The 1,153,433-nt window shown below is 45.9% G+C and overlaps 2 protein-coding genes and 1 long non-coding RNA gene across 5 annotated transcripts; 1 reads left to right on the top strand and 2 right to left on the bottom strand.

Annotated features, from left to right (window-relative positions):
- The first annotated feature begins 325,913 nt into the window (after nt 1-325,913).
- TMEM243 (transmembrane protein 243) lies at nt 325,914-510,539 on the top strand. Its single transcript, XM_069228720.1, has 5 exons — nt 325,914-326,136; nt 334,720-334,993; nt 433,607-433,657; nt 485,750-485,854; nt 509,878-510,539. The coding sequence occupies exons 2-5, from the start codon at nt 334,889-334,891 to the stop codon at nt 509,998-510,000; spliced, it is 384 nt and encodes a 127-aa protein (XP_069084821.1). The 5' UTR covers nt 325,914-326,136; nt 334,720-334,888; the 3' UTR covers nt 510,001-510,539.
- DMTF1 (cyclin D binding myb like transcription factor 1) lies at nt 510,363-841,119 on the bottom strand. Of its 3 annotated transcripts, XM_069228717.1 has the most exons (17): nt 841,033-841,119; nt 804,756-804,871; nt 800,764-800,877; nt 768,319-768,413; nt 755,453-755,567; nt 732,005-732,081; nt 728,855-729,012; nt 723,191-723,223; nt 720,293-720,402; nt 703,081-703,309; nt 675,169-675,320; nt 658,150-658,365; nt 645,256-645,338; nt 632,640-632,798; nt 613,370-613,738; nt 558,802-558,946; nt 510,363-511,603 (listed from the first exon to the last, which is right to left on the bottom strand). In XM_069228717.1, the coding sequence occupies exons 1-17, from the start codon at nt 841,053-841,055 to the stop codon at nt 511,524-511,526; spliced, it is 2,274 nt and encodes a 757-aa protein (XP_069084818.1). In that variant the 5' UTR covers nt 841,056-841,119; the 3' UTR covers nt 510,363-511,523. The 3 variants fall into 3 exon arrangements, with proteins under 3 accessions (XP_069084818.1, XP_069084819.1, XP_069084820.1); XM_069228718.1 differs by lacking the exon at nt 800,764-800,877 and having other exon boundaries at nt 841,033-841,118; XM_069228719.1 differs by lacking the exons at nt 800,764-800,877; nt 804,756-804,871 and having other exon boundaries at nt 841,033-841,109.
- A 207,240-nt stretch (nt 841,120-1,048,359) lies between these two features.
- Nucleotides 1,048,360-1,152,821, bottom strand: LOC138288524 (uncharacterized). Its single transcript, XR_011202436.1, has 3 exons — nt 1,152,612-1,152,821; nt 1,055,686-1,055,748; nt 1,048,360-1,048,445 (listed from the first exon to the last, which is right to left on the bottom strand). It is a non-coding gene; the product is annotated as an uncharacterized lncRNA (long non-coding RNA).
- Nucleotides 1,152,822-1,153,433: the final 612 nt, after the last annotated feature.

Raw genomic sequence — 1,153,433 nt, 5'->3', positions numbered from 1 at the left:
TTGCCCAATGGCCATGCCCAGGGGACTTGTGTCCCCTGGGCATGGTCATTGGGCATAGTGGCATGTAGGGGGGCACAAATAAGGCCCCCCTATGCCACAAAAAAAATAAAAAAAATTATACTTACCTGAACTTACCTGTACTTCACTGGGATGGGTCCCTCCATCCTTGGGTGTCCTCCTGGGGTGGGCAGGGGTGGCAGGGGGGATCCCTGGGGGCAGGGGAGGGCACCTGTGGGCTCATTTTGAGCCCACAGGCCCCTTAATGCCTACCCTGACCCAGGCGTTAAATAGTGGCGCAAATGCGGGGTTTTTTGACCCGCCACCTCCCGGGCGTGATTTTTGCCCAGGAGTATAAATACGACGCATTTGCGTCGCCGTCATTTTTTTAGACGGGAACGCCTTCCTTGCATCTCATTAACGCAAGGAAGGCGTTCACGCAAAAAAATGACGCTCTTTCTTCATACTTTGGCGCTAGACGCGTCTAACGCCAAAGTATAAATATGGCGTTAGTTTTGCGCCGAATTTGCGTAAAAAAAAACTACGCAAATTCGGCGCAAACGGAGTATAAATACGGGCCTTAATCATTACCTGGTCACCAGGTCGGAGTTCATGGCCTTCACCTGTAGATCTGTCAGGAAGTGCTTCTCGAACCTGTTGATGAATAGAAACCAAATTGTCGGTTAACTGTGCCAAATAATCATTCATCAGGAGACAAGGTACATCATATACAGAATTTGGCTTAGGAACTCCCCAAATGTTAATTGGCCTTCCAAACACTATTTCGTAAGGAGTAAGGCCGATTCGAGAGTGTGGCACTGACCTAATAGACAATAATGCCAACAGTAATGCATCCGGCCAAGTTAAGGATGTGGAAGCCTGTATCTTCGCTAACTTCAGCTTCAAAGTAGCATTATACCTTTCCACCAACCCTGCTGATTGTGGGTGGAAAACCACATGGAACTTCTGTTTGATCCCTAAACCTTTCAGGACATAATTAATAACTTCCCCAACAAAATGAGGTCCGTTATCATTCCATAAAAGTCTGCAAACATCAAACCTAGGGAAAAATTCTTTCAAAAGCACCTTCGCTGTGGTAATGGCAGTATTATCCTTTGTGGGGTACGCCTCTATCCAGTTACTGAAGGCACATACCACCACCAAGACATACTTTGAATTGTTGCAGCGTTCAAGCTGAATATAATCCATTTGTAGAACTTCAAAAGGTGCAGTTGGTGTAGCAAACCCTCCCGCAGGAGTACGTGTCCCTTTTCCAGGATTGTATTGTAAACAGATCAAACAAGACTGTACTACTCTCTTAGCTGTACTGGAAATTTCTGGATGCTCCCAAACTTGCGTAAGCAACTTCGTTATTGTTGAACCTCCAACATGTGCCAGCCCATGTGCCATCTGAACCATAGGTTGTACAAAAGCTATAGGCAATTTCCATTTATCCATCTGCTTATTCCGCCAACAGCCCTCATCATCCAATTCTCCTTCTTCAGACCATTGCTCACGTTCTTTCACAGAAGCAGATTTCTGTATATATAATATGTCTTGTCTAGCATTATGCCAACGTTCAGCTTGTGACTCCACTACATACATAGAAGTAGTACTTCGCTGCATCGCAGTCTCATGTGCTACGCGGTCCGCAAGGGCATTACCTTGCCCTATCTTATCGGTCACTTTCTTGTGTGAACTACATTTCACAATAGCTAGTTTCTTTGGATATGTCAATGCAGTCAAGAGGTTATGCACTAATTCTCTGTGCATTATCTGCATCCCGTGGGATGTGAGAAAGCCTCTCTCCTTCCAAAACAAACCAAAATCATGAGCCCCTCCAAAAGCATAGCGGCTGTCTGTATAAATGTTCACACATAAGTCAGTACTAAGCTCACATGCTCGTGTCAAAGCTATTAGTTCAGCTGCTTGAGCTGACTTCTGTGGTATATGAGCTGTCTCCACTACCGTGTGTATTGTGGTGATTGCATATGCAGCTGAGGTCGTACCGTCTGGCAACTTCAAACAAGACCCATCAACCCACAATTCCCCGTCTACATCTGGAAGGGGTGTATCTTGTAAATCAATACGACCCTTTGTCTTGTTCTTCGGTAAGGAATATACAATCATGTGTTTCTTGTGACTGAGTCACCGGATATGGCAACAAAGTGGCTGTATTTAGTGTTGCACATCTCTTCAGTGTAATGTGAGGAGCCAGCAATGTCAATTCATATCCTGTCAGGCAAGCGCTAGTTAAATGTTGTGTCCTTGTTTGATTTAAAAGAGCATCAACCGCATGGGGTACTAACACCAACAGCTTATGTGACAAAACTATCCCTTCACTCTGATGTATTGAAACAGCTGTTGCGGCAACTGAACGAAAACACCCAAGCAACGCTCGAGCGACAGGATCAAGTACTGCTGAAAAATATGCACAGGGACGCTGCTTATCGTCATGTGTCTGTACTAAAACTGACAATGGACATCTCAAAAGTGCTAGCAAAGGTTTGACAATGTGGGAAAACCCTAATATCCATTGCCTACAAAAAGAAGTAAGACCAAGGAATGCACGAACATCTTTCTGAGTAGAGGGTACTGGTGTGTCTAAAATTGCTTGAATACGATCTGATGTAAGTGCACGGCCCTCCTTAGACTAAAGGTGACCTAAATAGGTTACCTTTGGTCTACAATATTGCAATTTCTTTCATGACACTTTATGATTGTGTGAAGCAAGAAAAGAAAGTAAGGACAAAGTGCACTTTTCACATTGCTCAGGGGTATCAGCTGCCAACAAAATATCATCGACATATTGTATGAGAGCCACACCTTCAGGCAAAACAAAAGAATCAAGTTGTCGTTTTAACGCTTGACTATAAATACTAGGACTCTCAGTATAGCCTTGAGGAACTCTGCAAAATCTATATGATTGTTTATTCAAAGTAAAACCCAACAAATATCGGCTATCAGGATGAATAGGGATCGAAAAGAAAGCATTCTTCAAGTCTATCACAGAGAACGTAGTTGCTGTCAGGGGAACCAAAGTAAGAAGTGTTGTGATGTCAGATACCACAGGATATTGGGGTATCACAATCTTATTGACTTCTCGTAAATCAATAATGAATCGGTAAATCCTAGTATCAGTATCCTTTTTCAGAATAGGAAAAATCGGACTGTTACAAACATTATACAGAACTTCCTCAACAACTCCAACTGCAATAAGATCATGCACAATTTGTGTGAGTGCTTCTTCGCCCTCCTGTGAAATTTTGTATTGAGGCAAATGTGGCAATACAGCTCCCTCCTTGACAATAATATGTACCAGTGGAATAATCATTTGTCCCACATCAGTATCTGAAGTAGCCCACAAAGTACTAGGGAGTGAAGCTAATGCAATATCCTCTTTAACAAGACAAACTCTTTCCATCACAGGATGATTATCATTTAAAATAACATGCACCCCTTCAGGAGAGCATCGTATTGTAGCCCTGAAATACTTGAGCATATCAAGACCCACAATATTGTCTGGTGTATCTGGAGAAAGCAAAAATGGACATGGAGCAGTAAATTTATCAACATGGAATGCAAGTGGTTGTGACAATGGGCTAGGGGAAGGTGTTCCATCGAAACCTATCGATGTAATGGTTAAGCCAGACAGGGGAGCCCTTGGAATCAATTGTTTAGACAAGGCGCTACGAGTAGCTCCTGTATCAACCAGAAACTGATCAGTAGAACCCAAAACATGTGCTGTAACATAGGGACCCCTCTGATCTACTGGAACTTAAACTGATTCCTTACCCCATCCTAGGCAATCCTATGCATAAGCAGAATCTTGGAAATCAGGCTGCACATACAGTAGTTAGACATCTGGTATTGGTTGAGTCTATCAAAATTGTTAAACCCATCCTTCCCTCGTACATTAGCATCAACCCTAGCATGATAATTTGTGCTACTTGTAGGCCCTCAATATCCTGAGCGATTTCTCATTTGTCCCCGACCACGTGAACACTGCTGAACACGTAGTGCTGGACAATTGGCAGCCCAATGCCCAAATTTCTTACAATACGCACACTGATCAACAGACAAGTTCGAACAAGTGTAAGAAGAACCATAAGATCCACGTCCACCTCTATCACTACCTCTAAAAGGCAGACCATAAGCTTGAGCCAACATAACCCTCGTCTTTAATTCTTTAATCTTTTTATCCTCGCTACCTTTTGCTTCTAATTCCTGACGTTCATAATACTGAACCATAGTCAATAGAGAAACCGGAGTAGAGGTAGTCCATGAACTTTCACTAGCTTTTAGATGACTAGCTATTCCTGGTAACAGATTTGCAACATATTTATCGACAAACAAATGTCTGCCCATATCACCTGACAATAACTGGCCGCTAAAATCATGAAATGCTTCTTCAAAGCGTGTAAAGAAATCAGAGACCGATTCATCTGCCTTTTGCTTACAAGATGCTAAAACAGTCCAATCTATCTTTTTAGGGGGAATAATAGTTTTTAACGTAACTAATATGGCTGCGGGAAGATCTAGAATCAACTGATATGGCTTTTTCGCAGGTTCCCTATCCCCGTCCATCTGCTCTAATTCTTTCCATGACGCCCCAAAAACTACACGATCATCAATTTTACAAACAGTTCTCCACATATCTGGCGGTAATATCAATCCGAAAAATAAATCAATGTCAGCCAAAATCATAGTACAAGAACTAATTGCTCCCTCAACTTCCTCATAAAAGACGGCTGGATTTTTCCACAGGTCAGGTAATGCTGTTTTTAAGTGCCATTACATCTGCCCTATTCCAAGGAGTATACACCCAATTATAAATAAAATTACCCTTAGCATCAACAGATGTTTTATCATCACTTGTACCCAATCCTTTAGGAGGAACGTACAAAGGCGTGGCCTCCCGCATTGGTTTCGCGTGAACTCTCATAGTCTTATCTGTTCCAAAGATGGAAGCTTGCACCCCGCCGGTCTGAGATGTCCGTGCAACTACTTCCACAGCCCTTTTCTCCTCTTGCAAACGGACTGCCAAAACACATAATTTCACCAAACACCTGATTGCATCAGCCACCTGGGAGAAAACAAAAAGACCATCACGCATTTGCTTATGATCATCTGCTACATCATCGGGCTCTAACTCATCAGAATATTTCCGATATAGTTCAATAACTTCTGTGCCAAATGCCTCAGTAAAATATAGCTGCTCCTTTTCCGTCCACCCTTTCATGTTGTCTAAAAGTTCAGAAGCAGAGACAACGCTACAAATTGTTTTACGAGCAATAGATCTAAGCTCAGACGCACGGTCAGCAGGCAACACAGAGCGACTGTCTTGTATCTTCTGTTGCTCCGAACCGGAGACCTTAGCTAACTCATGAGGGGCAGAAGGAACAACATATGGAGGTGGAGGGCGATCTAGTAACAAAAAATCATTGTGTGGTTTATTGAGGATAGGATAGAGAGGTTGCCTAACGGTGTATTGGCCAGTTACCTGTAATTTACGTTCTTTCTCTTCTAGCTCCTTTAAGTAATTTCTTTCTTTCTTTCTCATTTCCAATGCTTTCACATATACATTCTTCCGCTGCTCTTTCTCAAGCAAGGCTTGCTCACGCTTCACTCGTCCACGCACTTCTTTCTCCTACATTCGTACACAGTCAAACATATCTTGCCTAGACCTTCGCTTACACATACATTGTTCCACATACTCAATCTTTCGCAAATCAAATGACCCATGCATAGGCCAACGTAACTCAGGATCCGCACGAGTGTATTTATTCCATAATGTGCTGTACATTATAGAAGAAAGACATGTTTAACATACATATCTCTATTGGGCGTCCCCTCTGGGGGTGCCGGTTGTGATTCTTCCAGTCTCAAATTGGTACCATTACAAAAGCAATACATCCTACGAAGTGCGCTAAAAACAGGCATGCCAAAAATAGTGCAGAATATGCAATATAATAATCAAAGTAGCACTTTAGGTGCCGTTCAAATCAAAATTAAATTGGAGAAAATTCTCCTCATTACCTGCCTATATAAATTGCAATTTATATATCAATTCAAAGGACACAAATTGACTAGTCACCCAAAACATGAGAGCCTCAGTAAATAGTGCTAAACCTTATTAGCAAACAAAGGCATCAAAACCCACAGCAAGTGCCGTAAAACGGCTCTTACCAATCACAGGGTGTCCAGGTTCCAACTGCCAAGTTCTAAAATCGACCAAATGGTCACTGCATGACGAATGAACAAAAAGGATCTCAGTCGAGGACCGGCGCCACCTGGATGGTCAAATCAGAAAGAAGGGAAAAACGCAGTGTTTGCCAAGACTCGGGTCTCCTCAGGCATTGATCGTCCTCAGCAAGATCCCAATCCTTCGTCGCGACCAATCCGTTGGGCGTCCGAGTCACCGATGAGTCCCTGTTCGGGCGCCAATTTGTTGAAGTAAGCCTCAGCAGGGCCTACTAGTGCAAGGGGTTCACCCTTCTCTGCACAAAGTCCTCATACCATATAGGAAGAAGTTGGCACAGAAACTGAAATAAAAGACAAAGTTTATTAAACCTCATGAGGTGGTACTACAGTTCAAACAGCACCCTTCGGTAATGTTTGAAGTAGCACACTGAACTAAGAGAACATGGTCCTTTTATACCCACGCAGGGGCTAAAAGAAGGTAGTACAATTATAGAAGCAAGACTTACATACATGTAAGGTCATATGGAAATGCACAGTCGACAGGTAGGAGGGGCTAACAGTTTCAAGGACTAGTTGACACATTACTGTCTGTTACTGATTACTAACAGCTGCAGATCTTACTGGGCATGTGCGAAAGTGGGAGATGCTAAATATAACTTGTCACTAGACAGATTTTCAAGAATAGTTAACAGAAAGGTAGGACAGAGCACATGGTGAGCACATGGCAGAGAAAATGGCTGCCATGAATACAAAATGGATTCCGCCAAATGTTCAAAATAGTTGCTAAATATAAGATGTCTTCTTCTAATGCTTAATCTAATCGCTATTAAATTACAACAAGGGGAGGGTACGGGAACACCGAGGGGGGATAACTTCCTAGATACGGTGGGTGAGGTGGGAAAGGAAGACCCAATGAACCACCTATGCATGCAAGGCACGTGTGATGCGCCTGAAGTGATCCCTACTTCACGTCCTCCACTCACTCCCTCCCTGGTGAACCCTACACTATACTTTACTATAAAATCACTTACCTGATACCTGGTTTCCATCCCTTCCTTCCGAGGCACATCAGTCAGGAGCTTTACCCGGGGCAGCCAGTTCCCACCCAAGGCAATCCAGAGGACCGAAGAAACAACCTAGGACAAAGAAAAGAAGGAAGAAAGAACTTTATTGGATTAAAATATTTATATCTCTATAACACATTAAAAGGAAATAAAACAAATACACTTTAAAATCCCAATTACAGACGGTGTTACCCATATATCGGCCTCCTACAACTCCACAACAAAGTTGACAGATATTCTTCCTGCTATATTACAAGTTCCATAGGATATAATGGAACTTGTAATACGGCTGGCAGGATATCTATCATGTTTCTAACAGAGTAACCCATCTACCAAGTATGTAATCAGGCCCTTAGTCTATGGGAGGCTAGCCTTACTACAGTGAAAATCTACTTTGTAGGTTTTTCACGGACATAACATGTAAATCTTGAAGTATACATCCATCTTGCCGTATGACCTGTTAGGGCCTGCATTAGGGAAAAGGATGTAGCGTAACTGTTGGAGATGCTGACTTTGGAGTTGGGGAAGGGTTTGAGCATGTGCGTCAGCTCAACATCTTGTGATTTTGGGCATATCACATAATCTCCCGGTACCTATCAAAAAAATCAATGTCGTAGTATAATGTAACTGGTGCTCATGTCAAGCATGCCAGTACGTTTGGGTCCTGTTCGTGCTGTGTGAAACTGCAAAAAAATAAAAATAAGGGTGACTTAAAAGTATTAAAAAGGAAGTTTTAGGCCTAGCAATAGGTTTTGTTTGCCAAGTCACAATGGCAGTTTTAAAACTCCACTACAGGTTACGGAGGCAAGCCTGAGACAGATTTTACAGTGCTACTTAGTGGGTGTCACTATGAGTGTGCCAGCTCTTTTGTAGCATTTAATTTACAGGCCCTTAGTACATGTAGTACCATTTACTAGGGACTTATAAGTTAAGTAAATGTACCAATAAGGTGTATACCGTTTTTACCATGTTTGGAAGGGAAAGCAGCAGCACTTTACCACTGGTTAGCAGGAGTAAAATGTGCAGAGCCCAAAAGCCAGCAAAAATAGAGTAGTGAAGGCAACGATCTGGAGGAATACCACTCAGAAGAAGATCATTTCCAACACAATTGAAATTACAGTGACATACTCTTCTAATAAGGTGCTGCGCTGAGCAAGAGGAATAAGGAGCAATTAAAAATGTATTATTTCGCAAACGTAAGAGCAATCTCTCCTTACAGGGGCACAGAAACTGAAGCAAAGAATGGGAATGAAGATACTGAGGCTGTGATTTCTGAACTCAAAACAATATTCTGTAACCGAAAGAGATGGAATGAAACCATCAGCAACAGACTAGACACCTCAAGCAATATGATGGAAAATAAACAAAATAAAGCTGGGCAAGCACAATGCCAGAATTAAAGAAGTCAAAATGTTAATCAGCACAACGCAGGATACCTTTCATATATGTTTCATATATAGACGATGTGCACGGAGGAAACAGTAAAGCAAATCCAGGCTAAGAAGTAGGAATTAGAGGCATATTTTCACATGAAGATATATCACAATAATAGGTCCTGTGGAATCCACAGCTGTTATAAACCTGGTACTATTTTGGAAACAAGCATTGGCAAAGCCAACAGATTTCACTTATATGAGATCTATTGGCTTTGCCAATGTTTTTTTTAACATATTGCATAGCTGCACGGGTTGCTGTGCAACATGGCTTAAAGTAAAGAAAATAAGCAGAGCTCCACGCCCTTAGATGGGTCCAGTGTTTAGGACCTGGGACGACTGCGGCCTTCATCAGGACTTCCTGTTGCCTCGCATCATGATCGTGAGATGTGGGGGGGGGGCAACAGGAAGTGCAGGAGTTGCGCTATGTATGCATCACTTCTGCCCACTGCTGGGATGGCCAGGGGTTTATATGACACATTGCCCCTGGCCTCTGCCTTTCGAGAGCAGAGCATCACAGAGGCGGCAGACACATAGAACATCACACACAGGACACCGGACTGCTTGTGTAATTGGGCTTTACATCGTTGGGTGCATCTTCAGCCGGAGCTCGAGGAGCGGGTTTCACCCTCACTACTGCCTCATCCCCTTGCCTCATTGTTGCACTGGTCCCCACAACTTGGCATATAATTTTTACCCATATTTCTAATCTCCTTGCCTTACTATTACTGGGGTCGCCGCGACCCAGATGTGTGAGTATTTTCTCACGCCTTTTACCCCCTCCCTTGTTACGTCCTGGCTGGCTTTGTTTACTTTTATTTAGCTGCAGATACCAGCATTTAGCCCTGCAAGTGCAGGTTTTGGTGTGATTGCGAATATCCCTGAGCCTTTGGCCTTCGCTGAGGTACCTTTAATGGGCACCAGTTCAATTTGTTATCTATTCTTCATCTTGCCACAAACACAGGGCAGTGAGCTACCGCATCAGTGCGGTTAACAACTCTATGCCAATTTCACCTCCTTGTCCTGACCCTCCTTCCTGACCTGGTGGGGTGGAATCTCAGTACTCCCACTACCAAGATTGGACATCCAGCCTAGCAGGGCCATGAACGTGGATCAGCTGGACGAGAGGTAAGTGGTGGGGAGAGGGAGGCACATCCTCCTTTGTGAATTCAATGGTTATTTGCTGTGCATATTTGCTGGGCATTGTCTGGCCTGTTGTTGATTCTTCCTGTGCCTGTGTGTGTGTTTTCTTCATTGCGCCTTTCGCAGCCAATCTGTTTTTTTGCATTGACGCCCTCACTTAATTTAATTCCCACTACATAACAAGATTCTGATTGTGTTGCCTGCTCCCTTTGTTTTTTGCCTCTTTTGGCATTTGCCTTGGGACAGCTGTATACTTAGTTGCTAGCTGCCTATCTTTGCGTCCCCTCTTTTTAATCTAGTGACTTGCTGTAGTCTTTGACTCCATTTCCTTCCCATTAGTCATTGGCCTAATGGCTGCTAAGGGAGGCCAGGTCAGGTAAAGAAAGGGGAGGGACCCTGATTTAACCCAGTTGCTGGAGCTGGTCCTAGCAAAGTTAAGCGATGATGGGGGCTCAGATGTTTTTGGGTCAGAGTCTGAGTGGTATGAAGAAAGGGCTGTGGCTGACCGCCCACAGTGGTCCCATGTTCCATCCCGGGTTTCAATCCCACCAGTGAAGTGCAGGGCTAGCAAACAGGTGCAGACCCCCTCTAACACAGTAGTTGAGGAGGTACCAGTCCCAGCAGCAGTTGTTCTTGATGCCCCTGCAGCACCCACCCCTGTGGCCTACACTGCACCCAAATTCAGCAGTGTATTGCCAATGGCATAGTGGAGGGCCAACACAGCATCCAAATTCAGCAGTCTATTTCTCCTGTATCCTTTCAGGCAACAGCTGCTCCTCACCTACCAAATTCAGTTGAGTCCCAAGGGGTTTATGCTGCCTTGGCGGATATTGGGCAGGCTCTCTTAATCCAGTCTACCACTCCGCCCCTGACCTCACCACTCCCTCAGGAGCAGCCAGCTCCCCTTATGCAAAGGCAGCTAAGAGATCTGTAGGATGCTACTGTGTAGGTTTTGGTTCTTGGTTGCCCAACTTCTCTCCAAGCTAGCCGCCCCTGCAAATAAGGTAGCTGCACCACTTCCACCAACTACCCAGTGGGCCCCGTCCAATGATATCTTCCTTGATAAGAGTCAGAAGAAGGGATTGTGATCACAAGAATAAAGAGGGTAAAGATATGTCAGAAAGACAACAAATCCAGGGTGGAATAGTCAATCACAAATTGGTTATTTGGTTTTAACGTCTACATGGCTGTTATGCTGGAGAAGAAACCAGAGGTTGCAACCTCAATGATATTTTATTTAATTAAGATACGAAAGCACACCATGTATATGGGGGCACTGTCTGGTTAGATTATGACAGTGGAAGTGGAAGATCAAGATATAGGGTGGGACCATACAGAAGTCAGCATGACGTTAGAGAGCGTAAACAACAAGACCCCTGCATAAATCTCTTTTTTGCCAGCAACTCACTGGAAGGAAGAAAAGGCTTGTGCTGGAACTTCAATAAAAAGTTATGCCTGCGCCTGGCTGGGTCATGTAAATACGAACACGTTTGTTCCTTTTGTGGCCACCCTGAATTCAAATGTAACAAAAAGTCAAAAGAGAAGAGAAAGAATGGAGTTAAGCCCTCAAGTTAGTTTTGGGTTGCTCATGCTGGTCCAGATTACCAAGCTGATTCCATGGCTGAACTTGTACCCGAACAAAGAAACTGTGAAGTTGTTGTATTTGGGTTTTTCTACTGGCTTTAGGATTCCTATACTCAGAGTAGCTCCCTGTCGTAGGTTGGCCGATCAAGTACACCAGACTGTTTGTCTTTTTAGGTAAGTAGGTTTTATTGTTCTTTTACAGGGTAGTTTTCTTTGCTGGTCCGACCCGTCACAGACACTCCCCCTAGAGAGCGTCTGTCGATGACGCTCAGGAGCTGGATGGCGGGAGAGGTAATCAGCATTCACCATGTGACAGCCCGGAGAGTGGATCACCTGGAAGGAAAAGGGTTGCAAAGAGAGAAACCATCTTAGAACCTGCGCGTTCGTATTCTTGTTGCGAGCGAGCCAGGTGAGAGGCGCATGATCCGTCAAGAGGGTGAAGGTTCGCCCACTGAGATAATAACGTAAAGACTCAACAGCCCACTTAATGGCCAGACATTCCTTCTCAATGATGGGGTAGTGTGTTTCCCTCAGGAGTAATTTCCTACTGATGTACAAGACGGGGTGGATAGATCCATCTGTTTGTGGTTGTGATACCACAGCCCCCAGTCCCACGTCAGAAGCATCAGTCTGTAAAAGAAAAGGGCTATGGAAATCGGGACAGCACAATACCGGGTCGGTAGTCAAGGCATTCTTGAGACGGACAAAACTGTGGAGGGCTTTCTCGGGAAGGGTGGAGAAGTTTTTAGGAGTAGCATTTTTCAGTAAGTTGGTTAGAGGTTCGGCTACTGTTGAGAACTGTGGTATAAACCTTCTATAATACCCTACCAGAACGAGGAAGGCACGTACTTCTTTTTTTGACTTAGGTATCGGGATCTGTTGGATTGCTTCTACCTTCTCTATTTGTGGACGGACCAGTCCCTGCCCCAAGACGTACCCTAAATACCTAATCGTGGTAAACCCCAGTCTACATTTCTCTGGGTTAGCTGTTAACTGGGCTTCCCTCAATGCCTGTAGGATCAATTTCAAGTGATTGAGATGTTCTGTCCATGTCTGGCTATATATCACTATGTCATCTAGATATGCGGCCGCATATGGTTGGTGGGGACGTAGGACCTTATCCATTAGTCTTTGAAATGTGGCAGGGGCACCATGTAACCCAAAGGGTAGAACAGTAAACTGATACAACCCGGAGGGAGCTGCAAAGGCGGCTTTCTCCCTGTCTCCTGCTTTCAAGGGGATCTGCCAATACCCCTTCGTCAGGTCCAGAGTAGACATGAACCTGGCTTGTCCTAATCTTTCTAATAGCTCGTCTATACGGGGCATTGGGTATGCGTCAAAATACATTAGTTCATTGACCCTCCTTTAATCCACACAAAACCAAGTACTCCCATCCGGTTTTGGGACCAACACAACAGGAAAACACCACTGGCTGTTGGATGGCTCTATGATCCCCGCATCCAACATATTTTGGCCTTCTTGCTCGATTAAGGTTTTCTTTGCCTCTGGGACACGATAGGGTCTTTGTCTTGATATAGACTCGTTCTTGGTGCGAATGCTGTGTTCAGCTAACGGAGTATGTCCGGGTTGTTTGGAAAACACATCCTTATATGAATTTATGACCTGTGAGAGGGATATTATTTGTGGATCCGGGAAGGATGTATTGATCTGAGGTCTGGATACCTCCTGATCGTGTGGGAGGGAAAGGGATGGGTACGGGATATCTTCTCTATTGTCAGTAGTGATGTGTTGGACCGTTTGGACACTACCAGGTTCTTGCCATTTTTTTAATAGGTTTATGTGATAGATCTGTTCTCTACCGTGTCTATGAGGGAGAGCCAATTTATAAGTTGTGGGGTTGATCTGCTCTACTACTTCGTATGGCCCCTGCCACCGTGCTAATAATTTATTCTTGCTACTGGGAAGGAGGACCAGTGCCTTATCTCCTATGTTAAGAGTACGAAGCACACTTCCGGTGTCGTATCCCTTCTTCTGTTTTTCTTGGGCTTCTCAGAGACTAGTGTGGGCCTTTTGCTTCCTCGTCCATCTATTCCCATTGTTCGACTAACATTTCGAGAAGAGTTCGGGGAGGCTGGCCAAATAACAATTCGAATGGACTATGACCTAGGGAGGATTGAGTATGTGTGCGTATTGCGTAAAGTACAAGAGGTATTTTTTTTTCTCCAATCCCTTCCATCCTCAGCAATGCTCTTCCTGAGTAAAGATTTAATAGTCCGGTTGTATCTTTCCACGAGACGTCAGTCTGAGGATGATACACTGATGTTCTAATTTGTTTTATCCCCAAGGTCTTACTTACTTCCTCCATAAGCCGGGACATAAAAGGTGTGCCTTGGTCAGTTAAGATCTCTTTAGAAAAACCGACCCTTGAAAAAAACTCAATCATTGCTTGGGCTATTACTTTCGTGTGCATGCTGGGGAGGGGAATAGCCTCGGGATAGCGAGTGGCGTAATCAACCAACACCAGGACGTACTGTCTACCTTTACTGGACGGAATGAGGGGACCGATGATATCCATGCCAACCCGAGAAAAAGGGGTCTCTATTATTGGGAGTGGCTGTAATGGAGCAGGGGGTTGTGTGATAGGATTATAAAATTGGCATTTCGGCCAGTTCGAGCAATATCTACGAATATCCCAGAAGACCCCAGGCCAATAGAATCTCCGGAGTATTGCTTCCTCAGTCTTCTCCCTACCAAGATGCCCTTCCCCTTGGTCCCCATGAGCTAACAGCAGAACCTGTTGTTGGTGACTACCAGGAACTAATAATTTTTTCTGCCTGCCATTAGTAGACTGGGGAAGTCTATATAAAAGATGGTTTTGGATGTGGAATTTCGGTCCCACCCCAGGATCTTCGTCATTCAATGCCTTTTCCCACGCATTCTTTAAAGAGGGATCATCCCTCTGACTCTGTCTAAAATCTCCTGCCACTGTGTATACCTTGCCTACAGCTCCCGGTTTCGTCTTGTTGTTTCCATAGTCTATTCCCAAATATTGCTGTTTTTGTATCCTTTTCTGTCGTTTACTTAAACGGATTCTGGGTGGCCGACTATCTACCTTTCCCGCGTCATATGGCACTTCTTCCCACCATTTTTTCATGGCATGTTCCTGTCCTGCTTTGGTCAACAAAAGGGAAAACGCCGCATAGTCAGTCCCAATGATAACATCCTCTTCAAGGTGAGGTAATACCCCCACCTTGAGGTTTTCTTCCTCTCCTCTCCACTGAAAGCTAATGATTGCCACCGGATAGTACACCTGGTCCCCGTGGACACAGGCAATTAATACTTGTGCCTGGGGTAACCCTTGTCCTGGTTCAACCAGTTCCTGACATATAACACTCTGGCTGCAACCCGAGTCTACCAGGGCTACCCTTTCCTTTCCATTGAGAAGGATAGGGAGGGTATATGTAGGCTTTGTTTCTCCTACCCTCAACACCCTTCCTTTTGTGACTCCTATTTCCATCAGTTCTTCCATGTCCTTTTTCTGGGGGCAATACCGTGCGCTGTGACCCCATTCCGAGCAGTGATAACACTGAGGTCCGGTCGTGGGAAAAGAGGAGTGGAGAGGATGGGGTATCCATACGCTGTCGGGATCGTGTGTACCCTGAGGTCGTGGGGTGGCTCCTTTTCATATAGTGGGACACACAGGGAAGGGAACCGGGGTTCTGCTGGGGTTTGCTCTAAAGTCTGGACTCCTGTGAAATGCCAGGCTAGCTCAATGGCCGTTTCATTGCTCAACCCGGGGTGTTGGCGAACCCAATTACGGGTAGTGTTTGGTAGGACGTCTAAAAATTGTTCCAATACGATTACGTCAAACATTTCTTCTCTGGTCTTTTCGGTGGGATGCAACCATCGACCAGCAGCATGTTGTACCCTGTAGTATAGGGTACGCGGGCTCTCCTGTGGAAGCCACTTCATTTGTCGGAACTTGGACCGATAACTCTCACTGTCAAGTCCTACCCTTTCTAGGATGGTCTTCTTTATATGGGAGATTACCAGTAGGATTGATAGCTTGGTACGTTGCGTGTAGTTGTTCCGTCAATAGTGGGGCAATATACTGCCCCCACTTCTCTTCTTGCCAACTAGCCGAGCTTGCCACTCTCTAGAAATTAAGGAAAAAGGAGTCTGGAGCTTCCTGGTCCTGATATTTTTGTAACACAATACTTGGTACGTTGGGATGTACCTTAGTGTGGGCGATGGTCTCAGTTAGCTTGCCAAGTGCAGTCTCATGGACTAGTTGGTTGTTAGCCATGATTGTGGCCTGGCTTTTAAGGGCAGTTTGTAAGGCCTCACGCTCCTCTCGAGCGTCCTTCATCTGTTGTTCCCATATTAACTGGAGATGGCGTTGTCCTTCCGCTAACTGTGCTATAACATCCGCCATAGTGGGTGGGTTTTTCTTCCATTCTGGGGATTTAGTTGGACGTTGAGTCCCACTTCTGACACCACTTTGTCGTAGGTTGGCCGATCAAGTACACCAGACTGTTTGTCTTTTTATGTAAGTAGGTTTTATTGTTCTTTTACACAGTAGTTTTCTTTGCTGTGGGGTGAGTCTAAAGTAGGGGTTGGTAGACATCTTCTCTCTTCTGGGCGCTAATCTCATCTTCTTCTTTCTTTCGTTTCCATAGGCCACTCGGGAAGCGTGTGGGAACAGAAGAAGAATAGGTACGGTAAGTGTTTTGTTTACAACTCTCTTTCTTTCTCTATCTCTTCTCTCCACTCTAATATCTCAATACCTAGTTTCTCTGTCTCTCTTCGTTTCCACTGTTCTTATCTCGTCTTTTCTTACTGGTTCTTCTGTTTCCCTGTTTTCCTTGTCTCACCCTTCTTCCCTGTTACCGGTGGGGAATTTTCCTCTTTTTGTTTTCTCTCTTCTCTCTGTCTATTTTCTGCTTTCTGTTGTGCGGTTTTTTCTCTTCTCCTGTCCTTTCTTTTCTTCTCCTTTTTATTCTCTTTACTGTCTGGAGTTTGTCTGTTTCTTAATACTTTTCCTCTTTCTTCCCCTTGGTCTGTTTCTCTTTCCTTCTCTCTCCTTGCTCCTATCTTAGGCTCATATGATCTCCCTGCATCTTGTCCTTTTGTCTCTTCCCTCTTTCTGCCCTGTGTCCCCCACCCGTCCGTGCTCTTTGTGTTCGTGCCCGTGTTTCCCTTTCTCCTCCCGCCTCCCGCTCCTTTTCCCCGTGTCAAAACCCCGTACCTGGCTTGGCCACGCTTCTCCGGAAGCGTGGCGGGTTCACTCATGGGCTCCCCGGGGCCAGCAGTCCTCGCTTCTGAGTCGGGACTGTAAAGGTGTCGGCTCCGGTCCGCTCTTCTGCCGAGAATTCCAGGCATCGTCGGTTTCTTCTTCCCAGTAGTCACTCCGTCTCTCTTCCGTCCTTCCACCCGTCGGGTCCTCTAGGATTCTCCTCCAGATCGCTCTCCTTCTGTATGCTGGAGCCACCCCTTTTACGGCTCCTCCTTCCCACGCCCACGGCAGGGATCCAATGGGAAGGCTTGCTCCTCGGGCTGCTTCCATGCTGCCAGGGGCAGAGGCAGCACAAGTTGTAGTGGTGTGCGGGTCAGTATAGTCCGACCCGTCACACTCCCATACCTGTATATGAAACAATTTGGTTTCTGCCTGCCTACATCAAGCTGTGGTGTCAAAGAAAATATTGAAAGAGAGTGCCTTGGGTAGGATAGCTGGGCCTTTTTCCTCTCCTCCTTTTGAGGATTTTTTTTTTCTCTTTTGGATATGGTACCAAAGAAGGAACCAGGGCAATTTAGGCTGATTCACAACCTCTCAGCTCCCTACGGCTTTTCCGGTGAAATAGGCTACTGACTCACAGTTATGCTCAGTCAAGTATTCATCAGTAGAATAGGCATTGGCTATGGTGTGTGAGCTCAGCCAAGGGGCCCTACTGGCTAAACCCGATATAGAGTCTGCCTTTAGCCTACTCCCAGTCCATCCTGATGACTACCACCTCTAAGGCTTCCAATTTGAGGGCTCCTACTATTTTGACAAGTGCATGCCAATGGGATGGGCTGTGTCATGCACATACTTTGAGCAATTCAGTTTGCTGCTACAGTGGATATTCACGTCATGCACTGGTCACAGGGAAGTGATATCCTAGTTTTCGGGGCCCCGGAATCTGTGGCATGCTCTTGGGCACTGAATGCACTAACTGCCCTCTTTGGGGACATTGGGATGCCTGTAGTGTCAGAGAAGACGATAGATCCCTCCTTACCTTCTTTAGTATTGAGATAGGTACCTTGACCGGTGAGTGCTGCCTCCCTCCTGAAAAGGTTCAAGCCTTTAAGCAGTCGATTGATGCTGTGCTTACCTTGAAGAAGGTGACTCTCTACCGGCTCCAGGTCCTAGTTGGCCAGCTGAATTTTGCCTTGCAGATTATTCCTGTAGCCCCTTTTCACGATCAATTGGCTGGGGAATGGATAGCCTCATGCAAAAACACTACCATACCTGACTTCCAGGTGAGGTAAAGGAAGACTTGAAAATACGGCGCAGTTTCCTACAAAAATAAATGGCTCTGTCATATGGTCTACGCACCCTATATCTAATCGTACTCTAGGCCTCTTCACTGATGCAGCACAGGGTTTTAGAGGCATCTTGGACATGGAATGGTGTTGGAGGGACTGGCCTACAGCTTGGCATGACATGCAGATGTCCTGTGGAAAATGTTTTTTTATATTAGAGGTCCTTTTTCCATGTGTGTAACATCCCAGACGTGTTTGCTACAGAGGCCATATGTCTTTTTATTGGTACCATCAGAGAGCAGGGCAGACCTGTATCTTATGTGAGGGCCCATCTCTCAGTCAATAGGTTCTTTGCTAAACGGAGGAGTGCAAATTATATGTTTGGTTCCTTTCTGATTAAGAAAGTGCTATCCAGTTGGGCTAGGCTTGAGGGCTGTGCAAAGGATGGCAGGCGTCGCCGCACCATGCATGTCCTAGGCCTGCTCTTGTCTAACTTGCAGAAGGTGTGCAGTTCTCCATATGAAACTACATTGTTTGCTGCCACCTTCCCTGTGGCCTTTTATGGTGTCTTCAGAGTGAGTGAATTAGTGGAGTCGTCTAGGATTGACTTTGCTGGGGGCCTACAGTAGTGGGGTGTTTGGGTAGGTGAGGAGAGGCTTATGATCTGGTTGTTAAAGTCTAACACTGATCAGAAGAGAATGGGAACAGCGGTTGAACTCAGAGCAGCGAAAGACTCCCTTCTTTCTCCGGTGGCTTGCTTAGGTCATACTTAGCTATTTGACCTGACGTTGAGCCATCTGCTTTATTCATCCATGTCAACAAGGACTCCCTATTTCGCCATCAGTTTGTCGCGGACTTGTATTCTGTCCTTTAGGCAGTAGGTGTCAGCCTAAATGGTTACTTATCACACTCTTTTAAAATAGGTTCGGCCACAGTGGCGGCAGGATCAGGCCTGTCTCCTGAGAAAGTTAAGAGAATTGGACGGTGGTCTTCAAAGTGTTACAAGCACTATATTGGTCCTGACTTGCAATGAATGTGCAAATGTGCATTGGTACATGATTCCTTCTTTTGTTTATGTATTAATGCTTTTTCTTTGCTCTTTCAGTAGGATGGCTTCTAAGGTCGTGTGGGTTGTTGGCCATTACTTCATCCGGCGGGCAGTGTTCAGGTTACAACTGCTCCGTAAGCCCAAGTCTGAGGCTTTGAGGGTTGTTTCCTTCCGGTGGTGTGTGATGGGAGACCTCTGGATTTCTCGAATGCAATGGCTGATCGAGGAGACAATGGGTCGCGAGAGACTCCAATTCCCAGACCTGATCGTTGTCCACCTTGGTGGTACTGACTTAGTGATAATGGGTTGCTAGAGGCTCAGGGAAGCAATAATGAAGGAATTTGTATTCCTGGCCAAGGTTTTCCCAGAGGCTGACATTGCCTGGTCCCACATGGTTTCACGCCGAAACTGGGCTAAAGATGTCAGGTCTAGGATGATCTATGTCTCTGTTAGATGATTGAATTTGGAGATGTCCAAGCTATGCCCAGGCCCATGTAGACTTTAGGACATTCTGCCTAAACTTCTGAGGGTTGAAGATATGTTTCACAAGGAAGGTGCCCACAACCCAGACGCGGAATGGACCTATTAATTGAGGACATTTGGGCTTTTGCCCATTGGAGGTTTTACGGTGGGGAGGGAGAAGGACCTCATTGCCCTGGTCTTCCTTCTGGTGGGATCTGTAATCCTAAACTTACCCCTAGTCAGCAGAGGGGTCCTCTGATACAGCACCAAGGGCAGGGTCCAGCAGTCCTGAGCCAACCAGAGGATGTACACATCTACCTGGGGACTAGGGTGCACGGTTCACCTGTGGTGGGCATGGGGCTGCAGTTCCTGGCCACCTAATCGCAGCCCCTCAGGCAGCTTGGCATTTGGGGGGTGGTATCCTGGGATGCCGACTAGGGTACAGTGAGGCAGGGACCGCTCCTCACCGATGCAGGTGGTTACACCTGCATGGTCCAATGGTGTTTTGGGATTGCAAAAGGCCCTGGTGCTGTTGCTTATCAGTCACAATTTATTACTTATAATGCATTGTATATTGGGTGAAGTTTTCTTCTCACTGGTGCCTAATTCTTCATGATGTGTCACTGTTACCTAACCTAAGTATGCGTTACTTGCTTGTAATGAAAACTTCCAACCAATCTTTGTGAGTTCTGTTGGCGACTCATTTGGGTTGTGGAGGGTGCGGCCAGACTGGGGGAATCCAGGTCCTAAAAGCGCTATGATGGGGCCAGTGTTGACTGCATGATAGCCCTATTATTTTCATTAGTCTCATTGACAAAGCCAAAAGATCACTCATAGCCAAAACCTATTGGCTTTGTCAATGCTTGTGTTTTTTTTCTAGATAACCCATAATTTTTGTTAAATGAGAAACCTTCAGGAGGCATAGTAGAACAATGACTGTGTCATCATCCTCAGCAGGGAGCACAAGTTGGTGACACACTGGAAAATATTTTCACATGAGTCAGGATTCTGGGCAGATCACTTAGGGCCACATGTACGAAAGTTTTGCGAGTCGCAAATTGGTCGCAGCGCTATTTGCGACCATGCAAAAAGCTAAATGGTATGTTCCAATGTCATTTCGGGGTCCCAAAAAGTGATGCAACCAATTACCGACTCACAAAATTCGCAACTTGAGATTGCGACTCGCAATTTGTGAGTTGCAAACCGCATGTACGAGGTAGTCGCTAATTGCAACTAGTCGCAAAAAGCCCATTTTGCACACCCAGATTGGCACTGATTCCAAACAGGTGGTAACCAGAACCAAAGTATAAAAGCAGACCCAGAAGGCATCTGGGTTTCTCAAAATGACTGCACTCCACGTGATTGCATGGAGGAGGAGAGTCCAGGCTGCTCAGCAGAGGAGGAGGCGGAGACAGGAGAGGCTATACAGAACCAGGCAGACCATATTTCAACAAACTGAGGAGGAAATATATGACAAATACAGACTGAGCAGCGCAGTTATCTTAGAGATTATTGAGCTGCTGAAACCTCAGCTAGAACACCAGGCTTTGGGCAACTGCTCCATCCCCACACATGTGCAAGTGCTTTGCTTACTGCACCTCTTGGACTCGGGTAGCTACCAGGGGGTGATTGCTGTTGCTGGTGGAGTGTCCCAAAGTGCCCTGCCACGATTCTTTAGATTGTTTTTAGATGCCATACTCACACACATGTCCAAATACATATACCTTCCTAGGAATGAGGAGGAAATACACAACACCAAGTTGGACTTCTACAGAATTGGAAATTTCTCCCATGTAATAGTGTGTGTGGACGGGACACATATACCCATTTGCCCACCTGTAAATCTGGAATATGTGTTCCGCAATAGGAAATGTACTCACTCACTCAACATCCAGGTAGTATGTGATGCCCATAATGTAATAATTGACATAGTGGCAAAATTTCCAGGGAGTACACATGATGCATACATATTCAGGCACAGTGGGATACACCAATGCCTAGAACGTGGGGAGTTTGGTGAAGGATATTTATTAGGTACTGTGTAGTACACACTGATGTAATAACTACATGTCATTGCAGAACCACATGAAGCCATGCTCATATCTGCTGTTTTGTTACACAGGTGACAGTGCATATCCTCTGAGGCCATGGATACTCACCCCATACCTAACACCTGCCAATCAGAATGAGAGGCGCTACAACATTGGACATCGGTGAACTAGAACCGTCACTAAGAGGACCTTTGGCATGTTGAAGTCACATTTTCGATGCCTGCACAAAAGTGGAGGGGCACTCCAGTATGCCCCCGGGACTGCATGCAAGATTGTGGCAACATGTGCCATCCTACACAACATAGCAACCAGATGTGGACTACACCTCACCCTAGATGACACAGATTCGGAAGATGAGGAGCAAGCCTGGGGATTGTAGCATCGCAATGGAGGGCAGACAGAGACGGGACCACATTGCAACTCACTACTTTGGCAGGTACGTGGCAACGATTACAGCACTCACAAATTTGTGCAAAAACAAAAATTCCCTTTAATGTCAGGAGTGTAATAATGAACTGTTGACGTCTAAACAGCAATAAAAACATAAAATGTTACAATGTCTGACACATTTACATCATGTGCCTCAGGCAAGTCCTAGATTAGCAAACTCACACCCTCTTGTGACTATGGCAACCATGGCCCGATCCTGGTTGGTCCCCTGATGTTTGGCAGGCACTGCTACTCCGCAGGATGCGTGCATCTGAGGCAGAAACGCTGCTCACGCTGGAGATGTCCTCACTATCCTGAGGGGTATCGCTAATGCCCCTTGCTGCCTGGGTGGTCTGTATTAGGTCCACTGCATGTCTTATGCACCCTAGTCCTCTTGCTACATCACAGACAAAATGCCCAAGTGCCACCTGTAGCGTTACAATGCGCCTTGACAGGCAGGTAGTAGTGGTTGCGAGGCAGCCAATCAACTGACTCAGCCGGTCCAAACAGGCAGCAGTGTTGCGCTCTCTACACCTTGCATGGGCCCTATCTGTCACCATTTCCCTGCACAGGTCGTTGATAGCGGTGGTGAGGTTTGCCATGTTGTTGTTCATGGTGGTGAAATGTGTGTCAACATTGACAAAACCCTGTGAGAGGGTCTGTTGCAGTCTGTGCAGGTTCCTGTTCATTAACCGCATATGTTTATTTTGCAGGCGGTGACTGCTCAGTAAGGATGCCTCCAGTCCTAGGAATTGTTCACCTGTGACATCTTCCTCACCTGCTGACTGTGTTTGACGTCGCCGTCTCCGCCCAGGCCCAGCTGACCTATGTGGCCGACTCACAATCATCTGTGGCCCCTGTGTCAGGTTGCTTGTCTCAGTGTCCACATCTGTCTCCTCGGTGATCTCACGTGCATGGTGGACAAGTGGTGTGGTCATGCACTCCTCTGCTGATACACTGGCTGCCTCGTCTGCGGTGATTGTGGCAGATTCATCTCCCTGCACAGTAGGGTCATCGGTGGGTACTTGGTGGAGACCTGTGGAACACAGGGGATACACTGTCAGTGCCTCTCATATGTGTGGTGTATCTAAATAAATACTCCTTAAAAGTTGGACTACTGTACTACATTGCCAAGAATGCATTGTCTGTAGATTGCAATATAGGCATGAAACAGATTTGGAGGATGCATGCTTTTGTGTACTGTGGTTGGGTGCATGGTGCATTGGATGATGTAAATAAGTAAGATTTGCTACTTACTTTTGGATGTTCCCGGTGCAGAACTGTCCAGGTCCCCAATACCAATGACAGCCTCCAGCTCCAGAGTGGTCTCCACCATGCTCTCAATGGCTGTAGGAGGTGGTACTGTGGATGGTCCTCCACTAGTTTGGTGCGCCTCCTTCATCCGCTCTAGCACACTTTCTTTGGTCCTGGACCTGAGGTTATACCACCTTTTGCGGACCTCATCGATGGTGCAATGGCTGACTCCAATCGCATTGAACTTGCTCTGAATGTCTAGCCAGATCTTCTTTTTCTGTGTGTCAGGGACACTCATTGCTGCCTTGCCAAACAGGACCTCATGGTGCAGGCAGAACTCCTCAGTCAGGACCTCCAGATCCTTCTCAGAAAACATGTTTCCTCTTCCTCCCTGCAGTGGGTGTCTCCTTGGTCTGCCATGGCTGCAGTTGCTCATTTCAGCTGGGTGTTCCTCTGCTGTCTGTGCTGCGTAGACTCCTCCCAGTTCAATGGGGGGGTACTTCCTGGTTCTGATGTCATCACTCAGAACCAAGAAGTGTGTTTTCTTCTTTTATTTTTGGCACCCGTTCGCGAACTGCAAAACACAGTCCCAATTTGCGAGTCTGGGACACACCCTTGTGCAACTTGAGAAATCGAGTCGCTCTGAGTCGCAATTTGCAAGTCACAAAACCAGAGTTTGATACATGTTCCTTAATCTCCCTCTGCCTACAAAAAAAGAATGTGACCTTGTGTAATGTAATGACTCTCCTTCCCCCCCTAACTACTACCATCCAGAAAAACCCCAGTGGACGTTTTAAAAAGCGTTACCGAAGGTAAGTAACTTATTCTTCTCATTCCAAAGTTCTCCCAGTATATCCCTCAGTTACAACATGTAATATGCATTGCCCATGTCTGAGAAATGCACCCCATCTGATCGAAAAAGACACATTTCCTCCTCCATGCACCAGAACCTTGATGCAGTGTGCCACACAAAAAACCCTCATCGCCCTGTTCAGTTTCCTCCAGGCTTTATCAATGGTCCCATGTTTCATCGCTCCCCTCCATTTCCTATGAGGCACAAACTCTGTCCATATCAAGCAGGTCCCTGCCAAGTTTGGTTGAATCTGCACCAAGCCCTGTTGAATGTTTTGCAGTATAGTGAGCCCTGATAGCCAAACCAAATTGCCCCCCAACTTGTGCAGAACAAAACCCCATTTCAGTACCATGGACATTATTAAGGGCAGCAGGTTCCCCCATCTCATCCCACTTTTCCCCCACCAAAGCACCTCATGCCGACTGCTGAGCAGTCCAAGGTTACGTCCATAAATCTGTCTTTCTGCGTACTTGGCTGCCCAGTGGATAAACGAGTGTTCAACCATCCATGTGACTATTTTAGACCTTAGGGTCACTCACACACCCTACGAGAGAAGAAAAAAGTTAGAGTGCATCCTGTACCCCAGCACCTCCCAACAGAAACCAAAGCCTTTCACTTGTGCACATATCTCTCACAACACCAGGACCTAAACCTGCCAATTTTATGAATCAGAGACCAGTCCCACCCAAATCTTGCCACTGCAGTTGCTGCACCATTTCTGAAAGAATGAGTCCGAAAGTTAGCTGCACTCCTACCCAAATTCCGCAAAGCCATGCGGAGCACCACCAGTAATCAAAAAGCTGTGACCTTATCCCCATAGGTGTGACCAAATATTGCCTATGCCCTGGCCACTCACTGAATCTGTGCCACTCATTGACTGGGCACGCCCCTTCCTGCCCACCTTGCTGTAACCATACCCATTTCCCCCTCCCCAGCTGATGTCTTGGATTTCAGTAACCAAACCCCACACTACTCCCTGTCCAGATGCACTTCCCCATGCAGCAACCCCCGTTTCCTACCTAACCCCAGCAGTTCAGACACCCGGAAAAGCATCCATAACATGCATACATGAAAAAGAGCAACCTCAAATTCTAATTCAGTAATCCCAACAATTCTTGCACTACTCGAAGCTCTAGTCTGTGGGCCACCACTACTTCCTCAAGAAAGGGCTGAATGTCCTGCACCTTTGCTACAGTCAGCCTCACCGCCATCCGACCTGTGTCCAGTTCAATGTAAAAAGGTTAAAAGAGACTCCTGTTTTTTTCCAGGGCAAATAAAACTCTCAAGTCTGCTGCCATGTCCTCAAAGCGTCTCGAAGCCCTGCCACTCTCAACTGACTCTGTCTTCCCAACAAAGAGGAAGTCATGCAAATAGTGCAACTCCGCTCGATGCCCACTCATCTTCGTGAAGACCCCCCGTAAGAAGGTACCAAACAGACTCAAACAAGGCACAAGAAATGGCACAACCCATAGGTAACACTCTGTCTACATAAATGGCACTATTCATTTGCATTCCCAATAAAGGAAAATCATCCGGGTGAATGTACCACAGCTGAAATGTCGACTTGATGTCACACTTTGCCAATTCCTCCCTATGTCCACACAATCTGATTATTTGGATGGCATCATTAACAGAATCACTGAGGCCCCTTCTGGTCAGGGTAAATGATGGATCAAACAAGATTGCACCTCCCTCTTTTTGGGCACCACACCCAAAGGAGAAATCATTAAACCTGCCAATGGCTTGTCATGGAAACAGCCCACAATCCTCCCATCTTCGATCTCTTTCGGAAGCTTAGTTGACACTACTCCCAGTGCCGTTTGGCTGACTGCAAATTGTCAGCCCACCTCCTGCCCCGTGGACCTTGATAACCAAACCTGAATGCTTCCTGAAAAACCCCACTCCAATCTTAAAGCCCTCTCGGGGTCGGGGTATAATTCCAACCATGGCAGTAGGCTGTCTGGCCTAATTGGTGTATGAGCCTTTTGGCCCAGCAACCTCTTGAGATCCTCTCTCCCTCTGGACACCCTCCATTGTTTGGAGGGCCTTGTCAGTGTGAAACACTGAGTAACTGGACGTCTCCCCCATACCTGGAAAACTCATGTTTGAATTTACACAGGTTTCTGATGGATACAACTACCCGTGGATTCCTCACCTAAATAATTTTCCCCATGCGCCAGCATTCAACGGAAATTTTTGATGATGGCGTCACAATTGCCCGACTCCCACGCGACGCCGTATGACGTCATCCAGGCAATAAGAGGGCCTCGTCGACTTGCAGATGTCAGTTCCCTTTTTTCCGTGCCTTTGAGTAACGTTTTTTTCTTCTAGGCTACCGTTTCACTTTGTGTGTAACAATGTCTCAGCCAAGGAAGTCAGGTTTGAAACCCTGTAGGGAGTGCGGAGGTCGAATGTCGGTCACAGACCCACACGAGAATTGTTTGTGGTGTATGAGCTCTGATCATGAGGTCGAAGCATGCGGTTCATGTCAGCGCATGAATCCGAAGGCCCTTAAGGAGCGGGAGGCCAAGTTGTTCCTGGCAAGGTCTAAGAAGAAGAAGAAACATCATCGCCATGAGTCTTCTTCCAAGTCCTCGAAATCTCACAGGCATCATCGAAACTCCTGACGCCGGCATGAATCACGGTGTCGGTCAAATAAGGACCGTTCCCGCTCGAGGTCGCCGTCGGATCGGCGTCAAGCGACTTGGGAAGTTAGTCCAACTGGGACACCTGCGCCTCCGACGACTCCAACTTCTCCGACGTCTCCACTGTCGGTCTTCGAAGTCGATCCTCACCAGGAGCCGACAGTCTCTCAGGTGCAGACGGAGATGCCCGAGCCGACGCCGGCTTCTCCTCATGCACCGGCTCCGCAAGGTTATCCGGTGTTCCCGGCGCCTGGCACAGACCCTGACGCATTTCTTAATGCGATGGTCAACATCTTTGCCACCATGGCTCCGGGAGGTGTTCATTCGGGACCTTCAGGTCCATTGGCCTATGACATGAGTGTTCCGGCTCCATACAGACGACGCCCTTCATGCCTTTCCTTCCTTCGGGAAGTGCTGGTTCGGCGCCGGTACCAATGGCGTCGCCTACAAGACCGGTGATGCCGACGACGTCTACTGCCCTGGCGCCAATGAGTTCGCTGCAGCTTCAATCTACTCTAAAGAAGCCTACGGCGCCGATGGATCCGGCGTCGGATCAATCCGATGGTCGACGCCGTCCGAGGTCTTCAGCGTCGGCAGATACCTTATTGATGCTGGGGATTGAATCCAGGCTCCGCTCCAGGAGGTTGGCTCTGAGACTGCTAGAGGATTAGGAGTATATGAGAAGCAGCTCTTGGAGGAGGGTGAGATTGTGGAGCCACTGGGAGACCTGCAAGGCTTGGACACGGCTAGTGGTTTGGACACTTCTCCGGAGTGGGACTTGGCTTCTCCGGGGAGTACACTGAGGAGGCTGCCTCTTTCCATTCAGTGGTCAGGAAGGTGGCGGATTTTCTTGACCTTCCTCTTCCAGCTGCGGATGTTAAGACAAACATTCTCACGGAGGTTTTGCATCCTTCATCAGCTGTGGCAGAGCAGCTTCTTCTGTTTAAAGAGGCGCTTATTGACCCGATAATGGAGGTGTGGAAGAAGCCTGTGACTTCGACGGCAGTAAACAGGTGGCGAGGAGGTATCGGGTCGCTCCTGGAGATCCAGCGTTCTTGTCCAGACACCCAACTCCGGAGAGTTTGGTAGTGCAGGCTTCATGCTCCTCACGCTCTTCTCCGGGATCTTTTCCAGGGGTTCCTGCGGACAGGTAGTCCAAGAGAATGGACCAATCCGCTAAGAAGGCGTTCTCCTCATGTAGCATGGCCCTCAAGTCTACGAATGCTACCTGTATCCTGGGAAGGTACATTTATGCTCTCATGGACAAGGCCAAGACACACTCTGCATTGCCTTAGGAGGTGCTTAACCTTTTGGTGGACGCTCAGGCGGCGACCCAGGTTATTCAATGTGGGATTGACACATCGGACTCAGTGTCCAGGGCTATGGGCACGTCCATAGCGAAAAGACGACATGCCTGGCTATGGTCTTCAGGATTCTCTCCCGATGTGCAGACAACCCTACTCGACCTGCCCTTTGATGGGGATAAACTATTTGGGGCAAAAGCTGACTCTGCCTTGGAGTAGTTCATTGAGAGTAGGGCCACGGCAAGATCCTTGGGACTGCAAGCATCCACCTCCACTTCCTTAAGATTGTTTAGGAGATTTAGGGGGTTTGGACGTGGCTCTTCCTTTCGAGGGAGATTCCAGGCAGCAGGACAGCAACCTTTGGCAGCTCACCCTTATAGATCATTCAGGGGCAGGGGTAGAGTTCGTACTAGAGGGGCCACCCAGCAGCACTCTGCCTCTTCCTCTTCCTCCGGAGAGGTGCAGCAAGGAAAGCAGCCTTAGTCCTCCATCACTGGGGGGAGACTGTCTCGATTTCTTCACATGTGGGAGTCAATAACATCGGACTCCTGGGTCACCGATATTGTGGGGAAAGGCTATACGCTTCCCTTTCAGTAGTTTACCCCTCCCAACCCTCCCCGCCCATCCTTCTGTTCGGAAGACCATCTTCTTTTACTACAACAGGAAGTGCTAATCCTTTTGTCGAAAGGTGCAGTAGAGTTGGTTACAGAGAAGGAAAGGGGTCAGGGCTGTTATTCAAGATAATTCCTGATCCCCAAAAAGGATGATCGGTTAAGGCCAATCCTGGACCTGAGGATTTTGAATTGGTTCCTTAAGCAGGAGAAATTCAAAATGCTGACCCTAGCACAGGTTCTTTTGGCGTTGAACGAAGGAGATTGGATGGTGTCTGCTGATGCTTCGACTTACGTGCTGCTTTAATCTGGAGTCTGCAGAACGAGTGGCGTGGATCTTGGTCTTGAATGTTCGGCTTTGGCCCAGGTAGGGGCGACTCTTTCTGGTAGCCACGGTGCTACAGGCAATGGGTACGCCAAGAGCAGGCCGTGTCCCTCAGAAATAGTGCCAGAGGGAAAAAAAACAGAAAGGGGAAAAAACCTCCAAAAATAAAGGTTCCTGCAACAGGAACAAAATGAACAAGTAACAGCAGGAGCAAAATATAGGAAAATACACTGGAACCGACGAGAACCAGCACAGGAATACAAGGAAGCAGGAGCGAAGACACCATCCAAACAGAAAGTGTTGCAGCACAATGAGAGAAAGAATCACAGCCCTTAAATACCAACAAACAGGAAGCGACCAACAGGAAGTACAAGGACACCACTTTAGATAGGGAAAAACACATAGAACAGAATGGACTAAAAGCCATAGAGAGTAGGGAACAAGGAATGCTGGGAAGAGAAGGGTAATATGGGAAAGGGAGAAAAACATAAAGGAAGGCACAACAAGCTGACAAAAAAAGGAAGACGAAGAAAAGAACAGGTGAGTGGGGGGTCAGACTTGCCTGTGAGCGCAGTGCGCTAAAGAAGAACGAGGCCCCATGCCCAATTTGGGGCCTCGTAAGGTGCAGAGCAGGCTTGGGACGCAGAGCGTCTTGGGACCGTGTGCCACGGCGCGAGCCGAATGTTCGGCTCGTGCCGTGCGCAGCGGCGCGACAGTAGGTCCCCCCCCGAAGTTCCAGGTTTGTGCGGAAACAAGCGGTGAAAATGGCGAATCATAAGAGGTGCGTGAACAGAAAATGCATCTTCTCAAGAGCATTCACTGAGAGGGTAACCCTTTCAATGAATCAGATACTGAAGACGTTTGTGAAAGATACACGAGTCACAAATCTCTTGTACCTCATATTCAGGTGCATCATCCACTAATACAGGAGGAGGACAAGGAAACTGACAAGAGTAAGGATCAGGTTCATAGGGTTTGATTTGGGAAACATGAAAGACCGGATGAATCCTCCAGGTACGAGGCAAGTGAAGACAGACAGTGACCGGATTAATCAGCTGAGGGATACGGAAAGGACCGTAGTAACGAGGTGTGAACTTATTCTGAGAAAGGCATAAAGGCAAACATTTTGACGAAAGCCAGACTTTATCCTGAAGGTGATATTCTGAAGCATCCCTACGCTTCTTGTCTGCTATTCTCTTCATGTATCTCTTGTTGTTCAACAGGTTAGATCGAATCAATCTATGGATCTGTATAAGTCGTCTGGAAAATGAAGTAACAGCAGGAAGAGAAGAGGTAGACTGAGGAGTAGTAGGAAAAGAGGTAGGATGATAGCCATAAGAACAGAAAAAAGGAGTGACCTTGGAAGCACTATGGACAGTGTTATTGTAAGAGAATTCAGCGATAGGAAGGTAAGTGTTCCAGTTGCTCTGGGTAGAATTACAAAAGCAGCTAAGGTACTGCTCCAATCCTTAGTTGAGACGCTCAGTCTGTCCATTGGTTTGAGGGTGGAAACCCGATGATAGTGCTATATTGATATTCAATGTCCTACAAAAATGTTTCCAAAACCGGGAGATGTACTGAGGTCCCCTGTCAGATACAATGCTGTGTGGAAGTCCATGGAGACGGAAAATATGATGGATAAATACCTGACTTAGTTCTTGGGAAGTAGGTAATTTTTTCAGGGCAGTGAAGTGAGCCATCTTAGTAAAGGAATCTATGGTGACCATGATAACCCGGTTTCCTGCTGATGGAGGTAGTGAACACATGAAATCCGTAGAAATGGTGTGCCAGGGAGCCGGTGGAACAGGTAATGTTTGTAGTAATCCTGCAGGTCTGGTACGGGGGATCTTTACTTGAGCACATATGGGACAAGCCTGAACGTATCTTTTGACATCCGATTTCCAGGTAGGCCACCAGAAAGATTGCGAGAGAAGTTCTTGTGTGGCCTTGATGCCTCTATGACCAGCAACCGGCTAATCATGGCACATTTGTAGTGCCTTTTCTCTTACTCCATTAGTAGGGAGGAACAACAGGTTCTTATCATAATAATACCCTTGCAGTTTACATATAAGGGGGTTTAGTTTCTTAAATTCTTGATCAGACAGGTTGGAATATTCCAGTTGTACCTCATCTAGGAAAGACTGAGCTACTCCGATGATTTTACTGGGCTCAAGTAGATACTGTGATGGGGTAGGAGTTCAATCTGGATAACGGCGAGACAGAGCATCGTCCAGAATGTTTTGGGATCCAGGAATATAGGTGACATAGAAGTCATACTGACTGAAGAAAAAGGCCCAACGAGCCTGACGACTGTTCTGGCATAAAAAATTACGTAAACATTGGAGATTACGATGGCCTGTTCTCACCTCGAAGGGCTCTTTGGAACCCATAGGAAACTGTCTCCACTCTAGGCAGGCTGTTTTCAGAGCTAACAACTCCCTTTCTAGTACTGAGTAATGTTGTTCCGACACAGAGAGTACATGGGACAAATAGAAAACAGGATGTTCAAGACCGTCATCTTCTTGTTGGAGTAAGGCAGCTCCGATGGCTCTTTCGGAAGCATCAGTAACAACAATAAATTGTTTGTTGGTATCTGGGTGTCTCAATATCGGTGCTTGAGTGAAAGCCTTTTTTAGACTCTGAAAAGCTATTTCAGCCGCCCTTGTCCAGACAAAGCCTTTCTTTAAATGATCCTTTTTTAATGTTTGAGTTATGTGGCTGGTTTGTTCTGCAAAGTCTAAGATAAACTGCCAATAAAGATTAGCCAATCCTAGGAAACATTGCGTTTCCTTAATAGAGGAAGGAGAAGGCCAGTCTAGGATGGCTTGTACCTTTTCCTGGTCCATTTCTTCCAGTGGGACTAAGGTGATATCCCAAATATTTGACTTCGGTCTTGTCAAACTCACGCTTTTCTGGTTTACAGGACAGTTGATGTTCCCGGAGTCTTTGAAGGACTTGTTTCGCCGTGAGAGGAATGAAGTTCAGGACGTGTAGAGTAAATAAGGATATTGTCTAAGTAGATGACGACCGTATGGTTCAAGAGATCAGAGAACACAGAGTCCATAAATCTTTGGAAAATGGAGGGGGCATTAGTGAGACCAAAAGTCATAACTCTGTACTCATAATGACCAAATGGGGTCCGGAAAGCAGTCTTCCACTCGTCTCCTTCTTTAATACGCAAAAGGTGGTAGGCTCCACGAAGATCCAGTTTGGTAAATCGTTGAGCCCCTCTGACTGCTTCTAGTATATCCTTGATGAGGGTCAAAGGATAACGGTCTTTTATAGTTATCTTATTTAGACTTTGAAAATCCAGGCAGGGACAAAGATCCTTCGTCTTCTTGGGTACAAAAAAGAGGGGAACCCCTGCCGGAGAGGACGATGGTACAATAAGACCGCTATGTAAGTTTTCTTGCAGATACTCCTTTAGAACATCCCTTTCAGGTTCCATGAGTGAATACATCCTCCCAAAGGGAACTATAGCTCCAGATTCCAAGGGAATAGCACAATCGTAATCTCGATGTGGGTGTAACACAGGTCTGGATGGCTTTTGGAACACATCTTGAAATTCTAGATAATGATCGGGGACTCCTTGGACTGTATTGAGGGAACATCCGGTAGTAATGTCAGTAGGCATCAACCTCTTGGGTGACCAATATGTGTCTGAAGCAAAGCAGTTCTCATGACAAAACTGTGAAGACAAGGAAATAGTCCGGGTTTCCCAATTTACATAAGGGTTATGTCTTATGAACCACGGAATTCCTAAAATGATAGGATGATTGGGGGATGATATTAGAACAAATGAGATGTGTTCTTGGTGGTTTCCAAATTGTAAACTTAGTGTCAGGGTGGTAGTATCAACTGGACCAGAGGATATTAAGGACCCATCCACTGTGTGAACTTGTTCTGGGATTTCTTTGGGTCGTGTTGGTATTTGTTGAGTCGTGGCCCAAGTCTTATCCATATATATGCCACCAGCACCACAATCATGTCAAGCCTTTGTTCTTTCTTGACGGCCGTCCAGTAACTGTAAAGTCACAGGTAACATAAACAAAGTTGTGGCATTGTCCTTGAATGAATTTATGGAAGGTATAGCAGATGATCCCCGTCCCCTCCCTTCTTACAGAGGACGGGAAGTGGTGTTTCCCGATGGCCTTTGAGGACAAACGGGGCAGGTACGAAGCATGTGGTCGGCAGCACCACAATACAGGCACAATCCTTTCTTACGTCTGTCTTCCTGCTCGCTAACAGAAAGTGGGCCTTGAGTGGTATCCTCCTGCATAGGTTCACCTTCTGTGTCTCTGGCGGGAGGACGGGGTTCCTCGGGACGATGCAAAAAGACACATGAAGTGCTTGGCTGGGAAGAACCTCTACTCTTTCTTTTCTCCATATGTCGTTATTGGAGACGGTATTCGATGGAAAGAGCTTGATCCATCAGACCACGAAGATCTTCAACTCTGGTGGGGTGTAGTAACTCATCTTTAATCTCTTCTTTAAGTCCTCTACGGAATAAAGTCACCAGAGTTCATTCCACCCAGGTGGTCTCAGCCGCTAGCTGTCGAAAGCGGGTTATATATTGGATGACATCTTGTGAGCCTTGTTGGATGTCACATAAGGCTTCTTCCGCAGAGGCCTCCAATCCTGGACGACTAAACATCTGTTTAAACCGATTCACGAAGGCGGGATAGTCCGACAATATGGGGTCATTTGATGATACCATCGGGGTTGCCCAGGCCAAGGCAGGACCGGATAACGCACTGATAAGATATCCCACCTTTGTCTTGTCATGGGAGAATTGGGTAGGTCGGAAGGCAAAAAACACAGTTAATGCATCGAGGAACTCTCGCAGTTTATTTGGTTCACCGGAGAAATGAGGAGTAGAGGTGGAGACGGCCGGAACATCTGCACTGTGGAAAGCCAAAGCCTGTCGTAAAGCAGCATTCTCATTGCGTAATTGTTGCAGTTCCTGAGCCTGTTGCTGAATGGTTGCCAGAAGAGATTGATCAGGATCTGCAGCAGCCGCCACAGTATCATCCATGGTGTTAGACGACGTCGGGAGTATTGGGCGCTGCAATCTGTCACGACTTACATGCTGCTTTAATCTGGAGTCCGCAGAATGAGTGGTGTGGATCTTGGTCTTGAATGTTCAGCCTTGGCCCAGGTAGGGGCGACTCTTTCTGGTAGCCATGGTGCTGCAGGCAATGGGTACGCCAAGAGCACGCCATGTCCCTCAGAAGTAGTGCCAGAGGGAAAAAAAACCAGTAAGGGGAAAAAACCTCCAAAAAGATAGGTTCCTGCAACAGGAACAAAATGAACAGGTAACAGCAGGAGCAAAATACAGGAAAATACACTGGAACCGACGAGAACCAGCACAGGAATACAAGGAAGCAGGAGCGAAGACACCACCCAAACAGAAAGTGTTGCAGCGCAAGGAGAGAAAGAATCACAGCCCTTAAATACCAACAAACAGGAAGCGACCAACAGGAAGTACAAGGACACCATCTTAGATAGGGAAAAACACATAGAACAGAATGGACTAGGAGCCATAGAGAGTAGGGAACAAGGAATGCTGGGAAGAGAAGGGTAATATGGGAAAGAGAGAAAAGCATAAAAGAAGGCACAACAAGCTGACAAAAAAAAAAGAAGAAGAAAAGAACAGGTGAGTGGGGGGTCAAACCTGCCTGTGAGCGCGGTGCGCTAAAGAAGAACGAGGCCCCATGCCCAATTTGGGGCCTCGTAAGGTGCAGAGCAGGCTGGGGACGCGGCGCGTCTTGGGACCGTGTGCCGCGGCCCGAGCCGAATGTTCGGCTCGTGCAGCGCCCAGCGGCGTGACAGTAGACTTGCAGGATGCTTACTTTCATATCCCAATCCTCAAGTCGCACAGCAAGTATCTCCGGTTTGTAGTGCAGTCGCAACACTATCAGTTTGCGGTCCTTCCGTTTGGTCTTACTTCGGCACCTCGAGTCTTCACGAAGGTGATGGTGGTGGTTGCAGCAGAGCTAAGAAGAAGGGGGATAGCAGTATTTCCTTATCTGGACGATTGGTTGATCAAAGCCAAGTCTCCGGAGCTCCTGCGGCGTCACCTGCAGTCGACAATTCAGTTGTTGTTCGATCTGGGCTTTTCGGTGAACGTGCCCAAATCTCACCTGAAGCCCTCTCAGCGCCTCCTGTTCATAGGGGCAGTACTGGACACAACACTGAATCGGGCCTTTCCCCCGCCGCAGCGGATTCAGGACATTCAGGCGTTGATTCCAATGTTCCAGAATGGAGCGGTCGTTCCTGTCCTCAAGGTCCTTTGTCTGCTCGGTCTGTTCACTTCTTGCATTCTGCTGGTCACTCATGCACGCTGGCACATGAGGGCTCTTCAGTGGTGCATCCGCAGGCAGTGGTTTCAACATAAAGGAGATCTCAAGGAATCGATAAAGATCTCCAGAAATGCTTCAGCGGATCTGCAATGATGGGCTGCAGACGGCAACCTTTCTCAAGGAAAGCCGTTCTCGCTGCCACCTCCAGGGGCCACAGTGATAACGGATGCCTCCACTCTAGGGTGGGGAGTTCATCTGGGGGACCTGGAGGTCAAAGGTCATTGGTCACTGGTCTCCAGTGGAACAGAGGTTTCACATCAATCTGTTGGAATTGGGGGCGATACGTCTTGCTCTCAAGGCCTTCCTCCCTTCCCTTCGCGATCGGTCGGTTCAAGTCCTGACGGACAACACTACCGCGATGTGGTATATAAACAAACAGGGAGGAGTGGGGTCGTACCTTCTCTGCAGAGAAGCTCTACGGCTCTGGTCCTGGGTTCAGGACCATCGGATTTGCTTGGTAGCAAACCATTTGGCCAGAGTTCTGAACGTGCGTGTGGACAGTCTGTCGGCGCATCTCGACCGATCACGAGTGGCGTCTTCATCCGGACCTGGTCCTTTACATCTTCCAGGTGTGGGGGTATCCACAGATAGATCTTTTTGCCACTCAGGAGAATGCGTACTGCCCGTCATTCTGCAGCCTCCAGTATCCGATGCAAGGAGCCTTGGGGGATGCGTTTCAGATGTCCTGGAAGGCTTTACGTTGGTTGCTTTACGCGTTTCCCCCCATACCCTTGATTCCTCGAGTCTTGAGGAAGATCCGCCAAGACCGGGCCCAAGTCATCTTAATAGCTCCGGATTGGCCAAGAAGGGTATGGTATTCGGACCTCCTCCAACTCTCTGTGTGCCCTCTGCTCCATCTCCCTTGCAGTGCAGACCTCCTCTCGCAGTCGCAGGGGCAGGTTCTACACCCCCACCTCCAGAGCCTGCACCTACATGCCTGGAGATTGAACGGGGCAATCTGAGTACTTTTTCTCTCCCACCTGAGGTGGTGGAAGTTATATTATCGGCCAGGCGACACTCCACCAAATCTATCTATGCAAGCAGGTGGGCTAAATTTGTGAGTTGGTGTGGAGAGAATCAAATTGATCCCTTGCGTGCCCACTTATCCCTGGCCCAGAGGGGTTGTGCAGTTGTCACTGTTAAGGGTTATTTATCCGCGCTGTCGGCCTTTCTGTGCCTTCCAGACCAACCCTCCCTGTTTAAGTCCCCAATTGTTTTGAGGTTCTTAAGGGTCTCACTAACAAGTTTCCACCCACTCCATTCGTTATGCCACAGTGGGATCTGAAATTAGTGTTGACCTTTTTTATGGGTTCACCATTTGAACCAATGCATTCTTGTCCCTTGAGGCTTTTGGTTTTAAAAACTGTTTTTCTGGTTGCCATAACATCTGCTAGAAGAGTGAGTGAGCTCCAGGCTCTTAGTGTGGAACCCCCATATACTTCCTTTTACAGGGACAAAGTGGTGTTAAGGACCAAGGCGGCTTTCCTACCGAAGGTTGTTACACCCTTTCATTTAGGACAGTCCATCACTCTTTCTTCCTTCTATCTTCCACCTCATCCATCCAAAGAGGAAGAGAGGCTTCACCTACTTGACCCAAGAAGAGCGTTGAGCTTCTTCGTCGACAGGATGAGGGAGTTCAGACAGGAGGATCAGCTCTTCGTCAGTTACGTGGGGAAGAGGTGAGGCAAAGCTGTCCACAAGAGAACGCTTTCCAGGTGGGTCATTCTTTGCATCAAATTTTGTTATTCATTAGCAAAGAAGGAACCTCCTGTGGGGCTACGAGCCCATTCCACCAGGGCTAAGGCGGCTACATCGGCCTTAGCTAGAGGTGTTCCTGTGGTTGACATCTGCAAGGCGGCCACTTGGGCAGCCCCTCCACACTTTTGCCAAGCATTATTGTTTGGAATCTGAAGTTAGGAGGGATGGCCATTTTGCACGCTCAGTGCTGCAGGATTTCTTGGTTTGACCATTCAGGCACCCTCCACCGTGTGCGGTACTGCTTTGGGACTCTATTCTTTAGGTGAGGAATCCACATGTAGTTGTATCCATCAGAAGAACAAGTTATTTACCTTCGGTTATGCCTTTTCTGGTGGATACATTAGCTACCTGTGGATTCCTCAGGTTCCCACCCGCCTCCCCGTTGCCTGACTGGTCTTACCAAGAATTCCTTGGGTGAGTACCCGTATGTTGTACATATGTATATACTGATGCACTGATTTATATTTGTGTATCTATTTGTTTATGTAGATATTTTTTTTTTTAAAGAAGCAAAAAAAAGGACGTGTATATATGTATCTATTTCTGCATATATTTCGTATTGTAGGATTGTATGCAGTGGATTGTTTATTTCTATTGGTTATTTTTCATATTAGTGGAAATAAATGTTGGTATATAAGTTTGATTGATGTGTTCATATCACATCTCTAGAGTCAATGTTCTGTTCGCCTCAAAGGCACGTAAAAAATGGTGATAACTGATGTCTGCACTTCGACGAGGACCTCTTATTGCCTGGATGACGTCATACGGAGCCGCGTGGGAGTCAGGCAATTGTGACGTCATCGTCGACATGCAGAGCTAGAAGAAAATTTCCTTCGAATGCTGGCGTGTGGGGAAAATTCTTTAGGTGAGGAATCCACAGGTAGCTAATGTATCCACCAGAAAAGGCATTACCGAAGGTAAGCAACTTGTTCGTCATAAACATAAACCTTTGTTGATCTTCCAGCATGCCCCAGTGTTTGAGCTTGGGGCCTTCGCTATAGCACCCGGCCTCTGCTGGGGGGGAAGTGGCTGAAAGGGCTCATACATAATAGAAAGGCCACTCACCATATACATCGAGACCATGGATTGTGTCAAAGACATCCATTGCATTCATAACGCAGAATCCATGTCCCCCCCCCAAGGCTTGTTGGGATTACCACTTACCCTGGCCCTAAATTCCTCATGTAGGAAGTTGGCTCTGTATGTACTATTTCAAAGTAAGAAATAGCATGCAAGGAGTCCAAGGGTTCCCCTGAGAGGTAAGATAGTGGCAAAAAGAGATCATTCTAATGCTCTATTTTGTGTTAGTGTGGTCGAGCAGTAGGCTTATCAGAGGGTAGTGTTAAGCATTTGTTGTACACACACAGGCAATAAATGAGGAACACACACTCAATGACAATTCCAGGCCAATAGGTTTTTATATAGAAAAATATATTTTCTTAGTTTATTTTAAAAACCACAGGTTCAAGATTTACAAACAATACTTTAAATGAAAGGTATTTCACTTAGGTTCTTTAGGAACTTTGAATTATCACAATAGCAGGTACAGTTTTGGCAACAATGGCAATAAGCTATTTTAAAAGTGGACACAGTGCAAAAATCAACAGTTCCTGGGGGAGGTAAGTATTTTTTAAGTTCACAGGTAAGTAAAACACTTACAGGGTTCAAAGTTGGGTCCAAGGTAGCCCACCGTTGGGGGTTCAAGGCAACCCCAAAGTTACCACACCAGCAGCTCAGGGCCGGTCAGGTGCAGAGGTCAAAGGGTTGCCTGGGGTCGCTCCTGCACTGGAGTTCGGTTCCTGCAGGTCCTGGGGGCTGCGGGTGCATTGTGGTTTCCAGGTGTCGGGTTCCTTGAAGCAGGCAGTTGTGGTGATGGGGAGCCTCTGTATTCCCTCTGCAGGCGTCGCTGTGGGGGCTCAGGGGGGTCAACTCTGGCTACTCATGGGGTCGCAGTCGCCGGGGAGTCCTCCCTGTAGTATTGGTTTTCTGCAGGTCGAGCTGGGGGCGTCGGGTGCAGAGTGGAAAGTCTCACGCTTCCGGCGGGAAACGTGTGGTCTTTAAAAGTTTCTTCTTTGTTTCAAAGTTGCAGGTTTGTTGAACAGGGCTGCTGTTCTCGGGAGCTTCTTGGTCCTTTTAGATGCAGGGCAGTCCTCTGAGGTTTCAGCGGTCGCTGGTCCCTGTTGGATGCGTCGCTGTTGCAGTTTTTCTTGAAGTGGGGAGACAGGCCGGTAGGGCTGGGGCCAAAGCAGTCGTCGTCTCCATCTTCTCTGCAGGGCTTCAGGTCAGCAGTGCTTCTTCGTCTTCAGGTTGCAGGAATCTATCTTCCTCGGTTCTGGGCACCCCTAAATACTCAATTTAGGGGGGTGTTCAGGTCTGGGGGGGCAGTAGCCAATGGCTACTGGCCCTCAGGGTGGCTACACCCTCTTTGTGCCTCCTCCCTGTGGGGAGGGGGGCACATCCCTAATCCTATTGGGGGAATCCTCCATCTGCAAGATGGAGGATTTCTAAAAGTAAGAGTCACCTCAGCTCAGGACACCTTAGGGGCTGTCCTGACTGGGGAGTGACTCCTCCTTGTTTTTCTCATTATCTCCTCCAGCCTTGCCGCCAAAAGTGGGGGCAGTGGCCGGAGGGGCGGGCATCTCCACTAACTAGGATGCCATGTGGCGCTGTAACAAAGGGAGTGAGCCTTTGAGGCTCACCGCCAGGTGTTACAGTTCCTGCAGGGGGAGGTTAGAAGCACCTCCACCCAGTACAGGCTTTGTTCCTGGCCACAGAGTGACAAAGGCACTCTCCCCATGTGGCCAGCAACATGTCTGGTGTGTGGCAGGCTGGCAAAAACTAGTCAGCCCACACTGGAAGTCAGGTATGTTTTCAGGGGGCATCTCTAAGATGCCCTCTGGGTGTATTTCACAATAAAATGTACACTGGCATCAGTGTGCATTTATTGTGCTGAGAAGTTTGATACCAAACTTCCCAGTTTTCAGTGTAGCCATTATGGAGCTGTGGAGTTAGTGTATGACAGACTCCCAGACCATATACTCTTATGGCTACCCTGCACTCACAATGTCTAAGGTTTTGCTTAGACACTGTAGGGGCATAGTGCTCATGCACCTATGCCCTCGTCTGTGGTATAGTGCACCCTGCCTTAGGGCTGTAAGGCCTGCTAGAGGGGTGACTTATATATGCCATAGGCAGTGTGAGGTTGGCATGGCACCCAGAGGGGAGTGCCATGTCGACTTAGTCATTTTCTCCCCACCAGCACACACAAGCTGGCAAGCAGTATGCATGTGCTGAGTGAGGGGTCCCCAGGGTGGCATAAGACATGCTGCAGCCCTTAGAGACCTTCCCTGGCATCAGGGCCCTTGGTACCAGGGGTACCAGTTACAAGGGACTTACCTGGGTGCCAGGGCTGTGCCAATTGTGGAGACAAAGGTACAGTTTAGGGAAAGAACACTGGTGCTGGGACCTGGTTAGCAGGGTCCCAGCGCACTTTCAAATCATAACTTGGCATCAGCAAAGGCAAAAAGTCAGGGGGTAACCATGCCAAGGAGGCATTTCCTTACACTCATCATAACTGAGCCATGCGTAGGCCTCAAATTGCATCTGGAATTTTCTTATTATAGCCATGTATTTGAGTAGGGTGATAGCCATAGCTGTATATTTCTCGCAGTAAAAGCTAGCAAAGATCAGGAAAGCTGGCGTCCAGTTCTCTATGGTAATGAGCACCCTAGGCCACTGTGCTAACTTCTTTCTACCCCTCCTTGACCTGAATGTCCCTATGCAACAATTTGAATACATCCCCATATTCATGCTTCCATATTCTGCTCTTAGTTTTTTTTTAAACATGCAGCCCCAGGGGCAGTGCCAAAACCCATATAGGGCAGGCACTTCCTATGGCCTCCTCTGCCCTTGTCTTCAGTGCCTGTCTCCTCCTCCCCCTTCTTGGCATCCAATGAGGCCTTGTTCCCTACTTTCACCTTACCATCTTGTGCCTCTGGTTTCTGTCCCGTAACTGCATCTGTGTCACTCTGTGTAACCCCTGTCCTCTCAAACACCCCATCACCCACCCCTACTGATTTACAAGACTTTCCCCCCTCACTAGACTGCTTGGGCTCCAATGCTGTTCACCAACCCCACTTACCTGGTGGCAACCGTCCTGGTTCCGACTCGTCTTGCGAATTCTCCCTCCTGCCTCCTTGCGCTGCGCATCTGTCTCTCCAGGGTCCACAATTGACGTCTGCAAAACACGAACTGAAGAGGCCATTTCGCCACCACTCCTCACACCTGGCACCACCGGCAAACTCTGCTCCATGCCCTCACGCTATTCACCTTCCTCCCACTCATCACTACTTTCCTCAAAATCCAAAACCACCTCATCCTTCTGCTCATTCGCATAATGCATCAGGCGTCCAGCTGCATTCTCACTTTTCGTTCCAGGCACCGTTCTATCCTACAAAGTGTCAGATTCCATGTCATCAGCTCATCCTTTGCTGTAGGGAAGGCCACTGAGGACCACCCTATTGCTTCATACCAAGGTCCTGAGGCCATCATGTGCCCTGTTGGTGGCTCCACCTGTCTGCCAGCCTCACCCAATGGTGGTGCCAATCTATGCACCCTCTGGCTGTTTCAACCTTGTGGTCCCCTCATGCTGTTAGGTCCACGAGCTGCACTGGACCCCTACGACTTAAGGCCACCTTTCTCCACGTCTAATACTCAAACTCAGCACCCTCTGCTACTGGTATGTCCAGAAGCCACACCACTGTCCCAGGTGCCAGATGTGCCCTTCACCCTCTTAAACTGCACTACTTGCTCAGTGGCCCCATAACTCTCCCTACAAAACCTCTCACAATGCTCCTCAGTTTCTGCCACCACTCTGCGCTGCTCCTGTATCTGGGCCTCAAGATCAACCCCTTGCCATTTGTTGGGTTGCCCTCTCCCCAGCCCTGCCGGCTCCCCAAAAGCCCCCAGAACATGTAAGCCCTGCCCCTTAGTAGAGTCATGTATAACTGCTGCCTCCCCTGCTTTACCTGACACTTGTGTTGTCCCCTTTTGCTTGCCTCAGCCACAAGCTCCTGCAGCCTGTCTGCTTTGGCCTTTCTGTTTATCATTGGCTTTTTTTCTGTTCCTGCCCCTGCTTGACCTGACACTTGTGCTGTTCCACTTTTACTTGCCTCAGCCACAACCTCATGAGGCCTGTCTGCTTTGGCCTTTCTTTTTATTTTTGGGAAGAGGCAGTTTCTTTATTGGGGCGTGGGGACCTTGCCTCCCTCTTTGTTTTCTTGCCCCCCAGGCAATCGCATATTAAATGTTTTGATTCAGTTTATGTGCAGTGCCATTTCACTGCTTTTATTTTGGCACGCATGGCCCAGTAGAGTTTGCCTGTGAGAATGAGGCGGGTGACATGGGTGAGTGGGGGATGGAGCCTGAATCATGACTGACAACACACGCTGAGTCTCCAAAGGAGCTCTGGCAGAGCCTGACAGAGCCAATCCTGTCACTGCTCTCATGCTGTTTACCAACATAAACAGCAAGGTGGCAGCGCAACAAGTGGCTCAGGAGAGACGGAGATCTGATTGGAGGCCACTGAAGAACCGAGCTGGTCACAACTTCCTCCATACATTCCCGGAGGCAGCTCAATGTTGCAAGTGTTCTTCTCTGTGAGGCCGGTGACTGAGTCACTCGTGCTCGTGGAAAGTGCAAGTGGAGAGGCAGTCTTGGAGTCAGTCAGTACAGGGTTTAATGCTGACGTGATGGACGGTAAAATTGTAGGTGTGAGTGGTTATAAACATTATACTTTGTGTTCTGGTGGGTTTGTCTTTACTGTTGTTTTCCCTGATGTTACCGCAAACATTGGCTACAGAAAACCCAAATACATGCTGTGCCAGTTTACCATATATTGTGAAATAATTACATGCTGGCACCATGTCTTTATTCTTTATATTTGCCCCGGCGATTTCCAAAAGGCACAGACCAGCAGGAACCATGTTCAGATAGTGATTCTCAATAACCAGTAGCTCTGAACATCTTAACATCGAAAAGTTCAATGTGCAAATATAGTTGTTTTAATAATCAATCACTTTGATGCAGTGCTTAATTTGTAAATAAAAAGGTGCTGGTGCCCAAAGCCCTCCTCTTAAACATGCAGCTGCTGCAATTAAATGTGCGAACACAGAATACTGAGGTGGCGTAATCCTGAAGCCATCTCGGGCCTCTTCAATCCGTATAAAGCAACTCCCTGCCCCTTCAGCTCACTCTTGCAGCGCTCTACTTTCTCCCTTTGGACGCTTTTTCATTTTTTCCTTCATCCGTCTTTCCCATATGTGTCTTTTGCTCGCAGTAAATGCTTGAGGCAGAAGAATAAGCCGCGGCCCTCATAAATAAGAACTGGAGCTCAGCACCGGAAACAACAAGCACAAATTAAGCACTGCTTTGATGACGATTATAGCTAGATAGGTGCTAAACGTTTTCACAATCTCTGTCCACTGTTGTTGACAATGTGCATTGTGCTAAAGAAGTGCTTTATGCACCCATACTACCATGCACATATCCATCCATCCACCCTTCCATCAAGAATCTATCCACCCTTCCATTATGGATCCATCAACCTGTCCATCCATCTTGTCACAAAACTATCAATCCACATGTCATCTTTCCATTCACCAAGTTCTCCATCCTTCCACAACACCATCTGTTCACCTCTTCCTTCCTGCATCCGTATAGTCAAATCACACCCTCACCCATCCATAACCCACACATACATTCATTCACCCATCGCTTATCAGCACATTTGCGGTTTCATCCATCCATCCTCGTCAAACACGTTCATCCACTTACCCATCCATTCTTCCATCCACATCATCAGTTATCCATCCATACATACATACCTGCATGTATGTATCCACCAGTCCACTTATCCACAACTAGCTAATAACACTGATTGATTTCTGAACAATAATAAGTTATTCCCTGATAATTATTTCATTTTTGTTTATATTTCACATGCTTTACTTTACCTTGCATTCCTCAAGAGTGCTTACTTTTTTCAGGATGGTGTATTTCTGTATTTTTGTGTATTCTAGATTTCTCTTGTACAGTGCATTCATTGATCTGAGTCACCTTCAGACGTTTATAACTGGAAAACATTAGAAACTCTAGAGCAAAGACTGAAGGCAGTGTGAATTTATAACAGTGCCTATCAGTGGGTCAAAAAGGTTTTCAAAATACTTGGTCATCCAATCCTTGGCCTCTCTACTGAACATGCTATGGTCACTTATTCCAGTTGCAATTGTGATTCTGTGCTCACCAGAGTTCCTCTGCACTCCCCCCTCCCCCCCACCCAAACTCCCCTTATAATGGTTGGGCTCACTTGCCACGCTCACTCCCCACAGGGCACTCATCCCAAACTTTTTCATCCCACCACTTTCACATGTAACCAGCCGCCACTGTCATTGGTGTTTTTTCTGTTCCTGCCCCTGCTTCATCATGCACCTTGTAGGACAAATCAATTGCCTCCTCTTGAAGCGGGAGACCTGCTCGCACATGGGGCCCCCTCAGACCTTTCTTGAGTGCTTTTGCGCTCCTTCACAAGCCCCACCCCATCTAGAACATTCCACCCAGATGAGCCTCTGTCAAACGGACCAGCCTCGTAGCAACAGGAAAGCTCGGAGAGGTGCACACCGCAACTACACCACCTGACACCGCCCTTGTCGGGATACACATGCCTACCCAGGCCTGAGAACATCAGCCCCTCCTGCTGCCCAAACAATACGCAGCACGGATCTCACCTCATTAGCCTGATCTTTAACTACCATTGTTGAAACATCCACAGATACAGGTACCCAAGCTCCCGAGGCCTACCTGGCCTATCTCGCCCTACATGACAACCGCACCGACTCCAAATTCACCCTCCTGGTAACGTGGGGTGTGAACCAGCAAAGAGGACGACCCCTTCTCCTGGCTCATATTGAAACTTAATCTCAAAAGGAGGGACAGGGAGAGTTATGGTCCAGTGCACTGTCTCCCAACAGATAATCAATAACAAGTAAAGTGCACTGTTCCAGAAAAGGCAAGGGAGTTATTTATTTACAGGGAACCCGAAGGTTTAGGAGCAAGAGCCCTCACACACCCAAATGGGTGTCATGCTTCATCATTGGGAGATGCTCCTCATCAGACCGGCGCTGCAATGTCTGACGGGCTCCCCAATAAGGGGGCTCTTTGCCGGAGATCTTTTGTACAGGTCGCCAAGAAAGGGTGTCTAGGCAGACTTGCATCAAACAACAGGAGAGAGAAGATTAAAATTGGTTCTAAACCTCTATGTCTAAGAAATTTACTAGCAAAAATCTGGGGTCTAGACCAAGATTAAGAACAACGTGAAAGTGTCCATGTAAGATATAATGCTCAACCACTTTCTTCAAATGAGTCAGGGCGAAAGAATTATCACTAGGCCTCTAGACTAGGGTCAACATGTTTCGCGTCTAGTGGTCCGGGAGGATCCAATGACGCTTCATCAGGACCAAAAAGAAAGGGCCTTCTCCTGAGAAAAAATGGAAAACAACCCTGTAGGTTTCTATAAAAGGACAAAGAGAGGTTAGGTTAACCTTCAAGTAACTTACATTGAAGCCTATTGTCCGTCCGGTCAGTTAATCATACGGTCACCCATCCCGTATTTAGGACATGGTTCCCTGGGAAGAGGAGGCCTAACGCTGGGGCTGTAGTATGTGCCGCCGTCCGTGCGGTTAACACCTACCCCGGCCGTCCGTCCCGAACCTTTGGGTTCCCTGTAAATAAATAGCCCCCTTGCCTTTTCTGGAACAGTGCACTCATATTGAAACTCACCTTACAACTCCAACTCCACCCACATGCAGCCTATCCTGTCCTGTCTCGTCATGCCCCCTCACAAGAAGACTAAGCTGTTCCTTTGCATCCCACAGGACCCTCCATTGACTTCTTCAGCCGACACTAGTCCTGAGAAGAACCTCTGGACTAGGGGCACAGGAAATAGACAGCATTTCCTTACTCTCGTACCCGTCTTCTCTTGTCCCTAGTAGGAATATGCGCCACAGTAAAATGGATGGTGTGGGACACTAGTCACATAAACTAAAGTTCTGTTTCAAGCACTTTGAACAGCACATATTTTCAAGCTGACCCCAAAAGAGGTCTGCTTAAGTGCAATGCTATAAAAAATCAGAAATCAGTGCTCAAATGTTGGGGGAACGAGCAGGATTCTATGTCTGGCAGGTATTATTGCTTATAAACCGGATTCTTGGCTGGTGCCAGCAAATTCCCCTGTCTCGTCCCGATACAGAGACACAGGCTGTCCTCAGCAAATGCAGCTGCCTCTCACACCAAGTGAGGTTCTTGCCAAGTACCTGTCTGCAGGGGATTGATTAGGCTCTTGGTAGTGTGCTGCATTGTTAAGTAAAGGTGCTGATATTGACACATGATTCTTTTCCTTTCAATCTGGGCTAGGCTCTCCAAAGCTGCTTAGTTAGCTGGCAATTAATTCCTTTTCAATGGGTTGTCTCAGGGCTTGGCACAGGTACAGCATTTCACAACTCATCTCAAAATGGAGTAGCAGATTAGAGGTACAGTTTCACTTAATCTGCTGAGAGATGCCTTTATGTTTTTGTTTAGTTTTTGTTCTTCACTTTTGATTGTTTGCATCTATATTCTCGTTTATTTATGTCTGGTATGAATATTTATGTTAAAGCGATTGTGTTTGCACAATGTGGTCTATATGAGACAAATAAAAAAGGCGGGTACCACTTTAATAATGCCTTTTTAATTGTTGTTGCAACTGGGTTCCACCCATTCAGTATTCCCCATTTTTTTTGCTCTTTGGATTGCCCAGTTTTAGACTTTTTACTGTGGGTGAGGCCCACATCATGTGTGTCACTCACTGTAATCACATGAAAATGGACTGGTGTGTTTACTGCCAGTGTCCGCCTTTTAAGTTAAGGCTACTGTGACGTAGGTAGGGTAAGGGGTACTTGGCTGGTTGCACATGAACGCGTGCACACGTATGAGGGCTGCACATGTGTGACTGTGTGCAGCCCGGTAACTGCGCACAGGTAGCCTGGCACAGCAGGGACTTGGCAGGATTAGATATTGCCCTGGGGCAGGCCTTATGATGTTAGTGTACACTCACAGGGAAAGTCTGCGTGATTTACTGTTTTGTCTGTAGGGACACTTTATTATACATGTAGGTGGAAAACTGCCTTAGTGTGCAGTTTTGCCTCCCTTTGGCCTACATAGTGCAGTGTCATAGAGCGGAACTTGTGTGAGAAAACCAAATCTGAATGCTCCAAGAGGATAGCTGTCCAACTTATGGGTCATCCAGGATTGTGATATTTCTATGGCTCAGCTCAAAATCAGAGCCGAGGCCTTTTGTCACCCTGCTGTGCCAAGTTGATTATAATTCTCTCCAGCAGAAGGAATAAAGACTGCCCCACACATAAGGAGTAATTGACAGTGCTTCCATCAGATCCTGAAGAGGGAAGAGTGGGGATAAAAATTATGCATCTGTTAATTACCTTTCACACTGCATCAGGGCTGGGGATAGTCCAGGTCTCTAAACAAAGAAGGAAACTAAGACAACTGGAGCCAACACAGGGGGCGGACCCTCTTTGAACTTTTGGTGCGAAAGGCCCTAGCACTGATGTCAGCGACAGGTTGAGCTGAGACCCGAGGAGCAGATGTGACTATGACTCCTGGATGATGCCATCTTTAAGTAAGGCTGGCCTCCCTTATCCCCCCGGAGGACCAGTTGGGGGAAAGCCAAGAACTTCTGTGCCCAGAGACAAAGACCAGGAGGAAGGCTGGCCCAGGGAGCCATGAGAACTAGCTCCCTGTGTATCACACCACTTTGGAAGTGAAGAGGTCTGCAAAAACTGTTCCTAGTAGCTACAGCCCAAGATCGTCGAAATCCACCAAACGGTTCCTGAGTTATGGCTGTTTCAAGGTCTGTGACCTTTGACCTTTTAGAGGACCAGCTGTGAGGGGCTCCACTGCATCTTTAAGAGTTACCCATGGGGTGGGCCTGGGCCCTGGGTCAGTTTAGCATTTACTTATTTAATACCACCAGGGAAGGGCTGTGTGTATGGCCCCCTTACCATTTCCACTTTTACCCCAGGAGGCCGAAGCAAAGGTGGTTGACCCAACCCCTGTGCCTGGAGACATGCGGCACAACCCGACGCATCCGAGAAATACAAACAGTGCCTCCCTCTGCCTCAGTAGGTGAGCCATTCATTCAATGTTCACTGTTCCTAGCTGGCGCTCTTAGCTAGCATAATGCCCTGTGGGGGTTTCTTATTGGCATATTTTTCTTGCCTTGTGGTCACCCAAGGAGGATAGTAGCACTGCCAACAAATTAAGGAAGTACTGTGGGGGGTCTGTAGGATGAATATTTGAGAACTGACTCAACATTTGCGAGGTCCGGAACCCATGACCCTCAGGAATCGTTTTACTCAATTTTTAAGGCACTCCCAAGGCTGGAGCTTTTGCTCTACAGCTGGGAGTGCAGGGCCCTCTAGGAGGTTTGTTCTGTGTTGCATTTAATGTGGCTTGAAGGTATGGAAGGAAGATACATTCAATGAAGTGCTCTCTAGTAGTTGCAGTTTATGTGTGAATCAGTAAGTGGCACTCTCTGGAGATTGTTTTTATCATTGCATTTCAATGGCTTGAAAGTATATAAGAAGCACACACTTTATGTTTATTTTAAAATGCTTTATTGACATAGGGGGTAATTCTGACCCTGGCGGTCAGTGTGAAAGCGGCGGCCAACCCGGCAACAGGCTGGCGGCCTAAAAAATTGAATTCTGACCCTGGCGGGAACCGCCAACACAGGCCGCCGCATTAACACTCCGACCGCCACGGCGGTACAAACAAACAGCGCGGCGGTCACCGCCAACAGGCAGGCGGCAGACAATGTACCGCCCACCCTATCACGACTCACCAATCCGCCACCTTTTCCGGGGCGGGAGCCCCGCCGATAAAAACATGGCGGAAACAGACATCTCCAATGGAAAACGCTTACCTCGACACACTCCACGCGGAATCAGAACAGCATGGAACCCGAACTCCACATCCTCCCAGCCATTGCCTTCCTGCTCTTCTTCCAGGATCACGAACCTCGCCGCAGACGACAACGGTGAGTACTGCACCTACGACACAGGGGAGGGGGGAGGAGGAAAGGTTACGGGCACACACATACGCCACACACCCACCCCCACCCTCACCCCCACCGAAATACCTATGCAGATAAAAAAGTCAGAGTGACACCCCCAACCCCCCCCCAAAAAAAACAAAGACAAAAGGCAATGAATGTAAGAGTAGAACTATATTATTGCAACAATAAAGTATAGCGACCTTAGCAATATATGAAGAATTAATACACATCTAGAACTATATCCATACAAGTAGCAAAAGTCCGGCCCAGTCATTCAAAGTCCAAATGTCCGTGGGCCAATGTGCAGCAACACATGGGCAAAGCCCACACACGAGATCGAGTCCATTGGAGAGAACACTGCTGGGGCATCACTAAAATAAAAAACAGGCACCTCAGGGGGAAAGGAAGGGGGGGCACCTCAGCCACATGAGTCCACGATGCCAGATCCACGAAGGCCCTCCATGGCCACTGTGCCATCCTGGGGAGTGCAAAGCCACAGTCTCACAAGTCTCTACAGTGGGTGGATTGCCCACTGTGCCATCCTGGGGAGTGCAAAGCCACAGTCTCACAAGTCTCTACAGTGGGTGGATTGCCCACTGTTACATCCTGGGGAGTGCAAAGCCACAGTCCATCAGGTGGATTACAGAGACCACTGGTCATGGAGGAGGCATGGTGGGCAGAGTGCATCGTGAAGGCCTGCCTGACACAGAACCAGGACTGCCAATGGGCCAGCGGTGCTTGACAGGAAGGGCCCAGCGGAGCGGTGCTTGAGATGAAGGGCCCAGCGGAGCGGTGCTTGACAGGAAGGGCCCAGCGGAGCGGTGCTTGATAGGAAGGGCCCAGCGGTGCGGTGCTTGAGACGGCGGTGCCCAGCGGAGCGGTGCTTGACAGGAAGGGCCCAGCGGAGCGGTGCTTGACAGGAAGGGCCCAGGGGAGCGGTGCTTGAGATGAAGGGCCCAGCGGAGCGGTGCTTGACAGGAAGGGCCCAGCGGAGCGGTGATTGAGATGAAGGGCCCAGCGGAGCGGTGCTTGAGACGGCGGTGCCCAGCGGAGCGGTGCTTGACAGGAAGGGCCCAGCGGAGCGGTGCTTGACAGGAAGGGCCCAGCGGAGCGGTGCTTGAGATGAAGGGCCCAGCGGAGCGGTGCTTGACAGGAAGGGCCCAGCGGAGCGGTGCTTGAGATGAAGGGCCCAGCGGAGCGGTGCTTGACAGGAAGGGCCCAGCGGAGCGGTGCTTGACAGGAAGGGCCCAGCGGAGCGGTGATTGACAGGAAGGGCCCAGCGGAGCGGTGCTTGAGATGAAGGGCCCAGCGGAGCGGTGCTTGACAGGAAGGGCCCAGCGGAGCGGTGCTTGACAGGAAGGGCCCAGCGGAGCGGTGCTTGACAGGAAGGGCCCAGCGGAGCGGTGCTTGAGACGGCGGTGCCCAGCGGAGCGGTGCTTGACAGGAAGGGTCCTGTTCAGCGGTTCTGGTCACGGAGGGGCCCTGTTCAGCGGTGCTTCTCACGGCGGGGCCCTGTTCAGCGGTTCTGGTCACGGCGGGGCCCTGTTCAGCGGTGCTTCTCACGGCGGGGCCCTGTTCAGCGGTGCTTCTCACGGCGGGGCCCTGTTCAGCGGTTCTGGTCACGGCAGGGCCCTGTTCAGCGGTGCTTCTCACGGCGGGGCCCTGTTCAGCGGTTCTGGTCACGGCGGGGCCCTGTTCAGCGGTTCTGGTCACGGCGGGGCCCTGTTGAGCGGTGCTCCTCACGGCGGGGCCCTGTTCAGCCGTGCTTCTCACGGCGGGGCCCTGTTCAGCGGTGCCTGTCTTGTGTTTCCAGTGAACCACACCTGGCCAATACTTGCCGCTCAGTCTGCATCGGACCTTTCCGTTGCGGGGCCCTCCTGTGATGGAGTCCTGGGGCCCTGGGTCTCCTCCGATACCCCCAGAATGGGGCTGGTGGGGCCCTCATGGCCAGGTCGGCTGCTCCCTGCCTTTTGCTCCTTGCTGCCCTTGCCCTCCTTGGCAGACTGTCCGTGGCCCTTGGCTCCCTTACCCGATGTGGCAGGTGACGGTGCAAGGCTACCCTCCTTGGGGGCAGGCGTATCAGGCCTGTCGCGCCTGCCCTTCAGTTTTTTGCTCCTCTTCCCAGGGGGGGGCTGGCTGTGCCTTTGCTGCTGGACGATGTCCCAGCCCAAGGAAAGGGTGGACTCCAAAAACCAGGCACAACGTTCTTGGGAGTTGCTGGGCTGGTGGTGGCTGAGGTGTTTGTGGAACTCTAACGGGATGGAGGGGGTGGGTCAGGTGAGGAAAAGAGGTCCACTTTAGAGAGGAAAATTTTCTTTGGAGCCATGGGAAGGGTAGCTGGAGTGGGTATGGGAGTGGAGGAAGAGGATGTGGTTGTAGGAGAGTCAAGTGTGCTGTCTTTGGGTGCAGGTGCTTGGCCAGGAGGCTGACGTGAGGTGGATGGCTGTTGTTTGGGTGCCTGCCTGCGTTTGTGTGGTTGGGAAGCAGGGGTGACAGACACACTGGGAGAGGACACAGGGGACGTGTACATGGCAGTGGGGGTGGTGACTGCACGTGTGCGGACTGGTCTGGAGGGTGTGCTGGTGATGGGTGCAATGGCTGATGGTGGTGTGCTTGCAGGTGTGTGTGGAGACGTCACAGGGAGGGAGGAGGGAGACGAGGAGGTGGGGGACACAGAGGAGGTAGTGACTGTTGGCATGTCTGCATCTGGATGTTGCTTGGGTGAATGCTTGTGTGTCCTGTGGTGCTTATGTCTGGATGAGACCTTGGGTGTTGAGGTGTGTGCAGGCTGGTCTGTAGGTGTGGATGGGATAGGCAGAGGAACAGGGGAGTGGGACTGGGTGGAGGGAGTCAGAAGAGGGAGGCTGGAGAGAGGGACAATCGCTGCCGTCAGTGCTGAGGCCAGAGGGTTGAACGATCGTTGATGGGCAGCCTGACCCGAATGAAGGCCCTCCAGGTATGCATTGCTTTGATGCACCTCCCTCTCCACACCCTGGATGGCATTCAAAAGGGTAGACTGCCCAACAATGATGGTCCTCAGGAGGTCAATGACCTCCTCACTGAGGGCAGCAAGGGTGACTGGGGCAGGGCCTGAGGTGCCTGGGGCGAAGGAGATGGCCGGCTTCCTGGCCTTGCGGGCACGGGCCGAAGGTCGAGGGGCTGCTGGGAGGGTGGAGCTGGTGCGCTGGGTGGCGGCTGTACCTGTAGGATCGGTGGGCACGGATGTTGCCGCCACCGCAAGGGAGCTCCCTTCCGAGGACGTGTCAGTGTCGCTGACGTCTCCACGGGTCCCCGTGGTGGAGCCCCCCTCGCCCTCCGTCTCACTGGTCATGTCGGAGTCCGTTGCATGGCCCTCCAGGGCCATGTGAGATGCAGCTCCCTCTTGCGCCGATGCCACTTCTCCTCCGCCTGATGATGGTAATGCACACATTCACAGAAAAACAAAGAAAATGGGGGGGTGGAAAACATAAAGACAAGTTGAGTGCATGCATTGGGGACACCGTTGGCGGAGAGGACAGACACAGAAGCCCCCTGCACTACGCTGCGCACTTGGGGTACACTACTCATTCACTGGGACATGCCCTACAAGCCTATGGGCGACAACTGCCCACACAGTATACACTGGTCCATGAATCGCCTTACTAGGCACCCTACAGAGGTGGGGGGCGGGGGCACAGGACCATACCTCACGGACGGGCCTATCCTACAGAAATCGCCTTGGCCTAGGGATACCCACAGCCCTCCTCCCCCACCCAGGCACCTCCACTGCGCGCAAAATAGCTGAATGTGCTGGTACTCACCCCCTTGTGTCTGCTGTGATGTCCTCAAGCGCCCATCTAAATCGGGGTAGGCCACCGCCAGGATCTGGGACATCAGGGGGGTCAAGGTACGACTGGCACCCCTCCTAGGTTGGGAGGCCATCCCCAGCAGAGCCTCCGCGGTCTTCCTGCTCCCGCGGCGGATGTCCTCCCACCTCTTGCGGCAGTGGGTGCCCCTTCTGTTGTGGACCCCCAGGGCCCGGACGTCCTTGGCGATGGCACGCCAAATGTCAATCTTCTGATGGGCGCTGACCTATGTGACATTTACAGGGGGGGAAGAGAAACATCATCACTTTTCTGCATGCTCGATGTGAGTGGCCCCCCCTCCCCAACCTTGCCATGTGGCACATGCTCTCATCTGTCGTGCCATGCATTCGTCATTCGCTGCCCTCCCCTCCATCGTACATCCTCCCCACTCAGCCCAGGCATTGGGCACTATGCATTGCCCCCCGTGTACTCACCTGTTGGTCTGGAGGCCCGTAGAGTAGCGCATACTGGGGGAGGACCCCGTCCACGAGCTTCTCCACCTCCGCGGAACTGAAGGCGGGGGCCCTTTCCCCAGTCGCAGCAGCCATTGTCACTTCCAGACCGAGGTCACAGCAGCACTTGCAGTATAGGTCCTCTCCTGTGGATGCTCAGGTCTCGTGTGATCAAGCAGAGAGAAAATGGCGGTTACGGCCGCGGCAGTGCGTGCCGCGGCGGTGCGTACCGCGGCGGTGCGTACCGCGACCGCCGGCGCTCACCGCCATTGGCTCCTGAAACCCATAGGGTTCAATGTTGTCCAATGCGGCTTTGCGCCGCGGACTGCGACCGCCTACCGCCACGGTGTGCCATGCTTGCGCAATGACCTCACTTCACATTATCACACTTCACAGGTCAGGCAGCTGCCATTTCAAGGGCCCACATGGCTTAATTCCTACTGCGTCACACATGGCTAGGCCTTGCACCGACAATCATACTAGCCATTCAATCCCGAGAGATTCGTGTACTGTGCATGCTGTGGGCACTTACCTGTGGGTTGCTTGACTCTGTGCTCCATGTTGTCCTTCCTAGGCATCGTCCGCTGGGACTTGCGAGGAGACGGAGGAATCTTCCCGTGTACAGACCGCTGGTGGACCTGTCGACAATGGAAGAAAGACACGTCATACTCACCTACAGACTCAACCGTGCCACTATACAGGAACTGTGTGCCCATCTGGAGCCAGACCTGATGTCCACCATCCGCCAACCCACAGGGATTCCACCTCTAGTGCAGGTGCTGTCAGTACTGCATTTTTTTGCCAGTGGATCATTTCAAACTACCGTGGCCATTTCATCTGGGATGTCTCAGCCTATGTTTTCAAAGGTGTTGTCCAGAGTGTTGTCTGCCCTGATGAAATACATGCGGAGCTACATAATTTTCCCTGAGGTGGGTGACTTGCCTACAGTGAAGGGTGATTTCTATGCCCTTGGACACATTCCCAATATCATTGGTGCCATTGATGGTACCCATGTGGCTTTGGTTCCCCAAAAAGACGATGAGCAGGTGTACAGGAACCGAAAAAATTATCATTCGATGAATGTCCAGGTGGTCTGTTTGGCTGACCAGTACATCTCCCATTTAAATGCCAAGTTCCCAGGGTCAGTGCATGACGCGTACATCATGCGAAATAGCAGCATCCCTTATGTGATGGAACTGCTAGAGACACCGTGTGTGGCTAATTGGTGACTCTGGTTACCCAAACCTGCCTTGGCTATTGACCCCAGTGAGGAATCCCAGGACCAGGGCAGAGGAACGGTACAATGAGGCCCATGGGCGTACCAGGAGGGTGATTAAGCGGACCTTCGGCCTCCTGAAGGCCAGGTTTAGGTGCCTGCATATGACTGGTGGATCCCTAATGTACTCACCAAGGAAGGTGTGTCATATCATCGTGGCCTGCTGCATGCTTCACAACCTGGCTTTGCGACGCCAGGTGCCTTTCCTGCAGGAGGATGGTCCAGATGGTGGTGTTGTGGCCGCTGTGGAGCCTGCGGAGAGTGAAGAGGAGGAAGACGAAGAGGACGACACAGACAACAGGGACAGTGTGATACTGCAGTATTTCCAGTGACACACAGGTAATAATCTACTCCTGCATTGTATTATATCTGTAACTGTAGTGGCTCTCTACTGTCTGACCTTTCACCCCAATGTATGGTAACTTAGTTGTGTATATCACTTCCTATTTCAGTGATCTGATCCCCACGGAGTGTCCTCTGGTTTTTTTCCCCATGGACTACCGCTGTGTGACACTGGTATGTTGTCATCACAATGTAACTAGAAATGTTTTGTTGGTTATATCGAATACATTTGGTTTAAATAAATAGATAGCAGAATCCAGTTGGTTTTTGTGCAATAATTGTGTTTATTGAAGTTTTCAAATAGGTGTATAGTTCAAAAAGGGTGATGGGTGATGGTGGAGGCATGTCCATGGCAGTGTCCAGACTGTCGTTCCTACAGGTCCATTGTCCATATGCCTGTGGAAGGTGGAGCAGGGGCAGTTCAAGGTTGGACAGGGTGAACAAGTGGGACAGTGGGATGACATCCGGGGGTTTCCGTGCATGGCAGGGGTCTTGACATCCTACTCTGTCTTCTTCCTCGATCTCAGGCCTTTCTTGCGAGGTGGTTCTTGTTCTGCAGGGGGTGGGGTCCGGGAGGGCCGTTGCTGTTGTGTCGGGGCCTCCTGACCACTAGCGCCGGCGGAGGTGGTGGGCTGTTCTTCCTCCATGCTAGTGGCAGGGGCCCTTTGGGGGGCCACATGGTCCCGCAATGTGGTGACAATCTGGTTGAGTGCCACCACGATTGTACCCATAGCGGAACTGATGCTGCGCAGTTCTTCCCGGAACCCCATGTACTGGCCCTCCTGCATGGCCTGGATCTCCTGGAACCTGGCCAGGACCGTCGCCATCGTCTCTTGGGAGTGGTGGTACGCTCCCATGATGGTGGTGAGGGCCTCTTGGACAGTGGGTTCCCTAGGCCTGTCCTCCCTCTGTCGCACAGCAGCCCTCCCAGTTCCTCTTTGTTCCTGGGCCTCTGTCCCCTGGACGGTGTGCCCACTACCAGTGCCCCCAGGTCCCTGTTGTTGTTGGGGTTGTGGGTTACCCTGGGTGCTCTGTACTGGTAGACACACCGCTGCTTGACCTGTCCTGGAGACAGAAGCATGGGCCCGCTGGGTGGGTGCTGTGCTGGTGTTTCCTGAGGGGGGTAGGTCTGCTGTGGCCTGTGGCTGACTGAGGGTAACCGACTGTCCAGAGGTCCCCGATGGTCCGGGCTGGTCATCAGGTTCTAGGTCGACAGAGCTGCTGTCATCACTGGGGGCCTGTTCTGGGGGTGGGATGGACAAATCTGGACCCTCCTGGCCGGTGTGTTGGCGTTCGGGCCCTGCAGGGGTAAAATAGTATGGTTATTGATTTTGTGTGTGCCATGGCGTGCGATTTGTGGGTGCCCTTGTCCCCCAGTGCTGGCAGTCCCATGTGGGAGGAGTTGTGAGGGTGGTTTGTGGGGGGGGATGGGTATGTGCAGTGGTCATGCTTAGGTGATGGGTGTCCATGGTTTGTGTTGGCATTCAGAGGTTGGGGTTGGGTTGGGTGGGTTGTGCTGGTGAGACATTAACAGGGAGTATGTGTGCTGGGGGGTTAGGGGTGAGGGTGGGGGTGTGGGTTGGCATGCTGGTGGTTGGGGGGGTGAAGAAGTTGAGATTAGACTTACCAGAGTCCATTCCTCCGCCTACTCCAGCGAGGCCCTCAGGATGCAGGATGTTCTAGACCTCTTGCTCCCATGCTGTGAATTCGGGTGGAGTGGGTGGGGGTCCGCCGCCAGTCTTCTGCACAGCGATGTTGTGTCTTGACTCCATCGACCGCACCTTCCCCCGTAGGTCGTTCCAGCGCTTTCGGATGTCTTCCCGATTTCTGGGATGCTGTCCCACGCGTTGACCCTGTCGACGATCCTTTGCCATAGCTCCGCCTTCCTGGCTATTGTGGTGTGCTGCACCTGTGTGCGGAAGAGCTGGGGCTCTACCCTGATTATTTCCTCCACCATGACCCTGAGTTCTTGGTCCGAGAACCTGGGATGTCTTTGGGGTGCCATGGGGTGGTGTGGATGAGGTGTGGGGTGGTGTTTGTGGTGATGAGTGTGGTGGTGTGTGGTGTTTTGTGCGTAGATGTGGTGTGGGTGATGATGTTGGGTTCCTGTGTGTGTTGTGGTTTGCGTTCCCTGTGCTCTCTCTCTGTGTATTGCGCCTTGTCTCTGAATTTCGATTTGTGGGGGTTTGTGGGTGATGTGGGTGTGTGTTTTATATGGTGATGGGTGTGTGGGTGTGTTGTTTGTATGTGTATCAGGTGTGTGTATTTCGAATTGTCCAATGTGGCTGTGTTTTGTAAAGGGGTGTGTATTTTGAGCACGGCGGTGTGTACCACCAATGGAATACCGCGGTTGAAAGACTGCCGCGTGGATTCGTGGGTCGTAATGGCATGGGCGTGTTTGTGTTGGCGTGACGGTGGAGGTTTGGTCATCTCCAGTTTATCGCTGACCGCTGATGAGGCGGTCTTCAGTGGATGTCGGGTTTTTGGCGGTTTGGCAGTTGTGGGTCAGAATGACCGTGGCGGTTTACCGCGGCCGCGGCGGTATGATGGCGGTCTTCTGACCGGCGGTAAGAGCCTTTTACCGCCAGGGTCAGAATGACCCCCATAATGTTGACAATGATTACTGATGAAGTGAATATGATTTATTATAATTAATAAGTGCATTTAAACATGGGTATGAATGATTATTGCATTTACATACAAAATTATGGGGATGTTAATGTTTTTTTTATCTTGAACCTTTGATCATGTCAATAGACTTAACTTATAAGTTCGTATGACCTTTTAGTCAAAGGTGGTGATGAAATGTAATCTATGTTTTTTTCCATCTGCCTAATATATATATATATATACATATACATATATATATATATATATATATATATATATATATATATATATATATATATATATATATATATATGTATATGTATATATATATATATGTATATCTTTTTACAGTAATACTTATTATTTAGTAGTGTGTGGATAATACATTTACTTTTTTTCTAAAGAAAAAGCACTGACTGGACAATAATGTATTGAGTGTTATTATTACATGCCAGAGAATGGGGATTACTAGCCCACACCACCTCCCCTGAGTAGGCCTTGGACTGCTTTGCTTTGCTACTCTGAGAAAATCAAGCACCACGATGTGGTGCTTGGTTTCCAGTAAGAAGAAGTTGTGGACCTAGTACTTGTGCAGCCTACACAACTAATAACCCAATTTCCTACAACTGTCAATTACTTTAGAAGCATAGTTTATAATAACAATTCATATGTACTTGCAGACTTTAGGTGTAAGGTTGCCTACCACTTAATGCATACCGTCTGATTCTGCCTTGCCTGACTCCACCCTCTTTAACACTACCTCCACAGTGTCACTATTTTAGGGTTCCCACAGTTATTATTGTCCGATTCCAGCACTGTCAGAAGTACATTAAGGATTCAAGGATGATTAAAGTGTCAGATATTGCTACAACTCCCTGTGGACTTATCACTACTGAGACTGAAGGGTCATAATCTAGCCAAAATAGGAACAATCAAATTTTTATGTGGAGACAATGCTTGCATTGTCAGTCGCGGCTTGGTTCGCTCCAAAGAGGTGGGGCAGATACAACGTGCAGGGGGGGCGAGAGGGGGATCTAAAATTTTATTTAAAAAAATAAAAACGTACCTGATCAGCTGCGCCGCTCCTCCTTCTCCCATCGTCGCTTCAGTTACAGGCTCCCAGCCTGCCCTGACGCCAATCCTGACGCTGCTCAGAGCAGCATCAGGATTGGCTGGAAGCGCCCAGCAATGGCGCTCCCAGGCAGACTGGGAGCCTGTGCAGGCTCTCTCCAGCCTGGCAACACATTCCTAACGGAGGAGCTGCCCCTCTGCATTGTGGATAAGGGTGTGTTAGAAATGGGGTTTTTGGTTGGAACCCTCACTCTTGTCAGGGTAAGTCACACACAATCCAAAATTAGCCTGTGCCCACCCTCTGGTAGCTTGGCACGAGCAGTCAGGCTTAACTTAGAAGGCAATGTGTAAAGCATTTGTGCAATAAATCATACAATACCATAATATAACACCACAAAAATACACCACACAGTGTTTAGAAAAATATATAATATTTATCTGGGTATTTGCAGGTCAAAACGATTAAAGATGCAATATGAATTTGTAAAGATATCACTGAAAAGTGATATAAAGTGCCTTTAAAAAGCAAACAAAGTCTCTTTCAAGCACAAAGTACCTGGTTTCTGGTGGAAAATCTCCGCAAAGGGCCGAAGAAGAAGAGATACGTGGAAAAATGGTGTGTGCGTCGATTTCTCCCAAGTACACACGGACTTGCGTCGTTATTTTTCACGCGGGGAAGTCGTGCGTCGTTTTCCGGCGCGCGGACAGTCGCTTTCTGTGGATCACGGGGATTACCAGATGTCCCGGGTCTGTGCGTGGATTCTCCTGCTTGTTTTCTGGCTGCGCGTCGTTCCGCAGGGCTGTGCGTCGAAATTTCACTCTCACGGCAGGCATCGCATCGATTTCTCCTTGGAAGTCGGGCGGCGTTGTCCTTGCGAGGCCGTGCGTCAAAGTTTCAGTCGTCCCTAAGGCGTCGCGTCGATCAGTGTCGGTGTGCGGCGTTTTTCTTGCCGCGGTACAAGCCGTGCATCGAAAATTTTGTCGCACAAAGCGTCCAAGTGAAAAAGAGAAGTCGGTTCGGTTTGGTCCGTGCAATGCTTATGTGGCTACCCGAACATCAGAACGATGCATTGCGCGCAACAACACGTCTTCGTTCAGTTGCCGCGAGCAATTTGAACAAAGAAATGCCCCGCGTGCATAGAAACATCTTTGTTTAATTGTACGTGCAATTTAACAAAGAACTCCAGCTAGGATACTACATTTAGTTTTCCTTTTGGCATTTCTTTTTAACAGAAATAAGAACCCACAAATAAAAACATAAACATTCCTACTTAACAGTATTTCACAGGTAAACAAAGAGCTCATGGTTTGCATTAACATTTAGTTTTCCTTTTACCAAACATTTTCAAAGTTAACGCAACACAATATTCTTACTTAACGGTACCTCAAAGGTAAACTATGAGCCCTAAGACTTTTCTTAACAGGCAAATGTTCCGACCTTGTGTCCACAGCCTTAAGACACAATGGTTTTAAATCATTGGATTTTTGTACACTCGAGAACCCCTTCACATTTACAATCTGTCCTTAATCATCCAGAGGGACGCCAGGTGGCAAGATGTTACCCTCCACTGAAATTTTAACAACTTTTACCACATTCCACCAATTACGTCCATTAACACAAACAGCATTACCACACACTTTGTCAATCATTAAAGGTTCAGAAAACTTTGGGTCACCTTTCTTGTTATAACTAGGTACTTTGACCTGTACCCAGTCACCAATTACAAACCGAACATTCTTCACACATCTATTCTTGTCATAATATGATTTTTGTTTTGCTTGAGCTTTCTCCATATTAGATCGAACCTTAAAGTTAATGTCTTCCTTACATGTTGAGTGTTTAAAAAATGTGGACAACCAAGCAGGCCTAAACAAAGTGGCAGGTTTCCTCCCTCTAAGGGCTTCAAACGGAGGTACCCCCCTGCTCGAATGGGGCGTTGTTCTGTAAAACCACAGCATACTCTAAACAGCAGTGTCAACCACACACCTCTTGGCTAAAGCCCATTGCACACATTCACCAATCACTCGATTAAAACGTTCAACCAAGCCATTGCGGTTGGTAAAGTGAACTCTTCAAATGTTTGATTGCACATTCATCCAGAAAACATTCTACTTCAGCAGAAACAAATTGCACCCCATTATCGGAAACAAGTTCCTTAGGAAACACTTCCTCCAAAAAAATATCTTTAAGAAAATACACCACCGACTTAGAATTGGCATCTCCTAAAAATTTCACATGGGGCCACTTGGAAAAGTAATCAACAACAACGTAAGCATCTCGTAATTTAGGTGGAAGAGAATTGAAAGGCCCTAATAGATCAATACCAATCTTTTTCCATGGACCAGAAGGACACTCAATTGATTTCAAAGGAGGTGTTGACGTCTTCAGCGTTTTGTCACTTGTAGAACAAATTTGGCTAACTGTTACTAAAGCATCAATGTCTTTGTCCATTTGCTGCCACCAATAGTATTCTCTCACCCTCTTCTTAGTAAGTGTAGAACCCAAATGACCCTCATGTGCTTTTTCCAAAATGACAGATCTAATAACACCCGGAGGTACAATCTTGTCATTCCTCAATAGAAACCCATCTTCAATGGACAGTTCATCTGACACCTAAAAAAAAGGTTGAGCACTCAAGTCCAAACTTTTTTCATGAGGCCATCCTTCCTTGACGTACGTCAATACTTTAGAGAATAGGGGATCATTTGTAGATGCTTTTCTCCAATCTACCTCAGAAAAGGAACCAGATCATTCTAACTCAATAGCAGCAATTTTCATCTTGAATGTCATCTTTTCCACCAATATCACCAGCAATCGGATTCCCAGAGAGATAATCTACTATCACATTTTTTCCCCCAGAAATGTGTACAGCAGTAAAATCAAATTGCAATTACCTGGCCGTAAACTTTGCAATTCTTGGTGTGTTACTTTTGACATTGGTACCATTTAAAATGGAAACCAATGGGATATGGTCAGTTTGTCCCAAAAAATGTATTCCCCACAAATAAGATTTGTATTTTTCAATGGCCCACCAACAAGCTAACAATTTTTTCTCTATTACAGAATAGTGTACTTCATTCGGTCTAAGATCTCTTGACGCAAAACCAATTGTATGTTCCTGTTTCCCTCTGACCTGCGTCAATACAGCTCCAACCCCAAACTTGCTGGCATCAACAGTCAAACAGCACTTTAAATTATGACCATAAGATCGTAAAACATTCACAGTACTCAATTCTTGTTTAATGTTGAACGCTTCCACACGCTCAGCATTCTCACACCAATTCTGTTTTGGTTTTCAGCAAGTTTGAGATGGGTCTGACTAAAACAGCGAAATTTTCAATAAATCCAGAATAGAACTCACAATGTCCCAGAAAAGATTTAACACCCACTTTGTCTTGAGTTGCAGGTGCCCCGACTATTGCTTCTACTAGACCAGGTTTGGGATACACACTTTCCGCTGTCATGATATGCCCCAAATATTCTACAGATTTAGCAAAAACTGACAGTTTTTCCTTTTTAAAACAACTCCAGCATCATCATACACTTTTAGGACTTGACTCAAAACCACATCATGTTCATGAAGATCACTTGCATTGATTAATACGTCAACTTGAAACACACACACCTCATTAATATCTTTAAGGAAGGTAGACATTATTCTTTGAAACACTGACGCTACAGACTCCAGTCCAAACTGCATACGGCAGTATTGATAAGTCCCCCAAGGGGAAACAAAAGCAGTGTAGTGACGAGAATCAGGTGTCAATTCTACCTGGTGATAAGCAGAGGCTAAGTCAAGTTTCATAAACAATTTTGATCCAGTTATGCAAGAAAGCATCTCACTGATTTTTGGCAGCTAATGAGAACCCACCCAAATGTCTCTGTTAAGAGCCCTCAAGTCAACACATACTCTTGGTTCTCCATTTTTCTGCTTTGCCACCACCAAGGGTGACAACCATAAAGAGGACTCAACAGGTTCTATGATTCCCTTCATACATACACTCTCCAATTCTCTTTCTAAATCATCTCTGACACTAAACGGTACACCTCTCAATTTATGCTTTATAGGAATGGCATCGTCTTTGACTTTTATTTTGTGTTTGAAACCTTTTATCTTGCCCAACTCTCCAGAAAAAACTTTCAGAAAATACTTAAGCAAATTTTCAATGTCAGAAGAATCTCTTATAACTGTCACTTGGTCACACGTACCTGGACGTAACACCATGCCAAACAGACGTTGATGAAACCCCACCTAAAATATTCAACCATTTGACAGCCACATACACCTTCTCAAAAATCCATGGCCCTTTGAATACAAGGACATTTTCAAAGAAACCCATTCGATCAATTCTCCTTCCCTTGTAAGAAACCGGTGACCTGTCTGGTGATTCAGTTTCCATGTACCCCTTTTTTTGTCAAACAAATCCTGTGTAATCATAGTGATCCTAGCGCCAGAATCAGCTAACAATCTTAAATGCGTATCACTAACTTGAACCAAAATGTAAGGATCAACGCAGTGATCGGGATTTCCATTTCTTATGTTATGTTCGCCAATGGCCAGAATAATTTCCTGCATCTTACTCATCAACACATCCATTCCGTCATCACATTCATCTACAACCACACTGACATTAGTATTATTACTTCTGAAACTTTGGCACACTTTGGCAAAGTGTCCAGATTTGCCACATAATCTACATTGAACATTCTTTGCTGGACAAATCTTCCCTCCTTTCAGATGTGGTGGGTAACCACACCTGAAACATATGTTTGTTTATTTGGAGAAAAAAAATTGTCTGGCAAAATCCCCTTTGTTCAAAGATGGATTGCTCATTTTGCGTCTATCGTCTGACCTCTGAACCACGTTAATTTGATCAACCTGTGCATGTTCCAACTCCTTAGCTGATTTAATCGCTGTTTCAATACTCTTGGCAATTCTGATAGAATCTGATAAAGATGGATCTCCCATGGACAATAACTTTTGTTTCATGGATTTATCTGAACAGTGACATATGAATTGGTCACGTGCTAACTGATCCGCAAATGCTTCAAAACGACACTCTGACGATAGTTTCCTTAAAGCAGATATATAAGTATTCACATCTTCTCCACTTTTCTGTTCCCTCCAAAAAAACTTGTGTCTCGCTACACCCAAACTAGGTGGAGCATCAAATCAGGTAACCAGTTTTTTTAGGGCTTCTTCAAATTCGTCTTGTTCTTCACCCTCCTCCAGATGAATATCAGGTAAATGTTTAAAAACAGATCTTCCTTCAAATCCTAAGGAGTGCAGCAACAAACATTTCTTCCTTTCTGCTCTGAACATTGATGCACCAATAGCACCCAAATAAGTTTCAAAAGCGCCATACCACTGTTTCCATGGTATAGCTGGCTCCCTAAGTGTTTCTAAAAATAGTGGAGGGGTTAACAGATTGCATGTCAGCTTGAAAAACTGTCACTTATAAAAACATACGTTTTTATCTACTTTTACACCAAATCATAAAGGCCACAGTAAGTATTTTGCAGAAATTGCAATAGAACCTTTAGGAAGGCTTGCTGTTTAAAGATGGCTGGCACGTTTGCCTAAGAATAATGTCTATTTATAGACACACCCTCTGACGAGGTCGTAAAGGAAATGAAGGCAGACAGCTCCAGAGAAGCTTCACGTAGGCTCACTGTTAATTACGCCAAAGAGTCCTTAACCGATTCCTCCTGATTGGGACCATCAGCATGGAGGAACGGTTTCCTAAGGAACTTGTTTCCGATAATGGGGTGCAATTTGTTTCTGCTGAAGTAGAATATTTTCTGAATGAATGTGCGATCAAACATTTGAAGAGTTCACTTTACCAACCTAAAACAAATGGCTTGGTTGAACATTTTAATTGAGTGGTTGGTGAATGTGTGCAATGGGCTTTAGCTAAGGGGTGCGTGGTTGACGCTGCTGTTCAGAGTATGCTGTGGTTTTACAGAACAACGCCCCATTTGAGCACGGGGGTATCTTCGTTTTAAGTCCTTAGAGGGAGGATATTTTAACAAAGAAATGCCCAGCGCACATACAAACATCTTTGTTCAATTGTACGTGCAATTGAACAAAGAACTCTAGCTGGGATACTACAGAATGCCCTACAAAAATGCCAGAAACAAGCTATATTTGTGTGCATTTACAAATTATGCATGTCATGAGAAAGAAATGTAATTTTGCTTTAGATCTGAAGGACCTTGTAGCCAGCGGAAGGACATTGGCCACAGCAAGAAGTACTTGGTAAAAGTTACACAACAGGGACGAAGATTGAAGCCCAGGAGGAAACCGGAGGTGAGGAGGAAGCATGGATCAATAGGAAACAAGAACGCCCGACTGATGTGGGAGCCAAAAAATAGAAAGCAAAGGTAAGTAGTGGGCGGGCTCTAAACCCCTTTTAAGAATTTTTTTTTCTTCACAAGAGATTTCACGAGCGAAACCTAACCTAAAAACAGGCGTCGTGATGTTCAATGAACAGTATGTGCACTATTTGCTAAACTGCTGCTTTGTGCTCTGATTAACTCCAAGACTCATTTATTCCCATCTCTTAAATCTTAAATTCTAGTGACTGTGATGCCACATCTAAGGCAGCTATTAAGAAAGAAGACCTAAAATATAAGTTGATAGGCATGATCAGTATTTCTGACTACACATCAACTAAGCAAAATGAAAGGTGTGAATTTATGTAAGTAATGTACAAGCTACTAGACAAAGGAATAAGACATTTCTTAGCTGTCGTAAAGGAAAATTTCAGTTTTATTAACAACACTGAGATGAGGATTAGGCTCTCACTTTCTTCACTTTATTTCCAGCATTCAACTAGAACCAAAGTAAAACTGTCTTTCCCATGATCGGTAGAGAAAAACACAACAAAGCCAACAAATCATATTACAGAGGGTCCTCTATAGTCCTCTGTCAGTTTACAGGCTCCTTTCTTCGTCAGACAATGGATGATCAATATTTCCCGCTTATTCTTGTTTGGGTGATTTATTACCGGCAAAATTCTTGACTGGGTTTGGCGGAGCTAAAAAAGGAAAGGCCATGCAAAAAATGATAATCGGCTGACGGTAACTACTGCCAAATTATGACCATGGTGGAAAGATCTCCGAAAGACAGCCAATGTACCACACCGAACGCCAGGGCGGAAACAGTAGCCACCACGGCGGTAGACGTCTACAGCCAGGCGGAAGTCAAAATGTTCCACCCACCATATTAAGACCCTGCAAACTGCCACCATTTCTGGGGCTGTACCAACGACAACAAAAGCCTGGCGGAAACTGAGCTCAGAAGTGAAAGGAATCGCCATTAGAGACACAGGGAAGAACCACGCCGCCATGGAACCAGAACTGCATGTTTTCCTGATGATATTCTACGTTCTGCTCCACCACGAACACCATCACCGCCGAATACGACGACGGTGAGTACAGCCGCCTAGCACACAAGGGGGGGGAGGAAAAAGAGAGTGACACACACAAGCACAACACACACCCCACACACACACACAAATGCATTAAAAAACAATTTGACAAAACGATTTCACCAAAGTCTTTGTAATAAGAGCAACACAGTAGAAATAATAAGTTAGACAACATAATAGATATATATACATATTTACAGAAAAAGGGACACAGCCCAGTCCTCAATTTATGTGGTCCACATGGCCACATGACCACAGGCCATAGTCCAAGGCCACACATATCACCTGCTTTAACACGGAGAGTACCCTGCAGGGGCATCAGCTGGTAAATAGGCAGGCACATCAGAGGGGTGGGGGGACACCTCAGCCGGGAGATGTAACAAGACCACTGGTTCTGTAGGGGGCAACATGCCCTGTGCTTGATCCTGGGGAGTGATGGGCCACAGTCTGTCATGTGGGTGTCTTACCCACTGGTTCTGGAGGGGGCAACATGCCCTGTACTTGATCCTCGGGAGTGATGGGCAACCGTCTCTCATGTGGGTGTCTTACCCACTGGATCTGGAGGGGCAACATGCACTGTGCTTGATTCTGGGGAGTGATGGACCACAGTCTCTCATGTGGGTGTCTTACCCACTGGATATGGAGGGGGCAACATGCCCTGCACAATCCTGGGGAGTACAAGGTCACAATCTCTCGAGTGGGTGTCTTCCCCACTGGTTCTGAAGTGGACAGGCCGCACAGCAGCCCATGGAGGCAGGATTACATACCGCCCGCCAGCGGTGACAGCTGCACAGTTGTGGTGCTGCTGGTGGTGGAAGGCTCCTGCCCATCCCCTGCAACCTCGGACGGCTGGACTGTGGTGGTGCTGCTGGTGGTGGGAGGCTCCTGCCCATCCCCTGCAACCTCAGACGGCTGTACAGTGGTGGTGCTGCTGGTGGGGGGAGGCTCCTGCCCATCCCCTGCAACCTCGGACGGATGTACAACCATGGTTGGGGGTGGGTGCTCCGTCACAGTTCTTGGTCCAGGCTCCTTGCCCTTCCTGCCTGCTGTTGCAGACTCCTTGCTCTTCTTGCCTGCTGGTACAGGCTCCTTGCTGTTCCTGCCTGCTGGTGCAGGCTCCTTCCTCTTCCTGGCTGATGGGGCAGGCTCCTTGTTCTTCCTGCCTGCTGGTGCAGGCTCCTTGGCCTTACGGGTGGCAGGTGCAGGCTCCTTGCCCTTCTTGCCTGCTGGGGCAGTCTCCCTCCCCTTTAGGCTGGCTGGGGCAGTCTCCTTCCCCATCAGTACATGTGGCCTGGATCCCTTTCCACCACAGGTGGGTGCAGTTAGGACTGGGTCCGTGGACTGTGTGGCTGAGGTGCTTGGCTGGGTTCGTTATACCCTGCCCATACGTGCAGGACGGGGGAGGGGGAGGGAAGAGGTCAGTGGTGGATAGGAACAGTTTTTTAGGGACATTGGGGTGGGAAGAGGGAGAAGGAATGGGAGTGGAGGATGAGGGAGTAGTTGTTGGAGGTATCTGTTTGCTGCTTTTGGGTGCAGGTGCATGGGCTGTATACTGTTGTGGGGTGGATGCCCGTTGGGTGTCTGAGTGCTTGTGTTTGTGTACTTTATGAGGGGGACAGACACAGTGGGAGAGGACACTGGGGACGTGTGAATGGCTGTTGTGGAGGTGTCTGCCAGTGAGGTGTGTGTTCTGCTTGGTGTGGTGATGATGCTGGTAGTAGATGATGATGTAGTGCATGCAAGTGTGAGTGTAGACGTGGCTGGGAGGGAGGTGGTGGAGAGGGAGGAGGGGGACACAGTAGAAATAGTGGATGTTGTTGTGTCTGCAACTGGATGGTGTTTGTGTGAGTGCCTGTGGGATGAAGGGTGGTGGTTGTATTTGTCTGTGACACTTTTGGGTGTTGTCTTGTGTGCATGCTTGTCTGTATGTGTGTTTGAAATAGGTTTGGGTTGAGGGGAATGGGACTGGGCAGTGGAAGTTAGAGGGGGGACGGTAAAAACAGGGACAATGGCTGCCATGGGAGAGGAGGCCAGAGCCTGAATCGATCTCTGTTGGAGTGCCAATCCAGTGTGAATGCCCTCCAGGAATCCATTAGATTGTTGCATCTGGGCTGCCAGCCCCTGGATGGCATTCACAAGGGTTGACTGCCCTACAGAGATGGATCTCAGGAGGTCAATAGTCTCCTCACTCAGGGCAGCAGGGCTAACTGGTGCAGGGCCTGAGGTGCCTAGGGCGAAGGGGATGCCCACCCTCCTGGGTGAGTGGGCACGGGCAACTCGATGAGGGGCTGCTGGGAGGGTGGTGCTGGTATGGGGGTTTTGGCTATACCTGTAGCTGGGGTGGTCACAGAAGTGTCCGCCACCACCAGGGCGCTTCCATCGGAGGAGGTATCTGTGTCAGAACTGTACCCTCCAGTCTCCACCGTGGTGCTCCCTTCACCCTCCGTCCCACTGGTGCCCTCAGCGTCGGTGGACTCTGCCTCCTGGGTCCTGTGGGATGCAGCTCCCTCCGTAGACGGTGCCTCTGCTCCTCCACCAGATGATGCTAATGCACATAAGGACAGGATGACAAAACAAAAAAGGGGGGAAGAGACAAAGGATACACTGGGTCAGTGGCTGCACCAACACCACCGTTGGTGTACACACCACCCTCACACACAGGGAACAGGCCTACGCAATATGCATTGCACTACCAGAGAAATAGTTAGCCACCAAGGCACGGGGAGGGGCACGCACCGCCAAATGCAGCACACCTGGGACCCACGCAGCCCTGACCAGTAATGGATGCCTACGAGCTAGGTAGCAAGATTTTCCCTTTTGAAACCTAGCCACCAGTGGACCTACGCTGCAATGTCAGGCCTGGCCTAGGGGCACCCACTAACACACATCCCCCACCCGGATACCACCCTACCATGCGTAGGTTGTAATGATGGGCACTGTACTCACACCCTTGTGGCTACTATGATGCCCTCGAGCCCCCATCTAGCTCAGGATAGGCCACCGCCAGTATGCGGGCCATCAGGGGGGTCAGGGTTTGACGGGCACCCCTTCCTCGTTGGGAGGCCATCCCCAGCTGGGCCTCTGCCATCTTCTGTGCCCAGCGTCTCAGGTCCTCCCACTGTTTGCGACAGTGGGTGGTCTGCCTGCCATAGACCCCCAAGTCCGTACCTCCTTGGCGATGGCACGCCATATACCCTTCTTTTGATGGGCGCTGACCTGTAGAGGCAATACACACAGGAAAATAGAATTAGAAAAACAGTCCTGCCTGTTACACATAGGGCCCACCATATCCCTTCACATCACCATTTACACACACATGACCCATCACACAACCTGTATGCTGCCAAGAGGACATCCACCCACCCCCTTACATGAGGCCTTCACACACACAGTCCATGCATTCATGCTACATGCATCGTGCTCACAGTGTACTCACCTGTTGGTCTGGAGGTCCATACAGCAGTCCGTCCTGGGGTAGGACTTCATCCACCAGTCGCTCCAACTCCTCCGAAGTGAAGGCTGGAGCCTTTTCCCCAGTCACACGGGCCATGGTACGCTCCAGACACATGTCACAGCAGCACATGCAGTGTAGGTCCTCTCCTATGGAAGGTCAGGTAACAAGTGAGGAATAAGATAGAAAATGGCAGTCACATCCGTGGCGGTGCATACCGTCACCGCCGGTGTAGATCCGCATTGACCACTGTAACCCAAAGGGCCCAATGTTAGCCAATGAGGAGTTGCACGGCAGTTCCCGACCGTCTCCCGCAACGGCGCACAATGTCAGCAGAATTACCTCACTTCCACCTGTCCCTCCACACAGGACAGGCGGACGCAATTTCAGGGTGGTGGAGGGGGCAGGCCCTGGAATAATGCTGCGTCACAGGAGATATTAGCACATACTGGACAAATCACAATGACCCTTTACATGTTTACAGGATGCAAAGTTTTGTTGTAGCTCCATTGTTCAGTTTGTGACCGGTTCCTTACTCTTGTGTTCCTTAGATTCCTACCACTAAGGATGAATAGGAGATGGAGACGTACCCCCGTGTACAGACCGCTGGTGGACTTGGCAACACTGGAGGACAGTCACATTATCCTCACCTAAAGACTTGACAGGGCCACAGTCACAGAGTTGTGTGCCCAATTAGAGCCTGACCTGATATCTGCTATTCGTCACCCCACTGGGATCCCACCTCTTGTGCAAGTGCTATCTGTACTCCATTTCCTGGCAACTGGTTCTTTCCAAGTGACAGTGGGCTTGGCAGCAGGAATGTCACAGCCAATGTTCTCAATAGTGCTGACAAGAGTGTTGTCTGCCCTGATAAAACATATGTGCAGCTACATTGTTTTCCCTCAGGTTGAAGATCTGGCCACAGTGAAGGCCGAGTTTTATGCAATGGGACATATCCCCAACATAATTGGGGCGATTGATGGCACACATATTGCATTTGTTCCCCCCCCTGCCAGAATGAATAGGTGTTCAGAAATCGTAAGAGTTTCCACTCTATTAATGTGCAGATGGTGTACTTGGCAAACCATTACAAATCCTGAGTCAATGCTAAGTATCCTGGGTCTGTGCATGATGCCTTTGTCCTAAGGAATAGCAGCATCCAAAATGTGATGGGCCAACTACAGAGGCATAGGGTGTGGCTAATAGGTGAGCCCTGGTTCCCACCCAGTATATGTTGGTGTATGGATATGGTGTGGGCCGTATAGGACAATGTGTGGCTAAATATTGTCCCTCAATATTTGCAGGTGACTCTGGTTACCCAAACCTATCATGACTGCCGAGCCCTGTTAGGAATGCCAGGACAAGGGCAGAAGAACGTTACAATGAGGCACATGGGCGAACCAGAAGGATCAATGAAAGGACCTTTGGCCTCCTGAAGGCATGGTTCTGGTGCCTCTATCTAACAGGTGGATCGCTGTGCTACTCACCAAAGAAGGTCTGCCAGATAGTGGTGACATGCTGCATGTTGCATAACCTTGCCCTCTGATGCCATGTCCCCTTCCTGCAAGAGGAGTAGGCTGGAGATGCCCATGTGGCAGCAGTAGACCCTGTGGACAGTGAGGAGGCAGAGAATGAGGACAATAGAACATGTGATCCGACAATGCTTCCAATGACGCACAAGTAGGACAGTGTTACTTCACATTTAAATGACATTTGTTTTAATTTGTGTGGCAATGGCATGCTGATATTTTCAACTTCTATGCCCACTTACTGTTCCCTCTGGCAATTCATTTTGCAGATGTTGGTGACCTGACATATACTCCTGGTGTGATCACTACAGCCAGCTACAGATCATTATTCTATGCTCATTCTCTGTACAGTTGATTTGCAATGTTTGTACCTGTTACAATGAATACATATTTGATATACGTGACATACTCCCAAATTTCTTTTTTTTCCAAAAGGTGTTTATTGAAGTGTTAACATATGGAGGGGCAAGTGCAATAGGATGGGGTGATTACGGAGGAAAGTCCAGGGTATTGTTCCAGTCTGTTTGTAGCACAGGTGCATTTTCCATGGGGACATAGGAAGGGGAGCAATGGTAGTTCAAGGTGGACAGGGTGATAGATTGGGACACAAGTGTGACAATCAGGAGAGTCTAATTTCCTGTCAGGGGTCTTGGCAAGTGTCTCTGGCTTCTGTCTGGAACGCAGCGAACGTTTGCGGGGTGGTTCACCTTCTGCAGAGGGAGGGGTGCTGGTGGCCTGTGAGTCCTGTGGTCGGGCCTCCTGGCCCCTAGCTGCAGCAGAAGTGGAAGTGGAAGGCTGTTCAGATGTTTGGCTAGTGGCAGGGGCCCACTGGTGTGAGATTGCCTCCCTCATAAAGTTGGCCATGTCTGCCAGCACCCTTGCAATGGAAAACAGGGTGTTGTTGATGGGCTGCAAGTCCTCCCTGATTCCCCTGGTACTGTCCCTCCTGCAGCCACCTGTTCTCCTGCACATTGTCCAGGATCTGGCCCATCGTGTCCTGGGAATGTTGATAAGCTCCCAGGATCTCTGAGAGTGCCTCCTGGAGAGTCAGTTCCCTGGGCCCATCCTCCCCCTGGTGCACAGCAGTCCTCCCAGTGTCCCTGTTGGCCTGTGCCTCTGTCCCCTAAACCGTGTGCCCACTGCCACTGACCATAGGTCCTTGATTGTCTTGGGTGCGAGGTGTGCCCTGGGGTCCCTGTAGATGTAGACACACTGCTGATTGACGTGTCCTGGGGACAAAGGTATGGGTATGCTGGGTGGGTGTTGCAGTGGTGTTTCCTGATGGGGAGTCTCTGTGGTGGTATGTGACTGGGCCCGGGTAACTGGCTGTCCAGTGGTCCCTGATGGGCCAGGTAGGTCATCCAGATCCTGAAGACCATAGTTGCTGTCATCACTGTGGGCCTCTTCAGTTGGGGGACTGGATATTGCTGGCACCTCCTCTCCGCTGACATTGGCTGGGGTACCTGTGGGGATGTAAATGATGTGTTATGGTTTCTGTATCTGACATACTGTACATCTGTGGCTTCCCCTCTTTGGTTAGATTTGCCCTGGCAGCTTTCACTTGTGTATGATAGTTAATTCACTGTAGTGTACATGCTTTGAACAAGTTACTTACCTTTGGTAACGCATTATCTGGTGAAGACAATATCTGGCCACAGATGTCTTACTGACCCACCCATCCTCCCAGCTCTGTGGACAGTTTTCTACCGTTACGGATACTCCCTTTGAGGGCCCTAGATTGAACACACCAGTGTCAGTGCACTTCATGGCTCCACAGTCCTGGCGTGGAAATTTGTGAAAAAGTAACTGATGTCAGCACGCTGAAGTGGCACCTAAATAGGTAACTGTAACGTCACTTCTGGTATGGACGATGCTGACAATGCTGTGTGGAGCCAATTGACAACACTACTGGCATGCAGGGGTACTGCTCACAAAAAATCTTCCGGATCCAGTCTGACGCCTGAGAAATTCAAAGGTAAGGAATCTGCGGCTAGATATTGTCTCTACCAGATAAGGCATTATCGAAGGTAAAATCCAAAAATAAAAGGGAGTGCTTGTTCTTCAGCATCACTGTAAGGAAATGCCTTATTTTGCCTAATCACACCAAAGTTTAGGACTGATGCTGCTGTTGTTTCGAAAGTGCACTGAAGCTTGCTAAGGAGACCTCCATGCCAGTGCTGTGACACTTAAAAATGTTTGTTTAATTGGCTTAGACCTAATGGGCAAAGGTTAACAGTGTAATACACTGAAACCATCCATGGTCCAGACAGGCTAGTTTGTAAAATCTTTAGCTTAACCCTTAGTAGCTTTTGCTCCAAGCAGTAAGGCTCAAACAAAGGAACTAGTATAAAACATGTAGAGGCACCAGACAACGAAATAGGTAAGACAAGCAACACAAAAGAAACCGAATACCAATTTATTAAAAAAATTATTATATTTTTATGAATTTTAGACACCAAAATGAGCAAAACCAACAGGAGGGTTCCGGACATATAGATTTTTAAAGAAAACGTAAACCTCAGCTTTTTAGTCCAAAGCACAAACAAGCATTGGCAACTGTTTAGTTTATAGAGTTGAGTGACCAATTCCGGCATGGAGAAGGTTGGGGGGGCAAAAAGGATTATTAGGCCAGTTACTTGGTCCCCAAAGCAGTCTCAAGTCCAGTTCCACTCTTTACATCAATACCGCCATAGGCTTCAATGCCTGTGACTACTTTGGCCATAGGGGTCGGAGTTCCTCAAAGTCGTCTTTGAGCCAGTAAAAGTCCAGCTGTGGCTGGACTACCAATCTCCAGACACAGCAGTTCCTGTGATATTCTTTGGTGAGGGCTAGTGTCCATCATTGGTGAACAATCTACACTGATGACTCACCCGAGTCCGGCAGACACAGATGTATCTTTTGAGCCAGGGTAGAGATCTTCTTGGCTGCACGTAGGCAGTCAGTGGCAATTCCTTATGAGTGCCTACTGACTGGCCAAAATAGGTGTGTTCACCTTCCATGGCCCTGGTGCTGGAACAAGCGGTCAGCATGGTGAAACTGGCTAAATAATCCATTTTATATTTCCCCAGGCCTGACCTCATCATGTGATACTCAATGATGAACAGGCCTGGAAAATGTATGCAAAAGTTTGAATGCCCTTTACTAAATTAACCCTGACAGATAGCTTGTAATGCAAGGTTTGCTTAAAAAAGACACCTCATGTGACAAGCATTGCTTCATTTGCCCAGCAACAGACAGACATCTGGATGTCTACATAGATCCGAGGAGAGGTTATGAAGAAACTGGTTTGGGACGCCTTGGAAATTCTCAACTGTCTGAGTAACGTGAAGGTCAAACTTGTGGTCATCTTGTATTACACTGCCATCATGAAATGTTTTACTGTGATTGGTTAGATGCTTACAAATCTCCTGATCAACATCACACAATGTACTTGATGAAGAAATGACCTTTCTGTTGTTCTGATTGGATGATGCTTTTTCACGCCTTTGTGATTTTCATGCATAAAAGATTGTATTGGAGATCCGCAATTCGGACTCTTGAACTTGGCTTTGCATGTCACAGTCCCCATGTCATGTTAAAATAAATTTTTCTTTTATCTCTCCTGATGAGTTCCTGCCTCTGATTTTCTGAAGCTTCTACAAGCAGAATGGCCTTTGGAGTCACAACTTCGGCATTGGGCTCATGAGCAACTTTTCCTCTGGTCAGGCACCACAGTCACAGCCCTCTGGCAGCAGGAGCAGCAGGTGCATTTCAGCAGTTGGTACAGCCTCTCTTGACAGGTCCAGGGGTCAACAGGGCAGTCCTCCTTCGATCCTCTTCTTAGCCCAGGTGTGATCAGAGTTTCATGGTGCCATATTTATGCCCAGAAAGTGCCCTGGGGAGATGATGCTGTTACTAGCCAATGGGCTACCAGGGTCCCTCCCACCCTATGACAACGTCCTTGTGTGTATGGCATTTATCAATCCCAGAATGCACTATTCTGCTCACTCCCAAGATGTCTGAACACTTCCTTGGACGTTAGGAGCCTGGTAGTCCATCCTAGAGGTGTGGCTACCAGTGGGCTATACAGGCACAGAAAATACAAGTTGGCAACTGGTTCCCCTCTCTGTGACCCCCACTAGCCCTTCTACCTGAACGAAGGGGCAGCCCTACATTAGTGTAATCGCTATTTACTCACCAAAGGTGGTTTCCCCTTTGAAGCTTACATTTTGGGCCAACACCCTGTTTGGTTTCCTGCAAGGGGGAGGTAACACCTCCCTCTGTGGAAGGACTCTATAGTTCCTGAGGCTTGGAGTCATTTCCACAACTCCCCTGGTGGGCAGAAGGCTGCCTGGTGGCCAGCAACTGTGGAAGGCCACCAGATACACTGACTAAAAGAGTGTCAACTTCCTAAAAGTCACCTTTCCTTAAAAGTGGCATCGAATTTGACTTGGGCATCATGTTGGATTTAATGCCATGGTTAATTTGCTAACTGGAAGTACCAATTTTAGTAGTCTCATTCAGAAGTTAGCAGGACTGAGATGTCAGCCTGTAACTCTATACTAGCCAATGGGGCTACTTACTGATCCAAAAGGAAATAAAACAATTTGGAAGTTTTGCTGTTAGGTCATATTAAAGTGTATGTACTACTTACTAATATACAGCTTACTGCCGTAGGGCCTGATGGGCTTCCTTAGGGGAGACTTACATATGTTGTTAAGGGAAGTGGGGTCTTTGCCATTGGTTTAATTAGCAGTCAAACCAGTAGTTTTAAAACTGCTCTTCCAGGCTGCCATGGCACGCTTGGAGCCATTTTGAACTTTGACATCTGCAGGGTGGCACAATCAGTGCTGCAGCCCTGGGTGGACAATCTAATGTACATGCGCTGGGTTCCCTCATAAACTAGGGACTTATAACTAAGTCAGTGTTTCCCAATTTGCGGTAGCCAATTCAACATACATTTTGTGATGGGTTAGAACACTGGCACTGAGGCCTGGTTGGCAGATCTCAGTCCACTCCGAGCCAAAAAAACTAAAGAATCAGTCCAAACCTCTGGAGGTAATCATTCAAAAACAGGCATTTCCTTACACGGGCCCCCTCCAGGTGAAAAGTGAGAAGCAACAAACCCTTATCCTGTTAGTTTTCATAATCTAAGTGGAAAAACCTGGAAAGGCCAACTGCACTAGTACGGTCAGTTCCAGGTCTGTGTTCCACTGAAAGGCCATATTCTGTGGGAAATGGACCGCCTCAACAGTTTGGGGTTCTCTCCTCTTATCTGCATCAACCACCAGGTCTGAAGTCAGTGTGAACTCTGAAGTGAGTCCCGAACTGATAGGGTCCCAACCTCTTCAGGGATCAAACCACAGCAAAGGCTTCCCTCTCAAAGGTACTCTAATGATGCTCTCTGGGAAGGACTTGCCTACTGATAAAAGCAACTGATTGATCCCTGACCCTGGTTGTTCAGCTGTGATGACACTACCCCAATCCCATGTTCTGAATTATCAGTTTGGACAACAAACTCTTTGCTAAAATCAGGTGCTTTTAGGACAAGTGCTGAGCACAAAGCTTCTTTTAAGGTGTCAAAGGCCTGTTGATATTGGTCAGTCCAGATTATTTTTCTAGCCTGTTTCCTTGAGGCTGGCTCTGCCAAAGGCTCCACTGTGGTACCATAACGTTTGACAAATCTTCCGTAATACCCAGTCTGGTAAAGAAAGGCTTTGACTTGGGTATATGTCTTAGGAGTTTCACAGGCCAGAATCGTCTGCATTTTGTGCTGGAGGTTGTACTACTTGGTGGCCCACGGTCATACCAGAACCTTTCCCTCTCTGGCATTTGCTTGCCTTGATAGTCAGCCCTGTCTGTTGTAGGGCTTGAGGCGCTTTCTTGAGGTGGACCAGGTGATCCTCCCAGATGGAACTAAACACAGCAATATGTCCAGATGAGCTTCACTAAAGTCTTCCAAACCAGAGAACACTCTACTCACCAACCTCTGGAAGGTGGCAGGTGCAATGTTCAGCCTAAAGGGCATCACTTTGAATTGAAAGTACCCTTCCGGAGTTGGAAAAGCTGTCTTCTCCTTGCCTCCCAGTATGAGGTCTATCTGCCAATAACTAGAAGGTTTTCAGATATTTTGCAGCCCCCAATCTGTCAATGAGTTTTTCAGCTCTTGGTATGGGGTGGGCATCAGTCTTGGTGACTGCATTTAAGCCTCTGTAGTCCGTTCGCACTAAATCTAATTTCTGTTTTTCTTTATTTGAGTATGGCTTGGGCACCAGAACCACTCGGGTGGCCCATGGACTACTAGAGGACTCAATCACCCCCAACTCTAGCATCTTTGCGACTTCAGCAATGATGCTAGCTTTGACCTAATATGACAGTCTGTAGATTTAACTTTTGACAGGCTGTCAAATTTGTCAACATCATGGGTACACTGTGTTGGCAGACCTATGGTCAATGAAAAAAGACTACCAAACTGACTGAGCAAGTTGTAACAGTCATTCTGTCTGCTGTTTCTCTGTTAATGCGGAAGAGGGAATGATTCCCTCCACTGAGCTATCTTTGACATTGGTGGACAGGTGGTCAGGGAGAGTTTCACTTTTCTCCTCTTGCCCCCATCTGTCACCATGAGCATTGTGATATCTACTCTGTCATGACAGAGCTTGACCCTATTCACATGTATCATCCTATAGAGGCACCTGGGGGTCCATAAGTCCAAAGGATTTTTTACTTCCCCCTTCTTTTCCAAGATAAGTTAAGGCCCAGTCAATTTTTCCTGGAGGGCCCTAGGCTCCAAGACCTGCATTAGTTGCCCAGGCTGTTACTCAACCATGAAAGACATCTGTACATACCAGTGCTTGACACACTTCTGGCTGGCCTTCAGGTTTCCGTTTGCTTTCTTCATGTACTCAGTCATCTTGGGTTGAAGGCCCAGCATAAAGTTCACTATGTCTTGTTTGGTTTCCTAGAGAGGTATTGTTGTGGGTTATTCAGGGATGTTCCTTAATACCCATGGAGGCCCCTTCTTTAGAGAAAAAAATATCACTTATGTTTATTCCCAATAAACAGTTATTCTGTTTTTGTGAGCTTGATTTGCTTCCTTTCTCTTTTCCATTACTCCCTACTAGCGTTCGTTCAGTAGTCCTTTTTATGGTCTTATTTTAGTCTCTCTGTCTTCCTTCTTTTCCTCGTTATCTGGTTTGTTGTTCCATTATTCCTTTTCTTATCTCTTTTAGGGGGGTCTCATAGTCAGGTTACCGTCAACCCAGAGCGTGAGGGCAAAACAGGAGACAGAGCGAACAAAGAAAAGAAAGAAAATAAGAAAGGTAAGTCTAATATTCTGGGGTAAGTATTTTTTTACTCTCCATAATAAGGGGGGGTTAGTGAGGGTCTTGGTGCGAAAAACGTGACCACCGCGTGAAAGTCACTTTAGTTTGTGCTCGCAATGTGCTGGTGAATTTAGGTAAATTAGGATGTTCCTATCCGCAAAGTAAAACCTGTAGCACATGGTAACAAATGCTATGCTTCTGGCTATCGTTTGCTTGACAAGACCAAATTCTAGCCAAATTTGGGCTGCCAAGGTGCATTCCGGTAGATGGAATATTTCCCTGTAAATTTAGATGACAATGTTGTCCAGAGAGGCTGAGGCCCTTCATATGAGGGCTTCGCTTCTGTATGCCAGGGTTGATACTATCTTCGCCCTAGCTGTTTCCAAAATAGGGCTATAAGATAGCCCATTCAAGTTCCTGTAAAGAGTTTTGAGACCTTTGGACAGGGCGAGTCATTTTCTCTTCATTTCCTCCCTGCATGGCTTAAAATTACCTTTATTGCCGAATGTGAGGCCAAGGTATTTGTAGATGGTTACTTTTTCAACCTTTCTGGAATCAAGGGACCAGTTGATTTTACCACTCGTTCTTCTGCAGCAATTCATGGTTTTAGTTTTTTTTAGATTAATTGTCAGGCCGTCCCTTAGTGAGTAATCACAGGTGGAATTCAGAAAGAAGTGCATCACCATCTTGGTGCGGCTGATCAGCACCAGATCATCGCATACAACAGGTTTGAGAGTGGAATGGCGCAGAGCCTTGGGCATGAGAGATTATCAAGGCCAGCAATGAAGAGAGGTCCACCAGAAATAGGTTAAAGAGCGTCAGGTCCAAAAACGCCCCTGCTTAAGCCCTCAGGATGTTGAAATGACCCTGGAGAGCCCCATTATCCACCTTTATTCTCACCCAGATGTCCGTGTGTAGTTTTTTGATTGCTCTTAAGAGCGTAGGTGGGGCACCCCAGTTCTTCGGCTTGCTCCACAGCAGGTTTCATTGAACACAGTCAAGGGCTGCTTTTTAATGTATGTAGCATATTTACAATGATTGTTTGGTTGATTTTGAGGTTTCCAGCAGCAGCAAAGTTTTTTTTGTAAACCCTGTCTGGTTGATCGAGACCATTGATGTGGCGCCTGCCTAGTCAAGGAGCCAGTCTCGTAGGACTCCCACATAATACTTCTCCTCATTATCGATAAGGGCTATCAGTCTGTAATTATCAGGTTTTGACTTGTCACCTCCCTTAAAGATTGATGAACTGATACAGTTTCTTGGATGCTGGGTTTGTCTTGTAGATAGCCTGGGGGATTCCATTCGGGCCAGGAGCCCCATTGTGTCTGTCTTTTGTGATTTGTCATTTTAACATGTACTCATCAAGGATTCGCTCCTCCTCCAAGAAGATGGACTCTGAGTGACATTTCTCATTTCCTGAGGCAACCCCTGGTCTACCAAGGGTGTCTGCTGCATTTGGGAGTGTACTGAAGTGAGTAGTGAGGAAAACAACCCAGGTTTTTTCAGGACAAATTTGATCCAGGGTATGGTGGTGGTTTGTTTTTTAGGGAAATAATGGATCACCTGAAGGCGTTTGCATTATGGTGCTTTGTGTCCCAGATGAGTTTTGCCCAAAAGGTACCTGTTTTTTCCCTCTTTTTGGTCGAGATGGCTCTTTTTAGTTCCTTCTTCTTGCGTGTGAGATCACAGATGGATACTTAATTTTGAGGGAGCCGTCGTACTGCTATCAAGGCCCTATGGACATCCCTTTTGAGGATTTTTATTTCTCTAATCGCACACTTATTCCAGATTTGTGCTGGAAGACCAGTTGATGTTTGAGCTGTGTGGGAGCAGACTTTTGGAGTGTGTTGTTGGGAAAATGCTGTTGCGTGTCAGAGAATTTCTATTGCTGTGAGTCAACTTGAAATGGTTTTCAGTTTTCGTGTTCCAGGGAATCTATGTTAGTTGCTGACCATTTTACCATTCTTAAATGGGACAGGTAGACTGGGGGTATGTTCTTCACAGGTGACACAGGAGTGAGAAAACTCCTTCACCTTCTCTGAAATTTGGGACCAGTAGAAGTGTGGTTGACCAGCCTTTCCGATATTTTGATCTGCACCAGATGTCCAGCTAAGTGAATTTCATGGTCCAGGTTAAGAAGGAACTCTCTGTACAGTTTGGGGACCACCACTCTCCTGGTGGCCCCTGGTCTGATGTCCCTTGCTTCACTCTACAGGATTTCCTCCTTGCAGTAACCTTATGGAATCCAGTGCCATCTCCTTCCTCCTGTTTGACAGACAGCTATCTCAGGCCCTCAAAAGTGGGGCAAGTCTTTTGCCCCTGACTCAAGTCGTCTCAGAAGGGTCCATCTGCTATTTAGAGTTCTCCCAGGTCTCAAAGAAGCAGCCTTCCATTTGGGCACCTGACCCCCACTTAGGGTTAGGCTCCTTCTTGGCCTGTGGACTTTGAGAAGTGGCTTTGCCAGACTTTCTGTCTTTCGTCTTGGAACTAGGACCTTGGGCTATTTGCCCAGGCTCCAAGGTCCTTTGACTTGCTCTTAAGCCCTTTTGTGCTTTAGTAGAGACACGTACCAACTCAGTAAGACTCAGCATTGCTGCATGAGTCCTTCTCTCTGTCTATGCAAAGGCAGATGTTTCAAGGTCATTGCCCAGCGGTCAATCCACTTGGATGACAGGGGACGCAGCTACTTAGGGCCAGTAACTCCTCTCCACTCAAAGTCTACCACAGCTATGGAGTAAGGCATTGTAACATTGTCAAAGTTCACTATCTGGTGCACCTTATCAGGGGAAACAAGCTTGGCCATAACCATGGTGAGGCTGGCACCTGTATATCTCAGATAGCTCAGGACCTGGACTTCAACCCCACTGATTCTTGGCCACTGTATGTACTTTTCCATACTGGCAGGCCAGTGGGCCCAGGATTCAATTTCCTCTCCACTAATGGAAACTAAAGTGGCTTCTATGTATCCCTTGCAATCCCCAGGCACAACTTCTACCCCCATCCCTACTCTTGCAATGCCTTTGGGATGGTCACCACTAGGTGATTTATTGGTTCACACAGTATCTTCCCTGTTGTGGCCTGACTGTTTACGGTTATAGAACACCCATCCTTTGTAGGGTAAAAATTATTACCCATTTACCATTCCCCTTTGAATAAGATGTGGCTCTCGACTTTCCCCCTTGGGCTTCTTCTGGGAACTCTGTGGACGTTTCTGTCTTTTTATGTTTTATCCCATCTTTCCCATGAACGGTGGCTTGTCCTGCTATCTTGTGATCACCACATTGGGGCTACTTGGGCACCTTAGTGTGTGCCCATTAATCACATATCTTCCCCAGCTGTCTAGGTCTAGGTGGCTTGGAATCTACTAGATGCTGGTGTAACTTCTCTGAGGTACAATTTTTAAGTAAGTGTTCTTTAACCATTAAATTGTAGAGCCCCTCGCTGGTATCTACCTAGTTAACTTTGGCCCTGCCTTTCAGTGACTTCATAGTAGCACCCACAAAGTCTACCCATGCCTGAGTTGATCCCTTTTGTGTATATTTTTGAACTTTTGCCTGTATTCTCCAGGTGGTAGACCAAACAGCTCAATGAGTGCCTCCTTCATATGTGAGTGTGCCCTTGCCACATCATCTTCTAATGTCAGCAGCATATCTCTCCCGACTTTTAGAATCAGTTCCCACAAGGATCCCCACTCTTCTCATCCCCAGAGCCCTCTCATAAGATGCTAGCCATTTGTCTATATCATCCCCCTCCACATATTTTGGCACAATACCCTTGGACAAACTAGGGTCATACGCACGTATTTACCTCTGTGTATCTGTTGCTGCCACCATGTCCTTGAGACTGCAGTCCCAGATTGAACTTCTCTACTCCGAGGCCAATTGTATTTCTGCTAAGAGCAGCTGCCTGTCTTGGATTTCTAAGAGGCTCAGTTGGGCCTCTTGGTCCTCGGGAACCCACACTGAAGTAGAGCTCTTTTCACTCCCAGATGTGGAGGCATGCCTTGGGCGAATTGTTAGGGCACCACTCTTGTTGTCCCCCTCGACCTTTTCATCAAAGAGATCTCTGCCATCATCCTCATCCCAACTGTCTGGGGTAATCTCTGGAAGTTGGGCTTTTCGCCAGGCTCTGAGGACCTTTTCCAGGTCCTCATTTCTTGGCAGTCATCTCCAGACCTATCTTCCTGTCCCTGCACAGTACCCTTTGATCAATGATTTTAAGTGTGGCTAGGTTGGCTAAGTCGATTTCCAAGTTTTTCAACCTTTGGAGACTCAGTAAAAGCTTTTCCAAACTTTTTATAACTTATTGTCAAACTTTGTGAACTTTTACTGAAAGTCAGTAAACTCCTGGAAAACGGTGTCTTGGATACTCAAAACTTGGCAAAAATGTTTGAAATGTATTTTCATTCATTGTCAATTTGGTGACTTTTTTGTGATTACCAACTTATTAATTGCCTGGTACAACTAAACGCATGTTCTGGATCCCATCACTAGGCATCAATGTGAGGTTTGTGGTGTTATACGGTGTGGATGTGCATCCTTACCACATAATACACTCACAAAACTGTCTTGGGTCCAGTCAGGCTTGTTTGTAAAACCTCTAGCTCAACCCTGGGTAGCTCTGGCTTTGAGCAGTAAGGCTTAAACAAAGGAAATAGTGTAAAGTATTTAGAAGCATCAAACAACTAAATAATGTCATGCAACTTGAAAGAAACCCAACATCAATTTATAAAAATAGATTTTATTTTCATGAATTTTTAGACACCAAGATGGAGACATACATTTTTAAAGAAAACTTAAATCTCAGCTGTTTAGTGCAAAGAGCAAACAAGTATTGGGAACAGTAAATCTTACAAACTTTTGAAAAGATTGACAAAAAGTTGGGGTTGTGCAACCAATTCCAGCAGGGAGAAGGTCAGAGGGGCAATAAGGAGTATTTGGACATTTATAAAACAAAATAGTACACTGTTCCAACCAAACAGAAGAATAACAGGAGTGAACCAAATTCTTCAGGAGCGAGAACCCTCATGCATCACACTGGATGACTGGCTTCATCATTGGGAAAGCTCCTCGTCAGGCTGGTGCTGCAATGCCTGACGGGCTCCCCACACGGGGTGCTCTTAACCAAATTGCTCAGATAGTAGCAAATGCAAAACTAATCGTTTTCAATCGGGTACCCAATTCTAAGTACCCAAGCAATAGTGGAGAGAATAGAATGTTAAAATTGGTTCACCATCAACAAATATAAATCATAATTTTAATCAGTATTAATGTGATGGGGACCAAGATTAAAAACAAAAGGAGGAGTAACGGGTGATTAGTAATGTTCACCTACTCTCACTGAAAAAAGAGAGGATAAAACCAACTATGGTACCTCACTGTAACAGGTCTACATGTTTCGCGTCTAGGTGGTCCAGCCGGATCCAATGACGCTTCATCAGGTCCAAAAAACCTTCTCCAAAAACTAAACTCAAATAATCAACAATGCGTAAAAAAACAGTCACTTACTTAGTTCTACTCGTTAAATCAATAAGGTCGCCCATCCCCAGTGTCAGGATAGAGCTCAAAAAGGATCGCTTGTCAGAACAAGGAACTAAAATTTTCAGTGTCCTGGATGTAGGCAATTACACCTACCCGTCCGACACGCGTCCTCGAGGAATTTGGACATTTACCTGATCACCAAAGCAAGCGCACTTCACACTTTACATCGAGACTGCCATAGACTTCAATGGAGTGGTCCTGGTGCTGGGGATGCAGGATTCTGAGAGATGCTCTGGGTGCTGAGTGGTCGAGGGGGGTCTTCCTGGGGTTACTCCTCAGATAAGGTGGAGTGATTTTGGCCACAGGGGTCAAAGTCCCTCAAAGTCCTCTTTAAACCAGTAGCAGTCCAGCTGCATTGGGCTACCGATCTCCAGACACAGCGGGTTCAGCGATAACTGTGGTGAGGGCTGGTGTCAATCTTTGGTGACCAATCTACACTCTGATGACTCTCCCGAGTACGGCAGTCATGGATGCAGTTTCTGAGTCCAGAGAGGAGGTCTTCTTTGCTGCACATCGGGAGTCAGCAGCAATTCCTTGCAAGTGGCTAATGACTGGCCAGAAAGGGCTACTTTAATTGTTGTGGCCATGGTGATGGAAGAAGGAGTCAGCAGACTAATCCTTGGAGTCACATCATTCGGGGTCTCAGGTGCATCTTTTCCATGGGCCAGGCACCACAGGCGCAGTCATCTCTCTGCTAGCCCAAGGAGCAGCAGGAGCAGTCCAGCAGTTGGTGCAGCCTCTCTTGCCAGGTCCAGGGGTCAGCAGGGCATTCCTCCTTTGATCGTCCCTCCAGACCAGACATGATCTGATGTTCAGGGTGCAATATTTATGCAGAGGAAGTGCCCTGGGCGATGATACAGTCACTAGCCAATGGGTTAACAGGATCCCTCCTTCTCTATGATGAATTCTGGCTATGTTTAGCATCTAGCCTTTCCCGGAGTGTACTATTCTGCCCACTCTCAAGATGGTCCTTTCTGCAGTGCAGATATGATTCTTTGGATGTTAGGAGCTTGGTAGCCCACCCCTGAGGTGTGGCTACCTCTGGGCTATACGGACACATAAAAAAAGGTTTGGTAACTGGTTTCCCCTCTCCGTTTCTGCTACCAGCCGTCTACCGGAACAAAGGGACAACCCCCACAGAAGTGTGAATGCTGTTTGCCCTCCAAAGGCGACTTCCACTTTGAACCTTTTCTTCTGGGCCAACACCCTGTATGGCTTCCTGCACGAGGGAGGTAATATCTCCCTCTCTAGCAGGACATTATTGTTCCTGAGCCTGGGAGTCGTTCACTCTATTCCTCAGGAGGGCAGGAGGGCGTCTGGTGGCCACAACTGTGAAAGGTCACCAGATAAACTGAACAACAGAGTGGCAACTTTCTAAAAGTTACACGTTTCTAAAATTTAAAAGTGACATTAAATTTTACTTGGACATCATATCAGGTTTAATGCCATGATTAATTTGATAACTTGAAGTGCCCAATTTAGTAGTACCATTCAGAAATTAGTAGGACTGAGATGTCAGCCTGTAACTCTATACTAGCCAATGGGGCTACTAACCTTTTTACAGGAAAAATGCATTTTGGAAGTTTTGCTGTTAGGACATAATAAAGTATATGTCCTACTTACTAATGTACATCTTCCTGCTTTAAGGCTTGATAGCCCTTCCTTAGGGGACACTTACAGATATTGTTAAGGGAAGTGGGGCATTTAGCATTGGTTCAAATGAAAGTTGAACTAGCCGTTTTAAAATTGCTCTTCCAGGGTGCAGTGGCAGGATGGGAGCTAATCTGTACTGTGTCACATGCAGGGTGGCAGAATCAGTACTGCATCCCTGGTGGACACTCTAACTTACAAGCCCTGAGTACTCTTGGTACTATGTAATAGGGACTTATAAGTAAGTCAGCTTATACCTACTGGAGGTAGCCAGTTCAACATACATTTTGTAATGGGTCAGAATACTGGCACTGAGGTCTGGGTGTCAGGCCTCAGTGCACTCTCAGAGCGAAGAACCAGCAGCATCAGTCCAAAACTTTGGTGTGATTATGCAAAAAGAGGTATTTTCTTACCTCAACTTATAAGCCCCTAGTATATGGTAAGTTAAAGTGCCTCTTGTAGACTGCAGCACTTATTGTGTCACCAGGAGTGTGACATAGTAAAACATGTCTCCCAGCCTGCCACTGCAGACTGGTAGAGTAGTTTAAACTGCTAACTTAACTTTGCCATTTAAACTAATGACTATGTCCAGACCTCTCTATTTAATATATATGTTGCACTAAAGCAGGGCCTGTTGATCCCTAAGGCAGAGTGCTGTACATTAAAAAGCAAGATATGTGTTTTTATATTTCCTAACAGTAAAAACCCAAAATTGCTGTTTTTACTGTAGAAAGGCTAGTAGCCCCATTGCCAAGTACAAAAGTACACATCAGCTGTGCTACCATCACAATGCTGCTACTAAAACTGGTTCTTCAATGTATCAAAAGGATCAATGCATTGAACCAGACGATGCCAAAGTCAAAATTAATGTAACCTTTGAGTAAAAGGCAATTTGAGAAAGTTGCAACTCACTTGCCCAAGTTTTCTAGTGGTTGTTTGTGGCTGCTGGCCATTAGAAGCCTTCTGAACTCATGGGTAGACGTGTGAACAACTCCTAGGAAAGGACAAAATAGAGGCCTGCCGTTGGAGAAGGTGATACCTCTCCCTGACGGAAATCCAAAGAGGATGTTAGTCCAAAAGGCAACCTTCAAAGGATAAGCCAATTTTGATGAGCAAATGGTGGACACACGCAAGAGGGGCAACTCTTTTGCTCCGGTGGACAGGTTGCCGTCTGGGACAGAGGGTGGGGGGAGTTGTCAAAACAATTCTTTAGTTGGTGTTTAGCCCTCTGGTAGCCACACTTCTAGGGCGGGCTCCCAAGTTCCACACACCAAGAGAAGTGTTCTGCCATTTTGGGACTGGGCAGAATGTAGCACTCTTGATTAGCAAGATGCCACTGTTTGCTTGAAGTTGTCACTGGGGACGAGGGGACTCGGTAGGACATTAGCTAGTAGTCACTGCATCTTGCATTGTCAAGTTGTGGGCATAAAAGTGGCATCTCTGACACCCAGTCCTCAGGACATGTCTGCACTGGAGAGAGGACCGAAGACGAACTGCCCTGCTGTTCCCCTCTCCGAGCAAACGGAGGCTGCACCACTGGCTGGACTGCATTCTGATCCCTGGGCTCACAAAGACAGGTCTTTGCTTGTGGTGCCCTGCTCGAGGAGAAGTCACCCCTGAGCCCCAGACAGAAGAGATGAACTCCAAGCGTCATTTGGCTGACTTTCTGTTGCAGCTCCAGGGCCACAAAAGTTAAAGAAGTCTGCCTTGGAAAATTGGTAGCCACAATCATGTGATCGCCACTGACCACTGAAGCGCAGTCTGGAAGACCTAGACCTGATGTTCCAAAGTTGCAAACGAGTTTGCTGAACCCAGGAAAGTGGTTGGAGTGCAGTTTGGCTGCCTAAGACGGACACTATCCTCAGTTAATGGGAGCTGCTGGTTTCAATGTTACCAGAGACAAGTAGACCAGTGACAATTGATTTTGAGCTGGACTTCATGCTGACTTTGACCTTTGCAGCCAAAGTCACCCCACTGGGTTTGTTGACCAAGTAGTGACTCCAGGAAGACTCCCATCGACTGGCTCAACATCCACAGCATGCTTCAACATCCTCTATTCCTTGCATGAGGAACACTCCTTTGATGTCTATAGTGGTTCAAACATAGAGCCTGAAACTGGACCAGAGACGGCTTTGACTTAAAGTTAACTGTTCTGCTAAGCCTAACTGGCCTCTGTGACTTGCTCTCTGTTAGAGTTGTCCTCCCAGAGTGAGCCGGAGTAACCGAACACTACTTTACAAGCATTTTTTAAAGATTTCAAAGTAATCACTAACTGCTGGAGTTGCTACTGCTTGTTTCAGATCTGAATGAAAAGCAGTGATTTTTGATTTGCTTAATAATTTATATCTCTGGAACCGTCCCATGAATTTTGTTAATTTTGGTGTGTAAATGTTAAAATATGATCTATTTTTATGAGTTTGTGTCAGATTTTGTTTGTGTCACGTTTCTTTCTTATTCAATTGTTTTCGTACTTATAAATAGTACTTGTTCCTTTGTTAAAGACAGACTGCTAGAAGCCACAGCTACCTGGGTTTGAGCTAAGGTTTTACAAGCAATCCTGACTGGACCCAGATGGACTAGTGATTTTATTACACTGTGAGGTCGCACAAACACACCATATTTAAAAAAAAATCACATTCCTCACAACCACTGATAAGGACAATACATGTGGTGGGAGTGTGAGTGTTGGGACCAGTGGGGCCTATTTTGGATGCCCCCTAACCCACCTGTAGAGTGTGTAGTATTCAGTTTTACTAAATAATTTAGGTACTTTCTTTTAACAGGAAGGTGAATACCAGACAACAAAATCTATTATTGCATCTGTTGTTTGACTGTTGTGTTTTAAGCTCTTGCCTCCCCCACACTACCTCCCTGAAACGCCTCTGACTATTTGTCCTTACTTCCCTGATAGTCAAGTGCGGAGAGGTGGTGCTTACTTCATCTTGCAAAGTCATAGCTGTACAGACCCCAGGAGATCCGTGGCAAACCACTTCAATCACCACAATTGGGGCTCAGTAGCTGCAAGTTCCAGTAAGGCTAACCTACATATAGCATTACCTACACATCACTGTGGCAGATAAAAGGCTGGTGGAAGTGGACCATGACAACCTGTCATTAAGCTATCTGGAGAAACTGAGATGTGCCAAAACAGAGGGGGCATTGGTGAGGAGGAGGAAAACATGAACACTTCTACACCTGTATTGTTCTTACTTTCTGTTGAACACATGATGTGCCATTACAAAGTATATTGTTGTATCTGTAACTTTTTTCATCTTTAAATTAGGATTAAAAAAAAAAGTTTATTAAAAAAAGCTATCTGGAGAGATAAGGTGAAGAGCTCCCAAAAAGAAAGATAGAGAGATCCATTGTAGCTTTTCTTAAGTTCCAAGGCGATAGAGAAGAAGGGTAAGTTACTTACCTGTAAATCCTAGTTCTCTTCCATGGGTATCCTCATCAAAGTCATAAACACTGAACATTCCCGCTCACGTGCAGGGACCCCAGAGCATATATAAATACACATGTATAAGTATAAAATGTATATAAAAAATAATAATTCTAGTAGAAAAATATTAATACAAATATATTACATACATGTGTAATCAATAATGAGGTCTATGTTGAGAAGCGGCTAAAAATGCTTTATTTTTTGTGAATGTTTTTTTTTCAATGAATTAAACTCTTCAATTATAGGTAAAACCTTTCTGCAATCAAAGTAGAGAGCTTAGAAAGTATAAACAATCCACTGTAAAAGAAAAAAACTACACTGAAAATAAAGGAGCATTATTAGCCAATACGCTGCATGCAGGTTAACACAGCAGAACCAAAAAACTGGCACCATGCCTTTAAGGCCCTGAGCACCTACAGTATCCCACCATGCCTCTTGAGGTGACAGTTGGTTCACAGTTAAGTCAGTACCTTTTTTACGGTGCTAAGAAGAAATAGATTAGACAAATGAGTACTGCTGTATCTCTAAAATCACGTCTGGGGAGGAGGGTGGTTTGTTTATGACTTTGATGAGGATACCCCTGGAAGAGAACTAGGATTTACAGGTAAGTAACTTATCCTTCTCTTCCAGGGGATCCCCATCAGTAGCCATAAACACTGAATAGATTAGCAAGCCCATCCCATACCCCTGCGGACAGAGAGGTTGAAGGATTAGCAGTCTATTTGTCTTAGTTAAATACATTTCTTAATGAAGCCTGACCTACTTGAGTGTCTGTTTTAGCATCTGAATCCAGACAGTAATGCCTTGTAAAGGTATGCACCAATCTCCATGTTGCAGCCTTGCAAATTTCGGAGATGAGTACATTCTTAAGAAGTGCTATTGTCACTGCCTTGCCTCTTGTAGAATGAGCTTTAGGCTTGGCAGCCAATTGTTTGTTAGCCAATTGGTATGCAGTCACAAGGCATTAAACTATCCATCTAGAAATCGTCTGTTTTGAGGCCGCCCTGCCTGTTCTTATTTGTCTGCAGTTTACAAATAAGTGATCAGATTGTATGATGCTCTTAGTTTTATCAAGATAAAATTGTATCACCCTCTTCATGTCCAGTGAGTGCAATGTTTTCTCTGCCGGAGTAGCAGGTTTGGGAAAGAAAGTTGGAAGCAATATGGTTTGATTAATATGGAAGTCCGAAACCACCTTAGGTAAAAACCCCGGGTGGGTCTGTAGCACTACTCTGTTATCGTGAAAAACTGTATCGGGTTCTTTTGAACAGAGAGCCTGAATTTCGCTGACTCTTCTAGCCAAAGTAATGGCAACAAGTATAGCTGCCTTCCACGTAAGGTATTGCAAAGAAGCTTTGTGAATGGACTCAAAGTCTAGACAAGACCACATTCAATTCCCATGGAGGTGAAGGTGTACGAATTGGTAGAAAAACTTATTTCAAACCCTCTAAAAAATCCTTAACCACTGGCATAGTAAAGAATTACTTTTGTGAGGGTGAATTACGATAAGCCATAATGGCAGACAAATGTACCTTAATGGAGGAAAACTGCAGTCCTGACTTCGCAAGGTGAAGGAGGTAGGGCAGGTTAACCTCCTCTTGAGCCAGGATAGGATTGAAATCATTCTGTCTGCACCATATGTATCATCTTTTCCATTTGAACGCATAGGAGCGACGTGTTGAGGGTCTTCTGGACTCCTTTAAAATATCCATGCATTCCTGTGAGAGGCCTAGATGTCCATACTGCAGGAATTCAGGAGCCATGCAGTCAAGCTCAGTGAGGGAAGGTTGGGATGTAGAACTTTCCCCTCTAGTCTGTGGCGAAGATCCGGTCTGCACGGCAGCCTCTTGTGAGGTTTTTTCTGACAACTGGAGGATATCTGTGTACCAATATTGGCGACGCCATTCTGGGGCTAGTAGTATCATCCTTGTTCTGGACCTGTAGAGTTTGTAGATCACCGTGGGAATTAGAGGAATGGGTGGAAAAGCGTAGAGAAATATCTCTGACCAGTCTATCAACAGGGCATTCCCCTCCGTCTGTGGTCGGTAAAACCTGGATGCGAAGTCTGGGCATTTTTTGTTGGTTTTGTCGGCAAACGGATCTAATTGAGGATGCCCCCATAGCTGGAAAATGTCTGCTATGATCTCATCGTGAAGCACCAAGTTGTGCGAGTCTGATAGATTTCTGCTTAGGGAATCTGCTTTTGTGTTTTGTTCCCCCGGCAGGTGAACCGATGTGATTGACAGCCTCCTCACTAGTAACCAGTGCCAGATGGTTTGTGACTCTCGAGACAGAGGGCGAGATCTGGTTCCCCCTTGTCTGTTTAAATAGTACATTGTGGTCATGTTGTCTGTTTGGACTAAAATGGATTTGCCCTTGATGGATGGGTAAAACGACTTGAGAGCCAGATGATCTGCCCTCAGTTCCAGCAGATTCATGTGGTATCGCTGCTCTTTTTTCGACCAGAGGCCTTGGGCTTGGAGAGAACCCATGTGAGCTCCCCAACCCTGTAGTGATGCATCCGTTGCAAGGGTCTCAGTAGGAGTGCTCTGATTAAAAGGAACCCCTCCTAACAGATGTTGTCAGTGAGTGCACCACTGTAGCAAGGTTTTTGCCACAGGTGAGAGGATTATTCTGCCTTCCCATCTGGCTGTGAATTGTCTCCACTGCTCTTCCAGGTTCCCCTGAAGAGGCCTCATGCGTAATCTGGAATTCGGGACAATGAAAATGCAGGAGGCCATGGAGCCCAGTAGCGACGCTATTTGCCTGACTGTAGGTCGTAGAGTGTGAAGAATAGTGTGACACTTCTGCGCTATTGATAATAGTCTCTCCTCTGAAGAATACACTCTTTCTAGATTGGTGTCCAGCATTGCCCCTAGGTAATGGAGCCTCTGGGTTGGAGTTAGTATGGACTTTTGAAGATTGACCTGCAGACCTAGAGTGTTGAAAGTGCCCAAAACAATCTTGAGGTGGTTCAATGTTTGCTCTGCAATGCTGCCTTTCAGTAACCAATTGTTGAGATACCGGTTAATGAAGATATTTTTCTTTCGCAAGTGTGCTGCTATTGTTCCTACACATTTAGAGAATGTTCAAGGAGCTGATTTTATTACAAACACGGAGGCTCCTATTATGCTAACTTCTCTTGCTTTAATTGAACAGCAGCCAAGATAAACTACAAATCCCAGCGATCCCAGCTGGGGAACTACTGAAATAAGTCATACAGTAGATAGCCAATCAGAGACACAGGTGAGTATAAACATATTGACTGAGAGCAACAAGTCCTCTTTTCTTGCTGCTCGCAGTCAAGATAAGTACTATCTTTCTTCTCATAAAGTTATAATAACATTTAATGCTTATTTCGTGTTTTTTCCTTATGTTATCGTTTTCGCTGGAATAATGTATTGCCATATGTTCATTCTAACCCCTCTTGTGTGTTTAAGCCTGCTGTTATTGCCGTTCCTTTGTTTTTCTTTCGTTTCCCCAGCATTCTAAAGCGAACGCCTGGGGCGCGCGCTGTGCACGGCAGCGTTTTCATTACTTTACGCGAGCCGGCACAGCTTCTGACAGCATCTGCTTCAACGCGTGTCAGGTCAGCTGTTCCCTTTCCTCAATTTAATTCATTTGCGGTTCCGCTTTACTAGCGCGGCCGCTATTTAACTTCTTGAAGTTTTACTGGCGAGTTCTTTCACCGTGCAGTTCAGCTGTTTTTTCTCAGCTGTTTCCCTTCAACCGGTCACGCTTTAATTAGCGACCGTTTTCAGGCTGCATTAAACCTGTCAACACCTCGTTCCTTTTCCTCGGTCTTCTGCCGCTTTATTTATTTATTTATTTAATTACCCCTTATCGTGGGCAGTCCACTCCTGCATTTAATTTAATTTAAATTAAATTATTGGAAACTACTATAATTATTGAAAATTATTCGGAGGACGAACAAGCCCAACAATTTAAAGAGGATTTAGACTCCTTTATTCAGGACTCGGTCCAGAAAGCAGTTTCCTCCTCAATTTCGAATTTTGAGGCCTTTGTCAAGCGTTTATTATCTACATCTACTTCTTCCAAAGCCAGCAAAAGAAAGGCAAGCAATTTCAATACCAATTCTGACTCTCTGTCAAAAAATGTCTCTAATCAACTGTCCACTTCCTCTAATGTTTCTTTTCCCATTCAAATCACTAATCTGGCTGATACTGATGACGATATGGGTGATTCAGATACGGATAAGGAGGATCCAGACATAATGATCTGGTCAGGGCCTGTGGAGAAGAGGCGTAAATCTTCTCTAGATACACTGGGAGAGTCATCTAAAACTAAATCAAATAATACCTTATTGGATTTTGCGGGTCAACCGATGTTTGATCCGTCGCTTATCCGTCACCCTAATTCTACTGAATGGACTCCCTGTGACCATGTGTCAGAGTATGTTTTAAAAAATCTACAACAGCCTTTAGATAAATTAGTACGTAATAGACTCAAGTCTGAGTGCCCCAGACCCTCCCTTCCCAACAATATCACTAATACTCCTGTCATTGACCCAAACATGATAATGTTTTTTACTAAATTTGGGAAAGATCCCAAGAAAGGTGTTGACAGAGCCTGGACCAACTGCCAGGACAGGTTGCTTGACCTATCTGGCCCTCTCACCAGAATCTTGGATTTGGCCGAAGAAGCCAGCCTGGAAGGCAAGAAAGTTGACCCAGTCATTCTTTCCAATTGGGCCCAAAGGGCGATTTGCCTACTTAGCAATACAAATGCCTCAATGGCGCAAGAACGACGCAAAAGCCTGTTGTTAAAAATCGATCCGAAACTCAATACTCTCGCTTCCAAAGAGACGGGTCCAGAGGCCAACGGTCTGCTGTTTGGAGACTCTTTTATCAAAGATCTCAGCAAATATGTTCAAACCTTTACTTCCATGGACAAAGCGCAGTCTTCCATGCAGAAGATCTTTCATTCCCGTGTTTTTGGAAGAGCCGGCAAAGGCAGGAGCACCCAGAGGGGTGCGGTCAATCAGACCAGAGGCTCCACTTCCTATCAACAGGAATACAAGCCACAATTCTACCCTCAAAGGTATTGCTCCTTCAGACGCGGCTTCAGATCCAGAGGTGCACAAAACTCAGGTAAGCGCTCCTGCTTGTGGTCCATTGTTGGTGGGGGGCCGGATGGCATTATTCATGACAAACTGGCAGTCTTTAACAGCAGATCCATGGGTCCTGCAAACAGTTTCAGGCTATCATATAGAACTCTATTCCATTCCTTTTGAACATTACGCTCCAAAACCCTTAATATTCTCCAAACAACAAAACACTCTGCTTTCTCAGGAGATTCATTCCCTAATTCTCAAGCATGCGATAGAGCCATGCTTCCCTCATCCCTCAGGCTTCACCAGTACGCTATTCTTGGTCCAAAAAGAGAACAACAAATTTCGTCCTGTCATAAACCTCAAACTCTTCAACAAATTTGTGGTTTATCACCATTTCAAGATGGAAACTATTCTCCATCTTCGAGATTCGTTATTGACAAACGATTGGATGGTTCGTTTGGACTTACAAGATGCTTATCTCTCTATCCCTGTTCATCAGTCTTTCAGGAAATTTCTGCAATTCCAATGGAAGGACCAGTTTTATCGCTTTACATGCCTCCCCTTCGGCCTTTCTTCAGCCCCTTGGTGTTTCACCAAAGTATTAAAGCCAGTGATAACTCACTTAAGAGCACAAGGGGTCAGGATTATAGTATACTTAGACGATTTCCTAATATTACACCTAGACAGATCCTTACTAACACAACAATTAGACATGTTTGTTTCCCTCCTTCAGAATCTAGGTTTTCTTATAAACAAAGACAAATCCAACCTCATTCCGTCCCGTCAAATGGAGTTTTTGGGGTTTCTCATAGACTCTATCAAGGCTACACTTCATCTTCCAGCTCAAAAGATTTCCCACATAAAAAAGGAAATACATTCCGTTCTCAACAAATCACAACTTACGATCAAAACTCTAGCCCGCATAATCGGTCTTCTAGCCTCATCCATTCAAGCCATATTTCCAGGACCTCTTCACTTTCGAGCGCTTCAGCGATTAAAAATTCAGCATCTTCGCGAAGGCTTCACTTACGAGGATCTAATCCTGCTAGATCACGAATCCCGGATCGAACTTCAATGGTGGCTCGACCACCTAGACGCTTGGAATGGCCGGGCAATATTCTCTACAGCACCAGATCTTGTCTTAGAATCCGATGCAAGTCGGACTGGTTGGGGCGCAAGATGCGCTCAGTTCTCGACTGGAGGGTTATGGTCAAAAGAGGAGTCATCTCTGCACATAAACTGTTTAGAGATTCTTGCAGGTTCTTTGCGATACAAACCTTCGCCAAAGACAGGGTAAGTTGTTCTATTCTGATGGATACAACTACCTGTGGATTCCTCACCTAATGAATACTCCCATGGCGCCAGCATTCGACGGAAATCTTCTTACTAGTCTCTGCACGTCGACGAGGACGTCACTCTAGCCCACGCGACGCCGCCTGACGTCATACAGGCAATAAGAGGTCCTCGCCGACGTGCCGATGACAGTTCCCTTTTTTCCGTGCATTCGAAACGGTTATCTTCGAGGGAGCTACTGTTACCTTTGTGGTTACAGTGTATTGTCTGCTGCGTAGTCTTCTCTGCGGTAATAATGTCTCAGAGGAAGTCGGGTTTCAAGCCCTGTCGAGAGTGTGGGGGCAAGATGTCAGTTACAGATCCTCACTCCGACTGTCTATGGTGCTTGAGCTCCGACCACAACGTCTCGACTTGCGATTCATGTCAACACATGAATCCGAAGGCCCTCAAAGAGCGTGAGGCCAAGTTATTCATGGCAAAGTCAAAGAAGAAGGAGAAACATCATAAGAAGTCTTCTTCGCCAAGGTCTCACCAGCGTCATCGAGACTCCCGGCGCCGTAGAGACTCACGACGTCATTCCAGCAAGGAGTCTCGTTCGAGGTCACCTTCGGCTCGGCGTCGGAGGACTTGGGAGGTCAGCCCCACGGTCACGCCGCATCCATCGACGCCGTTGCCCTCTCCGGCGTCACCGACTTCGCCTGGTCAGGCGTCGGTGATTGAGGTGGTGCAGCCTCTTGGGTTTTCTCCGGCGTCGCAGACGTCGAGGCCGGCGTCGGGGTCGCCCTCGATCCAGGCACCCCAGTATCCGGCTTTTCCCACTCCTGGAGCCGATAGTACTGCGTTTCTTAATGCGATGTATACCATCTTTCAGCAGATGGCTCCAGGAGCTGCTCCGGCTGGTCCTTCGGGGCCCTTGGCCTTTTCGTTGGGTGATCCTGCGCCTCTTCGGCCGGCACCCTTTATGCCCTTTCTCCCTTTTGGGAATGTGGGCTCGGCGCTGGTGCCGGCGTCGGTGGCCGCTCCGGTGGCTTCGGATGTTTCGACCCCGGAGGTTGCCCTTCCGTCGAAGTCAGGATTTTGCCCTGTGACTCCGGTTGGTCCATCGGCTCCAAGACCTCGTCCTCCGGCTCCTACCTCAGCGCCGAAGCTGCCTGTGGCGCCGGACGCGGCGTCAGATGCTTCTGGAGATCGGCGCCGTTCTTCGACGTCGGCGGAGGCCATGTCGACTCCGCGTATCGAGGAGAGACTTCATTCGAGGAGGCGTGCTCTCCGTCTTTTAGAAGAGCAGGAGTACCAGCGAGTCTTAGAGGAGGGAGAGATTGAGGACTCTGGAGACGGACTACATGGTCTGGATACAGCCAGTGGGCTGGACACTTCCCCTGAGTGGGACCTTTCATCTCCAGGGGAATATACGGAGGAGGCTGCTTCCTTTCATGCTGTGGTGAGGAAGGCAGCGAGCTTTTTGGACCTGCCTTTGCCGGTGGCAGAGGCGAAGCAGAATTTGCTGACAGAGGTATTGCATCCGGCCTCTGCTGCAGCTGAGCCTCTCTTGCCATTTAATGAGGCTTTGCTGGATCCGGTGTTGGAGGTGTGGAAGAAGCCAGTGTCTTCCTCGGCCGTTCATAGGGCTGTGGCCAGGAGGTATCGAGCTGCACCATCTGACCCTGGCTTTCTCTCTAGACACCCTACGCCGGAGAGCTTGGTGGTGCAAGCCTCCTGTTCCTCAAAGTCAGCGCCTGGTTCCTTCCCGACGGTGCCTGGAGACAGAGACTCCAAGAAACTGGATGCGCAGTCCAAGAAAATATTTTCGTCATGCAGTTTGGCGTTGAAGGCCACCAACGCAACGTGCATTCTGGGGAGGTACATCCATGCTCTGATGGATGATATTTCGTCTTCATTTACGGAGCTCCCCCAGGGTCTCTTGGATGTGGTCTCGGACGCCCAGGCTGCCGCGACCCAGATTATCCAGTCTGGGCTGGACACGACCGACTCGTTGGCCAGGGCAATGGGCACGGCTGTGGTGGCAAGAAGACAGGCCTGGCTCCGAAACTCAGGGTTTTCTGCGGATGTGCAGTCGACCCTGCTGGACCTCCCGTTTGATGGGGACAGACTGTTTGGAGCCAAGGCAGATTCGGCCTTGGAACGATTTAAGGAGAGCAGAGCCACAGCCAAATCGTTAGGACTGCAAGCTCCTTCTTCCTCTGCCTCTTCTAGATTTTTCAGGAGGTTTCGGGGATTTGGGCGTGGCTCTTCTTCCTCTTCCTTTCGGGGGAGGTTCCAGCAACCCGCCTCTTCCCTCCCCTATAGGTCATTTAGAGGGAGGGGGAGGGGTGGTGCCCGTACCAGAGGAGCCTCTCAACAGCACTCTGCCTCTTCCTCGTCCTCTGGAGGGGTGCAGCAGGGGAAGCAGCCTTAGGCTTCCACCGTTTCCCACTCACTCCTCTCCTGTAGGGGGAAGATTACAGCATTTTCTCCACAAGTGGAAGTCTATCACAACGGACACTTGGGTTCTCGGCATTGTGGGGAAAGGCTACGCCCTTCCCTTTCGGGAGTTCCCGCCCCTCATCCCGCCCCGCCCATCTTATTGTTCAGAAGAACACCTCCTGTTGCTAGAACAGGAGGTTCAAGTCCTCCTTTCAAAGGGCGCGGTAGAGTTGGTCCCAGAGCAGGAAAAGGGTCGAGGTTGTTACTCAAGATACTTCCTGATTCCCAAAAAGGATGGTCAGTTGAGACCAATCCTGGATCTGAGGATCTTGAATTGGTTCCTCAAACAGGAAAAGTTCAAGATGCTGAGCCTAGCACAGGTGCTTTTGGCGTTGAACAAGGAAGATTGGATGGTGTCTGTCGACTTGCAGGATGCTTACTTTCATATCCCGATACTCAAGTCGCAAAGGAAGTATCTCCGGTTTGTGGTAGGGTCGCAGCACTATCAGTTTGCGGTCCTCCCGTTTGGTCTTACTTCAGCACCTCGAGTCTTCACAAAGGTGATGTCAGTGGTTGCGGCGGAGCTCAGAAGGAAGGGGATAGCAGTATTCCCTTACTTGGACGACTGGTTGATCAAAGCCAAGTCCCCGGAGCTTGTGTTGCATCATCTGCAGTCAACAACCCAGTTGTTGTTCGACCTGGGCTTTTCGGTGAACGTGCCCAAATCTCACCTGGAGCCCTCTCAGCGCCTCCTGTTCATAGGGGCAGTACTGGATACAACATTGAGTCGAGCCTTTCCTCCGCCTCAGCGGATTCAAGATATTCAGGAATTGGTTCCAATGTTTCGAAATGGAGCGGTAGTTCCAGTCCTCAAGGTCCTTCGTCTGCTCGGTCTGTTCGCCTCCTGCATTCTGTTGGTCATGCATGCTCGCTGGCACATGAGGGCTCTTCAGTGGTGCCTCCGAAGGCAGTGGTCTCAACACAAGGGAGATTTAGAAGGTACTGTCAAGATCTCCAGAGATGCTGCTGTGGAATTGAAGTGGTGGATTGCGGGCAACAATCTTTCACAGGGAAAGCCGTTCGCGCAGTCGCCACCAGTGGCCACGGTCATAACGGATGCTTCCACCCTAGGATGGGGAGCTCATCTGGGGGATCTGGAGATCAAAGGGCTTTGGTCTCCAGAGGAACAGGTGTTTCATATCAATCTGTTGGAGTTACGGGCTGTACGTCTGGCTCTCAAGGCCTTCCTCCCATCCCTTCGTGGTCAGTCGGTACAGGTCCTGACGGACAATACTACCACGATGTGGTACATAAACAAACAGGGAGGAGTAGGGTCGTACCTTCTCTGCAGAGAAGCTCTTCGGCTATGGTCCTGGGCAAAGGACCATCAGATTTGCTTGGTGGCAAATCATCTGGCCGGGGTCTTGAATGTACGTGCGGACAGTCTCAGTCGCCAATTCTCGGCAGACCACGAGTGGCGTCTCCATCCAGATCAGGTCTGTCTAATCTTCCAGATATGGGGGTTTCCTCGGATAGATCTGTTTGCCACTCTAGAGAACGCGCATTGCCCGTTATTCTGCAGCCTCCAGTATCCGATGCAGGGAGCGTTGGGGGACGCGTTTCAGATAACCTGGTGCGACCAGTTGCTTTACGCGTTTCCCCCCATACCCTTGATTCCTCGAGTGTTGAGGAAAATTCGCCAAGACCGGGCCCAAGTCATCTTAATAGCTCCGGATTGGCCAAGGAGGGTATGGTACTCCGACCTTCTCCAACTCTCACTGTGCCCTCCGCTCCGTCTCCCTCTCAGGGCAGACCTCCTCTCGCAGTCGCAGCGGCAGGTTTTACACCCCAACCTCCAGAGTCTGCACCTACATGCTTGGAGATTGAACGGGGCAACCTGAGTTCCTTCTCTCTCCCGCCTGATGTAGTGGATGTTATCTTAGCGGCCAGGCGACACTCCACTAAATCTATCTACGCTAATAGGTGGTCTAAATTTGTTATGTGGTGTGGAGAGAGACAGATTGATCCCTTACATGCTCATCTGTCACATGTTTTGTCTTTTGCACTGTCTCTAGCGCAGAAAGGTTGTGCAGTGGCTACCATTAAGGGTTATTTGTCGGCCTTGTCAGCCTTCATTTGTCTTCCAGACCAACCATCGTTATTTAAATCCCCTATTGTTCTCAGATTCTTGAAAGGTCTTCTGAATCAATATCCTCCAAAACCATTCGTTATGCCTCAATGGGATTTGTCCTTGGTCCTGACTTTCCTTATGGGGTCCCCTTTTGAGCCTATGCATTCTTGCCCCTTAAGGTATTTGGTTATTAAAACAGTATTCCTGGTAGCTATAACATCTGCAAGGAGAGTGAGTGAGTTGCAGGCCTTATCGGTTAAACCCCCTTATATAACGTTTTATGGGGATAAGGTGGTGTTGAGGACCAAGGCTGCTTTCCTTCCGAAGGTTGTTTCACCCTTCCATTTGGCTCAGACAATCACTTTGTCCACGTTTTATCCTCCGCCTCATCCTTCAAAGGAGGAAGAAAGACTACATCGCCTGGACCCAAAAAGGGCGTTGAGCTTCTATATCGACAGAATGAAGGATATCAGGCTGGAGGATCAGCTGTTTGTCGGATACGTGGGCAAGAGGAGAGGAAAGGCAGTCCACAAGAGAACACTCTCCAGGTGGGTTGTTCTTTGCATTAAAATCTGTTACTCTTTGGCAAAGAAGGATCCGCCTGAGGGCATTAGAGCTCACTCCACCAGAGTTAAGTCGGCCTCTTCGGCCTTGGCCAGGGGTGTTCCTGTGGTCGACATCTGCAAGGCCGCAACTTGGTCGTCCCTTCACACTTTTGTGAAACATTACTGTTTGGACTCTGAGGTCAGAAGGGACGGTCATTTTGCACGGTCAGTGCTGCAGGATTTCTTGGTTTGACCATTTAGGCACCCACCGCCGGGCGTGGTACTGCTTTGGGACTCTATTCATTAGGTGAGGAATCCACAGGTAGTTGTATCCATCAGAAGAACGAGTTACTTACCTTCGGTAACGATTTTTCTGGTGGATACATTAGCTACCTGTGGATTCCTCACGGTCCCACCCGCCTCCCCGTTGCCTTTTTGGTCTCTCCAAGCAATCCTTGAGTGTGCTCCTTTTGGTCTTCAAAGTTGCAATACATTTTGCATATATGATATTTGTATACATGTGTATATTTATATATAAATCTATATATATTGTGTATATACATGATTCGTATGTATAAATATATTTATTTGTTTAAAAAAAAAAAAAAAAAGGAAGGTTATATTAAATCTACAGCTATTTTATTGCAATGTTGTGTGATTTACAATATTAAGAGATGTTGCTTTGCTCTTTCATTACATTGGGTTATTATTATTCTCATGCACGTAAAAAATGTTGGTACTGTCATCGGCACGTCGGCGAGGACCTCTTATTGCCTGTATGACGTCAGGCGGCGTCGCGTGGGCTAGAGTGACGTCCTCGTCGACGTGCAGAGACTAGTAAGAAGATTTCCGTCGAATGCTGGCGCCATGGGAGTATTCATTAGGTGAGGAATCCACAGGTAGCTAATGTATCCACCAGAAAAATCGTTACCGAAGGTAAGTAACTCGTTCTTCTCCTCCGGATGGACAACCTTTCAGCAGTTCAATATATAAATCACCTGGGAGGTACTCGGTCAAAACCCCTCGCCGAGCTAGCAAAAAGTCTATGGGAATTTTGTCTTCTAAACCAGATTTCCCTACGAGCAGAATACTTCCGGGAAATATGAACACAATTGCAGATTGGTGCTCCAGATATCTTCAAGACTCCAGCGATTGGCGTCTTCACCCTTCTATTTTCAACAATCTTTCTTCCAAATTCGGTCCCTTCTCTGTCGATCTCTTTGCCTCTCGTTTGAACTCTCAAATCCCTCAATTCTACAGTTAGCTACCAGATCCTCTGGCTTTGGCCACCAACGCTTTTCAACAGGATTGGTCCAACCAAACCAACTATGCTTTTCCTCCCTTCATAATGATTCCCAGAGTTTTGGCGCAGGTCCGTCGTCAATCCACCAAAGTGCTATTGATTACACCCCTTTGGCAGGGTCAGCCTTGGTTCCCTTCAGCTCTCGAACTACTAGTAGACTTTCCCGTTCTTCTTCCAATCTTTCCTTCTCTCTTGTTGAATCCTCAAGGACAACCTCACGACCTGATACTCAACCACTCTCTTCAGTTAATCGCTTGGATGGTTTCGGGTCTGCCTGGAGAACCCCAGGAATTTTGCAGGAAGCTGCAAGTTTCATACATCAACCCTGGGCTCCCGGCACAACCAAAGCTTACAAGTCAGCCTGGTCAATCTGGCATAATTGGTGTTTGGTCAGGGGTGCCGATCCCTCTTCAGCAGATGTAGTCCTAGTCGTTAATTTCTTAGCCTCCCTCGCAGTCCAGGGCAAGGCTTATAGAACAGTCAATATGTACAGATCCGCGATTTCCGCGGAACATGATCGAGTCAATAATAAACCCATTGGCGAACATCCTCTAATTTGCCGATTGTTAAAGGGAGTACGGTTTTCCAAACCTCCTTTGCCCAAGTACAATTCTATGTGGGATGTGAATGTGATCTTACAGTTCCTTTTATCTCAACAGCCTAATTCTCGTTTATCCCTAAAATTTCTTTCTGCTAAACTAACCATTCTCCTCTGTCTCGTTTCCCTCAAACGTATCTCGGATGTTAGAGCTTTGGATGTGACTTCTGTACAGTATACTCCTCAAGGTGTTTTCTTTCAGGTTCGAAAAAGGACGAAAACTAATTTAATGTCGTTTTTTTACCCATATTTCCCTGATCATGCTAATATATGCGTAGGAACTTGTTTGAAAGAATATATATCAAGAACTAGAGATTTGAGAAAGCCTTCTGAAACTCAACTCCTCGTCTCTTTCAGATCCCCTCACAATCCTGTCACTTCCACTACTTTAGCCCGTTGGGTAATATGGATTATGAATTTGTCTGGTATCAACATTTCCCTCTTTGGGGCCCATTCCACCAGAGGAGCTATGGCTTCCAAGGCCTCTTGGGCAGGATTGAGTTTAGGCGACATTCTCAAATCAGCTGATTGGTCAAATGTCTCAACCTTTAGAACCTTTTATTGTAAGCCTGTTTCCCATGTAGCTAATTCAGTAATTTCTATGCTTTGAACTAGCATATTAGGAGCCTCCGTGTTTGTAATAAAATTGAGATTTTCTTAGCTTTAGAGAAGGAAAGTCTTGATTTTATTAAACACATGGAGGCAAGTATTATCCCACCACTATTCTTCTTCTGTTAACCCTCCCTTTGTTCTTAGCAGGTACAGCTACCGCTACCAACCAGACATCTTAAGGTTCCTTCTTCACCATACCAGATTGCTCCGATGGACATACCTTCTTTGAATCAGAAGAGGACTCTATTTCAAGACCTTTTTATCCCAGAATTTGATCAAAAGACTGTTAATATCATTTATCGTTTTGAAGCCTTATTTTCAATTGTGTTGGCATGTGCTATTTTACTCCTGATTGTTCCTTTATTCAAAGTGGCTTAACTGCTCTGCAAGAAAAGAGGACTTGTTGCTCTCAGTCAATATGTTTATACTCACCTGTGTCTCTGATTGGCTATCTACTGTATGACTTATTTCAGTAGTTCCCCAGCTGGGATCGCTGGGATTTGTAGTTTATCTTGGCTGCTGTTTAATTAAAGCAAGAGAAGTTAGCATAATACTCGCCTCCGTGTGTTTAATAAAATCAAGACTTTCCTTCACTAAAGCTAAGAAAATCTCCATTTTAGCCCAAAGGGCAGTACCCTGAATTGTTAATGTTGGGATGCAACTACGAAGCAAAAGAATTTGCGGTGTTTCACCATAACCGGGATGTGAAAATATACATCTTGTAGATGTATGGAACACATCCAGTCCCCTTGATGGAGCTGAGGAAAAATCTGATGAAGGGCCAGCATTATGAACTTTTCTTTTTTAATGTACTTGTTCAGATGTCTCAGATCCAAAAGGGGTCTGAAAACCCTGTCTTGACCTTTCTTTTGTACTAAGAAATAGCAGGAGTACACTCCTTTTCCTCTTTGCGAAGGTTGAACTTTTTCAATAGCTTGTTTTTGTAGCAGAATGATAATCTCTTTTTGTTTCAAAGACTGGTGGTGGCACTTTGTTTTTGTTGGTGGCACTGGCAAAGAAGGAGACTTGAAACATAGAGAATACCCATTCACAACAATGGTATTTAGCACCCATTTGTCCTTTGTTATGGCGTGCCACTCGTTTACATGATTTGCAATACATCCCCCCACTGGAGTGGTTGACAGAATCAGGGGAAGCAAGTCCTCATTGTTTGCCTGATGTTTTGGGGGAAGGCTGATTTTGCCTACTTGAACCACGTTCTCTTGTTGTCTTGCAAGACTGATAGAATGGTCGTCCTTGCCTTTGCTGTGGCCTTTGGAGCCGATGAGGGGTTTGAACCCTCTGCTGATATGGATGCCTGTCATATGGTCTATGCCTTCTTCGGTATTCCTTGCGTCTGTCTAGCCCTACGGCTTTCAGAGTGTCCAACTCCGACTTCCTTTTGATCATCTCATCATCTGTATGGGTCCCAAACAAAGAGCTCCTAGTGAATGGCAGGTTCAGAATGCGATATTGACCCTCCTATTTTAAACCTGTGAGGCGCAGCCAAGATGACCTCCTTGCACATATTCAATGTGCATATCCATGAGCCGCTAGGTCCAAGCCATCCGCAGCTGCACTGATCACCTGGTTGGCTATTGGACTTCCTTCCTGAAGGATCTCTTGGAAATCCTGTCTGTCTTCTCTCGGCAATTTGTCTACGAACCTGTTCAGAGAGTCCCACAAAGAACTGTTGTATCTTCCTAAAAGTGCAGAGGCACTAGATACTTCATAAAAGCTGCTGAGGTACCACACATTTTCCTACCTAACAACTCCAGATGCTTGCTCTCCTTATCTGGAGGGACTGTTGATGAGGAGGCCACCGAATGGGTCTTTCAGGCAGCCGCTAGAATGACAGAGTCCGGTGGAGGATCAGTTCTGAGAAATAAAGGATCCTGGTCTGGGCCTTATATTTCTTTAGGATTCGCGCAACCGCTGCACACAGGCTTGCTGGTGTCAGAAAAGTGTCCATGGCTGGCTGCAGAAGACCAGGAACTAATGGTAACAGCTGCCTGGAAGAGTACGATGGTGCAGTGTTTACAAAATTACCGACGATTATGTTGTCGGTTCCGAAAGGTCTATATTGAGCTTCTGGGCCCCTCTAACCAACACTTTATTGAAAGTGGTTATGTCGTCCACTGGAGAAACTCTTGCCGGAGGAGTATTTGTCAGAGTAGGCGAATAGTCTCTGATCGAAGACTCAGAAGCAGTGGACCATGAATGGGATCGGCGTCTCTGGTGACTGGATCTAAAGACCCGGGATCTTGATCTTTGCCTGGATTGCGATCTACTTCTTGTGCGCGACCGTGAAGGACTGCGCCGTTGTCGTGGATCGGGCTGGTCAGAGGATGGCATTCTCGTCTGCTTGGCAGGAGTTGTTGGAGATGGCGTTCTTGGAAAAGAAGCTGAGGGAGAATATAGCCGGGAATATTGTGAATCTGGAGATTGATGAGCCGGAGTCTTGTTAAGGCTTTCCAACCACCTCCGAGACAGATTTATGGGGAGAGCTGTCCTTGAAATGAGGCCCTTGAGGACGCCACAGATGATATACTCAGTATAGTGACAACCGGGTCCTGAGGAGGTAAAGTCGTCTCAGCAGGTGAAGTTTGCCCTGTCGCTGTCTTTTGAGGAGGTCTGGGACGTTGAGAAGCTATTTGTGATGCGACCATCAAAGGTGAGGAGTGTCTCGACGTCGAACGACGATGTAATGTCGTCGACGGAGATTGTTGAACCCTTGAGGTCGAATGTGACCTTCCTGACTTCTCTAGTCTCAACGTCGAATGACTCGACGGTGACTGATGACCCAATGGAGGGGTATGTCTTGACGTTGACCGCCTCGACCTCGAACAATGGCCCAACGTTGGCGAGTGCCTTGACGTTGAGTGGCGTCTTGTTGCCGTCAGTGAAGACCTCGATCTTGCCCTTGAGGTCGTCTTTGACGTTGGATGTTTCGATGTCAGAGGATCTTGGTTTGCCTTTGACGGTGTATGGGCATTCCTGTGCTTACTCGACGTCGATCGGTGGGTGGCCGTTGACAGAGATCTATCCCGATGAGGGAGTTGTTTTCTTGATGTCATGTCCCTCGACGTCGTCTGAATCGCGGCCGACGGAGGTGTACTCCTCGACGTCTATTGGCGATGTTGATGTGACGACGGAAGCAATGAGGTCGACGGCAAACAAACAGGAATTTTCCTACCAGCTGATGTTGATCTTGCTTGCCGCTTGTCAGAAGAGTCTTTGTCTCTGGAGATATTGTTATGAAGAGATGAAGATGGTGTTTTCTCTCTCTCATGTAGCGCATGCAGACAAATCCTTTCTCTGTCTCTCAAAGTTCTCTTAGATAGATTTTGACAGTGTTTGCAGGTCTCAGGACAGTGACTCTGTGGTAAACACATTATGCACACTGAGTGTGGGTCTGACTGGACCTTCTTTTAGCCACAAGCAGAGCATTTCACAAAATGTGAAGGCATTTTTCAGAGACATTTTTTTACTTTACTCAGGTAGTAAGGTAAAATGTCGAGTGAAAAATGAGAGCTCAATGCTCCAGGATCCTCACAGAAGGAGCCGGAAAAAAGAGCTGATCTAACTGTGAACCAACTGTCATCTCACTCTCACCTCTGAGGCATGGAAGGATACTGGAGGTGCTCAGGGCCTTAAAGGCACAGTGCCAGTTTTTTGGTTCTGCTGTGTTAACCTGCATGCAGCCTATTGGCTAATAATGCTCCTTTATTTTGAATGTCGTTTTTTTCTTTTACAGTGGATTGTTTATACTTTCAATGCTCTCTACTTTACTATAATTGAAGAGTTTAATTAATTGGAAGCAGTATCTCTGTGCGTCGGTAGAGGGAGCCGTGCGACTCTGTATCAACGTCCTCCACCAGATATGACATCAATGGAGTCCTTATAATCCCTCCTCTGACGCGCTGACATCAGTTTCTTCTGTGACTGGAAAACTTGAAACAACGCAGAGCCACCATTGAAATTGGCAATGGGACAGTGTGCCAAAAAGAGAAAAAGATGTAATTTTAAATTACCAGCACTGAATGGAAATGTGTGGTAGGTTGAGACCAAGCAAGGGATAGTGAGGCAAATAAAGTAGTTCGCAGAACAGGGAGGATGGGTGAGTCAGTAAGGAATCTGCGGCTATTCTATGCCTCTACCAGATAAGGCATTACCAAAGCTAAGTAACTTGTTCATCTGATAGAGACAACTAGCCGAAGATTCCTTACCTTAGAATAGATACCAAAGCAATATAACCCCAGAGGTTGGTCTGTGAACAAACCTCCTGGTCAAGTCTGACAAGAACTATCCTGTCCAACTGAAGGCGGAGTAGACCAGCACAATAGAGACAAGGGTGAGTAAAAACATTTGTTTCACTAGAAGAATAGTGGAAGAACACAAAACTGTGCAAGATTACATGGAATGGTATAGGGAGCAGGGCACATGGCAATAAAAAAGGGGACCATTGTAAACAACAGTTAATAGAAAAATAAACAGGTACAGCTCTGAAAAAGGAGCTGGACCTGTAAAAGGGCCAAGGACCGACTTTTTAAAAAGAAATTATTAATAGAATATGCAGCGATCCCACTCTCCATATCTGCAGTTTTATTCACATAGTGAGATCGCGACCTGAAGGTATTGAAAAGATTACATGAGCACCGGTTAAATAACACAAGGACACATTCATTTGTGGACGACACGGGGTATATGTGATTTGCTCATAATCACAGGATGTTGAGCTAACGCCAAGATTAGAACGTGGTTACTCGGCTCCACAGTCAGCAGCTCTTGCTGTTACTTCCATCCTTTCCTTTATGTGCAAGATTATTGCAAAAAATCACTGAGACAAATGGGAGGACACCCAAGAAGTGAGGGTCATAGAGAAAAACTAAAGATGCCTGCAAACGTCCTCATCATCAAATAAAAAAGTGAATGCTAGTAGGAATAAAAAAGACGAAAAAAAAGAGACTTGAACCCCGTAAATAAAGAGGGTTAAGGGCTCCATATGCACATGACCTTACATTAGAAAAACAAAAGGGGCCAACAAACGCAACTCGGTAACAAAAGAAAAGAGGGATATGAAATAAGGTCAACACCAGACAGGAAATTGGTATAAGAGACAATCACCACCATAGAAGGCCAAGATAATGGCAACAAGTAAAAATACCACTGCCACACCTAGAATGGAACCCTAAACCTTTAGGATGAGGGCCATAATCACTAGGCCACAGGTGACTCCCGCTGGCTCCTAGCATGAGATCTGCAGGGGCGTACAAGGTCAAAGGAAATGTAAATACAGAGACTACCGCTCTGAACAAAATCACAAATTATGCCAGAGAGGAAAAATGGCCAGAGAAGGATTAAGTATGTGCTAGGACAGAAGTAAGTAAGTTCTAGGAGAGGAATCCTACGCACCAATGCCAGAACCTAGCAGAGAAAAGTGGTACAAAGAAAGGGAAGGAACATAACCTGAGATGCAGGGCCAAGCAGTCTTCATTAAGACAAGAACCCTTACCCAGATTGAGATGAAGTCCCTAACCTTCACAGAAGATGGTAGGGTGAAGGCACACTGCCCTTGTGGTATTACTGGCACATCAAGGTAAGAAAATACCCTGAAAATACATAGATATGCAGACATATATAGTAGAAGTATATATATATATATATATATATACGTACGAAGGAGGCACATACACAATCAGAATGTAGGCTACTACTGTGAAAGTAAGGCAGGTAAGTGACAGCCAACACATCTCAAACAGAACCCTCAACCATCAGTGTAAGAGTCTAAGGTCTTCAATGAAAAGACAAGACATGAAATAGGTCCACTAAAAGGGTGATATAGTGTACCTTTGACAGTTGAAATCTCAAAGGTGAAGACCAGTTGAGTCCTTCACTCATGTAAGGAACTAAGAGTAACTACTTCCAAAAGAAGTACCAAACAAGGTCCTTATAGGGAACAGGAAGTGTTGATTGAATGCACTGCTGTGCTAGATGAAGCGAAATCCACCTACCAGAATCATCCAGCTGTCTGGCTGCTCGCTCTGGTGGGACAGGAGGAACATGTGTAAGATTCTAAGCAGCTAAATCAGTTTGTACCACAAAGCTTTGAGTAGTTGGATGTGGACGGAGGCAAAATGGATCCTACGGGGCTGATCTGTGTCTATATGAAATAGAGCACTCCACAGGGGGGCAGGATACTGACTGGGCCCAAAGCCCTAAGAGGATATCATAAAGAGCCTTACAATAAGGACTGACCGGCTCCATAGAAGACCAGTCAGAATGTAATACACAGTGCTTAATTTGTAAATAAAAACATACTGGTGCCCAAAGCCCTCCTCTGAAAAACATAGCTGTTGCAATTAAATATGTGAACACGGAAGACTGAGGCAGCGTAATCCTGAAGCCATCTTGGGCCTCTTCAATCCACTTAAAGCCACTGCCTGCCCTTTCAGCTCACTCTTGCAGCTTTCTGCTTTCTCCCATCGTGATGCTTTTTCGTTTTTCTCTTCCTCAGTCTTTCCCATATGTGTATTTTGCTCGCAGTAAATGCTTAAGGCAGAAAAATAAGCGCTGGCCCTTAAAAATAAGTGCTGGTGCTCCGCACCAGAAAAAACAAGCACAAATTAAGCACTGGTAATACCTCAAGTAAAGGATATGTGGACAATTGAACAGTAGGAAGGTCCAAGTGTAACACTTCCGAAACACGCTTTAACATGTCAGCTAGAGCAGAACTGGTCTCTGAAGCCAACCCAGGGGATGACAAGAGGGTGGAACCCAGGGAGGAGTCCAGGCTACTAGCATTGCCCAAGTCAAAGAACCAATCTGATTGGAGAAGCAGGATGGTGTTGGAAACAGGAGGCTAATAAGCCAAACTGGGACCCTCCATTGTAAGAAGCGGAGGGTGAGGCTAGGAAGACATAAGGCAAGCATTAGAGATAGCCGACTCCATTGGCGCCACTCCGGGCGTCGGGATCGACGTCGACCGATGTCGAGAGTGTGAAACCTCGAACTCGGAAGGGTCATCATTCAACTCCAGAGAGACCACAATCGGGACACCGAGGGAAGTCAATGCCACCATCACCGGAGTTGGCAAGTCAGAAGAATCAGGAGTGGAAGGTGGGAGCGGTAGGAGGCCGTGCACCAGCGCCAAACTAACTCTGGGGATGGAGTCAGGGGGCCCAACTGGCACTGAGGACGAAACCACTGGTGAGGATCCAGTCAGGGCACCCTCCACCTCCGTAGGGCCCGAAGGAGCTCCAGAGGGAGGGGTAGACCCAAAAATGGCATGCAGGGAAGAGTAATCGTCCTGCATCTGGACCAGAGTCTCCCCGGCTCCAGGAAAAACTAGGAGACGCGGGGTGGACTCCTGCACAGACTTGTCACTCGAAGAATGGGAGGAGCTGCATGGGGCAGTGAAGCCGAAGGAGGCGACTTCAACTGCAAACAACACCTACCTGGAGACATTGATGGAGCCACACATGAATGACTCCCAGAGCGTTTGCATGGATGCTTACCTGGAGACAACACCACAAAGGTCGTAGAAGGACCTCAGCAGTTTAGTCTTTAACTGGCGACAGGCGTCGCAATCTTCAGTGCTGTGATGGGCACCTAGGCACCACATACAGAAGGAATGGGGGTCTGTGACCGACACCTGTGGAGAACAAGACCCACAAGGCTTAAAGCCGGAAACTATTCCAACCAACAAAAACTTTTTGAAAAGGGAGACCAAAAAACTGCCAGAGGAACCTCTTCTCCAGGTCTGCGTTACAGCGTGGAAAAGAAGAAATGGACATGAGCTCATCGGAGGAGGGGTTATATAGACTCAGTCTACATCATATCCGGTGGACGACGTCGATACAGAGTCGCACAGCTCCCTCTACAGACATGCAGAGAAAAAGTTTTTCCGGATCCTGTCTGCACCTGGGGAGAATTCTAATGTGAGGAATCTGCAGATAGTTGATTGGTTGAAATACTTTATTTCGGCAGGTTGCCCTAAAACCATGCAAAATACATTATACAAAACAATACAATAATAATATAGAATTCTATATTACTAACATAAAATCATAAAAGACAGCAAAGTCTAATTGATCTGTAGTCTTCTAAGGTGCTCCATTTCTTATCTACTCTATATTGCTTGTCACAATGTATTACTACGGGCATCTCTGTGAGGGTTTTGTTAGCTCCACATAATCAGCTTATAAATCCTTAAAACCTTTTCGGCAATTAAAAACACCAGTTTAAAACATGTATGCCCCTCCTACACTACCACCAATGCTTATTCAGAGCATGGCTTCTATGTTAGCTATAGAACTAGCCCACTATCGATCCTCGTAGATGGACGGTGCAACAACGAGCCTATCAAGGGCCTTACTTTACCAGAGTCCTTAATCTTCATGTGGAATGACACCCCCATGCCCCTCGCCTGCCCCCTCCTGAGCCAGAGCCCCATCTCTTCTGATCCACACACCCAGGCACAAACGGCTCATAGGATAGACTAAGGTCTTGTCTGCGCTTGTCTTAAACAGGCGCATCGCCACTTGATAATCCCCAATCCCCAGGGATAAGCAAACTGGCCTAAGCTACCACAGCCTTGAGGCTCGATGCCCAGGTAAACAATAAAAATATGATTGACCATTTTAGGCTTAGATTTACACAGGGGGCATAAGACAGATGGCCCATCTCCTCGCCACGAACTATAGAAAGTGTTTAAGGGCTAGCAGCTGTATCTAAATCGCAGATACAAACTTTCTGCCCTAGGTGGCGTAACATAGTCCAGAAAATCTTCACATTTGGGCACAACTTTGAATTCCAGATATGTTTCTGTGAGATGACCCAGGTTAGCCCTATACTGTTGTCGCTCCCTAATATACTGCCAGTAAGCCACCTTAACTACGTGTTTGTCTTCACGGCGGATTTGGCCCAGCTGTTCCTAAAGTGTCTCAAGCTTCAACTTTTTAAACCATGCGAAGACAAAGCTCAGCCAAGGGACTTTCCGAGCTAGGTCTAGCCTTGTCTTAGGCATGCACTATAAGTGGCCAACTTGGGGGTAGACCAAACCCGTACCCAATAGAGTAGGGGTTTTAGCTGTATTTGATCATTCACCCAATTAATACCCATATCGTATCTCAAAGGTGCCCCTGCATGAGGAGTGATCCTTGCCCAAGGGTCTGCCCCCCAAACGAAACACACACACCAATCCCTAGTGCCTAAGTGTTTTTGCCGGGGCAGATTGGCCTAATAGAAATAGGCTGATCTGCCCCAAAAAGGAGCAGAAATGGCCTAAAATAAATTTGCCCCCACAGGGGAGCAACCCTTGCCTAAGGGGTCGCTCCTCTCCTGTGAAACTGACAAAAAAAATCCCTGGTGTCTACTGGTTTCTGCCCCCTTGGGGCAGATTGGCCTAATAAACATAGACCAATCTGCCTCCAAGGGGGGTGGAAATGGCCTAAAAGTAAATTTGCCCCTATGGGAGCGACACTTGCCTAAGGGGTCGCTCCCCACATATAAAAAAATGAAATTAACAAAAATAAAAATCCCTGGTGTAGAGGGTTTTCAATTTGTACTATGCCTCTGCCATCCTTACTTTATTGTACCTATCCTCCGCTGTTCTGCATTTATTTCCTTAGTGTGTGTATTTGTGTTAGAGTACTTTACGTTTTTTCCTCTTTGTTATTTTCAGTGACTTTTTGTCCTATTGTCCTCCCTTGTTTTACATTTATTTCCTTAGTGTTTGTTTTTGGGTTGGAGTATTTAACTGTTTGCCTCTTTTTTTATTTTCAGTTATTTTTTTTGTCCCTTTTCTTGTTTTCCCCAAAATTCTTCATCCCTATGTTTTCACTTTTCTTCTGTCTTTTTTTTCATTGCCTTCCCACCCAGCGCCATGGCACAGCAGAAAGCCGAACAGGGAAGATTTGTTTTCCCAAAATAGGAGGGTGGGGGTATGGCCATACCCCCACTCCAAATAAATGGGGCCAAAGTTGTTCTGCCCACCGGTGGACAGATGGGGCAATTACCCCGGATCCATTCCCCGAGGGGGCAGAAAGCATACTAGATGCCAGGGAATTAAAAACAAATATAGTGGGGTGGTAGCTACCAACCAGTATGGGCCTGGTTATGCCCCCACCCCAATTGAAGGTGGTAACAGTCTTTCAGCTCTCCCCCGCACACTAAAACATCTTATCCCACGGCAAGCAAGAGGACATTTGATTATTTTGGGTTTTGGTTTTACGTTTGGGCCATGAGTTTGGCAGTGAGGTTACTCTGTTACAAACATGATTGATATTCTGTCCACCATACTACGATCTCCATAGACTATGATGAGATCACCTTGTTTTTGCTTCGGTTAGCAATCAATTGAAAGCTTCGTAAATGCCACATGAACAGAAGCAGACACACATTGCACAGCCAACACTGCAGTGCCGGATTAAACCATGCTGCAGTTAGGTGAGGTCAAGGCCAAAGGGTCATGATCATGAAGTGCCGTGAGCAGGGAGGTCATGGATGATGATGGGTAATATCTACCTCACTTAAAAATTACAGTGGGAACTCCAGTAATTGCCAATAACCAATCAATGTGACTTACCATCGCCTGTCCCTGCCACTGTAGAGACTCCCCCTTCAGGTGCTGCTGCATCAGATGGCTCACTGGTGCTGGCCCCGACACTGGTGGTTTGTGGGGCTAGAAAAAATATTACATATTTTAGATACCAGCTGTGTTCCCCCCCCCCCCTTTTTTTTTACCCAAAAATGCAACGACTATACATGACTACAGTTCATTTCACAGTATCTTCTCTCCCATCTAAGATATCATTTTGGGCATTTTGTTGGTTGAGAATGTTAGAAAAGTGAGGAGTCAACCCAACCATGATAGAGGGGTAGAAACATTTTGGTGACTGTGAGTCATTTTAGGTGCAATGAAGGAGTAGAATAAATTGGTCAATGAAGGAAGGACATATGGTTTGGTTGGCAAATGCAATGGGATTTTCTTCATAATAATTTCCTATCATGCTCTACTGCTATTGAACCTGCTGGGATATGGAATAATACATACATACATCACAGCATTGGAGGGAGAATCATTTATACACTGTCCAAGATATTTGGTGATGTCATTCACATATAGAGAAAAAAGCATAGGGGCCAGCACACAACCAGCACACAACCTTGTGGAACCCCCCAGCCTATTAGATTCTAGATGTCACTTCTCCTTGCCCACCCCAGTGGACCTGGGCTTAGTTTCCACAGTGTAGTTGTAAGGAAATGCCTTCCTTGGCATGGTTGCCCCCTAACTTTTTGCCTTTTGTTGATGCCAGTTATGATTGAAAGTGTGCTGGGACCCTGCTAACCAGGCCCCAGCACCAGTGTTCTTTCCCTAAACTGTACCTTTGTTCCCACAATTGGCACAGCCCTGGCACACAGTCCCAGTCCCTTGTAAGTAGTACCTCTGGTACCAAGGGCCCTGTAGCCAGGGAAGGTCTCTAAGGGCTGCAGCATGTATTATGCCACCCTGGGGACAAATCACTCAGCACAGGAACACTGCCTCACAACTTGTGTGTGCTGGTGGGGAGAAAAATGACTAAGTTGACATGGCAGTCCCCTCAGGGTGCCATGCCCACATCCCACTGCCTGTGGCATAGGTATGTCACTCCTCTGGCAGGCCTTACAGCCCTAAGGCAGGGTCCACTATTACACAGGTGAGGGCATAGTTGCATGAGCACCGTGCCCCTACAGTGTCTAAGCAAAACCTTAGACATTGTAAGTGCAGGGTAGCCATCAAGAGTATATGGTCTGGGAGTCTGTCAGTTACGAACTCCACAGTTCCATAATGGCTACACTGAAATCTGGGAAGTTTGGTATGAAACTTCTCAGCAAAATAAATGCACACTGATGCCAGTGTAGGAATTATTGTAAAATATACCCAGAGGGCATCTTAGAGATGCCCCCTGAATACCAGTCCGACTCCTACTGCTAGGCTGACCAGTGTCTGCCAGCCTGCCACAGCCAGACCAGTTTCTGGCCACATGTGGTGAGTGCCTTTGTCACTCTGTGGCCAGGAACAAAGCCTGTACTGGGTGGAGGTGCTTCTCACCTCCGCCTGCAGGAACTGTAATACCTTGCGGTGAGCCTCAAAGGCATATGCCTTTTGTTACAGCACCCCAGGGCATCCCAGCTAGTGGAGATGCCCGCCTCTCTGGCCACTGCCCCCACTTTTGGCGGGAAAGCTGGAGGAGATAATGAGAAAAACAAGGAGGAGTCAGCTACCAGTCAGGACAGCCCCTAAGGTGCCATGAGCTGAGATGACCCCTGCCCTTAGAAATCCTCCATCTTGAGTTTGGAGGATTTGCCCAATAGGAATAGGGATGTGCCTCCCACCCCCCCTCAGGGAGGAGGCACAAAGAGGGTGTAGCCCCCCTCAAAGAGAGTAGCCATTGGCTACTGCCCCCCAGACCTAAACACACCCCTAAATGTAGTACTTAGGTGCAACCCTGAACTCAGGGAATCAGATTCCTGCAACTTGAAGAAAGAAGAAGGATTGCTGACCTGAAAGGCCCGCAGAGACGACGGAGACGCCAACTGACTTGGCCCCAGCCCTACCGGCCTGTCTCCAGTCTCAAAAAACCTGCACAGCGACGCATCCAACGGGACCAGCGACCTCTGAGGACGCAGAGGACTGCCCTGAATCTAAAGGACCAAAAAACTCCTGAGAACAGCGGCACTGTTCAGAAACTGCAACAACTTTGCAACTTTAAAGCAACTTTTAAAAAGACTTTCTCTTCCTGCTGGAAGCGTGAGACTTCACACTCTGCATCTGACCCCCCTGGCTCGTGTTCAGAACCAACACTGCAGAGAGGACTCCCTAGGTGACTCCAACAACATGGACACCAGGAGTCGACCTCCCTGCACCACCACAGCGACGCCTGCAGAGAGGACCCAGAGGCTCCCCCTGACCGCAACTGCTTGGTAACAAAGGAACCCGACGCCTGGACCAAGCACTGCACCCACAGCCGCCAGGACCGAGAGGAACCACCTACCAGTGCAGGAGTGACCAGCAGGCGGCCCTCATCCTAGCCCAGTTGGTGGCTGGCCCGAGAAGCCCCCCTGCCTGCATCGCCTAAGTGACCCCTGGGTCCCTCCATTGCTTTCAAAAGCAAACCCGACGCCTACTTTACCTACTGCACCCGGCCCCCCCTGTGCCGCTGCGGATGTGCTATGTGGGCTTGTGTGTGTCCTCCCCCCAAAAAAACCCTGGTCTGCTCCCCGAGGACACATGTACTTACCTGTAAGCAGACTTGGACCAGAGCACCCCTGTTCTTCATAGGCACTTATGTGGTTTGGGCCCTCCTTTCACCTCTGCACCTGACCGGCCCTATGTTGCTGGTGCTGTGGCTTTGGGGTTGCCTTGAACCCCCAATGGTGGGCTGCCTATGCCCAGGAGACTGACTGTGTAAGTGCTTTACTTACTAGAGAAACCTAACCAAACTTACCTCCCCCAGGAACTGTTGATTTGTGCACAGTGTCCACTTTTAAAATAGCTTATTGCAATTTTTAACCAAAACTGTGTGTACTACTGTTTTAAATCAAAGTTCTATACTTACCTGTGTGAAGTACCTTGTATTTTATGTACTTACCTCAAATCTTGAATCTTGTGGTTCTAAAATAAATTAAGAAAATATATTTTTCTATATAAAAACAATTGGCCTGAAGTTAAGTCTTTGAGTGTGTGTTCCTCATTTATTGCCTGTGTGTGTACAACAAATGCTTAACACTACCCTCTGATAAGCCTACCGCTCGACCACACTACCACAAAATAAAGCATTAGTATTATCTAATTTTGCCACTATTAACCTCTAAGGGGAACCCTTGGACTCTGTGCACACTATCTCTCACTTTGAGTTAGTATATACAGAGGCAACTTCCTACAGTAGTCTAATCAGGATGTCCACTAGACTACTAGGGACGCCCATCGTTCTTAGAACTTTCCACAGTTTATCACGTGGGATTAAGTCAAAAGCAGCTTGCAGATCAACAAAGGCTACATATAACCTCTGACGTTGGAGAAGGACCTGTTTCCAGTACAGTCCTGAAAACCTAAATACCTGATTGATGGTACTTGTCTTGGGCCGAAATCCTGCCTGCAAGGGCGAGAATATCTCTACGCTAGCGGCCCAGCCCAACAGTTTGTCAAGAACCTGCATAGCAAATATTTTTGGGAGATTATCCAGCAGGCTAATAGTTCGCAGGGCAGCTCGTGTTTCCTTTTTTAAATACAGGAATAATTTCAGCCCCTTTCCAGGTATCCGGCATTCTGCCCCTGCTTACTATTGTATTAGAAAGAAGATTTATATACCCTGCTTCACACTCGTGGTTCAGACTTGTATAGGTCTCTGGGAATTCCATCCAAGCCTGGAGCTTTAAGAGGTTTCAGACTATCGATAGCTGCCAGCGTGTCTTCTATTGAAAAAATAATTAGAGGACTATCTGCCTCACCTGCCTCACCCAAACCTATATAAGGGTTTTCCGCCCCTAATGCTATTTTAAGGTCTACTAAGGGGATCCCTATGTGTTGACGTGGGGTACCACCAGAGACCTCCCCCTCATCATTTACACTCACCAAATATAAAGCACCAAAGTGTTCCTCCCACTTATCTGGTGCAATGCTACAACGCCTCAAAGTACCCAATTCACCAGTTCCATCTGTTATTATGATCCAGAAGGCATGATTACCTCTTAGCGTCAATGCCTCAAGTAGCTTTTGCCAGCTTTCATCCTCTCTTTCTTTACTTGCCACCCTTTGAGCCTTTTTATTCATTGCTCGTGCATACTTAATATCTGCTCGACTACACCTCCCTATGGCAGTTACCAGCGCCCGCTTAGCCATCCTACAATCCGGATTAAACCAATGTGGATGTTTTGCTCCTGACCTATGGCTGCCTCGGTATTCACTAGAGAAAATCAATTTAAGTTTATCAAACAGTAGACCATGAGTTTGTAAAAAAAGATTGAGGTCTACATGCAGATCTTCAAATTTGTCTAAAAACTGTACAAACCACTGATGGATCTCAGCATGCACTTCCAGATTAGCCAGGACTCTAGGCCATGCTACTCGTCGCTGATTATTAGAGATACTGTGTTCCGGCAGGTCTGAAAGTCCCCAGTTGGGAGACCTAACAAATTTCCCTCCATTGAGCCATACTGCTAGCGGGCGATGGTCACTCTCAGTACCTCCATATCTATCAGATCCGGCCATAATTGCACATCCAACAAGATACAATCAATCACACTCCTCTGGTGCCCCCTTCTAAAACTGAGCACTCGTGCTTGATCTGAGTTTGTTCTCCTATTACAGGCACGTAGCCCTAGGGCCGCCACCATTGCCACTATCTGCAGGGCCATGTGGGAAAGATCACTTATTGGCCTACCTACCAGCTGCGGAACACCACATTGCTCATCCTCTTCCCTGATTACCATGTTGCGGGCAAGACACGGTTCAAATAAGGTATTGAAGTCTCCAGACACTATTAGGCTAGACTTACTTTTATAAGTTTCCACTAGCGTTTCAAGCATTGCCAAAACCGAGGACTCTCTGTTTGCTGGCAAAGTACATGCATACACATTCGGGGGCGGCCTTACTAGTTGTCTTACGACAAAATGTCTTAGCTCTAGGCATGCTGCGAGATTAAGGTAAGGGGCCCCAGCAAGCACCAACTAGAGGCTCAATCACTTATCTCCTAGAAAACTTTCCACTGCCCATGAGATTTCAAATAAGAATCGAATGAGCGCAGCCCCTTCTGTGGCCCCCAAATGCCGGAAGCGGAGATCATTCAGTGCACCTCTGGTCGCCGCAGGAGGCGGTATGCAGCTTCCTACGCCAACCGGACTGTTGTGGGATATAGTGCGGACCCCCGTCGATTTGCCAAGTTCTTAATGATGGATATTAAAGGGCTATTACACTCACAGAATCAAAGAAAGCATGAGCAGACAGTATTCCCTTTGAAATTTGGGCTCATGGTTTGTTGTGTTACTGGAATAAGTGGGCGAGAAGGAAGGAGGCCAAGGGAGTGGTTTAGAATGAAGGAGTCGAAGGATTGTCATGCCTTTACCCATTTAAGGGTGAGAGAGCGACTCAAGGAGTGCTCTTCCCAATTTAGACAATATTTGTCAGACTTGACAGAGAAGGATGCAGAGAAACGTGCAGTGTTGACTGACAAGTGGTTGGCTAAAAGGGTTAACAAATGGCTGCAGCAGCATGACTCTAAGCCAAAGGGAGAGAGAAACTCTCAGGAGACTGGTCCTAAATAGACGGTAAGGGCCACAGCAACTCCCCAGGGTGCCTGTGACAGGTAAGTACAAATGGATAGTGAATACACAGTTAGGGCGTATGAATTTTACTCTTTAGTTTCTCCAATAACTATTTCTTCTTTTTTCTAAGTCTTCTCTCTACTGATTTTTAAGTCTGTTGGGAATTCTTCTTTCCGTTCTTTCTGGTTTCTTTATTTTCCTTTCTTTCTCGTTGCATGTTGGGGTCTCAGTGGTCCACAGGATCATCCACCAGAAGGGGAAGAGAAAAACAAGAAGCCTGTTTTAGAAGGTACGTTGGCCTATATAGTAGATATTTTCTCTTTCCTGTCTGGCTTTTATTTTCCTCTCTTTCTGTCTTCTTTCGTTTCTCCTGTGCCCTTTTCTCTGTGTTTCTGTTAGTTTCTACCAATGGTTCTCCGCTATTCCTTTTATCTGATGCTCTATCTTTCTAACTTACTGTCTTCTAAAATACAGTCTGTTATTTTCCTCTTTTTAATTAAATTAGTACCGTGATACCTCTCACCCAGTGCCTTTCTTTCAGTTAGGTCTGATTTTTAGTTTGTTACAGTGCTTTTTATTTTGTCATAGGCTTTGAGAAGGCAAAGGTGGTGATAATCATCATTCCTGCACCGGGAGTGCAGGATGAGACAGTGAAACATAACAGGTGGAGTATGGGTCGATGCTAGAGAAAGGGAGTGGTTGAAAGGCATTATGTTGGTTGGAAGGATGGATTGACTACAGACAAAATCAAATCCTACAAGCTCAAATATTTCCTTAGACTTAATCTATATTATATTAAATTGGAGCCATATATCAGTTCTACACACAACTGCAATTAATATGCAAAAAAATGTATTTATTATATTGTGTTAAAATGTATTTTAAACTCTACCAGTATCTTCTTCAATATAAATATTTTCACATCATATATTATGTATTTCTACATGATTACACTGTATCACAGCAATCAACAGGATCATAATAGGGAACTTGCTGGGTTTCTCTCACTCCCCTATTAAAAATCAGTTATCACACATCATATCCCAAACATACTACATCCATATATCATACATACTTCATATTCTACCACTAAAAACAGAGAACAAAAACAGGTCCAACAAAGCTACTGAAAAATTAATAAGAGTTAAGGGATGCAGCTAATAGCTTCATAGCACACTATTAATAACCCCACATATCAACTATTTAGTATACTGAATTTACAAAATATATTAGATAACTGCATACATAGGATCAAATAATAATGCCAATTATATTCAAATGATGTAACAATCATAGATTGTATAAATTCAAAATATAATGTTCAACCAATTTAATTAGTTGTGATCTTCAAAGCCCTTTGACCAGCGCCGACGCACGTTTTGGTTGAAGCTGCAGAGACTGCGGGGCACCTTCTGCAGGGCGCAGTCACTTTCTAACATGTAAAACAAGCATTTGCAGTGCAATGGGTCTCACATTACCTTGAGTTAGAGCTATTGGCTTTGTAAATTCATAACTGGACTTCTCTTGCCACATAAATTGGTCAACCCTGCCTCATAATTTGGCCTTTTCCTGTCATATAATTCCAGTGGCCCTCCATGTAACTAAAGCACATCCATTTAACTTCTTCCTATATTTACAGCCGAAAATATTGCCATTTAGCATCCTAATTTAAATATGCCATGCTAATTCTAATAGAATACCACTTACACCCCCCCACCATCAGAGTTGCTGGCTGGCTAACACAATTCCGAAAACAAGACAGCCACGGAGGAGTAACAAAAGAAATAAACTAGAAGGGTCACCCAAACATATCAAGAGTGTTTGTAATAAGGATGTTAAATTGGGCAGAACCATGGTCATAATTGCAATAAGGAAATTAATAAAACATATAAAATTATCATATAAACCCAATAAAAAACTTTATCAGAAGTAAACATTTGGCATTAGAATGTAATGCTCAGAACAGCCTACCTCTAGAGGACACAACAATGAAAATAGCGTTTATAAGAAACATGGCCATGTTACCAAATAGCTTACCCCTAGAGGGCATGAGCACATGAAAAGAAAATGACTGAAAGAACTGCACTGTAATCATATATTTAGCACCTAGAGAGCATAGTGCATTACACATTTTCAGGGATAGCAGGCCTGCTGCAATTATATTACAAACAAGAACTTTAAAACACAAACTACTCTCAGCTGTAAAATAAATGTTCTAACTATGACAAAGGTTAAAAAGACACTGAATGGAGGGAGGCAATATTATTTTGAGGTCCCCACTAATCTAGTGTGAGGACCCAGAGATGATCTAGACAGAAAGAGCAGGTTGGGGTGTATATTTTGAAGGTGGCCCCATTGTCCTAGCAATGCCACAGGCTGAGTTATGAGCAAAAATGTTTTGTAAAAGAATGCCCTGCAAAGCATTATGGGACAAGCAATAATGTAGTACAGTGGTTCCCAACCTTTTGACTTCTGTGGACCCCCACGTTATCATTACTAGAACCCGGGAACCCCCACTGAATCATTACTGGAATCCAGGGACCACCCCACTGAGTCATTACTGAAAGCTGTGGACCTAGTCTGTTAATATTATTTAATTTTCAAAGCAGTCGCAGACCCCCTGAGGAGGCTTTGCAGACTGCCAGGGGTCCCCGGACCACAGGTTGGGAAGCACTGTTGTAGTATGTTGACTGTAATGCTCATAGAGCAGTGGTTCCCAACCTTTTGACTTTTGTGGACCCCCACTTTATCATTACTGGAACCCGGGGACTCCCCTGAATGATTATTGGAATCTGGGGACCCCCATTAAGCCGTTACTCAAACCTGGGGGCCTAATCTGTTAATATTATTTCAATTTCTAAGTAGTCGTGGACACCCTGGGGAGGCTCTGCGGGCCCCTAGTGATCCCCGGACCACAGGTTGGGAACCACTGCCCTAGAGGACACCACAATAAAAATATCATTTTAAGAAACATGGTCATGTAATCATATAATTAGCCCCTAGAGGGCATAATCGCATGAAAATAGAATGGCACAAGTAATGTAGTGTAACCATACATTTAGCCCCTAGAGGGCATAGTGCCTTACACATTTTCAGGCCTAGCAGGTCTACTGCAATACTGAGGCCCTTAGAACACAAACTACTCCAAGCTGTAAAACAAAAGTTCCCTCCATAAGAGAGCTTAAAAAGGGACTGAATGGTTGGAGGGGTTATTATTTTGGGGTCCCAACTAACCCCGAGATGACCTATATAGAAAGAGTGTGTCATGCTGAACATTTTTGGTGGTGGTTCCATTGCCCTAGGATAACCATAGGCTGAGTTATGGGCAAAATCGTTTTGAAAAAGAATGCTTGCAAAGCATTGTGGGTTGACTTCTTCTGAATGTACTGAATATTGTAGTGACGGCTCTCCCGCTGTGCTGGGAGAGCCATGTTACGGATTTCTATTGTTTTTTAATGAAGCATTTATCAATTATAAGTGTTTTTGGGAAAGCTATGGAGCTTGAAGGGGAGGTAACAGTGTGAACAATGTGATCAGAGCTTCAATGCCACTGATGGAGTTTGCGCTGTTGGCACTGTGAGTGATGTGAGAGCCATGGCTGCCATGGAGCACAAAGGGGAGAGACAAAATTAAAAAATAGCTCACCCACGCTGAAGTATATCGGCAAACGTGTGATTATCCATGTAATGGTCAGTCTGCAAGGTGGTTACAAAAGCGCCCCAAGGCGGGACAAATGTGAAGCAATTACCAATGACCAATAAATAGGGGGATAGGGAGGAGTTATGGTCCAGTGTATATCCTCCCGGTAGATACGTCAAAATATAAAATACACTGTTCCAAATAGAAGGAGAGAAAGGATACTGAGACGGGGGTCCTAAAATTTAGGAGCAAGAAACCTCACACATACAAAAGGATGTCATGCTTCATCATCGGAGTTGCTCCTCGTCAGACCGGCACTGCAATGTCTGACGGGCCCCACCCCAAATGGGGGGGCTCTTTGCCAGAGATCTTTTGAATGATGATGCCCTGACCCCAAGAGTGAGTAAGCAAGAAAGGAGATCAAAGAAGGAGATTAAAATTGGCTCTCAAAGCCTACAACGGGTAATCAATTTATTAGACCAGATAGGGGGTAGAGGCCAAGGTTAAAAAATTGTCATAAGAGTGAAACAGAGATAATGATCAGTCACTCTATATCGAAGGAAAAAATGGGGGTGGGGAATTTCCAAACCATCCCTATCAAGGGTCAACATGTTTCGCATCCTGGTGGTCCATACGGATCCAGTGATGCTTCGTCAAGACCTAATGACTATGTGCATCTCCTAATCGTAAAGGTGTGTGGATTACTATTCACCAGAAATTCTCAGAACAAAGTATCCAATCACTTACATTAGTCTGGAAAAACTTATTCCTAACTGTCGCCCTGCAAACGAATGTACACAGGTCAATCAAAAAAAGAAAAATCAATACGTATTAACAAAGGTGGGAAAAATGGTGACAAAGGACAACCGTGCTACACAGTGTAAGTGTCAATTGGTGAAAAGCAAAATGCATGCACATGTAAATAGTCTTGGCTTACCATCCCAATTTAGGGAGCGCGCTTCCTAGGACCACACAGATCAGTAGTCAGGCGCAAAGTAAGTCTGAAGGAGAAGTGCAAAGAGATTAAAAAGTAGTACAACAATTAGTTGTCAAAGCGAGTCTTGTTCAAACATCATGGAGGTACAGGTCTACAACTCCTACCTATGTATAATAGATGCTCATATTATCACTGTTGGTAAAGTGCAAGTCTCTTAAGAAAAATACATGGGTACTATTATGTAGATAATCCCCAATGGTCAATATAATGAAATAAAGGGCCCAGTTTTTAGTAGATCAGAGTTTGAAAAGTGTATAGAACCTTTTCAGAAATCCGTGCGCTCTATCCCGATGGTTAACTACCTGTGGGAAAGTCATGCATAATCCGGCTACAGTTACTGCAGTACTACCTCATTTAGATAAGAAATACAAGGCACCGGACGATGCACCAACATGTCTAACTGGACACCCTCCTCTGGATTCTGTGGTAGCTCAGGCAGCACAGAGAAGTTCTAAGAACCCTTCTGCCCCGATTTCCGCACCCCCAGACAAAGAGGGAAGACGGCTGGATAATATAGGTAAAAGCTTTTCCTCTATGGCGGTAAGAGCCGCCAACTCTTTGGCTATACTGGCTAGGTTTGATTGGTAACTTTGGGCGGACATTGCACCTTATATTGGCCAGTTGCCGGAAGATACAAGATCAGAGGCAAACAAAACTGTACAGGAGGGTCAACGCATGTCTGCAGAACTTATCGACTGCGCAATGGACATTGCAACCACTGTTTTTCGACGGTGTAGCGGTGCTTAGGAGGCAAGGTTGGCCTAAAGCTACCTCTTTCCGTCCAGAGGTGCAAAATAAAATCTTAGACTTACCTTTTGATGGCCAGGCGTTGTTTGGAAAGCACATTGATGACGCCTTACAATCCATCAAATCGGACACAGACACAGCAAGGTCACTAGGGACCCTGCAATATCGAAAGTCTTCCTTTCGACCTAGAGGGCGTGGCCAACCCTCATACAGAGGAGGATATCAACAACACAGATATTCCACCTATCCTTCCTCTTCCCAACAATATCGCCAATACTACTCACAGAGACAGCCGCCGCAACCAGCCTATGGTAGCCCTGGAGGTTCGTGGACGCTCAACCCGCCCGGCCAAAGATTCGACTGGTAGAACCAGATGCACCCGAGGCTCCGGCTACGTCCAACTCTCCTCTTTTCATTCTGGGCGGGAGGATATCTCTATTCCTCGAACAATGGCAAGCCATCACTTCAGACAAGTGAGTCCTACAATTAGTGGAACGGGGCCATAGTTTAGAATTTACCCAGCTACCTCCCTCCAACCCCCCCGCAGGACTCCTTCAAGATACCCTCAACAACTCAAAAAGGAGATCGACAAAATGCTTCTCAAAAGAGCTATAGAGAAGGTACCTCGAGCCCAGCAGGGAACAGGATTTTATTCCAGGTTCTTCCTCATTCGGAAAAAGTGGAAGGACTGGAGGCCGATCCTCGATTTAAGGGAGCTAAATACCTACTTTAAAAAGCAATCGTTCCCTATGATCAGCCTACAAGACGTCCTCCTGCGTCTCAACCAGGGAGATTTCATGTCTACGCTAGACCTGAAAGACGCATACTTCCACATACCCATCCACCCGGCCCACAGAAAATACCTGAGATTCACCATAGCCGGCAGCCATTTTCAATCCAGTGTCCTTCCTTTCGGACTGAAATCAGCTCCCAGAATATTTACCAAATGTCTAGCACCAATCGCAGCCTTTCTCAGAAGGAGAAAACACCAAATGTTTCCATACTTAGACGATTGGCTGATAAAGGCAAAGACCTATGCAGGAGCGCACAGATGAACAAGAAAGTGCGTTTCCTTACTAACCAACCTCGGACTCACCATCAACTGGGAGAAATCCAAACCTCTACCAGCATGAAACATTACCTTTCTAGGGGCAAAACTGGACACACAATCCACCATTGCATGTCCCACTTTAGAGAGGCAACAAAGGTTACTGACTCTAACAAGTTCCATACAGAAAGGAAGCAAGGTTACTGTCCATTTGTTCAAGTCTCTATTGGGCATGATGTCTTCATGCATACCTCTAGTTCCTCTATGCCGCTTAAAGATGCGCCCCTTACAGGAGCAACTGAATTGTCAATGGCTCAAAGTGTCAGGCACTTTCGAGGATCAGATACTCATAACTCCAACAATACTCAGGGCTCTGAGATGGTGGTCTCTAAGGCATCATCTATCAATCGGCCTTTCGTTTCTACAGCAGCCAGCTCCGTGGACCATAACGACGGATGCATCCCTGGAAGGCTGGGGGGCTGTGCTACAGGATCTGCAAATAAGTGGCAAATGGCCACTGCATCTGGCATCAATGCATATCAATTGGCTGGAGCTCAGAGCAGTGCACCTGGCCTTACAGGTGTTTCTTCCCAAGATATCAGGATCACAAGTGGTAATAAGGATGGACAACACCACCACGATGCATTACCTCAACAAACAAGGAGGCACAAGATCTCTCACTCTCTCCAGAGAAGCCCAGACAATCTGGAATTGGGCCTCGCAGCAAGGCATCACACTATCAGCAGTGCACATGCCGGGAATAGACAACAAGACAGCAGATGCCCTCAGCAGGCAGAAGTCGAGCTGCCACGAGTGGGAGCTAGACCAGTCAATAGTGAACCACATTTTTTCCCAGTGGGGAACACCAACAGTAGACCTGTTTGCAAGCAAGCGCAACGCCAAATGCCAGTTCTTCGCAAGTTGGCATCACCAGAAAGGATCTTGGGGGAATGCGTTTTCGATAGTCTGGTCAGACATCTTTGCTTACGCCTTTCCCCCAATTCCGTTGATCCCACGGGTCCTCACAAAGATGAAAGCAGAGCCGTGCACTCTGATATTAATAGCTCCGTACTGGCCGCTTCAGAATTGGTTCGCGGAACTTCTTCTTCTGTCAATCAAGCCTCACATTCCGCTGGAGCTGTTTCCCCAAATGTTGACAATGAACAATGGCCAGGTTTGGCACCCGGATCCGAAGTCGATGCGTTTATCAGCATGGCTCCTGACCACAGGGAGTTCCCACATTTGAATATCCCACAGGAATGTAGAGATATTTTGTCAAAAGCCAGAGCGGATAGCACCAATAAAACTTATTATTGTAAATGGAGACGATTCTGTGTCTGGTGTCATCAACGACAGATTGACCCGTTAGTCTCACCACCAGAGGAAATATTACCGTACCTATTGCAGCTAGCTCAAGCTGGCCTGGCACATTCTTCCATTAAAGTTCACCTAGCAGCGATAGCTGCATAAAGACGTTCGGATGCTACACCCTCACTCTACTCCTCTCTTCTGATCAAGTGTTAGGTATAGATTTTAAGGTTCTTTAGAGTAGTCTTTATTCTTACCCACTTTAAGAAATTGGGTTATTAGTTGAGGGGTGGCGGGCCCCACTCAAATAACAAACACAATCCTTGTCAGGGTGAATCACAAAAGTCAATAAATAAACCTGTTCTTAATTCTCTGGTAGCTTGGCACAAAATAGTCAAGCTTCACTTAGAGAAAATGTGTAAATTATGCAACCCTCAAACAGTAATAAAGTGAAAACACAGCATGAGGAGAATCTCAAACCAATTTAGAAAAATTAGAACAATTTAATAAATAAAATGACACCAGAACAACAAAAATCCAATCAGCTTTTCAGGTTTTAGGTGAAAATATTTCCAAAAATCACAAAGCGCCACTCACCGTTATCTTGTCTAGCTGCACCGAGGTAAAGTCACAAGTTCCGACCAACTGCAATGGAGTGTGCGTCAGATACAGGGACCAGGTTCATCATGTTGGTATATTATCATCTCGGGTCTGTGCAAGGAGCTATCAGTCGTGTTAGCCACAAGGTGGTCATTGTCTGTGTGAGGAGTAGGTCAAGCATTGTGGACTTTCGCTGTTTTGGTGCGAAGAGCTTGCTGGCGCTGGATCTCCGCTGTGGCTTTCACAGGCTGTCACTGTTGGTGTGAAGTGCAGGCCTCCCTGAAGCTTTGTGTTAGTGGTCAAAGCAGCTGGTCATTGATGGCATGAAGTGCAGTCCTGAAGGAGCTTCATGATGGTGGTCATTGCAGGTGGTTGCTTCCCGGTGTGAAGAGGCCACCTGGCAGTCACCATGAGCGCAAAGAGTCTGTATCTTCATATTGAGTTCAGGACGAGTTCTCGCTGGTGCCAGCCAAGGGCCCAGGACCTGGGAAACACCTCTTTGGGATCAAGACTCACTCCAACAGAGGCTAGCAGAAGAGCTCAGGCTAGCAGGTCCAGTCTTCCTTCTTCTGAAAGCAGGGCAGTCCTTCTTCTGAATCTTCCACAGGTCCTGCCCCAATTACTTACCGGTGATTGCATTACTCTGAGTCCTCTTTCCTCGCTTCCCTTGAATATTACATAAGGCCACCCTACCTCACCAGACATCCATACCACATGATTTAAAGATATAAAAAGGCCCCACTCCTCTTGTTTTATTTTGTCTTACTGATGCGCATGCTGATCCAGCCATGTGCGGTGCTGCAGCAGTTTTAGGTGATTCTTCATTTGTGGATTATTAGCAAGTGTTTTGTTGGGGCCAGGAGTGTTCTGATGAGAATTTCTGTAGGTGTCACATTTATCCCCAGTGCCAGTCTGGGAGAGGGGGTGCCACCTTTGCCTTAAATATCCCCTTTCCTGGGTTTGACTACAAACTGTCTAGGATAACGAAGGACAGGCATGACTAGGTGTAAGCCGCATTTGTCAGTGGCAGAGAAAGCAGCTCTTAGAAGTCTGAAAGAAGGAAGGCAATCCCTGAGCCACACCCTTTGAAGTTCAGGAAGGATGAGTACAACCCCCAGAACATCCTCCTCAGGAGGTAAACACCCTGCCCCACACCCAAGGCCCTGTGGTTCCTATGTCTGGAGGGAATTAACAAAACACCCCAAGAGAGCCATTCACAATCAGGTGACCGTGGACACTGACAGAAGGGAACATTTGTTTTAGGGAGACAAATGCCAACTTTCTAATAGTGGTATTCTCAGAAAAGTAACTTAAAACCCAACTTGATCTTTAAAGAGCAGTTTACAATACAATTTATATGACTGGAATCAATATTGCTTTACCTGGACCGAAACTGAAGTTATCACTTATTAACTCAGTATTAGTCTATGGGAGAGATAACCTTACAGCAGTAAAAAAATAACGTTAGGAGTTCTTCACTGTTAGGACATGTAAAACTTAAGTGTACATCTCCTAGTTTTCAAATACCATGCACCCTGTCCTACAAGCCTTTAGGGCCTGCCTTAGGGGGGACTTGTAAGTATTAAAAAGAAGGGTTAGATCTGGTAAAAGGTTTATTTTACCAGGTCAAAATGGCAGTTTAAAACTGCACTACAGGGAATGGCCCGCAAATCCTACATCTTTGGTAGCCTCTAAATTGAGGCACTCCTGAAGTCGGTCAGACATTCTGTAAACCTTGCTCCACACTGGAAAGCTAGCTCCTGTATCTGTATCATGTACACAGGCAGATGTCAGCCCTGGAGTCAGCAAAAAGACACAAGAAAGCCATCCCTGTGCTTCTCTGCACTCTTCCTTCAGTTCAGATGTGACGTCAGAGGCAAGAGGCAAGTTGTACCCCACGTGAAGACCCATTCTTCACATCACCATGCAATAGGTCAGTAAGTGGTTCACTGTCTTCCTCAACCTTTTCTGTACTGCGATGGTATTCACTGTGAAGTCTCCCCAGAGGTATGACCTCAGCTGGTTCACATGGAACACCCTCTCTGACTTCCTTGTAGCATATGTGTCCACCAAGTACTTTACCTTTGAAACTTCTGCATTACCTTTAATGGTCCACACTTTCCGCATTAACATCTTCTGACCTTGCAGGTACCAAAGCAAAAAGAACAAATGATGGATGGAATGCTGAACAATGCAAACATTCACCCACAGTCACAAAGATCTGGGTTTAATCCATTGTGCCCACCACGCCACCCCCAGTTTGGACCCAGCCGTATGCAAATCAGCCTTGACCCTGTTCCCCATTAGAACAGTCCAGCCCGAACTGCCAAGCTGGGACCTCGCTGGACCAGAAACAAGCCGCCTGGGACCGGTTTCAGGATATCACTCTTCATCAGCCAGGCTAGCTTGATTACCGTGGCGCAGTAAGCACGGGGCCCACGTCTGGGCATACCCTTCCCACTTGGGGGGGACAAAAGCAAAAAGAATAAATGAAGAACGGAATGCAATTCGGGCTGGAAACAAGACTGATTTGCATATGGCTGGGTCCAAACTGGAATGGCATGGCAAGCAAAAAAAGTGATGGATTAAACCCAGATCTGTGACTGGGGGTGAATGTTTGATTTGTTGTGCATTCCGTCCATCATCTGTTGTTTTTGCACCTGCAGCTACCAAGTCAGTGTTACTTGGGGTACAGGTGTGTTCTCCTGCCCTAAGCACCAGGCTGCAAGTGACGCTGGTATTCTGTTATTTTGCCCATGGGGGTTACACTAATCTAGTGTGCTTGCAGGGGCTAGGCCTGTACTCAACAAGGCAAGGTCCAGTACTTGTCATGTGATCTAGTGAGGGGGGTGGTATTTGAGGGGGCTGCACCAAACGTGCCATCATACTGGACAGAAAACTGTTTTGTAAATCAAAGTATGTCAAGACCTTTTTAAGACCGTTCCAATGAGACTGTGATCTACTCACTCCTCTTGTATATATAGTTCCTCTCATGTGTTTTTCAAGAACCTTGTGCTAACATCCAATTTTTCTGATGGATACACCTACCTGTGGATTCCTCACCTAAAGAATTCTCCCCTCGCGCCAGCCTCGATGGAAATTTCTTCTAGCTCTGCACGTCGACGATGATGTCACAATCGCCCGACTCCATGCGACGCCGTATGACGTCATCTAGGCAATAATAAGCCCTCGTCGACGTGCAGACGTCAGTTCCCTTTTTTCCGTGCTTCCGAGTAACGGTTTTTCTTCGAGGCTCACAGGGAGCTACAGTTGCGTTTCGATGGTTACAATGTTGCAACCAAGAAAATCCGGTTTTAAGCCTTGTAACCAGTGCGGGGGTCGAATGTCGGTTACTGATCCCCATGAGAATTGCCTCTGGTGCCTTAGTTCCGACCATGAGGTCGAGTCATGCGGCTCCTGCCAGCGCATGAACCCTAAGGCGCTTAAGGAAAGAGAGGCTAAATTATTCTTGGCCCGTTCCAAGAAAAAGAAGGAGAGGCGTCATCGGAGAGAGTCCTCTTTGAGATCTTTGAGGGCTCATCATCGCCATGGAGACTCTCAGCGCCGTCACGACTCCCAGCGCCGATCGAGTAAAGGGCGGCCCAGGTCCAGATTGGCATCTCCGTCAGCTCGGCGCCGTCCGACGTGGGAGATCAGCCCGACCGTCACTCCTCCGCCTCCTACGACTCCGACTTCACCAGGGTCGGTTTTCGAGGTAGAGCCTCTTCAGAGACCAGAGGGTTCTCCTAACCAGGAGTTGCCTGGCCCATCTTCGGCTTCTATGCCGGCGCTGGTGCAACAGCAATATCTGGCTTTCCCGGCACCGGGTACGGATCCTGCGGCTTTTTTTAATGCCATGTTTAAAAAAAATTCCACCATGGTGCCGGGTGGAGGACAAGCAGGTCCGTCGGGCCCTTTGGCCTTTAATTTGGGTGCTCCGGCGTCTTATAAGTCGACGCCTTTCATGACATTTTTGTCTGCTGCAGCTGAAGCGGCGCCGATGCCCTTGACGTCGCCCAGGAGACCTGCAACACCTGCTACGGCGCTGATAGATTCGTCTCAGATCCAGTCCACAGTCAAGGCTCCTGTGGAGCCGGAGGGCCCGGCGTCGGATGGATCCGAGGATCGGCGCCGACGAAGATCTAGGTGTCGGCCGACGCCTTATTGAAGCCGGGTCTCGAATCTAGACTTCGATCCAGACGTCTGGCTTTGCGCCTTCTGGAGGAGGAAGAGTACAGCAGACAACACCTGGAAGAGGGTGAAATCTTGGAGCCTTCCGGTGACTTTCAAGGACTGGATACTGCGAGTGGCATCGATACTTCCCCTGAGTGGGATCTGGCTTCCCCTGGGGAGTATACTGAGGAAGCTGCATCTTTTCATGCAGTAATACGGAAGGCTGCAGACTTCTTAGATCTTCCTCTTCCGGCTGCAGAGGTGAAGAGGAACCTTTTGACAGAGGTGCTACATCCAACTTCTGTGACTGCAGATCCTCTCTTGCCTTTTAACGAGGCTCTTCTGGACCCCATTAAAGACATTTGGAAAAAACCTGTGTCTTCTGCAGCTGTCAACAGGGCGGTAGCACGACGCTATCGAGCGGCACCAGGTGACCCTGTCTTCCTCTCCAAGCACCCGACACCGGAGAGCTTAGTAGTTCAGGCCTCTTGTTCTTCCCGGTCCTCTCCTGGCTCGTTCCCCGGAACCCCTGCGGACAGGGAATCGAAGAAAATTGACCATTCTGCCAAAAAGGCCTTTTCTTCATGTAGTATGGCCTTGAAGTCAACCAACGCAACCTGCATTTTGGGATGTTATATTCATGCCCTTATGGAGGAAGCAAAAGGCCATCCGAACTTGTCACAGGAAGTGTTACAATTGCTGACAGACGCTCCTGCGGCAGCGACCCAGGTGTTCCAGTCTGGGTTAGACACTTGGGACTCAGTGGCAAGAGCTATGGGCACATCCATAGTTTCGAGACGACAAGCTTGGCAGCGTTCGTCTGGCTTTTCAACGGATGTGCAGGCGACTCTCCTGGATCTGCCTTTTGATGGTGAAAAACTATTTGGGACAAAGACAGATTCTGCTCCTGAACGATTTAAAGAGAGCAGGGCCACAGCGAGGTCGTTAGGACTTCAGTCGGCCTCCTCCTCCTCCTTTAGGTCATATAGGAGGTTTAGGGGTTTTGGACGTGGCTCCTCCTTTCGTGGCAGATTCCAAGGACCACAACAATCTGCAAGCTCCCTGCCATACAGATCCTTCAGGGGCAGGGGCAGAGTCCGTACAAGAGGAGCCACCCAACAGCACTCTGCCTCTTCCTCTTCCTCAGGAGGGGTGCAGCAGGGAAAGCAACCTTAGTCCTCCACCACTCCCTGTTCACTTGTCTCCGGTAGGGGGGAGACTTGCCCAATTTCTTCCAATGTGGGAGCTTATAACATCAGACTCTTGGGTCATCGGCATTGTGAAGAGGGGGTATGCTCTTCCCTTTCGGGAGTTCCCTCCTCCCTTCCCTCCCCGCCCATCCTTCTGTTCGGAAGACCATCTTCTGTTACTACAACAGGAGGTGTTATCCCTATTGGCAAAAGGCGCAGTAGAGTTGGTTCCCGAGCAGGAGAGGGGTCAGGGCTGTTCTTCAAGATACTTCCTGATCCTCAAAAAGGATGGTCGGTTAAGACCAATTCTGGACTTGAGGATTTTGAATTGGTTCCTCAGGCAGGAAAAGTTCAAAATGCTGACCCTTTCACAGGTTCTTTTGGCGTTGAACGAAGGAGATTGGATGGTGTCTGTCGAATTGCAGGATGCCTACTTCCATATTCCGATCCTCAAATCGTACAGGAAGTATCTCCGGTTTGTGGTGGGATCGCAGCATTATCAGTTTGCGGTCCTCCCGTTTGGTCTTACTTCAGCACCTCGAGTCTTCACAAAGGTGATGGGGGTGGTAGCGGCAGAGCTAAGAAGAAGGGGGATAGCGGTGTTTCCCTATCTGGACAATTGGTTGATCAAAGCCAGGACTTCGGAGCTCGTGCGGCGTCGTCTCCAGTCGACAACTCAATTGTTGTACGACCTGGGTTTTTCAATCATTGTGCCCAAATCTCACCTGGAGCCCTCTCAACGCCTCCTGTTCATAGGGGCAGTATTGGACACGACATTAAATCGGGCCTTTCCTCCACCCCAGCGGGTTCAGGACATTCAGGCGCTGATTCCAATGTTTCGAAATGGAGCGGTAGTTCCAGTCATCAAGGTCCTTCGTCTGCTCGGTCTGTTTGTTTCTTGCATACTGCTGGTCACTCATACACGCTGGCACATGAGGGCTCTTCAGTGGTGCGTCCGCAGGCAGTGGTTTCAGCACAAAGGGGATCTCGAGGAATCGTTAAAGATCTCCAGAGACACTGCAGTGGATCTTCAGTGGTGGGCAGCGGTCAACAACCTGTCACAAGGAAGGCCGTTCTCACTACCACCACCAGTGGCCACAGTGGTAACGGATGCTTCCAGTCTAGGGTGGGGAGCGCATCTGGGGGACCTGGAGGTCAAAGGCCTTTGGTCTCCAGTGGAACAGAGATTTCATATCAATCTGTTGGAATTGCGGGCAGTACGTCTGGCTCTCAAGGCCTTCCTCCCTTCCATTCGCGGTCAGTCAGTCCAGATCCTAACAGACAATACTACCGCGATGTGGTATATAAACAAGCAGGGAGGAGTGGGATCGTATCTTCTCTGCAGAGAAGCTCTTCGACTCTGGTCCTGGCTTCAGGAACACAAGATCTGCTTGGTAGCCCATCATTTGGCCGGAGCTCTGAACGTGCATGTGGACGTTCTCAGTCGACGCAACTCGGTCGACCACGAGTGGTGTCTTCATCCAAATCTGGTTCTGTACATCTTCCAGATGTGGGGATATCCGCAGATAGATCTGTTTGAAACTCAGGAGAATGCGCAGTGCCCGTTATTTTGCAGCCTCCAGTATCCGGTGCAAGGAGCTTTGGGGGACGCGTTTCAGATGTCCTGGAAGAGTCAGTTGCTTTACGCGTTTCCTCCCATACCCTTGATTCCTCGTGTTCTAAGGAAGATCCGCCAAGACCGAGCCCAGGTCATCTTAATAGCTCCGGATTGGCCAAGAAGGGTGTGGTATTCAGACCTTCTCCAACTCTCTCAGTGCCCTCCGCTCCGTCTCCCTTGCAGGGTGGACCTCCTCTCGCAGTCGCAGGGGCAGAGTCTGCACCCCCACCTCCAGAGTTTGCACCTTCATGCCTGGAGATTGAACGGGGCAATCTGAGTGCTTTTTCTCTCCCACCGGAAGTGGTGGATGTTATTTTATCGGCCAGGTGACACTCCACCAAATCGATCTATGCAAGTCGTTGGGCTAAATTTGTATGTTGGTGTGGAGAGAACAGAATTGATCCCTTAAAGGCTCGTTTGTCTGACATATTGTCATTTGCTCTTTTCCTGGCGCAGAAAGGTTGTGTGGTTGCCACAGTCAAGGGTTATTTATCTGCACTGTCTGCTTTTCTGTGCCTTCCTGATCAGCCTTCCTTGTTTAAGTCTCCTATTGTTTTAAGGTTTGTAAAGGGGCTTACTAACAAATTTCCACCATCACCATTTGTTATGCCTCAGTGGGACCTTAATTTAGTATTAAAATTTTTAATGGGGTCCCCATTTGAACCGATGCATTCTTGTACTTTGCGGTTGCTAGTTCTCAAGACTGTTTTCCTGGTGGCCATAACATCAGCTAGAAGGGTCAGTGAGCTTCAGGCTCTTAGTGTAGAGTCCCCATACCTTTCTTTCTTTAGAGACAAAGTGGTGTTAAGGACCAAGGCGGCTTTCCTCCCGAAGGTTGTTACACCCTTTCACTTGGGGCAGTCTATTACTCTCTCTTCCTTTTACCCTCCATCTCATCCATCCAAGGAGGAAGAGAGGCTCCACCGGCTGGATCCACGAAGAGCGCTGAGCTTCTATGTCGACATGACGAAGGAGTTCAGGCAAGATGATCAGCTCTTCGTTGGATACGTGGGGAAGAGGCAAGGTAGAGCAGTCCACAAGAGAACGCTATCCAGGTGGGTCATTCTATGTATCAAAATTTGTTATTCTTTGGCGAAGAAAGAACCACCTGTGGGGCTTCGTGCCCATTCCACCAGAGCTAAAGCTGCTTCTTCGGCTTTGGCTAGGGGTGTTCCTGTAGTTGACATCTGCAGGGCGGCGACTTGGGCGTCCCTCCATACTTTTGTCAAGCATTATTGTTTGGATTCGGAGGTTAGGAGGGATGGCCATTTTGCTCGCTCGGTGCTGCAGGATTTCTTGGTTTGACCATTCGGGCCCCCACCTCCGGAGGTAGTACTGCTTTGGGACTCTATTCTTTAGGTGAGGAATCCACACGTAGGTGTATCCATCAGAAGAATAAGTTACTTACCTTCGGTAACGCTTTTTCTGGTGGATACAGTAACTACCTGTGGATTCCTAACGGTCCCACCCGCCTCCCCGTTGCCTGACTGGTCATGCCATGAAATCCATGGGTGATCATCCTTTTTCTTGTATATATGTATATACCTGAATTATGTATATAGTTGGGGCATGTATATATGCATTCCTCTCACCAATTTAGTTAGTTCAAGGAAAACATGTTTGGACTTGTCTCACATATTTTACTTTCATATAGAGCACTTATTACTGTAACCTAATTTTATCTTTATTGTAATAAATGTTGTGATTTCATTCCATTTGATGTGACTATGTTCTCTTTAAGGTCAATTTCACCTGTTCGCCTCTATGGCACGTAAAAAATGGTGATAACTGATGTCTGCATGTCGACGAGGGCTTCTTACTGCCTAGATGACGTCATACGGCGTCGCGTGGAGTCGAGCGATTGTGACGTCATCGTCGACGTGCAGAGCTAGAAGAAATTTCCGTAGAGGCTGGCGCGAGGGGAGAATTCTTTAGGTGAGGAATCCACAGGTAATTACTGTATCCACCAGAAAAAGCGTTACCGAAGGTAAGTAACTTATTCGTTTGGCATACGTGTGTGCATGCATAGTATGCATGTAGTTTATGTGTGGCAGTAAGGCTCTATGTGTGTATGACTCTCATTTCTGAACCCAGTGGGATTCATTTTGGTTGCCCCTAGTTTAGTATGACACAAGATGAAAAAGAGCTTACACAACAGCGGAAATATACTCCCTGCTCGCTTGTGGCCAGAGGGTGCAGATCCAGACACTGAATTGAGAAGGATGGTGACCGGTCTAGCTACTTTGTTAGCAAGTGGCTGCTGAATATTTCTTCTTGAGCGCTGCTATTTGGCAGATTGTAGAAGTGGAGGGTGGGACCACAGTTTAGGTTGTTGAGGTTGTTTTGCCTGGCCAGGATTTCTACTTCAGAAAAGTTGATGATTGCCAGGTGCAGAGATCTCAAACATCGTTGTGTCCATGTGGTTTGTGCTCCTGTTTGGAGACAGCCTCAGAGCTACTGGCTGTGAGAAACCCCACTTTACACAAAGGCTGTGTCTTGAGAGCAGCCAGTGAAGCACACTTAAAAGGAAAACCATTGAAAACGAGTTCTTTTGTTTGAGACAATGGATCCACATACCCTGTTTGGAAATGTATATAAAAGTAGGATCCAAACTACATCACTTTGTTCCAGCTACACATTCTTCTTGACTATAAAAGGGAGTGCTCCACAGAGTACTCAAAGAGCTACTTTGTAACCAGGGTGGTGTCCGTTTAACGGCTCGTCTCCCTGAGGTGAGGGGACATTGCCTGAGGTTTGCATGTTCTGCTGTAGGAGATATGGGTCTGCCCTGTGCTTTAATGGCAACAGGCATGCTCAGAGAGGGAAGAAGTGTACCTGGTTCTGCAAGAGGACGTTAAATAAAGGAGAAGAAGCCCAGAATGGTCCCAGTGTGTGGAGAACCAAGAGAAAGTAAAAAATATCAGAAAGAGAAGCCACGAGTGAACTGTATCCTGAGTAGGTCCCCCACTCTTTGTATGTGGTTCCCTACCTGAGCACTGCCCCAAAAACTGCACCAAATCAAATATAATCATCTGCCACTATGGGCCATGCCTAACGCTGCTTCCACTCATACCAGCAGATCAAAAAACACCTCACTGCTCTCAGCACGATCGGCCTAAGAAGTCATGGTTGTACCTTGTCGCTGTGAGCCTCATAGGCCGCATGCACCTCTCCTCTGTGACCCTGATCAGTGCGGGAGGCCACAAATATTCTTCGCTTCTATAAAGCGTGATCTGCCTTGGAGTGTGCCTCAGCTAGAGGATTTGTGCTGTGATCGAGGACTAGCCATGCTGACTTAAACCAGAGATATTGGCACAAAAGACAGTCCATTGTGACGATGGAAGGCATGGGCCGCACTACTTCATAACCTGACTTGCGAAAACCAGCAAGCAGGCATTGTGACACCTTATTGCAACTGGATCAAAAGGACTAAAATGTTCTACACCATAGTCGAGCGCAGAGACATGACAATTTCTGACCAAAGCAAGCTAAGAGTAAGAACAAATGTTTCAGTTGAAGTCTAAACCCTACAATGGTAACCGTGTAAATCAGTACCTGTTTCATGCCTCTGCCACCAAATATGGGGGACTGTAGTTGCTAGTGTTACCTGGTTAGGGACGGATACTGCAATATGAAAATGTAGTGCCTTCTGCAGATCACAATAAGGGATACAACCCTGTATTTACTTACCATAAATTGTGTTAAATTTAGTTCTGTTGTATGATCAAAGTACTTACTTTTTCTAAACGATAAGCACTAGGCTGGACATTACTGAATTGTGTCTTTTCACTGACTGTTGAGTTCTGAACTCTTGTCCCCCATATTAACTCCCTTAGAAGCCTGCATGCTTGCCTGAAGAAATGATAGGAAGGCGAAGGAAATTGAAAAACATTTTTAGTCGTAAAAGGTCCCCAGGAGCAGCAGAGATGACTGGTAGCTAGGACACAAAGCACAGCTGCTCCCCCACAGTTCAAACATCAACATGCTAACAGAGAACCAGAATCAACAACCTCATGCTACGTCGTTTTTTTTTACGCAAATTCGACGCAAAACGAACTCCATATTTATACTCTGGCGTTAGATGCGTCTAGCGCCAAAGTTCATGGAGTTTGCGTCATTTTTTAGCGTGGACACCTACTTTGCGTTAATGATATGCAAGGTAGGCGTTCCCGTCTAAAAAATGACTCTGAGGCATGTGCGCCGTATTTACACTCCCGGGCAAAAAGGACGCCCGGGAGTGGGCGGGTCAAAAAAAATGACGTCCAGCCGCTTTTGCGTCGTTTTTTAGCGCCTGGTCAGGGCAGGCGTTAAGGGACCTGTGGGCTCGGAAGGAGCCCAGAGGTGCCCTCCCATGCCCCCAGGGACACCCCCTGTCACCCTTGCCCACCCCAGGAGGACACCCAAGGATGGAGGGACCCATCCCAGGGAACTTAAGGTAAGTTCAGGTAAGTATTTTTGTAAAAACATTTTTGTGGCATAGGGTGGCCTGATTTGTGCCCCCCTACATGCCACTATGCCCAATGACCATGCCCATGCCGCATGGCCATTGGGCAAGGGGGCATGACTCCTGTCTTTGCTAAGACAGGAGTCATTTTAATGGGGGTTGGGAGTAAAAAAAAATGGCGCAAATCGGGTTGAGGCGAAAATTTTGCCTCAGCCTGACTTGACCCATTTTTTGGTGCCCAAGCTCCATATTCCCCTACGCCGGCGCTGCCTGGTGTACGTCATTTTTTTTGACGCACACCAGGCAGCTCCGCCGGCTAACGGCGGCTAACGTCATTGAATAAATACGGCGCCCGCATGGCGCTTCAGAATGGCGTTAGATTTTTGGACGCACAACTGCGTTGGCGCAGTTGTGCGTCGAAAAGTATAAATATGGCCCTATGTGTTTTTGACAGACGACATTTTGTATTCAGTTTAGCTGCCTATTGACTTTATCGTAACATTAGACACTGCCATGTTCAATCTGTTCATATTTTTCCACATTGTAAACTGTGCTTGTTTTCGTGCTTTTTCTCACCAAGGGCTTTCGTTGATAGGGATGTACTCAGGCTGCAGGGAACGGCCTTGTTTTGATTTAGCATTTTGGGATTGTGGCCAAATCCCAATGTGTTATTTTCAAAACAGACCTAAACTAGCAAGCATGTTTGAATTGCTAAATGAGGTTTTTTTTCCAGAAAGCTCCTCCTGTGTTTTTTTAAGATATAAAAAGGACCCAGTGCGACAGCGAGAGTGAGAGTGGCCTCAATCAGGATTCTTGACGTCAGATGCCTGATATCTGTCCCATGAGGGCGGTAATCTCTTTCTCGCAGTCATCATCTTGCTGGCATGAGAAAGATGAACAGCTTGGCAGGCCCTACGGTGATTAATTTTTGCTTCATTATTTGCTTTGCATAATATAATAAAACTACATATATTTGGTGTGTACATTGCAGTGGAGAATCATTTTGGTGTGTTTTCCTTTCATTGCTGTGACTATTTTTAAACATGTGCTTTTAACATGCTAATCTCCTTTTTAGGAACCTCGTGGTGAAATAATAATAAATGTCTTCTTTGAACTGAGAAGTGCATTCCAGAGATTTTTGTCAGCTCAGTAATTAGTGAAAAGCAAAGCAACCTCCTCTTCATAATAAATACAAAAATAGTAAAAAGAAAGAACAAAAAATTACTAAATGGATTAAGTCTGAGTCACAATTCAAAAGGATAAAAAATACAATGAAACTACAGCAAACAAAAATGAATACAAACCTCAGTTACAGTTCAATATGACAAGAGTACAAATGAACATGGCACAGGTACCCCAAAGCTTACAAGAAAATATGAAAACAGCAAAAACAATCACCTAATTTCTTAGGAAAATGTAGTTCTTCTCTAGAACCTTCCACACTGACCTCACCACCATCCACGCAAGCATCAATTAAAGACTCTGGGTTAACCCCAATGACATCCTCACTACACACATCTGAACACTGAGATTCGTGCTCACTAGCCCCAGACACTTTGAAGTCAGAAGCATCTTGAGTTTCTGCCGCAACAACATCTTTAGTAGAAAGACCAAAGGTACTTGCACAGTCAGCTGTAAAAGAAGAAAAATGTGAGATAACATTCTTCTTTTCAAAGCCACTTCCAGTTTTTACGTCCACATTCAAATCCTCCGTACATAACTTCTCACAACCCTTTTTGCCTACTCTGGCTGATCTGTTTAAACTTCACAAGGAATTGTTATTAAGTTTGGAAGACGACCAGCCCATTTTTACAATTTTAAACACCTTTTAAGATTTAGAATCACTTTTTTTGACACGGAAAGGCAATTTGATTTTAACACAATCAGCATCAGACAATGGAGAGCTCCATGACATGGAACCATCCCTAGTAACAACCTGACGATGAGTTTGTTTGACACACACATTGTCCCTTCCTTTATTATATGTATATCTACTTGAGATTGATAACAGAGTATTTACACTTAATCTACTAGGGAATGAAACTAGTGTGTGAAGCCCTCCCCTTTAACAACAAAAAAATGGGGGGAAAAACTGTGATGGAGTGAGGAGAAAAATTGTATTCCCAATTCTTTTCAGCCACAAACATCTTCACTTCAATGTGATTGGCTAAGGCAGGCTGGATAGCCTAAAAAATAACCCCAAATCATTTATTTTGGGAGCATATAAAGCTCTCCTCTCGTGACTAATGAGAGCATGTTTACTATTTCCCGACAAACGACAATTCATAGATTTGCATTTTCCCATGAAGCCCTGTCCCTAGTTAAGGAGGGTAAGCATTACTTACCTGTCTTTCACTTTATCACTTAGCATGGCAACACACTAACTCTGAGTGTCACGTCACCTACAGATGTTTATATAAATTGAATGAATTTGTTTAATACTTGTTACGCTTTTTTTTTACGTTCACTGGTTTCTCTCAGTTAGCTACACGACTGATGTGAGTAATTTTCACTCATTGTTGCTTTACCTGACATATACTAGGTGTAATTTACACTTTAAGATTAGGAGAAGGATAGCACACATAGGGGGTCATTCTGACCCTGGCGGTTTGAGACCGCCAGGGCCATTCTGACCGCAAGCACCGCCAACAGGCTGGCGGTGCTTTTTTCCCCATTCAGACCGCGGCGGTAAAGCCGCGGTCGGTCCGCCGGGGCTGGCGGTTTTCCGCCATTTCTGCCCCGGCGGCTATTGCAGCGCTGCCCTGGGGATTATGACCCCCTTACCGCCAGCCTGTTTCTGGCGGTTTTCACTGCCAGGAAGAGGCTGGCGGTAAGGGGTGTCTTGGGGCCCCTGGGGGCCCCTGCACTGCCCATGCCACTGGCACTGCACTGGCATGGGCAGTGCAGGGGGCCCCTAACAGGGCCCCGGCCAGCTTTTCACTGTCTGCCTAGCAGACAGTGAAAAGTGCGACGGGTGCAACTGCACCTGTCGCACGGTCGGAACACCGCCGGCTCCATTCGGAGCCGGCTCCTGTGTTGCGGCCTCATTCCCGCTGGGCCGGCGGGCGCAAACTTGGTTTGTGCCCGCCGGCCCAGCGGGAATGTCAGAATGGGGGCCGCGTGAGTGCGGCCGCATTGGCGGCCACATGGCGGTTTCCGCCTGAAATCTGAGGACCTAATCTGTTAATATTATTTAATTTTCCAAGCAGTCACGGACCCCCTGAGGAGGCTTCGCGGACCCCCAGGGGTCCCCGGACCACAGGTTGGGAACCACTGTACTAGAAGATCTCCGGCAAAGAGCCCCTTCGAGGGGCCCATCAGACATTGCAGCGCCGGTCTGACGTGGAGCAAGCCCAATGATGAAGCATGATATCTCATAGATGTGTGAGGGCCCTTTCTCCTCCTTTTCAAGGATGCCTGAGAGACTTGTATTGCTTTCTTTTTTGTTGGAACAGTGTACTGTATTTTTCACTATAATTGTTAGGGAGAGTGAACACTGGACCATTTAATATCCCTGTCCCTCCTCTTTGTGAATAATGAGAGCATATACAGCTGTCCTCTTGTGTCTATTGTCTTTGACTCTTAAAATAATCTTCAAATAATTCAGAAGTAAATTGTACTCCATTGTCGTAAACAATGGAATCGGGCAAACCCTCCTTCTGAAAACATGAATTCAGAAACTCAATAGTAACTTGTGTGGTGGGTTCAGTAATCCACTTAACCTCCACCAACTTAGAAAATAATCAATTAGAACCAACAAACAGACCTTCCCTTAAGAAATGTTTTTATACAGTAGGGTCCAAGTAAGTCAAGAAAGAATTTTTCCCCAGGTCTTCTTGAAAACTCTGAATGAATGTGTGAAACCTTACTGCTAATCAAATATTTGTCTGAGTTAGCACAAAGAAGACATTGCTTGCCAAAACAAAATGAGAATTAACATACGGCCACCAAAACCTATTTCTGGCTCTCCTTTCCGTAATGATCTTGCCCAAATGTCCCTCATGGCACAATACTATAATGACTTGTCTAACATTCCTAGGAGGAGTAACAAACGTCCTTCATGACAATATCATCACCAATCGAAATAACATCTCTAACAGTCAAAAAAGTTGCATCTCAGAGATTAGTAGTTTCTCACGTGGACATCTTTTGTTGTGTATTCAGTAACTTGAAGTAGTTCCTTATTTTGTTTGATATCCTTCAGCCAGCATTCTTCTGAAAATGTGTTGCTTCACACTCCCAAAATATCATCTACAGACACAACACACTCATCCAAGATTTCCATTCTGTCCTTACAATCATAGTCAGCTACTCTAGATGAACAATCAGCTAAAACATTACAGGATGCCGGATTAAAATTTACAGTAAAATTATGTTCATACGTTTTTGATACAATTCTCACCAGATGACCCGAAGCTTTGCCCATGCCATTACTATTAAGTAAAGATAAAAGGGGTTTATGATAGGTCTTTAAAGTAAAAATAAGTTTTAAAATGTTCAACACCCCAGGCACAAGCAAAAACTTCACGCTTTATAGTGAAATATTTACTCTCAGCCAATGAAAGTGGTACAGAAACAAAGGCAATGGTTTTCTCAAACTTCTTTCCCTTTGCTTCAGCATTGCCCCAACCCTTACAAGCTTGCGTCCACATACAAACCATAACAGTTATTAAGATTAAATGGAGACAAAAGAGAGGTATTCACCATTAAAGTCTTAATCTTCTCAATAGCGAGTTGATTTTCTTGTAACCCAACAAACTTTTCACCCTTTCTGAGCAAAGGTCTAAAAGATCCAGCAATCTGTGAAATTGTATCAACAAATCTAGACTAGAATACGTATAATCCCAGGCACTCAATTGATCTTTACCAGTAGGGGCAGGCATAAATTCAATAGATTTCAATAAACTGTGCCTTGGACAAATACCTTTACTAGATATAATATGTTATAAATATTCTACTTCCTCAGTTAAAATTCAATCATCTCCATTCGCAACTTCAAATCCCTATCTTGCAAAATCTTCAACATACACAATAATCTGTTATTGTCTGATTCAACTGTATCAGAAAAAAAGATAATTTGTCATCCTGAAAAGCAATGACCCTTCCTATATGACCAAACAGGGAAAACATTAAATTTTATAATAGGGATGCAGCTGACGCAAGGCCAAATGGCATTCTAATGTATTGAAAAGCTCCATCTGGGGTAATGAAAGTTTTTAAATGCCTGCAATCCACTTCCGATTCTATCTGATGAAAAGCAGACTTAAGGTCAAGAGAGGTAAAACATGTAGCTCCACTAATCTGTGCAAGCAATTCCTGAATCTTTGGAAGAGAATGGCAGTCTACAATAATCTGCTTATTAAGTGATCTTGAATCTACACACAGCCTCTTCCTGACTAAAACTGTGGGTGATACCCACTCTGAAGCACCAGCAGCCTCAATGCCACCATCCTCTTGCAATTGTTTAAGGATTAAACTAAGATCTTTCCTGGGGTTTAGAGGAACATCCCTGAGTTTATGTCTAACTGGAGATGCACCAAACTTCAGTTTATTTCTATGTGTGAATCAGTGCCTAATTTGCAAATAAAAACGTGCCAGTGCCCAAAGCTCTCCTTTGAAACACACGGCTGCTGCATTTAAATGTGTGCACACTGAATAGTGAGGCAGCGTAATCCTAAAGCCATCTTGGGCCTCTTTAATCCATTTACAGCCACTCCCTGACCCTTCAGCTCACTCCTTCAACATTCTGTTGTCTCCCTTTGTGACGCTTTTACGTTTTTCTCTTACTCCACTTTTCCCATATGTATCTTTTGCTCACAGTAAATGCCTGATGCAGAAAACTAAGTGCCGGTGCACCAGACCGGAAACAACTAGCTCAAATTTAGCACTGGTGTGAAGCCTTTAACAAACCCCAATTCCTAGCAAAAAACATCTTTAAAGTGATCAATAATTCCCTCAAAACCTTAAGGAATGATCACACAATTAACTGGTAAATCAGCTGATGGATCCAAAATCAGTCCCACATTTCCTTCATATCTCCATCCAAGAACATGCCGAACCTCTTTAGCCACGTACATTTTTCCTAAAATGGTGCCTCACCCAAAAGCTACAAAGTATCCCAAAATATTGATGAGACTTCCCATAGCCAAAAGCCTTAATGTTATTAAATTCTAATTTTCTGTCTCTCCATTGAGAACACAGAGAAAATAAGAACACATCAGATACTAAGGAAAATGGTGAACCAGATTTCACCAACATAATAGTTTTAATGCCACTGATAGTGGCGTCACAATTAGGAGGAGGCTCCTTTTACATGGCAGAGAAAATACACAGTTTCCCACCACTAAAACTGTGTTCTCTCTATCATCATTCTCAGAGTGACTTTCTAGGTTCTTTTCCTGATTGGCATGAATAACACATTTGAATATGCACATGTTGGAGAAATGGCCAGCTTTGCCACATTTAAAGTAGTCCTTATCATTGGCCAGACACGAGGCTTTGTTAGGATGAACACCGGAACATCATCTGGAACACACTTTCCTTTGCCCCCATTAAGATACCTTTTATTTCTGTTAATTTTATTTTTATTGGGACCATGAATCATTGCTCATCCACAAGACCTTTTTTATCTTCATTTAACACTTTACATTACCTTACTGATCTCTCAATGCCTTTGGTGACCGCAATAACTTCAGAAAGAGAAGGATTTTTTATGCCTAACAAGTTGTTCCTTAATCTTTTTATTGCAACAATGCATAATCACTTGGTAAAGTATGTCTTGCTCCATAATGATCCCAAATTCCCAAGTTGCAGCCAGTATACATAACGCTGCAGCATCATTCTTGATACACTCAGTAGATAACTGATGCCTTGAATAAAAATGAAATCATTAAATAACCACAAGTGGTTCATCTGTAAAATGTGGTCTGAGTGTATCCCAAACCTCACTATATTCATCACACTCCTGAACGCCTTGTGGTGTAGTTACAACAGGAAGATGATCAGAAATTTCCTGTGCTTCAGTACTAATAGATTTTAACAATACCCCTTTCTTCCTGTCAGCCAGAAAATAATTTCCATCAATAGCCACCATGCAATTATTGATTAGCCCCGACTTCATGAGTTGATCACCCAGATTCTGAGGGAGTGGAGGTAGTGGAGTATAATACTGCTGCATGTTGAAAGTACAGAGGAAGACCTGAACTCAAGAGGTAAGGTTCCTGCAAATACCTGAAAAGTGGATATGAAGCACCATACTGCTGAATATCACAAAAGCAACATATGTCACAAGTACCCCGTTTCAAAATGTATTGTAGTGCTAGGTTGAGGCAAACAGACAGAAAGTCATTGTAGGTAATATGGGATTTTTTCTCGAAAACGGCAGCATGTAGGCTTGTTTCCAAAATGGCGGTATGTAGGCACATCGAAGCCGGGTGACTCACAGCAGATAAAAGCAGAGTGAAGGTGCTGTCGATGACATCAGAGATGTGCTGTTGTGATCGGTGCAGGGAAAAATTCCCGGCAGTCTGGGTACGCAGGTGATAAGCCCCAGTGACTGTCTGCAAGAAAAATCACCAATAGACACATCTCACATCTGCCCCACAAGAACAAATGTGAAAGTACAGCAGCGCTGAGCTGGAAGACGACAACAAGAACTCGTCTGTCTTCTGCAGTGCATGGCTGGGGACCATTTCTCCTTGTCACCAAACTGAAGAAACAACAGCAAGGCGAAGGAAACTGAAATAACTTTATTAGTTGTTGTAGGGAAATGCCTCCCTTGGCATGGTTACCTCCTATCTTTTTACCTTTTGTTGATGCCTGTTATGACTGAAAGTGTGCTGAGACCCTGCTAGCCAGCTCCCAGCACCAGTGTTCTTTCCCTAAACTGTACCTTTGTTCCCACAATTGGCACAGCCCTGGCACACAGATAAGTCCTTTGTAACTTGTACCCCCGGTACCAAGGGCCCTGTGGCCAGGGAAGGTCTCTAAGGGCTGCAGCATGTATTACGCCACCCTCGGGATCCCTCACTCAGCACATGTACACTGCCTCACAGCTTGTGTGTGCTGGTGGGGAGAAAATGACTAAGTCGACATAGCACTCCCCTCAGAGTGCATGCCCTCAACCCACTACCTGTTGCATAGGTAAGTCACCCCTCTAGCAGGCCTTACAACCCTAAGGCAGGGTGCACTATACCACAGGTGAGGGCATAGTTGCATTAGCACTATGCCCCTACAGTGTCTAAGCCAAACCTTAGACATTATAAGTGCAGGATAGCCATAAAGAGTATATGGTCTGGGAGTCTGTCAATTACGAACTCAACAGTTCCATAATGGCTACACTGAAATCTGGGAAGTTTGGTATCAAACTTCTCAGCACAATAAATCCACACTGATGCCAGTGTGAGATTTATTGAAAAATGCACACAGAGGGCATCTTCGAGATGCCCCCTGTATACCAGTCCAATTCCTAGTGTTAGGCTGACCAGTTCCTGCCAGCCTGCCACAACCAGACGGGTTTCTGGCCACATTGGGTGAGTGCCTTTGTCACTCTGTGGCCAGGAACAAAGCCTGCACTGAGTGGAGGTGCTTCTCACCTCCTCCTGCAGGAACTGTAACACTTGGCGGTGAGCCTCAAAGGTTCATGCCTGTTGTTACAGCGCCCCAGGGCATCCCAGCTAGTGGAGATGCCCGCCCCTCCGGACACAGTCCCTACTTTTGGCAGGAAGTCCGGAGGAGGTAATGAGAAAAACAAGGCGGAGTCACCCACCAGTCAGGACAGCCCCGAAGGTGTTCCCAGCTGAGGTGACCCCTGCCTTAAGAAATCCTCCATCTTAGTTTTGGAGGATTCCCCCAATAGGAATAGGGATGTGCCCCCCTCCCCTCAAGGAGGAGGCACAAAGTGGGTGTAGCCACCCTCCAGGGCAGTAGCCATTGGCTACTGCCCCCCAGACCTAAACACACACCTAAATTCAGTATTTAGGGGCGAACCTGAACCCAGGAAATCAGATTCCTGCAACCTACAAGAAGAAGAAGGACTGCTGACCTGAAAGCCCCACAGAGACAATGGAGACGACAACTGACTTGGCCCCAGCCCTACTGGCCTGTCTCCAGTCTCAAAGAACATGCACAGTGACACATCCAGCAGGACCAGCGACCTCTGAGGACTCAGAGGACTGACCTGCACCTAAAGGACCAAGAACCTCCTGAGGACAGAGGCTCAGTCCATAAACAACTACAAAACAGCAACAAGAAACCAACTTTAAAGAGACTCTCACTTCCCACCAGAAGCGTGAGTCTTCACACTCTGCACCCAACGCCCCCGGCTCGAGTTTGGAGAAACCAACACTGCAGAGTGGACCCCCAGGCGACTTCAACGATGTGGATACCCTGAGTTGACCTCCCTGCACCCCTACAGCAACGCCTGCATAGAGGATCCAGAGACTCCCCCTGACCGCGACTGCCTGGTCACAAAGGAACCCGACGTCTGGACCAAGGACTGACCCGCAGCCCCCAGGACCAAGAGGAACCACCTACCAGTGCAGGAGTGACCCACAGGCGGCCCTCATCCTATCCCAGTCGGTGGCTGGTCCGAGAAGCCCCCCTGTGCCCTGCCTGCATCGCCAGAGTGACCCCCAGGTCTCTCCATTGTTTTCAATACAAAACCAGTTGCTTACTTTGCACACTGCACCCGGCCGCCCCTGTGCCGCTGAGGGTGTGTTTTGTGTGCTTGTGTGTGTCGCCCCCAGCTCTCTACAAAACCCCCCTGGTCTGCTCCCTGAGGACGCAGGTACATACCTGCTAGCAGACTGGAACCGGAGCACCCTTGTTCTCCATAGGCCCCTATGTGTTTTTGGCCCTTCTTTGACCCTGGCACCTGACCTACCCTGTGTTGCTGGTGCTGTGGCTTTAGGGTTGCCTTGAACCCCCAACAGTGGGCTGCCTATGCCCAGGAGACTCACTGTGTAAGTGCTTTACTTACCTGAGAAACTAATGTTTACTTACCTCCCCCAGGAGCTGTTGATTTTTGCACTGTCCACTTTTAAAATAGCTATTTGCCATTTTAACCAAAACTGTGTACTACTGTTTTGAATCAAAGTTCTATACTTACCTGTGTGAAGTACTTTACAATTTATGTACTTACCTAAAATGTGAATCTTGTGGTTCTAAAAATAAATTAAGAAAATATATTTTTCTATATAAAAACTATAAAAACCTATTGGCCTGGAGTTAAGTCTGTGAGTGTGTGTTCCTCATTTATTCCCTGTGTGTGTACAACAAATGCTTAACACTGCCCTCCGATAAGCCTACTTCTCGACCACACTACTACAAAATAGAGCATTACTATTATCTAATTTTGCCACTATCAACCTCTAAGGGGAACCCTTGGACTCTGTGCACACTATCACACTTTGAGATAGTATATACAGAGCCAACTTCCTACATTGGTGGATCAGTGGTGGGGTCTAAGACTTTGCATTTGCTGGACTACTCAGCCAATACCTGATCACACGACAACATTCCAAAAATTGTCATTAGAAATTGATTTTTGCAATTTGACTATTTTTCTAAAAACAATTAAGTCCTGCTACGGCCTTGTGTAAGTCCCTGTTAGCATTTCTTTTGAAGTTTAAAATTTTGTAAAAGTTAGGATTTAAGTTCTAGAAGTAGTTTTTAGATTCTTAAAAAGTAATCCCAACTTTTAGAGTGATTATGAGTCACACAGATGAGACAGTAATGGAACTCAACCTCACACCTTGCCTGCCTCTAGGGATGTCAGAGTTAAGTTCTCTCTGTAAGACAAAGAAGATAAAGACTGGGTCCAACGCTACCAAGGCAAAGCTCCAGGAGCTCTTGGCAGAGTTCACAAGGGACCACCCCTCTGAGTTGGAGGATACTCCTTCAGATGGGGAAATTGGTGAACAGGAGGAAGAACTGCCCCTCCTGTCCTAAATAGGGAAGACAGGGTTCCTAGAACCCTGACTCCAAAAATCATAGTCAGAGAGCCTGGATCTTCCACAGGGGAGTCCAGTGAGTCTGTGAGCACTGAGGACAGCCTCAATGAAGAGGACATCCTGTTAGCCAGGATGGCCAAGAGACTGGCTTTGGAGAAACAGCTTCTAGTCATAGAAAGGGAAAGAAAAGAGATGGGTTTAAGTCCCATAAATGGTGGCAGCAACATAAATAGGGTCAGAGAGAATACTGACATCCTAAAAATCCCCAAAGGGATTGTAACTAAATATGAAGGTGGTGATGACAACACCAAATGGTTCACAGCTTTTGAGAGGGCTTGTGCAACCAGAAAAGTAAGCATATCACACTGTGGTGTTCTCCTTTGGGAAATGTTCACTGGAAAGTGTAGGGATAGACTCCTCACACTCTCTGATAAAGATGCAGAATCTTATGACCTCATGAAGGCTACCCTGATTGAGGGCTTTGGATTTTCAACTGAGGAGTACAGGATTAGGTTCAGTGGGGCTCATAAATCCTCGAGCCAGACCTGGGTTGATTTTGTTGACTTCTCAGTCAAAACACTAGATGGTTAGATAACTGGCAGTGGTGTAAGTGAATATGATGGGCTGTATAATTTATTTATGAAAGAGCATCTGTTAGGTAATTGCTTCAATGACAAACTGCATAAACATCTGGTAGACCTAGGTCCAATTTCTCCCAAAGAATTGGAAAAGAAGGTAGACCACTGGGTCAAGACTAGGGTGACCAAGACTTCCCCAGGGGGTGACCAAAAGGAAGGGGTAACAACATCCAAGGACAAAACCTGCTTAGGAGGGTGGGCCCGAGCCTCTTCACATTCCACAAATGGGTATAAGGGTAAAAACTGTGATCCCAAGAACGCCTGGTGTCAGAACTGTAGACAGCATGGACACCAAACTGTAGACAAGGCCTGTCCAAATAAAAGTCCCACAACAACAACTACTCCAGTTAACACTGGAATAGCCAGTCTCCAGGTGGGATCAACAGTGTGCCCAGAGCAAATCAGGGTTCACACTGAAGCTACTCTAGTCTCAGAGGGTGGGGTGGATTTAGCCACACTTGCTGCCTGGCCACCTAACATGCAAAAATACAGGCAGCTGCTCTTGATAAATGGGGATAGAGTAGAAGCCCTGAGGGATACAGGAGCAGGTGTCACTATGGTGACAGACAACCTGGTTTCCCCAGGACAGTACCTGACTGGACAGACATATCCAGTCACCAATGCTGACAATCAAACTAAAGTTCATCCCATGGCAATGGTAACTTTAGAATGGGGAGGGGTCACTGGCCTGAAACAAGTGGTAGTCTCCTCTGCAATTCCAGTAGAATGTCTGCTAGGGAATGATCTGGAGTCCTCAGCATGGGCTGAGGTAGGGATCAAGATCCATGCAGCCATGCTGGGCATCCCTGAACTGGTGTGTGTCAAGACAAGGGCACAGAGCAGAGCACAGGGTGAAAAAGAAGTGTTGGAGTCTGGAATAACGGTCCAACCTTCCAAGAGGAAAGGAAAGAAAACTTAGGAACCAGCTTCTGCTCAGCAAAAGAATCAGAACCTCTCTTCTCAGGAAGATGTTCTATCCCCTGAGGGAACTGAGTCCATGGAGCTGGAGCCTTATCAGGTTGAGCTCTTGGGCCCAAGGGGACCATCATGGGAACAGCTGTGTAAGAGACAAAAGAGTTGTCCCACTCTTGAAGGCCTAAGACAGCAAGCAGCTGAGCAAGAAAAAGGCAACGCCAGTGGAACCCACAGGTCTATGGGGAAGATGGACTCCTTTACACTGAGGCAAGAGATCCCAAACCTAGGGCCTTATTCCGACCCTGGCGGTCTATGACCGCCAGGGTGGAGGCCGGCTGAAGCACCGCCAACAGGCTGGCGGTGCTTCATTCAGTATTCCGACCGCAGCTTTGAAGCCGCGGTCGCCCAGCAGGGTCCGGCGGTTTTCCGCCGGATTTCCCCCGGCTGGGGGAATCCTGCATGGCGGCGCTGCTTGCAGCGCCGCCATGGGGATTCCGACCCCCTTCCCGCCAGCCTGTTTCTGGCGGTTTTCACCGCCAGAAACAGGATGGCGGGAACGGGTGTCTGTCAAAGCCCAGCTCACCTGAGTCCTTGTTCAGTTATGATGGAGGTTGAAGACAATCCGTCCCCACCCTGAAACTGCTTGTTCCAGCACACTAGTTTTTTAAAACAGTGCACTAAGAACAGAAGCTCAAGGGAAGGGGGGAAGTGGATAAAATAAAATAAAGAGACAACAGCGTTCTTGCGTTTCCACTGTTGAAGTGCTGCACAAATCTGCCGCCCTCTCTGACTACGGTAGAAACTGGTGCCTAATGAAACATAAACAAAGAACAGATAAGTACATCCTATTCCTAACTGGGTTCCTGACTATCCCTTTATTTATTAGAAATGTTCTTCTAAAAGTACCTCTTGGATCCTGGTCTCTAGTTTCCAGGTTTGGAATGTGTTACTGCTCTGGGATGTGCTTTCTATTACTCTAAAGCTTCTAAAACATTAAACAAATACCGTTATCAGAATTATCAATATCAAACATTCATCTTAATATAACTAAAGCCTAAATTGCCAATAGCAGACTCACTTTTCCCATATTTCCAGAATCTTTTATAAAACAAATACTGTACTTTTACGTCAAAATACAGCATGTAATTTGTGCAAGTCCTTGATTTACTGTTTGCCTTGCTGTTAATGGTTTCCACGGTTCGATTCTTAAAAGTTCCATAAAAAAATGTTTGCTTCACAAAGTTCCGCAAAGTATTGTTGTAACAAAGAGTTTGAATCACAATGTTCGTGGAAGGTATCTTGTTTCAAATTGTCTATACACGAATCCAGAAATTGTTGTCAAAGTTCTTTCAGGTAATAAATGTTTTGCACTTACTTGTTGCTGGCAAGAGATACTGATCAGTCTAACCTTGTCTTCTTTCTCTTTTGCAGGTTGCTTGTAGGAGAGAGGCTGAGGCAAGGAGAAACCGGAAACCGGAAGAAGGAAGAGCCAGCAGCTGCGCCCATTGAAGCCAATGAAAGTCTGTAGAGAGCAGGAGTGCCAGCGCCGAGGGATCTGTCCTCAGGTAAGCGGGAGGTAGACGAGCACAAGCACTGGGCGAGGCTCGAGGGCTGCCTTTTATAGACAGGGCTGGGTGTGGTCCTCACATGCTGCACATGTTCTTGAAAGGTGTGCAGAGCTGGGTGTGGTTTGAAGAGCTGGGTGTGGTCCTCACATGCTGCACATGTTCTTGAAAGGTGTGCAGAGTTTCAGTTATTATGCAAATGAGTTAAATTAACACATGGCCTAGAGAGGAGTGTTTTAAAGAAGCCTTGGTAAAAGCAAGGCCCAATGTGTAAACAAAACAGCACATTAAACAACATACACAGAAGCCTAGGGGGGGGGGGAAGGTGAGATAACAAGAAAGGCTTTCAATAGTAAGTTTAAAAAGGAGCTATTACAGAACCCACTAGTGCAGGGAGAGGGGACATGCTCTTTGCTGTGCACAAACCCTAACAGTTGCCCCCCTCAAAGGCCCTCCTACAGGACGGGGTTTTCCTGGATTTTTTAAATAAAACCGTCTAATCAGCTGTGGGGCATGTACATATGATGCTGGTTCCCATGAATTCTCAGATTTATCATATCCTTTCCATTCTACTAAATAAAACAGACGTCCACTAATTCTTTTTGAGTCTTTTATGCTTTTCACTTCATATTCTAGATTTCCCTTAATTGGTATGGGTGGAGGTGGTGGTTCAGGTCGGGTTTTTGGATTGTACGGCTTAAGCAAGGACACATGGAATGTAGTATGTACTGGATATTCTTTTGGTAAATCTAATTTTACTGTTACCGGGTTTACTATGGCAGTTATACTGAAGGGTCCAATGAAACGTGGTTGCAGCTTTCGGGATCCCTCTATGTTTAGGTTCTTTGTGGAGAGCCATACCTTGTCACCGATTTTATACATTGGGGCCTCAGATCTGTGTTTGTCAGCTTGTCTTTTCATGCTTTCCTTGTACTTTAATAAATGTTTCCTGGCTTTGTCTTGTATGTCACCTAACCTTGTTAGTCTATCCGTTACTGTAGGTAACAGAGAATCTTCTAACAAAATGGGTATAGCTCTTGGATGATACCCCTGCAAGAAATAGAATGGTGAGCAAAGTAGAGCTGAATGCTCAGTATTATTATAAACAAACTCCGCTACAGGGAGAGCTTCCAACCATTCACTAGAATAATCAGCCAATAAACAACGTAGCGTTTGAAGTAAGGTTTGGTTCAGTCGTTCAGTCTGTCCATCTGTCTCTGGGTGGAAAGCAGTGGATAATGCCACATCTATTTTCAGTTTTTTACATAATTTTTTCCAAAATTTAGAGTTGAACTGGCTCCCTCGGTCTGACACCACTTTGCTTGGCAAACCATGTAAACGCACAATTTCCCTTATAAAAATATCGGCAAATTCTGCCGCCGTGGTTAATTTCCGTAATGGTACAAAATGTGCCATTTTAGATAAAAAATCCACTATGACCAACACTGTTGTGAAAGATTTTACAGGTGGTAAACCTACAATAAAGTCTACGCTCACAGTGTGCCAAGGTTGCTTGGGTGTTGGCATTGGTATTAACAAACCGTCAGGGGCCTTATGAGAAGATTTATGTCTTGCACAAATTGGACAGGTAGTGACAAATTGCTTAATGTCCTTTCTTATAGTGTCCCACCAAAAGTGTTTTTGCACATTTTCCAGGGTTTTTACCCAACCAGGATGACCTGCCAACGGTGAGGCGTGATGCCAAATTATCACCTGTGTTTGTAATTCAGAGGTGGGCACTAACAGCATGTTGTCGTGATACAATAAACCTCGTTGTATTGTGTTATGGGAATCTTTTAACCAATCCTGAGGTGCTATTTGCATGTGTGCATTATATAGATCTGTGATGAAATCCTTCTGTTGTACTGGTGCCAAAAACTTTTGGGGAGGAATAATGGGTTCTCCTATTTTATCTTGTTTCATGTCTGAAGTATGTCCGTATCTAGATAACACATCAGATTGAATTTGTTGTGCACCTGGTCTATAGGTTATTACAAAGTCAAATGTGCTAAAAAAAATTAACCAGCGCATCTGACGTGGTGTTAGTGCTTTAAGTGATCCAAAAAACTGTAGGTTCCTATGGTCAGAAAAGATTGTAACTGGGTACTTGGCTCCCATTAAATGGTGCCTCCATTCTGAAAAGGCTACTTTGATAGCTAGTAGTTCCCTTTCAGCCACAGTGTAATTTTGTTCAGCTGGTAATAACTTTTTGGAATAGAAGGCTATAGGATGTAACTGGCCATCTACTGCATCTCGTTGAGAGAGAACTCCTCCTAAAGCTACTTGTGAAGCATCCGCTTCAACAAAAAAATGCAAGTCAGGATCAGGATGTTTCAGAATTGGGGCTGAAGTGAACTTTTGTTTTAGGAGTTGAAAGGCGTGTGCCGCCTCATCAGTCCAAAGAAATCGTTGCCCTTTCCGCAACAAGGTAGTTATTGGGGCCGCAATGTCTGCGAAATGTGCAATAAACCTCCTATAAAAATTGGCGAAACCCAGAAATGTCTGAATATCTTTTACAGAGGATGGTTCTGGCCAATCAGCAATAGCACTGATTTTCTTTACATCCATAGTTATTCCTTGAGGTGACAGGCAGTATCCTAAAAAGTCCACCTTGCTGACATTAAAAGTACACTTTTCTAACTTAGCAAAAAGATGATTTTCTTTTAACTTTGATAATACTGCACGAACATGTTGGGTATGTTCTTCTGAGTTCTTAGAGTAAATGAGGATGTCGTCTATGTATACTATGACACAAACGTCCAGGAATTCGTGTAGGACCTCATTTATAAAGAACGGAAAGGCCGCAGGGGCATTACATAACCCAAAGGGCATTACTGTGTACTCAAATAAAACAAACTTTGTCTTGAAAGCTGTCTTCCACTCATCCCCCTCTTTTACTCGGACCAGGTGGTAAGCTCCCCGCAGATCTAGTTTAGTGTATACAGTAGAATGTCTTAACTGATCCAACAACACAGGTATTAGAGGAAGAGGATATTTATTCTTTATTGTAGCCTTATTTAGTCCTCTATAATCGATACACGCGCGCAGGGATTTATCCGGCTTCGGGATAAAAAAGAGTGGAGATGACACCGGAGATGTGGAATGACGGATGAACCCAGACTGTAGTAGGTCATCTAGGTAGGTTCTTAAGTATTTGGTTTCTTCGTCAGTCAAAGCATATACTCTGTTATTAGGTAAAGGGGCCCCTGGGATAAGATCTATACGACAGTCATAAGACCTATGTGGGGGCAGCACACTAGCCTTTACTGGATCAAAGACGTCTTTAAAGTCAGAATATTCAGGAGGGAGACTTGGTTCATCTTGTATAACACTAGCACAGTGTAATACTGTGCTCTGTTCTGTACCTGCTTCTTGATAGCAATTGGTTCTACAGAAAGAGGAATCCAAAGTAACATTTCTATTCACCCAATCAATTTTTGGGTTATGAGTTGTTAACCAGGGTACCCCGAGAATCAAACCAAAATTAGGAGTATCTATCAGATCAAAGCTAATCACCTCGGTGTGCCCGTTCTGACAGACCATAACAAGTGGACTTGTTTGTTTTGTGATTAATCCAGAGGTCAATTCTGACCCATCCACTGCACATACTGCTTCTGGACAAGGCTTTAGGCACATAGGAAGTCCTAAGTTTTCAGCTAACTTATTATCCACAAAATTTCCTGTTGTGCCTGAGTCCAGTAGGACAGGGAGAGAATGCCTCACTTGGGTAGTAACAATTAAAACGACCTGAATTATGAAATGTCTAGGTATGTGCGGTACCATGAAGGCTGCAGCATTAGAGGTTTGATTAAGATGTTTTCTCGAACAAGTAACCTCTCCCCTTGTCGAGCTTAATCGTTTCCCGATTCAGTTGAGGAGGTGGAGGAAACAGCACCCTTTCGTGGATTTTTAGGCTTTACTGGACATTCTCTGGCAAAGTGACCTGCCCTTCCACAATATAAACATAACTGAAGTTTTCTCCTTCTTTCTTTTTCCTCTGATGTGAGTGAACCTCTGAGTGTCCCTATTTGCATAGGCTCAGGTTCAGGGAGTTTATTATCTGGGTCTTTCTTCTCGTGTCTAATACAAGTTAACCGTGATTCCAGTTTGTATTTATCTCCCTTTCTTTCTCCTAATCTATGTTCTAATTTCACAACTAAATCTACAAAGTCCGAATAGTCTTCTGGCAAATCAACGATATGAGCCAGCGCGTCTTTTAACTCGTCTCTCAAACCTTTATAGAAAAGGGAGACACGATTTTCTTCTGGCCAGTGTGTCTCGGTGAGTAAACGATTAAAACTAGTGAGATAGGTCAATAAATCCTTGTTACCTTGTTTAAGATTTAAAAGCTCATTATCACTTGCCTGCATGAAAGTGTGTTTTGCAAAAAGGCTGGTCATGGTACGTTTAAATTGATTCCAATTATGGAGGATGGGATCATCTCTCTCCACGAAAGGAATTGACCAATTGGCTGCTGTGCCACCCAAATAAGACAAGACGAATGCCACTTTCGTACCATCAGTAGGGAACTGTTGTGGCTTACAAACGAAGTGTAATTGACATTGATTGATAAAAACATGGAATTTGTTACTATCTCCATGAAAACGTTCAGGTGCTGCTAAGGGCACAGCATTAGGAACATTAACAGTGACCTCAACTGGGGGAGGCAGAGTTGTATGTTTTGATGGCGCCCCTGTCTCTGAGGAGGTTTTAAACAAAGGCGTAAAAGCTGTGTTCCACTGAGATACCCTAAATTTATACCTGCTTAAATCCTGTTTTAAAGAGGTATTCTCCATCTTTAATCTCTCTATTTCCTCTTGCATATGTTGCAAGATGCCAGACACTGATTCATTATGAGCCAAGTCCTCATTTGGGGCCTGCGCCATATCCGTGACGTCAATGCCCTCTATTTCTTCCCCGATATTCATCGTCCACCAGAACTGAATTTTTTTTTTTTATTTAAGGCTTGTGCTTCTGTCAAAGCCCAGCTCACCTGAGTCCTTGTTCAGTTCTGATGGAGGTTGAAGACAATCCAACCCCATCCTGAAACTGCTTGTTCCAGCACACTAGTTTTTTAAAACAGTGCACTAAGAACAGAAGCTCAAGGGAAGGGGGGAAGTGGATAAAATAAAATAAAGAGACAACAGTGTTCTTGCGTTTCCACTGTTGAAGTGCTGCACAAATCTGCGGCCCTCTCTGACTTCGGTAGAAACTGGTGCCTAATGAAACATAAACAAAGAACAGATAAGTACATCCTATTCCTAACTGGGTTCCTGACTATCCCTTTATTTATTAGACATTTTCTTCTAAAAGTACCTCTTGGATCCTGGTCTCTAGTTTCCAGGTTTGGAATGTGCTACTGCTCTGGGATGTGCTTTTTATTACTCTAAAGCTTCTAAAACATTAAACAAATACCGTTATCAGAATTATCAATATCAAACATTCATCTTAATATAACTAAAGCCTAAATTGCCAATAGCAGACTCACTTTTCCCATATTTCCAGAATCTTTTATAAAACAAATACTGTACTTTTACGTCAAAATACAGCATGTAATTTGTGCAAGTCCTTGATTTACTGTTTGCCTTGCTGTTAATGGTTTCCACGGTTCGATTCTTAAAAGTTCCATAAAAAAATGTTTGCTTCACAAAGTTCCGCAAAGTATTGTTGTAACAAAGAGTTTGAATCACAATGTTCGTGGAAGGTATCTTGTTTCAAATTGTCTATACACGAATCCAGAAATTGTTGTCAAAGTTCTTTCAGGTAATAAAAGTTTTGCACTTACTTGTTGCTGGCAAGAGATACTGATCAGTCTAACCTTGTCTTCTTTCTCTTTTGCAGGTTGCTTGTAGGAGAGAGGCTGAGGCAAGGAGAAACCGGAAACCGGAAGAAGGAAGAGCCAGCAGCTGCGCCCATTGAAGCCAATGAAAGTCTGTAGAGAGCAGGAGTGCCAGCGCCGAGGGATCTGCCCTCAGGTAAGCGGGAGGTAGACGAGCACAAGCACTGGGCGAGGCTCGAGGGCTGCCTTTTATAGACAGGGCTGGGTGTGGTCCTCACATGCTGCACATGTTCTTGAAAGGTGTGCAGAGCTGGGTGTGGTTTGAAGAGCTGGGTGTGGTCCTCACATGCTGCACATGTTCTTGAAAGGTGTGCAGAGTTTCAGTTATTATGCAAATGAGTTAAATTAACACATGGCCTAGAGAGGAGTGTTTTAAAGAAGCCTTGGTAAAAGCAAGGCCCAATGTGTAAACAAAACAGCACATTAAACAACATACACAGAAGCCTAGGGGGGGGGAAGGTGAGATAACAAGAAAGGCTTCCAATAGTAAGTTTAAAAGGGAGCTATTACAGAACCCACTAGTGCAGTGAGAGGGGACATGCTCTTTGCTGTGCACAAACCCTAACAGTCGTGGGGCCCCTGGGGGCCCCTGCACTGCCCATGCCACTGGCATGGGCAGTGCAGGGGCCCCCTAACAGGGACCCACAAGGATTTTCACTGTCTGCATTGCAGACAGTGAAAATCGCGACGGGTGCAACTGCACCCATCGCACCCCTGCAACTCCGCCGGCTCCATTCGGAGCCAGCTTCATTGTTGCAGGGCCTTTCCCGCTGGGCCGGCGGGCGATCTTTTGGTGGTCGCCCGCCGGCCCAGCGGGAAAGTCGAAATGACCACCGCGGTCTTTTGACCGCAGAGCGGTCTTTCGATGGGGTAACTTTGGCGGGCGGCGTCCGCTGCCCGCCAAAGTCAGAATGACCCCCCTAGTGCCAATAGGAGAGTGAAAGTGCTTCAGGAGTTTAGGGAGTTCATTCTGACTTTAGCCCATGACATTCCCCTTGCTGGGCTTTTGGGACAAACCAATACTTGGGAGAGATTAGTCAACCATTTCTACTGGCCCAATATGTCCCAGAAGGTTAAAGAGTTTTGCACCTCCTATGTTACCTGTCAAGCCAGTGGTAAGACAGGTGGCCATCCGAAGGTCCCTCATTCCACTTCCAGTGGTAGAGGTCCTCTTTGAGAGAGTGGGAGTGGACATAGTGGGTCCACTTGAACCTCCCACAGCACCAGGGAACCAATATATTCTGGTAGTAGTGGATCATGCTACCAGGTACCCTGAGGAAATTCCCCTTAGGTCCACTACTGCTCCTGCAGTAGCTAAAGCACTCATAGGTATTTTTACCAGAGTGGGATTTCCTAAGAAGGTGGTTTCTGACAGAGGTACCAACTTCATGTCAGCTTACCTAAAACACATGTGGAATGAGTGTGGGGTGATTTACAAGTTCACCACACCATACCATCCAAAAACCAATCGTCTTGTAGAAAGGTTTAACAAGACATTGAAGAAAATGATCATGGGGCTCCCTGAAAAAACTCAAAAGGAGATGGGTTGTCCTCTTGCCATGCCTGCTTTTCGCCTACCGAGAGGTGCCACAGAAGGGAGGAGGGTTTTCCCCTTTTGAGCTTCTGTTTGGCCATCCTGTAAGGGGACCTCTGGCACTTGTAAAAGAAGGCTAGGAGAGACCTCTCTATGAGTATAAACAAGATATAGTGGACTATGTGCTAGGCCTCCACTCTAGGATGGCAGAGTACATGGAAAAGGCAAGCAAAAGCCCTGAGGCCAGCCAACAACTCCAGAAGTTGTGGTAGGACCAAAAGGCTGCTATGGTTGAGTTTCAGCCAAGGCAGAAAGTCCGGGTTCTGGATCCTGTGGCTCCCAGAGCACTTCAAGACAGATGGAGTGGCCCTTACCCAATGCTAGAAAAGAAGAGTCAGGGCACCTACCTGGTGGACCTGGGCACTAGCAGGAACCCCAAGAGGGTGATCCATGTTAACCGCCTTAAACTCTATCATGACAGGGCAGATGTAGGTGGCCAAGCCGTTGAAGATGGCGGACAAGAGCTAGAAGAGTTCCGGGCACCGCCAGGCTTTTCCGGCCATCAACGGGGGCTCGAGGATCGGCGGTGCCCGGCTGGTGAGGGCACGACGCGGCAATCCCGGGCGCGACCTCTGGAAGCGGCGGGAGGCAGACAGGAGCCGGGCCCACCTGGAGGGCCGGCGCCCTCGCAGAACCAAAGAGGAACCTGGGAGTTCGAGAGGCGAGTGTTGCAGGGACTCTGCCTCCCAGGCAGAGAGCCACGACATTGGAGGGGGGCTTCAGGCCTCCTGGCCACGTGGCTTGCATTGTACAGTCTGCTCTTGCAAGGAACACTTCTCCAGACTATCTGTGGACCGGAGCTGGCAGCAGGAATCCTGTGAGCAGTGGATGGAGGTGGGCTGCAGGTGCATTACAGGTCGGGCTGCTCGTGCTGCTGCGCGGCACCATACTGGGGGCGCAGGCAAGTGGGCCCAGCCTTTTGACGGATTGGTGCGGCACCTGCCCTGTCAGAGCTCGAGGCGAGGTGGCAACAGACTTTGATGCTGGGTGCGGAGCTGGCGGCAGAGAGTTGATCCTTCCAGCCTCGTGGTGCTGGGCAAATTGCGCCATTGTGGTGGCTTATCAGGGAGCTGGCTCGGAGGACCTGAACTGACGCGCGGCTGTCGCACTTACTCTATTGCTCCCCTGGCCTGGTCCCACGGATCTGGTTGACCACGCTGGGAGCGCTGACTGCGCCGTTGGTGGTGAGTTGCACGGTGTGCGCAGTGGTGCTGATTTGGAGCATGGATAGACCTTGGCCATGGCGGGAGGGGAACGTCTTCGCTCTGGCACTGGAGCCGGGAGGGCGCAAGATGCTGCAGCGCAGGACTGTCAAAAGCTGGACGCGGTGTTGGCCGCGGTAGAACGCATTGGCGACTCGCTGGAACGTGCCCGCACTTTATTGGAAGCCAAGATTGACAAAGTGGCCAGTGACCTTGTTCTGCTTAATGCTGACCATCGCAACCTGGCGGACAAGACAGGTACGTTGGAGGCAAGAGTGGATGAGCTAGCGCCGGTGATGTCTAGCTTGGAGGCCAATATGGGGGATGCCCCGGCACGAGTGGCAGAGTTGGAGCGCCGCGTGGAGGACGCGGAGGGCCGCATCCGGCAGAATAACATACGAGTGGTGGGCTTGCCAGAGGGCGCAGAGGGCCGGAATGCGGTGACTTACTCAGAGAATTGGCTGAGGGGGCTAATGCCAAGACCCCCTTTTTTTCGGTGGAACGGGCTCATCGAATCCCCACACGGCCCCGGCCTCAGGGAAGTGGCCCTCGCCCCTTCATAATACGTCTGCTTCATTATGTGGATCGTGACATCATTCTCAAATCGGTGAGGTCCTCTCCACCACCCCGAGTAGATGACGCACAAATAATGTTGTTCCCGGACTATACTCTGGCGGTGCCGCGAGACAGGGCCTCCTATATGCCTTTGAAGCGCAGGCTTAGAGAGTTGCGCCTGGAGTAGTCTCTATTATTTCCAGCCAATCTCCGCATCATAGCTGACAACAAAACTCACTTCTTCACCACACTAGAAGCTGCATGGGACTGGCTGGAGTCAACGGGTCGCGTCTCGGGCCGTGAGGCGGAGAGACACCCGCCTGCGTCGCAGAATAAGCGTGGCCGGATGCGGCAAGGATGAAGGAGGGGCGCTGGGACTGCTGAGACGTGGCACATCCCCCTGATCTGGAACATTTAATACAGGAGAGGCGCGAGGCGCTACAATCGGCAGCGGCGATCGGCACTTCCCCGAGGGTGTCCGAGTCAGACACTGAAATCTCGCAGCCCCCAAGTGACCGTCCTGCCACACCGGACCGGCTCTCGGAGTTGGGTTTCCCGGATTGCCCGGCGGTGACTCCTGCCACTGCGGACGACCTCTTATAGGCCCTGCTTTGACATATCTGGATGGCCGGAAAGTACAGTGGCCCTTTGCTTGATGTAAATGGTGGCCCTGGCTCACAGAGATGACATACAACTCTGTACGGGCAGCCTGATGGTCTGAATGCCAGGAAACCAGTTGTTGTACTGATAAACTGTGTGGCCTCCGCTGGTACTGTGGTTGTCTCAGATCGTGGCCCAAAAGCCCGGCCCGCCGTTGGCCCTCCCCTTCCCCCTACTCTTATCCACTATAGCCGAGCAGGTTGGTTTAGAGCCTGCCTGATTCCCTGTGTGATCTGGCTTACCCCACTCTCCTACTGTTGGAGGATTAATATGTATGATTGTGTTGCTGAATGTTCAATTGTTGGGTTTGGGCAGGAAGAGGTTGTTCATCTGCTCTGATGGTATTAGCTTTGTTTTGTTTATGTTGGAGGCACTGCGCGAGCGGTCGGTCTGGGCGTGGGGTAACTGAAATGTTGCACGCTGTGCTGTGCTTAGGGGCGGGACATGTGGAATGCGCGCATGCTAAGCTAAAGCCGCCATGACTTCGTGCACTGCACTCACTTGGAAGGTGCGCGGTATACATACCCCTAGGCGCAGGTACTCCATATATTCGTATCTTAAACGGCACTCGGTCCATCTCGCCTTCTTGCAGGAGACCCATTTGGCACAGGCAGAACTCCCTCGTTTGCAGCGGTGCTGGAGAGGGCAACTATATGCAACAGACCACTATGCAAGGGGAGCCCTGATCTGAATTAAGCCGGGTGTCCCCTTCGTTGCGGAGGATCAGATCATAGACCCGCAGGGGTGATTTGCCCTGGTGCGCGGGCGGCTTGCGGGCAGGGCCTTAGTGCTGGGTTCTATCTATGCCCCAAATATAGATCAGACTTCTTTTCTGCACACTCTGTCCCATCACTTATTGGGTTGGAGCGATTACCCCTGGTTGCTGGGTGGAGACTTCAATAGTGTGTTAGAAATAGATTTAGATCGTTCCTTCCCCCGCTGACTACATCGCCAACTGTGGTGGCTGCGCGCGGGTTGGTCCATTGGGCCTATCACTGGCACTTGATTGATATATGGCGGCAGCGTAATCCTGACGATAGAGTTTATTCCTATTACTCTGCCCCGCACTCCCTGCATGTACGCCTTGATCTAATATTCTGCACGCAGAACCTGGCCTCCGCAATTGTGGATGTGGACTATTTGGGGCGCACGCACTCGGATCATAACCCGCAGATTGTAGGCCTATGTTGGGATGTCTCACCTTCAGCTGTCCCTACCTGGAGGCTCAGTCCTGAGCTCCTGGAAGACGCTGCCTTTAAGACATCACTAGAAACGGCCTTCCCGGAGTTCTTTGAGCACAATGAGGGCACCGCCTCTACGGGCCTGTTGGAGTGGGATGCCTTTAAGGTTTTCATCCATGGTCATTGCATGGGGACCCAGTGGAACTTGAGACGCTTGGTTGAGCAGGACCTTGCTCATATAGAGCGGGAAACGTTGCGCCCGGAGCGGGAGGTTGTTCGGGATCCCGCAACAATGGAGTTGTTGTCTCGGGCCCGTGCCGAGCGCTTAACTCTGCTTGAACGGCTGCGTCTCTTGAACTACGCCGCTCACTCGGCGAGAATGCATGCCTCAGCAGACAAATCGGGTAGACTTCTGGCCTGGCTGATCAGAGGTGACCGCGACCATGGCCCGGTTATGGAGGTTCGCTCGGAGACTGGCCGTTTGTTGCATTTACCTGGGGAAATACATTCGCCGTTTACACAGCACTATGAGACGTTGTATAACTCAGCTGTGGTGGCCCCGAGCGGTTGTGTGATGACTTCCTCTCTGGGGTGGAGCTCCCATGTCTGACGGCTGACCAGAGGAATGCGCTGGAGGAACCTCTTGATCTTACTGAGGTGCAGGCTGGTATACGGGAGCTGGCCTCAGGTAGGACGCCGGGTCCGGATGGCCTGCCTACTTTTATAAGGCGTTTACTCTACTTCTTGCGCCCAAGCTTCTCCATGTCTATGAGGAGGCGGTGCAGAGGGGACACTTGTTGGCATCTCAAAGGGAGGCGATGCTAGTGTCTCGTCCCAAGCCCGACAAGGATCCGGTTGAGTTGGGCTCGTACCGCCCTTTAGCCATGCTCAATACGGACTACAAAATATTAGCCAACATTTTTGCGATGCGTTTGGCACCCATCACGCCGGACCTGGTGCACCCAGACCAAAATGGGTTTGTTCCGGCGAGGGACGCATCTTATAACATCAGGCGGCTGTTTTGAGTTATGCGCTACGCGAGGCGAGTCTGGCTGCGGGCGGGTTGCCTTGTTCTTGACCTGGAGAAGGCCTTCGATTCCCTGGAATGGCCTTATCTTTTCAGGGTCTTGCAGCGGTTCGGCATGGGGCCCCTTTTTGTTCCTATGGTTAAATTGCCATACACTAAGCCGCAATATCAGGTTAAGGTGCGGCGCATTATATCAAAGCCGGTCAATGTGTGCAGAGGTACGAGGCAGGGTTTCCCCCTTTCCACACTACTCTTCTCCCTTGCTATTCATTAACATCCTGCATTATATCCATCCTAGTTTCTTCAAGAACCTGGAATCTACATTGAGGGACTTTATTTGGAATGGGGGTAGGTGCAGAGTCGCGCTCATGAAATTGTATTTACCGCTGGAGAGGGGTGGCCTGTCGGTCCCTAACCTGGAGCACTACTATTTGGCGTCCCAGCTCCAATGGGTGTCCAAGTGGTTTCCTGGCCTGAATCTCGCTGATACGGCAACCCTGGAAGGCCCTTGGACCCTCATGCAAGACTCGCATTTGTTTCACACAATGGCACGAGTGGCGTTACCAGACCAATTGTTCCTCAGGGTGGCCTTCAGCTGTTATCGTAGGTCCCTGCGACTTGCTGGGGGGGCGATCCCGTTTGCACCGGCGCTGGCGCTGTTGGTTACGTCCGGGTCCGAGTTGCGAGCGTGGCATGCAGTGGAGTTGTATGCGCTGGGTGATCTGTATGACGATGGTAAGCTGAAATCGTTTCCTGCGCTGGTACAGGAGTCAGGCCTTCCTGCAGGGCAGTTTCTGCTGTATAATTCATTGCTGAGGTCACTTGCATCTAAATGGGGTGACTTGTCTGTTGCTCCTCCCACACATTTATTGATACAGTATATACAGGTGATGGGACAGGGACGGCACCTAATTCGATGGTTCACTGAGGCATTGCGCCTACATACAGCCCTTGAATGTGATTCGCTGCACGCGGCCTGGGATGGGGATACGACTACTCCATTCACGGACGCGCAGTGGAAATCAGCTCTCTCCGGCCATGTTAACATACCGCGTAACTCCAGATTCCGCTTGATTCAATTCTACATCATACACAGGGCATACCTCACTCCAGCCCGCATAAACAGATACTTTGCTCGCTGTGATGCGGCGTGTCCCTGTTGCTCCCGCAATGACGCGTACATGATTCATATGCTCTGGTCCTGTCCATCGTTCAGTTGCTTCTGGGGGGCGGTAGTGGGTTGCTTATCGCAGTGCGTGTCACGACCGGTACCGTTCACTTGGGAGTCCTGTATATTGGGCCTTTTTCCCAGGGACGCCCGGAATAGAGCTGCAGCGCGATTTCTGGACCTAGGCCTGATAACGGCCAAGAGATTGATAACCCGCCGGTGGAAGTCGCCTGACCCACCAGTTGAGAGGGCCTGGAAATCCTCATTTGAGGTGTGGGCTGGCGCGGAGGGAGTGGCGTTGGTGAGGGAAGATGCGCTGGGGCTGCGCAAGTATCCATTATCAGTCAGTTGGGAGGCGATGCTGGCATGCTTGCGAGGTTTGGGGCACACCTTGGATGTGGAAGTGGAGGTCTGACGGCCACAGAGTGCATGTATCTACTCCTGGTGCGGCAGTGCGATGGGTTGGGTGCTGAAGATTGAGCAGCGGACCTGACCTTGGCCTTTGAGTTGAGAGTGTGGTTTACGAGGGAGGCAGGGGATTGTGGTGTGTGCACGTATCCGCCCTCTGCTGATGTGAACGGGCAAAACGGGGGGGTCCCTGTGCCCCTGAGACTCTGCTCCGGCCCAGGCCTGCTGCTCATGGAGACAGTCCTCCAAAGTTCGTTTATGTTCTTATCGTTAAGTTGTGACTTATCTGAAGATCTCCGCTTGAGTGCATACTGTTGTATGTACACAATGACCTTCCGGAATGGTTCAAAGTGCCACTGTGGTGCCTGTAGCATCCTCAATTATCTAGGTGACTCATGATTCCAGTGTATGGTCTTCTCTGAAAGCGCTCATGCATTAATTAATCCTGTTATATGCGAGTTCTTTTTTTTTTTTTTTTTTTTTTTATTCGGAAAGGAATCATACAACAAATATACCAATATACCCTAATATCAGTTTACATTAAATAAGGAGAGAAACATAAATATAAATTTTTGTCCGACAAAGAGTTAGTTACAATGGGGGGAGGGGAAATATTCTGATTACTTTAAACATTAATCATTGTGAGCAAGAATCCAGTCCTGGAGTGACCCCCAGATTGCCTTCCCTTTCCTCCTGGCACGCTTCCCCTTGCGTTCATACAGTGCCTTCTCCAGATAATATACAGCCAGCAGTCTAGCCAGCCATTGCTGCCAGGTTGGGGGTTGAGCATTCAGCCAAGCAGAAGATATACATATTCGGTACACAGCCATAGCTACAAAAATAAATGCTCTGTATGGGCCACCCTCTTCTCCCGATACCCCTAGAGTCATAATCTCGGGAGTAAGAGCCAGATCATATTCCAGAACCTTTCTCAGAACTTTTTGAATTCCCTCCCTCAGAGCTCTTAGTTCCCCACATGTAGCCATCATGTGTGCAATATCTGCTCCGTAAATCCCGCATCTTGGGCAATTTGTTCCTGATAGACTACCCCATTTGACAAGATGATCTAGGGTATGGTACAGATCGAATATAGTCTTATAGTGTTGCGCTTGCAAGGAAGATGAGAGTAGGATAGTGTGTCCCAGCTCTAATGACCTCAAAAAGTTGTTATTCCCATCCACCAACTTATCCCTCCACTTTTCCTTGTTCTTCTCTAGATCGTCAGGCTGTTCTGCTAGCAATAATGGATAGATTGACCTGATGGATATGTTGGGATTAGCCAAGATCTCGTCCAACACTTGGTCGCTTCAGAAACCGTACACACCCCCTGTTTTCCTCATAAGGAAATCTCGTATCTGTAAGTATTTAAAGAAATCCCTGCGCTCTAACGCGTACTGTTCCTGTAAATCACAAAACGCCTTGAGCCCAGACTTATCATAAAAATTCCCTAGCCTCGCTATACCTAAGGTGATCCAGCTTTCCATATATCTATCCTTAAATATTTCAGGGAGTGATGGATTCTTATCAATCTTAGTGTACCAGTTATATCTGCCGAATCCTTTCTTTTTATACCATGACTGCCAACATTTATAAGCTGCTTCCAATACCTTATATCGAGTTTTCTTATAATATCCGGGCTCATGAAATGTTACCAAGCACCCATTGGCTGCTGCTCCGATCTGGAGTTCATAAATATTAGGGCAGTCCACTTCACCTTTCTCTTTTCCATTAATACCCCATAATGAACGCATATACTGGAAGGCTGCTGCCATTTGGTATAATTTTATATTTGGTAGTGCCCAACCCCCCCCTTTCTCGGGGGAGAGACATAAATTTACTTGCTCTTCTACATTTCCCATATGCCCAAATAAATCTCATGACCACTCTTTCTATCTCTTTAAATTTAGAGTTAGTAAAATTCAGTGGTATAGCACGGAACAAATATAACAGCTTCAGGAGGAAGATCATTTTTACCATATTACACCTTCCCATAATAGTCAAATGTAGATGATTCCATCTACACATATCTTTCCTAGCTTTAGCAAGTATGAGATCCAAATTCAAATTAACAATTTCTTCTATTTTTGGTGTAATATTTATACCCAGATATACTGCCTGAGCCACCCTTCGAGTGTCCTGAGTGATTATATATGAGTTCGTCAAAAGTTGCGTTTTAGCTCTATTTAAGAGATATCCGGAGAATCTTCCAAATTTCCTTGACACCTCTTCCACCTCTCTCAGTGCCGTGTCAGGGGCAGGGGTTAATATAGCTATGTCGTCTGCGTATGCTAATACTTTTGTATCGAATCCCTGCCTGTGCATCGGTGGGATTTTACTGTTTGCTTCTAAATGTCTAAGCAAGGGGTCTATATATAGAGCAAACAGAAGAGGTGAACATGGACATCCCTGTCTAGTACCCCTCTTAACTTGTACACTCTCAGATTGTCCCCCCATTAGTTGTATTTTCACTGTCGGACATTTATATAGAGCCATTACTGCTATAATTAATCTTTTCCCTAACCCATAATACTCCATTACAAACCACAAATACTTCCAGTTTACCCGGTCAAACGCTTTTTCTGCATCTAATAAAGCGACTGCCATCGGTTCCTCTGCTGCTAGCGTAGCGTCAAAGAGTGCAATGACTCTTCGAATATGATGCGTAGTATCCCTTCCTGGTACGAACCCATGTTGTCTAGGGGAGACTAGTCTCCTAATCACCATGGACAATCGAGCGGCCAGTATCTTTGAATATATTTTGACATCACTATTTAATAATGTGATCGGCCGATATGACGCCGGATTCAATGTGGGTTTCCCTTTCTTCAGAAACATTACTATGTTGGCCCTGTCCCATGATGGAGGGGTTGACCCTCCACTTTGAGCCTGAGTAAATAGTTCTATCATTACCGGGAGCAAAACTGCTTTAAATGTTTTATAGAATTCTAAAGGGATCAGATCAGGGCCTACAGCTTTTCCACTGGGAAGACCGCTCAGTGCATTATCAATTTCTGAAATATCTATCCGTTCTCCCATATTTAGGATATCCCTTTCAGATAATTTATTAACCTTAATGGGGGTGAGAAATTCCAACATATCTTTCTCTGAACATATGGATGTTTCCTCATATAGTTCAGCATAGTATCTATGAAACACCTTTCTGATTCCATCCGCTGTTGATATAGTCTGTCCTTGCCAATCTTCAATCTCTCTGATGACCCCAGATGCTGCTTTCTGACTAGCCCGTACTGCTAATAAGCGACCGGATTTTTCTCCAAACTCATACCCTTGTTCGCGTTGCGCTAGATATTTTTCCGCTATTCTTTGAGCCATGTTCTCGTTAATTGCTGCCTTAGCTAAAACAACTTCCTCTTGAGCCTTTTTTATATCCCCCCCGGTTTCTATTGCAGTTATCAATTGTCTTTCTAGTACCCTTAACTTCTTATGGAGATCCCATATTCTGCTTTGGGCGATTTTCTGCTTTTTAATACTAAAACTCAAAGTTTCACCTCGTATTCCTGCCTTTAAAGTATCCCAAACTATCTCAACTGGGGCTGTCCCTTGATTGAAACCCAGAAATTCAACTAACCAATTACTCATATATTTGCAGTATTCTGGGTCATTAAGGAGCCCCCTTTCGAATGTCCACCCCCTAACCCTTGATTCTAGCCAGTCCAATTCCATATCCAATACTAGGGGATTATGATCTGAGACAACCCGTGGATACAGTTCCATACTCCCCTGATTTAACAATACGGGAGAGATCAGAAAATAGTCGAGTCATGCTAATTTCATATGAGGAACCGAATAGTACGTATACCCGGGGTCTGGATTACATAATCTTGCCCAGGCATCCACTAATCCTAGTTCCTTCTGAATGGCGACCATTGCTTTATATATCCGAGGTTTACGCCCTGATACTTCTTTGTTGTGGGTGCGAGCATATCCTGTAGTCCCTCCCAGGATCCGTTAAAATTAAAATCACCACATAGAATATAGGGGGGGCCCATCCTACTAGCTCAATAGCGAGGGTGTCTAAAACAGCTGGATCGTCCGCTACTGCCCCATATAAAGAGCATAGTGTAAAGCTGCTATGCCCATAGATACACTCTACAATTACCCATCTCCCTCCCCTGTCCGCCTTCTGTCTCCTAAAATTCAATCTATGCGTCCGGTCTAGAATCGCCACCCCCTTAGTTCTAACATCCTGTGCTGATCTGACTATCACTTTCATACCAAGTGACTCAAGAAATCCGATATTGCTAAATTCCACATGTGTCTCCTGTAAACAATAGATATCTGCCTTAAAGGTTTTTAATTCCTCAGCCACTCTCCTTCTTTTACAGGGGTCATTCAATCCGCATATGTTCATTGAAGCAATTCGGAGCCTAGCCATGTACTATTCTTTCCTTCCTTTTTTGTTGATTGTGTTTTTTTTATATATTTTTCCCTCGCCCCCATTTCTACTTCTGCACACCCCTTTCTTTGAATTCCATCAGCTCTTTCTCTTAAGTCTTCTACTCCCTTTCTTCCTCTCCTTCTATTTTTTTCCCTTTCAAACACTTCCCTTGGTCCATTCCTTTCCTTTTTATACCCGGGTTTTCCTATCCCTTCCCCCCTTCCCCTCCTCTCCTCTTCCCCATTTCCTCCCCCATTCCCTCCCCCCCCTCCACCCCAGACCAGTCCCCACCATTCCCCTTCCAAACTCCCATCCTCCCCCCCCGGGACTGGCCCCCCATCCTGTTGAGCAATCAGACCAGTCACGGCCTGGATGTTGGTGCCCACCCCACCCACCCACCGATCTCCCAAGCCCCTTTGTTCTCCATATATCTCTCTGCTCTATTACTTGATCCCCATCAAATATTCCTTTGCTTTAATTTCTGACGTAAATACTTTTACTTTCCCATCCATAACTGTTTTAAGGCGAGCAGGGGCCAACAGATATGCCTCCCCTCCTTTCTCTGAAAATGGTTTAATAAGCTGTCTAAGCCGCCATCTCCGTTCCACAGTGGCGTGGCAGAAGTCAGGGCGGGTAAAGAAGGTAACCCCATTCATCGTGCATGGCATATTTGGTCGAGCCTTAACAGAAATTTCCTGTCGAAGTAAATAATTTCCAAAATAGACTAGGATAGCCCTAGGATATTTCCCCCTTCCCGCCGAGTTAGCGGGAACCTATGGACCCGCTGCAGCTCAGTCTCCCAGTCCCAATTCCCCAGTTCCGGGAAGGCCCCACGTAAAAGGTTGACCATATAAGTCCGTATAATACTTCCTTCCAGTCCTTCCGGTATGCCCAAAAATCGAAGGTTGTTCCTTCTCTGTCTATTCTCAAAGTACTCCATTTTCCACATAACGTCCGTCAGTTGTTCACTCCTCGCAGTACTCTGTTCTGTAAGTGTATCAACCTCCTCCTCAACTGCGATGATTCTTTCTTCCATCAAGCCTAGTTTTGCTTCTATTTCTGTGCATGATTTTACAACTTTACGAACCGAGCCCTGCAGCCTCTTTGTAGCTATCCTCGCACGTCGGCTTTCAATCCTAGTCTCTGTTTGTAGTTCTTTAATCGAAATGTATATTGACTGCAACAGCCCAGCCTCAGTACCCACCGTGGACGAAATGTTAGGGCAAGCTCCTGTCTCTAATTCTATTTTTCCATCGACTGTACCCTGTTGGCTTAGAGTGGGAGTGTCTGACAGCCCGATACCGGAGTAATCCCATTTCAAAGTCTTGCTGCCCATAGACCTCGAATTCTCAGAACCCTCCTGAGAACAGGGCCGTATTTTCACAGATTTCCGCTGTCGGCGCGGTTGCCGTACTGTAGGCTCATTACTTGAAGACATATTTCCAGCTGCTGATATTTCACTGTCTTCAGATTCACTCAAGCTGTAGTCAGTACTACTGGGTTCAGACTCTCCTGTCAAAGGGTAAAATTTGTCGCTGCTATCTTTGCCCCAATCCATAGGTTGAGAATCTTTCCCTGTAGCTTTACCCCATCTTTTAGGGCTTTCATAAGCCTCCTGTTGATCCACCCTTTCCGTAATAGGCCCTGTTAGAGTTACCGTTCCTTCCATACTTTGAGGCTCCGGGTGTTCGCTCTGATCAACATGTTGCTTTTGGGGGTGATTATCCCCCTTAGGGGGGCCGAGCTCCTTCGCTCTGCCCTCCCCAGCTCTCATCTCCAACATAGTGTCAGTGTCTTGTATAGATTTTGTGTAAGATTCGCAGTTCTCATTACATAGATCCCTACTAGTAATATTCAGGAGAATGATTTCTTCACCTAATTTGTCCTTATTTTCAGGGGAGGGAGTTACAGAGATCTTGTCTTGTACCCCGCCTGCGAAAAAAGTCTTGATAGTAGATTGGCTTTTATCTTTGCCCTTCATTTCTAGTGAAGGAGTGATACTGTCACTTGTCTTAATATTTTTCTCCGGTCATGGCATATTTTTCCCCCCTCCTACTGTTTTGCCTGCTAATGACGTCAGACGTTTATTTACTCGTGCTGGTTCTCCTTTGTCTTTCCCAATACGAGTCCTCTTACTTCCTTCACTCATATCTCCAGGGTTCCGGATAATCTTAGGTGCCATATTTGCTTTAAGCATGAGAAATAATGACCCAAACCGTGCAATTGCACCGCTGATTATTGTTAATGTGTCAGCAATTTTTTGTTGCGCACCGTTTCTCAGTAGCCATAGCGGGGTGTTTAAGTGCCCAAATAACTCTGTTTGTGCACCCGAAAACATTGAGGTCCGTAAGCCTTTTAAATCTCTTCCTGCCCTGTTCTTCCCTGGCCATGGGAAAAAACAATCAGGTATTTTTTTTCCACCCTTTTCCCCCCCCCCCCCCACTGTTCCCCCGCCGCTCAGGCTACGTCTGCCTGTAAAAGTTATTTAACAGCTTCACTAAATGGCCATATACTCCATATTAAGAGAATTGGGGGGAGGGAGATTGTTTAGCAGTCTAGAGCTCAATACTTGTAATGACAATACCACTTAGGCGAAGCAAAAAAAAAAATTCAGTCTGATCCTTCTCTCTTCTGCATGTAAAAAAAGGAATTACATGCACCTTTAAAATGTTCTACCGCCTCTGTGCTTCTACCAGTCTCCAGGCGTGTGTTGAGGCTCTTGAAAGGGTTTAGTCCTGCTTTTCGTCCTGCTTTGACAGTTTCTGTGCGATCCATGCGGCGCTCGGCGTCCTCCTCCCGAGCGCCGCTGCTTCTGCCTCGTCTCTCCTAGGACCGCGACGTCCTCTGCGGCCCTGAGCGGCCCTGGGCGGTCAAGGAGAAGCTCGGAGCCCCGATCTCTCCATTGGCGGCATGTAATCGTGGAGCAGCGTTTTCGACCGTTACGGCCGTAGGTACGGCAGCTGACTGTTTGGGTCCTGGTGGGCGGGGCCGGTGAGCCGCGCTGTCTACGCCGGCACCATGTTGCTCCGTCTCAGCGTTATATGCGAGTTCTATGGTATGTGGTGGAACCATCTGCATTACGTCTTTGCAGCCAATTGTTCAGCTGTCTGTTTTGGACAGTTGTGCTCATCTAGTTTACTAATAATTGCACACAATTGTTATTCTGCCTTTGATGTACAAATGAATGTTATAATATGTTGAAAACATTAATAAACAGATTTTCCACCAAACAAATGACAGGGCAGATGTAACCATGTTAATGGTTACTGATGAGGATCAGGAAGCATAGAATGAACCTCTCCCTGACCTCCTCTCCACTGACCCTAAAGATGGCTCAGTAGATGGAGTTGTCTACTCAGACACCCTCTCTCACCAACAGCAAGCTGACTGCAGACAAGTCCTCCAGCAGTTTGCTGAGTTGTTTTTCTTGACCCCTGGTCAGACACACCTGTGTACCCATGATGTGGACACAGGAGACAGTTTACCTGTCAAGAATAAAATATTCAGACAGTCAGACCAAGTCAAAGAAAGCATCAAAGTGGAAGTCCACAAGATGCTGGAGTTGGGAGTGATAGAGCACTCTGACAGTCCCTTGGCTAGCCCAGTGGTCTTGGTCCCCAAACCTCACACCAAAGATGGAAAGAGAGAGATGAGGTTTTGTGTGGACTACAGAGGGCTCAACTCTGTCACCAAGACAGATTCTCACCCCATCCCAAGGGCAGATGAGCTCATTGACAAATTAGGTGCAGCAAAATTCCTAAGTACCTTTGACTTGACAGCAGGGTACTGGCAAATCAAAATTGCACCTGGAGCAAAAGAAAAGACGGCATTCTCTACACCTGATGGGCATTATAAGTTTACTGTTATGCCATCTGGCTTAAAGAATGCCCCTGCCACCTTCCAAAGGTTGGTGAATCGAGTCCTTGCTGGCTTGGAGTCCTTTATTACAGCATATCTAGATGAAATTGCTGTCTTTAGCTCCAACTGGCAGGATCACCTGGTCCACCTGAAGGAGGTTTTGCAGGCCCTGCAAAGCAGCAGGCCTCTTTATGAAGGCATCTAAATGTCAGATAGGGCAGGGTACTGTGGTTTACTTGGGACACCTTGTAGGTGGAGGTCAAGTTCAGCCACTCCAACCCAAGATCCAGACTATTCTGGACTGGGAAGCTCCAAAAACCCAGACTCAAGTCAGGGCATTCCTTGGCTTGACTGGGTACTATAGGAGGTTTGTGAAGGGATATGGATCCATAGTGACACCCCTCACAGAACTTACCTCCAAGAAAATGCCCAAAAACGTTAACTGGACCTTGGACTGTCAAAAGGCCTTTGACACCCTGAAAGAAGCTATGTGTTCAGCACAAGTTTTGAAAGCTCCAGATTATTCAAAGCATTTCATTGTGGAGACTGATGCCTCTGAGCATGGGATAGGCGCAGTTCTATCCCAAACCAATGATGATTGCCTTGACCAGCCTGTTGCTTTTAGCAGGAGGTTATACTGCCCAGGTGTAAGAAAATGCCTCCTTGGCATGGTTACCCCCCCCGACTTTTTGCCTTTGCTGATGCCAAGTTATGATTTGAAAGTGTGCTGAGGCCTGCTAACCAGGCCCCAGCACCAGTGTTCTTTCCCTAGCCTGTACCTTTGTCTCCACAATTGGCACAACCCTGGCACCCAGATAAGTCCCTTGTAACTGGTACCCCTGGTACCAAGGGCCCTGATGCCAGGGAAGGTCTCTAAGGGCTGCAGCATGTCTTATGCCACCCTGGGGACCCCTCACTCAGCACATGCACACTGCTTGCCAGCTTGTGTGTGCTGGTGGGGAGAAAATGACTAAGTCGACATGGTACTCCCCTCAGGGTGCCATGCCAACCTCACACTGCCCATGGCATAGATAAGTCACCCCTCTAACAGGCCTTACAGCCCTAAGGCAGGGTGCACTATACCACAGGTGAGGGCATAGGTGCATGAGCACTATGCCCCTACAGTGTCTAAGCAAAACCTTAGACATTGTAAGTGCAGGGTAGCCATAAGAGTATTTGGTCTGGGAGTCTGTCATACACGAACTCCACAGCACCATAATGGCTACACTGAAAACCGGGAAGTTTGGCACCAAACTTCTCAGCACAATAAATCCACACTGGTGCCAGTGTGGGATTTATTGAAAAATGCACACAGAGGGCATCTTAGAGATGCCCCCTGTATACCAGTCCAATTCCTAGTGTTAGGCTGACCAGTTCCTGCCAGCCTGCCACAACCAGATGGGTTTCTGGCCACATGGGGAGAGTGCCTTTGTCACTCTGTGGCCAGGAACAAAGCCTGTACTGGGTGGAGGTGCTTCTCACCTCCCCCTGCAGGAACTTTAACACCTGGCAGTGAGCCTCAAAGGCTCACCCCCTTTGTTACAGGGCCACAGGGCATCCCAGCTAGTGGAGATGCCCGCCCCTCTGGCCACAGCCCCCACTTTTGGCGGCAAGGCCGGAGGAGATAATGAGGAAAACAAGGAGGAGTCACTGGCCAGTCAGGACAACCCTTAAGGTATCCTGAGCTGAGGTGACTCTGACTTTTAGAATAGGATTGCCCCAATAGGATTAGGGATGTGACCCCCTCCCCACCGGGAGGAGGCACAAAGAGGGTGTAGCCACCCTCAGAGCTAGTAGCCATTGGCTACTAACCTCCCAGACCTAAACACACCCCTAAATTGAGTATTTAGGGGCCCCCAGAACCTAGGAAGAGAGATTCCTGCAACCTGAAGATGAAGAAGGACTGCTGACCTGAAGCCCTGCAGAGAAGACGGAGACACCAACTGCTTTGGCCCCAGCCCTACCGGCCTGTCTCCCCACTTCAAGAAAAACTGCAACAGCGACGCGTCCCCCAGGGTCCAACGACCTCTGAAGCCTCAGAGGACTACCCTGCATCTAAAAGGACCAAGAAACTACAGAGGACAGCGGCCCTGTTGCACAAAGACTGCAACTTTGCAACAAAGAAGCAACTTTTAAAGACCACACGTTTCCCGCCGAAAGCGTGAGACTTTCCACTCTGCACCCGACGCCCTCGGCTCGACCTGCGGAAAACCAACACTACAGGGAGGACTCCCCGGTGACTGCGAGCCCTTGAGTAGCCAGAGTTGACCCCCCCCTGAGCCCCCACAGCGACGCCTGCAGAGGGAATCCAGAGGCTCCCCCTGACCGTGACTGCTTGCTTCAAAGAACCCGACGCCTGGGAAATACACTGCACCCGCAGCCCCCAGGACCTGAAGGATCCGAACTCCAGTGCAGGAGTGACCACCAGGCGGCCCTCTTCCTAGCCCAGGTGGTGGCTACCCCGAGGAGCCCCCCCCTTGCCTGCCTACATCGCTGAAGAGACCCCCTGGTCTCCCATTGAATCCTATTGCGAACCCGACGCCTGTTTGCACTCTGCAACTGGCCGCCCCTGTGCTGCTGTGGGTGTACTTTTTGTGCCTGCTTTTGTCCCCCACCGTGCCCTACAAAACCCCCCTGGTCTGCCCTCCGAAGTTGCGGGTACTTACCTGCTGGCAGACTGGAACCGGGGCACTCCTATTTCCATTGAAGCCTATGTGTTTTGGCAACCAGTTTGACCTCTGCACCTGACCGGCCCTGAGCTGCTGGTGTGGTAACTTTGGGTTTGCCTTGAACCCCCAACGGTGGGCTACCTTGGACCCAACTTTGAACCCTGTAAGTGCTTTACTTACCTGTGAACCTAACAAATACTTACCTCCCCCAGGAACTGTTGATTTTTGCACTGTGTCAAATTGTAAAATATCTTATTGCCATTTTTGCCAAAACTGTACATGCTATTGTGATGATTCAAAGTTCCTAAGATACCTGAGTGAAATACCTTTCATTTAAAGTATTGTTTGTAAATCTTGAACCTGTGGTTCTTAAAATAAACTAAAAAATTATATTTTTCTATATAAAAACCTATTGGCCTGGAATTGTCTTTGAGTGTGTGTTCCTCATTTATTGCCTGTGTGTGTACAACAAATGCTTAACACTACCCTCTGATAAGCCTTCTGCTCGACGACACTACCACAAAATAGAGCACTAGAATTATCTCTTTTTGCCACTATCTTACCTCTAAGGGGAACCCTTGGACTCTGTGCATGCTATTTCTTACTTTGAAATAGTACATACAGAGCCAACTTCGTACACCAGGGAACAGCATTGGAGTGCCATTGAGAGGGAGACCTTTGCTGTTGTTTGGTCCCTGAAGAAGTTGAGACCATACCTGTTTGGTACTCACTTCACAGTTCAAACTAACCACAGACCTCTCAGATGGCTGATGCAAATGAAAAGAGAAAACCCTAAACTGTTGAGGTGGTCCATATCCCTACAGGGAATGGAGTTTGTAGTGGAACACAGACCTGGGACTGTCCATGCCAATGCTGATGGCCTTTCCAGGTTCTTCCACTTAGAAAATGTAGACTCTCTTGGGAAAGGTTAGTCTCATCCTCTTTCGTTTGGGGGGAGGAGGTGTAGGGAAATGACTCCCTTGGCATGGTTGCCCCATAACTTTTTGCCTTTTGTTGATGCCAATTATGATTGAAAGTGAGGTGAGATCCTCCTAACCAGGCCCCAGCACCAGTGTTCTTTTCCTGAACGTACCTTTGTTCCCACAATTGGCACAGCTCTGGCACCCAGATAAGTCCCTTGTAACTGGTACCCCCAGTACCAAGGGCCCTGTGGCCAGGGAAGGTCTCTAAAAGCTGCAGCATGTATTATGCCACTCTGGGGACCCCTCACTCAGCACATGCACACTGCCTCACAGCTTGTTTGTGCTGGTGGGGAGAAAATGAATAAGTCAACATGGCACTCCCCTCAGAGTGCCATGCCCTCAACCCACTGCCTGTGGCATAGGTAAGTCACCCCTCTATCAGGCGTTACAGTCCTAATGCACGGTGCACTATACCAGAGGTGAGGGCATAGTTGCATGAGCACTATGCCCCTACAGTGTCTAAGCCAAACCTTAGACATTGTAAGTGCAGGGTAGCCATAAAAAGTATATGGTCTGGGAGTCTGTCAATTACGAACTCCACAGTTCCATAATGGCTACACTGAAATCTGGGAAGTTTGGCACCAAACTTCTCAGCACAATAAATCCACACTGATGCCAGTGTGGGATTTATTGAAAAATGCACACAGAGGGCATCTTAGAGATGCCCCTGTATACCAGTCCAATTCCTAGTGTTAGGCTGACCAGTTCCTGCCAGCCTGCCACAACCAGATGGGTTTCTGGCCACATGCGGTGAGTGCCTTTGTCACTCTGTGACCAGGAACAAAGCCTGCACTGGGTGGAGGTGCTTCTCACCTTCCCCTGCAGGAACTGTAGCACCTGGCGGTGAGCCTCAAAGGCTCAAACCTGTTATACAGCGCCCCGGGGCATCCCAGCTAGTGGATATGCCTGCCCCTCCAGACACAGTCCCCACTTTTGCCAGCAAGTCTGGAGGAGATAATGAGAAAAACAAGGATGAGTCACCCACCAATCAGGACAGCCCCTAAGGTGTCCTGAGCTGAGGTGACCCCTGCCTTAAGAAATCCTCCATCTTAGTTTTGGAGAATTCCCCCAATAGGAGTAGGGATGTGCCCCCCTCCCCTCAGGGAGGAGCCACAAAAAGGGTGCAGCCACCCTCCAGGGCAGTAGCCAATGCCCCCAGACCTAAACACACCCCTACATTCAGTATTTAGGGGTGACCCTGAACCCAGGAAATCAGATTCCTGCAACCTACAACAAGAAGAAGGACTGCTGACCTTAAAGCCCCGCAGAGACAACGGAGATGACAACTGACTTTGCCCCAGCCCTACCAGCCTGTCTCCAGACTCAAAGAGCCTGCACAGCGACACATCCAGCGGGACCAGCGACCTCTGAGGACTCAGAGGACTGACCTGCACCTAAAGGACTAAGTACCTCCCGAGGACAGCGGGTCTGTCCAGAAACAACTACAAAACGGCAACAAGAAACCAACTTTAAAGAGACTCACTTCCCGCCTGAAACGTGAGTCTTCACACTCTGCTCCCGACGCCCCCGGCTCAGATTTGGAGAGACCAACACTGCAGAGAGGACTCTCAGGCGACTCCAACGACGTAGACAACCTGGGTCGACCTCCCTGCACCCCCACAGAGGATCCAGAGGCCCCCCCTGACCGCGACTGCCTGGTAACAAAGGAACCCGACGCCTGGACCAAGCACTGCACCCGCAGCCCCCTGGACTGAGATGAACCACCTACCAGTGCAGGAGTGGCCCGCAGGCAGCCCTCATCCTATCCCAGTCGGTGGCTGGCCCGAGAAGCCCCCTTGTGCCCTGCCTGCATCGCCAGAGTGACCCCCAGGTCTCTTCATTGTTTTCAATACAAAACCTGACGCCTACTTTGCACACTGCACCCGGCCGCCACTGCGCCTCTGAGGGTGTGTTTTGTGTGCTTATGTGTGTCCCCCCCAGTGCTCTACAAAACCCCCATGGTCTGCTCCCCGAGGGCGCAGGTACTTACCTGCTAGCAGACTGGAACCGGAGCACCCCTGTTCTCCATAGGAGCTTACGTGTTTTGGGCCCTCCTTTGATCTCTGCACCTTACCAGCCCTGTGTTGCTGGTGCTGTGGCGTTGGGGTTGCCTTGAACACCCAACAGTGGGCTGTCTATGCCCAGGAGACTGACTGTGTAAGTGCTTTACTTACATGAGAAACTAACGTTTACTTACCTCCCCTAGGAACTGTTGATTTTTGCACTGTCCACTTTTAAAATAGCTATTTGCCATTTTAACCAAATCTGTGTGTACTACTGTTTTAAATCAAAGTATACTTACCTGTGTGAAGTACCTTAGAAGTTATGTACTAACCTAAAATTTGAAACTTGTGGTTCTAAAAATAAATTAAGAAAATATATTTTTCAATATAAAAAACTATTGGCCTGGAGTTAAGTCTTTGAGTGTGTGTTCCTCATGTATTGCCTGTATGTGTACAACAAATGCTTAACACTACCCTCTGATAAGCCTACTTCTCGACCACACTACCACAAAATAGAGCATTAGTATTATCTAATTTTGCCACTATCAACCTCTAAGGGGAACCCTTGGACTCTGTGCACACTATCTCTCACTTTGAGACAGTATATACAGAGCCAATTTCCTACAGTTGTAAAATGTCCCCAGGACCAGCAGAGATAATTGGCAGCTTGGACACCAAGGAGCAATTGCTCTGTCGTAGTTCAAACATCACCATTATAACACAGAACCAGAACCAACAGCCTTGCGCTGCCCACAAAATGAGCATTAAGCCTTGCGCTACTTACGAGGTGAGGACAATTACACTGAGAAAACACAGCAATAGAGAATACTACATCACTCCCAATACCCTGACAGTCAAATGCGGAAAGGGTTATACTTGTCCCAATTCCCAGTGCAAGTTTTACGCTGGAATGTAAAAAATAACAACAACAAAATTGTGCTAGTTTGTGTCACTTTTGTGACGCAAACACAGTGCAAAATGTTGGTAAATCTAGCCCTAAATGTTGGGAACTCAAATCTCTACCCTGCTAAGGAGATGCTATTCCTTGAAGCACAGATATATGGCATTCCGAAGGTGTTTCCCTCATGAGAGCTCAGCAAAAGATGTTTTAACCTTATCCTTGAACATTCGTCTGAAAAAACAGCTCACACTTACAAAGCACTGTTTTTAGTATGATGTCATCGTGCCTCCCCCTGTGGCCTTGGTACTCAGTGTGAATGCAAATGTTGCAGAAACACTGAGACTTCTAATGGCAGCAAGTGAACAATCATTAATACGAGCCTGTAGCGATAGCTCCACTCTTAAAGAAAACATTCTTGTGGAGGATGTTGCAAGACAATATCTTTGCAGGAAAAGATCTTCACATTCAGAACTAACAGGTTAATTTGACAACAGATACCTCTCTAAAAGGTAGGGGCGCTCATCTTTAAGAACTGGCAACAAGTCTGTTCTTAGGAACCTTCCTGCCGTCTGCCTAGAATAAGACGAGAACAGACAGTATGATGACTTTACAAACCATGGTCAAGCAAGGAGGAACAAGATATTAAATACCGACAAAGGAAAGTAACAGGGATATGGAATTGAATACCACACCACGGGTCACGTTATCTGTACAAAGTACCAGGATAATACTACATGTGGGCTGATGCTCTGAGCAGAAAGAGCACAGACTGCCACGAAAGGGAGAAAAAAATGCATGCAAACACAGCTAGTGTTTCAAGGATAGGGAGCTCCAGAGTTAGACCTCTTTTCGAAACTGGAGAAAGCAAAATCCACACTCTTAACAAACCAGTAGCGGTTAGAGATATTTACCTGCACCTTTTGATACTCAGGATCCTGCGAGACCAAACAGTGGGACCCGCATCAGTAGACAATTCTAATGCACAGATTTGTGGGAGCTTTCAGTGAAGAATACAATCCATTTTAAGATGGATCCCCATATCCTACCCACTGCCACACGTTACATGTCAACACAGTGTCCCTCCACGTGACTGCCTACACGCTTTTTTGTTCCTGTTATTACCACCATATTGTCTTTGAACACTGCAGATGGCACAGGCTGATTCTACTAATAAAACCTGCACTCTGAAGTGTAAATAATTCTGCATTAGTACAGACGCACACAAATTGAATCCACCCCACGAATCCTCAGTATTTCTTGCTCTATTTACTACAACTAGCTGAGTCACGGATCTCGAAAATTTCACTCGTCTGCTGGCAATAGCATGCCAATTGAGAACAGGGCGAGACCTTTCTGGAGCACGGTAGTCCTTTGGGTCGAGTGGTCTGCTAACAGTAATACAAAGAAACTGCTGTAGCTGGTCCCAAGCCTCTCTAAAGAAGTGCGAGTCTCCGCACCCTATCACCTTCTGAAAAAAAAACGATGACATTACATTACTTCAGACTCTAGTCTAGGCTAACACTCAGACCTGCACTCTGAATAAAAGTATGCAAGTCTGCCAATTCAGAAGACGGACTGCGAAGCTGCAAACACTGTTGCTTGAGGGCTTGGAGCCTGCCACAGTTGTCTTCTTCACTACACTTCGTCATCTCCGACCCGTCCGATTGAGCCTTCACTGCTGTCCAAACCGTGCAGCCTGCCCCTGACACCAGCTGCGACTTTCATCACTGGGGTTGGGGAGCCAACAAATTAACGTGGATAGCTGAGCCAATCATGCAACACACATCATGCTAGAATACAGCAAGGTTAGATTGCGGCAAGGTGTCTTCAATATTGGCACTACCTTTTCTTCATCCTCAGGCTCATGGGCCTGTGAGGCCTGTTGGCTTCACAGGACTGTGGGATGCCTCATCTCAGATACGTTCTCAATCCAGTGGGAAACGTGGCAGAGGGGCCCCTACCAAGCCATAAGGCTTCACTGAAAGTTTGACTCTTTTTGGGTTCAAGGGTCCAAGAGGGCCTCTAGCTGAGCCACAGCAAAGGATGTGGTTCGAGCCTGGCTCGAGCTTTCAGTGGCATGCCACCACTATCCCCCTCTCCCATTTAATCCTGGCCCCCTATTTTACTGCCGAAAAAAATTGCCGTACAGAGATTTTCATTTTTTATTTGTGTTTTTGGATCATTAGAGTAGTAATTTAGCTTGAGTAGACATTGCAGATCCGGGCTGAATTTTTCTGGACAACATGTTTAAAAATGGCAGTGATGATGGAATATTTCAGGAACCATGAGACATATATAGGTCTCAATTTAGAGTTTGGTGGGTGAGTATGCTATCACAAACATGACAGATATCCCATCTGCCGTATTACAGTGATGTACTTGTAATAAGGCAGACAGGATATTCGTCACATATGTGACTGAGTAACCCAGCTGCCAAACTCTAAACTCTAAATCAGGCCGTATGTGTGATACCAGGCGTACAACGACCATTGTGCTGAGGGGGCTTTAGCTACTGGCGTGACCTTCAGTCACATCTACAAGTATTCCCTGCAATGACCGTTAAAGCCCGACAAGCCTCTGGGTATTTTTATTGCTTTTCATAATCACTGCTGACTTCCTGTCTTATCTTACATTAACTTCAATGCCATAACAAAAAGCAATGACCTACCCTATTTAATGTGGAGAGGTGGACGTCGGCAGGGTAAAAATTGCCATTATCACACCCCACACCCACCAACATGTAAATAGCAGGAGTATCCAGCAATACTCCCATTTCAACATGTGAGCCACAATAGATACTCATCACATGGCAGTTAGAAGGCAAAGCTATGCAAGAAGAATTTTAACTTCCAAAGAAAAAGTCTATAAAATTAGCCCAATGTATTGAATTATACCATGCATTGTAACAGTTTTGTTTATTTCTTAAAGCTGTGAAGCTAGTGTAAAATGCACAAAAGATTACATTTTGACACCAACTAAAACAAAAGAGACTTCTAGTTATAAACTACTGCCTACTGGGCATTATATGTAGCTGGGTGTAGGTAGGTAGTTATATGTGCCATTTGTGTGTTGCCTACAGTCTATGTGGAACCTGAAGAGATTTTGAATTCAAGCAGGGGTGTCCAACCTTTCATCTTTGCAAGGCTGATAAAACGGATATCACTTAGTTAAGGACAGAACATGTTATTCACAGTGATGCAACTTTTGAGCAGGACCAAGGCTGATTTGCACATGGTTGGTTCCTGTCAGAAGTGGCATGTTGGACAAACAAAGATGGACTGGAATAAAGCATCAAGCAGTTTCCAGTGGCAGAGATTAATTCAAGCTTTCCACCCATTGCTTTTTTGCTTTCTTCAGCGCCCACTCTAATAGTCCAAACCTGTGTCCTTTGCTCATGTTATAGGACTCAAGTACCCGACAGACCAGGCCAAATGGGTCAAAACCAGTTTAGAGTAGCTTGTGCTCTTGATCACAAGGGGCCTGCCATTTAAAACTGAGCTGAACTATTCCTATTGGAGCACGGCTGAGGCTGATCTGCTTGTTTCTGCTGGGGGTGGGTTGAGGGGGGGGAGGCAGAGGGAGTAGGGCTGGGGAGTGGCATGGTGGGCAAAAGAGTCATGCACTGGAATGTGGTCCTGAGTAATTGCCACTGGCTGGTTGAGGTTAATTCAAAGATGCCACACAGCACTTTTCTGGGGTTTTTCAATATCTGCTATAGCAATCACTGCGTCGAACACAACATTATATATTTGCTAGATGAAAAAGGTTCCATGGATTATTCTGGAGTTTGTGCTCTGGCCTTCCAGGTGCTTGTGGGGCTATCATGACATCCTGGCCTTTTACATGTTCTTGCCTCTTTTCCACTCCTAACACACAGTGAGAAATGTGTGCTGATTGCAGAGTATTTACCATCTGCTATGGGCTGAGTGTTTTAGCTCCTACCTCGTTGCTTTCTCTGGGCCTTGTAACCTTCACACCCTAACTGTATTAACCACTTTGACTACCTGCCATCTGACAGTCTTCCTTTGTTTACACGTGATGGGATTTACCACTACACCTCACTGCTGGTTGATGGTGTCCTAGGGGCCAGAATCAAAAAATATGTAATGGGCTGGGTGGTTTGAAGATCAGCACTTAGGGAAGACAGAGGAGTTCTTGAAAATGACAGAGGTGTCAGTAGGAGTTCCCTGACCCAAAACTCCGAGTTGGCATCTACTCCGGCTTTCCCCTTCTTCATAGATGACTGGGGATCTCAAAGCACACTTCTGGACTACCCTAGCTGCAGACACAGATTTTAATGCAGGGACGAACCCCATAGCAAATCCCTGCCCTTCAAACACTGTTGGTGTCAGGAGGCCCCTAGGCTCATCTTTCTGCTGCCCATGCTGTACCTGTTCTGTCTGTGAGGTAAGTGTGTATTGCTGTTGCCCACGATGTATATGTTTTGTATGGAAAAGAAAATATGCATGAATGGTACTTGCTGTGCCGGTTTAGTGTTTTTTTGGAAGGTGCAACACTGCTACTACTTTTGAAATATCATTTCACGTTTAGAGGATGGAGTGGGATAATGTACCACATAATATTGTGGTTGTACTACTACCTTTTATTTAAACTAAGTTGTTGGCAGGAGGCACGGTGACCACTTGGTAACATGCATCCACTCTACCTGGGCTGTCCAAAACTCTGCCTTTGTGGGATATATGTTTGATCCAAATAGCACTTGCAGCTCACCTGAGAGAAACCTCCCAGGTGGTTTTGTAGCAGGCCCAGTAGGCTGATGTGGTGGAGCTCTGAGGTAGAAATTGATGAAGAGAGCAGAATTATTTAGAGGTGGAGAAGTATGGTGGTGAAAAGTAGGAGGGGAGATAAGTACAAATGAATATGGTGGAAAAGGAAAAGTGATGAAGTTGGTAAAGATGCAGATATTGATGGGATGAGAGTGGCTAAGAGATCGAGGAGGACTTTGGTGGATGTAAAGAAGGAAGACTGAGTAGAGGGAGATTGAAAAAGGGAGAAGAAGTGCTAAATGGTTGCAGGATGATGAGCAGAGGAGAAACTCATAGAAGGATGAGAGGGTGAGAGAGAGAATGAGGGAAAGTGAGAGAGAGCAAAAGAGACTGAAAAAAATCCTGAATGAGACATCCAATGAGAGCGGCAAAAATCTAAAGAAAGTGTTAGACCACAAGAAAGATACCCAGGGAAAGAGACAGAAAAAGGTGCTTGTGAAGGGGATCCAACAGCGATACCGGCATGGTTCACCGGGTCGGGTCACTTAGATAACCCCGATAGGTGCCCAGGGGGAACATCAAAGCAGCTCCTCACGAAGTGGAAACTGCATCCGGATGAAGAGGGCGAACAGGAGCACGAAGAGACAGAAGACAGATGACGGCGAGTTTGGAAGAGGAGAAGACGCAGGACCCAAGCAAGTGGAACCAGGGACGTGCAGGAGACAAGACGCAGGACGCGAGTGAGTGGAGCCATGGATGCACAGGAGAGAAGATGCGGGACCAGAGCCAAAGGAAGAGGAAGAGCTCAGCAAGGCAGAACCCCAAGGAGGACGGCTACTCGAGGCACCCTGGGGAGCCAAAGGAGGAGGAGTCCGGACCCAACAGCAACACCACATTCCTGGAGGAGCGTGGCTAGACAAGGCAGACTGGTAGGACGTCCCCAGCCTAAACAAATACGAGGAAGAAAAGACAAGCATGAAGAAGACACAGAAGGAACAGAGACAATAAACACTTAAGGGACAATTAAAGGGGAAAAAAGAAAGAAAGAAATACAACCCACACTAAGACAAACCATCTGGTTTCCCATTCATTTAGCATATAACCCATGACAGTGCTTCAAAAGTAAAAAAAAAAAAAGTTAACTTAGTATGCTAGCGCAAAGGGACTTTAATTTCTGTCTCCGGTTGCCTTAAGATGTTATTTTGCTTATTTGTCTCTGATCTTATGATATTTTGTTTTTTTGTATAGCTTTTTAAGCCCTCATATAATCGCCTCGTAGTACAGAGGGGTGTAACTGAGAGAAAATAATCAGAAAGAAAGGAAGATCACAAGGCAGAGAGAATGAGCTCCCTATGTGAAGTGGGTATTCACTAAGACATTGGTCTTTCACCAGAAGCAGCAGTGCTTTTTGGGTATCCAGTCTTAATCATCTGACCAACCGCTATGCAGTTCAGAACACTAGAAACAATCAGTGGCAGGGGGATCAGTGAAGGATGCTGATGGGTTTTTGGGGGTGACGTTAAGAAGAATCAGATGTTGACCAAGATTTGTAAATCTTACAGAGATACTGATGTAGGTCAGATAGAGTCCCACTGAGGCAGAAAAGTATCCAGCTGCTCCGCAATATCTATAGTCCGACCTCTCATGAGACTCCTGGTAATAGTTACATTTCACTGTGTGCCTACTGCTGAAGAACTGTTGGAGAAAGATCTGACCTGCGAGGACAGACAATATCAGGTTTTAGATTTTAGGTCTTTAATAGTGGTTTAAGAGGTAGGAGGAAGCCAGTTAGGTTTGCAAGAGGGGCAGTGCAAATTACTCCTGTTTATCCAAAACCATTTTCTGATTTAACCATGTCACTGTTATAAGAAGACAGACTACACTTGTTTCTAGAAGTACATTGTTATGCTTTCACTAGGCATTAGTGCAAGAAGTCATATTTCAAAACTCTTTTGCTCCAACTAAAGGATTTCGATTAAATATATACATCACGCCTTGTGTAAAATGTTGTGTAGAAATTCCACAGACTTAAGGCTGTAGCATTTCCACTTCTTGCAATGTTACTATTTTCAGTAACCATCAATATCTATTACTCTCCTTCTACTAATGTTCATATATGTGATGCATGCTTGGGCATTGGTTGTGTGCAGTGATTGGCTTCAAACATCTAAAGTAACAAAGTGGACCTAACATTACATACCCTTTGACCATGAATATCAATACATGTTTTGTTCTTTGACCCAACCTGAGCCTCTCAGCCCTCCTTTCGATTGCTCACTGCAGGACTTTTAGAGCTATGCTTAGTTTCTGATCCAGCAACTTCCTTGATGAATCTCAAAAGCAGCAATACCAAAGACACTGCCAGGGTTAGCAAATGTCCTGACAGCTGTAGCAGCTGATACTGCTGGATAACTACGTTTTGTGCAGTAAATGCACCATGGATAATCATATCTTTTTCAGTTCTGTTTCTGTGCTTCATCATGTGCTGTTACCACCAAGATCTTTTCAAATATGAATTGCTTTCATGCTGTGGTACTTGCCAAGCATAACAAAAGCATGAATACACGAAGGACGCTGGAATTCAGGGTTACTATGTAGTACCACTGAATACAGCTTCAACATTCTGTGTGTTATAGTGCTTTCCATATTGTGTCGCATACGACAACAGTAAAGGAAGTCACAACTAGTCATTGTGACCCAGATTCTGAAAATGGCTGGGGTGCCACTGTTCAAAACGGTAGCACCCCCACCTAAACACCCCCCTCCGAACTCTGAGTCTAGTTGTGCCCATGTGTGATACATTAAACTGTCACAGGAGAACATCCCATGGCCTTTCTGGACTCAAGTGCTCCCTCTATCATTCACAGTCTGTTATTTGACAGAGAGCTCCGTGCTCATGACATGAATAGTTACCAAACTCTTACTATGTCTTGGGCTCCTGTAGTAAATCCTAGTTTGTTTCAATGGGATACAGGAGTTAGCTCAGCCTTTGGCTTGCAGACTCGTGCCTACGTCACCTAGTGACTTTTACCCTACTTAGCTTAATATGTTTTAGCACATTTATTTAATTAAATCTTTTAAGATGGTTGCCTTGTTTTTAGTTAGGCCCATGTTTTAGTTTGCGTTACCAGTGCCACCGTGCTAAGGCATCAATATCAAGCGACAAAGATAAACAAACTGTAGGTGTTCCCATTAGGTACTTTCCCTCTTCACGCTTTCGAGGGAATTGTTTATATAAATTACCACCCCAAGCATGTCTTGGTTTCTATTGTTTGGGAACAGACCTATGTCAGGGGTCCAAGCAGATCTGTATAAATACTCCTTACTTAAACAGATAGTCAGAGGGATTCCGACCAGATGCCATTGCTGCTATCGATGCTGCACGTCGCCTTGACGCTGACCCAGTCTTCGTGTCCCTACGGAGTCTGAGCTAGAGACCTCATTCTGAGGTAATGAGGGTTGGGGGCCCTTCTCATGGACATGACATTGGCAGATTAAGTTTATCATACCTAGCTCTCATTTAGGTTAGAGGTTAGGCTCACTACGCTAGGGTATTAGGACATATCTCATACTTTATGTCATTACATGTTATTGCAAGATGGTGGGGGTCTTTGTATTAATGACTCTTTTCTTTACCATTCTGTTTCTTGCACTTTTCATTATCCTAATCATTGCAGCCCATGTAACTTATTTCAGATTGCAATTTTGCTAAATAAAACCTATTGAAACTTTACTGCATCTTCTTCATTGCCTGTGTTTGATTGAGACATGGTGTTTATTTGAGAAAGGGGTAATCTCCGTTTAACCACAACACTCCCTGAGGTGTCACATTCTTGAGTCTATGCGTAAAGGCTGCCACAAATCACCTTTTACTGTTTGGGTTTTTGGTGAGGTGCTGGTTGTGAGCCGGGAGGGTTAGGAAGACAGTTGTGACTTGTTGTGGGACTGGCATGATACCATGTGGCCGATTCTGCACAGTAGACCCAGACGTCCCTTGGGTAGTTCCTGGTCCCCTCTCACTACCCAACTCTTCAAAGCAGAATTAACAACACTATGGTGGTCATTACGACCCTGGCGGATTACTTCCGCCAGGGCCGCGGGACGCGGTGGCACCGCCGACAGGCCGGCGGTGCCCCGCGGGGCATTCTGACCACGGCGGCTTAGCCGCGGTCAGAGAAGGGAAACCGGCGGTCTCCCGCCGGTTTCCCGCTGCCCCCAAGGAATCCTCCAAGCCGGCGCAGCTTGCTGCGCCGGCTTGGGGATTCCGACTCCCCCTCCCGCCATCCAGTTCCTGGCGGTTCTCCCGCCGGGAACCGGATGGCGGGAGGGGGAGTCGCGGGGCCCCCGTAAGAGGGCCCCAAAATGTATTTCACTGTCTGCCTTGCAGACAGTGAAATACGCGACGGGTGCAACAGCACCCGTCGCACCTTCCCACTCCGCCGGCTCGATTACGAGCCGGCTTCATGGTGGGAAGGTCGTTTTCCCCTGGGCTGGTGGGCGGCCTTTCGGCGGCCGCCCGCCAGCCCAGGGGAAAACTTGGAATACCCTCCGTGGTCTCTGGACCGCGGAGCGGTATTCCTGACGCGCAACATTGACGGGCGGCCTCCGCCGCCCGTCAATGTTGGAATGAGGGCCTATGTCTGACTACAGAAGCATGTCTAATGATGCTACAAATACCTCCTCGACCATGGGGAGGGCGGAAAATGAGCTCTTGCTGATTCCAGTTACCACTTCGATGAGAGCACCTGTCCAAGATTTGGGTATTTTCTACACCAACACTACACAGACTGATGACACCACCTACTATGAGCCTCCATGTGAAGTGAATACATCCACCAGTGATGCACCTGCTCCTGCGTTTGCAGAGACTGCTTCTGGTTATTTCATCGACATTGATGACTTTTCTTCAGACTCATCCACTCCAGTAATTGAAAATGTTTCAAAGACACGTAAGTTGTACCTATGGCTTAAAAATAACTATTTAATACACCCATGGAACTATTTATAGTTCTGCTTGACATTTTATGCATTGTTTCTATGGATTGGGTTTTTGACTGTTTTCTTTTTGCTTACAAATGGTCATTACCTTCCTGAACACTCCTCAGTTGAATTTGCGGATGAAGTTTTAACTCCATATCATTCCTCACATAAGGTCCGAAGAGGCTTGTCCCATGTGAACATTTCAGCTGTCCTAATACATGATGGGATTGTGTGGGACAACGTTCCATTTGATATATATGGGCCTACTGAGATCATTTAAATTCTATATGTATTCAACATTTCTATGACTGATGTAATTACACCTGGTGTTGTATCTGATGACTGGGATGTCCAGACAGTTGATTCTATGTTAACTGAAATTAAGGACTATTCAGAGTTTGAAAGTGATGATGTATAAAGACATACAATGAATTATGGGGAAATGTTCTGCTACAATAACTGGGGACATAACTACCCACCTGTGCCACTAGACACAGACCAGTACTTAACTACCAACAGTGGGAACACTGTTCAACACTACCTGTGTGGAGCCCAAAACGTTATACAGATAAATTAACTTATTTTTCTGGGCATGGCACAAAACATCCAGAATCATATTATTTCAAATTACCTCCTTCACAAATTAGGAACATTTTATTAACTGATATAAAGCTGATTTATTCAGATTCCTTTGTTTCCCGTCTTGCAGTTGAAGGTTACGAATACTAGAGGAACAGTGAGTGTATGGGGAACACAAGATTGGCAAATACAGGGTAGGGAAGCTTTATTTAGAGCATGCCTGATTCCTGTGCAAATTATCTTTTTAAATGACACCATTCAACAGACAGCCTGTCTGGGGTTAGCAAAAATAAAAGAAATGAACACGGCAAGTATCCCCACACCAGCAAAGTTTAATGATTGGCAATTCTTCCTGAATGTCACAGAGGAAGAGCTAGATGCAAAGGTTCAGGCTGGTACCTATAACTCTTCACCTTCCAGTCCTGGCGGGTGGTTGGTACCTATAACTCTTCACCTTCCAGTCCTGGCGGGTGGTTGATTTGGCCAATAGACACCAATTGATGTCAAGCACATTTTTTGAATTCTTCAGGGGGTTTCAAGATTAGCCGGCCAGACCCTCGCTTTGTCTCGGGAAACACACGGGTTTAGTTACAACATACAATTTGGGTAAACTGTGCCAACAATGGGTACAGTCTAACACGTTAGCCACGGTTAAAGAACACCTTAACACTCTTTCTGAGGATATAGACTTGCAGGACTTTTTGCTAGGTCCTAGAAAGCCACACTCTAAAAGATTTTTCTATGCTATGTATCTGGAAGCTTTCTCAGATAGAAGCTGCTGAGCGTTTAAGGCAGATAGACAAGGAAAACTTACAAAAGGCTTTAGCTGTTGTTGATAACAGCATGAACACTCTGTCCAACAGGATTTATTCCCTAACAAACATAGCGTCGTCTGCGATTGATACCATTCAGACAGACATGGTCCTTTTATATCATGGACAAAGTCAGCTACGTTCCATCATGCAGGTAGGTTGGATGCTACAGACTTTGAAAAATGGCCGAATTCCATGGAAGTACATTAACGGTAGTGAATTGTCCACCGCCTTTAATTTATCCAGGGAACAAAAGACAATGGCTAAAAGGGAAGCAAATTTCACAATGCTTCACATAGAGAAGTTTAAAAAGCTGCCTTTCACAGTTGCAGAGAGTCCTTCAACAGTATGGCTCCTACCTGGCATCATTAATCTGCCCATTTCGCACTTTTCGTTTTTTGAAATGCCTGAAACAGCTTGCTGTGGGCAGGTACGAGCAACTAGGCAATAGCTATATTAAAAGTGGGAGTTGCCCTTTGAATACAAATGTCTGAACTGCGAAACAGAGGTCTTTCTTAGCGGAAGCCAATGTGAGACTACTGTTAGTCATTCAATGATCTGAAAACAGGTGTCCCTTCATGGCCTTTGCAATGCAGGGGTCATGAACTTGGCCTGTTTTCTGAAGGGTACTCCCGTCCCTTTGATTCAATCAGCATTTCATGTACTTTCGAATGGAAGTTATGTGGTGCTGAGCGACCAAAGCTGTTGCGGTATGCGACCAGGAACTGCCTACGCAATTTCATTCTCTAAGGTCGTTACGTGTTGTGGACAAGTTTTATTCCCCCCCACATGAGAGATAAAAGTATCAGAAATGTGGCCTCACATTGATACTGTTAATGTAAATTATGATAAGCTGAGCAGACTAATGGCGCTATTGTTTAAAAAACAAGTCACGTTGACATCAGCTAGAGAGACGTATGCTCTCCAGATTGTGAGATCATCAGCCGAGATACAATCCCTATTAAATACCAACTTACCCAAGCACTTTGGAGAGCTGGTATCCAGAATTTTCAACGCCTCGAGAACTACTGGGATTGTTTACGTCTTTAAGGATGTTGGGTCTGGATTTGTGTCCATCTTCCAGACTGTCTTCGGAGTCATTCCATCGGCCAACCATTCACTCTTTTCCAGTGTGTTTGACGGCTTTCCTATAGTTTTGACATTGATTGGCGGAATACTGCTGCTATTTCTTCTGATTTGCAGTGGTTGTGTCTTTCCACAGCCACTGCTACCAGGTCAACTGTGCCGTGAACGCATGGTTCAGGTCTTTGATGCTTCGTTGCTGGAGGAATTGGAGTGTGATTGGTCATTGTCATTCCGACCAGTCTTTCGCTGCGTATGGTGCCTATTCAACCGCATGCCCACAGTGTGTCTTGCTGTTACGCCAGTGCCTCCTGTGGACCAAGCACAGCTGATGTCCCCAATAAGGGTTCAATCACGGTTGTGCCCCTGAAGCCTAAGGCTGATTCGCGAGGCCACCTATGAGCCACCCTTGGTGAACAATCTGGCTCTTTTTGGCGCTGTGGAGAGTGCCACTCCTCCAGGTGGACCTACACAAGAGACCACGACGCACTACTGCTCCATGGATTCGTCTGCCCATCCTGTGATCGATCTAACATCTGATGATGTGGTCTCTTTCCTGAGGTCCTTTCCATTCGATGGCTTCGAAGATGCTCTTCAAGATCATGACTATTGTTAGACAATTTGATAATTGGCTTATAATACCAAATTTAATATTTGCATTCCTTGCCCTTGCTTTGGCCTGCTGTACTTGTCATGATCGACGTTATATCTCTTTGTATGTTTTTTAGCTACTGATTTTTAACACGTTTTTAAATGTGTTTGTTTATCTAGTTTTTATGCTTTCAGTTCATAGTTCAGAGCACTTTTTAGCATTGGGTTCATTCACCTTTGGTGGCGTCAATTTCTGGTGTCATACTTGTTACGGCAATGGGGAGGGTGTAGTAAATCTTAGTTTGTTTTAATGGGATACAGGAGTTAGCTTCTTAGCCTTTGGCTTGCAGACTCGTGCCCCCGTCACCAAGTAACTTTTTCCCTATATAGCTTGCTCTGTTTTAGCGCATTTAATTAAATCTTTTAAATTGGCTGCCTTGTTTTTAGTTAGGCCCATGTTTTAGTTTGCGTTATCAGTGCCACTGCGCTAAGGCATCAATATTAAACGACAAAGATAAACTGTAGGTCTCCACATTAGGTACTTTCCCTCATCACGCTTTCGAGGGAATTGTTTACATAAATTACCATCCCAAGCATGTCTTGTTATCTATTGTTTGGGAACAGACCTATGTCAGGGGTCCAAGCAGATCTGTATAAATATTCGTTACTTAAACTGATAGTCAGAGGGATTCCGACCAGATGCCATTGCTGCTATTGATGCTGTATGGCACCTTGATGCTGACCCAGTCTTCGTGTCCCTATGGAGCCTGAGCTAGAGACCTCATTCCAACGCAACAAGGGTTGGGGGGCCCTTCTCATGGACATGACATTGGCAGATTAAGTTTATCATACTTAGCTCTCTTTTAGGTTAGAGGTTAGGCTCGCTATGCTAGGGAATTAGGACATATCTCATACTTCATGTCATTACCTGTTATTGCAAGATGGCGGGGGTCTTTGTATTAATGACTCTTGTCTTTACCATTCTGTTTCTTGCACTTTTCATTATCCTAATCATTGCATGCCATGCAACTCATCGCAGATTGCAGTTTTGCTAAATAAAACCTATTGAAGCTTTACTGCATCTTCTTCATTGCCTGTGTTTGACTGAGACATGTTGTTTATGTGAGAAAGGGGTAATCTCTGTTTAACCATGACAGTCCCTGAGATGTCACATTCTTGAGTCCATGCGTAAAGGTTGCCACAAATCACCTTTTACTGTTTGGGTTTTTGGTGAGGGGCTGCTTGTGAGCCGGGAGGGTTAGGACAACAGTTCCGACTTGTTGTAAGACTGGCATAGTCGCCTACAAATATAAGTACTGTCATCCTTAAACCAGCAGTCTTGCCTGGAGCAAGAGTCAAACTACGACGCTCCAGTTATCAGGTGAAAAGCAACTGCAGGGCGCTTCCTCTAATGCTGTACTGAACAATCTAACTAAGTGCATTGATTACACCCTTGAGAACTACACCACCACTAGAGCTCTTTTCATATCACATTTTTTTACGTTCCTCCCCTTTAACTGTATAATGTGATGTACATAGTAGACCTAGGATGTGCATTGCATGAGCTAAACCCTATATGTGCTGTGCAGGGTATGAGATGTGGAGAATTCTAGTTGTCCAAGCTGAATGAGCTGTGCACAATTAAGAATGTACTGCAAGATCTGTACATAATAATGTCTGCAAGAGACAAGAGTTTTGCAAAGTGAGTTGCACATTATAGGAGCTGTAACTGCCATAAGCTGTGCAAGATGTGAACTACATAGATATGTGTTGTGCAGATAATAACTGACCAGGACGGACATAAACTAGGCAAAGTATGAGTTGAACAATAGGCATGACTTAAGCAGCATCAGCTGTATCAGGTGTCAAGCATGTGAGTGGGAGAGAATGTGCTAGAGTGAAATTGCAGGCTATGGGCTGTGCATGACATAAGCTATGGTGTACAGGATATAAGCTGTGCCAAATGGGAGTGTGGAGTGTGCATGGGTTGTGCGGGATGTGAGCTATGTGGAGTTTGAGCTTTTTGTGATATGAAATGGCAGGATAAGAACTGGAAGAGGTACAATCTAATCAGGGTGCATATTGAGGAACATGAACTCATTAAGGTGCATATTGTGAAAAAGTGTTCTACAAGAGCCCTGCAGGGTATGAGCTGTTTAGGAAGACACCCAGGGATGTAATTGAATGGATGCAGGGATCACATACACCCTCCGAGCTTCTCCCAAGGCCCTGCTCAACATATACCAGTAAGTTATCTTAGAGGAAAAGTTAGAAAGTGCATGACATTTGACACTTGTGCATACTGCTGGAATGAAAATGTTTGTGTTATCCATGTATATTTGTGAATTTCTGTAAGCTATTAAGTGGCTGATGGTTAGGGCAGTAAAATCGATCTAGCCCATTCTGCTGGGTGATTACATTCATCATTCAACAGTAACGCATAATAGGTGCACATTAACTGCTATAAATTTGTTCTGAACCTCGTGCTGTGTTTGACTCCCTCACTGAAGGTTGCATAAGTATAATGAGAACCTGGTATAAAGTTTATGGTTGACATTTTCTTGTAAAATTGCCACAGTTTAGTTAAAAATATAATTGGGCTAATGAGCCTGTTATGATAGTCACCACTAGGTAGTTAGGACTTTTTTCCACAAATGGAACGTTTTTTGTTTTGCCAATAACTTTGGCGCCGCATGATGAATCTTCACGAAATTTTCAAAACATATACTTTGGTCAGTTCAGTTGCTGTCTTGAAAGTTTCAGCGTGATCTATCAAGCGGGGGCCGAGAAAATGGGGTGGGGTTGGGGTCCCAAAACACTTTTTCCCCATTTTAAGTCAATGGGATTTTTTAAAATTTTGAACATGACTACAGCCCGAACCGCTAAACAGAATTACACCACATTTGGCCGAAAACTAGCTCTTGGTTCAGAATGCATGCTTTTTTGTGATGTGGTGTAAATCTGTTCATTAGTTTCTGAGATACTAGAGTTTAAACAAAATAGCTATCTAAAGACACGGATCCTCAGCTGATCAAACTGTCCCCGTGCTGATATCGGACTGGCTGCCAACACATCAAGCATGAAGTGTTGGCAGCCATTTTTTGGGACTCAGCAAAAAAAAGTAAACAACAAAAGAAAAGGGGCCAGGGTAGGGACAACTACCTTAGCTCTTGTGCTGGTCATCCCAGAGGAACCCCACCAGGGCTTTAAACGTCAGAAAAATCCACTGATCCACAGATTTTTTCCCTTGTTTAAAAAAGAAAAACAGGCAGTTTCCTGCCCTTTTCATGAAGCCCCCAGGTGGGCCAAGTCTCCGGGGCATGCTAAAAATAAGGAGGTGCACGGGGCTCCTCTACTGGGCTTGCAGAAGCCCCGGGGACCACCACCTCCCGAGACCAATGTAATATGGTGTGGGGGGGCAAGTGGCTAAGGCACAATAATGAGGGTGGTCTGTTTTGGCCCCTCGGACCATAGTCATTGGAGGGGGCCACACAGCACCCCTCAAGAAGCCAGAAATGGCACTGGGGACCGCTCACACCAAGTAAAGGCAAACACGGTCCGCTTTCTGACAGGGGGAGCTGTCAAACAGCTCCATCTGGCAGAAAGCGGAGTTTTCATCTGTTTCCCTGCAAGTTAATATGGGTGCAGGGAGACAGATGAAAACATTGTTCCCACAAGCAGGGAGCTGCTCTTTAAAGCAGCGCCCTGATTGTGGGAGCAATGCCAGCTACTGCAGGATGCGGGGAGTGGTCTAGGACCCCTGGGACCTTGAGGATCCCGTGTGGTCCTGTCACTCTCTCTTACATCCCATAAGGGGATTGAAATGGTCTCTCCATACAATGACTTCAAAGAGTAAGACTATCATGATGTGTGGTACGAATGTTATAGTTAGGTTTGGATGCAGAGCAGAACAGAGTCACTTCTGGGCTAATGGTCAAGGTTTTATGCTGTCACTCAGTAGTCTGAAGGTTCAAATCCTAGTATGGCTTGGCAGTGTGTTTGCTCATTTACTAGTGCCCGACTGTCCGAATGAAGGACCAATAAAGTTTCTTTCCAATCACATGCATGGGTTGACGGGCATAGGTATGCCTGGAAACATCACAGTAAGAAGTCACCTATGGCCTAAAGGTTAAAGTCACAGACCTTTGCACTGAAAATTGAGGGTTCTACTCCAGGTGTGTCTGTGGTAATTTTCCTTCTTTAATTTCTTTCAAACTTCAAAGGTTTAAGGCTCATACTGAAAGGTGTACTCACTCTTTTTAATTGACAAATACATTTTTCCTTTCAATTTCTCTAGAAATGTTTCATTCTAAGTGTATCATTCATCAAAGCCTAAAAAACTCTGTATCTCTCCCTCTCCGCAGGCCAGTCCTTGAGGCCAACCCCTGCTGTGCATGGCCTTCGGCCATGTGCAGCAGTGGTTGTATTGACGTATAGTAATGAAAATTACTTTACGTAAAAAAAAAAAATTGAAATTCACTGTGAAAAAAAACAAAGGTTACAGGTACGTTATAGTTAGGCTCACATTTCACATGTACAAAACCACTGAAATTCAGCAGTTAGTTACCTCAGATAACTATAACTTGCACCCCAGTAATGCACTGCTTATGACCTCACATATTACATTACACTTACACAACTACTTACACACATCCACACCCATTAAATTAAGCTCCAGCGGATCCACAAAGAAAGGTGCGCTCTACTCTTCGGTGCAGGCATCAGGGAAGGACCTATTCCCATAAATCATTTGCCAGCTTAACATTTAAGTTAAAGATGCCGCACTCACAGAATTGTGATTGATCCTCTTTTATTTAACGAAAAAACAACCCCACCAACTAACACCAACGCGTTTCGACCTTCTCGGTCTTGATCACGGTAACTTGTTACTCCAATCCATGTTCTATTTATACTTTTCCACTAAGCTATGCCTTTATGTGGCATTCTGGGATATGTAGTTATATGTAACATGTCTAGTGCTACAACACTTCACCAATAAACATAAACTTACTCCAAAAGTGTTACTAATATAACAACGAAAAAACAAGTGAATCCATATACACACAGAATATTAAAACAGTCATGTGATAACAAAATACAATCAGATGCAAAATGAAAAATCCTATAATTCCTACTACTCCATACATATAGTATTATATATAATATACTACTGTCATAGCTTTATTGCTAATTCTGAATAATCATTCCCTATTAATTAGTCATCAACGGCCAACTCATATTATACTTTGATTCATTCTGGGGATACTTACCCCCCTCATTTTTTATCAAAATTATAACAGCCTTTTCTTAATTTAGCACAAAAACAGTAGTATCTCATTATTGTTTCAAAATCATAAGTGACAATACAACTCCTCATCGTAATTAATTCCATATGGCATCTTCGTTTTTATTTTGATGATATATTTCGACTCCAAACGTCTTCGTTTCTGAACCCTATCACCCCCACGTTCATGTTTTTCTGTAGTTGTAATAACATAGTATTTCATGGTCATCCAATTCGAGTCTGAGTGAGTTTTAAGATGTTTCGTTATAGCATACGTCATGTCCTCATTTTGTACTGCCCTTATGTGTTCTAAGATGCGCTTTCTTAGGGGGCATATGGTGCTACCCACATATTTCAGACCACATCGGCATTCCAAAACATACACCACAAAGGAAGTTTTGCATGTAATTCTTTCTTTGATCACTAAATCTTTGCCTCTGAAATCAGTTACGAACTTTTTATCACAGCCAATTTTACATGCTTTACATTTCCTACAACAGAAAAAAACCCTTATTGCCCCCTGTTAACCAATCAAAAGTTTTGGGTGACTCAAAATGACTTTTTACTAGCATGTCTTTCAAAGATGGTACTTTTCAATATGTAATAGAAGGACAAGTACCAACCCGATGTCCAATATCACTATCTTTTTTAATTAAATGCCAATATCTTTTCAATACTTTTATAATTTGATGGTTTTCTTTACTGTAATCCAAAATTAATCTCATCTCATTCTTATACCGTTCTGAATATTACTTCTTTTAGCCAACGCCTGATTACGGTTTTTTTTCCTCGCCTTCAATTCTCCTTGCTTAATTGATTTCAAAGTGTATCCACTATTGATAAACCTTTGTCGAGTTTCACTAAATTTATCGTTCATGTCCTGTTCATCCGAGCAGTTCCTTCTAATACGAATGAATTCACCATAAGGGATACTTCTAATTAGAGATTTAGGATGAAAACTACTACCATGTAAGATACTATTAGTTGCAGTGGGTTTCTTATATAATGTGGTCTGTAATGTTCCTGCTACAATGTGTACTTGCACGTCTAAAAATTCAATCAGGCTGTCACTGATTTTGTATGTAAACTGTAATCCTACGTCGTTGTTATTTAGTATACGAAAAAATTGCTCAAAATCTCTTATAGTTCCATGCCAAATCAGGAACAGGTCGTCTATGTAGCGAAGCCACATGATCACCTTATCCATGTATCTATCATTCTCTTGAATCCAAGCTACGCAACTCTCCCACCACCCCATCATGAGATTTGCATAACTCGGGGAAAAAGTCATTCCCATCGCTGTCCCACAGATTTGTTTATAGATTTGATGATTAAACAGGAAAATGTTATTGTTGAGACATATTTCTATAATTTCTAATAACATCTCGGAATGTTTCAGGAAATGAATACTTTTTTGCCACAGAAAAAATTTCACTGCATTTATCCCCAGCTTATGTGAAATGGAGGTATACAATGACACAACATCTATTGTGACCAACAAATAATCAGGTTGCCACACTACACCATCCAATGCTCTCAAGAAATCACCAGCATCTTGTATGTATGAGTTCAGACCTTTGACCATTGGGGCCAGAAAGTAATCTATATAGTTTGAAATACATTCATACAATGAGCCACAACTTGATATGATGGGCCTGCCAGGAGGTTTATCTAAAGTTTTGTGGATTTTGGGCAGGAAGTAGATTGTTGGCATAATTGGATTATTATTCGTCATATATAATTTCTCATCATGACTAATTAATCCTTCTGAATACCATTTTTCTAATCTCTCATTCAGATCCCAAATTAGATCATTGATAGGATTGTGCGTCAATTTGCAATAATTCACATTTATACTCAATTGTCTCAGTGCTTCTTCTATGTAATCATCCTTATTTAGAATTACAATATTGCCCCCCTTATCTGCAGGTTTAATCACTATTGTTTGGTTGTCCATTAAGCCTTTCAGGGCTTGTCGTTGTTCCTTCGTCAGATTTTCCTTATCTTTTTTTATGAGGGGATCGTACGTTTTCTAGATCATTAACCACCAAATCATGAAATATGTCAATTTTATTTCCTGGGGAAAGGGATGGGCAGAATTTGGATTTAGGTTTAAATTTCGTTTTCACACTGTGATCTATCTCAATGCCCAATGTAGCTAATATTGCTGTTTCATCTCTCAAATTGTGCGTCAAATCATACATTGTTTTTACATCGATACCTTGTTCAATATTTAGATCCAATTCATCATGTATCCGACCTACTTCTGATGTCACAGTAGGCCCTAGTTTAGAGCAGTATTTTGCCAGTTTTAATTTCCTTATGAATTTATACAAATCAATTCTTGTTTGAATGAAAACTTGGTGTTTCTCCGGGCAGAAGCTTAGACCCTTTGATAGCACTGCTGTTTCAACTTTACTTAGTACATAATTTGATAGATTGACAATCAGACCCATATAATCACACCCATATAGCCACTCAGACACCAACTCATACAGTTGTACAACCACTCACAAAAACAAACCACTTATGTGCAAGCCACATACCCACATAGCCACTAATATGCCCAGTCACTCCCCCATGTTATGTTATGTTTTGTTATCTGACTTGTATAGCGCATAGCTACCCAAAGGCCTCCCAGTGCTTTAGCAGAACCTCCCAGTGATTTTCACAGAAGATCAGTATAGCCATGTTTTCAGCAGCCTCCTAAAAATTGGTTCCTGTTCTGTGAGCCGTATCGATAGGGGAAGGGAATTCCATATCTTTCTGCCTAGGTATGACAAGGACCTTCCTCCCCATCTAGCCTTTTTTACACGTGGAATTCCTGCCAAGGCTGCTGATGACGACCTGAGATATCTCGAAGGCTTATAGAAGGTAGCCAAACAGCGCAGCTGTGGTGGACCTTTCTCCTGTAAGGATCTATGTATATAACACAAAGCCTTAAATTTTATTTCCTTCTCAACTGGGAGCCAATGCAGGGTGGCAAATGCAGGTTTCACTGATTTGTGTTTCGGCATATTGAAGAGAAGTCTGGCGGCAGTGTTCTGTACCACTTGTAATCTCTTCTTCACGTACTTTGGAGACCCGAGGAAGAGGGCATTCCCATAGTCCAGGCGTGAGCTGATCAATGCCTGTATAATTAATCTCTTAGCCAGAAATGGGAGAACTTTAAACACTTTCCTAAGGAGTCTGAGTATGCCAAAACACGTGGCCGAGGTTTTCCTAGCCTGTTGATTCATGTCTAACCATGGATCAGGCCAAATCCCAAGACTCTTAATATGTTCCTTGGATACTGGCAGCTCCCTCAAAGGGGACACAGCAGAAGGAGATGGCTTCAAAGGAGCTTGAGAGCCCAAAAATATAATCTCTGTCTTGTCTGCATTAAGTTTGAGCTTACAGTCTGACATCCAATTTGATATCGCCCGTAGGCAGGGACCAAGCGAGGTGTCTAAAGAGTCATGGTTTGATGTCACCAAAAACACCAGCTGCGTATCATCGGCATATGTTATCAAAGAAAGGCCAAAAGGCTCCACTACCTTGGCCAGAGGCCACATATAAATGTTAAACAATGAAGAGCTAAGGGAGGAGCCCTGAGGTAGCCCCCATTACTGTGAGTAGAAAGATCTATCCAGTACCTGAAATGAACGCGAGTTTAAAAACTCACTAAACCAACTTAACGCATTCCCTGTGACTCCTATCTCCTTCGTCCTCTGAAGTAAGATCCCATGGTCTACCGTATCAGATGCGGCACTGAGATCCCATACAAGCAATCACACACCCACATGCACACACTCAGCTATCTAGTCACAGACACAGCCACTCACTCCCTGATACAGACACTTACAAAGAATCTCACCTGTACAATACCCACCACACCCAGTCACTCACGCGTAAAATCACTGACACACACCCAGTTACTCTCTCATGCACACTAACACAGCAACTCACATACGGATAGAGCTATTCACACATCTACTTACTCTCCCATACAGTCACTGATACAGCCTGTCACACATGTATAGTCACTCATGCACCCACTCAGTCACCCACACAGTCGCTTACTCACCCATCGACAGTCACTAACGCACCCACTCACTCATCCATACTAGTACTCACACACTCACTCACTCACCTATGCAGCAACTCATACGCCCACTCACTCACTAATGCAGACACTGACAAGCCCAGTGACGAATCAAGACAGTTACTCACATATCCACTCACTCTCCCATAAAGTCACTGACACATCCACACACTTATGCATAAACCCACTGATATATCCACTCACTCACCTGTACACTCGCTGACTCACCCACCCACTCACTGATATAGTCACAAACACACTCCGTCACACCAATACAAGCACACCCGCACCCACTCACCTGTACAGCCACTCCCACTCACACATCCATACAACTACTTACACTCACTGGATGATGTCATCAGTGATGCTATTTGAGATGTCATGAGTGATGTCACTGACCATGTCATGAGTGATGTAATATGTGAGGTCATAAGCAGTGCATTGGGGGGAGCAAGTTATAGTTAGCTGAGGTGATTATAACTGCTGAATTTCACTGGTTTTGTACGTGTGAAATGTGATCCTAACTATACCGTCTCTGTAACCTTTGTTTTTTTTCAATGAAAAAATAAATAAATTTTATATATATATATATATATATATACAGCCAATTTCCTCCGACTTGTAGCGATCCATATTTGGCCGAGTAAAGAGGAAGTCTCAGAGCTATGGTGGGCTTTTCCTTGGCTGGTGGGAGGAGCAGGTCGTCAGTGACAATTGTCAGTTTGAAGAGCATGGGTGCACTATATACATTATATTTTTTGTATTTGGAAAGGAAGCAGTGATGAAGCTTATGAATTTGGTAATATTCTAAATGATAACTCATTAAATCTTAGGCTTATGAGTCATATACACCAAAAGAAAATTTTATTCCTGGACTTACAGTTAGAAGTATGGGAGAATAAGTTACAAAGCAGTCTCATTCAGAAAGACACTGATGGGAATACCCTGCTTCATGCAGGTACTTGTCATCCGAGAAATCTTATAGAGAGAATCCCTTATGGCGAATTACTGAAAGCAAGGAGAAATTGCAGTTCAGAGAAAGCTTTTCAGAAAGAAGTGGGCGTTATGAAAGAGTTGTTAATCCCAAGAGTAAAAGACAAAGATGAAGTTCAACCAATGAGATTTATCACCTCCTTTTATAATCAGATATGGGAGGCTAAATGTAGCCTGAGGACATTTTGGGAGGTGCTGAAAACAGAGGAACATCTAGTGGAACATATAGGGGACAGTCCGCAAATAACTTTTATAAGGTGTACATCTCTGAAAGATACCCTGAGTCACAGCCTAGTGGAACCCAGGGACAATGTGAAAGTAAGGAATGTACAAGGGCCCATATTTATACTTTTTTAGCGCTGCATTTGTGTAATTTTATGACGCAAAAGCGGAGCAAACATACAAAATATAAGTGTATGTTGTACGTTTGCGCTGCTTTTGCGGCAAAAAATGACACAAATGCGGCACTAAGAAAGTATAAATACGGCCAAGGTGTCTTCACCTGTAGTACTTGTAAAGCATGTAAGCACAGTACTAATTGTAAGCAGTTACGTTGTCTAGGGACCATCAACCATATAGAATTATGAAACATCTCACATGTAATTCCCATCACTTTGTGAAGGCACTAGGCTGCCCATGTAACAAGTATTACATTGGAAGTACTATCCACCCGGCTAAAAAGAGAGTACTGGAACACATTATGGCAATATCCAACAGAGATAAACAATACCTTATAGCTAGACATTTCATATGATAATAATGTTAGTCTTTTGAAATTCTGTGCGTTGGATAGAATGCTTTTTCGAGTCGGAGGGGGAAATAGAGGAACTGAGAAGACTTGAGTCAAAATTGATCATTAGGTATGGGACCTTGTACCTAGGGGGATTAAATTTGGATAAGGAATTAATGGTTCATTTTGGATAAATGTTATGACTAACTTTTGGATGAAGTTAAATTACAGGGTTGCTATGTAGAGGGTTTTACTAAGTTCTGCAGCTAGACCCTCCTGGGTTTTATTACTTTATAATTATTTATTGGGTTGGTGATTCAAGTACTATTGGTAATATAATACTTTGCACTTTTTTCATTTTGGGTTTATGTTTTGTTTTCTTTTTTTACAGATATCACTCACGCCTTATGACATTGATATGGAACGCAAGAGAGCTAAATATATCCATCCCCATTTGGTATCAGTAGATTGACCTGAGAGCGGTGGTACGTGAACAGTGGTTGTTCTGATTTAGGAGATTAACTAGTAGAAACCAATAATAATTGCCCACTAGAGACAAATGGTTTTGCAGGGCTGCTGAAAAGGGAATGATGGGTGTTGTGATTATTTCTACTTGTATCATCTCTCATTTAGAGACAAGAGGAACGCCCATTTGGCGGTACAAGAAGATGTGGAAATATTACATGCATGTTTAATAAATAATGAAATGAGTGGTGCCCATATAGGCAATATTATACTTCCTTTACGGCTTTAATGTATACTTGAACAGTGTTAGGCGCAAAACATGATTTAATGGTTTCGGAAATGTAATACAACATTGGGTAGGATTGTATGTTTTATTGGAATTGTAAAGATTATTGTAATAATATGCCTAATACGTTTTGCTGGTTATTCCCCTGGTAGAGACGTTAGGATCATTTTATGTATGGAGGGGTATAATAATTGGTTAATGAAACACAAGAACATTGAACGTGTCGGAAATTACATTTTTGCTGCATTAATTGCAAATAATTAAAAATGCTGGATTAAAGTGAGCTGCAGCCCGCTTCTATTCCTTGGTATTATAGGGGGCGTGAGGAGTTTTGGAGTGTTGTGTGTGTATTGGAAGACATTTTCCTGTGAGGATGGCTGTCTCTTTCTCGCAGTTGAACAGGGTTCATCAACTTGCTGGCATGAGAAAGATGAAGAGGTTGGCAGGCACTACGGTGATGAATTTTGACTTCATCCTTTGATTTGCAATTATGCTATAATATAATCACATATATTTGCTGTGTACGTTGCAGTTGAGAATCACTTTGATATATTTTCCTTTCAATGTTGTGACTATTTTTAAACGTGTGCCTTCGACCTACTAATCTCCTTCATTTGTTTTAGGAACCTCATGGTGGAATAATAATAAATGTCTTCTTTAAACTAAGAAGTGCATTCCAGAGATTTTTGACAGCACGGTCATTAGTGAAAGCAAAACATTTTGGCGTGGATCGTCAGTCTAAAAAAAAAAAAAAAAAGCAGTTGGAGGTTTGAAGTGCACGATTTAAAAGTGTAAATATATGTTTTGGGTTTTTTTGTTTAGAGAATTAAAAGGAGGCATCGCAAACCATGTTTGAAAATGCATGTGAAATTAAACTGCCTTATGGTGTTGTGACAAACATGTTTTCTTGTTTATCAGGACTTTCTGAGTTTTGGGATGGGTGCTTGGATAAAACTAAAGTGTTTTTATATTTAGAAAAGGTGCTTTTTGAAAGGAATGATGTCCCTTTTGTTCTTGACAGAAGGGTTTGGATACTTTTGTCTGTTTATAAAAAAAATACATGAGAGATGTAAACAGTTAGAACATGAAAAAAAGAAATTAAGAGAGTAAATTAGCTAGAACAAATTATTGCAAGATAAAGCTGAAATCTACCAAGCTGTTACAGGAGAAACTGGCTTTTCACATTCCAGTATTGAGGAGGTTAAAAAAGGTGGGGGGCAGTGTGAGCCTCATGTGCAGAGCAGCCCACAGTTTTTGGCAGGAGAGGAAATGCATTCTTTAAAAGATTACACTGAGCGAGAAGTTGTCGATGTTACCGGTATATTCAGACCACTTTTGCAGAGTACGATGTGTATAATTAATTCAGACGAGACACAGGTACTATAAATTTTTTTGCAGTTTCTGGGAATTCAGTGGAATTCAGAACATAGAGAGATGTTGTTACAGGTAAAACAAAAGATTTTGGAGTTTCTTACTCTTTGCACTAAGCAAGAGACACAGAGTTTCATGAAATTGTTTGATTTTTGGAATAGCCCTCATCTAAGCAAAATCTTAACCCTTTGGTACAAAGTAACTAGGAAAAAACATGCGTTTGAATGGAGTGAGGAGCAGCTGTGTGCTTTTAATTTGGCAAATGAAATAATTCGACAGACTTCAGATTTGTGCGCAGTGCAAGAGGGAAACATTGAGTTACATGTAACTGTTCAGGGACAATATGCAAACTTGAGTATGTGGCAGAAACAGGGTTTTGGACTAGAAAACTACTTGACTTTGAGGAGCGCTATACTCCTTTTGAAAAACAGCTTTTGACTTCTTGTTGGGCTCTAGTAAATACTGAGCAAATCACACTAAATTATAATGTAATTCTGAAACCTGAAATATCAGTCATGCAGTGGGTGAAAAGTTCACTTAAATCTCACCGTATAGGACATGCACAAGAGGCTAGTATCATACACTGGATCTGGTACATACAAGACAGGGCTGGAGTAGGACCGACAGGCACTGCAACCCTACATGAACAGGTGTCACAAGCCCCTGTACAGGATTAGGAGAGAGTGCAGGAGGTACCACAGATAAAAGAGTCACCAGTGAAATTGAATGCACCATTTGAATTCTTGTCCCCTGAATATAGAAAGCATGTTTGGTTCACTAATGATTCATTGAAATACGTGGGCACTAAAAGACAATAGAAAGCAGTGTTATACAATCCAGTTACTGAAAAGTTGTTGTCTACCACGGGAGAAGGAAAAAGTAGCCAAAATACAGAGTTGTACACTGTGTGTCAGACTCTAAAGCAAGAGCTGCCTGAGACTTGTAGTTTTTACTCTGATTCTTGGTTCATTGCCAATGTATTATCCGTATGGCTTTCCACATGGCTTGCACATAACTGGTTCATTCATTCAAAGGAGGTGTGGAGCAAAGAGTTGTGTCAGGAAATTTGGGAAATGTCAGAACAGAGTAAAGTCATAGATGCTCATTTTCCCATTGACTCATTAGAATGCTGGTTCAATTCCCTTGCAGACGTCAAAGACAAAAGTTCAAAGGCGGAATTGTCAATCAAGAATTCTGACTTGGTGGGGATGACTAAGTGGGTGCACCAGAAATGTGGACACCTGGGAGAAAAAGCCACTTACAGGTGGGCAAAGATTAGAGAGATGCACATTCCCCAACATTTGATAAAAACTGTGATTTTGCAATATCCTATTTGTCAGCACACACAACAGAGATCTGTCCCACAAACAGTCAAAGATCAATTGGGGAGAGGAACGTTACCAGGACAGATATGGCAAATTGATTACATTGGACCACTACCGATTAATAGCAGGTGCCAATACACCTGTACCGTAGTGGACACTTATTCTGGATACTTGATTGCTGTCCCTTGCAAACATGCTACTCAGCACAATACTATCAGAACTCTGTACTTGTTAATGTTATACTATGGAGTACCACTCCAGATCCAGAGTGACAACAGGTCAGACTTCAAAGGCAAACTAGTACAGGACAACTGTTCTCAGCACAATATTGAGTGGATACATCATATTCCTTATTATCCACAGGCCTCAGGACTGATTGAGAGAATGAATGGTTTACTGAAAGCTCAATTGCAAAAATTATCTGATGGAACTTTGGAAAACTGGAGAGAGCATTTAAATAAAGCCCTCCAGATTCTGAACAATAGACCATTAACAAATGCTGAAACACCTTTGATGTGAATGTTAACTCCAGCTTTGCAAATACAACCACATGTGGCCACCAATACCATCACATACTGGGAAATAAAACCTGGAGCGTTAGCTCCCTACAGAGCCACACCTGAATCTGCAGGTCTTGACTTACATGCTTTACAAGCTTACAGAGTAAAACCCTCAGACATAGCATTATGTGAAACAAGTGTTGGAATACAGATTCCCCCAGAGCATTTTGGATTGATTGCTCCCAGATCTGTGTTGGCCCTTCAAGGTATTCAGGTTTTAGGGGGAGTGATTGATGCAGATTACCAAGGAGAAATCAAAGTGATTCTGTTAAATAGTGGAGAAGTTGACTTATTCATACAAATTGGAGACAGAATTGCCCAACTTGTCATAAGTGCAGTGTATGGAGGTTTGGTAAGGAAGGGGACTGCCCTAGCCCTTCTGACAGTGCTAGGAAAGGGAAGCTGTGGTGCAGTAGACACAATCCTCAGTGCTAAGTTGTGGGTTGAATCCCCAAATGGCCCTCCAGAACCCGCAGAAATTATAGCAAAGGGCCCCAATAACATCCTGCTGATTATAAAACAATGAAAGGAAAAAGGAGAGCACATTTCGGACGACAAATGTTATTTGCAAGAAAAGTCATACTTGTTTCTTTTGCAGATCCTACTATGACTTGCCACTGACCATGAGTGTGCTGTGTGGTCTCCCTTCGGGCGTTTGCATGTGGGGTTGGGGGAGGGACCGCACCGCCCAACCTGAACCTGATTGATAACCTATGTGCAACGCTCCTGCTGCTTTTAAAGTACAAAACCTATGGATCCATTTAGCACTAATTGCGTCTCTGATTCAAGTTCTACATGGGAACAATACAGAGTACCATGGATGTTCTGTCAACTTGCTTGATTTAATTCTTCTACTGGAACTAACCCAGGGCTTGTTATCATCTGATGACTGCTGCCAGTCTCATTAAGCAAAATTGCCAGTTGTCTGTCTGTTTTTTCGTGTGGAAACCTGACTTTCACTTACATTCCAGCAAACCTTCCAGGTGGACAATGTACCTTTACATGATTGGAACTCATGGTGTTTTCATCTAATTCTACACCAACTTGCTATCCTAGAGACACTATTCAATCAGTTATTCTTCCAGTCAGAATATATAAGTTTCAGTCTTTCCATTGTAGGTGTGTCTGATTCAAAGGTTTACAAGATCAATACTTTAATCTTCTTCCATTGCTTTCTAGTGATTGCTTTTATTATTGCATTATGTTGCTGTATACAACGCAAACCTGATTTGCTTATAATGTTTTTGTTTTTTCTTTGAAATAAGAGAAAAGTAAAGAAAGTCATTGGTCAAAGGGTGGAACTTTAGTGAGAATAAGTAGGTTTGACCACTGACTTTGTGTTTCACCACTGTTCATATTAGTTGTTCAGTGTTCACCAGTTGCAGATTACATTTTTTATTCAGTTTAGCTGCCAATTGGCTTTATCATGGCGTTAGACATTGCAGTTGAGACATTGCAGATGAGCTGTGTTTTTCCACATGGTAAACTAAGCTTGTGTTTTTCGTATTTCTCTCACCGAACACAAACAGTTCTTGATAAGAGAGCACATATTTTTTGTTTTCTCCAGTGAAGGGAAAAGGTCAGCCTTGGAAGAGGAGCCTTGAAAGGTTGGCCAATTTTCAACGTTTTTCTTCCAACTCTGCCCTACAGTAGTCAGGATGTTTGAATATTTCCACCTGAGAGGGGAGGGCCTTTCAGAAGGCTTTTTCCATGATTGTTTAAGTTATAAAAGAGGTGACCCTGCTCAGTAGCGAGGGAATTTCCGAGACCTCTGTCAGGATTGGACGTCAAATGCTGGACATTTTCCCGTGAGGGTGGATATCTCTTTCTCGCAGTTGAACAGGGGTCATCAACTTGCTGGCATGAAAAAGTTGAAGAGCTTGGCAGGCCCTACGGTGATGAATTTTGACTTTATCCTTTGCTTTGCAATTATGCTGTAATATAATCACATACATATGCTGTGTACGTTGCAGTTGATAATCACTTTGATATATTTTCCTTTCATTGCTGTGACTATTTTTAAACGTGTGCTTTTGAACTTCTAATCTATTTTATTTTTTTAGGAACCTTGTGGTGGAATAAAAATAAATGTCTTCTTTAAACTAAGAAGTGCATTCCAGAGGTTTTTGTCAGCTTGGTCATTAGTGAAAGCAAAACAAGCATTTTCAGTAAAAGCCACTGCTCATAATGTTCTCTTACGACAGTCACCTTAACCACAATTCTACATTTCATTCCAAATGTTCCCCCATCATTCCACCTAAATAAAAATATGAATTTGTGAACTTTTTTCACTCACTCTTCAATGCCAGCAGAAATTGAATTGTACACTTTAGATATTAAAGAGTGTTTTATGAGCTGCATGGATAGAAAAAGTAAATTCTGTAAATCAGACCAAATTTTTGTATCATTTTGTAACATGATGGTCGACACTCCTATTACAAAACAAGTCATCTTCTTGCATCACTTTCTGTCATTCCAACACTAGTAGGCCTCTAACACAAAAGTAGATCACACGATGAGCGGCATGGCAGCCACTACAGCACTGTTTATTGGTGTGCTGTTTAAATACATATGCTTCAACTGTGGCATCTACACACACTTTTACAAAACTCTACTGCTTGGATATTCAGTCCACATCAGGGACAGCGTGTGGACAGGTGGTGCTATGCAACCAATTTCATTAAATAGTGGCCAAATTATGTAAATTCGCCGGAGGACGCAAATGGTTTAGATCGGTGGCAACTAGGATTCAGGCCAAAGTACAGGACAGAATATGCTTTCTTTCTTGCCATGAGAAAATTTGATAGATCCAAGATGATGGGGATGCTATGGCCCTCATTTTGCCAGTATTTCGGCCATTGTTGATCTAGTCAAACATACTATTTTGATTTATTAAATGAGATTGTATTACAGTGCATGGTTTTAGTCTGATTCAATCTTCTCTGTTGAGCAAGGGATCTCCAACCTTTTCTAATAGGAGAGCTACTTATGATCAATAAAAATCATCCTAAGCGACTAGTATCATTAGTGTTGTGATACTATACTATACAAAGAGAATTTGTAGCGTGCATGGATACCCCTGGGCATCCCAGCGCTAGATAAGGTGACTTCAAAAAAACATAATGTGGGGGTTAGTTATCAAATAACCATGTTTTGAGTAGTTCCCGGAAAGTCAATTCATTGCATGTTCACTGCAAAGCCAGGGAGTTCCAGAGCATTAGGGCAATGAAGCAAAATAATCTGCCTACACTTCTGGATCTTCGGATGCAAGGGGCAACGGCTCTATAATCATTGGAGGAATGGACGGCCCTCTGTGGGGTGTAAAGGATTATGAACTGATGGGAAATGGCAGGTCCCTGTCCTCGAATGCTCTATAGGCAATACACAAAGCCTTAAATGTGGTTCTTTGGGAAACTTGTAACCAATGAAGGTCCCTAAGCCCTTGTCTCACTGACATACGTCTCTGTATTTCTAATAGTGATTACATCAGACCAGATTATATTAGTTACCACCCTATGTACAACTACCTGCAGTGATTACTTCTGCATCAGGCAGAGTAGCCAGTAATAACGAAAACAAGCACTGGCATAGCCAATAGGTCTCGCCTCTGCTAGAGGTTTTATTTTTGTTCTACAGTAGTGTGGATATATAGTGAGTGCAGATTGAATGTGTTTTGATAATAAAATAGCCTTTAATGGTTTGCTAATTAATTGCTGCATGATTGATGTTATGAGATTGTAAATAAAATGTTAATTTGAAAGGCAGATGTAATTAGAATAACCTTAGTATTTAAAAAGCAGTAAGATATAGTGTTTTTGTACTTGGTTAATGGGATGTGTGGTGCTTAATAGTGGTGCTTCTTAAGTGTTAGTGTGGGATAGATTTCTTTAGTGTGGAGTGGGGTACAGTGGACTAGATTGTAGTGGGGTGTACTTGAGTACAGTGTGCCCAACTGGATTGGAGTAGTTTCTAGTGTTACAGAGTGGTGTTGATTAAATGGAGAAGCAAGTGGTTATGAGTGGTGTCGGTTTGAGTGGTGTGTGGTAGTTTGTACAGGTATGTGGGCTATTGGATTAGGGTTGATTGTAGTGGAGTGGGGAATTAGTGAAGTGGTGCAGATTGTGGTTGTTTGGAATGGTGTGGGAAGTGCCTATTATTGTGAATGTGATGGTTTTTGGTAGTTATTAAGTAAATATGTAAGAATTGATACATGCAGCATTTTGCAAAGGCTTTTAAAACGGAACAAAGTCAGAAAATAGTGAGAGGAATGGTGTTTCTGATGGGCTGATAAGGCAGGGTAGACTTGGCAAGAAACAAATACATACAACAGGGAAACCCCTTCCAAACAAATAAAAACTAATTTGCAAAAAAGAAAACATTACAAAGCATCACCAACAACAGACATGCAAACAAATAAAAAGCTTTACCAAGCACATGACAAAAGAAAAATAGAAAAGAAATGGTGCGTCTAAAAGGCTGTTCAGACTGGGGGCCAAAGCAATCACTTGTAAAATAGTCACATAAAAGACAAACCGGTGCCTCTAAACGGCCCGTACAGCAGCAACCGAAGCAGCCACTTGTATGGGAGGCGAATGTAAAATAACCTGGGCAGCTTTGAAAATAAACAAACACCTAGAGCACAGGAAGGAATGCCTTCCAAGCAAATAAAAGAACTTTTAAAAAAAAGAAAAAAGAAGAAGCAGCTTAGAATGCACCACCGACAACTCACAAACAAATAAAAAGCTTTAGAAACAACACAAAAAAAGAAAACTGAACCTCCCAGAAACACGGGCAAACCGGTTTCTCTGAACAGCCACTAGGGCTGGGGACGAAGCAGGCACTTTTAAAGCAATCACATAAAATAAACCGGTGCTTCTGATTGACTAGTAGAGCTGTGGATAAAGCAATCACTTGTAACTTCAAATACAGCACATCACTTAAAAGAGACAAATGCTTCTGAGAAGGCGATAATGCTGGGCCAGAGTGAATCACATGTGAGGAGGTCTGGCAAGGGCCGGTAAAGCGGGGCAAATTCCGTTAATTGTGAGAGGAATGGTGTTTATGATGGGCCGATAAGGCGGACAAGACTCAGCAAGAAACAAACAAACAAGCATTTGCAATGCAATGGGTCTCATGTTTGCTTGATTTAGAGCTCTTAGCGTTTTAAACACCTAACCGGACTTTTCTTGCCACATAAACTTAAAAGTAAAACAGTTTCACATAAGCGAGCCGACAGCCGCCACAAGCGCGAAGCAGACACACAAAAGGAAACAGAAGTTCACTCGCAGTGAAACATATCGGCAAAAGTGCAATTATCCATCTAACAGGGTCGATGTCACGCAAAGCGCTCGATTACTGCCCAGCGAGATTGCACTGCCTACTTAATAAAAAGAAAAAGTAGTCCAGAAACCATAAGGAAAACATCGACCCTCATATGTTTTCAGTAGTTGGCCGGGGCGCTCGAGGAGGGCTAAACACTGGAAAAGGCATGACGTGTGCATGCCTTTCACTAATAAAAATCAAGCAAACTTTAAAAGGCATGCCCAGGAACCAACCAAACTGATGGGCTTGACATGGGTGTGGTTAAAAGCCCATAGAGAGATTGCACCATGGACAGAGCTCTTTGCAAGCTCAACCCTAAAAAGCACATAAATTAAAGAAAGCACATAAAGTGGTAGGTGCAAACTAATCTGCTATTACTTTTTATTTTATGTTGCACAAACTCTAAGCAAAATTAAAGAACTCGATCCGCTCTTAGAAGCTGTTATATTCCGTCTCCTGCCTGCCCACAGGAAATGAGAAACACAGAGAAAATAAATTTGTGTTGCTGCCGCTTGTTTATTCCAAGAGGTTGGTTGAATAATAATATGAAGGTGGGAGATACAAAATATTCTGCTGTTACAGTTTACTTTATGTAGCTAAGTAATAGAGGGTGCCAATCGCGTACTGTGTCATGGATAATTTGAATTTAAAGAAACGTTGCAATCTATTCCATAGTCATTTGCCACAAAGCAAACTTCGTTTATGTTGTCAAAAATCCACCATATGCTGCCTGCATAAGCAAAGGTATGTACAATGCGTTCACAGACACTGTGCTAAAATCCCAAAAAACAATTAGGCCCACTAACAAAAAAAGAAGAAATTGGTATTTGCAAAGTTTCTTTAAATTTAAGTTATCTCTGCCACACTATGAGATCAGCACTCTATGGGCCAGATGTAGCAAAGGTTTTTACCCATTCTGTGTCTATGGGAAAAAGTGTTCGTACATATGGCCCTATATTACTTAGCAACGCAAAATAAAATGTAACTGTATATTGGTTTTTTTTTTAATTAGGAGCTGGGTTGAATAGCAAACAAATCTATTATGTGACCAGTTACTTTACATTTTTTTTTAAGTAACATACTTAAAAGTGGTTAAGAGGCTTTGCGAACTAAAACAAACGTTTCACATCAGAAACAGATGGAGTTTACTACAGTGATTACTATTTTGGTTGCTTTCTTTGATAGAAGCCCAATTACTGGTACATATGGGAAACCAGCCTGCTAACCACACACAGACTTTGACTACTCAGTTTCATCACAGTGGGGCTGTCTCCATCCCGTAGCACCCACAAAACACATACAAAGAGGTATGAATGTTTTACAGTAAAGTGTCCTTAACCTAGACAAAAAGCTTGATGCCCAACAGCGGTTGACTGCAACCTCCTGCCCCACCCCTCTTCACCTACTGCAATTACAAAAGGCCTGTGCTTTAGAAACTGTAATCTGAGCCTAATAGACACTTTCGTTGCATTTGTAAACGGAGAGTTTTTCAACTGTGTGGGGGAACAGCACAGTTTTCATGTGAAATAAGCCAGTGCCTCTGTCCGGCTGGAAGAGCTGGTGCCAAAGCAGGCACTCACATGTAACACACCGGTGCTTCAGAGCAGGCTGGGGATGATGCAGTAATCTGTCATTTCCAATAAGCAGATCAGTCGAGAGGAAGACTAATGCCTCTGAGAGGGCGGTAATGCTGGGGCGCAACGAATTGCATGTGAGATGCAGGGTCTCGTAAGGGTATGTAAAGTGGGGCAGACTCAGATAACTGTGAGAGAAATAATGCTTCTGATGGGCTAATACGGCTAGAAAGACTCAGCAAGACACAAACACCTACAACAGGGGAATGCCATCCACACAAATGAAGATTTTTTTTTTTTTTTTTAACTCAGAAAGCATCACCAACAACTCACAAACAAATACAAAATTAGCAATGACACATCAGAAAAAGAAAATAAAAACTTTCCTGAAACACGGTCAAACCGGTGCCTCTGGGGACAAAGAATGCACTTGTAAGGCAGTCATATATAATAAACCGATGCTTCTGATCGGCCAGTAGGGCTGTGGATGAAGCAGTCAGCTCTAACTTCAAATACGCAGAACATCTGATAGAGACTAATGCTTCTGTGAGGGTGACAGTGCTGGGGCAGAGTGAATCACATGTGACACATGCAGCGTCTTGCAAGGGCTGGTAAAACGGATCAAACTCACATAATTGTGGGGCCGATAAGGTGGGTAGACTCAGCCGATAAGGCGGGGCAGGCTCCGCAAGAAACAGACACGTACAACACAGGAATCCTTTCCAAGCAAATATTAAACATTTTACCAAAAAACGTACAAAACATCCCCGACAACAGACACACAAGCCAATAAAAAGCTTTACCAAGGATAAACAAAGGAAAGAAACGATGCCTCTAAAGGGCCTATAAGGCTGGGGGCCGAAGCAATCGCTTGTAAAATAGTCCTAAAAGATAATTGGTGCCTAATTGGCTGGGAGAGCAGCGGCAAGCAGCCGCTTGTATGGCAGTCAGATGTAAAATAAACCAGTGCCTCTGTTTGGCCTGTAAGGCTGGGAACGAAGGAGACACTTAGAAGGCAGTCACTTGTAATAAGCCAGAGGTTCTGAACGCCAGTAGGGCTGGGGATGAAACAGTCAGTTTCAACTTCCAATGCACAGATCAGTTGTGAGAGAGACTAATGCTTCTGAGAGGGTGATAAGGCTGGGGCAGAGTGAATCACATGAGACATGAAGCGTCTCGTAAGGGCTGGTAGAACGGATCAAACTCAGATAATTGTGAAAGGAATAATGGCTCTGATGGGCCAATAAAGCTGAGCAGACTTGGCAAGCGACAAGCACTTACAACACGAAAATGCCTTCCAAAGAAATAAATATTTTTTCTTTAAAAATAGCTTTGAAAGCATCACCGACAACTCACAAACGATTGAAAAGCTTTATCGACTGCACAAAAGAAAAAATGTACACTGAACTTTCCCGAAACACAGGCAAACTGATAACTCCTACCGGCCGGTAGGACTGGGGAAGATGCAGGCACTTTTAAGGTAGTCACATATAATAAACCGATGCTTCTGATTGGCCAGTAGGGCTATGGATGAAGCAGTCGCTTCTAACTTCAAATATGCAGATCAATTGAGATAGACAAATGCTTCTGAGAGGGCAAGAATGATCAGCCAGAGTGAATCACATGTGAGACAGGCAGTGTCTCGTTTGGGCCGGTAAAGTGGGGCACACTCAGTCAAATGTGAGAGGAATGGTGCTTCTGATGGGCCAGTAAGACGGTCCAGACTCGGCAAGAAACAAACAAAAAAGCACATAAATTAAAGGAAGCTCATAAAAAAGATGTTGAAAAAACGATGTTTTTAACATTCATAGTTAACACAGGAAAGCCTTGAAAAACAAATAAAGAACATTAAAAAAAGCTTAATAAGCATCACCGACAACTCACAATTGATGACGCAGAAAAAGAGGGTTCGATATATATTCATGTATACTGTGTAACCGACATATATATTGAAGTGTGATTTTAAGTAAAAGAAATAAAGTACAAGGGAAATTGTGCCCTCGGGGCAGTTCGCCATCATTATAAACAAGCTTTATTAATCATGAAGTATTAAAAATGTATTAATCCGTCATAATCGCAAATGTATGCCATGATTTCTTGTTTGAAAACTGTTTTGCTTAGCTTAAATTTAGTACAGGCTTTGGCCTAGTTGCTTGGTTTCAAATTCTAACTGCGTGATTCTTTTTTTCCTTGAATTAATGAAATATATTCTTGCTTGAAGTTGTATTTTTCCAGTAGAAACTGGCTGGTACACTTATCTCCAAGGTTTCGTGCTAGGCCGGTTACATCCCCTTTGATACAAGGTCAGTCTCTGCAGGTGCGGACAATGAAGGTACAGATAGTAAAATAATTGGCAAACTATGATACAATTTGTGTTCCAAGGCGCCAAGGACAGTGTATGCATAAATGGGCGCTAGTAAAAGAAAATTTTTGATTGGACAATTTGAAGCCAACCTATGAACCCTCCAATGGAAGACCCTACAGAATTTGGAATGTTTCTTACTTAAACCCACCGGACAAAGAGAAGTCAGCCATTTTCCTCGATGCCAGTTTGAAGCCTGATGCCAGACTCCATTTTGGACGACACCCTGATGCCCTTTTCTCTATCTGAGAGAAAGAGACTTTAAGAATTCTCACCCTAGAGACTTTAACTTTGATTTGCCCTGCCTTGCCCATGCAGTAACTTTGCCCTATTCTCCTTGCCGTTGCAAGGAAGCTTGCCCTTAACTTTGCCCCTTTGAAATTTGCCCCATGCTGATCAACCGGTACCTGAAGGACGAAGACTTTTCTTGAATGCTGATTGTATTTGGTAAATATGAAAGGATAAATGTATTATGCATTGTGTTTTTTTTTCCTTTTAGGTACCAACTGCTATTTTGATAGGATCCTAGCTAGAACTTTTCCAAATCTGTGTTGACTAAATTCGTTTTGCATGAAGTCCCACATGCCAATGCTAATTAGAGGTTAGTCGAGGTATTCATTCAATGTATCATGAAGAATTGAAATCTTGTTATGCTGACCGAATGTATGCAATTAGTCAAATACAGTTAGTCACATTGGTGATTTGCATTGCTATAACAGAGTGTATCATTATTCAGATTTTACGTAGATTGCGTTTCTTCCGCCGTTATGGACAGCTAGTAATGTTCATATACATATATCAATTGGTTTTGAGACACATATATATTGTGCTAGCTTTGTTAATATAGGGAAATAAATTCACTAACTTTTAATAAACTGGTGTGGTTATTCATGACTGAAAGGTCATGGTGCGCAGAAATATCAACTGTTATTGATTTCTGATGTATTATATTGATCTATTAATTGAGTATTGATTATCGATTACAACGGTTATTGATTATTGATTTGAGTGACTCGACTATTGAGGATGAGGAGAGCCCGACTCGGTTAAAAGATTTCACCGACCTCCAACGTGTCCAGGTACAGGTAATTTATAAGGGCTGGACGCGTTATCAGTAGATGGTAGCAGAGATTGATGGTTTAGCCCTTTGGGACCCCATCCGAACAATAGACAGAGTCAGGTTAGAATTTTCTTTGATAAAACAAGTTGGAGAGATGATGATGCCCTAAGTCCCCGATGACTTTCCCGGGATCTCGGAGCTTGCGAATGAGGAACATGCAGGTATGAGAACGGTCTCAGCGTTTCTAGTGACGGTATGAGTGAAGTTAGGGTTTCGCGCTTGCACAGCTTATCGCCGCAGATTAATTGAGAAGTTTGTGAGGATTTTAAGGGGGGTTAAAAGATATTAGAGGAGTGTTACTCCAAAAGGTGTGAGAGTAGGGAAGTCGTCGAACTTCACATGTGTGTGGCGCTTTGAGCAGAAAAATTGTCCACGTGGTTGTTGATGTTGAGACGGGCCCTGCGAGGTCAAGAGACTCCGGAGTATGTTGAAAAGTGTATGTGACACTTGTTTGATGTTGTGATCTGGTCGGTTTAATAGGTTGATCGGGCGTGGTCAACAAGTCGGTATGAATGTTGCAGAGTGAAAGAAAACTTCGACTTTGAGATTTGACGAATTCTAAAGTGCACTAGAATAGTTCATTGATCAGTTGAGAGTAAAGTTTGCGGGTCAAATTTTGCTTGCAAAAGTGGGAAACCGAGAAAGATGGAATAACTGCCGAGGCTAGTGAAAAATCCCTAAGGTTTCTGAAGCGGTTGTGTTACCCTTCCTGTAGTAAACCGACAGATCTGTTTTATTCTTTTGGTTAAGTGCTCGCGTTATATTGCAGAAATTAGTTTATGAGTGAAGCCGAATGAAAAGAGGACAAGCCGCAGGACTTTGTCAGCCGCAGTGTGTGAGTGTGACGTCACTAGGAGCCGCACTGGGATAGGTCGGTTGGTGAGAAGGGTCGCGCACGGATTGGACGCAGTCCGTGAAGCGCAATTGGAAGGGGAAAGGCAAGCGAATAGTATTCCGGGAATTAAAGTCACTTATTGATTACATATTGTCAGAAAAACAAAAGATGGAAGGATGAAATTTTTCAAAGCATTTAAGAGTGCCATGAGGGGAGATGTTTATATTAAAGCAAATGTAGGAGAAGAAACACCGCCTGAGGGTACACCAGCTTACATCGTCATTGAAGAGAAGGGTGTAGCGCCGTGTCTTTGGCTAAAGCAATGGTGCAAATTAACAGAAAAACATGGAAGTGTAGCGTTCCCTATCCACGGGTCGTTTAACCTAAGGGTTTTAGAAAATCTGAGGTTTGCGCTATACGACATGAAAGTACCCCCAAGGCCAGCACAGTTTGAGGCATTGGCAATTTGGGAGCTAATAGCTAGAAATCAACAACAAAAGAAATTTGAGACAAGAATAAGGAAAGTAGAAAAGACCCTAGCGGATGCTAGATGGGACAGCACACAAAAGGTTTGGAGATCAGACGTATTGCAGGGAATTAAATTGTTTCCAGCGATTGCCGAGGAAGAGGAGACGGAAGGAAGGAAAGCCACCTGTAAGACAAACAGGAGTCAGTCCAGGGAAGGAGAGAGCAATAGAAACTCGAAAAGGGGAGACGAGTCAGATGATGAGGAGTTCATTATACAATTACTGAATGATCGCCCACCACCATATGTGGAAAGCGAAAAAGGCTCAAGCATTAGTACTGCCCCTCCAGAACCAATACAGGGTAATGTGACGCCAAATTTGAGAAGATCTCAGAGGCCGAGCAGTTCTGACATGCCTTTCTCACCACGAATACCACGGGTTCAGAGGATGTACCCAGACGTGCCAACATTGAAACCTGCTGATAACTATCAGTCACAGGTCCAAAGGCACTATTGCGATGAGCATAATGTGGGAATGACTTCCGATTCAATGGCGCAGGGAGGACAAAACTATCAGAGACCGACATTGATTCAAGCTGAATCAACACAGTTCTCGATGCCCCAAAAGCAGACACCAGAAGTGCGAGTGGTAGAAAGCCAGTTAGGTATGCCAGCAATGATGAACCACAATGTGGGGATTAACATGCCACAGAATTCGGGAAACAGACAGAATCCAGATGCAATATCTCTACCTATCACTGTAGGTCCACCAGTACCACTGTACATACAGGCAAATTCAAGCACCAGCGACCAAGGGTTAATGATACAGAATGGGACAGGGAGAAGATGCATAGAAACCACTCCAGAGACAACTCCGATAGCGGCACTGCCAAATGGATCTGGGTCCTTGTCGGAGTTTAGTCCAATTCCAATTTGTGCTCCGTCAACCGTGGTAAGGTCACATCCACCACTATTAGTACCATTAACCTCGCAGACTGAAACATTACAGAAACCGTCGATGGCAGTTGATGTAACTGCTACATTGATGGGACTGAACGCGCAACAGTTGACACAATGGTTCAACAGCCTGAACTCCCCACAGAGTACATCAAGCGGGAAGGGAGAAGAATGCCTGAATAAAATAAGGTTGGGGATGGAGGCAGATGAACTGGTAGAAGGAACAATGGGTTTGAACAGATTAGAATCATACACAGAGGAAGAACTAAGATACATGTGCCCTAGGATTACAAGAGAAGTGAGCAACATACATAAGAAGTTACAAGAAATTGCAGACAGAAACGAGATCGATATAGGTAAGACCAAACACCTGAGCAGAAGTTACAGGTTAGACTTCGAGACAAAAGATTTTGAACACATGAGATCCGCAGGGATGAAAACACACCTTAAAGAGATACTGCAGAGTGCACAGGTTTGGAGATGTTTAGACAAGTGGGAAAGCAGGTGGGTCAAGAAAAAGGATAAAAAGAAGGAAAACACTTCAGAACGAAGTGAGAAAAAACAACAGAATGACGATCTGATAACCATGTTACCAATGAGAGAGACAGCAGGGGGAAAACTTGTGCATGTACCATGGCACAGGTGCGATATTCAATCCTTTACGGATGACTTTCCCAAATTGAGAGAGAAGCCGATTGAGTGGTATCAACAAACGGATAGATTTGTGAAGCTCGCGAAGTGTCTCTGGGAAGATCTGAATACCTTATTTGAAATTGTGGTTCCGGCTGATTTGTGGGAAGATTGCAAAAGGGCTGTAGGTTGGCCGACGAGTGAACCAGAGAGAGATAGGGACACAGGTGCGCCATCACCTATGGTAATGAGTTTGTACCACAAGGTGATCGAGCACTTGAAAACCAAGGTTGCGTCGAAAAATGTGAATTGGCAAAGGATTGACAGGACCGCTCAAGAGGTTAAAGAATCTATACACACGTATTATGAGAGGTTGTTGAAAGCGTTTAAAAATTACAGTGGCACGGAAACGATTGAACCAAAAGACATGCTCCATTTTGTGTTTAGGTTTGTGGAAGGGCTGAGACCCGAAATTAGCCAGATGATTAAATCGCATTTGATTTGTTGGCAGTCAAAGTCGATCGATGAAGTGTTGAATTATGCAAAGTACTGCAGTGATGAGATTGAGACAAAGCAGAAAAGATTGAAGGAAAAGGTGATGGTGATGCAGCTCAGAGCAGCTCAGACAGGTTTACAAGGTTTGCAAGGGTTTCAACAACAGATGCCGCAGCAGCAGCAACAGGGAAATGTTATGTTTCAGCCACAAATGAGAGGCAGAGGTCGAGGAGGTTTTGTGAATAATGGTCCAGATTTGAATACCGTTATGATTCCAAATGGTATACAGGCAATGAAGAAGGTGATGCCATGTCACACGTGCGGAATTGTCGGGCATTGGAAACGGGAGTGCCCAATGATGGTGCAGGAAGGTGTAGGTCAGCAAAACAATGATGTCAATGCATTTCAGACTATGAGAGGACCGAAACTGAGAGGTCCGAACCCAAATTTTCAAAACAATATGAACCAGATGCAGGGTCTACAACCCATGCAACCGCAACAGGTGCAAATGCCTTGTGTGCAAATGACACAATTGCAGCCAATGCAACAGCAGTTTCCTATGGTACCTAATCAGCAAATGCAAATACCCTTAGCACCAATGAATCAGCAGCAAGCAATGCTTCCTCAACAGGTCACAGGTCAAGGAATGAATCAAAATGACACAGTACATCAGTTCCCGTTACACAGTGAGAATGGAATAAACGATGCATGGGAGAGTGAAAGTTCAGATGAGGAGGGAAATTGTGTGCTTGCAGCATCCTTGGAAGTTGATCAAAAGGGCCCGTATGTGGAGGGAAGAGTTATGGGCCATCGTGTTTCATTCTTGGACAAAAAGAAAAAAGGGAGCACACTGCCTCACACTCAAGCAAAAAGTTAGCCCCAATGCATCATGGTAAATGCAGTCACTTCGTTTTGTGCTGAAAAAGTAATCAAAAGTCTTTCACCTAAGTAGGTGCAGCAAGTGCTGTGTATCTCTGGACACGTGTTTCTAGGTTTAGCCCGTCATCAGCAGAGAGCAGCCAAGTCTGTGGGGTTGCTTGAAATGCCGCCAAAAGTCTTCTCAGGTTTATGTACCACTCACTGGCGCACAGGTGCCTCTCCAGAGCTCGTCAGCTCGTTAGCTCAAGGGAGCAGTCATTGGACAAAAAGAAAAAAGGGAGCACACTGCCTCACACTCAAGCAAAAAGTTAGCCCCAATGCATCATGGTAAATGCAGTCACTTCGTTTTGTGCTGAAAAAGTAATCAAAAGTCTTTCACCTAAGTAGGTGCAGCAAGTGCTGTGTATCTCTGGACACTTGTTTCTAGGTTTAGCCCGTCATCAGCAGAGAGCAGCCAAGTCTGTGGGGTTGCTTGAAATGCCGCCAAAAGTCTTCTCGGGTTTATGTACCACTCACTGGCGCACAGGTGCCTCTCCAGAGCTCGTCAGCTCGTTAGCTCAAGGGAGCAGTCATTGGACAAAAAGAAAAAAGGGAGCACACTGCCTCACACTCAAGCAAAAAGTTAGCCCCAATGCATCATGGTAAATGCAGTCACTTCGTTTTGTGCTGAAAAAGTAATCAAAAGTCTTTCACCTAAGTAGGTGCAGCAAGTGCTGTGTATCTCTGGACACGTGTTTCTAGGTTTAGCCCGTCATCAGCAGAGAGCAGCCAAGTCTGTGGGGTTGCTTGAAATGCCGCCAAAAGTCTTCTCGGGTTTATGTACCACTCACTGGCGCACAGGTGCCTCTCCAGAGCTCGTCAGCTCGTTAGCTCAAGGGAGCAGTCATTGGACAAAAAGAAAAAAGGGAGCACACTGCCTCACACTCAAGCAAAAAGTTAGCCCCAATGCATCATGGTAAATGCAGTCACTTCGTTTTGTGCTGAAAAAGTAATCAAAAGTCTTTCACCTAAGTAGGTGCAGCAAGTGCTGTGTATCTCTGGACACGTGTTTCTAGGTTTAGCCCGTCATCAGCAGAGAGCAGCCAAGTCTGTGGGGTTGCTTGAAATGCCGCCAAAAGTCTTCTCGGGTTTATGTACCACTCACTGGCGCACAGGTGCCTCTCCAGAGCTCGTCAGCTCGTTAGCTCAAGGGAGCAGTCATTGGACAAAAAGAAAAAAGGGAGCACACTGCCTCACACTCAAGCAAAAAGTTAGCCCCAATGCATCATGGTAAATGCAGTCACTTCGTTTTGTGCTGAAAAAGTAATCAAAAGTCTTTCACCTAAGTAGGTGCAGCAAGTGCTGTGTATCTCTGGACACGTGTTTCTAGGTTTAGCCCGTCATCAGCAGAGAGCAGCCAAGTCTGTGGGGTTGCTTGAAATGCCGCCAAAAGTCTTCTCGGGTTTATGTACCACTCACTGGCGCACAGGTGCCTCTCCAGAGCTCGTCAGCTCGTTAGCTCAAGGGAGCAGTCATTGGACAAAAAGAAAAAAGGGAGCACACTGCCTCACACTCAAGCAAAAAGTTAGCCCCAATGCATCATGGTAAATGCAGTCACTTCGTTTTGTGCTGAAAAAGTAATCAAAAGTCTTTCACCTAAGTAGGTGCAGCAAGTGCTGTGTATCTCTGGACACGTGTTTCTAGGTTTAGCCCGTCATCAGCAGAGAGCAGCCAAGTCTGTGGGGTTGCTTGAAATGCCGCCAAAAGTCTTCTCGGGTTTATGTACCACTCACTGGCGCACAGGTGCCTCTCCAGAGCTCGTCAGCTCGTTAGCTCAAGGGAGCAGTCATTGGACAAAAAGAAAAAAGGGAGCACACTGCCTCACACTCAAGCAAAAAGTTAGCCCCAATGCATCATGGTAAATGCAGTCACTTCGTTTTGTGCTGAAAAAGTAATCAAAAGTCTTTCACCTAAGTAGGTGCAGCAAGTGCTGTGTATCTCTGGACACGTGTTTCTAGGTTTAGCCCGTCAACAGCAGAGAGCAGCCAAGTCTGTGGGGTTGCTTGAAATGCCGCCAAAAGTCTTCTCGGGTTTATGTACCACTCACTGGCGCACAGGTGCCTCTCCAGAGCTCGTCAGCTCGTTAGCTCAAGGGAGCAGTCATTGGACAAAAAGAAAAAAGGGAGCACACTGCCTCACACTCAAGCAAAAAGTTAGCCCCAATGCATCATGGTAAATGCAGTCACTTCGTTTTGTGCTGAAAAAGTAATCAAAAGTCTTTCACCTAAGTAGGTGCAGCAAGTGCTGTGTATCTCTGGACACGTGTTTCTAGGTTTAGCCCGTCATCAGCAGAGAGCAGCCAAGTCTGTGGGGTTGCTTGAAATGCCGCCAAAAGTCTTCTCGGGTTTATGTACCACTCACTGGCGCACAGGTGCCTCTCCAGAGCTCGTGAGCTCGTTAGCTCAAGGGAGCAGTCATTGGACAAAAAGAAAAAAGGGAGCACACTGCCTCACACTCAAGCAAAAAGTTAGCCCCAATGCATCATGGTAAATGCAGTCACTTCGTTTTGTGCTGAAAAAGTAATCAAAAGTCTTTCACCTAAGTAGGTGCAGCAAGTGCTGTGTATCTCTGGACACGTGTTTCTAGGTTTAGCCCGTCATCAGCAGAGAGCAGCCAAGTCTGTGGGGTTGCTTGAAATGCCGCCAAAAGTCTTCTCGGGTTTATGTACCACTCACTGGCGCACAGGTGCCTCTCCAGAGCTCGTCAGCTCGTTAGCTCAAGGGAGCAGTCATTGGACAAAAAGAAAAAAGGGAGCACACTGCCTCACACTCAAGCAAAAAGTTAGCCCCAATGCATCATGGTAAATGCAGTCACTTCGTTTTGTGCTGAAAAAGTAATCAAAAGTCTTTCACCTAAGTAGGTGCAGCAAGTGCTGTGTATCTCTGGACACGTGTTTCTAGGTTTAGCCCGTCATCAGCAGAGAGCAGCCAAGTCTGTGGGGTTGCTTGAAATGCCGCCAAAAGTCTTCTCGGGTTTATGTACCACTCACTGGCGCACTTGCTGCGCCTACAGAGGTGAAAGACTTTATTACTTTCGGAATGGACTACGAATTCGACTGCATTTACCATGATGCATTGGGGTTGGACTTTGTTGCTGGAGTGTAGGCAGTGTGCTCCCTTTCTTTGTAATTTTGTCTTTGGACGGCTCCCTTGAGCCACGGCTGACGAGTCTTGGGAGGCACCTGTGCGCCATGAGAGGTACATAAACCTGAGAAAACATTTGGCGGCATTTCAAGCAAGCTCCTATACCATGCTGCTCCCTGCTGATGATGGGCTAAATCCAGAAACACGTGTACAGGGATAAACAGCACTTGCTGCGCCTACAGAGGTGAAAGACTTTATTACTTTCGGAATGGACTACGAATTCGACTGCATTTACCATGATGCATTGAGGTTGGACTTTGTTGCTGGAGTGTAGGCAGTGTGCTCCCTTTCTTTGTAATTTTGTCTTTGGACGGCTCCCTTGAGCCACGGCTGACGAGCCTTGGGAGGCACCTGTGCGCCATGAGAGGTACATAAACCTGAGAAAACATTTGGCGGCATTTCAAGCAAGCTCCTATACCATGCTGCTCCCTGCTGATGATGGGCTAAACCCAGAAACACGTGTACAGGGATAAACAGCACTTGCTGCGCCTACAGAGGTGAAAGACTTTATTACTTTCGGAATGGACTACGAATTCGACTGCATTTACCATGATGCATTGGGGTTGGACTTTGTTGCTGGAGTGTAGGCAGTGTGCTCCCTTTCTTTGTAATTTTGTCTTTGGACGGCTCCCTTGAGCCACGGCTGACGAGCCTTGGGAGGCACCTGTGCGCCATGAGAGGTACATAAACCTGAGAAAACATTTGGCGGCATTTCAAGCAAGCTCCTATACCATGCTGCTCCCTGCTGATGATGGGCTAAACCCAGAAACACGTGTACAGGGATAAACAGCACTTGCTGCGCCTACAGAGGTGAAAGACTTTATTACTTTCGGAATGGACTACGAATTCGACTGCATTTACCATGATGCATTGGGGTTGGACTTTGTTGCTGGAGTGTAGGCAGTGTGCTCCCTTTCTTTGTAATTTTGTCTTTGGACGGCTCCCTTGAGCCACGGCTGACGAGCCTTGGGAGGCACCTGTGCGCCATGAGAGGTACATAAACCTGAGAAAACATTTGGCGGCATTTCAAGCAAGCTCCTATACCATGCTGCTCCCTGCTGATGATGGGCTAAACCCAGAAACACGTGTACAGGGATAAACAGCACTTGCTGCGCCTACAGAGGTGAAAGACTTTATTACTTTCGGAATGGACTACGAATTCGACTGCATTTACCATGATGCATTGGGGTTGGACTTTGTTGCTGGAGTGTAGGCAGTGTGCTCCCTTTCTTTGTAATTTTGTCTTTGGACGGCTCCCTTGAGCCACGGCTGACGAGCCTTGGGAGGCACCTGTGCGCCATGAGAGGTACATAAACCTGAGAAAACATTTGGCGGCATTTCAAGCAAGCTCCTATACCATGCTGCTCCCTGCTGATGATGGGCTAAACCCAGAAACACGTGTACAGGGATAAACAGCACTTGCTGCGCCTACAGAGGTGAAAGACTTTATTACTTTCGGAATGGACTACGAATTCGACTGCATTTACCATGATGCATTGGGGTTGGACTTTGTTGCTGGAGTGTAGGCAGTGTGCTCCCTTTCTTTGTAATTTTGTCTTTGGACGGCTCCCTTGAGCCACGGCTGACGAGCCTTGGGAGGCACCTGTGCGCCATGAGAGGTACATAAACCTGAGAAAACATTTGGCGGCATTTCAAGCAAGCTCCTATACCATGCTGCTCCCTGCTGATGATGGGCTAAACCCAGAAACACGTGTACAGGGATAAACAGCACTTGCTGCGCCTACAGAGGTGAAAGACTTTATTACTTTCGGAATGGACTACGAATTCGACTGCATTTACCATGATGCATTGGGGTTGGACTTTGTTGCTGGAGTGTAGGCAGTGTGCTCCCTTTCTTTGTAATTTTGTCTTTGGACGGCTCCCTTGAGCCACGGCTGACGAGCCTTGGGAGGCACCTGTGCGCCATGAGAGGTACATAAACCTGAGAAAACATTTGGCGGCATTTCAAGCAAGCTCCTATACCATGCTGCTCCCTGCTGATGATGGGCTAAACCCAGAAACACGTGTACAGGGATAAACAGCACTTGCTGCGCCTACAGAGGTGAAAGACTTTATTACTTTCGGAATGGACTACGAATTCGACTGCATTTACCATGATGCATTGGGGTTGGACTTTGTTGCTGGAGTGTAGGCAGTGTGCTCCCTTTCTTTGTAATTTTGTCTTTGGACGGCTCCCTTGAGCCACGGCTGACGAGCCTTGGGAGGCACCTGTGCGCCATGAGAGGTACATAAACCTGAGAAAACATTTGGCGGCATTTCAAGCAAGCTCCTATACCATGCTGCTCCCTGCTGATGATGGGCTAAACCCAGAAACACGTGTACAGGGATAAACAGCACTTGCTGCGCCTACAGAGGTGAAAGACTTTATTACTTTCGGAATGGACTACGAATTCGACTGCATTTACCATGATGCATTGGGGTTGGACTTTGTTGCTGGAGTGTAGGCAGTGTGCTCCCTTTCTTTGTAATTTTGTCTTTGGACGGCTCCCTTGAGCCACGGCTGACGAGCCTTGGGAGGCACCTGTGCGCCATGAGAGGTACATAAACCTGAGAAAACATTTGGCGGCATTTCAAGCAAGCTCCTATACCATGCTGCTCCCTGCTGATGATGGGCTAAACCCAGAAACACGTGTACAGGGATAAACAGCACTTGCTGCGCCTACAGAGGTGAAAGACTTTATTACTTTCGGAATGGACTACGAATTCGACTGCATTTACCATGATGCATTGGGGTTGGACTTTGTTGCTGGAGTGTAGGCAGTGTGCTCCCTTTCTTTGTAATTTTGTCTTTGGACGGCTCCCTTGAGCCACGGCTGACGAGCCTTGGGAGGCACCTGTGCGCCATGAGAGGTACATAAACCTGAGAAAACATTTGGCGGCATTTCAAGCAAGCTCCTATACCATGCTGCTCCCTGCTGATGATGGGCTAAACCCAGAAACACGTGTACAGGGATAAACAGCACTTGCTGCGCCTACAGAGGTGAAAGACTTTATTACTTTCGGAATGGACTACGAATTCGACTGCATTTACCATGATGCATTGGGGTTGGACTTTGTTGCTGGAGTGTAGGCAGTGTGCTCCCTTTCTTTGTAATTTTGTCTTTGGACGGCTCCCTTGAGCCACGGCTGACGAGCCTTGGGAGGCACCTGTGCGCCATGAGAGGTACATAAACCTGAGAAAACATTTGGCGGCATTTCAAGCAAGCTCCTATACCATGCTGCTCCCTGCTGATGATGGGCTAAACCCAGAAACACGTGTACAGGGATAAACAGCACTTGCTGCGCCTACAGAGGTGAAAGACTTTATTACTTTCGGAATGGACTACGAATTCGACTGCATTTACCATGATGCATTGGGGTTGGACTTTGTTGCTGGAGTGTAGGCAGTGTGCTCCCTTTCTTTGTAATTTTGTCTTTGGACGGCTCCCTTGAGCCACGGCTGACGAGCCTTGGGAGGCACCTGTGCGCCATGAGAGGTACATAAACCTGAGAAAACATTTGGCGGCATTTCAAGCAAGCTCCTATACCATGCTGCTCCCTGCTGATGATGGGCTAAACCCAGAAACACGTGTACAGGGATAAACAGCACTTGCTGCGCCTACAGAGGTGAAAGACTTTATTACTTTCGGAATGGACTACGAATTCGAATGCATTTACCATGATGCATTGGGGTTGGACTTTGTTGCTGGAGTGTAGGCAGTGTGCTCCCTTTCTTTGTAATTTTGTCTTTGGACGGCTCCCTTGAGCCACGGCTGACGAGCCTTGGGAGGCACCTGTGCGCCATGAGAGGTACATAAACCTGAGAAAACATTTGGCGGCATTTCAAGCAAGCTCCTATACCATGCTGCTCCCTGCTGATGATGGGCTAAACCCAGAAACACGTGTACAGGGATAAACAGCACTTGCTGCGCCTACAGAGGTGAAAGACTTTATTACTTTCGGAATGGACTACGAATTCGACTGCATTTACCATGATGCATTGGGGTTGGACTTTGTTGCTGGAGTGTAGGCAGTGTGCTCCCTTTCTTTGTAATTTTGTCTTTGGACGGCTCCCTTGAGCCACGGCTGACGAGCCTTGGGAGGCACCTGTGCGCCATGAGAGGTACCTAAACCTGAGAAAACATTTGGCGGCATTTCAAGCAAGCTCCTATACCATGCTGCTCCCTGCTGATGATGGGCTAAACCCAGAAACACGTGTACAGGGATAAACAGCACTTGCTGCGCCTACAGAGGTGAAAGACTTTATTACTTTCGGAATGGACTACGAATTCGACTGCATTTACCATGATGCATTGGGGTTGGACTTTGTTGCTGGAGTGTAGGCAGTGTGCTCCCTTTCTTTGTAATTTTGTCTTTGGACGGCTCCCTTGAGCCACGGCTGACGAGCCTTGGGAGGCACCTGTGCGCCATGAGAGGTACATAAACCTGAGAAAACATTTGGCGGCATTTCAAGCAAGCTCCTATACCATGCTGCTCCCTGCTGATGATGGGCTAAACCCAGAAACACGTGTACAGGGATAAACAGCACTTGCTGCGCCTACAGAGGTGAAAGACTTTATTACTTTCGGAATGGACTACGAATTCGACTGCATTTACCATGATGCATTGGGGTTGGACTTTGTTGCTGGAGTGTAGGCAGTGTGCTCCCTTTCTTTGTAATTTTGTCTTTGGACGGCTCCCTTGAGCCACGGCTGACGAGCCTTGGGAGGCACCTGTGCGCCATGAGAGGTACATAAACCTGAGAAAACATTTGGCGGCATTTCAAGCAAGCTCCTATACCATGCTGCTCCCTGCTGATGATGGGCTAAACCCAGAAACACGTGTACAGGGATAAACAGCACTTGCTGCGCCTACAGAGGTGAAAGACTTTATTACTTTCGGAATGGACTACGAATTCGACTGCATTTACCATGATGCATTGGGGTTGGACTTTGTTGCTGGAGTGTAGGCAGTGTGCTCCCTTTCTTTGTAATTTTGTCTTTGGACGGCTCCCTTGAGCCACGGCTGACGAGCCTTGGGAGGCACCTGTGCGCCATGAGAGGTACATAAACCTGAGAAAACATTTGGCGGCATTTCAAGCAAGCTCCTATACCATGCTGCTCCCTGCTGATGATGGGCTAAACCCAGAAACACGTGTACAGGGATAAACAGCACTTGCTGCGCCTACAGAGGTGAAAGACTTTATTACTTTCGGAATGGACTACGAATTCGACTGCATTTACCATGATGCATTGGGGTTGGACTTTGTTGCTGGAGTGTAGGCAGTGTGCTCCCTTTCTTTGTAATTTTGTCTTTGGACGGCTCCCTTGAGCCACGGCTGACGAGCCTTGGGAGGCACCTGTGCGCCATGAGAGGTACATAAACCTGAGAAAACATTTGGCGGCATTTCAAGCAAGCTCCTATACCATGCTGCTCCCTGCTGATGATGGGCTAAACCCAGAAACACGTGTACAGGGATAAACAGCACTTGCTGCGCCTACAGAGGTGAAAGACTTTATTACTTTCGGAATGGACTACGAATTCGACTGCATTTACCATGATGCATTGGGGTTGGACTTTGTTGCTGGAGTGTAGGCAGTGTGCTCCCTTTCTTTGTAATTTTGTCTTTGGACGGCTCCCTTGAGCCACGGCTGACGAGCCTTGGGAGGCACCTGTGCGCCATGAGAGGTACATAAACCTGAGAAAACATTTGGCGGCATTTCAAGCAAGCTCCTATACCATGCTGCTCCCTGCTGATGATGGGCTAAACCCAGAAACACGTGTACAGGGATAAACAGCACTTGCTGCGCCTACAGAGGTGAAAGACTTTATTACTTTCGGAATGGACTACGAATTTGACTGCATTTACCATGATGCATTGGGGTTGGACTTTGTTGCTGGAGTGTAGGCAGTGTGCTCCCTTTCTTTGTAATTTTGTCTTTGGACGGCTCCCTTGAGCCACGGCTGACGAGCCTTGGGAGGCACCTGTGCGCCATGAGAGGTACATAAACCTGAGAAAACATTTGGCGGCATTTCAAGCAAGCTCCTATACCATGCTGCTCCCTGCTGATGATGGGCTAAACCCAGAAACACGTGTACAGGGATAAACAGCACTTGCTGCGCCTACAGAGGTGAAAGACTTTATTACTTTCGGAATGGACTACGAATTCGACTGCATTTACCATGATGCATTGGGGTTGGACTTTGTTGCTGGAGTGTAGGCAGTGTGCTCCCTTTCTTTGTAATTTTGTGTTTCATTCTTGGTTGACACAGGAGCTACACGTTCCACTGTTAGGAGCATTGAAGTACCAAATTTGCCACTTTCAGGGAGAACAGTTCAAGTAGTGGGAGTAGCTAATAGGTACCTGACGAACCCAATCACAGATCCAGTACAAGTCAGAATTGGTAACTATCAAGGGTCGCATAATTTTGTGGTATGTGACTCAAGCCCGATATCACTGTTAGGGAGAGACCTATTGTGCAAATTGGGATGTTCGATTATGTGTTCGAACGATGGAATTAGAATTCAGACGAGCAGTGATGGGGAAGAAGAGGACAGTGTAGAAGGGGATGAGATGGAGACTATCGATGAAGAGTATCCTCTGATTACCCTTTTTCCGATGGTCACTGAAGCAGATATTCCAGCTGAGTTACGGGAAACAGTCGGAAAAGAAGTGTGGGATATGACAGGAAAAGAGGTGGCATTGGTGAAAGGAGTGGAACCAGTGAAAGTGACCGTAAAACACAATGTAACCTTTCCCCAGACCCCACAGTACCATATGGCACAAGACACCCTCATGAAAGTCGCCCAACTCATTGACGAGTTTGTAAAACAGGGAGTACTGAAAGAAGTGTTAAGCAGTCCATGTAATTCACCAATAATGGGACTAATAAAGCCAAGTGGAAAGGTCCGAATTGTGCAGGACTTGAGGAAAATAAATGACATCATAATTAAATGCTGCCCTGTAGTACCAAATCCAGCTGTGATAATGTTTCAAGTCCCTTGCGATGCCGAGTGGTTCTCAGTCATCGACTTGTCACAAGCATTCTTTTCGGTGCCTCTTCATGAGGACAGCCAATTTCTCTTTTGTTTCAAATTCTTAGACAGAGTTTACAGTTGGTGTCGAATTCCTCAAGGGTTTTCGGAGTCACCGTCAATTTTCAATCAGATTCTAAAGAAAGACTTGGAAGCGTTAGAATTGCCATTCGAGTCAACCCTAGTACAGTACATTGATGACTTACTGATTGCATCCAAGACAGAAAGTGACTGCACAGCCGACACCATTGCCCTATTGAACCATTTGGGAAGGAATGGACACAAGGTGTCTCCTTCAAAATTGCAGTTCTGTCAGAAGAAAGTGAAATATTTGGGTCATCAAATAGAGAAAGGGTCACGGAGAATAATGAAGGAAAGAATAACAAGTGTACTTCAAATGAGTCCACCAAAGACGAGGAGGGAGGTGAGGAAGTTTTTGGGGATGGTGAGCTACTGTCGCCAATGGATTCCCAACTTCTCAACTCTAGCAAAACCTTTACTGAAACTGACCCAGAAGGATGCATTGGATGAAATTGAGCTGAAAGGAGATGAGATGGATGCTTTTATTGAATTGAAAGAATGCATGTGCAGGGCTCCAGCTTTAGGTATGCCTGATTACACAAAGCCTTTCACATTGTTTTGTCATGAACGTGATGCATGTTCCTTGTCTGTCTTGACCCAAGCCCATGGTGGCATAAACAGACCAGTAGCGTATTTTTCAGCTACTTTGGATCCGGTCGCAGCAGCACTGCCAGGGTGTTTGCGCGCCGTAGCAGCAGTTGGTATCAGCCTCACTCAGAGTGAAGGAATAGTGATGGGACACCCATTAACAGTCATGGTCCCTCACTCAGTCGAGATACTTTTGACACGTTCCCGAACACAGCACATGACTGGTGCTAGACTCACAAGGTACGAAACAATAATTCTGGGATCACCTAATGTGCAGCTGAAAAGGTGCACTACGTTGAATCCAGCAACCTTGTTTCCCAGTGAAAATGCTGAAATTGAGAACGCTGAAGACATCGAGCACGACTGTCTTCAGGTGACTGAATTTTGCACCAAACCAAGGCCTGATATCAAAGATACCAAATTAGAAGAAAATGATCAAATCATTTTTGTTGATGGTTCAGTTTAAGAGATGCACTGGGTGTATTGAAAGCAGGGTATGCTGTATGTACTGTAACAGGTGTTTTGGAAGCCTCTTGGCTTCAAGGGGTTTATTCTGCACAAGTAGCAGAATTGGTAGCTCTTACTAGAGCATGCCAACTTTCTGCACTAATGAAAGTTACCATTTACACTGACAGCCAATACGGGTTTGGAATAGTGCATGATTTTGGACAATTGTGGTCACAGAGAGGCTTCATGACCTCTTCAGGATCACCAGTGAAAAATGGTGAAAGAATAAGAGAATTGTTACATGCCATTCAGTTACCAGGGGAAGTAGCAGTGGTGAAGTGCAGTGCACACTCGAAGGGACAAGTCTATGTTTCCCTAGGAAATGGATATGCGGATCAAGTCGCAAGGTTCTGCGCATTGAACTGTATATTGCTCAGGGATGAATGGAATTTGATAAGTGAACCAGAACTTGAACAAAGCGAAATATTTGCCCTAAAAGTTATAGATACAATGGACTAATTGAAATCCCTACAGAATGGTGTCAGTGAGGATGAAAAACTCTCGTGGACTAAATCACAATGTGTAAAGAGACTAGATGAATTATGGGTTTCAAGTGAAGGGAAATTCGTTCTTCCAAATAGCCTTTTGACACAGATAGCCAGATTTTACCATGGACAAGCTCATCTTGGGAGGGATGCCATGATTAGGTTATTTAAAACTGATTGGTTTAACCCCAAATTCCGTCAAGTTGCTGAAGCAGTTTGCCACCGCTGCGTCATTTGCCAACAGATGAACGCAGGGAAGGGAACAGTAGTAAATTTGAGCCACATTGGAAGAGCAGGGGGTCCATTCAGCAGGATGCAAATGGACTTCATTGAGATGCCTGTGCAAGGAGGCTTGAAGTATGTGTTGGTGATTGTGTGCATTTTTAGTCACTGGATTGAAGCATACCCTACACGCAGAAATGACAGTCTCACAGTTGCAAAACTACTCTTGAGAGAGTTAATACCACGTTTCGGATTCCCGATCTCTTTAGAATCAGATAGGGGAAGTCACTTCAATAATGAAGTAATAAAATTGCTTTGTGCAGCACTGAACATTGAGCAAAAGCTGCATTGTAGCTACCGCCCTGAAGCATCAGGTCTAGTGGAGCAAATGAATGGCACATTGAAATCAAGAATGGCGAAAATATGTGCATCGACAAATTTGAAATGGCCTGACGCATTGCCTTTGGTACTAATGTCAATGAGAAACACCCCTGACAGAAAGACTGGATTGTCCCCACACGAGATTCTCATGGGCAGAACTATGAGACTTCCAGCAGTTCCTGCAAATGCGCTTTTGAATATTACAGATGATATGGTGTTAGACTACTGCAAAGGTCTAGCTGATGTGGTTCGATCTTTCTCTCACCAGGTGGAGGCAACCACCTTGCCACCGATCCAAGGTCCAGGACACACCCTGAAAGCAGGTGACTGGGTCGTGATAAAGAAGCACGTGAGGAAGTCGTGTTTGGAACCCCGTTGGAAAGGACCTTTCCAAGTGATTTTGACGACTACCACCGCTGTGAAGTGTGTGGGAGTTCCCAACTGGATTCACGCCAGTCACACAAAGAGGGTGTTGTGTCCCACAGATGAGGAAGTTGAAGCGCTGAAACTGCCAGTACCTGATAACAAAGTGCCGAGCGCTGAGGCAGAGCAAAACAGAACTAGAAACGAACAGGCAGAAATAGAGGAGGGAGAAATATTCTCTGAGGACGAAGCAACCGATTCACTTGGGGAAGACCAAGGAGGAGCCTCAGACAGCGACGAAGCAGCTGAAGGTAACAAAGAGCCTGAAGCAGCTGAAAGTGACAAAGAGCCTGAAGAAAGCAACGGTGACAAAGGGCTCGAAAGAGGTGAAGAAGCAGGAGAGCCTGATCAGAGGAGGGCTTTCCCAGAAGCAGACGGTACAGAAAAAGAAAAGGAAAACCTGACTGACTCCCCAGAAGGAGAGGACAAGGCAGAACAGAACGAAACTGCTCAAACCTCCTCAGAAGAGATCGCAGGCCCATCAAGTGGACCTAGTGCAAAAAGAAGACCAAGTATATCACCAGTGAAACTGAGAACTAGAGAAACGTTGAACGACAGTGAAGGGCCAAGAGTGAAAGAGAAAAGAAAGGAAGTGTCTGTCGTGGTACCAACATCAAGTGAAGAAAAGGACTTGGCCAAAGAGGAAAGTACCAGTGAGACAGAATCAAAGAGAGATGCAAAACTGAAAAGAAAAAGGATACCGAGCAGGAGGTATTCCGGTCCGGAGTGGGCATACGTAGCCAATAACGATTGGTCAGACGAATTCGTATCCCTCAGCCTTGAGAACGAAGAGGCAGAACTTCATTTTGGAAATAAAAACTTTATGGACTCTGTTGATTGAAACCATTGATCACTTGATTGATTTTCTTTTACCGGCTAAGACATTGCTAACTTGACATTGCTAACCTGATTGACTTTTCAACCGGCTAAGACATTGCTAACCTGATTGACTTTGAAACCGATTTTGAGACAACGCTGCTAACCGATAAGAGACTAAGCTGCTAAAGAAACTGTGTGAACATTGAACTCGTTCAGCTTTGTAAATACCTGCAACTTAGAAAAAAAAAAAAAAAAAAAAAAACTGCAAATACGCTTTGATAAAGTGTCTTCAGCTTTCTGATTCTATACAGATCATGACTAGCTTCACTACACAGGGGCGTAAAATGAAGTGTTGTAAATACATGTGTATAGGCTTACTGATCGCGTGCGTACTAATAATTGTAGCAATAGTTCTTGGAATGCATGGTAAAGGTGAGAGTGAGACGAATGATGCTTCTACTTCTAAACCTGTTATCGTTACTGAACTAACAGCTCTGAAGAGACTCGAGCAAGACGAGAGACACTTGCATGATAAGAAGGAACTTTCATCTAACGTTTTCTATCGCTTACTGAGTGAGTATGTTGAGACCATGGATGCGAAAGATTGTTATGTGTGTACACAAATACCTACCTCAGTAGTGGAGGGGGTAACGTATCACAGCATGCCTCTTACGTATGGAATTACATGTAGTATAGTAGCTTCCAGATTTTATGCTCAAAAGGACATTCATTATTTCTATACTAATTACGATGTTACATTTGCATATGTCCCCATAATAGGGCACCTAAGTAAGATAGCTAGAGATTGGTCTGCCAAATTAATGAGGGAATTTTTCGAACCAATGTCCCCTTTCCACACAGCTCACGCACATAGGGAGAACCTTACATGCTTGCTTTCACCAATAGAAATAGAATTTTTAGACCGCACTGACGACAGAAAGAACGAAATGAAGGAGAAATTAGAGAAGGAGTTGCACGAAAGGACGTCTGTAGATAATTATGCTTTTGCCGCAATAAAGACACAAGGGAAAATAGCCTTAGATACATTGCATGTGGGAAGATTTTGTATACATAGATTTCCATCATATTATGACACAGTTTTTGTGGGAACGAGTGAATGTAAACACACATACGCATTTCAACAAAAGTGGACGTTCATGCTGAATGGACAAGACCCAGTTATTCCTGGAGTATATTATATTTGTGGACTCAACGCCTATTATCGTCTTCCTAAAGGATGGTATGGGAGGTGTTATTTGGGAATATTGTTCCCAAAGGTTTACCAGTTAGATGATTTAAAGAAATTTCCAAGGCTGTCTGAATCACATCATGTTCAGAAAAGGGAGACAGCTGCTGGTGTGGTAGGAGATATATTTGGAGCTATGATTCCTTCAGTAGGAGTCATATTGAATTCAATCAAAATACGAAAGTTGTCTACTATTGTGGATAACATGTTGACAAAGTTTTCGGGAGCTATAATCCTGATGGATGCTGAACTCGCTGCAGAAAGAGCTATGACTCTTCAAAATCGGCTTGCCTTAGACATTCTTTTAGCAAAGGATGGCGGCGTTTGCAAAATGCTTGGCACGCGTCACTGTTGTACCTATATACCCGACAACAGTGGAAAAATTAGAACAATGCTTACAAATTTAACTAGAGAAAGTGTAGATTTAAAGGAATTGAAAGAACCCGGAGTTTGGGAGAAAATTGGAAAAGGATTTGCTTCTGTGGGAAATTGGCTCAGCAACGTTTGGAACGGATTGTTACTAAAAATAGTAAAGGGAATATTAATAATATTAATTTGTCTATTAGGTTCTTGGGGAATATGGAAAGCTTTCAAAATGTTAAAAGCAAGGAACAAAAGAAAAAGAGAAGAGAAAATAGAGAACAAAATGGTGGAAATTTATAGGGAGAAGTCAAAAGGGACTAAAAGAAAAAGGGAATTGACTGAAGTGCCAAATTACTATACAGAATTTTAATGGAATAAAATTTGTGGGTAGATTTGATGTGATGACATAATTAGTCATCAGAGGAGGGATTGATGACGCAGAAAAAGAGGGTTCGATATATATTCATGTATACTGTGTAACCGACATATATATTGAAGTGTGATTTTAAGTAAAAGAAATAAAGTACAAGGGAAATTGTGCCCTCGGGGCAGTTCGCCATCATTATAAATGAGCTTTATTAATCATGAAGTATTAAAAATGTATTAATCCGTCATAATCGCAAATGTATGCCATGATTTCTTGTTTGAAAACTGTTTTGCTTAGCTTAAATTTAGTACAGGCTTTGGCCTAGTTGCTTGGTTTCAAATTCTAACTGCGTGATTCTTTTTTTCCTTGAATTAATGAAATATATTCTTGCTTGAAGTTGTATTTTTCCAGTAGAAACTGGCTGGTACACTTATCTCCAAGGTTTCGTGCTAGGCCGGTTACATCCCCTTTGATACAAGGTCAGTCTCTGCAGGTGCGGACAATGAAGGTACAGATAGTAAAATAATTGGCAAACCATGATACAATTTGTGTTCCAAGGCGCCAAGGACAGTGTATGCATAAATGGGAGCTAGTAAAAGACAATTTTTGATTGGACAATTTGAAGCCAACCTATGAACCCTCCAATGGAAGACCCTACAGAATTTGGAATGTTTCTTACTTAAACCCACCGGACAAAGAGAAGTCAGCCATTTTCCTCGATGCCAGTTTGAAGCCTGATGCCAGACTCCATTTTGGACGACACCCTGATGCCCTTTTCTCTATCTGAGAGAAAGAGACTTTAAGAATTCTCACCCTAGAGACTTTAACTTTGATTTGCCCTGCCTTGCCCATGCAGTAACTTTGCCCTATTCTCCTTGCCGTTGCAAGGAAGCTTGCCCTTAACTTTGCCCCTTTGAAATTTGCCCCATGCTGATCAACCGGTACCTGAAGGACGAAGACTTTTCTTGAATGCTGATTGTATTTGGTAAATATGAAAGGATAAATGTATTATGCATTGTGTTTTTTTTTCCTTTTAGGTACCAACTGCTATTTTGATAGGATCCTAGCTAGAACTTTTCCAAATTTGTGTTGACTAAATTCGTTTTGCATGAAGTCCCACATGCCAATGCTAATTAGAGGTTAGTCGAGGTATTCATTCAATGTATCATGAAGAATTGAAATCTTGTTATGCTGACCGAATGTATGCAATTAGTCAAATACAGTTAGTCACATTGGTGATTTGCATTGCTATAACAGAGTGTATCATTATTCAGATTTTACGTAGATTGCGTTTCTTCCGCCGTTATGGACAGCTAGTAATCTTCATTTACATATATCAATTGGTTTTGAGACACATATATATCGTGCTAGCTTTGTTAATATAGGGAAATAAATTCACTAACTTTTAATAAACTGGTGTGGTTATTCATGACTGAAAGGTCATGGTGCGCAGAAATATCAACTGTTATTGATTTCTGATGTATTATATTGATCTATTAATTGAGTATTGATTATCGATTACAACGGTTATTGATTATTGATTTGAGTGACTCGACTATTGAGGATGAGGAGAGCCCGACTCGGTTAAAAGATTTCACCGACCTCCAACGTGTCCAGGTACAGGTAATTTATAAGGGCTGGACGCGTTATCACAATCAAACAAATAAAAAGCATTATTAATACCCGACATAAGAAGAAAATGGAACATGCTTGGGCAGAATGAATCACATGTAATCCATGCAGTTTCTCACAAGAACCGGCAAAGCGGAGCAAACTGTGACAGTTGTGAAAGGAATAATACTTCTGACAGGACGATAAGACGGGGCATACTCGGCAAGAAACAAAAAAGCACATAAATTAAAGAAAGAACAACAATAAGAGGATTGTAAAGACGAGGTTTTAAACATTCACCGTCAACACGGAAAATCCTTGCTAAACAAATCAATCATATATTTTTTAAAGAAGCACATAAATTACAAGACGCATATAAATAAGACAATATAAAGACAATGTTTTTAACATTCACTGTCAACACGAGAAAGCCTTGCTATAAAAAATAAAGAACATTTTTCAAAAAATGCTTAGAATGCATCACTGACAATTCACAAACGAATAAAAGGCTTTAGCAACAACACAACAGAAGAAAATAAAACTTTCCTGAAACACGGGCAGAAACAAACAAAAAAATAGAGTGCAAACACAAAGCTAAATGTACAAAAGCGAAAGGGTACAAGGAATAGGAACATTGCTCGATGGGAGGGAGCAAAACACAAGCAGAAGGGACATATATAACAATGATTAACCACATGGTAGCAAACCTTTGCGAACCACACTCCTGGTAATAAATCAAAAGGGTTGTAAAAAATACTTTGTGCATTTTGGGAAACATCCTGAACAATTAGGTCTCAACCACTACTTGCCTAACCATTACTGCTAAACAACTAAAAAGTCTCTACAACTAAGTACTGAACAACTACTGTCTAAACAACAATTGTGCCTAAATAACAATTGCCTGAACTAATTTTAAGGTAAAGTTTTCTTTTTGTTTTTTTTTATGGTTTATTAGTTGTTTAGAATACATATATATATATGCATATATATATATATATACATATATATATATATATGTATATATATATATATATATGTATATATATATATATATATATTAGTTGTTCAGGCAATTGTTATTCAGGCACAATTGTTGTTTAGACAGTAGTTGTTCAGTACTTAGTTGTAGAGACTTTTTAGTTGTTTAGCAGTAGTGGTTTAGGCTATAGTTGTTTGGGACCTAGTTGTTCTGTCACATATTCGTGAATTTTGAATGCCTTTATGTGAGTAATACATAGACCCTATTGCTTAATTGTCCTTGTCAACAAGGTAATAATATTAGTAATAAACCTCCGCAAAGCTGCATGATTTATTACTCAAATATCACCTTAAAATATATTTTGGAAATTCAACCATTAGCTTATCAGCTCTGGAAAAAACATTCTTGTTTTGACTAAACATTTTTCGTTTTTGGTATATCCATATTAATTCAGTTAAGCAAAAGGTTCCAATTTAGTAGGCTGGACTGAATACAAGGAAGCTTCTTCTAGGCATCTGGAAAGTTACTAGTAGCTCACGATATACTAGCTGGAGAAGCCTGTAAATCATGCCAATTTGCTATCTTTTACACCATGACTCTCAGAGAAGGTCTCTACACGTTTCTCAAGGCTAATATCTGTCACCAATTCTCTTCAACATCTATGTAAGCCCAGTATAACAACTGATTAGATTTTTTTGACCTGAAAACGATGCCACATGCTAATGACACTCAACTAACAGGTCTCAAGAAAATCTACTCACCCACTAACTATGGTGAGTCAGATTTTATCAGGGTAAGCTATTTCTACGGCCTAGTAACCTGTTCTGGCGAGTTGACAAAGAACAGGTGTTCTGTTCACTCAGAAAGTGAATGAGCAATAAATGTTGGCTTTACCTTTTGAGTTTATCTTGTCCCAGTTGCTTTGTGTTCAGAGACAGAGGTCAAATGTCACATGCTGCTTATTTTACCCTGGAGGTTGTTGTTTACTTTTCTTTCTCTGACTTGCAAAGTTAGAGGATTTTGTAAAATTAACTGCCTGAAAATCGTGCTGTACAAAGAGTGAAACGAAAGGCTGTTGGATGCTTAAACATATTTAAATATCTTGCAAATGAACTTTACAAACATTTCAAAATATATTTCAGTCGTTATGAAAGAACATTTTTGTAGTTCATGTGTGATGCAAAAAAAGATTTTAACCCTTTAGCTGCTGGGCCTCCCCCGTGCTGAGCCCTTTTTTGGCTATTTGGGGTAGTTTGCGCTTAGGCCTTCATAACGTTTTGTCCACATAAGCTATCCATGCCAAATATGCATCCTTTTTTCCAACATCCAAGGGAATCTAAAGGTACCTAGAGTTTGTGGGTTCCCCTGGAGGAGACCAAGAAATTAGCCAAAATATAGCGAAAAGTTTGTTTTTTCTGAAAAAAATGGGGAAAAGGGCTGCAGAAGAAAGTATGTGTTTTTTTCCCCTGAAAATTGCATCAACAAAGGGTTTGTGGTGCTAAAATCACCATCTTCCCAGCTTTCAGGAACAGGCAGACTTGAATCAGAAAACCACATTTTTGACATTTTACTGGGACATTCCCCATTTTTACTATTTTTTAATGCTTTCAGCCTCCTTCCAGTTAGTGACAGAAATGGGTGGGAAACCAATGCTGGATCCTGGACAGCTAAACATTTGTGAAAAATAGATACAATTCTGAATCCAGCAAGTGGTCATTTGTGTAGATCCTTCAAGGGTTTCCTACAGAAAGTAGCAGCTAAAATAAAAATGTATTGAAATTGAGCTGAAAAAACAGCCATTGTTCACCACGTTTTATCCTGTAACTTGTTCCTGCGATGTCAAATTTTCAAAAGCAATATACCGTTATCTCTGCTGGACTCTTCTGGTTGCGGGGATATATAGGGCTTGTAGGTTCATCAAGAACCCTAGGTACCCAGAGCCAATAAATGAGCTGCACCATGATATGGGTTTTCATTGTATACCAGTTATACTGGAATTCAGTTGGTGAAATATAAAGAGTGAAAAATAGGTACCAAGGAAACCTTTGTATTCCCAAAATGGGCACAAGATAAGGTGCTGAGAAGCAGCGGTTATTTGCACATCTCTGAATTTTCGGGTCCCCATACTAGCATGTGAATTACAGGGCATTTATCAAATAGACGTGTTTTTTACACACTTTCTTACTTTTGGAAGGAAAAAATGTAGAGAAAGACAAGGGGCAATAACACTTGTTGTGCTATTCTGTGTTCCCCAAGTCTCCCGATAAAAATTGTAACTTTCTTGTGTGGGTAGGTCTACTCCCCCCAACAGGAAACGCAACATGGACGCGTAACATTTTTACTTTCGGCAACTAGACACTTAGGGAAATTCAGAATGGGGTGACTTGTGGGGCTTTCACCAGGTTCTGTTACCCAGAATCCTCAAAATGTGGCAAAAAAAACACTTTTGCCTCAGATTTCGGTGCTGCAAAGTTCTGGAATCTGAGAGGAGCCACAAAGTTCCTTCCACCAGGCATTCCCTCACATCCCCCGATAAAAATGGTACCTCACTTGTGTGGGAAGGCCTAGTGCCCGCAACAGGAAATGTCCCAAAACACAATAGGGACACATCATATTTTCCCAAAGAAAACGAACCTGTTTTTTGCAAAGTGCCTAGCTGTGGTCTTTGTCCTCTAACTCAGCCGGCACTTAGGGAAACCTAGCAAACCTATATATTTTTGGAAACTAGACACCTATGGGAATTCAGAATATGGTAACTTGTGGCGCTCTCACCAGGTTCTGTTACCCAGAATCCTTTCCAAACCTCAATATTTGGCAAAAAAACCCACTTTTTCCTCACATTTCGGTGATAGAAAGTTCTGGAATCTGAGAAGAACTACAAACGTCCTTCAACCCAGCATTCCCCCAAGTCTCCCAATAAAAATGGTACCTCACTTGTGTGGGTAAGCCTAGTGCCTGCGACAGGAAATGCCCAAAAACACAATGTGGGCACATCACATTTTTCCAATGAAAATGGATGTTTTTTGCAAAGTGCCTAGCTGTGGATTTTGGCCTCTAGCTCAGCCGGTACCTAGGGAAACCTAACAAACCTATATATTTCTGGAAACTTTACACCTAGGGGAATTCAGAATGGGGTGACTTGTGGGGCTCTCACCAGGTTATTTTACTCAGAATCTATTGCAAACCTCAAAAGTTGGCAAAAAAACACTTTTACCTCAGATTTTGGTGCTGCAAAGTTCAGGAATCTGAGAAGAACTACAAACTTCCTTCTACCCAGCATTCCCCCAAGTGTCCCGATAACAATGGTACCTCACTTGTGTGGGTAGGCCTAGTGCCCGCGACAGGAAATGCCCCAAAACACAACTTGGACACATCACATTTTCCCAAAGAAAACAAACCTGTTTTATGCAAAGTGCCTAGCTGTGGTCTTTGGCCTCTAACTCAGCCAGCACCTAGGGAAACCTAGCAAACCTATAAATTTTTAAAAACTAGACATCTAGGGGAATTCAGAATGGGGTGACTTATGGGGCTCTCACCAGGTTCTGTAACCCAAAATTCTTTGCAAACCTCACAATTTGGCAAAGAAACAGTTTATCCTCACATTTTGGTGATGGAAAGTTCTGGAATTTGAAGGAGCCACAAATTTACTTCCACCCTGCATTCCCCCAAGTCTCCCAATAAAAATGGTACCTCACTCCTGTTGGTAGGCCTAGTGCCCAAGGCAGGAAATGCCCAAAAACGCAACATGGACACATCAAATGTTTACATTGAGAACTGACGTGTTTTTTGGAAAGTGCCTAGCTGTTGAGTTTGGTCTCTAGCTCAGCCGGTACCTAGGGAAACCTAGCAAACCTATATATCTTTGGAAACTAGACACCTAGAGGAATTCATAATGGGGTAACTTGTGGTGCTCTCATTAGGTTCTGTTACCCAGAATCCTTTACAAACCTCAATATTTGGCCAAAAAAACGCTTTTTTCCCAAATTTCAGTGATAGAAAGTTCTGGAATCTAAGAGGAGCCCCAAACTTCCTTCCACCCAGCATTTCCCCAAGTCTCCCGATAAAAATGGTACCTCATTTGTGTGGGTAAGCCTAGTGCCCGCAACAGGAAATGCCCCAAACACAATGTGGACACATCACATTTTTCCAATGAAAACGGACATGTTTTTCTAAAAGTGCCTAGCTGTGGATTTGGGCCTCTAGCTCAGCTGGTACCTAGGGAAACCTAGCAAACCTATATATTTTTGGAAACTAGACACCTAGGGAAATTTAGAATGGGGTGACTTGTGGGGCTCTCACCAGGTTCTGTTACCCAAAATCTATTGCAAACCTCAAAATGTGGCAAAAAAACACCTTTTCCCCCTCAGATTTCGGTGCTGCAAAGTTCTGGAATCTGAGAGGAACCATAGACTTCCTGCCACCCAGCATTCTCCAACGTCTCCCGATAAAAATGGTACCTCACTTGTGTGGGCAGGCCTAGTGCCCGCGACAGGAAATGCCCCAAAACACAATGTATACACATCACATTTTCCCAAAGAAAACAAATCTTTTTTTTGCAAAGTGCCTAGCTGTGGTCTTTGGTCTCTAATTCAGCCGGCACCTAGGGAAATCTAGCAAACCTATACATTTTTTAAAACTAGACATCTAGGGGAATTCAGAATGGGGTAACGTATGGGGCTCTCACCTGGCTCTGTTGCGCAAAATCCTTTGCAAACCTGGCTAAAAACACTTTTTCCTCCACATTTCAGTTGAGGAAAGTTCTGGAATTTGAAGGAGCCACAAATTTCCTTCCACCCAGCATTCCCCCAAGTCTCCCGATAAAAATGGTACCTCACTTTTGTTGGGAGACCTAGTAACCGCGACAGGAAACGCCCCAAAACGCAACATGGACACATCACATTTTTACATTGAAAAGTGCCTAGCTGTGGAGTTTGGTCTCTAGCTCAGCCAGTACCTAGGGAAACCTAGCAAACCTATATATTTTTGGAAACTAGACACCTAGGGGAAATCAGAATGGGGTACCTTGTAGCGCTCTCACCAGGTTCTGTTACCCAGAATTTTTTGCAAACCTCAATATTTGGCAAAAAAATCACTTTTTCCTCACATTTCGGTGATAGAAGTTTCTGGAATATGAGAGAAGCCGCAAATGTCCTTCCACCCAGTGTTTCCCCAAGCCTCCCAATAAAAATGGTACCTCACTTGTGTAGGTAGGCCTAGTGCCCGTGTCAGAAATAGATCACACAACGGTCAATGTTGGTCCTTACATGAGGGCAACTGTTGACCCTGGGGTCGTCCATTCCTGACGCAGGCACTAGGTACAGGCAATCAAGTGGGGTAGCATTTTTTATCATGACAGGTCGGGAAACACTGGGTGGTACAAATTTTGTGGATCCCTACATATTCCTGTAGTTTGTGTTACAGTAATGCAAGAAAAAATAGAGTTTTTATTCAACATTTCAGCTTTGCAGGGTATTCTGGGTAAGAAAACTTTGGGGAATCCACACAAGTCACACCTCTGTGGACTGCCCCGGAAGTCTAGTTTCCAGAAATGTCTGGGTTTAGTGGGTTTCCCTATATGGCCGTCAAGCCCAGGACCAAAAACGCAGGTGCCTGCCTTACAAAACCAGGTTGTTTTGTGATATATAATTTTGATGTCTCCACAATACGATTTGGGCGGTGGAATTTGGGGCTGAACTAACTTGGGGAGCTCCCAAGAGAGCACTCTCTCTGTGCTTGCTGCTGCATACACCTGCTCTCTGGGTTGGGCTAACCCACTATTGTCCCACTGCACAGACTGTGCTTACAAAGGAACAGCAGGACTGTCCTCATCACCTCCCTCATAATCACTGGAAGAGGAGTTATCGAATGGGATTCCGATGACTGAAAAATCCCTCCCAGAGTCTGCGCCATTGCCCTATCCCTCAGATGCTGTCTCAGTATCTGCTGTCTCAGTCTCTGATCCTACGTCAGAGCTGTCCTCTATAACCTGAGTTATGGCGTGAGCAGCAGTCATCCAACAAGATGCCATCTCTGCTACTGGCTAAACTGTTGCACTAAAACACTAGCCTATGTAGGCAGTCACAAAATTGCTGGTGGGTGGGTGTGTGTGTGTGACACCTCCAACAGTAGAGGTCACCTTACCTCTGCTTCTTCCCTCAATCAGCATGTTCTCTCAAGACACTCCAAAAAAAACAAAAAAGACACACTATTACATCACCTTGACCAATCATTATTGGTTCTCCCACTCCAATTACCTTCTCCTCCGATTCCCTCACTACCACCCAGCAAAAGTGCATTTCTTCTCTCCATAGCCCCCCTCGCACATACATTTCATTTGTATTATAGCGTAGGTAATGGCTGGCTTTACTAATCCACTCAGCTATTCACATATAATACAGTTTTGATCCTTGCAATAGGCATATAAACCTTCTGCGCTACTTTATAGCATCAAAACTGCCACTAGACAAAAGTCAGATCCTTTTCTAGCAGAAACATAATCACAAGAGTTACCTGACTTTTTTATTGCTGCCTAAAAGCTACAGTTGAAACGCGTCAGTTGAAGTATGTGCATTGCTGTGAAGACCCAATGTGCAACTGCAAGAGAACTGGTGGGAAATATATATATATATATATATATATATATATATATATATGTAAAGAGATCACTTTTATATGTGGGTGTGGTTTTCCTGGGGGCCGGCCGGTCGCAGCACCCAGGGAAACCACACACATTGACAAAAGTGATTGCTATCTATCTATCTATCTATCTATCTATCTATCTATCTATCTATCTATCTATCTATCTATCTATCTATATAGATCTACCTATAGACATATCTATATATATACATATATATGTATATATATATATATATATGTGTATATATATATATATATATATATATACATATATGTATATATATATATATATATGTAGATCTTATATATATAAGAGAGTTTTGTCCTGAACAAAAGCGCACTCGCAACTGGTCAAGCCAGGCAGTTGGCCTTCGAAAAAGGAAGGAAATGTTTGTTCTCTGCTGATGAAGGGATTAACCCAGAAACACGTGTCCAGAGATGTTTTACAAATACAAGGCTTGAAATAATGAAAATGCCAAAGAATTCTCTGTAAGTTGCTGACTTTGCTACATTTCATAATGACCAGTTGCAAGTGTGCTTTCGTTCAGGACAACTCTCTCTTGTATACAGTTAACGGCCTATCCAGCCATGAAGACAGCACCACCGCATAAAGAAGCAGTTCTATGTGTGACTGTATGGATGGTCACTTTCAAAGCAGCAGGTTGGAACATTGGCAGCAAAAATGATTATCTTACTTTGAATTTGCCCACCGGGGTAATGAACTGTGTCATAATATTTTGTTTGGCTTCAGCAACCCACTTGGGATACAATTTTAAAATGTGCAGGATTACCTTTACCAGGATGCACTTTGCAGCTCACTTGAGGTCTCCTGGGACAAAACTGGTCTTCAACTGATTTCAGGTGCCTGCAATTAAATCTGCTGAGCAACCAAGCAGTTGGCCTTTGAAAAAGGAAGATAATGTTTGTTCTCTGCTGCTGAACGGATTAACCCAGAAACACGTGCCCAGAGATGTTTTACAAATACAAGGCTTGAAATAATGAAAATGCCAAAGAATTCTCTGTAAGTTTCTGACTTTGCTACATTCCATAATGACTAGTTGCAAGTGCGCTTTTGTTCAGGACAACTCTCTCATATATATATATATCTATCTATCTATATATATATATATATATATATATATATATATATATATATATATATATGTAAAAAGATCACTTTCATATGTGGGTGTGGTCCGCTCAGCCCCCAGGGAAACCACACACGTTGATAAAAGTGATATATATATATATATATATATATATTTTTTTTTTAACAGCTGTATGGTTTACTTGGAGGCCATATTGGTCCCCAGGGAAACCATACAGCTGTTAAAAAAAATTACTGCCCCACAGGGTGTCACCCTGCTCATGGGCGGCCCCCTGTCAATTTCATTTCGTTTTTTTAATAAAAAAATAAATGTTTACACCCCAGGGGTAAACATACCTTTAGGAAACAAAATTGGGGGGGGGGGTGTGCGGCCCGTTTGCTGAGGGGGCCGACTCCGCCCCACCAAGTGAAATTCCTGCTTTCTAGTGAGGGTTTCCTTGCCCTCGATTTCAGCTGTGCTGCGATCAAGGGGCAGGAAACACGTTTAGGAAGGCCTCGTTTGAAAGGGGAGAGTCTCCCCTTTCAAACGAGGCCTTCCCGAACATCGGGAAGGCCGTCTGGGCCTGTTTTCCCCATTGGAGCAGGAAGCAGCCATGAGGGCGCTTCCTGCTCCAGTGGAGAAAACAAACAGTGATGTCAGCACTCCGCGATGTCACAAAGGGGCGGGTGGAGACACAGAAGATCTTCTGTGTCTCCTGTTTTTTTTTTTATAAAAAAAAAAAATCCTCCGATGACCCCCTCCCTGGTGTTGACCACTGGTTGTGACCCACACCAGGGGAGGTAGTGTGGGCGTGGGCCAGTGGCCGATGCTCACACTATGAATGTTAATAGGTAAAAACTAATCAGAGCACTTTATTTGGCAAAATGTAAATACTAAATATTTTTGCTGAATCCCAGTGTCTACAGATAATTGTTTGTACGCTATTTAGTTTTATCAGTAACACTGCATGTTAGTGGCAAAGTTGGAGGCCATTTCAATAAAAAATGTGCTGTTTGTAAATGAAAGCACTATCATATCATGCTTTAGCACTATATTTATTACAACTGAATTTTTAAACATGAGCCACAAAACATTCCTACTCCAACCCTGGTGACAATGCTAAATGTCCACCTAGGTGGGCTAGATTCTTCTTATACATGGAACAAAAGTTTAGCCTATTGAATCAAACAAAATAGTTTTTTGTACAGTAGAACTGCTGAATGTGCATATTTAAAGGTGCTCTCATATGTTATAATGATGAAAAAGGCAGCTCTGTAAAATGCAATATTTCACTGGGATAATTTAATTTGAGACCGGTTTTCAAAGCAAGTATATTACAGTTAGGTAGAGTATATTATTCTAGGCACTTGACCTGCAGGTCTGGAAACATTTTTATGATTTTTGGAGGCCTGACTCATCAACAGATTAGACCAATTGGCTCCAAACTCAGCAATTAGACTGACGGGCATGCTAACTGAGATACAGAAATAGATGAACTCTAATCTACTAAAAGTTGAAGCAAGTAAACCTGAATTCCTGGTTCAGGTAAAAATTCCATTTGGTGGAGTAACATGCTTTGGCCTAAAGAATTAGGACCCTCTCCATCAGCTGCTTGCAAAGTCAGTCCCTCTATCAACTGCTTTCAAATCCAAAGTCTTGAGAGTCACCACTAATGTTAACACCTCATTCTCCTCACAGCTAAGTCAGATTGATTTTCTCCTCCTTCCTGATCTTGCATACGCACAAACAAAATCTATATTTTATGCCCTAAGAAAAACTACTACTGTTACAGTCTTAATATTTGACTCCCAATCTGCCTACTGAACTCAAGCCCATTCAAAACGTTGCAGTCAACACTGTGTGTAAGTAATATGAATTCAATAAATTCAAACAGGTTTCCAGTGCTTGACTTTAATTACACTGGCTGGCAATAGAACAAAGGGTGCCGTTTGAGGCCTTATGTATTATCTATTGCACACAAGCTCTTCTATGAGCAAGAGCAAACTGACTAAGTATATGCTGACCCTTGCAAGTGCAACTGATCCTTGGATTCTTCCAGGCAGCTATTATTCACAGTTCTTTGAGTCATTAAAAGTCATGTTGGTGGGTGAATTTTCTGGTACATCACACCAAAACTCTGGAACCCCCTCCTCAAACATGAAAAGTCTAGGAAACCACGGGCTTGTGTGATTTTTTTCTCTCATTGCTAATACTGCACTTTTGATGCCAGGAAATTAAGGTGTCACGGCACTTTATGAATACAATAATAGTTTATGCATGTGAATCTATGAAAGATCCGAAGCTAAAGAAGAAAGAAAGAAGAAAAAAAGTTACTCACCTGTTACTACAGCTCTCCGGTATTGGTATTTATCATAGATTCACACCCACCCACCAGTCTCCTCTTTCATGAGGCTGTCAATAACTCGAAGCGATGAGCTACGAAAATATGACAGTTGGTACCTCTGAGGAGGACAGGAGCCCTGATTCCGACCACGCGATCGACTCAGTGATGTCATAAGGATTTGTGGGTCTGGACATTAAATATTTTGGGGCCCCCTGTTCTGAACAACCTTTAAGATACTATCCTTTTTTGGCTCTTTTAAGCCTTCATGATGCCAAGCAATGTTAAACTATATGTTAAACCTTGGGAGGCAGGGGCATGCAAAAGCAGCATAAAGCTCAAGCTGCCTGGTCTCTGCCAGCTAAATTAGTAATTTCGTTTTAGTTTAGATCTAGATCAGAAGTTCCCAACCTATTGATTCTTGTGGCCCCCTACTTGATCATTACTGGTACCCAGGGACCCCCAATAAATTACTATTGGAAGCTGAGTATCCCCACTGAATCATTTCTTGAAGCAAGAGACCTAGCCTAAGCATTTTTGATGATTTGAACCACAAAGCAATACACACAAAATACAGAAACAAGCATTTATCAAACAAATACACAAAATATTTAATCATTTATTTATTTCAGAAGCAAATATAAAATAAAAAAAACATTTTAATGGGAACGTTGGACCTTTTCTAAATTCAATTGAGGCCACTAGTCGTCAATACTACGTTCTGTTTGATGTACTTGCACGGCTTACACTAATGAAAAGGAGGCCACTAACTTAAACTTTTTTATAAACATCTTTATTGATTTTATTACTTCACAACATGTCACATCATTACAATCAACATGGCACTTTTGAACAACCTTAAAGCATAGACTCAGTGATCCCTTTTCCTATACATTGCCAACTCCAAAGGAACTCAACATTTGCTTACCAATGTCCCAGTCCAGAAGACTATTCTTTGTTGGGCATCACATATCCCTTCCATTTGCCCCACACTTTATCAAACTTGGCTGAGCACCCTCCCGCCTCATATACCAGTTTCTCTTGCCAGTCGCACCAGTCCACCTCCGGTCTCCACCGGGTTAGTGTAGGGGCCTTTGAGGATCTCCAGTTTGTGGCTACATCCTGCTTGGCTACCAGTAACGTGGTCCCAAGGAGGGCGCGGTCAGCCCTGTTGTTCCCCACTCCCTCAATAACACCCAGCAGGATCGGTAATGGAGCCATCTCCACCTCTACAGTCAACATTGTTGAGAGTTAAGCAGTCACTGCCCTCCAGTAACTCTCTATGTATGGGCAGGACCACACCATGTGAAAGAAATCTGTGTTGGGTTGTAAGCAGAGTGGGCAGTCAGGGTGGGCCTGAAGACTCGCCTTCTGCATTCTGTCGGAGATAAGGTATGCGTTTTGTAAATAGTAATTCTCAACTAAACGGAGATGAGAGGATATGGTTAGGGTCCTCGGGGCCATAAGGGCATCTCTCTAGTCACCTCCCTCCATCTGCCCCAGTCAGCCCTCCCATTGCTCTCTAAGACTCGTAAGGGGTTCCCTCGTGTTGATGATCAGAGTACGGTATATTTAGGACGCCCCGTCCCTGCCAGGGCCACTCATCAGAACCTTTGTTTCTACCGGGCTAAACTCAGGGAGGACCATGCCGTTCTGAATGTGGACCCGCAAGGCATGCTGAAGTTGCAAATATTGGTGGAATGCATATTTGAGAGAGAGTACCGTTGCTGCAGCATCTGAAATGATAACATATGTGAGGCGCTCCAGACGTCCCCCAGAAGTGTGATTCCAATGCTGTCCCATTTGTAAAACATCACTAGAGTGGAGACCTCCCAGAGACTTGTTCCCTGCCAGAGGGGGGGGTCTGCTGGGTGAGTTTTGTCCGCCAGCCTGTCCCACGTTGGGCCGTTCTCCATCCCACAAACACCATCCTTGTCACTTCGGGAATCTCCCTGTGAAGGGGAGCCCCATACAACAGATCTAGGAGCTTAGAGAATCCCAGGGTCAGGAGTTCAAGCTGGCACCCCGGGTCTGACCACCCTCCTCCCAACCAGTTGTTGATCACCAATAGTTGTGTGGCAAAATAATAAAGATGTAGATTAGACATCCTGAGTCCACCCTCGTAGATGTTGCATTGGGTAATGCAAAATGCTATCCGGGGGCACGAGTTATACCACAGGAATTGCCTTGCCATCAAGTCCAGCTCGCTGAACCAACGTTTGGGGAGCTGATGGGGAAAGTTCTGAAGGAGGTAGAGAACGGGGGCAGTATCATCATCTTATAGAGGGCTATTCTTCCCAGAACATAAATGGGCAAGGTTTGCCACTTCCTAAGGTCTTCCTTAATTTTCCGGGTAAGCGGCGTGATGTTCAGGGACCATGTTAGCTCAGACATCAGGGCGACAGTAAAACCCAGATATCGGAAACTACTGCAGCGAATTGGGATAGTGTCTTGCCAGTCATAGCAGTCCCTTGCGGGATGTAACAGGTCCAGCACAGATTTGCCTGGGTTAAGAGTCAATCCTGAGGCCTCCGAGAATAAGTTCATGATTTGTATGCACTGGGATCCACTGGATTAGCCAAATAAAGGAGTGCATTGTCAGCATACAAAGAGATGCAGTCCTCCCTCCCCATGGGCCAAGCCCAACCTCGAATCAGCGGATCCTCTCTTATGATCTTTGCCAGTGATTAGATCGCTAACGCAAAGAGGAGCAGGGACCAATGGACACCCCTGGCGGGTCCCACGCAGGATGAGGAAGGGATCAGAGACTATTCCATTCACCTGGACCCGAGCCAATGGGTTGGAGTAGAGGAGCTGTACCAGCCTCCGATACTTAGGGCCAAATCCTACTTTTGTTAGCACCTGAAAAACCATTTTGCCATGTTGAATGCTTTCTCATAGTCTATGAGGAGCAGCGCCAGTTGCGGGACAAAAGATGGCAGTAGGCTAAGGCTGCATGAAACCGGCGGAGGAAGTGTCAGGTACTTCTAGCGGGCATGAACCCGCATTGATCCAGGTGGATTAGGGAGTGCAGCACACAATGTAGTCGGTTGGCCAGTATAGTGGAGAAGATTTTGATTTCAGTATTGAGGAGTGAGATAGGATGATAGGCGGAGCAACACACTGGGTGTGGTCGCGACTTTGGGAGCACTACGATCGCGGCTTGATCGAGTTCCAAAGGGAAATCTCCCTTCTGCACTGCTTCAGCATATAAGGTCAGCAAGTGTGGAGCTAGCTGATCCCTATATTTATGATAAAATTCCACTGGGTAACCAATGGGACCCAGGGTTTTGCCTGGAGCCAAGGCCGAGATAGCTCCAATGATTTCTTCCAGTGTAATGGCTTCATCAAGCTGCTCCCACTTGGCAACGGAGATTCAGGGAAGAGAGACATCGTGTTGTAGTGGGACCTCCTGTTCCGATCGAGGCCGTGGTTGCTCCGCATAGAGCTTGGCATAGCAAGCAGCAAAACCCCAGGCAGTAGACGGGAGTCTTACAAGAGCTGACAGAGTCGGTAATGATTTCCGGGATGACTCTGCTAACTAAAGGTTGAGACCCGAGCCAGTAGAACCATTTTCGTAATCCCACCCATACACCTGGGTGGTCAAGGCCCACCACATATGTTTCGTGGATTCGAGTTAAAGATGGCGGATTTCTTCCCTAATCAATACCAGTTGTCTGCTGGTAGTTGCATGGGCATTAGGCGAAAGCTTCGTTTTCAGGTGTAATGCTTGGGCTTCTAGTTTTGCTACCTGCTGGAGCTTGGCGCGCTCCCTCACCCTGAGAAGGTGTCTGGCATGTCAATGGAGGATGGCATTACAATCAGCCTATAGGGAGCTCGGCAACTGCACAGATCCAACATTATGGCCCTCATTACAACTTTGGCGGGCGGCAACTGCCGCCCACCAAGTTGCACTCCTGCGGTGGCCATTAAGACATCCCTGCTGGGCCGGCAGGCAGAAACCAAGTTTCCGCCCGCCGGCCCAGCGGGGATGTCGGCAGCAACACGGAAGCTGGCACCAAATGGAGCCGGCGGTGTTGCGATGGGTGCATTTGCACCCGTCGCGCTTTTCACTGTCTGCTATGCAGACAGTGAAAAGCTCCATGGGAGAACCAGGGGCCCCGCGACTCCCCTTTCCACCAGCCTTTTCATGGCGGTTCCTACCGCCATGAAAAGGCTGGCGGGAGGGGGACTCGTAATCCCCTGGGCAGCGCTGCAAGCAGCGCTGCCCTGAGGGGTTACAACCGCCGGGACCAATGTGGCGGGAAACCGCCAGGACCAATGTGGCGGGAAACCGCCGGGAACAATGTGGCGGGAAACCGCTGGGACCAATGTGGCGGGAAACCGCCGGTCCCGGCTGTGCGACTGCGGCACCTCCGCCACGGTCGTAATCCCCAAGTTTGTACCACCAGCCTGTTGGCGGTACAAACTCCAGAACAGACCCACCAGGGTTGTAATGAGGCCCTATGTGTGTAGTAGTGGGTGAGTTCCTCGCTCAGGGTTCGAGCATCGGTTTTATTGTGAAGATGCCAAGCATTTAAGCACCATATGGGGCGTTGGAATGTTTCTATACCACGTATCCGCACGAGAAGTGCATGGTCGGAGATTCCATGTGGGAGGATCTGAGTGTCTGCGACCGAAAGGATGTCTGGAACTGGGATGAAAATAAGATCTTTTCTTTTGTGCATATGGTGAACTACTGACGTGCGTGTATATTGCCTCACTATAGGATGCCAGACACGTCACACATTGCTTAGGCCTAAGCCATCTGCCCAGGGGTGCATCTGCTTGGCACAGGCGCCTCGGCCCAGGGATGGGGTGCCCGTAGCGTCTGCTTCTGGGTTCATAACTGTGTTAAAGTCACCTCCCAGAAGTGTTAATGCCGGTGGAAGTTGTGATATAGCTTTTTGGAGAGTCTCTAAGAATTGCTCCAGTGCACCAGGGGGAGCATAATCACTCAAGTGTTAAACCGGCTGGCCATTCAGCATCCCAGATGTGGCCACATATCTACCCTGCGGGTCCAGTTTAATCGTAGTGGTGGTCATAGGAAGTGTGTCCATAGAGCCCCTAGAAAAGCCTGCATGAATTACCCTATCGTATCAGCCATGGGCTAGCATGGGGCATCGGGTGCCCCTCAAGAGAGTCTCCTAAAGCAGCAATACAGAAGGGGTAAAGCGTTGGGTGGCATTAAAAATCGCTGAGCACTTGATTTTATCTACTAGGCCATTTACATTCCAGGAGATTACTGTGTAAGGGAGCCTAGAAGTGTGCAAGGGTACAGTGTGCAAGTGCAATAAGGGCTGCATATGCGGCTGGTTTCCCAGGGGAATGGATCTGCGGACCGTGAGACCAGCTGTAGGAGTCTTGTATATATAGGAATCCTAATGGCATGGTGTGACTTCCTGAAAGGAAAAGGTTAGCACATAGAAAACATAACTTTAACTTTAACCACCTATCGAAATTTGGTGCAAACACCTCTTTATACCCTCCTCAACTACCACCCACCCTATACTTCCATCCCTGAAGCATCTGTCGCCCAAGAACACAGACCCAAAACCAGAGTGTCTGAAACAGGTGTGGAGTGGTGGATCCCTCCAATAAGCCGGATTACTGCAATAAAGCCCCAGTCGTGGTCTTGTTGTCAACCAGAATATCCCACCCCCATCCCCGCAGCATAGGGAGGAAATCACTGTTACTCATCCATGTTATAGGGTGGAGAGTGTTCGGCTAAGGTGTTCTTTTGATTCAGCTGACAGGGGCCTCTCCCCCTATGTATGCACGGATGGGGCCGGCCCCTGTGGGGGTGAGGACGTGGAGGGGTCAGGCCCCGGTGACAGGGATGCACTGCTTTGCTTTCTCCTGCGGGACCGGGTATGGCCCGCTTGCGTCTCACCCCCAACGAGCCGCCTCTCTTCGACCATGAAGCCTCCCGACCGCAGAGAGGGCCCCCCAATTGGCTGGCATGGTGTTCCTTGCTGAACCAGTCTCAAGCAGCCTTTGGTGGATCAAAAAAGAAGGATTTTTTATTCATTAAGAGCTTGAGATGTGTGAGGAACAAAAGCATATAAGATAACTGCATTGCTCTAAATTTTGTTTTGACTGCGTTGCATGAGCAGCATTTATTCTACACCTCACATGTATAGTCTGGAAAGATGAGAATTTTCGAGTTCTCCCACCCGAAGGTCAGTCTGCGCTGTTGCCTCTTTGAGGATAACATCTCTATCTTTAAAGTTGAGGAACCTGGCAATCACCGGTCATCTATGTCCCCCCGCGGGAGGTTTAGGATTGAGTGCTCTTGGGCCCATTCAGCTGCAAACTAAGGTGATAGTTTGTGGGCCGGTATCCAAATTTTGAGCCATAGTTCCTGGAACTCGGCAGGCTGGGTCTTTTCCACCCTCTCTGGGAAGCCTATGAAGTGCAAATTGTTGCGCCTGGTGCGATTTTCTGCATCCTCAGCCCTATGGTGGAGCTTGCCCGTGTGGGACACCAACTGAGCTACTTCAGATTTAAGTTCTGTAACAGTGTCCTCTACTGTGGAGACCCGGTCTTCCACCTCTTTGATTCGGCCCACTGCTGACCGCAAGTCTTGATGCAAGAGACCCACTTCCTCCAATCTTGGCCTCCACAGCTTTTTGTGAGGCTTGGATAGCCTGCAGGATTGTGTCCAGACCCTCTATCGCAGGAGCCCCTTGCGCTGAGGTGCCGGATCCATTAAGGCCCGTTTAGATCAATATGCTTGTCAACTGGTCAATATGCTGCTGGGATGCTGGCAGCTGCTTACTCAATTTCTCCTTCCCCATTGTGAGCCTGAGTGGACCTGGCGCAGTGGATGCTGGTCCATTGACCCTCTGCCTCATCGTGGCCAGTCCCAACTTCAATTACTGGGGAGAGTTGAGGTCGCCTCCCGCCGGGTCCAGCCCCCACCTGTCCCCATCTGTAGGGATCTCTCCGGAGGAAGGCCCCACTCTCGGGGAATCGCACCCCCAACCTGGATCCCGTGGCTTTGTACACTAGTCAGAGGATGAAGGGGGGGGCAGAAGCTCACTATGTTGTTCACCTCCTCATGGCCTCCCTCCTCATGCAAGCAGCCCTTTCCTAGTGGGCACACTAGTGGATGCACAAGTCTCCTTGGTATCCCTCTCTGGTGCACCCAGACTTCATTCTGCCCAATACACGCTTTCTGGCCCTGGGCTGGTCGCTATCACTCACTGGGGAATCCGATGTGTGCCTATCCCCTATGCCACCTTAGCCATCTCTCTGCATGCCCCTCAAACCATGTCTTCTTACTGGGAGGGGCTATGGGTTCTCTCTGGTATGTTGCTCAGTTTCATGCCTCCCCATCCGCCGATGCGAGGTGCTACTCCAGCCATGTACCGGTCTAGCTTCACTGCCGCCGATCCTCTTCCTGCATGAGGTTGCCTGTGGGCTCAGGTCATGCCGCGCTCCGTGGCCCAGCTCAAACCTCGGGCTGTCATCCTGTCAGCTGTCCCCACTGCAGAACCTCACCGCTGGATGCACCTCTCACCTTCTCCATCCCCCATCTCAGGCAGCAATGACATGAATGGTGGGTGGCTGATCCCTCCCGGCCACCCCAGAACAGCAAGGTCCCACAGTGCAGGCCTCTGTGCCTCACCTCCAGCCCGAGCCCACCTCACCAAGCGTGGACCCTCGGGCTGGGCTTCCTCTCTTGGATTCCAGCCCCCCGATCTGCATTCCCTCGCCGGAGAACTCAGTGGGGATTCCTCCTCATCTGCAGATGCGATGAGTGCAGGGCATTGGGGCTGATGGCAGCGGATTACGGAGGGGTCCGAAGCACTCTCAGACTGCAACCACCATCTTGACGCCCTAAGCCACACCCCTTAACTTAATTTTTAGCCTCCTATTTTAAATACCTTCACATTTATAGAACATTTTAAAAGGTGCAGGTTTACATTTAGCTTTTTTAAAATTTATATACCCCTTATTATTCTGTTAATATAACATTTTCTAAGTAGATGTGGGACCCCTGAGTAGGCTTTGCGTGACCCCAGTGGTCCCCGGACCACAGGTTGGGAACCACTGATGTAGATGTTTTACTTGCAACAATGACATGTTATGTAGAATTCATTGTCTGGCCAACTTATTAGTCTTGCTGTAGGAAAAACATGCTAACGGTGACTTGTTAGCTATTCAGTGAACTAGTACATATTGTTAAATATATGACATATAGACACATTGCTTCAAATTGCGACTTTAGGTTGCTGAATTTCTAATAACAAATATGACCTTCTTCAATCCTGCCAATCCTGCCACTCTTACCGCAACAGTAAATATTAAATCGCTGCTGTGAGGATTTACACCATTCCATTGGTTAAAAACAAATAACTTTTTCATAATTCCCCTGATTTGTCCCTCTTCTCCTATTTATTAGGTGTGCACTTTCTCTGGCTAGGCAGTTACCTGTGACCCTGCTGTCTAAGAGAAACAGGACAGTGCAGGGTACAGAGGATGGACAGAGACATAAAGAGAACAGTATAGCTAGAGACATGAAGTAGAGGTAAAAGAGAGAGAAGTAAAGTAAATGGACAAAGGAATAGGCAGAAGGAAAGATGAAGCGAAAGATGTAGGTAGAGAAAAAGAAGTAGAGAAAAATATACGATTTTTGGAGTAAAGTTGAGAGACAGAGAGCTAGTGATAGGGAGAAGAAAATGTAGAGACATGCTTAGGTGTACAATATTTTAGGGTGCGAGCAAGAGAGAGATGTAATGTAGTAAAACAGGTGAATTAGTGGAAAGCAAAGAAAGCAGGAGGTAGAGGTAGACACAGAGACTTGAGGAAAAACAGTGATATGCAAGGTAGAGAGCAAAATGAGGAGAGGTATAGAAAAATGGATTGGGTAAAGAGAGTAATGAGAAAGAAAGGTAGGGAGAGGGATGAATATTAGAAAGAGAAATATGGTGTAGAGCAAAAGGAGGGAGTTGAGAGGCATAAGTAAACTAGAGAGTTAAGGTTTATAAAGAGGTAGAAAGAAGTGTGAAAGGGGAAGTAATGGTGAGGTAGACATATCTATAAAGAATGAGGTTGAGAGAGAGAGTTCAGATGTAGGAGGAGAGTGGAAATGGAAAACAAATTCTAGAGATAAATATATTTGTGTATGAGAGATAGAAACAGAAGAAAAAGAGGCAGAACTTGAAGACGGGGAAGAGGTAAAGAAACAGAAGTAGCCTGAAAGGAGTGACATATTTAGAGCAGGCAAGGGATGGAAAAAAGGAAAAACAAGATAAAGGGAAAGTGGAGTAATGTAGTGAACCATAGGTGAGGTAAATTGAGAGGTTAGACAGTGATAGAAAGCTGTGTGTTGAGAGTTGAGTTAGAGAGAGAAATTAGACCGAGATGAGGGGGAGTGTTGAGGTAAAGAAATGGCTGAGATGGATAGAAGTAACGTAGTAGAAATGTACGGATAGCAAGGTGAAGTAAACATATAGATGGGACTGTGTGACAAATGAAGTAGGCAGAGGAAAGATAGAGGGAAGTCAGATGGAAAAGCATAGTTAGGTACAGACAGAGAGAGAAGGAATGGAGTACAGTGAAAGTGGAGGCAGACAGGAGAAATTACGAGTGATAGGTATAGATATATTTGTAGGCAGAGAGAGTGATAGAGGAGCAAGGGCATGAGAGAGAGCTAAAGAAAGATGAAGCTGATTAAGGCGTATTTGGTATATTGGGAGAGGCGAGGTAAGACAAAGGTGAGTGTTGGGGAAAACTAGAATAAAGAGAGAGAAGAATTCTCTGGCAAGGCAAAAGTACGTTTAATCGCAATGGCCGGAAGACCAGTCGCCTCAATAGAGCTGAAAAGCTGATCTCAAATGACTGCTCTCGAGCAGTCCTTGATATAGTCACAAAAATGCTGACTATATATACTATAAATATACTTTCACATAAACACCACATCACCTGCATCCTTAAACTCGTGACTTCTTCTCTAGGTTCCCCTTATCATAATCCTAACAGAGCTTTGATAAAACATTAACCTTCATTCTCCGAGTTTGTGTTTTTGGCTCTGTTTCCAGGACTTTTTGTATGATTCTGAGTACCTTTGACTAATGTTACCTTTGACCAATATTTTCTAAGTCACGTCTCTATTGACAATGAAAATTAAATACATACTTGTGCGCTGTGATCATAGCTCTCCAAGGCTTGTTAAGCCTGTTTCCCATTAACTGAAACTTGCTGAGTTTATGTAACGCTTTCTAGTGAATTCTCACCAGGGGCATATCTTGGTCAGTAAGCTTGGGGTTAAGGAGGGGCGGGGTGTAAGCTTCAGCTTTACCAACAATCACGCTGGTGCATCTTGTTAAAATACATTTATAGAAGCAGAACACGAAGAGGGCTTAAGAGGCATGCTGATTAAGAGAGGAGTGCAGATTGTCAGGGGTACTTAAAACACAATTGATTTCAAACTAACCAGGTTTTAAGGCAGAGACAAGAGAGAGAGAGAGAGAGAGAGAGAGAGAGAGAGTGAGAGAGTGTGTGTGTATTTGTCGGTGTGTGCATGTAAAAATCTAGGGTGAAATCCGACAGACACCACATCATATTGGACTGAAAGCACCTGTACCCAACTATTTACTACAGAATAGATTTTTAGGGGTGTAACACAACAAACACCCCACCCCTGCCACCTATAACCTCTGACTCTCCCCTACAAAATTGCATTTTGTGCCCTGGTACAACCCTTAGTAAATGTGTCTCTTTATGAGAAACATTAATATGGCAGGAATTTTGACTCAATTTACCTGGGGCTTCTTGGTGGTTGGAGGCCTGGGCAGTTGCCCACTTTGCCAATGCATTAAAACCCCTGTGGATCACTGACTGAACTTCGGGTCATAAAAAGAGGGGGATGGTCTGTTGGTAGTCTTTGGTTGTTTTCATTGCTAATTACTGTATAGAAATACTGCTGTGTTAACATTGACTACAAAAGGCTCTCAGCCTGACGTCTGGGAGTAATTCACACGTGAATTTTTAAATGATACCAATGCTGGAGGATTATAGTGGTGAAGTCCTTTTTCTCTGCTATCTCTCTTATCCCATTCCCCTTCCCCCATTAGTAAAAGTGGTGCTCATATCCCAGTGTATATGATCACTGGTGGAGGTGGTGAGAAATTGAAAAGCACATTGCTTCTGTTGGATTCCGAGGATGGAGCTTTGTGTATCCTGACAACATTGCAGAATAAAAGGATCGGAGCACAATGTTGTGGTTAGCAGAGTTAACATACAATAATACTTAACATTCATCTACTGGAATCCCACGTTTCTTTTAAATATGTACAATCATAATCCCAGCACATTATGGCCCATATTTATACTTTTTGACGCAAAACTGCGCCTGCGCAGTTTTGCGCCAAAAAAATTACCGCCGTCTAACGCCATTTTGGTGCGCCGTTCAGACGTCATATTTATACTTTGACGAACGGCGGCGCAAACAACAGGTGGGAGTCATTATTTTTTACGCACACCGCGGCGTCAAGTCGTAAAGGAAAACGACGTTGACGCGGCGGAAATGACTGTGGGTCGATTTACAACACCGCAAACCGGATATGCGCCGTTTTTTGACGCAATAGCGTCAAAAAAACCCGCAAACACTGCCAGTTCACCAGAGGAGAGCCAAAATGGATCCCAGATGCCACTACAGACCCCAGGAAGATGACAGCAGACCAGGAACCAGCCAGGAGGATCCACACAAGAACCAGGACACTTTTAAGAAGAAAAGAAAGTGTCGCTTCATTGCAGAGGAGCAGGAAATCCTGGTTAAAGAGGTGACGGAACACCAGCACCAACTGTTTGTCACATCAAAGTTGCCAATCAGTAGGAGAGAGGCTATATGGCAACAAATTGTTGACAAGATTAACAGTGTGACAGAAGTACGCAGAACAGTCATCGAGTGCAAGAAACGCTGGCATGACTGCAAATGCAGGACCAAGGAAAAGATGGCCAGGAACAGAAAGGCAGCACTGCAGACTGGAGGGGGGAGTCCAGCACACCAGGAGGCCCTGGACCACATGGAGGAGATGGTTGCAGCCGTCATCCCTGAGGAGATCGTCACAGGGATTCAAAGACAGGACAGCAAGACAACGCACATGCAGGGTAAGTCCACGGGGAATTATAATGCAATAATGTCAACTGCAACCGGGGGGGGAATACCTACTACACATTGCATGTAAGTCATCATATACATGGAGTGGCATGGGTAAAGGGGCACGGCAGGGGGGCATGGCCTGCACAAACATAAGCTGGGGCACACCATTACACTACAACAGTCCCATGGGGGCATGCTGTTATGCCAACGATGGAGCAAAGGGAAAGCCACGACAGGAGGGAAGGCCACTACGTCAAACTTACATCCTGGCACTCATCAGCCAACATACCTCCTACATTAACTAGGGCCCTATTAGCAATCCTCTAGCCAAACCGACAACTGCAATGTAACTGCAACAACAGTTGCCACTACCACCTCTGCTCTGTGTGCAGCTCAAATAGCCAATGGCAGTAACCTCCCCATGGAACATACATACCTAAATTAGGGGGTGAGGATGACAACTGCAACAATCTCCAGAAACAAGACAAAGGCCCTAGTACACTCAAATGTCAATGCCCATAGTTGCCGCAAACATCAGCCAATGTAAACAACAATAGGGGTGACACAGCACTAAGGACACACCCATGGGGCAGATGTCAGGGTCCATCCTGTGCCTGGGTAACAAGGCAACATCACAAATGTCATACTGCTCAGACAACAGCATTGAGGAGGGGACACATGTAACTGGTCACTGAAATACACCTGCACAGTCAGAGGGGGAAATAGGACACTGATACTATTATCAGGGCAATCCAATGTACCACACATTACCCAACATCAGCAGGACACGTTAACAATGTCAACATCCTTATCACATCATAACATTGCCATGCATAGGATATGCTACATGTCAATTACAATTATGTCGATGTGAAAGATCAGGGATTGGGGCAGGTCCTGATAGTTAAGTGTGCTGCCAGGGCCATCAGAACACCCACAGCCAGTGAAAGGTCTCACCATTAGAATGGATATACACGGAGGGTCGAGTAGGACAAAAAGGTGGCAATTCTCTATTTGGGATAAAGCAACACCTACTGTCGCGCCGCATGGTGCGGCGCGAGCCGAATGTTCGGCACAAGCCGGGCGTTCGGCTGGGGCCGCACAGCGCGTTTCTAAAACGCGGCGCGCCCCCAGCCTTTCATGCACTTTTCGAGGCCCCAGGCATTGCATGGGGCCTCGCTCTGTCGTTTTCCACCGCCTTGCTGGGGTCTCCTGACCCCCCTTACCTGTTCTTCTTTCTTCCTTCTTATCCTCTTTCTTTCTTCTTTCTGGGGTCTTTTTTGTTATACCTTTTTTATGTCTTCTTCCCTTCCCAGGTTACCTTTCTCTTCCCAGCATTCATTGTTCCCTATTCTCTATGGTTTCTATTCTGTTTTGTTCTATGTACCTCTCCCTGTCTAATATGGTGTCCTTTTACTTCCTGTGGGTCACTTCCTGTCTTTTGGTATATAAGGGCTGTGTTTTCTTCATTTCCTTGCGCTGCAACACTTTCTGCTCAGTTAGTGTCTTCGCTCCTGATTTCCTCCCCTTTTTGGTTCTGGATTTCAGCATTCTGTGTTTCCTGACTTTTGCTCCTTTTGGATTCTTGTTTGTTTGTTCTTGTTTTTTCCAGGAATCTTCCTGTTGGAGGTTTTTCCCCTTTTTCTAAGGGTTTTTTTCCCTCTGGCGCTATTTTCTGAAGGGCACGGTCTGTTCTTGGCGTCTCCATTGCCTACAGCACCGTGGCTACCAGAAAGAGTCGCCCCTTTTTGGGCCAAAGTCGAACATTGAAGATCCACGCTACCAGATCTGCAAATTCCAGGCGCAAGCAGCACGTGAGTCGTGACAGATTGCAGCGCCCAACCATTCCGACGTCCTCAAACACCATGGATGACTCAGTGGCGGCTGCTGCAGATCCGGAACAATCTCTTTTGACCACGATTCAGCAACAAGCTCAGGAATTGCAACAACTACGCAATGAAAATGCTGCGTTACGACAGGCTTTGGCTCTCCGCACCAGTGATGTTCCAACTATCTCCGCTTCCACCCCTTGTTTCTCTGGTGAACCAACCAAGCTTCGCGAGTTCCTGGATGCATTAACAGTGTACTTCGCCTTCCGACCTACCCAATTCTCCCACGACAGGACCAAGGTGGGTTATCTTATCAGTGCCTTATCCGGTCCAGCCTTGGCCTGGGCAACCCCGATGGTGTCCTCCAACGACCCTGTATTGTCGGACTATTCCACCTTTGTGAGTCGCTTCAAACAGATGTTTAGCCGTCCTGGATTGGAAGCCTCTGCTGAAGAAGCCCTATGTGACATCCAACAAGGCTCGCAAGACGTCCTGCAATATATAACCCGTTTTCGTCAGCTGGCGGCAGAGACCACTTGGGTGGAACGTACTCTGGTAACTTTATTTCGTAGAGGACTCAAAGAAGAAATAAAGGATGAACTAGTACATTCTACCAGAGCAGAAGAGCTTCGTGGCCTGATGGATCAAGCACTGTCCATCGAATATCGTCTTCAGGAACGGAGATCGGAAAAGAAAAGGAGTAGAGGGTTTTCCCAGCCAAGTAGCTCACGAGCTTGCCTGCAGCGTTCCGAGGAACCTCGCACTCCTGCTAGAGACATCGAAGGGGAACCCATGCAGGTGGATACTACCCGAGGTCCGCTCTCTGCTAGTGAACGAGAAGACAGACGCAAGAGAGGGTTGTGCCTGTACTGTGGTTCTGCTGGTCACATGCTTCGTACCTGTCCTGTACGTCCGCCCAGGCCTTCGGGAAACGCCACCTCCCGTCCTCTGTAAGAAGGGAGGGGACGGGATCTACAGCTATACCTTCCATCAGCTCCTTTAATGACAATACAACCGCCTTGTTCATTTTTCCTGTCCTGTTACAACTTCCTGACGGTCGTCAAGAAAAGACTATGGCATTACTGGATTGTGGTGCTAGTGGTATATACATGGACAAGACGTGGGCTGCTGCTCACCAAGTTCCTACACAAGCAAAAGAAGTACCCGAACAGGTACACACCGTGGATGGATCCTTGATATCCTCGGGTCCTGTAGACACCACTACCCTGATGTTAAGTCTACAGGTGGGAAACCATCAAGAACACATTTCCTTCGATCTTATCACGTCCCCCAACCATACCATCATTCTTGGAATTCCGTGGTTCATCAGACATAACCCGTATATAAATTGGGTAACCCGGACAGTTTCTTTGTCTTCGCAATTTTGTCATGAGAACTGTTTTACTTCCGACAAGTATTGGTCTCCGAAAAGATCCTTAGATACTGAAGGTGCCACTGGTATGTCCATTAATACGGTCCAAGGGGTCCCAGACCACTATTTGGAGTTTCAGGATGTTTTCCAAAAACCGTCGAAACCTGTGCTACCTCCACATTGAGAATATGATTGTGCTATTCCATTGGAACCCGGCACAATTGTTCCTTTTGGGAGGATGTACTCTCTCACGGAACCCGAAAGAGAAGTTCTAAAAGAGTATCTGGACGAAAATATACAGAGTGGTCTTATTGTTCCATCGTCGTCTCCGGCTGGGGCTCCTCTCTTTTTTGTGCCCAAGAAGACAAATGATCTTCGTCCTTGCCTGGATTTTCGAGGTCTGAATAAAATAACAATTAAAGATCGTTATCCTTTGCCTCTCATCAGGGACATACTAGAAGCTATCAGAGGGGCTCAACGTTTTACTAAATTAGATTTACGAGGAGCTTACCACCTTTTACGCATAAAAGAAGGCGACGAATGGAAGACAGCTTTCAGGACTCCATTTGGCCATTTTGAATATAGGGTTATGCCGTTTGGTCTCACTAACGCCCCCGCAATCTTCCAGAGATTTATGGACTCAGTGTTTTCAGACCTTCTGAATCAGACAGTCGTGATCTACCTAGATGATATTCTTATTTATTCTAGAAATCCTGAACTCCATTCTTCCCATGTGAAACAAGTTCTTCAAAGACTTCGTGCTCATCAACTATTTTGCAAACCAGAAAAATGTGAGTTCGACATGACGGAAGTCAAATATCTGGGCTATCATTTAAGTCCCACCGGCATAGCTATGGATCAAGAAAAGGTACAAGCTATCCTAGAGTGGCCTTCTCCTTCTTCCATAAAAGAAACACAATGTTTCCTAGGGTTAGCAAACTTCTATCGACAATTCATTCTAGACTTTGCCAGACTGACTAGCCACATAACTCACACCTTAAAAAAGGAAAATTTAAAGAAAGGGTTTATCTGGACTGAGGCGGCTGAAACAGCCTTTCAAGAATTAAAGAGAGTCTTCACCCAAGCCCCCATCTTGAGACATCCAGATACCACCAAACAATTTATAGTCGTAACTGATGCTTCTGAGAGAGCCATCGGAGCTGTCTTACTCCAACGACAAGAGGATGATGGTCTTGAACATCCTGTTTTCTACTTGTCTCATATCCTTTCCACAGCTGAACAACACTATTCTGTACTGGAAAGGGAATTATTGGCTCTGAAAACAGCCTGCCTTGAGTGGAGACAGTTTCTGATGGGTTCCAAGGAACCATTTGAGGTGAGGACAGACCACCGTAACCTACAATGTTTACGAAATTTTGTATGCCAGAATAGTCGTCAGGCCCGCTGGGCCTTTTTCTTCAGTCAGTACGAATTTTTTATCACATATATTCCTGGATCTCAAAACATTCTGGCTGATGCTCTGTCTCGCCGATATCCAGAGTGTACTCCTTCCTTATCTCAGTATCTTCTGGAACCCCGTAAGATCATTGGAGTGGCTCAGTCTTTCCTGGAAGAAGTACAACTGGAATACGCCAATCTATCGGACCACGACATTGAAGAACTAAGACCATTAATACATAAGAAACAAGGATATTTTTATTATCAAAACCTGATATTCCTCCCCACTAACAAGGTGCAAGAAAAGGCATTACAAATGTGCCATGATTCACCTGTAGCTGGTCATAGAGGCATCAAGGCCACACAAGAACTTCTTTCACGATTTTTCTGGTGGCCTACCTGGAAGCTGGATGTGGAAAGATACGTCCAGGCCTGTCCCATATGTGCCCAAATCAAGATACCCCATACCAGACCGGCAGGATTACTACAGCCTTTGCCTGTTCCACCGGCCCCATGGCATACCATCTCTACTGATTTTATGTGTTCACTCCCACCATCAGCGGGAAACCGGGTCATCATGGTCACGGTGGATTCTTTCACGAAGATGGCTCATTTCACTGCCCTGAAAAGGCTACCTACTTCTCAGGAACTAAGTCAAATATTCATTGATCATATCTTCCGTCTCCATGGACTTCCACATACCATAATATCTGATAGAGGACCTCAGTACATTTCCCGATTTTGGAGGCATTTTTGTAAAACACTAAATATTAATAGAGCCCTGTCTTCAGGATTCCATCCTCAGACCAACGGCCAGACCGAGCGTCTGAACAAAGGACTAGAGCAATATCTTCGATGCTTTTGCAATTCTACCCAAAGTAACTGGAACACTTACCTCTCTATAGCAGAATTTTCCTACAATAACTCAGTCCATAGTGCCTCCAAGGTCACTCCCTTTTTCTGTTCATATGGTTTTCATCCTACCTCTTTTCCTACTTCTCCACAATCCAACTCTCCTCTACCCGCTATTACCTGTTTCTCCAAATGCCTTCTCCAAATCCATAGACTAATTCGATCTAATTTGTTACATACCAAGAGATATATGAAGAAGGCTGCAGACAAGAGACGTGCTACCAATCCAGACTATCATCCGCAAGATAAAGTCTGGCTCTCCTCCAAATTCTTACCCTCACGTCTTTCTCAAAATAAGTTCACACCTCGTTACTATGGGCCTTTCCGTATTCTTCAGTTGGTCAATCCTGTCACTGTCCGTCTTCACTTACCTCATACATGGAAGATTCATCCGGTCTTTCATGTTTCTCAGATAAAACCTTATGTGCCTGACCCTTACTCACGTCAGTTTCCTTGTCCACCTCCTGTACTCGTGGATGATGTTCCTGAATATGAAGTACAGGAAATTTGTGACTCTCGTCTTTTTCACAAACGCCTTCAGTATCTGATTCATTGGAAGGGTTATCCTCTCAGTGAATGCTCTTGGGAAGATGCATCTTCTGTTCACGCTCCTCGCCTGATTCAACGCTTTCACCGTTTATTTCCTCTCAAACCTGGACCTTCGGGAGGGGGACCTACTGTCGCGCCGCGTGGTGCGCGCGAGCCGAATGTTCGGCACAAGCCGGGCGTTCGGCTGGGGCCGCACAGCGCGTTTCTAAAACGCGGCGCGCCCCCAGCCTTTCATGCACTTTTCGAGGCCCCAGGCATTGCATGGGGCCTCGCTCTGTCGTTTTCCACCGCCTTGCTGGGGTCTCCTGACCCCCCTTACCTGTTCTTCTTTCTTCCTTCTTATCCTCTTTCTTTCTTCTTTTTGGGGTCTTTTTTGTTATACCTTTTTTATGTCTTCTTCCCTTCCCAGGTTACCTTTCTCTTCCCAGCATTCATTGTTCCCTATTCTCTATGGTTTCTATTCTGTTTTGTTCTATGTACCTCTCCCTGTCTAATATGGTGTCCTTTTACTTCCTGTGGGTCACTTCCTGTCTTTTGGTATATAAGGGCTGTGTTTTCTTCATTTCCTTGCGCTGCAACACTTTCTGCTCAGTTAGTGTCTTCGCTCCTGATTTCCTCCCCTTTTTGGTTCTGGATTTCAGCATTCTGTGTTTCCTGACTTTTGCTCCTTTTGGATTCTTGTTTGTTTGTTCTTGTTTTTTCCAGGAATCTTCCTGTTGGAGGTTTTTCCCCTTTTTCTAAGGGGTTTTTTCCCTCTGGTGCTATTTTCTGAAGGGCACGGTCTGTTCTTGGCGTCTCCATTGCCTACAGCACCGTGGCTACCAGAAAGAGTCGCCCCTTTTTGGGCCAAAGTCGAACATTGAAGATCCACGCCACCAGATCTGCAAATTCCAGGCGCAAGCAGCACGTGAGTCGTGACACCTAGAGGCAATGAGGCTGACAAGTCTGATAACTCAATAACATACATGTAACACACAGGTGGGCCATAGGCCTGAAACAATGCCCATCTGAAGGACTGCAGATATTAAGTGAATTCATCAAAAGGCAGGCACGTCACGTCAAAATTGTCACAAAACAGACACACTAATTGTACCCTGTTTCATTGCAGAGGAAGATGGATCTCCTGCCGATATGCCTGTCCCAGATCTCCCTGATGACATGGATGACGAGCCGATAAACATTCCCCAGGAGACCATCCAAAAGGTCCTTGAAACACTCCAGACCCCACCTTCAGTCACAAGGAGGAGCACAGAACAAGCAGCCATCGCAGAGGATCCACCCACCACCCCAATTGTAAGACCTGCCAGCTCCAATACAGCTGAGGACTCAGACGACACTGGCACCAGCTTTGAGAGAACTGTAGTTGGAGTACAGCGGGAGCTGGCCAAGGAGGTGCGGGTGGGGATGCAAAATATGGCAGCCAGCCTTGAGGGGGTGCGTTTGTGCATGATGTCATCTGCAGACCAGGCAGCAGCTATGCAAGCCCTAGCATCCATACTGCAAGGACTACAAGAAACTGTCAAGGAATTCACCACTGCCGTAAGGGAGTTGCCACAACACCTCACACCCCAAACCTTCCACTGCATGCACGAATGCAATCATGATTCCCTCAGGGCCGACCTGGCTGCCTACCATCGTGATGTGGCTGCTATTCTCAAGAACCAGCAGATCCTCCTTGCTGCAGTACTGCCCTTAAGACCTTCACAGGGAGCAGCGACCGGGATGTCTGACTCCACGTCTTCTAACACTAAGGTGTGTGTTCCCCCTTCACAACCAACAACAACAAGGACAAAGCAGGCAACACACACATCAGAAGAAGAAGACATGGAACAGATCACATTCACAAGGAAAAGTACCCGGAAGCACTAGTCCCTGCCGCATGGCCCACATTTACCAAGGTCCTGCGCTTTGTAACTTGCCAGTCTTGCAACATTTGTACTCAAACACTGTTCTGCAAACCACTGTATATCGTGTCACCCAGCCCAGTGATTGTCTCTCTCCTACTCATTGCCAAATCCTGTCCCTCTGCACTGTCTGAAACAGCAACCCCAGCATGACAAAAGCATTTTGGTAAACCCTTGTGTTGGATCCCAATTTAAAATGTCACTATAATGGACTCACAGAAATGGACAATGTACATATAGCACTACAGCACTTTTCAATAAATAGCACTTACACCACAAATCTGTCTCTGGGTAATGTGACATTTCAACTGTGCAGTAGATAATTGGAATGTCCCAACTGTCAAATAACGTAGCTTCTCAATACAACTGTCCAGATATTATGTAGTTAGAGAAATCTGCACAGTGACCATGATTGCATCATACTCTGCCCATCCTGAGGGAATAATCTGATGAAGTGAGAAACCATAGACCACCATGCTGTGTTGGACCTTGCTTTTAACATGTATGTGTGAAATAGTTGTGGTCCTCTGCTATAGGCCTTCAAAGGAGATATGTACATAATATATGTCATTAAGAGTGTGTGTATGTGACCATTGTATGTTAGGCATCACATAAGCTCTGGGATGTTCCGTGTCCTACTCAGTATCTCAGCAATGCTCCATGAGGCAACACTCTTATTATGTGATGAAGCTGTGTAAAAAAGGAATAGCCAGACCATGATATGGTGATTATAATAGGTGTTTATTTAAAATAGTTAACTAAAGTGGTGAAGGCGATCATATTCAGAAGAAATTATTTACAATCTGTTGCCGTCTGCGTATACCAGCGCCTGTGTTCTGTAGTTCCCCCTCCTGTTGCATGCCAGCATCCTCCTCTTCCTCCTCTTCAGGCATGTGTGGCTCTGGTTCCAGGAGGGGAATGTTTCTTCTGACACAAATGTTGTGCAATATTGCACATGTGAGGATGATCCTACAGACCATCTCGGGGAATATAGGAGGCTACCACCAGTGATGTCGAGGCAGCGGAACCTTGACTTGAAGATGCCGAAGGTCCGCTCAACAATGCTGCGTGTCCTCCTATGGGCCTCGTTGTATGCACGCTCTGCAGCTGTACTCGGGTTGCCAAATGGTGTCATAATCCATGGCTGGATGCCATACCCCTGATCAGCTGCAATAGAAAATGAATGGGATCATGTTGATGTAGCTGGCACTATTGAAAAGACCTTTAATGGCAGTAGTTGTCTTGTGTTGTCTGTGTCTCTTTTGTGTACTAATGTGACATCCTATGCTTGTAGGCTACACCATCTGCATTGTGTTGTTTCCTTGGCTGAACAAGTGTTTGTCTGCTAACCGTTTGTCAGCAATATGTTTGGGGATTTTCAGTACAGTGTGCCCTCCCTAGCATTGTGACTTGTGATACAGGTGTCCGTGTGTCTTCACTGGGGGTGAGATGATAGTTCCATGCAGAGTTAAAATTGAAAGTGTTGTTAGCACGTTCATATGAAAGTATCCTGGTCATCCCATACCTTTAGACTTAGGCAATGTATTAATGTAAAGGTCATTGGGACACTTACAATTTGCAAGGTGACATTTAGGCAACCACACTCATTGACGTCTTCACATTAGGCTGTACAGTAATTTCCGATGTGTGACAGGTTCAATGGTGACTTCAGAAACATGGCTAGTGATGTCACGACCTCAGTGTGTTCCTGTTGACATGTTGCTGTTGTGGTGTATGTGTTGTGTGTCCTAGTGGGTTGCTGTGCAGTGTATATATAAGTAGGTTTTTGTACTTACCAACAAGTAGTCCATTGCCATACCGTCCATCCTTGAAGTGTTGATTGATGGTGCAGTGACGGAAGATGAATGAGTCATGGACACTCCCAGGATATTTAGCCACGATGTTGGTGATCAATCCTTGGTGATCGACAATGGCCTGCACGTTGATGGAATGTGTGTGCTTCCTGTTGCGGTAGAAGTGTTCAGTTGCAGACGGTGGCACAAGGCGTACATGTGTGCAGTCGATTGCACCAAGGACGTGTTGGAAGCCACTGATTGCATAGAACCCCTGTTTAGTTTCCTGCTGCTTCTGCAGTGTGTTAGGGAAGCAGATGTGGCGGGGTGTCAGTCGAATGATGGCATCCAGTACTTTGGGCAAAAAGGCGGAGAATGATGGTTGTGATATTCCGCCTACCAGTGCACCAGTTGTTTGAAAAGAGCCACTTGCCAGCATATGAAGTATGGAAAGCAGCTTTGTTTCTGTTGGGATGGTGTGGGGTGTCACCAAAGTGGGGGCCAACTGCAGTTCAATGTTTCGCAGCAGCTGCTGAATGGCCTGCCAGTTCAACCGGTACCTCTGTATGATGTTGTGTTCCCTGAGGCCCTGAAGGGTTGTTCTTGGGCGGAATATCCTCTCCTGCCTTCTGCGCTGCCTTTGGGGTCCCTGCTGGTGTTGTTGTAGCTGCTGTTGTTGTTGCTGGGCTCTGCGTCTGCGTGCATGCTGGATTAGAATCACCTCCATGGCTCCCTGTTGCTGCTCTGCTGCTCTGCTGTTTGTTCTGTGTGTTCTGATTAAATACAGGTGTGTTTGCCCCATTTTAACACCTGCCCTGACCCAGCCGTTAAATTTTTATGCAAATGGGGCAGTGCGTCATTTTCTGACTCCGCCTCCCGGCCGTGTGTCATTTTTGACCGAAAGCATAAATGCGACACACGGCCCTTTAAGCCATTTTTTGGATGGGAACTCCTACCTTGCATATAATTAACGCAAGGCAGGTTTCCGCATCCAAAAAATTACGCACACGGCGGAAATTTGTCGTCCGTGGGCTCGGGCATCAAAGTTTAAATACGGGGCAACGTTTGCGCTGGTTGTGCGTCAAAATTTTTGACGCACAATCGGCGCAGACGGAGTATAAAGATGCCCCTAAGTTTTGATCAGTCCCTTCAGTTCAAGAACATTGAACTGAGTTAACAGCAATTCAAAAATCAGCATCACAACCCTTGGAAAAAGGTAAAGCTAGTTTGATACGTTCTATAAATTCTAAACTGATCATTAAAGAAGTCCAGCACCCTAATTTTTGAGAAGTGAGAAGGTATGGTTATTTTAAAAAAATCTGCACTTAAAATATTTGTGGATAGATTTTCTATTGAAGTCTATGAAAACAGTGTCTCGTTTTTTCTTATCCCGTTCTCTTTTCTCCATTTTCTCTAGCAGCCTACACATCCTTACTGTATGGATACAGGAAACGGTGGAAGAGTGAACTGCTACTAATGGATCCAGAGTACAAAGTTAGTGCTTTACAACATAAAGGTTTCTTGTTTATTGCCATATCTATCAAAGTTGACTCCAACTTGATGGCTCAGGCATGTGTGATTTGAAGGAGCTGCTAGAGTCAGGAATATGTCAAGGCTCCTGCGGGGCACTTGTGGTATTAGGTGCCTTAGCATAGAGGATTTGCATTCCTGTATTTGCACCCTGACCTCATTGTTTTGGTCATCATCTCTGCATGTACTTGTGGGTTCCCTCAATCTTGTAAGGAAGTTTTCATAGGACTCTACCTCTTTCTGTTCATTTTGTGGGAGGATGACAAGCTTGTTGTTAGTGTTTATTTATGGGCTGAAATTAGACTTAAAGACAGCAACTGACTTCTGATATTGGTTTCTTTCCCCTGTGTCAGGGATGTTCTGGAACAATTCATAGATCTCATGCTCTGTATGGTGAAAATGTAGGCAGCACTTTACCCTATTGTTGGATTCACTTGAGACTTTGAACAAGTTATTTAGTTGCCCTCATACCTTCCATCTGGGAACAGCTAAGGATTCTGTGGAAAGTCTACTGAAGGGCAGTAGTTGGAACTGCACACACTTGAGCATAGATGTCCTGTGGCAGTAGCTGTCAGCAGGGTGTTGTCACTCTTAGTCAAAACTGGTGAAAAAATAGTGGCACTGATTACCTCCTCAACTTCCCCGTCCCAGTCATTACAGGGTGAGGTGTAATCGTGAGGCTAGAAATGGTTTCTATCTAAGCTAACACATAAGCAAAAACTAAAAAAATGGCTGACTTTCCATTCCTGTCACCATTCTAAGCAATAACTAACAACTTACTAAGCAATAACTTACAATACAAAACAGCACCTTTTCTGGTTGACCCTCCCCCAGGGCAATGCAGAAACTGTGATGAGGAAAACCTGAACTTGGTGTGATGAAGATAACCGACAAGTAACAAAGGTACTACCTCTTCATCCGTAATCCTTGTCCCAGACCTTACTAGGGAAGATACTACCCAGGCAGAATTAAGGGGCAACAGAAAAATACACATTAAAATGATTCTAGAAAAACAAGATTTATTCAAACTTGGAAATAAACATAATTAAGCACTGTGATGAACAGCATTCATAACTCTCTCACCTAAAACAAATTAAACTATACCTCCCACCTGTAGATGATAATGGTTCATAAATGTGTGAGGTGAAACCCAAGTGCCTGCAGTGAACGTATCTTCCATGGAAGCTCCCTTCAACATAGCCCAGGAGGCCAACATACCTTTTGACAACCTCTGCTGGCCTGGACCTGGCAAAGACATATCAGACTTCTCATATGCCATAACTATGGGAATAGCAAGAAAATTAAAGTAGCCCCCAATTTTAAATGAAAGCTCTGGTGGCACAATGCAACCAAAGTGAGCTGACCCCTCCCTAGAAGAGCTCTCCTTTCTCTTCAATCTATACATCTATTCAGTCATTCTTTCACCCTTCCATCCACCTGCTGATATCCACAATTTCACCTTTGCATTCTTACAGCATTATTTTTTTTACACATCATTCAATCTTTCCCATTCCATCAATCCATCCACTCTGTCATCCACTGATTCATACCTCCATGCAACCATCCATTCACTCTGCCATCTATCCATCTTGCTATCCTTCCACTCTGCCATTCATCGATCCATCCACCCTGCCACCAATCATTATTCTTCCATTCACTCTACCATCCATCCACTCTGCCATCCTTTCACTCATTCGTCCACTCTGCCATCCATTTGCTCATACTTTCACCAACTCATCCATCCATCCCTCTATTCTACAATCCTTTCACCTGTCAATCCACGGATCCATTCACTCATCCATCCATCCATCTACTAGGTCATCGTTTCATCTCTCTCTCCACCTATCCAGTCAGTCATTCTTTCACTCATTCACCCATCTACCCACACAGGAATCCACCCACTCATTCATCCAACTACTCATCCCTCCATCCCGCCCTTCACCCTTTCTTCTATTTAATGTTACTTCTTTCTTTCCCTTCTCTAGTTACCCATCTTTTGTTTTTTCTTGCTCCTGTTTGCTCTTCTATTGAGGCTGTATTCCTTCATAGTTAATCATGAGATTTTGTCTGCTGAGTTGCATGCAGAAGAGGCCTTAATCCCCCCCCCTTCTGCTGTAGCTGCCAAAGCATGGGGTTCCCGACACACCAGACCAGAACTATAGTCTGATACAACGTAGCAGAAGAAAGCTGTGACCCCAAGCCTGGAAAAATAAATGTGACAAATTCTACACCTTTCTAAAAGCTGCTCTATTTGAACATAAATGGATAATGCTCTAAAGAAATCTGGTATGTGTAACTTCTCTTCCTGGGTGGAAGTATTGGGAAACTAAACCGGAAGAACCAGATCTTAGGATACATGGATATCTGAAGGAACTTTGGGCGCAACAGAAAGCTTCTGTCTCCAGATAAACATATCTGTAAAGATAAAAAGACAAGGGCCAAAACATAGCAATGATCCAAGTTCCCGAATTTTCAGAGCTGAACAAATAGAAATTTGGGGTCTACTAATCCCAAAGGCTCAAAAGGAGGAAACTGCATACCAAACACCAAAGGAAGATCCCATGTTGGGACCAGACAATGGATCAAGCTTATAATAACCTGGAAACCAAAGAGTCTAATTTTGCTTCTTGTGGTTTCCTAAAAGCTCCAATCACTCCCCATTGACTACACAATGTTTACAGCACAAGGCCCAAACGAAATCTATCTTGAAATAAATCAAGGGTTGGGGACTTAGACGAATGCCACCTAGTAAGGAATGTACTGTATCTATTATATACCTTTAAGGTAGCCTGCTGTCTAGACTGCTGAATTTACCTACCTACTTTTACCTCTCAAGCTCCAAACTGCTAGTTGAAGACTTGCCAGAGATGTTGTGTCTAGGATTGGATCTAACAGAAGCAATGACTCCAGAGGGAGAAGCCAATGGGTAAAAACTGACAGTTGCAGAAGAAGACAGAACCAGTTTCTCCTGGGCCAAAACGAAACCACTAAGAAAATCTGAACTTGATCCATCATTATTTTCTGGATAACCCTGGGAATTAGTGGAATGGGAGGAAATTCATGCAGTGCGCTATGCCACTAGACTGAAAATGCATCTACTGCTCAAGCCCTTCATGCTAGAACAAGACTATAAAATTTGAAACCTGGCAATCCTCCTTGGTTGCAAAGAGATCCAGCCACAGGGTTCCAAACTTCTGAATCAACTGATGGAAGATCTTTGGCTGTAGAACCATTGAGACTGATGAGGAGAATGATGGACTCATATGGCCCGCAAGCAAGTTCTCCCTTCTCGGAAGATATTTTGCTTGCAGAGAAAGGAGATGCTGTTCTCCCAAAGACAAATCAAATGAGTCAGCTGAGCTATGGCTGAAGGACTTGTTTTTCTCTTGTGTTGAAGATAGCTCCTGCCACCTGGTTGTCTGAGCAAATTAAAACTAAAAGGTTAGAATCATTAGAGTAAAATAAAGTAAAGCTAAATATAATGTGTTTAACTCTCTCCAGTTCAAAGATATTTGAACTTGTAAAGGAGACCACCTCTCCTGGACTTGGTGAGTTTGAAGGGCCGCCCCAACCTCCCAGTGGCATTTGCAGTAATTACTGTGGATGAGTGGAGAAGAAAGAAAGATCCTTTGGTAAATGATTCCTGTTGAAACCACTACTGCATGTCCTGAACTACATGTGCCAGAATGTGAACCTGAACAGAGAAACCCTGAGACTCTGGAGCCCAGAATGTCAACATATGATGAACCAGGGAGTAAAGATGCAGACAAGCCCAAGGAAGGACTGATACTGTAGAGCAAATGTCCCTCTGCATCACACACCATTCCCTGGCTGAAGCTAGGGGTTTCACTAGCAGGGATGAAAGATGCCTTTGAATGTTTTGTTCTCTTTGGTTGGGAAGAAAATTCTTCTATACTGCTGTATTGAAGGTAACCCTGATTAACTGAGTCATCTTTGACAGGAAAGGTCTGGACTTCTCCATGTTCACAAGAAACCCAAACTTTGACAGAATTTGAACGGTTTTCAAGAAATCTTCTGATGATTCTGAAAAAGAACGAGAAGCAACCAGTCAATCTTCTAAACAAGGGAATACTCTGATACCCTCCATATGCACTCTAAGCATAACAGGCTAAAGTGCCTTTATAGATGTTTTTGATCCACATGCCAGGTCAAACGGCAAGACTTGAAATTGAAAGTGCTTCTCCTGTACACAGAAGCAAAGAACATTTTGACAGCTTCTGTGAATAGGTATGTGAAAATATGCGTCCTTCAAGTCTATGGAGGTTAAGAAATTGTCTTTTCTTAACAGAGGTGCAATTGCATCCAGAGTCAACATCTCTGAAAGAGAATAGACTAGTTTACTCTCTTGAGATCCAACACCAGTGTGAAAGGTTCCTCGTAGCTTCTGAAGTTAAAACAGGATATCATTAAATCCTTATCTCTACTCTGCTTGAGAAAGTGGAATTTTTTATGATTTGGAGAGAAAATGTTGAATCCTGTCTCACAGAGCTGCCCACTCCAGCGCATTTTCTGGAAGCGGAGTTTGACAAAAAATAATCTGGTCACTGAGAGGAGATGATAAGAAGTATGGAAATTGCCTCCAGAACTTAAGAGACGGTGCAAGGATTCAGTTCAGTGCACAGGCTAAGAGAGAACCAATGGACCACAGCCTTAACACAAACCCACCAAGCTATTCTTTGTGCAGGCAGGGCTTTCAGGTTACTTATCAGCAGTCCAGTTAATCAACTTCAGGGACACAGAGGTCATCAAAACGATGAGTTTGTCTTACAGATAGCACACTCAAATGTTGCACTATGAAATCAGGTCTTGTAGTTTTAAATGTCTTAATCTTGTATTAATCTTGTGCGGATAAAATGAACGGTAACAACACAGAATGAAAATAGAATTCCAGTTGCAGTTAAAATTGCTGTTATGAATGAGAACAGAAATATTTCAAACATTTTTGCAGAGCAAATGTCATCCTACACCCTAACCATATCTCCAAGCCCTGCGCTAATTTAGTAGGCTAAACATTATATATTTTTCTTGCCTGTTGAGTATTTAGGATGGATTGCACAACATAACTTTTAAAACAGCAATTTTTGCTTTTTGTTATCAGAGTGGTTCTGCCACGGTTCGTGCTTCAGCCAAGTACAGGAGTCCCAACATGGCTACTTCTGGTTTCTGCAGCTAGCTCTCTCGATGTATCTTTAGGATTGTGAGCGATGTCTCAATCAGGAATCAGAAAATCAGCCTGACCTCTAGCAATAATGTATCAGGTGAAGACATCTCCTAATCAATGGTCCAAAACCCAGGATTTTATTGGAATTTGACCACTGTTTTCAAAACAAATCAGGGTTTAAGACATTGTTATCTTCTTAGTCTGAACTATCACAGCCTAATGTACCTAAGCTTAACTCCACATATTTACATAATAGGACTGCACCATGTTGGCCTTGAACATCCATAGGCATGGGCACTGGAATTATGTGGCAGGGAAGCACCAAATTATGCGGCAGGGTTGAGTAAATTATGTGGCAAGGAAAGGCAAATTATAGAACGACTTTAATATTTTAGAATTTTTACACGTGGTCATACTGTCTGTGCATAGATTTCATCTCAATGCCAGTTTACCAACTACATACAGAAGTAAGCTACTGAAAGATGACCTGTAAACCTCTGTGAAGGGGCTTCCACTGTGCATGGACATGTTGCAACATTTTTAGTAACTTTTGATCTGTTTGATTTTTTTTGGTTAAAATCACATATTGTGCATGGTGATGGCTTATGTGGCAAAACCTACATTATGCACGCAAAAAAGCTGCAGCAAAAGACTCACAGAAATCCAGTGGCCCTGTCCATAAGAAGCTGCCATGATGGCAGGTGCATAATCTGGTGCTTAATGGAGAACAATGTCAGCCTACAATAGAGAACTTCATTGTGGAGATAAGAATAGTAAGACAAAATGTCGGCCCGCATGGAGGCATCCATATTTTTTCAGCAGTCTACATGAAAAAGGATTCTCTCACTTTCTAATACAGATACTACATGAATTGAAAGCAAAGCAAGCTTTTAGAAATTAAGGCCCTCTTTACAACCCTGGCGGTCGGTGTTAAAGCGACGGTAATACCGCCAACAGGCCGCTGGAAAAAAAAATTGAATCATGACCATGGCGGAAACCGCCAACACAGACACCCACTTTAACACACTGACCGCCACGGCGGTAGAAACAAATACTGCAGTGGTAACCGCCAACAGACAGGCGGAAGACAATGTACCGCCCACTGTATTACAAGGCACCAATCCGCCAGCTTTTCCGGGGCGGTACCAATGGCAACAAAAACACGGCACAAACAGTACTTGGAACGGAAACCACTCACCTCTCGACACCCAACAAGGAACAAGGACGCGATGGAGCCCGAACTACAGGTGTTACCAATGTTGGTTTACCTCCTCTTCTACCAGGAACATCAAAGACGGCGGCGACAACCACGTGAGTACTGCACCTAGCGCACAGGGGAGTGGGAGCTCCGTCTATGATAGACTCCCCAGGGTCCGCACTTCCTTGGCGATGGCACGCCAAATACCCTACAGGTCAGGCAGCTGCATTTCAGGGGGCCACATGGCAGGGTAACTAACTGCGGCACATCACTTTTTTGCAGGAATACGGACAGACAGCGCAACACACCGATTACATCACAATTGTTCAAAACACCCTTGTGAAACCTATGTGGTGTATGACCCTCTGCTCACCCTTATCCTCCATAGGGCACGTCCGCTGGGGCAGATGATGAGATGGCGCCATCCTCCGGTATACAGACCCCTGGTGGACCTGTCGACAATGGAAGACAGACACATCATTATCACCTACAGATTTGATCGTGCCACAATCTATGAACGGTGGGCCCAGTTGGAGCCAGACCTGATGTCAGCTATCCCACAGGAATCCCCCCTCTAGTGCAGGTCCTGGCAGTACTCCATTTCCTGGCCAGTGAGTCCTTTCAAACAACAGTGGCCATGGCATCAGGGATGTCACAGCCAATGTTCTCTAACGTGTTGTCCAGAGTGTTGTCTGCCCTGCTGAAACACATGCGCAGCTACATCATTTTCCCTCAGGTGGAGGATTTGCCCAAAGTGAAAGGTGACTTCTATGCCCTGGGACATATCCCCAACATTATTGGTGCAATTGATGGTACACATGTGGCATTTGTCCCCCCACGCAGGAATGAACAGGTGTACAGAAACCACAAAAGCTACCATTCCATGAATGTGCAGATGGTGTGTTTGGCAGACCAGTACATCTCCCATGTGAATGCCAAGTATCCTGGTTCTGTGCATGATGCTTACATTTTGAGGAATTGCAGCATCCCTTATGTGATGGGGCAACTCCAGAGGCACCGGGTGTGGCTAATAGGTGAGCCCAAGTTCCCCACACAGTTTACATAGGTGTCTGGGTATGGGAGAGTCCCTAAGGGTTGGTGTGTGTCTAACAGTTGTCCCTCGATATTTGCAGGTGACTCTGGTTACCCCAATCTGTCATGGCTACTGACCCCAGTGAGGAATCCCAGGACAAGGGCAGAGGAACGCTCCAATGAGGCACATGGGCGAACTAGGAGGATAATAGAGCGGACTTTCTGCCTCCTGAAGGCCAGGTTCCGGGGCCTCCATCTGACAGGTGGCTCTCTATACTACTCACCAAAGAAGGTGTGCCAGATCATCGTGGCATGCTGTATGGTGCACAACCTGCCTTTGCGACGCCAGGTGCCTTTTCTGCTGGAGGATGGGCCTGATGTTGGTCTTGTGGCAGCTGTGGAGCCTGTGGACAGTGAAGAAGAGGAGGCAGAAGAAGAAGATATAGACAACTGAAACAACATCATCATGTAATATTTCCAGTGAGACACAGGTAAGAGACTGGCACTGCTCCTCTCATATCAGACTGCAGTAGGACATTGCATGATTCTGCCTTTTTACCTCTGTGTATGGGTCCTGACAGTTCACTTTGCCTTTCCATTTCACAGATCTGGGTACCACTTTCTGCCTTCTTCTATGTTTACTGCTGCCCAACAACTGTCGAATATGGGTATATGAAAATGAACATTGATATTGCAATTTTTCTGAGAGGTTGCAATAACACATTTGTGAAAGTACAGACTGACTCCAGATTAATTTGTGATTCAAGGGTGTTTATTTCTAATAAGTGGAGGGGGCTGTGCAATGGGCTGGGGTGATGGTGGAGGAATGTCCATTGTGGAGTCCAGTCTATTGGTATCACAGGTGCATTGTCCAAGGGGGCATAGGAAGTGGAATAGTGGCAGTTCAAGGTTGTCAGGGTGACATAGTGGGACAGAAGGGTGACAATCAGGAGAGTCTTATTTCCTAACGGGGGTCTTGGCAATGTTCTCTGTCTTGTTCCTGGATCTCAGGGACTGTTAGCGGGCTGGTTCTCCTTCTGCAGGTGGTAGGGTGCTGGTGCCCTGTTGGTCTTGTGGCGGAACCTCCTGTCCACAAGTGCCGGCGGAGGTGGAGGGCTGTTCATTGTTCAGGCTAGTGTCAGGGGCCCGTTGGTGTGCCACTGTGTCCCTCATGGTGTTGGCCATGTCTGCCAGCACCCCTGCAATGGTGACCAGGGTGGTGTTAATGGACTTCAAGTCCTCCCTGATCCCCAGGTTCTGTTCCTCCTGCAGCCGCTGGGTCTCCTGAAACTTGGCCAGTACCATGCCCATGGTCTCCTGGGAATGGTGGTATGCTCCCATGATGTTGGAGAGTGCCTCGTGGAGAGTGGGTTCCCGGGGCCTGTCCTCCGCCTGTCGCACAGCAGTCCTCCCAGCTTCCCTGTTATCCTGTGCCTCTGTCCCCTGAATTGTGAGCCCACTGCCACTGACCCCAGGTCCCTGATTGTCTTGAGTTAGTGGGTTTGACTGGGGTCCCTGTAGTGGTGGACACACTGCTGATTGACGTGTCCTGGGGACAGAGGGATCGGCCCGCTGGGTGGGTGCTGTTTGCTGAGGGGGGAGGTTCAGTTGTGGTTTGTGACAGTGGCAGGGGAACCGACTGTCCAGAGGTCCCTGATGGGCCGGGCTGGTCATCTTGACCCAGGCTTGCAGAGCTGCTATCGTCACTGTGGGCCTCTTCTGTGGGGGGGCTGGATATGTCTGGCACCTCCTGTCCGGTGACGTTGGATAGGGGTCCTGTTGGGGTGTAATGCATAGTTATTGTATCTGTGTGTGCCATCTTATGCAATGTGTGAGTTACCCTCTACTCCTGTGCTTGGCTTCTTGTCTTTGCCCTTGTGTGATTGGTGATTTTGAGGCCTGGGTGAGTATCTATACTGGACATGCTTTGGTGGTTGGTGTCCATGCATTGGTGTAACATGCAGGCCTTGGTTTTGGGATGTGTGGATTGTGATAGTGGGGTACCTGTGGGGTGTTGGGGTGATGGGTATGAGGGTTGGCTAGGAGTTTGTGATAGCATGCAGGTAGGGTGGGGGGATATAGTAGTAAAGATATGACTTACCAGAGTCCAGGCCTCCTGCTACTCCTGCGATGCCCCCAGGATGCATGATCGCCAAGACTTGCTTCTCCCATGTTGTTAGTTGTGGAGGAGGAGGTGGGGGTCCACCGCCAGTCCTCTGTACTGCTACCTGGATACTACAGAATGCACCTTCCCCCGTAGGTCATTCCACCTCTTCCTGATGTCATCCTGTGTTCTTGGATGCTGTCCCACTACGTTGACCCTGTCGACAATTCTCCGCCATAGCTCCATCTTCCTTGCAATGGATGTCTGCTGCACCTGTGATCCGAATAGCTGTGGCTCTACCCGGATGATTTCCTCCACCATGACCCTGAGCTCCTCCTCAGAAAACCTGGGTTGTCTTTGAGGTGCCATAATATGGTGTGGGTGATGTGTGAGGTGATGTTTGTTGTGCTGTGTGATATGTTGTGTTGGTATGTGTTCTTTGAGGTGCGTGGATGTTGTATAAGTGATGGTGTTGTGTGCCTCTGGATTCTGGTGTTGTGTTTGCTATTCTCTCTCTGCTTCTTCCAAAACATTAGGTTTAAGGGGTTGTGAGTAATGTGGTTGGGTGTTTTATAGTGGTGTGAGTGTGTGGGTGTGGGTGTGGTGTGTGTATGTGTATCAGGTGTGTGTATTTGGAATTGTCCAATGTGGTTGTGTTTTGTAAATGTGTGTGTATTTTGAGCGCGGCGGTGTGTATCGCCAATGGATTACCACGGTTGAATGGCCACCGCATTGATTCATGGGTCGTGATAGTGTGGGCGTATCCCTGTTGGCGGGACAGTGTAGGTTTTGCCCTCGGCAGTTTATCACTGACCTTTGGTGTGGCGGACTTGTGTGGGTGTCTGTATTGTGGCGGATTACGAGATGTGGGTCGTAATACCTGTAGCGGATTTCCACTGCGGCCACAGTATCTTGACGACCGTCAGCACGGCGGTAAGTGGGATTTACCACCAAGGTTGTAATGAGGGCCTAAATGTTTTGAGATAGGAACTATTGTAGTGTTCACAACAGAAAAAGTTCTTTAAAAAAAACCTTCTTGGACCACCATCACCATACACTTGTCTCCAATATCTTCTTGCTAAATCTGAGAAAATATTTCAAACTCCTACTTGAGCAGGCGCGTTGGTGGCATAGTCATACTTTCTGAACTGTGAAGCTGCAATAGGGGAAATGGAGGCAAGTATATATGGGGATTTTTCTGATTTGGGGTGCCCCGGCCATGGCCCAGGTCTCAAGATGGCCGAGGATTCTTAAAAAAAGCAGCTGAACTAAAAGCCCTTTACCTCTAGGAGATCTTATAGAAGCCACCAACTTCCTATCTTTTGCTGATTTTTTTAATCAATTTTTTCAATTGCTGACCAAAATGGTTAGATTCCAAGAAAGGCAAATGCATGAGTAAATAATTCAGCGCTGTGTTAGCCTTTGATAACTTCATTTAAAAAGTGTCTCTTCCTTGCAACTGCAGTGCCAGAAGAAGCCGCACCCTATGAATCAAAGGAAACATCTGCCATAAATCTTACCTGCTGCTCCATGACAGAGATGTCTGAAAGTCTTTCAAGAAGGATTGGATCTCATAACTAGAATAAGTATTGGTTCCAGTCCCGTGCCTCACTGTTGCATATGCCCTTTTCATAGCGCACTCCACCTTCTTATCCACCAAATCCATCGTGCAGCATCCCCTGACACCTGAATGCCCTAGGAAGATGGACCCACCATCAGGGAATCCACTTTTACAAGAGGAGGAAACTCCTCTGTAAATTTCTCAGTTGGATATGATAGGAACAGTGGAGATGACTTCTTCGCTAGTCTTTCATGCCTGCATCATAACCTACCTTAATGAGGTGTGATAAGCCAAAGATTCAGGCTCTCTTTTATAATACTGACTAAAGAAGTCCTCATCTTGAAGCTCCTCCATAGCACTAAGAATGGGCACAGTGTACAATGAATAACACTGAATAAAACAGAATATGACCATGGCCAAGAACTCACGTTGATGACCACTGAACAAACACCTAACCACCAGATTAAGCATCACAAAGGAATCCTCCTTGCAAATTACAACTGAATCGCCTAAATAAAAAATGGCACTCACTATATAGCAGCCAATGACTCTGACTGAGAAAACTCAATCGGTTCCACAACCAAAACTCCAAAGTAAAGCCAAACAGTTAAAATTAACACCGCTACCAAAGTGCTTAGAATAAACACTGGTAACACAGAAACTCTATGACCCAATACAAAAAGTATGTAATAGCCGAACATACATTCAACCATCGCCACAAATATGCACACACTATGTCAAAAGAGAACCCAAAGCGATTAAAAAGGTAAAAATATATCAAATCGCCACCTACTTATAGTGTGTGTATCTCCTAAGACTGGAAGACCAATAGATCTAAGGGACCAGTATTAGTTATGTTCATCTTTAGGCACGTTCTTCAAGGGAACAGAGAACCGATGTACTGTATCCCTCTGAAAGTTAATGCAAGGTTACACAGCGGTGAAATTTACCAGTAACCAAAATTTTTAATTAAGCCCAAACAGACAAAAATGAAAATTCAGGGAAATAAGGGTAACCTAAAAGCAAAAGCAAAAGTTGACCTTAAATTAAGCAATCAGGCAAGCCACAATCCATGAACAAAAGCGGACCTTAAACTAAAAAGTCCCACAAGCCAGCTATTTCAGACTACACACCTGAACGCAAGGCTTCCCAAATTACACAATTCAGTTCTCCTCGAGGGGACCGCAGTCGGAATCACTGTCAGCATATAGGCCGCGTGAGTGAAGGGCCGGAAACAGGCCGGTGTTTTAAGCTTCACTGATCACATAAAAAGAGGGAAAGGACCCTTACTATGAGAGGTCAATTGTGGCACAATGACATGTATTTTATTAAAAGATTTGCCATAAATTACCCACTAGCCCAATTATCGAAGAGAATAAATTGGAAGATATAAATAAACCTAACAGTGGTCAAATAGCGGTAAAAATCGGAGACGCGAGATTAACTGCACATGTGCACAGAAGGTGCTGTAGTCTCCAAAGGCATTTTTGACTTATAAATTCCAATAAGGGGGTCGAATTTGCCATAAATGAAGAGGCCCCTAGCAAAATTCACGAGAAAATTAAATAGATGAGTTTAACTAAACCAAACTAATGTTGATCAAAATGCAGTCAAAATTGGAAATGCAGACTTAACGGCGCATGTGCAAAGAATGGGTGCGTTAGTCTCCATAAGTGGGTGTTACTTATAAAATCCAATAATTGGATATTATGGAGATCAATTTGGCCACAAATTCCTAGGCCACTAGCCCAATTTTTTACGTTAATTTTAAAACCAGACACCTTCTCAAACTCTCCTAAGCACTCCACAATCCTTGGCGACTAGGTCACAGGCTCAGTCACAGTAAAGAGATCGTCATAAGCAAAGAGGCATATTCTGTGCTCCTGGCTCAAAATCAAATTCCCCTGATGGTTAGATAGGACCTAATTCGTGCTGCTAGGGATTCACAGAAGAACAAAGCATGCCCCTGTATAAACACATTTTTTGTGGAGGACATACCATTAACTTTAATTCTTGCCTACGACTGTGTATAATTTGCTAGTGTCAAGTTTCATAATTTGAGCTAAACCTATTTAGTACATCGTTAAAAAAGTCCCAGCTCTCCCTGTCAAATGCTTGCTCTGCATCTAGAGACATCAGGAGAGCCGGTACACCTCTAGTTTACATTTCTCTAACACGAGAGTTATCTTTCTAACGTTGTCGGCGCCCTGTCGTTCGTTAACAAAGCCCACTTAGTCAGTAGGACCTTATTTAATCATTCAGTTAAACTTTTTGTAAAAATCTTAAGGGCCGTATTAAGATGTGCTGTCGGCCTGTATGATTTGCAGTCTTCAGGTGTTTTTCCCAGTTAAGGAATTGCAATAAGCCTGCTTCTTTTATAGTAGGCATGACACCAATGGCCTCTCGGAAAGAACTGAACAACTCAGAAAGAGGACCCAGCAAAAGGGGTGCAAAATCCCTATAAAAAGACACTGTGATGCCGTCTGGGCTTGGGGCTTTGTGGGGCTGCATTAACTTGGTAGCATGCAAAACGTTCTGTGCAGAGATGAGTTTATCTAATTCGATTTTCCATTCTAAAGGGATGGTTAGCAAGCGGACCCTGCTCACAAACGCTAAGATTGCTTCCTTCCTTTTTGGACCCAATGTGTTTGAGGATAAATACATGGTAAGAAATGATTCTCTTTTTCCTTTCTCACTAGTTATTTCCACTTCATTCGGGGACCTTAATTTTGCTATCTGTTACTTTATCCTTTGGGCTCTCAGTTTATTAGCCAAAAGTGTATCAGCGCTGTTGCCCTTCGTGTAGAACTTTTGATTCAGTCTCAGCAAAGTCCCCTCTGCTGTGTAGGTTCATAAGGCCCTCAACTGCCCTTGTACGCACATTCTTTCCCTCACTGTGTTTGGCTTACATTAGTGCTCCTTTTCCACTTTCTCAAATTCTTTAAGGGGTTTATGCTCACATAGGTATGCATCTCTTCGAAACATAGCCATCAAAGAGATGGCTTTTCCCTTGAAGATTGCCTTAAAGGCATCCCAGTTATTGCTGAGGGGCATGTCTTTCAGGTCGTTATTGTAAAAATAGTCCTTTATGCTTTCGCTATACTCTTCTATATTAACCTAATCCCTTGTGAGGTCATTCTGATATTTCCATGTCCTCCTCTATTGGATTCCTCCTACATTCAAAGATGACTCAACGATGATCTAAATTGTTGTCTCCCTTCATCTCTGTGCTAAGCACTACACCTATTCTTTGCAGATGAAGATCATATTGATTCGGGTGAAAGACCTATGTACATGGGAGAAGAACGAGTAGTCCCTCCTGCCTGGATTAAGGTACCTCCAGATATCTAACAGTCCCTGATCCTCACTTTTTGCATTTGTATGCTTGAAGGAGGCTCTGGCTGAGTAAGCAAAATGTGATATTCTATCTACTTCGGGGTTCCAAAACATATTAAAGTACCCCCTGATGACCTCCCCACTCTGCAATCATCATCAGGACATCAAATGTATTTGTTAGAAACTGTTCTTGATGAGATTTAGGTGCGTAGATGTTAATCATTGTAAACTCTGGGGGTCATTCCAAGTTTGGCGGTAACTGAACCGCCACACAGGCAGCGGTCTTTTGACCGCCGGCAGGGTGGCGGTGCAGACTGCCTTACAACGAGTAAGGCGGTGAACCCAATGCAACACACACAACTCACCGTCAGCACCGCCACTGCCGACGAGCAGCATTCAGCAGCGGAAGCCAACTACAGGCTGGCGGAAACCAATCTCCAGCCCGCCATATTCCAAGTCATCACACCGTCAGGATATCCGGTGCAGGCTGGCTGCCACGAAAAACCTTGTGGAAACAGAAAGTACAAAAGGAGACACCCACCTCCAGGCACAGAGACGCCTCTACGGCAGCCATGGGAGACAAACTGCTAGTCTTCCCAACGTTGTATCTCGTCATACACCTTCAGGGCCACAGACAAAGATGAAGACGACAACCGTATGTACGCCTAGCACAGAGGGGAGGAAACAGCAGTGATACAATCCCACACATAGCACACATTCCTCGCACAGACAGCTAAGGCCACACACAATATACATCAATGGCAAGTACCCAATACATACACCAAGCCAAGCTGATACGTGCCAAACATACAGCAAAAAGCACACCAACACCACCAACACACCCCATTACCACACAACGACAAATAGACCACAAACACCTCAATGCAGGCATAGACAGGCACGTTGTGTGACACCATTCATACACACACACCATGAACTCAATGTAGCAATGACACACAATCAATAGCTATGAACACATGTCCAAACAATGAAACAGGTGACACAACACGCACACCCAACAATCAAGGAAATCCACACATGCAGCACCATACACACAGACGCACACAACACCCCATACAATCACACAAGCAAGCAGTCACACACATCACAACATCCCCAAGGCCCAAACCATCTACCCAGTGTATGCAACAACACAGACACAATCCATACACAGAACTCACAAACCATTGCACACAGATGTCACACTACCATGTAGAAGGAAACTAGGACAAGCATCTCAACTTGACAAACACAGCAATGTGGGCAGTTGTATTCAACAACAAATGAATGAAATAAACTATATACAGAATGTGCCAATGGCAAGTCCAATGTCCAGAAATACAGGATACACTGTCCATGAATCATGGGCCCAACTTGACTCCTGTCAGCAAATAGGCCTCTACGTCATAGGGGTATCAATGGGACAGGCAGGCACCTCAGGGGTGTGGGGATGGTGGGGGAGTCTAGGATGTGGAAGGGGCACGTTTCGGTTTGGGCTTAGGAGGGGTGACTTTGGCACTGGGAGGGGTGGATGTCTTGCTGGGTGGAGGAGCAGGGGAAATAACAGAGGGGGCACCCGAGGAATGGGAGGTGGAAGGGCCTGAGAGGGGCAGGGGCACATGGTGTTTACAGTAGAAAAAGGGTGGGAGAGGAGTAGGGAAGAGGTGAAGGGCGGCAAGGAAAACTTTCTTAGGTACACGGGGGTGGTCACATGATTGAGGGTTGGGAGTGGAGATAGAGGGAGTGCTCGTCTGATGTGTTGATGTGCTGTACTTGGATGCTGGTGTGTGCAATGTCTGTATGTGTGTGGTGGCTGAATGTTGGGTGAGTGAGTGGGTGCGTGTGCATTCACTGGGAGGAGGGGGGCAGAGAAGCAGGGAGAGGGAATAATATATGTATGAGTGACTATTGCGGTGGTGTGAGCAAGTAAGGTGGATGTGCTTCAGGTGGCAGAGACGGTAGTTGTGAGTGTGGATGTGGTGTGTGGGGTGTGAGTCTGTTGTTGTGGGCTGTGACTCTGTTGTTGTGGTGATTGAGGGTAAGACAGGAATGGTAGCAGGACCAGTGTGTGATGATGCAGTGCTGGCAGGTGTGAGTCGAGATGTGACTGCAAGAGAGGAGGTGGTGGGGAAGTGTCTGTTGTTATGTCTGCAGATGTGTGTTGTGTGTGCATGCCTGTGGGAACGTTTGTGATGCCTATGACTGTCTTTGCGTACCTTGTCTGTTGTAGTGTGTGTATACTGGTATGTAGGTGTGCTTTTGACAGGTATAGGGAGAGGGTTTTTAGATTGGGAACAGGTAGCTGGAGGTGGGACGGAAGATGAAGGGACACTGGCTGCTGTCAACAAGGAGGCCAGAGTCTGAAAAGATCCCTGTAGGCCAGACAAGACACCGTGAATGCCTTCCAGGAACGCACTGGACTGCTGCATCTGGGATGCCAGTCCCTGGATGGCACTCACGATCGGTGTCTGCTCCACAGAGATGGACTTCAGGAGGTCAACAGCCTCCTCATTGAGGGCAGCAGGGCTGAAGGGGCATGGGCAGAGGTGCCTGCGGCAAAGGAGATGCCCACTCTCCTGGGTTAGCCGGCACAGGCAACTGGGTGGGGTGCTACAGGGAGGGCGGTGCTGGTAAGGGGGTGGCAGACAAGGATGGTGCTGGGATGGTCCCAGATGGATCCACCACCACCAGGGAGCCACCATCGGAGGAGGAATCTGAATCAGATGTGTTGGTAGCTCCAGTCTCCCCTGTGGTGCTCCCCTCGCCCTCAGTCCCACTGGTCCCCTCAGCTTCAATGATGTCGCCTCCTGGGACCTGTGGGCTGCTGCATCCTCACTTGTGCATCGATGGTTCCCCACTGCATTCACCCTGATGACTATCCTCTGCCATAGGCCGTTCTTCCGGGCTATGGATGACTGCTGGACCTGTGCTCCAAACAGTCGCGGCTCCACTTTGACGATTTCATCAACTATTACCCTGAGCTCCTCTTCCGTGAATCATGGGTTGTTTGGTGGTGCCATGGTGGTTGTGTTGTGGGTGGGGTGTGTTTGTTGTGCAGGTATTCTGGGTGTGCTGTTTGTTGATGTGAGTTTGTGTAGTGATCTATCTGTGTGCTCTGTGGTGTTTGTGTGCAATGGTGTGTTGTGTGATGTGTGTTCGGTGTGATGGTGCCTGTGGTATCTAGGTGCAGTGCCTCCTTTCAGTGTGCTCTTGCCTTGCTCTGTCAGAGTTTCTGGTTGCAAAGGGTTCTGGGTATGTGTGAGGGTATGTTTTGTAGTGCTGTGGACAGGTGGGTGTATGTGTTTCAGGTGCTGGGTAATGGTATTGTCCAATGTGGTGCAGTGTTCTGGTGGTGGTGCCTTTTTCCCTGTGGCGGTTCAGACACCAAAGGATTGCCGCTGTGTTGGGTCCTCTGTGCTGATTTGTGAATCGTTATTTGGCGGGTGGGATATTCTCGGCGTGGCGGAGCTGGTGGTACATCCGCCTCCTTCATCCCGCCGTTTCGTCCGTCGTTTTTTGGGCGTATTTCTGGCGGTGTTGTGTGGGTGACTTGGAATACAGCGGTCTTCACTCTGCCATCACTGGTGGTCTTTCTTTCCGCTTGCACGGCGGTCTTCGGTCATGACCGCCAAACTCGGAATGACCCCCACTTTGTTTTGTATTAGTAAATGGAGTTTGAAGTATCTACCTTCAGGGTCTCACATGACATCACATATCTGCAATGCTAAATACTTTTTTACTTCACATCTCTTTATTGGGCATTTTAAATTTACGTGAGAACATAACATCATCCAACCCATGGGTGCCCCTCAATGATAAGGAACTCTGATAAATATACGCAGGGATAGAGAGACAATATTTTCCAATTACTAACATAGATCAACTTAATAAAAATAAATTCTCCTAACAACACTCAAACATAAACCTATCCTCGTTCCCAACAAGGTCCATACCAGGAAAGAAAGGAAGGGGGAGATGTTGCGGCTCATACATTATTCAAACCCCTAGAAAATGAGCATACTAAGGCCTCCGACAAGTTAGGAATGCGAGCCTGAGAAACACAATAAGACGGGGTCAGTACCCGTATAGGCAAAGGGGTGAAGAAATGTAGATGCTACTTAGATCTCTATGCAGTGAAGTCAAGAAGTGATTGCTATACATGTATGCCATGCCAACACGTTTAGTTAAAATGTTTAAGTGCTCTCAAGCTTGGAAGGGTAGAACACATGAATTTGAGGCGAGACATGTAATCGAATAAGGGCTTCCAGCAGGTTAATAATTTCTCTCAGAGTAAGTGATCTTGTGGGTTATCTGTTCCAAGGACAGAGTCTGCCACAGACTATTAAACCACAACACAATGGTGGAGTGAAGTTTTCTTTTGCCAAAAAATAAACAATAAGTTTTTTGCTGCGCCTGACTTAAGTTGAGTTAAAGCCCAGTCCACTCCTGTTATGGTCTCAATATTCCCTGGCTGGATCCCCAAAAGCAAAATGGACAGAGCTACTGGAATCAGATATCCCAGTGCTCCCATGGTGTGCCCCATGATTTCTTTCCAGAATGTTTGTATGACCCCGCAGGACCACCAAATGTGCAGCACGGTGTCCATGTCATGATCGCAGTGCCAAAAGTTAGTTGAGGCTGAGGGGACTATGGTGCCCAGACGTGCAGGGGTCACATAACCAAGAAACATCACTTTATAGGCAGATTGTTTATGCTGGACGCTTCTATTTACTTTAGAAATATCTAGCCAGAGCCTCTACCACTGCTTTCCGGAAATGGTCATTCCAGTGTCTCGTTCACACTGTTTCTTGAATGGGTGCTGGTGACTGCTTTAGACTCCTGGAGCCTGAGGTAAGTTTTAGAAATAAGGCTCTTCATCCACTCAAACTAACAAACCATTTTTCCAAACAGCATCAGGGGTCTCATGGTGGCCTATGTATTAAGAGGGTTGATCACCCAGTGTTGATGTTGAAAGTATGGAAGGTGTGTGTTTTGTGAAACCTGAAACTCTCATTTGTATTGTTTGAACAGTTTTGGAGTTTCACCCTGGAAGAAGTCAATAAGTATCTTCAAGTCCCCCTTCTCCTACCCAGCAAATAATGTGGGCACGCACCAAAGCCAGAGTGAAATTTGAGTTTCTACTTAGTTGCATATTTTGCAAGGGAAATGTAGTAAGCCCCTTTTTCATTGCCACCTGAACCCAAACATCCCAAATTGTTTTGGTAGGGGTAGCAATGTACGCATTTTTGGACCTATGATGTTGAGGGTGCCAGGTCCCACAGCAGCCTACTTGTGAACGTTTGATCTATGTAGAGCTAGGTATTTTTACTCTCTTTCACCATCCACTCAGAAAGAGTGCAAGTGAGCTGCCTGATAGTAATCTGATAAATTGGGACATGCCAAGCCATCTATCTCTTTGGACTGCATGAGACGCTTGGGAGGGATGCAAATTTTCTTCCCTCTACAGATAAAGTGGCTCCAATTGCTAACTCTTTGATTTGCACTTTAATTAATGCATGCTCTTTAATTAAACATAAGACTGAAATTGAAGATTTAATTATCCACCAAAACTTAGACTGCCTTTTTATTACCAAAACTTGGGCAAAAGATGATTCCAACCCTGATTTCATAGCGGTTACGCCACCCGGATACACATTCTATAGACTGGATAGAATTGCTAGTAGAGGAGGAGGTTTAGCTATTAGCTGTAAGTCCTTCCTTTCCTGCCATTGGGACGCTATAAACCTCACATCAGAGATTTGCGAGGGAATGTGCTTCAAAATTCGTCAGCAAAATTCTTTACTATTTGAAGGACTCTTGGTCTATTGGCCTCCAGGTCCTTGCTCCAACTTCTTGCAGCACTGGCCAAATTTAATTGAACCTCTAACTATGTCTACTAAATGTATTATATAAGGGGACTTTAATATTCATTTTGATGATAGACAGGACCTACATATTAAATAATTTTTTTATCTTATGAGGGTTTTTGATGGGGAATTAAAAGTTACGACAGCCACACACAGGGCAGGTCATCTGTTAGACAGGATATTTGCCCGTCCTGATGACTGGGTGATGCTGACAAATAGGCTGCTCGACTGGACTGATAACCATCTTACTTTCAGTCTTACGAATGTCCAACTTTCTCAGCATGTTAGCCCTAACATGAAACCAGTCAGACACTGGAACCGTATTAAGAAGCAACAGTTAGGCCCGGCACTGGTCTTAGATTGGGAAGCTGCAAGAAGCCTTCCTCTGTCGGCAACTGACAGCTTCAATCATGGAATTAATATTGCAATCAATCAACTCGCTCCACCTAAAACCCCTGTCTTTTCAGAAAAAACTAAGCTGCCCCTGGTTTACTAAGGACCTCAAGCATTTACAGAGAAAATATCACCAACAAGAATGGAGATGGAAGTTAAATGCAAATTTGGATGAGAAAGAGAAGCTTAGAGTTGTCCTTAGGGTCTATAAAGATGCAAGTGCAAAAGCTAAATCCGATTACTTTAATCAGAAAATTAAGGAGGCATCAAATGTCCCTAGAGAACTTTTCAAAGTGGTACACTCTCTGACAGTCCCCACTACACCCCCTGAATTGGAGAATTTGCAAGACTTTTGCAATAAGGGGGCGACCTTCTTTGAAAATGAAGTCCTACAAATCCATGCGAGTTTTACTTATTCTGTAGGGATATCCTGCTCATATGACTATCTAAATAGCATTCTAGACAAAGATTGTCCCTGGTTAACTAACTTCCAGTCACTACCACCAGAAAGGATTAAAGAGATTATGATGGGAATTAAGTCAGGCTCCCCCAGAGACCCCTGCCCCCTCATATCTTACAGCGGGTTCCTGATCTAGTATCTATAGCCCTTGCTCTGATTTTCCAGGTCTTAACTTCGGGAGTCTTTCCTCCATCTTGGAAAGAAGTGACGTTGGTCCCATTGAAAAAGAAACCAGATGGAGCAGTGCACGATCTTAAAAATCTGCGGCCTATTGCCTTACTCCCTGTTCAGGCAAAGATCTTTGAGACACAAATTAATATAGAGCTAGCCAACTTTCTCCAAGATTCGGGAAGCCTAGATTCTTCTCAGCATGGCTTCAGGAAAGCCCACAACACGGAATCTGCTCTTATCACCACTTCAGATACTATTCGTAGATTGGTCGATGAGTGGCAATATTGGATTTATCTGCTGCTTTTGATACTATTTCACCTCATATCATGGCATCTCGTCTCTATCAAGCTGGGATTAGAAGTATAGTATTAAAGATCTTGGAATCCTTTTTGGGAGAAAGATCCATCACGTGAGTTGTGGAGACTTTTGGGCACCCGCATATCAACTGCCATGCGGCGTCCCTCAAGGCTCCTCACTCAGTCCTACTTTATTTAATCTGTACGTAGCCCCACTGGACAGACTTATTAGTTTGTTTGGCTTTATGTCCACTTCTTATGTTGATGATACACAACTGATTATTCCAGTCCCTAAGAACTGGGAGGAAGTGGCAGATCGCTTTCACAACTGAATGGGTGAGGTCAACAGTTTGATGGGCCTGAAATGGCTAAAGATGAATGGAGGCTAGTAAAAGCTTGGCTCTTTCCACAGTAGCTGTCTTTTCTCCCTCGATTTTCTGACACTTACTCTTCTTATACCCAGCACTTCGAGGCTACGTCCGGAATGCGCTTTATAAATACTAAAATACAAATACAAATAAATGCTCGCCGGCAGACCATCTTGTCATAGAAGTTCCACATGTGCATGATCTGAGATAGAAATATCTGAGATGAGATATGGGGGTTGAGGATGAACTAATGTTCACATGAGGGAGTGGGCCATAAATACATAGTCATTTTGAGAGTAGAATGAGTGGACATGTGGGTAGAAAGAGTAGTCCCTGAGGTCCAGGTAAAGATATCACCAAGCATCCAACAGATGGCATCCACTACACAGCATCTATTAGACCCAGTTCAGTTATTCAAAAAGTTCAGTTCAGAAAGACTGACACTACTCCTGTCCCACAATATGTGTTCTGATTCCTATCCTTGTCTGGGCGACAGGCTAGATTACAGCACCTGCCCACTATATTGTCTCCCTCTTCTATCATGGAGTTGATTCTTTGAAAGGGTGCGAATGTAAGGATATTTTGATGTGTTAGGGGGCATATAGGTTTAGCAAAGTTAGGAATATGTTTAATCACTTGATCTGGAAATTTGGATTTAAAGTAACACAATTTACAGTCTGTGGGTTCTGGCCTATATAGAGTTTACAAAGTATGGTGACCCCTGTAGTTTCTCATTTGCCTCCTTGTTTCCCTCATCTCTCTCAAGATTGCCCCCCAGGTTAACTTATCAAAAAAATGATAATCTTCAAACTGGCCAACAAGGCCAAACCAATCATACCTATTCTTAAGAAGGGGGTACAGACTGTCAAACCGCAGTAGGCGTGCAACCCTCTCAGGTATGGAATAAATGTAAAGGGGAAGGGGAATCAAGACACAGAGGAGCATTCAACAGGTGAAGAAAAGTGTCTTATATTCACTACTAGACTCCACTGCTCTCTCATTCTCCAGCAAGGCCCGCTATGGTACTCCATTCAGAGATGAATTTGCCCATGTTCAGTTAGGAGTCCATACTGGATTCTCCACCTATTGCTTCTTATGAGTGTGGAAGGGAGTCCTTTTCCATTTTCACTTCGATCTGAAATTGTGGTCTGTGTGGCTTCCACCTTCTCAGATTCTTGGACAAGTCCAAGGAGCGCTCTGATTATCGATATGGAATGCATATATTGTAGCTTTCCTTGCCACTGGAGTGTGAAATTGAAGGGATGGCCCATTGATATTTGATGTTTTGGTTGTGAAGAAAGTCTGTGATTGGTTGAAAGTTTCTGCGTTATTTCAGGGTGACAAGGAACAGATCTTGGAACAGCTGGATCCTGTTGCCTTTGAAGCTGAGTTCAGCGTTCCCTTTGGCAAGCCACATAATAGCACTATTGCTCTCAGGGGGTGGAGTAACAAATTATATTTCAAAGAGGGAGGATTACCCTTAAAATAATCAAGCAGTGTATTGGGGTGGAGGGGAAGGTCTCAAATCAAAGTCAGCTGTGAGGTATTCTTCTAATGTGTTGTGTCCCCTCTCCACCCTTCCCACAAATTCTTATGACTTAAGGCCACCAGTTCTGATGATGGTTGGTTATTATCCAGAGGGTTTGATTTGGATGAAGCCTAGGCCTTTCTCAAAACCTATTCTTGTGTTGTTTTTGGGGAGAATGTCCCCCAAATGATGTCCAGTGGGAGCAGGTTCCCCAGTGGGGGAAAACCAAGAGTTCTTGCTAAGTTGTAGCCCACACCTGAATGCCACTGAGGCAATATCTATAACATATGTCCTTTATCTCTCCCTTTTCCCAGAAAATGCAGTGGTAAGGATTATAGGGGTCATAGTAGGGAGCTCTTTCCCCCAGGTGAGCTTCACCCTTGGGCCCAATGTGCTGTATCAGACACAGAGTTACAAAATAGTTTATGCAGAATGAGGCCCCATCGACTCTGGGCACAGGTTCAGCTTGTTAGCGGGACACAGCGGTAGCGTGGTAATGTCTCGCAGCATTCAGCATTTAGTTGGCAAAAATATGGTAAGCTGGGATTGGGATATCTGTGCTCCCACCCTAGATTCAAGCTGTCAGTTGTGTTGCCCCCCCCAACCCTTTTCTCGCCAGGTTTAATTTGTTCCAGTAGTCTTTCAAAGCCTCATCTGCCCCCGTGACCTGGGACCCATCTTTTGGTTATTTGTCTTTGTGGCCTGTCCAGAGTGTCCTGGGGGTCATCTTCTGGTCTTCAGCAGGTCCCCGAATCACCTGCTCCTCTGCCAGCTGGTAGTCACCGCTTCAGGCCCCAAAGCATCAAGATTGTGTAGGCCCGCCACTGGTCACAGCCAGGGTTGGCGCTATGGCAGTGTGGGCAGCTGCAAAGGCCCCTGGTCACAACTAGAGCGCCCACACCACCTTTAAAAAAAAATCAGTGTCACGAGGCCGAGGGAGCCGCAGTGGTGCAGTGCTGTGTGTCCCAAGGGAGGGGGACCCCTCTCTTTGGCCTCACAGCCATGGGCTGTAAGGGCTTCAAAAGTCTAACTGATGCATCTGCATGATAACAGCAATCAATTAGATGGGTATTTGAAGTGCCTTTAGGTGTGAAGTGAGCCGAGCCCTCCATAAATGAAAAGCAGGGTGGCCTGCAGGGTTCACATGAAAAGAAAGAATCATGTCCCATCACCTAGGATGGAGGAAAGGGAGTCCGGCATCATCAAAAATCAAAAAAGCACATTTCTTTAACACAGAAAAACGTTTTACCTTGGTACATGGGATTACTTCACAGCATTGAGATGTATTTAGAGAGTTTTTAAATATGAACTCAGAGACATTGTTGTCCCTGCCCTGATGATAATGGTATTAGTAAACTAAAGGCAGGGCCACTGCAATTATGTGGCAAGAAAGGACCAAATTTGATAGCAGGGTTTACTAACTTATGCATGAGGAAAGGCAAATTATGTGGCCTAATGTCATGCCGTTTCCTTGTGCCCAAATAATAGCTCTCTTGAAAGACAAAGCTTATTCGGCACCTGCTTATTTTATATTGAAAGAACTGTTAGTTGGCATGGACTGACAGTGGTGTTCTTCACAGAGTTAATAGACAGTGCAGAAATGTTAACCGGTTGTATTGGGCACATGTATATTCTTGAAGAAACAACAAGACTTACAGGACGCAGCCCATCTCACACACTGAACCTATAGTTGCATTGAGTCTGTAGCACAAGTCCTTTATATTTATGACCCCTTTTCTTATTTTTGGTCCTTTTTCTCGGTTTATAGTTCCAGGAATGTGTGTGTCCCATTTTGCGATTACACACCTCAGCGGTTCCTCAAGGCGATGTCATGGTTGTCAAGGAAACGCCAGAGAACAAGTGCTTGTAGTGGAGACTCCTTCATTGAGCAGCACCCAGGGATTGACTGGAGAGCATGGCAAGGCGGATCGAGTAGATGCACTGCGCCTTTTTCTGGCTAATTCAAGCTGTTGGATATCTGAACCAAGAGTATTATGTTATGATAAACACGCTTAGAACTCAAAGTGCCAAATGTAAAAGGAAGCAATTGATGAGAGTGAAGTTCAATCATCCCTACAATGGAATTATCGTTGAAGCGCTTATTGTATTTCAGATTGATACTGAAGCACTTACTGTACTTTGGGAACATGGTTGAAGAGCTTGTAACACCAGATGTTTGATAGTGATTTCAGTGCATTTGTGGTACATTGCAAAAACTCTTATAACTTTGAAATTTATAATAGTTGATTCAGTGCTTTGCTGGAACGTTGAATATTAATGCTGAATATTAAAGCTTTTGAATCCCTGAAACCTTTGGCAACAGAAAACAAGGAATCTTGTGTAGGAAAGTGCCCCTTCTGGCATGATTACCCCCCGGCCCCTACCCACCTTTTGTCTGGTATTGATGCTAACTTGACTGAGTGTGTGCCCCAGCACCAGTGTTCTTTCCCTAAACTGTACCACAATTGGCAAACCCCTGGCACACTGCTAAGTCTCTTGTAAAAGGTACCAGTGATACCCAGGGCCCCGTGGCCGGGGAGTGTCCCTAAAGGCTGCAGCATGTATTGTGCCACCCCGAAGGCCCCTTCACCAAACACATGCACACTGCCATTGCAGATTGTGTGTGTTGGTGGGAGAAAAAGTTAAAAGGTGCCATGGTCATAAACCACTGCCTATGGCATAGGTAAGTCACCCCTCTAGCTGGCCTTACAGCCCTAAGGCAGGGTGCACTAAACCACCAGTGAGGACATAGCTGCATGAGCAATATCCCCCTACTGTGTCTAAGTCCATTCTTAGACATTGTAAGTGCAGTGTGGCCATATTAAGTACATGGGCTGGGAGTTTGTCATTACGAACTCCACAGCTCCATGATGGCTTCACTGAAGACTGTGAAGTTTGGTATCAAACTTCTCAGTACAAATAAACCTACACACAGTGCCAGCCTGCCACTAAAAGACAAGTTTCTGACCCCATGGGGTGAGAACCTTTGTGCTCTCTGGGGTCAGGAACAAAGCCTACTTTGGGTGAAGGTGCTTCACACCTACCCCCTGTAGGAACTGCAACACTTGGTTGTGAGCCTCAAAGGCTCAGGCCTCCTATTACAGTGCGACAGGGCTCTCGAGCTAGTGAAGATGCCTGCCCCCTGGACACAGCCCCACTTTCGGCTGCAGGTCCGGCGGGAAAATTAGGTAAAACAAAGAGGAGTGACCACTGCAGCTAGGGCCACCCTTAAGTGTCCAGAGCTGAAGTGGCCCCACTCCTTGCAGAATCCTCCATCTTCGTTTGGAGGAGAGGGAACAATAGGAATTGGAATGTGGCCCCCTCCCCAAAGGTAGTGGGCACAGAAAGGGTGTAGCCACCTTCAGGGACAGAAGCCATTGGCTACTGCCCTCTGACCCGTATAACACCCCTAAATCTAGTATTGAGCGGCACCCCTGAACCTTACTCACTAGATTCCTGGCGACCTCAAGAAAGAAAAAAGAAGGAGGACTGAAGAGCCGATCAGTGAAGACTCCAGACAACAAGTAACTTGGCCCCAGCCCTATCGGCCTGTCTGCAGCTTCAAAGACTCCTGCTATGAAAAGGCGAAGCATCCTGCAGGACCAGCGACCTCTACAAATCCCCAGAGGACTGCCTGCCCAGCAGAGGACCAAGAACTCTAGACAACAGCAGCCCTGTCCAGAAGAAACCCTCCAGAAGGACTTCAGAACCGCCTCGGATTTGCAAGCCCTACCCACTCTGCACACAACGCCCACGGCTCGAGTCCAGGTGGCCCACCGGTCCAGAGAAGATCCCCAGATGGTTCCTACTTCGAGTCCACCCAGGTTGACCTCTCCTGGCCAACACGACAATGCCTGCAGCCTAAATCTGGAGGACACCCCTGACCACAACCGGATCTGACCAAGATTCCCAACGCCCAAAGGTACCCCAGCATCCGCAGCCCCTTGGCCTTAGGAAATCCGACCAATGCTCCAGCAATGTCCAGCGGATGCCTCCTAATTGCCCAGCCTTTGGTTTTCCAGAAGCGAACCCCTGGACCCAATAAACAGCATCTTTGTGACCTCCGGGGTTCCGTCATTGAAAAGCATTGGGTGCCCGACGCTGCGTCGGCACCCTGCCCCCGACCGCTCCTGTGCGGATGAGAGTGTGTGTTGGTGCTTATCTGTGCCCCCCGGTGCAGACCTAAACCTCCCAGGCCTGTACCCTGAAATTGGGGGTACATTGAAAACCTGATGCCAAATTTGACCTCTACACATGGCCAGCCCTGTGTTGCTGGTGGTGCACTTTGGGGTCAACTTGAACTTTGACCTGTGGACATCCTAACCTCTGAAAACTGAGATCGTAAGTCGAGTACTTACCTGTTAAATGTGCTAACACTTTTTCTCCCCTAGGACTGCATTGGTTCCTATGAGAAGTTGCACTGTCAAATTTTAAAACTGAAAAGTGTAACTTGTGAACTGTTTTACATGCAAAATGCAAACAAGTACATTTGATACGTATGTGTGATACCTACTTACGCTTGTACTTACCTGCAACAAAGACTTTTTGATTCTAGTACTAAAGTAACAAAAGATAGTTTTGCTATGTAAAAGCATTGGCCTGGAGTTAGCTATTGAGTGTGTGCCTCATTTCTTGAATGTGTGTATACATCAAATGCTTTGCACTACCCTCTGATATGCCTAAGTGCTCGACCACACTACCACAAAAGAAAACATTAGTGTTATCTGCTGTAGCCTCTGTTAACCCTCTGGGGAACCCCTGGACTCTGTACACACTATACCTCATTCTGGTATAGTATGTACAGAGCCAGCTTCCTACATCTTGTATATATGATTTGAATGCCAGGAGTTTGTGAATCCGCTGAGGCTGTTTTCTCTACACACCTCTAACTAAATCATGAGATGAACTCTTTAAGCAACAAACTATTTTCCATCTGCGATTCCATTAATAGTTACTGATACTTAACCTTTGAGAGTTTCAGTTTCTTTTCAGGTAAGCCATTGACATTAGCATCATTTCAGTACTTTTGAGAGTTATGTGACTGTGCCTCAGTTTCAAGAAGATCAACTAATCTGTCCATGATGTCTGTTCCAGGTCTCAATCCCAGCAGTACCCCTCCTAATTCCCTTTTCCTCATCTATCCACTCCGATCCTCTTGTGATTATTAAAAACATTCAATCTGTGCTGCTGAAAGGTGGGCTTTGAGGGTACTGCTCCTGCGGAACCTTGAGTCTGCCTGTCACCTAATGCACCACATTTTGTGATAGTATTACCTCATTATTTTGTCATTCATCCAAATATAATAATAAGCAACATAAAGATGACCAGTTCACCTTTGAGAATGGCTTTCCACTGTGAAGCGACAATCGTTGCTGCATTTCTAGTAATGTTTGATCCATTTGATCTAGAAACAAAAGTATTTTTTGTTAAAAGCTACAAATTATGGAGGAGATGGCTTATGCGGCAATTGCGACTAGTCCATAATTATGAGGGAAAACGCAGCGACCGTAAAATCGAACACTTTCAGTGGCCCTAAGAGGCATGTCAGGATTCATGAGTACACTATATGTGGGCTACATTGTTATTAAACATGCAGCAAAATTACAGTCTATTTCATCAAATACAAGAAGCGTTGCACAGAATAGATCCTGACTGCACGTATATGAATGTGTTCTGATGTGTGATAATGAACAAAATGGTGGTTGCTGAAATAAAGCATTTCCCTAGGACCACATACTCTGGTCAAGCAAGGAAGCCAGGGTTGATCCTAGATTTTCCAGTTTTTCAGGGTGCAGTTCAGCAACTACATGGGTATCTCTTTATGGTATTAAGGCTTAATGCTTCATCTTTAATTCTTGGAGGATGAGACTAGAGTCTGGGTGACAGGCAGGGTCCACATTGTATTTTTAGCAGATTTATATAGCACAAATGTTGGCCATGGACATAACAGCACTTCACAACAGACACAGACTACCCTATTATTTTTTCCAGCACAGAGACTTGCCTGGATTCACAGGATGCGGAGGCGAGGCAGAGATTGAAGCCTACCTCCTCTTGATGCATGGTGGAAGGCTGTAGGCATTTGGCCACCTCGCCTTCTGTGAAAGCTTGACTCATTTTGGGCTCAGGTTCTAAGAGCACCTTAAGCTGAGCAGAGTAAGTTTTCAGTGGCTTGCCCACCTATAATAACATGCAAAAGAGAGAAATGACTGGAAGGGCAGATTCCATGCAAAAATGTAAAATAAAATGTTCGAAGAGTTTAAGGGGAGATATGGGTGTAAAGGAAGAGAACAGTTGAAATAAGGTAAGAGACAATGGGGAGCAGAGGGGTAAAGGGCAGCAAATGGAGAGAAGATGTGGATCTATGAGGGGCAGAACTAGCAAAAGAGGTGGGGGGAAAGGGAGCGATTGGTGTAAAGGGGATAGAACCAGCAAAAAACTTGAGGCAAGAGAAGGTGAGAGGTTGGGTGGAAAGATGAGAGGAAAGGAGTAGAGCATTGATGGGAAAATTGATGCAAGAGTGGCAGAATTAAAGAGAGAATTTAAGATGCTTGGGGAGATATAAGTAAACAGAAGCTAATGCAAGGATGAAGTGAATATAAGAGGGGGTGGAAGCAGCAAGTAATAGGCTAGGCAAGAGATGAGGTGAAAAGACCATGGAGGGGTGAGATGGATGTAAATGGGCAAAATCAGCAAAAATGTAATATACTGGAGAAGAGGTCAAAATGTTGTTGAAGGGTGCTGCTAAGTCCGTTGAGCCTTCTGCCTAAATTTGCAAATCCCTATCTCTTTATTTTCCTGTAAAAAATGTTTAAAAACAAAGTCGTAGTTTTGAGATGCATGTGTTAGCCTTCACAAAGGGTTGTGATCTTGAACCATTGTCGATGTGTCTGCTGAATTTCAGCATGCTATCTGTGTACTGTATTACTCCTCTTGACCTTCCTATTAAATTGCACTCCGAGTGTGAACCTTTCCTGTACATGTCCTGTCTGGAGATCTAGAGATTATCGTTCCTATCCTGAACTCCTTTTGCAATATCTTGCCTGCTTTGTCATACGTTCCTACCACTGTAAAAACTAAACAAGCTGTGGCTGTTTCTCTGCTCAAACAGCCTTCAGCAGGCTCAAAACGTCTCTGCATCATCCATCATCTCTTTGCTCCCTTTATCTCAAATCTCCCAAAGTATTTTTCTGTAAAAGGAAAACATCTAGTATATTGTGAGACCTTTTCTTTAGGTCAGGGGCAATATGTGATTAATTGGCAGCATCTGTGTTGGATACTGTTGCTTACGATTGCCGTTTCAGAATTTAAACTATTTCATTCCTTTTGGAAACTTGGCTCTCCAACAGCAGCCATAGTAAACAATCAAAGCTTACAGCAGGAGGTGAAAAAAGGTATTGGAACTCAAATACAGTATGTCATATTTAACATACTAGATTAGTACCTTATTCAGCCAGCCTAGCTATATCTGTTAAAAGGGACTGATTTAGATCAAGTAGTAATCAAATGAAACAACAAAAAATGTGTTCTGTTACTAATAGTCTCCCAATACCCAAAACAATTCTTACGATATCTCTGTGTGTGCAAAGTGTCCTGCAAAGTGATAACATACAGTAGTCACCCTGCAAGACTTAAGTGCTGTGTGGCCCAAAGAATGGGCTAGATTCAGGTAGGACATGCAGCAAATCCACAGTTGACTGACGGCCACAGTTGACTGACGGGCCTATGGCCGGGCCACTTGGTAAGATGTTTTTTTTTTTTTTTCGTTACTGTGGATAAACTCATTGCTAGGGCTGGCTTGGCCGCTGGTGCACAACCCAAAAGGATGCTACAGACTTAAAGTTGGTGTGCACAGAGGCAGTCCAACTGCCCTCACAAAGACACCTGGCTCATTCTCATGTGCAGAATAACAATGGACCGGCCTGATCAACATTTTCAGAATGAGTACCCCCTCATGCAAGACTCGTTAATACGGGCAACGAATATGGCACCTTCTGTATTGTGCTGACAGATGCGACTACACATATCTACACATTCGTAAATACTTATTTTGGATGAATTTTATTATTTCTGTTCCGAGATTATGAGTTGCTCCCGGCTACCCTCTATGCATACATGCGTACAAGGGATTCCATTGACACAGGTTTTTCAATGGATACACACTATTCTAAGATGGTGGATCCACAAATTACATACAAAAACACAGGCAATCAATATGGCGTTAGTCCACCGCACGTTAGTGCCGATCTGCCTAATTGTCCACGTGCTTTCAGACTATGGATTTGAATGAGACTGGATTATTTTGACTAGAGAGACCCATGAAACTTTTCTAGTCAAGTATTGCCCTAGCTACAGTTTTCTGAAAGGCAGTAGCTGACAATTAATTTTGATGGGGTAACACGGGATTTCATCTCGTGTGGACACAATAGGGATCCCTTGTTTTTTCTTATTCAATATTTTTCCATCACAATGGGGATAGCAGAATCAATTAATTTGTGTTATAGATTTTCAACTCCAGTAGTGATGCGCGGCATTTTTCAGAGTAAGCACCTGAATATTACAACAGAAGAGGTATCCTGGGTGGTTGGTAAATACTTGCATGATACATAAGGAAGGGTATTGTTCACACTGTGGGTCCACCTTGACATGTGGTGCACTTATTTTCACCACTGTGTATAATGGGCAGCACCATTTTGGTCACTTTTCAAGTTAGGCATTTTCACTTGATGGATTTGAAGGTTGCACATGGAATCCCCATTATCCTTATTTTTTTTAAACATATTTTATTAGATTTTGCAAAACATCATGCAAGCTGATGAGTTCCCCCTTATCCCCGATACCATAATTTGACATCCGTACCCATCTAGAATAGCACAGTACATTAGCAGTTTACCTACAAATTTGCAGCATCTGTAGCAAAGATCAACGCCATTACTTTGCATGCAGAACTACCTATTGCTGGGGGCAGAACAACTAACCCTTTCTCCCTCCCACCCTTCCCCCGCTGGTGGTGCGACAGTAGGTCTAGTGTGTCTTTTGAGCCCATCTAGGTGAGCAGTGCAGCTGTCATGTGCCTGCTGTTTTCCTACCCTTTTTTTGTTTTAATTTTTTTTTTTTTGTTTAATTATTCTTTTCTGTTTTTTCTGTGGGCTCCTAGTTATGTCCCGTAGGCCTTTCATCTCAGTCTTATTCCTCCTGGGGGCTTTTCTGGGCCAGGACTAGTTATTCCCAAGCCTGCGTGTTGTCCAATGTGCCTATCCATTTATGTGCCTCTCTTCGCAGTAGGGTCCCTTCACATTCTGCCCATTTCTCCAACTCCTTTATCCAGGGCAGCAAGGAGGGACCTGTAGGGTTTTTCCATTTTCTCGTGATTGCCGTCTTAGCTAATAACAGGCAAGGATTTGAAATCTACTAGCGGTTTTGTTCTTGGCAGTGTGTGGGTATCAGTGAAGTAAGCAATCAGCGGGTGCGAGTGAAATAGGCTTTTTGATTACATTGGCAAGTCGTTGTACAACCTTTGTCCAGTATTGATTAAAAATAGGACATGTTCGCAGCATGTGCACGAAGGATGCTCCCACCTCTCTACAGCAGTAACAAGCAGCTCCATGTGTGATGAAGCATCTATTAATCCTTTCTGTGTGTAAATATATGCTCTGTGTAGGATATAGAAGTTAATGAACTGGAACCTGGTAATTCTGGAGGCTCTGGACATTCTGTCCAGAATGCCCTCCCATTCTGCCTCTGATAAAGTGGTGCCCAAGTCTGCCTCTCACTTGTTTCGTAGTTCATCTGAGGGTTTCTGTTTGTAAATGTCAATATAGACAAGTAAGTGCCTTCACCATCCCCGCTGCCTGCAGGACATAAGAACAGCACACATGAGTTTGCGGTTCTGCATCTCCCATTCCCCAGTGCCTGCGTATGATTGCCAGTTCTGCCACATGGTTCAGGAATTGTCCTCCCGGAAGATTAAATTCTGCGCTAAACGTCTCGAAGTTGGTTAGGACCCCATCCCGGAACAGGTCACCCAGATAAGGTACACCTACTGTAGTCTATGTCTCCAGGCCATACCAGTTCTGTCCCTCCTTCAATAACGGCAAGAACGAAAGGGGGAGTTCTGGGGAATATGGCCATTGAATATCCATTTTTTTCATGGCTGCTCTCCAGCATTTCTGCATGGTCATAAAGGACTGCAGGCTCAGTCCAGCGGGGGTCTCAACTCTCAGGACCATCCCAAGCAGCGCCCAGTATGTGGGTGTAAACCCATCTATGTGCCCTTCCTGCTGTTGCCTATTCGTCAACCATCTGGCAAACCATTGCAGTTGCGCTGCCAAATAGTACAACTCTAAGTCCGGGGCTAAACCTCCCTGCTATCCCGGATGTCGAAGTGTAGCCCATGCCACTCGCCGTCACCCTCTGCCCCATATAAATGCAGTACTAAGTGAGGTTAGTTCTTTGAAATAGGATTGGGGCACCCACAGAGGGAGCGTTCCAAAGAGGTACAATAACCGTGGTAGTGCAACCATTTTCAGGAGGGCAATTCTGCCTGTCACTGTTATAGGCAGTGTCTGCCAGAAGGCAATAGATGCCTTCAGGTTGCAAATGCCTCGCCCATAGTTACCCTCAAACGTGTCCTGGACCTTGACCCCTAGGAATGGCAAGCAGCGGGGCTCCACCTCTAAATCCCTGGGCAAGTTAACCGGGGTCTCATTTTCCTCAACAAGGAACAATTTTGTTTTGGACCAATTCACTTTAAATCCTGAGACGGCTGCAAAGCGGTTCAACAGGGATTGCGCCCCCCCACACAGATCGCTTCCCGTATCTCGTAAAAATACAGATCAGCAGCATACAATGCAATAGGCTGTAAGTCTTCCCCTGCAAGAAATGTCCCTCAAAGTGAGCTCCCGTCCGGGCTAATGCCGTCAGGGCCTCCATGGACATGGCAAAAAGTAAGGGGGATAATGGTCATCCCTGCCTTGTACCACACTCTACCCTAAAGCCCTCTGAAATAGTCTGCCCCGTCTTCACTCTGGCTGTGGGGTTAGTATATAGGAGCTTCGTCCAAGCCACAAATCTCTGTCTAAGTCCCATATGGGTCATGACTTTGTAGAGGAATGCCCACTCAAGGCTATTGAATGCCTTTTCAACATCTACAGATAATATAGCAGCACTGGTCCGTTCATATGAAGTATCCGCTACTATGGCCAAAGACGTCTGATATTAGCTGCCGTGCTGCGTTTGGGAATAAACCCAGATTGATCGGGTGACTTAGTTTGGGCATAAAGGGGAGAAGTCGGGAGGCTAGATTACCACTCAGGATCTTATAATCTACATTCTACATGGATAGCGGCCTATACGCTCCAACTTCTGATGCCCCTTTCCCTGGTTTAAGTAACAGGATAATTACTGCTTCTCTACTAGTCAGTGGCAGGTGACCTGGTGCATATGCCTCGTTAAACATTGTCACGAGTCTAGGGGCCAACTCTGCTGAATAAGTACTATAAAATTCGATCAGTAGGCCATCCGATCCTGGAACTTTACCTCAGGCCATTCTTTTAATGGCCTCTAGTGCTTCGGCCACAGTTATTTCCTCCCCCGGAGTTACTGTCTGGTCCCGGCTCAAGTGTGGGATTGTGATGTCTTGCATAAAACAAATTAGTTGAGTGGGGTCAGCTAACGGTCTACTACTATACAAGGTGTGGTGAAAGGTAGAGAAGTAGGCATTTATTTCTTTGCACTATTGGAGAGCACCTTCTTGCTGGGTTTGCAAGCCAAACCAACAGTCTTCCCGCCCAATCCCCTTTGTTATGTTGTCATGGAATATAAGCCTTATAGTCAAACGAGCATAGCCGTTCTGTGTTTTCCGCTACTTGCGTCCTGACCTTCTGCAGTCGTGGTTCTAGTTCTGGGTGTATCAACACACACTAAAGGGGTGAGAGGAAGAAAATCCTTGTTCAACATCCCAATATACGAACGAATCACACAAAAAGGACGAGTTTTTTAGGGTTTAGGCTTTTATACTATTATTTCCCCACCTTTAGTCCAAAAAATGCAGACCCAGAGGGGGCATCCCCAAGAGCACTGGAGAAAGGCAGGGGCATAGGTAGACCCACTCAGCCTAATAGTGCGCCCCAGGTAACCATTGGGGTAAACCAAAGAAGTGAGCCCATTGAGTCGCTGCCACTTCGGCTCCCGTAACAGATATAAGGGCTGCACTCTTGCAGTAACAGCCCTGCAGTTCCAGTCTCACTAAATGGACATTCAGGTAGATTTGTTAAATACACTGGCTGTGTTTGTTGCAGAATTTGATAGCAAGCTACAAGAACTGAACTCATTAATAACAAGGACTAAAAAAAAATACAACTTAATGATTTTACTATCTGTTCCTGCAAGGAGGGAGTAGATCGTTTGGTACAACTCCCAGCAATTTTTGAAGGAATTTTGAAAGAGATCTACCCCCCCCTTGCAAGGAAGTGGGTGTGGAGATCACATTGCCCCTGGGGCTGCATGTTATGCCCCAAGCTTTAGTGATCCCGGAGGTGAATCAGTACAGCCTGCAAGGATCCCCAGTTAGAAGGTTAAGTAATATAGAGGGGAGCGCTATCAGAGCAACAATCCCAGCTGCCCAAGGAAGTGCTCCGGAACACCCTAATTAAATGACAGAGCCTAGGGACCCGGAAGGACGTCTCTGGTATCATTTGACAAAGAGAGAACGAAAACGTGCAAGGAAGGGCAGTAGGAACACCAACCGGCAAAATACAGGAGGAGAATGTGAGGCTAAATTCCCCAGGGCTCCCACAAAAGACACCAGACCCTTGAAGGCCCACACCCCTTGCCCCGACAACGGAAGGGCCGGAATTGGGAGGCATGGGGGGCATGGCCCGCCCCCATATCACCACCATTTCCTTAAACCTTTTTAATCCAATCCTGTGAAACCTGGAACAAAGACTGAATATGGATTCAACTTAAGATAGTTTTAACCATTGAGTGAGGTGCTCTTTATGTTTGTGGTCCTTTTTTGTCAGTTGTGTGTTTCTGTTCCCCCTCCCTATTGCTCCATTCCTTATGTTGGCTAGCGTGGGAATGTGTCAGCATAGCCCTATGATGAAGCATGCCACTACTAGTGGGTGGGGGCAGTTTGTTCTAAAATACTAAAGTATCTCAAGCTGGTGAGATCATTGTCGGGATCTTTACGTTTAGACTTGTCCTTTTTGAGTGATTTGTTCTAGACCTGGGTGGCCCGCTCTATCCGATTCCAAAGAGCGCAGTTGAGTTTCCACATCTTTGATGTCCTTTAGCAAGGTGCAGCAAAGCCCAACCCTCTCCGAAATACAATGACCTCTAGTCACCACCTTGAAAGTTTCCCACTCTGTTTGAGAGTTTGAGGCTGTGCCCTCATTTTCGGCAAAATAATGCATTATCTGCTGTCGTGTCTTTTCCTGAAAGAGGTCGGTGCTCTCAGCGCGGCACGCTCTCCACTGGTCCAGGTTCCAGGCCCCAGCTCTCAGTACGGGCTCAGCTGGTGCGCTCTACCAGCCCCCCGTTGCTTCTGGACACCACCGGGCCGCGATTGTGTAGGCCCTCGCAGCATCCCGACTCAGCTAGGCCCCACAACAGCCCGCTTCATCTTGATTCATCCCCTCCCTGGGGCCTCGCCAAACTTATATGTCAGACGGAGTCCCCGTGGAGGCCAGATGGTTCGGGTGAGGATCGGTTCCCTGGAGCTCCGAGGTTCCGCGTCTCACATCGTCGGCCGTCCGACCATGCCCCCAATCCCTATTACCCTTATGAAATATACTTGGCAATCATGGCCTTTGGATATATATGATATATATATATATATATATATATATATATATATATATATATATATATATATATATATATATATGTGTAATCCCCGCGTTGGTCCTGGTGTTGTCCTAATGAGACCCATATAAAGTACTTAAAGGGGCCAAAACAAACAAGCTCATCAACAAAACAAAGCTCATCTCCGAATAGCGCTATAAACAGGAAGCTAGCTAGCTAATTAAGTACTAATTATGTGTGCATTGGATTCACACACAAGCTTCGGTTAGATTGAACCAGGATAAATGTTTGAACACTGGTGGATACTGATTTATAGTTGTACACAACAACCCTTTATTTTATGGGTTTTACATACTGCATCAAGTTTCTCGCTCTGAAACATATGTTATGTATGAACTATCTTAAGAGTATATGTGATATGTATAATAACATTTATGGAATTGTAATTAAAAAATGATGTACTCGTCATGAGCTATATATATAATAATATAGAGTTAATTAATACAAATAAGGAAAGACACACATAAGGATTTGGTATGTATACATATTTCTTTAAAAAAACACTTCAAGTTGGATACTGTTTATGGGGAATCAATATATCTAAGGGTGACTATAACTAATTTTATATTAGCCACTAACCCTTCATCCTTCTGTCACTGTGATGACTCACATTGTGAGGTCCCTGTGCCTCCCATAACAATTCTTCCCAAATAATAAAATCCCCAACCCCCCTTCACCTCCTTTGCCTTTTTTATGTGTCCAGATGAGCAGGCATGGTGAGCATGCTCAACCGTTTCTCTGCGGCTCCCGTAACTGCTGCGTGGTGCCAGTAGGATTCTATGTCAGGACCAAAGGCTCCGATTATGTTTCTCTTTCCATGCTTTAATATTTCATCAGCCAATCAGAAAAACAAACCAAGACATCACTTCCCGTGACACAGTACCTCATGACCCACCATAGAGCCTAGTCCTATATAAACCCCTTGGGGATATAGGCCCTAATTCTAACCTTGGCGGACGGCGGAGGCCGTCCGCCAAGGTACCGCCGTCAGAACACCGCACCGCGGTCGAAAGACCGCTGCGGTGACTCTGACATTTGCCCTGGGCTGGCGGGCGGCCGCCAAAAGGCCGCCCGCCAGCCCAGGGCAAATCAACCTTCCCACTAGGATGCCGGCTCAGAATTGAGCCGGCGGAGTGGGAAGGTGCGACGGGTGCAGTTGCACCCGTCGCGTATTTCAGTGTCTGCTAGGCAGACACTGAAATACTTTGTGGGGCCCTCTTACGGGGGCCCCTGCCGTGCCCATGCCATTGGCATGGGCACGGCAGGGGCCCCCAGGGGCCCCGCGGCACCCCCTACCGCCATCCTGTTCCTGGCAGGCGAACCGCCAGGAACAGGATGGCGGTAGGGGGTGTCAGAATCCCCCATGGGATTATAAGGGCAGCGGTGAACCGGCGGGAGACCGCCGGTTTACCCTTTCTGGCCGCGGCTGAACCGCCGCGGTCAGAATGCCCTGCGGGGCACCGCCGGCCTGTCTGGCCCCGGCGGTCTTAGACCGCCGGGGTCAGAATGACCCCCATAATGCCTCCTCTTTCTTTGGTGCTTTGCAGACAGTTAAGTGTCATTGTTTGTACTGTTAAAAGTGTATTATGGTGGAGCCCGCGTTGCAAACGGGCGCTTTACATTGTATCGCTCGCCCACACTGTTTTTCCGTTACGTCTATCATTAAGTCGATAATTGCATCCTTGTGCGTTTTACGATCGGGCCCTTCGATCCTTATCGCTCGCCTGCATCGCACGTTTGTCAGGTTCTGGGAGTGTTTATCCTCCTGGTGAGGGTTTCTTTAACCCTCGCCTTTATTATATGTGGAGCGAGGAGAGCGAGGAGAGCAAGGACAGCGCGTTATGCTTGACGCGCTGTCCTCTTTCTATTTTGGTGTTCCTGACTTTGCGCGCATGCGCAATTCAATCTGACTTGGGTCAGCATTGTTACCTAGGTCTTTGAACACAAGAGAGACGCGTGTGTTCATCTTGTTAAGGAATTTACCAGCTCTCTGCCATACGCCCGATCGGCTGTTGCTGTTGGGCTGTAATAATTATTATTGGGCTCTGCCTTGTTGGAATACCACTATGTTGGTGGATTTTTCTGTTTTTTCTCATTTTAAGCAGGCCCTCCTCCACACTTTAGAACTGACTTTGGACTTGTCTTGAGCACATAAAACCTGCTTGGAAGATTGTCAGCAACTCCTCCCTACTTCATTTGAAGTTATTATTGGCAGATTCCTCTGCCCTTTAAGTTCTCACTTTTTTGTGATCTGATACTGTTCATCATGGCTGGTTATAAAGGAAACTCTGGGGAAGGTACCTTTCATGACGACTCTGTGGGGTCCTTTGAGCAAGACCTTGCCTATGCCCTTGATGCTGGTGTTCGACACACTGTCAATGTGGCCTTGGCCCAAGCTATCCAGCCAGTTCAGCATCACTTATTGGGTTTTGCTAAGCAGCAGGGCTGGGTCCCACGTTCTCGCAGCCAGGAAGAGCTGCTTTTTTCGCAAGATCCCTCCGGTTCAGGCTCTGATGCGAATTCTCATCCAGCTCACTTTGAACAACTTATAACACCTTTGACTAATGAGCATGGTTACTCATCCTCACAGTCACTTCATCCAAGAGATGAGAGTAAGGAGGATTCAGATTCCTCCTCTTCCTCCCAAAATCCGGAAAAGAACACAGATTCTCTTCCTCATAATTGAAAGGCCAAATCAAGGCACGCTCAAGCGGCTTATTGGCCTCTGAAAGTACTCACTTTCAAACCGGAAGATATCGTCCATCCTAGATCTTCCTCCTGGACTCCGCCTTCGGAGGTGGCCTAATACGATCAGGCACACATTCAACATTTTTTCAACAAAGATGTCCGATCTCAGCTGAGATCAGAATGTCCCAGACACAACTTCCCCTCAGAGGTCACTGAGACTCCAGAGACAGATCCCACCCTGGTAACCTATCTCAAGAAATGTTCCAAAAACCCAAAAAAGGGCATTGATCGTGCCTGGCAGGGTTGTCAGGAGAAACTCCTGGATGTCTCAGGTCCTCCCACTAAGATCCGGGAACTAGGTTTTCAGGCTAAGGTATCAGGCATCCCCGTTAACCTGGAAGTTCTGGTTGGTTGGGCCCAGATAGCCTTATGCTTCTGGGAAATGCAAACTGCACCATCTCTAGTGAGAGGCGATGCTCCATTCTAATCAAGATGGATCCCAAACTGACAGATCTGGCCTCATCTGAATCTGGCCCATTGGCTCAGGGACTACTTTTTGGATCACCTTTCCTCAAGGAACTTTCTAAGTTCGCCTCCACTTATGCCAACCTAGACAAGGCTCAGGGATCCATAAAAAAGGTACTTTGACCCCTTATTTGCCAGGGCAGGACACAATTACTATCAAGGCCCCCTTCGAGGTTCCTACCAACATCCCAGAGGAGGATACCAGGATTGCTCCTCCACCTTCTACCCCACAAGGTCCCGTGGAGGTCGCAACCGATTCTGGAGAAGGAAATCTAAAGGATCCTACAGCTCCTATCAGGAGTCCAACCCTGCAGGTGAGACTTATTTCGGTTTCAGAAGTGATTCTGGGGAGCAGGACAGCTTTATTTGTTCACAATTGGCAAGATATCGCTCAGGACCCCTAGGTCCTGGTGTCTATCCAGGGTTTCAAACTGGAATTTTACAATTTGCACGGTACAGAGGGTATTCCCTCCGTAAATGTTTTTTCCCTATAAGATTGGGAGTTAATCTCCTTGGAACTCGCAGCTCTCCTAACCAAAGGGCCGTAGTGGACTCCTCTCCACACCCACACGGTTTCCTCAGTCCCATTTTTCTAGTAGAAAAGAAGGTCAGCAGTTCCTCGTTAGTCCTGAAGGTAAAAGATTTCAATGACTGGAGCATTTACCGCCATTTCAAATTGGAGGGCATACACTTACTAAGGGACATCCTTAGAGAGAAAGGCTGGATGGTCCGCATAGACTTAAAGGATGCTTACCTGATCATTCCTATTTTTCCTCCTTATCGGAGATTTCTTCAGTTCCTATGGCAGGGCATGGTCACGAATACAAGGTTCTTCCTTTCAGTCTGTCTTCAGCGCCTTGGGTTTTCACAAAGGTGATGCGCCCCATCGCGGAACTCCTTCGGGCCAAAGGGGTACGTCTGATCATATATCTCGACAATCTTATCATCATGTCTCAGTGCCCTCTTCTTATACTGACCCAGCTAGAGTGGGCAACATCTCTCCTTCAGGACTTGGGTTTCATCATCAACAGTCAGAAGTTCATTCTGATTCTTTCTCAGAGGCTAGTGTTTCTGGGCTTTCAAGTGGACGCTGTACTAGTTCAATTGATCCTTCCTCCCTCAAAGATCCGCAACATAAAGAAGGAGATGAGGTCAATGTTTCCAAATAGATGGTAATTTTTAGATGACTAGCACGGATGGTGGGGCTCCTTTCCTCGTCCATCCAGGCTATGTTTCTGGGTCCCCTCCATTATCGGGCCCTTCAACGTCTGGAGAGCTCCCATCTCCAAAAGGGCCTTTGCTTTTCAGCCCTTGTTCATCTCTCATCCGAGGCCAGGACCGAAATCCAGTGGTGGCTCAACCAATTGGATCCTTGGAATGGCAGAGCGATCTTTGGCTCGTCTCAGGAGATCGTGATCTAATCTGATGCCATCCGCTGGGGCTTGGAAGCCTGCTACAGCTCGATAGTTACAGGGGGTCGTTGGTCAAGGACAAGGCTAGCTCTTCATATCAATTGCTTGGAACTCTTGGTGGGTTCTTTTGAGATTCCCAGCCTCTCCCCGGAGAAGTCAAATTGTTTCATCCTTCTCTGGATGGACAAATTTTCCGCAGTCCATTATGTCAACAGACTGGGCTGGATGATATCTTGCCTATTGGTGGAGATTGCCAAGGACTTTTGGCACTTTTGCCTCCATCGGATTTCAGTAGTGGCAGAGGATCTCCTGGGACGGAGCAATGCAGTAGCCGATTGGCAGTCTCATTACCTTCGAGACTTTAGCGATTGGAGACTTAATCCGAGAATATTTCACTCTCTACAGCGCATGTGGGGTCCTTTCTCTTGTCTCACCTCAATCAGCAGTTGGATCGGTTTTTCAGTTGGCATCCAGATCTGGAAGCTCAGGCAACCGATGCATTTCTGCAGGACTGGCCTCCGTTCCTGGGATACGCCTTTCCTCCCTTCATGATTATCCCCAGAGTTCTGACTCAAGTGCGTCGTGAGAGTGGAGTTGGTGCTTGTGACCCCCCTGTGGAGGGCCCAAGCCTGGTTTCCTGTAGTTCTAGAGATGCCTTGTTCTTCTCTGGTGACACTTCTGCATCGTTGGAACCTGTTGCTAGAGCCGATGGGCCTTCCTCATCCTCTAGTACAATCGACCTCCCTGACCCTGGTGGCGTGGAGAATTTCAGGGAACGATGGTCTTTTCCAGGTCTTTCGCGTGAATCTCATGATTTCATTGTGAGATGCTAAGCCTCTAGCACTCACAAGCATTACTCATCTGCTTTGAAACTCTGGTGTACTTGGTGCAGTGAACGATGTGTTGATCCGTACTCAGCAGATTGTTCTATGATCCTAAATTTCTTATCTCATTTGGCAGCTTCAGGTTTGGCCTACAGGTCAGTCAATAATTACAGGTTGGCCATCTCAGCAGGTCATGTTCCCATCGATGGTAAACCTATTGGCGAACTTCCGATTGTGTGTAAACCTCTTTGAGGAATTTGTTTTTCTAACCTTCCTCAGCCACACTATTCTGCCCTTTGGGATGTAAATATTGTTTTACGTTTCTTAGAACCGTGGCCGGCCAACAAGTACCTTTCCAGGAAGCAGCTCTCTGCTAAATTTACTATGCTGTTGTATTTGGTACCTTGTAAACGAGATTCTGCCGCAAAGGCATTAGATTTGTCAGGTAGAGTTTTTTTCACCTGAAGGGGTATCTTTTACTATTTCTTGCCGTACCAAATGTAATACTAGGTCTGTGTTTTATCCTAGTTTCCCGGATAATTCTAAATTGTGTGTTGTACAATGTTTAAAGGATTATGAGGTGAGTACAGCAGAATTTCGATCTGACATGGGCAGTCAGCTACTAATTTCTTTACTAAAGCCTTTCCGCCTAGTATCATCAGCCATCCTGGCTAGATGGATGTGGTGGCTTATGAGTGAGGCGGGCATTGATAACACTCAGTTTGGAGCTCACTTTACGAGAGGTGCCATGGCTTCTAAGGCTTTTTCTTTGGGATCTCGCCTAGAGGACATTTTGAGAGCGGCTGACTGGTTGTCTGAGTCTAAGGCCTTTTACTACAAGCACATTTTAGACATCGCAACGATTGTTCTTAATCAGCTTTAAACTAGCATAATCGGAGCCTCCGGTCCTGACATAGAATAAAAACATTTCTAGCTTACACTTACTTTTTACTACAGAGTCTGCGAGGGCCTTCTTGTTGATGGCCTCTCTTCGTGCTTTATCTGGTGCTTCTGAAGCTAGACCATGCAGGATTTGCAGTGGGAGCTGGCGGGTTTGTGTTTATGGGTGTTTTGACGTCGGCTGGCGTTCAGCTGTGTGAGTGGTCTTCCTGTAAGCTCGGCTGAAGTTCAGCGGTGCGCATCTCTGGCCGGCTTTTTCTGGGTGTGTCTTGGCTGTCGGGATGACGTGGCCTCACCGGCAAGCTTGGGCTGATTCTCCGGTGGCGTGTGTGTCCCATAGCGGCAGGCTTCATTTTTTTCAGCCACTTTTGCAGCGGTTCCGCTTTACGGGTTTTATATTCCTGAAATTGTTTTCAGTTGGTCCATTTGTAGGAAGGCTCTTGTGAATGACAGGTCCCTCTTCTGTGTTATTTCATGGTTGGTCATTTTCAAAAGGTTTTTTGTCCAATAGGGGTTTCCTATTTGAGGCTGCAAACTGTGGGAGTCTGGGCACTCCTGTGTGTAAACTATGGAGAAGCGCAATGTAAAGTGAAGGAGGTGCTCTTCTCCGGATTCTGGGGATAGGAGTGATTGGCAGCTAGATGCACCTCAGATCAATCAATCAATCAATCAATCACATTTATAAAGCGTGCTACTCACCCATAAGGGTCTCAAGGCGCTGGGGGGGAGGGGGTCAGTGCTCGAAGAGCCAGGTCTTGAGCTGCCTTCTGAAGGGGAGGTGTTCGGGTATGGCGCGAAGGTGACTGGGCAGGGAGTTCCAGGTCTTCGCTGCCAGAAAAGAGAAGGATTTTCCTCCGGCGGTGGTTTTGCGGATACGGGGAACGGCTGCCAAGGCCTGACCGGTGGAGCGCAGAGTGCGCGGAGGAGTGTAGAAGGAGACGCGGGAGTTGATGAGTTTGGGTCCGAGGTTGTAGAGGGCTTTGTGTGCGTGGGTGAGGAGTCTGAAGGTGATCCTCTTGTTGACCGGGAGCCAATGGAGTTTTCTCAGGTGTCCGGAGATGTGGTGGTGGCGAGGTATGTCCAGGATGAGTCGTGCTGCGGCGTTCTGGATCCGTTGAAGTTTCCTCTGCAGCTTGGTGGTGATGCCGGCGTACAGAGTGTTCCCGTAGTCCAGGCGGCTGGTGACGAGGGCGTGGGTGACGGTCTTCCTGGTGTCGATGGGGATCCAGCGGAAGATCTTGCGGAGCATGCGGAGGGTGTTGAAGCACGCTGAGGTCACCGAGTTGACCTGTCTGGTCATCGAGAGGGAGGAGTCCAGAGAGGTCCTGCTGGAGAGGCAGGGGCTTCAGTGTCCCTCAGGGCAATGGAGGTTCATGCCATGATTGATGCTTCGGTTTCTAAAGCCTTGGCCTCCAAAATTAAGGCTCGACAGTCTTTGGCCTTGCAGCCAGATGATGTGGATTATGATGATTCAGATCTTTCTGAGGCATGTGATGCCTAGTGGGAAATTCATATCCAGGGACGAGCTGGCTGAGATGCTGGGCCATGTAAGACTCAATCTGGCCATGGCACCGCCTCCGGTGGAGGGGGCTGCTGAGGAGCTGTTCCCACACTTTGCAAAGTCAGTGGTACTGCCTTTACATACCTAGATCAAGGAGGCAATATTCTGGTCTTGGGAAGAGCCTGCGTTCTGCGTTTCCTCCAGAAATCCTATGCCTTGAAGGATGAGGATCATCTGCTGTCACATGCCATCAAACTGGATTCCATGCAGGTTGTTCTTCTTTGCATTCGGATGACTGCTTGCCTTGCGATCAGGTGGATCGCTAAGTGAATGGTGCCCTTAAAAAGGATTTTCTGCCTCTAATCTGGTGCTTCAAGCCACTACCTATGGGGCCTTGATGGCCCAGTCCTTGGTGAAGGATTTTAAAGCTCTGGAGGAAGCCATGCATGAGGGTGCCAGTGTGTCTGGGGTTCTGGTGCACATGGAGCAACAGGCCAAGTTTCTGGCAGATGTGCCAGCTGATGTTATCAAGGCCACTTCTGTGACATCTTCATCTGTCAACGTAGCCAGGCTCAGCCTGTGGTTGTGGGACTGGAAAACTAATCTGGCGGAGAAGGCTTCCTTTCTGAAACTGCCTTTGAGGAAAGTAAGCTGTTTGGTAAGCAGTTGGATGGTCTAATCTAGAAATCTTTCAAGGACCAGAAACATACTTGGTCCTGCAAGTTTCTGCTCACAAGTCTTCTAGGCCATAGCATCACTCAGATCCCACTGACAGTAGGGAGTTTCATTCCAAGGACTTGTGTTCTTCTTCCCATTGCAGGACACGGTTCCTGCCTAAGAGGGGTTAACAGCAAGATGTCACCCCCAAGGCAAGGCCTTCCGATTAGAGCTCCTGACTGTGGAACTCCTATGGACTCACAACAGGTGAGGGGACAGTTGGCGGCCTTCTCTGCAGCATGGATGCCTCCAGGTACGGGGTGCATCCCTAGTCCTGTCCTCCAAAACCCTGCCAAGAAGGCTGCTCTGTTGGTGGAGGTCAAGGACTTGATGAAGAAAAGGGCAATCATCCCAGTGCCTCTGATGAAGGTCGGTCAGAGGCTGTACTGGATTCTTTTCCTGGTACTAAAGACGTCGGGGAATTTTCGGTCAGTCTTGGATTTGAGGCACCTCAACCAAAGGGTGGTGTTCATTTCATTCAAGTTGTTGTCTCTCCAACAACTCGTTTCCTTGGTGTGTCCAGGGGATTACTTGGCTACCATTGATCTGCAGGATTCTTACCTCCATATACCTTTGCATGTCAATCATCAGACGTTTCTGTGGATTGCTGGGGGGGAGACGCTTTGTCAGTTCAGGGTTTTGCTGTTTGCCCTGAAGTCTGCCCATTGTGTATTCACCAAGGTGCTGGATCCTCTGATGGCGATCCTTTATTTGCAGGGGGATGTGTCGGCGTCGAGCCACGCAGAGCATTGTTATCGAGACGCATAGCCTGTGGATCCACTCTCATCGAACAGCCTCTGTGTTGGTGCTGAAGGGCGATGCGCCGGTTCCGACAGGCACAGTGGTGACAATGTGTCGCTTTTTGTAGAAAGTAGCTGCAAACCCCTCTTCTGAGCCCCAGCACTGGAGAGGTGCCCCTCGGGCAAGGGTAGGACTCACAGATGGCAGAGTCCAGCAGCACCAGGACAGTTGTGTCCCTGAAACTTCAGAAAACGGGAGGCTAACCTGCAAGCCCTTGGGAGTCACTCTGGGTTCAAGTGAGAGGAGTCCAGTCCTTGTCCTCAGCAGGCAGCAGAGCAACTCAGCAAAACAGAGAAGCCGTTTTTCAGAACAGTCAGTCCGGGCAAACTGGCAATCCTTACAGCACAGCAGTCTTTACTCCAGCAGAGTTCTTCCCAGGTCCAGCAGTGTAGTGCTTCGGTAGGGTGTGAGTCCCTGTACTTATACTCAAATGTGCCTTTGAAGTGGAGGTGATTTCAAAGCATCTCCTTGAAGTGCACAGGTTCCCTATTCAGCCCAGCCCTGGCTCCGGACTATCAGTAGGGGTAATCAGCCCTTAGTGTGGGAACAGGCGCTTTCCTATTCATGTGTAAATTTCAGCTCCCCTCCACCCTTCCTGCCCAGGAAGGCCCATCAGAATGTAGATGAATGCAGATGAGTGCTCAGACACACCTAACCTTCCTGTGTTTGTGCCTGTCTAGAGGGAATACACAAAGTCCAGCTGTGGCTTGGAGACAGGCTGCAAGGCACACTGAGCAGTAAGAGCAGAGAAATGCCTACTTTCTCCAAGTGGCATTCCTAAAATAGTAATGCTAAATCCGACTTTACCAGTAAAGAGGATTTTTCATTACTTTTCTAAAAATATAAAACATGACTAAGCTACTCCTTTCTGATCAGAAATTACAGCTTAAAGTATATTAAGGAATTCCCAATGATGGCCTATGAGAGGCGTAGGCCTTACAGTAGGGAAAAACTACTTTGGGAGTTTTTCACTACCAGGGCATGTAAAACGAACAAGTACATGTCCTGCCTTTACTTACATAGCACCCTACCCTCTGGGCTACCTTGTGCCTACCTTAGGGGTAACTTACGTTAATAAAAGGGGAGTTTAAGGCTTGACAAGAGGTTTTAAATGCCAAGTCGAAGTGGCAGTGAAACTGCACACACAGGCTCTGCAATGACAGGCCTGAGACAGGTCTGAAAGACTATATGAGTGGGAGGCACAATCAGTGCTGCAGACCCACAAGTAGCATTTAATTTACTGGCTCTGGGTATATGGTATACCACTTTACAGGGGACACGCAAGTAAATTAAATGTGCCAATTGTAGATACATTAATGTTACCGTGTTTAAGGGCGAAGCACATGCACTTTAGCACTGGTCAGCAGTAGTACAGTGCTCAGTCCTAAGGCCAACAAACAGATAAAAAACAAGTGTGAGGCAAACAGGCAAAAAGATTGGGGAAGACCAATCTAAGGCTGACAGGTCTACAGGTGTCCTGGGCTTGGTGGCACCTCAAATTTCATATGAGGTTAATTTTGAGCATGCGGGTGCCGAATGTGCAGGATTTGACATGCCTTCTCCCAGTGACCCCTGTGATCTGGGAGGGGCTGGGACGGTGTCTCCTTCCATCCAGTATATTGAAGGGGGTGTCCTTGTTGTCTCCAGAGCCTGTGACTGTCATGACGGAAGCCAGCAAGAGCGGCTGGGAAGACCTGGTTGGGGGATCTTAAGGTTCAGAGACGTGGCGCAAGAAAACTCAGAGACTTCATCTCCTATTGAGAGGTATACTTGTCAACCCTATTTCAGTAAGCTAAAAGTCTTGTTTGGTCACATGAGGAAAGCCATTCCTTTTGGGAGAAGAAGCCTCAGACGAAAACCATGTCATGCTTCACCTTCTGCAACCTTTCCCCACCCAGGTAGGACAATGTCACCAGGGTGGACTCAACCTCCTGATGGAAGGAGGGAGTTCTTATACTAAGTGTTACTGGAAACTGGTGGGATCCAGAATAGATTAAAATACTTTGAGGTACCCAGGCATTTTGTTTTTATTGTTTGGACCTCAGATATATCTAAAAACATTACTGAGATGGTCGGTGAGAATAATGACTCAGATCATCTCTGTAGGCCAACATATTTCTGCCCTATGATAGCCTAACTGGTCTTGGGCATTTGTCAGGGCCAAGGATCCCTTTTTGATATACTTCCCTCCTGCTGCTTGATTCATGTTACGTATATGGGGTGGATTCCCTTTTTCCGGCCACATCAAAGATGAATCCTCCGGCATCGCACCACTTTGAGCAGACAAATCAATTGATTATCGTCTCTTTCACAAATGTACCAACCTTTTCTTGCAGCCTCTTAGCTGGATACTGGTTCTGGGATCTGTGTTCTGTTCTGCACACGTCCTCTCGTCTGCTAATGACCCAGGAACTTTGGTAAGGGTTGCAACACCACTGACGAGTTATGGTGGAAAGACCTATAGAGTTCTATTGGATACAAAAGCAGCATTTAACTTTTGATTTTTCTTGGAATTAGGAATTCTCTACTGGAATTAATTTTGAAATAGACTTTCCTGTTCGTTCATTTCTATCACCCTTTTCAACTGATCACTTATACCAGGCTGTTTGTTTTTTGTTTATTTTTACTTGCACTGTGTGATCACCTACTTTACATAGCTCCACCTTTAGCTATTTCAAACATTATTTATGATTATCATTGATGCTTGGCCGGCCTTTGGTGCTATTCTCATGATATAACGCTGCCCTTACTTGGTCTACGGGTCGCTCCTGTGGCTTTTTTCACAACAATCTAGTTTTAGGCGGAGGGATCACGAATTTCAAAGGTATAACGAGTTACTGTCATTTGCTTCTGCCTTAAACCTACCGTAGTACAAGGTAAACAATTGTCCTTCCAATTCGTTAGTGAATGTTGCCACGTACGCAATATTATTATCAAAACTCGGTGTGTGTTTATGTTTACAAAAGAGTATCCGAATCTACATTGTGTTTCACAGACTGAGGAACCTCTCAAGAAGACTACTCAAGCTCACAGTCTGGTTTCACATTCAACATCCCGCCACTTCATCTCACTGTGTGACTGGCGGGAGGGAGACGTCACATGTGACATGTTTTCTCGTCACGATGGCTGACGTTGAGATACGGCAATGAACTCCGAGCCCCCGCGGGGGCTCCAGACAGGTCTCTGACAGAACAGTAGGGGGCAGCGGGGGGAGGGGTGCGCGTGCTCGTCATGGGGACGAGCACGCACTAGGCTGCGCCTCCCTAAGCTGTGAGCCCCGCCCCCTGCTCCGGACGACTTTGGACCATCCGGGCAGCCGGGAGTTGTCAGGCAACGCGCAGCAGCCAGGGATGTCGTGGTCGGCGTTGTCCGAGTCCGGCCGGTGAGAGCGCCCGGTGACGGCCCGACGCTCTCTGGGGCCCGCAGCTGCTCAGCACCAGAGAGTAAGGTAAGTAGGGCCGTTGTGCTGAACGAACAGAAGTGCTCGGGCCCTCTGTGGGAAGTGGGGCAGCCGCAGAGGAGCCCATCACCCGGCATGAGCTTCAGTGACGCACCAGCAGCGCGGGACTCTTGCTTTCTCATCTGTTGTCCTGCAAAGAAAGGCGCGATCCTACCAAAATCGCTGCTCTCCTTTCCTGTCAGAAGCAGTTGTGGTTGATGGGGCGCGGCCAGCCTACCTTTAAGCTCCGTCCCACCAGTTTGACTACTTAGCTTCCGGACTGATCCTGCTCTGCAGCTAATGTATGTTTGTGGCTGACTGGCACTGCAGCTGCCTTTACGACGGATCGTTTCTACTACCTGCTCGCTAGAAAAGGAGATCAGGGCGCTGCTTATTCCGAGAGAGCGCACCTGTGTACAGATGGCATCTTACCTCTTTGCCTCCGAGAGAGCGCCGGGGCATTTTACTAGCACAGCATTTTTCTAAGTGCAGGAACAGCATGATGGGCACTATATTTACCAGAGGACTACATTGTGGTACTTGGTCTGCACCCTGTGCGCAAACGCATGGCGAGCATATGGTCTTTCTTGGATGGTGGTGGAATCTGATGGCATAGGGGCGACGAGTTACTTACTTCATTATGTCCATTAAATGTACCCTGGCTCTATTAGAATTAACGTGTTGATATTTCTAGTCCAGATTCATCGAGTTTTCCACTTTCTTTCTTTATGTTCCGCAGGCACTGATAGGAACTTCCACTTGTTCTAGATTGTGAGCTGCTCGATTAGCGCGCAAAGAAATAATGAACGTCTTCTGGGGAGTTAACATTGTACTGTAATTGTTTGAATAGATGTAAGTGCTGAGCAAATTGTAAGTGTACAAATGACAAAATTAATTTATTTTATATAAATAATCATTGGTAAGGCCATTCGTTCTGGCCTTGTGAATCTTATTAATTTAAATTTTTATTTTATTATAGCAAGGATATTTCACTAAAACAAATAGGAAAATGGAAAGCATGTTTCTTCCTAAACTTGATAGTCGCATGCTTGTCGTTTTTAAGTTGCAGTGCACCTCGTAGGACGATATTATTATTGGTGCAATCTAAATATACTATTGGCCCTGAATTACTTACCGTATTATTATGACAATTTAAAACACAAGGATCATAAAAAGTAAGAAAACAACACTGTCAACGTGATGCATTGACCCAGTAGCCACGGCACTGAAGTGCTGTTGTTTTTAGATGGACGTGCACGTGTGATCACTGGAATATTCTGTATCTCACAGTAGAAGAGACCCAGTATCTAAAGTAGGCTGATCAACAGCTGTTGTTTTATGCAGTGGTGGCGCAAAGCAACATTTTAATGATAGATTAAACAGACGTATGAGTGAAAGGGGCTATGTATGTACATGCGCATTATTTATTTGTGACTATTTTTGATAACATGAAGCTTGGGAAACTACCCAAGAGAGTATTCCAGTTGAACAACCCCCTATGTAACGAGGTCGTTTTGAAATGGAACACGATTCATTCATTTATTTTTCTTCAAACAAAGCCACTTTCTTTTAGTATACAGTTTACTTCTTTAAAATAAGATCGGGGCTATGAAGCACAGGTGAACCAATGACTTCAGTATTATTGTCAAGGTGCTTACCTTCATCTGCATAACAACACCATACTTACGGGTATAATACCGTACCCCACACCTCATCATTTCTAACCCCGCCCAGCTCCCATTTGACCATAAATACCTTACGTTATCATCCTCCCTTAAACGGCAAGATAAGGAATAATTTTGGACATACAGGCAAGAATTAAGTTAATAGCCTGGAAAAAAATATTTCAAAATTTTTGGACTGAAAGCTTATTGGCGGTATAGTTTAATAAAGTAGCACTGTTTGTAGGAAACTGAATTATAACTTGATATCTCCTTACACGGAGGCCACGCAATTGGTGTATTTTTCATGTTCTGGAAACGTCTGTATCTTACTGCTTCAGAACTTCATTCATGTGATTAATATTTTTTTTTAAGTGAGCGAAATTTCAATTAAATGTAAAGCTATTTTTAAGGAATGATCTTCATGTCAATGAAAAACATACAGACCATCTGACCGTTGCCAATTTTGTCACTCTGAATTGGTATTATAGTAGCCACTTGTGCCCTTATCACAAGTACTCTGAATGGGGGTGACATTTTTACCAGGTGCAGAGAATGCCTCTAATTCTGACCTTTTCTACTAAAAAGTATATGCAAAATCGGTGTGTTCTGCTCCACATTTCTAACTTATCAGAGTTTTCTGGTTATTTTCCCCTCTGTAAATTTGGGGCTGGGGAGGGTAGTGTTTTGCCTCAAAATACAATTTTGATGGTTGCATGTCCACTTATGTAGTGGCTTGTGCAGTGTGAAAGTGGTGGGGTGTTAGATCAATTAAAGAACTTTGGCGTGGAAGTGAGCAAAGCAAGCACACATATAATTTCTTAGTAGAATTGGGTTATTTCGTGTGCAATTTGAATTCTGACTGAGCTGTAGTGAAATAAAAAACAACTACGCTTTTAAGTTTTGTTGTGCTGGTTCCAGAAACCTAAGGCCCCACATGCATTGCTTGATCTGGTCTGTGTCCTGTGAACATACAGGCTCTGTCTTGCAGCCCTTCCCCCCAGTATATTCTGGTTTTTGGTATCCTGGGGAACAGGTAGCAGGTCGGACACCTTGAAGGCTCAGCCAGCACTGTGTTTGTTCCCCCAAAGAGCCCAACTACCATGGGCTCCTCCCACTACTCTCCACCCCCATCCCTCCCAGACAAACCTTTTAGGTGCAAATGAAGCAAAACTAAATCAAACATGGGGAATCCCTTGTCTCTCTGGAGGAAACCTATTCCACATGGATTCCCAGTCAATAAAGAAAAAACATATTTCTTCTCCTTTAGTAAGTAAGAAGACGAGCCAAGAGATGGTGGGCACTGAATTAGAGGCATGTTACCCTTATTGACTGTGACTACAGGGTCCTGCTTCCCCCTGCCTGAGTGGTAGGGCGAATATCCCGAATATCCTGAAAGGGGAAACAGACATCCTGCAACAAGGCGAGTAAATTTACTCACCTTGCATGCAATTTTGCATTGCATGCCTTTTTTATATTCATAGAAATTGTGAACATATGTAATACCAGCGCAATTAACACTGAGACGTACTGATGAAATCCCTGGACCTGAGAGGCCATAGAATAGGGGCTGAAACATGTTAATAGTAATTTTAGGGTCATAAGACCATTATATCTGAAACCCCTCCGAGAAGTTTTAATCTATACCAACCCAGACCACCAATAAAAGGATACCTGGGTCTATGTGAGGTGTTTTATATTTTCTAGATACCCGGTCACGGAAATATCAAACGTTCTCCCTGGAACAGTTGAGCCCATCCTGGCTTTTAGGGACCAGAATGAGACCCGATTGTGAAACATGCCACTACTAGACTGGGTGATGTTCTTACAAAATAAAAAGATTCAATTTTCTTTATTGACAGGTCATCCAGGTGCAATAGGACTTCCTCCAGACAGACATGGAATACGCATTGTTTGATTTAGGATTGTAACACTGGGGAGAGTGTATCCCTTGGGCCAGTTTGCTCAAAGGTCTTCCCTCCTACCACTCCCCCATGTAGTTGGGGCTTCATTGGTCCTCTTATGTACTGATTGCATACGCAACTAAAGCGAAGCCTGGTCCAATGCACTCACCAAGATAAGTCATTCGATGCGAGGGGAGGCTGCCAGAAAATATGCAAAAAGATCTAGTGTGTAAGATAAAACAAGTGCTTTTAAAATCTATATTTTTCGTAAAAGTCAATCAGATTTTACCTTGTGCAAATCTTTTTTCCAAGTTTCCATTACAAGGACACGTTCCAAAACTCAGCTGGTAGTGACAATGTGATTGAATGTACTCCAGTGTAAGCCGCTGGCGGAGCTTGCAGCTCGACGCTTACCTGAGAAGAGGGGTCCAGGCCAGGCAAAAATACTCTTCTGCTTCAAGTCTTGTGTCGTCTCCTTCTCTTTTTGTGGGATCGGTGTCTCGCTGCTACGACCTGGCTGAGTGACGCTGCTGTCAAGGGTCTGACAGACGCTCCAATAAATTACTCGCAGTCCAATCTGAAATTCATGGTTGCTTAATATATTCTGTAAACAGAAAACGATTTTGCGCAAAACAGTATATGCAGTGTGTCTGATTTAGTTCGAAGGTCGGCAGCTCTTGCCATTACGCCAGATGAAAGTTGGGCTCCGTTTGGGAGTAGGGTTCTTCAGAGGACCCTGAACTGAGCTATGCATCTTGCTTGAATTTCAGTGGGTCACCCACATCTTTTGTGTATTTATTTGTTGCTATTTTGATTGTGGCATTTGCTTTCATGTGAGCAACCACCTTGAAAATAGGTTCTTGAAACCAAATAAAGGACCTGCCGACTGAATTTTCTTTTTTTATGACATGCATTGTGAGAAATCAAAAGCGTATTAAATACAATCCATCTACTACTGTTTTACAAACATTTTTAATTGCTCATTTTCATAAATTTTGTGGAATGTGTGTTCATGTTTATATTTTTGTCAACACTTCAAGAAATCCTGTCCGAAAGCCGATGCCGCCCTTACCTCCTGTTACATGAACATGTTTTCAGTGCCAGACATTTCTCTCCGAAAATGTTGAAAGTATTCCATCTGCCTTTTGTTTGCTTCTAGCGAATCTCTCAGGAAGGGACATCTTAATTAAATGTTCTCTCCCAACAGACCACATCACATGCCTTGGCTAAAAAGGATGACTGGTAAATTTACTTCAGAAATTGCGCTGGAAAAAGCACAATTTTACACAAACGTTTTACAGTTTTCTTTTTTCCTGGAAATTCTTTGTATGCTTGCGTTGCTCGCTTCATGCCAAAGTTCCTTAATTGATCTAATTTACCACCACTTTCACACTGCACCACCCACTACATAAGTGGATATAATTGAGGTTGCAATCAGGGATTTTTTTTTATTTGGAGTTTGCACATTTCCACACTACCCAGCTATCACTTTGCATCACTATTGTAATGGAAGATTAACCAGGCTTTTGGTCCTGATTCACTTTCACGTCAGATCGCTCTGCTGGCCTCCTCTTACATAGGCAACCTTCGTGCACTCACGGTAACCCCACCCTTTCCCAGCTTGTCACAAGTTGGGGGTCAGTAATGTTCACCAACAACTCCCCAACCTGTGATGTCATCCAAAAGGGTATGAGAGGCTGCAAAGAGGGACTAGCAGCCTTATAAGACACGTGCCTGTTTAAAGTGCCTGGCTACTGCTGTTTATCCTTCTGTAAGCGAGGGTCAGAGCATGACAGCCAGGCTCAGGGAAAACAGTCAGCTTTGAGTATAGTGTCTGTTGTAGTTATTTGACATCACAAATGTGAATCCATGGCATATAGAACCTTTATGTGCCATCTTGGTCCACATATGTGATGTTAAATAAGCCAGGGTACTTGGAAGAGCGCAGCCCCATGCCCAGTCATCAGCCTCCACTGGTGCATAGAGTACCTGTTATACATTCTAATTTGTTATTCCACATAGAAACTAGTCCTAGTTGTATGAATCTGTAAAATTACATACGTAAGTGTGCTTCACTTGAAAATAAAGTTTGATCTGTCTCCATGTAAACCCCCAAACCTTGTGGCTGTGATGCTGTACAGTTGCCCACCTGGGCTCAATGGAAACAAAGTGATTTACCTGCATTACAGTCACTACCCAACAGTGTTCAATACTCAGACAAAAAATGTACAAATATAGGCCGGAATTAATATCTCCATGTGAGCGTATTTTTATGTTTTATTCAATCTTCACAAACCTTCCCAGTAGTATGTCTAGAAAGATGTGCGAGGCACAGGTCTCCAAACTTGCTAATGGGAAAGTCGTGTGATGTTCCACATGGTCCTGTTTTCCCCCAGTGTGTAATTCCAATTTCTCACAGAGAGACTAGAGCCTCTTGTGCAAATTATCATGATTTTTCTTCTCCTCAGGTAAAACGGTTTTTCCTGTGAAGGAGACCTTTCCCTGAACTTCATCAAATCTCGGGGTGATCAGTCCCATTCCCACCCTGACTTGAGTAAATGTCTGACCATTTCCAAGATGGAATGAGGTTGAGTCGGACTAAGGAGAGTGCTGACAAATGTTTGTTGGTGTTCCAAAATGCCCAGGGCACACCCACGCCTTGGAAGGCCCACTTCCCAACATCTTGAGTGAAATTTGCTGCTGCAGATTTCTCCACAGCAATGGCACAGAAATCCTTATGCTTGCCAGTAATCCTTGTGAATTCCTGGCAAGCATATATGAGGCTGTAAACTCATGATTATGGGTCAAAATAATATTGTGCATAAGCCCCATTGTATCTTTGTGATGAGGATCCCATGCTCCTTGAAACATTTTTCTGCTTAGAGGTGGAACTGACAGGGCTAGAAGGGAAGAGCTGTGAGTTTCTTTAAGTTTATATGTATGGACTTGTTAAGAGAGTAATTCAAATGTACTTTGGGCCTGGAAGGAAGGGGGGGACAGTCTGCTTAGATTTATTTTTTTCAATGTGCTGATGGATACCCACAGTCTCTAGCCACATCACCTAATTTCAGTGTTTCCAAGTCCGGTGTGGTGCAGGATCTCCATGGGATCTTTTCAGGAAAATGGTCGTTTACTTTTAGGAAGTATGTCAGTCATGAGTAGGCTTATAATAGTTGGACATGAGCTCACACAGGGTCTTTGTGACCAAGGGCAAAGGGAGAAGGAGAAATGCAGATGTTCACTGGAAAGACTAGTTACAGGTAAAGATAGCTGGCAGTAAATACATAGAACCTGAAAAACGTACAGCTCAAAGGAAAGTAACATTGCAAGCTCCAGTAAAACCGCAGACTGACTAGTGTGTTTAGGCTCCACAGTAGACAGGGAAGGTGTTCTCTCTCTCTCTCTCTCACACACACACTGCTTTTCACTTGTCACTTTAATTGCATAGTATGTCAGACTGGGTTTACCCATTGCTAATAGCAGAAGGCTATTCTGTTCACAGCACGTGTTTCAGAACACACACAAAATAAAATGTCAGAGTACCATAGGGATAAGCAGTGTGGATTAGTTTGCCATAGTAAATTACGGCTATGAGTCTGATGAATCTTTCAAAGGCTAGGCAGTTTGTTGAACTCGCCTGTCGCTTGTTGTGTAGCAAAACATTACCCACCCCTGATTATCCATTTAATCCTATCGCTCTCAAGCTTCCATTAAGTAGATCTCAGAAAGTTTAGTCATTCACGTTTACCCCAAAATCGTTTAGGTTGCACAGTTCTTATTAGTGAGAAGCTAGCAATCGAACGCCCAAATTAAAGGAGACCCCGGCAATTGAGCTGGAGTTAGGATAGTCTGTGCTGCTGTACTCACTGCAGCCCTTAAAATATGCACATCCCGCCTGTTTTAATAGGTGCGAGTTTAGAGTGTGCTGGGGGATTGCGGTGCACTAACGTCCTTTTATTGCCACCGAGACGTGCAGTTTTCAATCGCTTATTTAATTACATTACTATTTTGCTTTCTTAGGTGGAGTAATTGTCACCAGCTCTTTACTGGTGGTTTGTGTTTTCCTTGCTATAATGTTAAAATAGTGCAGCAATAAAATTTCCTTCTACAGAAGTGGATGTGCTGAAGAATCCATTCATACACATTTAAAACGTTTTCCAGCACAGCAGATGAGGGCCGAAGTATGACTGCGCTTCATATAAACATCAGATACTGCTTGAATAGTATCTACGTCATACCATAGCATTTACTAACTGAACTGTCGTGAAAAGCTTATGCTGTCTTTTCATGTTATAACACATATACCATTCGTTAGATCTGTTATGAATGCTCCTTACAAAGTGTGTGCTTACCACGTTTTCACTTCGTAGAACCTAATTCTTCAAGCATGCTTTTGTGTAAAAAAACAAAGTTCTAATTTTGATCCTGAGAAAGTGTGAAATGCTCTTTTCGAGCTGTCTATTTAAATTCTTTCTACCGTTAACTAGTAACGGAAATCTGTGATGCTTTGATGTGCGCACGGTTTCTCGAGGACGTTTGTTTTTTAAGATCGCTATGGAGAAGTGAAAGTGGTAAGTTCCCCATAATGTCTTGAATGTAGAGCGTTTGCCTCTTTAGTAAGAACATATTCCTGATCTTGACGGGCTTATCTCACAGCTAATTATGTGACCTGCTCTTAACACACTTAATTCTCTCTGGAATGTCACGTAGAATTCCATAGTAAGAAGTGTTAAGTCCAGCCATTGTTCACAAAAGTTGCAGCTCTGTAGTAATATACTTTTTATGTAATGCACACACCAACCCTCTTATGATACAGAAAGTGTAGCAACATTGCACAACTGCTTAGGCAGTCTTCAGATGTGGATTATTAGCAAGAATGAAACGTACATTGGTCCAGCTTACTCCAATACACATTTTATTTAAGTTAAGGTAATTAGTCAGATAAATAGCAAATAAACTGACAATGAAGGAAGTTCGTGTCTCTTTAAGCCAAAATGCTCACTATTCCATTTCGTATTTATCCACAGAGACCATCTTCAGATGAAGACTAAAGTGGCAGCCTTGAAACCCCAGCTTCTGGGTACAGGGCAAACACCATTTTCAATCGCTGCAGGAATGTGGTTTCTCCAAGAGTAATACAATTCTGAACCTTGTGGTTCAAGGCTTATCAATGCATCTCCTCACTCTGCCACTTACATGAATACAGAAACTGTACCTTTCATAATGGAGGACTATACGACGAGGACCTATGGCACGGGGGGACTCGACAACAGACCCTTGTTTGGTGAAACATCAGCAAGGGTGAGAAAAATATTTACTGTATCTTTGTTATAACTCTTATACAAAGACTGGCTACCTTTGCTTGCATAGTTGCCATTAACCATCCAATGTTTTATTCATGATTTTATTCTTGCACGTGATCCACATTCATCTTAGTCTTCATATTTCAAATTGCAATGAGAAAATATGTCTTCGAGACAATGTAAGAAGGGCAGTTTGTTTACTAATGAGCCAGTAATGTTTTGTAAAATGCACTTGGTGGAAAATGACAGTCTGTAATCGCCATCCTCTGGTTTAACTTCTGTAGCTTAACACTTCGAATCTCACTTTAAAAGTACTGCATGGTTAATTGATTTTATAAGGATGTTTCTGTATGGATTTATCTGTTAATTTTAAGAGAATATAGTCCATTGTTTTTAGCAGTATCTACTTTGTAAACCACACCAAACCGCTCAAATAGTCTTGTTACTGTGCCTGTCTATTGCGTTTTGATTTTTCTAGCAGTGGTGAGTTATCCAGAGCTTTAACGTCCAGTGTGTTGACAGCACAACTTTTTATATGGCTTGTGTTAGAAATGGGGTTTCTGGTTGGCTAGGGTATGCACCTCAGCCAGGAAGAACCGACCCACTCTAGTCAGGGCTTGGGAGTTACACGTCCAAGATAACCCCTGCTCACCCCCTTGGTAGCTTGGCACGAGCAGTCAGGCTTAACCTGGAGGCAATGTGTAAAGCGTTTGCACAATACACAACACACGTGACGCAAGATGTACACCACAAAGTAAACACAACACTGAGCTATGTAAAAATAATCTGTATTGCACAAAACAATATTAGACCAACATTACACGTAAATAATACCCTGCTACCTTAGCAGTTGTCAGAAGGTTACACAAGTTACTAATACTCTGCAAGAATATGCAGTTGTCACATTAGAACACGTAAGTACTCAGGATTCTGCCACATAAGCAGTAGTCAGGAATTATAGTAAAAGGTATATGCACTTGTCATGAACAATTCTTAAATACCCATGAAAGGAACATTAGAGAATATACCACAAGTCATATACATACACATCAGCTAGGCATGCCTAGAAAAGGAACATTTAGCACATATATGTATCACCAGTAAACAAGTAGAAAATAGCAAACATCTGTAAGTTTGTATTAGGCTCCTAGAGCCTAGATTTTCTAAAGAGTACCTGTTTCTAGTGGATTAGGGCACTTCCAGTGCCTAAAGGTATGGGGCCCCCGGCGCGCAAAACGGGGGCCACGCGATGTCTTGGAGGGAAGAGGGCGGTTAGCACCCTCTCTTCCTGAACGGGCCCTTCCGGGGGCCTCCGTTCTGGGTGGGGGCCTGCCTCGGCCTCCGCACACCCTGTCCGTGGGGTGGGGGGCCGGGCGCGGCCCACTAAACAATTCTGGGGGGGCAAGGCGGGAAGGGACCTCCGTCGAGGTCTCCCTTCCCAATTTTAGAAGAAAGAAATGCCCCTGAAAAAGGAAAGGAGCGTCCTGCTCCTGTCGCAGCGACCAGGGAAGGGGGCGCTCCCTGTGCCTCCCCGGGATCCAGCTGCGCTGGTAGACTGAGACTCGGAAACACTCGCCCGCACCCGATGTGGTGCGCGAGTGAGGGAAGCCTCTCCCGAGCCGCCGGGAGGCTTCCTGGGGAATCGAAGGTGGCTGGTGCCCCGGGGGCGCTCCCGGAAGCGGGAGGTGCCTCAGGGGCGCCGAGAGGAGCACGCTTGCTCCGAATCCTCTGTTGTTGTGCCCTGGGGGCACTAGAAACAGCGCGAACCCGGCGCTGAAGGACAATTAAAAAGCCCGGGTTATGGCATTGATCCTGGGCAGCCGATCGCAACGCTTTTCACAGCGCTAAAGGCAACTTGCAGCCTGGGCTGTGGCAGTGATAATTTCCAACAATTTTAAGGTCCCCAATATGGTGCTTTGTACAGCGCGGAAGCAAATGTTGGAGAGATCAATGCAGGGGTCAGGGGCACAGCACCCTGCCCCTGGGAGCAATCAAAAGTCCAAGGAAGCACAGGGCTGGAGGGCTCAACTACAGGCCAGCACAAGGGATGCAAATGGTGGCAGTTCCTCCTAGTGACCAGACAGGTCACAGGTCAGCACTTCAGTAACAGTCCAAGGTGGTTTCCTGGTGAGTCCATTCATCAGCATCCTGTGTCCAGTTTCCAGTTCCAAGAATGTTCAAATTGTGGGGAAAATTCCCCTGTACTTATAGTCAGTTTTTACAGTGTTTCACAATGGTAGGGAGAGGAGGTTCCAGCCAGTTACAACTGGTTCTGGGAGTGCCCCCTCTCTCCTTTCAGCACAGGCTCCAAACATCAGTGGGGGGTTAACGACCCTATTGTGTGAGGCCAGGGCACAGTCTTTGCAAATGCAGGTGTGCCCCGCCTCTCCCTTCTCTCAGCCCAGGAAGGCTTTACCATATGTAGATGCACCTCTGTGTCACCTTCACCCTCCCTGTGTTCAGGCTGTCTGAGAAGTATGCACAAAGCCTCAACTGTCAGTCTGCCCAGACGTTGATTGGAGACGAGCTGAAAAACACCAAAGTTATAAGTACAGATAAATGCGCACTTTTTAGAAGTGGCATTTCTGTGATAGTAATAAAAAATACACCTACACCAGTAAGTAGCATTTCTTACCACGGTCACAATCATACCAAACATGCCTATGCTACCCCTCATAAATCAGACTATACCCCTTACACATAAGGCAGGGCATTTCCAATGCAATCCTATGAGAGGGCAGCACTCACAGTAGTGAGACACCAGTTAGGCTGTTTGTCACTACCAGGACAGGCCACGCAACATGGCACATGTCCTGCCTCCTACATACATGGCATCCTGCCCAGAGGGCTAGCTAGGGCGTACCTTAGGGGTGACTTACATGTAGTAAAAGGGGAGTTCTGGGCCTGGCAAGTAAATTTAGAAGCTAGGTCCCTGTGGCAGGAAACTGCGCACACAGGCTTTGCGGTAGCAGGCCTTAAGTAGGTTTGACAGGCTACTTCAGTGGGTGGCGCAAGCAGCGCTGCAGGCCCACTAGTAGCATTTAATTTTCAGGCTCAGGGTATAGGGATACCACTTTACAAGGGACTTATAAGTAAATTAAATATGCCAATCGGGTATAATCCAATCATACCAAATTTGTAAGAGAGAGCACATGCACTTTTGCACTGGTTAGCAGTGAAAAAGTGCTCAGAGTCAAAACGTCAGCCAACAAAGGTCAGAAAAATAAGGAGGCAAAAGCAAAAAGTCTGGGGAATGACCCTGTAAAAGGGCCAGGTCCAACAGCTTGGAATTTTAATCTTTATTTATTTTCATGCTGTACATCAACATGAACAACATATTTTAGTGATACACATAACGCTTAAATAAACAACTCCCATCAGCACATTATGCTCATTTTGTAGTCCTGTTTGAGTGTTCCTAAAAATACGTTTTATTTAGACCCCACCCCTTGAGATAAAGCCAGTTTTCGATCTGCTGTGTCTTCTTTGAGCCCCAGACCTGCAAACAGGGCATTGTAATTAAAAGGGAGGAGGGGAAGGGACAAGAATGTAATGAGGGAGAGACGCCTTAACTAAAGAGGAGGGGGTGGCGAACAGTAAGGACTGAAAGTGGAAATTGGTTCCTATACCTTATGCCAATCTCTAATGTTACCAAATGACGTCGACATGTTGAAAACATTCATCATGTATGCTAAGAGGAGTTCAAGGGTGAAGTGAGACCAGCTTGGTTCTCCAGGGGCTAGGGTAGAGGAGACACATGAGAGGTGAGCTGGAGGGGTCCACAGTTCAGTGTGGTTATTTTGAGGCTCTTCCATTCCAAGGAATTCACACTGTTTACCACAGAGTAGTTGCAGTATCCAGTGCCAAATTGGAAGTCAGTTACTTAATCTCCATTGTGCTGCCATTTGGTTTTCACTCTAGCAATGTACTGGGGTGCATTTCTGTTCCCCTTAAATTTTCAGTTTTGTTGTTTTTGCTTCTTGTAGTTCATCTCGCACCTACTCATCTCTGAGTTTCTTCATTGAACCTGGTCTTTTTAAGAATACTCTTCATCCACCAGTAGTTAACTCAGTAAGCAAATATTTACCATTTGTGAGGGTACCAGCTCCAACATGCTGCTTCATAGTGCCCCCTCACTTATTATTGTCTTTATCACATTCAGATTCTTGAGTTTTCACAGCAGATGACTCAGATAATCGAGCTCAATTCTCCTTACTTGCCTCTTCCACCTCTGCCAGTCCCCTGACTCTCAGTGTGCATTGCAATCAAGTCTGGACCTTTGCCAATCTGCTTCACCGTTTCTCTTTGATGGTGTCACTCACCTGATTGGAGGTCCGAACCCCAGCTTGCCTGTGTCATTGGAGTGGGTCTTGTAAACTCGGCTGAGGTTGTAAATCCTTCAAGGTCCTCCAACTTACAGGGTGAACATCTTTGTGAGAAGTTGGGTTGTTGGTTGACCCTGGTCAAGCAGCAACCTCAATCCTTGTCAGTGTTAGGAACAAGCCGCCCCTAAATTAACCTGTGCTCAACTGTCTGGTAACTTGGCACAGAGCAGTCAGGCTTAACTTGGGGGCAATGCTTAAAGTATTTGTGCAACAGTTTACACAGTAATAAAGTGAAAAGACCACACAACAAGCATTTGCAATGCAATCGGTCTCGCATTGGCGAGAGTTGGAGCTATAGGCGCTGTAAATGACAAAGGTGGTCATTACAACCCTGGCGGACGATGTTAAAGCTGCAGTAATACCGCAAACAGGCCGGTGGACAAAAAAATGGAATGATGACCGTGGCGGAAACCGCCAACAAAGACAGCCACTTTAACACTCCGACCGCCACGGCGGTACAGACAAGCAGCGCGGCGGTCACCGCCAACAGACAGGCGGAAGACAATGTACCGCCCACAGTATCACAACCCGCCAATCCGCCACCTTTTCCGGAGCGGATTCACTGTGGATAAAAACACGGCGGAAACAGCTTTTGCAATGGGAAAACGCTCACCTTAACACACTCCACGACGAAGGAGCCCACCATGGAGCCCGAACTACAAATACTCCCTGCGCTTGTCTTCCTGCTCCTCTACGATCACCAGCAACGTAGGCGCCGAAGACAACGGTGAGTACTGCACCTACGACATAGGGGAGGGGGAAGGCAAAAGTCAGGAACACACACACGCAACACCCCCACCCGACCCTCACCCACTACAACACACACACCAATGCATTTCCGAACATCACAGTAACAACCCCCAACCCCCCCGGATAAATGCTAAGACAAAAGGAAATGAGTTCAAACATTGTAATGTATCAAAAATCAGTAAGCACATATATACATCAATATATACACATTCCAAATATATACATCACGAATAGTAGTACAGGTATGCACATTTCAATGTCCGTGGACCACTGGGCCCAAAATGCATGGGCGAGGCCCACACACGATACCTGTCCTGGAACGGAGAGAACACTCCAGGCGCATCAGATAGAAATACAACAGGCACCTCCGGGGGAAGGGGGGGGGGCACCTCAGCCGGATGACAGCACCACGCCAGATTCACGACGGGGCTCCATGCCCATTGATGTATCCTGGGGAGTGCAAAGCCACAGTCTCTCAAGTGGATGCAGGTCTCCACTGGTTCTGGAGGGGGACTGGTGCCCAGAGTGCTATCCTGTGAAGGACAGAGGTAGTGGATGCAGGTCTCCACTGGTTCTGGAGGGGGAATGGTGCCCAGAGTGCATCACGCTCCCCGTGACGGTCCCAGTTCCGTCACTGTCCCAGCTGCACATGGGCGAACGATGCTTGATTTGGCGGTGCTTTGCCCTGTTCAGTGGTGCTTTGCCCTGTTCAGCGGTCTTCACCATGGCGGTGCTTTGCCCTGTTCAGCGGTGCTTTACCCTGTTCAGCGGTCTTCACCATGGCGGTGCTTTGCCCTGTTCAGCGGTGCTTGCCTTTGCTGTCTCTGACCTGTTCAGCGGTGCTTTGCCCTGTTCAGCGGTCTTCACCATGGCGGTCTTTGCCCTGTTCAGCGGTGCTTGCCTTTGCTGTCTCTGACCTGTTCAGCGGTGCTTTGCCCTGTTCAGCAGTCTTCACCATGGCGGTCTTTGCCCTGTTAAGCGGTGCTTACCTTTGCTGTCTCTGACCTGTTCAGCGGTGCTTTGCCCTGTTCAGCGGTCTTCACCATGACGGTCTTTGCCCTGTTCAGCGGTCTTCACCATGGCGGTCTTTGCCCTGTTCAGCGGTGTGTGGCATTACGGTCCCTCAGTGCCCAGCGGGGCTGTGGCTGCCGGGGCCCTCCAGGTCACAAGACTCTGGCGGTGGTCTCCGGACCAGTGACGATACTGCTGCCCTCCAGGGCACTGACTCTGGCGGTGGTCTCTGGACCAGTGACGATACTGCTGCCCTCCAGGGCACTGACTCTGGCGGTGGCGTCCTGGCCCGCGGGGAGGATGGCGGCCTTCTCCGCCGTCCTGCTCTTCCCAAGCTTTGGAGACTTCTTCAGCCCCTTCACCACCTTGGGAGGAGTCACAGCTGACTCGGCACTCCCCCCGGGACCCTTGTGAGCTGTTTTGCCGGCAGGAGTCTTCACCCTCTCCCGTCGGCCACTTTCCAACTTAAGGTGCTTTACAGGGGGTGGACTGGCTGTGCTTTGGCTCCGTGTCACACTGGCTGCCCTGGTGGGCGGTGCACTCCACACACCTTTAACATGCACCACTGGTACCGGACTTTTTTTGGATGAGGTGCTACTACGGGACCTATGAATTGGAGGGGTGGGGTTAGCGGGAAAGAGGTCAACGTTGCTGAGGAAGAGTTTCTTAGAAACACTGGGATGGGTAGCTGGAGGGGGTCTGGGAGTGGAGGAAGAGGAGGTGGTTGTAGGAGGTGTAACTTTAGGTGATTTGGTTGCAGGTGCAGGTACTGGAGGCTGTCGTGAGGTGGATGGATGTTGGGTGTGTGGGTGCCCGCGTTTGTGTACTTTGGGAGGGGGCGTCACAGACACACTGGGAGTGGACACAGGGGACGTGTAAATGGTAGTGGGGGTGGTGAGTGCAGGTGAGCGGGGTGTGGTGCTGGGTGTTCTGGTGCGAGTCCTAGTGCCTGTAGATGTAGTGCATGCAGGTGAGAGTGTAGACGACACTGGGAGGGAGGAGGGAGACGACGAGGAGGGGGGACACAGTGGAAGCAGTGGATGTTGCTGTGTCTGTATGTGGGTGATGTTTGTGTGAGTTCCTGTGGGTTGTGTGGTGCTTATTTTTGCCTGAGTTACTTTTGTGTTTTGAGGTGTGTGCATGCTTGTCTGAACGTGTGCTTGGGATAGGCTGGGGTACAGGGGACTGGGTCTGGGTGGAGGAAGTTGGAGGGGGGAGGCTAGACACGGGGACAATGGCTGCCATCAGTGCTGAGGCCAGAGATTGCAGGGTTCGATGAAGGGCAGCCTGACCAGAATTAATGCCCTCCAGGAATGCATTACCGTGTTGCAACTCCCTTTCTACACCCTGGATGGCATTCACAATGGTAGACTGCCCAACAGTGAGTGACCTGAGGAGGTCAATGGCCTCCTCACTGAGGGCAGCAGGGGTGACAGGGACAGGGGCTGAGGTGCCTGGGGCAAAGGTGATGCCCACCCTCCTGGGTGAGCGGGCACAGGGCGAAGGCTGAGGGGCTGCTGGGAGGGCGGTGCTGGTAGGGGGGGTGGCGGCTGTACCTGTAGAAGTGGGGGGGCACAGATGGTGCCGCCACCACAAGGAAGCTCCCATCGGCGGACGAGTCAGTGTTGCTGTTTGGTGATCCGGTGACCGACGTGAAGCTCCCCTCGCCCTCCGTCCCAATGGTGTATTCAGAGTCCGTGGTGTGGCCCTCCACGGCCATGTGGGATGCAGCTCCCTTGTGCTCCGGTGCCACTGTACCTCCGCCTGATGATGCTGATGCACAAAAGAACAGGGAGAGCACAAAAAGGGGGGGGAGGGGACGACAGAAGAAAGACAGGTTGAGTGCATGGCTTACCGCTACCGTTGGCGGACAGTACAGATACAGCAGCCCCCTGCACTACGCCGTGCTCTTGGCCTCTACAGACGCAATTCCAGGGATCTGGCATACATGGGTATGGTGGACATCTGCACACATAGATGACACAGGGGCATGTATACCTGTACTTGGCACTCTACAGAGGTGGGGTGGAGTGCCACATGGCCTGCATTCCGGAGGGGCCTAGCGTACGTAACTCGCCCTGGCCTAGGGAAACCCACAGCCCTCCTCCCCCACCCAGACCCCTCCACTGCGCGCAAAGTCAGCTGAATGATGTTGTACTCACCCCCTTGTGTCTGCTGTGATGCCCTCAAGCACCCATCCAACTCAGGGTAGGCCACCGCCAGGATCCGGAACATCAGGGGGGTCATGGTTCGACGGGCACCCCTCCCACGTTGGGAGGCCATCCCCAGCTGAGCCTCCGCCGTCTTCTTGCTCCAGCGGCGAATGTCCTCCCATCTTTTACGGCAGTGGGTGCCCCGTCTCTGGTGGACCCCCAGGGTCCGGACGTCCTTTGCGATGGCACGCCAAATGTCCTTCTTCTGGTGGGCGCTGACCTACATGACATGTACAGGGGAAGAAGAGAAGTCCTTACCAACTGCACCGTCGAAGTGAGTGGCCCCCATCCCTACCCTTGCAATTGGCACATGCATTCACACTCCTTCATGCTTGCTGAACTCTGCCCCCTTCCTTCTCACAACCAGCTCTCTCCACACAGGCATAGCCCATACAAGGTGCTCCCTGTGTACTTACCTGTTGGTCTGGAGGACCGTAGAGTAGCGTGTACTGGGGGAGGACCCCGTCGACTAGCTTCTCCAACTCCTGAGCAGTGAAGGCAGGGGTCCTTTCCCCAGACACAGCAGCCATTGTCTCTTCCAGACCGAGGTCACAGCAGCACTTGCAGTGTAGGTCCTCTCCTGTCGAAGATCAGGTATCAAGTGATTGAACAGATAGAAAATGGCGGTCACGTCCGCGGCGGTGCATATCATCCCCGCCAGCGCACTTCATCATTGGCTCCTGGGACCCATAGGGTCCAATGTTAACCAATGCAGCATTGCGCCGTGGTCTACGACCGCCTGCCGCGACGGTGTACAACGCCAGCGCAAATACCTCACATCCCATTGTCCCAGTTTAGAGGTCAGGCAGCTGCCATTTCAGGGGCCCACATGGCTTCATTTACTACTGCGTCACACATACCTAGGCCTACACTCAACACACATACAGGAAGAGTTTTGTATTTGGTATTGTGTTCTGTGTAGCTGTGGGTACATACCTGGGAATTTGTTGACTCTGTGGTCGCTGTTGTCCTTCTTAGGCACCGTCAGATGGGACATTTGAGGAGATGGCGGAATCCTCCGGTGTACCGACCGCTGGTGGACCTGTTAACAATGGAGGAGCGACATTTGATCATCACCTACAGGTTTGACCGTGCCACAATCCAGGAACTGTGTAACCAGTTGGAGCCAGACCTGATCTCACCAATCTGCCATCCCACAGGAATACCCCCTGAAGTGCAGGTGCTATCAGTGCTCCATTTCCTTGCAATTGGGTCATTTCTGACAACAGTGGCCATGGCATCAGGGATGTCCCATCCTATGTTTTCCAACGTGTTGTCCAGAGTGTTGTCTGCCCTGCTGAAACACGTAAGGAGCTACATCGTTTTCCCTCAGGTGGAGGATTTGGCTACAGTAAAAGGTGACTTCTATGCCCTTGGACATAACCCTAACATCATAGGTGCCATTGATGGGACCCATGTAGCTCTGGTCCCCCACCGCAGGAGTGAACAGGTGTACAGGAACCGGAAGAGTTATCATTCGATGAATGTACAGATGGTATGTTTGGCAGACCAGTACATCTCCCAGGTAAATGCTATGTTCCCTGGCTCAGTGCATGACGCCTACATCCTGCGGAATAGCAGCATCCCGTATGTGATGGGTCAACTCCAGAGGCACCGGGTGTGGCTATTAGGGGACTGTGGTTACCCCAGCCTGTCCTGGCTATTGACCCCAGTGAGGAATCCCAGGACCAGGGCAGAGGAACGGTACAATGAGGCCCATGGGCGGACTAGGAGGGTGATCGAACGCACCTTCGACCTCCTGAAGGCCAGGTTCAGGTGCCTCAATATGACAGGTGGTTCCCTATTCTACTCACCAAGGAAGGTGTGCCAGATCATCATCGCCTGCTCAATGCTTCACAATCTTGCTTTGCGACGCCAGGTGCCTTTTCTGCAGGAGGATGGTCCAGATGACGGAGTTGTGGCAGCTGTGGAGCCTGTGGACAGGGATGAGGAGGAAGCTGAGGAAGAAGACATAGCCAACAGGGAGTCAGTCATACAGCAATATTTCTAGTGACACACAGGTGAGAACAATTGTTTTACTATTACATTCACTTTCACACTTCTACCTCTATCCTGTCTGTCGATTTCAACCAGTATATGGTAACTGAGTTGTACATTTCCATTACGGTTTCACAGGTGTGGTTACCAACGTGTGTCATCTGCTTGCATCCTTCATGGACTTGTGATGTGTGACATAGGTATGTTGGCATTACATGTGAAAAGGCATTTTGTCACTGTCATTGCTAATATACATTTTCCAAATCACAGACTGACTCCAGATTGTTTTGTGGTTCAAGGGTGTTTATTGTAGTGCTAATTATTGGAGGGGGTGGCAAAATGGTGATGGTGGAGGAATGTCCATGGCAGAGTCCAGTCTAAAAGTCTCACAGGTGCATTGCCCATGTGGGCATAGGAAGTGGAGCTGGGGCAGTTTAAGGTTGGACAGGGTTACAAAGTAAGACAGTGGGAGGACAATCAGGGTGGTCTCATTTCCTGGCGGGGGTCTTGCCATCTTGCTCTGTCCTGTTCCTGGATCTCAGGGACCGCTTGCGGGGTGGTTGTCCGTCTGCAGGGGGTGGGGTGCTGGTGTGGTGGTCCTGTGGCGGGGCGTCCTGTCCACTAGCGCTGGCGGAGGTGGTGGGCCGTTCATCGTCCATGCTAGTGTCAGGGGCCCCTTGGAGTGCCACGGTGTCCCTCATGGTCTTGTGAATGTCCTTCAGCACCCCTACGATGGTGCCCAGGGCGGAGCTGATGGTTCTGAGCTCCTCTCTGAACCCCAAATACTGTTCGTCCTGCAGGCGCTGGGTCTCCTGAAACTTGGCCAGGACCATAGCCATCGTCTCCTGGGAGTGGTGGTATGCTCCCATGATGGAGGAGAGGGCCTCGTGGAGAGTGGGTTCCCTTGGCCTGTCCGCCCCCTGTCGCACAGCAGCCCTCCCAGTTCCCCTGTGTTCCTGTGCCTCCGTCCCCTGGACCGGGTGCCCACTACCACTGCCCCCAGGTCCCTGTTGTTGTTGGGGTGGTGGGTTACCCTGGGTTCCCTGTAGTGGTGGACACACAGCTGATTGACGTGTCCTGGGTACGGAGGTATGGGCCCGCTGGGTGGGTGCTGTGCTGGTGTTACCAGAGGGTGGAAGGTCAGTGTTGGGCTGTGCCTGTGCAAGGGGAACCGACTGTCCCGAGGCCCACGATGGTCCGGGCTGGTCATCTGGATCCAGTTGGCCAGAGCTGCTGTCGTCACTGTGGGCCTCTTCTGTGGGTGGAGTGGAGATGTCTGGACCCTCCTGTGTGGTGACGTTACGTAGTGGTCCTGCAGGGGTATAAGAGCATGTTTATTGCATGTGTGTGTGTCATGGTGTGCAATGGGTGGGTGTGCGTGTACCCCAGTGCAAGCATTCCTGTGTGGGGGCTTGTGTGATGATGGTTGGGAGGGTGTTATGGGTATGTGCAGTGGGCATGCTTTAGTGAGGGGTGTCCATGCTTTGTTGTGTCATGCAGGGCTTTGTGTTGGGATGTGTGGTTTGTATTATTAGGACATTAGTGAGGAGTTGGAGTGATAGGGGAGGGGGTGAGGGTCGGGGTGTGTGATAGCATGCAGGTAGGGTGGGGGATATGATAGTTAAGATTTGACTTACCAGTGTCCATTCCTCCACCGACTCCTCAGAGGCCCTCTGGATGCATGATGATCAAAACCTGCTCCTCCCATGTTGTTAGTTGTGGGGGAGGAGGTGGGAGTCCGCTGCCAGTCCGCTGAATCGCGATGTTGTGCCTGGAGACCACTAAACGCACCTTCCCCTTAGGTCGTTCCACCTCTTCCGGATGTCCTCCCGATTTCTTGGATGCTGTCCCACAGCGTTCACCCTGTCGACGATTCTGCGCCATAGCTCCATCTTCCTGGCTATGGAGGTGTGCTGCACCTGTGCTCCAAATAGCTGTGGCTCTACCCGTAGGATTTCCTCCACCATGACCCTGAGCTCCTCCTCGGAAAACCTGGGGTGTCTTTGGCGTGACATGGGGTGGTGTAGGTGATGTGTGGGGTGGTGTATGTGTTGATGAGTGTGGTGATGTGTGGTGGTGTGGGGTGTTTTGAGCGTGGATGTTGTATGGGTGATGGTGTTGTGTGCCTCTGTGTGGTGGGGTTGTCTATTGCTGTAGTCTCTCTCTGGCCTTCTTTTGGAATTTTTGGTCGTAGGGGTTTGTGGGTGATGTGGATGATGTGGGTGTGTTTTATATTGTGTTGGGTGTGTGGGATTGGTGTTTGTATGTGTGTCAGGTGTGTATTTGGAATTGTCCAATGTGGCGGTGTTTTGGAGATGTGTGTGTATTTTGAGCGCGGCGGTGTGTACCGCTAATGGAATACCGCGGTTGAAAGACCGCCTCGTGGATTCGTGGGTCGTGATAGCATGGGCGTGTTTCTGTTGGCGTGACGGTGGAGGATTTGTTTTCGCCAGTTTATCACTGACCTTTGGTGGGGCGGACTTGTGTGGGTGTCTGAATTTCGGCGGATTCCGAGATGTGGGTCATAATAGCTGTGGTGGTATTCCGTGGCCGCGGCGGTGTATTGGCGGTCTTCTGCACGGCGGTAAGCGCCTTTTACCGCCAATGTTGTAATGAGGGCCAAAGTCTTTTACCCCTGTGTTTTGGATTGGAGTGGAATCATGTGGGTTGTAATGGAATTGATAGTTTTGGAATGGGATTGTGTGGTGTGTAGTGTATTTGTGTAGTGGAATGATGTGGCATGGTGAACAGAGAGGTGCAAGAAATGCACAGAATAGATAGGAAGATGGAGAGGGATACGTAGTTTGTGCACAAAGTGGTGAATGAATAAACTCCAGACGGAGGAGCAGAAAGAGTGTCAGAGAAAGAAGGGGAGAGCAGGCCACAGACTCGTAAAGAGGGAGCGGCTGTGTCTGCAGAAGACCCTCTAAGAAGAGGAGAGCGTGGGTTTGAGGAGTGTAAGTGTTTAAAAGGCATGGGAAAGAAACATCCTGGGTGCTGTGCCGCCTTGGATCGGAGAGCTATACAATTACTACACGCTGGATCATGCAGTCTGATTCAGGAGTAGGTGCTTGCCTTAGAAAATATTTATGGACCCATCCCAAGGTTTTTTTTTTTTTTTTTTAATGCACAGACCGAAAGACAAGTGCTTCGATGCAAGTGAACAACACTATAACATTCTGTGTGCGACTCGATCACTAGAGTACTGAACAGCCTGAAGAATGAGCGTCCGGGGCAAGTTAAGCATAACGCAATAATATGACAGATTTAACACACCTCCCGCTGCAAATCATGCACTGAATTTACAAAAGCCCAATTGTTTGAGCAGTGCGTGAAGCTTGCTGTACGTGAGTTCAGGCCAAAATCAACTGTTTAACTGTAACCTAAGCCATTGACAGTAAAAACTCCCGTGATTGCACACGAGAGGGACTGGGGCTTAAATTGAACCCACTAAAATGACATATAATATCGCCTTATGTATTTCATTTGCTGCAAAAGTACTGTATGATTAGCACTTTAACCTTTCATTTTAAAATAATGTACATCAAATAGCTTAAAGGCGTGTTAAAGTCAAATGTGTTTTACTAGTAGACACATGTATGTCACAAGTGACAACTTCTTGTTTGCTTGCGTCCCTTTTTACAGTTACTCTGTATTACTGGCCCATATTGAAATCCAGACTATTAATTAGTCACAGCATTTGATTCCTCAGCCTTGTCACATCAGGGCTGCTGCAGTACCTACACAACAAGTACAAAGAGGGTATGAATGCTTTACAATAAAGTATGATTGAAATAGACAAAATGCTTGCTGCCACAGAAAGGTGACCTGCAAATTCCTGCTCCACCTCTTTACTTCAAATGCAACTACTAAAACCCGGTGTTTGCAGAAAAGTAATTTGCGTATGGATACACAGTGGCGCATTTAAAAGCATAGTTTGTGTAAAAATACAATGTGAAAAAACGTGTCTGAAAAACCAAAGATCACGTGAAAACACCAATACGTTCAGTCTTAGCAGATAAGTGCGTTTTCATTTGAAAGCTAAAATAAAAGGCTGATAATATTAGGAAAAAGCCCACAATGTCAGTTTTTTTTTCAGGAGGACTGGTAGGCCTGAAATACAGTATGTTACACATAAAATAAATACATGTAAAATTGCAGCCCTTAATGGATGAAGCAGTTACTGTTATAAGCCATAATATGTGTAAAATAATAATGGCAGTTCCACTATATAAACACACATCAAACATCTAAAAGGGTAATTCTGTCAAGTGTAACAAACATCTCCCAATGGAGCAATATAACTGCTTTATAATGCTAGACACTGCTGTAGTCCCTCCTATTTAAAATCAGATCAAGGATCATGGAGAGCTTTACATTGTTTAGCCGCATTGCACTTTTATTTGTATGCAGCCAAACTTTATTAAAAATAAATACAAATTATAGTTGTGTTTACAGTGCCAGATAAGGTGTTATTACAATGGTTGTGTGTTTAGTGGCAGATGGGTTGTTATTGTAATGGTTGTGTATTTACAGTGGCAGATGAGGTGTTTATATAATGTAAAATGCGCAAGTGTAGTGCATCCGATTTTAGTTTTAATGGGAATCAGGAGTTTAGCTTAGCCTTTGGCTTGCAGGCCTTTGCCCCCGTCACCCAGTGACTTTTAACCTACTTAGCTTGCTCTGTTTTAGCACATTTATTTAATTATTTCTTACAAGGTGGCTGCCATGTTTATAGTTAGGAAGATGTTTTAGTTTCAGGTTATCAGTGCCACTCTGTTAAGGCGTCACTATCAGCGTCAAAGGTAAATGAAATACGTAGGTATTCACATTATGTACTTTCCCACTTTCGTGTCCCAGTAACATAATGTACCTTTTTAGGGAGTTGTTTATATAATTGCCGCCTCAAGCATGCCTTTTTATCTATTGTTTGAGAACATGCCTGCATCAGGGTTCCTACCAGATCTGTATAAATACATCTCACACAGACAAGATAATCAGAGGGATTCCTACCAGATGCCGTCTACTCTATCTATGTTCCACGTCACCTTGATACTGACCCGGTCTTCGTATCCTCACGGAGTCTGATCTAGAGACCTCATCCCAAGGTAACGAGGGTTGGGGGGCTCTTCTCATGGACATGGTACTGGCAGATTAGTGATAACACACATAGCTCTCTTTAGGTTAGAGATTAGGTCCATCATGCTAGGGTAGGAGGGCCTATTTCTGCATTCATTTCACATCTCATTTTATTGCAAGAAGGTTCTTTGTGTTCATGACTTTAGTTTTTACCATTCTATTTCAATCAGTCAATCAATCAGAAATTTGTGTTGCAGCCTCTTCTGGAGTTTGGCCGGTGTTCCTGCGTAGAGGACATTGCCGTAGTCCAGTTTGCTGCTTACAAGGGCTTGGATGACTGTTCTTCTGGTTTCGGTGGGGATCCATTTGTAGATCTTTCGGAGCATGCAGTGGGTGTTGAAGCAGGAGGAGGAGATCGCGTTGACTTGCTGGGTCATGGATAGTGAGAAATCCAAGATGAATCCTAGGTTGCGTGCGTGGCCGGTGGGGGTCGGAGCGGCTCCGAGAGGGGCAGGCCACCAGGCATCATCCCATGCAGAGGGAGTGGAGCCGAAGATGAGGACTTCCGTTTTGTCAGAATTGAGTTTGAGGCAGCTGTTTTCCATCCATTCGGCGAAGGCCTTCATTCCTTTGTGGAGTTTGGTCTTGGCGGAGTCCTTGGTGAGGGAGAGGATCAGCTGGTTGTCGTCAGTGTATGAGATGATGTTGAGGTTGTGGGATCGGGCGGTGTTGGCGAGCAGGGCCATGTAGACGTTGAAGAGGGTCGGGCTGAGGGACGAGCCCTGGCGTACGTTGCAGATGATTTTGGTGGTCTCCGAGCGGAATGGGGAACTCTTGGGGTTCTGCCGGTGAGAAAGGATGTAACCCAGTCCAGGGCTCTGTCATGGATTCCTGCATTGCTGAGGCATGAGCGTAGGGTGTGGTGGCAGACGGTGTTGAACGTGGCCGAGAGGTCCAGGAGGATGAGGGCTGTGGTTTTGCTGCTGTCCAGTATGGTTCTGATGTCATTGGTGGCGGCGATGAGGGCAGTTTTGGTACTGTGGTTGCTGCGGAACCCAGACTGGGAAGGGTCCAGGGTGCAGTTCTCCTCGAGGAAGCAGGGTCAGTTGTCTGTTGACAGCCTTCTCGAAGACTTTAGCTGGGAAGGGGAGCAGGGAGATAGGCCGGAAGTTCTTGAGGTCCTTTGAGACCGCCTTGGGTTTTTTGAGGAGGGCGTTGATCTCGGCTCTCCAGGAAGGTGGCTTACTCAAAGGAGCTGCTAATGATCTCCCATAGTTCGGGTGCGATGACGGAGCTTGTTTTGTTTAGGATGTGGGGAGGGCAGGGGTCAGGTGGTGACCCGGAGTGGATGGTTTTCATGATTTCGCTAGTGTTGTTGACGTTGGTGGGGGTCCAGGTGAGCAAGAGGTTGGTCAGAGGTGAATCTGTGGTGTTGGTGGTTGCCGGTGGGGTCTGGGTGCTGAAGCTGTTGTGGATGTCTGCAGTCTTGCGGTGGAAGTAGGAGGCTAGGGAGTTGCAGAGGTCTTGAGATGGCAGGATGTCGTTGGAGTTGGAGTTGGAGCTGGGGTTGGTGCGTTCCTTCACGATGTTGAAGAGCTCCTTGTGGCTGTGTGCGTTGTTGTTGATTCGGTCTTTGAAGGCGGATCTCTTGGTGGTTCGGATGAGTTGGTGGTGTATGCGGATGGTGTTTTTGAAGGCTGCGTGGTTGTCGAGACTCTGTTCTTGGTGCCACTTTCTTTCAAGTCTACGGCAGGTTTGCCATATTTCTTGCATTGTTCATTATTCTAATCATTGCAGCCCAAGCAATTTACAGTAGATTGCAGTCTTGTTAATAAAATCTATTAAACTTCACTGCATCTCTTTAATTGCCTGTAGATGACTGAGACATGTTGTTCATGTGAGAAAGGGGTAATCTCCGTTTAACAACGACCTCCCGGAGTTGTTGCACTCTTGAGTCCATGCGTAAAGGCTGCCACAAATCACCTTTTACTGTTTGGGTTTTTGGTTTAGGTACTGCTTGTGAGCCAGGAGGGTTGGGACGACAGTTGTGACTTGTTGTAGGATTGGCCTAGTCACCTACAAACAAAAGTGCTGTCATCCTTAAACCATCAGTCTTGCCTAGAGCAAGAGTCAAACTATGACATGGCGCCACCAACAATAGTGTTTAGGCACTAATTTATGGATACCCTGATTATCACTGTCTCACATACCACAGGTACCTTAAGTACCATTATATGGAGACGTCCGTGGTCTTGGCGAAGGATCCTCCTTAGCTGAACAGGAGAACCTAACTAGGCTGTAGGTTGTTTGGACTCGAAACATTATAAGGACTTTCTACCCCCTTGGTGTTCCATCTCTTTACCCATTACATATTATGGCTAACGCCGTAGATGTTCCTGTGAATGTCAGACAAGCATTAACACCGCACCTAGTAGCGCATGGCTTAACAGAGGAGGTCTGGGATGTCACATTCATAGTAGAAGTTAATGAAGCTTACCAAACAGAAACATTTTACTTTTGGGTCACCTTTCCTGAGGAAGACCAATGATCATTCACATTCCACACATACGGAATTCCAAATGTACCACACATACCAGTATCTTGAAATTCCGATTTCTTATCAAGAACATCAGAACTGGTTTAATAGTTCCCTACCACACGTAATACAACCCGTGAAATTAGGTCCCTTAGGTAATGAACCAACGTGGCCTATGTTTGCCACATATACACCTCACCCCGGTGTACAAAACATGCAGGCAGTTGACCTGTGCAATCTATACCTTGAGCTAGTAGCACTATATAGATGACTTTTTCAGTTCTTAATACAAACTTTGAAAACTACACCAGCGCGTCCAGCACCACCAGCACCTGCTGGATACCAGTTGGCTACTACTGGGATTAATCCACAAACAGTACATTCTACCATGGGTAAAGAGCCCACAGAACAAGAGAAAATTCTGTTCTGGATAGCCCAGAAAAACACATCAGCTGGAAGTTGTGTTTCCCGATACGGGACCACAGGAAAAACATAGAATTCTTACACTGTGCTTGCCCTTTGGGATGGTTCCCTCAGTGGATGACTGCGCCACTTGGGGTGGAGTCTTTGCTGTAACTTATACTACCGCACATGGTACCCCGACACTTGCCAATTTACCCGAAGTGTTAAAACAAATTCAGAATGAGCATGGGGCTGCACCAGCCCTAGACTTCGGGATGAAGTTAATGCCTAACTTCGACGCAGTCTCTTCAATAATACTTAATAACATAAAAGAGGAAGCGGTAGCGCTTGCTATACGTCAGCGTCTCCGGGAGATTCAACATTTGGATCAGGAGAAACAACTACTGAAAATAATTTCCGATATCTATACCAGTATAGGAATGGATAGTTTAGGAACCAAGCAGAAAAAGCCAGAAATAAAGAGTATTACCCCCAAGGAAGGCGCTAAGCAAGCCCAGGAGGGTTCCAAAAAGCGCTGGGATAGACAAAAGCAAGTTAAAGACAGACTAAGTCAGAGAGCAGATTCTCCACACCTGGAAAACTCCAAAAGGAGATATAATCTCCGATATAGAGAAAGTATAAAAGCTCCTGATAGATATACTGATTCATGTCCCTCTCGTTCCTTTCAGGATGCACTGGCTAGACGTAGCGAGAGAGTGGGCTGGACAGAGCAATGTCCTGACTACGTGAACCCATAAGACAGACTCCCCACAGTCTTCAGACAAAAAAGAAGATAAGTCCCTACAACAAAAGCCAGGGTTTAAAAAGAAAAAGGTGGCAGCACTGTCAATTTAAAAATGCCAGTACACTATTGCTGAAGAACAAGACATGGGCAGTGACAATGCGGCAGAGGTCAAGATATGTCACCAGAGTCTGAAAGATCATCTGATTGTGACAGCAACTAGCGACTTTATTACAGTCGAGACAGCGGACGGGCATGTCCTCCCACCCGACAGGGTTTATGATTTAAATATCCAAATTGAGGGAGACGTAGAGTGCACCATTAATGTGATATTTTGGGATGAACTTAGTTGTGATATCCTGCTGACGGAGAGGGACTGGCCCCCTGAGCACGTCCGTAAGCTCCCACATGGGAAGATGTCATTTTTCCTTTTTTCTGATCTTGTTCCAGAGGCGGTAAAACAAGCCTACGCTGTCAACTGGGCTTTAGTTCAGGCACCTGCACTATACTGCAGTCATGTAAGTTGGGACAAGGATTCTCCTTGTCATGTAATACCTAATAGGTCGCCAGCCTCAGTCACAATATCCAGTAATGTTCGACCTTTAGCATTGTATAAGACTTTGTAGGATATTGTTTTTGCACAAATATTTCCACATGTACTAACTGTCAAAAGCACCTCGACCTCAAATATAAATGCACAGCAGTAGGTTTTAAAATAAACGTTGGCAGCACACAATTAAATGCACAGTGCTGCTAAACGTAATGTAAAGCTTCCCATAAGCTATAATCCGAGTGCGTTTTAAATACAAAATGCTGGTACAGCTGGGACTAAGTCAGTTACTTATTAATTAGGGAAGCACGCTTTAACAAGAAAGCAACTATATAATAGTCGTAAAGCAAATAATATTGGAATAGAGTCCATAATGAGGAAAGCACTATGTTTAAAGGGCAGGTAGAGTTGGGGCAGACTAAGTTACGTCTATCAACTGTTTGGTAAAAATAAAACATTTACTTTTGTAAAACAGAGGATCTCTGTGCGAAATCAGTCAGTATTTCATCTGCTGCTGTAAATAGACAACTAACATTTGGATTTATTCTGTAGTCTTTTTGGTTTGCAGATCACTAAAGGGGAAATGTGGTCAACTATAACAAACATAACAAACATCTCCCCATGGAGCAACACAACAGCTTTATATATAGAGACCCCCTGCTGCCTTAATGTAAAGCTTCCCATAAACCTAAATGTGAGCAAGTTAGAAACAGAAAGGGCTCGAACGGCTTGGACTAGGTCAGCTACTTTTCAAATATGGAAGTGTGTTTTCATGAAAAAAACAATATATAATGATTAAAATCCAAAGAAAAATGGGATAGTGTGTATAGTATACGCAACAATGTTTCTAAGAAAGGCTAGTGTGGTTGGCATGTATTACGTTTCTTTTTACAACTGTCTAGCAACGCTAAAACAATCCCTTAGAAAAAACAGAGAAGCTTTACACAAATTTTGTCAGTACTTTAACCGCTGTAGCAAATCACGCAATCTTCCCCCTAAAAAATGAATGTGAACTTATGTAATGTTAGTGGCGCACACATAAAGCACTCCGATAACTTTGATCAGGTTAAATTTGCTCAATATAAATCAGTGCAAAAATAAATGTCAGCGTAAACGTGTTTATCTCTAATACGCGAAAACAAGGGGGGAGGTGGGTGGCACAGTGAGTTTGCCAGAGTCCCATGGAGGTCACAGTGTCTTGCAGTTACTAGTAGCTGTGGAAGGCAGCAGCAGTCCAGCTCCAATCCCTATGTACCCGGCGCAGAGCAGCAGTAGGCGGAGCCCAGAATGCAGCTCGTTGTCCTGGTCGCAGCCATTCGCACAGCCCTGTGCCCGGGCTCCACCAGCAGCTGAATTGCCAGCAGCGATGGGCGCTGACACAAGCAGGAAATGCAGCAACTGGGGGAGGTGATGGGGTGGACTGTGTCTTGGGCCGAGGCAAAATAAAATGTTTTTAATGCGATGCACGGGCAACGCTGGCCTTGCAGCCCTCCAGATTGTGGTGAGAGAGGCAGGTTAAACATTAAAGGGGTGCCATGCTAATAAAAGAATGTCTTACAGGCCTGTTTTTGATCGCACTGGAATTTGAAAGGCAGAGGGAGAAGCTCTAGGAAGGAGATCCTTCCCATGCCACGATACAGAAACAAAAGGAACAAGCAGCTATGGGTGCCAAAGCTGAACACAGGCAAATGTTCACACGAGCAGGACACAAACAAAAAAATAATCCCCAAAGGAACAGATAAAGAACCAAAGTGTAAATATACTATAGTTGGTCCCTGCTTGTGGGAGGAAACAAAAGTGAAAAAAAAGGAGGGACAAAGAGGCAGGACTGACCACTGGCAAGCAAGAATTGTTTTAAAGGACACTGAAACAAACAAAAGAAAAGGCTCTAAGCCCACAACAGAAGTATACTAAAGTATACAGGGGGTCATACGCTTTATGCTCGGCCTAAAAACGATCCCACACCAAGTTAAAAAAAAAATAGAGTAAACTTTAATAAATAAATCATGACCAAAATTACAAAAACCCAATCAGTAAAACCGAAGATAATGCAATTTTAAGCATTTCTAAAACAGTACTCTTTCTGTTATTTGTCACTTTGTACGTAAGGAGCTCATGATCACCTGAGATAATATATCCTCAGTGGCTGTTACGAGTGCTTGTTCATTGATCTAAGTGCGGTTATTTGCTTGTGAATGTTCAAGAGCTCATTGATACAGATCCCTGTCGCTAGGAACCAAGTACTATAGTAAGGTTTGTTGGCAGATTCCGTTTCCTGATTTTAAACTTTCCATATGCAATGTACTATCTCCTGATGTCCCTCACATCTGTTTCTCTGTCATTTTGTTATTGGCAGCCCATAGTTGGTATTTAATTCTATTTTAGGTCATTAGATACCACTTCTGCGAAAGTCTGAACATTTACTTTTTTAAAGGGTTGAAATAATAATGAGACTCCCTTACACTAAGCAGTTGAATAGTACTATCCAACTTTTCACTTGTGTCAGGGGACATTATGATAATAGGTCTGTATGGCTGAAAGGCTGCATGAGTCAGTGTATCTCTCCTCGATATTTTTCTAGATCCCACCCTCCCCCACTGCATGGATAAAATTGATGTTGTGTGAACAATCAAAAGACAAGAGTATTGTTGATCCAGATAAAATGCTGGGTGGGAATAGTCGGAGGATGGCTGTTATCAAACATTAAAATCCATTCTTAGCTTGCAACTCTTCTAACTCATGAATTCCCCTTTGGTACTTGTCAAACCTCAGCTACAATGCTGCCTATGGACACTCCACATCTATCATCTCCAATTGAACACCCAGAATTTGTTTATTTGACTAGATCTTTGTTTTTGTAGTCCCGTTATACATTTTATACTTCTAGAACATGCTTCTTAGGCCCCTGTAGGTAAGGCAACTTCACTTCAGCAAATTAGTTTTTTAGTTTCAATAAAGCTGTTTTTAAAGCTTAGTAAACAGCTTGTCATATATACATTTTTGTACTTGAACTACTGTCTGTTGTCCAAGAGAATCCTAGTCTCTGCTTTAGGTCCAGTAGCCAGTTAACTGGTGTTCTCTACAGATTGAACTAAATGTTTCTGTATCGGTCTCCCTATCTGTAGTGTGGAATAACTGCCAACACTGCAATAAAGATTCTGGCAATAATTGCTGTGAGCCCCCAGTGTCAGCACTGTGGCTGTTCATAATTTCTTCTTGTGCGCTACCTGAAAAGCTTATTGAGCGGCCATTCTTAGTTTGAATGTTTTTCAGCACTCTTCCTGGCATCAGCCTCCAGATATTGCCTGCATTTTCTTCGTCTCCATATGCTGCTGCACTATAACTAGGGCAGTCATCTTCCACAGTAACTATATGAATGCAATTTATCCCCAAGACGGTGAGTATCTCGTTTGTAGTTCTGGGCAGCAGGCATTTTGTGCATGCATACCCTGAGGGCCACAGGGAGACCTTTACTACGTAATTAGAGCGGTTTAGAGCCAAAGACAGGCGTCGCCAGAGGAGCACCTGTGGAACTCTTGTTACCTCACTGCCATCCTGGCTCCCAAGGCTGTGTTTCTGAGACTAACTCATGCATGTGCTCTTATTTACTTGAAGAATATCTATTTAAGGATCCACCGTGAGCCATCAAGTACCTAGAGGAAATACATGGCAATATTGCTCAGGTTGGATGGTCTGAGGAGGTTCAGTCTGGTTATCCCTGCATTTATTTACATCACTACGTTTGGCTTATGTCTAAATTAGAATAGATTTCCAATATGTGTGCTTGGTACTTAAAGTTTATTGTATAACCAAACTGATTATTTCAGTTTTAGAACTATCAGTCAAAACTGACTATCAAAGTCCACCAAACTGAACTGTTTTTTCTTTGACTGGTGAGAATTTGAGGTCACTCTGTCAGTGTCCAGAACACCATCTTTTGGAAACCTCTCTAATGCCATTTAAGGAGAGAAGTTCATTTTTATGTTTCCAAATGTCATTTAAACCTATTTTAGTTCTAGCCAATTGATGGGTTAAATGTTAAAGCTTTATTACAAGATAGCCTTCAGTGACAATATACCCTTCAGGAAAATTGTTTTCTCTTTGTGTTCATTCTCCCATGGGTGTTGTAATTTGTATGAATTCATATTAATGAAAGGTAATTCATATAGCCTCGCTTAAAAGTTTACTTTAAAGAAAATAAATAAATATATATATCTATCTATCTATCTATCTATCTATCTATCCACACACAGGTTAAAGGGACGTTTATCATTACTTCAGATGAGTATAATTGGTGAATTTCAGTTTTTTTTTTTTTTTCTTTTAGTTTAAAAGAAGTTTCTAATTGACCTAGTCACCTGACTAAAATGCCCCTTTAGCTTTTGGTTTTTACAGCGAACTTCCAAGTGATTTTTAATGTAAAGCAAGGTAATATTATTGTTCTTAACTATAACATTGCCTCTTTAACCTTTTGGTGTTTTAGTGATTTTTTTGTATTTTTTTTTTTATTTAAAAAAAAAAAAAAAGTTTATTAAACCATCAGCGCAGATCCAGAGCAATATCCTGGTCCCTTTGTGATCACTTTTTTCAACTTTTAAATGGTCCTTTTTTTAGCAGTTGCTTGCAGCATGCTAAGGATATGTCCCGTAAAAAACCTATAGGTTTTTGACCTTATGGGGAATGTCAAATGCCCCATCCTCACTTGGGCTGTCTCTGCATAGGGTGCAGGTTGATGCACCACAAGGTGATTTAGGTGATGAAGCTCCTGGCAGCAGCGCAGAAGAAGGCTCTACGTCATTCCTGGCTCCACTACTGAGGAAGATCTCAGGGCCATTCTCCGAGGCGGCCCTCTGCCCTCTCCAAAAGTCTTCCTCCGAGTTGGGTAGGTCCACAAAGTTGGCTTCCCTATTCAACCACCGTGCTTCAGCACTCGACCATTACAGTGTAACTAGCATCCCCAACTCCCCCAAGCCAGTGAAACACCTTCCCAACTCAGATTTCTATGATGCCATCTTTGGGCTGCTGACTCCCTATGGTGTTCTGTTGGGCCCCACTGAGCTCAGAGATACCCCTGCTGGGTTACTCTCATGGGTTTGCCCCCAACGCTAGCCAGGTACTGGATTCAAATCCGGATCTGATCTGATCTGACACTGATACAAACAACTCCACCCACTCTCTTCCCAATCCCTGCAACACAGTCTGCCCTGCTGGACTATGAGCCTATCCCGATTTCTGGCTCTCAGATTGCACTGCTCTGATGCTGGTCGACTCTGGCGCTGTCCAAGCCAAATGAACCCCTGGATTTGCAACCTTTTGAAAGACTCTTCCTACCTGGAAGTGGGGGGGGGACGGCAAGAGGGGTATAGACCTATTGAGGAGAACCTTGACCAGGAAGAAAACTGGTATGAGGAGCTGGGAGACTCAACTGGCCTGGGTACCTCCCCTGATTCTGGCATGCTTTCTCTCCCGGGCCCCGTTTCGGAGGAAGGTACGTCAGTCATTGAGGTCATGACCACTATCTTGACAGAGGTAATTCCTCTGGGGGTGAGTTCTGCCAAGGCAGTGCTCCCTAACCATTGTCCCGCTCCAGGAGACGCCCTCGGTCATAGGTAGGGCACCCACCTAAAATAGAGAGCCCCGGGTGGATGAGGGTCCCAGGGCCAGAGAAGGCTCAAGGAGGGGGCTGCGCTGCCCTAGTTTCCTTTAAGATAAGACACAGCCTGTGGGGCGTCCCTGGGGCCTAATGAGGCTCAGGGAGTGGCGCCCTATGGGCTCCTCCTCCCCTTTTAATTTTAATTTAGCCCCACGGACGGGCCCCTGGGGCCTGATGAGGCACAGGAAGTGGGGTCCACATGGCCCCACTCCCTTTTTTTAATGGAACTCTGACCTGGACTTGGGGAGGGAGGCTGCATACACCCTCCCCTTAATATATGTTTTGGTGTCTGGGAGGATGTCATCGCCGGAGCCTGAAGGCACACAATAGGGGTTGGCTGCTGGCAGGGGCATGGCCACAGGGCCTTGTGGCAAACCTCCTAGCATGGGGTTGGCTGCCTGCTTAGGGCAAGAAGCAAGGCCTGGCCATCTGCCACGCACAGCCAGAAAGTTGTTCGGCCAGGAGTTGGCTTTCTGTATTGTAACAAAGTATTACTTTATATTTTAAAAATTCCTTTAAATTCACTGAAAAAAGCAAAGGTTAAAGTAACTGTTGCAAATGTCACTTTCTGTATGGTCATTCCCAAACTTTTACCGCCTTCCCTTTTTTTTGCTGCATTTGTATTTTTTGGCTTTAGGACTCTGTGCACGTTATCACTGCTAACTAGTGCTAAAGTGCTTGTGCTTTCTCCTAAAAACATAGTAGAATTGGCTTATATCCAGTTGACATAATACATTTACTTGCAAGTCCCTAGTAAAGTGCACTAAATGTACACAGGGCCTGTAAATGAAATGCTACCCAAGGGCCTGCAGCACTGATTGTGCCACACACTTAAGTAGCCCATTTTAAACATGTCTCAGGCCTGCCATTTCAGAGCCTGTGTTTGCAGTTTAAACTGCCATTTATGACCTGGCAAAATAAACTTTTTGTCAGGCTCAGACCTTCCTTTTTAATGCATATGTGACCCCTAGAGTAGGCCCTGGACAGCCCAGAGGGCAGGGTGCAATGTTATTCAAAAGTGGGACATGCACTTTTAAGTTTTACATATTGTTGTAGTGAAAAAACTCCAAAATTTGTATTACGCTACTGCAAGGCCTGTCTCTCCCATTGGAAAACATTGGAGTTGCCCTATTACATTTTATAAGTGTATTTTCCAAATGGGAAGAGAGAATTCCTTCACGTTTGGTGTCTCGGGAATCAAAATTTTAAAATCCTCACTTATGGTGACGTCTGATTTCAAACTGCAGTTCTGAAAATGGCACTTTTAGAAAGTTAGCCATTTGGTGCCTGCAGCGTGTCTCTCGTCACATGACTCAGTGTAGTTAGCAATTGAGCTTTGCGTATTCCTCCTAGACAGCCACACAAAATGGGAGCTTAGATGTGACTGGATGGGCCATCCTGACAGGACAGTAGGGAGAAGCTGGGCTCAGCCTCACTTACATCTGAATAGGCTGTGTCCTGTCAGCACACAAAGGGCTACATACCCCTTGAAGTTAGTTTTGAGCCAGGGCAGGAAAGGCAGGGCATTTGTGTACTTAAGGCTTGACAATAGAAGCCCCCCCCCCCCACTGCCTTTAAAGGCACAAATCTGTATAAAAAAGGACCTCAGATACCACCACTTCAGTACACTTCTGGACCTGTGGAGACTCTGCCAGGAAAAAGGAGCACTGTGCTGCTGAAAGGACTGACACTCTGCTGGACTGCTACTCTGAAGAAGCAGCTGTCTGGCTGTGCTGACCTGCTTCCCTCTTGTGTGAGGAGGAGGAGGAGGAACTGTACCTGCGACTTCATCGTGAACCTGGGACCCCAGAGTGACTCAATGGGCTAGTCTGCTGGCCTCATGATCTGACACTCAGGGACATAACCGGTTCCCCACAGCTCCTGGACTCGGCTTGAATATGTTTCTGATCCCCAAGAGGCTCTGGGCCCTTGGTGTGGCTTCACAAATGGGCCCATTTTGCACAGGAACTGCACCGCTCGCATGGAGAATCAGCGTGAGCTGCTCAAGCCATTCCCTTACACAGCAAGCATTGTTTCCTGCGTGGATCGCTAACACAAGCCTTCCGCCGGCCTGTCATCAACGTCTGGTCTGCTCCTAACACAACGCCGACCATCGCCAATGACACGCTCCCTGCTCCTGCTAAACTACTTCCATGTGTAAACAGGACTCATGGCAAAAAGCTTGAGAAGGTATGACTTTGGCAAAACCAATTTGGCACTGTATCCTATCAGCGCTCCATTGCGGTCAGCTTGAACTTTTGACTATGACACAGTCAGGCGTGACCATATACCCTTAGTTGGCATTTTATGCTTTTAGGTGCTATTTTTCTGTTTATTCTTCTAAAAATCATAACTCTGGTTCTACTGATTGGATTTCTGTCATTTGGTCTTGTTTTATTTATTAAATTCTACTCTGTTTGTCTAACTCTGTTGTGGGCTCCTTTTTTGTAGTGCGTTTTCACTGCATTACTGTTTGAAGTGTTGCACAAATACTTTACACATTGCTTCTAAGCTGAGCCTCACTGCTCTGTGTCCAGCTACCCCGAGTTTGACCACAAGTTAATTAGGGATTGCTTGTGCTTTACTCTGACTAGGATTCTGGTTGCTGCTTGACCAGAGTTTCACACCCCAGTCAACCAGTAGCCCAATTTCCAACAGTAATGTTATAGTTTAAGTTAAAAATTCAGTAACAACGCAACATTTTAAACCCCCCCAAAAAACACAGAAATTTACCAGTTATCTCAAGTCCTCTGCCACCCTCGCCACGCACTGCTAATTACCCTTCATACACATCACACATGACAGCTTCTATGACATCATTGATAATATCACTGCAACATTTTCAATTAAAATATTGATGAGAAAACTGTACATTGGGGGTGTAAGGTATAATTAGTTCTCTAAAGGCACAAGTTATAGTCCCTAAATATAGTCAATAAAGGAACATAGTGTGAGAAACTGGAGAACTCACCTCAATGATGATTTAAATCAATAAATAAACATGTACGTAACCCTCTGATAGCTTGGCACAAAGCAGTCAGGCTTAACTTAAAGGCAATGTGTAAAGTATTTATGCAGCACTAGAACAGGTAATAAAGTGAAAATGCAATATAGTCTGAGGGACCATAGAGACCTGCAGTGACCTGTAGTGGTGTTCATCTTGGTTAATGTACGTTGCAAGCCCTTTGCCTTCATAAGTTATTAAGGTTTATTGAAAAAAAGAATAAACAAATTTGTGGGAAAAAAAATAGTTAGGAAATCGACCCGGTTCAATCGTACCAACACCCTCTCCCAGATGTCTCTCACCCTCACGCAACCCCACAAAAGATAAATAAAATCCTACCCCCCTCCGCCGCATACCAGGGACAAGACGAGTCAGGCTCGCCATTAATTTTATTCAGGCTCACAGGTGTCACTTAGGTGCAATGCATGAAGCTAAAGTGACTCAAACAGAACCGAGCATTACTGGACACTGTCCGCAACAATTCGCACACCTCTGAGACGGGGTCCCCGGATCCACATTCAAACACTCCGCACCCATAGCAGTCCCTGAATAGTGTCAGCCAGCAGCACCTTATAAAGCAAAAAAATGACATGCGTCCCCGTCCCCAACGTCCGCAACTCCCCCAGAGTAGCTGAGGCTGCTGGATATGACAGCCATCCCCACACACTGTGTCCAGCACACCAGCATAGTGATGGAACTGCCCCGGACCAAGTGCAAACTCATTCCCTGTCTAATCAAAGGACACAAAAACCTCAGATGGTTATAAATTCCTCACCCTCATGCCAAGAACAAAACGTCATAATCTCCTCCATCTGAAGAAATGGAGCCAAAATCCAAATCGGTAGCTCCCTATGACAGGGAGCCTTCCGAATTACTACCCTTACCATCCTGTGCCAAACTGCCTCTGTCTGTCGCCCCACATAAGGCACCTCCAGAAGTAAATCAACACTGCTATCAGATATACAGGGATCACATCTCCCGCTACCATACCCGCGAGAAGATTCTCCTAATTATCACCCTCATCCATCCACTTGGCTGCATGCTGCAAGTGAGAAACATAATAATAATGTTTCAAGTTCGGAACCCCAAGGCCCCCATCTTCATACCTCTACATCGGTCAGCTGTGCCACTCTAGATCTCTTTTCTGCTCAAAGAAGCAAGGTGAGAAGGGAATTCAACCGGCAGAAAACCCACACAGGCAGAGGGCACAGGGAATTCTGGATCAAGTAGAGGCATTAAGGCAAAAACACCACCTTATAAACAGCCACCCTGCCCATCAGTGATGATGGTATAGTGTTCCAGAACCAGACAGAAGCCCATAGGAAGTCGAGAACCCTCTCAATGTAATACCTTCATTGCTGCTTACTCATGTGGCACCATCACACCAAGATAACAAAACTTCCATCTCAACCTCCAAATCAGGTAACCGATCTCTGGGCACCCAAGGTAGAGCTGCCAGAGGGAAACACTAATGACTTCCGCTCATTAACAACGGAGACCCAACACCTCACCAAACTCCCAGGGGAACCTTAAAGCTGTGGCTGACTTATAAGTCGCACTGAGGTAAAACAACCCATCATCAGCGTACAGTGAGATGACATGCCATGAATGTCTCACCTCAATCACCCAATATCGTGCAAACTGCCAAGTCCTCCATTGCCAATGCAAAAAGCAAGGGTGACAAAGGTCAGCATTCAGGTCTGTGTTGGGCCACCCTTACCTGTGCTGCAGGGCTATTGTACAACAAACTATGGAACTAACCCCTATGGACTTCATAACCCCCAAAAGATATCCCCAATTCACTGTCAGACACCTCAGGGCTGTGGAATTTAATAAAATATCTACTTGTCCACGGGACAGGTTGCTTCTTTAATTTACTTGTCCTGTAAAAACATCTACTTGTCCCTTTGGTGCCATGTAGTGTGGTGACAAACTATGTTAGCAATCTCATTATGTAAGAGCTCTGATAATAGCCGCTCTGATTATGCCAGGGATAATACTACAGTAGGGCTTGAATACTAGCAGTTTTAAGCCCTATTACATCAATTTCCTTATTTTGCCACCTTTCCACAGATCTACATACTGGGGCTGGAAGAAGCAGTAAGCAATAGTTCCAGGGCTGGAATGGATGAGTCTGTGCAAACCTACTAACTTGCATGTTTCAGGATTTTCACCGTCTCTTTTCTAGTCTTTTCCCATACTGAGAAAAGTTGGAAATTTACTCCTGACAAAGGCAGAAGTAGAAGTTCTTCCAGGGTTGGGAACAAAATGGTTGGAGGGAAAGTGAACTTGTACACGCTCAGTAGATTTTTGCATGAGAAAATCTACACATCAATATTTGGTCATGCTAATATACAAATATTTTCTAGGAGTACGATTTTCTGCTCTACATTTGTGAATTTATGAAAGCCACTAATGCTAAGTCATACTATGGGTGCACTTTTGTGACTTTCTTGAAGAATTGGGCCCCCATTTAGGTCTGGTGTTAACCAAGACATTTTGTTTGTATTAAAATTCATTTTCTCTCCCTATCCATCTATTGGCTGGCCTTACCGTGAGTGATAGCATTCTGCTCTTCCACAAGGAGCATATTGGCACACAGAGTAGTTTTGTTCAGTGTCAGGAACTACTGTGGCTATGTGTGCTTTTTGAGACCCAAAAACCTTTTTTGTTTTTTGCCAATGTTTTTTACAATGGCGAGGGCCTGTCCGCTCCCACAACAATTAAGTTCTACAAAAGTCATGTCAAAACAAGACACGCATTGACAAAACCAGAAGACTGACGACCAGTGTCTGATCCAGTGGCTTTGCCAGTGCTTGTTTATTTTCATGTTTCCAATAATCTTGATTTAAAAAAAAAAAAAAAATTATATATATATATTTTTATTTATTGGCATTTCAAGTAATACATATCCGTTTGCTCATATTGCCAGAACTTAGTACTCGGGGTTTTGATTTACGTTGGTCTACAGTCTGTGGGTATCCATTACATACTTCATAACATCACAATCACAGGATGACCTATATCTCATTCATTCCTTGGCATACAAAATGATAGTGGCAAAGTCTAAAGATTTCTCAGGTTCTCAGTGGCAGATTTGCGAGATGGGGAGCTGGTAACCCGGATAGCTTTGCAGGCCTGTATGCCTGTCTTCCCTTACTGTATAAGCCAATAACGAAATAGGAATAAACAGAACAGCACAACCGGTTAACCTAGTAACTTGCCCATACTTCTAGAGATCATTTGTGTGGTGTGCGGCTGCCTGTGCCGACCCCTGGGTACCAGGGGGCGGAGGAAAGGGGGGGTTCAAGAAGGGACAGGCAGACGGAGCCCCACCCACGACTCAGGCCAACGGCAGCCAGGCCAGCGCTACCTCCCGTCTACCCCTGGGCCACATGGGACCGGGGTCCCGTCCAAGTCATCGCCCGCAAGTGGGTGAGTGTCTCCCATGTGTCTACCACCTCCGCCCACAAGGGGGCAATCGGTCAGCGCCTGAGTTCCTCATCTCTTCCCTCTGCAGAACTCTCTCCTCTGCCCTTGCCCAGTGAGTAACATCTGCCACCCATGAAGCCAGCCGAGGCCCATACTTGTTTTTACAGGCCATTGCCACTCTCCTGCGTGCCAGTAGTAATGCAAAGTCTGCAAACCTATTCCCCACTTTTTTAGTTGAAGGCTTGTGAAAAAGGGCCAGCAATCATCCCGTTTAATGACTTGTAAATCCAAGTGACCAGGTGTGAGCCCCTACCTGCAACCAGCATAGTCTGGAGGGCCGCCGCGGCAGGCGGTTACCACCACCGTCTCCCCACAATTCCTTCAGGGCCCACGCGACAGCCCCATAAGTCAGGAATTGGCCAGCAGACAGACCCCTTTGGTCTGCCAGCTCCACGAAGGGGATCAGCATCCTCCCTTGATAGCAGTCGCCCACTGTAGTGATCCCCGCCTTGGTCCACTATTTAAATTGTCTAATGGTGAAGGAAGAACCGGTTGTGCCACATGGGAGTCCCACAAGAGGCAACGCAGGTGCATAGGGTTTAGTCGTGTCTGTTCTCCAAAGGGCTCTACGCCACGTTGTTAGGGCTCTGAATACCAATTTGTTTGATCTGGGTGGTACTAGTTTTCCCCTGACCTGTCGTACTATGAATTCCTCCACTTGCCCTGCTTCGCCATCCAGTGTTGTCTCTGTTAAGTCTAGCCTGTCTAGCCATCGCGCCGGCCACAGTAATTGAGCCGCCAGATAGTATAGCTCAAAGTCAGGCGCTCCTAGTACCCACCGCCCTAAGGCGGCAGATGAAGAGTCCCCAGTGCCACCCAGTGACGTCCCCGTCCCATATCAGTTCGCACAGTAGCATGTCTTGTGTTCGAAACCACAACGCTGGGACGGTCAGCGGCAAGTTGATGAAATAGTAAAGGAATCTAGGGAGCATCACCATCTTGGAATGTGTGACCCTGGCCATGACTGGTAACTTTAAAGAGCGCCAGAAAGCCACTTCAGAGCCCGGTATGCCCACCCCAGGTTGCCCTCCCGAAGGTCCCTTCTATTGTGACAAATTTTGATTCCCAGGTATGGAAACGTTCGGGGAGCCCACTGTGCATCCACTGGGCACGAGAGGTTGCGTCACTCCCCCAAGCGTTGGGAATACATACGTCTTCCGTCTGCTGAGCCATAAGCCCAAGTGTTTACTGAAATCTTCCAATATCTGGAGCACCTGTGGGAGTACGACTCTCCATCCCGTACGTAGATGAGGAGTTTGTCTGCGTACAGAGATAATGTGTGGGACCACCCTCTAAGTATACCCCACTTCCGTCCCCTATTCTTGAAACTCTCCGCCAGTGGCTCTACGGCCAAGGCAAACAGCAGGGGCGAGAGAGGGCAGCCCTTGTCTGGTCCTCCTATAGACTTCGTAACTGGCAGATATTGTGCGTTCGTTTTTGACCCTGGCTGTAGGGTGGGTGTAGAGCAAGTTTACCCATCTCCCCCACTTTGGTCCCAGGCCCATGCGATGCATCACCGCCTCCAGGAAGCCCCATCGTACTGTCAAAGGCCTTTTCCAGATCTACAGATACTATCATAACTGTGGGGTCATGTGGGTGTTTCTCATCATAGAGCAGTGTGTAGAGCTGCCGTAAATTATTGGATTTTTTTTGCGCGGGATGAACCCGTTTTGGTCCTCATGAATGAGAGCCCTCATATGTGGGAGTAACTGGTTCGCTAGCACTTTGCTAAGTATCTTGAAGTCTGTGTTTAGCATTGAGAGTGGGCGATAATCAGCAACCGTTGCCCCGTCTTGTCTCCCCTTGGGTAGGGGTATCACCAACGCCTCCCTAGTGGAGAGAGGTAATTTCCCCCCAAATAAGCCTCTGTGTACATCTCCACCAGCTGCGGTGTCAATACTCCCACGAACCTTTAGTAGAATTCAGGGGGGGAGACCGTCAGTCTTGGGGGTTTTCCCTGTCGCCAGGTCTCTGATAGCAGTCTGCACTTCTTGCACCGCTACCGGTGCCCCCCAATTGTTCACTTTCCGGTGCCGCAGGCGCAGTTACCCAGGTAGGTATGCAGAACATACTCCTCTGCTGGCAGCGGTGCTCTATATAGGGTCATGTAGTAAGATCTAAACTCATCATTAATGTGCGTCGGTGCATAAAGTATAGTCCCATCCCGAGTTATCAGGTGAGTGATTGGCGTGCCCTTGCTCTCCGGTTTAATCAGCCAGGCCAGTAGCCTCCCTGCCCTCCCCTCCTCTGCGTGGATTCTGTTAGTGTGTACTTTATAGTCATGGCAGCGATGACGGTCTAACGCCTCATGTGCTTTCTGCGCTTCCAAGCGCTGTCGGAGGGGCCTCCGGGTTGGCACCTACTTCCGATTCCCACCTGCGTAGGGCTGCTTCTGTGCAAAGGACTTCGGCCGTCAGTTCCCTTCTAATTCCCACTGTTTGACCCAGGCAATGGCCCCCGATCACCACCTTCAGTGCCTTCATTCCACCCTTTGATCTGAGGCTGGCTCCTTGTTTAGTGTAAATTAATCCGTCGGTTTAGTCGCTAGCGCACCGCGGAAAACCTCATCTTCCAGGGCTCTAGGGTAGAGGCGCCACATCGGAATCGGTGGTAATTTTTCAGCTACTGCATCGTCCCTAGCAGCGGTCTGTGATCAGACACATTGCGGCCCAGGTACTCTGAGTGTGTGACAGTACTGCTGATGCCAGCCGTACAGAACATCTGATCAATTCTAGTATGTATTTGATAGATTTGAGAGTAGTGTGAGAATTCCCTGCAGTGCTGGTGCTGTAGCCGCCATATGTCTTCCAGTTGCCATCCAGATCTCCACCTCGTTAAGCCCTGTGCCACCCGGATTGCCGCTTCCCCCCGCACAGGTGGAGTAGGACGATCCATGTCTGGGTCGGGACACCATTGAAGTCACCCCCCAAGAGATAGGGGGCCACCCGGATATCTGGCCATCCGGGCAGACAACGTTTGAAGGAAGGGGTTGTGGTTTGTTTGGGAAAATATATACTTCCCAATACTATTAGTCGTCCGTACAGGCGGCCTTCTACCAATACATACCGGCCTTCTTTGTCTGCGTCTACCAAGACTGGCTCAAATGGCACTCCCGCCCTCACCCAGACCGGGGCTCCCCATGCATATGCGGAGTAAGTAGTGGCAAACAGTTGCCCCTGCCAGCGTTTATGGAGGCAATCAGCTTCCACCTTAGTGAGGTGTGACTCCTGTAACATGGCAATGTGGACTCCTCTTCTCTTTATCCCCTTCGCTGCCAGGCCTTTTCCCCCTCCTGTGCTGAGCATTTTTTTGGCTATTTGGGGCAGTTCACGCTTAGGCCCTCATAACTTTTTGTTCACATAAGCTACCCACGCCAAATTTGCGTCCTTTTTTCCCCAACATCCTATGGATTCTAGAGGTACCCGGACGTTGTGGGTTCACCTGAAGGAGACCAAGAAATTAGCCAAAATACAGTGACAATTTAGTTTTTTTCAAAAAAATTGGAAAAAAGGGCTGCAGAAGAAGGCTTGTGGTTTTTCCCCTGAAAATGGCATCAACAAAGGGTTTGCGGTGGCAAGATCACCATCTTCCCAGCTTTCAGGAACAGGCAGACTTGAATTGGAAAACCCAATTTTTTAATAAAAGTTTGACATTTTACTGGGACATACCCCATTTTTACTATTTTTTGTGCTTTCAGCCTCCTTCCAGTTAGTGACCAAAATGGGTGAGAAACCAATGCTGGATCCCAGAAAGCTAAACAAAATTCTGAATTCAGCAATGGGTCATTTGTGTACATCCTACAAGTGTCTCATACAGAAAATAACAGCTGAAATAAAAAAAAAATTTAAATTGAGGTGAAAAAAACAGCCATTTTTCTCCACGTTTTACTCTGTAACTTTTTCCTGCGATGTCAGATTTTTGAAAGCAATATACCGTTACGTCAGCTGGACTCTTCTGGTTGCGGGGATATATAGGGCTTGTAGGTTCATCAAGAACTCTAGGTACCCAGAGCCAATAAATGAGCTGCAGCTTGCAATGTTTTTTTTTTCTATACCGGGGATACAGCAATTCATTTGCTGAAATATAAAAAGTGAAAAATAGGTATCAAGAAAACCTTTGTATTTCCAAAATGGCCACAAGATAAGGTGTTGAGAAGCAGTGGTTATTTGCACATCTCTGAATTCCGGGGTGCCCATACTAGCATGTGAATTACAGGGCATTTCTCAAATAGACGTCTTTTTTATACACTGCCTTACATTTGGAAGGAAAAAATGTAGAGAAAGACAAGGGGCAATAACACTTGTTTTGCTATTCTGTGTTCCCCCAAGTCTCCCGATAGAAATGGTACCTCACTTGTGTGGGTAGGCCTAGCGCCCACGAAAGGAAATGTCTCAAAACACAACGTGGACACATCACCTTTTTTCCACAGAAAACAGAGGTGTTTTTTGCAAAGTGCCTGCCTGTGGATTTCGGCCTCTAGCTCAGCCGGCACCTGGGGAAACCTAGCAAAGCAGCACATTTTTTAAAACTAGACACCTAGGGGAATCCAAGATGGGGTGACTTGTGGGGCTCTGACCGGGTTTTGTTACCCAGAATCCTTTGCAAACCTCAATTTGGCTAAAAAAACACATTTTCCTCACATTTCGGTGACAAAGTTCTGGAAATCTGAGAGGAGCTAAAAATTTCCTTCCACCCAGCGTTCCCCCAAGTCTCCCGATAAAAATGGTACCTCACTTGTGTGGGTAGGCCTAGCGCCCACGAAAGGATATGGCCCAAAACACAACGTGGACACATCAAATTGTTTCACAGAAAACAGAGGTGTTTTTTGCAAAGTGCCTACCTGTGGATTTTGGCCTCTAGCTCAGCCGGCCCCAGAGGGGGCAGAAATGGCCTAAAATAAATTTGCCCCCCCCCCCCCCCCCAAACCCCCCCTCCGGGGAGCAACCATTGCCTACGGAGTCGCTCCCCCTGCGTGACATTGGTGCAAAAATTTTTATCCCCGGTGCCTAGTTGTTTCTGCCCCCCCCCCTTGGGGGCAGATTGACCTAAAATCGGCCGATTTGCCCCCAAGGGGGGCAGAAATGGTCTAAATACAATTTGCCCCCCCAGGGGAGCGCCCCTTGCCTAATGGGTCGCTCCCCATCACTAAAAGAAAAAAAATCAGCCCTGGCGCCTAGAGGTTGCTGCCCCCCATGGGGGCAGATCGGCCTAATAACAATAGGCCGAACTGCCCCCGGGGGGGGGCAGAAATTGCCTAAAATAAATGTGCCCCCAACCCCCCCCGGGGAGCGACTGTTGCCTACGGGGTCGCTCCCCTTGCGTGACGGCGCAAAAAATAAATCCCCGGTGCCTAGTGGTTTCTGCCCCCCTTGGGGGCAGATTGACCTAAAATCGGCCGATCTGCCCCCAAAGCGGGCAGAAATGGCCTAAATACAATTTGCCCCTCCATGGGAGCGACCCTTTATTAAGGGGTCGCTCCCCATCTGTAAAATAACAACAAAAAAAAAAAATTCCCGGTGCCTAGTGGTTTCTGCCCCCCTTGGGGGCATATCGGCCTAATTAAAATAGGCTGATCTGCCCCCCAGGGGGGCAGAAATGGCCTAAAATAAATTTGCCCCCCAGGGGAACGATCCTTGCCTTAGGGGTCGCTCCCCTTGCGTGAAATTCGCGAAAAAAACCCAAAAAAACTCACTGGTGTCTAGTGATTTCTGTCCCCTTTGGGGGCAGATTGGCCTCATAAACATAGGCCAATCTGCCCCCAAGGGGGGCAGAAATGGCCTAAATATAGTGTGCCCCCTATGGGAGCGACCCTTGCATAAGGGGTCGCTCCCCACCTCAAAAATACAAAACAAAACAAAAACAAAACAAAAAATGCTCCCTGGTGCCTAGGGGCAGATCAGCCTAATTATAGGCCGATCTGCCCCCAGGGGGAGCAGACAAGGCCTTTACAAAAAAAAAATGCCCCCCCTGGGAGCGACCCTTGCCCAAGGGGTCGCTCCCTTATGCCAATTTCATCAACAAAAAAAAAATCCCTGGTGTCTAGTGGACGTTTTAGCAGCCAAATTGCTTGCAATCCGGCTGCTAAAACGCTGAGAGAGACTTCAAAGGGAAGGAAATACATTTCCTTCCCTTTGAAGCCTCTCCGGGCCTCCTCCACGTGATCAGAAGAGAAATGCAAAGCATTTCTCTTCCAATCGCGCTGGCCTTGTGACAATCAGCTCGCAATCGTGCGCTGACGTCACAGGGGGGTGGAAGGGGAAGGGCTTCCCCTTCCATCCCTGCCTTGGGGGAAAGGGGGGACCCCACAGAGGGAGCGCTAGCGCTCCCTCTGGGCTCTGTGCCCAGGACGTAATGGTTACATCCTGGGCACACGAGCACTGTGCCGCAGGACGTAACCATTACGTCCTGGGCACAGAAGGGGTTAAGTATGTCAGGATACTATGGCACTTTGACACATTATCCATCCCACGAATATTCCAAGACATCAGTTTAAGAGTAGTTGCTGCATTCATCAGGGAATTAGTGTGCCTCTCGACACAGGACCCCCGCAACCCCTTAAACCCCCCCACAACCGCCCCCACACCAATCTTTGATTTGGGCATTGACAATAACAGGGCTATTCAATCCCCAACTCCCCGTCCCCAGGGCAGTGCTGCAATGGCTGACCGCCCACACCTGTGTTAACAGTCTGTAACTAGCCATCGTCTTCACCCTGCTGGAGTAGTCCAGGAGCGAATGGGGGGGGGGTATGCTCGTCCTATAACATCGTGATTGTGTTGGTCGTCGGTGACGTCCGGACCAAGCCAGATTTGCATTCTGGGTGTCGCTACCGTATACGAAGGTCTGTGTATTGGTGGGAGTTGGCAGCTATTAATTGAGGTCTTCAGCTGTCTGAGGCATCACATGTGGCAGCCCGCCAAGAGAGACCGCAGCCGACTCATGATCCGATGAGTCCTCCATCTCACCAGCTTCCGTGTGGCTTGTTTTGTCTTTATCAGATGCGGGCGACCCTGACAGGGACGCGGCTGCCCTAATCGCCGCTAGTTTTCCTTGACTTGCTTGCGTTTCGCCTGAGCACTCTGTTTTTGCGGGTCGATCACAGGAGCGGCGTCTCTTCTTCCGTCTGCCAGTCAGGGGAAGGTGGGAAGTTAGATGTTCTTGCATGAGTTCTGGTCATCCCTTCCAGTTCTGTATGTTTCAAGCCAGGACCATGACCCCTCTGGGCTCAGGCAGAAATGGGTGTGTCCGTCCCGCATTATTTTCAGTTTCAAGTGGAATAACGGAGCGTACCAAATTCGTTCAGTCCGTAGGGCCTTCTTCACTTCAGTATAGGTGCCCTTTTGGCCTGTACCGCTGCTGTATAATCCGGGTACATATTCACCTTGCTGTTCTCCACGTCAAAAGGGCCTGTTTTGCGTGCTCTCTGAAGTAGCATGCCCTGGTCCTTGTAATGCAGCAGCCTGGCCACTACAGGTCTGGGGGGGGGGGATCTCACAGGTGTGGGGGGCCTAACTGGGACCCTGTGGGCCCTCTCCAGGGCAAAGAGCAGTGTGAGCTGTTGGTGGCTCATAAGGGCCTTCATCCAGGGGTTCCAGGTAGGCCATCATATCACCATCCTCCACTCCTTCTGGCAGTCCTACAATATGGACGTTGTTGTGCCGGCTGCGGCCCTCCACACCTTCAGCCCTGTGTTCCAGTCTCTGCACTCTGTCTGTAAGGTGGGCGAGTTGCGTTTGTTGCGCCCGATGTGATGTGCTCATTTCATTCAGCTCCTCCTCTGCATTGTCCACTCTTTCCACCAGCTTCTGGTGGTCAGTTCTCATAAGGCCCAACTCGATCGACACCTTCCCTATTTCTTGCCGGAGGGTGTTCTTAAAGTCCTCAATCTCCTCCAAAATCTTTTGTAAGGTGTCTTGCAGTTAGGACGGCTGGGGTGTCTTTTGCGGTATCGTTGCTGTAGCCCTTTGCAATATCTGGGCTAGCAGCTCGTGACGCCTGCGGCTTAGGGTGTGGCTTCCCCATTAGGATCACTCAGCTGCGGTGGTCAGGTACAGATCTGCATATTCTTGTTCAGGAGGGGGGAGTAGAAAACAAAAAGGGGGGGGCCTCTTGCCACCAATGTTGCCCCCCCTCCCACTCGGGGCTCGCAGCATCTCAGCCGATTTCCCCTCTCCCCCCCCCAAAGCCCAGGGCTGCTGGCAACAAGAGCCGCCCTCCCAGGCAACCCCCACAGCAGGTGATATTAGCAGGCTCCCAGGGTCTCCGTTCCGCAGTCTCCTTCCGCTGTCCTCTGCATCCTTCCACCTCCAGCTGCCGCACCTCAAGGGCACAGAGCCCCGACACTGTCCTCCTCTTTCAGAGCTCCTGTGCGCCAATACCGCCATCAGACTCACTGGCGGTGGTCGGTGCTTGCGTCGGTCCCGCTAGGGCCCTCTCGTGCCTGCCATTTTTGTGTGACCCCTTCATCGTGGCCTGCCGCATCTCCGTTGCCGTTGTCCGCTGCACTGGAAGGCCATTATCTTCTGTCCCCCAGCAGCTCCATTCTCCAGCGGCTGCTGCCGATCCCGGTGTGTTGCTAAAACCGGGGGCAGCACCTGGATTAACAGGATGAATTGCGGGCTCCACCCCCAACCCCTCCTCTGGTTACACTGATTTTTCGATTAGGAATATTTTGGAAATACTAGCACGTTTTACTAGATTATGCTTCAAATAAATAGTACCTAAAAGTTCATAGTAATTTAGCAAAACAAATTCCTACTTGCATTTTTTTCTGAACATTTTATTTTGAAAGCAAAGAATGGCTAATCTTGCTTACAAGCTTCTGCAGTCATTTGCTTCTAATCAGAGTGTATTCTAGGAGCATTATACATAGCCTCATATTGTTCAACACTTTAAACGTGCGTTTTAAAACGTTTTTTTTTTTTTTAACTGGAACCACTGTCAGTAGTGCAGTGTGACCTTACAACATTTATTTACAGCATTTACCCTAATAATAAAGGCTTTGCATTAATGAACCATAAATACAAATCTGAACAGTATAACAGTATTAATATAGGGACACAAATATTACCCAACTGCAGACCGTTCCATTCCCCGTGAACTGGCAGTTAAAGCTGTGTGCGGGGCTAGTTGTCCCACGGACGAAATAAACATAAAAACCTGTTGTCCTTGACCCCAAACAATATGTCCGGCGTCGGGGTAAAGGAATTCACCTCCCCTGCACCTTCTCAACATCAGTGAAAGTCAGCACCAGATCTTTCTCCCAACCCTCGACCTCCTGCATGACATGAGCTAGGCGCCTCAAATTCATTGTTGTACTACGTCCCAGGATGAATCCATACTGATCATCATGCACTTAGCCCAACACCATTGGGATCAGGTGAAAGGCCAGCAGTTTAAAAAGTATCTTAATATCAGTGTTTATCACTGTGAGAGTCTGGTATGATGCAGGAACAGCACAATTCCTCCTCCCCCGCCCACCCGGCTTCTGCAGCATTCTTCTCCTTAGCTTCTAGAAACGCTTCCAGCAACGGTTGGATCAACTCCGCCTTAAAACCCTGATACAACTCCACAGTAAAGCCATCCCCTCCCAGCTCCTTGACTTACTAATCCAGTTCCTGAACGGCCATTGCACCCAATCGGAGCACCGCCAGCGGATCCACAAATGCATGAACCTGTGTCAAGGAGATACAGGTGCCTCCCCCTGTACACCCACTCCACATGTCTCCAAAAGGCTGCTACAACCCCCACCCTCAAGGACACAATCTCTTAACCCCTCATCAAATCAAGTTCCACCAAATGGATCACCAGGAGTGGTGTCCTGTCTCCTAACCAAGTGAGCATCCTGCCTGAAATATTCCCCTTCTCAATGCAAACCCTGCCTGTGCTGTGTACATGTATATGCACCCAACCAATCTCATTTCCCAGTCGATCTTCTGTAACTGTCAGCTCCCCTTCCTCAACCCGAAACTTACGGAGTAGCCGCCTATGCACCCCACATGTCAGTCTCAAGCAACGCCCAGGAATCACAGCCTTCATGGCAACCCACTCAACTGCTCTTGAACCAGTGGAGCCTCAGTAAGGCTGAAAATAATCTGCCACAGACAGAGAAAAGACATCTATGCCCACTGCATCAGTCAGTTCAGCCACCAGAAAGTGCCAGTTCCTAGGCTGGACAACACTACCCCCAGTCCAGTACCTAAAGCACCAGGGTATGATCCTACAACAAAAATTAGCCAAATGCTGTATTCCCCAGAACTTCCTCCATCGGGAACCCAGCCACCAGTATCCTTTCCAGCTGGCCTTAAATATGACGGTTAAGCGACTGACCGGTAAGTACTCTCACACTCTTCAACATATAGCAATCTCAATTTCGACATGACTTTTCCTAATGAGGCAGTCATACTTGGCTTTGTGTCAGCCAGAGGAGGGAACCTATCCTGCTTCCCATCCAGAACACAATTGAAGTCTCCCAAGTATATAAAAGGGCCATCCACCTCAGAACCCATCAAGTCCTGTAGTCTAAAGTAAAATCAAGGATCATCAAAATTAGGTGCATAAATGTTAAGGACTGAAAGAAACCTCCTATCCAGTTTAACCTGTAACAGTACGTACCTCCCCTATATATCAGCCCCCATACAACTGGGCACAAAAGGAGTCTCCCTGGGGCCACCCACACCAGTACCCCTGGGCAAAAGAGGAATAAAACTGCCGGCCTTTCCGTTTCTTGGCCACCAACCGTGAGGTCTGTTTACTGCTGGCAGGCTATGTCTACTCTATGCCATTTCAAAAAGGAAAGGGCTTTGTCCTCAGCCCCAGAACCCTTGAGGTAAGCATCCAAAACTTCCTTCTCATCCTTGGGATCAATGCCCTCTAATCCCCATCCCCCTGTGCCTGATAGATCAGCCAAAAGCACTGCGTAGAAAACTGCTCGACCAACAAGAAAACAGCTAAAAACAAACCAACCCCATCACCCCAGGACAAACCTAGAACAGTCATGCTACGCAAGCCCACCCACACCATGTACCAGGACAACACGCTATACCCCATTTATCCAACAGGGCTAAGAACACTTCCATCCAAAATGCCCCCTCCCCCACCCCTAGAGCCCCCCCCCCCCCCCCCCCCCCCCCAAGGTCAAAGTGCAAGCTGACAACACAAAACTGGGCCCCATGGGTTAAGCAGGGAGTCATGGAGTAAGTCAGGAACCATAACACAACATCACAGTTTTCCAAAACCGTGCACATCATTCCGACATTCCCAATAGGTCCCCCACAGTAAGCTGAAAGGTGCCCAATCCCAAAGCAATCAGGCCGAAACAGAAAGGATCATCACAATTACCATACCATACCTGCACACCTCATAGAACACTGGATCCAATCACTTACAAAGATAAAATAAAACAACAAGGTGTCACACAGCTGAAAGATTAGTTTCCGGCACAATCTGTCAACTGGGGTTGGGAATAGGATAATGCGGAAGGCAGTTCCCTGACGTTAGACGCCACCCCATCAGCCTCCTGGGCAGCCATAACACCACCTGCATAGTGACGTTCTCCCGAATCATAACTTGGGCCCTCCCCCCCCCCCACATCGGTCTCTCCAAGTACCACAACCCCTCTGCCACCCGCCCCCCCCAAATGAATGCAGACCCCCCCAGGTCACACGTTAAAGCGCCATCCCAGACTTCCAGGCAATCTCAAACATCCTGAGGTCTCCCGTTATCTATGACCTTCAACTTGGAGGGGTAAAGCAACATGTACTTCAAGTTAATTGCCTGCAGCTTCTGTTCGACACCTAAGAATGACTTGCATTGCTCCTGAACTTTACTTTTCTTGTGTATTCAGGGAAAATTGCAGTGGCATGATTGTCAGCCTTCGGGATCTCCAGCTCCTGATCCGGTGCAGCATGCAATCACTGTATAGCAGCCAATAATTCAGCCAGAGAGGGCTCACCACCAAGTTTGGGGAAACCACTCTGGGAGTCTGCACTCCCTGATCAATCACACGCTGCGACAGCTGCTATACTGGGTTATAGTATTAGTGGCAGGGGTCTTGCAAAGGTTATCTTTACCCATGAGAGCAGCTAACTGGACCCCCGCATGTAACCAGTACCACTACGCAGCCTCCACATAGCTGGAGCTGCAAACCAGAACCCAGACACGACCCCTCAGTCCCAGAAGGCTTCTAGCAATCTGTACACAGTACCACAGGGAGGAGTTCCACCCACAGTCACAAAGGAAGTGACAAAAGCCAGCTCAGTCTCCTCGAAATCGCCCTCTGTCCCCAAGCAGGCACCACTTTCAGGAGTATATAGTGAGCAAGAGCAGGCCCCCCTAGGCGCCCCGCACTTGCAACTCGTTGCGGTTCTTCCTTAAAATCAGTGTCCCTGCACAGGCCACTCAAACGACCAATGTGCAGGTCCCTATTGCAGCAGCACAAGGCCAGAATGCACTTCCAGTCCTTGCAGCTAAGTGGGCCCTGCTGTGATAGCACAAGCACTCCCCAGCAGCTATAATATCCAGTGCAGAGCCACATGCCACTGCTGTTTCAAACAGCCCGACACCCAACGCTTTATTTCAACATGATGGTATGGTTTGTTTTGCTGCTAGAATGGTTATAGTAATGTGCACTACTCTTTGGGAGTCTATGGGTAGAGTTAGTAAATTAGGGTAGATTAGCTTTTGAAGCTAATGAGTGTTTTATGTATGCTTTATCATACTGCACACAGATGATATAATTAAAATTGTGTAATGAGAAATCAGATTATTCTTTATTCCTAGCTTCTATCTCCCTAGCACAAGATTATAAAGGCGTGGTTGACCTAAATTGGGTTATGACAACTATTTGGTTGACATGTTTCTTCTCTGTTGATTGACTATGCATGTGTAGGACCTTCATCAGGGCAGAAGGATTGCTACGATGTAAAAATTCTTTTAAAAAAAGAACAGTGATCTTTAGGCTTTCTGCCAATGTTAAAGGACTCCGTGATGACATACATTAGGTATATTTAATTACTTTCTTCTCTCAACACACCAGTCTTACATAGGTTGGTAAGAAAAAGTGACACTATAAGAAAACCTTCAGATTTATGTCTATTATAAAAATAAATTCACAAAAGAAAATCAGTTAGTTATAGACAAGACCTGTTTACTGGGATCCAACAATAAGGCTCTCTCCTGTCAGATAGAGTAGGATGGTTCTGCACTTAATTGTAATAAGATTGTGTACCAAATCACATAACGATATATGGTCCAGCATATTTCTAGAGTGAACAATAAAGTTTTCTTCCTATATTTTTTTATTTTTTATTTTATTTATAAACCAATTTTATTTGTTTTTTAAAAAGCAAATGGCTACAAGTTATTGCATTACAATCAGTCCCCTTACCCCATCTGCCTCACCCCCAGCAATCAGAGAGCAGAACCATTGACAAATGCAGCACGGAGGACAAGCCATATTAATCCCACCATTTGCCCCAGACCTTGGTAAATTTCTGAGTACAACCCCTAGCAATGTAAATTGGCACTTCTTGTTTGGTACAGCAGTCCATCCCAGATCTCCAGAACTGAAGCCCGGGGCTCTGAGACAATTTCTAGTTCTGTGCAGTCTCTCATGGCCACCAGTGCCTGCCAGCCCCACCAGCCGGCAGTCACCTTTTGTGCCCCCGAGGTGAGGTCCTCTAAAAGCCCCAAAAGGGCTATCTTGAGGTTAGTGTAATGGTTGCACCCAGTAAAGCATGAGGCTGATCTGAGACCAGTAGTAATTAATTTGCGGACAGCTCCACACTATGTGAAAGAACTCTGCCTCGGGGCAGAACACCTAGGGCAGTTAAGGTCTGGATGAAGGCCAGCATGCCAGAGTCGATGAAGTGTTATATACATAAGGTGTAGAGAATTTAACTGCACTAGACTGAGCTGTGCAGAAATGGCGAGTTCCCTGGGACTCACACAGGACATCCTCCACTCCACATCATCCAGGTCTCCAACCCAGCCCTCCCATTTCCATTGGGTTAAGTCCAGCGCCTTAGGGGCATTGTTGACCAGGTGAGAGATCCTCCCTTGCCTAAACTGCCCATCAACAATCGAGCCTCTAAGTGGGTTATATTCCAGCAGCTCTGCCAGTTCAGCAGAGTATCGCCCAAGTGCATGCCAAAGCTGCAGATATCTATGGAATTGCTTGTGAGAAAGCTGTAAAAGGGGCCTGCGTGTCTGCAAACGCATACAGTTACCCACCCATGCATCACCCAATATTGTAATCCCAATCATGTCCAAGCACTGACATCTCTCTAGTTGTGTTGTATAATCCAGCCAGCGACATCTACATAGTTGAGTTGCTGGTTCAGCCTTCTGTCCCACCCAAGAAATCTGTGGGTGGGTCGCCAAATGAGAAAAATCGTTTTGGAGAGTTATGGCTAATGAAGGGGAATAGGCCTACCATACAAGTAGTGCATCACTAGATCCAGACCTAGACAGTCCATGTCAACTTGGTAGGCCTGATCGTTGTATCCTCCAGTCATCCATTTGTTAATCACTAGTAGCTCAGATACCCAGTAATACAGACAGATGTCAACTGCTCCCAGCCCCCCGTTGTAGACTGTGACATTTATCGAGACCAGTGTGCTGAGGGCAGCCTCTCCAGAGGAAAGAATAAAGTTGGGTGCCAACTTGGTTAAACCAGGTATTGGGGATATGAAGTGAAAAATTCTGAAGGGTATAAAGGAATCGCAGGAGTATAATCATCATTATTTTATTTTTTTTAAAAAAAATGTAAGTACAACGCAGCCAAGGGCGTTGAGGGTGGACAACGTAGTTAAGGAGTCTTGGTCGTTCTAAGGAGCGGTGCCAGGTTAAGAGAATGTGAGCTCAGGCAGGGTGTATATGTGGACTCTGAAGTACTTAAACTGAGCTGGCTGATTGGGTTATCTTAGGGCCAGCCCAGCACAGCACTTCCCTCCCGTACAGGAATGAGCAGTGATTTAGCCCAGTTTGCTTAGAGGCCTTGCTTAACAAGTGCAATATGTCCAACACGTGAGGATCCGATGTCTGAGGGTCGTTCAAAAATACTAGGGCGTCATCCGCATATAAGGCTATTCTGTCCTCCAGTGTGCAACTCAATCTAGATCCCTGCAGCTGGGCATCACAGGCGGGCATGGGGCTAGATAGGCAAGCGCAAAGAGCAGGGGAGAAAGGGGGCACCCTTGCCTGGTACCACGCCTGAATGGAAATTTCTGGGATAGCACCGCATTAACCAGGTCTTGTGCTGTGGGTTGTGCATAGAGAACATTGATCATCTGGCTAACGTGAACGCCAAAACCCATATTAAGTAATACCTCCTGGAGATAGTCCCAGCCCAAAGTATTGAGCACCTTTTCAAAATCGATCAACATTAGGGCTGTGTCTCCCCCGGCATCACGAGCATTCTCCAAGGCCGCATGCACTTGACGAATGTAGTGTCTTGTGCTTTGGTTGCGCATGTTTGGCAGGATTTTTTTTTTTTTTTTTTTAACGTCTGCATTAATGGGGAAGACGGTAGGAAGCACACCTCACAACAGTTTGATCTGATTTGTGAAGAACCATGATGGTGGCCGAGTCAAGCTCCGAGGCAAAGGAGCCTTTGTCGCTGGTCTCTTTTTTTTTTTTTTTAGAGCCGTAGTGAGGGCTAACAATATCTTGGAATTTGGAATAATGCTCAAGATGAAAACAATTGGGGCCCGGAGTTTTCCTAGATTTCAAATTGTGGATGGCTATGAGTACTTCATCCTCTATGATGGGGGAGTCCAGTGCTACACGCTGACCTTCAGTGAGGCTAGTAAGAGGGATATCTGATAGGAGGGGGGAAGCGCAATCTCACACGGAGGTCGCAACTGTTAGGCATAAAGATCCACATAGTAGTCTGAAAACAAATATGTGACAGCCTCTGATTTGGTCACTAGTGTCCCAGCTGCATCCTCAGTCGAGGGGATGAGCTGAGAGGCAGCATCGCGGGTAACTAGCCTGTGACTGAGGGTGCCACTCTTGTCCCCATGCTCGTAAGCTCTTTGGACAGGAGCACACCAGTAGTGCAGAGCCTCCTGGAATGCCAACTGCTACAGGGATGCCCGATCCAACTGATCTGTCTGCAGAAGGATTCATTGGCATTAGCCACTGCTCTGGTGTCCAAGAAGAGTATACAAGCTTAAAGTTCAGTCAGTTGGCTGTAGCTTTTCTGACCTGCATGCTTTGAGCTATGTCTTGGCCACCCCCTGGTGCTCGGTGGCACACTCCCTCCGGTAAGGAGTATCAAAGAAACAGGAGCAAGAGTTAAGGAGAACCTTGAGTCTTGCAGGTAACAGCAGCATGTATGGGAGGGACATTGGCCAGTGCTTCTGCTTAACCGCATCAAAAGACTTGCGTTGTTTTGTTTTTTGCATGGTCTTAGTGTGATCCAGGAAAAACACGATGTGAGTGGGTTAAAAGTGAAGATTTCTCTGGGTAGGGGCCTGTCGTAGGACAATAGCTCTGTCCTGATAGTTCAAGATTTTAGTAATGATCTGGTGACAGTGGTGCCCCGATTGGGGGTGGGGGGTGGGGGGTGCGGGGGGGGAGGGGGGGGATTTCTGCACCAATGCTCGATGTGCCTGCTGCACACCAAACCAAGGTGACTTCCCTCTGGTATCCATGATTTAATCCATGTTTCGATAAATGTCTTTGGTGAGGGGTCTTGACCCCTTCTGGGAAGCCCACAAAGCGCAGATTGCTCCAGTGGGAGCGGTGCGGTTGTCAGCATCCTCCACCCTGGTCTCGAGGCTAATGACAGTACACAGGAATTCACTAATTTTGGCTTTAAGGTCCAGTAAGTCGTCTTAAAGAGTGGGTACTCATCCCTTCACCTCTGTGACCTGTCCAGCCATGTTACAGAGATCTTGCTGCAGGAGTATGACATCTGACCCACCCTCCTCTGAAATTTTGGATTTAAGGGATTTGCGGGAGGTCTGGATGGGCTGCAGGATTTGGTCCACATCTGTATTCGGAAGGGCCCCAGAGTCGAGGAAATCTGCTCCTAGTTGTTTGGCAGAGTCAGCGGGACCAGTAGTATATCTGTTGATTATTTTATTTTTTTTGGATTGAGCCCCTGTGTTTGGAACCCTGTCTTTCCCCATAGTCACTGCCCGTAATCCAAAACAAATTCTACAGCTGTCAGTGCCAGTGTGTATCAGCAGAAATTAGTTACTCATAGTAGGACAGGGAAGTGGCATCAGTGTGAACATTCAGCGTGGATCGTGGCAACCAGGACAAGGAAGGGGTGGAGACAATGTTCACTCTTGGCCTGCTTGGCCAATGAATCTGTTCAGGCAGCTTGAGCAGCTGAGGCCTCAAGTATATTTGAGGGGGAGAGTCCCCTGTCAGGTAGCATCCACCGTGGATAAAGACTCACCGCAGCTGCAAAATCAACCGACTAGCCTCCTGGCAGGTCCTCCAGGATAAGAAAAAAAGAAAGCCAAGAAGGGTAGCTAGGGGGGATTCCCTCCACACAAGGAACAGGTCCCCGGCCTGCTTGACACCTGCTCAATGCGGTGACGAATCTCACATGGGCAACTCCCAGGCCTGTAGCACCTCAGTCGGTGACCGGGATTGGTGGCCTTGATGTGCAAACGTCTTTCAAGGGAGTGGATTCCCAGGGCCACTGTAACCCTCGAAGTTCAGGTGTGCTGGTCGGGAGCCCCTGCAGCCTCCGTGCCACACCCTGTTATCTCTGGTGACTTATGCTCGTAGCCCATTCAGCCCAGAGGACGATAGGGCAGCACGCGCAGCCCGAGCAAGCCCCCACCAGGCAGGTGAAGAAAGTATTTGTGGGATTGGGGAACTATAGGCCGCGGGGGGGGGGGTCCCTATATCTGCTGCGAGTTAGCGCCTCTGCTATTGTCCTTCACCTCTGCTATTGTCCTTCACTAAGGGCAGCACCATATCAGCTAGTGGCTTCAAGGCAGGAGCTCAGCCGCAGCATTTGAAGGCACAAGCAACCAAGGGAGACAAACATCTGGTGACTCGGAATATCGCCCTAGGAGGAACAGGGGTCTTATCTCGACATACCACCCCGTGCCTCCCCCCATGCCCTCCCCCCCCCCCCCCCCCCCCCCCCCCCCCCCCAGGTGGATCACAGCGCGTGGTTGAGCCTGACACTGTCTATTTGCGTTGGCCAGAGATTGTGATGCCCCGGATGGCACCATGGTCCATGCCTTCAGCCCCATTAGAGGGCAGAGTCACTGGGCAGGTAGGCATTAGGCAATGGGCTCTCTACATTGGTTGCCAGGATCCCATTTCATCTGCTATCCCCGGGTGGTCCAGGTCATCCAAACAAGAGAGGGTGGAAAGGGGGGGGGCCTCCAGAGGGGCGGGAGCAAGCCGCCCAAACGACGTGTGCGACGTCTGCAGTGCTCTGTCAACAGGTCCTCGGTGTCCAAAAGTCAAACCACTTACTGGCAGCAGAGCACGCCGACTTATAGGTAAGGTGCACTCCCACCTCCAGGGCTCATCGCCCTGGTGTCACAGTCTTCTAGGACGCAGAAGAGATTAGGTGTGATATAGAGGGAGGATCGGATGCCACCTGGAGCCAGGCCCGAGACCGTAGACTTCCCCTGCTCGGACCAGGCAGAGCTCAAGGAAGAAGGGGAGAGGAGAACACCTGGGCCCCTCCGGTCGGTCGAATGCGTCACCACTAGGGTGACCACCTGGCATTGAGGCAAATTCTGGACAGGACTGTAAAAAATTCAGGCCAAAGAGTCAAAATTCAGGACAAAAATTCAAGAACAAACATCAGTTTTACAGACACACGCAAGAGAGGCCATGCCTCACTATGTTGTAAGTGCATTTATTTACTCTTTTTTAACATAGCACTATTTATTCACTGGTCTTTTTGGGATTGCCTCCTGGTATGCTGCATTCAGGTGTCACATTAGGTCCTTGTTCAGTAGTAAATTAATGCCCTTCAGTACTGCGGCAAGGCCATCAACCCTACCCAAATCTACCCAATCTTTTTTGAACAGCAACATTTTGATTGTTTCTAAACATTTCAAAACCCCTAGCAAATAGTTTGGGAATCATTAAGGTAACTAACCTTATGCTAGTTGAAAAAAACATCTGGCTTACCCCAACTGCCCATGGACTTTAAACCTAAAAAAACTTTAAAGAGGCAGGGCAGATGGTGTGGGCGACAGTCTCACACCTAATGTCAGGATGTGAGGTACACAACACTTGTTTGTAGTCTCACAGCACTAGAGTGTATGTCTGGGACTCTACATTTATCTCAGAAATGGGAGCCCGGACTACCAACCAAAGATAATAAAAGAGGAGGATGAAATTGAGATCAAATGGGAGATTCACAGCAAGTGATTCAAAGGGTTGGGAAGAGAAGAACAAGGTGGGACAATTCCTAAAATCAGACAAGATGGGTCCACCAAGACTATCGGAAGGTATTGTGTACCTGGGCACTTGTCTCTGCACACAGGAGAGAAACAGAAGAGGCACTGTCAAATGGTTGAACAAGCAACACCCATCCACTTTGGCAAACTCTTCTGGTGCAATGGTCCGCTGTTCATGCTTGTGAAGGGTGAGCAGGGGCTAGATTTGCTGTGCATTCAAAGAACAAAGTCAAATGTCAGGCTCTGTCTTCAGTGGTAACTTAGTGTTTACTTTTCTTTCTCTGACTTTAAAGTGGGAGCATTTATGTGACAATCTTGCTGGATACTGGGGTTCAGAAAGTTTTTTTCTATCACATGACAACATTTAAATAAACTTCAGATTATATCAGAATTCGGAAATCAAATGAAGCACATTTTGTTGAACTGTGCTGGAAACAAATACCTTTATACAATTAAAACAAATCATTGCATTAGGTGATGCAATTTCCACACATCATCATCTGTGCACAGTATATTTTGATTGGAAAAACTGTATATCTGTGCAATGTAATGGTAATTTCAATAAAAAAAATGTGTTGTCTGTAATGGCAGTGTGTTACCACACCATGCATACTCCACTCTACTCCGCTCTGCACCACTCCACACCACTGCACCCTACTCTTTATCACTCCACTTTACGTCACTGCACTCTTCTTCATTCTGAAACACTTCACATTATGCCACTGCACTCTAAGCTACTTCACACTATGAAACTCTACTCTACACCACTCTACTCTATGCCAATGCACTTCACGTCTCTCTGCACCACTGCACTCTACTCCTCTGCATGCTATACCACTCCAGTCTGGGCCACACAACTCCACTCTATGCCACTCTGCAACACTGCACTGTACGCCATTGCACTCTGTTAATACACTCTATGCTAGTGCACTTCACTCTATAACACTCAACTCTATGCCCCTGCACTCTACATCAATACACTGTACGTCACTCTAATCTACTCTGCACTCTATGCCACGGCACTCTACACCACTTTACTCTAGCCATCACACTCTATGCCACTCTATGGAACTCCACTCTACCCTGCACTCCTCCACCCTAAGCCACTTCACTCTACTGGGAAACAATCTACTTTATGCCACTGCACGCTGTGCCACTGCACTCTATGCAACTGCACTCTACTCTTAAACAATCTATTCTACGCCAATGCACTCTATGCCACTCTGACCACTGCGCTCTAGTTCAATGCACTCTACACCACTGCACGCTGACACTCTACTCTGCAACACTGCACTGGCTGCCACTATATTCTACACCACTCTACTCTGTACTAACACATTCTGCACCAATCAACTCTATGCCACTCCACTCTGCCACTGCACGCTACACCAGTGCACTCTAAACAACAGCACTGTATGCCACTGCCCTTTACACTGCACCACTGTGCTATATGCCACTGTTCTATGTACCACTCTACATCACTGCACTGACACTCTACAACACTGCACTCTACACAACTCTACTCTGTATTACTGCATTCTGTGCCACTGCACGCTATGCCACTGCACTGTGGATCACTGCACTCTACGCCCCTGCACTCTAGGCACTATACTCTACTCTGCACTGCACCACTCTACAATACTCCACTGCACTCTGCACTCCACTCTGCACCACTCTATGCCACTGCACTCTATGCCACATGAGTCTACTCTGCACTCTGACACTGCACCACTCTGCATTACTGCACTCTCTGCCACTCTATTGTATGCCACTCTACTCCACAGCACTCTGCTACTCTACCCCATGCCACTCTATGCCACTGCACTCTGCGCCAATGCACTCTAAACAACTGCACTGTATGCCACTGCCCTCTACTCTGCACCACTGTACTCTACACCACTGCTCTGTGTGCCACTCTACATCACTGCACTGACACTCTACTCTGGAACATTGCACTCTCTGTCACTGTACTGTACACCACACTACTCTGCATCGCTCCACTCTACGCGACTGCACTGTACAGTACTATACTTTACTCTGCACCACTCTACACTACGCCACTGCACTCTGCCACGCAAGTCTACTCTGCACTCTATGCCACTGCACCACTCTACACTGCTGCACTCTCTGCCACTCTATTGTATGCCACTCTACTCCACTGCACTCACTCTACTCTGTCCCACGCCACTCACTGCACTCTACTCAAATGCAAGCTACACAACTGCACTGTACCCCACTGCACTGTACCCTGCACCACTATGCCACTCCATACTGCTATGCCACTAACATTTAGCCATGCTGAACAGCAGCCACTCTGGTGTATAACATGGCTAAAACACATTAGCAAAGTCAATAACTCTTTAGTCGCCAAGACCTATTGGCTTTGACAATGTTTGTTAGTACTATAAGGTACCGATGTCCTGGAAAGAACTGTGAATGTGTAAGTTCTTATTTTAAACATGCATTCGACGCCTTGTCAGGGGTAGTAAGCACTATATAAATACAATTACATCATAATATAGGCTGCTACAAAATGTGCAAATACATTTTGGTTAAATTTAAAGTGCTTCTCAAATACAGATTTGAATAATATGCAGTTTATACATAGTACTAACATTTTTTATAACACTCCATTAAAACCACACACTCCACAGCTCACCTTGGAACACCCTTAAGGTTCCTCTCTAAAAGAAAATGCCTTTGCCATCAGAAAGCTTCCAGTGAGTCCTTTGGTGAAAGTCAATGCAGGTTTTCAAGCCCCTTTGCATTTGCAGATTGCCCACATTTCCATTTCTTTAGGGGAGGAGACACCCTGGCAAGAAGGCCTTTTCTTATCTGTCGGCCCCATCCTCCCTCAGAGCACAGGAGACCCCCCTGCCTTTCAGTCCAGCTTCGGAAACTAACCTGCCAGTAATTTCGCCTTGCCGTCTGTTGTCCTTTGGTGAAAGGCTAAAATTATGGACAAATGTCGTCCGTTAAGCCTTTCATCACGGACAACGGGCGGCAGGGTGAAATTACCGGCAGTCTGTGAAATTTACGTACGGGTGGTCACCCTAGTCACCACTCCTCATGTCACCCGGTGGTCTCTCTGGATCCCCCACCTGGGCATGCAAGCTGCATGGCTAACAGCAGCCAGGCATCCTCAAGTCCGGGGAGTGAGACCTCCCCGATGTTCAGCCAAATTTCCCACCCCACTAGCAGAGCGCTGCAGGTTTCTCAGCGGCTTCTTTAAGCCTCCACCGGGGCATACACACCGTGAGGCGGGCAGGCTCATGGTGCTGCGCAGTTGTCATGGGCCACCATCATATTAGAAGGGGGAGCGCAGCCAGCAAAGCCCGTTCGTCATCTGCTCCCCAAGGGCTCCCAGCGAGCACCTCTTGGTCCCAGCGACGTTGTCCACTGCCCTGGGCCCCTCTGGCTGGTAGTGGAGCCCTCTTCACACCCTCCAGTGTTCAGGCTTGTTGCTACATGCACGTTGCAACTATTTCAGCTACTCTGCATACGTCAACTAGCTACAGAGCTTTTTCGTTTTACCCCAACTGTCATGCCCCCTCGTATAAATGTTAGCAGTTACAAAATAAACTACACCCTAAATGGCAAAAAAAAAAGTACTCGGTCGGAAGCTTCTAGACACCAATAAAATTAGGCCAATATAATGAAAGAAAAAGTTGCCACATAGTCAAATGAACTTGAGCATGGTAAGCAATTATATCAGGATCGCCAAATGCAAGCATGTTAACCATGCCCACGCGCTAAAAACATCCTTACGGTTGCGAAGTTTTTTTTCTTTTCTTAATAATCAATAGGGGTCACATGGAACTCGGGCTCCAAACCGAAGCGGCTTGGCATTTAATTTGCCTACAGTAGATACCTGGAAACATGTTATTTTATGTAGAGATTTACTCTGACTTTTGTCTTTGAAGAAACGACCTATCAATGTAGAATAATTGTTTCCTTTCATATTACACAATTTTAATTATACTGACCCCTTGCGGTGTGGTAAAGCTTGTGAACTGCACCTGTTAGCTTCAAAGCACAACGGAAACTAGCCTATGGTCGAGCGTCCAGTGCTACGAGCAGACTTTATGATAAACATGCCACTTTATTGTGGATGAGAGTTCAGTGTCCAATAATTGCAAATAAAAATTAAATAAAATTAAGAGATTTTGGCATCACGAACAGTGCATCAAAATAGTTTATACTCTATGTACCTAAGTGCTCTTGGTGTGATGCGATTTTTTTTTTTGGGGGGGGGGGCACTCTCTAGGTAATTTTCTTTGCCTCCCGAAACATATATTTTTTTTTAATGTATACTTTTTATTGCTATTTTTTAGGTTAACAGCGCAGTACAGTATCATCACATGGAGAAATTAATAACGGAAGCCAATGAAAGGTTCAAATAACACTCCCACCCTCCGACCTCTCACCATTCGGCTCTAGTAACACACATCCCGTAGTAAATATTGTGTAATAAGCTGGGCATATTAAAGATTGTCTGATGGCATAATCATACAGTTTCCCTAAAGCCCCCCCCCCCTTTCGTCTTCATTCTACAGTCCTACATCTCTAATTTCTCCCCCACTCAGTGGAACCTATAACTCAAGGGGACAGGGCATCTGAGGGTTCTAAAAGCTCTGCAAGCATTGCCGGCCAGGCATGTAAATCACCTAAACGTTGTTTGTCCCTGCGAGATTTATGCATATGGCTCTCCTCAGCAACTTCCCACTCAGCCATATCCCTCACCCAATCCACTACTTTCGGCACAGCAAACATTCATCTGATGGCTATTCAATGCTTAGCTAGTACCAGACCCAGGAGGAGGAACTTCCTACAGTGTTTCTTCTTGTGTTGTTTAACAGGGATCCATCCCAGTAGACACTGCTCTATCTTCCTGGGAAGGGACCACCCAGTGACCACATTCAAGGACTTGGATATTGCCTCGAAGGATGGATCCAAACTAGGACACCCGCAAAACGTGTGGAGAAAGTCACCACTCTGCCCGGCACAGTGGGTGCAGGAGGACCGTTGCGCTGGGTATATTGCATGTAATGTACTTGGGGTAATGAAAACCTGATGTACCACGTTATACTGGATAAATGTAACCCTTGCATTAGGAGAGGTCGCCTTCACCCTCTCATGAATACCCTCCCACTCTTTATCCGAAAGTGGAATTTCCAACACCCCCTGCCACCTGGCATGTTTTGGTAATTCGGTCTATCTGTCTGTCTTTCTCTGGCCACCAGCCATGGACAACAGCGTTCCCAAAGTCTGGCAAGGAAGGCCATATTCCATGTGCTGTCACCGCAATCTTTGCAAACTGGAGGAACTGTCCTGTCACTAACACAAAGGATTCTATGGTATCACCACATGGTAATAAATCTGTAGTTTGGGTATAAGTCCCGCAAAATCTCGCTCCCACCAGCACGCCACCTTTGTGGTGACCTTGTCCGCACGATGAATGCAAAAGGATGCAACACCCAAAAGTTCATGTCCTGTGCAAAGGAGGCCCTCCATAGTAAAAGTGTGACCACCTTTTCCCATGCTTTACAAATGTGTCCGACCTCCTAAGGAGTGGAGGCTGGAACCACTGCTCCCATTATCAACAGCTTAGCGGAACACTACTGCAGGTAACCCCTTAGCAATCTCAGCTCCGAATTCTAATGGCCGTCCATCCGGTGCACCGCATGCTGCATCTGCGCCGCCAGATAGTAAAGCTCCAAGCATGATAGTTCAAGACCTCCCTTCCCCCAGGGGCACTTGAGAGTGGTTAGGCTAATCCTTTTTCTCCCAGAGGCCCATAGAAGTTCTACTATCAGTTTGTCTAATTCCACAAAATATTTTCTATGAGTCTTATTATTCGTTCCCTTGAAATACATAACGGCATCATGGTAGCATTGTCATTTTTAGCAACACCAGCTCCCCCATCAAAGACATCTGGAGCATATTCCAGAATTTCACTGTCTGTTTAAACCCTTAAAATACCCTTCCTGTGATTGCAGCCTCAAACTCTGTTGCCCCACGTGCAAGTCTGATCCCTAGATACCGGACTCCCGTTGCCTCCTAGGGAAGATCTAACTGCGGCAGATCTGGTACCTGCTTACCTGCAATTCTCTCAGTGGGAACAGTTTAGACTAGGTACAAATAACATTTAACCCACACATTTCGCCAAACTCTCTAGACAAAAATAGGGGTCCCTGAAACCAATATAGTAGCTAGCCCAGGGGAATTGAAGCTGAAGCTGAAAAAGAAGAAAAATCTTCTCTAGAATTACACTTTGTGTATAAATATGCTACAAAGAATCACAATATAACAATATTCATCTAATAATGTATGTCAGTAATTATTTAGTGGCTATATGTCCAGTCCTAGGCTACATCAATGTCATAACCTTCATTTTAATAAATCTAATTTCATAGAGGCATACAATAATTTTATCCATATTTTATTATATCATATCAAATGCATTATAAATTAGACAATGGCATTCCATTCCAAGCATTGGCAAAGCCAATAGATCTTGCCTAACATATATAAATGTTTTTATAGCTATGTTATACATCAGTGTTGGCTTCAGTGCAGCATAAGTGAAAATAATACAAAATAAAAAGTGGTATAATGCGGACAATGCTGACTGTTATAAAGCATTTTACATTACTTTCAGCCATTTGCAATATAGCTAAAAAACATTAGCAAAACCAATACCTCTCACATAGGCAAGACCCATTGGCTTTGCCAGTGCTTGTTTCTTCCTTGGTTATTGGAGCGTCCAATATATCCCTCTCTTCCTTCAATAGGGTGGCCATTTGCAGACCAGCCAGATAGGTATAACCCACCAGTGGACCAAAGACAGTGGAAACACATAAACCTATTTAGGTGTGCCACAAAAACCTCCGTAATACACCGTTACGTACACACCAACTGCCCCTGCACGTACCGAACCCCCACAATGGGAGGGCACTGTGTTTTACTGTAGAGAAGCGTGGCAAACATTCTGCTAGCCGTATCTCCATATGGAGGCGTTGTTTGTAACTGGAGCGAACAAACGTATTGAAATGGTCCCACGTCTCTAGCAACTCCCTCCTACACTCCTTCCAATCAGGCAACAGCTGCTCAATCACACTGCCCCCCCAAGACACTAAGGGGGTTATTCTAACTTTGGAGGAGGTGTTAATCCGTCCCAAAAGTGACGGAAAAGTGACGGATTTACCACCAGCCGTATTACGAGTCCATTATATCCTATGGAACTCGTAATACGGCTGGTGGTATATCCGTCACTTTACCGTCACTTTTGGGACTGATTAACACTCCTCCAAAGTTAGAATAACCCCCTAAGTTTCTTTTTCAGGGAATCTAAAGACGTGGACAGTAATTGCTTCACACCATAGATTACCGTCGAACACTCTCTTCACAATACCACTTTCATAGCATTCCATTTCATGGCTCTCACAGACGTGCTGCCCCAGTTCTCATTAAAATAATGACCCAGCCTCTCATCATTGGCAAATACAGGGTCCAACAATACCTCAGCCCACATCCTCCACAGCAGCACTGTAGCTCTGTAGGGGGCCTCCCTGCTTATCTGACAAGAGACTTTCAAAGGGGAATGATCAGAAGGATAGCATGCCAGATAGGTGCTATCAACTGCATACTGTAGTAGGACACCGGACAGTAAACAGTAGTCAAGGTGACTATGCGTCCCTGTACAAAACCAGAATGTACTTTGCCGTGAGGGAAACGAGCTCTCCATATAGCTCGCAGTTCCAGACCAGCCTTGATCGCCCTCAGTGTGCCCGTCATTGCAGGTTTGATGTCAACCCTTGGGAGGGGGAGGGGGGAAAGGGTGGAAGACGATCCAGAGCACCATCCAGCACACAGGTAAAATCTCCAGCCATCAGTGCCTCAGAACCAACATGATCAGCAGCCGCACTCAATACTGACCCACAGAATTTAGCATCGTCCACAGTTAGGGCATACACAATTACCAAACGTAGATCTCTAGCATCCAACGCACCTATACCTTCCCTCAGAATCCAGTTTCACACCTTTGGCCACAAAGGGCACTCCAGGCGTAACCCATGATCAGTTCATTACGCCCCCCCCCCCCCCCCCCCCCCGGCATAGCTGAGTAGAAGGTTGCAAAAATGTGTCCCCACCACCTTTGTCTCAAGTGTTCGATCCATGTTAAAAACGTATTAGCATATTAGCAGTGGCCATTGTACCCATTGACCTCTCCCGCCCTGTCCACAGCTGTTTGCACATACAACCCCCTCACATACAAACGGTGTGCCATACGTCATGGCCAGGTATCATAGAGCTACTTCCGTTCATCAACACTTGAAACCTCCCACAAGGACAACTGGTAACATCCCCTACCCGTAGGCAGTGAGTCCAAACAACAGTGGCCCCAAATAGCTAGACCAACAATGAGGTCCCAAATAGCTAGACCAACAATGAGGTCCCACCGTCCCATCCCCCCTTAAGAGGCCAAGCCCTCAACTTCATTACACACATCGAGCTGAGGGCCGAGCATCCTGCCGGGGCGGCAAGGTCAAATGCGCACCAACTGCCCCAACAGGACCGCAGCCCACCGTGGCCTCCCGCCAGCAATAGTCCAGCATACTAGTCAAATGAAGTATTGAAAAAGTTTCAGGAACATCAACTGTTACCTCCTCAATATAAGGCTGAGTGATATTCCACAGCACAGTGTTCATCTACACTGGCAATTGAGCTGCAAAAAAAGACAAATGTTAAGATTCATTAACAACCAAATTGATGGGAAATGCGGATCTTTCTCCTCACCAGTGTCACTCTAGTCCCTGATCAGTGTAGTCGCTGTGGTAGTCACAGACCCTCATTTGGGCTTGGAATGATTCTCTAGGGTCCGACACACAGTTAGAATCTTCCAAAGTTTTGTCTGTGCAGACCAGAATTTTCATTGTTTGATGGACACCGGAATGTGACACGGAGTCTGCTGAGTACCTGGGTGATCTCATTGTCGGTTGACCCACACCCTGCCCATTTTGCCTCCGGTTCTAGGGCTTCTTATGGGGAACCCAACCCATTGTATCCAGCCAGTCATTGTGTAGTGAAGTTGACTATTCCTGAAAGAAATAAGATGCTGAATTGTGGTCCAAAAGGGAGATTTATTTCAGACACAGAGGTCCCATCCAAACACGTCCAACTGCCATCTTATCTCCTCCAACTCCTATGACTTCATAACATTCTATTCTATTCATAAGATTCTCAGCTCATTCTTTAATACATGTACATACTACACATTGTCTTTCCCAGAGGTGACAAACAAATGTACTTTACCCTCATGTTACACACTCCGCTTTGCAGGAAACATGAGGCTGTAACGAAGATCACGCTCTGCCTACCGTTTCTTGGTTGGAATAATGTCCCAACAGTGGAGCATCTTTCGATTGTAGTCCAGAAAAATCATGATATTCCTGGCTTCAAACTAAGAGGCCCTGTCGACCCAAATGTTGCAAAATCCCATCTTGATCCCTAAAATTGAACACCCGGACAGTGATGGTGCGAGGCAGCACCCCCGGATGAGGCACAGACGCCAACGCACGGTGGGCTTGCAGAGACGTCTTGGCATCAGGGCAGTCGTGATCTATTCCTCTAGAAACAACTCTACAGATTGCCCCTCAGAATGTCTTCTGGAGCACCCTTCGTCAGCCTCAATTCTGTCTTCTATGCAAGTCGAGAGCATCTGGAGCATAGACACTGTCTTTTTAAGAGCGGCCTCTTCTTGTTGTCGTTCTGTAACATGGTCCTGTGCCTCACACACCTGTGTTACGGAAGTCTGCATGGAGCAGGCATATGTCAACAGCCACTGTATCAGTATTACCAGCTTCACAGGAAACTTTTATGTCTGCCATTGCAGGGGACCCCTGTCCACAGAGGTGGCCTGCTTCGCCTGTTCCTCCATGGCGCCCTCCTGGGGTAGTGGATGGGAGCAATTGTCATTTTGTTGGCTTGCACAGCCTTAGCGGGTTTATCCTTCACCATTTGTACCCCTCGGATAATTCTGGAGTCCTCGTACACCTTGTCCTGGGTCCAGTCGTGCCCACCGGGCAGCGCTGACTCTGGGGATCTCTAGACAAGACAAAAGTCAACCAGTGCGGTTACCAGCGTATCTGTGCAACAAAGAATACCTCAGGGCTGAGGTGACTCTGACCCTCCAACACGCCCCCCCCATCCCCGCTCACAGGTCCACATATCTATGCGGGCTGCCAGGCCTGGAATGCTGCCACCGCCTTCAGTAATGAACTGGGCCCTGGGTGTCAAAATATTTTGCTGTACTGGGCAAAGAACACGTCTGGGGGTGCACCCTGACTCATACGGAGTAGATTTAGGCTGCAAAGGTCCCAGGATTATGATGGATGATGAAATGGCCAGCGGGAGCTCTGGGTTTCACGACTAGGCATCCAACTTGTCTGGCCATGCCCCCTTTTCCTCCCCAATATTGTTGACATTCTAGGACATTATTGTCAATTTAGGGTATGGCTTAGTGTGGTCCTTCTAACAACAGAGTCGTACAAACCATTTGGTCTCAACATTTCGTCCAGTTAAATCACCATGCAGGGATAGTGGTTAATAATTGTATGAATGATATAGAACCATTACTTCTCTGTTTCTCTGCAATTAAGCACACTGCACCCCTTGTAAGTATGCTTGAATAAATTTGGGGTAGGTAACTCACCTGCTCATGGGTGCAGGTTCATTTGTCTTTGTCTGATTGTAGCTGGGCTTACCACCAAAAAACAGAATTACCAGTTAATTACCTTCTGTAATTCTGAGAAATTAGCAATTCCAACAGGAAGGGGCCGAATTTTTGGTAAAGAGGACTATAGCTATGCGCCCAAAACAGGCGTGTGTGCCAGTATGGCAGTATTGCAGTTCTTACTGCATCAGTGAGAAAGCAGAATATTGTTAAGCAGAACCATTTTAGAGGTGGAGGAGATAGTGAGTTCCCCTAAATAGTTAATGTAGCCAAATGAACACTGATATGGGAACCAGGATCACATTTCCCCCCTCTGCCTTTTGGAAGTAGTAAAGTTTGATGCCTCTTATTTTTTAAGGTAACCTTCAATCTTAAGCCCTCCTTATAGCTCATCAGTTAATCCATCAGTGGCAATAGTGATAGTAAGGGGTGCATCCGTGATAATAGGATGCTTGCATTGTCATTTTAAGTGTCCTGCTCAATTTTGACAGCGATACTCTGGAACTTCTCCCCTTCTTCCCCTTTCCACAGCCCTGTGATAACATTGTGCTCAAATGATGGCTAGAGGTGAGTCTTTCCTCTACGGGCCACTGTCCCAGTAGTAGAACATATCTTTACTACTTCTGACAACAGCCTATTAGGTACAATTTTTCCTCACCCCTCTATCTTGATTTTCCTTCTCAAGGTTTCTAAATCTCTAGCTCCCTGCGGGTCACCCTCCTGACACTTAATTTTTTTTTGGGCCATCCCCTTTCCTCATATTTTTTGTTTCCTTGACCTACATACATCCACTCCCCATGCCCAATCGTGTGGTTTTGGCATAACGTGCTACCCCATTTTTGGGCTCTATTCTAGTGTAAATCCTACGTTGATTAGCAGTTTTTTAATGGTATTTAATTGGGGAGGGGGGGTTGTCAGACTTGTCTGGTGGTGGCAGTCTGGCTACAACTCGTCAGTCTGAACACAGGTAGATGGTAGGTTTCCAGGGGGCACCTCAAAAGTTCCCTCAGGTGTATTAATAAATCCATCACCGGCATCAGTGAGAGTTTATTAATATGAGGTGTTTGATACCAAACGTCCCTATTTTCAGTGAAGCCATCATATAGCTGGGGAACTCGTACTGACCAGTTTCCAGCACATGTACTTAAAATGACTTTCCTGTTCACTCACCATGTTTAAGAATTGACAGAGACATAGCAGGGGCATTTCTTCTCTTGCAGTTGTAGTATAATGCACTCTGGCTTAGGGCTGTAAGGCCTGCGGTAGGAGTAACTTTACATATATTGCATGCAGTGCTAGGGGACATGGCACACAGGCTGTGTGTCATGTTGTGTTTTCACTTTATCTGCACCAAGACATGCAGCCTGTAATGGCATTCTGCATGTGCTAGGTGAGGTGTCCCTGAGTGTGGCACAGTACATGCTGCAGCCTTTGGGGTCCCTCTTTGGTACCCAGGCACTAGGTACCAGGGATACCGTTTACTATGGACTTTCGGGGGGGGAGGCAAAGGTGTTGCCAATTGGGGAACATATGCTCAGTTTTAGGGACCGCAATCTGCACTGGGGACCTGGTTAGCAGGAACGCAGTGCACTTTCAGTCAAAATTGCATTGAATACCAGGCAAAAAGTAGGGGTGACTTTGCCTAAAAGTGCACTTTCCTACAAAGTCTAGATCAGGATCTTCCATGAACTACTTTCATCCCTGTAACCTTGAAGCCTGTTACAATTAGCATTGTACATCTGCCTGACTCTTCAATGCCAAGGGGGAGTTAGTGACAGAAGAACTATTTAGAGTGCATTTATCCCTGTCGATCATAAGTAAGTCATTTGTTTGCACCAGGATACATCCCATCCTTTATCTTTCAGCATGCAGAAGGTCACCATTCTGTTAGTTGAGGTTTTATGCCCCTGGGTTTGAAGCTAGTTACTTTACAAATCCACCTGATTTTTGTATGGTGCATTTAGTCTCTAAACTATTCCTAATATTCCCTTACACTAAGTTCCTCAAACCCTCCCAGAATAATTGTCTGTCTTTATCTTGATTGGTCCTTCTACCTTCTCCCAATAAACTCCTCCTTTCCCTCTGAAAATCAAACCTACCTCTTGTGTCCTGTCTTATCTTCCATCACCACAAACAACCAAATAATCCAAGAATGGTGACGGAGGAATTCCCTTCGCCTTCTCCTCCCTATCATAGAATTTCTGTCTCCCACAGCACACCCTATCCCCTCTTCTCCTGGGGAATTGTCTAGGCTTGGGATGTTTCAAGACCGTTTTCTAAAAATACTGATTCATTAGACTTGGCGATACATAGAGGCTTGCGCTCATGATGTTTGCAAGCATGGAGACGGTTCATGCTAATTACTCATATTGAGATTTCACCTGTTATAACCCCAGGCACAGCCCCTCCAACCTTCTCTTTTCACTGGTACTGATAATCCTTAAGATCTTCTAGACCAGTAGTTCCTACAACTTTCTTTTCTTTTTTTTTTTTTTTTTGAATTACAAATGTTCATAACCCACCTAGCTTCAATGAACACGAGGCGGGCGTTTTTTTGTTATTGTTTTTTTTTTTTTTTAATTTTATTTCTTTATTTTTATAACTAAAGCATTGTGTGGTTCTGCACTGCCATTTATAGACACACTTTCTCCATTGTAATCACATTTCCACAGACAATGCAGTTTTACTGATAAAACTTGTGCATCACCAAGTAAAGTGTCTTGATTTGTTTCTGTTAATGTCTGTTTCCATCACACTCGGAATTACAAAACAATGGCTTAATTTTTCTTTTCCTAACTGCTGAATGTGTACAGTTGATTTACAGGCATTTATAATGTGTGTCATAAAAAAAGGAAAGCCTTTCCTCTCACACTTCTTGTACTCCAGCAACATTGTCACATAGTTCACTTTATTTTTCTGTCGCTTGCTGCAAAGTGAGAGGAGTTTGTGAACACCAATCCCCTTGTTAAAAAAATAATATTAATAATTTCAGAAGACAGCCTGCATTTTGAAGCATAAAATTTGTGACAAGATAAATACAGAATTTAAAGGCATTTTTATTTATTGTTTGGACTTTAGTGATCCTCAAAAAAAAAAACCCTGCATGCTACATACAGCTTGGGAAACACTGTTCTAGATACAGGCTGGAACCACTACCACGTCTCTCCTAAAGAGGATCCTTATCTTCTTGAGTGTCTGGCTATCACTTTGTTATGATCTATTGGCTGCCCTTAGTGCCTCTTCAGAGTCCCAATCTTTCTCGGGCTTCTTGCAGGGCTCATAATCCCAATTTCTTATTATCCCAAGTAAACCTTCACAAGAGGTGATCCCAGTGGTATGGGGTTTCCATTTTGTCAAAATATTTCTTGATTGCGCACAAGATTTTGCTCTGGCTTTGTTGTAAAGAGAGCTTCAATGAATTGGAGCTTGTGCTCTTTATTATGTCCTCCAGGCATACTGGCCTCATGATAACTGCTTTTTCCCCCAAAGAAGTTAACTCTGATAGGCTGTCTGGTGGGAGCGCTCAGTCCTGTGTTCAAGTGACGTGAATTGGTGGGTCTTCGGGACAGTTTGCTTGTCTGGACTTACTCATATTTGTCCTCAACTATTGCACCTTGCAATGCCCTAAATTCTGATATTGTCTGATATTTATCATGTTTATTTCATAGAATCTCCAGGTGCAGATTCCTTACCTTAGAATTGCCCCATGCGCCAGACTGGATCGCTGTGTGCCGGAACGTGGCATTGTTTGACTCTGCGTGTAATCGACGTTGTCTACAACAGAAGGTACTTCTGCAGGACTTATATAGGCGCCACCCAGGGGCGCTGACATCGGTTCTCTTTTTCTGCACCAGCCAGTGCTGATCCAGGGAACAGCTACCCCGGCAGTCACTTTCTGACTGAACTTTTTTTGACATTTTGTCCAGTCCTTTTGAGGTTTCCTCCTGGTGTGGCACCCATGTCATTGATTAAGCCCAGTTTCAAGCCCTGCTGTCCGTGTCATTGACCGATGTTGGTGATGGACCTGCAATTTTGTGTGCCTCTTGGTGACTCGAGCGCGACCACGACTCCAAATCGTGTTCTGACTGCCGCTTCATGAAACTGAAGGCCTTGAGGGAATGATCGCTCAGGCTCCTGGTGGCTTAGCATGCGAAGTTGTGATGTTCGAGGTCCTGATGGAGAGGAATGTCTTGGTAGTGGTTGCAGAGTCCAAGATCCTCAGCGCACTCCGAGTCATCGGACCACTCTGGTAAGTGCCACGTAAGGAGAAAAAGAAGTCAAAGAAATATTTGACTTCACCTCATCTGTCAACCGATGAGACGAGAGAGCATCCTGCATCAATACCTGGCTCTACAGTACAGCCTGCGCCTGGACCAGCTCTGCGCCGCCCCAATGTTCGGGAATCTTGAGTGACCTCTCCCTGACCAAAAGAGTTCTGTGAGCCCATGTGCCTCATTTTTGGGTGGGCCAACTCCTCTGGCGTGCCTTCGGGTCTGAGGGGGTTGGCAGGAGCCCCTTCTGGTTCCTTGCTGGCGGCTTCGGTCCAGGCTCCAGTTGGGCTTTGAGAATCCTTGACTGGATCCAGACTTGTGCTGGTTGTACCACCTCGACCTTCCCCGATGCCTGTCCTGATGCTGACGCTTCTGGTGCTGCCCCCATTCTGATCCCTGATTCTGATCCCCGATTCTGATATGGAGCTGGAGGAGCCGGCGCTGTCTGGAGCCATGCCTCACAGGTCTGAGCCGGAGCCCTATTCCTATGGGCTAGGACTCTGGGATGAGTGAGAGGGATCACAGGACCCTGAAGAATACCATTCCTATTCAGACCCCCAACATAGACTGGTGTGAGGAACTGGGTGATGCCAGTGCACTGAATATTTCTCCAGTTATTGGTATGCTTTCTCTTCCTACAGTGGCTATGGAGAAGGTAGCGTCATTTGCAAGGGTGATGTGGAGGGTGGCTGAGGTCCTTGACAGTCTGTTGCCCTCGGTGGCATTCAAGGCTAATGTCTTGATCGAGTGGCTGCAACCTGGAGTCTCCCCCTGAGAACCGCTTCTCCCATTCAGTGAAGCCCTCACTGACATCCTTTTTGGGACATGGTCCAGGCCCAACACAAGGGCTTCTGTAAATAAGATGTTTGCCCGCTGCCACCGACCCTTGGCCAGAGGATTCAAACTTCCTCATCCAAGACCCCATCCCAGAGAGCTTGGTTGTCCAAGCCTATAACTCTCATGTAAATTCTGGTGCATTCCATACCACATCTCTGGACAGGGAATCCAAGCATCTTAACGCTTTGGGGAGGGAGATGTTTTCTTCCACCAGCCTGGCATTGCAGTCCATGAACACTGCATGCCTTTTAGGCTGCAAATCACACGCGCTGTGGGACATGGTTGCGCAGGTGTTGCCAGCAAGCTCGGGCTGTGCTCTCCCGGGCTATTGCCAACGGGAGAGATGCAGGGAAGTTCATCATACATTGTGTACTTAACAGAACCGGCTTCATCCTTTAGGCGCCACCCCTGGTTGAGAATGACTGGGTTTTTGGGGAATGTCCAATCATCTCTAATGGACATGCCCTTTGATGGCTCCCATCTCTTTGGAGACAAGACGGGTTTGGCTCTGGAGTGCTTTAAGGACAGTCGAGCTGCAACCAAGTTCTTGGGCCTTTCTATGGTCCCATGGCACCCACAGTCCGCCTTTCATTCCCTTTGTGGCTACAGAAGGGGTGTCTAGCCGTACCAATACCCTCATACCATCATGGGCATCCAGTTGGCGGCGGAGTTCGTCATCACCTGCCCAGCTGGCAGTCCATTACATCGGACAGGTGGGTTTTGCAGATTATCTGAAGGGGCTACTCCCTCCCCTTCATGACTACTCTTACCTCCATGCCACCACCTTACCACAGGCTGACGGAGCATCACCTATCTTTTCTCCCTCTGGAAGTCACGGCTTTCTTGGCCATGGGAGCCATAGAGAGGTTGCTAATGCCACAAGTGGGTCATGGTTGCTATTCCAGTTAATTCTGGTGCCGAAAAAGGATGGAGCCCTTCAACTTATCCTATACCTATGGCCCTTTAGCCACTTCTTCAAGGAGGAGAAGTTCAAAGTGTTCATGTTAGCTCCGGTCCTGTCTGCCCTGGACCCAGGAGACTGGACAGTAGTGTTAGATTTGGCAGGACACATATTTCCACATTACCATCCTGCCTGCCCCCAGGTGTTACCTGCTGTTCACGGTAGTCTACGAGTACTTTCACGGTAGTCTACGAGTACTTTCACGGTAGTCCACGAGTACTTTCACGGTAGTCCACGAGTACTTTCAGTTTGGGGTCCTCCTCTTTGGCCTTGCCAGCACCCCTCAGGTGTTCACCAAGGTGATGGCGGTGGTTACAGCTCATCTGCAGATGCCAGTCCTCCCCTATCCCGACAACTGGCTGTTGAAGACGGACTCGCCCTGGGCTGTCGTCTCCCACCGCCATACTACAGCGAACCTCTTGTCATTTAATGCGGTTCACTATCAACATGCTGAAATCACACCTGCCTCCTTCTCAGACGCTTTCTTTCATCTGAGCTGTTCTGGACACAGTGCAGTTTCAGCCATATCCTCCCAAACGGCGAGTCCAGGATATTCAGTTGATACCAATGTTTAGCTTTTATCCAGGATTTCAGTGAGATGGACTCAGATGCTGTTGGGACTCGTGGCCTCCTGCATCTTGCTAGTGACGCATGTCTGCTGGCATATGCGGGCTCTGCAGTGGGACCTGAAGTTCCAATGGCCACAGCATCAGGGGAATCTCTCCGACATGGTTCAGAGGGAAGTGCAAAATATCTGCAGTGGTGGTTAATGAACCACGATTGGGTCATTTGCAGACCCTCTTCTCTTGCCCAGCCAGATCGCCCAGTAATGACAGATGCATCTCTCCTAGGGTGGGGTGGCCATCTGGGAGAGGCAGAGATCAGAGGAAACTGGTCTCTGGCTTAATCTGGACTCCACATCAACCTGCTGGAGCTCTGAGTGATCCAACTGGCATTGAAAGCCATTCTACCCTCCATCAAAGGAAGGCTAGTTCAGGTGTTCAAGGACAACACCTCTGCCATGTAGTACCACCGCCATGTGGTACTGCAACAAACAGGGCGGTGGGAAATCATGGACCCTTTGTCAAAAAGGCCCTGCTGAAAGATTAGGGCATATCCCTGGATCACAAATTACATCTCCACTCCGAGGTGGCGCAAGGTCTCTTTCAGCAGATCCTTTACGTCTCAGATCTAGTGCAGGCCTCCTGTACGCCCTTCTGTCCATACCACTCCTGCCCAGAGTTCTCAAGAATATCAAGAACAACCGGGCCCAAGTCTTCGTTGTGGCTCCGGACTGGCCATAGAAAATCTGGTATCCTGAGTTACTGAGCATGACCATCGATCATCCGATCAGGCTGCCCATTTGGGAGGATCTTTTGTCCCTGCAGCAGGGGAGGGTTCTCCACCCGAACCTGTCCAGTCTCTGCCTTCTTGCATGGAGATTGAGTGGCCTCAGTTGACAGCTTTCGACCTTCCTCCAGCGGTCTTTGCTGTCATCTTGGCAGCCAGTGGTCCATCCACCAAGAAGGTATGCACCTGCCATTGGAAAACATTTGTGGCATGGTGTACAGAGAAACAAGTTGATCCCTTTTCTGCTCCCCTTTCTCAGATTTTCCTTTGTCATCTTTATCTTGCCCAGCAGAGCTCTGCTTTGGGTACTCTCACCTTTCTGCTAACTCTGCCTTTCTGCGGTTGCCTGACCAGCCATCACTCTTCAAGTTCCGTATTGTAAATAGGTTTCTAAAAGGTCTTGTAGGTTTCTTTTTCCTCCTTCACCATTTATTGTGCTTCAGTGGGACATTAATCCTGTTCTAACATTCTTGATGTGTACTCCCTTCAAACCTCTTCATAATTTTTCCCTCAGGATCCTTACAATTTAAACAGCCTTCCTCCTGGCAATGACTTCTGCCTGAAGAGTGAGCGAGATTCAGGCCTTGTCATTCAAGGTTCCTTACCTCACTATATACTATGGAAAGCCGGTGCTTCACTTTGGCCAATCCATCACTTTGCCTTCTCATTATGCTCCTCCACATTGCTCTAAAGAGGAGTGACTCCACCATCTGGACACAATAAGAGCATTGTTGTACCTTGATCAAACAAAAAAGATACAGGTGGATCACCAATACTTTGTGCGTTATGTTGGAGTGAAGAAAGGAGAGGCTGTGCAGAAGCAGACCATCTTCAGACAGGACCTACACTACATTAAGTAGTGCTACACACTAACCAAAAAGCAACCTCCTGAGGGCTTGCAAGCTCATTCCACCAGAGCTAAAGCTGCGACCACTGCGTTAGCATGTGGAGTTCCGGTTCTGAATGTCTATCAGGCAGCAATGTGGGCCTCTTTGCACATGTTCACAAAGTACAATTGCCTTGATAGTCTGGTCCATAGGAATGGGCATGTTGCCCATTCAGTCCTGCAGGACTTCCTTGGTTGAAATTGGTCTGCAGACCCACCTCCTGGAATGATATAGATGGACAAGTTACTTCCCCTTTCAGTAACGCCCTATCTGATAGAGATTATATTGAGCTGCAGATTCCTTACTGTTCCACCAATCTTCCCTGCTCTGCGAACAGATTTATATGGACAGGGTTACTTCGCTTTCAGGGCCCTTGTTTTCCACACCTGTGGTCAATGTTCTTCGTAGCTCCACGCTTCTGGTGTGGAAAGTCCTGAAAAGAATTGGATGTTTTCACGCATAGGTGGCACCTGTATAGGTGCCACGGATGTCCCTTCTGGCGCTGGTGACTTACATGGAGCCGAACAATGCCACCTATCGGTGCAAAGGGGTACTGCTCATAAAAAAAATCTTCTGGATCCCGATTGAGGCCTGGGGAAAATACGGTAAGGAATCTGTGACTAGATATAGGTTTCACTAAAGGTAAGTAACTTGTTCTTCTAGCTCTTTCTTTTGCAGCCCAAAATTCATGTTTGCCATTCTCCCGAAGGGGGGCAAAGCAATTTAAGGCTTATGTGTGCAAATAGTTCTTTGGTTGAAGGGAGGCACGTGAATCCTGGACTGAGACTACGAAAACCATATTTAATCATAATTATAGGTAAGTAGTTGAAGCCTTACATCTTAATTCTACTTTCTGTCCTAGCCTTTAGTTTTAGAAGTGAAGAAAAAATCAGTAGTAGGACTTCACACAATGCCTTTTTTAGTTTCCTATTTTTTTCCATACAAAAACAGTTTCATGAAAATTGGCTAAAACCCGGACTGTTCTGAATTGAAAAGAACAAAAACTTCCACTGTAATCCATATTGAAGTGGATGCATGGAGTAGTAGCAATGCTTGCAACAGCACAAACTGAAAAGGTTTTGATCATAAATGCAGCAAAGATAGCAGTATCTGTGATAGAAGAGTAAAGTTAGTTTAGGCACCAAGGCAAGTTTGACTAGGGCCAAGGTTCAGTATAATGTGCAAGGATTGACTGTCAGGTGTGTTAGAGATTGGTATAGAGGACTACTTTGTTTTGAATGGGATGTTTCCCAAGTTGACTCAACAGCCCAAGTGGGATAGAAAGCATACCTTGACACTATTTTTACTGTGGGCTATTTCAGAAGCCAAGAAGTTGACATAATTGTTTAGCTGTGGGGGTATGAAGGGGGGTAGGGATCGGTGACAGGGTGGATGTCTATGGTATTCATGAAGTGATGGAAAGGGAGATGGCAGTATTCTCTTATGTGTGACTTACAGTGCTCATAACAGCTCCTGAAAACACACAGAACACCTATTTAATTTATTTTAATGTTTCAATCAATCATTAGATTTGTAGAGCACTTCTTGTCACCTGTGAGGGTATCCAGGCGCTGGTAGGGTCCATTTGGTTAGCTGAATAGCCAGGTCTTGAGGGATTTTCAGAACACTGGAAGAGATAGGGAGTTCTGGAGATCATTCCATATCTTCACGACTAGATAGGAGAAGGAGCGACCTCTGCATCTGCTACATTGGATGCAGGGGTGAGGGTTAGAGAAAGGGGAGTGGAGTGGAGTGGAGGTGTCTGATGGGCTGAAGTTCAAGTGGTGGTTCAGTTAGGTGGGTCCGCAGTTGTGTAGAGCATTGTATGCTTGGGTCAGGACCTTGAGCTTGCATCTTTTCTGTACAAGGAGCCAGTGGAGTTCCATGAGATGGAGGTTATGTGGGTTCATCTAGGGAGATCCAGGACCAGTCTGGCTGCAGCATTCTGCATGGTCTGTAGTAGTCTGAGGAGGTGAGCTGCGATACCTGCGTAGAGAGCATTGCTGTGATCCAGTTGGCTCGACATGAGGGCCGAGGTGAGGGTGTATCTTGAGCTTTGGGGTAGCCATTGAATATCTCGCAGAGGATGAAGAAGCGGGAGGAGGAAACAGTTGACGTTAGTAGTCATGGTTAGCTTGTTGTCCAAAATGATGACTAGGTTCCTAGTGTGGTCACTAGGAGTAGGTCCGAGGGCCACCAGGTTGTGTCCTAAGGGAAGCTTTTTTTTAAAAGATCAGTACCCTTGTCTTGTACATGTTGTGCTTCAGGCAGTTGTCCTTTATCCAGTTGGTGACGTTTTGTCATGCAGTTGTGGAAGTTGTTCTTGGCGTTGGTTGTCTCTTCTGAAAGGGAGAGGATGAGTTGTTTAGGGCCTTAACTTCTAAGAGGCTGGGAATTTGAGGCTGCTGAGGGAGATCAAGGCATGCATTTGTCAGCTGTAGAAGAAACCTCTTGTGATAGACTGGAGAACACCTGGACCACTAGCACCGTTTCTCGTCAGGCAATAATAAGAAGGTTATGGTGCTCTTTAACTCTTTCCTGAGGGGTAGTTGACCATGGATTCCTGGCATGATGCACATATGTCTGTGGTACTGAAGTCTGGCAGAGACTCGATCAGATGGAGCTTCTACCATCCCATATTGCTTCTAAACCAGGTTGCCATGTTGCTCGCTGGGTTTGTGGCTGCTCCGATATGCAGTGTACTCGCCATTTGCCTCACCCAGAGCAATCCTATTTTATCAAATTTCAGCATGGGAGTGAGAAGATCAAAAATAAATTTAGCACCCTTGTACATTGAAAGGGGCTGCAGGTTATCATAATTAGGGAATACGCTGAAAAAACATTGACTGTTACCTTGAAGTTTAATTTCCAGCATAATGAATATTGTGGGTTTGGGATCTATTCTTTGGTAGTTGGTCAGAATCCACTTCCCATGTCCGTGGGCAAAAGGTAGCGGTAATGAGATGTTAAATCATTTGTGATGTGGGGCTTTGAGACCAGGCAGCTACTTTCAATGTTGCCCTTCGCCTTGACTGTGAAGCTGCTGGTGAGGAAAATGTGGTGGACCCAAGAAAATTAGAAATACTCAAATTGGGCAAGATACTCTGGAAAGGTCTGTGTATGTACATGATTCCACGGGGTCATGGTTGGAACCCCAGCTATCACTTCTCCCTCTGGAAAGACACTGGGATGTTGGAGGGGTTAAGATCTGCCTGCCAGAATCCCAAAGAATGCAAAGCTTTGAACTGATACACTGTTTTAATTAGACGTTTGAGGTCATTATGTACCTAGACATTAGGCTTGTTCCGAGGCTTCATAAAACTATGCATCTTAACTGTTGTGTAATTATTAGACTCGTCAGTAAGAGGTGCAGGCAGGATGAATGATAGCCTGTTCATGCCTAAGGCATATGACCGATGTAATGATACTGTTGCCACAGCTCGCGCATGGCGAGCACTATCACTACGGATGCCAACCACCACCTGCATTGTGCTTAGGAGAATGAATAGTTATTTTGTTTATGGTTTCTGAAGTCATAGGTTTACACTGAGGCTAATGTTTAGGCATGCAATAGGAGGGCACCTGGCGAGGTTTTCCCAGAGCGGATGGTCATGACTGGTTGCGTTGGGAAAGTTGCTGCTCGACTAGAAACTCTACTCAAGCGGCGGTAAAACCATCTCAAGTGCCAGTGCCTTCTGGTGCCTTCCATGATGCCATTCGTGCTGATTTCTCAGAGGGGAACAAGCTCCTGGTGCAAAAAAAACGGCATGACGTACCATTTTTCGCCCTCTCGCAGAACTCTGCAGAATCTTGCAGAGTTTTTTTAAGTAACTCCATGAGTTCCGCCCACCACTTGTTATTTTATATGGATTGGATTTAGTTATTCGTCTGGAATAGGAAACTGGGCTGCCAGAGGTTATGAGATTTGAGAATTTATAGACAGACAAAAAAAATGTATGGTACTTGACATAGTCTGTAATCCTTGAAATCTGAGAGAAGACCAGTTCTACATGGTCTCACTACAATAGTAGTTAGGACCTGAAGGAGAGACTTTCCAAAACTATATGAGAAAGTCACAGTAGTGACTGCTTTAAGATGTGGAAAGAAGAAGTTTGCACGAGGCATGTTTGCAGCACCTGCCAGTGACACCAGAGAAGAGATAATATGTAAAAGGTAGATCTGGAGCAAGAATTGGATGACTAGTGCTTGTAATCAAATCTGAGAGGTCTATCAATCAACTAAACAGAACAGCGAGCCAGTCAAAATACCGCACCTCCCCCTTGCCCCAACTGTTAATCAATATACTCCTCCTACATACAGTCAAATAAGTGACGAAAAGGTCAAACTGAGTCCAAATTCAGAAGTGGTGGTGCAACGGTACGTTACAGTCCATTCAAACAAAAGTCCAATTCCAGATGGCAGTAAAATACTACATCATTCGCAAACACACATCACCCGCCAGATATCCCACAATGAATCATTTTTACAATAACAATTACATACCACTTAAAATTCCATATTCACAAATAGGACAACATATTACTCAATTCCAACCATCGTCGATTCTATCCCAATTGCTTCTGTGCTTCAGGTCCTCATTCTTAACTCATCCCAATATATTAATCAGTTACGGCCATTAAGCCTGTACGGATGACACTTAGACTGAAATAACGTGTAATTATTGTACTTGAAGAGCAGATTGGCAGAGTGGTACACCGCCTAATAGCATCCCTGTTCAAAAACACTGCTTCCCTTTTTCGTGTTACTTAATCTTGTGTCCCACCTGTTTTTACCTTCCATATCTCCAGCATAAAGTATCCCTATCCGCTGATAACAAACATAATATTCACACTGCTGTCGATCGCAAGATGTTACATGTTCCACACGGATTGCCAATCAGTAACGCTCAACATCACCCACTGGCAGATATTGCTGAAAGACCCATCACTATGGATGATCCCCATGCTGCGGCCCATATTGCCACTGCTAGGGTGTCCTTACATCAACCCTGTACCTCATGCTTTTCCGAGTGCTGTTACATTTCATACCTGTAGCAATTAGGCATACGTTTGGATTCACATAGCATGAAACTAACCTCAGCCTCATGTTGCAACACCTCCACCTGGTTATCACGGTTCCTAATCCTGAAACTAACATTGTGAAATTTCACATGATGCTTGCTTAACCTCATACCTCATTTTGTGTCCTCCATTATCAAACTACTGTGGCGTATGGTTTCACGTCTTGTCGTCCACTAACTAAAAGGCGCCCCCCGCCACACCTGCATCAGGTCACATAGTCCCCTTAGGCGCGATCACGTGTTAGTGAAACCGCTCTAATTAAATCACCACTGATAGCAATTCACTAAGAACCCAATGTGTCGCACCAAACTATTTTGTATAATTGATATCTGTCATGTAGAACTATTTTGTATTATTCACATCTGTCATGTAGGCCAGGTGTGCATGCAATGTCCATAGTTTCATTTCTGAAATTGGGCATGCATATAATGTCCATAATTTTCATTTCTACAATTGGGTAGCGGGTTAAAAATGTAGCTTGCAACAAATAGACACTTTCGTCTCGACCCTCGTGCATATCTGATCTGATTTTGTAAGGAGAGAAAATTGGAGATGATATACAAAACACAGGCATGAAATCTATTTGCTTTGGCCATAAACCAGATTGCATGTACCCCATACATCATGTCATAACTATACATCCTCCTTACATCTATATAAACCATATCTCCACTCCTGGACTACAAACCCAAGTGAGGAAACTGGTCATTTGATCTACCTTGGTGACCACCCACCTATACTAATAGGCACTACACAGGACAAATAAAAACATGGATGAGCCTCGGAGATCGACAATGAATCACCAGTAGAAAATAAAATAATTACTCATTTAATCAACCTTGGTAAGGACCCACCAACATTAATGGATAAAACTAAAAATGGCATTCATACCAACCTATCTACCCGGAACCAAGAACCCCAATCTGAGAGGGGCAAGTTTCTCATACCAAATATAGCGCCAGGGGTTCTTGAGGGCTCGTACATGTAGTGATGGGGCTTTTAGCCATTTCTGGTATTGGGTGATCGTGATTGTTATTGATTGGCAACCCACAATGGACATGTAAGATGTTACGATCGAGAGTCGTGTGAATATATTATAATGTTTGAAATCAGTCGATGGGGATAATTTATGCTGAAAAATATGGAAGGTAAAAATGGAAGTGACACAAGATTAATTAACGCGAACAAGTGAAGCAGCGTGGTTTAATAGGGATGCTTTTAGGTGGTGTACTACTCTGCTGATCTGCTCTTCAAATAGAATAAGTACACAAGTTATTTAATTCTAGGTGTAATTCATATGGACTTAATGGGCATAACCAATGAATATATTGGGATCGATTAAGAATATGAGGACATGAAGCACACAAGGAATCGAGATAAAATCGGCGATGGGTGGAATTGAGTAACAAGTTGTCCTATTGGTGAATTTGGAGTTTTATGTTATGTAATGTAATTGTTATTGTATATGCGATTCATTGTTGAATATCTGGCGGGGCGATGTGTGTTTGAGAATGATGTAGATTTGTGCTGTTTATCACAGAAAGTATGAACTTCGAATTGATGATATGGGTAGGTAGCCGGGTATATGGAAGTGTGTAACTCCTAACCTTGAACCTATAGGTTGAGATGATGACTCTACACTTTGAGCTGGATGTTCACCTGTTACTGTACATTGCAGTTTGCTCAACAAGTCCCCAGTATTGGCATTAAAGGGTGTAGATGATATCCGATTTAGGCTCTGGATTTCTGCACATAACAGGGGGTGGAATTTAATAAATTTTTAACCTGTTCATGGGACAGGTTGCTTCACAAATCTTCTTGTCCTGTAAAACAAATTCTACTTGTCCGTTTTGGTGCCATGTACCCTAGTGACAAATTCAGGCAGCAATCTCATTATATAAGAGCTCTGGGAATAGCATCTCAGATTATGATAGGGCTAATACTATCGTAGGGCTTTACTAGCAATTTGCTTATTTTGCCACTTTTTCGCCGATCTACACACTGGGGCCGGATGAGGTAGCTGTAAGCAGTAGCTCAAAGGTTGGAATGCTGGTTTGAATCTGTGCAGGCCTACTAACTTGCATGTGTGGAAAATTATTCCTGACAAGAACAGAAGTAAAGCTTCTACTGTGGTTGGGGGGGAAAAAGTGGTTGGAAGGAAAGTGAACTTGTAAAAGCTCATTAGATTTTCACATGAGTAAATCTACACATGCATATTTGCCTGTGCGCAAATACAGTCCACAAATAGTTTCTAGTAATTCGATTTTCTGGTCTACTTCTGTAAATTCCTGCAAGTTCATGAAATGCGTTAATCTGCACTAATGCAAAGACATACCATGGGTGCACTTTTGTGACTTTCTTAAGAATTGGACCCCTAATTAGGCCTGACATTAGCCAAAGCCTTTTGTTTTATCGGTCGGTCTCTCTCTCTCTCTCTCTCTCTCCTCTCTCTCTCTCTCTCTCTCTCATTCTCTCTCTCTCTTTCTCTTTCTCTCTCTTTTTCCTCTTTCTCTCTCTTTCTCTTTTTCTCTTTCTCCCTTTCTCCCTTTCTTTCTCTCTCTCTTTCTCTCTCTTTCTCTCTCTCTCTCTCTCTTCTCTCTTTCTCTCTTTCTCTCTTTCTCTCTTTCTCTCTTTCTCTCTTTCTCTCTTTCTCTCTTTTTCTCTCTCTCTCTCTTTCTCCCCCCCCCCCCCTGGTTTTACTGTGAGTGATAGCAATCTGCTCATTCACAAGGAGTATATTGGCACACAGTAATTTTGTTCAGTGCCAGCAACTACTGTGTTAATGTATGTGTTTGAGACCAAAAATATTTTTGCTAATGTTTGTCACAGTGTTACGAGCTCTGCAGCTCCCACAACAATAAAGTTTTGCAAAAGCCTTGTGAAAATAAAACCTGCAGTGAAAAACCCCAAAAACAAACCACAAATGTCAGACCCATTGACTTTGCCAATGCTTGTTTTTTTCATGTTCCACATCTTGTTGAAACTGGATACACCAATTTTCTATTATGAATATTTTTTGGAAATACTAGCATGAATCAATACATTTTGCTAAATGGTTCTTCAAAGAAATGGTACCTAAAATTTCCAGTACATTTAGGAAAACACTTTTTTCCTGGTTGCATTTTTTGGTGAACATTTCATTTTGAAAGCAAAGTTTATCATCAATCTGGCATTCTGAGAGTTTTTTTTATACGTAGCCTCTTGTTATACTTTGCACACGTGCACACTTTTTTTATTTTTTTTTAACTGGAACCACAGTTGATAATGCAGTCCGAGCTTGCAACATTTACTTACAACACTCATCCTAACAATGAAGGCTTAGCATTAATGAACCATAAATATAAGTTTGAACCGCTTATCCATATGGACACAAATATTACCTCACTTTCAGACGATTACCTTCCATGCGTCATAATGTGGTACTGTAAACTGGCAGCCAAAGGTTTTTTTTTTTGCTGCAGGGGGTTGGGCCTACTTCTCCTAAGGACAAAGTAAACATGAAATCTTGTAATCCTTGACCTCAAACAATATGTCCTGGGCGTCTGGCTATGGGAATTCCACACCCCTGACATAATCATATAGTTGTCATGCGCACTATATGGCGGATCTGTCACGGAGTGTGGTCTTGGCACCCCCAAGTTCATGGAGAACTGAGGATGATGGTTTGAAATATTTATGTATATGGTTCCAATATACTACAATATTTCTCTGATGCTGTGGACCTCTTTCAGTCTACATTTGCACGTCTCATTTGTTTCTAATTTTTTATAGTGTTTGTAATAGGTGTATTTAATACTGTGGAGGGGCTCTTTCGGGGGTCTCTCGGTAATGGTCCCTTCTGTCTTTGTTGGATTAGTACATGGTTGTTAGTTTTGTGTTAAGTTTATGTGAAATGGTCACGTGTTTCTTATGAAGGTGTATTTATGTTTGTTGTATGTTATTGGATGTTTTTAATGTTAGCAGGTAAGTACATGTGATCTTGTACGTCTTCCTACAACCCTGAGGAGGTTCATACGTGGTGAACTAAAATCATTAGCTTTCTGGTGTTGTCATCAAAAAGAATAAAGACAACTTAGAAAACATGCCGTTTGGAAGTGGACTTTTGTTTGAACGGACTGTAACGTACCGGTTGCACCACCACTTGTGAAATTTGAAATCAGAGAGGTCTGTTTTAGTGCTCATTCTAAGCTATACTAATTTAAGGTGTTGCAGATGGCGTGTATCACTTTAAAGCTCCTTAGTAGAATTCAGTAAAATGTCCTGTATGTGTTTTAAATGGACTTTTTTTTTTTTTTTAAAGTATGGTATAGCAGTAGTTTGCTCTGATCGTGTTTTGAAAGAGGGTTGTAGGTTGCTTAAAAAAGGTGGTAAAGCTAAGTGTATTTTTTAAGTTTGCCCAAGATATGAAAAAACATATAAAATAGTGTTGTTTTTAAAATTTATTTTGGTCCTGGCTTAACGCTCCGTTGTCCTGAACTGGAAGTCAATTTGTTGATTAAATACTGCTGAGGCCTCTGTCCAGCAAATATCCGTTTTACACACACTGTAATAAAAATATTGATTTTAAGATACAGTTGTGATCCTTGTAATATGTGACGTACTCCTGGATTTGTTTTTACAACTGTTTAATATGAATTGATCTTTACATTAGACCACTATTTATATGTATGGCATGTCTAACAGCCCACTACATGGTGGGGATAAGATGGAGTGTAGGTTTTAGTGGTAGAAGGCTGATTGTAGTCTTGTGATGTGTGTACAATAACAATATACAAATAAAAATAAAGGGCCCTGACCTCCCCATATGCAATCTTTAAAACTTCGGAGGAGGTGTAGCTTCTAACCTCGGCATTACTTCAAATTGATGTATAAGATAAGACAGATTGTCATTATTTTCAGCACCAGTAATGTTGCAGATTTGTTCTACCTTCAACAGTCTGGGGTGAGATTATTAGTATTCAGAGTTATGTGTCTTGCCATTTAGGCAGTCACACATTCCACAATAGGACTCAGTCACAACTGGTGAAAGAACAGGACCTCGAAACAGCCCTAAAGCACCAGTCTAGACTGTCCGTGCCTTAACCAGGTCAGTGGGCACAGAAAATGTTATTGGTATGCAAATGTCAGTGCCACTAACTGGCTTCATTAGGGTGGTCATGGAAAACTGCCCCATGTTCCAATTGATGGTGAAACTTGCTTCCAGCAACTTGCTTCCTTAGTAAAGCAATTTCATCAGCACTACGGAAATTTCAGTGAGTACAGTCGTCCACACTATTTAAATCCACATCAACCACCACAATTTTATTAGCCCCAGCATTCTTCACTCTCTACTTAGAAGACCTTGAGAATTGGGGGAGGGGTGCAGTTTTTTTGTGAGATTACCACTCACCATGACGTTAGTTCTGAGAATGGTCATGTTATGGCTGTGATTGTTTCTCTTGTATACAGACCTGAGATGCATGCTTAACTTTATGATTGGCAGTATAGACATGTTACTCAAATCACATAGAACCTTTTCCGTTATTGTTTTTTTTTCCTGCTGAATTTTTATAAACATATTTTGTGATTTGTTGAAAGCTTCAGGTCATTGTGACAGTGCTCAAAACAACAACTCAGATGTCTTTTCTCCAAAAGAAAGGTCTGCGGTGTCCACATCATGCGGACTGTGAAGCCATATTTTCTATTTTGAGAGCAATATAATTTTTTTTATAGTTTAACATTGTTTATTCTCTTGGTTCTTTATGTTGCTTTCCTATGAGAGCTTAATCTTCTGTGACCTATTCCATGAAACACAATTAGTCGTGCCAGTTGAATTTGCTCATTCACTTTTCTTAGTGATTGGATTTTTACACTCTGCTTGTGAAGGAGCCATTCTACTAGATTTAATGCAACTAACCATTGTAACAAACTCCTTTCTTCTGGGCTGGAGAGCAAATCTGGAAAGTCCTTATGTCTATGGTTGCTGTAATGCTAGTGAAGACAAGCTCCCAGATATGTGTCTTGGAATTGCAAACTGATCAATTGACTCAGATGGCATTCATGTAGTACTGCAAAGCTTTCTTGTTGAGATGTTGATACAAATTACAGCAGTGCATCGCAACAACACAGGAAAGTGTGGGCTCAAATTTTTTGTTATGTAGGCAAAAAGGCATTACTTTGTTGGCAGAACATGTGAGAGAGGACGTTTTCAGCAAGTTAGTATCTCTCAGTGAAATGGGGCCTCTTTTAAGCTTTTTAAGTCTGACGGATAATTTTTATTTTGCAAAAGAGTTTTCCTTTCAGCTATTACTTCATCCTGTAGGATTGCAGAGCAGCAAGGTCTGAAACATTGCCCTATTCAATACAACTTTCTTACCTAAATAACCTTGGGTCTTGCGAACCGGGGAAGTGGGCCCATGCCCCTTCCTGCCCCCGGTGTCCCAGTCCTGTCTACCTCTAAATCCATGAGCGAGTTTGTCACCCCCTACTATCAGTGTCCCTCGGGAAAGGCCCACCAGGTGGTCGCCCACTTCCGGAAGTGTTGTGCCGTGGACATATACTGAACAAAGATTAAGTGTTGTGCCCTCCCAAGTGACAGACAGTGGCGCAAAGAGCCCATGGGTATCACACCATACCTGATTGGGTGGGGGAAGGGGGGTTGTGAGGGCCACAGCTTTTTTAATGAGTATCCCCACACCCCTGGAGTCTGTGGTGTAGCCCGCATGTGACCGCAGCATGTAGCTGAACCTATCTAGGATGTTGTAGTGATTCCCTTTCATGTGTGTTTCCTGTAGTAGGACAATGTCTGGGGAGTGGCGTTGCAGATATTGCAGGACCAGCGTAAGCTTTATGGAGTTACCCAGGCTGTTAACATTCCATGACCAAATGGTCAAAAGTATAGTCATGTCATGTGTCATGAGAACTAAAGTTTGGCTGGAGCAGGCTAGCGACTTTACAGAGTGTCCCTCCATGTGCGATCAAGTGTATGACTGCTCTGTACCATTCAATTCCCCTCTTGCCCACAAATGAACCCAATAAACTCCCCCCAGCTACCCTGCTGAGTGAGTTGAACGTACCCACCCTCCCACCTTGCAGCGTGCCTGTCGACCCAAACTGAACACCTTGTATTGAGGGTTGGCCGCCACCCGCTCAGTGCTAAGATGGATGTTGAAACATACAGTAATAGAATTCACCCCATCGATTTTCTTTGGTCTAGCATGCCTGAGGCTCTCCTACCCAAACTGTACTTGCATCTGGAGGCGATCTCCCGTATCCAACGATCCTTCTGGAGTCTGAGACAAACACCCATGGTCTACCAAGGATCCCTTTCACAGACCCTATTAAGAGTGTCTCAGCTGTCTCTTTCCATTCGAGATGGTGGGTCTGTCATTGTCCATTTCAGTGTGCTGGACGTTTTCCGATCTCCATGCTGTCTTTTCCGCACCACCCTCCAGCCAGTCCCATGCTTCTTCCAGTGACACACAATCCCATGTTTTCCCATCCTCTACCCCCCTTAGCTTTGCAGGAAATAGCATAATGTACTTCACCTCTTTGGCCCTAAGCACCATTTAAACTTTTTCTCCTGGAGGGTGAAGTCTGGAAAAAGGCAGATAGTGGCATAGTCCAAATGTATGTCACCATGGGTTCTGGCAACCTGCAGAATTGTGTCCCAGTCCCTATAATTTAGGATTCTAGCAATGATCGTGCATGGCCGGGCCCCTGGTTTGGGGGATAGGCCCGGCACCCTGTGGGCCGGCTAGACAGTGAAGAAGTTAGACAGTCTCTTTGGTTTGAGTCTGTTGAGAATAAGATCCTTGACAAAGCGGTCCACAGTATGTTCCTCTCTGTCCTCTGGCACCCCAACTCTTCTGATATTATTCCGTCGGGCCCTGCCCTCCTAGTCCTCCAGTCTGGCTGCCATTTCTGAACTTTGTTTGGTGAGGGACCGCACCTGCTCCTCCAACCGTTTTGCGGTTGATAATAGACCCTCGATATGAGTCTGCCACGGCCAGCTTCTGTAAGACTTTCCCAAAATCTGCCCTCAGGAGATTTACTTTGATCGTTATTGCATCAAGTTTCGGTTCTATGGGCGATATAGAGCCTTAGATGTCCTGAATGGCTGCCGTGTTACAGCGCAGGGACGGTTCGACGGTGTGTGTATGGTCCTCATCAAGACTTTTCCCCTGGGGCTGCCAGTTGTCCCTCCTGAGGCGATATTCTCACTGTGTATCTGTAAGTATTATTTGGCACCCGGCCCTTAACCATGGCCCAGCACCATAGATAGCTTTTCTGCGAAGCACGGAAAGCCTGTGCTGTGGGAGTGCCTTAGTCACTATGGTCCGGGCCCAGATCTCGGCGCTAACCGTCACCTCCCTGCTTGGCTAGCGCTTTCCCTCGTGGCTTCCAGGGCCTGTTTTGAGGAGAATCCCCCCCCACGCTGTGTCTGGGGGTTGTATTTATGTGAGAGGAGGGAGAGAGGTCCATCCCCCATCCAGTATGCCTCTGTGAAGAAACTGTCCTCTACCAGTTACCCAAGGGGCATTCGGGGAGAGAGAGAGGGAGCCCCGGAGCGGCAGGGCATAGCGCACCCATGCACTTTGAATAATTGAGGCCGCTCCTCCGCTGAGCCTTTCAACACTGAGGGTCCCCCATGTTGTGGCCCAGCTAAAATCAGGCCACCTCTCTCACAAGGCCACTTTGACACCTGGCCTGTGATAATACAAGCACCCTTCCCAGAATGTCCTCCAGGAGAGGGGAGGCTGTGTTCGCACCCCATCATCCCAAACGATCAGCTCACTGTCTGCCTCGCTCTTGGTTCCTGTCGATCTCCCTGGGCGTACAATCCCAAATCCATGGATCGGTCTGAGACTCCGCCCATCCCGCGTCCCCTGAGCTGCCACAGGGCTGTAGCACAATTCCTTCACCTGGTGCCTATACCACCGATTACACAACCCTCCTGCCCCCAGCCAGACCGGAGGCAAGAAGCCGCAACATCACCTCGTCTCCTCTGATGGCTCCTCTCTTTCGGTCGGCTGCTTCACTCAGTATCGACTGACATGTTTTCAGGGATGCACAGGGCGGCTGGAACAATTTGCTCACCATTTGGGTGGTTTGTTGTGGCGTCTATTGAGCTGTTGCACTTCAGAACCAGCAGGGTTTTTTAGATTCTTCCCCGTTCGTGAACATAAACAGGATTTTAATCAGATCGAGGGGTATTCGGAGTAGGTTAGAGCAGAGTTCTCTTAGCCTGCAGCCATTTTCGCTGTATTGTATTGTATAGTATTTTATTGTATAGTTCATGATGGTTTGACTGTGTTTTAAAATACAGCCTATTTGGGCTGCCTGATTTACAATTTAATTGTTGAAAAATGTTTTACTTACGTTTGAATGGAGTCCTTTTTGCATTATGCAGAGCGACATTGTGTATAGGCATTAAATATATATTTTTAAATGTCTCAGTTCCTTCTACTTATTTCGCAATAAAAATGATTTGGAAGCCAAGTTTCATATGAGGAGATGCAACTGCTAACAAAAGTAAGTGAGGAAAAAGTAAAAAGAAAAATTGAGTGGCCAGACGGAAGCTCATTTGAAGGGCCTCATTACTCCTACGAACGCATATGCATTGTAAAGAGATCAGTTTGTAAGTAGTTTCCTCCACGTTTAAAAGAACGACTAAAAAAAAAACTGTGTACCAAAACGTTACCAATTTAAAATTAAAGCAGTATTAATCAAAGGAGGATGGAAAGTCTAAGGAAACTGATGTGGGCAGGGGACGTTGGTCATTTTACAGATCTCATTAACTATTTAAAACCCTTTAAAATATGTTATGCCATAGTATGACTAAAATCCATACTTGTCACATTTTAATTATGTTGTTTAATTTCTGCATGAATACTGCAATGTTCATTTATTTCAACCTGTTCCATTGGGAAGACTTTAAATGTAACAGCTACCATTCCTGTTAAATGATGTTCAGGAATGCTTCACTTTTGTTGCAAGTGTAGAATGTTAGCGTTCTGGTCATTGATTAGAATTCTGTGGCAAAGGTAGAGTAAAATGCTGGGGAATCAACTGACTTGCTGCTGCTATTTAACACACGTTTCACTGAGCATTCTGGTCTTTTTTTCTGACATGGATAAGGATGATATTTGAAAATGTGTCAATTTTTTTTTTACTTTCTAGAATCTATAGCAATAACAATAACTTCTGTGGCAAAAGGTAACTTCTCATTTTGTTCAACAGTGACCTTTTCAAACTTTTTCAAACATTTTATTTAAGTCTTGAGTCTAATGAAACAGTCATGACATTAGGATGCATGACTGAATTTTAGCCATCAGACAGTTAGTAGGGAAATATATTATGCCAACTCAACTACCGTCAGCAATCTTAAAACGGTACGTAGTGCTTATAAACTAAATTTATATTTCCTAGAATCACACTTCAGTGTGCTTCACTGCCTTATATCCCAGAATCTGGCTTCTGTTGTAACAAGAAGATACAAACCGGTTTCCAAAATTCGTTAGGGCAAGGCTGGCAATGCTTAATAGAGGTGTAAGTATCCATTGTTTCATTAAAGTACATCATATCTCTGACCCATGTTGCCTGCTGCTTGGGTGCTTTGGAGTTCATCTGAGGGAACTTCATTGGTCACTTAGTAAGGACAGCCATAGATAGCAATATGTGCTGGTATATTCCCTGTAGCTCCCAAGAGAGCCAACTCAGGAGATGGAACCATAATGGCCTCCATCATTACATTTGAAGAAGTGAATATCTTCTTCCAAAGTTCTAGCATCGTGTGGCACAGCACAGCAATATGAAGAACACCTGTATTTGCCGTTAACATTTTTTTCATTCTACTTAACTGCCAAGGAAAAATCTAGCTATGCACAGGGTATAGTATAAACAATGGAAAACCTGAATGAAATCCATTTGTGCCTGTAGCAGAATGGGCCATTTTTAACATGAGCACACCACTACTGGCAGCATTTACCAGAGAATGGAAGGCCTAGCTCAGCCTTCTTAGTCTGTTGCACCATGTGTTTTGCTTCACTAATGAACAAAATGAAACTCATGCACTGACAAATCTCTGGAATGCGCTTTTTAGTCTAAAGCAATGTTCGTAGAGGAGATTAGCATGCTGAAGCACACGTTTAAAAAAAGGTCACAGCAATGAAATGAAAATATGTACAAATGATTCTCCACTGCAGTATACAGAGCAAATGTGTGAGTGTGTGTGTGTGTAAATATATATATATATGTCACAATGCAAAGCAGATACAAATTAAAAAAACGGATCACCATGAGGCACGGGCAAATCTGCATCATCTCCCTCCCTATCAGACTGAGAGATCCCAGAATCGATCGTGGAGAGAGAGATCAATTGTCCTCACAGAAAGGATGACACAGCTGCGTCCTGAGCATGTCCGAGATCCGAGTCACTCCCCGGTCCATCTGGTCTCGGCCTCTTATATACTTTAAACAAACAAGAGAGGAGAATTCTAGAAACCTCCTCCCGCTCCATAAGTTTATTATTAAAAAATGCTGGCTACTTCAGGTCAGTTTTGAGAACAACTCGTTGCGAATTGACCAAGATCCCAAGGTGCCCTCTCTAAACAAAACTATTCCCTGGGTACCATAAACATAATCCTAGTACATTCTTATCAGCCTAAGCCCTTGGTGAGAAAGAACATGCAGAATAAAAACATGAGCACATTATATAACGTGAGCATGGAAAAATACTTGCAGCTTTTAACGTAGCGGTGGCTAATGCTAAAATAAAGTCAGTAGGCAGAATGAAGTTGGTGGTCACTAATGTGACGGTGTGCTGCTAGGCTAAGTGCAATGTGGAGTTAATGGTCAAAACGCAAATATCGTTACACCATGAATTCCTGCCTCCTATTGGTATTACCTTTGCTTACTCCAAGTGCAAATCTCATCCTGAAGTTAAAACTCTTAGAAAGAGCACACTAAGGGCTCCACAGCCAACAAACATCAGAGGGGTAAATGGGCAGACCTGATTCATGCCCTTATAAATGGGTGTTATATCCTTGTACCAATTATTAATCTTAGCACAGGTCAGGGAACCTGTATTTATTTAGGAATTTGAATACTTGTCCGGGCCCATACCCCTGACGACCTCCTGCATGAATGGCCATTGTAATGTGTCAAAAGCTTTTTCATTGACAAGGAGAATGTCTGCTGCTGGAAGACTAGTAGTCTATCTGATATGATACAGCCATCATTGTGCATGGATTAAAAGCAGTCAACCCTGACGTATGAAACCGTATTGTTCCAGAGGTATTCAATAGTTAAAGTTGTCTTTATGAGGAACACGGATTAGAATCTCAACCAGACTTTGGGACTATAGTAATTATGGCCTCCAGCAATGAGGGTGGTTGACTGCCCATGATGGCAGTCGCATTTTAGCCATCTATCTAAGCCGCAGGATATCGGAAAACGTTTTATACATTTTCACCTTGAAGTCACTGTCTCCTAGAGCCTTACTGCTAGCTAGGCTGACTATATAATTTTTAACATCTTCAACTGTTGTTTAGGGGGTTGGGAGGAGTTAATAATTCCTGCATCTCTCCCTCAGTCCAGACAAGGGCAACATTGCTTAAGTATCCATCTAAATCTTCTGCAGAGAGATCCAAACGGGAGGTATAGAAGTGCACATAATATTGCCTGGATACATTCAATATTTCAGATGGTGATGTTGTAGTTGGACTATCGTCCTTGGATATGCTCGCCAATTGAGGTGCGTCATTGCAAACTTTAATTAACCATGCCAGTGTTTTCCCCTGTTTGTCACCTTCTCCAAATGCTCATGCTCACGTTTTTTGCCTCAACTCCTCATGATCAGCTGTCTCCCGGAATTCTTTCAATTTTGTAGTTTGAGAAGAATGACCATGTCCATGCTCAACTCTGTCATTTTCCAAATGCTTAAGTTCTCAATCAGATAGACGTCTAGGAGGAGATTTCTTACCTTTGCATAATCCCCAGGTTTCAGACTGGTTCCAGAAGTTTTTGAAGCAGTGGCCCTGCGTCCTGGTAGGTGGCGTAGTTCGGCATCGTCTATGCCTGAAGTGACCTGTGCAGCACCTATATAGGCACCACCACAGCACACTGATGCCAGTTCTTTCATTTTTGTGGCAGATATCACTGATCCAGTCAGAGCTACACTTTTTTGAATCTTTGCCGATTTTTTTTAATTTTTTTTATTTTTTTATTTTTTTTTAAGAGTTCTTCTTTCTTGATGTGAGGATGTCACCTTAGAAACCGGCTGGGTGCACGCTGATGCCAGTTCTTTCCCTTTCCTGACTAATTTTGTGGGTCCAGTCAGAGCTACACTTTTCTGATTTTGTCAAGTCTTTTTGAGAGTTCTTCTCTCTTGGTGTGAGGATGTCACCCAAGAAACCTGCTGGGTTCAAACCATGTGGTGTCTGTTTGTCACATGTTTGTGACAGACCCCCACTTGGTGTGCTTGTGGTGCTTGAAGCGTGACCCCCGACTCCAAGACATGCCATGCACCCAAAGGCACTCAGGGAGTGATCCCTCAAGCTCCTTGCAGCCTGACGACTCGGCGACGCTCAGGATCGTATTCGCACAGAAGGTCCTGGGATTGTTTGCGGAGCCGCACTTTGCAATTGTCGTCACTCTCTAAGTCGTCTGGGATATCCCACAAGCATTAAAAAAAATCAACAACGTCAAAGAGATCTTTGACTTAGCTGCGCCCTCCTAAGTCTTCTGATGAGGCGTGGGATCATCCGCAACTCCAGCCTTGTGCTTCTGCGGTGACGAAGTCTGGGTCAGTTTTGCGCTTCCCTGACTTTCCCGGAGCGACCCTACCCAGCTTAAAAAATGTTATGAGGCTATACACCTCCATTTGGGCGGCCTGGCCCCTCTCAAGTGTAAATGGGCCCCACAGATTTAGGTGGGTCCCCACTAAATCTCCACCGACTGGTTCAGCCTCGGTACCAGTCTGCCCCATGGATCTCTTGCTGGATCTAGAGCTGACCATCGGCGAAACCAAGATCTTCCTCTGAGCACACTCCAGTGCCCGTGCCACCAATGCCGCATGGCTACACAGTCCCATCATCATTCCCGAACCTGAAGCGGAGCCGGTTGGGCATCATCCCCAACACAAGTTTCAGCACTGACCCAGGACCATGCTCTCCGGAGTTGAGTCAGTGCTCTTTTACTCTTAATAGGCCTGGGCAGGGAGGCGAATGGGAGGGGTCTGAGGACCCTTATGGATACCAGCATCCCTTAGATGAGCATGAGGGAAACTGGTGTGAGGAGCTGGCGCAGGCAAGTGGGTTAGACACCTCACCTGACACTAGCTTGGTCTCTCCTACCATGACTACGGTGGAGAAAGCCTCTTTTGTTATGGTGGTTTGTAGGGTGGTGAAGTTCTTGGGCCCTCAGCTGCCCATAGTGGCAGTCAAGACGAATGTCTTGACAGGTGCTTCAGCTAAAAGTCGCCCCCTCTGAACCTTCACTCCCTTTTAATGAAACCCTTACCTCTGTACAGGAGCTCTGCTGCCTAGGACGATTGCCTGCCACCATTCTCCCCACTCTTGGGGATCCCAATTTCCTTACCCAGCACCCCACACCGAGAGCTTGGTGATACAAGCCTCCACCTCAAGGATTGATCACAGCACGTTCCCTATCACTCCACCAGCTAGGGATTCAAAGAGGCTGGATACCTTTGGCAATAGAATGTTCTCTCCTGCCAGCCTAGCACTTTGGATGGTGAACACTGCATGCCTTTTGGGTCGATATTCCTATATGATCTGGAGTTTGGTTGTGCAAGTGCTGCCTATGGTTTTAAAGGAGGCTGGAGCCACACATTCCCAACCTATTGCTGACTAGAGAGAGATGCAGCAAAGTTCACCATACAATGTGAACTAGACACAACCAACTGACTGGGTAGAGAGATTTCATCCTTGGTGGCGTATGCCTTGCTTCCCTTTGATGGCACTCTGCTTTTTGGAGAGAAGGTGGATTCATCTCTGGGGTAGTTTAGGGACAGCTGAGCTACAGCTAGATCCTTCGACTTGTCTACGGCCCCTCATTACCCCCCAGTCTGCCTTGTGCCCCTTTCATGGCCAATGAAAGGGGTAGCCAACTGCATCCATACTCTCCCAGCAAGCCAGAAGGCTTTCCAGCCTTTTTGTGACCAAGGTTGCAGGTTCCACCGACCACGTGAGATGGGTAGCCGGAGGTCTGATCAGTCCACCACCCACCTGGCAGCCGCAACCTCTAAACCCCTTTAGTTTGCCCTGCGACCATCATGGGCATCCGAGGGCGGGGGGGGGAGGGGGGAGGAGGGGCAGGATACACTATCACCTGCACCACTGGCGGTCAGTAACAGCGGACTGTTGAATTTTGCAAACCGTCCGGAGGAGCTACTCCTTCCCCTTTGCGACTACCCCTCTACTCATGCTACCCACTTATGATCAGCTGGTGGAGGACAACCTGTTCTTGCTCTGTCAGGAATTTCTGGCTCTCTTAGTTGGGGGAGCTATAGAGAGGGAACTGGCATCAGAAGTGGGTAGTGGTTGCTATTCCTGCTTCTTTCTGGTGCCCAAGAAGGATGGAGGTCTTTGTTCTGTCCTAGGTCTGCTCCTTCTCAGTTTCTTCCTAGAAAGGAGAAATTCAGGATGCTCATGCTCACTCAAGTTCGGTCTCCTCTGGATTAGGGAGACTGGGCAAGGCAGGATATGGAAATACGAATACTGCAAGACCAACGCTACAATCCACAGGTGTTATCTGACGTTCACAGTGAGCCAGAGCACTTACAGTTTGCTTTGCTCTCCTTCGACCTTACCAGCATCCTTCAAGTGTTCATGGAAGTGATGGTGGTGGTTGCAGCTCATCTGCAGAGGTCGAGGGTTCCAGTCTTCCCTTACCTCAACGATGGGCAGTTGAAGGGGGGCTTTCCCCAGGCAGTTGCCTCCGACCTCCAGATTACCTTAAACCTTCTACACTCCATGGGGTTCACTATCAAAGTGTTGTAATCACACCGTGGCTCCCTCTCAGATGCTCCTTTTCATCAGAGCTGTTCTGGACACAGTGCAGTTTTTTGCATATCCTCCCAAGCTGCAAGTTCAGGATATTCTGGCTATGATACCGATGCTTCAGCCTTTCTCCTGGATTTCGGTGAGACTGACTCTAGGGTTGTTGGGCCTCATAGCCTCCTGCATCCTGCTTGTTACTCGTGCTCGTTAGCATATGTGGGCTGTGTAGTCAGACCTGAAGTTCCAGTAAACACAACATCAGGGGATTCTCTCCAACATGGTCTAGATCTCGGAGGGAACTACAAAAGATCTGCAATGGTGTCTGACGAACCACGATTTGGGCAGCAGCAGACCCCTCTTCCTTCCTCAACCAGAGCTGAATGTGGTGACAGATCTTTCACTTTGGGGATAGGGCAGCCATTTGGGAAAGGAGGAGGTCAGAGGGCTCTGGTCCCTGGCAGAGTTCGAACTCCACATCAACTGGTTGGAGCTTCAGGGGATTCTTTCGGCATTGAAAGCCTTTCTTCCCTCTATTAGGGGAAGTTTGGTGCAGAAGTCCACGGACAGCACCACCCCAATGTGGTACTGCAGTAAACTGGGCAGGGTAGGGCTGTGAGACATTTTGTCAGGAGGCTCTGTTTTTCTGGGCATGGCAGGAATGCTAGATAATTTCCCTAGCGGTTCAACACCTGACAGGCTCTCTGAACACCAGGGCAGACAAACTCAGCCGAAGATGCCTAGCAGATTACAAAGTGGCTCCATGAGGAAGTGGTGCAAATACTCTTTCAGCAATCAGGAGTGCCTTAGTTAGATCTGATATCCACTGCCAAGAGCATTCGTCAGCAGTTTTGTGCTGGAGTTTCCAAGGCAACTCTTGCCCAGAGTCCAAAAAAAAAATCAGGAATCCCGGGGCCAAAGTTAGTATTGTGGCTCCAGATTGGGCGAGGAAAGTCTTGTAACCTGAGCTGTCGAGCATGACCATCGGTCCTCCAGTCAAGCTGCCTCTTGGAAGGAATCTTCTATTGCAGCAGCAGGGGAGAGTCCTGCACCTGAACCTGCAAATACTTCACCTTCATGCGTGGAGATTGAGCAGTGAAGTCTATAATGTTATTCTAGTAGTCAGTCACCCATCCACCTAGTCTGTATTCGCCTACCTTACGGATAAGTTTGTAGTATGGCGTGATTCACACATCACCCTCTGTCCTTTCTGCAACTTTATCCAAGGTTATTCTGTTTGCTCTATCGTTGGCAAGCAGTGCTCTGCTCAGGGCACAGTTAAAAGTTATCTTTGAGGTATTTCTGCATTTTTGTGGTTGCTAGACCAGCCTCCCTTATTTAAGTTAGCTGATATGTCTCAGTTTCTTAAAGACTTACAGCACGTGCCCCCACCCCCAAACACCAGTCATTCCCCCCACCCCAGCCATTCATCATGCCCTAGTGGGATCTGAAGCTTGTTCTCACTATCTTGGAGTGTGCACCATTGGAGCCTCTTCATCAAAACTCCCCTGCTAATGGCCATAACATCACCCTGAAGGTTAGGCGAATTGTAGGCACACTCTGCATTTACAACACCACCTTCTACCCAGACAAGCTGGTCCTCTGTACACATGCCTCCTCCCTTCCATGTAGGCCACAAAATCACTCTGCCTCCCTTCTTGGCTCTGCCTTAGCCTTCCAAAGTTGAAGTGAGACTTCACTGTCTGGAGCTATAAAAAGTGTTCTGTTTTGACTGCACAAAAGAGTTTGGGTCAATTATATATTCTGTTTGGTTAAGAAATGGACGACCTCAAGATGGAAAGTGCTTTGCATCAAGATCTGCTATGCATTGTCCAAGAAGCATCTCCTGGTGGGTTTGTATGCTTATTCTACCAGATGAAAGAACGCGACCACTGCGTTAGCCCGCAGAGGCACTGTCCCGGACATCTGTAAGGCAGCAACGTGGGCATCTTTTCACATGTTTATCAAGCACTACTTTCTAGACATTCCGGTCCGTCTTGACGGGCACAGTGCTGTTCAGTCCAATAGTAGTACTTCATGTAAAATCGGCTTCACATGGAGGCATTGCTTGGGTTATTATTCTAAGGTGAAGGATCTGCAGCTAGAAGTCTCTATCAGAGGAACAGGTTACTTGCATTCAGTAACGCCATATGTTGTAGAGCCTATAGAACCGCAGATTCCTTACCGACCCTCCTGTCCTTCCCGCTCTGAGCCAATTGCAGCATAAGGGACACCCTTCTTAGGGTCTTAGTTTTTTCACACCAGTGGTCAGTTCTCCCCGTGGCACTATGCTCCTGCCGTGGAAAGTAATGAAAGTAAGTGACGTCAACACACCGGGGTAGCACCTATGTAGGTACCACGCACATTATTTCTGTCGCGGGCGCCGCCTAGCCAAACGACACCACCTATGGGCGTGCTAGGATGCTGTTCAAAAAAACTTCTCGAAACAGTCTGTGAATTGGGGATTATTCTAAGGGAAGCAATCTGCGGCTAGATAGTTTACCAGATACGGTGTTACCAAAGGTAATTAACTTGTTGTTCCAGTGACCCCAGTCACATGTGCAATCATTTTAGAATGCCTGCCCTCTTGGAGATACATATGCCCAAAAGTATGCTTTAAATGCTTACCACAAGATCCCCACATCAGAGACCGAATCCTCATTCAGCACAAAGTAGTCCACAATATCAGCCCTGATTTCAGAACGGAAAACTGAAACTTGTAACTTTGATCTCTTGAATCTACCAAAAATAAACCTTTGCCGGAGATACAATACTGCAGGAGAGTGGTCCCTTAGGGATCTAGACCTATTATTAACTTATTGAACTTTTGCCACTATAGACTGCATGGCCAGCCATAAGTCGATGCAGGAGCTCACACCACATATCAATAGGTAGTACGTATATTTCATGGGTGTAGCATGCAGGACCCGCCAAACATCCGCTAACTCATACAGTTGCATAAAATGAACTAGTACACCAGACGCTTTTGAAGACCACTCAAAAGCTCGCTCGCTCAGCACACCTCGCCCAGTGCTGCAAAGCTCTGATCTATACACCTGTGGGTAGGCTTCATTCAGGCCTTTTGCGTTGTCTCTGCGCTTCAACCTCTGCTCTCCAGTTGCATCAGTTATTCAGCAGGACAGGGGAGCAACAGTGACTGCTGAATTATTAGAATGCTTGTCGCTTTTCCCATTGAGCTGTTGTACCACACTGCTTAAGTGGCCATGTCATAGCTTGGCTTTCTGCCACCCCTGACCTTATCAAACTTAAATGGAGGTTTCTTATGTAAGTTATATTTGTATTTTATTTATCATGTGTTCGGTCAGTAAAAACCATTACAACAAAGAAAGGAGAGAAAAAGAAAGAAAACAAAAAACAAAACAAGGAATCATAAAATACAGTAATATAATCGATTTGAGTTAAAATGTTCTGAATTGCGGAGTACTACAACGTTGCTTGCAGGCTGATTGTGCGTGTTTGTTTCGCTTGTTCAGTCTCTTGGAGAAGGCACCCTAATTTATCCAAGAATTTATCCAGTCTGCAGCTGAGCTATACGTTGTTCCCTTTAAAGCCTGCCAATATTGCTGGTCTGAACCTACGCAGCCCCCTTTAAACCAAACTGGTCGTAGGAGCCTGTTGCAATTTGTTGCATTGCTTTTGCATAGGCATATTTGATGGATCAGGGTTTCCAGAGCCAGTCCACATAATCGACAGGTGTCCGTCGTGTTGACTCCCTTCCACCTAGGAAGTTGGGCATATGTTGGAAGGCAGCCCATTCAGTATTTCATAAAGGCTGCTTGAATCCATGGATTAACTGCTGCTCCCAGATATAGTTGTGGGATTAGAGAGACGTATGATGACAGAACCAGCCAGGCATGGCTTCGTTTCGATAAAGCCTCTTTGTCCTGAAGATGTGAGAGAGACTTGACACTTACTTTCGTTGCACGTTTGACAAGCTGATGTGAGCTCAGTTGGAGTAGTTGATCTACCAGGCCCAATGTTGTCAGTGAGGACTCTAGGTAGAGACGGAAGGCAGAGGTTGGATCCGAAATCATTTCCACCCAAATAAGAGAGCTTAGGGAGCCTTTTTTTTTTTTGCTACCTTAAGCTTATGGCTCAAGTTGATAAATGCCCCTTTCCTTGCTAGAGACTGCCTAACCATGCCACATTCTAGGCAAACTTGAGCCGGTGAAACATAATTTGGTAAGCTGAACAACCTCTTGAAAAGCTTAGTGATCATTTTGTCCAAGTGTTCGTCGCCACGGCCTCTTAGAACTTCGCTGCCTTATGTGATTGTTGGTATTAATTGGATTTCCGACTGAGGGACTCCAGATGGGGTTTGAAGGAGCCATTGCTGTCAAGAAGAACCCCTAGGTATTTATATTTGTGCACTGTTTCAACCTTATTATGACCCAAATACCACTGATATGGCAGTTGCCCAGTCTTCTTAAAGGGCATGATTTTTGATTTATTCAAATTAATTAGGAGAGCATTTTTTCCAGAGAAATCATCTGTTGGGTTAAGGAGCCTCTGCAGGCCTATTCTAGTGTGACTAAAAAGGATGAGATCATCAGCGCACATCAAGCTTGTCATGGCAGTTTGCCCCAGCCTTGGTGAATGTGAGTTCACCTTGTCCAGTTCTGCCAGTAGGTCAGCCAAAAAGAAATTAAAGAGAAGGAGTGCAAGTATACATCCCTGACGCGTGTAAGTTGCCAATCTCAGCTGCTTGTAGAAACAATTGACATGGGTAAAACCATCAGCATAAACGTCTTTCTTCAAGTGCATCTCCATCTACATTTTTAAAATGTGGAAAATCTCAACACTTGTAGTTTACTACAGCCTGTATTTGTTTTTTTTCTGTTATTTGTAGAACAATTTTATTAACACAGAAATCCTGAAAACAAACAATTGCTTTTAGATAATACCTAGGTTTAAGGGCCCTAAATGAAAACTAGTGAGCCTTGCCTCTAGTCCTATTCTGTGGTAAATTCACATTTTCATCTTTCTGTGGTAAACACATTGGGATTGTCTCAGTTACTGTACACGGTTTGACCAGCAAATCTGCTGCTGGGATTCTGGCTATTAGGGCATTCCTTCTCCAGGATCCCTTTACCCAATCCTCAAACCTGATTAATATGATTTTTCCCATTTTGCTTTGTTTGACCTATGTTGTACTCTCCAAGCTGGGGACTTTTGATTCCACAAGATTCAAGTCATAATCCCATAACGGTCTGGTCAGGGGGACTCCACCAAGGTAAGGCACAAATTTGCTTCCACTCTCAGGAATAGGTTTGGGGTAAGATGTGAGCATGAATGTAGCAAAGCAAGCAACAGAACCGTTAAAAAAAAATATAAACGTCAGGCCAGTTCAATAACAAGTTTGGCTGCAAATGAGTCAAGTCTAAAGAAACGATTACCAAAAGCAACAAGAAGGAGTATGTTTGGAGCAAAGATTGCCTAAATACCATGCCCGTTTACTGGCACCATGCCCGCTTACTGACACCTAACAGTTTTAAATGAGAACTTTGACTGGACCGCAATCTCATTTGTGCAGTTATAGAATAACTAAGCGTGGCATGTTGAAGATTCAGAAGTTGCGAAAAAGGACAAAGTCCTATATTCCACAGCCCCATGCCTTGCTTGTCGAGCACTGGATTCTCTTTGGTTTCCTTAAAAAAAATTAAAGGCCCTTGGGTCTCACGGAACGCAATAGGTCAAATCAACTTGCAGTTTTCCTTCTCCCTAACCCACCCTACCACCACCCCCCCCACCCCACCCCAAACCCCTCCCTCAGTTTGCCCATTCTACAACTCCTTCAACATTGCCGGCAAAGCAATAGTCTGACAACTAAGTCTTCAAGCTCTGCCAATGGTCTGCTATATATCCTGTGCTGTAAAGTCATGGACCATTGACATCACGTCAACCTTACCCACTCAACAACATCCAAAGCAACAAATCCAAAGGCTCGATTTTTGGAAAGGCAGAACCTCAAATATGACAATGTAGAGAAACCATTCTAAGCCATGCATGGAAACAGCTCTTCAGGGGGAAGGGATGAAACTATCCATTCTGAGGCTTTGACTTCTGAAAAGTACAACCCCACATCCTCCAACAGCAGTGGTAATCCGGAGAAGAGAATATTGATGACAGCAATTACATCCCCACTCCTCACAAACATTGTCACTGTTAACATCTGAGAGTATCATTTTATAACGGATTTACATTAACTCTAATATTTGACATGTGGTTACGTTATGGAAAACGGACAGACATCTAATTTGGTATCAACACTTACTTAGCCACAGCTACTCCTCTGGTGGTGCTGTCTTTAACTGCTCCTAGAAGGAACGCTAATCTTAAAGGAAAGCCTGCTTTAGCAAGCTTTATTGCACAGATCGCTCAATAAAGACACACTGCTATCTCGTCAATTATTACATTCATTCCATAATTGTAAAATATAACGAAAGAGAACTTTACTAGGAAAAAAGGCTCCATCTTCAGCAAGGTGCCTGAATACAGGAGAAACGGCATCTCATGAATTTCCCTTTGAAAACCTAGCCATAAAGGTCCTCGGAGAAAGGGTGGAGCTACAAAAATGTATTACATTTAAAGGCTATCAAAGTTGCCTTTTGTCTGAGTATGTATATAGACTAGATCTTTTCGTTTGTACATTAGTTATTTTCATTTTCGATTATCTTATGTAATTGAATGTTATTTGACTTCCATATGTTATTCCACTTTCGTTCCTATTTGCATTTTATTCCCATGCGTTTTTCTTCTTTTTGTATAGAATAGTTTCTATTCTGTGAATTAGCCAGAATACATACTTTATATAATTTGACAGTGTGTTCCAAATTGTCTTTTGTATGAACACGTATTGATAACAATGACCATGAAGGCTTGTTTTCTTACTTTTTGCTAAAAAAAAAAAGTTAATAAAACATTCAAAATCAGAATTAGTCTTGGCAGAAAAGCATTTCCGTGTCATGTTCCACCCCCTTTGGATCTCAAATACCTAGTACGGTACCCATCATCCATTAACATTATCATAACACATAGTCGTACTATAACTACGTAACCAGGAAGATATTGGTTCTGCCAGTTCTTCATCATCTGGGTAATCCAATTTTTCAGTTGCTTTAGCCTAAGAGGCCTGGCATTTTGTTACATGAAAGCAATACCATTGAAATTAGTAAAACCTCCAGTTTCCTGTGTTTAAGAAAACTGCAAATACAAATTGTGAAAAGCATGCCCTAATTACTTTTATTTTGAATTTCAGGATAGAATAATCAATTTAGTGGTTGGTGGACTAACGTCCTTGCTTGTTATAGTAAGTATTTCTGGCCTTTTCCTCATTTACATTTAGTAATGGATTGATATTCTTTTACTTCACATGTCATAAAATGACTTGATGTAAGATATAACAAGACTTTATATCCACTACTGACGCTGTTTTCGAGACAATAAACTTTGCTTTTGACATTACTACACACCTACTTTGAATCTGGGATCATCTTGCCATGATCTAGCCACCCCCAAATCGCCATGTGATGCCTGTGTTTTCTAGCCCTTGAACATCCTAGACCCACTCCAGTGGAAACCCTAAACATTTGAAATGCTAGTAACGTAGATGGTGGTTCTTCACATCAGCGCCATTTATCATTACATGACTACTTTGTGTATTTGTATAGCTCGGTAAACACCCATGAAGGTATTCTGGCTCTTTGCAGTTGAAAACGGCAGCTGTCTCTTTGGAGTGATTATTAGAAAAAATAGGTCTTCAGCTCCTTGCAGAACTCAAGAGGTGAAGTGTAGGCTCTGATGTGCGGTGGGAGGTCATTCCCTGCCTTGGGGCCCATGTAGTAGAAGGTTGATCTCTAGCTGTTGCTTTTGGATGTTGGCTACGTGTGCTTTTGAGAATTCAGCTCAGCGGAGGTGCCTTGGTGGTAGGTGGAAGTGTATGCAGCTGTTGAGGTAGGCAGTGCCCATGTTTTGTAGTGCTTTGTATGTGTGGGTGAGCAGATTGAACTGGTTCTGTTTGTGTATGGGGAGCCAGTGAAGTTCTCTGAGATGTGGGGTGATATGAGTACTGCCAGGTAGGTTGAGGATGAGCCTTGCCACAGCATTTTGGATGTTTTGGAGTCTGTTCAGGAGCTTCTTAGGAATTCCAGTGTAGGGTGGGTTGCTGTAGTTAATACTGCTGGTTATCTTGCCATGTGTAACTGTCTACCTGGTGTTTACTGGAAGCCATTTGGAGATTTTTCACAGCATCCTCAGGATTTGGAAGCAAGTGGAGCTCACTGTGTATACTTGGGCCTTCATGTTGAGCTTGATGTCTATGATGATTCTAAGATTTCAGGTGTGGGTGTGGATGTGGATGTGGGGCCGAGGATTGTTGGCCACCAGATGGAGTCCCAGGCAAAGGCTTTTTTTCCCCAAAGATCACCACTTCACTTTGGTCTGTATTGAGCTTAAAGTAATTGGATTTCATCCAAGTGGCCACTTTAGACATGCAGGTGGCGAAGTTGGTGTTGAGGAGGTCTCGTCTGGCAGGGAGAGTATCAGTTCGGGCTCGTCTGCACAGGAGAGTTTGCTGATGATGTGTAATCTGATGAGGTCTGTCAGCAGATTCATGTTGATGATGAAAAGTGTCAGGCTGAGGGGGGACCCTGGGGTGACTGTGCATATGAGTTTCGTGCCTCCGACATGGAGGGTGGCAGGTTGACATTTTGGGTTTTTCTTGTGAGGAAGGAACAGACACTGTTGAGGACAGGTCCTTGGATGCCTGTTTCATGTAGTCTTATGATGAGGGTGGAGTGGGTATTAAAGGCTGCTGAGAGGTCAAAGTATGGGGGCCGCAGTATCTCCACGGTCAAGGATCAGCCTGATGTCATCTGTAGCTGTGATGAGGGCGATCCAGGTAATGTAGTTGTGATGGAATCTGGATCGGTGGTGTCTAGGAGCTGGTGTGTGTTGAGGTAGAGAGCGAGTGGCTTTCTCTATGACTTGGCTGGGTATGGTACGGGGAGATTGGACGGTGGTATGCTAGTTGAGTGGGGTCTGCTGAAGTTTTCTTAGGCAGTGTGTTGACCGTTGCGTGTTTCCAGGCATTCAGGAATGTCTCCGAGGTGATGGAGTTGTTCAGGATGCAGGTGAGGACTTCGCTGGTAGGGAAGGCACCCATATTGTAGATGTGATGGGGTCAAGGGTCTGTTGGAGACCCAGAGTCTGCATGTTGTTGGCTGTTTCGTCTGTGGTGAAAACTTCCCAGACAGTCATGTTTTTTTCGAGGATGTTTATGGGTAGGCTCGTGATGAGGGATCAGGGTCCGGTTGCCCTCTTATTGGTTTTTAATCCTCCTGGGTCCCACAGCACTGTTTAGAGTATTCTTGTGTAAAAGCGTTTCAAAATGTTAACTGCTGTTAAGTAAGTAATGTTTCAATACATAAATAAGTTTATTCAGAACCTAGTCTAGTAAACAAAGTAAAACACAATAATTGTATTTATTTAAAAGGGTTGTGTCTTGGCACCTACGTTCTGGTTATTTGACAGACTTACCTAGAATTTTTATAGGCAATACTCCCCGTACCTTCCATTCCCCCCCCAAAAAATGTTTGATGGCTCTCATGTGCCGTGTTTGTTGCACGCAGATGGTTTGATCATTACGGATGGTTCTTAAAAAACTAGGCCTCCAGCGGAATTTAAATGTACACTCAAGTTATTGCAGTTCAAACCTTTTAACTTAGATATGACTAAAGCTATGGCACTTGGTGCTTAAGTATCTAATTTTGCTTTGTTTACAGGAGATAAGAAAGTAGAAGGCTGAAAAGAAGTATTTGTGAATGATATATTTTTAAAAATCGCAACATATTTTAAACTATAAACCGGGATTAACATACATCCTAAATGCAATTAATGGAGCAGAAGCGTAAAATAATGAAGCTGTATAGCTTTGATGCCATCCTGTTTTGTCTCTTATTCAAGTATACTACTTGCATTGTTTTGAGAATAGTACACCTATGAAAACAACGTTCTCATTTGTCTGCCACACTAATGGCAGATTCATTCATGCTGAACACAGCTGACATGTGGGTTGTTTATCAATATTGTTAGGAGCCATGGCCAAAAAATTCACCATCTCTTCATTATAAGCGTGATTTTGTTGATTTCTGTTTTGTTCTTGGGAGGAGTAGAGAAATATTAATACCGGTCTCTGCCAATTCAAACTTGTTGGAAGGTGAAGCTACTTTGCAGTTTGACTTTATATTGATTTTCAAAGGCTCAAAAACGTTTTCTGTGCACAAGGCCTTTATTAGGCAGATTTGTCTTTTTGTGGAATGCATTGGTTCTTAATTCATTTGTATGCTGATCAATCCATTCTTTATTCAGAGTTGCCCGCAGTCACGCATAGAGCCTCCTATATAAAATATTCACTGAAAAAAAACTAAGGTTGCAGGGACGTTGTAGTTAGGAAATAGAATTTAAAACAAAACATAGAAATTCGCAAAAAAACAAAGGTTATAGGGACGTTGTAGTTCAGATTTTACGTGCACAAAACCATAGAAATTCAGTTGTTATAGTTATTTCAAGTAACTATAACTCGTGTCCTGCCATGCTCAGTTTTGTCATCAATATTTTTACTACAGATGATATTATCACTGTTGTCATAGAAGATGTCATGAGTGATGTATTATCAGGGGTAATTAGCAGTGAATGGTGAGGGCGTCGGTTATAGATACCTTAGGGCACGAGTTATAGTTACTTGAAATAACTAACTATAACTGCTTAATTTCTGGGGTTTTATGTGTGTAAAATCTGAACCTTATTATAACGTCCCTGTAACCTTTGTTATTTTAGTGAGTTTGTAAGTTTTTACACACAGTGCTGAGCCCCTTTTTTGGCTATGTGGGGTAATTCGCACTTAGGCCTTCATAACGTCTTGTCAACATAAACTATCCACGCCAAATTTCCATACTTTTTTTCCAACATCCTAGGGATTCTAAAGGAACCCAGAGTTTGTGGGTCCCCCTGGAGGAGACCAAGACATTAGCCCAAATCCATCTAAAATGTTGTTTTTATTTGTTTTGTTTTTTTCCCAGAAAATTGGGGAAAAAAGGGCTGCAGAAAAAAGCATACGTCCCCCCCCCCCCCCCCCCCCCCCTGAAAATGGCATCAACAAAGGGTTTGTGGTGCTAAATTCACCATCTTCCCAGCTTTCAGGAACAGGCAGACTTGAATCAGAAAACCACATTTTTTTAACACAATTTTGGCATTTTACTGGGACATACTGTATTTTTACTATTTTTTTGTGTGCTTTTAGCCTCCTTCCAGTTAGTGACAGAAATGGGTGTGAAATTTGATCCCAGACAGCTCAACATTTCTGAAAAGAAGACTAAATTCTGAGTTCAGCAAGGTGTCATTTGTGTAGATCCTACAAGGGTTTCCTACAGAAAATAACAGCTGAAATAGAAATTGAAATTGAGGTACAAAAACAGCAATTTTTCTCCACGTTTTTCTCTGTTACTTTTTCATGAGATGTAATCTTTTCAAAAGTAATATACCGTTACGTCTGCTGGACTCTTCTGTTTGTGTGGATATATAGGGCTTGTAGGTTCATCAAGAACCCTAAGAACCCAGCGCCAATAAAGGAGCTGCACCTTGCAATGGGTTTTCATTGTATACCGGGTGTGCAGTGTAGGAAAGTACCATCTTTCTTGGCATGTTACCCCCAATTTTACATGTATGTCAGTATGTTTTTGCCTGTCTCACTGGGATCCTGCTAGCCAGGACCCCAGTGCTCATAGTTTGTGGCCTAAATTTGTATGCCTGTGTAGTGAATAAATGGGTCACTGAGGCTCTGCTAATCAGAACCTCAATGCTCATGCTCTCTCCGCCTTTCAATTTGTCACTATAGGCTAGTGACTACATTTAACAATTTCAATTGGCATACTGGACCCCCCCCTTTATAAGTCCCCAGTATATGGTACCTAGGTACCCAGGGCATTGGGGTTCCAGGAGATCCACATGAGCTGCAGCATTTCTTTTGCCACCTGTATGGAGCTCAGACAAACCCTTACACAGGACTGCCACTGCAGCCTGCGTGAAATAATGCACATGTTACTTCACAGCCATTTTCACTACACTTAAGTAATTTATAAGTCACTTAAATGTCTAACCTTCACTTGCTGAAGGTTAGGTGCAAAGTTACTAAGTGTGAGGGCACCCTTGCACTAGCAAAGGTGCCCCCACATAGTTCAGGGCCATTTATCTGGACTTTGTGAGTGCGGGGACACCATTACAAGCGTGCACTACATATAGGTCAATACCTATATGTAGCTTCACAATGGTAACTCCGAATATGGCCTTGTAAAATGTCTAAGATCATGGAATTGTCCCCCCATTCCATCTGGTATTGGGGAGCCAATTCCATGGCTCCCCAATACCCTGGGGGCCCCACTATGGACACCCAGTACTGCCAAACCAGCTCCTTGAGGCTCGCACTGCAGCTACAGCTGCTGCCACCTCACAGACAGGGTTCTGCCCTCCTGGGGTCTGGGCAGCCCAGTCCCAGGAAGGCAGAACATAGCATTTCCTCTGAGAGCAGGGTGTTGCACCCTCTCCCTTTGGAAATAAGTGTTACAGGCTAGGGAGGGGTAGCCTCTCCCAGCCTCTGGAAATGCTTTGAAGGGCACAGATGGTGCCCTCCTTGCATAAGCCAGTCTACACCGGTTTAGGGAATCCCAGTCCCTGCTCTGGCACGAAACTGGACAAAGGAAAGGGGAGTGACCACTCCCCTGTCCACCACCACCCCAGGGGTGGTGCCCAGAGCTCCTCCATTGTGTCTCAGACCTCTGCCACCTTGTTTTCGGAAGTGTGGGGAAACTCTGGAGGCCTCCGAGTGGCCAGTGCTAACAGGTGACGTCAGAGACACCTCCTGATAGGTCCATACCTGGGTAGGTAGCCAATCCTCCTCTCAGGGCTATTTAGGGACTCTCCTGTGGGCTTCTCTTCAGATTACGACTTGCAAGAATCAATCAGGACTCCTGCACTTCTCTCTTCAACTTCTGCCAAGGATTGACCGCTGACTGCTCCAGGACACCTGCAAAACTGCAACAATGAGCCAGAAGACTACCAGCAACATTGTAGCGCCTAATCCTGCCGGCTTTCTCGACTGTTTCCTGATGGTGCATGCTCTGGGGGCTGCCTGCCTTCATCCTGCACTGGAAGTCACGAAGAAATCTCCTGTACGTCGACGGAATCTTCCCCCTGCTCCAGCAGGCAACAAACTACAGCCTCACCGGTACACTGGGTCCCCTCTCTACTTGACGAGCGTGGCCCCTGGAACACAGGTGGTGGACCCAAGTGACCCGATTGTCCAGTGGTCCAACTATCCGAATTTGGAGGAGGTAAGTCCTTGCTTCCCCTCCCCAGACAGTAATCCTGTGCACAGGGGCTTCTGTGCACATTTCCAAGAACCCCTGCATGCACAGCCGAGCCTAGGTCACCAGCACTCTGTCCTGCGATGCGCGGCTCCCTGAGTTGACCTCCGGTGTCGTGGGACCTCTCTTTGCAGTGTTGAGACGACCGCCCAGTTCAGTCTTCTTGAACCCGTGTTCAAGGGCTCCTGCGGGTGCTTCCCTCCTTTCAGTGTGCTCTCTACGTTGCTGAGGGCCCCCTCTATCTCATCTCCTGAGTGGCAACATCCTGGTCCTTCCTGGGCAGCACCCCTTTTCTTCAACCGTTACTCTTGCAGGTAGCAAGGCTTGTTTGCTGTATTTTGCCAAGGAAACAACTCTGCATCCACCAGCACGCCGTGGGACATCTTCTGCACAAAGCAGAACCTCCTACCTCCTTTCGTTGGTGCAAAACCAGCATCTTCTTCCAACCGGAGGCAGTCATTTTGCACCTTCATCCGGGGTTTAATGGGCTCCTGCCCCCCCTGGACACTTTAGCGACTCTTGGACTTGGTCCCCTTCCTTTACAGGTCTTCAGGTCCAGGAATCCGTCTTCAGTGCTTTGCAATCTGTTGTTGTCCTTGCAAAATCCTTTATCACGACTTTAGTGTGTTTTGTGGGCAATAGTAGTACTTTACTCCTGCTTTTCCTGGGTCCTGGGTTGGGGGTCTCCTTTACCCCCTTGGTGTTTTCTTACACTCCCAGCAACCCTATACACACTACAGCAGAGGTCTTCAAACTGGGGGGCAGGCACCCCTAGGGGGGCCTCAAGTGATCCCAGGGGGGGTGCCAGGCTCTGGCCAAAAAGAAGCATTATACAGATAAGAGGGCTTTGTTTTAAGCAGAAGCATGTTATTGAATTTATAAAAAGGTACCAGTACTTAACTGCAATGTTTAAATAGTTCTGCACATATTTCAACACTGCCATCTTTAAAAACAAAATTGTGAAAAATTCTGATGGGGGGGCCCAATAATTTTTATTTTTCAACTGGGGGGCACAGTAATAAAATGTTTGGAGACCACTGCACTACACTTACCTAGGGGTGCATTCTTGGTTTGCATTCCACTTAGTACATGGTTTGTGTTGCCCCTAGGCCTATTGCATTCTATTGATTTTTTTTTTTTATCCAGTTGATCACTTGATTATATGTTGCACTTAGGGGAGAGAATATGGTGTTACGGCCAGAGCCGCAGGCTTTGCGACCGGGGAACCAGGTTAGAATTTAGGCGTCAGCTGGACATCCTGTGATTCTGGGCCAATCACTTAATCTCCCAGTGCCTAACGCCCAAAAGGAATGTGTTCTTGTGTAATGTAATTGGATGTAAAGCACTTCAATACCTTTGGGTCAAATCTGCGCTATATAAAACTGCAAAAAATAAATACGTGTTTTGCACACTTCTGGCATTGTGCTTTAGTTGGGCTTTTTCTGTGTGATATTTGTGCTACATTTGTTTTTTATTTTCTCTAGTGGCAGTCTCTGGAAACTCCTTTGTTATGAAGCACCCTAATCTCATTTACAGCAGTGTCCTCATTAGAAACTGCTTTCAGTTTTCTACTTCGATTCCATCAAGATATTGGTCAGATGTGCCACACTTCTGGCATAAATTCAGAATGTGCAAGTTTCATTCAAAGTGTCAGAATGTTTTAATGAAATAGAAGAGGAAGATACTTTACAACTCACTTAAAACGTGTCCTAATTTTTCTTTCTACAGCACTATCCTTAATTTCTTTGACTAAATGAACCCCCTCATTTTGTTGTTTTCTAAATTAAATGTTTCAAGCTTTACCAGTTTGAATCAATCAAGGTGGCTTCAGGTGCGCCACACTTTTGTCATGAGTAAGACTGTTAGTGCTCTAGTTATTCTTTAGAACACTGAGAGACTGCAGTAGCACACAAGGGGATAAACTGAAAGGCTGCTTCTGTGGAAGTACGTGTTTTACTCAAAATGTCACACTACATTCTGATATGGCTGAGAAAGATAGTGTGAATTTACAGAAAATATGCTCTCATTTTAGCTTCCTGAGCACTTTCCATAACCTCTATGGGAAAATCGTGAGAAAACAGTTTTCTCTCAAACAATGATTCATGAAATCAATCCCAGCAAAAGGCTTTTTGACAGGGTAAAATCACCTCAGCAGCAAGTGTTTTATATTGGAAATAAAATCTGTTATCAACCCCTTGTATGTTCTCCTTTGTCTTACCCTCAAAACCTGACGTTCACTACAATGCATTTCAGTGGGGTGCTGTATATTGTTCCAAGATGGCTGCCAGCACTTTCTAGTCTAAGTGATAGCTTAGGCTCCGCCCGGATATACAAATTTCAATTTCCTTTACTATCTAAAAAAACTACTGAACTGATTTACACCAAATAAGACCAGCATTTGGATTGCAATAGGTCTCATTTGTGAGAGTTGGAGCAATAGGCGTTGTAAATGACAATGGCTTTTACCTATGTGTTTTAGTTTGGAGTGTAGTGGATGTATGCAATACTCGCATTGGCATGCAGTAAAATGTTTTGTCATACCACCACCTGAACACTGCTGCAAAATATCTGTTTGCTGCGGATGTCATTCTGGTCTAGTTTTTTCATTTAATTGAGTTTGATAAGTTGTAGTGGATAAAAATAAATATTGCAATTTAACATAAGTACATTACGCACAAGAAAACAAACATGTTTCTTCTGAAATTGAAACTGATTTTTTTAATACGGAGTTTCCCCCTGTTGTAAAGTATATTTGAATAATAGTAATGACTTGGTATATTTTCAGTGGTGCTTAACGCCCATGCACCTGTCCAGCAGTGTAAATGTCCTCCTATTACTAACCTAAGGCCCTGATTACAATCAAGAGGCTAATTCCATTGCAGGTATAAACTCCTATGTACACCTGATATTAATTCCAAATGCCGGATTGCAAATGCAGTTTTGGGTGCAAACCTCAATTTGTGCCCAATACGAGAAGACAAACCCAGCACAAGTTGCATTATGTGGTGTCCAACTCTGAATTGAGTGGAAAATTTGCACCGCACTAACAAGATGACTACTTGCTAATGTAAATCATGTTTTCTTCACCTACCTAGGTGTGTAAATTGGAATTTCACACCATATGCCATGAAGGTTCTCACCATGTGTTCCCTGGTGCAAAATTTCTGGTAAATACTGGGGATGTGCAAATTGCTCCTGGGGCACATAATACTTGTAAATTCAGTCTTGGAATCCAGTTTCGAGCACAGTGGATTTTTTATTACAAACAGAATTAACCTATAGTTGTGATAGGGGTCTTAAGAGGTACTCAGGTCACCGAACTCTGAATGACAGTAAGCTGGATCCTCAAAACTCTTGAGCTGCTGAGTGCACATAGTTCACCCGCTGAGCTATCTTTTGATTGGAGCCAGATGGGGGAGGCTTCCAGCAGCTTGATGAAATTATATTATGGGCCTGAAAAGCGCGTCTTTAGTCTGCTTTGCTGAAAATTTGTGACCAATGGAAATCTGGCGCCCGCACTCCCAATAAAGCTAGAACTGGAGCAAAGGTGAGAAGTGGACACTCTGCCGCGCTGCTTCCAAGCCGTTGCAAAGAAGTCCACAGAACGGAACTTTAAAAAATACACTTGTTATAGAAAGCAAGAAACGATGGCGAGCTTGTCTCCAAAAAATGTCCTCATTTGCACCGCATCGCACCCCCGTATGCAACTTGGCCATTTGCCATCTCTGTTTTGATTTTAGTTAAAGTTGTGCTGATAAAAACAATACAGAAATATTGTTTCTGACCACAGAAATTCCGAGGTGTCACGTATGGGTCTTAAAAATGTCAGCTTGAAAGCTGCTTCGCGGGAAGAAAAAAAGAAACGAGTGAAAGAAAGTTTGTCTAAACAAATACATCATAATATAACACAGCCTAACTTTCTTTCCGCACCCGGACTCCCGGCTGCATAACAGACCAGTACCGGATATCTAGAACCCCTGAAATATCTGCAGTGCTAGTGGAGGAGAAAAGCACACAGACAAGAATGCGCAGTATGGCAGGGTTGTACAGCACTTACTTCTGCTCCTTCCCAATACTGAGCTGAGCTGCAAAAGGAAAAATAGTATGAGAACGAAAGTCAAATGGCTCAGAAGTTAAAGTAACAGGGGAAGTCCCACGGGCGTGAGCAGCACACCAAAAATAGGGACAAATGTAAGCAACTGCCCACAGAAAAGCAAGGATTTTTGAAGGGCACACAAAGGTACAAATTGCAAGAGGTGGGCATGTTCTAAACCCACAGAATATGATGCATCATGCCTCGTAGAGGCAGCGAATGCGCGGCCTAAATGAGACCTAAAAAAGGGTGATCTATGGACCAAAAGCTGCCTTTGCAGCAAATTTGGTGTAATTCCATCCAGCGGTTCGGGCTGCAGGCTTGTCTAAAGAGTCTGTGTGAATTAACATGGGAAGAGAGGAGAATAAGTCAAGAGCCATCTTGTTGGGAAGATTTGAGTACCTTTTTGCAGAAGAGGGAGGCGCTTTAGGCTGAGTATATTGTTGTTAATTCAGAGGTTGTCGAATGGGTGATGCCATTGTGATCAGTAATTTCTTTGATATGGTTAAACATTTTTGCTTGGGTTCGGTCATATTATGAAAAAAGGAGACAAGGTAGACTGAATTCTCTCATAAGACTGTTTGATGTAAAGGAGCTTCTCAGCAGCCTCTTCCTTTACTAGTTGGTCTGATTTTCCTCCCTCCCCCCCTTATTTTGCGGAGGTCTCGAAGGGAAATTTTGTTTTGCTGGGCCTCAGTTTGTGAAAGCTGCTGTTCTAGATCTTTTTTATTTTTATTTGCCGATGTATGCGTTAGAAGGTGGCTATATGACAAATAAGTTCTCCTCTGGTGACCGCCTTCGCTGCCTCCCATAACATTTTTGGCTAACCTCCCTGTTACCGTTTTAATTAAAATATTGATCTGTAGCTTCTCTAATGTTTTCCCAGAGAACTGGGTCTCATAATACAATTTTGTTTATTCTCCATGGACATTGAGGGTGCTTTTGTTGTGGTTGGGTGATCATTTGCAACCATAGCGAGGCATAGTCCTAAAGAGTCTTTGCACCAATAGAGGAGTCTAGAACTTGGGGTAGTTGGCGATGAGAGATGAGGAAAAACTCAATTCTGGGCTAGGTTTTGTGCACATTTGAGAAAAAAGTAAAGTCCCTTTTGCCTTCATGCAGTTGACGCTGGATGTCCATCAGGATAAGATCTTGAATTCCCTGAGTCAAGGATGGTGGGTCCAGGATCGAAATCTGGCATGTATGGATTCTGATAGGGAGTGGGACTAGGACTGTACTGAAGTCGCCTCTTATAACTAGTCCCCCTGTTGCGGAATGGACTGCCATAAGGAAAAAGGTTGTGTAAAAGCATTCCCAATTCTCGTCAGGGGCATAGACTGAGAAGAAGGAGCGAACCAGTTGACCTATTTCACCTTTGATGCATATTATTATCTCCTGTCTGTGCAGTTGTCTTGTGTGGTAAAGTCTAACCCACATCTGAGGAGTCCTGCCACCCCTCCCATTTTTTTAAATCTAAGTGGTGTGAAACTGAGTAGGAAACCAGAAGGTGCATAATTGTTTGACACATGGTGGGTTTCTTGGAGAACAATGTCCACTTCCTTAAGTGTTAACCACTAAAAGGGCGCACAGTGTTTCACTAGGGAATTGAGGCAGTGTACGTTTAGGGAAATTAGAGTTAATGAAGTCCTAAAGTAAGAATGGGTTTATTCTATTTTTGGCCTTTGAAGTGTAAAAGGTAATTAAGAATGTAGTTGCCCAGAGTTGCACATATGCTTACACTAGGGACCTCTTTCCACTAGTCATCTCCCCGTCAAGATCAGGCTTGCCATGCATCTCACAAAGTGAAGATGTACCATTATCCCAGAATAAAAGCTAAGAAACTGTGTGAGCCAAAGTCAAATAATGAGATAGTTGCAGCTGTCTGCTCGCTTTCCATGAAGACGGTGGTTTCTGTGTTTGACATCCCCTGCGGTGCTATGAAAAGTCTGGTCAATACACTTTTTGTTGAGCAGGAGGGGAATCTTTTAGCCCCAAGATGTTGTGTCTCTTACCTCTTTGACTGAGTGGCGTTTTCCTTTGATAGTGGAGCAGGCAGAAGAGATAACTTTAAAATAAGGCAATCTTCTCTATTTGCAGTTTGGAGATGATGTCCTTGAATTTCCTACTCTTTGCTAGGGTGAAGGATGAAACATCCTGGAAGATTTGGATGGTGTCGTCTTTGGAAAATCTAGTTTGTGGCTTCCGCAAGAATCTTCTCCTTCTCTTGGAAGAAATTAATTTGGTTAGGTGTGTCTAGTGCAGTGGTTCCCAACCTGTGGTTCCAGTAATGATAAAGTGGGGGTCCACAGACGTTAAAAGGTTGATAACCACTGGTTTAGCCTTAAGTTTTGCTTTAGCTGAAATGCGGAACACACCCTGTTGGTGGCCTGTGTAGACCTCTTGATATTCAGGGAGCTGAAGGATCTGGGTAAACAGTGCCTGCACATGAATTTCGAGGTCAGCATTAGATATTTATACCTCAAATTCTCAGGTTATAACATCTGGATCGATTTTTCCAAGTCATCTTATTTCTCCATCGTAGAGCATTGTCGATGCTCCATGGCCTTGATGTCTGGGGTCTTCTCATCGTTTTCTTGCATCAGTTCCAACAGGGATCTAGCCTCATGTCCAAACTTTAGAGTGAGTGGTTGAGGCATGAGAGTGCTTTGTTTAAGTCAAGGCGCAGCAAAGAGATGTCTAGGTGGAACTTTAACAGGAGCGTTTATCTACCTTGGTAGCTGGGAGTGGCTTTTGAGGGACCCCCCTCCACTGCCTAGTTTTGGGCTTTTGCAATTGTAGAATGTCTTTAATACAGGACGTCTTAAGAGACTTGGCTTGGTTACATGTCATATTGGACATTGGTTATGTGTGGCAAGGATGTTCTGTTGGTACAGCTGTAGATGTAGGTCTAAGTTATGAGGTAGAAAGGCCGTGACCTGTGGTGTAGTTTTGGTCTTATGCAGTGGAAAGAGGGAAGACAGGTCACTTGTGGTAGTGAGGGTGACATTGATGGGTCGCACCCCTAAGACAATCTGAAGGCAAGGCATCCAGGACCGTGGCAGGCAAAGCAAGACCCCAGAAGGCTAGGGTTCTGTGTAGTAGTGTGCGTAGCGAGAAGGTTTTGTAGAGTTGTTCTGGGGAGTTGGGGAGGCTCCGTCTCCCATGTGGCAGCTGGCAGTGGCTGAAGGTCACTTACTCAGCAGCCGGAAACCAAGGAAAACGATCCAGGCTCATGTGGCTTAGGGATGAAGGACAGCATTTGCAGGCCTAAGCAGAACCGTATTGACAGCTGGAAGGGACAAATAACACTTCAGGGGGAGAAAGGCAATATTGTAGCAGACCTGGGGTTCTGAGGTGCAGCCCCAGCTGAATTATGCATACAGTGCTACCCTGTATTAGGGAGCCCCCCTCCATCCCAGTCTATCTTGGTCCCAGGTGCTGGATTTCATCTCGGGCCCCCCAGCCAACCAGCTCAATGCTTTTGTGCAGCACCACTGCTATACAACCACTTCCAGGGCTCTAGGATTGATGATGGATGATGGAGTGAACTGATCCCATCTTCTCCTCAAGCATCCACATCACCTTCAACCATACCACTGTACTCCACTGGACCGACCACCACTGCATCCACTTCACCTACAAAAAACATACCGAGCACCATCGCACCCAGCAACCACCCCGCTGATGCTGGAGCAAAGTTACAGAAGACCAGCTTACCAACGCCCTCGTCCAGAACCCACCCCCCGACTCCACCGACCCAGACACCGCCGCCAACAACCTCACCCTGTGAATCAACGACTGCGCCAACACCCTTGCGCCACTCAAAAAACCCACCGACAACCAAGCCAGAAGAAAAGCCACCTGGTTCACCGACAAGCTGCTAAATTCCAAACACGATTGCTGGAAGCTAAAAAAGGAATGGCTCCTCAAACGCACACCTGACAGCCTCACAGCCCACAAGGACGCCACCCGCAAGCACCACCAACTCATCAGATAAGCCGAACGATCCCACTTCAAAGACCGCCTGGACAACAACGCACACGACAGCAAAGAGCTCTTCAGCATCGTGAAAGAACTCTCCAACCCCAGCGCCAACGTCAACGACATCCCTCCATCCCAAGGACTCTGCAACGCACTATCCACCTTCTTCCACCGGAAGATCATCGACATCCACAACAGTTTTGACGCAACTCCCACACCAGACCCCACCCCCGAACACTCCACCTATGCAAACCACCTGACCTCCTGGACCAACGTGAGCGACACAGAGACACGCAAGATCATGAACTCCATCCACTCAGGTTCTCCGTCAGACCCCTGCCCACACCACGTATACAACAAAGCCGACGCCACCATCGCCCCCCAACTACGGAAGGTCATCAACATCTCCTTCGAAACAGCGACATTCCCTGAAAAATGGAAACACGCCGAAATCCGTGCCCTCCTCAAGAAACCCAAAGCCGACCCCAACGACCTCAAAAACTTCCGACCCATCTCCCTGCTCCCCTTTCCACCAAAGGTGATTGAAAAAATCGTCAACACACAACTAACCAGCCACCTCGAAGACAACGGCTTCCTAGACCCCTCCCAGTCCGGCTTCAGACGAAACCACAGCACCGAAACCGCCCTTCTCGCCACCACAGACGATATCAGACGCCAAATGGACAACGGCGAAACATCAGCCCTAATCCTCCTGGACCTGTCTGCCACCGCACCCTGGAATTACGCCTCCACGAAACCGGAATTCAAGGAAAAGCCCTCTACTGGATCGTCTCATTCCTCTCCGGCAGAACCCAGAGAGTCCGCCTCCCCCCCCCTTCCGCTCCGAAGCCACTGACATCATCTGCGGCATCCCCCAAGGCTCATCCCTCAGCCCGACGTTGTTCAACATCTACATGGCCCCCCTCGCACAAGTGGCCCGACAACACAACCTCAACATTCTCACCTACGCCGACGACACCCAGCTCATTCTCTCACTCACCAAAGACCCGCGCACCGCCAAAACCAACCTCCATGAGGGGATGAAATCCATCGCCGAATGGATGAGAATCAGCCGTCTGAAACTGAACTCTGACAAAACGGAGGTCCTCATCCTCGGATCCACACCCTCCGCCTGGGACGACTCCTGGTGGCCCACCGCACTAGGAACCCCACCGACACCGACCGACCACGCTCGCAACCTGGGCTTCATCCTCGACTCCTCCCTCACCTTGTCTAAACAGGTCAACGCAGTTTCCTCCTCCTGCTACAACACACTCCGCATGCTCCGCAGAATCTACAAGTGGATCCCGACAGAAACAAGAAGAACAGTGACACAGGCCCTCGTCAGCAGCAGGCTGGACTATGGCAACGCACTCTACACAGGCATCCCAGCGAAAGACCTACTACGCCTTCAACGCATCCAAAACGCCTCCGCCTGACTGATCCTCAACGTACCCTGCCACAGCAACATCTCCCACCACCTGAGAAACCTTCACTGGCTCCCCGTGGACAAAAGGATCACTTTCAAGCTTCTTACCCACGCTCACAAAGCGCTCCACGACACCGGACCAGCCTACCTAAACAGACTCAGCTTCTACACCCCCACCCGTCAGCTCCGCTCCTCTAACCTCGCCCTTGCTGTCGTCCCCCGCATCCGAAGAGAGACCTCCGGCGGCAGATCCTTCTCATACCTCACCGTCAAAACCTGGAACACCCTCCCCACCAACCTGCGACAGACCCAAGACCTACTCACCTTCAGAAGACTCCTCAAGACCTGGCTCTTCGACCAGTAACTCCAGCTCACCCCAGTCACGGAACCTAGATGAAACGTGTCTTCCTTGGTCTCCGCTGTAGTCATCCCCCAGCTTCACTTGTTATTTTATGCCTGGGTGTTTGACCCATCCCACAACAACGGGGGGAAGAGGCAAGCAGATGGAATCAAAGGCTCTCAACATATATAGGTAGTGAATAATCTCTCTTATTAGTCCCTTGAGCCTGTATTTAGAAATCATCATCTGGTCCAAGCTTATTGAATGTTAGTGTCACAGCAGCAGCGGCTCCTCCGGTATGGCGGAGGAGCATCGACACCCCTCTGATTCTCCCCATCCCCCCCGTTCATCCTCTGTCAGCAGCTGCAAATTGAAAAATAAAACGATAAACAGTGATTATTATACTTGTATTTTTTCAAGGGGCTGGGCCACAGAGGATGAAGGAGAATGGTGTGCACTCCCCCTCAGTGCACATGTGTGTTTGGCTGGCCGTTTCAGGACGGACAAACACACGTGCACTGAGCTCTCTCTAACCCAAACTGTGTTGCTGGGTTGGAGACAGCAGGCACAGGGTCCTAGTCTGTCTGGGAGCGCAAAGCCAGGGTGCTTAGGCCAATCCTAATGCTGCTCTCATGCTGCTAGCAGCATGAGTGCAGCGTTGGGATTGACCGCAGGGCAGGCTGGGAGCCTGTTCCTGCACTGAGCGCAGAAGAGTGGCGATGCCTCGGGCGCAAGGTAAGGTTTCTTATTTTTTTATTCTTTCAAAAAGTCTGGTCTCAGAACAGGCAGCCTTGCCCCCAGCAGAGCAGACCAGGGCATGTCCAAGGCCTGGACTGCACCGGAGCTCACAAAGACTCTGGTATTTCGGATCCTGGCAAACTCCAACCTCTTGCTTTTTGTTTTGTACAATGTTTAGAAGGAAATTTAGCCATGTTTTTATTAATCTAGCAGCAAACATTGAAGCATATTTGGGTAAACTGAGCATTGCTCTAAGGCACCTATGTTTCACTTTCTCGAGTTTCTGATCAAATTAACATGTTTTCCCCTAGGATGCAGCAGATTAAAATGTTCGAGAATATTTGTTATCTAATTTATTGGAAAGATGGTGATGGGCAACTGGCTTCTCTTTTGTGATGTTCTCTTTTGACTCGGCCATCTCCGCTAAAAAGATTTCACCAGTTCATCTTCCTCATTAACTTTCTCCCTGATACACAATCACTTTTCCCAGGATGCATAAGAATGAAACAGTTGTTGGCCATTTCTAATCTCCATAGAAATACCACTTGAGAAGACATAAAAAAGTACTGTTTCACCTGCAGAAATCAGGGAGAACGAATACTTTGTTGTCCCAGTGTGAAAAATCGAATGAAAAATAATTGAAAATGTTTGAGGCAAGAGAATAACATTGGCTAACTCCTAATATTGTAATCGAAGTAGATGTACCAACTTCACGACAGCTTGCCAGTGTCAGGCAAGGATTTGTGACACAAATTGGATCAATTTGCATTGCCAGTGTTACTACATAGCATGCTACTGTCATTCATGTGACCCAAACGTGGTTAACTGCATCTCTAAGCATGCAGGCCCATGCATGCAAGGGTGGGGGTGGTGGTGCTGGGGTGACCTGGGAGGAGAGGAGCAGGTGGTGTTTAGTCGATTTCTGGCGAGGTGTTGCAGTTGTTGAGTGTATATTGCAGCACTAATTTGGAAGGTGCACATTAAAGAAATGCTTACAAAGGCACTAGAAAAGGAAAAGAGGCTTCCTAAAGCCGGCCTTATGAACATAGGTAACATATGTATCCAAAAGTGCTGATGCAGGTTTGCTTGTCAGTGAAGTCCACAGATGTACTCCAGTCAAGGCGCATGATGTGCAGCTAAGAGGGGGGGCTGCTGTTTAAAGGCTGGGGATTATTATGGAGGCTACTGCTGATTGTGCAGCTTTGCACAGGGCTATATGTAAGTGTAGTGCTGTACCAAGTTGTTGTGATGGTCAGCTGTACTCCTTAAAGTCCTCGCCATGGCAGGTAACAGTGTGGCAACAGCCATGCGTTCAGAGCTTTACGAAGGACCATCTGAGATTCCGGACACAGGTGCAAAGGGAGTTTCATTGTTTTGCTATTTGCATGGAAACAAATGCCTACAAATCATATTCTACTGTAATTTAAGCATTTCAATATAGAAATAACCATTGATCAGGGTTTGTTTGTGGCCGTATAGATCAGTAGATTCCTCGGGAGGAAAGAAGGGTGCATTGCGGTGTAGTTCTTGGTGGGCAAGGCAAAGGTCTTGAGAGAAGCTCTATGTGAAAGCCTGTTCAGAGCATGTGTATTAGGGCTGGTGACTTTGTCGCAGGAGTGGTCGTCTTACTACAATGTTCTATTTCTTTTAGAGACTGTAAAGAATATATTTTGATGCCCTGACCTAGGGTGTTAGCATAGTTTAGACACTTAGGCCAAGCAAGAACCCCTGGAAATGCAAAATATCCTGATTGTCACGTAGTGGATGTCCTGACAGCCTGTAGCCCACAGTTGGGCTAGAACAAGCACCTTGGCCAAGCTCACTAATGCTGATAAAATATGCCTTGGTTTTAACTACGAGTCAGTGGCCTAGTGTTGAAGGTCTTTCTAAGTCTAGCCTTGATCTATGGCAAAGTACTGGCCTTCTCAGCCCATGATTCTGTTTGTAATAGAATTCTTTGTGTATTGGTTTTGCCTATTGTACCAAGCAGGTCCAGAAGCTGGTAACAGCTGGGGTCTTCTCCAGTCCAATGTAGGTCTGGCCTGGAGATGGTTTTAGGTCAACAGCCTCTTGTTATTAGAGCAATTCATAAATAAAAATGCATGCTTAGAGTGACTTAGGGCCCCTACCCAAAGAGGCAGTCATCAAGTGGAACCAGATGGCACAGCCCAGTAGTAGGCCTGAATGTCTGGGGACCCCAGTCATATTGTTGGTGTGTGCATTTTACCAAGGATACCTGTGGTGACTTCCACCCTATGCCCACTAAAATAAGAATCTGCTAAGAAGTCGCTCTAAATTGTGAGAAAATTGCAGATGTTGGATAAAGGTAAAATTATTCATCTTGTACAGGCACCTCAGTATGGAAAGCATCTTGAAGAGGCCACTATACCCCATGATGTTCAACATCAGGGTGGACCGGTGCTCCGATTCCAATTTGATTACCCTGAGGAGTAGAGTGATGCTTAACTCTCTAGCCCTTTCTGCACTTCTTGTGACCTACATCCTACTTATCTGAAATCCCTGTCCGCTATTTTGAGTGGAATGTTTTGCAACGTCTCTGGCAGGTCCTCCATTACTGGAAAGTATATTGTTTTGTCCCAATCAACCTGTAACTTTGAGGCCTCTCTGTAAACTCTTAGGATCTACATTATTATGCACAAGTATGTGCCAAGGTGCTGCACCTATAACAGGAGACCATCTGCATATAAGGAGACCCTATCCTCCAGAACCTCTCAGCTGCCTTCCCTTCCTCACCCTAGCTAAAGCCACTCAACTGCGCATTGCACTTGATCCAGCTGGCTAAGGGCTCCATTACTATGGCAAATAAGAGGGGAGTGGACTCCCATTGATATGTACCAGCTATATCGTTTGGTGAAGAGAACCCCATTAACTCTTGGTCATATGGACTTGTGTAGAGCATCTGCACGTACTTCAGAATATTGTACCCAACATCTACAGTACAAGGAGCAGGAAGAGTCAATGCACTGTATCAAAGGCTTTTTCATAGTTTACAATATCAGAGCTACCGCCCCATTTTAGTATGCGAACCAGGCCAGTTAACATTAATTCTGTGTAGACCGTAGTGAGTGCCATGGGCTTTCATGAGCTGTTCTGGTCCCCATGAATCAGCGAGCATATCACTATGAATTGTCTGTTTGAAAAGAACCTGGTCAGGATCTTCACCTATTTATTTATATATATATAAGTGATATCAAACAATATAGCAACACTCTTTTAGGGCATTACCTTCCTTCATTATCACTGCTATGTGGTGCTCCTCAATTCATGAGGCAGAGTACCTGCCTGACAGGCCTCTTCAAGGACCAAGAGCAGTTGTGGTGTGAGGTGGGATGTGAATTTCTTACAAAATTCTGAATGGGGCGGGGGTGGGCGATAGGGGAACCTATTTGGTCTGAGTGTTTTGTCTAAGGACATTTCAGAATTTGCCTGCTCGATCTCATGTGTGATGGGTGATCCAACTCATAGCGGTCCACCGCAGTGAGAGTGGGAAGGGGCACATCATTCAGTATCAGGTGGTCTAGCTCTGTCTGCCAGGGGGTAGAGAGGGGGGATGTTTGGGAGAAGGGGAGGGAAAAACCACTGCAATCTCCAAATGATTTGTGCTTTTTCCCCCTCAATTTATAAATTCTGTGTTCAGTAAGTAACCTCATGAAGTGGGACAAATTCAACCGAGTCTACCTCAGTGTATATCTAGCATTCTTGAGCCATCTGAGAACATTGTTGTGATGGTATTTAAAGTTAGCCATCATTTGACCATCTACTCCATTTTGTACAAGTGATTCCATTGTGTGCCCTGCTGCTGTGCAATTGTTTTTCCACGCAAAGCTTGTTTTCCACACTGGATGTGTTTTTGCTCTTGTCACCAGAGAAGGGTCATACCATGCTAGAACATATTATGGGGGATGGGGCTGCGATAGAGTACAAGGCTGAGAATGTTTTCATCCGAAAAAGGTTCAGCTCTAAGGAATGTGCATTGGGGTCTGGCCAGTTCTTTTGCATGTTTTCAACACAGACCATGTACAACCAGTGTTTGAATTCCATAACAGAAAGGAGGGGTTTACTTGAATCTTCCTCTTGAGTTTGTTTAAGGTATTAAAGACGAGGAAACTTGCCGCCAAGATAGAAAGTCACCTGCGGAGCGGACGGGCTGCTCAGGAGAATATGATCCCATGTGTGGTCTCTTGCCTTGGCTGTCTTAAGGGTTCCTCCGGTCTGTGCTGGCAAGGATGGATATAACCCCCATGGTGATGCATTTAACTTTTGATTATTGAGGGGTGGGGAGAGAGAGAGAGAGAGAAGGAGAGAAATCACTGCATATATTGCACATTTCTGTCTGATTGTTTAACTGCTTTGATTATTTCTATATCTACACGTTTTACTTCCCTTGAGTTAAATGCTTATTTTTATATATTCATGTGCTTTTATTTGCTATCTGGGAAGTGCCTTAATAAATTCATTACTCAGACTGAGTGCTGCATTTGTTGGCTTTGTTTCCTCTTAGTATAAGCAACAGCAGAACACTGGTCTGTGGGGAATTTGACAAACCGCTATTCCAGGTCATGAGTCTCATGCTCCAGGGAGGTCAGCTCCTGGCACCTGTCTCGTTCTTTGACCGAATGTATGACATTGCCCTGGATCACCAATGTGAATGCTTCCCAAAACATTAGGACCGAGGGGACCGAGGGTGACTTGAGAAAAAAGTATTGTACAATGGCCTCCTTCAGGAGGTCTACCCAAGTCAACTTTGAGCCAATAGGTGTTCATACCTGGTCTTCTGTCTATTCTCTAGTCGACTAGTTGCACTGCATAATGATTCCACAGACCTGTTGGGAGGTCCCACTTAGGTTTTACGCAGAATAGCCTAATCCTTATTCCATTCAGTTGGATTGAGCAATATCTGTGGAAAACTAGTTTCGTACATAACATTTAAATAGACCTCCCTCTCAGTTCTAGCCTTGATCCCTCTGCTCGTTAGGTTTAGCATTGCTAACTGATTGTAATTCTATAACGAAGTGTATGTCATTATCAGCCTCTGTAATTTAAAGTATGTCTGAATGACAACTAGGAAGGTTCGTACACAAATAAACATCGTAGCACCATTAGAACAAAAACGACATTGACAAAACTGACAAAATATTTTCTGGAACATGGCACAGTGGAAACGAGTTACAAAGGTATGTTGTTGAAAAATCAACACCATGTGATAACTGCTTGGCATCGGCCCTGCTAATTTTTTAACAGAGACAGATTTATTGCTTCAAATCGAATATCTGAGTTTTAAATGATGAAATATCATGGCCTCAGATTAGATGATTTAAGACTACTACATATCTCGGTAAGAGCCAAGGTACGACGAGAGGAGGGATCTAGATCTCTGTACTTAATTTGCATGCACCTCACACCAAACATATACCTTAATAGCAATCAGATGGTGAATGAGTGGTTCTTGCATACCATTAAGTACTTGCCCAGACGTTTTGCTGCCGACATCATTGTATTATTATAAAGTGGCCGTTTTCCAAAATTATTTGGTTTGCAAGACATTCCACGTTCATCCCATGGCTTGACTTAACAGCGTAAATAACTTCTACTTCTAGACACTAGATTTGGTGGTCATAATTTTAATAAACCCACCACACGAAGCAGGAACTGTACTTCCCAAGATTTAGACTTGCAATGCTAAGATGCTCATCTTTGCTTGTTGACACCTGCGGAACGTCGTTTGGGAACTACCCTTCCCATGAGCCTATGCGTTTTTTTGTGATGTCTACCGCTGAGCCTCAAACGGTGATCCTTTGAAAGCACTGGAATAATAGACAGCTGTTTTTGGCCATCGAAACCACTTGCAGATTTCCCATGAGAATCAATTCTTGACGAAGTAAGTTGGAGGGGCGGCCTCTAAAATGGGGGGGTGTTGTTCAGTGTTCAGTTACTTGTTGAGTGTGCAACAATAGCATTTGAGTTTAGGCATGATTATATATTTTTTACTGGCATTTGTGTCTGTGAGTATGGTAACTGAACAATTCCCACGGTCACCAATAAATATATGGTCAAAATATTAAAGTGTGCGTGATGAGTGACCTATATGTATTGTCATTTTTAACCACGCAGTATAAATAAGGCAAAAGCCTCCCATTGTCAATGATTATTTTAGAAAGTATATACTTTTATATAAGAGGGAGGAGAATGAAAACACTAGAGTTCTTTCAGTGCGTATGACATTAATGGTTGCAAGTTTTAGCATGATTGAAACATATGGGCCGTCTGAGTATTTAATGCAAAATATGGAGTATAGATTGTTACTTTGATTACTGACTGATACAAACGTGAATGGCTAGTCATGGCACTTCTAAACAGCATGTCCAGTTTAGGATAGACATAGTAGATATCTTAATTTCTAACACCACACCATCATTGGTTCAATTCTGACTTTTGGTAAAACTGTCACCCTATACAAAACTGACCGGAACATATCCTTGGTACTGAAACTTGCAATACTACTATTCCCTTCATATTGTACAGAAAGTTGTTTCATGCCACTTTTATCACTCTCCATATTTACCTTAATAGTCATAATTTGGAACAGTAGTTTGGGTTCAAATACTTTGGTTCCTATTTCTTTTTGTGTGTTAGAAATGAAGGTATCCCGTTTCCGCCGAGACTAGTTTACAACCTCTCAGGTTGAGGCTCGTCAACGGGTGTCACCTTTAATATTTCACAGGAAAACACACACTCCTGTGTCCATCAGAGAAGTTGAGCCCACCATCCTGTTACGAGTAGACATTTATTTCAGAGGTCCATTATCAGGCACGATGCGTTTCAATCCCCTCAGGGTCTTAATCATATGTAAATGCATGGTGGTCACCCGCTTTAAAAAAATGTTTTTTTATTTTTTTTCAGTACAAGGTACATAAACAATGAAGAGGAATTTTAAATGGTATATTATAATTGCATTCTAATGGCACATTGGTGAAAATACAATAGTAATCAATTAATATTTACAACTAGGACTAAGAATCTTTTTGAGCGTATCAGCCTTCCTGTGTGTGACCAAAGGACGATTGGTAAGTAAGTGATGCAAATATTGATCTAATCTTAAAACATCCCAGTGATTTGCTAATATTTTAAAGATCTGTTGAGTCTCTACAAAATGTCCCGATGAATCAAACCTGCGGGTCAGTAGTGTGTCTTATTCTCCCCTTGGTTTTCTGAGTGAGTGAGTAGAGAAATATATGAAGCGTTGCATATATATACATTATGTATACCCTTGAATAAAGAATCTCTTTGGGTATACATGGAGATAGTGGTAGCTATAATCCGGATCCCTTACTTATCCAGCAGGTATTCATTCTGAACTCCCTCACTACGAGGTTAAGGTCACCCTGACAGTACTGTCTTGTCAGGGTCGGAGGAGTCGGCCTATCATGAAGCATGCCACTATAATGTGGGCGACACTTTCTCTTCCATTATAAATATGACTGTTTTTCCTTTTTCATTTCCTGTTAACGCATCAGCTGTGTATTTGTATTGTACACAGGAAGATGCACGATACCTACATACCCCCTTCCCTCTTTCTGTATTACATAGATTCGACAGAGCTCCTATGTAGGACTTTAATGACAAGTAGTTTACAGGGAGAAAGGGGGCACAATCCGCAATGTTTGATGGTGACTGCAGCTGAAGGGAGCTTTGGAACGCTGCACTACATTCATACTCTGTTGGCCAAATAACCGATAATCAAAGGAGATTAAGCTAGAAGTTAACAGAGCAAAATACTCTCATCAGACCCCATAAAGGCACCAACTGCATAACTTCGAAATATGCTGGTGCCCCCTTTATTTGGGAGGAGAATCAGGAGGAAGACTGCAGGGTTTGGAGTCCTGGTGGCACACTTGAGACTGGGTTGCCATTTAAATGCACGCACTTAAGCAGTAAGCGTCCACTTTGGTCAGGAATAGTCACTGATGACTGTTCTTTGAAGCCTACTTACCTACAACATCCGGGGCATAAATCTTGAATCCAGCCCAAGCCAGGAATTCTTCTGGCGGCAGTGAGAGCTGGTAGTTGCCCCTTGGTACTGTTCAGGTCCTGATGCATGGTGGTCGACCGAGGGATTGTTGGAAAATGTGCATAGAATGACTTTAATATCTACCTTCACAAGTGGATCAATGTGCCGACTACGAACTCCCAGGGGGGAGCCTGAACTCACCTACATTTCCCAGCAGGCAGAGCGGCAGGAGGGATGTGCTGCTACCAAGAGCACCAGGAGACGCTATAAACAGCAGGCACCCACCCATGGCACGGACACGCTGACTACGAACTCCCGGGGGGGGAGCGTGAACTCACCTACATTTCCCAACAGGCAGAGCATCAGGAGGTCCGTGCTGCCGACAAGAGCGTCAGGAGATGCTATAAACAGACACACCTACGGCACGGGACGTGCTGACTATGAACTCCCAGGGGGGAGCCTGAACTCGCCTACATTTCCCAGCAGACAGAGCGTCAGGAGGTCCGTGCTGCCGACAAGAGCGTCAGGAGATGCTATAAACAGACACACCTACGGCACGGGACGTGCTGACTATGAACTCCCAGGGGGGAACCTGAACTCGCCTACATTTCCCAGCAGACAGAGCGGCAGGAGGGCTGTGCTGCAGACAAGAGCAGCAGGAGATGCTATAAACAGACACACCTACGGCACGGGACGTGCGGACTATGAACTCCCAGGGGGGAACCTGAACTCGCCTACATTTCCCAGCAGACAGAGCGGCAGGAGGGCTGTGCTGCCGACAAGAGCAGCAGGAGATGCTATAAACAGACACACCTACGGCACGGGACGTGCGGACTATGAACTCCCAGGGGGGAGCCTGAACTCGCCTACATTTCCCAGCAGACAGAGAGGCAGGAGGGCCGTGCTGCCGGGAAGAGTGGCAGGAGACACTATAAACAGTAGGCACACACCATGGTGTGGGTCGCTCCCGGGCGAAGACCAGGCCCATCATCGTCCGGTAGAGGCCCTCTTTTATCCCTCTGACTGCAAGGAGATTAATAGCAAGTAACCGGGGTAATAGGAGAGCTGTAGGAGCGTGGGGTGACAAACATTGGCAAGCGCAAGGCAGGGGACACAAAGTCTTCACTAAGCAGCGCCAAGAAATCAAAAAAAGCAAACACAACCCAAAACATGGGGTCACCTTTGAACGACGATGCAGGTACACTTTCTGACATCGACAACCTTATTGGGGGAGGTTGAATCACTGTTAAACTGTAAATCAACCTAAGGGATAAGGAATGGAGCACGAAGTAAGGCCCATGATATGTTTATCAAATCGAGGAATATTGCAAGATGTGCTCAGGTTGGTGTTAAAGTCTTGTTACTACCCAGTGATATTAATTTTTGCGATTTGACTGATGTAGCTGAGGTTCCTAACGCTAATACAGCCCTGACAAGCGTTCCTCTTTTACCAACTGTAACGATTAACAAGATTATACACTGCTCAAACAGATTCCTCCCCTTTGGCCACAACCGACAGGATTACCTTGGCCATTAGCGATAGAGACAAACCACATAAAATAGTAGAAGAGCATATTATTGACTGTAAACCCCTACGTTGCACTAGCTAGCAGACTGTACAACCTGACTGCAAAACTGGAAGAGTGTGCTGTTCAAATTGGGATTGCTGCGCCGACCACATTAGTAAGGCGCCAGCCCTGAGGAGAACTCAGGAGGACCCCCATCTAGGTACTAGCAATAAATCAGGGATGGTCTCTGAAGTAACAAACAACTCACTTGCCCCAAAGTTAAATTCACATCCAGCAGGAAGGACCAAAGCCGGCACTACATCTCGTGGCGCATCAGGCACCCATGGCTATCCGATGAAAACTAATCCCTCAGACTGCCCAAGTCCCAATCATAATCCTGACCCAGAAAAGTATCACACAGAGGAACACTTTACTTCTGCCGGTAGACATCACCAGAGGCCAGTTAACGACCTTGAAGATTGTAGGGATTTGATTTATTTAACCCAGGTGCCTAAAATAAATGAGGGCTCTTATGTGGACAATGAGTTCCTGATTAATAAAGTCACATTCTGGCTCAGGAACCACCGCAACTGCCTGTCTATAATAAGGTCTGACATCATTCACGCAAAGAGATTTTCACCCAAGCAGGCACTAAATGATTATATCACAGTGCAAATGAAATCTAATACCCTGGCTAACAATCTCATATGCTTTGAGCAATGCACTGGTTGCCTAAGGAAAAGCAATTCATTGGCAATTGGTCTGAAACTGCTCCCTCCGGAGATGGGGCCATGAAGCAAATGCGAAGGGAGTGCCATATTGCATGCACAATGGGAGCTGCTTAATCATGAATCAAGCGCTCCTCCCCTTGAGTCTAATTTCCTTGACAAAGTGGACTGACTGCTGCAGAGGATGATAAATGGGTGAACTTATGCTCGCCTAGCCGGCATGAATTTATAAAGAAGGTTTGCCTGAGGAGAGGCCTGACTTTGATGGTTCTCCCACTGTCTGCCCTGGTGCGATTAACAATGAGTTAACAGACAAAGGAGTCCCAGTACCTTTAGAGGACTACTTTGGCGGGGGTCTGGTTTACCATGAACCATTCACTTGCTTCACAAGAGGTTGCTTTACAAACAATCCTTGACAGTCCCACCCCCCCCCCGGACCCACCTTCCTCCCCACTACCTCCCCCGTCCCCCTGGGTTAGGAGAGAGAAGCCTCCTGAGAGGGGGAAGAAATAGCACCTCCAGCAGCCAGCTTACATTGATGTTGTGGACCCTAGCTGGGATTCGACAAATTGATTGAAGCTGAATGGTTTTCTTATATAGAGAAATGTGACATTTGTATGTTCCAGGAGACCTGGGCTACAGAAAAAGTATTTATTAGTGGTTTCACTTCCTATAATATAGAGGCTAAACTACCTCAGAAGTTTGGGAGGGCTAGCGGGGTCCTGTTGATTCTGCTAAGGAATGATTTACCTAGCCTCCGCAAGATCATGCAAACAGACTCACCTGACATCTTGGGCGACATCATAACTATTCCCTCTGGTGCACGCATTGCTTTTATTAACATTTATGTACGACAGGGGACAGGTAGTAATGAGGCCCCTACCTTATCTCTGTTAGAGGAGATATTAGAAAATCTCGATACTGATGTAAAGATCATACTGGTGGGTGATTTTAATACTACATTTGAGCTGTCCCCCTTTTGAAGGAGGTCACTGATGTGTGGAATATTTCCCCCTGGGGTTGGGAAACCTTGCAGCAACCATTCAGCTACTGCCCTTAAGATAGTGTCCCTGATGGCCAGCAGGGGATTAAGACCCTGTAATGGCTGCACAGCATCTGATTTTAGGATGGGCAAAGCGTTCAAGAGGGGTAACCCCTCCAGTATCATTGATTACATTTTATTAGACGTAAGACTGTGGGGTCATTTAGGAGGTATGGCAGTTGAAAACCGCTTGGACAGCTACCATAACTCCTTGTTTTCACTGCTATCAGAGTAAACAGTGAGGAAAGCAAATAACACTTATGAGATGACAGTTTCCGAGCCCGTTGTGGCCAGTAATGACCATTATCTCTCCTGGCCTGTTATGGTGATTAATCAGAACACGTATTTAAAGATATATGATCTTTCTGTATCTTTTCTCTCCGCATACGAGTGACATCATCCCTCAGATATCCCAATCCTAAATGTGCATAATCAGTTATTCACCAAACTGAAAGAACTGTTTTTACGGGTAATCATGGGAAGGTGGCAAGGGGAAAGATGATTAATTGGTTTAATGCAGATTGTAAAACTGCAAAATCCCACTTGAAAAAGGCCTTAGAGAAGGGTGATAGCGAGGGTATTATAGAAGCCAGCTGACACTATGGCAGAGTTCTCCAAACTGCAAAAAAAGGGAGGGACAACCTGATTTGGTGTGATGTTAAAAGCAGTAGAAAAGAGAGACACATGAACTTTTTGGAAGCTGGCAGCATCAGGGGGGTCGGAAGACACGAACCATCTCCACTATTATAAAAAGCCTGACAGCCGGGTCTCACATTTTTCTACCCTCTATGCTCTTGAAGATACTCCGGAGTGCGAGCATAATAAGGACGAAGCTCCCACAGGGATTGTCTGTTGGCAAGAAGCAAGGGGAGAGATTGGCACAGTAGTGTTTAGTTTAGCTGACACATTCAGAACAATAAATGCCCTAAAGTGTGCCAAAGTACCTGGTCCAGATAAAATTCAAGGTGATCTATACAATTCTGAGATATTAGTCTGGAATTGCTACATAAACTTATTATCTAACACAATTTCTAGGGGAGGGGGATATGCCAGAGGCTTGGGAGGCGTTGAGATTATACCGATCTATAAAAAAGAGATGGCAGCTGCCCTTCTAACCACAGACCAATAAGCCTCCTTGACAACCTCCTGAAAATCATTGCTAGACAAATTTTAGAGAAATTGCTCATGTGGGTCGAAGATGAGAAACTTTTGACCCCATTGCAGTTAGGTTTCCGCCCCAAGACCAACACCACAACCAAGTTTTTAGGTTGGTCGTCTGTATAGGAAATATGTGCTACTAGCAAGACAGGAGCTCTATGTAGGCTTTGTAGATCTCAAGGCCGACTTTGACTCCGTTCCACGCAACACGCTGTGGCAAGTACTGTCGAACATAGGAATTCCATCTAACTTGCTTGTCTTGATTATAAGTGTTTATTCGAAGAACTATGCTCAGGTGCGATGGGGCAAAAGGGGAGAATTAACCATTAAGTTTGCCATCAGACGCGGTGTACTCCAAGGGTGTGTACTTTCCCCCACTCTATTCACCCTCTACATGAACAAAGTGGCGAAGGAACTCTGCGATTGTAAAAATGTCTCCCCCCACAATGAATAATGTAAAAATTCCCATTCTACTCTTTGCCGACGACTCCCTACTGATGTCTAAATCGCCAATGGGGCTTCAGGTCCTATTTGATAAATTGATGGACTTTTGTAGTTCAAGAGGACTAGAGCTGAATGTAGGGAAGACAAAATACATGATCTTTGGCAAAGGGGAACAAGGATAAGGCCAATTGGATTGGGTGGCGAAACACTGGACAGGATTAAAACTTGTGACTACTTGGGGGTCATACTAACCAGCGATTTAAAATGGCTGCCTCAGTTATTAAAGTCCACTTTAGTAACTGAGCACAGTTCCAATGCGATTATCAGGGTCCACAATACCATCAGTTCACGATCTGTTTCTCCAGCTTTAGCAGTCTAAAAAACTAAGGCACAAGGAGCTGCCTTATTTGGTGCAGAACTGTGGGGACATAGTAACATTGACTGCTTAACTACCACAGAAAATAAATGTATAAGGAAACTTTTAGAACTACCTGCTAGTACTCCATTGACCCCACTTTATCTGGACTTAAACCTACATAGAGTAGCAAACTTTGCAGCTCTGAGGACTCTGGCCTGCTGGGTCCACCAACGAACTGAACCATTACAGGGACTCCCTGAGGGATCTGATTACTTCAGCCAATATCAGCCGTATACCCTGGATGAAGTCAGTGCTTGACTGGTGGTCCAGTACACTGAACCTGGACAGATTTTGGGATGAGCCTGACTGTTTATGTAAAGCTGATATCCATGAACTTAAAAACTGTTATTGGGAGTTTGTAAATGAGCAACTAGTTTTGACAGATACCTATGGTGCTCTGACAAGCAGATTCCTGGAGATAAAAGTGTTCCCATGTTCTGAACCATTCCTTGATAAGATCTCTCCTACTGTCGCCAAAAGCTTGACCATACGATTAAGGATCTGCACACTTCCTCTACGTCCCCTTATTGGCAGGTGGAATAGGGGCACCACCTTAAATTAATGTCCCGCATGTGGCCTAGCAAATGAGACTGAAGCCCATGTCCTAGTCGCATGCCCAGAGTACAGCGAACTGCACAGGAGATGGAGTCGCCCAATTTGATTGCACCTTGGGACAATACACCACCTGCAAGCTTTTTAAGAATTTTAAAATACGACACAGCAGAAGCAATTGTATTCTCGGTAAGCAGATTCTTGCTGTCATTTTTGTGCAGGCCCCAAAGATTTTTAGTCCAGAAAGACTAATATTTAACTGGGAAATTTTATTTTTTTGATATTACATGATTTTATAGCGCAATTGATCGCATTTACTGCAGGATCTTTGGTAACCGAGAAAACCATGTCCCATTAGGGCCATTGAGGATTTGGTGCATTATTAGATCTGAGACAATCAGGAGACTGTCCCAGAGGAACCATTACTTTTAAAGAAACCCTACTTTTTAAACATGGATTTTAAGTTTATACTGTTGAAATTGTTTCAAATGTAATGTGTTATTTGAACTTTGATGGTCTTCTATGACTGAATAAAGTATTTATTTACTGTTCAGGTCTGTAAGATTTGGCATCTAGCCCTCCCACCACCTCATCAATTTATTGGAATGCTGCAAAAAAAAAAAAGCATTGGCAAGCCAATAGATTCTCCCATATAAGAGCGATTGGCGTTTCCAACATATTTTAAACATGTTGCACACCAATGTGGCTGCTGTTCAGAATGTCTAAAAGTTAATGAGGTAAAGGGGAGTGAAGTATCATAAAGTGGACTTTTATTGAGTGGCATAGAGAGTTGTAGAGTACAGTGGCAGGAAGTGGAGTGGCAGAGTGGAGTGGTGTAGTGTTGTGGAGGGAGAAGAGTGAGTGCAGAGGCTGTAAAGTAGAGTGGCATGGAGTGCAGTGGTGCAGAGTAGAGTGGTGTTGAGTTCAGTGGCGGAGAGTGCAGTTTTGCACTCTCTGCCACTGACAGAGTAGAGTTTCAGAGTGCACTGGCACAGAGTGCACTTGCCTAGAGTGCAGTGGCATAGAGTGGTGCATAGAAGAATGGGATAGAGTGCACTGGCATAGAATTGAGTGGTGTAGAGGAGAGAGGCACAGAGTGCACTGGCAGAGTACAGCAATGCACAGTAGATTAGAGTGGCCTAGAGTGGATTGGTGTAGAGTGCGCTAGTGGTATAGAGTAGTACAGAGTAAATTGCAGTGGCACAGAGTACAGTGTCATAGAGTGCAGTGCTGTAGAGTAGAGTAGAGTAGAGTGACAGAGTGGTGAAGAGTAAAGTGGCGTAGAATGCAATGGTGTAGAGTACAGTGGTGCAGAGTAGATTAGTGTAGAATGCAGGGGTGTGGAGTGTATTGGTTTGAGTAAAGTGGTGTAGAGTGCATAGGCATACAGTCCATTGGCATAGAGTGCGGAGGTGTAGAGTGGAATGGCACAGAGTGAAATAGTGGTGTAGAATAGATTGTTTCAGAGTAGAGTGAAGAGATGTAGAGTGCAACGGTGTAAAACAAATTGTTTCAGAATAGAATTACGTGGCATAAGAGTACAGTGTCAGAGTAGATTAGAATGGACTGGCGTAGAGTGCAGTGGTGCATAATACTGTGGGGTAAAGTGCATTGGCACAGAGTAGAGCGATGTAAAGTAGAGAGGCGTCAACTAAAGCGATGTAGAATGGAGTTGTGTAGAGTATAATGCAGTGACACAGTATGAAGGGTCGCAGAGTAGAGTGAAGTGATGGAGTGGTGCAGAGCGGAGGAGGGTAAAGTTAAGTATATATAGTATTATAGTGCACTGCCATTATAAACAACACATCTTCAATCGAAATGCCCATTATGTTTGCACAGACATACAGTTTTACTGATAAAAGTATACAACACACAAACTGTGTGTGGAAATGTCATCACCTAGTTATTTTGACCGTATTCAAATATTTATTTCCACCACACTTCAGAATTACCAAAAATGTGCTTCACTTGTGCATTCCTTATAATGATATAACCTGAAATATCGTCCCAGTTCATTTACAGACATTTAAATTTTGTGCTAGAAAAACAATATCATATAGCGCAACTCGAGTAGCTAGCATTATTGTCACATAAATCTTCTAACTTTGAAGTCGGAGAAAGAAACGTAAACACTATGCTCCCTGGAAGACAGAGCCTGACTTTTGACCTCTGTCTTTGAATGCACATCAATGGTGACAAGATAGGAACAAGATATAAAGGCCCGTTTACATAAATTCAGGACTGGTGGAAGAATACAGTAAATAGGGTTTGGGCAGGGGATGGAACAAACTCAAGCTAGGCTGCCTAAAACAAATCAAGCCACCAAATAGAAAGCAAGCAAATATGAGTTACAGGCCACCAAGCCAATAGTGAGCAGTAGGTGGAATGCACTAGCAGGGAAGCTTTTTTAATGTCCCCAAGCTGTCGTTAACTAACTGTCTGATAGGCTTCATCCTAAAAAGCTCTAATCCCAGCCCTGACCAGCAGTGAAATTGAGCTAACACCAGACCCCACCAGCAGCCTGGTAGCCACAGGGCCTCTCCAGATGTGACTGGTTGTCACCCTCTGGCTTAAACACTAGTGCTAGAGGACGTGCTTCACTGTCTTTAGGTCACCACGAGCTAAGTGCTGCCAACTGCGTGGTGCCCACCAACCATCGAAGCACGGATTGAGCAGTGTTAGCACACTGGAGAGGCACATGGGGCTCCCCAATGAGCATAGTGGCATTCTGCGCTGCTCTTCGTAATTGGCTGAGATGACAGCAACACTCCTATCCTAGATCACCTTCGCATTAAAATCCATACCACTCCATTACGACTTACCGAATATTTTCAACCATCAGACTAGGTGTCACGAGATATAGTAAGTACTGAAATTAAGGGCAAAGGTCCGCGATAAATAAATGCTGTACTGAATGTCTGGGCAGTACGTGTATGTAGCGGACGGAGGATAGTCTTGAAGACATCACTGACTAGATAAAATAAGCCTTGCGAATTGTAAGATTGCTTCAGTCATTCGTTATATTGTGAGTTTTTAGCAAACCTTAATGGAACGCTCTTGGAGGAGCTGGCAATGCCGCTTTCTGTTGGTAATGTTTTGTTGGAAATGTTATTCAGTATTTTGAAATTGCCAAAAAGTGTATTTAGAAGCTGCAAGCTGGGGGTGAATAACAAAAGCAATGTGTGATTAGCGTCAGTGCAAGGAAGTGACATCAGGCACATTGCAAAAAATACTGGCAGTGTCAGAGGTCGCTTTTACTCGAGGCCACTAGAATTATATGATCGATATTGGGTGAGTTTGGTAGGTTCCCTGCACCTCTACAAATCAGAAAACTGTGGGGGCACCTCTGTAGTTGAATTACACAAATGCTAGAGTCCTTTTACAGGGTTACTAAAGTGGCTCAACATAAGAGCATGCCCCATTTCCAGCCCTTTGTGTTCCCCCGCGGTCTGATGCATTCTGGTACTTATAGCGTGATTAATTTCAGAGTGAAAACATGACTACCACTTGCTGTTATGCCTCTTGCACCGCCAAAACCCACAAAGCCATGTTCGAACTGCATTATACGACATTGACCATACAGGAAAGATGTCCTGTTTCTCCAGCTGCATGTGTGTAAATTACTTTGTCTGCCGCTAGAAAACAAAACATCCTATTTACTTTATTTTATGTTTTTTCATCTTCATGGAAGACACTTAACATTGTACCGTAAGGCACCAAGAGTGTTTGTTATATCACCTATTACTGGACATTATTGTGCGCATATGGTCTCGGCACAAATCAGCTGCACATCCCGGGGCCTGCAGCAGAGATGACCTGAGATGAAAGGGAGGTGCTTGCGGGGACAAGGATCGATAAGAACGCAATCATTAAAAAGGGAGTTGTAAACTAACAATACATCTCAGAGATAAGGCATTCTCCTGTCTAGGTGAGACCTAGTAACCTTAACACGATTACCATTAAAAACAAAAAAGTTGCTCCTCTTGCACAGAATACCAAATCCCCAACATGATTTACAGAAGTTGCGTATTGCCCTAGATTAACGTGAATGAATTTGTGCTTGGTCCCTGCTCCACAGCAAGCACCAGAAGTGACGTTTTGGCCAATTACGGAGCCGGTAGAGAAGAATGACATGAAAACAACAAATAAAAGCAAGGGGCGGGTTCCAAGTCCTTTTCTGTATACAAGAGTTTCTTACAAGTGAGACGTGTGTGCTAGCATGTGCTATTGCAGGCTCGACCCTGTAAACCTGCTGTAGCTCATAGTGCGGAGCTAATGCGCTGTACAGGGTAAAAAGACAATTGTAGACTCCACTTATGCAGCCATTTTAGGAACTTGAAGTGCGGTGGCAGAGAACATAATGTTTAGTTGGCGCACAGCAGTAAGCACTATTTATTTTTATAAGACCTCTCCCTTTTTTGTCTGGAAGGGTTTATGGGAGAGTACAACATAAAATAGCCGAACCTCGAGGGCTATGTAATATATATATATCTCCCACAGTAAAGAGAATTAAGGAAGCAGGTCTGGGTACAAATAAATGTGCAAAAGTCCACACTGAATTCAGAACTGTTCTTACCGAGTTGAAGGAGGGAATCAACGGGGTATCTTTAAAAACTAAATGGAATCACTCTGGAAGTGGATAGTATGCAGGTTAGACTAGCATAGGAAAAACACAGATGCGAACAAAAGTATACGTTAACTTAACTTATCCCCATAATCAAGCAAGCATTGTCAAACCCGGTAGGTCTGGCTTTAATCATTTCACTGCCCTGTTGACCAATTTCTACGTTTTTAAAGGGCGTTCATAGAACGCTCATAGAAAGGGCGTTCAGAGGCTTCTTTTTAGGGTCGAGCCAGCGTTGCATGCGCTCGCGCATGTGTATCGCAGCGAGACGCTTTTCTGTTTAGAAAAGGGTTTGGAGCCCTGTCGACGTCACGCCACTGTTTTTCATTGGTTCGTGGGCTTGCCATTTAAAATCTGCTTGCTTTCATTAGTCGAAGGCATGCATACGTCATGCCTTTTCCGGTGGCTAGCCCTCCTCGAGCGCAGCGACCAAGTACAGAAAACATGCGAGGCTCGCTGTTTTCTGTCCGGCTCGTGGACTACTTATTCTCTAATTTACTAGCGCGATTTCGCTTTGCGGAAGTCGAGCGCTTTACACAGTTAATTGCACTTTTTCAGGTTATGTACATAAATGCACTGTTGCCGATAGGTGAAAAGTCGGGTTAGGAGTTTACAACGCTATCAGCTCTAACCTGAGCAAACGCGAGACCCGTTGCATTGCAAATTCTTGTTTCTTTTGCTCTCCAAATGGGAGATAACATCCTTCACTGGTACAGCATGGGTGGGAAGGATTTTGCCAGTGCCCGGTCCTTTCTAAGCTCTGGCAACTCCTTAATGAGGTGGCTCTATGCTTGCTTCCTGGCTGCCTCTTTAATATGCCCGTGACATCACTAGTAATGTCACACAGATATCTACTGGGCATGGAAGGGATTCCCTAGCCTATTTTAGGTCCAAGGATCGAGCTGGTGAGTGGGGCTACCGAAGGGCATGAGGACAGCGATTACAGTACTCGGCTCCACATTAGCCATGCCTGCCAGCTTGAGCCACCTTTTTCTGCTCCTTCCTTCCTCTCCTGTACCAGCCCTAGTGGTTACTGTTTTTTGCTCAGTACTTAGCATTCAACGCTGCACAAGTGCTAGGTGTTTATGCTAATTACTGGTGACTGATTCAAGGTTCAACACCGCTGGAATTTACCATTGTTTCCTTGCACCAGCATCTTTAGTTACGTGCTGATTAATACTGAGGATTCTACACTCCCAGTGTTTGCTCATTCCGTTTGTTGTTTTTGTATTTGTATTTTTCTTCAGCACATACTGACTGTTGATCTAATCATTGTAGATCTGTGGCGGCTAGACTGAATTGAATGACAACTTTACATACTCCTGAGTTCTTGTAGCTAGAGAATTGGACCACACGTGATCTGAAGAAGCATGGAGACAAATAATAGTGACAGAAACCTACAACAATAGGGCATTTATTAGATGTAGATTTGACATGGATACCTTTTTTGTGGCAAGAAAGTAATTAAATACTTTAGTGCAAACTGTCCCAATATCAAAAAAGAGCTCAGCACTAAGAGGTATGAGGGTGGGGAGGAAAGGCAGGTAGAGGCATCAGCATTTAAGGGGTTAAACTATCATCTGTACATCCATGAAGGAAGCATTTAATGAATGACCATGTAATTGCATCTGATGCCACATGCACAAAGAAGACATCACAATTCTAAGTACGAGAGATGCATTGTAGAAAGCCTTGTTTTTGAAGAAAAAGCAGCTGTAATGGGCTAGTTAGGCTAGTGTGGGGGAAACAACTGTTTTCCCTCCTCAAGCACATTTCTAATGCAGTTTCTTGTCTAGTTTACTGGCATCATAGAACTTACCTTTTACTCCAACTTCTATATCTTTTTTTTCAAGGTAATAACCAACACACACTGGTCTCTGTTGGCCACTGTACTTCGTTATGTTCCTAGCTACCATTGCAAGAAAAGCTAAAGACTGCTACTTTCTCCATAATTACAATGAAGTGTGTGCTGGCTTGTAGGTCTGAGTGGGACTTTGCCACTCTATGTGAGCCTCTCTTTTGTTCGATAGAAGAGTAATGACTTGGTACCAATCTGCATGTGTTAGTATTTGTTGAAGTTTAATGTTGCAATTGTATGTTTGCCTTAGAGTAAACTAATACTAATGAGGAGTCTTCTGAAGAACATGTTTGGTAAACCATTTGTTTTGGCTTTGGCTATGCAGAATCATTAACGATCTGCCATTTTTGGTGTTTTCGGAAGAGAGGTGCCTAATGGTTTTTCCAGATCTCCTCTAAGAATGGCAGCATCTGCCTTTGAGCATTGAAAGGTTTCATGTGTTTCCCATATCGAACTTTGGTTAGGAAATGCATTGACAGTTCCTCCCTTTGTAGTCTTCTAGCATAGTTACTGTGGCTAATGGTGAAAATGAAGGGCCTCTGGACATATTTAGAGGTGAAATGCCTTCGACCTTGAACGTATACCTAAGTGAGGGCCTACTACTCAGTCAGATCAGTAACTGCTGTTTATTTGTTGTTTGTTTCAAAGCCTTTTCTGAGAAAAGTCTGCTATGGAAGTTAGAAAAGAGGACAGCCTAAAGAAGAGGGAGTATACAAAACTAAATAGCTTTACTAAACTGCTTGGGGGTGAGTAAAGTGTTTAAACGTCTGGTTGAGTGTGAGTGTAATGACACTAATCGAATCAGTTTGAACAGTTACCAGCTAATTCCCTAAATTAAGCAGCTAATTGCCTAAAATGGTGGACACTGTCAATGTTTATTGATCAGGCATAAGCCTTTCCCTGGCTTACAATAATTGAACTCAAACAAAAATAAAATTAATGCCGATGAATACTCCTAATTGCAGGTTTCTCACCTTGTGAATACCTCCAGCCACCAGACTGGATCCAGAGATTTTTCACAACATTGCTTCCGTAGGCCAGCAGGTAGTGTTATGCGTCTGCGTCTGCTTCACAATTTGTTTCAGAATGCAAGATAACATGTCCCCTCTTACAACTGCATGGTTGAAGCCTTGTAGGAACTATCATAAACTGATTTACGTGATAGAGCCCCACGGGGTTTGTCTTTGGTATTTAGGATCCTCTCATGATTAAGGCTTGTAATAACTGTGCCAACATAAATCCCAAGGTGATCCGGGATTGCAGAGCCATACTCTGACACTGAGCAGTAATGTAGTGATATTGCATAGTGACCTGAGTGCTACAAAGAAGGCAAAAGAACAAATACTGTAGACTGGTTAGTATTATAACTCTTTTGAAACAAGACTCTAATTTAGAGTACAATTCCCAAATATTACAATAAATGCAAGTCAACAGAACAATGTGTCGAAGTTTTAACCTATGTGAGCAGTTCTCAGGGTCTTCATCAGGACAACAGCAGTAGCAACAATAAATGTGGAATAATCCCAAATAGAACTTGTATCAGTATGACCCAAGTGTCAGGATAAATGTACAGAGCTGCTGAAAAGGCTGGAAATGTTACATAAAGTATATTTACATCACTTAGAATAAACCTTCAGTAGATCAGTGTTGTTGGAGCTGTACAAATTAGGACAAAGCCACTGGATGCTCACTCTTCAAAGGAGCAGTCTAGCTGTGTGTGGTCTTAGACTTTTGCTAACGTTTCAAGAAGTCTAAAGTAATGTCTTGACAGGTTCTGCAGCTTGGCCATGCTTCTACAGAATCACTTTTGCCTTTCAGTAAAGCCCTCACAGACATGTTAATGGACAATTTGGCGGAACCTTGCTCTTGTCTGTCGGGCAAATAGACAATTGGCTATATGTCACAGACCTGCTGTAGATGCTCTGCCTTCCTCACTCCTTACAGTAAACCTCACTATCCTCTCACCGCTCTGTTTGGTGGAATGATTTTTTCCATACATAAAAGGGTCCCAAGCTAGACATCTGCTTCGTGTCACATCTGATGTTATTGAGCTCCGTGTTCAAAAGCGCGAACAGAATCCACGAAGAATCTGATGTCAGCGTTGACACCTTTAGCCAGCTCCGATGTCACTTCTGCAGCGGGATGAAGTTGATGCAAAGCCACACAATCCTACCTATGGGCCCATAGGAGCAATGCTATGAAAATTCTCTAGGTCCAGTCTGGCTCTAAAGTTGAAGAACCTGCGGTTATATAGAGTATTCTCCAGAAAGAGCAATACCTAAGGTAAGTAACTTGTTCATTGGGCCAAATAGTTATCTAGATGCAAGTTCTTTCAGAGTGCTAACTTGGTCTGGGGCTTCCAGTGGATAGGTTGCTTAACACAGCCCTAAAATCATTTCTAGTAAGTTAAAGTTTGAACTGCTAGCACCCTCGATCAATCTCAAGTGCTGTCCACAGTGTTTGTGAATAGTATTGTTCTGTTGTAGTGTAAGTGTAAGTATCATAAGCAGTTGTCATGGGTAACTCCGTCTCGGTTGTTTAAGTATGGCTCCTTGACTGGTCAAGCTCTGTATTTCTTTTTGGGACAAAATTGGCCGGTGCTGTCTACAGTTGTTTTGATGTTCATCTCTAAATTGCCAACAGCTATTGTGTTACTGAGGTCCCTAAGTGGTTTTATTACTGCTGCCTGGTTCTAGACGGAGCATCTACAATAATGTATCAGTCCTAATAACTACATATTTCTTTTACAGTCTTTGGTGTTTTTGCATTTTTATAGCTTGTAGGTTCTTGGATCTTCCCTTATATTTACTTTTAAGAGAACGCATAACAAACATGTTTTTCCCTATCTTGAGTTCCCATTTTACTTTGTTGAGAGGTATCCGTCCTTGAAAGGCAGTAGGGGTCTGTCTTGATGTCTCCGGTCATTCTCTGCAAACAAACAAGATACCTTCGCTGATGTTTAGAACTGCTGGCCACTTAATGTCTCCTGTGTCACATTCTTAAACACTTCAGCTGCAGAACAAATTCCACAATTTAGTCATTTCTATCTTCTCAGATCAAAATAAGTTGAGGAAGATATCTGGTGAGACATCCCATCCAGTTCAGTTTGGTGCTACTCTACATTTGGTACAGTTTTGAAAAGACTCTCTTCCAATGAGCTAAGCTAAAATGTCTATGATTGATGTAAAAATTTCTCTGCAAATTTAATTATTTGTTATTTGCGTATCCGCACAAAACCATCTCTTCAGGGCTTCTGGGTTTTGTGGTCACGTAAATTGACAGCCAATTAATTTCTCAATGAATTCAACTTCCTTTTTATTTATTTTTCCACTTTACATTTTAGTAAGAAAGGGATGTGCTGGTGTGGTACCAGCATTGATTGATGGGTTTTGTTTTTGTGTAAGGTTATCTGTCTTTAACCTTTCCCATTCCTTATTATGAAAAGGACTTTGTCACCTACTGTGTTCCCTATCTCAATCAGTTTTAGTTGATATGCATAGAGGCACGCTTACCCTTTGGCTCAACTACATAGTAATTACATAATAAGTGGTCTCTGTTTTACTTTTACCTCGTTAATATATTTGCTTCGAAGCAGAGGTTTAGTAGTAGTGTTGTGCTCCAATATGTGTACAATTGGTGATTTGTAGGTTACAGATTTGGTTTCACTTGATATGACGTAGAGTGTTCACAGCTTAACATTAACGCATGCTCCAATATCATTTAGTGACACTGCATTTTGTTATCATATTTGGTGATAGCATGGAACTAACTGACGTATTTAGTTAGGAATCATTGTTGGTATTGATGTGTATAGCAACACTTGCTTTTAGCTCATCAGTAGGCCAGTAATTATGAAAATTGGGAACATTCTGTATCTCATAACCTAAGTAGTTGACGCTCCTGGCTGGAGGTCATAATGTTACTTTTTGTGGTAATAGTATTAGTCGAGTGCTGTGAAAGGCAAAGAAAAAGCCTGTGAGTGATTGGAGGTGAAGCTGGATTCTGACAGTAGAGGTGGATTTACTTTGTCATACTGCATTGTTCTTTATAGAGGAGTATTTTAAACGCTTTTCTAAATTGGAGAAGATATGTGGTGGTACTGATTTATACAGAGATGCTGTTCAGAGCTTAGGTGCCTAAATGGAGAAGGCCTTTTGATTTACCTTTTTTTTATTTTGTGCACTTTCTCTCCGGTCTGATAGTTTCCTAGCTTTGGGTGTGCTGTGTGCCACTAGAGGTGGTGAGCTTGTCATCTAGATAGTTTGGTTCACCAGTGATGATGGTTTTGCAGGTGGATTTGAAGACGGTGTGGGCTGGCAAAGGGAGCCATTGGTGTGCCATCGAGTGTGAGTAATGTATTTCTTCAGGCTCTAGCACAAGGGGTTCTGCAGAATGTAGGATGCTCTTAGGTTTGGCCAGCGTGACGATGGGGGGCAAGGAGCAGAGTTTGCCAAAATCCAGATGTTAGTACAAGGGGATGAATGGCAAAGTTGTGTTTTGGAAGGATTGACTTTGCTTGCTTCAGCAGCAAGTGAGTGAGGCAGTACTAGGCTGTCTTGGTGAAGCCTGTGGACCCCGTGAGTAATGAGTATTTTGTCTGACCTGGAAGTGCACATATGAATGAACTGGTGTCTGTTGGCTAGGTAAGAGGATATCTGGCAAAGATTGTTTTCAGTGAGTCCCATTCGATTTTTCGAACTGTGGATGAGGGTGGGATTATTGACTATGTTGAAGAAGTCTGCGAAAACCAGCGATATCAGGGGGCACTAGTCAGAAGGGAACGTATTTGATTTGTAATGTTACTATCTCCATTCTGCTTTGTGATCTGATGCTGAATTGATAGTCATGCAGGAAATACTAGGTGCGGATGTAATCCATGAGTTGTGCGTTGACTGCCTTTTCAGTGATCTTGTCAACAATAAAAGGTAGGTGATGATAGACAAGTAGTTGGTGAGGTAATTTGGCTCTAGTGTGGAGCAAATTACAGAAGGGGGAAAACACAAAGAATTTGGGTGCCTTCACACAAACTGTTAGTCATAGGTCTGTGATTCCCATTTGAGGAGTTAAGCAACACACTGAAGCAATATTTTCACCATAGCCAGGGCAGTCTTGCTGGAATTGATGAAGCCACCACATTTGCTGCATGTATTGATATTGAATTGTCCAGCTGATATTCCTCTTCCTCCAACATTTGCACTCCAGTTGTGTCCGAGCGGGGTTTGTTCTGTATTGGGGTCATTTGCAGTATTGATGTGCAGCATTTATTAATGTTTAAGTGTGTTCTCTGTCGCACCTTTTGTTCTTTGCCTGAATTTCCGTAAGTTGTTGGGCCCTTGTCATCTTCAAATATCCATTTTAATCTACTGAGTATATCTGCAGAGATGTGTGTAAGGGACAGTCATACGAATTTCTTACTGTGTGTCGTGTGAGAGCTAGAAGAAGCCAAGCGCTGTAACCGCATTTTTCCCTTTTCCTGAGCTGGGTCTTTCTAAATGTAAATCTCTCTTAGTCTGGATTTGTTTGTGGACTAAATTTATTAATGCAAAGCAGTGACTGTTTTGTTTCTGATGTAATTTATTTCAAGTCCGCCATTAAAGCAGACGCTTCTGGGTCAATAACATATAATAATAGGTTTCTTTTCTTTGCAGGTTGTTTCACTTCTGCTGATTCTAGGTAAATCTCTAGTCCTCCAAATCATACTTTCCAGCGTGGGTCCACTGTAGTTGGGTCTGTTGCTGGGTTAAACTGTGGCAGCTTCGTGGCATAGAAAATACTTTCTGTGGGGATGCCATGCTCTGGTTGTTGCATTACATTGTATTTACTTTGGCTACTATCTGTGTCTGTGCTACGTGCCCATGCTTGCTCTCGATTTTACGCTTAATCATTTCGCTGCCGGGTCAGCACAAGATTAGGTTGCTTTTTTCCCTTAGGGTTTATACGGCAATTAGATGGCGGTGTTGTACTTAATTTACAGCATGGACTTATTTCTGAGTGTGTAAATGCAACCACGTCTTTTGTTTTTTATCGTTCTGTACTTTGCCATTGTGTTATGTATAGTTTTTTCAGAATCCCTGTTTCTTTTTTATTGCCGTTAAAGTTTATTGAATTCCAAACATTATTCGTATTCCTAAATGATTAATCGTTTTGTTATGGCCCATCCTCTGAGTCTACGATTGTAGCGTTAATTAGTTTTTTCTTGTGACTTCTGTAAAAGTGTGCACGAAATAAGGGCGTCATTGCGGAGCAACAAGTTGTCAGGGGAAAATGTCACGTGACGCAATGACTTACGTGCCAATCACCTTGTACGATACTCATTTACAGTAAATTGTTGAGCAAATAATAGTTGTTGCCTTGATCGATGTACGTGATTTTAGGACTCCCGACATGTACCTCCCTCAACTCAGCCGAGTACATGACACAACCTAACTAGTATTTTATCCTGGGTTATCGGGTCCTGTATATTTATATCATATAATAATAAATAATAAACACAACAGTCTTAAGTTAACAAAACCAGTCTTGAATCAAACAAAATATAAAGGATTACAGCATAAAACATTGCCAAAATTACAATGCATCTGCATATAACACATCTATGGATTTCAGCTCATTCTTTCAGGACATACGTCCTTAATGCACCCCATACGGTAAACTGCATATTTTGAGTAGGTTGGTTAACGTTGTAAATTTCTGAGATTTGAGCGGCCTCTTGCAATCCTTTCCCAGTGCTAAACCTTGTCCATCCAAATAAGGCTTTCCTCGACAAAAACCTGCTGCCAATATTTTACCCCCTCTTAGTTTGATAATAAACAAATAAGCCAATGGTTGACTTGTGTGCGCTAGCATATGACACAAGTCTAATCTGTTCCAGCAAAGCACCAAGAAACAGATAGAAGAGTCTGCTGAAAATGGTTTCTCAACAGGGTTGTCCTGCAAAAAGACCTAGTTCAGGAAGTATTTTTCACATGCAACCCATGTGCATTTATCTAGGGAAGCTGCCACCAAATAAGATAAGACGGGGCACCTGTTTTCCACAGATCTCTGGGGAATTCCGTTATCTTCTCGGCTGCACGCTGGTGAAAAATACTGAAGTCCTACACTTTGGGGCGAGACAAAGCATCTGCTGCATTATTGTGTATAAAAGGCACGTTTGGCTCTAAGCAACACATTATGCTTCAAACTTAGCAGGACCAAATGTTTCAGCAACCTCAAGAGTAACCTGCAAGATGCACCCTGTCTGAACCACTGCCATTTTGTCAATAACATGTTTCTGAAAACCACCAACTAGATAGTCACTGCAACTATGATGGGAACAACTCAGAAATACAGTATTTTTTGGTCATGCCAAACTCATGCCATAATGGTGGCCATTCTCCCCTACACTATTGGGTGTCCAAGATTGCCCCGGAACCAACACTGCAGGCTGAGTCTATATACAAACCTAATGTTTGTCTGGATATGAGGGGAGGCCAGACTATTGGCCTGTTTAAAAATTTTGGAGCACCTTCTTAAAAGGGTTAAGTCCCCCTTAACCTCTGCAGACAATATGGTATGGTGATGTTTCTGCAGAAGACCAGCCACTGGCCTGGCAGTAGACCTGGATAATGAATGGGGCATGAGAATAGATCTCCGGGCAAAATTCAGTTGGCCCACCAAAGCCTGCAGTTGATGCAGTGTCACCTTCTTATGGAATAAAACTGCATCAGTTGATTGCCTGAATGCCTGCACCTTCTCAGGGGAAGGCAACACTCCTCTGCCACTAGGTCAGTCTTGGTGCCCAAAAAGGTAATGCAAGTGGATGGGACAACTGTTTTGTCAAGAGTAAGTGGAACCCCAAACCCCAGTAGAATGGAGATGACCGTTCTGAAGGCCAGTTGCTAAACACTTCTCAGATGCAGGTGGCCCCATGAAGAGGAAGTCATCAAGGTAGTGTTTGACATCCTAGTGACCAATTTGTTTCACAAATATCTAATCCAGTGCAGAGCAGAACTGCTCAAAATAAGAGCAAGAGACCGCACAGCCCATAGGCATCCACATGTCTTAATAGTAAATTTCTCTGAATTGGAAACCTAGTAAATGGTTATTACCTGGGTTTACATGTACAAGTCTGCAGGATGATATTCTGTCAGTTTTTATGAGGAGGGCTCCCCCTATTAACTTTGTTAGCGTAACCGGCAGATGAGTATTTCACTAAGCAAGCCTGTGGATCTGTCACATAATTCCAGAGCTCCACTTTAGATATGAGAGATATGGATCAGTCTGAGCTGACCATGTTCTCTCTTATTCAATTTGAGAGGTTCTCTGCCTTTTTCTTCCGTTTTTTTAATGCATTTGAATTCAGGGTGAGATGAGAGGCTGTAAAAGGAACACATGTTTGAACTTACATGGCCAGATGAGCATGTGCATACGTTCCTGATGAAGGTCCAGCACAGCCCTTTTTTATCACTAGTGAAGTGTTACTGATTAATAAAGTGCTTTAATGGGTGTCTTGTTATTGTTTCCAACCACACATTTATCGATGTCTCATTCTATCCTATTTATGGGTCCTCGACCTTGTCCCACCTGAAATCACAGTAATAATGAAGCCATGCATTACCCCCATAGACATGGTGTGCCTTAAGGATTTTATTTGCATAAATATAATTGATGTTGCCAACTCGGGCTTCTTTTCTAACATTACTTTGCTATAAACATTGAAACCAAATAGCCAGTTTGTGATATTCTGTTCCACAATTTGCTTTTTTGTTTTGTTTTGTGACCTCCTTCCCTCTTTCTTAGCGTCTAATTCCCTCATTTTTGCACACATAAGTGAAACCATTTCCACAAGGTCTCCCTTCCAGATGTGTTCTTTTATGTCAGCCGGCACATCTAATTCTGGCTTAGGAAGAATGGACTCTTGACCACCAATACCCCCCTACAAGATTAGAATTGTTAAGGTTCTTAGATCCCTCATACTTTTTTTTATCTGTAGCATGTGGGTTCTTGTTCCCAGATGCAACTTAATCCTTGCTTTTGTTACTATTTTTACCGCACCCCCACTGTGAGCTACAATGGGTGCAACCTCTTCCTTCAAATCTCCACTGGTGGACAGCACAGAGTAAGAAGAGTCCCAGGGAGAGGTTAGAGCAGAGCTCATGGTGGGGTGGGGGACGCCAGCACTATTTGCAAGCTGAGATAGTAGCTGGGCATCAGATGACAAATCCCCAAATGTATTGTCAGCTGCCTCCATGCCGCAACCTTCACACAATCCACAGCCTACTCATAAAACAGAAAAGAATGTGTGAGGTGTAATGCCATTGAAGATACTATTTTGAGATGATAGTTTCCCACAAAGTGGGCAAGTAAGGTAATCCCTTTGGTTTTTGTGTTGCTCGTGCACGGTTGTGTCACAGTGGACAGGCAGACATAGAGCAGGGGATTAAGGTCAATCACTTTCTTTCCCCTCAGTCTTACACATGCTCTTCTTTTTTATATGAGTAAGCTGTGGAATTTGTTTTCATCTTCATTTCTGCATGATCAGCTAGCCCTATCAGAGCACCACACACAATGCACCATATGGGTATTTTTAACTTAAAGATGTTCTTATTGGTTTATGTTTTGCCATGCACTTTTGACGTTTTGGTGACCTAGAAAGTAGTTTGACCAACGAAGGCAGTGACAGTGCACTATAAAAAAATTCCTTGCTAGGTCCTCCCTTTTCCACTGGCCTGGTGAGGCCTAAGTTATAAAGGCCAAAATGCATCAACACTGTTTTGGAGGAGTCTCCAATAAATTAAAAAGGCTACCATCAGAATAATTTGTGGTGTTCAGACCAAAGGAGCACAAGACGTACAGGTCTTCAGTCTGTGCCCTGCACATAAGGACAACCTCTGGCTGTGGACTTTATCCAAAAATCTGCGTAGAAGCCACAGAGATATATACAAACTATTAGAAGAAGGAGAAAAATTATGTTGTGGGGTGCCTTTTATTGTATGTTTCTTTTGATTGTGTATATATTGTGACACACACAAATTTGCTAAAATGTACAGCAAGGGTGTGACATGGATATGTTTAAGTATGCTAAGATGTACAATAGTGTAATGCCGTATGCATGGTGAGTCACACAACTAATACAGCTAAGAGTATTAAGAAAACCAGTTTTGAGCTTGTGCATAAAGACCTAGATGGATTGTATACCAATACACAGGTGATCAATTTAAGTGTTTGCCGTGAGCATTCTTGTTTTCTAATTGGTTCCCACTTTTTCGCCTCTCTTAATACTGCTTGTATACTTCCCAGGAACTGTAGGATTACTTGGGCGACCCCATTGGTAGCATAAGTTGTTCTCCACCCAGCAAAGCAGCTGGGTTTCAGAGATGTCCGTGCACGTCAGTTTGGCGTCCTAGGTCGGCCGGTCCAACCAACATGCACACCGACAGCAGTGTCCACTACTCCTCCACCATTCTTCATACGGCTCCGCCCCAAGACTCAGCTCATAACGAAAAATAAAATGATAACAAAACTTATCATTTTATTTTTAATTTGCCTCTGCTGGCAGGAAGGGAAGGGGGTGACGCTGCTCCGCCATAACGAAGGAGCTGCCACATCTCTGTATAAACGTGATTGCAATCTCCTGCCACTAAGTTTCATCGTATAGAGTCAGGTTGTTCCCATGTGGTCAGTCTTAACCTTTTAATTTGATGGAGAATGTCATCCTAGGATGCAACACTGACACCAATCTGTTTCAGCGAGTGTTGCATGATGAGTAAATCAGTTAAAAACCCGGCAGAATGCGAAAGAAATACTTTATTAAAGGAAATACTTTATTGGTGTGGTTGCAGGCGCTCCATCTAAATCACACGGACGTTTAGTCCGAGGATGGGCTCAGGAAGAAGGAGGCAGCACATTGTTCCCGTCTCAGTGGCTCTTCAGACAAACCCAGCTGCAGCTGTTCGCATTGTTCTTGTTTTTTTTTTTGTTAGCATGCCCACTTGTTTTTCCAAAGGGTGTTAAGGTTAGCCTATTAGAAGTGAGACATTCACCCGTATTTGCATTTGAAAGGCTACGTCTCCACTCTCACCCACTGATATGTTTACCCATTGCCTGCAAGAAACAAAACAGAAAAAACAGCACCATTTTATTTTGCATTTCACAGATCTGCCAAGTAGTGTTTTAAATGGGCAAGTACTCAGTGGTGCAGAGTACTTGAACTTCTTTAATTTTAAAGTGAGAGTACCTGCACTATTCAGTGGTGCGGCCCAATACTTGTAATGATAGTGCAGGCACACCTCAGTGGCACAGAGGTACTCGGAGGCATTTCATACTTATACTTCTACCACTGCTGCGAAGTGGCACGAAGACATACAATGCCATCAGTCATCCCTGGTATTTCAGCCAACATTTGCATAATGGGGCTTGTAGTTTTGTTTTTAACACTCATTATGGGCTGAAAAGAACAGCATGCGAAGTTCTATTAGCTCCCATTCCCGAACTGTCTAAAGATGTTATACTTGAGATAGAGCCACCTGACAGTAATGTTTTAAAATTTTACAAATTCGTCTAAGTAATTTAAAATTGCTTCATATGTAAAACAAAAAGAAAAACTCTCCTCACATATTTTGTGAGGGTTCTCTTTTCATTCACATCCTGTAAAACTAGCATTGGCAATATAAATTCTTTTGTGTAGTAGAAGGATTTATACTGACCCTTACTGCAAAGGTACAACATGAAACGCAGTAGCGCAAACCTTCCATCACACAAAGAATACATAAAAGACAGGTGTCTATACCAGGACGCACATCACACAATTTTTTCACATTTGCAGGACAAGTATGCACAAGTAGCTGACACATTAAAGAGGGAGGGAGTGAGAGGAGTTAAAGGAGTGTTGTATTCTCTGTAAACAAACGTAAACATGGAAGAAGTCCACAACTCCTGGTAGAAATACCCAAACCTCCTATTGAATTACCATACATTGTAATGATGAGGAGACGGAAAGTGAGGTAAACATCTCCTTCTTTATTGATTTCCTCACATGAATGCCCCAACCGTCGTTCTCCCCCTCTCCCTCCCCCCAACATTCCAAAACCCTGCCTGCAACGTCAGCCGCGCGCACAGACACATGAGGGAAAAAATAAAAAGACACGACACACGGGGAAAATGACAACACCACTGTACTTCTATGGAACATTACAACATTTACATAAACCTACATGACGATGAACCCTCACCTACCGTATGTGTGGTATGCTTCCTCACTGGGATGCATCCAAGAGAACTACTGTTGACTGTACAGTCTTCTAGCTATGGGTTCCCTAGTTTGGGTTAGGTTATGTTCCGGATGTTGAAATTTATGTTGTCCCTTTATTAAACTGTTAGTCCTTTATCAAAATAGAGTGGGTAAGCTTCAAATGGTTTACTGTTGTCTATCTGCCGCAAGCTAAAAATCAGGTTGGTCGAGAAAAAGGCCATGTTTTTTCTGTTGACAAGTTTTGGTGCTTAAATATTGCCCCCACAGGTTCAGGCAGTAAGAATATCACTTCCAATATTGTGACACAGTCTCTGCTTTTTAGGGCATATTATGCAAGTGAATTCAGTATAGCCTTTGTGTTTTTTTTTTTTTTGTTTGTTTTTTTATAAGATGGGAAAGCAGCAGTGGAAACTTCACTTATACATAGAACAGGTAGACCTTGGGCAGAAGTAGTATATGCTTCCGTCCTTCTGAGGATAGGTTGGTTACTGCTAGGGCAACAGTAGCTCTAGCTTTCCTCATCATTTGACTTGGTTACTGCAACATGTATGTGGAATTGCAACCACTGAACGGTATGCAGTGAAAATCCTAAAATGGTGGACAAGAGACCTGTCAACTATTAAAAAATAAATAAGTGTGAGGCGGGGGCATTGTGGTGAGAAGTACCTAAAAGGCACTTTCGCCCAATTAAAACCCCTAATCGGAAAAAGAAAAACGATAAATCTTTGTGAGTCTGGTGTCGATGTCTTAGGGTGTTTTCAACCCCCTTAATGGTCATCAGGTGTTCAGAGACGAGAAAAATGAGCTGGACAGCTAATCTTTACAGTGGTTGCCAGTTCATCTTCCTTGCCACGTGTGATAGCTGCTTTTCACTGGGTGACTGTGTGAAGAGGGCCGATATTGTGTGCGACACAATTGGCATAGTGTGAATTGGCAGGTCTAGGACACGTCAACTTTCACTGAAAAAGTCCATGCATTTTTAAGTAGCTTAATACATCGCACAATTCACATTGATTGTATTATTTTACAGTGAAATTAATGGTTCATTTTTAACTCTTTAATTATTGTTCAGGGAGTTTATATTAAAGACTTGAAACGAATGGGTTGTGTGAAATTCACTTACCAAAACGCAGCTGTATAGAAAATGTCAGCGTTATGTACATTATGTGTACCACCTTCAAATCCCCACTTTCCTTTGCTAAATAAACTATCTATAGATGCATTTTTTTATACAGTACAAGGTGGTGTATTGCCACTAAAACGCCTGCAGTCTGAGGACATGAATGTTCAGTCTCACAGTAACTTTAATTAACCAGGGCCACCAGCAGTGAACAGTTTCCTTTTGCTGCTATTAGTGCAGTTACGGGGATGGTGGGTATTTATACAAATTCAGACTTTGGGAGGTATTGCACATTCTTTCCTTAGCAAAGAAGCCGCCACTGAACTAAATGCACTTTACTGTTAAGCATGCCCCGAATGTATGGTTCAGCAAGACCTCTCTGCACTTTAATCCATTCAAACACACTACATTTTCATCCTCATTAGTTTCAGCAATGGATATTTATTTGAGAGTTTTGTAATGTGCTGTGAATAGCCATTTGATTAGGCCCGAGTGTGGAGGATGGTGTATATGGGGAAACTGGTATGAAAGGGTCGAGAGGTTAGTATCCAATTGAATTGGTTGCACCCCTTGTCCAGTGTTCTTCAGTTGACACTCCCAAAGTCAACGTATAATTTAGGATGAAGGCAATACTAAATAGTTATTTTCTTAAAGCTTCCTGAACCAGGAAAATCACTGCGATGTTTTATCCTTTACTGGTAATGTTGGATGATCATATGGCAGACGTTGAGTGGATGTTCCTGGTTGTGTGCAGTGAGATACCAATTTCTGTACATATTGCCAGCTACTACTGAAGTACAATTTGTCAGTGGTACAGAGAATTTTCAATTTGATTCCCTTGTCCAGAAGTGGTGTGTTTTCAGGCTGGGTCTTATGTTCTTGTGCTTGCATACATTTAGACACCGTCTGATCGCCTGGTTTTGTAGGACTCCAATGAGGTATCTGCTGCACAGAGTGTAGATGAATTTGATACAATGTTGTTTTGTCAGGACCATTTCTCTTGACTGTTCACATGGTGATTGGTTTGTAAAGGTACAGTTTTTAGGAGCATGGGAAGGTTGATTGCTTTGAGTGCCACATTTATTTTATATTCAAACAAAAGTGGAGTCTCAAAGTATTTCTGGGCTCCATACATTCAGATGTTGAAGCTGGGAATTAAAGAGCTGTTAGACAGTCAGGGGTACAGAATTCGGTTAGGTTGCTCCCAAGAATTATGCCTTTTTCTGCTAGGGCAGATGCTTTGCCCCTCAAACATCTGAATCCAAAATGATGGTCATGTAGAAGGTGATTGCATTCCAAATATTATTGAAGTTGTGTCTTCACCTCCCTTTGCAGGATCTTGCTAAGGAAGGGGAGGTTGTAGACGTGTTAAAACAAGTTCTGATGAATACTTCTAACTACAGACTCCTCACTTTTAGAATATCCCGAGTTTTGTTCAGTAGCGTTTCCATACCGCCCAGAAGTGACTGAGTGGATCCATATAGAAGTGTCACCCCTGCATGCTGATGTCTGTTTCTTTCCATGCCTGCTGTGTCTCCCCCCTCCCCCCCACCCTGTTTAGATATGGTCCCCTTCTATCAAATCATAATTGCTTTGAAGACTAGAAAATAAATGGGGTAATACAGTTGTTTAGAACATAATGTAGTAAATTCCAAACTTAACATTTGTTCTGTTTTGATTTTTTCCAAACAGGTAACTTTTATCAGTGCTTTCGTCTTTCCACATCTATCTCCAAAACCGGTGAATGTTTTCTTTGCTGTCTGCATCCTGTTGAGTTCTCTGTCTGCTCTTATACTTGTAAGTATTTTTTTTTTATCTAACTGGTTTATTTGTTAGGTTTTAGTTTTGTGGAGACTGAGGAAATCTTTGACAAAGCTTTGGACAAATATGTTCTGTTAATAGAACCAATTTTGGGAATCAAATTATCTCTTTGAAGGTTTTTGAAAAACACACCATAACAGTTGTGCGGATTCAAACCTAAATTAATTTCCACTGCAACATATTTGTTAAATAATACACACAATGACATTTACAACAGTGTGCTTTGTAATACATCATGACACAAAATGTAATAAAAAAAAAAAAATCATACAATAACAATTTGATGGTACTCTATTGGAAGGATAGATGATTAGTCCATTTTACTTTTCTTGAAACTCCGTAGGTGTTAGTCAAAAACAGTGGAGCTGAAACAAAGAATTGCAAACATACTTCCATGTTAAGTCCATAAAGTTTTGAAAGGCAATACAAGTCTTAGCCAACCCTTGGGAAAGCTGATTTGCTGAGACTCATTTAATTTTTCCCTGAATTAAATGGAAAATGCCTACTAATTTTGCTCCGGTTTCAGTCACTTAGATCCTGATGTTCTGCCCAGGAAGAAACAGTCAAAACGGTTTTACCAGTAAATAGGAAAGATATTTAAGTGGCCATCTGGTGAACTAGGTCACAGTAGGTTTCAAACCCCAAGCAGATATCAAATGAGGGAGCATTCTGGGATGAGTATCGTTTGTGAATGTTAGTGATACAGGACTGAGTAAAGAACTGTTATTCCCCTCTGCACTGAATGTGAATGGCCACCAAGCCTGTCTGGTCCTTCCTACTTCTTGATTCCCAGTGACATTTTAGTGCTGACCTCCAAAAGGTCTGTCTCCGTTTTGCTTCAACTGTGCTCTTGAAAATAGAACATAGGGCATTGACCCATGAGCCAAGAACTCTTAGCACTCAACATAGGATACATTTAAACACATTTCAAACTACTGACAATTACTGAAGTCCCTCAAAAGGCTGAGGGCCTATAGCAAGAGAAAGCCCCACCAAAATAGATCAGTTAGCTGCAGTCCAACATAATTGCAGCGGGCGAGAGTCCTCGTCTCCGTGTCCTTAATAGAATTGTAATTTGTGTTCACACTAACTAGAACATTTTACATTCTTTGTCAGTACTGGGGCGAGAATTATACTGTTTCAGAGCCTACCTCCAACAATGGCAAATCTTCAACTGGTTTAAAATAGACTTTTTAAGGTAGAATTTGAGGATAGTCCACAGACTTTAGTGTTCGCCAGTCAATGTTCCAACATAAAGGCCTTGCATGCCGTAGCCCCTCCGACAGACTTTTTTTCAAACTCCTCTGTAATGATAGCAGCCTCCTTCATCACCCGTCTACCAGACCATTCCAAAGTGGTCGAAGGCACTGATGAAAATGGTTTCCTTAGGTACATCAGCAGCTAATTTACTTCCATAAGTCTTAAATCCCTGGCCGTATTCTCATATGCTATGAGGCATCTCAACTTTTAGAGGTTTGGATTCTCCAGAAAATGTGTAAGAGACCACCACCTACTGCTGGACTTAGTCCTTGCTCTTGTAAAAGCCACTTCTTCAGCGTAAACTTCCTGCTTGATAAGTCCAGTGCCCGAATGTCCATAATTCTGTTACACAAAACAAGGCATAGAAGTATTGTTAGGTTTGCTGACAGTTCCTTCCTGGAAAGATACCGGTTTGTTCTCACCTATGAAAAATCGTATGGACTCTGTTCACATCCCAGAGATGAAAATACCTGGGTTCAGGAGGAAAAGCACTCTAATTCTCTTAGTCTACACACCAGGTGATGTTCAATGACTGAAGATCCCTGCTATTGGTAAGTCCCTTCCAATATTGCAGACTGTCTGGTGTGCCAATCCTCCTTCATCCAACCCCGCCAGAAAATTAACCACTTGTCTCAGATACCCCTGAAAATCCAAGTTGTTCCCAGGCACAAACAAGTCCATCTATTCAGGCTGATTGATATCTCTTGCGGGTACCTTGTATCCCTGGTCCTGTTTGGAACTCTGCAGTTCTGCTCAAAATGCTTGGGAACATATCCCGAAATCCTAAACTCTATCATCGTTGGGGATCATTCCTCTACCAGCAGATGACTGAGATGTTGGAAAACTCCAAGAAAGTTCTAGCAGAGCTGTTCACCTAGCTTGTGATCACCATGTTGGCATTATCAAGGTGAAGTTTGCTAGCTGACTCTTTACCTTCACAGCCAATCATGCAACCATCGCAAATCGTGCAGAGGCATAGTGCACCCAATGACTCCAGATCCATTTTTTGTCTAACATTTAGGGACCTGCTGATTCAGTTGCATCATGAACCGAGCTATCTCACACAATCTCCATTTGGGATCCAGAATCTGTATCTGTAGTGCCAGTCCACCACCGCAGGGAGGTGTTCCACGTTTAGCAGTCTCGGCAGCGCCAGAGATGCTTCACCAGGTTCTCCATGAGTCTTCATCCCATCCCCCTAGGTGATTTATGTACCTCACTGTGGACAAATCGTCCATTTGCACTAGTATAAAAGACTTCACCTTGTCATTCGTAAGTGCCAGGATGGCCTAACCCACCAACAACTCAATGCAGTTGATATGGAGGTCGCATTCTCTCCTTCCCACCATGTACCTCCTGTACAAGCATCCCTGCAGTGGGCACCTCCTGCAGGCATCAAAGTTTATCACTGTATCTGGATTCTCATATACAACTGCTTCAAATTCACTGGCTTTACGATCACATGCCATGGATGCTTGCTGTAACACCAAGATTGCTTCTAGTATTACAATATTGCTCAGCATTATACCATAGGCAGTACTGTGTCAAGGCAGGACACCACAGCAACCAGGATGCCCACAATCAGTCAGTCTCAACCATTAATACGTCAGGGATGGACACAGTTAGGCTAATCATGATCACAATATTTCAGTGATGGCTGCCGCAGAACTAGACAAAGGATGCCCACAAAATGTCTAGAATGACCATTATTATGTTGGGCCAGTACTGTGCCATGCGTGGCAGACACAATTGTGCCAGACATGAACCCCATATAACTGGGAAGAAACATACTATTGTGGGCCTCAACACCAGGCAGAGCTACTAGGGATCAATAATTTCTGTCACACAATACCAATCACAGACACACAACTGCATATCAATTTTTTTATGCACAATGGGGTTCAGAAGTGTCTCTCAGCTCTGGCTCTAGCCCTTGCTGACTTTGCTCCTGGGCTGATTATGAACCCAACTCGCACACTTTCTCTCTTGGCTCTGCTGGCCCATACTTGTGTGTCTCTGTGTTGACTCTTGCTCTGGAAACTGCTGGGATGTTTCTTTCCTAGCCCATTGTTCACATGTGTGACTGATATTGGGCCTACAACATACCCAGTCTCCTGATTTTGTTAGTTTGAGAGTGGCTACAGATGGTTGTGTTGCAGGCCTCGTAGACCAACACAATGTGTTTACGTGTGAGCTTGAGGCCTGCCATTGATTTGTCTGAATGCCACTCTGCGGGTCTGAGTTGAGTAGTGCTGTCTCTTTAATGGGCATAAACCCTCTGAATGATGTACTGGGCTCAGCTTCACTACAGTAAGCTACTTGAAGGGTATTAGTGAGTTACTATTAGCTCCTGGGCTACTCTTCGGAGAGCCATTTTCTAGAAGGAAAGGCAGACATCGACCAACAGCAGCGGCTTGTATGCCACTGGGAGGAGGCATACAGTGTCTTTCCAGTTACCCATCTCAGTAGGGAGGTAAGCATTTTAAACTGCCTGCAAGAGTGGAAGCATATTGCAAATGACAAATACGTTCTAATTATTATGTACATTTGTCTCACGTTGTCTTAAGAGTTTAGTCCGACGGGAAGGTTGTTAGAGTATTTACAGGAAATAGCATCAAGTAACATGCTTGTCCCTGCAAATTCACATTCCTTATGCACCCAAAAAATGAGACTGTATAAAATTGTAACTTGTGGCAGAGCCGGATCCAAGGATCCGCAGGCCTCTCTCAGTATGGTAAATCAGTAGAAGACTTGCCAAATGGGGCTTGTAAATGGGTAGCCTGGAGGAAAACAAAAGTCACCTGCTGGCAGTGGTACATAACCCAGTATTTGTCCTTGAGCAGAGAGAGAGAGGCGTGCTACCAAGAGGACAAATTTAGACATCAAACCGATGCACAAGGGCTAGACACCTTGGAGAGTAATCCAACCAGATCTATGCAAACAAATCGAACTATGAAATGCTGAACCTTTGCCGGCAGCCTGGTAACCAGGAGTGAGGGCATTTCGCTTCTCTGCTTAAGAGGCTTACACCTTTTCACCTAACGCCGTGTATGCCGGGCGTGTAGCTGCAGTTTGGTAGGAGAGTTCCTAAAAGAGCCAGGTAGAGACGTGTGTGCAGACTAATATTCATGTGAAACCATGAACAGTATGAATTCAGAGAACATCTGCACACACAAGAACATGTCTTGGAACACACGTCAGTGGTCCTGGGCCTTATTGCATGGAATTTAACTACTAGACAGTTTCGATGAATTTGCTTTGAACTTGCAATCTGCGACAGCACCTTCTATCAGACAAATCTATTGTAAGAAGTGAAATATGTTCTTTATTGCAAAGTAAACCGTCAAACATAATTTCGAGTAATACATCATCTACTTCGTACAACCAAAACTGTCATGAACTGTTGTTGGACCCATGAGCAGCTACATTCAAATAAGCATCCTGGTGGGCATATTGTTTAATCTGTAATTCCTCATAATGTTCATAAAGCGTTTATTAGGTCCTGCTGTGGGAACCTAAACGCTTTGTTTAGAAGCTTGTAGATCAACTGATGCATAATGCTAGATCGGTAAACATCTTGGAATAGAGCATTTAGGCTATTACGTTATCCAAGTGCGTCTCTGAGCGTCAAGCCTTTTCTTATTAAAGAGGTCTATAACTGTTTTTTCAAAGACAAAGCTATTTAAAAAAAAAAGTCCTACAAACATACCTAAAGTGTCTCCAGACTGCCAAGTGGAAAATGTCCTCATTTTCTGTTCAAGCCATACTCAGAGAAATCACTTCATACTTTTGAAACTGATCTCGGCCATTATGTGGGCAGACCTAAAGATGTTGGGAAAATTGACCCTTTTATTCCTCTCCTTCTTGGTCTAGATTCAATGGGCCAGTAAATAGGAATACAGTTAATTGCCAGGTAAATGTCATCAGGTGTTGCTATTTGTTAGAGCAAAGTCAACAGAAGTTTGACAGAAACGTTTATGGAGCATTTTATTGGAAGGAAGATATAAACAGCCGCTCCAAATGAGAGATTGCTAATGTAAGACACATGCAAGGCTAAAAGTTCAATAACTGAAATAAACTGCATCCACTGTAGGGGCCTGTATTTGACTTCGTGGTCACAGGTTCGAATCCCGGTGGGTTCACTCATCCATTTATCTTTCTGAGGTTGATAAAATGAGTCGGATTGAGTTGGGTAACAATAAACATCTGTTATTCAGCGCCAAGATACCATTCTGGGTGAACGTGCGCTTTACAAATACACGTTATGTTATAAAGATGCTTAATCAAACCTTTATCGCGATTGTTTTATCTTATTTTATTCAAATTTCAGCATTCTTCATGAAGTACTTTCCCACTTGTGTCAGTGAAAATACAATGATGACTCTCTCATTCCCAATGTATTTCGGACAACCTGTCCTTCATTAGGGAAATATTCTATTAACAACTAAAAAGTAAATTCTAATGTTTTGCATATGAGGAAACAACATAAAGCTTAAGTGTAAAATTGACCGACCTCATGCATTTAAAAAAATGTGTAATGGAACCAGAATGCTGACCAACAATATCATTGTTTAAATGCAGTAGAGAGCCAGATAAATATTGTGTTGTGACCAATAAGGGAGTAACTGAGAAATCTAGCACATGCATGTAAAAACGTGCACAAGCGTAATGTTGTCAAATAAAAAATGTAGACGAACGCTCTGCTGTGATGAGCGAAACTGAACTGCAATAATAACAAGCCATGAAATATGGTTAGTTAATGTGAAACTAGAAATGCATTGGGAATAACGGAGTCAAGTTGGATTTTTACTGACACAGGTTGAAAAGTATTTCATTAAAAATGTTGACATTTGAATAAATAGGATAAAACTATAACGAGAAAAGCTTGATTAAGCTCTTTTATTGTTAAGAGATCTTCACCTAAGAGTTCCTGTGCGGTTTGGGACTATAGTTGATTTCAATTATAGGAACTCTAATTTATTATTGACCCCAGGAGGAGATATATATATATATATATATATATATATATATATATATATATACCATATACAAACACACATGCATATATATATGTGAATTATATGAAAAATAACACTCTAGTAGAGAATTTCAATACCAATATAATAACCACATTGAAAATAAAGGAGCATTATTAGCCAATAGGCTGCATGCAGATTAACACAGCAGAATAAAAAACTGGCACTGTGCCTTTAAGACCCTGAGCACCTCCAGTATCCCACCGTGCCTCAGGGGTGAGAGTCAGGTGACAGTTGGTTCACAGTTAGGTCAGTTCTTTTTTTCCGGCTCCTTCTGTGAGGGTACTGGCGCATTGAGCTCTTATTTCTCTGGTTATTTGGCCAGACAAATAGTCTAAAAACATTTTTTCTCTGCTTTACTCGACGGCTTCCCTGATTGCCTGAGTAAAGTTCAAATTTTTTTTCTCAAGAAAATGCCTTCACTTTTTGTGAAACGTCCTTGTGGGAAGAAGACCCACACTCTGTGTACATAGTGTGTTCGCCTCAGAGTCACTGCCCTGACACCTGCAGACATTGTAAGAATCTGTCCAAAAGAACTCTAAAGGACAGAGAAAGGATTTGTTTGCATAGACTACATGAAAGAGAGAAGACTTCATCCTCCTCTCTTACTAAGAAGATTTCTAAAGACTCTTCTGAAAGACGGCGAGCCAGATCGACGTCAGCCAGTAGGAAGATTCCTGTCTGTTCACCATCGACGTCATCCCTTCTGTCGTCTCATCACTAGATGTCGAAGAGTACACCGCCGTCGACGGCGATTCAGGCGACGTCGAGAGACATGATGTCGAAGACTCAGATCCCACATCAGGATAGATCTCTGTCGACGGTCACACACCGATCGACAACGAGTAGGCACAGGAGATCTCGTACGCTGTCGAAGACGAGTCACCATCCTCCGACGTCAAGACATCAGACGTCAAAGTCTAGTCGAGGTCGCCAAATCATTCGGCATCAAGACGCTCGTCACCGTTGGTCCATCGCTCGACGTCAAGACACTCAACGTCGACGCATGCCCGTAATTGGGCCGCCAGTTGCCGTCGAGACCTGAGAAGTCGGGGAAGTCTCAGTCGACATCAGGAACTCTTAGATCTCTGTCAACGACAGTGCAACGTCGATCGAGGTTGAGACAACCATCACTAGTGACACTTGCCTCACAGAGAGCGACTTTACATACCAGTCCTCTTCAGAAGTCATTGACAGGACTACAACCGACTACTGAGAGTGCTCTACCTCATCGAGGTCCGGTGGTCACTATACAGAGTGGGTCATCTGGGGCATCAAGAGCATCATCTCTAGGACACCTTTCGCCTATAAACCTGTCGCCGAGATGGTTGGAAAGCCTGAACAAGACACCGGCTTCCCCAGACTCACAGTATTCGCACCAATGACGCCCGCCGAACGGACCAGGCCAACATCAGATCAGCCCAGTCCTAGACACTGACGCAGGCCATCAAGATCAATCATCAGGAGTACGTTGCGGTCCCGACCGCGATATAGATCATGTCAACAACGATGCAGGTCTCCTTCGTGGTTGACAGCATTGGAGTCTTCAATTAGAGACTATTCACCAACCCTGACTAATACTCCTCTGTCAGGAGTGTCGCCAGCGGATGATATAACCACCTTCAATGAAGTGTTGGTTAGAGGGGCCCAGAAGCTTAATATAGACATTCCAGAGCCGACAACTTAATTGTCGGTAATTTTTGAGACCCTACATCATCGTACGTCTTCTAGGCAGTTGTTACCACTGGTATCTGCTCATCTACAACTGGCTATGGACACGTTTATGACGCCTGCGTTCGGCACCGGCTAGGATCCTAAAGAAGTATTAGGCCCCAGACCAGGATCCTTTTTCTCAGGCTTGATCCACCACCAGACTCTGTTATTTTAGCCGCCCCGTAAGACCCATTTGGTGGCCTCATCATCGAAGGTCCCTCCAGATAAGGAGAGCAAACATCTGGATTTGTTGGGCAGAAAAATGTGTGGCACCTCAGCAGCTTTCATGAAGGTCTCTAGTGCCTCTGCACTGTTGGGGAGATACGACCGTTCTTTGTGGGACTCTCTGAACAGGTTCGTAGAGAAATTGCCTAGGGAAGATAGGCAAGATTTCCAAGAGATCCTTCAGGAGGGGAGTTTGGTGTCCAACCAGGTTATCAGTGCTGCTGCAGATGGCACGGACTTGGTAGCTCATGGCTAGACACATGGCATTTGTGCAAGGAGGTCCTCTTGGTTATGCCTTACAGGGTTGAAACAGGAAGCACAACACCGCATCCCGAACCTGCCATTTATTGGGAACTCCCTATTTGGGTCACATACTGATGATGAGATGGCTAAGATTAAATCAGAAGTGGACACAATGAAAGCAGTGGGACTAGATAGGCACAAAGACTATAGACAAAGGTACAGGCCATATGATAGGCGCCCTTATCAACAGAGGGTTCAAACCCATCATTGGTCCCAAAGACCCCAGCAGAAACCAGGATGACTGTTTTTTCAGTCCCGTGAAACGACACGAGAACGTGGACCAAGCAAGCCACATAAGTCTACCCCCAAAGCATCGGGCAAGCAATGAGGATTCGCTTCCCCCAATCCTGTCCACCACTCCAGTGAGGGGAAGTATTGCGAATTACATACACGAGTGGCATGCCATAACAAACGACAAATGGGTGCCGAATATTGTCGAGAATGGATATTCTCTTCGTTTCAAGTCTTCTCCCCTCCGATGCTCCCAACGAGAGCTAAGTGTACTCACCAGTCATTGCTACAAAAGGAGGTTCTCATCCTGTTGCAAAAAAGTGCGATAGAAAAGCTTCCATCTTATCAAAGAGGAAAATGAGTGTACTGATATTCCTAGTGAAAAAGAAGTGGTTTTCAGACCCATTTTTTATCTGAGACATCTGAGCAAATACATTTGAAAAGAAAAGTTCAGGATGCGTTCTTTCACATCCCAGTTATAGCAAAGCACTGAAAATGTCTTCGCTTCGTAGTGGCATCGCAACACTACCAATTCAAGGTGCTGCCCTTCGGGCTAAATTCAACCCCTCAAACATTCTCCAAATATGTAGCAACAATAGCAGCGCACTTGAGAAAAAAGAATATCTTCATTTATCCATATCTAGACGATTGGTTGCTAAAAGCCTTCACTGCAGAGCAAACCTTGAATCATCTCTAAATAGTTCTGAACACCTTCAGTTCTCTGGGTCTGCAGGTCAATTTTCAAAAGTCCAACCTCACTCCAACTCGGACACTCCATTACATAGGTGCAATGCTAGACACCAATGTAGAAAGAGTGTATCCTTCGGAGGAGAGACTATCATCAATAGCACAGAAGTGTCACACACTTCTTCACACTCTTGAGGCCAACGGTCAGACAAATAGCATCACTTCTGGGCTCCATGGCCTCCTGCATTTTCATTGTCCCAAAGACCAGATTGTACATGAGACCTCTTCAAGAGACTCTGTAAGATCGGTGGAGTCAACTCACAGCCAAATGGGAAGACAGAATAACCCTTTCAACTGTGGCAAAGACATCATTACAGTGGTGGACTCTGTAAACATCTGTTGGTGGGGGTTCCTTTACACCAGAGCACTCCTTCCGAGACCCTTGTAACAGATGCATCACTACAAGGTTGGGGAGCTCACATGGGGCCTCTCCAAGCACAGGGCCTATGGTCCAAAAGGGAACAGAGTTACCACATCAATCTGCTGGAACTGAGAGCGATCCATCTGGCTCTCAAGTCTTTTTCCCCATCCCTCAAGGGGAAGTCCATTTTAGTCCAAACAGACAACATGACAATGTATTATCTGAGCAGACGGGTGGGTGGGGGGGGAGACAAGATCTCGTCCTCTGTCTCGAGAGTCACAAACCATCTGGCACTCGTTAATAGCGATGAAGATGTCAGTCACAGCGGTCCACCTTTGGGGGGAACAAAACTCAAAAGTGTATTTCCTAAGTCGAAGTCTATTAGACTCCCACAACCGGGTGCTTCACAACGACCTCGTAGCAGACATTTTTTCATCAGTGGGGTCATCCTCAAATAGACCTGTTTGCAGACCACACCAACAAATGCCCAGACTTTGCATCCAGGTTCTACCGACCAGGGACGAAAGGGAATGCCCTGTTGATAGACTGGTCAGGGACATTTCTCTGCTCCTTTCCACCGATCCCCCTGATACCTGCGGTGATCAACAAAGTTTTACAGGTTCAAAATCAGGATGATACTCATAGCCCTGGAATGGCCTCAGCAATACTGGTACACAGATCTCCTCCAGTTGTCAGAACAACCTCACAAGAGGCTGAAGTGCATACCGATCTTCTCCACAGATTAGGGGGGAAAATTCTACATCCCAACCTTCCCTCACTGAGCTTGACAGCATGGCTCCTGAATTCCTCCAATATGGACATCTAGTACTCTCCCAGGAATGCATGAATATTTTAAAGGATTCCAAAAGACCATTGACACAACGCTCACATGCATTCAAATGGCAGAGGTTTTACATGTGTTGCAGGCAGCATGATTTCAGTCCTATTCTGGCTCAGGAGGAGGTTATCTTACCCTACCTCCTACATCTTGCGAAGTCAGGGCTGCAGGTTTCATCCATTAAGGTACATTTATCTGCCATTACAGCTTATCGTAAGTCACCCTTGCAAAAGTCATTCTTTACTATGCCAGTGGTTACGGATTTTTTTTAGAGGGCTTGAAAAAAGTTTTTCCACCAATTCGTACACCTTCACCTCCATGGGAATTGAATGTGGTCTTGTCTAGACTTATGGCTGCTCCTTTTGAGCCCATCCACAAAGCTTCTTTGCAACACCTTACGTGGAAGACAGCTTTTCTGGTAGCCATTACCTCAGCTAGAAGGGTTTGTGAGATTCAGGCTCTCTGTTCAAAAGAACCCTATACAGTTTTTAACGATAACAGAGTAGTGCTACAGACCCACCCGGGGTTTTTACCTAAGGTGGTTTCGGACTTCCATATTATTAAAACCATATTGCTTCCAACTTTCTTTCCCAAACCTGCTACTCCGGCAGATAGAACATTGCACTCACTGGACTTGAAGAGGGTGCTAACATTTTATCTTGATAAGACTAAGAGCATCATACAATCTAATCACTTATTTGTAAACTACGGACACATGAGAACAGGCAGGGCGGCCTCAAAACAGACGATTTCTAGATGGATAGTTCCATGTATTGTGTTTGGCTAACAAACAATTGGATGCCAAGCCTAAAGCTCATTCTACAAGAGGCAAGGCAGTGACGATAGCACTTAAGAATGTACCCATCTCCGAAATTTGCAAGGCTGCAACATGGAGATCGGTGCATACCTTTACAAGGCATTACTGTCTGGATTCAGATGCTAAAACAGACACTCAAGTGGGTCAGGCTTCATTAGGAAATTTATTTAACTAAGACAAATAGACTGCTAGTGCTTCTACCTCTCCGTCCGCAGGGGTATGGGATGGGCTTGCTAATCTATTCACTGTTTATGGCTACTGATGAGTATCCTCTGGAAGAGAGGGATAAGTTACTTACCTGTAAATCCTAGTTCTCTTCCAGGGGTATCCTCATCAAAGTCATAAACAACCCACCCTCCTCCCCGGACGTGATTTTTAGAAGTGCAGTACTATTCATTTGTCTCTTCTATGTCTCCTTGCCAGCGGGAAAAAGTACTGGCCTAATAGTGAACCAACTGTCACCTCACTCTCACCCCTGAGACATGGTGGGATACTGGAGGTGCTCAGGGTCTTAAAGGCACGGTGCCAGTTTTTGATTCTGCTGTGTGTTAACCTTACGGCAGCCTATTGGCTAATAATGCTCCTTTATTTTCAATGTAGTTTTTTCGTTTTTATTATAGATTACTTATAGTTTCTATACCTTATACTTGGATTACAGAAAGTCTTGTACCTTTAATTGAAGGTTTTTATTTTATGTAAAAAAAAAAACAAAAAAAACTGAAAATAAAACCTTTTTAGCCTGTTTTCTCAACATAGACTGTAAGTAGGCTGCATTACTGTTTACACATGTATATATTATATTGGTATTGAAATTCTCTACTAAAGTATTATTTTTCATATATTTTCCATATATGTACATGTGTGTTTTTATATGCTTCGGGGTCCCCGCAAGTGGGCGGGAATATTCAGTGTTTATGGCTTTGAGGATACCCCTGGAATAGAACTAGGGTTTACAGTTAAGTAACTTATCCATATATATATAGTTACTTACCCAGTAGACATCTGTTCTTGGCATGTAGTGCTGCAGATTCACATGCTTTGCATAAGTCCACCATCTAGTGTTGGGCTCTGAGTGTTACAAGTCATTTTTCTTTGAAGAATCTTTTTCGAGTAACGAGATCGAGTGACTCCTCATCTCGGTGATAGCGTGCAGGGGCATCAAGTCCTTTGATAGGTTGTTTTACCGTAGGAGGGTGAAGTGAGGAGTGAAGAAATGTATGTATGTGTGTAATAAGATGTCCATGCAGTGTATATACATAGTTACATAAAGAAAGTACTACAACGGTTACAGGCTTCCGGGGCAGAGGGAGGGCGCATGTGAATCTGCAGCACTGCATGCCACAAACAGATGTCTACTGGGCAAGTAACATTTTCCGTTCAATGGCATGTGTAGCTGCAGATACACATGTTTTCCATAGACTGAAAAGCAGTCTCCTCCCAAAATAAGCAGTGGCTAGCCTGTAGGAGTTGGAGTAGTTTGAAATAGTGTTTTAAGCACTGCTTGACCAACATTTGCTTGTTGTCAAGATAACACATCTACACAGTAGTGTTTAGTAAATGTGCATGTTGTGGACCATGTGGCTGCTTTGCAAATATCTGCCATTGGTATATTTCCTAAGAATGCCATTGAAGCTCCTTTTTTCCCCTAGTAGAATGTGCTTTAGGAGTTACTAACAGCTGTCTTTTAATCTTAAAATAGCAAGTCTGAATACACTTTACTATCTATCTGGCTAATCCTTGTTTTGAAATGGGATTACCCTTATGAGGTTGTTGAAAAGCCACAAAACATTGTTTAGATTTTCTAAAATCTTTTGTTCTATCTATATAATACATGAGAGCTCTTTTAACATCAAATGTGTGAAGAGCGAGCTCTTTCATCAGCTGAATCTGGCTGTGGAAAGAAGACTGGCAATTCCACTGACTGATGTGGAATGGCGAAACTACTTTAGGTAGGAATTTTGGGTTTGTCCTAAGTACTATTTTATTTTTGTGAATACATTTTTATTTTTATTTTTGTGAATTCTAAGGGGAATGCCTGAATTTCACTAGCTCTCCTTAAGGAAGTAATTGCCATTAGGAAAGCAACCTTACATGAGATAAACTGAAGAGTGCAAGAATGCACGGGTTCAAATGGTGGACCCATATGCCTTGTGAGTACTATATTAAGATTCCAGGCAGGAGCTGGTGGAGCTCTTGTTGGAATAATTCTTTTAAGGCCTTCCATAAAAGCTTTTTTTACAGGGATTGTAAACAGAGAAGTATGCGGTCTGTTTTGGAGGTAAGCAGCTATTGCTGTAAAATGGATTTTAATAGATGAGTATGCAAGATTTGCTTTTTGTAAATGAAGCAAATAAGACAATATCCTGTACTGATGCTTTAAGTGGACCAATGTTTTTGGGTTGACAGTAATATACAAAATGTTTCCATATAGCTGCATAGCACTGTTCGGTTGTAGGTTTGCATGCTTCTTTTAGAATGTCCATACATTCTGTTGGAAGATGTAGATGTCCAAACTCTATTACCTCAGGAGCCAAATCGCCAGGTTGAGCATACTGTGATTGAGATGCCTGATTTAACCTTTGTTTTGAGTCAATAGGTCTGGTCTGTGTGGAAGCTTGTGCTGTGGAACTACAGACTGATCCAACAGTGTTGTATACCAGTGTTGACGTGCTCATGTGGGAGCTATGAGTATGATAATGAGGGAGGTGTGACGGATCTTGTTGACCAGAAATTGAATTAGTGGGAAGAGGGAAAAGCGTAAGCAAATATCCCTGACCAGTTGATCCATAGAGCATTGCCCTTGGATCGAGGGTGTGGGTACCTGGATGCGAAGTTTGGGCATTATGCATTTTTACTTGTTGTGAAGAGGTCTCTGTCTGGGGTTCCCCACATGTGGAAGTGCTGTTGAATCACTTGTGGGTAAATCTCCCATTTGTGTATTTGTTGCTGCGTCCTGCTTAAGAGGTCCACTAGTTGGTTGTGTATCCCTAGGATATACTCTGCTAGTAGTTGAATGTGATTGTGAATTGCCCATTTCCAAATTGACTATGCTAGAAGGGACAGTTGAAATGTGTGTCCCCCCCTGGTTTTGCAGATAATAAATTGTGTCATGTCTGTCCTTATCAACACTGTTTTGTGTGTTATCTGTGGCTGGTAAGCTTTGAGTGCTAGGAACACTGCTAGTAATTCCAAATGATTTATGTGATAAGTTTGTTGAATTGAGTCCCAGTCCCCTTGTATGGTAAGGTTGTTGAGATGGGCTTTCCAACCGATCATTGATGCATCGGTTGTGATTATGGTCTGTGGCACGGGGTCCTTAAATGGCTGCCCTTTTTGATAAGTTGGTGTGACCCTGTGCTTGAGACCATTGTAGGGGTCTCATGTTTAGACGTGCATTGAGTACTGTTGCAATGCACGAGGCCATCATTCCCAAAAGTTTCATGATAAACCTTACTGTGTAAGTGTGATTGTATTGTAGTTGAGATATGAGATTTGGGCAAGCTTGAATTCCTTGTGGGTTTGGGTACGCTAATGCTGATTGAGTGTTCAGAATTGCTCCCAGATACGGTTGTATTTGTGCTGGTTGCCGATGGGTTTTTTGGTAATTGATTATGAACCCTCGACTGTGTAGGATATCTACTGTGTGTGCTGTTGACAGGTTTGACTGGTGCTGGCTTTAATGAGCCATTCGTCCAGATAGGGAAAGACATGTATATGTTGCCTTCTGAGGTATTCTGCAACCACTGCAAGGCATTCGGTGAATAGGGTAGTACTTTGAACTGGTAGTTCTTGCCTGCTATCACAAATCTTAGAAATTTGCGATGTGCTGGTTGTATGGGAATGTGGAAGTAAGCATCTTTTAGATCTAATGCTGTCATGTAGTCTTGTTTTTGTAGCAGGGGAATGACGTCCTGAAGAATGACAATGTGGAAATGCTCTGACCGGATGTACTGATTGAGGGGTCTGAGATCAAGGATTGTTCTGAGTACCATCCTTTTTTGGTATACAGAAGTATAGAGAATATACTCCTGTCCCACGTTGACATATAGGTACAATCTCTATTGCATCCTTGAGTAGAAGTGATTGTACCCCTTGTTTTAATAAATGTAGGTGTTCCAGCGAAAGCCTGTGCGAGCAAGGGGGGATGTTTGGTGGAGTAGAGATGAGTTGTAGGTAATAACCATTCTGGATAATTGACAGCACCCATTGATCTGTTGTAATGTTGTGCCATTGTTGGTAGTAATGTTTCAGTCTTTCTCCCACAGGAGATTTATACTGTATGGGGATGTGCAGAAAGTCACTGTTTAGAGGTAAATCCACCACAAGAGGTTCCTCCACCACAACTAAAGTTGTTTCCCTTGTAAGATCCTCTGAAAGAGCCTCCAGTGTAAAATTGTTGTCCTTGCTTTTGTTGGGATGTGGACGGCTCTGAGGTTGCTGGTTTAAAACCACGTCTAAACTGAGGCCCACAAAGTTTCCCCGAGCAGCGGTAGTGTAAAGAACACCTATAGCCTTAGCTGTTTCTTTCTTTAGTTTCTAAATGGTGGTATCTACTTCTGGGCCAAATAAGTGTTATCAAAAGGCATATTGAGTACGGCATGTTGTATTTCAGGTTTGAACCCTGAAGTTCATAACCATGTGTAGCATCTAATGATAACACTTGTGTTAATACACCCTTCTGCTGTGTCTGCTGCATATAAGGCAGACCTAATTTGGTTGTTAGAGATAGCCTGGCCCTCTAACTATCTGCTGCGCCCTTTTTTAGTGTTCTTGTGGAAGGTATTGTAAAAACTCCTCCATCTCATACAAATGAGCTCTATCCTATCTTGCAAATAGAGCTTGAGAATTAGCAATTCTCCAGTGATTAACAGCTTGAGATGCTACTCTCTTCCCCGCATCAAACTTGTGACTTTCCTTGTCTGGGGGAGGAACATCCCCTGTGGATTGACTATTTGCCCTTTTTCTGGCTGCACTAACAACTACAGAGTCAGGTGACATTTGTTGGGTAGTAAAAATTGGGTCTGAAGGTGCATGTTTGTACTTTCTGTCTACCCTTGGTGGAAAAACCCTAGACTTTACTGTCTCCTTGAAAATGTCATCTGCATGGTTACACATGCCTGGGAGCATGGGTAGGCATTGATACTCCTTGTTAGTGGATGATAGTGTGTTGAATAAAAAATAAAAAAAAAGCATCCTCTATGGGATCTGTATGCAACTGCACGTTGATATGTAGCTGTCCTAGCTGTGACCTGGTTGTAGGCAGTATTATCTTCAGGTGGAGCTAGCCTAGCCGGATATGAATCAGGATCATTGGATGGTATAGGGTCTGGATCATATCAATCCCATAGGTCTATGTTATAATGAGTGTCACCTAAATCATCCCATGTGTAGAGATAGGGGACTGTGTAGGAGAATGTGGTGGAGTAGCAGGAAGTAAAGAAGAATATGGTGGTGAAGGCTGTTGTACTGCCTTTGGTTTCTCCTTATGCTTGAATATCTTAGCAGGTGGAGGCCCAGCTTCTAAAGTCTCTGGGAAAGTTAACTTTCTCTTGGTTGTAGGAGGAGGAGAAGCAATAATCCTTCTAGTGTCTTTGTGGATCTGGATTTTGCGCCGTTTAACATCCATTACTTCTAGTATAGGTCTTAAGTCTGAAGACTCCTCTGTAGTAGGAGCATATTTCCACCCACTGGTTTCAGCTCCAAAAGTTTGGAGGCCGAATGTTTTAGTCGGGCTGGGAATGTCAGCTCCGAAGCTGATGCCAGTTTCTTGGGCTCCAAGGTAAAAGTCTTCGTTCTTCGACTCAATCGCGAAACGGGAGTAGAATGCTGTTCGGTTGGCACTGAATGCACTTTAGTCTTTTTCGGTGCCAAACCCGAAGGTTGGTCTACCGTATGTGTTTTTCGGCTTCGACCATGGCTGGCAAGCAGTGGTGGACCTAAGACCAGTGCTGATGTCTTTTTGGTTGCCTTTAGGTGATGGGAAGTGGCTGATGTACTCATGTACTGCGCTGCTGGAATAGATTGGCTGTCCCCATCAGAGTCTCGATCTGAATCAGTCTGCTATGGAAACTGCAGTCTGAGCTTGTTCGTCTCTGAAAATGTTGGGTGTTTCTGACGACTTGGACTCCATCTTCAACCAACGTGCTGTTAGATCCCTCAGAGTTTACTTCATATGGAAGGATCGACACGCTTCACAGCTTTCTTCCCTGTGATCCGGGGAGAGATGGAGTTTGCACAAAGTGTGTTGGTCGATGTATGGGATCTTCGCATGACACAAAGGGCGAAAGGGAAACGGAGTCTGTTCCATCAGCCTGACATCGTTCCACAACCACAAGTCAAAGTAGACCCGAGAAGGGCGAGGTTGCCCAAAAAGGGCGTTTAATTGCCCCCGACGATTGCAATCGGATCAAATATAAGTGAGAAAAACAGGATCAAAAACAATACCGACGTTTATAGAAAGAAGAGAGAAGTTCAGATAGTACGGAACCGAGGTCTACTGGAGCGAGAGGAAACCTGTCCGAACCCGACAGTGGAAAGAAAACAATCTAACAAAGGACTCGATGCCCATGCGCCCTGTCACTGAGAGGAGGAGTCACTCGCTTTCGTGACTCGAAAAAGATTCTTCGAAGAAAAACAACTTGCAACACTCCAAGCCCAACACCAGATGGCGGACTTATGCAAAGCTACCTACCAGAATAAACATTTGGAGTGTTCGAGTGACTAATTATTCAGGTTATATGTACAAGTATGGCAAACTATTCTAAGACGACCCTAGTACAGAAGGCAGGGCTGTAGAGGCTGTTTCAGTAGGGTAAGCCTTAATTTGAATGCCACTTAAGCATCTGAATTTAAGAAAGATGATTGCTTGAGAATTATCTTAGGTTTACATTGAGAACTCTAGAATTGGTATCCCTCACAGATTTACGTGCAACAGTCTCTGCTCTCCAAAGAGGCTTTTTACATCCAGGGTAAAGCTTAAGTCTGTCTACTTCACTCACCCAAAAGAAAAGCCTGAACAGTGAGGTGAATTTAACTGTACCACCTTAAATAAACTAATGATTTCTACCAAACAAAGGGGAACAATTGTGAATCCAGGAACACTTAACATTGTAGAATGAAAGGTATTGTCAAAGCAGTGGTACGCCCATGGTATAGCAACCCCTATTTTTATTGCCCTCGTCTCTTACCTACCCACTGCCTGCAGACGAACCTGTTAATCAGGTTAGAAGGACCTGAGCCCATACGGTCACTGTAATCCTGTGAAATGTATGATCTGCATAATTTGTGTGCTAATCCTGTATTATGAAGTCTCGTTCTATGCCGCCATCTGGGTAAACTACAGATCATTAGATTAAAAAATGTATATTATACTCCACATTTTGTTGAAATTTACAGAAACGCCTAAATATGTTAAATTCTGGTCTTTCTTCAGTGTCTGTGCTCCATTTCATTTCGGTCTATATTTCATGTTTGTTCACTTGCACCTTTTCTCCTTAGCCTGTGGGCTTTTTCAAATAGTGGACCTTCTGATCAAATCTTGGCAAACTGAACAGATATACAGCACTGTAGCAGAATAGTCTTTCCTCTTTCAAACACTCGTTTTTTTTCCTTATAATTTTAATTCTCAAAACTTTTTAAGTCTTTCCTGTAGAAGTGTTTTATTATGTGCCAACATTTACAAGTTTGTTTGAGAGGAATGATGAACTTTGTTGATGTATATAAGCCTGTTAGAGTTATCTGCTTGGGAAACTTTTTCCTCCTCGTTATAGGCACTTCACATCTATTTAAACTCCATATTAACCTTTGTGTCAATACTTGATGGATACCTGTTACTGCAGTTTCCTCACCTTTGCCAGACTGGATTTGCGGATGTTTTTTCACAGTAGTGCTGTAGTGCACCGCTAGGTGGCATCGTATGGCTCAAAACTGGACTGGAAGTGGAGCTACATATAAGCAGCACCCCTAGGTGCTGTCAATTCCCTTCTTTCTGCACATTACAACATGCTTCCAGAGCCACGTTCCTGAATTTGTCATATTTTCCAGTGACTTCAAACAGTGTACTAGGAATTGATGGCCCTACCAAACATGGCAGGCTTCAAGCCATGCTGCAACTGCAGGAAGCGCATGTCCGATACAGATCCACATGAGGTTTTTATGGTGCCAGGGTTCTGGAGACAACTCGTAAGTCATGTCGTAAGTTCGCCCTCATGCACCTAAAGGCGATTCCAGATAGGGAAGCCAAGCTGTATGTTGCTGAGCACAAGAAATAGTTGCCATCTTCGTACAGATCCTGCTCCAAGTTGTGGGCCTGAACTAGGGGTCGTTACCCAGTGTTTCTACTTTCCGCTCCAAGTTTTCCTGCAAATCAAGACCAAACACGTACAAAAAAAGCAAAGAAGCATTTAACCCCATCCCTCCAAGGAGAAGATGAGAGAGCATCAAGTTTCAAGTCACTCTTCTCAAGGTCGCTGGGCTCATTTCTCAGCTGGTCCCGACATGCCCGGAAATTCCTGCACTGTAGTTGACTGCACAGCAGATTGAGTACTTATGAGGTTGTGCTGCAGATATTCAATGCACTTAAGGCTCTTTCTGGCACTTCTTTAGGCCGTCAGAAATCAGAGGCCTCTAACCAAGTTACAGTCGTTGGGTCCTCCCTTGATGCAGTCGAAATGGGACCGATGTGCTACAGACTAATCCGTTACATCTACTGCATCGCAGCTATTAACAGAGGTTCTGTTATATTTTCAGGTCTGATCCTGTGCAAGAGCAGGTAGCATTTCAGGACGTTGATGATTATGTGAGGATACTAACACGATTCTCCCTCATCAGAATCTTGATGCCTTATCCCTTGATGTACAAAATGCCAGTGGACCTGACACCTCTCTTGAAACTGAGCTTTACTCGTTGCATGGGACACTAGCAGAGGAGAGTTTTTCATTGGGAGTGCTGGTTTGGAGGGCAACCAAGGCGCTAGAGCTACAGTTACCCTTTGTTGAGACTGAAGCAAATGTTTTGATTGAAATCCTACACCCCGGAAAAGCAGCCTGAGCCTTTGCTTACTTTTCAGTAATACTCTTACAGATCTCCTGATGGCGAACTGGTGGTAATGGCTAACATTTTCTTATTCGACTGGGAAGAAGCAGGTGGGCAGCCATCATAGACCAGTACCTGGTGACCCAGAGTTTTCCATTAAACATTTAGCTCCAGAAAGCCTTATGGTCCAGGCATCAACCAGTAAAGTAGGTGGACTGCAACTTTAGGTAAATGCATGTTTTCTTCATCCAGTCTTGCGTTGCAGTCTATTAACCCAGTCTGCCTGACACCCAGCACCTTTGGGACATTGTCAGCACGATCTTGCTTACAGCCCCTGAAGATCTGAGGGCCCCAGACCATACAAAAGGGGCAAGGCGTGGTCAGATATATCTGCTCAGGTTTGTATACTATGGATTGCCTCGCCAGGACATTTGTTTCCAATGTGACCCTTTGTGTGCATGCCTCAATGGTTTCTACAGTTATGTTTAGGCTTTGCTGATGGATATGCCCTTTGATGGATCCACTGCTTCGGTGAAACAACAGACTCTGCTTTTAAGATGGTAGAGCTACAGTGTGTTAACTGGGGCAGTTGGCTCCTTCAAAACAATTTCTGCACTACTTTTGGAAATGTAATGGCAGCTTTCGTGAGGTGACTTAGACAGAGCCAGCCTTCGTAACAAACAATGCAGCAGGCAACCAGTCCTTTCTGGCTGCATTTCCAGAGCTGGCAGATAGCGTGTGGGCCAGCAGAGTCACCCGTCTTCTGACTCTTCCTCCCCTGCTAAACCAACCAACAAACATTTAAAGGTTGCCCTCAGTAGATCATACCCACCCAGAGTAAGGAGTGGAAACAGTAACATTTCCTCCTGGCTTGGGGATCCATCATGCCCAACAGATAGGTTTTGGAAGCTATTCAAAATGGCTTTTACTTACCTTTTTCTTTTCTTCCTACCTAACACCCCTCTCAGACCATAATGGATTTTAGAGGAGCACCTGCTCATCCTCCTACAGGCGGTGAGCCTGTTGCATTCCAAAGGTACAATCGAGAAGGTACTGGGAGGCAGTGTTGCTGCTCTCACTATTTCTTAATTCTGTGGAAGTTTGGGGAACCTCAGGCCTATCTGGGACCGCCAACCTTGCAATGCCTTTCTAAAGGACAGATTAAGGATGCTCACGTTGGCCAGATCCTCTGCTTTGGACCCTGGCGATTGGAGTCTCAACACTGGGCGGGGTCCTCCACCCAAATCTACGCAGTGTACAGCTACATTTGTTGATATTGAGCTGCTGCATTTGATTTACTGCCTCAATTGCTAGATATCATTCTCACTGCCAGATGCCCCACCACAAATCTGTTTACATCGTGCCTGGGACAAATTTGTGACTTGGTGCGGCGAGCTGTAAATGTCCTTTTATTTTTAGTCCAGCAAGGCCTTGCAGTATGCATTATAAAAAGTTATTTGTCAGTTGTTTTAAGTTTGCCAGTCCAACTGTCGTTAATATCACCTGGTGTGATGGGGTTCATTAAAGGTTTGACACGTTTTCTCCCACAGTTTGTGATGCCACAGTGGGACCATAACTTGGTCTTAACATTTCTCCCTCTAAATGGATGCATAGCTGCTCACTGCATCACCTGACCTTATAGACTGTCTTCTCATTGTGAATATGGCAGCTTGTCCTTTCGAGTGAACTAAACTTTCAGTGCTTCTTCCCTACATCAACCCCTTTCCCCTCAAGGATGTATGTGAGGACTTGGATGGCCTTCATACCTTAAGTTGTGACTCCCTTTCACGTTGATAACCCTTCACTCTACGTGTACTCTTTGCTCACCCTTACCCCTCAAAAGAGGAGTAGAGGCTCCATTAGTTGGACACCAAAAAAAAGGGAAGTTTTTACATTGTACAAAGGACCATCAAGTGGCCAATCAGATATTTGTGGGGCTCTCTGGAGCAAAGAACGGGAAGGAGGTGCAGAAAAGGACCTTGTAGTGGTGAATAGTCCTCTTCATTAAGATCTGCTAAACACAGGCCAAAAAGCAGCCTCTCGAAAACCCATTCCACTCGGGCTAAAGCTGCTACCACTACATTGGCATTTGAAGTGCCTGTCCTTGACCTCTACCAGGCTGTGACGTAGTCATCAGTGCATACGTTCACAAACCACTACTGACTTAACAGCCAGATCAGGCAGGAAGGACATTTCGCCTGCTTGGTCCTGCAAGACAGTTTGTTCTGAGCTCACTCCACAGACCCTCCACCTGGGGGAAGGGGTGGGCAGTACTGCTTTGGTGTCTGTTCCAAGATGAGGAATCCACAGTTAGAAGCATCCATCATAACAAGTTACTTTTGCCTTTGGTAAATGATCTTTTGGGTGGATACACTGTCTAACTGTACATTTATCACTGCCCTCCAACAACTTCATTCTGTGTGGTGGCCTCTTCCTAACATCTAAAAATATCTATAGCTAGCATGCAGCGTATGGTCACCAACAATTGTTCACACTCTGCTTCTTAAGGTGTGGAAAGGGTAAAGAACTGGCACTGGTGTGCAGGAGTGGCGCTTGTAAGCAGTTCCGCTCACTTCTGGCTTAGTGGTGTGGAGATGCACAATGCTAAGCAGTGGCATGGGGGAATCACTGTAGTGAAAGAATCTGCAGATCCAGTCTGGCTTCTGGGGATAGTCTAAGGTGAGGAATCTGTAATTAGAGTATTCACCAGAAAGGGCATAACTCAAGGTAAGTATCTTGGTCATTTCTCTGGAGAACTAGTTCATTTGTGCTTGCATGATCTATATGTATTGTTGCTGTGTTACTGCTGTCCTTAGGTGGGCCCATATCAAGGCAGCAGTATGAAAGTACGTTTTAGGCAAATCATTTAATCAAAGTGTCTGCCCTATGTCAGTCCTTCAGTCACCACACTAGCTTTGTTAGTAATGGTATTCTAAAGCAGCATCCGGTAGTGGCAGGGTATATGTAGTGTTAGTTGGTACCTAAGGAAATAATGTCATAAAAGGTGTTTTAGCGATAAATCCACGCCTGAGACTGGTACAAAGTGATAGTGCCACAATAGGCACTAAATTACTTTCAGGTAAGTAATTTCTGTGCTCTTCCACTATTACAGGCTTAGTGCCAGGATTAGCATATTTTTAACAGCTAACTGAAACTATGTGTATGTGCGCGAGCCTTGAATCACAGACCACAAGAGTGTGATTCTGCAGTGCCTCATTTAAGAGCTGGTTATTGTATTTCCATTCTAGTTATTAGCCTTGCTGGAAGGAACATACGGATTAAAAAAAAAATATATATATATTTTAAGAGGAAGTAACTAACTAATCCGATTATTATGAAGGAAGCAAATGACTGTAAAACTGTAGTCCTAATTTGTTTTTTAACGTGCACTTTGTAGTCTCTAATGCTAGACAATTTCTTTCTTCCCACATGCAGATATTCTGGTATCGACAAGGAGACCTGGAACCTAAATTTAGAAATCTGATTTACTATATTTCATTCTGCATAGTCTTGTTATGTATATGTGCCAATCTGTACTTCCACGATGTGGGAAAATGACTCCACGATTCTCGAGATATAAAGCTGTACCAAGAGCATTTTGTATTAAAGCTTGAAATGACTACAAAGGCTACGGAAATTGTCACAAAAACGAGGCAGAAGAGACACATTGTTTTTTTTCCAGGTAGAGCGACAACTTTTTCATGGAGAAACACATCGATTCCCTCTGCTTTGGAAGTTACTGCCATTGCACAAAGTACACTGCATAGTATTTTTTTCCTAGAGCCTATGGTGCACTAAAATACTATTCCAGTGTAGCCAAATGGCACAGAACGTTTTCTATTATGGAAAAGCAAAAACTGCAATTTTTAGTACATGATTATAGAAGCATTGCAAAGACCTGAATGTATGGCATCTTAGAGTGCATTAACACAAATATTCTTTATTTTGTTTAAACAAATGTACAATTGTTCCCGTTCACTATACAACAGTTTAAAGTGACAACTTAATTTCACATGAACAAAACTGTTTTATGGAACTGTGAAAGACGAGCTTTGAATATAAAAGTTAAATTACAGAAATAAATAAAATAATTTACATATGTGTTTTTGCGTTTTTATTTACAATTATTTACCACTCTAATACGCCAGGCTGCAAATCTATTCAGAAGGTCTGAGTTCTTTATATTCTTTATTCTTGGAATAGGGTACAAAGCGTACGTTGTTAAACAACCTATAGAACTGCCGCCCGAAAGCAGGATGTGTATAGTGATTGCTTGTCTAGGAATCGAAATATTTGAAACAGTATTTGATTACTGTTTGCCGCCTGTTTTCCCTCCCAGTATCCCACAGTAAAAAACACGAAAGCACAAAATGGCTTTTCTGTACACTTAACAAAATACATTTAGTGCAAGTTAGTTACCAAACAGACATTTTTCTTGTCCGTATGTAGAACGTGCGTTCTGGTTAACACTGATGACTGTAACGAGTGAAACCTAGCATATATATATATATATATATATATATATATATATATATATATATATATATATATATATATTGGTTTATTGCTGCAAGCGCGTCATACATTATCTGCCTCACCCTGTAGAATTTAGAACAGAAAGGGGGGTGGGGCGGAGTTATGATGTTCTAAACAAACCTTTAAAATAACACATTTTTGCAAACTTGGGTTTGGAACACGGAGTTTATATATATATATATATATATATATATATTGGTTTATTGCTGCAAGCGCGTCATACATTATCTGCCTCACCCTGTAGAATTTAGAACAGAAAGGGGGGTGGGGCGGAGTTATGATGTTCTAAACAAACCTTTAAAATAACACATTTTTGCAAACTTGGGTTTGGAACACGGAGTAACTTTTCAAGGCTTCAGTTGAGGTATATAGATTTAAGTGTGTATAGCCAGTGTAAAATACCCAGCGTTGAGAAGAAAGAAATAATTGCTATGAAAGTTACTTCGTAAGAAGAAACTATTTTTGGCTCCAACTACAACTTCACACAGTGAAGTGCTACTTATACAGATGCTAGACTGTTTCTTTAGTTACAAGTTCCGAAATCTTCAGCATCTTTTTTGTGATCTTGAGCTGCCGGACGATCCAACGATGAGGGATCCCTCTTCATTGTGCTCCAACACTGGATCTAGATTTAAAGACATTTTGTTAGAAAATCGCAGAGCACAAAATAACGGAATCTTCTAGCAGTTTTGTTTTCAACTTGTATGTTCCGTTTTTGAACCAAAAGAGATGAGCTAAAGAACAAGTTACTTACCTTTGGTAACGCCGTAACATCTAGCCGCAGATGCCTTACCCCTGAATTTCCCCGGGCATCAGACTGGATCTAGAATATTTTTCGTGAGCAATACCCCTGCATGCCAGTGGGTGGTGGTGGTGGTGATTGGCTCTGCACGGCGGCGTCTGTGCCAGAAGTGACTTCTGTGTCACCTATAAAGGCGCAGCCCGGCTGGCTGACGTCAGTTACTTTTCCCAACTTTCCACATCAGGAGCGCAGAGCCATAAAGTGCACTGACACTGGTGTGTCCAAACTAGGGCCCTGAAAGGGATCATCCCTAACTCTAGAAATCTGTCCACAGAACAGGCAGGATGGGTGGGTCGGTAAGTATTCTGCTCCTAGTTATTGTCTCTACCAGATAAGGCATTGACGAAGGTAAGTAACTTGTTCATCTGAAAGACTTTTAGCCACATATTCCTTACGTTTGAATAGATACCCAAGCAAAACCATCCCCGGTGGTGGGACTGCGAACAAAATGTAAACTAGGAAGTTCTGCAGGATCGAATGGGTGAAATATCTATCCCTGTGGAGCGGACTGTCAAGGCAGTAATGTTTGGTAAACTTGTGCAGGGATTCCCACGTTCCTGTCTGGGAGATGTCCAGGACTAGGCTCCATGTGCTTATACAATGGCCACAGCTTTACCTCTGGTGGAATAAGCCTGTAGGCCCTCAGAAGGCTGCTTCTTTGCCGGTGTGTAGCAGATTTTGATGCAGAGGACGACCCATCGCAAGATAGCTTCTGCCCTGCCCGACCCTTCTTCGTTCCAACAAACCTAACGAAGAGCTGTTTGTCCACCTGGAACTATTGTGTGTGGTCAAGGAAGCATGATAACACACTTTTTGGGACCAGACAGTGGAGTCACTCCTCTTCTTTGGAGGGATGTGGAGGATCATAGAAAGTACGCAAGGTGACAGATTGGTGCACATGGAGTGGTGTTACCACTTTCAGCAGGAATAGCGGCCCGAGTGCGAAACACCAGATTGTCTGGAAAAATGGACATGGATGGACGCTTGGATAATAAGGCCTGCAGATCACTCATCCTACAGCAGGTGTTATTGCCGCAAGAAATGCTGTTTTAAAAGTGAGCAGCTGGACGGGGCAATTGGGTAGAGGCTTGAAAGGAGTATAATTAAGAGTGTAAAATTAGGTTCCATTGAGGCATAATTAAAGGAGAAGGGAGGGGTGAGGGGAAACATGTAGAAGGTGTTTCAGGAACCTATTTACAAAAGGGGACTTAAATAAAGAGGGTTGGTCAAACAGCCATAAGAAGGAAGACAAAGCAGAAAGGTAACCCTTCAGAGTACCCAAAACAGAGTACAAGGGTAAAAATAAAAAGGACATCCGAGAAAGGCAGAAAGCGGGTCAATAGACTTTTCTGTGTAATATAATACAAATGTTTTCCACCGGCAGACGTATACCGTCTTGGTAGAGGGATGCCTGGCTGCCAGAATAATATAACAGACTTCGCAAAGGTTGAAAACTGTCACCACTCAAGCGCCATACAAGAAGGCAGAGAGTTGACAGGTTTGGGTGGAGGTAACACCCCCCCTCCCACCCTGCTGCTGCAACAGAAGATCCTCCGAAAGGCAAGCCTGATCCGAGGATCGATGCTCATGTTCAGATACCAGACTGTCCATGCTCAGTCCAGAGCCACAAGGATGACTTGGGCCCGTCGTTCCTAATCTTCTTGAACTCTGGGCATGAGTGGTATGTGCGGAAAGGCGTACGGGAGGCCTGAGCCCTACTTGAGATGTATAGCGCCTCCGAGCAATAACTGCCTTAAACTCCAGTGCGCAAAACTGGTGACATTGTGTGTTCTCGGGGGAGGCAAACATATCTAACCAAGGCTCTCCCCACTCCTGAAAGAGACCTTGCACCAACTTCAGATGGAGACTCCACTTGTGATCTGATAGGCATCGACGGCTGAGTTAGTCTGCTCTGGCGTTCATGGAACCTGCCTGATGTTGAACCACTAGGGATATGCCCTGCTGTTTCAGCCACGTCCAGAGAAAGGGTCCACTACCTCACCCTGTTTGTTGTAGTACCACATGGCAGCTGTGCTGTCCTTTAACACCTGCACTAGACTTCCCTTTGAGGGTAGAAAAGCTTTCAATGCCAGCCAGATTGCTCAGAGCTTCAGCAAGTTGATGTGGAGTCTGGATTCTGCCAGAGACCAGAGTCCTCTGATCTCCACCTCTCCCAGATGGCCGCCCCTTCCTAGGAGTGACGCATCTGTCACTACTGTCAGATCTGGTTGGGGAAGGGAGAGGGGTCTGCATTTGAGCCAATCATGGTTCCTGGGCCACCACTGCAGATCTTATACAGTTCCATCCAAGATCTTAACCATGGCTGAGAGATTCCCCTGATGCTATGTGTAGGAAGTTGACTGTATATAGAGTCCAAGGGTTCCCCTTAGATAATACTAATGCTCTATTTTGTGGTAGTGTGGTCGAGCAGTAAGCTTATCAGAGGGTAGTGTTAAGCATTTGTTGTATACACACACGCGCGCGCACACACTTTGGCCATAAATGAGGAACACACACTCAAAGACTTAACTCCAGGCCAATAGGTTTTATATAGAAAAATATATTTTCTTAATTTATTTTAGAACCACAAGATTTGAGGTAAGTACATAAAATGCAAGGTACCTCACACAGGTAAGTATAGAACTTTAAACAGTAGTACACACAGTTTTGGTTCAAATGGCAATAAGCTATTTTAAAAGTGGACACTGTGCAAAAAGTCAACAGTTCCTGGGGGAGGTAAGTTTGGTTAGGTTTCTCAGGTAAGTAAAGCACTTACACAGTCAGCCTCCTGGGCATAGGCAGCCCACTGTTGGGGGTTCAAGGCAACCCCAAAGCCACAGCACCAGCAACACAGGGCCAGTTAGGTTCAGAGGTCAAAGGAGGGCCCAAAACACATAGGCGCCTATAAAGAACAGTGGTGCTCTGGTCCTAGTCTGCTTACAGGTAAGTACCTGTGTCCTCGGGGAGCAGACCAGGGTTTTTTTTTGTAGAGCACTGGGACACACACACACAAGCCCACAATACACACCATCAGTGGCACGGGGCGGCTGGGTGCAGTAGGCAAAGTAGGTGTCAGGTTTGCTATAGAAAGCAATGGAGGGACCCGGGGTCACTTAGGCAATGCAGGCAGGGCACAGGGGGGCTTCTCGGGCCAGCCACCGGCTGGGCTAGGATGAGGGCCGCCTGCTGGTCACTCCTGCACGGGAAGGTGGTTCCTGGGGGCTGCAGGTGCAGTGCTTGGTCCAGGCGTCTGGTTCCTTTGTTACCAGGCAGTCGCGGTCAGGGGGAGCCTCTGGATCCTCTCTGCAGGCGTCGCTGTGGGGATGCAGGGGGGGTCGACACAGGGTGTCCACGTCGTTGGAGTCGACTGGGAGTTCTCTCTGCGGTGTTAGTTGTCCTGAACTCGAGCCGGGGGCGTCTGGTGCAGAGTGAAGACTCATGCTTCTGGCGGGAAGTGAGAGGCTCTTTAAAGTTGTAGTTTCTGAACTGTGCCGCTGTTCTCAGGAGTTTCTTGGTCCTTTAGGTGCAGGACAGCCCTCTGAGTCCTCAGAGTTTCGCTGGCCCCGTTGGATGCGTCCCTGTGCAGGTTCTTTGCGTCTGGAGACGGGCTGGGGCCAAGTCAGTTGGTGTCTCTGCGGGGCTTTCAGGTCAGCAGTCCTTCCTTCTTCAGGTTGCAGGAATCTGATTTCCTGGGTTCAGGGTCGCCCCTAAATACTGAACTTAGGGGTGTGTTTAGGTCTGGGGGACAGTAGCCAATGGCTACTGTCTTTGAGGGGGGCTACACCCTCTTTGTGCCTCCTCCCTGGGGGGAAGAGGGGGGGGGGTGGGGTGGGGGGCACATCCCTATTCCTATTGGGGGAATCCTCCAAACTCAAGATGGAGGATTTCTAAAGGCAGGGGCCACCTCAGCTCAGGGCACCTTAGGGGCTGTCCTGACTGGTAGGTGACTCCTTGTTTTTCTCATTATCAGGCAGGAGCCTTTGAGGCTCACCGCCAGGTGTTACAGTTCCTGCAGGGGAAGTTGAGAAGCACCTCCACCCAGGGCAGGCTTTGTTCCTGGCCACAGATTGACAAAGGCACTCACCCCATGTGGCCAGAAACCCATCTGGTTGTGGCAGGCTGGCAGAAACTGGTCAGCCTAGCACTAGGAGTCGGACTGGTATTCAGGGGGCATCTCTAAGATGCCCTCTGGGTGTATTTTACAATACAAATTCCACACTGGCATCAGTGTGCATTTATTGTGCTGATAGGTTTGATTCCAAACTTCCCAGATTTCAGTGTAGCCATAATGGAACTGTGGAGTTCGGAATTGACAGACTCCCAGACCATATACTCTTTATGGCTACCCTGCACTTACAATGTCTAATGTTTGGCTTAGACACTGTAGGGGCATAGTGCTCATGCAACTGTGGCCTCACCTGTGGTATAGGGCTGTAAGGCCTGCTAGAGGGGTGACTTACCTATGCCACAGGCAGTGGGTTGTGGGCATGGCACTCCGAGGGGAGTGCCATGTCGACTTAGCCTTTTTCTCCCCACCAGCACACACAAGCTGTGAGGCAGTGTGCATGTGCTGAGTGAGGGGTCCCCAGGGTGGCATAACACATGCTGCAGCCTTTAGAGACCTTCCCTGGCATCAGGGCCCTTGGTACCAGGGGGACCATTTACAAGGGACTTATTTGTGTGCCACGGCTGTGCCAATTGTGGGAACAAAGGTACAGTTTAGGGAAAGAACACTGGTGCTGGGGCCTGGTTAGCAGGGTCCTAGCACACTTTCAATCTTAACTGGCATCAACAAAAAGTTAGGGGGTAACCATGCCAAGGAAGGCATTTCCTTACACTGTGCCCACTGGAACTTCAGGTCCCACTGCAGAGCCTGCATATTCCACTAGGCACGAGTTGCAGGAGGCCATGAGGCCCAGCAGCCTCTGAGTTATTCTCACCAAAACCCAGGATAGAGGCTGAAACATTAGTATCATAGCCTGAATGAGTCAGGTGTGACTTTGGCAGGTTTATAGTGAACCCCAGCGAAAACAGGAGGTTTGCCATTGTCTGGAGGTGGGAGACAACAGCCTGGGGCAAGCTTGCCTTAAACAGCCAGTTTTTGAGATAGGGGAAGACTGGCACCCCTAATCACTGCAGATGTGCCATCACCTTGGTGACCACATTGGGGGGGGGGGGGGGGGGGGGGGAGAGAGGCTGGTAAGGCCAAAGGGAAGCACAGTGAACTGAAAGTGCTTGTGGCCTATCCTAACTGCAGATAACACTGATGGGCAGGCAGGACTGGCACTACCATCTAGTTTCCTGGGTCCAGAGCAGACAAGACCGGAGCCAATGTAAGGATCTTGAACTTCTCCTTTTTGAGTAAGAGGTTGAGGGTTTGTAGATCTAGGATAGGACGCAGACCCTTGTCCTTTTTGGGAATCAAAAAGTGGCAGGAATAGGAACCACAGCTTACTTATGGCCCTAGAACTATCTCTACGGTTCCCTTGGCCAAGAAAGCCTGGACTTCCTCGCAGAGCAAGGACAAATGATCCTCAGTCAGCTGGTCATACGACGGAGGGGTAGATTCGAAGGGAGGGAGTAGCCCCACCAAATGATCTGTAAGACCCACCTGTCTGATCTTATGGAGTGGCAGTGGTGGAGCTGATGGCCGATTCTGCCACCAGCTAAACACCCATGATTTTGAAGGGGGAAAAGGCAGACTGGGATTTATGTGCGGGACAGCTCAGAGTCCCAATTATTGGCCGTAGCCTGTGAGTCCATAAACTGCTCCAGCGCAGAGTCTGCCTTGACGGTTGCTATCAAAGGGCATGACCATAAGGGAAGCCAGACGTTCTCAACCAGACATGGCATCTGAGCGCCACCGTCATGGAACCTGCTCTACGCAGTGTGTTCATGTCTAAACCACAGCAAATTGTGAACTTTTCTGCGTCCCTCCCATCCTTGACTCCTTGTGAGAGAATGGCCCGGGCCTCCTCTGTGTCCTCTGGCAGCACTTATGCAACTGTGGCTCACACTGTATATGAATAGCAATCCAATAAGCTTGCGGTGTTCACTGACTGCAAGGCTGGAGGAAGTAAACATTTTCTTTCCTTAGCTATCCAGCCTCCTGGATTCCCTGTCCAGTGGTGTGTTAGGGAACGCGTCATGGGAAGTGGAAGCCTGGATCACTAAGCTTTCCGAGATAGGGTGCTCAGTGAAAACATTTGGGTTCCCTGGAGCGGGCGGTGGCAGCCGGCAATCGTCCTATTCACAGAAGCCCCTGTGCTGGGCTTGGACCGGATTCTCTGTAGGGCACCCATCAATGCTTCAGTGAAAGGGAGCACGAGTTCAGAGGAGTAAGCTCCCGGCTGTGGCACTTCCATCAAGATGTTAGTGTTGACTGCCACCTAGGGCAACTCAAGGTCCAGAACCTCAGCCACCCTCTTCCACTGTCATGTATGCAGCTTCCTCCTCCATAGCCAAGGTACAGGGAAGGAAACATACTGGTATCTGGAGATGTGTCCAATCCGCTGGCATCACCCAGTTCCTCACACCAGTCCAACCTGGGACACACTGGTCCTGTTGGCATTGGTCGATTCTGCTCTCGCTCCATGTTGGATTCAGGGATTGAAATAGGTCTGGCGCATCTGGGAGCATCAGCCTCGGGAAGGTCACATTGGTATGGATCCATGGGGGCCCGCCAGGGCTGCTACCACAGAACCAGATGGCCCCACCCCCATGGGGCCCAAAGGAGCTCTGGAGGGGTTGGCCCACTCAAAGACGAGGCACATGGACTTGTAAAACTCCTTGAATTCAACGGGGGTCGCTCTGGCTCCCGGAAAAGCAGGGAGGCACAGTCGGCCCTGGCTCCAAAAAGCAGTGCCTTGAATACCAATGTTCCTTTGTCGCGTTGGCCAACGGACAAGGAGAAGTCCTCTTTCTGTGCCTCTTACCCGAACAACTTTGAGTGGGTCGCAGAGGACTTGCGGCTCCTGGAGCGACCTCTCGACCAGGACTGAGACTTCTGAGTGGGTGCGTGACAGAAAGTCACCTGCCAGGCCGCTAGCAGCTTTAGGGACTGCTTCGTCAAAGCCTTTGGCGCCATGGCTCGGCAGTTGGAGCACGACTAGATTGTGGTCGTGCTCCAGACACCACAGACAAATGAGGTGTGGGCCCGTAACCGACATGGCGTGGTGGCAGGCACCACACAGTTTGAAAACGGTCTTCCTCAACACACCAGGTGGTAAAACCTCAATTAGGAAGTAGACAAAACATTGAAAAAATCTTGTCAAAAAATGACAGAGGGGTAGCTCTTCTTCAGGTCAGTGTTAACTGACACGAAAAGAAAATAACTGACGTCAGCAGGACCTCACTTCTGGCGCAGACAGCGCCACCTACCGGTGCACAGGGGTACTGCTGATGAAACATTTTCCGGATCCAGTCTGACGCCTGGGGAAAGTTAAGGAATCTGCAGCTAGCAGTCTCTATTAGATCAAACAAGTCACTATCACATCATGCAATAGATAAAGCACTTAACTCATACAACATATTTTCATCTATTAATCATACAATACAACAGGCGCAGCAGAAGAGAAGCAGACCAATTAAAGTTGATGTTTCAGTAAAGTAGATTCAATAATATCCAACTATCACCCAGGGCTCATGTTCAACTCAACATAATCTATGACAGCAATTCTTAATCTGTGGTCAGGGGAACCATGACTTCTTGAAAAAATAAATAATAAAGGGGACACGGTCATGCCGGCAACCAAGATGGCTGCCTAGCATGGAGCTGCGTTACCCAGCCCACACTTCCCAGAACGGGGGTGGGGGGGAAGAAGGGTCCCTGCTGGCGAGTGTGGCCGTCACCCAGTGCATCTAGGACCAGCTCATGTGGGACTTGACAGAAGCGGGACTGCAGGCCCAAGCCTGGTGATGATGCCAAAGTGGGCTTTAGAGGCCCGGCGGTGACAGGGTCCACCGGTGAGCCTCAGGTCACCACAGCTGGCCCCCTGCCGAGTTAGATGACCGAAGATCAAGCTGTCACACCTGTCTGGTTGTCATTCCTGCAAGGCTGTATTCATAATGTGGTTGGCGTCTTGGGGAGCCTTAAGAGCTGCACCCTCCCAGAGCCTGGGAGGGTGTGGAGAGACTGGTGAGCGGCCTGATGGGCAGAGTTGATGAAGCCATCCTCCATAACAGTGCCCCTATCAGTCTGCTACTGTCACAAAGCTCTGCTCTTGGGCCTCAGCCTCCTCTATTCTGCTGGCACTAACTGCTGCACCCGACACCAGGTACAGGAGAGCATTGGCACGCCTAATGGTAGTGGCTTGCACGCTGTTTGATATCCTTAGTAGCTACCCTTGCCACAGTAGCCTAAATATGGGGAAAAGGCAAAAACTAGCAGAGTAAGCTGACCTTTGACTCTCGCAGAGCTGCCCAATAAGAGACCACACAGCCTGCGCTTCCCAGATAACATGGCACAATGCACCCGGAGACGGATCCCATACTGTTGGCGCTCAAAGCCAAGGTACACAATATTGACACTAAAATTGACTCCATGGCCACTAGATTAGATAGACTCATGGCACGTCTCGATAAGTATAACACCCGGCTGGATGGAGCGAAGAGGTGTATATCAGACTTAGAGGATGGCGCTACCATTCTTGCTGGTAAAATGTCCCAAATAGAAAGACACTTTGCTGTGACAATGGCCAAAAATGAAGATCTGGAAGCAAGATCAGAACGCAATAAAATCTGCTTAGCTGACATGGCCGAATCCACCAACATGGGGCGACCAGAAATCTTTGTCAAAGCCTAGCTGTCAGACCTCTTTGGAAGATCTAGTTTTTCAGAGGATTTTTCAGTCGAAAGAGCACATAGATCCCTGGGATTGCGTCCACTGATAGCTCGTTTGTTGAATTTTCTGGATTGTAACATAGTCTGGAGCCTAGCCCAAGAACGAGGACCTCCAACACTAGTGATCCACACACACACACACACCCCAATTTGACTGACCACACTGTCCAAGAAGTTTGTGGAGGTCAAGAAATAGCTCGGTGGGCAAGGTATCCACTATGGCATGTTACACCTTGCACGTTTATAAGTTGACTGGACATCTTAGGTGTTCCCAGGCCCACTCCTTCTGTAAAAGGCACTTACAGTCAAAGACGATACCACCCAGGTTGGGCGCATCATCCCCACGAATCGGTGCAGAGTGAGTAGCTGCCACTCCGGCGACAGCCTGGGCTTGACGGACTGTGGACACCTGTTGGGTGCTCTGGCATGAGGGCGCTGCTGCCTCCTCCGTCTAGTTTCATCCACAATTGTGTGGATGTCCTTCATTCCCTGCCCCGCTGTTTGATAGTCACCTAAGTGTTGATTGATGGGCCTGATGCGTTGACATTGCCCATGGTGTGTATCACCAAGATTCCCTGTATTCCAAATATTTTTGATTCCAATAGCATCATGGAACACACAGTTATGCACATTCAATCGGCAATATACTATAGGGAATATGTCACCCATATATATATATATATATATATATATATATATATATTTGATGGCATGTGTAGCTGCTAACTGCAGATACACATACTATGCATTATTCCGCCATCTGGTGTTGGGCTCGGAGTGTTACAAGTTATTTTTCTTCGAAGAAGTCTTTTTGGAGTCCTAGGATCGAGTTCAAAATCGCTGCATGAAAAATCCAGAATTCACATCCACAAAGAGACTGGCAGAATAGTTACTGCACCTCCTCTGTAAACCAAAAGGAAGCTGACCTTTCAGGAACAATTAGACACTGCTCAACTACCAGCAAAATGTATAAACAGAAGAAGCCACCACCTTCCCCTACTTCTCCCCCTCGTTCACCACAGCTTTCCTTTTCACCTCCACCCAGTAGCCCACCACCTTTACCTTCACCAAGGCATTCGCAGTATTTACATGGTGAAACCTCGATCCTTGGGATCTATACGACCCAGATCCTATTCCTGACCCTGACTTATACCCCTCCAAACCTTTTCCACCAGAGGATACTACTGCATACAGGTAGGTTGTTTCCAGGGCAGCTGCTTACCATGAGGTACTTATACATTCTAAACCCCTAGAAGAGGATTTCCTGTGTAACACTCTATCATCCACCCCTCTAGATATCAGTGCCTCCCTATGTTACCTGCTATGGTTAAACATGCAGATCAAATTTTTAGTGAGCCAGTCAAAGCTAGAGTAATTACTCCGCGTATTGACAAAAAATACAAACCTGCTCCTACAGACCCTGATTATATCACACACCAAGTTCCTCCAGACTCAGTGGTAGTGAGTGCGGCTAGAAAGAGGGCTAATAGCCAATCATCAAGGGATGCTCCTCCCCCCTGATAAGGAAAGTAGGAAATTTGATGCTGCTGCAAGAGTGGCCTCACAGGTGGCCAACCAATGGAGAATTGCCCTGCTAGCGTGATACGATAGAGCCCACTGGGACAAGATGCAAGAACTCCTACATCACCTCCCAAAGGAACATCAGAAAAGGGCACAGCAGATTGTAGAGGAGGGTCAGGCTACTAGCAATAATCAGATACGGTCTGCCCTTGATGCTGCAGATACAGCAGCCAGAAGTGTCAATACTGCCATTACTGTAAGACGACATGCATGGCTACGTTCTTCTGGTTTTAAACCAGAAATCCAGCAGGCAGTACTCAACATGCCTTTTGATAAAAAGCATTTGTTTGGCCCTGAAGTTGATACAGTCATAGAAAAATTGAGGAAAGACAGACACTGCCAAAGCAATGGGAACATTATACACAACACCGAATAGAGGCTCCTTTCGCAGGCAACAGTTTAGAGGAGGATTTAAGCCACAATCCACTGAGGCCTCTACCTCCCAGGCAAAGCAAGGACAGCAGCAGCAGCAATACTAGAGAGTGGGACTTAGAGGGTCTTACAGAGGCCAATATTTTAGAAACAGAGAAATGTTCCAAACCTCAAAACAACCTACTACACCATCTAAACAGTGACTTATTTACCATCCCTCAACCCCACACCTCTCCTGTGGGGAGGGGGGGAAGACTGCAGCAATTCCACTCCCATTGGCAAAACATCACCACAGACCATTGGGTGTTGTCAATTATCCGTAATGGCTATTGCCTAGAATTTATTTCTACCCCTCCAAACATTCCTCCACGTTACCACAGGCTGTCCCCAGAACACAATGTTCTATTACAACAAGAAGTGCAATTGCTACTACTAAAACAAGCAAGAGAATTGTCCCACATTCTCAACAAGGAACAGGAGTATACTCACTATACTTCCTTATTCCTAAAAAGGATGGCACTCTCAGGCCCATCCTAGACCTCAGATCTCTACATCCTGTCAGAACACTTTCACATGGTAACTCTGCAGGACGTCATTCCCCTACTACAAAAACAAGATTACATGACTTCATTAGAACTCAAATATGCGTATTTCCATACACCCATCTATCCAGCTCACAGAAAATACCTCAGGTTTGTCATAGCAGGAAAACATTATCAGTTCAAAGTTCTACCATTCGGCATAACAACAGCTCTAAGGGTATTCACAAAATGTCTAGCGGTAGTAGCAGCCTACCTAAGAAGACAACACATTCACGTCTTTCCATATCTAGACGACTGGCTAATAAAATCAAGCAATTTTATACAATGCCAACAACACACTCAATACGTAATAGAGCCCTTACATACACTAGGGTTCACTCTCAACTACCAAAAATCTCATCTTCAGCTTACCTAGGTGCTTTTTTAAATACGCAAAGAGCCCTAGCATATCCAAATACACAAAGGATACAAGCTTTCCAAAATCTCATACCACAAATACAGCCAAATCAACAATACACCGTAAGATTTATCATGAGAATCCTAGGAATGATGGCATCCTGCATAGCAATAGTACCACATGCAAGACTCAACATGAGGACGCTACAACAGTGCCTCTCACAACAATGGTCTCAAGCACAGGGTCAATTGCACGATCTAGTGTTGGTGGCCCGCCAAACACACAAGTCCCTTCAATGGTGGAATCTCAGCAATTTAATGAAGGGGCGGTCATTTCAAGACCCTATGCCTCAGACCACAATAACAGATGCATCAATGATAGGTTGGGGAGCTCATCTCAACAGCCTTACCATTCAAGGGGGAATGAGATTCGGAACAAAGACATTTTCACATAAACCATTTAGAATTATTAGCTGTATTCCAACTCCTTCTCAAACACAAGATTGTTTTGATAAAAACAGACAATGCGACGACCATGTATTACCTCAAAAACAAGGTCGGGACACATTCGTCCCAACTGTCCCTTTTAGCCCAGACAATAGGGAAATGAGCAATCCACAATCACATTCATCTATTAGCAGAATACATTCCAGGAATACACAATCAGCTGGCGGACCTCCTAAGCAGGACCCACCAACAGACACATGAATGGGAGATTCACTTTCATGTACTTCAAAAGTACTTTCAAAAGTGGGGATCACCAGAAATAGACTTATTTGCAACAAGCGAAAACGCAAAATGCCAAAACTTTGCATCCAGACACCCACATCCTCTATCCAAGGGCAATGCTCTATGGATCAAAAGGTCAGGGATATTTGCTTACGCTTTTCCGCCCTCTCCCACTATTTCCCTTTCTGGTCAACAAACTACATCAGACATCTCTCACCATGATACTCAAAGCCCCAACATAGGCATGACAACATTGGTACACCACACTTCTAGACCTGTCGGTAGTACCTCACTCCAAACTTCCAAACAGACCGGATTTGTTAACACAAAACAAAGGTCAAATCAGGCATCCAAACCCCAGTGTTCTCAACTTAGTGATTTGGCTCCTGAAGTCATAGAATTTGGATACCTAAAACTTCCATTAGAATGCATGGAAGTGCTCAAGCAGCCACGTAAACCTATCACCAGACAATGTTATGCTAGTAAATAGAAAAGATTTGTTTATTACTGTTAATCTAAAAATACTGATCCACTTACAGCATCAATACAAGATATTGTATGCTACCTACTTCATTTGCAGAAATCAAATTTAGCTTTCTCATCCATTAAAATCCATCTTACTGCAATATCAGCATACTTGCAGACTATTCAACACACCTCTCTATTCAGAGTTCCAATTATAAAAGCCATCATGGAAGGATTAAAACGTATTATTCCACCTAGAACGCCACCTGTTCCTACTTGGAATCTAAATATCGTACTCACCAGACTAATGGAACCACCTTTTGAACCCCTGCATTCTTGTGAGATTCAATTTTTGACATGGAAGGTCGCCTTCCTAGTAGCTATTACTTCATCGCGAAGAGTTCGTGAAATACAAGCATTCACTTTTGAGGAACCTTTTTTCCAAGTGCACAAACAATGTTATACTTGGAAAAAATCCCAAATTTCTGCCAAAAGTGTTCTCACCCTTTCACATAAACCAAACAGTGGAATTGCCAGTCTTCTATCCACAGCCAGACTCAGTTGCAGAAAGAGCCCTTTATACTCTTGACCTCAAAAGAGCTCTAATGTACTACAGTGATAGAACTAAAGAATTTAGGAAAACAAAACAACTTTTCGTTGCTTTTCAACAACCACATAAAGGGAATCTATCTCCAAATAAGGATTAGCAAGATGGATTGTTAAATGCATAATTTTTTTTTACATTAAGGCAAAAAGACAACTTCTAATCACACCTAGAACACATTCCACAAGAAAAAAGGTGTGTCTATGGCATTCTTAGGAAACATACCAATGCAGACACATGTAAAGCTGCCACATGGTCTACTCCTCATACATTTACCAAACATTATTGTGTAGATGTATTTTCAAAGCAACAGGCCAATGTTGGCCAAGCTGTCTTAAGAACATTATTTCAAACAACTTCAACTCCTACAGGCTAGCCACTGCAATTTTGGGGAGAGTAACTGCTTTATAGTCTATGCATAACAGGTGTGCCTGCTGCTACACATGCCATCTAACGGAAAATGTCACTTACCCAGTGTACATCTGTTCATATCATGTAGTGCTGCAGATTCACAAGCACCCTCCCTCCTCCCCGGAAGCCTGTAGTCATTGCAGTTTTATTATATGTAGATACATTTGCATGGACATCTATTTTTACTTACTAATGTTATACAACATTTATATTCTTACAATCTATCACTCCTTCCTACACCCTTTTGCGGGAAAACAATTTAACAATGGAGTCGATGCCCATGCGCAGTATGACTGAGAGGAGGAGTCACTCAATCCTGTGACTCGGAAAATACTTCTTCGAAGAGAAACAACTTGGAACACTTCGAGCACAACCCCAGATGGCAGAATAATGCATAGCATGTGAATCTGCAGCACTACATGCCACCAACAGATATGCACTGGGTATGTGACATTATTTTATATATATATATATATATATATATATATATATATACACACACATATACATACATAGCATCTAACGCTGCTAAAACACTGAATTTTATAACCTGGAACGTGGGGGGCAAACAAATCCTCACTTATCTAGATCGTTACAAAGCTGACATAGGCTGTTTACAGTTAACCTGTTTCCCACTATCTGGGTCCACGACTTATGCTGGAAGATGGAGCAACCACAGATGTTTTGCATCCTATATCTTGAATGCCACGAAGAGTCTGTATCTTGATTCAGTAAAGGGTAAATTTCAAGTTCACACACCAACATAAGGGCACACAGGAGTTATATATCATTCTGCATTGGCTCCTTGAGGACACTGACAATGCTATAGTCAACACTTGTACACTCAACATTGATACACCGGTCTTCTTTCAGGAACTACAGATAATCTTTACCAAAAAACACCATCCTATGGGTTGGGGACCTAAATGTGGTACTGGACACACAGCAAGACTCAGACGTGACACAAAATCATACCCCCTGAGGGCAATGTTCGACATTTTGGACGGCATAACACTGTTGATATCTGGTGTGCCCGACATGCAGACTCACAGGAATACACTTTTTACTCGCCCCCCCCACCCCACATGAAGTGATCCCAAATAGAATACTGGCTGATCTAGAGAGTTATAGCTTCCTGGGTTTCCGAAATGACACATTTATCATGCACGCTATCCGATCATTCCCCAGTTACGCTTGTCCTCATGCTCCACACTTCCACAGTGTCTTAACCTCACTGGTGTTTCCTAGGTGATGCACTTTGATGAAATGTGCCACTCGGAGTAACACGAGGCCTTAATGAGGGCTTAATATCAAACCAGTCAGTTTTGTGGGACGCCTTCATGGCATATATTCGTGGTATTGCCATAGCCAAACAAGCTGAGGAACCAAAGGATGTGTACAGAGTTGATAAACGTAACACTTCAATGACACAGCTGCTGTGCACCTCAAGCCTCCTACCTTTTGGAATGACATCTAATGCTGTCCTATCGAGATCAGGCAGACAGGGAGATAAAGTTCTTTGGCAAGTGCGCACGAGCCAGACATTATGGCGAAGGTAAAAAGTCTGGGGAGGACACTGGTGTTTCTCCTGAGGAGAGATTGACATAGCAATCATCTTACTTAACTGCGAGCACTGGATGGCACAATATTGGTCACTAACGAAGATATTACTCTTGAGTTTACAAAGTACTATAGTCACCTGTATACCTCACGTTCAATGGTGCCCATAACTTCTATCTGCACTTATCTCGATTACATAGCCATGGCCTGAAGAGAGGGATCCTGTCGCTTTCCCTACGAGAAACAGTGATCACATTTTTGCACAAGCCAGGCAAGGACACCAAAATGTGTTCTACATACAGGCTTTCGTCATTACTGAATGACACAAACATGCTTGGCAGGGTTGCCCACTTCAACCCCCCCCACTATTTATCCTTGCATTGGATCTGCTGGAATCCTAGGGGGGATCACCTCCACAGAGGGCTTGTCCTCTCCTCTTGCTGCCTCTTATTGAAACACCTGGCATACAACTTCTCTCGCATAGTCCCCGATATCATTACATTTGGTGGATTCTCTGGGTTGTCAACTAACTGGTCAAAATCTGAACTCGTCCCTCTCACGGAAAACACTCCACAAGTGGACCTAAAGTTTCCCATTCGCTGGAAGCTGGATTCAGTGAAAAACCTGGGAATTGAGCCTCACAGACAGGGAAATGGTTGTTCGCTTTAACTACGGCCCAGCCAAGGACAGACTTGTCGCAGATAGATTTCTGGACACAGCTGCCATTATTCCTGGCGGGCTGGATTTTCATTATGAAAATGGTGATAATTCCCAATTTTCTCTACCTCTTCACAAACATTCCAATTCTGCTGACAAACTTCTTCTTCCGCTGGGTTTCCAAACTTGTTTCGCTATGTCTGACACTTTAACCGCAATGCACAGACCACACGTGCAGGGCTTGGGAACAGAATATGGAAGATACCATCACACCGGCCCAGTGGTGCTTCCGTTGCATTTGTCTACTTGAACCACAGTCATAAACTGGCACACTTTCAATTTTACACCGCTCTTACTCCACACCTGTTAAAAAGGGCAGAGCAGATAATACTAAACCTCAAACATGCCCTAAATGGGGTGAGGAATATGTGGACTTCTTACATCTAGCTTGGATGTACCGCACCATCCAGATGTTCTGGAGGGAGGTGGCAGATACCCTGTCAAATATGTTTGGCCATAGGGTGGACTTGTCACCTCTCATAATACTCCTCAACTATGTCAAAGACGTGCCACTGGGAGTGCACCGTCTTGCTGCTCTCACATTACTGTTAGCTTGTAGGAGAACTGGCATATATTGGGATGACCCCAATTCACCCCGCATTGCAGAACTAGTTGGCTGATCTGGTATCATGCAGCACTAATTGTGAAATATATGCAAAATTATAGCCACCAACAGCTTTTCCCAGAGACATATAGGGTCCCCTTCACACCTACTTGTCAGAATGTGCAGCAGATCCTATAAATGAAGATTCGTAATTTCCTACAGCTGATGGACAGGCAGCTAGTCAGCTGCATGAGCCGGATTGCTATATGGAGATGTGCCTGGATGTTTTGGTGCCCCTCCACCAGTATGCGGGCCATTGTCACACATGCCCAGGCACTCTGTCTGTAGACCTATTCACTTGCTATTCTGTGTATTGGAGTGAAACACTTTGCCCAGTTTATTGTGAAGCTGCGCATGAGTACCAATGACGTGTAAAGTGACTATGAAAATACTGCATAAGATCTGTGATGTAAAATAATCCTGTGTTCTTTTGTTTGTAATCTATCTGTGTAGTGCTATGGCATACTGGGTGAAAAATTGAAAACCTCACTTAAAATAAGAAAAAATATTATTAATCCATTTATAAAGTATAAATAATTAGGCAAAATTGAAAAAGTGTATATGTTTTGTAAATGTGGAGGAATTTGCAATCAGAGGCTAAAAAGTAAGTTGATGTTCTCAGATTAATTCATGGGAACAGCACAAGTGCATCAAATCGAATATTATACAGATGATGGGTGGCCTCAATTGAAGTTAGAAAAAATCCAAATAAACAGCTTAATTTCAGTAAAATCGCTTAAGCTGAGGTGCATGGGTTTTCGTAACGACTCCTGGCCTCTGGATTGAAATAATGATTTAGTGGGGGGTCCCTGGATTCCAGTAATGATTAAGTGGGGGTACACAGAAGTCAAAGGTTAAGAACCACTGATCTACGACACAGAAATGGTGAGTAAAATATCAGCCACTCATAGAATGTTCTTTGATTACTGCATGTTGGACTTGGCCCTTTCTGCAGGGTCATCCCCTGGCTTTTTGCCTTCACCCTCCATTTTTGTGCGGAGTTTGGTTTTGGTGGCTTTAGGACTCTGTGCACTTTACCACTGCTAACCAGTACTAATTTGCTTGTCTCCTCTCCCTCAAACTTATTAGATTGGCTTTTATCCAACTGGCATAATTAATTTACTTGTAAGTCCCTAGTAAAGTGGCACTATCTGTGCCAAGGGCCCTTCGACCCCGCATCGTCCTGCACCTCTCCCTCTCTGACATCCAGATGATCCACAATGCCCCCCTATATTTCCAGATCCCTTTCTACGTATTCGTCTGTGTGGACTATTCGGAGATGGCACTTCTCGGCTACTGCCCATTCTAATAAGTCAGCCTTCCATGTTTTCACTTTTGGTGGTAACGAGCTCACCCAGTGGATTGCAAGCAGCAAAGCCAAGTGAGCAAACCTGTACTGCATCTTGCTACACCCCTTGGGAGGTGACAGCAATCCCAACAGGCAGTGTCTCATTGTTAAATCTACCTTTGTACCAATCACTCTGTTCAGTTCTTGCACTATCTTCGCCCAAAAAGGCTACATGCAGTGGCATGTCCAAGTGACATGGGTGAATCCGGAGGGGGCACTCCACCCTCTGTGTATGCCGTAGTGTGCATGGGGTATACCCTGTGTAGACGTTGTGGCATCAGGTAGACCCTGTGTCAGTAATAAACATGTTTTAATTTAAACTGGGATTTACTGGCCATTTCTTGTACCAGTGCTCAGTAGTGTCTCCACTCCCCGTCTGTGAAAGGGCTCTCCAGGTCACCGTCCCACCCAGCACGAGCAGATGTTAGATCAATCTGCCTATCATTTTTCAGACCACTATATAGCCTGGATATGATTGCTTTGGTGGAAACGGGGTCTAACATCAACTTCAGGGTATGTGATTCCCAGGGTTCGTTCCGAAAGGTCGTCCATAATTCCTTGGTCCTGGGTGATATACTAGCATAATGCAGGAGCTGCCCCTGTCCTATGCCATATTGCGCTCCCATCTCTTCCATACTCAGGAAGGTCCCATTCAAATATAGGTAACCCGCTATGTTACACCCACCTTTCAGCCAACGTGTGATATCTACAGAGTTTTTTATGTGCTCAAATGGTCACAGCTACCAGATGGGCGCAACCGAGTGTACTTTCTTTATAACCTGGGTGACTGCCTGTTCCCAGGCCTGCGCTTTCTGTCTCACAATGAACGGGTGCCAGCCGATGATCTACAGCCCGAAATTCCTTCTAGTAGTGCCTTTTTCCCACTTGGGTTCATCATCGCACCATAATTCCACATACTCTAATAAGTCCACTAAATAATAGAGCTTGAGGTTTGGGAGGCCAAAGCCTCCGACTGTCAAATCTAGTTTTAGGCCTGCAGTATAACACCAGGGCCACCAATAGTTTTTCCAACTCCTTGAACAAGGAGGTAGGTAGAACACGGGCTGAATTCTGCATAGCGTAAAAGACAGCGGGGGAGGAGCACCATTTTGGCCAATGCCACCCTGCCCATCACTGACAGTGGCAGCGTGTTCCAGATTTGTATGGAAGTGGCAAGACCCACAATTATCCTCCCCATGTTTAGATCGTATTGAAGGTGTGGGTAGTGCGTTATGCGCATCCCTAAGTACCGAAAGTGTCCCACTTCCCAGTGCAGGCCCATCTCAGGGAGTTCAGCCTCCTCTTGAGCGGCAAGTGACGCCATGCGGAAAATCACCTCTTGTGGCGGTTAACATGGAGCCCTGACACCTGCCCAAAATGTGCCATTAACCAAAGGAGGCGGGGCACCGAGGTCTCAGGGTCTACCACATATAGTAGGGTGTCATCTGCATACACGGACACTATGAGCGCCACATTGCCCATGAAAATTCCACAGTGTCTCAGTCCCGCTCTAAAGTGTATGGCCAAAGGCTTCATAGCCATGGCAAACAGGAGGGTGGGCAGTGAGTATCCCTGTCTGGTACCCCTTTCAATGAGGAAGGCGCTGGACACTATCTGGCTGGTGTGCACCTGGTTCCTGATACAAAAGGCGAACCCACTTTAGAAATCATGGGCTCACACCCATCCACCGCATTACCTCCCACAGATAATCCCAAAAAAAGGGTGTCAGATGCCTTCTCTATATCTAAGGCAACTAGGGCACCCTCAAATACCTCATCCCTGGTCTTATGCATCCCATGGGAGAGTCTCCTGAGATTCATGTGGGTTCTTCTACCCAGTACAAAACCACACTGGTCTTTGTGTACTAGGTGTGTATTCACTCGACCCAATCTCTGCGCCAAGACTTTGGCAAGGAGCTTGACGTCTACGTTGAGTACAGACAGTGGCCTGTATGGGCAAGGGTCCGCAGAATCCTTACAAGGCTTAGGGAGCATAATTAACAGGGCCTCACGCATGTGGGTCAGCAGGGCTCCACTGCTACAGGACTCAATCAAAGTTTCTAGGAGGGCCGGGGGCAGCGAGGCAGAGTACCCCTGGCAACGACCCCAGGCCATGTCTCATAGTGCCACCTTTAGCATATCTACTTGTACAGCCTCATCCAACCCCTCCAACTGGGCCCTCGTTAGACAAGGGAGTACATCCTGGTCTAAGAAGCCAGCTACCTTTCTTTCCTCACCACCTGTCTGTCTGGTGTACACATCTGCCAAATATTCTCCAGCAGAGAATTAATGGAAGTCTGCCTCACAACCGTACCTCCCCCAGGGCGGGTAAGTGTGAGAATCGTGGGCGAGGGTTTTTCATGCTTCAGTAACCAAGCTAGCATGTAGCCCGTTCTGTCCTCCTCTCTGTGCAGTCATTGTCTAAAGCCCATGTAGACTCCACTCGTCTCCGAGCTTCGGTCAGTGCCCCATCATCTGCCTTGCGACACAGGATCCAGTGTTGCAGACTATTAAGGTGTTCCTCCCCTTCTTGTAGTTCACGCTCTAGCTTTTTTCTGGCTCCATAGGTGTTGCCGAGGCTCTCGCCTCTTACAACCACCTTGAGCGAGCTCCACTCTCTCCCATGCGATCCAGTGGAGTTCCAGTTAGTATCAAAATATCCCTGCAAGTCCAATTGCAGGTTTACTTTGTATTTTGGGTCTCCCAATAACTCTGGTCTCAGGTGCCACAGTGGGATGTCTGGCCTGTGCCCGGGCAGTCTACATTCCAGTAGTAGGGGAGCGTGGTGTGACAGAAAGCACACTTGGCAGCATGCTCTCTGGTCACCCAACATACCACTGTTTGTCAAAAGGATAGGGTCTAGGTGACTATACGCCCCATGGGTCAGTGTGAAGCAGGAGAACTCCCTAGCTATGGGGATCAAGATTCTCCAAATGTCTACGAGTTGTAGCCTGGATATTGTTTCACATAGGCTTGCCACCGTGCATGGCTTTGCACCCATCCTGAGTAGTCTAATACATAGTTAAAATCCCTGACCCACACAACAGGCATCCCTGCAAAGGGCAGGTGTTCAGTTTCCAGAGCCCAATAAAAGTCCCTGTTGTCAGTGTTAGGAGCATACACATTAAGAAGACACAATTCCTTACCATCAAGGATGCCCTGCCACATGCCCACATAGCTGGAGCAGGACCCCCTGGGGCAACCCAAATGGATACCCCCCTAGCTTAGGAGGAATATGTGGAGGAGGAAAGCTGCCCTGCCACTTCCTCTGGAGCTTCTGGGCCTCTCCCTCTAATAAGTGTGTTTCCTGCAATATTGCGATGTGCACCCTGTACCTCTTGACAAAGGTGTTCAGGTCCCTCCGTGTGAGAAATCGTGTCACTTCACCCGTCATGATTCATTCCTGTATCAGACCTCGCCCCCCCTCCCCCAAAGCCCCCCCACTGCGCCCACCCAAGCAAGAGTCCCCACCTGCTGCACACTAAACAATAAAGCAACATGCCCCTACAAACCAAGCATAACTCCAGTTCCCTCCCACGGTAAACACATCTAAACCAAACTCGTGTCTCCCCATTGCCTGTGAGGACCCGCACACCCTTATAAACAGCAAAAACACTCCATGACTGTGCAGAAGTACAACCAGAACTGTGTACCTATCCGTTAGTGTAATTAACCCAGAGGTGTGAAGTGCAGCCCAGGGCTTAAAGGCTCCTGAAGCGCAATCTTGCTCCAATGGGCGTGTACAGCCTAGCCCCCCCCATTCGCCATAGCTACGCTCAAAATGGTGATTAAATTATTTTTAGATAAGTGAGAAAAAGGAGGAAATGTAAAAAAAGGAGGAGGAAAAGGGTGGGGGCGGGCAGGCAGAAAGGAAGGGGGTGGGGAGTGGAATGTGAATGTGCCTAATTAGCCTGGCTCACACTTCAAGCCCGCCGTAGGAATACTCGTTCACACTTGAGGATTGATGTCTGTGTGTCCAACCTCACAGTCTTCATCGTGCTTTCTCAACAGTACTGGTACTGTTTATACACTTTGTAAATACGATACCAAGTCTTCCAAGTGGTGGGGGGAGGAAGGAACACAACACCAGGCAGGACCCCTCAGCAGAACTCCTCGACTGCGGGGCATCAATGCATAAGGCGACCACTCAATTTGAAGGCATTTTTGTCTCAGGCATTTGTGTGTCCTCTACTCCACTTGAACTACTTTTAATTTGTGGCGCTGTGGTGACAGACTCCACTAGAGCCCTGGCTTCCTCCCATTCCAGGTGATGTTGCTCGAAGTCCAAGGTACCGTCACAACGCACCACAACTCTGGATCTAGAGGGGGAGCGCGGCTGCCACCTGCTTGTCCTTCCCGCACCTGAAACATTTTGCCGACCCTCCTGGCCCCCCTTCATGGAGCCCACCCGACCTGGTGCAGGGATACAGCCATCTCCTCTGACCTCCAGCCAGTCCCTTCGGGGTTGTGAAACAATGTCAGCGGCCCTCATGCAGCACTTTAAGTTTTGCCGGGTAAAGTAGCATGTATTGGAGGCCAATAGCTTTCAGTTTTTGCTTCACCACACCGAAGGATTGCCGCAGCTGTTGAACCGTTCTCCTGTGTAATCAGAGAAATACGGATAACCTTACTCTCGTAGGTGGGATCACCCTTCTGTTGCACTTCTTGCAGGCTAGTGTCTTGTCCCTGTAATTAAGTAGGTTGGCAATTATGGTTCTCGGGAGACCTCTCAGCAGGGGCAGTGGGGACAGCGATCTGTGGGCCCACTCAACCACAAATAACTGCGACAGAGCAGCATCTGGGAGCTGTGATTTAATCCCCGTTTGAGGAACAATTCCGGACGGTGCCTTCTGCTCTCTCTGGGAATCCTACAAAATGCAGATTGCACCTGCGAGAGCAGCCCTCTACGCCCTCAGCTCAGGCTTCTAGTTTCTGTGATCATGACTCAAGGTTTGACACCTTGGCTTGTAATTTCAGAACTTCCTCCTGTAGTTTCGACACCTGTTGCTCTGTGGCCACAGACCCCTCCACCACCTTGTGAACGTTCACCGGAAGTAAATTTACTGCTAGAGCTATGGTCTCAATCTTTGCCTGCATTACAGCCCCCAATGCCTCAATAGTCACCAGGATATGGACTCCTGTCGGGCCCTGCAGCTCATGCAGTCCCCTCCACCAGTCGATTCCCCCCGGACTCAGCAGCCGCATGCTGGTCAATCTTTGTCACCCTTTCCTTGCCCATATTGCTCGGCAAATCAAATGTGCTACATGTTCCCTTCCCCTAGCTGGAGGCAACAAGACAGGGGGTCCTGAGGGCAAACATCAAACAAAGTGCCGGTGACCGCTAGGAGTGGCGTCACTATCTCCATCTGTCATGCCAAACCCTATCTGGCAGGACCCCCAGGTGGGCAAGGCCCCTTGACCATCAATTCAAGGTCTCGCTGGCCATCTCCATGTGGGAACACAACTTTCTCTTCAAGGCAATGTATCTTACCTTCCACAGCTTCTAAAAGGTCCACAATTTACCACTCGGGTGGGAGGTCCTGGGGATGGTCCCTACAGCACACAGTCGATTCTGGGGGGCACGGTGACCATGCAAGCCCCCAGCAGTCCACCATGTAGCACTCCACTCTGGATTGGCTATGCTGCCCAGCACGGGGCCACCAGGGCCACAACAGCAGTAACAGTAAGATCGATCAGCAAGTCCCTGTGCTGGCCATTCAGGGGACTCCACCTCCAGAAAAGCGTCCCAAGGCAAGAGGGGGGCTGCAGGCAAAGTCAAGAGTTACCTGTGATCAGGTGTTTACTTCCGTCATCGATCATCTTCCCCAGGTGTCAAGCTGGCAGGTGCTATGCCGAGCTGCAGGGGGGAGGGGTGAGGGATCAGGACTCCAGACCAGCAGTATGCCTCAGCTCTCCAGGCAAAACAAAATCTCAAGGTGAAATATCCCCCAAATTCTGTGAGTGGCACAAATGGGCACAGCCTCCAGGTAAAGCGCAGGACCAGCAGGGGCTCAGCACATCACTCCTTGCAGCCCAGAGCCATCAACACGGCTGCAGGGGGGAGATGGGCCAATATCCAGCTCGCTCTGAGGTAGGTCGTGTTCAGCGGAGAAGGGGGTAACACTACACACCGCCATAAGCATCTTGACTAGCCGGGGGTCACCTCACCGCTCTGGGATGCACTCTGGAAAGTCACACCGGAGTAACTAGTCTCTATAGACCGCTGCTGTTGTTAGAGGGTGCTTCAGCTGCTCCCATCACAGACTGCGGGCCCGGGAACAGACACCCAGCCGGATAGGCAGACGTCGCTGAGGTCTCATCACCAGGGCCACTATTTTTGTCCATTGTAAAGAGTAAAATCCATCTTTAACAAAGATGCTGGGCTTACCCGCTCCTAATCGATATTATAAATGCACCAAATGCAGAGCTTGCAATTTTACAAGACATAGGCAGTCATTATAACCACGGCGGAAAACACCGCCGACCACAGTGGCAGCAGCGAACAGAATGCCGCCGTTGGCGGTGAATGGAAACCTGCCATACAATGAACGAAAATCCCAAACCCGCCAAAAATCACCAGACCACCACTCCCCGCCATGACCCTGTCGGCGGGAATCCCGGACCTCCCCACCCCGAGCACACCCACACCCACATCCCACCCTCCAAATAATGATGCACAAATCACCTTGGCGGACAGTGGAGGCCGAACGACCATTGGCGGCTCCGACCGCCATGGGTGGCAAGTGGACTTAACAGCAAGAAGTGCACACATTGGATAAGCGTGTAACCCACACACCTGACACATATCCATAACCCCATAAAACACCCCCAGACATATCCCACAATCCTTTGCAACGAAACCAGGCCAAGAAGACGGAGAGCACCAGAGGCAGACATCGAACGCCAGCATACAGGAGATGCACACTGACCCACAGAAGAGCATCCTCACCGCGTTCCCAGCCCCAACACCATTCACCATACTCACCATGTCACCCCCCAAACATCCATGCTTCACCGAAAGGGAGTTAAGGACCATGGTGGACAAGATCCTGAAGGTGGAGCCACAAATATTCGGGGTGCACACCCATCGCAAGGAAGATGGAGCTATGGCAGACCATTGTGAACAGGGTCAATGCAGTGGGACACCATCCACGCACCAGGGACGACATCCGGAAGAGATGGAACGACCTGCGGGGGGAAAGTCAGGGGCATGGCATCAAGGCACCACATCGCAGTGCAGAAGACTGGGGAGGACCGCCACCAGCACCACCAGAATACACAGACTGGGAGGAAAAGGTACTGGCCATCCTGCACCCTGAAGGACTCACTGGAGGAATGGACTCGGGTAAGTCATCAACATATACCCCATATACACCATACCTGTAATGCATGCACCACCCCACCCAGGCATCAGCCACTAAATCCACCCCGCATGACCACAAACCCACTAACAGGCCCACATCCCTCCCCCTTTGCACAGTCACCTATCCCTGCAAGTACCCACAATGGAACGACACCCCCACCACCACAATGCAATCCCACAGTCGACGCTAAATGCAGTGTCAACCTCACAAAGGCACCCTGTAAGGCCACTGAAAGTAACCCCAGCACAAAATATCCCAGTCCTGTTCAACTCAAATGTTCCTGCAGCTGTAACAGACATGTCTATGTCTCCCAACCGGCACCACCACCCATTCAACCCTAACAGACGGGAAAAGGAGTGCCACTGGCCCCCAGGGAGACAGAGGCACCTCACAGGAAACTGGTGAAGGATTCCTGGACACTGATGAGCAGGCAGGTCCGTCACACAGTCCTGGACTCGCACCATGCAGCAGCCCCACCCAGGAAACCACTGTCACCCCTTCAAGAAGTAACTCAGCAACAATCTGCACAGCAACCATCCCACTCAATCAGCCACCACACATTGCTAAGAGGCAGTATGAACTAATGTAAGAAAAGATGGACCCATCATTAGTACCAACAAGGCTGCCACCATGTTGGTCTTGAGGACACCCACCCCTTACGACTTGCCATCACTGTAAATAGCACTATTCACTCACTTTGACCAATAAAACACATATTACACCTGTAACACTGTCCCCTGTGTTAAAATGTACACAAAGTGAAGTATGGATGCAACAGGCTGATAACTACTTTATTGTCAAATCTGTGCATGAAGGGAGTCCTGTGTGCCTAAATGTTGGCAATAAGTAAATGCAGAAAAGTACAATATGTACCATGCAGAAGTGGACCATGTTTCAGCTATCATTATCAACCCCCCCTATATGACTGAGCACACTGACAGTATGTGTCACAAACCCCAATGTCAGGCCCAAGTCCCACACAGTTACTGAAAGTAGAATTGTATCAGTTGGGTCCTGGAATTGACATCTTCCCCTCATCACCACCATTACTCTCCTCACCTCTCTGAGGTAGCTGGTCAGGACATACAGCACCCTCCACCTCCAAGAGGGGGATAGAATGTCTCACTGCCACGCTGTGCAGCATGCAGCAGGCCGCCGCTATTCTACAAACCTTTTCAGGCCCATAGGCCATGGAACCCCCAGAGATATGTAGACAACGAAATCTAGCCTTCAGGAGAACTATAGTTCGATCTATCACCCTCCTAGTAAGTCCATGGGCTTCATTGTAATTCCTCTCTGCAGCCGTCCTGGGATTCTTCACTGCTGTCAGGAGCCAACGCAAGTTTGGATAGCCAGAATCACCTAGAAAAAGGTGCAATACAGAGTCGTCATTGTTATGCCCTTTAGTCAGACAGCCTGTCTGTCTGCTATGTGTCAGTTAGTAACAGGCACACTTACCTATGATCCGCCCTCTGTCCTTCTGAAGTTGTTCCATCCTGTGTGGCCCACTACTGTTCCTCAACACAAAGGAATCATGGACTGAACCTGGGAACATGGCATTCACATGTGAGATGTACTGGTCTGCAGTACATACCAATTGGATGTTCATGGAGCGAAAGTTCTTTCTGTTTCTGTACACCTGTTCACTCACTCTTGGGGGGATGATCGGTATGTCGGTGCCATCGATGGCACCTATAACATGGGGTATGTTGGCAAAGGCATACAATTCCGACTTGATGGCAGGGAGGTCAATACTTTGGGGAAACCTCACATAGGACTGCAGGTGTCGTACTAATGCATTCCGAAATCTTGTCACCCCCACCACCACAATGCAACCCCACAGTTGACGCTAAATGCAGTGTCAACCTCACAAAGGCACCCTGTAAGTACCATGCTGAACATTGGCTGTGTAAAACCAGCACCCATGCCCACTGTCACTTGAAATGAGCCCGTGGCCAGGAAATGGAGTGCGGAGAGCACCTGCACTTCAGTAGGAATGGCATGCTTATTACGATTTCCTGTAGTTAGTGCAGGATCCAGTAAAGCACAAAGTTCCTGAAACAAGGGTCGGTACCTACGAGGGGTTTCAAAAAGGTGTGATGAAGACACATACATAGGCACACATTTAATCATTTGTGCACTGCATAGTTCATTGTAGTGACTCTACATGAACTGCTTCCTGACAGATCTACATCACAATGATGGAACAGAGTATTTCATGTGTGGTATATTACGGAATGGACAGATGCTTAGGTGCTTCATGTGGCTAGTAGGGCCTGCATTGTGCAAAGTTTATTTATAGACGCGTAGTTACTGCAAAAATGTCTGCCCACTGTAATCCAGGCCTTTCGTTGTGGAAGTGACCTCATACCGCTAGCGGTTGATGTCACAGCGTAAGGCGGTGTTTATCGCCGTTCTCACCGTCATTGGTTAACATGGATGCCAATGGGGAATCCTGGCGTAACATGATCGCCGCCGGCAGTGACGGTGCATACCGCCGCGGAACGTATGCAAGTTCGTCATCGATTATTCACTTGACTCCCTGATCTAGTGCGGACAGGTAGTCCACTGTGTGTACTGCTGTGGCCCGCCTCTGGCAATGGATGTGGCTCGTGTTGCAGGGGAAAGGGCCCCGGCCTTCACCCAGGAGGAGCTGGAGAGGCTAGTGGACGGAGTCCTGCCCCTGTACGCAAAACTGTACGGACGGCCAGAGGTAGAGGTGAGTCTGGGTTTGGGGGGCACTGTTTGGGTGCAATGGATGGTGTTGAATGGGCATATGTGTGCACCCCTGAGCCTGCATGGGCCGTGGTGCATGGGATGCTGCGTGCGTATGGCCTGTAAGTCTGAGAGTACTGTCTGTCCCATAGTGGACAATTAGCCAGCTGTACCTATCTTGCAAGTGCCTGACCTCTGTGTTCCATAGCTGTGTCACCCTTTTAGGTCAGCGTCCACCAGAAGAGGGCACTTTGGCATGCCATCGCCAAGGAGGTGCGGACCCTGGGGTCTACAACCGGCGGAGCACCCACTGCAGAAAGAGGTGGGAGGACCTGCAGCGCTGGGCGCGTAAGATCTGTGAAGCCCAGCTGGGGAAGTCCTCCCAATGTGGAAGGGGGGGCCCGTCGGGCACCGACCCCCCTCATGCGACGTATCCTGGCGATGGCTTACCCAGACCTGGATGGGTGCTTGAAGGCTTGAAAGGCTGGGGTGAGTACTCATTTCACAAACTTCAGTCTGGAAGGATGTTGGTGTGTGCATTAGGGTGCTTAGAGGCAGGGACTCCGACTGGTGTCTATCTACTTCATGATCCTCAAAGGGTGTAGGGGTGTCTTTGTCAGGTCTCCCACACGTCGCCTCCTTAGGTAGTCCAGGGGATGGGTGTAGAGCAGTATTCTGGTCAGTAGTCAGGGGCATGGCCATGGGCATAGTGAACAGTGCTGCCTGTTGGGTGTATCTTCTGGGTGGGTGTATGTCTGACCATTATGTACCTCCATTCAGCTATTTACAATTGTCTCTCCTGTTTTGTCTCCCCATCCCTGTTCCCTTGTGTTGGTTTGGTACAGCAGCAACATCTGGCAAGGGAGCTGAGGCACAGGCAAGTGGGGAAGCAGCGGCCCACGGATCCTCGGAGGCAGAGACATCCGACGCCCAGGGGACCAATGGGTGGGAAGGCGAGGGGAGTTCCACGGGGGAGGCAACTACCACAGGAGGTAGTGACTCTGAGACCTCCTCCGATGGGGGCTCCCCGGCGGTGGCGGACCCTAGTGGCCACACCACTACAGTGTCATCTTCTGCCACCCCCCATTCCATCACCGCCCTTCCTTCTGCTCCCCACCGAGTTGCCCGTGCCCGCTCACCCAGAAAGGTGGACGTCTCTTTTGCCCCAGGCACCTCCTCTCCTGCCCCAGTCAGCCCTGCTGCCCTCACAGAGGAGGCAATTTACCTTCTGAGAACCATCTCTGTAGGGCAGACAACCATTGTCAATGACATCCAGGGGCTAGCATCAGAGGTGCAGCAGACAAATGCCTATCTGGATGGCATGCATGGTGCCATGTCTGCCCTACAGAGATCTTTTCAGGTTCTGGTCTCCTCTTGGACGGCAGCCAGTTTCCCTGGCCATTCTGTCCCCCCTCCAACCTCCTCTACCCCTTCCAGCACCCCACTCCCTTCACCCGTCCAAGGCACACATTCAGACACGCAGTCAAGCACATCAACACACAAGAAGCAAACTTCTAAACACAAGCACCACACCTCCCACCACAAGCATTCACACGGCCAACAGACACATGCACACACAACAACATCCACTTCCCCCAGTGTGCCCACCTCTTCCGCCTCCCTGTCTGTCCCCTCTACATCCACATCCTCATACACTTCACCTTCAGTCACTGTTGCTGCTCCTCTTACTGCACTCACCACATTAGCAGACATCCATACATGCACCCCATGCACCACACCTGCACTCACAACTACTGTAGTTGACACATGCAACACACTCACCAGACTTGCAGACACCCAACAACATACATCCACACTAGCTGCCCGTCGTCTCCCACTGTCCACCCCCCTCCTCCAAAAACACACAAACGCACCAAGACACCCACCACACATCCACCACAGCATACTGTCCAGTCACCTGCACCCACTACACGCACCCCTACACCACATACATCCACTGCTTCTGCCTCCACTCCCACACCCTCATCTAGGACCACCCCAATAGCTCTGAAGAAACTTTTCCTCTCCCGTGCCGACCTCTTCCAACCCACTGGCCCACTGAGTCTTGTCCCCAAGCGTGCTCACCTCCTTGCCCTTTCCACTCCTTCCACTTCACAGCCCACCCCTGTCCACCTTTCACATTCCTGTGCCCCTTCCCCAGACAAAAAAAAGGCCCGGGCTGAGCGTAGTCCATCTGGCTCCACCTGCTCAAAACACCCCCCCCCTTCAAAAGACAAGCCCACCCCCCTCCACCTTCCAAACGAAAGTCCAAGGCCCACCCTGTCGCAAATCCCCACCCCCATGACCCCCTGCCCCCATTCCGTGAGGTGCCTGGATGCCCCTCTGTTGCCCCATTAGGTGGAGTACCGTGCACTTGTGGGAGTCCGGTTGGGTCCGTTGTGGCCCATGGCAATTGTAGCAGTATGGACTGGCCATTGGCCCTGTTTGGACTATTTGGCTCTGTGAGCTTTCATTAAAGATTTCTGTGTGGCCTGTGTTTTGGCGGCACACTGTTGAACCCTGGTCTTTCGTTCCACTGTTTATGTGTGTGGGGCATTTGTATGTACTATGGTCAAGTTGGATTTGCCTTGTGTCGGGTAAGTACCTCTTGCTGTGGGGTGTATGACTTGTGCTGCTGTGAAGGGTTGGGGGGGGCATTGCAGGGTGAGTGGAGTTCGTGGGTATGTGACTGTGCCCTTTTCTCCCTTGTTTCATAGGTTGCGGTACTTACTGTCATTGTCTTCGTCAGTGGCCTCGGTCGTGGAGGTATATGGCAAGGAACAGGGCTGGCATGATCTGCAGCTCTCTATCCATGTCTGCTTCGGCACGTTGTGTGGGCCACCGGTGAGTGTTTCCTTATATTTGGTTAATTTCCGCTTGGCTTTCTGTGGCAGTGGTTCCCGCCCCGGAACTGGCAGCGGACTGGTGGTTCATTATTTGATGGGCGGGTTGGGCCTTTACGTCGGCCTGTGGGCGGACTCTGCCGTTGTCGTCGGCACTCCTGTGCTGGCGGTGGGTGGTTTTCGGGATGCCTGTCTTTCGTTTGGTTCGTTATTTGGCAGTCCGGCCCGCTCCTCTGTTGGTCGTTTTTACCGCCACCGCCGTGGAACGGACCGCCATGTTCATAATGAGGGCCATAGTAAGGAGATACACATTAATGGGCAGGTATGACACCAGAAAGCCCTCTCTAATTGCAAAACTAAGAATGTTGTATATTACATAAAATGTCAGTGTAATATGATCTACATAGGTCAAATGATTCAGAAGATCAAACAGAGGATCCTGCAACACAGATCCTGCATACGATGTCAAGCAAAAAAGGGCTTCGTTAGGGCAACATTATAGTGAAACAGGTCACAGTGAAAACAATATAGAATGGTCAGTACTATGTGTAGTCCCCAAGAAAGTAAAAAAAAAAAAGCACAAATCAACAGTGTTCTCTTGAGAACAAAGGCCAGACTAATTGCTAGGTTTGATACTTCCATGCACAGTCTAAATGAATATGATGAAGTATGAGCCTTACTGGAAACATAATTGGTGTATTTTCATCTGCAAAATAGTCATTAGATGAACATATATGTAATTCTTAAAGTAATTGATGTCTGAAATGTGATTGTCAAGTGTTAATGTATACACTAAGTTGGAATTGCACAATAATTTATTTGTCTTTTTTGATTTGTTAATGTACTCAGTGGTGTCCAGTTCCTTGACCTTGGAAGGTCTAGAGGAACATACAATAAAACTTTGGTTCTATGTTTTTGGTTTCCCTAGTATGGCAGGTTCCATTAATGGTGACAATAGGTGCCCATTATAGAGCATCTCCTACGGTCTAGTTGTTCTAGCATGGGAGCTAGATACGGAATTTCTGGTTGCACTGCAGTCTTGGGTTGAAGCCACATGTGAGGTTTTGCCATCACAGAGTGACTTTTATGACCGGCTTTAGCAGTCAGATGCGAGACGTGGGAAACTATTACAAGCCAGTGGCAGTGGTTCCTGACCCTGCAGGACGCATCCTATTTGGAGAAGAAGTAGAACCGCAGGGCACATTCATATTTTAATTGTCACCCGTCCTCATCCCTATATAAATTATAGTTTGTTGTGGTATTGTACCCTTGTTTAAGGTCTGGTGTCTGACACGTAATAAAAGACAGAGGGATTTTTGTTGTGGTGTGAGGGGTCAGTACCCTCATCCTAGGACTGGTTTTTACAACAATAGTACATTTGCATGTTGGCAAATTTCTCACACCTCTTACACCCGCCGGGGATCTTTCCAAGGCACACGCACAGAGGGTTGTCCCTGTAGTTAAGGGGTATCACTATGTATTTCACCTTTGGGTTACCTCTATGATAGGCACAGAGACCTGGACACCAAATGAGTTATAATAACCACGCATTGGATGGACACTGGAGTTCTATATATTGATGTATTTGTAAATAGCTTGCTGGAGCATGGTACACTACTAGGTGGTCACGTCTCCCTTTCTGACCACAACAGCATGTAACAATCACAAAGGTTTTAATTCAAGCCCTCTTCATGATGGGCTTTTTCTTTTTTATAATTTTTAAGCTGTTGATACATGATCTTATACACTTCTGCAGGGGCCGAATTCGAGTGGCCGAAATGTGTTGACAGTTCTATATTAGGAGTCGCCAACAAATTTAGAAAAAGGATAATTAGTCCTTAGTTCACAATGTGAAGGAACAACAATAGACAGAGACGACTGGTGTCCTTATGGTGGACTACCTATCATGACAGACCATCACCTCAGAAGTATGCAAGAAGGATGTCGATTGTAGAATATTTATATTTAAGGATAATGGACAGAGGATTCAGGCATAAAGTTATTGTACAGAGGATTGTATATTACATGCTGAATGGGTGTTTTGTTTTTGAAATTTCGATAAAGTGAGACAGTATGAAGGTAAATAGTGTATATCCTACAGAGTTTGATGAATAAAAGATGACAAAATTAATATGTAAAATAGATTATCAACAGTACAATAATAATTGGTGTATTATGGTCTAAGGAAACAACATTGATTCTATCCCTCAAGAGTCAATTATGTTTATAATTATTTTTGCCTGGCCAGCATCTCTAGGCCGCGCCCCCGGGGTCAGTGGCGGGTTTATCAACTTCCTGAGCGCAGTGTACCGTAGTAAGGTGCTCTCTGCTTCGCTGCTATTTCCATGCAAATTTCATCGGGCAGGCTGGGGGTTTTAAGTGTTCCTGTCACAGGATGATTATAGCGGGCTGAGAGCTCAGGCTTAACACTTCCGGTCCGCCACCTTGCCAGCCATGCAGCCCATAAATCTTATGAGGATAAACAAAAGTGGCAGTTTGTTATGCAGCTTGTTAGAAATGGGGTCTCTAGTTGGCAGTGGTTTGCACCCTGTCCAAGTAGGGACCCTCACTCTAGTCAAGGTAAGGGAGCCATACAGCTAAGATAACCTCACCCCATTTGTAGCTTGGCACAAGCAGTCAGGCTTATTTCAGAGGCAATGTAAAACATATTTGTATATATATATACACACACACACACACACACACACACACACACACACACACACACACACACACACACACACACACACAGCAACATAGTGAAAGCACCACAAAAGTACTCCATACCAGTTTAGGAAAATAGCCAATATGTATCTGAATAAAACAAGACCAAAATGACAAAAATGCAACATACACAAGCCAAGATATGAATTTTCAAAAACGAAATCTTAGTATAGCACTTAGAAACACAATAGCTCCAACTGGGGCTATCACAGCGTCTTGACGTTCCCAACAGTCCGATGCCACTTGCAAGGAAGTGTGGGCCGGTTACAGAGTTGCACGAACCGCAGGTACAGTACCCTTTGAAAATTATGAGGAAACAAAAGACGTTGCATGGAGTCAGAGATGTGGGGCGTTGCTGGAGCCGGTGCAGCATCGGTTCCTTTCTGCTACGGGGGAGGTTAGGTGTTGGTTCCTTATGATTGCAGGGGATGTGATGCGGTGTCAGTGGCGAGGCATTGTTTCCTTACTAACTGGCACGGTCGATGAATCCAGCAGGCCAAGATGCAAGGCATTGACTTTGTGGTGTTGAAAACACACCAAAGGTGTTGCAGTGGAGTCAAGTGTCAGGGACTTCGGTGATACGGGACTTGGGACTCATGCTGTGGCGGGATTTCGGAGGCGCTGTGGCAGCATCAGGCCTGCAGCACCAGTCGCGGTCTTTGCACTCAGCAGGGACAACGGCTCTGGTGCAGGCAGCAGCACGAAGTCAGACAACGGCGCCAGTTTCAAAGTCACTCTGGAGTTGATGTAGGAAGAACTCACTCCCAGCGGGCCATGGACTGGATTTGGCATCACTTGGAAAGTCAGGACTCTCAGCAAGAGAGCCCAGGTACTGGCAGATGAAGTATTTGATGTCCTTGGGACTTCTTAACAGGAGGCAAGCTCAGTCCAATCCCTTGGAGAACCTTTGGAAGCAGGATGTACAAAGCACAGGCCAGTCCTTTTACTCCCAGGACAGAAGCAGCAAGCAGCAGGCCAGCACATCAAAGCAACAGGCAGAGTGGCAGTCCCTCTTACAGCATCCAGCTCTTCCAGCTCTTCTTCCTGGCAGTCCCTCCTACAGGATCCAGCTCTTCTTCCTGGCAGAATTTCCTCAGTCCAGAAGGATTCTAACTTTGCGGGGTCAAAGGTTGAGTACCTATACCCATTTCTGCCTTTGATGTAAGCAAACATCAAATAAATGTCTTTATAGTGCATACAATCTTGCCACCCCCCCCCCCCCCCGGCCCCACACACACTCCAGGAAGTTGGAGACTGCTTTGTGAAAGGACAGGCATAGCCCTGTTCAGGTGCAAGTGTCAGCTCCTCCCACCACTATAGTTCAGGAACACCCATCAGGCTATGTAGGGCACACCTCAACTCCCTTTGCAAGACTCTCTAGAGTGAATTCACAAACAACCCAACTGTCATCCTGACCCAGGCGTGTATCCCACAGCCAAGCAGAGGCACAGAATGGTTAAGCAAGAAAATGCCCACTTTCTGAAAGTGGCATTTTCAAGCTTACAATTTAAAAAACAACTTTACCAAAAGACATATTGTTAAATTGTGACTTCAGAGACCTCAAACTCCAAATCTCTATCTGCTCCCCATAGGAAATTACACTCAAAAGATATTTCAAGGCAATCCCCATTTTACCCCACGGGAGAGATAGTCCTTGGAATAGTGAAAACTGAATTTAGCAGTATTTCACAATCAGGATATGTAAAACACACCAGCACATGTCCTAACCCTTAAATATATTGCACCATGTCCACATGGGCTGCCTTGGGCCTACCTTAGGTGTGACTTACATGTAGTAAAATGGAAGGGTTAGACCTGGCAAGTGGGTGCACTTGCCATTTCGAAATGGCAGTTTAAAACTGCACTCACAGACATGTTTGCAGGGCTACTTATGTGGGTGGCACAATCAGTGCTGCAGGCTCACTAGTAGAATTTGATTTACACACCCTGGACATACCTGGTGCACTATACTAGAGACTTACTAGCAAATCAAATATGTCAATCATGGATAAACCAATAACCAATACCATTCAGACAGCCAGCACTTGCACTTTAGCACTGGGCAGTAGTGGTAAAGTGCTCTGAGTCGTAAAGCTCGCAAAAACGAAATTCAGCACAGGATCAAAAACAGGAGGTCAAAAAGCAAAAGACAGGAAATCACGCTAAGAGCTGACAGGTCTAATACAGCTCAACTAACTTCACACAGAATAAGCAGTGTTTTAACTAGTCCCTGACTATCAATTCAAAGTGCATCTCAGTGTACAGAAGATATATCATGCACAACTTCTGAGTTAATTGGAGGAGGATGAGCACCCAGATTGATCCATGTCAGACACAAGAATGATATCAGCTTTAAATATGACAAGGGACCATACAAGACACAACAGCAACATAAGAGCCCATGGGACGGTGGTGGCGGGAAAGGCTATTTTTCTGTTGCTAGGTCACAGACTCATCTGGGTATATTGGTGACATACACGTGGCCCAGGGCATCTGTTAAGCACTCTAGCTGTCCAAAAAAGTGAAAACAGCAGTGGCAGCTGTGCCGACAACAAGTTTACGGTGTCTGCATATAGTTCTGACCTGCTACTTTGCTCTTAGTTTATAAGTATATTTTGCCTGTGCCTCACACATGAGCCACACTGTTCAGCCCTGATATGGTTCCTCACAAGTGTCTGTCACAAGCTGTGCTTAGCATTTGTTTACATCACACAATCATTACAGAAGTGATGACTTTAGCATCCTCCCTAGCCTTGGAACCCGTGAATGAATGTCAAACAGCTGTAAATTACACTCATTTTTCCTCTGCATGTACCTGTGAACTCCCCACATTCTAAACCACACTTTCATTACATTCTATTCTAGCGATTACGTCACACTGCTACAGAGTCCGTTTGAGGCCAAAATGGTTCCATCCTAAAACTTGAATGACACTACATCTCCCCCTCCTACACAGACACACACACAGAAAAAATATATATATATCACTCCGATCACCCTTCTTGGTGCTTTGATTATTCAATCCGATCTGGTAACTGGAAGCTGTGAACTGACGTCTTCAGTGTCAGAGATTGCCAAGGATGGTGAAGAAGTAGCAGCGTTCACTGAGTTTACAGGGTCAGTCTTTCTGTTTTTTCCGCCAAGTTGAAGACCGATGAATCACAGGCCTGACGTGAGAACAGCATCTTATAACAGACTTCCCAGGGTGCTGGGCAATCACCATGTGTCCTTTGGTAGACATCACTTGGCATCATATGGAGCCATCAGATTTTCTTTTGTGCATCTGTCGAGCGATCACCCAATCACCTCTTATAAATGTGATGTCCATTGCATGTCGTCTCTTGTCAGAATAAGCTTTTGTTTTCTGCTTGTTAACGAAGTCACCTGTATGAATCATGTTCTCACTTTGGTCTCTTCGGGTGGCCCATTAAGGAAACTTGGTTGTCATTGCTCTTAAAAACATCAAAGTCGCAGGACTTTTGCCTGTGGACGAGTGGGGTGTTGAACGATAAACTTGTAGAGTAGAATTTACTACAAGTTTCCAAACTGAGCTTCTGAAAAGTTGCATGCTGTACTACTTTCTTTACTGTACTCGTAAAATGCTCAACATGTCGGCTGGCCTCAGACATAAAGGTAAAGGTGTAGTCTTTTGATGCTTTATGTCCAGATGCCTCAGGAATTCTTTGAGTTCTTTACTGTTGGAGGGTGGGCCTTTATCGGGCTTCAGAATGGCTGGAATGCCCCAAATCACAAAGATGCCATAAAGTTTTTCAGTGACTCGTTCGTGAGTAGTAGATGAAAGATCTTCAACTAAAGGGAACCGTGAGTATTCTACTCCATCAGGTGATGTCCATCGTCCAGCAGAGTGAAGAAGTTGTTGGCTATTCTCTCCCATGCACGCTTAGGAACTTCTGACATGTTCAGAGTATGTTGAGTAACACAGGTAGATAGGCAGTTGCATATGTGACAGGGGTTGAGTTCTTTTTCCACTCTTTCATCTAAATACAGTAACCAAACTCTGTCTCTGGCAATAACACTGCAATGTCCTTAATGAGCCACTTCAATTACTTTCTGTCACAGACTCTCCTGAATCTGGATTCTCGATCCTTGTAGTATGACTCCTCCCTGAGTTATAAAAATTAATCCTTGACATTTTTGTTATTCACCTTCATTGATGAGAAGTCAAGTGTGTCTGTTCCACGACTGATGTGTAATTATGTTCCTTAACTTCAGCATGTCACTATCATGGTTTGTGGCATTGATAATCTGAGCTAACGAAATAGCAGCTGGTATATTTGACTTGACTTGCCGATTACATTAATGTAGGCTTAAGCTGTCTTGGATGGAGTACCGTCACTGTGTGTAGGCTTTCTTGAAAAGTAGTCAGCAGGATTCTGATCCTTTCCTGGATGATTCACAATCCTATAATCTTATTCCTGCAATCTGACGAGTGTAGCATTCCCGCGGACGCTGTCTGATGATCATGTTTATGCAAACATTCTCTAAAGTCCTTTGACATGTGAGCCTCAGGATCATCTTTGACATTAATTGGAACTGTGTCTATTCTCTCATAGCTGCAATCGTCAAACTTCACAAATCCAACTGTTGCCTTCAACTCTTTGCAGGCCTATGAAGTTGTTCTGAGCCTCACTCGACAGCCTTGTATGCCACTGCTTTGGGTATGAACAGTTCTGTAAGAACAACCCTGAGCACTTCTCCTTGAGCCACTTCATCAAAGGCCTGTGGTACAATTACTTTTTTTTCTTTTTAAATCAGGCTCTGTAAGTCATTTATTTCCATCATTTTTACACTTCAGATTGCATTTTCTGACTCCTGGTTGATCTCTACCTTGCAGCGCTTCTTTTCACAGCATTCTTTTGCAAGCTATTATCTTTGACTGCGCTTTGTAAACTTGGTTGTATCTGCCTTCAACGTTAATGCTCAGCTCAATGTATAACTTTATTTTGCGTGGCAGTGCGGTACCTTTTATTATGACCTTTGTGGTAATTTCTTGACCAATGATGTGCCAACTTCTATATTCTATTTAGAGACTCCCCAGGGGTATAGGTAACACCAGTCTTTTAAGTCCAAAGCTTACAGATGCACTCCTCAATTAAGTAAACGTGTGTGAAAATACTGATAAAATCAAGTAGCTGATAATTTTAGACATTTCTAGCCACTTGTAAGAGGGCTACCTATAAGCCACTTGTTACCGCTCTACTTCATACACAGTTCGATGTTGCCACTTAACATTAATGACTTTTTTATCTCTTTATTTTCTTTACATTGTCCAACTCGCCTGACTGATCACTTCATCTAAATATAGAGGCTGGCATTACAGACCAGCCTGTGGAGGGTTAGGTTGAGCCAAGATACAAATTGGGGATTTATGGTTGTGGTATTCCTGAAGGAGTCGCTGTGCAGAAACATGCGTTGAAACTGAATTTTGGCCACAACAAGGAATGGGAACCAATTGAAAACCAATAAAATTGTCTCTGAATTTATTCTCTTGAGAACAAATACTTTTGACAAGAATAATCTGATTTTGATCACACTAACTAAATTTTATTTTGGCGTAAAAACTGAAGTCCAAAAACGTGTTTCTGAATTTATTGTTTTAAGAAAAAATATTTTTGATAATAAGAGAAATCTTATAATGTGTATCTTATGTTATATCAGTATTTATTTAAATGGATGATCAAAGTATGACAAGATGTGAATGGTATGTGTGCAAGAATGTTTGAGGATGGTGTGGTTGTTTCTGAGATAAAGGGTAGAATGGATTTACAGGGGGGAGTGTTTTTAATACAAGTGTATGTGATTTTGCTATAAGGTGATGAATATTTTTGTATAAGTATGGTTTGTATTTGGCTAGCAATACAGTGATGTTTTGGATTGAATTGGAAAATAAAAGATAAAATAAATTATTTTGAGTCATACATCTTAAATTATAATATGTGACAGATTAGCTTAAATATATAACCATAGGTGGCTTGTTTTTTTTTTTGTTTTTAATTTAGTGTTTGCCTTGTTCTAGGAACTATTATCAATGACAGTGGGTCCTAGCTTAATGACTGTAACTGCAGATTTATCACCTTTTGAGTACTCCCCAAGCATTAGACTGGATCAGGAAACTTAAAAGGTACCTCTGTGTGCCTGCTGGTGGTGCTGTGCAGCTCCATCCTGATGCCATTCCACTCCGGAAATGCCTGTGGAGCCAATATAGGTTCCACTCTCGTGTGTTGATGTCAGTTTCTTTTGAGGCTGTCCGTCCAGCCCCAACGTAGAACCCTAAAAGCAAACTGGCTTTGAACAGTGTGCAGATTTCTACACTTGGGATCTTATTAAAGGGCTGAGTCCAATCCACAGGATGGCAAGGATAAGAGGGGCAGTGAGGAATCCCTGGTTAGACAGTCTCTAGCAGAAAGAGCGCTACAGTAGATACAGTAATTTGTTCTTCAGCTAGAGAGTTCCAACTGCAGATTCCTAACTATTTGAACAGTTACCAAAGCAGTACCTGAATGGACTTAAATTAAAAACAAGTCCTGTAGGAGCGAGCAGGTGAAATGTCCCTCTCAGCGAACTTGGACAACTAGACAGTTGTGCTTTGTGAATGTATGAAAGGACATCCATGTGGCTACCAGACAGATGTCCAGTGCAGAAAATCCATGTGCCAATGGAGTGGTAGCAGCTCTAGTGCAATGAGCACTCAGCCCATCCAGAGGCTGCCTTTTAGCCAATGTCTAGTAATTCTTAATGCAGAGCACAATCTAATGTGTACTGCCTTGACCTTTTTCACTCTGGAGAACCACACAAAGAGCTGATCGCTCACTCGATGTTCTTGGGTAGATCAATGTAAAAGCTCAAGGCTCTTTTGGAGTCCAAGCAAAGGAATCTTTGCTTCTCCGTAGAGGGGCAAGGCCAAGTAAAGAATGGCTTTAAGATGATATTTTGACAAACGTGGAATGGAATCACAACTTTCAGAGTGTCTGAAAAATCAGTTTGTCTGGGAAGAAGGCAGGTTGACACAGAGAGCGTGAACCTCACTTACATGCTGCACTGATGTTCTGGTAACGAGGAAAAACATCTTGATGATGAGAAGCCGCAAAAGACAGCTGTTAAGTGGCTCAAAGAGAGTAAACATCACAAATGTGAGGATCAAGTTAAGGTCCAAGTGGCATGCCGGAGAAAGCTGGAGGAAACATATGAAGTAGGCCTTTTAAAAAGCACATCACAACAGGTGACTTAAATAATAAGGGCTCATTCGGCATCTGCAGAAAGGGCAAACTGGCCAAGAGCAAAGGGAGATATAAAATAAAGACAAAATATCAGATAACTTTGCCTGGAGGGGGGGGGGGGGGGGGGGGGGAGTGTCAATTTTCCATATGCTGCACCAAGCACAAATTTGTCCCAAAAGTCTTTGTTGAGGGATACCTGGTGGCCAAGATGACATCAATCACCTCTGGAGGAAGTTCTTCAGCTGTCGCTGCTCAGTTTCCAAGCATGAATGTGCAGATTGCAAAGGTCTGGGTGCAGGGCCTTGCCTCACTGCTGCAACTACAGATCCTCTAGGAGCAGGATCTTGATCAGAGGACAGATGCTCATACCCAGAAGCTCTAGATACCATACTCTTTATGCTCAAACCAGAGAACACTAGAATAACTTGGGACTTCTTGATCCTGATCTTTATCAGAAATCAGGGTAGGCGAGGTATCTGCAAACAGGCATACAGGAGTCCTGAATTCCACCCAAGTCTGAATGCAAGCCCTAGTGAGAGATGCCTTGGAATCTCCAATGCTCGGAAATTATGACATCACACATTCTCTGCAGTGGTGAAGAGGCCTTGCACCACCTCTAACTAAACTGTGTCCAGAATGTCTCAGATGAAGGGAACCATCTGAGAAGGAGTCATGTGTTACTTCGGGATGTTGACAATAAACCCTAACAATGACAGGAGGTTTGCCCTAGTCTGGAGGTGGTTGGTGACTCCCCGGATTGAGGTAGGGGGGAAAACAGGTACCCCTGACGGACAGATGGTCCTCCATCAGTCGTTCTGGGGATTGTGGAAGGTGCAATGGAGCAGTCACAAGGGTAGGACCTACACCTTCGGGACAATTTGCAGGACCCACCTGTCAAATGTTATGGTTTCCCAACCTGGTAAGAATTGTTGTACTCTCCTTCCACACACCAAAGGGGTTTAGCAGGTGGGGTCAGAAGAGGGGGGGGGATAGCTGACTGACTGGTGCTCTGTCTCGGACTTAAAAAACCTGTCTACCACAACCAGTTGTGATGATCGATAGCAACTGTAAGGAAATGCCTCCTTGGCATGGTTACCCCCTGACTTTTTGCCTTTGCTGATGCCAAGTTACGATTTGAAAGTGTGCTGAGGCATGCTAACCAGGCCCCAGCACCAGTGTTCTTTCCCTTAACTGTACCTTTGTCTCCACCATTGGCACAACCCTGGCACCCAGGTAAGTCCCTTGTAACTGGTACCCCTGTTTTTTAGGGCTTAGGGTTAGGGCTGGGACAGTTTTTAGGGCTGGGGTTGTCTTTAGGGCTCAGGGTTAGGGCTGGGGCTATTCTGAGGGATCAGGGTTAGGGCTGGGTTGGTTTGGTTTCTAGGGTAAGGGCTGGGGCCGTTTTCAGGGCTGGAGGCTGTTTTTTGGGGCTTAGGGTTAGGGCTGGGACAGTGTTTAGGGCTGGGGATGTCTTTAGGGCTCAGGGTTAGGGCTGGGGCTATTCTGAGGGATCAGGGTTAGCGCTGGGTTGGTTTCTAGGGTTAGGGCTGGGGCCGTTATCAGGGCTGGAGGGCCCTGATGCCAGGGAAGGTCTCTAAGGGCTGCAGCATGTCTTATGCCACACTGGGGACCCCTCACTCAGCACATGCACACTGCTTGCCAGCTTGTGTGTGCTGGTGGGGAGAAAAAGACTAAGTTGACATGGCACTCCCCTCAGGGTGCCATGCCAACCTCACACTGCCTATGGCATAGATAAGTCACCCCTCTAGCACCCCTCTAGCAGGCCTTACAGCCCTAAGGCAGGGTGCACTATACCACAGGTGAGGGCATAGGTGTATGAGCACTATGCACCTACAGTGTCTAAGCAAAACCTTAGACATTGTAAGTGCAGGGTAGCCATAAGAGTATATGGTCTGGGAGTCTGTCAAACACGAACTCCACAGCACCATAATGGCTACACTGAAAACTGGGAAGTTTGGTATCAAACTTCTCAGCACAATAAATGCACACTGATGCCAGTGTACATTTTATTGTGAAATACACCCAGAGGGCATCCTAGAGATGCCCCCTGAAAACATACCCGAATTCCAGTGTGGGCTGACTAGTTTTGCCAGCCCGCCACACACCAGACATGTTGCTGGCCACATGGGGAGAGTGCCTTTGTCACTCTGTGGCCAAGAACAAAGCCTGTACCGGGTGGAGGGGCTTCTCACCTCCCCCTGCAGGAACTTTAACACCTGGCGGTGATCCTCAAAGGCTCACCCCCTTTGTTACAGCGCCACAGGGCATTTCAGCTAGTGGAGATGCCCGCCCCTCCGGCCACTGCCCCCACTTTTGGCGGCAAGGCTGGAGGAGATAATGAGAAAAACAAGGAGGAGTCACTCCCCACTCAGGACAGCCCCTAAGGTGTCCTGAGCTGAGGTGACTCTGACTTTTAGAAATCCTCCATCTTGCAGATGGCAGATTCCCCCAATAGGATTAGGGATGTGACTCCCCTCCCCACCGGGAGGAGGCACAAAGAGGGTGTAGCCACCCTCAGGGCTAGTAGCCATTGTCTACTAACCTCCCAGACCTAAACACACCCCATAATTGAGTATTTAGGGGCTCCCAGAACCGAGGAAGATAGATTCCTGCAACCTGAAGACGAAGAAGGACTGCTGACCTGAAGCCCTGCAGAGAAGACGGAGACACAAACTGCTTTGGCCCCAGCCCTACCGGCCTGTCTCCCCACTTCAAGAAAAACTGCAACAGCGACGCATCCCCCAGGGTCCAGCGACCTCTGAAGCCTCAGAGGACTACCCTGCATCTAAAAGGACCAAGAAGCTCCCGAGGACAGCGGCCCTGTTCACCAAAACTGCAACTTTGCAACAAAGAAGCAACTTTTAAAGACCACACATTTCCCGCCGGAAGCGTGAGACTTTCCACTCTGCACCCAACGCCCGGCTCGACCTGCGGAAAACTAACTCTACAGGGAGGGCTCCCCGGCGACTGCAAGCCCGTGAGTAGCCAGAGTTGACCCCCCTGAGCCCCCACAGCGACGCCTGCAGAGGAAATCCAGAGGCTCCCCCTGACTGCGACTGCCTGCTTCAAGGAACCCGACGCCTGGAAAACACACTGCACCCACAGCCCCCAGGACCTGAAGGAACCGAACTCCAGTGCAGGAGCGACCCCCAGGCGGCCCTCTTCCTAGCCCAGGTGGTGGCTACCCCGGGGAGCCCCCCCCCCTTGCCTGCCTGCATTGTTGAATAGACCCCCGGGTCTCCCCATTGAATCCTATTACAAACCTGACGCCTGTTTGCACTCTGCACCCGGCCGCCCCTGTGCCGCTGAGGGTGTACTTTCTGTGCCTGCTTGTGTCCCCCCTGGTGCCCTACAAAACCCTCCCCTGGTCTGCCCTCCAAAGTCGCGGGTACTTACCTGCTGGCAGACTGGAACCGGGGCACCCCTATTTCCATTGAAGCCTATGTGTTTTGGGCACCACTTTGACCTCTGCACCTGACCGGCCCTGAGCTGCTGGTGTGGTAACTTTGGGGTTGCCTTGAACCCCCAACAGTGGGCTACCTTGGACCCAACTTTGAACCCTGTAAGTGTTGTACTTACCTGTGAACTTAACATTTACTTACCTCCCCCAAGAACTGTTGATTTTTGCACTGTGTCCACTTTGAAAATAGCTTATTGCCATTTTTGCCAAAACTGTACATGCTAAGATAACTGAGTGAAATACCTTTCATTTAAAGTATTGTTTGTAAATCTTGAACCTGTGGTTCTTAAAATAAACTAAGAAAAGATATTTTTCTGTATAAAAACCTATTGGCCTGGAATTGTCCTTGAGTGTGTGTTCCTCATTTATTGCCTGTGTGTGTACAACAAATGCTTAACACTACCCTCTGATAAGCCTACTGCTCGACCACACTACCACAAAATAGAGCATTAGAATTATCTCTTTTTGACACTATCTTACCTCTAAGGGGAACCCTTGGACTCTGTGAATGCTATTTCTTACTTTGAAATAGTACATACAGAGCCAACTTCCTACAGCAACTCTAGTGCCAATGGCTGACCCGATCGAATCCATGGTATTCAGGTTGCAACGGATTGTGAATCTGGCAAAGTCACAGTAGTCCAGTATGGTTTGGGTTAGGAAAAAAGCAAAAAGTCTTCTGGGATGCCTCGATTCACTAAAACGCCAGGGGTAGCAAAGTGACTTCACAACGGGCACGGCTTCTCCGTATGGGAGGAGGAGCGTCATCCCCCCCCTCCCAGAAGCAACCACTGCAAATCCTTTTACATGGAAAGGATAATAAACTCTGTTTATTATCCTTTCCATGTAAAGGGAGCGGGGCACTGGGGGTGACGAGCTGAGGGGAGTACACTGTGCACTCCCCTCAGAGCACATGTGTTTTTTGGCCGGCCGGCCATGCTGCACAGGCTCCCAGTCTGCCTGGGAGTACCCTGGCTGGGCGCTCCCAGCCAATCCGGACGCTGCTCTGAGCAGGGGAGGCTGGGAGCCTGTGCCTGCAGGCAGCGACGGGAAAGGAGCGGTGCGGGAGCAAAGAAGGTAAGTGTTTTTAAAAATTATTTTTAAATTAATTTTCTCCTGCGTGCTCTGCGCCCCCCCCCCCACCCCACCCAGCCATGCGAGCCACTCCTGCTTCGCAACTCTATGCCATTACAGGAAGTTAAACCATACAACCTTTGACTCAGAATTCTAGCAGATAATGCCTCAAAATCTTAATCCCATTGACGTTATAGTAATTTACATCGCGGAAGCCTAGTTTGTACCTCTGAGGGAGAAGTTACTGCTAGCTAGTTCACAGGGAGATGCAGAGGTAAGGCCTACTAGTACTAATTCCACAGGGACTATATGTTATATATAAGCTGAAGTACACCGAGGGGACTGTTATGTTAAAAAAAATATACGTTTTCAAGTATTCACAGTAATGGACCCGTTCAACAATTTAAAAAAAAAGGGAGTTTTCTTTAAATGTATTTACTTTTTTTATTTGTATTATTAATAGTTTGCACTCCGCTTTTAAATTTATTTCCAACTTAAAAAAAACTCCTAATGGGATCTATAGAAGATAAGCAGCGTTCATCTGAACAATGTTTACCTTCTATGGTTGGTACTGCTTTGCCACCACTGAGGCCAGGGGTCGCAAGTGCAGTGCTAGCGGTGGCAAGGGGCAAGCCATGGGTCACAGCTGGGACCCTGAAGGACGTTTATGCATTCAGTGCAACAAATGCAATCCACCAGGGCTAACCAAAGACATACGGCATATATCCGTCTGCATGCACCTTCTCCCCTTGACTATGAACCAGGCTGGTAATTTTCAATAACAGCTCTTGAAACAAGGATCATAGCTGCATCGCTTACTGGTGACAATGATTTTAAAGCCACTGAGCCCTGTCATGGCATTAGGGATATCAGATGTTAATCTTTAATGTGACTGGCAACTTCAGTGTTAAAGTGACCGACTAAAAACATCAGAGATATGTTTATCTTTCCTGTCATGGGTGGAAACTCAACATTTTTTTATTAGAGCATTGGGATGAGAGATCTTTCTTTTAAGTCCGTACTCACGGTGTCTTACCTGAAAGAATAGTCAATCGAAGATGGAAAGTGCAACTCATATAACGGTGCATGATAACTGCAATATTTGTGAGGCAGTTGAAAACATGAATGATTCATCCTTGCCCAAACAGAATATTACAAACGCATCTAACATTTATATCTACAATCAAACCGTATGGTATTGCATTTGTTAAATAGTGGATGCACATGAGACAGTCAGAAGAGACCAATGAATTATTGTCAGAAGATTAGAGGCAAAAAATGACAGAAGTGTAGGATAACAATAGGATAAGGAATTAACTTGCTCATGGTCAGCAATACCAACGTCTGAGAGCTTCAGGTCCCTTAATATTTTCTGATGTAACCTGAAATATTTTGACTACCAAATAAGTTTACCTGTCAAGGATGTCAATGATAAGAGAGATTCGCAATCTAAGCCATTTGCTGTCGGGAGAAATCCATGTGGAGAAGGAACAAGTATAGTCACACAGTTAGTTACAGACAGTCTTTCTTTTTCTTCCATGCTGCGTGATGCAAGGCCCTGGACAACCAAAGAAAAATGACAAAGTAAACAAAACTGTTCTTTATTCTTAACATAATATATTTTAAACGTACTTAGTTTCTGAGAAATAAATAATACTTAGCATTTAAGGCTTTTCATGGTTACACCATTAAAAGACAGTGCTTATTCTTGGATCTTGGATGTCACTCTGTGAGCCATTTCCTCAACTTCTGTAGGCCTGCTATTCTTATATATAAGTGAAGGTGACACATATATATATATACATGTTTATATATATATATATATATATATATATATATATATATATATATATGAAAAATGTCACTTACCCAGTGTACATCTGTTCGTGGCATGTTCTGCTGCAGATTCACATGCTGTGCATTATACTTCTGACATCTAGTGTTGGGCTCCGAGTGTTACAAGTTGTTTTTCTTCGAAGAAGCGTTTGAGTCACAGGATCGAGTGACTCCTCTTTGGTTCCAATGCGCATGGGGATCGACTCCATGTTAGATTGTTTTCCCCGCAGAGGGTAAGGTAGGAGTAATAGGGTATATAGGTGATAAAGAAAAGAGATGTCCATGCTAATGCAAATATATATATATATATATATATATATATATATATATATATATATATATATATATATATATATACATACATATGTACAAGTGTTGTTAACTTAAGCGACTACAGGCTCCCGGGGAGGTGGGAGGGTGCATGTGAATCTGCAGCGGAACATGCCAAGAACAGATGTACACTAGGTAAGTGACATTTTCCGTTCGGTGGCATGTGTAGCTGCAGATACACATGCTGTCCATAGACAACAAAGCAGTTTGTCCTCCCATAAAAGCGGTGGTTAGCCTGTAGGAGTTGAAGTTGTTTGAAACAATGTTCTGAGTACAGCTTGACCTACTGTGGCTTGTTGTGTTGCTAAAACATCTACACAGTAGTGTTTAGTGAATGTATGTGGTGTTGACCAAGTAGCTGCTTTACATATTTCAGTCATTGGTATATTTCCTAAAAAAGCCATTGTAGCACCTTTTTTCCTTGTAGAATGTGCTTTAGGAGTAACTAAAAGTTGTATTTTGGCTTTAATGTAGCATGTTTGGATGCATCTTACAATCCATTTGGCTAATCCTTGTTTTGAAATGGGGTTACCTGTATGAGATTTTTGAAAAGCTACAAACAGCTGTTTTGTTTTTCTGAATGGTTCTGTTCTGTCTATATAGTACATTAGCGCTCTTTTAATGTCTAATGTATGTAGAGCTCTTTCTGCCACAGAATATGGCTGTGGGAAGAAGACTGGTAGTTTCACTGTTTGATTTACATGAAAAGACGATACTACCTTTGGAAGAAATTTGGGGTTTGTTCTTAGTACAACTTTATGTTTGTGTACTTGTATGAACGGTTCTTCAATATTGAATGCTTGAATTTCACGGACTCTTTGCAATGAGGTAATTGCGACTAGGAAGGCAACCTTCCATGTTAAGAATTGCATTTGGCATGAGTGCATAGGTTCAAATCGAGGGCCCATAAGTCGTGTAAGCACTATGTTTAAATTCCTAGAGGGAACTGAAGGTGTCCTGGGTGGAATGATGCGCTTTTAAACCTTCCATGAAAGCTTTAATAACAGGAACTCTAAATAAGGTGCTATGCTGTATATTTTGTAAATATGCTGAAATTGCAGTAAGATGTATTTTTATGGAAGAGAATGCTAAATTTGATTTCTGTAAATGAAGTAAATAGCATAGAGTATCTTGAGTTGATGCTGTAAGAGGGTCAATCTGTTTATATTGACAGTAATATACACATAGTTTCCATTTATTAGCATAGCACTGTCTAGTAGTGGGTTGTCTTGCTTATTTAATAACTTCCATACATTCTGATTGTTGAGGTGAGCTCCCCAACCAATCATCGATGCATCTGTTGTAATTATGGTCTGAGGCACAGGGTCTTGAAATAGCCGCCCTTTGTTTAGATTTGTGGAATTCCACCACTGAAGGGACATGCATGTTTGGCGGTCTATCAGCACTAGATCTTGAAGTTGACCATGTGCTTGTGACCATTGTTGTGCAAGGCACTGTTGTAAGGGCCGCATGTTTAGTCTTGCGTGTGGAACAATTGCAAAACATGTTGCAATCATGCCTAAAATTTTTATGACAAATCTGACAGTGTACTGTTGATTTGTCTGTATTTGTGTGATTATGTCTTGGAATTCTTTGTGTCTTTGAACATGCTAGCGCTTTTTGACTGTTTAGTATTGCACCCAGATACTGTTGTATTTGTGCTGGTTGTAGATGCGATTTTTGGTAATTTATTGAGAACCCTAGTGTGTGCAGGGTTTGTATAACGTAATGCGTATGGTTTTGACACTGCGCATGACTTGGATTTGTTTAGCCAATCATCTAGATATGGAAAGACATGTCTAAGTTGTCTTCTTAGGTAGGCTGCGACTACCACTAGGCACTTTGTGAATACCCTGGGTGCTGTTGTTATTCCAAAGGGCAACACTTTGAACTGATAGTGCTTTCCTTGAATGACAAACCTGAGATATTTTCTGTGCGCAGGATGGATGGGTATATGAAAATACGCATCCTTGAGGTCTAATGTTGCCATGAAATCGTGTTTTTGGAGTAGTGGGATAACATCTTGAAGAGTTACCATGTGAAAATGTTCTGACAGGATGTAAAGACTGAGGGTCCTGAGATCTAATATTAGTCTGAGGGTGCCATCTTTTTTGGGAATCAGGAAGTATAGAGAATAAACTCCTGTCCCTACTTGATCTTGTGGGACGGGTTCTATTGCTTGTTTGAGTAATGGAGATTCGATTTCTTCCTGTAACAGACTGATGTGTTCAGTGGATAGTTTGTGTTGTTTTGGTGGAATGTTTGGGGGAGTTTGTATCAATTCTAGGCAATAACCGTTGCGGATAATTGATAGTACGCAATTGTCTGTGGTAATGTTTTGCCAATTGGTGTGGAACTGTTGCAGTCTTCCCCCCCACAGGAGAGGTGTGGAGTGGAAGGGGATAAGCTAAGTCACTGCTTAGGGTGCTGTGGAGTTTGTTTAGAAGTTTGAAACTTCCCTCTACTTTTGGGATATTGACCCCTATATGTGCCCCTAAAACCACCTTGTTGGTAGGTTGGTTTTGCCTGCGATGTGGATGCCTCTGCTGTTTGGGCATAAATCCACCTCTAAACTGAGGTTTCCGAAAGGATCCCCTGTATGGTGTGGTGTATAGTGCATCCATAGCTTCTGCAGTGTCTGAATCTTTGCACAATTTCTCAATTGCAGTGTCAACTTCTGGGCCGAAAAGTTGTTTTTTATTGAACGGTATATTTAACACCGCTTGCTGGATTTCGGGTTTAAAACCCGAGGACCTGAGCCATGCATGCCTCCTTATTGTTACAGCAGTTTTGACACTCCTGGCAGCTGTGTCTGCTGCGTCTAGGGCAGACCTAATCTGTTTATTGGTGATGGCTTGCCCTTCCCTCCACTATTTGCGGTGCCCTTTTTTGATGTTCTTTGGGGAGATGCTGAACTATGTCTTGCATCTCATCCCAATGGGCCCTGTTGTATCTAGCTAACAACGCCTGTGAGTTGGCTATCCTCCATTGATTTGCTGCCTGGGATGCAATCTCTCTCTCTGCAGCAGCAAACATCCTGCTTTCTTTGTCTGGTGGGGTGCATCACCTGATGACTGTGAGTTTGCCCTTTTTCTGGCAGCGCTTACTACTACTGAATCTGGAGGGATTTGTTGAGTTATGTAATCAGGATCAGAGGGAGGTGGCTTGTATTTTTTTTCTATCCTGGGAGTAATTATCCTTGCTTTAACTGGCTTATTAAATATTTGGTCAGCATGTTTTAGCATGCCGGGGAGCATGGGGAGCCACTGGTATTTTGAATGTGTGGAGGAGAGTGTATTTAACAAAAAATCCCCCTCCAACGGTTCAGTGTACATGGTGACACCATGGTATGCTGCAGCCCTAGCTAAAACCTGATTGTACACCGTACTATCCTCAGGTGGTGAAGGCTTAGAGGGATAGCAGTCCGGGTCATTGTTGGGAATGGGATCTGGATCATAAAGATCCCATGGATATACACTGTCCTGTTGTGAGTCAAACGAATGTGATGGTGACTGCACTGGTATAGGACTGGTAGGAGGTGAGGTATGCAAGTGTGTGCAAGTGTGGAGAGTGAGGAGGGGAATGAGGAGGAGACAACTGAGGAGGTGGTGGTCTCTCCTTTGGCTTTGGCACTTTAGCTGGAGGCTGCGTAGTGTCCAATTCCTCCTGAAGGGCTAATTTCCTCTTGGGTTTTAGAGGAGGTACTGTTAGGATTCTGCCGGTTTCTTTGTGGATATGAATCCTGGCTTGCCTCTCATCCATTATTTCAAGTACTGGCTGTACTTGAGTCTCCTCTTCAGAGGTTCTATGGCTTTCTTTTAGTCTTTTTTAAAGTCCATGTTACTCTGTGTATCCTGCTCTTTTCGGTTCCGAAGCCGGCTTTTTCGGTATCGAAAAAGATGGTGTAGTGGATGTTCTCGGCTCCGAAAGGAATTTCCAAATTTTTGACTCCGAAAAATTATGTTTACTGGAGTCAGACACAGAGCCTTTTATCGACTCCGATGGTTTCGGAGGAGTGGCCTTTTTCAGTGCCGAACTGGCAGTCTGGTCACCGGATGTCTTTTTTCTGGCCGAGCCATGGCCTTCCGGCAGTGGCATACCCAAGTCCTTATGCTTCTGTCTTTGTGATGGTACAGGGGCAGGCGTACTCACATGCTGTCCTGCCGTGACCGGTCTGTCCTCCTCAGATTCTTGGTCGGAGTTGGAACCTCGGACAGAGACTGCTGTCTGCATGATCTCTTCCTCCTCCACGTCAAGATGTTCGGAGCTTCGTGCCCTCCTGTCTCGAAGCGTCTTCTTGGACCGGAAGGATCGACAGGCTTCACATTTTCCTCCCGATGATCTGGGGAAAGGCAAATATTACAGACGAGATGTTGGTCTGTATATGGGAATTTTGCGTGGCACTGAGGACAGAATTGGAATGGAGTCCGATCCATGAGGCTTCCACGCGGTCGATCCGACTAAGCCCAAGTTGTGCGCGCGCGCCCCAAAGGGCGAGTAAAGCTGTCTTCTCTGACGGTACTGATGTGTCGATGGAAGATGTAAACCCGATTGATACAATACCAACAAAAATAAGGCGTTTTCTAAGTTTTCCGAATCGAACTTTCGGAGCGAAAGGAAACACGTCTGAACCCGACGGCGGAAAGAAAACAATCTAACATGGAGTCGATGTCCATGCGCAATGGAACCGAAGAGGAGGAGTCACTCGATCCCGTGACTCGAAAACACTTCTTCGAAGAAAAACAACTTGTAACACTCCGAGCCCAACACTAGATGGCAGACGTATAATGCACAGCATGTGTATCTGCAGCTACACATGCCACCGGACGTAGAGTTGGCTCTGTATACAGGGAGTGCAGAATTATTAGGCAAGTTGTATTTTTGAGGATTAATTTTATTATTGAACAACAACCATGTTCTCAATGAACCCAAAAAACTCATTAATATCAAAGCTGAATATTTTTGGAAGTAGTTTTTAGTTTGTTTTTAGTTTTAGCTATGTTAGGGGGATATCTGTGTGTGCAGGTGACTATTACTGTGCATAATTATTAGGCAACTTAACAAAAAAAAATATATACCCATTTCAATTATTTATTATTACCAGTGAAACCAATATAACATCTCAACATTCACAAATATACATTTCTGACATTCAAAAACAAAACAAAAACAAATCAGTGACCAATATAGCCACCTTTCTTTGCAAGGACACTCAAAAGCCTGCCATCCATGGATTCTGTCAGTGTTTTGATCTGTTCACCATCAACATTGCGTGCAGCAGCAACCACAGCCTCCCAGACACTGTTCAGAGAGGTGTACTGTTTTCCCTCCTTGTAAATCTCACATTTGATGATGGAGCACAGGTTCTCAATGGGGTTCAGATCAGGTGAACAAGGAGGCCATGTCATTAGATTTCCTTCTTTTATACCCTTTCTTGCCAGCCACGCTGTGGAGTACTTGGACGCGTGTGATGGAGCATTGTCCTGCATGAAAATCATGTTTTTCTTGAAGGATGCAGACTTCTTCCTGTACCACTGCTTGAAGAAGGTGTCTTCCAGGAACTGGCAGTAGGACTGGGAGTTGTGCTTGACTCCATCCTCAACCCGAAAAGGCCCCACAAGCTCATCTTTGATGATACCAGCCCAAACCAGTACTCCACCTCCACCTTGCTGGCGTCGGAGTCGGACTGGAGCTCTCTGCCCTTTACCAATCCAGCCACGGGCCCATCCATCTGGCCCATCAAGACTCACTCTCATTTCATCAGTCCATAAAACCTTAGAAAAATCAGTCTTGAGATATTTCTTGGCCCAGTCTTGACGTTTCAGCTTGTGTGTCTTGTTCAGTGGTGGTCGTCTTTCAGCCTTTCTTACCTTGGCCATGTCTCTGAGTATTGCACACCTTGTGCTTTTGGGCACTCCAGTGATGTTGCAGCTCTGAAATATGGCCAAACTGGTGGCAAGTGGCATCGTGGCAGCTGCACGCTTGACTTTTCTCAGTTCATGGGCAGTTATTTTGCGCCTTGGTTTTTCCACACGCTTCTTGCGACCCTGTTGACTATTTTGAATGAAACGCTTGATTGTTCGATGATCACGCTTCAGAAGCTTTGCAATTTTAAGAGTGCTGCATCCCTCTGAAAGATATCTCACTATTTTTGACTTTTCTGAGCCTGTCAAGTCCTTCTTTTGACCCATTTTGCCAAAGGAAAGGAAGTTGCCTAATAATTATGCACACCTGATATAGGGTGTTGATGTCATTAGACCACACCCCTTCTCATTACAGAGATGCACATCACCTAATATGCTTAATTGGTAGTAGGCTTTCGAGCCTATACAGCTTGGAGTAAGACAACATGCATAAAGAGGATGATGTGGTCAAAATACTCATTTGCCTAATAATTCTGCACTCCCTGTATACTATCTCAAAGTGAGAGATAGTGTGCACAGAGTCCAAGGGTTCCCCTTAGAGGTTGATAGTGGCAAAATTAGATAATTCTAATGCTCTATTTTGTGGTAGTGTGGTCGAGCAGTCGGCTTGTCAGAGGGTAGTGTTAAGCATTTGTTGTACACGCACAGGCAATAAATGAGGAATACACACTCAAAGACTTAACTCCAGGCCAATAGTTTTTATATAGAAAAATATATTTTTAAAATTTATTTTAGAACCACAAGATTTAAAGTAAATACATAAAATGCAAGGTACTCCACACAGGTAAGTAAGGAACTTTGAATTAGATCAGTAACATACACAGTATTAGTTAAAATAGCAATCAGCTATTTCAAAAGTGGACACTGTGCAAAAATCAACAGTTCCTGGGGGAGGTAAGTATTGGTTAGTTTCTCAGGTAAGTAAGACACTTACAAGTTCAGTTTCCTGGGCATAGGCAGCCCACCGTTGGGGGTTCACGTGTGTAGAGGTCAAAGGAGGGCCCAAAACACATAGGCGCCTATGGAGAACAGAGGTGCTCCGCTGCCAGTCTGCCAACAGGTAAGTACCTGTATCTTCGGAGGGCAAACCAGGGTGGTTTTGTAGAGCGCTTGGGGAGGACAAAAGTAGGCACACAAAACACACCCTCAGCGACACAGGGGCGGCCGGATGCAGTGTGCTTAGCAGGCGTCGGGTTTTCAATAGAAGTCAATAGAGGGACCAGGGGGTCACTCTAGCGGTGCAGGCAGGAAAGAGGGGGGCTTCTCGGGCCAGCCACCGACTGGGCTGATGGTCACTCCTGCACTGGAGTTCGGTTCCTTTTGATCCTTGGGGCTGTGGGTGCAGTGCTTGGTCCAGGCGTCGGGTTCTTTGTTCCAGGCAGTCGCGGTCAGGGGGAGCCTCTGGATCCTCTCTGCATGCGTCGCTGTGGGGGTGCAGTCTCCGGTTACTCACGTAATTGCAGTCGTCTGCTAGTCCTCTCTGCGGTGTTAATTCTTTGAAGCTCGAGCCGGGGGCATTGGGTGCAGAGTGTGAAGTCTCACGCTTCCGGCGGGAAGAGTGAGTTCTTTGGAAGTTGCTAAAAAGTTGCAAAGTTATTGCTGTTTTTGAAAAGTGCCGCTGCTCTCAGGAGTTTCTTGGTCCTTCGGGTCCAGGGCAGTTCTCTGAGGCTTCAGAGGTCGCTGGTCCCTGACGGGTGTGTCGCTGTGAAGGTTCTTTGCGTCTGGAAACAGGCCGGTAAGGCTGGGGCCAAAGCAGTTGTCGTCTCCGTCGTCTCTGCAGGGCTTTCAGGTGTGCAGTCCTTCTTCTTTGTGTAGGTTGCAGGAATCTGATTTCCTTGGTTCAGGGTCACCCCTAAATACTAGATGTAGGGGTGTGTTTAGGTCAGGAGGGCAGTAGCCAATGGCTACTGTCCTGGAGGGTGGCTACACCCTCTTTGTGCCTCTTCCTTGAGGGGAGGGGGGCACATCCCTAATCCTATTGGGGGAATCCTCCAATCTCAAGATGGAGGATTTCTAAAGGCAGGGGTCACCTCAGCTCAGGACACCTTAGGGGCTGTCGTGACTGGTGGGTGACTCCTCCTTGTTTTTCTCATTATCTCCTCCAGCCTTGCCGCCAAAAGTGGGGGCAGTGGCCGGAGGGGCGGGCATCTCCACTAGCTGGAATGCCCTGGGGTGCTGTAACAACAGGCATGAGCCTTTGAGGCTCACCGCCAGGTGCTACAGTTCCTGCATGGGGAGGTGAGAAGCACCTCCACCCAGTACAGGCTTTGTTCCTGGCCACAGGGTGACAAAGGCACTCTTCCCATGTGGCCATAAACCCGTCTGGATGTGGCAGGCTGGCAGAAACTGGTCAGCCTAGCACTAGGAGTCGGACTGGTATTCTGGGGGCATCTCTAAGATGCCCTCTGGGTGCATTTTACAATAAATTCCACACTGGCATCAGTGTGCATTTATTGTGCTGAGAAGTTTGATACCAAACTTCCCAGATTTCAGTGTAGCCATTATGGAACTGTGGAGTTCATGTTTGACAAACTCCCAGACCATATACTCTTTATGGCTACCCTGCACTTACAATATCTAAGGTTTTGCTTAGACACTGTAGGGGCATAGTGCTCATGCACATATGCTCTCACTTGTGGTATAGTGCCTTAGGGCTGTAAGGCCTGCTAGAGGGGTGACTTACCTATGCCACAGGCAGTGTGAGGTGGGCATGGCACTCTGAGGGGAGTGCCATGTCGACTTAGTCATTTTCTCCCCACCAGCACACACAAGCTGTGAGGCAGTGTACATGTGCTGAGTGAGGGGTCCCCAGGGTGGCATAAGACATGCTGCAGCCCTTGGAGACCTTCCCTGGCACCAGGGCCCTTAGTACCAGGGGTACCATTTACAAGGGACTTTAACTGGGTGCCAGGGCTGTGCCAATTGTGGGAACAAAGGTACCGTTTAGGGAAAGAAGACTGGTGCTGGGGCCTGGTTAGCAGGGTCCCAGCACACTTTCAATCATAACTGGCATGAACAAAAGGCAAAAGGTCAGGGGGTAACCATACCAAGGAGGCATTTCCTTACACTATATAAATACATTTCTACAGCATTGGAAATAGAACAAATCTATTTAGTAGCCAACCCACCATGATAGAAAAGACCCAAAGTACAACCAATGATGTGAAAGAAAAATACAATTCACTCCACCAGAGGCCACTATAACTCAGATTTTCTATAGCACAAGACTGGAAGGAGGAAAAATAGAGAGCTTGTGACTAGTGAGAATGGAGGGCCATACATCAGTCTATTCCAGATACCAGTGCTAGAGAACTGTAGTTACAAGTATACAACTTTTTTTCTTCTCTGTCACAGAATCGCATGCATGAATCACAACATTAAGCAGTAATAAACAAGCAATATATAATATTCTACTGACAATGTATACCACAAAGTCAGATGTAATTGACTCAAAAAAGTAGAGAAAAGAAGAAGGAAGAGATTTATTACTGTAGTGAAAAACATGTTGAAGGACTGAATGGCCATCAACATGTTTTGGTGAATATGTGGTGAATCTTCTGTGTCAAAGCTCTGCAGGTGACATACGGTGGAACATCAGCATATTATGTTACTACGACACTCCTTGCGGAAGGAGCTTTTAAGGAACAACAAGCTTTGAAATGGCCGTAGGTAATAATGGATGCGATTCATCTAGTTATCCTTCGTTCCTATATAGGTTGCCATTTCTCTGGCAGGAAGCCAAAAGCCCCCAACAACTGATCAATCTTCTAAATGTTTTTTTGATACAGGTACAATTTCAAACACTGTTAAACTTCTAGTGAGGAGAAAAGTCCAACACTATTGTAGAATTCAGGAAAAATGATTTAAGGACAAATAAGTAATTCAAATGCAAATCTGTTTTGGGCATGGTACTGGGAAGATGCCGGCTTGCTATTTATTCGGTGGCAACCTGAGCCACTTGTGTTAAAAAGATGGGAGCAAAATTTAGTGGAGAGGGCACTAGCTTATGAGCAACACTGGAAGCTTACCCAAAAGGTTAATAAAAGGTATAGATGGCTTAGTAATCTGGGGGGAAATGCTCATCAAACTATCAGCTCCCCCAATAATAAGCATCCTTGAAGGGATGTCTAGGGGGACCCATGGAATGGAACAGGTGGGGGAAGTTGGAGATGGGAATTGCAATGTACTGATGCAATGTGAGAACCGTACTATCCAGCTTTTTAAAGTTCCTGTAAATCTGACACAAAGCTACCAAGAGCCCCCATGTGATTGCATATGTTTTATTGATCTCTCCTTATTTATATTATGACCATGATTCATGCCAACGTAACATCCTTATTACATTATGACTGTTTGAACACTTTTGATATGCCTGGGTGACCCTTCTAAGGGTCACCAGTGGTTGCACAATGTCAGCTATGGTATGCTCCATCTGCCAATGTAATGTACTGCATGGCTAAATACGAGACCTATTGGCTATACCAATGCTTGTTCATCTTCTTGCAGTAAAGCTGCTCCTCCTGCCTCCTCTGGCATCAGATCAATACATGGGGCTATGTCTCCCACATCTGCCTGTCAAAGGGGTACACTATTAATAGCAATTAGCAGCTTTAATGGTGTTAACTGCTAGTGTAAACACTCTTTTTCCAAAGCAGTCCATTTTTCATTCCTCTATATGAGGAGGAGTTGTGCAGAGTGATAGGTAGCTGGAATCTTTTCAAATCTCTCTCTGCCAGTGAGAGAAACAGGGCAATATCATCAGGTGGAGAATCAGTATTGGGTGCATTTGGTTCTGAAGCAGTGGGTATGATTTAGAAGACTTTTGATCTACATCACAAATGCTACCAACTGATGTCTTTCTCTTCCAACATATTCTAGCACTCCAATCACACGCAGACAATAACATTTAAGATCCCATGATGGAGGGTTCTCCTTTCATTAAGGCAGAAAATACCCTACTTTATAAACACTGTGCAAAAAGAGTACAGTGACATATCTTTGGATATTGAGACATTCACACCTATCCCCAATGTAGATGAATGTGGATTAGCTAGTATACATTTAGGATTGCAGATTGTGGGTGTCAGTTACGTCTGCCTATAGATATAGACTTGGCAGTGCAGCCCTTCGGAATGTCATAGAAGACAGAAAATTCCTATAATGTAAACTTTTCCAGCAGTATCTATTTGGACTTTTCTTAGAGGTAAGATTACAATGTAGCATTGGAGGTGGTAAAAAGTGATGCAGTATTCTGACCTATAAGCCTCAAAGATGTCTTTGCAAATGAAGTGAAATTAGGCCAGTAATTCAGCAGCTTTCCTATATTGGTCATTTTTGGGAAAAACAAAGCAACTACTGCTGTTTCAGGAGTAAGGAACTTCACCCTCACTGACGGACCTGTTTACTAGAATTGTTTTAATCTGATACAGACTTCTAATTGCAGATTCCTTACCTTAGAACTTCCCCCAGGCGTCGGACCGGAGATTTTTCTTCCAGCTGTACCCCTGTGCGCTGGTGGCGTCGGTCGACCCCATGGGCGTCGTGGTCGCCACAATGATGTTGCGGTGATATATAGGCGCCACCCCGGTGCGCTGATGTCAGTTATTTTCTTTCCGCACCAGCCTACGCGCAGATACAGAGAAGAACTGCCACTAGTTATTTTTTGACTAACTGACATTTTTGTTGGTTCGTTTTTATGAGTTTTGGATGCGTCAAGGGATGTCCCTACTCTGCAACTCCTGTTGCCAAATGATGTCAGTGATGGATCCGCACCCCATCTGCCTCTGGTGTCTGGAGCGCAACCCAGACCTGAAATCGTGCTCTGAGTGTCAGGCCCTAAACCCGAAAGCTTTGAGGGAGCAGTCCCTGAAGCTCATGGCGGCCCGGCACTGGACTCAGCGTCGTTCCCGGTCTCGTTCGAGAGGAAGGTCAGGAGACTGGCCATGGAGTCATCACCACTCGTCCGCGTCCAAGTCATCTGGACATTCAGATCACGAGGAGAAGTCGTCGAAGAAGGCTCGGATGACGTGATGCGGGAAGAGTGTGGATGCTCTAGGCCTCCGTCTTCGGAGCCTCTGTCTGGGTCCGCTCCACATCTCCCCAACTTTCGGGGAGCCGGTGCCACCCCTGCCCAACTCAAGGAATTGTATGAGGCCATGCGCCTCATATTTGGACAGACCGACCAACCAATCCTCAGCGCCTTCGGGCCCAGGGGAGTCGGTGAGGGCCCCTTCGGGTTCCAAGTTGACGGCTTCGGCCCAGGCTCCGGAGGGCACCTTCAGATCAGTTTCTGGATCTGCCCCGACGCTGGTCGTGCCAACATGCTCTTACCCGGCGTCAGGTTAGATGTCGACGCTCCGTTGATTGGGTCCACAATCTACGGTGATCCTATACTGATCTCCGATGACCAGGGGACGCGCCAGGAACTCTGAAGGGACTACATATCCCAGACTGCTTTGTGGCACCAGGTGGCGGCCATCTTACCAGCACCTGCATCCACTTGACCAGACCAATGAACGCTATAAAGCACGTTGGGCACTTCGCGGCGCGGGACGCACCAGGAACTCTGAAAGGACTACATATCCCAGACTGCTTTGTGGCCCCAGGAAGCGGCCATCTTACCAGCACCTGCATCCACTTGACCAGACCAACGAGCGCTATAAAGCACGTGGGGGCACTTCTCTGCGCGGGATGCGAAAGGAACTCTGAAGGGACTACATATCCCCAACTGTTTTGTGGCCCCAGGAGGCGGCCATCTTACCAGCACCTCCATCCACTTGACCAGACCAACGAACGCTATAAAGTGCGTGGGGCACTTCGCGGCGTGGGACGCACCAGGAACTCTGAAGGGACTACATATCCCAGACTGCTTTGTGGCCCCAGGAGGCAGCCATCTTACCAGCACCTGCATCCATTTGACCAGACCAACGAGCGCTATAAAGCGTGTGGGGGTCCTTCGCGGCGCGGTACGTGCCCGGGCCAAGGGCGCGCCCGTCCACGCCCGTCGTCGCCCGGAGGAGGATGGGCTGGGCCACCCCCTAACATTTATTTCTAAGCAGGCACCATTGACTCCTGCTACTATTGTATCTTCTTGTAGGTGTATCATTGAACTAACTCTCTATACAACACTTATCCATCAATTATAGTCTTAATGGGTAAAAGGAAAGCAACAGAGGGTGAGGCAGGGGCGGTGGTAAAAACGAAGTGGAAAAGACACAATCATGCAGCTAATAACTGTGTTATGGACAGAATTGACAACCTTCTTGGTGAATGCGAAGGAATTTTAACTTCCTCCCCGGACAATGGCCCCAACGGAACTGGGGGCGAGTGCTCCCCAGTCAGGAAGGGGCTGTTCACAAGAAAATTGCTGACATATTCGTAAAATGCGGCCAATAGGTCACAGCCTTCACAGGGCAGGGAGAGGGTAGGGATGTCATCACCCATGCTCCCCCATTATCAGCGGATAAGGCTCCAACTGATCCCAGCGACCCTATTCAGTGTATCAACCGATTTACTCCTTTAATAAATATCTCAGACCCACATGACGACTCCCGACCCAGGCATTAGGGTGGGAGGGTCAGTAGATGTAAATGAGTACTCAGCCCAGTCAAATCCACAGCACATGTTATGCATACAAGATTTAAAGAGGGAGGTGCCAGAACTCAAGTCCATGGTCAATTCTTTAATTGCAATAGTCAAGCAGCTAATTCCTTCAGACGCCACGACCTCCATAAATCATAACCGCAGCCCAACGCCAAATCAATTAGGTACCATGAAGAAATTGCCCACAACGCCAGCAACTAGTTGTGTTGACCAACCTCTAGCTGGTGCTAAGATCAAGAATTCCGATCAGCCCCCCCCCCCCACACAAAAGGTTAGGCGCAGGGAAGGCATTCGATGCCTGCTATCATATTACAAAATCCACAAGCAACACTGTCCCCTAAGTACACTGCACAACCCGACATTGACCGACTCCAATCTAAAAGCACTGTTCTAATGGTCAATGTTTCCAAGCTACACCCACTGGCACAAAGAGAAGGGGGAGATTCTATTAGAAATAAGGCAATTCATTGGATTTGCCACGTAAGAGGCTGTTACTCTGTAATACATGAGGATATAATTGACGCAGTCAGAAGGCCCGACCTAGGCACACACTTTGACATTCTACAGTTGACATTTAGGGATAAGAGCATGGTGGACAACCTGGTGGCCCTAGATGCAAGGACAAGTGGCTCCAGGGCAATCCTGTATCAAGTTCAAATACCCTAGTCCACCCATGCACTGAAGGGCTCGCCCCATACACTGCCCAACAGGTAATCTATCTGCTCTCAGTGAGAATGATTGACTTGAAGTACCATTTGAAATACATGTTGAACTTCCCTCTGACTTACATGAAACAACTGTCCCTGGTCTGACTGTAGTCCCCAATATTGCCACCATAAGCACTCACGTTTCTTCTCCTAACAGATTCCACCAGACTGCCAGTGACCCATTGCATAATCGTGATAACATTGTACATTCCCTCCCCCGTTAACATCACTTATTAATCCAGGAACAGATAGCAAAGCATGAGAATACCTCACCTAGGAACAGGTCAGGTACCCCAGATTGATATCATCTCTCGATACAGGACTCGCTGGACAATAGTGATAACGACCCCTCTCCTCTCAAGCAATCCCACCTGTCAATCCAACCTCTGGTAACTAAACTTTCAAATTTATCAGTGGACAGGGCGGTCCTTCCAACCACTGGGGTACTACTTGTTTCATGGAATGTGGCAGGTTTGAGATCTATCCTCCCCCTCCCGTCCTTTACCTCCTTTATTGAGGAACACAACATATGTCTTCTTCAGGAGACATGGTCGACCAACCCACTCTTTCGAACTGGCTACTCAAACTTTTATGTCCCTGCTCTGCCCAGTATCAGGGGCAGGCCCTCCGGGGATCTACCCCTTTGGACTCGAACATCACTGAACTGCAGCATATCACAGCTATACATTGATTCCCCCGACCTGCTAGGTCTTCACCTATCATTCAGGGCTGATACAGTTGTGATTATTAGTAACATCTATACCAGAGGGGTTGGGGGGAGGGGGGGGAGGGTTTCCAAAACTCTTTGTATTCTGGAGGCATTTTTGCAAAACTGTCCCTGGAATTATAAAATCATTGTGGCAGGCGACTTCAATGTCACATTTGAACCTCTTGACTGAGATGATCTTGGGTCCACCCACGAGGAGGATCGGGTATGGTCTATCCCTGCCCATTAGAAGGTGGTAACAGGTTGCTGTCCAAGTAAAATCACTGTCTATGGAATTCGGACTCAGGGCACTTAATGGCAGGACCAAATCAGACGCAAAGGGCTGTCACACATATAACAAAGTCAACCATACTAGTAGAATTGATTATTGTCTAGTCGACATAAGATTATGGCCCCTAGTCATTGACATGATGGTTACTGAGAGATATGAAAGTGACCATAATCCTCTTTCAGTCCATATGTCAGCTTTGTGCAACCACCTGTCCATGATCAACACCTCGGTAAAAGCACCAAAGGGAATTAGTCTGGTTAATGACAAACGCCACCTAAAGTGGAACAAGGTTCTGGCCCGACCTACACTCATCGACGCTGCTAACAACACCTTGAGGACCACATTGATGGGCTTAGAGGCGGGTTCCGCAATCCCCAACGAGGAAATAAGCTCAACTCACACCTCATGCTTCAAGGGTATTGCGGCCCTCTTCTCGGTAGACACAGCCTCTGATAGTAAGAGGCTTAAGAGTAGGCATCGCTGGTTTAACAAAGAGTGCTGTTCCTCAAGCAAGCATTTAATCCAAGCTATCAAATCTAAGGATGTAAATGCAATTCGCTCAGCCAGAAAGTCTTACAAATCAGCTATCGACAAAGCTAAGCGTGAAAAAGACGATAAGTGGTGGCCAGCACTTAGTGACGCTGCACAAGAGAGGAACTGTAGCACATTTTGGTCCCTGGCAGCTCGCGGGCCAGCAAACAGCAAATTGAACATTACAACTAATATTGCACCAAAGGACTAGGTAGACCACTTTAGAGGGTTGTACTCTTACGACCATGTAGGAAAATGGCTCCCTGTTGCAGTTACCCCCCCCACTTTTTGCCCGATACTGATGCTGATTTGACTGAGAAGTGTGCTGGGACCCTGCTAACCAGGACCCAGCACCAGTGTTCTTTCACTAAAAATGTACCATTGTTTCCACAATTGGCACACCTCTGGCACACAGATAAGTCCCTTGTAAAAGGTACCAGTGGTACCAAGGGCCCTGTGACCATGGAAGGTCCCTAAAGGCTGCAGCATATGTTGTGCCACCCTAAGGGACCCCTCACCTAACACATGCACACTTGCATTGTAGATTGTGTGTTAGTGGGGAGAAAAAGGCAAAGTCGACATGGCATCCCCCTCAGGATGCCATGCCTACAAAATACTGCCTGTGGCATAGGCAAGTCACCCCTCTAGCAGGCCTTACAGCCCTAGGGCAGGGTGCACTATACCACAGGTGAGGGCATAGCTGCATGAGCAATATGCCCCTACAGTGTCTAAGTCTCTTCTTAGACATTGTAAGTACAGTGTGACCATATTAATTATATGGTCTGGGAGTTTGTCAAAAACGAACTCCACAGCTCCATAATGACTACACTGAATACTGGGAAGTTTTGTATCAATCTTCTCAGAATAATAAACCCACACTGATGCCAGTGTTGGATTTATTAAAAAATGCACAAAGAGGGCACCTTAGAGATGCCTCCTGTATTTTACCCAATCCTTCAGTGCAGGACTGACTGGTCTGTGCCAGCCTGCTGCTGAGAGAAGACTTTCTGACCCCCTGGGGTGAGAACTTTTGTGCTCCCTGAGGACAGAAACAAAAGCCTACTCTGGGTGGAGGTGCTTAACACCTCCCCCTCTGCAGGAACTGTAACACCTAGCAGTGAGCCTCAAAGGCTCAGGCTTCGTGTTACAATGCACCAGGGCACTCCAGCTAGTGGAGATGCCCGCCCCCCTGGACACAGCCCCCACTTTTGGCGGCAAGTCCAGGGGAGATAATGAGAAAAACAAGGAGGAGTCACCCACCAGTCAGGACAGCTCCTAAGGTGTGCTGAGCTGAGGTGACCCCTGCCTTTAGAAGTTCTCGATCTTGATTTTGGAGGATTACCCCAACAGGAATAGGGATGTGCTCCCCTCCCCACAGGGAGGAGGCACAAAGAGGGTGTAGCCACCCTCAAGGACAGTAGCCATTGGCTACTGCCCTCCCAGACCTAAACACACCCCTAAATTCAGTATTTAGGGGCTCCCCAGATCCCAGGAAATCAGATTCCTGCAACCTGAAGAAAGAAGAAAGACTGCTGACCTACAAGCCTGCAGAGAAGGAGGAAGACGACAACTGCTTTGGCCCCAGCCCTACCGGCCTGTCTCCAACTTCGAAAACCTGCTCCAGTGACGCATCTGATAGGGACCAGCGACCTCTGAAGCCTCAGAGGACTGCCCTGGATTAAAGGACCAAGAAACTCCCGTGAACAGCGGCCCTGTTCAAAATCAGCTACTTCTTTGCAACAAAGAAGCAACTTCCAAAGACTTCACTTTTCCCGCCGGAAGCATGAGACTTCCCACTCTGCATCCGACGCCCCCGGAACGAGATCCAGAAAAGCAACACCTCAGGGAGGACTCCCCGGTGACTGCGAGCCCGTGAGTAACCAGAGACGACCCCCCTGAGCCTCCACAGCGACGCCTGCAGAGAGAATCCAGAGGCTCCCCCTGACCACGACTGCCTGTAACAAGGGACCCAAAGCCTGGAAACAACACTGCACCCGCAGCCACAAGGACCTGAAGGAACCGAACTTCAACGCAGGAGTGACCCCCAGGTGACCCTCTGCCTAGCCCAGGTGGTGGCTGTCCCGAGAAGCCCCCTGTAGGAAGTTGGCTCTGTATATACTGTTTCAAAGTGAGAAATAGTGTGCACAGAGTCCAAGGGTTCCCCTTAGAGGTAAGATAGTGGCAAAATTAGATAATTCTAATGCTCTATTTTGTGGTAGTGTGGTCGAGCAGTAGGCTTATCAGAGGGTAGTGTTAAGCATTTGTTGTACACACACAGGCAATAAATGAGGAACACAACCTCAGACTTACTCCAGGCCAATAGGTTTTTATATTGAAAAATATATTTACTAGTTTATTTTAAGAACCACAGGTTCAAGATTCACAATTAATACTTTAAATGTAAGGTACTTCACTTAGATACTTTAGGAACTTTGATTGCAAACAATATCATGTACAGTCTTTGTAAAGATGGCAATAAGCTATTTTCAAAGTGGGCACAATGCAAAAATCAACAGTTCCTGGGGGGAGGTAAGTAAAGGTCAGTTTTGAAGGTAAGTAAAACACTTAAAAGTCTCACCCAGCCGGGTGCGGTGTGCAAAGCAGGCGTCGGGTTTCAGTTAGGAAATAATGGAGGGACCCGGGGGTCACTCTAGCAGTGCAGGCAGGCACAGGGGGGGCTTCTTGGGACAGCCACCACCTGGGCTAGGCAGAGGGTCGCCTGGGGGTCACTCCTGCGTCGAAGCTCGTTCCTTCAGGTTATGGGGGCTGCGGGTGCAGTGTTGGTTCCAGGCATTGGGTCCCCTGTTACAGGCAGTTGCAGTCAGGGGGAGCCTCTGGATTCTCTCTGCAGGCGTCGCAGTGGGGGCTTAGGGGGGTCGTCTCTGGTTACTCATGGGCTCGCAGTCGCTGGGGAGTCCTCCCTGAGGTGTCGGTTTTCTGCAGGTCGAGCCGGGGGCGTCGGGTGCAGAGTGTGAAGTCTCACGCTTCCGGCGGGAAACGTGAAGTCTTTGGAAGTTGCTTCTTTGTTGCAAAGAAGTTGCAGGTTTTGAACAGGGCTGCTGTTCACGGGAGTTTCTTGGTCCTGTAGTCCAGGGCAGTCCTCTGAGGCTTCAGAGGTCGCTGGTCCCTGTCGGATGCGTCGCTGGAGCAGGTTTTCGAAGTTGGAGACAGGCCTGTAGGGCTGGGGTCAAAGCAGTTGTCGTCTTCCTCCTTCTCTGCAGGCTTGTAGGTCAGCAGTCCTTCTTCTTTCTTCAGGTTGCAGGAATCTGATTTCCTGGGACCTGGGGAGCCCCTAAATACTGAATTTAGGGGTGTGTTTAGGTCTGGGAGGGCAGTAGCCAATGGCTACTGTACTTGCGGGTGGCTACACCCTCTTTGTGCCTCCTCCCTGTGGGGAGGGAGGCACATCCCTAATCCTATTGGGGGAATCCTCCAAACTCAAGATGGAGGATTTCTAAAGGCAGGGGTCACCTCAGCTCAGGACACCTTAGGGGCTGTCCTGATTGGTGGGTGACTCCTCCTTGTTTTTCTCATTATCTCCTCCAGCCTTGCCTCCAAAAGTGGGGCAGTGGCCGGAGGGGCGGGCATCTCCACTAGCTGGGTTGCCGTGGGGCGCTGTAACAAAAGGGGTGAGCCTTTGAGGCTCACCGCCAGGTGTTACAGTTCCTGTAGGGGGAGGTGAGAAGCACCTCCACTCAGAACAGGCTTTGTTCCTGGCCACAGAGTGACAAAGGCACTCTCCCCATGTGGCCAGCAACATGTCTGGTGTGTGGCAGGCTGGCAGGAACTGGTCAGCCTACACTAGAAGTCGGGTATGTTTTCAGGGGGCATCTCTAGATGCCCTCTGGGTGTATTTTACAATAAATTGCACACTGGCATCAGTGTGCATTTATCGTGCTGAGAAGTTTGATACCAAACTTCCCAGTTTTCAGTGTAGCCATTATGGAACCGTGGAGTTCGTGTTTGACAAACTCCCAGACCATATACTCTTATGGCTACCCTACACTTACAATGTCTAAGGTTTTGCTTAGACACTGTAGGGGCATAGTGCTCATGAAGATATGCCCTCAACTGTGGTATAGTGCACCCTGCCTTAGGGCTGTAAGCCCTGCTAGAGGGGCGACTTACCTATGCCACAGGCAGTGTGAGGTTGGTATGGCACTCTGAGGGGAGTGTCATGTAGACTTAGTCATTTTCTCCCCACCAGCACACACAATCTGTGAGGCAGTGTGCATGTGCTGAGTGAGGGGTCCCTAGGGTGGCATAAGACATGCTGCAGCCCTTAGAGACCTTCCCTGGCATCAGGGCCCTTGGTACCAGGGGTACCAGTTACAAGGGACTTACCTGAGTGCCAGGGTTGTGTCAATTGTGGAGACAAAAGAACACTGGTGCTGGGGCCTGGTTAGCAGGGTCCCAGCACACTTTCAAATCATAACTTAGCATCAGGAAAGCCAAAATGTTAGGGGGTAACCATGCCAAGGAGGCATTTCCTTACACCCCCCCTGTGCCTGCCTGCACCGCTAGAGTGACCCCCGGGTCCCTCCATTGTTTCCTACCTGAAACCCGACGCCTGCTTTGCACACTGCACCCGGCCGCCCATGTGCCACTGAGGGTGTGTTTTGTGTGCCTACTTGTGTCCCCCCCCAGTGCTCTACAAAACCCCCCTGGTCTGCCCCCCAAGGACGCAGGTACTTACCTGCTGGCAGACTGGAACCGAAGCACCCCTGTTCTCCATAGGCGCCTATGTGTTTTGGTCACCTTTTTGACCTCTGCACCTGACCGGCCCTGAGCTGCTGGTGTGGTAACTTTGGGGTTGCCTTGAACCCCCAACAGTGGGCTGCCTATGCCCCAGGAATGAGACTTGTAAGTGTTTTACTTACCTCCTAATCTAACCTTTACTTACCTCCCCCAGGAACTGTTGATTTTTGCACTGTGTCCACTTTGAAAATAACTTATTGCCATTTTTACAAAGACTGTACATGATATTGTTTCCATTCAAAGTTCCTAACGTATCTAAGTGAAGTACCTTACATTTAAAGTGTTTAATGTAAATCTTGAACCTGTGGCTCTTAAAATAAACTAAGAAAATATATTTTTCAATATAAAAACCTATTGGCCTGGAGTAAATCTTTGAGTGTGTGTGTTCCTCATTTATTGCCTGTGTGTGTACAACAAATGCTTAACACTACCCTCTGATAAGCCTACTGCTCGAACACACTACCACAAAATAGAGCATTAGAATTATCTACTTTTGCCACTATCTTACCTCTAAGACGAACCCTTGGACTCTGTGCACGCTATTTCTTACTTTGAAATAGTTTATACAGAGCCAACTTCCTACAGACCATGACAGCCCAAACTCTGGACATAAGGACACTTGCTCAAATATTACCCTAACAACCACCCCTCCAGTGCTGCAACTATTCTCCCAAGCGGACATAGCATATTCATTAGGTACTCTAAAGCATGGTAGGGCACCTGGTTCGGATGGTGTTACAGCAGTCCTATTCTTAACCGATTTCACAATCTGGTCAAGATATATCACCATCATAGCGAATGCAATAGCATCTGGGGTGCCAATCCCTGAGTCTTGGAAGGGGGCCATTGTTGTCCCGATTTTTAAAAAGGGGGACAGATGCCTCCCCTGTAACTATAGGCCAATTAGCTTAATAGATTGTGTACAGAAAGTGTCTGTCACTGCCTTCTGGGCAAGATTCAAGACTGGATGACGGAACACGACATCCTTAGTCCCCTCCAGGCAGGTTTTTGAAAAAAAGTATCTACCATTGAGCAAGCCCTCAGGTTTCTGCATTTATATTGGAAAACCGTTTTTATTGGCAAAGGGAACCTGTATGTTGCTTTTGTGGACTTGAAATTCGCATTCGACCTAGTACCACGTAACAAGTTGTGGAAAGTTCTTTCCCTATTGGGAATCCCGAGCACATTCTTGTACTACTAACTCAGCTCCATAAGGGTAACTATGCACGCGTCAAGTGGGACGACAGGGGGCAGCTGACAGAATTCCGGTGTCAAGGGGTGTGCGGCAAGGGTGTGTCCTTGCCCCCATCCTGTTTTCCCTCTGCATTAATGATATTGTCTCCTCTTTACTCAGACTGGAGGCTGACGCACCATTGCTAGGCAAACAGAAAATTCCAGTCTTGCTCTTTGCAGACGACACACTCTTGATATCCAAGACCCCAAGTGGATTACGTAAACTCCTCATGTGTTTTGAGGAATTTTGCTCCACACGGGGACTTGAAATCAATGCTCCTAAAACAAAATTGATGACGCTTAATCTCCACAGATCCTTTAGAGGAAAGTTTATTCTCAAGGGAACCCCACTTGAAAAGGTTGACACTTTTACTTACCTGGGCATAATGTTAACTGAAAAAATGTCTTGGAAATCACATATTGCAAAGCAAGCACTAAAATTAAAGCAAACAACGGAGGTTTTAATAAAGGATTTTAACCTCTCACATATTAAACCAATACGCCCTGCAATCCAGATACATGAAACCAAGACAGTGAGCTCAGCCCTTTACGGGGCTGAACTTTGGGGCTATACCAAAGCACAAGAAATAAAGATTTCTGAAAATAATTTTTAAAGAAATCTAGTGTCCCTCCCGCCAAGTATTCCACTGTTCCCCCTTTTTAAAGACTTAGTCATGAAACGCATTGACCACAAAGCCCGCCTATGTCCCCTTTTGTATTGGCGGCGTCTTTGGACCACCCCAGAGCTTGCTTCCTTTACTATAGCCCTGCAGGTCATCTTAGAAGCTGACCACTCTCATAGTATCCCCTGGTTCAGACACATCAAGGGGCTACTTTACTCGCCTGGGCTTAGAGAACTCTGGGATTCTCCAACCACTACCTCCTTCCCTTCAAAAAGTGACCTCAATATTTTTAATTGGCACATGGTAGACTCTGAAAACATAAGGGTTGCACTTTACACTATCATGTGACTTAGCCAACCTAAAAGAGACGGGCAAATATGAGGCTTTCTGGGACATAATCACAGTGCCAAGAGAAAGGAAGTTGTACTTCCAGTTCTGCATTGGCACCTTGCCATTAAGACTACTTACCAGTCGCTGGTCACATGATGAAACAACCATCTGCCCAGCTTGCAAAGCACCCACTGAAAACCTCCCTCACGTCCTTTTTGTCTGCCCTGCATACACTGCCTCACGCAGGAAATGGCTGGCCCTGGCTTATAGACTGCTGGGAATCCGCAGGTCCGACTCAGCCCTCCGAATTCTCAGATCAGACACTCGCCCGATGCTAGTGATTGCTGCTGCCAAATTCCTTGGGGCAAGTTGGATTGTCAAAGGGAAACTTATCTGTATAATGGCTTTTGTAAGTAGGTAATTGACTGTGGGAGTGTATTTAATTTAATTTAATTAATATTTTATCTAATTACATGTACTGTATATATTTGATTTAATCCTGTGTAATTATTTATTGTTTATTTGTGGCTCTTGTAGCCAAAATAAAGTTCTTTTAACTGACCAGGAGCGGTGTCGCTCGACTCAGATTCTGTTTTCCATGGGGTCTCCTGGGGCCCAGGGCAGATCTTGACCCCTATTGCTATGGGTATGGATATAGGGATAGTGTGGATGGTTCGCTGGACCGTTTAGAATATCAGCTTGACCCTGACATGGACTGGGTTCAGGATCTGGGTGACGAGAGCGGGTTGAACACCTCCCCTGACGCTGGCATGCTTTCTCCCCCTACTGTGGCTAGGAGGAGGGAGCGTCATACTCTATGGTGGTGAGGAGGCCTGCTGAGGTTTTGGATCTCAAGTTTCCTTCTGTGGAGGTCAGGACTAACCTCCTGACCGAGGTGCTTCAGCTTGGGGCATCCAATTCGTAGCCCCTCCTTCCCTTTAAAGAAGACCTTACAAACGTCCTTCTGGGTACCTGGTTCAGACCCAGCACAGGGGCTCCTGTGAATAGCACGGTTGCCCGCTGCCATCGGCCTGCGCCAACTGGCCCAAAATTCCTGACCGAACACCCTACACCTGACAGCCTGGTCATCCAGACTTTGTCATCCTCTGTTGCATTCCCTACCACTCCCCTGGACAGGTAATCAAGAAAACTGGAAAACCGGACAGGGAATCAAAAAGACTGGATAACTTGGGGAAGAAGATGTTTTCTTCCGCCAGTCTAGTGCTGTGGTCCCTACACACTGCATGCCTTTTGGGCCGATATTTCCATACTCTCTGGGTTACAGTCGCGCAAGTGCTACCTCGAGTCCTAGAGGAGGCCCAGACCATTCTCTCCCACGCCGTTACAGACGGGAGAGATGCAGCGCAGCTCATGATTCGTTGTGGACTGGATACGACACACTCACTGGGCAGATCGGTTGCATCGACGCTGGCCTTGAGGCACCACGCCTGGTTGAGGACGTCTGGCTTTTCAGGGGATGTCTAGCAATCCTTGATGGACATGCCCTTTGATGGCACCAGTCTCTTTGGAGGCAAGGTGGACTCAGTGCTCGAGCGCTTTAAGAATTCTGGGGCTACGGCTCGGTCCCTTGGCCTCGCAGCTGCTCCTCACCCCCCACGGTCCACCTTTCGCTTCTTTTGTGGCTACAGAAGGGGCACCCAACTGCATCCCTTTCCACCCGGCTAGCGACCCACTCATGCAGTAGAGCCTCTGACAACGAGCTCGTGGATCAGGGAGCTAGCGGCCCGCTCAGCCTAGCCCTGACCCTTCTTCTGCCTCCAAGCCTTCATAGTCCGTCGGAACATCTGGGAACAGTTAGCGGCAGGATTCACCATCACCTGCCCCACTGGGAATCCATTACCATGGACAGGTAGGTGTTACAAATTGTCCAAAGGGGCTACTCCCTCCCCTTCGAGACTTCTCCAGCAATGCTACCATTATAAGATCATACTATCATATGGCACTTCTCCGTGAGGAGGTCAAGGCTCTCTTGGCCAAGGGAGCAATAAAGAGGGTCCGTCCACCAGAAGTAGGGTCATGGTTGTTATTCCCACTACTTTCGGGTGCCCAAAAACGACAAGGGCCTTCACCCTATCCTAGATCTCCTGTCCCTCAATCTCTTCTTCAAGAAGGAGAAGTTCAAGATGCTAACCCTAGCTCAGGTCCTCTCTGCCCTGGATGCTGGAGACTGGATGGAAGCGGTGGACTTGCAGGACAAGGATTTCGTAGCTGATATTCCTCACCTGTGGGGTTTAGCTATCGTTTTCATGTTATATGGGCTGTTTCTTTCTGCATACAATGATCTGTATAATTTGCATTTGAAATTATCAAATATTTTTTTCTCAGGTTCATTTATTTATCTGCCACTTTTTGTAACCGTATACGTCACATATTCACAATTCCAATATGGTGCCGTGTTTACTGGTTCTTCCACTGTGGTTGGGATGAGTACTCTTCTTTCTACTGCCCTGTTCTTCATGTATACAAGATCAAAATGGTGGCACTCTCCTAGCCGGAACACTCCACTGTACCTAACATGCGCTATGAATGCCACATGGTAAGGTGATACTTCTTACTGCTTATGTGGCCTTGTCGGAGGTAGTTTTCGGATGTCGAAATATGCTTTTACCCTTTTTGCATTAACTTATAGTATACTCCCCTTTGCCTTTCTCTAATGCATTGTCTCACGCCTGACCATACGCGCAGTAAATTCTATTGCCTCCTCCCTAGTTACTTTCTTTTGACTTTAACAGGTCCTACATGCCCCTGTTAGTCGTGGATTTTACATGGTATGCCGTTTATCTCGAGGACTGTTGTAGTAATTTACAATACACTTCTTTACTCGCATGCCTTGGCCTACCCAATCTGCTCTTGGATGCTCGAGAAAGTATCAACAGCACGCAGCGACACCGCCGAGCGTGGATGATTTATTTTATGGCCATTGTGTTTATATTCTAGGCTTATCAAGGCCGTGGACACGGACTGTGTGCACATATCTCTTAGGATTTGTTATAACAACCTAAGACTCAGGCTGATTCACCAACCTACATACCTCCCAACATTTCTTGGACATCTCAATTAACTTAGTTTTTTGGTACGTTGCTCTCAGATTTTTTCCTTAATTGCCTCTCAATCTTATTATTTTCCCTACTCCTCCATAGGGTCCTCACTTGAGATTTTCTTACATAATGCATGCTTACACACACACACGCATTTCTTTCTCACATCACTTGATGGAGGTTATCAAGCATGATTTTGGTCTTTTGGTGCCAAGCAAGTTGGCACATTACCTACCGACGTTCATGTGCACATGTGGCTTTTTTTCATGTAATACATAGCACGTTGGAAACACACACATGATACACCATGTAGGGTGTGTTTGGCACGGTTTTCGGTTTAGTCACTCATGACCATTAGTTTCCCTGTTATCATATAACAATTGTGACTGTATTCCTTTATTGTATTTCTACTTCACATCCTTGAGGAAGTCTTGTTGATGAGACATGTTGTTGGCTGTTGAATCTCTGGATTTGCATCGGATGAATAAAATCTGTTGACATATACTCACGTGCAGTTTGAACCATGATTGCTTCAATACCATAAGGAATGGACCTTTATGATCACTATTGAGTGCATTGGCATAAGAATATTAGATCTCACAGTAGTGACAGATGCGTCACTCCTGGGATGAGTCGGCCACATGGGAGAGGCAGAGATCAGAGGCCTCTGGTCTCTGGCCGAGTCAGGGCTCCACATCAACCTTCTGGAGCTCTGGGCGCTCTGACTTGCATTTCTTCCCTCTATCAAAGGGAAAGTGGTGCAAGTGTTCACCAACAACACCACTGCTACGTGGTACTGCAACAAGCAGGGCGGAGTGGGGTCATGGACCCTCTGTCAAGAGACTCTTCATCTCTGGACATGGATGGAACGGCAGGGCATTTCACTGGTAGTTCAACATCTGGTGGGCTCTCTGAACATCTGAGCAGACGAACTCAGCTGTCGAGGCACAGTTGATCAGGAATGGCTTCTCCATCCAGAGGTGGCACAGCGGGGAGAGCCTTGGTTAGATCTGTTTGCCTCCGCAGACAACGCGCAAAGTCAACTGTTTTGCGCGCTGGAGTTTCCAAGGTGGCACTCGCTCAGCGATGCTTTTTGACATGAGTGGAGCTCAGGCCTCCTGTACGCCTTCCCGCCAATACCACTTTTGTCCAGAGTTCTGAAGAAGATCAGACAAGACCGGGCCTAAGTAATCCTGGTGGCTCCGCACTGGGCACGAAGAGTCTGGTATCCTGAGCTACTGAGCATGGCCATCGATCCTCCGATCAGACTGCCCCTTCAGGAGGATCTTCTGTCGCAGCAGCAGGGGAAGGTCATTCACCCGAACCTGTTCAGTCTCCGCCTCCTTGTATGGAGATTGAGTGGTGGCAGTTGAGGGCTTTCGACCTTCCGCCCGAAGTCTGTAATGTTATCTTGGCAGGCAGATGTCCCTCCACCAAAATGGTATACACCTGTTATTGGAAGAAATTTGTGGCATGGTGTATTAACAAGAGTGTTGATCCCCTCTGTGAACCTCTCTCAGAGGTTCTCCTCTTTATTCTCTCTCTTGCTCAGCAAGGCTCTGTTCTGGGCACCCTCAAGGGATATTTGTCTGCCATCTCTGCCTTTTTAAGGCTACCAGACCAACCCTCTCTGTTCAAATCGCCTATGTTGGGAGGTTTCTAAAAGGACACACACGTTGCCTCCTATCCTGTTCATAATGCCCCAGTGGGATTTGAACTTGGTCCTCACATACCTCAAGTGTGCTCCTTTCAAGCTGCTCCACAACTGTCCTCTACTGCTCTTGACCCTTAAAACTGCCTTCTTGATTACCATCACCTCTGCTCGCAGAGTGAGTGAGCTCCAGGCTCTCTCTTCAAAGCCACCATTCCTAGCTGTACAACCTGACAAGGGCTTCCTTCCTTCCTAAAGTAGTTATACCTTTTAACATAGGCCAATCAATCACCTTGCCTACTTTTTATGCACCCCGCATCCCTCTCATGAGGAAGATAGACTCCACCACCTGGATACAAAAAGAGCATTGGCATTCTTCCTAAATCGTACCAAAGATTTCCAGGTGGATGATCAACTCTATGTGGGTTACGTGGGTGCGAAGAAAGGAAGGGCGGTGCAGAAGAGGATCATCTTGTGATAGGTAGTTCTCTGCATCAAAATGTGCTACATTTTTGCGAAAAAGCAAAACCCTGAGGGTTTGGACGCTCATTCCACCAGAGCAACTGCTGCTACCACAGCGTTAGCACATGGAGTTCCAGTCCTGGATATCTGCCACGCTGCAACATGGGCGTCTTTGCATACGTTTAATACGCATTACTACCTGGACAGTCCAGTCCACTGAGACAGCTACTTTGGGTGTTTGGTCCTGCAGGACTTTTTGGTTCGATCTTAGTTCGCAGTCCACCACCAGGGATGGTATTGCTCGGGTATCAATTCTAAGGTAAGGAATCTGCAACTAGAAGTCTCTATCAGATGTACAAGTTACATACCTTTGGTAACGATATATCTGTTAGAGATATATTCTAGTTGCAGATTCCTTAGCGACCCTAGGGACAGGAAGTTCCCCTTAAGGGCCCTAGATTTGTGACGTCGTCATGGCGACCATGTTGCCAACGACGCTTGCAGAATCGACCAATGCCACCTGATAGCACGCAGGGGTACTGCCCGAAGAAAAATCTCCGGATACAGTCTGAGGCCTGGGGGAAATTCTAAGGTAACGAATCTGTAACTAGAAAATGTCTCTAACAGATATATTATTACCGAAGGTAAGTAACTTGTACATTGATGTCAGTGCTTACAAGTCTACAACTGGCGAGGCCAATGAAGGCCATGCCATTATTTCTGAGGGTGGATTTATCTTGTTTTTCTGACGCTCAGGCGCAGGTGCTTCACTCCTTCTACAGATTTATATGATTTTGTTAAGGCTCCACCTAGTTGGTTACCAAAGATCACCTTTTTAAAGAAGGAACATGTTTTATTCTCCATGTTATGATCTAAGGATTCCCTGTAGTTTAGACCATCATATTTACATATGTTTTGTTCTCAGTTTAACAGTGTTTTTATTTCAAAATGGTTCTGTTAGCTTTCCTTTCTAATATTATCCAGAGACAGACAGAATCTAGAACTTACTCTTTGGTGTGGAGGGCTTATAAAATAGGCTTTGGATTAAAGGTGTTGATGGTTAGTGTTGCTTCAGTTAACTGAACTTCATTTGAATGTTTTTCAAATTACTTTATCTTTGAACAGTGGGTCTGAAAGTAGGTCTAGGCTTCATTGGTGGGTCAGTATTGGGAAAAGCATAACAGTCAGTCCAAAATCGGACCAATAAATTGTGGTTGTCATGGGGATAGTGATCCTTATTTTGTGGTTAAACAGTGGGAACTAGTTTGTGACTGTGATGATCTCCTGGAAGTGTAAGGCATCCATAGATGAGATCAAAGAGCAGACTTTTTGCCATCTAATGTGCGTCTCCTGGGGTCGGGAATACCAATGATCACTAATAACTAATTAGAAATTCACTACATTTAGCCCGTATTCCCAGTGCTATTGCAAAGACTGTGGGTGCCTCATTCAACAATGTTGAATTTATTATCAATGTTCATCAAATGCAAGCCCACATGATGCTAAACAATAATGCAATATGCGTTGAACTTTCAGAAATAAAAGCTGAAAAACACCCGACAGCTCAAGCTACCTGACATTTTCCAGCCAAACAATACCAAAAGAAAGCTTGAAGAAGCCCATTCTTTTTGTACTTGGATGTAGGTTCTTGTTTAGCCTTGTAACAATCGTTTATGTGAATCTCCGCATATAACTAGCCTGTTCCTCTCATTGTATGTAAGACACAGTAAGGTTGAGTTACTTGAAAATGTAGCTTTATTGAATAAGTTATTTTTGGTAACTATCTTTCTGGTGGATACTCTATATAACACAAATTCTTCACCTCTTGAATCCTTTTCAAACACTAGACTGACTTGGGAAAGTAGAAAGAGCTCTCCTACATGGATAGGTAGTGTCTTGGCTCTGGGATCTACCTCAAATATGACATCACAAAGCCACCCCATCACACCAATATCTCTTCCTAATCCTTTTTCCATGCCCACGGAGGTGGAGATCGAGGCTAACTAGATTGACATAAACTGTAGCGTACCAAAATTAACTTGACCGTATTAAAAGTCTCATGACCACTCCTCAGAATGGAAAGGTGGGTGAGATGGGGGGACAGTGGCGGGGGGTTAGTGTTGGGGCAGGGGGACGGGATGTGGGGGGGGATTGATGAGGAATCTGCATGAAGCCTGAGTATTCACCAGAAGGATTGTTACTGAAGGTAAATAACTTGTTCTTCTGATAGATACTCCTACCTATAGATTCCTCACTTCTTAAATCAATACTCTTGCAGTACCTTCAAGGTGATGATGTTGAGGAGGAGATGGTCAAACCAGATAGTGTCCTGCAATGCAGATCTGGCATGATGGCCGTCCCGTTGAGTCCTGAACTGCAGATCTGGCATAATGGCCATCTCGGTGGACTTCAGAGTCCAGGCAATAATGTCTGGTGAAGGTGTGAACTGAAGCCCATATCACAGACCGGCAGATTTCCAGAACAGATCACCCCTGTGCAACACAGAAATGGACTTCACCCTGGTGCCCTCAGGATGCTTCTTCTTGCCTAAAGCATAGCAGATTTTAATCCACAGCCCTAACCACTGGGAAACTGTCTGGTTCTAAATCTCCTTGCCTCTTTTCTTAGAACTACTGTAGCCAAGAAAATACTGATCAGCAATCTAGTACTTGTGCGTATTGGTAATGTTGAAACTGAGGATGCTTCAATGGCCTAGGCTGTGCAGTCGCTCCTCCTCTTTTGTGGATGTGGAGACAGATAAAATGTCAGTAGAATCAAGGAAGAAGGAAGTCTTAGTTTGAAGAACCTGTTGCCCTGGGTGGGTGGGGTGTGGGAGGTAAAGGGTGACAAACAAACAAAGCCTAAAACTCAATAACATGCTGAAGTAATAACAATCATGACACACAAGGCAATTGTGCCAGAGTTGGAAGGGTGACCTCATCAAGATTGTGCTGAAATGTAAAAAAGAAAGTGATGGATGGAATGCTTGATTTAATCTCAGCCTCGGGTCACATCCCAGTCTTTTGTTATTTTGCATACCCTGACATCCCAGTTTGGACCCACCCATGTGCAAATCAGTTTTGACCCTGCTCCAACAGGAACAGTCCTGCCGGAACTGCCAGGTCAGGTCCTCCCTGAACCAGAACACAAGAAACTCAAGACCGAAATTACCCTTATTTGGGTTCATCAGTCAGGAATAGCCTGGTTCCAGTGGCCCAATGTGTATGGGCACCACGTCTGGGCACACCCGTTGCCCTTGCGGCATTGCACTGAAGTATACAGAAAGCTGATTGATGGAATACTTGAATTACTCTCTGCCAGTTGTATTACTTAGGGGCACATCCCAGTCCATCTTTATTTTGAACACAATGCTATCTCAGCCACCATGATCAAAGCCAGTAGTGGAGAGGAGATTTCCCACCTCACTGCTGTTATGGTAAATATTAGGCATATGAATCGGGTCTGAATCAGAGCCAAAAATCTCATCAAGCCTACTTAAGTTCTCCTCACTAAGCAAGGGCCTGCAAGCTCTTCCTCCATCAACTGCTGTGTTTTGCACCAGAATCTGACAAAATGGCTTTTGACTCTGGAAAATTCAGCAATTTTCGTAAAGGATCCTAAGTTGGCGCTGGTAGTGATGAGGATGGCGCGAGCAAAAATTCAAGAGCAACCAGCAAGCCCTTTGGCAAAAACTGTTTTTTGTCTGGCACTACAATTATGCCACTGCTACTGGAGAAACTCAGTTGAAGACCCAAAGGCTTCTTGGGGCCTGCAGATGCACCAGAGGGAGACGGACTGGAGCAGAAAAGGGCCACCATAGCCTGAGTGAAAGCCATAATATGACTGTGGCCACAGTAGGGGACTAGAGACTCTGGAAATTAAGCAGGAGGCACAGGCTCTGAAGACTACTTTGACAATGGAGTTAGGGAACAAAGCATTTGAAAGATAAACCTACTCCTTAAGCAAGACTGATGTAGAGAAGCTTAGGAATCCCATTTGTGATACTGCTTCTGCTTTTTCTGGGAGGAATTGTCCTACTTATTGGAAATGGCTTACCCTGAACATTTGCTGGTAGAATGTGAGCTTGACCGGGATCTGGATCAGTGATGGGGTTGGTGTTAGTCTCCAGCCTTCACCATGAAGAGCTTAGTCTCCTGCTCCTCGATGGCCTGGGTGTGCATGAGGCAACACTTCTCACACAGCTTAGAGTAATGCTTAGCCATAGTCTTGAGAGACAGATGTCCAAGAGTCTGTTTGTGATGTTAGGAACATGATTTAAACCCTGAGATATTCATCGGAGACATGCTGTCAAAAACACTGCAAAAACAGGCAATTTGAGAGAAAATCTTCAGAGGACATCAATTCTGGGCTTGTGTTGAATGACATAGTAAGAAAAAGAACTGATTTCAAAGCACCAAGGGGAGGCCTTATAATATATTTGGGGGGTGGATCCTGGAGCAGAGGCACCTTCAATCAATGCAGGAGAAATATTCCAGTCTGGCATCTGGAGGGATTCAAAAGATGATGAATCTGAAGGAAGAAGTATGCATTAGAATGCTGGATATTTGTAATCACGAAGAAGCCCGTCTTCACAAATAGCACTTTCACTGCCGAGGCGGTACCTCTTCTAGGGAGCTGGGGTGTTACTCCCCCACCATGGGGGCCCCCACAGGTGCATAATTTAAAAGTCCCTGCTGGGGCTGCTCCTTTGTTTTGTCAGATGGTGCAGTAAGGTAAGGGAGAACCAATGCTATTTTGCAATAACAGCAAGGCTGAAGCCCATTGTGCATGTCAGGCTGGATAGGTATCTGCAGCTAACCCAACATGCTCAATTCAGGCCTTGAACCCACACTCTGTTAGGGAGCCAGAGAAAATAAAGCTCAGCTATCCTGATCTCCTTTTGAATGCTAGGTCCACCTGCTCCAACGAATCCTTGCTTTGTTCTCCTGCAGCTTTTAGCATAAAAATCATTAGAGCAAAGCGTGGATTGGTTCTGGGTCAGGCTGGCCTGTCCCAGGGGCTTAACCTTAACAAGGCAGTGCTTCGGCGTGATAAATACAGGACTTGATCAATCACTGTGATTGGCCATGTTTCTTTAAGTGTGACGCAATAACGATTGTTTTTCCTCTCATGCACAGGGCCAGTGACAATGATAGCACTGTGCACAAAGGAAGTAGTGGAAGATAGCATCACTTTCTTGTCGCATGTATGTACCACCAGCCCCATTCTCTGTCACCTCACATGCTTATAGGCCTGGTGACTATCTTCTCATGTTCAGGCCTGCACTTTTGGATTTAGAATCCCAACGGCCAGAACATCAACACTACACTGGTAAATACCGTTTTATTTCTGCTAATGATTACTGACGAGTTCTAGACAGCTCGTACAAAGGGCACCCAAATGGAACCTACCCACCATGCTTGGATTGAACTGAGGCTAATCGTTATCATCTAGTCAATTGCTCCAAAAATGAGGGTAGGACAAAAAAGGGGAAAACCAGAGCATACAAATCTATCAGTGAGAAGCATGTAGGAAAAGTTAACAGACAGTACAATTTTAACCAATTTACTATACAGACGGTGAACAAACGTGCAGAGATAGGTGGTATGCAGTGTGTGAGGTAAGGCTCCTGTGTGCCCCTACTCCCAGTCTCTAATTTTTCTAGGCTCATGCCTACACTCCTATCCTTTGGACCCATCTTTTAACCTGCCTTGTTATATCGTGATCCAGGCACTGTTCCCTTCAACCATTCTCAAACTCAGACTGAGTTTCCCTGTACTCAGCCACTCATTGCTTCTTCTGTATCTCTGTGGACACCATTAGCTCTTTCTATGGATGCTCTTCTGCTAACCTTTTCTTCTTTAAGGCACTTCTCATACCTTAGCTGCTTCTGCGTTGTGCTCTCCAGTCCTAGATGCCTGTGCCACGTGTGCTCCTTCTATAGTTGCTCTTCCTCTGTGCTCTCCTGGCTTGGATGGTCAGCCATGTGGGCACCCACTTTAGCTTCCCTTATTCAGCTCTCTCCTGGCCCAGCTGTCCATGTTGTATGTGCTCCTGTCCTAGGACCAGCTCCTGTTTTTCATCTCCCCCTATAGTTTTGCATCCTTAGAGTGTAGGCAATCTCAAAAATATAGTCTATGTTCCTAAAACCCTGCATGACATTTTGACTTAAAGATTGTCACCGCTAATTTTCCCTTTGAACGACCCTCTCCTTACTTTTCATCCCTTGCATGCTTTCTCTCTCCGAGAGTAGCCCATTCTAAGTCACAAACATGTTTGGGAGTTGGAGAGGGCATTACATCACAAGGCACATTTGGAACTTCTCGGTCAAAAACAACATGGATGGCACAGTAATTGCAACCATCTGGCAAACTTTGAAAGCAGTCCTACAGGGTAGATTCATAGCTGTTTCAGCCCTCCAAGGTCAATTACGGGGAGAACTACCCTTTCTGGTACAAGAGCTTAATCTAATTTGCCAAGAATTCTCACACTTAGTACACAGGTATCTTACTTGTACACACTGCTTAGGATTAAACGAAAGTAATATGTGAGAGGAGACAATACAGAGCATTTATTAGCCATTAAAAGCCAAAGTAGAAAAGCACTGACCAATGATAGTGGAATCGCCGTGAGAAAGAGATGAGGACCTTCCAGAAACCTTTTGGGGTTTTAATCAGAGGCTATATTTAGATGAAACCACAGATGAGATAAAATATCTATCTCCACTCATCCCAAATGACTAACCCCACTGGGTGGCATCAGTCATGGGAGTGATATTTATAAGCTTAAAATAGTCAAATTGCCAGGTTCAGATGCCCTCACAGCACTCTCCTATCAGAGATTGTGAAGATAAGTGGCACCTATGTTCATAAAACTGAACATTTCCTTTGGTGATACAGGGATCCTAAATGAATCCATACTTGACTCAGTAATTACGGCCATACCTAAGCCGGGCCAGGACTGACTGCCACAGGCCTATCTCCCTCCTAAAAATTGATGCAAAATCATTTACTGTCATTCTAGTTACCAGACTGGGACCACTCTTGCCAGATGGGTTTTGCCCTGGGTAGAGAATGTGCTGATAGCATCAAAAAGATTTTACATATAAAGAAAAATGTCCAATGTACAGGGAAAAACTGTGCTTTTAGCGCTACACACAGAGGAAGCATTTGGCAGGATTAGTTGGAAGCACATCAGAGGCAAGGTAGACATTAGAGGGGCTGTAATATACAAAGATGAATTTACATTTACAACTGATGATGTGATGTTAAGCATAATTGAGCCAGAGACCCTGCTAATGGAAGAGATGAATAAATTCATGTGTCACAGGATTCCAAATTGACTTTTATAAATCAGAAATGCTGACCCTGCCTGAACATCCTGCAGAGCCAAATAGAATCCCTATAGATGTGATTTCCCTCCCAGTTGACTTCCTCAGCAGTTACATAGTTTGGAGTACCAATAGCTCCATCTCTCCCCCATACGGTTTTGCTGAATTTCCCCCCCATCTCTTGCAAAATCTGAAAAATACCTTCAGCGATGGCATAAGAACTCCTTGCTGTGGCTATGTGTAGGAAAGTGCCCTCTTTCCTGGCCTCCCCATTTTCTGCCTGTTGTTAGTATGTTTGACTGTGTCTACTGGGTTCCTGCTAACCAGGACCCCAGTTGTTTTGCTCTCTCCTCTAAATTGTACCTTTTTCTTCCAACAATTGGCATACTGGTCCCCCCATGTAAGTTCCTAGTATATGGTGCCTATGTACCCAGGGTATTGGGGCTCCAGGGGATCCCTATGGGTTGCAGCAGTTATTCTGCCACTCATAAGGAGCCCATGCAAAGGGTTCTGTAGGCCGGCCATTGCAGCCTGCGTGAAACGGGTGCATGCACCCATTTTCACTACAGGTCACTACACCAGGTCACCCATAAGTTACCCCTATGGTAGGCCCTCTCAGCCCAGAGGGCAGGGTGCAGGTACCTGTGTGTGAGGGCACCCCTACACTAGCAGAGATGCCCCCACGAACTCCAGCCCCATTTTACTGGACTTTGTGTGTGCGGGGCGCCATTTTATGCGTGTACTGGACCTAGGTCACTACCCATGTCCAGCTACATAATGGTAACTCCGAACCTGGGCATCTTTGGTATCAAACATGTCGGAATCCTACCCCAATACTATTGAAAGTACTGGAAGTATGATTCCATGCACTCCGGGGGCTCTTTAGAGGACCCCCAGAATTGCTACCACCAGCCTTACAGGGTTTGTAGGGCAGCCCAGCTGCTGCCTCCCCTCAGGCAGGCTTCTGCCCTCCTGCTGCTTGATCTAATCAACCCCAGGAAGGCAGAACAAAGGACTTCCTTTGGTAGAGGGAGGTACACCCTTTCCCTTTGGAAATAGGTGAGTGGCTTGGGAGGGGTAGCCTCCCCAAGCCACTGGTTTGCTTTGAAGGGCACATTTGGTGTCTTGTGTGCATAACTCAGTCCACACCAGTTCAAGGACCCCTAGTCCCTGCTCTAGCGCAAAACTGGACAATGGAAAGGGGAGTGACCACTCCCCTGTCCTTTCTCCACCGCAGGGGTGGTGCCCAGAGCTCCTCCAGAGGTCCCTGGGTTCTGCCATCTTGTTTCTAAGGTTGGCATGGAACTCTGGTAGCACCTGAGTGGCCAGGCCAGGCAGGTGACGTCAGAGCCCCCTCCTGATAGGTGCTTACCTGGTTAGGTGACCAATCCCCCTTTTAGGGCTATTTAGGGTCTCTCTCTTGGGTGGGTCCTCAAATTCGGCTTGCAAGATTCAAGCAGGACTTCTTTGCAACCTTCACTTCGACTTCTGGGGATCTTTAGGCGACGTGTAGCTCCAGCCCCTCAGCACTCCATCCTGCAAAGCACAGCCTCCTGCATGGTTCTCCTGCGGTGTGGGATCCAGTTCTGTAGTGCTGCGTGGGCTCCTTCTACAACTCCTGTGTCCGCGTCCTGTGGGACACCTGTGGGTGCTGCCTCTGCTCCTGTAGACTCTCTGCTACGCTGAGGGTCCTCCTTGACACCCCCTCCTTGGTTGAGTCCTCCTGGGCCTAGCTGGCCCCCAGCAGCACCTCTTTTCCCACTAACCCAGAGTTTGCCTTTGCCAAAGCTTGTTGGTGGAAATCCTGCACTGACTCCTATCTGCAATCTTCCTTCTGGCGTGGGACATGTGCATCCATCTGGAACTCTTCTCAGGCTCCTGGACTGCAGTGCTGACCTGTTCTTCAGTACTGTCGACCAACTCCTGCATCCACAGCTGGGTGGATAGTACCTCCTACTCCTCCTGGACTCCACTGTGACTCTTGGACTTGGTCCCCTCTCTCCACAGGTCTTCTGTCTTCAGGTATCCACTGCCGGTTTCTTGCAGTGTTGTCGGTGTCTTCTTTTCCTCCTTTTGGGTGGTTTGGGGAAAATCCAGTGATTTAATCCTGCTTTCGGGTTGCTGGGGGGTGTTGTGTTACTTGCCTCTGTGGTTTTCTAGTACCCTCACTGCCCCTCTACACATTCTACTTACCTAGGTGGGGGTCAAGTGTTCACATTCCATTTTTAGTATAAGCTTTGTGCTTCCCCTAGTCACTATTGGTTATTACTGTTTGCACTGTTTTCTAACCTGTTCTATGCCTATTTCTGATTGCTAGTGTATATAATTAGTGGATTACTTACCTCTTAAGGGTGTGCCACCTATCTAGTATTTTGTGATGATTTGTGCCAAAAATAAAGTACCTTTATTTTTGTACCACTGAGTGTTTCTTTCATGTGTGTAAGTGATGGGTGACTACAGTGGTAGTGCATGAGCTTTGCATGTCTCCTAGATAAGCCTTGGCTGCTCATCCACATCTACTTCTAGAGAGCCTGGCTTCTATACACTGCCTACACTTCACTAAGAGGTGATACCAAGACCTGGTATAAGGTGTAAGTACCATAAGTAACCACCACACACCAGGCCCAGCTTCCTACACTATGTATATCAACTGTGAAACTGACACAACCTACAATCATTAAATAGTTCTATACAACAAGAAATGATTAATATGAATGGAAAGAGGTCCAGAATAACATGCAAGGGGATGTATTGTCTATCCTCTATGGGGAAAATGGCTATTCCATGTATACCGTACTATTAGCAAGCCCTGCAACTGAGATATATGATTGATTGGCGAAAATTGGAGAAACAGGGAAGCAATGGAGCTTTGTCGACTACTTCAAGCAAGGTCATATCTCTGGATGGTCCAGTGGTTGGCCAAAAGACATGTAAGCTAAGGACTATGCTCCTACCTTGTCACCCATGGAACAGGGTGTGCGAGAACAAGGGATTTACCACTTACCCGTCAACCTTTACACCACTGCACAATAATGAAAATGTCACTTACCCAGTGTACATCTGTTCGTGGCATCAGTCGCTGCAGATTCACATGCTCAGCATGGCTCGCCATCTGGTGTTGGGTCGGAGTGTTACAAGTTGTTTTTCTTCGAAGAAGTCTTTCGAGTCACGGGACCGAGTGACTCCTCCTTCTGTCTCCATTGCGCATGGGCGTCGACTCCATCTTCGATTGTTTTCCCCGCAGAGGGTGAGGTAGGAGTTGTGTTGGAGTAATAGTGCCCATGCAATGGAGTGACTAAGTATGTACCTATTTAAGGTTAAAATAATATATACAAATGTACAAAGTTGAAGCTAACTTCCGAACTGCTACAGGCTCCCGGGGAGGCGGGTGGGCACATGTGAATCTCCAGCGACTGATGCCACGAACAGATGTACACTGGGTAAGTGACATTTTCAGTTCGATGGCATCTGTCGCTGTAGATACACATGTTCTGCATAGACTAGTAAGCAGTTATCTCCCCAAAAGCGGTGGCTCAGCCTGTAGGAATGGAAGTGGTTTGAAATAATGTTCTTAACACTGCTTGACCTACTGTGGCTTGCTGTGCGGATAGCACGTCTACACAGTAGTGCTTGGTGAAAGTGTGTGGCGTAGACCATGTGGCTGCCTTACATATTTCTTGCATTGGGATGTTTCCTAGAAAGGCCATGGTAGCACCTTTTTTTCTGGTTGAGTGTGCCCTTGGTGTAATGGGCAGTTGTCGTTTTGCTTTAAGGTAGCAGATTTGGATGCATTTAACTATCCATCTGGCTATACCTTGTTTTGATATTGGGTTTCCTGCATGAGGTTTTTGGAATGCAATAAATAGTTGTTTAGTCTTTCTGATGTTCTTCGTTCTGTCAATGTAGTACATTAATGCTCTTTTGACATCTAATGTATGTAGTGTCCTCTCAGCTACGGAATCTGGCTGTGGGAAGAACACTGGTAGTTCCACTGTTTGATTTAGGTGGAACGGTGAAATAACCTTTGGTAAAAATTTAGGATTAGTCCTTAGGACGACTTTATTTTTGTGTAGTTGTATAAAAGGTTCTTGTATTGTAAACGCCTGAATTTCGCTTACTCTTCTTAGAGATGTAATGGCGATGAGAAATGCAACCTTCCAGGTTAGGAACTGTATTTCGCAAGAGTGCATGGGTTCAAAAGGTGGACCCATGAGTCTTGTTAAGACAACATTTAAGTTCCATGAAGGAACAGGTGGTGTTCTTGGTGGTATAATTCTTTTAAGGCCTTCCATGAATGCTTTAATGACTGGTATCCTATATAGGGAAGTTGAATAGGTAGTCTGCAGGTATGCAGATATTGCTGCAAGGTGTATTTTAATGGAAGAGAAGGCTAGGTTAGATTTTTGTAAGTGAAGCAAGTAACCCACTACATCCCTTGGAGTTGCGTGTAAAGGTTGGATCTGATTATGATGGCAGTAGCAAACAAACCTCTTCCATTTACTTGCATAGCAGTGCCTAGTGGACGGCCTTCTGGCTTGCTTTATGACTTCCATACATTCTTGGGTAAGTTGTAAGTGTCCGAATTCTAGGATTTCAGGAGCCAGATTGCTAGATTCAGCGATGCTGGATCTGGATGTCTGATCTGTTGGTTGTGTTGTGTTAACAGATCCGGCCTGTTGGGCAATTTGATGTGGGGCACTACTGATAGGTCTAGCAGTGTTGTGTACCAGGGTTGCCTTGCCCAAGTTGGTGCTATTAATATGAGTTTGAGTTTGTTTTGACTCAATTTGTTTACCAGATAAGGAAGGAGAGGGAGAGGAGGAAAAGAGTAGGCAAATATCCCTGACCAGTTCATCCATAGGGCATTGCCTTGGGACTGCCTGTGTGGGTATCTGGATGCGAAGTTTTGGCATTTTGCGTTCTCTTTTGTTGCAAACAAGTCTATTTGAGGTGTTCCCCAGAGTCTGAAGTAAGTGTTTAGAATTTGGGGGTGAATTTCCCATTCGTGGACCTGTTGGTGATCTCGAGAGAGATTGTCTGCAAGTTGATTCTGGATCCCTGGAATAAACTGTGCTATTAGGCGAATGTGGTTGTGAATTGCCCATCGCCATATCTTTTGTGCCAGCAGGCTCAACTGCGTTGAGTGTGTCCCCCCTTGTTTGTTTAGATAATACATTGTTGTCATGTTGTCTGTTTTGACAAGAATGTATTTGTGAGTTATAATTGGTTGGAAAGCCCTTAATGCTTGAAAAACTGCTAGCATTTCTAGGTGATTTATATGCAGTTTTGTTTGATGTACGTTCCATTGTCCTTGTATGCTGTGTTGATCGAGGTGTGCTCCCCACCCTGTCATGGAAGCATCTGTTGTTATTACGTATTGTGGCACTGGGTCTTGGAAAGGCCGCCCTTTGTTTAAATTTATACTGTTCCACCATAGAAGCGAGAGGTAAGTTTGGCGGTCTATCAACACCAGATCTAGAAGGTGACCCTGTGCTTGTGACCATTGTGATGCTAGGCACTGTTGTAAGGGCCTCATGTGCAGTCTTGCGTTCGGGACAATGGCTATGCATGAGGACATCATGCCTAGGAGTTGTAATATCATCTTTGCTTGTATTGTTTGTGTTGGATACATGCGTTGTATGATCTTGTTGAAATTTTGAATTCTTTGTGGACTTGGAGTGGCTACTCCTTTTGTTGTGTCTATTATGGCTCCCAGGTATTGTTGTACTTTGCACGGCAAAATGTTGGATTTTGCAAAGTTGACGGTGAAACCTAGTTTGTAGAGGGTTTGTATGATTTGATTTGTGTGGTGTAAGCACTTTGTTAGTGAATTGGTTTTGATTAGCCAGTCGTCTAGATACGGGAATACATGTATTTGCTGCCTTCTGATGTGTGCAGCCACTACTGCTAGACATTTTGTAAAGACTCTTGGTGCGGTTGTTAAACCAAAAGGCAATACTTTGAATTGGTAATGTATTCCTTTGAATACGAACCGTAGGTATTTTCTGTGCGATTGATGTATTGGTATATGGAAATACGCGTCTTTGAGGTCTAAGGTTGTCATGTAGTCCTGTAGTTTTAGCAATGGTAACACTTCTTGTAGCGTGACCATGTGAAAGTGGTCTGATTTGATGTAGGTGTTTAGTATTCTGAGGTCTAGGATTGGTCTCAGTGTTTTGTCCTTTTTTGGTATTAAGAAGTACAGTGAATAGACTCCTGAGTTTGTTTGTGTGTTTGGTACTAATTAGATTGCATTCTTTTGCAATAGTGCTTGAACTTCTATTTCCAGAAGTTCGGAATGTTGTTTTGATAAATTCTGTGCTTTTGGTGGTATGTTTGGAGGGAATTTTAGGAATTCTATGCAATAACCATGTTGGATAATTGCTAAGACCCAAGTGTCTGTAGTTATTTCCTCCCATGCTTTGTAATAATGACCTATTCTTCCCCCCACTGGTGTTTTGTGGAGGGGGTGAGTGACATCTGAGTCACTGCTTGGTTGTAGGGGTTTTGGGGCTTTGAAATTTTCCTCTATTCCTAGGGAATTGCCCTCCTCTGTATTGGCCCCGAAAGCCTCCCCTGTACTGTCCCTGGTAGCTGGACGGTGTTGCCTGCGAGGTGCTGGCTTGTGTGGCCTGACCCCGAAACCCCCCTCTAAAGGGTGTCTTGCGGAAGGTGCTGTAGGTTCCTCTGCTCTGCGGGGAGTAGAGTGCGCCCATGGCTTTAGCAGTGTCAGTGTCTTTTTTTAGTTTTTCGATTGCCGTGTCCACTTCTGGTCCGAACAGTTGTTTTTCGTTGAATGGCATATTGAGCACTGCCTGCTGTATCTCTGGTTTGAACCCAGACGTTCTTAGCCATGCGTGCCTTCTAATGGTCACAGATGTATTAATTGTTCTTGCAGCTGTGTCTGCTGCGTCCATAGAGGATCGTATCTGGTTATTTGATATGTTCTGTCCTTCCTCCACCACCTGCTTTGCCCTCTTTTGTAGTTCCTTGGGTAGATGCTCGATGAGGTGTTGCATCTCATCCCAATGGGCTCTGTCATAGCGCGCAAGTAGTGCTTGAGAGTTAGCGATGCGCCACTGGTTTGCAGCTTGTACTGCGACTCTTTTCCCAGCTGCATCGAACTTGAGGCTCTCTTTATCTGGGGGTGGTGCATCCCCAGATGTGTGGGAGTTGGCTCTTTTCCGAGCTGCTCCTACTACGACGGAATCTGGTGGCAGCTGAGTGGTGATGAAAACAGGGTCTGTAGGAGGTGCCTTATATTTCTTTTCCACCCTTGGCGTTATTGCCCTACTTTTGACCGGCTCCTTGAAGATTTCCTTTGCGTGCCGAAGCATACCTGGCAGGATAGGCAGGCTTTGGTAGGAGTTGTGGGTGGAGGAGAGGGTGTTGAATAAAAAGTCATCCTCGACTTGAGTGGAGGTTTACGTTGTGGAATTGTGCCGCTCTAGCCACCACTTGAGAATATGCTGTGCTGTCTTCTGGTGGTGAGGGCTTTGTTGGATATGCCTCCGGACTGTTGTCCGACACTGGGGCGTCATATAAGTCCCAAGCGTCTTGATCCTGGTCACCTTGGCTCATGGTGGTGTGAGCCGGGGAATGTGACGGAGTTTGTGCTGGTGAGACGTTAATTACAGGTGGAGGAGAGGGTGGCGGAGTCACCTTTTTCACCCTTTTGGTTTGTGGCGCCTGGTCTGTTTGAAACTCCAGTCTCCTTTTTCTCCTAATAGGGGGAAGGGTGCTTATTTTTCCTGTTCCCTGCTGTATGAAAATACGTTTTTGCGTATGGTCCACTTCGGTGGATTGCAGCTCTTCCTCAAACCTATGCTTTCGCATCTGAGAGGACAGTGATTGCTCCTCTGTATAAGAGCCTGGACCTGGGTCGGTTACGGGTTGTTTCGGCACCGAAACCCTGTCTGTATCTTTTTTCGGCTCCGAGGTGGCTTTTTTCTTTTTTGGAGTCGAAACCTCTCGGCGTCGATCTTCGTCGGTGCCGCTGTCTCGGCGTCGAGCCGTTTCTACACCGCTATCTCGGTGTCGTTGCTTTTCTCCAGCACTTTCTCGATCCCGAGAAGGCTGCGAGCCGGTGTCTCGACCGGAGTCGGACGATCTCGGCACTGTTTGGGCCTTTTTCGGTGCCGATGGTCGGTCACCGAATTTATGGGTGGAGCCATGGCCTGGTGGCAGTGGCGTCCCCTGGGCCTTGTCACTTTTCTTATGTGTTGTTTTCGACGTCTTACTCACGGTTCTTTGATCGTCGAATTCCTCGGAGTCCGATTCGTGGATCGAAAAGGTTTCTTCTTCCTCTTGTTCCTCGAACTCTCGGTGCGCTGTCGGCGTGGACGCCATCTGAAGTCTCCTGGCTCGACGGTCACGGAGTGTCTTTCGGGACCGGAACGCGCGACAGGCCTCGCAAGTCTCCTCACTGTGCTCAGGTGACAGGCACAGGTTACAGACCAAATGCTGGTCTGTATACGGGTATTTGTTGTGGCATTTGGGACAAAAACGGAACGGGGTCCGTTCCATCGGCGTTGTTCTACACGCGGTCGGGCCGACCAGGCCCCGACGGGGGATCGAAAACTACCCCGAAGGGCACCGGAGCGCGTCGACCTTCGATGCGGTGTTGAATCTAACTACGCCGATCCCGAACGCAACAATACCGACGAAAATCTTCCGATATTTACTAACTTTCCGTTCCGAAACTCGGAGCGACAGGAACACGTCCGAACCCGATGGCGGAAAGAAAACAATCGAAGATGGAGTCGACGCCCATGCGCAATGGAGACAGAAGGAGGAGTCACTCGGTCCCGTGACTCGAAAGACTTCTTCGAAGAAAAACAACTTGTAACACTCCGACCCAACACCAGATGGCGAGCTATGCAGAACATGTGTATCTACAGCGACAGATGCCATCGAACTCTAGATTTCACACTGTGGGTTAGTAGAGATAGTATTCGGGCCTGTAGAGAGCCACAATGCCTTAAATTGGATCCCTTTTTAATAAAGGACAAATCAGATAATTTCAAGTCATTAAGAAGGCTTGTGGAAACAGATTTGCTAGCTTGATTTGCTTCACTGAGCTCTGTACCTAGTAAGTGTGACTAAAGCCACCAGCAACTGCAGAGTGTCGAAGACCTGGACACTGAAAGGGAAAACAGGATGGCAAATGATTTCCAGCATAAGTTGATATGAAAACCCAGGGGAGTTAAGTGACAGGGGAAGGAGCTGGGTTGAGAACTGTTGGTTAGATACACGTTAACCCACACAAGTTGGTTCAATGCACGAGGGAAGGAAACCCTTTGACAAACACAGCTGTATTTATTTCATACTGCAGAGGACTTTATGAGTGGATCGATTTCAAACAGACAGATGCTGGAGGGGATGTGGTGCTACTGAGGCCCTAGTACATCTGCTATGGCAGTGTCCACAGTAGCATAAATATTGATAGGATACTCTAAATACTGCTGATACTAACCTTGACATGTGATTGCGTAGAAACCCGGATGTTGCTGGCCTTACGATAACGAGGGGCCTGCTCTACGACAGTAAACAACTGACACCGCACAGCGATGCAATTGATACTGGCAATGCGGAGGGAGGATACCTGTCCAAAAAGGAGAGACTGGATTTACATAATATGAGCTCTACTAGCAATGGAAAAGGTTACAATGACTGTGGATCGTAACTCGGTCTGTTGACACATACAGACATTCCTTTTTGAGGTACCTAGTACTGAATTTCGTGAATGTGTGTGTCCACAGTACCTAAAAGTCCTATGTATCATCACAATTGAATTGTCTTAAATGGAAAAGCGTAAAACGGTAGCTCTTCGCCAAATGGGCAGATTTCCACTTTGGAATCTTGTGGGATACCCACTCTCCGGAATCAGTTGGGTAATGAGGTAACGCAGTTGGGGAGGAAGAACTGTTCCACTCTTTTAGTGCTCTCTATTGATAATTACTTGTTTTCCTTGTCGGCTGATGTATTTATGTGATTGTAGGTGTTACAACATAAAAGAATAATAAAAATAACCTTTAGCATAAAGAGGTCGGCACAGGAAAACGTTAGGACGTTTATTTAAAGTGTACATAATAATAATAATATTTATTACCCATTTATATATAATTCATTATTTATAGTTTACACCATAACAAACTGCCACTTAAAGATTAGGCAACTGGAGTGCTACACATTATATCAGTTTAGAAAAGAAGGATTAATACTTGAGTTGTCGATGCTGGAATATGTTCATACTAGAATGCTGGTGGACTTATGAAAATGAATAAGTACAAAGGTGGGAGCATCTATCCAGCTTGGTAAAGGACAAACTATTAAAGGTCTGAAATTAACGTAACAACAAACCAGGACACCTAGTATAAGGAAACAGAAGAAACGTGATACAAATTCAAGCCTACCTAACAAGATTGCATATTGTATTTCAAAAACGGCAGACACATCATACATGTGCAAAGTTATTGTCGAAACCGGAGTCACTATTGTGCTTCAAACCTACTTTAAGGGAACCTAGAGTGAAGTTCACACTACAAAGTATGGAGAGGAAACTGTGTGGTAGCCCCATAGATGTGATGCAAAAGGAATCAAAGAGGGACTTGCTTGTTAAACCGCTTTCCATCTTGGGTTACTTTATTAAGTTTAGCAATTCACCGCCTAACATCATATATTTTATTGTTGGTGATTAGTTCACAGGCTGCAATGGGATCAGTAAACAGCAGGTAGACTTTATATTTTACTTTTCTCACAGAGATTTGCAGATGTCTCTTCCCTGTAAAAGCTTGCATACTTAAACAGCAGGCTGGGCACCTTGTTCTTGAAGATTGTGGTCGTCCTAGGCAATATGGATCATCAACAATTTTAAATAATGCAACTTACATGTATCTAATCATTATGTGGAAACACACTCATGGAGCTGCGGGCGACAATGGAATCATAATAATTGCCAGAGAACAGTGATTTAAAATTTCTTTCTGAAGAAAGGTCTGAACATGCTACATGGCAAAAGGGAATAAGCTGCCTTCCGGTGTATCTTTTTAACGTGAAGTAGCTTTGAGTCATGCTGAATAAATGCAGAAATGAAAATGTCACTTATGTTGTGCTTCATAGCAGCCATGGTAATGCTGGCAACTTCAAGCAGGCCTCTATTTGACACTTATTTTCACACAAACAACCATAGAATTTGGGGACTGGAATGAAGGACATGTCTAACTTACTTTGGGAGCACATCCACTGTTTGTGGGTAAGTGGAAGGTGAGTAGGTGGATGGCGAGTGCTGATTTCCAACAAACCAGCATGTCATATCCTTCTTGGCCAGTTGCTCTGAGATTACCTGAGGTAAGATAATCTTCAGCAGCCAATCATTGAGGTACAGGAATAAGTATATCAGAGGAACCATAGTAAGGCTGAAGGGCAGGACAGTTAGGGGTAGTGGTAGGACCCCAACACAAGTGGAGATAATTCTAATGGGACTAAACAATTGTCATGTAGATGAGCACATCCTGTAAATCCAATGATAGTAACCTGGTAAGTGCTAACATCTTGAATTTCTCTTACCTGATGGGAGTTTAAGAATCTGAAGTCTAAAATTGGTCTCCCAGCTCCCCATTATTCTTGGGCACAGGAAAGTACAAGGGGTAGCGCCCTGTGCCGCCTTAGACACAAGCAAATCGCGCACTTGGATAGTAACATCTACACCTCTTTCTATAGAGAATATCGACATGGTTTGTCACTGACAGACCATACACTACTGGAATATATATGGAAGAGCCCAGAAAAGTAAGGGTATGACCAATCATGAAGAACCCGCTGGCAGGAAGTATGTAGGAAGCTGGCCTGGTGTGTGGTGGGTACCTAAGGTACTTACACCTTATACCAGGTCCAGGTATCCCCTCTTAGTGAAGTGTAGGTAGTGTCTAGAAGCAACCACACAGTGTTACAAAAGGAAAATGTCACTTACCCAGTGTACATCTGTTCGTGGCATTAGTCGCTGCAGAGTCACATGCTGTGCATAGTCCGCCGTCTGGTGTTGGGTCGGAGTGTTACAAGTTGTTTTTCTTCGAAGAAGTCTTTTCGAGTCACAAGACCGAGGGACTCCTCCTCCTTTGTTTCCATTGCGCATGGGCGTCGACTCCATCTTAGATTGTTTTCCCCGCAGAGGGTGAGGTAGGAGTTGTGTATGTTAGTAATAGTGCCCATGCAATGGAATGAATAAGTATGTACCAAATAAAGTTTAAGTAATATATTTACAAATGTACAAATGTTGAAGATTACTTCCAAACGGCTACAGGCTCCCAGGGAGGCGGGTGGGCGCATGTGAATCTGCAGCGACTAATGCCACGAACAGATGTACAGTGGGTAAGTGACATTTTCAGTTCTGTGGCATGTGTAGCTGCAGATACACATGCTGTGCATAGACTAGTAAGCAGTTATCTCCCCAAAAGCGGTGGCTCAGCCTGTAGGAGTGGAAGTAGTTTGAAATAAAGTTCTTAGTACGGCTTGACCTACTGTGGCTTGTTGTGCGGATAGCACGTCTACACAGTAGTGCTTAGTAAATGTGTGAGGCGTAGACCATGTGGCTGCCTTACATATTTCGTTCATTGGAATATTTCCTAGGAAGGCCATGGTAGCGCCTTTCTTTCTGGTTGAGTGTGCCTTTGGTGTAATGGGCAGCTCTCTCTTTGCTTTAAGGTAGCAGGTTTGGATACACTTAACTATCCATCTGGCTATACCCTGTTTTGATATTGGGTTTCCTGTATGAGGTTTTTGAAATGCAATAAACAGTTGTTTTGTTTTCCTAATTAGTTTTGTTCTCTCAATGTAGTACATTAGTGCTCTTCTGATGTCTAATGTATGTAGTGCCCTTTCAGCTACTGAGTCTGGCTGTGGAAAGAACACTGGTAGTTCTACTGTTTGATTTAAGTGGAACGGTGAAATAACTTTTGGTAAAAATTTAGGATTGGTTCTTAGAACTACCTTATTTTTGTGTATTTGAATAAAAGGTTCCTGTATAGTAAACGCTTGAATTTCGCTTACTCTTCTTAGAGATGTAATGGCAATGAGAAATGCAACCTTCCACGTTAAGAATTGCATTTCGCAAGAATGCATGGGTTCGAAATGTGGACCCATGAGTCTTGTTAAGACGATGTTGAGGTTCCATGAAGGAACAGGTGGTGTTCTTGGTGGTATAATTCTTTTTAGGCCTTCCATAAACGCTTTAATGACAGGTATCCTAAATAGTGAAGTTGAATGGGTGATCTGCAGGTATGCAGAAATTGCTGTGAGGTGTATCTTTATGGAAGAGAAGGCCAGATTTGATTTCTGCAAATGTAGTTAGTATCCTACTACATCCTTTGGAGATGCATGTAATGGTTGAACTTGATTACTATGGCAGTAGCAAACAAATCTTTTCCATTTACTTGCATAGCAGTGTCTAGTGGATGGCCTTCTAGCCTGTTTTATGACCTCCATACATTCTTGGGTGAGGTTTAAATGTCCGAATTCTAGGATTTCAGGAGCCAGATTGCTAGATTCAGCGATGCTGGGTTTGGATGCCTGATCTGTTGTTTGTGTTGTGTTAGCAGATCTGGCCTGTTGGGTAGCTTGACATGGGGTACTACTGACAGGTCTAGTAGTGTTGTGTACCAGGGTTGTCTTGCCCATGTTGGTGCTATTAGTATGAGTTTGAGTTTGTTTTGACTCAATTTGTTTACTAGATATGGAGGGAGAGGGGGAAAAGCGTATGCAAATATCCCTGACCAATTCATCCATAGAGCATTGCCTTGAGACTGCCTGTGTGGGTACCTGGATGCGAAGTTTTGGCATTTTGCGTTCTCCTTTGTTGCAAATAGGTCTATTTGAGGTGTTCCCCAAAGGTGGAAGTAAGTGTTTAGAATTTGGGGGTGAATCTCCCATTCGTGGACTTGTTGGTGATCTCGAGAGAGGTTGTCTGCTAGTTGATTCTGGATCCCTGGAATAAACTGTGCTATTAGGCGAATGTGGTTGTGAATCGCCCATTGCCATATCTTTTGTGCCAGGAGGCACAGCTGTGTCGAGTGTGTTCCCCCCTGTTTGTTTAGATAATACATTGTTGTCATGTTGTCTGTTTTGACAAGAATGTATTTGTGGGTTATGATGGGTTGAAATGCTTTCAACGCTAGGAACACTGCTAACAATTTGAGGTGATTTATATGCAACTTCGTTTGATGTACGTCCCATTGTCCTTGGATGCTGTGTTGATTGAGGTGTGCTCCCCACCCTGTCATGGAAGCATCTGTTGTTATCACGTATTGTGGCACTGGGTCTTGGAAAGGCCACCCTTTGTTTAAATTTATACTGTTCCACCATAGAAGCGAGATGTATGTTTGGCGGTCTATCAACACCAGATCTAGAAGGTGACCCTGTGCCTGTGACCATTGCGATGCTAGGCACTGTTGTAAGGGCCTCATGTGCAGTCTTGCGTTTGGGACAATGGCTATGCATGAAGACATCATGGCTAGGAGTTTTAATACCATCTTTGCATGTATTTTTTGTGTCGGATACATGGCTTGTATAACCTTGTAAAAATTTTGAACCCTTTGTGGACTTGGAGTGGCTATCCCATTTGTTGTGTTGATTGTCGCTCCTAAGTATTGCTGTGTTTTGCACGGCAGAATGTGTGATTTTGCATAGTTGATGGAGAAACCGAGTTTGTAGAGGGTTTGTATGACATACTCTGTGTGGTGTGAACACTTTGTTAGGGAGTTGGTTTTGATTAGCCAATCGTCTAGGTAGGGGAACACGTGTATTTGCTGCCTTCTGATATGTGCAGCTACTACTGCTAGGCATTTCGTAAATACTCTTGGTGCGGTTGTTATACCGAACGGCAACACTTTGAATTGGTAATGTATTCCCTGGAATACGAACCTTAGGTATTTCCTGTGCGAGGGATGTATCGGTATGTGGAAATACGCGTCCTTTAGATCTAAGGTTGTCATATAGTCTTGTTGTTTTAGCAGTGGTAATACGTCTTGTAGCGTGACCATGTGAAAGTGTTCCGATTTGATGTAGATGTTTAGTGTTCTGAGATCTAAGATTGGTCTCAGTGTTTTGTCTTTTTTTGGTATTAGAAAGTACAGTGAGTAAACTCCTGTGTTCCTTTGTGTACGTGGTACAAGTTCTATTGCGTCCTTCTGCAGTAATGCCTGAACTTCTAATTCCAGAAGGTCTAAATGCTGTTTTGACATGTTTTGTGTATTTGGTGGGACATTTGGAGGGATTTGGAGAAATTCTATGCAATAACCATGTTGGATAATTGCTAAGACCCAAGTGTCTGTTGTTATCTCCTCCCAAGCTTTGTAAAATTGGCTTAGTCTTCCCCCCACTGGTGTTGTGTGAAGGGGTTGAGTGACTTGTGAGTTACTGTTTGGTTGTAGGGGTTTTGGGACCTTGAAATTTTCCCCGGTTTCTAGGGAATTGTCCCCCTCTGTACTGGCCCCGAAAGCCTCCCCTTTGGTACTGTCCCTGGTAGGTAGACGGTGTTGATTGTGAGGTGCTGGCTTGTGTGGCTTGACCCCGAAACCCCCCTCTGAAGGGTGTTCTGCGAAATGTGCCAAAAGTGCCTCTGCCCTGCGGGGAATAGAGTGCGCCCATGGCCTTGGCTGTGTCAGTGTCCTTTTTCAATTTCTCAATTGCCATGTCCACATCGGGTCCAAACAATTGTTGTTCGTTGAACGGCATATTGAGCACTGCCTGTTGTATCTCGGGTTTAAACCTGGATGTGCGCAACCATGCGTGCCTTCTTATGGTTACTGCGGTATTTATTGTTCTTGCAGCTGTATCCGCTGCATCCATAGAGGAGCGTATTTGGTTATTAGAGATATTTTGTCCCTCCTCAACTACTTGTTTTGCCAGTTTCTGTAATTCTTTGGGTAGATGCTCGATGAGATGCTGCATCTCATCCCAATGGGCTCTGTCATATCGCGCTAGGAGCGCCTGAGAGTTCGCGATGCGCCACTGGTTTGCAGCTTGTACAGCAACCCTTTTTCCAGCTGCGTCGAACTTGCGGCTCTCTTTGTCCGGAGGTGGGGCGTCGCCTGATGTGTGCGAGTTGGCTCTCTTGCGAGCTGCCCCTACTACAACTGAATCTGGTGGCAGTTGTGATGTGATAAAAGCAGGGTCCGTGGGCGGTGCTTTATATTTTTTCTCCACCCGTGGAGTTATCGCTCTGCTTTTGACAGGGTCTTTAAAGATCTGTTTTGCGTGCCTTAGCATTCCCGGGAGCATAGGCAGGCTTTGATAGGTGCTATGGGTGGAGGAGAGGGTGTTGAAAAGGAAGTCATCCTCGACAGGTTCTGAGTGTAACGACACATTGTGGAACTCTGCTGCCCTAGCTACCACCTGTGCATACGCTGTGCTGTCCTCAGGTGGTGAGGGCTTGGTAGGGTACGACTCAGGACTATTGTCTGATACTGGGGCGTCATATAGGTCCCAAGCGTCCTGGTCATCTTGGCTCATGGTGGTATGAGCTGGTGAATGTGACGGAGTTTGTGCCGGTGATGTATGAGTTACAGGTGGAGGAGAGGGTGGTGGAGTTACTTTCTTCACCACTTTTGCTTGTGGTGTTTGTTCTTGTGTTTGGAACTCTAGTCTCCTTTTCCTCCTGATTGGGGGAAGAGTGCTGATCTTCCCTGTCCCACTCTGTATGAAGATCCGCTTCTGGGTGTGGTCTACGTCAGTGGTTTGTAACTCTTCTTCAAATCTGTGTTTGCGCATTTGAGAGGACAGTGATTGTTCCTCTGAATACGAGCTGGCAGTCGGTTCGGTTGCTGGGCGTTTTGGCACCGAAACTGTGTCTTTGCTTGTTTTCGGCTCTGAGGAGAATTTTCTCTTTTTTGTAGTCGAGCTTTCTCGGCGTCGATCATCCTCGGTGCCGCTGTCTCTGCGTCGAGCAGCTTCGGTTCCGCTATCTCGGCGTCGACCCTTTTCGGCAGCACTTTCTCGGTCCCGAGATTGCTGCGTGCCTGTGTCTCGACCCGAGTCGGACGATCTCGGCACCAGTTCGCCCTTTTTCGGTGCCGATGGACGGTCACCTAGTTTATGGGTTGAGCCATGGCCTGTTGGCAGTGGCGTCCCCTGGGCCTTGTCTGTTTTCCCGTGTGGTGCTTGTTTCGACGTCTTACTCACGGTTTCTTCGACGTCAAACTCCTCCGAGTCCGATTCATGGATGGAGAAGGCTTCCTCTTCTTCTCCTTGTTCCTCGAACCCTCGTTGTCCTGTCGGCGTGGACGCCATTTGCAACCGTCTGGCCCTTCGGTCACGGAGCGTCTTTCGGGACCGAAACGCACGACAGGCCTCACACGTTTCTTCCTTGTGCTCGGGCGACAGGCACAAGTTACAGACCAAATGTTGGTCTGTATATGGATATTTGCTGTGGCATTTAGGACAGAATCGGAACGGGGTCCGTGCCATCGGTGTCGATGTTACACGCGGTCGGGCCGACCAGGCCCCGACGGGGGGGTCGAAGTTACCCCGAAGGGCTACCGGAGCTCTTCACGATTCGGTGTCGATTCTATCTAACCCGATACCGAACGAAACAATACCGACGTAGTTTTCCGAAGTTTTGACTATCTTTCCGTCCCGAAACCCGGAGCGAAAAGGAACACGTCCGAACCCGATGGCGGAAAAAAAACAATCTAAGATGGAGTCGACGCCCATACGCAATGGAAACAAAGGAGGAGGAGTCCCTCGGTCTCGTGACTCGAAAAGACTTCTTCGAAGAAAAACAACTTGTAACACTCCGACCCAACACCAGACGGCGGACTATGCACAGCATGTGTATCTGCAGCTACACATGCCACCGAACATAAGGTTATGGTTACATTTAATTAATGTTACCATAAAGGTTGTAGGAGTTAGCAATTTTCATCACTCATTTATTAGTAATGTTGTTGTCACTATAGTACTACATTGGATTTTCATTAAAAGGCTATCATTATGGGGTTTAATTATTGAATTCTTACTTTCACAAAAATATAGCTATCCCTTTGGCAGCCAATCTTTCAAAGCCACTTGCTCGGTGTAGCTGCTCCTACAAATTGTGCTTATGGGTGTATTCGCTGCACACTTCCTATTGTGTGCACGGAAAAAAAGGAGGTAGATCACTGTGAATGAACTGATTCTCCATTTTTGGCATCATTACTTGGATAAAGAAATGTAACTCAGGGTTTGCCATACAGGGAATGCAACACAATTGGCATGCTTGGGAAGAATGCTCATGGTGTGTCTTGGCTTATTACATATAGCTATATTGTGTACAGCTTTTTCCAGCACTAGTCATAAGTTGTTTCTGCTACAAAAAGAGGATCTCTTATGGGGTATATTATTTATTTAAATGTATAGGTGTATTCAATTATATTATAAGGTAGAATCATAATTTTCTGTTGTGTACCCTTCAAAAGTTATTGTTTACGTAAATTTAAAACGGAAAGCTGTCTTCATAAAAATTAAAAGTTAGTTAACCCTCTTCTAAACATGATAGCAGTAGCTCATTTTTATTTTACCAATGCCTTTTACAGCTGCTGAGGCGTTGAGTCAAACAGCGTAAATCAACACTCACCTTTGTTGCAAAACTTTGATGCAAGCTTTCCTCCTTTTTGGAAACGGGCTCAACAATTTCCTCGTCGGTCCTTGCTAAATGCGCCAGTAGATCCACATTGCCACGGCCATTAAAATCTATTGGTTGATCCATATCATAAGAAGAATGTTCATCTGGGACAAGTTTGGACTGCTGGATTTCCTCTGTAAACGAATCTGCTTCAAGAGTGTTTTCATTGCCCATTGAATTCTTCTTTTGAGCTAAACCAATGGTAAGTCCTTCTTGGGCAAAGGAGGAGGTGTTACCTTCTGAAGACAAAGTGCGTATGCTGGCATTCGGAGTGCGACACTGCACTGTCACACTGTCACTCGTATTCAGCAAATGGTCTGGCTATTAAAAAAAAAACAGTTATTCTTCATGAATTCACCATTAGGTAACATGATACACAAATTGTGCAACAGATAGCAGAACACTGATAGAATCATTTTGTTCCAATACTCAATTTTGAACTCTAAAACCTTTAACTTCATGCCACAACCGTTTTCGTATGTTATATGTATTATATTTAAATATATATTTCCAACGTTTTTCCTTCCTAACCTGTGATCGTGTTTTAAATACTAATGAACAGAAACAGTAGAAGCCCAGAGGTGTTGTATGCAACCACCACCCTGAAAAAGTCCCGACAAAACCATTTTGAAGCCACAAGCAGAGAACCCGTAAAATGGAAAACTCAAAACTGTTCCGGCCTTCCATTCTGGAAGGCAAAACATCCTGTATGATTCAACAGGGGCAACAGATTAAACTGTGAGCCACTGTTGTGAACCAAATGTAATGCAGTGCAATGACTGTGCTACGTCACAGAGCAATGTTCTCATTGCCAAGAACAAATAATTCACCAGACACACTCCTAATTTTCATTGAGTGGACAAATGCCATCTGGTGGAATCTATTCCAAAGCTTAGGAAAAGCCTGGCAAATGACATACTCTTGAGTACTCGAGAGATCTATATGCACCATCTTCCCATACATACCCATGAAAAGAAGAATGACATTAACCAGAATGGGGTTTACTCAGTAGCTGTCATCCACATTAACCCAGGAATAGATCTCAAATACAACTCTAACTTCTAATCCGTGGAACCTTCAAAGTTCGGAAAAAAGCACTAGTCACTGTGCTTTTACATTATCAAGTTTCACGCGAGCACCATCTTACACTGCATCAATCCAATGAAGCGTTCCAAGTTTATGTTTTTCCATTTAGTCATTCTGACTCAAGGCACGCTTGCTCCAGAGTTCTAGGTTTACATTTTATTTTATCCTGTTTTTAGTTGTTATTTGACCCATTTTCGCTCTTTTCTTTGCATTATTCTACTTTGCTGTATTTTTTGCAATACCTTTTTCTACTTTTCTCTGAAATGCTGCTGCTCTAAGAGAAAGATTTTGCTTTTGTTTTTTAAATGGAGCCTTCCACCCTTTTCCTTTACAAGGAAATTGTGAAGTAATATCTCCGTCCCCTTCATGGAGGTAAGACAGCCTCTATTGCGCCTCTAAGGAGGAGCCTCTTCACCTTCTGCAGATCTTGTAATGTTAAAGTAGAGAGAAGTGGTTTGCTTAATGGAGCGAGGCAGGGACCCATGCACACTGCTGAGCTATGGGGCCAGCGGCCCGTAATCACATCATCCGGCCCTCCCAGACGCCTTCTGGCCTGCACTGGTGATTGTGATGGATCGGGGGCCATGTACAGCTGAAATCAGAAGGAATTGGGCCCCGAGACTCGCTGCACACAGAGCGGGTTTGGAAGTCAGCTCTACCTAGGCCCTCTGTCAGTCTGCTAAGATGCCTGCCGCCACTCCCTCGGGAGAAGTGGGTGATCTGGAGCCCGGAGCGAGATGAGGAGAGCTTGCTGCCGAGAGCAGGGAACCTCTGCAGACTGTACTTGACACCCGACGTGGTTCTGCGGCAGCGAGGAGCTGCTTGCGCCCTGCTGTAATTTTTTCTAGCGTTGTGCTTTGAGCAGTGCTGGACGCTCCCTTTAATATTGCAAACATCCGTGCTTCGCCCATGCTTCTGCCCGCAACACATTGGCCTTGGAGGGGACTTTTAGAGACTAACCCCCCCAATGAAGCCCCATGACCATTCCCAGTTGCCATGGATGAGGATTTGAAGGGTGCTGGCGACCCACCCCTGAGGCCGGGGCCTGGTCCGTTTATGCGGCCTGCTTTAAAATCAGGGCCGTAGCTTCGGGCGGGGTTTGGGGGGGGGGGGGGGGGGGGTGGGGGTGGGGGGGGTAAGGGGAGCTTTGGATAGTTACCCACAGCAAATACATGTCTTTAATTCTAAATAGTAGGGTAAACGTGCTTTCAGTCGGGTATTGTGAGATATTAGTCGAATTTCAGCAGGTATTTTTACATACACACAGACAAAAAAAACAGACACTGTGAAAGTCTTCAAAAAGTGATTATTTTACAGAAAATTGTGTTTTCTCTCTTAGTACTCTAACCCAACCACATTCCTCTCCCTTCCACTGCCCCTTAGGCCCCATTCATGCACCTTGCCTGTCCTATAATATATTTAAATATTATATGCCAGCCTGATTGTTGGAAAATCTGAACCCAACACCCCCTCAATCTTACTGACCAAGCTACGCCCCTGTTTAAAAGAGGGTGATGGACAGTAGCTAGTGAGGTGGGACTTTGCTTGACAGGTGGTGGCTGGAGGGTGAGGCCAGGACATCGGAGGTGCGTTTTCCTCACACACAAACCATCTTATTGGAGGCTTTGCTGAGGCTCCAGGCAACTGCAGGGGGCCTAAGAGCTCTGAGACAGCTTGGGCACAGATAGCCCCAACATGACTGATGCTCGAGCTAAGGAGCAAAGGGGTCGCTCCTTTAAGGATCTCCTGGGGAGTCCTTGACAGCCAGTGGAGCCCTCTCCCACAGGAGGTGATGCTGTTCCAGGGGGAACCAAGGTGGAAGACAGACTCCACAACCACCAGAGAAGATATTCAGGAGATAATGGCGGCCTTCACTAAGGAAATGGGCCTCTTGAGGCAGGACTTCGTCAAATTGCTATGAAGCCTGAGCATGTGGTACAACGTCTTGACGCTTGTGTTGATCAGCTGGAGGTGGGAACAGGGGAAGGGTCTCACGTGAGAGACAAGATGGCTGCGTGAGTGACCAAACTGGAGCAGAGATCAAACTGGAGCAGAGATAAAGCGGGGCATGGAGAAAATCAATCTAGGAGAAATATCATCCGGATAAGGGGTATTCCCAAAACGCTTTCCGACTCTGATCTGATAGGCTGCATCCAATACCTTTTTGCTTCGTTACTGGAACCCACTCCGGTTTCAGCCATCGAATTGGATCGCACCCACAGGGTCTTCAGTACTTTTAAGGCCAAGAGTAAGCTCACCCCTGATGTCCTTACCAGGGTCCATCATTTCTGTCAGAAAGAGAAGACAATGCGGCGAGTCCGGTAACAAAAGTCAATAGTCTTTCGGCGGAGTCGACCCTGCTGTTCCAGGATATTTCTAGCCAGACACTAGCAAAATGCATATCTTTGAAAACAGCAACAGATTTCTTACAGGCTCACAAAATCTCCTACAGGTGGGGGTTTACAGTTTGTCTCCTCTTCTGCTACAATGACCACCAGGTCTCCCTCTCCATTAGACAGTAGGCCATGGATCTTTTTCACTTAAGTGACTGACAACACGATGAAGGCGACGGTCCTGACTGCCTTGAACCCCTGCAGCCGATGTGGAGACGCCAGCAAACTTGTCGATCCAGACACAAGGGGGTTCGAAGGGTAGCTCAGGAGCTGCATGGTTCCCTTGACTTATCCTCCCAGTGGAAGACCAATGTTGTCGGACTAGCTTCTCTTTGGTTGTGGGTGGCATCTAGACCCCTTTGGTTGGACATTGTTGATGGTAAGATCTGGGAGAGCTTTTTAATTTGGTTAGCTGTTGAGAGGGGGTTGGTTCCACTCTCACCCTTGGAGGGGTTGGGGGGCATGAGTGTGCTGAGTGAGATCAAGGAGTGAGGGAGGGCTCTAATAGTTTGGAACTTGGAGCCTTCACCTTGAGATGAGTTAACCCGAATATGGAGGGCAACCAGTTCAAGCCACCTGAGGGGGGCAAACTACTGGGGCACTATCTGATTCTGTTATGGCTGGGCTTTTCCTCCTGGTTTAAGTTATTTTCTTCTGTGGCAGCAATGAATGTTCAGGGCTTAAACTTGCCGGTGAAACTCAAATCCCTGCTACACTGATTACATGTCAAGCAAATAGACGTCACCCTCCTACAAGAGACTCATCTCTTGGCAGAGGATATTAGGAGGTGTTGATCTTGATATTTTCTTGTACAATTTCACTTCAATGCCCACACTAAGACTAGAGGGGTGGCTATTCTGATTGGTCAAATGGCATCCATGCAGGTGATGCGATCAGACTAGTTGGGGAGGGTCGTGTACTTCGGGTTGAGGGATCTCTTTATGGTAGAGCCATCACCTTGGTTTCAGTTTATGGCCCAAAAGACCACAAGGACCACTTCTACTCCTGGTTGTTTCCCTTTTTGTCTGCCCACTTGAGCACTGAAACCCTTATTGAGGGAGACTTAAATGTAGCCCTCCAGGGGGCGTGGCCAAGATGTCGGAGTAGACGGACGCGTCTTTCGGAGCTCCGCCACCCGGGCCCAGAAACAGCGGAGCGGTGGGCCCGGCCCTCTACAGTAGGGCGGCCTCGAGCAGCGGAGGACAAGGGCAGTGCCTCGGGGCCGCGTGGGGCGCCCCGAGAACCTGAGGGGCAGGCCCCCGGACCGGGCCTGCTTGGGCGGCGGCGGAGGCAGGGCCGCGTGCAGCTGGAGTTGGCAGCCGGGCCTCTGACCCTGCAGACGGTGTGGGGGCGGACGGCTGGGTCCCGGCCTGACGGCGGCGGCCTCGGCCTGTGGCCCCCGACGGTGGTGGTGAGTGGGGGCCCGCAGCACTATTGGGCGGAGAAAGGACTCATACGGACGGTGTGCGGCCTGGGCCTTTGGTCCGGAGCGGCTGGAGACTAATTGCGGCCCTGCTTGCGAGGCCCTGAGGGGCTGGTGGCGCGGTGGGGGGCTGCTTTGCCGCCTCGTGACGTGGTGAGCGGGTGGCCCCTCGGGCGCGCCACGACGGCGACATAAGGTGGTCAGCGGGACTTTTCGGCCCGCGGCGCGGCACTGAGAGGTGCGAGGAGGCAGTGGATGGCAGTGCTGTACGGCTAGGGCCGGCTGCCCTAAGAGGGTCCGGGAGTGACTGGCGGCGGCCCCCTAGGGGGGGACATGACGAGTGCTCTTCCAGCTGTGGTGGCAGTAGTTCAAGGCGGCCTTAGTGGAGTGCAGGCGACGCTGTAGACGGCGTTGGGAGCTCGGCGAGACGGCTCGGCCCACAGTGAGGGGACAGAGAGTCTGTAGAGCAGACATACATGTGGGGACATCAGCAGCGGCCTTGTGGACACTGATAAGGTGGTGATGGCATCTTCTAAGCCTAAGAGGGACCAATCGGTCCGAGAGATGCTAACTAGATCACATCCGTCGCAGAGCTGACAAGCTGAGGCCACGGCTTCGACACGGGGGGCCGACCAGTTGGGCGACATGGAGGCGGATGGGGAGGCCCCGTTTACAAAGAGTTTCCTTACCTCTTTGTTCGACTCGTTGTGGGTGGATCTGCAGGAGCTTCGCAGAGACATCTCCCAGGAAGTTTAAGATCTGCGTTCTGACATTACTTCTCTGGAGGAAAGAGTGTCCAGCATTGAGAATAATGAGATCTCCAGAGGGAAGGAGGTCTAGCAACTCCAGCAGGAGATACACTGTCTGCGTGAGCATCAGGAACAGTTGCAGATTATGACTTAAGACTCAGAAAATTGCTCTAGGCGCCATTACATACGAATCAGGGGGGTCCTGCAGGCGGCCGAGGGAGATGATGTCCGAGAGTTCGTTACGGCTTTGTTGAACTCCCTCTTGTCTCCTGAGAGCCCACGGGAGATTCTTCTGGACCGGGTCCATAGAGCGAGCCGGGTGGGGGGTGTTGGGGTGCGCCCTCCCAATATTTTAGCGTGCGTCCATAATTTTCTGGTTAAAGAAGCAATACTCGGAACTTGCCGCAGATCCAGTTTTGGGGGCACTACTTGCAGCTTTATCAGGACCTCTCTGTGTTGACGTTGCAGAGACGCAGAGAGTTTAAGCCTATCACGGACCACCTCCGGACGGGCTCCACGTCCTATACCTGGAGTCATCCCTTTCGCCTGGTTTTCCGATGGGGTGATCAGCTGAGACAGGTGAGGACGCTCCAAGAGGCCGGTCGGGTGCTGGGGCTGGAGTAGCCGGAGCAGCGGGCCGGATCCCCCGGGGGGGGCCCTGCTGGGAGCCGACCCGGATGGCGGCGCAAGGAGAAAAAGCGGAAGCCGTCGCGGCCGTCGTCCAGAAAGCGAGCGCGGGAGAGACAAGCTGTTTTGAACAGCGCCGCCGCCGGTGCTGGCCCATAGGCCCTGATGGCCACTGCTGATGGAGGGAGGTGCCGGTGGGCCGCCCGGCAGAGGTGAAGTGGACCGGACTGGGGCAGAGGCTGGGTGGCTGGGCTTCTGGGAGTCAGGAGTGAGCCCGGCGGTGTGTCCCCGACTTCGGTTGGAACTCTTCCTCGATGTGATCTGCACCTGTTATGCCTCTTTGTCTTGTTATACTGTACCCCCTCTACAGGTCATTTGCTCATTGCTGGGGATCATTATGGGATTCCCTGTCTGTCTTAACTGGAGCTGCCCGACGCTTGGCTTCATAGTAGGGGCCCGGCAGTCACGGTTCCTACCCCCTCACCATGGGTTTAAGTTTTAAGTGTATTAGCTTCAATGTTCGTGGCCTCAATAATCCTCCGAAGAGGTTGGCGATCCTGTCCTTTTTGGAGCGCTCTGGGAGTCAGGTCTGTTTATTGCAGGAAACGCATCTACTGGCTGCGGACACACATCGTATGCGCTCTAGGTGGTTTCCTCAGCAGTACTGGTCCTCCACTTCCATGAAGCAGGGTGGTGTGGCGATCTTGTTTTCGAGGTCCTTCCACGGGGAGGTTGTTGCTAAGATCCATGAGGTCAAGGGTAGATATCTGGCTCTGATAATCTGCATAGGCTCCTTTCATTTCACACTGGCCAATATATACGCACCCAACACTCAACAAGAAAGTTTCATTAAGCAGGTGCTCTCTTCGATGTTTACGACCTCAGACAGGGCCTTACTCGTGGGTGGGGACTTTAACATTGTTCTGGACAACGATTTAGATAGATTGGGGCATAGGTATGGGCAGACTGGGGCTTTAGCCTCGGCAGGGGTACAATGGCTAGCTGATTGTGGTTTGGAGGATGTCTGGCAGATGGCCCACCCGGGTCTGCAAGACTACTCATTTTACTCTGCAGCGTCTAGAACCTATGCACGCATAGATTACTTCCTGGCCACCTCGGAGTTCCGCGAATGGGTTCATGAGACGTCGATTGAGCCGAGGGCTTGGGTGGATCATGCCCCCATAACTGTGACGGCCCGTGTGGATGCCGGTCCGGCGTGGGGTCCGGGGTGGCGCTTCCGGGACATGATGCTGCAGTCTCGGGAGGTGGCGGACTATCTTGAACAGAGCGATAATGGATTGACTAGCAAAGGAACATTGTGGGAAGCGCTTAAAGTGGTCCTGCGTGGGGAGGTGATTTCCCTCTCGGCTACAGAAAACAAGGCCCGGAGGGATAAGCGAGAGGCCCTGGAGAGGAGAGTGGCGGCCCTGGAGCGTTCCCATAAACATACAGGAGCTCCCAGAGTCTGGAGGGAACTGGAGAAGACAAGCTTACAATTGAGAAGATTGGACTGGGATAGGGCGGAGTTTGCTTTAGCACGCCTTAAACACAAGTACTAAGTTGGGGGCAACAGAAGTGGGAGGCTTCTGGCTCAGAAGTTGAGGGCCCAGAGACAAGCCTCTGCGGTGCACATGGTGCGCTCCTCCTCACGGGGGAGGCGCACACGGATGAGCAGATCGCTGAGGCCTTTGCTGATTTCTACCGGGAACTCTATACGGTGTACACGGCTATTGATTGCGACCCCTCCCCCTATTTTTCTGACTGTGCCATCACGCCGCTTAGAGAGCAGGATGCGACTCTCCTCGATGAGCCTATGCGGTTGGAAGAGGTGATATCGGCGATTTCATGCTTGAAGGCTGGGAAGTCGCCTGGTCCGGACGGTTTTACTCTGCTTTTCTATAAAACTTTCTATTCGGAGCTGGCCCCGGTACTTACCCGATTATTCGACTCTTTTGCAGCGACTAAAACTCCTGTTCCTAGTATGCTTGATGCTATTATCACAGTCATCCCTAAGCCCAGGAAGAACCCGGAGGACTGTGGATCTTACCGGCCCATTTCACTCCTTAACATCGATGCCAGGCTGTTTACGGGCATATTGTCGCAGCGCCTAAACCCATATATGCCCGGGCTCGTTGACCCAGATCAGGCGGGCTTCATACCCCACCGACAATGTGGAGATAACACTTAGCGGATTTTGCATCTGATAGATAATACACATCGGTCCCGTAGGGAGGCACTCCTTCTTACTATTGATGCAGAGAAGGCATTCGACAGAGTGCATTGGCCGTACCTCTTCCGAGTGTTGGAGCTTTTTGGTATGGGGCCGACACTCCTGACGTGGATCAAGTGCGTCTACAGCAGACCAAGAGCGGTGGTGCGCGTCAATGGAACAGTCTCATTGTCGTTCCCCATGGGAAGAGGAACGAGGCAGGGGTGCCCTCTTTCCCCGCTTCTGTTGGAACCCTTGGCACAGAGGCTTCGAGCTGCCCCTCATATTACGGGCATTAAGTTTGGGGGTGAGCACCACCTTATTAGTCTGTATGCGGATGATGTGATCCTCACGCTCGCAGAGCCCATGGTTTCGCTTCCGGTGCTCGTGGACGCTTTAGATGCATTTGGTGCGATCTCTGGGTTCAAAGTGAATGTGCAGAAGTCGCAGACCTTGAATCTGTCGGTACCTTCGGACCACGAGGCAGAGTTGTGCTCTAGATTTCCCTTTATATGGGAGTCCTCGCATATCCCGTATCTGGGCATTGTTCTAGCGAAGACAGCGGCACGGACAGCCCGTTTGAACTACACGGCCCTCTCTAGGGAGATACTCAGGGATCTAGAGACATGGAGGAAGTATAAACTATTGTGGTTCGGTAGGATCTCTGCAATTAAAATGATGATCTTGCCGCGCATACTCTACCTGTTTCAGACCCTTCCTCTCACTCCGCCACCTAACACGCTAGCTACGCTTCAGGCGGCGATCATGAAGTTTATGTGGGACCAGAGGCCCGTGCGGATCTCTCTTAACACTCTGTATCGTCCCAAGTCGGAGGGTGGGTTGGCGGTGCCCAGTCTGTTAAAATATTACCAGGCGGCACAGCTAGGTTTTCTGGTTGAGTGGAACCGACAGCTGACAGAAAAGCATTGGTGTTTTATGGACCAGGCGGTGGCTGGTTCACATGTCCGGAGAGAGCCTTGGTTACGGCGTCGACATAGAGTGACGGGCCTCTACTCCTCTCCTATCACGGGTGCGACCCTTGGGGTGTGGGACGCGGTGGCGCTCGGATGCGGCTTGACGACCTAACCTTCCCCCATGACACCGATATGCGCAAACCCAGAGTTTGCTCCCGGCTTCAGCTCGAAGGGCCTTCAGCGTCAACATGCGAAGGGATGCAGAAGGGTGGGGTGCCTCTTTGATAAGGATGGTATTATTCCCTTTGACCAGCTCTGGGAGATTTATGGCCTAATGGAAGCAGATAGATTGCCCTGTTATCAGGTCCGGGGTGCTGCAGCCAACAGTCAAGCCTTTAGTTGCTAGAACGCTTACACCATTTGAGAAATGGCTGGTAGGGAAGAAAGATAAGCGGTTGGTATCAGAAATCTATGCACATCTTTTCAGGGCCGTATCCTTTGACAAGACGAAGGGGCAGCAGCACTGGGAGAAGGAGTTGGAGACAGAATTTACAGAGGAGGAGTGGGAGGGAATTTACTTCAGGGTGCACCACGCGGCTCACCATATTCCGGGGGTTGTAACGGCCTTTAAGATCGCTACTTCCTGGTACTATACCCCTGCGAGAATCCGTGAGTGGGATTCTACTAAATCTGGGCTCTGCTGGAGGTGTTGTGGGAATACGGGCTCGCTCATCCACCTGCTGTGGCACTGCCCGAAGCCGACGAGATACTGGAATTGTATTTTGGATGAGATCGACAGAGTATTTTCCACAGAGATCCCAAGGTTCCCGGCATACACTATTCTGGGTTTATCTAACCCTCTCACCTTTCCCCTCCGTTCTTTGAGGGGTCGTCAGATTGCCCTTGCGCTCAATGCAGCACATCAGGTGATTCTTGGATTGTGGGGCACGGATGGGGTCCCGAGCTATACCTCCTGGCTTTATAAGCTTTGGTATATTCTGGCCATGGAGAAACTAACTTTAGTGGCTGATCAGAGGGCAGATGAATTAGCTGAGCTGTGGAAACCCTTTATTCAGATCCTATCTGCTGAATTTAACAAACTCAAATGCCCTGTATATCTGAAGGTGCTGAGGTTACTTGGAACTGATTGATTGGGGCATACGTAGTAGGGCTTGGGGTGGGAGTCGGACGGGTGACGCTAATGGCCGGGAGGTGGGGTACGGGTGGGCGCAGGATGGACTATAGCTGAGCTTTGCTATGAGGGGTTCTGTTGTGTTATTTGTTACGGTTGTCTGTGACTTTTCCTTCTGTTCTTTCTTTTTCTTATGACGAGGCATCGGCTCTCGCTAGCTCTCATTCTGGTTTGGGTTTTATGCTGGAGAGACGGGTATGCACTTAGCTGTGGCTTTACAGCCCTTTCATTGGAGCTTCTTCCTTGAGCTTGTTGACGGAAGATGTGATACACTGCCTGCCCGAGAGGTTGTAGGTGCATGGCTGTGTAATGTGTTTCTTGCATCATAAACAGATTTGGTCCATAAATGTAGCCCTCCACTCTGACCTGGATCAATCCCACTCTGTGTGGCAGACACTTTGTCCTCTTGCATCCCCGACGCAGGATACAGGATATTTGGTGATACGGTCACCTGACTGACAGGGACTTTAGGTTTTTTTCGCATGTCCATAAGCCCGACTATATTTTTGCTAGCCCGACTGTCCAGTCTATGGTGGAATCCTCCGAGACAGGGACCGAGTCCTGTTTCAGCATACCCCGGGTTACGCTACTCTATTGTTCTGCCAACAAATGATTTACAGAAGGACTGAGGTAAAATATGTTGCACTTATCCTAAAAAGGTAATATCTCCACTTAATATTACACGGGAACGGAAAGCCAGTGCTTCATCTCCTTCCCCACAGGATCAGATGGCATGTGTGTATATATATATATATCAAACCAAGGCCCTTTCAGGGATAGAGTGACGCATAAATTATGCAAAACACAAAGGAGAACTCTGGGAAGTTCCCAATTTTAGGTGGAGAGCTGCTCTAGTAAGGAGCACCTTGCAACACCAGCGACACTCTAGATTTGCTCACCTCAAATGTCTGCTTATCTAGCAAAGTCTTTAAGCATAGGATTAGCACAGTGCTATCCTCGCCGAGCTAGATAGTGACAAAGTCTTTTGCCATTTATACAGCAAAATCTTTAAGCATAGGATTGACATAGTGTCATCCTTGCCGAGCTGTAAAATTACAAAAGCCATTTACCACTCCAGGCACAGTATTACAGCTTTGGACTGGTCAAATACCATCCAAGCCAACCTGGAATGAGTAAAGCAACCCCTGACACGTGTTTCGCTCTCATTAGAGCTCTTCAGAGGGGTATAGCTTTGTCTAGACACAAGGGAGCACCCAGTATAAGTCAAACCAAGGCCCTTTCAGGGATAGAGTGACGCATAAATTATGCAAAACACAAAGGAGAACTCTGGGAAGTTCCCAATTTTAGGTGGAGAGCTGCTCTAGTAAGGAGCACCCTGCAACACCAGCGACACTCTAGATTTGCTCACCTCAAATGTCTGCTTATCTAGCAAAGTCTTTAAGCATAGGATTAGCACAGTGCTATCCTCGCCGAGCTAGATAGTGACAAAAGATTTTTGCTGTATAAATGGCAAAAGACTTTGTCACTATCTAGCTCGGCGAGGTGCTCATCCTATCTCCAGTCCCTAACAAACCCGGCATCAAACCGAGTCCAAATATCACCACAAGCACCCCTCCGACATATATAAATATGCACTTACAAGCACATCCTATCATCAATCAATATGACCTCTATCCAGCTCAGAAACACAATCCAGTCGTGCCCCTACCTCATGGGTGTATAACCTTCACCCTGGTAGCAGTGCAGTCTACAATTTTTTTTTTAAGAATGCGACTGGCATCACAATGGGTTTTTAAACCTCCCGCTGCCCAACCCCACCTACCGCATCACATCACACGTACATACAGATCTTCTATACTGTATTCCCATAAAGAACCTCTGATTGTAAACACATTTTTCATGTATAAGTGATATAATGGTGAACACTGTATTGTAGCCACACAGGATTAGATGGGGTATTTGATAGGAACGTGAAGTATTTTGTGGATAGTATTCAGTCTATGTTTTGAATGTGTAATATATGTTTTAGGATGGTTTGTGTGTAATTATATGTGATTATGTTTTGTAGCCCTGAAGAAGTCCACGACAAAATGCGTTGGCTATGGTGAAGTAATGATGATGTTTTAAAGAAGAAGAATATGAATTAAAGAGAAGAAAAATACTTTTTGATACTACCAATGGCCTAAGGAGTGTTTTTTTTGTGATGTCGTTAAAGTGAGAATGTTCTCTGGATGAAGATGATCCCTTTTTTGGACACTGATCAAATAATAAATCAGACAGAGGTGCTGGGGTCATCTTTTTTCTATATTTATCGTTCTGCCATTGGTCCCACCCACTGACCGGGAGTGGAGAGTGAATGAGGTGGCTGTTCGTGATCCAGTCCTCCGAAACAGTATCCTGGATGGCCTCAACAACTGTTTTAAGGAGAATGACCTGCAGGGAATGGCCCCAGCAACTCTTTGGGATGGTGCAAAAACAGTGATTTGGGGGGAATTCATTAGCCACACAACTATGTTCCGCCACCTCTAGAAGCCTAGAGCTGGAGGCTACTATAAATAAACTATAAATTGACTTCAAGTGCTCTGGCAGTAGGAAGACCTATTGTGCTTTATGTACAGCGGGGGGGACTTGAGGCAGTACTAGCTAAGGACACTGTAAGCTTTTGGCGACAAAGCAGTTATACTACGAAAGTGGGGGGATAAGGTTGTTAGGCTACTCGCTCGCAAAATGCACATTCAAAGTCTGCAGAACCATATAGTCTTGATTAAGGATGAAGAGGGGCAAAGTTAAACAGAGACGTATGACATACTACAGGTCTTGTGGGAAGCTAGCCTGGTGTGTGGTGGGCACCCAAGGTCCTTACACCTTATAACAGGTCCAGGCACCCCCTCTTAGTGAAGTGTAGGAAAAGTCTAGAAGCCAGGCTCTCTAGAGGTAGCTGTGGATGAGCAGCCAAGGCTTATCTATGAGACATGCAAAGCTCATGCACTACCACTGTAGCCACACAATACTAACACACATGAAAGAAAATGCTCAGTTGTACAAAATAAAGGTGCTTTATTTTTTTAACACAACACCACAAAATACTTGAAGGGCAACCCTCCAATAGGACGTAACTAATACACTAAATATATACACTAGCAATCAGAAATTGGCATAGAAAAGGTTATAAAACAATGCAAATAGCAATAACCAATAGTAACCCTAGGGAGAGCACAAATCATATATCAATAAAATGGAATGTGAACACAGGACCCCAACCTAGGTAAATGGAATGTGTAGGGGCAGCTGGGGGTACTAGAAAACCACAGAGGTAGGTAACTCAACACCCCCCAGCGACCAGGAAAGCAGGACTAAATCACTGGATTTTCCCCAAACCACCCAAAAGGAGTAAAAGCAGAAAAAGAAGACACCCAGACAAGACTGCAGAAAACCAGCGGTGGATTTCTGAAGACAGAAGACCTGTGGAGAGAGGAGTCGAAGTCCAAGAGTCACATTGGAGTTCAGAAGGAGTAGGAGCTACTACCCACCCAGCTGTACTTGCAGGAGTTGGTCGACGGTGAGGAAGAATAGGTCTTGCACTGCAGCCCTGGAGCCGGAGAAGAGTTCCTGAAGGATGCAGAAGATGTCCCACGCTGGAGTTAAGATTGCAGACTTGTGTCAGTGCAGGAATTCCACCAACAAGGCTTGGCAAAGGCAAACTCGCGGTTAGTGGAAAAACGGTGCTGCTGGGGACCAGTAAGGCCCAGGAGGGGGAGTCACAGGGGACCCTCAGCGTCGCAGACAGTTCCCATAGGAGTCCAACAGGACGGGGACACAGAAGTTGCAGAAGGAACCCACACAGCACTACAAGAGAGGATCCCACGCTGCCGGAGAGCTACGCAGAAGGCTGTGCTTTGCAGCAAGGAGTGCTGGGGGCTTGAGCTGTACGTAGCCGGAAGATCCCTTTGAGGAGATGCAAACAATTCTTGGCAGCTGCAAAAGACGCGGTGCAAGGGGGTACTTTCCTGTGTGGGAAGGCAAAGGCTTACCTCCACCAAAGTTGGACAGCTGACAGAGAGGACCAAGAGGACTACTCCGGAATACCACCTGTGATGCAGGATCCATGCTGCTCAAGATGAGGGGAGATCCAAGCAGCGGGCATTGTTTGCTGTAGGTACCTTTGGATGCAGGGCAGTGACTCCTTCGCTCCAAAGGAGATTCCTTCCTCGTCTTGTGCAGGCTGAAGAGCTGCTGTGTTCTAGGGATGCAATGCCGGGGAAATATTGCAAAGCTGGCAGGAGTTGTGGAAACAGTGTTGCAGAAAGGCTTCTTCGTTGCTTGCAGCGTTGTCGGTTCCTGGAGGGTTCAGTTGCAGTTCCAGTAGCCAGAAGTCGAAGAGAAGGTTGCAAAGAAAGCCTGTTGGGGTCTTGCAAGCTGAATCTGAGACCCACCCAAGAGAGAGACCCTAAATAGCCCTGAAAAGGGGATTGGTCACCTAACCAGGTAAGCACCTAACAGGAAGGGGCTCTCACATCACCTGCCTGGACTGGCCACTCAGATGCTCCCAGATGTCCCTGCCAACCTTGGAAACAAGATGGCAGGACACTGGGGGCCCTCTGGAGGAGCTCTGAGCACCACCCCTGGAGTGGTGATGGACAGGAGAGTGGTCACTCCCCTTTCCATTGTCCAGTGTCACGCCACAGCAGGGACTGGGGGTCCCTGAACCGGTGTGGACTGGTTTATGCACGGAGGGCACCAAATGTGCCCTTCAAAAGGCTACCCCTCCAAAGCCAGTCGCACCTATTCCCAAAGGGAGAGGGTGTTACCTCCCTTGCCAAAGGAAATCCTTTGTTTTGCCTTCCTGTGCTTGATCAGATAAAGCAGCAGGAGGGCAGAAACATGTCTGAGGGGTGGCAGCAGCTTGGGCTGCCCAGAAAACCATGTAGGACTGGTGGTAGCAATGCTGAGGGCCCTCTAAGGAGCCCCCAAAGTGCATGGAATCATACTTCCAACACTTGTAACAGTATTGGGGTATGATTCCGACATGTTTGATACCAAACATGCCCAGGTTCGGAGTTACCATTATGTAGCTGGACATCGGTAATGACCCATGTCCAGTACACGCGTTAAATGGCATCCCCGCACTCACAAACTCCAGGAAAATGGATCTGGAGTTTCTGGGGGCACCTCTGCTAGTGCAGGGGTGCCCTCGCACAGTTACCTGCACCCTTCCCTCTGGGCTGAGAGGGCCTACCATAGGGGTGACTTATAGTGACCTTGTGCAGTGACCTGTAGTGAAAACAGGTGCATACACCTGTTTCACGCAGACTGCAATGGCAGGCCTGCAGAACCCTTTGCATGGGCTCCCTATGGGTGGCAGAATAACTGCTGCAGCCCCTAGGGATCCCCTGGAACTCCAATGCCCTGGGTACCTAGGTACCATATACTAGGGACTCACATGGGGAGGGGACCAGTATGATATCTGTGGGAAGAAAAAGGTAGTGTTTACAGGAGAGAGCATACCTACTGGGGTCTTGGTTAGCAGGATACCAGTAGACACAGTCAAACACACTGACAACAGGCAGAAAATGGGGGTAACCATGCCAAGAAAGAGTGTTTTTTTCCTACAGGTCTTTACAGACTATTATGTTGCATTATATAGAGGAGAAGCCCGGGATCCCTGTTTGCAAGACGCTTATTCTTGAGGAGGTGCTTTTTCCGGATTTGGAGGCCTCCCTGCGTGAAGACTTTGAATGGCCCATTACACAGCAGGTGGTCCTGCAGGCCTGCAAAACTGCTGTCAAATAACAAAGAGCCAGGACCCAAGTCCTTCCCAAATTAATTGTAAAAGGCCTTTGTGGACTTTTTCCCCCATAATCTTACAAATGTTTTCAATTTTTTTTTTTGACCACCCGGGAGGTTAACCCCTATATGACAGACTCCATACTGACTTTAATTGTGAAGCCTGAAAAAGAGCCACAGGAATGCGGTTCATACCGGCCTATTGTCCACTTTGATAGCAATGTTAAAATCTATGCTAAGCTTCTGTTTCAAAGATTGAAAAAGAGATGGAGGACTCTGATCTCTCCATTTCAGTTGGGTTTCATTAGCAACCCTCAGACGGGGGACAACACATGCTTGGAGATCAATGTGGTTGACAACATCGACCCTGATCCTCCTTCTCTCGATTGATGCTGAGAAGGCCTTTTGTAGGGTCGATTGGGACTTCTTATTGAAAACTCTGGACAAAACAATGTTGGGCCCCCATGTCCGAACTCACATCTTAAGCCAACTATGTAAGACCAACTACCAAGATTCGGATACACTGTAGCTCCCCCAGCCAATTCCACTGACAATGGGACTCACCAGGGTTGCGCCCCCTTTCGACCATGATTTTTGCACCGACGGTGGAATCCTTGTTCCAACATATGCAGACCAAATCCCACATAACCAGCTTGTCCACAAAAACAGGCCATGTAAATATGCCTGTTTACAGATTACATTTAATGTTTTCTGACCAATCCAGCAATTTCTTTGCCCACATTGTTCGACAAACTAGAATGTTTCTATTTGGTCTCTGGCTTTAAAATTAACCATCACAAATCTACTGCGATGGGAGTAGTATGGAATCAGGGTGGAAGCAGAGCGGTGGCACAGACATTCCTTCTGAAGGTCTCCTAGATGACGATTGAATATCTTGGTGTGGTTATTCTTTCACAACCCAGAGACATCTATAGGTGCAATGAACCTCCCCTTTTGGACATCTGGTCTGCAATACAGGGTGAATGTCTTCAAGCTCATATTATAATGATGCCTCACCCCAGTCCATCTAAAGACGATGTTTAGGGCCTCTGATGAATGTTAGAGGGATTGTACTGCCAAGAGAAACTATGTACATATGTGGTGGGAATGCCTGAAGGTGCGGTCTTTTTGGGATCGGTTGTCTGAAGGCATATGGAATATGAAAAACATCAGTGTCCCTCGGTCACCTCAGGCAGCTCTTTTAGGCCACATGGAAGAGGAGGGCCTTCCACCCTGTTCGGGGGCAGAGAAGACGTTGATCATGCCCCTCCTCATAGAGGCTCGCCTTGTGATAGCTCAGAGCTGGAGGATCGCTGCTTCGCCAATTGTAGATCAGTGGAGGGTGAAGGTCTAGTCCATTTATGTGATGAGATGGTTGACAGTTATCCTGAGGGACTCTGTAAGCAGGTTTGATGAAGTATGGACACCATTTATGACGTATGTGAAACAAACCACAGACTTGATTCAGTCACCTCTTCCGCTGCAGCAGGCTGGGGATGAGGCACGTAGTGATTGTATTGAGAGGGTTAGCGATGCCTGTATGAACTGACTGTAATGGTTAATTTGGAATTATGCCCTGATGTAACATCAGACCCAGTGGGAATGATAATGATTGTTCTGCCCTGCTATTTCCCTCTCCTGTTGCAAACATGTAATGTTTTTAAAATGTGTAACTAAAGTTGTTAAAAAACAGTTTTCTAGATGGCAAGTGAAAAAACTGTAAAGCACAGTCAAACTAGGAACAAACCATTTGTGATGATTCTCTGTGTCCAGTAACAGTCGTGTAGCCACTGGGTTTCATCACATAACATTTAATAACCTTACACATGAAACTTACTTACTAGTCCAATTTTCAAAATGTTACTGTGAATACAACTGTAGAAGCCCTTACTTGATCCAATTAAGGAGACAACTTTGATGCTGAGGTGAGACAAAATGAGGTCAATGGCTTCCTCTTGGAGGATGTAAAGTTATAGTGAGAATGAAAAAAGAAACAGTAGAGCAAACTAAAACGGTGGGAGGGCGAATGAGCTTCAGGAAATGAGTGAGGATCCTGGGAGTATATCACTTGCAAGGGAGGCAACAGCCAGTCCAGTGCATCATATTTAGGAAAGCTCATGTAATCTTAAAGTAACAGGATACCTTTTCATTGCTTTCAGTAAGGCCCAAGAGGGTGCATTTGTTCTTTCATGTTGTACAAGTTCAACACCTTTTGCAACTAAGTTGCTGTAATTCAGACTTAAAATTAGTGTTTTTTTCTAATCATAAAGCAGACACTCAGGAAAACAAAAATCACCTTTGTGAGGCCTACAAAAGGTACTAATAATTATATAGATGTATAATTATATAGACACTGACATTCTGTAATTATTCATGGAATCACACACAGAGCCCGGAATTATTGAAGAGTTTATGACGATCAATGTGGATCCTAGGATGTAGAATGTGCCTCGAACATTCTACTTCATTGAAGGAGCAGCTTATAGTACTTACTATAAGGAGATTAATACCAGACAAATGAGGAGTAGGAGAGCACACATTTTTAAATGAAATCATATGATGTAGAAAGCCTGAAATCCTCTGCATTATCCTAAAAATAATGCACAATTTAAGTAACACATTACATCTTCCACACAGGAAAAGCAAGCCCTGGAATTCCATCTTCAACGGATCTGTTATCCAGCAAAAACAAGCAAGTTCAAAGCTTATGTGGAAAGGAAATATGAAAGGGATGACAATGAACACACAAATAAAACAGAAATATCCACTGGCAGAATCACAAAACAATTCATATTTTAGATAAATACATGGGTTTTATACAATTATATTTTAAAGAAATCGTGTGTATTTTATCTTCCAGGACAGGTGTAAACAAAATACTCACAGATAAGGAATGCACTGTGATCTGATCCGAGGAGGCTGGAGAAGCAGTGGCAGTTAGACTCATTGTAGGGCTGGTGGTTAGGGTTAAAGGAATACCTTGGCTTGGGTTTGCATGAAGTAAAAAAGTACCTGGGGTTGTAGTGGGCTGCAAATGTATAGACTAAAAACAAAAAATGTAGTTTACTTTAAACTTTGCTTAAAAGTGAAAAAACATACATTACATATATGAACATTAAACGGTCTACATAAGCAACTGTCAAAGAAGCCAAACACCATAGTGTGTGAATGTTTGTGTAGCATCACAATCAATAAGTAGGCCTCAAAAGATTACAGAACTGTGAAGGCAGATTCTTATTGTTATCATAGCTCAAATTCCTTGTGATCTGAACCACTGTGTATAGGTCTCACATTCTTATGAATACACAAGACATCCCTGCTGATCATAACTTAAGACATTTTAACAGTGAACAATTAATTGTGTCCATGCTTGAAATAAATGTGCCAAGTAATCAAACAGTGTCTTCCCAACCACTGCACTAATTTAAATCAGTGAACCAGGATTGATGGGAAAATGTCGACATTTCTCCTTATGTCAGCACAACAAACCTCTTATAGGCCATCAGTGTGAACATTATTACCAGTTAAGACACTAAAAATGTGTATTTTTTGTGTCTTAACTGGTAATAATGGCCTCTGTCCAGCCTTCAGGGGCTCCATCTTCGACATAATATCACCCCACGCACACACCTCCACCAACTACTTTCTCCTCTGTGACCTCAACTATCACATCGACAACTGCAACAACCACAACACCGCCTCCCTGCTCAAGAACTTCGCCACAATCGGCCTCAAGCAACTGGTCTCGTCGCCTACACACATCGCCGGACACACACTCGACCCCATCTTCTATGCCAGCAACACCACCTTCTGCAACACCTCCGCACTACGCTGGACCAACCACCACTGCATACACTTTTCCATCACCACGCCTACCGTCTGCCTCCACTCCCCACATAGGAAATAGAACCAGATCACTGAGGAGCAACTCACCAGTACCCTCAGCAAGTCACCACCTCCCACGGCCATAGATGCAAACATCTCGGCACTGAACTTCCACAAATGGATCTCCGAATGCACCAACACCCTAGCGCCACTTGGTAAGACCCCAGGTAAACAACTCTAAGAAGGCCAGCTGGTTCTCCCCCGCACTCCAGGCGCACCTGCAGACGTCTAGAAAAAGACGAAGGAACAGCAAGACCCCAGAGGACAAAGCCGTCTTCAAATCCGCCATCAACACTCACCATCATCTAATCAGATCCACTAGGAAATCCGCCCTGCAGGACCATATCAGGGCCATCGCACACAATATCAAACAGCTCTATTCGCCATGGTCAAAGAATTCGCCAAACCCCAATCAGAAGCTGCGAACATCCCTTATCCCAGGATCTCTGTGTCAGACTAGTCACCTTCTTCCATCGAAAAATCAAGGACATTTACGATAGCTTCGGACCCCAAAACCCTCCAAGCCCACCAGCAACCAACCGGCCCGGATCCCCCGCACCTCTGTAGATCCTACACCGCTGGGTCACCCTCACCATGTAGAAGATCCGCTCCATCATCAGTAGCATCCACTCCGGAGCCCCCATGAATCCCTACCCCCACCACATTTTCAAAAAAAGCCAACATCGCACCCAACTCCGCCACACTCTCAACTGTTCCTTAGAGACGGCTATCTTCCCAGAGGACTGGAAGCACGCCAAAGTCAACCCGCTCCTGAAAAAACCCACAGCCGACCCTCCGGATCTCAAGAACTACTGCCCAATCTCACTGCTGCCATACCCAGCCAAGGTTATCGAAAAGGCCATCAATGCACAGCTCCACAAACACACAGAAAATAACAACATCCTGGACATCTCCCAGTCAGGCTTCAGGAGCAACCCCAGCACGGAGACCGCCCACCTTGCCGCCACAGACTATGTCCACATGCTCCTTGACCGTGGCCAAACAGCAGCCCTCATCCTACTGGGCCTCTCGGCCGCTTTTGACATGGTCTCCCACCACGACCTCTGCTCCAGACTCCAGGCAGCTGGAATGCGCGGAAAGGCACTACAGTGAATATACTCCTTCCTGACGAAGAACACAGAGAGTTAGACTCCCGCCCTACCAGTGGGAACCTACAGAGATCAGCAGCGGACTGCCACAGGGCTCCTCTCTGAGCCCCCCACACTCCAACATTTACATGGCCCCACTTGTGTCCATCGTCAGAAGTCACGAACTAAACATCATCTCCTATGCCGATGACAACCAGCTGATTATCTCACTGACTGAAAACCCCACACCTGCCGAAAATAACTTCCACAACGGGATGGAAGCTGTCGCGGCTTGGATGAAGGAGAGCTGCCTCAAGCTCAACTCAGACAAGACAGAGATACTCATCATGGGACCCGCCACATCTCCCTGGGACGGCTCACGTTGGCCTGTGACATTTGACCCTACTAACACCCCTACCCCCATCAACGAACCACACCCGCAACCTTGGCTTCATCCTGGACTTATCTCTCGCAATGACCCGCCAGATAAACTGTCGCATTCTCCAGTTTCCACACACTCTGACTCCTCTGGAAAATCTTCAAATGGATCCCAAACGACTGCCACAAGACCATGACCAATGCCCTGGCTACCAGCAGGCTCGACTATGGCAACACCCTCTACAATGGCACCACCCAGAAGAATATGAAGAAACTACAGCACATTCAGAACGCCCCGCAAGACTCATACTGAGCATCCACTGCCACAAACACATCAGCAAACACCTGAAAGACCTACATTGGATCCTAGTCGAGAAAAAGATCAACTTCAAACTCCTCGTCCACGCATACAAGACTCTCCACGACTTAGGACCTACCTACCTCAACCATCACATCACCTTCTACTCCCCTGCCAGACCTCTCCGCTCAACAGGCACTGGCCGCCGTACCTCGCATAAGGAAGACATCGGCTGTAGAAAGATCCTTTGCCTACCTTGCGGTAAAGAGCTGGAACACCTTCTCTCTTCACCTCAGGCAGTCACCATCCTTACCTCAATTCAAGAAGGACCTAAAGACCTGGCTCTTCGACTGAATTACAGAGTAGTGCTTTATAAAAAGATGATTGATAAGCTCAAAAGGTGTACACATGAGCAATGAAAGACCAAATTTAGGTCCCAATGGGGATTACATATGGTTTGGGAGGAACCATGGATGTTAAACATTTAATAAAACTCATCACAACAGGTGATCTGAACAATAACAGCTGGATTGGGAAACTATAAAAAGGGCAAAAGGTACGAAAAATAAACTTTTACAGTGCCCACTGCAGGCCTTACTGGGGTAAAGGCAAAACAAATTTCATACAACAGCTACACCCTTAATGGGTTAGTATCCCAGGAACCACACCAGTTTACAAACTTGCCCCAGTATCCAGCTTAGATGAATTTTGTAGAGAAACATTTCTGGGTCAGGCTGACATCCACCACTTCAGACAGCAAGCAAATGTAGCCCATTGCTGCTGCTCAATTGTCAGCCATGGAGGTGTATATTGCGCATGTTCGGGTGCAGAACCCTTCCCTGTTCCTGAGACAAGAGGTCCTCCCAACTTGGTAGCCTGATCAGAAAATCGATGCTCCTGATCAGGAGGTCTGAGTATCACACCCCCATAACGCAATCCGGGGAAAAAAGGATGATTTGGGCCCGGTCATTCTTCAGAACTCAGGGCAAGAGAGGAACTGGCAGGAAGTTGTACAGAAGTCTCTTGTCCCATTCTATCCAGAATCACGCTCCTAACGAGTGCTCTTGCAGAAACTGTAATGCACAAAATTGTTGACAGTGCACGTTCTCTATGGTTGTGAAAAGATACAGTCAGAGGTCTCCCTATTGGTAGAATACAACTCTGTGTCACCTCAGATTGTACACACCACATTTATATGTAAGGTGACACTTGCTCAGTTTGTCCACTATGGCATTGAGATACGCCGTCAGGTGGTTGGCGACCAGTAAGATATTTTTGTGTTCCAGCCAAACTCTGCCCTGCTTGAAGCAGCACAGCGTTCTGGTAATGTTGTTCATAAGAATCACACCAGCCTCCTCTAAACTGATGGAAGGAAAGCCTTAAAAGCCAAATGGATGGCCCCTAGCTGCAGTAGGGTGATGTGGAGCTGGCCTTTCACTGTAAACCAATATTATCTCTGAGTGGGGGCAGGGGTGCGGGGGGGGATTGGAACACAGATCAAGTCGTGATTGATCAGCCACCACTGCAGATCCTGGGCCGTCTCTTTTGAGATGTGGAAAGGCAGCCTTAATGCTGGTCCCGTTGTGAATTCAGGTTTCACTGTAGGGCACACATATGCCACCAGAGTTGTTGACAAGGAGGGTGCATGAGGCGACTCTCACTGGGATCTTGGATAAAGTGTGAAATATGAGAATCGTAGCCCAAATATCCCAGAGTCATAGCAGTGGAGGAAAAGCCTAGAACTGTACAGTGCCCAGGATCGCCCGATGAACAGAAGCCTCTGTAATGGAACCAGGTGGTAAACCCAAATGGCGTTAGGAGTCCTGCCATTAGTCAGAGATAGTCCACCCCTGACTGCAGCAAACCTGTCTTCAGTAGCCGGTCATAAAGGTATGGAAATATAAGAACTCTCAGCTTCCCAAGATGGGCAGTGACCACTGCCATCACTTATGTGGGGGAAGTTTAAGATGCCAAATGGGAGTACGGCAAACAAAGTGCTCCTGGACCACCTTGAACCACAGGTAATGCCTGTGGGACAGCAGGACAGGAATATAAAATTAACCATAAACCAAAAGAGGGTGCTTTTCCTATGGAACAGGAGGAAAAAGAGAGCTTTGGGAGGACAAAGAGAGCACTGGAAGGAAAAGTGTGACGGGAACCCTTAGGACAGAAAGATGCCCTCACACAGCCAAATGTCATGCTTCATCATAAAGGGCCAGATGTAGGTAGCCTTTTGCGACTCGCAAACGGCGAAAAACGCCGTTTGCGAGGCGCAAAAGGCCTCACGCGATGCAGAAACACATTTTGCGAGTCGGTACCAACTCGCAAAATGTGTTTCCGACTCGCAAATAGGAAGGGGTATTCCCTTCCTATTTGCGATTCGCACCGCGATGTAGAGTTGATTTGTGACCGCGAAAGCAGTCGCAAACCAACTCGCAGTTACCATCCACTTGAAGTGGATGGTAACTCATTCGCAAAAGGGAAGGGGTCCCCATGGGACCCCTTCTCCTTTGTGAATGCAAAAAATATATTTTTTCAGAGCAGGCAGTGGTCCTATGGACCACTGCCTACTCTGAAAAAACCGAAACTAAATGGTTTCGGTATTTTTTCTTTTTGCAGCCCGTTTTCCTTCAAGGAAAACGGGCTGCAAAAAGAAAAAAAAACTGCTTTATTTAAAAGCAGTCACAGACATGGTGGTCTGCTGTCTCCAGCAGGCCACCATCCCTGTGAGTGCCTAGACTCGCTATGGGGTCGCAAACTGCGACCCACCTCATTAATATTCATGAGGTGGGTCTTTGCGACCCCATAGCGAGTCGCAGAAGGTGTCTGAGACACCTTTCTGCATTTCATATTGCGAGTTGCAATTTGCGGGTCTCTATGATTCGCAAATTGCAAGTCGCAATATGAAATTTACCTACATCTGGCCCAAAGTGAGCTCGTCATCGGGCGTTGCAATTCCTGACAGGCCCAGATAAGGGGTCTTTCTTGGAGATCTTAGATATCAGCCGTAATGATGAGTGTGTGTGAGAGGGGATAGAATGTATACGGTGGGCTAACTGAAGAAAGAAAAGGTAAATTAAAACTAACTCAGGGATACCGGATATATTCCAATCCAGTGGTTTCCTAGACAGGGTAAAAAGCAAAAAGGAGTACTATCTTGAAGGTTCAAGGCGATGTGTAATGTAGGGTTGACATGTTTCACGCCTAGAGGTCACACTGGATCGATGGGGTTTCGTCAGGACCAGGATAATCCCTACCTTACACCTGAATGGGAGGTGAAATAGTGAATTTAGTCCCCTAACAAATAAATACCTCACTGAAATATCTCCCAACCTAAAGATATAAGTGGAACAAATAAACAACGTCAAAGTCAGCGTTCCCTCAATAAATGCATAATAAAAATACTCATGAATAATTCAACATGCTCAAAGTGCGAAGTAACCAAGTTACCAAGATTTTACTCAACATTCTGTAATCCACATTAAGCATAGAAAGGGGGCAGGAGAAACCCCGGAGAAGAGGGTCCTTATCTTTCTTAGCGAGTGATAAAATGGCTGCTTCCCACAGCAAGGGCAGAAGCTGGCCACGCTTCTGGGAATCATTGAAAAGCATCACTAGTCGAGTCACAAGGTCTGAGACAAAGGCTGCGTAAAATTCTATTGGAAACCCATCAACGCCAGGCACCTTACCCCTAGCCATCTCCTTAATTGCTTCTTATACTTCCTGCTCAGTAATATGCTCATCCAGTTGATCTGCCACTGCCGGCTCTAGGGATACTGGAGAAGTATCCGCAACATAGTTCAGCATGTCCCCCTTCAGCACTCGCCTCCCCTGAGGAGTGCTGTAAAACCACTGCATTGATCTCTTCCTGTGTGAATACGTCACGTCCTCACAGAGCACGAAGCTGAAGTGTAGAGTGACCTCCCCCGCCATCTCACAAAAGCCATGCCAGCATCCTGCCTGACTTATCCTTCTCTGCATGTGCTTTAGCCGTCTACGCCTTATAATCAAAGCAGCGAAGGCATTTCACGAGTTCAAACAACCTCTCCCACTCTTCCAGCAGGCATTTCCTACCTTCCAGAATCTCTTTCAGCCCACCCGAAAGACTATTAAACACTGCCTCCTGCGTCTGATTATCTGAAAGGAGCTGAGTGCAAACAACCACACTGCTAGAAACATAAAACACCAGGAGCACCACCTTCATAGCCTCCCACTCCATCCCCACTGACGAGGCCAAATCAGCGTTATCCTTCCAGTACTGAGAAATGTACTTTCCCCAGTAAAACTCGGAAGGCCTGATCGCCCAAAAGAGCCAGATCAAAGCACAAGGTAGGGACACTAGGCCTAGATGAGGACCACTGATAATGTGCACAGCAAGGAGCATGATCAAAATATATTTTTGCTACATATTCCAGCCTCACCACTCTGCCATACAGCACCCTTTATGTAAAAGCAGGTCAAGTTGAACCTCAAGATCATGTAGTCCAGAGCGGTAAGAATACACACAAGCCTCCAGGTGACAAAACGACCAACAATCCATTAAATCCCACTGTCCAGACCACAAACGGGCTGCCCCTGCCAGCCTGACCGAGGGCACACTGCAGAGAGGCGGATGAGATTTAAAACCTCTACACAGTTAAAATAGCTCCCAGCCACCCTTCAGTTGGGGGCCATAAGTGAAAGCAGGGGCGTCAAGCTGGTAAAAAACGCTGACTGATCCACGTTTGGTGCATAAAGATTTAGGAGGGCAAAAAGGCAGAATAAGAAGTAGCATAAAGCTGGCCCGCCACTGTCCTCAAAGGGTGCAGCCCTCAGTCTCAGTAAGGTGGGTTCTTGGAGAAACAAAACATGGATGCCACCCCCTATCGCTTGAAGTAGGACTAAACATTATAATGCTTAGATGGGAAAAATGACCCTGCACATTTCCATGTAAGTAACTAAATGTGCATAGCCATGAGTGGCAGACCAGGAAGAAAAAGAACAGCCCGGAGAATCCACTGGCAGAACCAGATGGTCCCAAACGCGGAACCAGATGGGCCTTAAGGCACCAAACACACATCGCCACAGCCCAATACGTACCATCGCTGACAAGCACACAACAAAACACCACCCCAACAGTTCCCCCAACACCACCCAAAGAGTGAGACATACAACCATCCTGTCCAAACAACCCCACACACAAGCCCCAGATAGGAACCAACAAAAAGCGAGAAAGCCAACTAGATCCATAATGGAAAAGTATATATGAGGAGGGGGCCACCAGCAAGAGGTGAAAACAAACACTCAAGGAAGACAAGATGGCACTAGAATATGTCCTGCAAACCCCCCTCCCTAAACCCCCAGCCCAGATCCCCCAAGATCCCTGAGACATAAGTAAAGAATATAAATATTATTTATCAACCAGCAAACCATCCAGACTCAAACACTGTGTATAAACAAGGTAAAATACCCATAACAAACCCCTTGAAGCCTGTCAAACCAATTCGTCCACAGACCTAGGAGTAACCCTAGGCAGAATGTCTTCAAGACCAGGAGTAGTGGAGTCCTCAGAATCAGATAGGGACGAGAGGCTCGCTGGAGACATGGGTCGCAAAGGATCTCCGCCAGATCCCTGAGTGGCAGCAATCTCAACCGCCCTCGACTGTACCAGTGCCAGCTTCAACTTAAAAGGGTGTGTCACCCCTCCCCGCCGAGAATGCTGGTGCTTGGGATACGGAGAATGGCTAAGCGCAAATGTTGCAGGTCGCATGGTGCTCTTGTCACAGTTCACCCCAATCCCAAGGGCAGACAGATCTGTGAAAATGTGCACACTAACCTCAGACTGGACATGCAGACAAGCGGAGAAGAGAAATGAGTACAGCAGTCCCAAATCACACAGCTTCTTCTTTACCGCCAGGAAGGATGTCTTCTGTGTTTGAACCTGAAGAGTAAATTCAGGTTACAAAGACACCTTGGCGTCAGCTGTGTGCACAAGCCTTCTGTAGGAGATGATCCCGATCCCTGAAATGCAGAAGGTGGGCCATCACTCCCAGGAACGGGACTCACGCACCTGCACCTTTTGTGCATGTTTTAAAGCATAGAAGAGACATTCGGAGACCAAAATCTCCTGGAGTCAGGTCTTAAGGAACGCCAGTAAGAAATCCCCCTCAGCATGCTCTGGTAGCCCCACAATGCAGACTTTATTATGCCAAGCCCAACCCTCCTGGTCATCCAAGCTGGCAGCCAAGCACAGAGTCTGTGCCTCAAGAGTTGAGATGCGATGATCTGCCGACTGAACTGCTGGAGTCAGTGTCTACACTGTGGTCTCCAAGGCAATGACCCTTTCCAAAACCTTCTGCAAATCCTCATGGTTAAGTCTCAGCTCAATGGAAAGTGAGTCACTTTTGCCCTCCAATCGTTCCCCAGAAGCGTCAATGATAGCAAGCAGTTTATCAAACTTGTCGCACATACATGCTGTGGTCTCCACCACCAGCACTTTGCTTGATCCCCTGCAGGGGGACGCCCGCAGTCGCTCCCTCTTTAGAGCGTTGAGTGTGCCCCATAATGGCACTGAGGCAGGGCATGGGCTCTCAGAAGGCGCAACAAGTAGATCTACAGGAAAGGCCACCAACTCCCCTGGTGACGGAAGGGGGAGGCAGAACTGCAGAAGACCAGCCAAAATGGAGGGTATGAGAACTTTATCCAGCCAGGATACAAAGCCAGAAACAATGAACTGAGGCGGGTGCCCCACGAGGGAACACACAGATTCCCAGCCCCAGTCAGACCAGGCACAATAGGGCAGGGGAGGTCTCCACTCACATGGGAGTTGTCCCTCAACAGTCACAGCAGTGTGCACTGACCCCACTATACAGTAACAGCACAGGGCCTTGTTGCCCCGAACTCAGGGCACCTTTATAGGCCGGGAGGGACACTGGAGCTCAAGGACTCATAAGGAGGTGGGGCTGGCGGCTGATCAGTCAGCACAACAGCGCCCCCCCACCCAGCAGAAATAAGAAAAGGGGCACCAGCCTCACAAGGCACACCACCGCAGCCACAGGATGCCTAAAGACAGCCTTGATGTACTGGACGGGGCTGCAAGCCCATGTATGCCCCTGAGTCACACCCATATGACTTCTGTGCACGGGCTGCTGTAGAGCTGGAGGGGGCTCCTGGGTCCGCAGGCCCCCATGAAGTGTGCACTGAAGAGAGAAGCGCCCCCTGACAAAGGCTCACTGCCGCGGGTGCTAGCGCGGTGGCCTCCACGCACAAAGAGGAGCTGCCATTTTAATCTAGGTGTCTGTGCTGGAGCAGGGAAAGTGCTGCGGCCCCTCGCCTTGGTCCTGCATCCCTCAAGCACTCTGAGTGCACCGACAACCCTTCCCCGTGGAAGTAGGAAGGAAGTGGCTGCTGGTTGAGGCTGGGGAGATCGTGGAAGTCAAGGAGCTCTGTCACCTGCGTCCTCAGAACATGATGGCGGGCTCCGCCCCAAATCATCTTTTTACAGTTGTAGAATCTTAATGAAGCGTTATCACCAAGAATTTTTGCATTTTCACAATCTTGTTTAAGAATCTTAAATTCAGTATTGGTCGTAGAGTGAGGTCTTGCTTTGGAATTAAGAAGTATGTTGACTAAACTCCCCTGCTTATTTCCTGTTCCTCCTCTATTGCTACCTTGCTCATCAACTCTGTTGATATTTATAATGTTAGCTTGGCCATCTGGTTTAAACCATGCTATGTAAAGCCAAATGTCTATCTTAATATGTATGCTTGCAACTTGTAGAGCGCGACTAACCGAAAAAATGTCCAGGCGCTTATCACTGAAATACAGTAGCAGAACCTGAGCAGTCACTGAACAAAAATTAGGCACAAAAATAAGGGGAGCCTAAAAAGGATACAGCCACGTTTTAAGCGCTTTACTGAAATTCAAGATTTCACTGAGAGAATGTAGACAGAGAGACAAGTTGATTCAGACCTGGGAAGCTTGTTCAGTGTTAGACCATGCCAACCGGAGTTTCCAGAAACTATTGTACATATAGCAATAGACTAAAAAGATTAGTAAGTAGATACTGGTGAAACTAAGGGATTACTAAATGCATTGGTAAACGGGAGGATTTTTTTAAGCATACTGTAAAACTACTGAAACTAGGGAGAGGCACTTGGACACTGTGGTGCAGTGGAAGTTACAACAAGACTCGAAATGAAAATGTGAGAGGAAAACAAATATCTCTAAAACTAAAATTTACAGTACACACATTTTGGATGCTCTTGCAGGACATTCCAAAAGGAAACAGTGCATTAAATTAAACAGTAAAATAGGGGTGATAGTATTATAACACTTTCATACAGAAAAACAAAAAAACTGAAAATGGTTAGACAAAAAACGAGTTCTAAATATCTGAGGGGAGAAGCTGAAGGGGAAATCTACTTCCCAGTGGCTAAAGGCCTCATTATTTTAGAAAATACAGGAATTAATTACTTTTGGCCTACGTTAGCAAATGTAAAATGTTATAGACTACGGAAGGATCTGAAACATTTATACGTTTTTTCTTTTTAAGCTCTTCCATTAAAACATTTGTCATTTTCCAACCTCCACACATACAGAACTAGTACAAGTCTGGCCGTCTATTTAAGTGTTTCAGATTGTTCCTTTTTTTCAATGTAGCTACATGCTAAGTACAATGCAAATTAATTAAATGCTCAAATACCATCTCATTTCTCTAAATGATCAATGTCCTTTCCTTGTTCTGCTTACATCCGTACTGAATCCAACCCTAAGTCCCTACATGCCTAGCTATTCATACTGCACTGCACCATGCCAGACTGGTTAAAAAATGTGAGTGCCTCCTTTCCCTGTTAAAATACTAGAACTGTGCTAACAATAGGACCGTACTTGCATGTCTCATGGATCAAATTATGTGTGTTTACCAATGGCATCTACTTTGTATTCACTGTCCAGAAACAGCGCTACACTATGTGAATCTAAGCCGGCTCCCATCTGTTCTGGTCCCCCGGTATAGGTCCACTGATCAACAGAACCGGAAATGGCTTGCCTGTGGGCCAATGATCAAACACCACAAAAGTGCACGACCATGTGAAAAGAGGCAGGCATAGGGTGGGGAACACCATCTCTCATAGTCTGTATTATCTATTCCCAAGCTCCCATGCATAAAATGTTAGCTTTGCAAATTTGCGTTTTCTCTTCTTCCTCTTCATGCCATCCATGCATTCATCCTCTTTTGGCAGCTTGCTGCTTGTGCAAGAGAAGGTAGCGTCAAGGCAGCAGATCGTGGTACATATCTGGTGGAAAAATGAGCCAGGATTTTCCCCAATTACAGATTGTCTAAAAACGCCGATTTACTTGGCAGGGGAAGATCCCTCACACACAACCTATATACAAAACAGAGCACAGCAGCTGGGCAAGGCAGGGTAGGAACTCCGTTTTCTGATGGCCCGTCTCCTGCATCATCAAGCAAGGATAGGGGCTAGAATACCCAGTCATAAAATATAGTTGGGTCATCCAAGACGTGACCTGTGCACAGTACAAAATGAATCTTTCCGAGTGAGGCATGGCACAGAAAACGTAATTGAAATGTCCTGGAAGTGGGGAATGAATAAGGCAGAGGGAGAATTCGAGAGGCTTGGAAGGAAAAAATAAGGAGAAGAGAACAAGATGAAACTGATTCGTCTGGACCGATTACATTTTCCCTTTTCTTTTAAGGGCACCTCTCTCTTATTAATATTCTACAACTGACCAAACTATTTTTACTTACACCTCACAAATAAAGGAACCAACACCATAGGAAACCTATTTCATTAAACTTTTTTTCCACTAAGAACCACAATTAAAATTACGTTGCAATGTTCACAACTTACTGGAACAATCTCAATGGTTTGTAGTGACCCGCTATTTAGTGTGAATGTTTCTAAATCACCAGGACAGGGGGAATCCACGGAAGCTGCAAGGGAAGCAAGAAAAATATCATAAATAAAATACAATAGGACAATTGTGAAGTGGCAGTCTAGTGTTTTACAATGAATTAGCAGGTGGCAGGACAGAAGAACTGGAATTTTAGATACAAATATTGCAAATGCAACATAGCTCTGCAAATATGTGTTTCATATAACAGAGTAAGCAGAAAAAACAGACAATTTTTAACACTAGTAAGAGAAGTCTGAGATTAGGCAATGAAGGTTCAGTGTCATACTGTCCATTGGCTTTCTATATTTCCTCTTTGATTGCCAAATCCTCTGACCGCATCTTAATCACTTAGTACTTTGATTCAAATTGTTTTTAGTTTATTTATGTTCTGGTACTTAACAACCATTATTGCTTTCATTCTTTCCTCAGGACACCCCCTGAGAAAAGACCGTGAGTGGTCCGAATGCATTGGGGAACTTAAATTGCACTGATACGCACAGGGAATCAGAAATGCACTTTTTGAATCTGTTTGTTGAATCATATAATGACATAAGTTAATAGAACTAAAACCTACATAAGGTGTCAGATTCATTGAAGAACTAAGTGATTAAGATAAGGTTAATGAATATGGCATACAAAAAGGAAATATAGAAACCCAACGGGACATTTGAGTAGTGCTTGAGGGGAGACACTGACCAGCTTTTGGACTTGTGCAGAACTGGTATTTGGTTACGCGCCTAAGATTAATAAGCAACACCATGCTAGCACACCATGAGTACGTTAAACAGAACGATAAGTCAGGATAAATAGGAGTGCACCAGTATCAGCAGTTGTGGGATACTATTACTTACCAAAGATTCCTCATTTTATGAATATTCTCCAGGTGCCAGATTGGATCAAGAAACTTATAGCACAGCAAAAATGTTCCATCTCAGCCTGGGGGCTTCATTCTGCCTCAACCGCAACTCCATCTGCCCAGGATAAGGTGCCTTGCACCATGTAAGGTGCTAACCAACATGTTGATGCCAGTTCCTGTTTTCTTCATACCCAATTAAGGCGTGCAGAGAGGAACCAAGAGAAATTATGCACGGAAGTCAAGCAACACAGCCCTGGCAAAAAATCACTGATTGTGACTTGAGCTGTGACGCAATATTATTTAGCGCAAGTATGTAAATATGACGACGAGGCCGCTCGGTAGATGGAAGCCACCAAAATGCTTCCCTCCATTGTGAGCCATGGATCCAGCCTTTTCCATGGTAGAGCGGGAAGAAATGCCACTGAGAGTCTTTCTTAGTCAAGGCATAGCAGATTTTAATTCAAAATGTAGCTCAACCTTAAATGGTGTGCTTGTTCATCACTGTAAGACCCTGTGCAGTTTACACAGCCGTGAGTCCTGTCTATGTACCCACTCATTGTCTTTGGCAAAATGAGGAAGAGGGAAGCAGGATGGAAGAGCGATGAACTGGCACACGTGAAAGACAGATGCCACTTTTGGTAAGAAGTATGGGCAGGTATGAAGGACCAGTTTACTTGAGTACAATATCATAAAAGGTAGATGGATTCAGAAGTACACAAGCCTTATGGGCCAAAGTTATTTCCACAAAGAGGACACATTACAGAGTTAGGATTGAGCCCTGTCTATGCGTTGGCTCGAATTGGGATGACATAATAAGTAAGAATAAACAGAGTGGGAGAAAACAAATAAAGCAATCCTTTCAAAAACTGCACTATTAATGGAGACTTAAAAAGGAAGGCTGGTCAAGGAGGCAAATGAATGTTAAGAGAGCTACCAAATAACCTCTCACATCAGCCACTGCTTGGTCCTGTTGGGCAAGAAACAATACTAAGCACAGGACATCAGAACGGTATCACAAACTGGATCAGCCCTTTCAGCTTCCACCACTTAAAAAACTTGTACTAACTATGTACAATTATGTTGTGCTTCATAGCAGCCATGGTAATGCTGGCAACTTCAAGCAGGCCTCTATTTGACACTTATTTTCACACAAACAACCATAGCATTTGGGGACTGGAATGAAGGACATGTCTAACTTACTTTGGGAGCACATCCACTGTTTGTGGGTAAGTGGAAGGTGAGTAGGTGGATGGCGAGTGCTGATTTCCAACAAACCAGCATGTCATATCCTTCTTGGCCAGTTGCTCTGAGATTACCTGAGGTAAGATAATCTTCAGCAGCCAATCATTGAGGTACGGGAATAAGTATATCAGAGGAACCATAGTAAGGCTGAAGGGCAGGACAGTTAGGGGTAGTGGTAGGACCCCAACACAAGTGGAGATAATTCTAATGGGACTAAACAATTGTCATGTAGATGAGCACATCCTGTAAATCCAATGATAGTAACCTGGTAAGTGCTAACATCTTGAATTTCTCTTACCTGATGGGAGTTTAAGAATCTGAAGTCTAAAATTGGTCTCCCAGCTCCCCATTATTCTTGGGCACAGGAAAGTACAAGGGGTAGCGCCCTGTGCCGCCTTAGACACAAGCAAATCGCGCACTTGGATAGTAACATCTACACCTCTTTCTATAGAGAATATCGACATGGTTTGTCACTGACAGACCATACACTACTGGAATATATATGGAAGAGCCCAGAAAAGTAAGGGTTTGACCAATCATGAAGAACCCGCTGGCAGGAAGTATGTAGGAAGCTGGCCTGGTGTGTGGTGGGTACCTAAGGTACTTACACCTTATACCAGGTCCAGGTATCCCCTCTTAGTGAAGTGTAGGTAGTGTCTAGAAGCAACCACACAGTGTTACAAAAGGAAAATGTCACTTACCCAGTGTACATCTGTTCGTGGCATGAGTCGCTGCAGATTCACATGCTGTGCACAGTCCGCCGTCTGGTGTTGGGCTCAGAGTGTTACAAGTTGTTTTTCTTCGAAGAAGTCTTTTCGAGTCACGAGACCGAGGGACTCCTCCCCTTTCGGTTCCATTGCGCATGGGCGTCGACTCCATCTTAGATTGTTTTCCCCGCAGAGGGTGAGGTAGGAGTTGTGTATATTAGTAATAGTGCGCCCATGCAATGGAATGAATACTTTTGTACATAATAAAGGTTTAGAGTAATATATTTACAAATGTACAATTGTTTAAGATCTACTTCTAAACGGCTACAGGCTCCCGGGGAGGCGGGTGGGCGCATGTGAATCTGCAGCGACTCATGCCACGAACAGATGTACACTGGGTAAGTGACATTTTCCGTTCGATGGCATGTGTAGCTGCAGATACACATGCTGTGCATAGACTAGTAAGCAGTTATCTCCCCAAAAGCGGTGGTTCAGCCTGTAGGAGTTGAAGTAGTTTGAAATAATGTTCTTAGTACAACCTGACCTACTGTGGCTTGTTGTGCAGTGAACACATCTACACAGTAGTGCTTTGTAAATGTATGAGGCGTAGACCAGGTTGCTGCCTTACATATTTCATTCATTGGAATATTCCCTAGAAAGGCCATGGTAGCTCCTTTCTTTCTGGTTGAGTGTGCCTTTGGTGTAATAGGCAGCTCTCTTTTTGCTTTAAGATAGCAGGTTTGAATACACTTAACTATCCACCTAGCAATGCCTTGTTTTGAATTTGGATTTCCTGTATGAGGTTTTTGAAAGGCAATAAATAGTTGTTTTGTTCTGTCAATGTAGTACATTAGTGCTCTCTTGATGTCTAATGTATGTAGTGCTCTTTCAGCTACCGAATCTGGCTGTGGGAAGAACACTGGTAATTCTACTGTTTGATTCAAGTGGAACGGTGAGATAACCTTTGGTAAGAATTTTGGATTTGTTCTTAGAACTACCTTATTCTTGTGTATTTGAATAAATGGTTCTTGTATGGTAAATGCCTGAATCTCACTCACCCTTCTTAGAGATGTGATGGCAATGAGAAATGCAACTTTCCACGTTAAGTATTGCATTTCACAAGAATGCATGGGTTCGAAAGGGGGACCCATGAGCCTCGTTAAGACAATGTTGAGGTTCCATGAAGGAACAGGTGGTGTCCTTGGTGGTATAATTCTCTTTAGGCCTTCCATAAACGCTTTAATGACAGGTATTCTAAATAGGGAAGTTGAATGAGTAGTCTGCAGGTAAGCAGATATTGCGGTGAGATGTATCTTTATGGAAGAAAAAGCTAGATTTGATTTTTGCAAGTGTAGTAAATATCCTACTACATCTTTTGGAGATGCGTGTAATGGTTGAATTTGATTGTTATGGCAGTAACAAACAAATCTTTTCCATTTATTTGCATAGCAGTGTCTAGTGGAAGGTCTTCTTGCTTGTTTTATGACCTCTATACATTCCTGTGCGAGGTCTAAGTGTCCGAATTCTAGGATTTCAGGAGCCAAATTGCTAGATTCAGCGACGCTGGGTTTGGATGCCTGATCTGTTGTTTGTGTTGTGTTAACAGATTTGGTCTGTTGGGTAGCTTGACATGAGGTACTACTGACAGGTCTAGTAGTGTTGTGTACCAAGGTTGTCTTGCCCATGTTGGTGCTATTAGTATGAGTTTGAGTTTGTTTTGACTCAATCTGTTTACTAGATATGGAAGGAGAGGGAGAGGGGGAAAAGCGTAGGCAAATATCCCTGACCAGTTCATCCATAGAGCATTGCCTTGGGATCGCTGGTGTGGGTACCTGGATGCGAAGTTTTGGCATTTTGAGTTTTCTTCTGTTGCAAATAGGTCTATTTGGGGTGTTCCCCAAATTTGAAAGTAAGTGTTCAGTATTTGGGGGTGAATTTCCCATTCGTGGATTTGTTGGTGATCTCGAGAGAGATTGTCTGCTAGCTGGTTTTGGATCCCTGGAATAAATTGTGCTATTAGGCGAATGTGGTTGTGAATCGCCCAATGCCATATTTTTTGTGTTAGGAGACACAACTGTGTTGAGTGTGTCCCCCCCCCAGTTTGTTTAAATAATACATTGTTGTCATGTTGTCTGTTTTGACAAGAATGTATTTGTGGGTTATCATGGGCTGAAATGCTTTTAGCGCTAGAAATACTGCTAACAGTTCTAGGTGATTTATGTGAAACTGCCTTTGATGTATGTCCCATTGTCCTTGGATGCTGTGTTGATTGAGGTATGCTCCCCACCCTGTCATGGAAGCATCGGTTGTTATGACGTATTGTGGCACTGGGTCTTGGAAAGGCCGCCCTTTGTTTAAATTTGTACTGTTCCACCATAGAAGCGAGATGTATGTTTGGCGGTCTATCAACACCAGATCTAGAAGTTGACCCTGTGCATGTGACCATTGTGATGCTAGGCACTGTTGTAAGGGCCGCATGTGTAACCTTGCGTTTGGGACAATGGCTATGCATGAAGACATCATGCCTAGGAGTTTTAATACCATTTTTGCTTGTATCTTTTGTGTTGGATACATGGTCTGTATTACCTTGTGAAATGTTTGAACCCTTTGTGGACTTGGAGTGGCTATCCCTTCTGTTGTGTTGATTGTCGCTCCTAAGTATTGCTGTGTTTGGCACGGCAAAAGGTGTGACTTTGCATAGTTGATGGAGAAACCTAGCTTGTGAAGGGTCTGTATGACATACTTTGTGTGATAAGAACACTTTGTTAGCGTGTTGGTTTTGATTAACCAGTCGTCTAAGTAAGGGAACACGTGTATTTGCTGCCGTCTGATATGTGCAGCTACTACTGCTAGGCATTTTGTAAAGACTCTTGGCGCGGTTGTTATTCCGAATGGCAACACTTTGAATTGGTAATGTATTCCTTTGAATACGAACCTTAGGTATTTCCTGTGTGAAGGATGTATCGGTATATGGAAATACGCATCTTTTAGGTCTAATGTTGTCATGTAGTCTTGCTGTTTGAGCAGTGGGATTACGTCTTGTAATGTGACCATGTGAAAGTGGTCTGATTTGATGTAGGTATTTAGTGTTCTGAGATCTAGTATTGGTCTCAGAGTTTTGTCCTTTTTTGGTATTAGAAAGTACAGTGAGTAAACTCCTGTGTTTTTCTGTAGACTTGGTACTAATTCTATTGCGTCCTTTTGCAGTAATGCTTGAACTTCTAGTCCTAGAAGATCTATATGCTGTTTTGACATATTGTGTGTTTTCGGTGGGACGTTTGGAGGGAATTGGAGAAATTCTATGCAATAACCATGCTGGATAATTGCTAAGACCCACGTGTCTGTTGTTATTTCCTCCCAAGATTTGTAGAACTGGCTTAGTCTTCCCCCCACTGGTGTTGTGTGAAGGGGTTGTGCGACTTGTGAGTCACTGTTTATTTTGAGGGGTTTTGGGACCTTGAAATTTTCCCCGATTTCTTGGGAATTGGCCTCCTCTGTATTGTCCCCGAAAACCTCCCCTTTGATATTGTCCCTGGTAGGTAGGTGGTCTTGTTTGTGAGGTGTTGGTTTCTGTGGGTTGACCTCGAAACCCTCCCCTAAAAGGTGTTTTCCGAAATGTGCCTCTGCTCTGCGGGGAGTACAGTGCGCCCATGGCTTTGGCTGTATCGGTGTCCTTTTTTAGTTTTTCAATGGCAGTGTCCACCTCTGGCCCAAACAATTGCTGTTCATTAAACGGCATATTGAGCACAGCCTGTGGTATTTCAGGTTTGAACCCAGATGTGCGCAGCCATGCGTGTCTCCTTATTGTGACTGCAGTGTTTATTGTCCGTGCAGCTGTATCCGCTGCATCCATGGAAGACCGTATCTGATTGTTCGAGATATTTTGTCCCTCTTCCACCACCTGTTGCCCTTTTTTTTGGAGCTCTTTGGGTAGGTGTTCGATGAGATGTTGCATTTCATCCCAATGAGCCCTGTCGTATCTCGCCAAGAGTGCTTGCGAGTTGGTGATACGCCACTGATTTGCTGCTTGTGCTGCAACCCTTTTTCCCGCTGCATCAAATTTGCGGCTCTCCTTGTCCGGAGGTGGTGCGTCACCTGATGTATGCGAGTTGGCTCTCTTACGAGCTGCCCCCACAACTACTGAGTCCGGTGTCAGTTGTGTTGTAATAAATATAGGGTCTGTGGGTGGTGCCTTATATTTTTTCTCCACCCTTGGAGTTATAGCTCTGCCTTTAACTGGCTCCTGAAATATTTGTTTCGAGTGCCTTAGCATTCCCGGGAGCATGGGAAGGCTTTGATAATGGCTATGGGTGGAGGACAGGGTGTTAAAGAGGAAGTCATCCTCAATAGGCTCCGAATGTAGTGATACATTATGGAATTCGGCTGCCCTAGCGACCACCTGTGCATATGATGTACTGTCCTCAGGTGGTGACGGTTTAGTTGGGTACGGCTCTGGGCTATTGTCTGATACTGGGGCGTCGTAGAGGTCCCATGCATCCGGATCATCCTGGCTCATTGTGGTATGAGCTGGCGAGTGTGTTAATGGTGGAGTTTGCGCCGGTGATGCATGAGTTGATGGTGGTGGAGAAGGTGGTGGAGTTACTTTCTTCACCACCTTTGCTTGTGGTTGCTTGTCTCCTTGTTGGAAGGCAAGTTTCCTTTTGATTTTGATTGGGGGAAAAGTGCCGATCCTCCCAGTATCTTTTTGAATAAAGAGCCGCTTTTGCGTGTGATCTGGCTCTGTTGTTTGTAATTCCTCTTCAAATCTGTGTTTTTTCATTTGAGAGGACAGTCCTTGTTCCTCAGAGTAGGAACTGATTCTCGGTTCGGATGCCGGATGTTTCGGCACCAAAGCCTTTTCTACTGATTTTTTCGGCTCCGACAAAATCTTTTTTCTTTTCTGCGTCGTGCCCTCTTGGTGCCGACCAATCTCGGTGCCGCTGTCTTGGTGCCGAATGTTTTCTGCGCCACTCTCTCGGGCCCGAGAGTGCTGCGTGCCTGTATCTCGACCGGAGTCGGATGACTTCGGCACCAGCCCGCCCTTTTTCGGTGCCGATGGACGGTCACCTACTTTTCGGGTTAAGCCATGGCCTGTTGGCGGTGGCGTCCCCTGGGCTTTGTCAGTCTTTTCGTGAGCTTTTTGTTTCGACGTCTTACTCACGGTTGACGTTTCTTCGGCGTCGAGTTCTTCGGAATCCGACTCGTGGATGGAGAAAGTTTCTTCTTCTTCCTCCTCGAACCGTTGTTGTCCTGTCGGCGTGGACGCCATCTGCAATCTCCTGGCTCTTCGGTCTCTGAGCATTTTTCTCGACTGAAACGCGCGACAGGCTTCGCACGTATTCTCCTTGTGCTCGGGGGACAGGCACAAGTTACAGACCAAATGTTGATCCGTATAAGGATATTTATTATGGCATTTAGGACAGAATCGGAACGGGGTCCGTTCCATCAGTCTTGAAGTCGCACGCGGTCGGGCCGACCAGGCCCCGACGGGGGATCGAAATTACCCCAAAGGGCCACCGGAGCTCTTCAAGATTCGGTGTCGATTTGTGCTAACTAACCCGATACCGAACAAAACAATACCGACGATTTTTTCTGAGATTATAACTAACTTTCCGACCCGAAACACGGAGCGAAAAGGAACACGTCCGAACCCGATGGCGGAAAAAAAACAATCTAAGATGGAGTCGACGCCCATGCGCAATGGAACCGAAAGGGGAGGAGTCCCTCGGTCTCGTGACTCGAAAAGACTTCTTCGAAGAAAAACAACTTGTAACACTCCGAGTCCAACACCAGACGGCGGACTGTGCACAGCATGTGTATCTGCAGCTACACATGCCATCGAACATAAAGGTACTTTATTTTAGTGACACAATACAAAAAATTACTAAAAAGGCAATACTCCCTTAGGAGGTAAGTAAACACACTAAATATGTACACTAGTAATCAGAAATAGGCATAGAAAAGGTTAGAAAACAGTACAAATAGCAATAAGAAATAGTGACTCTAGGGGAGCCCAAACCATATACTAAAAAAATAAAATGTGCACACACGACCCCCACCGAGGTAAGTGGAATGTGTAGAGGGGAACTGGGGGTACTAGAAAACCACAAAGGTAAGTACCACAATACCCCTCAGCGACCAGGAAAGCAGGAGTAAATCAGTGGAATTTCCCCAAACCACCCAAAAGGAAGAAAAAAAGAAGAAAAGAAGACACCAGACAAGATTGCAAGAAAGCAGTGGTGGATTCCTGGAGAACAGGATCTGTGAAGAGAGGGGACCAAGTCCAAAAGTCACAGTGGAGTCCAGGAGGAGTAGGAGGTTCTGCCCACCCAGCTATACTTGTAGGAGTTGGTCGACGGTGAGGAAGAACAGGTCAGCACTGCAGCCCTACAGCCGGAGAAGAGTTTCTGATGGATGCAGAAGATGCCCCATGCTGGAGTGAAGACTGCAAACAGGTGTCGATGCAGGAATTCCACCAACAAGCCTTGGCAAAGGCAAACTCGCGGTTAGTGGAAAAGTGGTGCTGCCGGGGACCAGTAAGGCCCAGGAGAACTCAACCCAAGAGTGGGAGTCACAGGGGACCCTCAGCGTCACAGAGAGTACATAGGAGTAGAGGCAGCACCCACAGGAGTCCTACAGGACGGGGACACAGAAGTCGCAGAAGAGACTCACGCAACACTACAGAAATGGATCCCACAATGCAGGATAACCATGCAGAAGCAGAGCACCGCAGGAAGGAGTGCTGGGAACTGGAGCTACATGTCGCCTGAAGATCCCTTGGAGGAGATGTCCTGATTGAGAAGGCAAGGGCTTACCTCCACCAAAGTTGGACAGCTGGCAGAGAGGACCAAGAGGATTACTCTGGACCACCACCCGAGATGCAGGATTCACGAAGCTCATGAAGAGAGGAGATCTACACAGCCGGTTATCATTGCAGTATGTGCCTGCGGATGCAGGGGAGTGACTCCTTCACTCCAAGGGAGATTACTTCTTCCTTCTCGTGCAGACTGAAGACTTGCCTCCCTCAAAGGATGCACAGCTGGCGAAATGCTGCAGAACCTGGAAGGAGCTGTGGAAACAATGCTGCAAGAAGAGTCTTCTTTGTGGATGCAGATTGTCAGTTCCTGGAAGGGCCAGTCGCAGTTCCAGAGGCTAGAAGTCGAAATGGAGGTTGCAGAGGAGTCCTGCTGGAATCTTGCAAGTTGAATCTGAGGACCCACTCAAGAGGGAGACCCAAAGTAGCCCTGAAAGGTGAGCTATCAGGAGGGGGCTCTGGCATTACCTGCCTGGACTGGCCACTCAGATACTCCCAGTGCTCACTGCCAACCTTGGGAACAAGATGGCAGAACCCAGGGACCCTCTGAGTGGTCAACTCCCCTTTCCACTGTCCAGTTTCACGTCAGAATAGGGGCTGGGAGCCCCTGAACCAGTGTGGACTGGTTTATGCACGGAGAGCACCATATGTGCCCTTTCAAAATATACAAGTGGCTTGGTGATGCTACCCCTCCCACGCCAGTCATACCTATTTCCAAAGGGAGAGGGTGTTACCTCCCTCTTCCAAAGGAAATCCTTTGTTCTGCCTTCCTGGGCTTGATCAGATCAAGCAGCAGGAGGCCAGAAACCTGTCTGAGTGGTGGCAGCAGCTGGGCGGCCTGAGAAACCCTGTAAGACTGGTGGTAGCAATGCTGGCGGTCCTCTAAGGAGCCCCCTGAGTGTATGGAATCATACTTCCAATACTTGCAACAATATTGGGGTATGATTCCGACATGTTTGATACCAAACATGCCCATGTTCAGCTGGACATAGGTAGTGACCTATGTCCGGTACATGCGTAAAATGGTGTCCCCGCACTCACAAAGTCCAGGAAAATAGATATGGAGTTTGTGGGGGTAGCTCTGCTAGTGCAGGGATGCCCTCACACACAGGTACCTGCACCCAGCCCTCTGGGCTGAGTGGCCTACCACAGCGGTGACTTATAGTGACCTGTAGTGAAAACAGGTGCATGCACCCGTTTCACGCAGACTGCAATGGCAGGCCTGCAGAACCCTTTGCATGGGCTCCCTAAGGGTGGCAGAATAACTGCTGCAGCTCATAGAGATCCCCTGGAAGCCCACTGCCCTGGGTACCTAGGTGCTGTATACAAGGGACTTACATGAGGAGACAAGTATGGCAATTGTGGGAAGAAAAAGGTACAGTTACCAAGTTAGAAGGGAGAAAGCATAACCACTGGGATCCTGGTTAGCAGGATCCCAGTGGACACAGTCAAACACACTGACAAAAGGCAGAAAATGGGGATAACAATGCCAAGAAAGAGGGTACTTTCCTACAAAGCAAGAGAACTTTAGATGGGGAAGCAATACTAAATCTTCCCCCTTACCGGCCACAGGGGTTATTGGAGAAAAAACTAAACATGTTTTGTGGCAGGTGCAGTGCTAGAGGAGGACGAGAAGAACTGCTGCATCTGCTGATGATCACAGCCTATACAACGTTTGCTGCCAATGGAGACTTCAAAAGGCTGAATAGGTTACTCAACAAGCTGTGAGGGCTGAAGAATGGTAAGACCCCACTAATTTCCTGTGCTGCTAGTGAAATAGGCAAGTAGGGGAAAGCAGCCCCAAACAGCGAGCTGTAGCTCTGCTGCCCTTGAAAAGGGTCCAGCAACTTCACACCAATAGCATGGTTCATCAGAGGGCATTTCCATTAGCGGAGCATCAACATCTTTAGAAAACCCAATGGTACGCACCTGGTCGATGTACCATAATAGTACCCAGAGCCGATGCAACACGATATGTGGTATCCAGGTCAGATTTCAACACATACTTTACTGCGTCCTGGTCAGACTGTATTGTCTGGTCGAGGGTATTCTCCCTGGGCTCGGGAGACAAACTCTAGCTGGCCATGCCCCACAGACAGTAAGTGTAGTGGCTCAAAAGACAAATCACATTCAGTGAGTGCCTATGGCATCTATTATTTTTGACTCTCCGTCTAGTGGGGCAGTGGAGAAAGTATTCAGTTGACCCTGCTCATAGTGGCCTGGACAACAAATTTTCTCTGGAGTAGGGGGCTCTGTCAGGAAGGTCAAATCATTATGTGCTGGCCTGTGTCAGCGCACACAGCAGACTGACTTAGCTGGTGAGGTTGGCCAAGTTTTGGACCAGGCCACCACAAGTCACTCAGTTAAGGCTCTGCTAAATAGAAACAAGGGCTCCGAAGACAGAGGCCAAGGTTTTAAGATCTCTGTCAACAGAATTGTAAGACCAGCACTTGTACAGCTCTACATACCACCACTTCAAAAGCCCATTTTCTTCTGTGGTGGGGAGCTAAACATTAATTCAACATCAGCATCCCACAGGTGCACTATATTTTAAAACTATCGTCTTGGAGAGAGGCATGCCTTGTACACTGTTCAAGAATTTTGGAGAAACAACAGGCAAAAATAACCCAGGATCAGCACTGAAGGGTACAGATAAGGAGGAACTAACGTCAGTGCACAGAGCTGTCACCAATAGATGTCTCTGTGTCATTCAAAATCAAGGCCAATGCCACCACCTTCTTGCGTGCAGAAACTATTACAGTAAAGTTTTTTGGATCCAATCTGGACCCTGGGGAGATTCCCAAGGTGAGGAACTATCCATCAGAAAAACAGGACAGGGCTTTAAGAATGTGATCAGAAAATTCACTAGGACTACCTAAACCTAACTATACACAAAGTAGAGGCACTGGTAGCCAGGAGAATTTCATCACGGACAAGGGAGCATGCTAGAGAATGGGTTAGGGTAAAAGGTGGACCAAATCAAGGAGTATGTCAGGAAAATAGGTGGGTGCCTGGGATCTGGATGGGGCATAGAAAGGGACAGTGAGAAGTAATGGGGATGTTACACAATATTAAACAGTGGCAAGCTGTACTTGGTATTGGCAGAACATTTTATGATTATGTGGCAGAATTTGTAACTTAAACAAAGGCTACAGAAGTGGGAGTGCTCAGTAAGAGGTGGTATTTATTGATACTTCTGCTTTAAGTTGCCTATTTAAAAAATACTTACAAACACGAGTAATTTGTACTGGAATCTGCAGTGCTCCGACCGGACTCTGGGGTAAAAGTGAATTCTCATCCAAGCGAGTGAGGCGAATCTGCACATGCTGGATCCCTGTATTTGAACTAGGGTTGTAGAGTCCGGTCCCATATTTTTTATCTGTAGTCAGTTGTCCTGGAAGGTGACTTTGGGTTTCATGCAGGTGCCGAAGTCCTTTGATTAGCACTGGTAAGAAAGTAACTGTTACCCTTAGACACGTAATATGCATAATTAAACAATAATGGAATATGACATTGTACAGTAAGAAAGCCATTGAATGAAGTGTGTTATCATATAATTTTGTCTGTTGTTAGAATCTAGATATCCTTTTGTCCCACAATTTCCATTTGGGAGTTGGTACATACTGAAGCAGCATGGTATCATTTGAAGCTACTAGGGTCTGGAATAACATAAGCCACAAGATCAGTAACTACTTTTGTACTGCATTTACAATTGTTTTCTCACCTTTAAATAATAGTATTGTGTTTACCAGAAGATTCCCAGATGAGTGTTTACTTAGAAAAATGTATATTTTTAGTGACATCTGACTAATTTTGTTCTGAATCCTGGGAGTACTATTTACAAAGCAATGTACATCAGTAAGTAACACATACAGTGAAGCTAATATAAAATGTGTTATCTTCTTTTATGTTGCACCATGTACTACCTACCAGTGGATCACACTGGGGTGGGGGTAGGACGAAGGTGCAATTCCTGTTTCTGTTGTAACTGTCTTACTATACTATTGGTAACTGATAAATCCATAAAATTGTTTAGGAAAAAATGAGTTATTAATAACTTTTAAAATACTTCGTGGTCACATTAAGCTTGAGCCTTTTCTAAGTGACAATGGTAGCGCAAAAAAGGATTACCAGACCTTATTAAAATTGTACATGACAGCATTACAGCTGGATAATTTCTGAATACTGTATACTAAAGTGCAGGAAGCTGGCTCTTTATGTGGTATATCAATCACTAGATATACCATGTAACAAGTCCAGGTGTTCCCTAATGAATGGATAGGGGCTTGCTATGCAATCCCAAAGTGCTCTATTTTGAAGTAGTGTGGTCGAACAGTCTTAGGCTCAACACAGAGGAGTGCAAGAAATCCACAAATACACACAATAGTCAATACATGAAACACATAACTCAAGAAGGAGATTAACACCAATTTACAAAAATAGCAAGTATTTTTATATATGTTTAGGCGTCAGAGAAAATTCGTTCAGGTAAGTACGTTTAAAAAAAAAAAAACAATTTATAAAGAACTTTATAGATTTTTTGCAAAAACGGGTGAATACACAATACAAAACAGGTCACATCCCGCACCCCGAGCAAGCTACCATGCAGCACTGTTCATCAAAGATAGTTAGCACAGACACATTTTGAATGATAGTTAGCTCCGGTCGTAACTGGTCACCCCACAACAGGTCGTTTACGGCCCAGGTGCAGACCTGGCGCTCCAGGTGGCCTCCCACACTCTCCTGTACTTGTTCAGGCATCCTCTCGCTTCATATACGAGTTTCTCCCGCTGGGCACACCAGTCTACCCCACGGCACCACTTGGCCAACGTAAGTGCCGCCTTCGCTTTCGAATCTGCCACAATGTCTCCTTTGGCCACCAGACATGCCACTCCCAGGAAGATTCGATCAGCTCTATTAGACATTACTCCCTTCCATGACCCCCAATAAGAGCTATAGTGGGGCCGCGACCAACTCCTCTTGTAAGACCCCAGAAATCTCAGTCACCATCATTCTCTTGTAAGAGGCAATGATCGGGCAGGACCACACCATATGATAGAAATCGGCACCAGGGCCAGAACATCGAGGACAGTTAGCGTGGGGTCTGAGACCCTCCCTATGTAGTCTCATGGGCGTGAGGTTGGTTATGTGCAGGTAGTATGTCTGTAACAGCCGAAAGCGGGTGGCCATGGTCAGGGCCCTAAGGGCCATCAGTGCCTCCCTCCAGTCCTCTTCCTCCATGGGGCCCAGCCACTCCTCCCACCTCCAACAGAGCTTGTCCAGTGACTGAGCAGTGTTAGTAACTAGGGAGCGGTAGATCCGTGACACCCCCCCACTAACCAGACCCCCCATCAGCACCTTTGCCTCCATGGGACTGAACTCAGGAAGGATCTCCCTCGCCCGGACGTGTAGCGCATGCCGGAGTTGCAGGTACCTATGGAACTGGGTCATATTAAGTGAAAAGTGTAGTTGAAGCATGTGCAACCCCTCCCAGACATCACCAAGTAAGGAGATTCCTATGAGGTCCCATCTCTGAAATCCCTCCAATGCCGAGACTTCCGCCAACCACCCTCCGTGCCACAATGAAGTCTGCTGGGTGAGACGGCCACACCAACCCGACACCTTCTGGGCCTCACCCCAGCCCATCAAAACCACCCTTGTCACATCCGGGATTACGTGGGGGACGGGAGGGCGATAGAGCGCCTCAAGCACCTTGGGGTAACCCATCGTCTGGAGTTCCAGTTGGTACGCTGGGTCTGACCAGCCCCCCCCCCCCTCCATCCAGTCATTTATCACCAGCAGGTGCATTGCAAGATAATAATAATAGATGTTAGATATCCCCAGCCCGCCCTCATAAACATCCCTCTGGCAAATGCCAAGGGCTAGCCTGGGTTGGGTACCGCACCATAAAAACTTGCGCGCTACTGCTTCCATTTCTCTGAACCATTTCCGAGGCACTGGGTAAGGGAAGTTCTGCATCAGATAAAGGAACCTGGGTAGGATCATCATTTTATAGAGCGCTATTCTGCCTAGTAGGTTAAGGGGCAGGGTCTGCCAGCGCTGAATATCCTCCCTGACCCGTCGGGTGAGTGGGGAGATGTTAAGCGCCCAGGCCAGCTCTGGCAAAAAGGCCACCTGCACACCCAGATATTTGAAGCTGTTACCCCTGATAGGGATGCCCTGCTGCCAGTTCACACAATCTCTGGAAGAGTGCAGAGGCACCAGCAGGGACTTGCTAGGATTGAGAGTTAAACCGGAGGCCTCAGAGAACAGGCCCAGGATCTGCAGTGTCTGGGGACCGCTGCGGGCGGGGTTGGCCAGAAAAAGAAGCTCGTCGTCTGCATAAAGTGTTACGTGGTCTTCCCGCCCGCAGCCCAAGGCCATCCATCTATCTATCTATCAGGGGGTCCTCCCTCAGTAAATTTGCCAAGGGCTCTATTGCCAGCGCGAAGAGAAGCGGGGACAGGGGACACCCCTGGCAGGTGCCCCGTCGGATGGGGAACGGGTCTGAGATCACCCCGTTCACCTGCACTCGCGCGGTCGGATTGGAATAGATGAGTTTCACTAGGCCGCGAAACCTGGGTCCGAGCCCATTGCTCAATAATACCTGGTCCAGGTAAGTCCAGTCCACAGTATCGTCAGGATGCCACGATGAGCCAATGCTACATGTAGGCACCTAATGCAGTGCCCTGTGCTTTGCATTGGCATGAAGCCGCATTGATCTGGGTGAATCAGCGAGGGCAGCACCCCTTTCAATCTGGTTGCGAGGATCTTGGACAATACCTTGATCTCGGTATTGAGAAGGGAGATGGGGTGGTAGGCAGAGCAATACTGTGATGGGGGGGGGGGGTGAGTCTTGGGGTGGCTTGATCGCTGCCCGAGGGAAAGCCGCCTGTCTCCTCGGCCTCCTCATACATAGCGAGCAAGTGGGGGCCTAGGATATCACCACATTTACTTTAAAGTTCCGCCGGGAAGCCATCTGGTCCAGGCGTCTTACCCGGTGTTAGCATCGCAATCGCATCCACCACCTCTTCGGGGCTAATGGCCTCGTCCAGGTTGCACCTTTCCAAAGGTGAAAGCCTCGGGAGGACAACATCTCCCAATAGGGGGGGCCTCCCTTTCTGACTGCGGCCGGGGCTGCTCTGCGTAATGTCGCGCATAGTATGTTGCGAAACTCTGTGCAATTTTGCTAGGCGTTTTGGAAAGAGCTCCTGACTCGTCAACCATCTCAGGGATAACTATCTGCCAGCGGCCGGGTCGCCAGCCAATGCAGGAGCTTCCCATTTTTGTCCCCCCAACCGTGTACCCGGGCTGCTGAGGCTCGCCAGATATGCTTGGCTGTCTCAAGAACTGAGTGCCTAATCTCTTCCCTAATCAAGGTGAGTTGCCTCGCTGTGGAGGCTTGCGCATAGACAGCGAGCTGACGCTCGAGTTGTAGTGCCCTGGCCTCAAGGTCTGACACCTTAAGGGTACGTGGCCGCTCCTGTATGCGTAGGAGGTGTTTAGCTTGCCCCCGGAGGGTGGCCACGCAAGCCACCCAGACCATGCCCAGTGATTGCACCGACCCCAGATTGTGCTAGAAGTACTGAGTGATCTTTCACCGCTTGGGTATAATCTCTATCATGGAGATGCCAGGTGTTCAGACGCCACATAGGGCGCCGGGTGGGGTCTGTACCCCCCCAAACGGATTTGCAATGGTGCATGGTCTGAGACCCCATGTGGCAATATCTCTGCCCCAGTGACACTGGCAACATCTAGTGCTGGCATGAAGATGAGATCAATTCTAGCATGCGTATGGTGTGCCGCTGAAGTATGAGTGTACTGCCGGTTTCTGGGGTGCCATATTCGACATACCTCGCACAGGCCAAGGCTCTCGGCCCAACTACTTAGCCCCGACGCCCGATGTGAGCGACTCGCGGATATGGGACCAGAGATATCCAACGTGGGGTTTAGAACAGCTTGTAGTCTCCACCCAGTAGAGTCAGCCCCGGTGAGAGCCCCGATAACACATCGCGAAGAGCGTGTAGAAAGCAGTCAAATGCACCAGGAGGGGCGTAGACGCTTAGGATATTAATCGATTGCCCTCAAAGCGTACCGGACACAACAACATAGCACCCTTGACTGGGCAGCAGTTATCACTATGGGCAGGGAACGGTGCAGTAGAACCGCCACCCCCTTGGAAAACCCTGCATGGTAGACTTTGTCGTATCCCCCCGTGTGAGCAAGGGGCATTTATTGCCAAGCAGATGAGTCTCCTGGAGCAGAACCACGGAAGGGGCATACCTGCGAAGAGTATTAAAAACCGCAGATCTCTTGATCTTGTCCAGGAACCCGTTCACGTTCCATGAAAGGACCTGCATCAACAGGGGCAGCACCAACGAAGTTATGTGTTGCATGCCCGCCAGTGGGCCCAGGAGTGACCACCCAAGGAAAAAGGAAAGGGTAAAGTGACAACAGTTGAACCATACTGAAACACCACAACATAGTATCCTAAGTAACTCCCCTCCCCCAACTGCCCTTCACCCCATACTTCTACCCCTGAAGCATCTGTCGCCCAAAGACCCAACCAGAACCTGAAGACCAAATGGCTTGTCATTGGTGTGGAGTGGTGGACCCTTCCATTCAGCCAGATTATCTGCAATCTAGCCCCCACCCATCCGCCCCAGCCACTGCCAGGAAGGATGCGCCCTCAAGTGAGTTCACCGGCCCGAGGCCACATTTCCGCCCATCAGTTGAATGTAGGAGTCTGGCTGAGACGATCTTCCTCCTCCGCTCGTGCAGGACCCTGGACCCCGGGGCGACCAGGCCCTCGCCCCGAATCCCTGTCAGCGGGGCTGCCTGGACCACTCCGCCTCCTCCGGCGGGACCTGGTGCATCTGCGTCCCCCTCGCGTGCCCGCTGGGGCAGCAGGGCCATGACCCGAGGAGCCCCCCGAAGTACGGGGGGACCCCTCCGTGGCAAAACGCCCTCCTCAGTCAGCCAGTCCCATGCCGCTTCAGAGGACTCAAAGAAAAAAGACTTCTCATCCATAAGGACTTTCAGGCGAGCGGGGAAGAGGAGCTTATATGTGAGCTGCATCGCCCTGAGTTTTTGCTTGACACTCTTGTACGAGCGGCGCCGGGCCTGGACCTCACGAGTGTAATCTGGGAACACTAGGATCCTGTGGTTTTCCCATCGGAGGTCTAGACAGAGGATGGGATGATATCACGGTCCTTAAAGTTCAGGAATCTGGCGGTCACTGGTCTCCTTGGTCCACCAGGTAGGGTCTGGGTGCAAGCGCCATGTGTGCCCGTTTGATTGCAAACCTGGGGGAGAGAGGCTTCTCTGGCATCCAGGATCGAATCCAGCTCTCCAAGAACTCAAGTGCCTGGATCGCCTCCGCCCCCTCCGGGAAGCCGACGAAGCGCAGGTTGTTGCGCCTGGAGCGGTTCTCCGCGTCTTCTGCACGGCGGTGCAACTCGCCTGTGCGGGTCAGAAACTGGGCCACTTTAGTCTTGAGATCAGCAAGCTCATCTTCCGCTTGGGAAACACGGCCTTCTACCTCCGTGATTCGACCCACTACAGTCCGGAGGTCTTGCCGCAACAAGCCCACGTCCTCACGCACCTCACCAATCTTGGTTTCTACAAGCTGCGAGGACTGGATGGCCTGGAGGATCGCGCTCACTCCATCCGGTGCAGACCCCCCAGACGCCAGGTCTCCCGCACCCTTGGGGGGGGGGGCGGGGTGTTTGCTTGGTGAACTGGTCAATCCACTGCTGGGTCGTCGGGGGCTGCCTGCCAGCTCTGTCTTTCCCCATATTGTCGCACTGAGCCAGGCACCCCAACGCTTCGTCTAGCACGTTATGATCCCCTCCGCCACGGCGCGGCGCCCGGGGGGGGCGGCCCCAGTCTCTAGCCGCCACCACCAAGGCTGCAACGCCGACCCCGGCCTCACGCGCACCACCACCGCTCCCTCACAGCGCTCACTCGCCCCTCGCCACCCCCTCCGACTCACCTCTCAACCAGGGATCGTCGGGGCGTATTTCAGTGCAGGATGGCGGGGGCTTCTGCCGGCGGATGACTGAGGGGTCCGAAGCACTCTTAGAGTGCAACCGCCATCTTGGCGCCCGAAGCCACGCCCCCAAGTACGTTTTTAAATAGGAATTCTTTTCACTTTAAAATGTGGACACAATGCTATTTTTTAGATCTGCAATTTTATCCTATGAGAGGAAAAAGAGGTTTTGCAAATAGGTAGAGTACAGCTACTTACAAGACAAATCTCCAGGAGTTCAGGTGAGTGGTGGGCAAAGTCCAAGGCAGCACCAGTTGCACATCACCAGCAGCACGGGGCGGCTAGATGCAGGGTGCAAAACAGCATTGGTGCCCAATGCATTTCAAAGGAGATCGGTCACGTCGAAAAGGGGCTGCAGGCCCTAGTCAGGAAGCCAGTCGGGCTGAGCCACCAGTGGGGCTCGGGTCTCACGATGCTCAGGTACAGGTAGGCACCTTTGGTCCTCTTCTCCATGGCTCAGAGGCAACAGGTGCAGAAGTGTCTTCAAGTGCCTGTTTTTCATTACTGTAATGGTTGCGATAGAGGGGGGCTGCGTGTAGAGACTTCAGGCGTAGTTGGGGATTCCAGGAGAGGTAAAACCATGATGCACTCGGACTAAATAGGGCTGGGAAACGTTGTTGGTACCGGTGGCCCACTTCAACGTGGGCCGGAGGCGATAGGTGCAGGGGTGGCTTCAGGTGTCAGGTTTTGGCGGTTTTCTGAGGTTTCAGAGCCCTTTCTTTGCAGTTTGAAGGAGAACAGGTCTGCTGTTCACTGGAGGTCTTTATCGAAGGCAGGCAGTCCTCCCGGATTGCTGGCGTCACAGCTGCAGGCCGAGTCAACTTTAGTACATATTTCGATGAGGGATGCAGACAGGCAGGCGTGGTTGGTACCAGGTCAGCCGCTTCTTTTTCTCCTCTTCTGCTTTTGCAGCTCTTCAGTTCTTGGTCCTCTTTGGTCATCATGATCTGCTTCTATGATGCCAGGCGTTTCCCTAAACACTGAATTTAGGGGCGTCTCGGGGCATGAAGGGAAGTAGCCAATGGGTTACTTACCCCTGGAGTCACTATGCCTTCTACATGACCACTTCCTGTGGAAAGTGGGTGTAGGAAAGTCACTCTTTTTGCCATGACTTTCCCTCACTTTTTGCCTGCTATCAATGTGCTTAGATTGTTCTCACCGGGATCCTGCTAACCAGGACCCCAGTGAGTGTTTTCTCCGACTTTGCACACCCCACAACTGGCATACTGGTGCCCGCGTTATAAATCCTTAGTATATGATACTTAGGTACAATGCTCCAAGAAATTAAGTGTGTAATGGGAATTTTTTAGGCGGAAGACCCCACCCCCCCACCTCTCCATCAAGGCTTTGTATATGAGGAGTGTTCCATCCCCGTATAAGTCTCCCACCGTGTATAGCCCCGCCTTGTGCTAGCGAGCCAACTCAGACCTGGAAGTGACACGCTGCCTTCTCAGAGTTCCCAACAGAGCTAGCGCAGGGTTGGGCTTTTCCTTCGTAAGACAGAGACAGCAGTGAAAACAACGATATGCTACTCCCAAGAGTGTAGGTCTGGACATTAGTGTCCTAGTGCAGGGGTGGAAAAGATCTGTGAGACCATAAGCAGGCGATGTTGTGGCCGATATGTGCAAACCAGGCAGCCAGCGTGACAACCACTGTAGCTGGGATGCCAAAAAATAGTGCTCAAAGTTGGGCACTTCTAACCCACCGCAGTCAGCCAGTTGCTAAAGTTTGAAAAGTGCCACTCGACAGCGGGAGGTACTCCACATGAAGTCTCTAATCTCTCTAATGGTGTGCCCAGTGGCCCAAAAGAATGAAGGTGAGATGTATAACAGTAGATTTGCAAAATAATACAGGAGTCGAGGCAGGGCAACCATTTTAAGCAAAGCTATGCGCTCTGCCACCGTTAAGGGTAATGACTTTGTGGACCTCTGTGCCTGCAGCGAGGTGACGGCGCGGCTGACGTTGCCGTCAAATAAATCTGCATGTGAAGGATACATCCTGACATCCAGATAGTGGAATGTAGTGGTATGCCAGATTTGGGGGGGGGGGCTCCAGCTAGCGTGAGATGCAGGTTAGGCACAGCTAGGTTCAACAGGAAAAGACAGGACGTAGCCCAGTTAACTCCCAGGCCAGAGAGGTCAGCGTATCTATGGAGGGTGTGGGCTAGTGTGCAGGTACTGAACAGATGTCATGCAGGTAGATGAGTAGGTTGTCCGCATAGAGCGAAATGACATGAATGCCATCACTCAGGGGTATGCCCCAGTCATCCCCCTGTGCACGTAGGTCTGCCACCAGGGGTTTGATTGGCTAGGGAAAACAGTAATGGGGAAAGAGGACAGCCCTGACAAATGCCCCTGCAAATGTTAATGGGGTCAGATATGAAGGATCTCCTCCTGATTCTAGCAACAGGCAACCTATATATTAGGCATACCAGACATAAAAAGTGGTTTCCAAGACAATATTTTGGCAGAACCGCAATGAGAAGGGGCTCCAGAGAGTCAAAGCTCTTCTCCAGGTCTAAGACAAGACATCCAGTGTGGGGCCATCTGACCGGTGCATATTTAAGAACTCAAAACAACTGACTCAGGTTTAGAGAAGTGGTATGTGCTGGAACAAAGCCATTTTGGTTTGGATGCACCAGGGTGGGTACTAAAGGTGCCAGACGATCCCTCAATATTTTTGGCAGAATTTTAGAGTCGGACTTAAGTAATGCTTGCGGCTGATAGGTGCCAAACGCTGTGTGATCGCTATCCAGCTTAGGCAATGAAATCATAGCCTGATATGAAAGCAGTATATATGACACTGGGTGAGTGACATACTGTACCCTAGGGAGCTTACCTGGGAAAAATTAAGTCACTAGGGCTAGATGGGAAATTTGAACTATTATGGATGGGGCAACCAGATCACTAGCAGAGGTAGGCTTGCAGCAAATCATTCTGCCGAAAAAGTATCTAAACTAACAATACACAAGTTCCATGAACATTCCTGTAAAATCTGCTTTATGCTTGAGAAAAAATATAAACTTTTGTTTGAACCACTACTCGCGTGGAGGGGAGCTCTCTAGAATTGCTATCAATACCTTAAGTGCAAGAAAAGAACATGAAGAGGGAATGTTAAGTAAGGAGTAAGGGGAGGGGGAGCATGTCTGTCACTGAGGAACAAACATACATATGTACCTTGCCATGATTTTTAGTTCCAAAGTAGGAGCTTGTGGGCCATTAATCAAGCAGGAATAGATAGCCCACACATGAGAGAAAGGGTAGGATCAGAATGTAGGATGGCTGCATGTTTTATGACATTCATACAAAATAACTAGAATAAGAAACACATTTCTCATGTACCTTCATTTAAAATGAACTCGGTTGATTGTGTCCCAATTATTAAGGAACCTGTAAAGTAATGTGCGCCCCACTGAATTTCTATGGGAACAGCCAAATCCGTATGGGGTTTGGATCAGATAGGCCTTTTCAGTGATTGTAGGAAGTTGGCTCTGTATACACTATTTCAAAGTAAGAAATAGCATGCACAGTCCAAGGGTTCCCCTTAGAGGTAAGATAGTGGCAAAAATAGATAATTCTAATGCTCTATTTTGTGGTAGTGTGGTCGAGCAGTAGGCTTATCAGAGGGTAGTGTTAAGCATTTGTTGTACACACACAGGCAATAAATGAGGAACACACACTCAAAGACAATTCCAGGCCAATAGGTTTTTATATAGAAAAATATATTTTCTTAGTTTATTTTAAGAACCACAGGTTCAAGATTTACAAACAATACTTTAAATGAAAGGTATTTCACTTAGGAACTTTGAATTAGCAAAATAGCATATACAGTTTTTACACAAATGGCAGTAAGCTATTTTAAAACTGGACACAGTGCAATTTTCAACAGTTCCTGGGGGAGGTAAGTGTTTGTTAGTTTTGCAGGTAAGTAAACCACCTACAGGGTTCAAAGTTGGGTCCAAGGTAGCCCACCGTTGGGGGTTCAGAGCAACCCCAAAGTTACCACACCAGCAGCTCAGGACCGGTCAGGTGCAGAGGTCAAAGTGGTGCCCAAAACGCATAGGCTTCAATGGAGAAGGGGGTGCCCCGGTTCCAGTCTGCCAGCAGTTAAGTACCGCGCCTTCGGAGGGCAGACAAGGGGGGTTTTTATGGGACCCGGGGGGGGTTTTGGGGGGGCACAAGTTAGCACAAAAAGTACACCCTCAGCGGCACGGGGGCGGCCGGGTTCAGTGTGCAAACAGGCGTCGGGTTTGCAATGTAGTTCAATGGGAGACCTAGGGGTCTCTTTAGCGATGCAGGCAGGCAGGCAAGGGGCGGGGGGCTCCTCGGGGTAGCCACCACCTGGGCAAGGGAGAGGGCCACCTGAGGGTCGTTCCTGCACTGGAGGTCGGATCCTTCAGGTCCTGGGGGCTGCGGGTGCAGTGTCCTTACCAGGTGTTGGGTTCTTAGAAGCAGGCAGTCACGTCAGGGGGAGCCTCTGGATTCCCTCTGCAGGCATCGCTGTGGGGGCTCAGGGGGTCAACTCTGGCTACTCACGGGGTCGCAGTCACCGGTGAGTCCTCCCTGTAGTGTTGGTTCTCCACAAGTCGAGCCGGGGGCGTCGGGTGCAGAGTGCAAAGTCTCACGCTTCTGGCGGGAAACATGTGTTCTTTCAAAGTTGCTTCTTTGTTGCAAAGATGTTTCTTCTTTGGAGCAGAGCCGCTGTCCTCTGGAGTTCTTGGTCCTTTTAGATGCAGGGTAGTCCTCTGAGGCTTCAGAGGTCGCTGGACCCTGTGGAACGCGTCGCTGTTGCAGTTCTTTTGAAGTGGGGAGACAGGCCGGTAGAGCTGGGGCCAAAGTAGTTGGTGTCTCCGTCTTCTCTGCAGGTTTTTCAGCTTAGCAGTCCTTCTTCGTCTTAGGTTGCAGGAATCTAGTTACTTAGGTTCTGGAAGCCCCTAAATACTCGATTTAGGGGTGTGTTTAGTTCTGGGGGGTTAGTAGCCAATGGCTACTAGCCCTGAGGGTGGCTACACCCTCTTTGTGCCTCCTCCTGGAGGGGAGGGGGGCACATCCCTAATCCTATTGGGGGAATCCTCCATCTGCAAGATGGAGGATTTCTAAAAGTCAGAGTCACCTCAGCTCAGGACAACTTAGGGGCTGTCCTGACTGGTTCTCTTTCTCTTGTTGTGTTGAAGCTGGTTCCCCAGTCTTCTTTCCTTTCCTCTTGGAGGGTTGGGCCCTTTTTCCAGGCTCCAACACCACTTTTTTACCCTGAGCCTTGCACTGTGCCCTTGTCTTGACACACACCAGTTCAGGGATACCCAGCATGGCTGCATGGGTTTTGAGTTCTACCTTAGCCCATGCTGAGGACTCCAGGTCATTTCCAAGCAAACAGTCTACAGGGATATTTGAGGAGACCACCACCGGTTTCAGGCCATTGACCCCTCCCCACTCTAAAGTTACCATAGCCATGGGATGAACTTTAGTCTGATTGTCAGCGTTGGTGACTGGATAAGTTTGTCCAGCCAGGTATTGACTAGGGGAAACCAGTTTCTTTGTCACCATGGTGACACTGGCACCTGTATCCCTCAGGCCTTCCACACTTGTCCCATTAATTAAGAGCTGCTGCCTGTATTTTTGCATATTAGGGGGCCAGGCAGCCAGTGTGGCTAAATCCACCCCACCCTCAGAGACTAATGTAGCTTCAGTGTGAACCCTGATTTGCTTTGGGCACACTGTTGATCCCACTTGGAGACTGGCCATTCCAGTGTTAGCTGGAGTAGAGTTAGAAGTGGAACCTTTCTTGGGACAGGCCTTGTCTCCAGTTTGGTGTCCTTGCTGATTACAGCTACGACACCAGGCCTTTTTGGGATCAAAGTTTTTACCCTTGTACCCAAAATTGGATTGTGAAGAGGCTCTGGACCCTCCCTCCTGAACAGGTTTTTGGGGCCCTATAGAAGACTCTTTACTTTTTCCCTTGGATGTCTCAACACCCTTCCCCTGGGGAGTCTTTGTGACCCCTTTCTTTTGGTCACCCCCTGTGGAAGTCTTGGTCACCCTAGTCTTGACCCAATGGTCCGCCTTCTTTCCCAATTCTTGGGGAGAAATTGGTCCTAGGTCTACCAGATGCTGATGCAGTTTATCACTGAAACAATTACTTAACAGGTGTTCTTTCACAAATAAGTTGTACAGCCCATCATAATCATTTACACCACTGCCTTGAATCCAACCATCCAGTGTTTTTACTGAGTAGTCAACAAAATCAACCCAGGTCTGGCTCGAGGATTTTTGAGCCCCCCTGAACCTAATTCTATACTCCTCAGTGGAGAATCCAAAGCCCTCAATCAGGGTAGCCTTCATGAGGTCATAGGATTCTGCATCTTTTCCAGAGAGTGTGAGGAGTCTATCCCTACACTTTCCAGTGAACACTTCCCAAAGGAGAGCACCCCAGTGAGATCTGTTTACTTTTCTGGTTGCACAAGCCCTCTCAAAAGCTGTGAACCATTTGGTGATGTCATCACCATCTTCATATTTAGTTACAATCCCTTTTGGGATTTTCAATATGTCAGGAGAATCTCTGACCCTATTTATGTTGCTGCCACCATTGATGGGACCTAGGCCCATCTCTTGTCTTTCCCTTTCTATGGTTAGGATCTGTCTTTCCAAAGCCAATCTTTTGACCATCCTGGCTAACTGGAGGTCATCTTCATTGAGGCTGCCCTCAATGCTTCCAGAGCTGCTGGACTCTCCTGTGAGAGAAGCAGCATCTCTGACTATCACTTGTGGAGACAGGGTTTGAGGGACCCTGTTCTCCCTAACTAGGACTGGAGGTGGGAATTCCTCCACATCACTACCTTCCCCCTCTGGGAAGGTATCATCAAAGGGGTTGTTTTTAGCAAACTCTGCCAAAAGCTCCTGGAGCTGTACTTTGGAAGGGTTTGAACCAGTTTTAATCTTTTTGATTTTGCAGAGAGACCTTAACTCTGACATCCTAAGATGCAGGTAAGGTGTGAGGTTGAGTTCCATCACTATCTCTTCTGCAGTAGACATTATGTTTCTAAAAGCTGGAATACTTTTTAAGGATCTAAAACTATCTCTAGAACTTAATTCAACTTTTACAAAAATTTTAAACCCTATAAGAAATGCTAACAGGGACTAACAAGGCCCTAGCAGGACTTTTAAAAATTTAGAAAAATAGCTCAAATTTCACAAATCAGTTTCTAATGACAATTTTTGGAATTTAGTTACGTGATCAGCTATTGGCTGAGTAGTCCAGCAAATGCAAAGTCTTGTACCCCACCGCTGATCCACCAGTGTAGGAAGTTGGCTCTGTATGCACTATTTCAAAGTAAGAAATAGTGTGCACAGAGTCCAAGGGTTCCAGTTAGAGGTAAGATAGTGGCAAAAAGAGATAATTCTAATGCTCTATTTTGTGGTAGTGTGGTCGAGCAGTAGGCTTATCAGAGGGTAGTGTTAAGCATTTGTTGTACACACACAAGCAATAAATGAGGAACACACACTCAAAGACAATTACAGGCCAACAGGTTTTTATATAGAAAAATATATTTTCTTAGTTTATTTTAAGAACCACAGGTTCAAGATTTACAAACAATACTTTAAATGAAAGGTATTTCACTTAGGAACTTTAGGGACTTTGAATTAGCAAAATAGCATTTACAGTTTTTACACAAAAGGCAGTAAGCTATTTTAAAACTGGACACTGCAATTTTCAACAGTTCCTGGGGGAGGTAAGTGTTTGTTAGTTTTGCAGGTAAGTAAACCACCTACAGGGTTCAAAGTTGGGTCCAAGGTAGCCCACCGTTGGGGGTTCAGAGCAACCCCAAAGTTATCACACCAGCAGCTCAGGGCCGGTCAGGTGCAGAGGTCAAAGTGCTGCCCAAAACGCATAGACTTCAATGGAGAAGGGGGTGCCCCGGTCCCAGTCTGCCAGCAGGTAAGTACCCGTGTCTTCGGAGGGCAGACCAGGGGGGTTTTGTAGGGCACCAGGGGGGGACACAAGTTAGCACAAAAAGTACACCCTCAGCGGCACGGGGGCGGCCGGGTGCAGTGTGCAAACAGGCATCGGGTTTGCAATGTAGTTAAATGGGAGACCTAGGGGTCTCTTCAGCGATGCAGGCAGGCAAGGGGGGGGGGGGGCTCCTCGGGGTAGTCACCACCTGGGCAAGGGAGAGGGCCACCTGGGGGTCGTTCCTGCACTGGAGGTCGGATCCTTCAGGTCCTGGGGGCTGCGGGTGCAGTGTCCTTACCAGGCGTCGGGTTCTTAGAAGCAGGCAGTCGCGGTCAGGGGGAGCCTCTGGATTCCCTCTGCAGGCGTTGCTGTGGGGGCGCAGGGGGGTCAACTCTGGCTACTCACGGGGCTTGCAGTCGCCGGGGAGTCCTCCCTGTAGTGTTGGTTCTCCACAAGTCGAGCAGGGGGCGTCGGGTGCAGAGTGCAAAGTCTCACACTTCCAGTGGGAAACGTGTGTTCTTTCAAAGTTGCTTCTTTGTTGCAGAGATGTTTCTTCTTTGGAGCAGAGCCGCTGTCCTCAGGAGTTCTTGGTCCTTTTAGATGCAGGGTAGTCCTCTGAGGCTTCAGAGGTCACTGGACCCTGTGGAACGCATCGCTGTTGCAGTTCTTTTGAAGTGGGGAGACAGGCCGGTAGAGCTGGGGCCAAAGCAGTTGGTGTCTCCGTCTTCTCTGCAGGTATTTCAGCTTAGCAGTCATTCTTCGTCTTAGGTTGCAGGAATCTAGTTACCTAGGTTCTGGGAGCCCCTAAATACTCGATTTAGGGGTGTGTTTAGGTCTGGGGGGTTAGTAGCCAATGGCTGCTAGCCCTGAGGGTGGCTACACCCTCTTTGTGCCTCCTCCCGGAGGGGAGGGGGGCACATCTCTAATCCTATTGGGGGAATCCTCCATCTGCAAGATGGAGGATTTCTAAAAGTCAGAGTCACCTCAGCTTAGGACACCTTAGGGGCTGTCCTGACTGGCAAGTGACTCCTCCTTGTTTTTCTCATTATCTCCTCCGGCCTTGCTGCCAAAAGTGGGGCCGTGGCCGGAGGGGGCGGGCAACTCCACTAGCTGGAGTGCCCTGGGGTGTTGTAACAAAGGGGGTGAGCCTTTGAGGCTCACCGGCAGGTGTTACAGTTCCTGCAGGGGGAGATGAGAAGCACCTCCACCCAGTACAGGCTTTGTTACTGGCCACAGAGTGACAAAGGCACTCTCCCCATGTGGCCAGCAACATGTCTGGTGTGTGGCAGGCTGCTAAAACTAGTCAGCCCACACTGGAAGTCGGGTATGGTTTCAGGGGGCATCTCTAAGATGCCCTCTGGGGTGTATTTTACAATAAAATGTACACTGGCATCAGTGTGCATTTATTGTGCTGAGAAGTTTGATACCAAACTTCCCAGATTTCAGTGTAGCCATTATGGTGCTGTGGAGTTTGTGTTTGACAGACTCCCAGACCATAGACTCTTATGGCTACCCTGCACTTACAATGTCCAAGGTTTTGCTTAGACACTGTAGGGGCATAGTGCTCATGCACCTATGCCCTCACCTATGGTATAGTACACCGCCTTAGGGCTGTAAGGCCTGCTAGAGGGGTGACTTATCTATACCTATAGGCAGTGTGAGGTTGGCATGGCACCCTGAGGGGAGTGCCATGTCGACTTAGTCATTTTATCCCCACCAGCACACACAAGCTGGCAAGCAGTGTGTCTGTGCTGAGTGAGGGGTCTCCAGGGTGGCATAAGACATGCTGTAGCCCTTAGAGACCTCCCCTGGCATCAGGTCCCTTGGTACCAGGGGTACAGTTACAAGGGACCTACCTGGATGCCAGGGTGTGCCAATTGGGGAAACAAAGGTACAGGTTAGGGAAAGAACACTGGTGTTGGGGCCTGGTTAGCAGGCCTCAGCACACTTTCAAATCATAACTTGGCATCAGCAAAATGCAAAAAGTCAGGGGGTAATCATGCCAAGGAGGCATTTCCTTACAGTAATGTTAAAAAGCTTTTATTTATTTTTTTACATCAAAGTCACCTTCTTCCAAATTCTCTGAGGCACACACAAAGCAAACAGACACTTAATTTAACCTAAAGCTAATCTATGTTATTTAAGTAAACACATTTCATGTTTTGTAATAAAAGTTTATATTTAGCAGTTGTTTCTCTAACAAAACATTTGACCCACAACATCAAAGACTCAAAAAAACAAGAATCTTACCAGGAAATGAAACATCCTTGTGATTTGCAATCTGCCTCTTAACAGTCCACCATTTACTCCGAAGCCACTGAGGTGAGCGGACACTGCTCCAACCTTCAGCTAGTATGTCCCAGTTTATATCATTTTCATCTAGCACGTCAAGCTCGGTTATTCTAATACGTTTGGAAAAAAAGACAAACTTTAAAAGTCATTTTGTGTTGGACGACAGGTTGACGAGCCTTTACAAGCATGTTGGAAGTCTTAAAATATGGGAACTGAAAAACACGGAAACCCGCTACTAAAACAGAGGTAAAGATCCATCTGGTGCGTTATGTAAACAAGACAGATCCTTCAAATATAGAAACATTGGTGCCTGTGGAAACGAGAATACGCTAACAGTCCTTCCTAATGATATGTTAGGTAGTATAAGCTGATAGTAATCTAATGCATACATTACCAATTAGGACAAAGGTAATAATAAATAATGAAAGAATAGAGAAGAATGAGAGGAATGAGGAGAGAGAGGCTGTGGGCTCCGTATCCCAAGTAGTGCTCCAATAGTATTGCTTACTACAAAATGCAATTCATAAATCTACATGTGGAGATCTCTGCCTCCTTTATCTTTTAAGTGTTCTCCTCACATGTTGGTATACATGTATGTAAACTATTTTGTAATGAATGTTGGAGGAACCAGAAGAGAGGTGAGAAAACTGGAAGTTACTAAAAAATGTAAAGGGTTACAGGAACATTTGGTAGGGGTTTGGGAGGGACAGACGAATACAAAACCCACAAAAGAGTAAGACCACTTCAATTTACAAATTACAAATCTAAAGTTACTATAGCCTCAATGTGGTCACACTAGGCTTTCATGTACTCCAGCCCTTGGTCAAGAAGAAAGTGGGGGTAGGGAATTATTAACACCTCATGGTAATTAATGTTCCATTAGCATTACACCAATTTGAAAGCAATTCTCCAACTTTGCAGGGTTTTACAAAGGATCCAGGAGGGAGGGCGAGAGAGGGATTTAGGGTAGGGGTTTTAGGTTTAGGTAGGGGTTTTAGGTTTAGGTAGGGGTTTAGGGACAGGTAGGGGTAAAGAGCAGTAAAGGTATTTTTAGGGTGAGTGAGGGTATTGGGTGGTAAGGATGTTTAGGTTGAGCCTAGCAGCGCCCAAGCGCTGCTTTGCCGATGTGATGTTATCTATTTGGGCTTTTAACCATGCCCACCACTATCGCTCGTTCATGGGCTTGCCTTTCAAAAATCCTTTGTTATCACTGGTAAATGCTTTATGTTTGTCCCTCCTTGAGGCGGTTTGGTTACCGCATTGGACATCGACCCCGTTACATGGCTAATTGAACTTTTGCTGATACGTTTGACTGCGAGTAAACTTTTTTTTCCTTTTGTGTGTCTGCTTCACTCTCATGGCATGGCGCTTTGAATCGGCTCACTTATGTGAAACTGTTTTACTTTTCATTTTCAATTTGTGTGGCAAGAAAAGTCTGGTTAGGAGCTTACAACGCTAATAGCTCTAACTCGAGCAAATGTGAGACCCATTGCATTGCATATGGTTGTTTTTGGGTGGGTAACTACTGGGTGGTAAGGGTGTTTTTAGGATTTATGGGTGGGTAAAGAAATTGGATGATAAGTGTATTTTTAGGGTATAGGGTGGGTAGGGGTATTCGGTGGTAAGGGTGTTTTTAGGGTTTTGGGATGGGTAAGGGTATTGGGTGGTAATGATGTTTTTAGGGTTTAAGGGTGGCTAAGAAAATTGGGTGGTAAGGGTATTCTTAGGGTTTAAGGATAGTAGGGGTACTGGGTGGAAAGGGTGTTTTCAGGGTTTATGGGTGGGTAAGGGCATTAGGAGGTAATTACATTAATAATACTTACCTTAAATAGACTTTCCATGCATGGTAAAGGCATATGTGTGGTAAAAGAAATGCATGGTAAAGTGGTAAAGGCATGTGTGGATTCGGACCGCGTTGTAATGTCATACAACTGTATGTATGCATGTGTGTGCATGTGGAAGGTAAACTTGATGGGGCCGGCTACTTCTTCTAATTTACTGACTTTGGTACCGATATATATATATATATATATATATATATATATAGAGACAGATCAGGATAGATGGCATTATATAGGACCAGATTACATTTCTTATTATATTTATAGATTTTAGTACTCTTTAGGAAGATTTTAGACCAGTGGTTCACAACCTGTGGTCCGGCGAACTCTGGGAGTCCGCGAACCCTCCCCAAGGGGTCCGCAACTGCTTGCAAAATTAAATAATATTAACAGATTAAGTCCACAGCTTTTAGTAATGACTCAGTAGGGGGTCCCTTGATTCCAATAATGATTCAGTGGGGGTCCCTGGGTTCCAGTAATGAAAAAATGGGGGTCCACAGAAGTCAAAAGGTTGGGAACCACTGTTTTAGACCAGTTGAGCTTCAAATGTTCAGTACTGACTTTTTGCCTGAGACTGCAGATATATCTGTCCATGTTCTGAGAAATGGGTGTTTTGTTGGACATAATGGGCTAATATTTAAAATGTGTTTATTGCTACAAAGTGTAGTCCTTTAAAATTAATTTTAAAGGCAATGCACATTTTAGGGAAATTCAAAATATGCCCTCTAAAACGTGATATTCTTTTGTAGTGACCTGACACTTTTCAAGTTAGTTAAAACATATATTTTAAAAAAGAGCAAATTGGGACTGTGTCTTTTTGCTGGCAAAGTTCATTGTATGGAATGTCAGTCTATCAGTCAGTCAAACAAACTTTATTCGGTTGCGAGGCAACCATAAAAGTGCATATAGCTTTAAAAAAGAAGAAACATACAGTTCAATTTCTTGTGTGCCTTTCAAGTTAACAAAAGACGTGCATAAATAGTTACATACACTCGTAAATATAAACCTAAACACATAAAAATAAAATAGAGTATGGCACTTAAGAGGCATTAGTCGGGATATTGATGCCCGTGAAAGCATCGCAGCCCGTAAAAAAGAACTTACATAAACAAGTTTCATTGTCAGGTAGCTTCTGTAAAAAGTGGTAAGCCTGTATGTAGAACCTCAAGTTCCTAGATTTCATGAAAGAAGCTAATCTCAGGGCTACTCTGAAAGCCTAGCGGGAAACAAAGTATATATGAAATTGTGTCTGCCCTGAAACGGAATAGTAAGGAGCATTCCCAGCGGCCTCTGGGCTAAACAGATAAATATCAGGGAGAGGTGGGGGGGGGGGGTCCAGGTTCACCTGCAGGTAAGCTGCAATAGTTGCTTTCGATAACTCTGCACATAGCCTTTTCTTCTGTGCTTTGGCTAATAATAGTGTTTGGACATATGTCATCCTTAAGTAAGCATTCAACAGTAGCTAGCAAACGCTTGAGCAAGGCCAATCACTTCGAAAGAACCCTTTCCAAAGGCAATCCGTGGGATGAAGAGGCTTCTATCACAGACTAAACAGTCGTCAATTATGTATCTCGTTAAAGAGGCCTCTTCTGTCATCCAAACAGCTGGCCATAACAGTGGTGGGGGTGTTTGGATTCGATTTCTCACATAACTCAGGCCTAGCTCCTTGTGGAAGAAACAGGAACAGACAAAAGTTTCCTGCAAAAGCTGTTTTCTTCAGCCTGGATAACTGAGGGATCCTAAACCATTAGTGCCAAATATAAAACTTGAAAGCTGACTACGCCTGGGCCCACACGTCATTGTTAATGATCTAGAAAAAATTGTTAATAGATCTTGAGTGGTCATAAATTTGCGCAGAAGAATAGACTAGTAAGCGCAGGGCTATGGGTGTGAGGGCTATCAATACGGCATCGTCCACATATAACAGTAAAGGAAGTGGGGTGCCTTTTATCCTAGGGACATCCGGGGTGCAGGAAATCAAATAAAGATTTAAGTTTGTTAATATAGAAGATAAACAACAAGGGAGCAAACATGCACCCTTGCTGCACCCCAGGCTCAATATGGATTTCTTAAGATACTTCACTGTTTTGGCCAAATTTAACCCTAGCTTTTTGTATTCTTGTGCAGCGATGCCAAAAGGTGGACGAAGGTCTTGTCCAGGCCCAGCAACAGTGACCACAATTAAGGACGGGTGACACAGTCCAAAGCCAAGAATAAATCCATGAAGACTTGCTTAGCAACTGTGTATTTGCCTAAAATCAGATGTAAATTCGAACAACACATTGGCAGAGGTTTATAATTTTTTTCAGGTTCATTCATCTATTCTCTGTGCCTATTGTATAAGACCGTTACAAAGATCTTTGTTGGTATATCTATTAATGAGATTGGTCGATAACAGTTTGTTAAGGAACGGTCCTCTTCTTAAAAAAGCATTGGCACAGACTAAAGGTTTCACCTATGCTCACTTAGGAGCTAAGAAATGATCTAGACCACTGGAATTATGCAGCAGGAGAGGGTCAAATAATGCTTTAGGGTTGAGTAAAATATGTGGCAAGAAAAGAGACCCTTTTTAAGATTTAAAAAAAATATTTTAAAGATTTTGCAAGCACAAGCGCAGTGCTGGCAAAACCTAAAAACGTGCATTGCTTCGAGACAGCCAATATGTGTGTTTCTACAGGGGAAAAAAGCCTTGTGAACAAAAGAGATGAGTGCAGGAAGTAAACACATGAAGAGAGCGGCCCCTTGGGCAAGGTCCGCTCCTCATGGGGGCAATTTATTTCTAGGCCATTCTGTCCCCCTTGGGGGCAGATCGGCCTATTTTAATTAGGCCGATCTGCCCTCCTTAGGGGCAGAAAACAGACACCAGGGATATATATTTTTTTGTTTTCTAAGGGGTCTGGGGATCGCCCGCTTAGGCAAGGGTCGCTCCCCTGGGGCCACATTTATTTTAGGCAATTTCTGCCCCCCTTGGGGGCTGATTGGCCTATTTTTATTAGGCTGATCTGCCCCTACCAGGGAAAGAAACCACTAGACACCAGGGATTTTTTTTAAAAATAATTTCATAAGGTGAGCGACCCCTTAGGCAAAGGTTGCTACCCTGGGGAGCAAATTTATTTTAGGCCATTTCTGCCCCCCCCCCCCTTGGGGGCAGATCAGCCTATTTCTATTAGGCCCATCTGCCCCCTAAGCAGAAACCACCTAGGCACCAGGGATTGGTGTGTGTCTGTGTTTTGCTTGGAGGGGGCAGCCCCTTGGGTAAGGATCGCTCTCCATGGGGGCACATTACTGTTGGTAATTTCTGCCCTAAGGGGGGCAGAAAGCCCGCTCCACACGAGGGAATTATTATTATTATTATTATTTTTTTTAAATGTTTTGGGGTATGGCCATACTCCCACTCCAAATAAATGCGGACAAAGTTGTGCTGACTACTGGTGGGCAGATGGGGCAATTATACCCGATCCACGACCATGGGGGGGCAGAAAGCCTACTAGATGCCAGGGAATTTAAAAAAAAAAAAAAATAGTGAGGTAGCGGCTACTAACCAGTATGGGCATGGTTATACTCCCACCCCAACTCATGGGGGTAACCGTCTTTCAGCTTTCCCGCCGCACACTAAAAGATCCTATCCCAACGGCAAGCAAGAGGACATTTGATTATTTTTGGTTTTGGTTTTACATTTGGGCCATGAGAGCTTGGCCAACTCTCAAAATCGTCCCACTTGGAATGGTGAGGGCTGCAGTTTTTTTTACTTTAGGATGCTGCCATGTAGAAAAATCTAAGAGACTTCGACACATCTGAAAAGTAAACATCTGGGTGAGTCCAGGGTGGTGTGTTTTACATCCACCCACACCATTTCCTTGCCCACAATGCCCTGCAAACATTCAAATTTGCTTGAAATTACACATTTTCCCCACATTTATTTGATGGAACCTTCTGGAATCTACAAAATTCCTACCACCCAGCATTGTCGCATCTATACTGATAAAAATTCTGCCCCACTTGTCGAGCCTAAAAACGCTTTTTTTTTTTTTCCTCCCCCAAACTGCCATGTTGGGCCCGCTTTGGTTCCCCCTCAATTTTGACGTTTTTGGCTCTTACCTGTCACAGGCACTTGTTCCACCTACACAAGTGAGGTATCATTTTTATCGGGAGACTGAGGGGAATGTTGGGTGGTAGGATATTTGGGCCAGAGCGGTGATCCCACACAGAAATGTGGGAAAAATGTGCTTTTTTTTAGCTAAATTTGGTGTTTGTCAAGGATTCTGGGTAAGAAAACACTGGGGGATCCTAGCAGGTCACACCTCCCTGGACTCCATTGGGTGTCTTCTTTCCAGAAATGCTTGGGTTTGGTAGGTTTCCCTGGATGGCTGCTGAGCCTAGGACCAAAAACGCAGGTTCCCCCCCATGCAAAAACAGGTAGTTTTGTATTTGATAACTTTGATGTGTCCACGTATTGTTTTGGGGCATTTCCTGTTGCGGGCACTAGGCCTACCAACACAAGTGAGGTACCACTTTTATTGGGGGATGTGGGGGAATGCTGGGTAGAAGGAAGTTTATGGCTCCCCTCAGATTCCAGAACTTTGCAGCACTGAAATGTGAGGAAAAAGTTATTTTTTGCCAAATTCTGAGGTCTGCAAAGGATTCTGGGTAACAGAACCTGGTGAGAACCCCACAAAGTCATCCCATCCTGGATTCACCTAGGTGTCTAGTTTTCAGAAAATTCACATGTTGAGTAGGTTTCCCCAGGTGCCGGCTGAGCTAGAGGCCAAAATGCACAGCTAAGCAGGTTCCAAAAAACACATCAGATTTCAATGTAAAAACGTGATGTGTCCATGTTGCGTTTCCTGTCGCAGGCACTAGGCCTACCCACACATGTGAGGTACCATTTTTAATTGGGAGACTCTGGGAATACAGAATAGAAGAGCAAGTCTTATTTCCCCTTGTCTTTCTCTACATTTTTTCCTTCCAAATGTAAAACAGTGTATAAAAAAGACATCTATTTGAGAAATGCCCTGTAATTCACATACTAGTATGGGGACTCCAGAATTCAAAGATGTGCAAATAACCACTGCTTCTTAACACCTTATCTTGTGCCCATTTTGGAAATACAAAGGTTTCCTTGATACCTATTTTTCAATCTTTATATTTCACCAAATGAATTGCTGTATACCAGGTATACAATTAAAACCTATTGCAAGGTGCAGCTCATTTATTGGCTCTGGGTACCTAGGGTTCTTGATGAATCTACAAGCCCTATATATCCTCTCAACCAGAAGAGTCCAGCAGACATAACGGTATATTGCTTAAAAAAATCTGACATAGCTGGAAGAAGTTATAGAAGAAAACGTCAACTAATAGGACTCTTTTGTCACCTCATTTTCGATATTTATTTTATTTTAGCTGTTACTTTCTGTAGGAAAACCTTGAAGGATCAACAAAAATGACCCCTTGCTGAATTCAGAATGTTGTCTACTTTTCAGAAATGTTTAGCTGTCTGGGAGTCTGGGATCCAGCATTGGTTTCACACCCATTTCTGTCACTAACTGGAAGGAGGCTGAAAGCACAAAAAATAGTAACAATGGGATATGTCCCAGTAAAATGCCAAAATTGTTTTGAAAAATGTGTTTTTCTCATTCATTCTGCCTGTTCCTGAAGGCTGGGAAGATGGTGATTTTAGCACCGTAAACCCTTTGTTTATGCCATTTTCAGTGGAAAAAACATATGCTTTCCTTCTGCAGCACTTTTTCCCATTAAAAAAAAGAATTAGGTGCATTTTGGCTAATTTCTTAGTCTCCTGCAGGGGAACCCACAAACTCTGGGTACCTCTAGAATCCCTAGGATGTTGGGGAAAAAAGGAAGCAAATTTGGCTTGGGTAGCTTATGTGGACAAAAAGTTATGAGGGCCTAAGCACGAACTGCCCCAAATAGCCAAAAAAGGCTGAGCACCTGATACGGAAAAGGCCTGGCAGCGAAGGGGTTAAGCCAAGCACCTTCTTCAGTTTCTTCGGGTAGTAAAATATGTTCACCAACGTATCCGCCCCATGTCAAAGTTTTTTTGGGCATCAGCTAAATACAGCTAACTTTAAATCGCCCTTGCGTGGAACCTCGTGCATGTTTATTTCAAGTTCCCAGTGCAGCAGGGCTGCATGTTATATTGGGAGGACTATAAGTTCACAGTGGTCACAGCGTAAACTAAAAAGGCAGACGGAAGCTGAATGCCAAGTGGGCACAGATGCCGCCGCTTATCAAACCATCCCAGCAGAACAGTGAAAGGTGAAGCGGGATGTGCTCCGCCGCATCACACCACCATGTGAATTGAGAGCATTCCTCGTAATGTTTACTCATCACGTAAATTCCCTTAGCGTTCTGTCAGGTTGTACCTATGATGTAACACAGGCGGCAGTATTCAAGTAATAAATGTCAGTAGTGACTACCTTCACTCTTTCTATACATAAGTGATTGTAATATACTCACATGCAACCATTGCTCACGCGTGGCGTAGGGTATACTCTACCGTGGTTCCAGATCTGTGTGCTGTGGCAAACTTGCCCGGAGCCCCGCAGAGAGATGCGCACCAGGGACTCAGTTTGGGAACCACTGCACAGTATAATAAGAGGTCAAAACTTTAGCCAAAGGGGCGCGATGAAATTCCAACCGTGAAATATGATGGCGACACTGTTTTTACTTTTTTTTTATTTTTTATAATAATAATTATGGAAGATGAAAAGCAGACTGTGGAAACCTACGAAGACCGACAAGTGGCAGCATTTGAGGGGCTCTTTACATATAGGAAATAGTTGAGAGTTAGACCTCTTTTCTGTGAAATACAATCTTTGTAACCACTGTCAAGCATTCAATAAGAAAGCTTACATTCGCAATTAATACATAGTAATATTAATTACATGGGTAAACCTTTTTATTGAATATTTGCTAGTGGGTCCAGTGAACGGGGAGGCAAATGTTTTGCTCAAGCCACTGACATATTTTTTCTCAGTCCTTACTTTCTTAATTTAGATTTTTTTTCTCAAAATACTTAGAAATTGCACAAGACGTGAACCTATTCTTTTCACGTATTAAAGCCGCATGGCTGATGTTGAGTTTGGTCTTGGAGATTACAGATATTAACTTTTGGAAATTGTAAAAGCCCCTACTGGCTACATTAAATTTATCTGGAGCTGAGAAAAGCGTAGGTCCCAATGGTTCTCATATAAATCTTCCAGTGATATAGCAGTCTTTGTCTAATGCTCCCTAACAAGGGGTTGATTCTATATCTGGGTTTGGCGATTCTGCCACAGAGGTGCTGCGCAACAGTTTATAATTCTCAATTTTGTTTTCTTGTCTATTAGGTATTCCAACACGATCGAGTCTTAGTGGCTACAATTAGCGATAATAGTGGGCTTGAATATATCAGTTCTTTATATGCAGCTAAGGGAGAGTATTGTCCTGATTTATTATACGGAGCCCCCATACCTCTTGGCTGCAAGGAAGGACATCAGGTACTCAGCAACATTTGCCAATCTGACCGCTCCATTAATATTTAGTCTTCTAGTTTTCCAAATGAAAGACTCCTTTTATATTTCTCCATGAAGACATAGTAATGGGGTTATCTAGGTTTTCAAAATAATGTTAAGGAGGCACTATTGGAAGCATAGATGTAGTGTCACAAATAAGCTATCCCAAGTAAGCAATCTTGCATAATTACCATGTATGATTTGGGTCTTGTACCAGGGCTTTCGTACAGTTAATACTATGTGCATTAATTCTGGTTCAAATTTGTTAGACAATATCTTGACACATTTGGGTAGGTGGCTACATTTGTAATATTGAAGGCACCGAGATGTCAACATGAGACACAATTAAACAAATCACAGGGAGCGGCTGGTGGGAGAAAATCGGGAGTGCACTGGAATTTACAAGCTTTATGCAGCTGATGGGAAGAAATTATAATGGCTGACTGCATTTTGTGTTAGCCCACACACATTTGGCAGGAGCAATTATTAACTTACGTAAAAAAAGATACAATCACAGACCCACAAAAAGAGGTGAGTGGAACACTGTGCGAATATATTCCCTGCACTTTCAAGTGCAAATGTTGGTTCCACAAAAAATTATGGTGTAGTCGTTGTGAAAGAAATCACAAAGTTGCTAATATTGATCAAGTTTTAACAGTAGACCGTGGAGCTAATTTCTGCTCTCAGTAAATTATCAGCCACTTGTATATTTAGAGGCTTATGTGACGAACGTATAAATGGATCACGTCCTGCTCACGCGCAATATGGAGAAATAGGAGAGGAAATATGGCTATAGGACAACCATCCACTTAGTGAAATCCTTATAGTAGTAAATCAGATTGAGCACATTTTGTCCATGTGTGAAGGCAACCAAAAAAAGACTCAGATGGTAAAGAATGGGTTAATACTGTTAATGAGAAGGAAAAGAAGGTGGCAAAAGGGTCAGAAGTTAAATTCAAGGGGCAATGCCTCAAGTGTGGCAAGGTAGGGCACGTAGCCAATGCAAAAAAAATTCCCATCTTTGAAAGCACCAGGCAACAAATGTGGGGAAAAAGGACCATTACATGGCTTGTTTTAGGAGCAACATATCAGGAAAATATATAACAAGGCAGTTGCTGAGGTATGTGATGAAATCTTACTTCATATTGGGGAACAAGGCTGGTAATCCCAAAGAATTCATAGCACAGAAGTTGAATTAATGTTTCATTTATGTTCAAGTTTAACCTTCCTATCTGAAGAAACATTCAAGAGGATATATGGTGGAGGATAAGCCTGAACAAAATGGACATTCGGCGATGAGACTATGGCAGTCAACCAATAAAAATGAAGGGTTAAGTTCAAGGAGGAATTTGCGTTTAAGGGCATACATATCTAATTTGGGCAAAATCTAAGTTTCAAACAAAGTGGGCAACATACTGGTTTGGCTCATAAAAAGATTTGGGAGTGTTTTCAGATCTGAATGCCCATCATCATGTCCAGATACAACCAGTGAGAAAATGTTTACCATTTGAAAAAGAATACCCAGGGGGTTTTAGAAATGAACTAGGATATCTTACAATGTACATCCACAGAATAAAACTTATAAAAGGAGCAATTTCTGTACTTTCAAGAGTGATGAAGTTGCCTTTTAGTGTACAGGAAGATGTCCAACTGGAACTAGAGGAATTATGTGTCTCAGGGTTAACAGAACCTGTTGAGGCAATTTAGCTGCTTGCCCTTACTATAGTGGCTTGCAAGACTGATGGGAAGGTATGACTATGAGTAGATTTGAAAGCCTTAAACAAAGTTCCACTACAGAATATCCCTGACATGATGGCTAATTTGGCTGTTACCAAGATATTCTCCACCCTCAATTTGGCATCAGTCTACCACCAAGTATGCCTACATCCTAATTTCCAGGATCTTAAAGCCTTGATAATGCCCATGGATCAGGGGTATGGAGTTTTATAAAATATCTACTTGTCCTTTGGATGGAATGCATCATAAATCTACTTGTCCTGTAAAAGAAAATACACTTGTCCCTTTGAAGCCATGTGGTAAGGCTACAAATTAAGGCACTGTTCTCATTATATCAGATCTATTATAATAACCTCTCTAATTATGAAAGAACTTATATTAAAGTATGGTTTAGATTCTAGCAATGCCATGATTTTGCCATCTTTCTGTAAAACTACACACTGGGGCTGGAAGAGGCGAAAAGTGGAAGTTCCAGGCTTGGAATGCTCTTTTAAGTCTGTGCACACCTACAAACTTCCATGTTTAAGGGTTTTCACCAAATATCTAATCTCTTCCCACACTGGGAAAGCTTGGGCATTTTCGTCTGACAACAGCAGAAGTAAAACTTCATCAAGAGTGGGGATATAAAGGGGCTGTAGAGAAAGTCAACTTGCAAATGTTCAGCAGATTTTGAAATGACAAACATACACAGGCATATTTGCTCTTGTTAAAATGCAGTTCACAAACGTTTTCATGTCTACGTCTGTAAATTCTTGATAATTCATGAAAGTTGTAAATCTGCACTAAAGCATGGATATACCATGGATGCTCTCTGGTGATTGTTTAATAATTGGAACCCTAAGTACATCTGCTGTTAGTCAAAACCTTTTCTTTTAATTAAAAAAATACATATATATATATATATTTATATATATATATATATATATATATATCTTTATATGTGGCTAATGACACTAGGAGTGACGGCATTCTGCTCTTTCACTAGCAGCATATCGGGAGACAAAACAGTTTCCTTCACTGCCGGGGACTACTTTGCAATGTATGGTTTTTGTGACAAAAACATTTTAGTTTTACTCAATGTTTTTGTTAGATTGGTGAGGGCCTGGCAGCTCTTACAAAGAACAAAGTTTTACAAAAACCATGCCAAAGCAAAACATGCATTGACAAAAACAAAAGTCTGCAATCACCGCCAGACCTATTATCTTTGCTAATGCTGGTTTACTTTCCTGATTCTCATAGTGTTAGCAAAACTGGTTTGAACTGATTTTTTTATTAATAATAATAAGAATTTACTAAAATGACGCCCCAAGGAAATGGCACCTAAAATTGCATAGGTTGGCAAAATGTTTTTCTTCTAGTTGCTATTTCTTTGTGCATCTTATTTAGAAAGGAAATAACTATCAATCTTGCTTTGAAGCTTCGGCAAATATTGGCAACTGATCAGAGAACGTTCTGGTAGGATTACAGGTAGCCTCAAATTGTTAAACTTTGAAATTGTGTTCACACATTTTATTTATTTATTTTATTTTGATACTAAACCACTGTCCGTAATGCATGCATTTCCTTGAAGCGGTAACCCTATCAATAAAGACTAAACCATAAATACAAGTTCGAACAGTATGAACATATGGATACAAATCTTACTTTAACTGCAGAAAAAGCACTTTCACAAAGCCATAATGTGGTCCTGCGAACTGACAGCCAAGACAAAGGGTCTGTGCTGCTGGGCCTACTAGTCTAAAGGACAAGATAAACATGGCAACTTATTGTCCTTGACTCCAAACAATTTGCCCTGGCTTCAGGCCATAGGAATTCTGCAACCCTGAATGATTGCTTACGGATTCAAACGCATGCCCTTTAAGTTAGTGTCAGCAGTCTTTGTCTTTCAGAGGTTCATGTCATCCATGTTGGGGTCCATTCTTCTACTAGGATGATGTGCTTGTCTGAGGGAGCAGTGTGAATGAGCATGTTAGTAGAGTGAGGTTAGTTCTAAAGAACTTTTTGGAATATGGTTTAACTATAATAGCACAAACATGCAAGTTCAGATGTAGATGAAATGGATTACATAGGATATTGTGTGACAACAGAGGGAATAGAACTAAAAGAGAACTTATTGACACCATATTTAAAATGTTTTCACCAAAGAATAAATATGTTCTTTCGTAAGTATGGCTGACCTTTATAGCAAATTCATTAGCAACATGGCCAATAGGACATTTAATATGAGGAGTTTGTTGAAAAACAAAGTGATATTTGTGGAGTAAAGAATGTGAAGACGTGTTTAAGGATATCAAAGATTGTTAAAGTACAACTCCAATATTGAAAGCTTTTCTGCCTGGGTGTATTTTTGACAGTGACCACTGATGCCAGTTCAAAAGGCTTGGGTGCTATGCTAATGCAGGCAAACAAGTCAGGAGAGGGGCCAGAAGTGACCACAGCATTTGCCTCTATGGCTCTCCTTGGGTCAAAACCTAAATACGCAGTCTTCGAAAAGGAGGTGCTAAACATACATTGAGCCTTGAACAAGTTCAGGAGGTTCCTGTGGAGCATACAGTTCAAAGTGAGGATTGGCCACAGAACGCTTAGGGAACCTTCCTGAGAAAATATTTAGATGCTGTATCTAGTAGGATAAGACGATGGGTGATCAATTTACACAAGTTTACACTTGAGGATAAATATATTCCTGGACAAAGAACAAAGATGTAGATTGTTTGTCTAAGTTAGTGGAAGATGAAGTTCTCGGTAATGAATGTGGGGAGAAACAATAGGACGAGAACTGGACTTAAGAAAAGGTTGGTGTTATTTCACAGAATGCCACATAAAAAGAAGAGTGGGAAGAAACAGTAAAGTAGGATCAGATTTTGACAAAAGTAAGAGACATGATAAACAATAGTTGGAAGTAAGGAGATGGGGCTTGGGAAGAGTTGAGACCATTTTGGATGGTGAGGTAGGTATTAGCTGAGGTTGAAGGTTGCCTGTTTAGAGGCACAAAGTTGATTCCCCCTGTAGATTTGCAAGAAAGACTAATGGAAACAGCTCATGAAGGGTATTTTGGGATCTGTTGAGGATGGTTTTTGGTGGCCAGGAATGGGCGTCTATATTAAAACAATACTAAGGGAGTGCTTTCTGTGTCTTTTGACTAAGAAACACCCCCATGCACTGCTGTAAACTACAGGATGGCCTTGGTTGGAAGTAGCAATGGATATTATAGGCCTCCTATCTGGTGAATGAAGATTTCCATATGTGATTGTCTTGATGGATGTTTTCTCAAGACGGCCGGAGATCAAATGTGTTGCAGATATAAGCACGAGCTATGTCACAAATGTTTTAGATGAGTTGTTACATACAGATGTTTTTCACAAATCTATTCTATCAGACAATGGGACCTACTCCAAAGAATTTGGTAAAGAAAGGGATTGAACATCTTAACATGAATGATCTAGTATAAGATTTAACGAGACGCTCAAAGAGGGCATCCAACTAACTTAAAAGCAATGGTCTGAACTGGAGAGATAAGATTATAGAACATTTAGTAGCATTCAGACTGACCCCACATCAGGTACCAGGAAAGCGTCCGTTTGAGTTTTTTAGGAGCAGAACACCCAACACAAAACATGTCCCCGGGGGGAAGAAATGGCAAGAAAGGCCTGGTACATGTAGACACCCAAGATGACTGGAGATGTCAAGAATTAAAGCAACAAAAGAGGAGGTAGGAAGTGTATGATAAAAGGAAAATACGGATGTCATTAAGATAAAGTGGAGGATTTGGGGAAAGTGAAATCTCTCACCGGGAATGCTACATGGTCCAAATTCACTACAATGAAGGATGTGAAACTGTCCTGCAATGCAGTCAAGAAACAAGCCCAGAGAATTTTGATTTTAGGAAGAGTGGCCAAGTATACAGGAGGTTTTTACTGAGGAGTAGTAAATGATTTTGTGGAAACACCAAGTAGCAATGAGAGAGGTGTCTCCCACTCAAAATAATTAATGCAGAGGTGCAGCAACCAAACTTCACGTCCACAGAATTTTTGGAAAGACTATGGGCCTCATTAAGAGTTTGGTGGTCAGACTGCTGGACCGCCATAGTGGCGGTCTTTCGAACAGCACCAGACCGTTCCCCACGGGGCTGACTTAACTGGCGGGATGAGGCAGGGGGCAGTATTATGGCGCTACTGCCGTCCATACATCCCTACCTGTCGGCATGACTAGCAGACTGTGCCCATACACCACATTGCTCATGGGACACAGTGCCCCTGAATCCTAAATTGTTTGGGGGCCACACTGGCCCCCACCTCACCCTCTATGGGGCTGTACCCCTTGCAGCCCCCCGTTTTGGGCCCCTTACCTTCCTGACTGCCAAGCTTTCCATGGCGATGGGATCACCATTGAAAGCTTGGCAGTCCTGCTGGTCGTAATGGCCATGGCAGTTCCAATGCTGGGATCTCCAACATTTACCGCGGTGGTCCCTGCCGTACGGACTATGGCAGTGCTGGCGGTCCGACTGCCAAACTCGTAATCCGGTGGTCCGACCGCCAAAGTTGCAGCAGCTGGATCCCCACCGCTACCATGGCAGTCCACAGACTGCCAAACTCGTAATGAGGCCCTTAGTCTACAAATAAGTGGCTTTCGAAAAATTTGCTAATTTTAGTCACACTGATGATATGTGTTTTGTCCACTAATTTTCCTGAAGGGCTATGTCAACAAACAAGTTACTTTAGACAAATTGTTAACTTCTGTCATACTGATACTGTGATGTGCATTTCTAATAAGTTTTCTTTTTCTGAGGTTAATATTGATTGTTCAATTCTGTAAAGAGGAAGATTTGTGGTATCTTTTGTCAGTGTATATATACTTCCCCATCCTATTCTCTTTGGTTCGTTCCCCTAACTTATTCTCACTTGTTCTAGAAGTAATTAGTTACTTACCTGTAACTCTAGTTCTCCAATTTTGGTATCTTTTCTATATTTACATGCTTGAATCATTCCCCATCGTCAGGCTGGGAATCCCCAATACATTAAAACGCAAGTATATAGTGTAAAATATACATACCATGCAGGATACATTGTAAAATGGCCATAGCCCTGAAACAACCTTATATATTTAGTACCACATCCACCTCATTAGGAAGAACTCAAACTTTAGCCAATGAAGTGGACGCTTAAGCTCTCCTACTCCCCTGGAGGCCAGCATAGCTCAGATTTCTGCCACATCATGTGTGAGGGAGTCCCCTGACAGAGCTCTGCTTTGCCTTCTCAGTGAACCTTAAATGTGTTACTTTCTTGATCTGCTGTGGATTTGGACCAGCCCTATCTTCAGTGCAGAATTACTGTGAGTTGTTTTTAGGAGAATTGTTGAAATCTCTGGGCCAGGGAGATATTTTTACTGGACAGTCAACAGTCATCAACTGTCACCATGACTGACACGGACAAGAAATCTCTTTTAAAGGCTTGTTCATCTTGCGGCCTTAAAAATATTTACATTGACAATCTACATCTATAATGCATTTATTGCATTTATCCTAAACATAAATCTACAAATCCTCAGTCTTCGTCGACATCGTCTACAAGACCATCGACAAAGAGACCTTCAGCATTGATGGCAAAAACACCATTGATGTGGATGCTGTCGATGCTGGACCCGTTGATACTGACCCTGTTGACAAAGTAATCATCCCCGTTGGTGGTAGAGGCTATGTCCTCAATGGCACCATTCAATAGATGTTGACACTATCACATGCAGTTTGAAGCCTCTGCTTTCACTATTAAAGATATCAACATTACCACCAGCGCAAATTCTGCAATGTGGTCAGGAACATAAGGCAAATAAATATGGTTTGCAGACTGTGTATAGCCCAACTCAGATGAATGTGCAATATATTCCAGAATTCGGTGAAGACATGACAGAAAATTACTTTTATTCAGACCTTGATTATTCAGACCTTGATTACCATTAGGATAGTTTTTGTCATACTTCAAGGTCTTGCATTGCTCGTAGACGCGGGCGTCCTGAGGTTGTTCAGGTGCCTATGGCTTTTTTGAGTACATTACAAAAAATGATGGAAACTTTTCAAAAGTTGGTACCACAACAACCACCTCAACAGCCTACTCTTGTAACAGCTAATCCTCCTACTCACCAGTTACCACTTACCCCTCCACCTCCTAGAGCATCACCCAGAGTAGTTCACAGACCAATGGTTCCATCTATGGCTGAAGATATGAGTGACAAATTATTTCAAGATATGTGTTACATATTTTCCATAGGCTGTTTCCTTTACAAAATAGTTTCTTATGTTATTATACAATAACAAAGCTGCTTATAGTAGGTGACAAACAATCAGTCCTTCGATCCAAAATTGTACTTTGTGGTGCCATACATGCATGTACATAAGCTAAACTGCTTAGCGTAAGCAGCAAACACTCAGCCAAAATGTGTTTCGCCCCATAACAGCCGGGAGCCTATGGCTTTCTCAAGGTGTTAAGGTGTTACTGTATCTGAGACAGGAATCATCCCCTGAAGAGATACAGAGACTCTTGCACGAAGGAGAGGTGGTTTCAGGACCGCTCTTGCTATTATCTACAAGCTTAATGCTCACAACAATAGTCACTATAGTGAATAATATGTCAGTGTCAATATATGTTTAAGTATATGTCAACACTGAACTCAAGACTGGTATAAATTCCCAAGTTGATGCCCAACGGCCAGGGTGCTTCACAAGAATCTCTCTAGGCTTACAACCAACTATACCTGTCAACGAGAAAGAAAGAGCCCTTTATATCATAAAATTGTTGCAGCTGATTGTTCAGCTTATAAATGAGCTTTCCTGAGTTGCAATGGTAGTAATCACATCCAACTATTTTTCAGCTGTAGGCAAGTTCAGATTTCCATTTTTGCAAGACACACAATTTCATAATTATGAGGGACGAAATAATGCATCTTCTTATGTAGGTTCGTTCTGGATGTCATGAAGAAGTTCCAGTTCCGGTGATGGCATGTAAGTCATGGTATTCGATCTATTAATAGTAAGATTTCTTTCGGGGGGAGGGAGGGTTTGTGCTTGTCATTGCTTGACCACCAAAGATGGCGGCAGCTAATGCCTAGAGTCTGCTTAGCGGCCCAGATATCCTCCTTAATTCGCCACTCATCTGATCTGTGAGCAATCACATCTAGCTCCCTGACACTGCAGCAGTTCTGCCTGTTGAATGGCAGAGACCCATGCGTACCCAGAGCTCCTTGTAGAGTTTTGGCCAGTGGAGCCCGAACAACTCCAGCAGCAACCGGACGGTTCAAGCAACTCTGGTAAATAATGTGACTAATTGTTCAAAGCCACCAGGCCCCGCTCCTTGCTTCATACTAAACTGGATGCAATATTAGCAAATACCCCCTACTTAGGGTGTGCTGAGCAATGCTGAAGACATACAGATAAATGGGGTACACCACTTACTTAGGGCAGTTTGCATTTGCTTCTGACCACAAAGGAATTGTGGGAGACTAAATCTGCCTCTCCCACTACAATAGTGTAAGGGCAATGTACATTAAATTATGTCCCCACAGTGCCACTCTGAAGCCTGAGTTTATGCCATTCGCCTTCTGTAGTGTGCAAAATCCATGTTGAGCAATCAGAAGGCTGCTGACCTCCATACACCAAAATGCAGGCTGTCTGTCTGCATGGGCAACTTTCCAGACCCAGGGAATGTTGTCCTCCACCTGCATGTGAGCTGTCAGCACAGCACGGCCTGGGCAGAACGTCTGATCTTATGGCTGCTTGTAGCCTCAGGCCCTCAATCACCTCACCTCTTGGCCAACATGCCTGTTGCGGGCTCAGTCTCTCCTGCCGAGTCAACTGGCTTCCGTACCTGGGAGACAGCCACAACAAAAGGGTACCCGTGGATCCCAGGGCCACCAGCAGTCAACACAGCAGCAAGATCAAAACTGGTGAGGCCTTGCAGCTCCGGCTGCAAACAGGCCACCAGCAGCACCCAGATTCAGATTGAGGATTGACCTAAAAGGTGTTGAGACAGCAAGTAGATGGTGAAAAAGTGTAAGGCTATAGTAGTGGTGGGTAGAGGATAGTGCTACGGATGTGGTTACATTCATAAGGAATAACAGAATAATTGAGGAGTTGAAGGAAGATACTGAATGGATGAGGGGCTAATACTGATGGGATAGATGATAGTGCAAGGTCATACTGGAGATAGTAAAGTGATGCTGGTGGTGGTGTGAGACTGATGCTGAGGGATTAAAACAAACTGACCCGGAAGTAACTAGCAGAGTGATCCATGGATCTGTCAAAAAAGACTGAACTTTGTCTGATTAGGGAGGATAGTCCGATATCATGAATGCTTTCAAGGTGATTGTCTGATGATGCCACAAAACTGATGTGGGAGTGACTTTGCTTATTAGGGCGATTATTGTAAATAAAGGAATTAACTCTGTGGAAAATTATGCGTGCCACCTGTCAAATCCAAGAATATATTGAAGGCTGCCACAAAAAATATCAATTGCACATTTGTTCTAGTTAAATAATATTTGCATAGTCGGACTCTTTGCTTCATTGAAGCAAAAGATATTTCTAATAAACTTTCACCCACTGTGACTTCAGGCTTCAACAAGAAAAAAATTGGTTCCCTGTAGTTTCATACATGGTAGTTTGTCATTAATGAATGTGATAGCATCCCCAACTAGAATTTCATAAATACATAGATTAAGTGAGCAAAGCACTGTCTGTATCCTTAATGAGGCCAAGCCAACTGTGTATAATGTGTGTAACAGACAATGTAACACTCTCCAAACATTACTCAATAGCTGTGCTGTGTTTTCACCTCTATTTATAGGTGTATGGAGACGGAAAGATGGATAAGGGCACAGGCATCTATAAGCATGATAGAGGCACAAACCAGTTGGCCAGATACATACATATGTTACAGGAGTTAATTTCAGGCTTCAGAATACTAAGCAGATGGGTTTTAGAAAAACAAGTTACTAATCTTTGGTAACACTTTTTCTGTTGTATATTCTATCTAATCGTAGATTCCTAATTTTCTGACTATCTCCAGGTGCCAGACTGGATCGATTTGCTTTCAAGCAATTGCTCTTGTGCAACTATCTGACTACGTATATAGGTGCCTCCTCCTTGTGCGATGACATCAGTTCATCGTCAACTCTTCCATGTCTTCCGAAGCAGAGGACATATTAGGATCCCATTGTGGCAAATATAAAGTGGGACCTTTTCATAATCATAGGAATTCATTCCAAGGGACTGGGAGGGGGAGAATGCGGCGGTATCTACGGTTAGCTATAGTATCCACCAGAAAGAGCATTACTGAAGGTAAGTAAATTGTTGTTCTAATGTTTACTTCTAACTGCAGCTTCCTAACTTTTTGAATAGATAAATAAGCCTGTACCTCCCAAAAGGTGGAGGATCTGAGAAGTGGACTCACACCAAGATGTCCTATAATACTTACCAGACAAAGCGGCCCTCTATGCGGAATTAACTTTCAAGTGGTGCTTGCTAAACATATGCACAGACTCCCACATGGAGCCTGGCAGGAATCCAGTACTGGGAATACCCTTGACAATGCTGTTGAAGCAGGCTTGGCTCTGGTGGAATGAGACCATAAGGCCTTCGAGATTTCCTTCTTGGTTAGGGTATCAAATGCATATATGTACAGGGTGATCCACCAGAACAGGGTCCATTTCTGCACTATCATTCCTTTCTTATCACTCGCAAACCCCACAAAAAGCTGGTGATCAATTCAGTACTCTCAGGTAGGCATGATGTAGAAACTGAGAGCTCTCATTGGGTCTAAAGCCTTTTTTCCTGAATGGGTTTGTGAAAAGAGAAGCCATAGAATGGAACAGAAAAGTCAGCATGCTAAATTAGTTGTCATTGGTTTGTAAAGTATAAATGACTGAGCACTGGCAGTGAAGGGGAGACACCTGTCAGAGAGCAGAAAGGACTCCCCATATTTTTGCAGTATTCTCTCAACTAAGACCAAGATAAGTGCAAGTTTCTATGGGCGAAAAACACTGGAAGGATATTTTAAATATGATTTTCAAAGAAACGTGTAGTGCCGTGATACAAAACACAAAAAGCGAGGCCACTAGTGTTCAGAACCAGCCCCTTCAAGATGGTCCCTTTGGTAAGAACTGTGTTGGTGCTGATTTACCACATATTAAAGCAACATTTTGCATTTGAAACGTCCAGCTCTTCTTTCGTGTGAAATGCTTTTCTTAATTGGCAAATAGTTTACAAGTTATCACACTTTTTGGCCGTTGGCATCAAAATGGCTAAAGACAAAGGCACAAGAAAGAAGAGATATTTGCATGGGTTTTGAAAAGGAGTGGCAAAATCATTTGGGATTAACCATGGACATTGTGTGCAAGGAAATAGTTGGGAACCTGGTCAGGAGCCCCTTCATCCAACTATGTCAAAAGGCGGGGTCTCTATGAGACCGAGGGAGATGGCAGAAAGTGTTTTGCATTCGAGCTGCGCAACTGGATAGCAGGTTCCCAGTACCTCAGCACCCTGAGGTAGGATAGCGTATCTGCACCCCACCAACAGCTAGCTGATCTATTATTTTTGTTTCCCCCTATGCTTTCACTTAAACCATCATATGCATCAGTATCAAAATAGAGATCAGCTAGGGAAAAATGCAAAATCCTGCCAAAACCACCAAACCTTCGAGTCCTAAACCTCAGCTAACCCCTAAAAAGAAAAGAAAAGGAAAGAGGGAGGGAGGGAGAGGGGGAGAGAGAGAGAGAGAGAGATAGAGAGAGAAAAAAACAAAAACGACAAAAGAAAAGGCAAGTGTGGTGTTGGGGCAGGAGATGCAGATGTCCGCGAAGCTAGTCTTGTTGGGTGTGATGGAGGAAATGGGAGGAGCGCGGGCGAAGCTTGCCCTCGCGGGTACGGCTCTGCTGGTCGCGAAGCGAGACATTGCTGCTGCCTGGAATTCTTCCTGCAGGTCCATCCTTCCGAAAGTGGAGAAAGGGTGTGGACTGGGGCGCAAGCCAAGAAAAAGTGGTGTACGAATCTACATGTTGCCCTTGAAAATATGAGAAGATATGGGGACGGTGGCTGGGATCGTTGCCATAGGTCAGGGTAGGGTTATGACTCTTAGGGTCATATGTACCAACTAATTTTCCCATAGACACAGAATGGGTAAAACCCTTTGCTACATCTGGCCCTTAGTGTGGTGCCAATAACTGAAACGACGTTTGTCTCCTGGAATGCCATACTGTCAATTGTTAATGATGTTTTGGAGTTGGATCTCATTGTGCTGTCTGTGCCAACTGTCTTTCACTTCTTTAAAAACAATAAAAATGTGTTTATAAATTTTTTTTTTTTTTAAAGGCAAGAAAAAGACCAGTATGGCCTAGTTGGGTAGTTAACTACTCGGGTATCCAAGGAGAGGAACTCAAAACCAAGAGTTGGGAAGACCATCTAATTTGCTTTCCAAAAGAATACTCTAGACTCGCAAAGACTTTGCAGTCAAACATAAGCCATGGATGGCTTTTTGGTGGTAGATGACCAAGCCAATACTTAGCCTGCAATATTGCCAAAAGGAAATTCCACTGGCCTCTCTGTTTAAAGGCCTGCAGTAATTAATTTTGCTAATAAGAATGTTTGCACTACTTCCAACCAGACTGTTATAATTCAGAATACCATTATAGTGTTATAGAATATATCTTTTAAGTCTTTTGGGGTATAACCTCACGTGTTGAAAGTTCCTCTCTTCTTTTCCTTCCCCCCGCCCACTCAAACATAATGATTGGTTGTAGAGGATGTTTTAGAATGTTGCTATAACAGCTTCTCCAGACTGAGGAGATCACGGACCTGGCTCATGAAGGACATTTGGACAGAAGCTTCACAAAAAACAAGGTTAGAAGCAAATTTTGGTTACCCAGAGTGGACTCAGTTATTGAGCAAAAAGTAAAGGATTGAATTAGTTGTTTCAAAAAGTGACAAGAATAGGACTGCACGCAGAGCACCCCTCTCTTCTGTGGTAGTACCTGTGAAACTTGGAAGAAGTTGAAATGAGATATTACTAAGCCTATTAATGGAACAGGAAACCATTAAAGATTCATGTTTGTGCAGACAGATTACAATTCTCATTCGATTGTTAAATAGATGGTAAATCACACCACTACTAAAGTAGTGCTGGAATCTTTAAAGGAAAATTTCTGCAGAGAAGGGGCACCTTCCATTTTGGGTACAGACAATGGTGCTCAGTTTGCCTTTAACAAAATTAAAGATTTTCTTGAATCTTTTAACACCATACATGAGAACATAGCTCTATATTGCCCAAAAGCTAATTGTCTTGTGGAAAGGGTAAACAGTATAATAAAAGACAGTATCCAACTTGCAATAGTTAATGGTCATGATAATGAAAAAAACGCTCAGGATCTCTTATGGTCATACCACACTGCACCTAATTTACTCACTGAAGTATCCCACTTTGTTTCTCTTAAGGGTAGATGTTAGAGATGGGGTCTTAGGTTGGCAGTCAGGTTACCCCCTGTGCAAACAAGGACCCTCTCTCTAGTCAGGGTAAGTCACACACAATCCAAATTATCCTGTGCCCACCCTCTGGTAGCTTGGCACTGAGCAGTCAGGCTTAACTTAGTAGGCAATGTGTTAAGTATTTGTGCAATAAATCATACAATAACACAATATAGCACCACAAAAATACACCACACAGTGTTTAGAAATATATATAATATTTATCTGGATAAATGCACATCAAAGCGATTAAAGATGAAATAAGCAAATCTAGGGATATCACTGAAAGTGATATAAAGTGTCTTAGAACTGAAATATTACTGTAAAAGCAATAAAAAGTGTCTTAAGTTCTCCTAGAAACAACAGGTGTCTCTTGTGGGGCAAAGTACCTGGTTTGCGTTGAAAAATCCCCGCAAGGGACCGCAGAGGAGGAGGTGCGTGGAAAACAGTAGGTGTGCGTCGTTTCGCCCTTTCACACACGGACTTGCGTCATTATTTTCCACGCAGGTAAGACATTGCGTCAATTTCCGGCACGCTGACTTGGATCCTCTTCGGGTTGCGGGGTTTTCGGATGCCCAGGGGACGATGCGCGGAATCCTGGGCTTGCAGAGCGAAGTCACAGGTGCTGCGTCGATTCTGGTGGGTGATGCGTGGAATTTTCTTCCGCACTGCAGGTGCTGCGTCGATTCATGTCAGGAAGTGGGGCTGCGTCATTCTGAGTCGGCTAGCGGTGATCCAGTAGGGCCATGCGTCGAAGTTCCTGTCGCGTCGCTGGCACTGCGTCGATCTTCTGTCGCGAAGTCGGGCTGCATCGTTCCGTACTCGGCATGCAGTAAATCTTTCACAATGAACAGGCTGTGCGTCGTTCTTGGCAGGCGGTGCGTTACATTTTTGCCGCACGGGGATTCCAGTTGCAGGAGAGAAGTCTTTTTGGTCCTAAGACTTCAGGGAACAGGAGGCAAGCTCTACCCAAGCCCTTGGAGAGCACTTCTGCAGCACAGCAAGAGAGCAGTAAGGCAGCAGGGCAACAGCAAGGCAGCAGTCCTTTTCAGAAAGCAGTCAGGTGAGTCCTTTGGGCAGCCAGGCAGTTCTTCTTGTCAGGGTGCAGGTTCTGGTTCAGGTTTCTTCTCCAGGAAGTGTCTGAGTCGGTAGGGCAGAGGCCCTGTTTTTATACCCAAATGCGCCTTTGAAGTGGGGGAGACTTCAAAGAGTGGCTTAGAAGTGCACCAGGTCCCCTTTCAGTTCAATCCTGTCTGCCAGGGTCCCAGTAGGGGGTATGGCAGTCCTTTGTGTGAGAGCAGGCCCTCCACCCTCTCAGCCCAGGAAGACCCATTCAAAATGCAGATGTATGCAAGTGAGGCTGAGTATCCTCTGTTTGGAGTGTGTCTGAGTGAATGCACAAGGAGCTGTCAACTAAACCCGGCCAGGCGTGGATTGTAAGGCACAGAAAGATTTAAGTGCAGAGAAATGTTCACTTTCTAAAAGTGCCATTTCTAAAATAGTAATATTAAAATCCAACTTCACCAGTCAGCAGGATTTTGTATCACCATTCTGGCCATACTAAATATGACCTTCCTACTACTTTCATATCAGCAGCTACCACTCACACAATGTATAAGGGCAGCCCCAATGTTAGCCTATGAAGGGAGCAGGCCTCACAGCAGTGTAAAAACGAATTTAGGAGCTTTACACTACCAGGACATGTAAACTACACAGGTACACGTCCTGCCTTTTACCTACACAGCACCCTGCCCTAGGGGTTGCCCAGGGCACACCTTAGGGGAGACTTATATGTAGAAAAAGTGGAGTTTTAGGCTTGGCAAGTACTTTTAAATGCTAGGTCGAATTGGCAGTGAAACTGCACACACACACCTTGCAATGGCAGGCCTGAGACAAGGTTAAGGGGCTACTTGAGTGGGTGGCAGAATCAGTGCTGCAGGCCCACTAGTAGCTTTTAATCTACACGCCCTGGGCACATATAGTGCACTCTACTAGGGACTTATAAGTAAATTAAACAGATCAATTGGGTATGACCCAAATGTTACCATGTTTAAAGAGAGAGAGCATATGCACTTTAGCACTGGTTTGCAGTGGTAAAGTGCGCACAGTCTAAAAACCACAAAGACAGATTCTAAAAAGTGGAGGGAGGCAGGCAAAAGGTTAGGGGTGACCACCCTACGGCGTCCGGTCTAACAGTAGAGAACCCAGTACAAAATTATTTTCTAACTCGTTGGGAGGTGGCCAACGGGTGATAGTGGATCAGGCAAATTGCAAGAAGAAAAATGAACCAGGACCAAATCACATACAAGAATTGGTATGTTGCAAAATATGGAACAATATAACAAAATGGAAAATAGAAGAGTGGGTATTAGTGAGAAGACCAGACTTGTGGCATAGCAAACCGAGTAAATTTTAACTACCTCAACACATATCAGAAATCAATCATAATATTGTTAAACTGTGCAATGGTCAAACTTATGGGCAAGCTTACTAAGTGTGTTGTGAGACCTGAACACCATTTGAAAATCATCTTGGGAAGGGAGAATAACTGCAGAAGAAAGGTGGCCAAGAAAATTAGAAAACCACCTCATTGGGTGAAAGATTTTCACATGGGTTGATCTTACCCAGCACAGTTTGTAGTGTAGAAAATTCTTCCAACATTTATTAGATGGGAAATGTGTTATAATTTAGAATAACATTATAGTTTAGTAGTATATATCTTCTAACACCTTTTGGGTATATCCTCACCTGCGGAATGCTCCTCTTTTCTTTTCCTTCCCTCCAACCCCTAAAACCTGATGGTTGGTTCTAGAGGCTGTTTTAGAACTTTGCTATAACGGTTTCACCACACTGAGGAGAGATTGGAGGCCGGATAAAGACGTTCTTTTTACTTCTACCTTTGCATCATATTTACACAGCCCTTCAACTAAAGATACTTCAAAGGGGATCATTTCCTTTCATAGTTGATAATTTGGAGAAAGACTCAACTGACCTCCGCAGACGGCTGCACAGTTGCTCATTCTCCAACTCATCCAGAGTTGGACTGGATGAAACTGGGGGAAGGGGAGTTGGGGTAAGTAATGAAAATAGAGGACTTTCAGTCATTTCCTGAATTCATACCATGATATACAGATAACTCTGTCCTAATCTACCCCTACTGTAGAATAGCCGATTGGCAAAGTTAGAGCGTGGGGACTTCCAGTGAAAAAAGGCACCGCTGGGTAATCCCAGTACTAATCATCATGGTCTTTCTGACATGTGCTGCATTCAATGTTCTGAAGCTGCAACACTCACCAGAGCAGAATTCTCCAGACACCAAGGACAGGAAGTGGGAGGAGCCACAACGAGCAACACCGCTGTGTAGTAAAAGGCAAGACTTTGCAGTGTTGGCCATCTTGGACCGGGGAGACACAAATTCCCCTTTTAGAATTGCGGAGGTGCTGGAATTTTAATATTGAGGGTAAAAACTAGAACAGAAAATTCTCATGTTTTGTGCAGTTGCCTTGTACAGCCATCTTAGTCTATACTCAACCCGACTAAATATTCAGGGTTACTTTTTCATTTTTTTATATAAACATCGGCGGTTACCATGTGGTGGCTGCACTGCTGTCTCCTATTTCATTGGTTGCGCTCCACCCAATCCTCTGGAGGCTGGTGTGTGCGATGCTAATAGTGCTAGAGAAGGATTCCTTCAAGTCTTTACGCTGGTCATTTCCTCATGCATAATCAGAAAGGAATGGAACAAAACCCTCTCACTTTCAATCTGAGGCATGCCAAACATCCATGCTACTCTGCGGGTTGATCCAAAGGTCACTAACTCTTGAAACAAAAGGCTGGACAGTGCTGACCCACTGCCCACACTGTATGTTTAAACTGAGAACTCAACCAGAATTTAAATGACGTTTCAAGCAAGCAGTAGCTGAAGGTGGTTAACACAAAGACCCTCAATACATTACTAGTTATAACATATTACTTCCTACACATTACTGACAACATCTTAGAGGAGATAGCTGAAGCTGTACCAAGCCCAAGTGGTGTCCTTTTTATAGACTTGATGGTGCCAATGGGGTCACTGATGACATTTATACAAGCGTCTAGCTATTTAAAAAACAACGTATACAATCAACAAACTGACAACGGGAAATTACATGTAAATGGTGTAACAGACTATCAGATGACAGAGCTTTACTTCTTGCTAAACAAACAAATAGCAAATACATCTAAAAGTACCTCCACAATATTTGTCCATGCATTCCTTCATGTGCTTTCAATAACGCACCTCAGAATGAGAGTCATTTCATCTTCCTTTGTCCACTCGGTCCCCCCGCTCTGCTTCCAGTTCAGATAATTTAACCATTTTGAACGGCACTGCTTTTCTGATCGCGAACCAACTCTCTCTGCCACAGCCGCCCAGGATACACCCTGGGTGACAGCATCTCCTGCGTCTGTACCCGTTAACTCATGAACCACTTCTGCGAGCCGCCTTTCTTCATCTTCCGTCCACTTCCCTAAAAACAAGCGAAAGGTTCACTGGAAGATATATAGACAATGTTGCATTAAAACAGCATTCTGCATCAAATGTATGTCACTGTTCTTAAACACTAGGTTGCCTTTTGATGCAAATTATGAACTTGTCAATAAAACGTAGCAGCAATGGTGTTTGCATAAATGAACATTTCCAATCAGTGCCCAAAATAACACAGAACATAATTTATTGTGTCGCCCTATTCTGAACACTCTCATTTAGAAGATTTACTTACTGACGTCTGTGCAATTCTGATAATTTTGCGTGTCGAAATCATTACACAATCAGATTTCTCCATGTTATATACGTATGCATAAAACATAGTTAAGTCTCAGGTAAAGAGAAAAAATGAAGACATCCAAAATTTCAAGGAAACTACTTCACAAGCATTTTGTTCTTTGTTGTTGAGGCATTAAGAAAAATACCTGAACATCCACCATTATTAAGCATCATTCTAAATGGCAAGCATAAAGAAGCACTGGCATAGCCAACAGATCTTCCTTTTTGGATATGAATGCAGCTTTATCATTTTTGTCTTTTTTGTTGTTATTGTTTAGCATTACCAGCAAAAAGTAAAAGTGTAATGATGTTCATGCGTGCATAAGTATATAATTGCAAAATAGTGGACTTTTATTCTGTTTTTTAAGGTTTTATTTTACTATTTATAAATTTCGTTTTATTTTGAAAACAACTGCAAAGTACTTTACATTTCCGAACGTTTTCAGGCAACTATAAAAGTACGAAGATACTTCAACTATTTAATGTACCTGCTTGAACGAGATCGAACTTTTGTCTATTGGAAATTATCGCTCATTGAGGGAGCACAGAGGATTAATATACCTGCTGCAAACAACATTTACTATGCAGATCACAGAACACACCACACATAAAACACTGCATAAAACAATAACACATAAAACATACAGAAGAGTAATTATTATCCTTCTAGTGTGGCAGCGAGGTGAAATTTTAGCTTATGATAGCATTATTTATGTTTCTCCCCAAGGAAGCTCGAAAAAAGTGGAGGGCGCTTTTACAGCGCAGGCTGGTTTTGGAAAAAGTGCATCATTTTAAATACTATTACAGAGTAACTCGTATTTCTAGCAATTAAAAGGCCATTACAATAGTGTCAAAATACTTCTATTATTTAATACACCTGCTAAAGTGAGATCGGAGTTTTGTGTATTGGCAGTAGTAGCTAATGTAAGATACTGCAGAGGGTTAATATACCTGCAACAAACAACGTGTACTATGCAGTTCAGAGAATATACCCAAACATTTCCCCTCCAAGCTGAAGGTCGGGGTCTGCTTTTGCACCGAGGGCCTGATTTTGTAGAAATACATAATTTTTTAAACAAATTCAAAGTTCTGTGTATTTCCAACAGTTTTCAAGCAACAAAAAAAAGTACTAAGACACTTTTCCTAATTTAAGTATATATTTTGAATTTGTGACAGCCCTGCAGTCCTGTAACCAGACTCTCACATTTATTGGCACTGTACAAAAACCAAACAAACACAAAACTGTACAAGACAACCCAAGTTTCCTGGGGTACTGAAAGGGTAGACGTAGCTTTTGCAACACCGGTCCGGTTTGGTAAAATGCATCACTTTGAAAACAACTGCAGAATAAGTTGTATTTTCACCAATTTCCAGGCAATTACAAAATAGTCGAAATACTTCTACTGATTAATATACCTGCTAATGAAAGATAGAAGTCTGGTGGATTGGCAGGTATATCTTTTAAAAGTGATTGCAGTAAAAAGCGTGTGCTAGGTATTTGACAGAATATTCCCAAGCAGTTTCCCTGGAAGCTAAAAGGGTGGAGGCTGTTTTTGCAGCATGGGCGGTTTAGGCGATGTGCATCATTTTTAGAACAACTGCAAATTTCTTTTAATTTCCAGCAGATGTCAAGCAATGATAAAAGTACCATAATACTTTTACTAATTAATGTACCTGCTGGAGAGAGTTTTAAGTTTCGTGTATTAATAATTAGAACTAACAAAGGTAGATCAGAGATTTAATACACCTGCAGCAATAAGAATATATTTGGAGTTTGTGGTAGCACTGCACTCTTACATCGAGCCTTTCACATTTAATATCAGTAGAAAAAATAAATAAACAAAGGCACAGTAGCTGGATAAGACATTGCGAGTTTCTAGGGATGCTGGGAGGGTAGAGGCCGCTTTTGCAACAGGGGCCGGTTGTGAATCAGTTTGAAAAAACTTGCATTTTAATCCAGAAAATGCAAGGAAATTATAAAAATGCCAAAACAGTTCTATTAATAAATATATCTGCTGAAGGAATATCACAGTGTCTTGCATTGGCATTTATAGCCTATGTAAAGCAGCGCATAGGGTTAATATACGTAAAGCAAGAATACGCATATGATGCAATTCACAAAATAGGTACAAACATAAAAAGCTGTGTAAAACAGTAACAGATGAAACATACCGATGCATGATTTTTGTCATTTTTTTCCGGTAACAATATTAATGTATTTTAAGCTCGTGTAAGAGCTGCATTTTTTAAGCAGCCTCTAACATTGGCTATCAATGCCTCCAAGCAGCCAACACATGATCCACATTCTAAATAAAAACCTACATTGACAAGTGATTGGAATGTGCTCACACGTAGACATTAACTGACTTGCCCTAAAACACACCAGAGAAAGCTTCCAACAGAGACTGGGGTCCGGACTGGTGAAAGTGCATAGTTTTTAAAACAACTGCAGGCTACCTTGGATTGCAGGCAATTTTCAGGCAACTATAAAGATGCTGAAATACTACAACTATTTAATGTACCTGCTGGAAAGAGTTCGAAATTTAATCTATTGGCAATTATAGCCCAGCAAGGTAGCGCAAAGGGTTAATATGCCTGCTAAAAACATCATGTACTATACAGATCCGAAAACATGCCTAAACATAACACAGCATCAAACAAAAACATACAGAAGTGTAATTATTAGCCTTCTTCTGTGGCGGCAACATAAAACTAATTTTAGCTTGCAATACAGCTGCACTACTGGATCTGCCTCTAACATTTGATATCAGTGTAAATAAAAACACACATACACAGCTACAGTAACTGCACTGACAATCGTGCATTTCCCTAGGAAGCTAGAAAAATGCAGGCCGCTTTTGCAGCAAGGGGATGAATTGGAGAAGAACATCATTTTAAAAACAACTGCAACATTCTTTATATTTACAACACTTCTCAAACAACTATAAAACAGCCAAGATACTTTTAATAGTTAATGTATCTACTAGAAGGAGTTAGGAGGACAGTGTACTGGCAATTCAATCTCATGTAAGGTAGCACAAAGAGTTTAGAAACCTCCAGCCAGCAGCAACGTACTGACCATCGTGCGTATTCCTGGAAACCTGCAAGAGTGAAGTCTGCTTTTGCAGCACAAGGACAATTTTAAAAGTGCATCTCTTCAGACGGCAAAAACCTATGGGCCAGATGTAGGTAGAAATGGGACTGCGACTCGCAAATTACGAGTTGGAGCGACTCGCAATCCCATATGCAGAATCGCAAGGGGGTCGCAAAGACCCACCTCATTAATATTAATGAGGTGGGTCGCAATTTGCAACCCCCTTGCGATTCCCTGCACTCACAGGGATGGTGGCCTGCTGGAGACAGCAGACCACCATGTCTGTGACTGCTTTTTCAATAAAGCAGTTTTTATTTTTGGTATTGCAGCCCGTTTTCCTTAAAGGAAAACGAGTTGCAATACACTCGTGAAAATGAAACCATCTGGTTTAATTTTTTCAGAGTAGGCAGTGGTTCATAGTACCACTGCCTGCTCTGAAAAAATATTTTTAGAGCCATTCACAAAGGGGAAGGGGTCCCATGGGGTTAGCACCCACTTCACATGGGTGCTAACTGCGAATTGCGTTCTCGGTCACAAAGCAATTCTGCATAGCGATGCGAATCGCAAATAGGAAGGGGAACACCCCTTCCTATTTGCGAGTTGCATTACCATTTTGCGAGTCGGTACCGACTCGCAAAATGGGAATGTGCATCGCGATGCGCGTTTTGCATGGCGCAAACTGTGTATTTTGCAGTTTGCGCCATGCAAAACGTTTCCTACACCTGGCCCTATTTTTTTTTAAAGATTCTGTTAACGTCTCATTGCAATAAGCAGCCTCTAACATTTCATATAAATATACAATATAAACTGACAAGCACAGCCACACAACAAGTATCATGCATCATGCATTTTCCCAGGGAAAATAAAAGGAAGAAAGAATATACAGAAAAGTAATTCCAGCAAATAAAGCAATGCATGCAACAAAAAACGCACAGAAAGAATAATTCAATCAAAAAATATATTTTAAAACACAAACATGCTAAAAACATTCAAGAAAATATTATTTAACTTTCAAATCCTACAAACACAGTAAACAACCGCACACAAACCAGCCTATAACATTTCATCTTAATATACAAAATAAATACTCAAAGCCACTCTAAATACGATTGCGTGTGTCGAGATCTGTTCATGATTTAAAGAGCAGCAAGTAAGATAGAAGAACAAGGAAGCCCACAAGTAATGGGGGCCTGCTCCAGAAGAGTAAACAAATTACAAAAAGAAGGGACCAAGAAGACAAATTACCCAGCAGCAATCAAGGATTGATAAAAGACAAGCAAATAGAACAAATTAAAAGGATTGGCGGAGTTCAAGTCCACAAAAGAAATACAAAAGGTCATCAAGACAGCACAAGCGCTGTCTGTGCTTGACCTAAAAAGACGCTGCCGCCTGCATCTGAACACTTACCCAGGCCCCAAACTAGCAAAAAATGCTGCTTTCTCTATGGTTATTTTGCCATTTCTGTGTGTTCCTGTCTGATGGTGCAGCTGCCACTGTGCAGATGTACTGTAGTGATGTATGACAAAGGCACACTCTAGACACAGAAGTGACCGAAGTGCTCTTTCATCCACCCTTACTCCAGGAAAAAAAAAATGGGCCTCATACAATTTAGGGCCTGATTTAGATACTGGCAGACGAGTTACTCTGCCACAACGGTGACGGATATCCCGTCCACCAACATCTAAATCCCATAGCATATAATGGGAGTTAGATTTCGGTAGACGGGGTATCAGTCACTGTTGTGAAAGAGTAACTGGTCCGCCAGTATCTAAATCAGGCCTTTAGTCTTGTAATTGACAGGCATCACATGATGCAGTAATTTGCTTTGACAAACGCTTATTCCTATAAAGGAATGAAATACACTCTTGACAAGGACTATTGGTTCTTTTTGTTTCCTCATGCTGCTTTGCGTTCTTCCTCTTCCTACACCTCTTGCATTTGTCCTATTTAACTTCAGATTCCAGGGGCAAAAGCAAACTAGACAATGCCTCATTACTGCTTGTCTGCCTGAGAGCGCTGGTACAGTGACTAAGGTGTGTTTGACTTTTATGAACAGCCAGAGTCAAGGCTCTCTCCAAGGAAGGCTCTATCTGACTGGGCTCTGCCCCTGCTTCAACAGCCAGGACCAATGCTCTATACATGGAAAGCTCTGTGTGATTGGACTGTGCCCCTGCTTTTGCAGCTCAGTTGTCACTGACGCTGCAGCTGCCCATTACTGCCTCATAGCTTGTTGGCTCCTATAGCTCGCCCGTTACTCCCCGCCTGGGCCCAGATCTCTCATGTCCCCCCTGCTGTGCCCCTTGGTGTTTTTGGCTCAGGTCAACTGCCATGGTACTTGCCTGCATGTTTCCTCACCTTCTCTTACAGCTCCACCTCGGCCCACACCGCTGTGTGAGCTGATAAATGTAGGCATGCAGCCGTGTCTTTGAAATAAGGGCTGCGCATCGCTCCAGAGTTGGTGCACCTACAACTTAGCACCGAACACTGTCCCAAGGTGTGTGAGCATTTCCTGTCAGACCACCCACTCATTCAAGCAAGAGTTGGCAAAATCAACAGGTCTAGCCTTTGGGACCACTTTGCCAATGTGTTTTCACCATTCCGCCGCACAGTCCCTGATGATGTGCAGCATAGCTAAAGGAAACAAGCATTGGCAAAGCCAACAGATCTTGCTTTTATTAGAGCTATTGGTGTTGTAAATAGACAATGTCTTTTACCCATGTGTTATGGAGTAGAGGCGATTTGTGGTGTGTAGTGGAATTATGTGGGTTGGATTGGAATTGCTAGTTGTGGAATTGTGTGGCGTGGAATTGTGCGGTGTGTAGTGGATTTGAGTAGTGGAATTATGTGGCATGGTGTGCAGTGGAATTATGTGGATAGTAGTTATGTGGTATTGATTGCTGTAGAATTATGTGGGGTGGGGTTATGTGTCATGGAGTGTAATTATAAGGAATGGTATTTTGTGTTGTGGAGTTGTATGTAGTGGAGTTAGTTATGTGGTGTGCTGTTGAATTTTGTGGCATGGTGTGGAATTATGTGGTGTGGATTGGATGTATGTGGTGTATCGTGTAATTGTGTTGTTGAGTTGAATGATGTAGTTTGGTGGTGAATTATGCAGTGTGAAATGGAAATTTGGAGGGTTGAATTGCCTGTTGTGAAACTGTGTGGCATTTGTAGGAAGCTGGCTCGGTATAAAGTGGACCAAAAAGAGGTACACTGTGCGAAGAGTCCTGGCACACCCCAAAGGAATTACAGAGGCACAGATTACACCCCAAATGCTCTCTTTTGTGGTATTGTGTGTGAGCAGTTAGTCATATCAGAGGGTAGTGGTATGCATGTAATGCACACATATAGGCAGTAAGTGAGACCCACTCAATAAAGCAATCCAACACCAATTTACAAAAAATAACATACTTTTATATAAATTTAGATCCCAAGATCACTGGAATCACATGAGTACTTTTTGAGCTATGAACATTTATAGTTTTCAAAAACTGACAGTGCAATATTTGGGTGCGGTAAATTTGTCCTCTTGGGAGAGAAAATATATATTGCATTCGGACACTTCACAGCGACCTAATAGACTGTTCTAAAGGACTTAAGGTGAGTATACAGCAGTGTCCAAGGACCACACCAAAAGGTCAGCTCAGGAGGCTCTGTGACGTCTGGGTGCAGAGGTGTATTACAGCATGTGTGCCCCATTCACTTCAATGGGAAATGTTCCGGTCGGAAAGTTGCTGAAATCTGGGACTGGAAGAGCAGTCCAGCGAAACCCATGGGGCCTTCGACTCTTGAGGTCCTTTGGCAGGTGCAGAACCCCTCGGTCCACTTCTTCTCGGGCTGCGGGGCTCGGGTGCATTGGTGTCTTTAGGCAATGGGTCCCATGCGGGAGTTACTCGTGGATGGAGGGGGCTTGCAAACAACGACTGGAAGTCCAGTCCGGCCAAACCCAGAGATGGGTTCAGCTCCAGAGAGTCTCAGTATCCCGTGGCCAATGTCAACTCCCTTGGACTCTGGTTGCAGAGGTGCTTTGAGGTGTCGGGTCGCAGTGGTCAGGGACTTGCTCTGGGACTTGGTGACCGGGTGAAAAGGGGAAACAGGGCAGTTGGGCCACTCCCCTGAATGGCCTTGTGAATCACGATGTCCCTTGACGGTAGGTCTGCTTTGATGCTGTTGCAATCTGGATGAACCACCAACCATTCTTGGTTGCTGCAAGGGGTCCAGTCCCCCAGGTACAGGTGTAGGGAGCCCACAGGGGGAGACAGTGTCTCAAGACTTTGGTGAAGTGGTAGGGATGAACTTCTGGGCTCCAAATAGTCTTCCCCTGGCTCAACGATACCGCAGAGGTCCCAGTGGCCAACAGGGCAGGGTACCGGATGTTGCAAACAGTGCATGCAGATGCAAGGAAGTAGTTCCTCTGCCCCAAGGGAGATCCTTCTGGCGATCTGCAAAGCACTGGCAGCTCTCTGGGTTTATTAGAGTCGGCACAGCAGCGGGACAGGTAAGTAGCTCCACAAGAGTTGGGCGCAGCAGGCAGGTTTGCAGGGTTGGTGCCAAGTGAGTTGTGCTTCTTGGTTCTCAGGTCAGTAGTCTTCTTTGTCCACTTCTGTGTCCAGAGACGATTTTCTTTCCTTTTATCAAGGGGTCCCCTAAATACTTAATGTAGGAGCATTAAGGGAAATGAAGGGTAGTGGACAATGGGCTACTTACCCTTGGGGTCACTATGCCCCCTAGATGACCACTTCCTTTGGGAAGTGGGCATCACACTGTCCCAGAATGTCTATTCCACCACACACAAGATGGCGAAATTCCTAATGTTGTGTTCACGTAAGGGCTGATCACCCTAGAGGTGTGTCCAGTCTGGCAGTCCAACACGCCTCCTGCATTGCTAATTTTCCCCGCCTGTCCAGGTGCCAAATTAGTTCAGGGGTTTGGGGGCACCATTTCCCTCTGAAGGAAGCCAGACCTGCATACCAAGGGCGGTGGGCTTCTTTGAAGCTTCCTGCCTTGGAATTCAGATTTGCAGGTCATTCTATTGGGAGGGGCAAGTTAACACCCCCTGCCAGAGCAGGCTTTGTTCCTGACTGCCTGAGATCAAACGATCTCACCCTTGAGGGTCCGTTGGTAGCAGACCGGTGGGAACTAGTCTGTCAGCACACTAGCAGGAGCTCTCTGGTGCATGCATTAATAAATCTATCACTGGAGTCAGTGAGGGTTTATTAATACAAGATGTTTGATAAATCTGTTAAGCCATCATGTAGCTGGGGAACTCGTTTTGAGACACATGTAATTAAAGTGGCTTCCCTGTTTACGTACTATGTCTAAGAACTGACAAAGACATAGCAGGGTCATATCTACTCTTGCAGATATGTCCGCACCTGTCATATAACGCACCCTGCCAAAGGGCTGTAAAGCCTGCTGCAGGGGTGACTTATAAATATTACAGGTAGTGTTAGAGGACATGGCACACAAGTGTGTGCCATCTTGTGTTTTCACTTTTTGGAGCACCTTCACGCAGCCTGCAGGGGCAGGTTGTATGAGTTTGGTGGTGGTCCCTTAAAACGGCACAAGTTTTTTTGCTACTTCAATATCATTTTTATTAAGTTTTTTTTTTTTTAACATAGAAAGAAAAACAGCAGAAATGTAACGACGCATCAATAGCACAAGTTGTGCAAATTACCTGTCCCCATAAAAGAAACAACATACAGAGATGCTGCTCGTACAGGTTCAGTTTTCACAATGTATTAATGAGTTATACAGTTCCCATAATCATAGAGTGTGTTAATAAATGAGTGTAAAACATCAAGGAAAAATGATCAAACAGAGCTGCAGGTGAGTGCCTGGGACAGATTGCTGAGCCTATTTTTAGTCTAACAGAATCTTTTTTAGTGTATATCGTCCTCAGTTAGGGTTAGTGTTACTTTGTAAAGTGGCACAAGTTATGCTGCAGCTCTTAGGGACCGTCTTTAGTACCTATGCCCTAGATACCAGAAGTACCCCTTACTAGGTAGATCCAAAAGGAGCTAGAGGCCTGGTCACTTGGGGATCAAGTGACCAGTGGTCTGGTTTTTGGGGAAAGGTACACCAGCACCAAGCAAACAGTGGCGGAGCTTCTACAACCAGAACCCAGTTTCCTACAGCGAAAAGTGGAATTATGCTGAATAGAATTATGTGCATGGTCTGGAGTGTATCTATATGGATTGTTGCTATGTGACAGAATGGTTTTATGTGGAGTGTATTTATGTGGTGTTGAGTAGATTCAACTCAACTGAAAATAATACATAATAATAACAATAATACAAGTTTTTCTGTCACAGTAACATATGTATAGGAATATTGGTTACTCATGGCAAGTAAATGTATTCCTTTCCAAATTAAACTAGTTAAAGGCCTGTGGCAGATATACTAATGAACGTTCAAGCATTAATACAATAAAGACACAATGAGCTAAAATAAACTCTCAAAGGATGCAATGCAGATAGAACACACATGATGCACATCAAAAAGAATGACTATGCATACTCTGCCTCCAATAAGTAAGATGACTTACAGAGGACTACTGCTTGCTAGTAAGAACAAGCATCGGCAAGGCCAATGGGTCACACCTCTGTAAGAGCTAATGGCTTTGATGGAGTGGAGTGGCATTGTGTAATATGGAGAGAAATTGTATGGCACTGTGTGTGGTGGAGTGAAGTTGAATTGTGTGGTGACGTGGAGTGGAACTGTGTGGCACTGAGTGGACTGGTGTGCAATTGTGTGGTGTGGAGTGTACATGACATGTGTACATGTGGCACACTCTTGTGTGTGGCGTAGAGTGGAACTGTGTCGCACTGTGTGGAATGGAGTCTAATGGAGTGGAATTGTGAGATACTGTGTAGTGTGGAGTGGAACTGTGCTGAATGAAGTGGGACTGCTATTGGATAGCGTGTAGTGGAATTGTGTGACATTGTGTGGAATGGAATTGTGTGGCACTGCGTGGAGGGAAGTGGAACTGAGCGGAGTGGAAATGTGTCATGTGGCATTTAGTGGAAACATGTGGCACCAGGTGGCGTGTAATTTTGTGACATGAATTAGAGTGGGGTGGCATTATGTGAGGTGGAGTACAATTATTTGGCATTGTATGATATGGAGTGTAATTATGTGGCATAGTGTGGAGTGGAATCATGGGGTGTAGGGTGGAATTGTGTGGCTTTGAGTGGAGTGGATTGGAATTGTGTGGAGTGGAATTGTGTGTCATTTTATGTCAGTGAGTAACGGAGTGAAACTGTGTGCCCTGGAATGGAATGGATCAGAGTGTAGTGTAGTGGCATTGTGTAGTGTGGAGAGGAGTGAAATTCAATGGCAGTGTGTAGTGGATGTGCAATTTTATGACATTTTGGTACATGGAGCATAATTAAGTGGCATTGTATGGCATGTACTCGTGTGGCGTGGAGTAGAGCTGTATAGCATTGTGTGAAGTGCAATGGAGCAGAACTGTGTAGCACTCAGTAGAGTAGTTTGAAATTGAGTGGAGTGGAATTGTGCGTCATTCTGTGCGTGGAATAGAATTGTGTGGCATGGAGTGGAATTGTGTGGCGCGGAATGAAGTGGACTGCAGTGTATTGGCCTTGTGTGAAATGGGGAGAAATTGTATGGCACTGGGTGGGGTGGAGCTGAATTGTGGGCACTATGTGTGACGTGGAGCGGAATTGTGTAGCACTGTGTAGATTGAAGTGCAACTGTCTGGTATTGTGTGGCATGGAGTGTAATTGTGTGGCTTTGTTGGCGTGGAGTGTCATGGTGTAGTGTGGAATTGTGTGGCACTGTGTGGAGTGGAACTGTGTGAAATACTGTGGCATTGTGTGCCGTGGAGTGCAATTGTGTGGTGTGGACTGGAGTGTAGCGGAGTGCCATTGTGGGGAGTTGAGTGAAATCGTATGGAATTGTGTGCACTGGAGAAGAACTGAATTGTGTGGCGTGGAGTGGAATTGAGTGGCACTGTGTGGAGTTGAATGCAATTGTGTGGCATGGAGTGGAATTATGTGCCTTCGTGGAGTTGGCTATTCAAGTGCTTCATGACCAGTGTCGTGTTGTCCTCGGTGGTGGTGCAGTGGATTGATTCTTTGGGGATGATGGCGATGCCACCTCCTTGTTTGTTGGTTATGGCAGGGGTGAGGGTGGAGATGGTGTGCCTCACTTTGGTGACGTGGGTGCAGTGCGATTTGGCGTTGATCAGGAAGCACTGGAGTGGTTCAGGGGAAATGTCAGTTGAAGGTGTGTGCACAGCGTGAGCTTCTGTGAGGGCGGTTGGTCCAAGGTTGCAGGAGAAGAGACAGCTGTGGCAGGAAAACAGTCTAGTTGTTGAGCAAGGAGATGCAAAGCAGCAGTTGTTGCGGCGTCTGGGGTCCAGGGCTCGAAAATCTGCAGTGGAGTACATGCGGGTGCCCGGAGAGCCAGGGTGCCTGGCGCTGGGAGCGGTCCAGGCAGGGACAGGCTCAGACAGGTTTGCTTTTGGCACGTCCACTACAAGGCTGCACTGCGGACACAATTAGGTAGGTCCTGGGAGGGGTACTAGGTAGATGGGTGGCGGGCAACTGGTAGTGCACAGCTGGAAAAATGGCGAGCGAGTAGGCAAACACCTGGAAACAGGAAACCTAAGGGCTGAGACTGGCTGAAAAAGAGGATATGAGCTGGCAGTCAGGCTGGCTACTGAGGCTCACTCAGCAGGGCAGGAGCAGCCTAGCAGCAGTCAGGCGTGAGGAGGGCCACAGGAGGAAGAGGAACTGACCAGCAGCAAGGAGAGCTTGTGAGGACCTGCTCAATGGTGTTGCACTGTGGCCTCCGTTACGTAGGTCCTGGGAGGGTAGGTGGGCGGCGTGACACCAGTGGAGGGAAGCGAGAAAAACGGCGAACAAGTGGGCAATAGCTTGGTAACAGGAAACCCAAAAACTGAACCTAAGGGCTGAAACTGGCTGAAGAAGAGGCTATAAGTTGGCTGCCAGGCTGGCTATTGAGGCTCACTCAGCAGGGCAGGAGCAGTCTGGCATCAGGTGGGTCATGGGAGGACGAGGCACTGACTGGCAGCAAGGGGAGCTGGTGAGGGGCTGCTCCTGCTTTATTGTATACAATACCCCGCACTGCGGGCAGCAAGACTTAAAAACAATGTGCTACAGCAACTCTATTCATACAATTTGGAACTAGGTACTTAATGGACAAATCAAACAGCTGGCTTTGACTCTGGGCAGGACTCTAATCATGTGGGATCAAACTACTACTAATCAATCAACGACATTTTATTTCAGTTAATTAAACCACTAAATATATAAACAACTGAACTGAGCATTACATGAGTAAGAACATTTTAACTCAGACTACAACAGGTATACAAAAAGCACATAATCCATGCCTAGACAAAAAACATAAAATATATTTTTTTAAATGTATGTGTGTCAGATCACTAGTGATTTTGTATGTGATGTAATGTGCTGCAATAAAAGTTGCACTTGAGATGTGTTCATTAAAAAAAAATCAGTCAACTCGGTGCGAAATTGGTGTATGGTGTCCAGTAGAGACAGTCACTCATTTGAACAAAAAGTTATTGCGCATCGACAAGTGCAAATGCCAAATCAGTCCAAGAACAGGCATAGCCACCTCCTGAGCTTAAAAAGTAAAGTGAGGCAAATACAAGAGATCTGAGTTTCCGGCCTCCGCCTACAGAGCCTGCACTCCTGCGTGGCTGGATACGCAGCACAAAGAGGGGCAGAGGCCAAAAGATAGCTGCTTTAGTCTAATTGTGTGATATGATTGGTGATGGTCCTCTAGGTATTTCTGTGGGCAAATAGCTGTATTGGTGTTAATTACTGTTCATGCATGATTTATTTATTTTTATGTTAATTTGTCTGCCAGGAAAGACAATTACTTAACGTCTTTGTGGATGGAGCATGCTCTTGAATGAAGCAAATGGGAGATTGGATTCCTGCAGTCCTTCGGCCCTTAAAGTTGATTAAGGAGAATTCTGGAAAATCGCCCATACATTTGAGAGAACCTCTGTGAGCATGCCTCAATCTATAAGTGTACTTTACAAACACACATTTAGGCGCCACATGCTGGCCTGAAAGGCCTAATTCCATTCTAACCTGAGCCTGCTCCGAGTTCTGCGGTAATTTGCACAGGGGTTTTTATATTCCATATTGTGACATACAAAAAAAGCTATACGTTTGGCTGAAAAAGCTTCTGGTCCACATGCAAGTATAGGAATTAGCCTTGATTTTGTTACTCTAAGAATGGAAATTACTGAAGGATTACTAGTTCGCATCAAGGCTTTAAAGCAAAGAACAGTGATGACACTTTTGGTATGAGGGAATTCAAATGGTGTTGATGATCCTCCACAAAATTCAAACCAAACATACAAATATTTATATTTTTAAATTTTTTCAACTTGAGACCTAGATACCAAGTACCTGTTTTGTAAACTTTTCTCCCCAAAATGATATTCGTCTTGTCAAGGTGAACGGTCACGAAATTTGCTTAAAGAGGTGAGCACTTTTAGAAGATTCTGTATACTCACACCAGAGAGATTTAACAACACTATGGGGGTCATTCTGACCCTGGCGCCACGAATGACGGAAGCACCGCCAACAGGCTGGCTGTGCTTCCTTGCCCATTCTGACCGCGGCGGTAAAGCTGCGGTCAGAAAACCGGGGCTGGCGGTTTCCCGCCGATTTAGCCCCGGTTGGGCGAATCCACCATTGCAGCGCTGCAAGCAGCGCTGCCATGGGGATTCTGACCCCCTTCCCGCCAGCCTGTTTCTGGCGGTTGTCACCGCCAGGAAGAGGCTGGCGGGAACGGGTGTCCTGGGCCCCCTAACAGGGCCCCAGCCAGCTTTTCACTGTCTGCCTAGCAGACAGCGAAAAGCGCGACGGGTGCAACTGCACCCGTCGCACGGCCGCAACACCGCCGGCTCCATTTGGAGCCGGCTCCTGTGTTGCAGCCCTCCTTCCCGCTGGGCCGGCGGGCGCTAACATAGTTAGCACCCGCCGGCCCAGCGGGAAGGTCTGAATGCCGTCAGCGGTCTTTTGACGGCGTAGCGGGCAATTGGCGGTTCCCGCCTGGCGGGCGGCGACCGCCGCCCGCCAGAGTAAGAATGAGGGCCTATATCTCTGCACATTGGAGTGAGGTGATATGCCACTGACCAACCCTGGATGGATGAGAGCGGGCAACACTGAGTTGAATGCTCAAATCAGCAATGTATAAATTAAAAAGTAACAGAGCAAGAACACAGTCCTGTGTGTGTACATTTTTGCACAAGCGGTCTGGTTTCCCCCCGGTGCCTAGATATAGCAAACGGATTGCTTGTAGGAGGTCTGGCCGGATGTGACGGCTGGCCAATTCTTCCAGAGATGATTTCTATTAATGTGGTCAACTGCAGTGCTGAAGTTTACAACGAAGGTATACAAGGGCTTTTTCTTATCTTTTGACTGCTCTATAATCCGAGACTGGGCAACCACATTAATAGGGGTGCCTACCGAGGCTCAAAAGCCTGACTGATTAAATGGCATAAAATTAAGGCTCCAAGCCAAACCCTCTATGTCCTGCAGCAACAGGCAAGCAAACAATTTAGACTCCACATCCAGAAAAGCTATTATCCTGTATCTGATTGGGCTTGGTGATGGGAATTTTCTGATAGGCTGCAAAATAGAACCATATCAAGAAGCAGGGTGGACATCGAACTTGGGCAAAAGACATTGAAAGATTGCCATCCATCCCTGTGTATACTTTTTATAAAAGGCAGATGGTAAGCTTTTGGGGGTGGGGCACTTAACTGCTCTACTTTTCCTGATAATGGCCTTCATTTGTTCAGTGGTGTATTCCATAGCGACGAGGAGGTAGAATCGGATCTATGAGAGACTCAGTTTAAGAAGAGCCTGAGTCCAAATATAGCGAGCTAATGTAGGCTTACCCATGTGTCACATGATAAATTGTTACCACTCGCCTGAGATGGACCTATTTCCATTCTATTATCAGCCAAATGTTTTGGATTTTTACTTCTGCAAGCATCAAAGAGCTCACTCTAGTCACAATCTCTCTGACACTTCTTAACCTCCCAGATCATTTTTTATTTAATTTCCGTAATATGTTTACCTTCTGCAACTGAGTCTCATCATCTAAATTAGTTGTTTTATATCCCAGTCTAGGATAACTCTTTACCCTCAATATTTTCAAACACCAGCGATTTTGATGATTGGCATGGACCAATGGCTAGATTTTAAGGACCCGGTCTTGCATCAGTGTGGTTAACAACTGGGTCTAGATCTTCTCCCAAGCTCTTATTATATTAAATTCACAGTTTCTCGACACAGCAGAGGTCCTCCTATATGTATTATATTTGTTGATGGCCTTAAAGCTCCATTTGATTCTTTTCCAGGAATTCTGACTGTTGCAGGTACTAGTTGTGTGCAACTTTTCCATTAAGATGTTTAATTAGCAATACCCTTATCTGAGGTAGATGTTCACTTTCACATCTTCTTCCAATGTTCTAATTTTTTATATTTGGAAACCGCTGAAGAGACACAATAGTGTAGTCCAACACTGTTAACCACCTTCTTGAGCTGCAAATATGCACCATTGGCTTATCCTTCTGAAAACGACCACTGAGTGCACTGAGTCCGAGACGTTCAAGGAATGATAAGAACAGGGCTCCTAGTTAGTCTTTTCTCTGTGGCCCAGGTTCTTGTGTTTCGGCTGTCTGTTTCAGTGTTTATCTTTTTGGGATTTCAGTAGTGTTTTCGAAATCAGGGAGGAGAAGTGTTTATTCAGCTGTCCAACCCCCAAACCAGACAGAAACTGTGCTTTCCAGTGTTTACAAAACATGTTTTAGCAGTGACAGACAGAGCACATATTGCATTTAAAGGGGAAGTGATGCAGGGTAGCGACCTCGGTCCAGGGGTCCGCTGCCTGCTCTCACAGCAGTTTTCAAAATTGATTTGTTCTTTCTATTATAAAATAATTTCACAAGGATGGTGGTCTGCTGTCCCTTGCAAGTCACCATCCCTGTGAAGGTAGCCAATCCTTGGAGTCGCAATTTGCTTCCAGCGTAATGAATATCAATTAAGCAGGTTGTTTTGCTACCACACTGATTCCTTATTTTCGCGACCTAGTGACGAATATGCCGGTTTGCAAACTAAGTTACTTTTGACAAAAAGTGTGTGCAGAACTTGCAACCGCTTTTTGCAACCAGTACAACTGTACCTGTAGCCCAGAGTGTTTAGCCCCATGCAAAGCATGCAACAAAGCACAGAACAGTACTGTCATTTTAAAAACACATTTTTATTAAAGAATATGGTGAGACACTCTTAAAGCTTAGGGATATTCAGACATGTCACAGATGAATTATAAGCATGATGTATGTTCAGTGCTCAGTTTCATAAATGTTTTGTGACTAATAGGGGCATGTATAATTTGCATGCTGACACACTATACGAACCAAGCTCAAATGTTCATCTAACATCATTTGCCATGCAAACCGAGGGAACCTAATATACTGAATAACATCTTAAAATATCCATATGTACACATGTAAATACTACTAGAACAAAAGGGTGATAGTACGTACGGTACCTCTATTGCAGGTTTCTTTCATCAGCCTGCACCGATCCTTTACAGAACATGCACTTCTGCCCAAAGCAGCTCCTATCGTGGCCCAGTCATTTCCGTGCTTAGTGCGAAGCCTAAAAGCAAAGAGTTGCTTAGGATTTTCTGTATGTAGTATGGTAAGCTTTAGAGGTTATCTAGTTGTCATGTACCAAAGTAAAGCATTTCCTAAAAAGCAACACTATCATATTTTTTTGTCATTTTTTTGTCATTTCGTTTTATGCATTTTGTTTGCTAAATGTTCTATATGTACTCAGTTTTCTATCTCCATTCAAAATGGGTGGTTAGTCCATATTCACTAGGACTAGGAGTGTCTCCCTAAAGATGCTCATTCCACAAAATATACAAACATCAGCAAAATACAATGTACATATTCAAAATAAATCTTCATTAGAACAAAAAACACCCATCTCTTAGTCTTAGTCCTGGCTCACAATTGATAAATAGTTAAATGAAACGGGCAGAGTGCAGAAACTGCTCGTCATAATGTTTTGCTGCTTTAAAATTTGATAGGGATCCCTGCATTCCTCCACGGTCATGCTTATTTTTATAGGAACAAATTATATTGTGAACAGGGGAAGAGACAGTCATCTACGATGCAGTACTATGGGATATTGCCACTAGAGAAAGGAAAAGTAATTATAGGAAATGACAACACCACGAATGAATGTGAGATATGAAGGCACAATATTACCCTTCAAGAAGCAGGCAACAATGAGAATATAGTTCGAGTACAAACATAAGATTATGACAAGAAAATCGATATGGGATACCAAATGTTACAAACAGCTATTTACCCATTATCTAAAGCAGCAACCTTCTTATCCACCCACCAGAAGCAGAATCCCTTCCAAATGAAGGCCTAAAAAGCCATTCTATAAGGTCCATTGAGTTCTGAGGAATGTTGAGATGACCATGTTGTATGAGTTTAGTAGCCACACTGAAGGATGGAAGGCTTGGGTGGAAGATCTGGTACTTTAACTTGTGTAGAATATGCATTCTGCACAGAAACCATCTGTGTGTTCATTGTAACAGGCAAAGATCAGCAAACCACCATTGGCATTGCCAGACTGGTGCAATAAGGATCATCCTCAATATGGTGTACGTTACTTTGATGATAACCAACTTGATTTGGGGTATTGGAGGAAATACTTAAAGAAACTTTCCTGCTCAGTCTATCAAAAGGGCACTCCCTTCACTGATGGTTTATCATACCTGGAGAAGACTTCTTGTTCTCTCCGTCTTCAAAAAGATCCAATTGAAGATGAATTTTTCGACATTCTGGAATATGAAAATATGTGTCTTGAAGGTCTACAGAACACATCTAATCCCTTCACGTAGTTGAGAGTGATGTGAAGAAGAGCAAGCATCTTGAATGTATCCCTCTTAATCTATTACTTTGCCAGTGTCAAGTTGAGGATGGATCTGGACTCTTTCTTTGGTCCCTTCTTCGAACCAGAAAGTAAGAAGAATTCCTGTTCTCTTTTTGGGAACTAGGAGCCCGTTCCACAGCATGCTTTTACAGAATGAGGTTTACTTCCAGCTGAAGCTTGCCTAGATGAAAATGACACAATTTCATGACTGTCATAATATTCTCATTTTGCACAATATTCAACATCCATCTATCACTGTCGAAAGCGGAGATGGTAGAGACACAGACTGAGGTTTAACTGTAGGACTTAGAGCTGATGCACGGAGCTGCAGAACTTCAAGGACAATATTGTGTCGATTTCTAGGCAGGAGAAGAGAAAATAATGCTGCCCACCGCTGAGACCTATCTAGCTAGTCTGTTCTTGAACAGTTATAACCTGATACATTTTGCATTCTTCTCCACTCTACATTTATTGGCATATTGGGTGTGCAAGTTAGAGATTTGTTTGACGGCTTATCTTTCAACATCAAGTGATGCTTGTTAATCCTTGCCCATGCTTCAATGTTAAGCAGTGTTTTGATGGCAACCATGCATTAGATGGCACAAGTGTCCACCGTGTTAGTCTTCAACATCACAGAGCTTAACTGTGACCAAAATCATCTCCTCTTCTCACCTGTGAGTCTTTTTTCAGATTTCCATGTGCATGGGCCTTAGAGACAGGGTAAGGTCCAGTGGTAGACGGAAGTCCCCTCTGTATGCCCGCCCCACCCCCCAAACCTTCTGAAGTAGACTATAAGCATCTTTGATCTTCCTCCTGAAAGTAATTACGACAGTCTTCCTCTCTGTCTTTCAATGTCCTCCTGGACGTCTTTTGCAGTGTGTGCAGTCTTCTTGGTGATGGGAGTCAGGAACACGTACAATACAGTCTGCATGTGGGTCAGCCTGGGTCTTCTTTCTTCCACAGGAATGACACAAGACAAAAAGTGTTGCCATTTTGTGGATAAAAAATCTGCCACAAAACAGAAAATAAGCACTGCCAGTTTACAAAAACATCAAAGAAATCGATTAAGCCCAAGACGTCAGTAATCCGTGATTGTGCTGCCAAGAGCCAGAAAAAACTGAAAACAAGAGGAGGAACTATCACTCACAAACCCTTTTTTTATTTATTTATTTTTTACACATTTTAAAGAAAAGCTTTTATACATAAATATTTTGTAAGAAGTTCAAGGACCCCGAGCATGGGTGGGACAATTCACTTTACCATAACACACTGCTTTCAAGCAGAGAACAAAGAATTTACACCTTGGAATTAGTGCAGTCTCCATCCCTCGTTTCATATGGTTTTATGAGGTGGCAGGGTTTTAACTGATCAAGGTGAGTTTACTTAAGCAATTAAATTAAACAATCACATTTCATCTATTATACTGTAGAGAATAAATTGGAACGGTACGTATTCAATACTACGAGAAACAATTGAGAATTTAGGAACTTACTCTCTGAGCCTTAGAATTTCTTCAGGTGAGTATCTGTTTAATAATGAAGGATACAAAAACATTAGAATGGCATAGGTATAAACTTTTAAATAAAAAAATAGGGATTTGGAGAGTCATTTACAAGGAAATGTAACACCTATTACTTGCTTGAGATCATAGCACCATGTTCAACGTAATAAAAAATTATTCTTAGAAGTATCCACATTTACAAATAAGCCATTGTGAAGACAGATGAAGCAGTACATTTGGTGTTCTTTATTCCCCAACTTCTTTCAATGGCACTCTCTTAAACCCCAGATTCCGCACCTTGTGAATATCCCCTGGATGTGATTTTAGAGCCCAAATATACATACAGGCCCATAAATACAAACAGCATGCTGACGTTAGTTTCTTTCTGATCTCTCAGCAGCACAACACTAAACATCACATTGTGCCAGTATGCAGATTTCTAAATTGGAATCTTATTAGTATGGAGCAGAACAGTCCATTCCACAGAAGGTAAGTAACATGTTCTTCTTCTGATAGATACTTCCGAGATTGCTCCCCCTTGTGAATAGATACCAGACCAGTACCTCACTAGGTGGTGAGGCTGTCGAAAAATAACTTGGAGCAGGAACTCCTGTAGGACAGAAAGGGCAAAGTGTCCTATCAACAGACCTGGCTACAGCAACAGCAATGCTTAGTCAATGTGTACAGTGATGCCCATGTAGTAGTCTGACAGGTGTCCAAGACTGGCACACCACACGCCAGCGCAGTGGTAGCAGCCTTTACTCTGGTGAAATATGCGCATAAGCTTTTCAGAGGCATTTTCTTGGCCAACCAATAACGGATTTTGATTCACAAGACAGCCCATCTGGAGGTAGTTCTTTTTTGCACTCTTTTCTTCTTTATTGCCCACAGAGAAACCCACAAAGTGCTGATAATCCACCTGATGTTCCCTGATGCAATCGATGTAAAAACTCAGAGCTCTATGGGGATAAAGACAGTGAAACCTCTCTTTCTCTTTGGATGGATGAAGATGTGTGAATAACATTGGCAGAGTGATAAGACTGTCCTATGCTGAAGGGTGTTACGACCTTTGGAAGAAAGGCAGATTTTGTTGTAAGAGACAGCTTGTCTGTAAAAAGGTTAGTATAACAGACAGAGCTTGTAATTTATTCACGCAAAGTGCTAATGTGATCGCTATGAAGAATGTAGTTTCCAGTGTCAGGAGACGTAAGGAACAGCTATGCACTGGTTCAAAAGGAGCCCATATGAGGAAACTGAGAACTGAATTAAGGTTCCACTGTGGCATGACAAATGATGTTGGCTGGAACATATGAATCAGCCGTTCAAAAAACTACATCACAAAAGGTGATCTAAAGAGAGGTGGCTGATTAGGCAGTCACAAGGTGGCCGACAAGGCTGGTAAGTAACCTGTAACTATTGCTACAGCAAGGCCCTGCTGGGTTAAAAAATGGCAGAATAACAGCCAGTCAGATTACTCTGCATGTAGAGTCTTAAGTTATGGGAAAAACATCAAAGTTGTCCCAGCGTCCCGCAGAAACAAATTGGTGGAGGGACGCCTGGCTGCCAAGATGACCCCAAACTACTTTGGGAAGAAGACCGAAAACCATCAACTGTTCCTGCTCAATCTTCAAGCATTGAAGTATAAGTTGTGTAGGGTCAGGTGCAGAATCCTGCCCTGCTGCTGCAACAGTAGATCCTTTCGAAGGGGCAGCCAGATTGGAAGACAAATGCTCATGGAAAGAAGTTCCAGATACCACACTCTACTTGCCTAGTCCAGAGCCACCAAGATGACATGGACCCGGTCTTTCCTGATCTTCTTCAGAACCTTGGGCCAGGAGAGACAGAGGAGGGAAGGCATACAGGAGTTCCAAGGTCCAATCTAAGCGAAAGGCGTCTACAAGTGAGAAATGCCTTGGCAACTCCAAAATGCAAAAGCTTAGACACTGCAAGTTCTCTACAGTGGAGTAAAGATCGAGCCAGGGTTCCTCCACTGCTGGAAGACACCCTGTGCCACCTCTGTGTGCAGCTGCAATTTGTGATACTCTAGGCAAGGTCCGCTGAGTTTTTCCGCTTTGGCATTTAACGATTCTGCCACGTTCTGCATGATCCGCGAGATGCCCTAAAAAAATCGAACACTTTCAGTGGTGCAGAGCCTCGTAGTACAGGACCTACAACCCCACTCCATCCACCCTGTTTGCTGCAGTACCATGTAATGGTGGTTTTGTCCATGACTAACTGTATTTGTTCCTCCTTGATGGATAGGAGAAATGCTTTTGGTGCCAAGCAAATCACCTGCAACTTCAACAAGTTAATATTTACATAGGTTTCTGCTAGTAACCACAGTTCCCTGGTCTACACCTTTCCCAGATGGCCTTATCAACAAAGCAACGAGGTATCCATTACAACCACTATCACTGGGTGGGGTAGGAAGATAGATCTGCAACCGGTCCAATAGCGGTCTAACAGACACCACTGGAGATCTTTTGCTGTCTCCTTCGACACATGTTGTAGCATGACTGGCATTCCCAACCTTCTTCGGTGGGCAGCAGCCACCAACATCATTTTCGTGAACACCTGAAGTACATTGGTAAGGAGAGGAAATACTAAGAACTAAAACTGTAGGCAAGTGGTCCTCCAGCAGTTATTGTACTGTAGAAGCCATGTAGAGATATAGAACAGAAAGAAGTAGTAACCATCCTGAACAATTTGGAGCACCCACTGGTCCGATGTGATGCTCCTACACCTGGGCAGGTGAAAGCTGATACAATCTCCAACCTGGACGGTGATGGCCTGAACCCAATCCTCTGGCTCAAGAGGTTTGGGAAGACTGCTGCTGTTGAGACGCAACCTTTGATGCTAGTATTGCTGGAGTTTCCTTGTGAACCCTTGAAAGGAGCAAAATTGTTGGAGAAACTGCTGTACAAATGGAGCCAAACTGAGAGAGCGTGCTGATGTCTTGGTTTATTTAAAACCTTCTAGGGCTGAGACATGTGTTATCGCATGCCATGTCAAAAAGGGACTGTTGGATGTTGTTTGATAATCCATTTAAGGACATCCAGGTATGGCAACTAAACACCACGCTGGTCCAGATTGCCCTAACAAGACAGTTGGAAGTGTACAGGCCTGAAGGGATGAAGTACTTTGCTGCATTCTGGCCATCCTGAAGGAGGCATGAGGTGGCACTGATGTCTTCTGGGATGGTGGCAAGATGTCCACTACTCTGTCCCATAGCTTATGCGAATATCCTCCTAGGTGGCAGTTGGTGTTCACTGATGTGAGGGAAAGGCTGGCTGAGGAGAACATATATTTAGGGAATGCCTCCATGTATTTTGACTCTCTGTCTGGAGGGGGAGTTGGAAACACATTTGTAATAAGCCTGCTTGTGGAGGACTGTACCACCAAGCTCTATGGTGTAGGATGTTGCATGAGATAGGAGGCAATCTAGCTATTGACTGTGGCGGGGGGGGGGGAGATTCTGGCTTAGTCCAGGTGCTCAGCAGTGTGTCACTGAAGGGGTCATTGAACAGAAGGAGAGCCTTTTGTGACGTCTGTCTTGGATATAGGTCTTCCATGAGATTGGTCTTCCCCTCAGCGGTTAGTAATACAAAGTCCAGAGCATCTGCTGCCCTCTTAATAATGACTATGGCAAAGGAAGCAGATTCCTCAGTAGCTGTGGCAGGTGAGTGGAGTCCAGTGTCGGGAGATGTCTCTAGCCCACTCGCATCCTGAATGTCAAATAATAGTATTGCCTTGTCATATGGTTGGCTTTCATGGTCATCATCGGGGTCAGGGAAGTTGGAATGTTGTGGAGCCATCTCAGAGAAAGCATGCAGTCAGAGTGGGTGCAACACTGGTAGACTTAGTGGTGGATTCATTCAAGAGTCTGAAAGGACAATCGACTCCCAGTCAGGTGCTGGGCTAAAACAGTGCTGACGTCGAAACAAGGGGGCTGCCAAGGTGGTCACAGGACCGCACTGACATCAGGCTTGCCATCGAGCCCAGAGTCGGCTTCAAGGTAGGATCGAGGGGTACAGTCTGTGTTGGGGATGAATCTGCCAGTACCAAATAACCTATTGTCCTCTTTGAACTCCTCGAGTTGTTGTGGCGTCGCCTAAGGACCCAGGAAATCAAGTGCATCGGGCGAGAGCCGGAACAGTTTCTGAAGACGGAGACCTAGGTCACAGGCTTGACGGCCCGCAGACTGTAGCACAACTCCTCATGGGAAAAGCAACAGGACAAAGAGAAGCTGTGCTTCACTTTCTTGCGTTTATTCTTTTTGAACTTACCTAAAGATTTTGACCTTAAAAGTGATCAATCACAAGATCGGCCTTGAAGATGATCAATCACAAGATCGTCCTCAGTAGCGAGAGCATGTTGGTGCCACTGACATTGACCGGTACTTCTAAGGTTTCTGGCAATGTTACCTTACATGCAACTTGGTGTTGCAGTTTCGATGACCATATGGTTCATCTTCACACACTTGTTGCACAATGTCAAATCATATTTGGATACCAGACAATAGAAAGCGGCCTTGTTTGGGTGAGTCACCAACATCAGTTTGTGGCAATCCAAACACTGTTTGAAACTGTACTTTTTGGGAAGGTGGGTATGTCCCTCACACACTGAAAAAACATTGTTATAAACTTTATGTTAGGCTGTGATAGAACTGAAGGAGCAAGCTCTAGATCTAGTGGAAGGTAGGTGCCACAAAGTCACACCTGGAGCAGGAGTGTCCCGACAAAGTGTTGCATAATGTCATTTCCTGACATGCAAGGGAATTGTTGCAAACATTCCTGTGTCAAGCCTGGCTCTTGAAGGTATTCACAAGGTGGGGAATACACAGTTAGAAGTATCCATCACAAGGATGTTTTAAAAGGGGGTAAAGTGATTTTGAACATAATTGTCTCAAGTGGGGCACTGCTCATGTCCCGTTATGAACACTAAATTGGGTAACAGTGATATCAGCTATTTAGATTGCTTGGCAACAGCAGAACCGTGGCATGAAGAGCTATTTAACTAATCATGTTTTATTACCATTATCACCCACTCACACTTCTACAATGTTTTTATTTGGTAGTTGAAGCACTGCCATCTTTTAAACTTCCCATTGAAGGTCTTTACAAGCAGCACATGACATTGCAGGGTGGAGGTTAATTCAACTGAGAAAGCCCCAACCTTTGTCATTTTTTTCAGAAATATTTAACTGCTGCTTTTACATTGCAGAGTATTAAAACGTAGAACACTGGGTTTTAACATAGTCACGCACTGGGTGTACCAGAAAAGGTTTTCTGTCATCAGCATTGTGGAGGGCATAAATCTGATGCTCACAACCTACCTTTCGATCCGAGATTGAGATTTGTGGGCAATAAGGACACAGTAGAGAGGAAGGTGTTTCCTGCTCTGGCTTCCCATTCTGGTAACCGCTTCCACATCTTAACATCTATCAAAACCATATATACAGTAGTCTTTTTGAGGGGCAATGCATTGCAAACTTGTTTGCTTAGCTGCTTATAAATAACCCCAAAACCCACACAAATAAAACAGGAACCGAGTGCTTAAAGAGCTTTTGGATCCATGTAAGGATACAAACGCATTAAGGTTAAATACCATTAGTTTTCAATGCGTTAAAATATACCACAATAATCGTGTCCATACTTTCCAACATGATTCGTGTCATCGTACATGCGAAGAACTCTTCTGTACACTGCAAAAAGGGGACGATTCAGACCCCAGGCGATGGTCCGGTAGAAATCCTTTCTCTCATCCTTTGACATCTCAAAGATTATTTCTGAGGCATCTGTCATACCACGTACCTAAATGCACACGTTTTTAATTAATGTGAGAACATGTAATTTAAAAAAATAAATACAAGTTTCAAAGTAAAACTGCATCACATTACAGTTTAGAAAAGTGAATATCTACAAACACTACATTATTTAGCGATACAGAAAATAGAACAAAGCACAGTTTTATTAGCTACCATTCAATTATGCTATAGAGTGAGAATCTAACAAATTCAACCAAACCATCTTCAAAGTTCTTTGAGTTATAAATAAATAACTGAAAGAACTTTGAAGTATATATATATATATACAGGGAGTGCAGAATTATTAGGCAAATGAGTATTTTGACCACATCATCCTCTTTATGCATGTTGTCTTACTCCAAGCTGTATAGGCTCGAAAGCCTACTACCAATTAAGCATATTAGGTGATGTGCATCTCTGTAATGAGAAGGGGTGTGGTCTAATGACATCAACACCCTATATCAGGTGTGCATAATTATTAGGCAACTTCCTTTCCTTTGGCAAAATGGGTCAAAAGAAGGACTTGACAGGCTCCGAAAAGTCAAAAATAGTGAGATATCTTGCAGAGGGATGCAGCACTCTTAAAATTGCAAAGCTTCTGAAGCGTGATCATCGAACAATCAAGCATTTCATTCAAAATAGTCAACAGGGTCGCAAGAAGCGTGTGGAAAAACCAAGGCGCAAAATAACTGCCCATGAACTGAGAAAAGTCAAGCGTGCAGCTGCCACGATGCCACTTGCCACCAGTTTGGCCATATTTCAGAGCTGCAACATCACTGGAGTGCCCAAAAGCACAAGGTGTGCAATACTCAGAGACATGGCCAAGGTAAGAAAGGCTGAAAGACGACCACCACTGAACAAGACACACAAGCTGAAACGTCAAGACTGGGCCAATAAATATCTCAAGACTGATTTTTCTAAGGTTTTATGGACTGATGAAATGAGAGTGAGTCTTGATGGGCCAGATGGATGGGCCCGTGGCTGGATTGGTAAAGGGCAGAGAGCTCCAGTCCGACTCAGACGCCAGCAAGGTGGAGGTGGAGTACTGGTTTGGGCTGGTATCATCAAAGATGAGCTTGTGGGGCTTTTTCGGGTTGAGGATGGAGTCAAGCTCAACTCCCAGTCCTACTGCCAGTTCCTGGAAGACACCTTCTTCAAGCAGTGGTACAGGAAGAAGTCTGCATTCTTCAAGAAAAACATGATTTTCATGCAGGACAATGCTCCATCACACGCGTCCAAGTACTCCACAGCGTGGCTGGCAAGAAAGGGTATAAAAGAAGGAAATCTAATGACATGGCCTCCTTGTTCACCTGATCTGAACCCCATTGAGAACCTGTGGTCCATCATCAAATGTGAGATTTACAAGGAGGGAAAACAGTACACCTCTCTGAACAGTGTCTGGGAGGCTGTGGTTGCTGCTGCACGCAATGTTGATGGTGAACAGATCAAAACACTGACAGAATCCATGGATGGCAGGCTTTTGAGTGTCCTTGCAAAGAAAGGTGGCTATATTGGTCACTGATTTGTTTTTGTTATGTTTTTGAATGTCAGAAATGTATATTTGTGAATGTTGAGATGTTATATTGGTTTCACTGGTAATGATAAATAATTGAAATGGGTATATATTTTTTTTTTGTTAAGTTGCCTAATAATTATGCACAGTAATAGTCACCTGCACACACAGATATCCCCCTAACATAGCTAAAACTAAAAACAAACTAAAAACTACTTCCAAAAATATTCAGCTTTGATATTAATGAGTTTTTTGGGTTCATTGAGAACATGGTTGTTGTTCAATAATAAAATTAATCCTCAAAAATACAACTTGCCTAATAATTCTGCACTCCCTGTATATATATATACACACACATTGCACACTTTGACATTTTTATTAACGCACCATTTCCCAGTTTCAGGATGCAAACAAATGAATTTAACTAGAGCCGAACCCTGCACCTTGCACCCCACACCTGATTTAACATTTTCCGTTATTTCCAAATAAATAAATGTAATATAACTAAGTCATGGCTCACAAATCTTGTTTTGTCTTTTAATTGTCTAGATATTTAGAAATATATTGGGTCTGAGTGGTAGAACATGGTTAAAATGAAATTCTACATGGTGGGTTCTTATACCTGCCTCAGAAAATGTTCGTGTACCATTTTCAGCCAAGTCTGATAATGTGCACGTTTGGGGAAATGTATGCGATCTAAACAAAAAACAGACTTGTGGAAACCTTTTCCAAAAATCTGTTTACATGTTTCAAAATATATGGTATTCCTAATTTGTCACATCTAACCTGGTGACTGACTTGCACAGGGAGAATTCATATTTTGCCACTTTTGCCAGGAAGACAAATATGTGCATTGTCCTTTACAAGGGAAACCCTCTACAACTCCCCTTCGCTCCCCACCCCCACACACACTTTTAACCCTATTTTATCTTGCTTAAACAGCAGGTAAGGGTTCCCTCCAAAAATTCTCTTTATTCGCCCATCCCTTTTACTTTCCTTTTTGGCAAACCCTGTCATCCCCTTTAGAGAATCCTTAGAATTATTAGAGCCGTCTTCAATCTTCCAGATCAATAATGGTAACAGGGCCCCAAAATATATCATGGAGTAATTTAGAATTCTGACTGGTAAACAGGAGTATTTAACACTCCATCTGAACTTCTAGTATTTTACTGACCCTACGCAATCTTGTGTCCATTTTTAAGAATTAACGTGGTAAGTCATTAAGCCTGCTTAGTGCAGTTAGTTCAAAAGGCTTTGCAACTTCTTAGTGGCAAAGGACAGTATACATTTTGGAAGGGTTTCAAAGACAGACTTTCAGTAAGCAGCGTTGTTCTTCCCTAACATGTTTTCTACTCACTTCCATCTTGGATGGAGTCCTTTTAAAGTCAATTAAATGGGCATTGGCCCAAATAGAACATTTACCATGTATGCATTTGAAAAAGACATGCAGTAGCACTGCCTACAAGTACAATGCAATATTTCATACCTTTAAATACCGATCAATGTTCGACATTAAAAGATCAATTTCTTCCTTCGACCACATTCCTTTCTTCCACTTGTGGCCTATACATAAATACAAGAAAAACACTTTCAGCCCAACAGTAATGTTAAACAATTTACTTAACAATCCCTAGAGGAGATCCTATATTTTCCAAATAATTTTTGTTTGGTGTAAGTATATGGCTAATCAGGCTGACCTTAGGAAGAAACAGATGAAGCCTTTTGGCAGTGTTTACTCTATAACTGATAAACTTAAACGTGGACATTGCTTACAGCACTATAAGAAGGAAGGTTTCTTACACATAGCTCTGTAATATTTTAGTAGACAGTAATTATTAAGATTCAAGATGAACTGCATCTTACCCAAACTTTTGAAAGGATGCACATTTGTATTTTCATTGTAAAATCAGGATTGAGACCTTGAGAAGCAGAGGTTGTTCAAAGAAGTATGCCTACTAATTATTTTGTGAATTTTGTAATAATGAGCTATCAGATTGGTGTAATAATTTCTCTGGTGTTGCACACGAATATAGCAGCCCACTATTAGAGTAGTTTTCGTGGAAAAACAAAATTGCACCAAAATGCAGTCTCTGCCTCTGTAGTATGCAGCACAGACTCCATATGTTTATGTTCCAGACTGAGACCAGAACTAGTCACTGCTACCAAAGCATGAGTAAATTCTCTTGAAAATGGAGACCGTAACAAAGAAGTCCGACCACACTGATGGGGAAAGAAGAAAACATGTTACTTACCTGTAACTACAGTAATCCAGTATTGGTATCTTTCATAGATTCACATGCTTGAATCATTCCCATCGTCGAAGTGGGAGTCCCAAGGTACCTTAGAAAATGCGGTAAGAATAACCATAGGCTATAATGCTAGCAAACTCCAACACATAGCCTATCCATGTCCTTTTGATAAAATGAACCAAACTTGACCTATGACCAATCAGGCACCAGCACCCTCTAGAATACTCCAAAGTGACGCTCCTTCCCTCAAATTTTCAAGCACTGGAGTGAAGAATATATACTGAAAAGGAAGGTGAACCTCCTATGGGAGGGCGTGGGTCGCATGTGAATCTATGAAAGATACCAATACTGGATAACTGTAGTGACAAGTAAGTAACTTGTTTTCTTATCCAGTATTGGATCTTTCATAGATTCACATGCTTGAATCTGAATAGCAAGCAGTATTTAAACAGCTGTTATGCCCATAGGGTATGGTGGGTCTAAGCAAATCAGTTCATATAGTTAATACAAACAATACAAAAGCTGTGCATAATTAGTATCCAAAATAATGATTGCAAAGTGATTAGAACCAATTGCAAAGAAAATTAAACATGCATGCATGAATATATCTGTAGTAAAGAAAAACACATAAAAAATCATATTCTTAAGAAAAACAAAGTAACTTACATTAATAATGAGGCTCACCTTAATTAAATAGATGCTGTAGCACAGCTTGTCCCACAGCTGAATCACTGAGCTGTGCTGATTCCAAACAGTAGTGCTGTGCAAAAGAATGCATAGTCTTCTTTGCTGCAGCTTGGCATATCTTGTTCAAGGAGATGCCTAAAATAAAAAGTGCAGCTGAGGTTGAGACTACACTCGTAGAATGCGCTTTAGGTGGACTGGTTTGTGGTTTGCCAGCCTTCGAATGACACAATAGTATGGCGGATGAAATCCATTGGGCTAATGTTGCCTTTGTGACTCCTGTTTCCGTTCTATGTGAGTGTTTGGTACAATGAAAGTAAAATTTGAAGCAACGCTTGACATCCAATGTGTGAAGAGTTCTTTTGGCTGCAGTAGATGAATTTGGAAAAAATGTTTGCAATATAACTGGTTAGTCTGAATGAAAAGATGATTGAACCTTAGGAATATATCTTGGGTTTGTCCTGAGAAGAACAAAATCATCAGTGAAGACCAGGGAGGGTTCTTTGATGTTAAAGGCCTGTATGTCACTGACTCTCCTAGTAGAGGTAAGTGAAAGGAGAGATGCGACTTTCCATGTGAGAAATTTCAGCTCAGCTCTGTGTATAGACTCGAATGGTGATTTCACTAATTGAGAAAGAACAATTTTGAGATGCCATTGTGTAGGAGGTTGTTGCACCAGAGGAAAAGTGCGAACCAATCCCTTCATAAACTGTTTTTTGAGTCTGGATGAACAGAGTGAAGGTACATTTGCAGAACGTCTATATGTAGATATTGCAGCTAGGTGAACCTTAACTGAGGCATGGACGAGTTCGGACTTGGAGAGTGAAAGGAAGTAAGATATAATTTATTCCGGCAGAGCCTCTAATCGGTGCAAATTGTTTTGTTGGCACCAGACACAGAGTTTTTGCCACTTGAATCTGTAAGTCTTATTTGTACTTTCGGCCCGAGCTCTAGACAGTATCGCCCTACATTCTTGATCAATGTTCATGTTTCGAAAATTCATAGACCTCCGGAGCCATGCGTGCAATTGGAGAGAGGCTGCTTTCGGATTTAGCATTTGCCCTTGGTTCTTCGTCAGCAGGTTCCATTTGCTGGGAAATCGTATGGGATTGGTCATTGTTAGGAGAATGAGTTCAGTGTACCAATACTGAGCCACTTGGGTGCTATTAGTATGAGCCAGCAGCCTTCTGTTTTCATCTTCTTGAGAACTTTGGGGGACCAACGGGAAAGGGGAAGTGTATGCAAAGATCCCAGACCACTGCATAGAAAGGGCATTCCCTCTCAATTCGTAGAGTGGGAATTGACTGGCATAGAAGCGGCATTTGGTGTTCTCGTTGGTGGCAATAAGATCCAGCGCTGGTCATCCCCAGTGGAGAAAAATCCTGTCCACCTCCTGCTGATCAAGTTCCCATTCGTGGCAACTGTCATCTGTCCTGCTGAGTGAGTCTGCGAGGATGTTGTTGATACCAGATACGTGTTACGCTCTCAGAGATATTCTGTGCAGTGTGAGCCAATCCCAGAGAGTTTGAGCTTCTTGCAAGAGGGATAGAGATTGTGTGCCTCCCTGTTTGTTGACATAATACATGCTTGTTGTGTTTTCAACTCTAAGAGAGGTATGTGCATCTTCTTCTGAGAGTCGGACCATTTCCCCTGGATGCACATGTCTTGCAAGTGACCATCCCAGCCCTCTAGAGGCATCCGTTGATGGTGAAATCTGGAACTGGAGTGAGGAACGTTAATCCCTGAGAGATGTGATTTGTTTGAGACCACCACTGCAAGGTTTTTGCCATCCTTTGTGTGACTTTGATCAAGTCCTCAAAGGACCCTTGAGGTCCTCTTGTAGAGTCGTGCTAAATGCACTAGATATATTGTAGAAGAAATTATTCCCAGCAGCGATTTAAATGTTCTCACAGAAACACACTCTCTTTTGGATATTGTGTGCGCTAGATTGGTCAGCTTTTGTTGCCTTTTGAAAGATAAGCTTTGCTTCTGTCTGTGTCGAGTTTCGTACCCAAAAAAGGCCGATTTGCCCGTTGGAATGGTGGATGACTTCTGATGATTCACTGCTAAGCCCAGACTGTGAAATAAAGCAAGGCAGGCTTTGGAAATTTGCTGTTGTATTGGTGCCTTTAGTAACCAGTCATCTAAATACCGGAAAATGTGAAAACCTTGTTTGCGTAGAGCTGCAGCCACTGGTGCACAACACTTGCTGAAAATCCTGGGTGCTGACTACCACTGGAAAGGTTTAGGACCTTGAATTGATAATGGGTACTGGCTACGGTAAAGCAAAGGTATTTGTGATGCCTGGGGTGAGTGGGTACGTGGAAATAGGCATCTTGAAGATCTAATGATGTCATGTAATTCCCGCTGTTGATAAGGTGGCGTATTTCTGACAGGGTTATCATACGGAAGGCATGTTTGCACAGAAATTTGTTTAATTGCCTGAGATCTAGAATCGTCCTCCATTCTCCTGACTTCTTTTTTTACTAGGAAGAATTAAGAGTAAAAACCCAGTCCTCTCTGATGAGTGGGAACCTTTTTTATCACGCCCTTGGAAAGCATTTGAGATATTTCCTGTTTTCGTAAGTGAAGATGAGGTGCGTGCTTCTTTGTTGGAAGATGGTTCAGTGGTTTGTGCACAGACACTAGCATATGACCAGAAGTCACTATATCCAAAACCCATGTCCGATGTTATTTGTTTCCAGTGATGTTGGTAGTTGGAAATATTTGCGCCCACTTGGTTGGTTTGTGGGGAGAAATTAACTGTAGCCAGCACCCAATGTAAATCATTGTTTACAGTTCACCTCCGTGAGGGTGGGGGGAAATCTTTCCTTCTGCCATCTTGTTTGACATAGGCAGCTGCAGGTGGTTGACGGTAAGATTGGTAATATTAGTGGTAAGCAGGTCTGTATTGTGATTGTGGTTGGTGTTGTCTGTGGTAAGTACATCTAAAAGAACAGAACTCTCTGCCTCTGGCTCCGCAAAAGGGTTGCCTCTTATACAGCAGCATACCCAGAGAGCAGGCGGTATCTTTGTCCATCTTGTTTGGCTAGTAAAGCATCATCTATTTGCTTACCAAACAGGGTTTTCGCCATCGTAGGCCATGTCAAGTATCTTTGACTGAACCTCAAGTCTAAATGAGGTTGCCTTTAGCCAACCCTGATGATGCAAGACTGCTGCTACCACTAGCTGCTAAAAGCCTGTGGAGGCTATCTCTAATGCGCAATCAATAACTTCTGCAGATGTGCGCTCTCCCTCCTGTAAACTTTTACGTGCCTCAGGTTGTTTATTCTCCGGAATGAGGTTGATGAAAGCACTTGTGTCAGACCACATCCGACGGTCGTAGAGTCCTAAGATCGCCAAAGTATTGGCTGCATGTACGGTGATGGCTGACGTTGATGAGAATCTCTTTCCGATATTATCTAATCGCCTGCCCTCTTTGTCTGGAGGGGGAAAATGGAAGCGGATGGGTGTTTAGAGCAACTTTGGGCAGCTTGAGAAACGACGGAGTCTGGCTTATGGTGTCCTGTTAAGCAGGCTGGAGAATCGTCCAGAAGCACAGGGAGACTCCGTTCACACGACTTGCGGCACTGGATAAACTGTGGCGGGGTTTTTCATTATTTTCAGGCCTTCACTCCAAATGTAATCGATAATGGGAATAACCCTTACCGATTTTCTTGATTGCTTCTTGAAATCATGGAGAAAACAATCTGAATAGGAGACATAGGTTGGCAGATGAAAACATGTTGCAGCCCTATACATTTAATTATGAACCCCTACTATATCCTCATGGATGAAGAGGTGATGGTGTAGGGGTTAAACAATCATCCCATTTGTCAGTAGGATGTTGAGGAGTGATGATCTCTCCTTCTTCCCTCTCCTCGTCTGAGGAGGTGATGTCTTCCCTGGGAGGTATGGCTATCGTAGAGGTAAGGGTGAATCTGGGAGTTGCTGGAGGTGGAGGCACGTTTTTTGGTGTGGCCGAAGAAGGAGGTTGTGGCTGTGAATGTTGTGGTTGAACCGGAGCTGAATCTGGATTCCTCTTCTCATAAGTCCTGAAGCATGGACTGTAGATCATGAATTAGGTAAACAGGCATCGGTACTGTACTGCACGTCTGCTGTTGCATCAGTTCATAATAACACTCATGCGATGTGTAATAGGGTTCATATTCCTGCTGTTCGTAGTCGTCGTCATCATCATCATCATCATCATCATCATCATCATCATCATCATCATCATCATCCTGATATCCGACGCGTAACTGAGATGGACTGTGCGCATCACCGAGAGATTTTTCCCTGCCCAAAAGATGACTAGGCAATAAAGTTGATACCTTGCTGGGGAATATATCGTCAGGATTCAAGGAAGGCCTGGAGACTTTAGAAATCCTAACTGTTGTATGGAGGTCAGGACAGTCAGAAGAGGGGGAAAACACAGTGTGTTGTGGCACTGTTTCCTTTGGGGTAGGTGATGCCTGTGTCAACGTCTACGGTGAAGAAGGAGAATGTTGGCGAGTCTCCTTTTTGCAACGTGGAGATGATGGCTGCGAGAAGGGTGACCCTGCTAAGGATTTGGAAGGGCCTCTTTGATGTCATTTATGGTGTTTTCTGCTCTCCTCAAAATGCCCCTGGTCAGATGATCTAGACCTTTTTGTGGGGATTTGGATCCATGTCATTATCCTCACCTAAAGTACAGGTCTTTGCTTGTAACCAAAGTAAAAGTCTTCCTTCCCTGTCCCTCAGAGTTTCAGCAGAGAAGGTGCGACAAATCTTGCAGTCCTTCACCTGAAAGTTTGGGATACACACAGGTCAAGCAAATCCTAGTGTTGATCATCCACATGGAGCCTTTGTTTGCCACAGGTTTTACAAGGATGAAAACTGCCTTTTTTTTAACCTATCAGACATTTTCTGAAGTAGAAAATTGGTTCTGAGAGGGAAAACACTGAGCAGAGCACAGGGAGACTCCCTTCACACGACTTGCGGCAGAAAATCTGGGGGAAGGTGCCTCTCTTGGGAGTATTCTAGAGGGTGGTGGCGTGTGGTTGGTCATAGGTCAAGTTTGGTTCTTTTTTCAAAAGAACATGAATAGGGTATATGTTTGAGTTTGCTGGCATTTTAGCCTATGGTTATTCTTACTTATTGCTTTTTCTAAGGTACTGTGGGACTCCTAACTTGGACAATCAAGGCACAAACATCTACAGACCTATAGCAAACTGACCATTATTCCTGGGCAACCTTATAGAAAGGGCAGCTTTTGCCCAGATGGCACAATTCATTAAAGACAATTCCATACTTTCTGATGTTCTAACTGGATTTTGTAATAATCTCTATCTGGGATGACCTTAAAAACAGTAAACCAGAATGGGGTTGCTGCCCTTCTTTTTATGGACCTTTCAGCAGCCTTTGACGCAGAAGATCAAGACAAACTAATCAAAAAACTTGGGAAGGCAGGAATAGAAGGCACGGCTCTCACTTAGAATACATCATAACTACACAATAGTAACAACATTACACATACTCTTCCACTCTCTTCCAAACCATGCAGCATTAAGGCAGGAGCCCCTGAAGACGTAATCATTTCACCCATGCTTTTAAATATCTATATGAAATCATTGCCAGATCTAATCAATGATTTTGACTTCACCAGCTATAACTACGCAAATGACATGCAGATACTTCTAAAAACTGGAAAGCCCAAAGGACATAGGAATATCAAAAATCTTCAGTTGCATCCGGGCCGCTGACCAATGGATGCCATGGAGCCATCTCAAATTGAATGCCCCCCAAACCGAAATACACGTGGTAACTGGAAAACCTTTGATCTTCTCTGCGCCTGGCTGGACGATCTAGGACCACTGCCATAAATATCCAAGGAGGTAGAAAACCTTGGAATTACAATGGACGCCAAGCTGTCAATGAATGCACAAGGTGATAAGGTAGCCTAATCAAGCTTTCTCCCAATTAAAACACTACAAGGCATCTTCCCCTACTTAGGATTCCCCTACAAGGTTCAAGCCAACATCTTTCTTGCCCTATCAAAACTGGATTACGCCAATAGTCTGTACCACGTCTGACCTTTGTCAACTATGAGAAGATTACAGAGAATTTAGAATTGTACTGCTAGACTACTACAACATGTAAAGCGACACACATACATCTCCCCTGCCTTAAGGGCCCTACACTATTTACCAGAAGATTAATCTTCAAAATACTTTGTATTACACTCAAAGCAATACATGGCAAAGCACCACTCTTCAGCAGGAAGAAAATCAGCAAATACATACAACAAATGAACCTCTGTTCGAGAATGGCTTCTAACCTAAAAATTCCTATATAAAAGAAAAAAACATGGGTGGAATATCTTTCTCAGTTCAAGCCGCCAAACTATGAAAATCACTACCCACAAACATAAGATCCACTGACAACTATCTCTGCTTGAAAACATTAGTCAAGAGCTGGCTCTTCCCCACATGACAACCATACTTATAACACAACAGTGTCAGGCTGTTAATAGACCTGCAGGTCGAGTAACTTGAATAATCTACTTGACCTAACTGAAATGTACTTGACCCATAAACTGGTCTCAAATACTGTACTCCTAGGGAAACATTTTATTTGGCAGAGCTGCCTTTTACTTCATTCTTACACGAGTGCACCTTGCAACATGCGAGTTCAGCATTTCTGCTGCACAAAATAACTCTCTTGTTTGAGGAAATAGACTAAAGGTTTGCTCTTTGTATAATAGGAATCTAGCCCACATATAGGGTACACATGATCCCTGACTTACCTCTTAGTTTTCTAATAACATTGTCATCAGGAAAGGGAAGGAGTGTTTCTCAGTTCATGTTTAAACACGCACTTTTAATAAACACATTACTAAAGCATGATATGATAGCACACTGCCATTTACAGACAGTAAATTTCCCATTGAAATGGCCAAATAATTTCCCACAAACTTGCAGCTTTACTGAAAAAACTACAGAATGTATTAAAAATAATCAGCGAAAATTGGGTTTCATAAAACATTTTTCATTTACATACCATGAAGTAAAGTGGCCTGATTTGCTTGCATCCTATTAAAATATATTTTTCATCTCAAAGAAGTACGACAAATGGGCATTCACAACTACTGAAATATATTTTGAAATCTTTGTACAGGTGACTTATTATCTATTTAAATGTGTTAGGAAAAATCTGACACCGTGCAGCCTCCAATTTCACACTTTGTACAGCAAGTCAGACAGTTCACTTTACAAAATCCTGGAACTCTGCAGTCAGAGAAGTAAACTGACGTCTGACCTCTTTCTCTAACCACAGAGCAAATGTGACAAGATAAAAAGATGATTTATAGGTATTTTATTGCTCCTTTACTTTCTGAACACCTGTTCTATGTCAGCTAGCCAGAACTGGCGAGTAGATTCTAAATTTAGCTTGACCTGATAGAATCTGACTCGCCATAGCGAGTGGGCGAGTAGATTTCACAAGGCCTGAGAGTACCACAACAATATATTCAGACATGACATGCTATGCTTCTCACTGTATGGAGATGAGGTTGTCCTTATACATGTGTCAATATACACTGACTTATGCTTCCTGTGATAAGCAGATACATTTATGTAAGGGGAAAAACAACATTACACCACAAGATAATGTGTTTATCAACCCACGTCAAAATTGCTGCCTCTATGTACCTATGCATGCATAAAGAGGGGTTTATGCCTGCTACTAAACCTTTAAGAAGTGTAATCTGTATATAGTTTTATTTTTAAAAGGGAAAACATACTCCCTGCAACCTTTTTCCCATCCCACCTCTCTCCGACTCATTCCAAACCTTTCTGACTACTATTAACTCCCAACATCCTCCTCAAACCTCTCCCTCCTTTTTTTAGCCATTTTTACCATCATTCTATCCCTACACTAAACTTTATTAAACACACCAGAAATCAAGAGCATAAACCTGAACAACTAATGCACAAGGTACAAAACACTTATTACTATTCTACTAACTATTAAACTTGTATCTTGATTTGTGGAGTAACATGATCCTTGCCGCAAGGAGCTTCAATGCCTAGTCATGGATGTTAAGCACTATAACAATACAATCTCCGCCTACAATACCATACGCTCTTTGATTCATATTTTTTGTCCTAATTTCTACAGGTGCACATTGATGCCCTTCCTGCCCATCCACCACCAGCCATGCTATTCTGCTGTTGCCTCCAGTCAGCAGACCTGTCCTCTCATTTGCTAATGTAATTTCTTTTTGTCTCCCACTTTACAACTCTTTCTCTTGACTTAAACCTGATCTTGCTTATTTCTTCTTTCCATCATATCTTACCAAGACCCAGTTCAACCTTTAATTTTTTTTAACTACCCCAACTTTGGGTCAATGCTGATCTCCTCCCCTCTTGATCCACTATCAGTTACGCAGGAAGCCTACAGGCACAGAAAAAACACCTCACTTCTGACCTTGTGTGCCATTTCACATTATACTTCCCCCTGAGTTAGCTTATGTAAGTATTCTTATAGCACAAATTATGAGGGGAATGTGTTATGTTCATGGGAAGACTGCTTATTCTAACCTGCCTAGAAACTGGGTGGGTTCACGTTATTTGGCTCTAGTGTTTCCTACAATTTATCAAGGTGATGAACATAGTTTGAAGAGAGCGAAACTACGTTTCGGACAAGTAGTTTTAGAAATTAAGGAGCTACTACTCCTCCAATAGAAGTAACAATGAATGATAGGAAAATCAGACAAATATCTACAGTAGTAGATAGACTTTCTGTGGATACATCAGGGTCTTTTACGTTTGTGAATGTAGAGATGATAGCAATTAGAGCAATAGTCATGCAGAATCATCTTGCCTTGGATACTCTTTTGGCAAAAGAAGGTGGAGTTTGCAAAGTGATTAAGGCTAAGAGGTGCTCTACTTACATACCAGACCATACAGACCATAGTGAGGCAACTGATTATTTTATTATTAACATAACTATGAGGTTAGATTATTGGAGGAACCAGGACTATGAGAGCCTGTAGTTTCCTTGATAAATGAGTTAGGAAGTAGTTTTAACACCTACTATAATCCTGCTTGTAGGAAGCTGGCCTGGTGTGTGATGGAAACTTATGGTGTGGTCACGCTATACCAGGTCCAGGTATCCCCTATTAGTGAAGTGTAGGCAGTGTCTTGGAAGCCAGGGCTCTTTAGAGATAGCTGTGGAAGAGCAGCCAAGACTAGGAGACATGCAAAGCTTATGCAATACCACTATAGTCACACAGCACTATCACACATGAAAGAAAAACACAGTGTTACAAATCTAAATGTACTTTATTATAGTAACACAAAACTAGAATACTTATAGGCACTTCCCCCCCAACTGGAGGTAAGTACACACAAATTATATACACAATACTAATCAGAAAATAGCATACAAATCAACAAGAGGGGGAACTGGAGCTGGAGGAACTAGGAACCCCAAGAGGTAAGTACCAGAGTGACCCCATCAACCAGGAGAGTAGAGGTAAGTACCTGGTTTTCCACAAAACGAACAGGAGAACTTAGGAAAAAAAAATTATGCAAGACCCAGACCAGACTGGAAGAACCCAAAGGTGGATTCCGGTAGAAGAAGACCTGCAAAGGGGACTAGTTCCAGTTCGAGATGGAGTGTCCGGTCATAGCAGGAGCCACAGTGAGGCCCAGTGAGGCCCAGTCAGCACACCTGAAGGAGTCCCACGTCGATGAAGCAGCAGAGAGGAGACTGTGCTTGGCAGGAAGAAGTGTTGGGGGCCGGGGCTACACGGAGCCTGGAGATTCCTTGGAGTAGGAGCCAACAAGCAAGAGTTGCAGTGCACAGGGGAACTGTTCTGCAAAGTAGAGGCAAGGTCTTACCGTCTCCCAAGTTGGACAGCTGACAGAGAACACCAAGGGGACCACTCCAGAACATCATCTGTGATACAGGATCCACGCAGTTCCGGGAGGAGAGCAGATCCACGCAGCCGGTCGTTGTTGCAGATGGTGTCTGCAGATGCAGGGAGTGACTCCTTAACTCCAAGGGAGATTCCTTCTTGGTGCAGGTACACGTCTCGCAGACCTCAGAGGATGCACAACTAGGGAAATGCTGCAGTTGCTGGAAAGAGCCAGAGAAACAATGTTGCAAAGCAGAGTAGCAGATCATTGGTTCCTGAAGAGTCCAGTTGTGGTTCCAGTGGCCGGAAGATAAAGTAAACTTTGCAGAGGAGTCCTGGTGGAATCTTGCACATCGAGTCTGTGGACCCACCCAAGAGGGAGACCCTAAATAGCCTTAAAAGAGGGTTTGGTCACCTGCAAGGTGACCACCTACCAGGAGGGGGGGTGACTTCACCTGCCTCACCTGGCTACTCAAATGCTCCCAGGGGCCTCTGCCCATCTTGGATTCAAGATGGCAGAATCAAGTGGGCAACTGAAGGAGCTCTGGGCACCGCCTCTGGGGTGGTGTTGGAAAGGGGAGTGGTCACTCCCCTTTCCTCTACCCAGTTACTCATGTCAGAGCACGGACCGAGGGTCCCTGGACAGGTGCAAACCGGTCCAATGAAGGAGGGCACCAAATGTGCCCTTTAAAGCAAACCGGTGGCTTGGGGTGGCTACCCTTCCCAAGCTTTGTAACACCTATTTCCAAGGGAGAGGGTGTTACCTCCTTCTTCCACAGGAAATCTTTTGTTCTGTCTTCCTTGCCTGAGCTGGTCAAGCAGCAGGAGGGCAGAAACCTGTTTGAGAGGTGGCACGGGCTGCCCAGAAAACCCCAGAAGACTGGTAGTAGCAATGCCAGGGGTTCTCTAAGGAGCCCACAGAGTGCATGGAATCATACAACAAATACTGGAAGCAATATTGGGGTATGAGTCCTATATGTTTGATACCAAAAATGGCCAGGGTGACCTGTGTCCAGTACTTGGGTAAAATGGCATAACCGCACTTACGAAGTCCAATGCAATTGTGCTGGAGTTCGTAGGGGCACCTGTGCTCATGCAGGGGTGCCCTCACAAAGAGAGACCTGCCCCCTGGGCTATGAGGGCCTACCATAGGAGTGGCTTACAGTGACCTGATCCAGTGACCTGCTGTGAAAGGGTATATGCACCTTTTCACGCAGGCTGCAATGGCAGGCCTGCAGACACATTTTGCATGGGCTCCAAAACAAGCTGCCTTCCATGCAGAACTCCTTGTGCCCCAATGATCTGGGTACCCAGGTACCATATACTAGATACCTACAAGGGGGCACCAGTATGCCAATTGTGGGGTGTACAAAGTCCTGGGCAACCAAGTTTAGAGGGAGAGAGCACAATCACTGAGGTCCTGATTAGCAGGATCCCAGTGAAAACAGTCTAAGCATACTGAGAGCAGGCAAAAATTAGAGGTAACCAAGCCAAATAGAGGGTACTTTCCTACAATGCTGATTTAGACAATTATTTTATTTCTTTTATTAAAATGTTGGAGTGTGTAATTAGAAGGTAATAGTTGGACTAAGAGCAAAGAGAAAAGTTGAATCGATAAAGAAATGGCAGACTACAAGGATCAAGTGTATTAACAATTAAAAATGATGATGGAGAATGTTAGTTTACCTAAAAAGATGAAGACCTCAACTAACTACTGGATGATTAATAAAGTTTATTAATGGGGTTATAGTGATTATTGATAAAATAATCAGAAGGGAGAAGTTGTTGAAGTATCTTAATAAGTGCAACTTTGGGTGACAAATTACTTGTGCAAATTGGTGATTTTAATGACGTATATGGTTGTAAATGAAGAGCTAATGCAAGTGCACTTGAAATAATTTCATAAGGTGGATTATAAGTGTGATTAATACAGGGGCTAAAGCAGCCCCTGCTATAAGTCAATGAGGCTGAAGGCTGAGTTCCTTTATAAGGTCTGGGAACTCTGATGTGACTTGCGAAATCCTTATCATGTACACCAGGGGGTACTTTATCCCATATAATACATGGTTACACCCTCACCATTCCCACAAACCACTTCAAACATTGGTTCGTAGCTCTCTCATATGAAAGAGCATGCATGTTGCAAACATGAAGACTAAAAAAAAACCTCTAGTGAACAATTAAACGCATCAAAAGAACGAGTTACTTACCTTCGGTAACGACTTTTCTGGTGGATACATTAGCTACCTGTGGATTCCTCACCTAATGAATACTCCCATTGCGCCAGCATTCGACGGAAATCTTCTTCCTAGCTTCTGCACGTCGACGAGGACGTCACAATTGCCCACGCGACGCCGTCAGACGTTATTCAGGCAATAAGAGGTCCTCGCCGATGTGCCGACGTCAGTACCAACATTTTTTACGTGCCTGAGAATAATAAGCCATTGAGATAAATGAACAAATAGCAATATTTAATGAAATACCAAATAAATACATCATTCTAAGAACTTAATTCTTTTTTTTTTTTTTTTTTTTTTAAACAATTATACATACATTTATACAATTATATATACATATGAACATAAATACAGAATATGTACAAGTCCTCAAAACCAAGAGAAGCGCACTCAAGAACTATTTGGTTAGACCAGACAGGCAACGGGGAGGCGGGTGGGACCGTGAGGAATCCACAGGTAGCTAATGTATCCACCAGAAAAGTCGTTACCGAAGGTAAGTAACTCGTTCTTCTGATGGATACAACTACCTGTGGATTCCTCACCTAATGAATAGAGTCCCAAAGCAGTACCGCACTCGTTGGTGGGTCCCTGAATGGTCAAACCAAGAAATCCTGCAGCACTGACCGTGCAAAATGGCCATCCCTTCTGACCTCAGAGTCCAAGCAGTAATGCTTCGCAAAAGTGTGAAGGGATGACCAAGTTGCGGCCTTGCAGATGTCAACCACAGGAACACCCCTAGCCAAGGCCGAAGAGGCCGACTTAGCTCTGGTGGAATGAGCTCTTATACCATCAGGGGGTTCTTTCTTTGCTAAAGAGTAACACATTTTAATGCAAAGTACAACCCACCTGGAGAGTGTTCTCTTGTGGACTGCCTTTCCTCTCCTCTTTCCCACGTATCCCATGAAGAGCTGATCCTCCAGCCTGAAATCCTTTGTTCTATCTATATAAAAGCTTAGCGCTCTCCTTGGATCTTAGCGGTGAAGTCTCTCTTCTTCCTTTGAATGATGAGGCGGAGGATAAAACGTGGAAAGAGTAATCGCCTGGGCCATATGAAAGGGTGAAACAACCTTCGGTAGGAAAGCAGCCTTGGTCCTCAACACCACCTTATCCCCATAAAAAGATGTGTAAGGGGTTTTTACAGATAGAGCTTGCAACTCACTCACTCTCCTTGCAGAAGTAATTGCAACCAGAAAAACCGCCTGGCATAGGCTCAAAAGGGGACCCCATAAGAAAAGTTTGAACCAAGTTTAAATCCCACTGAGGCATAATGAAAGGAGTAGGAGGGAATTTATTAAGAAGACCTTTCAAGAATCTAAGTACTATAGGGGATTTGAATAAAGAAGGCTGGTCTGGAAGACAAAGAAAGGCTGATAGGGCAGACAAGTATCCCTTAACCGTAGCCACTGCACAACCCCTCTGTGCCAGAGACAATGCAAAAGATAAAATATCTGACAAGTGAGCACGTAAGGGATCAATTTGCCTCTCTCCACACCAAACCACAAATTTAGACCACCTATTAGCGTAGATAGATTTAGTGGAGTGTCGCCTGGCCGCTAAGATAACATCCACTACATCAGGCGGGAGAGAGAAAGAACTCAAGTTGCCCCGTTCAATCTCCAGGCATGAAGGTGCAGGCTCTGGAGGTGGGGATGTAAAACCTGCCCCTGGGACTGCGAGAGGAGGTCTGCCCTGAGAGGGAGAGGGAGCGGAGAGCACAGTGAGAGTTGGAGAAGGTCCGTGTACCATACCCTCCTCGGCCAATCCGGAGCTATTAAGATACCTTGGGCCCGGTCTTGGCGAATTTTCCTCAATACACGAGGAATCAAGGGTATGGGGGAAACGCGTAAAGCAACTGGTCACACCAGGTCATCTGAAACGCATCCCCCAATGCTCCTTGTCCCGGATACTGGAGGCTGCAGAATAACGGGCAGTGTGAGTTCTCCCGAGTGGCAAACAGATCTATCCGAGGAAACCCCCACATCTGGAAGATTAGACGGACTTGATCCGGATGGAGATGCCACTCGTGATCGGCCGAGAAATGGCGACTGAGACTGTCCGCATGTACGTTCAAGACTCCGGCCAGATGATTTGCTACCAAGAAAATCTGATGGTCTTTTGCCCAGGACCATAGCCGAAGAGCTTCTCTGCAGAGAAGGTACGACCCTACTCCTCCCTGTTTGTTTATATACCACATTGCCGTAGTATTGTCCGTCAGGACCTGAACTGACTGACCGCGAAGGGATGGGAGGAAGGCCTTGAGAGCCAGACGTACAGCCCGTAACTCTAACAGATTTATATGAAACATCTGTTCTACTGGAGACCAAATACCCTTGATCTCCAGGTCCCCCAGATGAGCTCCCCACCCTAGAGTGGAAGCATCCGTTATTACCGTGGCCACAGGCGGAGCTTGCGAGAACGGCCTTCCTCGGGTAAGATTGCCGTCCGCAATCCACCATTTCAAATCCGTGGCAGCATCTCTGGAGATTCTCACCGAACCTTGGAGATCTCCTTTGTGTTGAGACCACTGCTTTCGGAGGCACCACTGAAGAGCCCTCATGTGCCAGCGAGCGTGAGTGACCAACAGTATGCAAGAAGCAAACAGGCCGAGCAGGCGTAGGACCCTGAGGACCGGAATAACCGCTCCACTTCGAAACATTGGAACCAACGCCTGAATGTCCTGAATCCGCTGAAGCGGAGGAAAGACTCGATTCAATGTTGTATCCAGTACTGCCCCTATGAACAGGAGGCGCTGAGAGGGCTCTAGGTGAGATTTGGGCACGTTCACCGAAAAACCCAGGTCGAACAACAACTGAGTAGTCGACTGTAGGTGATGCAATACGAGCTCCGGAGACTTGGCTTTGATCAACCAGTCGTCCAGATAAGGAAATACTGCTATCCCCTTCCTTCTGAGCTCCGCTGCAACCACCGACATCACCTTCGTGAAGACTCGAGGTGCTGAAGTAAGACCAAACGGGAGGACCGCAAACTGATAGTGCTGCGACCCCACCACAAACCGGAGATACTTCCTGTGCGACTTGAGTATCGGGATATGAAAGTAAGCATCCTGCAAGTCGACAGACACCATCCAATCTCCATTGTTCAGCGCCAAAAGCACCTGAGCTAGGGTCAGCATCTTGAACTTTCCTGTTTGAGAAACCAATTCAAGATCCTCAGGTCCAGGATTGGCCTCAACCGACCATCCTTCTTGGGAATCAGGAAGTATCTCGAGTAACAACCCTGACCCCTTTCCTGCTCTGGAACCAACTCCACCGCGCCCTTTGAAAGGAGGACTTGAACCTCCTGTTCTAGCAACAGGAGGTGTTCTTCTGAACAATAGGAAGGACGGGGCGGGATGGGGGGCGGAAACTCCCGAAAGGGTAGGGTATAGCCTTTCTCACAATGCTGGTAACCCAGGAGTCTGATGTTATGACCTCCCACTTGTGGAGAGAATTCAGTAACCTCCCCCCTACAGGAGTGGAGTGAGAAGGAATTGGCGGAAGCCTAAGGCTGCTTTCCATGCTGCACCCCTCCAGAGGATAAGGAAGAGGCAGAGTGCTGCTGAGTGGCTCCCCTGGTACGGACCCTACCCCTCCCTCTGAAAGATCTATAGGAGAGAGCAGAGGTGGGTTGCTGGAATTTTCCTCGAAAGGAGGAGGAGGAACCACGACCAAATCCTCGAAACCTCCTAAAAAATCTGGAGGAAGCAGAAGAAGTGGCTTGCAAGCCCAACGACTTGGCAGTGGCCCTACTCTCCTTGAACCTTTCTAATGCCGAATCCGCCTTGGCGCCAAAAAGCTTGTCACCATCAAAAGGAAGGTCCAAGAGGGTCGATTGCACATCAGAGGAAAAACCAGAGCTACGAAGCCAGGCCTGCCTCCTCGTAGCCACAGCAGTGCCCATTGCTCTAGCAACCGAGTCAGATGTATCCAACCCAGATTGAATAACCTGGGTTGGTGCTGCCTGAGCATCAGAGACCAGGGTCAATAATTCTTGAGGAACCTCTGTGTGCTTCGATTTAATCTCGTCCATCAGGGCGTAAATGTATCTCCCTAAGATGCATGTAGCATTGGTGGACTTCAAAGCCATGCTACATGACGAGAAGACCTTCTTTGACGACATGTCCATCTTTTTAGAGTCTCTATCCGAGGGCACAGCTGGAAAGGACCCAGGAGCAGATCGAGCTGAGCACGAAGCCTGAAGCACCAGGCTTTCAGGTGTTGGATGCCTGGAAAGAAAGCCTGGATCAGCCGGTGCCACCCGATACCTCCGAGCCACAGATCTATTCATGGCTGAAGAAGACACCGGCTTCTTCCAGACTTCCATAATGGGGTCCAGTAGTGCCTCATTGAAAGGCAAAAGTGGCTCTGCAGATGTAGAGGCAGGATGCAACACTCCCGTCAAGATATTAGGCTTGGTCTCAGTCACTGGCAAAAGGAGGTCCAGAAAGTCAGCCGCCTTTCGAATGACTGAATGAAAAGAGGCTGCCTCCTCTGTGTACTCCCCAGGTGATGACAAGTCCCATTCAGGAGAGGTGTCCAGGCCACTAGCAGTGTCCAAGCCATGGAGACCCTCACGAGAGTCCTCAATCTCCCCTTCCTCCAAAGCTTGTCTCCGGTATTCCTGTTCTTCAAGGAGGCGAAGAGCAAGCCTCCTCGAATGCAGTCTCTCCTCTATCCTCTATCCTCGGCGTCGACATGGCGTCAGCGGACATTGAAGCCTGATCTTCGGATCCGTCAGACGCCGGGTCTAAAGGCACCAGGGTTTTCTTCGGCGCCGAACGTGGAGCAGGACGAAGCGAAGACTGTTCTGGAGTCGGAGGAGGTCGAGTCGGCGTCGCTGGCTGAGACACCGAAGCTGCAGGAGCCGAAGCCGCAGGGGCCGAAGCCACAGGAGCCGAAGCCACAGGAGCCGATACCGGCGCTGAGCCCACGTTTCCCAGGGGAAGAAAGGGCATAAAGGGTGCCGGTGGAAGTGGAGCCGGAGCACCCATGTTAAAGGCCAAAGGGCCTGAAGGACCAGCCGGTCCACCTCCTGGAGCCATCTGTTGGAAGATGGAGAACATCGCATTCAAGAATGCGGTACTATCAGCTCCAGGGTCCGGGAAAGCAGGGTACTGAGGTGCCTGGTTCGAAGGCGACATCGACGCCGGTCTCGACGTCTGCATAGACGGAGAAAACACCTGAGGCTGTGGAACCTCGAACACTGAAGGAGGATTAACCGATGACATGGGCGAAGTCGGAGAAGGTAACGGCGTCGTCGGCTGGGGAGAGACAGTGGGACTAACTTCCCAAGTCTTCCGACGTCGAGTCGAAGGTGACCTCGATCGAGACCTCTCCCTGCTCGACCGGCGCCGAGAGTCCCGATGACGCCGATGTGATTTCGGTGATGACGACTTTCGGTGACGTCTTTTCTCCTTCTTCTTTGATTTTGCAAGAAAAAGTTTGGCCTCACGTTCTTTCAGGGCCTTCGGATTCATGTGTTGACAAGAATCGCACTTGTCAACATCGTGGTCGGAACACAGACACCACAAACAGTCAGAATGTGGGTCCGTTACCGACATTTTGCCTCCACACTTTCGGCAGGGCTTGAATCCTGACTTTCTTTGCGACATTGTAATGTCTCAAAGTAAAAATAACCAAAAACACACTAACTGTCAAACAGCAACAGTAGCTCCCTCGAAGATAACCGTTTCGAATGGCACAGAAAAAAGGGAACTGACGTCGGCGAGGACCTCTTATTGCCTGAATGACGTCAGACGGCGTCGCATGGGCAATTGTGATGTCCTCGTCGACGTGCAGAAGCTAGGAAGAAGATTTCCGTCTAATGCTGGCGCAATGGGAGTATTCATTAGGTGAGGAATCCACAGGTAGTTGTAGCCATCAGAAACCTGTTAAATATTTGTTGCAAAACGACACTAGAATCAGTTCAATACAATTTTTTTTTTTTTTAATAGCTCAGAATGTGTACAAAAAAAGCAGAAAGATTCTAGTTTTTTTTTTTTTTTTTTAAATAAACATGCTCTCTATTCTTTTCATTCTAAGCCAGAAAAATAGAGCAGAAGAAAGAAAAGCAACATTCAGTTTTCATTGCTAAACAGCTGCTTGAATTATGCTCTGTGACCTGGCCTGCCTTTCACCTTGGCTGCTGGCTCTGGCATCAGGCACTGTGATGTCAGAACCCGACTGTCATAACTTATAATAGTTGAGTTCTGACGTCTTTTCTTCATAATCAGTGACTGGGTGCATCACAAGTTGATGATTATAGAAATTAGAGACAGGTGAATATACAGGGAGTACAGAATCCCATGTCTTATAAATTAATATAGTTAGGCCATATTCTCATGCGAGACTCCATATTAACAGAATGGATGAAGTTTCTGATATTCTGCTTATCTTGCTCCTGCTCATTTCTCCCTCCTAATCATAGACCCGAGCAATTCTTCTCTCCTCACAGTTTCTACAGATCATTCTGTGCTGTGACATAAAAGCTGATTGTATTAGAAAGCATGCACTGTGAAACAAACTTTCCACTGTGTACCTGATGTATCATTTTGAAGAATTTCCACTGGAAGTTCAGATGTAGACGTGCAGAAGAACATAATTCTATGACCTTGCCTTAGAGAAATGTTTCATATGAGATTGTACATCTCTTGAGTGCAGTCACTGAGGAAGCAAACAGATTTTCGCATACCTCAAGAAATGAGTTAGTGTTAAGAGTTTAACTTATTACAAAGCTTCTTTTGATTTGCCACTGTGACTTAACCATAATTATACAATGGTGAAGCTGCAGTTTTGCTATTTGTCTATGTATAAAATGTGCATAACACCCCCTAGTTTTGAAGGTTTTGGGGTAACTTATCATTTGACTCTGTCCAATTATTTTGAGACTTTCTTTTCTCCTTTAATATGTTGTCAGTACTCTTTATGCGTTTGACACTTGAGATCTGGAGAGGCGTAATTGCTTTAATAGGGAATTTACTATGATTTTATGTTCTGTATCTGAACCTTCCTGGCAAGCTATGTACTTTTCAGTATCATTTACACTGCACTTCCGTAATGAACCTTTTAAACTTAATTTAGAGATAGAACTCAGTCACTGAGAATTCCTAGTTTCTATTTCGAATTCTACTTTGCTGATTAGTGCATTATTGTTGGGGAGGGTAGTCTCTTGCATCTAATTAACGAGAAATCACAGCACCAAATTACCAAAGGTAAAAATTGGGGTGCTAAAAATATTGAGTTTCAGCAAATTACTGGGGTTCAGCTCCTGCACTGGTCTTACTAAACAAAAGAGGCAAATTGCAGATTTTGCAGACATTACTGATACCTTAAGCGTGCCGTTGATGAAAGGAAATCATTTCATTTGGGATTCAAAATGCCAAGAAACTTCTGATATGACACAAAGTGCCATAATTTCTGCGTCCTCTCTGGGTAGTTTCAATGTTAAAAAGAAAACGATTTTAACTACTGATACAAGTAATAGGAGTTTAGGAGTCACATTTTCTCAGGCGATAAGGAGCAAAGAAAAAATTATACATCTTGCCTCCCGTCCTTAACTTAACTCGGAGAGTAAATATTCAGTGGCAGAAAAGGAAGATATACTTTATTATTGGGCGGTGAAGCATTTCTAGTTTTACTTGTAGGGGCTACAGCTTACAATCAGAACGTACCTTACACCCTTTCCACTCATGTTTAACACTAAAGAGGCAGTACACAGCACTGCTTGGTATTGCTATGAGGGTATTAGACCTAGTGGGGTATTGTTTCAAAATACAGTTTGATCCATGTAATGGGAATCTAGCTCCAGATGTCTTGTCATGTGTACCCCTGGAGAATACAGAGGAGAAAAAACAATACTTTGATTCAATTATATTTGTGACAAATATCCCGGAAATCATCAAAGAGGAGGAGGGAATAAAAATGTAGGGAAAAAGATGAAAAAAAAACTCCCAACAGATTATGGAGAATATTATGAAGAAATTGCCTTCAAAATGCAGTGACCTGACGGAGGAGTTAAAGAATTTCTAGAAACTGAGAAATGAACTAAGCGTAACGAAGGACAATGTTTTTAGAAATGAATAAGTAATACCACATAGAGAATTATGGGGCCAGATCTTGCACGAGTGCCACTTAGCCAGGAGCACCATAAAGAGAAAATCAAGAGAATTATAGTGGTTCCCAGGGATGGATTCTACAGTTAAGCGGAAAGTTAGAGACTGCACTGGTTTTGCCACTAGCAATAACAATGAGTTTAAGCAAAAAGTTCCTGTAGTAGTCCCTGATAAACCTTTGGACAAGTTAGGACTTGATATTATATGACCTATAAATCAATCTGAGGTCAACAAGAGGTTTATGATACGGTCAATTGACTATCAAATCAAACCTAAAATGGTGACCCAGATGAACACAAATATTTTAACAAACATTATGAAGGATTACATGTTTGTAGAAGGCTTCATAGAAGTCTGGTTACAGATCATGATGTTCAATTAACTTCTGAGGAAATTAAAGTTTTTTCTTCTAAACTATCAATTGTTCTCTTCAAAACTGCATTGTACTGCCCTAAGGTGAATGGGTTAGTAGCAAGAACTAATTGTATGATAAAGGAATATATGACTTGGCATGTATTAATGGCTACTCTGTAAAGAACTCCATACAGGGAATGTTGTGGTTGTACTATACAATGCCTAACTGGTTACAGAAGTGTCCATGTTCATAAACCTAAACTAAGCCTAAACTGGCTTAAAAGGGGTCAACCAGTTTGGGAGGGCAGAAAGATCATGGGCTACATGTTTAACATGCATCAACGTAAATAAGAGAGACACAAGACAAACAAGGGGTCAAAGTGAATCATTGGGTTACTGTGAGGTGGTGAAGAAACCAGGGGTTCATGGTGACAAAGTGAGTTTGTTTCTTAAACTCAAGCAAATCACGAAGGTTAAACACCATGTTGTGATGATGGATGATGAACAATGGCCAAAACATGACTGTCAAAATTAGCCAATAAAGATCTACTATGATTCAGGTGAGCACTGAAAAGATGAAAGCAAGAGGAGAAAGTAATAGACATCAATCTACCAAAGTGGAACAAAGACTATTACATGGGTTCAATTGTTTCCCTTAAGAAGGAGATGTGTTATAATTTAACCTAAGCTTTATTGTTATTTTACCTTGGCTTTTGATTTATTGTTACTCTTTTCCACTTTATGTGGTGTCTTATTCTACATCTGTTGCATAAATATGAATGTTGTGGTATTATACAGTCCTTGTCCTTCAGTCTCCCTCCACTTACATGATTCATATACCTTAAGGTGATGGTTTGATATGTTGACCTCTCTCCTCAGATGGAGCCTGAAAAGAGCCTGGAGCCTTTGGAACAAAGACTTGTCATACATTTTATCGTGCATGTATGATGTTACTTTATTGGGCCTTTTTACAGTAAATATAACATAACAGTAATGGCAATGGTTATAGTAGTATACCCATGCTTATAAATGAGGTACGCTACTCTTCTGAAGCAGAACATTATCAAGCTCCTACTTCGAACATATGTTCATTCTCAGCATCATATTAATGTACAATGGAACCTGACTTGGAGAAATTAACTCCAAAACGAACCCAATACTGCTTGAACTCATAGATCTTCTTAAAGTTCTCAGTTTAGCTCTCTAAGCTGTAGAATTCTTGGGACACAGAAGATTGCAGATGGGTACTCAAACCTGCTGCAGCTTGTCAAGAGAGCACAAGGTGAAACATGAAGGTTGCACTAGGAAACTCAAGACATTGTGAAGCTTTGGTGTGGGGCACCATTAGGCTCATTGTTCCTAGTTAACGGTAGACATCTATAATGAATTACTCTACCTTTATAAGTAAGGGAATCCTTATCTTCTCTTGTTGTAAACCAGGCCTGGCTGACAGGGGTCACATCTTCATTTGCTGAAGGAGAAAGGTTGTCTGGTTGTTCATTCTGAAGATACTTGGAAAAAATGAAAAACAGCTTGTTAGCTGATTAGAACAGATAATTTTGTTTTATATTGGTGTTTAATCAGCAAGCTAAATTAGGGTTCAAACAAGAAAACTGTTACCCTGTCAATAGTGTGCTATTTTCAGAGGAAAAATACATATTTGTTGGAGGTTTGATGTAGCTCCTATTTTGTCACTCTGCCAGGAATAAAAGTATGGTGAAGGAAGACTAGCATGCACATCTGGCAATGCTTAATAGAGATGCCATGAGGTTTACTTGCCACTTTTCTACCAACACCATTCAAGGCCCAGCTGCTCTATAAAACTGAACAGGTATATTATTATTTCCTAGAACTTCTAAGCACTTAGAACTTCTAAGCACTTGTGAAAGACTAATGGCTTAGTGGTTGTGCCATGCTCTGCAAATCGAGAAAAATAATTTACTTAATGAAAACCACACCTGTAATACTGCACTTGTTGCTTTACTAGCCCATGGAGATAAAGAACAAAAACAAACCAGAGACATTAACTCAGGCCCAATAACAAGTTATAAGCTCTTCAGAAATGGATCTTCTAGAGCAATGACCCTTAAAAATTGAATCTCAGCAGTAATTCTACAGCCAAAACATAGCTCAGTCAGTTTATAAAACACTCCAAGAATCTGTGGGCAATCTGATTTCACATGTCTGAATATTAGCATGATAGACTCATATCTTAATCCTACCAATGTTGTTAAAGTGAGGACCATTAAGCAGTATAACATTAGCACCAATTATCCCGGCAGCAGGAGCCAATTCAGTGTATAGTGAGCACACAACATCTCAAAACATGTCTTAATTCACAATACATGCATGTAATCTCTCAGTGGACACATAGTGATGTGTGAGATCTTGTTAGCTGTGAATTAAGGGCCTGATGTAACCCGGGATTTTCAAATCCATGTAATCAACTGTAAATGCAAGGATGGATCACTGCCTACTCTTGAAAAATGTCTGACATAAGTTTTTTTTCTTTTTTTTTTTTTAAACGCATCCAGTTTTCCTTTATGGAAAATGGGCTGCATTTTTAAAAGAAAATGATTACTTTGTTTAAAAGCAATCACAGACATGGTGGTCTGCTAACCATTGCGGTGATGCCTGCGAACCATAGTCTGTCCTCATTTGTGACCTATAGCATTGATATTCATGAGGTACGTCAAATTGCAACCCACTATGATTCAGTATCTCGTGAATCGACCTATTAGTACATAGGTTGGTTTGCAAGATACCTCACTGGTCACAAAAATACTCAAAAAATATGCTACCAGTATTTTGTGACCAGTGCTTAGTAGGTATGGCCCTCACTTAGTTCAGTAACTGAGCCCCCTTCTAGGCGGACTCTTCTAAAAAGGGGATCTGGAGCTAGGAACCAGAGGCCATCCAGGGACTTTGCAATGTCCTTGTCCCCTTAATTTTTCTGAGCATCCCGTCAGCCTTAGGGTTGAAGAGATACTCGCCATCAAAAGGCAAGTGAAGGAGGTTCTGTTGCACTTCCAGCTGGAATCTGTAGATCAGGAGCAATGTGTGCCACCATACCAGAATGTATAAATGCCTTGAGCTGCAGTATCTGCCACGTCAAGACATCAACTGAGGTTCACACTGCTGATAATCTTGACCTGCCCCATTTTCCTGTGAACCTCAGAGTGATTTGTGATAAGCTCCTCCATCTCCTCCCAAGAATGTCTGTCCCAGTATGAGAGGTGGCCTATAGAGTTGGCAATGTGCCAGTGGGTGCCACAAGTTTGCCAACAGCGTCAATTTGCTTGCTCTTCTTTCTCAGGTGGAAGTGTGTTCCCGTTGCCAGCACCAAAGCCAGTTGATAGGCAACTTTCACCCATACCGGCTTCTTAGAAATTGTACACGACGTACCCCGCAGCATAGGTAGGTATTATACTGTCCTCTCTGTTTTAAATATTGTTTCCATTAGGAAATCATACTTATCCTGCACCACATGCATTTTTACATTGTGGTACTGGGTGGCCCTTAGCATCACCCCATGGTAGACAGTGGTCAGGCGGACAGGCTTTTATGTCCACTATGTCTTGACTGTAGGGATGGCCGATGCTGTTGTCCTCCCAGGGGTCGTCCGCATCCATAGGATACAAGAGATTTTCATACCTGTCCTGCAGGTAATATGAAATGTTGGGATCTAACAAGGAGTCCACAGATTCCTGTGAAGACTCTAGGAACTGTGGAGGAAGAGGTGGTAGTGGTGGAGAGTACCCTGAAATGGTGAAAGAGGTTGTGAACTTGTAGTCCAGTCTCTAACCCTCTGGGAGAGCCAGTGCAGGCATCTTGAAGGGCACCTCCTTAAAAGCTAACTTATGCTTTGTGGGGATTTGAAAGTGGCTGCGCGTCGGCTTAGGAGGCTCATACCTGGGCCTTCTTCTGCCTGGTGTTGAGGTTACTGGGGTGAATATGGATGACAGATGCCACTTTTGGTGTCTGTTCAGGGCATCAAGGGGACCTCTGGTCCCTGCTTTGAAGCCATCTGGGACTGTGCTCTCCAAGTCGTCTTCAGCTCTGAGTATAGGCGCTCGGTTTTGAGGAGGCGTTTACAGTTGTCATGGCTTGACACCCTTGGACAGTGGCTTCCTTGGCATTAGGAGGGTGCTCAATGCCCACAGGAGCGTGCTCTGCCTCAGTCAACCGATGCTTTTCAAAGCAAGTTAGCGACTGACCCTTCTGTGTCTGATATACCAGTGGGGGCAGTAGTCTTTAATTTCGTTCCCAAGGGCTTAGGAGGCAGATAACTCCATGACCTGCTCTGCGGCCTCAAAGGTATCTGAAGGTATTAGTTCCAGGGATTTAAACCCCTTTGGTGGCCTGCTTTGCGGCGTCAATGGCATCTCAAGGCATTCATTCCAGGGATTTAAACCCTCTCTGTAGCTAGATGCCGGATCCATCTGCCTGCTTTTCCTGTGGTTAAAAGAGGCAGTTGGGTCCCAAGATGTCCGGAGGGTGGGGCTGGGTGGAGGGATTTGGCAATGCCTGGCTCTGAATTTTGTGACGCACCCAGAGCATCGCCCTGTGGTACTAAAGGGTTTGCTTTCATCAAATGGAATGACAGGTGTCGCAAGAGTTCTTTTCATGCTGGGATAGCTGCCAGATTACATACGAGGTGGTGGTTGGACCAGGGATATTTGGCATTAAAGGTTGGACAAAACTCAAAGGATGTGCATTCCATATCCTTTGCCTCCACATATTCTACAAAGATACCAAAGAATGTGGCAGAACCACATCAATCCTGGATCTAGTACGTAACATCCAAACACGTTGGTGCATTGCGGAACAAGGAAGTGGTCACAACAGGTCCTGTGATTCAAGACTTTTTCAAACAAAGACAAGTTTAAAACGTCTGAGCCCAACAGCAGATGACAAGAGTATGCAGAGGATATGTATCCACAGCCACACATGCTACCCATACACACACAAAGTTAAAGTTATGGCTAGGAAACTAAAAATTTAAAAATAAAATCATGAAATTTCTTGGTTGTGGTTCAGTACGTAAACCATAACTCTTACCCACAAAAAGAAAACCATAACAACTTCCAAAACGAGTGTACATGCCATGAGAGATTAAGTAATTGACATGACATTAGCCATCACATCGCTATGGATAAACAGTATTTTTTTAGCTTTACTATGAGGTCATAAGCAGTCTATTGGTTCGGGGATGAGGGAAGTTCTCACTGTGGTTTGTATACTGAGTCATAACTGGTGAACTTTAGGGGGTGTACCTTATTCTCTAAACCATAACATTACTTTGTTTCAAATGTATTTTCCTGAGAATCCAGGTCCTATGGACACTCACTTGTGCATCCTAGCCACAGCCATGACGTCTATGTCCTTTTTTAATGTGTAAATTTGCCAAAAGTCTCAAATCTTTGCTTGAAGCATTAGCTCACTGTCTAGAAAGCCAAGTTGTATATGTTCAACTAATGATTATTTCAAGGCTTACAACTGTTGATTTTATATGCCTTCATTGTTTTTCCTCAAACCTAGTAAAATTCACATATTTCTTAACCATTCAAGCTTGGCAAAAAGTGCCCATGTCAAAACAGCAGCTATGTGGGTACCATTTTTTGAAAAAATGTGAATTCACCATAGACTAAATGTATTTTTCACTACTGGTGCTTAGAATCATCCATCATACCTCCCCTTCTCTATCAGCCAATTAGAAGCTCAAATAAACTGTTTATTCTTTATTCTATACCTTAAGCTTGAATTCCAAAAGGACACTATTTTACTAAACCCATCCTCGCAAAATGAGTGAAATATTTTAATTATATACAGATTGTAAATGTAAATAACGCTAATGAGACAGAGGCAGTGGAAATTTCTTCCAGGCAAATACTTATCCAATTGTACTAAACGAACTAAAAAATACTCATGTTTTTCAATCATCACATCTAGACCGGCCTTAACCCAGCAATAATTATGGCAAAGACAACATTCAAGAAACTCTATAACTCCTCTGATTTCTCTTGCTTGCATTTGTTAAAAACAATCCTTGCTCTTTTCTCATTTAAAAGAAATTCAGGTAACTTGCTCTTTACTCTCCTCAAGGTATGTGTACCTTTCCAAAGAGCCCCACTGAATGTTGTTCTATGTCAATGATGCTGCGAATGTCCCTTGTTCAGCTGACATATTTCCACTCATCTTAGTAATAAGTGAATAGTACGACAGCTCCTCGAGTATCCAAAGAAGTACTGGAAAGCCAATAAGTTTCGCCTTGGCAGTCTGGTTTGATGGAAAAGAACGAAAAGAAACCACGTTTGCCGCCCAACATCGCTGCCATGTGTTTGTAATAAAAATCTGACATAAAAACATTTAACCCCCGCATATAACGTTAGTATAATAGAATGTGTGCTGACAAGCGGGCAGCTTTACTTGCAGCATGTGCTTTGAATTACTGAAGACATAGTTTAAACAAGCACGGGTGACCTGAAAGGCTAATGACAGGGGCCATTGCAACTCTGCAAGCGCAGCAGGCAAAACAAAAACAAAAAAACGTATTATGTAGTCTAGCATAGTCGCACCCCAAACTTTGTAGATTCATATTGTGTGCTGCAGCAGCACTGACCATGGTGCCATGGTTCTGTGAATGACGTTTATAAGTTAAATGTAAAAGCAAAAAAAGGACACGGTTAAAAAAGCGTAGGGACAAATATGCATTTTTAAAATAAAAGCAATAATGCCACAAAATGTACATCTAGTGTAACAAGTTGAATAAAAGAATAATGGCATTTTGTGAAATAATTATAGCACTACACAATACTGGGCTTGCATTGCTTTCCACATAAATTACATTCAAGTCTTCATTCGGACAAGCAGCACCTCTCAACAAGGTTTGGAAAATAGGCCAAATATGAAAAAGGTGGGAACACATCATAGAATCAGACGTGCTAGTACAGGTAACTTAGCAGGGGACTGTGGATTTAAATTCTATACTAAGCATCCAGTTTCCATCCTCAATATCAATGTGGAATTTTTCTGCTACATGTTGTTTAACAGCTTAAGGGATATGATTAGCCTTATAATGAGGAAGAAAAACCGATTTCCTCATATCGGCACTCCTTCCTGGTATTTTCACGTTTCTAATTTATTTTCCTCAAAAATTCATGCAAGACTGTGCCCTGCTCATTCTTATGGGTCAAATAAACACCTAATCTTAGCACTTTTTCATTGTCTTTTCTCTCAGAGTACCCATAACATATTTAACAGTCTAATGTGACTAGAGTTCCTGGATGTGTTGTTCGTCTGCACCATCCCATGCTCTTAACACTAAACACACAATTAAAGATGGTATTGATATGTAGGGCATTAAGCAGCACCAATTAAAGGTGTACGGAACTCATTATGCAGATGATACCCAGCTTGTGGTCTCTTTTTCAACTGAGCAGAGCTCATCTGAGTCGGTACTTGCCCCTTGTCTACGGGCAGTGTCCGAATGGATGTCAGAGTGTAAACTCAAGCTAAACGGAGATAAGACAGAGGTCATGATTCTAGGTCATCATGCTCAGCCGAATCTTATTCCCTCCGTGCTCCGTTCTTTGGGAGATCTGCCCCCCCACCCCCAAGGAATACATTAAGAGTTTAGGAGTGGCTCGACCCTTAACCATGGACCAGCAGGTGAAGAAAACTTCCTCTATTCATTTTGGTATATTCAGACTTCTTAAAAAAGTGTTTAAAATTCTCCCACCTATCGCCAAAAGACTCATCATTCAGGCACTCATTATCTTTCGCCCTGGATTAAGGTAATGCCGTGTATCTTGGTGCTGCGTAATATGTTATAAAGAAATTTCAGGTGGTGCAGAACACTGCTGCCCGCCTTCTTTTCAACATACCCAGCTAAATCAGCTCTTTCTGCTCTGGATTGGCTCCCAATGGAGCAACGGATAAAGTTTAAAACATTGTGATGCATCCACAGAGCACTTTACAATAAAGGTTCTCCGCTTTGGCGATCCCTTGCCTCCTTCCATAATCCTACTAGACATCTCAGATCATCTTTGGCGACGCTAGCCATAACCCCTTTAGTGAAAAAGTGAAAATGGGGAGGAAGATCTATGTCCTACCTTGGTGCCAAGTTGTGGAACTCTCTCCCCCTGGTTTTACAACAAACCAGCCACAAACTATCTTTTCATCGTCTACTTAAATGAGTGTTTTAACCTCTGTCACTAAGTATGTGTTCTGAAGACTTCTGCTTAGCGCTGGGACGCCTTTGGGTAGCCATGCGCTCTATAAGTTCTCATAACATAACATTCGAAACACTGTGACGGCAAGCATTGCTTAAAAGCTTTGAAAAACAACCACATAATTTTGACCAAGCAATTAGGTGGAAGTAAATAATGCACATTTAACAGATGTTTGATGCAAAAATGTGAATAATAAACAAAGACTTATGCCTTAGTGATGATATAAATACCTTAATAATAGAGAGTAATGCAATGATATCCTTGGTCCACAAACATGTGCAGGCACTTCAGCATATTCAAAAGTTAGCACTATACTTAGCACTGAAGTAGCTCTGGAAAAAATGTTACTTATTCTGTAAGCATCTATTTGTGGCATGTAGTGCTGTTGATTCACATGCCTTGCATACTCCTGCCATCTAGTGTTGGGCTTAGACATGTACAACTTGTTTTTCGTCAAAGAAGTCTTTGGAGTCACAAGGTATAGTCACTCCTCCAATCACTGGGAATGCACTTGGACGTTAACACCACTGTTAGATTGTTTTCTCGCATGGCAGGCGAGGATGGAAATGGAAGGTGAAGGAAGATGGCCATGCAAGCAAATGTAGAATAAAAAAGTAAAGAAAAGCATCTGCAACAACTGAAGACTTCTGTGGAGGAGAGTGGGCACATGTGAATCTACAGCACTACATGCCACAAACAGATGCTTACAGGGTCTAAGAAACATATTTTGTCAGTGGCATGTATAGCTTTAGATGCTCTCCACAGACTGTAAAGCAGTTCCTCCCTAAGCAGTGCTTAGTCAGAGGATGTCGCAGAAGATTGAAAAAGTGTACGCAGTACTGCCTAGCCCACTTGATCTTGTTGGCGTGTAGCACATCCACATAGTAATGTTTAGTGAATGTTTAGGGGATGGACCAAGTAGCTGCCTTACAGATGTCAGCTTTTGGGATAGTGCCTAGAAAGGCCATGGAGGCTGCTTTGTTGTGTGCTGAATGCGGCTTAAGTGGAGCAGGGCGATGTCTTTTACCCTTGGCATAGGTCTGAAAATATCTCATAAGCCGCCAAGCTACCTTTGCTTTTGAAATGGCAGTGCCTTTGTGTGGTTTAATCGTGGCAACAAGTAGTTGCTGTGTCTTACGAAATGCTATTGTCATATAAGTTTATTACATGTGTGCCCTTTTAACATCTAAGGCATGGAGGGCTCTCTCTGCTATGAGTGTGGGAAGAACACCAGGAGCTTAATTGTCTGGTAGAGGTAGAAGGGAGAGACTACCCTGGGCAGAAACCTTGGGCTAATACTAAGGACGACTCTGTCAGTATGATCCTGGAAAAAAGGATATCCCAACGTGAGAGACACTGGTGCTTGCTGACACACCTGATTGTGACTAGAAACATAACTTTCCAAGATAGAAATTGAAGAATGAAGGGGCTCAAAGGGGGTCACATGAGCCTAGTGAGGACTACATTGAGACTCTAGGCAGGGACCAAGAGTAACTGGGGTGTGGAGGAGATAACCCTTCCATAAAGGCTTTAATGGTGGGAACTCTAAATAGTAAAGTGTGTTCCTGTTCTGTAGGTATGCCGCAACTGGAGCCAAATGTAAACCAATGGACTTGTAGGCCAGGCCTGCAATTTGCTAATGAAAAAGGTAGCAAATAATATCTTGCACTACTGAATTTAGTGCGTCATTGTGTTTGGGTTTGCAGTAGTGGACAAACCTCTTTCACTTTGCTGCATAGCATAGCATAGCAGGTTCTAGTAGGACAGCGAGCCTCCTTCAGGATAGACATACATTCCAAAATCAAATCAACACTAGATCTTCCTAGGGACCATCTACTTGTGACCATTGGGCCACAAGGTATTCTTGAAGTGCATGAATATATAAATGGGTGTGAGAAACAATGATAGCGCAGAAAGCCATCATGCCGAGGAGGAGCATGACTGCCCTGACAGTTAGTCAGCGATTTGGCTGAAAAAGAGACAGCAGAATTTGGAAGACATGAACCTGTGCAGAGCTGGGAAAAGCTTTCCAAATGGCTGAATTGAGGATTGCTTTATCTGAAGGGGATGACGATGGGACTTGCCAAAACTGGTAGTGAAACCAAGATCATGTAAAAGACTTAAAGTGATCTGGGTGTGTCCTAAGCACTGCTGTCTGCTTCCGCTCTTTATCAGCCAGTAGTCATAGTACAGGCAAGAAGTGGATGCTGCTCATCCGAAGATGAGCAGCTACCAATGCAAGACATTTTGTAAAGACTCTGGGGGCATGGTTACCCTTGAAGGCAGAACTTTGAACTGGAAGTGTTGTCCACTTACCTTGAACCTGAGTTAACAAAGGTACGCAGGGTGGATCAGGAAGTGGAAATAGGCGTCCTTCAGGTTGAAGGTGGTTATGGAGTCACCTTACTGCAGAGATGGAATGACATCCTGTAGTGTGACCATGAGGAAGTGCTCCAAAAGAATGTACTTGTTGAGGTGCCTACAGCCTGAGGGACTTGTCTTTCTTGGGGACCAGAAAGGTTGTGTTGGTGTGGTGGCACAGGCTTTATGGCCCCTTTGAGTAGGAGTGGGTGTACTTCCTCATGGAGGAGGTGCTGATGTTCTATAGAGAGGGAGTGTTTGTGGGGTGGAGCAGTGAGTTCCAGACAGTAACCCTTCTCTACGATGGAAAGGAGCCACTGGTCAGAGGTGAGAGTGTACCAGCGTGTGAGGAACCCCTACAGTCGTCTCTCGACAGGTGTTGTGTGGTCAGGTGAGGGTTGAGGGGGACTGCCCACTGTGTGATAGGAGTGGCTTTCTTTGCTGCATTCCCTCTGCCCCTGCAGTTAACGTCTCTATAGGCTCCCCTGGAGGAACCTCAGGAGGCTTGCTGATGTTACTGCTGCCTCTGAAAGAAGGTAGAAGCATCTGAAGAGGTGGCTTTGGTGCACAAAGAAACTGGGATCTATGAATGGACCCCTCTGGCAGTGGGGTCTGAAGAGCCCTATTGCCTTAACCGTGTCTGTGCCCCTCGTGATTGTTTTCTAGCATCTGATTAACCGGAGGTCCTAAGAAGTCCTACCCATCCAAGGGCAGGTTGATCAGATGGTACTGGACTTCTGGCTTAAAGCCACAGAAACAGATTCAGGCATGACAGCGAATGAAGATGCTGGCGTTAATGCCTCCGGCGGGGGTGTCGGCTGCATACAGAGCACATCTGATGGTGATGCTGGAAATAGTCTGACCATCTGTGACTAATTCTTATGCCCACTGTCTATACTGATCAAGGAGGTGATGGATCTTGTCTCCCATCTCATCCCACTGGGCCCTGTCATACCCGGAGAGTAAGCCAAACGAGCTGGCACTGTGCCAGTGGGTGGCAGATTGAGTGGCCACTCTCTCCTCCACCACATTGATCTTTTTACTCTCCTTATCTGGCAGTGGGGCACCCCTGAACCTTGGACATTAGCTCGTTTACATGCAGTATGAGCAATGAACGGGTCTGATGGGAGATGACTTCTTATGTAAGTTGGGACTGAGGACTTGAACTTTGTATCCACCTTTGAAGTGACCACTCTGGCTTTTAGAGGGTCCTTGAAAGTGTCCTAGGTGGTCTTTAACATGCCCTTAAGCATGAGGAGATACTGAATAGAACGCTGGGTGTTGAAAAGCGTTTTGATAAGGAAGGCATACCTCTCAGGAACATTATGGAGATCTACTTTGTGAAAGGTGGCTGCCCTGTGAATAACCTCATGGTAGGACGAGGTTTCGTACAGAAGTGGGGAGGGGTTTGTGGACATATCTGAGTAGAAGTCTGGATCGGTGTCCCCTGAGGGAACAATATCAATCATACCAGGGCTCATCTCAGGGATGAGGGTGAAATGGAGGATCATAAGGGTCCAGTGTATGTAGAGGACTACCCTCCCCGTAGGATGAATGTGAGGAACCCTCTGGTGAAAGTGGCATAGGTGGTTGTGGTGAAGGAAGAGGTGGTGCAGGAAGAGGAGGTAAAGAGGGGCGAGAAGGTAGAGGACTGATGCCCCTATCCTGATGTTTCCTGAGCTTGGGAGGTGGTGGGGGCTTCAGAGCACGCTGCTCCTCAACAGTCAAAATCCTTCTAGGAGGCAGGGTGTACTAGACCATTGGCAGTAGTTCAGCAGAAATCTTGTGGTATAACAAAAGGATAAACAGTCATTTTTGCCTAATGTCCAATTCCTCTTGGAGGCGCACAAGAATTAAGAGGTCCTGTTCATTGCAGTCCCCAAGGAATGACGCCAAAGGCTGTTTCAGCTTTGAAGCAGGTCTCAAAGCCAAGTGGTGTTTCGGATCTGAAGAACCCTTCGGTGACAGCACAGAGGAGCCTGATGGCATTGAGGTAGCCGTCAGCCCCAAAGAAGGCTGGGACTTCGGTCTCTGTTTTAGCATTGAGAATGGAGTCAGAGTCGGCAACAACGCCTTTTTGACTGTGATGGCCATGGCTGGGAGGTAGCAGCAAACCAGAAGGCTGTTGTTGAGGTTGTGGGCTTAACACACTACCCCTGGATGGGTGGCGATCGACCTGTTGTGGGAATCAATGTGGAACTGTGTTAGGAAGCCCGACTGAGAACTTGGTTTCGGACAGAAAGAAGCTAGTTGGCCGGTGGAAGGGGTAATGTCTGCTTTCCTTTTGACAGTCTCTCCCAAGACATTGGTGGTATCCTCATCTTGTTGCTGCGCCAACGGGCAAGTCGAAAATCACGTCGGTACCTGAAGGTCTTTTTGGACCAAAAGGTGAGGCAGGCAGGGCAGGAGGTCCCTTCAACAACAAGCAGGGGTTGTAGATCGAGTGGTGAATTTGGAACCTTGAGATGTCCTGTATTCAGTACTAAAAAGGTGTTTTTTTTTCATCACAGTCTGCGCTTTCTGGAGGACGAAGATCGAAGAGAAGGGCCTGAGGGGGTTTGAGACCCCGAAAGGGGCATAAACCAGATCCCAGACATGAAACCAACTGAACCACGACTGAGATGAAATGACTGCAAACGAACACAATGTCTCTTGCCAAAGAGAGCAGAAGCACCAAAAGGTCCCGACAACAAGCGCCACGTGGTGTCGACTAAGAGCTGTATTGAAGCACGTCCAAACCTGACGGCAGAAGAAGGCTATCTAACAATAAAGTTGATGCCAATGAGCATTAGTCATAGTAGGAGTCACCATACCTTGTGACTCGAAAGACTTCTGTGAAGACAAGTTGTACCACTCCAAGCCCAACACTAGATGGCAGGAGTATGCAGCGCATGTGTGTCGACAGCTCGACATGCCAGGAAAAAGTATGTTCTTGGAAAACTTGCATCTCAACTCAGAATAAGCCAACATCTTGAACAAGAAAGAATCACTCACTATCTGCCAGGCACTTGATGCTGAATCCCTCCTATACAATGAATAGTCACCAACTTGAGATTCGGGTGTATCTACTCGTTAGACAGCCGAAATTATATCCATCTCTCTTTGTTCATCTTGTAATCTTTATACTACTGTTTCAATGAGCTTCATGTCACTTAATGTGACACTTCTAAAGCGCATTGGTGTCCTAATTAAGGCGATCTAGTATGGACTGAGGACAACATTTCTATATTGCTCAATGTATAAAATGTATAATAAATATCTTTAACCAAGCTCATGTTTTACAATGCTATTTATAAAAACAAAACTATTAGAAACCATATTTTAGGTATAATCATCGGAGCAAGCCATTTCCTTTTTAGTCATACCCAGAATTTTAAGTAAAGGGCCAATAGCGATGCAACCAAAACTAAATTGCAGTACATGTTGACAATGCATCCAAAATAATCTTACCTCAGGCTGAAAGCTTACAAAACTGTTCTAGTATACAAAGGGAGAATACCAAGCACAATTACTTATAACTGATATTTTTGCAAAAAGCTTTAGCTTTACCAGTCAAAGACTTTCCATTCAATCAAATACAAAATGAATATATAACTAACTTAATTTCTATGCCTACTGTTGAAAACAGATGCTTCTAAAATATTAGGGAATTTGTAACTGCAGTTACCTGAACTTGAGTAATAGTTTCTTCACTGATGTCATCGTTTGCTAACTCAGTAGTAGCCGTCATAGTCATCTGGAAGCTTTGGTCATTCTCTGAAACTGCAAGCCATTAGAATTAGTTTTCTGCATTTCCGCAACTTCCAGATAAAAAGTATAAATACGAACTAATTCAGCATGACCAACATATTCAGTGACAGCAATCACTATGGTGGGGAACAGTCATCTACCATGCAGAAAGCTTTAAGGTAATTTGTCAAATAAATACACCTTAGATATGTTTCTGTTTCTGGCCCTGCCCCCGAATGGTGATTCACAGTTATAACCCAAAAGTAGTTAAAAATGCTGTGACAAGTACATGCTTTCTTTGCCATACAACATGTTGCTAAATGTAATGTCAATTTACTTGTAAATGTACTTGCATTTCTGTTGGTTGATCTGTGAGGTATGGCAAGGCTTCATATATCTTACTTTAAGGGATGGCAAATGCTACGCTTTTGACAGGTAGGGAAGTGGCATATAAAGATACTTGGGTCAAAAACGTTGGGGGGATTTTAAATAAATTGATTTGAAGTATAATGCGACAAAGCTGTCCACTGTTAAAACACTCATTCTATTTTTCTTTGACTAATTAATATCTTAGATAGAACATAAACAATCAGCATCAGTACCTAAACAGTCCTTACTGCCTACCTCAGGTGAGGAATTTCAAGCAACTATTCTAGAACCTAGTAGCTTGATTTGTCAGGAATGCTGATAATGTCATTGAATACTATATCAGTGTTTAAACCGTGCACATTTTTTATCAGGTTAAACACCAGATTTGATTATAATGAAAACAGCGACAGCGTAAGAATATTCCTTCTAGTACTGATAAATACACTGCAAGAGAAAAATTGACAAGCACTTCTAAACTAAACACACATAAAAGCTTTTGGGATGATGAAATCCTCACTAAGCTACACTAATATAATGCAGATAACTGACTCAGTTACTTAACTATACCTTTTAATTCTTTAACAGACATGGCCTAAATACCCGATTCCAAGGCCATATCATTCAGCTACTGAACATATGTTTGTTTGACTACATGGGACACGCCACAGAAGTAGAGTTTCTGGAAAAAGATAATTCTATCCTCATTAAGTGTGGATTATCAGTTTGGTTTTATTTTTCTTTTATTTTTTTAATTTAGCATACACTGAAGTTCAGGAAACCCGGGACTCTATTCTGGACACGGTGCAACCATTTAGGGATATTAATTTTCCTTTACGGAAATGACACTCATTTATAATAAAGAAATGCCCTTTGTCTGCTATTTTGGGTTAGGTTATAGAACAAGTTGGGGTTTGAATCTCACTGATGCCTCCTCCATAATTGAGGATAGGTCTTAACCTCTTGGCTACTATGCGTTTCCTGTCCATGGTGCCAAGCCATTTTTTTGGATGTTTGCAGTAATTTGCACTTAAACCTTCATAAATTGCTTTCCACAAAAGTTACCCACACCAAAACAAATCTGCATCCTTTTTTCCTCCAACATCCTGAGTATTGTAAAGGTACTCAGGGTTGGGGGGGGTGGAGCTAGCCTGCCAGCAAGATGGCTGGCACCTTGTGAGGCTCTGCTGGGCTTAGGGCCTCATTTTTGCATTTATCCCGTTAGGGTGGCACTTATCGGGATCTCCTTGCTGGGCGGCCCTTTGGAGGTGCTGGTGGCCGCTGTAGTGGAGGGCGCGGGGGAGCCCTCGGCGAGCTGCTTTTTCCGACGGAGGAGGAGGGCCTGGCCCGCGTTGGGCTGGGCGGACAGAGACGCGCCGCCGCGGACTTTCCTGCCGGGGCTAGCCAGCCTCATGCTGTGTGCGTCATCGACGGTGAGGCGCTGATGCTTGTTGGAGGCGGAGAGCTCTCTGCGCAGGGCCGGATCAGCGATCGTGTCGGGCCGTGGCCCCCGCTGCCCCCAGGGGCTTGGGGCGGATTGGCCCGCTGCTCTGGTGAGGTGGGCCGGCCCCATGCGGGTCAGAGGCTTTTTGCGGTCTACTGGGGGTTCGTCTGGCCTGCAGCTGGTGACGGCTGTCGGGGCCCTGAGCGGGGCACTGGCCCGGGGGATTCGCGGGGGTGGCCGCTGGATCTCCTTTCTTGTGCCCTGGGGGCTGGGGGGCACCAGCTGCGGGTCTGTTTGCTGGGCTGTGGCCGCTCTGCCATCTCTGGGCGGGGGAAGACTCTGTGGCAGGCCTAATGGGTGGAAGCTATGCCTGCTGTAGCGGGCTGGTGGCGCCACAAGAGAGTTATTTTGGGTGCCATTTTTGGGCTTGTTGTGCCGCTCTGCGGGTGGCGTGGCACATTGTGGGCCCGCCTTCTCTGTCTGCGGGTTGTCAGCCCTGGTGGTGCACCGGACCTGGTGGAGCTGTAAGGAGGAGCTTGTTGCCTCAGAGAGCTTGGCTGCCTTGGGAAAGCCTTGGCTTGGGAAGGTCGCTGCTGGGAGAACTCTGCACACCAGTTGCGAACGTCGATAAACTGGCGAGGTGCCCTCCTTGGGGGAACTCAGCCGCTGTGAGAATGGGGAAAGCGGAACAGCGGCAGGCAAAGATTTCCTTTGATGGGAGCCGGAGGAAAGGTGGAGTCTCTGCCTCCCAGTCCGGAGAGGCGCTAGTGGAGGAAGGGTCATCGGACGTGCCGGTAAAAGCCATTTTTCTAGATTTGAAGAACAGTTTGACAGATATTGATGCTAAGCTTGATCACTTAACTGAACAACTGGATCGCATCAAGGCCAGGGTGGATGATCACGATTCTCGATTTGAGCAGCTGGAGGTGCGAACTACGGACCTGGAGGATCAGCGGCGCGGTGAGCGTGAGCAACTGTTGCGAATGGAGAGGGTGCTGGAAGTAATACGCAACAAAAATGAAGATTTGGGGGCACGCTCGCGACGCAACAACATTAGATTGATTGGCCTTCCGGAGTCCACGGACATGGGTAGGATGGAGGACTTTGTTGAAGGTATGCTCTCTGAACTTTTTCCCCGCGAGCTTTTGCGTCTGTTGGCGGTGGAGAGGGCGCACAGATCGCTGGGACCTCGGCCTCCGTCTGGGACCCCGCCTCGCCCCATTATCATCCGTCTGCTGAACTACTGTGACAGGGATGTAGTGCTTCGACTGGCTAGAGAACGCCGTCCGGTGATATAAAAGAACTCTGAAATGAACTTTTTTTCCGGATTACACCCCCAGTGTGCAGCCGGCGCGCAGGGCCTTCCTACCGATTAAGCGCTCCCTTGGACAGACAGATGCTAGGTTTCCTCTTATATATCCTGTGAAACTGAAGGTACAGTATGGGGGTAAACTGCATTTCTTCACTGATCCAAAGGTGGCGGCTAAATTCGTTAAGACGATTCCTCGTAGCTCTGCGGCTGTGGATTCGAATGGGCCTGGAGCGGAGCGTGAGGCTCTCAGTGATAATGAGTGAATAGCCATGGATATTGGCAGATCAATTGGCCGTTTGGATACAGTGCTCTCTGTATTAATTGTCGTCTTGATGTTCTTGTTCCTTTTTGGGCCCTATGCCTGCCCTTTCCAGTCCTGGCCGGGACGATGGGTTGGGTGGCTAGCTCTACACCCCTTGGATGAGTCCTGTTGCTATGACATGGTTTAATGGTTGGGCTTTTGTGGTTAAAGGGGGGTGGCTGCTTGCTTTGACCCGTTTGTGGGGTCTGTGTGGGTGGGGGTTGGGTTTGGTTAAATGTTTGTTCCTTGTCTCTTTACTCAAATTTTTCCGCTTTCTCTGTTGGAGTGTGGGTGGGAGGGGTGGCGGGGCGACATGGTGCTTCAGTAGGAGTGCAGGGATGACACGGGAGAGGGTGACATTTATTTGTTGCCTTACCTGGAATGTGCGAGGTTTGAACGATGAGCGTAAGGTGCGACTCATGTCTGCGTACGTTAAGAGCCCGAATATAGACATATGCATGCTGCAGGAGACTCATTTAGTGGCGGCTACGATGCACCGATTGAAGGCTGGCTAGATTGGTGAATGTCACGGCGCGGTCTTTTTGCGTTATGCCAGGGGTGTCGCGATTCTAATGCGCAAGGGACTGCAATGGCGAACCCAAAGGGTGATAGTGGACCCTAATGGACGATATGTGTTGCTGAGTGGACTGCTGCTGGACTTGTGTATGGTCCTAATATGGACGATCCGGAGTTCTTTAGTGAGGTCTGGAGGCTGGTTGAATCGATGGGGGCAGGTGCGGTGATCGGGGGGGGGGGGGTTGGGGCGGAGAATTTATTGTGATCTTGGATCCGGAGAGGGATCGGGAGAGTGTGGCCAGGGTGCAACATGTGGCTGCAGCTAGGGCTCTGTCAGCTGTTATGGCAGATGGGGCCTTGGTGGACATATGGCAAGCGAAGCATGGAGCTGCGAGAGAGGGAACATGCGTTAGCTATGTCTACAATAGCTGGTCTCGAATGATCGCTGGCTGGGCTCGCAGGATGTGGCGCTTTGGACGCAGTCGGTGGAGCACTTGGCGTGAACGCTGTCAGACCACTCCCCGGTTATGTTAGAGCTGGCTGTGCCTGGTGGGCCGGGACATGCTTTTGCGTGGCATTTGCCTCAGGGGGCACCCCGGGATGGGGCGTTCCTTGAGGAGATCTGCAAGGCCATTGCTCACTATTTTGAAGAGAATGGCGGGTTCGTGAGCTTGGCTGGAACATTATGGGAGGCCTTTAAAGTGGTCACCCGTGGGATATGGATTTCTAAACAGCATGGAGTGGTGTGAGCATTGCGTCGCGAGCTACCTGATCTGGAGGTGCGGATAGCGGACTTGGAGGCGCGTTTGGTGGTGGATTGGTCTGGTGACACGCTGGCGGCTCTGCGGAGCGCAGTTTCTCTTTATGAGGAAGCCTCTATGCGGGAAATTTGTTTTTTAGGGAGGTTTGCCAGGGCGAGGCTCTACGGCGAGGGGGAGAGAACCGGGAGCACGCTGGCGAGTATGCTCCGCAAACCTTGGGCCAGTAGCTATGACACTGAAATAGACGGTTCTGAGGGAGAGCGTGTAGCGGGAACGGACGGAGTCATGAAGGCATTCACTAAGTTTTTTGTGGACCTGTATTCTGAACCCGCTGAGCTGAACGCTGAGGCCATACAGGACTACTTTGCGGAGATCAGCTTCCTTTAGTTTGAAGATGTGCACAGAGCTTATTTTGACGCACCCTTTTCGGTGGAGGAGGTAAAGGCTGCGATTCGTGCCCTGTCTGGGGACAAGTTCCCCGGCCTGGATGGCCTGACTCCTGCGTTTTATAAGGAGTACTCTGATATACTTGCTTCTCAACTGCTGGAGGTTTATGCAGAGGCAATGGAGACTGGAATTCTCCCCGCTTCCCTCCGGGAGGCGCTGATTGTCACGATCCTTAAGCCTGGTAAAGATCCGTATAGCTGCGATTCATATCGCCCGCTTTCTATGATTAACATAGATAATAAGATCTTGGCTAAAATGATAGCGGCATGGTTGCAGCCGATGATGGTGAAGCTGGTGCTGCCGGATCAGTCGGGGTTCGTGTCGGGGCGGTCCACGGCGCATAACTTGCAGACGTTTTTTTGCAGTCGTCCGTTCGATTGCTGCGGAAGAGGATGAGGCGGCAGTGTTTTTGGACGCAACAAAGGCCTTTGACTCGTTGGCGTGGAAATATCTATTTGCGCTTCTTGGCAGAGTGGGTATAAGCGAGCGCTTCGTCAATTTGATACGTCTGCTGTACACAGAGCCCGTCCCTCGTCTGCGGTTGAATAGCAGCATATCAGCCCCCTTCCGGGTAGCCCAGGGAACTCGACAGGTGTGCCCTTTACCCCCGTTACTCTTTGCGGTAGCGATGGAGCCACTTGCGGCTTTTTTGCGACAACATCATAACAACAAAGGGCTACCGTTCCGGCAGCGGCCTATCATGATCAATATGTATGCTGACAACATCGCGTTGTAGGTACGCGAGCCAGGGAAAAATATTGATGTTTTGCTGGATGAGATAGTTCGATTTGGCGTAATGTCTGGCATAGTGATTAACTGGTCTAAGTATGTTGTGCTGCCTCTCTCCTCGGGGACAGCGGTTTTGTTTGCCCCAATATCTTATCGAGTGGGCGAGCGGTCCGGTACGGTATCTGGGAGTCTGGTTGAGCTGTGATGTTGAAACGCTCTGGATGGCTAATTATGGCAAGCTCATGTCTTGGATGGACGACAGGATTGAGGTGTGGCGCTCATTGTCCTTGATAGGGCGCATCGCTAAAATGGTAGTGTTACCTAAATTTTTGTATTGGTTTGTAAATCTCCCTCTCGTTCTCACTGCGGGTTTTTTGAAACGCCTTTGCTCTGCTATGATTCGTCTGGTTTGGGCAGGTGGCCAGCCTAGAATTGCATGGGAGAAATTGACGTTGCCATTTGAATTGGGCAGCCTTGCTGCTTCAGACCTGGAACTCTATTAACACTGTGCGCAAGCTCATTTTGCGTACTACTGGATTCATCCTGTTCGATACATGCTGCATCTAGCGCCTGAGAGCGAGCCCGTCTGGCCGGATGGATTAACGCGCGTTTTGGGGAGCTTGTGTCGGCCCAGGTCTAGGGGAGTGGATAAGGTGGCGTGCACTATTAGGTCCTGGATGGCTTTACTGAAGCGATCTGGAGTACGCAAGCCCTTTGCACCATCGATGTCGGTGCTTGCTGTTGCAGATGAAAGGATGTTCCGAGATTCGCAGTGCGGAGTTATCCTTGTGGCTCGGACCTGTCTCTATTAGGGGACTGGTTTGTGGAGGGGCGCTGATCTCTCCGGAGCCGGCGCTTGGAGACGCGACTGATAATGCGTTGCATCAGTGATATGTCTTGCGTGTATGTGTGATGCTTCGCGTGCGCTATTCTGGTCCCCCGGAGACCCCGCTGATATGCCGGGCTCTGGAGGTATTATTGAGTGCACAGTTGCCGAGGAAGCTCACTACCAAGTTGTATGGTTGCTTGCAGGAGCAGCTGGGTAAGAGTGCAATGTCTGTTAAAGCAAAGTGGGAAGCGGATGTCGGTGAGGCCATCTCTGACGAGGTATGGAAGAAGTGCTGTGCGCATATGAGGGAGCTGTCACCGAACTGTAGGCTGTGACTCATTCATTTCAAATTTTTGCACCGCCTATATCACAGCCCTTGAGGTTTATATGCTATGGAGCTGCGTGCGGATGCTAACTGTGAGCGATGTCATGCCCCAGACGCTGATTTTCTCCATCTGGCGTGGCACTGGGGGAAGTACACGACTTTTGGCTGGAGGTAATGCATGTAATTGAGCTGTTACCTGGTTTGACGCTGGCCCCCTCTCCGGTGTTGGTGCTGCTTGGATGGGTGGATGGAGTGCCAGTAGATATGCGGAGACTGGTGGGCATGTTTCTGTTGTTGGCCAAGCATAGAGTTGCGATATGTTGGGGACGGGGACGACCTCCTTGTGCTTCTGAATGGCTGCGCGACGCCGCGTTCTGTCAGGAACAACTGACGCTTTATTGGGAGCTGATACCTGAGGGCTCTCGGCCTCGAGACAATTGGACGCCTCTGCGCTCCTTTTTAGAGACCACTTACTAAGAAATGGGTGCTCATTCCGACTGCATCTGGGAATTAGCTTTGTGTTGCTGATCCTGTGTGATGTTGCTGATTGTGGTGATAGAGTGCTGTGCTGCCTATGCCCCCTGCCTGCTTTCCTCTCTATGTCTCTGCTAGTTGCAGATCAGTTTTATCCCTTCGGATGTGAGCATTTACTGTTAGCGGTTGGACTTGCGCCCCTACGGCCTAATATTCTGGTACTACGGTTGGATTCTGATGCACTTGAACTGAGAGGGGGATACTCTTCCTGATACTTTTCCTCCTGAGAACTGCTGGAGCGGCCTCGGTTGTTGCACGCTGTGGGGCTATGTATGTGCTAATATTTCATTGCCCGAAGGGCTTCCTTGTTGTATGTTCATTTAAAACTGAATAAATAAAAGAAAAAAAAAGGTACTCAGGGTTTGTAGATTCCTTGGAGGGAACCGAGAAAATAGCAAACATGTAGCTACATTTAGTTTTTTGGGGGGAAAATGGGAGAAGGTGCTATGCAAGCAAGTGTATGTTTTTTCCCTAATATCAATGAAACGATTGCTGAGCTAGAATCACCAACTGCCCAGCTTTCAGGAACAAACAAGAGTTGTATCAAGAACATGTTTTTACCATAGTGTTTTTGTATTTTTATATTTTTTTGGGGTTTCAACCTCTTTTCAGTTTGTGGTGGAAACAGGTGTGAAACCTATGGGTGATCCTGGAAAGCTAACCATTAACTGAAAAGTAGCCAACATTCTGATTTCAGCAGGGGGGCTGTTTCCCAAAGGTTTTTCCAAAGAAATCAATCACTGAAATATAAATATTATAAAAAAAAGAGGAGTACAAAATAGCCAAGGATAACACTGTTTGTAGGGAAATGCCCATTTTTGACATGGTCACCCCCACTTTTTGCCTAGCATTCAATACAGTTTTGACAGAAAGTGCACTGGGTACCTGCTATCCAGGTCCCTAGTGCCGGATCCCTTTCCCTGAACTGTACAACTGTCCCTCAATTGGCAATACCTTTGGCACTCCTGTAAGTCCCTAGTGTATGGTACCCCAGGTACCTAGGGAAGAGACCCTAAGGGCTGCAGCATGTATTGTGCCACCCTAAGGGACCCCTCACCAAATTCATGCAGACTGCCATTGCAGGCTCCGTGTCTTGATGCAGGTTAAAAGTGAAAACATGACATGGCACAAAGCCTGTGTGCCATGCCCACTGACACTGCATGCAATATATGTAAGTCACCCCTACAGCAGGCCTTCCAGCCCTAAAGCAGAGTGCATTATATTACATGGGTGGGCATATCTGTAAGAGCAGATATGTCCCTGCTATGTCTTTGTCTATTCTTAGACACAGTAAGTGATCTAGAAAGCCATTTTAAGTACATGTGCCTTAATGGCTTCAGTGAAACCAGCGATGTTTGGTATTAAACACCTCGTATTAATGAACCAACACTGATTCCAGTGATGGATTTATTAATACATGTACCCAGAGGGCAATTCAGAGTTGCACCTTGAAAACACCTACCAACTGCTAGTGTGCTGGCAGACTGGTCTTAACCAGCCTGCCACCACAGACAAGATTCTGGCACCCCCAAGGGTGAAAGCCTTCGCTCTCGGGAAGTCAGTAACAAAGCCTGCTCTGGCAGGGGTGTTACACATTCCTTCCAACAGGATCACCTGCAAATTAGCATTCCAAGGTAGTGGGCTTCAAAGAGCCCTCCACACCCCGTAATCAGGGCCCAATTGCTCCTGTTCACACAGGAAAATTAGTAGTCGGAGATGCATGCTCACTTTTAGACCAGTTCCACCTAAAGTGAGCTAGCTGATGTAGACACAAATTCTGAAAGTCTGCCATCTTGGTGATGGCAGAATTAGGAACTTTGGGATATGGTTATGCCCACTTCCCATAAGAAGTAGGCATATATGGGGCACAGTGACCCCAGGGGTAAGCAGCCCATTGGCCCTACACTCCCCTAACACCTCTAAATCCAGCATTTAGGGGAGCCCATGGCACCAGAAAATAAGATCCTGTTGATCTGAAAGAAGAAGACGGACCCTGAAGAGTCTCAAAAGCAAGAACAGAAGGCCAGCAGCCAACTTGGCTCCAGCCCCGCCGCCCTGCCTCCTGTCCTCGACAATTGCACCAAAGACAACTGTCCTGCAACTGCTTGTGTTTTCAAAACCTTGGGAGGACTGCCAGCCTTCAACCAAAACCCAGGAACTGGCGTGGAGTAGCAGAGCTGATTCCCTGCATTCTGGAGGCACCAAAGGAGAACTGCGAGGACTCCGAACCGCAAAAACCCAACAACACAAAGCACCACTGTACCTGTGCCCCCAAGTCCCATCTGAAACAGGCCAACAGTGCCAGAGTGTTTCCCAGACCCTCCAGAGACAAAGCCCAACTTGGGATGCCAACTATGGACTTCCCGACGAGGCCTGCAGTCTCTTTGTGCCGGTCACTCTCTCCTGCGAGGTCCCCGGTGATAAAGACCCAATGTCTCAGGACACTGCAGCACCCGGCCGGCCTGGCCCCAGGAGCACCAAAGTTGTCCCTGAGCATCGCAGGACTTCAACCCCCCGTTAGTTCAGCCAGACTGGCACCCCAGCCCCAACCTGCAGCAACTTTCTGACCGAACCTATCCCCATTGACTTTAATGGGGTACCCGATCCTGAACTGCACAACTGCACCCAGACCCTCCAGTGGCGCCCAAGGTGATCTGTTTGTGTGGCTTAGGTCCCTGCCCCATACTCACCTTAAGTCTGGAAGATTGGTCCTGTAAGTTGCTGTTGAGTATCTGTTTCCAGTACATGTTTTTCCTTCCTAGGTTAACATTGCAGCTTCAGAAAATTGCACTATTGACTTTTCAAAACTGTATGAATTTCTTTAAAAAAAAATACTTAACTGATCATGATGATTTTGGTGCCTAATACTACATAAAGATACATGTTGGGTTTTATAAATTGGTATGGGTCTCCTTATTGAGTTGTGAGCATCATTTATTGACTGTGTGCCTATAGCGAATGTCTAACACTCCTCTATGATAAGCCTCAAGGCTGCTCGATCACACTACCCCATAAAAGGGCGTCCTGGGATTGCTAGTGCAAGCCCCTGTCCAAGAGAATAACTGGACCCTTTGCACAGTATACCTCATTTTGGTATACTATATAAAGAGCCAGCTTCCTCCAACGTTTTGATATGTAACCTTTTCTCATGATGGCCAATTTACACAAGCAATACACCAGTACTTTCCATAGACCCTTCTGGTCGCAGGGATATATAGGGTTTGAACGTTATCTAAAAACATGCCATACACAGAGACAAAAACTAAGCTGAAGGTCTGAATGATTTTTGATTGTATACCAACTGTGCAGCAATTTATGCAGTGAAATATAATGAAGAAGCAATGGCTATGAAGGAAACCTATGTATTTTAGAAATGTGCACATTTAATAAGTTTAAGAGAACAGTGGTTATTTGTACACCTCTGAATTTTGGATTACTCATAATATAATGCAATTCAGCGGAGATTTAGCAAAATGTCTTATTTCTTGCATACAGGCTTATATTCTAGACAGCAACTGCCTGGGCTTAGGGAGGCCTGCAACGATAAATGCCCACTGTATCGACCTAAGGGCTACTTGAAATGTAACTACTGCTCCAAGTTTGCCAAGTTTCATTAAAGACTTTAGATCTTACAGCAAGATCTACAATATATAAATTGAATCAATTTAATACTGATTTAAAAAGCAACTAAAAAATGTAAAAGGTTTTCCACACATTAATTCATTCACTGGACAATTTATCAACTCCATAGCAGCTTTTACAGTTCTCACTCCATACCTTAGAAAAAGTGGATTTAAAAATCTCTGTTGATAGACCCTTAATACAGGACGAACAAATCTAAAATGCTCAATCATCTGTACACCTGTATGACAAAGAGTAGATATTCTTTCATCCCAGGCTATATTCCGTCAAGCATCTGTTACTGTATTTAACTGCAAGCAGTTCATCCTACATAGCATTATATATCTTCCCACCCTGTGTTCCAGGGTCCGATTTAAATATGCCTGTGGTGTAGCCGGTTGACAAGAATGAATGACATTACTGAAACAAGGTTTTACTCTACATAGGTTCATATCATACAACACTGAAAAGTTCTTCATATTACACTTTAAAATAGTTTTAAGGTGGACATAGCTCATATTCTGGATGTGTAATTTAAATAGTGAAAAGTGCTGCAGTGCAAATTGAACACTGGTTAAAAACAATTCAGACTGTGCAGAAAGAGGAAGACATTCCATAACTATAAAACTCCTTAAAGTGTTTTCTTTCGTATGTAAAATGCAATAATACTATCTCACAATAGCAGCTAAACCTCTTATGTACGTGCTCACCAATCCTAATACTAGTCTTAAAGCTTCTATTGAAACTATGGAATTTAAACTGAGAATAGTGTGAAGAATCTTGCCTTATGCATGCAGTGCCACTGGTTAACTTTAATTGTCTCTACCGCATATAAGAGGGTTGGGGAAACCTTAATTTTGTATACAGTTAAGAGATAATTAAAATGCCTGTTGCCTGTTACCCCATAAAGTGTCTTTAGTACGTTTCCATGAGCATAAGCCTTATTCGAAATATGGGCAATATGGTCCCTTTCAGCCAAGTTTGATGATAAAATTCTTCCCAAATAGGGATATGATTTACTACCTCTAGGGTATTATTATTGTTAAAAGACCATCTATACCCTTTACCATTTGGACAACCTTTTGAACAGCACCTCCTGATTTTTTCTTGTTTATATTGACCATCAGAAACTGGGCATCAGATTGAGAAGATAGAACATCGAGACACTTCTGAAGGCCTTTAGCTATCAGGTCTAACAAGACAATGTGATCCACATAAAGCAAAGTCCCCCAAGATCTAAAGCCTGCCTGTTCCAACGGAATAATATTTGTATGCTCAACCCATTCTAATAAATTAGATAAGATACATTTAGCAAAAAACTTTCCAGTGGCATCTGATAAGGTAATATGCCTGTAACTGCATGGAAGATTTGCAGGGCACTTTTTGTGTAGCGGCAGTATAATACTACCCCTCCACAAACTCAGAACCAACTCAGTATAATAACAGAAGAGCAAGGTCAAATAGGTTGCCCAATGATCCAGATCTAGTTTTGTAATGGTAATAGGAAATTGGTTAGGACCTCTTGCCTCCGTGTTTCTATCTGCTTTAAGATAGATCCACACTTTCTGGCTTTTGGGGGGGGGGAGAGAGGGGGTGCTGTACCACTCAGCCAGTACCCCAGCTTGGAACTCTAATATTATTACAGGAGGACTGGCTGTTCATGGCATAAAGAGAAATTCTATATTCTTGCCATTCTAAGCTGGTAATATTATTTATCTTTGGCTTAGCAAAAGACCCACTATTTTCCCCTATAATCTTTCTAAAAGCATTTGAATTGTTTACGTTTTACTTCCTCTGTTATCTTGATACAGATATCACAACTTTGCCTTTTTTGGACTCTTATCCATCTCATCCTTCTTTTTAAACTCGCAATCCAGTTGTTCCTTTCTTTAGAGTAATAAACTAAATGCCTTCTTTGCAGTTGATTAATGAGCTTATTGAAGGCAAACATTTTGTTAGAGTTATTAGGTTGCCATATGAGCTCCTATTCTATTTGTTCTGGAGGTACAAGGGAACTCAATAACTGGGACATTAATAGTCTGCTCCCTTTGCCTATGCACAAAAAGAACAAGAAATTATTGGAAATAGTTGTACCGAAATCTCCCATAATTATAACGTTGGAGGTCCCCATCTTACACATAATCGAATATAATTAAAGAACTCACTTAACAAATAGGTATATCCTTGACCTGGTAAGATGCACAGATTCACCAATATGAAGGGGAAAATAGGACACAACCCCTAATTCTGCTCAGAGAATACAATTCAACGTAACAAGTTTGGTTGATACCAATATACTTGGTATACCCAGGAGAAATTTGTAGACACAGTGTGGCTATACCGCCACTATCATGACCTCTCTTTGACTTAGTAGCCGGACAACTAATTACATAAAAAATCTTCTACATCAAAAGAGATAGTGGCCCGCGTTTCAGGCAAACAAATTATTGCAGGAGACAATACATCCAAATTCTGAATTTTCCCCAATTTATTCCAGCAACCGGCTATATTCCATGATATAATTATGATATTATGAGACATACTACTAAACATCCTTCTTCAACAACTTTGGGGCGGACATTTTCCCCATATTTAGACAGCTGGCTGGCCATGTCCACTTTTAGATGTCATACCCACTTTCTGATCATTACATTCGACCACTCTAGTGCCAGCATTACAAAAGAGTAGGGTTAATTTAGCATTAATGGCCATCTCTTCCTGTGACACTGAGCATTCCTCAAAAGGACATGGCATTAATAAACAATGTTTCCCCCCACCGACAAATCTGTCGTAAACGAAGGAATAATATCAATTTCTTGAGACATAAAAAAATTGAAATTTGCAATAACATGCAACTTCAATATAACCCTAATTTTCTTCTGTATACTAGAGTCTAGTAGTTCCACCAGTTCCAGGTCCCTACTCTTTACCAATCTAAGTTGACCTGGAAACTAGTGACCTGGAGGATAATTCCCTCCCTCCTGTCCTAGTTAGGGAGGCCAGGGTCCCTCAAACCCTGACTCCACAAGTGATAGTCAGAGATGCTGGTTCTCACACATGGGAGTCCAGTAACTCTGGAAGCAGTGAGGGCAGCCTCAATGAAGATGACATCCTGTTAGCTAGGATGGCCAAAAGATTGTCTTTGGAGAGACAGCTTCTAGCCATAGAGAGGGAAAGACAAGAGATGGGTTTAGCTCCCATCAATGGTGGCAGCAACTTAAATAGGGTCAGAGAGAATACTGACATGCTAAAAATCCCCAAAGGGATTGTAACAAAATATGAAGATGGTGATGACATCACCAAATGGTTCACAGCTTTTTAGAGGGCTTGTGCAACCAGAACAGTGAAAAGATCTCATTAGGGTGCTCTCCTTTGGGAAATGTTCAGTGGAAAGCGTAGGGATAGACTCCTCACACTCTCTGGAAAAGATGCAGAATCCTATGACCTCATGAAGGCTACCCTGATTGAATGCTTTGGATTCTCAACTGAGGAGTACAGGATTAGGTTCAGGAGGGCTCAAAAATCCTCAAGCCAGACTTGGGTTGATTTTGCTGACTTCTCAGTCAAAACACTAGATGGTTAGATTATTGGCAGTGGTGTAAATGATTATGAAGGGCTGTATAATTTGTTTATGAAGGAACACCTTTTAAGTAATTGTTTCAATGATAAACTGCATCAGCATCTGGTAGACGTAGGTCAAATTTCTCCCCAAGTATTGAGAAAGAAGGCAGACCACTGGGTCAAGACAAGGGTGACCAAGACTTCCACAGGGGGTGACCAAAAGAAAGGGGTCACAAAGCCTCCCAAGGGGAAGAGTGTTGAGACATCCAAGGGAAAAAATAAAGAGTCTTCTACAGGGCCCCAAAAACCTGCAGAGGAGGGTGGGTCCAAAGCCTCTTCACAATCCTCATTTGGGTACAAGGGTAAAAACTTTGATCCCAAAAAGGCCTGGTGTCGCAGCTGTAGTCAGCATGGGCACCAAACTGGAGACAAGGTCTGTCCCAAGAAAGGTTCCACTTCAACTACTATTCCAGTTAGCACTGGAACAGCCAGTCAGCAGGTGGGATCAACAGTGTGCCCAGAGCAAATCAGGGTCCACACTGAACCTACATTAGTCTCTGAGGGTGGGGTGGACTTAGCCACACTAGCTGCCTGGCTGCCTAACATGCAAAAATACAGGCAGCAGCTCTTTATTGATGGGACTAGAGTAGATGCCCTGAGGGATACAGGTGCCAGTGTCACTATGTGACAGACAAACTGGTTTCCCCAGGACAATACCGGACTGGATAAACTTATCCAGTCACCAATGCTGACAATCAGACTAAAGTACATCCCATGGCTATGGTAACTTTAGAATGGGGAGGGATCACTGGCCTGAAACAGGTGGTAGTCTCTTCTGCTATACCAGTTGAATGTCTGCTTGGAAATGATCTGGAGTCCTTAGCATGGGCTGAGGTAGAACTCAAAACCCATGCAGCCATGCTGGGTATCCATGAACTGGTGTGTGTCAAGACTAGGGCACAGTGCAGAGCTCAGGGTGAAAAAGAGGTGTTGGAGTCTAGAAGAATGGCCCAACCCTCCAAGAGGAAAGGAAAGAAGACTGAGGAACCAGCTTCGGAACAGAAAAAGAAACAGAACCTCTCTTCTCAGGAAGTTGTTCTATCCCCTGAGGGAACACAGCCTATGGAGTTAAAACCTTACCAGGTTGAACTCTTGGCCCCAGGGGAACCCTTAAGGGAACAGCTGTGCAAGGGGCAAGAAACTTGTCCCTCTCTTAAAGGCCTAAGACAGCAAGCTGCTGAACAAGAAAAAGGAATGGTCAGTGGAACACACAGGGTCTTTTGGGAAGATGGACTCCTTTACACTAAGGCAAGAGATCCCAAACCTGGTGCCACTAGGAGAGTGGTAGTGCCTCAGGAGTTTAGGGAGTTCATTCTGACCTTAGCCCATGACATTCCCCTTGCTGGGCATTTGGGACAAACCAAGACATGGGAGAGGTTAGTCAACCATTTCTATTGGCCCAATATGTCCCAGAAGGTAAAGTAGTTTTGTGCCTCCTGTGCCACCTGTCAAGCCAGTGGTAAGACAGGTGGACACCCAAAGCCCCCCCTCATTCTACTTCCAGTGGTGGGGGTCCCCTTTGAAAGAGTGGGAGTGTATATAGGGGCTCCACTTGAACCTCCCACAGCATCAGTGAATTAGTATATCCTAGTAGTAGTGGATCATGCTACTAGGTACCCTGAGGCAATTACCCTTAGGTCCACTACTGCCCCTGCAGTAGCCAAATCACTCATTGGTATTTATACCAGAGTGGGATTTCCTAAGGAGGTGGTTTCTGACAGAGGTACCAACTTCATGTCAGCTTACCCGAAACACTTGTGGAATGAGTGTGGGGTGACTAACAAATTCACCACACCATACCATCCATAAACCAATGGTCTTGTTGAGAGATTCAACAAGACATTGAAGGGCATGATCATGGGGCTTCCTGAAAAACTCAAAAGGAGATGGGATGTCCTCATGCCATGCCTGCCTTTCGCCTACAGAGAGGTGCCTCAGAAGGGAGTAGGGTTTTCCCCCTTTGAACTTCTGTTTGGCCATCCTGTTAGGGGACCACTGGCTCTTGTGAAAGAAGGCTGGGAGAGACCTCGCCATGAGCCTAAGCAAGATATAGTGGACTATGTACGAGGCCTACTTTCAAGGATGGCAGAGTACATGGAAAAGGCAAGTAAAAACCTTGAGGCCAGCCAACAACTGGATGTGGTATGACCAAAAGGCTGCTATGGTTGAGTTTTAGCCAGGGCAGAAAGTCTGGGTTCTGGAGCCTGTGGCTCCCAGGGCACTTCAGGACAAATGGAGTGGCCCTTACCTAGTGCTAGAGAAAAAGAGTCAGGTCAGGTCACCTACCTGGTGGAACTAGGCACTAGCAGGACCCCCAAGAGGGTGATCCACGTTAACCGCCTAAAACTCTTCCATGACAGGGCAGATGTAAACATGTTAATGGTTACAGATGAGGACCAGGAAGCAGAGTGTGAACCTCTCCCTTATCTCCGCTCCACTGACCCTAAAGATGGCACAGTAATTGGAGTGATCTACTCAGACACCCTCTCTGGCCAACAGCAAGCTGACTGCAGGCAAGTCCTCCAGCAGTTTGCTGAGCTCTTTTCCCTAACCCCTGGTCAGACACACCTGTGTACCCATGATGTGGACACAGGAGACAGCATGCCTGTAAAAAACAAACTATTCATACAGTCTGACCAAGTTAAGGAAAGCATCAAAGTGGAAGTCCACAAGATGCTGGAGTTGGGGGTGATTAAGCACTCTGACAGCTAGCCCAGGGGTCTTGGTCCCCAAACCTCACACCAAAGATGGCAAGAGAGAGATGAGGTTCTGTGTGGACTACAGAGGGCTTAATTCTGTCACCAAGACAGATGCTCACCCCATTCCAAGGGCAGATGAGCTGATTGACAAATTGGGTGCTGCCAAATACCTTTGACTTGACAGCAGGGTACTGGCAAATAAGAATGGCACCAGGAGCAAAAGAGAAAACAGCATTCGCTACACCTGATGGGCACTACCAGTTTACTGTGATGCCATTTGGCTTAAAGAATGCCCCTGCCACCTTCCAAAGGTTGGTGAATCAAGTCCTTGCTGGCTTGGAGTCCTTTAGTGCAGCTTATCTTGATGATATTGCTGTCTTTAGCTCCAGCTGGCAGGATCACCTAGGCCACCTGAAGAAGGTTTTGCAGGCCCTGCAAGCAGCAGGCCTCTCTATCAATACATCTAAATGTCAAATAGGGCAGGGTACTGTGGTTTACTTGGGACACCTTGTAGGTGGAGGCCAAGTTCAGCCACTCCAACCCAAGATCCAGACTATTCTGGACTGGGTAGCTCCAAAAACCCAGACTCAAGTCAGGGCATTCCTTGGCTTGACTGGTTACTATAGGAGGTTTGTGAAGGATTATGGATCAATAGCGACACCCCTCACAGAACTTACCTCCAAGAAAATGCCCAAGAAAGTGAACTGGACCTTGGACTGTCAAAAGGCCTTAGGCACCCTGAAGCAAGCAATGTGCACGGCACCAGTTTTGAAAAGCTCCAGACTACTCTAAGCAGTTTATAGTGCAGACAGATGCCTCTGAACATGGGATAGGAGCAGTCCTGTCCCAAACAAATGATGATGGCCTTGACCAGCCTGTTGCTTTTATTAGCAGGAGGTTACTCCCCTGGGAGCAGCGTTGGAGTGCCATTGAGAGGGAGGCCTTTGCTGTGGTCTGGTCCCTGAAGAAGTTGAGACCATACCTTTTTGGTACTCACTTCATAGTTTAAACTGACCACAGACCTCTCAGATGGCTCATGCAAATGAAAGGAGAAAACCCTAAACTGTTGAGGTGGTCCATATCCCTACAGGGAATGGACTTTATAGTGGAACACAGACCTGGGACTGCCCATGCCAGTGCAGATGGCCTTTCCAGGTTCTTCCACTTAGAAGATGAAGACTCTCTTGGGAAAGGTTAGTCTCATCCTCATTCGTTGGGGGGTGGGGGGGGGGGGGGGCGAGGAAATGCCTCCTTGGCATGGTTACCCCCTAACTTTTTGCCTTTGCTGATGCTAAGTTATGATTTGAAAGTGTGCTGGGACCCTGCTAACCAGGCCCCAGCACCAGTGTTCTTTCCCTAAACTGTTCCTTTGTCTCCACAATTGACACAACCCTGGCACTCAGGTAAGTCCCTTGTAACTGGTACCCCAGGTACCAAGGGCCCTGATGCCAGGGAAGGTCTCTAAGGGCTGCAGCATGTCTTATGCCACCCTGTGGACCCTTCACTCAGCACATGCACACTGCCTCACAGCTTGTGTGTGCTGGTGGGGAGAAAATGACTAAGTCGACATGGCACTCCCCTCAGAGTGCCATGCCAACCTCACACTGCCTGTGGCATAGGTAAGTCACCCCTCTAGCAGGCCTTACAGCCCTAGGGCAGGGTGCACTATACCACAGGTGAGGGCATATGTGCAGGAGGACTATGCCCCTACAGTGTCTAAGCAAAACCTTAGACATTGTAAGTGCAGGGTAGCCATAATAGTATATGGTCTGGGAGTTTGTCAAACACGAACTCCACAGTTCCATAATGGCTACACTGAAAACTGGGAAGTTTGGTATCAAACTTCTCAGCACAATAAATGCACAATGATGCCAGTGTGCAATTTATTGTAAACTATACCCAGAGGGCATCTTAGAGATGCCCCCCGAATACCTGCCTGACTTCTAGTGCAGTCTGACCAGTTCCTGCCAGCCTGCCACACACCAGACATGTTGCTGGCCACATGGGGAGAGTGCCTTTGTCACTCTGGCCAGGAACAAAGCCTGTACTGGGTGGAGGTGCTTCTCACCTCCCCCTGCAGGAACTATAACACCTGGCGGTGAGCCTCAAAGGCTCACCCTTCTTGTTACAGCACCCCAGGGCATCCCAGCTAGTGGAGATGCCCGCCCCTTCGGCCACTGCCCCCACTTTTGGTGGCAAGGCTGGAGGAGATAATGAGAAAAACAAGGACGAGTCACCCACCAGTCAGGACAGCCCCCAAGGTGTCCTGAGCTGAGGTGACCCCTGCCTTGAGAAATCCTCCATCTTGAGTTTGGAGGATTCTCCCAATAGGAATAGGGATGTGCCCCCCTCCCCACAGGGAGGAGGCACAAAGAGGGTGTAGCCACCCTCAAGGGCAGTAGCCATTGGCTACTGCCCTCCCAGACCTAAACACACCCCTAAATTCAGTATTTGGGGGCTCCCCAGATCCCAGGAAATCAGATTCCTGCAACCTGAAGAAAGAAGAAGGACTGCTGACCTACAAGCCTGCAGAGAAGAAGGAAGACGACAACTGCTTTGGCCCCAGCCCTACAGGCCTGTCTCCAACCTCGAAAACCTGCTCCAGCGACGCATCTGACAGGGACCAGCGACCTCTGAAGCCGCAGAGGACTGCCCTGGACTACAGGACCAAGAAACTCCTATGAACAGCGGCCCTGTTCAAAACCAGCTACTTCTTTGCAACAAAGAAGCAACTTCCAAGGACTTCACGTTTCCCGCCGGAAGCGTGAGAATTCACACTCCGCACCCGATGCCCCCGGCTCGACCTGCAGAAAACCAACACTTCAGGGAGGACTCCCCAGCGACTGCGAGCCCGTGAGTATTCAGAGACAACCCCCCTGATTCCCCACAGCGACGCCTGCAGAGAGAATCCAGAGGCTCCCCCTGACCGCCTGTAACAAGGGACCCGACGCCTGGAACCAACACTGAACCCGCAGCCCCCAGGACCTGAAGGAACCGAACTTCGACGCAGGAGTGACCCCCAGGCGACCCTCTGCCTTGCCCAGGTGGTGGCTGTCCCGAGAAGCCCCCCGTGCCTGCCTGCACCGCTAGAGTGACCCCCGGGTCCCTCCATTGAAACCTATACAAAACCCGACGCCTGCTTTGCACACTGCACAGCGCCGCCCCTGTGCCGCTGAGGGTGTGTTTTGTGTGCCTACTTGTGTGTCCCCCCCAGTGCTCTACAAAACCCCCCTGGTCTGCCCCCGAGGACGCAGGTACTTACCTGCTGGCAGACTGGAACCGGAGCACCCCTGTTCTCCATAGGCTCATGTGTGTTTTAGGCACCTCTTTGACCTCTGCACCTGACCGGCCCTGAGCTGCTGGTGTGGTAGCTTTGGTGTTGCCTTGAACCCCCAATGGTGGGCTGCCTATGCCCCAGAACTGAGCCTTGTAAGTGTTTTACTTACCTCCTAATCTAACCTTTACTTACCTCCCCAGGAACTGCTGATTTTTGCACTGTGTCCACTTTGAAGATAGCTTATTGCCATTTTTACAAAGACTGTACATGATATTGTTTTCATTCAAAGTTCCTAAAGTATCTAAGTGAAGTACCTTACATTTAAAGTATTAACTGTAAATCTTGAACCTGTGGTTCTTAAAATAAACTAAGAAAATATATTTTCGAATATAAAAACCTATTGGCCTGGAGTAAGTCTTTGAGTGTGTGTTCCTCATTTATTGCTTGTGTGTGTACAACAAATGCGTAACACTACCCTCTGATAAGCCTACTGCTCGACCACACTTCCACAAAATAGAGCATTAGAATTATCTACTTTTGCCACGATCTTACCTCTAAAGGGGAACCCTTGGACTCTGTGCACACTATTTCTTACTTTGAAATAGTATATACAGAGCCAACTTCCTACAACTGGTATTGAGGTAAGAGAGGTCTCCTCCAGGAATTTGATTTTTCGAACTCCTTTTTTACTTAATTTTTTTTAATTTCCTTTCTTTTTTATTTTCTCAGGGGCTGAAACTAAGTAGATTGGTTTTGAGCTAGCTCTTTCAAAATTCCCCTTGATTTAAAAATAGGAAAAACTTCAGATCCCATAGATTGTATATAGGAAGATTTAATTTTCCCCAAAGCCATTTTTGAAGAAGTTCGAGAAGGACGTTTCTCCATGAAGAGGAGCCCTAATGACGACAGATCTACTTCCTCCTTTAACTTATTAGTAGGTGTTGATAATTTTGATGTGGGACAGCCAACTTGAAGGGCTACATCAAGCTTATTAATCGCATTGACTGGACCTCTCTGAGTACCAAGAGATACATCAATCCTCACACATTTCATTGGAAGTTTTTACAATTTTACTGTTAAAATGTCCAACATATGACCAGAGCTACCAGTAGTTTTTTCCAACCGTTGCAGAACAGATTGCAACATTCTCTCAAGGCACTGAAGTGTTCTAGAGAAACAGACAGTCATCAGATGGATTTACTGCTGGATTCAACGTTGGCTCAGAACCTAAACCTGCAAGAAGAATCGACCTTGATGAGAGGTTAATGCTGGGTGTACTACCAAAGAATTCAGTGAACGAAGGTGAAAGAGGAGAAGCAGCCTTACAAGGTGATATCTCTGGAAGATAATATCCTAGTGCCGTAAATGTGTCACCAGGGCCGACCCCTTGTAAAGCATTCTGATCTCTGTCATGCTGAGACACGGATACCTCCGGTCCAGAAGGACTAACATTAAAGTACTCTTTAACAGCTGCAAATAAGTCATTACTCTAGGAAGGAAACACAGTGTTAGTTTGAGCACCACTATAAAGAGAATCAAAGACTGATCCACCACAAAATTATCCGTTTGTAGGTTTATTTTATTACAGGTTACTCCCAGCTCATCTCTCAGAGAAGACAGATCAACTTCCATTTTTGTGTGCTCCATTCTTGATCTCAAGAATTAAGACTGAATCGTTGATTTCTCCTTTAAGATACCCACATGCGTAAGTATGGCTCCCATTTTCCCTCACTAGCCCATTCTTCACATAACTAACACTCCCCCCACCTTGGCCCCAGAAAGGCTGATTGGTAAATGTTTCTCCTAAATTGTAGATCTTTCCCATGCCATAAGTTAAATATCTTTTAATTTCAGGAAGAAGCAAAACCTGAGGTGGTCTCCCTCACGGACACCTGGCCCCATGAGGAGTCAGGACCTAAAATTGTCCAGGCCCTACCCCCAACTATTATACTGTAAGTAACGATGGAGAAGACAGGAAGGGTGGTGGACTTGCTATAATATTAAAGTCTAATCTCACGTGCTGCACTGATTTACCCCCACTAGCTAACTTTGAAAGTCTTACATTTCTGGTCTACTGCCCCCCCTGGACCGGCACTCCAATCTGCACAGACATTACCTGAGGTCCTTGCCAGTCTGGCAGCTTATAAAACCCTGGTCCTGGGAGACCTAAATCTACATTCTGACGAGCCCACTGATACCTTAGCCACCAGCTTTATGTCAAACCTTCCTGCCATTGATCTGATTCAAAAAGTTCAGGTCCTCATGTAAAGTGACCTCTGTTAGATGTAATGTTTACCAACAATCCCTTGCTACAGGTACAAGATCCTTTACCTGTTCTATGGAGTGGAGGAAGGATTACGGGGGGCAAAAGAAAATAAAACATCAGGGCCTACCATGCAGAAGTCAGATCTGCCCAAGCTGCTTACTATGAGAAGAATGAACAGAGATGCTAACTCCCCCAGGGGGAGTTTAAAATCACTAAAGCTCTGGTGCAACCCAATCCCAAAAGATCACTCTCTAAACCGTCCAATTCCAGGTGCAATGCCTTTGCTACCTATTTTGCATCTACAATTTCAGAGATTTACTGCTCCTTTCAAAAAGTGGAAAAAAACATTTCCATTTCTTCTAGTAACAGTAAGGAGACCATCTAACCCATCCTTTCCGACCCCTCCCCCCTTACTTGGAGAATGTTGCTGTTCTTTTTAGCAAAATCAGATCGGGTTCCCCACTTGATTCCCCGTCTCCAAGAATTTCTGGCCATGGGAAGAGCAATCCCTTTTCCTACCCTGCTTGAGATGGTCAATCTCTCCTTGGAGGAAGGAGTGGCCCTTCAGTCTTGGATGCAACCCACGGTCAAAGCCTTTCTTAAAAAGCCTATTCTTGATACCTCATGCCTGGGGAATTATTGCCCAATTCGCCTTGCTTCCAGGCATAAGAAAAGTAACAGAAAACTATGAGAATAAACATCTCTCTGAATTCACTGAGGCTAACTCCTTCTTGCACCACACCCAAACCGGTTTCCGGCCTAAACATAGTACCAAAACCACGCTCATATTGGTGGCTGAGAACGCTAAAAGGAGGCTGGACAAGGAGGTTTAGTTGCCATTATTCACTCAGCCTTTGACACCTTTGGCCACATTACTCTCTTGAATAGGACGGGAAAAGCCAGTGTCCAAGGGAAAGCTAGAAGCTGGTTATGCTCCTTCCTGAAGGATAGATCCTTCCAGGTCTTTAACAAGACCTGTTCCTCGAATATTTTGCTAGTAACATGTGGAGTTATGCAGGGCTCATCGTGTAGCTCTAAGTTGTTTAATGTCTATCTGCAACCCCTGGCTGATCTCATAACCCCCTTTGGGATTTCTATTATCTACTACCCGGATGACACCCAGCTGGTCTTTTTGCTCATCTCCTGATTCAGACCCCTTAGCTTCTACTCTGGGACCATGTCTGCCACTAGTAGCCAGCTGGATGAACAAATCCTGTCTTAAGCTTAACGGCGCTAAAACCGAGCTTATGATCCTTGGTAACAATCACTCTCCTCAAGGCGTCCTGGACTGTCTGGTATGTCTCGGCCCCCCTCTAGCCTCCAAAACGGCAAAAACAAACTTGGGGGGTTGGTTGAAGAAATCCTTGTCTATGGAAACCCAGATGACCAAACCTTCAGATAGTTGCTTCAGAATCCTTCACATGCTGCGCAAGATTCTGCCTCTCCTCCGCAAGTCTTTGAGGAGGCTGGTGGTCCAGGCTTTGATTCTTTATTGCATGGGTTACTGCAATCCTCTTTACCTAGGTGCCGGTGCCCGCACCCCTCCCACCAAAAGGTAGTCATTTGAAAAATACAAGTCATGCAGAATACTGCTGCGCACACGCTGTAGGGTATCGCCGGACAAGAATCAGCCAGACAAAGCCTGGTAGACCACCATTGGCTCCAAGCTGCCAAAAGAATTGAATTTAAAGCCTTGTGCTTCGCACTTGGAGCTTTACATGCGCGGGCCCTCACATTCTACGGCAGTTCCTCATCCCTCTATACCCCTAAAAAGTTACTTAGATCCATCAAGTCCCACCTGACAATCCTCCCCAACGTCAGAAGAGCTAGAAGTGGAGGACTGGCTTTCTGCCTCAACGCGGGCAAACTTTGGAATTCCCTCCCTCTGACCATCCAATCCATAGACAATGAGCTGTAGTTCCGCAAACACTTAAGACCTGGCTTTTTTAAGATCTGACCCTCTAAGGTGGCACCTCTGGCCTTAGTGGAATGCTCTTTCTCAACAATCCTTGGGATACCTATGGGTTACCATGCTCTTTAAAAATCCAAGCACATAGCATAGTTGAAAGCCAAAAATCTATGGAAATGCAATTAGTATTAACAAATGTTCTACGATTCTGTGTTCCTACACGTTTCCTGATAAAAAAAGGTACCCTCCTTGTGTGGCTGGGCTTTGAGGCCACAATAAATAGCTCCAAAAATACAAACTGGAAAAACCTAATTTTACCCAGTAAAACATGCTATTTAGGTTGAAGCTTACCAGACAGCACAGCTGTCCAGTTTACAAAGACTTCTTGGTGACATTCAGAAAGCTTCCCAGGGGATAAATCCCCGCCCATTACTTACAGTTGGATTTATATTTTGTAACTCATGGTAGCTTGCTTTCAATTTGCAGGCTTTATTTATTTTATGTCATCCAGTATATCCCTGTCCCTCCGCTGGAGCATAGCAGAAAACGAGTACTGGTTGAATAATACAATAAACAGGCCTTTAAATTGTGTTCTTATCTTGTCATATTTGCTGTGCATTCAAAGACAGATCAAATGTCAAGCACTGTCTTTCGAGGGAGCTTGGCGTTTACTTTTCCTTCTCTGACTCAAAGTGAGAGGATTTAAGTGACAATCACATTAGCTACTGGGGGTGTGCTACAGAGGCTGTACAATGTTATTTTATTTTAGCACACAACAAAAAGTAAATGTCTGTAAATGGACTGTGCCAATATTTCAGAATATAATAGAATTATGAAAGCACTAACAAAGCACTTTTTTGTAATTCTGAAGTGCTGTAGAAACAAATTTTAATACGAACAAAACAAATCAATACACTAGTTGATGCTATTTCCATGCATTATCGTTAATGCACTGCATAGTTTTATCAGTAAAACTGTATGCCTATGCAAATGTAAAGGTCCTTTCAATGAAAATGTGTTTTCTGTGATGGCATTGCACTACTACGCATGCATATTCCACTCTACACCATGCCATTCTACAGTGCCCTACTCTCCTCTATGCTATGCCACGCTACTCCATGCCACTCTATGCCCCTTAACTCTAACCCACTCTATGCCACCCCAGTTTACGACTCTAGACTGACATTCTATTCCACTCCACTCCACTCTAAGACACTTCACTCTAGGCCACTCTACTAGGATATGACACTCCACAATGCTCTACGACACTCCACTTGATGAGATTGCACTCCACTCTACGCTACTCTACTCTACACCACTCCACGGCACTTTACTCCACACTATACCCCTCCACTCTATGTCCCCCAACACTGCACACCCCTCCACTTGATGCCCCTCCACTCTATGCGACTCTATGGCACTCCATTCTACACCACATCACTCTACACCACTCCACGCAACTCTACTCCACTCCACTTCACTGTATGACATTCGACTGCACGACACATCCTAACAATTCTACTCCACTCTATGCAACTCCACTCTTCTCTATGCCAGTCCACTCTATGACACTCTACTCCCTCTACATTCTACATCCCTACCCTCCACAACATCTTATTCCAAGGATGCCTCTTTTGGGGTGGAGATATGGCCCAATATCAGGGTGGGACACCTCCAGCCCTTTGTTTTCCCCAAATGTAAAATCCTTGGTCACTGAGGTGATTGTGTCAGTTGCAGAACATCACATCCCATGGGCAGGCCACCTCATCATTACTGCACGCTTGTATTATGCTTCAGTAACCAGAAAAAGTAATTGCTAAAGTAATATCACATGTTCGATGTAGGCACATGAACCTGTTAAGCTATCACATCAGCTTGCACGACTCATGCTTTGGAGAATGGGTAGTGCAGTGGGGTGGGGGGTTGGGGGGAGGGCATTACATTCACATGGATTTATACTTCATTCCATGGATAATTCACCACGTAAACCTTCTTTACAATTTTATTTTTTGCCCTTTTTCCTAAGAGATGCTTGTCGGTATAGGTTATGATCTAAGTGAAGCCAGGGATACTTGCCCGGTATCTGAACACATCTCTAAATGCACACGTTTCTCCACAGGCCGATCCACGATGCAGTCTCTCTCACTCGTGCCCAGGCATGGAGCCAGTTATGTTCCAACACAAAGGCAAAAACTCTTGGTTATGCTAATGTCTGTTATACAATCAGTTGTTTTCATTTTTAACACAGCCTTTCTGTTTTTATTTCCTTTAATAATCAGTAGGGAATCATTAAAGCAGCACTAAAATATATTTTTAAAGTTATTTCTTCTTATATGTACTGTTTTAAGCCTGTACTGATAAGAGGAAAAAATATCGGCTTTAGGTGATTTTCCTATTTGTTGTACTGGTTGGGTCATTAAAATACAGGCAAAAAATGCAGCAGAATTACAACAATAAATGTCTGTCACAAAAAGGTGTTATTTTTGACTGCCTTCCCCCATCTCTGCTGTAGCAATGGGCATGGATCTTTTTATTTTCTGTAGCTGTACAGCAAAGCACGAGATAAGCTGTGGAGACATAACACAAGGCGACAAACCTTATCTTTAAATAGGAAGACTTCATATACACTTTAGATCCAAAGGAGTGCACTGATATTGCTTTTCACACTGGTCATTTTTGTGCTGTATGTTTGCTAGTCATAGATGTTTCTTAAAATTTATATATATATTTTTTTTTCCAGTTTTCGTGTTTCTGGGGTCAGTGGGTACAGATATCTCAGTGACTGCACCTACTATTAATTTGTGCTATCCCTCTTCAGGAAAGAACAAAGCTCTCATTTATTCGGAGGCCAGTTTTTTGTTTAAAATGCTGAAGATAATGTCATTAGGTCGAACTTACTGGTTGTGAAAGACATACTGTGGGCTTATGGAGAATATACATGTCATAGGTTTTTCTTTTGTATTTTTCTTTACCTACGCTGCATAGCATCTCTAAAAATCATTGGCAATGCCAATAAACCCCTTAAGTGAGACCTACTGACTGTCATTTAAAAAAAAATATGATTTAGGACCCAACAGGTTTCATGGTTAAAGTCAGTACCCTAACTGTATGTATTTATGTATATGGTATTTCTACAGTGCAAACATGGCAAAAAAGCAGCGGGACCTGTACATGATCAAAGACAAGCTCAAAGTCAACAATTAAAGGAGAGGAAGCTGGGTTGTGGGTGCTTAATGCATTGTGATGTAGGGGGCTTTAAAGAGGTCATTTTACAACTCTTTCCTAAATTGAAGCATCATTGGGGCAGTTCTAAAGGATACAGGGATTTTCTAGGTCCTGGGTGAATAGTTCAAAAGGTCTACAGTCTTATTTTTTTCCTTTTTACACTTCTTAGTCTCCAATATGATGGTGTCCTGGTTGTGGCCATACTATGATTTGTAAGGTGGCGGTCTGCATGTTGCAGTGTAATCTGAAGCCAGACTTGTAGTAGTGCTGGAGATGGTTATCAGTGATGAGATCATGAAGCTGAACATAGACTGCTTTTTTGCAGCTGAATGGTAGGTTAGTGATGGGCCACTAGCTGGGAAGGTATAGTTATAACTGGAAAGTTTTGAGCCATTCTGAATGCTCCTGGGAAGATGTATTCAGTGAGGGAGGCATTGACAATGGTAGGTTGGGGGTAAGAGAGCATCCAATGAGAGAACTTTGGTGAAGAACGATTGTAAGGCATCATCTTTATAAAAAGTGGCAATGAAGGAGTTGATTATGTCAGCCAGATCTGGTAGAGGTAGGGCTTTGAAGGCTGACCATTACAAGATTCTAAGGGAGGTTGTGGTAAGAGATGAAGCAGGCTTGGTATCGTTTATGTGCTACCATGTCATCTGGATTTTTTCCTGAACAAGCTGATAGCATTCCACTTTTCTGTGGAGTAAGAATAGGTGGATTGAACAGGAGGTTGATGCAGTGCTTGATTGTACTGAACAGCGTTGTTCTTCTGTTGCTAGCTTAATTGATGGCGATGGTATAATACTTTGCTTTTGTAGATGAGATGAGCTGTATGCATGTTGCTCAGAGAAACATCGGCATCAAGAGTTCCTTGGGAGTTCTGTTAAACAGGACCTAAGCAGCCAGAACTGCACAACTACATTAGGATTTTAAAAAGAAAGACCATGACTGAAAAATGGTGTACCTGATGACATGAAGCCATCTGGTAACCTCATAAAAAATGCAGTCTCTAATTATGCCCAGAGAAACCTCATCATTCCCCAGGTCGACTCTGAAAGGGTCATGAGCGATCTGTAGTGTTTTCCAAGCTTATTCTTGTTCACTGGTGTAATTATTCCTTTGAAACATATGCCTAAATAGTCACATCAAATCTGCTGAATTTAAGTGCACTCCGCTCCTCCCCTTTCGTATTGCAACTGCGTTGCATGTTTAAGTAACATGCATATGTCTCTCAGTTTTGACATATTAATAAACATACCTGATCATTACAGAGCTGAGTTCATTGGCCCGTCCTTTCTCTCCAGCTGCCATGAAGCACGGTCTATGACTGACACAGGGACTGTTACCTTCTTTAGTTCTACTAAATGTAACTCACAAAACAGACCTAAGCAAAAGTTGTGGCAGTCAATGAAATAATGTTCAGCAAAAACTACAAATATGTGGCACAAAATTTACAGTTTGGTGTCACTAAATGTTCTATCACAAGCTCCAATTTCCTGGGAGGTTCTGAATTAAAAAAAAAAAGAGAACGTGAGAAATGGCGTATTTTTCTGATTTTTTATTTTTTTTAATGGACAGTGATCAGCAGTAGAGAGATATTTATGTCTAAATGCTTATTTTCTGCACAGTACAGGTCATTACAGGAAAGACACTTTCTGCTAGTTTCTACATGTTCTGGGCTACATCATTTTGAATATGAACTTTTATGTTTGCTTTTAGTGTGTTTAATTTCCCACCACAGTCTACTTTTATTTTTGATGTCTGCATTCATAGTGCTATCTATTTTATATGAAGCAGCTAGATACCAACAATGTATGCAGTTTGAGGGATGTGTAATAGTACAACAGTACTGTAACAAATAAAGTATGCTCTACCATACGTTAAAAGGATACTGCAAATCATCTTGGCGTTCCATGAAATTATAAAGGAACTCTGCCTTTCGGCAGTGTTCCTCTATATGTTGTTATGGAACTCTTTGGTGAATTGCAATTTCGTTATAATATAGAGCAGGAGGTATTGATCCATAAGGAAACATAGTTTTTACCTTCTGGCTGGGTTTGCACTATAATCAAATTAGTGCACATATGAAAAATATGAAAATTGGTGCTAGCAGCCTGGTCAGATTTGTGGATAATGTTCAAACTCTAAGACCACTAGATATAAGGGCCGATGGAAAGAAGTGACTTCAACTCATTTTCTAGGGCTTTGGCTGTGTTTTCACACAATGTTGTGAGTCACATGCTTTCTCTATTTCTATTGTTGAGGACAATGATGGAACTGGTATGAATCACTGAATATATTTACGTATCTGAACAGGCATGGTTGTTTCCAAAGTAACCTGAATTTAAGGGTAGTCCCACTCTCAACCATCTGGGATAGAATAGCAAGATATCACCTGGTAATGACAGCGAGCTGTATAAGAGTATTACATTTAACAACAGAAGACAAACATCTAAGGCATAAATAATCTAAGCAGTCATTTTAGGAACATGTGAGGTTTCTAGCGAAGGCACTGTGAAAGACCAAAGCAATATTTTATACATTCACAGGCAACCTCAATTCTGTGTAACACTATTTTCTCAAACAGATATGGTTTTAAAATGCATAATACTTCAGTCAATTTTCATAAAAGGCTGATGTGGTGTTATATAAAGCACAAACATATTATGCATGTCCACTATTTGTATGGTCTGGAAATGCTCCCGGAATCTATGTGCCATTTACATTCGTAGGATTCTTGAGGACCAGAGTCAAAGTGATCTGTTGAAATTTATCAAGTTTTGCATTATGTAGACTTAACTCACACTGCGTTGTGGTGTGCAGGTTGGAGTAGACTAATGTAAAGATTAGATATGGATTATATTTAAGAGTGGTGGCTAGATCAGTATACAGCACTGATTGCATGAATGTTTGTGGTAAAGGACATTTATTGTTTGTTCTAGTCTGCAGGTGTGTGTGGTTGTCCACTGCTTGCCCTCAGATGGTTATGCTTTGGAGAATCTTTGCCCATTGTGTATATTTGATACTATTCTGCATGTGGGCATCGTTGGCGTAAGTTAACTACTTCAGGTTAGTTTGATAAAACAATATAGGTGTGTCAGTATAACTCGTACCACAGAGGTTGCAAATGATATGAGTAAATTGAGTGCATGATGCTTAAAGAGGTGTCTAATATGTACTGTTGGTGTAATGTGATGTGCAAGTAGAACTTAATTTGAATGTAATGTTTGGATGGCAAATGCACAGCAAGGCCTGGAGTCGTGTGGTTTGCCAATTACTGAATTACATAGGCCATGGAATTAGAGGCCAATTTTCTTTGAGGATTACGACAATACCCGATAAATTGACTGATAAGGATTCATAAATGTGGTACTGAATTTGTTTTGATTTTCAAAGAGTTTAGCCAGAATTCATTTTTGCCCTGATCCTTCCTGGACAACGGAAATAACATTAATTGTGGTTTTATTCTATTTTTTTATAGCACAATTACTAATGTTTTGATTGGATTTTGGTTCTTTCAGTCATGATATTTTAAGTCACAAACACAGCATTATACGAGAAACAGTACAAGTTAGTACTAATCCCTCTCAAATATCTTAAGCTAAAATAGAAAACTCAATATAATACACATAAAAATAAGTTTAGTTCGTGCTTTCTACTATAAATGAAGAAAAATATCAACATCACCTAGCTAATAGTTCAAGACACGGGCTGGTGAAGGGACACTTTAAACCAAACACAAAGCAAAAGTGATATCCAGCAATGGCAGAATTTGATTTTAAGCCAACAACTCTAAATAACTTGCACAGATCATTTTTCAAACTGGGGAAAGGGTACTTTGTAAACTATTCTGCTCAAAACTTGCCCCGGACATCAGATGAGTAGGCTTACTAATATCAAACACTGATGCCTCTGCCAGATATTGATGGCAGGAAGATGCTCTGAGGCTATAGCTTTGCTTATGCTCTCTCTTCCCTCCCCCATCTCAGAAAAGGACATGGGAAGGTTGAGAATATGGGACTAGGTTGAGACATGGGTGTTTTATGTGGGATCCTCCCTTCCTCTTAAAAAGTGATTTGTTAGTTTATTTCAACTGTAACTGTCTGAAATCTTAAACTGATGAAAAAGGGATAATAACAAAGTTTGTAAATAATAAACATAATAGATTATATTTGTTTACAGATCTTTTTCTTTTACTTACTAGCAAGGATTGAAATACATGGAGTGGATTCATCTGCACTTTGGCTATCCGCAGAAAAACAAAATCGTTTTTGAGATGGTTCTATTTTCTCTTCGGAGTCCACCACTTCATGAACTTTAAAACAAAATTAAATACTTGAAAGTTGGCAGAAACATCATTTGTCAAACTAGCTAAGCAATGTGGGCACAGAGATTAATGCACATTCACTGATTTTTTAAAATAAAATAACTTTTCCTGAAAACAATCAAAGAAACTCAATACATAGACAAACTTGAGAACACATCAGGAGGGCTTAGCTTACTCACAAAGTTTTAGGGATAGGGAAACCTGCTTCAATGTTCTGAATTATATAAGTAAAGCAATAGCCATCAGAAAGAGATTCAAGCTGGTCTTTCTGTGATAAAATATGGGTGGGAATGTATTGTCATATGCTGATGTGGATGAAAATATGTTATTATATGCTGTTTAAATATTGAATGTTTTATTGTTTTATGGAAATGAAGGTTTTTATACTTTCTCATTTTATTATTCGGAAAAATATTTTATTTGTTTTTATTTCTGTCTTTTATGGCCTATGGCAGAATAAAGAAAGTATGACTGACAGACAGACAATACATAGACCAAATGATGCATCAAACATATGTTCCGGGTATCATGTACCTTTGTTGCTCTCTTGTCCAAATTACCTTATCTATAGGATAATTTGCTGGATGATTTACCGCCCTCTTTCTGAGTTTTACTGCACCAGTAGATACATTTCAATTCTGATTTGAACTGAATTCTTCTATAGCAAATGTTCAAAAATTAAAAGTATTTTGTTTATCTTAAAACATAGAATTTTGTAAAAAAAAAAAAAAAAAAAGTATTCTAAGAAAAAGCTGAGAAAAACTGGATTCTCTCTCAGCTTCTACTCACATCCTGTGTCTGCAGCTATTTCACTCAGTGGCTTTCCTCTAACTGTCACGTCTTACTCTGGTCAGACCTAAACTCTACCTTGACTCAATCACAAATGGCTTCAAACTCGCAAATACTAAATAGAATCTTGCAGTCAGCCACCAGCGCTTATTTATGCTCCCTTACATAACCAATTAAAATGTCAGTTACTATGTTATGCGCCACTGTACATACTAAGTGATTTAACACATCTATTAAATACTTATGTTAAGTCTCCAAGCCATACCATTACTGTAATTGACATTCTGGACTAACAGTATATGTCAGCAATACAAGTGGGGAATGTATACACAAAGCAGTATACATTTAATTAACTTTGGAAACAAAACAACTTAAAGGTGGTACACAGACACTGAACACCACTATTCAGATTCTCTGCTATCTACACACACACACTTAGGGCCAGATGCATCAAAGGTTTTAACCCATTCTATGTCTATGGGAAAATGTGTTCATACATATGGCTCTTAATGCCCAACACCCACACAAAACTTGATGCAACCCTATATCCGCTATTGGTGCATTTTATAGACACAAACCTCCATACATCACGTAGAGCAAGAGAATCACAAAACACCTCCACACCAAGTTACTCAGACCCAAAGATAAACATATTCAGATCCTTATACACATGTATTTCTGTGTTTCTTTTCTAATGCACTCTTACTGCTTAGTACGCTTTATGGTGCCACACAACAAACGTATGCTGATAACAGTTAGGAGAGGATATATTTTATGACGCTTACCTTTGGACATGGTTGTGTGGTTTTCTCGCAGAGGAAAAAAAAAAGAGCATGGAACAAAGTAGTGGCCTGGTCGAGGTCAGCAGCCCTTTTGAAACTATGCATGTACACCAGGGCCACAGGTTTATGCAAAGAGGACCTCTGATTTATAGATGTACTTGTGTATGTGTAAAGACAAACATATCGATCAGGCTTTTGAACTAACAAAAGTAAAGTAACCATATTGTCGCCTTAGTTGTCCTGCCTGCTGATGAGATCAACAGCAAAAGAAGCCCACTCAGCTCCCTCAACAGCTTTCCAACATCACTTGCATGGGCAGTTTCTGTTTCATTGTCTGCATAGACATCAAACATATTTAAAAGCTACAGAGATCTGACATCACCACACTTGTACGACTATGGAGAGTACATTTATGAACCCACTTTCTCCAATGTTCAGCCTAAGGGAGGCAAAAGACATATTCCATACTTTGTGAAATATTACAAAACCTTAAACAGCTACGCAAAACAATAAATTATATGGGTTTGCTGAGTTTTTCTTTATATCTGGTACTGGTCTATATTACCAGATGAAGGGTGCCTGTGATGACCACTTTCCCACTGCCCAGCATAGAGGAGTCTTGGGGAATAAATGCATCTCCTCCTCAACAGCACTTTTCTAGAAACAGAAGAACAATGTTATCCTCTGGCTATTGTAATTGAAACAACTCACCTGTTGTGTGGTCTTTTGTTGAGCGAAACCAGAAAGTTTTTTTTATGTACCTTCTTTCAAATTGAAAGAAAATCAGTCAGCTAGAATGGTGTGAGCTTAGAAGATTCCCTCCAAATGACATCATAAACCAACCGAAAGACAGGGAATTCTCTACCATTCATATATGAAAGCAGGATATAAGGAGGAGCGGAACAAGTGGTTCAAGTAGGTTGCCTTATGAATAATTGGGCTTTGACTCTAAAGTGCAAGATTAGCCTATAAACAGTTAGAAATATCCATTCTTGAAAATCATGCAGTGGTAGACTATCATACATGTTTATCTGGTCAAAGGATGAGGAGATGCAGCTCCAGCAGTCAAGCTATATAAGTGGATTAAAAACTTCATGTGCTTGCAGCCAGAGTTTTGAAAACACATTGTTAACTAGGATAGACACAGTATTATTTGATTGAGATTTGGCACAGAACACAAATAATTTATTTGGTAAATATTCTTCCGAAAGAATAGAGGGCTGGATTTAGACAAAGCCCATAAAGAGCTTTGAAAGGCAGCCCATAGGCAGTCCCAACATGTGCTGGTCCTTACAACAGCAATCTGCAAAAAGGTCGATGCAGCCAGTCAGGCCAGGTACACTCAAAAGAAGTGCATGCCAAAAAAGCATGTTACATCTGTACTTGGAAGAATGATGCCAAGTTCTACTTAGGAAATACTAGACACCCAATGTATCTATATTGTTCCAGATTAATACACTGCTCTGGCCACCAGCTAATCTAAATCTCCTTCATATCTATCAGAGACAATGATGAAATAATAAAACTGGAGGAACTGATGGCAGATATCCATAGTCCTACGATTATGATGATGAAAGATTTCTTTAAACATGTATGACAGGAATTCTGCACAGTGCGCTTCTTCCTCGAAAGCTAAATAGATGGACCCAAGGCCACTGTGTTTGTGCAATTATCTAATATGCAGAAAACCATGCAACTGCAATGCGGGACTGCAGAAAAAATGAAACATGATAAACTCAGCATTCAAATGATCACTGGAGCACTTTCTATGTCAGTGTTTTATGCCCTTGTTTTCAATGGCCTCTGCCTACACTTCACACACCTACCTCAAGTCCTGGCAAATGAGAACAAAAAGAAAATATGAAATAAGGAATGTGGCTGTGATGGGAGTCTATAATCCGGGTTAGTCAATGGCTTTCATATGCTTTCATAAGGTTTGGAATTTAGACAATGGTAAAGCATGTACATAAGTAAAACAAGACAGTATGAAAGCCCACAGTGTTACTGCTTCTGCTACACAGCTCTAAGTGTAACCTACAGGTCAAATATTCAAATCCCAGCCGGATGACGAGGTATTGGAACCATCTGTGGTTGATAAAGGAAGTGTTAGTGATCTGCCCAGCCCAGAGATAATCTTGGTTATAGAATACACTATGTAAATGCTTACTAATGTTACAATTACAAAATGGCTTAGCAGCATTTCAGGGGAGAAAGAGCAGGAGATAAAAGTCTATGACCAATACATTACAGGACACAAAAATAATATGGCAAAAACATTACCATTACTCAACATACCAGTTTGAGGGCAACGAAAAACAATGTTTCCTTCTGTATTTCGAATTAGGGTCACAGAGTTCACGGTTTCTACTGTAACTGTTTCAGATTCTGCTGCAACTGTGCTCATACTCAATCTAAACAACATGGGATAAATCAGTGTAAAGGGTTTTTATTTAATTTGTTTTGTCAAACGACATACTATTCTCATACAAAATGGCTTTTATCCAGTACAGATAACATGAAGAAAGTACTTAAAGCAGGCTAGGAAGCAGCGTTATTCAAAAAGCATTAATTGTCGAACTACAAACAGGTTTTATATGCAGAGATGCAACAAAATAAACGAAGCAGCACTGCACAAAATGCAGGATTACTTATTGATTATCTTCAATGAGCAATATCCAGAAGTGTGTGGGAGGAATGAAACATTATTAGAGTTCCATGAAATATGACATGCAATTGCTACTTGAACAACAATATATAATATTTCTCGGTGTAGGTCTCACGACTACCCTGAAATCTGGCATGTTTCATTTATTTAGTAGAGCTGCAGTCAAGGTCTTTTTCACCATGAGATCATCATATATATGAGAGAAAACAAAGATTTATGCGGAATAATCAATTTCTGAGGACATGAAGTGAACACCCGCCCCTGCAGAATAACGCAGTCATTTCACACTGGATTCCCTACTAGGACTACTTTTTAAAAGTGTATTCTATTGTTTGGTTTTCCTGGGTACTGGGCGGCACATGCTACAGACTACTGACAAACTGCTTGTAAAATTAAAACAAAAAAATACACACAACATGGCTCTGGTGCTGGAATTGTTACCCATATGTGGAATGCTGTTTACTTGATCAGGGGGTGTTAACACAGGACACAGCAAAAATCCCAGATTGGATTCGAATTTGGATGTTCACCATGAGGCTATGAACAATTCCTCTTAGTACTACTTAGACTGCATTCAAGGCTAGAGATGTCTTTGTCTTAGCTTGAGGGAGCCTTGTTAGGTCAAAGCCTACCAGACAGCACAGCTATATGGTCCGCTTACATCATCTTGGGGAAATTCTGAAAGCCTCCCTGGGAATGCATTCTGCCCACTGCTTACCATTGGCTTTGTGATTTTTAATTCACATTTGCTTGTTTTCTATTTGCTGGTTGTGATGATTAGGATGACCAGCTTGAATTTGTCTCTTCTGTTGCCCATCCCCTGTTTACGGTATTCTTTGGAGTACTCGCTTTCTGCATACAGGCCTTTAAATCGTGTTCTTGTCATATTTGCTGTGCATTCAAAGGAAGAGGTCAAATGTCAGCCTCCGTCTTCCAGGGAGCTTGGCGTTCACTGAAATTTTTTCTAGCTATCGCATCTAGAATTTTCAATTCTATTAAGGACACGGAGGCAAGGACTACGCTTCTCTTTCCATGCTTTAATAAAACTCAGCAGCCAATAGGAAAGACATTTTGTAAGAAACTACAAATCCCATGAACCCACCATAACATATGATTGACCATAGAGACCAGCCCAATAAAACCTTTGTGAACAAACGTCTCTTCCTCTTTCTTTGCACATAGACACAGCTGATTCACTGATGCCGAAAGTGTTACACAAGAATAAAATTAAAGTCCAGTAAAACAACGGAACTTCTGAACCAGAATGAAGAAACATCCATAACAAAGTGGAAGAGGAGGAGTCTCAAGGAGGTATCCAGTTGATGAAAGGCAATCATTTGTCCTCTTGACCTAAATCAAGAAGAAGAAAAATATAGCCATAAACACTGTCTTGTGTATAAATAAACAAAGTTAAATCACAATTGTTTTTTTTTTATTTTTTTACATATAATACAATGTTAATATCAGGGTGGGAAAGAAATAATAAAATCACAGAAAACACTATGCAAAATACATATGTACAAGAAATCCTGAAAGACTTAATTATGAAATTTCAAACAATGGGAGGGATAATCTTTGCCTCCGTGTCCTTAATAGAATTGAAAATTCCAGACGCGATAGCTAGTAAATTTTTCATTCTATGTCAGGGCTGGAGGCTCTGATTATGCTAGTTTAAAGTCTTGCCATTACTATTGATGACACATCCAAAATAGGTTTATAATAAAACCTTTTAAATGTGGAATCAGAAGACCAATCAGCTATGCTCAAAATGTCCTCTAATCGAGAACCCGGGGCAAAGGTCTTTGATGCCATATCACCCCTCACAGAATGTGTGCCAAATTTGGATACATCAATGCCTGCTTCTGACAAAATCCATTTCACCCATCTGGCTAGAGTTGCCAAAGCAACTGGTCGAAATGGTTTCTAAAGTGAAATAAGCAATTGACCCGACATATCAGATCGAAATTCAGCCGTACTCACTTCATAATCCTTCAAGCATTGTACTATGCAGAGCTTGTTTTTATAAGGAAATGCTGGATAGGAAAGCAACCTGGTATTGCACTTAGTTCTTCTGGATATGATAAATGAAACACCTTCAGGAGAAAATCTTCTCCCTGCCAAATCTAGAGCTTTAACGCCAGACACTCGTTTACAAAATATGAGACAAAGTAAGCTGGTAAGCTTAGCAGACAGCTGTTTCCAGGAGATATATTTATTGAAAGGCCAGGAATCCAAAAAACTGTAGAGCAATGTTAACGTTCCAAAGCTCTGAGTATTTGGGTAAAGGGGATTTTAACATCCTAATACCTCGAATCAATTTCCAAACAATAAGTAATTGACCAACCGTCTACCCTCAATTAACACATGTCTGGCCAAAATGGCTGAGCGAAAATTGTTAATAGAATTATAAGCCAACCCTGAGGCGGCCAAGGAAGCTAGGAAATTCAAGATCAAAGTGCAATCGGCATTAAAGGGATCTGAACCCCGTGAAGAACACCAACTACACCAGCGTCTCCAAGCTGAGGCATAGAGTTTATGTGTTTTGGGGACCCAGGATTTACTGACGAATTCCTGAGCTTCGCGCCGAAAGACCTGGGAGGCTCCAGTTTTGCCTGAAAGACGCCAAGCTAGTAGAGACAGTTGACCTGATAGGATCAAAGGATGAGGAAATCTCCCCAGATCCAGAAGGAGATTCCAACACCAGGGCAAGAGGCTGGGTAGAGCACAAGCCAGCTCCATAATGATGGGAAACCAAGGTTGGGCTCTCCAATATGGGGCAATCAACACCATTTCTGCCTCCTGTCCCTGAAGATGTGCTAGGACCCTGGGGATCATTACAAAAAGAGGGAATACATAGGAGAGGAATGGAGTCCAATCTTTGAGGAAAGCGTCCGTCGCTCTCACTCCCGGATCCGGATGCCAACTGAAGTATGTCGGAAGTTGAGTGTTCAGACATGAAGCAAAAAGGTCAATTGTGCACGGACCCCATTTCCCATGACAGTTCTGAAAACTCGAGGATGCAATCTCCAATCACTGGCATCCCTCAAATGACAGGAGTGCCAGTCCGCTATCACATTTCGTTGACCCTGAAGGTACTCTGCTGTCACTGAAATGTGGTTCTGAAGACAATAATGCCAAAAATCTTTGGCAATCTCCATCAGTAAATGTGAACGAGTTCCTCCTAATTTGTTCACATACCGAACCGCTGAAACATTGTCCATCCTGAGCAGAATGCAACATTTCACTTTGCCCACTGTGAAGCTGCGAATAGCAAAGGAACCCGCTAAGAGTTCCAGGCAATTGATATGCATCAACAGCTCCTCCTGAGACCAACGACCCCCGGTGAAAAGTTGGCTGCAACAAGCGCAACAAGCGCCCCAACCCCATAGACTGGCATCCACCTCTATGACTAGGTCTGGGGAACAGGGGAAGATGGCCCTGCCGTACAATGCGAGTTAACCACCAAGCTATCTCGATTCTCACTATCTCGATTCACGCTTCCTCTGATAGGGGAACTGACTGAGAATAGGACAAGCCCCTGTTCAAGTGCATAATCTTCAGACATTGGAGAGACCTGTAGTGCAGGGGCCCTGGAAAAATCGTCTGATTAGAAGAAGCTAGCAGTCCCACCAGACGAGCAAGGGATCGCAAGGATACAGTCGTCTTGGACAATGCTAGTCTCAATTCTCTCTTGATGTTCTTTACCTTCAGTTGGGGAAGAATCAATTGAGCGGAAGGGGAGTCCACCAAAAAACTTAGGAATTCTATAGATTGTGAAGGGATCAGGATGGATTTTTAGACATTGATAACAAAACCCAATTCCTGAAGGAGAGAGATCGCCTATTCCAGGTGGAGCATTACCGTTTCAGGAGACTGGGACATAATTATGATGTTGTCCAGATAAATGATCAGATGAACACCTCTGGCTCTCAGACATTCCACCACCGGTCTCATCAGCCTCGTGAAACACCACGGAGCCGACGACCGACCGAAGAGAAGAACCTTGAATTTGTAAATCCTTCTCACTCAATAATTCTCACCTGTAGGAGAGAGAGGAGTCCTGGATGGTGTCGGCTGCACCCCTGAACCTTCCTCTACGAAAGCGGCCTCTGAAGGACCGTCTTGAAGGGTAGAAGGTGGAGGTTTGATCTTGATAGCCACCTCTACTCCTATGGCCTTGGATGCTGTCTCCAGTGGGATTCTGATATCTGTGGCCGAACGGTCGCCCCCTGAAGCGTCCGGCCCGGGAAAAAAAAAGAGGACGAAGGGCTCTTTTGATTGAACCCTGAGCTTTATCCAAGCTGGAAAAAGTGGCAATAAACTTTGACAGTTCCTTCAAGAACGGGGCTCTGAAGAGGTCTTGGGCCGTAGGGCCCGCTTCAGAAGATGCAAGATCTGCTAACTTAGGGTCCAGTTTCATCAGGATAGAATGGCGCCGTTCATTTGAAATAGCGCAGTTGGTATTACCCAAAATGAAATTCGCCCGTTGCAACCAGCCAATAAGGGTTTCCGTGTCCATAGGAGTATTGGATTCTTTCGCTTGGTAAGCTAGTTCCACCTGACAGGCCTTCCAAGTCTAAGAGTTTATCCTGACAGGATTTCCAGGCCCTGTCAATTCCCTTCTTAGGGTCTTTTGTGTTCTTCTTCAGGTAAGTTACCATAGATGGATCTACTTCCGGAGTCTCTGTTACCTTGTCAGGGAGAGCCGGTCTGGGGCATTCCGAGCGCAAGCGTGCGTGCACCTCCTTATCAAACTCTTGTCTAATGTGATCCTTCACATAGTCTGTTACTTCAGGGGGAGGAATCCAAGCAGTAGATCTGGGATGGATAATTTCTCCCGGTTCAAAAGTCAAAAGTTTTGCTTGTTTATTTGCAGAGGTATGATGGATTTTCCCTTTGCGCTTTGGCGGAGGTTGGGGGTCGCCCTTGGACGAACTTCGAGATGAATCAGCATCAGAGTCATCCGTTAACCCATCTGTGCGGGGATCTGCAGGCATACTATAAGGGTGTTCAGTAGCCAAAGAAGCCACTAGTTTCTCGAAGGCTTCAGAGTGAATGTCCTTAGAAGGTAGAGTCCTAGACCCTTCAATCATGCCCCCTGTGCGGGGAAGCCAGACTTGCTGTTGCACAAATCCGTAAAGGTGGTGTTTTAAAGGGGTTATAGCCTTGGGTAGTGCATCATTAACGGTCTGGCGCACATCTGCGTCCAACACATGCACAAGGTCTTGTTCAAAAGAACTAGGGTGAGTTTCCTCAAAATAGTAACTTTCATCCCCTTCTTGATACTCTTCATACATGGTTGGTAAAGGGTTGCACAAGCTGCCCCAGAGTAAAAACAAATCACCACTGTTGAAAAACAGGGGGACTTAAGGGGGTGAAGCTTACAAATATAACCCCAATGCAGGTGTAACAAATTGTTTAAATGTGGAGGGAGCACCTGCGGTAAGCTCTAGGCTAATGCCTATGACAACATTTTACAACCCTGACAGTATGTTTGCCAGGGCGTTCAGAGGGAGCCAAAGGCTGAGGAGAGAGGAGGCCCGAATTGTAAGTGCTCTCAAGGGGAAGGCAGAGGCCCAGAGCACGCTGGTGTCAGGACACGCTGGTCATTAAAGACGAGTGAGTCAGCAAGCCCTCAAAGCAGAGGAAAAGACACTTGCCGCATCGATGCGTGCAAAGCCCTCAATAGACATAAAAGTGGGACTGCGCAACCAAGTCGCGCGGTCCCGGCTCCCAGCAACAAAGCTCCCACTCCACGAAAGAGGTGGGTGGCTAGCCACCGCCGAGCGTCTTATAACTTCAAAATAAAGCAGTGAGCAGCGCAAAGGCAGCGCGAAACATACATAGAAACGTAAATAAACATTTATGCAAGAACAAAATATCACTGTAACGCGCTAAGGCAAAATTACTTAATTGGCTGCGGTGCAGCAAAGAAAGAGGAAGAGACATTTGTTCACAAAGGTTTTATAGGGCTGGTCTCTATGGTCGTTCTTATGTTATGGTGGGTTCATGGGATATGTAGTTTCTTACAAAAAGTCTTTCCTGTTGGCTGCTGAGTTTTATTAACACATTGAAAGAGAAGCATAATCAGAGCCTCCGGTCCTGACATAGAATTTTTTTCCTCCGACTTCAAAGAGAGAGGTTTTATGAGACAATCATGCTAGGTAATGGGGCTGTGCTGGAGGAAGGCTGTACAATGTTATTTTTTTCTAGCACTTCACAAAATGTAAAAGTCTGTAAGTGAACTTGCAGATATTTCAAAAGTAGGAAAGTACAAACAAAGCAAATTTTTGGGTAATTCTGAAGTGCTTTGAAACCATATTTGAATATGATCAAAATAAATCACTACACTAGATGATGGCAGTTCCACACCTTATCATCTGTGCGCTGTATACTTTTATTAGTAAAAATGTATCTCGGTACAATTGTAATGGTCATTTCAATTGAAGGTGTTCTGTCTGTAACGGCAGTACGCTACCACACCGTTCATACTCCACATTGCACTTTACCCTGCACCACTCCAATCTACGCAACTGCGCTCTACGCATCTCTACTCTACTCCAGTTTAGGCCACTCTACTCTGCACTACTCCACTCTCCAATACCTCATTCAATGCCAAAGCACTCTACTTTATACCAATCCACTCTATGCAAATCCACTCTAATTTACTCTGCAACACCGCACTCAACACCACTCCACACGACTGCACTCTACCGTGCGCCACTCCACAACAACCTACTCTGCCTCACTCCAATTTGCACCACTATAATATAAGCTGCACCACTCTCCTCTATGCCACTGCAATCTACTCTCACCACTGTACTCTAACACTGCGCTTTGCACCAATACACTCTACACCACATCATTCAAAATCAATGCACTCTACACCAATCTACTCTGCACCACTGTACTCTATGCCACTATATGCACTCCATGCCATTGCACTCTACGCCAGTGCACTCTACTCTGTACCACTTAACTCTACAGCAGTGCACTCTATGCCACTGTGCTCTACCCTGCACCACTCCACTTTACCCTGCAACACTCCACACCGCTTCTTTCTACTCTGAAACAATCTACTCTACGCCACTGCACTCTTCTCCACTTTGCACCACTCCGCTCTATGCCTCTGCACTCAACACATTGCAATCTATGTTGCACCACTCTACGCCACTGTACTCTTTCACCACTCTGTGCCACACCAATGAGCTCTATGCCACTCTAGTCTAAACCACTGCACTCTACATCACTTTACTCAGAACTAGTGCACTCTATGCCAACTACTCTGCACCACTGCACTCTAATCCGGACCATCCTACGCCACTGCACTCTACGATACTTCATGCTACAACAATCTACACCATTGCACACTACCTCATTGCACTCACTGCCACTCTATTCTACTCTACATCATTGTTCTCGGCACCTCTCCACTTCACTCTAGGTCATACTACGATACTCCACTCAATGACACTCTACTCCACTAACCTATACTCTATGCAACACTATGATGCTGCACACAACGCCCTCTACACCACTCCATGCCACTTTACCCCCACTCTATTCTATGACACTACTCTGCCCCACTGTACAACACTCTACTCCACTCTATGCCATTCCACAACAATCTACTCTGCTCTACGGCAATCTACTCTACTTCACTTTGCACAACGCTTTATGCCACTCCACTCTACAACACTCTTCATCATTCAACTCTACAAAACTACCCACCCTACACCCTTACACTCTACAACACTCTACTCCCTTCATGACCCTCCACAACACTCAACTCTACGCCACTCTATAACTCTCTCTTTTTCGGCACTAACTTTTAGCCATGCTGAACAGCAGCCACAATGGCGTACAGCACGGCTAAAACAAAGCCAAGAGCTCTTGCATAGGTGAGACCTAAAGGCTTTGCCAGTACTTGTTATTCTGGTGAAATTATTCTTCTAACACATTCATTTTCAACCCCATTCCCACACTTTGGGGTACTTTGCCCTTATATCTGTGCATTCAATTCAAACACAAAACGTTTGGAAAAGAGCTAAAAACTTAGCTATTCTCCTCATTTATTACTCAGTGATTTTCCATGATCTTTCTAGTGCCGAGGATACATCTTGAGGTCATTCTTATGCTTTACAAAATCCCAATTCATTCACATTTGTATGCCTCCAGTACCTTAACTATATTTTAAGCATAACAACACTGCATGCTTTACGCAGAATCACTGTACTCTGCTTGCATGTCATTCTTCAACATCTGATCTTATAGTGTTGTCATTGGTCTCCTGCGTGAGCCTCTCAAAATATTAATCTAGAGTTTCAGTGATGGACCTTTCCTGGTTTATGCAAGTACTACAACAGGTTCATCAGACACCTTGCTGAAGTTATGGAACCTCTATCCCATCTTTTACATAAGGGCCAGGATTTGTTAGGCGTCACAAACAGCTGCGGGTTTTTAACCACAGGAAGGAGTCCATTGTCTCAGATCCAACTCTGAAACCCTTTCTTATTAACAAAATTGACATTATCACCATCAATGTGGTGCTTATGGTTTGGGGTTGTTCTTTTGAGTCACAGGCTTTTAACCACCTTGAATGCAAATATGTGGTGGTAGAGACAGAGTTATTACTCTGTGTTTGGGCTGCCACTCAATCACTTAACACATATCTAGGGAACATATTTGTTTAGAACGCATTGCAAATTATATGGTAGCATTTTATCACCTGGGGATGATCTCAACTCCACTTTGAGGATAGCTCAGTTGAGTTCCAAACTGCAGGAATAGTATTGTGACTGTTGGGACAGAAAAGTCTTCTGCATGGCTAAAGACCTGTACCCTTGCCCTGAGTGCCCAACTGTACTGTGGCTTTGATCCCAAAGCTGATGTTTTGCATGTGCACCATGTCATAGGCCCGTCTTACAGTTTGCTACCTTGCTGGAAAAGGAGGGCCGCCCAAAGCGATACCCTGTTAGTGGTGGAAGGTTTCCGCCTTCACCAGGAGTTAAACAGCACAAGTGTCGTGGTGGCAGCATACCATGTAGTGATAAGTAGTAGTGAGACCATCCCTTTTACCCAGTCACTGCAGTGAGGCCTACAGGCTCATTCACCTTTTCAAAGGTTCCACTGCTATTTACTTAACTTACTGTTGGCCAACATCAGGTAAATGTGAAGTGCTGCGCAGAGCAGTTGTATTGACTGCCTGGATGTATGTGTGACTGGGAAGGGTACAGCACAGGGATAGAGCAGTACTGCATAGGACATGTGGGATGAGTGCATGTACTGGGTGTATGTTGAGGAATATATTACATGAAAGATACAGCGCTGTGCAGTGCGTGCGCAATAAAAGCATGTGATGGGTGTATGTTTGCTAGCATGAAGTACAATACATGAAGAGTACATTTTTGGGCAGGGTGCACACGGCGAGTGTGAGCATTGGCAGTGTGTGTTTGCAAATAGCACACCCTGGTAAAATACAGGGAGCAAGGTCCAAGAGACTCCCTGAGCCAGGTGTGAGAAGAACATCAGGTCATCATCCTTGTGCAAGAATGGTCTGGCAACCCCTGTATGCCAGGAGAGGACCACCGTTATCTAAGCCATGAGAGGAGCACTGTGCGGGAGGCGCCAGACCTGCACCACCTTGCAGCGATGACTCCGTATGCCAGAGGAGACCACCATTGAACTTATTTGGGCCAGGAGCATGAGATTTCTGTCCGTTGATGTCAGAGACCTCGTATTCCAAGAGGGGATGCCATAGTGAGGGCCATTTTACCAGAAGATTCTATGCTCAATGGTGAGTAACGCAGCCACCCTGTATGCCAGGAGGAGTTGCGGGTACCACTGTGCCAAGTGTTCGACTTGAGGCCCAGAAGAGAGGATTACTGCAGTGAACGGTGAGTCAAGCCCGCATACTGCACCTGATTGACACCCGAGGACTGCAGGGAAGCAGAAGAAGATATCCCATCCTTGTTGGAAGCTGTAGAATCCACCACCAGCCCTATCCTCCATAGTTAGGGAAAGAGGGACTTACCTCATGTATGCTGAGTGAGTGCAGCTCAGATCGCTGTATGGGAGGTGGGAGCCTGCGTCTGCTGCCACATGAACCACATGCAGCCATCTTTGCTAAACTGGATCTGGACCCAGGAATGCCTGTGGAGAAGGTACTCGCTGCACCTCCGAATGCTTCCATACCACCGGAGAAGGTAAGACTAGAACTGGGCCTGTGGGACTCAATACTAATGGTGCTACAGTAACGTGGACACATTTCACTAATAACTAAGGAGTCAAAGGGGAACTCTTGAGTACGGCCTACTGGAAAGCATTCCAAGGATGTGGCCATCAGTAAATGGGGAATAACCCTGAACACGTTACAGGGAAGAGTGTGGCACAGGGATTTACATTCCAACTACTAAATCCCCGACCTGAAGGGAATGTGCTGTTGCTTCTGAATGTCGTCATTCCTTTGCAGGTGTAGAGTTACAAATAAAATACTTATTTTTCTATAAAGCTAAGTATTGGACTGGACACTGATTTATTGTTCATACTATGTGCAATCATGAGGTGTGTTCACTTATCTGTATCTACACTTAACTCCCCACACCGAAGTATCCTTTGACTGCTTGTCCACAGCTACCACTGAGAGTCCTGTGCAGAGGGGGCACCTGGACCAGTTGCTTAAGATGTATAGTTGGTTGGGCCCCAGGACATCAGGAGTAAGAGGCCTCAACCAACTCGGTTGGGCTCAGTAGCTCCTGTGTGCTCCGTGGCTCTCTGAAAGGGGTTCAGACACCAACGTTGTATATGTTACACTGAAGAACAAGCACTGGAAAGCCAATAGATCTCATCCATGTGACAGCTAGTGGCTTTACCAATGGGGTTGAGCTATGCTGTACACCAGCAGAGCTGCTATTCAGCATGGCTAAAAATAATGCCGTAGAAAAGAGGAGAGTAGAACAGAGTACAGTGGAGCATAGCAGAAAGGAGTAGAGTAGAGCAGAGAAGAGGGGAGCAGCGCAGATTGGAGTGGCATAGATTGGAGTGGCGCAGACTAGAGAGGCATAGACTGATTGGAGTGGCGTAGATTGGAGTGGTACAGAGTGTCCAAGAGTGGAGTAGTCTGTTGCGGAGTGAAGTAGAGTGTCAAAGTGCAGTATCGTAGCGTGGAGCAGAGTGTTATAGAGTGAAGTAGACAACCGCAGAGTGGGGGGCTCAGACTTTTGCAGAGAGGAGTGGCACAGAGTGGAGTGGCATAAAGCTGAGTAGAGTGGTTTGGAGTGGTGTGTCGTAGGGATAAGCAGGTTAGTGTCACCAAGTGGTGTGTCCTAGAGTGGAGTATCCTAGTGTGGTATAGTGGGTTGTGGAGTGGAGTGGACTGTTGTAGAGTGGAGTGGCACAAAGGGGTTGAGCAGTGTAGAGTGGAGTAGACAGTCAGAGTGGAGGGGTGTAGAGTGGAGGAGAGAGAGTGGAGTGGAGCAGAATGAAGTAGCGTCATACAGTGGAGTGGCGTAGGGTGGAGTAGTGAAGAAAAGTGGCATGGAGTGCCATAGAATGGAGTGGTGTAAAATAGTGTGGATTAGTGTAAAACGCTGTGTAGTGTCAGAGTGGAGTGCAGTAGTATGTTGTAGAGAGGCATGAAGTGGTGTCAGAGTGGAGTGTCAGAGTGGCAAAGAGTGGAGTCATGTGGAGGGGAAGGACATACAGTGGAGAGTCGAAGAAGGGAGGGTCATAGAGGGGAGTGGAGTATCGTGGAAGAGAGTGGTGTAGTGTGTTGTGAGGTGGCAGAGAATTTCTTGGAGTGGAGTGGAGTGGTATACACTGAAGTGGTTGGGTTCAATCTAGGTTCAAGTGAGATGGATCCAGTCCTTCCTCAACAGGGCAGAGGGCAGCACAGCAGAAAAGCAGTTCTTCCAGAGCAGCAGTCCAGAGTGGCAGCCCTTGTAGCAGCACAGCAGTCCTTCTTCCTGGCAGTGCTTTTCACAGGTCCAGCAGTGTACTGATTTGGTAGGGTCAGACATCTAGTATTTATACCCAGTTGTGCCTTTGAAGTGGGGGTGCCTACAAAGAAGAGTCTTTGAAGTGCACAGGCATCCTTTCTTGTTGGCCTGGCTCCAGACTTACTACAGGGGGTTACACAGCCCTTTGTGTTGAAGCAGTACACTACCTATTCATGTGTGTCAGCTCCTCCCACCCATCATGCCCAGGATGGGCCATCAAGATGTTGATGGCCCATCAGTCACACCTAAGCTCCTTTTGTGTGTGGCTGTCTAGAGGGAATGCATTAGGTCCAGCTGTCAACCAGGCCAGACGTGTACTGGAGACAGGCTGCAGGCACAGAGGGCTAAAAGCAGGAAAATGCCCACTTTTTGAAAGTGGCATTTTCAAACTCGTAACGGTGGCTGTGTTCGCCAGCTGTGACAACCGCGTAGGTGGCAGACATGACTGCCATGTTCTGCAGATTCACTTGTCTCATGACACTGCTGCCAGCAACAACTCCACAACCTGAGCTGCTGTGGCTGCTACTGGGAGCAATTGTGCCACGTCCAGAAGGTGATAGGGCCCCTGCCTTCTCACCAGAGGAGCTGGAGAGGCTGGTGGCAGAGGTCCTACCCTTATATGGACAGCTCTATGGCTCACCAGAGGAGCAGGTAGGTACCTCATGTACACAATTTTCTCTGTACTTCACCATCCTTTCCCTCATCACAGGCTAGAATGTGCCCATGTATGCCAGTTAGATTACTCGTGTGCCTGTAGCTGCAGTCTGTGTGGCATCAATGGGATGGACAATGTGCAGGTATTGGTGGCCAGTGCCACATGTTAAGTTCAGTCACATTGTGTTGTGAGAGGTTTTTGGGGTCCTAGATCCTCCTTGTGTTGGATGTACAAAACTAGGAGACATTACAACTGCCACCCACTGACATCTATTTCCCCATGATTGTTGTAAATGCCAAACATGTACGTACATGACTTTACCATTAAAGAGGACTTCTTATTACAATTCCATAGGTAATAAACATGATATATCTACTCCTCCTCAATTAGGAATTACAGCTTATTAAATGTAATAAGGAATCCCCAATGTTAACTTATGAGAGTAGGACTCACAATAGTGCAAAACTAATTTAAGAGTTTTTCACTACCAGAACATGTAAAAAGTAAAAGTACATGCCCTGCCTTTTAATCACACAGCACCCTGCCCTAAGGGCTACGTAGGGCCTACCTTAGGGGTGACATATAATAAAAGGGAGTTTAAGGCTTAGCAAGAGGTTTTAAATGCCAAGACCACAAGGCAGTCTAACTGCATATACTGGCTCTGCAATAGCAGGCCTGAGACATAGCTTTCAAAAGAGACAACTGAAAACACATGTACCCTTGTAGAATGCATCACGAAAAAGAAAAAAAAAAGAAAGAAAGAGTTACCCAAAAGTGGTAAACAGGTTTTGCTCCACTTTGAGGAACAAACACAAGCTGGAAGGCTTTTGGACTTCACCCTTTCTGCAGGGTCACTCCTAAATGTTTTCCCTTCACCCTCCTGCTTTCTGAACCCATTTTCTGTTGGCTTTTAGGACTCTGCAGGATTCTGCGCACTTTACCACTGCTAACCAGTGCTAAAGTGCTCATATTCTCTCCATGAAACATGGCAGAATTATCTTACACACAATTGGCCTATTTAATTTACTTGTAAGTCCCTAGTAAAGTGGTACTACATGTGCCCAGGGCCTGTAAATTAAATGTTACTAATGGGCCTGCAGCACTGATTGTGCCACCCACTTAAGTAGCCCTTCAAACATGTCTAAGGTCTGCCATTGCAATTTGTGTGTGCAGTTTCTACACTACCAACTCGACCTGGCAAAATAAACCTTTTGCCAGGCCCAAACATTCCTTTTTAAAACATATGTCACTCCTAGAGAAGGCCCAGAATGGCCCAGAGGGCAGGATGCAGTATATTTACAAAGTTAGACATGTACTTTTAAGTTTTACATGTCCTGGTTGTGAACTGCCAGGCCTACCTATACCATAAGATAACTCCAATGTTATCCTATTACATTTAATACGCTGTAACTTCCATTTGGGAGCAGGTAGACAGCTTGTGCTTGGAGGTTAAAAAAAATGTAATAAGATGCCCCCTTAAATGGTAAAGTAATTTTTTAGACCCTATTCTGAAAATGCCACTTTTAGAAAGTAAGCATTGTCTTGTCCTAACATTTGGTGCCTGCAGCCTGTTCACATGACTAGGTTAAGCTGACAGGTGGTCTCTGCCAGATAGTGAGACAAAGGGAAGATAATGTGTTGGCAGAATGGGCCACTCTGAGTGAACATCGGGGAGGAGATGTCACCTACAACACTTGCAAATGACAAAAGGCTATGCATGAGTACTCTCACAAAATGGTTGACATTGGTCTTTTGTGACCCCAGACAAGACTGGTTCAGGAGGCAGGAAGGGGATGCCTGACACCACAGTGGGGTGGAAACCTCTAGAAGCTTCATCAGCTTAGTAGTGGGCACCAGGTATAAATCTCAGACCTCAGACCACAACTCTTCAGTGCACTTCTGAGCCTTTGGATACTCGGCAAGACTGCTGTGTTGCTGAAAAGACTACCCCTTTGCTGGACTGCTGCCCTAATGTGCTCACCTGCTGCCCTCTTGCCTGGGAGAGAAGGACTGGACCTGCATCTCTAAACCCAGGACTCCACAGTGATTCCAAGGGCTTCTTGGCTGGCCTCATGATCAGAAGCTTCAGGGAAATAACACACTTTCAACAACCATGAACCCAGCACCTGGACTCTGCTATCTGTGAATACTGCCTTCCCAAGTGGTGCCATCTCAGCTCTGGACCATTGGAAGAGGGCCTGAAGTTGCTCTACCAGGCCCTCTGTGGATCCAGCAGAACCAACGCATCTCCTCTGCAGGGTGGTACATCTCATGCAGAGCCAGCGAATCGCATTTGCTGCCCGACGCAACACCCTTGGAACCAATGCATCCCGACTGCTGCGTGGACTTCTCCGACGCAATGAATTCACATCGCCCATCGCAGCCAATCGGAGCCAACGCATTACCACACAAGAGCATCAATGCAGCCCATCAGAACCACTGCAGCGTGAAGCAGCTCCTCTGCATGGGACTCCGCATCGCTTTGCAACCAGGATTTAAGGTACTCTTGTTCAGGGGTCTTAACTGGGTCCCTGTAGCCAGCTCGGCTCTATCACGGGCGGCCTGAACTTGTGACTTTGTCTCAGTCCGGTGTGACAGGATAACCGTTGGCATTTTGTGCATTTTGGCACCAAAGCTTCAAAAAAATGGTTCTACTGATTGGATTTTTGTCGTTTTGGTCTTGATTTATTTATTAAAATATCATCTATTTTTCTAAATTGGTGTGGGATTTTTCTTGAGTTGTGTTTTCACTTTACTCCTATTTGAAGTGCTGTGTAAATACTTTACATATTGCCTAAAAGCTAGGCCTGACTGCTCTGTGCTAATCTACTAAAGGGTTGAGCACAGGTTAGTTTGAGGTTTGCTTATGACTTCACCTTGACAAGGACTGTGTTACCTGCTTAAGTAGGGTTACACCCCCTCAACTAGTAACCCAATTTCTCACAACGGCCTAATACAAATAAAGTCAGTGAATAGAAAGTAAGAAAATAAGGATGACAAAAATGGCAAGCAATTGGCGAATACATTCCTAGGACAACTTCCTAAGTCCCAATATGTCTGTCACAACCAGAAAGCTGTGCTGTCTTGTAGTCCTCGACTTATAAATTGCACAGGTGCTTTCCTTTTGCATTCTCTCTGTTCGCCAGAAGTTAATCAGGTGCCTGATGATTAGGACTTTGATGTAGTGGCATCAGTTCAGGAAATAAATCTGATAATTATTTAACAGAGTTTTCAAGGAGGATTCAACAAAAGACAGTTGGAAACCATCTTGAATTTAGGGACAAAATACACTATATAGGGTTGGCCTTCTAGTAAGACTTTGGAAGGTAATCTCAAGTCTCTCTTTCATGGTACTCTAGAACTGAACGTGTCTGGTTAGCTTCTGAAAGGAGTCGGTGGCACCTGTGCGTGCAGGCACGGATCCTCTCCAGCACATCTGTACTCACGTGCAACATCTCGGGCCCCTCTCGTGTGTGCACTAGGCATTCCAGGATGGGTGGTCCTTGGCAATCGTTTTCAGAAGCATGTGCCTAGAGAGCACCAGCTGGGGCACATGAGGTACGAGCACCCCCTTGCTTCAGTGGATCACCAGTGCATGTGGGTGAACCAAGTGAAATCACAGTGCTGGGCTTGCAGACACAGCCTATTCACAGATGTGAAATTGCACAGCACCTCAAGACCCTCACAAGTGATTTGCCGCGCTTTATAAATTCTGATTGATTGATTCTAATAGTGGGACAATAAGTATACGTTTTCTGAGGGTGTTCAAAGGCTCATTAGGAAGCATGGGCCTCAAAAAAATAAGGGTGTGTGTTTCTTAATGAATCTCATAAGGACCTTTTTCTGATGGCCTGGTATGGATTGGCAGGCTGATGAGTGGGTTAAGTTGTGGCAGCTTAAGACTAACCCCTTCAGTTGAAGTTCATTCTTCACCCTTCAATTAATTTGAGAATCTAACATTCCTTTTTGTTATATTTGTTTTCCTATTGTTCTCAAGGGGAGTGATTTGTTGCATTTTGCATGCATATTTTATATATAACTGTATTCTATACATATTAATGTTATGTGCATCCAGTTACAAGAGTCTTAAAACTAACAATCCTGCCACGTGAACTGTGAGCTGGCTGCAAAATGCTTGGCAAAGGTTGGGGTTGGACAACTCTGTTGATTTTGTTTTCCTATGTACATACACCATGCACTGGTGGATTACTACTCTACATGGCCGGAGGTCAAATTTACTGAAAGACCTACTAGTCAATGGTTAACTGATTTTTTAAAAATAATTATTAGCATTTAGTTTTTTTGAGAAGTGGTCAGTAAAGAGGATTTCCCTGAAATGTCCATTACCGATAATGGGGCCCACGCAACCTCTTGTGCTACAACAGACTTCCTCGTCAAGTAAAATATTAAGCACACCGTCAGCTTTTTATGACACACAAAATCATGGGCTAGTGGGATGTTATACTCAACATCTGAAGAAGAGTGTACAGTTGGCTTGTCATTGACTCTTCATGGATAATTATTTTGGAATGAGCTAGGTTATCAAGTACATTCTTGTTAGTGTAGGGTCAGGGATATGGAATTCCTATCCCTGACGCCCCGGACATATTGTTTGGGGTCAATAAGTGTTCATGTTTATTTTGTCCTTGGGACAAGTAGGCCCAACCCCCTGCAGCACAAACCCTTTGGCTGCCAGTTTACAAAGAAGGGAAATGTCTGCAGTGAAGGTAATATGTATGTCCATATGTTAATGCTGTTCGAACTTATATTTATGGTTCATTAGTTAAAAGCCTTCATTATTAGGGTGGGTGTTGTAAATAAATGTTTTAAGGTCACACTTCACTACTGACATTAGTTCCAGTAAAAATAAAATAAAATAAAAAAAAAGTGTACAAACGTTTGAAAAGTTTAACTGATTAGATGAAAATGTTTGCAGAAGCTTGTAAGCAAGAGTGAATATTCTTTGCTTTCAAAATAAAATGTTCAGAAATAAATGCAAGGAGGAAAAAAAAAGTGACTCGCTACAATGAAATTTTAGGTGCTATTTATTTGAAGCATCAATTAATAAAATGTCTTGATGCTTGCTAGATAGTATTTCACAAAAATATTCCTAATCGAAAATCAGTGTAACCATTTGCAACAAGATTATGGGAAGCATGAAAATAAACAAGCACTGGCAAAGCCAACCGAGCAAGCATTTTATGTGAGTTTTTTGGTTTTGCCAATAAATTGTCTTGTTTTGACATGGCTTTTGTAACACTTTATTGTTGTGGGAGCTGCCAGGCCCTCACCATTGTAACAAATACCAGCAAAAAAGGAAAAATAAAGTTTTTGGTCTCAAAAAGCACACTCTGCAACCAGTGGTAGAGCAAAGGCCCCGCTGCCCCCCTCAGCACAGCACCTGCCCTGAGTGAGTTTGGAGGGCGGGAGACCTCCATGTTCATTGCAGAGGGCCCCCTCCAGTTTCGTTACCCCACTGATTGCCACAGTAGTTCCTGGCACTGAACAAAACTACTTTGTGTGCCAATATGCTCCTTGTGGAAGAGCAGAATGAGATCAATCACAGTAAAGCCAGCCGACAGAGACAGAAATAGAAGTTTAACAAAAACAAAATGTCTTTGTTAACGCCAGCCCAATTCTTAAAGAAAGTCACAAAAGTGCACCCATGGTATACATCTTTGAATTAGTGGCTTTCATGAATTCACAGGAGCTTAAAGACGTAGACCAGGAAATCGTACCCCTAGAAAATATTTGAGAACTGTATTTTAGCACGAACGAACATACATGTGTAGATTTGCTCATGTGAAAATCTACTGAGCGTTTACAAGTTCACTTTTCCTCCATCCACTTTTTTTCCCACCCTAGAAGAACTTCTACTTCTGCCATTGTCAGGAGTAAAGAGCTGGTGAAAATCCTTAAAACATGCAGGTTGGTAGGTTTGCAAACTCAAAGGCAATCCAGCTCTGGAACTATTGCTTACTGCTTCCTCGAGCCCCAGTATGTAGACCTGAGGAAAAGTTGCAAAAAAAGGAAATTGTTATAGTAGGGACTGAAATTGCAAGTATTCAAGTCCTACTATAGTAGTAGCCCTGGCATAATCAGAGCGGCTATTATCAGAGATCTTACATGGTGAGATTGCGGTCATAATTTGTCGCCGCACTACATGGCACCAAAGGGACAAGTAGATTTCTTTACAGGATAAGTAAATTTAAGAAGCAACCTGCTTGGTGGCTGAGGAAGCAAATTTCACTTGCCATAGGATTATATGTTGATAAGAAAGCTGAAACCATAAATAGGGTTCTGGCACATCAGAAAACACACAAGGTTAATCAGTATGAATCCATGTGGTTGACTGGGTTAGGATTAGGTTGACAGGTAATCGTGGTAAACGTAACTACGTTAAGCAGACTGTTCAAGATTGTCAAAGTCACTAAAAGTGCTCTTATAACCCCGGATGTCAAATGTTGGAAATCTTAAAAGCCTTGCTAAAATTTTAAGAGCAGAAACCTCTTTGCTGATGTTCAACGAAGTGTGGATTCTTCTGGAATGGGTGCTTTCAATTGCATTCCCTATTTTCAAAGTACACAATGGAGGGATGAATTAAGGGAAGGAACCGACTTGCAACCTAACCATGACTCTTTGTCTAGGGTTGTCTGGAGTTCCAAAGGAGAGTTCTGAAGAATTTGTAGCAGGAAACGTTAAACAGTTTGCTAGAATTCCCAAGCCTTCTTGGAGGATTAACCCCTTTGGTTTTAGTTTATGATCCGCCCTTCCACTCACTTTAAGATCCTGCAATCCTCTTTGTTATATTTGTGTTTTACCTGCTGTTTTGAAAGGGAGAGATGTGTTACATTTAGCATGCATCCTTGATATACGACTGTATTGCTTGCATGTGAATGATCTGATCTTGTATTGTGTCAGTTAGTTCCTGTGCCACCCTGTCAGAATTTAGCATGTTATTGCTGGTGTTCGGCAATAGACCATTACTGGTCACTTGGATATGAATGCCAGTTCTATGTAGATCACTTATTTCTTTAGTAAATATTTTATCCAGTTTCCGAAGCTTTTCTTGAAACTAACAACACACACAACAGAGCTGTGTTTGACCATCACCCTCTTACTGGGGGGTATTCGGTAATGGTATGAAGGCCCGATACATGAACCTATTGGCAAATTCCTGGGTTACTATTTACAACCAACAGATGACCTCTTACATAAAAGGCACAGGAGATTCTTGTGCAAACTGAGGAATACTGAAGGGCACCTTATGAAAACTATTGGTTGTGGATGTAAATTGACTTGTACATCCCTCGTATTGGTGAAACGGAAGATGTGTAGTGGGTTTTTCCTCAATGAACCACCACAAAACATCATCCACATTTTAGTAAAGCTACTACATTTTATTTTGTACCACATATTTCGGGTATAATGGAAACCCTTTTTATTAACAAATATCTGGCACGTCCGTGGACTCTGGGGCCGTGTCACTGCATACAAATATTTACATGAACAAAGTGGAATCGGATTTCATCTTGTCCAACACGGAATGACTAAGTAATCTGAAACTGTACTTGACATATATCGATGAAATATTCAGAATCTGAACCATAACTGAGGAGGAACTCCGAAAACAACATTACGAAGCTGAAGGATAAAGAAGTGCATATTAAGTTAAGCCACAAGGTTCACAATACAAACACTGAGTTTTAAGCGTCACAATCACTAAAGGGGAGCAGAGGGACGGGAGACAGATGTCTTCTCTAAACCGATAGAACACAACAATATCTTACATTACCAATCTTCTTATCCGCAAAAGAAGAAAAAACAACTTTCTATAGTCACACGTCATAGGAATTAAAAGAACATCTCATTCAGAAAAAAAAAAAAATTATAGTGAGGTTTGAACAGAGAGGCTATCCTAAAATATGCCTTAATAAAGTGAGCAAAATAACTGACAATTGGCAGGAAATCCCCCCTGTATGGAAAACCAAAAGCAAAAATACTAGATCAGTTTAAAAAAAAAAAAAAAAAAAAATAGAAGACGTCATCCTTAAGAATTAGAAAGCACTAGCAACAAGAATACATGACATTTATTACAGAATGGGACATTCCACATAGGAAAAAAACACACCTTTTCCTTTAAAAGAGGATGGAATATCCAAGATCAGTTGGTCACTGAGTAAAAAGACCCTCCGAAATAAACATTTACTACAATGGGGACTTACAACCCCTGTATGGCAACTATAAATGAGGTAATTGCATGGCTTGAATTCAACTTGGAATACCACATTTTCCACTATCAACAATGTTGTAATGGACCCTCTAATTAATTACTTCCCCTATATAAGATTTTTACTTTCGGTAAATGTATCTACATAAAAGTATAGATTTATTCCAAGACTCGGCATCCTTTAAGCCTTTTTCCTTTCTCTTACAGGCAATTTATTTGTCTCTGGAGTTTCACATCTTTTATCGTATGAGACGGTTTTTCATCTCAGGGCACTTTTGTTGTAATTCATTAGTCAAAAATATGGCATGAGTCACGCAATTGTAGGTATACAATATTGTTCATGTGTCTTCTTTTAATTTGTAAAGTGTATCCCTTAGACCACTCTTGACAATCCATTGGTTAACTTAGTGGTGGCATGTATTTTATTAGGCTGTGTTACACCTCGGTTGGCTGTGCACAATACAACAATGTTTTCCCCCTTAAGTCTGATGCATTCGTTTTGTTTCCAATGGATTTTCTCTATATTATTGTCCTGAAGATGATCTTGCAGATTAAGCCCTGAGAGAGAATGAAATGTCGACAGCTGCTCCACATCAGCCTTTTAATTCCATTAATATGTGAGAATCTGGACTCTTCACATAGAGACTGTTCACTTAGGTTGAGTGGTTGTCACACCATTCAAGGCCATTCGGACAAATCGTATTTACAAGTGTCCTTATTGCTGAATATGTAAACATGTGGCTCACTTTACTGGTATAACTGGATTTTTGTTGTCACTTTAGCTTTGGAAAATCATACATTGATAAATACTTTAGTTACTGGGATTGTTAGACCTGGCAGCCTTAGGGTGGTCTTCTCCCAAACTTTTTGCCTGCTTGCTTCCATTTTGTCTGGATGTTTGCTCTGTTGGCCTTAGGATTCTGTGCACTTTGCCACAGCTAACCAGTGATAAAGTGAATCTGCTCACTCCCCTAAACATGGTTTGATTGGCATATACCGGACTGGCATATTTAATTTACATGTATGTCCCTTGTAGAGTGGTATATCATATACCTATGGCCTGTAAATTAAATGCTACCAGTGGGCCTGCAGCACTTATTGTGCCACCCACTTAAGAGGCACCTTAAAACCTGTCCCATGCCTGCCATTGCAGTCTGAAGGGAGTGTCTCACTGCCATGTCAACCTGGCATTTAAAACCCCTTGCCAAGCATTAAACTACCCTTTTATTACATATATATATGTCACCCGTAAGGTAGGCCCTAAATAGCCCATAGGGCAGTGTGCAGTGTAATTAAAAAGGTAGGACGTACTTTTTAGTTTTACATGTCCTCGTAATGAAAAACTCCCAAATTAATTTTCTCACTGCAGAGGCGTATCTCTCCCATTGGGTAACATTGGGGATTTCTTATCAAAATTAAAATGTTGTAATTCCTAAACCAGAGGTGGTAGATATCTCATGTTTGGTACCTATGAACTTGTAACAATAAACCCTCTTTAATGGGAAAGTCGGATTTATCATCCAAAGTTTGAAAATGGCACTTTTAAGAAGTAGGCATTTTCCTGCCCTCTATGCCTGTAACCTGCCTTTGGTCACATAACTCGGAGTAACTGACAGTTGGGACTTTGTGAATTCACCCTAGACAGTCACACAATAGGGGGATTAGCAGAGCCTCAATAGGCCATTACCCGACTTGATGGGGGGCAGAGCTAAGCACAGCCCCACTTGCAACTTAATAGGCTGGGCTCTCCCACCACACAATAGGCTTAATGACCTGTATTGTCAGTCCAGCCAGCTAGGAGCCAGGGCAGGGGAGGCTGGAAATTCCTGGAACTTGAGAGAACCCTTCTAGAAACTTCTCCCAACAGAGACGCAGGGCACCAGTGTATAAAAAGAGCGCTCTCAGACCTGCTCCTCAGTTCACTACTGGACCTGTGGAAGGACTCTCGGGACTGCCTGCTGCTGTGACCGCCAGAGACCAGCCCTGCTGCAGAGCCATGTATCACCACCTACAACCAGGACCCCAGAAGTGATTCCACGGGTTAGTTCAGCTGGTCTCCTGTTTTGAATTGTTATTTTGAACCATAAACTTTAAAAATTCAGAACTCTTGTTCTTCTAATTGGATTGCCATGGTTTTGGTGTCAAATAGGTTATTAAAATGATCTCTATTTTACTAAATTAATTTGGGGTTTTTATTGTGTTGTGTTTTCACTGTGTTGCTGTTTGTGTACTGAATAAATCCTTCACACATTGCCTCGAAGTTTAGCCTGAATGCTTTTTTTGCCTAGTTCCCCAGGGTTCAGCACAGGTTAATTTAGTCACTTTTTGTGGTTTATCCTGCAAGGTATTGTGGCTGTTGCTTGACCAGGGTTCACACCCTCATCAACCAATAACCCAATTTCTCACATGTATTGAAAAAACATTATTTTTCATTAAATATATTTCATGTTTCTTTTGAGTACTGGCACAGAGTACAGTTTCATGTGCTTGAAACCTTACTGACAAAATATTTTTAACAAAAGAATTAACAAAATTGCATTCACCAATCAAATAGTAATTGAAATCTTCTGTGATAATTCCTTCATTGTTTTTTTCTGTTATTAGCATATGCTTACCGATCTCAAGAGGGACGACTGGTTGCCCTAGTGTTTGTACATTGTAAATGTTTGGAGGCAGTAAGCAAACAATCACAGCAGAGCTTAAATACTTAAGTGGGACAACCATGCATAAGATCGGCAAAATCAGAGTCTCTACCAACCTACCAGTCCCCAAAGACCACTAGACAGCATTTAGCAGCCTATGTAAGGGTCATGCTATTAAGGTGTGATTGGTTTTGTTTGAGGCTCCTCAACAGTATTTACCTGCTGCTCCAAGTTCTCTGCATCTGAACCTCACCTTTGACTTCCTTAACCATGCTTCAAAGCACTTGAGTAACCATGTGTTTTGCTTTACAGCAGACTAAGAAGAAATACACAAATACTGAGAGGCATTTCTGGCATGCAACCCTCTCAGTCAGATAAACACATTTATCAAAGCACTCTGCAAGGTTTAAACAGAAAGGTCAATGGTGTACAACCCGGGTGCACATTCGAAAGAAATCACCACACTGAAATAACATTAAACTGAGAGGAAACACGAATAAAAGGAATTCCAACAATGCAAAGCTCTTAGTTGGAGTAATACATTTATTAAAGTACTGTTTAAGGTTTGAAAGGAGGAGTTATGTAGGTCAAATGCAGCAACACAAATACACCTCCAAAAATAATCACAGCAGTAGAATTATAATACTTATAAAAACATCAAAAATATGCTACTTTAATCATGGATTATATATCTGCACTAATACAGTGATTATGTATTCATGCACAATGTAAAGCTTGAAATAATAATCAAAAAGAATTCATCATCATGGGGCCCGCTTGTTTCATCTCTTTGCCAGCAACAGGTTGTGTACCCAGTCAATCGTGAAGAGAGAACTACACTCGAGGGAGAATGGTGAGCACAAGCGTCCTCGTCTCAACCAGAGTTCAATCTGTTCATTCCAGCCTGGTCTCGGCCTATTATATACTTTAAACAAGCAGGAGAGGAGAATTCGAGAAATCTCCCCCCTCCCCCCCCCCCCATTTGATGAGTTGTTGCTCAAACGCTGGTTACCTCAGGTCAGTTTAGAAAATAACACATTGAGATTGGCCAGATCCCAAGGTGCGTTCTCAAAACCATGCTGTTCCGTGCTGTACCATAAACATTCTCCTGGTACATCCTTATCTTCCTTTCGCTCCCCCATATTATGTCCTAGCCCTTAGTGAGAAGGGAACACGTAGAGTGAAAATAGGAGCGAAAAACACGTTGCATAACTTGTACGCGCAAAAATACCTGCGCCATCTGCCCCTCTAACGTGACAGTGGTTAAACCTAAGTTAAGCACAAAATGGAGTCTGTAAACAGAATGGAGCTGGTGACGGTGTGGGAAGCTAAACACAAAACTGAGTCAGTAGTCAAGATGGAGCAGTGGTTAAATACAGATATCATTACACGATGAAAGCTTTTAAACTGTGAGCCATTTTCCCTGGCTTGAAAGAGTGAAATATTCCCAGGCGGGTGATTAGCTGCGCTTTAGAAATCGCTGATTGATTGACTGATATAAATGAAAGATAATTACTTTGAGAAGTGAGAGAACTTTGTTTGAGCAACAGTCCAGTTTGCAAGACCCACAGGGAACAGGCTTGCAACTCAAGGATGTATTTCAAAGGGATGAACACTTGTTACTAGAATAACTGAGTGCAACTTGAGACTGCATGAAAAGATTACAAGGAGGACAGCAAAAAAGCACAACTGAAAGACTATTGTTTGAAAAAAAATGTCTGCTCAAATTCTCAGTTTTTATGTCAAGCTTACTAAATAGTGCAAGCTGCTTAAGGTTGCAAAAAACCTATCATGAACTTACAGCAGGCTTACAGCCAATCCAATGCTTACCATTAGTTAGCTTTATTGTCACTCATTTGCTTTGCTTGCTTCTTATTCAATCTTGATTTGGCTGACCTGTGACCCTTCACTGCTCACTTGTAGGGACTTACTTTTTTCCTTTTTAGGATGAGCATGGCAGCGCGCAAGCACTGCTATTCCGATGTGTTGGTATGTGTCTGGGCTTTTAACCACGGCCATCACTATCACTTGTTTGTGGGCTTTCACTTCAAAAATCCTTTAATGACATTGGTAAATGGTTTATGCTTGTCCCTCCTTGGGCAGGTTTTGTTACTGCCTTGGCCATCGCCCCTGTTACATGGCTAATTGCACTTTTGCCGATAAGTTTGACTGCGAGCAAACTTATTTTTTTTTGTGTGTCTCTTCACGGTGATGCTAATGGCGGCTGTATCGCTGTGAATCGTCTCGCTTAGGGAAACTTTTTCACTTTTCTTTTTCAATTTATGTGGCAAGAAAAGTCCGGTTAGGAGTTTACAATGCTAATAGCTCTCACTCTAGCAAATGCGAGACCCATTGCATCGCAAATGCTTGATGTATAAGCACTCAATTAGAGCATGTGTTTCCTAGCTGTCTCCTTCTTCAGCAGCTTCCCCTCTCTCAAGTCTTCCCCAGCTTATTTGCCATTAATCCCAGTCACCTTCTTTATTGTCTTTTTCTTTTTCAATCACTCTTGTCCCTCCCACCCACCCACAGCTCTTCTATCCCCAACAACCCTATTTTGTTTTGCCACAGAAAAAGAGAGAAAGAAATGCATCTGAATTGGCCTTTTCTCCGAAGCAAGTACTGCCTACATTTAAATTGTCAGCAAGCCTTACTGTTTCTACTAAACAACCTACGTTTTGATGTGAAACAAAGTGATTGTTTAGCACCCCTTGTAACATCACATGTAGACATTATACACACACATACGTGTTAAGCAGGGTCAATGACCTCAACGCAAGGGCATGATCCTGTCAAGCTGATTGTTTACTGTCTCGTTTACAGCATAGACAATTGGGTTACTGCTAGCTTAGAGAGCACCAAATGTTTCAGGACTTTCCTGGTGTGGTTGCTGAATGCTTTTGTTTACCTATACTTACTTTCATGTTGCATGACTGAGAGGGTCTACTGCTATACAGTTAAGGTTAATAAGATAGTGCTTTATTTTGTAGATTTGTATATGTTTTTTTCAGGCTTCTTACACTGTGCAACACACAAGTGCTTTCAGGAGATTTTTGTTCCTTCCTTTGCGAATATACACTGTGGTCTCTTCTGTTTTTAGGCTTTACTATGTGCTTCTGTGTCAATGTTCAATAGACATGGCCAGAAAGTGATTCTCATGTTTTCATGGTAGAGTGACATTTATGATGAGTCCAATTAAATGAAACTGCTCAAACAAGCTCGCCAACTGAGAACTCATAAAAAGTGGTATCATTATAAACTCTGGTTTCAAACAAATTCATGTAGTTTCCAAACCAAGTGCACAAATATATTAGTGTTATGAAATGTTTATGTCGCAATGGCAATGGTGTATGCATACTGCGAAGAGTGTGGTCTGCCCCCCCAAGTTTAGATGCGGGCGAACCTTAGGTTTAGTCACAGCTGAGACTACTCTGTGTCCACCATGATCAAACCACACTGAAGGCCCTGCGGAGTAAGGGCCGTCGGAGGAAAACCGCTAATTCTGCCCACCTAATTTAGATTGGTGGAATTAGAGGCCAATTTTCACTGCCAGTCACCGCCAGGAAAACCCTGCCAGTAAGACGCAGTAAAAACTGCTACATGCTCCCCTCACCATGAGACAGGCCTTTCATGGCAAGGGGAGCATTTTCTCTTTGGAAATAAAAAAACAAAAGAGTTTGATGCAGACCACCATCATGTTGAGGGAGCCCTGCACCAAACTGTAAACAGCTGTGGCTGCAGTTCCTGCCAATGCTTTATGAATGACTGCCAGGTTGGTGGTCATTTCTAAATTTGGCAGGCAGAAGAGTCTTGGCCTGGCGGACGTTAATGCCTCTACCAGGCCAAAAGGGATTGTGCCGCCCCCCAAAATATAAATCAAGCCCTATAGTGGTTTTCACATACTGATGAATGATTTTCTATTGGTGTGCAGATAGCAAGATTGAGTGTTTTTTTTAGACCAGGGGTGTGGAATTTATTAAAATATCTACTTGTCCAGGGGACAGGTTGCTTCTCAAATCTACTTGTCCTGTAAAAAGATCTACTTGTCCCTTTGGTGCCATGTAGTGTGGCGACAAATTATGGCAGCAATCTCATTATGTAAGAGCTCTGATAACAGCCTCTCTGATTATGCCAGGGCTACTACCATAATAGGGCTTGAATACTTGCAGTTTCAATCCCTACTGTAGCAATTTCCTTATTTTGCCACCTTTCTGCAGATCTGCATACTGGGGCTGGAGGAAGCAGTAAGCAATAGTTCCAGGGCTGGAATGCCTTTGAGTCTGCAAACCTACTAACCTGCACGTTTTAAAGATTTTCACCAGCTTCTCTCTAATATTTTCCCATAATAAGAAAGGTTGGACATTTACTCCGGACAATGGCAGAATTAGGACTTCTTCCAGGGTTGGGAAGAAAGTGGCCGGAGGGAAAATGAACTTGCAGATGCTCAATAGATTTTCACATGAGCAAATCTACACATGCGTATTTACCCATGCTAAAATACAGTTCACAAATATTTTATAGGGGTACGACATATACCATGGGTGCACTTTTGTGACTTTCTTTAAGAATTTGGGGCCACATGTAGGTAGGTTCAGATTTGCGACCCGCAAATTGCGAGTCGCAAATCCGAATGTAGGATGGTGTCCCTGACACCATCTGTGATTCGCAAGGGCTTCGCAAATGCCCACCTAGTGAATAATCATGAGGTGGGTCGCAATTTGCGACCCCCTTGCGAATAGCGGCCCTCACAGGGATGGTGGCCTGCTGGAGACAGTAGACCACCATGTCTGTGACTGCTTCCTTAAAGGAAAACGAGATGCATTACAAAAACGAAAAATGAAACGTTTTTGTTTAATTTTTTCAGAGCAGGCAGTGGTCCGCAGGACCACTGCCTGCTCTGAAAAAATGTTTACAGTGACATTCACAATGGGGAAGGGGTCCCTTGGGGACCCCTTCCCTTTTGCGAAAGTGTTAGCACCCATTTGAAATGGGTGCAAACTGCGATTGGTTTGCGCCCGCGTTCGCAGTCACAAAACAATCCTACATTGCACTGTGAGTCGCAATTAGGAAGGGAACACCCCTTCCTAATTGCGACTCGCAAACCCGTTTTGCGATTCGGTAACCAGGTTACTGAATCGCAAAACTGGGTTTGTGCATCGCAATGTGCTTTTTGCACGTCGCAAACAGCGAAAGTCGCTGTTTGTGACATGCAAAAAGCTACCTACATGTGGGTCTTGGTCCCTAATTAGGTCTGGTGTTAACAAAGACATTTTGTTTAATAAAAATTTCTATTTCTCTCTCTTTTGGCTGGCTTTACTGTGAGTGATTGCATTCTGCTCTTCCACAAGGAGCATATTGGCACACAAAGTAGTTTTGTTCAGTGTCAGGAACTACAGTGGCAATCAGTGACGTAACGAAACTGGAGGTTGCCCCTTTGCAAAGAACATGGAGGAGCCCCCTCTCCAGACTCACTCAGGGCAGGTGCTGTGCTAAAGGGGCCCCCTGGAGGGCGGCTGCGGGGCCTTTGTTATGCCACTGGTGGCAACATGTGCTTTTAGAGTTCAAAAAATGTGTTTGTTTTTTTTGGCAGTGTTTGTTAAAATGTTGAGGGCCTGGTAGCTCCCACAACAATAAAGTGTTACAAAAGCGATGTCAAAACAAGACACGCATTGATGAAACTAAAAGACTTATAAAAATATGTCAGATCAGTTGGCATTGTCAGTGTTTGTTTATTTTCATGCTTCCCATATTCGTGTTGAAAATTGTTACACTGATTTTCCATTAGAAATATTTTTGGGAAATACTAGCATGCATCAACACATTTTACTAAATGACACTTCATTTGCATCTAATCAGAGAGCATTCTGGGAGCATTATACTTAGCCTCATAGCCTAAAGTTTTCGAACATGTGTATACACAGCTGTTTTTTTTTGTACTGGAACCAACGTCAGTAGTGAAGTGTGACCTTAAAACATTTATTTACAGCACTCACCCTAATAATCAAGGCTTTCAAATAATGAACCATAAATACAAGTTCGAACAGCATTATCTATTGGAAACACATTACCTCAACTGCAGAGAGTTCCACTCTCTGTAAACAGGTAGCCAAAGGGTTTGTGCTGCAGAGGGTTGGGCCTACTTGTCCCAAGGACAAAGTAAACATAAAAACTTGTTGCCCTTGACCCCAAACAAGATGTCCCGGGCGTTGGGCGATAGGAATTCCACATCCCTGTAGACTTATTCACAATGGTCATTTATCCAGGGTTGGATTTGTAATTACCAATTGATTATTTTTTGCACCAAGAAGAAATTCAGAGTTTGGTCACATAAGGGGTATTTAGCTTCACACGTTAATTCTATATGGGGGGCATTCAATTATCTAATCACATTGCATGGAAAATTCAGTGTCTTCATACTCACTCATGTTTCTATGACCGCAAGATCTTAAAACTTTCAAGCACACCTCAATTCCTTCCATTGTTAACAAATTAGCATTGCTTAAGGAGTCCCATATTTTAAAAAAACTGGATGTTGCTGGCTACAGTTGTAACTAAACTTGTTTCCGTTCATCATGACCACTGCCTATTCACTTTTGAAATGCTCCAGCTTTGTGTTACACATGTTCTAACTGCTCTCCATATGGTCTGACATGCATTATAAGTCCACAACTGCTAAGGTTCATTTTAATATCATATTTCCTACTGTGGCACAATAGGCTTGACAGTGATGCTTAGGGCCAGATGTACGTCCCGGGGTTTGCGACAGAACAATCCTACATTGCACCGCAACTCGCAATTAGGAAGGGAAAGCCCCTTCCTAATTGAGACTCGCAAACCTATTTTGCGATTTGGTAAAAAGATTACTGAATCGCAAAATAGTGTCTGTACATACCAAAATGCTTTTTTATTGTTGCAAACGGGTTTGCAACAAGAAAGAAAAAACAATGTTCATGTAGCCCTTAGTCCTTAATTATTAGACTAGGGAAGTTTGACAACCTTCTGGCTTTCAGTGATTCAGTGGCTTTCCTCTCAACACTTCGGTTTGTCCAGCCCAAGAAGCATTTCACTCACTGTGCTTTGTTTGGGTGAGTTATCATTCCACTGCTGTCGTCATTACTTCACATTTTATAACGGACATAAAAAAAAGCAACAGCAAAGCCAGTAGGTCATTGACTTTTGCAATACTTCCACGTAGAGAAATGCATGTAATTACAATTGGAGGCTCAATTCTAAAACCCTCCACTACCTTTCTTCATGCTACTATGACATTTTCAGAAGGAAAAAGTACAAAGCCTCTGAAAAATAGTTTTCTATGTCTCCACTATGGACACCTATTATCTGTTGACAAACCTCTTAACAGTGGGCTCTGGATTCGCTTATTGCTCATGACTGGTTACATTTCTTGTCCATCTAATGTCCTTGATTCCTGTTGGATGGCTTTCTTTCCTTTTCTCTAGTGTTTGTCCCTTTTTTCTTCTTCCTTCAACACCTTATAGGAATGCATGTGTTTTGTTGCTCTCTCCTCCATGTGCTGTTTCTCCCGTAGGTCCCCACTGCACTCTCTGTTTTGCTCTTCCCCCTCTCCACACTCCCAAGCTTGCCTGTTGCCTTTTTAGGTCTCACCTACAGACAACCTCTAACTGTTTGTTGCCGAAAATATATTTTGTGCAATATCAATACCTAAAAAAGGACTTTGGAACAGCCCATTCCTTTCCACTTGCTGTCTCTTTTATTTGCTAGCTTCCTATTAGATGTCTTTCCTTCATCTTCCTGGGTCTGTCCCTCCCCTGGATCATAGCTTTTATACCACCTTTTGATTGAAGGAAAGGTTTCATATGTACATTCAGGGACCTTTTTTGTAGGGTTTTTTCTTTTAGTACTAGTCACTGACTGCACTTTTCCATGGAAATCATTGTCCCTGGGCTATCCATGTTGCTCCTTGTTCCACTCCAGCTTATCCATTGCTTCCAACTCCCTGCACTGCTCAGTTTTTGTTTTGTTTTTAATTCTTTTTTCCCCACTATCTCTATCGAGCTTTTCTGTTGCTACCAACCCATGATATCCTGTGCCCTCATTTCTATCTTTGATATCTGTTTTTTTTTTTGCAAGGTCAGATAGATGCAATATGCTTCCAAGACCCTACTTTGATAACAAAAAAATCAATTTAACGCTCCAAGATGGGCATCAGCCATCTTGGAATAGTGATTTAAAACAACAAAACCACAGCCACGTCAAGACGTATGCAGTTGTGGATATATGATGATGCATGCATGTGTATACACCAATCTTTCTTTTTAGTAAAGCTATTCAGCTTCAGCAATATTCTTTTTTTGCCAATTCTAAATGGCAAGGGCAAAGTAATTGGGCCTGCATTGGCAAACCGAATCAGCAAAGGCAAAAAACTTTACAGATTGGCTTTGCCAATGCACGTTTATTCTACTCCAAACACTACTTCTTCCTGGACATTAAGGGAGTCTTAAGATAAATTATGACTGCGGCTTTCGTGAACATATAGTCATTCAAGGAGTGAAACAAGTTTGTACAGAGAAACGTTCAGTACTGGAACAATGACAGGCAAATTATTTGAATGGCAGGGGAAATGGAGGTCCCAGGAGGTCGAATGGGTAAGTTGACACAAGTTTCACTATCGTCCTCTGTGTACTTAAGTGCCATACTGTAGCAGTATTTAGTTGTGTTCCGTGAGATGTCTCCTACTTTCTACATTCCTTTTCCATCACTCTTTGATTCTGGTGACACAGACGAAAAGTGTGTCACATGAGCTGGTTGGCTAGTATTCGCGCTACCCATGTGGAACTAGTACATAGATAAACTTTCGACAATCTGTCCATATGACCCATTCCTGAGGTCAGGATTTTGTCTAGTTTTCAGAAATGCATACTCTTCCTAAGGTCACCCACGTTTTGTTCTCCGAAAATTCTCATACCAACTGTAATCATGTAGATGTAACAAAAATAAGAAATATAAATCCATTCACAAAAATATTTCGGTGTGGTTCTCTTTATAAATGTAAAAAATGCCTTCTTGCATATCTCTTTTCAGACTTATTTTTAATCAAATGAAACGTTCAGTAGTCAGGCTACAAAATTATGTTCCACCTGCCAAGACATCAACGGAGATCCAGAATTCACTTAGAATTTGGCCTGCTGTGGCAAGGGCTGACTTGCGAAGCGGAAATTTTGAAATATTACCTGAGTGTTCTGAAGGCCCCTGAAAACTCATTAAAGGCCTGTCTAAAGGACACCTTCCAATGTCCAGGGAACCTATGGCAGGATTACCTGGAGAAGGACATACAGTTATTCCAAATTGTTGTTTCAGCTTTAGCACTGAAATTCATCCCTTTTTCAGGGACGATCAATTGGTAGTGCCACCTAATTTCCTTTCAGCAAGATGCAGTTTCACTGAACGCCTCGGATATTGTTATCCCAGTGAATGCCTCCTATTTGGTTGGGAGCCCACCTTGCTGACACAATGAACTCGCGGGCACGGACCGACATCTTGAACATGAGACTTCTGGGGCTCCGATAAACAATTTTAACCCAGCCTGGCCCACTGCGCATCAGGGAGGGGTTTGAAAGTAGTGCAACTTTAAACAAGAGTCCTGGCTGCATCTATTATGCTGCTGTCCCATCTTGGACACACATAGAAAGTCCTTATTGAAACCATTTTTCTTGAAGAGGGCGTGCACACCTGCCAAGAGGCCTGTTCGCTTTGCTTCTCGATGAATAAACAATGGTCCTAGAAAGGTGTGCTAAATATGTGAGGGAGCTTAGTAATCTCCGATCCCCCCACCCCAAAAGCTGAAACATACAATGGTCAGCCAAAGACTTATAACAAGAGTACTTTCATAAAATCTAAGTGGCTGAGACAGAACGTCTCTGTCCCATTTAGGGCAGAATCTTTGCATAATGCACTCTAGCTCTCATAGTTTTAAATTACCAGTCTGTGCAAGTAAGAAAAATCAGGATTCTAATGATAAAATCACTACCATGCAGACTTCTGTTAGTCTGACTCATGCTTCGGAATTTGAAATCTTCTCCAAGGCTTGATTTATGTCAGACGTTGAACTTAATGCTAATTCCCTATATATGATTTATTATGAAATGTCGAATGTGTGATTTTATGATTCACCACATTTTGCCTTCTGTAATGAACTTTATTTATTTAATAAACCTTTGGGGTTTCTAGGTTATAATTTGTCACAAGAAGGCGTATTTGACTGATTATACTATTTTATTTATTGACAATTTAACTCATGATGGGGCAAATTTCCTCAGATGTTCAACCCCACCCCCAATCCTGTGGAAGTGCTTTATTTTACAGTCTTATCAGATTAGCAAAGACAGCGTCAACATCCTTCCTCAAAAGTGGATTCCCCCAAAGACGTGAAGTGTCAGCACAAGACCTTTAATACACCATCATGGGGAACCCGAAGTATGCACGCTAACATCTGTAAACGAGCTACAATTAATGCAGTAAATATGCCATTTTACTTGCTGAATTGCTCCGAGCTCCATTTCAGAGTCCAAGGAAAGTGGCCTCTTCAGTCCTTTGTGAAGGGGAGCACAGAGCGCAGAAAAAGATTGGAAGAGGCCACCCCCAAAGTGGGCATCAAGGGCCGGCGCAATAACATCCGCTGGGGCCCCGGGAATGACCGGATTAAGCCGCTTTAGTGGCAAACCAACAAAGGGAGGGGCAATCTGCTCCCCCTTTTTAATGGGAAGAAAGGCGCGCCAAGGGTGGCGCGAAGACACCAGGCCAAAGAGGGCCTGGCAAAGACAAGTTTGGGTTTAATCCCCCTATGGGGAAACACCACCGCACCCATGATGGGGCATGGAGGTGGGGGTTTAAAACGACTGTGCTGCCCCTGCCAAAAATACATTTGTGGGGCAGGGGGCAGAGAGCAAGAAGTGCCGGGCAGCAATGTCCTTAGGATCATGTCAAAATTATTAATGTACGGGGGAGATGATGCATGACCTGTCAGCTGTGATTTATGACCTATCTCCCAGTTATGATTTATGATCATGTCAAGAATTATGTGTGACACTCAGAAGGAGTTATGACACTGTAAATAACTTTTATGGCCTTGTCGTCTTCATATATGACTGACCACTGTGATTTATGAGGTTAATGATTTACTGTAAGAATCCATGCATGTAATAAAACTGCGGCCAAGTTATTCCCACAGCAAAATACAAGCACATGGATGGTGTTACTTTATCCAGAGACGTAGATATGTAATTTGCACGATTGGGAGTGGGCCAAGTACAGGGGTTAAACCGATTAGCTGCTCTGAAGTTTAGACATCAGTCTGCTGTCGGTCTTCTCTTATTTCTATTTTACTTCCATTGATCAAACACTAATAAACGCGCTTCTCAGCCTGCTGCTGCACTCACCCATGTACATTGTAAGTAACATCGAGCACTTGATAGCACTGTTTTGTCAATGCATAACGCTGCAAATAACAGATGGTTTCATTACCAGACTGAAAGGTTTCTTGGAAGGACGGATAACTTCTTGGGATACCAGGATTTGAACCCGTGAACTGCAGATTAAACTGCTATTATTGCAGAACACTTAAGTCTATCGTTCATATTACAAAAGATTGGATACACAGGATGGCCCGCAGTAATGGTTTCATAAACGCAACTTTTCTTACGGGTCAGCAGCGTTAATCACGGAGGCTTTTATAGTGAACTGCCACAGTTCCATCCTTTTTCTGGTGCACGCTACGATTCCTTCGTTAAGATTAAGCATTGGTTGGCTATGGAGAAGGTCTGTGAAGAATTGATTGCGGTTTGCTACCTATGCTGTGCCGCATGCAAGACCTCAAGTATCACAGACCCCACCTGAGAATAAAGCAAACAACTATAATAATTAGTTACCGGTTCTCACACCCATAACACTGAAGACACTTCTGCACTGTGATCGAAACGCAGGTCCTGTCAGTGTAAATGTAGTTTACAGTCGCTACCAACCTGGAAATCGTGTGCTCTGAAAACCCGTTATGTGTGTAAACGCAAAGTTAAGTGTTTACACACTGCAGAAGCGCAGAACCGTACGTATATATTATCACCATGTGGGGTCTGTGGCCACTGACAGACAGCACTAAATGTCTGCAGCAGACTCACACACCCTTTATATCTCTGGTACTGAAAATTGAAGCAGGTGGGACCGGAAGAGCCCTACTCAAATCATAGCAGCCACTGACCATACCAAGGCCTGCCTAGGGCGCTCGGGGCAAAAGGAGTCTGCTTAGTGACTATCACTTTAGTGGGATTCAACAAAAAAGCGGGTTCCCTGTCTTAATAAAGGTACGCCCGGAGTAAACTACATTTCGTTCGTTGACTGGCTGCCGGATCTTACCTGTTATTTTTATTAGGGGGCATCCGCGGCTGAAACAACTGGTACACCTTTGTCGGTAAGCACACTTCCGCCGACGACAGCCACTCGGTCTGTACACGGCGTCAAGAGCACGTCGCTGCTTGCGGATAACAGTACTTCTGAGTAGCGTTCTGCCACGAGAGCCACCCGGGCTGTAAGATACATCACGTGCTTGCCTGAAGCACCCTGCCGCGTATAGGTATGTCTAAAGTGTTGCTGCTCCTTGACTCGGTTGAGGGTCAATAGGATACCGACACCACCCGCTCTGATTTCTGCCTGTTGGTCTGCTTTTTTTCGGGGGCTTGACCTGTAATTGTTACTTTCCGACACCGGAATCTACTATACCACGTAGGCGGGGAAAACCTCTGATGTACTCTAAACTTTAGTGCTGGCCCCCCGTCACGAAAGTCATCAATATATGAGTGTTTATGCCTTATGTTAATCTAGGAACTAATGGTTTGAGTGTAGTAATTTCCCTGACACCTTATTATTAATATGTATTCGTTTACACTGTAGTTTGACAATAGTGGTATTCAAATTAAATAAAATGTTAGATGGATTAAACTGGTATTATGATGACATTTACACTCTAGACAATTAGAATGCATTGAAACAATATTGATTTTCTAATTTATGAATTAAATGTGTGTGCAAAAATGAAAGAAATGAAGTTTCACATTATACTTAAGGAAATGCATTAACAACGTCTTTTTCCTGTTGAAAGTGAATGTAACACAAATTAATGAAGTATTATTGATGTTCAATTTATAATTTTGCTTATTAAATATGTTCTATTAAAACGTATTCATGTAATGTATTGCTGTAATTCTCTTGCGTTAGCTTAAGTGAGGCCTTCTAATTCTGTATTTCGTGGCTGTGTAGGAAATGTGATTAATTCCTTAACCTGAGCTTTCTTTCAGACTTCGTTCCCATGAGAAGACTAGCTTTTGGTACTAGGACCCTATTGTTTAGACACAGAGAGAAAGTGTAATAGTGTCCTTGAATATAGTACATTGTGGAACATAGACTGCCTTTGTATATAATTATTTCAAACTTGCGTGGAGTCACACAGGTGGAAGATGTTCCCATGACAGACCCGAAAAGATGTATGGATGGATGTTTCAGTTTTGAGTCTTGTGATCGATTTCTATTGGATGATGCCCCTTCAGTGTAAAATGCACTGCTACTTTTGGCAAATCAGAATTTTGTGTTAACTTTGATATATCGATGATCAGTTGGACTTTGGTCAGATCGAGTTGCTCGAAGATGGGGAACCAGCATACCTCGCTACTAAACTCAATAAGGCAGGATAGACAAGAAAACTAAGAAGCTCAAACACCCTTCTCCTCATCCCGCCCAAAGCCCCAAAAGAAAAAAACCCGGACATGCTCCTTTACAAACAACGCCCCAAAAATTTGGAACTCCATCCCAGTACACATCAGGTCAAACCCCTCCCTCCAGATCTTCAAGAAGCAGCTGAAGGAACTCCTCATCAACCAACATCTTAGCTAGCGAGTCACCCGTCACCCTAAGACCCATTCCCCTCCAATGCGATTTCTCCACCTCACTCCTGCTTACACTCCAACACGTATGATTATGAGAAGCTATACTTGTATATAATTGATGTGTTTGATAACATGTATTGCTGTAAAACACTTTGATACCCTTGGGTCATGCCAGCGCTATAGAAAACTCCCTAAATAAAAAAATAAATGAGAAGCTGAACCCCTGTTCCTGAATGCTGCATGTTGTGCCCCTTGGAGAGGTATTTTCCTCTCTGCTTTTGCCCCTTTGAGGTGCCCCTTTGAGACTTAGAAAGTCTCTATCTTTTGCCCACCTTAGCTAGTAATTTGCAGTGAGAGATTATCTTTTTCCAAATTATTTTTGTTCTTTTTGTCTTCTGCTCGCATGTGTTCCGCCCCACACGTTTTTCAGTGTTTGGCCAACTGTAGGGTTACCTCTGTGTTCAGCTAAATTATGACTGCTAATTGAATTGATTTGATGATTGCTAACTCTAAGCAACAGTTGATTTCTGTATCTCAGATATTTCTTTTGATGATATGTATTATTCTTCTTGAACGCTTACTTTTGCTAATGTTAATTCACCTTATATTATTTTTTCGCTATTGACAACCCTTGGTGATTATGTATCTTTATTACCTTGTCTTATGAATTCTCTACATGACTTTGAGTTTGTAATAAATCCCTTAACTCCATTCCTGACTGGAGTTTTCCTTCCATGGCCTCATTGGTCATGGTGTGTAACTTAATTGGGTTTGAATTGAAATTGTGTTAGTCGTTCTACTGCACCCTGTCGCCGGTTCCAAAGATCCATCCACCTCGAAGGGCACTGATTCCTGCAAAGGATGAAAATGCTTCACCACCTCCATTGCAATATGACGACTTCGACTAAATCATGGCACCTGACTTGCTTGGATCTCACACTATTTTTTTAAACCCAGGAGCCCTTGCAAATCTTGACTAAAAGGACACATTTTCATCACATTTCTGTGAGGGAATGTTTCCAGCCGCTCAGCATTTCCACACATTTCCCCCCAAAAAAGTCACCCCACTAAATGAAATGGCCCAAAACGCAAAATGGACATATCAAAAGATCCATTCAAAACCAACTCATTTTTGCAATGTGGGTAGCTATGGATTTTGGGCCTCATCTCGGCCACCACATTGAGCCTGATCAGTCAAATTTCCACTCACTTGCCATTTCAACCCTCGGAGTGCCACTAAACCAGCTAAGGTTAGAAACATGGTTACATTGATGAGATCTGTTATGTATGAATATCCTGCCCACAAGAACATTGTGGCCGGAGACTTCAATATATGTGGTTGGGGACAGGACTACCAGGTTCACATAAGAGGGGCATCTAGCGCAACTTCCTCCAGGCTTATTTCACTGAGGTTAGTTTAAGTTTGTCTGACCAAAAAGGCACCTCATCTTCAACTTTTAAGAATATATTGACATTAGTCTATAACATTTTTAAGCACAAATTTTCAAAACAGGTGTGATGCATTTCAAGTTCATCAAAGAACGGAAAGTGATCACACCCCATTGGAATCAAATGGGGTCAAGCCTCTAAGGATAGGTATGCATCCTGAAAAGAAACCTTTACTCTTTCATCTTCAGGATATAATTAAATTACGTATCAGAAACAATGGGAGATAATAATAATGAAGCTACACCAGGTCTTATCAAGAAATAAGTATAGAAAACAACCAACAATAAGTACAGGAAACCAGTGCTCCACATTTACCGGAAATAAAGACTTCCAGGAGAGCAAAAGAAAATGTTGCTTAGCTGAGGCCCATCACAGGGCATGAAAGAATCCCTACATTGAAAAGAATGTAAACAGCTCAAGGAAATCTCATAAAAAATTGGTTTGGCAGATAAAACAAAAACAAATAGAGATGGAATGACTATGCATTTATACTCTGTTAGTACCATGTAAGTCAAGGGAATTCTGGAATTACATTAACCATTTAGCAAGTTAATCATTGGTGAAGGACAATGATGTTTTAGTAGACAGGTGTTGTGCCCTTGTAACAACTTTATATACTGATGCTGAGATAAAGAAAGTAACCACAAAAGCTCTCTTATTAAAGATCTTGGCGACTTGGAAGGGAACTCAATATACAGCTCAGAAAAAGAGATATCAAGCATCCTAAGAGCATTAGGGCAGATGGGGCGCCAGATCCTAGTGGTCTGCCAGGGATCATTTGTAAGGGAGAGCAAGCATTCTGGGAACATCATTTGCTTAGCTTCATCAATTAATGCATCCTGTCAGCAACTATTGTGGAAACATGGAAGGTCTCTATCCTGTTTCCTATTCACAAAAAGGGGGACTGCACCTCGCATGAAAATTACAAGTTAATTGCCCTGCTTGATGCCAATGGAAAGGCATTTGTGAAGGTGCTACTTTGTGAACTCGAGGCTTGGATCAATGAGAATAATATCCCATACTACCAGCCTGAATTCAGGCCAAATTCATCAACCATTGATAATGTGATTGCCCTTTCTTACCTGGGGAAAAAGGCAGCCGAAGTGAATATGCCCCCTCTCTATGCTTGTTTTATTGACTATAGTCCCTCATAAGATGGAATTGATCAGAACATTCTTTGGGCTAAACCTACTTGGTGGGGAATCCCGAAGCAACTCCTAGCAGCAATTGAAGCTCTGTATACTGACACATGAGTGCGGATTAGGATCTCACATAGTCATGCCACTGGGGAAAATTCATACCAATAAGTGACTTACGCAGAGATGTGTCATCACTCTGACTCTTACCAACCTATGCACTGCTGATTTAAGGATGGAACTGCTGAAGGGCCATACGTTTCTGTCTAAATTAGTACATCGTAATCTTTCCATAAAGCAATATGCAGATGATTTGGTTTTATTGGCTCAGACTTGTATGACAAGAGCGCTGGGCATACTTCATGCGTACACCAAGAGCGCCTTACAGGCAAATACTAAAAAAATCTAAGGTTCTGGTGTTTGGGCAAAAGACTAAGAAAAAAAGACAGTTACAATGGCAACTGGGCCCACTTAGGAAAAGCACAATTGGCAAATACAATTATCTCAGGGTCTGGTTGTTGGACTGTGGGACGTCCACCTAGCATGCCGAAGCACAAACAGGAAAAGCAGCAAAGACATCCTATGCATTTTTTAAATTCATCATAGCTTACACAGCCCTTTGGGGAGGGAATTTTAAGAGTGACACAGGGCAAGATTTTACCAACTATAACATACTGGTACGTGGCTTTTCCCGGTATGCTTACAGAGACACTAGAACGCTACCATATGTTGACATATAGAAAAATCTTTGGCATCCCCAAAGGGAAGCAGGGTACACTGATTCGCCTAGAATTCGGGCTTGAAAAAATTGGAATCTCCTGCAAAAAAATATAATTAGTATTACCATCAGGTGTTCAGGGCTGCTCCAGATTCACTGAGATCTACGCTAAATATTATCTTTGAAGATAAAAAAATACAGTTGGTCAAGACATTGAGCCACTGCTTAATCCACATTTAATTTGCACCTAGAGGCTATAAATAACACACATTTGTTAATAGAAGCACTAAAGAGGATGTTGAAAGTACAAAGCAAAAGAATCTCAAGGGAACTGGACATTAGCAAAATCAAAGGTATCCACGGAATAGAGGGCCTAGTTCAATCATATGAAGCTGCACATTTAGAACAATATATGAAAGTTGCCTTGGGGAGACAAGCGCTAAGGAACTTACTAATGACTTGGTTACTAACTATGCCCATAAACGAATACAGGACACATTGGAAGAAAATTCTTAAGGATATTGAAAATTGTTGTTTATGTGCAACCTTTCCAGAATCTGCATCCACATCATATGTTGTTGTCCTGCACTGCTCACACAGTGGAGGATTTATCTAAGGCCTGTTCTACTTCAACAGGGTATAAGAACATGTAAAGTGGCCATGGTTTTAATCTTTTCATCAGAGAGCAGCGACTGTAAAAGATCTGGCTTAGATTGGCAAATTCATGGCCATTGCTGGTCGGAGCCTGCAAGATGCCTGTCCACGTTGGACGACAGTGCCGGATTAGGGACAAACATAAGACCATTTGTTGCATATTCTCTCCATGGGTGCTAGGCTTTGGTGTCTCCGGCTGTACCAACACAATGTTAATTGACATGATGATGCATGCTGCACTGCAGTGATTTCCTGCAAATTTACAGCCTTCGAGCTTCTGCATAAGTTGGTTTGTATTTATGAGGTCAAACCCTTTTAACAATATTGGGACCAGATCCGTACACTGCAGTAGCATGACTGAACTTTTAGGCACAACAGTGACTTTAACTGACCTTTTGGCCAGGGGACGGATGGTCTTGATATGACTCTGTCATTCCATCTCTAGGGGGCGCTGTAAATGGACTATCTGTAGCTTTGGAATCACCATTAACACTCACCCGGAGTCCCTTTCTGACTCCTGTTTGCTTCCCTGTTCAATATGGTATGCTATTGAAGACCTACATTTGCTTCCATGGACTTCAGGTCCCATAATGCACTGGCTAGTAGTCGGTAAGACCTGTAATGTGCTGTCCATTGTTTCCTATGGGAATAGTCCTGTTGTTCCTTTGTACTGGATTATCTCCTCCAGGATTTGTGAGAGACTGAAACTGCACACACGTGATCACTTTTGTGCAGCCAAGCCATGTGACGCCGCCCTGGGCTTGCTGCTGCCTGGAACTGTTTATAAGCTGCCATTTCCTGAAGCTCCTCGTCATGCATTGGAGTTTGTTTCCTTTGTGTACCAGATCTCTCGTTGGATTGTTTTCTAGTACTGTTCCTGCTTTTCCTCAGCCTGAACCTGCTCTCTGTTTCCCAGTCCTGTTCCTGCTTGCTTCAGTCAGAGCCTGTTCCCTGTCCTGTTCCTGCTTTGCTTCAGCCTGAGCCTGTTCCTGCTTTGCCTTCTAGTTTGTCCCTTTTGTTTCTGTTTCCTCTTGGGTTATTGTGTCTGGTAAGTGTACTATCAGTCCTCACCTGTGTATAAGTGTTTTTCCTTTGTACTGGGGTTGGCTCCTAGTGTTATATGTAGTCTTAAGTGCCTAACTGTGACAGTGTGCTATTGCTGTTTTCCAGGAATTGCCACTGTGTTTCTAGCTGGACCCACAATGGCTTGTCTTGTGTATGTAAGTACAATCCTTGTTTGTGCCCTAAGTGTCCAGAGACAGAATCACTTTTGCTGCCTCGTTTCAATGGGGCTTGCGGGGTGACTATCGGTAAGGGTAATATGCACAGAGGCATTGACGTTCCCTGTTGCTGTGGGAAGTTCTGATCCTCACCTGTGTACAACTTTAGTGGTAACCCCAGTGTGGTTGTCCATTACTGATTCATTCCCTGTTTGTTCACACTAAGGTTGCTCTGCCTTCACTATCCTGTTTCTGTGCCTTACCATAGCTGTCCCTTCCCAGTATATGCCTTTAGCTGCTTTTCTGGTTCGGTACACTACCTCCATAGGGAGATATTCTGTGACCTCAAGGGGTGCTCCGCTCAGAGTCCTGACAGACCCGCCCGGAAACATGACAGGTCTTGCACGATGTACTTTAGCGAAATGTCCCTTAAGTATGAACATTTTGTGTTCTGCCTTTCAACCGTTAATTTTCACTCATTGCATCGATCCTTTTATTATTATTTAAGAATGCTGTCGAGAGTCTTTGCAATTTTAACCATTCTTTTACATTTGCTGCTGCAGTCACCTAATGTAAGACTTCTTTCTGATTTAACCTGTCAATGCAGTATTGCTACCTTCTTGCAATAAGGAACAATAGCATATTATCATTCGTGTTGTCTTAAAGCTGCAATGCTGCTGATTGTCTTTTTTATGATCCTGACCTATTTGTGATGGTTTTAAGTAACCACACAATAAATAAATAAATAAATATTATGCCATAGGAAGAGGAATACTTTAGTCCTCAGGGGAGCAGAAAGACTGTTGAATTGTAAGGGGTGGGTCCTCATGGCAGGATGTTCCAAACCCCACCCTTTTATTTTTGAAAAAAATGGTGACATCCAGTAGACTTACTGCTCCACCTGCAGGGAACATTGGGACAAGCCCCTTTTCTGCCCAGAGGAGCAGAAATTTTGGGTTGCCCCTTTTAGGGTCATGGTATGTCCCAATGCAAGGGTGGGACACCCTACCCCTCTGTTATGCCCAGATTGAAAATCCTGGGTGTCTAGTATAGTTTCTACCCTCCCACCCCCTCAGTGTCAGATTATAGGCAAACACCCATTTGGGACAACTCTTTCTGCTCCCCAGATGTGCTGAAAGACTTTTTTCACTTTTGGGATGGAGGCATGTCCCTATACTAGGGTGGGCTTCCCTCACTCTTCTGTTTAGTTTATTTCTGGTAAATAAATCCTTGGCTTCTAGTGGGCTTTCTGCCCCACTGGAGGGTGACTTATTGGGGCAGACCACCCAATCTACCTCCTGTGGTGGTGTGGGGACAGAAAGACTGTAGTGATCCCTTTTGGATTGGTGCATGGCCCTATGTAAGGATGTGCCCTTCCCACCTTTTTTTTATTTTTATAGTCTCACTAGTGTCTAAGTGGGTTTTCTGCCCAACAGGGTAGAAGGTACCATAAAGAACTTTCTATACTGGTGAAGTTTGTGAATAACATATCACATTTATTGGAAACTTAAATTCCACATTTTAAAGTAAAGTAATCAAGGTGCTCCTGTATAACGGCGCAGAGTAAGCGGATTATGCGTTAGTATAAGTGCTATTTACAAGAAAACTAAAACCAAACAGTGGTTAAAAGCGGGAGGTCTCAGAAAAGCACCTATAACAATAGCTGCTGTGAGCCTGCTGAATTTTTCAAAAGCCAGTCCACATTTTCAAATTCAATGTCGACATTTCAACCCCCAAAAAATGAAATTAATTCAGGCGGGTCATCATCAGGGCAGAATATTGAAATAGGAAGCACCTAAAATACAATACAGAAAGCATGTATCAGTACTTTGCCCTCCTTCTGGTTAGCATCGATTAATTCAACAGTAGAACATATTATGGCCCTCATTATGACATTGGCGGTAAATCCCACTTACCGCCACGGTGACTGCCGCCAACATACCGCAGCTGTGGCAGATATCCATTCACCATATTATAACACACACACACCAATCTGTCACTATTCAGTTACAGACACAAGCCCGCCACACCAAAGGTCAGTGATAAACTGGCGGTATCAAAACCCACACCATTACGCCTACAGAACTACACCCATCACATTATGACCCACGAATCACGACGGTGGACATTCAGTGGCGGTAAACCATTGGCCGTACATACCGCCGCTCTCAAAATACAACCACACAAACAAAACAGCACCACATTGGACAATTCAAACCACACACACCTGACACCCATACACACACCACACCCACACCACTATAACACACACACCCGCAGTACTCACAACCCTTTACGAATATAAACCATTGGCACAAGACAGACACCATGACCACAGACAAGACCAGAGCCACACACCACCATCACCTATACACCACCCGCACCTTACATCACACATCACCCTACACACCCTCACCCACACTATTCACACAACACCCATGGCACCACAAAGACACCCCGATTCTCAGAGGAGTTGTTAAGGGTCATGGTGGAGGATATCATCTGGGTAGAGCCGCAGCTATTTGGAGCACAGGTGCAGCAGATATCCATTGCTAGGAAGATAGAGCTATGGCAGAGGATCGTGAACAGGGTCAACGCCATGGGACAGCACCCCAGAACAAGGGATGACATCTGGAAGAGGTGGAACGACCTGCAGAGGAAGGTACGTTGCATTGCAGCAAGGCAGCAACTCGCTGTACAGAGGACTGGCGGTGGACCCCCACCTCCTCTCCCACAACTAACAGCATGGGAGGAGCAAGTCTTGGCAATCATGAATCCTGAGGGCCTGGCAGGAGTAGGAGGAGGACTGGACTCTGGTAAGTCAACTCTCTACTACTATCAACCCCCCACCTGCATGCCATCACATACCCTCACTCCCATCACTCAACCACTTCCCATGAACCCCACCATCACATATCACTCATCCCGATGCCAAGCCCTGCATGCGCCACCAATGCATGGACATCACTAACAGCCCTACATGGACACCTATCATTGAAGCATGCACATTAGAGAAAATCACATACCATCTCACACAAGTGAAAGCTGCCCGGGCGAATACAACCAAAGAGGGCAACCCACCGATGCACAATATGTCACACACAGAAACAATAACACTGCATTTACATCCCCACAGGTATTCCAGCCAATGTCAGTGAAGAAGAGGTGCCAGGACTATTCAGTCCCCCCAGAGAAGAGTCCCACAGTCATGACAGTGACTCTGGTCGCCTGGATTCGGATGACCAACCTGGCCCATCAGGGACTGCCAGACAGTCGGTTACCCAGGCACAGCCACACACCACCACAGAGCCTCCCCCCTCAGGAAACACCACCACAGCACCCACCCAGCGTACCCATACCTCTATCCCCAGGACACGTCAATCAGCAGTATGTCCACCACTACAGGGACCCCAGGGCACACCTCATACCCAAGACAATCAGGGACCTGAGGTCAGTGGGCACATGGTTCAGGGGACAGAGGCACAGGACAACAGGGACACTGGGAGGACTGCAGTGCGCCAGGGGGAGGGCAGGCCCAGGGAACCGACTCTCCAGGAGGGACTTGCAGAGATCCTGGGAGCATACCAACATTCCCTGTATACGCTGGGCCAGATCCTGGCCAATGCGCAGGAGAACAGGTGGCTGCAGGAGGGACAGTACCAGAGGATCAGGGAGGACTTGCAGGCTATTAACACCACCCTGGTCTCCATAGCAGGGGTGCTGGCAGACATGGCCAACACTATGAGGGAGGATGTCTTCACAACAGCGGCCCCTGCCACTAGCCAGACATCTCAACTGCCTTCCACCTCTGCTGCCGCTAGTAGACAGGAGGCCCCGCCACAGGGCCAACAGGCCAACAGCACCTCTCCCCCTGCAGAAGGAGAACCACCCCGCAAACGTTCCCTGTGATCCAGGCAGAAACCAGAGACTATTGCCAAGACCTCTGCCAGGAAATGAGACTCTCCCGATTGTCACCCTTGTGTCCCACTCGGTCACCCTGTCCACCTGTCCACCTTGAACTGCCATTGCTCCCCTTCCTAAGTCCCCATGGACAATGCACCTGTGCTACAAATAGACTGGAGCTCTACCCTGGACTTTCCTCGATCATCACCCCATCCCTTGCCCCACTCCTCCTTATCGCTTCAATAAATACCCTTTGAACAAATACAAGTATGGAGTATGTCAAATGATTTAAGTATGTATTAGTTTAACCAGGTTCAACAAATGCAATTCAACTGTACAGTAATGTTCACATAGGATAGACCTGTAGTTGGCTGCAGTGATCACACCACGAGCGATAGTGGGGCACCAACATCTGCAAAAAGAGTTGCCAAAGGGTACAGTGAGTGGGCATAGAAGTAGGAAATAACAGCCTGCCAGTGACAAAGTGAAACAAAAAAATGTAAATGAAATGTGAAGCAACAGTATCTTACCTGTGTGTCATTGGAAGTATTGTCGAATCACTGCAGTTCTATTGTCCTCATCCTCATCCTCTGCCTCCTCATCCTCACTGTTCACAGGGTCCACTGCTGCCACACGGCCATCTCCAGCCTCCTCCTCCTGCAGAAAAGGCACATGGTGTCTCAAGGCAAGGTTGTGCAACATGCAGCATGCCACGATTATCTGGCAGACCTTCTTGGGTGAGTTACACAGGGATCCACCTGTTAGATTGGGGCACCGAAACCTGGCCTTCAGGAGGCCAAAGGTACGTTCAATAACCCTTCTTGTTCGCCAATGTGCCTCATTGTAACGTTCCTTTGCTCTTGTCCTGGGATTCCTCACAGGGGTCAGTAGCCTTGATAGGTTGGGGTAACTAGAGTCACCTGCAAATATTGAGGGACAACATTTAGCCACACACTATCCTATGTGGCCCACACCATACCCATACACTAACATCCACTCGGTGGGAACCAGGACTCACCGATTGCCCTCACCCGGTGCCTCTGTAGTTGGGCCATCACATTTGGGATGCTGCTATTCCTCAGGATAAAGGCATCCTGCACCAAACCAGGATACCTAGCATTGACATGGACGATGTACTGGTCCGCCAGGCCCACCATCTGGACATTCATGGAGTGAAGTTTTTGATTTCTGAACACCTGTTCATTTTGCCGGGGGGGGGGACAAATGCAATATGTGTTCCATTAATTGCCCCAATAATGTTGGGGATATGCCCTATTGCATAGAAGTCAGCCTTCACAGTGGCCAAATCCTCCACCTGGGCAAAAACAATGTAGCTGCACATGTGTTTAATCAGGGGAGACAACACTCTGGTCAGCACTATTGAGAACATTGGCTGTGACATTCCTGCTGCCAAGCCCACTGTCATTTGGAAAGAACCTGTTGCCAAGAAATGGAGCACTGATAGCACTTGCACAAGAGGAGGGATCCCAGTGGGGTGTCGGATATCATATATCAGGTCAGGCTCCAATTGGGCACACAGCTGTGTGATTGTGGCCCTCTCAAGTATATAGGTGAGGAGGATGTGCTTGTCCTCCATTGTAGCCAAGTCCACCAGGGGTCTGTACACGGGGGTATGTATCCATCTCCTATTCATCCGCAGCGGTAGCAATCTATGGGGAAAAAGAGTGAGCCACAAACTGTACATCGCAGCCTCAACAGTACAATGCATGATGTCCATTTTTAATGTATATGTGGCAATTGTCCAATATGTCCAATTGTGTACTGTGACGCAGTTATAATCCAGGGCCTGTCACCCCCCCGAAATGGTGTCCGCATGTCCTGTGTGGAGGGACAGGTGGAAGTTAGGTAATTCGGCTGACGTTGTGCACTGTTGCGGGAGGCAGTCGGGAACTGCTGTGCAACTCCTCATTGGACAATATTGGCCCCTATGGGGTACAGTGACCAATGGTGATGTATGCCGGCGGTGACGGTATGCACCGCAGCGGACGTGACCGCCATTTTCTACCTGATCCCTCACTTGCTTCCTGACCTTCAACAGGAGAGGACCTACACTGCATGTGCTGCTGTGACCTGGGTCTGGAACCTACCATGGCGCGTGTGACTGGGGAAAGGGCCCCTGGCTTCACCTCGGCAGAGTTGGAGCGACTGGTGGATGGGGTCCTACCCCAGTACCGACTGCTGTATGGGCCTCCAGACCAACAGGTAAGTACACTGTGAGCATGATGCATGGGGCATGAATGCATGTAGTGGTGTGTGTGAAGGCCTCGTGTAGGGGGGTGGTGGATGGCCCCTGGGTGACGGACAGGTTGTGTGCTGGGCCCTGTGTGTGTGCAAATGGCGATGTGAAGGGGTATGGTGGGCCATGAGTGTAACTGGCAGGACGGTCTGACTAATACCTTTCCCTGAGTGTATTTCTCTGCAGGTCAGCGGCCATCAAAAGAAGGGTATATGTTGATGAATACCAGGGCACACCACAGAGCAGGCCACTTGTCGATTTGAGCTGCGACTATTTGCGTCCTTCTTGAGGTGGACTCCCAGGAGGCACATATGGGAAGAAAACGGAGACAAACAACGCCTTGATAAAGTCTATGAGATGAAACACATGTCAGCTGTTTGCTGTGTACTGGAACTATTCTTTCATGTTATAAATAAACTTATCTACTTATCATCTACCTCGTGGCCTTCAACTTTGATTGGCCTACCACTTGGATTTTACTACGCAGGACTGCTCTGTGGTGTGCCCTGGTATTCATCAACAATTGTCATTACTGACTGCCTCAGTCAGTAATTCTGGACACCCTTGGTGGTTGGGTGTCAGACCGGGTTGGCACCCACTACATCAACATCAGTCACATAGGACTCTTTCCCAGAATATTGTGCAGTCACCTGATTGGATGTGCGAGCGTGTGGCATTTACAACCTTTGCTTTTTGTATTGTAAAAGAGGGTATATGGCGTGCCATCGCGAAGGACGTGCGGACCCTGGGGGTCTATGGCAGGCGGAGCACCCACTGTCGGAAACAGTGGAAGGACCTGAGACGCTGGGCACGGAAGACGGCAGAGGCCCAGCTGGCGATAGCCTCCCAACGAGGAAGGGGTGCCTGTCGAACCCTGAACCCCCTGATGGCCCGCATACTGGTGGTGGCCTATCTGGAGCTGGATGGGTGCATAAGGGCATTGCAGCAGCCACAAGAGGGTGAGTACAGTTCCCATCATTACCACTTACGCATGATGGGGGGTACCCAGGTGGGGGATGTGTGTCAGGGGGGTGCCCTTAGGCCAGGCCTGACATTTGCAGAATAGGTCCCATGTTAGGCAGGGTTCAGAAGTGATAATCCTGCTACCTAGCTTGTAGGCATCCACTACTGAGCAGGGCTGTGTGGATCCCAGTTGTGCTGCAGTTGGTGGTATGTGTCCATGCCCATGCCCTGGTGGCTAGCATTATTACTGGTAGTGCATTGCATAGTTCGTAGGCCTGTACCCTGTGTGTGAGTGTGCTGTGTACGCCAACGGTGGTGTTGGTGCAGCCATTGATCAAGTGTATCCTTGTCTCTCCCTCCCTCCCCCTTTTTGCTTTGTCACCCTGTCCTTATGTGCATTACCATCATCTGGCAGAGAAGCAGAGGCACCGGCGACAGAGTGAGCGGCATCCCACAGGACCTAGGAGGCGGAGTCCACCGACGCTGTGGGCACCAGTGGGACGGAGGGCGAGGGGAGCACCACGGCGGAGACTGGAGGAGACAGTTCGGACACAGATAACTCCTCTGATGGGAGCTCCCTGGTGGTGGCGGACACTTCTGTGCCGACCCCAGCTACAGGTACAGCCGCCACCCCCTAACCAGCGCCGCCCTCCCAGCAGCCCCTCCTAGAGTTGCCCTTGCCCGCTCACCTATGAGGGTGGGCATCTCCTTCGCCCCAGGCACCCCAGGCCCTGCCGCAGTGAGCCCTGCTGCCCCGAGTGAGGAGGCTATTGACCTACTGAGATCCATGTCTGTAGGGCAGTCAACCATTGTGAATGCCATCAAGGGGCTGGCAGCCCAAATGCAACAGGCAAATGCATTTCTGGAGGGCATTCACACTGGCTTGGCGGCCCAACAGAGATCAATCCAGGCTCTGGCCTCCTCTCTGATGGCAGCCATTGTCCCTGCTTCCCCCCTCCAACTTCCTCTTCCCAGTCCCATTCTCCTCAATCCCAACCTATCCTAAGCACCCAGGCAGACATGCATGCACACAGGACAACACACACGAGTGGCACAGGCAAACACAAGCACCACACATCATCCCACAGGCACTCACACAAACTCCATCCAGATGCAGACATGCCAACATCCACTGCCTCCACTGTGTCCCTCCCTCCTCCTCCACCTCCCTCTCAGTTGCGTACACACTCACACCTGCATGCACTACACCATCATCCACTACCAGCATCAGCACCACACACAGCAGAACACACACCTTACCTGCAGACACCACTACAACAGCCATGCACACGTCCCCCGTGTCCTCTCCCACTATATCTGCACACCCCCCCCGGTACACAAACGCAAGCACTCAGAAACCCAACAGCCATCAACCTCACAACAGCATCCAGCCATTGTACCTGCACCCAAACACAGCAGACAGACACCTCCTACAACCACTCCCTCTTCCTCCACTCCCAAACCTTCTCCCTATTCCCCACCCAATGTCCCTAAGAAGCTTTTCGTCTCCACCATTGACCTCTTCCCTAGCCCTCCCCCCCCCCCCCATCCTTCACATCTGGCCAGGGTGGCAATAACCCAAGCAAGCACCTCAGCCACCCAGTCCACGGCCCCAGTTGTCTCCACACTCACTCATGGTCGAAAAAGATCCAGGGCACCAGCCAGCCTCACAGAAAGTGTGCCTGCCCCAGCTGCTGCCAGAAAGGGCACGGGGCCTGCACCAGCAGGCAGGAAGGACAAGGGGCCTGGTGCAGGGACTCAGTTGGAGCCCACACCACGAACCATGGTTGTGCAGCCATCCGAGGCTGCAGGGGATGTGCTGGAGCCTCCCCCCCCCACCGCTACCAGCAGCCGCACTACCACCACCACCACCACCAGAAGGCAGCCGTCCAAGGCTGCAGTGGATGGGCTGGAGCCTCCCCCCACCACTACCAGTAGCAGCACCACCACCAGTGGGCAGCCGCCCGAGGCTGCAGGCGATGGGCTGGAGCCTACCCACCATCACCATCACCATCACCATCACCACCACCAGCAGCAGCAGCATCAGCATCAGCATCAGCACCACCACCACTGAGCAGCCGTCAGAGCTGGCAGACGGTCTGTAGTCCTGCCTCTATGGGCTGTTGTGCGGCCTGTCCCCTGCTAATCCTGTGGGAATGACACCCAGCTGAGAGTCTGTGACCTTGCACTCCCCAGGATCTGAAGCACAGGGCACAATTCCCCCTCCAGAACCAGCAGCATCAGCACCACCACCACTGAGCAGCCGTCACAGCTGGCGGATGGTCTGTAGTCCTGCCTCTATGGGCTATCGTGCGGCCTGCCCCCTGCTAATCCTGTGGGAATGACACCCAGCTGACAGACTGTGACCTTTCACTCCCCAGGATCTGAAGCACAGAGCACGATTCCCCCTCCAGAACCAGTGGGTAAGGCACCCACCCACTCACCCCACCCTCACCAGAATCAGAAGTACAGGGCACGATGCCCCCTCCAGAACCAGTGGGTATGGCACCCAGTCAACCCATCTTCACAAGGATCTAAAGTACAGGGCACAATGCCCCCTCCAGATCCAGTGGGTTTGGCACCCAGTCACCCCATCTTCACAAGGATCTAAAGCACATGGCACGATGCCCCTCCAGAACCAGTGGGTATGGCACCCACTTGAGAGACTGTGGCCTTGCACTCCCCAGGACCAAGCACAGGGTAGGTTGCCACCTCCAGGACCAGTGGTGTTGTTCCATTTGTCGGCTGAGGTGCCCCCCGTCCTCTTCCCCCTGAGGTGCCTGCCTATTTTCATAATAATGATGACCCTGCAGTGTTCTCTCCGTGTTACTGCAGGAGACAAGTTGGGCTTTGGACTTTGTGATATGGCCCTGTGGCCCACGCGCATTGAGGACTGGGCTGTGCCCCTTGAAATATACATAGGTATATACCATTAGATTGTATTTTTGTATTTCTACTAGATTTATATTATTACACTCACTTTCATCTATTCCTGTAGTCCTTGCATTATTATTAAGGGGTATAGGGTAAATATGTTTTATTATTGTATCTGATTGTGTGTATGGTTTCGAGGGTGAGGGGAGGGGGGTGTGTTGCGTGTTTGTTTCACCCTCTCTCCCCCCCCCCTGTGTGCTTGGCGGCTGTACTCACCGTGGTCGTCTTCGCCATCATTGGTGTTCGTGATGGAGCAGGACGTAGAAGATCATTGGAAAGATCTGCAGCTCGGGCTCCATGGTGGCGTATTTGTTCCCTATGTCTAAATGGTGAGTCCTTTCCCTTCTGTGCAGTGTTTCTGCCAGGCTTTTGATGTCGTTGATACCGCCCCTGAAAAGGTGGCGGATTGGGTTGTCTTAATACGGTGAGCGGAACATTGCCTTCCGCCTGGCTGTAGGTGGCTACCGCCGTGGTGGCTGTTGTTTCCGCCCTGGGGGTCGGTGTGGTAAAGTGGCTGTCTATCTGAGTTCTCACCGCCGTGGCCATAATTTGGCGATAATTACCACCAGCCTGTTGGCAGTATTACCGCCACTTTATCACCGACGGCCAGGGTTGTAATGAGGGCCTATATGTTTATACCAATCAGTGTTCACAGGACAACACACACGATGGTGTTGGGTATCGCTACTGCCTTGAAACGTATAACTAAATTAGAAAAAGAGATATAGGAACTCACAAAGGAAATTCTGATTGACACTGCACTGACAAATTGCAAGGAGGCATCAGAAGCCCTCAAAAATACCTCTGCTGAATTTACATATATTACTCAACAGAAAAAACTGGATAAGTTAGCAAAAGATCTGGCCAAGTACGATAACAAATTGATATACCCATAAATAGATGAGGACGATTATAAACAGGATGACACAGGCAAATATGTAAATAAGGGACACAGGGGTTACAAGAAATATGCCACTTTTTCAGACACTTCGGCCTCGGATAGCTCAGACAGTAAATTACCTGATCCCAGCACAGGAGAGAACCAAGGAGGACTAGGAGGCCCAACGGACCCCACTGTTTTTTTTTAGGAAGGGGCCAAGGAGAGGGGTGCCCCCCAGAGAGAGGGGACGGAGGGGCAGAGGCCAAGGCAGGGACAGGGGTCGTGCTCATCATTAGGAGTTACACAGGGAATGACAGATAAGCCGGCAACAATACTCCTGGTAGGTCAGTCTAACCTTACTGTACCCATATCAGATGATACCTCCTCTCTCATGACACTACAAACTAAAGCTACCTCTGACCCCTCTGTCTCTACCAATACTAATATGGCTCTGATATTCAATCTATCAAGACTTAGATTGACCCTGATGCAATATCTGTACTTAGCAAGGGACTTTCATTTGTACTTATAGTACGCCCCAATTGTTTTTAAAGTCAAACTTGAAATGCAGTGGTTCTTTAGGAAGATAAGATTGAACCACTTTTTTTTATAGGAAACACCCAGGGTACCAATCTTGATATAACAGAATTAAGATTACCTTCTACATTTACACCACCCTCCCACATGATGCCAAGCAAGGTCCTGTCCTTTGAAAAAATGGTTCTGAATGATATTGACAGTTTAAGCAAACAAAGAAGATACATCAAATACAATCTCACTTATAATGAGAGCATGGCCATAAAAAAATCTCAAAAACAATACAGAGATTGTAATAAAAGCAGCAGACAAAGGTTGGGGTATAGTGGTTCAAGATATTTCTGACTGCAGACAAGAGATCCTTAACCAATTAAAGGATGTGAGGTGTTATAAGAAAATAAAAGAAGATCCCACTGGTACTCTTAAAAAGGAAATAGCTGAACTTATAAAGCAAGGGCTAGACCAAGGTTTTATCAGCGAGAATGCATATTTATTCCTCAGCAGGGAACATCCGAGGATGCCAGTAATATATACCTTACCCAAGGTACATAAAAGATTAGACAACCCTCTGGGCTTCCCTATTGTATCTTCATGCAGCTCCGTCTTGGAATAATTATGCCAATACGTAGAATTATTTTTTTTTTCTTCTTTTTTTCTAATGTCGTATTTGGACTCTTGCTCTAAGCAAGACTACTGGTTTAAGAATGACAGTACCTATGTTTGTAGGCGACTATGCCAGTCCTACAACAAATCGCAACTGTTGTCCCAACCCTCCCCGCTCACAAGCAGCACCTCACCAGAAACCCAAATAGTAAAATGTGATGTGTGGCAGCCTTTCTGCATGGACTCAAGAGTGTGACATCTCAGGAAGTGTTGTGGTTAAACAGAGATTACCCCTTTCTCACATAAACTCAATGTCTCAATCAAACACAGGCAAAGAAGAAGATGCAGTAAAGTTTCAACAGGTTTTATTTAGCAAAACTGCAATCTGCTATACATTGCATGGGCTGCAATGGTTAGGATAATGAACAGTGCAAGAAACGGAATGGTAAAGACAAGAGTCCTTAATACAAAGACCCCCACCATCTTGCAATAACATGTAATGACATGAAATGTGAAATATATCCTAATACCCTAGCATGATAGGCCTTACCTCTAACCTAAAAGAGAGCTAGGTATGTTAAACCTAATCTGCCAATGCTATGTACATGAGAAGAGCCCCAACCCTTGTTACCTTGGAATGAGGTTTCTAGCTCAGACTCCGTAAGGACACGAAGATTGGGTCAGCGTCAAGGTGATGTGCAGCATCGATAGCAGCGATGGCATCTGGTCGGAATACCTCTGACTATCTGTTAAAGTGACGAGTATTTATACAGATCTGCTTGGACCCCTGGCGTAGGTCTGTTCCCAAACAATAGATAACAAAGCATGCTTGGGACGGTAATTTATATAAATAATTCCCTCGAAAGCGTGAAGAGAGAAAGTACCTCAAGTGAACACCTACAGTTTGTTTATCTTTGTTGCTTGATATTGACGCCTTAGCGCAGTGGCACTGATAACGCAATCTAAAACATGGACCTAACTGAAAAACAAGGCAGTCATCCTAAAAGATTTAATTAAATAAATGTGCTAAAACAGAGCAAGCTAAGTAGGGTAAAAGTCACTCGGTGACAGTGGCACGAGCCTGCAACCCAAAGGCTATGCTAACTCCTGTATCCCATTAAAACAAAATAGGATTCATTACACTAAAACCATTTGAGCCTAAAGCCAGATCTTATATTAGAGACAGTATGCAATTCATAACAGACTTTGAAGGTATGACATTTAATGAATCAACAAACTTACTAGTTACCATGGACATTAATTCCCTATATACCAGTATCCCACAGACAGAAGCACTACGAGTGGTAGAGGAAATACTAAGATCCTGTACGCAACTCATACAGGTACTCGCCAGGTTCATAGTTGAAAAGATGAGAATTGCAATGACCAAGAATTATTTTCAATTTGAGAATGATTTTTATTTACAAATCAAGGGAGTAGCAATGCGAACAAGCTTTGCACCAGACCTAGCTAATCTCTATATCACTGACTTTGAAGCACAACATATCTTTTCTCCTGGTAATCTGTTTGGAGAACAGATAAGAAAATGGTCACATTATATAGATGACGTTTTTTTGATTTGGAGGGGCACATTCTCTGAACTATGGTCCTTCCATGCATGGCTAAATATGAGATCTGCAGATATTAAATTTACAGTTTATTACAGCAAAACAAGTATCCTTTTTCTGGATTTGAGGGTGGGGACTGAGGATGATGAGATTTATGTGTCCATTTATAGGAAACCCACAGGAAGTAACACCTTGTTACATTACAACAGCAATCTTCCTCGAAGTTTAAAAGATAATCTACTATATGGTCAGTTTTTATGCATTTGCAGAAATTGTACCAAGAAAGCTGATTACTTTAGGGAATCAGGAATACTCATGAATAGGCTTGTAGAATGAGGGTACCGCAAAAGACTGCTAAAAAGAGCCTAAAAAAAAAAAGAGCATGGTATAATCATAGTGAATTTTTATTGCAACCAAATCAAAGAAAATATGGACAGATTAGTTTGTGTGACCACTTTTAACACCGCCAGCAAAGAAATAAGAAAAGTCATTGAACGACATTGTGGTTTGTTAGACGATCATCGAGCCAATAAAGGGCTACAGCTATTCTCATTCAAGAGAGGGAGGAACATGAGGGATGCCTTAGTGAGAGCTAATTTACCAGAACCACCTAAAACCACTCTAAACGGTTTGTGGGGTTTTCCGACAGTGGTTGGACACCACTATAAGTGTGGGAAGTGTGTGGCTTGTAAGTTTAGTTTCAACACTAATGACTTCATTCATGATAACATTGTGAATAATTTAATATGTTCACTAATTTTAGTATGAAAGATGTTGATTATGCAATATGGTGTCCATGCCAACTGTTGTATGTAGGAAAAACCACACAAAAAGTGAAATGTAGAATTATCCAACATCAAATGTGGTACCATTGGAGCACCTCTTGTGGAAAATTACCAGAGCCTACAGCATAACAATGATGACATAAAATGGCAAGGGATTGAACATTTCAGGATGGGACCAAAAGGAGGTGGCATTGACACTCTTCTGTCCAACAGGGAGCTCTGTTGGATGGGCAAGTGTAACACGATTTCACAAGGATTGAACACATTGGAGGATTGGAGACAAGCTTCTGCTACATAACAGGATCATGGACCTCATCACCTTGGCTTGTGAGAAGCGCTTTGTCTGTGTTATGGTTATACTTACCACTGCTTTTGACTTTATTATGTGTACAAATTCATATAATATGAACATATAAACACCTCTTATAGAGGGATCTAACAAACTTTTAGTCCAACTTAGTGCAACATTTCAATAAGGGCTGCATTGCCAAACTAAAGGGCTCTGTTTGTTTAGTGTTATTTGATAGGTAATACCTAGATACACTGTAAACAAATTATATGTCCACGTCTATTACATGATGGGACCTTTTATAAGAGGTCCTTTAGTTAAAAATATTTTTAATAATTAACTTCACCATAGGTTAACTATTAGCTGTCACAAATTATTAAGGACCATCACTCGAGATTGTAACAGCCTTGATGAAATCACAGTTGGTATTAAATACAGAGAAAACCGAAAGAGACACTCATTAAAATGGTCCAGTATAGAATGAAACCTGAATTTACATAGAGGGTTATGATCTATCACTACATAATTTTATTTCACTTTTGCCCTCACTGTCTTCTTTGGCCCAAATAAAAGAACTCTTATTTTGTTTAACATAGACTAGTAAAAGAATAGCCATTACAAAACCAGCCCTTTCTTTATTTAATAGAGGAACAATCTATTTTATTGGCCACTAGATGGCAGCAGAGGCTAATCTTGTGCATGTTATGTACGACTGCCTTCTTCGTCTATAAATAGAATGAGGTAGGCAGCAGGCATCTAATGGATTAATCATGCTGCTTCACTACCAGCCACGTAAGTAGCTTGAGCCAACAGGTTTGCTGCAATTTATAGCCAGCAGAGACTCAGTTATCTGACTCCACAATACTTTGTTTGCTTTCTTCCTAGAACAAGAGCGAATATCCTGATTAAATCAGGACTACAGATCCTTAACTCTAATATAGGACCTGGCCAACATGTCTTAAAAAGGACCATAAACAATTGGCTCATTTTTACAGAAAGTCAGCAAAATTCCAGCTCAGTCAGTCCTTCCAATGTGGCAAGTGCGTGGGCCGCCCCCTGACTCCCCCACACCCCACCCCCCCCCCCCTCCCCAATGGTCTGCATACTTGGTGTGGTCTATCTGGACCTTGATGGGCAGTTAAGAGTCCAACAGCAGCATCAAGGCCGGCATCAGCCGGGTGGAGGACTCGCCATTGTACACAAGTCCTCACTATGTGTCGAGGCTGTCCCAGAAGAACAATGCACCACCATGGAACACCTTCACTTCCTGGTCCACTCCAACCACAACTCCTCCATCTGCGCATTCTGGTGTACAGGCCACCCAACCCCTGCCCAGCTTTCATAGACGACATTGTAGACATCGCTAGCCCACAGGCCCAGGGGTCAGACGACTACCTCCTCCTCGGCAACCTGAATTTCCACCTCGAGGACCGCTCCGATCAAAACACCACCGCTCTACTTAACAACCTCGACACCATCGGCCTCAGACAGCTGGTCTGCACACCCACACACATCTCAGGACACACACTGGGCCCCATCTTCACCTCAAGCAACTGGATCACCATCGACACCATCTCCACCCCAGACTGGACCGACCACTGCTGCATATATTTCACAATCACCGCACCCAGCAGCCGCACCCCTAGGGTCCCCCACAGGAAATGAAACAAAATCCCCAACGAGCAACTAACCTCCTCGCTCGCAAATCCCTCTATCCGATGACGCAAACACAGCAGCGCACAATCTCAGTGCATTGATCACCGAATGCGCCAACCCTCTAGCCGCCCTCCGGCTGACATAGGCCAAACACGTACCTAAGAAAGTCCACTGGTTCACCATCGAACTCAAAGAATCAAAGAGTACCTGCAGACATGTAGAGAAAAAATGGAGGAACAGCCAAACCAGCGAAAACCTTGCCTCATTCACAGCCGCTACCATCGCCCACCACCAAAAAATCAAGAACACTAGGAAGGATGAACTCCGGGAGTGCATCAACTGCCCTGCACACAACTCTAAGTAACTCTTCCCAGTCATCAACGAGTTCACAGATCCCCCCCCCCACCTCCAAAGCCACCAGCATCCCCACGTCACAGGACCTCTGTGACAAACTCGCCACCTTTTTCCACCGCAAGATCCAGGACATATATGACAGATTAATCGCGGAAAATCCTGGCACCGGAACCTGTGACTGACCCGACCACCCTCCCCCTCCCCCCCCCCCCCCTGAACCCATCCAGACCATCCATGGCTGGTCCACGCTCTCCACCAAGGAAACAGTCAGCATCATGAACAGCACCAACTCCGGAGCCCCCACGGACCTCTGCCCGCACCACATCTACATCAGAGCCAGCGCATCTATCGCCCCCGAGCTCCGGAACACAATCGACTGCTCCATCCACACTGACACCTTTCTGAGGAAGGGAAACATGCCGAAATAAGCCCTCTCCTGAAGAAACCTTCGGCTGACCCATCAGAACTAAACAGTTTCCGGACCATGTCGCTGCTACCCTACCCCGCCAAAGTACTGGAGAAAGCAATCAGCGTACAACCTTGGAATTTCATCGAGGCCAACAACTCCCTGGACTGCTCCCAGTCTGACTTCTGCAGCAACCACAGCGTGGAGACAGCCCTCCTGGCAGCCAACGATGACATACGATTACTCCTAGACCATGGCCACACCACAGCGCTCATACTCCTCGACCTCTCAGCAGCTTTCGACACAGTTTCCCATAGCACCATGCGTACCCGACTCCACGACATACGAATCTGCGGAAGAGCCCTGGAATGGATCCACTCCTTCCTCTCTGGGAGGATGAAGAGGGTCAGACTCCCAACCTACACATCCAGACCCACAAGAGTCCCCCAAGGATCCTCCCTGAGCCCCACACTGTTCAACATATACATGGCCTCTCTTGCAGCCATCATCAGAAGCCACGGTATGAAGATTGTGTCATATGCCGATGACACACAACTAATCATTTCCCTCACCCGAGACCCGGACACTGCCAAAAGGAACTTCCACCCAGGAATGGAAGCCATCACCACCTGGATGAGAGAAAGCTGCCTCAAGCTCAACTCCCACAAGACTGAGCTCATCATCTTCGGAAATGCCACCTCAGCTTCGGACGACTCCTGGTGGCCCACATCCCTCAGGGCCCGACCTGCACCGACTGAGCACGCTGGCAACCTAGGCATCATCCTCGACTCCTCCCTATCCATGACCCGCCAGGTAAACTCAGTCACCTCCTCCGACTGGCACACACTTTGCAAACATTGGAAGATCTTCAGATGGATCCCAGCAGACTGTCGCAGGACAGTCACCCACGCCTTAGTCACTAGCAAGCTCGACTACGGCAACACCCTCTATGCCGGCACCTCAACTAGAAACAACAAAAAACTACAACTCATCCAGAAAGCCGCCACCAGACTCATTCTGGACCTCCCATGCCAAGAACACATCTCCCAATGCCTGAGCACCCTCGACTGGCTACCGGTCAAGAAGTGAATCACCTTCAAGCTACTCACCCACACATACAAGGCCTTATACAACACAGGACCAGCCTACCTGAATCACTGCGTCTCCTTCCACACCCCGCCAGATCCCTCCACTCAGCTACCAAAGGGCCAAGGCCACCACCCCTGGCATCTGCAAAACCACCACTGAAGGACGTTCCTTCACCTACATTGCAGCAAAGAGCTGGAACAATCTCCCCTGCACTCAGACAAAGCCCCTCAGACAGATCCCTCCAGCACCTTGAGACCCTCACGGGTGAGTAACAGCACTTTATAAAAACTGATTGATTGAAGGGGGTAAGTTCTGGGATGAGTTCAACATTTTAAATAACTATATTTTGTTACAGCAGTTAATTTTGTGATCAACATTAAGGTTGACAAATGTTCAATGCAGAACAAGAGTTCTTGAAGGTGTGTGTTTTGCCTAAGGTGTATGATGATGTGTTTTGTAGATTAGTTGTTGGGAAAAGACACCACCTGATTTGTGTTCACTACCAAAGGATTGCCTGCCTAGACAAAAAATATACATCAGGTAGTTTGATGTAATAAGGGACAGTAGTACCAAACAGGTCACTGGTCTTTATTGTGTCAGGTGTGATGCTCCTTCACTATTGTGAGTAATGTTAAGTTAGCTCTATTATAAGTGACACAGCATAAAATGCTATTATGATACAGTGGAGGTTCCAAACTTCACATTGGTAAGGTGCTTTTATATACAAAAAAGATTGAGCCAAAATGACTAGTGACATCAGGTTAAATGGCTACATTTTTGTTTATAACATATCCCAGATGTGTTTTCAAACAAAAATACTATTTAATTCATGTTAACAGTGACAGATATGCATGATGTCTTACTCCTTCACAAATGTGCATGCAAGCCAGTTGGTTTTGTGAAAAATAATTGTGCTAGGCATACAATATTTGTCACAACACAGACCGGAATGTGTACACTTTGGTGTGTTACATACCATAAACTATTTTACAATGTCTATTTTTTTTAATGTCCAGATGATAAATCAATGATGGAGAAAAATGTGATACTTAAGGGGACTTTTGCAAATGGAAGGTTGCATCATATATATGTTGGGATATCCCACCTGGAAAACTCTATATCACACCCAATCATGACTCATTTTGTAAACGTATAAATGTTTCAAGATGTATCCTGCAGCATATTGTGAATTGCATGTGAATCTCTGACAAAACAATTAGATATGAATAAGTGTATGTAATATTTACTGTGATGTTGTAGCAAAATTTGCCTAAATTAAAAGCCACAATATTTTGTGAAGCAATTACACACGGGTAAAACTTCAAATAACTAGCAATATGTTTCTGTTCTGAAGTGGATTAGAAATGTATCAAGGCGTAAATATTTACTTATGCTACATGAATCATTTGCCAATCCACCAGAAAATATTATTCTCTATTTCGTCAACAGCATAGGCATCTACATATTGTGTTATACATTGATAAGCTACTTAAGTACAGAGTCCATAAAATCCCTTTTACATTTGAAATATACATTAGGTACTTGAAGTAAGTGTTCCCAATTTTCACAATGGGCACAAATATTGGTACAACTTTGCAAGATTTGTTGACACTCATTGATTCGTGTTTACTTTTTGTGATTGCAAATAATGCTGATTTCAGTCCTTGTAAACATACTGTACAAATGTATTTTTGGTTTATATCCTTTTTGGTGGCATAAGTTCACTATTCTAAACAACTAAGTCCACCCATTCAGATGTGTCACACAGTTCTTGCAGAGAAATGAAAATGGATATGAGAGTCAAGGTCATACATGATATGGGAACTAACATAGATAATTACAAAACTGTGAACAAATGGTTTCCGAAAATGTTCCCTATCTGCATGAGATAAACATAAGAAAGAACCAAAGTTTGAGAGCCTTGAAGCAGGTGAAACATGAAAACATGCAAAATGTATTTTGATCAGTTCTATTTACACAGATAAATTAAAACTGCTGTGTCTGTCATTTCAGCATCATATGGAGTAGGCAGAGAAGACATTGGCCACGTAGTGGGAAAGCACCTGGCCACTGTAGTTTGGGTGCTGAGATCAATGACACTGAGGAACACAGATGCACAGAGGGTGAGGGGATTGGCACAGAAGTCATGAGCTCTACCTCGTCATCTTGGGAGAACTACTCTGGAGGCCAGTCCCTAGTGGTGGCAGAACCTACTGCAACTTTACCACCTGCGTCCTTGTCCACCACCCAGAGAACCATATCCACCCTCCCTCGTGCCCCCCCAGTTGTCCAAACTCACCCCCTAAAAGAGGTCCTTCACTGTAGACACCCCCCACCCTGCCCCTACCCCGCCGGCTGCAGTGAGCGAGAAGGCTATTGACCTCATACGGAACATCTCTGTAGGCCAGACTACACTCCTGAATACCATCCAGAGGTATAGTTGCCAGATGCAACAAATGTTAGCACTGTAAATGCCTTCCAGGTAAGCTGTGTCTGGCCTAAGAGGTCATTCCAAGGTCTAGCCTCCTCACTGACCTCAGCCACCCAACCATCCCAATCTCATGTCCCAACTCACACCCCTTCACCATCCCAATTTCCTATTCCCAGGCCTGTACAAAACATACTCACTCCTTTCCATGCACCCACTCCAACACACACAAGCAGCACTACAACACATAAACACAAACAGCAAAAAAATGCAGACACACACAAACATACAAACAACTTACAGACACCACACCCACAACCACTAACACAAGCATGCCCATAGACACCACACACACACCACCACACCCATATGCAAAGCCACCACCACCACACCCACATGCACCACCAGCACACCTGCAGACACCACACCCATCACCACAGCCACCACCACCACCACCAGCAGACCCACATACACAACCACTATCACACCCACATGCACCACCACACCTGGAAGCATCACAGCCACACACCCAGTGCCTCTACAGCACACATACACATACATTAGACACAACACCCACTGGATACTAATGTCCACTCTCAACGGAACAACATACACTCTGAAAAAACACTCATCCAAACATACATCACATACACCAAACCCAGAGGCAACTGCACCCTCAACAGACTCACGCACATCACCTGCTGCCACTCCTTCTACCTTCCAAACCCAGCTGCCTGCCAATCATCCTACCCATTTTCCCAAAGAAGATTTTTTTTTTACCCTGGCCTTGACCCTTCCACATCCCAAACCACCCCTCCCAAACCCACCCCTCCCAAAACCAAGACCACCCCCCCAAAACCCAAATCCCCCTCCCAAGTAAGATCTGCTCTGTGCCCAATAGAGGCCCCTTCCTGAGGAGGTTGTACTTGACAGTGCAATTAGGAAGCACGTTCAGGGTCTGAAGCCCACAAGTCCACTCCGGGACTCTTTGGACAGTTGATTCTTTTTTGATTTTCACTTTATAGAGAGAAGTATCTCATTGTTACATTAAAATGTAATTCATTTTCAATACCTTTGTCCTGGTATTAATTTTAGATTAGTAATTGTTTGCTGATAATGTTGTTTATGCAGATGTGTATAACTTGCACTTATTCTCCTTTCTGACAGTGACAAGCACAGGTTTATTTTTGGCATATTTATATAGTTCACACATTAGTCTTGTACATTTGTGATGGACATGTTAATTTTGTGCAGGCACTCATCGTGTTACTGGACAGTTACAGCAAAATTATAAATGTTTCTATTTTTGTGACTTCAGAATGCATGTGTTTTTTTTTTTTAACACAATGTGATAATGATATACACATATGCATTGCACAGGGAAAATGCCACTTTAGAGTTAAATTACATCTAATGTTTAAGGGAAAGTTTGCAAACCAAGGGGACATGTGACCTTCATACATCTCTGAAATGTTTGCAGTTTAGAAGTAACATTGGTTGTACATTCTGTATAAACCCACTTATTGCATTGTGTAGTGAAACTACTACACTATATTAACTTTATGTAGTTACAATGATGTTTACTATTTATGTATATGATATGGTAGGGAAAATGATTACAGACATCTTTACACACCTTTAACCCTGATTACACACATTTCAATTTAGAGATTGATGTGACTTTTTGTGTAGGTGTCCATTGGCATGAAAGGTACTAGATGGGTGAGTGTTATTGATATATGAAGGTGTGGTTTTCAAGTTGTTCCAATTGCCACTTTAAACACGTATGCATTGCACATCATTGTACTATTGCTTGCAAGTATTTTTCAAAACATGCACGAGTCCAGTGCTAATGCCCACCGACAATTCCAAGGATAACAGGTGAAACAGTCAGTTACCTTTTGTTCTGGTGACGACAGGGTTGATTTTGGTCTTGGTCCAGTAGCAGCAGCAAAGGTAGGACTTGTACAATCGGTTTCATGGTGGCAACAACTGAGAGAAAAAAAATTAAAAAAGTAAGTTTCAAGCCTATATTCCTTCCAGTCTGCCAACTGAGGTGTAGATCTTTAGCCGCTACAGTTAAGTCGGCGGGAAGGCATTGGTCCGCCAGTAAAACTAGCTGAAGTCCCGCCGGCAGCCGGTTTTGCCTATGGTGCGGTTCAGGCTGGTGTACAGTCCTGGCAGTGACGGTTGTTTGTCGACGGACTTTCGTCTAAGAACCTTCCAACATCTAAATAGAGCGGGCATATCTCCAAGTCGGTTGGTGAGAAATCTGATGGAAAATTGACAGCGGGACCGGTTCCAAGATCTAAATCAGGCCCAATGATATCAGCCAAGTGTATATCTAATGCAGATAGGGGTACAGGTGACAAGACCGAGGAGTCTCATTAGCCTGCGCTAGTACAATGCCAAAATGAGGGGTGCCTTTTAGCACATATTCCTTATTGCAACATTTATGCATGTTAATGAAGTCTACTTGTTTATTTATAAATGAGCTCCTTGATTATGAATGGGCTGTCTGTGTTTTACAGCAGCAGCCAGCTCCCTTGCTGAGATGCACCATTCCAGGGTAAAAGTTAGCAACGTATGGGAGTAGAACCGTTGGTGCTACCAAGCAGCCATGTTGGGAAGAGTAGAACCGTTGGCGCTACCAAGCAGCCATGTTGGGAAAGTCAAAGGTATTTTGAATATAACCTACATTCCTCATGACTCCACTGCTCCTTCTCCCCTTCTGGTGTGCTCTTGCAGCTTAGCAACACTTCTAAGGATGCCATTGAGGATTCGCAGTGGTGATGGAGAAGAAGTAATGGAGAAGTGGGGAGTTAAAGAGCTGCAGCTGTTGCTCCTGAACTGGTTAGGGCCCCTCCTCGAGTAAACTCATTATGTACAGACTTGTGCGCACTACACTCTGACAGCAATGTCGGAGGGGGTTGAAGGCCATCTAAAAGTAATGTACTCCTGCTGATAGTGAGGAAGCACAGTTGCTTTCATATTTGTCTGTAGTCATGTACAGCTCTGAAAGCATAACAAATCAGTGTAGGTGGTACCTGAGATATATATATAAATTTGGCAAAATATAAACTCTGGTGAGAGTGTTACGTTCAGGCACCTGAGCAGAGTTGACAGTGGGCAAATGGCTTTCTCTACGACTTTCTGCTGAAAGAAGGCAGTGTACCCAGCTACCAGAGAACTGTGGTCAATGTGTAACCAAGAGATTTTCACATAAAGCACCAGGTCGGGATTGTTTACTGGGATGTCTTTGAGATCGCTGTGAGGCATCACCGGGTTCGCTTTTACAGCGAGGCAATCATGCTGCTCGCCTGCCTGGATATGGGGCTGCAATGAGGGGTAGGCAATTACGGTGGGACAATGAAGCCATAACAGCAATTTGTTCTTGATGGGCACATTGAAAAATTACCGTCTGGGGAAAAATGGATGGTGCACCCTGTTTTATAAAAAAATCTTTCATAAATAGGTTTAAAGAAGAAAATGGGCTAGGGAGAGAGGCATGCCACTCGGAGATAGGGCCTAGGGAAATGATGAATGGCTGGGAGACTGGGTTAGAAACCACATTGATGACTACCCCCACTGCATTATTGGAGATATCACTGAATGGCAAAGTAGGGAAATCAGAAGCCTTCAAGGCATAATGGGCAGTGCCTGGGTCACTTTCCCATTAATTTTCCATGAGACATAGGGTTCGTCCTGTTTAACAGGGACCACTAGTATAATCATAAAGTTACTTGTGTCAGGCTATCCTAGTACTAGTTGGTATTCGGAGGCAGAGGACTAAGTTGTGAGTTGTGCTAGTCTGGCACAAACTGAGGTACTATGTCAATGAGTTCCATAAGGTTAGGTCTGTTAGGAAATTAATTCTTCAGGGCCCATCCCAGCCACTATAAAATCAGCCCCTCTGACCCCGCATTTGCTGGCACTCTCTCCCCAGCGCCTCCCATTCCTTGTCCTTTAAGCTGAAAGTGTTGCATATACAGAACTATCAGCCTCTCCTTAGTTATTTTTTCTCCTTTTGTACTGACAACTTACAATCTAAATTATCTGCTGGTGATTCATTTGCATTTGATTTGCAGTTATTTATCCTTCTACAGTCTTTCGTGCAAAGACACACTTTAGTTACTGGATCCACTATTTTGGTGTGCACATCTTGCAGGCCTTCTATAGTGCCTGGTACCTTATCTGGTTAGTAGCCACAGTCCAGAGTCTTTGGCACACTTTGGGGGGCACAACCTGTGTTAGTAATTGATTTATGTCTACCCGAGGATGGTCAAAACAGCTAAAGATAGTCACTAGATCCTCTGGGAACTTTTGGGGGTCTTCTTTATTATTGGGAAACTCCTTAACTAAATTCCTAAGGTCCCTGGGGAACATGGACCCTAACTTGGACACCATTGGCACTTGGTAATCGCGATAGTGGAACCCGGGAGACCATACCATTCATGTGTCTCATGATTACGAGTGTGAGCAGTGACTAAAGACATGGGCCATTTGTGACTTAAAAACATTCTTACCTTTGGGATACATTGGGGATTTTGGAGTGGCACCCTGCATACCCGTACTGAACCGAGGGTCCTCAGGATTGCAGGATGGAAGGAGTGTGGGAGACTCCTTTGGAGGTGCTGAGGTCAACTGATTGTGTGCAGGGGTGTAAGGAACCGATGGAACAGGAGGAGAGGAAAACCCTGAAGAAATTTACATTGTCTTCAGGAGTCTTATCATGAGTTGTGGCAGTAGGCTTACTTATTAAGCCTTTGCCCTTTTTCTTTTAATTGCTTCACTTGTTCCTGTAAGAAGCTGGCCTGATGTGTGGATAGCACCTATGGTGTTATCACCTTAAACCAGATATCTCCTATTAGTGAGGTGTAGTCCGTGTCTAGGAAGCCAGGCTTTCTAGAGGTAGCTGTGGATGAGCAGCCAAGAATTATCTTGGAGACATGCAAAGCTTATGCAATACCACTGTAGTCACACAGCACTTACACACATAAAAGAACCACTGAGTGGTACAAAAATAAAGGTACATTATTATGGTAACACAATCACCAAAATACGATATGGGCAGTACCCCGACTGGGGATAAGGAAACACACTATTTTATGTACATTAGAAGTCCGGGATCAGCATAAAAGTCGAGATAAAACAGTGAAAGCAATAGTAAGTACTGAAGGCTTGGGGAGGGGGGCAAACCATATATTAGGAAACTGGAATGCAAAAGTCGGGCTCCTACCCAAGGAAGTGGTATCGGTAGAGGGGAGCTGGAGGAACTAGGAACCCCAAAAGGTAAGTACCAGAGTTCCCTCCCGCGACCAGGAGAAGAGAGGTAAGTACCTGGTTCTCCCCAAACCCACCAAAAGGACTTCAGAAAAGGATAACACAAGACAGCAAGATACCAAAGGTGGATCCTGGTAAAGGGAGACCTGGAAAAGAAGGGGACCAAGTACAGTTCACATTGGAGTGTCCAGTGATGGCAGGAGCTACTACCCACCTGTCAGGAATAAGGCCAGACGTGGTCCAGGTCTCACCCGAAATTCCGCTGCGCAAATCTGCAGCGCTTTATGCGCACCACTGGTCATCCCCGCTTGTTCCAAGAATGGCCATCAGCGTCGTCTGCCCTGTGGTAAAGCTCACATAGCTGCAGGTTCAGGGCATTGGTGGACAAGATGCACTTATCAGTGCTATCCTATGAAGGGACTACATTTCCCATGTTTTTAGAGGCAGCGGCCATCTTGGGGTGTGGCAGGCCTATAAAGCCCAGCCACACCCAAGCACGTTGCTCACTATTTTGAAGACTTCGATGCAGCCAGACCTCGTGGAGGTTTCTCTGGAAAAGTCCAGAGTTTCTGAATGGCAGAGTATTGTCTAACCAAAGTCATTGGTGCATCCAAAAACAAGTAGGTCGTACTCGTAGTGGTAAGGCCTTGCTGAATCCAAGTTTGGAGGAAGTTATTACTTCCAAGAGGTAACGCGCTTTGTGCACATGTAATTCATGGTGTTTCCGTTCACAGATGTAAAGTGCTCTTTTGGCTCAGTGATTCAATGCGTTTCAGTTCACAGAGAAAATGCTCTTTGTGCACATGTAATTCATGGTGAATCCGTTCACAGATGTAAAGCGCTCTTTTGGCTCCGTGATTCAAAGCGTTTCAGTTCACAGAGATAACACCCTTTGTGCACATGTAATTCATGGTGTTCATGTTCACGGATGTAAAGCTCTCTTTTGGCTCAGTGATTCAAAGCGTTTCAGTTCATAGAGAACGCGCTTTGTGCACACGTAATTCAAGGTGCTTCAGCTCACAGATGAAAAGCGCTCTTTTGGCTCAGTAATTCCAAGCGCTTCAGTTCTCAGATGTAAAGCGCTCTGGGCATGATAATTCAGACGCTTCAGGTCCCAGGTATAAAGTGCTTCAATTCACAGAAGGAAAAGGTTCTTGGCACAATGATCTAAGTGATTTAGACAACTTGAGTAAAAGCTCTTCCTGGTGTTATTAAGTAAGGCGCTTTAGGTTTTAATGAGTGTAAGGAAATGCCTCCTTGGCATGGTTGCCCCCTGTCTTTTTGCCTTTGCTGATGCTATGTTTACAATTGAAAGTGTGCTGAGGCCTGCTAACCAGGCCCCAGCACCAGTGTTCTTTCCCTAACCTGTACTTTTGTATCCACAATTGGCAGACCCTGGCATCCAGATAAGTCCCTTGTAACTGGTACTTCTAGTACCAAGGGCCCTGATGCCAAGGAAGGTCTCTAAGGGCTGCAGCATGTCTTATGCCACCCTGGAGACCTCTCACTCAGCACAGACACACTGCTTACCAGCTTGTGTGTGCTAGTGAGAACAAAACGAGTAAGTCGACATGGCACTCCCCTCAGGGTGCCATGCCAGCCTCTCACTGCCTATGCAAGTATAGGTCAGTCACCCCTCTAGCAGGCCTTACAGCCCTAAGGCAGGGTGCACTATACCATAGGTGAGGGTACCAGTGCATGAGCATGGTACCCCTACAGTGTCTAAACAAAACCTTAGACATTGTAAGTGCAGGGTAGCCATAAGAGTATATGGTCTGGGAGTTACAAACACGAACTCCACAGCACCATAATGGCTACACTGAAAACTGGGAAGTTTGGTATCAAACTTCTCAGCACAATAAATGCACACTGATGCCAGTGTACATTTTATTGCAAAATACACCCCAGAGGGCACCTTAGAGGTGCCCCCTGAAACTTAACCGACTGTCTGTGTAGGCTGACTAGTTCCAGCAGCCTGCCACACTAGAGACATGTTGCTGGCCCCATGGGGAGAGTGCCTTTGTCACTCTGAGGCCAGTAACAAAGCCTGCACTGGGTGGAGATGCTAACACCTCCCCCAGGCAGGAGCTGTAACACCTGGCGGTGAGCCTCAAAGGCTCACCCCTTTGTCACAGCACCGCAGGACACTCCAGCTAGTGGAGTTGCCCGCCCCCTCCGGCCCCGGCCCCCACTTTTGGCGGCAAGGCCGGAGAAAATAATGAGAATAACAAGGAGGAGTCACTGGCCAGTCAGGACAGCCCCTAAGGTGTCCTGTGCTGAGGTGACTCTAACTTTTAGAAATCCTCCATCTTGCAGATGGAGGATACCCCCAATAGGATTAGGGATGTGACCCCCTCCCCTTGGGAGGAGGCACAAAGAGGGTGTACTCACCCTCAGGGCTAGTAGCCATTGGCTACTAACCCCCCAGACCTAAACACGCCCTTAAATTTAGTATTTAAGGGCTCCCCTGAACCTAAAGATTTAGATTCCTGCAACAACAAGAAGGAGGACTGCCTAGCTGAAAACCCCTGCAGAGGAAGACCAGAAGACAACAACTGCCTTGGCTCCAGAAACTCACCGGCCTGTCTCCTGCCTTCCAAAGAACTCTGCTCCAGCAACGCCTTCCCAAGGGACCAGCGACCTCTGCATCCTCTGAGGACTGCCCTGCTTCGACGACGACAAGAAACTCCCGAGGACAGCGGACCTGCTCCAAAAAGACTGCAACTTTATCCAAAGGAGCAGCTTTAAAGACCCCTGCAAAACTCCCCGCAAGAAGCGTGAGACTTGCAACACTGCACCCGGCGACCCCGACTCGGCTGGTGGAGAACCAACACCTCAGGGAGGACCCCCGGACTACTCTACGACTGTGAGTACCAAAACCTGTCCCCCCTGAGCCCCCACAGCGCCGCCTGCAGAGGGAATCCCGAGGCTTCCCCTGACTGCGACTCTCTGAAACCTAAGTCCCGACGCCTGGAAAAGACCCTGCACCCGCACCCCCCAGGACCTGAAGGACCGGACTTTCACTGCAGAAGTGACCCCCAGGAGTCCCTCTCCCTTGCCCAAGTGGAGGTTTCCCCGAGGAAGCCCCCCCTTGCCTGCCTGCAGCGCTAAAGAGATCCCTTGATCTCTCATTGACTTCCATTGCGAACCCGACGCTTGCTCTAACACTGCACCCGGCCGCCCCCGCGCTGCTGAGGGTGAAATTTCTGTGTGGGCTTGTGTCCCCCCCCGGTGCCCTACAAAACCCCCCTGGTCTGCCCTCCGAAGACGCGGGTACTTACCTGCCAGCAGACCGGAACCGGGGCATCCCCTTCTCTCCATTGAAGCCTATGCGTTTTGGGCACCACTTTGAACTCTGCACCTGACCGGCCCTGAGCTGCTGGTGTGGTAACTTTGGGGTTGCTCGGAACCCCCAACGGTGGGCTACCTTGGACCAAGAACTGACCCCTTAAGTGTCTTACTTACCTGGTAAAACTAACAAAAACTTACCTCCCCCAGGAACTGTGAAAAGTGTCCACTTTTAAAGTAGCTATTTGTGAATAACTTGAAAAGTATACATGCAATTGAAAGGATTCAAAGTTCCTAATGTACTTACCTGCAATACCTTTCAAACAAGATATTACATGTTAAATTTGAACCTGTGGTTCTTAAAATAAACTAAGAAAATATATTTTTCTATAACAAAACCTATTGGCTGGATTTGTCTCTGAGTGTGTGTACCTCATTTATTGTCTATGTGTATGTACAACAAATGCTTAACACTACTCCTTGGATAAGCCTACTGCTCGACCACACTACCACAAAATAGAGCATTAGTATTATCTCTTTTTACCACTATTTTACCTCTAAGGGGAACCCTTGGACTCTGTGCATGCTATTCCTTACTTTGAAATAGCACATACAGAGCCAACTTCCTACATTGGTGGATCAGCGGTGGGGTACAAGACTTTGCATTTGCTGGACTACTCAGCCAATACCTGATCACACGACAAATTCCAAAATTGTCATTAGAAATTGATTTTTGCAATTTGAAAAGTTTTCTAAATTCTTAAAAGACCTGCTAGGGCCTTGTGTTAGATCCTGTTTAGCATTTCTTTTAGAGTTTAAAAGTTTGTTAAAAGTTTGAATTTAGAACCTAGAACTAGTTTTAGATTCTTAAAAAGTATTCCAACTTTTAGAAGCATAATGTCTAGCACAGATGTGAATGTGGTGGAACTCGACACCACACCTTACCTCCATCTACAGATGAGAGAGCTAAGGTCACTCTGTAAACTAAAGAAAATAGCAATGGGCTCCAAACCTACCAAAGTACAGCTCCTGGAGCTTTTGGCAGAGTTTGAAAAAGCCAACCCCTCTGAGGATGGCAACACAGAGGATGAAGATAGTGACTTGGAGGGAAATTCCCCCCCTCCAGTCCTACTTAGGGAGAACAGGGCTTCTCAAGCCCTGACTCCACAAATAATAGTCAGAGATGCTGGTTCCCTCACAGGAGGGACCAACAACTCTGAAATCACTGAGGATAACTCCAGTGAAGAGGACATCCAGTTAGCCAGGATGGCCAAAAGATTGGCTTTGGAAAGACAGATCCTAGCCATAGAAAGGGAAAGACAAGAGATGGGCCTAGGACCCATCAATGGTGGCAGCAACATAACTAGGGTCAGAGATTCTCCTGACATGTTGAAAATCCCCAAAGGGATTGTAACTAAATATGAAGATGGTGATGACATCACCAAATGGTTCACAGCTTTTGAGAGGGCTTGTGTAACCAGAAAAGTGAACAAATCTCACTGGGGTGCTCTCCTTTGGGAAATGTTCACAGGAAAGTGTAGGGATAGACTCCTCACACTCTCTGGAAAAGATGCAGAATCTTATGACCTCATGAAGGGTACCCTGATTGAGGGCTTTGGATTCTCCACTGAGGAGTATAGGATTAGATTCAGGGGGGCTCAAAAATCCTCGAGCCAGACCTGGGTTGACTTTGTAGACTACTCAGTAAAAACACTAGATGGTTGGATTCAAGGCAGTGGTGTAAGTAATTATGATGGGCTGTACAATTTATTTGTGAAAGAACACCTGTTAAGTAATTGTTTCAATGATAAACTGCATCAGCATCTGGTAGACCTAGGACCAATTTCTCCCCAAGAATTGGGAAAGAAGGCGGACCATTGGGTCAAGACAAGGGTGTCCAAAACTTCCACAGGGGGTGACCAAAAGAAAGGGGTCACAAAACCTCCCCAGGGGAAAGGTGATGAGACAGCCAAAAATAAAAATAGTAAAGAGTCTTCTACAGGCCCCCAAAAACCTGCACAGGAGGGTGGGCCCAGAGCCTCTTCACAAAACAATCCTGGGTACAAGGGTAAAAACTTTGATCCCAAAAAGGCCTGGTGTCGAAACTGTAGTCAGTCTGGACACCAAACTGGAGACAAGGCCTGTCCCAAGAAAAGTTCCACTCCAAACTCCAATCCAGGTAACACTGGAATGGCTAGTCTCCAAGTGGGATCAACAGTGTGCCCAGAGCAAATCAGGGTCCACACTGAAGCTACTCTAGTCTCTGAGGGTGGGGTGGATTTAGCCACACTAGCTGCCTGGCCGCCTAACATGCAAAAATACAGGCAGCAGCTCTTTATTAATGGGACAAGTGTAGAGGGCCTGAGGGATACAGGTGCCAGTGTCACCATGGTGACAGAGAAACTGGTTTCCCCTGGCCAATACCTGACTGGAAAAACCTATACAGTCACCAACGCTGACAATCAGACTAAAGCACATCCCATGGCAATGGTAACTTTAGAATGGGGAGGGGTCAATGGCCTGAAACAGGTGGTGGTCTCCTCAAACATCCCAGTAGACTGTCTGCTTGGAAATGACCTGGAGTCCTCAGCATGGGCTGAGGTAGAACTAAAAACCCATGCAGCCATGCTGGGTATCCCTGAACTGGTGTGTGTAAAAACAAGAGCACAATGCAAGGCACAGGGTGAAAAAGTAGAGCTGGAGTCTGGAAGAAAGGCCCAGCCTGCCAAGAGAAAAGGAAAGTCAGTTGGGAAACCAACTGCAACACAGTCAGAAAAAGAGAACCTCTCTTCTCAGGAAGAAGTTCTGCCCTCTGAGGGAACTGAGCCTTTGGAGCTTGAACCTTATCAGGTTGAGCTCTTAGGCCCAGGGGGACCCTCAACGGAGGAGCTGTGTAAGGGACAAGAAACCTGTCCCTCTCTTGAAGGCCTTAGGCAGCAAGCTGCTGAAGAGTCCAAGGGCAAGAAAAATGGAACACATAGGGTCTATTGGGAAGATGGACTCCTGTACACTGAGGCCAGAGACCCCAAACCTGGTGCCACTAGGAGAGTGGTAGTGCCTCAGTCGTTCAGAGAGTTTATTCTGACCTTAGCCCATGATATTCCCCTTGCTGGGCATTTGGGACAAACCAAGACGTGGGAGAGGTTAGTCAACCACTTCTACTGGCCCAATATGTCCCACAAGGTTAAGGAGTTTTGCCTCTCCTGCCCCACCTGTCAAGCCAGTGGTAAGACAGGTGGGCATCCAAAGGCCCCCCTCATTCCACTTCCAGTGGTGGGGGGTCCCCTTTGAAAGAGTGGGTGTGGACCTAGTTGGTCCACTAGAACCTCCCACAGCCTCAGGAAATATGTATATCCTAGTAGTAGTGGATCATGCTACTAGGTATCCTGAAGCTATTCCCCTTAGGTCGACTACTGCCCCTGCAGTAGCCAAGGCCCTCATTGGTATCTTTACCAGAGCGGGTTTCCCTAAGGAGGTGGTGTCTGACAGAGGTACCAACTTCATGTCAGCATACCTAAAACACATGTGGAATGAGTGTGGGGTGACTTACAAATTCACTACACCATACCATCCACAAACTAATGGCTTAGTTGAGAGATTCAACAAGACATTAAAAGGCATGATCATGGGGCTCCCAGAAAAGCTCAAAAGGAGATGGGATGTCCTCTTGCCATGTCTGCTTTTCGCTTACAGAGAGGTGCCACAGAAGGGAGTAGGATTCTCACCCTTTGAACTTCTGTTTGGTCACCCTGTAAGGGGACCACTTGCTCTTGTTAAAGAAGGCTGGGAGAGACCTCTTCATGAGCCTAAACAGGACATAGTGGACTATGTACTTGGCCTTCGCTCTAGAATGGCAGAGTACATGGAAAAGGCAAGCAAAAACCTTGAGGCCAGCCAACAGCTCCAGAAGTTTTGGTATGACCAAAAGGCTGCAATGGTTGAGTTCCAACCAGGGCAGAAAGTCTGGGTTCTGGAGCCTGTGGCTCCCAGGGCACTCCAGGACAAATGGAGTGGCCCTTACCCAGTGCTAGAAAGGAAGAGTCAGGTCACCTACCTGGTGGACCTGGGCACAAGCAGGAGCCCCAAGAGGGTGATCCATGTGAACCGCCTTAAGCTCTTCCATGACAGGGCTGATGTAAATCTGTTGATGGTAACAGATGAGGATCAGGAGGCAGAGAGTGAACCTCTCCCTGATCTTCTGTCATCAGACCCAAAAGATTGCTCAGTAGATGGAGTGATCTACTCAGACACCCTCTCTGGCCAACAGCAAGCTGATTGTAGGAGAGTCCTACAACAGTTTCCTGAACTCTTCTCCCTAACCCCTGGTCAGACACACCTGTGTACCCATGATGTGGACACAGGAGACAGCATGCCTGTCAAAAACAAAATTTTTAGACAGTCTGACCATGTTAAGGAAAGCATCAAGGTTGAAGTCCACAAGATGCTGGAATTGGGAGTAATCGAGCGCTCTGACAGCCCCTGGGCTAGCCCAGTGGTCTTAGTCCCCAAACCTCACACCAAAGATGGAAAGAAAGAGATGAGGTTTTGTGTGGACTACAGAGGGCTCAACTCTGTCACCAAGACAGACGCCCACCCAATTCCTAGGGCTGATGAGCTCATAGACAAATTAGGTGCTGCCAAATTCTTAAGTACCTTTGACTTGACAGCAGGGTACTGGCAAATAAAAATGGCACCTGGAGCAAAAGAGAAAACAGCATTCTCCACACCTGATGGGCATTATCAGTTTACTGTTATGCCCTTTGGTTTAAAGAATGCCCCTGCCACCTTCCAAAGGTTGGTGAATCAAGTCCTTGCTGGTTTGGAGTCCTTTAGCACAGCTTATCTTGATGATATTGCTGTCTTTAGCTCCACCTGGCAGGATCACCTGGTCCACCTGAAGAAGGTTTTGAAGGCTCTGCAATCTGCAGGCCTCTCTATCAAGGCATCCAAATGCCAGATAGGGCAGGGAACTGTGGTTTACTTGGGCCACCTTGTAGGTGGAGGCCAAGTTCAGCCACTCCAACCCAAGATCCAGACTATTCTGGACTGGGTAGCTCCAAAAACCCAGACTCAAGTCAGGGCATTCCTTGGCTTGACTGGGTATTACAGGAGGTTTGTGAAGGGATATGGATCCATTGTGACAGCCCTCACTGAACTCACCTCCAAGAAAATGCCCAAGAAAGTGAACTGGACTGTAGAATGCCAACAGGCCTTTGACACCCTGAAACAAGCAATGTGCTCAGCACCAGTTCTAAAAGCTCCAGATTATTCTAAGCAGTTCATTGTGCAGACAGATGCCTCTGAACATGGGATAGGGGCAGTTTTGTCCCAAACAAATGATGATGGCCTTGACCAGCCTGTTGCTTTCATTAGCAGGAGGTTACTCCCCAGGGAGCATCGTTGGAGTGCCATTGAGAGGGAGGCCTTTGCTGTGGTTTGGTCCCTGAAGAAGCTGAGACCATACCTCTTTGGGACTCACTTCCTAGTTCAAACTGACCACAGACCTCTCAAATGGCTGATGCAAATGAAAGGTGAAAACCCAAAACTGTTGAGGTGGTCCATCTCCCTACAGGGAATGGACTTTATAGTGGAACACAGACCTGGGACTGCCCATGCCAATGCAGATGGCCTTTCCAGGTTCTTCCACTTAGAAAATTAAGACTCTCTTGGGAAAGGTTAGTGTCGCGCCGCGTGGTGCGGCGCGAGCCGAATGTTCGGCACAAGCCGGGCGTTCGGCTGGGGCCGCACAGCGTGTTTCTAAAACGCGGCCCGCCCCCAGCCTTTCATGCACTTTTCGAGGCCCTAGGCATTGCATGGGGCCTCGCTCTATCGTTTTCCACCGCCTTGCTGGGGTCTCCTGACCCCCCTTACCTGTTCTTCTTTCTTCCTTCTTGTCCTCTTTCTTTTCTTCTTTCTGGGGTCTTTTTGTTGTACTTTTTTTTATGTCTTCTTCCCTTCCCAGGTTACCTTTCTCTTCCCAGCATTCATTGTTCCCTATTCTCTATGGTTTCTATTCTGTTTTGTTCTATGTACCTCTCCCTGTCTAATATGGTGTCCTTTTACTTCCTGTGGGTCACTTCCTGTCTTTTGGTATATAAGGGCTGTGTTTTCTTCATTTCCTTGCGCTGCAACACTTTCTGCTCAGTTAGTGTCTTCGCTCCTGATTTCCTCACCTTTTGGTTCTGGATTTCAGCATTCTGTGTTTCCTGACCTTTGCTCCTTTTGGATTCCTGTTTGTTTGTTCTTGTTTTTTCCAGGAATCTTCCTGTTTGGAGGTTTTTCCCCTTTTCCTAAGGGTTTTTTCCCCTCTGGCGCTATTTTCTGAAGGGCACGGTCTGTTCTTGGCGTCTCCATTGCCTACAGCACCGTGGCTACCAGAAAGAGTCGCCCCTTTTTGGGCCAAAGTCGAACATTGAAGATCCACGCCACCAGATCTGCAAATTCCAGGCGCAAGCAGCACGTGAGTCGTGACAGATTGCAGCGCCCAACCATTCCGACGTCCTCAAACACCATGGATGACTCGGTGGCGGCTGCTGCAGATCCGGAACAATCTCTTTTGACCACGATTCAGCAACAAGCTCAGGAATTGCAACAACTACGCAATGAAAATGCTGCGTTACGACAGGCTTTGGCTCTCCGCACCGGTGATGTTCCAACTATCTCCGCTTCCACCCCTTGTTTCTCTGGTGAACCAACCAAGCTTCGCGAGTTCCTGGATGCATTAACAGTGTACTTCGCCTTCCGACCTACCCAATTCTCCCACGACAGGACCAAGGTGGGTTATCTTATCAGTGCCTTATCCGGTCCAGCCTTGGCCTGGGCAACCCCGATGGTGTCCTCCAACGACCCGGTATTGTCGGACTATTCCACCTTTGTGAGTCGCTTCAAACAGATGTTTAGCCGTCCTGGATTGGAAGCCTCTGCTGAAGAAGCCCTATGTGACATCCAACAAGGCTCGCAAGACGTCCTGCAATATATAACCCGTTTTCGTCAGCTGGCGGCAGAGACCACTTGGGTGGAACGTACTCTGGTAACTTTATTTCGTAGAGGACTCAAAGAAGAAATAAAGGATGAACTAGTACATTCTACCAGAGCAGAAGAGCTTCGTGGCCTGATGGATCAAGCACTGTCCATCGAATATCGTCTTCAGGAACGGAGATCGGAAAAGAAAAGGAGTAGAGGGTTTTCCCAGCCAAGTAGCTCACGAGCTTGCCTACAGCGTTCCGAGGAACCTCGCACTCCTGCTAGAGACATCGAAGGGGAACCCATGCAGGTGGATACTACCCGAGGTCCGCTCTCTGCTAGTGAACGAGAAGACAGACGCAAGAGAGGGTTGTGCCTGTACTGTGGTTCTGCTGGTCACATGCTTTGTACCTGTCCTGTACGTCCGCCCAGGCCTTCGGGAAACGCCACCTCCCGTCCTCTGTAAGAAGGGAGGGGACGGGATCTACAGCTATACCTTCCATCAGCTCCTTTAATGACAATACAACCGCCTTGTTAATTTTTCCTGTCCTGTTACAACTTCCTGACGGTCGTCAAGAAAAGACTATGGCATTACTAGATTGTGGTTCTAGTGGTATATACATGGACAAGACGTGGGCTGCTGCTCACCAAGTTCCTACACAAGCAAAAGAAGTACCCGAACAGGTACACACCGTGGATGGATCCTTGATATCCTCGGGTCCTGTAGACACCACTACCCTGATGTTAAGTCTACAGGTGGGAAACCATCAAGAACACATTTCCTTCGATCTTATCACGTCCCCCAACCATACCATCATTCTTGGAATTCCGTGGTTCATCAGACATAACCCGTATATAAATTGGGTAACCCGGACAGTTTCTTTGTCTTCGCAATTTTGTCATGAGAACTGTTTTACTTCCGACAAGTATTGGTCTCCGAAAAGATCTTTAGATACTGAAGGTGCCACTGGTATGTCCATTAATACGGTCCAAGGGGTCCCAGACCACTATTTGGAGTTTCAGGATGTTTTCCGAAAACCGTCGAAACCTGTGCTACCTCCACATCGAGAATATGATTGTGCTATTCCATTGGAACCCGGCACAATTGTTCCTTTTGGGAGGATGTACTCTCTCACGGAACCCGAAAGAGAAGTTCTAAAAGAGTATCTGGACGAAAATATACAGAGTGGTCTTATTGTTCCATCGTCGTCTCCGGCTGGGGCTCCTCTCTTTTTTGTGCCCAAGAAGACAAAGGATCTTCGTCCTTGCCTGGATTTTCGAGGTCTGAATAAAATAACAATTAAAGATCGTTATCCTTTGCCTCTCATCAGGGACATACTAGAAGCTATCAGAGGGGCTCAACGTTTTACTAAATTAGATTTACGAGGAGCTTACCACCTTTTACGCATAAAAGAAGGCGACGAATGGAAGACAGCTTTCAGGACTCCATTTGGCCATTTTGAATATAGGGTTATGCCGTTTGGCCTCACTAACGCCCCCACAATCTTCCAGAGATTTATGGACTCAGTGTTTTCAGACCTTCTGAATCAGACAGTCGTGATCTACCTAGATGATATTCTTATTTATTCTAGAAATCCTGAACTCCATTCTTCCCATGTGAAACAAGTTCTTCAAAGACTTCGTGCTCATCAACTATTTTGCAAACCAGAAAAATGTGAGTTCGACATGACGGAAGTCAAATATCTGGGCTATCATTTAAGTCCCACTGGCATAGCTATGGATCAAGAAAAGGTACAAGCTATCCTAGAGTGGCCTTCTCCTTCTTCCATAAAAGAAACACAATGTTTCCTAGGGTTAGCAAACTTCTATCGACAATTCATTCTAGACTTTGCCAGACTGACTAGCCACATAACTCACACCTTAAAAAAGGAAAATGTAAAGAAAGGGTTTGTCTGGACTGAGGCGGCTGAAGCAGCCTTTCAAGAATTAAAGAGAGTCTTCCCCCAAGCCCCCATCTTGAGACATCCAGATACCACCAAACAATTTATAGTCGTTACTGATGCTTCTGAGAGAGCCATCGGAGCTGTCTTACTCCAACAACAAGAGGATGATGGTCTTGAACATCCTGTTTTCTACTTGTCTCATATCCTTTCCACAGCTGAACAACACTATTCTGTACTGGAAAGGGAATTATTGACTCTGAAAACAGCCTGCCTTGAGTGGAGACAGTTTCTGATGGGTTCCAAGGAACCATTTGAGGTGAGGACAGACCACCGTAACCTACAATGTTTACGAAATTTTGTATGCCAGAATAGTCGTCAGGCCCGCTGGGCCTTTTTCTTCAGTCAGTACGATTTTTTTATCACATATATTCCTGGATCTCAAAACATTCTGGCTGATGCTGTGTCTCGCCGATATCCAGAGTGTACTCCTTCCTCATCTCAGTATCTTCTGGAACCCCGTAAGATCATTGGAGTGGCTCAGTCTTTCCTGGAAGAAGTACAACTGGAATACGCCAACCTATCGGACCACGACATTGAAGATCTAAGACCATTAATACATAAGAAACAAGGATATTTTTATTATCAAAACCTGATATTCCTCCCCACTAACAAGGTGCAAGAAAAGGCATTACAAATGTGCCATGATTCACCTGTATCTGGTCATAGAGGCATCAAGGCCACACAAGAACTTCTTTCACGATTTTTCTGGTGGCCTACCTGGAAGCTGGATGTGGAAAGATACGTTCAGGCCTGTCCCATATGTGCCCAAATCAAGATACCCCATACCCGACCGGCAGGATTACTACAGCCTTTGCCTGTTCCACCGGCCCCATGGCATACCATCTCTACTGATTTTATGTGTTCACTCCCACCATCAGCAGGAAACCGGGTCATCATGGTCACGGTGGATTCTTTCACGAAGATGGCTCATTTCACTGCCCTGAAAAGGCTACCCACTTCTCAAGAACTAAGTCAAATATTCATTGATCATATCTTCCGTCTCCATGGACTTCCACATACCATAATATCTGATAGAGGACCTCAGTACATTTCCCGATTTTGGAGGCATTTTTGTAAAACACTAAATATTAATAGAGCCCTGTCTTCAGGATTCCATCCTCAGACCAACGGCCAGACCGAGCGTCTGAACCAAGGACTAGAGCAATATCTTCGATGCTTTTGCAATTCTACCCAAAGTAACTGGAACACTTACCTCTCTATAGCAGAATTTTCCTACAATAACTCAGTCCATAGTGCCTCCAAGGTCACTCCCTTTTTCTGTTCATATGGTTTTCATCCTACCTCTTTTCCTACTTCTCCACAATCCAACTCTCCTCTACCCGCTATTACCTATTTCTCCAAACGCCTTCTCCAAATCCATAGACTAATTCGATCTAATTTGTTACATACCAAGAGATATATGAAGAAGGCTGCTGACAAGAGACGTGCTACCAATCCAGACTATCATCCGCAAGATAAAGTCTGGCTCTCCTCCAAATTCTTACCCTCACGTCTTTCTCAAAATAAGTTCACACCTCGTTACTATGGGCCTTTCCGTATTCTTCAGTTGGTCAATCCTGTCACTGTCCGTCTTCACTTACCTCATACATGGAAGATTCATCTGGTCTTTCATGTTTCTCAGCTTAAACCTTATGTGCCTGACCCTTACTCACGTCAGTTTCCTTGTCCACCTCCTGTACTCGTGGATGATGTTCCTGAATATGAAGTACAGGAAATTTGTGACTCTCGTCTTTTTCACAAACGCCTTCAGTATCTGATTCATTGGAAGGGTTATCCTCTCAGTGAATGCTCTTGGGAAGATGCATCTTCTGTTCACGCTCCTCGCCTGATTCAACGCTTTCACCGTTTATTTCCTCTCAAACCTGGCCCTTCGGGAGGGGGACCTACTGTCGCGCCGCGTGGTGCGGCGCGAGCCGAATGTTCGGCACAAGCCGGGCGTTCGGCTGGGGCCGCACAGCGCGTTTCTAAAACGCGGCGCGCCCCCAGCCTTTCATGCACTTTTCGAGGCCCTAGGCATTGCATGGGGCCTCGCTCTATCGTTTTCCACCGCCTTGCTGGGGTCTCCTGACCCCCCTTACCTGTTCTTCTTTCTTCCTTCTTGTCCTCTTTCTTTTCTTCTTTCTGGGGTCTTTTTGTTGTACTTTTTTTATGTCTTCTTCCCTTCCCAGGTTACCTTTCTCTTCCCAGCATTCATTGTTCCCTATTCTCTATGGTTTCTATTCTGTTTTGTTCTATGTACCTCTCCCTGTCTAATATGGTGTCCTTTTACTTCCTGTGGGTCACTTCCTGTCTTTTGGTATATAAGGGCTGTGTTTTCTTCATTTCCTTGCGCTGCAACACTTTCTGCTCAGTTAGTGTCTTTGCTCCTGATTTCCTCCCCTTTTGGTTCTGGATTTCAGCATTCTGTGTTTCCTGACCTTTGCTCCTTTTGGATTCCTGTTTGTTTGTTCTTGTTTTTTCCAGGAATCTTCCTGTTTGGAGGTTTTTCCCCTTTTCCTAAGGGTTTTTTTCCCTCTGGCGCTATTTTCTGAAGGGCACGGTCTGTTCTTGGCGTCTCCATTGCCTACAGCACCGTGGCTACCAGAAAGAGTCGCCCCTTTTTGGGCCAAAGTCGAACATTGAAGATCCACGCCACCAGATCTGCAAATTCCAGGCGCAAGCAGCACGTGAGTCGTGACAGTTAGTCTCATCCTCTTTCGTTTGGGGGGGGGTTGTGTAAGGAAATGCCTCCTTGGCATGGTTGCCCCCTGACTTTTTGCCTTTGCTGATGCTATGTTTACAATTGAAAGTGTGCTGAGGCCTGCTAACCAGGCCCCAGCACCAGTGTTCTTTCCCTAACCTGTACTTTTGTATCCACAATTGGCAGACCCTGGCATCCAGATAAGTCCCTTGTAACTGGTACTTCTAGTACCAAGGGCCCTGATGCCAAGGAAGGTCTCTAAGGGCTGCAGCATGTCTTATGCCACCCTGGAGACCTCTCACTCAGCACAGACACACTGCTTACCAGCTTGTGTGTGCTAGTGAGAACAAAACGAGTAAGTCGACATGGCACTCCCCTCAGGGTGCCATGCCAGCCTCTCACTGCCTATGCAAGTATAGGTCAGTCACCCCTCTAGCAGGCCTTACAGCCCTAAGGCAGGGTGCACTATACCATAGGTGAGGGTACCAGTGCATGAGCATGGTACCCCTACAGTGTCTAAACAAAACCTTAGACATTGTAAGTGCAGGGTAGCCATAAGAGTATATGGTCTGGGAGTTTGTCAAACACGAACTCCACAGCAACATAATGGCTACACTGAAAACTGGGAAGTTTGGTATCAAACTTCTCAGCACAATAAATGCACACTGATGCCAGTGTACATTTTATTGCAAAATACACCCCAGAGGGCACCTTAGAGGTGCCCCCTGAAACTTAACCGACTGTCTGTGTAGGCTGACTAGTTCCAGCAGCCTGCCACACTAGAGACATGTTGCTGGCCCCATGGGGAGAGTGCCTTTGTCACTCTGAGGCCAGTAACAAAGCCTGCACTGGGTGGAGATGCTAACACCTCCCCCAGGCAGGAGCTGTAACACCTGGCGGTGAGCCTCAAAGGCTCACCCCTTTGTCACAGCACCGCAGGACACTCCAGCTAGTGGAGTTGCCCGCCCCCTCCGGCCCCGGCCCCCACATTTGGCAGCAAGGCCGGAGAAAATAATGAGAATAACAAGGAGGAGTCACTGGCCAGTCAGGACAGCCCCTAAGGTGTCCTGAGCTGAGGTGACTAACTTTTAGAAATCCTCCATCTTGCAGATGGAGGATTCCCCCAATAGGATTAGGGATGTGACCCCCTCCCCTTGGGAGGAGGCACAAAGAGGGTGTACTCACCCTCAGGGCTAGTAGCCATTGGCTACTAACCCCCCAGACCTAAACACGCCCTTAAATTTAGTATTTAAGGGCTCCCCTGAACCTAAAGATTTAGATTCCTGCAACAACAAGAAGAAGGACTGCCTAGCTGAAAACCCCTGCAGAGGAAGACCAGAAGACAACAACTGCCTTGGCTCCAGAAACTCACCGGCCTGTCTCCTGCCTTCCAAAGAACTCTGCTCCAGCAACGCCTTCCCAAGGGACCAGCGACCTCTGCATCCTCTGAGGACTGCCCTGCTTCGACGACGACAAGAAACTCCCGAGGACAGCGGACCTGCTCCAAAAAGACTGCAACTTTATCCAAAGGAGCAGCTTTAAAGACCCCTGCAAACTCCCCGCAAGAAGCGTGAGACTTGCAACACTGCACCCGGCGACCCCGACTCGGCTGGTGGAGAACCAACACCTCAGGGAGGGCCCCCGGACTACTCTATGACTGTGAGTACCAAAACCTGTCCCCCCTGAGCCCCCACAGCGCCGCCTGCAGAGGGAATCCCGAGGCTTCCCCTGACCGCGACTCTCTGAAACCTAAGTCCTGACGCCTGGAAAAGACCCTGCACCCGCACCCCCCAGGACCTGAAGGACCGGACTTTCACTGCAGAAGTGACCCCCAGGAGTCCCTCTCCCTTGCCCAAGTGGAGGTTTCCCCGAGGAAGCCCCCCCTTGCCTGCCTGCAGCGCTAAAGAGATCCCTTGATCTCTCATTGACTTCCATTGCGAACCCGACGCTTGCTCTAACACTGCACCCGGCCGCCCCCGCGCCGCTGAGGGTGAAATTTCTGTGTGGGCTTGTGTCCCCCCCGGTGCCCTACAAAACCCCCCTGGTCTGCCCTCCGAAGACGCGGGTACTTACCTGCCAGCAGACCGGAACCGGGGCACCCCCTTCTCTCCATTGAAGCCTATGCGTTTTGGGCACCACTTTGAACTCTGCACCTGACCGGCCCTGAGCTGCTGGTGTGGTAACTTTGGGGTTGCTCGGAACCCCCAACGGTGGGCTACCTTGGACCAAGAACTGAACCCTGTAAGTGTCTTACTTACCTGGTAAAACTAACAAAAACTTACCTCCCCCAGGAACTGTGAAAATTGCACTGTGTCCACTTTTAAAGTAGCTATTTGTGAATAACTTGAAAAGTATACATGCAATTGAAATGATTCAAAGTTCCTAATGTACTTACCTGCAATACCTTTCAAACAAGATATTACATGTTAAATTTGAACCTGTGGTTCTTAAAATAAACTAAGAAAATATATTTTTCTATACCAAAACCTATTGGCTGCATTTGTCTCTGAGTGTGTGTACCTCATTTATTGTCTATGTGTATGTACAACAAATGCTTAACACTACTCCTTGGATAAGCCTACTGCTCGACCACACTACCACAAAATAGAGCATTAGTATTATCTCTTTTTACCACTATTTTACCTCTAAGGGGAACCCTTGGACTCTGTGCATGCTATTCCTTACTTTGAAATAGCACATACAGAGCCAACTTCCTACAATGAGTAAAACCTTTTTGACATTTATTATTATGAATGGTTAATCTCCAAAATACTTTCAAAATCAAAGTTTTCATTGTTCTTTGAATAACTTAAGATATGAGAAAACATATTTAAGTATTTGAGATTTTCTAAGTCATGATCAAAGGTTTATGTTGTGAATACATAAATGTTACAGGATTGATATTCTGTGTAAAATCATAATTCAACGTTCTTGCCATCTCTTGAATCTGAGGTTGTGTTTTACAAGGGGCTTCTCCCGTATTTCAGAAGAGGTCTCCACCTGATATCTCGGAGACCCATTTAGCCAAGAGTCTATAAATGATTTACTTTTTGTATGAATGAGTAAATGCATATTGTTCTAACTTTTCCTTTTCAGATCTCTCTCCCTGCTGTTCCCTTCCCCCCGACTGGCTTCAGCATAACTCTGTGCTATAATAGCTTTCTGAGTTGGTGACGCCGGGAGGTGGGCTTTTTGTTCAGCAATGTGCAGATCCTGAGGAAAGGACCCCCTGACACCACCCATCTGTGGATGCAGGACCAGATTGACGGTGGACAAAGACAGTCAGTTGTGCAGCACTGGAGCAGCTGAAGAGTTCCTGAAGTGGAGCAGTCGCCATCCCACACTGGAAAAAGGATTGCAGTTGGTCAATGGTGTGGTAAAACCACCAACAAGCCTTTGGAAAAGGCAAAGGTCGTGGAAGAAGAAAATGTGGGGCTGCCGGGAACCAGCAAGGTCCAGGAGGACTCAACCCACGGAGGGAAGTCCTGGGTGATCCTCAGCAGTGACAAGAGTCACAGGAAGAGGAGGCAGACCCCACAGGCGACCAACAGGCAGCGAGCTCAGGAGTCGAGGTGAGGCACACAGCACACCTAGGAAGGAATCGCACGTCGCAGGCAAAGCATGCAGAGGGCTGTGCATTGCAGAGAAGAGTGCTGGGGGATGGGGCTACATGGAGCCTGAAGATCCATTGGAGGAGATGCCAACAAGCCTTGGTAACTGCAAGAGATGCGGTGCATGGGGGTACTGTTCTGCGTGGACAAGGGCTTACCATCCCCAAATTGGACAACTGGTAGAGAGGACCAAGGGGACCACTCTAGACTACCACCCGTGATGAAGGATCCACGCAGCTCTGGAGGAGAGGAGATCCACGCTGCCGGTCGTTGTTGCAGTTAGTGCCTGCAGATGCAGGGGAGTGAGTCTGCTCCAAGAGAGATTCCTTCTTGCTTCTTGGTGCATACTGAAGACTTGCTGGCCTCAGAGGATGCACAGCTGGGAATATGCTGCGGTTTCTGGAAGGAGCCGGAGAAACAATGTTGCAGAACAAAGTCGTCACTGGAGCTGCAAATTGTAGGTTCCTGTGAAGTCCAGTTGGGGTTCCAGTGGCCAAAAGTCAAAGTAAATGTTGCAGAGGATTCTTGCTGGAATCTTGCATGTCGAATCTGAGGACCCACCCAGGAGGGAGACCCTAAATAGCCCTAATAGGGGGATTGGTCTTCTAGCAGGGTGACCACCTATCAGGAGGGGCTGTGATGTCACCTGCCTGACCTGGCCACTCAGATGCTCCCGGGAGCCTCTGCCCACCTTGGATTTAAGAAGGCAGAATCAAGTGGCCACCTGGAGGAGCTCTGGGCACCACCCCTGGGGTGGTGATGGACAAGGGAGTGGTTACTCCCCTTTCCATTGTCCAGTTTCGCTACGGAGCAGGGACGGGGGATCCCTGGACTGGTGCAAAGCAGTTTATGCAAGGACGGCACCAAATGTGCCCTTCAAAGCATACCAATGGCTTGGGGAGGCTACCCCTCCCAAGCCATGTAACACCTATTTCCAAAGGGAGAGGGTGTTGCCTCCCTCTCCCAAAGGAAATCCTTTGTTCTGCCTTCCTGGGCTTGAGCTGTTCAAGCAGCAGGAGGGCATAAACATGTCTGTAGGATGGCAGCAGCACAGGCTGCCTGGGGAAACCCTGCAAACTGGTAGGAGCAAAGCTGGGGGTCCTCTAAAAGTGCATGGAATCAGACAACCAATACTGGCAACAGTATTGGGGTATGATTCCGACGTGCTTGATACCAAACATACCCAAGTTCGGAGCTACCATTATGTAGCTGAACATAGGTAGTGACCTATGTCCAGTACATGGGTAAAACGGCTTCCCCGCACTCTTGAAGTCCAGGAAAATGGAGCTGGAGTTCGTGGGGGCACCTCTGCTCATGCAGTGGTTCCCTCACACACAGGTACTTGCACCCTACCCTCTGGCCTAGGAGCGTCTGCCATAGGGATGACTTATAGTGACCTGGTTCAGTGACCTGTAGTGAAAGGGTGCATGCACCTTTTCATGCAGGCTGCAATGGCAGGCCTGCAGACACATTTTGCATGGGCTCATATGGGTGGCATAATACATGCTGCAGCCCATGCGGAACCCCTGGTGCCCCAATGCCCTGGGTACCATATACTAAGGACTTATATGGGGGGCACCAGTATGCCAAATGTGGGGTGTTTGAAGTCCCAGCAACCACATTTAGAGGGAGAGAGCACAATCACTGGGTCCCTGGTTAGGAGGATCCCAGTGACCACAGTCAAAACATACTGACATCAGGCAAAAAGTGGGGGTAACCATGCCAAAAAGAGGGTTCTTTCCTACAGCTCCTTTAACTTTGCATGGGAATTTTTAAAACTCTGCACTCAAGATTCCTGGAGTCTCTTAAATGTCTCTTCATACTAATCAAGATATACATTATATTGATCTACGGGCGCTTCACATTTCCTTTGCCTCCACTTAGTCCTTTAAGTGAGCTATTTTATCTAAATTAAATGTTTTCTCGTCTGGAAGTAGTATGGAGGTTTGTGGTTTTTTTTTTGTGTGCCAGTGTCATTTCACCAAAATGTGCATATTCTGTGTCCATAATACACAAATGTATAATGAACTGGAGTCTGTTTTGTTGTGATGACAACTTTTCTTGATCTTGCACCCCCATATCTCAGTTTGTACCAGACACTTTCACAATAAGCACACAGAAACGGCTGTAGTTGTGTAGTAGTTACTTTTTTCCTTCCCATGATGTTTCTGGCTAAAGAGCAGTGCACAAGGTATTTCTCTAAACTCCAGGCACCAGCACAGTTCACTGTGGAAAGAGAAGGAAGAAAGAAAAGGGCACAGAAGGTAGACACAAATATTCTCTGTTGGGTCATGATTTCACTGAGCTGCCTTGCGTTCAAGGACCTCAACCATGTGAGAACCTTGAGGTGGCTGAAATCTGCGCTCAAGCCTGACCAATGGTTATGTCCTCAATTTATGCCTGGCACACACTTCCAGAACTCAGAATTCATACCCAACATCCTGTATCTTAAACTCACACCTTGTATCATTTATACTCTCACACTCCGTATCTTAAGACATACCTAATGGACTGTACCTTATTACGCCCTTGGATCCAGAACATGGAAGCTAGCGCTTTGAACCTAGCACTTGAAACCTGGTGCTTTAAACATTGTGCTTTAAACCAAGTGCTTTAAATTAAGCGGTTTAAACCTAACACACTAAGCCTTACACTTTGTATATACAACTTTGAGCTTAGTGGTTTGAGCTAATATTTTGAGTCCATACTTTTAATGTAGTACTTTGAACCTATTGCTTTATATTTAGTGTTTTGAGCCTAACATTTTGAATATAGCGCTTTTGACCTAGCGCTTAGATTCTACAACATAGAACCTAGAAATGAGAGCCTAGAAACCTTCTTTGAAAAACTAATCTTCCCCCTCACATTTTCTTACCACATTTACCATGTGTATTCTGATCACCTGAGTCTCCTGCGGCAATAGGGCGTGAGTGCAGAGAGCAGGTCTGCAGACACAGTTAAGTCCCCGCTGAAATTTCCGTCTACTGATTTCTAAAAAGGCCTGTTACCTTTTCAAATGTGTTTCCTTGGTCATTCAGGGGGCAATCATCTCTTCTGCCACATTTAAAAATGCTTGCGCCTGGTCCTCGCAGTACACAGCACCAAGTTCTGAGAATGAAAAAAACACACTTCTCAGTAATACCAGACTATACTTTTTGACGTGCTGATGTAGTGTGTTATTTGAGGAAAACATTTCACATCCCAGTAAGTCACCAGACTCCTGCTGATAACTGAAAACACATATACATATCTCCACGGTCAGAGGTAATTTATTTACCTGTAAGCTGATTGTGGTATTGTATTCTGAATTGTTGTACTAAGTTACTTGTTACTAAGCACTGTGCATATACTTGTTTGTATTGGAAACTCTGATTCCTGTGAGCAAGACAGTTCTAAGAATATGGAAAAAGGAATACTGGGAATCTAACAAGGTTCCTGAGTGGGGCAGTTGGAGGTGAAGGTCTTGCTGACAGGATGAGGCTTCTGTATACTGGACATATACTTAATCAAATAGATTAAACTTTTGAAGAAACTGTATCCTTGGTTACCTCATTTTGGCGACGAGGGCTTATGAAGCCCCACGAACCTGAAGCCTCAACTGGACGCTGCCTCTTTACCTGTTTTCTTCTACGAGCCGCTCCTGATCCAGCTTAACACAAGAGGCGGACAAAGACAAGCTCACCTCTGAATTGACGGTGAGTTTCGGGCCGGGATAGAATTACTCTTTTGGTACCGCGCCCGATACGAGACGTGAGACGCAGATACTGGAGATCGTGCTCGCGCACAAAGCGCGAGGCGTAGACGCGTCTCCAGGACAACCGAGAGCTGCGTGCGCACAGCGTCTCTACGCGTCTCCAGGACAACGAAGGAGCGCGTGTAGACGCTGCAGAGAACTGCACGTGCACAGTGTTCAGCGTCTCTAGCCGTCTCCAGGTCAACGAAGGAGCGCGTGTAGATGCTACAGAGACCTGCACACAGTGACCATACGTGTTGAGCTTAGACTTTGTTGCTCAAGAACTTCACCTGTGTTTAAATAACGGATGCAACGAAAACAATTACATGACATTGGTTCTTTAATTCTGATACTGTTTTTATTTATTGAATACTGGTACTGGAATATTTAACTACTACTTAAAAATCAACCCCAGCATACCAGTATAACCTCAACATGCAGAATGTACCAGCAGCACCCTTCTTCTTGACATCTCCTGGGGAGCCTCCTATCAAATGGCAGAAGTGGGAAAAGGTGTTTATGAACTACGCTAAAGTCTGAGGCACGTCTCTTAGCGCGGAGAGGAAGACTTCCTTGCTAATGCATTGTCTAGGCACAGAGGGACAAGAAATATTTGAAAACCTGCCTGAGTTATCAGACAGTGACTCCTCTGGCCTCAATGAATATGAAATTTGTATAAAAAAACTCGATTTACATTATTTACCCAAAATCTGCACAGTTTTAGAACGTTACCAATTTGGAAAGAGATTACAACGACAAGATGAAACAGTTGAACAATACATCACAGCTCTACGTGGTCTGGCCACCAACTGTTCTTTTGGTTCTTCCTATGAAGAGCGCCTAAGAGATCAATTCATGTTGGGTTGCTCTCTAGAAAAGGCCAGAGAAAACATGTGGCAGAAAGATAATCCATCCTTGGATGAAGTGCTCACTATGGCTAAAGCCTGTGAACATTCTAAGAACTGTGTCCAAATTTTGAAGAATCAGAATACAACTACTTTTAATTGCGATGTGGAAGAAGGGGAGTCAGTTAAAACTGTACATGATTGTAAGACAGAGTTCAAACACGTTAGAGAGAAGAATTATGTTAAAGGGATAAAAGCATTTACGGGAAAATGTTTTAGGTGTGACAATGTAGGTCATATGGCCAATAACAAGCAATGTCCTGCCTGGAGAGTATTGTGCAAAAAATGTGGTAAGACAGGACACTTAGCAAAGTGTTGCAAGTCAAAGATGGGTATTAAGAAAGTTAGTGAAGTAGATTATGAAGATACAAGTGATTAAATAGATTTGGTGAATGAAGTAGATATCTTACAGAAGGTGTGTAGATCCTTGAATGGTCCCCTTGAAACAATTTTAGTGAATGATGAAAGAGTAAAAGTTTTGTTTGATTCTGGTGCTAAAATAACTCTAGTTCCAAAGAGCTTTTATGACCAACACTTAAAAAACAAACTAAGTTTACAGAAACCTGATATTTCTCCCAAAGGTTATGGTGGTGTGCCAATCAAACTACTTGGGTACTTTTGGGGTACAATTGAGTTTAAAGGACGTGTAATACCAGCAAAAGTGTATGTATCATTGAAAGGAGATTCCTTGATAAGCTGGTTTCATCAATGTGATTTGCGGGTCTATCTTGACCCGAATGAGGATCCATCAGTACTTCTTAAAGATTCTCCCACTGTAGACCAAGTCGAAGAACAAGAGAAAACCTGGATAGACAAATTCCCAGGGGTTTTAAAAAAAACAAATTGGCTGTCTAAATAGTTATCATCTTGAGATTAGTTTGAAACCTGGTGCTCAACCCAAAATAGCAGAATTAAGGTCAGTTCCTTTCAGTGTTAGACATAAAATGAAAGAAGAGATAGAAAGGTTACTCTCTAGTGGTACAATTCAAGAAGTAGAGGCTTCTGAATGGGTGGCCCCGGTAGTCATGACAAAAAAAGCTAATGGAGAGGTAAGACTTTGTGTGGATCTCAGAGAATTAAACAAAGCTGTGGTAGTGCACCATCATCCTCTTCCAAACATCAGTGAAATGCTGTGCTCTCTTAATGGTGCTAAGCACTTTTCTACTCTTGATCTTTCCTCTGCATATCATCAGATAGAATTACACCCTTCTTCTCAATATCTCACACCTTTTATTACCCCTTTTGGTACTTTCAAGTATCTCAGGATGCCTTTTGGCTTAATCTCAGCAGCTTCTGTATTTCAAAGAGCACTTGAAAAAGTATTAAGAGGGGTGGAAGATGTTAAGATCTATCAGGATGATATTTTGGTATATGGCGATGACTTAACAAAACACAACAAGAGTTTGGAAACAGTTTTACATCGATTGGAAAGCTCAGGTCTAACTCTGAAATTTGGAAAATGCAAGTTTAACACCTCTACTATTGAATATTTGGGACATGAGATCTCGGGAAAAGGGATTCACCCCAAATCGGCTTTAGTTAACACAATCATAAATATGCCAACTCCAGAAAACAAAGAGGAACTAGTAAAGTTTCTTGGAATGGCTGAATTTTATAATAAATTTGTACCAAAATTTGCTGAGAGATCAAGGAACATGAGAAGTCTATTGAAGAAGGGTAGTGAATTTTCCTGGAATGATCAATGTTCAAATGAGTTTCATGATATTAAATGTTTCCTACACAATGCAGTTGATTTAGGGAGCTATGATCCAAATGATGAAATCAAATTGATGTGTGATGCCAGCTCTAAGGGCATCGGTGCGGTGTTAATGCAAAGAGCTAAAGGTGTCAATAGGCCAATTTTATTTTTGTCTAGAAGTTTGAAAGGAGCAGAACACAATTATTCTGTTATTGAAAAAGAAGCACTGAGTGTTTATTGGGCAATAAGAAAATTGAGAAAATGTTTGTGGGGCTGTAACTTTGAAGTCATCACGGATCACAAGCCTCTAAAGGAAGTATTCAAGAACAAAGGAATTGACTTAGTTTCACACCGCATTCGCAAATGGGTAGTGGCCTTACAAGAGTTTGACTATACGGTAGTTTATATACCAGGAGAACTCAATATACAAGCTGATTGCCTCTATAGACTATGTAAGCCTTATTCTTTTGAAGAAACAGACAGTGAGCATGATAGTGTTGATGATGGATGCTTGGGGAGTGATGATTTTGATCAGGAGTTAAGAGTGTGTTTGGTAACAAATGCTGTTATCCAAGAATCAGAATGGAGAGAAGAACTACGGAAAGATATCACCTTACAAAAAGTAATGGAATGTACTAGAAACGGATGGGGTGTTAAGGGAAGTTATGGAGAAAACCTGATGTCTTTCTGGCAAGTAAAGGATGAATTAGCGATTGTGGATGATCTTTTAGTCAGAGGTAGTAAGTTGATTCCTCCTCTTTCGGTGAGGGGAAAATTAGTGGCACATGCTCACTCTAGCCATATGGGTATTTCCAAAACCAAACAAAGACTTAGGTGTACTTATTGGTGGCCTGCAATGGATACCATGGTGGAGAGAGAGAGGTAAGGGAATGTCACTTGTGTGTTCAATCAGATAAAGTCTTAAAATGCAGAACACAACCCATGGTGATAAGGGAGGATGCCTTAGGACCTTGGATGGATATAGCATTAGATATTTTGGGATCAGTGAGGCTGGGTTCAGTAGACCGGTATGTACTAGTTTCTATCAATATGTATTCAAGATGGCCAGAGATAAAGATAGATAGTTCAGTGGAATCTAAGGATATAATTGCCTTTCTAGAAGAACTTTTTTAGAGGGAAGGGTTTCCGTCTTCTGTTCCTACAGACAATAGTGTCCAATTTACATCAAAGGCTACGGAATCCTTTTTAAAAGATAGAGGGATTAGACATAAAAGGGCAGCTTTATATCATCCCAAATCCAATGGGGTAGTAGAACGCTTTATCAAGGTACTCAAAGAAAGTATACAATTGGCACAAAGACAAGGTAATAAGTGGGAGAGTGAAATAAAAATAAAAAAGTGCGGGAATATCGTTTGACTCCACATTCATCCACAGGGGTGACACCCTTCCGCTTATTTAAGGGAAGGTTACCTTGCCATGAGGTAGCTCCTGGATGTGTACAAGAGAAACGTTTGTGTATTGATCCTCTCTGCGGGGACGTGAATGGATGGAGGAATAAAGAACAAGAGAAAAAGAATCAAAGGAAAAAATGGTATGATGCACACAAAAGTGTAAAAGAAGCCAGAATAAGTGTGGGGGATTGGATAAAGATAAAATCTCCTAGAGGAGGGAAAACACATACCAAGTTCATAGGTCCATTTAAGGTTTTGAAACTCTTTAAAAATGCAATAAAGACGAATGATCATAAGATATGGAACTTAAACAGAGTGGCAAAATATGGTATCAGTAGATCGGAAGAGATTAGTGAATCTGTCACTCCGGAGGCAAGTATTTCGGATGCAATTGATGGTGGGTCTCATATTGATGTTGATGCAGCAAAGAACGTGGGTTTCAGGCTTGCAAGATCAACAAGGAGACCAGAGAGACTAAGAGACTATGTGTAATTTTATTTGCTTTCATGCAACCTATAGAACTATGTTTTTATGTCTGTAATGTAAGGGAGGTGATGTGGTATTGTATTCTGAATTGTTGTACTAAGTTACTTGTTACTAAGCACTGTGCATATACTTGTTTGTATTGGAAACTCTGATTCATGTGAGCAAGACAGTTCTAAGAATATGGAACATGGAATACTTGGAATCTAACAAGGTTCCTGAGTGGGGCAGTTGGAGGTGAAGGTCTTGCTGACAGGATGAGGCTTCTGTATACTGGACATATACTTAATAAAATGGATTAAACCTTTGAAGAAACGGTATCCTTGGTTACCTCACTGATTCTTTTTCAAACTGTGTTTTACAGCTTAACGAGTGAGGACATCACTCAAATAGGGCTTTCTGAAATTAGAAAGCGTTTTAGTTTTCCAAAACAAGATAACAAGCAAAATCTTTAACTTTTATACTTGTACAGCAATCCACACCAAGCACACCATCTAGGGACAGCAGGTGCCTCAAAGCAGAAAGAACTAGCTTGCATTTTCCAATATCAGCATAGGAGGAAAAGTGACCAGCACAGATATTTTTGGTATTGAGGAGAGGCGCATTCCTCAGGAGGTCACAGGACACAAGTTTAGATCTGCACACATGCATTATTTCTCATCATGGGCACTGTTGTGCTTTGTTTAGCTTTCACAAAAGGGCAAGGGAGTGCCATCAGAGACCACCCCTTCACACATAAAAGAACTCAGTACATACCACGATGGATTAAGAAAAGAATACCATCATTAAGGCTCGTTATTATAGGGATATTTCTTGTTCAATTCCCAGTTGGGGCTGCTGCCAGGAAGGGTTGGTGGGATGGGGGGGTGGACAGCGCACAGATCGCGGGGGCAGTAAAAAAAAAATAAAAAAAATACAATCTACTTACCTGCCCTCCGTGGTCTGCCACTCCCGCTCCAGCCGCCTCTCATCATCTTCTTCCCTCACCAACCAATCCCAACGCTTCTCTCATGCTGTTACACAGCATTAAAGAAGTGCTGTGATTCTGTGATTGGCCTGAGCGGGCAGATATTCCGCTCAGGGAAGGAGTGGGGCACTGCGCTTGGTCTCCACCCGGCTGTAAAATCAATGACCACCAGAACATGGAGCACAGGTCAAAGGAAAACAGGTAGATACATTTATACTTAACAAGGCTCTCAGTCCAAGATTTGAGTGAAGGACACTTTTGTGACAACACAAGAATAAGATAGGAGATAGGTTGTACCCAGTGCTTCACCACTTTGACATCCAAAAAGAAGAAAACAATTTTAACACCTTGTGCCCTATTTTGTAAGTGTGATGCCATTATAAAGCCGGGCCTCTTTCACCAACTTCGTTGAGCCTGTTTTTTAGGCTTTCATGAGATGTGGTATCAAAGGCAGAAGACTTACAAAAGAATCAGTGCTCCAAAACATCCATGATCTAATATCCAATGGAGCTCATTCACCACTTCTTTGAATGCTGATTCTGTGCTGTATCAAGATGAAAATCAAGATTGTGCCAGACCCAGGATTTTTTATACTTCTAGAAAAACTGTAAGAACACAATTTACATGATTTTCCAAGATCTTGGTAGGCACCATGAGCGAGATATTGGGTGGTAACTACATGGAATACTGGAATATGGCAAAATGTTTTTAAAATAGGGTATTCATTGGCACGATTCCTGCTAGAAGGAACCATAGCCTCTTTAGAAAGGCAATGAACAGCATTAAAGGGCAGAGAATCATTTATCTATCCTCAAATGGAGAAGCCAAGCTGGGAAGACTTGTAAGTGTCAGCCATGTTTTATAGAGAGGACAAACTCTTTAGTTTGGCCCAATATGAGCAGATCAAAGTTAATCAAAAGTTCTTTAGGTGAATGTAAATGGGTTATCACCTCATTTCACCCTTTATTATTAAGGAGTGAAAACATATTGTGACTGAGTGTCAAGTTCTTTATTTTCTCCAAACAATAATTTGCTAGGTTGTTAGACGTATCCGGAGCACTAAGAATACCACCAGCCCAATACCTTGCATGGATTAACACAATTGCAAACTTAATTAAGACTTTTTGGTGGAATTGGTTCAGTGTTAAATTTTTTGTATAGGTAATTTGATTTAACTGTTCTGATCATTTTTTTTTTTTAATGACATAGTGCATCTAAATAAAGTGATTGATTCAGTTTGGCTAAGAACCACAGTTCGGAGGGTTTTAAGCAGTGGGATGACAGCGCCTTTATAGGGGCCAAGAAATCAAGAGTTTTGTGTAGCCAGTCCTAAACGTTCTCCTATAAAAGGCTAACATTGCTGTTATCATCATTAAAACTAGTTCCAAGGGAAGAGTATCTTGCATAATCCTGTGCCAATCTCGACCTAGTTCCTTAACCTTTGGTACTGAGGACCTCATTTACTAAGTTTTGGCGCGGGTAGCATCACAAGGCTTTTTTTTGCTGTGCTGCCCTGCATCAAAACAAAAGGGCAGGAATGTGCTGTATCTACAAGATACGGTACATTCCTGTCCTTGTCACCTCAGCTAGTGCAAAAATTGCTGTTAAGCACCAATGCAGTCATCTTTGCGCCATGGTGCAAGGATACCTGCGTTGCAGGATAATTGTTTTTGTGCAGGAAGGGATACCATCCTGCACAAAATCGATCACGAGAGGCGCCGTCCTCCTTATATGTGTGCTGCATAATGCATATTGCACTTTGCGATGTTGAGAGCTACTGGCTATTGAGAATCAGGATTTCTCTATGAAAACACTGTTTAGATTGCATGGCAAGGCGAGGTCAACAACTGAAATTTTTGGCCACAGAAATACCATGGCCCATATTTACAAGAAAATGATTCAGCGTGCTGCCACAAGCCAGCTTGCAGCACAGCGCTGCATCATTAGGAAAGTGTGGAGATGCATTCTTTTTACAGCAATGTGACGCATCCATGTACTTTCCTCTGGGCTGGTGCACAATTGGCGACCTAGCGCCAAAGCAGGCACCCTTGTACTATGATACAAGGGTGCTTGCGTTGCAGGGAAAATTGTTTATGTGCAGGAAAGGACACCTTCCTGCACATAAACAAACATTAATGGTGTTTTCCTCCTTCTATGTGTGCTGCAAAATGGAGCACACATAGAAAGAGCAAACATTGAGGAGAAATAAAGGTATTTCTCCTCATTACACCACTTTTATGCAGCTCCTGGGGTGGAGTAGGAATCTTGCGCATTTCCAGGTCAGAAAAGTGACACTCCAGTGGTGTTATTGTGCTGCAGGGGCACTGTAAGTATGCCCCCATGGTTTTTAAATCTGTTAAACACAACCTTACTATTTATGCATGCTGACATGCATTGAGGGAGCTGGGATGAGACATATTTGTCCTTGATGTTGCCAACAGACGGTGCATTAGGCTGGTGCTAGTGGTAGAAATAGGACACACATGTTTGAAACTTATGATGGGGTTATGGCCATCTGAGTCTCTATGTAGAGGCCATAGAAATGTTGTGCATTACTGGAAATGTTGTGCAAACGTCTGTCTCTTACTGGAACCTGTGATGTGTGCAGGCACACTGCATTAAACCCAACCTGCACTGAAACTGAATTTCCATGCCTGGGAACTCAACTCAGGTGTCTTCTGGATGCTCATTTTATAACAACTCAGTTCCCGTTGTATGTCTACTTTTTGAGGTCAAATTAAATCAAATCAAAGGGTACTTATAAAATGCACAGCTACTCAGAGAGTGTCCCGGTGCTGTAGGTACTGTGACCACTGAAGACTGCCAAGAAAAGAAAGTAAAAGGCGGCACTAAATAGCCAGTTCTTTAAATCAATCGATCAATCAAAAGTTTATAGAGCGCAGCTACTCACCCGTTAGGGTCTCAAGGCGCTTGGGGAAGGGGGTGGAGCGAGTACCGGTGGTGGATTAGCAAAGTCATGTCTCCAGTTCCTTCGTGAAGCTGGGGAGGGAGGTGGTTTGTCTGATGTGAATTGGTAGGGTGTTCCAGGTGGTGGCGGCTTTATAGAGCATTTAAACATTTAAAGGAGCACACATCCTTGATGACACGAAAGTGAAAAGGGAGAGAGTTCCAACCTGTAGCGGTCCGTGCCATGAAGGAAGAGCCACCCCATCTCTTCAGTCGTGTATTGGGCACTACCACAAGCAGCACGTCAGCATGGCGCAGAGGACGAGCAGGGAGGTAATGTGACAAACACTTGTTTTGCTTTGAAAGAGCCTTCAGTCCTAGAAAGTGGACTTCTCTGGAACATATGGCATATCAAACATGGTTTTATGGAGCATACATCATGACACACTGAGCCCTGCTCATTGCAGTTCACAGCTGGAGAAAATGGTCAGGGCCTTTGGGCTGTTAAAGCCCCTCTTATATCCTGTGCCCCTAAGCAGGACACACATCCAACCAATGCAAAGAGGTCACTTGTTTCTGGAAACAATCATTACTGTATCCAGCTGTGCAGTGCAGCCCTCATTTGTCAGAACGGGCGCGGCTTCTGTGATTTTGTAGAATTTTTTTACCATTAGGCAGTTTCAGTAAACTCTTTGCGTTCAGCAACCAAACATTATTTTCAGCCTGCGTCTGCGATTTTCGGGTATTCTGGCTGTAAATTGAAAATGGGGCCTTTGAAGTGTATGGCTGCACTGCAAAGAAACCATGAAGTGTGTAATATTTGCGCTACGCAGCGGCAGCGCAGTGAATGCAACTCCACATGTTGTGATCTCTGAGTGAGGACTGCCGGGTCGCAGACCTCCACTCCTTTATTACCTTGGACCGAAGCCCGACCTCGCGTGCAACAAAGTAGAGCCCGTGGATCCCTCCAGGATTTTATTCCACAACACAACCAACATAACTGAACCAGTCATAACCACGACTGTCACTGTAACAAAAAGGTAGCAGGTAAGGACAGAAGAAAAGGGCTAATGCGGGACGGAGAGATGGGCGTATAGGAAGAGGGCAAAAAGGAAGAACAGAGAAATAGAGAGGGAGAGATAGAAAGACAGAGCAAGAGAGAAAAGAGAAAGGAGAGATCGAGGTACATATGCGAAATGATAAATGTTCTCCACACAGCTCACGTCCTGGCCATCTGTGATGGCCGGCCAACCTCCCCGCAGGCCAGGTCATTGACAACAATGTTCGCAGTCTATTCTGGGCGTCATCCTTGCCGGGGCACACGTCGCCCTCTGCTTCAGTGTCTCTTAGCACGCACAGTCTCAAAGCCGCTGACTGGGAGCCGGGTTGGGCCGAAGATGATACCTCTCACTCCGACTACTCAACCTCACCTCCCTGTCCTGCTCTATGGGCTGAGGTACCATCTGGCTGGACGCCGCTTGGCTTCCTGACCCCTCGTTGACTTCCTGGTCAGCCTCTCCGACGGTGTCCTCTTCTTCAGTTTCTGGGCAATCATCCACGGGCACTCCCGCTCGTTTGAAATGTGAAATGTTCCTTGTCACCTGCCTTTCACCATGTTGGGCGGTCACCATAGACCCCTGGGTTCGCACCACTCTCCACACCTCAGGCTCAAAAGGAGTCAAGAACTTGCCTCCCGGTCGTCGGTTTCTCACCACCACCTTGTCACCCACCTGAGAGTCACGGCATGGCGTTCTTCTTCGGGACGTGGCTTGGTCGTTGACTTGTTTCCGCCGTTGTTGCGTGGCGGCCACATCCAGTGCCGGCGGTTCCCAATAAGCTCCAGCCAGGATGCAGTCACGCGGGGCAACTTTGAACAGCAGGGCCGCGGGAGCACACCCCGTGGTGCTGTGTGGTGTCTGCCGATAGGCACGCAGACATTTTTGGAGACTACTTTCGAGATCTTTTCCCCCTTCCACAGCGATTCTCAACACTCGATTCAGAGTACGCATGAACCTTTCCACGTCGCCATTGGCCTGCAGCCAGTATGGCGTTATTTTGCGATAGCGTATGGCTAGTTCATCCAGAAAAGTCTTAAAGTCCTGCCCTTGGAATGGGGGGCCGTTATCGGTACGGATCTCATATGGAAGGCCAAATGTGGGAAAGGCTTTCTCCAATACCAGTCTCAGGTTCTCGAACGAGGTGGAGACCACCGTCTCTACTACAGGGAATTTTGTGAATGAGTCAACCAGGACCACTGTTAATTTGCCATCTGGAAAACTTCCAAAATGCATGCTCACCTTTGACCAGGACTGGCAGCAAGGTGGTTCAGTAATCACAGGGTTGGTGGGAGGTTCAATAGATGTTATAACACATGAGTGGCAGTTCCCCATAAACAAGTCTACCCTTGTGTCCATGGCTGGGAACCATACCTTAGCTCGAAGTCTTGCTTTTGTTTTTGCCGCTCCTTGAAGAACTTGATGAGCTAGCTTCACCACTCTGCCCCACAGACTGTGGGGGAATTACTATCTTGTGACCTCATAGCAGGAGGCCATCACTGCCGACAGACAATTCCTCTCTGACTTTCCACAGTCCCTGCATTGCCACTCTTTCCTCTGAATCGTAGGCTTTTAACCCCTCCAGGAAATGCTTCCACCTGTTTTGACTCATGGCCTCCTTTGCCTAAGTGATGACACGGTCCTTGTTTGACTCCTTCGCTAGCTCCACCACAGTCAAGGCCACCGGACACGCCGCCTGTTTCAGCAGGTTAACGAAACTTTCCATCTTTTCTTCATCCTCGCTCTCCAGAACCCTCAGGGAAGTTGTCTGTGGATGCCTCGACAAATAGTCTGTGGGGTTACTTGCCCCTGGGTGGTAGACGACTGTGAAACGATACGGCTGTAGCAGGACCGCCCACCTCTGTATTCTCGGGAGAGACAATCTCATGGATCCAGCGAACAGAGACACTAGCGGCTTGTGGTCCGTAACAACAATTCCTGGCCATAAGGATATAGATGGAAGTGTTTGCACACCCATCTGATGGCCAGTGCCTCCTGTTCCACCTGGGCATACTGCATCTCTACTGCTGATAGGGCTCTGCTGGCGTACGCAACTGGGGTCCATTGTTGGGGATTCTGTCCTTGCATGAGGACCGCTCCCAGCGCCACTGGGCTTGCATCCACCACCACTTCCATCTTCTTCTCCGGGTGAAAGTACGCCATGGTTACCTTATCCAGCAGTGACCCTTTTATGTCCTAGAGGTCTCTGTCTGCTTCAGCAGTCCCCTCCCACCTGTGATTGACCTTCGTCAACTGTCTTAGTGGTTCAGCCATCGTGGCCAGTTGGGGAATGAACCGGCCACAATAAGTAGCCATTCCTAGAAAGCGCCTGACTTCTGAGGCATTTTGGGGAGTCGTTGCTTGGCGTATGGCTTCCACTTTTTTTAGATCCATCTGTAGTCCATCTTTCGAGAAGATGTACCCAAAGAAGTCGATGGATGAGCGATAGAAAGCACATTTGCTCTTGTGCAATGTCAGGCCCTCATCTGAGAGTCTTTGCAAGGTGGCTTTAAGGCAGAGATGATGCTCTTCCCTTGTCTCCGAGAAGATCAGGATGTCGTTACTTAAGTTGATTACCCTCACCAGTCCAAACAGCGTCTCTCTGATGGCATTTTCGAACACTTCTGCTGTGGACGAGACTTTGAAACTCAGCCGTTTGAACTGACGGAGTCCGACGTGGGTGGAGAAGGTGGTGATATTCTGACTGTCGGGGTCCAGTTCCAGTTGGTGGTAGCCAGAATTGAGATCCAACTTCGAGAACCATTGTGTGCCACTGAGGTCCGCAATGACGTCGTCCATCGTGGGTGTGATGTGGTATTCCCGCTTGATCGGCCGATTGGGTAGGTGCATTTTCACGCAGAGGCGGATGGCCCCTGGTTGTTTTGGCTTCTGGCGAGACCCAGAGCGTGGGCCCATCCACTTTCTCAATCACTCCTTGGTTCTCCAGCATCAGTGGTTCCTTCTCCACAGCCGGGCGCAGATGAAAAGGCACCCTTCGGTGTCTCAGTGCCACAGGCGTCACAGCTCTGTCGATATGTAACTTCACCTGCTTTCCTCTGAGTTTCCCCAGCCCTGTGAATAGCTGGGGAAAATCCTTAAGGATGAATTCGGCATATGACTCATACACCTGGCGTGCAAGGAACATGAGCTCAAGGTCCTCTGCTGTGTGGCACCCCAGCAAAGTGCCACGGTCTCCCTTCACTACGTAGAATTTGGCTTGGGTGCTGCGCCCTTCATTCGTAACCGGTACCTCTATCGTGCCCTGCAGTGGGAGGGGGTCTCGTCCTCCGTATGTATAAATGTTGGTGTTGCTGGGTGATAGTGGTGGTTTGGGAGGCAGTTGCTGATACAGTGTATTGTCCATCACGTTGACTGATGCACCTGTGTCGATGAGCACGGTGGCCTGGGTGTTGTTGATCTTGACCGTACTTATGGGGGGTGGTCGTCGTTTACGCTGTCTTCCTCCTGTGAATGATACGACGAACACGTCTTTCTCTTCTTCTTCGTCGTACACTGGTAGCTTTGTGTCCCCTTGTACTTGGATCACATGCACTTCTTTCTCTATGTGTTTGACTGCGGCCACCTTTCCTCTGGGATCTCGGGGGGGCCTTTCCCCATCCTGCAAACTTTTGCAAAGTGTTTCCCTTCCCACACTTGTTGCACACTTTGCCCTTTGCAGGACAGCTGCCTGGATTCTTGTGTTCATACCTGCAGCTGCCGCAGACCTCTTCCCCTTGTCTGGGGGTATCGGGTTGCTGCCCTGGGCTTGGGCGAGTGTGAATGGCATCTACCTGCTCTTCTTTGACGGCTACCGTCCGTGGGGATGGTGCTGCTGCCATGGTCTGTCCCCTTACCGCTGCCATGGCATCTGCCCGTACAGCAGAGAGTTTGTGTGAGCGCGTTAGGATGAGGATCTCATCGAGGGATATCCCCGGCTGTCGCATGATCAGTTTCCGCAGCATCCAAATCCGTCGGGTCTCCCGTGTCAGGTAGAGAGTCAAACAGCTTGTGGAGCTCATCACCTCCCATATGTAGCATCTGCGATCTGCGCACGGCACCATCTTTTTCTCACGTGGCGCCAAAGTAGTTCTCAAGACGGCCAAGCCATAGGCGCCACCGTGGCGCAGCCGTAGCCAGATCCGCAAGCTGACTGAAAGGGGGCAATGCCGCTACCGACGAATGAGCTCCAGCTGGCGCCGGTGGGGGTTGTTGCTCTGGCGCGCTCATTGTCGTAGGTGACCTGTTTATTTTCTTTCGTAGGGAATATGGCACATGCTTCCCCTATACGGTGTCTCTCCTCCTCTGGGGTCCAGCGGAGTGTTGTCCTCGGCGAGCCATCACGCAGTTGGATGCAGAGACCCCTCAAGCTGTGTTTGGCACACTCTGGTCACAATCTGCGCTGTCCCAGCCTCCCTTGGCGTAAGAGTCAGATTGCACAGGAGCACAGAGTCAGGGTGCAGCAAATAAGGGCCCTCAGTGTGTCTGCCCGGCCCAGGACCACCACGGTGAAGGACAATATAGGCGTAAAAGATGAGAGGGGGTGGTAAAATGCCCCTCTGGGCCACAACGTCTCTCACCACTTGCAGCCACAGTGTCTCTCACCACGTGCAGCCGGTGTTCAAACTGGTAGTTTTCTGGGCACCTCAGCGGGTCCTTGTGCACAGGGACTCCCAGGGGTGGGAACACTTCTGCAGTCCCAAATCAAGGTGATTGCCGGCAGCAGGCTGATGCGTCAGTCCTCCCCCAACCGATGCACCTCAACGAGGTAGGTCTCGCCAGCTTCCCTTCACTGTTTTTTTTTTTTTTTCTTGCGCCAATCGCTCTGTGTGCGTGCTGCAGCGCGCCGCTTCCACCGTCGGGGATCGTCCAGAGCGGACACCTTAGACTGTGGTGTCCCGATCCCGCCTCGTCGCCACTATAATATTCGTGCTACGCGGCGACAGCTCAGTGAATGCGACTCCACATGTTGTGCTCTCTGAGTGAGGACTGCCGGGTCGCAGACCTCCACTCCTTTATTACCTAGGACCGAAAGTGGTTTCTCTGTGTAAGTGACTCACACCTTCCACAAGCAACTCCAGTCCATCGCCGAATGTGGCCGCTCCAAAGGCTCCTATGGCTATGTAGGATCAGATTACAACTGTTCTGTAAAATTGCGATCCCCGCATGGCACACAAGCACCCAATTTGAGCAGTGGTTATAATTTAAACAGTGTGGTGTTTATTACACTTGACAATTACCGGTGCAGTGAAGCTTTCTCCCTTTTAATTTTTCGGCAGGTCAAACCTCCTGGACCTTAACAGGAAAAAGGACCAGTATTTACCAGCACATACGGATTTGGCGCACCAGTATTTACCAGCACATACGGATTTGGCGCACTAAGCACTCAAATCCACGTTATTCCCCAAATTGCAAAATAGGTGGAATTCATGACACTCATTAAATTCTGTGTACGCCGGGGCATCTGACTTTGTAGGACAAGACACATTTTGACTATCCTTCAGGGGCACTTAAATTGTAGTAAGGACCAAATGTGCCGTTTTGACTGTACCTGTTGGATTTATGGAATACTAATCCGAATAACGGATTTCCTGAGACACCAAGACGAATACCGACTGTCTTTATTAACTTACCAGCTACATGTTAGCTTTCACTTGTACTCCTTGATGTGTACATTGTTGAGTGCTGTGGTCTCTCTCGTTCATTTCATAAGGACCAAATGTGTTGGGCGATTTTGCTCACACTTTATGACGTACTCATACAGAAAGATCTCCTTGAGCTAAAACCATGGGTTAAAAAATATGCGATTCTGGAACAAACATTTGAACTCAAATATGTTCAATGCACTTTCCTTCAAACACGAGCACACATAATTTACTGCTCCTATACGAGTCTGAAAAGGAGAGGAAGATGACTAGATGCCACTTCTTTTTCTTTCTATATTTTTATTATTTGACAAATAAAGTCCGACTGTGCATGGGTCATCTCAGTTTGGGGTAGTACTGCTTTAAATGTTTCAATTAAGTATGGTTAAGAAACTCTTTTTTGGTAGCAGGTCGTTTTTCATTACATTTCAGACTGCGTATTTAGAAACAATTCCTTTCTTGCGCTTGTAGAAAGTGGAACATACCTGCATGAAAATTTTCATCACTCTGAACAACAATTACATTTGCATAATACGTTTGAAGGCCACTTTTGTCTGGGCCCTGTGCTCACTATGGAATGATATGTGAATAGTTCTGCGGCTGCATCTCACTAATGCCATTTTGAATGGCATGCTCCAATTCTGTGACATGATTTTTCTATCTGGCACCACCAGGCCACTATCTGAACATGGTTCCCTGCTGATCTGTACCTTTTGAAAATCACCGGGGCAAATGTAAAGAGTAAAGACATGGGTGGTCATTACAACCCTGGCGGATGGTGTTAAAGCGGCGGTAAAGCCGCCAACAGGCCGTCGGTAAAATAATTGGAATTATGACCGTGTCGGGAACCGCCAACAAAGACAGCCACTTTAAAACTCCGACCGCCACGGCGGTACAGACAAACAGCGCGGCGGTCACCGCCAACAGACAGGTGGAGGACAATGTACCGCCCACAGTATCCCAACCTACCAATCCGCCACCTTTTCTGGGGCGGATTCACCGCGGATAATAACACGGCGGAAACAGCCATTTCAAAGGGAAAACGCTCACCTCTACACACTCCACGAGGAAGAGGGTCACCATGGAGCCGGAACTCCATATTCTGCCAGCGATAGTCTTCCTGCTCCTATACGAGGATCATCATCGCCGGCGGCGAAGAGCACGGTGAGTACTGCACCTACGACATAGGGGAGGGGGGAGGCAAAAACACAGGGACACACACAACCAACATCCCAACCCCCACCCTCACCCACTACAACACACACACCAATGCATATCTATACATTACAGTAACACCTCCCAACCCCCCTGGAAGAATGCAAACACAAAAGGAAATGAGTTGAACCATTGTAATATATCCAAATACAGGAAGCAAATATATACATATATACACTATCAACAAAATATACACCACGATTAGTAGTGCAGGTAATGCACCATTCATTGTCCGTGGACCACTGGGCCCAAAATGCATGGGCGAGGCCCACACAAGATACCTGATCAAAACGGAGAGAACACTGCAGGGGCATCAGATAGAAATACAACAGGCACCTCAGGGGGAAGGGAAGGGGGGGGCACCTCAGCCGGATGAGTGCACCACGCCAGATCCACGAGGGGGCTCCATGCCCATTGATGTATCCTGGGGAGTGCAAAGCCACAGTCTCTCAAGTCTCTGCAGTGGGTTGGTTGCCCACTGTACCATCCTGGGGAGTGCAAAGCCACAGTCTCTCAAGTCTCTGCAGTGGGTGGTTTGCCCACTGTTCAATCCTGGGGAGTGCAAAGCCACACTCTGTAAGTCTCTACAGTGGGTGGTTTGCCCACTGTTCAATCGTGGGGAGTGCAAAGCCACAGTCTCTCAAGTCTCTGCAGTGGGTGGTTTGCCCACTGTACCATCCTGAGGAGTGCAAAGCCACAGTCTCTCAAGTCTCTACAGTGGGTGGTTTGCCCACTGTTCAATCCTGTGGAAGTGCAAAGCCACAGTCTCTCAAGTGGATAACAATCTCCACTGGTTCTGGAGGGGGACTGGTGCCCAGAGTGCAGCACACACCCCGTGACAGTCCCAGTTGCGTAACTGCCCCTGCCGCAAATGGGCTAGCGGTGCATTCCATGGCGGTCTTTGCCCTGTTCAACGGTCCCTGGCCTGTTCAGCGGTGCTTGCGTTGCCAGTGTCAGACCTGTTCAGCGGTGCATTCCATGGCGGTCTTTGCCCTGTTCAGCGGTCCCTGGCCTGTTCAGCGGTGCTTGCCAAGGCGGTCCTTCATTGCCCAGCAGGGCTGTGGCTGACGGTCCTTCATGGGTCAGCTGGGCTGTGGCTTGCGGTGCCCTCCTGGCCAGCTGGGCTGTGGCTGGCGGTGGACTCCTGGGCAGTGACTCTTGGGCTGGCGGTGGACTCCTGGGCAGTGACTCTGGGGCTGGAGGTGGCCTCCTGGGCAGTGACTCTGGGGCTGGCGGTGGCCTCCTGGGCAGTGACGATGGGGCTGACGGTGGCCTCCTGGGCAGTGACGATGGGGCTGGCCTCCTGGACAGTGACTCTGGCGGTGGCCTCCTGGCCAGTGACGATGGGGCTGGCCTCCTGGGCAGTGACTCTGGGGCTGGCGGAGGCCTCCTGGCCAGTGACGATGGGGCTGGCGGTGGCCTCCTGGGCAGCGGGGTTGATGGCGGTCCTCTCCGCCGTGCTGCTCCTCCCAGACTTTGGAGATTTCTTCTGCCCCTTCCCCACCTTGGGAGGAGTCACAGCTGACACTCGCCCAGGGACCCTTGTGAGCTGCTTTGCTGGCTGGAGTCTTCCCCCCTCTCCTGCCGGGCACTGTCCAACTTCTGGTGCTTCACAGGGGGGGGACTGGCTGTGCTGTGGCTCCGTGCCACACTGGCTGTCCTGGTGGCCGGTGCACTCCACATACCTGTAACAACAGGCACCACTGGTCCCGGAGAATTTTTGGCTGAGGTGCTAGTACGGGACCTATGAGTTGGACGGGGGGGGGGGTTGGTTGGAAATAGGTTAAGGGGGGCCAGGAAAAGTTTTTGGGAGACACTGGGACGGGTAGATGCAGGGGGTTTGGGAGTGGAGGAGGAGGTGGTGGTTGTAGGAGGTGTAAGTTTTGTGGATTTGGGTGCAGGTCCATGGGCTGGAGGCTGTCGTGAGGTGGATGGCTGTTGGGTGGGTGTGTGCCTGCATTTGTGTATCTTCGGAGGGGGCGTCACAGACACACTGGGAGAGGACACAGGGGACGTGTAAATGGGAGTGGGGGTGGTGAGTGCACGTGAGCGGGGTGTGGTGGTGGGAGTGCTGGTGCGGGACGTAGTGGCTGTAGTGATAGTGCATGCAGGTGTGAGTGTAGACGAGACTGGGAGGGAGGAGGGAGATGACGAGGAGGGGGACACAGTGGAGGCAGTGGATGTTGGTGTGTCTGTATGTGTGTGATGCTTGCGTGAGTGCCTGTGGGATTTGTGGTGCTTATGTTTGCCTGAGCTTCCCTTGTGTGTTGACGTGTGTGCATGCTGGTCTGTAGGTGTGCTTGGGATAGGCTGAGGTACAGGGGATTGGGTCGGGGTGGAGGAAGTTGGAGGGGGGAGGCTAGACACAGGGACAATGGCTGCCATCAGTGCTGAGGCCAGAGTTTGCAGGGTTCGACACCCTGGATGGCATTCAAAATGTCAGTGTCGCTGGTTGCAGATCCTGTGACCGCCGTGGTGCTCCCCTCGCCCTCCGTCCCACTGATGTATTCTGAGTCCGTGGTGTGGGCCTCCATGGCCATGTGGGATGCAGCTCCCTCGTACTCCGGTGCCACTGTACCTCCGCCTGATGATGCTGATGCACACAAGAACAGGGAGACCACAAAAATGGGGGGGACGACAGAAGAAAGACAGGTTGAGTGCATGGCTTACTGCTACCGTTGGCGGACAATACAGACACAGCAGCCCCCTGCACTACGTCGCGCTGTTGGGCTCTACAGATGCAATTCCTGGGATATGGCCTACATGGCTATGGTCCACATCTGCACACATAGATGACACAGGGGCATGAATACCTGTACTTGGCACTCTACAGAGGTGGGGTGGGGTGCCACATGGCCTGCAGTACGGAGGGGCCTAGCCTACGGCACTCGCCCTGGCCTAGGGAAACCCACAGCCCTCCTCCCCCACCCAGACACCTTCACTGCGCGCAAAGTCCACTGAATGATAGTGTACTCACCCCCTGGTGTCTGCTGTGATGCCCTCAAGTGCCCATCCAACTCAGGGTAGACCACCGTCAGGATCCGGAACATCAGGGGGTCATGGTTCGACGGGCACCCCTCTCACGTTGGGAGGCCATCCCCAGCTGAGCCTCCGCTGTCTTCTTGCTCCAGCGGCGAATGTCCTCCCATCTTTTCCGGCAGTGGGTGCTCCGTCTGTGGTGGACCCCCAGGGTCCGAACGTCCTTGGCGATGGCACGCCAAATATCCTTCTTCTGGTGGGCGCTGACCTACATTACATGTACAGGGGAAGAAGAGAAGTCATTAACAACTGCACCGTCTAAGTGAGTGGCCCACATCCCTACCCTTGCCATGTGGCACATGCATTCACAGTCCTTCATGCATGCAGAACTGTGCCCCCTTCATTCTTACAACCAGCCCTCTCCACACAAGCATAGCCCATACAACATGCTCCCTGTGTACTTACCTGTTGGTCTGGAGGACCGTAGAGTAGCGTGTACTGGGGGAGGACCCCGTCCACGAGCTTCTCCAACTCCTCTACAGTGATGGCAGGGGCCCTTTCCCCAGACGCACGAGCCATTGTCTCTTCCAGACTGAGGTCACAGCAGCACTTGCAGTGTAGGTCCTCTCCTGTCGAAGATCAGGTATCGAGTGATTGAACAGATAGAAAATGGCGGTCACGTCCGCGGCGGTGCGTACCATCACCGCCGGCGTACATAGTCATTGGCTCCTGGGACCCATAGGGTCCAATGTTAACCAATGCAGCATTGCGCCGCGGTCTTCGACCGCCTACCGCGACGGTGTACAACACCAGCGCAGTTACCTCACATCCCATTGTCCCACTTTAGAGGTCAGGCAGCTGCCATTTCAGGGGCCCACATGCCCTAATTACCAACTGCGTCACACAGACCTAGGCCTTGTCGCACAACACAAATACAGGCCACATTTTGTGTATGAATGGTGTTCTGTGTAGACTGTGGGTACATACCTCTGAGTTGTTTGACTCTGTGGTCGCTGTTGTCATTCCTAGGCACCGTCTGCTGGGACATGTGAGGAGATGGCGGAATCCTCCGGTGTACCGACCGCTGGTGGACCTGTCGACAATGGAGGAAAGACATTTGATCATCACCTACAGGTTTGACCGTGCCACAATCCAGGAACTGTGTGCCCAGTTGGAGCCTGACCTGATGTCAGCAATCTGCCATCCCACAGGGATCCCCCCTCAAGTGCAGGTGCTATCAGTGCTCCATTTCCTAGCAAGTGGGTCATTTCAAACAACAGTGGCCATGGCATCAGGGATGTCCCAGCCTATGTTTTCCAACGTGTTGTCCAGAGTGTTGTCTGCCCTGCTGAAACACATGCGGAGCTACATCGTTTTCCCTCAGGTGGAGGATTTGCCTACAGTTAAAGGTGACTTCTATGCCCTTGGACATATCCCTAACATCATAGGTGCCATTGATGGGACCCATGTAGCTCTGGTCCCCCCCCACAGGAGTGAACGGGTGTACAGGAACCGGAATAGTTATCATTCGATGAATGTACAGATGGTATGTTTGGCAGACCAGTACATCTCCCAGGTAAATGCTATGTTCCCTGGCTCTGGGCATGACGCCTACATCCGCCGGAATAGCAGCATCCCCTATGTGATGGGTCAACTCCAGAGGCACCGGGTGTGGCTATTAGGGGACTCTGGTTACCCCAACCTGTCATGGCTACTGACCCCAGTGAGGAATCCCAGGACCAGGGCAGAGGAACGCTACAAGGAGGCACATGGGTGGACTAGGAGGGTGATCGAACGCACCTTCGGCCTCCTGAAGGCCAGGTTCAGGTGCCTGCATATGACAGGTGGATCCCTATTCTACTCACCAAAGAAGGTGTGCCAGATCATCGTGGCCTGCTGTATGCTTCACAACTTGGCTTTGCGACAACAGGTGCCTTTTCTGCAGGAGGATGGTCCAGATGACGGTGTTGTGGCAGCTGTGGAGCCTGTGGACAGTGATGAGGAGGAAGCAGAGGAAGAAGACATTGACAACAGGGACTCAGTTTTCCAGCAATATTTCCAGTGACACACAGGTGAGAACACATTCCTGCCTACTACAAGTACTTTCACACTTCTACCTCTATCCTGTCTGTCGATTTCAACCAGTATATGGTAACTGAGTTGTACATTTCCCTTACGGTTTCACAGGTGTGGTTTACAACGTGTCATCTGCTTAGATTCCTCATGGACTTGAGATGTGTGACATAGGTATGTTGACATTACATTTGAAAACGCATTTTGTCACTGTCATTGCTAATACACATTTTCGAAATCACAGACTGACTCCAGATTGTTTTGTGCTTCAAGGGTTTTTATTGAAGTGCTAAATATTGGAGGGGGGTTGTAACATGGTGAGGGGTGATGGTGGAGGAATGTCCATGGCTGAGTCCAGTCTATTAGTCTCACAGGTGCATTGCCCATATGGGCATAGGAAGTGGAGCTGGGGCAATTTAAATATGGACAGGGTTACAAAGTGGGACAGTGGGATGACAATCAGGGTGGTCTCATTTCTTGGCGGGGGTCTTGGCATCGTGCTCTGTCTTGTTCCTGGATCTCAGGGACCGCTTGCGGGGTGGTTCTCCGTCTGCAAGGGGTGGGGTGCTGGTGTGGTGATCCTGTGGCGGTGCCTCCTGTCCACTAGCGCCGGCGGAGGTGGTGGGCAGTTCATCGTCCAGGCTAGTGTCAGGGGCCCCTTGGAGTGCCAGTGTCCCTCCTGGTGTTCAGTATTTCCTTCAGCACCCCTACGATGGTGCCCAAGGCGGAGCTGATGGTTCTGAGTTCCTCCCTGAACCCCAAATACTGTTCCTCCTGCATGCGCTGGGTCTCCTGAAACTTGGCCAGGACCGTTGCCATCGTCTCCTGGGAGTGATGGTATGCTCCCATGATGGAGGAGAGGGCCTCGTGGAGAGTGGGTTCCCTAGGCCTGTCCGCCCCCTGTCGCACAGCAGCCCTCCCAGTTCCCCTGTGTTCCTGGGCCTCCGTCCCCTGGACCGTGTGCCCACTACCACTGCCCCCAGGTCCCTGTTGTTGTTGGGGTGGTGGGTTATCCTGGGTTCCCTGTAGTGGTGGACACCCAGCTGATTGACGTGTCCTGGGGACAGAGGTATGGGCCCGCTGGGTGGGTGCTGTGCTGGTGTTACCAGAGGGTGGAAGCTCTGTGGTGGCCTGTGACTGGGTGTGGGGAACCGACTGTCCCGAGGCCCACGATGGTCCTGGCTGGTCATCTGGATCCAGTTGGACAGTGCTGCTGTCATCACTGTGGGCCTCTTCTGTGGGTGGGGTGGAGATGTCTGGACACTCCTGTCTGGTGACGTTGGGTAGTGGTCCTGCAGGGGTGTAAAAGCATGATTATTGCATCTGTGTGTGTCATGGTGTGCAATGGGTGAGTGACCGTGTACCCCAGTGCTAGCATTCCTGTGCGGGGGCTTGTGTGATGATGATTGAGGGGGGTGTTATGAGTATGTGTAGTGGGCATGCTTTAGTGATGGGTGTCCATGCTTTGTTGTGTCATGCAGGGCTTGGTGTTGGGATGTGTGGTTTGTGTTATTAGTACATTAGTGAGGAGTTGAAGTGATAGGGGAGGGGGCGAGGGTGGGGGTCTGTGATAGCATGCAGGTAGGGTGGGGGATGAAGTAGTTAAAGGTTTGACTTACCAGAGTCCATTCCTCCACCTACTCCTGCGAGACCCTCAGGATGCAGAATCTCCAAGACCTGCTCCTCCCATGTTGTTAGTTGTGGGAGGGAGGCGGGGGTCCGCCGCCAGTCCGCTGTACTGTGATGTGGTTTCTTGAGACCACGGAAGGCACCTTCCCCCGTAGGTCGTTCCACCTCTTCCTGATGTCATCCTGATTTCTTGGGTGCTGTCCCACTGCGTTGACCCTGTCGACTATTCTTCTCCATAGCTCCATCTTCCTTGCAATTGAGGTGTGCTGCACCTGTGCTCCAAATAGCTGTGGCTCTACCCGGACGATTTCCTCCACCATGACCCTGAGCTCCTCCTCCGAGAACCTGGGGTGTCTTTGCCGTGCCATGGGGTGGTGTAGGTGATGTGTGGGGTGGTGTATGTGGTGATAAGTGTGGTGATATGTAGTGGTTTTTTGTGCGTGGAAGTAGTGTGGGTGATGGCCTGGTGTGCCTGTGGATGCTTGGTAGTAGTTTGCAGTGTCTCTCTCTGGCCTTCTTACTTTGTTTTTGTCGTAGGGGTTTGTGGGTAATGTAGGTGTGTGTTTTATATTGTATTGGGTGTGTGGGAGTGGTGTGTGTATGTGTATCAGGTGTGTGTATTTCAAATTGTCCAATGTGGCGGTGTTTTGTATGTGTGTGTGTATTTTGAGCGCAGTTGTGTGTACCGCCAATGGGATACCGCGGTTGAAAGACCGCCGCGTGGATTCGTGTGTCGTGATAGTGTGGGCGTATTTCTGTTGGCGTGACGGTGGAGGATTTGTTTTTGCCAGTTTATCACTGACCTTTGGTGTGGCAGGCTTGTGTGGGTGTGTGGATTTTGTTGCCAATGTTGTAATGACCCCCATGGTGACTGTATGTAGTATGTAGTTATTTTACAATATATGGTAAGCTGGCACTGCATGTATTTGGATTTGCTGTAGTCAATGTTTGCGGCAATATCAGGAAAAACAAAAGTAAAGACCAACCCGCCAGAAAACAAAATATAATGTTTATAACCACTTACACCTTCAATTTAACTCATCTTCCATCACATCAGCATTAAACCCTGTTCTGACTCACTCCAAGACCACCTTTGCACTTGCACTTTCCACAAGTACGAGTGGCTCAGTCACCGGCTTCACGAAGAAGAACACTTGCGACATTGAGCTGCCTCCAGGAGTTCATGGAGGAAGTTGTGACCAGCTTGGCTCTCCACTGGACTCCTGTCCCATCCCACATCTCCTGAGCCAATTCTTGTGCTGCTCCCTTCTGTTCATGTTAGTAAAGAGCATGAGAGCAGTGCGACGATCAGGTTCTTCCAGCACTCCTTAGGAGACTTGGGGGTTGTGGCTGTAATCCCCCAAACTCCTAACACTGCGCTGGCAGGCAAGGGTTCAAGTGCGTGTGTCGGACTGGGCGCAGCAAGGCACCCGCCCAGTTCAACATGCACACTTCACCCCAAGACCCAGATCAACCTATGTTGCCAATCATGATTCCAGCTCCACCTGGGCCATGCATGCCAAAATAAAAGCAGTGCGCTGGCACTGCACATACATTGAATCAAAACATTTAATAAGCGACTGCCTGGGGGCAACAAAACAAATAGGGGGGCAATGCCCCCACACCCTAATTTGTGATTAATTTTTACTCTGAATTATTCAAGTGAGAATCTCATGAGTAGGGTTTTTAGTAGGCATTGTGAACCTTTGATAAAAAAAAATATGAAAATGAGTGCTCCTCCAAGGATAACACAAGCAGCACGGACTCACATTGGTCAAAGGCGCTATCAAAGAGAGCTAAAAAGAGGTTAAAAAAGGCACAAATCAAAGCGACACTCTCCAACGAAATTAGCACATATGCAATTTTCAAACCCCTGGAAAATCAGAAACTGCCTCAACCGTCAGTCTATCTAGACAAAATCTCTAACCTTCTTGCAATATATTCAAACTTATACATCCTTGGTGACCTCAACATATGGTTTGACAAACTTAATGTGCCACACCCTCCTCACTGGCCTAGATACACACAACCTACAACAGATCATTTACTATCCCACACACCTTGCAGGACACCTTAGATGCAATTTTCTGCAACCTGGACCTAATCATATCCAAAAGGATTACTCTGGTCACGAGATCAGACCACTACCTCATTGCCTTCCAACACAAGACACTACCGCTCTCCCAAGCTTAACTCATCTTACCCGCAACTACATATCGATCTGCAACATAGATCTGGTCACACTACATTCCGTACATTCTATGGATGGCTCCATGAAGCTTTTGGATCTCTTAATTCCTTTGAACATAACAACATAAGAAAAGTGTTAGAAATGGGGTCTTTGGTTGGCAGTCAGGTTACCCCCTGTCCAAACAAGGACCCTCACTCTAGTCAGGGTAAGTCGCATACAATCCAAATGATCCTGTACCCACCCTCTGGTAGCTTGGCACTGAGCAGTCAGGCTAAACTTAGAAGGCAATGTATAAAGTATTTGTGCAATAAATCATGTAATAACACAGTAGAACACCACAAAAATACACCACACAGTGTTTAGAAAAATATATAATATTTATCTAGTAAGATGCAGGTCAAAATGAATAAGATGCAATAAGTATATGTTGAAATATCACTATAAAAATGATATAAAGTGTCTTTAGTCTTTTAAAAAGCAACAAGTGTCTCCTGCGTCGTTGAGTTTTCACGCAGAGCAGGCTTTGCGTTGATATCCAGTGCGTAGTAGACTGGGATCCTCTTTGGGTTGCGGGGTTTTCAGATGCCCCGGGGACGATGCGTTGAAATCTGGCGCTTGCAGGACAAAGTCACAGGTGCTGCATCGATACAGTGGGCATTGTGTGGAAATGTCTACCGCACAGCAGGCGCTGCGTCAATTCCTCTCAGGAAGTCGCGCTGCGTTGTTTTGGCTCAGATTTGCGTCGATCCAGTGGGCCGTGCGTGGGATTTCTGGTCGCTACGCTGGCGCTACATCGATCTTCTCCTTGTGAAGTCGGGCTGCGTCGTTCCAGTTCGGCATGGGTGATTTTCTCACCGCGATGCAGATGTCGTTTCTTGCAGGCTGTGTGTCGATTTTCGCCGCACAGGGAGTTCTCTTGCAGGAATGAAGTCTTTTTGGTCCTGAGACTTCAGGGAACAGGAGGCAAGCTTTATCCAAGCCCTTGGAGAGCACTTCTCAGCCCAGCCAGAGAGCAGCGAGGCAGCTGGTCAACAGCAAGGCAGCAGTCCTTCTCAGAAAAGCAGTCAAGTGAGTCCTTTGGGCAGCCAGGCAGTTCTTCTTGACAGGTTGCAGGTTCTGGTTCAGGTTCTCTTTTCCAGCAAGTGCCTGTGAAGTAGAAGGGTCTACTTCAGAAGTGTCTTGTTCGGAAGTGTCTAAATTGGTAGGGTCAGACACCCTGTTTAAATACCCAAATGTGCCTTTGAAGTGGGGGAGACTTCAAAGGGTGGCTTAGAAGTGCCTTTCAGTTGCATCCTGTCTTCCAGGGTCCCAGTAGGGGTGTGGCAGTGCTTTGTGTGAGGGCAGGCTACTGTCCTTTGATATGTAAGTGTCAGGCCCTCCAACTTCCCAGCCCAGGAAGACCCATTCAATATGCAGATGTGTGCAAGTATGACTGAGCATCCTGTGTTTGGGGTTGTCTGAGTGAATGCACAAGGGAGCTGTCAACTAAACGTAGGCAGACGTGGATTGGAAGGCACAGAAGGATTTAAGTATAGAGAAATGCTCACTTTTTCTAAAAGTAGCATTTCTAAAATAGTAATATAAAATCCATCTTCACCATTAAGCAGGATTTTGTATCACCATTTTGGCCATACTAAATATGACCTGGCTACACTTATCAGATCAGGATCTACCACTCAAACAGTATATGAGGGTAGCCCTAATGCTATAATGAAAGGAGCAGGCCTCACAGCAGTGTAAAAACGAATTTAGGAGTTTTACACTACCAGGACATGTTCATGTCCTGCCTTTTACCTACATAGCACCCTGCCCTATGGGTAGGGCCTACCTTAGGGGTGACTTATATGTAGAAAAAGGAGAGTTTAAAGCTTGGTAAGTACTTTTAAATACCAAGTCGAATTGAGGGCCCTACACTGGTTACCAATTGCCAGAAGATCCACCTTTATGTGACTTTGTATCACCGACAAAATAATATGGTAAAGGACCATTTGTCCTCAAGAAGCAAATCACCCAATATACGCAACAAAGAAACCTGCATTCTAGAATAGCATCCCACCTCACAATTCGTGCAGACAATTAAAATACATGGGTAAAACATATTTTTCTGTTCAAGCAGCCAAACTATGGAATGTGGTTAAAAATGTATACAGAGTGATCTTCAAAGAGACCCCTTCAATCCAGGTGTCCAGGAGTCACTCATCTCATTAAAAAATAATCCACAATAATTGATGTTAACGTTTTGACCCCACAAAAAGAACCAAACATTAAATGGTCATCAACAGGACAAAAGTCATATTTTCTCAGGTAGCACCCTCACAATACCAGATAATAAGACTTTTATTATGCTTTTCTTTCCAATGTGTCCGATTCACAATCAATGAGTCCCCCTCGATCCCAAAGGCACGTATGCTTTTCTTCGATAATCAATATATGATATCTGCCGATGTAAATTATCCTTGTAAAGTCCATAGGCATTGTTGTTCAAATACAGAATCAATCCCGTAGTCAGTTTGCTATCGTGAGGCAAACAGAGTTGGTGTCTGTCTCCCGATAACAAATTGACTGCAACAAATATTATATATTGATTATCGCTACCTGAGATAATATGAATTTAATGATTGGTTCTTTTTGTGGCACCTTATTTATTTCACTAATCACGTTCACTGCACTGTTATCTTGGGAGCACCTGAATATGTTGATTCATGTCTTTAATTAAATAAAATGCTACTCAAATAAATTCTTTCAAACTTGTGGGTGTACAAGATTCACAAATTCTTGCCGTGGGAGTTAAAGGCTACACTTCCCCCCTTCGGGCCAATAACTTTTTACTAAAAGATCGAAGAGACAGTTCACTGGCATCTAGTCGTGCAAGACTGGGTAAAAGTAGAAAAATATGGCCAATCATGATGGAGTGTGGTTTGGATATAAGAACTGGAGTGGGCCCAGTCAACGCTTACCTTTGGACTTAGAAGAAGCTTTGAGAAAATTGTTCTGAGAAGGTAAATTTCAGTGTGGCAAGGCTGTGAGCAGTATCCAAAAAGTAAGCGTAGTCGTGGGGGAGCCTTGGGTCGAAGCCGTGGTGAACATTTCTACGGTCGTACTGTCTCTTTTTTGGAAGTCTCCAGCGGAATCAGGCAGAGGGCTGTAACTGAAGGCAGTTGCATGAGAATGGATACCCCTCTAGCGAAGGACGCTGAACAGGATTTGCTGCTGTGGAGAACATTGTGGGAGAAGACACAAAGTCAATCTGACCGGTGATGCACCTCAGGCAGATAAACAGGCATGTTTGTCCTGGTCTTCTTCTGATTCTCAGAACAGTTTTTTGCCACAAAGTTTGAGATTTGGGCATCACGGCCCCATTAGCACCACTACAAAGGGACCTAGACAGGAGGGACACCACTGGGGGATTCATAACTGACTCTCGGTGGGTCCAGCTGCAGGTTCAAGATGGTGTGAGCCTCTTGTGTCCTTGTGCTGATGAACAGGAGAACAGAAAACTAGCTCTTGGGGTCACTCTGGTAGTCCTCGGTTCAGGTGAAGATGCAGGGCTCAACAGCAGGGCTAGTCATTGAGGGTTCAAGACTAGCTCCAGGCAGCAAAGCAGTCCATCCACGTACAGCAAAGCAGTCTTGTAGAGTGCACTGCAGGTCACAGCAGCAGGCAGTCCTCATAGGCTCCTTCTGCAGGTCCAGGAGTGAACTTAAGAGTGGGTCTGAGGGTCCCACTCAATTCATCTTGATGATATAGCCATGAAACATGTCAACCTAACATTCATCATTATTCATTGGATTATACCGTTTCCATTCAGAAGAAGCCAGGATCATTATATTTTCTAGCTTCCCTCTTCTTTTTAACCTTGACATAGATATTGTCACTTGTATTAAAAAACTCTTTTTAGAAATATCCATAGTCAATTTTTAATCACACGTTTCTCCAATCTTAACCTGGGATATATGACCTATGCCCTGTGTTGCTTTGGCAAATTGAGAAGATCTCTGGCAAAAAGCCCCCTTGAGGGGCCCGTTAGACATTGCAGCATCAGCTCAACATGGAGCAGGTCTGACGACGAAGCATGCCACCTTTGGGTGGGTGAAGGAACTTGATTCTACAAACTAATGCTCTTGGTGATAGAAACATTCTGAGCTTCTAAACTGAATGCCTGTTTAATTGGTTCTGGAACAGTATACCTTATTATTATGTTCATATGAAGCAGGAGACTGTGTACTGGACTTCCCAATTCTCCTTGTTCTTCCACTTTTGAGAGTCCTATTTTTATACCTAGTGCCCTTCTCACTGGAATATGGGAGAAGCTTCTAGAATTTTTTTTGAAGTGCTTGGAATTGCCTAAATCCCCTCCCCTGGCTCCAAGCTGGCTGCAGTGACAATGTGAAGGTGATATATCATTTGTGTGAAGGCAGAGCACAGCCTATTCAGTTGCAAGTGGGGCTTTACTCCGCTCTGCCCTTCCATCCTGCCAGCAGATGGCCCATTCAGACAACCTAATCCCTCTATTGTGTGACAGTCTGGGAGGAATTCACAATGTCTGTCAGTTACAATCAGTCAAGCGACCGAAGACAGGGTGCAGGCACAAAAGGGCTGAGGCAGGAAGCTGCCAAATTTATAAAAGTGGCATTTTCACAACTGTAATTAAAAATCCTACTTTACCATTAAAGAGGATTTTTCATTACAATTTCATAGATACCAAACCTGAACTGGTTACCTAGTCCAATCAAAAGTTAGCACTTATTAAATGTAATAAGGCAAACCCAATGTTATTGTACAACAGGTAGTGAAAAAATAATTTTGGAGTTTTTTACTACCAAGACATGTAAAGTTTAAAAGAAATATGTCCATGCTTTTAATTACAATGCACCCTGTCTTAAGGTCTACCTAGGCGTACCATAGGGGAGACTTCTAAGCAATCCAAGGAGAGTTTTAAGGCTTGGCAAAGGTGGTTATATTGCCAGGTCGTATTGTCATTTTAAAACTGCATTGAAACTGCAATGGCAGGCCTGGGACATGCTTTAAAGTGCTACTTAAGTGGGTGGCACAATAAGTGCTGCAGGTCTACTAGAAGAATTTAATTCACAGGCCTAGGGAATATGGTATACCATAAACCACACTACAAAGGACTTAAAATTAAATTAACTTTGCCAATCAGGTGTAAGCGAATCAAACCATGTTTTGGTGTGTGAACACAAGGACTTTAGCACTGGTTACCAGTAGGAAAGTACACGGAGTCCAAAGACCAACCAAAATGAATTCAGCAAAAAAGTGGAGGGTAAAGGCAAAAAATTGGATGACCCTGCAGAGTTGGCCAAGTCCAATAAATTAAAACATATCAGTGCATTACTCTACGCTTGCTAGAGAAAACAAAGAGGAAGGTGTGACATTAAGGTTGTTCTATTTGTATAACAAGCAATGTATATGCGTTAATATAAGTGAACAGATAATTCCTCATCTGAGTTCAATCCCCTAAGGATGAGAATGTCAAACCTTATGATGCATTTTGATTCCATTATTCTTAGTTCAAGTGTGCTGTTACCGCCTTTTAGAATGACACCCATCCTGTCAACTTAAAAGAAATCAGAGTAAACTGGTGTCTTGATTGTGTTGGTCTAGGAAATGTCTAGCTACCTGATACTGTCTGTCATGGTTTTAACAGCAAATACATGTTCCAAAATCTGTTCTCTAACAGAATGCATGGCAGTCCCTAAAGTTTGGTACTTGGGCACATCAAACAAAACACTCTGTAAATCAGAACTACATGTCCAATTCTTGTTCATAACAGACTCCTTTTGGCTATTAGAAATATTACATTTAGATATGCAGTACTGGTTTTGCATGCTTTACAATTCTTGCCCCTAACAAATTCCAAGCTGTTTAATGGATCAATGTGTGTTTGTGTTTTGGTAACCATGTTTCTACTTAATGGGTCTTTTAGTAATTTATTCTTTCTGAAAGTATTCAGACAAATACTTTGAAAGGAAGCCATCTGTGTTCAAAACACGCCAATGTATATGTAATACCTGTCTTATATTGTTTGACTTGGTATTGTATGTTGTTTTATGTCTTTTCAGAATCCTATACCAGTATCTCTTTTCTAAGTTCCTTTGACTTTAAGAGGCATGTGCTAGTTTCAATTTCTGTTTTCTTGATGGCTGCAATGAGGGCGCTCAAACTGTAGCCTTTATTCAGAAATCTTTGGATCATGATTCTGTTCTCTTTCTCAAATGCTACTAGTGTGCTACAGTTTTTTACAGAATTTTACAGAACTTTAGCCCACATACATTCTCTACATGGAATGCTTTTGACGAAGTTTCTGGGATATGCATGACGGGCATGCCAGACACTATTTCCTTCTGGGTTCCTGTGGTATACCCTAGTCTCCAACCTTTTACCCTTCACTTCTACTTTTAGATCCAAGTACTCTGGCCTCTTTTTTCTCTGAATGTAGGTGAGTCTGAGAGTCAGTTCATTGTTGTTTTTAAGTATGCACAATATCGTTTACAGATCTCTCTGATTCCTTCCAGATCACTAACAAGACATATATGTATGTGACTCAAAGCACTATATTGTCATTGTATGCCAGGATGTTGCTTTAATGTGCCCCTCTCACCAGCCCAGGAGCAACTTTGCATAGCTGGGGCGAAGCAGGTTCCCAACACAGTGGTGGTCATTATGACCCTGGCGGATTACTTCCACCAGGGCCGTGGGACGCGGTGGCACCGCGGGGCATTCTGACCGCGGCGGCTTAGCCGCGGTCAGAGAAGGGAAACCGGCGGTCTCCCGCTGGTTTCCCGCTGCCCCAAGGAATCCTCCAAGCCGGCGCAGCTTGCTGCGCCGGCTTGGGGATTCCGACTCCCCCTCCCGCCATCCAGTTCCTGGCGGTTCTCCCGCTGAAAACCGGATGGCGGGAGGGGGAGTCGCGGGGCCCCTGCAGTGCCCATGCCAACGGCATGGGCACTGCAGGGGCCCCCGTAAGAGGGCCCCAAAATGTATTTCACTGTCTGCCTGGCAGACAGTGAAATACGCGACGGGTGCAACACCACCCGTCGCACCTTCCCACTCCGCCGGCTCTATTACGAGCCGGCATCCTCGTGGGAAGGGAGTTTTTCCCTGGGCTGGCGGGCGGTCTTTTGGAGACCGCCCGCCAGCCCAGGGAAAAACTCATAATACCCTCCGTGGTCTTCTGACCGCGGAGCGGTATTATGGAGGGCGGAATTCTGGCGGGCGGCCTCCGCCGCCCGCCGGAATCGTAATCAGGCCCAGTGTCTTGGGTCTGCTTGTACCAGGGATGTTATAGTTAGGGAATAGAAACTATAACTTGCACCCCAGCCATGCACAGTGTTTTTGTCAAAAATGTTACTGCAAATATTACATTGATATTATCAATTATGTTTTTGAATATGTCATGAGCGTCATAATTAGTGGGGTAGATAGCTGTGTATGGCAAGGGTATGAGTTATAGTTACCTTAGGGCACCAGTTATAGTTACTTGAGATAATACCTACTGTAACAGGTGAATTTCTATGGTTTGGTATGTCTAAAATGTGAGCCGAACTATAACATCCCTGTAACCATTGATTTTTTTAAGTGAATTTCCATGTTTTTTTAAATTCTATTTCCTAACAATAACATCCCTGTAACCTTTTGTTTTTTTTTAAAGGAAATTTCTGTGTTTTTTCAACGTAAAGTCATTTTCATTACTATATATTAATTTAACCACCTTTGGACTTGCACGGCGGCGATTGGCCGCACGGTCTTGCCAGCGCCCTGACCCTGTGGCTAACCCCCCTAACCACCCAACCCCACGCTGCGCACAGCCCTTTGGCTGTACGCAGTGGGAGTTGGCCACGGCCTGTCTCTCTGGGTGTGAGAATAGGTGTGAGAGGGTGTATGTGGTGGTGAGATTGGCTGTGAGAGTGTCTGTTTGGGTGTGAGAGTGGGTGCATTAGTGCCTGTGTGGGTGCATCAGTGTCTGTGTGGGTCTGTGAGTGGGTACGTAAGGGTCTGAGTGGTTGTGTGAATTAGAGAAAGAGATTGAAAAAGAGAAGTTGAGAGAGAGGAGAGAAAGAGAGTGGGAGGGAGAGAGGTAGAGAGGTAGAGAGTTTTTTAGGCTTTCGTGAATGATATACTTAGAATGAGATATTTCTGGACAAATTGAAAAGTAAAATATATTTGTCAATTAAAAAGAGTGGGATCACCTTTTATTATGAACCTTACAATCTTGAAGTTGAAAATAAATTTAAGTAGGAATATGACCACAGACTCACCTGGATTAGAACCCTCAACTTCCAATGTGAAGGTCTGTGACTGTAACCATTATGCTATAGGTGACTCCTTACTTGCTGTGACTTTTTTTTAGAAGTCATTGCATGGAGAGACCATTGTAATGACTCTCTCGCTTATAGAGTGAAAGAGAGAGAGAGTGACAGGACTGTGGGGGGAGCCTCAAGGCCCGCTGACCTAGCTCCCCACATCCCTTGAGAGCTGACATTGCTTCCACAAGCAGGAAGCTGCTTTAGATAGCAGCTCCTTGCTTGCAGGAGCAATGTTTTCATCTTCCTTCCCTGCTTGCATATTTACGTGCAGGGAAGACAGATGAAAACTCTGCTTTCTGCAAGTGAGAGTTGTTTGACAGCTCTCACTTGTGGAAAGTGGACTTTGTTTGCTTTTGCTTGGTGAGAGCTCTGAGCTCCCACCAAGCAAAAGCAAACAGCTATGTCCTGGGGTGGGCACACTGGGACATAGTAGGAGGTGGCCCTGGAGGGTGGAGGTCCCCAGGGCCATCAATGGCTCCACAAGGAGGGCTGAGTGGCTCCCTTCTACCAATCATTGTCCTGGGGAGGTAGTTGTCCAAGGGCTGTGGGGGGGCTGAGTGCCCCCCCCAAACTATTCGTGATTAGTGCCTGTTGGACCTGGCCCTTTTTGCAGGATCATCCCCAGACTTTTTGCCTCCTTCCTCCTATTTTTCCTGACCTGTTTTTGTTGGCTTTTGAACTCTGAGCACTTTACTGCTGCCAATCAGTGCTAAAGTGCATATGCTCTCTGTGTTAATTGGTTTATCCATGATTGGCATATTTGATTTACTGGTAAGTCCCTAGTAAAATGCACTTGAGGTGCCCAGGGCCTGTAAATCAAATGCTACTAGTGGGCCTGCAGCACTGATTATGCCACCCACATAAGTAGCCCTGTAATCATGTCTCAGACCTGCACTGCGCAGTGTCTGTGTGTGTGTGCAGTTTTAAACTGTAAATTCGACTTGGCAAGTGTACCCACTTGCCAGGCCTAACCCTTCTCTTTTCCTACATTTAAGACACCCCTAAGGTAGGCCCTAGGTAGCCCTATGGGCAGGGTGCAGTGTATGGTTAATGTAGGACATATACTGTTGTTTTTTATATGTCCTGACAGTGAAATACTGCCAAATTCGGTTTTCACTGTTGCAAGGCCTATCTCTCTCATAGGTTAACCTGGGGGCTGCCTTTAAACATGATTAAAGCGTAGATTCCCTTTGGGAGCAGATAGACATGTGGAGTTTGGGACCTCTGACCTCACAATTTAAAAATACATATTTTAGTAAAGTTGTTTTTAAGATTGTATGTTTGAAAATGCCACTTTTAGAAAGTCTACATTTTCTTGCTTGAACCATTTTTGTGACTCTGCCTGTTTGTGGATTCCCTCTCTGGGTTAGTTTGACAGTTGGGCTGTTTGCACCTCTCTCCAGAAGGTGACACAAAGGGGGCTGGGGTGTAGCCTGTATAATCTGATGAGCCATCTGTGCTAGGAGGGAGGGGAGGAGTGGTCACTCGCACCTGAAAGGGCTGTGCCTGCCCTCACACAATGCAGACTCCAACCCCCTGGTGTGTGTCTGAGGCCTTGCCTGGGCAAGGCAGGATTCCACAAACAAGTGAGACACTTCTTTGAAGTAAGCCTATTTCAGAGGCCAAAATGGGTATAAGAAGAGCAACCAAAACCACAGACTTTAGACACTTCTTAGGGTAGACCCTCTACCTCACAGACACTTCTGGACAAGAAACCTGCTGGTGAAGAATCCCTGAACCAGACCTGCCAAGAGGAACTGCCTGGCTGCCCAAAGGACTCACTGGGACTGCTTTTCTGACAAGGACTGCTGCCTTGCTGCTATCTAGCTGTGCGGAAAAGTGCTCTCCAAGGGCTTGGATAGAGCTTGCCTCCTGTTCCCTGAAGTCTCATGACCAAAAACACTTCACTCCTGCAACTGGACTACTTGTGCGGCGAAAATTTGACACACAGCCTGCTAAAAACAACACACAGCCTGCCCCGCTGTGAGAAATTCACTGCACGCCGAACCGGAACAACGCAGCCTGACTTTGCAAGGAGAAGATCAATGCAGTGCCTGTGTTGCAACCGGAACTTCAGTGCACAGCCCACCGGATTGATGCACAGCCGACCCGGGGACGACGCAGCCCGACTTCCAGAGAGGAATTGACGCAGTGCCTGCCATGCAGGAGGAATTTCCACGCAACACCCAGGATTCTACACACAGTCCCGGGGTGCCAGAAAACCCCGCAACCCGAAGAGGAACCAAGTCCGCGCACCGCAAATCTACGCAAATCCTTCCCCTGCGTTGAAAATAACGACGCAAGTCGGTGTGCGAAGGAGCGAAACCGACGCACACCACCCCGTTTTCCACGCATTGCCTCCTCTGTGGTCCTGTGCGGAGATTGTGAACGCAAACCAGGTACTTTGTGCTTGCAAGAGACCTTTATTGTTTTTAAGAGACATTTATTTGTTTTGCAAATACTTTAGACACTTTATATCACTTTTCAGCGAAATCTCAACATATACTTATTGCATTTTAATCGTTTTGACCTGCATCTTACCAGGTAAATATTATATATTTTTCTAAACACTGGGTGGTGTATTTTTGTGCTGCTATATTGTGTTATTGTATGATTTATTGCACAAATACTTGCTCAGTGCCAAGCTACCAGAGGGTGGGCACAGGATAATTTGGATTGTGTGTGACTTACCCTGACTAGAGTGAGGGTCCTTGCTTGGATAGGGGGTGACCTGACTGCCAAGCAAAGACCCCGTGTCTAACAGTGCCCCAGGGAGGTGGTGGACCCTGGGGTGGCGGGGGAGCAGGTGTTCCCCCCGCACTGTTTGTATTTAGTACTCCAGGGAGTTGGTGGTCCCCAGGGCTGCTGGTGGCCGGGTGGCCCCATGCACACATAATTTTTGTAGCCCTAGGGAGGTGACAGTCCCCGAGGCAGTGGGGGTGGGCAGCCCACCCCACATTAATATGTCAATGCCCCCAGGATCTGGCCCATCAGGGGGCTTATTAAAAAACAAGCGTGTGAGGCCACGTTTGTTTAAAAAAAAACTTTTGTTTTGCCAAATCTGCTGAGAATTGCAGCAAAATTTTAAAAAAACAATGCCTTTTAGCTCTGGGGGAGTTTCTCTGGGACCCCAGCACCTGAGCTGGGGGATCAGGGTGTCCCTACTCTGGCCCTTTTTGTTTTTTTATTCTCTTTATCTGGGACTCGGCTAAAGCCAAGTCCCAAGATGGCTGCCAACACTTCCTTGTTGAAGTGTTGGCAACCAATCAGATCTCAGCACGAGATCAGGAGGGTTCACAAAGCCTTTGTGTCTATATACATACAAATTTAGATTTCCTTTAATTTCTCAACAACTACTGAACAGATTTACACCAAATAACAAAGGGTTTTTTTTCCGGGCCAAGAGCTACCTTTCTGCCTAATTTGGTGTAATTCCGCCCCGTAGTTTGGGCGTCCCTGTGACCTTTGTTTTTTAAGTGAATTGCTATTTTTTTTAATTCGATTTCCTAACTATAACGTAACCTTTGTTTTTTCATTGACTATATATATATATATATATATATGTATGTATATATATATTTTTTTCTTTTTTAAACTTTTCCAAACAAACCATTTATATACATAGCCACTGCTTCTATGTACATAGGGTGTAAATATAGAGGGATATATGGCTGTTATTAAGCCTTTACTAAGTGTCTTGTGTAATGTCATTTATTTGTACAAATATGTTTAAATATATATATATATATATATATATATATATATACACACACACATATATGGGTGTGTGTGTGTGTGTGTATATATATATATTTATATATATTCCGTTCAACATTTGTCCTATATCTCCTCTTTCAGACCGACCCCAAACCTTTCTTACTACTATGAACTCCCAAACATCCTTTCCAAACTTCCTCTTCTTTTTAGATAATTCAACCAACTAACAACTAACAGGGTTATTTTTGACGCACCCAGGTACCTTTCCACGCTAACAGCGTTAGCATTGTGTTTAAAATTACATGAAGACTCGTTTTGTTTTTTAATTGATAACTTGTGTATTGTGGATTTTTTGTTGTTTTGGTCTTGTTTTGTTTAGATAATATTTTCTATTTTTCTAAACCTGTGTTGTCATTTTGTAGTGTTTTCATTAAATTACTGTGTGTCTTGGTACAAATACTTTACACTTAGCACTCTGAAGTTAAGCCTACTGCTCGTGCCAAGCTACCAAGGGGGTGAGCGGGTGTTAGCTGAGGGTGATTCTGTTTTACCCTGACTAGAATGAGGGTCCTTGCTTGGACAAGGGGTATCCTGACTGCAAACCAAAGACTCCATTTCTAACAATGTGTTACTCTTTTACCTTCACCCCTTGTGCTGATGATTGCGCTGATGCACTGCTTGCCGATTCCATTACCCCCGGCCCATCTGTCAGCTAACTCATGAGAGTGACCAGTATTAAGATATCATCTAGCAAAATGCTAGGCTGTCTTAAAATAAGTTTACGTAGGTTGGATGAGCAACACCCTTGAATCAGCTGCACCCTAATTTCATCTTGTTTATTATTGCCAGTGCATGTGCCCGCCAAAATGTGCGAAGAAAGTGCCCGCCAATGTGTGTGAAGAAAGTGTCCACTGACTCCCCTTCACCCACCTTGCCTTTTGTAGCTTAAATCTTTTGTTGTCAGGATTCAGCTGCGGGTCAAAATGCCTGTTGAGAGCTGCTACGGCCGCATCAATCGTTGTCAGCCCCTGTTTTGGCCAAATCTTCAATAGTTCATACAGCTCATCACCCCCAATGTGTAGCATCATTTACCTTTTCACCATGCCATGCATGTCTCTGGTGAAACGCTGAAGACTTCAAATCCAATTACACCATTGCGGTATAGCTGTTGCAGGATTCGCCAATTGACTGAATTGCAGCAATGCCATGACTGAGGAATGTGCACACTGCTGTATCGCCGGGGATGCTGCGTCCTGATGAGCTGTTGAGATCTCACCCTGTATCAGTTTTGCTCCTTCTGCTACTTCCGATCACCTTTTGTGCCTGCTGCTTTACTCTTGTGCCACCACACTCTGAAGCTGTGTAGTCACCTGTTTGTGTCCTTGAAGGCCCATCACCTCTTCAGTTTACCCTTCATCTCACCTCTTGAGCTGACCTTGTCACACTTGTACTTTACTGTTGTCCTTACAGTCTCCTTGAGTGAATGCTCAGCACCCCCTTTTATATTGCATCATCTTTAACTATATTATGTCTCAGTTCAGTGTTGAATGCACAAGCATGTGTTTTTCAGTACATAGTATATGTTGCCAGGGACCTGCACTCACTATTTTCTCGGTCATACTCCTCCTGGGCTGCCAGTGGCACACCATGTGTTCCTAGCCCAGTATTTCTTCCCCTGAGGGCTTCCAGCCTGGGATTCACACGTGCGCTCACCCCAGCGCCACACACGCTGCGCTGACCCCCCTCACTGCAGCTCTCGTCACACAGGCTCTAGCAGCCCCCAAGTGCCCGAAAGCACCTTTCCGTTCTGCTGGGCCGCACAGCTGGGTCTCACCCTTCCTTGCATCGCGATGCCATTGTCAGCTCTCCGCACTTCTGCTTAATCGCACAGATGTGGCTCCAGCCCTTCTGTTGTAGGGGCCTGGAGCACTCCCATTAAGCAATGGCATACAATAGGGGCCAACCTCATCGACAATGTCACAACTGCTAAGTAAGGGTGCTTTAAGGACCCAGGCACATAACAATAACTGGAAACAACACACAGGATCACTGGTGGCTGCATGTTCTGCCTCGAGCAGCAGAAGCACCTTTATTTATCCGCTCAGGCCGCGCCCGGGCTTTGCCGTGGATCCCATACACAATGTATGGTAGTGGCCAGGTGGCTCACTACACTTGGGGACTCGTTCCCCATGATTGCTAGGAGCCTGCATCAGGCTGCCTGCATTCCTAGTATGCCTTGTTCCCCCACTTCAAGTAAAGAATAGTTTGTTTATTCCTTTAGTTTTTTAATTTGTATTAGTTTATTGGTTTTTATCTAACGTGTGTCTGCTTTAGGCATGTGGGCCACGTATATTCAGGAGCCCCAAGCACTTATCTGAAATGGACCTCTCTTTATCATCTGCAGAAACCTTGCGCCACACTTGGTGTAAGTACAATTGAGGTTCGTCAGCAGATCTGTGTTTGGGTATCAGTAGTAAATCAGGGATGCTACAAGCAAGAATGACATACAAAGTCAGATATCTTTGAGCCAACAAACTGGAACACAAGAAGTGCGCAGTTAAGAAATGAGGTGGATTGGGAGAAAAGGTAATAATAAAGCATATATGCCAACAGACCCGATTCGGACAGGAGACTCCCAATTTTTGAAGCCAAAAATGGCTTCATTCTGGCCATCTCCCACCTGAAATTGCCTGTGCTTTAATGAGAGAAGTGCATTCTCTCAGTTTCCTCTTCTAAAATGTTGGCATGTATGATAACGTTACTGGAATTGTTAGGGTGTGTTTTGCATAGGACAATGCAACAGAAAGCACATCTTATTTAAGAGTCTTTGACTCTCTGGGAAGTCGTGGGTGAAAGGTCCAAAGCGTGTCTCAGGACACAGTGTGAAACTGTAATTGTAAATTTAATTTCATATAGCGCTTACTCAATGCTTAGTATGTAAGAAAATGAGTGCCAGTACCCAAAGGCTTGCTCAGAAGCCCACAGACAGTGCAATTACAACACCGAATGCCATGGCCGCCTAGCCCCGAATGCATCCCAGGCCTCTTTAATCCACTGCCAGTCACTCCCTCCGCCTTTACCTCTCCTCTGCAGGTCCCTGCTTTTTCCCTTTGTGCTGATTTTCCATCTTTCTCATCATCCTTTCCTGTTCCTGTGCTTATCCCTCTCTTGCACTTGGAAAATGCCCAATCAGGAAAAATAAATGGCAGTGCCCCCCACTGACAACCTCTGGCTCAAATTAAGCACTGTGCATACTCCTCTGACAAGCAGTGTAAAAACGATTGCAGTGAGTAGCAAGCTTTTCTAGATCCAAGATTAGAGCTCAATAGTTAGCTGATTAGTAATATGTGCGTTTTTCCTTTGTGGATTAGCTGTCGTAAGTTTATGCTGCTGCGTGTTTAGTAGTGCTTTGAATGGTGATAGAATGATAGGAATGAATTAGAAAAGGTGAAGTTGCAAGTTGTTATTGGGAGTAGTAGACAGGTGAGTGTGCGTCAAAAAGGGCCTGCGATGCTTCGATTTCACTCACGAGTGAGACCTTGCGTCATTTCTCCTTCAGTCGAGTTGGCATGCGTTGTTTCTTCTCTCTGCAGGAGAGCGATGCGTCGATTTAGTCCGCGCTCTCGGGTCCAGGCAGGCCTTGTGTCGTTTTTGCACGCCCAACGATGTTTGCGTCAGAAATTCTGCTGCACGATGATCCCAAAACCAAGCAGTCGGGTTTGTGATCTCACCAGCCTCCGTCAGCGATGCTGTGCGTCGTTTCTCCAGCCGCAGGTGTCGATCTTCCGGTCGCGTTGCAGGCGAGCTTCGATTTTAAGCTGCAAAGCCGGCGGCGTGTCAATTTTTCAGCCGCAGATCGGAGTTGCGATGATCTTTCCCTCGCACGGTGGCCGGTGCGTGGATTTCTCACTCTTGGCCTGCCAGCTTCTCCTTTCAGGGTCCCAGGAACTGGATGGGCACCACTTGGCAGAGTAGGAGTCCGGGCAGAGGCTCCAGGTGCTGGCAGAGAGAAGTCTGTGCTGTCCCTGAGACTTCAAACAGCAGGAGGCAAGCTCTAAATCAAGCCCTTGGAGAGTTCTTCACAAGAAGGAAGGCAACACAAAGTCCAGTCTTTTTCCTCTAGCACAGGCAGAAGCAGCAACTGCAGGAGGGCTCCACAAAGCACAGTCACAGGCAGGGCAGCTCTTCAGCTTTTCTCCAGGCAGAGGTTCCTCTTGGTTTCCAGAAGTGTTCTAAAGCCTGTGGTTTTGGGTGCCCTTCTTATGCCCATTTTGCCCTTTGAAGTAGGCCTACTTCAAAGAAGAATCTCTCTTGTTTGTGAAGTCCTGTCTTACCCAGGCCAGGCCCCAGACACACACCAGGGGGTTGGAGACTGCATTGTGTGAGGGCAGGCACAGCACTTTCAGGTGTGAGTGACCACTCCTCCCCCCCCTCCTAGCACAGATGGCTCACCAGGAAAGGCAGACTACACCCTAGCTCCCTTTGTGTCACTGTCTGATGAGAGGTGCAACCATCCCAACTGTCAAACTGACACAGACAGGGAATCCACAAACAGGCAGAGTCACAGAATGGTTTAAGCAAGAAAATGCTCACTTTCTAAGAGTGGCATTTTCAAACACACAATCTTAAAATCAACTTTACCAAAAGATGTTTTTTAAATTTTGAGCTCAGAGACCCCAAACTCCACATATCTGTCCGCTCCCAAAGGGAATCTACACTTTAATCATATTTAAAGGTAGCCCCTATGTTAACCTATGAGAGGGACAGGCCTTGCAACAGTGAAAAACTAATTTTGCAGTATTTCACTGTTAGGACATAGAAAATACATTACTATACATCCTACCTTGACCATACACTGCACCCTGCCCTTGGGGCTAACTAGGGCCTACCTTAGGGGTGCCTTACATGTAAGAAAAGGGAAGGTTTAGGCCTGGCAAGTGGGTAGACTTGCCAAGTCGAATTTAAAGTTTAAAACTGCACACACACACTGCAGTGGCAGGTCTGAGCCTTGTTTACAGAGCTACTATTGTGGGTGGCACAACCAGTGCTGCAGGCCCACTAGTAGCATTTGATTTACAGGCCCTGGGCACCTCTAGTGCACTGTACTAGGGACTTACTAGTAAATCAAATATGCCAATCATGGATGAACCAATTACATACACATTTTGTATAGGAGCAAATGCACTTTAGCACTGGTTAGCAGTGGTAAAGCGCCCAAAGGAACAAAAACAGCAATAACGGAGTCCAGCACAAATCAACAACATGGGAAACAGAGGCAAAAAGTTAAGGGAAACCACGCCAAGGATGAAAAGTCTAACACGCGTTAATGCAATACAGCAGCGGCCGGTGACAGTGGGGGCAACCCTCACCATGACGCCTAGTGAAAAAGGGAGTGGTAGCTCTGGAATCACACACTACTCATCAAGAGGGTGCCCAGCACAAGGTAAGCCATGCCTTGAATGCGGACGTCTAAACCACTGCTAAAGTGTGCCGAATGCCTGGTTGCCACCTCAGGGGCGAGTAAGAAGGGATGGTGAAATCTGAACATCCTGCAGTTATTGTTGGAGGAAGGAGGAGTAAACCAAATGCCAGTGAACAATGCTGATGCACCGGCTCAAGACGACGAGGAGGAGGAAGAAGTGTTTACAATATCTTTCACAGGAAGAGACAATTCGAGGAAAAGTCTTGTTGGAGTCATCAATGTGAGTGACGATATCTTAATATTTTCCAATACCCTTGCGGGACATCATGTGCGACTGAGAGCAACGTTGCAGAGACTCGAAGAAAGAGGCCCAACCTAACATCATCAGAAATGTGCATTTTATACCAATGAGGTGGAGATTCTCCAAAGAGGAGCTCCAAGTTGATCCACATAAAGTTGAAGCTATAAGGTTGGCAGCCATCCCCCGCAATCAGTTGGAAGTGCACAGTTTTCTGGACATGACGAACCATTGTAGCCAGTTCATACCCCAGCTAGCCACACTGTCAGAACCACTCGGAACACTAACACGCAAGGAGGTAACGTGGGAATGGAACAGGCAAGCTGCCCAAGCCTTCATACTTTAGCCCCAAGAGACACACTGAATTGATCATAGATGCCAGCCCCGTCGAGCTTGGAGTGGTCCTGCTACAAATTAAAGAGAAAGGAGAAAGGGTGCCCATAGCCTATGCGAGTAGAGCCCTGGCAGCTGTGAAGACGTGCTACGCAGAGAAAGAGCAGGAGGCATTGGTAATTCGATGAGCCTGTAAACACTTTCATCCCTAGTCATGCAGCAAGAAGTTTAGAATTATTACAGATCCCAAACTACTTGTACCGCTGTTTGCAGGCACTGCCAGAAGTGGTCCTCCAAGGATTGAAAGATGGGCGTTCAGTTCCAGCAATACTTATTTGGAGTTGCCTGCTGCCCCAGAGTGAATAATTCGGCTGACAAGCTATTGTGCCATCACTTTGCTGAGGACCCTGGTGCTCAGAGAGAAGAGGACCCCACGGTCCATGAGTTTGTGAAGATGGTTGTGGATTCGGCATGTTCTAGGGCACTGTCGGTGGAAGAAATTGTGGAGGAAACAAAGACTGATGGTTGTCTTTGGAGGGTGAGGGAAGCCCTACAAAGACATCAGTAGAGAAACTTTCTGGAAAGCATTCAGGGATTAACTGATGAGGAATGTGAGGCCCGTAAACAGCTGTGGTGGTGTCGTGATGAATTAAACACAAGCAGGGAAGTGCTCAAACCGAGCGATCATCAGATAGTCATACCTCACAGTCTGTGGATAAGGACAGTAGAACTGTCCTACTAAAGGCACCAGGGCATCACCAACACGAAGGCCCGCATCAGGCGTATAGTGTGGTTTCCAGTTGTTGATCCTGCATTCTCACAAGTGGGAAACCACTGGTGACACCAGCGAGAACCGAAGAAGCCAGTACCACTCCATGGTCTTCTGTAAGCATGGATTTCTGAAGTTTTTTGACTAAAAGATTCAATTTAGTGATCATGGACAGTCATACCAAGTTTCCTGTGGTGGAAATTGTAAGATCAATGTCCTTTGAGTGTGTCAAACCAGTGTCAAGCCAGTTCTCTACTGTGTCTTTGCATTGCTAGGTCTATCAGAAGTAATCAAAACTGACAATGGTCCTCCTTTCCAAGGCCAAGAGTTCAAGGATTACCGGTATGGCCTCAACATCTGGCATAGAAGGATAACCCTGCAGAGGTCCCAGACCAATGGGGAAGTGGAGGGGCTTATGAGAACGCTCAATAGGACATTTAGAGTTGGGGTTGGAAAAGTTCTTAAAAGTATAATGCCAAGCTCCACATAGCACAACTGGATCTGCCCGACCTGACCTCTTGATGAAATGGCCTGCAAGAGACATTCTGCCAGCGAGTCTTTAGTGGGAACCAGCAGGGATTGATAATGGTCACCCAAGAAAAGTGGAGAGTGAATAACGAGGGAGCCAGCCTCCGACAGCAGGCTGTAGAACCTCACATTCAAGTGTGAGACCTTGTCATAATTCGAGATTGCCATCGTGGAAATACCACATAGCTTTTGAGAAGGAAGCCTAGGAGGTGGTGAGAGTGAAAGGCACAATGATAACTTCTAAGAGAGGAACCACGCAATTGTCTAGAAACGTGTCATGGTTTAAAAAAATCCCAGAAGTGGGAACTGGCTATGCAGAAGAAGGTGAGGATGACAATCTGGATGCTGGAAGAATACCAATGAACGGGGAAGGAGTCCAGACGGAATCTGCCAGAGACGAGTCTCGATCAACACAACAGCCGCCCCTGGAAGAGGGCGATCAGATGGTGGGGCTCCAAAACGTCTGCTAGGGCTATCCATACCAGCTGAGAGCCAATCCCCGGCTGAGTCAGAGGCTGACAGAATGTTTGTTAAGCACCAGATCATGGGCAAATGCCTTCGATCATTTCATTTTGTTTATTCATTTTTTTTTTCTTTTAAAGGTTTGATGGGAGGGAGTGAGCCACTCAGCCACTACCATACATTGCATATGGCATATACCCCAAAGGTGCCCCTGCTGCTCGAGGCAGCGCATGTAGCCAGCAGTGATCTTGTCAGGGGCTGCTCCTCCAATAGTGCGGAGGAGCGTCACTCCTTCCCCTCCCCCCCCCAGCAGCGGCAGCTGCAAACCTTTACAAAGAAACTACCATAAACAGTGTTCATTATTCTTTCCTTATAAAGGGGCAGGGCCACGGGCTGATGAGCAGTGAGTGGGAGTGCACAGCACTCTCCCTCAGAGCGCATGTGTGTTTGGCCGGCCGTCTGGGGCCAGCCAAACACACATGTGCATTAGGCTCTCTCCAGCCCAGCAACACAGTTGCCGGGCTGGAGAGAGCCTGGACAGGCTCCCAGTCTGCCTGGGAGCACCCTGGCTGGGCGCACCCAGCCAATCCTGATGTTGTCTGAGCAGCGTCAGGACTGGCCACAGAGAAAGCTGGGAACCTGTGCCTGCTGCAGAGAAGAAGCGGATGGAGCGGTGCGGCGAGCAAGGTAAGAGTTTTTTATTTTTTTATTTAATTTTTATTCTCATGGGACTCCCCCTGTCCCCATGTAGTCATGTGACCAAGGAAGTGCGGCCATTTCAAAGGAATGTGGGCCTGTTCTAACATGTATACACCCTTGAGAAAACCAAAATTATCCATGCAAGTATGAACTGCAACACTTCTTGATATTTCAGTACTGTTACTCACGTATTTAGCGGTGCTAATGTATTCCACCCAGCTAAGTGCTGTAGGAGGCTGGCCTGGCTTGTAGTGGGTACCAGAGGTACTTACACCTTGTGCCAGGTCCAGTTATCCCTTATTAGTGTAGAAGAGGTGTTTCTAGCAGCTTAGGCTGATAGAAGGTAGCTATGGCAAAGCAGCTTAGGCTGAACTAGGAGACATGTAAAGCGCCTACTATACCACTGGTGTCATATGCACAATATCATAAGAAACACAATACACAGAAGTACTAAAAATAAAGGTACTTTATTTTTATGACAATATGCCAAAAGTATCTCAGTGAGTACCCTCAGTATGAGGATAAGATATATACACAAGATATATGTACACAAACCAAAATTATGCAGGTAATAGCAAAAGGAAGTAATGCAAGCAATGTAAAATTACAGTAGATTGCAATAGGAGCACATAGGTATAGGGGCAACACAAACCATATACTCCAAAAGTGGAATGCGAACCACGAATGGACCCCAAACCTATGTGAGCTTGTAGAGGGTCGCTGGGACTGTAAGAAAACAGTGAGGGTTAGACAAATAGCCCACCCCAAGACCCTGAAAGGTAGGTGTAAAGTGCACCTACTACCCCCAGAGAGCACAGAAGTCGTGATAGGGGGATTCTGCAGGAAGAACAAACACCAGCAATGCAACAACAGTGGATTTCCGGACCTGAGTACCTGTAAGACAAGGGGGCCAAGTCCAATAGTCGCAACAGTGTCGAGAGTGGGCAGGAGCCCAGGAAATGCCAGCTGAGGGTGCAAGGAAGCTGCCACCTGTTGGAAGAAGCTTGGAGTTCTGCAAGAAAGAAGAGGACTAGGAACTTCCCCTTTGGAGGATGGATGTACCACGTCGTGAAGAAGCTTGCAGAGGTGTTCCCACGCAGAAAGACCGCAAACAAGCCTTGCTAGCTGCAAAGGTTGCAGTTAGGGTTTTTGGGTGCTGCTGTGGCCCAGGAGGGACCAGGATGTCGCCACTTGGATGAGGAGACAGAGGGGGCGCCCAGCAACGTAGGGAGCCCTCACAGAAGCAGGCAGCACCTGCAGAAGTTCCTGAACAGGCACTTAGAAGAAAAGTGAACTGGAGTCCACCCGAAGTCACAAAAGGGAGTCCCACGATGCCAGAGGACAACTCAGAAGGTTGTGCACTGCAGGTTAGAGTGTCGGGGACCCAGGCTTGGCTGTGCACGAAGGAAATCCTGGAAGAGTGCACAGAAGCCGGAGCAGCTGCAAATCACACGGTACCCAGCAATGCAGTCTAGCATGGGGAGGCAAGGACTTACCTCCACCAAACTTGGACTGAAGAGTCACTGGACTGTGGTAGTCACTTGGATAGAGTTGCTGAGTTCCAGGGACCACGCTCGTCGTGCTGAGAGGGGACCCAGATGACCGGTGATGCAGTCTTTTGTTGCCTGTGGTTGCAGGGGGAAGATTCCGTCGTCCCACTGGAGATTTCTTCAGAGCACCTGGTGCAGAGAGGAGGCAGGCTACCCCCAGAGCATGCACCACCTGGAAACAGTCGAGAAAGCCGGCAGGATGAAGCGATACAAGGTTGCTAGTAGTCGTCTTGCTACTTTGTTGCGGTTTTGCAGGCGTCCTGAGCAGTCAGCGGTCGATCCTTTGGTGAAGAGGGAGATGCAGAGGAACTCTGATGAGCTCTTGCATTCGTTATCTGAAGAATTCCCCAGAGCAGAGACCCTAAATAGCCAGAAAAGGAGGTTTGGCTACCTAGGAAGGAGGATTGGCTACCAAGAGAGGTAAGAGCCTATCAGAAGGAGCCTCTGACGTCACCTGCTGGCACTGGCCACTCGGAGCAGTCCAGTGTGCCACACACACCTCTGTTTCCAAGATGGCAGAGGTCTGGGACACACTGGAGGAGCTCTGGGCACCTCCCCTGGGAGGTGCAGGTCAGGGGAGTGGTCACTCCCCTTTCCTTTGTCCAGTTTTGTGCCAGAGCAGGGCTGGGGGATCACTGAACCGGTGTAGACTGGCTTATGCAGAGATGGGCACCATCTGTGCCCATCAAAGCATTTCCAGAGGCTGGTGGAGGCTACTCCTACCCAGCCTTGACACCTATTTCCAAAGGGAGAGGGTGTTACACCCTCTCTCAGAGGAAGTCCTTTGTTCTGCCTTCCTGGGCCAGGGCTGCCTGGACCCCAGGAGGGCAGAAACCTGTCTGAGGGGTTGGCAGCAGCAGCAGCTGCAGTGGAGACTCCGTAAAGGCAGTTTGGCAGTACCCAGGTTCTGTGCTAGAGACGTGGGAGTTCATGGAATTGTCCCCCCAATGCATCTGGCATTGGGGGGACAATTCCATGATCTTAGACATGTTACATGGCCATGTTCGGAGTTACCATTGTGACGCTGTACATAGGCAGTGACCTATGTACAGTGCACGCATGTAATGGTGTCCCCGCACTCACAAAGTCCGGGGAATTTGCCCTGAACAATGTGGGGGCACCTTGGCTAGTGCCAGGGTGCCCACACACTAAGTAACTTTGCACCCAACCTTCACCAGGTGAAGGTTAGACATATAGGTGACTTATAAGTTACTTAAGTGCAGTGGTAAATGGCTGTGAAATAACGTGGACGTTATTTCTCTCAGGCTGCACTGGCAGGCCTGTGTAAGAATTGTCAGAACTCCCTATGGGTGGCAAAAGAAATGCTGCAGCCCATAGGGATCTCCTGGGACCCCAATACCCTGTGTACCTCAGTACCATATACTAGGGAATTATATGGGTGTACCAGTATGCCAATGTGAATTGGTAAATTTAGTCACTAGCCTGTTAGTGACAAATTTGGAAAGCAGAGAGAGCATAACCACTGAGGTTCTGGTTAGCAGAGCCTCAGTGAGACAGTTAGGCATCACACAGGGAACACATACAGGGCACATACTTATGAGCACTGGGGCCCTGCCTGGCAGGGTCCCAGTGACACATAGACTAAAACAACATATATACAGAGAAATATGGGGGTAACATGCCAGGCAAGATGGCACTTTCCTACAAGTGCCACATGTACTAACATCAGGTTTTACGACTCACACATTGCGAGATTTAGCGAATCACAATTTTGAGTTGCAAAACCTGATGTACAACAGTATCTCAGATACTGTTTGTGCTTCTCAAATAGGTCGCAAGGGACCTGCCTCATTAATATTCATGAAGCAGTTCACATTTTGAGACCCATTCGGGAATGGTCACACTCACAGGGCTGGTGGCCTGCTGGGGCAGCAGACCACCATGTCTGTGACTGCTTTTTAAATAAAGCATTTTTTTTTAAATGCAGTCCGTTTTCCTTAAAGGAAAAAGTGAGGCATTACAAAAACAATATGAAAAGCTCCCTTTTCATTTTTTCTGAGTAGTTGTTCTGAAAAATGTTGGTATCCTAACTAGTTTAAATTCGTTATATAGCTCCGCCAATGTATACAGTTGATAAGTTATTTCTTATGTTAGAGCACCACCTATTGATGTTTCTAAGTATAAACACCGTTTTTATTGCTACCAAGTTAAAGCAAGTAGAATAAAATCATAACCATTTAATTACCATTATATATGCCATATGTAAACGGTAGATTGGTTGATGAAATTAAAATTCTGTTCTTGTCAGGTGCTCTGTTCCTAGCTACGGCTTCCTGAGTACCCACAGACTTCACTTGGAGGATGGAATTGTAAAGAGACGAGGCTCACCGAACAGAAATAATGATGTACGCTTTTCGTCAAATAGGCCCTGCCCTTTAAAAATAAACTGGTTCTGTCATTTCAGGCGCATATTAGGCGTAAGTAAGTTAAAAAGGAAGCCATTGAAGGGAGCGCACTTTAATAACCTGGACCCCTGTTCCGGAGTTAAGAGAGTGGTCCACATACCCAGAGGAGGTCTTTATCACACCTTTTGGAGATGCCCATTGTGGCATATCCCGGATGTGACGTGGCTTTAATAAATAGCCATGTGCCCCGAGTCCGGGAAGTTACACAATTAGCCAAGTGTCTATGTCCTGTTTATAGGCCCTGCAATACATTGGCGACAGGTCCAGCCACACACTTGCTGAACCCAAACTGTATGGAAAAGGCCTGCCACCAGGCTGAGAACAAACATGGCCCTCGTGCTGGTTTTGCCTCCCTCTCTGCCGGTGCCCTCCTTACTGAGCGGAGACTGCTGTGGAGGGCGCTCCTGAAGGTCGCGAGGCCTCCAGCTAGTGGCAATCCTGTCCTCGCCATGCAGTCCCTGTGATGTCCACACCAGAAGGTGCCTTGTCACCTGAGCCAGGGTCGGCGATACAGCCCGTGAGAAGCACAGCGCATGATGCTACACCCCTCACACACTTCAACCATGGCTGGAGCTACCTGGGAAACTCCCTGGTGCACCAGCAAGCCCACACCACTGGCACGAAAAGGACAACCAGAGAGATTAGAGGGGACACAACATGCAATCACACCCACAGGGCCCAAGCAAGAACCCTTGGAGAGACTCCTAGCCCACAAAAGACATGAATAGGCTCTGCCACATCTTACTGAGGGGCACCTAAGCACACTTTTTGCTCCTAAAATAGGACCCTCCCTTAGTTACTGTCTTTCTCCCTAACTGGAACAGTGTACTTTTCTTGATTTGCACCTAAGCACAGCCTGCCACCGGTGCACACCATTGATAAGCCTCTGCGGCGGCCTTCATGAACACGCTCTACCAGGGCCAGGGTCAATGCAGACCAGGTGCTACCACATGCAACATGCAGCATAGCACCAATCGCGGAGCATGACTGGCATCTCTGCACTCAAACCCTTCCTCATCACATGGCCAACAGCATCACAGGCCTCTAAATGAAAAACATGGTTTGAAAGAATCAATCTTTATGGACACAGGAGTTGTTGAGGAGTGCAAGTGAACTATGTTCCTCCACCTGGCCGTGGCAGTCATCTGCAAACTCTCCCACACAGTCGACAAAGCAGAGACAACCGACATCTATGACATCCTTGTTGCTACAATCATAGCATAGTTGAAAGCTACACCAATCCCGACTATGAGAGATTCATATTCAGGCAAGCAAGACATTTCATGCACAACTCAAAGATCTGGCAAGCATGTGTACATTCACCAAAGCAGCCAAGGAAATTAGAGCCCAAGTAACACAAGGATGCAGCTCATCTAAGCTGCAAAAACACATCCTCCAAGTACCCCGTGTGCCCCTGTGCGAAATCCTGATGCACAGCTGTTCGAAAGAACTCTCCAGGGCTAGAGCCTCCCACATTGAGGCTGTGCTGCACAAAAGCCGGTAAAGTGGAGCAGTCAACATAGTTGGGCCAAAGCACACACCAAGCAAGACCAAACCCCAGACAACCATAAAGAATCCCTGTGGCTACTGTAGAGCAGTTGTCCATCAATGCACTGAATGCCGAGCATGGGGAAGAGGTGTGCAGAATGCTGCAAACCCAACCACTTCACAAAAGTCAGCCCCTCTACGAAAGTCCTGAAAAGGACCACACCAAAAATGGTAAACCAAATCAGCGAGCCAGCAGAACAGACAGCAGATTCAATTAACCAGAAGACGGTGACCTAGAGGGAGCAGTGCTTTAGGTGCTGACAGTAGGCCAGCCACACCAGGCAGCCTCAATGCTCCCAAATGCAAGATCAAAATAACCTCCACCACAGTGTCCACTATATTCAACACAGGGGCCTCCCTAATTCTCATGGCCCAAGACGTATTTCAGAAGCTACATCCTCAACCACAGCTGACGTCAGCGAAAGCAAGGTTATATGCATATGGTCAACCAGAGCCACTGGCATTCAGAGGGCAGTTCAAAAACCTTATTTCACATAATTGACACGCAGTGATGGTCACATTAAGGCCCATATTTATACTTTTTGACGCTAAACTGCGCTAACGCAGTTTAGCGTCAAAAAGTTTTGCGCCGTCTAACGCCATTCTGAAGCGCCATGCGGGCGCCGTATTTATGGAATGGCGTTAGACGGCGCAATCAGACCGGCGCTGCCTGGTTTGCGTGGGAAAAAACCACGTAGACCAGACAGCGCCGGCGTAGGGGGAAAATGGCGCATGGGCGTCTTAAAATGGGGCAAGTCAGGTTACGTCGAAAAAATCGTCTTAACCCGACTTGCGCCATTTATTTTCGACGCCCATCCCCCATCAACATGACTCCTATCATTGTAAAGATAGGAGTCATGCCCCCTTGCCCAATGGCCATGCCCAGGGGACTTCTGTCCCCTGGGCATGGTCATTGGGCATAGTGGCATGTAGGGGGGCACAAATAAGGCCCCCCTATGCCACCAAAAAAAAATATAAAAAATAAAAAATTATACTTACCTGAACTTACCTGAATGTCCCTGGGGTGGGTCCCTCCATCCTTGGGGGTCCTCCTGGGGTGGGCAAGGGTGGCAGGGGGGGTCCCTGGGGGCATGGGAGGGCACCTGTGGGCTCATTTTGAGCCCACAGGCCCCTTAACGCCTGCCCTGAGCAGGCGTTAAAAAGTGGCGCAAATGCGCCGTTTTTTGCCACGCCAACTCCCGGGCGTCTCTTTTGCCCGGGAGTATAAATACCACGTAAAGGCCTGGGAGTCATTTTTTAGACGGGAACGCCTCCCTTGCATATCATTAACGCAAGGAAGGGGTTCACGCTAAAAAATGACGCACATTCCGGGAACTTTGGCGCTATTCGCCTCTAACGCCATAGTATAAATATGGCGTTAGTTGGCGTTAGTTTTGCGTCGAAATTGCGTCAAAAAAAACGACGCAATTTCGGCGCAAACGGAGTATAAATATGGCCCTAAATGTAACCCAGGATGGGCCCAACATGATGCTAAGCTGTAGGACACTAGAGCTGCACATGGATAATTTCACACTACTAGTGCACACAACCAATCTCTAAGACATCCACCACGACTTCAGTGACCGATTAGATGGCATATGGTACCTCAAAGGGAAGGAAGTCAGGTACACATCGACCAGTCAGTGCAGCTGGTTGCCCTGAAACACAGGAGAATTCCCTTTCACCTACAGACAAAGGAATGGGGCAGAACTCTGGAAACTAGAAGGCTGACATTATTGAAAAGGTAGCTGGGCCCATGCCATGGATGTCGCCTTTGGGGTGGACAGAAAACCAAAACAGCCTGCAGAGTGTGTTGACCTGAGACTTCCAAACGTGGTGATTAAATGAGAAAGACAAGTCACACCCACGGTGGATGAAATAGTGAGTAAGCTAAGTGAAGCCTGGTAGTTTTCTAAAGTTTACCTCCATTCAGATACTCTGCAATCCTGACCCGAGACACATAACATTCTCCACACACATGGGACTTAAACAGAACAAAAGCCTACATTTTTGAATAGCGAATGCAGCAGAAGTCTCTCAGAATGTAATACAAGAGGTCCTAGTGGGACTGCCAGCAGTGCTCAATGTCAGTGATGACATCTTAGTCTACACTCGGTCCATGGAAGAACACCACCAGAGACTGCAAGCGTTCTGCAGAGGGTGAGAGACGATGGCCTCATCCTACACAGAGAAAAGTGATAGTTCATGCATAACTCAATATGCTTCTTTGAATATCAGTTCTCAGCTATTGGTGTGGCCCTGGACCCTGCAAGTCTGTTACATGTAGAACAGCCCAGCCTCTTCCTGCATTTCAGAAGTACATAGTTTCCTTTGCATGGTGAATTATTGTAGGCAATTCATCAAAAACCTCACAGCCTTTACCCAGCCACTGCTGGAACTGTTGAAAGCCAACACCTAGTGGGATTGGGGGCACAGCAAGAAGAAGCCTTCCAGAACACCAAAGCAGCACTTTCTGCAGAGACCACCTTGGTCAATTTTGACCGAGGAAGGAGACAGGTCTAGCTGTAGATGTCAATCCCCAAAAGACTGGGAGTTGTGCTATTGCAGCAACAAGTAACCGGAGATTGGGCCCCAATAGCCTATACCAATCATGCGCTCACCCCAACAGAGCAGAGGAACACCCAAATCAAGCATGAAGCCATTGCAATACACTGTGTCTCCACTTACACTTCTACATCTACGGGCACCCTTATTTAGTCCAATCTGACATAATCCACTAATCCCACTATTCTGAGGCTCAGCATCAAAACTACCACTGAGGATCAAAAAGTGGGTCTTCCAACTGCAAGAATGCTCTTTCAAAGTTGAATACTAACCTGGTTTGCAGAATTCTGTGGATTTCATCTAAAGGCATCCCCACAAGACAAACCCACAAGAGTTAAAGGAAGCCCTAGAGACTGCGGAGTATGTGAATACGTGTTGGATGGGGCAGGACCTCACTTTCTGTCCCTAGAGGACATTGTTACAGCAAGCAACCAGAATGATTGTATCCAAATGGCCCTGCAACAGTGAAAACAGGAAAGTGGGATGTTGTAAAAGCACACTGTGGATAAAGAACCAAAGACTTGCATAAAGCCCTGCTCAACTTGTGCTACAAATTGATTAAGAACCCACAAGGCTGCCTCCTAATAGACCACCGCCTAGTGATCTTAAGTCGCCTTGTACCCAAGATGCTGCAACGGACCCATGTGAACACCAGGGGCTCACGAAACCAAGATGACTCCGAAACAAGGTATGGTTTCCTGCCATGGACAAGCTGGTGGAAAACACAGTGAGAAACTCCCCATAATCACCGAAGAGGGGCCGATTCAACTGTGGGTATGTGCCTGCCAGCATTGATTTTGAAAGCCTCCCAGATAGGTGGCATATGGTGGTCATTATAGATGACTATTCAAATTATCCTGAGATTGAACTGGTTGAGAGAACGTCTGCTCAAGAGGCACTGTCCAAAGTGGAGAAAGTGATGGCAGCCCATTTTCAAAAAATTAAGCTCCGAACAGATAATGGACTTCCCTTCCACAGCCAAGAATTTGCAGATTACCTGACATCCCACAACATAAGACATACCAAAATGACACAGAGGCGGCTGCAAGCCAACAGCGAGGTTGAGAGATTTATGCAGACTTTCAAGAAAGTCACCCGCATTGCCCAGTTTGAGATTCTTGAAGATCTTGAAGAGGCAAAATATGTATTATTGAGATATTACCAGCAAACTCCCCACACTTGGTTGCTTTACTTTAGTCATTATTACCCACCATTCCAGTTGGGTCTCTGAACGTATCGATACCTAGCTAATGTAGGTATGCTGGTGCCAAAGGAACCACAACTACTACCTCCGCAGATATTCTAAGGCCTCAACCACCACAGTGGGGGAAGCCGTGCTTGTATAGGACCATCATCCAGGGAGCAAGTTAAGGCTACCAATCAAATAGGAACCCTAGCGGGTGATACGCTGAAGAGGGACCAAGGTGGCAGCTACTAGAGAAACCATCACCCAGAATGTTTCATTCTTCAAGCGGTGCCTGGTGGAGCCTTAGTTCAGGGAAGAGAACCCTGGAGGTGAAATGGGTGTGGACCTTACTCAACTGGGGTAGTCCAAGGTGGAGCTAGTGCATGTGGGTGTCTGTGTGCTTGTGCATGCATGCAGGCAGGGGGGTGCTATACCTTAAGGGGGAGGGGGCGCTGTACCTTAAAGGGGGGGTAAGGGGTGCTGTACCTTAAGGGGGTCCTGGTATGGAGGGCGGGTGGAGGGGGTACTGTGCTGCTGGGGGGAGGGGGGGCCATCTGCCCGTGACAGGGAAGAAGTTCCCTGTCACCAGTAGCCTATCCGCCAGGGTTTTCATGGCAATGCTACCACTGCGGTGAAAGCTGGCTGAAAATACCGCCGGCGGTGTTCTGTGGACCACCGGGTCGGAGATGCTCATCTCCAGCCTGGCTGCTCCAACTGCCCTGGTGGTATGAGTAGGGATGTAGCGGGTTGGCAGAGGCCAACACGCCACACTCATAATGTGGTGGTCCTCACTGCCAGCCTGTTGGAGACCGCCAGGGTCATAATGAGGACCTGAGACCTTCAATGTATTGATAGTACTATAAAAAGGGCAAGAGCTACCAATGTTATGCCATTGCAAGAATTACAATCTGGTTTTAAACTGTCATGTCAAGAATGTCACTAACATACACAATTATGCCAGTGCTAGTATTGTACCATATTCAAATTTGCCCCATTACTCCGCGAATATTAGTACATGTTTAAATGTGGCACTTTACTCAGTTATTCTAAGTGCATGTTCAGAGTTACACCATCTGACTCATCTTGAGTGCTTGTTTAGATCTGCACTCTGAAATTGTGATGGTGCTGCCAGATTTACGTTATTACTTAGAAGACGTGGAGGCATGGGCATATTGTAAATATCACACAGCTATTAAAGTTTGTGATGAAATTTATTGCAAGTAGGTCAACAAAAACAGGAAAGTTGCCAGTATACAATAACCTATTTTCGTATTTGAATTGCAAAGTATTTATGCTGTTGACATTACGTCCCTTCCCCAATCACGGCAACAATTTATTTATATGTTCCTTCCTCCTTATGATGCCGACTGCACAAGGGTGCATTACAAGAGATAATTACTAGATGTTTTTCTGGCTTGAGTAGAAAGGTGGCAGTGCCTGAGGTTGCTGCAGTGCCTTAAAGCCAATGATACATAAATCATTGAAGTCAGCAGAAAGGATGCATATCCCATATTATTACCATAGGGTCCTTTGAAATCAGAAAAATATGTGCTGTACCTAAGGTCATTACTAGATGTCTTTTTAAATTGAGCAGATCAAATGAAATGCCTAAGGGCTCTGTAGTGCCTTTAGCCAATGATGCAGAGCTCTCTGAAGTCAGCAGAAATGATGCGTACCCCATGTTATTACCAGAGGGCCCTCTAAAATCAGCAGAAAAGGTGCTGTGCCTCAGGTCATTCATAGCTGCCAGGTGCAGAGATTACTTGTGTGTGACAGTATCATGGTTTCAAGGTACTTATGAGTGACATTCCATTGTCAAATGTGTGACACTTAGTTTGACACTTTCTCATGTGTAAAACCAAACAGTGAAGACAAGAAAGTTACAAAAATATTATTAAAGCTTCATGTGGTAGTGCACTGTGAGTTGGACTGCACATTTTCCATTGGATTGGCCACAAAAGTTGCAGAAACGGTTTTACTGAGATACTTATGTAGCGTGCAAATGGTAATATGTGGAAATTAGGTTTCATTGAATATTTCAGTTGCACTTCAAGAATTGTATTGATTTGTTTGAGCCTATTAAAATGTTTGTATCCATCACACTAGAGAATTGCAAAAAACGTGCTTGAGAGTGCTTTCCTAATTGCTGGTGTATTTAACAAATTGTACAGTTTATTGATATGTATTTAAATGTTGTTGTCTGCTAGGCAAAAATGTTTTTTACAGCCTTTCCTTTCCCACTCACTTTACCCAGTACAATTATTCCATACCTTACATTAGAAAATCCTCTAACCTTTCAGTTTGAGGATGAAAAGTAAACACCAAACTCTTTTTAAGAGAATAAACAACAATTTGTCCTAAGACATCAAAATGAGAAAAATGCTGCTGCTGCCATGGGCCTTGCAGTGCTTTAACTTGCAACAGCTCTGCTATATCACCTCAGTCATCATACTGCTGCGGTCATGCTGGTAGGCAATCTCTGTCACCTCACAGGAGCTTCTGTTCTTTGGCTAGACAGTAGTCCTCTAGTAGAGCTGAGTCGCAGCTGGAAAACAACATCAGGGAATGCGTGTCATGGCCAGGTCCTACAAATATGCTTTAAGTTCATCTGCTTGCAGAGGGCTGCCTCTTGTGCATTTGGCGTTCTGGCACAGCTGTAGTTCAAGACACTGTCAGCTCCTGCCCACTGTGCGGGCACAAGCAATATAGCAGCAACACCTTCCTCGGGGCATGGGTCAGCAGGATTTGCAAATAAAAATCCTGCTTGGGGCCAGTCAGGCACACCTGCTCTCCTCAGTTTAGGCTGGCTAATAGGGCAGTCACTGCCAATGAGACGAGGGTCATGCTGCGAGGGACAGCAGCGTCAGCTTCACTCTTTGGTGGTGGGCACTGCAACAAATAAAAAAGCATTTGCAATGCAATAGGTCTCCCATTAGTGAGAGTTGTTGGCATTATAAATGACAATGACAATTTCACCTTTGAGACCTTATAAGTATTTATCCATGCAGCACCTTAAACATTGATCAGAAATAAACTGTGTTTGTGCATTCCTTCATACACATGGCATTAGATGGTAATGGTCAAAACATCTAGAGTACACCATAATAGAAAATAGCATTTGAAAGAAATGTGGTCGTGGAACTATATAGCCAGCCCCTAGAGGGCATGACCACATGAAAAAAAGAAGGGCAGAGGGCACTGCAGTGTAACCATATATTTCAGCCCCTAGTGGGCATAGTGCATTACAAATTTTCAAGTCTACCAGGCCTGCTAGAATATTATTACACACAAGGACCTTAGAACACAAATTACTCTCAGCTATAAAACAAAAGATCCAGCTCTGAGAGAGCTTAAATGGACATTGAATGGTGGAAGAGGTTATGATTTTGCCCCCCCCAACCTAGTGTGACCTAGAAGATGTTGTTCTGAACATCTTGGTGGTGGTCCCATTGTCCTAGGACCACCACAGGCTGAGTTATGGGCAAAAATGTGTTGTAAAAGGAATGCCCGCAAAGCATTATGGGCCGAGCTTCCAGAGTGCAGTGAATATTGTAGTATTGGCTCTCCTGCTTTGCAGGGAGAGCGACGTTGAAGATTTAATACCTTCCAGTTGATTTCATTGTACATAAAGTCACCAAAAAAAAGTGAGCAAAAACCCACACAAGACACAACTACATGCATGTTCTGATTATGCAAAGTAATCAACAAATGAACGGCAAACATGGAAACCGGATCGCGCGTGTGAACGCAAGTGCTTACTACCACTTGGCACTGATAGCACTTCAGATGTTCTGCATACTAAGGGCAATGGAATTACAATGTCAGCAGATTGTGAGCAATGGAATCACTAGGTACCGTGGAAGCCTCGGACAATAAGCAGCACACAGTAACAGCTTTGAGAGGACTGCCAACATTCTAATACCCCTTAGTCAACTGGGGTAGTCCAAGGTGGAGCTGGCATCCAGACAGGACCCTAGTGATCCTGAACAACCACAAGATGAAGAATGGTTGTATTGAAAGCACCAAACATTAGGCGTGCCTGAAACCTGAGGCAATATGAAGGATATTAATATAAAAAGCAAAATATTCCCAATATATTTTTGTCTTTTAAAAGTAGCGGTCAATGGTCCTCTACTCATAAGGTCGCTTGTGAGGTACACTAAGATGAAGCTTCTTGATAAGCACACAGATTTCCCATTAGTGAAGGCAAAATGCTTGGAAGTGTGGCCATAGCTTTAAATATTACACTGTTCAAGTGTGGTTGAGTTTCTGGAGAGAGGCGCTTTTTTCCAATGACTGCAGCACAGTACTCTTCAAACAAGCAGTAGTTGGAAGGGGCTGACTTTGTTTTTATGTCTGTGGATGATATGAGCTCTAGGTCTTTTAGGTAGCTTTGTCTAAAACGAAAAGGTGAGGAGTGGCACTGTTATACAAGTGTGATTCAATAGCATCGGTATCTCCCACCTCTGACATCGAGATTAACTATTTTAATGATTTGCCTGAATTTGCAGATAATGGGAATTCAAGTCTACATAGGGTGCTGGAGGTCTGGCTAGAGCGGACCACATAATACCCACTGAAGAAGACCACATTCAGGATGTGGGCAAACAGGCTCAGGGATGACAGCTCCTCCATGTAGTCCACATTAGTATTCTATAAAACTGCCACTTTCCACCCAGTCTGGGTAGCAATCAGTGGCCCGCTGGGCATCAGAGTTTGGGAACTAATTGCTGCCGAGGCAGAAATGTGATGAAGACTGATGGAGAGCATGGTTCTAGTAACAGCAAGGAGTCAGTGTTGGTGTCTGAGGCTGCTATTGTGAGAATGGGGAGTGACAGGAGTAATCAGGTGTTGGAGAACCTGCAACAGGCATCAGTGATCTACTCCTGAACTGGCAGATCAATGTGGATACCCCCATCCCTTTCTATCTCCTCTGAGTCCTTCCAGTGCAGAAATTTTGGGGCGACTGACCAACTAACTTAGGGAGACATACAGCAAGGAGCCTGAAAATGGCAAAAATATATCACTATCCATGTGTCAGGCTCCCCATGCTTACTTGTCTAGAGAGAAGTGGTTATCTGCTGTGAGGTCACTGGAAGTAGACATGCGCCATGATTTCACTGTGGAAGAGTGTGGTCCCCGAAAAGTGGGACACTGGAGAACTACTGAGGTGAGAGGACGCATACCAAATGAGTTAAGTTATGCAGAAATCATATAAGAACAAAATAGACTAAATCCAGTCTGGGGTTGCTAGTGTTCTCATTCAGAGGGGACTTGATGTAAAATGAGCCGATGATATCGCTGAAATAAATGGTTCAAGAGAGCCAATGTCTTCCGTAACAAAAAGTAGCATAATCCGCGATCCAGCATTCATGTACAATTAAGATTCAGACAATGAATGAATTCAACAATCCTTCCCCACAGTCTTTTATCTCGTCCCTGCATTCCAACTCACGCACTCGCTCGCTCGCTCAAACAATAACACGGTAATGATAGTGCATTGTACCGGTTTACAAGACGCATCATTTACCAGCATGAAAACGTGCATTATATGATACTGGCACGAGCACATTTCCGACGCTGCGGTCACGTGTTACCCACACACGTTGCATTATTTGTACTGCGCTCAACCTGTACCCACAGAAGTTGCATAATTTGTAAGAAACACGAGCGCGACATAACCACTGTCACGCTTGCGCATTCACATCGATATACAACCCCTGGCCTGGCTTCAGTGTGCCTTTTGGAGAATGACCTAAGAATGATTTTCATATGACTGCTTCCTGTCTGAGGTGACTTGGTGGGCAAAAGCAGGATGCACTGGAATGCAGCCCGGTAGAATTACCAGTTGCTGAGATTATTTCAAGCATTCCACCGATCACTTTTTAACTTTTTCGGAGTGATCCATCAAGCAGGGGCTGAGAAATGGGAGAGGGGGTAAAAAAAACATGTGTGTTTCTCATGTTAATTTCCATAGGACTATTAGACACAAATACAGCCCGAACCACTGGATGGAAGTACGCAAAAGGTGGCAGAAAACTAGGTTTCGGTATGCAGATTACACTTTCACGTATTTGGTTTAAATCTGTCCAATAGTTTTTGAGATATTAAAGGGAAAATGCATTTCTATATCTAAGGCCGCCATTCCGTTTGCAACTATTTCAGGTTGATCTCAATGTATTTGCGAATGAACGAGGGAAAAGGAATGATGTGATTGTGTGGCGGCAACCTGACCAGAAAGTTGCGGCTGCCATTTTAGATAATGGGGCATGGTTCCCTGGGCTGAAAACTGACCTTAAAACAGGTATAAGGGTTAAAGGCAAAAGTATCCTGACTCCAGGCCTGTGATATATGGTTCTGTGAGGGTGAAATGATGTCCTTAAAATATATATTTTTTCACATTGCACGATATTCGCGAGTATGTCGCAATGCTCAGCGTCACCCCCTGTGTGATGTCACGATGAATTTGTGAATATTGGTGACAATGACTATTCTTGTATTCTGTGTGGCAGTGGCATGCTGGCATTACCCACTTGTTTCCTCTACTTACTGTCACCTATGGATTATCATTTTACAGATGTTGGTGATATGACAACAATGTCCTGATGTGATCACTACGGACAGCAACGGGTCATTCATTATATGGTCGTAGGGAACATTTGTGGGGTGATTCACCTTCTGCAGGGGGAGGAATGCTGGTGGCCTGTGGGTCCTATAGCAGGACATCCTGGCCACTAGTGGCAGCGGAAGTGGAGGGCTGTTCAGTTGACTGTCTAGTGGTAGAGGCCCGCAGGTGTGACACTGCCTCCCTCATGATGTTGGCCTTGTCTGCCAGCACCCCTGCAATGGAGATCAGGGTGTTGTTAATGGCCTGCAAGTCCTCCCTGATCCCCTGATACTGTCCCTCCTGCAGCCGCCTGTTCTCCTGCACATTGTCAAGGATCTGGCCCATTGTGTCCCTGGAATGTTGGTAGGCTTCCAGGGTCTCAGAGAGTGCCTCCTGGAGAGTCGGTTCCCTGGTCCTGTCCTCCCCCTGGTGCACAGCAGTCCTCCCAGTGTCCCTGTTGCCCTGTGCCCCTGTCCCCTGAACGGTGTGCCCACTGCCACTGAGCCCAGGTCCCTGATTGTCTTGGGGATGAGGTGTGGACTGGGGTCCCAGTACAGGTGGGCACACTGCTGATTGATGTGTCCTGGGGACAGAGGTGTGGGTACGCTGGGTGGGTGCTGTGGTGTTAGTTCCTGATGGAGGAGGCTCTGTGGTGGTCCCTGATGGGCCAGGTAGGTCCTCCAGATCCAGAAGTCCATAAGTACTGTCACCACTGGGGGCCTCTTCTGTTGGGGGACTGGATAGTGGTGGCAGCTCCTCTCCACTGACATTGGGTGGAGTACCTGTGGGGATCTAAACGATGTATTATGCTTCAAGTGTCTGACATTTGTACTTCCATAGCTTCCCCTCTATGGTTGGTGTTGCCCTGCCAGCTTTTGCTTGTGTATGGTGATGTATTGTGGTTATGTTAGTTTCCCTATGCTGTGCATGCTTTAGTGATGGGTGGACATGCAGGACTGGGAGGGCTGTCCATGCATTGGTATGGCATGCAGGGCTTGGCATTGGGGTGAGTCATATATGTAGATGCAGTGTGTGGGATGGTGTGGAGTGATGGGAGTGAGGGTGAGGGTGTGTGATGGCATGCAGGTATGGGGGGTGATAAGTAGTAAATGTTGACTTACCAGTGTCCAGCCCTCCGGCTACTCCAGCGAGTCCCTCAGGATGCAGTATTGCCATTACCTGCTCCTCCAATGCTGTGAGCTGTGGGGGTCCACCGCCAGTCCTCTGTATGGCGAGCTGGTGTCTTGCAGCAATGGAACATACTTTCCCCCGTAGGTTGTTCCACCCTTTCCTGATGTCGTCCCTTGTTCTGGGTGCTGTCCCACGGCATTGACCCTGTCCATGATTCTCTGCCATAGCTCCATCTTCCTTGCTGTAGATATCTGCTGTACCTGTGTTTCAAAGATCTGTGGCTCTACCCTGACAATTTCCTCCACCATGACCCTTAACTCCTCCTCTATGAAACGGGAGTGCCTTTGTGGTGCCATGGGTATTGTGTGATGTGTGATGTGGTGTGCATTAGGGGAGTATGGGTGTATGTGGTGTGTGTGTCTAGTTGTCTCTGTGCTCTTCTTCTCAATCTCCTGGCAGTAATTGTTGTTTGTAAAGAGTTGTGGGTATTGTGTGTGTGGGTTTTAGAGTGCTCTGGGTGTGTGAGTGTGGTGTGTGAATGGTTGTCAGCTGTGTATTTTTCATATTGGCCAATGTAGTGTTGTTTTGTATGTGGGTGTCCATTGTGAGCGCAGCGGTATGTACCGCAATGGTTTACCGCCGTTGAATGTCCTCCGTGGTGATTCATGGGTCATAATGTGATGGGCGTTGTATAACGGTATGGGTTTTGGGACTGCCACTTTATCACTGACCTTTGCTCTGGCGGATTTGTGTATGTGGCTATATTCTGTCAGATTGGTGTGTGTATATGTCATAATTTGGTGAACGGATATCTGCCACCGCGGCGGTAAGTTGGCGGCCGTCAGTGTGGTGGTAAGTGGGATTTACCGCCAGTGTCATAATGAGGGCCTTAATCTCTACAACTTAGTTTTGTGCACCGTATATGTTATATTGATTTTGGGATTGTAATAAAGCTTTGAAACATATTTGGTTTGGAGTTTGATTTAGTGTTTAAATTGGTCATGGTGTCTAGAATTGTTTATGGGTTTTGTTATTGATTTGTGTTGAATAAATCTGATTACCACATTCCTCATGAGTCCAAAGATCCATTTGACTTCTAGTTTGTGGAATAAGGTATGATATCTCACCAGAACGCTTATGGTTTCTGAACCTGAGACCACAAGAAGACCTCTGTGGGCGCTTCAGCACCTCCTTCAGAACAATTAGTTGGTTCCCATGTCATGTTTTCTAACAATTTGTCTCTGTATTATTTAACTTTTCCATTTAAACACAGACCCAGCATGCACCTTCTTGTTCATAATCTTTTTCTTTGCTAATATGAAACTCTTTTTATTTTATTTTAAACAATGACTAGCAAGGTTATATTTACCATCGAAAGCTAAATGCACGCTCAACATGTAACTCTTTTTTTAGTCCTTGGGGTTTTTCAGGTTGAGTGTAAAGCTATTTTCATTCAGTAAGACACATTACAACTTATTCAACTATAACTTAATTGAACAGATGCGAACTCTGTGCTTTCAAAGATCTTGGTTCTTCTTGATCTCATGGTTTCACCAGTGAGACCCATCTGATTACAATGGAATGGGTCACTATGCTTTGGCACGGCAACTGGACTTTTCCACTTCATGGGGGTACACCAATTGTCAGCTTCCATTTAGTCACTTGATCACTTCAGTAAATGTTTCTCCATTCTGCATATCAGATTTACTTTTAGGACAAGGTTATCCCCTGATGAAGTACCTTTGAGGAGAAATGCATGGGGTCTGGACTGAAACATGTTTTTGATCCACCTCCATTATAACCAGCCAGCATGTTTTTAATGTACTATCACTATCATCAAACAAATTATTATTATTTAAAAGACAATAATATAATCACTATCACTGAGGACCATGATTTATGCCATTGGTTCAATTGTACTTAAAAAGGGGCAGATCCTTACCAAATCCAAGTTTTTCACAAAGGGAATCCATCGAATCTAGGGCTAGTATTGACAAGATTAGAAAATACATTTCAGTGTGTACAACTATGACATAATTAGAACAGCATAATTGTGGCTGCCCTATACGTTACAGAAGTAATACAAATATGTAACCGACATTATATATTCTGTGTGCCTTAACAATGTTAGTGTAAAATGAAGCATCAAAACACATTATTGAAGGTGTATTCACTGTAGAAGTTAGAGTTTAAGTATTTATGTGTGTGTTCTAATGTTTAGCCTTAACATGAAGATTTGTAGCTCTCATTCACACTTGCACTTGTACTTTGATATGTTGCATTTATTGAAAGCACATTGCATATGTAATGATGAATTCATTTATTCACGTTCAGCATGTATTTTGAAATAATGTTTGGACTCGTAATTGTGTATTAGAAGTACACATTGACAATGATTTATTGAGTTAGCGTAACTTTCTTTTCTGTGCTCTGCATGTTTTTCTTTTGCAGGTGCACGTTTGTGATGTCTTCGTTAAAGAGGAAAGTATTGTGTATTAGAGATAGAGTGGCCTGAGAGGAAAAATCTTGGCACAAACTGGACGATTTAACAAGCAGAAGAAGCATCATATTCATTGCATATATGGAATGATGATACTGAAGGTTAACCTGGTTGTTGGAGCTCTGTGGGATGGGAGATTCGTTCAATGTTGCAAGCATGTTCCAGGAGGAAGAGAAATAACTGGGTTTCTGGTGACATGTTTGGAGATATGGATGTTCCTGGCACATTTCACTTTAAGTAAATGTTTACATTGTTGGAATTACAGCAGATTCCTTTGGACTTGGAGAGGTGCAGACTTCTTCACATCCTTTTTGCCCTTACAGTCCTTAGCTTCATGCTAACACTGATTCTCTTCATTTAAGCTTTCTACTGGAGTCTCTATGATGCTGACACCTAACTTGCTTCATTCCTGAACCTCTAGACACTTTTTAACCTAAGGTTTTCTATTTTAGTTAGAACCCAAGTTAGATGATCTTAAATCTGTTCATGTTTAGAAGAAGCAATCCAAATTCCTGTAAGGAATGTCAATGTCAACACCAGGACAGTGCGCGCTCTACGGGCATCTAGAATGCAAAAACCCAACACTCTCAAGATAATGTTATTTATGCATTGTGATGATTATTATTGTTTAACCTTTTGCATTGCAGAATTCCATCCAAAAGATAAATTTTTAAGGTGCTTATAAATACTGAACATTTGCAATGTATTGCTGCAGACATTCAGAGTGTGTTAGGGTGTGGTCCCTTTCCAGGGCCTTCTAGAGACTTTCCCTGCAACATGCCTGGGCGTGGTTCTAGGCTGGGCCAAGAGTCTATAAAAGAGAGTCAGCCCAACTTCCAGTGCTCACTATTCAGAGGTCCCCGTGCAGAGCAGCAGCTTCTTCCTGAGCTCCTGTCCCGGCGGCCTATTTGGATTTTCCAGTCTTCTGCACTCATCTCTCATTGGTGATCACTGTTTCCAGGCGGTAAGACGGTGTTTGGACATTTCCCAACACCGTAATTGAGAATTTTCATATTCTTGATTTTAATTCTTAAATGAATAACAGATTACTTGTGCGCTGCCATTTTTTGACATTTGTATGGTGGTTTGCAAATAGGGAGGACGCGCAATTTATTCCATAAAGATTTGACTTCGTTATTACATTGTTGTTCATTGCGCGCTGATATTTCTTGACATTTACATGATGTTTTACGAGTTGGCAAGACGTGCAACTCGTTTCATGAGCATTTAACTTTGTTGTTCATTGTGCGCTACCATTTTATGGCATTTACATGGTGGCATTCGAATCGGCAACACGCGCGATTCTTTCCTTGAGTGTTTTTTCATGTTATTCATTGTGCGCTACCATTTCTTGGCATTTGCATGGTGGCATTTGAATCCACAAGACGCGCGATTCTTTCCCTGAGTGCTTTTCATGTTGTTCATTGTGCGCTACCATTTCTTGGCATTTGTATGGTGGCATTTGAATCGGCAAGACGCGCAATTCTTTCCTTGTGTATAAATAATGTGAATTACTGTGCGTTACTATTCTAAGACATTTTCTTGGTAGCATTTCAAGTTGACACGTTGCGTGATTTATTCCTTGAATCTACGTTGTGTGATTTCATGGTGCACAATCCTTTATGGTGTTTAATACTCATATAAAAATCTGCAATGTGCGCAATTCACTTCCCAATGTTTTTTCTGAGATGAACACAACAATACCAGAGTTCTAGATGTAATGCTGTGTGTTCCTAATATGTATTCTTCAAAGGAGATTCATATGGTTGTTTAGAAATTGCTCAGAGTGTTTCCTGATTCTCATGCTAAAGAAAGTACTTGAATCTGAAAGTCCTATTTAACTTTTCCTGTTTCCTCCTCAGGTATTCGGTCATCTAAAGCCTAGTCAGTTTTTTCGGAAAAGACGAAGCGTAGAGTTGTAGCATGGTACTGATTTCATGAGATGTAATTTTGATGTTCTGTTTTAACCTTTTGCTTCCTACAGGTCTCCTTCCCAGCTGTTCCCGTCCTAATCCTCTTTTCCCCACTTGGACTCTCCTAGACTCTGTGATAAATCTAATCAGAGTATTGGAGCTGTCTTGTGGTGGAAGTGTTGGGAACGTGCACAGACCCAGAGGATCTGGTGACTCTGACAGAATAGTGAGCCCACAAATTATTATCCTCCTGGTTTGTGTATGTTCTCAACATGGCCACACTGGACGAGCTAGTCAAGGCTATCACCCAGCTCCAGTCAGAAGTGGTATCATCAAAGCATTTGACAAATAGTCTAGCTGAGAGGGTGAGTCAGTTACAGAATAAGGTTGAGAAGAAAGAACAAAGTCCCACAGGTGTGTCTTGGCCAGGTACTTATTCTCAGACTTCTGGAGGTAATCCGACTAACATTTCCCTCAATGTTCCTTCAGCCATTCCTTTAGCTCCCCCAGAACGCTTCTCAGGTGATCCCTTGAAAGCGCAATCTTTTCTGGTTCAAGTGGAACTTCACTTCACCTGCAGACCACATACTTTCCCCGATGCCCAGTCCAAAGTAGCTTTCTTGTTGTCATATCTGTCTGGAGATGCAGCTACCTGGGCTATTCCTCTTGTGCGTAAAAATAGTCCCCTGTTGTACAACTGGAAACATTTTGTTCGTGAATTTGAGATCATAGAACTGTAACACAGTCAGCAGATCGTGAATTATTAGACTTACGCCAAGGGAATCAGGACTTAGGCCCTCATTCTGACCTTGGCGGGCGGCGGAGGCCGCCCGCCAAAGTCCCGCCGTCAGGTTACCGTTCCGCGGTCGAAAGACCGCGGCGGTAATTCTGACTTTCCCGCTGGGCTGGCGGGCGGTCGCCTTCAGACCGCCCGCCAGCCCAGCGGGAAAGAGGCTTCCACGATGAAGCCGGCTCGGAATCGAGCCGGCGGAGTGGAAGCTGTGCGACGGGTGCAGTTGCACCCGTCGCGTATTTCACTGTCTGCGCAGCAGACAGTGAAATACATGTAGGGGCCCTCTTACGGGGGCCCCTGCAATGCCCATGCCAGTGGCATGGGCACTGCAGGGGCCCCCAGGGGCCCCGCGACCCCCCCCTACCGCCATCCGGATCCCGGCGGTCGGACCGCCGGGATCTGGATGGCGGTAGGGGGGGTCGGAATCCCCGCGGCGGTGCAGCAAGCTGCGCCGCCGTGGAGGATTCAATGGGGCGGCGGTACACTGGCGGGAGCCCGCCAGTGGTGCCGGTCCGACCGCGGCTTTACCGCCGCGGTCGGAATCCCCATTGGAGCACCGCCGGCCTGTCGGCGGTGCTCCTGCGGTCCTCCGCCCTGGCGGTCAAAGACCGCCAGGGTCAGAATGACCGCCTTAGTGTCATATTTAGCCAACTTTAATCGGCTGGTCGCTGAGACATCCTGGCCTGAAGAAAAACAAGCGGCCTTGTTTTACAGGGGACTCAAAGAGGAGCTAAAAGACATCTTAGCGCAAATCGATCCACAACCTGCAAACTGTCAAGATTTAATAAACCTTGTCTTGAGGCTTGATCATCGTTTAAATGAACGAAAAGGAGCGCGTAAAAAGACTGAAAAACATTCTTGGAATGCTCATGATAACAAAGACTCAAGAACTCTAAGAGAAAGAACGCCGGAACCGATGGAAATTGGAACCATCAGGAGACCTTTGACCAAAGATGAAAAGGACCTACGCAGAAAAAATGGGCAATGTCTCTATTGTGCCAACAAGGAAGATATTCATAGGATTAGGGCGCTCATAGTTAGTCCAACAAAGTAATGATACATTCTGTTCATGGCACGGTGCTCCTGGCAAGAGGATCTTCCTTAATCCTCCAATGTTTCAAGGGAAACAAACAGTAAAGGAACAGATGTCAGAGCACTCATGATATCATAATTAGAAGTTACTAATGTATCCAGTCTTCTTTGTAAATCGATCACAAATTCGTGTTTATCTCAGAGTCCAGTTTTATTCATAATGTTCAAATATCCTCCATAAGTACAGCCAACACGTGTTTCATCCTATGAGAAGTTACTCTCTTAAGGACTTCATCAGGGCTTAGTTTCAATTAAAATGTTAAGTAGAGAAATTCTCAAACGCTCGAAAAAATGCCTTTATGCCATATATTTAATCCAAAACAAAATTGCATCGAGGTAATCTCCGTATGTATCTCTCAGAAAAATCTATCAAAATATACGTGGGGAACCAACTACGCTGTCCAATTCACCCGCAGCGTCCTAGTAACAATGAGCAGGTGAATTGGACCGCGTAGTTGGTTCCCCACGTATATTTTGATAGATTTTTCTGAGAGATACATACGGAGATTACCTCGATGCAATTTTGTTTTGGATTAAATATATGGCATAAAGGCATTTTTTCGAGCGTTTGAGAATTTCTCTACTTAACATTTTAATTGAAACTAAGCCCTGATGAAGTCCTTAAGAGAGTAACTTCTCATAGGATGAAACACGTGTTGGAGGATATTTGAACATTATGAATAAAACTGGACTCTGAGATAAACACGAATTTGTGATCGATTTACAAAGAAGACTGGATACATTAGTAACTTCTAATTATGATATCATGAGTGCTCTGACATCTGTTCCTTTAATGTCTCTATTGTGGGCGGAAAGGTCATTTCGCCAAAGATTGTCCAATCAAAACAAAGAGCAAGCGAGGCCCAGTTCAGAAAGTTGCAACCAATGCATCAGTCGAGTCGGAAAATCTAAAGCACCCAAGTTGCAGAGAAGGGTTGCTCTTGGGTGTCACCATGGATCCTTCACAATCCAAACATCTAAAATTGGGAATAAGAGTTCAGGTCAAGAAAAAGATCTATTTCAAGAAGGCTCTAGTTGACTCTGGGGCTACCGGAAACTTTGTTGACGCCCAATTGGTTCGTGCATGGGGAATCCCATGTATTGAAAAGAAGACCCCAGAAACCATCCAGGCAGTTGATGGAAAACTCTTGACTGGAGGTCCGATAACTCTTCAGACTATCCCCTTGACAATAATTTGTGAAGGTAAAAATCAAAGAAAGAAACATAAAGAGGAACTCATCCTTGACGTGATCCATGCTCCCCAGTATGGGATCATCCTTGGCTTGCCATGGTTAACTCATCACAATCCAGAGATTAATTGGGCAGAACGAAAGATCGTGTTCTCATCAGTGCTATGTAAAGAACATTGTCTCCAAAGGACTCAAGAATCGGAAGTTCGCCATTCTTACATAGCTACCGCCGCAGAGAAAGAAGTTCAGTTGCCCAAACAGTATTCGTCTTATGAAGATGTATTTGATGAGAAGGAAGCAGAGAACTTACCTCCTCATAGATCTTATGACTGTCAAATTGATCTAGTCCCGGGGGGGATACTTCCCAACTGTCGTGTGTATGCCCTGTCAGAACATGAAAATCAACATTTATGAAAATACTTGGATCAATTCTTAGAGAATGGTTTCATCCGCCCCTCTAGGTCTCCCACAGCTTCTCCTTTGTTTTTTGTTCCAAAAGCGAACGGAGAGCTTCGAACTTGAATCAACTATAGGGGCTTGAACAAAATCACCATCAAGAACAAATATCCTTTGCCTCTAATTCCGGTCTTACTGGAACAAGTAAAGAAAGCAAAAATCTACACGAAGCTTGATCTTCGAGGTGCTTACCATTTGGTCAGAATGAGAGAGGGTGACGAATGGAAAATGGCATTCAAAACAAGATATAGCCTTTTTGAATACACCGTCATGCCTTTTGGTCTGTGCAATGCTCCAGCAGCATTTCAATTTTTCTTAAATGACGTTCTTAGAGAGTACCTCGATATCTTTGCCATAGTTTACATTGATGTCATTTTGATCTACTCAGACAATGAGAATGAACATGTTCAACATGTCAAGAAAATGTTGGCAGCCCTTCGTAAACACCATTTATATTGCAAGCTAACCAGGTGTGAGTTTCATGTTACCACAGTTGAGTTTTTAGGGGTTATCCTTACCCCTCAAGGTATGGTGATGGCAGAAAGGAAAGTAAAAGCCGTATCTGAATGGCCAATCCCAAAGACTGTTCGTGATGTACAATGTTTCCTGCGCTTTGCAAATTTTTACCGGAGGTTCATCAATCATTTCTCCCAAACAGTGGCTCCAATTACTAAGTTATTAAGAAAGAAAGAAAAATTTGTATGGTCCCCAGAAGCATACCAAGCCTTTTCAACTTTGAAAGAAGCTTTCTCCACTGCCCCAGTCTTCACTCATCCAGATGCGGATTGACCTTTCATAGTGGAAGCTGATGCTTCAGATGTGGCGATAGGAGCAGTCTTGTCACAACGAAACAAAGACACTGGTCAGCTTCATCCTGTAGCTTACATGTCTCGGAAGTTGAACGAAGCCGAACAGAACTATGTCATTGCTGAAAAAGAGCTTCTGGCAAATCGTGAGGCCTTTAAAGAATGGAGACATCATTTGTTGGGAGCTAAATATACTGTCACAGTATATACTGATCATCGCAATCTTCAATTCATGAGTTCTGCCAGACTTTTGACTCCTCGGCAATTACGCTGGATGCTGTTTTTTGCCAAGTTTGATTTTGTGGTAACCTTCCGGCCTGGTAAAGATAATCGCAAACCTGACGCCTTGTCCCGCCAAGAGTCTACCACATTGCCTGCAGTTCAAACCTCCAGAGCTATCATTGCTCCTGACAAGGTCCTATGTATCATAAAAACAGAAGATTTCTTTGAAGGCATCCGCAATTCATTCACTGTTGAAAAATGGCAGGCGTGGGCCCAAGCAGATCCGAAAAGATCAATCAAGCAAGGATTACCCTTTCACGATGCTCGTTTGTTCGTGCCCACTACCAAACTTCACAAGATAGTGTTTCATTGGTTGCATGTTATACCTACAGCAGGTCACCCTGGTACTCCTAAAACTCTTGAATTAATCCAACTCTATTTTTGGTGGTCTACCTTAACAAAGGATGTAAAAACAATGGTAAACAACTGCGAAGTCTGTGCTCGCACTAAAACAAGTCATTCAAAACCGAAAGGGTTGTTACAACCACTCCCAACCCCAAGTCGTCCGTGGGAACACATCTCTTTAGACTTTATTACAGGTCTGCCAGTGGTTCAACAGCATTCAGTAATTCTGGTGGTAGTAGATAGTCTCACGAAATATGGACATTTCATTGCCTGTAAGAAATTACCCACCTCTAGTGAACTGGCAACTATCTTACTGAATAGAGTGGTTTGTTATCATGGACTGCCAAAAGTGATCCTCTCCGATCGGGGATCGCAATTTGCCTCCAACTTCTGGAAGACATGGTGTAAAACACTCCAAGTGACATCTACCCTATCTACTGGCCACCATCCTCAAACAGATGGTCAAACGGAGAGACTAAGGACCTGATTACAACTTTGGAGGACGGTGTTAATCCGTCCCAAATGTGACGGATATACCACCTACCGTATTACGAGTTCCATAGGATATAATGGACTCGTAATACAGTAGGTGGTATATCCGTCATATTTGGGACGGATTAACACCGTCCTCCAAAGTTGTAATCAGGCCCTAAATCAGACTTTGAAGCAATACCTGCGTGCTTACGCTGCTGAAAAGGCACTTAATTCATGGACATCAATGCTCTGGTTAGCTGAGTTAGCCTACAACAACTCCTTCCACACTTCTACTGGCGTTACACCCTTCTTTGGTTTGTTTGGCTATCATCCTGACACCTTGCCCATCACAATTCCTCAAGAAAGTTCTCTCACTCCAGCTGTGTCAGAAATCATTCAACATTTGCATCAAACTCAGAAATCGATTCAACAACATTTAGAAAAAGCCCCCAAAAAATACAAAAAGCATTATGACAAGAACATTGTGAGGGACCGCAGTATCAACCTGGTGACAAAGTGTGGCTTTCCACAAAACATATAGACTTCAAGAAGAAGCACATGTTCAACCCCAAATTTATAGGTCCTTACACTGTTCTTCAGCAATTCAATCCTGTGACCTATAAACTACAATTGCCAAAATCATTACGGATTCATCCAGTGTTCCATACTTCCCTCTTAAAAAAGGCAGTATAATTTTGATTATATATATATAAATTTGATTTTGATCTGTGCATATATTGGAGTGAGTACTAATTTGTAATAAACCTAATAAACTTTCTATATCAATTCCTGATCCTCATTTTGTGGCTAAAAGGGCTTCACGAACTTTAAATTGTAAATTTGTTGCTAACTCTGTTGCTTCCCAGTCAACTTCAAGATCCTCAGATGTTTACCATAGTACTCCCAGAGAAGGGATAAGGTCTAAAGCCCCTGTAGCAAAGGGCGGCCTTAATGTTAAGAAATATGATGATTGGCTTTGAAATTTAATCAAGGCCTCAAGAGGAAGTCCAAGCCCTGGTTAAATTGAGCGACACTTCAGTACCAGATGGGAGAAATGCAGTGGACGTAGTCAAATTGAAGTTAGAACTAGATGAAATGATATAAGGAAATCTTGATCTTCCCCAATTAGACACCTACCAAGAGAATGAACTTGTGTTTATGTGTAAGGATGTCATGAATTGTACAGGACAAGCACATGATAAATTGTCTGCATTAGCTCCGAAATATGACGTAGACCTAAATAGTCAAATTAAAGTTAGAACTAGATGAAATGATGTAATGAAATCTTGATCTTTCCCAATTAGACACCTACCAAGAGAATGAACTTGTGTTTCTGTGTAAGGATGTTATTAAGTGTGCAGGACAAGCACATGATAAATTGTCTGAATTAGCTCAGAAATATGATGTAGACCTAAATAGAACAAAGTTTTTGCAGAGGAGCTACTGTATGTGTTTCCACGATAATGACATTTGCAGCATAAGAATCACCGGGAATGAAAACCCAGATTAAGGAGTTGATTCATAGCATTTGAAATGGAGGGAGTTAGGTAAGTGTGGAAAGTAGGTGCGAGAAAAAGAGAAATAATATGAAGACAGAGGTAGAACTGCCTCTGTCCACAGTTGAGGGAGAGGGCACATCAGCTTTTCCTTTGAGTGAAGTGCCAGGTGGAGGTTATGTCCATGCAACTTGGAACATTTATGATCTTGCATAATTCACAAAATATTTCCCCAAATTGAGAGGGAAGCCAGTAGAGTAGTACACGTAGGTTGAAGAGTTTGTGAAGATCTCACAGGTCATGTGGGTAGATTTGAATACCTTTTTTGACACTGTGGTTTGAACTGATTTATGGGCACCATGTAAAGAGGCTATAAAGTGACAGGAGAAGGAGCTAGAGAGAAATCCAGTGACAAATGCTCCATCACCAACAGTGATGACTTTCTTGAAAGGGAAGGTACCAGCTAAAGATATAGATTTGGTTAAGATTGACAGGATAATCCAAGAGCCTAGAGAATCAGTGTATGCCTTTTACGAGAGATTGCTACAAGTGTTTAAGCAGCACCGTGAAATGGAGACCCTTGAAGTGAAGGACAATTCTGAGTCTAAATTTGTAATTGGATTGGGATGTGAGAAAAGTTTGATGATACAGCAACATTTGATTTGTTGGCAGAAAAAATTGATTGATGAAATCTTGAGATACGGAAAGTATTGCAGTGATGAACTGGAGATGAAACAGAAGAGACTTAAGAAAAAACTGATGGTGGCGCAGATGAAAGCTGCACAGAGAGGAGGAGAAAAGTCAGCCTTTTGTGGGGAATGTTGGTCCTGTGCAAGGAGTATATCAGCAGGAAATGCCGATAATGCAAGGTGGTAATGGGGTTCCATAGCAAGGTAGAAGCACTGGTGTTCTGATTGATCAAAGTACTAGAATTGATGTGGCAACTTTAAAAAAGATAAATCCTTGTCATTATTGCAATAAGTTGGGGCATTGGAAGTGGGACTGTTGTCTTTCTTCTCAAAATTCAGAGCTTACAGAATCCAAGGGTAATTACCCTGTATAGTCACAGAATATACAGAGACCGAGAATGCAAAGTTTGAATGTGATCCAAACTCCAGTGATGCTGGTTCCACGAGCCCTGATGCCACAACAAAATGTAAGTGGCCCTGGACTGAATTAAAATCAAGTCCTGAATTTGAATCAAATCTCTTCCAAAAATCAGGGTGCATTCCAACAGTTTTTTATGTTGGAAGTGTTTGAGGATTATAGTTCTCACCCGTCCTTATGATGGTGTCTGAGAGGGAAGGAAAATTGCGTTCTTGGCGCACTCTGAGAGGTATACCAGAGTGGACCATTCATAGATGGTGAGGTGAATGCCCACCGCGTTTCATTCCTAATCGATACTGGTGCTACCCTCTGTTGAAACAGTGGAGTTTCCAAACCTATCCTTCTCAGAAAAAAGAATTCTAATTGTAGGAGTTGCAAAAAAAAGACAAATGACATACCCCGTGACACACAAAGTACCTGTCAAATAGGATCCTTTGAAGAGAATTCTGATTTTAGTCCACTAAGGGCCAGATGTAGGTAGGCTTTTGCACCTCGCAAACGGCGAAAAACGCCGTTTGCGAGGTGCAAAAGCCCTCAAGCGATGCAGAAACGCATTTTGCGAGTCGGAACCGACTCGCAAAATGTGTTTCCGACTCGCAAATAGGAAGGGGTGTTCCCTTCCTATTTGCGACTCGCACCGCGATTTAAGTTGATTTGTGACCGCGAAAGCGGTCGCAAATCAACTCGCAGTTACCATCCACTAGAAGTGGATGGTAACTCATTCGCAAAGGGGAAGGGGTCCCCACGGGACCCCTTCCCCTTTGTGAATGCTCACAAAATTATTTTTTCAGAGCAGGCAGTGGTCCTATGGACCACTGCCTACTCTGAAAAAAAACCGAAACAAAAGGTTTCGGTATTTTTTTCTATTTGCAGCTCGTTTTCCTTTAAGGAAAACGGGCTGCAAAGAGAAAAAAAAAACTGCTTTATTTAAAAGCAGTCACGGAGATGGTGGTCTGCTGTCTCCAGCAGGCCACCATCCCCGTGAGTGCCTAGACTCGCTATGGGGTCGCAAACTGCGACCCACCTCATAAATATTTATGAGGTGGGTCTTTGCGACCCCATAGCGAGTTGCAGAAGGTGTCTGAGACACCTTTCTGCATTCCAAATTGCGACTTGCAATTTGCGAGTCGCAGGGACTCGCAAATTGCAAATCGCAATTTGGAATCTTTCTACATCTGGCCCTAAGTCTTTTGGGAAGAGATCTCCTATGCAAACTGAACTTTACCATTTATTGACACCGGGAGGTGTCGAACTACAAACTCATGATGATGATGCTGCCTTTAAGATTGAAAGAGATGGCCTTTATGTTGCACTGTTTACCATGATGACCATTGATGTTGAGTACCCTAGGACACCACATTACTATCTGACCCCTGAAATGTTTGCCAGGATTACTCCAGTGATTAAACCCAGGACAGCAAGGAAGTTTGAGGGAGGTAATGGGAAGTCCATGCAAACACACTGATCATGGACTTGCAGAAGCCTAGTGGTAAGTACAGCATTGTCCAAGACCTGAGAAAAACAAACCTAATCATTGTACCATGTTCTCCTGTGGTACGGAATCCAGCTGTGCATTTATTCCAAATTCCGTGTGAGGTTGAGTGAATTATTGTTATTGATTTGTGTCAGGCCTTCTTTTCCATACAATTGCACAAGGACAGTCAGTTTCACTTTGTCTTCCAGTTTCAGAACCGTGTTTTGGCATGGTGCTGAGTCCCACAGGGATATACTAAGAGCCCCTCTAATTTTAATCAGATCCTCAAAAAGAATCTTGAGTCCTTAGTCATGCCCTGCAATTCAGTTCTGGTACAATACATCGACAACCTGTTGGTGATTTTCAACATACAGGAAGCTTGTAGACAAGGCACCATGGCCCTGTTAAACTACCTGGCTGAGAATGGACAGAAAGTGTCCCTGAGTAAGCTGCAGTACTGTCAATAAGAGGTCCAGTGTCTTGGACATCACATTGTGAAAGGAGCGAGGAAGGTATCACAAAAAAGGATTTCAGCAAACATGAAAATGAACCCGCCAACTACTCAGAGAGAAGTCAGGATATTTTTGGGAATGGTTGGCTAATGCCATCAGCAGATAACCAACTTTTACCTAATGGCCAAGGCATTACAGAGGCTGACACACAAGGATGTGTCTGATCTGGTACCCTGGGATAACTATTGTTTGGTTGACTTCCTTGAGCTGAGAGAACGCCTTTGCTGTGCCCCAGCACAAGGAATGCCTGATTATAACATAACATTTGTTCTCTTTTGAAGTGCTTACACAGATGCATGTGATCTCACAGAGGCCTGTGGCCTATTTTGCGGCTACTCCTGCCCCCATAGCAGCATTGCTGCCAGGATGCCTTAAGGCTGTGACGGCTGTTCATGTCAGCATCAAGAAATGTGAGAATATTCTGATGGATTATCCCCTTACTGTGCTTGTGCCCCACTCAGTTGAGCTGTTCTTGACCCATACCAACATCTTACAAATAGCCATTTAATCTGCTAAGAAGAGGTTATTCTGATTGCAGCGAATGTGAGTCTGAAGCGCTGTACTATCTTGAATCCTGCTGCACCGACACACCTTCCTGAAGCCGAGGGAGAGGAAGGAAACATAGAGCATGACTGTATAGATGTCACTGAACTTTGCACCAAGACCAGACATTTGAGATGAACCACTACCTGAGTCTGATTTCGTATTGTTTGTTGATGGGTCTTGTTTGAGAGACCATGAAGGAAATCTAAGAGCTGCCTATGCAGTTTGTACAGTCTCAGGTGTAATTGAAACCTCCCAGCTTTGTGGAGTTTTCTCCGCACAAGTGGCTGAATTGGTTGCCCTTTATAGAGCATGCTGTGTTTCTGAACAGCAGAGAGTGATGATAGTCAGTATGGCTTTGGTGTGGTCCATGACTTTGGGCGGTTATAGACACACTGAGGCTTCATGACCTCTTCTGGCTCTCCATAAGGAACGGGGAATGTGTAAATAATGGATTTGAAGCTTTGCAGTGGAGATGACTATGTGACAGTAGGAAACAAATATGCAAACGAAGTTGCAAAATACAGTGCTCATAGAGTTTGTACATTCAATGGTGAAAATTTGAGACAACAGATGTAACCAATTACAACCTTTTGTTAACCACAGCTGACACATGGGAAGAAGTTAGGAGGAGATAACAAGAATTGCCAGAAGCATAACAGCAAGGTTCGGTCAGAACAGGTTATGTCAAAATTAAATCAAAGACATTTGTAAAGAGCAAGGCTGGCACTCAAAAGCAGAGACTGAGGAACAGAACCGACTACTCAAATCTATACATGATTAAGGAGCAAGGTTTTTAGATCCTTCCTGGAACAGTGCTTGCAACTGGCTATGCGAAGGTGGATAGGCAAGGTGTTCCAAAGCTTGGCCGTCAGTACCCGTGAAAACCCAGTTCTTTTTGCAATGTCCCCCCCCACTTTTTGCCCCCATTTATGAACACTAGATACTGGTTTTCTAAGTCTGAGGGTACCCTCTGAGGGTGCCCCGGGCTCTGATAACCAGACCCAGGGCCTGTGCTCTGATTAAAAGCTTATGCAAATTAGGCACACTTGTAATTGGCTTGACAACTTACCTAGAAGTCCCTAGTACATAATGGGGCATGGAGGGTGTTGGATTTAATGCACTTAAATGTGTATTCCTATGGTGCCTACTCTCATTTTAAAGGCAGCCCTGATTTAAAAAGAAAGTAAATTATATGCACATTCAACTTTTGAATGAAAGGTTCTTCCCAAGTCTCAAACCACCTTATTTTTTTTTTACATATAAGTCACCATTAAGGCCTCCCCTAAGTGCCCCAGTGGTAGGGTGCCTTGTAACTATAAGCAGGAACATGATAGAAGATGTTTATATGCCCTGGTGAGGAAAAAACTGCTAATTTCATTTTCCCCATTGTAGTGCAGTAGCTCCATAGGCTAACATTGGGAAACTTTATTAAAGTATAACTTTCACTAGAAGTGGGCTACAATTTCCATTCTTGGACTCAAAATGATAGAATGAGTCCAACAATTTGTCATTGGTAGTTTTATTGTAACTGTCACAGAAAGGGAGTTATAGAACTTTATTTTCTGTAAGCCAAAATCCAGCTCTTCAGCTGTTCTTCTCTGATTGGCCAGCCTCTGACAGGCTGAGCCAAGCCTCCTTAATGAGGTGTGAAGTGTCCTTCATTGAGACAAAGTGTCCTGCATTTAGACAATGGGGCATCTGGTGAGTGGAGATCTGCAAGCTGCAGAGCAACAGTCAGGAAGGGGGCTGGGTAGCCATACTGGTCTTCAAAGGGAAAATGACTCTTAGGACAGGACACAGACTCATCCCCTTACCCTGTCACCCTAGCCAGATGAGAGCCCCAGTAATGAGATTAGCAGAAGGAATGGAGAGACTGTTTAGGGAAATAAGCCACACCAGTGAGGTGACATAGCCAGTTCCTGACCTCAAGGAGATATTTTCTCCATCTTGGATTTTGGAAGAATAGTGGTTCCTGGGATTGTTTTTTGCCACACTTCACAGGAAGTGGTCACCCCAAAGAATGACACCCTGCATCTCATTAGTCAGGGGTCCCCATGCTTGCCAGCCCGGGGACACTGGATAAATATTTGAGAGTTGCCCAGCAACTCAGAACACTGCCTGACCTACCAGCAGAAGAAGGATTGCCTTGCTAGTACACTGGTCTGCACTCCAAAGGACTGCACTCTACATGACTGCACCTGCTGCACACTGAGTAACTACAGCTCTAAGGATTATGCCTGGCTTCAAGAAAGGGAAGGAGTGGACTCCCTGACAGCAACAGGTTAAAAGAGCTTTACCTGCAACATACCCACCAAATAGGACCCAGCTGACCACCTTCAGCTGGATTTTTGAGGATTTGCCAGGTGCATTCTGGGAAACGTAGTCCCAACATCTCAAGGATCATCTCAGATCTTCTAGACCCCTGGATTGATGTTGTGGACCACTGGAGACCCAAAAGAGAAGTTCTGGAAGGAGATCCAGAAGTTTGGGGAAGACTGGAGAACTTTCGGAAAAAAGCTCCATAAGGAGTTAAGCCGCCCACATCAAACCGCAACCCGGCCTGAATTTCAGGTTTGTTCTGATGAAGCTGCAGATCATTTCTGCATTGATGAGACTTCCAGGAGTTGACTGAGAGCCTGCGCTGAGCTAAGCTGATTGTTGCATCGAATCCCAGCCTGACAACGAGCCTCTCCCGACAACAACAGAAAAAGCTCCAGAAAAATGACTAAGTTCGAAAGTAAAACTTTAACCGAGGCCTCCCGCTCAGTATATCCTAGCAGGTCTCCATCGCAGTCGGTCTCAAATTGTGACGTGCCCCTGGTCAAGCAGGACCAGATGTCCCTGGTTGGCGCTATTGGATTTTAGGCACCAGAAAGCACATTTCTTGATTTATTCTTCAAAAATGCATATCTCCGGTTCCCTACATTGGATTTTATTTGTTGTGGTATCATTTTAAAGATAAAAATATCTTTATAAATTGGTGTTATATTTTTATTGATTGTTGTGTCTGACTTATTTAATGCATTGGTGTTTTTAAATGTTTTACACACCTGTCTCCTATACCTGCTCATTGTCAGATATCAGGGGTTGAGCAAGAGATTCATTTATTGCGACCCTGACTGAACCTTACACTGCGATTGTGGCCTTCTTACTAGTGGTAGGTCCCTACTTATCACTACTAATAACCCACTTTCCAATAGTACCCAAAAAGACCTGCCCCCTGGCAAACCTTAGCAAACCTTGGGACGCGCATGAGTGGAAGGTGATTTGATCTCACGGATCTCTCCTGTTGTTACCCGAAGAGTCTATTTCTCGGGTATCATGGGCCTTTGCCCCCAATGGCTGTGAACGCCAGTGTCAAGGGTTTGAACTCAACCATCTTGGCAACTGGAAGCCAATGAAGCTGCTTCAAATCAGGTGAGACATGATGACAAAAGGGGACCCTTCAGATCAACCTGCCGCATTCTGTATGATCTGAAGTCTATGAATCAGTAAACTGCTGAATTTGCCACACTGAAGTCAGGGTATTTTTTTTTTTCCCTCCCTCTGTTTATTTTTTTTATTTTTTTATTTTCTTCTTAACTTGTGGGTCATCTATTTAATTTAGTTTTATTTACTCATAATGGCAGGGAGGAGAAATCCCCACCTTACAAAAGGAGACTTGTCGGTCATGGTGAACAAAATCATTAGAGTAGAGCCACAATTGTTTGAAGCCCAAGTACAAAAAACAACAATAGCTCAGAAAAGGCAAATGTTGCCCAGAATAGTTGACAGAGTGACTGCTATACCAAACAACCTGTGCACACAGGAGGAAATTAGGAAGAGGTGGAATGACCTGATAAGGAGAGAGCATTCCCTAGCCTCTAAGCATCACCTGGCGGCCCTGAGGACTGGTGGTAGTTCTTCAAGCCCCCTTACAACTATATCTCTGGGAGGAGAAGGTCTTGCAGATCCTACATCATGAAGGCTTGACAAGAATTCCTGGTGGAGTGGGGACTGGTAAGTTAGACTTTTGAATGTCTCATTAAACATGAATGCTTTTATTTTAGCTGTTGATGATGTGTTTTGCACCTTTGTAAAACATATAAACCCATTTTTACATTTTTCAAATCTATTATTATCATCAGGTTAGTAGTATTATGGTACTGTCTCTCATTTTATTAGTGGGCAATATGTATGGTCAATATGTGTGTTGTTCTTCATTGTTAATTTCTTGCCTTTGCTTGCTTGTTTGTTTAATGTATTTTGTTGTAGTTAGATAACAGGTACAAAACGCCATCTATTATACCATGAAGATATGGTGCCTGTAAGTGTTTTCTCACCTATTATCATATTTCACGTGTTATTGTTTAGTAAATGTGTGTACATCTTCACTGCATATATTGTACTCAGAATGTTCAACTTACAATTGTGCAAGTGTTGTTAACGTTAAATTGAAATGACTACAACTATCATGATGCTCTGTTTTTGTATCTGGAAAATAATTTTGCAATGTGATGTTGGGCATCCTCTCTTTTTCCACATATGCACATATGTTTAAGTGTTATGCATTTGTTAATCTCTATTTTATGGTATGTATGAAAATGTAATTTTATTTTATATGTTGGCACTTTCATCTTATTTAATTGAATTGATGTAATTGGCTTCATAAATGAAAGTATATTGACTTAAAGAATTTCGTCTGTTATGTTGTATGTGTTGTTTGCTGAATATAAATTGTAATGCTAATAAAAGTACTTTGCAATGTTTACATGATGACTACTGTTATAAATTCAATTAAGATGCAAATTTTGGAAGTTTGCATGTGTGTAATTTAAACTGTGTGGTTACCAAAAAACAATGAAAGGTCTAATCATGCTATTGATTATCTTTTTACTGATAGGTTTCTTCATATGTAGCTCAAAACTCATATGATGTATTCTCTAGACTTTAGCATTTTGGTTTTCATGTAATCCATATTAGGTCCAATACCCAGGATACATGGACAACCATCTGCCACTGAGGATACCTCCACTTCACGCCAGCATCAAGACTTCAGTGAGGACTCTACTCCTGCAAGACCAGATGATGAGGAGCTGCCTGGTCCATTTGGTCTTTTAGGCAGACAGCTCCAGTGAGTCTCACTCGGCCCACACCTGTACCTCCTACCCAAGCTGTTACTATACCTCAGCCTATCAGTACTTTCACTTTCTGTGTCCAAAGGAACATCAGTCCAATCTTGTGCCCTCCGGTCCTGGCTGCGGTTGAGGCAAAACCATCACCACCTCCACTTCAGCCAGGACCCAGTGGGATGGGACACACTGGCTCTAGGGGACAGGGTGGTGGGGGTAGGGTTTGTGGGAGGGACTCTGTGGGCCAGCAAAGTGAGGCCACTGGGTTCACTGTCTCCCATGCCACCATTGAACAGGTCTTGGGATTCCTACATCAGTCCCAAGACATGATAGTCCAGGTCCTTACAGAACTCCGGGTCAGAAATCAGTTGCAGAGGGAGCACAATGTAGAGATGCAGAATCTAAACACTAATTTGAGATTCCTGACTGGGGTGCTGTTAGACATTTACTGCCATATGCGCAGGGCTTTCCCAACAACATCTACCCCTTTCTGTGGCCCTACAACATCTGGGACCACTACACCTGCCTCAGCCAGAGAAAGGGAGGATCTGCCACAAGAAGAAACACCTACAACCACCTCAGTTCCTGCAACTGTGGACCACCCCCACCTCACCAGGAGGGAACGTATATCCAGGCCACTAGGAGAAGATGGCAAGACCTCCACCACCACCAGCAAGAGATGTAGAACCAAAGCTTCTCCAGTGTGTGACTACCATTCACTCAGTGGACTATTTTCTAGACACATACACTTTTTGATGCTAATTGTACTTTGTGCCTTGGATTTTGAACAATTGTGGCTCTACAATAATAGTTTCATTCACCACGATTTACAGTTTTTTGTCCTTTGTTGTTTTGTTAGCATCCTGCATCAGTTCATCTGTGTCTGTAAAATAAATTCAAAACCAACAAAGTTAAAGACGGATGTTGTATTTCTTCTACTATTTTTTATATGTTTCTCCTTTCATCATTAAAATGCAAATAATATAAAAGATTTTTGTTAAAACAATACTCCATGTAGGTAATATTTGTCCCATTTAAAAAAACAAAAAAATATGGCAAACACAACAAATAGAAAAGCCATATTTTCATACAATTGTAATAAATAATTGTTTCTCAAACTTTCCAAAGAAATATAACCCTCACATAACCCAAATACTGTCATTTTTATATTTATACTCCCAGACCTTAATACCACAGAAGAATGGGATATAATCCTTTAAATCTGATTCAATGGGCAAACTATTACTGATTCATGTTATCAGCTGGAGCCAGACCTCCTGTCTCACAATAGGAATCCAACATCAATAACACCAATATTTAAAATCATGGCAGGACTACATTTTGTGGCCACAGGATCATTCCAATATACTGTGGCAGTATCTGGTGAAATATCACAACCACATTTACGTTGTATGCTACAAAAAGTTATTTCTACAATGATGAGACACATCAACAGCTTCATACACTTAACAAAAAGTCAAAAATTCCATCAACAGAAGTTAAACCAAACTGTGCAACTATCGCATTTAACCACAGTAACGCAGTATAATATACTGTTTTTATTTTAAAAAATGAGTAATGTTCACATTTTGTATATGTAAACAAACTAGCCATTGTTTTGAGCGGTGGTGACACATTTAACTTTCACAAATACACTGTTTCACAGTCTAAAATGGCTGGCACCTACCCTTGCTACCAGGACATTTACAATCAAAAGGCTGTCAGTGGAGGTTGACTGCATAGTGGGTATAAAACTCCATGACGGACACAGCCATATGCTTACGTGTGTAACAGCAATGTACAAAGGCCCATGGATGTGTCTGTCTCTGTTGATTGCGTACATCGTGTACAATTATGCGGTGTATCAAAAAAGCTCCCGTGCCTCCTAACACTGCAGCCAACAACACCTCCTCTACAATTGCTGCTGTTTCTGACCTTTGGGAGCCATGATGCCCGGAAAAGCAGGTGACACGGCCCATAACTTCTCAGCAGAGGAGCTAAATTTTCTGACAACAGAGGTCCTGTCCCTGTACAGCAAGCTGTATGGCTCACTAGAGGACCAGGTACATGTTAAAAAAGAAAATGTATTTCTCACTAGCTTGTTTTTTTAAAAAAAACAGGCTAAAATGCCCCCTTTAGTTCCTGAGTTAAGTATAGTGATTGGAGTGAAGTCAATTCAATATTGGAGCTGAATGATTTTAAATATCACAAAATCTAAATGAAAGGTTATCTTGATTATTGAGGTAACTCTTCATTTCAATGTACTCACAATTTAAAGTTTTGCATTTACAAACGGCATGTCCTTTACTCCCAGTGGCCAGTAAACACTGCCTTAGTGCATGATTCCAGAAAAGCTTGCTGCTCATACAAACCTCTGCATATCGATCCATATATAATTTGTATACACCTTCTGCTCGCCTTATTCATCTGCTCATCCTATTCATCACCCTTCTTACACCGCCCAACCTGCACCAAAATGAAGCAGGCTACGAGGCAAAGTGCCAGCCTCCAACAAGAGAAAGCGGGAGCCTGTAATAGGAGAAGTCGCAGAAAAAAGTAGGGCCAAAGGCGCAATACCAAGTAGCTCTTCCCCAGACAATAGTAGCCTAGACTTAGGGAGCAGCCCAGGTGTATCGGATAATTCACAGTGCAGTGGTATTTTGAGAGTACATCAGACCATAGAAGGGACCAAGGACCCACTCAACCAGCCCAAAATATCAAAGATAACTGACTTCTTTCAGTCGTTAAGCGATCAAGGTGGCAGGACTACATCAAGTGCATCATGTGAAATCCAGTGTATAAAGGTAGATGGGAGTAAGGAAGCTAAAGGGGAGACACTTACCTATGTCCCCCTGTCGCCAATGATTTTGATTTAAAAAAAAAACACTGCTTTCATGCAGTGGACCCATCGAAGGTGACTCTCAAGACAAGGGATGAGACAAAGTAGCACCAGCAGGACAGGACAGGGTCTGAGTACATCCCCATGATAAATGATGTCCGACACGGTATGACTGACTCTGATACTTTGAATGTGTTGTAGAGTCTCCAGCCCAGGCTTTATTCTTTACCCGAATTCAAGGTCAGTGATGTAGAGGAGCTTGATCCCCCAGATTTGTTGGACAACACCAAGGAGATCCATAGAGAGCCACTCTAGGGGGGAAACAAACCAAACAGTGCAGACAGATGAACACAATATGGACCCGCAACCCATGAGTAAACACGCTAACAATCCTAAACGCCATGCAAATGACAGTTATGGCCCTCAGGCACCACACAAATAAAATGGACATTCAGGTAGCTTTACTTAACACCATGGCAATATTCTTCTCCGGGATTGATAAAAAACTAAATTACCTGATCAAAAGGATACAATCAAACCACCTTAATGACTTACTATATGTTCATGTAAGGAGGTGGTTGACCAAGAAGTACAACTGCCGGTAACCTTGGAAGAAATTTTGGGGGGGGGTTTGAAAAAGCCTCTTTGTCAGGGTGGCTGTACTAAGACACCATCAACCCCCAGATTGGGTGGGCAATCGGATAGTAGCCTGCTACTTGAACAGGGGGAACAGGAGGAACAGTCTGAAAGAACTGTTTACCCAGAGGGTATGATGTGAAAGGGGGCAAGAAGGAAACTCTTATTAGGCAAAAAGGAGATCCTATTGCCCACAGGGATACGACGCACAAGCTAAGTTTAAATCAGGATGTGGCCCATGGACCACCCCAAATGACAAATATGGAGCAGAAGCGTGCAATGAAGGGGAGGAATAAAGTCCACATTAGTTGTAGGTTTCTTAAATGTTTCCTTAGCCTCAATACATGAAGTTAGAAAACAGGAGGTGGAGATCATCCCAGGAGATAATCCCCAGTTGACTGAATCAGTGCCAGTAACAAGCAATTCTAAAAATAGACCTGCACCACCAGTGGGACACAAACCATTAGCTAAGGAGGACACCCCTGCAGCCAAATAGTGAGATTTCTGTAAAATTAAGTGAGTCTGCAAGTGAATTGGCACTGGCAATAGGAGGATCCTGCCAAGACACAGATGGAGGTCCCTCAAAAAGTCACTCAAACCTCGGCTTTAATAGACCAGAACCCTCATGAAACATGGTCACAGCCAGCCAAGAGCGTAACCCGTGAGACAGGAAGAGGAGTCCGTTGTGGGCAAACAGGAACAACAACCTGGAAATCAATGTTGGAAAGGGACCCTGCTCGACCTGGTAATAGCCCCAGAGAGGATACTACCACACCCACTGGCCATCCAAACGGTTTGGAAAGTCGGCTATTATGGATCCCAGAATTAAAATATAGGGGTCCACAGGATATACTAAATGAATCAAGCATCTTAAAACGAATAAAGGCGCTACCAGGCCTTGATCATGTTGTATCAGATGATATTCTTGACATGAAGTTCCTACTGGAAAGAGGGCAACAGAACTTGGATCCCACCCGTGCCTCCTCAGATCTTCCGGCCCAGGTTCTGGAGAGAAAAAAAGCTGATGAGAGCTTGGGCAGTGATGTAATAGCATCTCAGTGGGTCAGATATCATCACCCACTATCAGATGAGCAGCTCCTTGACAAGAAGACAATCACCACTGCATCAGTATTAAGAGGGGAAGCTGGGGTTCATCCCCTTTAGGGCTAAACCAAAGGCGCACTAGGACAATACAATGTTACAATTGAAGTAACTAGAGAAGAAGGGTTCTCCAAACAGTGAAAATTTTGAATAAGTGATAAACCTGAAAATAACTGGTGCTGGCTGCCCACATTTCGATCTAAGGCAGAGAATTGTAAAGACTGAACAAAGGAACTGCCGGTCACCTCTGAACGGGATGGTCTAATCATCTGCTCCTGGAATGTAGGTGGGTTGCTGACAAAGGCAGAGGATCCTGTCGTTGTACAATATTCAGGAGCCTTTGACATAATAATACTGCAGGAGCCCTGGCCTAAGGTAGTATTTCACTAATTGGATACAAAGAATATAGAAAACTGGCTGAGAAAAGCTGCTCATTTGGAAGGTCGAAAGGCAACCTGGCAATTTACATTAACACCAATCTGTCAGTTGAGACTACAGAACTCCATATGGATGATCTGTGCTTCCTGGTTGTGTGATTGGATGGTTGGGTCTAGCATTTACATGAATCCCTTGTCCTTGTAAATGTGTATGTAAAACCCAAGAGGACAGTCGTACAGCAGAAAGGCTTGCAGCGCAAATGCTTCACTTAAAAAACACTTACCATCCATTGTACTGGCTAGTCTCGGGAGACTTTAATCTCAACATATTTCATCACCCATGTGAGGAGCATGCAGAAGTGGTTGGGCTCCTCCCACTACAAAACATGCCTCCTCACAATCGAATGAATAATATAGGAGAGGAACTAGTCAAGGTATGTGAGTTAATTGGCCCCCTTGTCTTGAACGGTTGAAATCCAGGTGATATTCCCTCTGCATGAACCACAGCATCTGACAAATCAGTTTCCTATCTCAATTACATGCTGGCGAGTCTCCCATTATATGAGCAAGTGCGGGATTTCAGAATATCCCACGTGACAAGAGTGACCATCATCCAAGGGTAATCATGGTAGGCATATCCCTACGTAAACACTGTTCTAATAGCACTACAGGGAGAAACTGACACCGAAAATCCGAAGCGCCTGAAGTGGAGTTCGAGCTCATTCAAGAATCTGGTAGAAGAAGCTGTGATCAGCTTGGAGGTATGGCCATAGAGGGCTCCAACCAGATATCAGTGTGGGAAGCTTTTGCTAGGGAATTGATTAATAAGCTTCCAGTCAGTAAAGTCAATAGAGGTAATAAGGGAGCCTACCTCGGGCACCATAAAAATATGGTTATGCCATGATCCACCCGCTTCAAATGATTGATGGTAGGTAGGCTGCTTAGGCAACTACAATGAACCACGGAGGATAAGAACCTACCAAAAACCCTGCGAAAGGAGATAAGTCTACTGAAAAGGGAGATATGGGCTTTAAAAAAATCTAAGCAGTAAATGCTGTGGGCCCAACTGTTAAATGCCTCAAAATCAAATGACTCGAAAAAATTCTGGAAACTTATAAACAATATTGAAAAAGGTCCAAGAGCAGCCCATAATGCAAACATTTCAGAATGAGACTGGGTCAAGTATTTGAAATCTCATTTTAAAGGAAGTAACCCTGATGCAATCAGTTTAGATCAGTCCCAAAAAGGACGACTGGGCTATTGGGTCACTGGATAGCCAGCATACACACCAGTGGAGATAATAACGATCATTAAAAAATAACAGGTGGACTGCACCCCTGCCCAAATGGGTTACCACACGCACTCTTTAAACATTCGACTTCGAGATGGGCAACCTTCCTGGAAGCAATGTTTTTTTTGTTTTTTTAAAGATATTTTTATTTGCCTTTAATTTGAGACATAACATTTCCAAGACATTACATGTACTGGTCACAATATAGTGTCTCTGGGAAAAAAGAAATATATATTCAACAATGAAGATAACTCTCCCTGCCCCCCTTCCCTTCCCCCAACTCCCTTTATGGCACCCTGTATCTCTTTGATCAGCCCCACCAGCCTGTTTGTTACTTTTCATGCCCATATCCATAGTTACGATCCCTCCATTGACAGCTCTTGGTCCTATTTCTCTCATGACTCTCCTGAGGCCATTTTCAGTCTGATCTATATCTCCAAGGAGTAGTATGCAACCCAGTTTCCCCATATCTTTTGAAATTTTTGCGGGCATCCTCTATTAATATACGTTGTCTTTTCCCATCATGAACCCATCCATGCCCTTTCTCCATATGCTGATCGTCGGGCAGCTTTCAGCCCCCCATAGACGCACTATGGGGGTGATTCTGACCTCGGCGGTAAAATGCCCTTACCGCCGGTCAGACGACCGCCATAACACCGCCGCGGCCGCGGTCAACCGCCACGGTCATTCTGACCCACAACGGCCAAACCTCCAAAAATCCATCCTCCACTGCAGCCCGCCACATCGGCGGGCAGCGATAAACTGGAGATGACCAAACCTCCACCGTCACGCCAACAGAAATACGCCCATGCCATTACGACCCACGAATCCACACGGCGGTCATTCAAACGCGGTATTCCATTGGCGCTACACACCGCCGCGGTCAGAATACACACACATCACCAAAACACAGCCACATTGGACAATTTGAAAAACACACACCTGATACACATACACACACCACTCCCACACAATCAACCAACTATAAAACACACACCCACATCACCCACAAACCCCTGCGACCCCAATTACTGAGAGAAGGAGAGAGAGACACAGCAGACAATCCAAAGCAAGACACACTGAGGCACACTACACCATCACACACACCACATAGTAGCACAAAGCACCACTCACCAACACACTCCTCATCACATACACCACCCCACACCTCACCCACACCACCCCATGGCACCCCAAAGGCATCCACGATTTTCGGACCAAGAACTCCGGGTCAAGGTGGAGGAAATCCTAAGAGTGGAACCCCAGCTCTTCGGCTCGCAGGTGCAGCACACCAGTATAGCCAGGAAGGCGGAGCTATGGCAGCGGATCGTGGACAGGGTCAACGCGGTGGGACAGCATCCCAGGAATAGGGAGGACATCCGCAAAAGATGGAACGACCTACGGGGGAAGGTCCGATCGATGGTCTCCAGGCACAACATCGCGGTCCAGAAGACTGGCGGCGGACCCCCACCCACCCCTCCCGAATTTACATCGTGGGAGCAAGAGGTCTTGACCATCCTGCATCCTCAGGGCCTCGCAGGAGTAGCCGGAGGAATGGACTCTGGTAAGTCCCATCTCAACTACTATATCCCCCACACCCCACCAGCATGCCAACCCACACCCCCACCCTCACCCCCAACCCCCCAGCACACATCCTTCCTGACAATGTCTCACCAGCACAACCCACCCATCCCAACACCAACTCCTGCATGCCAACACAAACCATGGGCACCCATCACCTAAGCATGACCACTGCACTAACCCCTCCCCCCCACTAAATACCCTCACAACACCTCCCTCCAGGGAATGCCTGCACTGGGGGACAAGGGCACCCACAACACGCATGCTATTGCACACACAGAAACAATAACCAAACTCTCTTACCCCATGCAGGACCCGAACGACAACACACCAGCCAGGAGGGTCCAGAAGTGTCCATCCCACCACCGGAACAGGCCCACACTGAGGATAGCAGCTCTGTCGACAGTGAACCTGATGACCAGCCCGGACCATCGGGGACCTCTGGGCAGTCGGTTCCCCTCACCCAGACACAGGCCACACCAGACCCGACCCCCTCTGCAGACACCAGCACAGCTCCCACCCAGCGGGCCCATGCCTCTGTCTCTAGGACAGCTCAATCAGCGGTGTGTCTGCCACTACAGGGCACCCAGGCTAACCCGACACCCCAACAACAACAGGGACCTGGGGGCAGTGGGAGCGGGCACACCGGCCAGGGGACAGAGGCCGGGGGAAACCGGGCAGCTCGGAGGGCTGCTGTGCGACAGGGGGGGGAGGAGAGGCCCAGGGAACCCACTCTCCAAGAGGCCCTCACCACCATCATGGGGGCATACCACCACTCCCAAGAAACGATGGCGACGGTACTGGCCAGGTTCACTGAGATCCAGGCACAGCAGGAAGAACGCTACATGGGGTTCAGGGAGGAGCTGAGAATCATCGGGACCGCAATGGGGACCATCGTCCTGGCCCTCCACAGGACAGAGGACGCGTTGCGGGACCATGGTGCACCACACAGGGCCCCTGTCACTAGGCCGGACCAGGAACAGCCTACCACCTCCGCCGGCGCTAGTGGACAGGAGGTCCCAACACCTCGACAGCCCCCCAGAACGCCACCTCCTGCTGAAGAACAACCACCCCGTAAGAGGAGCCTGAGACCAAAGAAAAAGACAGAGTAGGATGTCAAGACCCCCGCCAGCAGGACATACCCCCTCAAGTCTTCCCACTGTCCCACATTGCCACCCTGTCCAACCATGAACTGCCTATGCTCCATCCTTCCACAGGCAAAAGAACAATGCACCTGTGAGACTGAGAACTGGACTCTGCCATGGATATTCCTCCACCCCCACCCATCACCCTTAGAATCACATGTACCGGTATCTAGCACTGTAAATAAATCACATTTTGCACACAAACCTGTTTTGAGTCATGCTGTATTATTAACAAAGGGATAACATATTACAGTTCAATTTCTGTTCTGTCAATTAGTCATGACAACATACCAATGTCAATATGCTGTATTTCATGGGCGAACCAAGCAGAAGTCAGGTACTGAGTCAGACAGCACTGAGAAGGGAAGGGAAAGGCATAAATTAATAAAAAACATCTGTGGGGAACTACAGAAAGTATAGATGCAGGAGGCTAGAAGCAATTGTGAAATGGCGTGAGTGATTCTTACCTGGGTGTTACTGGAAATACTGTTGTATCACTCTGTCCCTATTGTCTGTGTCGTCCTCAGAGTCTTCCTCCTCTTCACTCTCCACAGGCTCCACGGCTTCTACAACCCCACCATCTGGACCATCCTCCTGCAGGAAAGGCACCTGGCGTCGCAAAGCCAGGTTGTGAAGCATACAGCACGCCACAATGATATGGCACACCTTCTTTGGTGAGTACATTAGGGATCCACCAGTCATATGCAGGCACCTAAACCTGGCCTTCAGGAGGCCAAAGGTTCGCTCAATCACCCTCCTTGTACGCCCATGGGCCTCATTGTAGCGTTCCTCTGCCGTTGTCCGGGGATTCCTTACTGGGGTCAGTAGCCACGGCAGGTTGGGGTAACCAGAGTCACCTATTAGCCACACACGTTGTCTCTGTAGCTGCTCCATCACATAGGGGATGCTGCTATTTCGCATCACATACGCGTCATGCACTGACCCTGGGAACTTGGCATTTACATGGGAGATGTACTGGTCAGCCAAACAGACCACCTGGACATTCATCGAATGATAATTCTTTCTGTTTCGGTACACCTGCTCATCGTCTTTTGGGGGTACCAAAGCCACATGGGTCCCATCAATGGCACCAATGATGTTGGGGATATGTCCAAGGGCATAGAAATCACCCTTCACTGTGGGCAAGTCACCCTCCTCGGGGAAAATGATGTAGCTCCGCATGAGTTTCATCAGGGCAGACAACACTCTGCTCAAAATCTTAGAAAACATAGGCTGAGACATTCCAGATGACATGGCCACTGTGGTCTGGAATGACCCACTGGCCAAAAAATGGAGGACTGACAAAACCTGCACCAGAGGGGGAATCCCTGTGGGTTGGCGGATGGGGGACATCAGGGCTGGCTCCAGCTGGGCACACAGTTCATGGATAGTGGCACGGTCAAGTCGGTATCGAAGGATTATATGGCGTTCTTCCATTGTCGACAGGTCCACCAGCGGTCGGTACACGCGAGGATTCCTCCTTCTCATCCCAAGTCCCAGCGGACGGTGCCTAGGAAGGACAACATGGAGCACAGAGTCAGCCAAACCACAGGTACGTACAGACAGCTTGCACAGTTAAAGAATGGCAATGGGTTGAAAGGCGTGTATGTGTGGCAATGCAAGGCCTAGGCCTGTGTGTCGCAGTCAAAATTAAGCCATGTGGGCCCTTGAAATGGCGGCTGCCTGACCTGTGAAGTGGGACAATGGGATGTGAGGTCACTGCGCTGGCGGGGCACACCGTGGCGGTAGGCGGTCGAAGACCGCGGCGCAAAGCCGCATTGGTTAACATTGAAGCCTATGGGTTTCAGGAGCCAATAACGAAGTGCGCCGGTGGTCGCGGTACGCACCGCCGCGGTACGCACCGCCGCGGTACGCACCGCCGCGGACGTGACCGCCATTTTCTATCTGCTTAATCACTCGAGACCTGATCATCCACAGGAGAGGACCTATACTGCAAGTGCTGCTGTGACCTCGGTCTGGAAGATACAATGGCTGCTGCGACTGGGAAAAGGGCCCCTGCCTTCACGTCTGAAGAATTGGACAAGCTCGTGGATGGGGTCCTCCCCCAGTATGCGCTACTCTACGGTCCTCCAGACCAACAAGTGAGTACCCCGGGTGCTAATGGAATGGGCTATGCCTGTGTGGATTGGGGTGGATGTAAGTTGGTGGGGTGGGGGGCGAATGAGGAGTGCAACGCCCGACAGATGAGAGCATGTGCCATATGGCAAAGTGGGTGGGGGGGGGCCAATTACATCTAACATGCAGGCCATTGATGATTTCCTCCTTTCCACCCTGTACATGTCTAATAGGTCAGCGCCCATCAGAAGATCGATATTTGGCGTGCCATCGCCAAGGAAGTCCGGACCTTGGGGGTCCACAACAGACGGGGCACCCACTGCCGCAAGAGGTGGGAGGACATCCGCCGCGGAACAAGGAAGACCGCAGAAACACTGCTGGGGATGGCCTCCCAACCTAGGAGGGGTGCCAGTCGCACCATGACCCCCCTGATGTCCCGGATCCTGGCGGTGGCCTACCCTGAATTGGATGGGCGCTTTAAGACATCACAGCAGACACAAGGGGGTGAGTATCAGCACATTCTCCTATCTTTCTGCGCAGTGGAGGCGTCTGGGTGGGGGAGGAGGGCTGTGGGTGACATTAGGCCAGGGCGCTTTCTGTAGTGTAGTCCTCTCCCTTAGGCATGGCCCTGTGCCCCCGGACCCCACCTCTGTAGGGTGACAAGTACAGCCATTGAAGGTCCAGCATCTCCCATGTGCGCGTTTGACGTCTCTTGGCCTGTTGTCTTAGTCAGTAGTACTGAGTAGTGTACCCCGAATGCGCGGCTTAGTGCATTAGGCACCTGTGTCTGTCCTCTCCGCCAACGGTGTTGACATTGCATGCACTCAACCTGGTCTTCTTTTTTCTCCCCCCACCCTTTCTCTTCATCTTCTTGTGCATGTGTGCATTAGCATCATCAGGCGGAGGAGATATGGCATCGGAGCACGAGGGAGCTGCAGGACACAAGGCCCCGGTGGGCCCAGGAACAGACACCGAGGGCACCAGTGATCCGGAGGGCGAGGGGAGCACCACGACGGGGACCGCTGGTGAGAGCAGTGAAAGCGACACGTCCTCGGATGGGAGCTCCCTAGGGGTGGCAGCAACATCCGTGCCCCCGCCTCTACAGGTACAGCCGCCACCCAGCGCACCAGCCCCGCCCTCCCAGCAGCCCCTCAGTCTTCGCTCCGTGCCGCTTCGCCGAGGAAGGCGCGCGTCTCCTTCGCCCCAGGCACCTCAGCCCCTTCCCCTGTTGCCCCTGCTGCCCTCAGTGCGGAGCTCATTGACCTGGTAAGGACGCTCATTGTTGGGCAGACGACCCTTCTGAATGCCATCCAGGGTGTGCAAAGGGAGGTGCAACAGAGCAATGCGTACCTGGAGGGCATTCATTCGGGTCAGGCTGCCCATCAACGAGCGTTCACTGCTCTGGCCTCAGCACTGACGGCAGCCATTGTCCCTGTTTCCAGCCTCCCTCTTCTGACTGCCTCCAGCCTGTCTCTGTCTCCTGTTCCTCAGCCTATCCCATCCACACCATCAGACCAGCCTGCACACACCTCAACACCCAAGAGCAGCTCATCCAAACACAAGCACCACAGATCCCGCAAACACTCACCCGAGCAACACCCAGATGCAGACATGCCAACAGCCACTGCCACCCCTGTGTCCCCCTCCTCCTCGTCTCCCTCCTCCCTCCCTGTGACGTCTACACTCACACCTGCATGCACCCCAACATCAGCCAGTGCTTCCATCACCACCTCACCCTCCAGTTCAGTCCACACTCGTGCAGTCACCACCCCCACTGCCATGTACACGTCCCCTGTGTCCTCTCCCACTGTGTCTGTCACCCCCTCTTCTAAGACACACAAACGCAGGCAGCCACCCACCCAACAGCCATCCACCTCACGACAGCCTACAGCTCCGCTGGGCCCTTCCTCTCAAGCACCGCTCCGCTGGGCCCCGCCGTCTCAAGCACCGCTCCGCTGGGCCCTTCCTCTCAAGCACCGCTCCGCTGGGCCCTTCCTCTCACGCACCGCTCCGCTGGGCCCTTCATTTCAAGCACCGCTCCGCTGGGCCACGCCGTCTCAAGCACCGCTCCGCTGGGCCCTTCCTGTCAAGCACCGCTCCGCTGGGCCCTTCTTCTCAAGCACCGCTCCGCTGGGGCCTTCCTCTCAAGCACCGCTCCGCTGGGCCCCGCCGTCTCAAGCACCGCTCCGCTGGGCCCTTCCTCTCAAGCACCGCTCCGCTGGGCCCCGCCGTCTCAAGCACCGCTCCGCTGGGCCCTTCCTGTCAAGCACCGCTCCGCTGGGCCCTTCTTCTCAAGCACCGCTCCGCTGGGCCCTTCCTCTCAAGCACCGCTCCGCTGGGCCCCGCCGTCTCAAGCACCGCTCCGCTGGGCCCTTCCTGTCAAGCACCGCTCCGCTGGGCCCCGCCGTCTCAAGCACCGCTCCGCTGGGCCCTTCCTCTCACGCACCGCTCCGCTGGGCCCTTCATTTCAAGCACCGCTCTGCTGGGCCCTTCCTCTCAAGCACCGCTCCGCTGGGCCCCGCCGTCTCAAGCACCGCTCCGCTGGGCCCTTCCTGTCAAGCACCGCTCCGCTGGGCCCCCACACCCCACCAGCATGCCAACCCACACCCCCAGCCTCACCCCCAACCCCCCAGCACACATCCTTCCTGACAATGTCTCACCAGCACAACCCACCCATCCCAACACCAACTCCTGCATGCCAACACAAACCATGGGCACCCATCACCTAAGCATGACCACTGCACTAACCCCTCCTCCCCACTAAATACCCTCACAACACCTCCCTCCAGGGAATGCCTGCACTGGGGGACAAGGGCACCCACAACACGCATGCTATTGCACACACAGAAACAATAACCAAACTCTCTTACCCCATGCAGGACCCGAACGACAACACACCAGCCAGGAGGGTCCAGAAGTGTCCATCCCACCACCGGAACAGGCCCACACTGAGGATAGCAGCTCTGTCGACAGTGAACCTGATGACCAGCCCGGACCATCGGGGACCTCTGGGCAGTCGGTTCCCCTCACCCAGACACAGGCCACACCAGACCCGACCCCCTCTGCCGACACCAGCACAGCTCCCACCCAGCGGGCCCATGCCTCTGTCTCTAGGACAGCTCAATCAGCGGTGTGTCTGCCACTACAGGGCACCCAGGCTAACCCGACACCCCAACAACAACAGGGACCTGGGGGCAGTGGGAGCGGGCACACCGGCCAGGGGACAGAGGCCGGGGGAAACCGGGCAGCTCGGAGGGCTGCTGTGCGACAGGGGGGGAGGAGAGGCCCAGGGAACCCACTCTCCAAGAGGCCCTCACCACCATCATGGGGGCATACCACCACTCCCAAGAAACGATGGCGACGGTACTGGCCAGGTTCACTGAGATCCAGGCACAGCAGGAAGAACGCTACATGGGGTTCAGGGAAGAGCTGAGAATCATCGGGACCGCAATGGGGACCATCGTCCTGGCCCTCCACAGGATAGAGGACGCGTTGCGGGACCATGGTGCACCACACAGGGCCCCTGTCACTAGGCCGGACCAGGAACAGCCTACCACCTCCGCCGGCGCTAGTGGACAGGAGGTCCCAACACCTCGACAGCCCCCCAGAACGCCACCTCCTGCTGAAGAACAACCACCCCGTAAGAGGAGCCTGAGACCAAAGAAAAAGACAGAGTAGGATGTCAAGACCCCCGCCAGCAGGACATACCCCCTCAAGTCTTCCCACTGTCCCACATTGCCACCCTGTCCAACCATGAACTGCCTATGCTCCATCCTTCCACAGGCAAAAGAACAATGCACCTGTGAGACTGAGAACTGGACTCTGCCATGGATATTCCTCCACCCCCACCCATCACCCTTAGAATCACATGTACCGGTATCTAGCACTGTAAATAAATCACATTTTGCACACAAACCTGTTTTGAGTCATGCTGTATTATTAACAAAGGGATAACATATTACTGTTCAATTTCTGTTCTGTCAATTAGTCATGACAACATACCAATGTCAATATGCTGTATTTCATGGGCGAACCAAGCAGAAGTCAGGTACTGAGTCAGACAGCACTGAGAAGGGAAGGGAAAGGCATAAATTAATAAAAAACATCTGTGGGGAACTACAGAAAGTATAGATGCAGGAGGCTAGAAGCAATTGTGAAATGGCGTGGGTGATTCTTACCTGGGTGTTACTGGAAATACTGTTGTATCACTCTGTCCCTATTGTCTGTGTCGTCCTCAGAGTCTTCCTCCTCTTCACTCTCCACAGGCTCCACGGCTTCTACAACACCACCATCTGGACCATCCTCCTGCAGGAAAGGCACCTGGCGTCGCAAAGCCAGGTTGTGAAGCATACAGCACGCCACGATGATATGGCACACCTTCTTTGGTGAGTACATTAGGGATCCACCAGTCATATGCAGGCACCTAAACCTGGCCTTCAGGAGGCCAAAGGTTCGCTCAATCACCCTCCTTGTACGCCCATGGGCCTCATTGTAGCGTTCCTCTGCCCTTGTCCGGGGATTCCTTACTGGGGTCAGTAGCCACGGCAGGTTGGGGTAACCAGAGTCACCTATTAGCCACACATGTTGTCTCTGTAGCTGCTCCATCACATAGGGGATGCTGCTATTTCGCATCACATACGCGTCATGCACTGACCCTGGGAACTTGGCATTTACATGGGAGATGTACTGGTCAGCCAAACAGACCACCTGGACATTCATCGAATGATAATTCTTTCTGTTTCGGTACACCTGCTCATCGTCTTTTGGGGGTACCAAAGCCACATGGGTCCCATCAATGGCACCTATGATGTTGGGGATATGTCCAAGGGCATAGAAATCACCCTTCACTGTGGGCAAGTCACCCTCCTCGGGGAAAATGATGTAGCTCCGCATGAGTTTCATCAGGGCAGACAACACTCTGATCAAAATCTTAGAAAACATAGGCTGAGACATTCCAGATGACATGGCCACTGTGGTCTGGAATGACCCACTGGCCAAAAAATGGAGGACTGACAAAACCTGCACCAGAGGGGGAATCCCTGTGGGTTGGCGGATGGGGGACATCAGGGCTGGCTCCAGCTGGGCACACAGTTCATGGATAGTGGCACGGTCAAGTCGGTATCGAAGGATTATATGGCGTTCTTCCATTGTCGACAGGTCCACCAGCGGTCGGTACACGCGATGATTCCTCCTTCTCATCCCAAGTCCCAGCGGACGGTGCCTAGGAAGGACAACATGGAGCACAGAGTCAGCCAAACCACAGGTACGTACAGACAGCTTGCACAGTTAAAGAATGGCAATGGGTTGAAAGGCGTGTATGTGTGGCAATGCAAGGCCTAGGCCTGTGTGTCGCAGTCAAAATTAAGCCATGTGGGCCCTTGAAATGGCGGCTGCCTGACCTGTGAAGTGGGACAGTGGGATGTGAGGTCACTGCGCTGGCGGGGCACACCGTGGCGGTAGGCGGTCGAAGACCGCGGCGCAAAGCGGCATTGGTTAACATTGAAGCCTATGGGTTTCAGGAGCCAATAACGAAGTGCGCCGGTGGTCGCGGTACGCACCGCCGCGGTACGCACCGCCGCGGTACGCACCGCCGCGGACGTGACCGCCATTTTCTATCTGCTTAATCACTCGAGACCTGATCATCCACAGGAGAGGACCTATACTGCAAGTGCTGCTGTGACCTCGGTCTGGAAGATACAATGGCTGCTGCGACTGGGAAAAGGGCCCCTGCCTTCACGTCTGAAGAATTGGACAAGCTCGTGGATGGGGTCCTCCCCCAGTATGCGCTACTCTACGGTCCTCCAGACCAACAAGTGAGTACCCCGGGTGCTAATGGAATGGGCTATGCCTGTGTGGATTGGGGTGGATGTAAGTTGGTGGGGTGGGGGGCGAATGAGGAGTGCAACGCCCGACAGATGAGAGCATGTGCCATATGGCAAAGTGGGTGGGGGGGGGGCAATTACATCTAACATGCAGGCCATTGATGATTTCCTCCTTTCCACCCTGTACATGTCTAATAGGTCAGCGCCCATCAGAAGATCGATATTTGGCGTGCCATCGCCAAGGAAGTCCGGACCTTGGGGGTCCACAACAGACGGGGCACCCACTGCCGCAAGAGGTGGGAGGACATCCGCCGCGGAACAAGGAAGACCGCAAAAACACCGCTGGGGATGGCCTCCCAACCTAGGAGGGGTGCCAGTCGCACCATGACCCCCCTGATGTCCCGGATCCTGGCGGTGGCCTACCCTGAATTGGATGGGCGCTTTAAGACATCACAGCAGACACAAGGGGGTGAGTATCAGCACATTCTCCTATATTTCTGCGCAGTGGAGGCGTCTGGGTGGGGGAGGAGGGCTGTGGGTGACATTAGGCCAGGGCGCTTTCTGTAGTGTAGTCCTCTCCCTTAGGCATGGCCCTGTGCCCCCGGACCCCACCTCTGTAGGGTGACAAGTGCAGCCATTGAAGGTCCAGCATCTCCCATGTGCGCGTTTGACGTCTCTTGGCCTGTTGTCTTAGTCAGTAGTACTGAGTAGTGTACCCCGAATGCGCGGCTTAGTGCATTAGGCACCTGTGTCTGTCCTCTCCGCCAACGGTGTTGACATTGCATGCACTCAACCTGGTCTTCTTTTTTCTCCCCCCACCCTTTCTCTTCATCTTCTTGTGCACGTGTGCATTAGCATCATCAGGCGGAGGAGATATGGCATCGGAGCACGAGGGAGCTGCAGGACACAAGGCCCCGGTGGGCCCAGGAACAGACACCGAGGGCACCAGTGATCCGGAGGGCGAGGGGAGCACCACGACGGGGACCGCTGGTGAGAGCAGGGAAAGCGACACGTCCTCGGATGGGAGCTCCCTAGGGGTGGCGGCAACATCCGTGCCCCCCGCCTCTACAGGTACAGCCGCCACCCAGCGCACCAGCCCCGCCCTCCCAGCAGCCCCTCAGTCTTCGCTCCGTGCCGCTTCGCCCAGGAAGGCGCGCGTCTCCTTCGCCCCAGGCATCTCAGCCCCTGCCCCTGTTGCCCCTGCTGCCCTCAGTGCGGAGCTCATTGACCTGGTAAGGACGCTCATTGTTGGGCAGACGACCCTTCTGAATGCCATCCAGGGTGTGCAAAGGGAGGTGCAACAGAGCAATGCGTACCTGGAGGGCATTCATTCGGGTCAGGCTGCCCATCAACGAGCGTTCACTGCTCTGGCCTCAGCACTGACGGCAGCCATTGTCTCTGTTTCCAGCCTCCCTCTTCTGACTGCCTCCAGCCTGTCTCTGTCTCCTGTTCCTCAGCCTATCCCATCCACACCATCAGACCAGCCTGCACACACCTCAACACCCAAGAGCAGCTCATCCAAACACAAGCACCACAGATCCCGCAAACACTCACCCGAGCAACACCCAGATGCAGACATGCCAACAGCCACTGCCACCCCTGTGTCCCCCTCCTCCTCGTCTCCCTCCTCCCTCCCTGTGACGTCTACACTCACACCTGCATGCACCCCAACATCAGCCAGTGCTTCCATCACCACCTCACCCTCCAGTACAGTCCACACTCGTGCAGTCACCACCCCCACTGCCATGTACACGTCCCCTGTGTCCTCTCCCACTGTGTCTGTCACCCCCTCTTCCAAGACACACAAACGCAGGCAGCCACCCACCCAACAGCCATCCACCTCACGACAGCCTACAGCACCAGCACCTTCACCCAATGACAGCACACCTGACTCTCCTACAACCACCTCCTCTACCTCCACTTCCATCTCCACTTCTCCTACCCTTTACCTTGGCCCTAAAAAACTTTTCCTGGCTAACCTTAACCTCTTTCCCCCCGATGACCTCCCCCATCCATCTTCAAAGAGTCCCAAGAGCACCGCAGCCACCACCAGCCCAGCTTCGGGTGTCACTGTTGTGCCTGGGTTCTGGAGCCCACCCTTTGCCAGCAGTGACACATCGATCAGCAGCAAGGACACGTCCAGCCCCCCCCCCCCGGCAAGAGGACCCGCAAAACCAAGGACCGCCGTGCGAGGACCGACAGGGCTGCCCCCAAGGAGCAATGTGCGGCCACTTCACCACCCACACCATCTGGGGGAGGCAAGGGCCCGAGAGCCCCATCAAAGGAGCGGAAGGGCAGCAGGAGCGCGGAGAAGGTGGACCCCACATGCCACATCCCAGCTGGGAAGGAGGACACTAAGGAGGCCAGGAGTCCGTCCCCGAAGGGTCCAGAAACGTCACGGTCCGAGGGCGACTGAACAGGGAGTCCAGGCCAGGTCTGGCTCCCTTGACCTGCTGGATGAGCACCGCTGAACAGGGCCCGCGGTGCAGAAGAGTACCGCTGAACAGTACTCCGCTGGGCCCTTCCTGTCAAGCACCGCTCCGCTGGGCCCTTCCTGTCAAGCACCGCTCCGCGGGCCCCGCCGTGGAGATAGGCACCGCTGAACAGGGCCCACGGTGCAGAAGAGTACCGCTGAACAGGGCCCCGCCGTGGAGATAGGCACCGCTGAACAGGGCCCGCGGTGCAGAAGAGCACCGCTGAACAGGGCCCCGCCGTGGAGATAGGCACCGCTGAACAGGGCCCGCGGTGCAGAAGAGCACCGCTGAACAGGGCCCCGCCGTGGAGATAGGCACCGCTGAACAGGGCCCGCGGTGCAGAAGAGCACCGCTGAACAGGGCCCCGTCGTGGAGATAGGCACCGCTGAACAGGGCCCGCGGTGCAGAAGAGCACCGCTGAACAGGGCCCCGCCGTAGAGATAGGCACCGCTGAACATGGCCCGCGGTGCAGAAGAGCACCGCTGAACAGGGCCCCGCCGTGGAGATAGGCACCGCTGAACAGGGCCCCGCCGTCTCAAGCACCGCTCCGCTGGGCCCTTCCTGTCAAGCACCGCTCCGCTGGGCCCTTCCTCTCAAGCACCGCTCCGCTGGGCCCTTCCTCTCAAGCACCGCTCAGCTGGGCCCCGCCGTCTCAAGCACCGCTCCGCTGGGCCCTTCCTCTCAAGCACCGCTCCGCTGGGCCCTTCCTGTCAAGCACCGCTCCGCTGGGCCCTTCCTCTCAAGCACCGCTCCGCTGGGCCCTTCCTCTCACGCACCGCTCCGCTGGGCCCTTCCTGTCAAGCACCGCTCCGCTGGGCCCCGCCGTCTCAAGCACCGCTCCGCTGGGCCCTTCCTCTCAAGCACCGCTCCGCTGGGCCCTTCCTCTCAAGCACCGCTCTGCTGGGCCCTTCCTCTCACGCACCGCTCCGCTGGGCCCTTCATTTCAAGCACCGCTCCGCTGGGCCCCGCCGTCTCAAGCACCGCTCCGCTGGGCCCTTCATTTCAAGCACCGCTCCGCTGGGCCCCGCCGTCTCAAGCACCGCTCCGCTGGGCCCTTCCTCTCAAGCACCGCTCCGCTGGGCCCCGCCGTCTCAAGCACCGCTCCGCTGGGCCCTTCCTCTCAAGCACCGCTCCGCTGGGCCCTTCCTCTCACACACCGCTCCGCTGGGCCCTTCATTTCAAGCAGCGCTCCGCTGGGCCCCGCCGTCTCAAGCACCGCTCCGCTGGGCCCTTCCTGTCAAGCACCGCTCCGCTGGGCCCTTCTTCTCAAGCACCGCTCCGCTGGGTCCTTCCTCTCAAGCACCGCTCCGCTGGGCCCCGCCGTCTCAAGCACCGCTCCGCTGGGCCCTTCCTCTCAAGCACCGCTCCGCTGGGCCCCGCCGTCTCAAGCACCGCTCCGCTGGGCCCTTCCTCTCAAGCACCGCTCCGCTGGGCCCCGCCGTCTCAAGCACCGCTCCGCTGGGCCCTTCCTGTCAAGCACCGCTCCGCTGGGCCCCGCCGTCTCAAGCACCGCTCCGCTGGGCCCTTCCTCTCACGCACCGCTCCGCTGGGCCCTTCATTTCAAGCACCGCTCCGCTGGGCCCTTCCTCTCACGCACCGCTCCGCTGGGCCCTTCATTTCAAGCACCGCTCCGCTGGGCCCCGCCGTCTCAAGCACCGCTCCGCTGGGCCCTTCATTTCAAGCACCGCTCCGCTGGGCCCCGCCGTCTCAAGCACTGCTCCGCTGGGCCCTTCCTATCAAGCACCGCTCCGCTGGGCCCCGCCGTCTCAAGCACCGCTCCGCTGGGCCCTTCCTGTCAAGCACCGCTCCGCTGGGCCCTTCCTCTCAAGCACCGCTCCGCTGGGCCCTTCCTCTCACGCACCGCTCCGCTGGGCCCTTCCTGTCAAGCACCGCTCCGCTGGGCCCCGCCGTCTCAAGCACCGCTCCGCTGGGCCCTTCCTCTCAAGCACCGCTCCGCTGGGCCCTTCCTCTCAAGCACCGCTCTGCTGGGCCCTTCCTCTCACGCACCGCTCCGCTGGGCCCTTCATTTCAAGCACCGCTCCGCTGGGCCCCGCCGTCTCAAGCACCGCTCCGCTGGGCCCTTCATTTCAAGCACCGCTCCGCTGGGCCCCGCCGTCTCAAGCACCGCTCCGCTGGGCCCTTCCTCTCAAGCACCGCTCCGCTGGGCCCCGCCGTCTCAAGCACCGCTCCGCTGGGCCCTTCCTCTCAAGCACCGCTCCGCTGGGCCCTTCCTCTCACACACCGCTCCGCTGGGCCCTTCATTTCAAGCACCGCTCCGCTGGGCCCCGCCGTCTCAAGCACCGCTCCGCTGGGCCCTTCCTGTCAAGCACCGCTCCGCTGGGCCCTTCTTCTCAAGCACCGCTCCGCTGGGTCCTTCCTCTCAAGCACCGCTCCGCTGGGCCCCGCCGTCTCAAGCACCGCTCCGCTGGGCCCTTCCTCTCAAGCACCGCTCCGCTGGGCCCCGCCGTCTCAAGCACCGCTCCGCTGGGCCCTTCCTCTCAAGCACCGCTCCGCTGGGCCCCGCCGTCTCAAGCACCGCTCCGCTGGGCCCTTCCTGTCAAGCACCGCTCCGCTGGGCCCCGCCGTCTCAAGCACCGCTCCGCTGGGCCCTTCCTCTCACGCACCGCTCCGCTGGGCCCTTCATTTCAAGCACCGCTCCGCTGGGCCCTTCCTCTCACGCACCGCTCCGCTGGGCCCTTCATTTCAAGCACCGCTCCGCTGGGCCCCGCCGTCTCAAGCACCGCTCCGCTGGGCCCTTCATTTCAAGCACCGCTCCGCTGGGCCCCGCCGTCTCAAGCACCGCTCCGCTGGGCCCTTCCTCTCAAGCACCGCTCCGCTGGGCCCCGCCGTCTCAAGCACCGCTCCGCTGGGCCCTTCCTCTCAAGCAGCGCTCCGCTGGGCCCTTCCTCTCACGCACCGCTCCGCTGGGCCCTTCATTTCAAGCACCGCTCCGCTGGGCCCCGCCGTCTCAAGCACCGCTCCGCTGGGCCCTTCCTGTCAAGCACCGCTCCGCTGGGCCCTTCTTCTCAAGCACCGCTCCGCTGGGCCCTTCCTCTCAAGCACCGCTCCGCTGGGCCCCGCCGTCTCAAGCACCGCTCCGCTGGGCCCTTCCTCTCAAGCACCGCTCCGCTGGGCCCCGCCGTCTCAAGCACCGCTCCGCTGGGCCCTTCCTGTCAAGCACCGCTCCGCTGGGTCCTTCTTCTCAAGCACGGCTCCGCTGGGCCCTTCCTCTCAAGCACCGCTCCGCTGGGCCCCGCCGTCTCAAGCACCGCTCCGCTGGGCCCTTCCTGTCAAGCACCGCTCCGCTGGGCCCCGCCGTCTCGAGCACCGCTCCGCTGGACCCTTCCTCTCACGCACCGCTCCGCTGGGCCCTTCATTTCAAGCACCGCTCCGCTGGGCCCTTCCTCTCAAGCACCGCTCCGCTGGGCCCCGCCGTCTCAAGCACCGCTCCGCTGGGCCCTTCCTGTCAAGCACCGCTCCGCTGGGCCCTTCCTCTCAAGCACCGCTCCGCTGGGCCCCGCCGTCTCAAGCACCGCTCCGCTGGGCCCTTCCTCTCACGCACCGCTCCGCTGGGCCCTTCATTTCAAGCACCGCTCCGCTGGGCCCCGCCGTCTCAAGCACCGCTCCGCTGGGCCCTTCCTGTCAAGCACCGCTTCGCTGGGCCCTTCTTCTCAAGCACCGCTCCGCTGGGCCCTTCCTCTCAAGCACCGCTCCTCTGGGCCCCGCCGTCTCAAACACCGCTCCGCTGGGCCCTTCCTCTCAAGCACCGCTCCGCTGGGCCCCGCTGTCTCAAGCACCGCTCCGCTGGGCCCTTCCTGTCAAGCACCGCTCCGCTGGGCCCTTCTTCTCAAGCACCGCTCCGCTGGGCCCTTCCTCTCAAGCACCGCTCCGCTGGGCCCCGCCGTCTCAAGCACCGCTCCGCTGGGCCCTTCCTGTCAAGCACCGCTCCGCTGGGCCCTTCTTCTCAAGCACCGCTCCGCTGGGCCCTTCCTCTCACGCACCGCTCCGCTGGGCCCTTCATTTCAAGCACCGCTCCGCTGGGCCCTTCCTCTCAAGCACCGCTCCGCTGGGCCCTTCCTGTCAAGCACCGCTCCGCTGGGCCCTTCCTCTCAAGCACCGCTCCGCTGGGCCCTTCCTCTCACACACCGCTCCGCTGGGCCCTTCATTTCAAGCACCGCTCCGCTGGGCCCTTCCTCTCAAGCACCGCTCCGCTGGGCCCCGCCGTCTCAAGCACCGCTCCGCTGGGCCCTTCCTGTCAAGCACCGCTCCGCTGGGCCCTTCTTCTCAAGCACCGCTCCGCTGGGCCCTTCCTCTCAAGCACCGCTCCGCTGGGCCCCGCCGTCTCAAGCACCGCTCCGCTGGGCCCTTCCTCTCAAGCACCGCTCCGCTGGGCCCCGCCGTCTCAAGCACCGCTCCGCTGGGCCCCGCCGTCTCAAGCACCGCTGAACAGGGCACCGCCGTCTCAAGCACCGTTGATGGTTCACTGTGCCCACCATGCCTCCTCCTTGACCAGTGGAGACTGTCATCCACCTGATGGACTGTGGCTTTGCACTCCCCAGGATGGTCCAGTGGGCAGCCCACCCACTGTAGAGACATTGAGAGACTGTGGCTTTGCACTCCCCAGGATGGTCCAGTGGGCAATCCACCCACTGCAGAGACTTGAGAGACTGTGGCTTTGCACTCCCCAGGATGGCCCAGTGGGCAGCCCACCCACTGTAGAGACATTGAGAGACTGTGGCTTTGCACTCCCCAGGATGGTCCAGTGGGCAGCCCACCCACTGTAGAGACATTGAGAGACTGTGGCTTTGCACTCCCCAGGATGGTCCAGTGGGCAATCCACCCACTGCAGAGACTTGAGAGACTGTGGCTTTGCACTCCCCAGGATGGCCCAGTGGGCAGCCCACCCACTGTAGAGACATTGAGAGACTGTGGCTTTGCACTCCCCAGGATGGTCCAGTGGGCAGCCCACCCACTGTAGGGACATTGAGAGACTGTGGCTTTGCACTCCCCAGGATGGTCCAGTGGGCAGCCCACCCACTGTAGGGACATTGAGAGACTGTGGCTTTGCACTCCCCAGGATGGTCCCGTGGGCATGGTGGCTCCTCGTGGATCTGGCGTCGTGGACTCATGTGGCTGTGGTGCCCCCCCTTCCCTTCCCCCTGAGGTGCCTGTAGTTTTTACATCTGATGCCCCTGCAGTGTTCTCTCCAAAGGACTCAGGTCTCCTGTGTGGGCTTTGCCCTTGTTTCTCAAGACTTTGGCCCACGGACATGCTGAATTCGTAGGATGTGCAGGACTTGGTACTTCAGTTATACACTGATGTGTATGTCATTTGTTTTGTTGTGGATATCTTTCATGGTTGTACGCTAATTTTCTGGAGCTTTTTGGTACATAAATATTTATTCCAAATATGATTATGTCCTAGCATTTTTCAGGGGTGTTTGGGTGGTGTCACTGTGACTTGGTGCTCTGCATTGGTGAGTACATGATTGGGGGGGGTCGCATATGTGTGTGCCCGTAACCTTTTGTCCTCCCCCTCCCGTGTGTCGTAGGTGCAGTACTCACCGTTGTCGTCTGCGCCGGACTTCGTACTCGTGGTAGATGAGAAGGTAGACGAGAGCAGGTAGGATGTTTAATTCGGGTTCCATGCTGTCCTCCGTACTCGTGGAGTGTGTTTTGGTGAGCGTTTTCCCGTTCGTAGTCTGTTTCCGCCGTGTTTTTATCGGCGGTGCTCCCGCCCCGGAAAAGGTGGCGGAGTGGTGAGTTATGATAGTGTGGGCGGTACATTGTCTGCCGCCTGCCTGTTGGCGGTGACCGCTGCGCTGTTTGTCTGTACCGCTGCGGCGGTCGGAGTGTTAAGTTGGCGGGCTGTGTTGGCGGTTCCCGCCAGGGTCAGAATTCCATTTTTTGGACCGCCAGCCTGTTGGCGGGTTGGCCGCCGCTTTAACACCGACCGCCAGGGTTAGAATCACCCCCTATGTCTCTTTTGGCCACCATCAGCCCTAGCCCGCAGAACAGGAGCTTCCTTCTGGGCATGTCTATTTCATTTGATATGCCTAGTATTATGTATTTAGGGTCTAGGGGGATCTGCGCCGCCAGGACTCTGGCAAGTATTCCTATCACCTTGTTCCAGTATGCCTTAATCTTGGGACATTCCCATAGGACATGAAAAAAGGATCCAATCCCACCACATCCTCTTCTGCATTCTGGACGCCTGGCCCTCCCCATCCGGTGTAGTCTTTGCGGGTCGTAGTATATTCTGTGTAGAATCATAAATTGTATTAGTCTGAGTTGTGTCCTAATTGCGACCTCCCTGGGAAACATCAAAGCGGTTTCCCAATCTATGGCCCTCATTCTGACCCTGGCGGTCGGTGATAAAGCGGCGGCCAAGCCGCCAACAGGCCGGCGGTCTAAAATATGCAATTCTGACCCTGGCGGGAACCGCCAACACAGCCCGCCAACTTAACACTCCGACCGCCACAGCGGTACAAACAAACAGCGCGGCGGTTCCCGCCAACAGCCCGGCGGCAGACAAAGTACCGCCCACCCTATTACGACCCACCAATCTGCCACCTTTTCCGGGGCGGGAGCACCGCCGATAAGAACACGGCGGAAACAGACTACGAACGGGAAAACGCTCACCTCTACGCACTCCACGCGAGATTCCGGCAGTATGGAGCCAGAGTTGCAGGTCATCCCCGCACTCCTATTCCTGCTCATACACCAGGAGCACGCCCGGCGGCGCGGAAGACATCGGTGAGTACGGCACCTACGACACAGGGGAGGGAAAAGATTACCGGCACACACCCACCCACCCACACCCACTACAACACACACATCAATGCATTCCCACAGATCACTGTCACAACCCACAAACCACCCCCCTCCGAAATAATGCAAAGACCAAAAGAAGAGATCATAAACGGGCAGATATATTGAAATATGTACACCATTAATCCCAATAAATAAATAAACTATGTACAAAATATATACAGCTACTAAATGTAGTCCAACCACTGTCCGTGGATCACAGGGGTCCTGTGCAAAGGGGCAAGGCCCAGTCCCACGACAAGAACTCCACGGAGAGAACACTGCAGGGGCATCAGAAAGAAAATAGGACAGGCACCTCAGGGGGAAGGGAAGGGGGGGCACCTCAGCCACTTGAGTACACGACGCCAGATCCACGAGGGGACTCCATGACCACTGGCCCATCCTGGGGAGAGCAAAGCCACAGTCCAAACAGTCCATACAGTGGGTGGCCTGCCCACTGGGCCATCCTGGGGAGAGCAAAGCCACAGTCCATACAGTCCATACAGTGGGTGGCCTGCCCACTGGGCCATCCTGGGGAGAGCAAAGCCACAGTCCATACAGTCCATACAGTGGGTGGCCTGCCCACTGGGCCATCCTGGGGAGAGCAAAGCCACAGTCCAAACAGTCCATAACAGACTCCACTGCCACTGGAGGAGGCATGTTGGCCAGAGGACATCCTGCAGCCCTGCCCGAGACAGATCCTGCCCTGCCACGTCTGCCAAAGGGCCAGCGGTTCTTGCCCTGAAGGGCCCAGTTCAGCGGTTCTTGAGACGGCGGGGCCCAGTTCAGCGGTTCTTGAGACGGCGGGGCCCAGTTCAGCGGTTCTTGAGACGGCGGGGCCCAGTTCAGCGGTTCTTGAGACGGCGGGGCCCAGTTCAGCGGTTCTTGAGACGGCGGGGCCCAGTTCAGCGGTTCTTGAGACGGCGGGGCCCAGTTCAGCGCTCCTTGCCTTGAAGGGCCCAGTTCAGCGGTTCTTGAGACGGCGGGGCCCAGTTCAGCGCTCCTTGCCTTGAAGGGCCCAGTTCAGCGGTTCTTGAGACGGCGGGGCCCAGTTCAGCGGTTCTGGAGACGGCGGGGCCCAGTTCAGCGGTTCTGGAGACGGCGGCCGGTCTATGGCCAACTGCTAATTGCCTGGTGGTGCCCTCCTGGGCAGCGGGGATGGTGCTCCTTCACTGCCCACCTGGGCTGTGGGTGGTGGGGCCCTCCTGGCCAGCTGGGCTGGGTCCTCCCTGGGCAGCGGCTATGGGGGTGGTGGGCTCTCCCGGGGCAGCTGTGCCGGTTCCTCCCGGGGCAGCGGCTATGGGGGTTGTGGGCTCCTCCTGGGCAGCAGGCCTGCTGCCTGACCTCTCCGACTTGCTGCCCTTGCCCTCCTTAGTCGTGGGCCTGTGGCCCTTTCCTCCCTTTGGAGCTGTGGCTGGTGACTGTCTCTGGGTGGTGTCCGGGGGGGATGTAGAAGGCGGGCTCCTGCGGCGACCCTTCCGCCTTCTGCTCCTCTTCCCAGGGGGTGGGCTGGCTGTCCCCTTGCTGCTGGGCGAAGATCCAGACATGCGGGCTGGCGGGCTCCAATACCCCTGCACCCTTGTCAAGGGGGCTGCAGGGCTGGTGGTGGCTGAGGTGCTCTTCTTACCCCGACGAGAAGGAGGGGGGGGCTCAGGGTCAGGAAAGAAGTTAGTAGTGGCGAGGAAGAGCTTCTTGGGACAATGGAGAGTGGTAGGTACAGTGGGAATGGGAGTGGAGGGAGAGGATGTGGTTGTAGGTGAGTCACGTTTGCTGTCTTTGGGTGCAGGTGCAGGAGGGATAGGCTGTCGTGAGGTGGATGGCTGTTTTGTGGGTGGGTGGCTGCGTTTGTGTGGTGTGGAAGAGGGGGTGACAGACACAGTGGGAGAGGACACAGGGGACGTGTAAATGGCAGTGGGGGTGGTGACTGCACGTGTGCGGACTGGAGTGGAGGGTGTGCTGGTGATGGAAACATTGGCTGATGGTGAGGTGAATGGAGGTGTGAGTGTAAACGTCACAGGGAGGGAGGAGGGAGACGAGGAGGTGGGGGTCACAGAGGTGGTAGTGACTGTTGGCATGTCTGCATCGGAATGTTGCGTGTGTGAATGTCTGCGTGATCTGTGGTGCTTATGTTTGGATGAGCTTCTCTTGGGTGTTGAGGTGTGTGCAGGCTGGTCTGATGGTGTGGGTGGGACAGGCAGAGGAACAGGAGACTGGGAGGAGGGAGTTAGTAGAGGCAGGCAGGAGACAGGGACAATGGCTGCCGTCAGTGCTGAGGCCAGAGCCTGGAACGATCGCTGATGGGCAGCCTGACCCGAATGAATGCCCTCCAGGTACGCATTGCTGCGATGAACCTCCCTCTCCACCCCCTGGATGGCATTCAAAAGGGTAGTCTGCCCAACAATGAGCGTTCGGAGGAGGTCAATGACCTCCTCACTGAGGGCAGCGGGGGTAACAGGGGCAGGGCCTGAGGTGCCTGGGGCGAAGGAGATGCCCGGCTTCCTGGCAGAGCGGGCACGGGGCGAACGCTGAGGGGCTGCTGGGAGGGCGGAGATGGTGCGCTGGGTGGCGGCTGTACCTGTAATGGCGGGGGGCACGGATGGTGCCACCCCCGCAAGGGAGCCCCCTTCCGAGGACGTGTCCGTGTCGCTGCAGGGTCCAGTCGTCCCCGTCGTGGAGCTCCCCTCGCCCTCCGTCTCACTGGTCCAGTCTGACTCTGTGGCATGGCCCTCCTGGGCCATGTGAGATGCAGCTCCCTCCTGCCCCGATGCCACTTCTCCTCCGCCTGATGATGCTGATGCACACAAGCACAGAAAGACAAACAAAAAGGGGGGGGGAGAGAGAAATAAAGGGATATTGAGTACATGGATCTCCGGTACAGTTAGCGGACATGACAGACACAGATGCCCCCTGCACTAAGTTGCGCACTTGGGGTACGCTACGCATTCCGTGGAACATGCCCTACACGCCTAGAGTTGACAACTGCACCCATGGATGACACGGCCCAGGGATGGCTGTACTGACAAACTACTGAGGGTGGTGGCTGGTGACACAGGGGCTTACGGGGGTGCCCAGCCTACAGATATCGCCCTGGCCTAGGGGGACCCCCAGCCCTCCTCCCCCACCCAGACACCTCCACTGCGCGACAACAGAGTAGATAATGCTTGTACTCACCCCCTTGTGTCTGCTGTGCTGCCCTCACGCGCCCATCCAATTCAGGGTAGGCCACCGCCAGGATCCGGAACATCAGGGGGCTCAGTTGACGGCAGGCACCCCGCCTACGTTGGGAGGCCATCCCCAGCAGAGACTCTGCGGTCTTCTTGGTCCCGCGGCGGATGTCCTCCCACCTCTTGCGGCAGTGGGTGCCCCGTCGATGGTGGACCCCCAGGGCCCGGACTTCCTTGGCGATGGCACGCCAAATCCCGATCTTCTCATGGGCGCGGACCTATGTGACACGTACAGGGAGGGAGAAATACCACGTTCAAGTTTCTCAGCATTTTCCTTTCCAGTGGCTCAACGCCCCCCATCCCCGCCAGGCCCCCTGCCAGGCCCCCCGCCATGCCCAACATGCCCCCCATCCCCGCCAGGCCCCCCGCCAGGCCCCCCGCCAGCCCCAACATGCCCCCCATCCCCGCCATGCCCCCGCCATGCCCAACATGCCCCCCATCCCCGCCAGGCCCCCCGCCATGCCCCCCGCCATGCCCAACATGCCCCCCATCCCCGCCAGGCCCCCCGCCAGGCCCCTCGCCATGCCCAACATGCCCCCCATCCCCGCCAGGCCCCCCGCCAGGCCCCCCGCCAGCCCCAACATGCCCCCCATCCCCGCCATGCCCCCCGCCATGCCCAACATGCCCCCCATCCCCGCCAGGCCCCCCGCCATGCCCCCCGCCATGCCCAACATGCCCCCCATCCCCGCCAGGCCCCCCGCCATGCCCAACATGCCCCCCATCCCCGCCAGGCCCCCCGCCAGGCCCCCCGCCATGCCCAACATGCCCCCCATCCCCGCCAGGCCCCCCGCCATGCCCAACATGCCCCCCATCCCCGCCAGGCCCCCCGCCAGCCCCAACATGCCCCCCATCCCCGCCAGGCCCCCAAGCCAGCCAGTGGCCCCAAATCCATATTGAATTAAACTCACTTGTTGGTCTGGATGACCGTAGAGTAGCGCATACTGGGGGAGGACCCCATCCACAAGTTTCTCCAACTCCTCTCCAGTGAAGGCAGGGGCCCTTTCCCCAGTCGCAGCAGCCATTGTCCCTTCCAGACCGAGGTCACAGCAACACTTGCAGTATAGGTCCTCTCCTGTGAAAGTTCAAGTCGCAAGTGGATAAGTAGATAGAAAATGGCGGTCACGTCCGCGGCGGTGCGTACCGCGGCGGTGCGTCCCGCCACCGCCGGCGCCCTTCGCCATTGGCTCCTGAAACCCATAGGCTTCAATGTTAACCAATGCGGCTTCGCGCCGCGGTCTTCGCCCGCCGCCCGCCGCGGTGTGCCACGCCAGCGCATTGACCTCACATCCCATTGTCACACTTCACAGGTCAGGCAGCCGCCATTTCCAGGGCCCACATGGCTCAATTTCAACTGCGTCACACAGGCCTAGGCCTTGCATAGCCACTCAGACACGCCATTCACTGCATAGAGAATCGTATACTGTGCTAGCTGTGAGTACGTACCTGTGGGTTGCTTGACTGTGTGCTCCATGTTGTCCTTCCTAGGCACCGTCCGCTGGGTTGGGCGAGGAGACGGATGAATCCTCGCGTGTACCAACCGCTGGTGGACCTGTCGACAATGGAAGAACGCCACATTATCCTGACCTACCGTCTTAACCGTGCCACTATCCATGAACTGTGTGCCCAGCTGGAGCCCGACCTGATGTCCCCCATCCGCCAACCCACAGGGATTCCCCCTCTGGTGCAGGTCATGTCAGTACTACATTTCTTGGCAAGTGGGTCATTTCAGACAACCGTGGGAATTGCTTCCGGGATGTCTCAGCCCATGTTTTCGAAGGTGTTATCCAGAGTGTTGTCTGCCCTGATGAAATCCGTGAGGAACTACATCATTTTCCCTGAGGTGGGCGAATTGGCTACAGTGAAGGGTGATTTCTACGCCCTTGGACATATTCCCAACGTAATTGGTGCCATTGATGGGACCCATGTGGCTTTGGTTCCCCCAAGAGACAGGGAGCAGGTGTACAGGAACAGAAAAAGTTACCATTCAATGAACATCCAGGTGGTGTGTTTGGCTGACCAGTACATCTCGCATGTAAATGCCAAATTCCCAGGGTCAGTGCATGACGCCTACATCCTCAGGAATAGCAGCATCCCTTACGTGATGGAACAGCTACAGAGACACCGTGTATGGCTAGTGGGGGACTCTGGGTACCCCAACCTGTCGTGGCTACTGACCCCAGTAAGGAATCCCCGGACCAGGGCAGAGGAACGGTACAATGAGGCCCATGGGCGTACTAGGAGGGTGATCGAACGCACCTTTGGCCTCCTAAAGGCCAGGTTTCGCTGCCTGCATATGACAGGTGGATCCCTAATGTACTCACCTAAGAAGGTGTGTCACATCATCGTGGCTGCTGCATGCTTCACAACCTGGCTTTGCGCCGCCAGGTGCCTTTCCTGCAGGAGGATGGTTGAGACGGTGGTGTTGTGGCAGCGGTGGAACCTGAGGAGAGTGACGAGGAGGAAGACGACGGGGCTGAAACAGACAACAGGGACAGAATCATTGAACAGTACTTCCAATAGGACACAGGTAACATTTCAAAGATAATTTAGTAAATGTTAACTACTCTCCAGCATCTCTGCTGCCTGTCTATTTGCCCCAGTGTATGATGACTGAGTTTTGGCTTTTCCCTCCCTATTTCAGATCTGGGGTCCCCACTACGAGTCCTGTGCTTCGTTTCCCCATGGACTACAGCTTTGTGGCAGCTGTTTGTTGACTTCACCATGTACAAGGACATATTTGCACTGTCATGTCAATTACAATCTATTGAAATCACAGCCAGACTCCTGATATTTTGGTGCAAAATACGTGTTTATTTAAGTGCTCAAAATGGGATGGGTGGTTTCAAGTGGGTGGGGGCTATGGTGAAGGAATGTCCATGGCAGAGTCCAGAGTAACAGTCACACAGGTGCATTGTCCAGAGGCCTGTGGAGAGATGGAGCATGGGCAGTTCAAGGATGGACAGGGTGACAATGTGGGACAGTGGGATGACATCAGGTGGTATCCTTTGCTGGCGGGGGTCTTGACATCCTACTCTGTCTTCTTGCGAGATCTCAGGGCCCTCTTGCGGGGTGGTTCTTCTCCTGCAGGAGGTGGGGGTCTGGTGGGCTGCTGCTGTGCGGGGGCCTCCTGTCCACTAGCGCCGGCGGAGGTGGATGGCTGTTCTTGGTCCAGGCTAGTGGCAGGGGCCCTTGGGTGTTGTTCAGTGTCCGCCCTGCTGTTTACGAGGTCCTGCAGCAGCCCTACCATGGTAACCAGGGTGGTGTTGATGGCTCTGATGTCCTCCCTGTACCCCCGATAGTGTTCCTCCTGCAGCACCTGGATCTCCTGGAACCGGGCCAGTACCGTCGCCATCGTCTCCTGGGAGCGGTTGTATGCTCCCATGATGGTGGTGAGGACCTCGTGGAGAGTGGGTTCCCTGGGCCTCTCCTCCCCCCCCTGTCGCACAGCTGCCCGCCGAGTTGCCCTGTTTCCCTGGGCCTCTGCCCCCTGGCCGGTGTGCCCACTACCACTGCCCCCAGGTCCCTGTTGTTGTTGGGGTGGTGGGTTATCCTGGGTGCCCTGTAGTGGTAGACACACCGCAGATTGACGCGCCCTGGAGACAGAGGCATGGGCCCGCTGGGTGGGAGCTGTGCTGGTGTTCCCAGAGGGGTTTGGGTCTGTAGTGGCCTGGGCCTGTGTGAGGGGAACCGACTGTCCAGAGGTCCCCGATGGTCCGGGCTGGTCATCGGTGTCCAGGTCGACAGAGCTGCTGTCATCGCTGACGGCCTCTTGGGTGGGGGGTGTGGAGAATTCTGGCCCCTCCGCCGCGGTGTGTTGACAGTCGGGTCCTGCAGGGGTCAAGAGGTATGGTTATAGTTTAAATGTGTCGCATATGGGTGTATCTGTGGGTTCTCGTGTCCCCAAGTGCTGGCATTCGTGTGTGGGGGCTTTGGTGAGGGTGGCTTGTGGGGGGGATGTGTATATGCATTGGGCATGCTTTGGTGATGGGTGTCCATGCTTAGTGGACGCATGCAGGCCTAGGTTTTGGGATGTGTGGGTTGTGATGGTGAGACATTGGCGGGGAATAGGTGTGCTGGGGGTGGGGGTGAGGATGGTGGTGGGGGTGAGGATGGTGGTGGGGGTGAGGGTGGGGGTGAGGATGGGGGTGGGGGTGAGGGTGGGGTTCGAGGATGGGGGTGAGGTTTGGGGTCTGATTTGGCATGCAGGTGGGGGGGAAGCAGTATTGAAGCTTCAACTTACCAGTATCCATTCCTCCGCCGACTCCTGCGAGGCCGTCAGGATGCAGGATGTTCAAGACTTCCTCCTCCCATGATGTGAATTGTGGGGGTTGAGGTGGGGGTCCTCCGCCAGTCTTCTGCACGGCGATGTTGTGCCTGGATACCATGGAACGCACCTTCCCCCGTAGGTCGTTCCATCGCTTCCTGATGTCTTCCCGATTTCTGGGGTGCTGTCCCACTGCGTTCACCCTGTCGACAATCCTCTGCCATAGCTCCGTCCTCCGGGCAATGCTGGTGTATTGTATCTGTGTGCCGAACAGCTGGGGCTCTACCCGAACGATTTCCTCCACCATGACCCTGAGTTCTTCGTCTGTGAAGCGGGGTTGTCTTTGGGGTGCCATGGGGTGGTGTGTATGATGTGTGGGGTGGAGTATGTGTATTTAAGTGAGTTGAGTGTGGTGGTGTGTGTTGTTTTGTGTGTGGATAGTGTGTGGGTGATGGTGTTGAGTGGCTGTGGCTGTTATTTTTTGGATGCTGGTGTCTCGCTCTTGCCTTCTTTCCGAATTTTTTAGCGTAGGGGTTTGTGGGTGATGTGGGTGTGTGTTTTATATTGTATTGTGTGTGTGGGAGTGGTGTGTGTATGTGTATCAGGTGTGTGGGATTCAAATCGTCCAATGTGGCTGAGTTTTGTTCGTTTGTGTGTATTCTGACCGCGGCGGTGTGTCCCGCCAATGGAATACCGCGTTTGAATGACCGCCGCGTGGATTCGTGGGTCGTAATGGGATGGGCGTATTTCTGTTGGCGTGGCGGTGGAGGTTTGGTCTGGCGGTCTGTTGTGGCGGTCGGATTTTCGGAGGTTTGCCTTCTGCGGGTCAGAATGACCGTGGCGGGTTTCCGCGACCGCGGCGGGATTATGGAGGATTTCTGACCGGCGGTAGGCGCCTTTTACCGCCGAGGTCAGAATGACCACCTATATCTTCTAAGGGGCCTATTTCTGTCTCCCACCTGGTGCGTAAGCTAGTCAATGTATTTGGCATGTTATTATTTATGGTCTTGTATACTGCCGAGGTCCCTTTCTCTATTATTTTGGTCGACAGCAACCGACCCTCTAGGGGGGAGCTATCTGGGATTTCCATTCCCTGAAGACCTTCCGCTACCCAGGCGTATCTTAGTCGTAAATAGTGAAAGTATTGAGTTTTATTTAGGTCGTATTATGCCTGTAGAGATTCAAAGGGCATAAGTTCTCCATTTTGCATCAAGTCCCCAAGCTCAGAGATTCCAATCCTGTCCCATCCCTCGTAGTCTTTAAGTTTCTTAATTTCTTTTAACCAGCCACTTTCCCAGAGAGGGGTCATACTCGTGGGTTTTCTATACCATCCCAAAATTTTGTTAGTTCTTTTCCAGGCTGTTATAGTCACTTTCGTGGCTGGGGTGAGGTGTCGGTCCCCCACCTTCTCATAGAGGAATTGTCTACATGTCTTGCCCTCCCATTGTAGCCGTTCTAGGCGGAATGTGGGATGTTCGTCTGTGGCGAATACCCAGTCATTCACGTTGATAAGATGTGCCGCCCAATAGTATGCCTCAATATCCGGTAGGGACAGACCTCCAGCATATTGGTTACGTTGCAGCGTTTTAAGTGCAATTCGTGGGTGTTTCCCTTCCCACAGAAAACGTCGTATATCCCTTTCTATGTCTCTAAATTGGCCTGATGGAAGTTGGTAATACGTGTTCTGCAGTATAGGTACTTTGGTAGAGAAATCATTTTGACCATAGCTACCCTTCCCATCAACGTCAGAGGCAAGGTTGCCCATCTGTTAAAATCAGAACTGCATTCCTTCATCACCTTCCTCAGATTATTATTATGGCTTCTGTCCGCCTCGTGTGTCACATAAAATGCCCAGGTATGAAAATCCCTCTCTCGTGCACTGTAGCCTCATCGGCAATGGGGGCATTTGAGCACCCCCCTGGGGTGTGTAAAGGATCGACTTCTGCCAGTTAATGCAGTAACCGGACTGACTCCCATATTCCTCAATTAGCAGAAACAATCGCGGGAGGGTCCGCTCTGGGCGGGTGATGTAGAGGAGGACGTCGTCCACATACAGGGAGATACGTTCCTCTTCACTTTCGTCTGTCTGAAGTCTAAAGCCATATAGGCCTATTGAGTTCCTGATCTTACACGCCAGAGACTCGAGAGTAAGGGCAAAGAGCAGGGGGGATAACGGGCAACCCGGTCTCGTACCTCTTTCTATGGAAAATTCTGATGAAAGGATTCCATTAACTCTCATCCTCGCCACCGGTTTTGTGTATAACAGTCTCATCCACGCTGCATACTTTGGGCCGAAGCCAAATCTCTTTAGCGTGGCCTCCAAAAAGGGCCAGTGAACGGCATCGAAGGCCTTCTCCGCGTCCAGGGCCAAGAATAAGTGCGGTTCCAAGCGATTCATAATTGTGGCTACATATGCTCTTCTTAAGTTGTGTCTTGTGGACCTTCCCGGCATAAAGCCGGTCTGGTCCAGATGGACCAATGAGGAGATGACCCCTATCATGCGAGTGGCCAACACTGTGGCGAGGACCTTTACCTCAACGTTCAGCAGGGATATCGGCCTATATGAGGCACAACTGTATTTGGGCCTTCCCTCTTTATGTATAACCGCAATCTCCGCCCTTCGTAAGTCTGGGGGGAGAACTCCTTGTTTCCGCACCTCTAAATACATGTTCAGTAAGTGGGGAGCCAGTATTTCACGGAGGTTTTTAAAGACCTCTGCCGGGAAGCCATTTGGTCCTGGTGCCTTGCCGGGTCTGAGCCGTGCCATGGCAGTCAAGACTTCCTATATCGTGATTTCGCTCTCAAGTCCTTTCCGTCCCTCTTCATCTAGAGTGGGGACCTCTATCGTGTTAAGGTATTCCTTAATGTGCTCCGCGTCTGCCAATGGTCTAGCTTTATAGAAGTCTTCATAATACCTGGCAAATGTCTCCTCAATGTCCTCATCTGCGGTCACCCTAGTCCCGTCTTGGGTCTCAATCTCTGGAACCCATCTAGCTTCTCTTTCTTTTTTCCCGAGCCAGGCAAGAAGTTTACCAGCCTTGTCTCCAGTTTCATATAATCTATGTTGTGTCGCCTGGAGGCGGGAGCGTGCCTCTCTATCTGCTGTCTCTCTGTATTCTACCTTCACTAGATCTATCTGTCTGAGAAGTGCGGGTGTGGGCGTCTGTACCACCTTCGCCTCTGACTCGAGGAGCTTTCCTTCGATGTCGCTCAGATGTTTATTATCTCTTCGTCTTTTTTGAGCCACTAGGTTTTGAGAGCTGTCTCTAAGCACAGTCTTATATGCTTCCCATAGTGTTACTGCGGAGTCCACTGTCCCTACATTTTAGTAATACAATTCTGTGACTATTCTCAGTCCTCTAGTCACTTCATGGTCTTGGAGGTCCCAGGAGTTCAGTCTCCAGACTCCGCGACCCCCCCCCTTTCCCACCTATTGTCACCAGTTGGGGAGAGTGATCCGACAGTCCCCTTGCTAGGCAGTCTGCCCCGGTCACCTTTCCCACCTCCCCAGCCGGTGCAAAGACATAGTCCAGGCGGGAGAAAACTCTGTGTGCCCCTGAGAAGTATGAATATTTTCTTTCCATGGTGTGTACCCTTCTCCATAGATCTGTCAATCCCAGTGAGGCCGCGAACCCCTGTAATTGAGTGGCCTGTCCTGTTACCGGTCGTACTCCTGATCTGTCCAGTTCTATGTCCATCAAGTCATTGAAGTCCCCACCCAATATGTGAAGGGATGCTGAGGATGCTAGTAGGAGCACCGCGATCTTGTCCAGTAAGGGGCCACGCAGTCTCGGGGGAGCATATGCACTCACCAGTAGGATTTCCCTCCGTCCCCATGACCCTTCCACTCCCACAAAGCGACCATCTGTGTCTTCCCATTTTCTGGAATTCCGAAAGGGGGGGGGGGCTTACGGATCAGAATTGCTACTCCTCTAGAGCCGGCTGTGTATCCTGCATGTGCGAGAACTGTATAAGGGCCTCTACTCAAAAAAACACATCTTGTACCTTTGAGGTGGGTCTCCTGTAGGAACACTATATCTGGCTTTTGTCTTTTAATGTATTGGGAAACTAGACCTCTTTTCACTCTATCTCCAAGACTGTTAACATTCCAGGAGAGCACACTAAAACCTTTTTCATTTCCAGGGGCTATCACCCTATCTGCACATCCAGGGGCCATCACGTTCTATAGAGGTCACAATGTCGACCTTTACGGCCCTACTGGGGCACCCTCGGGTGTCATCATGTCATTTGGGGATATTCTCTGGTGTCTCGTGGTTCTCAGGTTCTCATCTACTCGTCTCAGTGCCTGTGGGCTTACCATATAACTTAGAAATAACATTTTAGTGTGTAACTGACTGTAACTAAACTCCCCTCCCACCCCCCTCCCTACCTCCCATTGACCCCTATGAGCGTGTGGCTGCATAGTTCTAGTCCACATGAGATTGGAGGTCTGTATTCCCTTCTCCCTTCCCCACCCTTTCAACCAAGTAAACTAGTTATAGTATTCAAGCCACCCTGTTATAAGGGGTATGAAACCTTTTAACAAGTTTGGGTTCATATTGAGACGCCTCACGACCTCTTTCTGACACTATCTGTTTCTACCCATCTGGACTCTGCTGAGTCCGTGCCTCTTGTTCCACCTCCATTCTGTCAATAGCCTCCAACAATGGGTGCGGGGACCCTCCACCCCGGCCCCCCCCATTCTCGGACATCTGCGGGCTTTTCCCTTCTTGACCCCTTCGTGTCCGGGCTCGTACACTACGGCTACCCTCTGAGTCTGTTGTGTCCACTCTCATATCTGTATGTCTGGGGATCCGCCAGGGTGTGCTTCTTCCAGTTCTCAGTCTCCGCCTGCCTCTGCGTACTTGTAGGGACCATTCTTTGGGTCTCGCGCCCACTGCTGTCGTGGGCGACTTTTCAAGTTCTCCCACAGCCAAGCCGGGGTCTCTCCTCAATCCAGTCCCAGGCCTCCTCCGGAGGCTGAAAAAAAAGGATTTCCCTTGAAACAGGATTTTAAGTTTGGCCGGGAAGAGGAGCATATATCCAAGCTGGAGGCCCTGGAGCCATGCTTTTACTGCATCAAAGGCTCTTCGCTGTTTCTGGACCTCCCTTGTGTAGTCTGGGAAGACAAGGATCTTTGTGTTCTCGTGCCTGACTTCTCCCATCTTGCGAACTTCTGACAGGATCATGTCTCTATCCTGATAGTTGAGAAAGCGGGCAATTACTGGTCTTGGGGGCGCGCCCGGTGGGGGCCTTCCCCCCAACGCCCTGTGAGCATGTTCTATTATGAAACATGTTGAGAACTTTTCAGGCAAGATAACATATTTGAGCCATTTATTTAGGAAGCGGTTCATGTCAGTCCCTTCCGCAAAGCCCACAAATCGAAGGTTATTGCGTCTTGCTCTATTTTCTGGATCTTCCAGCCTCCATATTACATCTTTGTTGATGACTTTGATTTCTGTTACCTCTTTTCGTAAGTCCCTTACCGTATCTTCCATTTCTGAGATGTGAGTCTCTGCGGCCATGACCCTCTCCACCACCTTGCGGAGGTCTTGCCGGAGGAGGGACACCTCCGAATGTACCTCGCCCATCCGTTCCTCAAGGGCGCCCCGAGAGGCCTGTATGGCCGAGAGGAGCTCGCTGTTGTCCGGGGCAGACGCAGTATCCCCCGCCGGCACCGGGGGTGTCACTACTTTTGTATACCTGTCCATTTTGCCCTGTCGGGGCGGCTTAGGGTCTTTGTCTCGTGCCATCTGGGGTCCCCAGTGCCCTTGTTTCAGAAAGGCCCAATAAACCCACCGCAGGAGTACTTGTCTTTTACCACAGTGGGCAGACCGCGACGGTCTCAAGGTGGGTGATTCACCCCCGAACCACCACCGCAGCCGCAGGATTCTCCTCTCGATCTTATGGGGTCATCGCCGATTCCAAGTTCTATATAGGGTGCTTCCCCCTTCATGAAGTTCTGGTGGATTATCAGTTTTCAACTAGCGTGTGCCCAGTCTCATATCGCCCTTATGCACTTTCTGGGTCTTCTCACATCTGGTCTGCATTGTGTATGGCCTTTGTTTTAATCCCTCGTGTGCCCCGTCGCCATTTGTGAGTCTTACGTCCGCAGCAAGGGGAGGGGGCGGCGTGTGGGACACAAGCCCGGCGCGTGGCTCCTGTGACCGCCAGGCCCTCCACCGCATGGAGGAGGAGACAGCCGACCTCCCCTCGTCCCTGCCCCTCCACTCACCGGTGACTTCTGATCGGGCCCCAGCTCCAGTGGGGCCCCCTGATGCAGGGGGGGGCGGGCCCAGGCCAGCCCGTGGCCCCCGGGACAGCCGATCCTCTGGGGATCCTGGGCATGCCCCAGCACCGGCAGGTCACACCGACGGGCGCCAAGGCCCCGCTTGCCCCAGCGCGAGGCACCCCTGATCACCGGGACCCCCAATGCCCCGGGGGGGGGAACCAGGGCCAGGCAGACCCCCCAGGGACCGCCGATCTCTTCCTCCCCCGACTCTTCCCTCACCAGGTCCTCCACTCGTCCGCGTGGACCCAAAGCAGGACCCCGCTCCAGCCGGCCGTTCCGATGGGCGCGGGGAGCAACCCTCTCTAGGCGTTTCTTTCAATCCCGCACCGGAGGCCTTTCTCACACTGGCCGTAACCTCGTCGGGGGGGACAGCCCCGCAAGCACAGATTGTCTCCATCACTCACGGCCCACTCGTGGCTGCTCTCTCTTGGGCCCGCAGAGCCACTGTGTCTTTTTCTTGACGGGCCCTTCCTCCACCAGGCCGCGTATTCTCTTCGCAGCGCGGAGACGTGGCTGCAACCCCCAGGCCGCCAGCCCCGGACGCACAATCTTTCAGGGGGGGACCAAGGGCGGGAGGGAGTCCCGATCCCCAGCAACAGGTCTGGGAGGGGTGAGGTGGGCATTCAGGATCTTAATTTACGGAGGCCGTCTCGGAGCACTTTGAGGCGCGTCTGCTCACGGCGCCATCTTGGCTCCTCCTCCCCTGGAAGCAATTTTAAACACATTCTGGTAAGAGGAGTCTTTCCCTAAAGTTGGAAAGGCTCAATAATTCACCCCATCTTTAAAAATGTTGTGGCATCCTTACCAAGCAATTATCGCTTAATTGCACTCCTAGACATAGAGCTCAAATACTTCTCCACAATGACATGGACACTAGACACCGGCAGACTTCCACTCAACCAAACTGGATTCACAAGGAGTCAAGGCACTCTAAGCAACCTCATGGCAGTGGGACTGATAATCTGCAGAGCAAAGGCCTCAGGCACACCTTTTACATGTGTTTCATTGTTTTTAAGGCAACACTTGACTCTATCCTGTGCAACAGGCTATGGGCCAAACTTCAACAATGGGGAGTCCTGCCGAACAACCTGAGAGCAATTAGGCTTCTATATTCAGACATGTGGGTTAAGATAAAGATCGGAGGTGGTACCCATCTGTCTAGGGAAGTGAAAACATCAACTGGCCTAAAACTAGGCTGCATCTTAGCACCTCTTCTATTTAATCTATATATTGCAGACCTCTCCATAACACCGGATCGTCAGACATCCCACGCCCGACCCTGGGTGGCCGACAATTGTCAAACATCTTGTATGCTGATGATCTGCTACTTCTTAGCAACACCAGATTATGCCTACAAATGTTACTGAATTGCCTCAGATCATACGCAGAGGCTAATGGGTTAGAAATAAGTCACATAAAAGCAAACGTGATCTCATTGAATCGCCGTATTTTAAATCAATGCAAGTGGCACCTCAGCGGAAGCACAATTGATGAAGCACAGGCATTTGTGTATCTAGGAGTCAAAATAGATGCAAGAGCTACATTAGCACCACAAAGAGCGGCGATCAAGGGAAACTCACAGGTACTTAATCATGATTTTACAACACTGGCATGATCCATTCAGGACTATAATCTAAAGCCAATGGTAGCAGTAATAAAGGCCAAACTGTTGCCAACTCTTTCCTATGGATCAGAAATAATAATAGCTGCTGAGGTCAATCTCCTTGATAAAATCATGATAAGATCCTATAAATTAATTTTTCAGCTAGCCAGATGGGCATCGCCTGCCCAAGTTAGGCTGGAGTTTTCATTGATGAGGCAGACACTTGCCTTGCCTGCGGCATACATCAAGTGCTGCCACAAACGGCAGTCAGCCACATCTAGCCTGGTCTGAAATCAAGTTAAAAAGGGGACACGGCAAATACAAAAAAATCTCGAAAAAAGTATTGAGACGCTTGAGTTGGGCGATCTACGGAACACCGGTATATCTGATCAAGCCTTCAAAAGAGCATTAAACAAATCCACTAAACTGCAAACTTGAACAAATGACAAAAAAAGGTGTCTAAGTGGTCGAAAGAGAGTCACCCTTCCTGGAAGCCACCTACCACTAGAAGATTAAATAGAGTTTATTGACACTAAGACTCAGTGACTTTCCAACATTGGACTTTCTACCAAAATGGAGGGAAGACGGCCAAAGAGGGGATAAGAAATACCGCCAATGTCATCAGGCAGACGAAAGCTTGTAGCACATCATATGCATTTCCCCTGCCATGGCCATAGGGCGAAGAGGTTTGCTGAAAAAATAATTTAACAACCGAGGCATCCGGTCATGTAGATCAGCAGTAATGGAGTCATTGGATCTAAGGATCACAATGCTGATCATTAGACTGATACAGTTCCTGGACATTTTTAGATCCCTTGCCAAGGTAGATGTATGGTCACAGGTGGGGTAAGAGGAATGCAGAGGAAGGTCCCTGAAAATAATCCTTACATGTACCCACACCTGGATGGCTGCTAGGGACCACAATTTCGTATTGTTTTCTATCCTGTCAGATCGAGCACCAGTTTGACATTATCCTATCTGTTCTCTTGGCCAAGCATTAGCACCTTTTGTGCAAATATGCACACTGCATAGGCTGTTTGCCAGTTTAATACATCAATGCTAGCACTTGGCACTTTATGCCAAGTTGGTCTACTGCAGGCCACGCACATCTAGCATTAATGGCCATTGTCCAAACGAGAAATAATGTCTGCATAATTACATTGTATGCACTATTTTGCACGCGCTGGTAACATTAGAATCGGCCAAATTGTTCCCCTTTTGCCTAATCTCCCACATTGTACAGGCCGTGCTGCTTTTTGCCATGGGGCACCAGATAGGTTAAAAAACTGCCCAGCCCTCTGGTCAACGACAAGAACAAATAACTGCATGGCTGCATCTCATGTACTATCCTGCATGTGCTGGCATGACTGCATATGACTGATAACCTTATTTTTTATTTTACTTATTTATATACTTTTGTACGTTTTAACTGATGTTTATGGTTTTATTGATTAATAAATGAACATTTATCTCTCTCTCAGTGGCCAGTAGACACTGTGCCATAGATATAAGTGTAAAATACAGCCATTTGCTCAAATGAGAGAAATGTAAAGTGCAGAAAAAGTATTCATGTTATGCAGCCCTGCCAACATTTTCAAGTACATATGTGATGTTCTGCTACAGTGCAGTTTTTATATTTGAATTCAGGGACTTTAAGTATTGTTTATTCAATTTTAAAACAAGACTACAGAATTCAAAGGAAAAAATCTGGACTGGAATGGAGCAGTACATCACGCATAGACCTGGGAAACTTGGCAGGTATGGTTATCAACTTGTCTGCAGAATGAGGGGGTCATTACGAGTTTGGCAGACGTAAAACTTCCCTGCTGGAGTTATTATGGGTTTCCCGCTAGGTCGGCTTAGATTTCCACTCACTTGCCTAGCAGGAAACAGGCTACAGTATTGTGTCCGGCTCATAATCGAGCTGGCAGCAATGTGGGAGCCTGCAGGATGCGCCAGCACCCTCGCAATGTTCACTGTCTGCAAAGCAAAGCAGACAGTGAACATTGTGGTGAATCTGGGCAGGGGGCCCCCTACATCTGTTATCCATCAGTCTTTTCATGGAGGTGTTAAGGTTGGTGGAGAACAAGGTTGTAATCCCCAGGGTAGCCCTACCCTGGTCAATTGGGATCTCCGCCACCTCCAGACTGCCAAGATTCAAGACCCTGGCACAGCTGGCATTTTCCTGGTGGTCCGACCGCCAGGGTTGCAATATCATGGTTGGTGGAGGTGTGTTTATTTTAAAATAATAAATGTTTATTTTTAACACAGATGCATTGCACATTTTAAAAAATTTAGAGTTAAATTTAATTTAATGACATGCAAAAAATGTACTAGACAAAGGGAATGTAACACTGATACATCTATGAGAAGTTTTAAGTTTACAAGTAACATTGATTTTACATTTCTTGTAAACCAACGTTTTGCCTTGTCTAGTGCAGTTTCTACATTTTATTAAACTTATGTTGTTCCAATAATGTGTAATGCATATGCATCCGATTTGATAGTTTATGGAAAATGAATAAACACCCCGGTATGGACACATTTTGGATTTGGGATTAGTGTGACTTTTTGTGTAGGTGTCCATTAGAATGAAGGTAGCTTGGACGAAATTTGTAAATGTAAATAAATATACAGGTGCATTTCTTTAAGTTTCCTAAACTACTACATTACACCCACATATGCATTGCACAATATTATACTGTTGTTTGTAAGTATGAATTAAAAATGCACAATTCAGGAGCTAATGTAAACAGACAATTCCAATCACAACAGATAAAAAAGGCACTCACCTTTGATTCCAGTGACAACAGGGTTGATTTACGTTGTGGTCAAGTAGCAGCTGTAAAGGAAGGACTTGTACGTTCAGGTTCATTATGAAAAGGGAAGTGAAAAGAAGAAAACAAGATAGGTTTCGACCTTATGTGCCTCCCAATCTGCCAACTCAGGTGTGGAGGTTTCCCCACCACAATTACATTGGCGGAACGGCACATCGTGATTGGCCTGGCAGTAAAACTGGCTGTTGTTCCAGTGCCAGTCGATTTTGCTTAGGGCGCTATCAACGCTGGTGTTAAATTCTGGTGGTGATAGTGAGTCGCTGACAGACTTTCATCTATAGGCCAGCCATGTGGGTGGACTGCCTAGTCGGCCGTCAGAATATGTGATGGGAAAATAATGTCCGGTTCTATTCCGGCAAGATCTAAATCAGGACCTTGACCTATTCACTAAGATGGAATGTGCCACCATGCTGAATGCTGCCAACAGGTTTAACATCACACCACGGTGGAGGCGCTGCCTTCAAGAGTTTCTCTGATGGTCTCTGACACTTCCAATAAGATGGGGTTCTCCGTGCTGTACCCCACATGGAAGCCAGATTGAATGCTGTCAAGCAGACCACTAGCTTTAAAAAAAGGATGAAAGTTGGCGATATGCCAGCTTTCCAAGATCTTTGCTGGAGCAGGTAACAATGAAATTGGCATAAGATTACTGAGCACCCTGGGTCTGCGTTAGGCTTCTTTGGCAGTGACAGCATGAACCCCTGATTCCATATAGCAGCAAATATACCGGACTTCAAGGAGGCATACCAAGTCCTGTTGAGAATAGGATTTACAGTGAGAACAGTCAGTCTGAGAAATTGAGGTGGGCAGGGGTCCTCTGAGGAGCCAGATTTACATTTCAGTAATTCCTTGAGAGATTCTTCTTCGGAAATTTGACAAAATCCCAAGGGAGCAGATGCTAAACTAACTAATAAGAAGTGTTAGGAGGTCTGCTGAGCTGGCTTCTCTCAGAAAGGTTTACTAATGTTTTTGAATTTTTCCATCAAAGAAATCTGAGAGGGTAGTAAAGAGGGCAGATGAAGTATGAAAAGCACTTTTAGCCACTTTAGGTAAGATAAAGGATTTTACAATATTAGGGACTTCTCTTGAAGAGTTAGTTGCATTCTCCATGCTCAGTGAGAAATGCTCTCTCATAGCTTGCCACTTAAGTTTGCAGGACTTTTTGAGAGCCGCATTGTAGGAGTGTTTTGCTACAGTGTCAGAAGGCCTTCTCCAGCTGTATTCCAACATTTCACAGAGGCTTTTCTCTGCTATTGGGGCAGAGGAAAACCAGGAAGCAGATGGTTTGGATCTTTTGGCCATGAGTGTTTTTAAGGGTGCAAGCTGATTCAAAGCCTTAGAGATCCATAGATTGAATAGAATTTAATTGTTCTCTGGATTGGCTGCAAAGGATGGAAGGGCAGATTGAAGAGAGGGCGCAAAGAACTCCTTCATAATGTTTTGTTAATGTTTCCTTCTTTTAGGTGCTGTCCTGATCTCTAACTGGTTGCCCATGACATTAAAAGTAAACAGGACCAGAAAATAGTTTGTCCATACCAGACTCATAGGGGCACTGGCTTGGAGACCAGGGATGTTAGAAAAGATTAAATCCAGTATGTGGCCTGCTATACGGGTGACATGCTGAGTCAAATTAAGACCTGCCAGGGACTGGGTTAACTGAGAGGCCTGGTAGGGACATCAACATGAGTGTTAAGGTCTCCCAAAACAGTGACGTTGATGTATTGTAAGTATTTTTGGGCAATGGCATCACATAGTTGAGAAAAGCAGCTGTTGGGGCTTTCTGGGAGATTATGGGGGTCATTCCGACCCTGGCGGTCCATGACCGCCAGGGCGGAGGGCAGCGGAAGCACCGCCAACAGGCTGGCGGTGCTTCCTGGGCGATTCTGACCGCGGCGGTAAAGCCACGGTCATAAAAGGGGAGCCGGCGGTTTCCCGCCGATTTCCCGCTGGCCCAGGGAATCCGCCATGGCGGCGCTGCTTGCAGCACCGCCATGGGGATTCCGACCCCCTTCCCGCCAGCCTGTTTCTGGCGGTGTCCACTGCCAGAACCAGGATGGCGGGAACGGGTGCCGTGGGGCCCCTGGGGGCCCCTGCACTGCCCATGCCACTGGCATGGGCAGTGCAGGGGCCCCCTAACAGGGCCCCACAAAGATTTTCACTGTCTGCTTTGCAGACAGTGAAAATCGCGACGGGTGCCACTGCACCCGTCGCACCCCTGCAACTCCGCCGGCTCCATTCGGAGCCGGCTTCATTGTTGCAGGGGCTTTCCCGCTGGGCCGGCCGGCGGTCTTCTGGCGGTCGCCCGCCGGCCCAGCGGGAAAGCCGGAATAGCCACCGCGGTCTTTCGGCGGGAACCGCTTTGCGGGCGGCGACCGCCGACCGCCACGGTCAGAATGACCGCCTATATATTAGCAAACTGAAAGTGGGGGTAAGTGTCATGCAGAAAATGTCATCCTCATTGTTCCTGAGTTGGCCCAATCTAGGTGATGAAACCTTCAAAATATCACTAAGAATAATGGCTAGACCCCCTCCAAACCTATCTCCACCCTGTTGGCACACAGGATCTGGTAGTCCCGGGTAATGGCCAGGCAAGGTCTGGATTAGAACCATCCTTGAGCCATGATTCTGTGAGAAACATGAGATCCCAAGTATTGTCAGATAAAGAAAGTCATACATCAGAGGTGTGTTTGGGGAGGGACCTGCAGGCAATAAGGCAGGATCTAAAGCGGACTATTTTGTTTGATGTCACGTTGGGCAAAAAGACAGCATCCCCAGCCGTGGCCGTTAGGGTGAAATCAAAGGCATTACACATAAAAAGAGAGTTCTTATCTTTGCAGGGTCATGAAGCAAGGTGGAACGGCATGGGCCACAATTTAATGAAAGGAGAACTTGTCAGGTAAGAGTGCACACCTGGGGGAAGGAAAATCGGCAGCATGGCTGGCACTGGATGTGGTCTGGTCGCAGACGTGTGCAGATGGGCTTGCTTTTGGTGTGCCTTTGGTGTGCCCACTGCGCATGCCAGCTGCTCATCTGTGGCATGGGTCTCCTTAAGTAAAGGCCTGGGCACTGGCCTGTGACAGCTATACCGCTAACCCAAGCAAAATTGGCATTCACAAATGGTCCACTGGAGCAGAGTAGAAATCGTGCTCTGCTCGACAGACACTCGAAAGAATACCCCCAAAAAGTGTGAAGTTCAATGAGCATAAATGCTCGACTAGCAGCAGAAGTGCAATAACCTCAGAAGTTTCCCTTAGAATTCCCCCCAATGTTATTAGGCATCAACTGTGTCTTTGCATAAACATCAGCAGTTAATCTAAAAGCAGTTTTAAATCTAAAAGCAGTTTTATAAAACACACATCAAACAATATTACAACCAGGCTAAAAACGTTTGCAAATTTAAAATAACTGGCTGTTCTGATTTTGACATTTGGGTTTCAGCAGATGTAAGACCTGTGTTACCAGATAGTTTGTTGCCCAATGGCTAGGCATTTACACGGTCTTGCCCAGGTAGGGAGAGATGAGATGCCATGGTTCGGTTGTTCTGACAACTTGGTTTAATCCCAGGTTTAGACTGATGGCTGAACGGTTGTGTTGCAGATGTGCTGTGTATCAAAAGTGAATGTAGGGAAAAGAACTACAGTAACATTAAGCCACATAAGAAGATCAGGCGGTCCTTTCAACAGGATGCAATTGGACTCTATCAAAGCGACTGTGTGCAACGGGCTGATGTACGTCCTGGTGGTTGTGTGTATCTTCTCACATTGGCTTGAAGCGCACCTGACCAGAAGAAATGACAGTCTCACAGTAGCTAAATTGCTGTTGAGGGAACTCATTTCTAGGTTTGGTTTCCCAACTTCTCTGGAGTCAGACCGAGGAACCCATTTTAACAATAAGGTCCTGAAACTGTTGTGTGTAACATTAAAAGTAGAGCAGAGATTACATTGCAGCTATCGACCTGCCACTTGATGCTCAATTTTGTCTGTAGCCCACTTATGCTAACTCTTGATGTTTCTCTCTGCTTTTGACTCAGACTAAAAATCTCTACTCCTGTCTTTAAGTAAATTAAAAAATATATTTTCGACATCTGTCAAGCTACAAGTGAAATTGTTTCAGTGTGCATAGATGGTATCTAATGTTGTGGTGGGACTAAAGAATCTCACAATTATCCCTATCTCTTTAGGGACGGGACGACAATTCAAATGCTCTAATGTGGGAATCTCTGAAACAACGAAATCGTAGTTTGAAATGTCCTGTCCCATAAAACAAACTCAACAAAACACTACAATATGGAATATGGGAATATGATAATATGTGATACCTTCTGCAGCTGATGCAGTTAATTTAGTGCAAACATATCAATCCCTTGCATCCATAGTATCAATGTATTCATAAAGCAATTTAAAATAAGCATTTGAAGAATAATCTCCTCTAGATGGGTCTTCGTATAATTCTTTATCATCTAGTGCGTGTAAATTATAACCTATAGGGCTTGGGGGTCAAAGGAGCAATACTAGGTTTGGTCTTAATGTCTGTGAAAGGTTTGGATATGATGGCCCTACAAGAAGAATAAATAATACTACAATAGTGACAAGCAATACCCCTACTAATACCTTTCTGCATCTACTTGTGCTATTAGTTTTCCTAACTTCACTAAAACCAGACTGTTGGGTGAAAAATAACAGAAGCAGCAGAGTCTTCTCTGCCAGGTTCCACTTGTGCAAATGGTTAAAAAAAAGTTCAACAAATGTGATGATGTTATTTACAAAATCTTCATGAGACTTCCTTAGCCCTACTACATTTCTTCTAAATGACACCCTTATGCTCCTGCAGCTGCCTAAGGCCTCGGTCGTTCATTCAATGTCTGTAATATGTACACAGTCCAGAAATCCCACTAATAACAAATCGGTTCAGTCCATTTACTGGAAAAATATTTTCAAAACACCGTCGAGCCATAAAGTTCAGTAGTAGGAGGTTCAGTTGGATTTGCACCATTATCCTCAAAATGCCCAAACTCTATTTTTTCGGCATTAGCAGCAAAGTATTTCCATTCATGCGAAAAATACCTCTGACAGGGTACCCTATATCTTTTTGACCTCCTTAGTGTAGATTTTTCATCCTCTCTGTCACTCAGCCCAGAATCTTCAGTCTCTTCTGGAATAGTTTGAGGTGCATGTCCCTCAGGCAACTTAGGCCCTCATTACAACCTTAGCGGGCGGCGGAGGCTGCCCGCCAAGGTTATACCGACGAGCGGCTGCCAATGCGGCCGCACTCCCGCAGACCCATTTTGATATCCCCACTGGGGAAACATAGTTTCCGCCCGCCAGCCCAGCTGGGATGTCGGCCGCAACATGGGAGCCAGCTCCCGTTGCGATTTTCTCTGTCTGCTGTGCAGATAGTGAAAAGCAGTGTGGGGCTGTGCCTGGGGGCCCCTGCACTGCCCATGCCAAGTGCATGGGCATTCCAGGGGCCCCGCGACTCCCCTTCCCGCCAGCCTTTCGACCGCCATGGACAGGCTGGCGGGAAGGGGACTCGTAATCCCCTGGGCAGCGCTGCAAGCAGCGCTGCCCTGGAGTTTTAAAACCGCCTGGACAACCATGGTGGTAAACTGCTGGTCCCGGCGGTGCGACCGCGGTGCTTCTGCCGCGGTTGTAATCTGCAAGATTGTACCGCCAGCCTGTTGGCGGTACAATCGCCTGGTCTTTGACCGCCAGGGTTGTAATGAGGCCCTTAGTCTGTCTCTCTCTAGCCTTCTTGGCCAGTTGTCTCCAGCTCCCACTTGTGTTCTCACATTCCCACAGCACTAGTGGCCAGATGTACGACCCTAAATTTTGTGACTCACTTGTGAGCTACAAATTGCAAGTTGCAAAACCTAATGTACAACAGTGTACCTCACACCGTTTGCGATTCCCAATGGGGTCACAAATTACCTACTTCAATAATATTCATGAGGTAGGTTGCAATTTGCCCTCGGGACGCCATTTCCTCATTGCTAGTCGCAAATCCCTATGTTGTGAGTCGGTAATTGTGACCAATTCGCAAAATAGAGATGGTACATCGTACCTGCTCATTTTGTGGTTGCAAACTGTGATTTTGGCTGTTTGCGACCGTGAAAGGCCATCATACATTGGGCCCTAGGTCCTTAGTCAGGGTCTGAATCTCACTCATCCACCACCACAGTGTGAAACTCTCTTGTCTCAACTTCAGTTGTTGACTCATTCAGAGTTCCCCCAGACTGAATGTATGTTGTTTCAGACTCTTCTTGGTCCCCAACAGCTTGTCTAACCTGTTCCCTCTGTCTCTCTGTCATCACTGGGACTTCTGGGGGAGGTGCTGTCACATAATAAAGAGGACACTCAACTCTGCAAGTGTGGGAGGTATGGATCCAGTTGGGGAGGTCTCCACATTTGACAGCAGTAGTTGTCACCAGAATAACTTGGTAAGGTCCATGGCAATGAGGTTCTAAACATGATCTCCTCACATGCTTCTTCACCAGGACCCAGCCACCGGGACTGAGGTCATGGCACTGCTCCTGATATGGCAAAGCTGTGGCTGTTCCGACTGGGTGAGACAGAACTCACTATGTCAGCCAGTCCTTTGCAGTAATCAAGAATCACATCATCCATAATGTTTGCAAGTGCGTTTGCAGGCACAGCTGGCTGTCTCATTGCTCTGCCCATGATTATTTCATGGGGGGGACAGTCCTGTCCTCTGATCCAGAATACTGTGAAGACTCATCAACACAAGAAACAAAGCATCAGGCCACTTCAATGATGTTGAAGCACACACTTTAGCTAGTCTGGATTTCAGTGTTCCATTCATCTGTTCCACTAACTGCTTTGACTTTGGATTGAAAGCATAATGGAAAACTGTGTATACTTACAAACACATCTCTGGTATTTGTGGGAAGGAGTGAATGTGATCACATGATTTAGGCTAGTGTAAATTGGAGATTGTTTTTGGGTGGAGAAGATCCTGTTATCCCTGGAGTTCATTAGATTTGTAGAGAATGTGCCTATTTCAAGTTGCCCAAGGGATAGTATGGTATATTTTTATCTAGCTAGACCTAAACAAGGTATTAGTGCTGAAGAGGTAGTAGGAGACATCTTTGTTGCAATGATTCCATCTGCAGGTGTGATGTTAAATGACATTAATATTAGAAAGCTGTCTACCATAATGGCTAAAGGGCCAGATGTATCATTATTTCCAATAGCCAATACCAAATTGCGATTATTTGCAAATTGCAATTAAGTAATCGCTATTGGAATGTATGAAACTCCATGAGTTTCATATAGCGATTCGCAAGGGCTCGCAAAGAGACCTACCTCATTAATATTCATGAGGTAGGTCGTAATTTGCAACCCACTGCAAATGGCTACAATCACAGGGATGGTGGCCTGCTGGGCTCAGTAGACCACCATGTTTGTGATTGCTTTTAAATAAAGTTTTTTTTTTTTTTTTAATGCAGCCCATTTTCCTTAAAGGAAAACGGGATGCGTTTAAAAAATGAAGAGTTTTCTTTTCATTGCTCTTAAAAAATGTTTTTGCATGCATTGACAAAGGGGAAGGAGTCTCCTGGAGACCCCTTCCTCTTTGAGAATGGGTTACCACCAATTTGAAATTGGTGGTAACTGCGATTGTTTTGCGACCGCATTTACGGTCACAAAACAATCATACATACCTCTGTGATTCGGTATGAGAAAGGGACACCCTTGACATGCCCCTTCCTAATACTGAATCAGCATATAGTCGCAAATCCAATTTGTGATTTGGTAGCAAGTTACTGAATCGCAAATTGGATTTGATACATACCAAAATGCAGTTGCGATCGCAAAACTGTTTGATACATCTGGCCCAAAATATCCACAAGTACAGCAGCAGCCTTATTGGTTCTAGAAATGTTAGTTATAAAATCTATGGTTTTGCAAAATCGTCTTGTGTTAGACATTCTTCTTGCCAAAGAGGGCAGAGTCTGTAGGATGATAAAGGTTCAGCAATGTTGTACATGTATACCAGATGGAAGCAAAGATTTGAAGGTATAGATCAAGAACATTTCAGGTTTGAAGGAAGACTTGAAGTGGACAGGTGCTTGGGAAAATTGAAAATGCATTTGCTGCACTTGGCAGGTGGTTTGGAAACTTGGGAAGTGGAATAGTGGGTTCCATTTGGGACTACTTGTGATAATTGCTCGTGTGTGATGTCTTTAGTTGTGATCTTACGGTGCATAAGAGGTTACGAGGAGGGAGAGGAGTGAGAAGAAGAGTGAAAAGGATGAGAGAGGATATAGGCACTTATTACAACATTGGCTATAAATGCCACCTACTGTCGTGCTGACAGCTGCCAATATTCTGTGACTGTGGTGGTATACCACTACGGGTATTATGACCCACACATAGAAATCCACCACTATACAGACACCTACACAAGTCCGTCAGACCAAAGGTCAGGGATAAACTGGCGGCACCAACACCCACACCGCTACGCCAACAGAAATACACCCACAGCATCATGACCCACGAATCACCGTGGCGGACATTCAACCACGGTAAACTATTGGCGGTACAGACCGCTGCGCTCATAATACACACATTAACAAAACAACACCACATTGGACAATTCAAACTACACACACCTGACACACATACACCCACACCACACCCACACACTCAGATCACTATAAAACACCCACCCACAATACCCACAACCCCTTACAATGAAAAACAAATATTGCCAACTGAGAGAGAGACAAGCCAGGAGCACTCACTGAATCTGAGCCACATAACACCATCACCCATACACCATCCAAGCATCTCACAGCACACACCCCAACACATCACCCCACACACCCTCACACATACCACTCACACTACACCCATGGCACCACAAAGACACCCCAGGTTCTCAGAGGAGGAGCTAAGGGTCATGGTGGAGGAAATCATCCAGGTAGAGCTACAGCTATTCGGATCACAGGTGCAGCAGACGTCTATTGCTAGGAAGATGGAGCTATGGCAGAGAGTCGTGGACAGGATCAATGCCGTGGGACAGCACCCCAGAACAAGGGATGACATCAGGAAGAGGTGGAACGACCTACGGGGGAAGGTACGTTCCGCGGTTGCAAGATACCAGATAGCTGTACAGATAGCTGTACAGAGGACTGGCAGTGGACCCCCATCTCCTCCCCCAAACTAACAGCATGGGAGGAGCAAGTCTTGGCGATCATGCATCCTGAGGGCCTCGCAGGAGTAGCAGGAGGACTGGACTCTGGTAAGTCAAATCTTTACTACTTTCAACACCTCCCTACCTGCATGCCATCACAAACTCCTAACTCTACCCTCACTCCCATCACTCGACCACCACACATATACCCCACTATCACAACCCACCCATCCCAATACCAAGCCCTGCGTGCAACACCAATGCATGGACACCCATCACAAACCTACACAGACACCCATCACTACAGCATGCACACTAGTGACAATCACTTAGCCAAAACCAAGCACAACTCACACAAGCCAAAGCTGCCTTGCTAATACAAACCATAGAGGGAAACATATCAGTGCACAAGATGGCACACGCAGATACAATAACACTGCATGTACATCCCCACAGGACCCCCACTCAACGTTACCGGAGAGGAGGTGCCAGCCACATCCAGTCCCCCCACAGAAGAGGTCCACAGTGATGATCACGATGATCAACCTGGCCCATCAGGGACCTCTGGACAGTTGGTTACCCTGTCACAGTCCCAACCCACCACAGAGCCTCACCCCTCAGGAAACACCAGCACAGCACCCACCCAGCGGGCCCATACCTCTGTCCCCAGGACACATCAATCAGCAGTGTGTCCACCACTACAGGGACCCCAGGCAACCCCACAAACCCAAGACAATCAGAGACCTGGGGTCAGTGGCAGTGGGCACACGGTTCAAGGGACAGAGGCACTGGACAACAGGGAAGCTGGGAGGACTGCTGTGCGACAGGGGGAGGACAGGCCCAGGGAACCCACTCTCCACTAGTCACTTGCAGGGATTCTGGGAGCATACCACCATTCCCAGGAGATCATGGGCCAGATACTGTAGAGGTTGCAGGAGACCCAGTGGCTGCAGGAGGGACAGTACCTGGGGATCAGGGAGGACCTGAAAGACATCCACACCACCCTGGTCACCATTGCAAGGGTGCTGGCAGACATGGCCAACACCATGAGGGAAGCAGTGACACACCAACGGGCCCCTGACACTAGCCACACCGAAGAACAGCCTCCGCCGGCGCTAGTGGACAGGAGGCCCCACCACAGGACCAACAGGCCACCAGCACCCCACCCCCTGCAGAAGGAGAACCACCCTGCAAACGGTCCCTGCGATCCAGGCAGAAGCCAGAGAACATTGCCAAGACCCCCGCCAGGAAATAAGACTCTCCTGATTGTCACACTTCTGTCCCACTCTGTCACCCTGTCCACCTTAAACTGCCATTGCTCCCCTTCCTATGCCCCCTTGGACATTGCACCTGTGACACAAATAGACTGGACTCTACCCTGGACTTTCCTCCATCAGCAACCCAGCCCATTGCAATACTCCCTCCACTTATTAGCACCTAAATAAACACCTTTGGAACAAATTCAAGTATGGAGTCTGTCAATTGTTTGACATATGTATTAGTTTAACATACTATAAACATTGCAATTAAAATGTACTGTAATATTTACATAGATATGATCTGTAATGGGCACCAGTAAACACACCAGGAGCCAGAGTGGGGCACAGAGATCTGAAAATAGATGCCAAAGGGTACAGTAAGTGGCCATAGAAATAGGAAAATCAGGCTGCGATGTTCAATGTCAAACACAAAACTGCAATGGAAGGTGAAGTTACAGTGTCTTACCTGTGTGTCACTAGAAGTACTGTTGAATGAGTGTACTTCTGTTGTCCACATCTTCTTCCTTTGCCTCCTCTTCGTTACTGTCCACAGGCTCCACCGCTGCCACCAGACCATGTCAAGGCTCATCCTCCTGCAGAAAAGGCACCTGGCGTCTCAAGGCCAGGTTGTGCAATATGCAACATGCAACGATGATCTGGCACACCTTCTTGGGTGAGTAGTACAGAGATCCACCTGTCAGATGGAGGCACTGGAATCTGGCCTTCAGGAGGCCAAAGGTTCTCTCAGTTATCCTCCTTGTTCGTCCATGTGCCTCATTGTAATGTTCCTCTGCCCTTGTCCTGGCATTCCGCACTGGGGTCAGTAGCCATGAGAGGGTGGGGTAACTAGAGTCACCTGTAAATATCGAGGGATACCTGTTAGCCACACACTCACCCTTAGGGCCAAACCCACACCCATATATCTACATCAACTGGGTGGGGACCAAGGGCTCACCTATTAGCCACACCCGGTGCCTCTGGAGTTGAGACATCACATATGGAATGTTGTTATTCCTCAAGATAAAGGCATCATGCACAGAGCCAGGATACTTGGCATTCACATGGGAGATGTACTGGTCCGCCAAACACACCATCTGCACATTCGGAGAGTGAAAGCTTTTTCTACTCCTTAGCACTTGTTCATTTCTCCGGGGGTGACAAATGCTATATGTGAACCATCAATGGCACCAATGATGTTGGGTATATGTCCCAGGGCATAAAAGTCAGCCTTCAATGTGGCTAAATCCTCCACCTGGGGGAATACGATGTAGCTGCGCATGTGTTTCAGCAGGCAGACAACACTCTGATCAGCACGTTGGAGAACATTGGCTGAAACATCCATGATGCCATGGCCACTGTTGCTTGGAAGGAACCACTTGCCAGGAAATGGAGCACTGGCAGGACCTGCACTAGAGGAGGGATACCTGTGGGGTGGCGGATAGCTGAAATCAGGTCTGGCTCCAATTGGGCACACAGTTCTTGGATTGTGGCCCTATCAAGTCTGTAGGTCAGGATACTGTGCCTGTCGTCCTTGTTCGCCAGGTCCACCAGGGGTCTGTACACGGGGGGATGTCTCCATCTCCTATTCATCCTCAGCGGTTGAACTCTAGGGTGAAAAAGTGTGAACAGAGGGTCATATTCACACATACGTGAAAATAAAAATGCATTTCTTCCTTTACAGAAACAGTATGTGAATTTGAGAGTCAGTTGATATGCCAATGTCTGCTGTGATGCAGTTAGGTACCATGGCCTGTGCCCCCCTGAAATGTCGGCTGCCTGACCTGTGAGGAGAGACAAGTGGAAATGAGGTAATTCCGCTGGCGTTGTGCGCCGTTGCAGTCGGCGGTCGATGACCGCCGCGCAACTTCGCATTGGTTATCATTCGGCCTTATGGGTTCCAGGAGCCAATGGCGATGTATGCCGGCAGTGACGGTACGCACCGCCGCGGACGTGACCGCCATTTTCTATCTGTTCACTCACTTGCTACCTGAACAGATTCAGAATCATGACTTTGCGCGCATTAAGGTTTTACCTGGGTGGGAGCAGAGGCACCGGCTACGGAGGGAGCTGCATCCTACATGGGCCTGGAGGCCGAATCCACTGACGGTGAGGGCACAGTGGGACAGAGTGCGAGGGGAGCTCCACGATGGAGACAGGAGGGGACACTACCGACAGCGATTCCTCCTCCGATGGAAGCTCCCTGGCGGTGGCGGACACCTCTGTGCCCACCTCAACAACAGGTACAGCCGCCACCCCCTGTACCAGCACCACCCTCCCAGCGGCCCCTCAGCGTGTTTCCCATGCCCGCTCACCCAGGAGGGTGGGCATCTTCTTTGCCCCAGGCACCTCAGGCCCTGCCCCAGTCAGCCTTGCTGCCCTCAGTGAGGAGGCTATTGACCTCCTGAGATCCCTCACTGTTGGGCAGTCAACCATCCAGGGTGTCGAAAGGCATTTGCAACAAACAAATGCATACCTGGAGGGCATTCACTCTGGCATGGCGGCCCAGCAGAGAGCATTCCAGGATCTGGCCACCGCACTGATGGCAGCCATTGTCCCTGTCTCCAGCCTCCCTCCTCCAACTTCCTCTACCCACACCCAATCCCCTTAATCCCCTTAACCCCACCCTATCCCAAGCACACCTTCAGACCAGCAATCACCCAAATCAACACACAGAAGTGGCTCCGGCAAACACAAGCACCACACTTCATCTCACAGGCACTCACACAAGCACCATCCCCATGCAGACACACCAACATCCACTGCCTCCACTGTGTCCCCCTCCTCCTCCTCGTCCATCTCCCTCCCAGTAGCGTCTCTACTCACACCTGCATGCACTACATCCTCATCCACTACCTCCATCACCATCACGCCTATCACTACAAGCCCCTCACTGGCAGTCACCACCCCCACATCCATGCACACGTCCCCTGTGTCCTCTCCCACTGTGTCTGTGACCCCTCCTCCCAAAGTACACAAACGCAAGCACACACTGACCCAACAGCCATCCACCTCACAACAGCATCCAGCGCAATGCACTTGCACCCAAACACAGCAGACTGACAACTCCTACAACCACTCCCTCTTCCTCCACTCCCAAAACTTCACCCTCTTCCCGCCACAGTGTCCCTAAGAAGCTTTTCCTCGCCAACATTGACCTCTTCCCTACCCCTCCCCCCGTCCTTCACCTCGGGCTAGGGTGGCCAGAACCCAGCCCAGCACCTCAGCCACCCAGTCCACGTACGCTGTGGTTTCTGCAGCTGTGAGAGGCTCCAAGGAGACACCCGTCAGATCAGCCAGTGTGCCACCAACACCTGCAAAGGCCAAGAAGGTTCTGCCACCTGGCAAGGGCAAGGAGGGGACAGATTCCAGCAAGGTGAAGGAGGCACAACCAGCCAACAAGGCCAAGTCAAACACTCCAGCTGGCAGAAGCAAGGAGGCACCACCATCTGCCAATGGCAGGAAAGGGCAGAGAACACCAGCCATGGCACTTCAGCCATCCAAGGCTGCAGGTGAAGGCCTGGAGGCTACCACCACAACCACCAGTACCGCCACCAACTCTGCGGCCAGCACTGCCACCTGCACTGCCGCAAGCAGCACCACTGTCAGCAGCAGCCCCAGTGGGCAGCCGTCCGGGGCTGCAGATGAAGGCCTGGAGGCTACCACCACCACTGCCAGCACCGCCACCCGCAGCGCAACTGCAATTCACTGAGCAGCCGTCACCGCCGGTGAGCAATGTGTAGTGGTGCCTTTATGGGCTGCAGTGTGTCCTGGCCCCTGCAAAAGCTGTCGTTGTGACACCCAGGTGAGAGACTGTGACCTTACACTCCTAAACATCTGCATCACAGGGTGCAATGCCCCTTCCAGAACCAGTGGAAGAAGGCATCCACTCACCCCATCATTGCCAGGATGAGGCACACTGGGCACAAAGCCCCCTCCAGAACCAGTGGAAGAAGGCATCCACTCACCCATCCTTGCCAGGATGAAGCACACAGGGCACAAGGCCCCCTCCAGAACCAGTGGAAGAAGGTATCCACTCACCCCATCCTTGCCAGGATGAAGCACACTGGGCACAAAACCCCCTCCAGAACCAGTGGAAGAAGCCATCCACTAGAGAGACTGTGGCTTTGCACTCCCTAGGACCAAGCAGTGGGCAAACCACCCACTAGAGAGACTGTGGCTTTGCACTCCCCAGGACCAAGCAGTGGGCAATCCACCAACTTGAGAGACTGTGGCTTTGCACTCCCCAGGACCAAGCGGTGGGCAAACCACCCACTTGAGAGACTGTGGCATTGCACTCCCCAGGGCCATGGAGTGGGCAAACCACCCACTTGAGAGACTGTGGCCTTGCACTCCCCAGGACCAAGCAGTGGGCAAACCTCCCACTTGAGAGACTGTGGCCTTGCACTCCGCAGGACCAAGCAGTGGGCATGGAGCCCCCTCCAGGAGCAGTGGCGTTGTACCTTCTTCTGGCTGAGGTGCTCCCCCATTCCCTGTCCCCCAGAGGTGCCTGTGTGTTTTCGACCTGATGCCGCTGCAGTGTTCTCTCAGTATTGAAGCAGGAGTCAAGTGTGGCCTTGGCCTATGTGTTTTGGCCCAGTGGGCCACAGACAATTTTTGAGTGGGGATTGTCCCGCCTTTTGTATATATTGTATATATTGTACATACTGTTTTTGCTTTCTGAACTTATTTCTCTTAATTACTAATATTACACTCATTTGACTCCATTCCTTTTGTCCTTGCGTTATTCCTGAGGGTTACGGGGTGTATATGTAATGTTGTTGCATGTGTTTGTGTGTATAGTGTTGTGAGTGAGGGTGGAGGTGGGGGTGTTGCGTGTGTGTGTCACTCTCTTTTTCCTCCCCCCTCCCTTGTGTGCTAGGTGCAGTACTCACCGTGGTCGTTGTCGCCGGCGTTCATGCTCCTGGTGTATGAGAAGATACACCAGCATGGGGAAAACCTGCAGCTCGGGCTCCATAGCGTCATGGTTCTTCCTTGAGTGTCAAGAGGTGAGTTGTTTCCCTTCAGAGTACTGTTTCCGCTGTGCTTTTGATGGCGTTGGTACCGACCCGGAAAAGCTGGCGGATGTGCGGGTTGTAATGCTATGGGCGTTATATTGTCTTTCGCCTGGCTGTTGGCGGTTAGCGCCAGGGTGTTTGTTGCTACTGCCGTGGCAGTCTGAGTGTTAAAGTGGCTGTATGTGTTGCGGTTTCCGCCGTGGTCATGATTCCATTTTTTTTACCGCCGGCCTATTGGCGGTGTTACCGCCGCTTTAATATCGACCGCCAGGGTTGTAATGAGGGCCATAGAGTTGAAGGAGAGTCAATGTAGATATTAGGATGAGATTAAAAAACTTGAGGAAACTAGACAAAAATACATGAAAACTTTTAGGGTTTGATTGGTTCATCTGATAAGGGTCTGATCTTGATTGTGATTGCTTGATCCGCCATCAGAGGGGGGATTGGAGCAGTGTAATTGTGGCTGCACCCTTATACATTACAGAAGTAATACAAATACGTAACTGACATTATATATTCTGTGTGCCTTAACAATATTAATGTGAAGTGAAGCATCAAAATGTATTATTGAAGATGTATTCACTGTAGAAGTTAGTTTGTGTATTCTAATGTTTAGCCTAATCTTGAAGATGTGTAGCTCTCATTCACATTTACACTTGTATTTTGATATGTTGCATTTATTGAAAGCACATTGCATATGTAATCATGAGTTCATTTATTCACGTTCTGCATTTATTTTGATGTGATGTTTGAACCCGTTATTGTGTATTAGAAGTGCACATTGACAATGATTTATCAAATTAGCTTAACTAGGCCTTCATTTTAACATGAGATGTATTTTACTGTGCACTGCATGGTTTTCCTTTGAAGGTGTGCATTCGTGATTTCTTAGTAGAAGAAAGGAGTATTGTGTATTTGAGATAGGGAGGCCAGAGAAGACAAATCTTGGCAAGGACTGGATGCTTTAATGAGCAGAAGCAGCCTCCTATTCAGTGCAAATCTGGAATGATGGTTGTTGGAGCTCTGTGGGATGAAAGATTCGTCCACTGTTGCAAGTGTGCTGCGTGAGAAAGAGATATAATTGGTTTCTGGTGACATGTTTGGTGACATCGATGTTCCTGGAACTTTCCACCTTCAGTTATTGTTCACAGTGTTAGAATTACAGCAGATTCCTATGGACCTGGTGAGATACAGACCTCTTCACACCCTTTTTGCCCTTACAGTGTTTAGCTTCATGCTAACACTGATCCCCTTCTTTTAAGACTTGTACTGGGGTCTTTATAATGCTGACACCTACCTTGCTTCATTCTCGAGCCCCAGAGACCTTTTAACCTAAGGTTTTCTATTTTAGCTCGAACCTAAGTTAGATGATCTTAAATCTGTTAAAATGTAGAAGAAGCAATCTGATTTCCTGAAAGGAATGTCAATTTCTGTTTCTTGGTATCTATATTGCTGTGACTGTGAATGCCTTATACTGCTAAGATTGACTTTATTCATACATTTCAGCTTGCTGGTTTTGATTCTGTACCTTTACAATTAATTTGATTTTGATCTGCACATATATTGGAGTGACTACTGATTTGTAATCAACGTACTTTAACTTTCCATATTGATTCCTGGTCCTCACTGTGCGGCCAAATAGGCTTCACGAACTTCAAATTGTAAATCTTTTGCTAACTCCTTGCCTCCCAATCTACTTCAAAATCCATCAGATGGAGACCACCGTCGCTTCCATGTGTGCTCCTGCAGAATCATTAAAAATGCTGTTTATTATCAGAAGTTCACATCTTGGCTGAGCAGTACTGAATTAAGTACCTGTGGGTGCACATTTTCAAAGAACTTTAGGGAGGCTCACTATTCTTGTCAGCTGAGCTGTTGTCATGATTACTCTGCCTACAGAGAGGAAATTCTTCTGTCTTTCCATCATGATACGCGACAAAAGATTTGTATCTTTTGTTTTTAATTCATTTTTCAGTATTGAGGTGAATTCAAGCTTTCCAACCATCTGTTTTTCTCAGTAAGCCTGCAGGTCCTTATTCCACAAATGATGGTTTCACATGATAGGAAACATTTTGTTCTACGTGGCCGGTGTAACACATAGCTAAGCCACACAAGCGTTACCATGCGTTCATGAGGAAGAACTACAGTATTATTTGGCACGTGGTGTTTCCTCTGCGGAGTGCCAAATACATACACAGCATGGAGCAATGAGGCTGTGTGTAGTTGTAGAGCGTCTGAACAGCTAAAACATCTCTCTGTCTCACTGCACACAATTGATAATCCAGATAGGGATAGGTACAGGGAACAAAGGCCTGCTGTGCTAGAATGTATCCTACACTTCAGGTGCCCTTGCTACAACCATCCGTAAGGGAAAAGTAGTCACAGTAGAGAAAAGAGGCTATATTGTGAGTCCGCGTATCACAAGTGACAGTTCATAGTCTTCTCGCCTGCTTTACTAATTCCAGGCATCTCTACACTGATGTGAAGCAGTCGTCAGTGGACTGATATACTTCAGGAGTGACTGCCACATTTTTGCACTGTTAATAACAAATTCTACGTTTGTAACTGCAGAAGCAAGGGCAACATTTTAGCACACTCTATTGTGCCCCATTTGCTAAGCCTACTTGCAATTCATAAATCACTTTTCAAATCACTACAGGGTTTTTTACATGTCCCATGAGCTTGTATATGTGCCAAGTCTCAAATTTGAGACTTTTCAGCTTTGCACAAACACCAACATTTAGTACACCTGGTCTTTGATCTGAGCTATATATTGAGCAATAATTTTAGCAACCATTGGAAAATTGTTTTCACTCTGCACCAACAGTATCAAAATAAAGTTGCTTTGAATCTCCTTGGCTAAATATTAGCTATAATGCTTGTTGACTGTATTAAGACAATAGAAATGAAATGTGATAGTCTAAGAGGAGTATCACATAACAGAAAATCATAACATAGCCCAACATAACATTCCCATGCACAGTTTGTTCTTCAATAATTTGACTTTTAATATTTTCTTGATATTTGTATTGACGTTGTAAAAGTTGTCATGCATGCTGTATAGCTGGGGCAATTAGCAGTACATGGGGGGATACAAGTTACAGTTACCTTAGGCTGCAAGTTAGTTACTTGAAATAACTGTATCTGCTGAATTTCAATGGTTTTGTATGAGAGAAATCTGAGCCTAATTATAATGCCTCTGTAACCTTTGTTTTTTCCAGTGAATTTCAGTTTTTTTTCAAATTTTATTTCCTAACTATAACATCCCTGTAAAATTAGTTTCAATGAATTTCTATGGATTTTAATGCTATTTCCTAACTATAACATCCCTGCAACCAGGGTGTGTGAGGGTGTATGTGAGTGGGTGTGTGAGTGGTTGTGTGGTGTGTAAGTGGGTGTGTGAGTGTGTGGTGGGTGTATGAGTGTGTGTGAGACTGGCTGTGTAGGTCTGTGAGTGGGTGCATGAGTGACTGTGAGTAGGTGTGTGAGTGATTTTGGTGGTCTGTGAGTGAATGTGTGAGTGGCTGTATGGGTCTGTGAGTGGCTGTGTGAGTGGTTCTGTGGGTATGTAAGTGGGTGTGTGAAAGCTGCTTAGCTCTGTGAGTGAGTGTGTGAGTAGTTTTTAGAATCTGTGAGTGCCTGTGTGAGTGACTGTATAGGTGTGTGAGTGGGTGTGTGGGTGGTTGTGTGGGTGTATAAGTGGGTGTGTGAACACTGTGTTGGTCTGTGAATGGGTGTGTGAGTGGTTTTGAGGGTCTATGAGTGGGTGTGCGAGTGGCTGCATGGGTCTGTGAGTGTGTGTGAGTCTGTATGCCTGTGTGAGTAGGTGTGTGAGTGGCTGTGTGAGTCTGTGAGTGGGGTATGAGTATTTTTTGGGGTCTGTGAGTGGATGTGTGAGTGGCTGTATGGGTGTGTGAGTGGTTGTGTGGATGTGTAAGTAGATATGTGAGTGTGTGTATGAGTGTGTGAGTAGGTGTGTGTATCTCTAAGTGAGTGTTTGTTTTATTCTAATTTGAGGTCTGGATCCCTGAATCCTAACCGAATCCATCCAAATGTACCTGAATCCGTGAGGCTCCAGGGAGGATCTGGGAAGGATCTGGGGAGTATCCGTGGCTCTTTGTGTGGTAAAAAAATAAGGTTTTTGGACAATTTGTTGCTCATGAGGGGTCCCTCATAGACCCCTCCATTAGTCCCATGGAGTCAATGTACCCTTACCCTGAACCCTTCTACCACTTTTTGTCTTTATTTTCCCCGCTGGGATCTGAGTTCCGATGAACAAAATGGTGGCTGCAACTTTCCTCTCAGGTTGTGGCCAGCCAACATGATAATTGCTGTTGGCGCGTGGATTCGCGAATCCACAGTGAATCCGTGTCGCTATATATGCAATTAGAATTTTCTTTTTTATCTCAAAAACTACTGAGCAGATTTACACCAAATCTCTAAGGAGAGAAGACGTTTTGGGATTCCCCCCTTTACCCGGCCCCCACTTGACGGATCACCTCGAAACTTTCCAGACAGCAGCTGACATGGGCATTGTATTTTTTTAAAAAATTTTGTGAAGATTTGTCAACCAGCACTAAAGACATAGGCAAGTATAAAAATGCTTTTTTTATAGAAACTTGACCCTAACAATAACTACCAATTGGTGACACCCACTAGGTAATATATACATATATGCATTATTATTCACTGAAAAAAAAACAAAAAAACAAAGGTTAAGGTAATGTTATAGTTATAGTCATAGTGAATTTTTCTGTGATAAAGCTAACGTTTTGAACTAAACAAACACAAAAATTCACCAGTTATAGTTAGCAGCACTAACATATGACATCACTCATGACATGTTCTATAACATCATTTATGACTTCACTGTTGACAGCTCAAATTATAACATTGATAACATCACTGATGACATCATCCAATGAGTGTGCTTGTTTGTATTTCAGTTGGGTTTAAGTGTTTACAAAACTCATATGCTCCTAATGCACCATAGCAGTGTAGAGGTATTGAATATGTTATAAATGTTTGCATTCGTGAGTAACTCTGTGTGCAAGTGACAGTTTACACATTCATTATGCTCCAAACAACTTTTTGGTTTTGTAGAAAAAGTTTTCAAGAGGAGAAAGATTCTATATAGTAGATACTAACATTTGTAAGCAGCCTTGTGTTATTAGAGAGAATTGTGCCAGCAGGATAATTAATACTTAACATGAAAGAATGTGTGCACCAAGTACTAACCTATGTATGTGTTTTGCTTCAGAAGAATGTCTGTCCCTAAAGTTTTCACCAAAGTATGAAGGGTGCAGGTAGAAAGGTTGTAACGGGAAGTGAGGAATGACTCAAACTCAGATGTTATAAGGAGAAGGAGTAGCTACTGAGTCGCATCAACAACCCACAATGCCTGAATACCCCCCACCAGGGTGATAAGCCACACTTTACAAATCTAATGATTGATTTATTGATGATTGGTTGATGAGGGTTTATTGAAAATATATAGTAGAGGATAGTGTGGTTCACATAGGTTCTTGTTGCTCCAATGGTGTTCCCCCATCTGTAGGGTTTCTTTGTATGGCTCCAGGTTGGCTAACCTCGGGGAAAACATAAAGGGAACAAGCCTTAGTACTCAGGCAATAGAAGTTGAGGAGTTATTGCCACCACACCTTGGTGAATTCTCAATATTAGGGCCTGTGCTGTAAAGATCCTATGCATTCTTCTTGAGTGTAGAAACAAGTAAGTTTCTTTATTGGTTAGTGCTTAGAAATCTTATCCTCAATTGTCACCCATGTGCTCCCCATGCTGTAGTGCATTCTCACAGCATTGGGAGCAAAGAGGTGTTTTTTTTACCTCTTTTTACATTTCTCATATACCTATCAAATAGCCTAGTGCCACTCCTCGCATACAAGCATGTGCAACCCCTTCCTCGTTATTTGCCTGAAGCCACAACTTTGTTCTAGAGCCGCAGCAGCTTCATCCACATGGTTTCTCGCCTGGTTGCTCTGGGTTCCCAGTTCGGCAGTTGGATAATTGCTTTCCCTCTCTCAAGATGGCCTCCTTTCTTGCTGGATCTCCTTCTCTGAGCTTCGTGGCAGGGTGTGGACTTCGTCTGTTTTGGTTCCAAGAGGTTTGTTGGCTTCCCAATGACCTTTGGTGATGTCCACTGGTGTCTCTCTTGGTCCTCTCCTCACAGCGCTTCCTCCACCGTGTGGCCTTTCTCCTCATTTGCTGGGCCCTTAAGTGGATTGGTGCTGCTTGTAATTGTGTTGTCGTGAAACACTAGAGCACCAACCAGTATGCTCAAGGTGCCCCCAGCGTTCCCTCCAGAGACAGCTTCTGGTGCTGGCTTGCGTCCTTAGCACTTTCAGATCTAGTTTATTTTAAGCAAACAGTATTTTTTGACAACTGTTGCATAAAATGTATACTATTCTTAGTAGATTCTTTTCAGTACTCTGTGGTGTATTTCTCATGAGAGTTTCACTGTTTTCAAATGGTGTGGTATGGGGAGAACTCTCCTTATAGAATAAACACAGTTCTCAGTCTTCTACTGATATCATCTTTATTTCTTAATATGGGTGCAGTGTGGAAGGGGATTCGAGACAGATGAAAGCTGCCCATAGTAGAGCATTTGTTTTGGACTTGGCATTCACTATTTTGCCTTTCACTGAACAGATGTATATAGATTGAACACCGTACTTGATGAGGGTTTCCAATATATCTGTGGTTGATTGTGAATATGAACTTTAATACGTATGATGCCATAGCAATTTATACAGCAAAATGAGGGAAAATGAAGCTTGAACCAGTGATGTCATTACTGATGTCTTAAATTATGTCATTTGAGATGGCCTAGAACCTGTCATGAGTGATGTCATATGTGAGGTCAAAAGCAGTGCATGGCAGATGTGCAAGTTATAGTTAGTGGTGCTTACTGTTGTCATGCGACCAGAGCAGCAAGCCAAATAGTCCAAATGCACCTCCCCCTTGTCCCAGAGTATTTTATAAAGTCGTGCCCCGACCGAAGCACCTGCTGCTCCTAAGGTGCTAATCAGAAGAGTTTATGTTGTAATTGGCCAGGCACCGACACAAATGTTTTAAATCAAATTTGAATCATCCATTATATCTTTCCAATAATGCCTTTATTTTCTTCAACAAACAAGAAGACAGCCAACGTGTTTCGTTCACCATCTGTGAACTTCCTCAGGGCATAACAAATCATACACTGTAATCACCACATATACCAGACCTCACAATCAAACATATTCCAGCATAATATGCCTTTTATGCACCATATAGTAACTCCTGTCACACCATGGTAAGTGGCTCACATAGCTATTACAAACACTCAGCAGGATCCACTTGAGAGAGCGTACATTTGCAATTAAGTTCATAAACAGTGTATTTTTGACTTTTTGAAGAAAGTAAGACATATTGTTGCAAGGAAGGATTGTGACTGGTTGATATGGATATCTTTATTCAGCAAAGAAATATTTCTTCATTATTGATTCATTTGCCTATGGGTTTCTCCTGTGATTACACCTTTTTGCTTACCTCTTTGACTTTGCTCTTTGTCTGTGATCAGAATGTCATCCACTGATTAAGATGAGAACTCTGCTCCTGTTCCTGCAAGTCAGCTACCTAAGCCACCCCAGGAGTCCTTGGTCTGGAATTTTTTTATATGAGGCCTGGTAGGAAGAAAGTATCTGCCAGATATGTAATTTGTAAAATACTCAAAATAGAGTTCTACAGGGGCAGACGGAACAAGAAATATTCCATGAGCACTACTGGGATGTGGCAACATTTGAAAGCTGTGCTCCCTGAAAGCCTTGTTTAGGCTGAGTTAGCCCGTTCTGCAGACCTTGATAACTCCTCAGGGGTGTCCACATCTTTTCAACCTGGTGACAATGTGCCTGCCCAGATACTCACCATGCAAGGAGATTACAACCTAACATATCTGAACAAAGCCCATTTTTGCTGTTTAGGCAAGGAGATTCTTTTTTATTCTGAGACAAGCAGGGAGGCACGGGACAGGCTTGTCCAGGGTTATATATGCCCACCTAGGCAGTCATTTTTTTTTTTATTCTACATTTTCTCCCTCTTTGTTTTGAAGGAGATGTTTTTTACCTCCAGTTTCTTGTTTTTACAAAAACGTTAAAATTGTTAAAAAAACACAAAAAAAACAGTTGTTAAAATTGTTACCTCAAAAAGCCCTTTTCAGAGCTACCCTATACTTTCATTACGTATATTGTTTGTATTATGTATCCCATATTTTCCTTCTTGATGACTCTCACAAGACACTCGCAAGAGCCATGATGCTCCTATACATAGCATGGGTGATTCTTGCGAGCCTCTCATGAGAGTCAGGCGCACAGTCCTCCACCTCCACTGTGAGGGGGCAACATTTGCATTCGCTAGCATCTTGCGAGACCTTACATTTATAATTGAATTTGCATTTTTAGTGAACACATTCTGTTGTAATAGGTATAATTTATATGCACCAGATTTTTGCTACCCATTTTTTAGTACGATCTTGCAAGACTTTCGTAAGATTGTAAAGTTTTTTAAATTACATAATATACACTCCATTGCAGTACGTACAACTTTTACTTCCTTCTCCTATTTTAGGAAAAACTGACCACTCCAGTCTCATCTGTCCACAGTATGGCAGCAGTATCTAGTAAGGAGTGAAGGGAGACCGGACCTTCAAAAAAACCTCATCGCAGAAGAACCACTCTACATAGTAGGTAATAATAGGGGCTGACATTCCACTAAAGTCTTTCCCCAGGATAAACATGATGCACAATACAGTGTGGGAAAGGACTGGACTCAACATTGAGAAGTCTCTGTTAGATGAAGAGTGTGTGTACTAGGGTGTAGGAAGAGATTGGCCTCTACATTAAGACCTCTCTCAGATCACAGGTGTGCTTAGTAGGGGTTGGGGAAGTACTGGCCTCTACACTGAAAGCTATCTCTGGGATGACAAGTGCGTAAAGTAGGGCGTGGGAAAGGACTGTCCCCTATCATTAGATCTCTCTCTTAGATGAGTGGTTTGCATACTATGGTGTTGGTAGGGACTGACCACTCTGCTGAGACATCTTTGATGAATGACAGATGTACAACTATGGTGCATAGAGAAATAAAGCTCTGTACAGAGTAGTTTCTCCTGGATGACAAGCAGAAAAACTAAGGTATACATAGACTACTGGGCCAGCTCAGACATTTCCCCAGGGTAACACATGTTCAAAATAGGCTGTGCGTAGACACTGCTCACTCTGCTCATATCTCTCTTCTTGATAATGAATGTCATTAGTACAGTAAACAGTATTCTCTGTTGACAACTTTCTTGGACAACCAACCTGCATATTTGAATGTAAGAAGACACTCATCTCTCTCTCAGAACCTCTTTATGGGAACAGGCATGTGTTGTAAGCTGTACACAGAGACAGACCTCTGCGCTGAAATGTCTTGCCGGAATGACAAACATATTTAATAAGATGTGTGAAAGAACTGCCATCTCCACCAGCTGACAGCAGTGCATACCATATTATTAGGATGCATTTGCATCTGTGCCAAAACCTCTCTCTTGTCTAAAAATCTTTATACTACAGTGGGAAGAAGCACTAAGCTCTCTGCAGTACCTTATATATAGAACTATATCAAGCAGCACAGTTACAGTTCTTGAAGATGGAATTGCCACTTTAAGTCAACATTGCAAGACTGTAATAATAATAAAATCTTTAAAAGCCTTTATGGAAATAAATTAGTCATAATTTTAAACATTGTATTACAAAAAAACAATTTAACAACATTTTAAACTACAGCAACTACATTGACAAACCACAACACCAACACCTCCTCCCATTTTGCTTCATTTGCCTACTGGATGTTGATGCTTTCCATTTTCTACCTAAAAGAAAGACAAGAAAATTAAAAAATTTAAAGTTAGGTACTGATAAATAGTTGATGACAGTGATACATCATTATATACTGTAAAGGTTTTTTTGTACATTTTTCACCCACAATCACATAGTCATATGTGTTGTACCACTATCTTCATATTCCTTTTCTTGAAGAATTCAACATCCTCAATCAGTGCATTTTTTCACAATTAAGTTATAACTTGCCTTCAAACAAGGTTCCACAACAATATGTAAAGTAACTCATTCCTTTTTGGATGCCTATCCCAAGTGAGCACGGTGTTATACTCTAGAAATTGCAATATCTATACTCAGATATCTAATATATGTACAAAATGTGCACAGTAAGGCTCATAGAAACCCTTGACTTTGTCTTAACATATTGCAGATGCTTTGTTTGATAATTTCAGAAACACTGCCCCTTTTACTTATAACTACATACAGAGTGAACAATTATTTTTTTAACACAACATCCAGTACTTGGTGGTATCTCTCCACATTCTAAAGTCTATCTCTCAAAACCTATATTAATAAACATGCGCCTCTACAAACAGTTTTTGACTCACTAAACCTTTTACAGAATACATTTACCAACAGTAGTGCACTTACTGATACTTCTCAATAACGTTTATAAAGAACATTTCTAATTACCTGAACTTAGAGCAGTTTCTTATACACCAGTCACCAGTCTGTCTCAATTACACATTCCACCACTTCTGCTGAGCACAACTCCAGCAGGCTTCCTTCTCCTCTGAAACATCAAGAACAACCTGAGCTATCTCTGGGTCCCCAGGTATCAAGGATGGTAAATATTGGTTGAGCTTTGGCCTTTTGTTTTTCACTTCTCCCTGTACGATCTCGTGAGACTCTTGCAGGACAGTAAAACACCTTGTGGCAGGCCCAGTAATTTTCCATGCACGTCTCACAAGAGGATCGTGGGATTGTCAAACACATTAGGCAGGCTTAGTATTTCTCCTTGCGTCTCACGAGCCTCCTGCAAGATTGCATGTGTCCATGCACCAAGCTTCACCCCTTTGAAGCTTGTGAGCTACTCTAGCGCGAGTCTTAAGGAATCAAAACAAAATTGTAGGGAAATAGTAGTATGTCGGATGGCATATCCTCTCCACTGAGATCTATCTTTACATGACAGGTGTGGTGTAGGAAGTTGTGGGGAGAGACTGGCATCTCCACACGGCCTCTCTCTCAGATGACACATGTACGTAGTAGTGTGTATGGAAGGACTGGCCTCTCCAGTGAGATCCCTCTCTTGGATGATGGGTGTGTGTTGTAAGGTGTAACAAGAGACTGGCCACTTCCCTCAGACCTCTCTCTTACATGAAAGGTGTGCATAGTAGGGTGTCTGCAGGGACTGCACCCGCTTTCCACACATCTCTTTCTCAGATAATGGGAGTGCGCAGCAAAGTGTGTACATGGACTGCCCTCTCCTTCCAGATCTCGCTCTCAGATGACAGGTTTGGGTAATAGGGTGTATAGAGGGAGACTGCCGCTCCACTAAGTCCTCTCACTCAGATGACGGTTGTGCATATTAGGGTCTGTGCATGGACTGGTCTCTTCTATCAGACCTCTCCCTCAGATGATGGCTGTGCATAGTAAGGTGTGTACATGGACTACCCTCTCCTTACAGACCTCTCTCTCAGGTGACATATGTGCATAGTAGGCTGTATGGAGAAAGACTGGCCACTCCACTGAGACCTCTGTCTCAGATTATGGGTGTGCATAGTATGGCATGTACATGGACTAGCCTCTCCTGTCACGCCTCTCTCTCAGTTGGCAGGTGTCTGTATTAGGCTATGTACATAGAGTGGCATCCTCTGTCAACAGATGATGGGTGTGACTAGTAGGGTGTGTAGAGTGAGAATGGCCTCTCCACTGAGACCTCTCTCTTGGATAACAGGTGGCAACAGTATGCTCTGTCCAGGGACTGTCCTTCCTGGTAACACCCCTCTCTCCCTGACAATGGAGGTGCATAGTATGGTGTGGTAAGAGACTATATCATACTCTCGGTTCCCTCTAAGGCACGCCCCTGTGTGGCCTTTCATCTTCTTTCTTAATGCCTTGCACAGAGTCATTTTTAGCACGCACTCTCTTCAGAAAGCAGATAAGTGATTCTTAGTTGACGTTCATACATTTGTTTGAATTCGTAAACGTTTCAACTGAGGACTGCTTTCATTTTATTGAAACTCTGAATGTTATTTAAAGGTTGGAGAGGAAAATTAGCGTGGCTAGTTTAAACTATCTTGCAAGCTAAAACCAACTTTACGTGTTTTCATTTCAGAATGCAACATTGAGATTTTCCAGCTGCTTTGAAATAGTGTTGTTTGTCCTTAAAGCAGTTTCTCTGTAAGATGAAAATGAATTATCATGTCTTCCCTTTTGCACAGGACAATTGTTCAATCTTTTTTTATGCTAACTAAAGTTCCTTTAGGCTTTTACAAAGTAAACAAATAAATTGAAGCTAAAGAGGTTACGGATAAGGACACAAATGTTTCCAGCACAGCCGCCTAAGGAGATTAGGTGGGTTGTGTTGCCTCCAGTGGCTTTATGGTTTTATATATAAATATACCTATTTCTATCTTTCACTCTGTCTCTCTCTCCGTGTATTATATATATTTAATGTACGTATATAGGCATACACATATATGTGTGTGTGTGCGTGTGTATACGAATGTGTATATATATACATAGAATATATATGTATATATATATATTCAATATATATACACACACACATACACACACATATATATATATATTTATATATATATTTATATACATATATATATTTAGTGCTGAATCATAAAATAAAATGGCTGTTATTAGGCTGGTGCTGACTATTGCTGAAGACTCTTCACTGTTATGTGAATATACCTCAGTTTGGACCTGCTCAAATCCATGTGTTCCAGCACAAAGAGCCATCTACTGGTGTCAGACATTGCTCACTTCCATATCAAAAGGAAACTTAATACATGTAACTTATATAGTTCCATACAACTATTTCTAGGAGCTAGTCCTTTAGATGATTAGGTAACGAGGGAGTTGAAATGACTTGCCCAGGATTACACAACGTGGTGAAGAACAGAATGCATGACTTGAGGTAACACAAATCAATCATAAAAAGTGTGTATGTGTGAAGATGCAAGATTGAACACCAGTACATCATGGTATAACAATATGTAATATTTCTTTCTCTACTATTTATAATTTTTCATCTAACTGTATAACACCTGCTGTCTAACAGCTACAATGGGATTTATAAAATATGTCAAAAGAAATTATGTATGTGTATCTGTATTTGTCATGTGTCTGTCATAAAATGTCTTTGGGGATGCACTGTGCTGCTAATTGCAGTTTTGCTCACATTACATGAGTCGGGTGTGCTTTGTGTGTCAGGAGGCCTGCAATGACAGTAGGGACTAAGGAACCAGAAAAAAGAAAAAAAAGTAGGTGAATATTGTTAGCACTGCCTACTTGTATTTCAACAATGGTAATGTGTGAGAGGAAGCTAGAGATCAAGGAGGATATTTTCACAGAGTTCATGCCATACAGTGCAGTAAATTAAGTTGCTATGTTGTGGGGATGGGAGCGCAGAACTGGATCACATCTTCAAAGAAATGAGACAGTTCTCTCCTCATGTTCTGGTGCACTTATGGCTGCTTACTGCTAATGCAAACATCTTTGCACCATAATGCACGGATGCCAGTGTTAAGGTCAGGATAGTTTTGTGCAGGAAAAAGTATCATTTGAGGCTCCCCAGAAGAACAGGGAGGGTGGCAGCTGAAGGTAAATGATGCAGGAAGAAATACAGAAAAACAGTAACAGTGTTTGGGGAGGGATTTTACCTGATTATGGACGCTGCACCTTGATAAACTTAGTACCTTTCGGTCTGCCGCTGCAGTAACTGTTTGTGCAGAAAGGGCGGTTTGGTAATCTTAATTCCATCGGATGCTGCCCACTTCCTGGTTGGTTAGTGGTCTACTGCTCATCTCAGCTGCATCTATTTCAGCTGGATCATAGCACGAATGTGCTGCTGGTGCGCCAAAGGAAAGCCCATCTGTGCCTGTCCACGCCCGAACGTCACCAGAAGCCAGGACCCCTGCCTCTCATGCAATAACTATGATTTCCAAGGATAGGCTTTGTTACTCTGCTGCATTACTGTGTGAAATTGTTAACATTTTTGGCATCCTGATAGGCCAAAACCAACTTGTGGTTATTTCTCTTCTCTGGTTCTGGAAGGCCCGATTAACTGTTGAACTTGCAGGTTTTATTGGCTACAAATAAGGTCCTGGTGACTTGTACTTCCCCCTTTGTCACTAAGGAGTGGGTCGAATTTCAGTTCCTCAACTGGCTCTTCTGTTACTATCCCGTCAGAGTCCTCTCCATGGTATTTATTGCAATATTAGGTCTCTACCAAAGCATTCAGTTGAAATCTGAGATCTTCAAACATCTCTTTCCCCAGATTTCCGTTTTTATGGAAACTTGTTTAATGTGTCACCTCTCCCCTGCATTCCTCTCGCCCTGCGTGACAACTACCAGCTGGTCAGACTGGACAGATAATCCAGATCAGATGGTGGAGTTGCCATTGTATTTCACAACTCTATTATGGTTCAAACTATTGAATCATGTATCAGCAGTCGGTGAAAATATGTATATTCAAACCGGAGCTGGCAACAGGTTTTCACTGAAAGGGAACATTAATCTACTGCCCCTGGGATCTAACAAAGGCTTTAGTCCTCTTTTGACTGAGCACATTGCCCCATACGTACTCCCCACTAATAATTTCTTCCTCAACTTCTATGGGGAGAACGTTTCAAAGCCAGAGGTTGCTCTTTTTGAAAACTTGGAGACACTGGGTCTCCACCAGTGTATTGCAGACCCCAAACATATGCCTGGCCACACACTAGACTTGCTTTTCATAAACTCACCACTCCTGATTAGTGAAGTCCCTCTTACCCTCACCTGGACAGACCATCATTTGATTAAGTACCAGTTTGCTTGACTGACTCTACAAAATCAATCTGCTATAGTGGGGAAAAAGACCCATAGAGCTTGAAATATCATCTCGCCGGAAAAGTTCTCTAAAGTCTTTTCATTGGTAGCTATGACCCAAGGCTTAGACATTAATGTAGCATTACATAATTATCGCAATGCTCGGTTTACCGCATTTGAAAAAATAGCACCACTTAAACACTCTAAGCAGATTTCTTCCAGGCCTCATTCACCTTGGTTTTCTAGGGAATTAAGTAGGCTGAAAGCAGGGTGCAAAAAGCCTGAAAGATGCTGGTGCCATTCAAAAACTTTAAATGACAAAGAATCCTTTAAATCTGCTTTATCTGAATACCATGCCCACATCAGAAAGATTACGAGGAGTTTTATCTCCAGCATGGCTGCGCATGTGGGCAACTCTTCCAAAGAGTTTCAGAAGGTGCTCAATGATTTTATCACTCTCATGCCTGCGTTTCAGACATTCTTGCCTCCCAACAACTATGTAACTCCCTAACTGATTTTTTGAGGACAATATTGATGCTATATAACAGAAATTTCCCATCAATCAGGGTCAGATTAAATACATTTTTCAGATGGTGCCTCATAATGACTCTTCTCCGCACTGGGATAGGTTTGAGCCTGTTACTGGAGACCATAACCTAGCATTTCATACTAAGGTTAAAGCAGGTTCCCCACAGATGTTTGTCCTCCATAGGATCTCACCTACTCTATCAGCAGTGCTGGTTCCCTCTATCCTATTCTTATTCAACCTTTCTCTAGAGTCAGCAAAATTACCATCAGCATGGAAGACTGCTTTGGTCTCCCTTATACTATCTAATGAGGATCCCAAAAACCTGGCCAATTATTGTCCCATACCTCTCCTCCCATTGTTGGATAAAATGCTCGAAAGCTGTGTGAACAAACAGCTCATGAGATTTTTGGAGGATCATGAGATTCTTGATCCCTCTCAATGGGAACGGGACAATACCTATTTGATCATTTCTCTGGGACAGGACATTGACAGTCATATGTACCGATTTCAAGATTGTACGAGGAATATTGCAGCCTGGATGAATCTGAACCTTCGTCAGTTGAACAGCGAGAAGACGGAGGTCCTGCTGTTTGGCAAAGCACAACATCTCTGATCTCCTGACTGATGGCCTCCTAAACTGGGGTCAGTGCCATGTCCAAGTCAATTTGCAAAAAACCAAGTTATCAAAATTGACCAGGAATTGTCAATGAAAAGGCACAGAGCCGCTACACATGGTTTGCTAACATGCAGCCTTTAAGAACATTTTTCCCTTGGCTTATGTGATGAGGCGGAGGGTTTATCGAGTGGGGCAGCACTATCCCCTCCTCCTCTTGTGAATCCAGACGATGCCTGTCTTCTCACCCTGCAGGATAAAGAGTATGGGTTCTTTAACCTAGGAGGGAGTGAGAAGGAGTGGGTGGAGTCTCATCAGCACCACTACACCCATAATCCCTTTGTTGACAGGAGGAAGCAGGAAGAGAGAGTTCAGAAAGCAGCTCAAGACAAGGCTCTTCGACTGCCATCACCATCTGGATGAGGCATGCAGTATCCCACCAGTGCCTGCAGACCCCCTGGGGCGACAAGCCACGCTATGCAGGATCCGCTTGATTGATTAGTTGATCAAAGAAAAGGAGGGCTCCATTGAGGATGTGAGGGGCATGACAGAAAGGATGCTGACACCGAAGGAGAATGCTGAGAAGAGATTGGCGAGAGAGGCCGCCGAATGCCAGACAGCCAAGGACTTTCCTGTATCTGTCGAGACTCACCAGTTGGAGGATGCAGCGAGCATCATCGGTACGGGGGTAACCTGGGGAGGAACCCTGCCGAGACTCCCACAATCCCAGCCATGTTCCAGGAAGGATGTGACTTCAGCTGGTGCGTATGAGGTTGCACGCCTGAAAAGCACGGGCAGGGTCTATGCACAACAGCTCCTAGCCAGATGTTGTGCTTTGTTTGTTTAGTCACCTAGTTGCCTCTATAATGCCTCCCTTGACACTGGCTTTCCTGTCCTCTCTTGTGACTATTAGTGAGGCAGTATAGAGTGATTAAGAGACCCTGTGATTTTAAAGAGTTTTGATTTACACAGACTGGTGCATGTTTTGAGGCATTAGGGTGTGTTCCTGGATTACACATATAACAGAAACTGGGTGACTGGTGACAGATATACAAATAATAAACCAAACAGGAGATCTTACCTAACTCTCTTGTTCTTCCACCAAAAGTACTCGGCATGGAGTTCCTTCGCTTGGGGTCACTACCTGGGAAAGAATGAAGATTGATCACTAAAACAACCTTGCAGCTATTGTGTTTAAAAGGACCCTGAAATAAAACTGGGTAAACACTACATCAAGCTGTTGATCACTCATTCAGGAAGACCTTTACAGCTTCCTTCCTTGCTAGGAAATAGTCCATGCCTTAGTAACTAGTTGTCTGGATTATAACAACGCCATGCTCATGGCAGCATATTATACCCTCCTGCCTAAAATACAGGTGGTACAAAATACAGCTGCCTGTTTAGTTTATAACCTCCTGGAAGGCTATTCTTCTGCCCTCATCCTCGGAGCCCCTCAGTAGCTTGCAGTCAGTAAGCTCTTTGTGTCCAAAATACGTTGTCTTAACCACAAATCTTTGTTGGGCAAATACCCTGTGTATCTAAAAGACAAATTATGTTATCATTCTCCTTTTCACACACTAAGATCCAGCGACAAAGGTGCTTCTGACCATTCCTCGTATTCATGCCCCGTGATACAGGGGCAAAGTGTTCTCCTGGACTGGCCCGAGGGCATGGAATCAGCTTCCATTATTTTTCCGCTGTTGCTCAGATTTTTCTAAATTAAAAAAACTGATGAAAACCTGGCTGTTTTAGCTATTAGATACCAGTTATGTGTAGGCCAAGCACCGAGATACACCTCCAGGAGTGATTCATTGCCCTTTACTAAATGGATATAACATAAATTAACAAGGGAGAAAACAGAACGTGTAAGTGTGAAACAAAGGGGTAAGGAGTGTATGGTGGTGTAAGAAGGATGCTTGAAGTTCCTTGATATAGGTTGTATGACGGAACAACAAATGCAAATACCATGATTGACTTTTGTTGGAAAGTGGATTACTGGTAAGGGCATGTAGGTACCTATACTTAGCAATAGGCCACTAACCTCCACTTATGTCCTGTTAGGTCTCAATATATTAAACCCAGCTCAACCCTTGGTAGCTTAGCAATGAGCGACAAGGCTTAACTTAGGAGACAAATGTGTAAAGCATTTAAAAATTACAAAACAGTGAATAAGTAAAACACAAAACACAATAAAAATTCAACACCAATTTATAAAAATAGATTATATTTGTATCTTTAAAATTACACCAAAACAAATAAAATTGGATAAGAGGAACCGGAGATATGAATTTTTAAAGAAATAGGTTCTCATTCTGACTTTGGCGTCCGCCGAAAGACCGCCAGTGATGGCGGTCTGAAGACCGCCGCAATTATGAGTCACCAACACAACACCGCTTAAAAATCACCCAAAAAACACCGTCGACCGAAATGACGGTGTGAAGGAAGCGTCTGCACCACCAGCACTGCCATGCGAGAACATCCTGCCAGCCAAATAATGAATCACAAATCTACACCGTGGTCTCCACACGGTGCTATTCCAATTGCGATCTGAATCGCCACAGAAAAAATGCACCTCCACCAGAACACTATGCCACATTGGATAATACCATTTCTCCACACCTTATACACATACGCACACCTGACCACAGCACTAAAAAACAGCCCCCCTTACATACCCAGAACACTTTGCATCAAGAAACTTTGTTAGAGCGAGGCAGGAGCACACTGAAAGAAGGCACTGCACCTAGATATCACAGGCACCATCACACTGAACATGCATCACACAACATACCACTGCACACAAACACCACAAACCACACGCACATCCCATTACCCTAACTCACACCAACAAACAGTACACCCAGCATCCCTGCACACACACATCCCCTACCCACGATGCAACTAGCATGGCACAACAACAAAAAAAAACTGATTCACAGACGAGGAGCTGGGGGTAATGGTAGATGAAATCGTCAGAGTGGAGCCACAACTGTTTGGAACACAGGTCCTTCAGACATCCAATGCCCGGAAAAACGACTTAGGGCAGAGGATAGTGGTCAGGGTGAACGCTGCAGGGAACCATCCACTCTCAAGGAAGGACATTAGGAAGAGGTGGAACAACCTACGGGAGAAGGTATGGGCCATGGCTTCCAGGCACCAAATCGCTGTCATGAGGACTAGAATTATCAACGTGGGAGGAAAAGGTCTTTGCCATCCTACACCCAGAAGGGCTGCCAAGAATACCTAGTGGACTGGACACTGATAAGTCAACTACATACCCTGGCCAACATGTACCCATGCACAGCATGTACCCACTCCACCCTCTCACCCCATCACACCACCCCAACGTGCACAAACCCACTATGGACCCAATGCTCACCCTTGCATGCCACAGCTCCTACTGACACCATTCCCTCACAGGCCCACCTTGTGGATGGATACCCCACACTGCAGCAAGTACTACAACTACCACAATGCAACACTCCCTACTCTTGCATTACTGCTACAACCACTTCACATCTCAGCACTTGCATGTTAAACCATGTCACTCCCCGTCACCAGAATGTATTTGGAATGCACATCAGTACATGACAATGACAGTAGCAAGACAAATATAAACTATTCCCCAAAATAGGACCATTGCAACATTCCACTGATGGAAACACAAGCAGCAGTCTAGTAACTGTCAATGTCAATAATGCCCTGCAAATCCAGTCAATGATGGCATACAACCATGTGTATCACTTCTACATCATGTGACACAATAACTCTCATTCCACGGGTCTCCCAAGTACCACCACACAGCAGAGGAAGCCCAGGTCTGGAAGCAGGTTCAATAGTGTAGGAATCCCCTGAATGTCTGGATATGGATGATAAACCTGGCCCATGAGTGGTCAGTCCACCAGCACCAGCCTCACCCTGCCCACAACTGAAACAACCTCCCTTGTGGCATCCATTGCACAGCAGAGCCCACCTACGTAAACCTGTGTCCCAAGGTCACATCAATCATCAGTGTGCCCCACAGGACAGGGAAAGGAGTCAACGGTGCAAACCGAAGACAATGACGGTACTGGTGTTAGTGGGAGGGGGCACACTGCACCAGGGGAACATACACAGGGTGCAAGGGCCATTGGAAGGGCAATTGTGGGCCAAGGGACGAGGCAGGTACGAGACACAACTGGCCATGAGGCCGTCTCCAGAGTCCTGGGTGCCTACCAGCAATCCCAGGACAAGATGGGCCAGATACTCACCACCTTGCAAGGCACTGAAAGGCTGCAGGGGGAATACCACCAGGAGGCCATGCAGCAGTGGCAGGCACTCAATGCCACCATGGTCTTCATATTAGGGGAGATCAAGGAACTGAACAACATCCTGCGGACATCCTCCACCTAACAGCACGCCCCATCCAGTAGTCAGTCTACACCACTGCCCTCAACATCGGCACCTGCTACTGGAATGGAGGCCCAGCACGAGGACCCACAGGCCACCAGCACCCCTACCCCTGCAGCTGAGGGACCCTCCCCTCTGTAAAAGAGGACAGCCATCCAGACATCCGGCAGGACCTGAGTTAAAGATCAATCCCCCCACCAGGAAGTGATCCCTCTTCTCCCTGTCACCCTTATGTGCCCCTGCTACACCCTGTTGACTGTCCAATACCAAGTTCCCATCATTTCCGAGGCAAATGGATACAGGACCTGTGAACCAAACACCTGTACCACCCACTCTGACCTTCATCTAGACCATAAACCCACTCCTCTGGACTTTGACTTTAAACACTAAATAAACACCAATTATCACAAGTCATGGTGCATGTCTCTTCATTGTTTGTAGTATTCTGCTTGCAAGCAGCAAATATATACACATGTCTACACAACAATTATGTCAAAGTGACAGATATAGTGGGATACTCCAGCAGGTGTGTAAGTACATCCATATTGTTGTAACATCCACTGTCAATGATGCCAACAGGCAATTCAGTAAGCAGAGTGTAAACAGAGATGTGACCTGAAGAGGGAAAATGAAATGGAATTAGGCACAATGTTGTTAGGTATGTAATCCACAGTCATACATCAACAGCAGTTGAACACCATCACAGGATGATTGTCCCAGCAGCTATGATACCACATATGTAAGGGTCTGCACGGTCACTCACACACATGTGTTGGACAGGTAAGATGTCACATAGGCAACATCCTCTACTGTCCACCTCCCTGAGTAGTCAGGAACAGGTAGTTGCCACACAGCAGCTGACAATGTAGCATGACATGCCTACACAGCAGGACAAGACTGATAAGTCCCCCTTACATTAACCCAAACAGGCAGACTGGTGACTCAGACCTTTGGTACAACCATAAGGATGTTCTGTAATGGCACCAGCATTCCACACATCATTACCAGCAATGCATTACGACTACCCCTCATGGTAAGTCAGCTACCTTTCAGGGTCGGAAAATAAGATGGAAGGCTGTAGTCTCCACACACACCTTGATGCATGCAAAATCTGGGTACAGACTGGCATTAACAATACATATTCCAAGTGCAGTTGACATACAAATCACAGATACCTGTACATCATTGAAAGTGGTGACGAATCAGGTCGGTGTTGTTGTCATGTGCCTCATCCTCGTCTGCCTCCTCTTCCGCATCAGAGTCACCGGCCCTAAACACTGCTCCGGCTTTAATGTCCCCCTCCTCCAACAGTGGGATGTGCCTTCTGAGGGCCAGATTATGGAGCATGCAGCATGCAACAAAGATCTTGCAGACTTTCCCTGGTGGGTATTGTAGTGCATCACTGGACACATGGAGGCAATGAAATCTACCTTTCTAGAGGCAGAAAATCCTCTCAATCACTTACCTCATCTGGCCATGTGCCTCATTGTACCTGTTCTCCCCTCCTGTAGTTGGATGTCTAACAGGTATCAGGAGCCAGGAACCAGGGCAGGTTGGGGTATCCGGAGTCACCTGTGTGGAAAAGAGGACATGACTATATGTAACAATGCTAAGCAGAGTGTAGACTGTATAGGGAGGGGTACAAACGTCTGACATGTAGAGCAGTATACATACCTATGAGCAAGGCCCTTTCTCCCTATAGCTGTGACATCAATGCAGGAACACTGCTGTTCCTCAGGATGTAGGATTCATGTACTTATCCTGGGAATTTTGCATTTACATGTGTTATGTACTCGTCTGCAAGACACACCACTTGTACATTGAGTGAATATGTACTCTTCTGGTTTCTGTAGACCTGTTCATTGGCCCTCAGAGGCACCAAGGCGATGTGAGTCCCATCAATGTCTCCTATTACATGTGGGACATTTGATATATTGTAGAAGGCTGCTTTGACATTGGCCAATTCTGCATGTTGTGGGAATCTGATGTATCTGTTCACATGCTTGAGTAGGGCATCCAGCATATCCTGCAACACCTTACTGAACTTGGGCTGTGACATCCCTCAAGCCAGTCTCACAGTCACCTGCAAAGAGCCACTTGTCAGAAAATGCAGGACTGACAACACCTGGACTGTTGGAGGAATGGCATGGGGGATTTCTCAAAACCGGCAGGAGGTCTGCCTTCAACTGGGCAACCAGTTCCCTGATGCTCAAACGGTTAAATCGATAGTTCAGGATGAAGTGGCGCTCTTCCATGGTTTCAAGCTCTACTAGTGGCCGGAAAACTGGTGCATTCCTCGTCACTCCATTTTGGCGATATCTCAGTAGGGAGACAAGCAACAATCTGGGAACCTCTCACAATGTTGAGCACCAAGTATGACATACGACAATCACAAATTATTGGTCATGTAGCTTGGATGTCACACTGTGGGAAGACACATTACTCCACACTCCATTCCCAATCAGACAGTGCCACATAATCCCTGTGACAATGGACGTGTACAGGACACGTAAACATACACCTTCCATGTGTTCCACCATACGGATTGTCAATACTGACAAATGTAGTAACAAATGTGGTTATGTTACCTGACATTCACTACATATGTGGTTATCCACAAAGTGTAACTGAAATAAATGAATTTGTGATGATATGCAGGTGATGATGCAGTGTGAACTCAGGACAGTCATGTAACACTAAAATGGCATCCACCTGTCCTGCATGCATTGGACAGATGGAAGTGACCTCATTCCGTATGCGGCAGTTGTCGTGGTGGTCATGACCGCTGCGGTCGTAACCACCATTTTGTATGGGCCAGCTCACCTGACTCCTGGCATTCGGGCAAGGTAGACCTCCACTTCATGTGCTGCTGTGTCCTGAATCTTGAAGCAACGATGGCACGCACTGCAGGGGATAGGGCCGCAGCCTTCACAAGTGAGGAGCTAGAGAAACTGGTGGAACGGATCCTACTCCTGTATGGGCGCTTGTACGGTGCTCCAGAGCAACAGGTCAGTACAATGTCCTTTGTTTCACATTTCGGGTGGTGTTTGAGGATGAATGTGTGTGCACATTGACATGTAATTACTGATTTGGGGTTTTGCATGCACATGATGTTTGTGGTATATTAGCAGTGTGCATGGTCTGTGTATGTTGTGTGTCGCCAAACGTTGCAGCTGTATTGGTATAATTTACAGCATGTCCCCCATTTTCAGAATGTTTCCAATGCAGGTCAGCACCCACCAGAAAAAAGGGTTATGGAGAGCCATCGCCCATTAATTGCAGACCCTGGGGGTCTATAGCCAGTGGAGCACCCACTGCAGGAAGCGGTGGGAGGACCTGAGGCGCTGAGCCCAGGAGACCGCAGAGGCCCAGCTGGGAATGGCCTCCCAACATGGAAGGGGTGTCTGTCGGACCCTGACCCCCTAATGACCCGCATTCTGGTGGTTGCCTACCCAGAGTTCAATAGTCGCCTGAGGGCAGCACAGCAGCCATAAGGTGGTAGGTGTAGACTGTTAGGTGACTTCTGCATGGTTGTGTACTGTGACTCTCACTGGACTTGGGATTTACGTGGTCAGATGAGATTTTGGAAGTGTACAGTCCTGGTTGTCACACCAATCATGTACAAGTGTGACACATCAGCTATGTAGAGCCATGCAGGAACAGAAGTGGTGGTACTGTGACACACATTCAACTGTACGTATGGGTCGCTGAAATGTTCTATCATGTCACAGCTGCATCCTCCATCTCTGTGTGTACTGAAGTAGTACAAGGTGATCATATTGGTACTGTATTTGTCTAATGACAGGTATGTTTCGTTAACATTACAATTGCTTCAATTGCAACATAAATAGACCTCTGTACCACATGTACCCCACACATTCCTGTCAGTTAGTGTGTGTGCACAGTTCCTCTGAGCTCAGATTTGTTTCATCCTGTAATGACTGACATGGGGTTTGGTATGTTATTAGGTTGAATTTTTGGATCAGTCATTTAGTCAGTTGACATGTAGTAGTTTTCAATCAGGTTTATAGGCTGCAGGCTTTAGGTAATTGTTGATAGGTTTGGGTATCACTTGCATGACTCTATTGTTAATGATTACAAATTGGTCTCTTGTTCATCCGAAAGGGGCTAATTTATGTATTGTTTGTATTTGAAGGGGATGTGTGGGTAATCACCACTTCCTTCCTTTCTGTTTCTCCCACCCTCCTTCTCTCTCCACCCCTCTCTTGTGTACATTAGCATCATCTGGTGAAGGAGGAAGGGCACAGGCGAATGGGGATGCAGCAGCCCACGGGACCCAGGAGGCTGGCATCAGCAAAGCAGAGGAAACCAGTGGGACGGTGGGCAAGGAGAGCACCACAGGGGTGACTGGAGCAACCACCGCATCTGATTCAGAGTCCTCCTCGGATGGCAGCTCCCTGGCGGTGGCAGACCCATCTGGGATCAGCCCATCACGAACCTTGTCCTCCCACCCCCTTAACAGCACCGCCCTCTCTGTAGCTCCCCACCCAGTTGCCTGTGCCCGCTCACCCAGGAGGGTGGGTGTTTCCTTCGCCGCAGGCACCTCTGCCCCTGCCCCAGTCAGCCCTGCTGCCCTCAATGAGGAGGCTATTGACCTCCTGAGGTCCATCTCCGTGGGGCAGACAACAATTGTGGATGCCATCCAGGGACTGGCATACCAGATGCAGCAGTCCAATGGTTTCCTGAAAGGCATTCACTGTGCTTTGTCTGGCCTACAAAGATCGTTTCAGGATATGGCCTCCTCATTGACGGCAGCCAGTGTCCCTTCATCTTCCGTCCCCTCTCCAGCTACACGCTCCCAATCCACAACCCCTCTCCCTACACTCGTCCAAGGCACACCTACAGACCAGCATACACCAACTAGAACAGACAAGGTGTGAAAAGAAAGATATAAGCATCACAAACAAACCTGCAGGCATGCACACACACAACACACATCTGCATACACAACAACAGACACTTCCCACACTGCCTCCCTTACAGTCACATAACCACTCACACCTGCCAGCACTGCATCATCACACACTGGTCCTGCTATCATTCCTGTCATACCCTCAATCACCACAACAGCAGACTCACCGACACCCAACCCACACACCACATCCGCACTCACCACAACTACTTTCTCTGCCACCTGCATTACATCCATCTCACTTGCACACACCACCCCAACAATCACTCACACATCTCCCATTCCCTCTCCCTGCATCTCTATCCTCCTCCTCCCAATGAATGCCCATGCACCCACTCACCCACCCAACATTCACCCACCACAGACATGCACACATTGCACACACCAGCATCCATGTACAGCACTCCAACACATCAGACGAGCACTCCTTCTGCCACCACTTCCAACCCTCAATCAGGTGACCGCCGCAGTATACCTAAGAAAGTCTTCCTTGCCGCCCTTGACCTCTTCCCTACTCGCCTCCCACCTCGTGTTACCCCTAAACGTCATGTCCCCCTGACTCTACCAGGCCCTTCTACCTCCCACTCCTCGGATTTCCCCTCTGGTGTTTCCCCTGCTTCTCCACCCAGCAAAAAATCCAACCCTCCCAGAGCCAAAGTCCCCCCTCCCAAGCCCAAACCGAGACATGCCCCTTCCAAATCAAAGCCACCCCGACCACTCACAAACCCCTGAGGTGCCTGGCTGCCCCATTGATGCCCCTATGCCAGGGAGGCCTATTTGCTGTCAGGAGTCAAGTTGGGGCCATGATATCTGGACAGTGTGTCCTGCATTACTGGATTTTGAACTTGCCATTTAGCACATTTTTTATATAGTTTATTGTCATATATTTTTTTAAAAAATACATCTGCCCACATTGCTGTGCTTGGCAAGTTGAGATGCTTGTCCTGATTTCCTTCTACATGATGGTATGACATCTGTGTGCAATGACGGTGTATTTGGTCTGTGTATGGGTTGTGTCTGTGTTGTTGCATGATCTGGGTAGATAGGTTGTGCCATGTGCATGTTTTTATGTGTCTGACTGCTTGCTTGTGGGATTGTATGGGGTGTTGTGTGCGTCTGTGTGTATGGTGCTGCATCTGTGGATTTTCTTTTATGTTGGTTGTACGTGACGTGTCACCTGTGTTGTTGATTGGGTGTCATTGCTACATTCAGTTTATGGTATGTGTGTATGTGTGGTGTTTGACAATGTGCCTGTCTATGCCTGTGTTGAGATGTTTGTGGTCTAGTTGTCATTGTCTGATTATGGGGTGTTGTGTATGGACGTGTATGGCTGTGTTGGTGTGCATTGTGCTGTATGTTTGGCGTGTATCTGCTTGGCTTTGTGTGTGTATTGGCTACTTGGCTTTGACATATTTTGTGTGTGCCTGTTTGTGTGTGGATGTGTGTGCTGTTACAGTACGTTTGTATGTGTGTGGCCTTCGCTGTCCGTGAATGTATGTTATGTGTGGGTGTGTATCACTGCCATTTCCTCCACTCTGTGCTAGGCATACTTGCGGTTGTCGTATTTGTCGTTGTCGCTGGCCCTGAAGGTATATGGTGAGATACAACACTGGGAAGACTAGCAGTTTGTTTGCCATGGCGGTTGCAGGCGCATCCCGTGCCTGGAGGTGGGTGTCTCCTGTTGTACTTTCTGTTTCTGCCAGGATTTTTGTCGTGGCCAGCCCGCCTCGGATATCCTGGCTGTGTGGCAACTTGGAATGTGGTGGTCAGCACATAGGTTTTTGCCAGCCTGAAGTTGCCCACTGCCACCGGATACTGTGCGTCGGCGGTGGTGGTACTGACGGTCAGTTGTCTGTGTTGCGTTGGGTTCACCGTCTTACTTGTTATTTGGCAGTCTGCACTGCCACCCTGGTGGCGGTCACAACACTGCCACTGGCGTGGCGGTCAGGTTACCGCCAAACTTGGAATGACCACCTGAATCTCTGTAAGCCTTGGAGGAAAACACAGGAAATGAATGACTGCTGAAGTGTTTGTATTTTTCTGTGGCTAAACCCATAGGAACCTAGAACATGAATCATTAGCTAGCAAATATGTACTTATATCAGTTAGCTGATTTTAGGGGACCAATATGGTCCAAATAAATCACTCAGAAGGGGATATTTGAGGTCATTAGGGGAGCTGGAGAGGGTCTTTTGATGGTGAATGGTTTATTCTGCTGACAAATGGCACACTGTGCAACAGAGTCCCTAGTCTGTTTATGTAAACTAGGCCACCAGTATCTTTGCTATAGCAGTGCCACAGATGCATTTATTCCTGCATGTGCAGAGGTCCACCCATTGTGTGCTTCTTTGATTCATTCTAACATAGACAGATCATTAGGTATTATTCTGTCTCCCACTCCTGGTATTATAACTACTGGAATGTTTTCTGAATTGAGGGAGTAGGAGTATCTGGGAGGAAAACCTGTGGGAGTTTTCCCAACTTGCTTGGTTGCATTTATGGCTGTTAAAATATCTGTGCCGGTCTTCATTTGAGATCTGGTTAGGAAAGTCTGAATTGACGTTTTTGCCTCTAGGTCAGATACTCAGTTCCCTTCATCATGAATACCACCACGCTGATGGCCCAAGGTGTGCCTCACATGGACCAATGGAACCTTGTCTTATGAGACACCTACCTTTCCCCAAAAGCTGTTTATTTTTTATAGGCTTTCCCTTTGAATCATTAAATCTATTCAACTGACTATGTTGCAAATCGACATTGTAACTTTGCTCACAGAAGACTGAGTCAAACAAAATGAGTGTGGGAGCTAATGAGTCATTTTTTTGTAAGGCAAGTAGTAGGACAAGTAATTCTGTATGTTGTGCAGTACAATCACCTGAGGTTGGTGTGGGTGTGTTGTGTGATGAACTCATGATCCTTCAGCACACCTTACACTGCTGAGCAGGCTGCAGAGTACTTACATTTAGTTCCAAACTTGGGTTGGACAGAGCCATCTGTGTAAAAGACACTTCAGTTAGACTCAACAGGTAAGGTGTTTGGAGTCAGAACAGTATTCTGTTCATATTGAAGAAAAGCTTGGTTATGAAGAGAGGGATCATACTGAAACTTTACATCTACTGCACGTAAAGAAGAGGTCCACTGTACCAATCTTGAGTGCAAGGCACAAGCATTAGGAATGCTTGCCTTTGTTACTGTATCTAGTGCTAGTACAGAAGAAACAATAATAATATATTTTCCACACCCAAGGGGGCACAGCCATCAGGATTTTTTTAATGGAAGCAAATCGTGCTTCAGCTAGGGAATGCAAGCGAGACCAGTAGGCTATGGGGTGGTCTGTCATATTTTATCGGTCATGTAGGTGTAACCATAATAACTGGTCATGACTGGTAACTAGCATTTTTTACTGCATATGTTTAAGTTTGCAAATTCAGATTTCTATATTCTAATTCTATTCTATAGGAACTGACTGGCTTAGAGACAGGAAAAAGGTGTGTGTTCATGATTAAAAGTCAAGGCGCTATTATGCCTTGATGCAACTGGTCTAATGCTTTAATACCATGTTTTGCTTCTGATTTTAAAGAGTATTGTACTTGTGGCTCACTACAAAGGGGAATAACGTGCGGACTAGAATGTTCACCCCACCCCGTTTGGCATATATATAAGGCTGGAGACTGTCTCAAGGCCCATTTACTGGCATAATTTACCATGATATCTTCAGGTACTATGGAAGAGAAGGCTGCTCTTATGGCTTCCTCTCCCCTGGATGCTTCCCTAATGAGAACTGGAGGCCAGGCTTCAGCTAGGATTTTTTTTAAGTGTGTTTTTATTGCCATTTGTGCTTTAAGCACATATTCATTATAGTGCATCTTAATAAAGTGTGTATACAAAGCAGGGGTTGAAAGGCAGTGGAAAAAATATAGTACAATACTGTTGAATAGTGCAGTCAATATAGATAGGTCTTCAACATATGGTTAATGCAGAGTAAAAGCAATAGTACCAACAGTTAGAAATGACAACTAATAACTGAACAAAACACTTCGGATCTTCTTCTGCTAGGATGATGTCATAATCATCAGATAGTTCTGTCCAGAAGACTATTTTGATAATATGTGGTATGTCACCTTCAGTTTGTGTTTTTAGGTTGTACACCATATCAGAAGAATTGAAATGTTGATCTGGAGTCTTGATGTGTATAAATGCATCAGTTGGATCTGCATCCAGAAACCTCTGAAGCATCTGATGTGCCATTGTGACTTATGTTGAGCTGTCTAGCAGTGCTCTTGCCCAAGTCCTGTTCTGCAGGTAGATTTGAAGCTGGATCAGCACTTATTTAGAAAGTCTGGCAACTTTGTTAATTTTTATTGGGTTTATAGAGTCCAATCCTTTCTCTTCCGTCTTTACACTGACATCAGTTACACATCCTTTTGATTTGTGTCCTCAAAAGAACGTAAAGAGTGGCTATCAGAATACTGATGCCATTCGGATTTTTTTATTTTTTTTGTTGTTTCCTAAGTTATAACCACCCTTGCTGATGATCCAATTAATCTTTTAGCTTTATTGTTTTTTTCCCCATCTGTTGCAGATTTCTTTTTAACAGTGTAATTTTTAGGTTTTAAGTGTGGCTTAACAGGTCGAGTATTTAAGGAATCTCTACCTACAGATGTATAAACTTCTGCAATTATTTTTGGTAGTTCCCGTTCACAGTTTTGAACCAAAATGGCTTCCAGGCTCTGATGTATAACCAGACCTGAAACCTCTTCCTTTACGTTGCTTAGAATGATGGAGAAAACTGTAGAGAACTTTCTCATTAACTTCAGTCCTCAATCCAGAGCTGGGGCAGCTGTGAGTTTGTTTTGTACATCAGGGAGGAAAGCCAATTAATGTGTGCCATGCATGCTGGTATAAATGCATGAAAATATGCTCCTAAGAGGTAACACTCCTCTCCCAGAGGCACCCTCCCAAAATGATGACACATAGGCGGTCATTACAACATTGGCGGTAAAAGCCACTTACCGCCGTGCAGAAGACCGCCAACACACCGCCGCGACCGCGGAAATCCGCCACAGCTATTATGACCCACATTTCGGAATCTGCCAAAAGTCAGACACCCACACAAGTCCGCCACACCAAAGGTCAGTGATAAACTGGCGTAAACAAAACCTCCACCATCACACCAACAGAAATACGCCCACACTATCACGACACACGAATCCACGCGGCGGTCTTTCAACCGCGGTATTCCATTGGCGGTACACACCGCCGCGCTCAAAATACACACACTCTTACAAAACACAACAACATTGGACAATTCAAAATACACACACCTGATACACATACACACACCACTCCCACACACCCAATACAATATAAAACACACACCCACATCACCCACAAACCCCCACGACAAAAAATTCCGAAAGAAGGACAGAGAGAGACACCACTAGCAAGAACAACAGCATCCACAGGTACACAACACCATCACCCACACAACTTCCACGCACCTCACACAACACACCACTACATATCACCACACTTTTCACCACACACTCCACCCCACACATCACCTACACCACCCCATGGCACGGCAAAGACACCCCAGGTTCTCGGAGGAGGAGCTCAGGGTCATGGTGGAGGAAATCGTCTGGGTAGAGCCACAGCTATTCGGAGCACAGGTGCAGCACACCTCAATTGCAAGGAAAATGGAGCTATGGCGAAGAATAGTGGACAGGGTCAAAGCAGTGGGACAGCACCCAAGAAATCGGGAGGACATCAGGAAGAGGTGGAACGACCTACAGGGAAGGTGCGTTCCGTGGTCTCAATACACTACCTGGTGGTTCAGCGGACTGGCGGCGGACCCCCACCTCGTCCCCCACAACTAAGAACATGGGAGGAGCAGGTCTTGGCGATTCTGCATCCTGAGGGCCTCGCAGGAGTAGGTGGAGGAATGGACTCTGGTAAGTCAAAGCTTTACTATTACATCCCCCACCCTACCTGCATGCTATCACATTCCCCCACCCTCACCCCCAGCACCCCAACTCCTCACATATGTCCCAACTTCACAAACCACCCATCCCAACACCAAGCCCTGCATGCAACAACAAAGCATGGACCCCCATCACCAAAGCATGCCCACTGCACATACCCATACACCCCCCTTAAACCATCATCCCACAAGCTCCCACACAGGAATGCTAGCACTGGGGTACACGGTCACCCACCCATTGCACACCATTACACACACAGATTTAATAAACATCCTTTTATACCCCTGCAGGACCCCCACCCAACGTCACCGGACAGGAGGGTCCACACATGTCCACACCACCAACAGAAGAGGCCCACAGTGATGACAGCACCTCTGTCCAACTGGATCTAGATGACCAGCCCGGACCATCAGGGACCTCTGGACAGTCGGTTCCCCTCACACAGGCACAGGCCACCACAGACCTTCCCCCCTCTGGAAACACCAGCACAGCACCCACCAAGTGGGCCCATACCTCTGTCCCCAGGACACGTCAATTAGCAGTGTGTCCACCACTACAGGGAACCCAGGCTAACCCACCACCCCAACAACAACAGGGACCTGGGGGCAGTGGCAGTGGGCACACGATCCAGGGGACGGAGGCCCAGGAACACAGGGGAACTGGGAGGGCTGCTGTGCGACAGGGGGCGGACAGGCCAAGGGAACCCACTCTCCATGAGGCCCTCTCCTCCATCATGGGAGCCTACCACCACTCCCAGGAGACAATGGCAACGGTACTGGCCAAGTTTCAGGAGACCCAGCGCATGCAGGAGGAACAGTATATGGGCTTCAGGGAGGAACTCAGAACCATCAGCTCCACCCTGGGCACCATCGTAGGGGTGCTGAAGGAACTACTCAACACCAGGAGGGACACTGTGGCACTACAAGGGGCCCCTGACACTAGCATGGACGATGAACTGCCCACCACCTCCGCCGGCGCTAGTGGACAGGATGCCCCGCCACAGGACCACCACACCAGTACCCCACCCCCTGCAGAGGGAGAACCACCCCACAAACGGTCCCTGAGATCCAGGACAAAAACAGAGCATGATGCCAAGACCCCCGCCAAGAAATGAGACCACCCTGATTGTCATCCTACTGTCCCACTTTGTCACCCTGTCCATAATTAAACTGCCCCAGCTCCACTTCCTATGCCCATATGGGCAATGCATCTGTGAGACCAATAGACTGGACTCCGCCATGGACACTCCTCCGCCATCACCCCTCACCATTTCACTACCCCCTCCAATATTGAGCATTTAAATAAACACACCTAAAGCACAAAACGATCTGGAGTCTGTCTGTGATTTCGAAATAGTGTATTAGCAATTATAGTGCTAAAATGTTTTTAAAATAGTAATGTCAACATACCTATGTCACACAGCTCTAGTCCATGAGGAATCTAGACAGATGTCACACAGTGGGACCCACATCTGTGAAATCGTAAGGGAAAGTGACAACTCAGTGACCATACACTGGGTGAAAATGACAGACAGGAGAGAAGTAGTAGTGTTGAAGTACATGTAGTAGGCAGGTTTGTATTCCTACCTGTGTCTCACTGGAAATATTGCAGGATCACTGAGTCCCTGTTGTGCATGTCTTCTTCCTCTGCTTCCTCCTCATCACTTTCCACAGGCTCCACAGCTGCCACAACACTGCCATCTGGACCATCCTCCTGCAGAAAAGGCACCTGTCGTCGCAAAGCCAAGTTGTGAAGCATACAGCAGGCCACGATGATCTGGCACACCTTCTTTGGTGAGTAGAATAGGGATCCACCTGTCATATGGAGGCACCTGAACCTGGCCTTCAGGAGGCCGAAGGTCCGCTCGATCACCCTCCTAGTTCGCCCATGGGCCTCATTGTAGCGTTCCTCTGCCCTTGTCCTGGGATTCCTCACTGGGGTCAGTAGCCATGACAGGTTGGGGTAACCAAAGTCACCTGCAAATGGCGAGGGACAACTGTTAGACACACACTAACCTGTAGGGATAACCCCAGACCCAGACAACCATTCCCAATGACTTGCTTCCAGGTGCTCACCTAATAGCCACACACAGTGCCTCTGGAGTTGACCCATCACATAAGTGATGCTGCTATTCCACAGGATGTAGGCATCATGCACTGAGCCAGGGAACATGGCATTCACATGGGAGATGTACTGGTCTGCCAAACATACCATCTGTACATTCATAGAATGATAACTCTTCCGGTTTCTGTACACCTGTTCACTCCTGTGGGGGGGGACCAAAGCCACATGGGTCCCATCAATGGCACCTATGATGTTGGGGAGATGTCCCAGGGCATAGAAATCACCTTTCACTGTAGGCAAATCCTCCACCTGAGGGAAAACAATGTAGCTCCGCATGTGTTTCTGAAGGGCAGACAACACTCTGGACAATACGTTGGAAAACATAGGCTGGGACATCCCTGATGCCATGGCCACAGTTGTTTGAAATTAGCCACTTGCAAGGAAATGGAGCACTGACAGCACCTGCACTTGAGGGGGGATTCCTGTGGGATGGCGGATTGCTAACATCAGGTCTGTCTCCAACTGGGAACACAGTTCCTGGATTGTGGCACGGTCAAGCCTGTAGGTGATAATCAAATGTCGCTCCTCCATTGTCGACAGGTCCACCAACGGTCGGTACACCGGAGGATGCTGCCATCTCCTCACATGTCCCAGCGGACGGTGCCTATGAAGGACAACAGCGAGCACAGAGTCAACCAACTCAGAGGTACGTACCCACAATTTACACAGAACACCATCCATACACAAAAGGTGGCCTGTATGTGTGTTGAGTCTAGGCCTAGGTCTGTGTGACGCAGTTGAAAATGAAGCCATGTGGGCCCCTGAAATGGCGGCTGCCTGACCTCTAAAGTGGGACAATGGGATGTGAGGTAACTGCGCTGGCGTTGTACACCGTCGCGGTAGGCGGTCGAAGACTGCGGCGTAATGCTGCATTGGTTAACATTGGACCCTATGGGTCCCAGGAGCCAATGACGATGTACGCCGACGGTGATGGTACGCACCGCCGCGGACGTGACCGCTATTTTCTATCTGTTCAATCACTCGATACCTGATCTTCGACAGGAGAGGACCCACACTGCAAGTGCTGCTGTGACCTCGGTCTGGAAGAGACAATGGCTTGTGCGTCTGGGGAAAGGGCCCCTGCCTTCACATCAGAGGAGTTGGAAAAACTCGTGGACGGGGTCCCCCCCCCAGTACCAGCTACTCTACGGTCCTCCAGACAAACAGGTAAGTACACAGGGAGCATGTTGTATGGGCCATGCCTGTGTGGAGAGGGCTGGATGTAAGAAGGAAGGGGGCAGAGTGCTGCGTGCATGAAAGACTGTGAATGCATGTGCCACATGGCAAGGGTAGGGATGGGGCCAATCACTTCGACGGTGCAGTTGGTAATGACTTCTCTTTTTCCCCTGTACATTTCATGTAGGTCAGCGCCCACCAGAAGAAAGATATTTGGCGTGCCATCGCCAAGGACGTCCGGACCCTGGGGGTCTACCACAGATGAAGCATCCACTGCTGGAAAAGATGGGAGAACATTCGCCGCTGGAGCAAGAAGACGGCGGAGGCTCAGCTGGGGATGGCCTCCCAACGTGGGAGGGGTGCCCGTTGCACCATGACCCCCCTGATGTTCAGGATCCTGGCGGTGGCCTACCCGGAGTTGGATGGGCGCTTGAGGGCATCACAGCAGACACAAGGGGGTGAGTACACTCTCATTCTGCTGACTTTGCGCGCAGTGGAGGTGTCTGGGTGGGGGAGGAGGGCTGTGGGTTTCCCTAGGCCAGGGCGAGTTCCGTAGGCAAGGCCCGCCCGTAAGGCAGGCCATGTGGCACCCCACCCCACCTCTGTAGAGTGCCAAGTACAGCTATTCATGCCCCTGTGTCATCTATGTGTGCAGATGTCGTCCATAACCTTGTAGGCCATTTCCCAGGAATTGAACAGTGGAGCCCAAGAGCGCGGCGTAGTGCAGGGGGCTTCTGTGTCTGTTGTGTCCGCCAACGGTAGCGGTAATCCATGCACTCAACATGTCTTTCTTCTGTTCCCCCTCCCCCCCTTTTTGTGGTCTCCCTCTTCTTGTGTGCATTAGCATCATCAGGCGGAGGAGCAGTGTCACCGGAGCACAAGGGAGCTGCATCCCACATGGCCATGGAGGGCGACATTACGGAGTCTGAATTCACCAGTGGGACAGAGGGCGAGGGGCGCTCCACGGCGGGGACAGGAGCTGAGACCAGCCACACGGATTCGTCCTCTGATAGGAGCTCCCTTCTGGTGGCGGCAACATCTGTGCCCCCCGCATCTACAGGTACAGCTGCCACCCCCCCCTACCAGCACCGGCCTCCCAGCAGCCCCTCAGGCTTTGCCCCGTGCCCGCTCACCCAGGAGGGTGGGCATCACCTTCGCCCCAGGCACCTCAGGCCCTGCACCAGTCACCCCTGCTGCCCTCAGTGAGGAGGCCATTGACCTCCTCAGGTCCCTCACTGTTGGGCAGTCTACCATTTTGAATGCCATCCAGGGTGTAGAAAGGCAGTTGCAACAAACCAATGCATTCCTGGAGGGCATTCATTCTGGTCAGACGGCCCTTCACCGAGCTTTTCAGACTCTGGCCTCAGCACTGATGGCAGCCATTGTCCCCGTCTCTGTTACAAGCAAGCCAGAAAGCCATTTCATCATGCTTCTTGGGCACTTTTCCCATGATACCCTTAATAGTCTGTGGACTTATGGCCTAGGGACAGCATATCTGGTGCTCAAAGTATGTTGCACAAACTGCACAAGTCTCCTGTATTAGGCACCTGTGTAATTTAATACCCCTATTACCTCTGCAAGGGATAGAGATTCAGGGCAAGGAACGGGAGTGTAACCAGTCAAAACAGGGACCCCAAAGGCTTGGGAAGGAGGGCTGCATGTCCCTCCCCTGTTTAATTGTATTCGGCCCAGGGGCTCCAGGGCCCAAAGACCAATCGGACGCCGCATGGCAACGGCTCAACCCTCCCCACACCATGGACAGCTGAAGGCTGCAGCCAACCACTCTCCATGCATGGCTGACTGAGGCCAACTCTCCTCCTCTCACAGCTGAAGGCTGTGTGCAATGTGAAGTTGAGGAGAGGGGTACTGGCCGCAGGGCAGGGGTTTAGATTAACGTATGGTAATAAAATATTACTTTAAATGAAAAAAAAAAACTCGAAACTCACTGAAAAAACAAAGGTTATAGTGACATTATTATATTTATATATAGATATAAATATCTAGCTATCTCTTTCTCTTTCTCTCTCTCTCTCTCTCTTTATATATATATATATATATATATATATATATATATATATATATATATATTTACTTAAAAAATAAAGGTTAAAGTAATGTTATAGTTAGGTGAAATGTTCAGTAGCAATTTGAAACTTCAAACTCTAAAAACAATAGAAATTCACCAGTTATAGTTCAAGTTATCTCAAGTAACTATAGCGCATGCCCTAAGGTAACTATAACTCGCACCCCGCCATGCACAGTTTTCTCATCAATAATTTCATTGGAAATGTGGCAGTGATACTATCAATAATGTCATTGAAGATGTCATGAGTAATGTAATATGTGGAGTAATTAGCAGTGCATGACAAGGGCATGAGTTAATGTTATATATAGACACGATTTATAGTTTCTTGCCTTTTTTTCAGTGAATTTCTAGTCTGAAAGCAGCCTGGGGAGGGGGTCTGCATGCCTCTATCCCTTTACAAATACTTTGGGCCTTAGGGATGGAGTCCCCAACAGCACTGAGTCTCGAGTCCTGAGATGGTTGCCACCACTTCCTGGTTGAGGTGGTGGTAGCCAGTCAGATCTCAGTTTGAGATATGTCGGCTCGGCGTATCCTCTGCAGCCTGATATATTCAGTTTTATAACCTTAATTTCTCCAAAACTACTGCACCTATTTTAAACACAACACAAGCAGCACTTTTTCTGCACCAGCTCTATCTTTCTGCTAAAATGTAGTCTAAGTCTGTTTAGCAGTTTGGGCTATAGTGGTGTCTAAATTTCCTTGGAAAAATGAATGTGCATATTGCATTTTGGGACCCACCTATTTTTTTTATCCTCTCCCACTTGACAGACCGCAAAATAGTCAAAAGGTAGCACTTTTTTTTAAACATTTCGTAGAGATTCTTCAAAAGGAGCCAAAGTTATTAGCAACACAAACAACGTATTTCCTATGGAAACATGATCCTAATTCTAACTACTACACACACACACACATACACACACACACACATATATATATACATATATATATATATATATTTATATATATATATATATATATATATATATATATATATACAAACCATGCTCTTGCTGGTGCCGCAGTGCTCCAGAACGAGGGGGTGCATCAGCCATGGGAGCCATAAGAAAATAAGGGCCACAGTTACCCTGTAGCCAGGCACTTTGAGGAAGTACACAAAAACAATGAACTAGACCTTAGTTACTTTGTCATTGATTCTGTGCCTGGTAACATCATAGGTGGGAAAAGAGAACAACAACTGAGGAGATTGGAAACATACCACATCTTCAACCTAAATAGCAAAATTCCAGTCAGTTTAAACACCGAAGAGGAATAATGTGTGCATTTTGAAAACCTCCCTGCCTCTTTATCCCTGGATCAATTTTCACTGATGTTGTATGTCTCTTGATTTTATTTAATCATGCTCATTTATAGAGATGCATATTTAGGGTCTGGTTTTGTCTGGTGTATCTATGCCATCAGTGGTGCCAATTAAGGTGGATTTTGAAAATATGCTAATAATACACTTGCATGTTTACATTATCAATGATGTGAAATTGCTATGCAATATTTTGCTTTGAGCAGAATGAGATAACAATGAATAATCCATGGTTCAATAATAGTTTATGTATTTTTTAGGTTTGATCATGAAGGAAAGGTTGATTGCCCACTTGTACCAAATTTTGCAATATAACTTTGAAAGATAATCGTTATGTTGCTATTTATTTGCAACAATCATACACACAATCCTGCAATGCTTATAATATGCTATGATTTTTTTAAACATGGTGAAGAAGACAACCATGTATAATGAATTTCATTAGATGTGATAATTAGCATAATGCGCTCTTAAGCAGTGTACATTACTTAACTCAGTGTTTTGTATTTTTACATTATTCACTGAACTCATTGATTTGTATTTTTTATTACCTTGTAGTATTTGTCCTACATACACATTATTTGACCTTTGTCTATCGTATTATTTTCTGTTGGATATTTATTTAGGCAGCATTATTTATGTCACAAAATGCAAACTATCTCTGCATGGCAAAGACCATTGTGTTATAAAGGCCTGTTTCCCTTCAAGGAATGAGGAAAGTCTTAAACTACCTTATTTTTACATATAGGTCACCCCTAAGGTGTGCCCTATGTGCCCATAGGGTTGGGTGCCATATAACTATAAGCAGGGCCCTTATAAAAATAGATTTACAAGCCCTGGTTAGGTAAAACAGCCAAATCTGTTTTTCCCTCACTGTAGTGAATGACCTCCATAGGCTAAAATCGGGAGACTTTATTTTAATTAACAAAGTCCCCTTAAGTGTCAGATACATCGAGTTTGGTATCAAATGAATTTTTAAAATAAGTCCCACAACTTACAGTTGTTGTATTTAGTATAACTAGTTCAGGTAAAGAGTTTTAAACTCTACCTGAAAAGTTGCCAACTTCAGCTCTGCAGTGCCCTTCTCTGATTGGCCAGCCTCTGGCAGGCTGGCCGGGCTGCCTTGATGAGGTGTGAAATGGCCTGGGCTGAACACAAAAGAGGTGCCTGAGGGAGGAGAACTGCCTTAGCAGATGGTGAAGCAGGAAAGGGGAGGGCTGCCAAACTGGTCTTCAAAGGCAGGGAAGGACATTTGGAGCAACCCAGCATCTCCCTCACATCCTGCAACCCCAGACAATTAGGTGCCCTCTTGATTAGATTAGGAGAGTGCAGGAGAGGGTGTATTTAGGATTTTTAGCCACACCAGTGGGTGGGCTCAACCAGATGTCACCTCCAAAAATCAGTTTCAACCATAACAGATTTTTGAAGAATGTTTGTCCCTGGGATTGATTTTTCCACATTTCTCAGGAAGTGGTCATCACAGGGGGAAGGACCCTGCATCTGACTGGAGAACCAGGACCCCCTGTTTTTCACCCCGGAGCAAGGATAAATAGGGCAGCGCTGCACTCACACTTCAGATCCCTACCAGATCCCAACAAGGAAGAACATCAGAAAAAGAAGGGCTGCCCTGCTGGACCTGCACCTGGACACTGCATTTGTCAGGACTGCACCATCTGCGCACTTGGGCATAACCACAAGAAGGATTTTGCCTGTCTTCAACTGGTTCATGGAGGGACTCCCTGTGTGCTACAAGTGATAAATTGCTAATCAGAGTCCCCTGCCTCAGATCCTGAAGAAACTGACCAGCTGACCAATGTCCAGTAGCCATTTTGGAGTTTGGGGTGAGCTGTGAATTCCAAAAGAACCTTAAAAGACCAACTGGAAGAAGATCTAGAAGTTTGGAGAAGATTGGAGAACTTTTTGTAAAAAGTTCCACAGAGGAACCGACCCGCTGCAGCAACTCTAACCCGCTTGCCTCACCCGCGACCCGGCCTGACTTGCAGGTTCGTCCCGCTGAGGAAAATCTTCGAAAAAGTGACTAAGGCCCTCATTACGACACTGGTGGTGGGTGATAAAGTGCGGTAATACTACAGCCAAACTATGACCATGGCAGTGACATCTCCGATAGACAGCCAATGTGCCACACTGACAGCCAGGGCGGAAACAACAGGCACCACGGCAGTAGCCGCCTACAGCCAGGCAGAAGACAAAGTACCGCCCACCATATTTTGACCCTGCAATCCGCCACCTTTTCTGGGGGGGTGCCAACGCAATAAAAGCCTGTCGGAAGCAGACCACCAAAGCCAAAGGACTCACCATTGGGGACACAGGGAAAAGACACAACGCCATGGAACCCGAACTGCAGGTTTTCCCGATGATCTTCTAGGTTATGTTCTACCTGGAACACCAACACTGGCGAGGACGACAACGGTGAGTACAGCCGCCTAGCACACAACGGAGGAAGGGAGGAAAACGAGAGTGACACACACAGGCACAACACACACCCGACACACACACACACACCACACACACAACCATATGCATTACAAAAACAATTTGATCACGAAAATCTGCGGAATAATCCGAAGGCAACAGGAATTTATGAAAATGATTGTAATCAGTCCAACAATAAATTTAACAATCCGATTTACAGATTAAACAAATCTGTACACGTGTACAAAAAAGGGACACTGCCCAGTCCATAGTTCAAAGGTCCCACATGGCCACAGGGCAAAGTCCAAGGCCCCACTCGAATCCTGCCCCAATACGGAGAGAACACTGCAGGGGCATCAGTTGCCAAATAGGCAGGAACCTTCGGGGGGCACCTCAGCCGGATGCGGAAACAAGACCACTGGTTCTGGAGCTGGCAACATGCCCTGTGCTTGGTCCTGGGGAGTGCAAAGCCACAGTCTCTGGAGTGGGTGACTTGCCCACTGGTTCTGGAGGGGGCAACATGCCCTGTGCTTGGTCCTGGGGAGTGCAAGGCCACAGTCTCTGGAGTGGGTGACTTGCCCAATGGTTCTGGAGGGGGCAACATGCCCTGTGCTTGGTCCTGGGGAGTGCAAGGCCACAGTCTCTGGGTGGTGACTTGCCCACTGGTTCTGGAGGGGGGCAACATGCCCTGTTCATGGTTCTGGGGAGTACGAGGCCTAACCTCTTGAGTGGGTGACTTGCCCACTGTTTCTGGAGGGGGCAGGCCGCACAGCAGCCCTTGGAGTCTGGACTATATGGCGTCCACAGGCGGTGATGGCTGCAATGCGGGGTGGTTGTGGGAGGCTCCTGCTCAGCCCCTGCACCCACTGATGGCTGCACTGTGGTGGTGGTTGTGGGAGGCTCCTGCTCAGCCCCTGCACTCACTGATGGCTGCACAACCACAGGTGGCGGTGGAGGCTCTTTGACAGCTGCTGGTGCAGGCTCCTTCCCCTTCTCTGCAGCTGGTGCAGGCTCCTTCCCCTTCTTTGTGGCTGCTACAGGCTCCTTCCACTTCTTTGTGGCTGCTTCTCCTTCTTTGTGGCTGGTGCAGGCTCCTTCCCCTTCTTTGTGGCTGTTGCCGGCTCCTTCCCCTTCAGTATTGATGGCCTGGAATCCTTTCTACCATGAGTAGGTGCTGCTACCACTGGGCCCGTGGACAATTTGGCTGAGGTGCTTGGCTGGATCCTTGCTACCCTGCCCAAACGTGCAGGACAGGGGGGTGGAGGGGTAGCTAAGAGGTAAATCTGGGAAAGGAAAAGCTTTTTAGGGACATGGGGTGGTAAGAGGGAGGAGTAATGGGAGTGGAGGATGATGGACTGGTTGTTGAAGGTGTTTGCTTGATTTGGGTGCAGGTGCATGGACTGTATGCTGTTGTAAGGTGGATGGCTGTTGGGTGTCTGAGTGCTTCCGTTTGTGTAGTTTAGGAGGGGGGACAGACATGGTGGGAAAGGACACGGGGGACGTATGCATGTATGTTGTGGAGGTGTCTGCCAAAGAAGTGTATGTTCTGCAGGGTTTGGGGATGATGCTGGTAGTGGATATTGATGTAGTGCATGCAGGTGTGAGTGTGGACGTAACTGGGTGGGAGGTGGAGGGGAGGAGAGGAGACAGTGGAAATAGTGTATGTTGTTGTGTCTGCAAATGAATGTTGTTTGTATGAGTGCCTGTGGGATGAAGTGTGGTGCTTGTGTTTGCCTGTGACACTCTTGGGTGTTGTCTTGTGTGCATGCTCGTCTGGCTGTGTGCTTGGGATGGGTTGGGGTTGATGAGAATGGGACTGGGAAGTGGAAGTTGGAGGGGGGATGGTTGAAACAGGGACAATGGCTGCCATCGGAGAGGAGGCCAGAGCCTGGATCGATCTCTGTTGGGCCACCAATCCACTGTGAATGCCCTCCAGGAATGCATTAGATTTCTGCATCTGGGCTGCCAGCCCCTGGATGGCATTCACAATGGTTGTTTGCCCTACAGAGATGGATCTCAGGAGGTTGAGGGCAGCAGGGTTCACTAGGGCAGGGTCTGAGGTGCCTGGGGAGAAGGAGATGCCCAGCCTCCTGGGTGATCCGGCACAGGCAACTTGCAGAGGGGCTACTGGGAGGGGAGTAGTGGATGTACCTGCAGCTGGGGTGGTCACAGAGGTGTCCACCACCACCAGGGAGCTCCCACCAGAGGAGGTATCTGAGTCTGGATTGCGCCCTCCAGTCTCCGCCATGGTGCTCCCCTCGCCCTCCATCCAACTGGTTCCCTCAGCGTTGGTGGACTCTGCCTCCAGGGTCCTGTGGGATGCAGCTCCCTCTGTCGCCGGTGCCTCTGCTCCTCTGCCAGATGATGATAATGCACATAAGGACAGGATGACAAAACAAGAAAGGGGGGAGAGAGACAAAGGATACACTGGGCCAACGACTGCACCAACACCACCGTTGGTGTACACCCTCACACACGGGGAATAGGCCTACGCACTATGCAATGCACTACCAGTGAAATGGTTACTCAACAAGGAATGAGGAGGGGTACACACCGCCAACTGCAGCACACCTGGGACCCACGCAGCCCTGACCAGTAGTGAATGCTAACAAGCTAGGTAAGCAGTATTTCATACTCAAACCCTTAGCCACCAGAGGACCTAGGCTGCTCTGTCTGGCCTGGCCTAGGGGCACTCACTGACACACAACCACCACCCGGATACCACCAATCGAGCTGTGAGCTTCAATGATGACCACTGTACTCACCCCCTTGTGGCTGCTGTGATGCACTCAAGCACCCATACATCTCAGGGTAGGCCACTGCCAATATGCGGGCCATCAGGGAGGTCAGGATCCAACGGGCACCCCTTCCTCGTTGGAAGGCCATCCTGAGCTGGGCCTCCGTAGTCTTCCATGCCCAGCGCCTCAGGTCCTCCCTCCGTTTGCGACAGTGGGTGTTCTGCCTGCCATAGACCCCCAGGGTCCGCACGTCCTTGGCGATGGCATGCCATATTCCTTTCTTTTGATGGGCGTTGACCTGCAGAGGCAATACAGACAGGAGAACACCATTAGACAAACAGTCCAGCCAGTAATACAAATGGCCCACCATACCCGTTCCCATCACCATTGGCACACACATAGCCCAGCACACAACATTTACACCGCAAAGAGGACATTCAGCCACCCCCCTTACAAGAGGCCTTCACACAGACAACTCCATGCATTCATGCCACATGCATTGTACCCACAGTGTACACACCTATTGGTCTGGAGGGCCACAAAGCAGTCCGTACTGGGGTAGAACCCCATCCACCAGTTGCTCCAACTCCTCAGAAGTGAAGGCTGGGGCCCTTCCCCGGTCACACGGGCCACGGTAGGTTCCAGACACAGGTCACAGCAGCACATGCAATGTAGGTCCTCTCCTATAGAAGGTCAGGAAACAAGTGATGAAGCTGATAGAAAATGACATTCACGTCCGTGGTGGTGCACACTGTCACCACCGGTGTAGATCCCCATTGGCCACTGTCCCCTATAGGGCCCAATAATAACCAATGAGGAATTGCACGACCGCCTGCCACTACGGCGCACAATGTCAGCGGCATTACCTCACTTCCACCTGTCCCTCCACACAGGACAAGCGGACGCCATTTCAGGGGTGGGGGGGCACAGGCCTATGGATTAATGCTGCGTCACAGGATAAATAGGCACATACTTCACAAATTACACTGTCCCACAACATATTTGCACATTGCGGACTGCTTTTGTGGGTCCATTGTTTAGTTTGTGACAGCCTCCTCACTCTTTTGTCCCTTAGATGCCTACTGCTGCAGATGAATCGGAGATGGAGACATACCCCCGTGTACAGAGCCCTGGTGGACTTGGCTACACTGGAGGACAGGCACATAATACTCACCTATAGACTGGACAGGGCCACAACCATAGAGCTGTGTGCCCAATTGGAGCCTGACCTGATATCTGCTATCCGTCACCCCACGGGGATCCCCCCTTTTGTGCAAGTGCTATCAGTTCTCCATCTCCTGGCAACTGGTTCTTTCCAAGTGACAGTGGGCTTGGCAGCAGGAATGTCACAGCCACTGTTCTCAAATGTGCTGACAAGAGTGTTGTCTGCCCTGATAAAACCCATGTGCAGCTACATTGCATTCCCCCAGGTTGAGGATTTGGCCACTGCGAAGGCCGGATTCTATGCAATGGGACATATCCCCAATATAATTGGTGCAATTGACGGAATACATATTGCATTTGTGCCATCCGGCCAGAATGAGCAGGTGTTCAGGAATCATAAGAGTTTCCACTCCATGAATGTGCAGATGGTATGCTTGGTGGAGCAGTACATCTCCCACGTCAATGCTAAGTATCCTGGGTCGGTGCATGATGCCTTTGTCCCGAGGAATAAGCAGCATCCCAAATGTGATGTCCCAACTTCACAGGCACTGTGTGTGGCTAATAGGTGAGCCCTGGTTCCCATTCAGTATATGTTGGTGTATGCCTATGGTGTTGGCCATATAGGATAGTGTGCGGCTAAATGTTTTCCCTCAACATTTGCAGGTGACTCTGGTTACCCAAACCTATCATGGCTGCTGACCCCTGTGAGGAATGCCAGGACAAGGGCAGAAGAACGTTATAATGAGGCACATGGGTGAACCAGAAGGATAATTGAGAGGACCTTTGGCCTCCTGAAGGCCAGGTTCCGGTGCATCCATCTGACAGGTGGATCCCTGTGCTACTCACCTAAGAAGGTCTGCCAGATAGCAGTGGCATGCTACATGTTGCACAACCTGGCCCTCAGACGACATGTACCTTTTCTGCAGGAGGAGGGGACTGGAGATGCCCCTTTGTCAGCAGTGGACCCTGTGGACAGTGAGGATTAGGAGGCAGAGGATGAGGATGTGGACAACAGAACACCTGTGATCCCCCAGTACTTCCAATGACACACAGGTGAGACAGTGCAACTTTAAATTTCTATGACTTTGGTTGTATTCTGTGTGGCATTGGCATGCTGGCATTTCCCATTTCTTTGCCCACTTACTGTTACATCTGGGTATTCATCTTGCAGATGTTGGTGATTTGACAAATACTTCTGGTGTGATCACAACAGCCAGCTACAGGTCATTAATTCTATGCTCATTCTATGTACAGTTCATTGGCAATGGCTGTAGCTGTTTCAATCAATACATATTTGAAATACATGACATACTCGAAGTTGTGGCTTTTTATTGTAGTGCTAATATATAGAGGGAAACGGGCAATGGGATGGGGTGATGACGGAGGAACGTCCAGGGTATTGTTCCAGTCTGTTTGTAGCACAGGTGCATTGTCCATGGGGACATAGGAAGGGGAGCAATAGCAGTTCAAGGTGGACAAGGTGACTGAGTGGGACACAAGGGGGACAATCAGAAGAGTTTCATTTCCTGGTGGTGATCTTGGCAAGTTTCACTGGCTTCTGTCTGGTTCGTAGGGAACGTTTGCAGGGGGAGGGGTGCTGGTGGCCTGTTGGTCCTGTTGCGGGCCCTCCTGGCCACTAGCGATAGTAGAAGTGGAGGGCTGTTCAGATAACTGGCTAGTGGCAGGGGCCCGCTGGTGTGACACTGCCTCCCTCATAATGTTGGCCATGTCTGCCAGCACCCCTGTTATGGAGATAAAGGTGTTGTTGATGGCCTGCAAGTCCTCCCTGATCGCCTGATACTGTCCCTCCTGCAGCTGCCTGTTCTCCTGCACGTTGACTAGGATCTGGCCCATCGTGTCCTGGGAATGTTGGTAGGCTCCAAGGATCTCGGAGAGTGCCTCCTGGAGAGTCGGTTCCCTGGTCCTGTCCTTCCCCTGGTGCACAGCATTCCTCCCAGTGTCCCTGTTGGCCTGTGCCTCTGTCCCCGGAACGGTGTGCCCACTGCCACTGACCACAGGTCCCTGATTGTCTTGTGTGCGAGGTGTGGCCTGGGGTCTCTGTACAGGTGGGTAGACTGCTGATTGATGTGTCGTGGGGACAGAAGTTTGGGGACACTGGGTGGGCGCTGTGATGTTGGTTCCTGATGGGGGAGGCTCTGTGGTGGTCTGTGACTGGGCTTGGGTGACCGGCTGTCCAGTGGTCCCTTATGGGCCAGGTAGATTGTCCAGATCCTGAAGACCAGATTTACTGTCATCACTGTGGGCCTCTTCTGTTGGGGGACTGGATAGTGATGGCACCTCCTCTCCAGTGACATTGGCTGGGGTACCTGTGGGGATGTAAATGATGTATTATGCTTCATGTGTATGACATATTGTACATTCCTGGCTTCCCCTATATGGTTGGTGTTGTCCTGACAGCTTTTACTTGTGTATGTTGGTGTATGGTGGGATTGTTAGTTTACCTATGCTGTGCATGATTTAGTGATGAGTGTCCATGCAGGGCTGTGAGGGGTGTCCATGCAATGGTACAGCATGCAGGGCTTGGCATTGGGATTAGTGTGATGTGATGGTGGAGTGTGTGGGATGGAGTGGAGTGATGCGAGTGAGGGTGAGGATGTATGATGGCATGCAGATATGGGGGGTGATAATTGTTGAAAGTTGACTTATCAGAGTCCAGTCCTCCTCCAACTCCGGCCAGGGCCTCAGGTTGCAGTATTGCCAGTACCTGCTCCTCCCATGCTGTGAGTTGTGGGGGAGGAGGTGGGGGTCCACCGCTAGTCCTCTGTATAGCGAGCTGGTGTCTTACTGCAATGGAGCGTACCATCTCCCATAGGTCATTCCACCTCTTCCTCATGTTGTCCCTTGTTCTGGGGTGCTGTCCCACGGCATTGACCCTGTCCACGATTCTCCGCCATAGCTCCATCTTCCTTGCTATTGATATCTAATGCACCTGCGCTCCAAATAGCTGTGGCTCTACTCTGACAATTTCCTCCACCATGCCCCTTAACTCCTCCTCAGTGAAACAGAGGTGCCTTTGTGATGCCATGGGTGTTATGTGATGAGTGTTGGTGAGGGTATGTTGGGTAATGTGTTCGGGAGTGTAAAGTGGGGTGCATGAGGGGTGTGTGGGTGTGAGTGGTGTGTGGCTCTAGTTTTCGCAATGGTCTTGGTGTCAGTATCCTGCCAATGATTTGTATTCGTATGGGGGTGTGGGTACTGTGGGTATGTGTTTTATAGTGGTGTGGGTGTGGTGTGTGAATGGGTGTCAGGTGTGTGTTGTTTGAATTGTCCAATGTAGTGTTGTTTTGTACGTGGGTGTCCATTGTGAACGCAGCGGTATGTACTGCCAATGGTTTACCACAGTTGAATGTCCGCCGTGGTGATTGGTGGGTCATAATGTGATGGGCGTTGTTCTGTTGGTGTAACGGTGTAGGTTTTGGTACCGCCACTTTATCACTGACCTTTGGTCTGGCGGATTTGTGTATGTGGCTGTATTCTGTCTGATTGGGGTGTGTGTGTGTCATAATATGATGCACAGATATCTGCCACCGTGGCGGTAAGTTGGCGGCCATCAGCGTGGCGGTAAGCAGGATTTACCACCAGTGTCATAATGAGGGCCTAAGTCCGAACATAGAAAGTTGACCTGGACCTCCTGAGCAGTGTATCCGAAGAGGGATCCAGGGACGTCGGATCAAGATTCAGGTTCAGCCCGGTTCAAGGATTTTCATCTAAAAAAATCATCTAAGTCCAGACGTAGAAATTTTCACCGAGGGCTCCCGCAATGCGTACCTGTGAAAGGGCCCCAGGGAGGTTGGATCAGGGTCAGCCTTAAGCTTTGACTTTGCCCAGGTCGAGGTGCGACTAGATGAACAGATTGGCGCTTTTTGTTTCTCAGCGCTAAAAGCATTAATTCTTTGAAAATTAATATCTCCGGTTTCCCTTATTCGATTTTATTCATTTTGGTGTCATTGTAAAAATAAAAATATATTCTATTTTCATAAATTTGTGTTGAATTTTTATTGTGTTTTGTGTTTTCCTTATTTACTGTTTTGTGATTTTTAAATGCTTTACACAATTGTCTCCTAAGTTAAGCCTTGTCACTTGTAGCCAAGCTACCAAGGGTTGAGATGGGTTTAATTTATTGAGACCAAACTGGACCTAAGTGGAGGTTAGTGGCCTATTACTAAGTGTATGTACTTACCTGCCCTTACGAATAATCCACTTTCCAACACTTCCTTTGGCATCTTGGGATTGAATGACAGAACCACAAAATGACAGAATCACAAAATGCTATGTAAGTATTTTGCCAAGGCTCTCGTCATCAAATTATTCTTCTGTATCATTTACTGCTATTGATTTTCAGTAGAGCGTGAATAGGAAAGTCATTGCATTGTCAACCTGATAAGGAAGGAGATGGGAACATTATCTCCATCCTGAAGTCAAGCTGTTTTTCAGGTAAGGGGGTTCATTGTCCCCTCATCCTTGTTGGGCCTAAATAGTAATTACATTTGTATTCTATTCTTCATCTACCTCAAAGAAATGGATGACAGCCATGGACAATTATACCAACGGGTCATTAAGACTAATTGACTGAAAAAAAACATTCTAACACCCCAAAACAGGTGGTTGAATCAGGTGTTTTTAAAAAGCTGCAAAGTAACTTAATAGAGCTCAAAAAGCAAATAAATGTGTTATGTTATATTCAGATTTGTAAACAGAGATGCTTCTGAGAGACGACACGGAGAAGTCCACTCTTTTACTAGGTATTGCAGGGATGTCAAAGTGCATCAGAGAAATCTTGCACTTCACTGTGAAGTGGACCTGCATCTCCATGGAGACCTACTTACTTTTGCTTTTAAATCACTGTGAAATTTGTGAATATTCATGTGTTTGGCAGTGATTTAAGAACAAAATGCTTTCTTGCCCTGACGGGGTTGCTGGAGAACCCCTGCACTAAGGCTAGGGGTTAAGGTAACGGTACAGCACCCCCTATTCTTGTCATTTTGTTTAGAGACTCGACTGGTGCCAAGTCTTAAAATGGCTGCCGACACTTCCTGGTTGAAATGTTGGCAGCCAATCAGATTTCTGCACAAAATCAGGAGGATTTGCCAAACCTTCGTGCCTCTAGATATACAAATGTGGTTTTCCTTTAATTCCTCTTAAACTACTGAAAGGATTTACACCAAATAATATTAAGCGTACTCTGCATACCGAAAGCTAACTTTCTTCCAAATTTGGTGTAATTCTGTCCAGTGGTTAGGGCTGTAGTTGTGTACAAAGCTCCTATGGGAATCAACATGGGAAATGCACTTTTGTTTTACCCTCCCCCCTTTTTTCGGCCCCCACTTAAAAGATCACCCCAAAACTTCCCACCCACAACAAGATTCTTGGGCACAATTTATTGGAACATTTTGTGAAGATTATTCAAATGGAGCAAAATATATAGGCAAGTCAAAACGATTTTTCTATGGAAACTAGGTCCTAACTATAATTACCTGCTACCTACCACTTTAACTGATATCACTATAACCCTTTCTCACATCAAGAGAGTGGCTATGTTTCCTCTTTTGGAACACACTACCATATGATTAACGTCTTGGAGCTGTTTTGGAGGTTTAACGTGCTACCTACCACTTTAACTGATATCACTATAACCCTTTCTCACATCAAGAGAGTGGTTATGTTTCCTCTTTTGGAACACACTACCATATGATTAACGTCTTGGAGCTGTTTTGGAGGTTCACCGCCAACAGGCTGGCGGTGCAAACTCAGGGATTACGACCGCGGTGGAAGTGCCGCGGTCGCACCACCGGGACCAGCGGTTTTCCGCCACGTTGGTCCCGGCGGTTTTCCGCCACGTTGGTCCCGGCGGTTTTAATCCGCCAGGGCAACGCTGCCCAGGGGATTATGAGTCCCCTGGGGGCCCCCACACAGCTTTTCACTCTCTGCACAGCAGACAGTGAAAAGCGCGACGGGTGCAACACACAAGAAGGAAAAGCTAGGTCACAGGGGAGGAGGTCCTGGGTTGTTCAAACTGAAAGACCTCTACATATAGCAATGGTACCCTAAAACAACAAGAGAATATGGGTCAGAAAATCTATGTGTCCGAGTTCTTTGCGCCTCCCACCCTATGACACTACAAAATGTCTAACTGAATGCCGCTGAGTTGCGCATACAAGATGCTGGGAAGAAGAGATGAAATAAGGCTCATAGTTTATTCTTTAAATGACCCAGGAAGCTGAGTTCTGACTGCATAAATGAACATACAGGGTAAATTTATACACACATACAATAGAGACTACCCAAAATGAGAGGAACATATATACATATTGACCTCTTAGCAACTATGTTGTGTAGCATTAAGCAATTTATTATATTCATTGGCAAGCTGCTGTTGAGACTGTTGAATTCACACTCTCCCAGCACTGGAGCAAATAAACTATAAGTGATCATTTTAAGAGTCACTGATTCCTTGTTACTATAATGCAGGGCACAACATGTGCCTAACAAGTTAATTTGTGGTGAGTGCTGATATGCAGATAAATGTGAGGGTATACAGAAAAATCTTGCATGTGCTTTTACTAAAAAGAAAAGTCCAGCCTATGCATTTACTCCAGATGAGTTGTACACACCCTGTTTGAGCAAATCACAGTCTTGCATATGCTGGAATCCAGGTCAAAGACGAGCATGCGCTGAAATCCAATTATACGTGAAGCGGGCTCTGATATTCAAATATACATGAAGTGTGCGCTATATCTGAGGGGCGGAGGGTTAATAATCGTAAGAAGCATGAGATTTGTTTGATGGCGGCGTCTTACATGTTTGAGAACAATTACCGTGCTCCCATATGCACATCAGTATGAGGCTGATAGAATATCTTCACCACGGTTGTTTGTCCTACCATCAGGCAATGTGGAGGCTGTTGTTTTCAAAGAGCTGCAAGCTGATTCCTACAGAGAAAGAAGAGGCAGAACCAAGAATTTCTTCTCCAGGGTTTGTGAAGACGTGAATCCACTCCTGGCTAGAATGACAAGCCGCGGCAAGAAGGCTTGCACGCATTAAGGGCCAGATGTAGCAAAGGTTTTTCCCCATTCTGTGTCTATGGGAAAAAGTGTTCGTACATATGGCCCTAAATCCCTTCAGTGCTGCATCCTTGAAGATGCAGTAGCCCACCAAGATCTTGGCAAATGAACATGTAAAATGCTAACCACACAACTATATGGCACAATAGGTCCCCGTCCCTCTCATATTGGGAAAGGACTCAGAAAAGGGAATTCACAAACCCTCTCACCAGAGGACAACAGAGTGAAAAGAAAAGCACATGTCCTCTAATGGCAACGTGGTGAGAAATAGCTGTGCCCTCCCATCCTACTCTGGCTAATAATGGGAAGCACCAGCTCATGGACCTTGACACCAGTCCTTTTCACTCTGGCATTAGGGAAGCAGGAAATTGGAGTAGGAGGCCAGCAAAGTAGGAGGCCTTTTTGCAGCAGAGCAGCACAGCAATGCTTCTGAGTCTTCCACAGGTCCAGAGGTATATTAAAGAGTCTGTAGTTCCAATATTTATACCTGGTGCACTTGGGACTGGTCAGGAGTGATGTCGTATGCAGAGTCCAAAAACCAGCAATGCCAGTCAGCGAAAAAATGAGGCATTAAAATAGGCATTTTCTAACAAGGCAACAAAGCCCATGGATATGACAGGAGCAAAATATTAAAGTGCCAAAGCAGTAAAATATAGAACTGGCTTAAGGTGTCACATTTAGTATAACCGGTGTGAGATTTATGTTTGATTTTCTATATAAAACAAGCAGTAACTAATTTTGAAACATACTAGTCCACTATGTAAAACACAAAATGAAAACTGTTAGTTTGTTATCCTTTTTTTCTTTGACACTCTGAAATTTTAATCAATTCATTGTAGAAATGGACTCCAATTGCCTTCTAAAGGCAAATATTAGCATCAGAGTGCTAATGGGCAATCATTTACTCCCATCTAAAATACTGGTGCATGTTGAGAAGCTAAATCGACTAGAACAAGAAGAGACCCCAGTCCACTGAGGATACGGGCCACACAGAGAAAAAAGACAATGACAGCTCCTATGGGGCTGGGGTCTGAGATTACAGTGAGCCCCCACCAGTCACAGGCCTCCTGTGATGACATCTACAGCAGTTAACACAGAGTGTTTCAAACAATCAGGCGCCTATGGCCAGGCAGTTGCAGATGTCCCTTGGGACCCAACCCACCCTTTACCAACCCCAGCCCAGACCACACCACACTCCCTGATGCAAGGGTTGTGGACAAGACCATCAATCACATTCTTTGGGTTAGGGATCGAAAGACTCCCAGACGTATTTATTTACAATCATTTTTATGCACAGTAACCAAACATTTCTGCAGCTTTGCTTACAGAGGTTGAGTCTTTTCCTTTACAGGGCTAGTTAACTAAGTTTGTTCCTGTGTATCCATTGAAATAAATCATTTGTGAGATCATGACTGGTAGCAGTGTCCCTTCCTCTAAAACCCCTTGTCTAATAACACTGAACTTGGATGGGTTCCTCCTTCTGGGGGCACCCACCCACGAACCTCTCATACCACGATGTTCCTGTGCAAAGGGCTCATTTGCCTGTTAGGATACCTACCATGGGCACCCCTGGGACCCAAAATTCCTTCTCCTAAGGGCCAGCGCTAGCTTGTGTCACCTGTGCTTTCATTAGTGGCTGTCAGGTAAGGACGGCGTGTGAATGACTGCCTCAACCCCCCCCCCCGAACCCCTGCAAACCTCCTTTGACTGTTTCCAGCACCCTTTGGAGGGTCCAGTGTCACCGCTGTTATTCCACCACAGGCCAGCATAGTTCACTAGCTATCTGGCCCCCTCTTCCCACCATGTTGCAGGAGGTGGACTAACCAGGCCAGCAAATCTTCAATAAGTATTTTGGTACCCGTCTTAGACAAGTGGACCCCATCCTGCAAGACAGAGTGTCCACCCTTAATGCATCCTGTTGGAAAATGGGTTAATGGTAAGGGCAGGTAAGTACCTACACTTAGCAATAGGCCACTAACCTCCACTTAGGTCCAGTTAGGTCTCAGTAAATTAAACCTAGCTCAACCCTTGGTAGCTTGGACGAAGCGTAAAGCATTCAAATATCACAAAACAGTAATTAAATAAAACACAGAAAACAGTTTAAAAACCCAAAATCAATTTATAAAAACAGGAAATATTTTTAGCTTTAAAATGACACCAAAACAAATAAAATTGGATAAGGGGAACCGGAGATACACATTTTTAGAGAATTATTGCTTTCTAGCGCATAGAAACAATAAGCGCCAATATGGTCGCACCTCGACCAGGGCAAAGTCAAAGTTTAAGGCCGACCGCGATGGAGCCCGGCTTGGCTACAAAGTTTACCTTAGGACTTAGTCGTTTTTCTGGAGATTTTCTTCAGCGGGACGAACCTGCCAGTCCAATCCGACCTCCAGGAACTCTTCCTCGGATACGCGTCGCGGGAGCCCTCGCTGGAGATTTTTACCTTCGGAAGTAGTCGTTTTTTCGAGGTGAAAATCCTTTGACCGGGGCAAACTTGAATCTTGATCCGACATCCTTGGAGCCCTCTTCAGATACGCTGTCTGGGAGGTCCCAGTCAACTTCCTACGTTTGGACGAAGTCACTTTTTTGGAGATTTTCTTCACCGGTACGAACCTGTAAGTCAGGCCGGGTCGCGGTTGAGGCAAGCCGGCTAGAGTTGCCGTGGCGGGTCAGTCCCTCTATGGAGCTTTTTTTCATAAGTTCTCCAAACTTCTCCAAACCTCTGGATCTTCTTCCACATGTTCTTTTAAGGTTCTTTTGAGGTCCACAGTTCACCCCAAGGATCCAGAAGCTCTGAGATGCTCCTTGGGGATGTGGACTACAACTCCCAGAATGCACCTGGCGCAAACTCCTTTTTTGCCACTGGACAGTGGTCAGCTAGTTGGTTTCTTCAGGAGTTGGTGCACGGGACTCTAGTTAGCAAGTTTTCACCTGTAGCAAACAGGGAGTCCCTCCTTGAACCAGTTGAAGCCAGGCAAAGTCCCTCTTGTGGTGAAGCCCAAGTATGCAGCTTGTGCAGGCCTCCAGAGTGCAGTGTCCAGGTGCTGGGCCAGGGGTCCAGCAGGGCAGTCATTCTTCTTCTTCTGTAGTTCTTCCTTGTTGGAATATGATAGGGATCGGAGGTGTGGGTGTAGGTCTGCCAGTTTTATCCTTGCTCCTGGGTGAAAAGCAGGGGGGTCCTGGTTCTCCAGTCAGGGGCAGGGTCCTTCCCCCTGTGATGACCACTTCCTGGGAAGTGTGGCAAAAATCAATCCCAAGGAGCAACATTCCTCAAAAATCCATTGTGGCTGAAAGTGATTTTGAAAGGTTACATCTGGCTGAGCCCATCCACTGGTGTGGCAAAAAATCCTAAACACACCCCTCTCCTGCTGTCTCCTAATCGAATCAAGGGGACACCTAATTGTCTGGGTTTGCAGGATGTGAGGGTGTTGCTGGGTTGCTCCAAATATCCTTTCCTGCCTTTGAAGACCAGTTTGGCAGCCCTCCCCCTTCCTGCTTCCCCATCTGCTGAGGGGAGATCTCCTCCCCCAGGCACATCTCTTTGTGTGGAGCCAGGACACTTCACACCTCATCAAGGCAGCCTGGCCAGGCTGCCAGAGGCTGGCCAATCAGAGCAAATCAGCAAAAACATTGCAGGGCTGAAGTTGGCAACTTTTCAGGTAAAGCTTAAAACTCTTTACCTGAACAGGTTATATTAAATCCAACAACTGGAAGTTGTGGGATTTATTATAACAATTAATTTGATACCAAACTAGTATGTAGTATCTGTTACTTAAGGGGATTTTTATAATTAAAATAAAGTCTCCCTAGTCTAGCCTATGGAGGCCATTCACTACAATGAGGGAAAAACAAATTTGGCTGTTTTACCTCACCAGGGCTTATAAAACTATTTTTATAAGGTCCCTGCTTATAGTTACATGGCACCCAGCCCTAGGGGAACATAAGACACACCTTAGGGGTGACGTATATGTAAACATAAGGTAGTTTAAGGCTTTGGAACAACTTTTAATTTCAAAGTTGAATTTGCATGTATCTTTAATTTAAAAGCAGTCACCAAGGCAGGCCTGCCTTTACATGACACTGGGCACCTCAGCAGTGCACCCATGGGGCACTACCTATGCTGGGGTCCCTAAACCTCCATGCCCTACCATATACTAGGGACTTATAGGTAAGTTAATTTTGCCAATTATAATTAGCCTAATTTGCATATCCACTTTACACAAAGCACTGGCCCTGGGACTTGTAAGCAATACCCAGGGCACAGCCAAGAGTCAGTAACCACCAGTACCTGTCCAAAAAGTTTGGGGGTGACCAGGGCAAAAAGGAGGACTTTTCTACACATCCATGGGCTATGGATGGCAACTTAGCCGACCTGAACAGCTTACCAATCTTGTTGTTCACCTACTTCACAGAGTCATTGAGAGCTTTTACCGACTTACTACTTCTCCATTTTGACCTAGGAACAATGTTGCACCATACCAGCACAGAATCTAGGAGCCTCTTTGAGAGCCAGTCCGTTCCCAAGATAACCGTCTCAATCAAGTTTTTCTGTCCAATCACTGTTAAGTCATTGCTACCAACATGCACAATACTAATCTGGACAACAAATTGTCCAAAGCAGTTCTCAGATTAGCAACAAACCTCCCTGACTACAGAACATCAACCACTATCCAGCTTCCTTCGCCATGGCTGTGAAGCTACCTGTAGAATGAAAAACCCATGCCTGTCTCACATATGGGTGGCGCAGCAGCAGTACTTCTGTAGCCTCCTCTGTTTCCACATGGACAGGAGGAGCTGAGGTATCCAGCTGCTGCCTCAAATCCTCACACCACCTACCTGTGTCAACAGGAGAAATAGAAAGAAAAAGGATGGGGTGATTGGAGACAGGCATCAGAGAGAGGAGGCTACAATAAATTCAGTCTCACATAGCATTTGTGACAGTCCCATCTCACCTGACGATCCTTTGCACTGCCTGCCTGGCTAGCCTCATGCCTGCGGCCGTGGTGGCAGCCCCAATTCAAAATGAATGTGAGCCATACTCTGAGGGGTCTAAACCCATCACCTTTAGGGCACTTCCCAACACCGTACAGAACTGAAAACTAGTGAGAGGCGTGCCATCTCCATGTACCAATTGGGGACCTGTGGAGCCCTGAGTGCGGTGTGCTAAGAAGGGCTCCAAATTCCTCAGGGTGCAGCACTCATTGCCTGGGGTGCTATGTAGCAGAATATGCCCCCCTTTCTATCTGTTTGGTATTAGAATGGGAGAGTGTTATAGTCACGGGGCCATTTGGCCAATGAATGTTAGTGTACTGTAACCCAGACAAGTCCTTCTTGTTTTTGGCCACCAGTTCACCCCTCTCAATGCTCCTTAAAATGCTAGGAAAAATGCCGCCCTGAAAAGCAGACCTCATTATGTGACCTGAAAATGCTTCCCAGAGAGCATTTTTCTTACTTTAACCAACTGGTGCCTTCTGTCTGTCTCTGAATACACGTCTGGGTAGGTGACAGCTGGGCTTTTATGCATTCCCTGCAGACAGCCACACAGAAAGGGAGCTTTGATGTGACTGATAGTCCATTCACAGCCTGATAGGCCATTCTGGGCAGGATGAGAGGGTGGAGCTGACCCTTATGTCTGAATGGGCTATGTCCTGTCCCCACACAAAGGTCTGCATACTCCCCAGTAGTGAGACGTGAGCCAGGGCGGGAAGGGCAGGGACTCTGTGCACTTCAAAGGCTTTTCTTTGAAGTCTCTCCCACTTCAAAGGCACCACTGTATATAGGAACTGGACATCAGACACCACCAACTCAGTACACTTCTGGACCTGTGAATACTCTGCCCGGAAGGACCGCTGTGCTTCTGAAAGGACTGTCACTCTGCTGGATTCTGCTGGACTCCTGCTCTGATGTGCTGACCTGCTGCCCTCCTTGCCTGGTAGTGAGAAGGACCGGATCTGAGTCTCTCTAAACCAGAATCAAAGTGACTCCAAGGACTTGCTGGATCGGGGACACAAAGGACTTTCAACTCATTACCTACAGCCCTGGGACTCTGAAATCTAAGAGCCTTGCCCTGCCAAGTGGTGCCAATCCAGTACTGGACCCTTGGAAGTGGGTATAAGGTGCTGATCCAGTCCAAAATCCACACATTGACTCCTTTGCGTTTGGAACTGGTGCATCTCCATCAACTCTGATGCATCACCACTGCTGTGAGGATTGTAGAAAACTGCATTGCTGATGGCATGATGCGTTGACTTTGCATGGCTCAAAGATGATGCATCGCCTACATCTTTGGGATCGATGCAACGCATCCCCTCCTTTGTTCCTCGCATCTTGTTCTCGATGTGGACACAACACTGAACCAAGGTACTGTTTCAGCGGGCCAAGTCTGGTCCCTGAATCTGACCTGCACTCTATCGCTGTTGGCCTGAATTTTCATATTAGACACAGTCTAGCTCGACTAGATAGCCCCGGTTGGCACTTTATGCTTCTAAGTTCTAAGCACCACAACTAAGTATATTGTTTTAAAAATTCAAATCTTGACTTCTACTTATTGGATGTTTGTGGTTTTGGTATTGTTTTGTTAATTAAATTATGCTCTATGTGTCTAGCCAGGTGTAGTGCTTTTTAGTGTGGTGTTTTCACTGTTTGAAATGTAGCACAAATACTTTACCCATTGCCTGATAAGTGAAGCCTGACTACTTAGCACATGGAAACACCTCTTCTGATTATTATCACATGTAACTTTGGTGTGATTTTACTTTGCTGCACAGCTCTAATCCCTGCATTTGTTTCCTTATTTGGTAGGGGAGAAAATGCGGGTCATGCCACAGTCACACTAAATCTACTGGCTCTTAGCAATGTCCATTTGTAGCAAGACTTTATTCACGAAGGTTAAACAAAGCCTAAATATTCCAGTTCCAGTCAGTGCCCATTGTTAGCTGCCTTTATATAAAACAGCTTTTTCAAGCTAACTACTCAATATGTAATCTAAAAATACACATTGCGCTAGATGTAAAATATGGTACTATATTGTCAGCTTGGTATTTTGGTGACATTTACAAACCAGTTAGCTTTCGGCCTTGTGGTTTATGATGTCACTAGAAGCCCTCAATAGCAATATTGGAACATATCACAGAGTTACCATTATGTTGCCTCGCTCTCTCTCTCTCTCGTTTTCTATCTCTTGCTGGATAGGTAGATAAATAGAAAGATAGATAGATAGATAGATAGATAGATAGATAGATAGATAGATAGATAGATAGATAGATAGATAGATAGATAGATAGACATGAATATAACTTAACATAAGTAGCTGCTCCCTCTGGGTAAAAGCAATGCCGGCTCGACATCATCTATCTAGTAACTGAAAACAACCAAATGTTTAAAGCAACAGTATAACTTTTGCTTCAGGTTGTGGCCAGCCAATCGCAGGAGCTCAATGATCTCTGATAGAACTGCGGCGTGAAACATACAGAAATTTTGAGCCTTTATTACTTAAAAACTACAAGTACATTTATCAAATCTCAAAAAGCAGGCTTTCAGGATCAAGATCTAATTTGGCGTAGTTTTGTTCAGCTATTTTGCAGTATGACTGTTCAGTTTTCCTTTGGAAAAATGCAATTTTGGGACCCACCCTTTCTCTCGGCCCCTCTTTGATGGAGTACCCTAAATCTAGGAAGAATCTGAGGTGGATCAGACTTTTGGGGAAGTTTCATAAAGATTGATCAAATCTCACAAAGCTTATTAGCAAATCAAAAAATCTATTTCGTATAGAAACGTGGTCCTGCCACTAGGCAATATATATATACATGCATATATATACATACATATAGTAGCTAGTTAAAGCTAGGACCTAGTTTCCATAGAAATAACATTTTTTGTTTGGCAATAACTTTGGCGCCTTTTGATGAATCTTCATGAAATTTTGAATATTAGTACAACAGTCAGTTCAGCTGCGGTGTTAAAAGGTTTGGGGGGAATCATCAAGCGGGGTTGAGAAAAATTGGGGGCTCAGAATGCATTTTTCCTGTGCATTTTCCTTTAGGGTCTTTAGACCCGACTACACCTCAAACCACTGAACAAAATTACACTAAATTTGTCAGGAAGCTAAATCTTAGTGTGCAGACTGTGCTTTTTGTTACTTGGTATAAATCTGTTCAGTAGTTTTGGAGTTATTAAAGGACAAAGAGATATAGATATCTGGGCGGAGTCTAACCACAAATCTCATTGTGAGGTCTGATTGGCTGTCAACACTTCAACCAGGAATGCTGGCAGTCACCTTGGGACCAATGTACATGATAGAACCCCACTGAAATGCATTGTAGTGAATGGCAGATTTTGGGGATCACAAAAAGGATAAAGTATAAATGGTGATAACAGATGTTAGTTACAACATATATCATTTGTTGATGTACCATACTAATTGTAGGAATTGTGGTGAGATCAAATATGATTTTGCCCTGTGAAAAAGCCATCTGCTGGGATTTCATGATTCATGTTTGATGGAAAATTGTTTTCTCATGATTGTATGTCAGGACTGGAGGTGAGGATTATGCAGTCCTTTCTCCACTTTTATTGTTACATCAATTTCAAACTTCAAGTAAAAAAACACAGTACCAAACACTACATCACCCATGATTCCAACAATGTAGTCATGGTAACCATAAACCAATCATATTATTGTCCGAATGTCCATATAAATGTCTGTCGGTCCAGTCCTTCCTCTTTCTTCAGGCTGACTTGTCAGTTAAATCCATCGCTTCCTTAACATTTTTCCATGTTAGTTTGCCGGGGGTTTGCCTTATGATCTTGTCTTTTAATGCTTGGCATTTATGGAATTTATTTCTCTGTGAGTAACGTCTTTCCCTCCTAGCAGCGAATGGCAGGCTACAGCATGAATGCTCCCCAAGTACCTTGCGGGTACTCTAGGTGGGGCACTTTCACACCGCACTGAGGATCAGACGCGCTATGGTCTGTTTCAAGGGCATTTTCTCTCACGCATTATGGACTTTCAGTGCACGATTGAGAGCAACAATCAAGAAATAAAGTCCTCTGGGTCTAGTGGGATAAATTTTCCTTCCATCCAACCCTTGCTGACATTGTGCTACTAGCATAGTAAGATTCAGGTACGGCCTGTTAGGAGAACACCCTCTAGGGGCTGGTGGTCATATTCTTATTTGGGACAGACAGTGGCCTGTGTGTGGAGCACCCTCTAGGGCTAGATTGAATACATTTGGTCTATTATCTCTCTCTCTCTACATATATATATATATATATATATATATATATATATATATATATATATATATATATATATATGTATATATATATATATATATATATATATCTCAATGTATACATAGATATCTATATACATAGATATATATATATATATATTGCTGAGCACCTGGGAGGGGGCTGCCCTAGTGTACAGTTTACAGGCCGTTTGAACAAGTGCTCTCACTCCAATCTAAAAAAAGAAAAAAGATAGGGACTCCTTTGAGGACCACTCTTATTCCCCTAACCTGGCATCAGAGGAGGAATGGCCCCCTCATCTCCACCTACCTACAGGGGTGGACAGGCTTCTCTCACAGGCAATTGCCAAAGTGCTAGCACCCCTGCAACATAGGATGGACAGACTTATTGTCAAGGTATTTAACTCCCTGGTAATCCTGGGGGACACAGGGTCTGGCACCAGTGCCTTGACTAACTCTTCCTCTTCCAGGCCCTTAAAGCATGTTGCAGGGCACCTGGAGGGCTTTGACCAATTATGGTAAGCCTTCCGCAAGAGTGTGCGCATGCTACAAATTTTACCTTGCCGGGAGAATGCATTGCCTGGAGAGCCTGGCTTCAAGGTCACCCCGGAATTCGACCCCGACTTCGGGTCTCCCCATTTCAGGAAGGGTGATACCGATGATGAGGACTCATCGGATGAGGGGTGCGATTCGGGCAGACCTTGGCAACTGTGACCACCTTGGGCTATGATGAAGGGATCATGAGGACACTGATATTTTCGACCCCGAAGACATCTACCACCCTAGGGCTTCGGAGAGGGTCCCAGATTCTAAGATGGCCGAGAATGTGACCAGGAAAATATGTCACCCCTTGGACAAAGAGGTGAGAGCCCCCGGGGTCTCAAAACATGGTGGCAGATTGCAACTCCAGACATCTCAAGGATTCCAGTGACTGGCAACTAGATCTGCCAATTTTCCGAGCCCTGATGGATCGATGGGGACTCTGAAGTGTGGACCTCTTTGAGTCCAGGTTGAATGCTCAGCTTCCCAGATACTTCAGCTGGAGAATGGACACAGGAGCAGCACCAGTGGATGTCTTCCTGCAGGACTGGGCACAGGTACAGGCCAAAGCCTTCCCTCAGTTTCTTCTGATTCCCAGAGTGGCAGCTCAGGTTCAGAGACAGAAGGCATCTCTTGTACTGGTCACACCGATCTGGAAATCACCAGCATGGTTCCCTACGCTCCTGGTACTCTCGTGGATGGAGCCATTGAGACTACCGTCATTGCTAGGGATCCTTCAGGATCCAACCAGGCATCCACATCCATTGGTGATGGAGAGACACCTGAATCTGATGGCCTGGAGGATTTCAGGGGACAATCGCAGGATATCGAACTTTCGGAAGAGGCTGACAACCTCATCAGACAGTCTCGGGCACCAGGCACAACCAAGAGATATAAATCGACCTTTATTCGGTGGACCCGTTGGTGTATGGAGAGACACCTGTATCTTTGGGGTCTCCTTTTACACACATAATCAATTTCCTGGCAGAACTATACAATCAAGATTGGGGTATCACACAATTAATTCCTTTAGATCAGCCATATCAGCAGTTCACATTCCCATTAATAATTTCCCCGTGGTGAAACACCCCTGCGTGTGTAAGCTTCTGAAAGGCATCAGATTGTCTAGGCCCCCAGAACCCAGGTATTCAGGTTTATGGGATGTTAGTAGGGTTATTTGTCTCCTTTCAGAGTGGCAGGATAATCAGTTCTTATCCAGCAAGGAGATATCAGGGAAGTTGGCCATGCTACTGTGCCTTATTTCTTGCAAAAGGGTTTCAGATGTCCGGGCCTCTGAGATCACAGCAAGGGTTTTGACACCAGAAGGGGTTACATTTACTGTTTCCAGATGGACGAAAACAATTACCAGGTCGGTATCATATCCTAGTTTTGAAGGTCATCCTAAACTTTGTGTAGTGAGATGCCTTAAGGCGTATGAGATGATGACAGAGGAGATAAGGCCACCAAGTGAGAAACAACTGTTAATTGCCATCAAGAAACCACACAGGGCAGTTGCTTCGCCGACTACTGTCAGGTGGGTACGATAGATTACGATGGAGGCGGACATCGATGTCCGCCTTTTTGGTGCACATTCCACCAGAGGATCGATGGCTTCTAAAGCCATACAGGCAGGTGGCTGATTGGAAGATATTATGAATGTGGCCGATTGGTCAGCAGAATCTACTTTTAAAAAGTTTCAAGCCTATTCATGAGGCCACATTACTGGTGGTGAATAAGCTTTGAATATGCAGAATCCTTGACTCCGGTCCTGACAAAGAATAAGAAATTACCTAGCTAATGTGAAGGAAAGTTTCAATTCCATTAAGGACAAGGAGGCGAGGATTAACTGTCCCTATACATCAACAGTATACTCTCCTTGGTTTTTCTAGGATCATATCAGAAATTCACCAGGGGGTGGAATTTTTCAGGAGTACCGTATTCTTACAGATATTATTCTTTTCCACATTTATGGAGCTATGTGTAGCATCTTGGAATTATTTTATTCTATCCTGATACCATTTGTTCTCATTTATTGTCTCTTTTTTGAAAGTGTATTATTAAGATGTAAGGTTACTGTGAATCTTTGGTGCAGAGCTAAATTTACTTAGGTTCATTAGATTTGATGGTGGATGATTAATACTCTCCTTATGTTCTAGGAGGTGAATTTAAAATGGATTGATGCTGCTTGAACTTAACTTACTGCGCTGAAGAAGAGGAAGGACTGGACCCAACAGGCATTTATGTGGACATTCAGACAATAATGCGATCGGTTTATGCTTACAATGACTACGTTGTTGGACTCAGGGGTGTTGTAGAGTTTATTAATGTGTTTTTTATTTGAATTTTGAACTTGCTCTAAGAATAAAAGTAGAGAAAGGACTCATAGTCCACGCCTCCGTGTCCTTAATTGATTTGAAACTTTTCTTCTTGTTATCTGGAAAATTTCTCATTTGCTCATAGAGGTCATGGAAGGTATTCCAGAAGCTAAAATTAGAGCATATGTTCTGTAGATTCACACTATATTTCTCAGTCATATGAGAATGAAGTCTAACATTTTCAGTAAAATGTGTACTTTCAACAGGAGCAGCCTGTCAGTAGATTCCCTTGTATTCTACTGCAGCCGCCCAGAGTGTTCTAAAGAACAGCTAGAGAGTTAACAGTGTTACTTATTACAAAAGTGCAGCACACCTGAAGCCAACTTGATTGAATCAAACTGGTAAAATTTGATACATTTAATTTAGATAGGAACAAAATGAAGGGGTTCATTTTGTCATAGAAACTATGGTAGAAAGAAAACTTAGGACATGTTTTAAGTGAGTTCGCAAAGATCTTCCTCATTTGGATAAGCAGACTTAGACATGCACTTTTAACACCAGTAGCAGGCTGCCAGTTAACTCACAAGTGATCAGCAGATTCTCAACAGAGCTTTAATGTGCAACTAGAGTGCTAACATTCTGAATATATGTCAAAAGTGTGGCACATCTGAATGCCATCTTGATGGAATCTAACTGGAAAACTGAAACCATTTTCTAGTGAGGATACTGTAGTAAATGAGGAAATTAGGGAGCTTTGTAACAAATAAGTCTCACAAGCTGGCCACCAGAGAAAAAAGAGTCCAAATGTAGCACAAATATCACTCAAATGTAGCCTAAGTATAGTCCAGTGAAAGAAGTGTGCAAAACACTGAGGGGCTTATTTACAAGCGGCTTGCGCTGCGGGGTGCAGCTTGGGATGCACCACCAGCACAGGCCCATATCTACAAGGCCACGCAAAATGGCTTTTCATGGACTTGTAGATATGTAGAAAGGCAAAGTAGCTCAAGTTGCTGTGTGGCCTTACTCTAAGTCAAAGTGGCGTTACATGGGTGTTGCAGTGGGTGTTCCCATGCAAAACCCATGGGTTTTTACCCACTCCCAGATTTACAAGAATACGAAACCTGGGAATGCATTAAAAGCCTACGTCTCCCAGGGGAAGCATAAGGGATGCACAACAAGGAGAAATAACGTTATTTCTCCTCATTATTTCCTCTTGCTGTGTGTGATGCATTCTGCAGCACACATAATAAGAGGAAATTGCCTACAGTAATTGTTTTTGTGCAGGAAGGTGTCCCTTTCTGCACAAAACAATCATTCCTACAATGCAGACACCCTTGCACAACTGTGCAAGGGTGCCTGCATTGGTGCATGGCAGCCAATTGTGTGCCAAAGCAGGGGGAAAGTATAGGGAAAGGCCATATCTCATAGATAGGGTGCATTCCTGCCCTTTTCTTTTGACACAGGTCAGCACAGCAAGAATCCTTGTGGTGCTGCTCTGCTCTAAAACCTTATTAATTAAGCCCTCATTTTTTTGTTTTTTTTGCAGTTTTATATAGCACAGACTTGACCCAAAGGTATTGGAGTGGTTTACTTGAGCATCAGTTATGTTACACAAGGACACATTTTGTTTTTAGGCATGGGTAGATTAAGTGATTTGCCAAAAATCACAGGATGTTGAGCAGACACTGTTTTGCTGTACTTCAGACTGAGGGGAGACAAAATGAAAGGAATGCCAAGGATGCAGCATTCTTAGTCTGAGTAATGAATGTATTAAGGCACTTCTCAAGGGTTGTACAGGGAAAGCATAATGTGAGTGTTTAAGTCAAATGCAGCAACACAAGTGCACTTCTGAAAATAATCACAGAAGTAGAATAGTCATGATCATAGAAGAAAACAAAGAAAATATACTGCTTCGACCATGGATAATATATTTATATATAGTGATTATATATTCATGCACAACGCAAAGCTAAAAATAGGAATTAAAAATGCCTCACCATGGGGCTTGACATAGATGTCATCTCTTTGTCAGCTTCAAGTCGTGAACCCAAACGACTGCGAAAAGAGAAAACTACGCACAATGGGATCCAAGCAAGCTGGAGATGAGAATTCTAGAAATTTCCCCTCCTATACCGTAAGTTGTTGTTCAAACTCTGGCTGTACCAGGTCAGTATTGAAAGAGCACATTTAGAGATTGGCCACATCCCAAGGTGCGCCGAAGGCCGAACTGTTCCCTGCCATAATATAAACATTCTCTGGTACATCCTTATCTCTCCCTCACTCCTCTGTGTTATGTCCCTGCCTTGGTGCGAAAGAGCGAGAGGAGAGAAGAACATGTTGCACAGGTTGTGTGTGGAAAAATACCTGCACCACCAATATGATGGTGATTGAAGCTAAGCTAAGCACAAAATTGAGTCAGTGGTCAAAATGGAGTTGGGGGCAAAACACAGATAGCATTACAGATGCTGAAACTCGAACCAAGTTCCCTAGTTGCAATGTCTGCAGCTCTGCTCATGACACCACATCCTTTCCCCAAAGTGTAACAAATAATCAAGCGATCAACTGGATAAAAAACATAAAGATAGCAAATAATTCAAAAGTGCTTTGTCGCTATTTGAGATCTCAGAAGATATGTCCTCATTTTAGTTTTTTACAGCACTAACCGTCATTTCTATGTGGATAATACTCTCTCATTTTTATAATTTAGATATTTCAGTTTTGGTTTCATCAAGATGACGTCAGGTTTGTCACACTTTTGTAATAAATGTGGAATGTTACCAATCTAATTGTTCATTAGCATACTGTGTAGAGGTCAGGGTGACGGACTCAGGTAATTGAGGGCAGGGAGGAGGGTGCAGAGGAAACAACTTGACCATGCTGGGCAGGAGGGAGGGGCAGTGGCAGCACAATGGATCATGAAGAGCAGGGGAAATGGTGGCAGGGACAACAAACCAACAATGCAGGACAGGTAACAGAGGCTGTGGCAATATAACAGACCATTGAGGGCAGAAGGAAAAGGCAGTGGCAGTACAACCATTCTTGCAAACGGAAAAGACCCAAGTCAGACTAGCGACTCCTGATTTTTTTAAGCTCAAAAGGGCTTTATTTTATCTGCCTCCTGCCTAAAATATCCTCTTTTTTTAATGTAAGTCAATGGGGAAATCAATTCCTCAGCATTTTCCTTTTCAAAATCTCCCACTTACAAAGTTTAAAATGTTGGCAAGTATGGTACATTGGATCATGGAGGGCAGGAAGAATGAGGTAGAGAGATGGAGTCAGATAACCAAAGGAAGGAGGGAGATGGGCAGGGGCACCAAACTGACCTTACAGGGCAGGCATCAGGGGTTGCAGCAGCAGAATACATCACACAGGGCAAGCGGGACAGGAGTGCAGCACAACGGCCCATGGAAAGCGGACATGGCCATGCACATGGACAGCAGAGAGCAGAGGGAGAGGAGAAAAGGATAACAAGCTGATAATATTGGACAGACAGGAGTTAAAGTTGCAGCATAAAGGTCAATAAAGGGCAGGCGGGAGGAAGCAGTGGCTGCACATCAGATCATGTAGGGCAGGAGGGAGGGGGATGGGGCATGGACATGGACAGCAGAGGGTAGGGAGGAGGTGGCTGTGGCAGAAAGCTAACTGTTTAAGGCAGATGGGAAGGGCAGTGGAAGAACAACTGCGGCACAGGGCTGTAAAGAGGGAGCAGGGGCCTGGACTTGGAAAATGGATGACGAGGAGCTGGTGGGCAGGAGCAGCAAGCTTGGGTGGGAGTAGCACAATGCCAGGACAGACCCTGCGTCCAACTCCCCACCCCCACACCGTGTATTGTGATGGGCATCTTACTTAAAGTTATTTAAAAAACTAGAAATTCACTGAAAATACAGAAGGTTAAACAGAAATTATAGTTCAGAAATAGAATGAAAAAAACGTAGAAATTCACTAAAAATACAAAGCCTACATGGATGTTATAGTTAGGAATTAGAATTTAAAAACACATATAAATTCACTTAAAAAAACAACGGTTACAGGGACTCTATAGTTAGGCTTCCATTTCAAATGTACAAAACCAAAGAAATTCAGCAGTTATAGTTAGAGTTAATTCAAGTAACTATAACTCATGCCTTAAGGTAACTATAACTTGCACCCTCACCATGCACTGCTAATTACACCGTATCTCATATGAGTCATGACATCTTCTATTGCATCATTAAAATTATAACTACAACATTTTCAATAAAATTAGTTACGAGGAAACTGTGCACTGCGGCTTTGCGAATATAAAAGCATATATATATATACATACACATATATATATAACTTTATTGCATGATTACTTAAAATCATTGCAACATTACACATAAGTTACAAAGATAAAAATCTGAAAAAATGTATGTATCAAATATGCAACCGATGGTGCATTCCCACGTCCCAAATCATCAACAGCCTATGTATAGAACAGTATATATGCATGTTTTCGGTGCGACTCATCTACTAACAATAAATTATACAATGTTAAGAAATATGCTGGTATTAAGAATTCACATATTGCGATATTGGCGAAGAAATTCTACATTTCATCATAACGAGTCAGCGTCTGCCTATATATTAAATTATAAAGTACATACCATCATTACAAATCATCCACTTACAGTAAGATAATAAAAACAGTGCACTATATTCAGGAGCTACCCATTGACAAAAAGTGCTAGAAGAGATAAAATAATTTAAAATGCATAAAAAGTGCATACCCCAATTACAAATCGTCCTCATGCAGTAACAGAATATAAAGAGTGCACTACTATCATGGGCTATTTTAGTGCGATATTGACAAAAAATGCTTGTCATCATTACAGGTCATCTAATAGACAAGTGCACATATGTTTTTACCTGTGTACTATATTATCGCAGCAAGAAAGTTAAAGTCTTGTGTGCAAACCTAAACAAAATTGTTCATTAACATATTATCTAAATGTGGCATTGACAGGAAATACTTAGAAGAAATAACTTAAGAGAAATAATAGAAGAAGATTAACACATGTAATCCCCATGCATGACTTCATGACCAGAGCGAAAGTATGTTGTCCATGTGCCATATAATTTAATAGCAGTAAGGAAGTTAAAGGTGTTCTGTACAGTCGTAATAGATTTGGACTTACCATAGAATCAACAATGTGTAACTTTTGAACATTTAATTAATGAGGCTCCTTTTCGGGCAGCGCTGCCCCTCCTAAACGCTAACCCTTGCTGATCCCTCACTTCCCAGAAGAGCTGCCGGCTTCAGCGAAACATTTCCTGAAGCAGGCAAGCTCCATGGGGACTACAGCTCTAAACATATACTTCAGGGACTCTTTGCATGTTCTCAACCTATATTTAAAAAATACAGGCTTTAATAATAAACGCCTCTGTGAGGCCAATCCCAGACAACGACATACAAGATGAAATTATATAGGGTGACCACCCGTCCGTAAATTTCACGGACTGTCCGTAATTTCACCCTGCCGTCCGTTGTCCGTGATGAAAGGCTTAACGGACGGCATTTGTCTGTAATTTTTGCCTTTCACCTAAAGGACAAAGGACTGCAGGGCGAAACTACAGGCAGATTAGCTTCCCCAGCTGCAGTGAAGGCAGGGGGTCTCCTGTGCTCTGAGGGAGGGAGGGGCAGGCAGATAAGATAAGGCTTTCTTGCCAGGGGGTCTCCTTCCCTAAAGAAATGCAAATGTGGGCAACTAGTAAATCTGCAAATGTAAAGGGACTTGAAAACCCACATCCACTTTAACCAAAGGAGTCACTTGAAGCTTTCTAATAGCAAATATATTTTTTTTTAGAGAGGTACTGCAATGGTGCTCCAAGGTGAGTTTTGGAGTGTGTGGTTTTAATGGAGTGTTATGAAAAATGTTAGTACTAGGTATAAAGTCTATATTATTCAAATCTGTATTTGAGAAGCACTTTTTTTATTTAACAAAAAATGTATTTGCGCATTTTGTAGCAGCCTATATATGATGTGATTGTATTTATATAGTGCTTACTATCCCTGACGAGGCGTCAAATGCATGTTTAAAATAAGGACTTGTATATTCACAGTTCTTTCAGGGGCCTCTGTACCTCATAGAACTAACAAACATTGGCAAAACCAGTAGGTCTAGTCTATGCAAGACTTATTGGCTTTGCCAATGTGTTCTAGCCATGGTATACACCAGAGTGGCTGTTGTTCATGGCTAAAAGTTAGTGGCATAGTGGTGAGGAGTGGAGTGGAGTAGAGCGGCATAGGAGCAGTGGCGTAGAGCCCAGTGGTGCAGGGTACAGTGCAGTTGTTTAGAGTGCACTGGCGTAGAGTGCAGTGGTTTAGAGTGCAGTGGCATGAGTGGCGTGGGACAGAATAGAGTGGCACAGAGTGCAATGGAGTAGAGTGGCATACAATAGAGTGGCAGAGAGTGCAGCAGTGTAGAGTGGTGCAGTGGCATAGAGGGCAGAGTAGACTCGTGTAGCATAGTGCAGTGGTGTAGTGTAGAGTGGTGCAGTGCAGAGTAGAGTATAGTGCTGTAGAGTGCAGTCGCGTAGAGTGGAGTGATGCAGAGTAGAGTGGCATAGAGTGCAATGGCATAGAGTGCAGTGGCGTAGAATGCAGTAGTACATAGTAGATTGGTGTACAGTACAGTGGCGGAGAGTGCAATGTTGCAGAGTAGAGTGTCAGTGCAGTGATGTAGAGTGGAGTAGAGTGGCACAGAGAGCAGTGACGTAGAGTACAGTGGTGCAGAGTAGAGGGCAGTGGCGTACAGTGCAGTTGTTTAGAGTGCATTGGCGCGCAGTGCAGTGGCATAGAGTGGCATGGGGTCGAGTAGCCTGGGGCAGAGTAGCATAGAGTAGAGTGGCATACAATAGAGTGGCAGAGAGTGCAGTAATGCAGAGTGGTGCAGTGTCATATAGTGCAAAGTAGACTCATGTAAGATAAATGTAGAGTCCCTGACATACATTCCAGTGCTGTGAAACTACAGACAAGTTGTGGGTACCTCACATCCTGACATTAGGTGTGAGACTGTCGCCCTAACCTTCTGCCCTGCCTCTTTCATTTTTTTTAAAGTTGAAAGTCAATGGGCGGTTGGGGTAAGCCAGATATTTTTGTTAAATTTGTTTAAACTAGCAGAAAGTTAATTACCCTAATGTTTCCCCAACTGTTTGCCAGGGGTTTTAAAATGCTCAGAAACAATCAAAAAATTGCTGTTACTTTCTCTTCAAGAAAGAATTGGTAGATTTGGTTAGGGGGATGGCATTGCCGCAGTACTGAAGGGCACTCATTTACTACTGAACAAGGACGTAATGTGACACCTGAATGTAGCATACCAGGAGGCAATCACAAAAAGACCACAGTGAATAAATAGTGCTATGTTAAAAATGAGTGAATAAATGTACTGACAACATAGTGAGGCATGGCCTCTCCTGCGTGTGTCTGTAAACTGACGTTTGTTGTTGAATTTTTGTCCTGAATTTTGACCCTTTGTCCTGAATTTTTGTCCTGAATTTTGACCCTTTGTCCTGAATTTTTTGCAGTCCTGTCCAGAATTTGTATCAATGCCAGGTGGTCACCCTAATGATGATTACACAAAGCACATTGTTACTGAAAACCGTGTTGAGACTTCCAATGACGTTTATACTCCTGAGCAGGAAAACTGAAGAGCCGCATCCGCAGAATGCTTTGGAAAACGCGAGCACCCAATGCCACTTTTAGGTACGGTGGTAGCTCGTGGCCACATATGACTCTGCAAGACCATCTGCTCCTCTAATATTCCTAATGCAACCAATATCACCTTCCCTTAAGGCCTGCTCTTTCAAAGTCCTCTTCAGCAGGGCCATCGCTATAAGAGGGTCTTGCGCGTAAGTTGGAGCCAGATCGAAGCGTTCCTCAGCACTCCTTAAATACTTGACCCAGTTGCTAGAATTATATGTAAAGATCACTTTCATGGAGCAGTGCAAGCTGTCAGTGTTGGCCCTGGAAAGTCAGTGATAGAACTTGATTACATCCTTTCTACATTCTAGCTGCATCCTCACCAAGTTGAATTCCAGGCGTATCGCTGCCAGCCTACTGAATTTGGGACTCTGAAATATTTTCTCTTAGGCTTTTATATGACAGTTCTCGAGTAGCAAGCTGAGCCTGCCAGGATATGCGGGATGGCTGCAGGTGATTGTTAGTAATAGTTTGGCCTTGATGACTTTCCTAATTGCCTCTGCAGTCAGTGATTTAAGCCAATGGTAGAGTTTGGACAGGGCATAGGTAGTTCTCTCCACTTTCACTGCCAATGACGCTGCCTGGTGTGAGATTTTACAGGTGTCTGATATCCAAACCACAAGGTAGTGATTTTTAGTTTTGTTTCTATCTTTAGCAGGCCAAGATTCCATTCCATCAGATGTTTTTTCAATCGCCAGCTGAAGATCAGAACCTTAGTCTTAGCTACTTTTGCTTGCAAAGCATTTTTTAGGTTATAGCAGTGCAGCATATCCAAACCCCTTTTCAGCACTATCTGAGTCTGGGTGAGCAAAACCAGGTTATCAGTGTACTGGATTATAGGGAGCATTGTCTGACCCAGTTTAGGTGGGGATGTATTCCCTTTAAGCAACTCCGCACCCAGGTCGGGTGTATAAAGATTGAAAAGAGTAGAGGCGATGACACAGCCTTGTTTTAAGCCTGTGTTTGTATAAATTGTATTTGTTGCATGCATTTGGGATATCTTAATTTGCACTTATGTATTCGAACATAATGCAGTTATGGATGCCAGCAACGTTTTGGGTATCCCCCAAGCAGCTAGTTTCTTCCAAAGGCTATTGCGTTGAACTCCACCAAATGCCACACTGTAGTCTATAAAGCAAGTGAAAAGTAGAGGAGATGAAGGCTTCTGTGCCTTGGTGCCCAAACATGAAAGAGCTAGTACATTATCTATAGTGGAAGCATTGGATCTAAACCCGGTCTGATACATGGGTATGATGTTGTTTTCAGTTATCTAGTTTTCAAGCACTTGGAAGAGAACTTTTGCAAAGGTTTTACCATCCACATCCAATAATGTAAGCAAACCTATAATTTTCTGGTCAAGTAATGCAAGTAACGCCCCTGTTATAAATATATATATATATATATATATATATATATATATATATATATATATATATATATATATATATGTTGAGCTTTGACTCAACATAAAGTAGCAAAGAAGGTTAATATGCCTGCTGCAAAAAACAGAACTATGGGGCATATGTAAATACAGTGGTGCTGCATACAGTGCAGCGCCACTTTTCTACCCCTTAGCTCCCCCCTAACACCACCATGTGTGGGTCATATGTGAAATACGGCGCACCATGGCGGTAGTTAGAGGACTAGCGTCAGAATTTTTTACGCTAGTCCAGCGCTTTGCAGGATTAGCGTAAAAAATTGCAAAGCACCCAGAGGCCCATATTAACCAATGGACACCTCTTTTTAATGCCTGCTGTGAGCAGGCATTAAAAGTGCCGGAAAAAAATGACGCAAAGAAATCTGACAGATTTCTTTGCGTAATTTTTTTGGCCCCCCTAAAAGGGGGATGTCCCCTTTGCATACATTATGCCTGGTGCAGGCATAATATAGCGTAAAGGGTTACAAAGTGGCGCAATGCATGCATTGTGCCTCTTTGTAAATATGGTGCAGCGATTTTGGCCTTCTAATGCCACATTAGTGTAAAACAAATAACAATAATGTGGCATTAGAATGGCACTAGGGGCTCTTAAATATGCCCATATGGCAGTGCTTGATTTGTGCTTGTTGTTTCCGGTGCGGAGCACCAGCACATATTTTTGAGGGCCTGCGCTTTTTTTTCTGCCTCAAACATTTACTGCGAGAAAAAGACACATATAGGAAAGACCGTGGAAGAGAAAAACAAGAAAGCGTCACAATGGGGAAAAAAGCAGAACTCCGCAAGAATGAGCTGAAGGGGCAGGGAGTGCCTGTAAATGGATTGAAGAGGCCCTAAATGGCTTCAGGATTACACTGCCTCTGTGTTATGTGTTAACACATTTAATTGTAGCAGCACCGTGTTTAAGAGGAGGGCTTTGGGCACCGTCACCTTTTTATTTACAAATTAAGCACTCTCTAAGGGGAATATTTGAAAAAAGTGGTGCAGCACACAGTGGTCCGCCACTTTTCTTGCACTCCTTAGCGCCCCCCCAACACCATCATGTGTGCATCGTATTTAAAATACGGTGCACCATGGCAGTAGTTAATGGACTAGCTACAGAATTTTATATGCTAGTCCGGCGCTTTGCAGGATTAGCATAAAAAATGTTGATGCTAATCCTGCAAAGCACCCAGAGGCCCATTGTAAGCAATGGAAGCTTCCTTTTAATGCCTGCTCTGAGCAGGCGTTAAAAGTGCTGGAAAAGAATGTTGCAAAAAGATCTGTCAGATTTGTTTGCGCCATTTTTTTGGCCTCCCTAACGGTGGGATGCCCCCTTTGCATACATTATGCTTGGCGCAGGCATAATATAGCGCAATGGGTTACAAAGTGGCACAATGCATGCATTGCGCCACTTTGTAAATATGGCAGTGTTTTTGGCTTTGTAGTGCCACATTAGCTTAAAAAAATGACACTAATGTGGCGTTAGAATGGCACTAGGGGCTCTAAAATATGCCCCATATGGGGGAATATTTGAAAAAAGTGGTGCTGCACACAGTGCTGCACCACTTTCCTTGCACCCATTAGCGCTCCCCTAACGCCACCATGTGTGCGCTGTATTTAAAGTACAGCGCAAAATGGTGGTAGTTAGGGGACTAGTGTCAGAATTTTATACGCTAGTCCGGCGCTTTGCAGGATTAGCGTAAAAAATGTTGATGCTAATCCTGCAAAGCTCCCAGAGGCCCATTGTAACCAACAGATGCCTCCTTTTAACGCCTGCTCTGAGCAGGTGTTAAAAGTGGCAGAAAAAATGATGCAAAGAAATCTGTCAGATTTCTTTGCCCCATTGTTTTGGTCACCCCTAACAGGGGAATGCCATCTTTGCATACATTATGCCTGGCGCAGGCATAATGTAGTGCAAAGGGATACAAAGTGGCGCAATGCATGTATTGCGCCACTTTGTAAATATGGCATGGCGCTTTTGGCCTCGTCATGCTACATTAGCCTAAAAAATGATGCTAAAGTGGCATTAGAATGGCGCTAGGAGCTCCTACATTTTATGTGGCCAGCTGAGTGGATTAGTAAAGCCACTCTTTACAAGTGCTTTAAAACAGATGAATGTATGTAAAAGGGGAGCGATGGAGAGATGAGGGGCACATTTGCCGGTGGTAGTGAGTGAAACCGAGGAGGAGGTATTGGGGTGAGTGGCGCCACAATAAACTGTTGCACAGGGCGACACCAGTCCTAAAGCTGACCCTGGGTACAATGCAATCACACCATTCTCGGTTCTATTGAACGGCGAATCCAATGGTCTGTCATTTTATTGGTGTCTAATACTGTCATACTGCCCAGAAAGAGCACATGCAAACCTTCCTGAGATTATTGCATCTTTACAAACGGGCACAGGAGCAGCCTTGGAATTAGGACCTGAGATACAATTCATTATCTAAAAGAAAAAGAGCTGCATATTCTGCTCAAAATACCATGGATTTAAATTGCACAATTTGGATAGAGATTTTACATATTTGGCAGTTCTGGAGTGAGGTATACTGGGCTTCTAATTTGCTTTTCCAGAAAAAAGGTGCTGTTAGTCAAAGGAAGTAGCTTTTTGTTCTCACTACCTTGCAAATTCAGTCATCAGTCATAGGGTGTGAAGTTTTTAAAAGACAGAAGCAAACCATATTCATCCACTTCCTAATTTTTTCTTTTGCTGATGGAATTGAGCGCTTATGGAGATTTGGTGTTTTGGGGCGTGAAATGAACTGGTTAAATTGTGGAAGGTTGTTAAGTGGCAGATATCGGCTGAAGGGAAAAGGTATAGCACATTGATGGGATCATGCCTTCTGCTACATTAGCCAATTGAAGGCAGCGGTTTTACTGCATCACCATAAATGGCCCTGGGCGAGTAAAAGATTGCATTAAATGTGTTAAGAAAAACACTTTGGGGCATATTTAAGAAAAGTGGCGCTACACACAGTGTAGTGCCACTTTTCTTGAACCCTTTAGTGTCCCCCTAATGCCACCATCAATCAATCAATCACTATATTTATAGAGCGCGCTACATACCCGTTAGGGTTTCAAGGCGCTGAGGGGGGGGGGGATTGCTGCTACTGGTCGAAGAGCCAGGTCTTGAGGAGACCTCCATTGTGCGCGTATTTAAATACGCGCACAGTGGAGGTTGTTAGGGGACTAGCACCTGAATTTTTGACCCTAGTCTCCTCCTTTGCAGGATTAGCATAAACAATTCTGATGCTAATCCTGCAAAGCACCCAGAGGCCAATGTAAGCAATGGAAGCCTTCTTTTAACGCCTGCTCTGAGCAGGCGTTAGAAGTGCAGAAAAAAATGGCTCAAGGAAATCTCTTGGATTTCCTTGTGCCATTTTTTTGGCACCCCCTAATGGGGGAATCCCCCCTTTGCATTCATTATGCTTGTGCAGGCATAATGTAGCACAAAGGGTTACAAAGTGGCGCAATGCTTGCATTGCGCCACTTTATAAATATAGCGTGGTGGTTTTGGCCATCTAATACCACATTAGCATAACAAAAATGATGCTAATGTGGCGTGGGAATGGCGCTAGGGGCTCTTAAATATGCCCCTTTTTTGCTTGGGGAAATGAAAGAGCCCAATCAACAAAACATATCTTTACCAGAGGCCCTGAGAATCCTTGGCATGGATATTTGGATGTTCCCTTTAAGCCCACAACAATAGTTCTTTCCATAGCCATGCCTGCCAGTTACTTCATTGATAACGAGTGTGGGATCAGGAAGGCAAGGGAGCAATGGCTATGCAGAGGACAGCTTCGCAGCCCATTGACTCTTATTCCTGTAGGTCATGAGGCCTTCTGAAAATTGTTTTTAACTTGTGGACAGATTTGTGAATAAGATAGTGCCTGTCAGACAAATGATAACAAACATTGCCAAAGCCAATATGTTTGACGTGCGTTCTCAGTCCTGACTAAAATATTTAAGAAACCTGATGTGGTGAAAACAGAAAACAAAAACAATTGTTCTGTGTAAGATGCATCTATGAAATGAAAACTTCCGCCCCATCTCTCTTCTACCTTTCCCAGCCAAGGTAATAGAAAAGACCGTCAACAAACAGCTGACCACCTTCCTGGAAGACAACAACCTGCTCGACCCTTCACAAACCGGATTCCGAACCAACCACAGCACGGAAACCGCCCTCATCTCAGTCACAGACGACATCAGAACCCTGATGGACAACGGTGAAACAGTCGCCCTCATTCTCCTCGACCTCTCGGCTGCCTTTGACACCGTCTGTCACCGCACCCTAATCACCCGCCTACGCTCCACCGGGATCCAAGGCCAGGCCCTGGACTGGATCGCCTCCTTCCTCGCTAACCGCTCCCAAAGAGTTTACCTCCCTCCGTTTCGCTCAGAACCCACCAAGATCATCTGCGGCGTACCTCAAGGCTCATCGCTCAGCCCGACACTCTTCAATGTCTACATGAGCCCCCTCGCCGACATCGTACGCAAGCACGACATCATCATCACCTCCTACGCCGACGACACCCAACTTGTACTCTCCCTCACCAAGGACCCCGCCAGCGCCAAGACCAACCTACAAGAGGGTATGAAGGACGTCGCAGATTGGATGAGGCTCAGCCGCCTAAAGCTGAACTCTGAAAAAACGGAAGTCCTCATCCTCGGCAACACCCCGTCCGCCTTGGACGACTCCTGGTGGCCCACGGCCCTCGGCACCGCACCGACCCCCGCAGACCACGCCCGCAACCTCGGCTTCATCTTGGACCCTCTTCTCACCATGACCAAGCAAGTCAACGCCGTGTCCTCCGCCTGCTTCCTCACTCTCCGCATGCTCCGCAAGATCTTCCGCTGGATCCCCGCCGACACCAGAAAAACCGTGACCCACGCCCTTGTCACAAGTCGCCTGGACTACGGCAACACCCTCTACGCCGGGACCACCGCCAAACTCCAAAACCGCCTGCAACGCATCCAAAACGCCTCGGCCCGCCTCATCCTCGACGTACCCCGCAACAGCCACATCTCCGCACACCTGAGACACCTGCATTGGCTCCCAGTCAGCAAAAGGATCACCTTCCGTCTTCTCACCCACGCACACAAAGCCCTCCACAACAAGGGACCGGAATACCTCAACAGACGCCTCAGCTTCTACGTCCCCACCCGCCCCCTCCGCTCCGCTGGCCTCGCACTTGCTGCCGTCCCTCGCACCCGCCGCTCCATGGCGGGTGGGAGATCCTTCTCCTTCCTGGCGGCCAAGACCTGGAACTCCCTCCCCACCAGCCTCAGGACCACCCAGGACCACTCCGCTTTCCGGAGACTCCTAAAGACTTGGCTGTTCGAGCAGCGATAACCCCCCCTTTCCCCCCTAGCGCCTTGAGACCCGCACGGGTGAGTAGCGCGCTTTATAAATGTTAATGATTTGATTTGATTTGATTTGATGAAATAAATATTTTAAAGTATGATGATCCAGTGTACTATTGAGCAGTCGCGGCTCGCTACGCTAACAAGAGGTGGGGCAGGGCGGGTGCAGTGAGCGGGGTGGGGGGGCAGGGGTACATTTAATAAACAAAAGCATTTGTTTTAAACGTACCTGATCCGCTGACCCGTGCCACGTCGCTCTCCTTTCCATCGTCACTGCAGGCACAGGCTCTCAGCCTGCCCTGCACCAATCCTGACGCCGCTCAGAGCAGCATCAGGATTGGCTGGGAACGCCCAGCCAGGGCTCTCCCAAGCAGACTGGGAGCCTGTGCATGCTCTCTCCGGCCCGGCAACTCTGCTTTGTGTTTGGCCGGCCCAAGACGGTCAACCAAACACACTTGCACTCTAAGGAGGAGGATTGCTAGTCGCTCCTATATCCCCGCCCCTTTCAGAATGAAAGGATGATGAACAGTTTATTATCCTTTCGTTCTGAAAGGTTTACAGCTTCTGCTGCTGGCTGGGGCGGTGACGTTCCTTCGCTCTAACGGAAGAGCCTCCCCTGCTATTGAGATGTGAAATATCACCTTCTGCATTGAAATGCAAGCACCTCACGGGAGATGGAAAAAATAGACAGAACAGCCAACTGCATGACAGGAGTTGTAATACTCCTCTGGGTGGAGCTAAAGCCTACTCTATGTATACTTGAAATAATTGGTAACAGTTTGTATTTCAAACAGCTATGCTGTCCGGCCAGACTTAAAAAGGGTACCTTTCTTAAGATCGAAGACTTACCAGGCAGTATTGGTCCCCAAACAAACAAAGAAATTGATAAATTGTAGTTGCTGAGCACTTTTGATGTAAAGAAGAAAATAGTTTAGGAGATAGTTGCAAGTGCTCTTAAGTCAGTAACATCTTCAGTTGAGATTGTGCATAGTAAGGAGGTTAATGATTCCTTTGCTTTATTGCCAATTAAATGTTCAGATGTTATTTAATCAGCCGTGAGGAAGGAAGAGTTGACCTGCTACTGATCTGCTAAATATCATTGACTTAATTTATGGGGAATACAATTTACATTGAGAATAGTTACAAGAATTTGGTTTACATTGGCCCAGAATATCATGGTAGCTGCCTGGCCTACGAAAGAATTGTTGGTTATCAGAATTATGTAATAAAGGCTAAACTGCAGTAGGCCGCAGGCGTTTCGCTTCCATTTGTGCAGGAGATGCAATGGAACTTTGTCTCAGCGGTTTCAAGGGCTCAATGCATCTCAGTTATGTGTTTTCCTACCCACCCAAATGGCTAAGGACATTTTTTGTGCTGATATTAGGGCTCATAGTACCCTAACCCTAACTACCGGTAGAAGGCAGAGCAATGTAAGTCTGACTAGATAAAGAATAATGCAGAAAAAGTGCTAATAGTGTAGGGAAAGAAAATTAGGAAGGGGCTAAAAATTAGGCACTGGTTTGTGTTCTGTTTCAGTGGCTGTGGAAACTGGCAGAAGTGATGCGGAATAATTCGAAATGTGAAAGCCAATGTCATGATTTCAGGAAGCAACAGCTGTTCCTTTAACTTGAAGCTTAGGCATTCCCTTCTGGTTGCCACTTTGCTTGCTAGTGAAGGCACATGAAGCTGAAGAGTATCCCCTAAATATTTAGTCAATTTGGAGACAAACGTCATAGGCATATAAAACCTACAAGTTGAGTAGCAGATGATCTTGAAGCTTAGGCATTCTCTTTTGGTTGCCACTTTGCTTGCTAGTGAAGGCACATGAAGTTGGAGAGTATCCCCTAAAATATTTTGTCAATTTGGAGACAAAAGTCATAGGCATATAAAACCTACAAGTTGAGTAGCAGATGACAACGGTGCAACCAGCCAGTCGGCCCAAATGTAGGGAAACATAACCAACAGTAGAGCCAAGGAGAAGCTTGAGTGCTTGAATGAAGGCTGAAGAGAAAAATGAGACAGGATCATCTAGAAAGGGAGACAGGAGGAATACTGGAGACAGACACAAAAACAGCACAGGAAGCATACAAAACACCTGCAGGACATAAACTCTATACAGAAGCATTATGATGCAACTGGTTTTGGAGACCTAACTACTCACTGAACAGGAAATGGAAGCCAGGGTGCACTAGACCTAAAAGGAAACCTTTTTTTGCTGGGAAACTCTGATTGAGATCTATCAGTGAGGATACCATGACTGATTGGGCTTAAAGACTCTGAGGCCATACCAGCACCATGGCACCGCTGCTCTTCAAAAAAAAAAATCCATGTCAAACGGCAAGAAAGATTCCAACCGCCACCCACATCTCTATTGAAAGGTCTCCCCCTGAAACCTCTTTGTACACTGCGAATAACAGAATCACATATGATCCTCCAGAGGCGAGTCCTGACCCCTAATAGAGTTTTGGCCATCCTTCTGCAGCTAGCCGAAGGTAAGCCTGAAGCAGTGTGATAGAGCATATATTTTAGCTCTGTCCCTCGTGTTACTAAAGTCATTAAACTGTGACAAGTTTAAGTCTATGAATGTAAATGGGAGAAAATATAACGTAGAAAGCTGCATTAACACACATTTTAAATGTGCAATTTGCTTGTATTTCAAAGTTTGACATAGGTGCCTTTTTGATTAAATTACATGCTAGAAGGTTAAAGTTGATGATAAAATGTAATTTAGACTTGAGACTAAGGGCCTCATTACGACTTTGGCAGTCAAAATACTCCAACCGCCAAAGCTGCCTCCTCCCCAGCCATATTACGATGTTCCCGCTGGGCTGACTGGAGGGAACAATGTATTATGATGTTCCCGCTGGTCAGCCGGGTGGGAACAGTGCTACAGTATTGATCTCGGCTCCGAGGGCCAGTGGGGCCGAGGCCAATACCATAGCACACCAGCACCCCCGCTGCACTCCAGGCGGTCCTACCGCCACCGCAAACCTGACGGTCCAAGGACCGTCAGACTTGAAATGAAGGCCTAAGTGTGTACATCAAAACAATATTGAATTTCTAATGATTAATGAGTGATTTATGAGTTTGAAGATACATGCAGATATGAGCAAAATGCACTGTTGTGTTATATCTAATATAATGCAATAACAAAGCTTTCCATTTAAATGAAATGTATTACTTATATTGATAAAAAATTATTGATGATGAATTTATCAATTTGCATATTATATGTGTTTTATTAACAAGTGTTAAATCCACTGCATTTTATACTTTATTGTGTTAGCATAACTGAGGCCTACAGAGCTTGCATTTTGCATTCATGTAAAAGTGTTAAATATTTTTTTTCATAATGTGAAGGCTTCCTTCAGATTTCGTTCCCATGAGAAGCAAAGTCCCACTTGTAAAAAATCTATTGTTTAACTGTGGAAAATCATACCCATTTAGCCTTGAAAGTTTTGTAGTACAGGAACATGGACTGAGATTGTATAGAAAGGAGATGTTCCTATGACAGACTTAGGGAAGTGTTGAACTGTTGTGACCTGGAGTCTGGTGATTGATTCTAATTGGATGATGCCCTTTTACTAATATGAAGACACCTTTGGCATCAGAACATTTGTGGAAATTAATATAACGTTGGATATTTAAACTTTGCTGAGAACATAAGCAGCCCTAGTCCTGTCTTGATAAGAGACTGACACTTTCCTGATGCCTGCAGATGTCTTGTATTGTGTTCTCCATCAGGATAATCAATTCCACATGAATAAGTGAGTTTAAAAATATGTTCTTCATTTTACTATAATTTCTCCTTACACTGAAGCAAGCATGGCCAACTGTTCTCTGTCTTGCTTCAACCGCTGTCCCTCTCTCTCGGTGTCCCCACATCAAGCCATGACAACCCCAAGATTCCACATTACACCATGGATACCACACATTCCCCTTCCTCAACAAATGTGTACAAATAATATTTAATCTCTTTAAATAGGAAACAAATTACATGAAACACTTAATATCTTGCATGTAAATAATTATACATACATTACCTAACATTATTAACAAACAGAATGTTAACTAATGGCAATGTTACATATTTACACCCATGAAACTGCTATACACTACATTGTTCCTATTTCATGTGATAATCTTTACACCATTTTAGGTTGCAAATTTTGCATTGAGAAGGCTGATGTAAAACCATCCCCTCAAACTACTTCATCATGGCATCATTTACTGACATCTTGTTTTCATTTCTATCAACAGAATTATCACGTAACATCACTGTCTATTCTGTTGTTCCTCTTTACCTGCTTATCAGTTTTTTCATTATCCATGTCATCTTCAATTGTTTCTTAAACTTTAACCACTTTACTCTTATTCCAAACATTTCCATCTGATAATTCTACTACCTGATTGCCAATTCTTATGATTTTCATAGCCTCTGAATACCTACATTCTCCAGCTTTAACAAGTCTACATTTATTTATTCTTACTCTGTCTCCAATGTTCAATTCAGTTATTCTTTCGCAGTCTTTTTCTTTTGTATGCTGATTTTACTCATTTTCACAAAATCTTTTATCAACCATCTCTCCTTTCTCTCCACTCCTAGTCTCATTTTTTAGGTCAACATCCAATATTGTCTTAAGATACATATGGGTGGTCTACCCCTTATTTTTTCAAATGGTGTTCTCTCACCAGGTAGCTGAGGCATAGTACCATAATGCCATATTAAATTATTAATGGTACAAAAACAACTTTTCCCATTAACCATGGCCAATTGTACCCCTTCCTTCAACACCTTAATTCATCTTGCTACAATTTCATTGCTCTGTGCATAATAAACAGAAGTCCTAATATGTTCTATACCATGTCTAGATATAAATTATGTCATTCCTCTAGAGGTAAGTTGAACACCGTTACCTGTTCCCAAACATTTGGGAAATCTGTGCCTTTCAAAAAACTTCCAAAAATCAATCACACATTTAGATGTTACTTGTTTTGCAATCTTCACCTGCCTTTGAGACATCTGATCTATAAACACTATGTAGTATACTGGACACTTAGACAAACACTTGGGACCTGCAATATCTAAAGAAATCCTTTCCCAAATCCTATTAGGCTTAGTTTTTTTCTTTTTACATGAACAATTTTCTTTTGAGTTTTGTCACTTATGGAACATTCTAAGCTAGACCTCACCTTATCCTCAATACATTTATCCACACCCCGCCACCAATATTCACTTCTGATTTTCCTCTTCATACAAGTCTTCCCTGGATACTCTTCATGAGACTTATTTAAAACTTCCTATCTTAATCTCTGTGGGACCACCATTTGTTCACCACAAAGCAAAATACCTTTCAATTATGATAATGCTTGAGCAACATTAAAATATGATAACATACTTCCTTCTAATTCTTTCTTACTAGGCCAACTAGATTTTATGTACTCACAAGCCTCTTGAATTTCTTAATCTTCCAAACACATCTTATTCCATTGATCTTCAGATAAATATCCACTTGAAATTTCACAAATGGATATTACTTTCTCCAAATCATCATCTTTGATATTTGTTTCATTTAAATCACTGGTGGGTAAACAAGATAAACAATCTGCTAAAATATTTCTGGACCCTGGCACAAACTCAATATGGAAATTAAGTTCTTGTAGTTTATATTGCCAATGCGCAACTGTATTAGTAGCTCTTTTATCTCCTTTGGCTGTAAATAAATCCACTAATGGATGATGATCTGACATAACTTTGAATAGTACACCATACACATATTTTCCAAAGTATTCTATTCCCTACCAACATGCTAGGGTTTCCTTTTCTAAGGTAGAATATGTTAATTCTGCATTTCTCAATGGTTTTGAAGCAAAAGCCCCACAACTGCTAAACTTCCATTATGTTCCTTTAAAAGAACTGTTCCAATACCAACATTACTTGCATCCTTCACAATAACAGAATTGAATTTCATATCAAAAGATGCAAGAGCATGAGCATTAGGAATAGATTTTTTAAAAACATTAAATTCTGTTTTACATTTTGTTGTCCCAAATACATTTCTGTTTTTTTCTCCATTAGTTCTCTCTTTTGACTTGTCTTGTCAGAAAATAAAGGAATAAACTTCACATAATATTTGGCAAGTCCCAAAAATGATCTGAGTTGATCTTTGTCAGTTGGGTGGGGAGCATTCTCTATAGCTTTAACTAAACTTTGCTCAACATCTTTACTGATGTTATGACCCAAATAATCTACTGAATCCATTTAAAAATTGCACATGACTAAGCTTAAAGTCCAACTATCCCTTTCAAGAATTGACAGAACTTTGTGTAATGTTTCAGTATGTTATTTGTTTGTTTTTCCCCAAACTAATATATTGTCTTCAAAATATACTACATTTTGTTCTTCCTTAAACAGTTTATGTATTATTGTTTGAAAAACTGCAAATGCTGAAATTAATCCAAATGGCATCCTTTTGTACCGATATGCACCCTCAAGGGTTATAAATGATGTATAATGCCGGCTGTCATCATGGAAAGCTATTTGATGATAAGCATTTGATCTAAAGTAGAAAATACTGTTGCAGCACTCAGCAAAGAGAACATTTCCTTAATATTGGGCAAGGGAAGGCAATCTACCCATGCACAATCTTTTAAATCCCTTAAATTGACAGAAAGCCTTGTTTTCATATTTGGTTTGTGCACAACCACAACTGGTGATAACCAATCAGATGTTTCAATTTCTTCCATAATGCCCAAATCAGACAGCCTCTTCAATTCCTCCTTCAACACATTCCGCATTGATATTGGAACATTAAGAACTTTATGAACTTTTGGAATTACCTTTTCTTTTAAAATAATTTTGTGAACATCACTTTTTAGCAATCCCAAACCAGAAGAAAATACATTTGGAAAATATTCTGCCTCATTCAATGCTTTTTGATCAATTGCTTGTGACACGATATCATTATATCCCGATACCTGATTAGGGCGATTGGGGTCTAATGTTATCATGAAATCTCTCTGTTGTAACCATCCCAAAAGACATGCACCTTCTATAGCTACATAAATCTTAGTATCAATATATTTTCCTTTGTAACTGAGAAGCCCACTAACTTTATATCTGCTGGTAATAATATCATATTAGGAAATAATGGAAGTAAATCATCACCAATTAATATGTGCCTAGCACCTGAATTAGCCATTGCCTCAATATTCTTTTCTCCAATTAAAACTTCACAGAATGGAGCATCTTTACCCATTTGGCCTAGTTCATACACACCCAAAATAAATTCTTCTGAGTATCATTATCACTTTCAGTTCCGATTTGATTAATTTGGTTATTACCTACTTTAATTGGAAAATCCTGATTTGCTACTACCCTTTTACACACTCTGGCAAAATGTGCTTTAGATTTACAAATTCTACAAATTTATTCTATAGCAGGACACATCTTGTCATTGGTGAAATGCCCAGACAACTCACATCTGAAACAAGTATAATCCTTCTTATACATATTTCCAGGTGATACTTTGATTTTATCTGTAGACCTCTTCTTTTTCTTTCCAGATTCATTCTTTCTCACTACCAGTACCACTTCAGTTTTATTTAGATTTAACTGTTTCATACCTCGCTTCAACTCTTCATATTGATGAGCAATATCAGTAGCTTTTTCCAAAGTTAAATCATCCACTAAAAGATCCCTGAATGACCCATAGTTATGTTTGGAAGATAAAATGTTTAGATCATTAACAAATTAATTAGTCATCTGATTAGGTAATTGACTTCTACTTAAAAATGTATGACGTCCTACTACTTCGTAATTTTTTTTTTTCACTGTAAATCTATTTTTTATAGCCACTTCATACACATCAATTTCTTCTTCCTCAGTTATCAATGGAGGGAAATGGTTTAAAATATGCACACCTTCCACACCTAAACAGTGTTTTAAAATTGCAAACTTGTGTTTGTCTTTATACATATCATCACCAATAACATCAATATAAGCTTCCAAACCATCTTTCCACTGATACCAGTCCAAAACAGGTTCCCGCATTCAATTAAAAATGTAGGAGGTGCTGAAATACCATCCATCTTGGCTTAGGACCTCATTCCTAGTTTGGTGGTCCTAATGCGGGACCATCAAACTTGTGGGGAGGTGGTGTCCCTCCCACTCTATTACAATGTTTCAGCCAGTCTGACCAGGCTGACCGGCAGAAAGTGGAAACATTGAAATAGAGTGTTCCTGTCAGTCAGACTGGTGGGAACAGTGATATGAGATAGCACTTGGCTCCCTTAAAGGAGCCGGGTGCTATCTCGTAGCACAGAGGGGGCCAACAAGCACCCTTGGAATGCACAATGTCTGCAAAGCAGACAGTGCACATTCTGATGGTGCTGGGCAGGGAGGCCCCTGAATTGCCCTTGTCATGGGAGTGGGCAGTGCAGGGGCACCCAGTGGGCCAGAAACTTGTTCTCCATGGTGATGAAATTGCCTTAAAAAGGCTGACGGAGAACAAGGTTGTAATTAGCCAGGGGGCGCTGAGTTCATCGCCGGCCTGGCTGACTAAAACCAAGACCGCCGTCACCACGTCAAGATCTTTGATGTTGCTGGGCACAGCAGTCTTTAGGTGGGTCCACTTGCCAAACTTGCAATGTGTCCTAGGACTGCCAGCCTCGTAATGAGGCCCTTATTTTGAATAATAATATTCTTTACCAAAATAACTACTATATGCAATATATTTATATTGTATAGTTATGTATATTTTACAATATTATAAATCTAGTAGTGAATATACTTAAATTTTTTATTATTATATAAAAAAATCGGGGTGTGAATCACTGTTTTACTACAGGGCTTCTGAAGAAATTACATAGGGTGAGCTGATCACCGTTATTACTCTTGAATATGTTTTTGGTGTGTGAATCACTGAGATGTTCTGCACTAATTAATTAAGGTGAGTGCATCACCATTACAGCAGTACTCAGAAAATGGTGTTATCTAGTAGCTTCTTTGTCCTTTAACAATTAATGCTTTAAGAGTTTAAAAAATAGGTGTGTGAATCACTGCACTACTGCAGGGCTTCCGCCTTGATTGTTTTAAGTATTTAATAAATCGGTGTGTGAATTACAGAGATGCTCCACATGTAATAATTAAGGTGAGTGGATCACCGTTTCTGCAGTACTTACAAAATGACCGCCACATTTACCACAGATAGTTGATAGCTCACACAAGTGAGCCGGCATCACTTACAAAATCGCTGCTGAATGTTCCCCAGTCAGCAGGTTGTTAGCATGCGCGATGAATCTGCCACAGGCAGGTATGCGCATGTGTGGCTGGCTGTCACTGCTCAGGCAGCCCTCCTTCCTGTGCTCGTTAATGATTCTAGCGGCCCGCCCATCACCTCACACTTAGCCAGATGCACAGTTGAGGACAATTCAAACAATAGGTCTGCAATTTAGTTTCAGCGCATCTTCTGACTCAGATACAAAAGTTTCAACTTGTTTGGAGTCACATGGAAAGAAGATGTTCCCATGACAGACTTGGGACATTGTCAAACTGTTGCAACGTGGAGTCTGTTGATCGATTCTAATTGAATGATGCCCCTTCAACATAATATGAACTGACAACTTTGACAAATCTAAAGGTTTGTGTGAATTAACATAGCGTTAGATGTTCAGACTTGTGAGAGCAGAAGTAGTCGTAGTACTGTCTTGGTCAGAGACACTTTCCTGATGCTTGAAGATGCCTTGCAGACCAGATACTTTGCTGATGAAGATTTCCTGAATGCTGTATCCCTTGGAGAGGCATCTTCCTCTCTGTCTTTTGTTATTGCCCCTTGAAATGCCCTTTTATGTTAGAAACTCCACTGTGCTGAGGCTTATTTTATTTTTATTTTAGTTAGTGTCCTGTATCCCGAGAAATTCTATTTTTTAAATAATGTTTGTCCTCTTTGTATTTTTGCATTTTGCCTACATGTGTTCCTCTTCACACATGTATTTCTCAAATTTGATAAGCTGTAGGGTTGACCTGCTCCCAGCCAAATAATATTGACTTTGGTAAGATTGAATTTACTACATGATTGTGCAATTTGAGTACTGAGTGTTTTTTGTGTCATAGATATGTCTGTTGACTTTTTGCATTATTCTTCTTGAATGCTTAGTTTTACTGATGTTAGTACGCCTGAATTTATTTTGTCACTGCGAGCAACCCTTGGTGAATGTGTATTTCTTTATCTTGGTTTTGCACATTGTCTACATGACTTTGAGCTTGTGTTTGTAATAAGTCTTTGAACTATATTCCTGATTGGAGTTTTTCTTCCGTGGCCACATTAGTCATGGTGTCTAAATTATTGGGGTGTGTTGAAGTAATTGTTGATGGTTTACCACACATCTTTCTGGATCCCAAGGTCTGTCGACCTTGTTATGCATTTGAATCCTTGGAAGGATAAAAAAAATGCCTCCTAATTTCTGGTAGCAGACTGATGGTTTCATCCCATAAGAGGGGGAACCATATTTTTGTTTAGTTAGGATTGACCTCATGTTATTGCACAGCCCATGAACTGCCCACCCCATACTTCATCCCATGATCTGTTCCAGAGATTGATGAGTTCCAGTGTTGTAACTACAAGTGGCATATTGCATGAGTATAAATAGGGATTTGCGCTTGCAATGTACTTTGCTTGAAGATTGCGGTGAAGTGTGTTGTTGTGAAGTGTTTTGCGGAGTCGTCATACTCAAAGTGATTGTGGTGCTTTGTGCTCAAAAATGTCTGCTGGTGCTGTTGTTGTTGATGGGTCCATCGTGGCCTAAGATCCCAGGATAACACTCTAGAACTGTAGAGTACACTTGGTTAATTTATTGTCTGCAGTGATGTACTTGTCATGTTAAGTCATTGACTGTGCCAATAGTTGTCCTTGGGTGAGTGTGAGTGGTAGTTGGTATTCAGTGAATCCTTGGTGCACATGAATGATCTATATCAATCAGAGTGAGAATTGCTAGTCAAGTTTCACTCGTTGTATAATTGTGAAAGCCATAGCCGGAAGTGTAGACTGTACAGCTTTTGAAGTGTTTGAGTTCCTACCCATAGTGTGCAGACAGGTTCTTGGTTTTTGCTCGCAATATTCAGTATTAGATATGAGTGAGCGATTGTGTGAGAGACAAATGCAAAGCAATTGCAGCCGCTGAGAGAAGCGAGTGTGATGTCATTCTGTGCAGCACTGGTATAGGTCAGTTAGTGTGGAGCTGCACTCATTATTGGTGGACAGCATGTTGCTGTTGGTTGACAACAGTTTGTAAAAGGGATTGTGGGATTTAATTTACTTCCTGAGTCAATTGAAAATCATTGTGGTTAATTGAATTGGTGCAAAAATGACATTTTTCAAATTTTTTAAGGCATTAGGAAGTGCGCTAAGGGAAGATGTGGTTACTCCAGTTAGAGAGGGTGAAAAAGTTGCACCAGAGGGAACACCAGCTTATGAAGTATCAGAAACAAAAGAAGTTTCAGCATGTGTATGGTTAAACAATGGTGTAAAATAACTAAGAAAGAGGGTTCATTAGCTTTTCCTTGTTATAGAACATTTAATCTGAGAATTTTAGACAACTTGAGGAGAGTAATGTGTGAGTTCAAGCCTTCTCCAAAACCAACAAAATTTTAAGCCCTTGCTTTTTGAGAAATTATTGCATGACGGAAAGCAACAACACAATTTGAGAAGATAATGCAGAAAGCAGTTAATACATTAGTGGAAGCTAGATGGGATGCAGAACAAAAAAAGGTGGAGAGCAGAGATATTAGATGGAGTGAGAATGTTTCCAGCCATTACAGTGAAAGGTGATGGGAGTGCCTAATCTAAGTCAAGAAAGAAACAGTCAGTGAAGGCAGAACAGACAGCAGAAGATGAGGGTAAAAAGACAATTACATATGAGAGTGATTCACAAGATTAGTTCATAGATCAGCTTCTTATGAATCATCACCACCGTGTCATTCAGTTGAGGTAGAAGCAAGTAGTGAAGCAGTACCGAATGTAGTCCAGAATGTGCCAACTGCTCCAGTTGCATAGACCCCGATTCGGACAGATTCAAGGACACCTGCAAATTCAGTAACACAAGTGTCCGTGGTTTATCCACCAGTTCCGACTGTTAATACATAACAGTCCATTTGAAGCCCAGTTGTAAATCAAGCAGTAACAAGCCCAGTTATGAATCAGTTAATACCAAGTCCTATTGTAAATCAAACAGTGCAGTCACCTAATGTGACTATGCCTGTGCAGACTTTTAATCAGAAGCAGCCTATGCCTATGTATACACCAGCGCAGACATTGGCAAATGTAATCCTGAATCAAACAGCACTGCCTTTCTGTACTGTTTTAACAAGAATGATAATTCCACAGAGTCAGACAAATTAGATGGGGACCGATGCACCAACAGTTCCTGTGGCTATCGGTCCAGTTGTCATCTTGTATGCTTCAGGTAACCATGAACGTAATGCCCGGTCAATGAATGTTTCAGCAGTTGTTGAAAAACCAGCAGCATCTACTGAGATAGCACCAATTGGTATGTAGGGATCAGTATATTCCAAAAATTCGGAGGTGGAGAGAATAGTTTATTTTGCCCTACCTTTGACCCCTACACAAATTGCAGGACCTAACCAGATGTTAAATCAAGCATGACCAGTTCTTGATGTGAGATTTCCTCAGGGAACCCCACTTCCTCATATGCCCACACGAGATCAGATTATGAGTGCACATTGCAGTACCTAGCAAAATGTGCCCGAGAAAAATAATATTAGTTTGCAAGGTCTTCAGCACAACAGTTAACTGATTGGTTAAATAATCTGAGTCCGAAAGGTGCAACAGGTGCAACAAATGGTATCGTTAGATCAGAAGAGACACCAGAAAAATACAGAACAATGAATGTGCCCAGATTAAAATTAGAATTAAATGAATTGATTATGGGAATGCTAGAGATGGAGCAATTAGAAACATGCACAGAAGATTAATTGCGATTCATTTGTAAACATGTTAGGCAACATACAGGACTGACTTATGAGAAGTTAACAGAATTGGCGGAGAAATATTAAGTAGATTTAGTCAAAATAGGTTTATTTGATGCTAAGCATCAATTGGTGGTTTATGACTCAAGTCCAGTAAAATTGTTAGGATATGATCTGGAGTGTACGCTAAACTGTAAATACAAACAAATGAGTAAGAAGATGTCCCTTGTCAAATTGTAGAACAGTACTCACTTGTTTTGTTGCATCCAGTGATGACATGTAATGATTTGGCAGATGAATTGCAGGAAACAGCTGTTCCTGAGGTTTGGGATTTTTCAGGAAAGACTATAGGTCTCATAAAAGGAGCTGAGCAAGTCAAAATAACAGTGAAACCAAATGCAGTCTATCCTAGGATACCATCTTACCACATGACACCAGAGATAGTTGCAGGAATAACACCCTTGATTGAGAGTTTGATTGAGCAAGGTGTTCTGAAGGAAATTTTGGGAAGCCCTTGTAATTCCCCTATTTCAGGATTGTGGAAGCCCAGTGGAAAATACTGTATAGTTCAGGATTTGAGAAAAGTGAATGAGATTGTCATTCCATGTTGTCCTGTGGGACCAAATCCAGCCGTAATTTTATTTTAGATCCTGTGCGAAGCAGAGTGGTTTACAGTCATTGATTCATGTCAGGTGTTTTTTTCCATTCCCTTGTATGAGGAAAGCAAGTCCTCTGTGCCTTTAAATTTGGAAATCCTATTTTAACATGGTGTTTTGCTCCTCAGGGGTATACGGCATCACCATCAATCATTAATGAGATTTTGAAGAAGAACTTGGAGTCCCTTAAAATGCCCTATCATTCAGTTTTGGTGCAGTATATTGACGAGCTTTTGGTTGCGTCAAAAACTCAACAAGCATGATACCATAGTGCTCTTGAACCATTTAGGAGAAAATTTACATAAAGTTTCTCCAGCAAAGTTGCAGTACTGTAAGAAGGAAGTCCAATACTTAGGTCACCACAGAGAGAAAGGTCCAAGGAAGGTGCCCCAAGAAAGAATTTCAGCAATCATGCAGATGAATCGCTCAGTTACTCAGAGGGAATTCAGAATGTTCCTGGAAAAGGTTGGCTACTGCCGCCAATGGATTTGGAATTTTTCCCTTTTCTCCAAACATTTACAGAGATTGACACACAAGGATATGTCTGATCCAGTACCATTTGATGACGAATACATGAAAGCCTTCACTGAGCTGAGAGGAAGCTTGTGCCAAGCCACAGCTCTAGGAATACCCGATTACAACAAATGTTTTTCTTTGGTTTGCTGTGAGAGGGATGGATGTGCTCTTTCTGTTTGGACACAGTTACATGGAAATGCCAAAAAGCCTGTGGCATATTTTTCAGCCACACTTGATCCTGTAGCTGCACCATTGCACGACTGTTTAAGAGCTGTAGGCGTATTAAGCGTCAGCATCGACAAATGCGAAAGCATTGTTCTGGACCACCCACTGAAACTTTTTATTCCCATTCAGTAGAGATTTTGCTTACCCATACAAAGACTCAATACCTGACTAATGCCTGTCTAACCTGCTATGAGCAAACAATATTAGGTTCTTCTAATGTCAACATGTAATGTTTTAAATGTGTCTACTCTTTTGGCAGATCCTGTTGAAATTGAGGGACGAGGTTGAGGATGACTGTGTTGATGTGACTGACCTGTGCACCAAACCAAGACGATATTCAAGCTGTCTCCTCGGCTGAAATTACTATGCACTTTTTGTTGATGGCTCCTGTTTACGAGATTCTGAAGGTGCCTTGGGAGCTGGGATGGGAGTGCCTAATCCAAGTCAAGAAAGAAACAGTCAGTGAAGGCAGAACAGACAGCAGAAGATGAGGGTAAAAAGACAGTTACATATGAGAGTGATTCACAAGATTAGTTCGTAAATCAGCTTCTAATGAATCGCCCCCACTGTGTCATTCAGTTGACTTGTCTCATCCTCACGTCCATAGCTCAATTCCTCATTAAAGAAAGTGCAATGCAGGGCACAAGACCTCACAACTTCATTAGCATATGTATTTCCCACAGATATGTAATCATTTGATTTCTTCTGAGCTGCACATTTTACAAGTAACTGCAATGCTTTCAGCAATTAATAAAATTTGTCACCATTTCAAATACGTGATCCAGAAGAGGTCATAAAGCCTCGATTCGGTTTTCCGACTTCTCTGGAATCGTACCAAGGAACTCATTTCAATAGTGTGATTCTTAAATTATTATGTACAGCATTACAAGTTGAGCAATAATTGCATTGCAGTTACAGGCTAGAAGCTTCGGGTTTGGTAGCGCAGATGAATGGAACACTGAAGTCTTGACTGGTAATAGTATGTGCATCTACAATGCTGAAATGGCCAGATGCATTGTCTCTTGTCTTGAGTATATGCAGCACACCTGATAGAAAGACAGGCTTGTCGCCACATGAGATCATATGGGGTAGATATTAGATTGACAGCAGTGCCTGCAAATGCTCTTGTGAACATTAAAGATGACTTGGTTCTGGATTACTGTGAATGACTAGCTGATGTGGTGTGTTCTTTGTCTTGCCAGGTTGGAGAAGCAACTTTGCAACTGCAACAAGAACTTTGTCACAACCTGTCTCCTGGCACCTGGGTTTAGTGAAAAAGCATATAGAAAAGACATGCTTGGAGCCACGTTGGAAAGGCCCATTGTGGGAGACCGGGTCGGAAATAAGGTTTTGGAGGCTTTATATGTTGAACAATTTTGGCAGATTTGATTGAAGGTGTATTGAAAAAAACGTAAAGGGATGCCTTGAGTGGTTATCTTCATATGAATGGGGCTTGATTAGGATCTGAAGACTTTGTGGTTTAGACGTATGATGATGATACTTCCTCTTCTTTATTTCTCTTCCCTTCCAGGTCCACCTTTTGAGGAGTGGTGATTGCCACCAGAGTGCTCTCCACGCATTACCATGCAAAGAGACAAATCCCACTGTAAGTAAAATGGTTTATTACAGTAGATTCTCCCTCTACCAAAACACCAGAGGTGCACGAGCTTTCTGTGAGGCATCCTACCTTGCACTATATTATAATAGAGCAGGCCAAAAAAACAACAAAAGAGATGTATGTTTAGATATAATAACAAACTCAGGTGACCGAAAAGGTGCAAGATGACAGAAAGTAGATCCACTTTCTTTTCTTTTGTCTCCTCCCTTCCTATGAGGTGGAACTTGGAGGTGATTCTCTTTTTCTCCTCTTGTTTTAGTCCATTTCGAAATGATCCAGAGCATTACCCGCACAGTGACCCCATCAGAAAAAAAGGTGAACTCCCCAAAGCAATGACAGGAAAAACAAGGTATTCCACTCTTTTCTTAGTGCGTTTTCTTCAAACTCCCACCTTTCCCCTATACTTTCTATGTCCCTGTCACTCACCGCAGTAGCTATGACTCTCCAGAGCTGTGGCCGGAGCTTTGGCATCTCTCAAACCATTCGTCCTCAACGTCCCGCTCCTCGACTTCTTCCTTTCCTCGTCTTTCATCTGCTTCTTGTTCCCTTTTCCACTCACTAGTTTCCTTCTCCTCTGTCTCTCCTCACGTCGCTCCATCTCTCTCCTTCTCCTTTGTTATCCATTCTCCCTTTCTATCTTTCTTCACTTCTCCATTGACGTCCTCTTCCGGGTTGTTGTCTCACCTTCCTCGCCTCCCTAGGTTCTGCAAAAAGCATCCGGGTTCAAAGCAGAGCTCTTCGTAATTGTCCTTTTTAAATTTCTTTAGGATGGCCCGACAGAGACCCCGCTGGAGGATCTCGCCACGGAGCTTCAGGTAAGTACGCAGGGCAGGAGGGTTTTTTCATACATCTCTTTCCCTACTTTTTTCTTTGGAAGAAATGATGGCTCTGGTATCGGGACAGATAATCAGCATTGCCTTGGTCCTGCCCCTTTCTAAGAAGGGTGTTAAAACAGAAGGACTGTAGAGCAAGAAACCATTGTTGTGTCCTGGAGTATTTGCTTTTATTCCTGGCCATCCACTCCAGAGGGGCATGATTTGTGTATAATTTAAACTCTCTCCCTTCTAAGTAATATTGTAAAGCTTCTATGTCCCACTTATGGCTAATGCTTCTTTTTCTATGGTTGCATAACCCACTTCTTGGGGAAATAAGTTTCTACTGAGGCATAAGATAGACTTTTTTCCCTTGTTGGTTTTCTTAGGATAGGACTACTCCTAGGCCCCCTCCAGAGGCATCTGTTTGGAGGATGAAGGGTTGTGTAAAATCTGGACTACGAAGGATGTGTTCTGAGATAAGGGTGGTTTGTAGCATTTGGAAAGCTGTCAACACTGTAGAATCTGGCCTTTTCATCTTTAAATCGCTGTCTCTGCCTTTATTCAATAAATCAGTCAGGAGAGCAGCCGAATGGGGGAAGTTTGGAATGAATCTCCTATAGTATGCCACAAGTCCCAAGAAGGCGCTGAGTTCTCTTTGTGTCTTAGGGAAGGGTATATTCAGTATAGCCTCTACTTTTTCTTTCTGTGGTTGGATCAATCCCTTACCTGATACATAACCTGGGTACTTCACTTTCCTGGCTAGTAGGTGACTTTTCTTAGGATTTATTTTTAGTCCTGTTGCTTCTATAGACTTTAGCATCCGCTCCTAACTGTTGCAGATGCGTCTCCCAGGAAGGACTCAGCCATATAATGTCACCAATATAAGCCTCAGAGTAGGCTATGTCTGGGTTCAAGATGATATTCATTAGGCTTTGAAAGGTGGCAGATGCCCCATGGAGGGCAAAGGGAAGGACTGTAAATTGGTACAGCCCTCCTGGGGTGGAGAATGTGGTCTTTTCTTTATCTTGAGGTCTTAGAGGGACTTGCCAATATCCCTTGCATAGATCTAATGTACTGATGTATTGAGCTCCCCCCATTTTTGCTATAATTTCATCTATTCTGGGGATGGGATATGTATTGAATTTCGATATCTTACTTATTTTTCTGAAATCAATGCAGAACCATATGGAACCATCAGGCGTTGGAACCAAGGCGACAGGAGAGTTCCACTCACTAAAGGATGGCTCTATGATGCCCATTTGTTACATATTTTGTATCTTTTGTTCCACAGCCGCTCTACGGGCCTCTGGGATTCTGTACGGTTTCAATCAAAGTCTCAACAGGAAAATGAATCAATGTCCTCAACACCTCCCATCCCATTTCCTCTAGCAACCTGTATAAGAAAGTCAGAAACATCAACAATTAAATCACCAACTGTACTGTCAGCGTTGCTCCCATCTGCAATAACACTCACAGAAGATCCACCAAGCAAGCTAGCTGGTACACTGAAGACCTCAGAACTGCTAAACAACACTGTAAACAACTGGAAAGGAGAAGCATCAGCAAGGACACAACTGACAAAACCGCCTTTAAGACAGCTTTCGATCTCCACAAGAATTGAAAGAATAGAAGAAAAAAGGCTTAGCCCCATGCATTTCATCAACTCCAATAACGTCAAAAAATTATCCAATACCTCAGCTGCAACAAACAACATTGCCCCCTTGCATGAACTCTGTTACAACCTTGCAAACTTCTTCCACAACAAGATTGACAACATCTACAGAAACTTCAAACCCCAATCCAAATCCACCAACTTCTTCAAGCAACACAACAGCCCCGCTGCCACCAAAGACATCCAAATAACCGAATGGAGCCAACTCACTGCACAGGACACCACCTTCATCATTAACTCAGTCCACTCAGGGGCCCCAACCGACCCATGTCCTCACCACATCTTCTACCTAGGCAAAGCCAGAATCAGCCATGTACTCACCATCTTGTTCATCACCTAAATTGCCCTGGCCACCTTCCCCTCAGACTGGAAACAGGAGTCAAGGCCCTACTAAAGAAATCAACAGCAGACCCCGGCAAACTCAACAACTACTGACCAATCTCCCTCCACCTGTTTCCGGCCAAAAAAAAGTATTAGAAAAAGCCATAGACCAACAACTCTTCTCACATCTGGAACGGAACCTCCTACTTGACTCCTCCCAATCTGAATTTCATAGCAACCACTGCACCGACACAGCCCTCATCTTTGCTATCAATGACACCTGAGCCCCACTCGACCAAGAAGAGACTGCAACTCTGATCCTCCTAGACCTCTCAGCAGCTTTTGATACAGTCTCCTACCACACAGTTATCACAAGACTGCACAACATAGGCATCCAAGGAACCGCTCTCAGATGGATTGCCTCTTTCCTCACTGGAAGATTACAAAAAGTCCACCTTCACCCATTCGCTTCTGAACCGAAGGAAATCATGTGTGGAGTACCCCAAGGATCCTTGTTCACCCCCACCATCTTCTGCACTTATATGACACCTCTGGCCAACATCGTCAAAATCCAACAGTATATCCTATGACAGCAACACACAACTCATCCTCTCCCTCTCCGAAGACACCACTAACACCAAGATCAACTTCCAAAACTACATGAAGATGTTGTCAACTAGATGAAAGACATCTGCCTGAAGCTCAACATGGACAAAACAGAGGTACTGATCTTCAGGAACAAAAACTCCCCATGTGACGCATTCTGGTGACCCTCAGAACTCGGACCGAGTCCTACCTCCACTGACCACTGACCACGCTGGAAACCTAGGCATCATTCTGGACCACAAGCTAACCATGATGACTCAGATCAACTCCGTCTCCTCCTCTTTCTTCTTCATCCTCCACATGGTTCCTAAGATATTCACATGGTTACCCCAGAGCTCAAGATGTATCATTACCCAGGCCCTCATCTCCAGATGACTGGACTATGACAATTCTCTCCACACAGGGAGTGCAGCTCACCTCCTCTGATGACTACAGACCATACAGAAACCATAGTCAGACTCATCCTGGATCTCCCTCAATGAAACCAAATCACCCTGTGCCTCAAGGAACTCCATTGGCTACCTGTACCCAAAAGATGCCAGTTCAAGCCCCTGACCCACTCCTACAAGGCCCTACACAACTGCGGGCCTGCCTACTTGAACCATCACCTGAACTTCCATCAGCTCACCAGACACCTCTGCTCAAATTCCCTTTTTCTAACCCTCAACCCCTGCATCCGATGGAGCACATGCAGAGGTCACTGCTTCTCCCTTTTATGTCCGACCTCCTCATCCCTTCCAGAGTTCCGAAATTCCCTTTAGACCTGGCTATTAGACTAATCAACTGGACCCTGTCAGTGCCTGGCTACACTTACGGGTGACAAGAAGCACTCTACAAATCTACTGATTGATTTATTGGATATCTGAACTGACATCTTTTTTATTTCATCACTCCAACTCAATCTAAGCTAGGGCATTTCCTTTATGGAATAGACTTACTACATGATTACAATAACTACTATTACTCTGACTAATGTATTATTTTACCTTATCTTAAATATCAACTATTGGACTATGGTAATTTCTAATGCTAATGCCTAAAAGATTCATCTTATTGAATAGAATTAAGATATTTGAGGAAGTGAAAAAAAAACTTTAAACTCTTTATTAACTGTGCTAAAGGTCTAATAATTGTTGCTATGAATGTATGTATATGGGCACTCCTTATTTCTCTTTACCGAGGAAGAAAGGTCCATCCAGCCAGTGGTGGGGGTTGTTTTATGATTACGCTTGAAAATATGAGTAAGTGTCTTCAGTACAGGCTGGGTTTTTCATTGCCAATAATTCTCATTCAATGAGAGAATAATTATGTTAAGGTGAGGTCACATTCGGGAATAGTAAAAAAAATGGATATTCCCGTCTAACATCCTATTTCCTCTGCACTAATGTGGTAAAAAACTCATTTTCAGAAACATTTGAAACCACTATAATTTTTCCTTGAATTGGGGTGTCCAAGAAAGTGAGCTGTAGTGAAGACCTTATTATGGGACTGAAAGGAAGTCTCAGCATCATGTGTGATCCCAGTGAAATCATTGTCTTATATTTTCCTTCTTAAGGATAAGGGAAATCTTACAGGAGAAACCAGAGAAGTTTTTAATAAATTGCTGGTGGAAGTTCTCACTGTGTTTCTCTAACTGAAGTGAGAGCGCCATTCCCAGGTGAGTGGGATCCTAGCATCAAATGCCAGTTCAGTAATACAAAATTAGTCCAAACTATCCCACTCCATACTGTTAATACAGACAATACTTTTACGCACATGTCATTTTTACTTGTTCAAAACCGCTGTGAACTTTCAAGGGCATTGTGCCGGTGTTCGCCCACAGTCTCAAAAAATATCAATATATCGTCCAAATAAACTGCTAAAGGGATATTCAATATGTCTTCAAAAATATTTTCCATTAACCTTTGGGAGACCAAAGGGGGATTGGCTGAGGCCAAATGACATGTCTCGATATTCAAAATGGCTAAGGGGTGTTTAGATGGCAGTATTCCGTTCATCTTCATCATCTTTAATAAGTAGCTTCGATTTGTGATTCAAAGATCTAACTTGGAGCCCCTTTGACAGATTTGTATAAATCCTTGATCACAGGGAACAGTAGAAACCTTTCACACAATCTTATTCAGTTATCTATAATACATGACTTCAATTCCTTTAATTTTAGGGAACATAGAATAATAAAGCTCATGCTGGTATTTGATAGTATGCAAAAAGGTTTATTTAATAAATATCAATTACAAATTAAAAAATAGACCTGAAATACTTCCCACCCTATAACCCTAAAATTCCAATAAACACAAAAATAAATTAAATAAATAACGGAAAATAAATAACAATATGCATTTTTTTAAATAAAGAAGAACTATAAAATTAGCTATTAAACAACATACTTAAATACAATATAAAAATAAGCAAATTACTAACATTAATTAAATAATTAACAGAACTATCTAATTAATCAATAAACAAATATAAAACTACAAAAGATTGAGATACATAAATATATAAATAAAACTTTAGCACTTCTAAAAGATTTGTAATGAATGAAAAATAAATATTTAAAAAACTTCCAATCCTATTCCCTTAAAATACCAAACAAATCAAACAAAAAAATACAGAAAATAAACAAAAACTTAATTTGTATTACTAAATTACAAATCAAAACAACTTAAAAAAATTAAACATAATTAACATTAAAATAATAACTCATGTCTCAAAAACGAATGCAACTGATTTAAATAATTAAAGATGATATTATGCACAACTGTATTTTAAAAAAGGTATAAAAAGCAAAAAAATGTATTCTTACTGACTGTATTCTGTCCCACAATATTTTTGACATCACAAAATGTTGACACAATATTTATGGCTCAAAATATTTCTAAACAATATTTTGTCAGACTACTCAACTGAACTAATGTTACTCATTCTGAAATAATGAAAGCAATGCAGCCTGTGAGAATTCACTTCTGTTGACTTTACTTTGTGGGGGGGCAAACAAGACTCATCACGTTTTAGAATCTGTTTTCCTTACACTGTACCCCTTCACATTTTCACTTTAAGTTTAACATGGCATGAATTATCTTCAAAATAACTATATCAAGAAAACTGACTTACTACCCTGTAAGTGCTTAGCTAATGTATAGCAAATCTAGAGTGAGCCTAGACATCCATGGTTTCTGGTAAGTGAAATGCTCCAATAACATGTTTTCAGGAGTCTCACCTCTTCCCAGTTTGCCTGTACTGAGCGCTCCTAAACTCCTTTAATTTCACAAACTGTTGGCAACACAAATATTTTAAGTGGCTTTTCTTTTTTTGACTAATGGCAATAGCGAGGTGTGCCCCTGTAATTCCTTGTATCATAGCGTTGTTTTGTATTTTTATGTTTTTCTACTGTTTTCCCTATACAATTAATGTTCTTAAATTTTAAACTGTTCATATTTTCTATCTTTTTGTATTTTTCCCCTCTACCATTAGTGGCTGTATATACAGATGAATGAAAGTAGAATCTTGCTTGTTAAAAAAAGGATCGCTTCAACCTCTGCATAAATCCACCTTTCCTTCAAAGCAGGTTAAGAAGCTGAAAGTACCCCATCTTAGCCTGGCCATATTATGCAACTATTTACTCAGATTATGGAGACAGCCAACCCCTCTCTAAACTACGTAAATTATAGATGGTTGACATGATCACAGCGATGGGTCACGAGAGAGCTCTGACTTGGCCAGCCAAAGCTGGCCTTAGCCTTTTACCCTACAATTGATTATTACGTTCCTCCTCCATCTTCCTCGTCACAGTCCTGACCATTGAGCACTCTGTGTTCAAAACACAAAATACACCTATGAAAGAAAAAATCCCCACCCTATATGGAGTTTAACAGGGAGTTCCTGTCACATGACCCATCAAGGTGGGACGAACTCAGATCACATCCTGCTGTTTCTTCTGTGTTCATGTGTATTAATTCACTAAGGAAGTAAATTCTTTTTTTTTGTGTTAAAATTCCACTTTTTTTTGCTTATTTAACAGCCTACTCTAGCAGCTATGTGTCTGTTGTTTAGGCAGTTGGCTGTCTCCTATGTGGAGCGGTTAGGTGACGACTGCTAAATTATCATCAAGCATTTTTGTCTGATGATTGAGTTGCTTATTGTGTGCTGGGTTGCCGCCACTTCTGCTGAGCGATGGGGTTGGTATTAGATTTATTGAAGTACACAGGAATCTGTTCTGTGCAGGCAGCATTTCCTAGGAGACTGTGAAATATGGAACAGCAAGTTCATTACGGTAGGCTCCATGTCGGCGCCTGCAGCAATTTCTGGGTCCATCATATCAGCTAGACACCACATATGGATGAGATTTTGGAAGGCAGATAGTTATCAGAAGACTCTTCTATCTCATCTTCCTTTCAATGAACTACAGTTTTTCGGGCTTCAACTTGAGGAATTACTGCGGAGGATGGTAAACGTTTTGCTCCTTTAAGACCTTCATCCCGAAGCAGAACATTTCCATTCAGGCATGTTTTTGGGAATCCTTCCATGGCTGGGAAAGGGCAGGTTCAGGCCTTTTGTGGGCAGGGACGAGGCTGTGGCACTCCCCCTGTTGACAACTCCCAGCAACAGCCTGCAATTAGCCCTTCCACCACATCCATTTCAAAGGCATGAATATTGGAGAGTGGGAGGCCGAATTAGAGACTTTTTCTCTCTTTGGGAAAAGGATAGCTCTGATGCCTGGGTTCTCCAAACAGTAAAAGATGGTTATTGTATTGATTTTTCTTCTAATCCTCCAGGTGTTTTTATACCAAGTCTAACCCCTCACAACCTGCAGAAGTACCCAGGGCTCCAGAAGAGGTTCTCCAAGCTTCTCCAGAAAGGAGCCATCATTTTGGTGTCAGAGTCAGAGATCGGCCTGGGTTGTTATATACTGATGTTGCTAGTCCAGAAACCAACAGGAGAAGATCCTCCGGCTCTGGATTTAAAGACTGTCAATCTTCATGTTCCCTACAAGAAGTTCAAGATGGTGAGTTTGCAGCAGATATTGCCTCTCATTTCTTCTAGGTTATTTTGCCTCATTGGACATTTTGGATGCCTATTTTCATATTCTAATTCATCCACTTTCAGAGGTTCTTGAGGTTATTTGATCTAGGGAAGCATTTGCAATTTTATGTGCTCCCTTTTATTCTTTCTTCAGCCCCTAGGGTGTTCTCTAAGACCTTGGCTCCTCTAGTGGAACTCTTACATTTTTTTAGTGTTTTGGTATCCCCTTATTTGGATGATTGATTTATCTCTCAGTCAACTTTTCTTAAGGCCCAAGAAGCTGTGCAGATGGTTCACATCTACTTGGAGGATCATGGATTCGTCATCAATCTCAACAAATCTCATCTCTTCCCTACCTGAAAACTCCAGTTCATAGGGGCACATTTTTACACAAGAATAAGAAAAGCCTTCCTCCCTCCTGTACGTCAACAACGTCTCATGTCTCATTTACAGAATCTTCTGCAGGCTCAGGTGGTCCCGGGAAGGGACTGGGTGAGGGTTTGAGGGGACATGTCTCCCTCCCTGTATCTCATTCCTTAGGCCCACAGGTATCTTTTCCATCTCATCTATCACCTTCTAGCACATGGAGCCTAAACTCCCAGAACTACGATGCCATGGTTTTGTTTTTGGAACAGACCATTCATCAACCGCAGAGGTGGCTGCAACCTGCAAATCTTGCAAAGGGGATGCCTGTTGATCTTCCTGCAGATTTAACATTGACAACCAATCTGAATTCTTGAGGTTGGGTGCAACTCTGGAGGATCATTCCGCTCAGAGTTTCTGGACAGCTGCAGGGGGAATGATGACTTCAAACTGGAAAGAGCGTGTGGGTGTTTTGAAGGCTCTTCTGACTTTTTCTCCCTTTCTCAAGCACAAATTTGTCCAGGTCAGGACAGACAATCAGGTGGTTTGGGCCTATCTGAATCATTTGGGAGGTGGACGACTCAGTCTGCTCTGCTGGCATATTTCACAGATCAGACAGGAGCTTAGCCGGAAGACAACCTGTTGGGTCTTATGGCAGTATATCTTCCAGGGACAGAGAATGGACATGCGGATCAGCTGAGTTACCAAGTCCCTTTCTCAGTGACAATATGCCTGTCACTTCTAGAGTTCCAGGAGATTGTGGAAAAGTTTGAAATGCCATGGCTAGATCTCTTTGCTTCCCCCCAGGATGCCCTTCTGCCAAACTTCTGCTCTCTCCTTCTGTGTCAAGAGGCATGGAGGGTGGATGCAATGAGTTTTCCATGACCTCAGGGTTTTCTTTTTGCCTTTCCTGTTTACTCTTCTCAGCAGGGTTTCGGCCAAGATCAAAAGGAAGAAGGGGGAGGTTCTATTGGTGACCCCGTTCTGGTGCCGGCAATAATGGTACTCCCTTCTTGACAGTCTAGCCATTGCTTCCCCGTGGCAGTTTCCATTGTTTCTGTTCCTTCTCAGGTTTCCTCATCTATCCCACAGCTCTCTCAAGCAACTGTAGGGAATTTGAAAAGTAAAAGGAAGAGGCTAGTGATATTGGGTTGTTCCACTGAAGTTGCTCTTTTGAGACTGAATCCTCAGAAGGTGAACTCTCTTTGAGTTTATAAAAGGCACTGGAAGAATATTCCTACCTGGTGTTCTTCTAGGGGCCTTTTTCCAGGCACCTGTAAGGGTGGTGATATCTTAGAATTTCTCAAATACGGGTTCTTGTTGGGTCTTTCAGTCTCTACCCTACATTGTCAGTGGGTGTCAATAAAGGCTTTCAGGGGTCCCTCTCTTCTCTCTTTTGATTCCTTAACTTCCTGCCTCCTCTGGAGGTTCCGCCTAAGGAGACCTGTGTTTTTTTCACCTGTTCCTCCATTGGATTTACCACTGGTTCTTAATGCCTTGCAAAACTCTCAGTTTGAACCCCGCGCTACAGTGTCCCTGTAGTTCCTGACCCTTAATTTTATTTTCTCTTGGCAGTTACTTCGGGTAGATGGTTTGGGAGATAGGGAGCGTGCTTTCTCCTCCTCCATATTTGAAGTTTTTTCAGGCCATGGTAGTTCTCCGGCGTGACCCCTTTTCCCTGTTCAAGATTCCTTCCCCTTTCCTTCCATCCCAGGAAATTGTTTTTAGGGCCTTTCTTCCTCCCCCTTCTACAGAGCAGAAAATGTTGCTTCATTCTCTTGATCTAACAAGGGCTCTTGTTATTTAACTTGCGATAACAACATCTTTTCCGAAAGCTGGTTTTCTTTTTTTTTACTTTTTGGGTTGCAAATAAAGGGCACTGTCCTACTACTTGACCCTGTGCCTTTGGGTTAGATCTGCAATTCCCTTTTATGTCAATTCTTTAGTGTGTCTCTTCTATAATTCAGGATCGTTCCACTAAGGGGGTTGCTTCATCTTGGGCAGCCTTCAAAGGTGCTTCATTGAAAGACATTTGTCTTTTCCCTATACGTTTCTCTCTCTTTACAAATTATGGATGGGAGAAGTGTTATCTGCAGATTTTGGTTCTGCATTTCTTGCTGCTGTTCGTTAACCTATTGTTTGCTTTTGAAATAAATTATTTTGCATCTTTAAATGTGTTGTCATTTTTTCCAGTGACTTTGGTATAGGCTCAGTGGTCAGGATTGTGATGGGGAAGAAGGAGGAGGAAGGTAATGACTTGGTTATTTACCGGTAAACTTCATTTTTAGAGTGTTGTTGGTTTTCTAGGATGTGATCTGGGTTCATCCCTCCTTTATTGGTCATGGATTGCGTTCAGTGAGGTGCCCTATAGTGAAGGAAGGAATGAGGTCCTGTAAGGGACAACAGTTATCCGCATGAGTGTACGAAGTGTGGGGGACGCAGGGATGTATCCCCCCCAGATTTTGGAGGGTGGGGGACACGGGGGACAAGGGGACAAAATTATTTCCTCTCTCACATCTATTATTCAGAGCGACATTAGCGCACAAAAGCGCTACTTATAATAGCCCTGTATGGACCATCCTCCAATCTGATGGGAACAGAATGAAGGTGAGTCCAGAGGGCCCCTGCTCCCTCTGCCCTTTTGTTTGTCCTGTTCACAGCTGTGTGCATTAAGGGTGCTCATAAGAACAAAGGGCACGAGGAGGAGAAAGGAGTTTTGGATGATTACTGTCTGCATCACCTGCTGCCGCCTTGAAGAGGAGCACTGCAGGACGCCTTCAAGAGGAGCTGCAAGACAATGAAGAAGATTTAAAGAGGAAACAGAGTCCCATTCACCCTGATGTCTGCAGGCTAGAAAGGAGACTCAGTGAAACACAATATTTGTATTTGCCTAAGATCACACCAGTTGGTGAAACAGTGAAGTCGAGATTGAGCCCAGATTTTACCTTTTGACACAGCAATTTAGCTATTAGAAGGGTATATTTTTCTAACATTTATGTTTAATGTTTTGTTATCTAGGTAATGAAGGGCTTGATTACAGCGTGGCTAACAGGGAGAAGCCATATTTCATTTTGGGCCGTTATGCCTAGCATTATTATTTATGTTGTTGTTATTGTTACATACTTCAGCATATTGAAGTATATTATCTTTTCTCTATCTTTTCTTCACTCTTCTCTGAAACAATCTACCCTATGCCACTGCACCCTACACTACTTTTCTCCACTCTGTGCTACTCTACGCCACTGAAATCTATGCTGTACCACTCCACTCTACTCTGCAGCACTCTACACTACGCCACTGCAATCTATGCTTTCTACTCTAACCATTGTACACTACACCCCTGCACTCTGCCAGTGCACTCTTCACCACTTTACTCAGAACCAATGCACTATAAGCCACTGCACTTTATGCCAATCTACTCTGCACCACAGCACTCTATTCCACTGCTTTCAATGCCACTGTACTCTGTGCCACAGCACTCTATGCCACTGCACTCTATGCCACTCTACAATACACCACTGTACTCTGCGACCCTCTAATCTGCAACATTGCATTCTCTGCCACTGAACTCCACGCCACTCTACTCTGCACCATTGCACTCAATGCCACTGTACTCTGTCCCACTGCACTCTCTTCTGCACCACTGCACTCTAATCTACTCTACACCGCACCCCTGTAGGACACTTCACTCTACTTTGAAATCATCTCCTCTAAGCCACTGCAATCTACGCAACTCCACTCTATGCTATGCCAGTCCAATCTACCCTGCACCACTCCAATGTACCCTGCGCCACTCCAATCTGCTCTGCACCGCTCTATGCTATTGCACTCTACATCACTATACTTCACTCTGCAACAATCTACTCTTCACCACTATACTGTACCCTGCAGCAATCTACTCTGTGCCACGGCACTCTATGCAACTCTATTCTACTCTGCAACACTGTACTCTAAGCCACTCTTCTCTACTCTGCATCACTCTACATCACTGCACTCTACACCAATGCATTCTATGCCACTCTACACCACTGCCCTTTATGACACTCTAATCTGCAACACTGCACTTTGCCACTGAACTATACTCCTCTCTACTCTGCACCATGGCACTCTACTCTGCATCACTCTACATCACTGCACTCTACACCAATGCATTCTATGCCATCCTACTCTACACCACTGCCCTTTATGACACTCTACTTTGTAACACTGCACTCTGCCACTGAACTATACTCCTCTCTACTCTGCACCACGGCACTCTACTCTGCACCGCGCAACTATATGCCACTCTACTGCACTCTACACAAATGCACTCTATGCCACTGCACTCTATGCCAATCTACTCTGCACCACAGCACTCTATTCCACTGCTTTCAATGCCACTGTACTCTGAGCCACAGCATTCTATGCCACTGCACTCGATGCCACTCTACAATACAACACTGTACTCTAGGACCCTCTAATTTGCAACATTGCACTCTCTGGCACTGAACTCCACGCCACTCTACTCTGCACCACTGCGCTCAATGCCACTCTACTCTACACCACTCCACTGTAGAGCACTTCACTCTACTTTGAAATCATCTCCTCTATGCCGCTGCAATCTACGCAACTCCACTCTATGCTATGCCAGTCTAATCTACCCTGCACCACTCCAATGTACCCACCGCCACTCCAATCTGCTCTGCACCGCTCTATGCTACTGCACTCTACATCACTATGCTCCACTCTGCAACAATCTACTCTTCACCACTATACTGTACTCTGCAGCAATCTACTCTATGCCACGGCACTCTATGCAACTCTATTCTACTCTGCACCACTGTACTCTAAGCCACTCTTCTCTACTCTGCATCACTCTCCATCACTGCACTCTACACCAATGCATTCTATGCCACTCTACATCACTGCCCTTTATGACATTCTACTCTGCAACACTGCACTCTGCCACTGAACTATACTCCGCTCTACTCTGCACCACGGCACTCTACTCTGCACCGCTCAACTATATGCCACTCTACTGCACTCCACACCAATGTACTATATGCCACTACACTCTATGCGCCTCTACTCTGCATCACTGCACTCCACCACTGCACTCTACACCAGTCTACTCTACCTTGCACCACTCCACTCTACCATGCACCGCATCACTCTATGACACAGCACTCTGAACCACTGCAATCCATGCTGTGCCACTCCACTCTACCATGCACAGCATCATTCTATGACACATCACTCTGCCCCACTGCACTCCGCACCACTGCAATCTATAATGTGCCACTCCACTCTGCTCCCCTCTACTCATCGCCACTCTACGCTACTGCACTGTACGCTAAACCAGTGCAGTCTTCACCAATGCACTCTACACCACTTTACTCAAAACCAATGCACTCTATACCACTACACTCTACACCAATCTACTTTGCACCACTGTACTCTATGCCACTTCACTCTAGACCACCCAACTCCACTCTATGACACTTCACTCTGACATTACACTCCATGATACTAGACTCTGACACTCTATTCCATTAAACTCTAACACTTTCTCCACTCTGTAACTCCCTACACAACTCGCTATACGCCACTCCATTCCACTTTACTCCACTCTATGCCACTCCACACCACTCTATGCCACTTCAATCTATGATACTCTACTCAATACCACTGCACAACCCTCTATGCCACTCCACTGTACAACTATGTACTAGGCTCAACAACACTCTACCCAACTTTCTCTATGCCAGTTCACGTTACTTTACTTCACTCTACTCCAGTGCACTCTTCTTTATGCCTTTCCACTCTACGACACTCTGCCACTCCACTCTATGACACTCTATTACACTGTGACACTACTCCACTCTACTACTACTTTATGGCATTGGCGCTTGATTAGAGATTCAGATCTCCATTGATTGCCTTCTCACTCATGAGACGTGAGTCAGATTTATCTTCGCCGTTTTGGTTACAAGCACTCTGTAACCCTTTTAACTCAAGTTTAACAAAGGCTTAGGATGATCCTGATACTTGTCTAGGGGATCGAAATATCGTCGGCCAAAGTACCTTGACTTGAATTTGTGATATTGTACATAAGTTGGCATAAGCATAGGTACTATGAGCTAATTACTTCTTGATTCACTATTTGAGTCATTCTTGTAAAAGTCGGTGTATAAGAGCTTGTAAATCATTATTGTGGATGCTAACCTTGTAGGAAAGTAGCCTCTTTCTAGCTCGGTTACCCCCACATATGGTCTGTTTGCCAGTGTGTTTGAGTGTGTCTACTGGGATCCTGCTTATCAGGACCCCAGTAGTTATACTCTTTCCCTTATATTATGGTTGTTGCATACTGGTAACCCAGTATTTCACCCAAAATTGGCATACTGGTGCCCCCTTATAAGTCCCTAGTATATGGTACTTAGGTACCCAGGGCATTGGGGTTCCAGGAGATCCATATAGGTTGCAGTATTTCTTTTGCCACCCAAAGGGAGCCCATGCAAAGGCTTCTGCAGGACTGCCATTGCAGCCTGCGTGAAAAGGTGCATGCACCCTTTCACTGCCAGTTACACTGCACCAGGTCACTTATAAGTCACCCCTATGGCAGGCCCTCCAGCCCTGAGGGCAAGGTGCAGAGTACCTGTGTGTGAGGGCACCCTGCACTAGCAGAGGTGCCCCACGACCTCCAGGACCATTTACCCAGACTTCATGAGTGCGGGATGACATTTTACACGTGTACTGGAAATAGGTCACTACCTATTCCCAGCTACATAATGGTAACTCTGAACATAGGTATGTTTGGTATAAAACATGTTTGAATCATACCCAAAGGCTTTTGCAAGCATTGGTTGTATGTTTTCATGCACTCTGGGGGGCTCTTTAGAGGACCCCCAGTATTGCCATTCCAGCCTTCTGAGGTTTTCCAGGCAGCCCCAGCTGCTGCCACCTCTCAGACAGGTTTCTGCCCTCCTGTTGCTTGAGAAGCTCAAGCCCAGGAAGGCAGAACAAAGCATTTCCTTTGGGAGAGGGGAGGTACACTGTTACAGGCTTGGGAGGGGTAGCTTACTTCCCCAGGCCACTGGAAATGCTTTGAAGGGCACATTTGGTGCCCTCCTGGCATAATCCAGTCTACACCGGTTCAGGTACCCCCAGTCCCTGCTCTGGCACGAAACTGGACAAAGGAAAGAGGAGTGACCACTCCTCTGTCCATCACCACCCCAGGGGTGGTGCTCAGAGCTCCCCCAGAGGGTCCCTGGGTTTCGCCATCTTGGATTCCAAGTTGGCAGCGAACTCTGGGAGCATCTGGGTGGCCAGTGCCAGCAGGTGGTGTCAGAGCCGTCCCCTGATAGGTGCTTATCTGTTTAGCTGACCAATCCCCTTTTCAGGGCTATTTAGGGTCTGTCCTTTGGGAGGTTCTTCAGATTCAGATTGCAAGACTCCAGCAGGAATCCTCTGCATCCGTTACTTCACCTTCTCACAGATGAAACTGCATCTGGACCCTCCAGGAACTCCACAAACTGCAACAACAAAGCAAAGACGACTTCTGCAACATTGTATCTTCAGCTCTTGCCAGCAACTGTTTCCCGGTCGTGCATCCTCAGAGGACAGCCGGTCTTGAGCCTGCATCAGAAGAATGAACGAATCTCCCTTGGACTGAAGGAGTCACTCCCCTGCTTCAGCAAGCACCTCTCTCCAACGACGACTGTCTACGTGGGTCCCCTCTACTGCCGAGTTGCATGGATCCTGCATCACGGGTGGTGGACTGAAGTGGTCCCAACGGTCTTGACGTCCTACTGTCCAACTTTGGTGGAGGTAAGAGCTTGCCTTCCCACGTAAGACAGTACCTCTGTGCACCACATGCTTTTCAGTTGCCAAGGCTTGTCGGAATCCTTCTATGAAATTCTTTGTGCACAATGTAGCTCCAGCCCCCAGCACTCATTCCTGCGATGCACAGCTTCCTGAGTGGTTCTCTGGCAGCGTGGGATCCTTTGTTTTTGTGCTGCGTGGGCCTCCTTTTGCAACTCCTTTGTCTCCGTGCTGGGGGACTCATGTGTGCGCTGGCTGGTCTTCTGTGGGCTCTCTGAGTTGCTGAGAGCCCCTTCTGACTCCTCCTCCTCCTGGGTAGAGTCCACCAGGCCCCTCCTGGTCCTGGACAGTGCCATTTTCTGCTAACCGTGAGCTTTGCGTGTGCCAAGGCTTGTTGGCAGAATCCAACGATGCAAACCAGACTGCAATCATCCCTTCGGTGTGGGATATCATCTGCACCAACCAGGAACCCGCATCCATTTTCTTGGGTGCAGTACTGACTGTAGTTCTTCACCAGAGGTTCTTCTTTTGCACCTTGATTCAGGTTAGCAGGGGCTCCTGTCCTCCAGGGACTCTTCTGTGCTTCTTGGACTTAGTCCCATTCTTCCACAGGTCTTTAGGTCCAGGAATCCACCCTTTGTGTCTTGAAGTATCTTCTTTCTCGTGTTCATGTGTGTTCTAGGAAAGTTACTGTGATTTACCCCTGCTTTCCTGAGCTCTGAGGTGGGTTCTATTACTTACCTTTAGTGTTTTCTAATACTCCCAGCGACCCTCTACACACCACACTTTGCCTAGGTGGGAAACCGACATTCACATTCCACTTTCTTAGTATATGGTTTGTGTTTCCCCCAGGCCCATTTCCAACTATTGTGATTTTCATTAATTGCACTGTTTTCTAACTGTTTTTATGCCTATTTCTGCATACTAGTGTATATAATTTGTGTATTACTTACCTCCTAAGGGAGTATAGTCTCTATGGTATTTTTGGGATTTGTGTCACTAAAATAAAGTACCTTTATTTTTGTAACACTGAGTATTTTCTTTCATGTGTATGAGTACTGTGTTACTACAGTGGTATTGCATGAGCTTTGCATGTCTCCTAGTTAGGCCTTGGCTGCTCATCCACACTACCCCTAGAGAGCCTGGCTTCTAGACACTGCCTACATTTCACTAATACGGGATAACTGGACCTGGTATAAGGTGTACGTACCATAGGTACCCACTACAAACCAGGCCAACCTCCTCCAAACCACTGTACTATATAGGTTACTTTTTACATTTTTCTTGTTATTGGTGACATTGGGTAATGCCCGAATACCGGTCTTTCTTGATTTCCCCTGTTGATGTTTTTCCACTACATTTGATCTTTTATATTTTGATTGAATAAATGCATGAAACATTCCATTTGCATACTACCTTAATATCATTGTTTATGGGAGTGGTGTTGCATTTTATTCAAAGGACCCCTGTTCCTTTAAAGTTAGTTTACTGCTCCACTCTAGGACACTCTACTTACTCCATGACACTACGCCACACCAGTCTATGACACATCATTCTCCTTTATGCCATTAACTTTGAGCCATATTGAATAGTAGTCATGCTAGTGTACAGCATGGCTAAAACACATTGGCAAAGGCAATAGAACTTGCATAGGCGAGACCTATTGGCTTTGCCAATGCTTGTTTATAAGGTGTGAACTTCAAGGTGACTTGCAATATCCTTATGTACGCAGGGGGTATTTTATCCCATATAATACATGGTCACACCATCAACTTTCCCACAAACCACTGAAACCCTTAGTGCATAGCTTCTCTCATTCCAAGCTATTAAAGTAGAGCAGAAGAAAGAAAAGCAACATTCCATTTGCTGGTTTAAACAGCTGCATTAATTATGCTCTGTGACCTGATCTGCCTTTTACCTTGGCTGCTAGCTCTGGCAGAAGACAATGTAATGTCAGAACTCGACTATAATGACCCTATCATAGTCATTTTCTGATGTCTTTTCTTTATAATCAGTGAATGTCTTTTCTTTATACGCAGTGACTTGGTGCATCACAAACAGCCGATTCTAAAGAAATTAGTGACTGCAGTTTATACAGAGATTAGACAATCCATGTTTATATAGCCTGTAACTCCAAGAGCGTCTTCAGTTGAAATGCTTCTAGTTATAACTGATGTGGAGCTGAGCTGCCCAAGATCACACACAGGAGTAGAAGTGTTATTAGAACTCTGGATTCGGAGCACAGTTTACAACTGTTGTACCTAATCGCTTTTGATATCTCCAGTGCGGTTCCAATTGGCATGAGGCGAGGGGCATGATGGGTTTGGGGTGCAAAGGGTATGTTCCTTTTTACCCTCCTACCTTGATTTGCTTGGTGCATGAAGATGCAAGTTTAATCAACATGTTATTTTCACATTTGAGCTAATTACTTTGTGAATGTAAATAACAATAAAAGATACTTTCAGACTGTGAAAACATGCCTTCCTTTCTCCCTATTTCACTTCCAATATATATGATTGTTTATATTTATCGGAGCCTGCAGTTCGTAAACAACGAGCGATTTTGCATAGGGTTGATTGAAAGTCCCCAAGGCTGTCCCTGTCCCCCCCAGAAATGTATTGTCTCCTACGCCACTGGTAATCCGCTTTAGCCTTTGCAAAATACACTTTAAGGGGACTGGTATCTCAAGGTCACAATAGCGGGGCAGGGCGCCATTAGTAAATATTAACACCTGGCTTTTACTAACTAGTCAAATAAACTATTCAGAGAACAGCTAATTTAAAGATTGTGACCTTTGTAAATGAGAAGCATAGTAGTTCATCTGACCTCATAGTTCCCAAAAATGATTTGTCTAGAAATTATAGACGTCTGAAAGGCAACACATCTCTGTTCCATAAAACAAAGAAATCCAGAAAATTTTACAACCACAGAACCAACTCCAGTTAAAAAAACGATATCATGTAAAGTTTATGGCTTGGCAAAAAAAAGGTTGAAGAATTATTCATTCGCAGTTTTATTATTAAAGAACATGGCACACACTGCCGCATGCATGTTTTATCTTCTTTTCTTTCTTACTTCCTTGTGCAGAATGAGTGATTTGGATTCTAATCAAAGTGAATAATATATTCGCCTTTGCTCTCGTTCGCTTTTCAGCCGCCCACTCACTGAAGCCCAGTCTCTCGTTGATCTCGGGGACACGCATGCTACTGGGCTGACTACAAATTATTTCTGGTGACAACGATGTATCTTTTGACAGATGTACTAGAATAATTTATTTACTGTGCACACAATCCTAGATTTTTATTTGTCCCTCCCTTATTTTGATGAAACAGAGAACCCTATTTATGGTTTGCCCTGGGAGAGACAGTACCTACCTCCCAGTGCGCGCATCTCGAGTCCAAGAGTGCAGTGGGACTCTTCGTTTCGAGTTTGTCAGTGACGCCGTAAATTTTGCACCGGCTTCGACCAGAAAATTACAGTGACAGAATAGAATACGTCCCTTTTGCCCTGGTCAGGGGCGCAAATAGTGAAAAATTTCCCAGGACGTATGGAAAGTGGACCTGTGCAATTTTCATAATTTGACCCCGGGCTCCCAACCTTCATCCCTCTGGCGGCTTATCGTTCATCACATTGCACTCCCCCCGAGTGAAGAGGCAGGGCTGGAAAAGAATAATTGGTGAAACATTCTTGGCATTTTTGAAGAAGTAAGAAAGCCGGCTATACAGGTTTTTCCACAGCAAGGGATCTGCAACTGTCTTAGTTGTAAGTTCACAAGGTTTATAACCAGTTTGCCAAAGGAAATAAAATGTACTTTAGAAATGAGTAACAAGGGTTACCTTTTCTTCAGAAGTTTACAGCCCTGTTTTGTGTACACCTGTCCAAGCCCTATCGATGAGATAGGAGCTCTTGTTAGTTTAGTTTCTGGATAATTAACGTTGCAAATAGAGCCAGGACTCGCAGCAACTGCTTCCTAACCTTAGAAATATTTATTTTTTGATGTGACTGAGGGCTGCAGGCACTTACGGTTTAGGATTAAAGTACTGAGCTTCTTGCAGCTACCACACCTAATATAAATTTATTTTTTTTTTGTCGTCAAAACTGCTCTCAGCTGCCCTTCCCCAAATTAGAAAACAGGCTTCTTCGGATGAATGAAAACTCATTCGCTGTGCTTTGTAAAGGCAAGTTTGGACCACGGA

This window comes from Pleurodeles waltl, chromosome 4_1 (genome assembly GCF_031143425.1).
Source record: "Pleurodeles waltl isolate 20211129_DDA chromosome 4_1, aPleWal1.hap1.20221129, whole genome shotgun sequence".
Taxonomy (NCBI): Eukaryota; Metazoa; Chordata; class Amphibia; order Caudata; family Salamandridae; genus Pleurodeles; species Pleurodeles waltl.
Note: the sequence above shows the minus strand (reverse complement) of the source record. Positions and strands in the feature narration are given on the sequence as shown.

Coding starts and splice junctions, on each gene's coding strand:
- TMEM243 (XM_069228720.1), top strand. CDS start 334,889: ATGAATACAGAAACTGTACCTTTCATAATGGAGGACTATACGACGAGG. Junction 334,994..433,606: donor TTGGTGAAACATCAGCAAGG/GTGAGAAAAATA, acceptor TTTGAATTTCAG/GATAGAATAATCAATTTAGT. Junction 485,855..509,877: donor CTCTGTCTGCTCTTATACTT/GTAAGTATTTTT, acceptor TCCCACATGCAG/ATATTCTGGTATCGACAAGG.
- DMTF1 (XM_069228717.1), bottom strand. CDS start 841,055: ATGCCCCCTAATAAAAATAACAG. Junction 729,013..732,004: donor ACATTGATCGGTATTTAAAG/GTATGAAATATT, acceptor GTGTGCATTTAG/GTACGTGGTATGACAGATGC. Junction 723,224..728,854: donor GACACGAATCATGTTGGAAA/GTATGGACACGA, acceptor ATTATTAAACAG/ATACTCACCTGAAGAAATTC.